This window comes from Homo sapiens, chromosome 2, assembly GCF_000001405.40.
Source record: "Homo sapiens chromosome 2, GRCh38.p14 Primary Assembly".
NCBI classification, from domain to species: domain Eukaryota; kingdom Metazoa; phylum Chordata; class Mammalia; order Primates; family Hominidae; genus Homo; species Homo sapiens.
Window position 1 is genome coordinate 36826340 of NC_000002.12, and position 1094166 is coordinate 37920505.

The 1094166-nt window shown below is 39.9% G+C and overlaps 11 protein-coding genes, 9 long non-coding RNA genes and 6 pseudogenes across 100 annotated transcripts, besides 56 other annotated features; 10 read left to right on the top strand and 16 right to left on the bottom strand.

Moving 5' to 3' along the window:
* Nucleotides 1147–1441: a silencer, noted in NCBI's record as "tiled region #5815; HepG2 Repressive non-DNase unmatched - State 21:Repr". NCBI's record gives its function as "represses a minimal TATA promoter and a strong SV40 promoter by Sharpr-MPRA in HepG2 cells {active_cell/tissue: HepG2}" and the evidence as "EXISTENCE:reporter gene assay evidence [ECO:0000049][PMID:27701403]".
* Nucleotides 11359–140197, bottom strand: STRN (striatin). Of its 3 annotated transcripts, XM_011533073.3 has the most exons (19): nucleotides 139891–140197; nucleotides 98766–98869; nucleotides 89739–89812; nucleotides 79201–79279; nucleotides 76245–76412; nucleotides 73184–73319; nucleotides 67559–67694; nucleotides 60377–60487; nucleotides 58181–58267; nucleotides 57593–57736; nucleotides 51552–51688; nucleotides 43215–43390; nucleotides 41475–41522; nucleotides 34793–34914; nucleotides 31517–31684; nucleotides 28873–29013; nucleotides 24661–24768; nucleotides 23375–23461; nucleotides 11359–23286 (listed from the first exon to the last, which is right to left on the bottom strand). In XM_011533073.3, exons 1-19 carry the CDS (start codon nucleotides 140122–140124, stop codon nucleotides 23117–23119), a joined length of 2430 nt encoding a protein of 809 aa, XP_011531375.1. In that variant the 5' UTR covers nucleotides 140125–140197; the 3' UTR covers nucleotides 11359–23116. The 3 variants fall into 3 exon arrangements, with proteins under 3 accessions (XP_011531375.1, NP_003153.2, XP_005264576.1); NM_003162.4 differs by lacking the exon at nucleotides 58181–58267; XM_005264519.6 differs by lacking the exons at nucleotides 58181–58267; nucleotides 60377–60487.
* On the bottom strand, nucleotides 41059–41156 carry RNU6-577P (RNA, U6 small nuclear 577, pseudogene; annotated as a pseudogene).
* Nucleotides 110584–110784: a silencer, noted in NCBI's record as "peak3656 fragment used in MPRA reporter construct". NCBI's record gives its function as "represses an SCP1 promoter by STARR-seq MPRAs in K562 erythroleukemia cells {active_cell/tissue: K562}" and the evidence as "EXISTENCE:reporter gene assay evidence [ECO:0000049][PMID:32103011]".
* Nucleotides 136157–136352: a silencer, noted in NCBI's record as "fragment chr2:37189639-37189834 (GRCh37/hg19 assembly coordinates)". NCBI's record gives its function as "represses an EF-1alpha promoter that drives an FKBP-Casp9 reporter gene in an ReSE screen in K562 erythroleukemia cells {active_cell/tissue: K562}" and the evidence as "EXISTENCE:reporter gene assay evidence [ECO:0000049][PMID:32094911]".
* Nucleotides 139878–140687: a silencer, noted in NCBI's record as "silent region_11352". NCBI's record gives its function as "represses an Ori minimal core promoter by ATAC-STARR-seq in GM12878 lymphoblastoid cells {active_cell/tissue: GM12878}" and the evidence as "EXISTENCE:reporter gene assay evidence [ECO:0000049][PMID:35858748]".
* Nucleotides 154556–258033, bottom strand: HEATR5B (HEAT repeat containing 5B). 11 transcript variants are annotated; one of them, XM_047444810.1, is made up of 36 exons: nucleotides 257930–258033; nucleotides 256950–257097; nucleotides 252781–252992; nucleotides 250608–250680; nucleotides 249146–249295; nucleotides 245771–245942; nucleotides 243891–244048; nucleotides 242342–242591; nucleotides 239416–239571; nucleotides 238401–238651; nucleotides 235600–235711; nucleotides 234242–234394; nucleotides 232549–232648; nucleotides 232112–232221; nucleotides 230978–231141; nucleotides 230101–230276; nucleotides 227163–227268; nucleotides 223314–223504; nucleotides 214794–214953; nucleotides 213990–214179; nucleotides 211516–211685; nucleotides 206290–206434; nucleotides 202342–202581; nucleotides 201584–201835; nucleotides 194316–194497; nucleotides 193470–193538; nucleotides 187502–187681; nucleotides 182272–182509; nucleotides 180711–180965; nucleotides 179293–179420; nucleotides 177203–177347; nucleotides 175967–176233; nucleotides 174247–174474; nucleotides 164309–164457; nucleotides 162307–162520; nucleotides 154556–155455 (listed from the first exon to the last, which is right to left on the bottom strand). In XM_047444810.1, exons 2-36 carry the CDS (start codon nucleotides 257073–257075, stop codon nucleotides 155151–155153), a joined length of 6177 nt encoding a protein of 2058 aa, XP_047300766.1. In that variant the 5' UTR covers nucleotides 257076–257097; nucleotides 257930–258033; the 3' UTR covers nucleotides 154556–155150. The 11 variants fall into 11 exon arrangements, with proteins under 11 accessions (XP_047300766.1, XP_006712098.1, XP_006712097.1 ...); XM_006712035.5 differs by having other exon boundaries at nucleotides 164309–164460; XM_006712034.3 differs by having other exon boundaries at nucleotides 250572–250680.
* Nucleotides 176585–176751: a silencer, noted in NCBI's record as "fragment chr2:37230067-37230233 (GRCh37/hg19 assembly coordinates)". NCBI's record gives its function as "represses an EF-1alpha promoter that drives an FKBP-Casp9 reporter gene in an ReSE screen in phorbol 12-myristate 13-acetate-treated (for megakaryocytic differentiation) K562 erythroleukemia cells {active_cell/tissue: K562(+PMA)}" and the evidence as "EXISTENCE:reporter gene assay evidence [ECO:0000049][PMID:32094911]".
* Nucleotides 257541–257640: an enhancer, noted in NCBI's record as "active region_15578". NCBI's record gives its function as "activates an Ori minimal core promoter by ATAC-STARR-seq in GM12878 lymphoblastoid cells {active_cell/tissue: GM12878}" and the evidence as "EXISTENCE:reporter gene assay evidence [ECO:0000049][PMID:35858748]".
* Nucleotides 258111–258270: an enhancer, noted in NCBI's record as "active region_15579". NCBI's record gives its function as "activates an Ori minimal core promoter by ATAC-STARR-seq in GM12878 lymphoblastoid cells {active_cell/tissue: GM12878}" and the evidence as "EXISTENCE:reporter gene assay evidence [ECO:0000049][PMID:35858748]".
* Nucleotides 258179–272905, top strand: GPATCH11 (G-patch domain containing 11). 11 transcript variants are annotated; one of them, NR_163986.1, is made up of 10 exons: nucleotides 258179–258231; nucleotides 262030–262101; nucleotides 263301–263527; nucleotides 264342–264383; nucleotides 265577–265697; nucleotides 265826–265916; nucleotides 267743–267856; nucleotides 268313–268421; nucleotides 269098–269179; nucleotides 269869–272905. NR_163986.1 is itself a non-coding variant. In NM_001371859.3 (10 exons), exons 3-10 carry the CDS (start codon nucleotides 262043–262045, stop codon nucleotides 269922–269924), a joined length of 792 nt encoding a protein of 263 aa, NP_001358788.2. In that variant the 5' UTR covers nucleotides 258179–258231; nucleotides 258985–259053; nucleotides 262030–262042; the 3' UTR covers nucleotides 269925–272905. The 11 variants fall into 11 exon arrangements, 9 of the variants coding, with proteins under 9 accessions (NP_001358788.2, NP_001358787.2, NP_001358789.2 ...); NM_001371859.3 differs by lacking the exon at nucleotides 268313–268421 and adding an exon at nucleotides 258985–259053; NM_001371858.3 differs by lacking the exon at nucleotides 268313–268421 and having other exon boundaries at nucleotides 258179–258247.
* EIF2AK2 (eukaryotic translation initiation factor 2 alpha kinase 2) lies at nucleotides 272871–330641 on the bottom strand. 6 transcript variants are annotated; one of them, XM_011532987.3, is made up of 17 exons: nucleotides 330569–330641; nucleotides 322518–322600; nucleotides 321349–321483; nucleotides 320514–320634; nucleotides 315214–315362; nucleotides 313292–313418; nucleotides 312170–312246; nucleotides 311931–312024; nucleotides 310644–310678; nucleotides 309145–309207; nucleotides 299950–300072; nucleotides 296167–296325; nucleotides 293620–293800; nucleotides 288392–288520; nucleotides 282855–282956; nucleotides 281135–281188; nucleotides 272871–281056 (listed from the first exon to the last, which is right to left on the bottom strand). In XM_011532987.3, exons 3-17 carry the CDS (start codon nucleotides 321465–321467, stop codon nucleotides 280934–280936), a joined length of 1656 nt encoding a protein of 551 aa, XP_011531289.1. In that variant the 5' UTR covers nucleotides 321468–321483; nucleotides 322518–322600; nucleotides 330569–330641; the 3' UTR covers nucleotides 272871–280933. The 6 variants fall into 6 exon arrangements, with proteins under 6 accessions (XP_011531289.1, NP_001129123.1, NP_002750.1 ...); NM_001135651.3 differs by having other exon boundaries at nucleotides 322518–322684; NM_002759.4 differs by having other exon boundaries at nucleotides 322518–322918.
* Nucleotides 322033–322965, top strand: ARL14EPP1 (ARL14EP pseudogene 1; annotated as a pseudogene).
* Nucleotides 330431–330550: a silencer, noted in NCBI's record as "silent region_11353". NCBI's record gives its function as "represses an Ori minimal core promoter by ATAC-STARR-seq in GM12878 lymphoblastoid cells {active_cell/tissue: GM12878}" and the evidence as "EXISTENCE:reporter gene assay evidence [ECO:0000049][PMID:35858748]".
* Nucleotides 330571–330700: an enhancer, noted in NCBI's record as "active region_15580". NCBI's record gives its function as "activates an Ori minimal core promoter by ATAC-STARR-seq in GM12878 lymphoblastoid cells {active_cell/tissue: GM12878}" and the evidence as "EXISTENCE:reporter gene assay evidence [ECO:0000049][PMID:35858748]".
* Nucleotides 330751–330940: a silencer, noted in NCBI's record as "silent region_11354". NCBI's record gives its function as "represses an Ori minimal core promoter by ATAC-STARR-seq in GM12878 lymphoblastoid cells {active_cell/tissue: GM12878}" and the evidence as "EXISTENCE:reporter gene assay evidence [ECO:0000049][PMID:35858748]".
* SULT6B1 (sulfotransferase family 6B member 1) lies at nucleotides 341481–369748 on the bottom strand. 2 transcript variants are annotated; one of them, NM_001032377.2, is made up of 9 exons: nucleotides 369689–369748; nucleotides 364818–364914; nucleotides 362103–362208; nucleotides 361016–361128; nucleotides 357086–357175; nucleotides 353119–353245; nucleotides 348793–348887; nucleotides 345095–345251; nucleotides 341481–341726 (listed from the first exon to the last, which is right to left on the bottom strand). In NM_001032377.2, the coding sequence occupies exons 3-9, from the start codon at nucleotides 362185–362187 to the stop codon at nucleotides 341596–341598; spliced, it is 798 nt and encodes a 265-aa protein (NP_001027549.1). In that variant the 5' UTR covers nucleotides 362188–362208; nucleotides 364818–364914; nucleotides 369689–369748; the 3' UTR covers nucleotides 341481–341595. The 2 variants fall into 2 exon arrangements, with proteins under 2 accessions (NP_001027549.1, NP_001354480.1); NM_001367551.1 differs by lacking the exons at nucleotides 364818–364914; nucleotides 369689–369748 and having other exon boundaries at nucleotides 362103–362331.
* Nucleotides 362812–363337: an enhancer, noted in NCBI's record as "H3K27ac hESC enhancer chr2:37416294-37416819 (GRCh37/hg19 assembly coordinates)". NCBI's record gives its function as "activates a minimal SCP1, AML or CMV promoter by ChIP-STARR-seq in primed H9 embryonic stem cells {active_cell/tissue: H9 hESC(primed)}" and the evidence as "EXISTENCE:reporter gene assay evidence [ECO:0000049][PMID:30033119]".
* Nucleotides 363338–363862: an enhancer, noted in NCBI's record as "H3K27ac hESC enhancer chr2:37416820-37417344 (GRCh37/hg19 assembly coordinates)". NCBI's record gives its function as "activates a minimal SCP1, AML or CMV promoter by ChIP-STARR-seq in naive and primed H9 embryonic stem cells {active_cell/tissue: H9 hESC(naive and primed)}" and the evidence as "EXISTENCE:reporter gene assay evidence [ECO:0000049][PMID:30033119]".
* On the bottom strand, nucleotides 368055–368420 carry RPL31P16 (ribosomal protein L31 pseudogene 16; annotated as a pseudogene).
* Nucleotides 369991–370130: a silencer, noted in NCBI's record as "silent region_11355". NCBI's record gives its function as "represses an Ori minimal core promoter by ATAC-STARR-seq in GM12878 lymphoblastoid cells {active_cell/tissue: GM12878}" and the evidence as "EXISTENCE:reporter gene assay evidence [ECO:0000049][PMID:35858748]".
* On the top strand, nucleotides 370157–389854 carry CEBPZOS (CEBPZ opposite strand). 13 transcript variants are annotated; one of them, NR_136316.2, is made up of 8 exons: nucleotides 370157–370181; nucleotides 373365–373480; nucleotides 374709–374753; nucleotides 375303–375387; nucleotides 379713–379909; nucleotides 387098–387215; nucleotides 388982–389179; nucleotides 389774–389854. NR_136316.2 is itself a non-coding variant. In XM_017003106.2 (7 exons), exons 4-6 carry the CDS (start codon nucleotides 373366–373368, stop codon nucleotides 375383–375385), a joined length of 243 nt encoding a protein of 80 aa, XP_016858595.1. In that variant the 5' UTR covers nucleotides 370157–370305; nucleotides 370915–371011; nucleotides 372155–372333; nucleotide 373365; the 3' UTR covers nucleotides 375386–375387; nucleotides 375524–376317. The 13 variants fall into 13 exon arrangements, 7 of the variants coding, with proteins under 7 accessions (XP_016858595.1, NP_001309302.1, XP_016858597.1 ...); XR_007068208.1 differs by having other exon boundaries at nucleotides 388982–389854; XR_007068209.1 differs by lacking the exon at nucleotides 379713–379909.
* Nucleotides 375273–405257, bottom strand: CEBPZ (CCAAT enhancer binding protein zeta). The gene is made up of 16 exons (NM_005760.3): nucleotides 405073–405257; nucleotides 401205–402697; nucleotides 396831–397062; nucleotides 396041–396224; nucleotides 394046–394134; nucleotides 390645–390698; nucleotides 389977–390079; nucleotides 389801–389869; nucleotides 388547–388613; nucleotides 387525–387622; nucleotides 385996–386053; nucleotides 385504–385700; nucleotides 384660–384743; nucleotides 376611–376669; nucleotides 376445–376526; nucleotides 375273–375564 (listed from the first exon to the last, which is right to left on the bottom strand). The coding sequence occupies exons 1-16, from the start codon at nucleotides 405226–405228 to the stop codon at nucleotides 375425–375427; spliced, it is 3165 nt and encodes a 1054-aa protein (NP_005751.2). The 5' UTR covers nucleotides 405229–405257; the 3' UTR covers nucleotides 375273–375424.
* Nucleotides 378263–379066: an enhancer, noted in NCBI's record as "OCT4-NANOG-H3K27ac-H3K4me1 hESC enhancer chr2:37431745-37432548 (GRCh37/hg19 assembly coordinates)". NCBI's record gives its function as "activates a minimal SCP1, AML or CMV promoter by ChIP-STARR-seq in naive and primed H9 embryonic stem cells {active_cell/tissue: H9 hESC(naive and primed)}" and the evidence as "EXISTENCE:reporter gene assay evidence [ECO:0000049][PMID:30033119]".
* Nucleotides 379067–379871: an enhancer, noted in NCBI's record as "OCT4-NANOG-H3K27ac-H3K4me1 hESC enhancer chr2:37432549-37433353 (GRCh37/hg19 assembly coordinates)". NCBI's record gives its function as "activates a minimal SCP1, AML or CMV promoter by ChIP-STARR-seq in naive and primed H9 embryonic stem cells {active_cell/tissue: H9 hESC(naive and primed)}" and the evidence as "EXISTENCE:reporter gene assay evidence [ECO:0000049][PMID:30033119]".
* Nucleotides 388381–389580: an enhancer, noted in NCBI's record as "MED14-independent group 3 enhancer chr2:37441863-37443062 (GRCh37/hg19 assembly coordinates)". NCBI's record gives its function as "activates an origin of replication core promoter dependent on BRD2, BRD4, P300/CBP and CDK7 cofactors, and independent of MED14, by STARR-seq in HCT116 cells {active_cell/tissue: HCT116}" and the evidence as "EXISTENCE:reporter gene assay evidence [ECO:0000049][PMID:35650434]".
* Nucleotides 399540–400144: an enhancer, noted in NCBI's record as "OCT4-NANOG-H3K27ac hESC enhancer chr2:37453022-37453626 (GRCh37/hg19 assembly coordinates)". NCBI's record gives its function as "activates a minimal SCP1, AML or CMV promoter by ChIP-STARR-seq in naive H9 embryonic stem cells {active_cell/tissue: H9 hESC(naive)}" and the evidence as "EXISTENCE:reporter gene assay evidence [ECO:0000049][PMID:30033119]".
* Nucleotides 404602–405801: an enhancer, noted in NCBI's record as "CDK7 strongly-dependent group 2 enhancer chr2:37458084-37459283 (GRCh37/hg19 assembly coordinates)". NCBI's record gives its function as "activates an origin of replication core promoter dependent on BRD2, BRD4, P300/CBP, MED14 and CDK7 cofactors, with strong dependence on CDK7, by STARR-seq in HCT116 cells {active_cell/tissue: HCT116}" and the evidence as "EXISTENCE:reporter gene assay evidence [ECO:0000049][PMID:35650434]".
* Nucleotides 404759–405208: an enhancer, noted in NCBI's record as "active region_15581". NCBI's record gives its function as "activates an Ori minimal core promoter by ATAC-STARR-seq in GM12878 lymphoblastoid cells {active_cell/tissue: GM12878}" and the evidence as "EXISTENCE:reporter gene assay evidence [ECO:0000049][PMID:35858748]".
* NDUFAF7 (NADH:ubiquinone oxidoreductase complex assembly factor 7) lies at nucleotides 405319–445026 on the top strand. 19 transcript variants are annotated; one of them, NR_146402.2, is made up of 11 exons: nucleotides 405319–405421; nucleotides 405767–405927; nucleotides 409757–409837; nucleotides 411418–411528; nucleotides 415239–415452; nucleotides 416296–416354; nucleotides 417524–417634; nucleotides 419713–419856; nucleotides 421117–421290; nucleotides 421796–422087; nucleotides 444248–445026. NR_146402.2 is itself a non-coding variant. In NM_144736.5 (10 exons), exons 1-10 carry the CDS (start codon nucleotides 405367–405369, stop codon nucleotides 422009–422011), a joined length of 1326 nt encoding a protein of 441 aa, NP_653337.1. In that variant the 5' UTR covers nucleotides 405319–405366; the 3' UTR covers nucleotides 422012–422821. The 19 variants fall into 19 exon arrangements, 7 of the variants coding, with proteins under 7 accessions (NP_653337.1, NP_001336953.1, NP_001336956.1 ...); NR_146409.3 differs by lacking the exon at nucleotides 444248–445026 and adding an exon at nucleotides 431977–436024; NR_146406.2 differs by lacking the exon at nucleotides 444248–445026 and adding an exon at nucleotides 426747–430126 and having other exon boundaries at nucleotides 415239–416085.
* PRKD3 (protein kinase D3) lies at nucleotides 424163–498494 on the bottom strand. Of its 9 annotated transcripts, none has more exons than XM_047443853.1 (20): nucleotides 498342–498494; nucleotides 491448–491560; nucleotides 489898–490840; nucleotides 466794–466932; nucleotides 464529–464660; nucleotides 463017–463174; nucleotides 459838–460030; nucleotides 456203–456280; nucleotides 453407–453590; nucleotides 451527–451650; nucleotides 449428–449505; nucleotides 448082–448358; nucleotides 446041–446093; nucleotides 443276–443348; nucleotides 441091–441197; nucleotides 433884–434045; nucleotides 433244–433342; nucleotides 430323–430590; nucleotides 427865–427950; nucleotides 424163–427011 (listed from the first exon to the last, which is right to left on the bottom strand). In XM_047443853.1, exons 3-20 carry the CDS (start codon nucleotides 490183–490185, stop codon nucleotides 426838–426840), a joined length of 2673 nt encoding a protein of 890 aa, XP_047299809.1. In that variant the 5' UTR covers nucleotides 490186–490840; nucleotides 491448–491560; nucleotides 498342–498494; the 3' UTR covers nucleotides 424163–426837. The 9 variants fall into 9 exon arrangements, with proteins under 9 accessions (XP_047299809.1, XP_047299808.1, NP_005804.1 ...); XM_047443852.1 differs by lacking the exon at nucleotides 498342–498494 and adding an exon at nucleotides 497859–498065; NM_005813.6 differs by lacking the exon at nucleotides 491448–491560.
* Nucleotides 497505–497584: an enhancer, noted in NCBI's record as "active region_15582". NCBI's record gives its function as "activates an Ori minimal core promoter by ATAC-STARR-seq in GM12878 lymphoblastoid cells {active_cell/tissue: GM12878}" and the evidence as "EXISTENCE:reporter gene assay evidence [ECO:0000049][PMID:35858748]".
* Nucleotides 498225–498854: a silencer, noted in NCBI's record as "silent region_11356". NCBI's record gives its function as "represses an Ori minimal core promoter by ATAC-STARR-seq in GM12878 lymphoblastoid cells {active_cell/tissue: GM12878}" and the evidence as "EXISTENCE:reporter gene assay evidence [ECO:0000049][PMID:35858748]".
* Nucleotides 498742–500425, top strand: PRKD3-DT (PRKD3 divergent transcript). Its single transcript, NR_183394.1, has 2 exons — nucleotides 498742–499183; nucleotides 500138–500425. It is a non-coding gene; the product is annotated as a PRKD3 divergent transcript (long non-coding RNA).
* On the bottom strand, nucleotides 505431–505537 carry RNU6-939P (RNA, U6 small nuclear 939, pseudogene; annotated as a pseudogene).
* On the bottom strand, nucleotides 513077–518716 carry LOC124907754 (uncharacterized). The gene is made up of 2 exons (XR_007086284.1): nucleotides 517388–518716; nucleotides 513077–514388 (listed from the first exon to the last, which is right to left on the bottom strand). It is a non-coding gene; the product is annotated as an uncharacterized LOC124907754 (long non-coding RNA).
* QPCT (glutaminyl-peptide cyclotransferase) lies at nucleotides 518291–546983 on the top strand. The gene is made up of 7 exons (NM_012413.4): nucleotides 518291–518512; nucleotides 526450–526596; nucleotides 533241–533519; nucleotides 540893–541069; nucleotides 543346–543445; nucleotides 546017–546133; nucleotides 546343–546983. Exons 1-7 carry the CDS (start codon nucleotides 518393–518395, stop codon nucleotides 546486–546488), a joined length of 1086 nt encoding a protein of 361 aa, NP_036545.1. The 5' UTR covers nucleotides 518291–518392; the 3' UTR covers nucleotides 546489–546983.
* Nucleotides 518662–518721: a silencer, noted in NCBI's record as "silent region_11357". NCBI's record gives its function as "represses an Ori minimal core promoter by ATAC-STARR-seq in GM12878 lymphoblastoid cells {active_cell/tissue: GM12878}" and the evidence as "EXISTENCE:reporter gene assay evidence [ECO:0000049][PMID:35858748]".
* A 1949-nt stretch (nucleotides 546984–548932) lies between the features above and the next one.
* Nucleotides 548933–557965, bottom strand: LOC107985868 (uncharacterized). 4 transcript variants are annotated; one of them, XR_001739403.3, is made up of 3 exons: nucleotides 557829–557965; nucleotides 550258–550388; nucleotides 548933–549963 (listed from the first exon to the last, which is right to left on the bottom strand). It is a non-coding gene; the product is annotated as an uncharacterized LOC107985868 (long non-coding RNA). The 4 variants fall into 4 exon arrangements; XR_001739402.3 differs by lacking the exon at nucleotides 557829–557965 and adding an exon at nucleotides 552132–554748; XR_007086286.1 differs by lacking the exons at nucleotides 550258–550388; nucleotides 557829–557965 and adding an exon at nucleotides 551934–554748.
* Nucleotides 549968–550017: a silencer, noted in NCBI's record as "silent region_11358". NCBI's record gives its function as "represses an Ori minimal core promoter by ATAC-STARR-seq in GM12878 lymphoblastoid cells {active_cell/tissue: GM12878}" and the evidence as "EXISTENCE:reporter gene assay evidence [ECO:0000049][PMID:35858748]".
* Nucleotides 550048–550107: a silencer, noted in NCBI's record as "silent region_11359". NCBI's record gives its function as "represses an Ori minimal core promoter by ATAC-STARR-seq in GM12878 lymphoblastoid cells {active_cell/tissue: GM12878}" and the evidence as "EXISTENCE:reporter gene assay evidence [ECO:0000049][PMID:35858748]".
* Nucleotides 550048–551279: a biological region, named in NCBI's record as "BRD4-independent group 4 enhancer GRCh37_chr2:37603562-37604761".
* Nucleotides 550080–551279: an enhancer, noted in NCBI's record as "BRD4-independent group 4 enhancer chr2:37603562-37604761 (GRCh37/hg19 assembly coordinates)". NCBI's record gives its function as "activates an origin of replication core promoter dependent on BRD2, P300/CBP, MED14 and CDK7 cofactors, and independent of BRD4, by STARR-seq in HCT116 cells {active_cell/tissue: HCT116}" and the evidence as "EXISTENCE:reporter gene assay evidence [ECO:0000049][PMID:35650434]".
* Nucleotides 553613–553813: a silencer, noted in NCBI's record as "peak3659 fragment used in MPRA reporter construct". NCBI's record gives its function as "represses an SCP1 promoter by STARR-seq MPRAs in K562 erythroleukemia cells {active_cell/tissue: K562}" and the evidence as "EXISTENCE:reporter gene assay evidence [ECO:0000049][PMID:32103011]".
* Nucleotides 563765–563954: an enhancer, noted in NCBI's record as "active region_15583". NCBI's record gives its function as "activates an Ori minimal core promoter by ATAC-STARR-seq in GM12878 lymphoblastoid cells {active_cell/tissue: GM12878}" and the evidence as "EXISTENCE:reporter gene assay evidence [ECO:0000049][PMID:35858748]".
* Nucleotides 590388–591978: an enhancer, noted in NCBI's record as "VISTA enhancer hs1480". NCBI's record gives its function as "enhancer in: limb[3/6]" and the evidence as "EXISTENCE:transgenic organism evidence [ECO:0001131][PMID:17130149]".
* RNU6-1116P (RNA, U6 small nuclear 1116, pseudogene) lies at nucleotides 609171–609269 on the bottom strand (annotated as a pseudogene).
* Nucleotides 641249–652600, top strand: LOC124905991 (uncharacterized). The gene is made up of 3 exons (XR_007086288.1): nucleotides 641249–641821; nucleotides 643715–643810; nucleotides 646449–652600. It is a non-coding gene; the product is annotated as an uncharacterized LOC124905991 (long non-coding RNA).
* Nucleotides 709872–710111: an enhancer, noted in NCBI's record as "active region_15584". NCBI's record gives its function as "activates an Ori minimal core promoter by ATAC-STARR-seq in GM12878 lymphoblastoid cells {active_cell/tissue: GM12878}" and the evidence as "EXISTENCE:reporter gene assay evidence [ECO:0000049][PMID:35858748]".
* Nucleotides 732450–732499: an enhancer, noted in NCBI's record as "active region_15585". NCBI's record gives its function as "activates an Ori minimal core promoter by ATAC-STARR-seq in GM12878 lymphoblastoid cells {active_cell/tissue: GM12878}" and the evidence as "EXISTENCE:reporter gene assay evidence [ECO:0000049][PMID:35858748]".
* Nucleotides 735178–735774: a transcriptional cis regulatory region, noted in NCBI's record as "candidate enhancer chr2.1475 targeted for multiplex CRISPR interference". NCBI's record gives its function as "positively regulates CDC42EP3 gene expression with high confidence in K562 cells {active_cell/tissue: K562}" and the evidence as "EXISTENCE:mutant phenotype evidence [ECO:0000015][PMID:30612741]".
* Nucleotides 735932–736290: a transcriptional cis regulatory region, noted in NCBI's record as "candidate enhancer chr2.1476 targeted for multiplex CRISPR interference". NCBI's record gives its function as "positively regulates CDC42EP3 gene expression with high confidence in K562 cells {active_cell/tissue: K562}" and the evidence as "EXISTENCE:mutant phenotype evidence [ECO:0000015][PMID:30612741]".
* On the top strand, nucleotides 736147–786748 carry LINC03063 (long intergenic non-protein coding RNA 3063). Of its 5 annotated transcripts, NR_187224.1 has the most exons (4): nucleotides 736147–736280; nucleotides 744663–744853; nucleotides 777970–778090; nucleotides 778897–779047. It is a non-coding gene; the product is annotated as a long intergenic non-protein coding RNA 3063 (long non-coding RNA). The 5 variants fall into 5 exon arrangements; NR_187222.1 differs by lacking the exons at nucleotides 777970–778090; nucleotides 778897–779047 and adding an exon at nucleotides 785834–786748; NR_187220.1 differs by lacking the exon at nucleotides 777970–778090.
* Nucleotides 744439–744748: an enhancer, noted in NCBI's record as "active region_15586". NCBI's record gives its function as "activates an Ori minimal core promoter by ATAC-STARR-seq in GM12878 lymphoblastoid cells {active_cell/tissue: GM12878}" and the evidence as "EXISTENCE:reporter gene assay evidence [ECO:0000049][PMID:35858748]".
* Nucleotides 744849–744908: an enhancer, noted in NCBI's record as "active region_15587". NCBI's record gives its function as "activates an Ori minimal core promoter by ATAC-STARR-seq in GM12878 lymphoblastoid cells {active_cell/tissue: GM12878}" and the evidence as "EXISTENCE:reporter gene assay evidence [ECO:0000049][PMID:35858748]".
* Nucleotides 747973–748162: an enhancer, noted in NCBI's record as "active region_15588". NCBI's record gives its function as "activates an Ori minimal core promoter by ATAC-STARR-seq in GM12878 lymphoblastoid cells {active_cell/tissue: GM12878}" and the evidence as "EXISTENCE:reporter gene assay evidence [ECO:0000049][PMID:35858748]".
* Nucleotides 774397–774486: an enhancer, noted in NCBI's record as "active region_15589". NCBI's record gives its function as "activates an Ori minimal core promoter by ATAC-STARR-seq in GM12878 lymphoblastoid cells {active_cell/tissue: GM12878}" and the evidence as "EXISTENCE:reporter gene assay evidence [ECO:0000049][PMID:35858748]".
* Nucleotides 776471–776520: a silencer, noted in NCBI's record as "silent region_11360". NCBI's record gives its function as "represses an Ori minimal core promoter by ATAC-STARR-seq in GM12878 lymphoblastoid cells {active_cell/tissue: GM12878}" and the evidence as "EXISTENCE:reporter gene assay evidence [ECO:0000049][PMID:35858748]".
* Nucleotides 798847–799116: an enhancer, noted in NCBI's record as "active region_15590". NCBI's record gives its function as "activates an Ori minimal core promoter by ATAC-STARR-seq in GM12878 lymphoblastoid cells {active_cell/tissue: GM12878}" and the evidence as "EXISTENCE:reporter gene assay evidence [ECO:0000049][PMID:35858748]".
* Nucleotides 802596–803795: an enhancer, noted in NCBI's record as "CDK7 strongly-dependent group 2 enhancer chr2:37856078-37857277 (GRCh37/hg19 assembly coordinates)". NCBI's record gives its function as "activates an origin of replication core promoter dependent on BRD2, BRD4, P300/CBP, MED14 and CDK7 cofactors, with strong dependence on CDK7, by STARR-seq in HCT116 cells {active_cell/tissue: HCT116}" and the evidence as "EXISTENCE:reporter gene assay evidence [ECO:0000049][PMID:35650434]".
* Nucleotides 803258–803347: an enhancer, noted in NCBI's record as "active region_15591". NCBI's record gives its function as "activates an Ori minimal core promoter by ATAC-STARR-seq in GM12878 lymphoblastoid cells {active_cell/tissue: GM12878}" and the evidence as "EXISTENCE:reporter gene assay evidence [ECO:0000049][PMID:35858748]".
* Nucleotides 803358–803407: an enhancer, noted in NCBI's record as "active region_15592". NCBI's record gives its function as "activates an Ori minimal core promoter by ATAC-STARR-seq in GM12878 lymphoblastoid cells {active_cell/tissue: GM12878}" and the evidence as "EXISTENCE:reporter gene assay evidence [ECO:0000049][PMID:35858748]".
* Nucleotides 807503–807702: an enhancer, noted in NCBI's record as "active region_15593". NCBI's record gives its function as "activates an Ori minimal core promoter by ATAC-STARR-seq in GM12878 lymphoblastoid cells {active_cell/tissue: GM12878}" and the evidence as "EXISTENCE:reporter gene assay evidence [ECO:0000049][PMID:35858748]".
* Nucleotides 807723–807792: an enhancer, noted in NCBI's record as "active region_15594". NCBI's record gives its function as "activates an Ori minimal core promoter by ATAC-STARR-seq in GM12878 lymphoblastoid cells {active_cell/tissue: GM12878}" and the evidence as "EXISTENCE:reporter gene assay evidence [ECO:0000049][PMID:35858748]".
* Nucleotides 809325–809554: an enhancer, noted in NCBI's record as "active region_15595". NCBI's record gives its function as "activates an Ori minimal core promoter by ATAC-STARR-seq in GM12878 lymphoblastoid cells {active_cell/tissue: GM12878}" and the evidence as "EXISTENCE:reporter gene assay evidence [ECO:0000049][PMID:35858748]".
* On the bottom strand, nucleotides 815605–846610 carry CDC42EP3 (CDC42 effector protein 3). 7 transcript variants are annotated; one of them, NM_001371569.1, is made up of 2 exons: nucleotides 846490–846610; nucleotides 815605–820483 (listed from the first exon to the last, which is right to left on the bottom strand). In NM_001371569.1, the coding sequence occupies exon 2, from the start codon at nucleotides 820246–820248 to the stop codon at nucleotides 819484–819486; it is 765 nt and encodes a 254-aa protein (NP_001358498.1). In that variant the 5' UTR covers nucleotides 820249–820483; nucleotides 846490–846610; the 3' UTR covers nucleotides 815605–819483. The 7 variants fall into 7 exon arrangements, with proteins under 7 accessions (NP_001358498.1, NP_001257365.1, NP_001257367.1 ...); NM_001270436.2 differs by lacking the exon at nucleotides 846490–846610 and adding an exon at nucleotides 846014–846116; NM_001270438.2 differs by lacking the exon at nucleotides 846490–846610 and adding an exon at nucleotides 845746–845880.
* Nucleotides 825921–826110: an enhancer, noted in NCBI's record as "active region_15596". NCBI's record gives its function as "activates an Ori minimal core promoter by ATAC-STARR-seq in GM12878 lymphoblastoid cells {active_cell/tissue: GM12878}" and the evidence as "EXISTENCE:reporter gene assay evidence [ECO:0000049][PMID:35858748]".
* Nucleotides 827733–827942: an enhancer, noted in NCBI's record as "active region_15597". NCBI's record gives its function as "activates an Ori minimal core promoter by ATAC-STARR-seq in GM12878 lymphoblastoid cells {active_cell/tissue: GM12878}" and the evidence as "EXISTENCE:reporter gene assay evidence [ECO:0000049][PMID:35858748]".
* Nucleotides 828610–828669: an enhancer, noted in NCBI's record as "active region_15598". NCBI's record gives its function as "activates an Ori minimal core promoter by ATAC-STARR-seq in GM12878 lymphoblastoid cells {active_cell/tissue: GM12878}" and the evidence as "EXISTENCE:reporter gene assay evidence [ECO:0000049][PMID:35858748]".
* Nucleotides 830067–830186: an enhancer, noted in NCBI's record as "active region_15599". NCBI's record gives its function as "activates an Ori minimal core promoter by ATAC-STARR-seq in GM12878 lymphoblastoid cells {active_cell/tissue: GM12878}" and the evidence as "EXISTENCE:reporter gene assay evidence [ECO:0000049][PMID:35858748]".
* Nucleotides 830633–831138: an enhancer, noted in NCBI's record as "OCT4-NANOG-H3K27ac-H3K4me1 hESC enhancer chr2:37884115-37884620 (GRCh37/hg19 assembly coordinates)". NCBI's record gives its function as "activates a minimal SCP1, AML or CMV promoter by ChIP-STARR-seq in primed H9 embryonic stem cells {active_cell/tissue: H9 hESC(primed)}" and the evidence as "EXISTENCE:reporter gene assay evidence [ECO:0000049][PMID:30033119]".
* Nucleotides 845092–845581: a silencer, noted in NCBI's record as "silent region_11361". NCBI's record gives its function as "represses an Ori minimal core promoter by ATAC-STARR-seq in GM12878 lymphoblastoid cells {active_cell/tissue: GM12878}" and the evidence as "EXISTENCE:reporter gene assay evidence [ECO:0000049][PMID:35858748]".
* Nucleotides 845752–845811: a silencer, noted in NCBI's record as "silent region_11362". NCBI's record gives its function as "represses an Ori minimal core promoter by ATAC-STARR-seq in GM12878 lymphoblastoid cells {active_cell/tissue: GM12878}" and the evidence as "EXISTENCE:reporter gene assay evidence [ECO:0000049][PMID:35858748]".
* Nucleotides 845822–845891: a silencer, noted in NCBI's record as "silent region_11363". NCBI's record gives its function as "represses an Ori minimal core promoter by ATAC-STARR-seq in GM12878 lymphoblastoid cells {active_cell/tissue: GM12878}" and the evidence as "EXISTENCE:reporter gene assay evidence [ECO:0000049][PMID:35858748]".
* Nucleotides 846112–846281: a silencer, noted in NCBI's record as "silent region_11364". NCBI's record gives its function as "represses an Ori minimal core promoter by ATAC-STARR-seq in GM12878 lymphoblastoid cells {active_cell/tissue: GM12878}" and the evidence as "EXISTENCE:reporter gene assay evidence [ECO:0000049][PMID:35858748]".
* Nucleotides 846611–850434: 3824 nt separating the features above from the next.
* Nucleotides 850435–857361, bottom strand: LOC107985870 (uncharacterized). The gene is made up of 3 exons (XR_001739410.2): nucleotides 856793–857361; nucleotides 850901–850968; nucleotides 850435–850763 (listed from the first exon to the last, which is right to left on the bottom strand). It is a non-coding gene; the product is annotated as an uncharacterized LOC107985870 (long non-coding RNA).
* Nucleotides 857362–893222: 35861 nt separating this feature from the next.
* LOC105374465 (uncharacterized) lies at nucleotides 893223–911233 on the bottom strand. The gene is made up of 3 exons (XR_939971.3): nucleotides 911064–911233; nucleotides 893408–893605; nucleotides 893223–893305 (listed from the first exon to the last, which is right to left on the bottom strand). It is a non-coding gene; the product is annotated as an uncharacterized LOC105374465 (long non-coding RNA).
* Nucleotides 911234–917089: 5856 nt separating this feature from the next.
* Nucleotides 917090–963961, top strand: LOC107985869 (uncharacterized). The gene is made up of 3 exons (XR_001739409.2): nucleotides 917090–917277; nucleotides 918113–918158; nucleotides 958851–963961. It is a non-coding gene; the product is annotated as an uncharacterized LOC107985869 (long non-coding RNA).
* LOC344382 (serine/threonine kinase receptor associated protein pseudogene) lies at nucleotides 990386–991819 on the top strand (annotated as a pseudogene).
* Nucleotides 991820–999907: 8088 nt separating this feature from the next.
* PIRAT1 (PU.1 (SPI1) induced regulator of S100A8 and S100A9 alarmin transcription 1) lies at nucleotides 999908–1049524 on the bottom strand. Of its 2 annotated transcripts, NR_110012.1 has the most exons (4): nucleotides 1049404–1049524; nucleotides 1038775–1038939; nucleotides 1002594–1002699; nucleotides 999908–1001539 (listed from the first exon to the last, which is right to left on the bottom strand). It is a non-coding gene; the product is annotated as a PU.1 (SPI1) induced regulator of S100A8 and S100A9 alarmin transcription 1 (long non-coding RNA). The 2 variants fall into 2 exon arrangements; NR_110011.1 differs by lacking the exons at nucleotides 1038775–1038939; nucleotides 1049404–1049524 and adding an exon at nucleotides 1002909–1003372.
* Nucleotides 1007148–1007207: an enhancer, noted in NCBI's record as "active region_15600". NCBI's record gives its function as "activates an Ori minimal core promoter by ATAC-STARR-seq in GM12878 lymphoblastoid cells {active_cell/tissue: GM12878}" and the evidence as "EXISTENCE:reporter gene assay evidence [ECO:0000049][PMID:35858748]".
* Nucleotides 1027345–1027394: a silencer, noted in NCBI's record as "silent region_11365". NCBI's record gives its function as "represses an Ori minimal core promoter by ATAC-STARR-seq in GM12878 lymphoblastoid cells {active_cell/tissue: GM12878}" and the evidence as "EXISTENCE:reporter gene assay evidence [ECO:0000049][PMID:35858748]".
* Nucleotides 1049525–1094166: the final 44642 nt, after the last annotated feature.

Below are 1094166 nucleotides of genomic sequence, written 5' to 3' on the forward strand. Positions count from 1 at the left end.
GCGTGAACCCGGGAGGCAGAGCTTGCAGTGAGCCGAGATTGTGCCACTGCACTCCAGCCTGGGCGACAGAGCGAGACTCTGTCTCAAAAAAACGAAAACAAACAAAAAAAAACCCCTATAGCTAGCGTACTTTTGTATCCAGTAGCCAATCTCTGGCTATGCCCTCTTGCCCCTGCTCCTTCTTTTCCTCTAGTGACCACTATTCTATGCTCTACTTTTATGAGATTAACTTTTTTTTTAGCTTCCACATATGAATGAGAACATACAGTATTTACCTTTCGGTGCCTGGCTTATTTCATTTACTATACTGTCCTTCAAGCTCATCCACGTTGCCGCAAATGACAGAATTTCATTCTTTTCCATGGCTGAACAGTACTCCATTGCATATATGTACCACATTTTCTTTATCCATTCATTTGTTGATGGACACTTAGTTTGATTGCATATCTTGGCCATCGTGCATAGTGCTGCAATAAACATAGGAGCGCCGATATCTCTTCGACATACTGATTTTTTTTTGTTTTAAATATATAATTAATAGCAGAATTCCAGGCATGACTTCATAAAGGAGAAAGCTGAGACTTACAGAAGTGAAACAACTTGTCCCAGGGCCACACCTCTGTTTTTGTCTTTTTGTTTTTGTTTTTTTAAAGGTTATCTTGGATTCAGAAACACATCTGTTAAATGTCAGGTTCCAAACCAAGTCTGTCTCTGGAAAATTATTTAAGTAAATACAACAAAATTGTACACTGACATTTTGAAGAAAAAGTAACACCAATTTTTTAAGGTTTGCTCCTCATAGAAGAACACACATGACACTAATGAGCTAAAAGTCATGGAACAAAATCAGGTGAAGTTAAGAAGACAGTTCAAATTTATAAATTCGGAATAACGGAGTGAAAATGAAATAAGGATGTCTAAAATGTGAAGTCAGGAATACAGAATTAATTAAAGAATACTGTTTTAGAACTTTCCAAACAGTATTTATAGAAACTTCTCAAATGACTTGATTAGAATAACTTTCTTGGAAGAGGCAAGAAATCTTGTACTCTTTTCTCACTGAAGAACCACATTAGACGTTACTTGTTTTTGGAAACAACACCATCAGCTTGTAGGAACTAGGCATTTCTCATTAACCACAGACTTCTTTTAAAATTTTTCCTGGGTGAAATGCGGCATTATAAGTCCATTCCTTGACCTATTCTGGCAGGAGCTCGTCTGGAGAGCCTGCAGAACAGACTTCAGGAGCGTGTCTCTAAGCAGTAGAAAGCCTTCTTAAAAATCAGACAAGTGACTGCTACACAATCTGATGTGTCAGAAAGGAGAGAGCCTATAACAAATTCCAGGAATAACTTATTGATAAGTCCCATTTACAGAAATGGGAGGTGGTGACTGAGGTCAAGCTGACAATAACTTGTATTTCTCCATATTCTTAGCACCTAGCAGCCTGAGTGTGGGATATTCACTCTCACTTTTATCTGAACCACATATATTCATGAAAATACTCATACTCTGTGTCTAGATTATACTATACTCTTCTGCATCTTTTAAGATAAGCATTCGGTTTTTCTACCGTAGTCTGTTGATGTGGTGAATAACACTGATTTTCAAATGTTGAAACACCTTTACAAGGATAAACTTCACTTAGTCATGCTGTATCATCCTTTTTATATATTGTTTGATTTGATTTGCTAAATTTTATTAAATATTTTTATATCTATGTTCATGAGGGATATTGACCTATAGTTGTCTTGCAATGACTTTTTCTTGTTTTGGTATGATGGTAATAAATGTAGGCCACATAGAATAAGTTAGGGAATGTTCCCCCTTCAATTTTAAAGAAGAGTTTGTATAGAATTAGTACTAGTCATTCTTTGTTTGGTAGAATTCCTCAATGAACTATCTGGGTCTGGAGTTTTCTTCACAGGAAGGTTTTAAACAAACAGTTCTATTTCTTTAATAGCTATAGGGCTATTCAGATTATCTATTTCTTCTTTAGTGAGCTTTGTCTTTTAAGGATGTGTCCATTTCATCTAAGTTGAATTTATTGGCATAAAGTTGTTTATAAGATTTTCTATAACCCTTTTAATGTCTCTAAAATATGTAATGATGTTCTCTTTCTCATATCTGATTTATTAATTTGTGTATTTTCTCATTTTACTCCTGATAGGTCTGGCTATATGTCTATAAATTTTATTTATCTTTTCAAAAAAAACAGCTTATATTTTCATTGATTTGTTCTTTTGTTTCCCTGTTTTGTAATATAGTGACTTCTGTTCTTTATCATTGTCTTTGTCCTGTTTACTTTATTTTATTTTTACCTTTCTTTTTATAACTTCTCTAAGTGGAAACTGAGGTCATTGAATTGAGAGAAGTTTAGAATTTAGAGTTATACGGGAGTTAGAAATTTCTCTTAAGCATTGCTTTAGCTGCATCTTGCAAATTTTGGCATGTTGTGTTTTCATTTTTGTTCAGTTCAAAATACTTTTAAATTTCCCTTTTGATTTTTATTTGACCCTTAGTTTGTTTAGAAGTTGGTTAGTTAGCTTTAAATATTTGGGAATTTTCCAGATAACTTTATTTTATTGACTTCTAATTTAGTTTCACTGTGGTCAGAGAACATACCTTTTATGATTTAAATGGTTTTTAAATTATTAAGGCTTTTTTATAGCCTAAAATATGATCTATCGCGGTAATTATTCTTGGCATTGGGGAGAAATGTGTATTCTGCTGTTGTTGCATGGAGTAGTCTATATATATCAATTAGGTCAAGTCAGTTGGTAGTGTTGATTCAAGTTTTCTACATCCTGACTGATTTCCTGTCTACTTATCCTATAAATTATTGAGAGAGGGATGTTGAAGTCTCCAACTGTAATTATGAGTTTATTTCTCTCTTCAATTCTGTCAGATTTTCTACATGAATTTGAAGTCTCTGTTATTAGACACATAAATTTTGGGGATTGTTAGGTTCTCTTGATGAATTGACCTCTATTTTGAAATAAATATTTTTATCCTTGGTAGTATTCTTTTCTCTAAAATTTATTTTGTGTGATATTAATACAGCCACTGAAACTTTATTTTATTTTTTATTTTTTGAGACAGAGTCTTGCCCTGTCGCCCAGGCTGGAGTGCAGTGGTGCAATCTCGACTCACTGGAACCTCCAACTCCCAGATTCAAGTGATTCTCCTGCCTCAGCCTCCTGAGTAGCTAGGATTACAGGTGTGCACCACCAAGCCTGGCTAATTTGTATATTTTTAGCAGTCCAGCCAATAAGTTACCACTTTAAAAAAGTATAGGTGGCCAGGAGCAGTGGCTCATACCTGTAATCCCAGCACTTTGGGAGGCCAAGGTGGGTGGATCACAAGGTCAGGATCTCGAGACCAGCCTAGCCAACATGGTGAAACCCCATCTCTACTAAAAATACAAAAATTAGCTGGGTGTGTTGGCATGCATCTGTAAATTCCAGCTACTTGGGAGGCTGAGGCATGAGAATCGCTTGAACCCAGGAGGCAGAGATTGCGGTGACCCTAGATCATGTTACTGCACTCTAGCCTGGACAACAGAGTGAGACTTCATCTCAAAAATAATAATAATAATAATAATAACAATAATAATAACGTGGTTACTTATGTTTAAGAGTATACATCTATAACTTGTGGCCAGGTGCAGTGGCTCACGCCTGTAATCCCAGCACTTTGAAAGGAGGCCAAGGTGGGTGGATCACGAGGTCAGGAAATCGAGACCATCCTGGCTAACACGGTGAAACCCCATCTCTATGGCTAACACGGTGAAACCCTATCTCTACTAAAAATACAAAAAAAAAAATTAGCCAGATGTGGTGGCGAGCACCTGTAGTCCCAGGTATTTAGGGAGGCTGAGGCGGGAGAATGGTGTGAACCCGGAGTTGGAGCTTGCAGTGAGCCAAGATGGTGCCACTGCACTCCAGCCTGGGCAACAGAGCGAGACTCCATCTCAAAAAAAAAAAAAAAAAAAAAAAAGGAGTAACATCTATAACTTGTTATAGTCTACGTGTAGTATAAGATCTTCACAACAGTATACTTCCATTTCTCCTCTGTCCAGCCTTTATGTTGTTGTCATATATTTTACTTCTACATTTTGTAAACTTCTATACATTTTTATTAGTTTTGCCTTAAAGAGTCAATTATCCTTTAAAGTGATTTTAAGAGTAAGAAAATTTAATTTTTATTTATCCAGATATTTACCATTCCCACAGCTCTTCATCTCTTTGTGGAGATCCAGATTTCTATCTGGTGTAACTTTTCTTCTGCCTGAAGGACTTCCTTTAAAACATCTATAGTGATGAATATTTTCAGTTCTTGTATTTCTGAAAAGCTCTTTATTTTGCCTTTGTTTCCACAGGATATTTTTATTGGGTGTAGAATTTTAAGTTGATAGTTTTGTTTTTTCTATTCAGTACTTTAAAGATGTGCCTCCACTGTCTTCTGGTTTGCATTGCTTCTGAGGAGAAGCCTGACATGATTTTTATCTTTTTCCTTCTGTACATGTTTCTTTTCCTTTGTTTTTAAAATTTTCTCTTATTCACTGGCTTTAAGCAATTTGATTATTATGATGTGTTTTTATGTAATTTTTTCTTTCTTCCTTTTTTTCTTGTGTTTGTTTGGGGTTCACCGAATGTCTTGGATCTGTAAATTTATAGTTTTTGTGATATTTGGGAAATTTTTAACCATTATGCCTCATGTTATATGAGATTTTCCTCTGCGGCTGGTGGAAACATTAACTATTCTCAGCCCTATGCAACATAAGGAGACTGTTCTTCCTGCACCTTTTGGGTAACTCTTTCCCCAGCCTCTGATAGGTTGCTCACATCCTGTACTTATCAGTACTCAGCTGAAGACAGGGTAGAGTTCAGTTCAGATCTCCAGAACTCTCTTGTGGTATTCTTCCCTGCAAACGCTAGTTACTTTGGCCTTTGCAAACTCCCAACTCTGTATTCTCAACTCACAGAAACCTCTATAGTCTGCCTGGGTTGTCCCTTCCTGCACTGAATCATGAACACTCTCTCTGAGCAGTAGACTGGGAAATTAGTTTCCTCTCTCACAGGGGCTATTGTCTTGTGCTACCTGTTTTTCAATGCCTGAAACCTGCTTCTATTGTTCTGTTTTCTCTCTTTTATGAAAAATTGTTTAAGAGAGGAAGATCATTCTAGTCCTTGTTACTCCATATTGCTTAGAAACAGAATTTGGTCTTTAAGAGCAAAAGAATTCCACTTTTCATACAAGATGTGGGAATTTTTATATTGGTTAGCCCAAAGAAGCTTATTTTTATGACTTTTTTTTTTTTTTTTTTTTTTTTTTTGAGATGGAGTTTTGCTGTTGTTGCCCAGGCTGGAGTGCAATGGCGCCATCTCGGCTCACCGTAACCTACGCCTCCTGTGTTCAAGCGATTCTCCTCCCTCAGCCTCCCGAGTAGCTGGGATTACAGGCATATGCCACAACGCCCAGCTAATTTTTGTATTTTTAGTAGAGACGGGATTTCGCCATGTTGGTCAAGCTGGTCTCGAGCTCCTGACCTCAGGTGATCCGCCCGCCTCGGCCTCCCAAAGTGCTGGGATTACAAGCGTGAGCCGCTGCGCACGGCCATGACGTTTCTTAAGTACTTTCAATATCTTCAGGAAGGTGACCCATCCTCTTCTAAGTTGTGAGAGATAATCCACTTGGAGGAGAAAGATTACGGGAAGAATCATCTGAAGTAAAATTTAAATACAACCTTAGGGACATACTCAGGGATATAAGCAGGAAGGTAGAGTTCTTCAGAATTTGCATAACACGAAGTCTATTAACCAGAGCTTGATGTTTGATCATTCTTCAAATAGTAGTGAGTGAATTCCAAGCCGAAAATTGACAAGATTAGAATGATTGTGATGTACCATGAAGGAAGCAGATGTCGCATTTGGAAGGTGACTTTAGCCACTGTTTTTTATTATTATTTTTTCCTTAATTTTTTTTTTATTTCAATAGATTTTTGGGGAACAGGTGGAGTTTGGTTACATGAACAAGTTCTTTAGTGGTGATTTCTGAGATTTTGGTTCACCCATCACCGGAGCAGTATACACTGTACCCAATGTGTAGTCTTTTATCCCTCACCCCCCTCCCACCCTTTCCGCTGAGTCCCCGGAGTCCCCAAAAGTCCATTGTATCATTCTTAGTCCTTTGTGTCCTCATAGCTTAGCTCCCACTTATGAGTGAGAACATATGATGTTTGGTTTTCCATTCTAAGTGAAATGAGTTACTTCACTTAGAAAATGATCTCTAATTCCATCCAGTCTCCTGGCAATGCCGTTATTTCATTCCTTTTTATGGCGAGTAGTGTTCCATGGTGTATATATATACCACATTTTTTTTTTAATTTCACTTTAAGTTCCAAGATACACGTGCACGATGTGCAGGTTTGTTACATAGGTATACATGAGCCATGGTGGTTTGCCACACCTATCAACCTGTCATCTAGGTTTTAAGCCCCACATGCATTAGGTGTTTGTCCTAATGCTATCCCTCCCCTTCCCCTAACCCCGACAGGCCCCAGCGTTTGTTGTACCCCTCCCTGTGTCCATGTGTTCTCATTGTTCAACTCCCACTTATGAGTGAGAACATGCAGTGTTTGGTTTTCTGTTCCATGTTAGTTTGCTGAGAATGATGGCTTCCAGCTTCATCCATGTCCCTGCAAAGGACATGATCTCATTCTTTTTTATGGCTGCATAATATTCTATGGTGTATATGTGCCACTTTTTCTTTATCTAATCTATCATTGATGGGCATTTGGGTTAGTTCCAAGTCTTTGCTACTGTAAATAGTGCTGCAATAAACCTATGTGTGCATGTGTCTTTATAGCAGAATGACTTATAATCCTTTGGGTATGTACCCAGTAATGGGATTGCTGGGTCAAATTGTATTTCTTTCTGGTTCTAGATCCTTGAGGAATTGCCACAGTGTCTTCCACAATGATTGAACCAGTTTACACTCCCACCAACAGTGTAAAAGCGTTCCTATTTCTCCATATCCTCTCCAGCATCTATTGTTTCCTGACTTTTTAATAATCGCCATTCTGACTGGAGCGAGATGGTATCTCATTGTGGTTTTGATTTGCTTTTCTCTAATGACCAGTGATGACCTTTTTTTATGTCTGTTGGTGGCATAAATGTCTTCTTTTGAGAAGTGTCTGTTCATATCTTTTGCCCACTTTTTGATGGGGTTGTTTTTTTCTTGTAAATTTGTTTAAGTTCCTTGTAGATTCCAGATACTAGACCTTTCTCAGATGGATAGATTGCAAAATTTTTCTTCTATTCTGTAGGTGAAGCACTGTTTTCAAGAGTCAGGATATTAGGACTTGGTCTACAAATTACATTTATTACTTTTTATAATCAGGATGGGGGAGATATTAAAAGATGAACTTAGGTGCATAAAAATTTTAATGAGTTTATTTGAGCATTCAGCAATTCCTAAATCAGGCATCACCAGATTGCAAGCAGTTCAGCACTCCACTGAGGAGGTAAAAAGGTATAAGGTGTTTGTGATGGTTAATATTGAGTGTCTAGTTGATTGGATTAAGGATGCAATATTGATCCTGGGTGTGTCTGAGAGGGTGTTGCCAAAGGAGATGAACATTTGAGTCAGTGGGCAGGGAAAGGCAGACCCACCCTTAATCAGGTGGGCACCATCTAATCAGCCACCAGCGAATATAAAACAGGCAGAAAAATGTGAAGTGACAAAATGGGCCTAGCTTCCCGGCCTACATCTTTCAACCATGCTGAATGCTTCCTGCCCTCAAACATCAGACTCCAAGTTTTGGAACTTGGACTGGCTTTCCTTGCTCCTGAGCTGGCAGATGGCCTATTGTGAGACCTTGTGAGTTTAAGAATTAATACTTAATAAACTCCCATATATATATAATATGTATACACACACACACACACACATATATATATATATCTTACTAGTTCTGTCCCTCTAAAAGAACCGTGACTAATACAGTATTCAACGAAGCAAGATGAGGAAAATAACTGCTTGGTTAAAGTGGACAGTCCCTAATTAGAGGTTAGTTGGCAGTTTCTGATTGGTTAAGTTTCATTTTACTGTGTACATTGTGCTTACATAAGAACCCAAGGTGCTGGAGGTGTCTCAGCCTAATGGCTCCCAATTAATTATTTTAACAGGGAAATTGCAAAATAGGAATGAAGGACTAAAGACAGTTGTGGCAGAGAGAATTTGTTGGCTGGAATTTGTTATTTCCTATAGAGGCAGAAAAGTGAGATACTTTTTCTCAACATCCCTTAAACGTAGAGGAGGCCAACATTCTGGCCAATGAGATATGTGGGAAGTCTGTTGGAGGGCCTCTGGGAAGATTTCCTTTGCTGTCTGTATACAGTCAGCTTGGGCTTCCATAACAAAATATGATAGACTGGGTGACTTAAATAAACAAATTTTATTTTTCAGTCTGAAGGCTAGAAGTCCAAGATCAAGATGCCACCATGGTTGAGTTCTGGTGAGGCTCTCTTTATGGCTTACAGATAGCTCCCTTCTTGCTGTGTCCTCATCTGGCAAGGGGAGGCCAGGGGAGGGGAGGGGAGGGGAGGCAGTTCTACATGACACAAAATGCATGAGAGGTAGTTCTACATGACAAAGAATTGTCCCACTTAAAATGCCAAAATGCTTAAGAAACACTGATGTGACTGGTTCTCTATCAAAATAATGACAGACTATCTGGAAATATGCGAGGAAAATACTAACATTATTGATATAAGACCCTGAAATGGAAATTTAAGTAGTCTAAAAGTATAGAAATTAAATTGTAACGGCAAAACCAAAGACGCAGACAAAGAATGGGGAAAGGGAAAGTAACAGCATCTTTAAGCATCACTTATTTTGGAGAGGCACAGGAAGTGAATGTATTCTAAAAATCACATTTTTTTGTTTCAGGTTGGTAGGGGGTTAGTGAAGATTAGAGTGATTCTGTTTTTTCATAGAGTAGCAGGAAGATATCTGATTATGAATGAAGATAATTTTGAAAGAGAAACGCACAGTAGAAATCCCACATTAACATGAGAAAGACAGGAAGTGAATAATGACTTCATCAATCCAGCAAAAACGAAAAGAAACAATGAAGTAAAATAATGAACATAATAAAACAAAACCAGTGAACACCCAATATATCCACTGAAAGAAACTACCAGCCAGTTTCTTTCCTGGAAGACCTAGAAATAGGCAGCTTACAGGAAACACACTTAAAATGAAGGAATAAAGAAAAGTTGAAAGTAGAGACCCTTAAATAAAACAGTAAGACTAATCTATGAATATGCATGCTAAAGCTCCAAATAAAAGACTAGCAACTGAAACAAGGACTTATATGAAAACAACAACATATATGACCAAATAGGGTTTATTTCAAGGAGGCAAGCATGTTTTAATGTCAACTTCATACACACAATTGGTTAGTCAACAGCTTAAAGAAGAGTAACTCATGATCACATCAAAAGATGCTAAGAAGGCATTTGATGAAATTCAGCAGCCATTCTTTAAACCTGGAAAAACAGGAAAGAACCTATTTAAATAAAATAGAGATTATTTACCAAATAACAAGTAAAATACTCTAAATAACTAAATACCAAAACCATTTCCACTAAAGTTAATAATAGACAGGGAGGCCTACTTTTACCATTATAACTCAACACCACATTGGAGTTTCTAGACAACAAAAATTTCAAAAAAAGAATCAGTCAAACATTGAAAAAGACAAGATCAAATTATTTTTGTGAATGTCCCAATTGTATTTCTAAACATCTCGAGACTCTAGTGAAAACCTGCTATAATTCATGAGATTTAGTAAGCATTTACAATGTTTGTTGTATATAAGCATACAAAAACAGATTTTCTCTGTGTATTTTAAAATGTATTTTCTTAAATTTTTTTTTTTTTTTTTAAGAGATGGGGTTTTGCTATTTTGCCCAGGCTGGTCTGGAACTCCTGGGCTCAAGCAATCCTCCTACCTCAGCCTCCCAATGTGCTGGGATTACAGGCATGAGCCATGCACCTGGCTCCTCTCTTTATTTGTAATAAGCTCTTATAAATGAAAATGGTCACAATAGTGACCAAAATAAGAACATATTAAAAATTTTTTAAAGGCAAAGAACTTAAACTCTCAAATCTTACTAAAGATATAAATAAGATCCAAACAGAAAATGATATGTTGTTCTCAGATGGGAAGACAGTATTGTGGGTCAAACTTCCCCAAATTAATATGTAAATTTAATGTAATTTTAACTCCTAATTGGATTAAATTATTACAAACTTCAAATGCTGAGGATAGCCAACAAAGGCAGTAAAAAGAACAGTGGGCAGGGGCTTGGGAAGCGGAAAAGCTCTCCTGACCATATTATAAGGCCACCAATAACTGAATCCATATGATATTGTCATATGAAAGGAGAATTGTAAGTGAAACAGCATGGCATATTGAGAAATAAACCTCATTAAATATATAAATTTAATATATGACAATGCTGGTGTTTCAATTCATTGGGAAAAGGTTGTTTAATAGAGTGCTACACTGGCAACCCACTTGGAAGAAATTTAGTTGGACTGTTTGCATTCTACACACACACACACACACACACACACACACACACACACACACACAAATGGAGTAAAGACATAAATGTAGAAAACCAAAACCAAAAAACAAAAAATGTAGAAGCCATTCTAGCGGCCTATACATGCCACCCAGGAATGGAAACCTTCTTAATCAATAAAGAATACTTCCAAAAGCTTATAGTCACAAATGCCTATATTTTATATATAAGTATACTTGAAGATCTACTAATAAAAAGTTTTTCGGGTTTGTTTTTTTTGGGACATGATCTCACTGTCGCCCAGGCTGGAGTGCAGTGGAGCGATCTGGACTCCACCTGCTGGGCTCAAGCCATTCTCCTACCTCAGCCTCCAGGGTAACTGTTGTGCCACCATGCTCAGCTAGTATTTTAAAAATTGTATGTAGAAACGAGGTCTCACTATGTTGCCCATGCCAGTCTCAAACTCCTGGGCTCAAGCGATACTCCTGCCTCAGCCTTCCAACGTGCTGAAATTACAGGCGTGAGCCACCCTGCCAAGCCCTAATATAAAGTTTTAAATGAGAAAAGGTATTATAAACATGGTCAACAAAAATAATATAGTTTTGGAGAAAAACACTGGCAAATAGTAAGAAAAAGGGTTTACATGTAGTATAAAAAGAGCACCTGCAAATTTTAAAAAACACAGTGGAACATGGGCAAAACTTTAATAAAATAACAAAATAAACATTTTAAAATGCAAATATGCAATTCACTCAAGTGAAATTCAAAAGGCAAAGTTTTATTTGGAAAAAGTACTTTTGAATGTGGTCAACAGACAACTTACAAGAGTTGGAAAAAAATGTTTGCATCCAAGATAAGAAAATCTGAACATATATTGTACAACATACAAAATGCTTTCACAAACTAGTTAACTAAAAAGACAAACGGTACAAACATATGGACCAAAAATAAGAAAAATTTAAAAATGTATATAAAAGTATAACTACGAATATTTGTGGTAGGCAGAATTCTAAGATGGCCCCCATGAACTCTGCCCCTCATGTTACTTCCATGGTTGATGTTACATTGCAGGGCAGAGGGACTTGGCAGATGTAATTAAAGCTACTAATCAGTTGACCTTAACAATCTGGGTGTGCTTAAACTAGTCACAAGAGCCCTTTAAAAGCAGTTTTCTCTGGCTGGTAGAAGTAGAGTCAAAGTATAAAAATAATTTGATGCACCCTGGCAAGCTTTGAAGGTGGAAGGGACCACGTGCAAGGACCACGGAGCAACCTCTAAAGGATCAGATTTGACAGTCAGCTAGGAGACAGGGACCTCCATCCTCTGACTTTAATGAGGCTGGAAGCGAATTCCTCCTCAGAGCTTTAGTTGAGTACCCACCCTGGAAGACACTTTCATTTCAGCCTTGTTGGGCCTTGAACAGACAGCCCAGTTGAGTTTCCCTGGAGTTCTAACCTACAGAACTTTGAATAGATAATTCAGTTCTGAGTGCAATCCAGATGACCAAAACATTTGAAAAGATGTCTACATTTATAGTAGTCAGGAAAATGGAAATTAAAATAACACTGAAAAATCACTACATCCACCAGGATTTTTTTCTTTTTTCTACGTATTTTTTAATGTTACAATAGTTATTGCCATGAGTATTAAGGGAAAAGTGTTTTTATACATTTACTGATGGAAATAAAAACTGTTCCGGCCACTTTGGGAAACAATCTGTCAATATTTATTTAAAAATTTAAATATACATACTCCTCAATGCAGCAATCCTACTCCAGGGAATCTATTCCGCAGACGTAAAACCATCATGGTGACAAACATATACACAGGAATGTTTATTGTAATAATAAAAAGGAAATAAGAGCTATGATAGACTTAGAGAAATTCTCATCCTACATTGTTAAATGAGAAATGTGAGATGCAGAGAACGTACATGATCCCATTTATTTAAAGCAAACTGCCCACCAAAATATCTTCTCATTAACGTTAGACTGTATATGTTTACTGATAAATTTGAGAGACCTTTAAAAATTTGTAAGGTGCTCATGATACACATTATATTAGAAAAAGCAAGTGCAGCATAATATGTAGAATAAAACCCCATATGTAATAACTGGGTATACACATTTGTATGAATAATTAGAAAGATACATATCAGGGAGGTAGGAATGAAGGGGTATGATGGGACATGCTTCGTTTTGCCATTATGAATCTTTATGCATTGTTTTTTGCATTTAAATTCATTTCTGTCACTTTCTTAACCTGAAAAACATCAAATCATCCCCCTTCCCTGCTCTATTTTTTTTCCCTCTGCACTTATCACTAATATTCCCTATATTTTCACTTGTTCCCCCACCTGGAATGTGCTGCATCAGGTGAAGTTTTTGTTTACTGCTGACTGCCAGCAACTAGAACTGTGTGGCATATAGCTGGCACTCAAATATTAAGGAAAGTAGTCTTCTGCTACTCTTGATGTTCATTTTAACCTATTTCTCCTAAAACCCTGATGTTCTAGAAGCTATCAGGAGTGTGACCGAACTACATGACCAGAAGTCTGTATTCAGAGAGTGAACAAGTCATTTGCTGGATGCTTATTTTATTAGGTGTTTTACATCCGTTATCTCAAATCAACCTAATTAGGCAGATCTATTATCCCCATTTCATAGATGAGAAGCCAATTTAGAAGAGTTGACTTGTCTAAAATCTAACAGACAATAAATGTCCTATTGTCCAGGCCAAATTCCTGCTTTCTTCTGTGTTGAACTGATCTTAAAGGAATCATATTTTTAGTAATTTTAATGACAGTTCTTACATGGTATATGTTTAATGTTGAGATTATTCGTTGAATATTTCATATGTAATTTGCTGATTCTTTTAATGATTTAAAGTCATTTGAATATTAAATATAAATAGTTGGTCTCTAACTTGTTGACTGTTTTATTCCTAAAACAATTGCACTGTTCAGCTAAAGCCCTGGGCCCTGCTGGAGTGCTGTCAGAAAACCAAAGACAGAGATGTTCCTAGGAGAGTTAATAAACATTGGTACAATTACTATAAAATCTTCAAGACAAAAACCAGCCTGAGAGCATCCTGAGGAACTTTGTCCCAGAATTTTCCTCTCCAAAGAAAGCTCCCCAGAGGGATGCCTTTCCTGACAAGATTCCACTGGGAGGTTCGTCTTTCTCCTGGACAACAGCAGTCAGTAGGGCCATCTGTAGGTTGCAAGGAAAGAGTGTGGAAGTGGACCTGTTCTGAGCCCAGGATAATCAAGGCAGGCTCAGGTTCCAGGCTAGAAAAGCTCCCTTTCAACTGATCAGAGGCCAGTGGGGAACAGGGGATGAGCAGAGGAGATATGGGGGTCCGGGGATAGATGGGAGGTCATCAACAGGGTTTAGGGACACCTTCCTGTCCCCACCATGCTCTGCTCAGTTTTCACGCAGGCAGGACTGGAACTGTGCAGTATAAAGACGTTGCTACTCAGGCATTTTGTTGCTACCTGTGAGGTAAAGTCCAAATTCCTCTCCAGTCAAGGTGCAGACCTCAATCTCAGGATAAGCTCCACAGAACCAAATGCATTTGAGCATCAACTGTCAAGAGATTTTTTTTTTTTTTTTTTGGTCTTTGATGATTTGTATAATTTAGATTTTGAAATGGGCTCTCTGATTACTCAGCCAACAAATATTTATAGGGTACCTTTTATATGGCAAGGCACCAGGCACAGTGCTAAGAGGAACATAAGAAAAACGAACATGGTCTGTGCCTTAGGGAGCTTATATAGACAAAAGCAAACAAATAATCATTAACCTTTATTTTTGTAGGTGACAAATGAGCAATGCATAATATGCAAAATCTGGGTTAAGGGAGAGAATCAAGATATTCAGAAAAAAAATCTCATTACCTGCTCCTCATGCCTCAAAAAAAATCCAGAAGATTTTGAAATGCAGGAGATAAACATCACATATTCCTTATTAATCTTTGTATTCCAAAAATAATTTCTGAAAATCACAGGAAAGAAAACTTTTGTGTATTTATTAGCAGAGGCAAGCTATACTATCAATTGGACACCTCAAGGGCACAAAATTGCCTGGAACTACAACCTTCAAGTTCAAAATTTCTACCTCCAGAAAGCAATGATGTTTCTAAAGATTCTCTTATTTTTTAATTGTGATTAGTAGATGTGTATTCCTACGTATTCTACAGCAATGAGAAATAAGGAGCACATTCTTTTTTTTTTTTTTTAATCAAATCGATTCTGACAAAAGGAGTTTATTGTCTTGCTTGTTAAAAGGCTGACCAAAAAGAAAGTAAGTCTGAATGTTTCAGAGTTGGGAGAAAGCCTGATTCCTTCTGACCCTGAGATATACAAGGAAACTGAACAAATACCAGGCAGCAAAATACTGAGACATTTACCACATAAGAAAGCATTCTTACATAGCAGTTGAGTACTGGGAAGGTTGTTGGGGAGGGTATTATTCACAAACAACTGTCAAAAGATATGAGACCACCGAGTTTTTCTTTTTCTAAAAATCACACTGAGTGATATTATTCTATCAAGAGGATATTCTGAAATACGTGGGCTATCGAAAAAGATGTAAGTACATTTTAAAAATGTTTTTAAAAGCATAGTCAAAACCATTCAAAAGAGAACTCACTCTGTAAAAACGATTCTCATATTTTTTCATGAGATTATCACTTGGCTACTTTAGGATATTTCTTACATGCCTGGTCTTCATCCTGACATATGCAGATGACACAAAATACTTGGGCTTATATTTTTACAGCTTCCTAAAATATAATGAAAACTATTTCCTCTGACACTTTGCCATGGGGCTCTAGGATACTTTTGATATATTTCCTAAAAATATTTAATTTAGATAACAAGGACCAATGACAAGCCAGAATTGGAACCATTCATTCTTTGAGGTCAGAAGTGGTATACTGCCAGCCCATTGAAGTTGAAATGGAAGACAATGTGGCTCAGGCCACAGGGTCAGTTGCTTCTCCTTTTTGGTAAGGTACTTCTTTCCCCACACTCTCACCCAAGTTATCCAGCCCCCAAAATAAACTGTTTCTGATAAAATTACTTTTGCTCTAAGTTAATTTTGTTTATGCATGAAAAATTATTGTCTTGGTCCCATTTCCAAAGGGAAGTAGTTGGATGCCAGCATACTTTAACATTTCGGCACATATACAAACCACAAGCTGTTTATTTCTACAACTCACGATTAATGTAAAACGTTGCTTTCCATGTGCTTTTTTTTCTTAAAGTTTTCAGTTTGGGCATATTTAATTGTGGATGATGGGTTTCCCTACCATTACCCTTAATTTGATGCTATTAGAATTTTTAAAAATCTTTTGTTTGAGGCAATGAATTGGGAACCTGGTACATACACTAGATTTTATGATGGCATAAGAAATTATAGCACATAAATTAATAACACTATAGTACTCCAAGTGCTGTTTAACAGATGTTTTACTGTGGGCTCTCCTTTACATCACTGGGTTAATTACCTAAAGAGGGACACAGAAAAAGTCAATGTGGAGCTGGCATCTGGACCACTCTTCACGTAAGGTGAATGGCTAAATCACCAAGGACAAGATACTTTTCTATGAAATAGGTCCTTCCTATCAGTAGGTTATTGCAGACTTTGCTCACCCAAATAATGACTTCCAATCTAACTGAAACTACCATTACCTTTAGTGAAATATCAATTAGGAATAAGGAAAGGGTTAGGTTTTGTAGGGTTTGAGTGATACTTAGAAGCGAGTCATTTTATGTTTGGTGGGTTTTGAATCATTTGATATACAAAACTTACTGAGTTAAAATTTGTGTTTCAGAAAACGGATTCCAATTTTCAGAGCCGTATGTCAGTGCTTCCTTAGAGAACTGGAGTGTTCTGGTCATCCTGAGAAGTAACAGGCGGAGGGATGCTCCATGATTATAATGTTTAGGTTAAAAGGTATGCTTGACTCCCAAGGTGTTCTGGGAATATTTTATGTGCCAGGACAATGCTGGGGCCCTGCAAAACATCAGTGATCTTGGGAAACCCAGAGGAGGTCAGAATACTACCTGGCAATCTTAGGCTGACCCCAGGAGGTTCATCAATCCGTGAATAATTTTTGGAGTTTTAATGACCTCCTGAGATAGATCTCCAAAATTACTCAAGCTAATCATGTCTCAGTTCTCATTAAAAAGATAAAAGAGGTGTTTCCAACACTACTGAAAATGTGTGTACATACCAAAGGATATAATACTCATTAGTATACCAGCATACAGAACACCAAACAATGGTGGATAGTTTCAAGGATATCAGAAGAGATGCCTTTTAAATTTCATATTGTATTGTGGATCCTGATTGGAACAAAAAGACTGTGAGTTCTGGGCAGGCCAAAGGCCTTGAAAAATAATGTTGATTTGAAGGGGCAGGGAGTGTGGAAGGCTTGTGTATGTCTGTTAAGTAGCGAAACAAAAAATAAAAACATTGTATTTATATATGTGTATAAATTTTAAAAGCCATTTAAACTGAACATTTGAAAAACATAAAACCTATTCATTAAACATATGTGTCTCTGAAAGTACCACTGACCCAATCCTAGAAGCTATTTTAATTTGGCTTTTCAGAGGCCCAAATTCTCTATAAACTTCTCCTTCCTCACAATCAGTAATTAAGACTGGTTCATTAATTTTGGACTCATGTATACTTTGTCTAATATCCTTTTATTTCTCTGCACCCCTCTACAACTCCTCCCCCAAAAGCCCCAAATCAGACTATGTTAATTTAACTGATTACTGTAAAGCCACAGCTAGATCCCAAATCTGACAAATATTCCAATTCATGAGACACCTATAGCATGTTATCTATATTTGTACACTTTATTTAAAAACAAATAATACACTTAGAGCCACCAAAGATGGATATCTTAATTAGCTTATCCATACCCTGAATTTACATAAGAAACTTCTTGCACCACAAAAATTAGCATTTGGATTAATTTACATTAATTGATGTAACTAAAATTTAAAATACCTGAAGATCAAACAATCTGGCCCAGGGCTCACCAGCTGGAGGACTGGGTGTGGAGAGAAAGGGTTATTTAGGAATCTGAATTGATGACACCCTGTGGTCAGCTCTAGTCAACTGAACTTGAGAAAACATAAAGTAACCAGCAGATTTCAATATTAAAAAGAAGTGGTTCCTCCTAAAAAAGGTATTAGATCATAGAGTTGGGATTAGGGTAGGGGATACCTATTAATCTGGGCTGGAAAAAAAGTGTGTGGAGAAGGGGAGTTGTATTGTTTTCTCACAAGAGGCAAACTTCAGCCAAACAATGAAGAGATAGTAGGGAGGGAGATGTGTGGTAGACCAAAGACTTTCTGATTGCTGATAATAACAAATTTAGCAGCTCTCTACAAGTCAATTAAAATACCATTCTCTGAGACATTTTCAGAGAGGAGCTAACTAACACCCACCCAGGGGGGAAAAATCATTCTACATTAACAAGGCACTCACTGGTTCACAGCCTGTTAAAAACCCAGGCAGACATTAGAATCTAAATTAAAATGATTTTGAAAATTTGCATCAGAGAGATGACAAGCATGTGGTCCTGGTTAAATTAAATCTAAAGCTTGGATTAGCAAAGATCCAGAAAATTCTGACCCCCTAAGCACCACTTTAGGAATACCGCCAGAATCAATGAGTGGGATCTAGGGATCTGTTTGGCCTAACATTTGTTTTTTTTAGAATTAAAAAAACAAAACAAAAACTGAAAGGATCTGTTAAATACTTTGTCAACCTGGCATCCCTGACACTGACATGAAGATCCAGTTGGATGATGGATATTGCCAATTAAAAAGTTTGTAGTGGCAAAAGTAAAAATGATTCAAATTGACGAATGACCTGTCCTTTGTTTTTAAACACAGATACGTTTTTCTGGGCCTTTCTCTAAAATGAACTTTAGGGCTTGATACATTTCACAAAAATATACATATTTTTCGTCAGCTACTACTTTGTATACAACCTGAATCCCAGTGTCCAACACTTAAAAGTACTGCAATTATATAAATTACTAAACAAGTTAACAGTAATGGAGAGGCAACTTCTGAGTAAATAAAATGAATGATTATGTACTTAATAGCCTTGTAGTCACTTTCAAAGAATAAAGTAATCTAAATAAAATTATACTTAGCACTCTTTTTCATGTAAGTTCAATAATTATTTGGCTATTGGTTGAAAACATCACACAGACAGACACCAACCAAAGATTCATTATCTCCACTCGCTAAAAACATTGATGGTTAATTTTAAGCAATTCTTTCAAAGAAAAACAAAATTAATTCTAAGCCTTTCAGTCTGATTTGTGACATCTTAATACAATATAACTTAAATGACAAAGCCTGAGAAAAGCACCAACATAGATTTTTTTTTAATTGCATCCAACCATCATTTCAGATGTCATAAAGATTTGCTTCAGTTAAAATGGCAGCAATGACAAAGAGGTAGATATGAGAGATGCTTTTTAAATATTTTAAGACTATTCTTAGGTGGAATTTTAACTAGTTCAGGTATTTAACCTAAAAATATTTACTAGTTGAATCTTTACCACATAAGAACTTCATGACATGCTGTTTTGTAAGAGGGAAATATATGAAGTATTAAAAAGTGAGCCTTTAAAAAATTACATTTACTTAGCCAACATTAATGAGATCCCATAATTTTGGTGAACAAATAATTTCTCCTTCTACCTGAACTTTACTATAATTAAAGAATAGCTATTGTTTTCTCTACTGAAATTTCTAGGAATTCACATTCAAAATTCTTGGAAAGTATATATGGTGCTCAGAAGAGCACAAAGCGCATGAAATGTCCCCTGAAGTCCTAGAAGTTGAGCAGATACATTAAAAAGACATTGATGGTCACAAATCAGGACCTTCACAGATTGGTAAACACACACACACACACACACACGCATGCATGCACACACACACACACACACACACACACACACACACACTAACTCTCTCTCTCTCTCTGTGCCCCCCCTCCCACCCCCTCCCCAAACTCAATCTTCATCCTCACTGTAAGGCTGCATTTTTTTTTTTAAAGGCACCTCTCATTTTCTAGCTATTGCCTTCTTGATGATATTTGTTTTTGTTAAAAAGTCTGAATGTTCAATGGAAATAGTTCAGTACTGAGAATAAAATATTTTTCAATTCACATTTGAATAGCCAGGTTTTCTTACATTCAGATTTTAATACACTAGAATGACAGTCTTTAAAACAAGCATGCTAGCCTATAATGAATATTGTATATACAGTAATTTAAACACTTAGAACTATATATTATACTGCAAAAGCAAACAGCACAACACTCATCATACTCATCATTATCTGCTGTGTATACTACCTCCAAAAATGAAAATACAAAACAGTAAAATGCACCTATGGTTTATATATATATATATATATATATATATATATATATATATATAGTTTATATATTATATATATTCTTACAATATATATAATATATATTTATAAAATATACATACATTTTAGACATTTTCAAATAAATCTTCATCATTATCTCCAAAAGAAATTTATAGCAAGAATACTGAAGGAATGAAAGTCAGATTAAAAAAAAAATTTCTCACAAAGTTCATCATCAGTGATGCAGCTCAATTTCCCCCGTTTTAGTCATAACTAAAATGATTATAAAAGCGAAATATTTTGCATAACTAAGTATTTGTTTAATGGCAAAAGTTGTTAAACTTGTTCAATAGAAAAATACTGAAGGTCATTATATCACTTTTGTTAAATAATCTGTCTATGGTTTGAGTAGCAAATGAGCTCCATATGACAGTTGAGTTTTGAGAAGGGTGCTGCAAGCTCCCAGAGATGTATCCACAGCATATGAAAATAAGGCAGGGATCCAAACCTCCCGCTAATTTTCATACTATTCCAATACATTTCAAACAAAATATTTACAAATGAAGCACTATGAAAGCATTTCAATGGCTGTTTAAACATTGAATTTGTTCATTCTGTGAATTTTCATTGAATGTTCAACAGGCTAGGGGAAAAGTCAGACACATGTATATGCTACTCTGGTTGGAAGACAGCTTTGGCTCATTTCTAGGCTGAGATCATGCAGTGCTGGTAGAGAAGACTCTCTCCGTAGTCTCCAATGCCACAGCACTGGCTTTCTAAGGAACTTTCAACAGTTCCATTTGCGCTACAGTCTATGTATCTCATGGTTATTTTCCACTCACTGACAGAAAAATTTCAACCATGAAGCATAAAATGAACGGGGGAAGAATGTCCTGGTTTTTAGAATTTCAGTGACATTAATAAAGCAGTAACTGAAGATCTTAGAAGGTAATTAATAACTGGTAGAACAATAGCTTTGTGGTCATCCATCATAAATACACCAAGTAATGGCATCTTCCTTCCTTCCTTCCTGGAAGGAATTTTCCAGTATCCTTCTACAAATGTTAGGTTAGAAACATTCTTTCTTCACTGTGAAGAACCAAAAGAAATTTACTGAACACAATATGGAATTCTGTATCTGCATGGAAATATTAAGTATTCACCTGACAGCTCATGTTTAGGTCAATTCATTTAATTACACAAAGCAGTCTCTTGAGCCTGCTTGTTAACCAAAGCACAAAGATGAAATGAAAAGGTAGCTGTATTACTACAGCATATCTGTATGAAAATCAGGCAAATTTAGCACAAGTCTCTAGCTTTAAAGAAAATTTGCCTGTATAATGCAGAATTCTAGAGGCAAACAGGCAGAAATTTTACAGAAATATTTGTCAATCATTAGCCACACCACCACCAGAATACTTTTTCAAGGAGTAGATGTACGTATCATGAGAAGCATCATTGTTATGACGATGGAAAATGTGGGGAATGGAATATGTAGAAATTGTTTTAATTGGTTAAAATATCTATAGATTTAATATTTTTAAAATCTAAGAGCCTATTTATATGTTTTTTGGTGGAAAGTTGGACGTTAATAATTTATTTCCAATTTCTAGATTGGTCTCTGTCATTTGGGACAAAGAGTAAGAGAGACATAAACCACTATAGAAATAATGTCTTTATGACAGGAGACTAGGTCTAGATAGCAGGGTCTTCAGAATCCCAAAAGGTGAACACATGTAGGTGGGTCACAGGTAAGTTGGGCTGGGGAAGCCTGGCCTTTTAAGGTGTGGATTTCCCCAGAAACAATACTGATCCACTGCCCATTAAAACATGTATATCTCAATTAAACAATGGGGGAGGAATAGGGAGAGAGAAAGACAGAACTTTTTAGCCAATATTTGGCATTAAACTCTTTCATCCAGGTTTCCAGGAGATTCTTACAGGGATTAATAGAGGACTTCTAGGGTACAAAATATTTGTTTTTATTAGTGCTTCTGCAAAAGCAGCTGCGTGAAGTTAACCATACTCTTTGGGCTATTAATAATTATGAACTGTTCTTGGTAGATGTCAGATAACTTGAACGTGACAAAGAAGAAAGAGCACAGATCATCTGAAGCATGATTAGGTGGGTGTTGATAAATGATTATTAGCAAATAAATTCTATCTTTTCAGTCACTGAAAAGTAAGATTTCATTGGTATGAAATAATCACTCTGGTACTATAAATGTCACATGAATAAAGTGAATTTTAAAATAGAAATTATTAAAGAGATATGCCCTGTTTACCCTTAAAAATAAACAGAATTTCAAACCTGAATAAGTTAAATCTGTTAGTAAAAGCAGAGTCGATCAACTATTCTTCACAATGGTGAGTGCTTGATAGCTAAACTTTAGAATGATACCAAATCTGTTTTCAAAACTGTAATACAATATAGAAATCTGCTTGCAAACTATTTGTCTAGCATTTCTGAATAATAATATATTTAACATATTATTGCATTTTTCTCCCCCTAACAGGTAAAATGCTTTGCCAGGTGCTTTATGTGAACAGCTGAAAGGAGAGTCAAATTAAAAACTCAGTTTAACACTGCCTGGTCATTATACACAAAGGGGTTAATATGGCAGATATGATAAAGATTACTATTTTGACTACTTAATGTGTTTTAACAAGATTTCTCAGGGGAGAACTTGGTCTAAGTTTCCCGTTTTCTTCTATTCAGTCCCAGCTATCAAGCTTTTAAATTATCCATTGTAGCATGCCCTACTTACTCAACAGGGACAAGCTAAACTTGTATTCGCTCAGGCCTGCCTAGCGAATTAGAACCACCTCAGAAATAAAGGCGCCTATTGGGGAGAAATTTGAAACAGACCTCAGGCTCACAGATTCAGCTGAGCTTGCAGCAACCTGAACAAACCTTAGTTTTAGAAAACAGTATATGAATTGCAAAACTATACTTCAACAAATGTTCTCTGTGCTCCTTCAGCAGAACAAAAGGGCAGGACGAGATGATTCTTGCCCTCGTCTTCTGTATCTCTTGTGTGCAGTTGATTACTTATAAACAGCTAGAAGGTGAAGATGATGCATTGCGTCATACAAAGACTTTAGCCAGTGCGTCAGCTCCAGCACTGGCTATATAGCATTTGGATGGGTGGAAAGCTACATCATGAATCGATTCTTCAAACTTTTTTCGATGAGCTGTGAATTCTTGGATACACGTCTTACTTTCTAGATTCCATAAACGTATTGAACAGTCATGACCTATATCCAAAAAAAAAATTAAAAGGAAAAATTACATTAACATGAAAATGGTAAGGACAAATAAATAATCCATAGTTGAGGTACTTACTGCCAGACATCAAGTAAAGGCCATTGGGATCAACTGCTAAACTTGTAACAGCTTCTAGGTGGGCTACCATCGAGTGGATCAGTTTGCCTTTGGAAAAAGAGATTGTTACTCCTTATTAATGCCTTTCCTCATCTTCAATATTTGCCAGCTACCATGTCCTGCTGGTTTCTCCAGTCATCCCTCTCTGTGTGCTTACTGTATTAATAGCTTTTTCCATCACCTAAAACAACATGTCTCCCTCTTGCCTCTAGTCATGGCAATGATATGGAAAACCAAAAAAAGCTCAAATTTTAGATTACACTTTTGTCTTTTAAGCCACGATATGGAAGTCAGTAATTTCTACACGCAACCCTTAAGCCACGTTTGTTAATTAGAACTTAGACATTATTAATCACCTACTTTGCATTCTTTAGCTACTGGCAAATTATGAGTTGTGGAAACACAGAATTCAAATTCACAGAGAGAAAACAATGAGGCAAGGAAAAAGGGACAGAAAGAAAACATGGCCACAATTTTGGTGGATACAACATACAGAAAAAAATTTTAAATATTAAATGATTCATCACCAGCAGCTAAACAAAGTCAGCAGAAGTCAACATATTAACAAGGCAGATACTTAGGTAAATATGGCAGCTAATATAGGGTGCTTTCCTCCCAGCACAGTGCTTCCTAAATTTCCTTTATACTGGTGAAATGTAATAAAATAAAACTTGGGCAAATCTCCATGCACAATTCAAATCAATGAGGACCAACCAGTCAGTTTTATAATACAGAAAAGATTAGTCTATGGAAAAACGAATACAATGACCTGGAGGTTTTCCATCCGCAACACTAAAAAAGGCTATTTGGTAATGGAATAATTGAATATTGAATAATGCTATTCAATAACTGAACAACTTTAAACAAAATATAATGACCATATGCCTCTATTTCCAATGTTTCTACTTTTCCCCAATATATAATACTACAATAGATCATAGCAACAGATCATTTTTATTTGTATTTGAGTGAACTTTTCCTGGTGTCCCTAGTGATAACCTTGGCTCTAAAGCCTACATATAGCATCTGCTCACTATTAAATAAACCAAAATGATTCTGTATTGTATAATAAAGACTAGTCTTAGCAGATTTGGATAGAGTGAAGAGAAACTGAGACGGGAGAGTATTTGGGGTTCAGTGCCTATTCCCTGACTACGAAACCACCAAGAGACACCAAAATTAGCCTACTTGTGGTAGGGATTTTTTTTTTTTGCTTTAATAAAAATCAATTCTTAATAAATTCTTACCTGTATTGTTATCATAGAATTTGATGTGCCTGTCTTCATGAGCAGTGATGCTGATCGGAAGAGTAGGATGACTGATGACTCTATTTATTTGGCAGGAAGAGTTGGCTGCTAAAAAGAAAAAATTAAAAAGCAACACAACTTAGTCAAAGATATTTTTCACACAAAGGAGAACTGAATTATCTATCTAAGAGACTGAAAAAGTAGGCCGGCCGCGGTGGCTCACGCCTGTAATCCAAGCACGTTGGGAGGCCAAGGTGGGTGGATCACGAGGTCAGGAGATCGAGACCATCCTGGCCAACATGGTGAAACCCTGTCTCTATTAAAAATACAAAAATTAGCCGAGTGTGGTGGTGCGTGCCTGTAGTTCCAGCTACTCAGGAGGCTGAGGCAGGAAAATCACTTGAACCCGGGAGATGGAAGTTGCAGTGAGCCGAGATCGTGCCACTGCATTCCAGCCTAGGTGTCAGAGCGAGACTCCATTTCAAAAAAAGAAAAGAAAAAAGAAAAAGAAAAAGTAATAATGTGACTTTCATTATTTGTCTTTAGTTCATTTATTCTGTGACTGTTTTCAAAATTTCAATGTTAGGAAAGAGAATTGCCTGATAAATCTGGAAATATTTATAAATTACAATTTCCTGCTATATGTGGGTGCCATCTATGGCTTAGTCTAGAGCCACTAACGCTGTTCATTCTACAATGTTCTGTGAGATTTTGCTACTTTAAGTAAGTTCTATCATCACTTACATGGAGATAATTCTCAAATTTAAATCTCAGCTCTTTTTGCATACAAAGTTCTGTATCACATCATTATCATCTAAAGATATATATGACAAAGAGGGCTTCTTAATCCTTAAATCCCTTTATCACTCTTCCTCATCATAATAGAAATGGTCATTTGACAGAACTAGGTTTGGAATCCTAAAAGTCAGCATCCTAACTGTATTTTTTGTGTTAGTAAGTTCCAAAGAAACTTCAATTATACACACAATGAGACAGGCAAGCACATATCATTAAGCCTATATTACAGTGAACACATCAAGGTTCAGAAAAAGTTGTGACTCCTCCACAATCAGGTGACAAAATCAGTACCTATTCTAACTTCTGACTCTCTCCCAACCTGATGGTTCATGCAGATCACACAACTGTCAAAATTGGTTCCTAAATGATCACACATTCTTCCTGAAAGGCTTTTATTAAAAAGAAATCAGTAATTTAAAACCTCAGTGATTTCTGTTAAGCTTTTTTTAAGAGAAAAGAAAAACTGACATAAAGAAAACACTAATTGAAGGTATGTCAAAGTTTTAAAAATTAAATTATGGTCCAGGGAGAGGAAGGGGTGTCCTTGTAAAATATATTACTGGAACAACTCTCAAAATTTGAATATAAATAGTAATTCAGATAATAGTATTGTGTCAATGTTAAGTTTCCGGATTTTGATCATTGTAATACACTACATCAGAGAATGCCCTTGATCTTAGAATTACACGCTAAAGGATCTAGGGGAATAGGAGCATGACGTCTCTCATATGGTTCAGAATTAAAAATTATACACATATATAGAGTGAAAAAGCAAATGTGACAAAATGTTAAAAACTGCTAAATATGTGTGAAGGGTAGCCAGAAGTTCTCGTACTATTTTTGTACCTTTTCTGCAAGTTTAAAATTATTTCAAAATAGAGTTTAAAAAATTTTTTGAACCCTAGAATAGGTATTACAAGTTTATATTCACATAATAGAAAATACAGCTAAAAATAGTCTAATCTTACAGGATTTTCATGTGGCTCCTAGAAATATAACATCTTAAAAACTGAAGACAGTCTTTTCCCAATGCTAGTGGCAGGTAATTACCCAGCCTGTTATTTAAATATAAAATGTGGCTGGGCACGGTAGCTCACACCTGTAATCGCAGCACTTTAGGAGGCCGAGGCAGGCGGATCACTTGAGGTCAGGAGTTCGAGACCAGCCTGGCCAACATGGTGAAACTCTGTCTCTACGCAAAATACAAAAATGAACCAGATATGGTGGCACACGCCTGTGGTCCCAGCTACTTGGGAGGCTGAGGCAGGAGAATCGCTTGAGCCCAGGAGGTGGAGGTTGCAGTAAGCTGAGATCGCACCACTGCACTCCAGCCTGGGCAACAGAGCGAGACTCTGTCTCAAAAAAAAATAAATATAAAACAAAAACTCACTTGACCATGTGGAGTAAGTTCTTAGTCAGTTACACCTGGTTTAGATCCTAAACAAAGAGATGTTTATTTATAAAATTCAGACTACGCATTATTTCCTCCACAGATAATACTCCATTGAGCAACACCCGTGGTAAAGTCCAGCAAGAGAATAACAGTAACAACAAAAAAAGAAATACTTTAAGTGAAATATCCCATATATTCTGAGAGAGACGTTTCAGAGAATAGCCTCAATTGCTTTGAGAGCTAGAAAATAAATATGATTGAAATCAAATCATGGAAACAGGCAAAAGAAAGTTCTTATTTGGTAACACTTTTAAGGAAGCTTCTCCACTTGATGATAAATCAGAGAAGTCGGCAGAATGCAAAGAACACTACTCATACCTAGCTTGTGACGTATCTGCTTCAACTACCTTTGACTTTACCACAGTCAAATCGCCATTGACATCAATGAGAAGAAGGGTAATTTATTCCTATTCTAACAAACATCCTTCATCACTTTAAACTCTATATAAAACTCACTTTCTCCTTGAAGCTTGTTTGGTCCTTTCATTTTTTTAAAAAAATATGCTAAATTCCAAAACAGAACAACACAATCAATTATAAATAACAAGGGGTAGTTCACAGTAAAACATAATAAGAGACTAATTTAAGTTTTCTTTATACAACTTTAAAAGTAAAAAACATAATTTAGAAAATGTCAGGACATATTACAACTCAAAATAATGATCATTTATTCCAGTAATGTTGCCTTTGTTAAAAACATTCTTGGAAGTTTTCTCAAAATGTTTCCAGTGTCAAGTAAAAAGTCCTATTAATTTAGAGTCACATCTCTTGGGGGAAAATGTGGATTCACTCGCCTAGTTCTCTTTATCCATCTTATCTACCAGACTTGACATCTTATTAACCTGCAGTCATTAAAAAGCACTATTTCCACTCAGGATGTTCACAAATTGGCCATATAATCTCTGAAGGTAATTACAAAAATGTTCTCATCCTTTCTAATTTCATATTAGTTTTTTATTTTGCTACTGTAGCTTTGAGTCATATATTTAAACATGATTTTAAATTTATTGAGAGTCTAAAACCTGTAATTTCTTGCTGAAAAAAATTCTCCTTTTCCAATTCTATCACCTGAGTTTAATTTATTTTCCTGTCTCTCTCGTTTACATCCAAGTAGCTCAAAGTTCTATTCATGCTTACTTCCCCAAACAAGTCTCAGCATATCAGAAGAAAACAATGAACAACAGGTTAGGAAGGGAAAATGATGAAAACCACAAAGGAATAAAGAAACTTTTTGAGAGAGAGAGAGACAGAGAGTGAGAACACCACAAGAACATATGTAAACATATGCATGTACATGTTCACACATGCATGTGCACACACACAACATATCATCACTTTTAAAGCTAGTTCTCAGATTAAAACAAGAGTATATGTATGTCGTATTCTTCATCAACTGCAACCTAAACTGTGATTGTCTAGATTATGGCTAACGACAGAAAGCAATGGTTAAGAAAGCCAAAAACCAAAAAAGAGTCTGTAATATCTTCTTCATAACCTGAAAAAGCACTTATTTCCTGACTTCCTGCATCCAATAAGAAGCTTCAGGTTTGGAATTCTGAGTGCCACAACATGATCTGTATTGAGCTGTACCAAATCATACTATTAATATAAAATTAAGTTGATTTAAAATATGAAATTACGAGAAATGAAAAATAGAATTTCCTATTCAGAATAAATATGGCTTTCTTCAAATAGAATTGAAAATTAATCATTTAGTATAAAATAAAACTTGACCCATAACAGCTCAAATGCTATTTCAAACAGTATAGTTATAAATGTACATAAACTTAACCCAAATTCTTAAAAGGTAAATAATTACAACCTTCTAAGTAACTGTGTTCTGAAAGTTAAGAGACAGAAAGCTTTATAATGACAAATATTTTTCACAGCTGACTCTAGTAGTCGTAATTTTGATTAAGTTAAAAAAATAAACACAGACAATTTAAAATTGGTATGCATACTTGTATCTACATTGGATTCTAAAGTGAGAATGCGTTGTTGTGTTTCCATGTTAAAAATGCTTGTATATCCCTTGCTGAATGATGCTACCATATGGCTCGGGTCACTGCTCACTAGATCCACAGAGGCAGGGATTCCCAGTTCTGAAAGAGAACATATTGAAATAGAATGGCAATTAAACCATCTACTTGACAATCTGCTTAAAATAGAGCAAAACAAAAAATGGCATGGTTTCCTTAAGAAGTAAACAAGGCTTACCATTAGAATAAGAATTAGCTCATAACTATTCATTGGAGATTATTTCTTTGTAACTTTTAGCCCTAGTCTATTTATTTCCCTTACCTGCTTAGCAGATCTTCTACCTGTTACTCAACTGATATATTCATGGAATGCAAGCCTTTATTTAGAGAGCAAATGGAAAACATGTATGAATTACAAATTTTGCTGCTTCCGCCCAACCTCAAGCTTAGAGTGACATAGTGGGAATTCTTCATTTTAAAAAACCCATCTCTTATTAGGGATGTTAGCTCATCAAAAATAGAGAAATTAAAAAGTAAAATTTAAAATTATTATTTATCGTTAGAGTCATGCAAATACCATATGAAGACAACTCATCAAAGCCTGGAAAGAAGTTATAATAGCTCAAGAATACAGAAGGTATTTTTATTTACCATCTAGAATACATGAAAACTTAGAGCTTATTTATAAACATAAAAATAGAAGGAAACATATAAAGTGAATATAATAATCTGATTTTTTTCATTTGGCTCAAAATCTAACTACAGCAAGGTAACAGTTCAAAAATGTGCATACTGCAGAAGAAGATACACAAATAACCAATAAGCAAACAAAAGAAATGCTCATCAAAATTAGCCATCAAAGAAATGCAAATAAACTATGATGAAATACTACTACACATCCACCAGAATGGCTAAAGTTAAACAGACTGACAATACTGTATGTTTGTAAGGATGCAGAGCAACTGGAATGCTCATACACTGCTGTCAAAGGTGTAAAATGGTACAACTACAAAATTTTTTTGAAAAATTTTTAGTGACTTCACATAAAGTAAAATAAACATCCACCTGAAAGCCCAGCAATTCTAAGTCTCTACACACCTATAATGAAAATATATGAATGTTCATAGCAGCCTTGTTCAAAATAGCAAAAAACTAGAGACAACCCAAATATCCATCAAGATATAAATGAATAGACAAATTATGGCTTAATGAAATACTATCAAATAAAAATGAAAGAAATAATTGATATAACACAAATGAATTTCCAAAACATTATAATGAAGAATAAAAGCAAGATACAAAGAACACATACTTTACTATTCCATTTACATGACGTTTGAGTAGATAAAACTAATCTATGATGAAAGAAATCACAACAGTGGGTACCTCTGGCTGGGAATAAGGAAAGGAGGGGACTGACTTGGAAAGACACGAAGGAACTTTGGGGAGATAAAGGAAATGTTCTATCTCTCATACGGTTTGGATCTGTGTCCTCACTCAAGTCTCATGTCAAACATAATCCCCAATATTGGAGATACGGCCTGGCGGGAGGTGATTGGATCATGGGGTGGATTTTCCCCTTTGGTGCTATTCTCGTGATAGAGTTCTCACAAGATTTGGTTGTTTAAAAATAGGTCCCACCCCCTTCTTCCTCCTGCTCCGGCCATGTAAAACATGCCTCCTGTCCCTTTGACTTCCACCATGATTGTAAATTGCTTGAGGCCTCCCCAGAAGCCAAAGAAAAGTTGCTATGCTTCCTGTACAGAACCGTCAACCAATTAAACCTTTTTTTTTTTTAAACAAATTACCCAGTCTCAGGTATTTCTTTATAGTGGTACGAGAATGGGCAAATATAGTCTTTTTTTTTTTTAAAGAAAATGTAGAGACAGGGCCTCGCTATGTTGCCCAGCTGGTCCCAAATTCCTGGCCTCTCGTGATCCTCCTGCCTCAGCCTCCCAAAGTGCTAGGATTACAGGTGTGAGCCACCACACCTGGATTCTATGTCTTGATTGATGTATGAGTTACATGGGTGTACTCATCTATCAGACTCACTGAAATGTATCCTTAATATCTGTTTTTCACTACATACAAATTATATCTTAATTTTTTAAAATCTAAAATCTGTGTGTTCTTTCACCAAAAACTATGCTTTCAAAAATTATAGGCTGGGTGCAGTGGCTCATGCCTGTAATCCCAGCACTTCGGGAGGCTGAGGCAGGCGAATCACTTGAGGTCAGGAGTTCCAGACCAGCCTGGCCAACACAGCAAAACCCTGTCTCTACTAAAAAAACTACAAAAATTAGCTGAGCGTGGTGGTGTGTGCTGGAGGCTGAGGCAGGAGAATTGCTTGAAACTGGGAGATGGAGGTTGCAGTGAGCCGAGATTGCGCCACTGCACTCCAGCCTGGGCAACAGAGTGATACTCCGTCTCAAAAAAAACAAAACAAAACAAAACAAAACAAAACAAAATTATATATAGGTTGGAAATTCAAACAAATACACTTTCGTGGCTTCAAAAACTTTCAAATTAAATTTAAAGAGTTCAGGGAATCATTTATCTGCTTGCTTATTTTCAGAATAAACTGTTTTATAGAGGATTCAGCAAAATAATTTTTTAAAGTATGTACCTTTAGTATCATTAAATACACTTAGTGCTGGAGCAACCTCAGTTGTATTCCATAAACGCAGAGTGCCATCTGCTGAACAGGACAACAAACGCTGATGTGCTGCACTATAAGCCAAACCCCAGACTGCATCCGTGTGGCCTAGCAGAGGGCCTCGTAAAACAGAAGGATCTATACAAAACAGTAAAAATGCAAAATCAGGAGAAAAACAACCACAAAGGTACTTAGATTTCAGAGAAAGTAAAATATATAAACAATAGCACCTGATAACAGTATAAAATATGATTCTTGGTTTCTATTATTCTTCTGACAGGCTACAGTAAATCAAAACAAGCTTGGAAATATACAAATATAAAGTTAAAAAATTTTAAATTAAAATTTAAAAGCACGTATTTTTCCCCCTTAAAAAAACTGAGTATTTCCTCCCCCTTCCTTTTGTCCTTCCATTTGTCTAAATATTTTTAAAGCACGTTGATACGAAATCATTTGAATTTAATTCATCTTTGGAGAAACCACAACTCACACTCCCTGAGGAAGTGAACAGAGAGGTCCTCTCCCTCTCTGAAGTCCCTTAGCACTTTGGCTATACTTCCTTCTGTTCACTTATCTTACTATATGATGGATGGCAGTTTTTCCTGAAAATATGGCATTCATAATGGACAGGAAGTGACATCTACAGGAATCCCCAAATTCTCAAACAGCAGTAACTGAGATGCAGTGATAGTGTATGCAGGGGAAGAGGGAGGGAAGTGGGGAGGTTAAGCACAGTCTCATGATAAAAGTCAAATTGGAAACCTTATTAATCTTCACAATGATTCTATGAAGTGGTACTTTCAAGATGACTCACAAATGTTAAGTCTGGAAATGTCAATGGTGTTATGTCTTATATCCTCTGTCACACATACCATAAAATATTGAAGACACACTGTGTGTCAGGCACTATGCTCAATGATGGAGCCAAATACATGATTAATACCCAATTCTATCCCAGTCCTCAACAGACAATGTTGAAAGTACAATAATTGTGACAGACATCAGTTAGCAGAGAGTAACTGGAATGAGTGAGAACTTGGAGAGTGAAACCTAGAATTTACAGATGTTAGCCAGTTGAAGAAGAGGGGGAGAACATGATTGACAAGAAGGCAGCACCTACAAAACCACATGAAAAAAGAAACAGCATGATATGCAAGTAAATGTATAAGCAATTCAGTATTACTGGAGTGTGGACTTTGAAATAGGAAGTAGATGGGATGAGGGCATCTAGTTTATGGTGTGATTTCTACTACATATTAAGGAACTTGGAAATTATCCTGAAAGCAACAAGCAATCTGTCTCCAGGGGCAGCAGGATCAAGTATGTATTTAATAAGGTAAGCTTGGTAGTAGTACAGAAGACAGATTAGACAGAATCAAGACAAAGGCAAGAGATTGTTTCAGCAGACAAAAAGAGTGACAAAGACCTAAGGCCAGGGGAAGCAGTGAGACAGCCAGAGCAGAAAAAGTAAACTCAAGAAATATTTAGGGAGTCATTACCAAAAAACTAGGTAATTAGTAAGTGGGGACAGTGTGACAGAACAGGGAATCTGAAGTAATTCTTAGGTTTCTAGTTTGGGTGATTCTCATAGTGCCACCAACTAAAAAAGAATATACGAGAGAAGAAACACAGAAAATGCTAGGATTTACAGACAATGAAACAGTCATCCTGAAATTCCTGTAGTCAATCTGAAGCTTAAAGATGTATGAGTCAACTATATGTAAAAGTACAGATGTAGATTCAGTCTCTCAAGGAATGTTTGTACACTGCAAAAAGTTAGGGTCTGGGTCTTTATAAATGTCAATATTTAAGGCAAGAAAAATAAAAGCAGTTTATGAAGGACAGGGAACAGAAATTGTCACAAAGGGTCAAAAAGCCAATAGAATGGACAGATTTCAAAAAGGATGGAGTTGTTAACAATCTCAGATACAGCCAATACATCCAGTAAAATAAAAGACTAAAAATATTCTTGGATCAGGCAATTAGTTACTGACAATCTTGTTACATGTAAGTGTTGTAGCCAGAAGCCAGAATGTAGACAGATGAAGCACAGAGAAAAAACATGAAATTAGTAACTGGTAATTGTGTTTTCTAGACAATACCATCAAAGAAACAGATGATGAGGAAAAGAGAGGGACTAAACAGAAGGCAGAGACGGAAACAAGGTCAAGAAAAGGCTTCTCCTTGACCAGAATGGAAGATACCCGAATTTACTTATTTGCTGAGGGGATGGAAAGGGAGCAAGGAGGGTAAGGCTTAATTAAGATGCAAGAGAACAAGAGCAGAAGAGCAAGAGATTAGAATGCAGTCGCAAAGAGACAGAGAGAGATTCGAGTACAGTCACAAAAGAAACTAAAATGAATAAAGTCAAAATGGGAAGGACTGGCCTAGGACAGAATGAGGGACAGTTGATCCTCTGGCAGAGAGGTAAAGGAAGTAAGGAAAGACATGGAACAGATAACTTATAAGAGAATTAGGGGAGAGTGGGGTTACCTTTCACAACATATTAATGCTCGTTAAATAAATGCTGGGAAAAATTTTTGTTTATTGAATTTCTTATCCTTACTCTGGTTTGGTGGTAAAATTAATCTAAAATGATGATGAAATTAAAATGCTTTTATGACAAATGTGATACTTCAAACTACTCTAGAACTTAACAGAAAACCAAAATACCCAATTCCTAAATAGTTTTTACAAATGAATCTGTGGTCATATCCATTGATAGATTATAATATGATTTATGATGTATGGTATTGTTCCCAAAACTAAAGGGTACTTCTTAACTTCTGAGGCCTTTTACATATTTTGGTGTCATGGGCTTTAAAAATTATTAGCTTCTACAGCCCTCCAATAATTGACCAAGGGGATGGCACCAACATTCATTTTCCTTAAAAGTTGTTTGACAAGAATAATGATGAAATATTATTACAGATTAGTAATAATGTATCAAGAACTCTACAGATGCCTAAAATAAGAAAACAACTGTCAGTCAAGCCTGTATTTCCAATCAATAAGACTTTAGAGAAGTGGGAACTGTATTTTCAAGAATGTGTTCTTCTTTTCTTCTTTTAGCATTGTATATCAAGTTAATTCCTAAATACAGAAGTCCTTTTTAACAAAATAAAGATGTGGTTCTCTTTACCTATTTATTTTCAAAAATCTCTTTATCTCTTCCTTTTATATTCTATGAAAAAATGTGTTTAAAAAACCAATTTTATTCCTTCAGATCTTTGGGAAATCACCTACCATAAGAATCATAGGGGTCGATGTTGGGATTAGTGGTATTCCAGCCCTGGATCAGTCCATCAGTACCACCACTGTAACACTGCTCACCATTGCTGCTCATTACCACACAAAGCACTGGACCTCTGGGAGATTAAAAAAAATAAATCAACTGCTATTCTCAAAAACCAACCTGATAATATGACTTGTTAAAAATAAGAATGTTTAATTACCCAAATGGCTATTTTTCTGCTTTTTATAAAAAATGAAAACACAGGTACTATCAAAGCACTGTTCATTTTTCTTCCTCTGGTTTAAGAGGTTGGTAAATTATGGTCAGCAGGTCAAATCCAACCACTGGTCTGTTTCTGTACAGTCCTCAAGCTAAGAATGGTCTTTACATTTTTAAAGGGTTATAAAACAAAACAAAACAAAAAACAAGAATATGCAACAGAAATTATATGACTAGCAAATCCTAAAATATTTCAAAAAGTCTAACAGCCTGAGTCAGATATTATGTGACTCTTTATATAAAAAGTATGCCAATCTCTGTGCTAAATCAAGAGAAAAGGCACATTCCTTAAACAGAAACAGAAAAAAAAATGCAATGTATCATTGCGTGAGCACACACACACACACACACACACACACACACACTTCTCACAAAACTTTTTAACTTTTAGTTTCAAGGTTACATGTGCAGGTTGGTACTATAGATAAATTGCATGCCTTGGCGGTTTGCTGTACATATTATTCCCTCACTCAGGAAAAAAGCATAGTACGCAATGGGTAGTTTTTCCAATCCTCACCCTCTTCCCACCCTTCACAGTCAAGTTGGCCCTAGTGTCTATTGTTCCCTTCTTCTGTCCATGTATACTCAATGTTTAGTTCTCACTTATAAGTGAGAACATGCAGTATTTGGTTTTCTGTTCCTGCATTAGTTTGCTTAAGATGGTCTTCAGTTCCATGATTTTCCTGCAAAGGACAGGATCTCATTTTTTATGGGTGCATAGTATTCCACGGTGTCTATGTACCACATTTTCTTTATCCAGTTTACCGATGATGGGCATTTAGGGTGACTCCATGTCTTTGCTACTATGTGCTATGATTAACACACATGCATGTGTCTTTATAGCAGAATGATTTATATTCCTTTGGGTATATACCTAATAATGCTAGGTTGACTGGTAGTTCAAACTTCTTTGAGAAATCACCAAACTGGCTTTCCACAGTGGCTGAACTAATTTACACTCCTACCAGCAGCATTTAAGTGTTCCTTTTTCTCCACAGCCTTGCCAGCATCTGTTATCTTTTGACCTTTTAATAACAGCCATTCTGCCTGGTGTGACATGGCATCTCATTGTGGTCTTGATTTGCATTTCTGTAATAATAAGTGTTGTTGAGCATTTTTTCCTGTCTGTTGGCCACATGTATGTCTTCTTCTGGAAACTATCTGTTCATGTTCTTTGCCCACTTTTTAATGGGGTTGTTTTTTGCTTGTTAATTTTTGATTTGCATTTCTGTAATAAGTGATGATGAGCATTTTTCATGTCTGTTGGCCGCATGTATGTCTTCTTTTGGAAACTATCTGTTCACGTCCTTTGCCCACTTTTTAATGGGGTTGTTTTTATTCTTTTTTTTTTTTGAGATGGAGTCTCGCTCTGTCACCCAGGCTGGAGTGCAGTGGCGCGATCTTGGCTCACTGCAAGCTCTGCCTCCCGGGTTCACGCCGTTCTCCTGCCTCAGCCTCTCCGAGTAGCTGGGACTACAGGCGCCCACCACCACGCCCGTCTAATTTTTTGTATTTTTAGTAGAGACGCGGTTTCACCGTGGTCTTGATCTCCTGACCTCATGATCCGCCCGCCTCGGCCTCCCAAAGTGCTGGGATTATAAGCGTGAGCCACCGCACCTGGCCTGCTTTTAGCTTGTTAATTTGTTTAGGTTCCTTACAGATTCTGGATATTGGTCCTTTGTCAGATTCATAGTTTGCAAATATTTTCTCTCATTCTGTGGGTTGTCTATTTACGCTGTTGATCGTTCTAATGTGTGCAGAAGCTCTTCAGTTAAATTAGGTCCCATTTGTCATTTTTTTTTTTGGTCATTGTTGCAATTGCTTTTGGTGTCTTCATCATGAAATCTTTGCCAGGGCATATGTCTAGAATGGTATTCCCTAGGTTTTCTTCAACTTTTTTTAGTTTTAGGTTTTGCATTTAAGTCTTTAATCCGTCTGAATTGATTTTTATATATGGTATAAGGAAGGGGTCCAGTTTCAATCTTCTGCATATGGCTAGCCATTTATCCCAGCATCATTTATTGAATAGGGAGTCCTTTCCCCATTGCTTTTGTCAACTTTGTCGAAGATTAGACGGTTATAAGTGTGCAGCTTTATTTCTGGGCTCTCTATTCTGTTTCATTGGTCTATGCTTCTGTTTTTGTACCAGTACCATGATGTTTTGGTTACTACAGCCCTGTAGTATAGTTTGAAGTCAGGTAATGTGATGCCTCCAGCTTTGTTCTTTTTGCTTAGGATTGCCTTGGCTCTTCGGGTTTCCATATGAATTTTAAACATTTTTTCTAATTCTGTTAGAATGTCATTGGTAGTTTGATAGGAATAGCATTGAATTTGTAAATTGCTTTGGGCAGTACGGCCATTTTAACAATAGATTCTTTCTATCCATGAGCATGGAATGTTTTTCCATTTCTTTGTGTCATCTCTGATTTCTTTGAGCAGTGTTTTGTAATTCTCAGTGTAGAGATCTTTCACCTCCATGGTTAGCTATATTCCTAGTTATTTTATCTTTTTTGTGACTACTGTAAATGAGACTGCATTCTTGATTTGGTACTCAGCTTGGGCATTATTGGTGTGTATAAATGGTACTGATTTTCATACATTGATTTTATATCCAGAAATTTGCTGAAGTTGTTTTATCAGATCTGGGAGCTTTTGGGAAGAGACTATAGCATTTTTTAGGTATAAAATTATATTGTCTGCAAACAAAGACAGTTTGACTGCCTTTCTTCCTATTTGAATGCCTTTTCTTTTCCTTGCCTGACTGCTCTGGCTAGGACTTCCAGTACTATATTGAATAGGAGTGGTGAGAGCAGGCATCCTTGTCTTGTTCCAGTTCTCAAGAGAAATGCTTCCAGATTTTGCAGTTCAGTATGATTTTGCAGGCTGTGAGCTTGTCATAGATGGCTCTTAATATTTTGGGGTATGTTCCTTCAATGCCTAGTTTGTTCAGGGTTTTTAAAATGAAGTGATGCTGAATTTTATCGAAAGCCTTTTCTGCATCTGTTGAGATGATCATGTGATTTTTGTTTTCAGTTCTGTTCATGTGATGAACCACATTTATTGATTTGTGTATACTGAACTAACCTTGCAACCCAGGGATAAAGCCTGCCTGATTGTGGTGGATTAGCTTTTTGATGTGCTGTTGGATTTTCTCTGCTAGTAATTGGTTGAAGATTTTTGCATCTATGTTCATCAAGGATATTGGCCTGAAGTTTTCCTTTCTGTTGTATCTCTGCCAGGTTTTGGTATCAGGATGATGCTGGCCTCATAGAATGAGTTAGGGAAAAGTCCCTCTTCCTCTTTATTTTTATTTATTATTTATTTTTGAGATGGAGTTTCATCACTCTTGTCGCCCAGGCTGGAATGCAATGGGTGCGATCTCAGCTTACTGCAACCTCTGCCTCCCAGTTTCAAGTGATTCTCCTGCCTCAGCCTCCCAAGTAGCTGGGATTACAGGCACCTGCCACCACGCCCAGCTAATTTTTTTGTATTTTTAGCAGAGATGGGGTTTCACCATGTTGGCCAGGCTGGTCTCGAACTCCTGATCTCAGGTGATCTACCCACCTTGACCTCCCAAAGTGCTGGGATTACAGGCGTGAGCCACTGCACCCGGCCCCTCCTCCTCAATTTTCTGGAATAGTTTTAGTAGGAATGGCGCCAGTTGTTCTTTATGCGTTAGGTAGAATTCAATTGTGAATCCATCTCAACCTGGGCTTTTTCTTGTTGGTAAGCTTTTTATTACTGATTCAATTTCAGAACTCATTATTGGTCTGTTCACAATTAGAATTTCTTCCTGGTTTAGTCTTGGGACGTTGTTTCCAGGAATTTATCCATTTCTTCTACGTTTTCTAGTTTGTGTGCACAGAGGTGTTCATAACAGTTTCTGGCTGGTTTTTGTATTTCTGTGGGGTTGGTGGTAATATTACATTTATCATTTCTGGTTGTGTTTATTTGGATCTTCTCTTTTTTTCTTTATTAGTTTAGCTAGTGGTCTACCTATCTTATTCTTTCGAAGAACCAACTTCTGGTTTCAATGATATTTTATACGTTTTTTTTGTGTGTCTCAATTTCATTCAGTTCAGCTCTGAGTTTGGTTATTTCTTGTCTTCTGCTAGCTTTGGGGTTGGTTTTTCTCTTGTGTGTGATGTTAAGTTGTTAATTTGAGATCTAACTTTTTTTTGAGATGGAATCTCACTCTGTCGCCCAGGTTGGAGTGCAGTGGTGGCATATCGGCTCACTGCAACCTCTGCCTCCTGGGTTCAAGCAATTCTCCTGCCTCAGCCTCCTGAGTAGCTGGGATTACAGGTGCACGCCACCGCACTCAGCTAGTTTTTATATTTTTAGTAGAGATGGGGTTTCACCATGTTGGCCAGGCTGGTCTCAAACTCCTGACCTTGTGATCCGCCTGCCTCAACCTCCCAAAGTGCTGGAATTACAGGTGTGAGCCACTGCACTGGCCGAGATCTAATTTTTTGATGTGGGTGTTTAGCACCATAAATTTCCCTCTCAACACAGAATTTCCCAGAGATTCTGGTATGTTGTAGCTTTGGTTTCATTAGTTTCAAAGAATTTCTTGATTTTTGCCTTAATTTCATTATTTACCAATAAATCATTCAGGAGCTGGTTAATTTCCATGTAACTGTATGGTTTTGAGCAATCTTGGTATTGATTTCTATTATTTATTTATTTGAGACAGGGTATCGCTCGCTCTGTTTCCCAGGCTGGTGTGCAGTGGCATGACCTCAGCTCACTGCAAACTCCACCTCCCGGGCTCAATTCATCCTCCCACCTCAGCCCCCTAAGCAGCTGAGACTACAGGAACACGTCACCACTAGTGGCTGATTTTTGTAGAGATGGGGTTCTGCCATGCTGCCCAGGCTGGTCCAGAACTTCTGAGCTCATGCAATCTGCCCGCCTCAGCTTCTCAAAAGTGCTGGGATTACAAGCATGAGCCCCTGCACCCAGCCACTGACTTTTATTTTTACTGTGTTTGGTCTGAGAGTGTGGTTGGCATGATTTCAGTTTTTCTAAATTTGCCGAGAAGTGTTTAATGGTCAGGAGTGTGGTTGATTTTAGAATATGTGCCATGTACAAATGAGAAGAATGTATATTCTGTTGTTTTGCAGTGGAGAGTTCTGTAGATACATGTTAGGTCCATTTGGTCAAGCATCAAGTTCAGGTCCCGAATATTTTAGTTTTCTGCCTTGATGATCTAATACATCAGTGGGGTGTTAAAGTCTCCCACTATTATTGTAAAGTTATATAAATCTTTTTGACAGTCTCTAAGAATTTATTAATCTGGGTGCTCCTATGTTGGGTAAATATATATGTAAGATAGTTAAGAATTTTCTTGAATTGAATCCTTTATTGTCATGTAATGCCCTCCTTTGTCTTTACTGATCTTTGTTGGTTTAAAGTCTGTTTTGTCTGAAATTAGAGTAGCAACTCCTGCTTTTTTCTGTTTTCCATTTGCTTGGTTGATTGTTCTTCATCCCTTTTCTTTGAGCCTATGGGTGTTACTGCATGTGAGGTGGGTCGCTTAAAGATAGAATACAGTTGGGTCTTGCTTCTTTAATGCAACTTGCCACTGTATGCCTTTTAATTGGGGCATTTAGCCCTTTTACATTCAAGGTTAACACTGATATGTGCCCATTTGATCCTGTGATCATGTTGTTAGCTGGTTATTACACACACTTGATTGTGTAGTTGCTACAAAGTGTCAATGGTCTAAGTAACTAATTGTGTTTCTGTGGTGGCTGGTAATATTCTTTTGTTTCCATGTTTAGAAAAATATGAAACCCTTCGGCCAGGTGCCTGTAATCCTACCACTTTGGGAGGCTGAGGTGGGTGGATCACTTGAGGTCAAGAGTTCAAGCCCAGGAGTTCAAGACCACCCTGGCCAACAGTGTAAAACCTTGTCTCCACTGGATCATGCCACTGCATCCAGACTGGGCAACAGCGTGAGACCCCGTCTCAAAAAAAAAAAGAAAAGAAAAAGAAAAATATGGAACCCTTCGTGAATCTGTGTCATCCTTGTACTGAGGCCTTGCTAATCTCTGTATCTTTCCAATTGTAGGGTATCTACTACCAAAGGAGGCACTTGAATATTTTAATCCAAATTATATGAGGAAAAAAAGCTGGAATTTCTAATATTTAAACCTAGTTGGCTCTAGTTTAAAGATATAAATACGTACCTCACTTAAACACCATGTAAATAAAATCTAATTTAAGCACAAATCCCTACTTGGCAATGATGAACTTCGTTTTAGCATTATATTATCTGTCAAATTCTTTTACATTAAAAAAACACTCCTAAATACAAAGAATACCTAGTAAGTGAAAGAAAATAAAATATCCTAACCAGGCTATTTTACAGAGATATCGGTTTAAAATAAAGAAAAAACATATACTTACTTATGGGCTCTGAATGTATAGATAGGTTCTACATCAAGAGAAGTGCTCCTAAATCAGAGAGAGATGACTTTACCATTCTAAGTGTCAGTAAACAGTATAATTAAACATATGTCATAAAATTGTCTTTAAAAATACAAACATTATGGGAATATACCATTCTCAACTACACGATACGTAAGAAAGCTTACTTAACACCAATTATACTTTCATGGCATCAAGAAACAAGATTCTTGTTTAGTAATAATATCATGTTACAGTATTTTTAGCCCTGTCATAATCTATTTGACTAAAGGGAAAGACAGCTTCATTCAAGAGAAAAAGCATGAGCTTTGAAGAGATAAATTTCTGAACTCAATTTCCAGTTCTGTCACTAATTGGCTAACTTTAAGCAAATTATTTAATCTTTCTGAACTTCAGATTACTCCGTTTAAAACAAAACAGAAAAATGGGAATAACACCAAATAATCACAGGATTAAATAGGATTCTACAATTTAAAAAACACCCCAGGACACAATCATGCACATAGTAGGATATCAGCAAATGGTACTTTTATTTCCTTGCCTTTCCAATAAGGATAATATGTCTATCCTTCATACTGAAGAGACTGTCCAAATTATCAGTTTATTCATTACTCAGAACACCATTATTATAGGTACACTATACCCTAATACTGGCTATGACTTTGATGGAAACTGGATTTAAAGTCACGTACTTACTGTTTTCTACACTGTATCGCAGTTACGCATAGACATGTTATCTCACAATGTATAACCAGTAAACTATTTTTCTCTTCTGAAAACACCTAATCTATGTGAAAGTCCATCTGGTTTTAGCAACATCTGGTTGAGCTATCTGAAGCAGACTGATAAATCAAGTATTTCATCTACCCTATGTATGACACAGCATGAATGACACTGATCTCTCTTAAGCCAGGCAATAGATTTCCTCCATTGGTAGTAAAATTTTTGTAACCTCCTCTATTTGATGTTCAGTGATGACTCTTATAATAACAAAGTGCCTAATACTGCAAAAGGGTCTTTGCTGGCAGATGCTGGTTCTTTTTTTTTTTTTTTTTGACATGTGACCCAAAGGAGTGGAGCTCCGATAAGGACCCAAGCAAGTAGAACCAGATTTAGCTTTGTGACTTTTAAAGGGTTTATACTAACTCATGTCTATCCATGCTTAGACAGGAACTAAAGGGCCAAGGTGAGCACTAGCAGTCATGTTAGCCTCTGAGTCTAGACATATTGGTGGGTATGGAAAGTACCTAAAGTCTCAAGGCCAAAAGACAAGACCAAGACCCTCCACCCATCCCAGTGAGGCTTTTCTCTGCTCCATCTCATAAGTCTAAATCTAGTAAACAATGGGGCAAGGTGGAGGTGGACATTTGATTATTTTAAAGATGCATATACCTGTTTACAAGAACAGTCCAAACCTTCAGTATAGACAAGGGGCTCCCCAAATATAGCAGCCATTTAAAAATACTGTTATGTATAAAGACTGTAATCAGTATTCACAAACCCTGGTGAAACCAACAGATAATACCATATCTTCCTAAGCATCAGTTTTCTAACCTAGCATTAGGTTGTATAAATGGAAAAACACAATAAATTACATGACATGGAAGAAAGAACTAGAAGAAATGTTTGGGAAATTTAACAGAAATCATAAAATATGTAGTTTTCTGCTGAAAATGTTACTTAAAATATTCAAATAATGTTAAAGTAGAATATTCTCACTTTTTGGCTGGGGCTGTTTTCTGTAAATTCCACATTTTTAATGTGTGATCCTCTGATGCTGTTATCAAAACAGGCTCAATGGGATGGAAAGCAAGGGCTCGGATGCCATCAAAGTGACTTCTCAATGTAAACTTAGGGTTCCATGTCTTCCTCAATGCATCTTTATTGTTTGCTATCTATTAAAGAAACAAAACAAAGATATCTACACACTTAGTTAAGGATAGGGGAAAAAACTTGCATTTCAACATTAATTCTTGCTGATGTGTCAATAAACGATCACTTTGCAATTTTTAAAACAATATAATTTTTATATGTAAATAACCAAACCACGAAGCAAAATTAGCAATAACCCAACACTAGTTTTCTTTGAAGAAATATGAAAGGTGTATTACAAAAACAATTAACATAATTCAATATAAAAAGTGAATCAAATTATATAAAATAGATCTTACTAGGATGATAAATAATACCAAGTAATTCAACACAAATTATAGTATACAAGTATAATTTTGGGTTAAGAGTTGAAAAACTAAGTTATCTTTAAACCTGCTAACATTTTAAAATGTCATACTTTTGAGATTTTAAATACTTTCTAATAGCTAAATTTTCTTCATCAAACTGGAGGCAAAGTTTATAAACTGGAAACATAAAATGTTAAAAATCGAAGAGATAACACAAAGAATGCATTCCACTGGTAAAACACACATGTTCTTTCCCTCCATGGTAACTCAATCTCAAAAATGAAAAAAAAAAAAAAGCACTATTTTTTCATTCCAATTACATAACAGAAAAGCTAAAGAGGTAGATTATATTTGATTTTACACTAGCACCACAGGGTATGAATTCTTCACACTCCAAGGCTAGCAATCAGACTAAGTTTAAATAAGGGTAGCAAAAGTACAATCATGTGCCACATAAATACATTTTGGTCAACGATGGACCACATATATGATGCTGGTCCCATAAAATTATAATGAAGCTGAAAAATTCCTATAGTAACATCATAGCTGTTTTAATGTTGTAGCACAATACATTACTCACATGTTTGTGGTGATGCTGGTATAAACAAACCTATTTGTGCTGCCAGTAGTATTAAAGTCTAGCACATATAATTATGTACAGAACACAATACTGGATAATGATGATAAACTGCTGTTACTGGTTTATGTTATTTATTATAATTTTTATTCTACAGTATATTCCTTCTACTTATTTTTTAAAAGTTAACTGTAAAACAGCTTTAGACAGGTTAGAAGGCACTGTTATCACAAAAGATGACAGCTCCATGACTGTGACTGCCCCTGAAGACCTTCTAGTGGGACAAGATGTGGAGGTAGAAGAGAGTGATACTGATGATCCTGACCCTGTATAGGCCTAGGTTAATATGCGTATGTGTATTCATTTTTAACAAAAAAGTTAAAAAGTAAAATAAACATTAAAAATTTTAAAAATAGGAAAAAGCTTATAGAGTAAGGATATAAAGGAAGAGAATATTTTTCTACAGCTATACAATGTGTTTGTGCTTTAAGCTGTGTCAAAATGTTTTTAAAAATTCAGTTTATAAAGTAAAGATTATAGTAAGCAAAGTCTAATTTATTACTGAAGAAAATTTTTTATATATAATTTAGCACAGCTTAGGTGTACAGTGTTTACAAAGTCAATGGTAGTGTACAGTAATGTCCTAGACCTTCACATTCACTCATCACTCACTCACTGACTCATTCAGAGCAACTTTCAGTCCTGCAAGCTCCATTCGTGATAAGTGTCCTATACAGGTGTACCATTTTAAAATCTTTTACACTGTATTTTTACTGGACCTTTTCTATGTTTAGACATGTTTAGATACTTACCATTGTGTTACAGTTGCCTACAGTATAGTAACATGCTGTATAGATTTGTAAAGCCTATACCATTTAGGCTTCTAACTACACTCTATGATGTTTGCACAACAATGAAATCACCTAATGAACCCATTTCTCAGAATGTATCCCTATCATTAAGCAATGTATGACTGTACTGGTTAAAGACTGGAGAAATACTACTTATTTACAAAAGACAAAAATACACCAATTCTAACAACAGCTGTTATTTTGGGCATTATTCATTATTTTGACCATTACTGAAAATACTTTATATGCATTAACTCACTTAGTCCTCAAAATACCTCTATGAAGAAGGAAGTAACAGTATCTCTACTTTACAGACTAGACACATCAGGAAAAGAGAAGTTAAGTGACTTGCCCAAAGAACCCTGCTAGTAAGTGGAGGGGCCTGGATTCAAACCCAAGCAGTCTGAATTTAGAAGTTACCCTCAATAAAACATCTGCAGGAAAAAAAATGGATAGAACATGTCAAATTAGGATAATAAGAGAACATAAAATACATCATCCAAGGAACTACTGTAACTACTGGGGCTGGTTATTCTGGAAGAAGAAAAGCTGAGTTGAATCATGTCTGCTCTTTTTAAGCACCTGAAAGGCTTTCATGTGAAAGAGCAATCAAATTCCTTCTGAACGTCTTAATGTGGTAGGCAGCCACTAAGATGGCCCCAATCAGCCCCACTTCCTTATAGGTAAACCTTATATAGTTTCCTCCCCCATTATGGGGTTGGTCTCTTCACCAATAGAATATAGCAGAAGTGATAACAAGTTGTAACATCTTCCATCTTGGGTATTCTTGCTCTCTCTCTTTTCACATGCACTCACACTGGGGGGAGCCAGCTGCCATGCTGAAAAGCCCATGGAGAGACCTATGTGGTAAGGAACTAAAGTCTCCACCAATAGACAGCAAAGAACCAAGGCCTCTCAACAACCACAGGAAGAGCTTGAAAGCAGATCCACCCTACAAGTCAAGTCTTCAGGTGATACTGCAGCTCTGGCCAACATCTTGATTGCAACTACATTGGAGACCCTAAGACAGAATCACCCGGCTAAACTGCTTCTGTATTCCTGACCCACAGAAACTATGAAGATAATAAATGTTTTTTGTTTTAAGCCGCTAAGTTTTGGCATAATTTGTTACATAGCCATAGGTTACTGGTATTATTATGAAACCAGGAACTACTTTGGGAAACCGAGCGACAGACCTAACACCAAGTTTTCTAACAATTAAAAGCTATGAAAAAAGAATGAGCTTTATCTGGAGAGAGGACTAAGTTCCATTACATACTGGATAAACTCTTTGTGGGGATAGAATAGAGGGAACAAAAGTATCTAATGGGAACTTCTGCTTCTAGCCATGGCAAATCAGGAAATTTGGACCACCTCTGCACTAAGGACAAGTAGAAAAGCAGAATTAAACATAAAAAAAAACAGACAAAAAATACTGAAGAAAAACCAGGCCAAAATCCAGAGAACAGAGAGGCCTAAAAGGTGAGCCCAATATTTCGGCTGTTTTCCCCCAGATGCTGTTTACTGATTCCAGAGGGGATGGCTGAGAAGCCGAGTAGTTTTTCTGACAGATTTGAAGTGTCATGGGGATACAAACTGATGAACCTGCCACGACAGTGGGGCTCAGTAAGTCACTTTGCTTTGGGTTATGATTTCAAAGGGTGGCATCCTACACATAAGGGTAAACTAGAAAAAGCCAAGCTTGCAGGGACTGTAAAAATTTAAAATGGAATAAAGCGATCCCAGATCCCAGAGCCAGTGGCTGCATACATCTGAGAAAAGCAATTTAAATTATAACATTTGGTCTGAAGTTATTTCTACAGACAACTTTTCAAATAACAGTTTCTTGAAAATAAAAATAATCATGTACATAAGGATGTAAGACAATATAACTGAAAATGAGCAGAAACAACACATAACAGTAAAAGAACTACAGACTTTCCAATTCAACTTTAAAATAATCATGCTTTAGCTGGGTGTACTGGTGAACATCTGTAGTCCCAGGTACTCAAGAGGCTGAGATGGGAGGAGAGCCTGAGCCCAGAAGGCAGAAGTTGCAGTGAGTCAAGATTATGCCATTGCACACCAGCCTGGGTAAGACAGTAAGATTCTGTCTCAAAAAAATTAATAATAATAATAATGTTGATTGTGTTCAAGGAGATAAAAGACAAGATTGAAAATTTTGGAAGAAATCTGTAAACAATCTAAAAAAAAGAATTCGGCCAGGCGCGGTGGCTCACACCTGTAATCCCAGCACTTTGGGAGGCTGAGGTGCGTGGATGATGAGGTCAGGAGATTGAGACCATCCTGACCAACACGGTGAAACCCTGTCTCTACTAAGAATACAAAAATTAGCTGGGCATGGTGGCATGTGCCTGTAATCTCAGCTACCCGAGAGGCTGAGGCAGGAGAATTGCTTGAACCTGGGAGGCAGAGGTTGCAGTGAGCCGAGATTACGCCACTGCACTCCAGTCTGGCGACAAAGCGAGACTCCGCCTCAAAAAAAAAAAAAAATTCAAGAAGCAAAAACCAGCCAGATGCTGTGGCTCACACCTATAATCCCAGCACTCTGGGAGGCTGAGGCGGGTGGATCACAAGGTCAGGAGATCAAGACCATCCTGGCTAACACGGTGAAAACCCCATCTCTACTAAAAATACAAAAAAAAAAAAAATTAGCTGGGCGTGGTGGCGGGCACCTGCAGTCCCAGCTACATGGATGGCTGAGGCAGGAGAAGGGCGTGAACTCGGTAGGCGGAGCTTGCAGTCAGCTAAGATCGCGCCACTGCACTACAGCCTGGGCGACAAAGCAAAACTCTGTCTCAAAAAAAAAAAAAAGAGCAAAAACTGTAAGACCTCAATAGACAGGCTTAACTACTGACTACAGATTACTGAAGAGACAATTAGTGAACTGAAAGATGAATCATAAAAAAAATAAAGGGAATAGGAGACAGAGGTCACAGGAAGAAGAGGAAGAAGGTATAACACACATATAACTATGTTCCAAAAAGAGAAGAGAAAGAGAGAGGTGCTAGAGTGGTACTCGAAGAGAAATGGCTGAGAACTTCACAAAAGTGATGAAAATACATCAAGCCATAAAGATTTAAGAACTTCAAGAAACTTAAATAAAAAGGAAAACAAACCTTGGCTAAAAAAATAGACACAGATAATAATAGTGAAAAAAATCAGACTACCATTAAATGACCAACAACAGAAATGATAGTTGACCTTAGCAGAAAACATAAAAACAAAGACAGTAAAATACTATGTTTAGAGTTAAAAAAAAAAAAAAAAAAAAAAACACCTCTGCCAACTAGAATTCAATACGCAATAACAGTTGACCCACTCAGGCTAAACAAAGATATTTCAGAAAACAAGACACAGAGAGAACTGGATACCAACAGACCTTCACTAAAGAGAAATACTAAATGTTCTCAGGTGAAAAGAAAGTGATCCCAGATGGACAGTCAGACATGCAGAAAATAATTTTAAAAAGCAAAATGTGTAAAGGATAATGTAAAATGTAAAATAAATAATCCTAACTGAGTATAGAGTGTACAAAACAATAATTTTCTTTTAGAAGATAAACATATTCAGAAATGTGTAACAAGAATGACATATAAGTAGGGTGGGAATTAAGAATTAAAAGCATTATAAGGTCTTTGCATAGAAAATTTTGATAAAGATGTATGTGATACTCTCTAGGGTACCCACTGAAGAGTAGCAAAAGAGTGTAGAAATTCCAAGTAGTAGAAAGGTGGAAGGTTGAATAAAAAATAATCTACCCCAGCCAGGCACGATGGCTCATGCCTGTAATCCCAGCACTCTGTGAGGCTGAGGTGGGCAGACTGCTTGAGCCCAGCAGTTCAAGACTAGCCTGGGCAGTATAGCAAGATCCCGTCTATACAAAAAATTAAAAAGCCAGGCATGGTGGTGCACACCTATGGTCCCAGCTACTTGGGAGGCTGAGGTGGGAGGATGGCTTAAGCCTAGAAGGTCAAGGCTACAGTGAGCTGTGATCACACTACTGCATTCCATCCTGGGCAGCAGAGTGAGACTCTGCCTCAAAAAAAAAAAAAAAAAAAAAAAAGATTGAATGCTCCAATTAAAAGACAAAGGTTATCAAAAATTACCAAAAAAAAAGCAAAAATCAACTTAACAGTGTTTTAAAAAGACAAACATGAAATATAAGGCAACAAAAACATTGGAAATAGAAATGATTTTTTTTTTTTTTTGAGAGGGAGTCTCGCTCTATCGCCCGCGCTGGAGTGCGGTGGCGCAATCTCGGCTCACTGCAAACTCTGCCTCCCGGGTTCACGCCATTCTCCTGCCTCAGCCTTATGAGTAGCTGGGACTACAGGCACCCGCCACAATGCCCAGCTAATTTTTTTGTATTTTTAGTAGAGACAGGGTTTCACTGTGTTAGCCAGGATGGTCTCGATCTCTTGACCTCGTGATCTGCCCGCCTCGGCCTCCCAAAGTGCTGGGATACAAGCGTGAGCCACCGCGCCTGGCTTACAAATGATTTTTTTTAAATCTTTATCAGGTCAGGCATGGTGGTTCACACCTGTAATCCCAGCATTTAGTGGGAGGCTGAGGCAGGTGAACTGCTTGAGCTTAGGAGTTTGAGACCAGTCTGAGCAATATGGCGAAAGCCTGTCTCTACCAAAAATAAAGGAAAGTACCTGGGTGTGATGGTGCGTGCCTATGGTCCCAGCTACTTGGGAGGCTGAGATGGGAGGATCATTTGAGCCCGGTGGGGCGGAGGGTGCAGTGAGCTGAGATCAAGCCACTGCACTCCAGCCTGGGTGACCGAGTGAGACCCTGCCTTAAAAAAAAAAAAAAATTTTTTTTTTGTAAATCTGTATCATATTTGTGGAGAATGGAGTGCAAGGAGTCCATTTAGATTAGATGGTTATTGTAGTAGCTCTGGCTAAGAAAAAAATGGACCAGGATAGAAAATGAAAAGTAGTATACGGATTTCAACTGTCTTTGGAGGTAGAACCCAAAAGACTTACTAATGGGCTTAGCAAACAGGTTGGGAGTTTTTTTATCTGTATGAAGAGGAGTGAGTGGTAAGCATTATTCTTTGGAGTGCTTCTTTACCGTACCTATGGTTTACTTAGGCATCCATCCTACATCCCCTGCATGGTACCTGTGCTGCAAGAGATACATTGTGTTTTCCAACAGAGATCATAAACTATCAAAGTGAGAGGAATTTAATGAAATAAGGCAGGTTATAAATACTTCACCTATGACATAAGCAACTATTTTTCTAATAAATTATTTATTGTGATGAGCAATTATAAACATTTTTTTTTTTTTTGAGGCGGAGTCTTGCTCTGTCGCCCAGGCTGGAGTACAGTGGCGAGATCTTGGCTCACTGCAAGCTCTACCTCCTGGGTTCACGCCATTCTCCTGCCTCAGCCTCCCGAGTAGTTGGGACTACAGGCGCCTGCCACCACGCCTGGCTAATTTTTTTGTATTTTTAATAGAGACGGGTTTTCACCGTGTGAGCCAGGATGGTCCCGATCTCCTGACCTCGTGATCCACCCGCCTTGGCCTCCCAAAGTGCTGGGATTACAGGGATGAGCCACTGTGCCCAGCCCTATAAACACATTTATAAAACAATTATGTTTGGAATTAAGTAAATGTATGCCCAAAGGTACAAAGATTTCAATTTTGGTCCAAATCTCTGATGGGTCAGCCTTAACATCTGGAAAGCACACTGTATACATCCATGCCTACTACTAATTAAAATCTCTTCTCAACAGGATATTGACTAGTGTACTAAAGAAGCAAGGCAAATATTGTTTAGGTAGGCACGAATTACAACTAATTGCTGGTGCCCTAAAAAAGAAAACAAAATCCAAATTTGGTAATGGAAAAAGGAATTCTTTCCCCTATCAAAAACCAATAAACAAATCATACTCAATTATGGATTTAGGTAAAGCCCAAAATTTTAATCTCTAGGTTATGGAAAAATGTTAGTTTTTCTTTACGTATCTTTCAAAGTTTGCAATGAAAACTGAACCAAGTTCTACACTTGTAAAGAAGTTTTACCATTGCCTTCATTTTCTATAAAATCAACTTTTTATTTTATTTTACTTTTTTGAGACGGAGTCTCACTCTGTTGCACAGGCTGGAGTGCAGTGGTGCGATGTTGGCTCACTGCAACCTCTGCCTTCCGGGCTCAAGCAATTCTCCTGCCATAGCCCCCCTAGTAGCTGGGATTATAGGCACCTGCCGCCATGCCTGGCTAATTTTTTGTATTTTCTGTGAGACAGCGTTTCTCAATGTTGGCCAGGCTGGTTTTGAACTCCTGACCTCAAGTGATCCGCCCACCTCGGCCTCCCAAAGTGCTGGATTACAGGCGTGAGCCACCGCACCCAGCCCAAGTTTTTGTTTTTAAAAACCAAGTAAACACAACAAAAACAAAACTACTACTTACATCATAAGTTAGTGAGTCTGCTTCATTGGCCACCGTAAGGCCTGCTAGTTCTCCAAGTCCCAGTTCACTTTCAAGGGCTTCATCTGCTCCCATGATGAATGACTTTCCAGAAGAAGGAGGAAATGTCAATGCTTCCACTGAAGAGGGAAGACAAAGGAAACATTAAAAAATCTCTAAGGAGCCAACATTTAGTCTCATTTGCTTGCATCAAATTTCTTATAAGTGCACGTATATACTTAATTGTTTTTAAATGCTTTTAAACACAATAAAATTCAGTGAGCAGAAAATCCTAAATAATTTATTGCTTTTTCCATATCTTAACCACAGGTAAAGGCATCAACTAATTAGAAAAGTAAAACATGAAACAAATCTAAGAATCCACTGTCCTTTCCTTTTCACTATATAGAAAAATAATGACTATAGGAAAGTAAGTTTTCCTCATTTGATATTTCATGTTAATTACCTAAACAATTTCTATTAATTACTAAATATATGTACAAGTGCTGGTCTCATTCAAAATATAATTCATTAATTTTATAACCTAGAAGAATATAGAAAATTTCAAATGAAAATGGGTCAAATTCTTAAATGTGCCTATTTATGTGACAAAATCTATATGTGGCGTTATAAGTCAGGATTACCTCTGCCGGCCAGAAGAGGGGTAGTGATTAAAGAAAGGAAGCAACAACAGGACTTCCAGGGCCCTGGTAATGTTCTACTTGTTGACCTAAGGGGTGGTGACGTGGGAGGGTAATAATTCTATCTTGATGACAATTCACTGAGCTGTACCCTTATGATATCAGCACTCTTCTGTAGGTATATTATAGTTCATCTAAAATTTTTTTTTATTTTTTATTTCTTTTTTTTTATGTTTTTTTCTGAGACAGAGTCTCGTTCTGTCACCCAGGCTGGAGTGCAGTGGTGACATCTTGGCTCACTGCAACCTCCACCTCCTGGGTTCAAGAAATTCTCCTGCCTCAGCCTCCCGAGTAGCTGGGATTACAGGTGCGTGCCACCACATCTGGTTAATTTTTGTATTTTTAGTAGAGACGGGGTTTCACCATGTTGGCCAGGCTGGTCGTGAACTCCTGACCTCAAGTGATCCACCTGATTTGGCCTCCCAAAGTGCTGGGATTACAGGCATGAGCCACTGCACCCGGTAAAGAAAATGTTTTGTTTATTTGTTTTTTTTGTTTTTTAGATGGAGTCATGCTCTATGGCCCAGGCTGGAGTGCACTGGCATGATCTCAGCTTACTGCAACCTCTGCCTCCTGGGTTCAAGCAATTCTCCTGCCTCAGCCTCCCAAGTAGCTGGGATTACAGGCGCCTGCCACCATGCCTGGCTAATTTTTGTATTTTTAGTAGAGACGGGGTTTCCCCATGTTGACCAGGCTAATCTCAAATTCTGATCTCAGGTGATCCACCGACCTTGGCCTCCCAAAGTGCTGGGGATACAGGCGTGAGCCACCACGCCCAGCGAGAAAATTTTTTAAAGTGTCCATTTGAACACTTTCATTAGCTGTGAACTGTGCTTCAAAGATGTCAGTTTTACTTTGTGAATAACCTGAAATATCCTATTTTGTAACATTTTGAACATAACAATCCAATTCCTTCAACAACCATCATAGAAAAATCAGTTAAAAGCAATATGTCTAATTAAAATAATGATTTTATTTAATTTGGTCAATAACAAAATGTCACTCTTTATAAATGCAATTTGTTCTGACAAACGTCAGAGATAGTCTTTGAGTAGTTTCCTACAGATGGTTACATATGACAAACATTTGTGAGTCAATAAGATGAATTTAGTAGTTCAAACCCTAGCTGCTAAAGGGGTAAATTAATTTTCTTAAAAGAAACAAGTCAACTGTATTGACTAGTGCACGTACAAGACATTTTTCAGTTTTATATTCAATCATGTCTATTAATAAATACTCATTGAATAAATGAAAGAATTGGCCAGGCTCGGAGGCTCATGCCTGTAATCTTAGTGTTTTGGGATACCAAGGTGAGAGGACCCTTTGGGGCCAGATGTCTGAGACCAGCCTGGGCGACAGGGCAAGACCCCTATATCTTAAAAAAAAAAAAAAATCTGAGACGGGGTCTCACTCTGTCACCCAGGCTGGAGTGCAGTGGTGTGATCTCAGCTCACTGCAACGTACACCTCCCAGGTTCAAGCAAATTCTCCTGTCTCAGCCTCCCAAGTAGCTGAGATTACAGGCACCTGCCACCATGCCTGGCTAATTTTTGTATTTTTAGTCGAGATGGGGTTTTGCCACGTTGGCCAGGCTGGTCTCAAACTCCTGACCTCAAGCGATCTCCCTGCCTTGGCCTCCCAAAGTGTTGGGATTACAGGCGTGAGCCATCATGCCCGGCCTCTACAAAATTTTTTTTAACAATTAACCAAGCATGGTGGTGCATGCCTCTAGTCCTAGCTAACTGGAAGGCTTGAGGCAGGAGGATCTCTTGAGCCCAGGAGTTTGAGGCTACAGTGAGCTATGACTGTACCACTGCACTCCAACCTAGGCAACAGAGCAAGACCATGTCTTTAAAAAAAATTTAAAAATAGTTACTTGCTTTTAAAAACAGTAGTGACAAACTCTTAAAATCCTCATCAGAACAAAATAGAGCATAAATTAAGACATTATCAAACTACCATACAATACAGTAGCAAAAATAAACATAGGTTTTACCCAAAATACCATATATCATCCGAGAAGTTCAAACAACTCTAAACATTTACTAATGAAGAATAGGAATTGTTGAAGTTACAACAGCAATTTTCAGGTCAAAAATATCAGTTGAATGACTCATGTGAGACTATGATGGTAGGTCTTCAGCCAGGTGTTTTTTGTTTGATTTGTTCCCATTTCTAACATTTCCAGATAACTTTGTTCAGGTGTAAAAGACTAAGATTCCTAGGATAGACCATATAAATTATGTAAGTTAATTCTAACTACTGCTCTACAAATGGCCAAGTAAAACCTGAAAACAAAGGAGGTAACAACTCCTTCCTTACATACCAGTGGACAGCCAGGACACTCCAGGACTGATGAGGCAGAGCAATAATAAGCATCACTGTTACCTGATTGTTCCTAAGGAGCCTTAGAACTTAAGACTATAGGTCACGTTTCCATCTGGCAACTAAACCTTCCTAGCCCTAATCAGCTTTTACCAAAAAACAAAACAAAACAAAACCCTGTGCCTTTTAAATGTGACACTGCCTTCTTTTTTTTTTTTTTTTTTTTTTTTTTTAAGACAGAATCTCACTCTGTCACCCAGACTGAAGTGCAGTGGTGTGATGTCAGCTCACTGCAACCTCCGCCTCCTGGGTTCAAGTGATTCTCCTGCCTCAGCCTCCCAAGTAGCTGGGACTACAGGCACACGCCACCATGTCCAGCTAATTTTTGTATTTTTATTTGAGACAGGGTTTTGCCATGTTGGCCAGGCTGGTCTTGAATTTCTGGCCTCAAGTGATCTGCCCACCTCAGCCTCCCAAAGTGCTGGGATTACAGGCGTGAGCAACTAAACTGCACCCGGCCCTGCCTTCTGAATTATTAAAATAAAAATAAAGTAACAAAATTATAGAGCACACACAGCATATGAACATTCTTTCTGAAAGTGGACTGAAGACCAAGAAGTATCAGTTATAGACAATTAAATATACAATCTATCTCTTAAATGTTTTTTCTATTTCCAAAAAACCTGCACTGAGGGGGAAGGCTTAGGACCACTGCTGCAGATAGTAAGTTAAACAAACATTCAATGCTTGAGTTTTAAAGTTCCTCACTATGTTTTTTATCAAGGACATCTTCTGTGGCTTACATAATGCTTTTGTACATCTGTCATTTAGTAAATAGTATATATCCTACCTCTATTATTAGAATTCTGCATAATTCATGTATGGCCTGAGATGAAATCTGATAAACTTTTTGAATTATGAGAATAAGAGAAAAACTAACTTTTCTCCTTATCTAGACCTGATTTTGGGATTAATGCAACTGATTAGAAGTCTCATACCTATAATGTCAACAGAATGCATCTCCTAGTGATCAACATACCTACTAAGGACCATGACCTCACATCTGTAATTCAAAAGACATCAAATAAACTTTACATCTACAGTGTGATGTGTTGATTCTTTGTATGGGTAATAAATTCCAAGTGCTATAATTGACTCTAACAAATGATTAACCATGTACTGGTCAAAAATTTCACTGAAGAAGTATTCCAATCGTGAAAATCTAGATACATCTAAATCATATCAGTTTATGTCTCTCTAAAATGTAATTTATTAAAAAAAAACAAGAAAAAAACATATGATTATGCTGTGGCTTTTTCTCAGGCTGTGTTGATCAATAAATAATAATTTGAAGAGACAATGCAAATATAGTATTTAAATTCAGAATTTTTTAAATAAGTATTTAAAAATATACATTAATCATAATTACTTTTATGTCATGCTGAATTTTCAGCTAATATAAATATTTGATTGTTTTAAGAGACAGGGTTTCAGTATGTCACCCAGGCTGGAGTGCAGTAGCTATTCACTGACTCAATCATCACGCACTACAGTCTCAAACTCCTGAACTGCGGCTGAGCCCAGTGGCTCATGCCTGTAATCCCAGCACTTTGGGAGGCCGACGCAGTTGGATCACTTGAGCCCAGGAGTTTGAGATCAGCCTGAACAACATGGCAAAACCATGTCTCTACAAAAAGCATAAAAAAGTTATCTGGGCATGGTGGCATGTGCCTATAGTCCTAGCTACTCAGGAGGCTGAGGTGGAAGTATCACCTGAGCCTGAGAGGTCAAGGTTGTGGTGAGCTGTGATTGCGCCACTGCACTCTAATCTGAGTGACAGAGTGACAGCCTGTCTCCAAAAACAAACAAACAAAAAACAAAACAAACCTCCTGGGCTCAAGTGTCCTCCCACCTCAGCCTCCCAAGGAACCACCAGGCTCAGCCTAAATATGTACTTCAAAATCAATTTCCACATACAAGCATTTTACACATTTATAAACAGATAAATCAGACCTTGTGTCTAAAAGAAAGAACTGTATTTATATACCATAAGATTACACTGCAAAAGACTAAAAATAACCTAAATATTCAAAAGTTTCATATCAAGTCTACAATATAATATACAATCTTAAAATTATCATTATGAAAATCATTTGTATGATTTTAAGAACACAAAATAGAATTATTATACATGATGTAGAATAATGCATATTTTTATATAGGTATATTCTATACCTGTATAAAAAGTATATACATGTGAGGCCAGGCATGGTGGCTCATGCCTGTAATCCCAGCACTTTGGGAGCCCAAGATGGGCAGATCACTTGAGGTCAGGAATTCGAGGCCAGCCTGGCCAACATGGCAAAACCCCATCTCTACTAAAAATACAAAAAAATTAGCTAGGCTTGGCGGCAGGTGCCTGTAATCTCAGCTACTCAGGAGGCTAAGGCAAGAGAATCACTTGAACCTGGGAGGTGGAGGTTGTAGCGAGCCAAGGTCATGCCACTGCACTCCAGCCTGGGCGATAGAGCGAGACTCCATCTCAAAAAACAAAAAAAAAGTATACACATGTGAACCAAGACTGAAAGGGAACAAGTTAAAATAGCAGAATATGTGACTAGACTTTTAGGTGACTTTATCCCCTTTTTCAATTATCATTAATAAATTGCTTAAATATTTATATGAGTTTCAAAGTAAACATTTACTACCAATTTACAGACTGCTAATTTTTCCAATGTTGGAATGGTATATATAGGGCCATGGGCATCAGTGGAGCCAGCGGATATTTTAAACCAGAATTTAGAGTTGGTTTTTAAGTGTATGCACCTTCTCAAGTCTTGAAGATTGAAGTTGGAATCAAACTCCCTTGAATGTAAGAAAGCTTGCATTTGGGGAAAACTATGCAGATCAAACATCTGCAGAATAAAGTTCTCTCTAATAGGAGAGGCCTTTCTAATGAATGAATTTAAAGATATACATCCAAGTGCATTTTGTGCTCCAGAGTATCTTAAATACTTACCTTCATCTGCCCTATTAATTTCATGTTCAGGAAGCCTGGAGCTGCTGGGTCTGGAAGGTGAACCCACAGATGGCTGCAATGAAGGAAGTTCATCAACATCTCTCAAATTAGCAAGCATATCTTGTAGTTTTGACCTATTGGGCCCTAGCCAAAAAAAGGGGGGGTGGGAGGAGATAAAAAAGAGAAAAGAGAATTATCCAATTGCATCAAAATGGTATTATAAGCCTTATTTTCCATCTGTCAATATTTACCTTTAAAAATATTCTACTAGATTAATAAGAATTATTTTCAAGTTTTCAAATTACTGTAAAAGTTTATTTCTTGAAAAGAATTATACTTTTTAAATTAAGCAAATGGGATATCACTATTTACATAAAAAAGAATGCTCGTGTCCAGTTAGACCATGAAAAATAACATTCTTTAGCCACTGAATATTGCTCTAAATGCAGCCAGATACAGATTGTGAGCCTACTGTGCACTGAATTAAACAGTAACATCCCTGTTTGTTTAAATTAAGTTGCATTAATTGCCTTACATCCTGAAGCTATGGTACCCGAGGTGAAGTCTCATGCCCTACCGATTACTTACCTAAACTTTGATTCTTCATTCTCCCACATCCCTGTTTTGACTGTTTTATATAGGATAGAGGCTGAAACAGATCTTCAGTAGTTTTTCCTGTTACAAGTTTAATTAAGAATGGGAAAATCTTACCCAAAGTCTGTTATGGTTTGTTCCTATACCAGCAAAGAATACAACTATTTTTAAGCAATTTTTACTAATGCCTAGAAATGTATTTCAAGATGGTATGATTGGAGTACAGGATTTGACTGGAAATATCTCTACTAGACCACATTGAAAAGACTCAAACTTTTCCAATGAGTACTAGTTCAATTAAAAAAAAAAAATTTATGGTGGTTTATAACTCAATGCTTTATATATCAATTCAAAGCATGGCTTCAGTTCTATTTTTATCCTAAGTCTTTACTTGTTCCTAGATTGCTATTTTATCAAGATAACATGAACTGAAGACATTAAACAAAATGTGCTGAAATGTGTAGTCCCTCTCTCTTCAATGAAAGATGTTAAAATTTCTCCCTTACAGTGTCATTTTTCTTCACCATACTAAAAAAAAACCATGTGCTAGATGTCTGAACACATTTTAATCCCCCGATTTAAGAAATCCAATTGCTTCTATTAGTAGGAATATTGTTCCAGTCAAATGGTGCAGTTTCAGTTAAATTCCAACTACAGCAATGCCTTGATATTTGACAAGAACTGAATAACCAATGGAAAAGTAGATGGATTGTGCCTAAGTCCTGGTTACCTTTCCAACTAAAGGATCTTTTGTATTTCAAGACATTCATTTTTGTAGCATAATGACCTAAAGAAAAATATCAACATTAAGTTAATCTGGAAATTATTTCTCACATATGACATTCAAATTTTCCTCAAAATTTCAGTTTAACTGGTTTTTTGTCATGACTCTCAAAAGCCAAGACAAATCATCTCCCTATGCTTGTTAAGATTAAATTGTCTATCAGTAAGTATATTTGGCGAAAAGGTATGAAATGTGCTTATGTTTTAATATTAATCTTTCTCATTCTGATTTAATCTATCTTGAGATAGCATTACAACATCATCTCTCATTATGTAATGGTTTAACATCAATAACAGACACTGACTTTTTATCAAATCAAGCTAAACGCTTGTAATTTCTAAAATATTTTAAATAAAGGTTTAAATGCTTTTAAGTAATAAAGTTTAAAAGAATGTCCTAACAGGAATGACTGGTCTTTAATAAGCTTTAGCATCACTACAGAGAGAGAAAAAGAAAAAGCATACCTTTCCAGTCTTTCGCAACTTTAAAATACATTTCTCACTAAGTTAGATTTTAATCTCACTTTATACTACCTTAACATCTCAAATAATCAAATTCCTATTACCATAAAAGGGAGGCCCATATTGTCAACGAGGGTAGAAACACAAGGAGGTAATTTAGCCTTGTTCCCCTAAGAAGATGATTTAAGACTGTTTTCAGGAATGGTTTGTAAGGTTTTGTATTTCCATTTTACATTCTTAACTAGATCCATTGCTAAACAATTTGCATAATGAAATAATTAAACATATATGATTCACAGGGCTAGAAATTTCCTTTTGGATTTTGTTTTTGATGTGGCATACATTAAAAAGGAAAAAAGGTCATTGGTAATAATGTTATAAGTAAAATTGGCCAAAAATGTTTAAATAGAAAATAAATATTTTTAGAAGTTATATATTTGACTCTGTGCCCTGTATAGCATATAGTGGTATGAGCAAATGAACTGCATGTTATGAACACATAGAATATTCAGGGGTAGAAATTAACTTTCTGTCACCAATGTCTAAAATTATAAGCAATAATTTTGGTGGATTGCCAGAGGGTCACACTAAATGAGTTATAAATTGTCAATGAAAAAGAAAAACATTGTTATAATTAAGCACAGGTACTTTTAAAAATCAAATTATCACTGTGTTTGAATACATAGCCCAACACTCATGAGGCTCTGGATTTATTATTGGGATATAGTATACATGATTCCATAAGTACATGTGGGTTGTTTTCTTTTAAGTTCATAATTAAATAGCTAATCATTTAATTTCAACCCCTGAGAGCAGGTGAAAAGGAAAGAGGTCAGGAGCAGAAATGAAAAAGAGTAAGTAGATTTAGGAAAACATTGAAAAAAAAAACTGGGGGATGTAAAGAGGCAAGATTTATGATTTACAGATACAATGTTTTCCACTTACTCTTCACCCCCTTTTTCCCCTTTCTCTCCTTTTTGTATTGTTCCTTGAGTTTGGTAATTACTCCCTGGTCCACATTCCAGGCTTCAGGCATGAGACACTGGTCTTCCTTTTCTAAACAGAGTGAAACAAATGAAACAGCCTTTTTCAATAAAATATTGAACACTCTGAGTCAGTATGTCTGAATGACGTAACAACCACTTTCTTTATAGTATCACTAACTTAAAAAAAGTCAGTTTATTCATTTTATATATATAAGTCACACAAAAAAATATAATCACTAAGAAGAAATGATCAGTGCAATTTCCTAGAATCAGTTTCTCCTGAAAGACACACACACACACACACACACACACACACACACACACACACACGGAAGATTTTAGTGATTTTTAGTAAATTAAGCACAAACACTTTACAATCAAGAACTTCTCGGCCAGGTGGGGTGGCTCACGCCTATAATTCCAGCACTTTAGGAGGCTGAGGCGGGTGGATCACATGAGGTCAGGAGTTCAAGACCAGCCTGACCAACAGGTGAAACCCCATTTCTAGTAAAATAAATAAATAAATAAATAAATAAATAAATAAATAAATAAATAAATACAAAATTAGCCGGGCATGGTACCTCATGCCTGTAATCCCAGTTACTTGGGAGGCTGAGGCAGAAGACTCGCCTGAACCCGGGAGGCGGAGGTTGCAATGAGCCGAGATTGTGCCATTGCACTCCCGCCTGGGCAACAGGAGCAAAACTCTGTCTCAAAAAAAAACAAAAAACAAAAAACAGAACTTCTCGTTTTCAGAATTCCTCTAGGACTAACACAAAAAGACTTTGTATTAATTTATGTGATGAGAGAAAATTTTTATTTAGGGATTGTACAAAATAAACGCCAATGATCTTTTAAAGAAGTTTATATTTTTGCCATGTGTTCATTAGTAAGTGATAATTTTTATTTTACAGGCTTAATACATAGCATTTGAAAAATTTATTAATCAACCTTCATTTAAAATTTACAACTTAAATGATGTTAGTTTATAAATTCTTAAAACAGGAAACTGAGTTTCTAGTAGTAAAGAAAATCAATAATCAATTGTCACTATTTCAAGAGAAGAAAATTTAAAAACTATGTTATGTATTTATATTTACTATAAAACAATGTAAATACTATATAATGCTATGTAAATGTTAACTCAGAATGCTAGCTTGAACCCAAGACTGATACATCCAACTGTTCATTCTACATTTCCATTAGGAAGTCTAACAGATACCTCCAAGCAAACATACAAAACCAAACACCCAACCTCTCTCCCCATCCAATCTGTTCCATCCAAAGGGTTCCCCACCTTATTTGATGACAATTCCATACGTGCACTTTTTCAGAGCAAAACCCATTCTTTCCCACTCCACATAAAATATATCAGGGAAAACTATTTTCTCTACCTTCACAAATATTCAGAATCTGGCTTCTCAGCACATCTACTACTACTCTGATCACTATGATCTCTTGCTAGGATTACTGCAATAATTGTTCCCCCTTCCCCATGTCTATTATCAACACTGGTTTCCCTGTGTAGTCTATTCTCAATGTAGCAGCCAAAGATGGTTTAAAATAAAAGATCGTGTCACCCTTCTTGCTCAAATCCCTCCCATGGCTCCCCATCTCACCACTGGTCTACATGGCTCAACATGATCTGGTCATTTCTTACTACATTCTCCCTAGAATCACTCTGCTCTAGCCACTCTGGCTCCCTTAAATTTCTCAGGCATGCCAGGGATGCTGCTACTATCTTAAGGCATTTGCACTGGCTTTCTTCTTCCTGAACACTTCTTCCCCAGATGGCCAATTCCCTCATCACGTCTTTTACTCAATTGTTATCTTCTCAATGGGGCTTATCATGGCCACTATATTTCATGGGTTTTTAATTTATATGTGTGTGTGTGTGTGTGTGTGTGTGTGTGTGCATTTATTTACTTATCCATTTATTTTTGAGGCAGAATCTCATTCTATCAAACCAGCTGGGGTGCACTGTCACAATCTCAACTCACTGCAGCCTTGACCTCCTGGGCTGAAGCGATCCTCCCACCTCTGCCCTGCAAGTAGCTGGGACAACAGGTGTGTACCACCATGCCCGGCTAATTTTTAAAAAATTTTTTGTAGAGATGAGGTCTCACTATGTTGCCCAGGCTGGTCTCAAACTCCTGGGCTCAAGCAATCTTCCCACCTCAGCCTCCCAAAGTGCTGGGATTACAGGCATGAGCCACTGCACCCAGCTAACCACTCTATTTTGAATTGTAACCTGCCTTCTCTACCCCACACTGACCCCAGCTCTCTCTATCTCCCTTACTCTGTACTTTTTCTACTTTCCATAGCATTTATCACCTTCTGACATACTATATCCTCTTAGTTGAATGTAAGCACCAGAAGAATAAGTATCTTCACCTAGAAAACCCAGCAAATAGAAAGCACTTGATCAATATTTGTTGAATGAATGATCCGAGTAAACCAAAGTGAATCATAATAAACAGAAATCTGTTTTTAATAATTTGAGTTTCAATCCAGTTTAGAAAACTGTTTCCTGGGCCTCTGAATATAATACTATTAAAAATCATTTTAAACAACATTTTTATATACTTAACTATAATCTATCAATAGGAGAAACATTCTTTATTTTCCCAGAAAGACATAACAATTAAAAATGTTAATTTTCATCAATCAGGTCTTAATAATAAATTAAACTAGATGGCTTTTGGGTCCCCAAATGTCTTCAGGTTTTTGAAGTTAAAATGTAGCCTTATAATCTTACTAGACTCATAAAAACAATAGCAATCATGGAAGATGTATGGTAAAATCTTTTTGCTTGCCAGAATCTAACCAGATTCTCAACCTAAGCATATTCTTCTTTTTTTTGGGGGGGGTGGGGGGGAGTAGAGTAGAAGACAGATGGAGAGAACCCTTAAAATCGTTTAAATGTTCACTCAATTAGACAAGATTTGCAACCTAGTTTTGTTAATTTGTTAAAAGTGAACCCTTTGAATCTGAATTATAAAATCCTAAAACATACAGGTCAAACTACTGGTAAAGAAACCTCCAGGAAACCGAAAGATTCCATTTACTCATGCTCACTAACAGAACTATCCAGCACACTACTAAAGAAGGAGACAACTCAGTTGTGAGAACAGTCAAGCATGTGACTCATATAATAGGCTAGGTAAAATGTACACACATGTATCATATAATACACTGAGCTATGACTCACACGTTAAAGTAAAGGAAGTTACACAAGGAACAGTGCAGCTGTCCTCGGAGAAAAACCAATCTCCGGTACCCTTGCAATATGATTCACAATTAAAATGACCAACTATATCTATGCAGATGTGTGATTCCTCAGAGAAAGACCTCAGTGTGGCACAGTAGATGCAGCTATGTTGGTGGACTTGCCTAAAATATGAGTAACTTGATACACAAGCTCAGTAGGGAATAAGACAGAATAAAGGCCTGTTTCACTTTAACATCTCCTTGGTTTCCAGACTTGTTTTCTTGAAAGAAAAGCCAGTCACTAGGTACCCACTGTATTCTTCAATGACTAAATAAGTATCTTTTATTTACTACAAAAAAAGGAAAAGAAGTGTCATTGGTACCATGACAGAGTCCCTGAAGGTAATGGCAAATTTACATGGTTTAAGCAAAAGTAAAGGCATATGAAAAATTTATTGTGTGCTATGGTTATAAAGTTACTATTGTCAATATTATCACTGCACCAGAAAACTTTTTTTTTTTTTTTTTTTTTTTTGAGACAGAGTCTCGCTCTGTCGCCCAGGCTGGAGTGCAATGGCGTCATCTTGGCTCACTGCAACCTCTGCCTCCCAGGTTCAAGTGATTCTCCTACCTCAGCCTCCCGAGTAGCTGGGATTTCAGGCACCCGCCCCAATGCCCAGCTAATTTTCATATTTTTAGTAGAGATGGGGTTTCACCAGGTTAGCCAGGCTAGTCTCAAACTCCTGACCTCAGGTGATCCACCCGCCTCGGCCTCCCAAAGTGCTGGGATTACAGGCGTGAGCCACTGCGCCTGGCCCAGAAAACTATTTTTTAATGATTCTTGGGCAAATGAACCTACCAATCATTCTAGAAAGTAATTTTCAACTGAACACTAAGGGCAAGAAGAAGTCAGCTGGACTTAGAAGTATAATCAGTTTCTTCCTCTCATAGGAAGCTCCAACATAAAAGCAAAATAATACACTACAGGTGACTATCCCTTACCCGAAATGCTTGGGACTAGAAGTATTTCGGATTTCAAATTATTTTGGATTTTGGAATATTTGTACTATACTGGTTCAGCACCCCCCAATCCAAAAATCCAAAATCCAAAATGCTCCAATGCGTATTTTCTTTAAATATCATGGCAGTGCTCAAAAAGTTTCAGAATTTGGAGCATTTCAGATTTCGAATTTCACATCAGGGATAGACAGACAGCCTTACTTAAGTAACTTACTTTAACACCTCAACAAGAAGAGTCATTAAAAGATTCAACAAATGGGACAGGCCTAGTGGCTCATACCTGTAATCCCAGCGCTTTGGGAGGCCAAGGCAGGCAGATCATTTGAGGCCAGCAGTTCAAGACCAGCCTGACCAACATGGTGAAACCCTGTCTCTACTAAAATACAAAAAATAGCCGGGCGTGGTGGCAGGCGCCTGTAATCCCAGCTACTCTGGAGGCTGAGGCAGGGAACTGCTTGAATCCAGAAGGCGGAGATTTCAGTGAGCCAAGATTGCACCACTGCACTCTAGCCTGGGCAACAGAGTGAGACTCTGTCAAAAAAAAAAGATTCAACAAATGCCCTTATTATAATGGTTTCTGATAAGTAAGGCGGGGTTGAGTCTACTTTGAATGCAAGGCAGAAAAATTAGCAACATAACATAATATCTCTTGTAGACCTTGTGCCACTGGGATTGTTCAATATTTACAGAGGAAGAACATTTCCTTGAGGTAAGCACAAATTAGTTTTACTGTAAAATGTTTCAGATGGAAAAAAGTTTACAAAAAATCTATTTTTGTCTGTTAAAAACATTAGGAAACCTTTTCCTTGAACTTATCTAGGAGAGTTTTCTTATCAGTCACTACATATAATGACCAAGCAATCATGAAGGAGAAAAAAGTTCAACAGAATTTTTAAATGAATGAGAGAAGGAAAAGGTATCTTACTTTTTTTCATTTTGGCTTTAGAACTCTTTCATTTTTCCTTCAGAGAAGAAATATACCAAAAAAATAGGGATTTAATTAGTATTTCTGATGTGTGTAACTAAAAACGTAAAAAAAGTTCTTCATTTTAAGTAAAACACACTAAGTAACATTTAGACAGAATTAATACCTGTGTCCCAGTCTTACAGGCTGTGTTCTAGTTCTCGAAGGTATATTAGAATCTGTATTTATCCTAAGTAAATTAACATAGAAACAGAAAACCAAATACTACATGTTCTCACTTATAACTGGGAGCTAAACAGTAGGCACTTAGGGACATAAAGATGGCAACAAAGACACCTGGGACTACTAGAGGCAGGAGGCAGGGAGGGCAGTAAGCGCTGAAAAACCAACTGATACGTAAGGGTACTATGCTCAGTACATGGGTGACAGTATCATTTACACCCTGAACTGCATCATCACGCAATATACCCAAGTAACAAACCTGCAAATGTACTCCCAAAACTGAAAGTTGAAAAAGAAAAAAACAAACAAAAAACAAAAAAACACTATTTATAAATAGGGTAATCTGTATAATTTGGGACATGTATCTTTTTTATTGAGAAGAACACTCAATATTGAAAAGATAACAATTAGCTGCAAATTATTTACATATATATGAAACTAAAATCTAATCTTCAGTTATTCACACAACATGAAGAAATAATTTTAAAATTCATATGGAGAATTCAAGTTCAAACATCATGAAAGGCTGGACCCAAACCAACAGATCCCTATCCTCTTCTGGGAAGAACATAATATAAAACCTAACTTTAAAAAAGTAAATACAAGGCTGGGAGCAGTGGCTCATGCTTGATATCCCAGCACCTTGGAAGGCCGAGGCAGGCAGATCACCTGATGTTAGGAATTCGAGACCAGCCTGGCCAACATGGTGAAACCCTGTTACTACTAAAAATACAAAAATTAGCCAGGCCTGGTGGCGCACACTGTAGTCCCAGCTACTCAGGAGGCTGAGGCATGAGAATTGCTTGAACCCGGGAACTGGAAGTTGCAGTGAGCCAGGATCACGCCACTGCACTCAAGCCTGGGTGACAGAGTGAGACTCGGTATCAAAAAGCCACTGCACTCCAGCCCGGGTGACAGAGTGAGACTCGGTATGAAAAAAAAAAAAGTAAATATACTGCTGAGCTAGAAAGAAAAACAATGAAAACTTTCAGGTGCCAGTAATAAAGCATAAACATAGCAGATCCTGCTGCTGCAACTCAGTCCTGGCTATAAGCCTTAATGCCTGTATAAAAAGTCAATATACAACTCTAAGTAAGATTTCTTTATATATGTTACAGACAATTAAAAATGTAATTTCAGTATGGCACTGCTTTCAATAGCAAAAAAAACCCCTAAGCGTACTTTTAACGATTTATGCACAACATTTTTACAGGAAAAATTAAATGACCTTTTTTTTATGAGACGGATTTTCCCCAAAATACTTGTTTCAACTCTTATTAGGTGTTTAAAATATTTGATTTTTTAGAACATTTTGAGAAGAAAAATTCTATGCCTTTTACGAACTGTCAAATCTTTATGATAAATGACTGACTACAATTTTTTAACTCATACTTCTTTTCGCATGTAAGATGTCAGCAATGAGATCTCCAAAAATCCTCCAACTAAAGTCTCATAATCAATTTCCACAAAAATCTAGATTTGCAAGTTCCACTGTCTAAACAGAAAACAGAGAATATTCTGTATAGTAATTCAAATTCTTTTCATACTGTATTGTTGTTGTTTTTTTTTCTTTTTAAATGAGGTAGTTATACAATGTTCCTTAAACATACACACACATTCACCCTGGATAAAGGGTGCTAGTAGTAATAAGTTCACAGAATGCTCAATATTTCAACATTATAGTTAAGATGTTGCCCTCCTGGTAAAATATTAATTTCTTTTATTTACTTAACATCTCTGGTTGGATCCAGTATGCTTCCTTACCCCAGTCTGTTCCATCGCCTGCACTTCTAGATTCATTGTCTCCTTCCTCTGATGTAACCAAGAAGTCAAACTCCTTTAGAGCTTCTTTTGTATCTCGATCTTCACCGCTGTCAGGCAATGCTTTTTTCCTAACAATCTAATGAAAAAACATGCTAAATTAAATAAAGGAGATAGTTTCCCTTTACCACTGAATAAGAAAATTCAATTATTTTCTTCAGAAAGTATACGTTTGTTGTGTTAAATAACTGTACTACCTAACTCAGTGAAAATCACATAGTTTTAAAAAATATGTACATTATAAATTTTAAAGCAGTAATTTAAACTTTGCTCAACGGTATTATGGCTTGTTTTAAGTAAACTAACGGAACCACATACTGAAATATAAGACATGTACTGAAATGACAGATATACGATTTACAAGGTTCCCATAATTATTTCTACTGTCCTAACCTTGCATCAGTTTTCTCTAGTAGCTCTCCATGTATTTATTTTTTTCCCTAAAATGTTGATCTTTCAGAGTACATCTAACTTAGATTTAACAACAAATTGGTAAAGGTTGCTATGGTTCATTTTTCTATATTTAGAAATAACTCTGGAATCACAAATCCAATTGAAGGGCTAAAACTTAAGCTGAATACATGCAGGGACAATTTTTGTGATCTACATGCCTAAGCTCTTTATGAACTGTCTCCATCTCAGTCACCTTTACCAACATGGGCCTAAAGAAATTAGGATGCTAGGTTTGCATTTTCTTTGAATAAGATTTCAATATCTCAGTTTCTCTAGACTTCAGCTTACTCACTTCATGCAAAACAGAAATAACATGATAGGATCAAATGTTATCGCTGGGCTATTGTGAGTGGCTTAAAATTATAAAAGTTTTACAGACAGACCAATAGGATAGACTAGAGAGTTGAGAAGTAGACCCCAAAGATGACAAACACGTGACTTGTATGGCCCTGTTCCCATGCTGTTAATTGGTATCATTCATCAATCACAGCATTCTTCTTCAAAAACAAGATACAGCCTCAGAAATCCTTCTCAGTACAGCACTCCAAGAAGCCACTACCAACAGAACAAAGGTGGCATCATAAACAACTCCTATCTAGCCTTAACTGTCCTGATACATATAAAAACTGTAAAGGAGTGGCCGGGCCCGGTGGCTCATGCCTGTAATCCCAGCACTTTGGGAGGCCGAGGTGGGTGGATCAAGAGGTCAGGAGATCGAGACCATCCTGGCTAACACGGTGAAACCCTGTCTCTACTAAAAAGACAAAAAATTAGCCAGGCATGGTGGCAGGCACCTGTAGTCCCAGCTACTCGGGAGGCTGAGGCAGAAGAATGGCGTGAACCTGGGAGGCAGAGCTTGCAGTGAGCCAAGATCGCGCCACTGCACTCCAGCCTGGGCGACAGAGCAAGACTCCGTCTAAAAAAAAAAAAAACACAATTGGATAGGAGAAATCAAAGGATTATTTAATGATGCTAGAATAATTTGTTTAACTATTTGGGATATTTTCCTAAAATCAAGAAATACTTCTATGCTTACAGCACCTCCCAATCTACCATCTAGCAAATCTATTAGACAAACAAACAAAAAAAGCAAGATCAGTGTGGCAGACTGGGAACAGAAAACCCGTGCTGAATGTGTATTCTTTTATAAATACAAACCATATTCTAATAATCTATTCTAATTTTCCCTAGGTAGCCAGACTAAGGTAGAAAGGTGTATCTGGGCCAGGTACGGTGGCTCATGCCTGTAATCCCAGCACTTTGGGAGGCCGAGATGGGTGGATCACGAGGTCAGGAGGTGGAGACCCTCCTGCCTAACATGGTAAAAACCCCGTCTCTACTAAAAATACAAAAAAAAAAAAAAAAAATTAGCGAGGCATGGTGGTGGGCACCTGTAGTCCCAGCTACTCGGGAGGCTGAGGCAGGAGAATGGCGTGAACCCAGGAGGCGGAGCTTGCAGTGAGCTGACATCACGCCACTGCGCCCCAGCCTGGGTGACAGTGCGAGACTCCATCTCAAAAAAAAAGAAAAAAAACAGGTGTATCTGAAGAGTTATGCCAACAGGACACCCCAATTCTCAGAGTTCCACATATAAATATATTGCCTAATCTACCTTCTTTTACCCTAGAGGCTTAATCCCTCCATCTTCTAGACTCTGATGAGTTGCCAGCTGTAATTCAGAGGGACCACCACCAACATCTTACAGAGTCCTCGTTCTCACTGCCTGACAAAAAGAGCAGGCAAAATCCATAAGAAGCATGTGGAACCTCAAATTCCAAGTATGAATATATTTTCAACATTAAATATTAGGTATTAAGTAATAAAAGCAACTCTTGGGGGGAAAAACTTGTTTCTAGTCTCACCACCTCAGTATAACCTTACAAAGAATAAAGATAAATGACATTTATTACTGTCATTGCAGATTACTATTTACTAAGTATCTCACTTTAAATAAATAAACCAAAAGTCCTCTGCTTTTAATGTTTGGGTAGAGAAGAAAAATGAATTGTGTTTACCACTGGAGAACAGGATCAGAATCGGAAGAGGTAGAGTTTGTAATAATAAGCATGTATTACTTTTCTTCCTGACATAGAAGGTTCCACTCCACTTCTACCTTCGATGAGCTTATAAATCAATTTAGGAAATTAAGAGAAAACCAAAGAAGTTATGGGTTGCACAGGATGCCTAAGTAGATTAGAAAAATGAATAAACTGTCACTTCAAAAACCATTAGGAGGGCCATGACACAAGGGGACGTGGGATTCTTTATACTGTGGCTAAAAAAAATAGTTAATAGCTCTTAGTTCCATTCTTTTTCCTCCTAAAGTTCCTGAATGTGGAGACTAAATGCTGCTGCAGAAGTTAGGCTTCACACAGTTTGAAACTGATCACTTTTTACATGCATGTATAATCTCAGAGTTGTTATTACACTTAACTGGTGATGACGAGAATACTGATAATGATGGCAAAGAAAAATAAGGGCCAAGTGCAGTGACTCACACCTGTAATCCCTGCACTTTGGGAGGCCAAGGCAGGCGGATCACCTGAGGTCAGGAGTTCGAGACCAGCCTGACCAACATGGAGAAACCCTGTCTCTACTAAAAATACAGCATCAGCCGGGTGTGGTGGTGCATGCTTGTAATCCCAGCTACTCGGGAGGCTGAGACAGGAGAATTGCTTGAACCCAGGAGGCGGAGGTTGCAGTCAGCTGAGATTACACCACTGCACTCCAGCCTGGGCAACAAGAGTGAAACTCCGTCTCAAAAAAAAAAAGAAAAATAAAATAAAATAACATTTTTAAAACTTGTTCTACTTGACATTTTAATAGGATAACTTTCAGCTTTTCCTATAGAATGCAGTAAGTTATGCTTATTCACTGCTACACAGAATTAGGTTGTTAAAGTCCTTTTCGGCATATAGCTATGTGAGTGTAGCTGTGCAAATTAATGTAATATAATGTAAAAAATAAGCAAAACTGTTAAAACCAGTGATTTGCTTAGAAATATTTTTTTCCAAAAAAAACTAAAAAATATATATATATTTTTTTTTTGAGACAGTCTCGCTCTGTCACCCAGGCTGGAGTGCAGTGGCGCAATCTCAGCTCACTGCAAGCTCTGCCTCCTGGGTTCACGCCATTCTCCTGCCTCAGCCTCCCGAGTAGCTGGGACTACAGGCACTCGCCACCATACCCAGCTAATTTTTTTTGTATTTTTAGTAGAGACAGGGTTTCACCGCGTTAGCCAGGATGGTCTTGATCTCCTGACCTAGTGATCCATCCGTCTCGGCCTCCCAAAGTGCTGGGATTACAGGTGTGAGCCACCGTACCCAGCCAAAACTAAAAAAATTTTTGAGTGCAGTAGCATGATCATGGCTCACTGCAACATCAAATTCCTGGGCTCAAGCGATCCTCCTTCCTCAGCCTCCCATGCAGTATCACACATGGCTAATTAAAAAAAAATTTTTTTTTTAGATATGGGGTCTTGCTATGTTGCCTAGGCTGGTCCCAAACTCCTGGCCTCAAGTGATCCTCCCACTTCAGCCTCCTGAGTAGCTGGGGTTACAGGCACAAGCCACTGCACGCAGCACAGAACTGCTATGATCTGCACTAATTAGAAGACAGTATATTTATTATGTTGTTTACTTAAAAAGACAACAGTCTATGGTTTAGGAATTTCTAGTAAGATCATATGTAACAGTTTTAATAATTAGTTTATAAATATTTTAAATATTTAAATTGATATCACTAACAGAAACATAGCATCATGATTCAAGGCATTATTTAATACTGAGCTATGAATAAAGTATTTTGATGGAAAAATAATATCTCAATGCCAGCATCCCACAGAAATCACAAGGGACTACCCAATTTCCAGATGATCAGGACACAGAAAAAGTGTCATTGAAATTTAGGCTTTTCCTTTTACTATGGTAAATTAAGACACAGGCTATTACTACTTCTTTGGATAAGAAAAATTGGAAGTTACTACTTGAATTTCAAATAATTTCCAAGGCAGGGCTTTACCAGTAGAGTACTATTGAATAGTCGTGATGGAAAACAATAATCTGGTAGTAATAATTTGAGTCTCTGATGGAGCCTCAGAAGCAGAAGGCATAAAACACACAGAGGTTACACTTAGAAAGCACTTTATAGTTAAACAGATCATTTTCGCACATAGTGTCTCTTTGTTCCTCACAAAATCCTCCAAGGTTAAGATGGCTATTTATAACAATCCTCATTTTACAAATGAAAAAACTAAGCCTGAAGCATTAAGAAACACAAATAGTGGCAGAACTGGAGCTTAAACCCAAGTCTTTTAGTTAGAGGTCCGATCTGCTTTATATTACTTTACTTTCCTCCTCTCTATTCATAAATTAATGTGAAAGAGAAAATGCAAACATTTTCCTAGACAAAGTGAAACATGTCCTCATATCTTACTTTAAAAAGAAGGAAAAGGAGTAGGAGGAAGAAGGAAGGAGAGAGAGAAGGGAGAAGGGGAAGAGGGGAGAAAAGCGAAGAGAGAGGAAAAGGGGGAAAGAGGGAAGAAGAGAAGAAAATGGAGAAGGGAAGAGAAAGAAGTGGCTACTTCGAGACATCTCTCATTCCAAGAACCTGCCATGGGAAAGTCAATAAGCTTATCAACATCTGAACAAAACTTGAGAAGAACCCTAAACAATTTTGAAGAACTCTAATGGAAGAGTTCTGAAAGTTTGCCTACCAAAACAATCCTGACAAGAGACAAAAACTGCATATATTAGAGCTGATGCTAGCTGCCATCAGGCACCATGATGTGTCTGTCAATTCTATTCTCTTGTAACAACCAATAACCCTGCATTGTTATAACACACAATATTTACTATATTCATCTGCCCCATAGAAAAGTTGTCCTGTTCAATGAATGAACAAAAAGTCAAACAGTGAGGAATTTCAAGAGAAAGCTACTATATTAAAAATATTCTCAACTTGAAATCAGTATTACAAACTCTCATAAATGTCTCCAAATTCATGAAAAAGAAAAAGCTACGGGTTAAGATTAAAGAACATGGATTCTTTTATGCATTATACAGTATGTATTATAGTCCCTAAAAATATTTATATTGTATGAGTTATCTAACTCACTGTTGAAGTATCAATGACGCTTTTCTCTCTTCCATCAACATCATCATCTTCATCTTCATCACTGAAATCTGCAGCTGCACTTTCAAGGAATTTGAAATTATCCAGCACGGAGGCAGAATCTGTTAACTCAGATTTTCTGGTGTAAAACATGTATATCCTGCTTAGTTAATCTTTTTAACTTCGACATAAGAAGTAACCCATGATATGTTACATCAACTTCTATTTATATGGTAACTATAAATCCCAAATCACATTATCTACATTGATTCTTATCAATTACACTCTCACAAATTTAAAAAGCAATACAAGAAGTGGATACTCTTTAAGTACTTTGTAATCCTATCTATCTACTTGCCTGCCTACCTACCTACCTATCTACCTGGAGACAAAGTCTCCGGGCTCTGTCACCCACGGTAGAGTGCAGTAGCATGATCTAACTCACTCCAGTCTCCGCCTCCCAGGTTCATGCAATTCTCCAGTTTCAGCCTCCCAAGCAGCTGGGATTACAGGAGTGAGCCACCACACCCTGCTAATTTTTGTATTTTCAGTAGAGATGGGGTTCCACTATGTTGCCCAAACTGGCCTCTAATTCCTGAGCCCAAGTGATTCGCCCGCCTCAGCCTCAGCCTCCCAAAGTGCTGGGATTATAGGCGTGAGCCACTCGTATCTATTTAGATTAGTGGTAATCTAATGTAAAAAACTCCCCTTCCTGATTTATTATTATTTTGATCCTTACACCAACCTTAATGTATTTCATTTTAAAAATATTTTTATTATCTCTACCGCCGTTTTTCTCTACTCTTATTCTCTCTACAACTCTCCCTTTGACCTCTTACATAAGTTTACACAACTAAGAAAATAACAAGTATGTCATTTTTCTCTGATGCAATCTTGTATTTCTGCTTAACAGCTAAAGTAAAAGAGAAAATGTGTACATAAAGTTACTAACAGCAATACACTAGTCAAATTAACATTGCTACTAGACTCGACCCTGTTGATTAATAAGCCATTAATCTCTTAGAAATAGTTGAATTTTCAAATATATGACTTGAATTTAGTTCCCTCAAAATAAATTTAGTAAAGACTGGCTGGACGCAGTGGCTCACACCTGTAATCCCAGCACTTTGGGAGGCTGAGGCAGGCGGATCACGAGGTCAAGAGATTGAGACCATCCTGGCCAGCCAACATGGTGAAACTCCATCTCTACTAAAAATACAAAAATTAGCTGGGTGTAGTGGCGCATGCCTGTAGTCTCGGCTACTCGGGAGGCTTAGGCAGCAGAATCGCTTGAACCCGGGAGGCAGAGGTTGCAGTAAGCTGAGATCGTGCCACTGCACTCCAGCCCAGGTGACAGAGTGAGACTCTGTCTCTAAATAAATAAATAAATAAATAAATAAATTTAGTAAAGATTCCAATGGCCAGAACAGAAAGATTTATCTCCAGTTCATTAGGTAATCTTTTAGACAGAGAGCATTTTCCTGAAAAAAAAAAAAAATTGTAGAAACTACTATGGACAAAATTTTCAAAAGAGATCTATTTTAAATTTCAAATCTACTTACAGCTTTGTGTTTGGTATTACCCTCCCCTAACTCTTTATCCCTACTGAAATCGGACAGATTAGCAACAGTATCTTTGTCATTCTTAAAAGACAAATCAAGGCCAAAACACACAAGAGTGGTCTTCCCTCAAAGTCTTTACTGAAGGTTATTAAAGTATGCATTATAGTTCTTAAAAACATTTATACTATTGGCCAGGCGTGGGGGCTCATGCCGGTAATCCCAGTACTTCAGGAGGCCAAGGCGGGTGGATCATGAGGTCAAGAGATGGAGACCATCCTGGCCAACATGGTGAAACCGCATCTCTACTAAAAATACAAAAAATTAGCTGGGTGCGGTGGCACGCGCCTGTAGTCTCAGCTACTCGGGAGGCTGAGGCAGGAGAATGGCGTGAACCCAGGAGGCAGAGTTTGCAGTGAGCTGAGATGGCGCCACTGCACTCCAGCCTGGGTGACAGAGCGAGACTCCGCCTCAAAAAAAAAAAAAAAAAACATTTATACTATCTAAGTTAACTTGATGACTTACATTAAACCCAGAACATAAAAACAGAACTAAAGATAATGTCCACACAGTCTATATCTATAGAGAAATAACATGCCTTACATTTACAAATATAAGTTAATGTATGTTTTTAATACAGCCTACAAAGTTGGAAATGTATTCTTAATTATTAATGAATACATTTTAAGGCTCCAAGGAACTTTGCTTATAAAAGTCCTACAGTGAACCTTTACCTAATCCCATAATTTTAATTTATATTCCAAATAGCAGGAACTATCTTCTTGCTAGAAAATTTATAGAGTTCAATTAAAACCATTCTTCCTTCCTAAACAAGTGTCAAAATAAAAGTCATACTTAAACATTCACAGAATTTTTGGCTTTTTATTCAATTAACAATCACGGAAATTTTTTCCCAATAAATAAGAATCTCTTTATTGAACTGTTTATGATTATTTTAAGTAGAATCATATGTAATTGTATGATACATAATCCAAAATGGAAAACAAAATATTTCAAATAGCTACTGAATTGTTCACACTTACGCTGTCACTTCAAAATAGCTACTTAAAATAGATATTTTATATCAAAGATAAATTACAACATTAATAGATAAACAAAAGTGGTTAAAAAACAGTGTTACTTCTACAGAATTTGAGGTATTTTTACGACTTCTGGATCACCAATCATGAAACGTCATTCTTACAGATTTGTACTGAATTTCCAAATAAAATCTTTTCTGAAGTTTTATTTACTGATTAAGTCAATATACTAAAATCTATTAAATATCTGTATTAAATAAATATCACAAATAATATTCTTGAATTAAAATAGTCATAAATAACTCCAATCCTTGTTACCTTCTAACCAAATAAAATGTTAGAATTTTTATTAAGTTATAAATTATTTCTATGTCACTACCTAAAAGTACAAGTAATGTCCATAAAACCAAAAATATTTAATAAGAACTAATAATAGCTAAAACACTTTCCAGACAAAATACTTACGCAATCATTGCTGTCTCTTTAACTTCAGCCTCTGTGCCATTTACAACTGAGTCCTGATTTTTGTCATCTTCCCTGTCCGTGACATCACTTGAAAAGCCCAACAAAGCTCGCACTCGTTTAGATTTCACATCTAGAATAGTATCTGTATAACCCACCTCCTGTAGATACCTGTGTGAAGAGAATCCTTAGAGTTCAGTCATACTGGAATCAGTATTCTATAATTTAATATGTAAATAAAAGTATTTATTTAAACTCATTGCCTGCATAAGACTTAACAGTACAGTACTATGCTAGTAAGACTTGTTAATAAATAATCTTCCAGCTGCAGATGGAGCTGTCTCTTGCAGTACCAGCCTCTACAGTCACTGAGAAAAATGAGAGAACTATACAATACACCATTCATTACATTTACCATAAGAAGAAGCTGGTCTTTAATATATCTAATAGCACATTCTTTTCTTTAGGCTGGATTGGAGCTAGACTACCAAATCAGTATTTTATAATAGTTATTCCGGTAGTTTTTTTAAATTTGTCATGGATCAACTGTTTGTGATCTAGACAGAATGTTCCTAGCATATATCGTCTCCTTCATTACACACAAGGTAGTTATTTCTCGAGTCACTCTACAGAATTGAAGCTCCTATCCTGAGACAACTTTAAAATAAAAATAGACTGCAATTAAATTGTAGAATGTAGGGGGTGTGTGTACACATGTGTGTGTATGTTACTGAAAGGCAGCAACACAAAAAAAGAGCAAAGGCTTTGTATTGAGAGCTAGATCTAGGTCCTGTTTCTGCCACTTACTTGCATAACTTTAATTCTCCTGAACCTCAGTTTTCTATCCTTTAAAACAGACACACCTAATATTGTACCTGGCATATAGAAAGGACTCAATACCTACTAACACCAAAGTTGACCAGAACAGACCAAAAGTGGCAGTGGGAAGACCATGAAAAAGGTAAATGCCATTAATAAAAACGACAGACAAACATCGGACATTAACTTATAAGTAGGCACCGAGTCTACTGGATGAAAGAAGAAAACAAAGGTTGACGAGATAACCAGTTTAAGTTCAGTTTATTAACAAGATTTGGTCTTAGTTATTATAGCTGAAAGAGTTATCTCAGAAATATATGTGATCAAAGGGAGTAAGTGTATCTTACCAAATCAAGATGCTCATTTTTCAATCCCATCCAATATTTATAGAAAGGTCTCGATTAAAATTTGGATAATAAATTCCCAACTTTCCTAAATTTAAAGTTCTTGAAAACGGCTTTAAAGATGTTATATTTTTCCATTTTTAACAAATAATATTTGAGACATACCTCACTTTGGCAACAAAATCACATTACAAATACCTGTTTCAAAACTGCTCTTGCCATAGAAAAGCTGGTTTTACTCAACAGTTACTTCCTCATTCATTGATAAAATGACACCTTTACTCAGAAGAGTTGATTATGGGTCCTTTGAAGTTTTTGAAAATATCTCTTGGATAGCTCATTATGAAATCATTTTTTGTTTAAAAAAAGATTAACATTCTAAGAACACATCTATTTTAAAAAGGAAGATGTATAAATCATATTTAAGATCAAAGTGTGGGCATTAGTAAAAATTTACTTATTAAATATCAGAAAATATCTCATTTTCTTGTAACTATCTAGATCAAAAAATACATATGCAAAGACATTTTAAGATTCTCTTTCCGTAGTCAAAAGTAATAGCTGCTATACATCCACTTTGGAAACCTTGGGTTTAAACAACTTATAATCAACCTCCAAAAAACCAGGTAGTACATTTCATTTTACTGAGGCACAAATCTGAATATGAGTTTCAAAGGTGGTATTCAAGAACCAGGCACTGAGCTGGTGAGTCTAGTCTACCTCTTGATATCAGAACCTCAACCCATCATTGTTTACTCTTTATTGTCTCAAATACATATTAATATTTTATGGAAGAAAGTTGACCGGGCATGGTGGCTCACACCTGTAATCCCAGCACTTTGGGAGGCCGAGGTGGGGAGATCACTCGAAGTCAGGAGTTCGAGATCAGCCTGGCCAACATGGCAAAAACCCATCTCTACAAAAATACAAAAAAATGAGACAGGCATAGAGGCACACACCTGTAGTCCCAGCTACCCGGGAGGCTGACGCAAGAGAATCACTTGAGCCCAGGAGGCAGCAGTTGCTGTAAGCCAAGATTGTGCCACTGGACTCCAGCCTGAGCGACAGAGTGAGACTCCATCTCAAATGAATGACTGAATGAATGAATGAATGAATGAATGAAATATATGTTAGGCAATATTTGCAAATTTGGAGAATTCAAAAAGTTCTCCAATTATTTAAAAGTTTTAAAACATAACAAAATTGCATGTAAACACCAATTGCACTTTTTTTTTTTTTTTTTGAGATGAAGTTTCGCTCTTGTTGCCCAGGCTGGAGTGCAATGGCGCGATCTCGGCTCACTGCAAACTCCACCTCCCGGGTTCAAGCAATTCTCCTGCCTCAGCCTCCCAAGAAGCTGGGATTACAGGCATGTGCCACCACGCCCGGCTAATTTTGTGTTTTTAGTAGAGATGGAGTTTCACCATGTTGGTGAGGCTGGTCTCAAACTCCTGACTTCAAGTGATCCATCCACCTTGACCTCCCAAAGTGCTGGGATTACAGGTGTGAGCTACTGCGCCTGGCCAATTGCACATATATTAAAATGTTATATATTCATACATAAAATATGCAATGAAAAGAATAACTTTAAAGTTATAAAATTCTTTTAACTACGTAAGTTCTACCACACAGAAAAAGTATTTAATATGAAAAAGGAACAGTAATTCAATTAAGCTTTTTCACAGCATCTGTATGAGATAAAATATTCATCTGACTTGAAAATACACAGTAAAAATAACTTCATAAAACTGTTTCTTGTCTTCAGCCATTTATAAGTTTCACCATGAGACACTTACTGTCTGAGTAGTTGTCGACCTTGTTTCCACATTAACTGGCTGTTTTGTTGTGGCTGCACTTCTGTTTCATTACCTTCATCTAGAAAACATTAAGTCATAATAAAACTGACTTGTTTTACGTATTAGAGGGCATCTTAATTCATTAATAACGTCCAATAAACATTTATAAGATTAAGAATATGTAAAACTGCAACTGTAAGGTATGTGTTAGGATAATGTAAGTTCTGTTTTTTAACTGTAATTTCTATAACAAAACTCTAATATAAATTATTGCTACTGGATTTCCCTAAGAGTAGCAGAACTAAAATAAATACATTTTCCCTGTCTTTAACTAGACTAAGAATTTTTCTCCAGAACAAAGACTTATCCCATCAAGTCACACAATGAGAGCCAAATAAAAGTATTATAAAGTAGCACATCAGAACTAGAACAAGCCAATAATAACAATAATTGAACATTTAAAAATAACTAAGGGTATAACTGGATTATTTGTAACACAAAGGATAAATGCTTCAGGGGATGGATACCCCATTTTCCATGATGTGACTAGTACACATTGCATGCCTCTATCAAAACATCTCATGTACCCCATAAATATATACACCATGTACCCACAGAAATTAAAAATTAAAAATAAATAATAACTGGGCATGGTGGCTCACGCCTATAATCCCAGCAATTTGGGAGGCCAAGGCAGGTGGATCTCTAGAACCCAGGAGTTTGAGACCAGCCTGGGCAACATGGAGTAAACCCTGTCTCTACAAAAAAAATTATCTGGGCATAGTGGCACGCAGCTGTGGTCCCAGCTACTAGGGAGGCTTAGGTGGGAGAATCACCTTAGCCTGGGAAGACGAGGCTGCAGTGAGCTGTGATCGTGCCACTGTACTCCAGCCTAGGCAACAGAGGGAGGCTCTGTCTCAAAACAATGAATGAATGAATGAATGAATGAATGAGTAACAAATAAATAATTTTTTTAAAAAAAGAACTAGAACAAAATACTGAGGAATGATGGTAGAAGAGCCAATTTGGTAAAGAGCAGATATATAACAACCTCAATCCAAACCTGTTTCCTTCATTAGCTATTACATTTAAAAACTTCAGGTAGGCCAGGCGTGGTGGCTCACACCTGTAATCCCAGCACCTTGGGAGGCCGAAGCGGGTGGATCACTTGAGGTCAGGAGTTTGAGACCAGCCTGACCAACATGGCAAAAAACCCCATATCTACTAAAAATACAAAAATTAGTGGTGGTGGGTGCCTATAATCCCAACTACTCGGGAGGCTGAGGCAGGACAACCCCTTGAACCCAAGAAGCGGAGGTTGCAGTGAGCCGAGATGATTGCGCCATTGCACTCCAGCGTGGGCGACAGAGCAAGACTCCATCTCAAAAAACAAAAAAAACAAAAAAAAACCCTCAAGTATTCTTTTAATGACATTCTTTGAATGAAAACCTCCTAAGCATTTTAACGCTTAAATTCATCACTAGGTAAAACCAGAATCCTTTTTAGAAGGTGATAAAATAAAAAGAGCTTTCCCTATGGTAAGTCTGGACTGTACAATCTCCAAGCTATACTATGGTTCTACATTAACAGTACAAAAAAAGTGCATACTTTCCTCAGCCCTTGATCAAACTCTAAAAAACTGCTGATCTTTATAGGATCTTATTCAAGTGGAGATACAATAGGGACTGGAAAAATTTATTTGGTGACATTTGAAATTAAGTATTTACGGGACAGGCACAGTGGCTCACACCTGTAATCCCAGCACTTTGGGAGGCCAAGGTGGGCGGATCACAAGGTCAGGAGACAGACACCAGCCTGGCTAACGCGGTGAAATCCTGTCTCTACTAAAAATACAAAACCTTAGCCAGGCGTGGTGGCACATGCCTGTTTCCCAGCTACTCAGGAGGCTGAGGCAGAAGAATCGCTTGAACCTGAGAGGCGGAGGTTGCAGTGAGCCGAGATGATGCCACTGCACTCCAGCGTGGGTGACAGAGCAAGACTCTGTCTCAAAAAAAAAAAGAAAGAAATTAAGTATTTACTACATACTGTGTTAAAAACACATACATTATCTCTTTTATTCCTTACAACCTCAAAGATAGGTACTTAGCCTCATTTTAAAGATAAGAAAGCTTGAGTTTTGGAAGGCAATTTTCAGGTTTTTTAGTTAGAAACACAATTGTAAGTGTTGAATTTCTGTTTCACTCCAGAGCCCCAGCATTTTCCTTCACATGCTATCACTACAATAAGAAATTAGAGAAATACATGAATAAAAATAAGCATTAAATCTTCCAAGTTTGTTTTTCTTCTAAAAGAACTCTAAAATAACTAGGCTTAGTTCTGTGATATACCAAAGAAACAGACTGGAAAGGCAGGTAGAAAATAAGGGGAATTAAATTAACTCCAAAAAGAAGCTAATTACTCTGTGATAACTTCAAAGAGAAAATAAATTAAAAAAAATAAAAAATAAAAAAAGAAGGGAGCAAAAACGCTGCCCCCAAACTAAGGGAAAACAAATACATCTTGTTTCCACTGACCGCAAATTCAGGATCTGTGCAGGTAACATAGTATGTTCCAATATACCCCCTTCTTAAGTCAAGTGAATAACCTGTACTTGCCAAGTAAAAACATTTACATTGCCATTTCAAGACTTCAGATGTTAAATGAAGTTCTGAGGTCATTAAATCTCCCATCAGAATAGGGCTAAATCCTTTCTATGCCATCCTCAAATATACTCAACTACTTCTGCCTATTTTGGCAGCCAGTGACATTACAAAAAAGTGTGATACAGCAAATCAATGGAATACTACTCAAGAAGAACAAGGAATGAATTACTGATACAAACATACATAAATCTCAAATGCATTATTCTAAGTGAATAAGCCAGAATCGAAAGGCTACAATCTGTAAGATTCTGGAATTCATATGACTTTCTAGAAAAGGCAAAACTACAGAAATGGAAAACAGACTACTGGTTGCCAGGGGATTAGCGTACGGAGGGAGAGATTTGTGAAAACACTAAAAAGGGTGACTTTTATGATATGTAAATTATATCTTAATAAGAATCAAATAAGAATGTACCCTATCCTCTTAAAAAAAAGTGTATTCTTACACTGAGATAAAATCTGACCCTCTAAGTAACATCTGAGGTTATGGCTGGGCCGCAGTGGCTCATGCCTGTAATACCAGCACTTTGGGAGGCCGTGGTGGGCGGATCACTCAAACCCAGGAGTTTGAGACCAGCCTGGCCAATATGGTGAAACTTCATCTCTACTAAAAATACAAAAGTTAGTTGGAGGCTGGGTGCGGTGGCTCGTGCCTGTAATCCCAACTACTCAGGAGGCTGAGGCAGGAGAATCACATGAACCTGGGAGGCAGAGGTTGCAGTGAGCCAAGATCACATCACTACACTCCAGCCTGGGCGACAGAGCAAGCCTCTATCCCCACCCCCAAACACCCCAGAAAAAAAAATAGCTGGGCAAGGTGGCGCATGCGTGTAATCCCAGCTACTAGGGAGGCTGAGACAGGAGAATCATTTGAACCAAGGAGGCGAAGGTTGCAGTGAATCGAGATTGCACCACTGCACTGCAGCCTGGGCAACAGAGCTAGAGACTTCATCTCAAAAAAAAAAAAAAAAAAAATTCAGGTTAAAAAAAGAAACCCAAAGTCAAATAGCTCTTATATTTCCTTACTCAGGCTAAGCTCGCAGTTCTTTCCATGGTTAGTAAGCAGTCATTAACTATCACATTCATTCTTGCCTTGTCAAGTTCAAAAAGTGACATTATATAAAAGTGAGGATTTTAATATAGATAATAGTTGAATTTCTCGGTAATATCGAAAGTATTTGACTGCTATTTCCTGTCAAATTAGGGTAACAGACACTAGATTTACCGTCCTGCTGAACCAACTATAAAACAAAACAGACGATAAACAATGGTTTTCAAAACACTGGACACCATGCAACAAAGGACAGTAATAACTGAGAGAAGGGGAAAGCAAACAGGTAAGCCTCATGATTATCCCAGACACCACCTAGAGAGAGTTTCCAGATCATAGCACAGGGAGGAACAAAAACAGTATTTGAAGAAATAATGGCTGAAAAGTGCCAAATTCCATGAAAACTATAAACCCATAGATCCAAGGAACTCAATAAATCCCAAGCATAAGAAATATGTAGAGAGGGCTAACTACACCAGGGCATATCATAATAAAATCATTTAGAACCAATGATAAAGAGAAAATCTTAAAAGCAGCCAGAGAAAAAGGTCACATTATACACAGAGGAACAAAAATAAGGGCAACAGGAGATATCTCATCAGAAATAATGCCTATGAGCAAAATAAAGACTTTTTCAGGCCGGGCGCAGTGGCTCACGCCTGTAATCCCAGCACTTTGGGAGGCCAAGGTGGGCAGATCACCTGAGGTCAGGAGTTCTAGACCAGCCTGGCCAACATGGTAAAACCCCATTTCTACTAAAAATACAAAAATTATCCAGGTGTGGTGGCAGGCGCCTGTAATCCCAGCTACTCAGGGGGCTGAGGCAGGAGAATCGCTTGAACCTGGGAGGCGGAGGCTGCAGTGAGCCGAGATCGTGGCGTCACACTCCAGCCTGGGGGACAAGAGCGAGACTTTGTCTCAAAAAAAAAAAAAAAAAAAGACTTTTTCAGACATACATAAGCTGCAAAAATTCATTACTTGCATTCCATATTACAAGACACGTGAGCGGAAGACTTTAAGGTTGAAGGAAAATAATATGGAAACACAGATCTACACAAAGGAATAATGAGTATTGGGAATTTTTTTTCATATTAGTATTTAAATATCTTTAAAAGACAAAAGACTGCTGGAAAAAAATAACAATGGAGTGTGTGGTTTATCACATACATAGAAGTAAAATGCATGACAACAATAGCACAAAGACTGGGAAGAGGAGAAACGGAAGTACACTATTATAAGGTTATTGTACTATCCATGAAGTGGTGTATTATCACTTGAAGACAGACTGTAATAAGTTAAAGATGTGCCTTGTAAGCCCTAAAGCAATTACTAAGAATTACTGCTAATAAGTCAGCAAAAGAGATAAAATTGAATCCTAAAAAATATTTGATAATTCAAAAGAAGCCTGAAAAAGAAGGAAAAGAAACAAGAACAGACTGAACAAAATGAATTACAAAGGTAGTAGCATTAACCTAACCATATCAATAATCATAAGTGCAAATGGTCTAAATTTCTCAATTAAAAGACAGAATTTATCACACTGGATATATTCAACTTTAAATAACTACCTGGCTTCTAATATTAAATAGGAGAGACTGAAATATCAAAAATAAATACATTTTAACATAGCCTGAGATAATACTCTCCTACAGTAGAAATATGAAGGTCTGGACGTGGGACAAAAAAAAATTAGAAAGGAAAAGCAAATTTTTGTGAAAAATGTTTCAGAAAATGTCTGGTTATCAGTTTTAGGAAAATATGGTAAATAGATAAAAGAACAAAGAATGCAAAAAAAAATCCCTGCTTCTTTAATGGTTATGCTATTTGAATATACCCTTTCTGCCACCTCCTAGTACTTATCACCATCATCTATAAATCCCTAGATAACCCTCCAAATCTGGCTCACATGTTTCTGCCACCAAACTTCTACATCATCTTGAGTGAAATCAATATGCATGTAGGAGATCCACTTCTGCCTCTCCACAGCCACCACCCTCTCTAGCTGTCATATCTTAGGTCTTATCATCATGAACAACTATGATAGATGCAAACTGATTGTCTGAGCAGACCAGTCAGGCTCAATTACTCCCAATTCATTAGTTCTTTTTTCTTTCTTTTTTCCCTAAATTTGCTAGTTCTTTAATTTAGCTGGGACCTCTAGCCAGGGGCCAGCACACTACTGCCTGCATGTCAAATCCAGCCTATCACCTGTTTTTATAGTACAGACACATCCATTCATTTATGTACCTTCTATGAATGCTTGCATGTGACAGTGGCAAAGTTGAGTAGCTGCAACAAACAGCCTGCAAAACCCAAAATATTTACTATCCGGCCCTTTACAGAAAAAGTTTGCTGACCTGCTCTAGACCAGAATCTACCCCCTTACTTTTAATTCACCCATTAGCCAGCCTCCTTGTGTCTTCACTTCCTTCCCTCTGTAGTTTTAGTTCATGGCTTATCACTTCAATCATTCCTTTGTCAAATTTTTTTGTCCCTTTTTCTCTCCGTGAATTCAACTATTAACTATCTGCATTCTCTTTTACTTTACCCAGACTACCAAATGTGCAGCCTAGTGCCTCTACATACACTCATGATCACACACCTCAACTGGACCCTTAGCTTTTCTCGATCCTACTATTCCCTAGAAAGTTAGTCTTCCTGTTTACCATTAGCATTTTAAACCTTCTCTACTTTTCTTAAACATCTGACCCACTCTCAGCAGATAATCCTATCTCATATATAAAGCTATCACTTGTGGACATTTCCTCAAATACCCACCACCAAACAGAAATCCAAATCTATAAACCTGTTAACCTAACTTCCTACATTCTCTCCTGGTAATGATAAAAGACATGCTCCTCCTGCCATTCTCCAGCTATGCTCAGAATCCAGTCCCTACCACCTTCTTCAGATTATCTTCCTATTTCGAGTATCTCTACTCTTTCCCTTTTATTGGTTACTCCTCTAAGACACACATCACACGTGTGCGTGAGAGTGTGCGCGCGCGCACACACACACTTTCCTTGACCCCATGTGTCCTTCCAGCTATTGCCCTCTAATCTCTCTCCTTCACCTTCACAACCTAAGCTTCCTGAAAGCTAACTATACCCACTTTATTTCTGCCCTCACCTCTCTCCTTAAGTTCTCAGTGTCCCATGTGTCACAAAGTCCTACAGATATTCTTCAGCCCTCTGAGAATTAACCAGTAGTGGTGAACAGTCCTTCCTTCTGGAAGCCCTCTCTTCTCTTGGTTTCCTTGGTCTCCTGGTTTTCCTCCTACTGTTAATGTACTCTGTATCAGACTCTTTTTCACGTTTCCGTTCTTCTACCAGTCTTTTAAATGTCATTCCTCAGGGCTCCATTTTTTGTAATCTTACCTCACATACAGCTCCTGGGTGACTGTTTCAACTCCAATGGCCTTGAGTGCCACCAGTACCATATGTTGATGCCTCTCAAATTTATGTCTCTAACACATCCATACTTCTGGCTTAAGCTCAAGACCCATATACTCAACTGTCTACTGGCCATCTTCACTTGGTTACCTAAGAAATAAATCCAAAAGTGAACCCACCATTTTCCAAATCTACTTCTGGTCTAGTTGTTTAAATTACAAATGTGGGAGTCACTTCTGACTCATCCTTTTTTCACCCCCTACATCCAATCAAGAAGTAGTTCCTGTGCTTGCCTTGGCAGCACATATACTAAAATTAGAATAATACAGAGAAGATCAGCATAAAATCAAATTTATGTATATATAAAAAGAACTAGTTCCTGCATATTTTACTTCCTAAATATTTCCTGAACACACCCTTGTCAAGGAAACCTTACTCATTTGCCCAGGTTTCTGCAACAATCCTCTAACCAGTTGCCCCATCTCCAACGTTGCTCCTCTCTAATCCATCTTCCACACTACAGCCCACGTAATCCAAGAGTAAATCTCATCATAAACCCCTAATTAAGATCCTTCAAATGCTTATTATATTCCTAAGCGTGAACTACTTAACATGTTTCACAAGGCCCTTGTAACTATTTTACCCCCCAGCTAACTCTCTATCTACATCTGGAAACATTCCTTCCCTCTCTCCCACTACTATCCAGGTATCCCATTTCTCAAATGTGCCAGTCTTACCTCAGAAGCTCTGCTGCTAATACTCTGCCTTTCTCCCACCTCCCATTCAACAAATAGTCAGTTTACTTGCCCTGGTTAATTCCTACTTGTCCTTCAGATGTCAAAATTAAACATCACTTCCTCCAAGAAGCCTTTCTTGACCACTTGACTAGGTTTGTGCTACTGCGCTCAATAGCACTTATTATTTATCCATTATACATGTCATATGTCATTGTAATCACTTCTTTAACTGTCTATCTTCCCTATAAAAATCCAACAGGGCATTGTTGTCTTATTCACTGGATTTGGTACTAGGTCTGAAAAACATTATATATATCATATTTATAAGATGAATGGATGGTTGGAAAGATACATGAAATGATACTAGGTACTAACTATTACATACTGAGAATAACTAGGTATTGTACACTAAGAAAATAAACATTTGAGTTAGGAAGTATTCCCAGAGTATTTCCTAGTTTACAGATCAGGAATGGAGTAACCATAGAGAAATTAAGTAGGATCACGGAAATTTAAAATGTTGGGGCAGAGTCAAACTTACATCTACCTGCTTTTAAAGCGCAAGCCCCTTCTACTGAGCTGCGCTGTTTACTTATAAACTTGATGATTTTTTTTTTTAAGAGACAGGATCTCACTCTGTCACTCAGGCTAGAGTGCAGTGGCACTATCTTAGCACACTATAACCTAACCTCAAACTCCTGAGCCCAAGTGATCCTTTCACCTCAGCCTCCCCAGTAGCTAGGACTACAGACATGTGCCACCATCCCCAGCTAATTTTTTAATTTTTTGGCAGAGACAGGGTCTTGCTACATTGCCCAGACTGGTCTCAAACTCCTAGCCTTAAGCAATCCTCCCACCTTGGCCTCCCAAAGTGGGATTACAGGCATTAGCCACTGCAGCCAGCCATGTTTACTTACAAACATTTAAAAAATATATTGCATCTAGGCTTCTATTCTCCTAAATTGATATCCAAAACTTATGAAAACTTTTAAATACAACACTAATTAAAATCACTCCTTTGAGTCAGTTAATATAGTTTTAGAACAGTTTTTAACAAATAGCCTAGATTTTTTAAAAATTTATTTTGAAATTTAAGCACATCTCAGGTCACAAGAACAGACACTCAAGTAAAAGACAGAATATTAAAAAACAAAGGAAAAAAACACAGCACTGATCAACTGGCATTGCTCTAGATCTCAAGCATTTAATATTCAGCTGAGGAAATGCATTAATACACTACTACACTGAATTAACTATAAAATTGGCAGTACATTTAGAAGTCATTTTGGAAAGTTCTTTCATACACTGTCAAATACAGAAGCAACATGGTAAAATGGAAAGAATATGAATTTTGGAGTCAGAAAGACCTGGGTTCAGCTCCATATTCTATCATTACTTAATATCTGTGTGACGTTGGGCAAGTTTTTCCACTTCTCTGAGTTTAAATTTCACATATGTAAAATCCAAATAAATATTATCTTTACCAAAGATACTTTACCGAATAACCACTTTAAAATTTAAAGTGAATATGCGGCCGGGCGTGGTGGCTCACGCCTGTAATCCCAGCACTTTGGGAGGCCGAGGGGGGGCGGATCCCGAGGTCAGGAGATCGAGACCATCCTGGCTAACACGGTGAAACCCCGTCTCTATTAAAAATACAAAAAATTAGCCAGGCCTGGTGGTGGGCGCCAGTAATCCCAGCTACTCGGGAGGCTGAGGCAGGAGAATGGCGTGAACCCGGGAGGTGGAGCTTGCAGTGAGCCGAGATCATGCCGCTGCACTCCAGGCTGGGTGACAGAGCAAGACTCCGTCTCAAAAAAAAAAAAAGGAAATTTAAACTGAATACATAAATATATATATATATATATATATATATATATATATATATATAAAGCCTCTAGCACAAGGTACGTATTTCAGTAAATGATATAAATGAACATTAATGTCTTCAGATATCTGATTGGGAAATTTAACCTGAAATTACGCCAGAAACGTACCTATCTGAAACATGGTTGATAACTTTTGATTAATTTTTGTCATTCTTCCCTAATACCTACTAATAAGTGAATTATATCTATATTTCTTAATATCTGATTTACAAGTAATATTTTATATTGTTTGATGGTATGAAGAAGTAGGAAAAAGAAAAAGAAGAAATAATTCAAAAATATAATAAATGGTTCAGCTGTTAAAACATGTTCTAGTTACAGAAACTCCTGTGGACAAGAAAGACCAAAACAGTTTTCCACCTGAAACCGAAGAATTATGTTTTTGGGATGAGGAATTCCTCCATGCTTTAAGAAGAAATCTCTTACCTCCATATTTCCTAATCTTTCTCAGGATTTCAAGAGCATGATGTACTTTGTACTGCACATCTGAAAGTTCCCATTAACTCTGGGCAGACCCAGCAAGACAAGGTTATGCTGGTGCATGTTACCCCATGAACTCTGATCCTTCCAGTAAGTGTAGAACATAAGCAGAAAATGGGGAACTAAAAGAAAGGGGAAGAGGGAAAAGGAAGGAAGGTGGTGGAAAATGATCTAAATGACACTAAATGGTGCCAAAAGACAAGCAGGTCAGAAAAAATAACTAATACACAAATAATTAGAAAGTAACTTACAGTTGTAAATGCTGCTAGAAAATACTAGACATTAACTTCTTTTTAACACTTAAACTTCCATTAAAATTAGCTTACCAGAATCATAGCTTGGAGGCTTCATATCTCCCTGATTCAATTCTGTCCCGTATTTCAACTTGTGGTATTTGGCTCTAACAAAGAAATGAGAAAATACAGACCATCTTAAAATATGTTTAAATTAACATACACAATAGTAGTAGTCACAAGAATTCAGTAGTCCTGGCTGAACACTCCTAGAACTTTCAAAGGCTCATAGCTTTCCATGGTGTCAAAGTTATAATACAAAAGTGCTTGCCTTTTCGTTGTTGCTGTTGTTATACCATCAAGTATCCTTATAACAAAATAAAGGAATAACTCTGGGAATCATTAACTCTTCTTTCTGTAATAACAAAATGAACGATATAACATCCTGGTTTCTGTAGTATTCAAATTTTCCTGATGATTGCCAAAGCTAAATTTTACTATCAAAAACAGTTAAAAAAAAAAAAAAGGTTTGGATTGTGAAATAAATTTGTAGAAGACTTTTCTCAAAAAATTGAGCTTCTTAAAAAAAGAAAAGTCATCTACAATATTATATGACTTGTCAGATAATCATGATTTGCCAAATATGCATTATACTGCACAATCCAAGGGGGAAAACCCCAGCCCAAATCATCAATGTTGAATAAGATATTCCAGTAGAAAGGAATTTTTTTATACTAGTCAAGATATCCCTTGTCTTTTGCTCAAAAAGAACTGTGAATGGGAATACTGTTTTATCTTCTTTTCAAAGTTGACAGAATGTTATCATTCTGGTTAATAGGATTTAACCATCTGATTTAACTATCTCGGATTTAACCATGAGACTAGAAAAATAACCCAGATAATGTAGAAATTTTTAAAAGGGTGACTAAAAATAGCCATATCTGCTTAATCTATTTGCATATTTTCACTTGTTGGCTCCCTAAAATATTGAGGCCATTTATAATAAATATTCAATGTGTTAAGACTGGGACTCTGTGAGAAACACCCAAGAATGATCAATAAAAAAATAAAAAATAAAAATAAATAAAAAAAAAAGACTGGGACATTAATATAAACAACAATTTGAAAAACCAAAATAATAAAGTAATAAAGGAAGCAAAGTGTAACACAGCCAAATTTGAAAGTTTTTTTTTTCTTTATAAAAACCTAATAGAGCACTTACCGTTAGGTTTTTTCATAATTTAAGAAAAGTAGTGGCTGGGCACGGGGGCTCATGCCTGTAATCCTAACACTTTGGGAGGCCAAGGTAGATGGATCACCAGAGGTCAGGAGTTTGAGATCAGCCTGGCTAACATGGTGAAACCCTGTCTCTATCAAAAAATACAAAAATTAGCTAGGCATGGTGGTGTACCTGTAATCCCAGTTACTCGGGAGGCTAAGGTGGGAGAATCACTTAAACCCGGCTGCAGAGGTTGCAGTGAGTGAGCCAAGATCATGCCACTGCACTCCAGCCTGAGTGACACAGTGAGACCCTGTCTCAAAAACAAAAAAAAGAAAAAAAAAAAAAAAGAAAAAAAGAAAAGTAGAAAGGAAATGAAAAATTATTTGCTCAAATGTGTAAAATACTGAAATCTTTCTTATTTTGCAATAATAATCATTTTGCAGTCACAACAGAAAAAAAAGTTTTAGACAGAGAGGAATTCTAAGAAAACCTATGAAAATTATAGGCAGTTGATGTCCTATTTCTTAAGGTAGGTGATGGGTACATGAGTATTTTTTATAACAGTCTTTATATCTTACACGTATGTATGAAATATTTTATAGTAACATTTACACATTAAGAAGGAAAAAAATATATTCATATGCCAATGAACTGATCTCTTAAGCAAAAAGTAAAAGGTACAAAATACTATGTATGTCTCCATACATTTTTTAAAAGATACATATCTATTTCATTAGCCTATGCATATGAATCTTTCTGGAAGGATACATAATACGTAAGATATCAGTTGATAAGATTTCCTTGGGAAAGGAAATCAATGAACTGAGGCAGAAGGGAGACTATTTTTGCTGTTATTTGATTAATTAACTATATAGATACTTAATTTTTAGTAAATATGTTTAGTCCAAATTATTTAGAACATCTATTTTCAATGTGTCTCTTAACCACAAAGATTTTATCACTGGACGAAATGTTTGCCCATCTAGTTCAATGTATTTGTAATACTATTGATCATCAGAAGGTAAGATTTACAGACATTCATCTGACTTGCAGTTACTAGAAAGTAAACAAAGTTCTAAATGTAACTGTCAATCTCTTATTTTTCCAGAAACACACTTCATTTACCATAAGACAAAGTAGTAATACCTGCTAGAAGTCAAAATAGCAACTGAATGTAACTAGTCTGAAGACAGATTATATTAAAGCTTTTAAAATAATAGTAGCAATAAAATGTTATGGAGTTTATATTTTTTATATATATATAAAAGAAAAACATTTTCAAACACAAAATACTGCATTATAGTGCATTCTAGTGGTCTCAGGAAAAACTACAACAGAACCTACAAAAAGGGAACAGAAAATATTTTACAAAAATAAATATAACAAAAACTGTGACACATTATGAACATTTTATTTTAAAAAACAGACAAAGGCAAAAATATGTAAAGAACTGTTGTTTTTATCACAAGCTATGGTCCCTTAAATCAAGGTCTCCCTACTGAATTGTTACATTCACTAAAATATATTTTTCTCACAGAACCCTCCTTATGCTTAATAGCATTCCTTTTTAAGTCAATATGTGAAAATACCTTCTCATTCATACCGTTTTCCACTGTTTTAACACTCAGCTCACTGTGTTAACCAATCTTTCTTGTTTGCTATTCTTTTTCTGTCTAATTCTGCCTATAAGATAAAAAAGCAGATCTTATATCTAGCAACTCCATGTTTGATACACAGGTAGGCCCTCCATAAATGACCTTTATTGGATAAAAGTAGCATAAAAATTGCTTAATAACTATAATACACTAAAGAAGAGTAATTTTAGCTTTGTTTCAAAGCCTATTATTATACATATTATGCTAGGAGTATAACAGCATCTCAATTATATCTTAAATGTGGATGCTAAAAATAATTTGATTAATTTCAATGAACTATTACTGAATTCCTATGATTTACAGGCACTGTGCTGGCTGCTGGGACAACCTACAGCTTGTAGTTAGGTAAGGGTGGAAGGTGAGGGTATGCGTAAGAGACAGGAATGTAAATAACTACAGCATACTGTGTAAGAGCTATAAGGGCTACTAGCAAGTATTACAAGAATGCAGATAAGGGATTATCTAATCTAATTCGGTCAAAACTGGTGTCAAAGAAAGCTACCAAAAAGAAGGTAACACGTGAGATTTTAGCTAAATCTCAAAATACCAGTGGGAGTTTTCCAATCAAAATGGATTGATGGAGAGGGCATTTCTGTCAGAAGGGACATCTTAAGTGGAAGAAAAAAAAAACACACACAGTGGGTCAAAAAACAGCAGACAGAATAATTACACCCAAAAGGTATGGAAGGAATGGAGACAGAGAAGGGACAGAAAGGGCCTGGCTGTGAAGAACTTTACTAAGAACGTGAAATTAGCTAGATATTTTTAAACACGGATATAACAGAATTATCATATTTGTGTTTTAGAAAATGAATTCTACGGATATGGAAGACGAATTAAAATATGGAAATACTAGAAGCAAGGAGGACAGTTAAGTTACTACAGTAGGGTAGATAAAAGTAGCAGTGAATAGAGAGAAATTTTAAAAATGGCAGAAATTTTTCAGAATTGTATTTATATAGTATTTGAGGTTCCTCAACATAGATGTTCCTAAGTCAACCTCAGATTATACACTATGTAATCTTGAAAATTTATATTAAATTTTATCACACATTAAGGAATGCTTTGATAAATCCACTGCTAGGTAAGTAATTCTTCTGTAATATTAATAATTCGGTTTTACTTTTGGATCCTAAAGTGGGACTACTTAGAAAATCTGCAAAAATCATGCAAAGAAAATCATGTAAAATCATGATCTTTACTTAGGCATTTACAGCTGAAATGAATTACAAGGTATCTGGAATTGCATTAAAATAGATCAAGGTGAAAAAGACTGACAAAAACATTAACTGTTAAAACTTGGGGCTGTATATAAAAGACATTAGTTTCTCTATGAGTATATTTCAAATTTTCCTCAATAATTTTTTTTAAAATTCAATTTAAAATTCAAGCCACAAATAAATGCTTTTTAAAAATGTCTTAGATTATACAAATAGTGCCATAACATCAAGAATAATCCCAAATCATTCCATATACTTCAAAAGAAACAAAACCAGGCTGGGCGCGGTGGCTCACACCTGTAATCCCAACACTTTGGGAGGCCGAGGTGGGCAGATCACCTGAGGTTGGGAGTTCGAAACCAGTCTAACCAACATGGAGAAACCCCGTCTCTAACAAAAATACAAAATTAGCCAGGTGTGGTGGTGTATGCCTGTAATCCCAGCTACTGGGGAGGCTGAGGCAGGATAATCTCTTGAACTCGGGAGGTGCAGGTTGCAGTGAGCTGAGATCGTGCCATGGCACTCCAGCCTGGGCAACAAGAGCAAAACTCCGTCTCAAAAAAAAAAAAAAAAAGACACAAAAGCAGGAACTCTTTTCCAGGAGCAATCCCATTTAGTTAAGAAAGAGAAGAAAAAAATCTTCCCTAGATTCAGCCAGTTCCTTATCTCTACTGTCCTTCAGAGTCAAATTTCCTAAAAAAAATAAGCAACTCTGCCAGGCGCGGTGGCTCACGTCTGTGATCCCAACACTTTCGGAGGCCAAGGCGGGCGGATCACAAGGTCAAGGGATCGAGACCATCCTGGCCAAGATGGTGACACCCCATCTCTACTAAAAATACAAAAATTAGCCCAGTGTGGTGGTAAACGCCTGTAGTCCCAGCTACTCAGGAGACTGAGGCAAGAGAATGGCTTGAACCCAGGAGGCAGAGGCTGCAGTGAGCCGATATCACACCACTGCACTCCAGCCTGGTGACAGAGCAAGGCTCTGTCTCAAAGAAAAAAAAATAATAATAATATAAGCAACTCCATCTCTCCCCACTTCATCCTTCTCAGCCCTCGATCCTCTGTGATCTGGCTCATGTTCCTGCTGCCTTACTGAGGCTGCTTTAGTAAGGGTACCAATAAGCTTCCAACTGGCCACTCCAAATGACTATTTTCAGTATACAACTTACTTGGAGTCTACTTAGCATCTTCAGTTATTGAACTCCCTCCTTTAACTCACTTCCAAAATACTACTCTCTCCTCCTTCCTTCTCTATTTCTTTGTTGGCTCTTCTTCCTCTGCCTTCTCTTCAAATATTTCTACTTCCTGTCACTCCTTCTAGTTCTCTCTTGTTTCCCCAATACTTGTTCTATCAACTACTCCTTTCACTTCACTCACAATAATACTGATGATTCCCAAGCATATATTTCTCATCATGCGTCCCCTTCACATATCTGCTCTTTAATTCTTCTTTTTAATTCATTTGATACCTTCTAAAAGTCTCTCATAATTCAGATAGTCCTTCAAGCCAGGAACCTGGGAGTCATTCTCAAATTATCTTTCTCATTCACCCACTGTCCCATCTCCAAATTTTTATATAAGCTTCAGATTTCATGGACTCTACTTAAAATTTTTTTTTTGTTGATGTGTCTATTTCAGCAGCTACTGTGTTATCATTTCTCATCTTAGACTATTACAATCTTTCTGCCTGTGTTTAGAGATCTTTCCAGTCCACCCCCACACTGAGGTCAGGAGATCTTTCTAAAATGTATTTCATACTCTATCTTGCTTAAAACTTTCAAGTGCTTAACAACTAAATGCAGTATATATTTCCAGATTGGATCCTGGACCAGGAAAAAAAAATGCTATAAAGATCACTTTTAGAACATCTGAATATAGACTATATCAGATAATAGAATATCAATGTTACATTTCTTTAATTTGGTAATATACTATAATCATATAAGGAAATGTCCTTGCTCTTAGGAAATATACACAGAGGTAGTTAGGGACAAACTAGCAAATGATTTAGGGGAAAAAAATGGTACCTATAGAGAGAGCAAACACAATAAAGCAAATATAGCAAATCATTTTCAATTGGTGAATCTGGGTAAAGGGTATACAAGATTCTTGCAACTCCTCTATTAGAGGTCATTTTAGATAAAATTTTTTTGGCTGGGCATGGTGACTCACGCCTATAATCACGGCACTTTAAGAGGCTACAGCAGGAGGACTGCTTGAGCCCAGGAGGTCCAGACCAGCCCTGGGAACAGGGCGAGACCCTGTCTCTCTAAAAAATTAAAAATTTATCTGTGTGGACTGGAGTATATCTGTATTCCCAGCCACTTGGGAGGCTGAAGTGGGAGGATCACTTGTGCCCAGAAGGCTGACACCGCAGTGAATCATGACTGTGCCACTGCACTACAGCCTAGGCAACAGAGCAAGACCCTGTCTCAAAAAAAAAAAAAAAAAAAAAAATTAAACCTCCCACATTCCCTGTTACATGTAAGATAAAAGTTTGAACTCCTTGGTTAGGCTCTCTATGATCTGACTCTTGCCCCCTCTACCATTATCCGTCATCAACTGAGAGGAGGACCACAACCAACATCCTACTCTCCACACACAAAGATTACAAATTTCTGAACACACCAAACTGCTTTGTTCCATGTCAAACATGTTCTCTCTACTTCCTGCACCTTGTCTGTCTGACAAACACCTTCTTATTTGATGCTATTCAAGCCTCACCTCCTCTTACTCTGCACTCCTTTCTACTTTCATCTTCCAGATGAAAATAACCACTCCGGGCCGCACGCGGTGGCTCACGCCACCCAGCACTTTGGGAGGCTGAGGCAGGCGGATCACGAAGTCAAGAGATCGAGACCATCCCAGTCAACATGGTGAAACCCCGTTTCTACTGAAAATACAAAAATTAGCTGGGCATGGTGGCAAGCTCCTGTAATCCCAGCTACTTGGGAGGCTGAGGCAGGAGAATTGCTTGAACCCAGGAGGTGGAGGTTGCAGTGAGCCAAGATCGTACCACTGCACTCCAGCCTGGCAACAGAGCAAAACTCCGTCTGAAAAAAAAAAAAAAATCTCAAATACTCGGCCAGGTACATTCGCTCACGCCTGTAATCCCAGCACTTTGGGAGGCTGAGATGGTGGATTACCTGAGGTCAGTAGTTCGAGACCAGTCTGACCAATATGGTGAAACCCTGTCTCTACTAAAAATGCAAAAAAATTAGCCAGGCATGGTGGCATGCGCCTGTAGTCCCAGCAACTCGGGAGGCTGAGACAGGAGAATTGCTTGAGCCCAGAAGGCGGAGGTTGCAGTAAGCCGAGATCACACCACTGCACTCCAGCCTAGGCAACAAAGCAGGACTCCAAAAAAAAAAAAAAAAAAACAACTCACTACTCCCAAATTATGTACTTTTAAAAGTGTTTTTTCTTTCCATGTCCCTAATACAGCTTTTCATCAACTTTCCCAAAGTATGAAAAGAAACACGTATTTTTCACTAAGAGGTCAACCTATTTTCAATCTCTTACACCATTTAAAGATTCTACATGATGATGAACACAAGTTCTAATAAAATTTTATCTATTTCTCATTATTCATAAATATCATCTATTTATCTAATTGCATCTAAATGCTATTTTATTGCAAATATCCCATTCACCAACTTCAAAAAGAGAAAAACAAAACAAGCATCATTAAAAACAAAGCAAAAAAGTAGCAAAATAGATAATTCCAATATCACCTATAAGTACTCAGTTATCTAAAAAAAAATGAACTCAGATTGTCGACAAAAAAATCCAAGGCCCATTCATTAAAGCAAATAAATAACTCATATAACTTCCAAAAATCTCACTCATGACCTATTTTCCTTTACTTGTGACCCAAATTTAGTTACTGGAGTATCTTAGACACTAGCAAAATAGAAAGGTAAGATAAGCTTCTGGAGAGATTGTAACGGCAGACAGCAGAGGAACAAAATACACAAAAAAAAGTCTATAGGCTGGGCATGGTGGCTCACGCCTGTAATCCCAGCACTTTGGGAGGCCGAGACGGGGGGATCACGAGGTCAGGAGATCAAGACCATCCTGGCTCACATGGTGAAACCCCATCTCTACCAAAAATACAAAAAATTAGCCAGGCGTGGTGGCGGGCACCTGTAGTCCCAGCTACTTGGGAGGCTGAGGCAGGAGAATGGTGTGAACCCGGGAGGTGGAGCTTGCAGTGAGCTGAGATTGCACCACTGCACTCCAGCATGGGCGACAGAGTGAGACTCCGTTTCAAAAAAAAAAAAAAAAAAGTCTATATAGAATCTTAACATAGTCTGCTGGAACAATTTTTTTCTAAAGAAAATACATCAAATTGAATAATATTAAATGACAGGAAAAGGAAACACTATAGAAATTTCCTTTAAAAATTAAAAACTATTTCAACTTTAAAATGAATGGGTATTAACAGTTCGGGGAGCATATTTGCTTCTTCAAAACAGGCAGAGTAGGAAAAAAATGTTGCTAATTTTTAAGAAATCACATAAATCAGTTTTTTGATCATTATTAAACTATTCATAATAAAATTAACATATTACAACCATTCATACAAATGTTTACTACAGATACACCTGAACTCAAGGAGTATGAACATTTAAATTTATTTTAGGAATGATGAAAAAAATTATTCCAACATTTAAGAGACCACCATTTTGGCCAGGCCCAGTGGCTCACACCTGTAATCCCAGCACTTTAGGAGGCCGAGGTGGGCAGATCACCTGAGGTCAGGAATTCGAGACCAGCCTGACCAACATGGGGAAACCATGACTCTACTAAAAATACAAAATTAGCTGGGTGTGGTGGCACATGCCTATAATCCCAGCTACTGGGGAGGCTGAGGCAGGAGAATTGCTTGAAACCGGGAGGCGGAGGTCGCGGTGAGCCAAGATCGTACCATTGCACCCCAGCCTGGGCAACAAGAACGAAACTCCGTCTCAAAACAAATAAACAAAAAAGAACACCACTTTTCATTTTACTGAATTACCTTTCCTGTTTAAGAGCATACTCCAACATTTTGATCCTCCTCACAAGATCCTTCTTCAAATTTTCTTGGCCCTTCCTTTCTCCCTGCAGGAAGGCAATCTGGGCCTGAGTAGGGGAAAGACAGAAAAAATTCAGTTTAGACCAAAAAAAAAAGTTTTTTTAACTCAGTAAAGAACCATTGGAAGTTTGAACAATTAGATGCAAAAATATTTCCTTTACACATTTCTCACAAAGTATGTACAAATATAAAAATGCACTGACTGCAAGGGGGAAAAAGGATTTAAGTTAAAAAGGGCTGGGGGGACATCTAAATGCATTTTACTTCAGGGTAGGGATTTTACAACACATAGTCCACATCATTTAAGAGTCTACAATATAAAACAACTAATATTGCCGGATGCGGTGGCTCACACCTGTAATCCCAGCACTTTGGGAGGCTGAGGCGGGTGGATCACTTGAGGTGAAGAGTTCAAGACCAGCCTGGCCAACATGGTGAAACCCTGTCTCTACTAAAAATACAAAAATTAGCTGGGCCTGGTGGCACCTGTAATCCCAGCTACTCGGGAGGCTTAGGCAGGAGAATTGCTTGAACCCAGGAGGCAGGGGTTGCAGTAAGCCGAGATCACGCCTCTGCACTCCATCCTGGGTAACAGAGTGAGACTCCATATCAAAAAATAAAATAAAACAACTAATATTAATGCAAACAAATGCAAGGTGTACAGTACAGTTTGCTAAAGTGTTTGTCTTTTTGCCATCAACAGGATCTTTTTATAAAGCAGGAAGGGTTAAAGTAAAATCAGTTCTTATAATCCCCTTGCACAAGCTTCATCATATATTTAAATTTTATGACAGATTCCTTAAGTGACTTTATTTTGGACCTCCCCTACAAACAATAAATTGCTCCCTTTTCTCAATCCCCACCATTTTTCTCACCCACCTTGACATGTAATCCATAGAAAAAAGAAAGTGAAAGTTGGGAAAAGGAAAATTAGAGACAATGGCCTTCTGCCCATTCCTGCCCCCCACCCCAAGGAATTACTAAAACCCTACATTTGAACATGAAACGAACTGTAAACAACTTTTAAAGTCAGTAAAACAGAGGGGTAGGAAAGAGTAGCTCTCCAGAATATTAAAAGAACATTGACAATTGAAATACTATCTTTCACATAAGAAATTGAAACTATGTCACAAACACTAACTTGTTAAAGTGACTCATAATACCTCTTAAAAGTCATAAGGGCCTCAAAACTAGCTATAAATTTCACTATTCTCACATGTACCACCACGTCCGTCTATTATACTGACCCACTAAGACAGGTAACAATGTTATTTATGTATCTACAGTGCTTTCCATTAAGTGAGCAAGAACTTTACATTTAAGGATGACCTTGCCACATCCCTAAGGAATTGTGAGGATTGTGCAACTAAGGTTTAGCAAGTGAGCCATTAAACTTAATTCTCATTCAAGCTTAGTTTGAATGAGCTTTGTTCCTATTCAGTACCACAAGAAACATAAAATCCAACTTATCTAGTCTCTTATAACTTTCAAAATGTAGGTAGTTTGTTAGGCTTTTGTTTTCATTTCAATGTGCTCTTAAATTTTACATTACAATTAAAGGAAGGATTACATTTACCTTACTGAAATAAAAGTGGTCTGAAAACAATTCAATTGTTTTCAGAGGAAAAGGCATCAAATAACCACAAGACTCTTTTGAAATTATATATTCTGCAGTGGGATAATTATGTTACCTAACCAGAATAGTAATGACACATGCATTTAAAGCTGATAAAAATGAAAGTCGTGTCAAAAGGAAATGACAGCCCAACTTGTCATTTCCAAATGTTTGTCTATGCCAAACGTGCTTTGGCATAGAACTTTATATGCTCTTTAAAATGACTTTAATAAAAATAATAAGCTAATCAATGCAATCAAACTTTGAAGGTAATAACAATATCAATTATCTATTTTGTCCCCTCGATACTCCTTGGCTAGTTTTGCATTTCTGCTAACATCATTGGTCCTGGATGATTCTGAAACTTCAGCCTACAATACCATAAAGTCTTTACTGTATATGTTCAACTTCAAGCATAAGAGAAATTACAATTAAAAGTATAATCAGAGGCTGGGCACAGTGGCTCAGCCCTGTAATTAACAGCACTTTGGGAGGCCGAGGCGGGTGGATAACTTGAGCTCAGGAGTTTGAGCCTAGCCTGTGCAACATAGCGAGACCACGTCCCCACAAAAAATTTAAAAAATCAGCCAGGCATGGTGGCATGTGTCTGTGGTCCCAGCTACTTGGGAGGCTGAGGCAGGAGAATCACCTCAGCCCAGGAGGCCAAGGCTGCAGTGAGCAGTGATCACACCACCACACTCTAACATGGGTGACAGAGTGAGACCCTATATCAAAAAAACAAAAAAAAGGGGGGGGGGGGTGGTAATCAGGGCCAGGCATGGTAGCTAATACCTGTAATCCCAGAACTTTGGGAGACTGAGGTGAGAGGATAGCTTGAGGCTGGAGTTTGAGACCATCCTGGCCAACATACCAAGACATCTCATAAAAAAATTAAAAATATAAAAAATAAAGTACAATCAGATTTCTTCTTTTCCATCAGATGGATAAAGTTCAGTAATTTAATAATATGGTAAAAAACAGACATTTAAATGTTAGCTGTGGTGATATAAACCAGTTTCACTTTATAGAGGACAACTGGTAATATCTGTCAAGTTTGTAAATGCATATACCCTTTAACTCAGCAATTTTAGAATGGTATCCTTCAAATATATATTTGCACATATGTGAAATTATGTAATACATGACTGATAAAACACAGACAAGAATATGTATACAACCCAAATGACCACCTAAAGGAGACTGGTTAAATAAATGAATATAATTGAAAGAAAATTAGGACCTGAACTAAGACCTTTGAGAAAAGAGTAAAAGACTATGAGAATAATGTCAATCTTTTACCTTTTTTTTCTCTAGGAAACTTAGATATTAGAAACAGTCTTAAAACACATTCCTACATAAAAAAAAACGAATTCCTTCTGTAAAACGACCTCAGTCGAAAGCATAATAATTGGTATAAATTCTTACTCTTTTAAAATAAAGATTAAATTCCAGCTAAAAATTCTCCAGATATGGCAGTATATTGCTCTTTGAATTGAATTGAGGAAGGGCGAGGGTGAGAGACATAAAAGACGAAAACAGCAAAAGGAAGAAAAAAAGGGAAGGAAAAAAGGTAAAAAGAAAAAGAGGAAAATAGGTCGGACACAGTGGCTCACACCTGTAATCCCAGAACTTTGGGAGGCCGAGGCGGGGGGATCACTTGAGGTCAAGAGTTCGAGACCAGCCTGGCCAACATGGTGAAACCCTGTCTCCACTAAACATACAAAAATTAGCCAGGCATGGTGGCAGGCACCTGTATTCCCAGCTACTTGGAAGACTGAGACAGAAGAATCACTCAAACCCAGGAGGCGGAGGTTGCAGTGTGCAGAGATCACACCACTGCACTCCAGCCTGGGCGACACAGTGAGACTCCATCTTAAAAAAAAAAAGGCAGGGCGCAGTGGCTCACTCCTGTAATCCCAGCACTTTGGGAGGCCGAGGCGGGTGGATCACGAGGTCAGGAGTTCAAGACCAGCCTGACCAAGATGGTGAAACCCCATCTCTACTAAAAATACAAAAAAAAAAATTAGCCGGGCGTGGTGGCAGGTGCCTGTAATCCCAGCTACTTGGGAGGCTGAGGCACAGAATTGCTTGAACCCAGGAGGCAGAGGCTGCAGTGAGCCGAGACCACGCCACTGCACTCCAGCCTGGGCAACAGAGTGAGACTCCGTCTCAAAAAAAAAAAAAAAAAAGTGACATGAATAAAATGTTTAAAAAATTACAAATCATCATACTGCCATTTATCAGTACAACTAAACCTAATAACAGCATATACTTCTGGAGAAGAAAACTTTGGAATTATCTTCAAGGAAAATGAATGTTGAACTTCCATGATACTTTATACGTATTTTTCACAGTATAGAAAATTATTCACTTCCTAACCATTATAAACAAAAAAGATAAAAATAATAGAAGGAAGACATTTTACTATTTAAGTCTGCATGACAAAAAGAAAATTTATTTTTGTATTATTTTCAATTCTAATTTGTCAAAAGGATATATGTAAATAGGAATATAGATCTTCTATAAACAGGTTTATCTGCATACATAATATCTAATAAACAATTAAAATATTTAAAATGCACCATTTAATTTATTAAAGCCCCCCCACCCCTTTTTTTTTCTTTTGAGACGGAGTCTCGCTCTGTCGCCCAGGCTGGAGTGCAGTGGTGCGATTTCGGCTCACTGCAACTTCAGCCTCCCAGGGTCGAAGTAATTCTCCTACCTCACCCTCCTGAGTAGCTGGGATTACAGGTGCACACCACCACGCCAAGCTAATTTTTGTATTTTTAGTAGAGACAGGGTTTTACCATGTTGGTCAGGCTGTTCTCAAACTCCTGACCTCGTGATCCACCCACCTCAGCCTCCCTAAGCGCTGGGATTACAGGTGTGAGCCACCACGCCCAGCCTTATTGAAGCCATTTTAAACTACCTTGTATTCTAAAATTTAAAAGGGCTAGGATTCAAAATTGAAATCACTGAGAAGTAAATTCAAAATGAAAAATACACAAAATTCTTGGGTTGGACACTTTTCAGTAGCTTTTCAGTTACTTGCTATGGAATATAAAGAGCATTCACTTTTACAAAAATCTAAAATAAAATATTATAAAGCTTGATTAATTTAAGGTTCTCATCTTTTGATTTGAACACAAACTTCAAAGTAAAAGAGGAAATATATAAGTAAAAGTCAATTATATGGTTACAGTGTACAATGAAGTTTCAATAATCGCTTTATGTCTTAATGCCTTCTATAAACTATATCTATTCCCTCTGAAAAGCTTTGGATTATATTATCCTCTTAAATCTAGGCTGCTAGTTTTCTCTGGCACATAATCACTGCCTGTAGCCCTCTCTCTTAAAGACAGTGTCATTATCAGGCTAGGCGCGGTGGTTCATGCCTGTAATCCCAGCACTTTGGGAGACCGAGGCAGGTGGATCACCTGAGGTCAGGAGTTCGAGACCAGCCTGACCAGTATGATGAAACCCCATCTCTACTAAAAATACAAAAATTAGCCAGGCATGGTGGCGTGTGCCTGTAGTCCCAGCTACTCAGGAGGCTGAGACAGGAAAATTGCTTGAACCTGGGAGGTGGAAGTTGCAGTGAGCCAAGATCATGCCACTGCACTCCAGAATGGGCAACAGAGCGAGACTCCATCTCAAAAAAAAAAAAAAAGTGTCATTATCATTTGGTGACATCAAACTTTACCATCAGAATCACCCAGATGACTTGTTAAAACACAATTTTTTAGGTTCTACCCTCAGAGTTGCTCATTCAGTAGGTCTGGAGTGGGGCCCAAGAATTTGCATTTCTAGTAAGTACCCAGGTGATAATGCTGCTGATCTGGGACCAACCTTGGAGAACCACTGACTTAAACCGTTTGTAACACAGTTAGGAGGCCAAAAACAAAAAACAAAGCAAAACAAAACAAAAAGCAGGAAACAGTCTGTTAAGGAGCAAGGAAAAGAACAGTCCCAGAGGCCGGGCGCAGTGGCTCAGGCCTGTAATCCTAGCACTTTGGGAGGCCGAGACGGGTGGATCACTTGAGGTCAGGAGTTCTTAACCAGCCTGGCCAACATGGTAAAACCCCCATCTCTACTAAAAATATAAAAAAATTAGCCAGGTGTGGTGGCAAGCGCCTGTAATCCCAGCTACTCTGGCTCAGGCAGGAGAACTGCTTGAACCTGAGAGGTAGAGGTTGTGGTGAGTCGAGATCATGCCACTGCACTCCAGCCTGAATGACAGAGCAAAATTGCCTCAAAAAAAAAAAGAAAAAGAAAGAAGCAAAGAATAGTCCCAGAACCCTACCTCTTTTTTTTCCCCAAAGTGTTGAGATTACAGGTGTGAGCTATCGCGTCCAGCCCCAGAACCCTACCCTTTTTACTCCACAGAAGTTTGGAGTCTTATACAGGCCTTCAAGCTGACAGACGAGTACATACTAGCTTTTTGATTCTCTTCCAAATTCCTTAGTTATGACTATACTTTTGGCAGTCTCCTGATAAAATAAAATCTACCAATATATTTCAGTTCAATCACATGTTTGGGAAATACCTACTTCCCATCAAGTCTAAACTGCTGTAAAGGAGAATATAGGAAAAACAAATAAAACCAAGTTTCTACCCACAATGTACTTCCAATCTCGTTAGGGTACAAGACCAGCTTGTACACAAGCTGTGTTATGTTCACAAAAACAGCTAAGAAAAGATAGTGCAGTACTAATAAACGAGGATTCAAGTGATAAAATCAAATATTTGTATTTGTTCATTTAACAATATTAACTAAACACCTACTTTGTGCCTGGCAGTTATTGGTACTGGGACTAAAGTAGTGACAAAACAAAACAGAGCTAACAATCCAGTGAATGAAACATATGTTGCCTAAGACATATGTGTACCAGTAGCATATGTTATATTTACTTAGAACCAGAAACACAGTTGCAGGCAAAAGCAGTGAATATAAAAATAAACACAAAAAGCAACTGGATGCCTATTTAACTCTGGAGTCAAGTAGAGAACTGATGTTCAACTTTAAAACTGCTTGCTTGCTTGCTTATTCATTTATTTGTTTATTTATTTGAGACAGGGTCTCGCTCTGTTGCCCAGGCTGGAGTGCAGTCATAGCTCACAGCAGCCTCGAAATCCTGAACTCAATCAATTCTCCCGCCTCAGCCTCCCAAGTTGCTGGGACTATAGGCGCATACGACCACATGCAGCTGATTTTAATCTTTTTGGTAGAGACAGGGTCTTGCTATGTTGCCAGGCTGGTCTCGAACTCCTAGCCTCAAGCAATCCTCTCACCTTGGCCTCCCAAAGTGCTGGAAATACATGCATAAGCCACTGCACCAAGCCTAAAAACTGTATTCTAATCTGGTATTTATTCTACAGCTAGTTTTACTTTTTTTTTGAGACAGTCTCACTCTGTTGCCCAGGCTGGAGTACAGTGGCGTGATCTCGGCTCACTGCAACCTCCACCTCCCGGGTTCAAGCAATTCTCCTATGTCAGCCTCCAGAGTAGCTGGGATTACAGGCACCCGCCACTGCGTCTGGCTAATTTTTGTATTTTTAGTAGAGACAGGGTTTCACCGTGTTGGCCAGGCTGGTATCAAACTCCTGACCTCGGGTGATCTGCCTGCCTCGGCCTCCCAAAATGCTGGGATTACACGCGTGAGCCACCGCACCCGGCCTAGTTTCACATTTTAACAAACTAGTCAGTCTCCTGAAATTTTCCTAATAAATAAAATTACTGTACCATTTTATTTATTTACCTATTGTCACATTTCAAAAAAAGATAAGATGTGAACTTATGGATTATATTGAAAATAAAGATAAATTTCATTTTATGTTTTTTAGAGATGAGGGTCTCTCTTTGCTGCCAGGTTAGGAGTACAGTGGCATGATCATAGTTCACTACAGCCTTGAACTCCCGGGCTCAAGTGATCCTTCTAGATAACATTTTACCTCTGAAATGCTATAGGAGATACTGGTATATTCTTTCAAAAGCAATCTCTCCATCCCTAAATGTAAGATTACAAACATAGATTTTCGTATACAGAAAACCCTCAACTGCCCAAATTCTCACTTAAAGCACTAAATTAATTACACCCACATTATCACCTTATGGCAGCTTATAAATAAATGTACATCAGTAGGTTTCTTGAGATCCCAAAGGCTCCCTCAGAACTCGAATCAGTCAGTTAAATTCCCTCAGCACATCTTCCTATCTTTCACCTCTTTATAAATGTTCCTTATGTTTGCTCAAAGGGCTAGAAATTCCATTTTTTTTTAATTTACACACACACACACACACACACACACATATATATGCAGTTAGCCCTTCATATCCATGAGTTCTACACCTGCAGATTCAGTCAACCATCTATCAAAAACATTCAATAAACAATAAATACAAAATTTTAAAAATACAGTATAACAACTTTTCACAGCATTTACATTAAGTATTATAAATAATCTAGAGATGATTTAAAGTATATGGGAGGGTGTGCATAGTTTATATGCAAATACTACACCACCTTATATAAGAAAATTGGAACTTGAGCATCCACAGTTTTTTGTATTGGATGGGGGAGTTCCCGGAACCAATACCCTACAGACATCAAAGGATAACTGTATATGTACATATACACATATGTAGAAGAAAAGAGAGAATAAGATATCAATCAAGGGAGGAATTCTGCAGATTTACGGTATGAGACAGTATGATATTCATAGATTTAACATTCATGGTTACCACTGTTTTGAGAGCTACCCAGAAGATACTTTGTTAAGGCAATGGAGAAGCTAGAGGCCCAATGTAGGGGCTAAATGCATGAGTCTAGCCTAACACCAAGCATTTGTTTTTGGAAGTTTTTTTGAGACAGGGTTGGAGTGCAATGGCACGATCACAGCTCACTGTAGTCTTGACCTCCTGGGCTCAGGCGATTCTCCTGCTTCAGCCTCTCGAGGAGCTGGGCCCACAGGTGTGTGCTGCCATGCCCAGCCAAGCATTTGTATTAAAGTTAAAAGGCGATGACTCTAAACAGTTTAAGAAAAAAAACTAGGCTGGGCACGGTGGCTTAACCTTGTAACCCCTGCACTTTGGGAGGCCGAGGCAGGTGGATCACCCGAGGTCAGGAGTTTGATACCAGCCTGGCCAACACGGCGAAACCCTGTCTCTACTAAAAATACAAAAAAATTACCCGGGTGTGGTGGCGGGCGCCTGTAGTCCCAGCTACTCTGGAGGCTGAGGAAGAATGGCGTGAACCTAGGAGGCAGAGCTTGCAGTGAGCAGAGATCACGCCACTGCACTCCAGCCTGGGTGACAGAGGGAGACTCCGTCTCGAAAGAAAAAAGAAAAAAAACTAAATCTATTGATGTAAAATGCTCTCTGCCCCCACAAAGAAAGAAAAATGTAAGGACTAAGAAAATGGCAGCTCTTAACCAGAAAAAGAACAGAAATGTTCTATATCTCCCCCATCAAAAATCAGTGAACTAATTCAGCAAATGCTCCAACCTGAGCAAAAAGGATTCAAGTGAAATAAAACCTTCATTAAAGTTGAAAAGGATATTAACTTGTAGAATATGCGTACATGTAAGAAACATAACATTACTCTCAATGGAAATATAATTCAGATAAGGAATTCCACAAAAAGATGTCTTAATCTTAAAATCTGAGGATTTACAGAGCTCTCAGAAAGCATTACTTGCAAATGATAAGTCTTCTATAACGTATGATTTTGTTTATGGTTAGCTCCAAAAGAGTTAACATGTTTTAAACCAACATGATTATCTGTTGATAGGTATATAATCTCTAAAGAAGTATTCTTCAATAGGCAACACTTCTCATATTTAAAACATTCAGTCTTTATGTATAAATTATGAATCCATAAATCTTAAGGAACTACATAAAGCCCAAACTCTTCCCAACGGAAGAAGGCTATCGACAATCTGTTCCCATCCCCTCTATCTAGTTTTGTCTTCCACATTCCTACTCACACATCCTATGTTCCAATCAAAGTAGTCAATTAGGCTGGGCACGGTGGCTCATGCCTGTAATCCCAGCACTTTGAGAAGCCTAGATGGATGGATCACTTGAACTCAGGAGTTTGAGTCCAGCCATGGGCAAGATGGTGAAACCCCGTCTCTACTGAAAATACAAAAATTAGCCCGGTGTGGTGGCTCAAAACTGCAGCCCCAGCTACTCGGGAGGCTGAGGCACAAGAATCGCTTGAATTTGGGAGGCAGAGGTTGCAGTGAACTGAGACTACACCACTGTGCTCTAGCCTGGGCAACAGAGGGGAGGATGGTGGGCAAAGGAAGGAACGAAACTCATAATTTTATATTTTTAAAAAAATAAGTAGACAGTTAGTCTTCAGATACTACACCTGAACATTCCCAGCTCCATGCCTTGGCTTATGCCCTTCTCTCTCCTACCTCTCCAAATGCCCTTTCATTTTCGGATTCTACCAATGTCCTAGTCTGAGCCTACACACACCACAGTAATCCCTTCTCTGAATTCCAAGAGCATTTCTTATTTTCTATTTAAAAACAAAACAAAAAAACCTCTGTATGTACATATTATTTTAACACTTTATGAGACTTATATTAATGTTCAGCAAAAAGGCAAGAAAATAAGGACTTTGGCATACTTAATATGTATCACGTACTCTACCAAACACCTTCTATAATTAATCTCATTTAATTAGGACTATGACATAATTATTGTCTTGTTCTCTTTTAATTTTCAGAATGTTCACAATTTATCTCATCCCAAACCAGATAAGCCCTCTAAAGGCAGAAGCCTTCATTCATGCACTCAACATAAAATAATTAAGTGCCTACTAAGTGCTTCCCACTTGTATTGAGGACACAACAAAAAGCGGATTTTTGCATTCTACTAGATTATAAATCTGCTGAGGACAACAGCTAAATAAAAATAGACTCAACTGTTCCATCCCAAAGTGCCTTGCAATACTGCGGTTATTCAATGTTATTTGATTTAAAAGATAAAAGTTCAATCACAGTAAATGGAAAAAAACAGGCAAGAACATACGAAGTAGAAGTATAAACAATAATTACCATAAACTAGAAAGTCTGTTTTTCCTTAACCTTTGAACATTTTTTTAATTCTCAGTTTTTTTGCCTATACAAAGGTGGCTATGAAATGTGAATTAGAGCTCCTATTAATAAAACAAAATAAATAAAAAACGTTGGTATTAACATGTAAATAATAAATTTATAAATATTTTAAATATTACGTACTTAGACAAAAGCAAAGTAACAAAAGCAGATAGGAAATATCATGAAAACAATTTCTCTAAAAAAAAACTTATGATGCCTAATCCCCTGAATAAAGACATTTAAGCCTTTCTTGCTTCATATTTAGACAAAAATCTTCCTGCTTGCTTATGTTCCTATTTCATCTCTGAAAAGACTGTAAGCAATCAGTTGTCTGAGACACCATTCCTGGACAGTAATAGTGTGCTGTCCTTAGTATATGAAGATGTAATTACTGTAGTAACAATAAAAACCTAAGCTTTCAGATTGGATTCTGTTTTGGTTTTATTTTCTTCTACCACTACAATAAATGACACATCATCTTTTACTCTAATGATAAATGGTGCATAATTTTAATACAACTATGTGGAATTAAGAGAGAAATTCATGCTTATGGAACACGATTTATATTCTGTGAAGTATTAACAATGACTAAGTGAATGAACACGTAATCTGATTTAACTAACACCATCTTATTAATTGATATTACATATATAGATCAAAATTTTGTAATATATTGAACAGGACTTAACAGAAAACTACATGTATGTAAGTGACTAATAATCTTTCAATACAATGATGAAGCCAACAGAAAACTATAAAAACTATATTTGAGAAAGATGGAAAGTGGTAATAGGAGTATGCATGTTCTCCAACTTCTAAATTAGAGAAAATCTTATGAGTCAGCAAGTTAACATTTAATTTGATTATTTTTGATGTTACCAGCCCCAGAAATAGCATTCTGAAACAGATTACAGGCTTTCTTCTTTCTATTTGTTGTTACATCAACTATCACAACTCACCTTTCATTTTGTTGCTGAATTTTCAGAATAAAGCATGTGTGTTAAAATTCTCCTTCTGAAATAATCTTTCTATGTTCTTACATATTTAGGTTTGGAATATGGTTCATGATGGCAGAATTGTCCAGGTCAATATAGTAAAATACTCTGACAAAGACAGTAGGACCCAGACTCAAGCTGCGGAAGAGATAAATAAGCTCAGTTAAAAAGAAAAAGAGGGCCGGAAACGGTGGCTCATGCTTGTAATCCCAGCACTTTGGGAGGCCAAGGCGGGCAGATCACCTGAGGTCGGGAGTTCGAGATAAGCCTGACCAACATGGAGAAACCCTGTCTCTACTAAAAAATACAAAATTAGCTGGGCGTGGTGGTGCATGCCTATAATCCCAGCTACTTGGGAAGCTGAGGCAGGAGAATCGCATGAACCGGGGAGGTGGAGGTTGCGGTGAGCCAAGATCATGCCACTGCACTCCAGCCTAGGCAACAAGAGTGAGACTGTCTCAAAAAAAAAAAAAAAAGAAAAGAAAAGAAAGAAAAAGAAAAAGAGGTCGGGCATAATGGCTCAAGCCTGTAATCTTATCACTTTGGGAGGTCAAGGCAGGAAGATGGCTTGAGACCAGGAGTTCAAGACTAGCCTGGGCAACGCACTGAGAATCCATGTCTACAAAAAACTAAATAACTTAGCGGAGCATGGTGGTGCACACCTGTAGTCTCAGCTACCTGGTTGGGAGGCTCAAGTGGGAGGATCACTTGAGCCAGTGAGGTTGAGGCTACAGTGAGTCATGTTTGTACAACTGCACTTCAACCTGGGCTACAGAGTGAAATCTTGCCTTAAAAAAGAAAGAAAAGAAAAAAAAAAAGAGAAGAAGGAAATAAGAAAGAAAAGAAATTTGCTGCATAGACATGACCATATTCATTTGAGAGCAACTTAATAAATATGTATCTTGAAAAGATAGTTTAGAAAAGAAACTTACAGGCTATGACCAGAGTGATTATAAAACACTCTCTTAACAGTTAGCAGGAGGAAGAAAAAGTGTATTCTTTAAAAGGACTTCATTACTAGTAAATAGTTCTATAAAGAAAAGTAGGGGAAAAAAGGCAAAGAAACATGAAACTAAGTCAATGAAAAGCAAATAGGCTATGATCACATATCTAAAGGCCATGAACATGGCAATGAGTATTTTAAAGAATCTAAAAAGTGTACTTTGAATTTTAAAGTATTTTGAGAGATTAATTTTATAAAAGGAAAAAGTGTTATCATGCAGAAGGAACATACTTAGTATAATCAAAAGTTTAAGAAATTGGCCAGGCGTGGTGGCTCACACTAGTAATATCAGCATTTTGGGAGGCCGAGGCGGGTGGATCACCTGAGGTCAGGAGTTCAAGATCAGCCTGGCTGACATGGCAAAACACCGCCTCTACTAAAAGCACAAAAATTAGCCAGGTGTGGTGATGTACACCTGTAATCACAGCTACTTGGGAGGCTGAGGCACAAGAATTGCTTGAATCTGGGAGGCAGAGGTTGCAGGGAGCCAAGATCATGTCACTGTACTCCAGCATGGGCAATAGAGCAAGATTCTGTCTCAATTAAAAAAAAAAAAAAGAGTTTAAGAAATTAAGGAAAGCTGAGCGTAAGGAAACCTTTTCAAGGGTAGTACTAGTATAGCTCAAACCTGGTTTGAATTCCAGCTTTGTCACTTACTGGGTAAGTAAGTAGCAGCCTTAAGCCCAACTGGTGTTTGCTATTTGCATGTATTTTCATAAATAAAAGTGGTCTGCAGCGTTTTTACAGTGTTGTCAAACTTCAAGGTTATTAAAACTATTAATATCCTGTTTAATGTTTAAGAATAAATAACTATTTGATATCTTTTAACTATTGTCCTATCACTGACTTTTAAGACTCTTAATGACAATTTTGTGATTTTTCATGTAATCATCCTTTATATCTTACTTAGCAAGTTCTCTATTAGACATAATATATGTCTGCTGAATGAAACTTTAATTACAGATATCTTTGAACATTTATTAAAATTATATTTGTACTTGTAAGAAATATTTAAACAATGCTTTGTTTTTCTAAACTAAAAGAAAACCAATAGCACAAACCTTCATTTTCTAAGTGTGTCAAGTTTTTTTTTTTTATTTGTTTGTTTGTTTGTTTTTTGAGACTGAGTCTTGCTCTGTCGCCAGGCTGGAGTGCAGTGGTGCGAGCTCGGCTCACTGCAACCTCCAACTTGCTGGTTCAAGTGATTCTCCTGCCTCAGCCTCCCGAGTAGCTGGAATTACAGGCACGTGGAATTACAGGTCAGGTCGATCTCCTGACCTCGTGATCCGCCCGCCTCGGCCTCCCAAAGTGCTAGGATTACAGGTGTGAGCCGCCGCGCCCAGCCTGTTTTTTGTTTTAATCAAGCTATTGCGTGGGATACACTGTACTGACATTCTTTTTCCGAAGCCACTCAGGGATCTCCCGTTGCTTTTACAGACCAATTACCTGATACATCATACACCATACCTTATCTCAGATACATTAATTAGACGTGATGATAATATCTAGCTTTCCCACTGTGGCTTACAAAGCACTTTCATATACCTATCTTATTCGCATTATATATCTTAATTCTTCACAGCAGTAACATGAGGTAGGAATCAAAAATAGATTCAAAAAAGGCATTCAACAAAATTCAACATCTATTCTTTCCTTATTATTATTATTATTATTTTTTGCAGTGACAGGGTCTCAGTATGCTACCCAGACTGGTCCCAAACTCCTGAGCTCAAGCAATCCTCCCACCTCAGCCTCCCAAAGTGCTAGGATTACAGGCATGAGCCACCATACCCAGCCAGCATCTAGTCTTTTTAAAGTTCATTTTGCCACTTAATAGTGGAAATAGTTTCTGACACAAAATCACTATTCTGTAAGCATTTGCTGAACAGAATAAAAGTAAATAAAACAGGTTTCAAAAAGTGATTCAAAATAGTGTAACAACTAAAAGTATATTAAATCAAAAGTCATATACTAGGGAAAGACCACGATACAGTATTTAGGACAAAAAGGAATAATCCTGAAAAGAACCTGAATCCATTCACATTCTAACCAATATACTGTAGTAAAATCTATTCATTCATTTACTGAGTACCTACCACGTACCAAAACTTTGTTTAAGCATTTGGGTCATATTCCCACCATAGACATAGTTCAATTTTTCATTGAACTTATAATCTACATAAAATACTGATAGTTTAATTTTTTAAAGTACTTTTTACATTCTTGTAGAAATAGTATAACCCTTTCTGATTACTGAAGAAATGAACATTATAATCGGAGTTAAGATATATGTAGTAAACATATTCAAATGAGGCATTTTATATAAGATGTACTTCGAAGGAAAAGTAATAGAAGAAATATAAGAGAAATAATTTTAAAAAGGTTACCTTCTTAAAAGGTGAATATTAGTCAATATTAATAAACAAAATAGCCAGATTCTACTCAGAAACAAATGGCAGGAGGTTGATAAAGAACCATGAGAATATATAGAGCTGAATCATCACACGGAAAACTGCAGAGTCTAATTAGTAATAAAAAATACAAATTATCACAGTTGAAAATATTAATAGTTGGTGAAGCTGAGTAAAAGTTTCCTGTATTCCTCTTGAAACTTTTCTGTAAATCTGAAAACATTTTTGTCTTAAAAAAAGTAAATTAGGGGCTGGGTGCAGTGGCTCACACCTGTAATCCCAGCACTTTGGGAAGCCGAAGCGGATGCATCACGAGGTCAGGAGATCAAGACCATCCTGGCTAACATGGTGAAACCCCATCTCTACTAAAAATAAAAATAAAAATAAAAATTAGCCAGGCATGGTGGCGGGGCGCCTGTAGTCCCAGCTATTCGGGAGGCTGAGGCAGGAGAATGGTGTGAACCCGCGAAGCAGAGCTTGCAGTGGGCCAAGACTGCACCACTGCACAGCAGCCTGGGCGACTGGGCAAGACTCTGTCTCAAAAAAAAAAAAAAAAAAAAAAAAAAGTAAATTAGGCTGGGCACAATGGCCCATGCCTGTAATCCCAGCACTTTGGGAGGCCAAGGCAGGTGGATTACTGAAGATCAAGAGTTTGAGATCTGCCTGGACAACATGGCAAAACCTCCTATCTACAAAAAATACAAAAATTAGCTGAACATGGTGGCACATGCCTGTAGGCCCAGCTACTTAGGGAGGCTGAGGTGGGAGGATGACCTGAACCCAGGGAGCCTGAGGCTGCAGTAACCAGTTGATCCTGCCACTGCTCTCCAGCCTGAGCAACAGAGGTGAGACCCTGTCTCAAAACAAAGGAAGTAAATTAAAATGATAAAACCCAATGTTCACAGGCAGATGAATTACAGATATTAAATGAATTACATATAAAGATTTATATATTGTTGGTGGCAATGCAAATTAGTTCAATCTCTTCTGCAAAAGGGGACTATAAAGCTATGTGCAGACTCTATGATCTGGTCATTGCGCCTTGGAAAATACAACCCAAGAACACCAGCAGCCCCTTTCTTCACATCGCTCTCCACCCCATAAAAAAGTAATGTTCAAAGCTGTTAAATGACATGCTCTATTTTAGCTTCTATTTTTATCATCTGAATTATTTCCTTTGAATTTGCCTTTCAATGCATTTCTCAAGATGAACAGAATCATGGTGCAAAATTTTATAACTTATTTTCTTATGTAAACTTTTTTTTTTTTTGAGATGGAGTCTAATTCTTGTCACTCAGGCTGGAGTGCAATGGCATGATCTCGGCTCACTGCAACTTCTGCCTCCCGGGTTCAAGCAATTCTCCTGCCTCAGCCTCCTAAGTAGTTGGGATTACAGGCGCCTGCCACCCCACCCAGCTAATTTTTTTTTTTTTTTTTAGTGGAGACGGGTTTCACCATGTCAGCCAGGCTGGTCTCGAACTCCTGACCTTGGGTGATCCCCCAACCTCGGCCTCCCAAAGTGCTGGGATTACAGGCGTGAGCCACCGCACCCAGCCCTATTATTTTTATACTATCATTTTTATTGGTTGTATTACAAGTCTTCAAGTTGGTTTACCACAACTTACTTAACCATTGTGGTAGATGTTGTGGGCCGGCTATTCGAAATACATATTCCCAAGCCCCTTCTAACTTGTAGCTTCCCACTATAGAATCTGGAACGCCAAGGGCCTGCTTTCTTAGATTCTACTGTGGCCAAACACGGCTATGTGACCAATGAGTGATACATGTATGTCTGCTGGGAATGGGGAAAAGACACTTCTGGGAAAGCTTATCACTCACTGATAAAGGAGACTTACTCCAAAAATAACCCAAACAGACCTTTTTGTTGCTTTTCCCTGTGGTCTTAATGTCTGTAGCTATAGCAATCTTATAATCATAATGTATCAAAAAGGACAATGGCAATCAAGGATGGCAGATGAGAAAGAAAAAACCTAGTTTTTTTATGTCATTGCTAAGCCACTGCACCAGTCCTTGACTACCCATATTTTTCTCATGTAAAAATGAGAAAAATATCACCTCTACTTGTTAAGTCACTGTTAAAAGGGTTTACCAGCAGCCAAAAGCATTCCTGATATTCATTCCACTATAATTGGGTATTTAGTTTGTTTGTAATTTTTCCCTATTACAAAATCATTTGCCAGCGGTGCTCTTGATGCATATAGAATTTTAATGCTTTTTAAAAAGATTTCCCATGGAGAGACTACTATAAGCGGGATCAACAGGTCAAATATAACTATTTCATATCTCTTAATAGATACTGACCAATTGACAATACCACGAACAAGGTATGAGGGTAAAGTTCTAACATATCTATCTCTCCCAGTACTGGGTGTTAGCATCAATTTTTCTTTTTTTTTGAGACGGAGTCTTGCTCTGTTGCCCAGGCTGGAGTGCAGTGGCGTGATCTCAGCTCACTGCAACCTCCTTCTCCTGGATTCAAGCAATTCTGATGACTCAGCCTTCTGAGTAGCTGGGATTACAGGCACGCAACACCACACCCAGCTAATTTTTGAATTTTTGGTAAAGACAGAGTTTCACCATGTTGGCCAGGCTGGTGTCGAACTCCTGACCTCAAGGGATTTGCCCGCCTCGGCCTCCCAAAGTGCTGGGATTACAGGTGTCAGCCACCATGCCCGGCCATTTATTTTTTTAATTAATAGAAATATATATTGCTTTAATGTATGCTTCTTTGATGATTATTAATAATACTTTTCTGCCATATATTACTGCCCTACCAAAAAACCACCCAAATGCTCAAAAAGAGAGTTCAGTAAACTATATTTTGACTGATTTTTTAAATTCTTGTTAGTAAAAATGTAACATAGAAGGAAAAAAACAAACTTTACGTAGACATATAAAGCAAAAAACTGAGAGATACACCTCTTTATCCTCATCCCACTCCCCAGAGGTAATCAGTGTGAACAACTGCTGAATTCCCTTCTCAACTTTCTTGTATGAAGAGACAGAAAGATAAGCAAAAACATCTATTTTGGTTATACAATTATTAAAAATAAGTACAGGGACTAGAACTATATATATATATATAAATATATAAGATTAATAAAACTTTTACGAAGCTCTTACTATGTTACATTGTTCTAAGTATTATATTTATTAAATCATTTCACTGTCACACAAAAACAGAAGACATAAAACAGTTAAAATAGGCCAGGCACAGTGGCTCACACTTGTAATCCCAGCACTTCGGGAGGCTGAGGCGGGAGAATCACGAGGTCAGGAGATCAAGACCATCCCGGCTAACACAGTGAAACCCCATCTCTACTAAAAATAGAAAAAATTAGCTGGGCGTGGTGGCACACTCCTGTAGTCCCAGCTACTGGGGAGGCTGAGGCAGGAGAATCACTTGAACCTGGGAGGCAGAGGTTGCAGTGAGCCGAGATCCTGACACTGCACTCCAGCATGGACGACAGAACGAGACTCTGTCTCAAAAAAAACCAAAACAGTTTAAAACAAACTTGGCCGAGCACAGTGGCTCACACCTATAATCCTAGCACTTTAAGAGGCAGAGGTGGGTGGATCACCTGAGGTCAGGAGTTCGAGACCAGCCTGGCCAACATGGTGAAACCCCGTCTCCATTAAAAATACAAACAAAATTAGCTGGACGTGGTGGCGGGCACCTGTAATCCCAGCTACTTGGGAGGCTGGGGCAGGAGAATTGCTTGAACTCAGGAGGCAGAGGTTTCAGTGAGCCAAGATCTCGCCATTGCACTCCAACCTGGGCAACAAGAGTGAAACGCTATCTCAAAAAAACAAACAAAAAAACTCATACTTAAAACATATATATACACACTAACAGACAGTTGAAAATACAGATGTTAGAGTTAAATTTTTATTAAGTTGTTTTTCTCTTAATATACAAAAGCAATGCAGATATAACGAAAAAACGTTATAAAGAAGGAAAGACTGATATCTAAGTTCATACACTGTTGATTTTGCCATCAAGGTGGGCACTCCTCATAGGTAGAAGGAAATATATGGCTGCAGTTCCAAGAGTTTTCAGGATATTTGGTAATCTCATATAAACAATTGAAGTTTTTGCGCACACAAACAAAATAATGTGTAAGAGAATAAGACACAGAAAATATATCCTTTAAAAATTAAATCCATTACATAAGCCCATGTCTGTTATTTTAAGTAATGTTCCTAGTAGAAACACAAATCCCAATGACTTCATTTAACTTACAAGTATAGATTTATCTTTAATAAAATTATCATTGTTTTCTGTTAAAACTGTAACACTAACCTGAAAAATTGCCAAAAATAAATTATAGAACAAAAAAAGAAAACTGTTCCTATTTGTAAATATACATAGCAGAAGATTTCAATAAATGGACAGAAAGACATTCCATGCTCCTTAGATGGAATACAAAGGATAGAAGCAAGCAGTTCAGAGAGGAGGAAACCCAAAAGGCTAACATACTATGGAAGAGATGCTTAAATTCAGTCGTAATCAGAGAAATGCAAATTAATATAAGTAGGAGATATAACTTTAAATTTATCAGACTAGCAAGAAGTAGAATGCTAGATAATGCCAAGTGTTAGCAGCAATATGGGATCACATACTGCAAATGGGAACGTAGACCAGAGCAGTCATTCTGGAAAGCAATGTGCAGTACTTAGTCAAATCAAGTGTATATATAGCCAACAAACCAGCAATTCCAATATTTAGTAATATGTCAAAGAAATGATCAAACAGTTAAAAGTAATGGATTTAATATACATAAAACATCACAGCTGGATCTTTTTAAAAAAAGAGAAAAATGGGACAATTGGATTTTTATAAATAAAAAACGTGTAGGAAAAACAACGATATTTTATAAAGATACTTTTTTAAAAGAAGGGAAATAAATATGAGAGGAATAGAGATAAAAATGGGTAAGTAAATTAAACAACAGAGGGACCATGTGCAGACCAAGCGATGTCTAACTAGGAGAACTTAATTCTCTGTACCTGAGTTCAAAATAACATTATCAAAAATACATAATGACTTTATATTTAAGAATGCAGAGGTCAGGCATGGTGGCTCGCGCCTGTAATCCCAGCACTTTGGGAGGCCGCGGCAGGCGGATCATGAGGTCAGGAGTTTGAGACCAGCCTGGCTAACGTAGTGAAACTCCGTCTCAACTAAAAATACAAAAAATTAGCTGGGTGTGGTGGCATGCATCTGTAATCCCAGCTACTCAGGAGGCTGAGGCAAGAGAATCGCTTGAACCAAGAGGCAGAGTTGCAGTGAGCCAAGATCGCAACACTGCACTCCAGCCCGGGCGACAGTGCAAGACTGTCTCAGAAAAAAAAAAGAATGCAGAAGTAAAAATCCTAAATAAAATATTAACAAAACAAATACAGCAGTGTATCAAAAGAGAAATACTACAGGACCAACTTGATTTCATTAGTTAGTTAAATGAGAAAAAACAACATATTATCTTAGACGCAAAAAATCAATTCACGAAATTCAACATCTACTAGTTTTAACATCTCTTAGAAAACTAGAAACATTTTTAACATGCCACATAGTAATTCTTAGAAAGCAATGATAAATACTACACTTAACAGTTATACAGTTTTCATGTAACTTTAAAATAAACTTTTTTTTTAAGGAAAAACCCTGTAGCATGACCATCATGATACAAAGCTCTAGAGTTAATAGCCAATACTAGAAAAAGACAGGTATAAATACTGGAAAATACTAGAAAAAGAGAGGTATAAATACTGGAAAATACTAGAAAAAGAGAGGTATAAATACCGGAAATATTTCCAGTTGATTTTTTTCTACCTAAATATTTCCAGTTGATTTTTTCCAGTATAAATACTGGAAAATACTAGAAAAAGAGAGGTATAAATACCAGAAATATTTCCAGTTGATTTTTTTCTACCTAAAACATCCAAATATGAGAAAGAAAAATAAAAGAGAGAAATAATAAAGTATTTCTGCAAGGTGACCAAATGACTTTGCACACAGCAGCAGAGCTTTCCCATGTGTTGGAAATAACCAGTTAAGAGATAAAATGGAAAAAAGATCCCACTCACACTAGTAATAAAACCTACAAATTATTTACTTTATTCCTAGGTATTTAAGTATAGGATATCTCTACTTAAGGAATTAAGAAAAATCTTGTTTGAGAAGACTTGAAATGTAAACATCCCAATTATTACCAAGGTAAGCGCAAGCTCAATAAAAATCCCACGTGTGTGTGTGTATACAGAAAATGTGGTATACACTAAATTGTTAATAGAATTTCTCTCTAAACAGTAGGTTTGTAAAAAGGAATGGAGAGAGGCTAGGGTACTTTCTACTTCATATGTCTCTGTATATCCTGTGTTTTTGTATATACATGTATTTTTATTTTAAATAAATCATTTCTTCTAACGTAAAATTTAGACAGTTTCTAAAAATCTAAATTTAACTCAATTCCAAATAAGAACTAAAACTGTTTCTTTTTTGTAAAAAAGTTGATAGTTTCTAGTCAATGATTCATTTTCCAAATCTTTCCTTATTTCACATTATACCAAACTTACAAAAATTTCTTTTTTTTTTTGAGACGGATTCTAGCTCTGTCACCTAGGCTGGAGTGCAGTGGTGAGATTTCGGCTCACTGCAACCTCCACCTCCCAGGTTCAAGTGATTCTCCTTCCTGAGCCTCCTGAGTAGCAGGGACTACAGGCACGTGCCACCAGGCCTGGCTAATTTTTTTGTATTTTTAGTAGAGACAGGGTTTTACCATGTTAGCCAGGATGGTCTCCATCTCCTGAATTCATGATCTGCCTGCCTCGGCCTCCCAAAGTTCTGGGATTACAGGCATGAGCCACCACACCTGGCCAGAAAGACATTTTTTTAAAAGTCAATATAAATAAATTCCTTAACTAGGAAGGACAAGTTTTAGTAAAACAAACTTTTACTAATAACTACCTGAGTTTCAACTATCACAATATTCACTTCCTGCTAAAAATACACAAAATTAAATCGAAATGTCAAAATTTTTATTCAAACAGTCTGAAAACAAAAGACATCACAAAGTAAATACTATAAAATGCTAGATATATGTAAAAATATTCAAGATAAATTAATTCATTTAACCACTAAGTATATTAAATCTTAACCTACAAATTCCTACCTTTATTACAAAAAAAGCCAGTGAATATAACTCAATTTTTCTTGATAACTCGGGAACATATATATTATTTACATATATATTATATATATATATATATAAAATCACTGAACTGTGTTTTACAAAATTCAATGTAGAACTGTGTTCTACAAAAATTCGATGTTCTTTGACAGAGAAAGCACCAAGTGGGAGTTGGGAAATTCCTACTCCTGGTTCTCTCACAAATATATGCAACCTTATTAAAGTTACTTTTCTGAGCAACCTCAGTTCCCTCAACTACAAATTAAAAAGTTTAACATTCTGTGATGATATGGAACTAAAGATGACATGTGGAAAACTGAGGTAAGTACTGATCCCAAGACAGTAAGTATTTTTTTCAAATATTTCTATTTATTTATTTGCATTCTGCTTATTTGTCTCATTTTCATGGGACACTAAGGGTATGCAGTTAAAGTAACATCTTCCAAGGCAGTACTACTTTGGCTAATTTTTTTTAAATTAATTATTAAATCAAAAACAAAATAACCATCTTCCAAAACATTTCCCCTCATCCTATAGAATGATCATCCTCTCCTCTATAATTATCAGTGCACTCTTTTTTTTTTTTTTTTTTTTTTTTTTTTTTTTTTTTTTGTGACAGAGTCTCACTCTGTCGCCCAGGCTGGAGTAAAGTGATGTGATCTGGGCTCACTGCAACCTCCGCCTCCCAGGTTCAAGTGATTCTCCTGCCTCAGCCACCTGAGTAGCTGGGATTACAGGCATGTGCCACCACACCTAGCTAATTTTTGTACTTTAGTAGAGACGGGTTTCACCATGTTGGCCAGGCTGGTCTCCAACTCCTGACCTCAGGTGATCCGCCCGCCTCGGCCTCTCAAAGTGCTGGGATTACAGGCATGATCCACCGCGTCCAGCCAGTTATCAGTGTATTCAGATCAGCCAAAAGGTATCATCTATTTTTTTTACTTGCATTATTAGCCAAGAAATTTGGACTTCAATGTTAAATTTGGCCTTCTGTTAATTTGGACACAATTTTAACATCATTAACAACATATACCGTGATAGGTGTTGGAGATATTTGTCTTTAAAGGTACAGAGGAAGTTGCCAAAGAGATGAGAGATTGTCTGTGCTGTTGACTGCTATATCCCTAATTCCTAGAACAGTTACTTGCATGTAGTAGACGCTCAATAAATATTTGTTAAATTGACTGAACAGATTTATAAGAAGCAAGTAAAAAACAGTACAAGGTAGCACACCCTAATTGCCAAATGACAAAACAAGTACTAAAAAAGAAACATCAATGAAAGCTGAGGGTATCCAAATATCTTAGTGTTGGAAATGGGACTTGAGCTAAATTTGAATAAAGAATATATAAATCTACAAGGTGGTCGAAGGACATTCCAGAATAAACCTTTTGAGCAATGACAAAAAAAGCAGGTATGATTTATGTACAAAGCAAGATGACACTATTTTGGTTTAGAAAGAGTACAGGCATGTGTTGAACAATGACACTTCAGTCAATGATTAACCATATATACATGATGGTGGTCCCATAACTATAACCATAAGGTTATACCATAATTTGGCTGTACCTTCTCTACGTTTATGGCTTGGATATGTTTAGATACACAAATATTCGTCTTGTGTTACATCTGCCTACAGTATTCCATATAGTAACATGCTATACAGGTTTGCAGCCTAGGAGCAATAGGCTATGCCATATAGCCTAGGTATGTAGCAGGCTATACCATCTAGGGTTGTGTAAGTACACTCTACATGTTCACACAACAATGAAATTGTCTCGTTAGGTATTTCTCAGAACATATCCCTGTTGTTAAGTAATTCATGACTGTGCTCTAATATGTAGGAAATATAAACAGTCTAATCGTGCAGAGATTTAAAACCTATAACAGGCAAAAATAAAAAATAAAAAGAATGTGTTAAACAAATCAATTTTTAGAAGCCTGGGAGGCAATACTATGTAAACTACTTTGGCCAAGGGAGAAACCAGAAGTGAAATATTAGGGAAGACTTCTACTTTAGTCACCCAGATATGAGGTGATGAGGTAACCAGGGAAGAAGTAGTACTAGTAATTAAATGATTAAAAATGGATTTTAAACTACGTATTTTACAAACCTAATGCATGGCTAGAAGAGTGACTATAAGAAAGTGAAAGGTTGAGTGAAAGCTGAGGCTAGGTTTCTAGAAAGGGTAAACTGGGGGCTAGATCTGAGGAAAAGGGTCAACTGGGTTTGGGAAAAGGATTTTAGAAAGGATGATCGAGTTTCAAGTTATAGTAGGTCATCCAGGTGAAGACATTAGCAAAAACTGGACATGTACAATTTTAACTGCAAAAAAGTATCAAGACTAGTTAGAGATAATTTTGTAAATCATCCAAAGAAAAGGAATTAGGTAGAGTGAGAGGACTTCAGTCAGAGTAACTGCTGAAAAAAATATATAATTTGGTAATCAATTATCTGAATAGAGATCAGAAGCAAGATCACAAGAGACTGAGAAATGAGTAACCAAAAGCAGAAAAAGAGAAAGACAACAAAGGAACAGAGAGAGAGATGAGACTAGTAAAAAAAACTGAAGGTAGTAAATGTGGTCGTTCAGAGAAATTCAGAGTAAAATGAAGGAGAATGAGGGACAGGATGGCAATACTAATAGATAAGGGAGCTGAGAAAGGGGTTTCTTTTGTTGTTACTGGTTGGTTGGTTTGGTTTTGTTTTTTTTTTTTTTTTTTTTGAGACTGAGTCTCACTCTATCACCCAGACTGGAGTGCAGTGGCTTGATCTCGGCTCACCGCAACCTCCGTCTCTCAAGTTCAAGTGATTCTCCTGCCTCAGCCTCCTGAGTAGCTGGGATTACAGGCACGCGCCATCACGCCCAGCTAATGTTTGTATTTTTAGTAGAGATGAGGTTTCACCATGTTGGCCAGGCTGGTCTCGAACTCCTGACCTCAGGTGATCCACCCGCCTTGGCCTCCCAAAGTGCTAGGATTACAGGCGTAGTTTTTACTTAGGGAAAACTAAAATGGCATGGCAAAGTGGAGATGACCATTGGCATAATGGACTCAAGTCTGTCCAAGGTTAAGAATTACTGCTTGATTATATGCCCCATGTGAGCCAAGACCATATCTGCCTCTTCTCCATGGTATCCCCAGTGCCTAGGAGAATGCCAGATTTCAGGAAGTGTCTAATGCCCCAACCAAAAACCTTGATGAAAAAGCGTAGAATTTTTTAAATTCCACAATGACACATTTTACATGAAGCTTTGACAACTCCGGAACTTGCATATTTTAGCCTTTTTGTGTTTATTCTCACTTACTTGGCTAGCTATAAGCATCTGAAAAGCTAAATCTAAATTTTTTGAGGGGAAGCAGGCTCAGAGACAAGATTACAGTGTTTCAGTGTAAGTTCCAGATAATTGAGGCATTTATATTATTTATTTTAAAAAGCAGAGTTCAAAAAAGTTTAAATATCATAAGATATTGGTAATGTAACATAAAATCAGAAAAGGAGAATGCAAAGTAATGATAACTAGATATTTAAAATAAGATTTATCTACAAGAAAAAATATTCAATTAGTTCTCAATTTAGAAGGAATAAGACACTTGTAAAAAACTTGAAGGCATAGGCTTTAGAAAAGGAAAAAAATGTTACAGGGCCCTACTGATAACAAAAACTTTTTAGGATGTTATGTCAAAGAGATTTCCTGGCAGTCAGTGATTAACACACAAGGCGGGGTGGAAGGAGACAACACTATACTCACAACTACCAAAACCCAAGTGCAATTTGCTACAACTAGCATCAAGTAGCAATTATGAAGCCTGTGGCATCCCTGAAATGACCTCTGTCAAAATGATTTGGTATGGCCCAGGCAATGCTTTATACAATAAAATGCAGACACTATTTGCTGCACTAAAAAGCTCTTTCCAGTGGAAGTTGTAAGGCAGAACTAGCAAGCAGCAAAAGGGACAGATACACTGCTCGCCTAAAACCAAAATATACTGTACATTCACTAAATTTATGACAAACATGGTAAATATCAAAGATGTCTGAAACACAGGTCCTGCCCTTAAGGACACAATTTAGCTGACAGACAAGATATACATATATAGACACATGTTAATACATATTGAGTAACAGTGTAACCTAATATATGATTCATTCATTTAAGAACCACTTGTTAGGCAGCTACTATGTGCCAGTCACTCTACTGACCTTAGAGAAATAAAAATGCCCTTAGGTGACTCAGAGTCTACTGAGGAAACAAATATATACCAAGTATGAGATAGGACGGGTTCTCAACCCCTGGGCCACTGACCGATATGGGTCCATGGCCTGTTAGGAACTGGGTGGCATAGCAGGAGGTGAGCAGCAGGCAAGCCAGCATTACCCGCTGAGCTCCGCTTCCTGTCAGATCAGAGGCAACGCTGATTCTCATAGGAGCACGGATCCTACTGTGAACAGCCCATGCGAAGGATCTAGGTTGTGCGGCACTCCCAAGAATCTAACGCCTGATGATGTGAGGTGGAACAATTTCGTCCCGAAAATACACACGCACGCACACACACACACAATTGTGGCTTATTCAAGAATGACAATACAAAACTCGAATTAGCATTCTAAGAAACAAAAATGTGAAGGGTGGGTAGGCCTGTCTTACATTGGGAAAGGACTATATACATCTATATACTATTAACCTGAAACAAATTTTTTAAGATACCATTTTAACATCTTTTCGGATTAACTGATCAACCACCAGTCTGGATGGTGCTGGATAACAATGCTTCTGCTTTGTAATACAAGCTGTTAGGGAAGCACGAAGCTTCCTTGTGCCTGGAAGTCAGACAGGTTTCCCAGAATTAATGGAATCTTGAAAGATGATTAGAAATTCACCAGGCAAACAAGGGAGAAGAAAACATTTCAGCCCTGCACAGTGACCCTGAAGCACGAGAGAAAAAAAAAAAAAAAAAAGCCAAAATATTTGCTTCTACTTACCATGCCCAGACCCATCACTCAGCCTTTTTCTACAGCAAATTATTTAACCTTTCTTCCCAAATTTCTCACCTATGCATTTGGGAATGATTAATATCTACCACATACAGTTTTACAAGGATTAAAATAGATTGTAGATATAAAGCACTTAGCATTGTACCTGGCACACAGAAAATGCTCAATAAATGAAACTATTATTAATGTTGGCAGATAAAGAACAGAAAGAAGAAACAAAAGATAAAGTACTGGGTTGAATTACTAGGGCCATGGATACCTTCTCCCCTGGCTGACTCTACTTTTCAAGTTCAGCAAGTGCGCTGACCCAGATCACAGGCTCCTCCCTGTTCCCTCCTTTCAGCTTTACACCAATCCACATTCCTCAGGGAGCAGGTTTTGGTTGTGCCTATAATTTAAGCTCTTTTGCTCAATGGTTAACCTTCTCATTTAGGAAGTATAAACAAAAAAGGAACAAATCCCAGAATGGGCTGTAATTTTCCATCAGGTGAAACTGGCATCACCGTTGTGGAATTTGACATGGTGTTTATTTCTCATAACTAGATATACCAGTATTGGATCTGATTTCTCTCACATTCAAATGAATGCTAATGAAACCTGTGTGTTCAGTAATGAAACATTCCCCCGGCCCTTTCCTTGAATCTTTCTGGTGAGTGATGCATATTTGCCACACCCAAAATACCTATTTCACCCAACCTTATTCAATACTTCCCCAGCTCACCTTAATTCCAGGGTTCCTATTCCCTTATTTTTCTCTCCATCTCATCTACAAAACAAAATACCTACTACTTTTGTCTTCTGCCATACTGCTTCCAGTCAATTCTGTAACAAATTTTCCTTCTTCCATATCAATGTTTTCTAATATTCTAATATTCCATTATCTTATACAGATAAGGTCCTTTTTTTTTTTTTTTTTGGAAATGCAGTCTTGCTCTGTCACCCAGGCTGGAGTGCAGTGGCACAATCTCAGCTCACTGCAAGCTCCGCCTCCCAGGTTCACACCATTCTCCTGCCTCAGCCTCCCAAGTAGCTGGGACTACAGGCACCCGCCACCACACCAGGCTAATTTTTTGTACTTTTAGTAGAGACAGGGTTTCACCATGTTAGCCAGGATGGTCTCGATCTCCTGACCTCATGATCCAACCACCTCGGCCTCCCAAAGTGCTGGGATTACAGGCGTGAGCCACCGTGCCAGGCCAAGGTACTTTAAGAAAAAACAGCATTAAGTCTACCAAGAAAGTGATCTTATTTTGTCAAATAACTTTCTGCATAAGAGCAAATACACAGTTAACATATTATTCTGTTCTAACATAGCATATGTAAAACAGCCTAAAAATAGACTAATAATCAGATGTAGTGGGTCAAGACTGTAATCCCAGCTACTCTGGAGGCTGATGCAGGAGGATCAACTGAGCCCAGGAGTGTGAGGCTGCAGTGAACTATGATCATGCCTATGAATAGTCACTGCACTCCAGCCTGGGCAGAATAGAAGAGAGACACAGTCTCTTTAAAATAAAAATTAAAAATAAACTAAAAATCAAATTTTTAGGTTAACCAAATAACATAAAAATTAAAAATAACCTAAAAATCAAATCAAAGTGCTTGATCTTTGCTATATCAAAGATCACAATATTTGATATGTGATCAATAAACAAACTATATTAAAATATATATACAGAACTTAGTTAAGCTACCCTCAGAGCAAGCTAAAAAAGCTCCAAATTTGGCCAGGCGTGGTGGCTCACACCTATAATCCCAGCACTGTGGGAGGCTGAGGCAGATGGATCACTTGAGGCCAGGAGTTCAAGACCAGCCTGGCCAATATGGCAAAACCCTGTCTCTACTAAAAATACAAAAAATTAATTAGGTGTGGTGATGGGTGCCTGTAATCCCAACTACTTGGGAGGCTGAGGCAGGAGAATTGTTTGAACCCAGTAGGCAGAGGTTGCAGTGAGTTGAGATTACACCATTGTACTCCAGCCTGGGCGACAGAGTAAAGCCCTGTCTCAAACAGGGGAAAAAAAAAAAAAAAAAGAGCTCCAAATTTGCAGATTTTTTTAAGATGAAATAAGGATTTTATTTCAGTATTCCCCACAAAAAAATAAAAGTATTTAAGGAAATGAGAGAACCACTTTTTTTTTTTTTTAGATGGAGTTTCACTCTTGTTGCCCAAGCTGGAGTGGAGTGAAATGGCGTGATCTCGGCTCACTGCAACCTCTGCCTCCTGGGTTCAAGCGATTCTCCCTGCCTCAGCCTCCCAAATAACTGGGATTGCAGGCATGTGCCACAACGCCCAGCTAATTTTTTGTATTTTTAGTAGAAACGGGGTTTCACCATGTTAGCTGGGCTGGTCTCAAACTCCTGACTTCAGGCAGTCCGCCAGCCTCAGCCTCCCAAAGTGCTAGGATTAAAGGCATAAGCCACCATGCCCAGTCCAAGAACTACACTGTTAAACACTTCTGAGAAACACAAATTGTTAAAGACTTTCCTGAACCTCTTACTATACCGTTTCACTAAATTATTCTACTCGAAGAAAAACTTCAAATAATCAGTGATAAGAATTTAAATTATGACAGCTATTCAAACCATACTTAATCATCTAAATATTAAAATTCACTTGGCTCCTTCAGGTCAGAAGCAGCTACACAGAGTGAGGGACCAAAAAAAGGAGAGGATATGGTATAGAGAGCAATGCCCTGGCCTGGGTACTAGGACTCATGGGTTCTAAACTAGACTAAACCAATTCACACAGTGACCTGAGAAAAGTCACTTCCTTTCTCTAGCCCTAATTGATGAAACGGGGGATGAGATTACTTAAATTCTAAGGTCCCTCTGAGGTAAAATATTCTTAGTCTAATGAAGAAAGAAAATCGAGAGGGAGGAGGGCAGTGCACATGTGTGCATATGTGCATATGCATGCGTGTGTATCCCTGTCAGCCCTAGAATTCTAGAATTATAAGTGCCGAAATGAAAAATACAGATAAGACATCTTTGTAGAGTTAAGAACAGGTTAATGTGTGCAGTTTCTCCTCTGCCTCTGCTCTTTCCACCCCTCTCCTCCCTTCTTCTGTCTCTTCTCCCCTTCTAACCCCTTCCTCAATTTCTCTCTTGCCTCAAGCGTCCTTTCTGAACTCCAAATCTGCCTCGATTACTACGTCCAGTCCTTAATATCTACAAGCTATCACCACTTACTTCTGCCATCTCTAGCCTGTCCCCTACCTCCAACACACAACTCACTGTCCTCAAACCACTACAGATTGAGTACCGCTTATATGAAATGCTCGGGACCAGAAGTGTTTTAGATTTCAGATTTTGGAATATTTGCATATACCTAATGAGATATCTTGGGGATGAGACCCAAGTCTAAACACAAAATTCATTTATGTTTCATATATACCCTATACACACAGTTTAAACGTAATTTTACTTTTCCCTATGGGATACTAAATAAACTCTGTTGAAAAAGCACCTGCTTTTTCACTGCAACCTGCCACACGAGGTCAGGTATGGATTTTTCCACTTGTGACATCATGTCAGCACTCAAAAAGATTTAGATTTTGAAGCATTTTGAATTTGGGGTTTTTGGATTAGGGATGCTCAACCTGTACTTACAGGACAAAGAGAATGTAAGTAGCTACTATGATAAACGGATCACTGAAACTGGTTCTTGGCTTCTACAATAGGACTTATATAAATAATAAATCTAATGCCTTCTGTCCATAGAAATCTCAACCAACAAAAAAGCAAACCACTTACTGGACACCCATCATATATCACATATTTTGCATATTTATCTTTTTTAAACCTTACAGCGATCCTGCTTAGTAGGGATATTATCACCCACATTTACAAAAATGAGGCCTAGAAAAATTGTAAAATGAAAGTGATAGAGATGTCTGACTCTGAGGCCCATACTTTCAACTGTCCAATTATGATGGTCAACAGATTGTTTTGTCAGATTGGCCACCGAGGCAAGAAACGCCAAAGATCCAAGGACAATTTTATTTCTAATGGCCCAGAATTGAAACCTGGATGCTACACACATTAGCAAATCAAAAGTATAGCTGACATCAAGGAGATAGCAGGTGGGCAAAGGGGACTCTATCCAGATTATCTGAACTTTCAAACACCTTTCATTGACTGCATAGCAAAGGGTTTTGTTTGTTTTAAACTCTGCTTCAGTTATCAAGATTTTGGAGAAAAACTGTAGGTCTCCCTTTACCATTCAAAGAAAAGTAGATTTGAAATAAAGTTCAGGACTAAATAGGCACATCTCTTGATAAAGAAGTGCTGTCTGTCAACATTATTTCTCCCCCAAAAATTAGTAGGGCCATTCTTATTTGTCAGATTTTGAAAGTAAAATAAGAGAATTCAGTTTCCAGTTATGGTGCCCCACAACAATTCTTCTACTGAACGCAGCCAAAAATTCTGGACAAAATATTTTCACAATTTTCTTAAAAGCAACACAAAAATAGGAAGGAATTATCTGGCCAAAATAAAAGGGAAAATGGGAACCCAGTGAGGTAAAGGAACAAAAAGCCATTTTTGCCCTTAGGATATTGACCAATCACAACAAACAGCCTTGCAGGACTCAAGGAGCAAAAATCAAACACCCTACCCCTCCAGAGTGGACAGTCTAATAGGTGATATACCTCACATTTAGCTAGATCCCTAAAGGGCTTATGTCTTCAAAGCAAAGACAAAACAGAAGTATATTGGCCCTCAAATGTATTCACAACCAAAATTCACATCAGCTGGGTGGCCCAAACATCTTAAGTAATGCATTTACTTTAAAGTGATTCCAGGCCTGGCAGTGGCTCACGTCTGTAATTCCAGCACTTTGGGAGGCGGAGGCGGGCAGATCACTTGAGGCCAGGGGTTCAAGACAAGCCTGGCCAACATGGCAAAACCTCGTCTCTACTAAAAATACAAAAATTAGCCAGGCGTGGTGGTGCACACCTATAGTCCCAGCCACTCCGGAGGCTGAGGCACAAGAATCGCTGGAACCTGGAAGGCAGAGGTTGCAGTAAGCCAAGATCACACCACTGCACTCCAGCCTGGGTGACAGTAAGACCATCTCAAAAAATAAAAATAAAAAATAAAGTGGCCCCAGACTGGTAATAACTCTAGACATCTACCAGAAGGAAATGTAAAAAACAAAAAACAAACAAAAAAAAACCTTTCTGAAGAAGATACCTTTATTTGAGAGCTCAGATTAGTCTCATAGTTCTTCTTTTTGTCTTTTTTTTTTTTTTTTTTTTTTTTTTTTGAGGTGGAGTCTCTGTTGCCCAGGCTGGATTGCAGTGGTGCAATCTCGGCTCACTGCAACCTCTGCCTCCCAGGTTCAGGTGATTCTCCTGCCTCAGCCCCCCGAGTAGCTGGGATTACAGGCGCCCATCACGACGCCCAGCTAATTTTTTTTTTTTTTTTTTTTTTGAGACAGTCTCACTCTGTTGCCCAGGCTGGAGTACAGTGGCGCGATCTTGGCTCACTGCAAGCTCCGCCTCCTGGGTTCAAGTGATTCTCCTGCCTCAGCCTCCTGAGAAACTGGGATTACAAGCATGTGCCAACACACCTGGCTAATTTTTATATTTTTAGTAGAGACGGGGTTTCACCATGTTGGCCAAGCTGGTCTTGAACTCCGGACCTCAGGTGATCTGCCCGCCTCAGCCTCCCAAAGTGCTGGTATTACAAGCATGAGCCACCGTGCCTGTCTAGTCTCACAGTTTTTCAAGGACAGCAGGCGGCACACAAAGGTAAACTAAGGATACAAGGGAACACGTCGTCATGAACAAGAACCAGCAGAGACAACAGACCACACAAAGGCACCTCTAAGACCTCAGATAAAGGAAACGCAAAGACACTAACTAAAAAATAACTACTTACTATGTTTAAAGAATTAAAGATGACACTGAAAATACCTGCAGAGAACAGAACAATATTTTTTTAAGAAATGACCGAGCAGATTTGAAAAGAAACCAAAATGAACTTCAACAATAACCAAAACTAAAAATTCAGTGGATGGTTTTAACAAATCAGACTCAACTGAAGAGAAAATTAATGGAGTGGAAGATATGTCATTCACAGACTGGAAAATAAGTCAGAATAAATTATCGAGAATAAAGCATGGAGAGATAAAAAGATGGAAAATACAGAGCAGATAATGGAGAAGCCCTAAGATCATGTAATCAAAAACCCAAAAGGAGAAGAAAGGAAAATGCAATCGAGGACAAACCTAACAAGATAGCAACTGAGAAATCTGCAGAACTAATGAGAAGCCAATCCACAAATTCAAGGAGTCTAATGAAGTCCCAAACAAAATAAAAAGAAATATAGGCTGGGTGTGGTAGCTCACGCCTCTAATCCCAACACTTGGGAGGCTGAGGCGGGCGGATCACGAGGTCAGATAGAGACCATCCTAGCTGACACAGTGAAACCCCATCTCTACCAAAAATACAAAAAATTAGCAGGGCATGGTGGCGGGCGTCTGTAGTCCCAGCTACTCGGGAGGCTGAGGCAGGAGAATTGCTTGAACCCAGGAGGCGGAGGTTGCAGTGAGCCGAGATTGTGCCACTGCACTCCAGCCTGGGCGACACAGCTAGACTCCATCTCAAAAAAAGAAAAAGAAATCTATACTGTGACACATCATAATGAAACTACATAACACCAAAGACAGAGAAAATCTTAAATGCAACCAATAAAATAAGCTAGAAAGCAGTAAAACACAGTAAAATCTTTATGCCTGTTATCTAAAAAAAATAAATAAATAAGCATCAGTGTGGCTCTGCTTACCTCAGAAGGTTGTACAGTTTAAATGGTACAGTGTATCTGAAAGGGCTTTAAAGAAAACTGTAAAGAGTGCTGGCTGTAGCAGTACATATACTCAAATTGGAATGATACAGATGATTAGCCTGGCCCCTAGACAAAAAATATGAAAAAATAAAACTGTAAAGATATCTGGAGATGTAAGTGACAGCTTGTACAAAACCTATTTCATTCTTGGTCATTCAGCCTCCCTCTGAACCTCACTTTACCTAACTGAGCTGATTATTTCCAAAGTTCATTCCAGCTCAAAGATTACTCTGTCATTACATCTCAGTCAGAAGGAGGTGATTCAAATTATAATATTCTACTGCCTAAAAATAAAATGCTATCATCAGAAAGAACAATGGAAAAAGAAATTATATCCCAAATTCTATAAAAAGCCATCCATATAGGGAATACTAATAAAAGTGTTGAAATCACCAAACTTTTATAGATAATGTAAAAACAGAAAAAAACAACTAAAGCAGTGGTTCTCAATCCTTGCTGTATACTGGGGAGCTCAAAAAATACTAATGCTAGGGGTCCTCATTCCTAAGATTCTGATTTAATTGATCTGGGGTAGAGTCCAGGGAATTAGTATTCATTCCCTCTGATTATTCTAAGATTATAGCTAAGGTTGAGAAACACTGAACTGAAGAGACAAATAATAGGATACGTTTTAAAAGATTAAAGCCTCTATAACCTTTCTAAAATATAAAGATTATGAAATTATCAAGAATATGAGTAGAATGAAAAATGAACCTGCTGACAAAATTATACCATATGACAATGGAGTTCACCTGCTCCACATGTAAAGGAAGTGGCTTAAAGAGCCAAATAAAATGTAGGATTCATTTCATAATGTGGTTAGTAAATTTACACAATTTGTTACCCATGATGTAATGCAAAGTTAAGATAAACACATTCAGAAAAGTTTATATGAATTTCAAGGTAACAGATACCTACTGGGTTATTAAAAGGAAAGCAAATACACTTGAAGTATATCCTCAATGTTCTGAGGCTGACACTGAAGGCAACCATTCACTCCCATTAAATATCTCTTAGTGCCTGGGTCAGACCCAGAATATTACACTGCATGGCCTCAGGATGGCACTTGTATGCTCCAGCCTCAGAAAAGTTCATGACTGAAGATTATGCTTTTCTCTGGGGATGAGGAGATAACCGAGAGCAAAAGTTTAGCATCATGCATCTGCAACCATTTATTAAGCACTTACTTTATCTTATGTACCATGCCTCTGCTAAGTACTTTAAATTATCTTAATTTAATTCTCACAAGGTAATTTATTATCCTTAACTTACACATGAGAAAACTAAGGCTCTGAGAGATCAGAATTACGGCAAATATGTATTTTAGGCGTAAAATACAATAGTAAGTTTTAAAGCAAGAATTTTAAACCCAGGTCTCTGCCATATTGCCTTTTGTGATAATTATAAATAATAGTCACAATAATAAAGACAAACTCATTTTAAGTATTTATGTTTTCCATTAAAAAGCTCAGTAAATCTTCTCAGCTGTCCTATGAGGCTGCTCATTCTCTCTATATCCATGTATTTTTGTTTGTTTGTTTGTTTGATTGATTTGTTCTGAGACAGGGCCTCACTCTGGCACCCAGGCTAGAGTGCAGGGGCATGATCATAACGCAGTGCAGCCTTGATCTCCAGGGCTCAAGCAATCCTCCCATCTCAGCCTCACGAGTAGCTGGGACCACAGACGCATGCCAACGCACCCAGCTAACTTTGTGAATTTTTTGTAGAGATGGGGCTTCACCATGTTGCCCAGGCTGCACTTTTTTTTTTTTTTTTTTTTTTTTTTTCTGAGACAGGGTCTCCTTCTGTCGCCCAGGCTGGAGTGCAGTGGAGTGATCATGACTCACTGCAGCTTCAACCTCCCAGGCCCAAGCAATCCTCCCACCTCAGCCTCCCAAGTAGCTGGGACTAACCCGGCTAATTAAAAAAATTTTTTTTTCTGGAGATGGGGTTTTGCCATGTTGCCCAGGCTAGTCTTGAACTCCTAGACTCAAGTGATCCTCCTGCCTCAGCCTCAATCCCAAAAGTACTGGGATTACAGGATTACAGGTTTTGAGCCACTGCACCTGGCCCTCTAAAAACTGTTAAGTCATCTTTGACTCCCCTTTTTCTCAAACCCCACATTCTATCCTTTAGCACATCTTGTTGGCTCTACCTTTAAAAATGTATTCAGAATCCTGTATTTTGAATACGTATCAAATACATATTCACATATCTTATCACTACCACCTTAGTTCATCTTCTGCCTGGATTTATTAAAGTAGCCTCCTAACTAGTCCCCCTGCTGCTTCTACTTGTTTTCCCTCCAAGTCTGTTCTGAATCCTTACAAGGGGTCCCTTTTAAAGATGGTGTCACTCTTTTGCTTAAAACATTCCGACGGCTGCTCAGCTTGCTGAGGTATAAGGCCAAAGTCCTTACAATGGGCAAGACCCTGTCTGACATGACTTCTTCCATTAGTACCTGTTTGACATGACTTCTTCCATTCTCTTCCTCTACTCTAGCCACTTTTCCCTCCTTGATATTCCTTAAATATTCCAAGCGTGCTCCCTTCCCCCAGCTGTTCCTTCTGTGTAGAAAGCTCTTTCCTCACCTTAGAGATCACCTTTTCAGGTCTTAGCTCGAATGGCATCTTATCAGTGAATCCTTTCTTCCCCATTCCACCCTCTCAAATCCTCTTATTTTCTTTCCCAACATTCTATGTATTTATTTATCACTGTCTGCCTGCCTCAACAATTTAAGCTTCATAAGGGCAAGATCTGTATTTTTGCTGTTGTATCTCCGGTATCTAGAACAAGGTCTGGCATGAAGTAGATGCTTGAAAAATATTTGGGGAGTGAAAATACAAATTATTAATGCCAAAACCCAGAAAATACAAGTTATTAATGCCAAAACTCTAGCATACAGCCTCCACACCACATGCCCTAAGCTACTCAATCTTGCCACCTTTTTCATACAACTCTAACACTTACAGGTAAATATCAGGGCCTCTCCTACACCACACACCACACACATATCAAAATCTAGGGCCAACATTTTTTATTTTTTATTTACATGCCTGCTTTCTCATAAGTCAGTAATTTTCAAATACTGAGCCTTAGGTTCTCATGAACTCATAAAGTTCTTTACTCCTGCTATTCTCCCCATTCACTGCTGGCTCTTCTCTCCTTCACTATTCTTTTTTTTTTTCTTAAGATGGAGTCTCATTCTGTCGCCAGGCTGGAGTGCAGTGGCACGATCTCAGCTCACTGCAACCTCCGCCTCCCAGGTTCAAGCGATTCTCCTGCCTCAGCCTCCAGCACACACCACCATGCTCAGCTAATTTTTGTATTTTTAGCAGAGACAAGGTTTCACCATGTTGGCCAGGACGGTCTCGATATCTTGACCTCACGATCCGCCTGCCTTGGCCTCCCAAAGTGCTGGGGATTACAGGTGTGAGCCACCGCGCCCGGCCTCTCCTTCACTATTCTAAAGAAATTAGCCTTCTCCCCAAATGATAAACACTCTGATTCTTCTACAAGTTATATCGTACTAATAACTAGACTGCATGTTTCTTTGAGGTCATCTAGCACAATGCCTCACATACAGAAATTTTTCTCAAATATTATTAGTATTCCTTCTCCAATTCCTTTCACAAATGTAAAGCTCACTAATAATCTTAATCATTCTTTTTTTCCCCCCATGAACTACTGCCTAATCTCAACTGGATGTGAGGAGGGGAGCATTACCAAAAATAAAAAGAGAATTTATCAAATAAGATGAGCAAGAGTGAAATAAGTGACAAATAAATAGGTTTTTGCTATAACGTGGCCCTTTCCTTACTCCCAAGATCTGAAGGAGGGAGGAAGCAGTAAAGGCAGGCCAGGCAGATGAGAGCTTGGATTGCCTTTCACAAGTCTTCCCTGGCAACCTGAAAGAGCAGGACTGACAGGTTCTTGAAGAGGCAAATTTGACTTCATCTTAAAGGTATTTGTGTTGACTCTGGTGTTAATGGCTTAGGAAGAGATTTAAAAATTAAAAGGAGGACACCAACTGAGCCGTATTTCATCACAACGCATTCAACTATTTTACTTCCTATTGTGTTTCTAAGAAAATTCCAGTAGCAAAAGAAAAATAAAGAAGATTCAAATGTAACGATGGTAATAATTTTTTTTCCAATTACACTAATAAGGGGGGACAAAGACCAGAGATTACTGCAAACTCTTCCCCCCAAAATATATCATATTCATCCTGTTAGGAAAATGACACATTTTTAAAGTTTCTCTGTGGAAACTTTAATTGGAACACAAAACAGAAAATGCTGTCAAAAAAGTAGTGTCCTTGGCCGGGCACAGTGGCTCACGCCTGTAATACCAGCACTTTGGGAGGCTGAGGCAGGCAGATCACTGAGGTCAGTAGTTCAAGACCAACCTGGCCAACATTGTGAAACCCCGTCTCTACCAAAAATACAAAAATAAGCCAGGCATGGTGGTGCATGACTGTAATCCCAGCTACTTGGGAGGCTGAGGCAGAAGGATTGCTTAAACTTGGGAGGCTGAGGCAGAAGGATTGCTTAAACCTGGGAGGCGGAGGTTGCAGTGAGCTAAGACTGCACCACTGCACACCGGCCTGGGCAACAGAGCGAGACCCTCTCTCCAATAAAAGGAAAAAAAAAAAGGAGTCTCTTTAATATGATAAGCACCCATGGGAAAGCTACCTGAAGTTAATAAACATTTGCCACAAACAACCCAGGAAGGGGTGTTTGGAGATGTGTGCATAAAAACTGAAGATCAACTACAGTTACCAGTAAATTGAAAAGTTTAAACGAGGAGAGGGAGTGAACGGGGCGGGGCGGGGGGAAGGATGGGTTGGAATTCCCCAACTTCTACAGGTAGAAAGGTAAGCATTGTTTTCTGGTGTGTGTGTGTGTTTTGTTTTTGTTTTTTTTTTTTTAACCAAATTAGTGTGAGTTATCTATATTCCCAAAACTGGAAAAGAAATTAAATTTTAAGTAACTAATACAAAAATCATTCCCCACAACTGCACAACATTAAAGTTAAACTTTGCCTTTAACATTTCCTTGAATCCTGAAATCCACACCTTTTATAGAATGCGCTGCTAATAAAGATCAATCTGTAAGTATTCAAATTTGTTGGAGACTATATAAACAAGGTCAAAGAAGACTTGCAAATATCAGATAGACTAGATCGACTAAATACTACAGCAATATAACAATAGGAATGAAAAAGTTGCCAAATAATATAAACATGTAACTACAGACTTACAAGGAAATCATAGAAACTACTGGTCACTCCCTAACTTCATTCAGCTGCTCATTTGTCATCTCTCAGAGGCCTACCCTGACTACCCCATCTAAAATAGCTGCCCCTATCACACGCTATTCCTGAACTCTGACTTATTTCTTCCTCACAGCAGTTGCCACTATAAGCCATTATATTCTATAGGCGCATTTGCTGGACTGTTTGCCTCTCCACTAAAACATAAACTCCATGAGGGCAGAAGCTTGGTCGGTTTTCTTTCAACACAGGGCCTAGACACACAGCTGGCACTCAATACACAGGTGCTGAATAAAATACATGATAAAACTGAAACCCAGAGAGGTTAAAGGATTTCCTCAAGGTCACAGAGCTAGCAACAAACACAGCCCTTACTATAACCTTGTCTACTACAGCCTTGTGTGTTCGCTCTTTCCACAGCCACTTCCACTACACCAGAGCCTGTTCCAGCACATGATTCTATTTAACAGATTTCTCCTCTTCTTTTTTTTCTTAAGCGCCAAATACATGTTACCAAAAAAAGTGACACACTGGGTAGCATTTTAAACTCAAGTGTTTTGCCAACTAAAACTATACTCAAATTTCATAAGTATACAGGCTTAGCCCGTAAAACAGAAAGGCACAACTATTCATAGTTCTTTAAGTTCCTTTTGAAATTGGTGTGTATGCCCTGGAAGTTTTAAGAACAACCACTGAAAACCTATTCACCAATTCTGAATGGCTTGTAAAGTATCAGCCTCACTTTCATTCTTTTCAGAGCCCACAGTTATCTCCTCCCTGGATATACTTTATCTTGCAGATTATGCAAGGCAATGTAACTAACTTCAAAGTCCCTTTAGTTCCTTTTAAAGCACAAGAAAATCTCCCAAAACACTGAACATAAAATTAACCCTTGGGAAGTTTCAGATTCTGAGAACAGGAACCACCTCTTAACCATTCTCTCTGACTGCGATCATCTAGGTCCTTCATTCAAAATGCATTAATTGGAAATACCTAAAAGAAACGTGGGAGGGGGCCGGGGGGTCGGAAGAAAGTGGAGAACAGACATTTACATATATAAAAAAAGGGATCTGATATATGAATAACACTTTTGCCCAACGTCAACTTCTCGCCTCGACTCAAGGCCTGACACAACTTCTGTTGTCTTCTTGATCACCTTCCTTGAAGAGAGGGGCCAAAGCCGGCACGTTCTGCGGAGACTGTCTCTAGACCTAGGAAGGGGCACACCAGGGCAGCGGACGATTTGCTCCGCGTCTCTCAAAACTACTGCCAGCCCAATTAGTAAACCGAGAGGGCAGCCCTGAGATGCAGGATGGCCAGAGAGTTGAAATGAGTCTGGGAGTTAAGAGTGGGATGGGGCGGACGAACAGGCGTGGGGAGGGTAAACAACGCACCAGGAGCGGGAGTGAGAACAGGGTCGAGGTGGGGTCAGCGAAAGGCAAAAGGCGAAGAGAAGAAGGGGACGGGGCTCCGGGTGGGATGGGCGGCAGCAAAGGGGGAGGGGACGCGAGAAGGCTGGGGGAGGGGGAGAAGGGTCCGGGGCGGGGCGGAAGGGAGCAAAGAGGCGGGATGAAGACGGCCAGGCCGGGAGGGTCTTTACCTGCAGCTCCGCCCGCTCCACCTCCCACTGGGCTCTCTCCACCTCGAAGCGGGCCCACTCGTGCTGCAGGAAGTGCAGGATCCCCGGGAGACTGTACTGGGCTCGGGCCGCCCCCGCCGCAGCCGCCCCGTCGCCGGCCGCGGCAGCCTCCGCCAGAGGCCCGAGCCCCTTGGCACCGCCGGCGCCCGGGTGGTTGTTGCTGAAGAAGACGCCGGGACCCGCCTGCTCGTCCATGGCGGCCGCAGATACCCGGGGAGCTGCCCCGGCGCCCAGCAGCGGAGGCAACAGCGGCGGCAAGCAGCGCCTCCTCCTCCCTCCGCCGCTCCCGCCCACACCCCAGTCAGCAGGGAGCAGCCTCCTGGGCGCGGGGGCCGGCCGAGCCCGTGACGGGCCGGGAAATGGGTCAACTGCGGCGCGCTGGCGGCCCGGGGCTTGCCGGGAAATGTAGTCGCGGGGCGGGGCGCGGGCTAGCGCGGCCCGGGCGGCCTGTAGGGCTGTGCCTCAGCTTGGGCGTGGCCTCGGGCCCGCCCCGCCCCGGCTCGCCGCGTAGGGGGCCGGCTGGGCGGGGAGAGCGGGTTTCCTCTGGGGCCGGCTGGGCGCGGGCGGGCGGGTCTCCAGTCTTCCTCGCACGCGGAAGTTCGCGGGCGGCGCACCCTGTTGCATTCAAAAACACACACACACACACACACACACACACACGGAAGTTGTCACGCCAAGATACCTGCCCGAGCTGCACATCTTTTAAGGCTTCCTGGCCGTTCTGTGAAGGAACAGGCTCAAAGCGAGCTACCCGGTGCGGCCGCGGGACCGGGGTTCTCCCGCCAGCTGCCCTGCGTGCTCTCGCTTCGGCTTCGTGTTCGGAGTTTCTCTCACCCTAGACGCTCCTCCATTCTGCCAATCTGCGGGTCGCTGTCGCTCTTGCCTTTCTCTTTTGACTCGAGGGGCTCAAACCTGTTACCTGACCAGTTTTCATTTCTAAGGAACGCCGATCACCTTTCTAAGACAACGCCGCAGCTTTCTGCTGCTGCTTCCAAATTGTGGTTTGTTGACAGCCCATCTGAAAAACTGCTCCGTTGAAGTTTCTTTCCCTTTGCAGTCCTCCTGCAGTAAATCCTGTAAAAGTTTTAGCATCCAATAATAGATGTTCTGTTATTTCGGTCTCATTTTTCCTATCTTATTCCCGCTGATTTTTACTCTACTTAATTGAACAAATATTTTGATTATCGGTTTTCTCTTGCGCTGGGAATATTAAGATAAATGACATCGTTTCTGTCATCAAAGATTGGCGTATAATCAAATATCACAAAGGCTTAATTTAAAAGCTACACCACCTTGAAAAAGCAAGTTCCCTTTCTGCTCCCTAGCGCGGTCTTAGATATCCTGGCCCCTCTCCGTTTTCACTTGTCCTGTTCCCAGTTTCTTTCACGATTCACCTGCCAACTGGCAACAGCATCCGCCTACCAAAGGTACACCAAAGTCCTTTCAAGTTACTCTCTGTAAATATTTGCCTTCTCCGAAGTCTGACAATATGTCACTATAAATTCACACTACAACAGTGGCAAAAAGGAAGGCCCCTGAAAACAATTTAACAAATGCAAATGAAATTAAGCACTTATTTTGTCACCCTAACAAGTTATCTGAAATTCTTACGTTTTGTAGGACGTACTTGTGGGTTATCAGACTTGATGGCCATGAAAAAATGTAAAGATCTAGGCTGCTGAGTGACATGTCAGGGAAAGACATCCTGTCCCTGTCCTCTCTCCCCTCCCCCCCTTTCCCATGGCTACTTGCAGAAAGGACAGGAAACACATTGTGTCTGCTCTGGTTGCAAATAAAGATGGAGAACTCTCTTCTCTCGCTTAATTAATGTTTCTGCTTTATGAATTCATTCTTTATTATCATCAAAGATTGATCCAGGCCTGGCCAAATTCCCTGTGCCATAACTTATTTTGGCTGTCAGTGTCCTTTGAGATACAGCCCAGTCTTCTCATTTACAGCTCAAGGAACTAAATTCCAAAAAAATTGAGACTTGTCAACAATGAGGCCTTGAGTGAGACGACATATCCGACAATTCCTTTAAGTCAATTCATAGCAGACACAAAATGTAATTAAATGTATAGATAATCTGGACTACCACACATATACAAAAACTATTTTAATTCGTAGTTCAACTTTATTACTCACAATACTTTTTTTGCTTTACGAGGACTCATTTACATTTTGGCCAGGCGCCATGGCTCACGCCTGTAATCCCAGCACTTTGGGAGGCCGAGGCGGGTAGATCACTGGAGCCTGGGAGTTGTGGGCAGGAGGCAGGAGAATAGGGTCTGGAGGCAGGGAACGTAAAGTAGATTCAGGCTGACTACCTAGAACTGAATCAAATGGAAATACTTCAGCTATAACAGGAAATGTCCTCTCCACTTACATAGGGCGCACACCAACTAAATGACGTTGTAACTTTACTTCATCCTCTTCATTTACATAGGGCGCACACCAAGTAACCAGTGGAAACCTCTAGAGGGTATTCAAACCCCAGAAAATTCTGTAACGGGACTCTTGATCCCCTATGCTCGGGCCTGCCCCTGCACTGTGGAGCCTACTTTCATTTTCAACAAATCTCTGTTTTTGTTGCTTCATTCTTTCCTTGCTTTGTGCGCTTTCCCCAATTCTTTGTTCAAGATTTCAACAACCTGGACACTCTCCACCGGTAACAGTTGGAGAACAGCCTGGCCAACATGGCAAAACCCGTCTCTACTAAGAATACAAAAATTAGCCAGGCGTGGTGGCACATGCCTGTAGTCCCAGCTACTTGGGAGGCTGAGGTACGATAATCGCTTGAACCCGGGAGGTGGAGGTTGCAGTGAGCCAAGATCATGACACTGCACTCCAGCCTAGGCAATACAGTGAGACTGTGATTCAAAAAAAAAAAAAAGTTTTAAAAAGAAGGCCTTCCCTTAGAGTTCTGGTGCCCTAAGTTGCCTTAAAACTATAGGACTATGAATCCCATAATTATCACTTATTGGTCCTGGCACGGTGGCTCATGCCTGCAATCCTAGCACTTTGGAAGACCGAGGCGGGTGGATTACCTGAGCTCAGGAGTTCAAGACCAGTCTGGGCAACACTGAGAAACCCCATCTCTACTAAAATACAAAAAAAAATTAGCTGGGCGTGGCAGCTTGCGCCTGTAATCCCAGCTCAATTCTCTCATTTTTTAATATGGGAATAATAGTCACCTAATAAAGTTGCTGTGAAGTTAAATGGAAGAAAAAAAGTAAATCCCCTCTCATAGTGCCTACTATATGGTATATTACGGAATAGTGATAGCTATTATTGCAATACAGTTCACAAGAGTAACTGAAACAATATATGTAAAAGAAACAGTCCCTGGTAAATTCTAGGGGCTCAATCATTGTTCTCTCCTTTCTCATTCCCTATTCAAAACTTTAAATTAGTAGAGTTAAAATAATCTTTAAAAAACAAAAACAGGGCCGGGTGAGGTGGCTCACGCCTGTAATCCCAGCACTTCGGGAGGCCGAGGTGGGCAAATCACGAGGTCAGGAATTTGAGACCAGCCTGGCCAACATGGTGAAACCCCGTCTCTACTAAAAATTAAAAAAATTAGCTGGGTGCAGTGGCAGGTGCCTGTAATCCCAGCTACTCGAGAAGCTGAGGCAGGAGAATCACTTGAACCTGGGAGGAGGAGGTTGCAGTGAGCCAAGATCGTGCCACTGCCCTCCAGATTGAGCGGCAGAGGGAGACTCCGTCTCAAAAAAAAAAAAAAAAACAGGCCGGACGGCGGTGGCTCACACCTATAATCCCAGCACTTTGGGAGGCAGAGGTGGGTGGATCACCTGAGGTCAGAAGTTTGAGACCAGCCTGGCCAACATGGTAAAACCCCATCTCTACCAAAAATACAAAAAAAATTAGCCAGGCATGGCGGTGTGCACTTGTGGTCCCAGCTACTCCAGAGGCTGAAGCAGGTGAATCGCTTGAAACCGGGGGGCGGAGGTTGCAGTGAGCCAAGATCACGCCACTGCACTGTAGCCTGGGCAACAACAGCGAAACTCCGTCTCCAAAAACAAAAACAAAAACAAACCATGAAAACAAAAACAACCCCCCCCAAAAAAAAAAAACTAACGTCTATGCCCAATCATTAAGCCTCAGATCTCAACGTGTTGTGATCATTTTATAATTAATAAAGCCAAAATGACAGAAAATAAGGATTCCTTTCCCAGTACACAGAGCAATTGTCAAAATATTGATTTTATATATCACTATAATGAGTTTACAGTGAAAATTGTGAAATGTTGAAAGGTTCTTTAGATAATAGGAGTGTTTGATTTTTTTTTTTTTTTTTTTGAGATGGAGTCTCGCTCTGTTGCCAGGCTGGAGTGCGGTGGCGCGATCTCGGCTCACTGCAACCTCCACCTCCCGGGTTCAAGCGATTCTTCTGCCTCTGCCTCCCGAGTAGCTGAGACTACAGGCACACGCTACCACGCCCAGCTAATTTTTCGTATTTTTAGTAGAGACGGAGTTTCACCATGTTAACCAGGATGGTCTCAATCTCTTGACCTCATGATCCGCCCACCTCAGCCTCCCAAAGTGCTGGGATTACAGACGTGAGCCACTGCGCGCCTGGCTTTTTTTTTTTTTTTGACAGAGCCTCGGTCTGTCACCCAGGCTGGAGTGCTGTGGTGCATTCTCGGTTCACTGCGATCTCCACCTCCCAGGTTCAAGCGATTCCTCTGCCTCAGCCTACCCAGTAGCTGGGACTACAGGTGCACACCACCACGCCCGGCTAATTTTTTGTATTTTAGTAGAGACGGGGTTTCACCACGTTGGCTAGGATGGTCTCGATCTCCTGTCCTCGTGATCTGCCCGCCTCGGCCTCCCAAAGTGCCGGGATTACAGGCGTGAGCCACCGTGCCCTGCCGAGTGTTTACTGTTTTTCAGTTTATATGTGTATGCTTTGTGGGATGAGGATTATAGATCTATAAAATGACAATTCACCTGCTCTTTTGAAAAATGTGTCACGCCAGGTGCAGTGGCTCAGGCCTGTAATCCCAGCACTTTGTGGGGCAGAGGCAGTCTGATCACTTGAGGTCAGGAGTTTGAGACCAGCGTCGCCAACATCGTGAAACCCTGTTGCCTACTAAAAATATAGAAATTAGCTTGGCGTGGTGGTGCGTGCCTGTAATCCCAGCTACTCCGGAGGCTGAGGCAGGAGAATCGCTTGAACCTGGGAGGCAAGGTTACAGTGAGCCGAGATCTCACAACTGCACTCCAGCCTGGTGACAGGGCAAGAGTCCTTCTCAATAAATGAATGAATGAATGAATAAATAAATAAATGAAATTTGTCATTAAAATGAATGGTTCTTTTTTTTTGAGACGGACAAATATTTTACATAAATTCAATCACTTAATATGTGTTTTTTTGTGACTGGCTTCTTACTGTAATGTTTTCTGTTTGTTTGCTTGTATTTGAGACAGGGTCTTGCTCTGTGGCCCAGGCTGGAGTGCCCTGGCACCATCTCAGCTCACTGCAACCTCTGCTTAATGGATTTAAGTGATTCTCCTGCCTCAGCCTCTCAAGTAGCTGGGACAACAGGGGCGGGCAACACGACGCCTGGCTAATTTTTGTATTTTTCATAGAGACGGGGTTTTGCCATGTTGGCCAAGCCGGTCTTGAACTTCTGAACTCAAGTGATCTGCCCACCTCAGCCTCCCAAAGTGCTGGGATTACAGGTGTGAGCCACTGTGCCCAGCCTATTTTTCTAAAACTGTCCAAAATGACCAGTTATTTGGGGCTCTGACTCTTTAACTGCTCAAAGAAAGGTCCTTAAGTTGAACTTGATGGCTCTTTTAGAATTATGGCCAGGAAAAAAAAAAAAAAGAACTGCTTGATTGACAGGAGAAAAGGCCTCCCCAAGGATTAAGAGAACTTTAGGGAATAGAAATATGCAATAACCCATTGTTTATCCACCTCTTCTACCACCTCCTCACTCCCTAATCTCTCCCACCTCTCCTTTCTGCCTACCCTGCTTCAGGGGGCCAGTCTCTGTTTCTGCCTTTCTCAGATTCCAGCCAAACTTACTCCCTAAATTTGAAGTCTGGTAATGGCTGAGTTGGGGAAACAGCCAGTATTAAGTTAGGAATGAAGGAATTGTAGCATCTAAAATTTTTCTTGGAGTCCAAGAATTAAATCTATACCAGTCTTGTGATAGGATGAGAAAATTGCTCATATCAGTTGTCATTATTGTTACTACTATTTTCTTTTGGAAGAGTATGATTGAAGTTAGGGAGTTGCCTAATTTTAATTTCTAAATTGATGTTTTATTTCGTTAAATTTAATAAATTCAATGAAATAAAACTTAATTTAAAATTAATTTTGTAGTGACTGATATTTACAGAAATAGATACTTCAAATCTAAAATCAGGATTACTTTGACAAATCTAAATATCTAATACAGGGGAGATTGAAATGATAATACAGCTCTGAAGCTGTAGCAAGACTTCTCTTGGAATATTAATGGTGATCAACTTCAGATTCTATTTCTCTAAGCAAAGGTAAACTGGTTTTTGAACACATTCTTTTCCTTTCTCCCCATCAATCCCATGCCTTGCTTCCCTACCCCTTTTCTCTTTTAAAATTTCCAATGAGTGTAGGCTCTATTCAACAGATTGTTTTCTTTTAGTAACTGAGGTGTCCTCATTTCTAAGCCAGAAACTGAATTTCAAACAATTAACGTCTACTTCATTACATAAAAATAACTGTGTGTGTATGTGTGGTGTATAGAAAAAGAACGTTTTTTATGAGCTTGCTATTCCTGTCAACTCTGCAGCTGAGATGCACTCATTTCCAGGTATAGCCACTTTCTCAGCAGACGACACTCAATTTTCATTTAGGCTTGAATTGCTCAGAACAGTACTGCCTTCCCAAGCTCCCACCTGGTAGTGCTTAGACATAAATTAAGTTGATCCTCAAAAAAATTCAAATCTGGTACAATATTTTTTACAAATATGATGGGCGAGGGGGAGGTGGAACGAAATCTGGGCACTGTGCAAGAAAAACAAGAGAAATGAATGAAGTTGAAGAAATCCAATACATTTTGTTTCATTTTGAACACATTGTTTTCCTTAGATCTTCTAAAACAGGATTTAACCTATTTCGCTTGTACTATATCTCTCTCCCTCTACTCTCCAGGCCCTCAATATTCTACTGTTGTTCAATATGTGTTAATTATAGTACTTGCAGTTGTTCTCTGTAATGGAAAATTCTATCATTATCTATGTTATCTTCTCTCCCAGATTTCCCCTCAGCTGCAGGACATGAAGTAACAAGAGTGGGAGTGGTTGGAACCAGCTTATATACACTTTCACGTGAACTCTAATACATAACATTATTCCTGATAAACTGATAGTATTCAAGCTTAAGGAGCCAATATATAAAAATTCATTGTAGGGGAAAAAGATAACTTAAATAACATGGTTTTTAGTATATGGCAATAACCAAATTAATGCTGCAACTTTTCTTTATAAGAATGTAGCCGGATTAAAATGTTAAAGAAAGAGTATAAATAAGCTAGAAGATGACGGTGGGATGGGGAGCATTTTTGGCAAAATTGAAATACCCTGAGGAAGAAAAGTACACAGTATATTTGATATGTTGAAAGAACTCCAATATGGCCAACACATAAAGAGCAACATAAAAGTGATAGTGATTACTGTTGTTGTTTTTTTTTTTTTTTTGAGGAGTCTTGCTCTGTCACCCAGGCTGGAGTCCGGTGGCACAATCTTGGCTCACTGCAACCTCTGTCTCTTGGGTTCAAGTGATCCTCCTGCCTCAGCCTCCCAAGTAGCTGGGACTACAGGCATGCACCACCATACCTGGCTAATTTTGTATTTTTAGTAGAGACGGGGTTTCTCCATGTTGGTCAGGCTGGTCTCGAACTCCCGACCTCAGGTGATCCGCCCGTCTTGACCTCCCAAAATGACGGGATTACAGGCGTGAGCCACTGTGCCTGGCCACAAAGTTCTATTTTTTTAAACACAAATGCAACATAATTATTATTATTTGAGATGGAGTCTCGCTCTGTCGCCCAGGCTGGAGTGCAGTGGCGCGATCTCGGCTTACTGCAAGCTCCGCCTCCCAGGTTCATGCCATTCTCCTGCCTCAGCCTCCTGAGTAGCTGGGACTACAGGCGCCCACCACCACGCCCGGTTAATTTTTTTTTTTTTTGTACTTTTAGCAGAGACGGAGTTTCACCGTGTTAGCCAGGATGGTCTCAATCTCCTGACTTCGTGATCCGCCCGCCTCGGCCTCCCAAAGTGCTGGGATTACAGGAGTGAGCCACCGCGCCTGGCCCACACTTTATATATATATATATATATATATATATATATATATATATATATATATATATATACACACACACACACGCTTTGTATATACATATATATGTGTGTGTGTGTCTATATAAATATACATATATATACATATATACATATATTTACATATACATACATATATATACATATACATATATATACATATATACATATATTTACATATACATACATATATACATATACATATATATACACATATATATATATATACTGGAAATATGGAAATATAGTTTCCAGTTTATATATACATACATAAACTGGAAGTAAATTACCTAAGATTAGCATAATGACTAAGTCAATAATGGTACATCCATTATTAAGTAACCATCAAAAAATGATTCCTACTGGTGGTAGCTCACATCTGTAATCGCAGCACTTGGGAGGCTGAGGTGGACGGATTACTTGAGACCAGGAGTTCGAGACCAGCCCAGCCAACCTGGCAAAACCCAGTCTCTACTAAAAATACAAAAATTAGCTGGGCGTGGAGGCACTCACCTGTAGTCCCAGCTACTCGGGAGGTGGAGGTTGCGGTGAGCTGAGATTGCGCCACTGCACTCCAGCCTGAGCGACAGGGCAAGACTGTCTCAAAAAAACAAAACAAAACGAAACAAAACTTAGCTCAGTATAATTTTTCTAAATTATGATTAAGGGACCAGGGTCCGAGTCTGATGCCTATAATCCCAGCACTTTGGAATCCGAAGCAAACGGACTGTTTGAGTTCAGGAGTTCAAGACCCGCCTGGGCAACACGTGAAACCCTGTCTCTTAAAAAAAAAAAAAAAAAAATTTAGCTAGGCATGGTTGCATGTGCCTGTAGCCCCAGCTACTTGTGAGGCTGAGGCAGGCTGGGCGCTGTGGCTCATGCCTGTAATCCCAACACTTTGGGAAGCCGAGGTGTGAGGATCACGTGAGCCCAGGAAGCTGAGGTTCAGTGAGCTGTGACCATGCCACTGCACTCTAGGCTGGGCGATGGAGGGAGACCCTGTTTCAAAAAATAATAAATAAATAATAAATTAAAAAATGATTAAGATATGAAATTCTTAATAAAATTCTGTGAAGCCCATAAATAATACTTTCATAAGGTTTTAGATATGAGAGAACTAGAAATGAGTTTGTAATTATTAAATCAGGTTTTAAAAATAATCCATCTAATGGAAAGCACTGAGGCAAGAAATTTATTTATAGTTCTACTCTAGCCATGTCTGACATCAACCTAAAAATTCCAACTGAGATTTAAGAATTCTAATATCGAAAATAAACTAGAGGAAAAAAAATGTAGGGATAATAATTCATATAAATAAATGTCTTCAATATTGGGATAATTATATCCATCATTCAGCATTGTTTAAATGAAAATAAATAATGGGTATGAAGTGTCTAACACAGTGCTTGGAACACAACAGAAATGGTCATTCTTACTGACAATACCAACCTGTAGTATTTTAACTTCTATATCTGGATTATGTTTAGTGGGTTGTTTTTTTGTTGTTGCTGTTGTTGTTGTTTTGAGTCAGGGTCCCTTTCTGTCACCCAGACTGTAGTGCAGCAGCGTGATGATAGCTCACTGTAAACTTGAACTCCTGGGCTCAAGTGTGTCTCCTCTGTCAGTCTCCCAAGCTCTTGCTATGTTACACAGGATGGGCTCGAAGTCCTGGCCTCAAGCAATCCTCCAATCTCAGCCTTCCAAAGAGCTGGGATTACAGGCATCAGCCACCAAGCCCAGCCTTGTTTACTGTATTTTACACTGTTACACTGTGATAGTAGTTCTACACACATGTAAAGACTGCTTGTCAGACTAAATAATGTTATGTACCAATATTAAAGGACTGGCCAAAAATTCTCTTGATAAAAATAAGCAGGACAAATATTCAGCTATATGTACTTTTTTTTTTTAATGTGTAAAAGATCAGAGAGAGGATATTTACTAAATTTTCTCATTCTATAGATGAGAAAACTGAAGCCCCAAAGGGTCAGGTTGTCTAAACTTCTATTCCTAGTTGATGACAGAACCTACTTAGAACAGGGATACTTGCCTTATCAGGGATGAGTTTTCTCTAATTAAGAAATCAGGCCTGGTCCGGGCACTGTGGCTCACGCCTGTAATCCCAGCACTTTGGGAGGCTGAGGTGGACGGATCATGAGGTCAGGAGATCGAGACCGTCCTGGCTAACACGGTGAAACCCTGTCTCTACTAAAAATACAAAAAATTAGCTGGGCATGGTGGCGGGAGACTGTAGTCCCAGCTACTCGGGGGGCTGAGGCAGGAGAATGGTGTGAACCTGGGAGGCGGAGCTTGCAGTCAGCCGAGATCTGCGCCACTGCACTCCAGCCTGGGTGACAGAAGAGCGAGACTCTGTCTCAAAAACAAAACAAAAAAAGAACTCAGGCCTGGGCGCGCGGTGGCTCATACCTGTCATCTCAGCACTTTGGGAGGCCGAGGTGGGCAGATCACCTGAGGTCGGGAGTTCAAGGTCAGCCTGGCCAACATGGCGAAACTCCATCTCTACTAAAAATACAAAAATTAGCCAGGCATTGTGGCGGGCGCCTGTAATCCCAGCTACTTGGGAGGCTGAAGCAGGAGAATCGCTTGAACCCAAGAGACGGAGGTTGCAGTGAGCTGAGATCAAGCCACTGCACTCCAGCCTGGGCGACAGTGAGACTCCGTCTCAAAAAAAAAAAAAGAATTCAGGCTGGGTGCAGTGGCTCATGCCTGTAATCCCACCACTTTAGGAAGCTGAGGAGGGAGGATCGCTGCAGCCCAGGAGTTTGTGGCTCTAGTGAACTACGATGACAACACTGCAATCTAGCCCTTGTGACAGAGCAAGACCCTGTCTCAAAAAATAATAATTCAAATGTATAATATTGATTAGTAAGAACTTAGAAAGCAAACAGAAGATACTTTGTCTTGAACTATGAAAACTGCTCAGAGTATGCTTCAGAAAGAATTACTGGCTATCATGTTGCTTCTCCTTTTAGCTTCATGATACTGGATGTTCATAATCAAATAAATAAGATTATTTAGGTTGAGAAAAATCTCATGGGTTGGGCAGCAGAACAAATTAATAATCTTCAAACAGATCTTCCCTTTACAGATATGATCACAGAAAACTAGAAGTTGTCAGTGACTTAGAAGGGTCTAGAGAAGGCCAAGCACGGTGGCTCACGCCTGTAATCCCAGCACTTTGGGAGGCCGAGGCAGGTGGATCACCTGAGTTCAGGAGTTCAAGACCAGCCTGACCAACATGGAGAAACCCTGTCTCTACTAAAAATACAAAATTAGCCAGTCGCAGTGGCACATGCCTGTAATCCCAGTTACTCGGGATGCTGAGGCAGGAGAATCACTTGAACCTGGAAGGCGGAGGTTGAGGTGAGCCGAGATCATGCCATTGCACTCCAGCCTGGGCAACAAGAGTGAAACTCCGCCTCAAAAAAAAAAAAAAAAAAAAAAAAAAAAAAAAAAAAAACCAAAAACAGAAGGGTCTACAGAAAGCATAAAGATGTACTGAGAGAGAGAGGAAGGGAGACAGGGAGGGAGAGGATCATTGCTAATGCATGATGCAGTCTACCCTAAAGTGGGAAATGATGGGAGAAGCCAAGAACAGCAAAAAATAGCCAAGGCAGAAATAAACATACTTTATAAATAGATGAGGGAAAAGGGGTTACGTGTGTACATGCATGTGTGCAAAAAAATAAGGAGATTAGAAACAGTCTGGTGGTTCCTTAGAAAGTTAAACATGAGTCAGAAAGGCCATATTTAAGAAAAAAAAAAGGAAAAAGGTAGACTTATTTGAACAAGCAATTTCACTCCTAGGTATATACTCAAGTAATATTAAAACATATGTCCACCCCAAAACTTGTACATAATTGCTCATAGCATCATTATTCCTAACAGGCAAGAAAAAGATGGAAAAATCCAAATGTCCTGCAACTGATGAGTAGATTCACAAAATGTGGTATATATACAATGGAATACTATGCAGCCATAAAAAGGAATGAAGTGCAGATTCATGCTACAACATGGATGAACCTTAAAAAACATTACAGTGGGCCGGATGTGGTGGCTCACGCCTGTAATCCCAGCACTTTGGGAGGCTGAGGAAGGCGGATTGCCTGAGCTCAGGAGTTCAAGACCAGCCTGGCCAACACGGTGAAACAAAAAATTAGCCAGGCGTGGCGGCGTGTGCCTGTAATCCCAGCTACTGGGGAGGCTGAGGTAGGAGAATCGCTGGAACCCAGGAGGCAGAGGTTGCAGTGAGCCAAGACTGTGCCACTGCACTCCAGCCTGGGTGACAGAGTGAGGCTCCATCTCAAAAACAAACAAAGAAACAAACATTACAGTGGGTTGGTGGCTCATGCCTGTAATACCAGAACTTTGGAAGGCTGAGGCAGATGGATCACTTGAGCTCAGGAGTTTAAGACCAGCCTGGGCAACGTGGTGAAACCCTGCCTCTAACAAAAATATGAAAAATTAGCAGGGCATGGTGGTGTGCGCCTGTAATCCCAGCTACTCAGGAGCCTGAGGTGGGAGGATTGCTTGAGCCCAGGAGGTAGAGGCTGCAGTGAGCTGAGATTGCGCCACTGCACTCCAGCCTGGGCAACAGAGCAAGATCCCATCTCAAAAAACAAGCAAACAGAAAACATTACAGTAAGAAGCCAGTCACAAAAAACCACATATTAAGTGGTTCAATTTATATGAAATGTCCATGAGAGGAAAATCCAGAGACAGAAAGTAGATTAGTGGTAGCCTAAGTTGGGGGGAAATGGGGAGATGGTAGGAGGATAGCTAAAGGATACAAGGTTTCTTTTTGGGGTAATGTTCATAATTGATTGTGGTGATGGTGGCACCACTAAAAACCATTGAACTGTACACTTTGCTGGGATACAGTGGCATGATCACAATTTATTGCAGCCTCAAACTCCTGGGCTCAAGCAATTCTCCTGTCTCAGCCTCCTGAGTAGCTGGGACTACAGGAGTGCACCACTGCGTCTGGCTAATTTTCTTTTTGTTTAACGTAGAGATGAGGACTTGCTGTGTTGCCCAGGCTGCCTCAAACTCCTGGCCTCAGCCTCCCAAAGTGTTGGGATTACAGGTGTGAGCCACCATGCCCAAACTGAATTGAGTTGTATGGTATGTGAACTGGATCTCCATGAAGTTGTTAGCGAAAACAAAAACAAAAACCAAGGAGAATAATTGTGGCAATGCAAACCTGAAATGAAAAAACAACCAGCGCCAAGTGTGGTGGCTCACGCCTGTAATCCCAGCACTTTGGCAGGCTGAGGTGGGAGGATCATTCAAGCCTGGGTGATTGAGGCTGCAGTGAGCCGTGGTCATGTGCCACTGCACTCCAGCCTGGGCAAAAGTGAGACCCTGCTTCAAAACAAAACAAAACAAAACAAAAATGAAAAGAAGCTGGGCATGGTGGCTCACGCCTGTAATCCCAGCACTTTGGGAGACAGAGGCAGGCAGATCACCTGAGGTCAGGAGTTCGAGACCAGCCTGACCAACATGAAGCCCCGTCTCTACTAAAAATACAAATTAGCTGGGTGTGGTGGCGGGTGCCTGTAATGTCAGCTATTCAGGAGGCTGAGGCAGGAGAATTGCTTGAACCCAGGAGGCGGAGGTTGCAGTGAGCCAAGACCGCGCGACTGCACTCTAGCCTGGGCGCGACAGAGAGAGACTCCATCTAAAAAAAAAAGAAAAGAAAAAAGAAAAGAAAAAAACACCCAAAAGTCAGTGAGAAAACAGGCAAGACAAAGTACCTATCTCAGGTATCTAAAAGGCTGAGTGGAGTTCAAGTGTAGTGAGCTATGATTGCACTCCAGTCTGGGCAACAGTGCAAGACTCTGTCTCTAAAAGAAAAAGGAAAAGAAAGGAAAAGAGAAAAGAAGATAAATGTTCAGAAAGTGACTTGCTTTTGATAATACTTGTTCAGTCTGTTACACTGTGCGGTAAAACTTGGTGTTTAAAATTTGCTAAATGCTGTGGCAAACATTCATTGTGTGAATTATCTATTTCGTACGGTAAAATGCCCACTACATGAAAGAATGGCATCACTGTAATTATGCCTAATTCATTTTTGTATCCCCTGCAGCACTTAGCTTGATGCCTTATACACAGTAGGCATTCAATAAATATTTGATGAAGGAAACTAACCATCATAGCCAGAACTTGAGGTTCTGTAATTACAAAACATAACTGAAGCCAAATTTTAGCCATTAAAAAAAGCAGAATATTATATTACATTTAAACATTTTAGTGAACCTTTAAATGAGAATTTTAATTGTTACCAACTAAAATATACATAGCATAATTTAGTAATTTGATATGAAAGCTAAAAGATCCATCAGAAAGATAAGGACATTTTGGGAAATGCTTAGAAAATGCTGTGATTTTATTCATAGTATATACACCACAAAACAGACACTTTCCATTATTTTGATTACTTCAAAATTTAAAATCTGCTTGTTTTTCAATTGATTTTTTTCATGACAGATGCTGAGTTCTGACCCATTTTTTTCCCCTGACAGTATCAATAGGCTGCCCGACTACATGATACAATTGTTTTTAGCATTTAAATTTAAGACTATGGCTCAGTGTTTGAAAAATAAATAAGTTAACAAAAGAGAAACATTATTAGGAGGAAAATGAAAACATATTCACCACATGATAAAAAAAATCACTCCTTAAAAATCAATAAGTGGTGTGAGCATTATTTCACTTAACCTACTTGGAAGCACTATAATACCAATATACAAATAAAACAGAACCCATAGGTAGCCTGGAATGATACAGTGGCCATCACTAATTAGGGGCTAGTTGACAACATAAATACAAATAAATGAAATTACAAATTAAAAAAAACTTGTTTTTAGCTTAATTGTTGGTGCAGAATGTATGGCGGGGGCTGGTTGTCTGGCAGCCGCTTTAGCTTTGCTCGCTTGGCTTGCTCGAACGGCAGTTTCTAGACGCACTTTCAACTCAGGAGCAGCCCCCATTACTGTCTTGAAAGCATGTGGATACAGAGGTCCAATATGCATTAAATTCTGGAGTGCAAACTCATGAAGATCTTTGGAAGCTGAACTTGCTGAGGCAAAAGAATTTTCATCCAGCAGGTAAGATATCAAAGTGGGAACTAAAAGAGCAAGTAGCTGGACTCCTGTAAATAATAAAGTATGAAAAAAGATCACAAACATAAGGATTATAATAAACTTTAAAAACTAGGCAATTGCCATGGAAGACTGAACATAATAAAATATAAGTACACATGCACAGCCTACTTTAGACCTCAATAACTCGTAATTAATATTAAATATTTACTAAATGTACAAGCTGGAAACCAGGTTTGTTAATATTGTATATTTTACATTTATATTAATTTGCTTTACTTAAAAAAAAAAAAGGGCCAAAGGTTAAAAAGTAATAAAACACTTTACAATTGCCACCTGGTAGAATGTATCTTGAGAGTAAGATTATAAAATTTTTACGGGCATTCTAGAATCAGGAGATTGGAGTGAGGAACAGAAACCTGAAAAGCATCTATTTACCATTATTTAACTAACACTAGTTGTTTCTTTCCTCTTTAAGTAGAAATACAATACAACTTTTTTCCTATTTCATCATCCCCCAAAACTCACAGTGAGGGGAAATTCCTCAAAACTAAGGGAATACATAAGCTTAGGGTTAAAAAAACAAGAACCTATGTCCGACTGATATAAATTCCAAGTCCTTAAAAAAGTATTTATTTGGAGGCTTCATCTCCTTTTGTTAGTCTTTTGTCTTTACTTATATTAACAACTCCATCCTGGGATATAAGTTTCATTAAAGGTGATTTTTTTTAACAATTAACCTTTATATGTAATTGTGTGTGTGTATAACATCTCATAATCACATTGAGAATTACGCGTTCTCCCCCTTAATTACTGTTAATTTTTGTAGAATGACAACTGACGCAATTGTAAGGCAGGAGGAAGCATCTGGTAGAGAATGTGTGACACTCACTGATGTCAGCAAGGACAGTGATAATAATCAGTGAAGCCTTTCCAGAATCCCAGTTCCACCCTGGACCTTACTCCCTATTTTCTTTCCCTGCTGTATTTTTTTCTTCACAGCTCCTATCAATTCCTGCATCTAACTATAGATGTTATATCTACATCTAAAATTGATATATCCATCATCACTATATAAAATTGCACAAAGATACATGTCTACATATAACAGACACAGATACACACACACACACACACACACACACACACACACACACACACACACACGTATAGGGGACGAGAAGTGTTTATTGTCTGTGTTTTCCTACCAGAAATGTAAGCTCCATGAGATCAGGGACCTTTGCCTGTTTTATTTCACGAGAAATTCTCAATGCCTAGAACACTACCTGGTACACAGCCATCCAGTAACTATGCTTTGAATGAATAAACATACATACTCTTTCTCTTGGCAACTACCCAGAAGTTTCCAATTAAATGGATTTGTTTCCATATTAAGTTTTCAGAAAAGAGGTAAAAAGCTTATTTTTAAAGTCCCAGGTAAATCCTCCAATCTTCTAGATTTAGTTCAATTTCCCTCATGTACAATGTTAATAGTATTATAGGGGTAGGCGCGGTGGGCTCATGCCTGTAATCCTAGCACTTTGGGAGGCCAAGGTGGGCGGATCCCCTGGTCAGGAGTTTGAGACCAGCCTAACCAACATGGAGAAACCCTATCTCTACTAAAAATACAAAAAAAAAAAAAAAATTAGCCGGGCATGGTGGCGCATGCCTGTAATCCCAGCTACTAGGGAGACTGAGGCAGGAGAATCGCTTGAATCTGGAAGGCGGAGGTTGTGGTGAGCCGAGATCGTGCCATTGCACTCCAGCCTGGGCAACAAGAGCGAAACTCTGTCTCAAAAAACAAAACAAAACAAAACAAAAAAACCCAAAAATATTAGCTGGGTGTGGTGGCACATGCCTGTAATCCCAGCTACTCTGGAGGCTGAGGCAGGAGAATCGCTTGAACCTGGGAGGCAGAGGTCTCAGCGAGCAGAGATCGTGCCATTGCACTCCAGCATGGGCGACAAAGCGAGACTCCCTTTCAAAAAAAAAAGTTAATAGTATTATAAAAGCTGGCTTTCATAATAAAAATAAAGTAGAGAATTATAAAATATATATAAAATTATCTTCAGTATATTGGCTTGCTAAATTGGAAGAGGTTTCAATAGTAGGTTTTCAACAGTAGGTTGAAAATTAAGGTTTTGGTTTTAACAATTTTAAAATATAACTGGAGGCCGGACGCAGTGGCTCATGCCTGTAATCTCAGCACTTTGGGAGGCTGAGGCGGGTGGATCACCTGAGGCCAGGAGTTCGAGACCAGCCTGGCCAACATGGTGAAACCCTATCTCTACTAAAAATATAACAAATTAGCTGGACGTGGTGGCAGGCGCCTGTAATCCCAGCTACTCCTGAGGCTGAGGCAGGAGAATCACTTGAACTCGGGAGGCGGAGGTTGCAGTGAGCCAAGATCAGGCCACTGCACTCCAGCCTGGGCAACAAGAGTGAAACTCTGTCTCAAAAAAAAAAAAAAAATATATATATATATATATATATAAAACTGGAAAAAATATAAGTTATTTAAGTATTCATCAAATATCTAGAAATATGCTAAGCATTATAGGAAATGTTACATAATTTGTTTCTACCTGGATTCTTTTATTATCTAAATGAAAACAGTAGACAGCACATAGAACAATTAGAGTACTAAGTGCTAAAAAACGTGGGTAGCATTTCCGTATAGAATTCACCAAGAGAATCACAAAACTGAGGAATACTTTGGGATTTTATTTGGTTGGTTACAAATACCAAATAAATTCTATGAAGGGTAAAATCGGAGTGAGCTACGCAATTAGGCAATATTTCTCAAAGAAAAGATCTAATGTAGGTTTAATAGATTTGTATAAGAAAAAAATAAGAGAAAAAACAACTGAAGAAAGTGAAAATAATATGAACAATGTAAGCGATTAAAAGGAGCACAGAAAGGAAACTGGTCTGGTCAGGTTAGTAGGTACACGTTGGGGAGCAGAAAAAATATTTTGAAAAGCAAGCAAAGACGTTCAGACTTGATGCTGTAAGGAAAGAGTAAACTTTTCCAAATTCTTAAGCAAAGGAGAGATAAAATTACTTTAGGTAAATTTGATGGGGAATATCAGCTAGGAAAACTATTATAGTTATCTATTTAGGAGGTGATTAGATATAAGAATAAGGTGCAAGTTTCTCTTGAAACCTAGAGAAATTTCAGAAAGAAATGGGACAAGATTTGAATAACAGATTCAATAAAGATGATGAACAAGGAGTCAAATATAATTCTAATATTTTTAGCTTATAACCTTGGTCATGCAGGGTGAAAAAACATATACTGCCCATTCTTATACCGGATACTGTAAAGTTGACAACAAAATTAACATCTGTAAATGGGATGAAAAAAGTTGAACGACTTAAATTCAAAAGCTGAAAATTTACCCTCTTGGAATCATGTAACTATGTAAAATATGAAGTGAAGTATAAAAATGTTGCCATCAAATTAATATGATTTACATTCATTCATTTATTTGATGGTATCCTCCTAATGAGTGTCATCTTATTTCACCAATGAGACTTGTGTGCCTTTGGTTTTTTATGGCATTTAGTCTTAGATTCAGTTTTAATTTTAAAAACAGGCAAACTGCTTATTCTACCTCTTAAAAGTCTTGTTAGAGTACAAAACATCTGTTATCTGAGTAGTGAAGCAGTCCATTAAAAAAATGAAGAAATCACGATGGTGCTTTTTTTTGGTTTTTTTTTTTTTTTTTGAGACAGAGTCTCACTCTGTTGCCCAGGCTGGAGTGCAGTGGTGTGATCTCGGCTCACTGCAACCTCTGCCTCCTGGGTTCAAGCGATTCTCCTGCCTCAGCCTCATGAGTAGCTGGGACTACAGGCATGTGCCACCACTCCTGGCTTTTTTTTTTTTTTTTTTTTTTTTCAGTAGAGACGGGGTTTCACCATATTGGCCAGGCTGGTCCTGAACTCCTGAACTCGTGATCCATCCGCTTTGGTCTCCCAAAGTGTTGGCATTACAGGCGTGAGCCACCACACCTGACCAATGGTGCTGATCATTGCTACACCTCATTAATAATGCTACAAATTGGTCTGGTTGATAGTTGAAATTACAATGCTTTGGTTGTTTTATATCTTAAACTGAAAAAGGGTCATTTATTTCAAAGATATTGCTAAAGCCTAACTAGCTATTAAACTATATTTAATTATACAAATGATATATATATTCTTACTGTCAAAAAAATCAAACAATACAGAATTAAAAAAAAAGTTCCCTTCCCTATCTGTCCTCATGCTAAATTTAACTCCAAATTAGGGTGCCTGTAAAGGAATTGATCCCAAGAGTCAACTCAAAAATATTTTAAATACTAGAACGCAATAAAACTTAGTGCTGGGATTACAAAGTGAGTAAGATTCAGTCCTCATCTTTATGGAATTTACAATTAGTAAAATAAAAATACAAATAAAGTTATTTTGATTTGCCAAACATAGGCCATGTCAGTCATAAAATTTTTGCCTAAATAACCTATATTGTTACTAATTTCAACTAAATTTATCAACTTCTCCAAACACTGCCTTTTCTGACTTTCCCAATTTTGATGTTGTTTTCATGCAACATAGTAATACTTGCTTCTTTTCTTTTGCCTTCTATAACCAGTTAATCATCAAATCAGATAAACCTTTCTTCCACTTTCTCCTCTGCATTCTTTTCTTCTACTGGCATAGTTCTGGATTATTATTTTATAGAGGAGCTATTGAAATCGCTTTTCAAAAATCTCCACTACTTTTCCAATTTTCTGTGAAATGTTTTTAAGAGAAGAGGAAAAAATTTTTAACAGAAAAGAAAAAACAGGTACAGTTTGTAGGTGGAGAGCAATGTGACAATATAGATTAAAAGTCTTTTTTTCTTTTTTTTGAGATGGAGTCTCGCTCTGTCACCCAGGCTGGAGCCCAGTGGGGTGATCTCAGCTCACTGCAACCTCCGCCTCCCGGGTTCAAGCAATTCTCCCGTCCAGTCTCCCGAGTAGCTGGGATTACAGGCGCATACCACGAGGCCTGGCTAATTTTTGTACTTTTAGTAGAGACAGGGTTTCATCATATCGGTCAGGTTGGTCTCGAACTCCTGATCTCAGATGATCTGCCTGCCTTGGCCTCCCAAAGTGCTGGGATTACAGGCATGAGCCACCGCGTGCAGCTAATTTTTTGTATTTTTAGTAGAGATGGGGTTCCACCACGTTTGCCAGGCTAGTCTTAAACTCCTGATCTCAAGTGATCTGCTCACCTTGGCCTCCCAAAGTGTTGGGATTACAGGCATGAGCCACTGCGCCTGGCCAATTAAAAGTCTTAAAATGTGCATTCCCTTCTCTCCAGTCATTTCACTCTTAGGAATCTGACAGAAATAATTTAAGAATAAAGATGCTCATCTCGGCCAGGTGCAGCGGCTCACGCTTGTAATCCGAGCACTTTGGGAGGCTGAGGCAGGTGGATTACTTGAGGTGAGGAGTTCAAGACCAACTTGGCCAAGGTGGTGAAACCCCATCTCTACTCAAAATACAAAACTAAGCCAGGCGTTATGGCACATGCCTGTAATCCCAGCTACTCAGGAGGCTGAGGCAGGAGAATCACTTGAACTTCAGAGGCGGAGGTTGCGGTGAGCCAAGATCGTGCCACCGCACTCCAGCCTGGGCAAGACTTTGTTTCAAAAAAAAAAAAAAAGCTTCATTTGTGATCTTGAAAAATTAAAAACAGCTTAATGTTCAATCATAAGATACTAGTTTAAAAAGTACAGTCTGTCTACAATTAAAAATCATATTTTGAAGGACAAATATTGTGATAAAATCAAAGCTTAAGTATTAAGGGAATAAAGAAAATATATTAAACTGCATAAGTTTCTGGTTAAATGGATGTATGCAGTAGTTTTTCATTAAATTAAAAAAAATTCTAAATAACAAGTTTTGAGATATTTTAATAATTATGTTTGGTATTAATACTTAACTGGTTATATTTGTTATAAAGCTTTTATACCTCTATTATGAAGATTAGAATATATTATTTTAAAACCCTATGAAATGGGCATGGTAGCTCACACCTGTAATTCTAGCACTTTGAAAGGCCAAGGCAGGTGGATCGCTTGAGTCCAGGAGGAGTCAGAGACCAACCTGGGCAACATGGCAAAAACCTGTCTCTACAAAAAATACAAAAATTAGCCAGGCATGGTGGCACATGCCTGTAGTCCCAGCTACTCCGGAGGCTGAGGTGGGAGGATTGTTTCAGTGCAGGAGGCAGAGGTTGCAGTGAGCCAAGATGGTGCCATTGCATGCCAGCCTGGGTGACAGAGCGAGACTGTCTAAAAAAAAAGAAAAAAAAACCCTATTAAACATCTATATTTTTCCTAGATCTTAAGGGATGCATACATTCCTAGAAAAAAAAAAATCGCTGTGTTGAAATGCCATTGGCAATTCATTTGAACTTCCTGCTCAAAAACAAACAAAGAAAAAAATCAACTCACTACATTATGTAACAGAAGCAAAGGCCTGGTTTTTTTTCTTTTCTTTTTTTTTTGAGATGGAGTCTCGCTCTGTTGCCAGGCTGGAGTGCGCTGGCATGATCTCGGCTCACTGCAACCTCCAACTCCCGGGTCCAAGTGATTCTCCTGCTTCAGCCTCCCAAGTAGCTGGGACAGCAGGTGTGCGCCACACACCCAGCTAATTTTTGTATTATTAGTAGAGATCAGGTTTCACTATGTTGGCCAGGATGGTCTCGATCTCCTGACCTCGTGATCCACCCACCTTGGCCTCCCAGAGTGCTGGGACTCCCAAAGTGTAAGCCACTGCGCCCAGCAGGCCTGTTTCTAATATCAAATAAGATTTATATACAATACAGATCTTCATTCTGAACTAGTAGCTTTTTATAAGAATATACTTACTGTTTTGTTCTTCACCAAGAGCAACCAGTGTTTCAAGAACTTTTATTCCTTCTTGAACCGCTAAAAGCTCTATGTTACTGGCTGGTCTGTTTCTTTCAACAGCTTTTAGCTTTTCAACCACTATTGGAGCTAATGAATGAATATAAGGAGTTGAAAGGGCACGATTGGAATGCTGGAAGACTGAGAGGAGAAGCTGGTAACATTTGGCTTGAACCTATATAAGAAGAACATATTATCAATTAACATGTGTATAGTTCTTATTTGCTCTACAATCACATTGCATCTTACTATGTACTGAAAATAAGTGATACTGCAGGACAAAAATGGAAATTACATTTTCTACTTAGAGAAATGGAGTAGAATAGAATTTTGTGACAAAAATTAGTCAAAAATGTTCATATATTTTAATGACCAAATCACCATGCTTATACAATTCCTGTATTTCTTTTTTCTTTTTTTGAGATGGAGTCTCGCTCTGTCGCCAGGCTAGAGTGCAGTGGCACCATTTTGGCTCACTGCAATCTCTGCCTCCCGGGTTCAAGCGATTCTCCTGCCTCAGCCTCCCAAGTAGCTGGGATTACAGGTGCGCACCACCACACCCAGCTAATTTTTGTATTTTTAGTAGAGACGGGGTTTCACCATGTTGGTCAGGACGCTCTCAATCTCCTGACCTTGTGATCTGCCCGCTTTGGCCTCCCAAAGTGCTGGGATTACAGGTGTGAGCCACCATGCCCGGCCAATTCCCATATTTTAATACTGTGAAATAAGTTAGAAATCAGTTATTCCCACTTCTGTTTTTAATTCTTCCTTTAATGTACAATTGTCCCTCCCATTTTAACCAAATATATTTACTAAGGAAGGTTAAATATTTGAATGATCTGAAACAAAGCTATAAAAATACATTGCTTAGATATCTCAAAACCACTTGATTCCCTGGAAATGACTGTTAACAATGTAAGGTTTCCAGACCTAGAAAATAAAGTCTTACTGGCTCCACTTTGTATTAGAAAGGCTTCAGATTAACACTTTTTTAAAAAAATGAAGGAAGGAAAGAAGGAAGAGAGGGAGGGAAGTCCCACCAATATATGGGACACAGTGGAAGAAAACCATTTCAGTGCTTTGGTAGAACACAAGTGGCTAAATATGGCTAGACACAAGAAAAACCTGAAGAACATTTTAAATATACAGATCTTGGAGCCACCTATCTGGAGACTCAGATTCAGGAAGACAGTACTGGAATCCAAGAATGTTTCCTTTTTTTTTTTTTTTTTTTTTTTTGAGACGGAGTCTCACACTGTTGCCCAGGCTGGAGTGGTGCAATGGCACAATCTCAACTCACTCCACCTCCTGGGTTCAAGTGATTCTCCTGCCTCAGCCTCCCAAGTAGCTGGGATTACAGGCGCATGCCACCACACCTGGCTATTTTTTTTGTATTTTTAGTAGAGATGGGGTTTCACTACAGGCTGGTCTCGAACTCCTGACCTCCTGATCTGCCTGCCTTGGCCTCCCTAAGTGCTGGGATTACAGGCGTGAGCCACCGCACCTGGTCTTCAAGAATGTTTCTGCTTTTTAAAATTTCTGACGTGTAGCAGGCTTGAGAATCAAGTTTAGACTCTGACATTGTAAAATAAAAAATCTTACTTTCTAGACAAACTAGTTTCTAGCAGGTTCATTAAAACGTCAATAATATAAGCTTCTCCTTTAATGTCCTTAGCGTCATTTAAATAAACACTGGAAAACATAATCATAGACTCTTGTCTCTACCAGTATGCCCTGGGGTTAATCAAATATTTCAGATATTGAAGAATTTCTACATATGTGAATAAACATACACATGTGTTCTAGTGCTTAAACCCAGTGATTTGTTTCAGTTTTTCCATTTAAAAGCCATAGTGCAAATACTTAGCTTTTCATTATGTATCACATATTTTAATGAATCAATCTGACATTTTCCTGATAAAGGGAAATGTTTTTATCTATGTCTGTGTAACGTGTAACTTACCCATGGGTCGCATGAATTTAATGCATTTTTAAATCTGTTCATGCAGCCATTCTGTAATGACTGGACTCCTATTATTTCATTACTAGCAGACCACAGGAAGAGTGCAATTGCTGTTAGCATGCTTACTTCATCAGGTGTAGGTACAGAGTCTTCTGAAAATGAAAAATGAAAGAAGTGTGCTGTTTCTAAAACATTTTGGCATTTTATTTTTTTATTTTTGTAGAGAGAGACGTTGTCTTGCCATGTTGTCCAGGCTGGTCTTGAACTCCTGAGCTCAAGTGATCCTCCTGCCTTGGCCTCCCAAAGTGCTGGGATTACAGGTGTCAGCCACTGTGCCTGGCCAGAATTTTAATCTTGAACAATCATCTCTCTCTCCCCACAACATTTATAGTAGTACTTGCCTTAATCTAATACAGTCCACAGACAACTGTAAGAAGTTCAATGTATAAAGTTAAATGTATGCAGTTATATTTAATGCTAAATTATTATAAAATATTCTAACTAATTTTAAAATCCAGAGTACATTTTTAAGTGATATCTCCTTTCAATTTAGTAAATATGAAAACCTGTAAATTCCATATAACCATTAAAAAAATCGGTTGGGTGCAGTGGCTCACGCCTGTAATCCCAGCACTTTGGGAGGCCGAGGCAGGCGGACCACCTGAGGTTGGGAGTTCGAGACCAGCCTGACCACAAAATTAGCTGGGCATGGTGGTGCATGCTTGTAATCCCAGCTACTTGGGAGGCTGAGGCAGGAGAATCGCTTGTACCGGGGAGGTGGAGGTTGCAGTGAGCCAAGATTGTGTCATTGCACTCCAGCCTGGGCAACAAAAGCGAAACTCTGTCTCAAAAAAAAAAAAAAAAAAACTTGGACAATTTCCTGAAGACAGTGTTCTAAGAATTTTAAGGAATTTCTTGCCATTACATTTATTCAGGAATAGATACAACTTGAACAGAAATATAGTACGTAATTAGAAATAACTAGAAATATGAACATTTATTCTAAAGAACAATATTTCTGAACATATAAAATACGAGTTCCAAACATTTTGTGATTATCATTTCTTCAATAAAACTGATCCCTATCTTTTGTGTAAATTTGACCTATTTTGGCAACTGTAAATACCCAGTGATAATCAGTACTTTAGAAGGATTACAAACATATATATGTGACATGCTAACATTATCTCATAATAAGGGTACCAGCTTTTTGTAATATGGAATAAAGGGTTAAGAACAATAGTCTAGAAAAAGTCCATTAACTTAATGTAAAGAAATAAAGTTTAAAAAAAGAGATGTCGGCTGGGTGTGGTGGCTCATGCCTGTAATTCCAGCACTTTGGGATTTCTAGAACAGACTGGACAACATGGTGAAACATCATTTCTACTAAAAATACAAAAATTAGCTGGGCATGGTGGCACACGCCTGTAATCCCAGCTATTTGGGAGGCTGAGGCTACAGAATTGCTTGGATCCGGGAAGCAGAGGTTGCAGTGAGCCAAGATTGCGCCACTGCACTCCAGCCTGGGTGACAGAGTGAGACTCAGTCTCAAAACAAACAAACAAAAAAACAAACAAAAGAGATGTAAAATTTGAAGGATTTAATCAATTTATAATAACCTGAGTCACGAATGTTAAAAACCTGAGAACCCACCCAGACTAGGCAGCTCACTCCTGTAATCCCAGCACTTTGGGAAACTGAATTGGGAGGACTGCTTGAGCTCAGGAATTCAAGACTAGCCTGGGCAATATGCTGAGACCCTGTCTCTACAAAAAACAAAAAAATTAGCCAGGCTTGGTGGTGCATGCCTGCAGTCCCAGCTACCTGGGAGGCTGAGGCAGGAGGATCACTTTAGCCCTAGAGGTTAAGGTGGCAGTGAGCTGCGTTCATGCCACCACACTCCAGCCTGGGTGACAGAGTGAGACCCTGTCTCAAAAACAAACAAACAAACAAAAAACCTAAAACAAAAAAACCCTGAAAACCCCATCATAGGAAATTTATTCTACATAGAATATAATCTCTTACTCAGAGTTGGCAATGCTGCAAGCAATTTTTTATCAAAAATTATTTTATATTCATTTTTTAAAAATTATTTTTTTTTCTTTTTTCCCCCCAAGGAAGAGCTGGAGTGCAGTGCCATGATCATAACTCACTGCAGCCTTGAACTCCTGGGCTCAAGCAACCCTCCCACCTCAGCCGCCCGAGGAGGTGGGACTACAGGCATGCACCACCATGTACAGCTGAATTTAAAAATTTTTTATAGAGACAGCGTCTTACCATATTGCCCAGGAAAGTCCGAACTTCTGGCCTAAAGCAACCCTCCCACCTTGGCCTCCCAAAGTGCTGGGATTATAGGTTTAAACCAAGGTGTCCGGCCCCATTTTATTTTTAAATTGTGATTTTAAGAAGATGGGGCATCTAAATATGATTTTTCTACTGAAAGGAATCAAGGCTTTTGGAGAAGGGGCTGATTCTAGAACAGTGAGGGGGAAATACTCAGTCTGCTACATCTTGGGGCTAGAAAGTATGGAAGTGCTCAAGAAATAATGGGGCCACATTGAAGTAACAGTAAGGGACCCACTGAATTAAAAAAAAAATTATGGGCCGGGTGCAGTGGCTCATGCCTGTAAATCAATCCCAACACTTTGGGAGGCCGAGGTTGGGGGATCACCTCAGGTCAGGATTTCGAAGCCAGCCTGGCCAACGTGGCAAAACCCCATCTCTACTAAAAATACAAAAACTAGCCAGGAACGGTGGCGGACACCTGTAGTCCCAGCTACTTGGGAGGCTGAGGCGGGAGAATTGCTTGAACATAGGAGGTGGACGTGGAGGTTGCGGTGAGCCAAAATCGCGCCATTGCACTCCAGCCTGGGCAACAGAGTGAGACTCTGTTTAAAAAAAAAAAAAAAAGAAAGAAAGTTTGATGGGAACAGACAAGCGAGAAAGTCTCAAAGTATTTCCCCACAGGTTACCTATTAATTATAAAATGGAAAAATGGCAACTTCATAGTGGGGAAACACGGCAGACAACTTCTTAACAAAGTTATTAAAGTTAAGATTCCCAATAATGGGACAAAGCAACATTACAAAGCAATATGTCTTAGTTATATGATGTGCTAAGATATAACATTACTTATGCAGTATTCCTGCCAAGATGCATACATTGAATCTAACCTGAGAGGAAAAAAAAAAATTAGACAATTCTAAACTGAGAAACATTCTACATAATAGATGGCTGGTATTCTTCAACAACATTAATGTTATGAAAGACAAAGGCTGAGGAACTGCCCCAGATTAAAGGAGACTAAGGCAATATAATGACTAAAAAAAAAGAAAAGGGCTCTATGACGGTTATTATTAGGACAAGTAGTGCCAAATTTGGTAATTCTTCTGTGGTTATGGAAGGGAATGTCCTTGTTCTTAGGATATCCATGAAGTACGTAGGAATAGAGTCATGATGACTTCATATCCTCAGATGGTTCAGCAAAATTAATAATAATATTAACAATAATGATATGTGGATTATAGAGAAAGTAATAAACCAGGTGTGGCAAAATGTTGACAACTGGTGAATCTAGGAGAAGGGTATGCTGGAGTTCCTTATGTTATTCTTGCAACGTTTTTTAAAGTTTGAAATTTATTTCAAAGTCAAAGGATCTAAAAACGAAAAACAATGTTGAAGCAATTAAGAGTGATTCATTAGATCCAAGAAGATTTTTGTACGTTTGTACATGTTCACATGCATACATATCCTTTTTAAAGTGAAAGATGCCAGATTTTGTAACAGGAAATAGGATTTCCATAATGGAAATACTCTATTATAAAACTTTGCTTGTTAAGCAAGGGATCTGCTTGCCTCGATATACAAATATACAAATATGCCTGTGGCTTTGATCCCTACTTCATAACTGGCTGTGTCTCCTATGAACTCAGTTCCAGACAGAATACCTCAGGCAAGTTAATTCTATTATCAGACCTTTAAATTCACCTCATATGAATGAACTAGCTTGATAACATATCAAAACTTTCCCTTAATGAACAATTTCAAAAATATTGACTCTAGACCCCCTCAACAAAAATTAAATTAATTATTTTAAAACAAATTCTTATTTATTTATTTTTTGAGACAGAGTGTCGCTCTGTCGTCCAGGCTGGAGTGCAGTGGCGCGATCTCAGCTCACTGCAAGCTCCGCCCCCGGGTTCACGCCATGCTCCTGCCTCAGCCTCCTGAGTAGCTGGGATTACAGGTGCCTGCCACCACGCCTGGCTAATTTTTTGTATTTTTAGTAGAGACGGGGTTTCACCATGTTAGCTAGGATGGTCTCGATCTCCTGACTTCATGATCTGTCCACCTCGGCCTCCCAAAGTGCTGGGATTACAGGTGTGGGCCACTGCGCCCAGCCACAAATTCTCAACGATTTCTTCGTCTTGTTATTCCTTGTTTTTTTTTTTTTTTTTCCTGAGATGGAGTCTTGCTCTGTCACCCAGGCTGGGATGCAGTGGCTTGATCTCAGCTCACTGCAACCTCTGCCTCCTGGGTTCAAGCAATTCTCCTGCTTTAGCCTCCTGAGTAGCTGGGATTACAGGCACATGCCACCACACCCCGCTAAATTTTGTTATTTTTAGTAGAGACGGGTTTTCACCATATTGGCCAGCCTGGTCTCGAACTCCTGACCTCGTGATCTGCCCACTTTGGCCTCCTTTGGGATTACAGGTGTGAGCTACCATGGCCAGCCCTTGTTATTCCTATCTATACACACATATACATATATAAATATGGCTTTTAATGTTTCTTCAGTTTGTTAAAATCTACCTTAAGAAACAAAATACCAGCTCTTGATAAAGCTAAAATAATTTTAATCACATTAATAAAACTAAAGTTATCCCTGGTAATTTTTTAGAAGTCACATATTCACTTAAATGTATTCATTGTTTAAAATAGAAAAAGAGTATAGGAGAGAAAGTAAAACTTGTAACTCTACCACCCAGTAATAGTTTAAAAATTAAATTACTATGTTTTGGTTTAATTTCTTCGGGTCTGGGTTAATTTATATAGTTGGTTATAAACATGGTACTTAATAGATATATTGGATATATTATCCAAATGAATATACTATCATGTACTTTATAATTCTTCCCATTGCCAGATATAGTTATCACACATTTTCATTGTTGTAAGATAGATATAATAGGTGATAAATAACCTTGAACATAATTTTTTGATCAGTAAGGCTAAAGAGTATGCTTCTATTTTTTGGAGACAGGGTCTTGCTTTTTTGCCCAGGCTGGAGTGCAGTGGTGCGATCTGGGCTCACTGCAGCCTCTGCCTCCTGGGCTCAAGTGATCCTCCCACCTCAGCCTTCTGAGTAGCTGGGACCACAGGCACACGTCACTGCGCTCAACTAAATAATGCAATTCTTTTTTTTTTTTTTTGAGAGGGAGTCTCGCTCTGTCACCAGGCTGGAGTGCAGTGGCGCGATCTCAGCTCATTACAACCTCCACCTCCCAGGTTCAAGCGATTCTTCTGCCTCAGCCTCCTGAGTAGCTGGGATTATAGGCGCCTGCCACCACGCCCAGCTAATTTTTTCTGTTTTTAGTAGAGAGGGATTTCACCATGTTGGCCAGGCTGGTCTTGAACTCCTGCCCTTGTGATTTGCCTGCCTTGGCCTCTCAAAGTGTTGGGATTACAGGCGTGAGCCAATGTGCTCGGCCCTGATTTTTCTTTTATATGCTTGGTGGCCATTTCTATTTTCTTTGATACAGATGTGTGTTCTTTTCTTTCTTTTTTTTTTTTTTGAAATGGAATCTCGCCCAAGCTTGAGGGCAATGGTGCGATCTCAGCTCACTGCAACCTCTGCCTCCTGAGTTCAAGCAATCCTTCCACCTTGGCCTCCCAAGTAGATGGAATTACAGGCACCTGCCACCATGCCCGGCTAATTTTTGTATATATATATATTTTTTTGAGACAGAGTTTTGCTCTTGTTGCCCAGGATGGAGTGCAATGGCGTGATTTCGGCTCACCGCAGCCTCTGCATCCCTGGATTCAAGAGATTCTCCTGCCTCAGCCTCCTGAGTAGCTGGGATTACAGGCATGTGCCACCACGCCCAGCTAATTTTGTATTTTTAGTAGAGACAGGGTTTCTCCATGTTGGTCAGGCTGGTCTTGAACTCCTGACCTCAGGTGATCCACCCGCCTCAGCCTCCCAAAGTGCTGGGATTACAGGAGTGAGCCACTGTGCTTGGCCTAATTTTTGTATTTTTAGTAGAAACGGGGTTTCACCACTGAGGCTGGTCTCGAACTCCTGACCTCAAGTGATCAACCCACCTTGACCTCCTAAGTGCTGGGATTCAGGTGTAAGCCACTGCGTTTGGCCTCTTTCTTCTTTCACCTATTGGTGAGTAAGTGAATTTTTTCTAAGAACTCTTTGTATATTAATGATATCAACACAGACATAAATATTATTGTCAGTTTTTCAGCTGTCTTTTTTTCATCTACCATTTAATGTAAGGTGTTTTGATGGGTAGAAGTTAATTTTTTTGTTTGTTTGTTTGTTTTGAGATAGGGTCTCACTCTCTCACCCAGACCAGAGTTCAGTGGCACCATCATGGCTCACTGCAGGCTTGATTTCTCGAACTCAAGTGATCCTTCTGCCTCAGCCTCCCAAATAGCTGGGACCACATGTGTGTGCCACCATGCCCAGCTAATTATTTATTTTTTATTTTGTAGAGACAGGGTCTCACTATATTGCCCAGAATGGTCACAAACTCCTCTGCTCAAGCGATCTACCTGTCTCAGCCTCCCAAAGGGCTGGGATTATAGGCATGAGCCACCACACCCCATCTAATTTCTATATAGACCAAAACAGTAAAATTGTCCTCTGTGACATCTTTCCTTGACTTACAGTTAGTCCTCTGCCATTCTTTTTTTTTTTTTTTTTGAGACGGAGTCTCGCTCTGTAGCCCAGGCTGGAGTGCAGTGGCGCGATCTCGGCTCACTGCAACCTCTGCCACCCAGGTTCATGCCGTTCTCCTGCCTCAGCCTCCCAAGCAGCTGGGACTACAGGCGCCCGCCACCACGCCCAGCTAATTTTTTGTATCTTTAGTAGAGACGGGGTTTCCCTGTGTTAGCTAGGATGGTGTCGATCTCCTGACCTCATGATCCACCCGCCTTGGCCTCCCAAAGTCCTGGGATTACAGGCGTGAGCCACCACGCCGACCAGTCCTCTGCCATTCTAACGTAAAACATTCACCTATATTTTCTTTGTTTTCCTGTTTAAAACATTTTATGTTATTATTTTATCTGGTACTTGTTTTGATTCATGATATAAGAGCCTAAATGAAATTTATTTCTCAAACAGCTAACCAATGTGCTTTTATCATATATTATATTTTATCATATATTACATTCTCACATGGATGAATGTCTGTTTCAAAGCAATCTGTTCTGTTCCACTGATTCTTGGGCCTACTCCACAGTTTTAGATAACGTGGAAATGTTTTAATAGGTGAGATGACAAATCCTTCTTTACTATTCTTTGTTTTCAGTTATTTTATATTTTCTTTACAAAAGAAATAAACCTTGAAATAAAAAGTCAATCAGAAGAAAAACACAAAAATGTAAGCATTTCACCAAAAATTAAACATAGACATGAAAAATGTTAATGCTTACTAAGAAAATGAGTAATGCAAATTAAAACCGTAAGACAGTATATTTTACCAAACACAGCAAAATTAAAAAGTCTAACAATATCAAATACTGGTGAGAATGTGGGAAAATACAGATTATCATGCTCTGCTGGTGAGAGCGTAAATTCATGTAGCTATGTTGGAGGTCAATCTGGCAATGTCTGATGACATTGAAATGTACCATCGATTCTACTTCTAGGTGTACATCCTAGAAAATCTCTCACAGCACACGTGCATGAGAAATTTGTAAGGATGTTAATTGCAGCAATCTTTTTAACTGGGATAAATTAGAAACAACAAAAATATCATTGACAGGGAAATGAATAATAATTGATAAAAACATATGACAGAAACTATATGGGAGTTAAATGAGAGTTTTATATATTCACATTAACAGATGTAAAAAAAGTTATTGTTGAGTCACAGAATGAGATGACATTATTTATGTAAATTTTAAAACAGAAATATATATTGCTCATAGTTATCTTACTCTCTATATAACACATATATAAATATATATTTAATATAACTGACACATACTCATATAGAAAACATACTTATTTATATAGATAGATATTTCTAAGAAAAAACATAATATCAGGCCGAGTGTGGTGGCTCACACCCGTAATCCCAGCACTTTGGGAGGCCGAGGCAGGAGGATCACGAGGTCAGGAGTTCAAGACCAGGCTGGCCAACATGGTGAAACCCCGTCTCTACTAAAAATACAAAAATTAGCTGGGCGTGGTGGTGCGTGCCTGTAATCCCAGCTACTCAGGAGGCTGAGGCAGGAGAATTGCTTGAACTGGGACCTGGGAGGCGGAGGCTGTGGTGAGCCAAGATTGCGCCACTGCACTCCAGCCTTGGCAACAGAGCGAGACGCCATCTCAAAAAACAAAAAAACAAAAACACCCGAAAAAACATAATATCAACATGTAGTTCCATGTGGGGGTACAATGGAGTAGTGACAGGTACTTCAATTTTCTCTCCTGTTTTATTATTTTTATTGTAAAACAACAACTTGAAGAAAACATAAATATATTAACACATGTAAATTCTGGAGAGAGGCCGGGCACAGTGGCTCATGCCTGTAATCTCAGCAACCTGTGAGGCTGAGGCAGGCAGATCACTTGAGGTCAGGAGTTTGAGATCAGCCTGGCCAACATGGTGAAACCCCGTCTCTACCAAAAAATACACACGTTAGCCAGGCACGGTTGCGCACACCTGTAGTCCCAGCTACTTGGGAGGCTGAGGCATGAGAATCACTTGAATCTGGGAGGCAAAGGTTGCAGTGAGCTGAGATCGTGCCAGTGAACTCCAGACTGGGCAACACAGTGAGACCCTGTCTCAAAAAAAAAAAATTCTGGAGAGAGATATACATGTATATATTTAAAACCTCCCGGCCGGGTGCGGTAGCTCACGTCTGTAATGCTAGCAACTTTGGGAGGCCAAGGCAGGCAGATCATGAGATCAGGAGTTTGAGACCAGCCTGACCAACACGGTGAAACCACGTCTTTATTAAAAACGCAAAAATTAACCGGGTGTGTTGGCAGGCATCTGTAATCCCAGCTACTCAGGAGGCTGAGGCAGAAGAATCACTTGAACCCGGGAGGCGGAGGTTGCAGTGGGCTGAGATCACGCCACTGCACTACAGTCTGGGTGACGGAGCGAGACTTTGTCTCAAAAAAACAAAACAAACAAACAAAAACCCCAAAAAACAAAAAACCTCCCAGTATATTTATATATATATTTTTTTTGAGACAGAGTTTCAAAAAACTCTGTTTTTTGCCGAGCCTGGAGTGCAGTGGTGTGATCTTGGCTCACCGCAACCTCCACCTCCCGGGTTCAAGCAATTCTCCTGCCTCAGCCTCCCAAGTAGCTGGGATTACAGGCACGTGCCACCATACCCGGCTAATTCTGTATTTTTAGTAGAGATGGGGTTTCACCGTGTTAATCAGGCTGGTCTCAAACTCCTGACCTCAGGTATCTGCCCACCTTGGCCTCCCAAAATGCTGGGATTACAGACGTGGGCCACCACGCCTGGCCCCAACATGTTTATAACTATTAACACAAGGGCATTTAGAGTCAACAATCCAGAAAAGAGTATTAAAGTTCACATCTGAAAGATATGACTAACATACCTCTCTGAGATGATTCATTGTTATACAGCAGTTTTCTGATAAGCTTATTCAACTAATTCATTACTTAGGGAACACATATCCTAACTAACTAAAACGTTTAAAACTGATAGGTTACCTGGTTGAGAATATTCCAGGATGCAAGCAAGCGTGCTACGAATCAGAGCTGTCCACTGTTTTTGAACGCCAGCCTCAGTTTTGGCCATTGAAAGTGTCACAATACTTTTAATCCCTTGAAGAGCTGCACTGACTGGTGGAGGAACCTGATTATCTGCAGACTTTATTGCTGTGTCTTTCAATATTCTTGCAATTAAGAACAGAATTGTGGGCAGGATTGTCATACATCCTGAAAGAAAAACAAATCAGATCACCTCATAACTATTCAGTTCCCATATTATAGTTGTTTTCATTGCTTGTATTTTTTGCATTTGATTGTGGTTTAATATTGTTTTTTTCCTTGTCTTTATACAAAATTTACTGTATTACTACTACTATAATTCAATGTTTGAAAAAGAAAATAAGAAAGTGTCATATTATTTCAAAGACAGAATTGGTATTTTCTTTCTTTTTCCAGCTAGCCTTATTTTTATTACTTCTAATACTTCACCTATTTAATATTTCATGCCCTGTGTAATGAAAACGAAAAAGGAAGACAGAAAAACAGGAAAAAACCACACCAGATACTGTGGGAAGCATCTGAGTAACTTCATGAGTTTTATAGCACTTGTAAAACATGTAATCAATCCTCAGTCTACTAAAGTCAACCTAATCAGACCAGGAAAGTAAAAGGACTACTGGGGCAAGGAAAGAAGAAATGAAATAATCCTAGAATTTGTAACTGAAAATTCTAGGTCATGAAAATTCAACCTCCCACAAAAGGAAAAAATACCTTCACCACTCTGACCTGCAGCCATTGTAGCCTCTGCTTGCAAAACTCCAAATATGGAGAATTCATTATTTTCACATATGTAGGGTAACTCTAAGAGGTAGAAAGGTCTTCCGTGAGTTGAGCTGAAATTTATCTCTTTATCTGATACCATTTTTACCTTCCAGATCAGGAATGTCTAATCTTTTGGCTTCCCTGAGCCTCACTGGAAGAGGAATTGTCTTGAGCCACACATAAAATACACTAACATTAACAACAGCTGATGAGCTTAAAAAAAAAAAGTCTCCTCTGACATTCTTCAGAGTTTTTCTTTTTCTTTCTTTTTTTTTTTTGAGAGTCTTGCTCTGTCGCTGAGGCTGCAGTGCAATGGCGTGATCTCGGCTCACTGCAGCCTCTGCCTCCCGGGTTCAAGTGATTCTCCTGCCTCAGCTTCCTGAGTAGCTGGGATTACAGGGCATACGCCACCAGGCCCAGCTAATATTTTTGCATTTTTAGTAGAGATGGCATTTCACCATGTTGGTCAGGCTGGTCAGGAACTCCTGAGCTCAGGTGATCCACCTGCCTCAGCCTCCCAAAGTGCTGGGATTATAGGCATGAGCCACCGCACCTGGCCTTGAGTTTTTCAGTGTCACTCAAGAGTGGCAACCAGACTGGAAAACAGAGTTTAGTTATTCCACTTTATGTCTATCTGCTGACACTGTCTTTCCTCAACCTGTAGTTCCATGTCTTATTTGAAACACATCTGAAAAGAGCACCTTAGGTTTGTGACTTTTTGAATCTTTAATCTTCATAGGCTCCTAAAGGTAGACAAAACCTTAAAAAAAGACCAGCTTCTTATTTTTCACTTGAGATTTAAGAGGAAACTGGGTTATAACAGTGCTTAAAATCAAAGGCAAGCTCATCTTTGTCTACTGTAATATAATGCATTTCCAAATACTGATCAATACCGTACCAGCGGGTGAACAAAGGGATGGTAAATCAGAGAGTATGGTAACTGTGGCTGCCACCAAACGAGCACTTTCTTCTGATAGTCGAGTTTTAGTGGCTATGTGACTTGGAGAGTCTGACACCTTGGTACTGAGATGTGGCATATGCCGTACTAAAATGAACATCAGCAGCTCCATAGTTGCAAACACAAGAGATTTTCCAGGAATGAGACCACCGCTGTCACCTCCTTCTCCCAATACGGTACAGGCCTCTTTTTCCATATCATCTTCATCTGAGGTAAAAGATAATTTGGTGAAATTTCCAGCCAAAAAAAAGTATGTAAAACAACACAAGTATATTTAGGAAATTCCTTCAAAAGAATTTATAAGCAAATGTCAAATAATGTCACACGTCCTTCTCTGTATAATTCTCTGCCTCCCTAGAATTCTGTGCATTGATCTGTCCTTAAAGGTAACAGACAGTTCATTTTTCACTTGGAAAATCTTTATCAGGTATTTTTATTGGGTATATATTTTGTAATAGGAATAACACATGTTAGGTTGAACCAGATGAAATTGACAAAAGGTGAAAAATAGTCGACTCTCAGCAATTTCATTTGGTCCTTTCTAATGAAAATAAAATCAATTTCAAATCTTCTAAATGTATGATTAATTCTTTTTTTAATTAATAACTTCTGGCCAGGTGCCGTGGCTCAAACGTGTAATCTCAGCACTTTGGGATGCTGAGATGGACGGATCACTTGGGCTCAGGAGTTCGAGACCAGCCTAACATGGCAAAACCCTGTCTCCACTAAAAATACAAAAATTAGCTGGGCATTGTGGAGTGTGTCTGTAAACCCAGGTACTCTGGAGGCTGAGGTGGGAAGATCACCTGATCCTGGGAGTTTGAGGCTGCAGTAAGCCGAGATTGCACCACTGCACTCCAGCCTGGGCTCTTGAGAGTAAGACTGTCCCGCCCGCAAAAAAAAAAAAAAAAAAAAAAAAAAAATTAGCTGGGCTTGGTGGAGTGTGCCTATAGTCTCAGCTACTCAGAAGGCTAAGGCAGGAGGATCCTAAGCCCAGGAGTTACAGACTACACTGAACTATAATCACATCATTGCGCTCCAGCTTGGGTGACCGAATGAGACCCTGCCTCTAAAAAATAAAATAAGAACTATAGAAATATGTCCTGGCGTTAATATTTTAAAAATTAGAGTATAAAATAAGATTTACTTCAAGTTAGTGTAATTTCTAGTGCTTACTTAGAGTGTTTCTTTTCTCTTGCAAATAATCCTGAGCAGCTCTTACTATCTGTTGTACAACTCCAGTAACCAACAGCTGGACAGATGATGGATTCCAGGTCAATAGAAGGCGGTGCAAAACACTCAGCAACTCAACACCTATCAGCTAATACAAATAAATACAAATACAGTTAAGTAATTTCAATCTCAAAGAATAACTTTATATTGTTAAAATCTGAGAAAATACCTATGTAAAAAAAGAAATCAGGTAGCTAAAATTAAAATATAGGACTACGTAACAAATAAGAACATTGTAAAAATCTTGAGAAATGGTCACATTTTACTCCTATGTATTTTCAAGCAACAAATGATTTATTATTTACATATTTAAATGTGCTTTATATTCAGAGATGATCATTCTCCTATTGGAAGGAAATAATTGAGCTAAATAGTATTGTAGAGTCCAGTGCTGCTAAAATTTATAATTTCTAACCTGAGCTGAATATCCAAGAATTTCTACAACCTCTGCCTACCACAGATTGTAGAAATCTCTGGTGAGTTCCTCTTCTATTCACTTCAGCAACTACTACAAACTTTTGCCACCCACTTTAAGCTTCTTACTCACAATCTTCCATACCAAATCCATCCAATGAACCTAAATGAAATTTCAAAGAGGGGGAAAAGACTTAACTGCAACCAAAGCCACCTTTACCTCTTTCCTTAAGATCATGTGTTCAGCCTCTTATGTGAGGCTTAATCTGAGGTTAATCTTTCCTTATGTGCTCCTATCCTAACCTATTTGACTTCCTAGGGATTCTTCAAGGACTCTGATCATATCTCGTATGTTTTCAACTTCTCTCTCTAGTTAGGCTACTCTTGTCAGTATAATGACAATGCTCAAGTCTTTCTTATCACATGTCCCCCCTGCACTATTCCCAAAGCCTCCAGATCCTTTTATCTACCCTATGTCCTCCTCTATGTATCTGGCTCCTTCCTTTCCCAGCCTAGATGCTTCCACTTCCTTTACTCTCTTATTCACTCCTCAATCTTCTACTATCTGGCTACTGGTCACCTCAAACAATCCTCTGCGGGAGGTCACCAATAGCCTCCTCTAGACTCATTTCTGTGCTTATTTACTCGATTCTTTCTTTTGAGACTCTGTCTACCCTTCTTGAAACTCCTCCCTTGTCTTTGATAACTCTGTTCTCTTTTGGTTCTCCTGAAACTTCTCTAGCAGTTTCCACTGTTGATTTATTTCCTTCTTCTCAATTTTTAAATGCTATTTATCCTCAAGCTTCCAATCTTGGTCCTCTTTCTTCTTCCTTTATTCAGCCTTCCTAGGCTAGTGTTATCATTTCTCTGGAATTATGAAAAAAGCCTCAGAACTGGCCTCCCTGTCTCCCTTCCCATCTCTTACAAACCAACCTACCTCTACGGGCTGACAGAATGATCCTTCTGAAATATAAAGTTAGTTACATCATTCCTCTACTTAAACATTTTTAATGATTCCCTATCACTTTCAGGATAGGGTTCAAACTCTTTTACATGTCATCAAGAAACCTTCATGATTTGGTCTTCACCTTGTTGTCCAGCCTCATCTAACAACCTCATGTTCCATTCATATCGGCCATAGTAAATGGCTATGCCCTTGAACTTGCCGTGTTCTCTCATGCCTCCTAGTGTTCGTATTTGCTATTCTTTCTGAGAGGAAAACCCGTCCCGCATGTGTTGCCTCACTAATTCCTCTTGAAGATTTGATTCAACCATTGCCCACTCTGAGAAACCATCCTTTGCTTTCCTATCACAACATCGGGCTCCTCCTCTCTATTCTAATTGCAGCTTTACATGCACTAAAATAGCACTTACCACACTGTACCTATCTCCTAATTCAGGCACAGTGAAACTGCTTTCACTATCTATAACCTCAAACCACGTTTGAGGCAGACCAGGCACAGAGTAAAAGTAACTGGGTGAATAAATACAGGGAGTCAGTGTATTCATATCATGTTAAAATAGGATCCAATACAGAAAAAAAATCCATCCTTTTTTCCATTGTAAAGCAATACTCAAAAAAAAACCACACAAGTATCTATCATAGCAATACACTGTACCTGATCTTCTGCAATATGGACTCGAGCATAAGGGGAGTCTAGCAAGGTATGTAAGGCCTGCAGGCATGCTGTAACATGTTCAATGGGCTCCTCAGGTCTAGGGGAACAAAGAAACTGTATACTCACACCTGAAATGCACAAAATAAAAACATGTTTTTTCACTTATAAAACACTTTATGTTGTTTGATCCCATATTTCTTCTCTATTTATGTTTTTACAGATTACCTTAACATGTATTTATTAATACCTTAAAGTAGACTTCAAAATGGTTTCCAAGTTAAACAGCCAAACTCAACATAAGGTTGTAGTTTTGCAATTAGGTTAATATTCAAATTAGCTATGTGTGAAAGAAGGAATTCCCATGCCATCAGGTTGATTATGAAGATATTAAGTTTTTATTTCTAGGACTTTTAAAATAATACATTAAGAAAATAAATTTACAAACATTATAAAATTGTTTTTCATTAAATGGTAGCCAAATAATTTTTCATGCATACAAAGTTTTTAAATGGCAAGTTATAGAGGCACAATGGGTATCATAGTAAACAACTGCTTTTAATTTACATAGGGGTAAAGTCATTGTTTTGGAAGTTTTTCACATTTTCACTTACCAGATCTACTGATGAATCCGATAATTACACCTTATTGTGTTCCTTTTCACTCCCAGAAAACATAAGATCACTAAAAGCTTCATTACCATGTATAAATTCTTAAATGTTAAAAAAGCATCTATAGCTGGGTGCAGTGGCTCATACCTGTAATCTCAGCACCCAGCCGAGGTGGGTGGATCACCTGAGGTCAGGAGTTCGAGACCAGCCTGACCAACATGGAGAAACCCCACCTCTACTAAAAATACAAAATTACCCGGGCGTGGTGGCGCATGCCCATAATCCCAGCTACTTGGGAGGCTGAGGCAGGAGAATCGCTTGAACCCAGGAGGCGGAGGTTGCGGTGAACCGAGATTGCGCCACTGCACTCCAGCCTGGGCAACAAGAGTGAAACTCTGTCTCAAACAAAAAACAAAAAAACAAGAAACAAAAAAGCATTTATAAAGCAATTTTACATTAGGATTCACTGAAATCTTCTTAAACATTTTTTTCTTAATGGGATAATTGGTTAAGTGCCAAGTAAAAAGAAAACCTGTTGTTGAATAAAAAACATATTACGTTTTTTTACTGAAAATTGTTCGATATTGCTGTGTGAATGAGCATGACAGTTAAGTAGTTTCAGTAGTTTTTAATAATTTAATTTCTAGGTTAAAAATTCAATTAACAATTTATAAGGTGAGGTGAAAAATCCTTTCACTTTTCCTTCTCTGAACTGTGCTATACTGTACAAAATCTTTCCATAGCTTTAAAATGAAAGATATGAATTTTCAGAAGTGATAATCTTGAAATATATTAATATGACAGACCTACCTAAAATCAGATGCATTCTGTCTTTGTTAATTTCTGGCAAAGATTTAGCACTACCCACTGCTCCTGATGCCTGGTTTAAATTGACAGATGTAGAACGTTTTTGTAAACCAGATATTGCTGCTGCTTCTGTAGACTCTGAGCACGTAAATCCTGTGCTATTTAACCAAAGTGCCACCGCATGGAGAATTGGGGCCCAGGAATTCCGATAGTGAAGTCTAGCTGTATCAATAGTTTCAGGGGTATAAAATGCTCCACCTGTAAAGCAATCAAATCAATTAAAAACATTACTTTTTTTTTTTTTTTTTTTTTTTTGAGACCAAGTCTCGTTCTGTCGCCCAGGCTGGAGTGCAATGGTGCGATCTTGGCTCACTGCAACCTCCTCCTGCTGGGTTCAAGCAATTCTCCTGCCTCAGCCTCCTCAGAAGCTGGGACTACAGACATGCGCCGCAATGCCCAGCTAATTTTTTGTATTTTTAGTAGAAATGGGGTTTCACCATGCTGGCCAGGCTGGTCTCAAACTCTCAATCCACCCGCCTCAGCCTCCCAAAGTGCTGGGATTACAGGCATGTGCCACTGCACCCGGCCAAAATATTACTATTATACATGTTCGCTCATTTATGAACCACTAACAAAAATACCTGTTACATACAAAAGAGAAATCTAGCCAAAGGGCTTCTCCTCTTTATAAAGCCACCAAAAGTAACCCCTTTTCTGTAGCTGATGAACTGGAATACCTGTCTCTTCCTCACTGATGCTAGTTTTCCAGCCTTTCCTCTGCTACTGCTGATGTCACTAAGTATTCTTACCTTTTCTTACCCTGTTGTCACAGAATTTACCTCTTCATTGTTGCCAGTGGCTCCTAAAACCCTATCATCTTCTCTTTCTATCACAACCAGGGAACTCTGTTTCTTCCCTCTGTTTCTTTCTTCTTCTGCTATTCCTCTCCACCTCCTGTTGTTTCCTCTACTAACACTGAGGACTTCCTCATCACTCCTTGCTGTTATGATGGATTAAGGAAGGAAAAAAGGGGGCGGGGGAACTCCATTATTCTTATCATTAATATATAGGAAGGAGAATGGGTTCTTCAAGTAGGAACTAATAACACACTTTCTAAACAGAAAAAAATGTTGACGATTTCTACACTGATTTTGATAAGAAAACTAAAGTACAATTTGCAAAGCACTTTAGGAACATAATTTATTGGCACACTAGGAATCTGAAATAGAATATGAAAATACAAACATTGAACAGTACAGCAATATACATCTATGGTTATGCATAATGACTTGTTACCCATAGCTATTTAGAATACCCTAGCTCATACAGCTATTATTGTAACAGTGCTTGCTAATATGTTTGCTTCAGCCAACAAAAAAGCTCTATATCTTCTATCTACAAATTCAATATAGAGTACATATTCTAACTGAGACAACATCAAACTTAAGCCACAGAAATTTAAACTGTTACTATAGCAACTGTTGTTGCTAGTCTATACCGTCTCTATTTTGTTTAACTACTACTTTGAACTCCATAAAAGTAAAACTCAGAATGTAATACTCACCATCTGGAGGAAGCTGACTAGAAAATTCGGCTGGTAAAGTCAAGAGTGCATAATCTTTTAATGCTGCTAACCACAGGCGACTGAGTGTTGGTAGTTCAGGTTGTACCAGTGTTATTAAACTATCTGGTGGCAGTTCATCGATGGTACCACAGTCGTCATCATCATCGTCAGTATTTTTAATTGCTCTTTTTGGTTTTGACTCTGCTTCCTTTTTAATATTCATAGCGACCACATATACCTAATATGATATTTATGAGGACAAAATAGTAAGGCATAAGATAAAAAAATAAGATATTTTACGTTATTATAAAAATACAGTTAAATCATCAAAGATAACTGGGTATAGATATTAGAAAGTATACACTTTGGCTGGGTGCGGTGGCTCACACCTGTAATCCCAGGACTTTGGGAGGCCAAGGCGGGTAGATCATGAGGTCAAGAGATTGAGACCATCCTGGCCAACATAGTGAAACCCTGTCTCTACGAAAAATACAAAAATTAGCCGGGCATGGTGGCAGGCACCTGTAGTCCTAGCTACTCCAGAGGCTGAGGCAGGGGAATCGCTTGAACCAGGGAGGCGGAGGTTGCAGTGAGCCGAGATCGCGCTGCTGCACTCCAGCCTGGTGACAAAGTGAGACTCTGTCTCAAAAAAAAAAAAAAAAAAAAAAAAGAAGAAAGTATATACTTTGATCAGGTGCAGTGGCTCATGCCTGTAATCCCAGCACTTTGAGAAGCTGGGAATCACTTGAAGCCAGGAGGTCAAGACCAGCCTGGGTAATATAGCAAGACCCTATCTCTACAAAAAATAACAAAAATGCTAGCCAGGCATGGTGGCACATGCCTGTAGCCCCAGCTACTTGGGAGGCTAAGGCAGAAGGATCGCTTAAGCCCAGGAGTTCAAGGTTCCAGTGAGCTATGATCGTGCCACTGCATTCCAGCCTGGGCACCAGATTTGAGATCCTGTCTCAAAAAAAGAAAAAAAAAAGTATATACAACTCCATGATTTCCTGATAAACACAAAAGAATAATTCCATTTGCCTTGGAGACATTTTTCTAAAAAAACTGATCTGACTTCTGACTATTCCTCTGATGGCATGTTCCTTGAGTAGCCTTCTCAGAGTTTTTTCTGGCTTCCCTCATTCTACTTTACAAAGCACCCCCCGCCTCCACTTTTTTTTTTTTTTTTTTGCCACAGGGTATAACTCTGTTTCTGCCTCCACCTTCCTAGACTTATTAGACAACCAGGCATTCAAAGTAAGCAGCTGAGAGGCAAAAAGAGACATCAGAAAGGATTTCCATAAATATCCTTCTAAACTCCTTCTTACACAGACCTTAAATGATATTTTGCAATCTAGCATTTACAACAGATAGCCTGGCTAATATAATCTGCTAGTCACATACATTACCTGTATCCTTTCTCTCTAGTTTGTGAGCCAAAAAGACATAAAAGCAACTTTCCTAAAATATAATTTCAAAGATTCTTCTTTATTGAATCATATTTATTTTCCTTTGTTTTGTAATACATTTAGGCTTTGGCTACTGGCACATACAAAGCTGAATAACGTATTAATGAGAAAACAAAAAAAGAAAGGAATGACAGCAAGCAAGAAAAGAATTGCTCTAGATAAAAATCTCGAGAAAACTGTCTTCCCTCCACAGTGTTACATCCATTGTACCTAACGAGAAAGCCTAAGTATGGTATCTGTATAGGTACACTGCAAGCTTCTTGATGAGAAGCACTGTGTCTTACCCCTATTCCCACACCAAGCAGACTTACAGCACAGAGAAAATATACAGCAATTGACTAAATTCTAAAATAGGGACTTTGGATCTCAAGTTATGAATATATTACTGTCATATCTTCTAGTGAGTACATGCTTGTTTCCCCCCTAAATTTGTTATTACACTGTTTTTTTTTTTGAGATGGGAGTCTCGATCTGTAACCCAGGCTGGAGTGCAGTGGTGCGATCACAGCTCACTGCAATCTCCACCTCCCGGGTTCAAGTGATTCTCCTGTCTCAGGGTCCAGGGTAGCTGGGATTACAGGCACACACCAGCAAGCCTGACTAATTTTTGTATTTTTAGTAGAGACAGGGTTTCTCCACGTTGGCCAGGCTGGTCTCAAACTCCTGACCGCAGGTGATCCATCCTTCTCAGCCTCCCCAAGTGCCCAGCCACTAACATTTTTAAGAAAATGTCACAATAAGCACTCTTAAGTATATCCAGCCATTCATTCATCAAATCCTTACTAGGTAGGCACCTTTTGCCTTGAATTTGTTATTGTTCTAGGACTGGAAGCAAAAAAAAAAAACAAATAATACATAGTTTTTGCTTTCCATGAATTCACAGGCTAATATTACAATGAGAGGGAAGTAAAAAGGTGCTTAAGAGAAGAAACTTTTAAAGATTTGGCTTTAATTATTTATCTTCTACAAAGATAATCTTTTTAATGCTTTATCTTCTAGTACACTCTACCCAGTGCACAGACAGTGTCTGGTACCTAATGAACACTCGGCAGTTTATGCAATGAGTGAATGAATCTCAGGGAACATCACAGATAAACGAATCTTAGCCTTGGGAGTGTGAGAAAGGTGAGACCGTTTTTAAGGACAAAAGTTGACTTGCTCATAGGCAGAGATGGAAAGGGAGCTTACAGGCAGAGGGAACAGCCAGAGCAAGAGCACAAAAACAGGAAACTGCATGGTAATCTAAGTATGCAAATTTCTCATATAGACGGAGCACAGGTTATAAGCTGGAAGTAGCTGAAGTTTTTACTCTGCAGGCAATGGGGAAGCAAGGGTGTCACTGTAAGACTTTACGGTCTATGTATGCATTTTTCCTCGACTTATAATTTTATTTTAATAATTATGCTATAAAAAGTTGGAAAAATAAGAGTTAAAAATGACTCATAACCTCAATTTCTGGGTTTTCATATTCTATCTTTGTAAGTTATAATTTTGATGTACAGAGATTCTGTATTTAGTTTTACTGATAAACATGTCATAGGGTTTTCCCATGTGAATACCAGTTTTCATAACCATTATTTTAATGACTTACAGTGGATGACCCACAATGTATCTACCAGTTTTCCTACAGTTGAAATTTTATATTTACTTCTAATTCTTTACTTAGCATTGGGAATCCTAGAAAGATGAAATACAGCTTTCGAAGACAAAAGATATTCATTTCTTCACATTATAAATAGTGTTGCAAGTAAACATTTTTGTAAACTTACCTCTTTTCCATATTTTGGATATTTTTCACTAGACTACAGGCCCAGAAATGGAATCACTGGGTCAGTGTTTACAAATATTTTTATGACTCTGAATAGACACTGCCAAATGCTTTCTAAAAAGGTTCTATATTTTATATTGCTACCTGCAATATATGAGAATATATCTTTCAGACCTATTTTAAAATAAATTTTTAGGCTTATTTTTCTTATAGATATTACACAAAAAAGGACAATCAGAAGCATAAGCAAAATGAAGAAAATTAAAACTACACATAATGCTACTACTCAGATACAATGCTGTTACCAGTCTAAACAGTTATATAAACACGCTCAGTTTTTTACCTAATGTGTGCGTGCGTGTGTGTATAATTTCTACCCCAATTTTCTAGTCACTTAATATCATCATCTTTCAAGATCAAGAAATACATTTAGGTTATTTCCACTTTTTTGTGAATAATAACACCATAACAAATACCCTTGTAGCAGAACCTTTGTGCATATCCTTAAATATTCCTGAAAATAATGTGTGCAGTTTTTTAATTAATTAAATTTTTTTTTTTTGAGACAAGAGTCTCGCTCTTGTTGCCCAGGCTGCAGTGCAATGGCGTGATCTTGGCTCACTGCAATCTCTGCCTCCCGGGTTCAAGTGATTCTCCTGCCTCAGCCTCCCAAGTAGCTGGGATTACAGGCATGCACCACCATGCCAGGGTAATTTTGTATTTTTAGCAGAGACAGTGTTTCACCATATTGGCCAGGCTGGTCTCGAACTCCTGACCTCAGGTGATCCGCCTGCCTCGGCCTCCCAAAGTGCTGGGATTACAGGTGTGAGCCACCACGCCTGGCCTAGGGCGCAGTTTTAGAGGATGTACAGAGGAAGGTGCTGAAGACACAAAGAAGAAGAGTAGACAGCACTGAGCTTCACACAGTCTCCTCCTCACTCTCATGCCTAACTGATACCTCCTCCTATCCTCCATGTTTCAATGTAAACATCACTTTCTCCAAAAAGGCTACTTCTGAGCCTCCAGCCTATTGTAACTGCCTCTGCTATGTGTTCCAAAACACTTTGTAACTTTGTATTTCTCCTGTGATAATGCTCCTTACCCTTTGGTACATCTACTTGTTTACCAGTTTGTCTTGCTCAGCAAACGTAATATATCTCACCCCCGTATTCTCAACTGCTAACCTGACAGAGCTGAAGCTAAACAACACTTTGTTGAATGAATCAGAGGGTGGGAAGTAAGGGAATGAGAAAAGTTTAGTCTTAGATTAGCGGAAAAGCTTAAAATAATTATAACTCCAATAGTCTTCCCTTAAACGTGGTTTCACTTTCTATGGTTTCAGTTACCTGTTGCTGAATACCACGAAAATAGGGAAGTGAGATACTGAGCTGGTAGAGGAAGGAATTAGTTACTTCAATACTGGAGGGCAGATGATAAGAATTCAATAGTAACTGGCAGAAGGAATTTAGAAAAATGAATTTAAAACAATGTAATTATATATTTTTTAAAGTGACTGTGAGAATGAAAAAGGTAAAACTAGCTATTAAAAAACAAAACAAGCTGGGCACTGTGGTGCGTGCCTGCAGTCCCAGCTACGCGGATGGCTGCGGCAGGAGGACTGTTTGGGCCCAGAAGTTCAAGTCCAGGCTGGGCAACAAAGCAAGACCCTACCTTTAAAAAAAAGAAACAAAACCCCTATGGCCTCAATATCAAGGTGGCAAGTCACCTGAAATTTAATCAAATAAAAGATTTTTGGCATAAAATATTTTCTGTTATATTTTTGAGTTTTTCCTACCTAATTTCCTCATATTATGTAGGAGAGCCCTTCCTCAATATAGAGGTTTTCAGTACACTGATTAACAAATTTTCAAAAAGTATTCCATATCAAGGGTTAGTTTTTAAAAAACAAAAATTTTTTTACCAACAAGAGTAGAGGAACATTTTCTCATGGATGAAGAAATGGGTCAAAAACAATAGATTGTGGTTTAGTCGTTACCTCTGCCCAAGCTTTGAGAACAGCCAGTTTTTCCATGGTCGTGGCACTCTCTCGGTACAGCTGGCTGGAAGATCCTTTTCCAGCCTGAACTTTGTCCAGAGAAGAAACAAGAAGATTGTGTACTCGACGGAGATCATTGAGATCACTGACAACTCCACTTCCTATCCATGTACTACATACCTAGACAAAGAGAATTCAAAAACTTTTGTGTAAAAAAAATTAATGCTGTATAAGAAAATGGAATAAATGACTTTTTTCCTAGAAGATAAAACACAAAACCAAAGAACAAAACAAAATAAACTACCCAATGCTATGCTTTGATATTATTATTATTATTTTGAGACAGAGTTTTGCTCTGTCACCCAGGCTGCAGCGGAGTGGCGTGATCTCGGCTCACTGCAAGCTCCACCTCCTGGGTTCAAAAAATTCTCCTGCCTCAGCCTCCCAAGTAGCTGGGACTACAGGCGCGTGCCACCACACTTGGCTAATTTTTTTGTATTTTTAGTAGAGACGGGGTTTCACTGTGTTAGCCAGGATGGTCTCGATCTCCTGACCTCGTGATCTGCCTGCCTCAGCCTCCCAAAGTGCTGGTATTACAGGTGTGAGCCACCGTGCCCAGCCAGTATTATTTTTTATATCAATGGTAAGCATAGATTTTATTGTACTCCTACGTAGAAAACAAAATAGTATTTACTTAACATGTTTCCACCGTGTACTTTAACAAAAATGTTAACAGAAATAATTTTCCACCCAAAGCAGTTCAGTCTTGAATAATTCTTCAACAAAATTTCTGCTTACCACAGGAAAAGGGTTATGCTTGCTGCTATAAAGGGGACTTTAAAAAAAAAAAAAAAGAGGCTGGGCGCAGTGGCTTACACCTGTAATCCTAGCACTTTGGGAGGCCAAGGCAGGCGGATCACGAGGTCAGGAGATTGAGACCATCCTGACCAACATGGTGAAACCCCATCTCTACTAAAAATACAAAAATTAGCTGGGCGTGGGCATGGTGGCGTGTGTCTGTAATCCCAGCTGCTCGGGAGGCTGAGGCAGGAGAATCGCTAGGGAGCCAGAGGTTGCAGTGAGCCGAGATCGCACCACTGCACTCCAGCCACGACAGGGCGAGACTTTGTCTCAAAAGAAAGAAAGAAAAAAAAAGGAATAGGAAAAAAAAATCTAGTCCCTACCCTCAAGTAAGAAAACACAGATTGAATGAACACATGGGAATGTTTTATGACTGTAATATGGGACACTTAAAAACAGACAAGGGAAAGATTAATTCTAGCAGGAGGAATGGGAATGTTTAGGTGTCAAAGAGGTTTGTATGTATAGACATAGGAGAGTTACATGAGGAAGAGATGTGATTAGGAAAGTTAATTGGGATTAGATTAAGGTAAAATTTACATTCCATGGAAAATGAATTTAGACTTCATTCTGTAAGCAATTGTGAGTTTCCATGGCCTCTGGACAGGGGGATCATATTATTAGAATTGTGCTTTAGGAAAACTGTTCCAGTACTTCTGTATAAGAAAAAATGTATATAGACAGTAAGTAATATGTTAAGTGTCTTTTATAATACCATAGAACAGAGATGATACGGATCAAACTGGGAATGGAATAAAAAAGGAGAAGCATCTGAGACAGACTTGTAGTTAGAAATCCCAGGATATGGAAACTAATTAGCTATTTTAGGGGGCGGGTGAAGGGAGATACAAAAAGAGCAAGGAATCAAAAATTTCTAAATGCTGATTGTTGAAGCTTCTGACTTGAATGGAAGGAAGGTGATACTACTGCTTTACGGGGATGATAGGGGAAACAAAGGAAACTAAGTAAGTGGAGATGAGAAGTGAGACAGCGTGATTTTAATTTTGAACATTTTTACATGCTGCATTCAAAGTGCCACTAAGAGACTTGTGGAAAGATATTCAGCAGGCAATTAAAAACTTGGGTCTGGATTTCAGGAGCAAGTTCAAGGGTAATTACATAACCCTAGGAATTCCCACACAAAGGTGATAACTAAAGTATTGTTAAATTTTTTTCAAGGACAGCTTTAAACAAAAAAAATAAAGCCTTAAAGCCAGACCAGATGGAACATAGTTACAATTAAGGGACAAGTAGAATAAGAATAAAGAAAGAAATTGAAAAGAAAATACCAGAAAAACAAAAGAAAAACCAGGCAAGTGCAGTGACAATGGAGCCAAGGGAAGAGTTTCAAGAAGGAAGGGGTGGTCTCAGAGTGTCACCTTTAACAACAATAATTACATGTCCTTACTTTCTTTTTTTTTTTTTTTTTGAGACAGAGTCTCACTCTGTCACCCAGGTTGGAGCGCAGTGGCGTGATTTTGGCTCACTGCAACCTCCGCCTCCCAGGTTCATGCCATTCTCTTGCCTCAGCCTCACAAGTAGCTGGGACTACAGGCGCCTAACACCAGGCCCGGCTAATTTTTGTATTTTTAGTAGAGACGGGGTTTCACCACGTTAGCCAGGATGGTTTTGATCTCCTGACCTCGTGATCTGCCTGCCTCAGCCTCCCAAAGTGCTGGCATTACAGGCACGAGCCACCGCGCCCGGCCACATGTCCTTACTTTCTCATCTGAAATCCTTGGACCAAGATTTTTTTCAGAGTTCACAACTTTTGGGTAAAAGGTAATAAGGTACCTGAACCTCATTAAAGTATACACCTAGCAAGATGTGTGGCAGCACCCCATAATTAACACACAGATGTATCTGCAACAAAATGTATTACAAATCACAATAAGAAAGATTAACTAATGCTACATTCTCACTTAGCTTCACATCAGAGCCAAATTAGTACAAGTCAGCTCAGGTTTTGCTGCCAAATAAATGATTAAAAAAGCTTTTGATTTTCACAGCATTTGGATTTCAAATCATGGCTAATGGACTTGAGTTCCTATATTGAAAACGTTTTAAAAGTGGAGAATAAGTATTTATGTCAAATTTTATTCTCAAAGAATTCAAAACTAATTTTAATAAAATTAATAAGGACATTTTTAACTGATTGTTACCAATTAAGGAGATACTGATGGCAAAACTTAAAATGCCAGTCAAAACTGCTGAAAAATAATTAAATTTAAAGTGAAAAGAAATTAAATATGAACATGAAAAGAAAGAGCTGTTACTCCCAAAGGAAACTAAAGAACATATGGGAAAGATTTGATAAATATTTCTGTGAAATTTGGTAGAAATATAACTAAAAAATTGGGGAAAATTATAAAGATTAGGAATTTGGCACTAAGCTTTCTTTGTAAAAACCTAAGTATTTTCTTCACATTAAAGAATCAGAAACTAGGCCGGGCACGGTGGCTCACCTGAGGTCAGGCATTCAAGACCATCTTGGCCAACACGGTGAAACCCCGTCTCTACCAAAAATACAAAAATTAGCTGGGCGTGGTGGCACACACCTGTAATCCCAGATACTTGGAAGGCTGAGGCAGGAGAATTGCTTGATTGCTTGAACTCGGGAGGCGGAGGGTGCAGTGAGCTGAGATCATGCCACTGCACTACAGCCTGGGCAACAGAGGGAGACTGTGTCTCAAAAAAAAAATGACAGGTGCGGTGGCTCACACCTGTAATCCCAGCACTTTGGGAGGCCCAGGTGGCTGGATCACCTGAGGCCATGAGCTCGAGACCAGCCTGGCCAACATGATGCAACCCCGTCTCTACTAAAAATACAAAAAATTAGCTGGGCATGGTGACGTACACCTGTAATCCCAGCTACTCAGGAGGCTGAGGCAGGAGAATCGCTTGAACCTGGGAGGTGGAGGGTGCAGTGAGCCAAGATTCATGCCACTGTACTCCAGCCTGGGCAACAAGAGCAAAATTCCGTCTCAAAAAAAAAAAAAAAAAAAAAAAGAATCTGAAACTAGAATCACAGATAATGCATTATGGATTTTGTTTATGAAGAATGACAAAGTAGCATTGAATTAGTAAAATAATATTCAGAGAAAAGACTTTGCCCTACATCAAAAGATTGGTGAATGAATGTACATTTTAAAATTTTATGCTGAAATAAAATATTTAAGTACGCATTATGTTCATGATCTGACCCTACTTTAAATGATTTTTTATTGATCCACTGATTACTGTACCCAGTTGTGTGACATCTGAGGGTCCTTCCTATAATATCTAAGAGTTACCCTGATTTTAAAGTTTCTTAACATGGCATTTGTTCTAACAAACAGGCTGGGATATCATTAAGCCAACTCCTTACTTTCCTTAAAGGAAAGGAACTTGTAACCTACTGCTTTACCTGTCAGGAAACCAGGTTTCCTCCCAGCAACAGAAGGAAAGGAGGTCACAAATTTAAGCCTGCCACTAGAAAAAAAAAAACTTCTTATAAAAAAAAATGCAACTAGGGCCACAAAAGAAATAAGTTTAAGGCAAATTCAGTATTCATATACAAGATACAATTCTAATAGCCTTTGCTTTTCTAATGATCAGGAGCATTGTAGGAGATTTTGTCTGCTTAAATGCTGTGCTCTGAAACGTCATCATGATACACTTATTTACATATGGACAGTAATTTTTTGATATTTGTGTGGCAGTATCCCAAACCAAATTACCTAGTCGAAGGTTTGCATCACGATCCAGAGACCTATCTCTTACCAACAACGTTTCTTTTCTCTCTGGTCTCCTGTCCGTGGAAAGAGTTAATTTCTCTGAAGACTGCCATTAAGGCAGCAGGCTTCAGAGATATCAATTTCAAAAATGGAAGGAAGGGGCAAACTTGCATTCAGCTACAGAGAGGATAAAGTCAGAATTTTAAACCTATTATTGCAGAATCTTCTCTGCATAGAGGTCACATGAAGCTTGGCCATGGATTCTAAGCAAAAATGATGGACCACAGCACCGTACTCCAGAAAACTAGGAAGAAGAGAGTTGCTTATCTTCTCTCTTTAGGTAAGGAGACAAATAAACTGATTACCTAAAAGATTAGAGCTTAATACATGAATCCTTTTTCAAAATGAAGCATATGAAAAAGAGAAACTGATTAAAGGAATAAGAAAATATGCATTTTTTGGGGCAGGGTGTGGTGGCACATCCCTGTAATACCAGCACTTTGGGAGGCCAAGGCAGGTGAATCACGAGATCAGGGGTTTGAGACCAGCCTGACCAACATGGTGAAACACTGTCTCTATTAAAAACACACAAATTAGCTGGGCGTGGTGGCGGGCACCTAATCCCAGCTACTCAGGAGGCCGAGGCAGAAGAATTGCTTGAACCCGGGAGGCGGAGGTTACAGTGAGCAGAGATCGCATGCCACTGTGCTCCAGCCTGGGTGACAGAGTGAGACTCAGTCTCCAAAAAAAAAAAAGAAAATGTACGTTTTTTGGTGGTTTTGTGAGTCTCTGCAGATATAACAAGGTGAGAATAATTCCCTGGGATTAATTTTGCAATGAAATGTCTATATTGTGAAATTCTCCTTAGTATGATTTAATACCCACAAAGTAGCAAAATTTTCATAATGTGTGGTCAAAAACAATGTTTTGACCACAATGTTTATTACCTAATTATTATTTCATCATTTCACAAAGAATAAAAAGGAAAACTGCCATTGTTGTATTTCCAAGATAAAAATATTATTTTGTTTTTCCTCTCTCTCTTTTTTTTTTTTTTGAGACAGGGTCTCGCTCCGTTGCCCAGGCTGGAGTACAGTGGCGAAATCTTGGGTCATTGTAGCCTTGACCTCCTAGGCTCAAGATATCCACCAACCTCAGCCTCCAGAGTAGCCTGGACTACAGGTGTATGTTACCATGCCCAACTAATTTTTGTATTTTTTGTAGAGACGGGGTTTCCCCATGTTGGCCAGGCTGATCTCAAACTCCTGAATTCAAGCGATCCTCCCATGTTGGTCTCCCAAATTTTTCTCTATTCCTTTACACAAGTTAAATTCTAAGATATCTATGAATGTATAGAAGACAACTATACAAAGTCCCATTTTTCTTCTTACCTGGCAAGCTTTCGCTATTATATCTGATGGTGTATCTTGTGAAAAGGCTGGTCTTAGAGCAGCTCCCACCTAGAAAAATAAATAAAGCATTTTATTTTTTACTTTTATTTTTTGAGACACGGTCTTACTCTATCACCCAGGCTGGAGTGCAGTGGTGCGATCTCGGCTCATTGCAACCTCTGCCTCGTAGGCTCAAGCGATTCTCCTCCCTCAGCCTCCGAAGTAGCTGGGATTATAGGCATGCACCACTACTGCCAGGCTAATTTTTGTATTTTTAGTAGAGACAGGGTTTCACCATGTTGGCCTGGCTGGTCTTGAACGCCTGACCTCAAATGATCCACCCACCTCGGCCTCCCAAAGTGCTGGGATTACAGGCGTGAACCACCATGCCCGGCCTCAGTAATACCTTTAACTGTTGTTATTAAGAGTTAATTTATCCTTCATTATACAAGGGGCAACTGCTATCTATTTCTAAAAATGCTTATGAAGGTTTGCCATATAAAAATAACGGCAGCAAATCCACAACACTCTTTTGAAGGTTCCTTTTATCTCTTAAAGGGCAGAGCTAAATATCTAAACACAAGACTGGAAAGCTGAGCTGGAATTTCTATTCTAGTTTTATCACTAATATGTTATCACAACTTAAAAATAGTGACAACAGCTTGACACTTATTTCTTCATTTGTGGGGTGACTAAAACTAGGTAACAGACAATGGAGATAAAGAGATGCATTCTACAGAAATAAACAGATTGCAGTTCCAAATGCAGTCCTCCAGGAAGTCTGCACTTCTTCAGCAATCTTTCAAAAGATCAATTTTAAGTTCTTAAATAAATAGAAAATCTCACATTAGCCTGATACTGCTCCAGTATCACATGACCTGGAAATTCTGGCTCAGGCACAGACGCAAACTTCTTGATAATGTCTTCAAGCGCCTGGAGCCCAGCCATTCGCAGCTGGTTGCTATGATCAGTTGCAGCCATGAATGCCATGCGAATGAGGTCAGAGAGATGAAGTACCAAGAGGTCATCTAAAAATAAAAATAGAATGCAAAAATGAAAACTTTTCCAAAAATAAGTGTAATAACATAAAAATATGAAATGAAATAAATTTTTGATAAAAAACACAATCCACATATTTCACAACTTTGAAAATAGCAAAGATATTATATTCTTTCAAGACAACTTCCATATCAATCTTTCAAGAATAGTGATATACAATACAGTAATGCTGATGATGTTATAGGACTTACAATGATATGTTATGCAAAATACTTTTAACGTAACTTTCCCAAAATGAGTTTCTGATCCTTTAAGAACAAAGGCTTGGCAGACTTTTTTGGTAAAGAACCAGATAGTTAATATTTTTGGCTTCATGAAAGAAAACAGACTCTTGGGACCCCAAAACTCACTATGCCAAAGAGAAAGTTAAGCTTGGGAACTGAGTCTTGCAATACTGCCTTTTGTTCCCAGGTAGCTGTAATTTCACAACTGTGTGTCATTGCCTCATTTTAAGCCAGGTTCCCACAATGATAGAAGGCCAAAAATCTTCCTAAATGGCCTCCTCTCACAAATTGCTCACAAGGAATCTTCGGAATACATATCCCCCACTAAGAACCAGCCCTAAAACCAAGTTCTGTTGAATCTCACCCTGACAATGTCAATTACCAGCTTATTTTCACAGGTATAGGACAATGACAAGATGAGAAATCATCCCTCTCTCTATGCTGTGGCCAATGCGTAACTGACTTTTTCCTGTATTCCCCCTTTTCACATGTAAAATGTAGATTCACTGAGGCTAGGCAGGGCGAAGTGGCTCAGCCTGTAAACCTAGCACTCTGGGAGGCTGAGGTGGGTGGATAGCTTGAGCTCAAGAGTTTGAGACCAGTCTGGGAAACATGGTGAACCCCATCTCTACAAAACATACAAAAATTAGCTGGGCATGGTGGCGTGGACCTGTAGTCCCAGCTACTCAGGGGGCTGAGGTAGGAGGATCCTTTGAACCTGGGAGGTCAAGGCTGCAGTGAGCCGAGATCACGCAACTGCACTCCAGCCTGGGTGACAAAGTGAGACCCTGTTTCAAAAAAAAAAAAAAAAAAATTTACTGAGGCTAATCAGAGCCTCATAGGAATATAATAACCATCTGATCACTGCTTACCCTTCGTTCCCTTTTTTTTTCCTTCCTGCTGTTCTTTCTTCTTTAAATAAGGAAGTTCCCAAAACCCCCTTTGGAAAAAACACAGGTCACAGATGCTCCTGTTACCTGTGTTTTTTCCCAGGTGAATCCTTAACCTTGGCTAATAAACCTCTATCAATTGATATCTGCTTCAGTCACTTTTTGGTTCACACTTTATAGGCTATATTATCTCTTTTTATCATTTTTTTTTTTGAGATGGAGTATTGCTCTGTTGCCCAGGCTGGAGTGCAGTGGTGTGATCTTGGCTCACTACAAACTCTGCCCCCAAAGGGTTCAAGCGATTCTCCTGCCTCAGCCTCCCAAGGAGCTGGGATTACAGGCACCCACCACCACGCCCAGCTAATTGTTGTATTTTTAATAGAGATGGGGTTTCACCATGTTGACCAGGCTGGTCTCAAACTCCTGACCTTGTGATTCGCCCACCTCGGCCTCCCAAAGTGCTGGGATAACAGGCGTGAGCCACCATGCCTGGGCTCAGGCTATATTATCTCCATTGCAACTACTCAACTCCACTGTTAAGGTGCAAAAGCAGCCACAGACAATACGTAGAGAAATGAGTGTGCTGTGCTCCAATAAAACTTTATTTACAAAAAAGGCTGTAGGTTGGATTTGGACTGTAGGCTGGAGTCTGCCAATCTCTAGAAAAACTCTTGTCAGGAAACTTAAATCTACAAAATAAGAAGGAAACGACCTTTATAATAAGATATGGAAAAGGGAAATGTTTTTCCTTTTAGCCCTAGAGTAAAAGTTGTCCTGGATCTGTATGAACAAAGTTTAAAAGCAAGTCTCAGAATAATTAAAATGATACCAAGTAATTTAACTACATCCCAGAACAAAGTCCAAAATTATTTTGGAATACATCAAAATCCAGCACTAATATCGTAAAATTTACAGGGTCTGACATCTAATAAAAAATTACCAAGAATGCAAAGAAGTAGGGAAATATGTCTCACAACAAAGAGAGAGAGAGAAAAAAATCAGTGAATAGAAACAAGTCTAGAAATGAAAAAGATAAGATAATTAGACAGGGAACTTTAAATAGCTATTATCAATATGTTTCCTATGTTCAAAGAGGGAAAAGAAAAGCACGAAAATAACTAAGGGAGAAATGAAAGGTAGAAAAAAATCACAAAGGGGAATTTAGAGATATAAAGTAAAATATCTGAAATGAAAACTACACTGGATAAAATTAATAGAGATTAAATACTAAAGATCAGTGAACTGAAAAGACTTAGCAACACAAATTATCTAAAGAAATTATTAAGCTCAAGGTCTATGAAGTTCTTCAGGAGGCTTCAAAACCCACAAAGTCTTTTTGAAGCAGTGACATATCTATGGTTCAGCCTGATCCCCAAGCAGTTCCTATTTAAAGAAGTTTTTGTTGTCACTGTTGTTGTCAAAGTTATAAGATGTGTATCTTCATATTTTTTCATGTGCCTACCAAAAAAACTAATTTTAGAATCTTGAGTTTAAAAAGAATATCTGGCCAGGTGCACTGACTCATGTTTGCAATCCTAGAACTTTGGGAGGCCAAGGCGGGCAGATCACTTGAGGCCAGGAGTTTGAGACCAGCCTGGCCAACATGGTGAAACCTCGTCTCTACTAAAAATACAAAAATTAGCTGGACATGGCGGCGGGTGCCTGTAATGTCAGCAGCTCAGGAGGCTGAGGCAGGAAGATCGCTAAGATCGCTTGAACCCAGGAGGCTGAGGCTGCAGTGAGCCGAGATCACAGCACCGCACTTACCTTGGGTGACAGAGCAAGACTCTGTCTCAGAAAAAGATAAATAAATAAAATAAAAATAAAAAGAATATCAGTTGCTTTGTGGGTGGGAGGCAAGCAGAGAAGGCAAAACATTTGGCTAGAAGCCCACAGTGCTTCCTCACCTATAGGAAGCAAAAACACACCACCAGTAAAAGCAAGGTTTTGAACTAAGTATGTTGAAGAGATATCTGCACTCTCATGTTTACTGCAGGACTATTCACAATAACTGAGATATGAACCAACCTGTGTCTATCAATTGATAAAGAAAATGTGGTATAAATACATAATGGAACACTATTCAGCCATAGAAAAGAATAAAGTCCTATTATTTGAGACAACATGGATGAACTTGGAGGCATTAGGTTAAGTGAAATATGTCAGGCACAGAAAAATACCACATGATCTCACTCATAGGTGGAATCTAAAAAAGTTAATCTAACAGAAGTAGAGAGTAGAATGGCGGTTACCAGAGGTTAAGGGTAAGATGGGGATATGTTGGTCAAAGTACATGGAATTACAGTTAAATAGGAGGAATAAGTGTAAGAGATCTACTCTATAGCACGGTGACTATACTTAATGACAATACACTGTATTCTTGAAAAATGCAAAGATGGTGGATGTTAAGTGGTCTCACACAAAAATGATAACTAGGTGAGGTAATGCATTTGTTAATTTGCTAGATTTAACTATTCTACAATGTATGCATACTTCAAAACATCTTGTTGTACATGATATATATATTTGTAAGTCAATTAAAAAAATTTTGCCCAACTGATAAGCTAGAAAAGATGGTAATTATGTTATATGTATTTTACTACAACAAAAAATTGAGAAACAAACAAACAAGAATGAGGTATAATAAACTACTGCCAAAATTTGGGAGAAAATTCCCAAGGCAGTACAAAGTAGATTAAAATGGGTCTACTTACATTATGCCAACCTAAAAGTAAATAAAAAGACCTATTATTTCTCCTGCACTCTATCACCTAATTTACAAAGTCTAGGACTATATCAATCTACCAAACCAAAATCTAGGTAATTGTTTCTGGAACGAGAGCGCCACTTTCCCCAACAACCAGAGTGCTGCTGCTTCTCTGCCCATCTCTATGTCTACCCTTCCTCAAAGCAAGACCTCCGTCTTTTTTCTAAATCCTAGGAAATGAACTCTTGAAAAGGTGGGAATGAGAAGGGGACTGAGCAAAAACTTCAAAGTGGAAAGATAATTCGGTGGTGTATTATATTTGGGGAGTAGTAATTCCCTACAATTAAAGCATAGGAGATAGGAAGATGAAGAGATGAAGATGATAGAGGAGAGCCTGAATAGCACATTTATTGGGTCTATACTTTTTCATATACTCTGCCATGACTGTTCAGAATCAGAATGGCAGGCGGTGATGTTAGAAAGCATCCTGTTAGAAAGGATCCAGAACAAAATATGTCAGACACTGGAATCTAGGTGGGAGCTGTTACAACAGCTTACCCTCCAACTACAGATGGGAAATACATGAACAACAGAGAACATGGGCAATCCACCTCCACACTGAGAGAAAATTCCAAATACGGAGAGTACTCTTCTCTTTCAAGAATATATAAACAATTAAGTTTATTAAAGAAAAATGCAACCAGGGAAAAGAACGATTCTGAAGATTCAGAGAAATGGCTAATCTCTGGAAACAGTGTTCTATAAAAACCAGAATTAAAAAAAAAAATCATGCGGCATCCTCGATAGGATGAAAAGAATCCTGGCTGCTATGGTATAAAAACAGAAAACCTTAGAGAGTAAAAAGGATATGATACAATGGAGGTGGGAGAAACGTAGACAAATTACAGGAAAATTAAAAAAAATTAAAGCAGACTTAAGATTACTAATGAAGGCAGAAAAAAGCAAAACATCAATGTATAAAGAAAAAACCTGTGAGGATCTCTGAGAACTAAGGTAAAAGGACAAGACACAATGAGGAAGAAAAATAACAGTTAAGAAATCCAAAGAAAGAAAGGTCAACCTAAGGATTTTCACTATTCCCTAAATGTAGTATGCACACTTATGATTCCTTGGCTTTACAAATTCTTACTTCCTCTGATTCTTTTTATTTACTTATTTATTTATTTGGCAATCAGCTTTTTCATGTTGAATCCCTCTGCTTCTAATAAACCAGTGTAGTAGGCAGAATATTAGCACCCCAAAATCTCCACACCTAATCCCTAGAACCTGTGAATATGTTACCTTGCAGGGCAAAAGGGACTTTGCAGATGTGATTAAGGTTATGGAGTCTAAAACATGGAGACTGGCCTAAATTATCAAGGCAGACCCAGTCTAATCACATGAGTCCTTAAAAGCAGAGCACCTTTCCTGGCTGCAGTCAGAGACATGTGACGACTGAAGAAGCATCAGAGAGATTTAACGCTGCTGGCTTTGAAGAGAGAGAGGGAGCCGTGAGCCAGGGAGTGCGGGCAGCATATACAAGCTGGAAAGAAAAGGAAAGGGATGCCCCCTAGAGCCTCTAGAAAGGAACACAGCCCTGCTGATGCCTTGATGTTAGCCCAGCGAGACTCTTGTTGGACTTCTGACCTACAGAACTGTAAGATGATAAACTTGTGTGATTTTAAACCAAGTTTGTGGGCATTTGTTATAGCAGCAATAGAAAACTAATGCCACCAGTCTCTTCTAACCCTTTCTCTGCCTTTAAAACTAATCTTCAAAATAACCTCTTCTGTGACGTCTTCCCTGGCTTTATAGGAAATGAATACCATGTGTTTTTTAATGTTCTCAAAGTACTCTAACATACTACTACTGGGACACGCCATAACTATTTGACTGAGAAGTCTGTCTCTCTGTCTTCTAGGCTATAAGTTCTTCCAGGGTATGGACTATGTTTTTTTCTTCTATGTATCCCTACCATATACCAAAAAACAGGATGCAGTAAATATCTGCTGAATAATTACATGAACAAAAACACTATGTTCATGATGTATTGTGCTTTGCTGATTACCTATATTCAGAGTCTCATTTTATACATGTTGTACTACTGTTTTACAGTTTGTATGTTTTTGAGACAGAGTCTTGCTCTGTCGCTCAGGCTGGAGTACGGTGGCGTGATCTCAGCTCACTGCTACCTCCGCCTCCCAGGTTCAAGCGATTCTCCTGACTCAGCCTCCTGAGTAGCTGGGACTACAGGCATGTGCCAGGACGCCCACTAATTTGTTGTATTTTTAGTAGAGATGGGGTTTCAGCATGTTGGCCAGGCTGGTTTTGAACTCCTGACCTCAAGTGATCCACCTGCCTCAGACTCCCAAAGTGCTGGGATGTAATTACAGGCATGAGCCACCGCACCCAGCCTGTTTGTTTTAAAAATATCTATGTGAGCTCTGCTGCTTCTTATACACAATGAAATAACCCAAAAGGCATTTTCAATTCATAGACGTCAATATTGTTAACACATACAATTTGTCTTCAGATATTTAAAAAATGACTGGGTGATGAAGAGACAACAAACTATAGGATAAGGAATCTGTTACTCTATCACCTCTCAATTTCTCTGGGTCTCTTCAACTATGAAATGAAGGTACTGGGTCTGATGGTCTCTTTGTAAATTCCCTATAATAACAGATTCAGGGGATACATGGTATAAAAAGTTTACAAAAGATAAAAAATAATAAGATAAAAATTGTTTCCATAATAAACAATTTTCACCTTTTCAAAAATACCTAATAGCACTTCTGAAATTTGAGAGTTTGAAATCTACCAGTGCATTCATGAATTCTGATACTCTCCATGGCTGGGGACGGCAAAGCTCACTTTATTTATATGCCTTAAAATTTTACCATTTCCTTTCCGCTGAAATGCTAAAATCCAGGACAACGTACTGAGAAAAACCTAAGTAACTGCCATCATTATCCTTTGGGCAAATGATTAAATAGACACACAGATCAATCTATCTTGTGGACCACCTTCTTCAACTTATCTTCCCAATAGGAATCAGAAGATGACTAGTATGCAGAGGGGACAGAAAACTAAGATGAAAGGCAAGAGAACTTACAATAAATAAATGGCATATTCTAAAGCACGCTATATCTGTCGCAGTAAAATATCTCATAGCAGCAAAATGTCTCAAGGTGTAAAAATGCTTTGGGGAAAAAGTACTGATTTTAAATTTACTTGTAGGGTTTCGAAGTTTAGCAGAACGTGCCAAGGCAAGATCAAAGTGAGCCTGGTCTGCATTCTCACACAAATTGATGATTCGACACAGGCAATCGGCAGCAAATACTCGAGTGGCCCAGCGAGGGGCCACAAAGGGCTTTGATTTATCTTCTTCACCTAACGTGGTAAACATGGTATCATCATCCATCTCATCTTTCTTTTCAGCTTCTTCATCTTTTCCACTACTTAAGAGAGTTGCAGTACTCATATCTATAACAAGAATAAGGAATATTGTAACAATCTCACATAAGCAAAAATGATCCTTTAAAAAGTTATTAATATTAAAATTTTTTTAATTTAAAAAAAGACTAAATTCTTACTTGCTGGAAAACAGTAAAACTAGCAGAATTTTTTTTAAACAATCAAAAGCCAAGGAAAAGATAACATAAATTACTTTTATGTAAACTACATTTAAATATTTCAATAGTTTTACATACTATGTCATACTCTAGAGTAACTTGGGGTTTTTATACATGAAAATTTAGTTTGAACTTCCAAAAAATTTTGAAATATATTTTCCCAACAATATAAAAAAGCTCATTTGTTTATAACATAATTTAACTTTCAACATTTTGACAGAGATTTGTAGATCAAAAGTTATTACTTTTAAATAAAACCTATAATTTACATGTATGTATCTTTATACATATATCTATATGTATATATCAGAAGTAAAACAATTTCCATTATTTTAAGAACGCACATTAAATACTTACCACTAGAAGCTGCCAGGACATCTTTACAAAGCATTAGCCAATGAGAAAGTTTTTCTACTGCCAGCGAAGAAAGCATATGTCCCAAAGTGTCATGAATATCAGAACATAATTTTCGATCTGTCTCCCGGTCTAGCATTCCAAAAAGAAGTCCCTCAAGACCAGTTTCTGTTATATTAACACCTTGGTGCCGGCAATGGATATCAGTTCGAGAACTAACCCCAGGGGCAAAAGGACTGACATCTGAAAGGTAATTTTTACAAATGAATTTGTATGGTATTTTGGTGTACGCTATAGGTAACAATTATGATAAAGACCAAGTCTTACATATAAATTCACAACAGCCACAAAACCAGCTAGCTATATACAATTTAACTATGGCCTCTAGTTTACATATCTTTGGGATTATAATTTAATCTGGCAATTAGAGTAATACCTCGAACTGTAAAACTGATTATTCTGAGATATTGTAAACAAATCTCAGGGAACTCTCAATAAATACTTGATTCTAATAAGAAAAAGTGTGGGACAGAGATATACTGCTAAATATATTTAACAAACTAAAAAACTATTGTATTTGTTAGAAGAATAAATTGAAACTTATTCAGTCTTATAGTTCAGATTTTAAAATTTTTATAAAGCCAGAACACAAACTCTAAGTGGATTGCATCCTAAGAGTTCATTTAAAAATTGGGAAAATCCAAGGCTGGGCGCAGTGGCTCACGCCTGTAATCCCAGCACTTTGGGAGGCTGAGGCAGGTGGATCACCTGAGATCAGGAGTTCGAGACCAGCCTGGCCAACATGGCGAAACCCCGTCTCTACTAAAAATACAAAATTTAGCTGGGCATGGTGGCGGGTGTCTGTAATCCCAGCTACTCAGAAGGCTGAGGCAGGAGAATCACCTGAACCCAAGAGGCGGATGTTGCAGTGAGCCAAGATTGTGCCATTGCACTCCAGCCTGGACCACAAGAGTGAAACTCCACTGGGCACAGTGGCTCATGCCTGTAATCCCAGCACATTGGGGGGCTGAGGTGGGAGGTTCACAAGGTCAGGAGTTCAAGACCAGCCTGGCCAAGATGGTGAAATCCTGCCTCTACTAAAAATACAAAAATTAGCCGGGTGCAGTGGCAGGTGCCTGTAATTCGAGCCACTCGGGAGGCTGAGGCAGGAGAATGGCTTGAACCTGGGAGGCGGAGGTTGCAGTGACCCGAGACCGTGCCACTACACTCCAGCTGGGTGATAGAGACTCTATCTCAAAAAATAAATAAATAAATAAATAAATAAATAAATAAATAAAAATTGGGAAAATCCAAAGAGTAACAACAACCAAAAAGCAATGTTGTCATGAAATAGTGGTTAAATTTCTTGCTTCATCAGAAAATCTTTTCATTCTTGTAAACAGCAGCGGTATATAACTGGTGGCTTTAAGAATGAGTATTATTACGCCCTCTGAAGTCTAGAGCCCACTGAACCCTGAAGGGAGTAAGACAGACGAATGGAACTGAAAGGTAACTATTTTTGTTGTGTCACCCCAAATACAGAATAAGGGGAGGTTTGAAGAAAATAGCCATAGTGAGTGACATTCTAAAACAATAGAAAAAGTTAAATGAAAGGGTTCCAAGAAAAGAGAACACTAGGAAGAGATTAGGCACAGAGACTTTTTTTTCACTAAGCAGTAGATAGTGAATATTTTCCCATTTCAGTAATTATACTTCTATAGTATGAATGTTAACGGCTATGCAGCAAACCAATAAATTAAGGGAAAATTAATTGATTAATCACTGAGGACAAATTCCTTAAAAGAAAATTAATTGGTTAGAGGACAAATTCCTTAAGAGGGAATTTCTAGGTCAAAGGGTAAGCACATTTTGAAAACTTCAAGGACATAGTGCCAAAAAACCCTCCAGAAAATGTGCATGACTCTACATTTCTATCTGTAGTACAAGAAATATCTATTCCCACTTTTCCCAACACTGGTTGTAATTATTATTTTTAATCTTGATCACTTTTATAGAAGAAAAATGCTATTTTATGATTATAGTAACTTGCAATTGTTAAATCACTGGAGGTTAAAGATATTTGTTATTTCTTCTTTATAAAATGTGCTCTAGTGGTTTTTACCAGGTGCAAAAACAAATTAACACTGCAGGCCTGAGACTACCTTAGTAAGACTTAATTGCAAGGTTAGCCCTTGGCTAGCATCTGGGAATTGGGTTTCTAGAGGTTTCCCACCATTAATTCCCTGATAAAAGTGGCTCGCTGTACCTAAACTGTGGCTTCTGTTGAACATCTGCTTTCCTTCTGAGTCCGAACTTTTGGTATGTGCCAGGCAGGCCATGCCTATGGCATCAGCCCCCAATAAAAACATTGGGCATTAAGTCTTTAATAAGCTTCTCTGGGAGAATACATTACACACATGCTGTCACAATCCATTGCTGGGTTGCGATCTCTATGACTCCATGGGGACAGGGCTCTGGGGAGCTTGTGCCTGGTTTCCTCTAACTTCATCCTACACACCTTTTATTCCTTTTGTCATAATAAACACAGCCAGGAAAATGCCTATACACTGAGTCCACCCAGGAAATCATCAAACCTGGGGGTGATCTTGGGGACTCCAAACATACTCATTTGTAAAAGCTTTAAACACTTTTATATTTTATTAAATACATACGTTAGTAAATAAAATTAGTTAATAAAAATATATTTTGTAAATATTTTTCCCTATCTTAGCTGTTTTTCTGTTTTTCTTTTCTTTCTTTTTTTTTTTTTTTTTAAAGAGACAGGATCTCACTATGTTGCCCAGGTTGGACTTGAACTCCTGGGCTCAAGTGATCTGTCTCAGCCTTCCAAGTAGTCTCAATTTTGTTTATGGCAACTGACATGTAGAAGTTCTGAAAATTTATATGTATTCAGAAGAGTTCTGTAACTACTTTTGGTGATGTTTTCTCTCCAAAAACAGTACTGTCTACTGGTAGATTTTTATAATAAACTTCTTTAATATTCTACAATACCGTATATCTGTTAATAAAGTTCTTATGCTATGCTACAATTGAAGTTATTCTTGTATCTTGCTTCTTTGTATCCAAGCAGCTTCTAGGCATTAGAAAACTTTTATAAGTAAAAAATTTCCCTCATAATAGGGGAAATATCTCTGTCAATTAAACTCTTAAAAAGTTTCCAAACCACCTACACCTAGATATCAGAAGACCAGCTAGGAATTTAAGCTATACCTAAAACCCTCCAAAAAGGCAGAAAGATAGCAGAAGACCACCTAGGAATTTAAGCTATACCTAAAACCCTCCAAAAAAGCAGAAAGAACTAAAGGAAGCAAAGATCATCCTTTTGCTACCAAACATCTACTGACATTTCATAGTTTTATTGGCTACTTTGGTCTTACCTTCTTAGAGGAAAAATTACATCGCAAGAGGCTAACTACCACCCAGAACTGGAAACCTTCAAGTGCCCCTGAAACATCCTCAAGAAATGGCAGAAATATTCTGATACTAAATACTTTTCAGTTTTTTTAAGCTGCAAATAATTTTTTTTAAATCTAGTCACTCACACCCAACTTTTTACTTATTTATTTACTTACTTCCTTACTTTAGGAGACATGGTCTTACTCCACCACCCAGACTGGAGCACAGGGGCATGACCATAGCTCACTGTAACCTTAAACCCTTGGGCTCAAGTGATCCTCCCACCTCAGCCTCCTGAGTAGCTAGGACTACAGGTACACAACACTATGCCCAACTTGCAAAAATTTTTAAAAAGCAAAAATGCAAAATTATCAAGAAAACCACATTGGAATTTTAAAAGTGGTAATGGTTTTATTTCAAAGAATAAGACATCTGGCCACATTGCAACAGAAAAATGTTATTTGATAAATAGTACTTAACTGAAATGTAAAAGTAGTTAAACAAAAAACAATATTGACCAATAATATAACTTACTGGCACTACTGCTCTCTTTGTCCCCTGTATTTTTTGCCAGGCTCATGGCATATTCACATACTTCCGCTGCTTCTCTTTGTGCAAGTTGCCGAAGACATGCCACAGCTGCTCGTCGAAGTAACAAATGGGAACTACATAAGTGAACCTGTAAATCATAACAATGTTAGGCGATTTCTCTTTAAAAAGCTGTAATTCTTTAATCTTATTTGCCCAATGAATATATATATACATACATACATATATATGTTTTGTTTTGTTTTTTTTTTTTTGAGACAGAGTTTTGCTCTTGTTGCCCAGGCTGGAGCGCAGTGGCGTGATCTCAGCTCACTGCAACCTCCGCCTTCTGGTTTCAAGCGATTCTCTGGCCTCGGCCTCCCAAGTAGCTGGGATTACAGGTGCCTGCCACCACACCTGGCTAATTTTTGTATTTTTAGTAGTGTCGGGTTTTCACCACGTTGGCCAGGCTGGTTTCGAACTCCTGACCTCGTGATCCGCCCACCTCAGCCTCCCAAAGTGCTGGGATTACAGGCATGAGCCACCGTGCCCCGCCCTAATGAATATATATTAACATCTTACTTCTGAAGATGCTCTTCATTTAACAACCTCAGTTGTTTAAAATACAGTCAAATGATGGCCTTTTGACAAAATACTACTACTAATAAAATATACAAAAAATATGTTAGTAGCCAAAATAATTGTCCCAAGATCTGTGCTCTAAAGCTCATACAATATACTTAAATGAAAAATCCAGAAGGATCTTCTGCACATCTTATTTTACACATGGTCCTATTCAACTTTGTCATCTAAATTTTTTAAGTATATAGAGATCAAATGTAGTGAATGAAAAGTTAGGGGGCAGAGCACACCATAATATTTGAAAGCAAAGGAGGTTATCAAAGTGAAAAAACCAAATCAAGCAAACATAATCACCTGAAAAAATTGCAAAATGGGGCCTTTTGCCACAGTATTTTTTTCATCTGAAAGGTCCCTGAATATAGTACACTCTAAAACATAAAAGTATAAGATGCAACATGGCATAAAAGTTAAGAACTCAGGCACAGCTGCCAGACTGGGTTTGAATCCTGGCTCTGTCACTTATTCCTGTGACACCTTACACAAGTTACTCAGCCCCTCTGTGCCTTGATTTGCCCACATGTAAGGTGGGAATATTAACTCTTCACAGGAATATGGTGTAAATAAGTAAAATGCTTACAATGCTGGCTGGCACATGGTAACTGCTCAACAAATGTAAGCTATTATAATTATTAGTATAAATCTGACTCATGAAGAAAATATTAAATTATGTTCCATCTGCTGCTTTTCAAGCAAGGAAGTAATCTTTTAGAAAGAGTCCCAGACACAAATGATGGGGATGGAGAAGAACACATGTATGGAATATATCTCCCCTTCACAATGCCAGATAGTATATTTTTAGGCTATTAATATAGCATTTGTAATTCAAGATATACTTGCATAAAATTCATAGTCCTGCCTCAGCCTCCCAAGTAGCTGGGACTACAGGTGCCCGCCACCACGCCCGGCTAATTTTTTGTATTTTTAGTAGAGATGGGGTTTCACCGTGTTAGTCAGGATGGTCTCCATCTCCTGACCTTCTGATCCGCCCACCTCAGCCTCCCAAAGTGCTGGGATTACAGGCGTGAGCCACCGCACCTGGCTGTTTGTTTTGTTTTTAAGACATCGCCGGCCGGGCGCGGTGGCTCACGCCTGTAATCCCAGCACTTTGGGAGGCCGAGGCGGGCGGATCACGAGGTCAGGAGATCGAGACCATCCCGGCTAAAACGGTGAAACCCCGTCTCTACTAAAAATACAAAAAATTAGCCGGGCGTAGTGGCGGGCGCCTGTAGTCCCAGCTACTTGGGAGGCTGAGGCAGGAGAATGGCGTGAACCCGGGAGGCGGAGCTTGCAGTGAGCCGAGATCCCGCCACTGCACTCCAGCCTGGGCGACACAGCGAGACTCTGTCTCAAAAAAAAAAAAAAAAAAAAAAAAAAAGACATCGCCCAGGCTGGTGTGCAGTGTCACAATCACATCTTACTGCAGCCTCAACCTCTCGGGCTCAAGCGATCCTCTCGCCTCATTTTTTTATTTTTTGTAGAGACAAGGTCTCATTATATTGCCCAGGCTGGTGTCAAACTCCTGCACTCAAGTGATCTGCCTGCCTTGGGCTCCCAAAGCACTGGGATTACAGGTGTGAGCCACCGCACCCAGCCAACAAAGTACTTTATTTATTCCTCTTCCTGAAAATAAAGACATTTTGGAGCTTTCAAATACTCCATAACTAATTACAAAGTTCAAGCATGGTCATATCACATGGGAAGAACAAGTCACTTAGTCTCTTGAAGTTTCTGCCTTTTTATTTTTACAGTGGGGACAATATCCAATCCACCCATCTTACACAACTACTGTAAGAATCAAATGGTAAAACATATATGGAGAACATCATAACATTTTAATTTAGTAACAATTACAGAGAATTGTAGCTAAGAAAATACATTCAACAAATGGTGACTGGCAAAGCCTAAGTGAAAGAAACAAACCACTTTACAAAGTGTTTTCAAAAACCCCACTGCAGTTATTCTCAGGTGTACTTTTCCTTTTCATTTTAACATCTGTGATATTAGAGTTGTAAAGTACAATCAATGGTATCTTTAATCCCTATATTTATTGAAAAGATAATCCTATCCACCCTGAACTGTAGTGGTACCATGTGCCACAGTCGTAAGTTATATGACTGTGTATGTGTGAATCCAATTCTGGACACTCCGTTGTGTTCCATTTGTCTACTTGAGTATCCTTGCAATACTACCCTGTCTTTCTTACTGGAGATTATGGTAAATCTTGATAGTAAGTATAGCAAATCTTCCAACTTCATTGATCTTTACAAGCACTTTGCATTTCCCTATTAAGTTTACAATCAGCTTGTCAATTTTTCCAAAAACACCACTCTTCTACTCCACTTAGCTTCTGTGAACAACACAACCTCTATTCCTTCTTTAATCTCTCTTAACTGCTTCTACATATTTCTGGCTGACTCCTTTCCTCTTTTCTAAAATTTTCAAGTTGGGTTCCTCAATCATGACTCTCTCCTTGGTGATCTCATCTACTCCTACGTCTCTGTTTTCCATATAAATGCATATGCCTCTCAAATTTACCTCTTTAACCAGACCTCTCTTTTCTGAGCTCCAGGCCCATAAAACTAACTATCCATGTGTCTAAAACTGAATTAATGATATCCACTCTTCCCAACCCTCCTCCTCCGATGTTGCCAATCTCAGGGAATTACATTACTATACTCAAGTCAAAAACCTAGGCCACATCCTTCTAACCCTCTTCTCCAACTATGCCCCACTAAGAGCCAATTAATGAACAAATCCTTCATCCTAAATATTATTCAAATCCATTGATTTCTCCCCATTCTCTTACTAACTTAGAGCAAATCACTACCATCTTCTTCCGAGAATACCGTAATTCTTACCCTGTAGAGTCCACTCTCTATCATGCAGCAAGAACAAAATGTAAAAAGTGCAAATCTCATTATGTCACTCCCCTGCAGAGAACACCTTCTAATGGTTTCCCACTGCTTGTAGAATAAAGTCCAAAGGTTTTATGTATGTAGAAAGTCTGCGTGATATGTCACCTGGTTAGTTGTCCAGTCTCATCATTTCCTCTAGGTCCCACCTCTCTGTCTTCTCTCTCAGCCTTAATCACACTAACTAATTGGCTCTTTAAATGTATGACAGCCCTTCCCAGTTTAGGGCCTTGCATGTATTTTTCTTCCTGTCTAAAAGTAAATGCTGTCTACTTCAATATCATGCCCTTTGTAAACTAATTCCTATGTACTCTGCAAATCACACCTTAAATATCAATTGTTTTTTTTTTTTGAGACAGAGTTTCACTTTTCTCGCCCAGGTTGGAGTGCAATGGCGCAATCTTGGCTCACTATAACCTCCACCTCCCGGGTTCAAGCAGTTCTCCTGCTTCAGCCTCCCGAGTAGCTGAGATTATAGGCACCCGCCACCACCCCTGACTAATTTTTGTATTTTTAGTAGAGATGAGGTTTGACCACATTGCCCAGGCTGGTCTCGAACTCCTGACCTCAGGTGATCCCCCCGCCTTGGCCTCTCAAAGTGCTGGGATTACAGGCATGACCCACTGCGCCTGGCCTTAAATACCATTTTTTAATGAAAATCTTTTCTGAATGTCAGGATTATGATAGGCCTCCTGCTAACGCTCTCTTCCAGGCTTTTATAGCACTTATTTGTAAATAATATTTTTCCATTTTCCTTTGTAAACTATAAACTTTACTATGACAGAGGCTTGATCTTGTCTCACCCACAAATGTATCTCCAGTAGGTTGCATGGCTCCTGACATATAACAGGCTATCAATAAGTATCTGATGAATGAATAAATTAACAATTATAATGATACCAACAGATACTCAGAAGTATCAATCAAGCTTTAGGAAATAAAATTCCGAGTAGGAAAACTAAAAATGTGATATATATATATATTTTGGAGATGGAGTCTTGCTCTGTCGCCCAGGCTGGAATGCAGTGGTGCGATCTCGGCTCACTGCAACCTCCGCCTCCTGGGTTCAAGCGATTCTCCTGCCTCAGCCTCCCGAATAGCTGGGACTACAGGTGCACGCCACCACGCCCGGCTAATTTTGTATTTTTAGTATAGATGGGGTTTCACCATATTGGCCAGGCTAGTCTCAATCTCCTGACCTCATGATCTGCCCACCTTAGCCTCCCAAAGTGCTGGGATTACAGGTGTGAGCCACAGCGCCTGGCCCAAATGTGATATATTCTTAGCAAGGAAATAAACAGTTCATCAAGATATTTCTTAAAAGGTAAAAGAGAACACCAGTGAATAAAATGAATTGTCATAAAATGACAACTGAAGTTCAAAAAACAAACAAAAGATCTAGTATTTGATAACATAAAAGGGTGACTATAGTCAATAATAATTTTAATTGTACATTTTAAAATAACTATGGATTATTTATAACACAAATAAATGATAAATGCTTGAGGTGATGGATACCACATTCACTCTGATGTGATTATTATATACTGTAGGCTTGCATCAAAATACCCCAAGTACCCCAAAAATATATATAGCTAGTATGTATCCATAAAAAATTTTTTAAATGTAAAATAAAATACAACTTAAAAATCAATGAATGAAATAGCTCTATACTTACACAAAGGCTAGGAACAAGGCTAGATAGATTGACATGTCGTGGTGCAAACATGTGAAGCTGCTGAAGGCAAGATATGGCAGCTGCCTGAACAAGAGAATCTGAATGGTCTTGTGTTATTGCACAACCCACCAAACAAGAGGAACGAATTGTAGAAGTTGTTGCTCCATTCCCTGGTGCAAAATGAAAGAAAATATAAAATATAATTATTTTATTAGTACCACCAAAAATATTCCTAGTAAACAATTATCCTCTAAATAACCATTCTATCCAATTATTATTCAGGTTTTTTTTGCTGTTGTTTTTGAGATGGAGTCTCACTCTGTCGCCCAGGCTAGAGTGCAGTGGCGCGATCTCGGCTCACTGCAACCTCCGCCTCCCAGGTTCAAGCAATTCTCCTGCCTCAGCCTCTGGAGTAGCTGGGATTACAAGCACGCGCCACCACGCCCAGCTGATTTTTGTACTTTTAGTAGAGATGAGTTTTCACCATGTTGGTCAGGCTGGTCTCGAACTTCTGACCTCAAATGATCCACCCGCCGTGGCCTCCCAAAGTGCTGGGATTACAGGCATGAGCCACTGCACCCGGCCTATATGCCTATCTTTAAATGTAAATAAGGAAATCATAAAAATCACATAAGAGCTACATTCTAGTTTTATACGCATTGCCTTATCATTATCACTTTTGAAAATACTTGATAAACACCTATGCTTAATAAAAGGCACATATTTATCGTCTTCATATCCCTGTGACATTCACAGGAAGAACTATCCTCACTTTCCCAAAGAGGACAATGGGTCTAAGCAAGCGGCTTATTTAAATCACCTGTTTTTCCCTATAATACCAGCATTTTGGGAGGCCTAGGCGGACGAATCACCTGAGGTCAGGAGTTCGAGACCAGCCTGGCCAACATAGTGGAACCCCCGTCTCTACTGAAAATACAAGTTAGCTGAGGCAGGAGAATTGCTTGAACCCGGGAGGCGGAGGTTGTAGCGAGCTGAGATCACGCCACTGCACTCCAGCCTGGGAGACAGAGCAAGACTCTGTCTCCCTGGGGTGGGGGGGGTGGGGAATCACATATTTTTCAATTTCTAGCATTTTCTTTAAGTCTTTTTCTTTTTCCTCTCTTTTTAAAAATATCTGTCAAAATGGAGGAAACATAGCATAGAGATTAAGAATGCCGGTAACGGGCTGGGCGTGGAGGCTCGTGCCTGTAATCCCAGCACTTTGCAAGGCTGAGATGGGAGTGGGAGGATTGCTTGAGGCCAGCAGTTTGAGACCAGCCTGGGCAACATAGTGAGACCCCCATCTCTTAAAAAGAGAAAAAAAAAAAAAGGCCGGGTGTGGTGGCTCACGCCTGTAATCCCAGCACTTTGGGAGGCCGAGGTGGGTGGATCATGAGGTCAGGAGTTCGAGACCAGCCTGGCCAACATGGTGAAACCCTGTCTCTACTAAAAATACAACAAATTAGCTGGGTGTAGTGGCAGGCACCTGTAATCCCAGCTACTCAGGAGGCTGAGGCAGGAGAATCGCTTGAACTCAGGAAGCAGAGGTTGCAGTCAGCTGAGACCACACCACTGCACTCCAGCCTGGGCAATAGATTCAAAATAAAAAAAAAGAATGCAAGCATCGGAAATTGATCTGGGCTTCACTTCTTACTCCAACCACTCACTAGTTTCCAAAACCTTGTAAAAGTTCTTAACCTCTCTCAGATTCAATATTTGATCAATAAAATAGAGATAATATCAGTCTCTGGGTTGTTATCCGAATTAAATAATGTATGTTAAAAGCTCAACCCTTTGAAAACATATATAATAAATGACAAAGGAGAAAAAGGAAAACTCTGAAAGTGGTTTATATATTCAGGATATCTTTACAATAATTTGCTGACTTGGGAGTCTAACCATTAGTAGAATTAGCTCAGTGGAATTAAGTGGTACAAACATAGGCTTTAGGATCATAAATGTGCCACTCATAAGTTGACTAACTCTAGGCAAGTTACTTATCTTCTCGCAGTTTACTTCCTCATAGAAAATTAGCTAATATCTTTTTCCTCTAGCAAAAAGAAAACAAAATCTAGATAATATTTACCTTATGACAGTGGTTTTTCACGCTATGTTCCTAATCCTTAGAGTTCAAAAAAATGAAGCAAAAGTCCATGAAGACATGTGGATAGCACTCTAGGCCAAAGGAACTCTATTATTAACTTTCTTTTCATGGGACTCCAAGTAAAATTTCATTTAAAATGTTTTCTCTGCTCAAAACTTCAACAAACATTATCATGTCATAGGTTTCTTGTAGGGATTAAGTAAAATGCCACATGTAAAAAGCTGAGTGCCAGGCTTTCAGTAAATCCAAGTATTCAGTACATAGTAATTGTTATTACAAAATTTCTTCAAGTAATGTGATGGTGATATTCAGGAAATTTAAAGATACTGATTATCTAACTAGGTTCCTTAATTTCAGATGATTTACTTACCTTGTAGTTCAGGGCCAACAGTAGTTATTATAGCACCCAAGCATCGACCCAAACACTGATGAACTTCTGTATGTGAAGGCGGAACTGTCAACAGCAAGGTAAGAACTAGAGATAATGTTGGTTCCACATAGCCACGATACATCGGACCACTAGAATCCACTATCAAAGCAAGTGAATGAAGAGACCAAGTCTAGAATAAAATATAATTTCATTTTAGTTGTAAGGAAGAATTCGAATGTACTGAATTGAGTATACTGAATTGTTACATGGGTATACTCTTAATATTTTTAGGCCTAACAATGTGAAGTAGCAAATCCAGATTGTAGGATGTTTTCATACACATTCTTCATCTTCACTGTAGTTATATTTACTTATGTATAATAACGTCTAAAAAGAAACAACAAAAACAAAATATTCAAAGGGTCCACAAGAAGATTCAGCCAATGACCCAGGACCTACGTTGGGGTATCACAGGAAGAGAGAGAAGGATGGTTATTTAAAAAAAAAACTTGATCAAGCTAACAAATCTAAAGAAATAAAAAAAAAGAGGAAAAAAGTACACAGAATAATACACAATAAAAAGAAAATATGTTTGAAGGAATGTATGTGAATGGGTAAAATTCTCAGAATAAGACAGACTTTAAGACTAGGCTGATAAACAAAATCTTGCTATGTACTATTACAAAAACAAACCCTAATATATTTGTCCTAACAACTTACCACGGTCATTTTTATTTCATAGAGCAAATAATTTTCCAAAAAATTTTCTAAACTTTTGTAATAAAAAAACCAATTATATTATACCTGGACTTCAGGGGATGTCCCATCTTGTGCTAGAGCCAATAAAATGCTGACACTGGTCTTCAGATGTTGTCCTGAGCCTATTCCACCAACATAACGATGCAAACAACCAAGAGCCAATGAATGACCAGTCCTAGATACAACATCTCGAGCCGATTTCAACCTGAAAAAAAGATTATGCTTCAAGCACTAACTTTGCTATTTCCCTATAAAAACAACAACATTATAAGTCACACAAAAACTGGGATTTATTGGGGAAATAAGAAAAGATTATAATCAGTTACTTCTTTCTCCACTCCCTAACAGGAGTTAGAACTTCAATTTAAAATAACTACAGCTGGGTGTCATGGCTCATGCCTGTAATCCCAGCATTTGGGAGGCTGAGGCCGGTGGATCACTTGAGCCCAGGAGTTCGAGACCAGTCTGGCTAACATGGCAAAATCCCATTTCTAAAAAAAATTAAAAACTTAATCTGTCATGGCAGCGCATGCCTGTAGGCCCAGCTAGTAGGGAGGCTGAAGTGAGAGGACTGCTTGAGCCTGACAGGTGAGGCTGCAGTGAGCTGTGATCACGCCACTGCACTCCAGCCTGGGTGATAGAGCAGGACCCTGTCTCAATAATAATAATATTAATAATAATAATAATAATTGGTTAAAAACATATATTTGACTGAATAAAGCCTATTTTAATTTTAGAGAAAATTTGACAACTCATTTTTAATATTAATTATTCCTTGAAAAGCCAAGACTTATTTGAAATATTTTTATATTTTTAAAAAACAAAATAACTTATGTTTGGTTTTAAAAATAGTAAAAAGGTATTTGTTTTCACAGTATTACATAAAATATTTTACACTTAAGAAATACCCTATAATTATGATTTGAACCTCTTTAAAAAAGGCCAATCTTTTTTCTTTGTGAAATATATTTTAAATGAATTCAAATACATAAAAAGAGATGAACATTACTTTAAAAAATAAGCTTTATTGAGACTCACATACAATATTCACCAACTTTAGGTATACAATTAAATTTTAAATGTATACTAAAATATACAATTTAATGAGTTTTGATAAGTATACAGTATGTAACCACCACATAATCATTAGAACAGAGATGTCCAAGATGAATACGAGGGGTCTTCAAAAAGTTTATGGAAACTACACATTATGCAAGAACTATACATGGATTTCAACATTTTGGGGTACCAAAATAAACTCGTACTAACTTGTTATAATATATCTGAACAGGACCTAGTTTTAGGCACCAAGAAGGATAAGAACATCAGTTTGAAAAGTGCCCCTATGAGAGCAACACAAATTCTGCTAAAGATGAATTAAGAACAAATATCAAATTTATGGTGAAGCTTGGGTGGAAGAATGGTGAAATCACCGATGCTTTACGAAAGTTTGTGAGGACAATGCCGTCAAAGATATCAGCAGTTTACAAATGAATAGCTCATTTTAAGAAGAGATGAGGCAGGCCGGGCACAGTGGCTCATGCCTGTAATCCCAGCATTTTGGGAAGCCAAGGCAAGTGGATCACTCGAGGTCAGGAGTTCATGACCAGCCTGGCCAAAATGGTGAAACCCTGTCTCTACTAAAAATACAAAAATCAGCTGGGTGTGGTGGCACTTTCCTGTAATCCCAGCTACTCCGGAGGCTGAGGCAGGAGAATCACTTAAACCAGGGAGGCAGAGGCTGTAGAGAGCCAAGATCGCGCCACTGCACTCCAGCCTGGGCGACAGTGAGACTCTGTCTCAAAAAAAAAAAAAAAAAAAAGAAGGGATGAGATAATGCTGAAGATGAAGCCCAAAGCTGAAGACCACACCCATCAATTTGAGAGAAAATAATGCATCTTATCTGTGCCCTAACTGAAGAGTATTGATGATTAACAGCAGAAATAATAGCCAACAACATACATATCTCAACTGGTTCAGCTTACATAATTCTGACTGAAATGTTAGAGTTGAGCAAACTTTCCACTTGATGTGTGCCAAAACTGTTCTACCCAAATCAGCTGCGGACAAGGCAGAGCTTTCAATGGTAATTTTAAACAAGTGAGATCAAGACCCTGAAGCATTTCTTTAAAGAACTGTAACAGGAGATGGAACATGGCTTTAACAGTATGAACCTGACACAAAGCACAATCAAATCAATAGATACCAAGAAGTAAAAGTGGTTCATTCAAAGCAAAAGTGGACTAGTTAAGAGCAAAGGTCATGGCAAAAGTTTTTTGGAATGCTTAATACATTTTGCTGCTTGACTTTCAGAATGGCCAAAGAACAATAGCATCTGCTCATTATAAAAGTATTTTGAGAAAGTTAGCCAAAGCTTTAGCGAAAAAATAACTGGGAAAGCTTCACTAGAGAGTTCTTCTCCAAGGGCAATTCTGCAAGAGTTTCAATGGAAAGTCATTAGACAATCACTTTATGGTCCTGATTTGGCTTCTTATGACTTTTTTGTTGTTGTTGTTTCCTAATCCTTAAAAAAAATATTTAAAGGGTGCTCATTTTTCTTCAGTTAATAATGCAAAAAAGACTTCATTGACATGGTTAAATTCCCAGGATTCTCAGTTTAGGGATGAACTAAATGGCTGGCATCATCACTTACAAAAGTGTCTTGAACCTGATGGAGCTTATGTTGAGAAAAAAAGTTTGTATTTTATTTGTATCTTTTCATCCTATTATTTCAAGAACTTTTTGAAGTCCCTAATAGAAGCCACATATGTAATTTAAAATATTCTAGTTGCCACACTCCAGAAGACAAAAAGGAAACAGGTGAAATTATTTTTTTTAAATAGAAATGAAGGTTTTAGAGTCCAGGCTGGTCTCAAACGCCTGGCCTCAAGTGATCCTCCTGCCTTGAAATCAATTTCAATACATTTTATTTAACTCAATATATCCAAAATATTAAAATATCAAGATGTAATCAATATACCAAATTATTGAGATATTTTACATTCTTTTTTTGAACTAAGTCTTCAAAATCCAATATGTATTACACACTCACAGCGTGTATCAATTTGGGCAAGATACATTTCAACTGCTCAATAGTCGTATGTGGGTAGTGGCTGCCATATTGACAACACAAGATATAGGACATTTTCATCACCACAGAAAGTTGCCTTAGGTCCCTTTGTTGTCATATTCCTTCCCCCAACATCCTGGCAACCACTGAGCTGTCTTCTATCATTATAGTTTACCTTTTATATAGTTTCATACGAATGAAATCAGATAGTACCTAGTCTTTGGGGTCTGGATTATTTTACATAGAACAAAGCTTTTAAGATTCATCCAATTTATTGTAAAAGTAGTTTGCTCTTTTTATATAGCTGAACAATATTCCATTTATGAATACATCACTATTTATCTATTCAACCATTGATAATTGTGGATACTTTCCAGTTTTTGGCTCTCATAAATAAAGCTACTATAAAAGTTTGAGTACAAGTGTTTGTATGCACATACATTTTCATTTCTCTTAGGTAAATACCTAGAAGTGGAACTGGTAGGCAAAAGAGAAGCATATATTTACATTTATAAGAAACCATCAAACTATCTTCCAAAGTGTCTGTAACATTTTGCATTTCTACTGGCAATATATAAGAGTTCTTAACCTACCCTTTGCTGAGATTTCAATTATATGCATGTTACACAGCTTGATATTGGTCCCAGAAGTCACTGAGACTCTGTTCATTTTTAATTCCAGTCCTTTTTCTCTCTACGCCTCATTTTTGATAGTTTCTATGTCTTCAACATCACTGGAATGATCTTTTCTCAATTTCTGTGAATTTTGGTCTTAATTCTAAGCTGGTGTAAGATGTCAATACACAAATACAGCTGACTGACCTGTTCTTCCTACCTCATTGTCTAACCTTCTGTAAATCCTATCCAGTGCATTTTTTCATTTCATACATTTTACATTTCTAGGTTTCCTTTGGGCTGTTTTTACAAATTCCTTTTCTCACATCATGCTCAGGTTTTCCTGTACTTCCTTGAAAATGTAAAGCATATTTATAATAGCTCTTTTAATATTCTTATTTGCTAATTTCATCTTTTTTTTTCATTTCTGGGCCGTTTCTATTGATTGATGTTTTCTCCAAGTAAGAGGTTTTATCTTTCTGCTTCTTTATGTGCCTAGTAATTTTTGATTGGATACAGGATATTGTGAATTTTATGATGTTGAGTTGCTCCATTTATTATATTCCTTTAAATATTGCTGAGTTTTTTTCTGGGATACAGTTCAGCTACTACTAAGAATCAGTTTGATTTTCTCAAGGCTTGCTTTTAAGCTTTTTTAGGGTGGGTCAGGGATGTTGCTCCCATTACTGAAGCAATATCGTTCCGAGGGCTTCACCTCAGGAGGTCTTTCTATTCTGAATAGTGGGAACACAAAATATTCTCAGCCCTGTGAGTTCTGAAAATTGTTTCACCTATTCCCTTTTGGTGGTTCCTTCCCCAGTCTTGGGTAGTTTCCTTGTATTCTGCACATATCAGTATTCAGCCAAAGACTTTAGATGATCCTTCTGTTCATAGCTCTCTCCCTGTGCAGCTCTCTCCTCTCTGTTATTCCACCCTACACATTCTAGCTACCTTGCCTCCCCAAATTGCAAATGCTCTCTCCTCAAGTTTGGGTTTCCTATTTCTGTACTTAAGCCTGGAAACTTTCTTCAAGCAGTAATCTGGAGCATCTTTAGTGTTCCCTTTGTTTCTTTCCCATTCCTAGGAATCACTGTCCTATGCTGGCTGTTGTCCAATGTCTCAAAACTGTTGTTTCATTTATTTTATCTGTTTTTCTAACAATTTAAGACACAAGGGTAAATACAGTCCCTGTTATTCCACCACTAATGGCAGTTAAAGTCCTGTACATTCTTTTAATGTTTATCTGAAAGAATAAGATTTCATCATTTTGTTCATATTTAACTAGTAATGTAGAGATTTGAAATGAAGCTAACATGTAAACTTCATTTTGAACAATGGAAAGGATCAAATAAAAGAAGCTATGAAGAAATACTTTTTTAAGCCATAAAATACTATGACTCATAATCATGCACCAATACAGTCAATTACTATTAGAAAACAGAACAAAATACTACTAGGAACAATGCACCTAAATTAACAAAGCAGCCTAAAAAGCAATTTGGTTGTATTTTCAAAACTTTATTAAAACTCTTAATAAGCTATCCACAACCAGACTTCTGGCAACCTCATTAAAAGTCAAGAGATGGGCCAGGCGCACTGGCTCATGTCTGTAATCGCAGCATTTTGGGAGGCCAAGGTGGGTGGATCATTTGAAGTCAGGAGTTTGAGACCAGCCTGGCCAACATGGCGAAACTCCATCTCTACTAAAAATATAAAAATTAGCCGGGCGTGGTGGCAGGCACCTGTAATCCCAGCTACTTGGGAGGCTGAGGCACAAGAATCACTTGAACCCGGCAGGTGGAGGTTGCAGTGAGCTGAGATTGCACCACTGCACTCCAGCCTGGGCAGCAACAGGGAAACTCTGTCTCAAAAAAAAAAAAAAAAAAATATTGAGAGACGAATAATCATCCCCAAGACTCTAGTTGGCCAGTTTGCCTACTGCAAACTAAAGAAAATTCTAAGTGCTGTCACAGAACAGATGTTAAGAAATGTGGCAGGCTGGGTGCAGTGGCTCACGGTTGTAATCCCAGCACTTTGGGAGGCCGAGGCAGGTTGATCACCTAAGGTCAGGAGTTCGAGACTACCCTGGCCAACATGGTGAAACGTTGTCTCTACTAAAAATACAAGAATTAGCTGGGCATGGTGGCCTGCACCTGTAATCCCAGCTACACGGGAGGCTAAGGAAGGAGAATCACTTGAACCTGGGAGGTGGAGGTTGCAGTGAGCCAAGATTGCACATCTGCAACAGAACCAGACTCCACCTCAAAAAAAAAAAAAAAAAAAAAAAAGAAGCTGGGTGTGGTGTCTCCCTCCTGTAATCCCAACTACTCAAGAGGCTGAGGTGAGAGGGCTGCTTTAGCCAAGGAGTTTGAGACCAGCCTGGGCAACACAGCAGGATCCCATCTCAAAAAAAAAAAATAAATAAATAAATGTAGCAATGAATGAAGTGAAGTAGGTCTATCTGTAACATTATTTCTAACATATTATATCCTTGGATAAGTAATCTTTACCTCTCTAAGCCTCCATTTCTCTAAGTGAAATTATTATTATTCCTAAAGAGCAGTTGTTTTGAGGAATAAAGAAGTTAAGAATAAATGCAATCTGTGAATTCTAAAACATTACACAGATTAGAAAGTTACCTTTGTGTTATTATTTCTCAAAAAGTAACAGGTTAGTGAACCTAAAGCAGAATCAATGTTCACAGTGATAATCATCTCTTCACAGTAAATAATCTTAGATATAAGAATATACATTTCTCAGAGGTCTCAAAGTGACTTTCAATTGAATGGAAATAAATTCAACTATCAAAGATTTTTATTTTTATCCAAACTGGGTCTTAAGCAATTGAAGGTACTCCCTATTAACCTAGAATGGTTTACAGAATGATTCCTGTCTTAATTTCTGTGAATTTCTGTCTTAATGCTAAGTTAGTATAAGATTTCAATGTGCAAATATACAAGACGGACCTGTAGCTATAGATGATTTTAGCATTTCACAGTCAGATATTATATCAGAAGAGATGATGTTGATGAAAACAGTCTAATATAATGAGGCTGTGAAAGACTGAAGTTTTTCCAAAATACAGCCAGATTCTGCCAAATCTAAGACACCATCGTTTTAAAAAATGTACCATTACTTTACATAGCAGTATAAAAGAATTAAAATGCTGCCAAATATTATGACATTTCATACAGAATTTCAGAAAAATCCCAGTTTTAAATAAAATGTGAAAAAATGGGTAACAAAATCTTCGTAATAATTATTTCAGATCATAAGGATTTGAAAAAGATAATGAAGGCAAGCACTGATGATACTTGCAAACAACTAAATTGGACAGGTATAAATAAATGAAATGTCCTTGTGTTTCATCAAAGTACAAAATAAATACAGTACCCTACAGATATTGAGGACACATTGTTTTTTTTTTTTTTGAGACAGAGTTTCGCTCTGTCACCCAAGCTGGACAGTAATGGCATGATCTTGGCTCACTGCAACCTCCACCTCCCAGGCTCAAGCGATCCTCCCATCTCAGCCTCCCAAGTAGATGGGACGATAGGTATATTCAACCATGCCCAGCTAATTTCTGTATGTTTTGTAGAGACAGGGTTTCACCATGTTGCCCAGGCTGATCCAGAATTCTTGGGCTCAAGTGATCCACCCACCTCAGGCTCCCAAAGTGCTGGGATTATAGGCAAAAGATAACGCGCCCAGCCAAGGACACATAAACTAAAACTCCTTGTAATTAAAAAAAAAAATTACCCTTCAAGAGCTTTCTAAAGAAACATACTCCTACTTCACCTGTTATGAACAGAGCACAAACCATTAAATGGATAACTAAGATTGTTACTATCTTTTAATAAATATTTAATAAAAAGCTATTTCATAATCAATGGCAAATATTTGGAAAGAGGAAAACTAATCTATTGCTAGAAAATAGCAGCAATCATTCTGCAGAAGATTAAGTGTCTGGTTATATTTTAACTGTCTTTTGCCTGCTCATACTATCCTTAGTGCATTAGGGCATTACCAAATAACGAATCAAATTGCCATTTACAAGTCAAGACAAGGAAAGCTATTTACAGATAGGCAATAATTCAGAAAATACATTTTCTTCAGAACTACTACTTCATAGCCACTGCTTCATACTCTTTTGTTAATGACCATGACATAGTTTGCTATATTTAATACTCTATATATATGATAGCTAAGAATGATATAATTTACATAACACAAGTGTCAGTTCTTGACAACCCTTGATTTTTAATTTCTCTACTTATGCACTTGATTAACAAGTCAATAGTCACTAATAACTGCAACTCATCATCTTAATGAAACATCACTAATAACTGCAACTCATCATCTTAATGATACTTATTTGGGTCTCTGAGATCACTCTTTATAATTAATATATAAGTGAATCCTTAAAACCTGATGCTTAACTATTCTGTTTCAGTCATAATTTAAGAGATAAACTTGGCAGCAGTTAGAAAAAGAATGGCTTATTCCAAAAAGTGGATAATTAACAGAAAGAATAAAGAGGGACAAGGAAAGGGAGGGAGGAGAGAAAATGACGTCAGAGCACCTCTTCAGTGAATACACATAACAGAGAAGTCCTTATTAACATTTTTCTTGATTTCATTAAGCAACATTCAAGAGCTGGATTAGAAGCCCTCTCCACGCAGAAAGTATCTAACATATTACAACTTTCCCAGATTCTAGAGTTGAATCAACTGCTAAATTAAAAATTGAGATCATTACAAAAAACCCACAAAATATTATCACATGCTGTATACCATGTGGAAAACATAAACTCCAGTTGATTATTATTTAAAAGACATCTTTGCCTACACATGAAACTTGTTAGTAAAGAAACCCACTTACTTGTCAAAGCTATATTGGGCCATTCTAGCAATAAAAGTTGCTTCTCCAACCACCTGAGCCATTCTTCCAAGAGCTTCCCCCGCTGCACAACGTAAGATGGGGTTTGGGTTGTCCAGAGGACCCATAACCAGTGTCAGGGCAGATTTACGAACTTCCTCAGGTCCTAAAGTACTTTTGTTTTCAGCTAAGCCCTACATTAAAAAAAAAAAAAAAAAAAAGACAGCAATTCATAATTCATTATTATTATTTTTTTTTTAAGGCAAGGTCTTGCTCCCTTGCCCAGGCTGGAGTGCAATGGCACAATCACTGCTCACTACAGCCTCGACCTTCTGAGCTCAAGCAATCCTCCCAGCTCAGCCTCCTGAGTAGCTGGGACTATAGGCGCATGCCACCCTGCTGGGCTAATTTTTAAAAAGTTTTTGTAGAGACAGGGTCTTACTAAGTTTCCCAGGCTGGTCTCAAACTCCTGAGCTCAAGCAATCCTCCTGCCTGAGCCTCCTAACATGCTGGGATTACAGGCGCACCTGGCCTCGCAATTCATATTAAATAAAGGAAAAATACATGCTGCAATCTTTCTAAAATATACATACATCTTCATAAGTTATTTTCTTCAACCAGTTTTCACATGTATATACTAATGTCTAGAATCTGTAACTGTTCAATTCACGGTAATTACTTTCCTAAATACGATTTCAGAACGTGATCTATAACACAGCCATAGTCTGACTGGCCCTAAGAGACACTTGCGGGGAGTGTCTCTATTCAAAGACTAGTACTTAAAAGTTACTTCCATATATTAAGGACACTGTATTACTAAATCAACCATTATTTAACTGATTGAAATTTATCACTCTAAGGAAACATTCTCCTATTTCACCTGTTATGAAACAGAGCACAAACCATTAAATGGATTGGTTCTATCTTTTAAGAAATCTTTAACAAAAAAATAATTTCAGAATCAATGGCAAATATTTGGAAAGAGGATATTTGGAAGAGTATTTCATACTCTTGATGAATATGAAACTGAATAGTTTATATAAAAATTTCACAGAAGACAATTATATGACTTAAACAGTATAATCAACATACATCTAAAAACAAAATGAGGCGAGGCGCGGTGGCCTAGGCCTGTAATCCCCGACTTTGGGAGGCCAAGGCGGGGAGATCATGACATCAGGAGATCAAGACCATCCTGGCCAACATGGTGAAAACCCATCTCTACTAAAAATACAAAAAAAATTAGCTGGGTGTGGTTGCACATGCCTGTAATCCCAGCTACTCAGCAGACTTAGGCAGGAGAATCACTTGAATCCGGGAGGCAGAGATGAGACTGCAGTGAGCCAACATCACACCACTGCACTCCAGCCTGGCGACAGAGTGAGACTCCGTCTCCAAAAAAAATAAATAAACTAACAAATGAGGTGGCCGGGTGCAGTGGCTCACGCCTGTAATCCCAGCACTTTGGGAAGCTGAGGTGGGTAGATCATGAGGTCAGGAGATTGAGACCATCCTGGCCAACATGGTGAAACCCCGTCTCTGCTAAAAATACAAAAATTAGCTGGGCATGATGGCGCGTGCCTATAATCTCAGCTACTCGGGAGGCTGAGGCAGGAGAATCGCTTGAACCTGGGAGGTGGAAGTTGCAGTGAGCTGAGATCACGCCACTGCACTCCAGCCTGGCAACAGGGCGAAACTCCATCTCAAAAAAAAAAAAAAAAAAAAAAAAGGTAAAAATAGTAATTAGTAACTGAATGTTGAAGTAGTTTGCTCATCATATTAAATGTCACTCTCTTTGTTCTAGCTGTACTTACCATCCTGGAACTTTATTTATTTATTTGAGACCAAAAATCTATGTCACATTGCATGGGGAAAATGTTAACTACAACAGAGGCATTAGCATATCTATGAAGAAAAGTGTAATCTGTACAGCAATATTACAGTTGGTTCACTACTCTCCCAATCACTGAAGGAGACCACGACCACCCCACTCCTTTTCTAAAAAACTCACAGGTCCAAATTAGTTGATGGTCTCCTCAGAGTACATACTAATGGTTATATAAATGGTCCAAACCTGTATTTCTTCTTCTTTTTTTTTTCTTTTTTCTGAGACAGAGTCTTGCTCTGTCCCCCAGGCTGGAGTGCAATGGCATGATCTCGGCTCATTGCAACCTCTGCCTCCCAGGTTCAAGTGATTCTCCTGCCTCAGCCTCCCCAGTAGCTGGGATTACAGGCACCTGACACCACGCCTGGCTAATTTTTGTATTTTTAGTAGAGATGGAGTTTCATCATGTTGGCCAGGCTGGTCTCAAACTCCTGACCTCAGGTGATCCCCCCGCCTCGGCCTCCCAAAGTGCTGGGATTACAGGCATAAGCCACCACGCCCAGCCCCAAACCCTTATTTCTATAATCAATGCCTATATATATCCTTTTTCCCTGATGTTTACAAAATATGACTTAAGCATGACCTAAGACATGTTCATGCAAACACATATTTGCTACCATTTTATTTTAAAATAAGCTTAGCACTGAATAATATAAAAAGTATTCAAACACTTTATGATAGAGTGCCTAGTATGATGCGCGAATCCTGTGAGATAGGCAAACTATTTGTAACAGTGGTCCCCTCTTTTCCACAGGGGACACATTCCAAGGCCCACCTTGGATGTCTGAACCATGGGATTAGGAACCTGATTGCTGTCAATGGGAACTTGTTTCTGTTCATGCCTTCTACTCACAAACTTAATGCCTTTTCAATTTTAACTAGGCACTTATCACATACCATGGCCATGATTTTTGTAATTTGCGATGGGACAGCAAAACTAACACAAATTCCTTTTTCCTTCTTCATGATTTCAGACAGAAGATTTGTTCTTCCTGTAGATCTCAGCAACTTTGGCATATGATATTATTTCTTGCCTTCTTAAGTTGAGAACTTTCTCTTCTTCACTTAAAGGAAGCACTTTACAGCTTCCCTTTGGCATATCCAAATTGCCAGAATCACTACTTTTGCACTTTGGGGCCAGTATGAAGTAAAACAAGGGTTATCTGAACATAGGTGCTGCCACACTGCAGCAGCCCATCTGATAACTGAGACAGATGGTGACCAAGTGACTAACAGACAGGTAGGGTAGAAAGTGTGGAATCACTGGACAAAGAGATGATTCTCATCCTAGGCAGGACAGGGCAAGATGGAACAGGACAGTACAAGATTTTATCATGCTACTCAGAATGTTGCACAATTGAAAACTTATAAATTATTTCGGGAAATTTCCATTTAATATTTTCAAATCACAGTTGACCATTGGTAATTGAAACTGCAGAAAGCAAAACTGCAGATAAGGAAGGGACTACTGTATTCTTCTTCATACCTGTAGAAACTACAACTCGAAAAAGGTTAAAAAAGTTTAAAGAAATTACTCTGGACACAAACCTAGAGTAGCTTAATGAGAACGCAATCTCTAAATGCAGCATTCTTTCAATTATGTAACACTGCCTCACATGATTTGTGGCCTAAACCACAGATCAAGCTTCAGCTCTATTTAGTTAACCTTCAGTAGAATATCCGATTTCATTCGTCAAACATCTTTGAAAATTCTGAAAGAATTTATTGGCACTTGTAAAATCTGAAGTTCAAATTGAAACATAAACTTTAACAACATTAAAATATAAAACATTTATTTAACTACACTGAGCCTAACATAAAGTTTCAAGTAATTTAACTAAGCTAACGTAAAGGCACAGTTACCAAGTGATTTACATATAAACATTATAATAATCTTGCTATGTCTGGCTTATTAAATGCATTAATTAAAAACTTATTTCAGAATAGTATGTATTAAAAGTAAATACCTTTAGTGCACTAAGAACAGCAGTAAATATGTTAAGCTGCACAGCCTGCTGGCGGACACCTTTAGCTTGTTTAACACATTCAGCAAAGTGATCCAACATTTGTAATCTATAACAATAAGAAAAAAAAATCACATTAGTGACAAATTTTATTCCAATATGGCTCAAAAACGGATAAGAAGAGTACAAGTTAATTGTTTAGCAAATAATTCCCCATGCTATCTCTTTTCTATTTCATTCCCACAGCTAGTCCAAACCAGATCTCCTTCTCCCAAAATATTATATGGACATGCGGTTATTAAATGGAACAAGAAAAGAGTTTCAATTAACAAAATAAGGTCACAATTGCAGTGGTCTTCAACATTAACAGCACTGTCCAACAAAGCGCCTGGCATCTAGTAGACGCTCAAGGTTTCTTGCAAAGATAACAATCATTAATTATGTATCTCCGTGGAAGATTTTTAAGTTAGAAAATTTTAAATGTAGTATAATTCTTTTTCCTATTTTAAAAATACTCTTAGAATAGTACCTCATGTCCTAGCCTCAGAAGCTTTTGGGAAAGTTCAAAAAAGATTTAGCTTTGGCTAATTTTTTTAAATGTAAAAAACCAGAAGTGAATTGTTTTTTATATTAATAAAAAAGAATCAGTTTATTAAAAAAAAAAAATCCATGGCCATCTTAGATGATTTCTCTGTTTTTTTTTTTTTTTTTTTGAGATGGAGTTTCGCTCTTGTTGCCCAGGCTGGAGTGCAATGGCGCGATCTCGGCTCACCACAATCTCCACCTCCCAGGTTCAAGTGATTCTCCTGCCTCAGCCTCCCGAGTAGCATGCGCCACCACGCCTGGCTAATTTTGTATTTTTAGTAGAGACTGGGTTTCTCCATGTTGGTCAGGCTGGTCTCGAACTCCCGACCTCAGGTGATCTGCCCACCTCGGCCTCCCAAAGTGCTGGGATTACAGGCGTGAGCCACTGTGCTCTGCATTTTTTTTTTTTTTTTTTTTTGAGACTGAGTTTCGCTCTTGTTGCCCAGGCTGGAGTGCAATGGTGCAATCTTGCCTCCCTGCAACCTCTGCCTCCTGGGTTCATATGATTCTCCTGCCTCAGCCTCCCGAGTAGCTGGGACTACAGGTGTTCGCCACTACACCCAGCTAATTTTGTATTTTTAGTAGAGAAGGATTTTACCATGTTGGCCAGGCTGGTCTCAAACTCCTGACCTCAGGTGATCTGCCCACCTTTGCCTCCCGAAGTGCTGGGATAACAGGTGTGAGCCACAACGCCCGGCCCATTTCAGAAGATTTTGATAAAAAGAGAGTGAGAGAGCATTCTTCTAAAAAGAAATGATGTGAAACAAAGGAATCCAAGGAAGTTGGATTTAGTACTAAGACAATTATGACCTCAAGTTGGTAATAAAATCTCCCTGAGGTCGCTGTAAGGATTTAAAGCTCAATTTATACTAGTCTACAGGTCTCAGGTCTCAGGTCAAAGCATTATTCAAAACTCATATGAAGATACAGATTCAGATGTACGTGTATACATGCACATTTTGATGTACTTTAAAAAATTCTTAAAAGTAAGTAAGTACCTTTTGTGCACTAAGAACAGCAGTAAATATATTAAGCCGCACAGCCTGCTGGTTGAAAACCAAAGTAGGATCACTTCTTGCTTTTTACCTTTTTAATTTAACATTGTATCATGAGCATCTTCTATCAAAACACTGTCTCTACAAAAATGGACTTTCTATTATTTATTCACTTATCCTCCTACTGTTGAATATTTATGTTATTTATTATATGTTTATATTTTTAATAGAATTTATTTATTTATACTTCATCTTATTCTGTAAAAGTGATCATACAGAATTGAGATAATCCTGGATTTCAGTTATAGCTTTCATAACTAGTTGTATAACCTTGGGTAAACCAAACTCTTAGATATGGATGTCCTTAAGATTTAAAACCAAAATGTTGAAATAGATGCTTTATAAGATTCTTCCACCTTTAACATCATTTAACATTTATGTGGCAACCAAATGTTCTTAAAGATATTTGGGTAAAGTTTCATATTTAAACTTTTTTCTCCTCAAATTAAAAAGCAATTAATCAAGCAACCTACATATTAAAGACATTTTTTATTTTGTAATTTTTGTAGAGATGAGTGTCTCACTATGTTTCCCAGGCTGGTCTGAAACTCCTTGCCTCAAGCAATTCTCTTGCCTTAGCCTCCCAAAGCGCTGGGATTGCAGACATAAGCCACCACACCAGACCCAACAATACTTTTAAGGCATTTTAATTTTGTAAAGCTTTTAAGTTATCTGTGATGGTCTTGTATTAATTCATTTCTGTTTTCCTTTTGGGAAAATCACAATATACAAACTGCCTACTAAAGCTAGGAATAGTGTCTGTGGATACAGAATATACCAAACCAAAATGCTTCTATTACAAAAAGAACCAATTATGTTAGTTTCCAAGTTCTAGACTTGAACCATCTCACAAACGTTATTAGTGATTGGAATTTTCATCCATTTACTTCCTCAACAACAAAGTCAACAGGCTTAGCAAACTGATGTCCTTAATTTAAGATATAGTCAAAACCTATGTATGAACTATCAAACAAACTATTATAATGCATTTTTTTTTTTGCCAACAGTTGTCATTCTAGCATATATAATGAAAATTTTGTTATAAAATACAGTCCACAATACAACAGATATCAGATGCTAGTACACAGGGTCAAATCTTACATAAAGTCTCAAATTATGTGCAATTTGCATGCAATTTTTTTATCATGTATCTGTCACTTACATTAGTAAATCTGTAAGAGTACTGTTTTAAGTATTATAATAACTCACTTTATTGCAGAGTTAACTGGGATGAGAAAATCTACTTTTCGTTTAACATAATATATATTTAACAAAAATTACCTGATTGACTTTATACTAACCGGTGTTTATAAGAAACATGAGGAAACACTACACCAAAAAGGGCCACAGAAGCATCAATGACTGAGACTCCGAGAGGGAGGGGACCAGGTACTGCTTCTCCAGCAGGTATGCGTAAATAAATAGAGGAAGGATCATGCTCCAGAGCCCCACTTCCAGAGGCACTGTTTGGCTGGAGCTGCAAAAGAGTGAAATAAAAATTATTCAAAATCTACTTTAGGAAATCTACTTATTAAACATTGGGAATGAGGATTACAGCAGAGGAGAAAGGAGAAAAGGCAACAAAAAAAGAATGATTGGATCCGAACATTTGAAAACAGACCAAAATGTAATTTGGTCATTAAAAAATCATCAGTAACACCTTATACAAATTTTAAGAAAAGCTTTATTCATTCGAAAACATATTTACACCACCCACCTTATTGCGTGAACAATATACACAAGATCTTAATCCCACAATTATTTTAAATGGGGCTTTAATCACTCTTTAAAAAGTACATAAGAAATAATGTATTCAGTGGGCAAAAGTTCTAAATCTTCAACCTACTAACTCATTCCTCTCCAACCTGTCACAAAACAAAACAAACTAAAACAAAACAAAATACCAATAACCAAAAAGCCAGTTAAAACTGATCTTTATCACAGCCACCACAAGGTATCTAAATACACAGAATATTAAATAAAGACAATTTGCCAAATTCTCACTCTTCCTGTTTAACTTTTTTCACTATCTACCACCAGGATGCCATCTTTAAGTGTCTAAGAACACTAAATGGGGATTAAACCTTTCTATACACTATTTTCTTTTTAAGTGACAATGTGTAATAGGACCATTGTTTCAGATTAAGTTAGTATTTCATTTTCCTCTATGTTTATTACCTGGTCTTCAATTGATTTATGATCAGTTTCCTGAAGCCAAGAACCAAGAAGAACACTATCATCATAATGGCAGAGGGATCTGAGGAGGGAAGTAGTTGTGTTGGCTGAGTTGTCAGTCAAAGTGAATTCCGCTACCAGTTCTCTAAGAAGTGCATTAAAAGATCCTAAAAAACAGAACTTCAGATCAGATTAAAAAGAATAATTTTTGTGAAAATTATAATCATTGCCCACAAAGAGCTGCAACATGTTCAACAGGAATAAAATAATTAAGTCTCTGTTCTCTTCTTTAAAAAAAATCTATATTTAAATGCTGGTTTTAATATACAATAATGGTACTTCCTTTCATATATTGTATTGTGTCTTTTAGCCCAAATTATTTAAAATAACCAAAAAACTCAAATAGAGGAAAGAGAGGCGGGTGCCATAGCATGCTTGTAGTCCCAGCTACTCAGCAGGCTGAGGCAGGAGGATTGCTTGAGCCCAAGAGATTGAGACAAACCTCTGCAACACAGCAAGACCCTGTCTGAAAGACACACACAAACAAAGATACTTTATTTTAAATATATTAAATGTGATATGATTATTATTATTTATTGCCCAATAATGTACAATGAACCACAGCACACCAAAATTCTTTGGCATGATTATACTGGAAAGAAATCAATAGTTTATTTTACTATTAATATTTTACATAATATTTGATTTCTCCCTCCAGATCCTCGAATTATTTGCTATATTACAGTATATAGGAAGCATTTCAGTGTATTAATCAAAAGTGCACACTTTGAAGATAAACCAGCTAGATTTGAATCCAAGCTCTGCCACTTAACTACCTCTAAGTCTTGGGTAAGTTAAGTTTCTTTAAGTCTCTCAATCTGAGATTCTTCATCTATAAAATAGGGCTAAAGGCCTCATAAGTTGCAACACAGTCAAAAAGCTAATACAAAAGGCTGAAAACGAGACCCAGAACACAGTAAGGAGTCAACAAGTATCAGCTACTCTACATGAAGAAAAATAAAATGGTGGCCTTCCTTTGCACAGTAAGTCAGTGGGAGAGCCTTTGTCAAGACTCTATAATACGGTGAAGAATTGTAAAGAAAAATTTTTATCAGATACCACAAATTTTTAATTTACCTTCATAAGTTTTTGGAGGTAACAAAGCCAAGATATCATAAAGTCTTAAACGGACCATTGCAGCACTAGCTTTCAGATGAGCTCCATGGGCTTTCATTACAGATGGAATGCTAAAATATCAAAAACATAGTTGGTAATGGCTTACCAGAATAAGTATTACTTATAAATTTTTTTAGCAATGTATCAATGTACTGCCAAACTACACTGATAAGTATACACTTTCATTTTAGCTTATGTTGTGATCTTTGCTGTAACAAAAACACTTTAAGATACAACTGTATTTCAATCCACACCATTGCTGTAATTTTTAAAGTTATATTACAAAAATAAAGTTTTATGTTTCCTAGATGATTCTAGAAGAAAGCACAAAATATGGCTGAGAAGTATATTATTAATATATAAAATAGGATGTGAACTTGTCTCAATCGCTTACTTACTGTGACATCATAGTCATGGCACATTCAATAGGGGTCATCAATTTTCGAATCACATCTTCAGTTAGTAGCTCAGGACAATGTGCAACGAAGCTCCTCATGGCTAGATAAAATGTTTAAAAGGACAGATTTGGAGTAGCTTTTGTGAACATGAATTAATTTATAAAATTGTATAAATATAAAGGCAGTTGTAATACTTAATTATTATAACGTATAAGGTTCTGAAACCATGTCGAACCAAAAGAAAAACTTGCAACAACTACAAAGAAAAATCGTGGAAAAGGCTAGAAAAAAGGTGGATAGAAAAATGGAGGAAGAGAAGGTACTGGTTAGAGAGATTCTTCGGGTGGAAATTCAGAGGACTATGATCCCATAGGAATTCAGATGACTACAAAGAAAGAAATTTTAAGGCATTGTTTATACACATATACATTTATGTGTATAAACAATGCCTTAAAATTTACATGAAATTTTTACATATATTAAATATATTTTTGCAACTTTTACAGATATATATGTATATGTGTGTGTGTGTGTGTGTGTGTGTGTGTGTGTGTGTGTGTATATATATATATATATATTTTTTTTTTTTTTTTTTTGAGAGAGTCTCACTCTGTCAACCAGGCTGGAGTGCAGTGGCGGAATCTCGGCTCACTGCAACCTCCACGTCCTAGGTTCAAGCAATTCTCCTGACTCAATCTCCTGAGTAGCTGGGACTACAGGCAAGCACCAGCACGCCTGGCTAATTTTTGTATCTTTAGTAGAGACAAGGTTTCACCATATTGGTCAGGCTGGTCTAGAACTCCTGAGAGTGATCCACCCGCCTTGGCTTCCCAAAGTGCTGGGATTACAGGCATGAGCCACAGCACCCGGCCACTACATATATTTTTGCATTTTGAATTTTTACATATATTTGTGTAAATATATATGTATATAAACAAAAATGGTCCAGTGAGAAAAAAATATTTTTATTGGCCCCTTAGCAATAGAGCCTAGACTAAAACACCTCCTAGATGTGTGAGAGTAAAGGTGCCCCCTTGCCTGGCTGCCCTTGTGGTGAAACATGTATCTCTCTCCCAGTTTGGAAAAAGAAGTAGTTTTCACTCTGAGATAAACCAAAAAAGAACTGGTACATCCAATGTCATTCTAGTTATCAAACGAAACAAAACCTGAGCGTTTCCTGTAAGCTGTTAACTCCCAGACAAAAACAACTGTATCCGTTATTTTTGTAATGTTGATATCTGAAAAATATATGAAGGTTTGGAGATTTGATAAGGATGTGAAAAAACAGCTGTTTCTCCATTATGAAAAGACTAACTGCAAATGCCAATAACTTTGGTAATCCTGAGTTTCTTTTTCTTTAAATAGCTGTTGGGTATTTTTTCTTTTTTTTATACATGGTGACTCAGTGCTTCTTTGACAGGTAAGATAGCAACAAGTGGGAATAAGAGGCCTGGGTTCTAGTTCCTGTCTAACCACCAGGTCTAAACACTTTTTCAGAGTCTGGGTTTCATTTTTATTACAAAATTAGCAAACTGAAGTGGATCATTTATAAAGTTTCTATTTAAATCTAAAAGCCTATGAATTTATCATTACCTAGTAAAATAAAAAACTATAAAATAGTGATTTTTCTTTTACTTTACAAATATTTTAGTTATGTCATAATATTGTGAAGCACAATCCTTTCAGTTCTTACCACATAGAGCTCCAGCACGACCTTCCAAAGTTACCTGCCAGGTAAAAGAATCGCCTCGGGCCTTCTCAGCTTCCAATTCCTTTAAGGAACGTGGGAAAACATTTCGCCACAATAACAACATCTTGGGCAGATGGTAACGAACGACAGATGGTCCTAGCCAAGAAAATGAGAATACAAAACCATGTATATGTAACATACCTTACAAACAAGTGTCAAGCAAAATGAGCCCAACACAAACTTTATGTAATTTTAGAGATGAAAATAGAGTAAAATACTGATGTTTAACAATATCTGTTATTTCACTCTATTTTTATCTCTAAAATTACATTATTTTCAACCTTTATTCACTGATTAAAATATAGATCAAAGCATAACAAAATTCACCTTAAACTGTCAATATTTTTAGAATCCAAACATAAAATACACAAAAAGCAATTTTTAAAGGATAACCCAACTGTATTGAGAATGGTGGATTGCATATTATCAATAAAATATATCTGAGACACATTCTATGAGGTCTTTTTCATATACATATGTATATAAACAAATATACCCACTCACACACACATACAGATACATATTCCTTAGTTTTGGGGGCAATTTATGTGGTTAATTTAGTTTCATGGAAAGGCAATATATTCAGACCTAGGAATCTATATTTACATTGCTAAAAAATTCATTTAACATACCACTGAACATACTTAACATAAACTTCTGGAAATGAGTTGCAACTTTTTGTTTTCTTCAGAAAAGAAAAGTAGGTCAAAGTATAATTTCCAACAGATAGATGCTTAGATCTGTGTCATAACTTTGTAGTACATATATGCACACACTTTTTACAGCAGCAGCTAAACATATGAACTAAAATATGAACATACCCCATCACAATAATAGGTATTTTTGTACTATGTACAATGTTAAATTTTGCCTACAATGCAGATTTGTCACACTACTTAAGAGTGAAACACATTAAGGGTTACCCCAGAAAAGCAGCACTAACAATACCAATTAAATGTGACTTTACCACTCTTCTAAAATCACACTGCTGGTTTTCACTTAGGGTATGAAATTTTCCCTCATATTTTCATCTCTTTTAAACACTAAACTCATCAGGTAGACAAAGGTTATTCTGATGGTAAAGGTGAAACTTTGCTAACAACTTTCTCATTAAATGTACTTAAGCAATAATTACCAAAAAGAGAAATCTACTAGCAAATGACGAGGAAAACATCTTTACACCATTTTTACAACTTCAATGAAAATCCAGAATGTGAAGCTTAACACTTTTAAATTAAATTTGCTTTACAGGCTACTGACAGTTATAGCGTGACAAAAATCCTACTCAAATATAATTATACCTAAAGTCATAAGTGCTCCAAGTAAAAGCCAGCCAGCTTGGGTGCGCTGTAAAGATAGCCTGCTATTTTGGGCAGCAGTTCGTAAAAGATCTTCAGCAATACTAACTACCATCTGCAAGAAAAGTTTAGAATTGGATTTTAATTCAAACAAGTTAAATTAAATAAGGAAACAGATAACTAGCATACATTACTTAAAAGAAGTTGTTGGCTGGATGCGGTGGCTCATGCCTGTAATCCTAGCACTTTGGGAGGCTGAGGCAGGCAGATTGCCTGAGCTCAGGAGTTCAAAACCAGCCTGGGCAACACGGTGAAACCCTGTCTCTACCAAAAAATACAAAAAAATTAGCCAGGCATGGTGGTGGGCACCTGTAGTCCCAGCTATTTGGGAGGCTGAGGCAGGAGAATTGCTTGAACTGGGGAGGCGGAGGTTGCAGTGAGCAGAGATTGCACTACTGCACTCCAGCCTGGGTGACAGAGCGAGACTCCGTCTCCAAAAAAAAAAGAAGTTGTCCTCTCGTGTTATTAGCATGTTTTTGAAAGAGGCAACATCAAGACCTGGTTAGTCTTGATTGCACTGATGACTCTGAAGAGACCCAGAACAGTGTAGTAGTTAAGGACAAGCTCTAGGGCCAAATGCCATCTCTGCCATTTACTCGCATTCTCATTTAGCACTGCTTAGTTCCATCACTGGTAAAACAGAAATAATAGGAATGCCTATCTCAGCCTTGCAAGGATAAAATAAGTTAATACAGCATCTATGCTACTACTTTGTCATTTCATCATGTGACAAATCCACTTCTCATTTTTCCTGTGTCTTCTAAGACTGTAAGCTCCAAAAGATTAGCTTACTTATTTGTTTGTTTTTTAGAGACAGGGTTTCACTCTGTCACCCAGGCTGGGGTGCAGTGGCACAATCATAGCTCGGTGTAACCTGGAATTCCTGGGCTCAAGGGATCCTCCTACCTCAGCCTCCTGAGTAGGTAGGACTACAAGTGTATGCCAACATACTTGGAAAATTTTAAAAATTTCATTTTTTATTTTTTGTATGACAGGGTCTCACTATGTTTCCCAGGTTGGTCTCAAACTTCTGACCTAAAGTGATCCTCCAGCCTCGGCCTCCCTAGGCATTGGGATTACAGGTCTGAGCCACCACGCCCAGGCAAGGTTAGCTCAATGGTAGATGCATAATAGGAGTTCAACAAATCTTTGAATGTGGAATAATAGTGCTAATAATGACAGCATTTATTTAGTGGTCACATGGGCTAGCACTGTTCTCGGTACTTTGCTGTATTAACATCCACACAGAATGGCTAGTATAGACTTAAATTTGGTGCAGCTGAATAAGAGGGGAGATGAAACTCTAAGAGGTTAGCAGAGCAAAGGCTTCGAAGCTGAAAAAGGCCAGGGAAGGAAGGAAGATAACTAGTCTAATTAGAGCAACAGGAAATTTGAATGAACGGCGGAATGAAGTCAAATTATAAGATACCAGTTTACCAGACAAAGGAGATTATATTTTACTCTCTGAGTACTGGGTAGTCCCTAAGGGTCTCTGGGCAAATGTAAAATATGAAAGTGGTATGAGGAAGATGGGACGTGTGGGGAAGATGGAAAGTCTGAGGAAGATGAGAATGAGGAAGCAACGATATGACAAAGTGAGAGGGAAGTCTGGATTTCATCGGTAGCTATGCAACTGCTATGAATGGACATGGGCTTAATGTCCCAGAAAAAAAATCAAAATTTAAAACTCTAGCCCCAATCTGCCTATGTAAAGTTTCAAATAATATTTATATAAACACTTAAGATTACTGAGAAGAAAACCATGATAGTAGTATACAACAGAAAGAAAGGAGAAAAAAAAGCTACTCATATTTTTTATTTTATTTTATTTTTTGAGACGGAGTCTTTCTCTGTCACCCAGGCTGGAATGCAGTGGTGCAACCTCAGCTCACTGCAACCTCCGCCTCCTGGGTTCAAGTGATTCTCCTGCCTCAGCCTCCCAAGTAGCTGGGATTACAGGCATGGGCCACAATGCCCGGCTAATTTTTCTGTATTTTTAGTAGAGACAAGGTTTCACCATGTTAACCAGGCTGGTGTCAAACTCCTGATCTCAAATGATCCACCTGCCTCGGCCTCTCAAAGTGCTGGGATTACAGGTATGAGCCATCATGCCCGGCCATGATTTATTAAAACCACTCAATTTTTACTAAACATTATCAAAATGCTAAATATTACAATAGCGTATTATCCTGACATCTTTGAATATATAGCAATGTGAACTTTTATTTCTAAAAGCTGAAAGAAAAGCTCTGACTTTCAAATAATTACTATATCTAAGGTTGGGTTTTTTTTTTTTTTTTTTTTTGAGACAGGGTAGGTCTTGGTCTGTCACCCAGGCTGAAGGACAGTGGCATGTTCATAGCTCACTGTAACCTCAAACTCCTGGGCTCAAGTGATCCTTCCAACCCATCCTCCCCAGTAGCTAGGACCATGAAGTTGGCTAACTTTTTTTATTTTTTGTAATGATGGGGTCTCACTATGTTGCCTAGGCTGTTTTTTTTCTCTTTCCCTCTAAAATAAATTATAACATGTTACTAGACTTGGACAAAATCTATTATCCTTACATCAGAATTAAATATCAAATTATAATAGGGTCTGTTAACACCATAGTAAGAACACTATGTTTTATGATAACATAGTACAACTGTTATTTGACCACCCTGTTCAACACTAAACACAGCAGCGTTCCTATAAAGACCAAAGCCCACGTGACAGCATTCCCAAGTCTAGGATCTCCGTCATACCTTTCCTTTGGCATGAGGAATGCCCAAAGGACACTGATGTACTCCACCTAACAAAGCAGCCATTGCAAAACTATATCCACTGACAGCTTCTGGTGAGGTCTTCAAGTTGTTGAGCCGTTCTGCACACCTGTCTAGAAATGGTGTCAGCTGGAAAGGTAATGCCACAGCCACACAGCGCAAACACCATGCAGCAGCAAGTCGGGCAGCCATGCTTGGATGAAGCAGCACTGAAGTCACAATCTCCAAAAGCCCTAAACAAGAAATACTCAAAATATTACTCTTTAATGAAGTCAAATGATTTCAGAAACTCAAATACTATCTAAAAAACAATAACTGAAATGACAATCACCAAGCTTTCACACATATAGATCCACAACTTTGCCTAAAACTACATACAGTAGAGTACTTCAAAGGAACATTTTCTATGAAGAACATAGTACAATTATATTCAATATTGATGTAAAATTTAATAGAAGTCTTCAACAAATTTTAGTCAATTTTTATAAAAAAACTACCACAATTGCTTTTGATTTCTGTTCCAAAACTTTATTTAACCATTTAATTCAATATTCTTTACAAGGAAACTTTTTTTTTTTTTGAGACTCACTTTGTCCCCCAGGCTGGAATGCAGTGGCATGATTTCGGCTCACTGCAACCTATGCCTCCTGGGCTTAAGCAATTCTCCTGCCTCAGCCTCCCAAGTAGATTACAGGCACGTGTCACCACAGCTGGCTAATTTCTGTATTTTTAGTAGAGACAGACTTTCACCATGTTGACCAGGATGGTCTTGAACTCCCGATCTCAAGTGACCTGCCCACCAGGGCCTCCCAAAGTGCTAGGATTATAGGCACGAGCCACCACGCCCAGCCTATCACAATGAATATTAATTTAAGTAAAACCTGATGATCTGAAGTGCTAATGATGATGATAAGCAACTAATCAGGAATTAAATATCAATCACACTTATGACTGAAAAAAGTGGAAACACATACTAGCAAGTAACTGAATGTCATACCTATAGATGCTTCTTGAATAAGAGGGGATGCGGTGGCATTCAAGCTCTGCACCAGGCTCCCGAGTTCCTGGAGGGCACAGACCATCACATGCTGGCTTGCTGCAATGTCTGCTGCGCCAGATTTGTTTTCTCCACTTGTGTCATTCACTACTGCTTCTGGAAACACAAAATCATGTCTTTGACATAGGAGAAATGAATTGTGGTATGATTTTTTTGGTCTATACAATTTATGATTTTAGCCATACCAGTTGATGTCCGAGTGTTAAAAACTATGCAGTTATTTCTCAATAGAAAACTTGTAGAACTAAACACTGAAGTGACTTAAAAATGTTGTTTAATAGCTTTATAATAATGCTAAAATATATACTGAGATACATCTTTGCTTCCAGGAATACAACCTAATTTTAGCAAGCAGCAGCAATCCAGTGTATAAAAGCACAGATACTGCAGAAAGAAGACTCGGGTTCAAATCCCAATTCCACTAGTTATATTAGTTATGTGACATTGAGCAAGATGTTCAATTTTTCTGTCCCAATTTCCTTATCTGTTAATGGGCTTACATGCCTATTTCAAACGGTACTGTGGTGATTAAAAAGTCAGTGCATATAAAGAATTTAACACAATGCTGCCCATAATACACATTCAATAAATGTTAACAGCTATTATTACTTTATTACCATTGCTACTTTAAGTGTTCCAATATATTGGAGGTATCTGTTAAATTACTGACCAGAAAATGAATCTATAAGGAAAATGCCTTAAGTTACCTCTTACTGGAATGTTTCTGTAAGTTCCCATTAATTAACCTTGCTGCCTGCTACCCCAACCTTTTAGCTTCCACTAGAATCGAAATGTGTTTGACAAGAGACAACCAAAGATCGCTTGCCAAACTACTAATTGAGAATACATTCTGGCCCACAAATCCCCAATACGTATCATTATATTTAATTCTGCTTTCAGGATTTAAAAAAAAATCAAATAACGAATTTATGACCTTAACATTAAGAACCTTTAAATGATAGTAAAACTTTCTTTTTTGCATTCATTATTAATTAATAGACTATAAAATACATAATACAGACTAGGATATAATGGATTAATAAATTGAAGACTATAATTAAATTTTTTTTTTTGAGACAGAGTCTTGCTCTGTTGTCCAGGCTGGAGTGCGGTGGTGCCATCTCAGCTGACTACAACCTCTGCCTCCTGGGTTCAAGCAGTCCTCCCAACTCACCCTCCTGAGTAGCTGGGACTACAGGTGTACGCCACCACGCCTGATTAATTTTTGTATTTTTTAATAGAGACAGGGTTTCGCCATGTTGGGCAGGCTGTTTTTGAAGAACTCCTGGCCTCAAGTGATCCACCCATCTTGGCCTCCCAAAGTGCTGGGATTACAGGCATGAGCTACCATGCCTGGCCAAATAACTCTTGTTTTTAGGTATTTCTGGACTTGGAAATGCATAAACTCTAGCTTTTGATTGCTAAACTTTAAGCTCCCTGAGGATAGGTGCTGTATGCATCTGGCTTGCTATTTTACTCCCACCATTTGACGCGGTGTTTCTGGCACTAAACATTTCCTCAATGAATCAATGTGCAAATTATTCTTTAAGTTGTGAATCTAAGACAGATGACTATTTTAGCATATTTAAGGAATGATATCTCATTAATTTAAACACTTTAATTCACGATTCATAATTTTCAGTTAGCTCTATACATTTAAAACTAGTTTACTGGCTGGGCGTGGTGGCTCATACCTGTAATCCCAGCACTCTGGGAGGCCAAGGCAGGTGGATCACTTGAGGTCAGGAGTTTGAGACCAGCCTGGCCAATGTGGTGAAACCCTGTTTCTACTAAAAATACAAAAATTAGCAGGGTGTGTGGTGGCACACGCCTGTAATAACAGCTGACTCAGGAGGGTGAGGCAGGAGAATAATTTGAACCTGAGAGGTGGAGGTTGTAGTGAGCCAAGATCGCACCACTGCACTCCAGCCCGGACAGCAGAGCTAGACTCTGTCTCAAATAAAATAATATAAAATAAAAAATAAAACGAGTTTACTAAGTAAGCCATTATAAACAACAAAAACTACAACTATTTATATTTTTTTACTAATTTCATAAAACATTTCATACATATATCTCTAAAAAATAAATTATTGATATTTATTCATTAAATCCTTATTTCAAAAGACCTCTATTAGTCAATATAATTTCCCTTATTAAAGTTAGTATAGTGAAATAGTGAATAATAGTGAAAAAACTAAACTTTTAGAATTTATATTTTTGCCTTGCTTTTAGTATTGCTTTTATATTTAGTTTATAACTGGATTAAAAGCTCCATGAAGGGAGAAACTTTATCTCATTCATTATTTAAACCCTGAATTACTGCTCTGCAAATCTAAGACAATAACTATTTATTAAATTGAAAAATTTATAAAACTGGTATTTTAGAAAAGAATTTCTTGTAATTATGTATAACTGAGGTTTCACAGTACATCTTACAGCGGGCTAATAACCATCTGTAATTGTTCCTCTCTAAGTTTTCATATTAAGCCTACGAGGGGAGGAAAAGAAACAATAAAAATATATGTTTATAAAACAACAGGCTCTAAAAGCAGAAAGAGGACAATAGATTACTCCTTGAAGACAGCAACCAATGTGCTGCTGCATGCCAGAAAAGTTATAAAATCCGTATAGGTACTAGAAATAAAACAGAAAACACAATCTTACCAACATACCACCCAAATCTTTAAAAACTCTATTTCACTGTAATTATGTGATTTTAATATCAAATAAGAGTACTCAATAAAAATCACTATGAAAACACACAGAAAGATAAACTAATCAGTCTTATGGATATTTATTAAGAATCATAATAAAGAACTAAATGACTAAGGTAATCAACACACATAATGATACTGATTCTTACCTACGGCTTTCATTTGTTTTCCAATAGCTTGGCAGATTTCTTTGGCAGCTGCAATCTGGGCTTTTTCACCTAGCAAACTGCCCACAGTAGCTCTTAGGATAAAGGAAACACATCGTCTGGAGTACACAGCCTCCACATGTGTTTGTGTTGCCCGAGGATGGGAAACCAGATCAAGTACATGGGACAGGAACGTGGCAAAGCTGCGCTCCAACCACTGACCACCCAATGTTGTCACAAAAACAACATACGCCTGTAAAAAGAGGAAGGTACGACTTCAGATACACTTACATAACTGAACAGAAATCAAAGATAAAGCAACTACTAAAATAACTGATAACAGCATGCTGAATGAATTGTATTTGAGGCTAAAACAGAGAAAATTTAAACTTGAGGTCTTTTTACTACTTCTGGAATACGAATTATTAGTGAAGTATCTTTGACCAAAAAACAGTTCTTAAGATAACAACTTCATGAAGAACACAAAGGGACAGCAGTGAGAGGGAAGGGAAGCTGAATTTACCCCAGTGATCGGGAAGGTAACAGGTTACAGAAACAAGAAAACCTTAACATCCTAAATAAACACTGACTTAGAGCTATAAAACCCTTACGTACGACTTTTTCTGTAAGTTAAAAAATTGTTTACTTATATTTTATACTTGTTTCAGGATCAAGGTACAGTTATGATTTTGACTAAAATCGTGATTTTGACTATGATCACCATTTCATCTTATTAGGTGTTAATTATTATTAGATCATTAACCATAACCTCTTATTCCGTGTTATTTTGAAATTATAATTCCAAGTCAGATATAATCTTATAATTACACTGGTGATTAAACACTGATAGAAAATCCAATCAAAGCATTAACCAGTATTTTTAGCTACAGGGTTGTTGGAGAATATTAAAATCTAAATGCTCAAGCTACCTGAATACAGTTTCAATGAAAACTGAGTTACTTTATATCTGATTTTCTGTTAAGCAAAATGTAGGAACTTCATTTAAAGATATTTACACAAATATGGTAGACACAGGCTTATTTATATATTATTAAATATCTACCGAATTTCCATATAAGCATGTAATTTGGAATTTGAATGTAATTCATTCATTCGGTAAAAGAAACATTTCGAAAGAAACCAGACAATATTAAAAATGTCTCTGTGAGCTGTTACTTAGTAACAGTTTTCCACGAAGTTTCACAAGTGATATGAACAAAATCTTTTTTTTTTTTTTTGAGATGGAGTCTCGCTCTGTCACCCAGGTTGGAGTGCAGTGGCGCAATCTTGGCTAACTGCAACCTCCACCTCCCTAGTTGAAGCGATTCTCCTGCCTCAGCCTCCTGAGAAGCTGGGACTACAGGCATGCGCCACCACACCTGGCTAATTTTTTGGTGTTTTTAGTAGACATGGGGTTTCACCATGTTAGTCAGGCTGGTCTCAAACTCCTGACCTCAGGCAATCTGCCCGCCTTGGCCTCCAAAAATGCTGGGATTACAGGCGTGAGCCACCGTGCCTGGCCAAAATTCTTTCACACATACGTGTTACAAACCTGCGTAACTCCAACTCTCACTTCACGATTAACGGACCCTCCAACTTTTAACATTTCTCCACCGCTCTTTAAGAAACCTGACCCTCCACGCAGAAATCCTGTGGCCATGAGTTCTAAGACTTCATCAAATGTTGCTCGCTTCACATTCTGACGCATTACTTTCAAGAAGAAAAATTAAAGTATAAGCAAATATATTTCTGAGGCACTCTAGCTTAATAATTCAAGTAATTATTTTTAAGGACACTTTACTACAATGGGGAAATGGTTTAGTTTCCTTATAATTGTTTTCTTAAAATTTTCAATGTACTTGTAAGCCTGAATTCAATTCCAAAGGAAAAAATGCTCAGAAAATGGAAAGAGCTAGAAATAAAAGCAATTCAATAAATCTACGCAAAATAGTCTAATAATAATAATACTATGTGTAACACAATAAGGACAAAGCATACCCACAGCAGATACTACTAACTGATCTCAGTTCTCATTCCCGCCTGAGGTGGACACAAAAAACTTTTCTCATCACAGTGCTTTCTATACAGTAGTTACCAATAGATTAAGATGTTACTGGGAATGCAACTGAATTGGCATCCCTAGTACAGAGTTTCATATTTTATGAAGTCCTTCCACATATAGTAGCAAATGCAATCCTCACAAAAATTCTGCAGAGGAGGTATAAAGCTCATGGCTAAGAATTCAAGCTTTGGTATTTGGCTGCCCGGAATTTGAATTTCATTTCCGACACAGAACAGTTTTTAGAAAAATAGTTACAGAATCTAAGTCTCAATTTCCTCATCTATAAAATAGTAGTAACAGTCCATATAATTCACAAGGGCTTTTATGAGGATTAAATTTTGTAATACACTTAATTCAGTGCCTGGCACATAGTTAGCACTTTAAAACATTACATCATCATCATCATCATCATCATCATCATCATCTACTGAAATAATTATCATTAAAGATGAAAATCAAAGCTCAAAGAAGTGAAATAGGGTTTCACAGTTAATAAATATAAGAGACAGGACTTGAACCTAAAACATCTGGTTCTCTTTCTATGATACAGAGGTGGGGTAGAGGTAGGGACAAGACTGGGGCAGGGTTCACTCAGCATCTGCTCACAGGCACCCCTGAGATATCTCTACGGAACTGTGAAGCAAAGCAAGAGTAATTTGAAAACTCAGTGCTGCCTCTGATTCTGTTTATAATGATAATCAAGAAAAATTAAAAATTAATACTGTGGTACAAATGGGGATCTACTCATCAGAGACAGAAAATAGCAAATAAAGTGCTGAAAATAAGTAGCAAATAAAGTGCCAGATTCCAGTACCTTATACATTATCCAAAATCATTTCATAAATCTTATGTGCTTATATGTCCAGCATAATTGCTAGATATCCTGTACATTATCATCACAAAAAATGTGACTACATCAAGGAAAATGCCATTTGGGTTCTTTTTTTTTTTTTTTAATTTTTTGAGATGGAGTCTTGCTCTGTCGCCCAGGCTGGAGTACAGTGGTGCGATCTTGGCTCACTGCAATCTCTGCTGCCCGGGTTCATGCGATTCTCCTGCCTCAGCCTCCCAAGTAGCTGGGATGACAGGTGCATGACACCATGCCTGGCTAATTTTTGTATTTTCAGTAGAGACGGGGTTTCAGCATCTTGGCCAGGCTAGTCTTGAACTCCTGACCTCGTGATCCACCTGTCTCGGCCTCCCAGAAGTGCTGGGATTACAGGCATGAGTCACCGCGCCCAGCCAGGTTCTTTCATTTTATGGAAAAGTAGACAAAGATACCTAAAAATTTAAATCCATTACACTGACTTGCCTATATGCAATAACTAATTAGGTCTGTTATGGTCTAAATCAAGGGCAAACAACAATACCTGTTGCCTGTTTTGGCATTAATGCTGTGGCCATGACTGTTCCTAAAAGTTTAGACACTGCCACTCGTACCCCATAATTTGAGTTTTCCAAAGCCTTAAAGCAGAGAGTGGCTATATTTTCTAGTTCAGCAGTCCACATAAATACAGCTTCATTCTGTAGTTCTAGTAGACACTGGAATTAAAAACAAAAAAGTAAATAACATCCTATAACATCTGCTTCCAGAGATGGAATAGCAAGAACCAGACTTACCACCTCTCCTGAGATAACCAAAAAACTCGACAAAATAAATGAAACAACAGTTTTCAAGACACTGGACATCAGGCAATGAAGCATCTTTGAGGAAAAAAACAAGATGAACCCTACAACTGTCCCAGCCTACTGCCTTGAGAGAGTTTCTAGTTAGGGAGAAACATGTAACACTAAACCACCACATTAGAAAAGAAGAAGGGTCTCAAATCAATAACCTCAGCTTCACCCTTAAAAAACTAGATGAAGGAGAGCAAATTCAACACAAAGTAAGCAGAAAAAGGAAATAATAAAGGAAATTCATGACTAGGAAACTAACAAAGAATAGAAATGAAACCAAAGCTGCTTCTTTAAGAAGACTAATAAATTTGATAAATCTCTAGTCAGGCTGATCAGGAAAAAAAAAAAGTAAAAATACAAAGTACCAAAATCAGAAATGAGAGAGGTCAAATCACTACAGATTCAACATGTTTTAAAAAGTTAAAGAGAATATGTGAACAACTTTATGCCAATAAAATTGACAACTTAGAGGAAATAGACAATTCACTCAAGAAGAAACAGATAACCTGAATAGCCCAGTATCTATGTTAAAATTTGATTCTGTACTTCAAAATCTTTCCCTCAAAAAAACTCTAGGAGATGCCTACACCAGTGAATTCAACAAAATGTTCAGGTAAGAAATAATACCAATTCTATACCAACTCTTCCAGAAAACTGAAGGGAACTTTCCAACTAATCCTATAATGCCAGTATCACCTTGATGCTGAAACCTGACAAAGACACTACGTGAAAAAGAAACTACATACCCATATCCCTCATGAACACAGATACACATTTCTAAACAAACTTCTAGCAAATCTAATACAATAATATATAATAAGGATGATATATCATGACCAAGTGAGGTTTATCCTAGGAATGCAATATTGGTTAAAATTCTAAAACTAATCAATGTTATTCACCACATTAGCAAACTAAAAAAGAAAAATCAAATCATCATCTCAATAGATGCTGAAAAATGATTTGACAGGCACATGCCACCACGCCTGGCTAATTTTTTTATTTTTAGTAGAGATGGGGTTTCGCTATGTTGGCCAGGCTGGTCTTAAACTCCTGACCTCAGGTGATCCACCCGTCTCAGCCTCCCAAAGTGCTGGGATTACAGGCATGAGCAACCACGCCCAGCCTGGACGTTGACATTGATAGAATTCATGATTTTAGTCATATTTCCCCAGTCTTATTTGTATTCTGTCAATATTTGTACATTTAACACTACAAGATGTTGCTAAGAGATATGAAAGACCAAAATAAATGGAGAGATATATCATGTCCATAGGGTGGAAGACTTAATATTATTAGGATGGCAATTCTCTCCAAATTCAATGCAACCTGAATCAAAATCCCAACATGGTATTTTTGCAGACATTGACAAACCTAGACTGGGCAAAACAATTTTGAAAAAGAACAAAGTTGGAGGGCTAACAGCACCTGATTTCAACACTTATTACAAAGGAACTGTAATGAAGAAAAGTGTTGTTGGCATCAAGATAGACAAATGGATCAATGAAACAGCACAGAGAGTCCAAAATTATACCTACACATATACACACAACTGATTTTCAACAAAGGGTGTAAACGGAGTTTAGTGAAGAAAAGATAGGCTTTTCGAAATGGTACTGGAGGGGCCGGGTGTGGTGGCTCACGCCTGTAATCCCAGTAGTTTGGGAGGCCGAGGTGGGCGGATCACGAGGTCAGGAGATCGAGACCATCCTGGCTAACACGGTGAAACCCCATCTCTACTAAAAATACAAAAAAAATTAGCTGGGCATGGTGGCGGACGCCTGTAGTCCCAGCTACTTGGGAGGCTGAGGCAGGAGAATGGTGTGAACCCGGGAGGCGGAGTTTGCAGTGAGTAGAGATCGCACCACTGCACTCCAGCCTGGGGACAGAGCAAGACTCCATCTCAAAAAAAAAAAAAAAAGAAATGGTACTGGAAGAAGTGGATATCCATATTGAAAAAAAAAACAAAAAATTTTGATTCAAACCTTGCAACATATACAAAAATTAACTCAAAATGGATCACATATCTAAGTATAAAACTATAAAACTTCTAGAAGGAAACACAGGACAAACCCTGGTTTACGAAATGTTTCCTTAGATACAACACCAAAAGCACAATCCATATAAGAAAAATTGATACACTGGATGAAATTCAAAATCTCTTTTCCTTACAAGGCACTGTTTAGAGAATAAAGAGACAGGCCACCCATTGGGAAAAATATTTGTAAATCACATATCTGATAAAGGAATATGTAAAAAACCTATAAAACACTCTCAAAAGTCAATAATTATAAAACAACCCAATAAAACAATGGACAAAAGATTGAGCACATCCTTCTTCGAAGAAGATATGGATGGCAAATAAGCACCTGAAAATATGCTTATCATTAGTCATCACGGAAATGCAAATTAAAGCCACAATGAGATACCATTGAGATATGAGATACAATGACATATGTATCCATTAGAATGGCTTAAATTAAAAAGACTGTCAGTAACAAACAATGGTGATGATATGAAGGAAGAGAAATTCTCATACACTGCTAGTAGAAATGCAGAATGGCACGAGTACTTTGGAAAACAGTTTTGTACTTTTCTGAACGTTAAACTAAATCTGCCCTATGAACCAGCTATTCCATCCCTAGGTTATTTGCGGAAGTGAAATGAAAGCATATGTTTGTGCAAAAACTTATATACAGATGTTCACAGCAGTTTTTTTGTAATAATCAAAACTAGAAGCAACTCAAATGTTTATAACAGGTGAGTGAACAAATCAATGTGACATATCCATACAATGAAATACTACTCAGCAATAAAAAGGAATGAACTATGGATACATATAACAACATAAATGAATTTCAAAACAATTATACTAAGTGAAAGAAGCCAGAATACACATACACAAAAGTACATCTCATGATGTGATACTATTATATATAATTCTAGAAAATGAAACTAATCCATTGGAACACAAAACATAATTTAAAATTTTAAAAGAAAAAAAAATCGTTGACTGTTTAAGAGCAAGAAGGATAAAGAGCAGTATTCTAAATTGGTCGAGTACTAACCTTGGCCACTGCACATCGAACAGCCATTGACCTATCAGTCAAGAGAGACCTGGCATTCTTGTAAATATCACGATGGGAGGAAGCTGCTGCACCACCCAGTCCACTTAGAACTTTCTGTAGACTCATTAAGATTTCACTTCGCCCTTGAGACTAGACATGTATACAAAACAAAACTATTTTGTAAAATAAATTCCATATTTAAACAAGAACACACCAAGACAAAAGTTCTTTGGGTCTAATGGTCTTACCTCCAAATTATAAACGGTAAATAATGAAAAGTACAATAAAATTAAGTATTCTAGAAAGTACCTGGCAAGTAAGAATAGTCAATTAAATAATATCTTTCTAAAAAATTAGGTTTTAAGTAAATATATTCCAATATTTCTATGAATTACTGAAGTACATACAATATAATGAAAACATGAAGAGATTCAAAAGCTTCAATATCATATCTCAATATATAAAATATTTCAGAACGTAAAATATTAAGTAAAAAAGTTGAGAAATAATATATAAATGATCCAAAAAAGGAAGCAGAAAACATCCAACACATTTAAAAAAACATGTCAGAAATACAGCAAACCTTCATCTTCTTGTGACTAACTCAAACTGTTATATCCATATTCTCATAGTGCTTATTGTTATTTCTGATAGTATACTCATCACAGTGTATCACAATGCTTATTCACACTTAGCTCTCTTCCACTAAACTGTAAGTTCTTTGAGGTCAGGACCATCTTTGTATGTTTAATGCCTGACAAATAATAAGTCCTCAATTCTTTTTTAATGAATGAATAGACAAATAGTTCCCAGAAAAGGTATCCAATTCTAATCCAATGACTGGTATCACTGAACAGGGAAATAATTTAGACACAAAACACAAAGGGACAGGAAAAAGGTGATGTGACAAAGGAGACAGAGATGGGAGAGATGCATCTACAAGCCAGGGAAGATCAAAGATTTCCAGCAACCACTAGAAGGTAAGAAGGAAAGGAAACATTCTTCCCTAGATCCTTCAGTGGAAACATGGCCTTGCTGACACTTTATCGCAGACCTCCAGCTTCCAGAACTGTGAGACAATAAATTGTTGTTGTTTTAAGCCACCCAGTCTAAGGTAATTTATTACAGTAACCAGGAAATTAACACATTAGCTATGGCACCAAAAAAAAGAAAAAAAAAAAAGCCAATCCAAAAGTACCATAGGACTAAATAAAAAATAACAAGTAAACCTATTCCTTGTCAAAGAAAAGCATTCTTTCCCTTCCCCCTGATATACATTAAAAGAAGGGACAAGTAATAATTTGTAATTACCTCCTTGCTAAGCAATATGAGACCACAGTGACAGAAAAAGAAACAAACATATTTTAGCTGACATCTAACTCTTGCCACAAGCAAATATTCAAATAATATTGGTTGTAAAACTTACCTCTGCACTTTTCAGAGATTTCAATAGATTATTTACCGTTTCTGGAAATGCGCTGCCCAACATTCTCCCCATTTTTTCATAAAATGCTCCGACACAAGCCACCGCAGCCCTGTAAGAAGTGACAACTTCACTAGTCATTGTCCAGGTTAATGATACAATTATACTTTTCTCATTTTTAGAAATCAATTTGCATTTGTCTAGGACACTTTTGGCTATAATCCTTAATTTCAACTATCAAAAACAATTTATGCTTCATAACTGCAACAAATACTATACTCTATTTACACTGTATTCTTGTTAAATACTATAGTTAAATTGTATTCTTGTTAGGAATACAAAAGAATCTATATATGTACATAATAAATCATACCCATTCTTTGGGAAGAAATCCAAGCTTTTCTTTTTTTTTTTAGGGGGAGACAAAGTCTCACTCTGTCACCCACGCTGGAGTGCAGTGGTGTGGTCCTGGTTCACTGCAACCTCTGCCTCCTGGGTTCAAGCCATTCTCCTGCCTCAGCTTCCTGAGTAGCTGGGATTACAGGTGCATGCCACCATTCCCAGCTCATTTTGTATATTCAGTAGAGATGGGGTTTCACCACGTTAGCCAGGCTGATCTCGAACTCCTGACCTCAGGTGATCCGCCTGCCTCGGCCTCCCAAAGTGTTGGGATTACAGGCGTGAGCCACAGCGCCCGGCCCCTAAGCTTTGCTTCTATGAAGACTTTCCAAATTATGTCAAGCCTCAACAATCCCTCTCTTCTTTCATTATATGTAACACTTAATGTCAATCACTGATTTTGACAAAATTATATCATTTACTGTGTTGTAACTTGACCATTTTATATGTCTCTATCTTGTCCTGCCAGTGGAAATGTAAACTCCAGAAACGGAATATAGCTCACATATTTGCATTGCTCACAGTGTCTACCTCTTAATTTACAAATAATACTATACTATTAGTAAACCTGTAAAATTTAATCTAAATTACATTAACAGAACACTTGGAAGAATAAAGTAATAATAGCAACACACTTCTTCAGGAGCAAGAAATGACCCCAGTGTCACTTAGGTCAATAGTAAGTGAATAGCTGTGGGTTTAGCTTAAAGGCAAAAGTAGGACATGGTGGTTAAGAGCGGATGCTTTGGAGTCTAGCAGACCTGTGCCTAAATCCTAGAACCTACCATCTAATAGCTATGTGTAGTTGGATCTTGGAAGTGGGCAGGTGGTCTACCATGAGGCGAGTCATTCCCGCTCCAACAAATAAAAATAAATAAAAGCTATGTGATCTGAGCAATTTACAGATAAGAGAGGTTAACTAAATTTAGCTCACAATCAAACACATAATAAACAGTAGAATCAGGGAATCAACTTTCACCTCTTCAACTCCAAATCTCATGCTTTTTGATACCCTGTAGGCTGATAATAAATTTAAAATGACTGGCATCACATGCCGGCATACATTAGAGATTTCCTAAATAGGACCCATGGATCCACTGGAAATACATATGAATGTATAATCAATTCTACTTAACCAGAACTATAAAATTATGTGTGTATTTGCTAAGTGGCAGTGAACTAAATCATTAAAGTATTAACATAGCTTCAAACTTCAAAACAAACTAGAAAGTACTGGTACTGTCTAATCTCCTCTAAAACTTTTGAGGTCTACATCTATCCTAAACAAAACACAAAAATCTAATCACAATATATCTAGGTAGTTACCTAGTGATACCAGGTAACTACCTAAAAGTAGACCTAAAAATTAGAATCCAGGTTTTGAATAATCTCTCCATTTCCTCTGTAAGCTATTACACGGACCATGGCCCCTTGAATGTTGACGTTCTAGAGTTGTATCCCTAGGCATCTTCTCTTCTCAAATATACTACTCCTCCTAGGTAACTTTACTCATATCAAAGGATTCAGCCTACTCACCAAAACTACATTCCCAACAAATCTCTAAAATCCCAACTAGAATTTCCAACTACCTATTTTACACTGTCATTTGGATATTCCCATTTGTATTCCAGAATCAGCATGCCTAAAATTTAACTATCTTCCCATCACAACTCGATCCACTTAGAGCTCTCACTGTTAGCAGCATGTCGCAGGTTCCACCCACCTGGGGGTTTTTATGGTCCATAGTCTCCTACTAAGTTTCCTTGAAAGAAAAAATAAAACTTCAAGGGCCCCTATTAAAGTAAGTACTTACAATTTTGTTGGTAAGTAGGCCGCAGTGTCATCTTTATTTCTGATAATGTCATTGCATTTATCAAGTGTCTGAAAAACTGTGAAAGTATCCCCAATGCTATAAAGGGCTGCGAGATTTTTAGCTAATAATTTTCGTGTAGGTGGTCCAGGTGAACTACTTATTAATCCAGTTAATTGTTCAACAAGTTTTTTCTGTTTTTCCTTTACATCGGTCTGTTACAAAAAAAATTTTTAAAAGAACATCATTAAAAATTTTTTTTGTTACCTTTTAATCAAAATAAAAAACACTTAACACTTAAGGCACTCTAATAATTAAAAATCTATATTGTATTAAACATAAACCGTGAGAATTTTCAAGTTAATGAAAAGTTCTGTAAGAAATGAGCCATTCTTTCCTACATTAAATATTCTCCTTCATGCTCCTCCAAAGCCAAAAGGTTAGCTCCAATAAAGTGACTCTGATTCAAAAAGTTATGAGACCAACTTACTAAGAAATAAACCAACAGCCAAAGGATGCAAAATATTGGGTGTATGGACAACTGATGTCTTACAACCCAGATAGGTTTCCTATGTAAAAGTGAAGTCAGTAGTTCATAAAGTTACAGGTCAGCAAATGAAACCAAAAGAAACTGAAGAGCCCTAGACAACAGGAAAAAAAAATACCCAGCTCTACCCATAATCAATATCTAGAATTCATTTATTTATTCAAACAATATTTATTATGTACTTAACGTATGCCACATACTAGGGTGCAACAGTGAACAAAATAGACAAACAAGTCCCTGCCCTCATTAAGTTTACATTCTAGTGAGGAGGGACAGAGTTTACCAAACAAACAAATGAATAGTATGGGTGGTTACTGTTTTACGTGGATTAATTAGAAAAGGCCTCTCTCTGAAAAGAAGTGAAGGGGTGAGCCATGCAGATACCCAGGGGAAGAACATTCCAGGCTGAAGGAACAAGTATAAAGGCCTTGAGGTTGGAGCATTCTTAGCATCCTTAAAGACACCAAGAAGGCCAGTTTGGCTGCAGTGGAGTAAGAGAAAGTAGTAAGAGATGAATTCAGAAGGATAGAAGGGACCACATCAGGTAATCTCTTGCACCCCACTATAGAACTCTGTATGTCACTCTCAGTAAGAGAACTTTGTATGTTACTCTGAGTAAGAGTTTGAAGCAGAGGAGGGTCGTGATCTAAATGTTTTTAACAGGCTCACTCTGACTTCTAAGAATACTCTATATGGTCCATAAATGGAAAGCATCATGACCAAATAGGAAGCAGATGCAATAATCCAGATGAGAGATAATAGCGGTAACCATAGAGATGATAAATAAACTCTGGATTTGTTTGTGGATGAAACCATAGGATTTGCTGGTGAATACAACATGAAATTTGAGAAAAAGAGGGAAGTCAAAAATGACTCTATGGTTTTCCCTTGAGCAACTAGAAGGATGAAATGGTCATTTCCTGAGATAGAGAACATGGGGGAAAGGGCAGGTTTGGGAGGAGAAATCAAGAATTTGGTTTGGGTATGTTAACTCTGAGATGCCACTTAGATAAGAAAGAGGTGGAGTAAACATTATCCTGGGAATCATTATTTTATAGATGATAGTAAAAATCATACAATTAGATGATATCACTGAAGGAATATGTACAGATTAAAAAAAAAAAAATGCCCTGAACTGAGGAAGAGTTAAAAAAGAACAAGAAGTAGTAGTTAGTGAAGTGGGAGAGGAACCAAAACCTAACAGCGTCTTGGGAAGCCACGAACAGGAAGAAAACTTCACACAAACTGTGCAAAGCAATGATAACAATCTTATTGTTTAATTTGGGTGGAGGGTGTACAGATATTCATATTATGCTTCCTGTTTTATACACTCTTGTATTTATCAATTTCAGAACAAAATTAAAGACGTTTTAAGTGTTTCAAGGTGAAAAGATGGAGATGGATCAAATAAGACAGAATACTGACCACTGTTCTGGGCAATCTGTCATCAGTAATGGCTGGACAAGTGCTGTTTCAGTGGAGTGGAAGTAAATCCCCAGTTGTAGAGGATTTAAGAGAAAACAGAAACGTCTAGTTGACAATTACAAGTGAATCCATGCATTGTTTTTTTTTTATACTTCAAGTTCTAGGGTACATGTGCACAATGTGCAGGTTTGCTACATATGTATACATGTGCCATGTTGGTGTGCTGCACCCATTAACTCGTCATTTACATTAGGTCATGCATTGACTGTTTCTATAGAAATTCCATTAAAACCATACTAAAGGGTAGCAACAACAACAGGAACAATAACAACAAAGCACAAATCCAAAGGGTAAAGAAAACAGGAGAAAGAATCAACACAGTATTTGGAAACCAACTGTTCCCAACAGGGAAAGCTGCAAAATGACCTAACTTACAACACAGGACCCCCTAAGAGATCACGGTTTTTTTAAGCCCTAGGTGCTTTTGGAGGTGGGAGTGAAGTTGTATGTACCTTGAGATAGAGGGAATGGTTGAGAGTCTAATAAGCAGAAAGAATCCTCTTCTTCATTATGGAAGCAGACTGAAAGTTTATTCTCTGGGAAGAGTGAAATATTGTATGTCCAGACTAGAAGAGTCCAGGCACAGTTGCGGTCTGGGAAAACTGCACTGAAAATGGGGAGATGCAGTGAAAGTTCACATACTGAACTTTAAAGTCCCCAGTCTTCTCCCACAACTCCAAGAATGTAGCCAGCTAGCTATATACTCTTCAGACACGACAGTAGAAAAGTATCTTCTGGGGAATGACTAGCCTACAGAAACCTAAAATACTAAGGTCAGGGACCAAACTAGCCTACAGTGAAGTCCAGTTTAAAAGACTGGCCCTGCTGAGAAAAGTTTTTACTACTCACTTTTAAATTTGATCAGGCAGCCAAAGATCATCAGACATTTGAGGGAAGTATCTACTTTTTTTTTTTTTTTTTTTTTTTTTTTTTTTTTTCAGATGGAGTTTCACTCTTGTCCCCCGGGCTGGAGTGCATTAGTGCGATCTCGGCTCCTTGCAACCTCTGCCTTTCCGGCTCAAGCGATTCTCCTGCCTCAGCCTCCCCAGTAGCTGGGATTACAGGCGCCCACGACCACGCCTGGCTAATTTTCGTACTTTTAGCAGTGTTTAGTAGAAACGGGGTTTCACCATGTTGGCCAGGCTAGTCTGGAACTCCTGACCTCAGGTGATCCACCCACCTCAGCTTCCCAACGTGCTGGGATTACAGGCGTGAACCACCATGCCGGGCCATATCTACTTTTAAAGACAGAATATAAAATACACAGACAATAAAAAGTAAGTTGAATCAATGTTGGGAACTGGCTCCAAAACTGGCCATAAATAAAATCTCTGCAGCACTGTGACATGTTCATGATGGCCATAACGAAACCCGAATGAGGGCAAGGAACACCTGGCCTGAAAACCGCTTAAAGGCGCTCTTAAACCACAAACAATACCATGAGCGATCTGCGCCTTAAGGGCATGTTCCTGCTGCACAGAACTAGCCAGACCCACCCCTTTGTTTCAGCATACCCCTTCGTTTCCCATAAGGGATACTTTTAGCTAATCGAATATCTGTAGAAACAATGTTAATGGCTGGCTTGCTGTTAATAGACACTTGAGTAAATCTCTGTTCCGGGGTCTCAGCTCTGAAGCCTGTGAGACCCCTGATTTCCCACTTTACACCTCTATATTTCTGTGTGTGTCTTTAATTCCTCTAGCGCCGCTAGGTTAGGGTCTCCCCAAACGAGCTGGTCTCGGCAAATCAAGGCTATGCAGGAAGAAAAAACAGATTAAAAAAAAAAAAGAGCCTATTATTGACTCCTCAAAGAGATAAGTGAAGACACTGGGATTGTTAGGCAGCATAGAGAGATCACTTGCAACGGGTGACGATGATAAATTTAAAGTGACACCAGTCATATAGCCATGTTTTTCTCCAGTTACAATGAGCTGCCCAGGTACAAACATAAAGAAGATAGGCAATGAGCTGGATTTAAACGAGGTTTGAGTTTTGCCACTAAATTTCCCATTCGTGTAATACTCTCAAGTTCCATAAGTGACCCATAAACCTTCCAAAACATAACATGTGTTTTCTTAAGAATCATGACCACATAATCTCTTCACGTTAATGCAACTGGGAAAAAAGAGCAATACCATACCTTGTTGGCAGCAACCAAGACTTTATCAAGAAATCGCAACCATTCAAAGATGAAAACTGGTCTTTTTGCTTCGGTGATTTGAGCCAAAGCTTCTTCATTTAGCAATAAACTGTGGGCTAACTCCATTACGGAAGTTTGAAATTCACACCTTAAATTTAACAGAGTAAAAAATACTTGTAAGTATTTTTTAATGTTAAAAGTCAAGCTTAATGGAATATACTCACTAAGAAAAGTAGGACTACTCATTTCATTTGGGGAAAAACTCAACTTCTTTGAGGCAAAACCTGAGAACATACTTTTAAATGACAAAAATACAAACAAAAACAGAAGAAAACTACTTGGTAAGGAAGAGTGACTCATGGAGTGAAAAGAAAATTAAAAGAAATTATTGCCAAAAAAGGCATTATTCCAGAAGAAATATGTCCAGCAACACATATGTCATTTACCCGTTCTATAAATGAAAAAACTGAAGCACTAAGATCAAACACCCCAGCCGGGCTTGACAACCATCCTCCTCTTTTTCTCGTCCAGGGTTCGGTACATAGCACCTTTACCCTCCCGCGCTGCACCTGGCCAGAGGGACTGAGGTCAAAACACCCAGCACAGACATCCCGAACTGCAGGTCTCCAAGACTCTTCCTACGCGGATGGGTGGGGCGGCCAGGCCCGGCGGCCGAAGCGTCAGTGACAACACCAGGCGGTCCGGAATGCACCCGAGAAGCCTCGCGCGCTCGGGGTCTGGCTTCACCTGGCTACTCCAAGAACCGCAAGCGGCGGACCCGGGGAAACACCAAGAGGCCGCCGCAAGCCTCCGTGGGGTTCCGCAGGCTGTCAATAGCACGAGGCGGCAGCTCGGAACTAAGCACGGAGCCAGAAAAGGGAAAATGTTCATTACGAACTCAAATGTCTTCCCCACCCGTCTGAAAATGTACGTCGGACAGGAGTCCGTGCGTGTCAACATGCATGCTTCGGCGACCTCACCTCGTAGTCTGGAAGGGAAGATCAGCTGAGCTCCGGGGGTAGAAGCAGCCACCAAGAGACCCGGATGCCCCACCTCCCGCACTCCTACCTGCAGGAAACAAGGGAAGAGCGCTTGCGCGGAGGGCTGGTCTTGCGCAAGCGCAGTCACCACGTCCTCCTATCCCCACCCGCCGCGAATTTCCAATAGAGTCTGCACTAGGAAACTGGTGGGAGCCGAGGTCCGGAAGTCCGACGCTGGTCGGTGGGCGCATGCGCAGCGCGCGCTCTACGGCGCTGAACCGGGGCGAGCAGAGAGCTGTCAGGTAAGAGAGCTGTCAGGTAAGGGTCTGGGGACAACCGGTAGAATGATAAAAGGCAGAGTGCGCTGGCCATGACTACCGTATCACACCGTCAGCCACTTTTCCATCCGTGGGTGGTTGCGTCTGTGGGACGCTTGCAGCCAGGAGGAACGCGTGAGGGAAGGGATCAGCGGTTCCTGAGCGTAGTATTGAGAGTGGGACGTTTCTTGTCACATTTATACTGTAGGTCCATTTCTCCACTTGTATATGTAATGGGACTCTCAATATGTCTGTTTCCCGACTACGCCCCCTAAAAAAACAAAAACAAACCTACTCCTACAGTCTTCCCACTCTCAAAAAACGTTAACTCCGTTCTTCCATGTATTCAGGCCAAAAACTTAGCGTTATCTTGACATCGTTCTTTACGTACTACCTACAACATCAGCAAATCCTGTAAGCTCTACCTTCAAGTGTACCCCAAATGCGACCACTTGCATTGCTATCACTCTGGTACGAGCCTCCATCATCTCTGCCAGGGTATCGCCTTGTGAAGTTTATGCTTATCTTTGATGGAAATGGATAATGCTAAAGTATATTTTACCAATAGAAAGAGAGCTTTAAAAGCAACCTGTAACCCCATTCAGATGTGCCTGGCACTTTAAAGTTAAGTAGGTCTCTTAAAAACAATGTAATCCTATTTGCAAGGCACTATGACCCGGATTCTTTGTGGTTTTGAAATAGTCATTTAGCCATACTGAACCTTAATTTCTCCAACAGGAAAAACTCTTCCTACCTTGTAGAGTTGTTAGTGGTGGTTAAATGTGATAAAAATGTGTGATATACTGGGTAAGTGTTAAACCATTATGTGTAAAAATGCTGTTATTACCAATGAAGAATCTGAGGTTTAGAGGAAGCGGGTGAATTACCATAAATGCTGTATATAATAGTGCACGTTTTTAACTTATAATAAAAATAGGTAAACTAAACTGTAATGTTTAAAGATGCACACGTGGATGACAAAACTATCGAGAAAATGAAGGAAATGATTGCCATAAAAAACAGAATAGTGACTATTCTTAGAACCAAAAGAGAGTTGCAACTGGATAGGGGACAAAGAGGGCTCCCAGGTGCCTGATAAGGTTCTACTTCCTGATAACTTTTGCTACATAACAAATTATCCCCAAATGTAGCAGCTTAAGATAACTGTAATCATTTGTTATCTCACAGTTTCTATGGGTCAGGAATTTGTTAGCAGCTTAGCTTAGTTTAGCATGGACTTTCTTAAGAAGTTGCAGTGAAGATGCCAGCCCAGGCTGAGTCATTTGAAGGCCTGACTGGAGCAAGAGAATCCATTTCCAAGGTAGCTCACTCCTGTGGCTCATGAGTTTGTGCTGGCTTTTAATAGGAGGACTCAGTTCCAATCGTGTGACCTTCTCCATAGAGCTTCTTGAGTATCCTTATTATGTGACCACTGACTTCCTTCAAGTGAGTCATCTAACTTCAAAGTTAGAATGACCTAAGAGCTGCAGTTATGACCAAAAAATCAACTCCATCATCTCCACAAAATCCTGTTGGTTACACAGGTTAATCCTGTTCACTGTGGAAGGAGACTACACTAAGGATGTAGAAAACCACACAGCAAGAATGACTGGGAGTCATTTTGGAGGGTACCACATGGTTACAAGAATGTTTGACTCACAGAAATGTATTAAGCTGTACATTTGTTTTATGTGTTTTCTGTACGTATTTAAAAAGTGTTTAAAAATGACTTGTTGACATAGGAAAAAGTTATAAAATTACAAATATTAAAGACCCTTTTTATCCTCATTGTTGCTAAACAATTATTAAGCATTTGTGTTTGGGATGCAGTGGTAGGTAGGGAGGATATAGGGGACTTGTCTTTGTGTTTAACACAAGATATACATTATCTAGTTGAGAAGATATACATTAAAAATATAAAAAACCAGGCCAGGTGTGGTGGCTCACGCCTGTAATCCCAGCACTTTGGGAGACCGAGTGAGGCAGGTGGATCACTTGAGGCCAGGAGTTTGAGACCAGCCTGGCCAACATGGCAAAACCCTGTCTCTATTAAAAACACAAAAATTAGCTGGGTGTGGTGGTGGATGCCTGTAATCCCAGCTACTCGGGAGGCTGAGGCATGAGAATTGCTTGAACTCGGCAGGTGTAGGTTGCAGTCAGCTGAGATCACACCACTGCACTCCAGCCTGGGTGATAGAACGAGATTCTGTCTCAAAAAACAAAAAAGAAAACCATTAAAAATTAGTATAGTAATCCTTTTTTCATCCAGTGTAATTGTCTAGACACTTGGTTGCAGTTGACAGAAACCCTACTTCAGCAAGCTTAAGTAATGCAGAAATGTATTAGTCTATGTAATGGGGTAGAATGCTAAGTCGCAGCTTCAAAGAATCCGCAGCCTTGGAAACTAGGCTCATTTTCTCTATCTGGCTTCATTCTTCAGACAAGATCCCTTCATGGGGCCAAGAAGATGGCCATCCACAGCCCAGCTTCACATTCTCCCAGTTCAGAAACACCCATAAAAGACCTTCTTTCCCCCACAACCCATATATTCATATAATGTAAGGAAAAAGATGGTTATTTCTCTGGCTGGGTCATCTCGTCCCCTGGTGCTGGACATAGAGTACTATAATTGACCATCTTTGTGCCCAAGGAAATATGGGATACTGACATTGCCACCCTCCACTAAAACCACATGAAGGGCAGAGGGTTGGATTCCCAAAGGAAAAGATGGTAGGCAGGAAAAAACAGTACATATGCACCACAACAAGTGAATACACTTTTGTCTTAAGCAACTGAACTAGCAACATTGACATTGCCTGTGAACCTGCTAGAAATGCAGAACCTCAGGTTCCAGCCCCAGAATCAGATTCTGCATTTTAAGAAGATCTCAGTGCAATTTGTATACACAATAAAGTTTGAGAAGTACTTTTGTAGAAAATTACTTTAACCCTTTAAGGGCCAATAATTACATGATTTTAACTATTTTGGATAGAAACTGTCCCTCAAAATATTTCCACATAAGTGAGTTGTTAACTATATCAACTTCCAAATGAGCAGCTTGGACATAAAGTGCTGTAGAGAAAGGCCTGGAGTGGTCAGGAGAGGTTTCTGAAGGGAGGGTAGCCTTGGCCTACAGGGAAGAAATGTTTGTACTCTGTTCAGAGGGCAGTGAGGAGCCATGGGGCTTGAATAATGAATCCTTAGGGACAGTTGTGTCAGATTATGAAGGACAACATCTCATGCTTTGCAAAAGTGACTGGTCCCCCACTGCCTACAGGGTCAGGTTTAATGAAGGATTTGAAACAGGCTAGTAACGTGACCTGACTTGTATTTAAAAACAAACAAGCAAATAAACAAAAAACCTCTGGATGGGGTGCAGAGAATGGACTGGAAGAGGAGACCAACTAAGAAGCTGATTAAGAAGCTGTTGTAATAGTTCAGGTGAGAAAAAAAAAGTGCCTGAACTAAAGCAGTGGTCACAACTGTAGAGAAAACGTCTGTGAGGAGTTTTATGGAGGAAGACTTGACAGCTTCATAAGAGGTCAGGAAGAAGGAGATAATGATGACATCAACATGGAAACACAGGGGATGTAGAAGGCTGGGGAAAGGGGAAAGAAATGAGTTGTTTAGATTGTTGAGTTTGAAATGTCCACAGATAAAGATGTCCAAAGGGCACTTGAATATATAGTAGAGCTCTAGAGACAGCTCATGGCTGCAGATACAGAAAGGTTTATTTCCATTCTGATAAACTAAAAAAAAAAGTAATTATTACTTTATTTGTAGATACTATAGCCATATGAAGTTGAACATGGCAGAAGAAGAGGACTATATGTCTGATTCCTTCATTAATGTCCAGTAAGTAAATGTGCACACCCAGTGCAATGATATGTATAAGATGTGTAGATTAAGAAATGACATTGATTTTATTTTATTTTATTTTATTTTTTTGAGACAGGGTCTCATTCTGTTAGCAAGGCTGGAGTGCAGTGGCACAATCTTAGCTCACTGCAGCCTCAAACTCTCCAGGCTCAGGAGATCCTCCCATCTTGGCCTCCCGAGTAGTTGGGACTGCAGGCCTGCACCATCATGCCCGGCTAACTCTTCTTTTTTATTATTTGGAGAGACAAGGTCTCACTGTGTTGCCAAGGCTGGTCTCCAACTCCTGGGCTCAGGCGATCCTCCGGCTTTGGCCTCCCAAAGTGCTAGGATTACAGGCATGAACCACCGTGCCCAGCCTGACAGTGATTTTAAATGTGCAGTGGGAAAGTCAGTCTTCTTGCTTTATGGAAATACCTCCTATGTCACCATAGAAAGATACTAGAATCTACTTCCTCCTTTTAATGCTAACCATTTTACTTTTGCCCTTGATCCTTTTTATTGCCTTCTTCCAAGGAAATTTACTCCTTTTCCTTTATTACATCATATTGTCTCTTCTAGCTGCTATACAACTTTGTTCTTTATTATTGCCAACATCCTAGAAACATAGTAAGTCTAAACTTACTATATCTGATTTCTTCAACTTCGTGCTTTCCTTATTTTCCTATGATCTGGCACCAGCCTTCATCATTTCTACTAAAACAGCCATTCTTAGAGGTCACTGATTATGTTCTAATATCATAATAACAAAGATGATCATAGAGGTAGTGCCGAAATATTAACTGTTGTCAGGTGAGTAAGTGACAGAGTTATGAGAAAACTTGGCCAGGCGTGGAAGCTCACGCCTGTAATCCCAGCACTTTGAGAGGCTGAGGCGGGCAGATCACCTGGAGTCAGGAGTTCAAGACCAGCCTGGCCAACATGGCAAAACCCCGTCTCTACTAAAAATACAAAAAATAGCCGGGCATGGTCGTGGGCGCCTGTAATCTCAGTTACTCAGGAGGCTGAGGCAAGAGAATCGGTTGAACCCAGGAGGCGGAGGTTGCAGTGAGCCAAGATTATGCCATTGCATTACAGCCCGGGCAACAAGAGCGAAACTCCGTCTCAAAAAATAAAAAAAAAAAAAAAGAAAAGAAAACTTTATGGACTCATCTAAAATAAACTTTTCCCTTATTCAGAGAAGATATCAGACCAGGATTGCCAATGCTAAGGCAAATCCGAGAAGCCCGTCGAAAAGAAGAAAAGCAACAGGAAGCCAATTTGAAAAACAGGCAGAAGAGTTTAAAAGAAGAAGAACAAGAAAGACGTGACATTGGGTTGAAGAATGCACTAGGCTGTGAAAACAAAGGGTTTGCCTTGCTCCAAAAGATGGGCTATAAAAGTGGTCAGGCACTTGGCAAGAGTGGTAAGTCACATGTGGAAATAAACAGGTATTCCTTACCACCTAATTGTGACTTATGGATAAGGACCAAAGCTGATGCTTTAATCTTTATCTACACAGAAATTATAACAACTTAGGCTTTTTAGTCTATTATGTATTAACAAGCCTTATGGAGAGCTTTTCATCATCCCACATCCATTTTAGATACCACATGTGCCATCAAGAGCTGCTTATCAGCCCAGCTTAGCTGAAGGCACTAACAACCTAGATGGATGTGGCTTACAACAGAAGAAGCAAAGAATGGTGATAAGTGATGGGTTGAGAAGTGCAATGGCTAAATACATTGAAACAACACTGAGGATGATGGCAAGACTTTGCCCTGCTTGCTCTGTACCTGTGGCAGCCATCTGAATGACCGTCCAGTTGGAGAGGCTCAATTCTCACCTCTCTTTTTAGGAAGTGAAACTGCTTATTAAGCTAGAGAGGCTATATATTTATAGTAACCTCTGTAAACCGTTTTTCTTTCCTTTATCGTAATTGCTTTGCTTTCACTTAAGGCTGTCACCGTCTTGCACCAATAATATCAGTGTTGTTCCTTCTTAAAACTCCACCTTCAGGTGGCATAGGAGGCTGTGAATCAGCCTTTTTGATGAGTAGGTATTTGAAGACAAGGTAGATAATTGATTATATATAGAATATATATAGATGTTCAGATTTCAATTTTGAATATCATTGAAACAGGAGGGCATATGCATAGAGCATTGTAAAGTTGCATACTTATACTGTTCTGTAGTTTGAGGAAAATTTTCTAAAATAGTTTGTATTCATTCTCTTTAAGGGGGTGGTATTGTTGAACCAATTCCTCTCAATATCAAAACAGGTACGTAATTATTTTGGAGCATATTTGCCAATAATAATAACTTACGCTTAGGTCTACCACATATATTTGCTCAATAAATACTTTTTTTTAAATGATAATACTGTTACAGTTCAGTAAAATTTTGTTAAATTTCTAAACCTCTTCAACCAGAAAAGAAATAAGTTTTAGTGAGTATAAAATAAAATTTAAACCACACGAATATGGGAAGAACAAATCATTACAACCATTGAATGTGCAATACTGTTTTTGTCCATTGAAATGTCTTAAAACTGTTTTGCTCTGGGAGGCCGATGCAGAAGGATTGCTTAAAGCCAAGAGTTGGCCGGGCGTGGTGGCTCACACCTGTAATCCCAGCACTTTGGGTGGCCGAGGCAGGCAGATCACCTGAGGTTGGGAGTTCAAGACCAGCCTGACCAACATGGAGAAACCCCATCTCTACTAAAAATACAGAATTAGCCGGGCATGGTGGTGCATGCCTGTAATCCCAGCTACTTGGGAGGCTGAGGCAGGAGAATCGCTTGAACCCAGGAGGCAGAGATTGCAGTGAGCTAAGATTGCGCCATTGCACTCCAGCCTGGGCAACAAGAGTGAAATTCCATCTCAAGGAAAAAAAAAAAAAAGCAGCCAGGAATTTGAGACCAGCCTGGGCAACATAGCAAGACCTCATCTCTGCAAAAAATTTAAAAAATTAACCGGGTGTAGTGGCACGCACCTGTAGTCCTTGCTATTCAGGAGGCTGAGGCGGGACGATTCCTGGAGCCCACAAGTTCGAGGTTACAGTGAGCCATGATTGTGCCACTACATACCAGCCTGTCCCTATAAAAATAAAATAAAATAAAAGTGTTCTGAGACAGATTTATCTACCAAATGTTTTGCTTAATACTTGGATGAATTCAAGAGAAAAAGATATATTTTATTCATATTTAAATAAAACTATAACAGCTAATACTGTTTTTCTGATTTGAAAAATTGTTTATAATATTACTATAAGATGAGATTAACAATCTTTGTAAAAATCAGATTATGTTTTGGGCTTAAAAAAAACCCTAGTGTTTTCTACTATTAGTGTACTCAAATGATTTGTGAGTGATAGTACTCAAATGAGAATTGCATTTAATTTGTACATAGTTAAATCGTCTTGTTTTGAAGCACAAAGTCAGGATGTTTCTCATCAGAATTTTCTGTTTGAATAGGGAAAAGTGGCATTGGTCATGAGGCATCATTAAAACGGAAAGCAGAGGAAAAATTGGAAAGCTACAGAAAAAAGATTCACATGAAAAACCAAGCTGAAGAAAAAGCTGCAGAACAGTTTCGGTAAAACTATTTTTGAGCTGGTTTTGGTTCTATTTCCTCTTTATTGTGGTATGTTCTCTGGTACTTGGGCATATAAAATGGTTAAAGATAACGTAGACCTTTAGTTTACAATTTTTTCTTTCAATTAGAATGCGACTTAAAAATAAGCAAGATGAAATGAAGCTAGAAGGAGATCTCAGAAGAAGCCAGCGAGCCTGTCAACAACTGGATGTCCAGAAAGTAAGCCTTTTACCAGCTTTCAGTTTAGTAAAGTGTTTTGGCACCCCCTGTGATTTCCCGTTTATTTATTATATATATATATATTTTATATATGTATTATATATATTTATATATGTATTATATGTTTATATATGTATTACATATATTTATATGTATCATATATATTTATATATTTTTTACATATGTCTTATATATTATATATATTTTATGTATTTATATATATAATATATATATTATATATATATATAAAACTAAGAACTCCAAGCCCGGTTTATCTACTCATTAAAGCTTTCATGTAATGTGCACTTCTGATCTGTGACAATTGATATAAAAATGGCTTATTATTTACTATAGTAACCTGAGTTGTCTGGGTTACTATAAAACCCAGGGTTTTATAGTAACTATAGTTTTATAGTTTTATACTAACTATAGTAAAACAAAAAGGGTTAAATAAAATTTTACATTTAATTGTTCTCTGCTTATTTGAATATCAGTTATGACTATTATGTGCAGAAATTCTGTTCTTTATAATATTTGATTAACAAGAATAGCCTATTTTCAGTTCCTATTCAGTATCTAATATATGTCTAACTATTAAAATCAGAGTGGGCCAGGCATGATGGCTCAATCCTGTAATCCTAGCACTTTGGGAGGCAAAGGCAGGATGATTATTTCAGCCCAGGAGTTCGAGACCAGCCTGGATAACATTTCAAGACTCCATCTCTACAAAACATCTTAAAATTAGCTGCATGTGGTGGCACACACCTGTAGTCCTATCTACTCAGGAGGCTGAAGTGGGAGAATCACTTGAGCCCAGAAGGTTGAGGTTGCATTGAGCTATGTTCATGCCACTGCACTCCAGCCTGGGTGACAGAGTGAGACCCTGTCTCAAAAATAAAATCAAGGTGGAATGCTATCTAGTTCAAATTTGAATAGTTTTTAAAAAATTCTGTCTCTGGCTGGGCATGGTGGCTCATGTCTGTAATCTCAGCACTTTGAGAGGACGAGGCTGCAGGATTGCTTGAGTCCAGGAGTTTGTGACCAGCCTGGACAACATAGCAAGTCCCCAGCTCTACAAAAAAAATAAATAAGTAAATAAATTCTGTCTTTGCTTTTATCTTAGTGGTTCAAGTACTCTGAAAATAAAATGACTTCATTTGAAGTCTCAAAAAGCTTTGTAAAATTTCCCTTATATATAGATTACTGGAAGCAATCTCTCACTTTCCTGTTCTTACATATTACTTTACTTTGAATGTATTTCATGGCACTTATGATTTTGTAGCATATATGTATTATTTTGTACCCATAGCCTATCTTTCCTGCTAGACTGTCAGAAGGAACTTAAAGACAACTGCACAATTCTAAAGAATTGGACTTTGCATCCCCATAGTTCATGGTACAATGTTTTCACTTTTTTTTTGAGATGGAGTCTCACTCTGTCACCAGGCTAGAGTACAGTGGCGTGATTTTGGCTCACTGCAACCTCCACCTCCTGGGTTCAAGCAATTCTCCTGCCTCGGCCTCCTGAGTAGCTGGGACGACAGGCATGCACTACCACGCCCAGCTAATTTTTGTATTTTTAGTAGAGATGGGGTTTCACCATGTTGGTCAGGATGATCTTGATCTCTTGACCTCGTGATCCACCCACCTCTCCCTCCCAAAGTGCTGGGATTGCAGGCGTGAGCCACCGTGCCCGGCCAGTGTTTTTACTCTTAAAGCCACACTCAGTGAATACGTATTGAAAGAATGAATTCATGTTGACATGAACATATTTGTCATGCTCTTATGTTTAGTATGTTTAATTGAGACTACTTCTGCATTTTCAGAATATTCAGGTTCCCAGGGAAGCATGGTACTGGTTGAGGCTTGAAGAGGAGACTGAAGAAGATGAAGAAGAAAAAGAACAGGATGAAGATGAATATAAGAGTGAAGATTTAAGCGTATGCTTTGCACCATTTCCTTCATAGGGTGTCTCAGCCTTGGCAACATTAGCACTTTGAGTTGTGGTAATCCGTTGTTGTGGAGAGCTGTCCTGTGCATTGCAAGATGTTTAGCAGCATCTCTGGCCCCTGCCCACCAGATACCAGTTGCACTTTTGCTTATGACAACCAAAACCCTCTCCAGACATTGCTAAATGTCCCCGAGGGGAAAAATAACCCCTGGTTGAGAGGTACTGCATTGCAGGATTACTTTACTAACCCCAAATCAAAACTTACATATAATTTTTCCCTTTAGCTTCCATTTGTCCTCTCATCTCAGCTTCAGTTTGGATGATGAATTAGCAACAAATGTAAATTATTTTAATTTATACCTTATTTCCTGCAAAACTTCTACAAGTCATTCTAATGTGTACTTTTTTCTCCTACTTATAAACAACAAAAAAACACAATCAAAAGAAAATGGAGGCCGGGCATGGTGGCTCACACCTGTAATCCAAACACTTTGGGAGACCAAAACTGGTGGATCACTTGAGGTCAGGAGTTTAAGACCAGCCTGGCCAACATGGTAGTGTATTTTAGTCTCTACTAAAAATACAAAAATTAGCCAGGTGTGGGGCACCCAATAATCCTAGCTACTCAGGAGGCTGAGGTAGGAGGATCACGTGAGCCCGGGAGGCAGAGGTTGCGGTGAGCCAAGATCACGCCACTGCACTCCAGCCTAGGTGATAGACCGAGACCCTGTCTCACAAAAAAAAAAAAAAAAGGAAATGGAGATTATTCAAGAAAGGAAAACACACTCGTATGCTTACTTGAGTATAATAATTTTGTGGAAAACATTCACAATTTGAAAAACCTATATTCCACTTAATTGGGAGACCATTGATGAGAACTTTTATGGCAAAAGGAGGCCATATTCACCTTCACCTTATCTGGGGGAGGTAAATGCCTTGAAAGTAGAAAAAGCCTTTAAAGGATGCCAATTTTAATAAGGCCACCCAAAAACTATTTTCTCAATGTTAACAAGCAGTCTCCATTGTGTCTGGCAGACTTGTGGAAATCTCAGGGTGGCTAATGAACTGTAACACATTCGAATATATCAGTTCTGTCCTTGACATTTCTAATAACTATTCCAGAGTATAGCAGAATATTTACAGCCTTGAGCTAATTCGGCACGATCTAAGAGCCAGAAAACCAAGGTTCTGTTCAATGTAAAGTATTAATAATGTGCTTGTATCCTATAGGTACTGGAAAAATTACAAATATTGACTAGTTATTTAAGAGAAGAACATCTATATTGTATTTGGTGTGGAACAGCCTATGAAGGTAAGAAAATTACTTTATGCTTTTTAAAAATAGATGAATGCTCTCCAATTTTTAGTTAAAGTCATTTCCCACTGACAATGGAAATTTCTTATTCCATTCAAATGGCAGTATGGGACCAATTTCTTAAATAGTGGATATAGAAATAATTGAGGCTTTATTAAAATTGCATTTAACTTTTCAGAAACTGAATGTGTGGAAGTGAATTTTTCAGTGTTTTGTTTCAAAAGAAACAATTTTAGAATAACCTGAGAATGATGAATGTTTTGTGCTTTATTTTTAAAGATTCTTTCTTTGGCTACAGATATTTGAAAGAATTTATATTAAATTTTAGAGCTAATTTTTATATACTTAGATAGAATATTGCCCCTAAACCGTAAAAATCAGATATGTTGAAATCCATTCCTTTTTTTTTCCATTGTAAGGATAGAAATGGTTTACACTTACCAGGTGTCTTACAGAGCCAAGTGTTTCTCCTTCTAACACCTTTGCCCAAGCTACCTTTGCTAACTTGTATTTAAGAACTTTGTACTTGAGAGTGAAGCATTTTTGGTTATTGTTGTTTTTATCTTTTCTGGTTTAGCAGAATAAGTAGAAAACATCAGATCAAAAAATGCATGTTATGTTGAAATAATTTTCTAGTTTACTGTAGAAGTTGTATTAATCTTTCATTTCCCTCACATAACTTACAGATAAAGAAGACCTATCTTCAAATTGTCCAGGACCAACTTCTGCAGATCATGACTAAGATTATTCCCAATAAAGTGGAAACTTGAAAAATGTTATTACTTCCTAGGGATAGACAATTTAGCAGTTGGAAATCTCAAATTTTTTATGCCAGTAAAGAAAGGGGGACTTTATATAATGTTTTGTTCTTTTTGTACTTTAGAATATGAATGTTCATTGACTTGAAAAAAATAATGCAATGGCATTTCAGAACACAAGTATCACAGAGATGGACAGTTACAATTTATTGCTATATTGTGATACGTGAGGGGTTTAAGGACACCAACAGGTAACTTCTTATTCCCCTCTTCACTTTGGAACAAATTGAGAAATAAGAAATGGGAGTCAGAGGAAGAGAAAAATATCCACTTTATCAGTGAATAAACTGATACAGAGAAGAAGGTTGACTTTTTCTCCAGTCAGAGACTGTAATATTTCTCCCTGATTGGAGAGAACAGCGGGTCTCTGCCTTGTTGGGGCAGAGCCCATCTTTGCATTCTGAGACCAGTTAGCTTTCAAGGTCAGGGAAACCACCAGGGGCTGGACCACACATGCTCAGTTCCTTCTTGTATCACCCATGGGATAAGACAGTTCTCTCTTGGGAAGGAATGAATGAGGGTTCAGAGAGCTTTTTCCTACACTTCTTGCTTTGAAGGAGCAAGGAGAAGTTCCCTTCCCTCCATCCAAGCATGAAGAGGAGGGGAAAAGTATTCCCCTCAATAAGGCTGATGTCAGAGGCAATGTTCGACCAGTACTACTAAATTCTAATCCATTTAACTGTGATAATTTCTGGTAAAATCATGAGTTTTCATGACAATGTCTATATCCATTATATGTGATCTGTTGGAAGTTTTGGCTAGAGAAACTTAATTGTGAGGAAATTTAAATATTGTGTGATGCAAGTACTTACTGAATTTGGAAACCCCTTGATAGCATTCCCAGCAAGTGATAGTTCAACCTTTGCTTTTATTCTTCCAGCCACAGAGAACTCACTGCTTTAAAACCATTCCATTACTGGGTAGCTCTGAATTGTTTTCATTGTTTTCTCTTAAACTGAAATCTGCTTCCCTGTAATATTAATGAATACAGCTAAGGACATACCGTGTGGCATACTATGAGAGAGCTCCATCCAGGGTGAGGCATCAAAATCATGAACCTTTTTAAAAGTTCATATGCTCAGGTGTCTCTCCTAGTGATTGATTTTGATTTGTCTTGGCTAAGGTGGTTCCTGGATATCTATATATTTATTTTGAAGTCCCAAGAATGAGTGATAAGCACCTGAGGATAAGAACTAGTACTGAGGTTAAGGATGGAGCACCACCATTCTTTGGATAGAGTTGTGATCACCTGTGTGATTTTATAGCTCACCTGTTAGTTAGATTGAGCAAGAGAACAACCCCTTTTATTAGAAACAGCATACATAAGAAGATTGTAAAAATTAACCTACACTTGCTAGGGTAAGATAATCAGTAGTACAATTTGTATTAATCTCTGACCTAATATGACCTAATTCACTTTTCAAGTTTAACTTGGGGAGCTTTACAAAATAGTAATAAAAGGGTCCCATCCCAAGAGATTCTGATGCCATTAGTCACTGTGACTTGGGCATCACTGCCCTTGATTCTAAAATGCAGCCTACCTTGAGCCACTAATCTAGTTAACTTCTGGGCCTCAGTTCTTCATCCAGAAAACTAATCATTATTTTTATGAATGTAAATATGTGTATATATATAATATTTATATGTTTGGATGCTATTGTTTAATATTTACTTTTTTGTTTTTAAAAAAATTATAAAATTGGCTGAGCGCAGTGGTTCACTCCTGTAATCCCAGCACTTTAGGACGCCAAGGCAGGCAGATCACTTGAAGCCAGGAGTTCAAGACCAACCTGGCCAACATGGTGAAACCCCATCTCTACTAAAAATACAAAAATTAGCTGGGCGTGGTGGCATTCGCCTGTAATCCCAGCTACTCAGAAGGCGGAGGCATGAGAATTGCTTGAACCTGGGAGGCAGATATTGCAGTGAGCTGAGATCATGCTGCTGCACTCCAGCCTGGGTGACAGAGCAAGACCCTGTCTCAAAAAAAAAAATTATATATATATATGTATGTATATATATATATATATAGAGAGAGAGAGAGAGAGAGAGCTATTAATAAAACAGAGGAGTACATTTTACCCTTGCAATTCCAGTCAATACTGTGGTGTCATTTCAGCCAACATACCAACATTCAGTCAAATCCCAAAGCCAAATGGATAATTTCAGATGGAATGGAGTTAGACAGGAACTGGCTTCCCTTTCTCCTGTTACTATGAGGACAACCCACACCTGCTCAGTGGCCTAAAATATTTTAAATATGTTCATGACAATTATGCTGAGAATGCCAGGATAACACTGATGGAACCCATGACTTCACCAGGATTGTGGTCTACATTTACAGGCCTAGTACTAGAACTAGACCGGCTTAGAGAGTGGGAGATATCCCTCTGTTGTCCATCGAAAGATAAAAATACAGGCTTTCAGCCGGGTGCAGTGGTGCATGCCTTTGGTCCCAGCTACTCAGGGGGCTGAGATGGGGAATCCTTTGAGCCCAGAAGTTTGAAACCAGCCTGGGCAACATAGTGAGAGACCTCCATCTTAAGGGAATAAAAAAAAAATCAGACTTTCAATATGAGTAACAAGTTATTTTTAGGCCTTTTATGACTTTATAAATAGGCAATAATGAACACCAAGGGAAGCAAAACACTGAAAAGAATTTTAAAATTTGTTGTAGAACATTAATACGAAATTTGAAACTGCAAAACAATGTAAAATTTAATGTCATGTTGTCATTTACTTTTGTGTATATTGTGCCATGTTTATTTTCAAAGTCCTATCTAGAAATTCTAAAATGTCTAATTTTCTTAATTAAAAATCCAGAATTCTGTAGTTTCTGAAATTCAAAATAAATACTTTAACATACCAAATTGGTTTTTCTAATAAACATTTATTTCAAGTGTTATTTGTTAAACATTTAATTGTTGAGATTTGAAAATGAACATTATTATTTATTAGACACATTTTATAGGCTCATTCAAAATTCTTAACTTTTGAGTTCCTGCTTTCTTCACAGCAGTGCACTCACTACTTTCTGGTATACAAGAAGAACAGCTTGTCCCCACTCTTACAGTGTAATGAAATTAGCAGTATAATGAAGAAAAGTGCTGTGTAGGAATGACTGAGCTCTAAGACAAACTGGTAAGAACAATTAGGTACTAAACAATGGGAGTACTAGGGAGAAGATTCATTTTGAGTGGGAGATGTTGGAACACTTTGGAAATAACACTGAATTTGGGTTCTGAAAGATGGATATAATTTTGATATGCAAAGTTATGAGGAAAGAGTTACTGTATAATCCAGCCATTCTCCTAGGAATATACATCCAAGAGAAATGAAAACAAGTCCACATAAGATTTGTACACAAAAGTTCATAGTAGCATTATTCATGGTAGCCAAAAAGTACAAACAACCCAAATGTCCATCAGCTGATGAATGGATACATAAAATGCGACATATCCATATGATAGAATATTATTTGGCAATAAAAAGGAATGAGATGCTGATTCATGCCACAGCTGGGATGCACCTTGAAAATATACTCAGTGAAAAAGACCACATGTATGATTCCATTTATATGAAATGTCTAGCATGGGCAAATCTATAGAGATGGAGAGTAGATTAGTGGTTACCTAGAGTTGTGAGAAAACAGAGTGAATACTAACGGGCATAGGGTTTCTTTTGGGGGTGAGAAAAATGATAGTTGCACAACTCTGAATATAGTAAACACTACTGAATTGTATACTGTATAGGTGAATTGTATGGCATGTGAATTATATCTCAATAAAGCAGTTATTAAAAAAAAAATGAAGAGAATTTCAGATAGAAACCACAGGAGAGAGCCACTGAGTGCAAAAGCCTGTTGAGGTAAAACTGCAGACCTGCATGGGTGGGGCTTACTCGGGAAACACTGAATATGGGATGCATCATGGAAGCCTCCAGAGGAGCATGGCCTTGCCCAGTGAACTGCAGCCCAGTGAATCTCATTTTAGACTTCTGGCCTCCAGAACAGAAAGAGAATAAATGTGTGTTGTTTTAAACCACCAAGTTTGTGGTAATTTGTTAGTTATAGCAGCCATAAGAAATTAATACAGGTCCAAATCAAATTAACCCCATAAGAGCCACACAGATTTGAGAAGCATTTTATTTGCCTCACAGTTTTGCCTATTATACAGTTTCTAGTTATTTAGAATTTAAGCCAATAATGTCACCATATAACTATCAACTGTGATTCCCTTCATCTATGACTATTTTTAAGAAATGTAAGATTTGGATAAGTCATAATCACAGATCAGAAACTGCAGACATTGAGGCCTGGATGGCCGTTTAGAGAGAAAGAGTTAACATTTCAGTGGAGACCTTTCCTATCTTGTATTTCCTACAGTCTCCTCCTATCTTCAGTGCAGTGTTCTGGCAGCACCTCAAGCTCACTGTCACCAAATGGGATTCAACGTCTTTCCTCCCAAACATGCTCTACCTCACCATGTCGATAGATGTACAGTCGCCCCACTACTGGCTTAAATTCTAAATTACTGAAAACCATGTAACAGGTAAAAGTGTGAGACAAAGTACCCCTCAAATACATGTGGCTCTTGGGGTTCATCTGACTGAGACTTGTATTTACTTGAATGGCATCAGAATCCTGCTACTAACCTTCTAACAAACTTGGAGGTAATCTTTGATGCTTACCTTTCCTTAATCCCCACATCCAATTAGTTGCCAACTCCTCTTGGTTCTGTCCTCTTATTGTTCAGGCCCTCTTAGTCTTTCCACTTCTGACCTTTCAAATATAGTTTCCTCCTGCTCTATTCTAAACATGCTAGTTTCAAAGTATTGGTTGGGCCATACCTTGCTTTAAAGAAATACTCATTTGTCAACTGTGGAGGTTGCTAGGGCACTAACTCACTCTAAAATTTGATAAATATTTATCGCATCTTTCCCATTCAGATTTAGAGAAAGTTCCTTAAAGAAGAATCATAGATGATAAATGCAAGAGGTTTGATAGAACCAGAAAATCACTATTTTACAACCCCTGAAATGAAATAATGGATCCAGGCAACAATTATCAATAGCTGCTAAAACCATCAGGTGAAAGATTGATGAGAAACTTTGTAGTAGTTGGTACCACCAGAACTCATTGATCAATATTAAAATCACTGAAAGTGGAACAATCAGACATCATGTTCCTCCTGAAATGATGTAAGAGAAAGTGTATAGCATCACCTATGGAGTATTCTTGGGGGAAAATAAATGAACCAGGATCAAATCCAGCTTCTAGGTCTAACTGGACACTCTGGGGATACTCTCAGTCAAATCCTGAGTGGAGGAAATTCCACAGGACAAATAAAAGCCGAAAAGAACTAAAACGCAGGGGTAAATTTTACAGAGTAAAGGAGACACATCAACCAAATGCAATGTTGGATCTAGATTTCAACAACCAAGAAAACTGTATTTTTGAGATAGAAACAATACAGACTATTATATGATAATTAAGGAAATCTTGTCAATTTTTTGAGTGTGACAATGATGCTGTGGTTTTGTTAAAAAGATTTATCTGCTAGAGATACATTTTAAAGTACTTACAAGTGCAATGATGTAACACCTGAGATTTACTTTAAAATATTCCAGTAGGGCCGGATATTGTAATCCCAGCAGTTTGGAAGACCAAGGCAGGAGAATCTCTCAAGGCCAGGAGTTTGAGACCAGCCTGGGAAACACAGCAAGACCATATTTCTACAAAAAATTTAAAAATTAGTTGGGTGTGTTGGTGTATGCATGTAGTCCCAGCTATTCAAGCGGCTGAGGCAGGAGGATCACTTGAGCCTAGGAGTTCGAGGTTACAAGGAGCTGTGATCGTACCACTGTACTCTGGCCTGGGTGACAGAGTGAGATCCTGTCTCTTAAAAAAAAAATTACAATTAAATACTTCACCAAAAGAAACAAACAAAAAGTAAGGGGTTAGATGTATTAAGAACGGTAAAGTATTGATATTTGTTGCAGCTGGGTGATGGGTAGAGTTTCATTATTCTATTTTTGTGTATGTTTGAACATAAAGAAATGTATGAATAATATTGAAATTATTCAATATTCCATAATGAAAAGTTAACATGCCAAGAATCTCAAATTATGGTGAACACTCAGTGGGGACTGCATATTGTGAGTTATGTCTCTAGTTAGTTAACAGATAGTAGAGACCTGGAAAAGCTTGTATGTAGCCTTTTAAACATTTCTTCTCAGATACATACATGCATATATATGTATTATATAAAATACATATTCATACACATATGTGCACACACACAGGATGGCTTCATGGACATGCAACCTGTGCAGTTGCACAAGACTGTGCTTAGAAGCACCCCACACCTAATTTTTGAACGAGGGCCGTACAGTTTCATTTTGCCCTTAGTCCCACAAATTATGTAGCTGGCCATACACACACATGCACACATACCACATACCCACATGTATATATGCATATATTGTGTACATATGTATATACATTGAATATATTTAACATAAGTGTTAAGTATGCATGTGAATTTTATGTATGTATTTATGTTAAACATGTACGTATTTAAATAACATGTGGTTTAGTGATAAAAATTCCCTAAAAGGTATGTTTCTAGGGAGGCAATTATATTAAAATGGCTCTCAAAATTTCTGTGTGTGTGTGTGTGTGTGTGCATTTTAATTAGCAAATAAGGTCCCAGGCTCTTGCCCCTGTCCTCCTCTGAGTAAGAGGATACTTTTTACTTTAATTTTGAGGCCAAGAAAATATATACTCACAAATCAAAAGAAGTTGCTAAGAAATGCTATATTCATTTAATAAGAGTAGGAATATATATATCTTTTTTTTTCTTTTTTTTTTTTGAGACTGAGTTTTGCTCTTGTCACCCAGGCTGGAGTGCAATGGCGTGATCTCAGCTCACTGCAACCTCCACCTCCTGGGTTCAAGCGATTCTCCTGCCACGGACTCCCGAGTAGCTGGGATTACAGGCGCCTACCACCACACCCAGCTAATTTTTGTATTTTTAGTAGAGATGGGGTTTCACCATGTTGGCCAGGCTGGTCTCGAACCCCTGACCTCAGGTGATCCACCCGTCTCGGCCTCCCAGAGTGCTGGGATTATAGGCGTGAGCCACCATGCCCAGCCAGAGTAGGAATATTAAAATGAGGTCAGTAAAGATAAGGCTACATTCTCACTAACTGGCCACATCATTTAGTGTTTCTTTTGAATATAGCCTCATTAATCAAAACCAGATATTGTTTTTTTAAAAAAAGATTTCTCTCTACGCAGAACATTTCCAAATCTACAGAAAAGTTCAAAGAATAATACAACAAACACCTGTGTACTGTCATCTAGATTTACCAATTGTACAATGGCTAATATTTTGCCACATGTGTGCCCTCTTTCTCTCTCCATGTTGATTTTTGCTGAACATTGAAAGTTGCAGACATCATGACACACTTGGCCTCTAAATGTTTGTGCATGCATTGCCTAAAAAAACATTTTTGGCTGGGTGCAGTGACTCATGCCTGTAATCTCAACACTTTGGGAGGCCAAGGCAAGTGAATCACCTGAGGTCAGGAGTTCAAAACCAGCTGGGTCAACATGGTGAAATTCCGTCTCTACTAAAAATAGAAAAAATTAACCTGGAGTGGTGGCAGATACCTGTAATCCCAGCTACTCAGGAAGCAGAGGCAGGAGAATCACTTGAACCTGGGAGGCAGAGGTTGCAGTGAGCCGAGATCGTGCCACTGCACTCCAGCCTGGGCGACACAGTGAGACTCTGTCTCAAAACAAACAAACAAACAAAAACAAAATAAAACAAAACAAAAAGACATTTTCTACATATACTATTATCACACCTGAGAAAACAGTTATTTGGCATTGTTATCTAATATGCAGTCTATATTCAAATGTTCTCAATTGTCCCGAAGATATCTTTATAGCTGTTTGCTGGGTTGTTGCTTTCTTTTATTATTATTATTATTTAGATATGATCTCACTCTGTCACCCAGGCTGGAATGCAGTAACATGATCATGGCTCACTGCGGCCTTGACCTCCTAGGCTCAAGTGATCCTCCCACCTCACCCCCCCAAGTAGCTGGGACCACAGATGCACACTACCATGCCCAGCTAATTTTCTGATTTTTTGTAGAGATGAGAACTCACTGTGTTGCCCAGGCTAGTCTCAAAATCCTATGCTCAAGCCATCCTCCCCTTTTGACCTCCCAAAAATGCTGGGATAACAGGCATTAGCTACTGCGTCCAGCTTTTGTCTTTTTAAATATCCAGAATACAATAAAGATTCAAACATTGCATTTGGTCATTGTATCTTACAAGTCTCTCCCCTTTTTTTTTTTTTCATGACACTGACTTTTTGAGAAGCCCAAGTCAATCATCTTATAGAATGACTACATTCAGGATTTGTCTAATAATTTCCTCATGATTAAATTCCAGTTTAACACTTTGTGCAAGAAAACTAAATAGGTAAAATTCTTAAGTCACATCAGGAGGGGCATAATGTTAGGGTGTTCCACCTTGGGTGATGCTAAATTGAATCACTTGGTTATTGTGGTGACCATTGTAAAGGTACATTTTCCCCTGTATAATTGATACCTCTTCTGTAGGATTATATTTAAATCCTTGTAGAAGATCCTATTCCACAATAGCTTTTCATCCAATAGTTTTAGCATCTATTGATGAACGTTACGTGAAAAATCTATGAACTGCTCTTTATGAACACTTTTTAAAGCCTTTATAAAACTATTTTCTCTTACTGTATTTTCACTTTTTGCTTAACCTAAATTTGGCCCTTTTTAAAAATCCTAAAATCATATGGCAGTTTTAGAATGGTAGCTGGTTGCTGCTATAGTTTGCATGTTTGTCCCCCAAAATCTCATGTTGAAATTTGATCCCAGTGTTGGAGGTGGGGCCTGATGGGAGGTGTTTGGGTCATGGGGGAAGACCCCTCATGAATACATTAATGCCGTCCCTGGGGGTGGGGTGTGCTGGGGAGGAGAAGCAAGGAGTTCTCAATCTATTAGTTCCCTCAAGAGCCGGTTATTTAAAAAGAGCCTGGCACCTTCTCCCTCGCTCTCTTGCTTCCTCTCTTGCCATATGATCTCTGCACATCCGGCTCCCCTTCACCTTCCACCATGAGTGGAAGCAGCCGGGGAAGAAGCAGATGCTGGTGCCATGTTTCTTGTACAGCCTGCAGAACTGTAAGTCATATAAATCTCTTTTCCTTATAAATTATCCAGCTTCAAGTATCCATTTAAACCAATAAGAAACAAACTAAAACAATTGCCCTAAGTTGAAATTCACCCTCAGGGTCGTCTTCTAAGATGCAATTTAAATTATCTTCTCTACAGCAATTCAGGACAACAAACTAGCATACCCCATGTTCCTCAAATATATCTTCTCCAGAGCTCATGCCAGACCCCTTGTCCAGACTTCCTGGGTGGTCTCCTCTCTACTCATCTAACACCCTGGCATATAGTTGGAAGGCCCACTGGGCTGTCACTTCTAGCCCTGTGCTCAGCAGAAAGCCATCTTACCCTTCCCGATGGACTATTTTCTGTTTTTAGCTACTGCCTTACAGCACGGTTGTCTTTAAAGTGGTTGTTACAATAGATACAAAATGTATTTAAGATAAAAGGTATAACTATGCAGCAAACACTAGTGGACCTACCATCCAGCTTAAGGAAGTTACCATTACCTTTGAAAGTCCATTTCCCCAATCACATCATTCCCCTCCCTCAAAGATAACCACCATCCAGAATTTAATATTTCTCATTCCCTTCCTTCCCATTATTGTCTCATCACATTTGTTGGGTTTTTTATACAAAATGATTTAGTTTTGCATGCTCTGGAACTTTATATAAATGGAATTATTCTGCATATATTTTCTGAAAACCTGCTTTGTTCGCTTAACATTATGTTTCTGAGAGTTGTATTGTGTTACGTTATTACATTTAGCTGTACTTCAATTGTTTTCAATACTATATAGTACTCCTGTGTGTGAATATAATTTTTTTAATCCATTCTTCTTTTGATGTGCATTATGGTTGTTCCCTGTTCTTTTGGCTATTATAAACAGGGTTTTATGGACATTCTTGTAAGCACGTATGTAGGAATAGAATTGATAGCTATGTGGGTATACATGGATTCAACTTTACTAGATAATGCCAAATTGTTTTCCGAAGTGGTTGTACATCACTTTTTTTTTTTTTTTTAATGAGTACCATATTTCTCCAGCTGGCTTGTAAGCTATGTGAGGCAGAGAACGATCTTACATTTTTTTGGCCTAAAAGCGGTAGAAATTTAATAAATAGATATGAATTGATTGATTCATTAATAGTATAAAAAGAAAATTTGGGGGTGGTTTTTCCATCTTTAGAACAAAGAGATGAGGCTGGGCGCGGTGGCTCATCCCTGTAATCCCAGCACTTTGGGAGGCCGAGGCAGGTGGATTACTTGAGGTCAGGAGTTTGAGACCAGCCTGGCCAACATGGTGAAACCCTGTCTTTATTAAAAACACAAAAATTAGTTGGGTGGGTGGCACATGCCTGTAATCCAGCTACTCAGGAGGCTGAGGCAGGAGAATCACTTGAACCCAAGAGGCAGAAGTTGCAGTGAGCCAAGACTGTGTCATTGCACTCCAGCCTGGGCAACAGAGCGAGACTCTGTCTTTAAAAAAAAAAAAAGAATAAAGAGATGAGCCAGGAAAAAGTAAAATGTAAGAATGTTTTTGAAGCAAAAAGAAGAAAACCTTTCTGTTTCTGCAGAAAGATTAGTAAAAATAGTAAAAAATTAAAGGAAACATTAAAATAAAAGGTAAATATCTATTGATATTCCCTAGCAGATTTTAGATAATTTAAGGAAAACTGCATATCAGAAGCAGGATACTTTTTCAGAAGGGCTCTAACATGTGTGTCGTTCATTTTTCTCTGGGCTTTTCTTCCACACAGTCAAGGTCCTTAGTATTTCAGATGTGTTAGGTCGATCCTCAGGTTTCTTTGAGAGTAATTTCTGTAGAAGAGTTTTCTGCAATGACAGTGAGAGTCAATAGTAAGAAATAAAACATTGAAATAAATAAAATTCTGATGATTTTCAAGTGCTTACTTCTTTTTTATCAAATATATCTGAGATGATGCCATCCCGTAGGTCTGTGAAAAACTGGAAAAAAAAATGATAGGTGTATATTAGGAAATTATTTACTTGGGAGGAAAGACAGAACTAAAGGCTGAGGAATACCTGAAATGTAGGATATTTCCAGATTTTTTGGGAAAGTCTCTTTAGCCAAGAAGCAAGCAGGATTCCCTCTCTCCTACACTACCCCCAATCTAATAACCATCCTTGCATTACGACATGAAGTGTTAAGTGCATCATCTTTACAATCTCCCTTCATGCATTTTGGAACCCTAAGTGATAGGTACTTCTAACTGTTTTACAGAGGATAAGGTTATTGACTCCAGGAAAGTTCCCTTTCCTGAGCTTAAGAGTAGGATATCCAGCTGGGTGCAGTGGCTCACACCTGTAATCCCAACACTCTGGGAGGCCGAGGCGGGTGGATTGCCAGAGGTCAGGAGTTCGAGACCAGCCTGACCAACATGGTGAAACCCCATCTCTACTAAATACAAAAAAATTAACCAGGCATGGTGGTGCACGCCTGTAGTCCCAGTTACTTGGGAGGCTGAGGCAGGAGAATTGCTTGAACCTGGGAGGCAGAAGTTACAGTGAGCCAAGATCGCGCCATTGCACTCCAGCCTGGGCAATAAAAGTGAAACTCTATCTCAAAAAAAAAAAAAAAAAGAGTAGGATATCCACTTGCCTACTGCCTTTAGTGACTCCCCACTGTCTAAGCAAGAAGGTCCACATTTTTTCCTCAAGTTAGCCCAACCTATCTTTCTAGCCTCACCAACCACTACTTCCTTGTAACTTATATACTCCAATACAACTTACACTGCCTGCTGTCCCCAAATACACTCTGTACATTCCCGCCTCCATGCTAGAATCAACTTTTCTGTTTTGGACTATTAGAAGCCAACAGATCCTTCAGAGCCCAGCTTAGATGTCTCCATGAAACCTAAGTCCCTACAGCTGGAAAGATCTCCCTCCCAGCTGCTTCCACAGACTTCATGCCTTCTCCTAAAATGCTTATGGCATTCTCTTATATTATCTTCCCTTTTAGAAAATAAGCTCCTTGAGAACAAGGCTTTATTCATTTATTTATTTAGAGATGGAATGTCACTCTGTCACCCAGGCTGGAGTGCAGTGGTGTGATCTTGGCTCACTGCAACCTCCGCCTCCCAGGTTCAAGCGATTCTCCTGCCTCAGCCCCCTGAGTAGTTGGGATTACAGGTGTGCACCACCACACCCAGCTAATTTTTGTATTTTTAGTAGAGATGAGATTTCACCACGTTGGCCAGGCTGGTCTCGAACACCTGACTTCAAGTGATCTGCCTGCCTTGGCCTCTCAAAGCTGGGATTACAGGGGTGAGCCACCGCGCCCAGCCAAGGCTTGTTTATTTTTGCAACCCTTACAGCACTTAGCACAGTGTCTTACACAAAGCAGTCAATCAATAAAATGTTACTGACTGACAAGTCTTACAAGTCTTATGAGATGTACTACCTTCCAGGGAAGATCAAAGTTTTTGGTCTTTAAGAAAGTGTTTGGTCTCTGCCAAACCTTGAAAGACAGAAAATTCATATTTCATTTGCAGTCAGATACTAATATGCTCAAGCCCATCCTCACGTGAGGGCAAGAACTGTCTGCAGCAGCACTCTGAAGGTGGTAGTCAGTAATTTTTCTTGTTTAATTCTTTCTTTGAGATAATTTTACCTTTGATGTTTCAAAAGCAGTGTCACATACATGAAGAAGTTCAGCAAGAATTAGCCCCAAAGCGTAGAGGTCCACTTCCTTTCCATAGTCTTGCGAAGAAATCTAAAGAGACCAAAATAGATTTACCTTTGTTATGCTCCTTACATAAATATCCAGCCTTCTAAAGCCCAAAAAAGTTATTTGACCAAAACATCTTACACCACAAAACAATGTCTATTTATTAGCAAAATCTGTGGAGTCTGACTGCCTAGGTTCAAATCTGTACCGCCGAATAGCTGAATCCTCTGTGTAAATTAACGATCAACATGGGAATAATCTCAGTTATAAAACAAGGATAACAACAGTATCAACCACAGAGTTTGATTGTGAGAGTGAGATGCAGCAGGTAAAGCAGTTAAAATAGCACCCAGTAGGCGGCTTGCATTGCAACTGTTCATAGCGTATTTATTCACAATATTCCATAACTGGAAACAACTCAAAGGACCACAACAGAAGAATGGATAAACATGTTGTGGCATATTCATACAATGGACTACGACTCAGCAATAAAAAGGAATTCTCTGCTGGTATGAGCAACAAAGTTTTTCCAGAAGATATTATTTTGAATGAAGAAATTAAATACAAAGAGTACCTACTGTATGATTCCATTCATATGAAGGTCAAAAACGGGAAGAACTAAGCTATGGTGATAGAACTCAGAGTGCTGGTTTCTTCTGATCAGTGGGGAGGAGGCACTGACTGGAAAGGAGCTTGAAGGAGCAAAATGTTCTATATCTTTATAGTCTTATAAGTTACAGAGGTGTATGCATTTGTCAAAACGAAAAAATATACACTTAAGATCTGTGCATTTTATACTGTATAAATTGTTCCTCAACAAAATGTTGCCTTTTTTTTTTTTGAGACGGAGTCCCGCTGTCACCAGGCTGGAATGCAGTGGCGTGGTCTCGGCTCACAGCAGCCCCCACCTCCCAGGTTCAAGCAGTTCTCCTGCCTCAGCCTCCAGAGTAGCTGGGACTCCAGGCACGTGCCACCACGCCTGGCTCATTTTTGTAGTTTTGTATTTCTGTATTTTTGTTTTTTTAGTGGAGATGGAGTTTCAACATCTTGGCCAGGCTGGTCTCAAACCCCTTGACCTGAGGTGATCTGCCCACCTCAGCCTCCCAAAGTGTTGGGATTACAGGCATGAGCCACTGCACCCAGCCAACAAAAGGTTTTTAAATGGAAAAAAAAACCACACACACATAATAAAAAGTAAAGTACAATGATGAATGTTTTTAACCAAATAGTGTGAGGGCAGCAATACAGGATGCAGGAGATACTGAAAGCAGCAGGAAGTTAAAGAGAGCCACTGGCCTATTGTGTTCTATATTTTTTATGCCAACTGGCTCCCCAAAAGGAAAAAGTACATGCCTTCTCCATTCTAGACTCTCAAACCATCAGATAGCTCAGTATATCTATTCTTGGATGACAAAATAGTAGAGATATTTTGAAAGCTGTATTGTCAGCAAAATAATCTTTAACGGGCATTTACAAATCAGAAATTAAAATAGGATAAACAACCCAAAAGGTAAAAAATAAAAGCAATCAACCCAAAAAAAAATCACATTCAAATAATGAGACTATATATGAGACAAATATTTAAAACTCAACAGCTGTACACCCATGTTCATCAGCAGCATTATTCACCACAGTCAAAAGGTGGAAGCAACCTAAGTGTCCATTGATGGATAAAAGGACAAACAAAATGTGGTGTATACATACAATGGAATTCATTAGTCAGCCTTAAAAAGAAATTCTGACATGTTACAACATGGATATATCTTGAGGATATTATGCTGAGTAAAATAAGCCAGTAACAAAAGGGTAAATACCGTACGATTCCACTTACATGAGGCATCTAGAATAGTCAAATATACAGACAGAAAGTAGAATGGTAGTTGATTGGGCTGTAGGGAGAGGAGAATAGGAGTTCTTTAACGGGTGTAAAGTTTCAGTTTTGCAAAATGAAAAGTAATCTGTGGATGTATGGTGGTGATGAAAGCACAACAATGTGAACACATTTAACGCCACTAAACTATACACTTAAAAATGGTGAAGGTGGTAAATTTTATGTTTGTATATTTTACCACAATTAAAAATAAAGAGATATATTTTTAAAATTAACGGCTACACTAATAACAAATTAGAGATATGGAATTTCTTTTCTTTTTTTTTTTTTTTCTTCAGATGGAGTCTCATTCCTGTTGACCAGGCTGCAGTGCAATGGCGCGATCTCAGCTCACTGCAACCTCCACCTCCCGGGTTCAAGCATGGAATCTCATTTTAATAGCAAAATGCAATACAGATTCTGGAGAAAGCTTCAAAAATATAAACAATATGACCAGGCGCCGTGGCTCATTCCTGTAATCCTAGTACTTTGGGAGGTCAAGACAGGTGGATCGCTTAAGCCCAGGAATTCGAGACCAGCCTAGGCAACATGGTGAAACCCAGTCTCTACAAAAAATACAAAAAAAAATTAGCCAGGTGTTGGTGGTTTGAGCCTGTAGTCCTGCTACTGAGGGGGCTGAGGCAGGAGGATCACCTGAGCCAAGGAGGTCGAGGCTGCGCAGTGGTGAGCTATGATTGTGCCACTGTACTCCAGCCTGGGTGAAAAGCAAGACCCTGTCTCAAAAAAAAAAAAAAAAAATATATATATATATATATATATATATATATATATCATAATAAATCTCTCTCTCTCTCTCTCTATATATATATATATATAGATTTTGAACAGTATAAAAGTGGCTCTGAGGTAGGTTGTATGATTGCCCCCAATGCTGCACTGGCCTCCTAGTGAGAGGATTACTCTTCTCCACCCTCATTGCCTTGAGCTGGGCCATGCATTTTGCTCTGGGCAATGATGTTTAGTGATGTATGCCACTGCTGAGCAGAACATGTAAAAGCCATCACAAGGTTCTGCCATTGCTTTCTGCCTTGAGGACGGCAGTGACTCAGATAGCATTTTTCCTACAGCCTGGGTCTTGGAATGAAGGAGACACTCAGAGCAAAACTGCAGCCAGCCAGACTGCTGCCGACTTGTCATGTGAGCAAGAAATAGACCCTTGGTATTTTCTGCACCACTAAGAAACTGGGGTCATTTGTTACCACAGCATAGTCTGGCAAAAGCTGACTGATGGAGGACTCGAATAAGTGAGAGAAAATACCAATTTTGGAGAAGTCTCAAATATATGAAGATATCAATGTTCCTCACCTGAATCCTCAAATTTGATGCAATTGCTATCAAAACCTCAAAACCAGTTATGGAAGATGACAATGTGATTACAGAGTTCATTTGGAATTGTAAATGTGAATAGCTGAGAGCATTTTTAAATTGAAGAATAATGTGGCAGGTCCTGCTGTTCAAATACTAAAGCCTAGTTTATAATGCTACAATAATCTAAATAGCATAATATTAAAGAGAGAAATATAAAATAAATTAAGGAAACAGAACAAAGTCCAGAAACACATCTATGAATGTGTGGGAATTTTATATATGATAAAATAATATTTTATTGTGGTAAAATAGACATAACATAAAATTTACCCTTTTAACCATTTTTATGCCTACAATTCAGTGGCATTAACTACCTTCACAATGTTGTATAACCATCACCACTATCTATTTCCAGAACTTTTCATCACCCCAAACAGAAGCTATACCCATTAAACAAGAAGTTCCCATTCCTCCCTTCTTCCAGATAACCTCTGTTCCACTTTCTGTCTCTATGAATTTTCCTTAAAATAGCATTTAAATAATTAACTGCTTAACACGTAGTGATGAAGCAACTGCATATTCACACGGGGAAAATCAAGTTAGATTCCTTTCTCATACATAAACAAAAGTTAATTCAAATTGCAGTTAATTTTTATGTTAGTAAAACCAAAAAATATTTTCATAATCTTGTAATAGAAGCCTCCAAAATAAAAATGAGAAACCTAGCAGCCGTATTGATAAATATGACAATTTAAAAGCTGCAGTGCTGGGTTTGGTGGCTCACGTCTGTAATCCCAGCACTTTGGGAGGCCAAGGTGGGTGGATTACCTGAGGTCAGGAGTTTGAGACCAGCCTGGCCAGCATGGTGAAACCCGTCTTTACTAAAAATACAAAACTTAGCTGGGCATGGTGGTGGGCACCTATAATCCCAGCTACTTGGGAGACTGAGGCAGGAGAATTGCTTGAACCCGGGAGGCAGAGGTTGTTGCAGTGAGCTGAGATCATGCCATTGCACTCCAGCCTTGGTGACAAGAGCAAAACTCCATCTCAAAAAAAAAAAAAAAAAAAAAAAGCTGCAGTACCACAAATGTCATTATAAACAAAGAAGTAACAATCAAGGAGAAAAATTCTATAATATAGTTAACAGATACGGGATCAACACCCAATATAGATCAAGATTCCTTACAGATACACAAGAAAATGAGAACTTAATTATGAGAAATTGGGAAAGGATATGAGTAGAGAATTTGCAGAAAATGTTTAAGTAAATATATGAAAAGAGGGCATACCTTACTAAAAATCTGGAAAATACAAACTAAAATAGCAAGATACTCCTAATTCAACACACTACCCAAAACTGATCACTGGAGAGTATGATGATGCAGTATTCTCATACATTTTGACGGGACAGTATTATTAGAATCACTTTTTTTAGAATGACAATTAAACAGCAATTAAGTTTGAAATGCACTGGTCAATCTATTCAATCACTTTACCTCAAGAAGTCTAACACAGATTATCACAGAATTATTTGTTCTTGGGACCCAAAATAAGGAGGAATGTCTAAGTGTATGAAGTTGTAAACAACCTAAAGAAATACCCTTCGATAAGAAAATAGTTAAATACAACCTGGGAAACATAGTGAGACCTTGTCTCTACAATAAATAAGTAAATAAATAATTAATAAAAATAAAAATAATTAGCTGGGCACAGTGGTATGTGCCTCTAGAGTCCTAGCTACTCAGGAGGCTGAGGTGGGAAGATTGCTTGAGCCCAAGATTTTGAGGCTGCAGTGAGCAATAATCATACTACTGCACTCCAGCCTGGGTGACAGAGCAAGACCCTGTCTCTAAAACAAAATAAGAACAACAACAAAAAATATTAAATTTAAAAAAATAGTTAAATTATGGTATCTCCATATTTTGAAATATAATACAGTTGTTAAAAAAAGAATGTGGCAGATCTATTTGAACTAATATGGAGAAATTATGCTATATAGTCACAAAATAACAAAATAAGTCCTTGAAAAAATGTACACATATATATGTTTCTGTAAAAAAAATCTGGGTGTATATTTGTGTTTGTATGTTTTTATAACTCAGAAAATTATCTAAAAGGATAAAGAATAAACTGATAAGAAGAATAGGGGTAGAAAAGAATGGTAAGGAAAATTTTTAGTATATACTTCTGTACAGTTTTAATTATATAAGTAGTGTCTACTCTTTTTATAATTTTCAAAATAAAAGAAGTAAAATATAGACAGACAGGAAAGAGACCTTACCTGTTCTGGGCTCATGTATCGCAAAGTTCCCTTACTCCTTGTTCGCTTTCCATCATTTTTCAGAGATGTTACAAGTCCAAAGTCTCCAATCTTTACTTGTTTTGTATCTACTAAGAATATATTACTTGGCTATGAAAAAAAAAAATTTAACTTACATGTACCAACTTAACATACTATTACCACATGTCTTAATTATATACAGAAAAGACTATTTTTATATTATTTATAAGACCTTTACCCTTACACAGGTAGCCAAAATCAGGGAATTTAATATGACTCGTCTTTAAAATGCCAGCTGAAAGAAGTCAGGATTTCTTTTTTTTTTTTTTTCTTTTGGGCCGGAGTCTCGCTCTGTCACCCAAGCTGGAGTGCAGTGGTGCTATCTCGGTTCACTGCAAGCTCCGCCTCCTGGGTTCATGCCATTCTCCTGCCTCAGCCTCCCGAGTAGCTGGGACTACAGGCACCCGCCACCATGCCCGGCTAGTTTTTTTTTTTTTTTTTTTTTTTTTTTTTAGTAGAGACAGGGTTTCACCGTGTTAGCCAGGATGGTCTCGATCTCCTGACCTCATGATCCACCCACCTTGGCCTCCCAAAGTGCTGGGATTACAGGCATGAGCCACCACGCCTGGACAGAAGTAAGGATTTCTTAGCTGACACCAGAGGTGGCTCTGGGCACAGCTGCCCTCGAATATCTGAAAAGCTGTCACGTGCAAGGTGGATTCACTCTGCATGGTCCAAGGGAAAAGATCCAGGACTATAGGGTGGAAATGACCTAAAGATTAGCTTTAAAATATCCTAATATCCTAATAGTGTTGTCCAAAGAATGGGAGTTAGACAGTTCCCCATCCCAAGATAGGGCTGAACAACCACTTGAGGAAATGTTGCAAATATGAGTCCATGATCTGATAGGGACTGAAGCAGACATCCTTAAGATCCCTTCCAACTTTGAGATTCTCGGAATGGGTCCATTCCCAACAATAGTGCAGATTAGCCTGTGCAGAATTTCTCTTGGGGGTCTTTTCTCCAAGCCTCTGACAACTTCTTAACAAACACATCCCTTCCACCATGAAAGCATACCAAGTTAACTGGAAGCTAATAACTAGCTCTGAAATATTTTTATCCATGCAATTCTTTAAGCAGATTTTTTTTTTTTAAGGGAGGTGTTTTGTTTTGTTTTGTTTTGTAAGATGGAGCCTCGCTCTGTCACCCAGGATGGAGTGTAGTGGCATGATCTCGGCTCACCACAACCTCTGCTTCCTGGGTTCAAGCAATTCTCCTGCCTCAGCCTCCCGAGGAGCTGGGATTACAGGCATGTGCCACAACGCTTGGCTAATTTTTTTGTATTTTTAGTAGAGACAGATTTTCACCATGTTGGCCAGATTGGTCTCAAACTCCTGACCTCAAGCAATCTGCTCACCTCAGCCTCCCAAAGTGCTGAGGTTACAGGCATGAGCCACCACGCCCAGCCCATAGGAGGTATTGACCAATATTATTTTTGTTTGTTTTTGAGACAGTGTCTCATTTTGTTATCCAGGATGGATTTCAGTGGCATGATCATGGCTCACTGCAGCCTTGACTTCCTCAGCTCAAGCGATCCTCCCACCTCAGCCTCCCAAGTAGCTGGGACCACAGGCCACCACACCCAGCTCTACTGACCAATATTCTAAAGACCACAAAAACAGGAAGGTAGTTGATGAGAAAATTAATATTTTGCTATTTTTGAAAAGGCTGGACTTTTAATACAATCTTAGGCTAAACACACAGACTCTACGGGATAACACACTTATGAGAGGGCCTACCTAGTAAGGACCTAAGAGGGAAGAGACCATAAGCCCAGGGAAGGCTGAAGGAGGAGCTTCCGAGAAGCCAGCTTGAGATGACGGCTCATACAGCAATTAGCAGTTGGATTAGAATTCAATTAACAGTCAGATTGGAGCCTAACACCAGTAATACAGATGGAAAGCTGTAGACAGATGTGGAGTGGATGTGGAGAGAAAACATTCCTATGCTATGTTCAAGTTGCAATGTGTAGGAATATGTCAGGATTGCAAGTGAAACTGCTAGTCCCACATAAGGCTATCACCTGACTCTAAGAAACAGAAAATTGAATTTGTGAAGCCGTGTAAATATCTAAGCTGGATGAGGCTATCTAGTGAAAATATCAGATCACTTTTTGTAGTTCATTCAAAAGAAAAAGTGGGCAGGGCGTGGTGAGTCACACCTGTAATCCCAGCACTTTGGGAGGCTGAAGCGGGCAGACAGCGTGGGCCCATCAGTCCAAGGCCAACCTTGCCAACATGGTGAAACCCTGTCTCTACTAAAAATACAAAAAATTATCTGGGCATCATGGCAGGCGCCTGTAATCCCAGATACTCGAGAGGCTGACGCAGGAGAATCTCGTGAACCCAGGAGTCAGAGGCTGCAGTGAGCCGAGATCACTCCACTGCACTCCAGCCTGGGCAACAGAGGAGACTCTGTCTCAAAAAAAAAAAAAAAAGAAAAAAGAAAAAAAGAAAAGAAAAAGAAGCTGGGTATGGTGGCTCATGCCTGTAATCCCAACACTTTGGGAAGCCAAGGTCGGCAGATCACTTGAGCTCAGGAGTTCGAGACCAACCAGGGCAACATGGCAAAATCCTGTCTCCACAAAATGTCAAAAATTAGCCTGCCTTGGTAGCCTGCACCTGTAGTCCCAGCTATGTGGGGGGCCGAGGTGGGAGGATTGCTTGAGCCTAGGAGGTCCAGGCTGCAGTGAGCTGAGATCATACAACTGCACTCCAGCCTGGGCAACAGAGTGAGACCTTGTAAAACACAAAAGAAATAAAAACAATAATGCCACATTTTGTCTAATCAGTTATAATATGATTAGACAAAATATAGGGCTGTAGATCATATAAAAGGGATGCAAACTTCACCTAGGAGGCACAGGAACAGGACTGATGCTCAGGCTGAGGATGACCAGAGCCTGGGCTTTAGGAGACTGAACATTTTAGAGAGAAGCAGCCTTGCACAAGAAGCCCTCACTCCAGAAACCCCTATGTCCCTTCCCAGCGCCTTTGGTCTAGTTCCTAAGATTCCAACAGAAAGTGGTAAACACTTGGAGACTTTTGTAAGAGGGGCTGTGTTAGGTAAAGACCATTCTCTGGCAAAACCACCTACAGCTGCTATTTTGCAAAACACAACCCCAAAATTGTACACCTTCATTGTATCTTTTCTTAGAGGAGAGAAATCAACAACTGTAGTAGTGAGAGCCTGAAAAGTTATAGAAGATGAAAGAAGTCTCAGTATCAAAGCTTGAGGCCGGGTGCAGTGGAGCACACCTGGAATGCCAGCACTTTGGGAGGCTGAGGCAGGAGGATCACTTTGAGTCTAAAAGTTTGAGACCAGCCTCGGAAACATGGTGAGACCCTGTCTCTACAAAAAAAAAACACACAAAAATGGCCAGGTGTGGTGGTGTACACCTGTGGTCCCAGCTATACGGGAGGCTGAGGTGGGAGGACTGCTTGAGCCCAGGAGGTCAAGGCTGTAATGAGCCGTGATTGTGCCACTGCACTCCAGCCTGGGCAAAAGAGCAAGACCTTGTCTCAAAAAAAAATAAAAATTAAAAATTTAAGAAGAATAATAAAGTCTGACCCTTGAGCAACTGCAGCCAGAGTAAAAATTCTCTGCAAATAGACACAAGAAAAGATCAGTCCATGACACAGGGCACACACGGTGTGGGGCATAGTTGGCAGGTAAGTGGGTAGGCACCAGTCAGAATTTTGCTAATTCATTCTGAGGACTAGGAGCTTAATGCCTACACTTCTGCATTTATTTGCAAATTATTTTATATAGAAATAATTGTGCTTATTTGTTATTTAACTATATGTATGATTTATCCCAAAGTGAAAGCATAACCAACTCTACATTTATCCTTTTGAAATAGTTCTGACAATGTTCCACCTTCAAAGAACAACTTCAGATATTGTAGAAGAGACATATTGGAACCAGACAGACTCAAAACACCAATGCATCAGACATCCAGCCCCTGGGCAGACCACGGAAGCAATACCTTTTAAGGGCTACTCATTCCTCTCTGAGCCCAATAAACAACTGTGTATATGGGAACTTATTTCTCTCAAGGAATTTTTTTGTTTCATTCCTTATTCCTTGCTGTTTTAGAGGGGTGGGATAAGCAGATAGCCACATAAATAAGGTACTTCTGCCTAGAACAGAAAAAGGCAGTTCCAGAGTGATCAGGAAAGGCTCAGTAAAGGAATTACAACCAAAGGGGGCAGGCAGAAGAGTGTCCCATGAGAGAGAAGAACATGAGCAAAGGTCCAGGGACAGGATTCAGGACGGCCAGCTTGTGACAGGCTTAGGCAAGTCACAGGGAATAGGGAATGGAGGAAAGGCTGTGAAGGGCTATTCTGTCTCTCACCTTCTGTCATTTTAATGAGAAGTAAAAAATAGGGAAACTCCTTGTCCGGACCATAAAAGCCAGAGGAAAATGAAAATACTAAGGGATGATACACTTTCCCAGTCCGGGATTACCGCAATTTTCCAATCATGGGGTTGAAATGCTTAACCAAGACAGTATTAGACTCTGGACCCAGTAGCTGTGACAGCCCTCGCGAGTAATGACTGAGAGATTAGGGAACCATATTCCTAAAGCAACAGTCAACAGAGTCCCCTCTGCCTCTCAAATAAAGCTGAGTCACTTAGAGGAGGCAGGAGGAACAGGGGCAGAGCAGCCAGTTGGCTGTGCCAGTCACAGTAATTATTTGCATGGAAATGTTCAGATACCATTTTCTCATAACTATCAATCAACCACTATTCTAAAACTAGAGAAAAAAATATATATCTATCTATCTTATTTTATATATATATATAATTTTTTTTTTTGAGACAAGTCTCACTCTTCACCTAGGCTGGAGTGCAGTGGCACAATCTTGGCTCACTGCAACCTCCACCTCCCAGGTTCAAGCGAATCTCCTGCCTCAGCCTCCCGAGTAGCTGGGATTACAGGCGCACGCCACCATGCCCAGCTAATTTTTGTATTTTTAGTAGAGACACGGTTTCACCATGTTGGCCAGACTGGTTTCGAACTCATGACCTCAGATGATCTGCCTGCCTCAGCCTCCCAAAGTGTTGAGATTATAGGCGTGAGCCACTGTGCCCAGCTGAGAAGATATATTTTAAAATTACTATATTATATATATATCAATTAATAAAGTACATTTTCCACTTACCTTAAGATCTCTATGAATTAATTTTTTTGAATGTATATAATCCACCCCTTTTGTTATTTGTTCAAAGAGTTCCAAAGCCAAAACTTTGTCTAGTTTCTCGCCTCTTCTTTTTTCAATCCATTGTTCCAAGGTCCCTTTATCACAGAATTCCATTTGGATGAAAAGGCACTTAGTCTTTGACCTGGGTATAAAATTCACAGTATGTTAAAAGTAACAATAAATATAAATTTATAAAAAATTTTTTATAACTTTTTAAAGTTTTTCATAACTTTTTAAAAGCTTATACCTTATCTTCTTAAGAACCCCAAAAACACTTTGGGAGGCCGAGGCGGGCGGATCACGAGGTCAGGAGATCGAGACCACGGTGAAACCCCGTCTCTACTAAAAATACAAAAAATTAGCCAGGCGTGGTGGCGGGCGCCTGTAGTCCCAGCTACTCCGGGGAGGCTGAGGCAAGAGAATGGCGTGAACCCGGTAGGCGGAGCTTGCAGTGAGCCGAGATCACGCCACTGCACTCCAGCCTGGGTGACAGAGCGAGATTCCGTCTCACAAAAAAAAAAAAAAAAAGAAAAAAAAAGAACCCCAAAACATGTCACAAAATAGAAATCTAAATATAATAAACAAATTTGAATCAAAATATAATAGGCCATTTTTTATTTCAATCATAAGTTCCCGGATGTCCAGAGCTTTATTTGTTTAGCTAATTTATAAAATATGAGCTGGGCTGGGCACGGTGGCTCACGCCTATAATCCTAGCACCTTGGGAGGCCGAGACTGGCGGATTGCTTGAGCTCAGGAGTTTGAGACCAGCCTGGGCAGCATGGCGAAACCCCATCTCTACTAAAAACACAAAAATTAGCTGGGTGTGGTGGCGCGGCACCTGTAGTCTCAGCTACTCGGGAGGATGAGGCACGAGAATCATTTGAACCCAGAAGGCAGAGATTGCAGTAAGCTGAGATCACGCCATTGTGCTCCCGCATGAGCGATAGAGTAAGACTCTGTCTCAAAAAAAAAAAAAGAAGAGGCCGGGCGCGGTGGCTCACGCATGTAATCCCAGCACTTTGGGAGGCCGAGGCGGGTGGATCACGAGGTCAGGAGATCAAGACCATCCTGGCTAACACGGTGAAATCCCGTCTCTACTAAAAATACAAAAAATTAGCCGGGCGTGGTGGCGGGCGCCTGTAGTCCCAGCTACTCAGGAGACTGAGGCAGGAGAATACTGTGAATCCGGGAGGCAGAGCTTGCAGTGAGCCAAGATTGCACCACTGCACTCCAGCCTGTGCGACAGTGCGAGACACCGTCTCAAAAAAAAAAAAAAAAAAAAAAACGAGAAGAAAAAAAAAATGAGCCACCCATTCTTCATTGCTGAAGATCTGCAATCACCATTGCTAACAGATAGAAATAGGAACATGAATACAATGCAGGAAACTAAATTTCATTATTATATAAAGTAACTTTGAAACCTTTTAATTCACCATTGATCTACTAAGCATGAAAGGCACCTAGAGATGAGAAAATCAGTTAGACACTATATCCTTGCCGTCACGGGGATAATAGTCTAATAGGAGAGAGTAAAGGGAAAGCAAACCTAAAACAATAGGGAAGGTACTCTAAGAGAAGTGCCAACAAATTACTAAGATACATAAATTGGAGGCTTGATTTTTTTTTTTTTTTTTTTTGCTAACCACGTTTTATTTTTTTTCTGAATTAAGTTAGCCTCAATATTCATTTATATTCTTTGTATATATGTCAGCTTGAAAACAGGAAGAGGTAGCCAAGAATTTGCTGAAAGCTGAAGTCCTGTATGCTGACGGTCAATAACTCCTGAACTGATGATAATGTTCTCACTTACACGACATGGAGATGGAGGTGGGGCAGGAGAAAATGAATGAATGGGACCCCATTGGCCTCAGGATTTTAGTGAGAGGACTGTCCCCATAATAGGTTGGGTGACTTTCAAAGACAGATGCCAGCTCTTTAGGATCTCCAGTTGTTTGGCAATGGCTTAACTGACATAAAACATGAGGGTGCCCCCATCTCAGCTTGTGGTCTTAAAAATATTTTCACTCCCCACCACCCCAGCATAAGTGGTATAGTTACATTCCAAAGAGACCCTCTGACGGCACCACACCAATCACAGCCTAAGAGAGGGACAGAAAAGTGTTGGTAGCTGAGGAGGGAGCCCCCAGATGCAGCATCTATATGTTAAAACTCTCTTCACAAGACTACACTTAAACAGCCTGCGCTGAAGCCGGCACGTGAACAAGGCTCTCCATGAAACAATGGAGTCAGGAAAGCTGAACCTGAGATTTTGCAGACAGCTGAGGATGTAACAGAGGGTTGTGAGAGCAAGTCTGCAGCAAGAGGAGGAGCAAGGAAGAGATTTTCACTTTCTCCTTACCTTCGGAATGGAGAGATAACAGTGTCTCTCAGAGGGAATTGTGATAATTAATCGTGATGATTAATAGCCTTATCCAGTGGCCCATACATAGTAAATAACAATTTCCTTCCATCCTATTATGGCTATGAGAATTTATTTTTAGTTACCTTGAACTATTTTTGCTGTTCTCAGGATCATAATCACTGCTCTCAAGAGAATCATCACTGGTCTCAGGATCATAATCAAATCCATCCCAACAGCCATTGTAGTGAACAATATTTACATGATCAAGTTTTGCCAATGCTTTTACTTCACGCTCCGCCTTCCTAGTTAAAAGGAACAGGGAACATGGCAGTGTCAGTGTACATCCCTCATAACAACCACAAAACACCTCATGTAATAGACAACTGTCTACATTCCCTTATTAAACCATTGCTGTGGTTCTCACATAGTTTTAGAATGGAAGCCAGGACATTCAAAAGGAAAAAGTGAACATACTGAAAAAAAACATAGCAGTTCTCACTCTCAAGATAAAATAAAAGGCAGTGGCCGGGCGCGGTGGCTCAGGCCTGTAATCCCAGCACTTTGGGAGGCGAAGGTGGGCGGATCACGAGGTCAGGAGTTCAAGACCAGCCTGACCAACATGGTGAAACCCCATCTCTACTAAAAATACAAAAAATTTAGCTGGGCACAGTGGCGCATGTCTGTAATCCCAGCTACTTGGGAGGCTGAGGCAGGAGAATCGCTTGAATCCAGGAGGCGGAGGTTGCAGTGAGCCAAGATTGCACCACTGCACTCCAGCCTGGGCAAAAGAGCAAGACTCTGTCTCAAAAAATAAATAAATAAAAGGCAGCGACTTAATGCCAAGCATCAGACAATTTAAAAATCATCTGTAGTACTCTTGAAATGCCAGTGATGTCATTTTAATTAATTTATTTATTTTATTGAGACAGAGTCTTGCTCTGTCACCCAGGTTGGAGTGCAGTGGCACAATCTTGGCTCATTGCAGCCTCAACCTTCTAGCCTCAAACAATTCTCCCACCTCAGTCTCCTGAGTAGCTGGGACCACAGGAGCACACCACCACACCCATCTAATTTTTTCTATTTTCTGTAGAGATGGGGTTTTGCCACGCTGCCCATGCTGGTCTCAAACTCCTGGGATCTAGCAATCCACCTGCCTCAGCCTCCCAAAGTGCTGGGATTGCAAGCATGAGCCAATGGACCCAGCCAGTGCAATTTTTCATAGCTAAATCATACATTATGTTTTGCTTAGATTTGTGTTAAAATCTTTGTATTTCACAAGCAAACCACATTTAGGCAGCAAGGCTAGGTAACCCAGGCAGTGTGAAGTACCTAATTCAGGATTTTCAATGTGTGGCAAATATACACAAAGAGGATAACTTATGCAGAGAAGGTGAAATGGTGGAAGGCTTTACAGGGATGTGTTGCCAAGACCTAAGAAAATTCCATGCTAAGTGCAGTAAATAAATTGGAGATTTCAAAGATGAGGAAGAATAATCATTTTACAATTTTATTTTTTAATGCAAGAAGTTTTAAAGTATATGACACAAATTTGCAAAAATAAAAAAAATTACTGATACTTTGACAATCCTAAAATAATGTTATTTTAGATTCTTCCTTTTTTTTTTGAGACAGGGTCTCACTCTGTCACCCAGGCTGGAGTGCAGTGGCAATGTTGGCTCACTGCAACCTCCACCCCTAGGGCTCAAGCGATCCTCCTACCTCAGCCTCCCTAGTAGCTAGGACCACAGGCACACACCACCACACTTGGCTAGTTTTTATATTTTTTGTAGAGACAGGGTTTCTCCATGTTGCCCAGGTTGGTCTCGCACTCCTGACCTCAAGTGATCCACCAGCCTTGGCCTCTCAAAGTGGTAGGATTACAGGCCTGAGCCACTGCACCCAGCCAGTCATTTTTTTTGAGAAGAGTCTTGCTTTGTCGCCCAGGCTGGAGTGCAATGGCGCGATCTTGGCTCACTGCAACCTCCGCCTCCTGGGTTCAAGCGATTCTCCTGCCTCAGCCTCCCAAGTAGCTGGGACTACAGGCGTACGCTGCCATGCCCAGCTAATTTTTGTATTTTTAGTAGAGACAGAGTTTCACCATGTTGGCCAGATGGCCTCAGTCTCTTGACCTCGTGATCTGCCTGTCTTGGCCTCCCAAAGTGCTGGGATTACAGGCGTGAGCCACCATGCCTGGCCCAGCCAGTCATTTTTAATGGCTGCAAAACAGCCATCGATCAGGGGACAGAACAAAATATATATACTCATTTCTTTACTGCTGGATATTTTGTTTGTTCTAACTTTTTACTGTTAATGAATGACACTGTGATTTATATCTTCTTGGATATAAATCCATAATTTGAATAACATTCTTTTTTTTTTTTTGGAGATAGGGTCTCACTCTGTCACCCAGGCTGTAGTGCAGTGGTGTGACCATGGCTCACTGCAGCCTCCACCTACTGGGCTCAAATGGTCCTCCCACCTCAGCTTCTGAAGTAGCTGAGACTACAGGCGTGGCTACCACACCGGCCTAATTACTGTATTTTTTGTAGAGGTGGAGTTTTGCCATGTTGCCCCAGGCTAGTCTCAAACTCCTGGGCTCAAGTGATCCACTCACCTCAGCCTCCCTAAATAGTATTCTTTTTATTATTTTTATTTTTATTTTTTTTTGAGAGGGAGTTTCGCTTTTGTTGCCCAGGCTGGAGTGCAATGGCATGATCTGGGCTCACCACAAGCTCCGCCTCCCGGGTTCAAGCAATTCTTCTGACTCAGCCTCTCGAGAAGCTGAGATTACAGGCATGCGCCATCACACCCAGCTAATTTTGTATTTTCAGTAGAGAGGGGTTTCTCCATGTTGGTGAGGCTGGTCTCGAACTCCTGACCTCAGGTGATCCGCCTGCCACGGCCTCCCAAAGTGCTGGGATTACAGGCGTGAGCCACCACACCCAGTCCCTAAATAATATTCTTAGAACTCATCCCCTAGAATGACAAATTACGGGGTAGGGCCTATTTGGCCTCCCCTTGAATCTAAGCTGGCTTCAGTGACTTGTTTAACCAATATAACTTGATGGTAGTGACGTTCTGGAACTCCTCAGATTAGGTCAAAAGAAGCCTTGCCACTCACTCCTGATCTTTTGGATGACTTGTTCTGGGGACAATCCTTCTTGAAACCCAGCCACCAAGTTGTAAGAAGCCCAATCCCCATAGGGAGGCCATGTGGAGGTATTCTGATTGACAGTCCCAGCTGAACTTCCAGCCCACAGCCGGTGTCAACTGCTAGCCAGCTTGGATATCCAGCCTAAGATAGGCTGTAGTCAAGGTTTCAGATGACTACTGACTGCAAATCCCTCTGAGACCCCAAGTGAGAATTGTCCAGATGAGCACAATCAACCCATGGAACCATTAGAGACAACAATAAATTGCTGTTTTTAAGCACTGCATTTTGGAGCAGTGCCTTATACAATAACAGACAACCAGAGAACAATTACCATCTAGCTTTTATCTTAGACAAAATCACTTCACATCTCTGGATCTTAGTTTCCTCATCTATAAAATAAGAAGGTAAGACTAGAACATCTCAAAGATCACCTATTTTGTGGGTAATGATAGGTTCTATCTGGTGCCACGGTTTTTAAAATACGGAGCATTTCATGAATTTGCATGTCACTTTAAAGCAAATGACTCTATAGCTTCAGTTCTGAAGATAGCACCAAAAGGATGATCAATGGTATATCCATTTTTATTGAAATAACCACAGTAAAGTGAGATCATCTCGGAGTAAGCCAAACTCCTCTTGGTAGAATGAAATGTTTAATGAGGATCAGAAAGAAATAAATGATACCCTAATAAAGAAGAGAGAAGCATAAAAAAGAATAGTGCAGATTCAGCGTACCTTGCCATTCAAAAAAATGTAAACATTTACTACTTACTCGTTATTATATTTAACACGTTTAATAACGTAAGTCTTTCCGTCAATTCTGTGTTTTGCTTTGAAAACTTGGCCAAATCCACCTGAGCCAATTAATTCTATTTCTTTAAAATCCATGCCAAACCTTAAAGATAAAAACCACTGTTATTTTGACATTTCATGCTCAACCCCCACCCCCCCGCCTCCCCACTCCTTTCCCTTTAATGTCACTTGTGAAATGGACAATAAAACAAATTTGATTCTCTCCTTCTGAATAAGAAAGATCCACTTGGCAGAAACTCTTGACTCACAAAGAGTAGTCCTCTCACTCCTCCCAGGGCAAGTCTAACGTAACATATCACCCCAGGCAGTCACAGTCAACTCCTGGCTTTTCAAAAGTCATGATAAGTCCAGGTGCCATGGCTCATGCCCGTAATACCAGCACTTCAGGAGGCCAAGGCAGGTGGATCACCTGAAGTCAGGAGTTCAAGACCAGCCTGGCCAACATGGTGAAACCCCGTCTCTACTAAAAATACAAAAATTAGCCAGGTGTGGTGGCGAGTGCCTGTAATCCCAGCTACTTGGAAGGCTGAGGCAGGAGAATTGCTTGAATCTGGGAGGCAGAGGTTGCAGTGAGCCAAGATCACACCACTGCACTCCAGCCTGGGCGACAAGAATGAAACTCCATCTCAAAAAAACAGAAAAAAAAAAAAAAAAAAAAAAAAAAAAAAAAAGCCATGATAAAAATCCTATCACAAATACAAAATGTTCAAAGGAACTGCTATATTGTGCTCCACAGCTACTATCATCAAGCTTTTATAAGAGAAATGGGCATACGCTCTAAGCCTGCCTAGGTTTCTACTTGGTTTTCTCTTCTCCCTCAAGCTTCGTGTTCCATCATTAAGACCTGTCAATTCTACCTCCAAAACACATTGCTGGTATCCACCCGCTTTCCTCTGCCTCCAACATCTTCACCCCAGTCCATGCTTCCATTAGGCCATAGCAGTACCTCGTTAACTGGATCCCCACTTCCTCTCTTCCCCCACTCCAATCTATGATCCATGCAGCAACCAGAGGGATGAAAACTGAGTCTGGCCATGTCTCTCTGTTGCTGAAACCCTCCAACAGCCAACCTTTGCATTCCACAAAAACAAAAAGCCCTTAAATGGCCTATAAGGTGCCAAATGAGGAGGCCCCTGCCTCCCTCAGCATCCTCATCTCATGGCACTGTGCCCCTCCTCATTGCACTCAAAGCACACACTCTTCTGTCTGTTCTCGAACTTTCACATCACCTTTTCCATCTTTACCTTCTCATACGCCCTTCCTTCCACCTAGCACCCACTGCTCTGTGCCCACTCATCCATCAGGCCTCCCCACAACTGTGACCCCAGAGAAACCTCGCCTCACCCCTGCTTCCATTTCTCTCCATGCCATTGCTTTCCTTTCACAGCTCTGACCATAGTTTGTTCCTGCAATTTTTTTTTTTTTTTTTTTGAGACAGAGTCTCGTTCTGTCACCCAGGCTGGAATACAGTGGTGCGATCTCCGCTCACTGCAACCTCCACCCTCCAGGTTCAAGCGATTCTCCTGCCTCAGCCTCCAAAGTAGCTGAGACTACAGGTGCATGCCACGACACCTGCTAATTTTTGTATTTTTAGTACAGATGGGGTTTCACCATGTTGGCCAGGCTGGTCTCGAACTCCTGACCTCAAGTGATCCATCCGCCTCAGCCTCCCAAAGTGCTGGGATAACAGGCATGAGCCACTGTGCTTGGCCTGTTCATGTAATTATTTATTTAAAGTCGGTCATCCCCATGAAACTCCATGACAACAGGGACCATTTTATTTGTTCCTACCATAAACCTGATGCCCAGCACAGTGCCAATTCTATATTGGGTGCTTAATAAACTTTTGATTCCGTATTGTTTTTTAAAGTTTTATATTGAATGACCCGCCCCACTGATGCAAACAGGTCTCCATCGTTTCAGACATTTCATTTTAAATCCAAACATATTGTCTACAGCAGAGTAGACTTTTTTTCAAGTGAAATCTGATATGGAGCTAGAAAGTAGAAAACAGATACAAGTGGATCAATTCTAATTCCCACAGAAGTATTTTTTTTAATCACTGATTTACAGGAGTACTTGTTTTCAATATTAATAACTTGTATAGATGTCAGAGAAATCCACATAAGCATCACAAAGATCTACAATTACCACATTCCATTTGGATCTGTCTAGATATTACTTCTCCAAGAGACATGATCAATCGTGCGCCGGATAGTGCAATGTCAATTAAACTGTTCGGGTGGAAGTATAATTTAGCCTTATAATGGGCCCTCAAGAAACTTCTGTTGAATGAACAACACATCTTTAAACAAATTCTATTTCACAGTTCCATCTTTGACAGAACAGGAGCATTACCATCTTGGACAAGCACCACTACTTTAAGTTCCCCTTGATTATAATAACTCCATAATAAAGCCCCTATACAAAATCCAGTGGCCAATGATGCAGTCCCCCATAGAGGCCCAGATGGGACTTGCCAACAGGGAGACAATGGCATCAGGTGAAGAGACCACATGATTACCTGTCTCCTCACGGGCATGGACAAAAATGCCCATAAGGCAGTTAATTATGAAAAGCTCAGAGAAATTACACAAGAGCACCAGTAAAACCCTGCCCTTTTCTTATCACACCTCACTGAAGCTATGCTAAAATATACCAATTTGGACCCAGAATCTAGAGAAGGTCAAACTTTTCTCTACCTCCAATTTATTTCCCAATCCACCCCAGATATTCGGAAAAAATTACAAAAATTAGAGGAGGGCCCCCAGACATCTTGGTGGGAGCTCCTAAATGCGACCTTCCATGTCTTTAACAACAGAGATGAGGAACAAAAAATTCAAGAGGACAAACATCTCCATTTAAAATACCAGATGCTTGCCTCTGCTGTCCAAAAGTCAGTTATACGAAAGCCTCCTAATAACCCAAAGGGAAACTCCCCCACCTCTCCAGGAGTCTGTTTTCAATAAGGCAACCCTGGACACTGGGAAAAGGCTTGTCCTATCCCCTGGCCTCCCACCAAACCATGCCCAACTTGCAGTCTTTGGGGACACTGGACGATGGAATGCCCTCAACAGGGACACCTTCCCCATTCGGGTACCACTCATAATGAAGCCCCCCAAACATTACAGGAGGAAATCTCTTCACTGTTGGTGCTGACAACGGAAGACTGAGGGTACCCGGCATCCTTCGCCCCCACATCTAGTGAGTCCACAAAACCCAGGTTAATTGGGACGGTATCTGGTAAGATTATTTCCTTTCTTTTGGATACTGGGGCAAGTCTACTGGCATTAACTGAATACCAAGGCCCATTAGAATGTTCATTTGTTTCTGTTGATGGAATGAAGGGCATACAAGAAACCCCATACAAAACACTGCCTCTATATTGCTCATTTCAGGGAGTCACCCTCACTCACTCTTTCTTGGTCATTCCTCATTCCCCCACTCCTTTACTAGGAAGGGACATCCTACACAAACGGGGACGAATCATTCATTTATCAACCCTACACCAAAGCTACCCCTATTTATTATCATCTCAAGAACAGAACCCTTCCTCAGACATTCCATATCAAACAGACTTAAATCCCAAATTCCTCAGCCCTGTAAATCCCATAGTATGGAACACTGACTCCCCCATGTTAGCTACCCACCATTCTCCAATTCAAATTTCAATGAAGGATCCTAAATGTCAAATAGTGGTCCCACAATATCCCCTAATGGACTATGGGGACTCAAGTCCATCATCTCCCAACTTTTGGCTGCCAATATTTTATTTTATTTTATTTTTTTGAGATGGAGTCTTGCTCTTGTCACCCAGGCTGGAGCTCAATGGCGCAATCTTGGCTCACTGCAACTCCTGCCTCCCAGATTCAAGTAATTCTCCTGCCTCAGCCTCTTGAGTAGCTGGGACTATAGGTGTGTGCCACCATGCCCAACTAATTTTTGTATTTTTAGTAGAGATGGGGTTTCCCCATGTTGGCCTAGACTGGTCTTGAACTCCTGACCTCAGGTGATCCACCCGCCTTGGCCTCCCAAAGTGCTCGGATTACAGGCGTGAGGCACCGACCTGGCCTGGCTGCCAATATTTTAATCCCCACCCATTCTCCCCACAATACTCCTATTCTCCCAATTACAAAACCAGATGGCTCCTATAGACTGGTTCAGGATTTGCAACAAATAACTCCACTACTGTTCTGTTTGTCCTGTTGTCCCAAACCCCTATATCCTCATATTGCAAATTCTTCCCAATACTAGCTATTTCTCTGCATTAGACCTCAAAGATGCCTTTTATATTATCCCTCTATCTTCCTCCTCTCAAAACCTTTTTGCTTTTACTTGGACTGACGCTGACACAGGCTACTCCCAACAACTCACCTGGACTGTCTTCCCCCAGGGGTTTAGGGACAGCCCTCACTATTTCGGTCAGGCACTTTGATTGGACCTTTCCCAACTACCTCTACAACCCAGTGTTTTGCTTCAATATGTGGACAATTTACTTCTTTGCAGCCCCTCTCTAGAACACTGTATTCAACACACAGCCAGGCTTTTAAATTTTTTGGCTGAATGTGGGTACCAGATATCCAAAAGGAAGACCCAATTTAACCTCTCCAAACGTTTCATAGCTAGGATTAATCATAACTCCAAATACCAGGGAAATTCCACTAGCATGAAAGCAAGGCATTTAACAAGTCCCATTTCCTAAGACAAAAAGGGACTTATTTTCTTTCCTCAAATTAGTGGGATATTTCTGATTATAGATAGCAAATTTTGCCACTATCACTAAACCTCTTTATGAACACACAAGAGGAAATCTTGATCAACCACTCACTCCTACCCCAGACCTTTATCATGCTTTCTGTCACCTAAAATGTGCCTTATTACAGGCCCCCACTTTAGGCCTTCCAAACCCCCTAAGACCTTTTCATCTATATTTACACAGTTCTCATAATCAGGCCCTTGGACTATTAGCCCAATCCATGGGAGATTCCCTCCAACCAGTGGCATATTCTTCAAAACAACTAGACCCCATTTACAAAACCTGGCCCCTTTGCTTAAAAATTTTGTCCACAGCCTCTTTAATTATCCCTGAGGCACAAACTCACATTCTATGAACCTCTTCAGGTGTTTTCTTCTCACAGTCTATAAGATATGCTCAGCCATAAGGCGCTCACCTCCATCTCATCCTCTCACATGCAAGCCCTACATTCAACCCTCCATCTCTCTTCACAGATGCTCACTCCTAATCCTGCTACTCTTTTATCTTCAACACTGATTTTGGACCCTGACCAACACTCATGCTCTGATCTAATTGAAAGTTCTCTTGCCGTGTTTTACCACCTTACTTCCACTCACATAAAGGGAGCCCCAGATTGATTTATAGATGGCAGCGCATCAAAAAACCCTCCCCGCCAAGCAGGATATGCAGTCACTGAGAGATATTGTGATGATACCCACTGTCTTCCACCTAGAAGAGTTGTAGAGGCTGCCCCCTTGCCTTTGGGCACATCCTCCCAACAAGCAGAATTAGTTGCCCTAATGAAAGCATTAACCCTAGCAAAAAACACACAAGTTAATATATACCACCAATTCTAAATATGTTTATAACATCAACCATTCCAATGCCCAAATTTGGAGCAAGTGGGGCTATCTCACAGCTAAGGGAACTCCTATCATTAATGGAAAACTAATCCATTGTCTACTAAAGGCAGCTCTACTTCCAAAAAAGGCTGCAGTTACCCATTGCAAAGGACTTCAATCAGATAAAAGCCACATTTCTTTAGGGAACCGTGAGGCTGACTATTGGGCAAAACACACCTCAACCAACCATCCAATTCTCTAGTATCTATTTCCCCTCACACAACATATCCCCTTTTATCCCAAACACCAAATACAACAACTACTCACAGCGGGGGCACAATTCAAACTCCCATACTGTCATACAAAACAAATTAGTCCTACCTGACCCTGAAAAAACAACTCTTGGCCAGGTGCGGTAGTCACGCCTGTAATCCCAACACTTTGGGAGGCTGAGGCGGGCGGATCACGAGGTCAGGAGTTTGAGACCAGCCTGATCAACATGGTGAAACCCTGTCTCTACTAAAAATACAAAATTAGCCAGCCATGGTGGTGCGTGCCTGTAATCCCAGCTACTCAGGAGGCTGAGGCAGGAGAATCGCTTGAACCCCAGAGGCAGAGATTGCAGTGAGCTGAGATCGTGCCACTGCACTCCAGCCTGGGTGACAGAGCAAGAATCTGTCTCAAAAAACAAACAAACAAAAAACAACTCTGTTATGGGACATCCACAACCTCTTGCACACTAGCCATTCCCCTCTACAACATTTCTTAAGTTCCCACATACACATAACCCCAGATATAAAGGAACAGTTGAAAGCCATTTTCCATCAATGCTCTATTTGCCAGAAAGCTTCACCCCATTCCAACACTGGACTCCCTTCTTTTCCAACCCATCAAGCCAGGGGACACCTTCCAAGACAAGACTGGGAAATTGATTTTACCCATATGCCCCCAGTAAAAAAGGTTCGATTTCTTTTGGTTCTGGTTGATACCTTTTCGGCATGGGTTGAGGCTTTTCCGAAAACCAACAAATGAGCTTCGACTGTCACCTCCAAATTAATAACAGAAATCATCCCCAGGTTCAGGGTGCCTCCTTCTTTTCAATCTGATAATGGTCCTGAATTCATTTCTCAAATTACTCAAACACTTGCACAAGCCCTACGAATCACCTGGAAGCTACACATCCCCTATCAACCCCAGTCTTCAGGAAAGGTTGAAAAAATGAATGGCATTCTAAAAATCACCCGCACCAGGTACTCACTCCAAACACATAAAGACTGGGTTACACTTCTAGCTTTGGCCCTCCTAAAAATTCGGGCACTCTCACGTAAACCTTTAATGCTCATCCCCTTTGAACTCATGTATGGGAGTTTTGAGCATAAGTATTTGAACTCATGCTCCTTTTGTTCCACCTCAGGGTCAAGCCCCACCTCTAACAACCCCTCTCATTTCTCCTCTTCTGCATATCATCTGCCATTTCATTTGGGAATATGCTGACAAAATACAACTCCTTTAATCCCTTCCTACAGTCAGGAAACTGGGTTCTGGTAAAAGGTCCCAGCCCTACCCCCAATTCCCCCCTCACACCAAAATGGAAGGGGCCTTACCAGATCTTCCTCACTACACCCACAGCAGCAAAGCTCCAGGGACTCCCCAGCTGGTTTCATTATACTTCTCTCAAGAACACAGACTTCCCTTCACTACACATCCAAACAATCAAATCTAAACCACCTTCAGCCTCTCTTGTGTCTCCACAGGATCCACTTCCCTTCATCTCACATGAATGCCGGAGGAAAAGGAAGAGAAATTCACCTAAGCAGCTATGTCTCTTTCTCTCCCAAACTTTCATTGCTTCCTAACTAGCCTTGTTACAGACCTTCAGTGGTATCCTTATGAAACTCTCATTATACATCCTGATCAGCTCCTTACTATTCCACGGGATTTATGGCTTCAAGGAACCTTCCAGGACTTTATTCCTACCCAAACTTTTTCCTCCTTTTGTTGTTTCTTTCTATCTAAATTCCCTAATCACATCAACCTCACCGATACAACCACTCCTCACTGCTATCAAACTAGAACGTTCTATAAACCTTACACAACCCCTCTTGCTGCAAGCTAACTCTTCCTTTGCTCCAGAATGCTGGATGTGTTTATCGCTGTCTTCTTCAGCTTATACATCCCTTCCTACACCCCTTCATGACCTTTTAACAGAAAACGTAACCCTAATCTATAAACTCCAAAAAGGAGCTTCCTTTTTTGAAAGAGCTGACAGTCTGGTTGGCGATTATCCCACTTCCAAGGTCAATCAGGCCAACACATTATTTCAAACCTATTACAACTCCCTACAACGCCTTAAGCCACAAGGCCCTCCCATTGAAGGGCCCATAATTAAACACACCCCACTTTTACAACAAGCCTCACTTTGCTTTTCAGCCTCTGAGGGAAATTTCCGTGTAAGATCCTTAAACCTAACCAATGCAACCGCATTATCATTGTTAAACACCCTGCTGACCATCAAACTAACCGAGTTGACTACCAAGTATCACCTGAAACGAATGGAGCATTTCTGCAACCTGTTCGTTTTGCAGCCTCTCCCTCAACCAATGCCTCTGGCCTAATTTGTGCTGCCCCTAGCGCCCACCTTTATCCATGGCTCAACATCAATGCAATGGTGCAACATCAAATCGTATTAAATGTGTAAAAAATAACTCTTCCTATATCGCTACTATAGTGGGTGTCTCCTTGACCTCCTCCTTGACCACCTGGAGTAATGAACCATAGGAAAGAAAAAACACCCATCTTTAATTCACTTGTTTTCTTTCTGTATCTCCAACTGTATTTATGACAAAGGCTTATTTTTTGTGTGAGTGGCACCAACACATATCTTTGTCTCCCCACTAACTGGACTGGAACCTGTACCCTAGTTTATCTTTCTCCCTCCATTGGACTAATTCCTCCTAGCCAACCTTTGCCCATTCCATCCATCCAATACGTTAGGAAGAGGAGGGCCATCCACGTCATTCCTTTAATGGCTGCCTTGGATATAACCTCCAGACTTGGATTGGGAGCAGGCAGATTGGCCACTCCCTTAACATACTTTAAAGCTCTTTCCACAGAATTACAGGGTTCTTTAGAAGATATAGCCTGAAGCATTATAAGAGTCCAAGACAAACTAGACTCCTCGGCTGGAGTAGTCCTCCAAAACAGATGGGGACTAGATCTAATAATGGCTGAAAAAAGGGACCTCTGCCTCTCATTGGGTGAGGAATGTTGCTTTTATCTCAACCAATTGGGCCTAGTAAGAAACGCTGATGAAAAACTTAAAGAAAGGGCTAAAAAGCTAAGGGAGTATCAAAACAACCAACTAGATTCTTGGTTTGGGAACAAAATCATAATATGGGTCATCCCATTCCTGGGCCCCCTCTTAATGATAAGCCTAAGACTATTGTTCTTACCCTGCGTAGTTAATCTTATTCAAATATTTTTAACTGACAGGATCATGGCCATTTCACAGACAACTACCAAAAACATCCACCGACAGCATTACCCCTTCTTCTTTCTTCAGCACTTAAAATCTTACCTCTTGTCCACAGTATACTTTGTTTCTTTCATGTCAGGAAGGTCAAATCTGGGTGCCAAAGATCTAAAAATTAAGAGTTGAATGTAAAACTCAAATAAAATTGAAATCAAATATAACTTATTTAGTGTTAATGTTAACCTTTTTCTTTCTTTTTTTTTCTTCAGAGGCAAGGTCTCACCCCATCTCCCAGCCTGGAGTGCAGTGGTGTGATCATAGCTCACTACAACTTTGAAATTCTGGGCTCAGAGGAGATCCTCCCACCTCAGCCTCCCAGGTAGCTGGGATTACAGGCATGTGCCACCATACCTGGCTAATTCTTTTTATTTTTAGTAGAGACAGGGTCTCTTCATGTTACCCAGTCTGGTCTCGAACTCCTGGACCCAAGCCATCCTCCCACCTTGGCCTCCCAAAGTGCTGGGGATCACAGGCGCAAGCCACAGCACCCAGCCAACTTTTTTCTTTATAAAACTATATACTTACCGTTCTCCTCTGGCCTCTAATACTTTTTCATCCCTCCTCTGGTTCCTTTTTCCACCTTAGAGTGCTCATTGTTGATGCGTCACTAACCTCTCCTTTTCCTCCTCCAGACTCAAAACCTCAGGAAGTACATCTCCTTACACCCTCATCCTAGCTGTTATTCCTTACTGATGATAAGCCACCTGCAAATGGAAGTTTAAATACCACCTAAAACTAAACATATCCAAACTGCTGTCTTCTCTCTAAGCCCTTAACTCCTTAACTTCCTTAACACCATTAGTGCCATGGTTCTTGACTGCATCCTGTTCAAAGTGAAGCAATCTTCAAATCCTTTCTCCTTTACCTCTCCTTCATGCTTTCACTCAGCTACGGGGAACCTATTCCCTCAAGTCATGTCCACTCTTCCTTTACAGTCTTTCTCACACATTCTCCTCATCCCTCCTGACTGCCACAGTAATCGTGGCTGAGGGCACCTCATGTGCAGAACTCTCTTCTCTCCATCCAAGCATCCACATCAAGAACCATGTTTCTTCAATACATCTATCTACTGCTCAGAATATACTGGTGGCTCATAATGGCTCCTACTGCCATCTTACTGTCATTTCTGACTATATTTACATCTTTGCCTTTCTCTTCAGTTAATTGACATAGCATTTGACCTTTTTTTAATCCAAGTTTTTATGCTATTTTAACCTTACTTGTCTGCAAAATAATACACTTCTCTTGAAAACACTTCTACAGTGAAAACAGCCCAATTCCTTGCCAGTCTTGTACAAAATAATGCCCTTAACCTAATTACTCTAGCGATACCCCCAAAGTGCTTTATGTTTACAGTGTAGCATGTGCACATAGTCAAAGATTTCTCGACACATCTAAAATTATTTGTTTATAGATTTCAAGCTTTCTGCTTCTGAAACTCTGCTCAAATAAGGGTGTACAATACTCTACAAGTATTAAGAACAATAAATAAGTCTGAAATAAAACTTCAGATCAAAATATGTTCAATGCATAATGATACTCACCTTTTTGCCTTCCTTTGATTATTTCTGAGACCATTCTATAACAAAAGAAAATGAGAAATAGTTTCAGATGACTAAATCAGTCATCTTCCTTTCCCGTTTTCCTTCCTCCTGTATATCTAGATGGCTCTCTGACCAATTTCTTAGTCCATCAATGTCTGTACTCTCATCAAGCCCTGTATCAACACTTAGTATTGTAAGACTTAACTTTTTGCCAATCTAATGAGTTTAAAATAGTATCTAATTGTTTTGATTTAAATTTTCCTGATTCCTAGTAAAGCAGCTTTTAATATTTGTTGCCCATTTGGGTATCTCTTCTCTGAATATCTGTTTATACATTTTGTACACTTTTCTACTGAGCTGCTTGCCATTTTCTTATTGATTTGTAGTTCTTTATAACAGAATACTCTTGTAACACTAATCACCAAAAGCATGGATTTTGCTCTAAGTTCAACATTGCCTGCTTATGTGCACAAAAAAATTGTCTGGTTTTTGTTTGTTTGTTTGTTTTTGCGATGAGGGTCTCACTATGTTGCCTAGGCTGGTCTCAAACTCCTGGGCTAAAGCGATCCTCCTACCTTGGCCTCTCAAGTGCTGCAGGCTACAGGCATGTGCCACTGCACCAGCCTAAAAAATTATCTGATTTCAAGTTTACTTTTAAGTTTAATTCTAATTTTTAAAAACAGAAACGAACTATATTAGTGAATCTTTAAATATTATCCCATTGGTAGGAGAGAAAAGCAAAATCATAGGAATATACTAAAATATAAGGATGAGTGAGGAAAGACAGAAGTGACGTGTGGAAGGGTAAGGAATGGAACTTAATTTTAAAAAAAGTCAAAAAGCTGCCGAGCCGGGCGCGGTGGCTCATGCCTGTAATCCCAGCACTTGGGGAGGCCGAGGTGGGCAGAACACGAGGTCAGGAGTTCGAGACCAGCCTGAACAACATGGTGAAACCCCGTCTCTACTAAAAGTACAAAAATTAGCCAGGTGTGGTACACGCGCATGTAATCCCAGCTACTCAGGAGGCTGAGGCAGGAGAATCGCTTGAACCAGGAGGTGGAGGTGGTAATTAGCCAAGATCTCACCACTGCACTCCAGCCTGGGCAACAGAGGGAGACTCCATCTCAAAAAAAAAAAAAAAAAAAGTCTACTGAGGTATTATCATTTAGTAAGAGTGCATAAGATAAAAAATATAAAAATTATGGTGGAATACTGGAAGTTATTTTTAAATGAGGAAACGCACAGAAAAATAAGATTAAGTAGGAAGCTTCGAGACTAATACGATACCATAAGCAACGAAGAACTGTTTAAACTGTCACTGTTAGAATTTATCTCTGATGTATCTGCTGAGAAGTCACCTTCAGATGATGATTCAGAAGCGCTAGAAGAAAAGGGTGTAACTATTAGTTTATTAATTCTGTTTTTATCACTTATTTCTTTCCCTAAATTCTCCTTAAACATAAAAATCTGTCTTTCAGACAGAAATATGAATATGTTAAGTATCTCAATTGTTTGTCTACACTTACAGTGTGCTGGTCACTAAAGAGTTGCTTTGGGACTCACACGTAGTAGCAAAAGAACCAGAGGACAGGTAGTCAGATTTCTGAAAGAAAAAGTATCCCTTAGTAGGCTTAAATACAACTAATTATTTCTCTACAGAGGCTCAGTTTCTATGTACTATCACATTTATTTCAACACATTTACCAAATCCACAACCATAAACAATTACAAGATTAATAACATTTTTTGGATGTTTGGTCTGGATTTTATTTTATTTTTTATTTTACTTTTCTGGATCACAGGGCAGATATTTTGTTTGTTTCTTTCTTTTCAGACAGGATCTGGCTCTGTTGTCTAGGTTGAAGTGCAGTGGCACAATCTTGGCTCACTGCAACCTCCATCTCCCAGGCTCAGGCAATCCTCCCGCCTCAGCCTCCTGAGTAGCTAGGACTACAGGTACATGCCACCACACCCGTCTAATTTTTTTTTTTTTTTGTAGCGACATGGTTTTGCTGTGTTGCCCCGGCCAGGTGGTCTGAAACTCCTGAGTTCGGCCAGGTGCAGTGGCTCAAGCCTGTAAACCCCAGCACTTTAGGAGGCTGAGGTGGGTGGATCATGAGGTCAGGAGTTCAAGACCAGCCTGGCCAACATAGTGAAACCCCATCTCTACTAAAAATAAAAAATTAGCCGGGCACGGTAGCAGGCGCTTGTAGTCCCAGCTACTCAGTAGGCTGAGGCAGGAGAATTGCTTGAACATGGGAGGCGGAGGTTGCAGTGAGCCGAGATCGTGCCACTGCACTCTAGCCTGGGCAACAGAGCGAGATTCCATCTCAAAAAAAAAAAAAAAAAAACTCCTGAACTCAGGAGATCCACCTGCCTTGGCCTCCCAAAGTGCTGGGATTACAGGTGTGAGCCACCACACCCAGCCCAGCCTGGAGTTTAAAAACTACCCTGAGTTGCCACCAGAAATTTTATCCCTCTGAGGCCTCATGGCCCCATGGTGCATGGCTCATCGGTACGACACAGAATGGAGGAATCATTTTGCTAAATCACTGGCTGTCTTGGCATAATGTTAACACAGTCTAACCTCAAGTCAACTTCAGAGGGAATTTTAAAACATAAAAATTTAATCCAAAGGCAATACGTACCACTGAGGTTTCTTCTGATAATATCTGAAGATATGCAAGTTTAGCGGCCAATTGTTTTGCTTCCTGTTTAGTAGAACCTGTACCAATACTATATTCTTTCTGTCCCATTTTGCATTTATAATGAAATCTAGGAGAAATCATAGAAGGTACTTATCCAAACATGAAAAATATAGCAAATCCAACTTAGGATTCAAAAAAAATAACATATTAACAGAGATCTTAAGATAACACCAATTTATTAGATAGATTTATAGTTCATATCTTGCATAATTTAAACCCTCAGTAACATGCCTGACCAATTTCTCTGAATACCCAGGATCAGCTGACATCTGAGCTTGCATTTTCCAGGCAATTTCTAATTTTTTGTTGCTTTGCTGAAAGATCTGGCACAAAGGCACTAAGTGGTGATTTTTTTTTTTTAATTCCCCAAAGGTCAAAAGATACGGAGGTAGAAAAGAAAGAAAGAGATCCAGTGAATTTTTTCAGAGGTGCTCAAATGGGAAGGAAAAAGCCAGCAGAGAAAGTAGGCTTCCACAGGAGAAGCTATGAGGTTATAGTGTAGGGGAAGAGCAAAGCATGGATTCTGCTCTAACTTCACCATTGTCTGCCATCTGCTCATGTGCACAAAAATTTGAGAAAATCCCCACAGTGCAGATTCCCTATACTAAAGTCCACACTCTCCTCCTATTAGATGTAAGGACATTTGTGGTTAGGCAAGGATACTTGGACAATTATATAATAACTATTTTTAAGGGATAAAACAATGGACATGGCAATTTATATCACAGGGTTACTATCTATTACTGAAAAATGATTCCAGTATTTGAACTCCTTTTGCTTTATGTTTCTGTTGGAAGCCATCGAGAGAAACACATCCAAACAGGGTGAGTCTTCCCCGCTAGACCCTGAATTAAATAGCTGGGTTGAGTGACTGGATCATTTCTATAGCTCCTATTTTTTTCAGATACTGCCCCCCCCCGCAAACAGATTTCTTCTTTCTTTTAGGTATCTAATGTTAGCATAATTTAAAGAAACCAAAAAAGTGAGCTACAGAAAATAAAATCATCTCTTAATTATTGAGATTGACTCACAGATTCACTTTTGACTATTTCATTCCAATGAATACTATAACATTTTTCTCTTCCTGGTTTTGGCTCAAAAGCCATGACTGTAAATAGCTGAGTCAATTCATAGAAGTGTATCCTAAAGTGATGATTTAAACTATTTGCCATGTAGATATTTTTTTTCTTCTTTCTCTTTAACTGGTTGGTTGTAGTTGAAAAACAATTGCCTCATACTCATTTGATTTCTGCTTTTTTCAGTTCCAATCCATTCTTTATCCTATTTCCACACATCTTAGCTCACTGGTGATGTTCTCAGTAACTTTGAAACTCTAGTTCATCTGTCTCATCAGATCCCTCAAATCCCGGTCTCCTCATAGTCTAGGGCTAAAGCTCATTCCTTCTGATACATGGTATTTGTTCATTTAATCAAATTTGAAGGACAAATACCTGGACAAAGAGCTCCCTGATCTGACAAGGGTGAAGAGTGATTCTATACATGTGGCAGAGAGGTTTTCAGACAGTTACCACCATCATGTCCTCAATGATGAAAAGATTTCTGTATTCTTCGAGCAGTGGCACCCTGTACTCTCTTGGGTGTTCCACAGACTAAACCATCCAGCTACTTCTCTGAAATAAAGGATTACCCTAATTTGATCAATTATGGTAAATGGGTTCCATGGCTTCAGCAATTAAGCATTTTAATTACAAATTATAAATCCAATTACTTATCAATCATGTAAAACCTTGCATACAGAATGCTTAAAAGGACACATATTTCTGGAAAATTAGACACGAAAATAAACCAACTTTATTGCTTAAATACAATGAAACAGAAAGAAAAGCCAAATTATGTCTTACCCTTCTGGCCCATGCACCCCCGATGCACACTGTTCATAATTTACAGTTAGTCTTTTCTTCTGGGCAATTCTATTGATAAGGCCTATGTAATTCCCCATGGATAATCCTTCTGAAGAATTCGTTGTTGTCAATAATAAAGGACTAACTGCCTACAAAGAAAAAAAATTCCTGTTTAATATAAATGACAACAAAGATTTAACCTTTTAAAAATCATTCTTCTAATAAAATTACTAAATGAGCAATTTGAAAGACAACTTGGATGTTATATATTTTCCTATTATATTACCTTGAGCAAAAGTGTGACTACGTATCTCCCTCTACCAGAAAAAAATCGACGAAGATAGATTTTAACAATAGGAAAGAAGTCACTTTTTCTTGTTTGTCCTTGGAAAGTACTATAACACTTTCTAGCTTGTTATACCCTTTCTAATCTCAAAAAACAAGGCAAGAGATATTACAGTAAAGCTGTATACTGGATCATAACTTAATGAAAAAGATGAATATAATAGCATCATTTCTACTATTATTATCTCTACCTTTTTTTCTTAGTCCGACAAAAATCTTGTCCAAAGTTTTGATATTTTTTTAATTTTTTTCAGACAGGGTGTCACTTTGTCACCCAGGCTAGAGTGCAGTGGTGCAACCTCAGCTCACTGCAGCCTTGACCTCCTGGGTTCAAACCATCTTCCTGTCTCAGCCTCACAAGCACCTGGAACTACAGGCACACACCACCATGCCTGGGTAATTTTTTTGTATTTTTTGTAGAGACAGCGTTTGGCCATATTGCCCAGGCTGTTCTCGAACTCCTAAGCTCAAGTTATCTGCCCGCCTCAGCCTTCCAAAATGCTAGGATTAGAGGTGTGAGCCACCACACCCGGCTGAGTTTTGCTATTTTATTAATCTTGTCAAAAAACTAGCTTTTGGTTTTATTGATCTTTTTTTTTTATTTTTTATTTCTTTTATAGTAATTTCAACCATTGTTATTTTCTTTCTTCTGCTTTTTGGGGGTAAAACATTCTGTTTTTTGTTTTTTCTAACTTCTTGACTCAATTTTCTACCTCATTAATAATTATACTTTGCACTTTTGCTTGAGTTAAAAAAAAATTGGTTAGAAGGGTATCTTTAAGTAGATTTTTCAAGAAAGAACCTTGAAACCTAAATTTTCCCAACATTTTCCAAATCTGAGAATGGCCCTCTGGTGTCTAAAATGTAAATGACTTCATGTTTCATTTTATAAGCATTGCTACACTATCTCCTGGTTTATAATGTTGCTGTGCACAGCATGAAATTTTAAAAATTTTTACATTTTACATAGTTTTCCTCTTCTCTCTAGATGCTTATAAAATTCTTTCCTCATCTCTGGAGCACAGTACTTTCATAAGAATCAATGTTGGGGCCGGGCGCGGTGGCTCACACCTGTAATCCCAGCACTTTGGGAGACCAAAGCGAGTGGATCACGAGGTCAGGAGTTAAACACCAGCCTGGCCAACATAGTGAAACCCTGTCTCTACTAAAAATATCAAAAAATTAGCTGGCCGTGGTGGTGGGTGCCTGTAATCTCAGCTACTCAGGAGGCTGAGGCAGAGAATTGCTTGAACATGGGAGGCGGAGGTTGCAGTGAGATTGTGCCACTGCACTCCAGCCTGGACAACAGAGCGAGACTCTGTCTCAAAAAAAAAAAAAAAAAAGAATCAATGTTGGTCTGGGTGGTTCTAAATTTTCCTGTATCTATTAAGTTGTTTTAATCTGCAGTCAAGTCTTTCTTTATTTCATAAACATTGTCTGCTGAAATCTCTTCAGATCATTTTCTTCTGCACTATTTACTCTGTTCTTATTTTCCGGGATACCAGTCACATGTATATTGGTTCTCCATTACCTGCTCTCTGTAAACACTTGGCTCGCTATATCCACGGGTTTCAAATCCCTGGATTCAACCAATCATGGATCAAAAATATTTGGAAAAAAAATGATGGTTGCATCTGTACTAAATATATGCAGATTTTTTTTCTTGTATTATTCCCTAAACAATACAGCATAACAACTACTTATAGCTGGGTGTGGTGGCTCATGCCTGCAATCCTAGCACTTTGGGAGGCTGAGGTGGGCAGATTGCTTGAGTCCAGGAGTTCAAGACCAGCCTGGGCAACATAGTGAGACTCCATCGCTACAAAAAATGCAAAAATTGGCCAGGTGTGGTGGCTCGTGCCTGTAGTCCCAGCCAGTTGGGATGCTAAGGTGGGAGGATCACCTGAGCCTGGGGAGATTGAGGCTGCAGTGACCCTTGATCATGCCACTGCACTCCAGCCTGGGTGACAGAGTACGACCCTGTCTCAAAAAACGACAACAACAACAACAAAAAAACTATTTACATAGCATTTACATTGTATTAGAGATATTATAAGTAATCTAGAGATGATCTAAAGGATAATCATGTACTACATAATCACATTTTGGTCAACAATGGACTGCATATATGACAGTGGTCCCATAAGATTATAATGGAGCTAAAAAATTACTGTCATCTAATGAGGTCATAGCCACTGTAATGGCTAAATTTCATATTTTTAGTACAGACAGCATTTCGCCATATTGCCCAGGATAATTTTAAACTCCTGGGTTACAGCACAATGCATTACTCACACATTTGTGGTGACACTACTGTAAACAAATCTACTGTTCTACAGTCTTATAAAAAAGTCTAGCACACACAATTATGTATAGTACATAATACTGGATAATGATAAGTAACTTACTGGTTTATATATTTACTATACTTTTTTTATCATTATTTTAGAAGTTACTCCTTCTACTTAAAAAAAAAAAAGTAAACTGTAAAACAGCCTCAGGCAGGTCCTTCGGTAGGTAATCCAAAAGAAGGAATTGCTACAATAGGAGATGACACCTCCATGTATGTTATTGCTCCTGAACACTTTCCAGAGGGACAAAATCTGGAGGTGGAAGATGGTGATGTAGATGATCCTGACGCTGTGTAGGCCTAGGCTGATGTGTGTGTTTGTGTTGTAATTTTTTTTCTTTCTTTTTTTTTTTTGAGACAGGGTCTTGCTCTGTTGCCCAGGCTGGAGTGCAGTCAGAAGATCACAGCTCACTGCAGCCCTGACCTCTCAGGCACGTGATCCTCCCGCCTAGCCTCCTGAGTAGCTGGAACTACAGGCACATGCCACCAAGCCCGGCTAATGTTTTGTGTTTTTAGTACAGACAGGGTTTCACCATGTTGCCTAGGCTAATCTCAAACTCCCAAATTCAAGTGATCCACCTACCTTGACCTACCAAAGTGCTGGGACTACAGGCATGAACCACCACACCCAGCCTTTGTTTTGTTTTGTTTTGTTTTGAGACAGGGTCTCACTCTGTCACCCAGGCTGGAGTACAGTGGCACAATCATGGCTCCTCGACATCCCAGGCATGAACCGCTATGCCCAACCATGATTTAATTTTTTACAACAAAGTTTAAAAGTTAAAAAAAAAAGTTTAAAATTTTAAAAATAGAAAAAAGCTTATAGAATAAACATGTAAAGAAACAAAATATTTTTGTACAGCCATACTATGTGTTTGTTTGTGGTTTTGTGGGTTTTTTTTTTTTTTTTTTTGAGACAGAGTCTTGCCTTGTCGCCCAGGCTGGAATGTAGTGGCACGATCTCGGCTCACTGCAACCTCCGCTTCCTGAGTTCAAGCAATTCTCCTGCCTCAGCCTCCCAAGTAGCCGGAATTATAGGTGCCCACCACCATGCCCGGCTAATTTTTGTATTTTCAGTAGAGACAGGGTTTCACCGTGTTGGCCAGGCTGATCTTAAACTCCTGACCTCAGGTGATCTGCCTGCCTTGGCCTCCCAAAGTGCCAGGATTACAGGCATGAGCCACCGCGCCTGGCCGCGTTTGTGTTTTAGGCTAAGTGTTATTTGGAAAGAGTGAAAATGTTAAAAATAAGAAGTTTATAAAGTAAAAGAGTTATAGTAAGCTAAGGTTAATTTATTATTGAAGAAAAAAAATTTAAATAAAATGAATGTTGCTTATGTATACAGTGTTTATAAAGTCTACAGTGGTAAACAATAATGCCCTAGGCCTTCACATTCATTCACCACCCACTTGCTGACAAACTCAGGGCAACTTCCAGTCCTGCAAGCTCTATTTATGCATGGTATGTGCCTTATATGGGTGTACTTTTGCTTGTCTTTTTTTTTTTTTTTTTTTTTTTTTTTTTTTTTTTTTTTGAGATAGGATCCCCAGGCTGGAGTGCAGTGGCACAACCTCAGCTCACTGCAACCTCCTTCTCCCGGGTTCAAGCAATTCTCCTACCTCAGCCTCCCAAGTAGCTGGGATTACAGGCGTCCACCACCACGCCCAGCTAATTTTTTGTATTTTTAGTAGAGACAGGGTTTCACCATGTTGGCCAGGCTGGTTTTCAACTCCTGACCTCAGGTGATCCACCCGCCTCAGCTTCCCAAAGTGCTAGGATTACAGGTGTGAGCCACCAAGCCCAGCCTTTTGTCTTTTATACTGTATTTTTACCGTACTTTTTCTGTGTTTAGATATGTTTAGATACATGAATACTAAACATTGTGTTACAATTGGCTACAGTATTCAGTACAATAATATGCTGTATAGGTTCGTAGTCTAGGAGCAATAAGCTATACTACACAGCCTAGGTGTGTACTGGTTGTACCATTCAGGATTGTGTAAGTACCTCTATGATGTTTGCCCAATGAGGAAATTGCCCAAAGGTGCATTTCTCACAATGTATTCTCCTTGTTAAGCAATGCATAACTGTATATGGGAAGATGTAAATAGGTTATATGTAAATACTATGCCATTTTATATAAAGGACTTGAGCATCAGTGAATTTTGGCATCCACAGGGAGTCCTGGTACCAATTCCCCACAGAGAGTGAGTGACCACTGTACATTATTCTCCCTACAATCACTTTCATCTCTTTTTCCTTTTTTACTGTACTTCCTCATTTAGGTGGAGGGGACTCCTCCCAGAACCTGTCAGCTCATTTCCCACTGAACACTTCTCACCTTTCCATATTTGTTCAACTTTAGAGTATTTAACTGCTGCTGACACTCTAAATAACTATTATCCAGCTTTGCCCATGGTGTCCTAGGTGTGGCTCTCACTCAGGGTTTCATAGAAATGAAGATAGGGTGAATGACTTAACCAAACTCTTGAATGTAAGGGAACGTGTGAATGGCTTTACTCTGTATGAAAGTATTTTCTCACAGAGAGAAACAGAAAATGTATTTGCAAGTTCCCATTTATTAGGAAAAAAGGCAATCACTCACCTTCTTTTCCTTATTAAGTATCTCAACAGCTAATTTGGCTGCGGCATTTTTTGCTTCCTTCTTTGATCTACCTTCACCTTCTGGAAATTCTCTTCCATCTATTATAACTTGAAATGTAAACCTGATTACAAAGAGAATATTCATAAAATATTATACAACTCATGCACTATCTAAAAACAAGTACTCTAGTCATCACTACCTCCTATGACTACCTTTGAGGGTTTGAACCTACATTCAATATAGCATTTAAGCAGTCACCTCAAACAGTAAAGCAGCATGTCTTGTTGAAGCATGGAAAGGTTTCTACCCTCTTTTCTCTCTGGAGTCAACTGTGGCTCCACCATGGTTCCCACTTTATGCCAAGAGCACTCTCACAAAACTAAAGTGTTGACCTCAAAGTTGTGCCAGAGTTGCCATTCCCCCAGCTTACATTTATAAGGTCATATCTTTTTTCTTTTTTTTTTAATTTTATTATTATTATACTTTAAGTTTTAGGGTACATGTGCACAACGTGCAGGTTACATATGTATACATGTGCCATGTTGGTGTGCTGCACCCATTAACTCGTCATTTAGCATTAGGTATATCTCCTAATGCTATCCCTCCCCCCTCCCCCCACCCCACAACAGTCCCTGGTGTGTGATGTTCCCCTTCCTGTGTCCATGTGTTCTCATTGCTCAGTTCTCACCTATGAGTGAGAACATGCGGTGTTTGGTTTTTTTGTCCTTGCGATAGTTTGCTGAGAATAATGGTTTCCAGCTTCATCCATGTCCCTACAAAGGACATGAACTCATCATTTTTTATGGCTGCCATATCATTTTTTATAGCAACCTACCTCCTATCATGTGGAGGTCCTGAATTAGGCAGTTCTTGATATTTAAGTACTACTCCCTGCTTCTGACGGTATGTATTAAGTTCCTCCATGAAGAAACCTGCTGAAAGATCACCAGCCATTTCTTCTTCCCGTATCCTACAATGGAAGAGACATTTGAATGAGTGATGCTCACAGAACATATTTAATCTGAGTTTCCCAATGCAGTTTAGGAGACAGAGGGGTTGGGGAGACTCCCCTTTATAGGACTCATCTCAGTCTCACATAAATGCAGAGACTTTCTTTCAAAACCGTTCTTTCTTTCTCATTCACTGCACAATAAAGTTAATTTCTCCAAAATTTTCTACTTTAAAAACTCAACTTGGCCAGGTGTGGTGGCTCACGCCTATAATCCCAGCCAAGGTGGGCGGATCACCTGAGCTCAGGAGTTCGAGACCAGCCTGGGCAACATGGCGAAACCCCATCTCAATTTTGAAATTGTTTTAAAAAATAAAGGAAAGAAAAAAAACTCAACTGGTCAGTGAAAGGGGGTCCTTCTCTTTAACTCTGCTCTGTGCTTCCACTGAGTATCAACTACATGTTTGCCTACCTGCTTAAAAAAGTAAAAAGGCTGCAGGATTGTAGAATGTTTTATGTTGAGAAGAAAAAGATTTAGAGTATATATAATAAGTGAAGTGGAGTGGTAGCATGGGGACAGGCTGGGAAATGAACGGGCAGGCAAGTGTGCCTGTGTGGACGTGGATCCTGCCGGAAGCCAGGCGGAGGAGAGCTCAAGCTAAGGGTGATCAGCCCGTGACCTAGATCTCTAGACAAAATAAAACAAGGAAAATATGCTAGAATCAACAATGATGGATCGATAGTTGCAGTCCAGCTTCGTACTACAAATGAGTGCCATAAAACCTACTATACTTGTCACACAGGTTTTAAGATGTTGCAAGAATTGTCATCAAATGACATGCTTTTACTTCAACTTAGAACTGGAAGGACACTTTCTAGGAACAATACAATTTGCTTTCATCACATAAAAATTTATATTGACAGATTTGAGGATTTACAGAAGTCGTGTTGTGACCCATTTAACATACACAAAAAACTAGCCCCCCAGAATTTGCATGTAATTGACTTAGATGATGCCACTTTTCTGAGTGCAAAATTCGGAAGACCGCTTGTACCTGGTTGGAAGCTTTGTCCAAAATGCACGCAGATAATCACGGAAGTGTGGATGTTGATTCTGAAGACCGCCAGAGAAGCAAACCTGAGTCAGATGGAAGAACTGCTAAAGTTTTGAGGTCATTACAATTTACAAATCCAGGAAGGCAAACTGAATTTGCTCCAGAAACTGGTAAAAGAGAAAAAAGAAGGCTTAAAAAAATGCAACCGCTGGTTCAGACAGACGAGTGATACCAGCGAAGACTAAGGTCTATGATAGCCAGGGTCTCCTGATTTTTATTGGGATGGACCTCGATGCCTCGATGAAGATTGTTTAGGATGTTTCTATGCTTGTCGTGCCTGTGGTTCTACCAAGTGTGGAGCTGAATGCCACTGTGACCGCAAGTCACAAAGTATGAGCAAACTGAAATTGAAGGAGGAGAAATAATTCATTATAAACATGCTGGATAATCTGTGGTATCAAACTATGGGGCCTTTAAAGGTCTTTATTTCTAAAATTCGGTTACTCTAAGATACATTTTAAGCTTGATTGTCAAATGACAAAGATTTTAAAAGCACCTCAATGTGCACGAATTTTTCATCTTGGGTGCTTTAAGATTCACTATTTGATATAAATTCAGATAGCCTATTTCTCAGTAGTCAGCATTAAGCCTGCCTGGACCAATATAAACATGTAGGGTGTAGGCAGGTCCTCAATGTGCACGGTTCCCATGGCACAAATTTCAGTGACCTAGATTTAGTTTAAATACCAGTTTCCTTACCAGGAAGGAAAGGAAACTGGTAAGGAAACTGGTGTTGTTTAAACCTAGGTTAAAATTTTAGGTAGCACAGTATAACTCTGAGTAATTACAGGAAGTACAAACTTCTCTGCTAGTTCTTCAGTCTACAAATCACGATGTAAATAACAGATATGCTTCATGATCAGTGACCAGTCGTGTTACTTGTTTCAAATTCTTCCAGTGGTTGGTCCCTGTGCATCTGTTAATCAGTTCACTCACAGCAGAGCACGTAGTTACACTGTCTCTTTGTCCTCCACCTGACATTTTATAGAAGTGAACAATCGAAAGAACTGGCCAACAAAGATGAAAGTCCAACAAAGCAACGAAAAATGATAACACTGGAAGTGAAATTTGAATCAAACATAAATGGATTTGTAGAAGAAGTCACTGATCATGGGAATGTTCTTCCTGCTGTGCATTCATAGGAGCTTAGTGAAGGCAAACTTATCAACACAAATAAGAAAAGTGATTGCAATAAAGATAAATATGTCCCAGAGGAAGTGACGGTAAAAAAAAAAAAAAAACAAACTTCACACTAAAGAGCATTTAATGTGAATACAGAAATACTTCACAACATTGAAAGCACAAGCAATAAAAGGCTGGAAGCTCACCCAAACTTAAAAGGAGTATGACAGTTTGCCATGAATAGAAAAGATGCTTACTCAGTATCATAAGTCACTTGGCAGAAAAAAAAGGCAATCCCTATTCAAACTACTTAGTTTTCACAATGAAATAAAACACTTTAATTCTATTTTTAATGTTTTAAATTACAGTGTACTAAATATTTTTAAATTTTTTTTGCATTTTTTTCTACATTTATAACTGACCTTAAGAGTTTTAATATTTTAGCAGAATTTTAAAGGTCATGGAACAATCATCATTTTCCCCATTGATTATTAAGATTGCTTTGCATGGCCATTTTTATGGTCCCACAGTACCATGCAAAATGAGGACCGCTTGTAGCCGGGAACAACACAATGCTTGCTTCAGGGAAAACTGATTTACACAGAAGTGACTAGTTGAGTGGTAAACTATTTTGGAAATAATCTACATATCTAAGTGCTGAAATATATTTCTCTTCTCCCCACGTATTCTTCAAATAAAAAAGTTTTAATACTTTAAAAAAGTGAAGTGTATGAAATCATGAAGGATTTAACTGTATGGATATAGATTTCTCTATGAAATCCCAAAAATCTCCCCTCTGAATTTTGCAGAAATCAATTTTAGGACAATTTAACCACTGAGTAAATTAAGACCTCTGTTTATAGGTCTCACTGGACCAAGTCTATAGCAATGATTTAAATTATAAACAAAATTTAGAGGATATAAAATATAAATGTACAAGCGAAAACTATAAAACTCTTAGAAGAAAATATGGGGGAGATCTTCATGACTTTGGATTTGGTGATAAAATTTTAGCTATGACAGCAAGAGCACAAGCAACAAAAGAAAACAGAGATAAATTGGGCTTCATCAAAATTTAAAACGTTTGTGTATCAAAGGACACTATGAAGAAAATAAAATGACAATCTACAGAATAGAATATTTACAAATCATATATCTGATGAGGGTCTAGTAACCAGATATATAAAGAATTCTTACAGCTCAACAACAAAAAGACAAACCACCCAATTAAAAAAATAGGCAAAGGGGCTTGAACAGACATCTCTCCAAAGAAAATATGTAAATCGCCAATAAGCACATGAAAAGATACTCAACATCATGAGTCATTAAAGAAATGGAATTCAAAACCACAACTAAATACAATTTCACACCCACTAGTATGGCAATAATAATAATAATCAGGAAATAATAAAAAATAAGTGTTGGTGAGGACATGGAGAAACTGGACCCCTCAAACACTGCTGATAAGAATGTAAAACAATACGGTTGCTGGGGTTCCTCTAGAAGGTAAACTTTGAATTATCATAAAACTCAGCAATTCCATTCCTAGATATTTCAAAGAATTGGAAAACAGGTTTCCAAACAAAGACTTAGACAGGAATGTACATAGCAGCACTGTTAACAATAGCCAAAAGGTGGAAACAAACCAAGTGTCCATCAACGGATAAATGGTGAACAAAATGTGAAATATATCTACACAGCGGAATATTATTCAGTCACAAAAAAAATGAAGTACTGATACATGCTACAACATGGATAGGCCAGGCGCCGTGGCTCATGCCTGTACTCCCAACACTCTGGGAGGCCGAGGCGGGCGGATCACGAGGTCAGGAGATCGAGACCACGGTGAAACCTCGTCTCCACTAAAAATACAAAAAATTAGCCGGGCGCGGTGGCGCGCGCCTGTAGTCCCAGCTACTCGCGAGGCTGAGGCAGGAGAATGGCGTGAACCCGGCAGGCGGAGCTTGCAGTGAGCTGAGATCGCGCCACTGCACTCCAGCCTGCGCGACAGAGCGAAGACTCCATCTCAAAAAACAACAACCACAACAACAAAAACATGGATAAACCTCAAAAACATTATGCAAAATGAAAAATCCAGACATAAAATTTCACACATATTGTATGATTCCCATTTATATGAAACTTCCAGAATCGGTAAATCCATAAAGGCAGAAATCAGATCCTGTAAACCTCTTAATTCTTCTTGGAAAGCTCTTTTGATCTTCTTTCTTCCAGGGCCACTCTTTCTGTTTTTTGTTTTTGAGACAGGGCCTCACTCTGTTGCCCAGGCTGGAGTGCAGTAACATGATCTCAGCTCACTGCAGCATCTGCCTCCCAGGTTCAAGCAATTTTCCTGCCACAGCCTCTCAAGTAGCTGGGACTATGGGACTACAGGTGCCCACCACCACGCCCAGCTAATTTTTGTATTTTTGAGGTTTCCCGGTGTTGGCCAGGCTGGTCTCCAACTCCTGAACTCCAGTGATCCACCAGCCTCAGCCTCCCAAAGTGCTGGGATTACAGGTGTGGGCCACCACGCCTGGCCGGGCCACTCTTTTTAACACACCTTAATCTTTGTAGCTCTAAATGCTGGCATGGCCCAACAATCCTCTTCTCTTCACTCTATACTTTCTCCTTAAGGTGATTTCTTTCACGTCCATGATTTCAGTGATCATCTATACGCCATTACCTCTAAAGTTTACATATTCCTTATGAACCGCTCTGAGTTTCAGATCTCTCTATCCAAATTCTCCACTTGAACATCTTGAACGAACTTTAAACTCAAAATATCCTGTACTGCATGTATGATCTTCTCCCAAGCTGGTTTGAAGTTTCCTTTCACAGGAAATGAGTCCACCATCTATCCAAGTCTGAAAGCCATCAATCTGGGAGGCATCCTTGACATTTCCTCTCCCTGCCTTCTAATCTATAACTAAGTCCTGTCACCAAAATCTTTCTACTTCTCAAAGATGTCTACACTTACCATCCTAGTTCAAGCCAACACCACCTCATTCCTGGATTGCTGTGAGAATCTCAGAACCAGTTCCGACAGCTACTTCAATTCCTTCTCTACCCTGCAACCATTGTGATTTTTTTTTTTATGTTTTAAAATTGTGATAAAATACACATAACATGAAATGTACTATTTTTCAATGTATTAATTCCCTGCCTTTAAGTACATTCACAATGTTGTGTAGCCGCCACCACATCCACATCCACAACTCTTAATCTTTCCAAACAGAAAGTGTGTACCCATTAAACAGTAACTCCCCATTTCCCAGTCCTTTCAGTCTCTGCTAATCTTTTTTTTTTTTTTTTTTTTTGAGACAGGGTCTCGCTCTGTTGCCCAGGCTGGAGTGCAGTGGTGTGATCACAGCTTACTGCAGCCTTGAACTCTGGGCTCAAGCGATCCTCCCACCTCAGCCTCCCGAGTAGCTGGGACCATAGGCGTGGGCATGCCTGGTTAATTTTTTATATTTTCTAATCTCTCTTCTGTCTCTGTAAATTTGCCTGTTCTAGGTACCTCATATAAGTGGAATCAAACAGTATTTGTCCTTTTGTGTCTGGTTATTTCACTTAGCAAAATGTCTTCAAGGTTCATCTATGTTGTAGCATATGTCAGAATTCCTTTCCTTTTTAAGGCTGAATAATATTCCGTTGTGTATATATACCATATTTTGTTCATGCATTCATTTATGAATGGACACTGGTTATTTCAACCTTTTGGCCATCTTGAATCATGCTGCTGTGAACACTGGTATACATATATCTGTTTAAGTCCCTACTTCTGAATATTTGTGGTATATAAGTGGAATTGAATCACATGATAATTCTGTTTAACTTTGTGATGAATCACCAAATTGTTTTCCACAGTGGTTACACCCATGTTACATTTCCACCAGCAATGCACGAGGGTTCTAATTTCTCCACATCCTCACCATCACTTGTTATTATCTGTTTTCTTTTTTAATACAGCCACATCATGATCTTTTTAAAACATCAATTCAGTGGCCAGGCGCGGTGGCTCACACCTGTAATCCCAGCACTTTGGGAGGCCAAGGCGGGCAGATCACCTGAGGTCGGGACTTCAAGACCAGCCTGACCAACATGGAGAAACCCCATCTCTACTAAAAATACAAAATTAGCCGGGGTGGTGGCACATGCCTGTAATCCCAGCTACTCGGGATGCTGAGGAAGGAGAATCGCTTGAACCCAGGAGGTGGAGGTTGCGGTGAGCTGAGATCGTGCCATTGCACTCCAGCCTGGGCAACAAGAGCGAAACTCCGTCTCAAAAAAAAAAACAAAAACAAAACAAACAAACAAAAAAACATCAATTCAATCATGCAGTCTCCACAAGCCACTGAAATTGTTTTTGTCGAGGTTACCAATGGCTTCCCTATCACTAAATCCAGTAGTCAGTTCTTAGTCCTTCTCTACTTGACTTACAACCAGCATTTGATGGGGTTGCGCATCCTCTTCGCCCTCCTCTCCCTGTCTTAGCTTGGACTTTTAAGACACCCACTCTCCTAGTTTTCTTCTTTTGAGACAGAGTTTCGCTCTTGTTGCCCAGGCTGGAGTGTGATGGTGGCATCTCGGCTCGCTGCAACCTCTGCCTCCCGGGTTCAAGCGATTCTCCTGCCTCAGCATTCCGAGTAGCTGGGATTACAGGCGCCCACCACCACGCCCGGCTAATTTTTTATATTTTTAGTAGAGACGGGGTTTCCCCATGTTGGCCAGGCTGGTCTCAAACTCCTGACCTCAGGTGATCCACCCACCTTGGCCTCCCAAAGTGCTGCGATTACAGGCATGAGCCATGGCACCTGGGCCTGGTTTTCTTCTGTTCTGACAAGCTACTCCTTTTCTGTCTCCTTTCCTGGTTCATCTTCAACTTCTTTTCTTCTATTTTTTTTTTTTTAACCTTTTCTATGGTTCTAACTTCCTCTTTTCTAGATATTCTAGCATCACTGGGCCCGGTCCTTAGACTTGCTCTTTTCTACTTGGACTCACTCCCCTGGTGATCACCTCCAGGTTTGTGGCTTTAAATTCCACGGACACAATGATGGTTCTCAAAAGCACGCTTCCACCATGGACTCTCTCCTGAACTCCCAACTGCCTCTGTCCAACCTGCTCCCTCCTAAAATGCCCTTGACTCTATTCCTTCTGCTGTCTTGGCCTGGTCAATTTCTACTTCCTACAGATTTCAGCTCAAAATCCCAGACACTCCTTCACAGGCTCTTCCACAGTGCTCATCCCCTTTATTAAAATTGCTTATTTAACTATTTTCCAAAATAGAGCATGAATTACTACAGGTAAGGGACCAGGCTCAATAATGAATGAGTGAGTACCAAAATATCTCCAGATACCCCATCCAGGACTTGTCACCTGCTTTTCTCTACATTTATAGTGCAATATCTGCATTCTCTCTGTACCCACCAATATCCACTCATCTATCAGGATCAACACAGCCTTCTTTGATGCTGGAGGGTCAGCTAGTATGGGCTTGCCACTCCACCTTGCCCAACCTTCAACACAGCCCTGACTGCTTTTTAAACTAATTAGTGAGCTCTTTGGGGAGCAGATTCTACATCTTATTCACTCATCTGGAAGAAACCTCCATCATAATCACTAAAAAATAATATTTGTCCATCTTACTAATGCCCAGAAATTATTTTGGCTATGCCTCCACTTCCTTTCCAGCAGACTACATACAGCCTGGCCAACACGGTGAAACCCTGTCTCTACTAAAAATAAAAAAATTAGTTGGCTGTGCTGGCGGGCACCTGTAGTCCCAGCTACCTGGGAGGCTGAGGAAGGAAAATCGCTTGAACCTGAGAGGCAGAGGTTGCAGTGAGCCCAGATCGTGCCACTGCATTCCAGCCTGGCGACAGAGTGAGAATCTGTCTCAAAAAAAAAAAAAAAGAAAAGAAAAGAAAGAAAATGTCACCAGGTGATAACTACTATGTTGACAACCGAAGTAGTGGAAGGGGGAACAGCAAGGGCAGAGCGGGGTTTCTTGTATAGGCAGGTTGTTTGAGGAAGGCTGCTCTGATAAGCTGGCATGGGAAGCAGTGCAGGATAAGGGAGGGATTTCCCCATGCAGTTATCTGGGGAAGAAGCTTTCCAGAAAGAAGAAACAAGCAGTGCAAAGGCCTAGAGGCTGGAGGATGCTTGGCTGTGCACCAGGAACAGCAAGGAAGCCAGCGTGGCCGGAGTAGGGGGTGCGAGGGGCCTTGCCTGTGAGCCTTAATAAATGTTTATAGGATTCTGATGAGACAGGAAAGCTACGGGGAAGGTCGGAGCAGGGGAGAGTCTGGTTCTTACTTAAAGGAACATTCCAGATGCTGAGGTGTGGAGAAGAGGTAGGGGGTGGAGGTTCAGGGGTGAGGATACGGAGTGGGAACAGGAACTGCGGCCAGGCAATTGGGAAACTACTGCAACTCTCCACGGAAGAGATTTTTAGCCAAAGATTGTTCAGCCAGTCTATGAGTATTTCAGGCCTCCGTATTTTCCATGTGTCAAGCCACTAGGCCTATTCGTCTTCCACTAGACCCCGCCCCACAACTGCTGCCTGGGAAATATTTGTTACTTGCACTGATAAAAATTCTTCACGGGAAGGAAATGGCTTTCAGTCCCCACCCCGCTCCACGATCCTTTCCCTGGATTTGGGGAGGGCCCCACACCCGGGCTGCGGACCTGGGCCTGCTCTCCCAGTGCTGACCCAGCCGGGGCCAGGGGCTTCGGATCAGCGTCCGCGTCCTGAGCTGGGGACGCAGGATTGGCGAGTCCCGCCCCGGCTGGGCCTGCAGCCCCTCGTACGTGGCCCCCCGGCCCCCGCTCCCCGCGCTCCCTCGGCTGCCCCCTGCCCTGCTCACCTGCGCCGCCGCCGCCGCCGCCGCCGCCGCCGGCCGGAGACCCGCGGCTTCGGGAGAGCTGGTTCTCAGTTTCGTTTTCCCCTTGGACTCCGCCTTCCCTGCAGCCGCCCGGCCCCCTCTCGCACAAGCCCTCGTCTGCTACGGGATTGGGGTAAATTGGCGCTGGATCCAGAGTGCGCGCGAGAGGCACTGGCGGGCGGGCTTGGCACCGGCGGGCGGGCTTGGCACCGGCAGGCGGGCTTGGCACCCACGTGCTGCCCCTGCACGGCCAGGACCCTGCACCCCCATCCCCCGCCCCCGGGGCTCCTAGGGTTCTCCGCTGGCCTAGTCCGCTGGCCGCACTAGGTTCTCGAATCAAGGGTTCCACTTACTCTCAACACAAATATTTGGGGTGGGGTTGGGAAGATGGATCTTACCAGCTCCATTCTACAATAGAGGAAACTGAGTAAATGAACTCACCCAGGGGTCCTGCCGCTCGTAAGTGGCAAAGCCAGGATTCAGTTCAAGTCGGGGCCTGTAAACACCAAAGCACTCTTTCCCTCTTGCCACACCGCGGCCCCCTCACCTTTACAAGCCTGGGGATCAGAGGCCTGGGGGCGTAATCTCCTTCACTCCGCTCCCACCCATCCATTCATTCATGAGCAGACACTTGCCAGCCGCTGTAAAAGCACCTGTGGGCCAGTCCTGCTGCTAAATAGAGACACCTGCTTCCTACAGTACCCCAGGGAGCTTCCTACCATAGTCCAACACCAGTAGTCCTCGATTTATAGAAATTCTACTCACCTGATGGACTGCGACACACTCCCAGAGTCACACAGAGTTCCAGAGTTCATTGGCACAGTGACTAATGAGTATTGAGGCACAGAGAATTTGGATTAACACAGGTAGTAAGCAGCGGAGTTAGAATTATAACCAGGAGTTTGTACTCTCAGTATCTTAGCTGGGATAAGAGAGGAAGGTGGTCCAAAGACAGACCTCAAATATACATTAAATATTATGCCTAGGCCGGCGCGGTGGCTCATGCCTGTAATCCCAGAAATTTGGGAGGCTGAGACGGGCGGATCACCTGAGGTCAGGAGTTCAGGACCAGCCTGGCCAACATGGCAAAACCCCGTCTCTACTAAAAAACACAAAAATTAGCTGGGCGTGGTGGCAGGCACCTGTAATCCCAGCTACTCCAGAGGCTGAGGCAGGGAGAATTGCTTGAACCTGGGAGGCAGAGATTGTAGTGAGCTGAGATCATGCCACTACACTCCAGCCTGGGTGACAGAGTGGGACTCCAATTCAAAAAAAAAAAAAAAAAATTACACCTAGGCAGGCATCCTCTCCAGCCTCCCTTCTCCATCCCCCAACAACCCCACATTGCAGGGTATCAACAACTAAAATCTACACTTTCCTTGTAGCTCTGGTCCTGGGCATAGCTTAAGTCCCCTATATGTAAAGCACTGGCGGGAGGTTTAGAAGGTAGACATGAGGCAGAGCCATCTTTTTGTGGCATTTCCAGGTGACAAGAAAACTCTGACAGTGCTGTGTGTCCATTTGTCAGCTTTGTGGGTGTGGGATGGCTGTGGCAGCAGCAATGGCAGTAGCAAGGACAAGTTTTTCTGACTTTTTGAGCCCCTGAACTGCCCAAGAGAGCTTAAAGAATGAAAAATGGCAAGCTTAAGCATGATCAGAGGACACACGCTTTTATGACTGTACCAGAAAACCCTCCTATTTCAGGGAGCCTCAGGGGTGATGTAAAAATCTGCCTTCTCTGCTGGGGAAAGATTTGGAAGGAATGATATCAGAGGGTTGGTGATGAGGTCCAGGGGAATGATATGATATGGGTGAACCTCTTGGAATGGGTAAAGTGTGAGCATATTGGACTCCCTGAGGAGCCCAATTCCCTACTGTCTGGGCTCTCAGCTGCAAAGCTTGGTGCTGCAGGCACCAGAATTACAATATAATTGTTTTGAGACAGAGTCTTGCTGTGTTGCCGAGGCTGGAGTGCAGTGGCACAATCTTGGCTCACTACAACCTCTGGCTCCCGGGCTCAAGCAATTTCCCTGCCTCAGCCTGCCAAGTAACTGGGATTACAGGCGTGTGCCACCGCACCTAGCTAATTTTTGTATTTTTAGTAGAGAAGGGGTTTCACCATATTGGCCAGCCTGGTTTGGAACTCCTAACCTCAAGTGATTCCCCCACCTCGGCCTTCCAAAGTACTGAGATTACAGGCGTGATCCACCGCGCCCAGCCTAGAATTACAACAAAAATTTTCATTTGCAGCCTCATCAGGTCTCTTCTGTGAACACTGAGGGCATTGATTGTGAAAGAAAGAAGCCCTGGGAATTTGGGTGGATTTGAATGAATCCAAGTGCCACTGCCCTCCTAAATTCTGCTGTGTCTCCACAGGCTTCCCACCATTGTCTGATAAGGCTGGTACAGCCTACATTAAAAAGCATGAAACAGTCACCCTGCAAGGAGGTGCTGATTCTCCAAATATCCTATCTCTACCTGTGCCTTCACTCCTAGAACTAGAATCAGATGCTAATGCGCCCCAAGAGGATATGGACAAGATCTGATGGAGGGGTGATGCTTTACACAACAAAAGAGCAACAGAAAGCAAGAAATAGACATGGCAATGAGTCTAAAGATGACGTGAAGAAAGCTGAAAGTTGAGGCTGAGCGCGGTGGCTCATGCTTGTAATCCCAGCACTTTGGGAGGCCGAGGTGGGCGGATCATGAGGTCAGGAGATTGAGACCATCCTGGCCAACATGGTGAAACCACGTCTCTACTAAAAATACAAAAATTAGCTGGGCGTGGTGGCATGTGCCTGTAATCCCAGCTACTTGGGAGGCTGAGGCAGGAGAATCGCTTGAACCAGGGAGTCGGGGTTGCAATGAGCCAAGATCGTGCCACTGCACTCCAGCCTGGCAACAGAGCAAGAAAAAAAAAAAAAAAAGAAAGAAAGTTGATGTACTGCCTCTAGCAGTGGGAGCGCTAAGCCAGTTTGCCCAGTTGGTTTACTATAATATCAGCTCAGTGGCAGCTCACACTAAATGTAAATGTAATGCCAAGTAATGCAGATGAAGAAATCAAAAATACTTAGGGAGTCAGGAATATTGGAGTAGATTCATCTTATGCAACCTAGTCACTTACTTCCTAACCATGGACCCCAAGAAGATCCAAAGTCCCCTCCTTCAGTGGCTTATACAGAGCCAGTGGCTGGCAATGCAGCTGATGTTCAGAGAGTTGGAAGGAATGATATCAGAGGGCTGATGATGAGGTCTAGGGAAATGATGTGCTTGAACCACTTCGAATGGGCAGAGTGTGCATATTGGGCTCCCTTTTGAATGTTCACCAAAGGCAACCACTTCTAAAGAGGCTTTTGAGAAGCAGTTGAGCAAGAAGACTTCTGTTAGCCTTTTCCCCAGCTATCCCTGTGCTTGTTTCAACAAATAAAGAGGCTGTGACAGCAGGAATGGAGGATATGTGTGAGTTTATCCACATGGGCTTCTCAGGCCTTACTACGTAACTCTTTGTGAATATCAGTATGGTTATTGACCTATAGTCAATCCCATAAGTCTATCTCTTTTAATACAGTGACTTTTAGATCAAAATGTGTAATGCTAAAGCAACGAATCAGACACAGATAGAAGAATCGTATGTATCAATTATTCTTAATTCTCTTTTTACTAGCAGAGGAAAAATAATAACTGTTATTCCTGCTTTTGGAAATTGTAGAGTGGTCCATATTTATGTTGTACCATATCTCTTGTGGCTCTTTTCCTCAGATGTTTCTGCTTTAGTAATTTGTCTTGCTTACTTATAAACTCTTCTTGTCAATAGTCCCCACATGCACATTATTATAAAATCATCGCTATGGTCTGAATGTTTGTGTCCTCCCTAAAACTCATAAGTTAAAAGCGAATCACCAATGTGATGGTATTAGGAGGTGTGGCCTTTGGGTGGTGGAACTGGTGCTCTTATAAAAGAGGCCCCAGAGATCTGCCTTGTCCCTTTCATCATGCAGAATACAGAAAGAAGGCCGGGCGTGGTGGCTCACGGCTGTAATTCCACCACTTTGGGAGGCCGAGGTGGGTGGATCACTGGACGCCAGGAGTTCGAGACCAGCCTAGCCAACATGGCAAAACCTTGTCTCTACTGAAAATACAAAAATTAGCTGGGCATGGTGGTGCATGCCTATAGTTCCAGCTACTCCAGAGGCTGAGGCAGGAGAATTGCTTGAACCTGGGAGGCATAGGTTGCAGTGAGCTGAGATCATGCCACTGCACTCCAGCCTGGGCGACAGAGAGAGACTGTCTCAAAAAAAAAAAAAAAAAAAAAGAAAGAAAGAGAAAGAAAAGAAAGAAAGAAAGAAAGAAAGAAAGAAAGAAAGAAAGAAAGAAAGAAAGAAAGAAAGAAAGAAAAAAGTCAAGCCCAGAATCATCAAGGGCTTACAAGACACTATATTTCCTGCACCCTGGTTGCCACTTTAACCTCGTCTCTTGTTTCTCTGCCCCTCTTTCATTCTCCTCTAGTTACATTGTCCTCCTTGTGGTTTTTCAAGAATGCCAGGTATACTACTGTCTCAGTGCCTCTGTACTTGCTCTTCCTTTTGCCTGGAACCTCATCCTTCAGATATCTGCAAAACTCACAGATCTTGTTGAAACGTCACTTGCTCACGAAGCCCCCTGACTACACTATTTAAGTTCCAATCACTACTGTCACCCTGTTGTCACTCCCTATCCCCCTCATTCTATTCTATTTCCCCTCCATGGCACTTACAGCCTTCTATTATACAATACAACTTATTGATTTATTGTCTTTGTTTTCTCCTTCCTCTGACATGTAAAGTCACATGGACAGGGATTTTTGACTGTTTTATTCGCTAATTATTTCATTGTCTAGAATAGATCTGGGCCAAAACTGGGCTGCTGCCTGTTTTTGTAAATAATGCTTTATTAGTGCACAACCACATTCATTCATCTATATATTGTCTATGGCTGCTTTGACACTAAGATGAGTTGTGTTGAGTCACTGTGACAGAAACTGCATGACCAGTAAAATTGAAAATATTTACTATCTGACCCTTCACAAAAAATGTTTGCTGATCCTTGTTCTAGAATAATGACTGGCCGTGGAGGAGGAGTGGAACTAGCAAGGACACTGGGAGGCAGCAGCTAATAGGGAAAACAAGAGACATGGACTCCTACAAGCCAAGTGAAAAAAAATTTTTTCTGGGAGGAAAGCGTAATCCACTATGTCAAATGCTGCTTAACAAATCCTTGTTGAATGAATACTGGGAGACAGATGAAGGCCCCAGTGTTCCTCTCCCTGATGCTATTCCTCTTCCTCTTCTCAGCAGAGATAATCACTCATTTAAGTTATTCACATTCATGACTTAAAGGGTATTACCTCTGTATGCATTCATTTTTAAAAATAAAATCTTCATATGTTTTAAACTTGCTTTTTGTATTCATTTTTTTTTCTGAAAGTGGTGAAATACACATAACATAAAATTCACCATTTTAACCTTTTTTTTTTTTTCTTTTTGAGACAGAGTTTCGCTCTTGTCACCCAGGCTGGAGTGCGGTGGCACGATCTCGGCTCACTCCAACCTCCACTTCCTGGATTCAAGCGATTCTCCTGCCTCAGCCTCCCGAGTAGCTGGGATTACAGGCGCCCACCACCACACCTGGCTAATTTTTCGTATTTTTAGTAGAGACGGGGTTTCACCATATTGGGCAGGCTGGTCTCGAACTCCTGACCTCAGGTGATCCGCTCACCTCAGCCTCCCAAAGTGCTGGGATTACAGGCGTGAGCCACCACAGCCAGCCTAACCCTTTTAAAGCATATGATTCAGGGGGACTTAGTACATTCACAATATTTTGCAACCATCACCACTGTCTAGTTTCAAAACATTTCACCACCCCAGAAAGAAACCTCATATTGATTAAGTAATTCTTATGTGTTTTAAGAGTTATTTACTTTACCATGGTCAGCCTGGTGATCAAAAATAATCATAATAAATAAAATTTAAATTTAAAAAGATATTTACTTAATATACATAGCTCTAATTCATTTAACTGCTGAATATTTATTTCTATTAATATTTCAAAATTTTCTTATCCATTCTTCTCAGTTTTGTTTTTAAATTTCTCACTATTTACAAATAATGCTGCAATGAAGATTTTCCTTCATGTTGCCTTATACAAATAAGGAAGAGTTTCTCTTAGATATACGCCCAGGAATGTAATTGCTGGATTGTGAAGTATATGCACAAATAACTACCAAATTTCTTTCCAAAATGTACAAGAGTATACTTCTATTTCTTCTCTCTTATCCTTTGTCTCATTGTTGTCATAGATTTACTTCTATATATAAGCCCCAAAATACATTGTTATTACTTTTGCTTTGAATAGATAGATAATTATCTTTTAAAGAGATTATAAAGACAGATTTTTTAGATAGAGTTTCACTCTGTTACCCAGGCTGGAGTGTGGAGTGCACTGGCGTGGCAATCTCAGCCCATTGCAAACTCTGCCTCCTGGGCTCAAGCAATTCTCTTGCCTCAGCCTCCTGAGTAGCTGGGATTACAGGTGCCCACCACCACACCTGGCTAATTTTTGTATTTTTAGTAGAGATGGGGTTTCACCATGGTAGTCAGCCTGGTCTCAAACTCCTGATCTCAGGTGATCCACCTGCCTTGGCCTCCCAGAGTGCTGGGATTACAGGCATGAGCCACCACACCTGGCCATGGGGAAATATAGTTTATATATACCCACACATTCGCCATTTTTGGTGCTCTTCATTCCTCTGTGTAGACCCAAATTTCCATCTGGCATCATTTTCCTTCATCTAAAGAACTTCTAGTATTTCTATAGTACATATCTGTTGGAAATTATTTTTTTCAGGCTTTATTTGACAGAAAAAGTATTTATCTGTTTTTTTTTGAGACGGAGTCTCGCTCTGTCGCCCAGGCTGGAGTACAGTGGCACGATCTCGGCTCACTGCAAGCTCTGCCTCCCAGGTTCACGCTATTCTCCTGCCTCAGCCTCCCGAGTAGCTGGGACTACAGGTGCCCACCACAATGCCTGGCTAAATTTTTTTTTGTATTTTCAGTAGAGACGGGGTTTCACCGTGTTAGCTAGGATGGTCTCGATCTCCTGACCTTGTGATTCGCCCTCCTCAGCCGCCCAAAGTGCTGGGATTACAGGTGTAAGCCACCGCACCTAGCCAGAAAAAGTATTTATCTTCTTTTCTGAAAGATATTTTTGACTGATATCAAATTCTAGGTGGACCGAGATTTTCTTTCAGTCTTTCAAAGATATTACTCTATTGCCTTCTATCTTGCATAGTTTCTGATGAGAAGTCTGTTGTATTTCTTATGTGTTTCTTCATATGTAACATCTTTTTTCTTTTTTTTTTTTTTTTTTTTTTTTTTGAGACGGAGTCTCGCTCTGTTGCCCAGGCTGGAGTGCGGTGGCGGGATCTCGGCTCACTGCAAGCTCCGCCTCCCGGGTTCACGCCATTCCCCTGCCTCAGCCTCCCAAGTAGCTGGGACTACAGGCGCCCGCCACTACGCCCGGCTAATTTTTTGTATTTTTAGTAGAGACGGGGTTTCACCGTTTTAGCCGGGATGGTCTCGATCTCCTGACCTCGTGATCCGCCCGCCTCGGCCTCCCAAAGTGCTGGGATTACAGGCGTGAGCCACCGTGCCCGGCCAACATCTTTTTTCTTTAGCTGCCTCAAAGAATTCTCTTTGTCACTGGTGTTCAGCAATTGCATTAGGATGTGTTTTGGTGCCATTTCATTATGTTTATTCAGCTTGGGGTTTGTTGAACTTCTTGAATCTGCAGATTTATAGTTATTTGAATTTGAACAATTTCAGTCATCAATTTTTCAATTTTTTTCTGTACCTCTTTCCTTTTCCTGATATTCCAATTACATGCAAATTTGCTTGATATTGTCCCATAAGTCACTGAAGCTCCGTTTATGTTTTTCTGTAGTCTTTTTTTTTTCCTGTCTTCATTTAGAATAGAATAGTTTCTATTGCTATGCCTTCAAGTTCCCTGGTGTTTTCTTCCTCTCCATCTAATCTACTGTTTATTCATCCAGTGTATTTTTTATTTCAGATATTGTGTTTTTCATCTCTAAAACTTCCATTTGGGTCTGTTTACATTATCCATTTCTCTTCTCATCATTTTTTTTTTACCCATTTGAGCATATTTATAAAATGTATAATAGCTCTTTTAAGATATTTATCTGCTAATTCCACCATTTCAGCCATTTGTCTGTTTCTATTAATTGATTTTACTCCTGGATATGGGTCATGTTTTCCTATTTCTTTTTATGCTTGAAAAATATTTATTGGATGGCAGACATAGTGTTGGGGCTTTATTTTTTTAAATTCATTTTTTAAATGTTGGACATTTTATCTAGCATTTTTTTTTTTCAAACTGGTAAGCAATTAAGTTACTTGAGTTCATTTCAATGCATTCTAGGCTTGCTTTTGTTACAGCAGGGCTAGGGCTAATTTAGCCCTACTTCTAAGGTCTGAACATTCTGGGAAATCTACCCAATGCCCTGGGTATTAGTCTCTCCACTTTGACTGATGGGAACACAAACTATTTCCACCTCTGAATGAGGTCCAGGAAAATTCTTTGGCTCACTGCTTTCCAGTAATCCTTTCCTTGTCTTGATGGGACTTTACACTGTCTTTGTAAAGTTTTATTCCATGCATACACATATCTGCACTCAGTTAAAGATTAGAAAGATTCCCTCTGCAGATCTCTGAGGTTCTTGCTATGTTAAATTTTTAACATACAGTGCTCTTTTCCCCAGCAATGTGCTCTGAAAATCTAGCCTCCTCAGCCTGCCTGACTCCCAATATCCAACTCCAATTTTATGAGACTTTTGTATGATGTTCCTTTTCCCTGTACTGCAGCTTGGAAACTGCCTATAGATAGCACGTTCAGGAAGGTGTAGGGATCAACTCACTTGTTTACTCCTTCTCAGAGATCCCAGTATTCCTCTGACTGTTGTTCAATTTTCCTAATTAGTACATTTTTCTCATTATCTATTTATTTACCATTTGGATGTCCTCTTCTATAAATTACCTGTCTATATCCTTTACACTTTTTTTTAAGAGACAAGGTCTTTGTTGCCCAGGCTAGAGTGCAGTGATACAATCATGGCTCACTGCAGCCTCAACCTCCTGGGCACATGCAATCCTCCTGCCTCAGTCTCCTGAGTAGCTGGTACTATGGGCACACACCGCCATGCCTGGTTAATTTTTTTTTTTTTTTTTTTTGGTAGAGATGAGGTCTTCCTATGTTGCTCCAGCTGGTCTTGAACTCCTGGCCTTAAGTGATTCTCCCTCCTCAGCCTCCCAAAGCACTGAGATTACAGGCATGAGCCACAGCACCTGTCTACATTTTTTTTTTCCTATTAGGCTATATTTTATTTCATCTATTGATATTAGTTGTTCTTTATATACTCTAGATATTAACCTTTTATTTAGCATTTTCTCTCCTTCCTTCCTTCCTTCCTCTCTCTCTTTCCCTCTTTCTCTCTCTTTCTCCCTTCCTCCCTCCCTTCCTTCCTCCCTCCCTCCCTCCCTTCCTTCCTCCCTCCCTCCCTCCCTTCCTTCCTTCCTCTCTCTCTCTCTTTCTTTCTTTCTTTTTTCTCCCCTCCTTCCTTCCTCCCTTTTTTTTTTTGACAAAGTCTTGCTCTGTTGCCCAGGCTGGAGTGCAGTGGCATGATCTCAGCTCACTGCAACCTCTGCCTCCTGAGTTTAAACGATTCTCCTGTCTCAGTCTCCCCAGTAGCTGGGATTACAGGTGCACACCACCACATCCAGCTAGTTTTTGTATTTTTAGTAGAGATGGGATTTCCCCATATTTGCCAGGCTGGTCTTGAACTCCTGATGTCAAGTGATCTGCCCGCCTCAGCCTCCCAAAGTGCTGGGATACAGGCATGAGCCACCTCGCCCAGCCAGGATTCTTTCTTTTTAGAACATTTTCTGTCTTGTTAGTTCCACATGCCTACTTGAGGCTCTGTGGTAGAAAAAGTCTTGATGGGCCGGGCGTCGTGGCTCATGCCTATAATCCCAACACTTTGGGAGGCCAAGGCAAGTGGATCACCTGAGGTCAGGAGGTCAAGACCATCCTGGCCAACATGGGAGAAACCCTGCCTCTACTAAAAATACAAAAATTAGCCAGGCGTGGTGGTGCGTGCCTGTAAACCCAGCTACTCAGGAGGCCGAGGCAGGATAATCACTTGAACCTGGGAGGTGGAGGTTGCAGTGAGCCGAGATTGCGCCACTGCACCCCAGCCTGGGTGACAGAGTGAGACTTTGTCTCAAAAAAAAAGAAAAAGAAAAAGAAAAAGTCTTTACGGTAAAATAACACAATCTCTTACCTTTAGCTTTGAATTAAAGGTCATATTAAGTAGAAATATAAGGTCCCTTGAGAAGGGGCCTTCCTAAGGCCTACTGCAATGGCATACATGGAGCAGATTAGCAATGCATTTTTCTTGAACCAAATTAGAATGGAATTTATTGCAGAGTTGGAATTAACTCTCCCCCAACATTGTCTGAGATAGCCACCCCAAGTGCTTTTATCCATAGTAAGAAAGGAGTTATATTACGAGCAAAGTACAGAAAATTGTGCACCATTTGGAGGCCTGTGTCATCTATGGCCAAACACAGCTTTAGGTATGTCTCTGATAGTATCTCCTTACCCTCTTACGTGAACCTAGAGCACAAAATAAGTTAAAACTCCAGTGTGATGTATTAATAATAGTGTCCCTTTGGGACTGCTGAAATATCCTTTCTTGAAAAAGTGAACAAACTTATATTTGTGCTCAAAAATGTCCGATGTTATCATTATTATTAAATTGTATTATTATTTTGTATTGTATTATTTAGATTTCAATATTGTTTAATTATTATTTGATTATTTGATTGAATTATCATTTAATTATTTACACTTAATTATTATTAAGGAAAATAAATCTAGGCCTGCTGAATTGACTGGAATCAACCCTGGCAATATGATTCATACTTCAACTTTGCTCCGAGGGAGGTGCCTGCTAAGCACTCTTTGAATTTTTCATCCATTTCCTGGTTCTGAATTTCACTGAACAAATTTTTCCAATCACCAACTTCACCTACAACACACAAAAAACAGTAGACCCAGATATCTGTTAGAATATTTCTTCATGATTTTACCATTTTCAGTGCAATATTTCACTCTGATATGTTAAAATGGACACATGGAAAAAAGCTTTACACTCTTTATTTAGTTTTTTTCAGACGGTGTCTCGCTCTGTTGCCCAGGCTGGAGTGCCGTGGTGCGATCTTCAAGCAATTCTCCCTGCCTTAGCCTACCGAGTAGCTGGGATTACCGGCGCCCGCCACCACACCCGGCTAATGTATTTTTAGTAGAGATGGGGTTTCGCAATGCTGGCCAGGCTTGTCTCGAACTCCTGACCTCAGGTGATCCGCCAGCCTCGGCCTCCCAAAGTGCTAGGTACAGGCGTGAGCTACTGCGCCCAGCCAAAAGTTTTACACTCTTAAAACCTAATGTGATTTCTGTTGTAAAATTAACAATATCCATTGGGACTCCACCATCTGTGGTGTGGGAGGTGACATGTTTTCTTTACATCACTAGGGGGAGCCATCAGCCTCAGTGATACCCTAACCCTATTCCTCTCCAAACACCTAGAACTTAAAATTCCACTTTTTGAGAATGATATTTTTCTCTGTAAAGTCTCTTAAAGACTTTAAATACCCTTTGAAAGTTAACATTTTATAGCAAGTTTTCGTTAAGACCTCAGATACTGATAATTTTGCAAAAATGTATTATTTTGCCTGAGTTTGGGATGTTTTTTCTTACTGGCTGTTACCAGTAAAGAAAGTTACTTTTTTCTTAAAGATCTTTTGATCATTTAGGTTGAAGTTGTAAGTTCCATATTGCATAGCTGTTGAAATGTACGTTAATAAAGAGTTTAATGACATGAAGAAACGCTTACAATATATTAAGGGAATAAAAGAAAACACAAAACTGTTTACAAATGTCATCAGCTATATAAAACGTCACAGAATAAGGGTGGAAGAAAATATGCCAGAAAGTTAAACCTACCTCTGGTGGAAGAAATTTGGATAATTTTAATACTTTTTCACATTTTTCTATGCTTTATGAATTTTCTACAGGGAATATCATACGTTTTTAAAACTATTACTTTATTTACCTTAGAATTGTCCTATTCTAAATAACACTTAATTAACAATAGATAGAAAGGTTCTATTTCCTACCTCCTGAAAGCTGATTAAACAAGCCATAAAAATGGGGGTTAGTCAAGAATCTAACCAAAGTTAGGTTTACATTCAATGTTCCGCTTACAGTAGATTTTAAAAATGGATTTTCATTTGAAAAAGTACAGTAGAGTCATGTCTAGGCTCACATCCTGACTCCACTGTTTATTAGCTATGTGACAATGGAAAATTAATATTCCTGAGCTTTGATTCCTACATTTAGAAAATTAAGAACTTCAGTGGGTTTTTTGGTTTGTTTGTTTTTGTTTTCTTGTTTTTGTTTTTGTTTTTGTTTGAGACAGAGTCTGGCTCTGTCACCCAGGCTGGAGTGCAGTGGTGCAATCTTGGCTCACTGCAACCTCCACCTCCCAGGTTCAAGCAGTTCTCTGACTCAGCCTCCCAAGTAGCTGGAATTACAGGCGCCCGCCACCACGTCCAGCCCGAGCTAATTTTTATATTTTTGGTAGAGACAGGGTTTCACCATCTTCGCCAGGCTGGTCTTGAACTCCTGATCTCATGATCCACCTGCCTCGGCCTCCCAAAGTGCTGGGATTACAGGCATGAGCCACCATGTCCGGCCTTAGAACTTCAGTGTTTTTTACAATAAAATTTAATCCCAACAAAATGTTTAATACATGATAGATGCCTGCTGTTAGCTGTTGTTGTCCTTGCTGGTATATGTGCTACCTCTACATCTCATTATTTCATTATATACTCAATGAAAAATAACACTGGCAATCCTTAAGCTATATTATCACACATTTCCACAAGAACTTAGAATACTTTAATGAAATATAGTAACTATCATCCATGTCAGAGAGAGCTAGTTGCCTTTCCCATAGTCATTTTCTTCCTCTTCCTTATGGACAAAACCCTGATTTTAATTGTGTAGTAATATGCCTGGCTTAAAAAAGTCACATTTCCCAGCCACCACTGCAAGGAAAGTGGCCAATGAAATGTAAGAAGTCATTGGCCAGGTGTGGTGGCTCACGCCTGTAATCCCAGCACATTGGGAGGCCGAGAATGGGTGGATCACCTGAGGTCAGGAGTTCAAGACCAGTCTGGCCAACATGGTGAAACCCCATCTCTACTAAAAATACAATAATTATCTGGGTGTGGTAATGGGTACCTGTAATCCCAGCTACTCAGGAGGCTGAGGCAGGAGAATCACTTGAACCTGTGAGGCGGAGGTTGCCGTGAGCCGAGATCGCACTACCACACTCCAGCCTGGGCGACAGAGCAAGACTCTGTCTCAAAAAAAATATATAAAATAAATAAGAGAGAGGAAAAAAAGGAGTCATTGGCCAGGTGCAGTGGCTCACGCCTGTAATCCAGCACTTTGGGAGAGGAGTTTGAGACCAGCCTGGCCAATATGGCAAAACCCTGTCTCTATTAAAAATACAAAAAAATTAGCCAGGCGTGGTGGCGCACACAAGAATCTCTTGAACCCAGGAAGCAGAGGTTGCAGTGAGCCAAGATTGTGCCACTGCATTCCAGCCTGGGCAACACAGCAAGATTCTGTCTCAAAAAAAAAAAAAAAAAAAAAAACTCACTGATGGGGCTTCCAGGAAAGTTATTTAAAGGGGGCTCACTCAGCTAATACGATTCTGCCCCTTGCCCACTCACTATCTCCTATCTGAATTTGAACATAATAGTTGAGCTTCAGCTGCTATCTTGTTTTCAGAAGGTGATCATCAGAAAGGACTCTCAACCGCAGAAAGGACCCTAAAAGATGGTATGGGGCGGCCGGGCGCGGTGGCTCACGCCTGTAATCCCAGCACTTCGGGAGGCCAAGGCGGGCGGATCACAAGTTCAGGAGATCAAGACCATCCTGGCCAACATGGTAAAACCCTGCCTTTACTAAAAATACAAAAAAATTAACTGGGTGTGGTGGCACGCGCCTGTTAGTCCCAGCTACTCGGGAGGCTGAGGCAGGAGAATCGCTTGAACCCAGGAGGCGGAGGTTGCAGTGAGCTGAGATTGAGCCACTGCACTCCAGCCTGGGCAACAGAGCGAGACTCCGTCTCAAAACAAACAAATAAACCAAAAAAGATGGTATGGGGCTGCCAGTTACAGCTCTGGAGAGCCTGTGTCCAGACCTCTTACTGAGGCGGAGAAAAATAAAACCCTATCTGACTTAAGATGAAGTTATTTGGATTACCTGTTGTGTGCAAAGTCAGTCCCTAACTGATAACAATCCCAGAAACCAATGCGACTTTACCTTTGCGGAAAAGGAATGGGCCGACAGCACCGTGTGTGTCCTGAGACTTCGCACGCATGGCTTGGAAGGTGCTCTGGACTGAGATAGTTTGAATTTGCTCCCCAGTTAGAAAGAATCCCAAGAACTCAGCAATCTGTTTTATTCCAGCAGCCAGATTCTGTAAAAAAATTTTCTTAAAGATAAATTTCTTCCTATGGAAATTGTTCTCTGAGCTGAGACAGACTTTTTAGTCATCAGAGTTATTCAGCCTAACTCCCTAGTTCATCTCATCCCCCACTTTAAACTTAGAGTACTTTCATCTTCTTATGTAAATATTGAGATATCTCTGTAAGATATTCTGTATTGATTATACTTTGTAGTTTCAATTTATGACTCTTGTTGAACTTACCAGATAATAGTTTTTAGCATGTAAATAATGACAGTAACATTAATTCACAGGTTATAATTTTATCTAGGATGATATCATTGCATTAAAAAGTACCAACTTAGACCAGCTGAAGAAATTAATGTATTCCTATGTGCTCATTTGAATTCTCTTTTTTTCTGAATTCTATTTATAGCTAATGTTTAATTCCATTAAGAAAGTCTAATTTTTAGAATCATAAAAACTTGAAGAATTTTTTTTTTTTTTTTAGACAGGGTCTTTCTCTGCTGCCCAGACTAGAGTGGTGCAAGGGCACAATCACGGCTCACTGCAGCCTGGACTTCCTGGGCTCCAGCAATCCTCACACCTCAGCCTTCTGAATAGCTGGGACAACAGGTGTGTGCCACCACATCTGGCTAATTCTTGTATTTTTGTAGAGACAGGGTTTCGCCATGTTGCCCAGGCTGCTCTCAGAGTCTTTAATAGACCAGTGCATAATGTGAATCTCCAAGAGAGCAGGCTATAGAATACAGCAGTTCCTAAATCTATTTGAATAACCTCCTCCCAAACCTCAAGAAATATTTATTAACAGCTGGGGCAACACTTGTATTCTATGGTGCACAAGTTTCAGAAACATTATTCTAAACTAGAATTAATATGTTCTTTCATATTATATACATGCATCCTATAAACAGAAAGGGTCGATTAAATCTCACTTTTTTTTTTTGAGACGGAGTTTCTCTCTTGTTGTCCAGGGTGGAGCACAGTGGCATGATCTCGGCTCACTGCAACCTCCACCTCCAGGGTTCCAGCAATTCTCCTGCCTCAGCCTCCTGAGTAGCTGGGATTAGAGGTGTGTGCCACCACGCCTGGCTAATTTTTGTATTTTTAGTAGAAACAGGGTTTCACCATGTTGGCCAGGCTGGTCTCGAACTCCTGACCTCAAGTGATCCACCCGCCTTGGCCTCCCAAAGTGCTAGGATTACAGGCGTGAGCCGCCGTGCCTGGCCTAAACCATACATTTGCTTGTTTGTTTGTTTGTTTGTTTTTGGTTTTTCGTTTGTTTGTTTTTTGAGATGGAGTCTTGCTCTGTGGCCCACGCTGGAGTGCAATGGCACAATATCAGCTCACTGCAACCTCCACCTCCTGGGTTCAAGTGAGTCTCCTGCCTCAGCCTCCTGAGTAGTTGGGATTACAGGCACGCACCACCACACCCAGCTAATTTTTGTATTTTTAGTAGAGACGGGGTTTCACTGTGTTGGTCAGGCTTGTCTCGAACTCCCGACCTCAGGTGATCCACCTGCCTCGGCCTCTCAAAGTGCTGGGATTACAGGCGTGAGCCACCATGCCTGGCCTAAACCACACTTTCTTTTTATAAGAATGTAATGTAAGACTGGTGTTAGAAACCCAATTAAGTTAAGGAGCACTTGATACTCCCTTCTCTTTAACATGCTTTCTCCACAGGATTCTGCTTTCCTTCCTACCTCAGTAGCCCCCGCTTCCTGGTCTCCTTTGCTGATTCCTCCTTTTTTCCCCAAACTCTTTAAATTGGTGGGCTCCAAGTTCTTGGTCATCTTCTCTATCTATATACCTACGTATATATTTCCATGGCTTTAAAGCACGGCTATGTGTCAGTGATGCCCAAATTTTATCTACGGCCCAGAACTCTCTGTACTTACAAGGCCTGTATGCCCAACTGCCTACTTGACTTCTCAATTAGGACGACTAATAAACATCTCAAATTTAATGTGTCCAAAACCAAACCTCTGATCTCCCCGACAGTTCTTCACCTGCTGCCATCTCCTACTCAATCGGTGGCAACTCAGCCCTCAATATTATTGGCCAGGCCAATAATATTGGAGGCTTACTTGACTTCTCTCCTTGTCTTGCCACTCTCCCCTCCATCCAATTCAGCAGCAAATCCTGTTGGCCTTCCCTTCAACATATATCCAGAATCCAACCTCTTCTCATCCCTGCATGGCCCCTTCTTGGCCTGAGCCACCATCTTCCTTTGCCTGGACTATTGCAGTGCCCTCTTTACAGCCCTCCCAGCATTTGCTTTGCCCCAGTTCATTCTCACACCTAGCCAGAATGATCTTGTTAAAAACACATCTGCTCCAATCACTCCTCTGCTCAAATCCCACGATGGCTTCCCACTTCCCTCAAAGTGAAAGCCAGAGTGAGTGGCATACTCCATCCTACCTCCTTGACTCTTTCCTCATTGGCTGTTCAGCCCTGGTTTATTCCTACTGACCCAGGCACATCTGCTGTCCCTTAATCTCACCAGGACTATCCCAGCTTTTGCTCCAGTTGATTCCCTCTGCCAGAAATGCTCTTCCCCAGTTACCTACTTGGCTCACTCCCCCACTTCCCTCAGATCTTTGCTCAAATCACATCCCCTCAGTAAGGTCTCTCCTAATCTTCCTATTCTTTTTTTTTTTTTTTTTTTTTTTTTGATACAGGATCTCACTCTGTCACCCAGGCTGGAGTGTGGTGGCCTAATCATGGTTCACTGCAGCCTCTACCTCTTAGGCTCAAGTGATCCTCCTGTCTCAGCTTCCTGAGTAGCTGGTACTACAGGTACATGCCTAATTTTTAAAAATGTGCCCAGGGTGGTCTCGAACTCCTGGCCTGAAGTGATCCCCCTGCCTCAGCCTCTCAAAGTGTTGGGATTGTAGGCATGAACCACCACACCAGCCTAAACATCATATTTTACACTGGAATTTGTCCAATCCTTCCCCGTGCCTGGCCCCCCAGCATTTTTAATTTTCCTTCACCAGCTATGCTGTTTCTTTTTTTCTCACATACTATATACATTTTAAAAATTATTGTGTTTATTATGTATCATTCTTTCTTTCCACCTTCTCCAACTGGCATGTAAGTTACTACAGGGCAGCGATCTTTGCCTTGTCTGTTCACTGATGTAACACCAGGGCCTAATTGGTGAGCAATCACTCACTAGATATTTGTTACATCAATAAACAATTTTTAAAAAATGACTGGATAAATTAGTTCACAACCAAGTGTATGTTCAATTAAATCAACTCAGACCTACCTATTTTTTTTTATTACCAATTTGAACTATCCATCATAAAGGGAAAATAAAGCAGTCACTTTTAGTAATAAGTTGCTAAGCGTTATTTTATTTCTGTTAAATAAACAACCTAAGCATGTATGCATGGTTTGAATTTTCTTTTCCAGCACTGTACCATATATCTGGAATATTTTTAAAAATTGAACACCATATTTGTTTATACAAACAGACATTATAAGTAAGTGCTCTACGTTGTAGTTTACAATAAATTTTGCTCTAAAATATCAATAATAATCTCACCTCTTTCAGGTCTTCATATAATATGAACTTAACATTGTCGCCATCAAGATGTTTGTTCCAATTGATTGCAAAATCAAAATACCTTCCCCAAGAAACTAAAAACACAGGGGGGAAGACTTTAAGAAATGTCAAATAACTGAGGTTAAAATGATCATTAATTTATGCTATAAAATATAAACTATACATATGTGTATATGCTCGAGATATCTTTATGTTATTATAAATCCCTGCCACCAAAAAGCTGATATAAATCAGTCCCATTGTCTAAATTTCTATTTATTTTCTTACCTTTTGGAACATTTTTCATAAATAACACAAAATTAAGCAAGTTACAAAAATGATTTATAAAAACTATAAGACATTCATGAATATTTAGGTGGATTAAAAAAATTCAGAAATAGTGAATGACACATGAAATCCGACAGAGACAATGCCAGAAAGAAATGATGAAAAAGACATTTTCTAGACCATCGTTGTTCAATAAAAATGTAATGCTAGCCATATACGTAATTTTAAAAAACAAAAGAAACAAATGAAATTAATTTTAATGTTTTACTCCACTTAACCCAGTTTATCAAAAATATTATTCCATCATATAATCAACAAAAATTTGAGTGAAACATTACATTATTTTAATATGCTAAATCTTCAAAAGCCATGGAGTATGAGACATATACTGAAAATCTCAATTTGGATGCTAAATTTTTATTGAAAATACTTGATGTATATTTAGATTTAATAAAACGTACAGTTTAAAAAGTATATTCACATACGCAACTTATTACACTTACTTAAAAGTTTTCCATTAACTGAATTGTATATCCCTTAAAAATTTTGAATTAATTCCATTTTTTTAAAATGAGAAATTTAGTTCCTTGGCACCAGTCCCATTCAAGTCCCATTTCAAGTGCTCCGTTGTCACATATGGTTAGTGGCCTACCACATTGGACAATGCAGATGCAGACACTGGTCAGCTGTGCTGGTTACTAGCTCTGTGACTTTGAGAAACTCTTAAAACTCCTTGTACCTTAGATTCCTCAACTGTAAAATGGGGCGTTATGAGGTTTAAATGAATTAACACACGTCAAATGCTAAAAACAGTGCCTGCTTCATAGTAACACGCAATAGCTTTTTTTTTTTTTTTTTTTTGAGATGGAGTCTCACTCTGTCACCCCGGCTGGAGTGCAGTGGTGCAATCTCAGCTCACTGCAACCTCTGCCTCCCGGTTTCAAGCAATTCTGTCTCAGTCTCCTGAGTAGCTGGGACTACAGGCACACACCACCATGCCTGGCTAATTTTTGTATTTTTGGTAGAGACGAGGTTTCACCATATTGGTCAGGCTGGTCTTGAACTCCTGACTTCAGGTGATCCGCCCGCCTCGGCCACCCAAAGTGCTGGGATTACAGGTGTGAGCCACCCCGCTCGGCCTCAATAGCCATTACTATTATTAATAATATCATAGTTATTATCATGATCATTGTTATCATGAAGCCCTTGCTTTGAGCCAGGCAGTTTCTATGTGTTTTATTTTCTGTCACAAATACCGTAAGTTGCCTACCCAACATCTAATACATCCTCTTTCTTGTTGCTAACCAAACCCTGATTATTTGGGTCTAAGCTGATCATGACAATTCTGTTTCTTGATATCCTGCCTTCCTCAGAGCTGTAATTGGCCACATGAAATGGTTCTGCCCAGTGAGACACAAACAAGAGTCTGCTGGAAGGTTTCTGGCAAAACTATTGCTGTGTGGAGCTAAGGAACACATTCGGCTACTGCTGATGTGTTCCTCCTTTTTCATGACCTAAAGGTGATGATTGGAAGGATAGTAGCCAATTTCAGGGTGTATTGCAAAAAGTATGAGAGAGAGGCCAAGGGAATATCAGAGGTGCAGGCCAGAGATCCCAGGAACCAGCTACCTACCTTCAGACTTCCTGTTAAATGAGAAAAACAAACCTCTCCAAGGATGGATAGGGAAACAGATATTCCCTAAAATGCATTGTCCCACTGATGACAAGTTTCTCATCATCATTTGCAACAACACGGAGGGAGGACATTATGTTAACCAAAATAAGCTAGACACAAAAAGAAAAATACGAAGCCTGGGCAATATAGTGAGGCCCCATCTCTACAAAAAGAAAAAAAATCAGCTGCGCATGGTGGTAAGTGCCTGTGGTCCCAGCTACTTAGGAGGCTGAGGACCACGTGAGCCCAGAAGGTCAAGGCTGCAGTGAGCCTTGCCGCTACACTCCAGCCTAGGTGACAGAGTGAAATCTTGTCTCAAAAAAAAAAAAAAAAAAAAAAGAAAGAAAGAAAAAAAAGAGAAGAATACAGCATGTTTTCACTTATATGTGGAATCTTTACAAAGTCAGATACATAATAGAGAGTAGGATGGTGGTTACAGGGATGGGGAAGGGCAGAAAATAGGGAGACAGAAGTCAAAAGGTACAAACTTGTTATGAAGTTATGAATTATTCAGTTATGAGCATCTTGAGATCTAATGTACAGCATGAGAATGACAGTTAATGATGACAGTTAATGATTTTATACCATATAATATTCGTTAAAAGAATAGATTTTAGGTGCTCTTACTAAACACAAAACAGGTAATTGTGTGACATGATAGATATGTTAATTTGCTTGATTGTATTAATCATTTCATTGTGTATACGGTGAAACATCATTTTGTTGTACACCTTAAATATATACAACAAAAATAAATACATTTTTTAAAAAGTAGCCCTCTTAGAGTGAACTGACAACAGCTTCTCCTCCAGGGTCATTGGGCTTTAATATCCCATCTATTACACCGTACAGACTCAAAAGAGCCACTAAAAAAAGGAATCAGTTACTGGTCTCTGGCCACTATACTCATGGATGTAGAGTCACTGCCACTTACAAGCAATGGCAAGTGATTTAACTTTTTTTTTGAGACGGAGTTTCTCACTCTTGTTGCCCAGGCTGGAGTGCAATGGTGCCATATCTGCTCACTGCAACCTCTGCCTCCTGGATTCAAACAATTCTCCTGCATCAGCCTCCCAAGTAGCTGAGATTACAGGCATGAGACACCATGCCTGGCTAATTTTGTATTTTTATTTCTTTATTTTTTATTTTATTTTATTTTTTGAGTTGGAGTTTTGCTCTGTCACCCAGGCTGGAGTGCAGTTGATCAATCTCGGCTCACTGCAACTTCCGCCTCCTGTTCATGCAAGTCTTCTGCCTCAGCCTACTAAGTAGCTGGGATTACAGGCATGCAACACCACACCTGGCTAATTTTTGTGTTTTTAGCAGAGACGGGGTTTTGCCATGTTGGCCAGACTGGTCTCAAACTCCTAACCTCGAGTCATCCGCCCGCCTCGGCCTCCCAAAGTGCTGGAACTACAGGCATGAGCTACTGTGCCTGTCTGATTTATATTTTGATTAGTTTCCTCATCTGTACAATGGGGCTAATACCACCTTACTCATAGTTTGTTATAAATCTTAAATTAAAATAATGCATAGACGACCCCTACTTTAGCACCTGGAGCATTAATAGACACTTAGAGTTATCAATAAACCAGAGACAAAATATCAACATGTTTAACAAAAACTTATTTCTGACAAAAACTTATTTTCTTTCTAGCAAACAAATGTCTTAGGTATAGTAGCTCAGTGTCATGGTTTTTTAAAAAATATTTTTTGTTTTTATCAGTGTTACATAGTGACAAGGAAGTTCACTAGAAATGGTTTTCTACATCACTCACTGTTAAAGCTCTCTTTGTCCCATGTCTTTTCTATGGCCACTCTGTACTCATAGTCAACATACGACTTGTCCAAATTAGTTTTTTGTTTGTTTGTTTGTTTGTTTTTTTGAGACAGAGTCTCGCTTTGCCAAGCTGGAGTGCAGTGGCGCCATCTCAGCTCACTGCAATCCCTGCCTTCTGGGTATAAGCAATTTTCCTGCTTCAGCTTCCCGAGTAGCTGGGACTACAGGTGCGTGCCACCACGCCAGGCTAATTTTTTGTATTTTTAGTAGAGATGGGGTTTCACCGTGTTAGCCAGGACAGTCTTGATCTCCTGACCTTGTGATCTGCCCGCCTCGGCCTCCCAAAGTGCTGGGATTACAGGCGTGAGCCACCACACCTGGCCCCAAATTCGTTTTTAAAACAGCAATGCATTTAATTGTTGGATGCACAGAACTAATGGTGCTATGACCGTTCATTTAAATGAAACTTTTTGGTTCCCAGATCTACCTAAATCTTCTTCCTTTACCCTAAAACACATTTGGGTTTTCACATTTATGTGGTCATCTGATCAAGTAAGAATAATTCTTTTACCAACAGCCATACCTTGTCCTTTCATGAACTGTCTGAAGAATTCATCCCAAGAGCCATAGCTTGGAATATCGGGGACATCGTTGTGGAAATGCAAAAAAGATACTGCTGTATCTTTAGGGTTTCGAAATATCACCAATATCTAGGGAGCAAAAATTGAGTTAATTTATTTGGGTCTATGTTTTGAAATTTGGAAAATTAAAAGGGTGAGCAATATCATCATGTCCACTCGTATATTACATAATTGTGTTAATATATAGAGAAAGAATGACAGTAGGAAACTGAGGAACAGGAGGTGGCTGATGGGGAAATCTGGGGAAAGGAGAGAAAGAAGAAGAAAAAGATTGATATTGTTGCAAAGGATTCTTGCAAATGAATTTAGGCAATAAGATGCACAGAAGATGTAAAAAGGAAAAAAAGACCAAGCTCACTAGGATAATCACAAGAGTATGACCTGAAAGCTTAAATCCTCAAATAAAAATTGCAAATAATGTTAAGGACGACAAAAATAATGTTTTAGAGTTGGTAGGAGAAGATTAAAGAATGGCAAAGCCCACTCTCTGGGTATGATGTTTATGGGTGAGTACATGACACAGAACGTCTGAATTCCTATATCTGCCTTCTTTGATGAGGAAAGTGTTCCTTTGGATGAGTAGCATGAAATAAACATCGTAAAGAACAAACTGAAACCCCAGAGAACCAAAAGATTGCAGAGGATCACACGTCTGCTCTGAGTTCAGCCTTCTGGCCTGAAGCCTTCTATTTCAAGAACTGAGGAAACTGGAGGACACATGATCCAGCATGTTCCTGAATTCCGAGGAATCTGAAAACATGTGAGGCCAGACAACTAGAACAGGCAGAAGTCATTTCATTTTCAGAAAGGGGAAAGATGTGGATTTTGCAAAGTGCAGATTTGTGATATTCACTTTCATTTGGGAGAAGTCTAGAATTGACTAAAAACAAGATTTGGGGCCACATAAAAGAGGAAACTGTAACCAACAGGGGGCAACATGGACCCTCTAAGAACAAGTCAGCTAACACCTGGATTTTTTCAACATGGTTTTAGATTAGTAGGTGGAGTAGCTTATGATTTCTCCTACAGAAAAAGTAAGAATGTAAGGCAGAATCAGGAGCAGTTAGGCATATGAAACTGACTGGGGGCTGGGCATGGTGGCTTATGCCTGTTATCCCAGCACTTTGTGAGGCTGAGGCGGCTGGATCACTTGAGATCAGGAGTTCGAGACCAGCCTGGCCAACATGGGGAAACCCTGGTGCTACTAAAAATACAAAAATTAGCCAGGCGCAGTGTTGTGCACCTGTAGTCTCAGCTACTCGGGAGGCTGAGGCAGGAGAATTGGTTGAACCTAGGAGACGGAGGTTGTCATGAGCCAAGATTGTGCCATTTCACTGCATCCTGGGCAGCAGAGCAAGACTCCATCTCAACAATAACAACAATAACAAAACTGACTGGGTATAAATAGTTAATTAACTAATGTAAACCTGCTGGGAGGTTTTTAATAAGCCCTTCCACTCTCTTGGCTGGGTAATAGTTAATGTTTTAATGAATCATTTAGGTAAAGATATAGAAGCTATATTTACCAAATTTGTAAATAACATGAAAGTGGGAGGGAATCAGGATCTCAAAATACCTTGTCTGCCTAAAGAATTTAACTAACACCAACAGGATAAAATTGAGTAGAGATCAATGGGTCTGGGTCTTGTCTTGTACTTAGATCTAACACTCTTCCCTCCCCCTAGTCCAAATATAGTAGATTCTTGCCATTTGAGGGCTTTATATTTGAGGCTTTAACTACCACTCAGTTGCCCTGGCTTGTAGCAATCTGTAAGTTTACAAAGACATAAATTTGAATTTGAGGGCTAATTGGCTGGAGTATGAACAAATTCCCCACGTCAACGTCTTACCTCCCTGCTGTTGCTCTTGTTTTTTGTTGTTTTTCAGACCGGGTCTGACTCTGTTACCCAGGCTAGAGTGCAGTGGCGCGATCTCACTCACTGCAACCTCTGCCTCCTGGGCTCAAGCAATCCTCCATCTCAGCCTCCCAAGTAGCTGGGACCACAGCGGTGCACCACCATGCCCGGCTAATTTTTGTATTTTTTGTAGAGACAGGGGTCTCACTATGTTGCCAAGGCTGGTCTTGAACTCCTGGGCTCAAGCGATCCCTCCTGCTTCGGCCTCCCAAAGTGCTGGGATTACAGATGTGAGCCACTGCATCCAGCCCCTGTTGCTCTTTTCTTGCCCTTATATTCTTACAAATGTGAAACTCTGTTCAAAAGCCTGCGTGCCCCAAGTCCAACGCTTTATAAATTACTTCAGCTCTGTTTATTATAGAGACACTAAGGAAAAATGTGTTAACTGCATTCAATGGGGGAAATTACGTGTTAAAATGGTATTTCAGACTTTACACATTCGCGATATAAGGAAAAACTGTTTAACAGAGCTATTCAAAGCTGGCTTAGGGGATACTGGAGATCTTTATCATTGGAGGTGCTGAATCATGGTCCAGCTGCTTAGTGGAATTCAAACACTCAATGGGAATTAGCATAGATGACCTTTAAGATATTTTCCCATTTTAAGCTACTAGGATTCTTGTATCACAGCCACAAAGCTGCTCATTCTAAACCTCCACTTCCCTAAGGTTTGCTTTCCTACTCTTCCTTTCTTATTTTGCTTCCCCTCCTGCCTCTTACCATTGAAATTGTAGTCATCTTAACAGTTTTCCTGTTGTGCCTTTCTTTGCTCTTACCTCACTATTCTCCCATTCTTCTTGCTAGCATTCGGCAGAAGTTAAATTTTTTTTTTTTTTTTTTGAGACAAGGTCTCGCTCTGCCGCCCAGGCTGGAGAGCAGTGGCGAGATTTTGGCTCACTGCAACGTCCGCCTCTCAGATTCAAGCGATTCTGCTGCCTCAGGCTCCCAAGTAGCTGAGATTACAGGCACGTGCTATCACACCTGGCTATTTTTAGTAGGTTGGTGCAAAAATTGGGGGTTTTGCCATTAAAAGTAATTCAAAAAACGCAATTACTTTTGCACCAACCTAATATTTTTTGTAGAGATGTGGTTTCACCATGTTGGCCAGGCTGGTCTCGAACTACTGACTTCAAGTGATCTGCCCACCTCGGCCTCTCAAAGTGCTGGGATTACAAGTGTGAGTCACCGCACCCTGCAGGGAGTTTAAATAAATCTTGATTGTAACTAATTCAAATCATTTTCTTCTGAGACAGAAAAAAGGCACCAAGAAATAAGGAACAGAGGGGAGACCAGGAGAGAGGAAACAGAAAGGGTTGGGTAAAAACTAGTAATTACAAGAAATATATCAATACTGATTAATAAAACAACATTTTTAAACAAATGATAAGAACAGCCAAAGCACATATAGTTCTGTATGCATGCTGTGAAGTTTGTTACTACATGTGAAATTCAAAAATAAAATAGTTTCAGCGAGGCATGGTGTCCCATGCCTGTAATCTCACCACTTTGGGAGGCCTTGGTGGCAGAAGGATCTCTTGAAGTCAGGAGTTCGAGACCAGCCTGGGCAACATAGTGAGATGCTGTCTCTATAAAAATTTTAAATATATTTGAAAAAATAGTTTTAGGCCTCAGGTAAATAGTGCTCACCAGAAAGAAAGGAACAATTTTTTTCTCATTTTACTAAATTGTATTTTTTGTGTGTGCATGAAACACTCTAAATATTCTATCAGGATTCAGAAAATTATTCACTGTAAAACAGATTATAAAATACATTTTATTCTATGCATATGTTTTATTTCCTTGTTGAAAATGCATTTGACTTGAGTGCAACTATAGCAAATATATGTCAAGAAAGAAACAAAAACAAAAAAACTAAATGTCACAGTTCATTTATTAAGCTTCTATGAGAAGGAACAAACTCATGATCTACTTCCAAAAACTAATATCTATACATAGAAATTTCAAAGAATTATCAGTAGGAAAGGACACTCACCTTGGCTTTATTCTCGAAGATAGACCCAGGTAATTTGTCATAGTGGAGGTGAGTTGCCAAAATCCTTGGTGATGGAAAGCCTTTCATTCTCTTAAAAATATACACAAAAAGGTGAAAATGTGCACGTGTGTGCATGTGTGTGTGTGTGTTGAATCACTCCTAGGTTTGGTATCTAAGTGATAGTTTCTAGCACTACTGTCACTATATCTTCTCCTCCTCCTCCAATTTTTCTTTTTTGAAACAGAGTCTCACTCTGTCGCCCAGGCTGTAGTGTTGTGGCGCGATCTCAGCTCACCGCAACCTCTGCCTCCCGGGTTCAAGCAATTCTCCTTTCTCAGCCTCCCGAGTAGCTGGGTTTACAGGTATCTACCACCATGCCCAGTTAATTTTTGTATTTTTAGTAGAGACAGGGTTTCACCATGTTGGCCTGGCTGGTCTGAAACTCCTGACCTCAGGTAATCTGCTCGCCTCAGCCTCCCAAAGTGCTGCGATTACAGGCGTGAGCCACTGCACCCGGCCAATTTTTCTTTATTTCTGTTTTCTTACTTTGTGGAGATGAGGAATGAAGAATCATAAATAAACCAATAATTAAAATATTCTTGAATTTCTTTTTTGTACCCTGCTTACCATTTCCCAATCATTTTTGTAATTTTTTAAAAAATTACCTTTTCCCACAATCATATCAAATCCATTTTGTTCAAGAGAACTCATAATCTGAAATACACACTTTCACTTAATTTGATTCTCTTCTGTATTCAAGGTCTTTAACAGAAATAGTCAAGTCTTTCCACAGTTCCTGCGAATCCATTTTTAACATCTAAATCTTTCTGTTTAACCAGCTAAAACTCTAGGCAATAAAATATCTCAATGGAACCTGAAAGTACAGAGTTACTTAAATGTCCGAGAAATGTTTTATGAGAGAAATTCTTGTCAGTATATGGACAAAGGTGATTGATTCTTTTTCTGTAATCTATTTCTATAGATAATTTTGAAGATAAAATTATCTATTTAATCTGCCAGGATTAAGGGTTTTCACTTACAATCAGACCATTAGTATATGTTATGCAGGGAAGTAAGGCTTCAAGTTTTTAGTCCCACATCTGTAGCGGTCACTTACTGCTTGGTTGCAGCTACAATATAATGTAAGTGATAAAAGGATATTCAGATGTTTGTAGCCAATTGTTCTGTAAAAACTTAGTGGAGGCTGGGCATCCTGCCCAATATGGGGAAACCCCATCTCTACTAAAAATACAAAAAATTAGCTGGGCGTGGTGGTGCACACCTGTAGTCCCAGCTACTCAGGAGGCTGAGGCAGGAGAATCACTTGAACCCGGGAGGCGGATGTTGCGGTGAGCTGAGATCGCGCCACTGCACTCCAGCCTGAGCGACAGAGTGAGACTCCATTTAAAAAAAAAAAAACAACAAAACTTAGTGGAGATCTCAACTCAAGCAAGGGGGCAAAAAATGAAATTTTAAAAATAAAACGCACTTTAAATCAATGATATGGATCCAAGCGGTGACTAGCAGTGTAAAATCTGATTTACAACAAATGGTACCTTTAAACATTTGAAGCATTTTCATGCTCATTCACAACAATCCTCTTAGGTAGATATCGTAACCCCCATTTTAGAGATTAAGAACAGGCTTTGAGGTTTTAAGCACTTTGTGCAAAATTGCACAGGTGGTTATTTTCAGATTAAGTTATAGACTGTGGTTTCCATGAAACTGCATGGCCAAAAATCATGTACAGACACATGAGAAATGGTAAGGTTACTAAAAGGATTAGAAAAGCACCCAAGGGAAAAATGGAAGTCAACTGTAACTAAATTAGATAGCTACATAATATATAATACTATGTTCACTAAAATATGTAATATAGCCCAAATGTGAGCAAAGACTAGATACCTTATTTAAGGAAAAATATGTACTCCAGAAAAGTTCTCTGTAAAGCAAATAATTGTTAAGTGAAGTTCATTTCACTGATTTCCATTTAAAATTAAAGGGCATATTGGCCAGGCGTGGTGGCTCATGCCTGTAATCCCAGCACTTTGGGAGGCAGAGGAGGGTGGATCACTTGAGGTCAGGAGTTTGAGAGTAGCCTGTCCAACATGACGAAACCCCGTCTCTACTAAAAATACAAAACATTAGCTAGGCATGATGGCGCACACCTATAATCCCAGCTACTCGAGAGGCTGAGGCAGGAGAATTGCTTGAACCCAGGAGGTGAAGGGTGCAGTGAGCCGAGATCGCACCACTGCACTCCAGCCTGGGTGACAGAGTGAGACTCCATTTCAAAAAAAAAAAAAAAAAAAACAGAGAGAGAGAAATTGAAATCTGGATAAATGTTGGCATCATTTCTAAAGGTGATGTTAAGCACTCTCTTTAGAAAAAGGTTATGCAAAGGCCTGGACAGGAGAAGTCTATGGGGCTTTTCCTTTATTTCCTACCTAGGTCAAAGCTTCTTACTGCCCCTGTTGGTCCATCCTACGTTCCTGGGCCTGTCTCAGCTGAGCCTTCATCAGGTTGGCTTTGGTACAGGTGACCCTCCCTGCTCCTTTGTTGCCAACCAAATCCAGGGCTCGGCACTTACCTCCAAAACACCCTCCTCTGAGTCCCTTTACCATGTGTTTTTCTGCTACTTTGACCTAATCCATGGAAATGGGCTTCCTTCCATCTAGGTTCCAACTTTCAAGTTTGTATTTGTCATCATGCCAGTGTCTCAGTCACCTTCCAGAAGCTGTTCCCTAAGTCCCAATCCAGTGGCTTTATGTTAGTAGCTGAGTTCTCTCTGCCTGTTGGGAATCTTGGTGGTGAACACTGCTGAAAGTTTTACTGAGACTGTGGTTCCCCCTTGAATACAGCCTTCCCTTCCCCGCTGCATTCTGGTGTGTCTAGGAGTGGGGAGAGGCTGTCTTCCATGTCTTTTTTCTGTCCAAGCCCTGAAGTCCTGAGGTAGACCATCCTCCCACTCCTTTCTTGCCTTCCCTGGGCAGGGAGTAGAACATCCTATCTCACATCCAAGACCCAGTTAGTTGTATTGGGAAGGTAAGTAACAACAGCTAGGGTGACCTGTTATCCCCTTCACACACATCAGTGGCGTACTCTCTGAGCTAATGCTTGATTCCTTCCCATCCCTTACACACACGTGAATCATAACTGAGATAGGGAAATCAAAAATCATGTCTGGCTGGGTGCGGTGGCTCATGCCCATAATCTCAGCACTTTGGGAGGCCGAGGTGGGAGGATCACTTGAGCCCAGGAGTTCATGACCAGCCTGAGCAACGAAATGAAACCCTACCTCTACAAAAAAAATTAAAAAAAATTAACCAGGTGTACTGGCACGTGCCTGCAGTCCCAGCTACTCAGGAGGGTGAAGCAGGAGGATCGCTTGAGCCCAGGAGGTCGAGGCTGCAGTGAGCCATGATCACACCACTGCACTGCAGCCTGGGCAATGAAGTGAGACTCCATTTCAAATAGAAATCATGGTTTACTAGGAAAAGACTGGTGATTCCTACTACCATCCTGCACAGGTCCATGTCTTCAGAGATGAGACTTTTCTGTTCATTTCCTGAGGTTTCTCAGCTTACTTTCCCCCTACTTAAAATAAAAAGAACAAAAACAGCCTGGCTATACAGTATAGTTGTTAAAAGCTCAAACTGGAAAACTTGGGTTCAAATCTTGGCTCTATCATTTATTAGTCCCTTGACCTTGGGCAAGTCCCTAGCATTTCTATCTTTTGTGAAATGGTAATAAGGTTATTTTGCAGAAAATGAGATGATACCTGAACAGTGCTGAGGATATGGTAAGCACACAGTAAATTGTGGTAATTATTAGCATTGCACTTTCTAAACTGAAAACTAAAGAATCTCCAAACCGGAAGAAATCTTTCTATGATAATTTGCTGTAAGGTTAAAGGCTGGTTGTACTAACCTGATATTTTTCTGAATCCCCACATTCAAGAACTGGGAATTCTGGATATTTATACTTTTTTTTAGAAACAGCATATATTAATTCACTGACAATGTGGAGAATCCAGTTTGAACCTATCAGAAAAATCAGAGAATAAAAACTCATTACGGAGTCTTGATATAACAAAAGGACGTTACTTTAGCATATACATGATAAAAATTAAAATCTACAACCATTCCCTGATGTGTATATTTAGTTCTTCTGTCTTTGAAATAACTTGGGCTATGGAAAGAAATGGTTTGATTGAAAACAGCATTTACCTATAATTAGTATAAAATTCAACTGAGAACAGATGGCTCCTTTAACAAGGGACAATGCTTCATTTTGAATCTAGAATATGTTTCTTATAGGACAATGTTATGTTATAGAAATAGTTTATTATAAGTTGTATATATTATTTTACATTAAATTAATATGTATTTTCTACAGGAATCTATAATTTTGATTTTATGAAAACACAGCATCAGTTAAGAAAAAAAGATATTAAATGAGGTTGGCTTTAGTAAACAACAGTAGAAAGAATCAAAAGGAGATGGTAGAAAGCAGGATCATCTAGATTCTTCATGTCTTATTTTCCGTTGATGAAGGATCTTTGTAAAAGTGATTTGAGAAACTGATGGAGCAATATTTGATCCTGAAAAATAATTTATAACATGGAAATCATCATGTAAATTATAGAAGTGGCTGTGCTTTTGTCCAGCCAGAAATCAAGACAAAATCACTGCTACTGTCACTGTTCCTTGCCAACTGGACTTTCCCACATTCATGCTCCTCCCTTCCAGGCCCGTCATCCACCCCCTTCTGCCCTCCATCCTCCATCATGGCCTTTCCGCACAGAGCTCTTCCTTCAGACACTGGAGTTTTTTAATCTAGCAGTTCTATTTACTGATTTTACAACCTACGTACTTAACCACTGTGGCCCTCCTCCTCACTGATGCTCAGACAGATTCCTGCAATGAGGAACCGCCTTCATCCCACCTTTGTCTCATACCCTCCCCAACCTACTCACTATGAGAAGTGTACTTGTAGGAAACGACTTGTCATTTACCGCACTTTGGATAAGATGCTAGCACGATGTCATCATGTCTGGCTTCGAAGGTGTCCAGCGCTTGGAAAGTTTCTGAGGTGCACATGGTGATGGGGTAAGGAATCCCCTGATAGGTGAAAAATAAATGAGAGAGTGCAGTTTCTTTTGATTTTTCTAAAGCTTCGTCAATGTATTCAATAAATTTGGATTTATCAGCCATGGTGGCTCCCTGTAAAAGAACCTGCTCTGTGGCTGTTCAGGGGGAGTGATTGCTTTTAATGGAGTTGGGCAGGGGCTGGAATAAAGGGCTCCTCCCAGTCACATGAAAAAGAAATCATTTAATTCTCATCCACCCCTCCCTCACTATTACATATCCTCCTGGGAAAAGCTAAACCACAGGTGCAAAACAGGCTGAGGATCAGGGAATATTACCCCAAGGGCTGATTACATGACCATTTCGGCAACCTGCCCAATGAAAGTAAGAATGGAATATCCTAATAGAAGAAAATATATATTAAATATCTAACAAATAGGTATTTAATCAGGCATGCAATTTTTCTATTAGAAATTCACAGAATGAAACCTCAGTTCTCTTCTGGGTTGATAGATTTCCACACATATCCTCTGTGGTGTGAAAGGAAGCAATGGGATTGTGAGGTAATTTGGTGGGGTGGAAAAGAGACCAGATTTGGGGGCAGTCTTAGGCACTCTCATTTACTGGCTCAATAGATACACAAGTCTAAAGACCTGAGTTTGAACCTTGACTCTACCATTTACTAGTTGTGTTACTCTGAGCTAATGATAATATATCTCTAAAAGTTTATGTAAAATTGTTAACAGTGGAAATGTATCTGAGTTACCCCATATGGGTCTGCAGTAACCTCAATTCTTGCCTCCTCAGAAGAAAGAATTGACTGAGGATGTAAGGCCGAAAAAGAGACTGAGGCAAGTTTCAGAGCAGGAGTGGAAGTTTATTAAAAGCTTTAGAGCAGGAAAGAAAGGAAAGCACACTTAGAAGACACCCAAGTGGATGACTTCAAGTACAAGTGCAAAATGTTTAACCTTGATGCTAGGCCTTCATAGGCTGGCCCACTTCCAGCATCTCACACCACTTTCCCATGATTCTTCCTTTAGGGTGGGCTGCCCTCCTTACCCCAGGGAAGTAAGCATGTGCAGTGTGTTTAGGAAGCTGTACACATGCCCATCTGAGGCTTTCTTCCCTTTTCTAGTGTAGTGCCCCCAGAAGGTCATACTACGTCATTGTGTCTCTTAATGCGTGTGCGGGGAAGGTGCTTCTCCCTGGAACATTTCCTAGGGTACGCTCTTTCTCTAGCAGCCACTCTCCCCTTTTTCCTTTGGGTAAGTTGGCCCACACTTCCCATCTCCCAGCAGCTTGGTGTGGCCCTGTGGCTAAAACAGTAAGTTGATGGCTCTCCAATTTTCTTTAGTGCCTTCCCCATACCTGGAAGGCAGATACTGTGTTGGCAAACCAGATTTGCTAATTCGGAGGAAAGCAGCACTCCAGGGGGTGGCAGACTAACAAGACAGAGGAAGCCAGCTTACTGGATGGCCTTGAGAAAGAGAGCCACCCTCCCATGACTCACACTGTGTAACAGGCCTCGTTCTGACCTGTATGTGAAAGAGCATAATTGTTCATCTTGTTTGAGCCACTGAATTATTGGAGTCTCAACAATTACAATTGCAATTACTCAAAAGTTATAGCAGTTTAGCCTATATCCTATCTGGTACATTTTCTGGGTCATAATTTACTCTTTGGCCTCTTGATAAGTCAAATATCTATAAATGTAGACTGTATATTTCTTCTTATTTCTCTCCCATTCTCTTCCCCACATCTTTCTTCTTATGCTTCTTCCATTTTTCTAAGAAGGTAATTTTTTTCACTGTATTTACCTTTCTCTTAACCAATGTTAACCAGTGAAGAAGATGACTTCTAGTTATTCTTAGTTACCAAGCTGTACTGTCATTCATGTATCAGTTAAAAGGGTAGCTAACATTATTGAGTACTTGCATGTACCACATCCCCTTCCAAATTGCTAAGATTACAGGAACGATCTGATGTAATTTCCTAACAGCCTTATGAAATGGGTGTTGCTTTGCTACCTTTTGCAGTTAGGTTAATTGAGGCCACAGGGGCTAAGTGGCTTCTAGAAGACGAGAGGTGAGGGTTGGCGGGAGGAAAAGCAGGTTTTAATCGGAGAGCCAGCAAACAGAGAAGATGGTGAACTAGTGTTCTAAAGTACCACCTTAAATTTTAAAATTGACCATAGCGTTTTTAAGGGGGAAATGTATGGGAGACATTTGGGAGTGGTACAGGATGCAGGGTCTGTATGTCTTGTTTCAACGGATATCTTGGGTAATTGCCTGTTTGGAGGTCTGGCTGGCATTATCTTGATTTCAGCCCAATGGTAGTGGAGAAAATGTTTGCGACTCCCCCTAAGCACAAGGATTCTGTAGTTGGGGCTCTGCACTTGGTTTGTTTCAAGATTAGCTTCTGGAATTTTTTAACCAAGAAAACAATTAGATAAACATGCATTGCCAGGGGAGAAGGTCTAGAGAGGGAAGGAATGAAGGGGTAAGAGGGGAGGGAAAGAAAGTGAGTGATTAAAAGATATTTTAAAAGCTGGGGTTCCTGGTTACAATTGCAGAGTCAGGATTTGGAGGGGCTAGGGTTGGAACGCAGGCAGTACAGCTAAGTCCAGGCAGAAAGACACTTACAATGAGATCTCAGAGGGCATAGGTTTAATTGTTAGTACCAGTGAATTCTTTGGTTCTTCTTTACCTGCTATGAGAAACAAGGCCATGGCATTTTTCACTGCAAAAAAAAAAAAAAAAAAAAAAAATCTTATTTTCTGAGGAGAGAGATTTTTAGGACCACAAGGGCAATAAATTTCCTGGGTTCTAGTGATGCAGGATGGCACATCCCCGCCTGGGCCTGGCTCAGCCTGGTGCCCCAGCCTGCCTATGTTATAGCTCATTCAGTCCCCTGCCTACTCAGGCCCATAGGCTCCACGGCTGGCCCAGCCTGGCTGCTGCTTTCCATTGTGTGGGTTGGCTGCAGGCACGAGCAGGAGGCAGAGGATCACAGTGTTACAGCCTTTTTTGTACCCACATTTGGCAGATCGCAAGTTCTTGTCCTGCATTCAAGAAGAATGAGGTTATGCTGAAAACCAAAGAGTGAGAAGGGCAGAGAAGAGTTTTATTGAACAATGGAACAGCTATCAGCAGAGATGGGAATCAAACAGCGTGGTCTGCCACCCTAAGGCAGGTAGCCCCCTTAGCCTGAAGGTGGGTACGAAAAAAACTGTAATACTGTATCCCCCACCCTTCACTGGTGTAGGGCAGCCGCCCCACATGAGGGAAGGAGTGACAGGGCCAGGCCAGCCCAGGAGCAGCAGCAGGGAGTGGAGCAATGGGACTAAAAGAGCTGTTAGCATGCTATAACACCCGCTCTGGGGATTGGGGTTGCTGGCATCCCTGTTTGGGTGTCACCATGTTCCCCTCATGCAGACACCATTGCCCAAGGTGGAAGCAGGTCGTGGCATGGCCGGCCCAGCAGCGGGCTGAGTGTGGATCCCACCGCAAGCACTGGATCTAGGTGGGAGTGCAAGCAAGTACAGCTGGTTGGGCTGGGTGCCTCCTGCAGTGTTGCTGGCATTAGAGGTTTCTGGCTGGTTAAGCAGCCAAGAAAAAACCTGCATCACTAAAACATTTTATTTAATAACAGCATTTTGGGACAAATACTATATTCAATATATATATCAATTGTAAGATGCATTCCTATTTCTGAAATGTAAACATATGTAAACATATGGAAACAAGTACATCTTGGAATTGAGGAAATTCTATATGTCAACAGAAAGTGAGAGGCAGGTGGTGGATGTGTGTCAGTACTTTTTAATCTCCATTTTACAGAGGGGAAAGAACTGACCAGAGAGGGTTCCTAGCTAGGCACAGGTATCCGGGTTTCATTATGTAGGTGAATATTTATTTTTTAAAGAAGCAGTATGTGAAAAGGTAAAATCAGAATATCTGAATATCTTAGTATTTTTATATTTCTATACATCACTCCCACTTGAAGGCCTTCTTGCCTTATATAATAATGTGATGATATTAGCTGTAGTTGCAAAGGTGTATTTAAGAATTTCCCTCCCCAAAAATAAAAGAGGAACAGGACTGAACTCCTTGCCAATCTGCTTAGCGGGATTATCCCTTACATTACAAAAAGTCTTTGTTTCCCTCTGGTCAGGTAGAATTTAAAACATTGATTCAAACATAGTTGTTGTTTGCTTGCTTGCTTCTTAGTGAGTAAAAAACTTAAAAAGACAATGGGTTGGATCTTGTTCTGACACTAATGCCTGTAATTATAGGAGGATTTAGGAGGCTCTTTGGGATTGGTAATGGGAACTCTGATTCTTAGTTTGTCTAGGCTTAGGTCAACCTGTTAACCTTACAGTTCTACATACTCAACTCTGAGTTGTCTGGCAAGCATAATGGAGGGAGGATACCAGCCGTGAATAATTACAGAATAACCTGTATCGTGTGATATGTTTGAACTGTCATACGTATGAGTCCAGGTGGGTCTCATGTTATATGAAGTCCTAGCTTCTTTCAGCTCCTTGTGTCTTACCCATATTGGAGATAAATTACCGCAGACCTATCAGGCTTTGCCAGCTGTGGCCTGGCTCAAGCCCCAGAGGCAGCTGCATGGGAGGCTTATTTAAAGTTTCTTTCCGCCTGGGTGTGGTGGCTCACACCTATAATACCAGCACTTTGGGAGGCTGAGGCAGGCGGATTGCTTGAGCTCAGGAGTTTGAGACCAGCCTGGCCAACATGGTGAAACTCTGTCTCTACTTAAAAAAAAAAAAAAAAAAATTGCCAGGTGTGGCGGTGCGTGCCTGTAGTCCCAACTACTTGGGAGGCCAAGGCAAGAGAATCGCTTGAATCCGGGAGGCAGGGCTTGTAGTGAGCTGAGATCGTGCCACTGCACTCCAGCCCGGGTGACAGAGTGAGACTCTGTCTCAAAATATAATAATAATAAAATAAAGTTTATTTCCTTGGCATTAAAGACACCATGCCCTCTTACCTTCTTTTCCTTTGTTTTTTTCCAGTCTATAGACATTTACCAAAAAAAAAAGAAGAAAAAGAAGAAGAAGAAAAAGAAGAAGAAGAAGAAGAAGAAGAAGAAGAAGAAGAAGAAGAAGAAGAAGAAGGAGAAGAAGGAGAAGAAGGAGAAGAAGGAGAAAATATGAAAAGAAATGTCTAGGCTTTAAGGTGAAGATGGGAGAATGGACAGCAAACCTAGTACATATTTGTTAAAGTGGAGGTCCCTATGGCCACTACAGAAGACTGGGATTTTAGCCTGCTTCTGTGCTTTGGAGAGAACTAGCACATCTTTCTAGTCATTTGCATCCCTCTACCAGAGTTAGTAAATCAGGCTAGGACCAGGAAGGCACTGTCGCTAAAGGACCCTTGGTAAAAGTTTCTACTGGAGTCTACACTTTTCCTGCTCCAAACCTTCTGGCCAAAATGTGTCTTATCTCAAAATGTCAAGCTTTGTGCAATATCGTTATTAGTTTATATATATTTTCCTGCAGAAATCATGACATTTCTATACAATTATTTTAGTCTTTCTTATAATTTCTGTTTTTTCGTGAAAGAAATTTTATATTTATATAGTTATATTTGATGTAGTTGAAGATTCAGTGGTTAGTTCTCATCCACATTGACTGTCTGTAGATTTTTTTTTTTTCGAGACAAAGCCTTTTTCTGTCACCTAGGGTGGAGTGCAGTGAGATCTTGACTAATTTTTTGTATTTTTAGTAGAGACAGGGTTTCACCATATTGGCCAAGCTGGTCTTGAACTCCTGACCTCAAGTGATCTGCCCATCTTGGCCTCCCAAAGTGCTGGGGTTACAGGCATGAGCCACCGTGCCTGGCTGACTATCTGTAGATTTTTGAAAGTGGTAACAGGTACATAGGTAATCAAAGTACAGAGCTTATTTGGTGAATCTTCATCCTCATTACATCCTCTGGACAGCTGCACGCGGATACGGTACGGGACATTCCTTATTCCTTTGGCAAAGACAACTTTATTGAGCCTGGTATCAATGCACACATCTGGAGTTCCCATCTCCTTCATTGCAAAATTTCCGGATCTCTTTGAGTGCCTGAGGGACATGCTTCTTGAAGCCCACTCTGTGGATGTGCTTGTGAATGTTGGTGTATTCTTGGGTCATCACCTCGTTGATGGCAGAATGGTCCATTTTCTTCTTGCCACTGTTCTTTGCAGGAGCCATTCTGCTAGGCCCAAGTTGGTAAAGCTTGTTATCATTTCTTTAAGCTTTTTTTCTCCTCTTTTCTTTTTTTCAATCTGAACCATTCCAATGACCTTTTCTTCTTTCTCCTTCCTTCCTCCCTCCCTCCCTCCCTCCCTCCCTCCCTTCCTTCCTTCCTTCTTTCCTTCCTTCCTTCCTTCCTTCCTTCCTTCCTTCCTTCCTTCCTTCCTTCCTTCCTTCCTTCCATTTTTGAGACACAGTCTTACTCTGTCGCCCAGGCTGGAGTGCAGTGGCACGATCTTGGCTCACTTTAACCTCTGCCTCCTGGGTTCAAGCAACTCTCCTGCCTTAGATTTCCGAATAGCTGGGATTACAGGCATGCTCCACCTCACCCAGCTAATTTTCATATTTTTAGTAGAGATGGGGTTTCTCCTTGTTGGCTAGGCTGGTCTTGAACTCCTGACCTCAGGTTATCTGCCCACCTTGGCCTCCCAAAGTGCTGGGATTACAGGTGTGAGCCACCGCACCAAGCCCCAATAGCTTTTTCATCTTGCTTTGTCATCCTGGTACTTTTAACACTGATATTCTGGTATTTCAAACCAATGTAGTGGAGCCTTGCTATATGGTCTGAAAGTTTTTGTTCTCCCTAAATTCATATGTTTTTCACAATTTATGATGCTTTAGTTACACAGATGAACCACATGGGCTGGACTAGGGGTGGGGCGGGTGTTAGGAAAATTGGGGCAATCACAGAGCACCTTGCAGAGGCACTTCCTTTACTTGGCGTGGACAGAGTTAGCTCCAGCTATCACCCCTTCTCTAAAACCTTTACAGATTCCTCGGATTAGAAGCAAGGCCCTTATCATTGTGTACTTTCCATCAGTTATTTGTGGTAAATACCCCTAACTAGACTAGAACTTCGATGAAGGTAGATCTGTGCCTGTTTTGGGTGTTCCAGGCTTTGTCTTGCACACGGTACTTCAATATACTTTTATATTCTTTTTCTCTTCTCTGTTTCCATGTCCCCTTCGCGCTTTCTCAAGTGTTACTTTGCAAACGAATTCTTTAGGGATCTGGCTAAAATGCAGTTTCAGATTCAGTAGTTCTGCATTTTTTTTTTTTTGAGACAAAGTCTCACTCTGTCGCCCAGGCTGGAGTGCAGTGGTGCGATCTCAGCTCACTGCAACCTCCGCCTCCCGGGTTCAAGCGATTCTCCTGCCTCAGCCTCCCCGGTAGCTGGGACTACAGGCGCATGCCACTACGACCAGCTATTTTTTTTTAAACGTATTTTTAGTAGAGACGGGGTCTCACCGTGTTAGCCAGGATGGTCTCGGTCTCCTGATGTCGTGATCCTCCCATCTAGGCCTCCCAAAGTGCTGGGATTATAGGCGTGAGCCACCGCGCCCGGCCTAGTTCTTCATTTCTAACAAGTTTTCAGGTGATGCTTATGTTGGTAGTCCTCTGAGACTATCACACTTTAAGTTTCAGGGTGTTAGAAAAACGACCCAGAACAGGCTACACGTAGTCAGTTTCCTGGGTTTAAATGTGAATTCTGATTTTACTAACTGCGATTGTGGGCAGTGTAAGCCTCTTGCTTTCTCCGTAAAATGAGATACACTCAGCACCTGTTGCATGTGTTATTGCGAACATTCCGTAAAATAATGTACATAGAGGGCAGTCAGGTTCGGGTCGCGGTCAGAGTACAATTAATAGTAATTACGAATGTGGGGGCGGAGCCGACAACGGAAGGGGTGGAGCGTCGCCAACCGTTGCGCATGCGCAGTCCCCCTTGAACGCACCTCAGGTAAGACTCTGGCGAGTGGCTTCCCATGGGCGGTCGGATTTCGGGGTCCCTAGTGCGACGAGAGTGGGGCGGTCTTCTGCGTGGGGCCTCGTCACAGTTCTGGGGGCATGTGGAGGATAGTCAGGTGTCACTGCCTTAATTCACTGGAGGCGAGTGTTTCCGGGTCGCTAGGCGGCCGTGGTCTGGCGGCCGGGCCGTGCTCCGTGCGTGCCCGCGCGTGTCGCCTGCAGGCCCGGGCCTAGCGTTCCGCGGGCTAGGGGAGAGCTGAGGGCAGCCGAGGGCACCAGGGAACCGGGGGAAGCGGGAGCTGGGTGGGACCGCGGCAGGAGCCGGGAGCCGGGGGAGCGGAGGCGGCCAGCTCTCGGCCTCTGTTGAAAAGTCGTCCTCTGCACAGCTAGGCTGGGAGAGACGTTGCTGCTTGAAACCGCGTAGCCTGCAGACGCTAAGCTGGGAGGCCGCCCCGATTCCCTGGAGCGCATCCCGGGATAAGGGGCTTCCGACCCAGCATTGCACATTTGGCTTGAGCTTGTGTCCCCGAGTCAGCGTCTCAGCCCCGTGTGATGTTAACTGCATGACACACAGCCCTGCGCCGAATCTGTCAGAGGCGGCTTCGTGTTAAACTTCACCTAAACTTCCCGGAATGATGCCTTTCCCTGTGCCGAGAAGGCAGGCGCTGGTCTGCCGTGTCTCCCTTGCCGCAGCTAGTAAACCTCACTTCTTTGTGGGTGGACAGGTGTATCCCTGGTGGTCTGTAGCAAAGGAACTTGAAGTTTTATCAGCCTCCTGAAGCCGAGAGCCTCAGTGCAAAACGTATATGTATTTTTAAAAAGGTAAATACTTTGTTGTACGGTGTTATTTGGAGGCAGCTATGCTCACCACTATACACCAAGGCAGCCGTACAGTATTATTCGCACTTTATTTTCTTTTCTTTTAACCCTGGCCTACAGATGGACTTTATTTCTTAGCACCACCCTCTCTTAAAACAAAATTTTACTTCGATTCCTTGAATAATGGAACTGGCTGCAGGCGGTCTTTGTTCATTCCTTGAACATTAAAAATAACCCCAAGAGGCCGGGCGTGGCGGCACACGCCTGTAATACCAGCACTTTGGGAGGCCGAGGCGGGAGGATCACTTGAGGTCGGAAGTTAGCCTGGCCAACATGGTGAAACCTCATCTCTACTAAACATACAAAAAATTAGCCAGACGTGGTGGCACACGCCTATAATCCCAGCTACTCGGGAGGCTGAGGCAGGAGAATCACTTGAACCCGGGAGACGGAGGTTGCAGTGAGCCAGGATCGCACCACTGCACTCCTGCCTGGGAGACAGCAAGACCCAGTCTCAAAAAAATAAAAATAGGCCAGGCGCGGTGGCCCACGCCTGTAATCCTAGCACTTTGGGAGGCCGAGGCCTGTGGATTGCCTGAGCTCAGGAGTTGGGGACCACCCTGGGCAACAGGGTGAAATCCGTCTCTACTAAAATACAAAAAATTTGCTGGGCCTGGTGGCGGGAGTCCCAGCTCCCAGCTACTGGGGAGGCTGAGGCAAGAGAATTGCTTGAATCCGGCAGGCGGAGGTTACAGTGAGCCAAGATCGCGCCACTGCACTCCAGCCTGGGCGACAGAGCGAGACCGTGTCTCCAAAAATAAAATAAAAAAAAAATAACCCCAAGAGAGGCATCTGTACTGAGCATGACTTACTTTCTGTCAGTCATGTACAGCATTGTAGTGAATGGAGCAAAACAACTGTCCCTTCCCACCACTCAACTGCCTCTTAGTTATATATGAATTACTTTGTAAATTTCTTTGCTTCATTTCTTTTAAATAAGAATAATAAAGTTTTAATCTTTTGGTCCCCAGGGTGATCACATTATTAAAATGAGGGAATTTGGGGGGTGGTGGGGAGGGCCACCTGGTAAGATATCAGCAGAATAATCCTACAAAAGGAAGGTTATTTGATTACACCCACCCTCAGGCATTGAAAAGGGGTCGGAAGTGAATGGAGTAAACACCTGACAGCAGCGAGCTGGGATTGAGAACAAAAGAGCACACACAGGACAATAGAAAAATCTGAAAAACAAGTGGTTCTCCTCTTCTGGACTTTGAGGTTATAAGGAGGCTGACTAAAAACTTGGGTTTACATTAATGTCTTCAGTAAGTCTTATATTCTATTTTCTTAGCTTATCTTTAATTTGAAAAAGAATAATGACACAAACGCTTTTTCCTGATTAGCTTTTAAAGGAAGACAATCAAGATCTAACCGGTCTGTAGTTTTGCCACTTAACTGGTTCATCACCCAATCAGTTTCCATCCCCTGCCCCCATTTGTATAAAAATTACTGCGTGTCTGCGAAAGGGCAGATTACTGGCTCATGCCTGTAATCCCAGCACTTTGGGAGGCTGAGGTGGGCGGATTGCTTGAGCTCACGGGTTCGAGACCAATCTGGGCAACATGGTGAGACCCTGTGTCTACTAAAAATACAAAAAATACAAAAAAATAGCCAGGCATGCCAGTGGTCCCAGCTGCTCGGGAGGCTGAGGTGGGAGGATTGTTTGAGCCCAGTGAGCTGAGATTGTGCCACTGCACTCCAAATGCCTGAACTATGGCACAGTTTAGTATATGTTGTATTAATAGTTTAGTATATGTTGTATTATTAGTATGTATCAGTATATAGGATATCTATACTATCTATAATATATAGTATATGTAATAGTGTATGTTGTATTAATAAATGAAGAACTCCAGCCCTTTAGAAAGTGTAGAACCACTTGAGAAAGATCTTACTTTTGTACGGCACTTTACAAAGAGCTGTTTATATATTGTATCCATTTAGATTATTTCTTAACTCCCAGTGCAGCTAAAAAATTATCTTCCCCATTCTGTTTTCCTACACAATTAAATAATTTTAGTTCCGTAAATTGTTCTTTTTACAACGCTTTCTTGCATTTTCTCTCTTTCCTGTGCTTTATCCAATTTTGTCTTTGGTTCATCATGCCCCTCAGGCATGGAGTTTGAAAACTAGGTAGATAGGATGTCTAAACCAAAAAAGTATACCATAGTATTGGTCTTACTCCCATACAGAGAAGCCATTCAAACTGTGGGAATGAATTTGAGTTATTAGAGAAATGATAATAGTAGTTTAAGTATGTTCATTCAGGTTTACACATATCTGTTGTTAAATTTAGGATGGCCCGTACTTTGGAACCACTAGCAAAGAAGATCTTTAAAGGAGTTTTGGTAGCCGAACTTGTAGGCGTTTTTGGAGCATATTTTTTGTTTAGCAAGATGCACACAAGCCAAGGTAATCATAATTCAGAAGTTAATGCTTTCTAAAGGGGTATAGTTTTGCTAATCCATTTTATGTGTTAAATGGCAATGGCATGTTTGGAGAAATTGGTTCTTCAGATTCAAGATATTAGACATTTTTAGGGGCAGAACAGGAATCAAAGTATTCATTATTGTGGACTAGATCACTCTCACTTCTCCCTTAAAAATGTTGTTTGTGGGCTAAGGAAAAAATTTCATACCTCCATGGATTTTACTATTGTGGAGGATATAGCAAGTGTCCTTGGTCTGGCTTAGTTTGGGAGCACAGATGGAGGAAACTTAGCCTGCCCATTATACTTCATTGTTTGGTAGACTAAGAAAGTAACTGGTATTGCTGTTTTCTGAGTAACCAGTTTTCTCAGGCTATAGTATTCTTCCTGGGCATCAACAGTGGGCACTAAGACTTTCACATGCTATGGCCGAAAGTGCTTTAACATTTTTCTTGGGGAAATTTTATATTAGAGCTCTCAACTTTTTAAATTAGGAAGTGATTTTTCCCTAAAACAGGGAATAGACCTGGCATGATAGCCATCTTTGAAACTTGCCACAGTCTTCCTCAGCATACTTGGTTGGAACGCTGTACCAAGATGCTACTGGATACTCAAAAAATCCCTTTTCTTTTAAACTCTAAGGAAGGGTATTAAAAAAACATCCCAACAGTATTTAAAAACAAATTAAAGCTTGGGATCAGTTTTAAAAAGTGTCATGGCTGGGTGTGATGGCTTGCACTTGTAATTCCAGCACTTCGGGAGGCCAAGGTGGAAGGACTGCTTGAGCTCAGTCTGGGCTAAACATAACAAGACACTGTATCTTAAGAAAAAAAAAAAAAGTGCTGGGCATGATGGTGTGCTCCTGTAGTCCCAGCTACTCGGGAGGTTGAGGTAGGAGGCTCCCCTGAGCCCCATCCCAGCTACTTGACCTTGGCTGACGTAGGAGGCTCGCTTGAGCCCAGCCCAGGGGGGTCTAGGCAGTGGTGGATTGTGACTGTGCCACTGTACTGCAGCCTGGGCAACAGGGAGAGAGATCCTGACTCAAAAAAACAAAAGGAGATCGTTCCTGGATTACCAGAAAGACCTTCAAACAAATTTCTAATCTATATGGTTCCCATCATATGGACCCTAAAGCTAGCATTAAATTGTGGCTGTGTTAATATAATGAATTTCTGTTCATATCTAATTTCAAGACATCCTTTTTTCCATCAGATTTCAGGCAAACAATGAGCAAGAAATATCCCTTCATCTTGGAAGGTATGTTTTTCCTTAAGTAAAAATAAGTATAAAACAACTTCTTCAGGTAACCTATAAATTATGTAGTAATTTCTTTACAAGGAATTTCTAACAATACTATTCACATGTATTTTAGTTCTTCTGAGACTAAATTCTCATCTATTCTAGTGAGAGGAGAATTAGGTAATGGGCTGGATTCTGAATTCTTCTAGTGGTTAAGAATGTAAACTCTGGAATCATTCATATATGAGGTGATAGAATCAAACCACAGTTTAAACCTTTGGTTTTAAAAGATCAGTTTCATCTCAGGTTTGCTAACTTCTTGGAGCTGTCTCTTTCTCTGTCAAGTAGATAAAGACTGAACAAGATGACATCATGTAGTTAGACGAAATAGTGCTCATTACAATGATCAGAGATGCCAGGACTTATATGTGAAGTCTGTAATCCTACTGTCCTCTTTTTCATTTTGTTATGTAGCAATATGGAAAAAAGAAGTTGTTTTTTTCAATACATTTAATTTTAACAATGCTTCCACATGACTTTATAAATGAGAGCTATTTTTATTTATAGTTTATTACAAATCCACTGAGAAGTCTGGAATGTATGGAATCAGAGAGCTAGATCAAAAAACATGGTTGAACAGCAAAAATTAGATGTAAGTAGAATTTTAATCTATAATTTACATTAATAACTCATTTCCTTTGTTTTTTAGTTTTTTGAGTGGTTTTAATCCTCTTCTTTTTAAAATGTTTCTTTTTCTTGATGATACTTTTTGCATCTCTGTTGTGTAGCCAGTCATCACGTTCAGCCTCCCATCTAAGCTGTTTGAGACCTTTGAGAGAAGAAGAAAAGATGAGTGTACTACCACACTGTAGACTCTTGGTGGTCCCACAGAACATGCTGCTGAGTCACAGGAACTTCTAGCCTGCCTTGGCCTGTGGTTTCCCACCCACTATACAAACCCACTGCTTGTTTGTTGCTTTTCTTCTCATATTTATTGTCAAAGATAAATGTTTCAAAAAGAAATGACTAAGGAAGGAAAAGAAACAAATGCTCTAAAGATTTTCTCTCCCCAAGCACTTTTACTGGTGAAATAAAAACCAGTAACAATCAATATGTAAAAACGGCCCACTTCCCTAAAAAAAAGTAATTTTTGTAGTCTGCAAGGTTTTTTTTTTTTTTGCTTTAGTCTAAATACTTGTTAATCTTACATGTTCTCCTGAGAGAAGAAAAAGCCATTCCTTTCAGGTTGTAAAGTACCATGAAAAGGTCTTTCAAAAATATTCCTATCAGCCAGGCATGGTGGCTCACACCAGTAATCTCAGCACTTTGGGAGGCCGAGGCAGGCGGGTCACTTGAGGTCAGGAGTTCGAGACCAGCCTGGCCAACATGGTGAAACCCTGTTTCTACTAAAAATACAAAAATTAGCTGGGCGTGGTGGTGCATGCCTGTAATCCCAGCTACTTGGGAGGCTAAGGTAGGAGAATTACTTGAACATGGGAGATGGAGGTTGCAGTGAGCCAAGATCATGCCACTGCATTCCAACCTGGGCAAGGGAGTGAGACGCTGTCTCAAAAAAAAAAAAAAAAAAAAAAAAAAAAAAAAAAAAAAAAAAAAAAAAGAATAAATAAAATAACGAAAATTTCCTATCTTCTGAAGTTCCAAGCCAAAGCTATTTTTAAAACATCAATAAAAAAATTTAAGTTACTTACTTGCATTATCTTTGTTAGCCATGGCATTCATGCCAATGTTATCAAACTTGGATCCCATATTTTCATCCAATAGATGGCCAAACTTTTAAACAAAAACGATAAATTTATTAGAAAACTAAAAATAATGTAGAATAGCTAGCTTGTTAAAACAGTACATTAGCCTTACCTCTTCAGCAGATACAAATAGGCTGGAATCATTTAAGTTTCTTTTCTTTTTTCTTGGCCCTAAAAAAAATTGTAAGTCTACATTATTCAATTATAAATCTAATGATTTTAGAAAAATGCAATGCAACATGATTTTATTTTAAAAATTATACTTGGGTAAAAACAATTGCAATAATCTTCTGGCACCATTGGGTAGCTGGCATTTAAATATAATTTAAGAGTTAGTATATAATATTTTCAAAAAGCTAACAACATCCTAATAGAACTGTTCAGATGACAAGAGTGTCTTCTTGCTTTTCAGATTTGGCCACTGATCGAAGTTTTACCCATAAGGGAAATAACATAGTATCAAGCAATAGTAAAATTATCAGTTTGACATGGATGGGTTTTGAAATACTTAAGACACAACATAAAATTTAGTTCAGGGGTCTTTAGATTGTAAAGAAATTGACTGAAAGTATGTTTATTATGCTATAAATGAAGTTGTTTATAACAGCGAAAAAGGTTCTCCTTTAAAAAAAAAACTTATCTGTAGTACTGAATATATAAACTTTTCCTGAAACAATTATTCAAACTCTGCATCTTTGATATCAATGTCTCTAGCAGTAGTAGAGCCATATTTTAAAAAGAGCTTTACTAAATACAGATCATAACATTCAGCTGTTTTAAGTGTATTAACGCATTTTGGTAAATTTACAGACTTGTTCAACCACAACCACAGTCTGATTTTAGAACATTTCCATCAACTTCAAAGATCCCTGGTGCCATTTGTAGTCCTCCAACCCATCTCCGATCTATCTTGTTTCTATGACTTGCCTTTTCTGGCTATTTCATATAAATGGGATCATATGACATGTGGTTTCCTATATCTGACTTTTTTCATTTAGCATAACGTTTTTGAGGCTCATCCATGTTGTAGTACTCCATGCCATGTTGTGGGCTACATAATATTCCATTGTATGGATATACCACATTTTGCTTATCAGTTAATGGACATTTAGGTTTTGTCTACTTTTTGGCATTAATAGTGCTGCTGTGAACAATCATGTACAAGTCTTTGTATCAGAGCCACTTTTGATAAAATAGTTTCTAAAACATTTCATCTTGATTTTTATTAAGGTGATATGTATGTTACTTAACAGCTGTATAATACACATTTGCATGCATTAGGAAGTTTTTTTTGGGTTTTATTCATCCTGTAGTGATGTATCTGTGACCTCAACGAGTAGGCACTTCTGTACTGTACTGGTTTCTTAAAGTTTCTTTTATCCCGCCCCCACCCCCAACCTCAGCCTCAAGTATGTAACACCATGCCTGGCTAATTTTTGATTTTTTTTTTTTTTTTTTTGAGACAGAGTCTCGCTTTGTCGCCAGGCTGGAGTACAGGGGCGTGATCTCGGCTCACTGCAACCTCTGCCTTCTGGGTTCAAGCGATTCTCCTGCCTCAGCCTCCCAAGTAGCTGGGCCTACAAGTGCATGCCACCACGCCAAGCTAATTTTTGTATTTTTAGTAGAGATGGGGTTTCATCATGTTGGCCAGGATGGTCTTGATCTCTTGACCTTGTGATCTACCTGCCTTGGCCTCCCAAAGTGCTGGGATTACAGGCGTGAGCCACTGCGCCCAGCCATTTTTGATTTTTTGTAGAGATGGGGTCTCATTGTGTTGCCCAGGCTGATTAAAGTTTCTATAAGGTATGTTTATTCTTAAGGATATCTACTCTAACACCTGTAAATGTAGGGTGATCAATTAGTAAATTAATAAATCTGAATCAATTAATAAATCTGTTTAAAATTCCTTGCCTCTTTTTGTTTCAGTCAATTCTGTTGGGTATTCTTTAATCTGCATCCAAAACTATTATCAATTGAGATCTGAAATCCTTTCAGGCTAATGTCTTCTGAAACAGTACTTTACTATTTGAAACAAGCTCAGAGCATCTTTTTTAACATTAAAAAATTTTTTTCTTCTCCTCAAATTCCTTTTACCAGCATCTTTTAATAAAAGGCTCAGTAGAACTTGAAGTAAAGCAACACTTTTCTGTGGGATGCTTTTGAGAAAAACTGCCTATATCTCATCTTATGCTAATACTAAAACATGATCTTAGATACTCAAGGGAAGACAAAATCTGGAAGATAACGTGTTATAATTTAAATATGTATCAGTTAAATCATAGTTATTACAGGACTAAGAAATTGACAGCAGTATTTGAAAGAGCTGATAAAATTTTGTAGGCGTGAGGCTCTGAAAGACTACTACCAATATGTAAATGAAACTTTTTGTCAGGCCTCTGAGCCCAAGCTAAGCCATCATATCCCCTGTGACCTGCACGCACACATCCAGATGGTCGGTTCCTGCCTTAACTGATGACATTCCACCACAAAAGAAGTGAAAATGGCCTGTTCCTGCCTTAACTGATGACATTATCTTGTGAAATTCCTTCTCCTGGCTCATCCTGGCTCAAAAGCTCCCCTACTGAGCACCTTGTGACCCCCACTCCTGCCAGGCAGAGAACAACCCCCTTTGACTGCAATTTTCCTTTTTTCTACCCAAATCCTATAAAATGGCCCCACCCCTATCTCCCTTCACTGACTCTCTTTTCGGACTCAGCCCGCCTGCACCCAGGTGAAATAAGCAGCCTTGTTGCTCATGCAAAGCCTGTTTGGTGGTCTCTTCATACAGACGCGCATGAAACTTTTTAAAACATTATTATTATTTAACTTTGCAGATCTATTTTTAGTCATCAGTATTTAGCAGTAAGCAGAAGCCAGAGAGGCACTGGAGGCAAAGTATGTACAGTGCTTTCTACATTTTTATCAAAAATCTTAAGACTGTCACCTGATACAGCACTTTTTTCTTTTATTAGCACCTTGTGTTACACTGTGAAGCAGAATCTTGTAAGATAATACTTTTAAAAATGTTAAAAAACAATTAGCAGAAAGAAGAGTTCGTATCATAATAAAGGAGCATGGATTATTGCAAGGGTCAAATGGCAAATAATGGTTGAGAAAAGAAAAAGATAACAGGTGTCTGAAAAATGCAAGGCTTTTATAATTGAATGGTTTAAAAATGAATGAGCAGAGATTAGCATGTGAATCTCTGGACTAGGTAAGGAAGATCTGCATTCAAATGTGAGTGGGCACCATCCAATCTGCTGGGGCCCTGGAGAGAACAAAACAAAGAGGCAAACATGTTGATCTGCTGTGCTGAGGAGGAAAATGGCGGATAAGGGGACAGGACTAACGTGCAGCTCCCACATGGATGGACAGAACAGCGTGTGGCAACGTGTTTAGTCTCCTTAAAAGGTATCCAACAAAACTAAGCTTCCTAAATGAAGGAGAGATATCTATGCTGAGAATTCACCACTACCAAGCCAGCACTATAAGAAATGCTGAAAGGAGTTCTAAATCTTTGTTTTTTGTTTCTTTTTTTGAGATGGAATCTTGCTCTGTCGCCCAGGCGGGAAGGCAGTGGTGTGATCTTGGCTCACTGCGACCTCTGCCTAATGGGTTCAAGTGATTTTTGTACCTCAGCCTCCTCAGTAGCTGGGATTATAGGGGCTTACCAACATGCCCAGCTAATTTTTGTATTTTTTGTAGAGATAGGGTTTTGCCATGTTGGCCAGGCTGGTCTTGAACTCCTGACTTCAGGTGATGCCCGCCTGGGCCTCCCGAAGTGCTGGGATTACAGGTGTGAGCCACTACACTCAGCCTAGGAATTCTAAATCTTGAAACAAAACCTTGAAGTACACCAAAATAGAGCCTTCTTAAAACCTAAATCTTACAGGGCCTATACAATAACACAATGAAAAAACAACAAAATCAAAGTATTCAAGCAACAACTAGCATGATGAATAGAATAGTACCTCACATCTCAAATACTACGTTGGATGTAAATGGCCTAAATGCTCCTCTTAAAAGATACATTTGGACCACCAACCAAGAATCTGCTGTGTTCAGGAGACTCACGTAACACATAAGGACTCACATAAACTTAAGGTAAAGGGGTGGGAAAAGATATTCCATGCAAATGGAAACCAAAAGCAAGCAGGACTAGCTATTCTTATATCAGACAAAACAGACTTTAAAGCAACAACAGTTAAAAAAGACAAAGAGGGACATTACATACTAGTAAAATGATTAGTCCAACAAGAAATGTCATAATCCAAAATATATATGCACCTACCACCAGAGCTTCCAAATTTATAAAACCATTACTACTAGACCTAAGAAATTAGACAGATGGCAACACAATAATAGTGGGTGACTTCAATACTCCACTGACAGCCCTAGACGGGTCATCAAGACAGAAAGTCAACAAAGAAACAATGGACTTAAACTATACCTTAGAACAAATGGACTTAACAGATACCTACGGAACATTCTACCCAAAAACTGCAGAATATACATTATTTTCACCAGCACACGGAGCATTCTCAAGGATAGACCATATGGTAGGCCACAAAACAAGTCTCAATAAACTTAAGAAAACTGAAATTGTATCAAGTACCCTCTCACACCACAGTGGAATACAATTGGAAATTAACTCCAAAAGGAACCCTCAAAACTATATACAAATACATGGAAATTTAATAATCTGCTCTTGAATGATCTTTGTGTCAACAATGAAATCAAGATGGAAATTAAAATTTTTTGAACTGAACAATAGTGACACAACCCATCAAAACCTCTGGGATACAGCAAAAGCGGCACTACATTTAGTAAGTTCACAGCATTAAATGTCTACATCAAAAAGTCTGAAAGAGCATAAACAGACAATCTAAGCTCACACCTCAAGGAACTAGAGAAACAAGAACAAATCAAACTCAAACCCAGCAGAAGAAAAGAAATAACAAATATCAGAGCAGAACTAAATAAAACTGAAGCAAACACTACAAAAGATAAATGAAACAAAAAGCTGGTTCTGTGGAAAAATAAAGAAAATCGGTAGACCATTAGCAAGATTAACCAAAAAAAGAAGAGAGAAGATCTGAATAAGCTCAATTAGAGACGAAATGGGAGATACTACAACCGATACCACAGAAATACAAAAGATCATTCAAGGCTACTATGAACACCTTTATGCACAAAAACTAGAAAACCTAGAGAAAAATGGATAAATTCCTGGAAATATACAACCCTTCTAGATTAAACCAGAAAGAAATGGAAACTCTGAACAGACCAATAACAAGTAGCACGACTGAAACAGTAATAAAAAAACTGCCAACAAAACAAAGTCCAGGACCAGATGGATTCACAGCTGAATTCTATCAGACATTCAAAGAACTGGTACCAATCCTACTGAAACTATTCCAAAAGATAGGGAAAGAGGGAATCCTCCCTAAATCATTCAATGAAGCCAATATCGCCCTAATTCCAAAATCAGGAAATGACATAACAAAAGAAAACTAGAGACCAATATTCCTCATGCACACAGATGCAAAAACCCTCAACAAAATACTAGCTAACCAACTCCAACAGCATATCAAAAAGATAATACACCATGATCAAGTGGGTTTCTTGCCAGGGATATAGGGCTGGTTTAACATACGCAAGTCAATAAATATGATATACCACATAAACAATTAAAAACAAAAATCATATGATCATCTCAATAGACGCAGAAAAAGCATTTGACAAAATCAAGCATCCTTTATGATTTAAACCCTCAGCAAAACTGGCATACAAGGGACGTACCTTAAAAGTAATGAAAGCCATCTATGATAAACCCATAGCCAACATTATACTGAACAGGGAAAAGTTGAAAGCATTCCCCCTGAGAACTGGAACAAGACAAGGATGCCCACTTTCACCACTTCTATTCAACATAGTACTGGAAATCCTAGCCAGTGCAACTGGACAAGAGAAAGAAAGGGCATTCAAATCAGTAAAGAGGAAGTCAAACTGTCACTATTCACCGATGATATGATAGCATACCTAGAAAACCCTAAAGACTCATCCAAAAAGATCCTAGATCTGATAAATAAATCCAGCAAAGTTTCAGGATACAAAATCAATGTGCGCAAACCAGTAGCATTGCTATACACCAACAGCAACCAAGCTGAGAATCAAATCAATTACTCTACCCCCCTTACAACACCTGCCAAAAAAAAAAAAAATAATAATACTTAGGAATACACCTAATCAAGGAGGTGAAAGATCTCTAAAAGGAAAACTACAAAACACTGCTGAAAGAAACCACAGACACACACAAATGGAAACGCATCCCATGTTCATGGATGGGTAGAATCGATATTGTGAAAATGACCATACTGCCAAAAGCAATCTATAAATTTAATGTAATTCCCATCAAAATGCCATCATCATTCTTCACAGAACTAGGAAAAAAAATCCTGAAATTCATATGGAACAAAATAAGAGCCTGCATAGCCAAGCAAGACTAAACAAAAAGAACAAATCTAGAGGCATCTCATTACCTGACTTCAAACTATACTACTAGGCTATTGTTACCAAAATAGCATGGTACTTGTACAAAAACAGGCACGTAGACCAATGGAACAGAATAGAGAACCCAGAAATAAAGCCAAATACTTACAACCATCTGATCTTTGACAAAGTAAACAAAAACAAAGTGGGGAAAGGACACCCTATTGAACCATTGGTGCTGGGATAACTGGCAAGCCACATGTAGGAGAATTAAACTGGATCCTCATTTCTCACCTTATGCAGAAAACTCAAGATGGATCGAAGACTTAAAGATAAGACCTGAAACTGTAAAAATTCTAGAATATAACATTGGAAAAACTCTTCTAGACATTGGCTTAAGTAGAGTTCATGACCAAGAACCTAAATGCAAATGCAACAAAAACAAATAGATGGGACTTAATTAAGCTAAAAAGCGTCTGCATAGCAAAATAAATAATCAGCAGAGTAAATAGACAACCCATAGAGTGGGAGAAAATCTTCGTAAACTATGCATCTGAGAAAGGACTAATGTCCAGAATCTATAAGGAACTCAAAAAAGTCAGCAAGAAAAAAACAATCCCATCAAAAAGTGTGTTAAGGATATGAACAGACAATTCTCAAAAGATATACAAATGGTCAAGAAACATATGAAGAAATGCTCAACATCCCTGATTATCAGGGAAATGCAAATCAAAGCCACAGTGCAATACCACCTTACTCCTGCAAGAATGGCCGTAATTTAAAAATAAAAAAAATTTCAGATGTTGGCATGGATGTGGTAATAAGGGAACACTTCTACATTGCTGGTGGGAATGTAAACTAGTACAACCACTATGGTAAACAGTATGGAGAGTCCTTAAAGAACTGAAAGTAGAACTATCATTTGATCTAGCAATCCCACCACTGGGTACTACCCAGAGGAAAATAAGTCATTATATAAAAAAGACAAACACACAGATTTATAGTAGCACAATCTGCAATTGCAAAAATATGGAACCAACCTAAATGCCCATCAACTAATGAGTGGATAAAGAAAATGTGGTATACATATACCATGGAATGCTACTCATCCATAAAAAGGAGAGAAATAATGGCATTCGCAGCAACCTGAATACAGCTGGAGACCATTATTCTAAGCGAAGTAATTCAGGAATGGAAAACCAAACATTCTATGTTCTCAGTTATAAATGGGAGCTAAGCAATGAGGATGCAAAGGCTTAAGAATGATATAATGGACTCTGGGGACTTGGGGGGAAGAGTGGGAGGCAGTGGGGGATAAGAGTACACATTGGGTGCAGTGTACTGCTTGAGTGATGGGTGCACCAAAATCTCAGAAATCACTACTAAAGAACTTACCTATGTAACCAAACACCCTACCTGTTCCCCAAAAACAACTGAAATAATGATAACAAATTTTTAAAAAGTGAATGAAAAGATGATCCAGAGATATCTGAATGCGAGAAACAATTCAAAATGTGGAAAATAATTTCCACTTAACATCTTTCTTAAAAAGAACCCCCCCCACCCCTGAATTTTATTAATCAAATTTAGGAGAGTTCATTTCCCAAAATGATAATGACACCTTTCACATGGACACTGCTTTTAAAAGATATTAAATGTATTTTCTTACCTTGAAATGAGCCAGCAAAGTCAAAATCATCTGTACCTTTTCTCTTGCTTTTCTTAGTACTGACTTTGGAGTGGACTTCAAGTTCTGTTACACGAAAAAATTTGCTAATAAGCAATTTAAAAACAATAAGACTGGAAAATATTACTCCAAGATATGCTAAAATCTTTATTCTGATGGTAAGGCACTATACTGCTATTCCATGTGGGTTTTGTAATTCCACTAGCATAGGCTTGAGGACAGACTGAGAAAAAGACTCTAAGAATTGGCACAGTTCTAATATTTTGTGCAAGTACAAAATTTTCTAAATAGCTTCATTAATAAGACCAAATAATATAAAACCCCTTAAAACAAGAAACTTCTGCTGTGGTTCAGAATAAGTAAGAAGAATGTTGGGCAGGCATGTGCATGCTGGAGGTATGTGAAAGGACAGAAAGGTCAGACAACAGTCTAGAGACAATTCTGGGTGTTCCTTGCTAATTTACAAGATAAAATATTCACCTTCATCTATGCTGGGCTATGATGAATACTGATTAACTTTTATAAACTGCTAATTACTATCAAAAAATGGCAGCATTTCAGCTCAACATGTATTGTACAGAGAAGCTAGCTGCTGGTTAAAGTAAAAGTCCAAAGCTCAAAAAGCTGCTTAAAAGAAAACACACATAACACACAATAAAAACCCTTCAGCTCCAAACGAGAAGGGAAAAGGTCCTTTTAAGTTTCTGGCTGACATGAGTATTAATTTGAATACAGGGCTATATTAAAAACCTTTAGCAGAAAAACAAACTTAAGGCTAAGGAAGTGAGGAAGACACAGTTTATGTCTTATTTTAAAAAATGCTTACCTGGAACGCTCTCACTTTCATCATCTAACACATCCATGAATGTTCCTCCATCTTCATCAACTTCAGCAAATTCTTCATCATCCATACTTCCTAAAGAAACTTCATCGTCATCCAGGTTACCAAGTTCATCATCACTACCTTCTGAATCTTCATCTAATGTGTTATCCTTAGCTCCTTTTGTTCTCTTTTTCACGTTTCTGGAAAAAAACACAACTTGTAATACAAGAGGAGGCAGTATTTTCTAAAGTAGTGTTTTGCTGACTACTAGGGCAGTAGGCTATTAAATGACTCAGAAGGAGAAAGCTTTGCAGACTGCTCAGAGTAAATAATAACGTGCTTTATAAATGTCAAAGATGAAAGTACTGTATCCACTTCCCAAACTTACTTGACTACATTTCCCCTTTATCATATAGTTCTGTGGTCTACTGTTCTGAGGGACAACAATTTGGGAAATGCTAGAAAAATAGGAAGGAGAAGATAGAAGTATGTTACCCAGCAAAATCCATATCATCCTTTCCAGAGCTGAAACAGTTATCATCTTCAAATGTGTCTGCCAGACAATACAGAAATGTGAGATACAACAAAGAATGACAAGCTTGACATATATCTTGTATCTGAATCAATTATTCTAAGTCATGATTCTGCTGTTTATGACAAGTGAACACCAAAACAATGTAAATGTTACTGTTGCTAGTGTGCCTTAATAATGTATACAAACCTGTGAAATACTGATCTTAGTTAAATCCCAAAACTAAAGAAGGATCCAGTTAATTTCGGCTCTTTCTACAGTTCTTTTATGGAAAGAGGATAAATATCAAATAAAATGATATTTAGCAATTGTCGTCCTTTTTACTCTATTAGAACTACTTAAGTGCTCATTTTTAATAGGTGTGATACAATATGTAACATCTCATGCTTGTAATTCCAGCACTTTGGGAGGCCGAGGTGGAGTGATCATCAGCCTGGGCAACACGGCAAGACCCTATCTCTATTAAAAAAAAAAAAAAAACAAAAACAACAACAACAAAAAAAAAAACAAAAAAAAAACGAGCCGGACATCATGGCATGTACCTGTAGTCCCAGCTACCCGTGGGGCTGAGGCAGGAAAATCGCCTGAGCCCAGAAGGTCTAGGCTGCAGGGCTGCAGTGAGTTGGGATTGTGCCACTGCACTCCAGCCTGGGAGACAGAGAGAGCCTGTCTCAAAACAAACAAACAAACCCCCCAAAAAACAACAACAAAAAAATATGTAACGTGAAATCAGTGTAAGTCTTTCCAATTTACCATGTTTTTTGTTTAAGTCTATTAAGTTTCAATCAAAATTTCTGTAGCTCTGTGGATTAAAGATAAAAAAGATCAAACAGTAGACTATTGCTATCAATTAGTACTGATATACTATAATAGATTATGAATAGTAAAAAGGATTTCTTTTTCACATGAGATTTGGCTGTAACAATTGAATAGACTTAAGCAAATATAAATGTTTTCTTATATAGACTATCCAAAGCACAAATCATGTATTTTTCTGGTGCAAATGTGGGTGAATTACCATATATCATAAAAATATTTGTTTCTTTTGTTTTTTTTTTGAGACAGGATTTCACTCTGTCACCCAGGCTAGAGTGCAGTGCCGTAATCTTGGCTCACGGCAACCTCTGACTCCTGGATTCAAGCGATTCTCGTGCCTCTGCTTCTCGAGTAGCTGGGACTACAGGTGCGTGCCACCATGCCCAGCTCATTTTTTGGGGTTTTTAGTAGAGACAGGGTTTCACCATATTGGCCAGGCTGGTCTCGAACTCCTGACCTCAAACAATCTTCCTGCCTCGGCCTGCCAAAGTGCTGGGATTACAGGTGTGAGCCACAGCGCCTGGCCCCAAATATTTCTTAATCTTCCACTGTGATTTGCATGATATTCTTAGCTAAGTGATTTTTTAAAACTAAGGCCACTTCTCCCACTAATGTTCCATGGTCTATTAACACATAGTAGTAGATTATTTTACAAAGAGTCAACAAAACAAATTACCAATCAGCTCTTCAAATTCTTCATCATCCACGTCTTCTATACTTTCTTCATCTGCATCCCGTTTTTGTTTCTCTTTAACAGCAACTTTTTTATAATACCTATAATATTCATGTTATATATTTGACAATTTTATTAAAGGTCTAATCTTACTATATATCATCAAAGCACCTATGACCAGTGGCAAACCACAACTGTAAAATCTTAAGTATACTCAATTGGAAATAAATGACTGAAATTTGTATCTAATATACAAAAAATAGTTTAACTCAATAAAAAGTAGCTGGAATCTTTTAAGTGTAATACATTTCAAAGATAATATTTTATCAGCCCTATTCTTATATTAGAATACAGCAAAACTTAGCCATTTACAGATGTAATCAAACCCTCAAAATTATTCATTCTAAATGATTTTAAAAAACAAGCCAAATCAAACCTAATTAACCAGTCAACCAGATGAGATAAGAGGTACTTTACTACCCTAAGGCATTAGGTTATGATACTAGTTGGTTTAGGACTTATTTCTATAACAGTGCACTGAATCCATTCTAAGGGCCATGGTCTGGATAAATTACCCATGAGTTATCACTATATTAAACTTAAAGTATTATATTAAAATCTATATTAAAGGTAGATTTTAAGCCTATAAAGAAAATTATTATAAAAGGAAATTAAAGGCTAAATTCCAAAAAGAAGCATAAAACAAAATTTATATGCTAAATTAACAAAACTCCCAAATTTACTTTAGTTTTACTAAGATATATTAAGATTAGCAAAATGACGGATTTGTAAATTTTCTTAACAAACACAGACATATCCTTTGATCTTTTCAAAATATGCTGATTAGATTTCATAAAATGAAGCATTTAAAACTAAGGCCACTTCTCCCACTAATGTTCCATGGTCTATTTACACACAGTAGTAGATTATTGAAGTAGATTATTTCATAAAATGAAGCATTTTATGAAATCTAAAAATTTAAATTTTAGCAGTTTCCCCAAATGAAACTATATTATGTATAGTACCTGTGGAAAAACACTTCATCCACTGGTATTTGGCTTTCTTCTTTTGCAAGGAACTCCTTACTGTTCACTACAAAAATAAATTTAAACATTTTAACTTCATATAGCAATCCCCTTTATGTTACTCAAGCTCTTAAGACAAAATACAGCATAATCTGTAATTCTAAAAATCTCAGAATTGTGTGGGAAGGTAGACAGAAGGGACTCTGGAGTGCAAGGGACAATCTCTGAAAAAGTCTGTGTGAAGACCCCCCCAACATTTGAAACTTCACTGGCTACAGCATAAAGTAGGCAGTACATAGCTGTCAGTGCCGTTACAGTGAAACAACAGGGTTCTCTTACTGTTCTTCATTTGCATCCAGGACCCAACTTTCAAGAGAAATAAAAAATTCAAAGAGTTATTTTAATAAATAATCACTTTAAACTTGTCATTTTCAGCTCAAAAAATGACAAGCTTGCCATTAATGCGTGCCATTCTGGGAATAAACAGGAAGTTAACAGAGTTTTCCTTTATACTGAGGAAAACTAAGAAATAAGGAACTACAAGAAATCAGTTTTACCTCTTCAGAATAAAAATTGCTGACTCATCCTGAGTAAAAGGAGATTTGGCTTTTAATTCTAACTTACTAACTGTGGGTAAGTCCTTTTACATCTCTGGACCTCTGTGAAGTAAGTCACTGGAAATTAAATGATCTATAAGGTCTAATTTAATCCTGGTCTCTGAACAAAAGGGAGATGAGATCTGGTATGCAAAGAAATGTCTGCTTTGAATACAACAACAGACTCAGATCCAGAAGATGGCTAGCAAATATAGAAGTAGGTTATTAAGTTTAAAATGATGCTCTGTGACAAAACCAGCTGTGGGTTTTTGTGCTGCTAAGCTGATATTAGAGAGCTTTAAGATGGTCTGAATTGTAAGCAATAATAATTATATACATAGGGGTTGTGGATGAAGCTACGGATGATAAAATGGTGACAACTGTCAAAGCTGGGTGATGGTAATGGGGAGGGGGTTCATCATACTATTTTGTTTATTTTGGATATGTTTCAAATTTGCTGTAATAAAGTTAAAAAAAAAAAAAAAAAGGCCCAGTCAGATACAGTAGATTTAAGAATACCTATTCTTGGGAAAAAAGATGGATAATGTCTTTGATGCTCAGGTTTTATTCTGATAAATTAGAACAAAGAATAATACAATTTATGCATCTTTGTCTTATATTGTCTTTTCAGTTTCAACTGTCTAAGGTTTATACTTACCAGGAAGATGACGAATATCCTTAATAAAATGTTTTCTTTTCGGCTGCATCACAACACTATCTGTGTTTTCTGAAATGTAAAATTATGACAGTATAATGCAAAACCTAGTTATAAGCTCATATTGTTTATTATGTATTAAAAATGAAAGCCAAATAATTCACTAAATAGAAGCATACCTTTGCCTTTATGGGGCTTTGGATTTCGGTATACAAATCGATCCAAAAATCTCATTAGAGTGAAATCCTGCAGTGGGTCCCCTGAATACTGAATATAGTTTCCCTGAAAAGTGGAGCGGGGATTTAAAAACTTAATTCAAATTATGTCTATGAATCCAAGTAAGAAAAAGGAAGAAAAAGATAATTTCTATTACACTGTATTGAAGATACAAATATGCAATAAATGACTCTTCAAATATCTCTCTCATGCACATTATACTTAAAAAATTAAACACACAGATACATATACATACATATTCTAGGATGTAATGTTGATTTGATGGATAGACTAATATTAATAATGCAGGCCATCTAACCATTAATCAGGAACCAAACCCTGAAGTGGCAAACACAGCAAATGGGAAAGTGAGGCAGTATTTCTCCAGGAGAGGAGCTAGAAGGTAATAAATAAATAACTGCGTGGCTTTCAATGTCTTATTGCTTCCACTCATCTCAGAGTGGGAAAAGTTATCTGCTACTCTGTATGAAACAAGTCACTGCTTCTTTATACGAGCAGTAAAATGTACAAGATTCTCTCTGTTAGAGAAAACACTGTATGACCAATTATTGATTATCTAAAATGATACTTTTTTTCTTATTTCTCATCTTTGGATTTATTTTAGACTCACCTGAAGGATGGTCTTTGCAAAAAGGGCCACGGAGGGATGAAAATGCACAGATAACTAAAAAGAAAAATGTGAATAATATCAATATTTCTAAGGTCGACTCTTAGTACATTTATAGCTTATTTAAGAAAATCGGGCTGGGTGTGGTGGCTCACACCTGTAATTCCAGCACTTTGGGAGGCTCAGGCAGGCAGATTGCTTGAGCCCAGAAGTTGAGACTGGCCTGGGCAATATGGCGAAACCCCATGTCTACAAAAAGTACAAAAATAGTCAGGGTGTGATGGTGCGCGCGTGCCTGTACTCCCAGCTACTCAGGAGGCTAAAGTGGGAGGACTGCCTGGGCCCAGGAGGTCGAGGCTGCAGTGAGCTGACATGGCACCACTGCACTCCAGCCTGGGTGACAGAGTGAGACCCTATTTCAACAACAACAAAAATGAAAATGCAAAAATTTGAAATTTAAGCCAATACATTAAAAAAGTGATTCTCAAAACATATTGGTCTCAGGACCATTTCCTACACTTAAAAACCAAAAATTCCATCAGTTTCTATTCAACAGGTTTATATCTACAGACACCTATGTTATAAAAATAAACAGAAAAATTGTAAATACTTATAGGTCCATTAAAAATAACAATAAAGCGGCCAGGCGCGGTGGCTCATGCCTGTAATCCCAGCACCTTGGGAGGCTGAGGTGGGCGGATCACGAGGTCAGGAGATCGAGACCATCCTGGCTAACATGGTGAAACCCCATCTCTACTAAAAATACAAAAAATTAGCCGGGCGTGGTGGCGGGTGCCTGTAGTCCCAGCTACTCGGGAGGCTGAGGCAGGAGAATGGTGTGAACCTGGGAGGCGGAACTTGGAGTGAGCCGAGATCGCGCCACTGCACTCTGGCCTAGGCAACAGAGCAAGACTCTGTCTCAAAAAAAAAAAACAAAAAACAAAAACAAAAACCATAAAGCTACTACATACTAGTAAGTAGCATATTTATGAAAAATAATTATGCAGCCAGGCGAGGTGGCTCATGCCTGTAATCCCAGCATTTTGGGAGGCCGAGGCGGGCGGATCACGAGGTCAGGAGATCGAGACCATCCTGGCTAACACGGTGAAACCCCGTCTCTACTAAAAATACAAAAAATTAGCCAGGCGTGGCGGTGTGCGCCTGTAGTCTCAGCTACTCGGGAGGCTGAGGCAGGAGGATGGTGTGAACCCGGGAGGCGGAGCTTGCAGTGAGCTGAGATCGCACCACCGCACTCCAGCCTGGGCGACAGAGCAAGACTCTGCCTCAAAAAAAAAAAGAAAAAAGAAAAAAAGAAAAATAATTATGCTTCAGGACGAAATATATAGCGAGTAGTATTACTTTACAGTTTTGCAAATCTCTTTAATGTCTGGCTTAACAGAAGAGAGTGGATTATTTCATCTGCTTCTGTATTCCACGTTGAAACATACAATCTGGCCTCATGTGTAGAAAATAGTCTTTCACATAGCTGTGAATTTTCTTCTTTAGTACTATACCAAAACCAAAGATTAGTTGTAATATGGAATCTGAAACCCATATTCAATTGGCTTTTGGTACTTGCTACTTAAAATTATTTGGTCTACTTTGAATCAATCATTTATTCACTCAAGAATTTGTAACATTCAGGTGGCACAGTGGCTCATGCCTGTAATCCCAGCACTTTGGGAGGCTGAGGTAGGTGGATCACCTGAAGTCAGGAGTTCGAGACCAGCCTGGACAACATGGCAAAACACTGTCTGTGCTAAAAATAAAAAAATTAGCTGGGCATGGTGGCATGCTCCTGTAATCCCAGCTACTCAGGAGGTAGAGGTTGCAGTGAGCCGAGATCGCGCCACTGCATTCCAGTATGGGTGACAGAACCTTCTCGTTTCAAAAAAAAGAATTTGTAACATTGTGCATTGGTCATTGGAAAAATACCATATGCAGTCCTTCCAAACACTGGCACATTTCGTTATACTTTACCACAACAATCACATTGTTAGAACCACTGATTTCATCAGAAAAGTTTTACAAATTGAGAAACTGTCAAGCTCAAGGTGGTGGTTACAAGATTTTTAAAACTTTAATCTTTGCTCGAAAGCTTTATTTTTGAATTTTATTGCTGACAACAAATACTGCCAGCTTTTTTGTTTCATTCATTTTCAAGAAAATATCTCCCAAATACCTAAGCCTGAATAACCAGTTTGTCAGTCTTTCATGAAAGAGCAGCTAGATGAGCTTGCAACAACTGGTAAGCACTTGTCCTTGAGACACGTGACAACCTTCATGCTTTAGGTAGGCAGCACAGGTATGTTACGCATACTTGCTATGTATGCACACGAAATACTAAAAAGACATGTTACTTTAAGGTCAAGACACTAAAATCAGTAATTCTCCCTGTGTCATCATTCTTAAGTCATACTGGCTTTTTTTTTTTTAACTGCACATATGTGGCAGTGATGAATATAATGGCTTCTGATGCAGCTTGGTGCTGTCTTTATTCAGGATAAGCTGCAGCAGTTTTACCTATCATTTCTTTTATAGTATCAGTGCCACCGTCAACACAGTGATGAAAACAAATAATGTACTGGTATTACTATGGAAAGAGCTGTGACCTGGCCGACTCACTAAAAAGGTATCAGGAACTCTTAGTGGTCTGGCCGCACTTTGAGAATAGCTGCATAAGATACTTACTGGCTTTACACAAAAAGTCACAGAAAGGTTATTAAAAATATGAATTCCTCTTACAAATTCAGAAAAGTAACTTTACTTGCAAAAAATTTTATCATAAAACTTTTCAGAGGTATCTAATAAATAAAGCAAAATTTATCCATTTTCTCAACTCTATATGCAATAATCTACCTACAAAAAGCAACAGTCATAACCCATGCATGACATCCTTATTTTACGTGCACACTTAAGATTTTCTACAAAATGAACACTTCACATAGTATCTTCCCCCAAATGTGGACTTTTAATGTTTATTAATGCTTATAATTATCATAAAAAAACAAAAACTTCAAGGCATTACATCCTCAAGGGCAAAAATATACAGCATAGGCCGGGCGCAGTGGCTCATGCCTGTAATCCCAGCACTTTGGGAGGCTGAGGCAGGCGGATCACAAGGTCAGGAGATCAAGACCATCCTGGCCAACATGGTGAAACCCCGTCTCTACTAAAAATACAAAAATTAGCTGGGCGTGGTGGTGGGCGCCTGTAATCCCAGCTACTTGGGAGGCTGAGCCAGGAGAATGGCTTGAACCCGGAAGGCGGACGTTACAGTGAGCCACAATCATGCCACTGCACTCCAGCCTGGTGACAGAGGAAGACTCTGTCTCAAAAAAAAAAAAAATATATATATATATATATAGCATAAATGAATAAAAGACAATTTGAAATTATTTTACCTTTTTGAGTTCCCAAAGACTTGTATTTTCAGCTCCACAGAACAGAGGGTTTCTACTGAATGGATCGTATTTATTTAACTGTTTCCCACCTAGGAATAACAAAAAAAATACGATTTCTCAAATGCTTTCTTCCTAGCCCAAGAGGTCATTAAAAGCACCACCATTAATATTCTCAACAGATATCTCCAACATTCTTACTTAGCCAAGCAACCTAGATTAAAAACTCTGAGCTCCCTCAAGAATTTGTCTTGGTACTTAAGCTAGCATCTGCTCTTGAATAAAGCAGAGAACATGTTTATCCCAAACACCAAAAGCTTTCTTCAAGGCCAGGTGCAGTGGCTCACACCTGTAATCACAGCACTTAGGGAGGCTGAGGCGAGTGGATCATTTGAGTTCAGGAGTTCGAGACCAGCCTGGGCAAAATGGTGAAACCCCATCTCTTACAAAAAATACAACAAAAAAACTAGCCAGGTGTGGTGGTGTGTGCCTGTAGTCCCAGCTATTCGGGAGACTGAGGTGGGAGGATCACTTGAGCCCAGGAGATGGGAGTTGCAGTGAACCAAGATCGTGCCATTGTGATCCAGCCTTCCTGACAGAGCAAGACCCTGACTCAAAAATAAGTAAGTAAAAGCTCCCTTCAAAACTTCTCCTTTGGCTGGGCACAATGGCTCATGCCTATAATCCCAGCACTTTGGGAGGCCAAGGTGGAAAGGCTGCTTGAGACCAAGAGCTCGAGACCAGCCGGTGCACAGAGTGGGATTTCGTCTCTACAAAAAACACAACTAGCCATACCTGGTGGCACGAGCCTGTAGTCCCGGCTACCTGGGAGGCTGAGGTGGGAGGATCGCTTGAGTTCAGGAGTTTGAGGCTGCAGTGAGCCATAATGGCCCACTGTACTCCAGCCTGGCCTGGGTGACATAGTGAGACCCTGTCTCAAAAAAAACAAAAACCAAACCAAAAAACCCCAAACTTCTCCCTTTCCTAAATGGCAACAAAAGGTGCCCATTTTGGGGCCAAAGAGGTGGAAACGTTAAGATGGAAATAATCTGAAGATGAACTAGGTCTAAAGTCTTTTGGAGCTTTAGAGTGCTTCAAATATTTGTCATGAAAGTATGCCCAGAAATAATTCTCACTTGGAACAGGTCTGACATTATCTTCATGTTTTTAGAAACTCAGGATTAAAAAAATTTAAAACAAAGATTTTTCAGAACAAACTAGGAACTGACTACCTTCCAACACACAAGCTCTTCATCCTTCTAAAGGATTATTCTCAGTTTAGTCTTCAGGGGAACTGATGGATTCTTCTCAAACTTTTCTGGCAGCTATCAGACTTCTCTTTTGTACTTCACAAACTGAAATTTGTAGATGAATTAATTTGACTGTGAGTCCCAAAGCAAGCTGAAGAAATGGGTCTGGCACCACATTTCTCGAACCTCAAGGCTGGTGTTTTCTTCACAGCCTCAAATGAAGGGGCTGCATTTCTAAGATTTTTTTTTGACTCTAACATTCTATTAATAGACTTTTAATTTAGTTTGGTGTGTGTATAGAAAACCACTTAACGTTTCTATCTTGAACAGAAAGTTTTCTATCCCTAAAACATTACTTTAAGAAACTGTGGGCCAGGTACAGTGGCTCACGCCTGTAATCCCAGCACTTTGGGAGGCTGAGGCAGGCAGATCACCTGAGGTCAGGAGTTTGAGACCAGCCTGGCGAACATGGTGAAACTCCACCTCTACTAAAAATACAAAAATTAGCCAGGTGTGGTGGCACATGCCTGTAATCCCAGCTACTTGGGAGGTTGAGGCAGGAGAATCACTTGAACCTGGGAGGCGGAGGTTGCAGTGAGCCGAGATCACGCCTCTGCATTCCAGCCTGGGCAACAGAGTGAGACTCTGTCTAAATAAATAAATAAGTAAATAAAATGGTAGAATGCTATTTTCTATGAAAATCAAAGAGAAACAAACTCCCTAGAGAATAAAGATGAAAAAAACTCACCTTTCAAATTATCAAAGTGCACCCAGGAAGCAACCTCTGGTTTTTTGGTTTCTACATCAGTTTCAGGAACTGTTTCCTCTGTCTCAAGTTTTTTCACTATCTCTGTTTCTTTGTCTGCATCAGTGAATTTTTCCATGTCTTCATCATCATTTGCATCAATAAAATTTTCTTCATCATCAGACTCCTAACAAAAGTATAGTTTCATAAATCTACATAAATCAACTGGAAGTTGCAATAAAGTCTGTGCTCCATTATGTGATGCAGAGTTTTACTTATTGCAACTCTGGTGAAACGTGAAAGTTCTAATAAAGTAAAATGATGGCTATCAATGGTATTTAAACAAGAGAGGAGATTACATCCTTATTTCTAAACATAACACAGTTAAGTTTTGAGCTAAGAACCCCTGAGCCTTAAGGACTCTAATACTTGAAAACAATTAGCCCTCAAGTAAATTTCTGACTTGTAAATAACCCTATGAGGTAGGTACTATTATTTCCATTTCATTGTTAAGGAAGAAGACTTAAGAGGTCTACTAAGTTTTATAGTCTTCCAAATCTCATATAATGGTAGCTTCTAGTATAGTACAGTTTATTGCAAGTAGAAGAGTTGAGCAACATGCCCACCTAGTAAACTGTACAGCTGGTACTAAAATCTAGGTTTGTCCTATTCCAGAACTCACACTCATATGCTCCAGAGAACTAGGTTACTGTCATTTGAAGCAAAGAAAAACAAAACAAAAACCAATATATTTCAGCACCCACTCAATTTAAAAAGCAGTTGTAAAATATACCGGATGATCATCTAGTTGGCTTCTTAAACCTGGTTTTGCTTTAAGGATCTCAGACACAAGATATAAAGCTCCACATATAAATGGTGGCATCTGTTGACAAGTAACTTGAAGTAACCTCTTCACAAAAGCCTTCACCCGGCGCAACACAATGTCAGCTTTCAGAGATTTGTAGACAAGGTTAAGAAACATAGCTTGCTTGGAACACGTCATCAACCCTGGATCCAACATCTTCCTGCAAAACAAAACCAAGGTCAAATATTTATGTATAAAACCATCTCCACAACCAATGGTCACATATTAGAAATAGCTACTAACCTCATCTTAGTTAGGGATAACTTTGCTGCTTATTTTAGAACAAGAGACCCTGCCCTAAGAGGTAAGATGGAAGTCAATGACCAGAAAAGGATGATGATGGCACCAGGAAAAACCAACAGCAACAGACACAGGAATAGGCATTTTTGAGTGTGTGGTTTTCTTGTCTTTTCCAAGTGTTTTTCTGTTTTCTATATCAACAGGGCACAGCCCTAACAGTATTTACAGAACCCCACCAGAAAAGCTAATCTAAAACCAGATAGTGAAAACTGACCCATGAAAGCAGAACATTAGAAGATTTGGGTTTTTGTCCTTGTATAACTACCTACTAGCAGGGGGACCAGAGGCCGCCTCTTCATGATTTTAGTGAAGACCATCGATGAACAGCAGAAAATTAAATTCTAAGGACTTCAGAGAATCTCTAGTCCAATGTACTAGCTGTGTAACATTCCTCTCATACACGCTATTTTCACTGCCCAGAGTGCTTCTCTCCAACTCTCTGCATGTCCACAGTATCCAAAATTGGTTCTTCTATTAGTCTCTCAGTCCCATGTTTGTGTTCTTCATAGTTTCACAAACTTGATTTTCCTGCCTTTCCCTCTTCTCTAAAGGTCCAATGAAATAGGGATTATGCCTGTTATTCACTGTTGTAACCCCAGTGCCTGGCAGTTAATACCTTTACATGACAGTTTTCCAAATACTTGAACCTATTTAGCTATTATGTGCTTGTCTCTCCCTAATGTCTGTCTTCTGTAGGCTGCTCTACTTTGATCTCATGATACTTTAAAAATTCTCTATCCTAGGTGCTGAATCCTACACATGTCCCCAACCGGTCTAGACCTGCAGATATTAGGACACCCAGAATTAACACAATCCTCCAGATTAGCTCTATTAACACCTGGAATCATTACTTCCTTTGTTTTAAGCATTTCCATTAATTTTTTCCTACTAACACTAGAAATGAAAAATACTTAAGCTTGTGAAGCACTTTCCTATTGCTCTGAATACTCTGGGAAATATCACCCTTTTGGTAATATTCTGGGATATTCTGGATTATTCAATTTTCTCTCTTTACATTTAAATTTTCCCTCTTTACATTTAAATTTTCCAACATTTCCATCCATTTTGCAATTTATTATTAGGCATAAATTACATCTCACATCAACAGAAACATCTGAGAAGAATTTAGAGACATGTCTCTATCATTTCATGAAATATTTTCCTAATGTTTTGATAAATATTTTTGTAAACCAAATCATGTCATTTCTTTTATCCCTCAATTAACTAGGGGTTTTCTTAATGTGAAGGATTCCTAATAAAACCAAGAGCAAACAAACACTTTAAGAAGGCCTAAAGGCCTGTTAAGAAACTCCATCTGTGAGCGCTTTTGGCAAATAGTAATTTCAAAAACTTAAAAATCCACCCTTCCTCAGAGATGTTAGACTATGATGTTAAATAGAGACAGAAAAATGTTTTCTAATAGATTTCAAACACTTTCTAAAAATCAAAAATTCCTATGACCATCAAAAGTTCAAAATAATGAAACCACCCCCCTTCAAAACAAACAAACAAACAAACAAACAAACAAACTAACAAAAACAAAACTCAAGATCCCGAAACCTCTACATTTTCAGCCTTGGAACTCTTTTCAAATTAACAGTGTTAAGTTATCTATTACTTCAAAGAGTTGTGGAAAGGCTTCTGAGTCTTTTTAGTGGACCAGAGCAATCAGTGCTATGAAATGTCATGAAATCTACAGCAAGTGGACCTGGACTTGCCACCTAACTTGGTCTCTTAATATCTGTGTGACCTTGCCCAAATTATTGTATCTCACAGTGTGGGGAAAAGGAAGAGAGATCAGATTGTTACTGTGTCTGTGTAGAAAGAAGTAGACATAGGAGACTCCATTTTGTTATGTACTAAGAAAAATTCTTCTGCCTTGAGATTCTGTTAATCTATAACCTTACCCCCAACCCCGTGCTCTCTGAAACATGTGCTGTGTCCACTCAGAGTTGAATGGATTAAGGGCGGTGCAAGATGTGCTTTGTTAAACAGATGCTTGAAGGCAGCATGCTCCTTAAGAGTCATCACCACTCCCTAATCTCAAGTACCCAGGGACACAAAAACTGCGGAAGGCCGCAGGGACCTCTGCCTAGGAAAGCCAGGTATTGTCCAAGGTTTCTCCCCATGTGATAGTCTGAAATATGGCCTCGTGGGAAGGGAAAGACCTGACCGTCCCCCAGCCCGACACCCGTAAAGGGTCTGTGCTGAGGAGGATTAGTAAAAGAGGAAGGAATGCCTCTTGCAGTTGAGACAAGAGGAAGGCATCTGTCTCCTGCCTGTCCCTGGGCAATGGAATGTCTCGGTATAAAACCCGATTGTATGCTCCATCTACTGAGATAGGGAAAAACCGCCTTAGGGCTGGAGGTGGGACCTGTGGGCAGCAATACTGCTTTGTAAAGCATTGAGATGTTTATGTGTATGCATATCTAAAAGCACAGCACTTAATCCTTTACATTGTCTATGATGCAAAGACCTTTGTTCACGTGTTTGTCTGCTGACCCTCTCCCCACAATTGTCTTGTGACCCTGACACATCCCCCTCTTCGAGAAACACCGACAGATGATCAATAAATACTAAGGGAACTCAGAGGCTGGCGGGATCCTCCATATGCTGAACGCTGGTTCCCCGGTTCCCCTTATTTCTTTCTCTATACTTTGTCTCTGTGTCTTTTTCTTTTCCAAATCTCTCGTCCCACCTTACGAGAAACACCCACAGGTGTGTAGGGGCAACCCACCCCTACATCACAGACTGGAGAGCTGTTAAGAGGATTAAACTAAAGAAACATGGATGACTATCAGTAATAAGGATAGCCGCCAACATTTCACATAGCACTAAGTGTTAGGCACTGTTAAGCACTTAATATACATAGAAAGATTACATGGGTTAACACACATAACCTCCCAACCTTCATTAAAGCCCCAGTTCTGTCATTTACAAGCTGTAGAACCTTGTGCAAGTTTCAAAATCTTCATAATAATCATATGAGATAGCTGCTTTTCTCTCCATCCTACAGACAAATCCACTTAAGCATGATAACATGGGATGAATTATGTCTACCAATAGGTTTTTAGTGGGGATCAAGTAATTTGCCCAAAATTACACAGAAAACTAATGGCAGGGACTCAAACCCAGGCGGCGTGGCTTAAGTCTAAGATACGAACCACTACTCCACATTTTCTCACAAGATATATCTATGTAAAAATATAAAAATGAATCAGAAGGAAATATATTAATTTCTTGAACACAGTTGCTATGTTCGACTGTCTCTTAAACAGCTCCAAACTGTTTACACATTGCTGAAAATATGATGCCTCAATGGGTGAGTTGCAAAATTCAGTAAAGAAAATCTTCATCTCCATTAAAAAACAACAACAAAAAAAACCCTGCACCCTGCATCCCCCAAAACTCTCTACTTAACATACTTTGTTTACCACCGCTCCCCTCTCTGCCACCTCCTCCAATATGAATGTGAGCGCCTCCAGGGGTGGGATTTCTGTTCGCTGTGCCTCCTGTGCACCTAGAGCATGGCACCATACTGCAGGCACTCAGAAAATACTTGTTGAATGAGTTACTGTGTGAATGCATTCAACTGTGTGAAAGACAGCAGGGAAAAGATAGAGGACTGAGGAGAATGGGAAGACGGAAACTGCAATTATATCTGCAATTTTATTTCTTTAATATCCCAAAAGATTTAAAACAAATATAGCAAAATGTTAATTCTGAAATACTAGGTGGTAGATATGAATGAATCTTTTGGGTATTTTTCTGTATTTTACAACCTCTCAAAATGAAAAATGTATTCAAAGCATCTAATATAATTTGTGCCCATCAGGGAAACAAAGATTAAGTGACTTACTTGAAGGTGGCGAGTAGCAAGCTGCTGAGGGGGCCTAAAACCAAATTTTCTAACTCTTTTTCTTGCCCCACAGAGGGCACTGCTTGTGCTGTACTACATCAAGTTATTATTTCATGTCTCATATTGGAAGGGTATGTTCTTACCTGTATAATGCTGTGTAATATCGATCCGATATTGTCTGCTGAGAATTCATTACTTGGAAAAGCAACATTAAAGCCTGGACACTGGTATTAAAATTCACAATATGCAACACTTTAAACAGTGTGTCAATCTGCTCCCTTACTTTGTCATCACCAGTCTGGGAATAAGGGTATGCCCTATTCACACCTGTTAAAAGGGCGCTAAGCATTTTTGATTCAACATCTTTTTTTTTGACACAAGTCCGAAAAAAGCAAAAGTAAACAGTTATTAATTTGTTAGCCAATTCACTTTCTTCATGGGACAGAGCCATTTGATTTAAAAAGCAAATTGCATAATATTGAGCTTTGGAGCTGATATTTGAGCGGAAGAGTAGCCTTTCTACTTCACCAGACACAACTCCTTTCATATTGGGATGTTTACAAAGTAATGTCTCTAACAGATGGGATGCTTTTGTGGCAATTCTGTTCTGAGGATCTCCCAGTTTATTTACCACTTGCACAAGAAGAGCCTTTTCTTCCTCAGGCTTGTTACAAAGCAGCTCATGAGCCACGGTAAGGGCTCGAGTTTTAGTGGTTACTAATGTATCATGACTTAAAGTTTCTAAGACCTGCACAAATTCAGCCACTAAGTGTTTCAGCTGGTGTTCAAAATACCATAATATCAGTCTTCTATCTCTTGAGTCCTTGTTGCCACTGGACAACTGTTCCAGTTTGTCAAAAGGACGCTGGCTGAAAATCCTCAGCTTCCGATTGTCTGGCAAAAGGTCTGTGATAAGCAACTCTTTGAAAGTATCCAAGGCCATAAGGCACTGCTGTTTGCTGCCCTTCTTTTTAACAAGGTTCACAAGAGTTTCTACAAACTGAAGTGTGTGAACGGCATCATCCTGAATAAGAAGAATCATGGCTGCCATCCTGTCACCTAGTGTCCCCGATGACACAATTGCCTTCATCCAGGTAGAAGAGGCTCCCTTTTGACTATTCGTCTTACTTTTGAATAAGTTGATTTCATGCTGATACAGCTTCTGAGCAAGGGTTTTGTACTTAGATACAACATCCTGAGGCTGGGGTTTCAAAGAATATTCATTGCTGTACTCCAGATCATACCATTTGCCTCCAGGCCTAAGTAACAAAGTCTGTCTCTCAAAAAATTCAAAGATGTTCTGTTTATCTTTCTTTACTTTCGGTGTGGTACTGCCATTCTCATCAGAATGTGGTTCTGGCCTATTCTTATTTTTCACCTTATTAACTGATGTCCTTTGACTTTCTGCTGTATTTTTATTATTTATTTTAGGTATTTTTACTTCTTTTTTGCTGGAATTTTCTTTTTCAGCTGGTTCATCTTCTTCAACTAAGGAAGCTTTTGTATACTTCGCCAAATTAAGATTTTGAATAAATGCTTCCAATTCACCTTGCTGAAGGTCATCGATTGCTCCTTTTTTGCCTCCATCTATCACTTCCTCATTCTCATCCAAAGTAGCCAGCATAAGGTAATCTTGCTGCATTAAAAACATAAGTTAAAAATACATTACAAATGTGAAAAATAAAACCATAAAATAATAGGAAACACAACATAATTTTAAAAATAATTTCGGAACTGGAAAAATCCTTTCAAATTTGACATAAAACTCAGGGTCCACAAAGGAAAGGATAAGTAAATTTCTCTTTCTCTCTCTTTCTTTTACACACACACACACGCACACACACTTTTTATTTCGATATAGGAAAAAAATATAAATTATAAACTGGAAAAAAAATACAAGCAATTCCTATCAAAGTAATTGGGTTTAATCCCTTAATATAAGTTTCTACACATCAGTAAGTGACAACCCAAAAGAAAAATGTGCAAAGGACATGAACAGTTCATAGAAAAAAAGGGTTCTTTAAGAATATGAAAAGATGTTCAACCTCACTGAGGTTTAGACAAATCCACATTAAAACCACAATGATACATCCATCTTTTAATTTATCAGATGAGCAAAGATACACTGCAAGATGAGCAAGATACAATGACAGGTGATGCTGGGGAAGGGGTGGCGGAAACGGCACTTTCATACATGGTTGATGTGAGTGTAAACTGACACAACCTCCATGGAGGACAATTTGTCAACTCCAATCACAACTATTTAATACAAGGCACACATCTGTTGGCCCAGCAGCTTCATTTCTAAAAATTAACTAACTGATTGAGACATGGTCTCGCTCTGTTGTCCAGGCTTGAGTACAGTGGCATGACCATGGCTGAACTGCAGCCTCAACCTCCCAGGCTGAAGTGATCCTCCAACCTCAGCCTGTAGCTGGCACTACACGCCCAGCTATTTAAAAAAAAAATTTTTTTTTGAGATGAGGTCTCCTTATGTTGCCCAGGCTGGTCTCAAACTCCTGGACTCAAGGTATCCTCCCACCTCTGACTCCCAAAGTGCTGGGATTATGGGTGTGAGCCACTGTGCCTGGCTCATTTCTACAAATTTATACTACATATACACTTACAAAAGTGGGGGAAAAACACGATTAAGGTTATTAACTGTAGTATTATTTAAAATAGTGAAAGACTGGCAATAATTTAAATATTCACAATAAATGGCTGGTTAGATAAATTAAGACAGACAAAATGATTTATGCAGCCATAGCAATGACACAGAACGTTATGCACTGATATAGAAGGATTTCTAAGACAGAAAAGAAAGCAAAATGTAGAGATAGGTGTATATATATGGTACCATTTATGTAAAAAAGATACACCCGTATTTCATACACATAAATGAGTATGTATATGCTTGAAAAGGTATATAGTATCCCTGAAAGATATAAAATGCAGTTGTAAAAATAATTGCTTCCTATCAGGGCAATGGTTATGGCTGAGATAAAAGTGGAAACAATTTGACTTCACTATGTATCTTTTAAAGTTTGCACCACGTGTTTCATGTGTATATATTACCTATTCAAAACTTAAATATACACAAGCACAGAGCAAACTGTGAATCTGCCTATCTCTAACTAACTCCTCCACCTTGAAAGTCCAGTCTCCAAACAAAATAATATTAAAAACAAAGTTAATTTCTGTTCCTTATCTGCTTAAAATCTTCCAGTGGTTTTGCATCAAACTCAGAGCAAAAGCCTGCCCTCTGACCCCTCGGCCCTCCTTTCTTACTATTCTCCCCTTAACTCACTCTGCCTCTGCTACACTGGCATTTTGGCTGCTCATGGAATAGGTTAGGCACTCTTCTGCCTGTCTTTGCATTTGCTGTTCCAACTGACTGGAATGGCAGCTCACTCCTTCCTGTCCTTTAGGATTCTGCTCAAACATTTCCGTGATGTGTTTGTCGATCATCTCATTTAATACTAACGCGCTCCCACTCCTTATCGTCCTTCCTTGTTTTATTTTCTTTTATAGCACTACCCCGCGTCTGCTGTACTATGTGTTTAAAAGTTTGTTTACTGTTTCTCTCCCTTAATTAGGATGCTCCAAAAAAGAGGGCTTCTGGGGCATACAGTGACACGTGCATGTACTCTATGAGAACAGAAATGAAAATTCCAATACCACTGGTGTTCAAAACACTCATACCACAAGGTCAGGACCAAGAAAAGCCACTCTCCGACCTGATGGTGTGATGGTTATACCACGTCAATAAAATCAGAAGATCGCCTACATCCTAAGAATAGCCAGAGAATACAACGTTCAATTCGAAACTTTTCTTTTGTAAACAGCAGTGGAAACCGGCGTGGGAAGCGCACCGAACACATGCTTCAGAGGCTGGGATCTCGGTCCTGGACGCCCGCGCTCTACGCAGCGCGGAAGCGGCGGGGCAGTCAGCCTAGCCACCTTCGGAACTCTCCACGCCTGATCCCGTTCCCCGGAGCCCGCGGCCGTTACCTTGGTGCCTCCGAGCCGTAACACTTCCTCCAGGGAGAACCCATTCTCGGCTTCACTAGTATTATCCTCATCCTCCTCGTCCGGATCTTCTACTGCCTCCTCGGGGCGCCAAGGCCGCTTGGCATGGAACTCCAAAGGCTCCTTGACTGCGGCCATGGCGGGCAAAGCATACGCGCGTGAAACTCAGCCTATTTCCGCTCTGCCAGTGGCGTAATTCCTGTCGGGGCGTGTCTTCTCCCGGAAATGGTCTAAGCCCCAGCTCCTGGCGGAGCGAGCTAGCCTGCGAATTTCAGCATGAGTGTACTGCTGAGGTCAGGTTTGGGGCCGTTGTGTGCCGTGGCGCGCGCAGGTAAGCGTCAGTCCCCTCGAAGCCCGGTTGCCGTGGAAGCCGCGTGGGGCGCCTTCCTCAGCTCTTCAGTTGAGGGTACCGGGGGATCAAGGGCTCGGGGGCTCACTTCCACCTTGAAGGTACCCTGGGCTGGAAACGGGTCCGGTACAAACGCAATAGGGCTGCGTAGTCGTGGGCAAGTGGGTGCTGTCTCTGCGCCCCGTGGGCGTGCTAAGCACAGTAGCCCGCGGTCTGCGGTGGGGCGAGGTTAAGGGTTCACGAAGCTGTTTTGAAAACGCTCAGGCGGCTTGCGCTCGTGAATGGTCAGATTTATCATGGGGTCTGTTTAATTTGTGTTTTTCGCAGCCATTCCTTTTATTTGGAGAGGGAAATACTTCAGCTCCGGGAATGAGCCTGCAGAAAACCCGGTGACGCCGATGCTGCGGCATCTTATGTACAAAATAAAGTCTACTGGTCCCATCACTGTGGCCGAGTACATGAAGGAGGTGTTGACTAATCCAGCCAAGGTATGGGTCGGGTAGCCCGAGGACTAGGCCCTCTCTAGCCGATTTGCGAGGTGCAAGCCAGGAGGGAGAAGCCCGAAGGTTCTCAGCCCAGGCAGTGGGGGTGCCTGCCAGGGGAAGAGCCATTTCTGAGGACCTGGGGACAGATAATTTGTCAGTTGGTCAGGGCTGGCTCACGTCAGAGGCAGTGCCAGTAAAGAGGAGAGGACACGGTCCAAGGGTGTTTAGGAGACAGAATGTAGCTGATTGGATTTATGATGCGGGAAGGATGACTTTCCTACTTGGCTGATGGTGGGTGGTGTGGATTCATTGCTTTGGGAGAAGGAATACGGGAGGAAGGATGGAGAGTTCAGGCTGGTATATGAATTTGAAGTGTGTGGGACTCTTAGGTAGAAATCTCCAACAGGCAGCTGGAAATAGGAATTACTGCCTGGAAAGTCGTCTGTGTTGGAATGGCTTCAGCTGGCATTGGAGACATGTGCTGGGTTTTCTCACATGTGCAGTTGAGAATGCAGTCTGGGTCGTCTTCACTGTTCTAGGATTAGGCACAGTCACAGCTTTCTGACCCACGTTTCCTTGTCTGTTCTACAGAGCCATTTGGTGAAAGCCTATAGTCCTTTATTTTAGAATATTTCATCTTTTGCTGGGTTGAAATATGACCTCTGTGGAATTCTGGGGTTAGATTGGCCATTGTTGTTGGATATGGTAGTGTGACTCTAGTGTCGAGGTTTACCCAAGGCCGGTATCTTTCTTTCGATGCCGGTTAGGCAGGGCTGCAAGATAGGTGGCTTAGACTAGTGTGGTGGTACTAGAAATAGAAGAGGGTGATTTAGAAAGGGACTGACAGGATTTGCCGATGGATTGAGTGATGGAACGGAGGAATCAAGGCTGATTCGTACTTTTAGCTTGAGCAGTTGGGTGATGATGGTACCTTTTATTGAGATTAAGACAGACAGGACCAGGTTTGGAGGAGTACTAGGGAGAGGGCCTACACCAGGAGCTGCATTTTATACATATTTTGTTAGCAGTGACATGCAGGTGGAGATAGAAAGTAGGCAATTCGCTGTAAGAGTCTGGCGTTCAGGGCCGGACGTGGCGGCTCACGCCTGTAATCCCAGCACTTTGGGAGGCCAAGGCGGGTGGATCACGAGGTCAGGAGTTTGAGACCAGCCTGACCAACTTGGTGAAACCCCGTCTCTATTAAAAATACAAAAATTAGCCGGGCGTGGTGGCTTGTGCCTGTAATCCCAGCTAGTCAGGAGGCAGGAGAATCGCTTGAACCCGGGACGCAGAGGTTGCAGTGAGCCTAGATTTCGCCATTGCACTCCAGCCTGGGCAACAGAGCGAGACTCTGTCTCAAAAAAAAAAAAAAAAAAAGTGAGCCTGGTGTTCAGAAGAAAGACTGGGCAGGCATATATACATTTGCTCGTCATCAGCATATAGGTCATATTTAAAGCCAAGGAACCAGGGAGAACATACTGAGAGAAAGGAAGGTTTCCCAGCATTGAGAGTAGGGGTAACTCTAAAATGTAGAGGCTCTTAACCTAGGGACCCTTTAATAGAAATCAGGGGTTTCATGAAGCTGGATGGAAAAAATATTATACCTTTATTTTCACTAACTTTCAACTGAAATTTAGCATTTCTTCAATTATGAACATACGCAGCAACTAGTAGCATCAGCAATACCTGTGACTTTGTCATCTGTGGAAATCATTGGTATTTCCTTATCACAATACAGTGATCACAGGCATCTCAGGATTTCATCGTGCTCATCCTTACTTCAAAATTTTGTTAATTATTGGGTCTTTGGCTTGATTATGGGCTTTTTTGTTTGTTGGCTTTTTGAGATAGAGTCTCATTCTGTCACCCAGGCTGGAGTGCAGTAGTGCAATCTTGGCTCACTGCAACCTCCACCTTCAAGGTTCAAAGGATTCTTGTGCCTCAGCCTCCCGAGTAGTTGGGATTACAGGTGTATGTTTCCATGCCCAGCTAGGTTTTTTGTATTTTCAATGGAGATCGGGTTTTGCCTTGTTGGCCAGGCTGGTCTTGAACTCCTGGCCTCATATGATCCGCCTGTCTCAGCCTCCTAAAGTGTTGGGATTACAGGTGTGAGCCACTGTGCGCGGCCTAATTATATTTTTTTAATACACTAGTAAAGAAGTGTATATATCACATTTTTTAGAACATTTGATACACATTTTTCAGTTATTTCTTTGTGGTTCTGTGCATTTAAAAACACTCTGTGAAGGGGTCTATAGGCATCACTGGGCTACCACAGTGGTTCATAACACAAAAAAGCGTAAATACCCCAATAATGTTTCCTTATGAACGGAACTAGAAAGCCTAGAAGAAGAGATGTGTGGATTGAAAAAATGTTCTCAAAAATGGGAGTGACTTGATTTATTTTGAATGCTGAAGGGGGAAAGTTGAAGCTGGAAGAGAGAAGGGGACAGCTAAAAGGACTCAGGGGAGTTGTATGAGGAATGGTCCAGAGCACAGGCGGAGGGATTAGGTTTGGATGAGAGGAGAAGGGGAAGGCATTTCATTCTTGGAGTCCCCAGATTAGGTTAGAGGCCAGGTGGGGATGGGAAGCTGAGGAATTCGTATTTTATAACATTCTTTAATTCTGGAGTGAGACTGGGGCCCATGTCACCTGTAGTAAGGTGGTAGAATAGGAGCTTGAGAAGCATAAGAAATATTTAACTCAATTCTTGAGTGTTTCTTGAAGGTTAGGCATCGTGCTAAAACTTGGGATATGAAGATAAATAAGGCATGATCTTCTGCAAACAACTATACTTTGTGGTGAAGAACAGAGACAAATTAGCTCAGAAAAGGTGGCACTGGATTTGGCCTTAGGTTGGAGGGCTGGAGGAGGTCAGCTAGGTGGCATTTGAGCAGATTCGGAGGTTGAGTATAAGACTGCCAGGGAAAGTTGAAAAGGGAGAAGGGTGAGGATTTGCAGTGGCATGGATGTCTGGACAAGCAAGGCTAATAAGAAAAAAAAAAACAACCCTTTTTCTGGAGATATAATATTCATATAGAAAAGTTCATAAACCACAAGTTTACAGCTCAATGAATTTTCACAAAGCAAATGCTCCCATGTAACCAGCACCCAAATCAAGAAACAGAACATCACCAGCAGGCAGGGCCCATATGTGAGGCAGAAAGTGTTAGAATTTGGAGAGGAGGCTGGAGGAGTAGGCAGGGTCTTGCTGTGTTGGGTGTGGGAGCTGGGAGGGGAGGAAGGGTCTGGCGTGCAGAGATGGACGTTACATGACTTCTGCCTTTACGGTCAAGGTGTAATTGTTTTTCTACCGGTTTTGTAAAATGACTGTTACTTTGTAAAATTTGGGTAAAGACACCATATTTCCCTTGCTTATTTATTTATTTATTTATTTATTTATTTTTTGAGATGGAGTCTCACTTTGTCACCTAGGCTGGAGTGCAGTGGCGCGATCTCGGCTTACTGCAAGCTCTGCCTCCGAGGTTCACGCCATTTTCCTGCCTCAGCCTCCCAAATAGCTGGGACTACGGGCACCCTCCACCATGCCCGGCTAATTTTTTTGTATTGTTTTTAGTAGAGATGGGGTTTCACCATGTTAGGCAGGATGGTCTCAATCTCCTGACTTCGTGATCCACCCGTCTCGGCCTCCCAAAGTGCTGGGATTACAGGCATGAGCCACCACACCTGGCTCCCCTTGCTTATTTAGAGGAGAGAACTTTCTTACTAAATAATTATTTCACTTTTACATTATTTAAGATTTTGGAGGGGTATTTTTAAAAGGCTTATTTGAAAATTAATTTTGTTTCTCTATTTTCTCTTTTTACTCAGGGTTATTATGTGTACCGTGACATGCTAGGCGAAAAAGGAGATTTCATTACTTCACCTGAAATAAGTCAAATCTTTGGGGAGGTAATATACTATGTAAAGTATGAATGAAGCTAATATAAACATTTGAGAGCAGATCAAATTGTATTATTCTGTAGTAGTGTTCTACAGCTTTTTTTGTGATTCATCAAAAGTTTTAACTTTATAGTAGTTTATGTACTGAGGGAATAGAGAGGCAGTAGAGGGGAGTAAAATGGTAGAGAGAATATTTGAAAAGTTTATACTCCACTGTAGGAAGGGAAATGGAGAGATAAGAGGGACAAAGAGAAAGAGAAGGAAAGGAGGGGGTCATAAAGAGGACAGAAAAAGGAGAATCAGATGAAGGAAGAGAATGGAAGAAGGGGCCAGGCGTAGTGGCTCACACCTGTAATCCCAGCACTTTGGGAGGCCGAGGCAGGCGGATCACAAGGTCAGGAGATCAAGACCGTCCTGGCTAACACGGTGAAACGCAGTCTCTACTAAAAAAAAAATACAAAAAATTAGCCGAGCGTGGTGGCGGTCGCCTGTAGTCCCAGCTACTTGGGAGGCTGAGGCAGGAGAATGGCGTGAACCCGGGAGGCGGAGCTTGCAGTGAGCCAAGATGGCGCCACTGCACTCCAGCCTCGGCGACTGAGCAAAACTCCGTCTCAAAAAAAAAAAAAGAGAATGGAAGAAGGAAGAGAGACAAAAGGAAAGGCGAGGAAAGAGGTAGAGTGCCCAGGAGAGTGCCCGGGAAGGAAGAGAGAAAAGATAAAGAGCATTGAAGAATTAGTGGAATTAAGAGAAGCTCTAAAGCTCCCAGTCATGATTTTAGCCGTACTTACAGTAAAAGTCTTCTTTTATTTATCTATTTTTTGAGCCAGGGTTTTGCTCTTATTGCCCAGGCTGGAGTGTAGTGGCGCAATCTCGGCTCACTGTAACCTCTGCTTCCCGGGTTCAAGCGATTCTCCTGCCTCAGCCTCCCGAGTAGCTGGGATTACAGGCATGTGCCACCACTCCTGGCTAATTTTGTATTTTTAGTAGAGACAGAGTTTCTCCATGTTGGTCAGGCTGGTCTTGAACTCCCGACCTCAGGTGGTCCACCCGCCTCAGCCTCCCAAAGTGCTGGGATTATAGGCGTGAGCCACCACGCCCAGCCAAGTCTTCCTTTAATAAACAGAATTCTAATTCATTTCCACTAAGTACCTTCTATGAATTTAGAAATAGGAAATAGTGTATACGAGGAAGTAGAATGTGCGTATCGAAAAACATTAGTTATTATAAGAATCATGTAATTGTTTAAATCATATGAATATGAAGAAATGGCATAATCACATTTCATATGTTTATTTGCTTTCAAATACTAATACCTTTCTGCTAGTGATATCCTCTTATCTATGTCATGGGACCTTTTATAGCAGAGGCTGCCTTATTTTTTCCTATTAATCTTCCTAAATGGTGTATGTTATGATGTAGTCCCAGGAAGTTCCTATGTGAACATGTACGTATGTATTGAACAACATACATATGGCTGTACACATTTTGCTTTTTGGCATATAGTGCATATTTATGTGAAATTTTATATTGTGGTATACTTTTATACTTTATAATACTTTAATATGTGTTTTTTTTTTCCCTTTTCACAGCTACTAGGTATATGGTTCATTAGTGAATGGATGGCCACTGGAAAAAGCACAGCTTTCCAGCTGGTGGAACTGGGCCCAGGTAGGGGAACCCTCGTGGGAGATATTTTGAGGGTAGGTAATAAAAGAATGTCTTCTAGTCTCATATAAGTGAATTTTAGTACTTCTGAGTGTGCAAACCATGTTGATTTCATTGGTTTTCAGTTCCTTAATTTCATATTTCTCAGCTAAAATATAATGTCAGAATAATGTAATCAGTCATTACTTACTGTTGTCTGTAAACTTAAAAATTGGAGGGGAGGGGGAGAATATGAAAGCTAAAAATAGGAAACATTTAGAAGACATTATGGGAGAGTGTATTTGTTTCCTCAGGAAGGAAAGTTGTTAATTATATTAAAAGTTTAGGCCAGGCATGGTGGCTCAATCCTAGCACTTTGAGAGGCCAAGGTGGGCAGATCACAAGGTCAGGAGTTCGAGACCAGCCTGACCAACATAGTGAAACCCCGTCTCTAGTAAAAATACAAAAATTAGCTGGGCATGGTGGTGTGCATCTGTAATCCAGCTACTCAGGAGGCTGAGGCAGGGAATCGCTTGAACCCAGGAGGCAGAGGTTGCAGTGATTGCTGCAGTGATTGATTGCAGAGCTGAGATTGCGCCATTGCACTCCAGCCTGGTGACAGAGCGAGACTCCGTCTCAAAAAAAAAAAAAAGTTTAGGCTGGGCAAAGTGGCTCATGCCTGTAATCGTAGCACTTTGGGGGGCCAAGGTGGGAGGATTGCTTGAGGCCAAGAGTTCAAGACCAACCTGGCCAACAAAGCAAGACCTCGTCTCTTTTTATATTAAAAAAAAAAAAAGCAGAAGGCATAAAGCAAAAGATTAATATTTCATTTCTTACATTAAAATTAAAAACTTCTTGCTCTACAAATAAACTAGCAGCTTTTTGTTCTTCAGAGACCCCATTAAGAGAGTGATTAGACAAGCCACAGAGTGGGAGAAGTTATTTGTAACACGTAACCAACAGAGAACTAGTAGTTAGAATTATTTAAATAACTCCTTTAGGTCAGTAAGAAGACAGATAACTTGAGAAAAATCAGGCCAAAGATGTGAACAAGTCCATTCATAAAAGAGGAAAATACAAACGGCTAAAAAAGCAAAAAAAAAAAAAAAAAGATTAGTCACATTGGTAGTCAGGAAGATGAAAATTAAAATCACAATGAGATACTACTGTAACCCTTGCCAGATTAGAAAAAAAAGCTAAAAGTCTGTCAACACCAAGTATTGGTGAAGATGTGGATTTGTGGATCAATGGCAACTCTCATATACTGCTTGTAAAACTATAATTTAGTACATCCTTTTTTCTTTCTCTTTTTTTTTTTTTTTTTTGAGACACAGTCTCACTTTGTCACTCAGGCTGGAGTGCAGTGGTACGATCTTGGCTCACTGCAACCTCTGCCTCCCAGGTTCAGGCGATTCTTGTCCCTCAGCCTCTTGAGTAGCAGGGATAATAGGCGTGGATCACTACACCCGGCTAATTTTTTTATTTTTAGTAGAGAAGGGGTTTTACCATGCTGGCCAGGCTGATCTTGAACTCTTGGCTTGAAGTGGTCCGCCTGCCTCGGCCTCCCAGAGTGCTGGGATTACAGGCATGAGCCCCCGTACCCAGCCTTGTACAACCTTTTTGAAAAGCTATTGGCCATTATCTATTAACATCAAAGTTTCTTATATTGTATGACCCAGCAATTTTACTGCTAGTGATATACCCTAGAGAAACTAGTGTATATGTGTACCAGGAGACACATACAAGAAGATAGCAGCATTGTATAAAATAGCGGAAAATAACAGCACAAATGCCCATCGGGGGGTAAATGAATCAGTTAATTGTGGTATAGTCATACAGTGGAATACGAAGTACTGCAAGAATGCGTGAAATCACAGTGGAATATAACAGTGTTCAACATGAAACAAGATGTGTGAAAGTAGCAGTTTGCAAGAGTTCGTATCATATGATTGTATTTATATAAAATCCAAAAAATAGTCAACATTAAACAATATGTATTTGGTGATAAAAATATATTTAGTAACATTTATAAAGAAAAGTCAGGGTGTTATTAACTCAAGATTCAGAATGGTGGTGACTTCCAAGGGTAGAGGGAGTCCACAGGGGCTTTGGAGATAAGGTCATGTCCCATTTATGGTAGATATTCTCTCTTGTATCATTGTTTCTATCAGTCTACGTACTATTTTATGAAAACATTAAAAAGGAGGACAGTTGTTTATAGTACCTGATAAGTAATAGTATTTATTAAACTTTTGTAGTTTTTAGTATTTTGGAACTCATTAGTGTTTTTGAGTTTATTTTATATGTACTTGACAATTCAATGTAAAAAACAAACATGGCTGGGCGCAGTGGCCCATGCCTGTAATCGCAGCACTTTGGGAGTTCGAGGCTCCCAAAGTTCAAGATCAGCTTGGGCAATACGGTGAAACTCCATCTCTACAAAAAATACAAAAATTACCCAGTCGTGGTAGCATGCGTCTGTGGTCGAAGCTAGTTGAGGGGCTGAGATGGGAGGATTGCTTGAGCCCAGGAGGTTGAGGCTGCAGTGAGCTGTGATTATGCCTCTGAGTAACAAAGTGAGACCCTGTCTCAAAAAAAAAACCAAAAAACACCAACACATACTCAATATAAATTTAAATTTCTTGATGCTTTATGGTTTTTGCTTTAAATTAGAAATTAAAGGATTTAAAAAATATATAAAATATATAAACATATGACAAATAAGAATCTTGATTATTTGGGTGAAGAAAGAAAACAAAATCACGAATTTAAATTTCCAGGGCTCTATTTTATGTTTTTCAGCAAGGTCATTTGAATATAAAATATTTAATAAGGACCTCAAATCATATTCTCTTGTTCAAGTACTTTAAAAGTTGATTCCAGAGCCCTTAAAATGTATGAAGGATGCTTTTCCAGACTGAGTCATAAGAAGTCCTAAAAGCCAAAGAATTTAAAGGGTTGTAAAGCAAATAGCCAGAGAAGTGTCAGACCTGTTTTATTTTTGATGTTACCTTCTGAAGGAATTTCTCCTGGGAAGTTTTTCCATTTGTATTTCGATCTCAAAACTAAATTTGGAAAAATCATCTTGTTCATATTATCAGTCTGGATGTGCATATTCATATCTCAAAAGTATTAATTGGAGGCAGATCACCAGTAGAAATTAAATTCAAATGAAAAATAATGTTGATACACTTTATGCTTTTGCTATTGATTTTTTAGCCTTAAAAGATTGGTAAAATATTAGTATTTTCCTTTTTCCCTTGCATGTTTACAACAGTGAAAAAATGTGTAGCTAAATATAGATTGAAAATGTGGCAGACCCCCGAGTTAAGCAGTCAGGTTTTCAGTACCATTCAGATTTGGTTCTTTGAGGTTAGAGTTCTCATCATCTCAAAGATGAGATTACTTCCTAGACCTAGAGATGTTATCAAATCAAGGCTGTGTACATTTTATTTCCTTGGTCTTTTTTTAGACTCCATAATCTGAATCATTGTTTTTATCAGATGCCAAATCTTTTATTTTCATTTGTTAATCATAATTTATCATTAGGAAACCAAATTGTGCATTGTTCATTTCTTATTTAGATTATGCTTAATAACTAGTAGGTTAGGATTCTTATAGACTGCTGGAGAGTGGCTTGGGTAAGGAACACATCTCTCTGAAATATTACCTCTATTGTGACATGACTAAATCATTGATGTAAATGATTAGGAAACTTAAAACCTACTTAACACATTGTATTTTTTTTTCTTCTTTTGGTATTTAGGTGTTCACTCAACTTGGATCTGTGCTGAAAAATTGTGACATTTCAGTACATCTGGTAGAGGTAAGCCAAAAATTAAGTGAGATTCAAGCATTGACACTGACTAAAGAGAAGGTCCCGTTAGAGCGAAATGCTGGATCCCCAGTGTATATGAAAGGTGTCACTAAGTCTGGGATTCCAATTTCCTGGTACCGAGATCTGCACGATGTTCCAAAAGGTAATTACCTTTATGTGGATTAATGAAAGAATTTTGATCACAACCCTCACAGTATTGATGGGACTGTAACTTTTTACAGCAATATAATAGATTGAGTTACTGCTGCCAAGTCCCTTATCCATAGAGAGTAGCCTACTTTTTTCTAGAAAAGAGCATCTTAATAGAAAATAAAGTTGCCTGACATTAAGTAGTAGTTTATTTCATGAAGCTTTGTAAAATCCCAAACAAAATGTAAATCTCCTTTGTACTTTTGAGTATTTCCCTATAGCTAGGGTTGTACCGATGACGGAGCAGCCCAAGGCAGCTGGGGCTGATGGAAGCAGTGTTAGTAGGTGGGTTTAGTTCAGTTATAGAGTCTTTTAAAAAATCCTTACTTGCCTAAAGACAAGCAAGGTGTGGGGGAAAATCCCTGTACTAGTCAGGAATACTGACTAGTATTGACTAGTTTGAGTCTTGACTCAAAGCCAAAGTGGGGGTACGATCTTGGGTAAGGGATCTCAAGCCATTCCTGCCTCAGCCTTCTCAGGCTGAGAAGCCCGATTTTATGAAATCAAATTCCCTTCCAGCTAACAACTCTGACTTCTAATTTCTTTCAAGCCTTGTGATGAATAAAAGCTTTAACTGCTATTTCAGGTATTTCCATTTTCTGACCCCATTTATGTGTAAAATAAGAATAGTAATAATTGTTCTATGTTCTGCAGTGTAAGTTTTCCATGAAGAGGTAGATAATTCTGTGGTAGTGATGATTATGGAGGAAGTAGGCATTTTTTTTACAGTTAATATTCAAAAGAATTAATTCCTGTGAAATGTGGAAACATTAATTGTTTTCCTCTTTTTAAATAGGGTACAGCTTTTATCTTGCACATGAATTTTTTGATGTTCTTCCTGTGCATAAATTTCAGGTATTGAGGGGGGAAAAAAGTCATGTCTATAATTGAATACAAAAGGCATTGTGTTGCCAATGTTTATGGTATTTATTCAGTATACAAATTTTACTTGTTGAGGTTATTTTTAACTATTATTTGGAATTTTGGTACACAAATAATTCAAAAGCAAAAAATGAAATATTAATGAGAATTGTTAGTTCTCCTGGGATAATTATTAAGAATTCTTAATTCTTCTGATTTGAAGAAGTAAGGGAATGAAAAATGGTAAGATGGTAACTGGCTGTGGTGCAATGAAGGATTTACTTAAGCAAAAAAAAAATTTTCTTTTTTAAGAGATAGGGTATTGCTATGTTGCCCAGGCTGGTCTTGAACTCCAGGGCTCAAGTGTTCATCCTGCCTCAGCATCCCAAGGAGCTGGGACTACAGGTGTGCGCCACTGCACCCAGCCAACCTTAGCACATTTTAAAAAATTATAGATTAAACTTTTTTGGGCCAGGCATGGTGGCTTACACCTGTAATCTCAGCACTTTGGGAGGGCGAGGTGGGTGAATCACTTGAGGTCAGGAGTTCAAGACCAGCCTGGCCAACATGACAAAACCCTGTGTCTACTAAAAATAGAAAAATTATCTGGGCTTGGTGGCACGTGCCTGTACTTCCCAGCTACTAGGGAGGCTGAGGCATGAGAATCACTTGAACCCAGGAGGCAGAGGTTGCAGTGAGCTGAGATTGCACCACTGCACTCCAGCCTGGGCAACAAAGCGAGAGCTTGTCTCAAAAAAAAAATAATAAAACTTTTCTTCATTCTTTCTGTGAGGAGATTTAAGATTTGGTGATAATGTATATGTACTGGTAATTTGTGAGGAGAAGAGCAGCTCTCATGATCCTGTAGTAATTTGTTAGTAAAGCTTCTGGCTGTTCTTCCTGAGTCTATTTCCGTTTTTGGGGTACTTTCCATGCTGCTGATTTTATCTTCCACAGCGTCATCTCTGTTATTGTTTCTTTTGCATCGATTGGTCTACTCATTGTTCAAAGGCAATGAAGTAATGAATTTAAGTAATTTTAAATAGTAAGTTCTCTGTAAATGTTAGTTACTTATGGTAAGAGGAGAAAAAGCTATTTTTGGTAGAAGCAATGTAGAGAACAAACTTGCAAAAATTTGTTTTTATGTGTTATTTTGTGTTTAGAAAACACCACAGGGATGGCGAGAAGTATTTGTTGACATTGATCCACAGGTTTCTGATAAACTGAGGTTTGTTTTGGCACCTTCTGCCACCCCAGCAGAAGCCTTCATACAAGTAAGAATATGCTTTTTTAAGTTTCTTTTATTGCTCACAGAATCTTCAAAGTCTTATTTTCTGAGTTACTACTTTAGAGTTTTAGAGTTCCTTTACAGGAAGAGTTGCTAGTAGCATACGAGGTGCTTTTTATTGACAGTGAAAGTGCAGAGGAGCTAGAGGCAGGAGCATGGGTTAAAATCATTTCTTAAGTGTGTGACCTTAACGTCATGTAGTAAGAGAAAGTAAGTAACCGCTTACTCAGCCAAGTCTCTTACTTTCACTGCTTATCTCAGTTTCATGTCAAATGGTAATGGTATTGTCCACAGGAAGAGTTTACATCTGTGAAAGCAATGTAGTACAGACTATAGTAAATTAACAATAACAGCTAACGTTTGTTGAGTACTTTGTGTTACTCTGTTTTCTCATTTAATTCTCAAAGCAACTATATTAGGTAGGTTCTATTATTATCCTTCTTTGGGCTACAGCATGGCTTTTATCCCATGCTTCCACACAGATCTCAGTTTGATTCGGCCAGAATGGTAGAATTACTACTGCTTTCTGTTGATCTCAAGGAATCATTGCAAGAGCCTGTCTATTGTGGCTTGTTTAAAGGTACAAAAAAATCCCTGTACTTCTCAGGAACGTCCAGGCTTCAGACTGCCTCTTTTTTTTTAATCCTTTTTTTCCAGCTCAGAAGATGATTTTTACTTTCTGGACCTTAACTGAGAACTTCTTACTTAGAAATTATCAGTTTTAAAAGCACAAGAGCTTTTAAACTTAAATGTATGAATTAAGTTTTGTTAAGTATAAATTTAAATGTCAGACTGAACACTTATGAACACCTGTTTTTTCATAGTATAGCAATCTAAGTTTACCTGAATGACATATTCATAGAACTACCAAGAACTAACCTCCTGGCCCTGGGAGTTCATTTAGTTCTTGACCTAATTAGTATTCACTTAGGAAGGGAGGGAGCGAATATTCTCTTTCACTTGAATGAGATGCGTGGTAATACATGTCATCTTGAAGAGTAGCCTAAGATAGAATGTCAGCATGATCAGCGTGTCCACTGATGCCTGATGAGGCTGACTTCATGGTTTTTATAGTTAAGCCACAGTAATTTGATTGCACTATTAGCTAAATGGTTAGTTATATTTAATCCTCACAATAAACCTACAATATCTATAAGGAAGAAAACAACTCAGAAAGTTTAAGTAACTTGTCTACCAGTAAGCATAGGAAGAGCTGAGATTTAACTTCATCTGACTCTATGCCTGTTACCATAGGCAGACATCAGGGCAGGTCATTACTGCATTTCTATAATAAGGTGTTAGGAAGGAGTACAAGTTAATGTATGTTTTCATAATGAAGGGAAAGAAATACCACATTTTCAATCAGATCAGGAAGTAGTGAAATTTCATATATACTAGTCAGGTTGACAAGTGTTAATACTTAGTGTGATTTTGCTTTTTAAGCTAGTACACACTTATTGTGGCCCCTTAGTTAAGTGGACATCTTGGGGTAATAACGGTTTCAATACATTGGCACTAGTTTATAAGCCAGCGTTTCTTGATGTAGGGCATATCATTGGGATACTTTCTGGCACAACAGAGGGCATGATAATATAATTGTCTAATAGGGTCTGCTTCGTGTTATTGGATTTATACCATTTGTTCTTTCAGCACAATATTTTCATTGACTGTTATGTGCCTGGCACTGTTCTAGGCAGACAAAAAAAATCCCTTTCCCATGCTTTCAACCTAGAGGAATGTGTTTATATGATTTGTGATACAAAAGTAATTTTACATTAAATGATAATGCTCTAGGCCATCTGGGGGGATTGGGAGGGCATTTGCCTTTTTATAAAAGAGATTAAAATGTCTTTGTATATCAAGTGGGATAGCATCAAAGAACTAAGGAGTTTTGTATAATAAAAAGGGAGTCAGGTGAAAAGTTGAGTGTAGAGAACATACTCATATTAAGAATTTATTTTTATTAAAACTAAGAAATGCTCATTGAGGAAAAACCTGAAAAACCGTAAGGAAGTCATTCTTTTGAATGATGCATTTTGACTCTTGCAATGATCCCTTTACTAGCATGACGAAACAAGGGATCATGTTGAAGTGTGTCCTGATGCTGGTGTTATCATCGAGGAACTTTCTCAACGCATTGCATTAACTGGAGGTGCTGCACTGGTTGCTGATTATGGTCATGATGGAACAAAGACAGATACCTTCAGAGTATGTATAATTCAGTAACATGATTTATCAGAATTTCAGTGTTAGATCTGAAGCCCATTGAAGAGCTTTGATTTCTACAGTGCCTGGTATTGTTGTATTACATTATTTTATAGTTAACATTAATTCATGTTATTGTAATTCCCCTTAACCCTAGTTCTTACTGCTAACACTGAGTCTACTGTCCAGCCCTCCTTTAACAGGATCTGAATTGTGTACATTCTTCCTTAGTTGTAGAACCTATGTTTATATAAATCCAGATAAGCAGCTGAATAATACAAATGGAAAGATTTTCTTCACATTCTTAAACCTATCTGTAACCCCCTTCATTCAAGAAAAATTTTGGTACTTCTTTACAGATTTAAACTACCTACTGTAATCATTCTAGCTTTTTCTATCATATTTTCAACATTTTTTCCCTTTCCAGATGTATTCTTTTACACTGTTCCTAAACATCCTTTCTTAATGATCTTTGAATATAATCAATTCTATTCAATATACTTTAATTGAAAAACATTTAACTAAATGCTCTTAGTCATTTTCTAGGTCTGTGGTTCTTAATTTCTAACTTTATCTAAAAATAACCTGGATAGTTTGTTGAAAATACTCATTCTCTAGCCTTACCTCCAGGATTCTGACTGACCAGGTCTGGTTAGGGTCAGTAATATATTCTCAGGTGATTTTTTTTTAAGTAATTTCAACTTTTATTTTAGATTTAGGGGGTACATGAGGCAGGTTTGTTATTTGTTACATGGGTATATTGCATTGACTCTGAGGTTTGGGGTACGAGTGAGCCTGTCACCCAGGTGGCAAGCATAGTACTCAGTAGATAGATTTTCAGCCCTTGTTCCCCTCCTCCTGTCTCCCCTCTAGTAGTCACCAGTGTTTGTTCCCATAAGTATGTTCACGTGTACCCAGTGTTTAGCTCTAAGTGAGATGTACATGTGGTATTTGGTTTTGTCCCTGCATTAATTCACTTAGGATAATGGCCTCCAGCTATGTCTACGTTGCTGAAAAGGACGTGATTTCATTTTTTTTTATGGCTGTGTAGTAGTTTGTAGTGTATCTCAGGTGATTCTGATGCATGGTTGATGCATATACTTTGTAAAACACTGCCTAGGTGTTCCCTGCCTAGAGAATTAATGAGAGCTCTATTCCGTCACCTCAAGCATTAATGTAAATATTAAATAACTTTAATATGATAGCATTTCTTTAATCTTAATAACCATAAAAGGGCAAAAATCTGATTTCTTTATGTTCAAGGGGTTTTGCGACCACAAGCTTCATGATGTCTTAATTGCCCCAGGAACAGCAGATCTAACAGCTGATGTGGACTTCAGTTATTTGCGAAGAATGGCACAGGGAAAAGTAGCCTCTCTGGGCCCAATAAAACAACACACATTTTTAAAAAATATGGGTATTGATGTCCGGCTGAAGGTAAGGTTTATTTTATTTCACTGTTATTAAGTACTTTCATAGTATTTCAAAAATTACTTTAAATAGTATGTTCACCTGGCCTTAATGCTCTTGTAGTTAGCCAATCCTTGGTATTCCAGTCTTTTCAGGTAGTATAGGATTTAGTAACTAGTCTGGTAAGTTTTATGCATCTCCATGGGAGGTAGCATTAAGACTTCCAAATAGTGTTTTTGTTTGTTAAGAAAACTGCGTTTATGGGTATGAATTTTCTAACTGTTCTTCTGAGAACACCTAAACCTTACTGTAGATCAAACCCCCTGAGGATATTTGTTAAAAATGCAAATCCTTAGGTTTGTTTCACACCAATCTACATTTTTAATAAGTACTCTATGATTCTCAGGCAGGTAATCAGAAGTCACATTTTGAGTGCTGTTTTATTGGAATATTTGAGAGTCATTAGTATTGCTGCATGTAACTAGGAATCCTGTCTTCTGGTTATTTTTGCTAAGAATTTTTTTCTTTTCAGGTTCTTTTAGATAAATCAAATGAGCCATCAGTGAGGCAGCAGTTACTTCAAGGATATGATATGTTAATGAATCCAAAGAAGATGGGAGAGAGATTTAACTTTTTTGCCTTGCTACCTCATCAGAGACTTCAAGGTGGAAGATATCAGAGGAATGCACGTCAGTCAAAACCCTTTGCATCCGTTGTAGCTGGGTTTAGTGAACTTGCTTGGCAGTGATATTTCAGCTTGGACATTTTACCCTTCAGTCGGCCCAAGAAATCAAAATAAAGGAAACACATTTCATATACTGCAGGTAACAAAAGTCAAAGTATTTTATCTTTTCACAGCAAGAACAGTCCATGTTGTATATAATACAACCAACATTATAGAACTTTTAGGGTTGTGACTGGCTTTGGTGCAAATGTGTGCTCAAGCTAATAAGTTATTGTGAAACTGAGTTTCCTTTAACTTACAAAGCTAGTTGCCATATTTCTATTTTATTTTAAAAAGTAAACATGCGGCTGGGCGTGGTGGCTCATGCCTGTAATCCCAGCACTTTGGGAGGCTGAGGTGGGCATATCACCTGAGGTCAGCAGTTAAAGACCAGCCTGACCAAAATGGAGAAACCCCATCTCTACTAAAAATACAAAACTAGCCGGGTATGGTGGTACATGCCTGTAATCCCAGCTACTCAGGAGGCTGAGACAGGAGAATCACTTGAACCTGGGAGGTGGAGGTTGCGGTGAGCTGAGATCGTGCCACTGCACTCCAGCCTGGGCAACAAGAGCAAAAATCCCTCTCAAAAAAAAAAGTAAACATGGGCACTGATTGTTTTAATAAAAATGGGAAACAGACTAAATGGCTATTCACAGGAAACTGATAAGATATATGTTATTTTTTTAAATGAGCTAGGGCAATATGTTTTGACAGAAAACTCTCTAAGATTTAGTAAGTGAAAAAAAGTAGGATGCAAGAGTTTTTATAGTTGATTCCATTTTTGTTGAAGGAGAAAAACTAAATAAATACGAGTAATTTCATAGAAACGAATACACTAGTGTACACTGGTTGTTTTCTGTGATATGTACTTGCATACAAAGTAAGGAATGAATGCACAATTTTCCCAATTTGGAAGTGACTTTGAGGGGCAGGGTGTGGCTGGGTATTTGAATTTCTTACATTGTGCATCTGTGCATTTTTTAAAAAATTATGAAGGTCACAGTAAGAAACAGTAAATCTTGACATGTAGTTCAAATATGAGTTGGAGACCAGCCTGGCCAACATGGTGAAACCCCATTTCTACTAAAAATACAAAAATTAGCCTGGTGTGGTGGTGGGCGCCTGTAATCCTAGCTACTCACGAGGCTGAGGTAGGATAATCGCTTGAACCCGGGAGGCGGAGGTTGCAGTGAGGGGAGATTGCTCCGTTGCACTCTAGCCTGTGATAGACACACACACACACACACACACACACACACACACACACACACACAGAGGGGAGATCGCTCCGTTGCACTGTAGCCTGTGATAGAGACACACACACACACACACACACACACACACACACAGCCTAGGAGGAATAATTTTCAGATAAATGTCAAATTTTAGTTCTGTATTATGTTTTCATTTTTTGGTTGTTAGAAGCTGTGTGTTAATACTGGAAACAAAGAGTTAGAGAATTATTAATTAGCAACACAGATTTACAAGGGAGATTAAAGGGAAAGAATACTTTCCCTTGATGTCTTGAATTTACGGCTTAACTGTATCAGAAGTTCATTGGCAGTGATGAACTGTTGCTTTTTATTGCTGCTTCTGCTTGACAGGAGTAGCATTCTGTCCACACTACATGGCCATGTCATGTAGCCTTTGAATGTGGACCAACACAAATATGTAAGCTTTCTTAAAACATTATGAGATTTTTTTTTGCAATTTTTTTTTCAAGCTCATTAGCTATCATTAGTGGTGGTGTATTTTATGTGTGGCACAAGACAGTTCTTCCAATGTGGCTAGGACCTAAAAGATTAGACACCCCTGCACTAAAGTAAAGGAAGACGGAGGCCTTGCTTTTCAGATGCTGCCCAGCCTCGGGCCACTCCTAGTTGTTCTCATTCTAGATTCCTGTATTTGTTTTCTTTTTTCAAAGACTTGGTTGGGAGAATTTTTGAAAGATGAGTTAAACGTCCATAGTTGGCTCCTCTCAGATATGTTAAAGTTTTTATAATTAAGGGGCTAGAGTCAGGCAATGCCTTATATCTTAACACCTAGAAAGTTTGATATTAGGTTTTTAACTTTTTAAAGCCTTCTGGTAGTATAACAGTTGGATAATTTGGTGGTAGTTTCTGAAAAAGTTATACTTTACAAGAAATGAGACCTCCAGATAATCAACTCAAATTTAGTAGAAAATTATAAAATGAGCTTTTTTTTATTTTTGGCAGGTTAAAAAAAAATCAGTGTTTTTAAATATAGCATTAGTTCCATTTACAAATACTGTTTCCAAAATAGTTCTTTTACCAAGGTCTGGTAAAATAACACAACCAGGTCAAACTTTTCTTTGGATACTTATACTAGAAATAGGCTCAGGTTTTCACATGGAAAAGTATGGTGATAGGAAATACATTTTATTATCAAGCTTCCAGTATATTTACAAAAAGTTGGATATAACCAAAAAAATATTAAAAATGTACTGAACAGTCATTATAGACTACTTTGTACATTATCAAATGTTTCTAGCAATTACTTCTTTTACAAACACGACTTAAAGACAAAAAGTTATGCAGGTTATACAGTATCTGGAATAATCATTCAACTCCAGATTCTCTGACAGTGCCTTTACAAAATTTTTAGAAAACTTCTTAGGCATTTAACAACAAATACAAAGAGTGCAATTAATTTCATGGCTTGTAAAGTTTGACTATGTAAGTATAGCAAACAAACATCGTTCCAGTTAATTTTCACCTTACATAGTAAAACCACAGTAGATTGATTGCCTAGTGACTCAGAATTATTCCATTTTGTGTGTGTTGATATAAACAGACTTTGGTGAAACTGGGAAGTCATCCTCTATCACAGGGAAAATAACATTTCTAAAAAAAAATTTTTTTTGAAAATTAATTTGATTTAATCTTTGAAGCTTCTATAGAAGGACAAATTACCAAGAGGGGAATGTTTCCTGGAGGTATTTATGGGTAGATAGTACAGCATAATGGTTGGGAGGGCTAAGGGTAAGATTAGAGCCATACTACTGGTCTCAAATACTACTAACTGTTTGAAATTTGGCAGTAAGTTAATCTCCCCTTGCCTCAGTTTTCTTATCTTTAAGATGAAGCTCATAATGACTTAACACTATGGCTGCTGTGAGGGTAAACTAAAACATAAAAGAACTTAGAACACAGGAGTACTGCATACTGTTTGCTACTATTCTTTCAAGGATATTTTTAGTCTAGACAGGAGACTAGCTTCAGGGATGTCGAAAGGCCTTCTCAGTCTGTTCATGTACCAGAACATTCTTTTTTTTTTTTGCTACCTCAAATTCGGTGGGCAACGATAGTTAACACTTTCCTAGTTTTTAGTTTATTTGACTGCATTCATACATATCTGATCTTCACGACAACACTGTGACAAAGGGAGAGGCAAGAATGATAATCTTCATTTTACAGACTGAGGAACTGCCGACAGACCTGCCATCTGTCCAGGCCAACATAACTAACAAGTAGTGGAGTCCAAGACCTCAGCAAAAGTTTTGTTCTTTTACTTTTGTTAGAGTGGAGAAGAAAAAAAAAAAGGTTTACAATGATTACTGAGAAATGAAGAAATAAGCCACTGTTTCTTACAAGTAGATGGTCCCACATCTTAAACTTTGGGGAAGATATTTAAAAATATTTTTTAAATAGCTGGCTGCTGGAGCTGAAATGTAAAAAGAAGTACTTCTTTCATTCTTTAATTTGCTGTGCTGATAATACAGCCCCAGCCTTATAAACTGTTTCATGCTCCACTCCTACACATCCCCTCAAACTGCTTAAAATAATTGACTTTAAAACACTCCAGATATCTGCAAAGCCCAATAGGCTAGGGGAAGGAGAAAAAAGGATACTGTTTGCTATACAGTAACTGTAGCATTAACTGACCCTGCACTGGCCCTGCTAAAAAGCAGAAATTACTGACTGAACCCTAGGTAAAGATAAATTGTGTAAAGCCGAGATCTGCACCTGCTGAATGCTGGAATCCAGTACTGGCATCAAGATGGTGTCAGTCAGAACATGCATATTTAGCAGCAGAGTGGAGCTATGCAAAGACATACAACTCAGCACTTAGACCAGCAGTACTCTTCCTTTTGTAACATCATTTGTCCCTAATTATCTTAGAAGCTGTTGCAACACACAGAAGGTGACAATCCTTATGCTGTATAGAACATATTCAGAGTAGCAGAGCAACTCCAAAAAGGTTAGGAATCACTATTTTGGAGTCTTGATTGACCTAAAAAAGAAAGGTAAAACAGCCCAGTGCGCTTTTTCTAGGCATCTAAGAAAAACCCTTCAATGCCTCTATGGTTTGTTAAACCAATGTTAAAAGTCCTTATAGTAACATCACATAATGGTAACCTCACAGTTACCTCTTAAATACAAGCCTGTCGAGTAATCAATCTTGTAAGTCTTGTATAATTTAGCCAAGCTATATAGTAACTGGATGCTAGCTTGACTTGTTTTTCATTAAAAAAACAAACAAACATATATTTATATTTATATATATATATATAAAGAGAAATGGGAAGACAAATTAAGTGAGCCTATTGTATTAAAGTGAAGGATTAAGAAAAAATACAAAACCAGTTATTGCTTAGGCTAAAAAAGTTTATAAAAAGCTTCACCTTGATTCCATTATGACTTCTTATTATTCAGTTTCCCGCCTGTACCTACTCATTATGAACTACAGTACTGGTGTCACTTATTCGTTATCATATTTCTTCATATCTTTGCAGCACTGCAGATGACAATCTACAAAGAACAAGTTACACAGCAAAATATCAGTCCATAAAATGAAATCCTTCCTTATTTAGGTTAGCTCAGTGATTAAGGATCTTCTTCCATATCATCTGGATTAGGAGCCATAATGAAGTGCTTTGGGTATACAAGGTTATGTGTGTATGCATGTATTTCCCAGCGAGCATCATCACTTTCATGTGTAATGTAACGTTCTCCAATGCGAGTTTCAAATTCTCTAAGGTCAAGCCAAGTCTGATAGTCCTAGGAGAAAATGAAATTGTAATGATGAAACAAAAGAAACAAAATACTGTCAACCTGGTTTTTGTTTTGTGTTTTTTTTTGTTGTTGTTTAGTGCCCTAGTCAAATAATTGACAGGCGCTACTCATAAGTATCTACTATGTACTAAGTTCTACTTGTGATATTTTAAATGAGCAATTTAAAGAAATTTTTCAAACTCAGAGTCTCCAATGAATGAACGTAACTAATTTCTGAAATTAAAAAAAATTTGCTTCAGGCTTCTTAGGTGGCTAATAATAATCACTAAAACATTTTGTTCTATACAACGTGAGGCCTAAACCTTACTCAAAGTGGGGGAAAGTGCTTGGATGCTTATTAGGATAATTTAGTAACTGGTAGATGAGATTACATTTGTTTTAAAGCTAATTCTGCCTCTCACTCCCTATAAAATAGTTCTAAAGCTTCCCTCCTTACTCTGAAGTTTGGAGGGTATCTTTTGATAAATCTATAAAGTAACTTTGGGAGAATTAAGCCAAACATTTTTAAAAAATCTCTTCAATGCAAAAATAAATCCTTCAGTAGACATTTAAAATAAATTTGATAAATTAATATGTCATACTAATCTTACAAAAAGGTGAAATGAACACATAGGTCTATGAAAGGCTAAGTCATTGCTTTCAGTTCATGGGAGTTTAATTGCCTGTCATTACCGATCTGAATGCTGTATGGTTTCCAGAGATTCAGCCATAGTACAAATTAATCACTTAAGAGCACTTTTATTATTCTGCTGATCTTAGAGTGGTCTCATTAGGTGGGACAAATCAGAGTGAACTACTCAAATGAGGATTGCCAAAGAGAGATTACATTTTTTTTTACCTGTAGCCAGGGATGACTAAGAGATTTGTCAACACTGTAACGTTTTCTCATCTTCACTTGAAGCAGATTGTTTATCAGATCAATTGCTAAGGGAAAAGACAAAACAAGATACATGAATTTGGGTGCACAGAGTACCCCAAACTTGTGACTGCCTAGAAGGCAGTTCAACCCATAGAAATACAGGGTTGAGGAATTTTTGCTTCTCAAGGACGTGGACTTTTAGCTAACATGTAAAATGAATCATAAATGTTTACTGATTTAAGTGTATCTGTCAAATTTTCATTGCCTTTATAAGGCAGTATAGAGTACAGGTTAAAGTATATACTCTGGAACCTGACTGCCTGGGCTGAAGTCTGGTTCTGCCACCTACTAGCTGTGTGATACTGGGTCAGTTACTAAATTATATTATGCCTCAGTTTCCTCATGAAGTTGCTGACATATGTTAAGGGCTTAGAACAGTGCTTAGCACATAAGTGCTAAGTATTAACTATTATTATTTGAAGATGAATGAAACAGACTCTCTGATCCTCCCCACCCCGCTCCAATGCTAGAGAGCACTCTAGTCCCTGACTTGGTCTGGAAAGGCACTGCCTTGCCTCTATATATGGTCACATTGAGGTGGTAGCTTAACTACCAAAAGTTTACACTTTTAACAAATAGGTTTCAGGGTGTTTTAGTGTACATGGTGAGTTCTTGGTATATATATTTTATTCACTTATTTGGAGAATGATCAATTGCAAAACCAAGGCAACCAATAACTACATACTAACTACAGCCCTATATAATGGTACATTTGAAATATTGGTAACAAAAGGCTAGACCCAGACACGAACCAAATGGAAAGACTTGTACCATCCTAGTTCTATTTCTTGTCTCTATACTACCAAACTAGCAAAGTGATTCTGATAGAAGAGGTCTACAGAACACACTGCCTCAGGAGGTCTGAGATAACACTGGTTAACATCAAAAAACATCTCTTATGAGCTTCTTCAATTAGCTTTCTTCATTACCAAGCAAACCTGCTACTGTCTTCACATGTTGTTCTTAAACTTTTCCCAGTTTGATGGAATATTAGTTAATCCTATGATTAGGCCTAGTACTTTTGGAAAAACAAAAAAGATCTACCTATTACATGGGCTGGTTAAATCCAGATGGGGGTATTCCCCAGCACTGGTTCTATTAACTTCTATGGGGCAGTTAAATAATGTTTTAAGTAGTGTACTTGTCCTTCCTATCAGTATCAGCAGACTAAAGAGGGCCAGCCAACTTATTCTTGACGGGTACAGAACCAGGAGTTGCAAATTCAAAAGCCTTCACTAGGCAGGAAAAAGAGATGTATGCAGCTTCCCAGCAGAGGTCCACAGGAGAGAGGAAAACAAACTGCAGTGTGTCTGGTGATTATAAAGTTCATTCTAGGTATAAGGAACCGGAGCTAGGTATTCATTCACGGAGCTCACAGTCTTGTTCTGAAGATTAGAAAAGTCAATTATGAAAAGAATGAATACTTAAGAAAAAAATGGGGCTGGGTGCAGTGGCTCATGCCTGTAATCCCAGCACTTTGGGAGGTCAAGTTGGGAAGATCAATTGAGTGCAAGAGTTTGACACCAGCCTGGGCAACATAGTGGGACCCCATCTCTACAAAAAATTTAAAAATTAGCCAGGTGTGGGTGGCCCATGGTGCATACCCATCATCCCACCTAGTCAGGAGGCTGAGGTGGGAGGATCACTTGAGCCCAGGAAGTCGAGGCTGCAGTGAGCTGTGTTTGTGCACACTTCAGCCTGGGTGACAGAGGGAGACCCCGTCTCAATAAAAATAAAAAAAGATAATAAAAAAGCCCAAATGTTTTTTAGCCTAAGTAAATTCTGCAGTGTAGAGGAGTAGTCAGGGAACTTTATAGATGAGCCACAAATTAAGGGGTCCTCGAATTTTAATAGGAAGGATTGTAGACAAGGGAAAAACAGTCCCAAGCAAATTGCAGAAAACAGTTCAGAAGAGTAAACAACTAGGTTTGTGTAGGGAGTAGTGGGAGATGAGGCTAGAAGGTAAGCATGGACCATATCACAGATAACTATGCCTGTAAGGTGGTTAAAGAGAAGTGTTTGGGAGCACCATAAATGAAAGTAATGTTTCCTGAAGATAGATTTGGCAGTAGTGACTAGGAAGGACCAGAAAAGAGTTTAACAGGTAAGACAGTTAAAAAGATATTTTAGTGGTTTGACAATGAGGCCACTGGGGCCTATGTAAGTGCTATGCCTGGGAACTATACAGAAGACACAGATAAAAGTATAAAAAGAAGAGTGCTCAAAAAACTGGTAACTAGTTGAATTTGGAAGATGAATGGGAGATGTACTAAAAAGATAAGTTGCAAGAGACAGACTGATTTGGGATGAGAAAGATGTTTAGGCTTAAAACACATAGCCAAAATTTTTTTTTTTTTTTTTTTTTTTTTTTTTTTACCTTCACCAGAAATTTCTCTCCATGGATTTGGTGGGTACATAAATGCAGCATTTTGGATTTGGTCATTTATATCTTCATCCTCATTAAAAGGAAATGTGCCACTGAGGCTCACATAGATGATAACTCCCACTGACCACATATCTAGGGAACGGTTGTAACCTTTGCTCCGGAGAACTTCAGGGGCTAAGTATGCTGGAGTTCCTACCACAGATCTCCTGAATGACTTTTCACCAATGATGCGTGCAAATCCAAAGTCACACAGCTTCACCTGGAAATTGAAGGATGATGTTAATTTTGTATTATAGTGTTATATATGTAACTACCTGTCCCTAAATATAACACTGTATGTATCATTTCAACATACTTGCCAGCTCTACTGATTATGAATATTAATCACAGATAAGGAAATTGTAAAATATCCTTTTCTCAAAAGGCAGACACATTTATAGCCCTGTGATCCTGACTGACACAGTATGAAGAGCTTTCCTAGTACATATTTCAAAAGTTCTAGCTTCCAGAATACCAAATACCAGACTGGTGTTATAAGTGTTCTGATTTCTTATGAAATAGAGTATGCTGCTTTCTATCATTTGTCTTGTAAGATCACTCTTCCATCATCTGTGAGCAGGAATTGTTTCATTTCTGAATCCTTAGTGGCCTCACAGTGCCTGGACACATAAAGGTACTCAATGTTTGCTGAAGGAAAAATAAGTTACAGTATTAGCCAGGTGTGGTGGCTCACACCTGTAATCCCAGCACTTTGGGAGGCCGAGGCGGGCGGATCACGAGGTCAGGAGATTGAGACCATCCTGGCTAATGCGGTGAAACCCCGTCTCTACTGAAGATACAAAAAAATTAGCCTGGCGTGGTGGCGGGTGCCTGTAGTCCCAGCTACTTGGGAGGCTGAAGCAGGAGAATGGCGTGAACCCAGGAGGCAGAGCTTGCAGTGAGTCGAGATTACGCCGCTGCAATCCAGCCTGGGCGACAGAGTGAAGACTCTGTCTCAAAAGAAAAAAAAAAAAAAAAAAAAAAAGTTACAGTATTTAAAAACATCCCTTGTTTTGCTTAATCCTAGAATCTCTTTTCCTAAGGATGTTATAAACTGGCAAGTAAATAAAACTGAGGTGTATTAAAGGTAATTTTAAATGGGGACACCAGTGGAATAATGCTGGAGACTGCCCCAGTGAGTAACAGCAACACTTTTCTATCACTGTGGAACAAATTATTTCTAGTTAGATGTTTAGATTTGAAAACAGTTATATGTAAAGGGAGCCATAGTCACTACCACATCCTCTCAAAAGAGAGTTCTAGAAGTTGATGAGCTTGGCAGAACTCAGAACACTTATCTTGCTGCCCAGATTTTTCTAGAGGCTCAAATCTGGGGGATTAATGACCACATCCATGCTGAACAAGCAAATGCCAGGTACTTTCTGGAGGAAATGCTCTGACTTAAAAAATGTCTTTAGCAAAAGCATTAATATAAATTGAGAGGAAAAAGATTTAAGCTGTAGAAAACAGTGGTACAAACAGTGCCTAGAAAACGAAGTGAAGTTATCAAATGCTGCTATTTCTGGGATGGTGGACTCTGACACATATTTTTATGAATGATATTTGCTCAAAATCATTACTGAATCTGGCTGCTTCTCGATTTCAGTGTCTTTGAAGAGTACGAATACTGAGCCTGAAGAAATACAAACTCTTTTTTTGTTGTTAAATGCCAGATTTCAGCTAACATCTTGATAAGGTAAAGATGACTTGGAAGTTTGGCAACTGATTAAAGAAGTGGAGCCATGGCTAACACTTGAGCATAAAAAGCGTATCAAGTAAATCACATTATTTTCCCTTTGCTTCTCATTGGAACACTGTGGATCACTAAAATAGAGGTCAGAAAGTGGGAGTTTTAATGTTACCAGTAGGAGTGTGCATCTTTTGTCTACTATTTTGAAGATCAAATGAGATAATATATGGAAGCAGTTTATTTAAAACATTGCACCAACTATCAGGCAACCCTTTCGACCTCAAAATGATAGGGAATCACTTTTAACCACATAAACATAAAAAGAATATGATTACTACTTTAAAAGCTGAACGATTTTTAATATATCTTTTTATTTGAAAAGACAATTTGAGTTATATTTACCAAGTGAAAACACCTATCTGTTGTCCTTAGTCTTGCCATTTGTCTAAATGTACATGTTTCAAATGTATATAAACAATAGTTTGGCAACAGATATTTGAGCTGATCGGAGGAATCATCCTTGCCAATTATGGAAAATGGCTGCAGGGTACCACCACCACCACTTATTTCTCAGGATGGTTGTTTCAGAATTTGGGTTATGATCCATTTCATAGGTCATGCAATAAATTTAGTGGATCAAGATGAACACTTGGAAAAAAAAAAAACTCAACTGAATTAAGAAAAATCAGAGAGTGCTACATGTAGCCAGGACACAGAAGCACGATGCCATTGTGTGTATGTGTGGTGATGAGAAATGTTATTTTATGTAGGTTGTTTGAATACAATACTCTACATAGAAAAAGGAGGTGGCTGCCTGCCTCAACCAAAATCTATCTCCCATTTCCAGTAACACCCCATTTGTTTTATTTATGAGGTATTTATCCTAAGTACCATGCACCAACCAAGGTTGATACTTGCTCACTTCGTTCCCAGCCCCTGGGGAGAGGTGAATTGCAGAATCTATGTGCAGTTAAATCTTAAAAAATCTTGAATATAAACAGTATAACTAATAACATCTGAATTCATTTAGTTATTAATCCTCACTGGTAGTTACAGGCTAAAAACTATTTTTGTAAGGTGGTATGCATTTTTAACCAACAGTACTTAGTACACTGCCTTTTATTATGTGGGTGCTTTGAAAATGTTGCCAGAATCATTTAAAAGGTTCTGGAGAATATCTCACCTGAGGAAATGGCTCTGCTGATGCAAGCAGCACATTTTCTGGCTTTAAATCACAGTGCACAATATTCTTAAAATGCAGATTCCTCAAAGCAACAAGTATCTGTTATGAAAAAAGATTTTCTTTTCAATGTCTGGAAAATCACAAGTAAACCTCATGTGACTCCTTGAATGATTTAATTTGAAAACTCCACTATAGTTCATCAAGACTTAGCTAAAAGTGTGTTATTCTGCTCCTTAAGGTTAACAATTCCCACAATCACCCAACATGTAAAAGTACTGCTATTTAATTATTTTAGTTTTTAGCTGGATACAGTGGCTCATGCCTGTAATCCCAGCACTTTGGGAGACCTAGGCAGGTGGATCACTTGAGGCAAGGAGTTCGAGACCAGCCTGGCCAACACGGTGAAACCCCAGCTCTACTAAAAATACAAAAATTAGCCAGGCGTGGTGGCACACATCTGCAATCCTAGATACTTGGGAGGCTGAGGCATGAGAATCACTTGAATCCAGGAGGCAGAGGTTGCAGTGAGCCAGATTGCACCACTGCACTCCAGCCCAGGTGACAGAGTAAGACTCTTGTCTTAAAAAAAAAAAAATTAGTTTTTAATCGCTAGTTTAAAAAAAAAAAGGAGTTAAAATACCTGTGTGACCATGAATTTAGTAATTCGTTCTGGAAGCCGACTTTTCTCACTGGATAGAATCATTTCCAACATATCTCCATGCAGCTTTTCCATTACTACAAAGACTCGTTCTGGGGTTTCAAACATACATTCCAGGTTTACAATCCCAGGATGGTGCAAATTCTGAAGAGAGGTTGCAAGATACATGAGCAACTTAAGCAGAGAAACAGTTTTACTAATATCTAGATGTGCTATGATTGTCTGAAATGGCACAGAAAGAAAGCCTAGAGAAGTAAACAAAGCAAACAAAATAAAAATTACAATCAATGAAAAGGATCTTAGGTTTTAATTCTCCAAGTTGTGTACTGGAGAGTAGCCGCACTGAGGGGATAGAATGTTCTCCTAATTTGATTATATAATCACTCTTGTCCATTACTACTACTTTTCCTTCCTTCTCACTTGAAAAATCTGACACTGCTCTAATTTCATGCTTTCCCTGAATAGGCACCAACTGCCCATAAATTTTTAGTCAATTACACAGAAACCTTTGACTCTTGGGGGCTGTATTTGTGATGGTATTTGCTTAAGAGTTTTATTTCTAAGGTAGTTATTTATCTAAGTCTTGATTCTTATAATATTATAATCATTAATTCCCTTTTTTTAGGCTCAACATCTCTACCCACATTATCATGTTTCTTGATCACAACTAGGTTACAAGGGTTGGAGATACACAAAGATGAATGCCATACTATTTATGCTTATAAAAAAGCAATTTATCTTTTGTTCTACTACAGAAAATCCTTCCTCAAAAACAAATTCATGAAGTCAGCCTTGCTCAAACACCTTCAGTGGCTCTTTATTTCTGGACATAAATCTAAATTCCTTTGTCAACATTTTGAGATCTTCAATAACCTGGTTTCAGTCTTCCAATTTAATCTTAAATATGTTCTACTGAATGAACCAAGTGCTTAAACAATTTTTATTCCTTATTAATAAAGATACAGGCTGGGTGTGGTGGCTCACGCCTGTAATCCCAGCACTTTGGGAAGCCGAGGCAGGTGGATCATTTGAGGTCAGGAGTTCGAGACCAGCGTAGCAAACACGGTGAAATCCTGTCTCTACCAAAAATACAAAAACTAACCAGGTGTGGTGACAGGTATCTGTAAACCCAGCTACTCGGGAGGCTGAGGCAGGAGAATCACTTGAACCTGGGAGGTGGAGGCTGCAGTGAGCCGAGATCATGCCATTGCACTCCAGCCTGGGAGACAGAGCGAGACTTTGTCTCAAATAAAAAAAAGGCCGGGCGCGGTGGCTCACGCCTGTAATCCCAACATTTTGCGAGGCCAAGGCAGGCGGATCACCTGAGATCGGGAGTTCGAGACCAGCCTGACCAACATGGAGAAACCTAGTCTCTACTAAAAATACAAAATTAGCCGGGTGTGGTGGCGCAAGCCTGTAATCCCAGCTACTCGGGAGGCTGAGGCAGGAGAATTGCTTGAACCTGGGAGGCAGAGGTTGCGGTGAGCTGAGATTGCGCCATTGCACTCTAGCCTGGGCAACAAGAGCAAAACTCTATCTCAAAAACAAAAAAACCCAGACGGTCCCCAACTTAACAATGGTTCAACTTACAATTTTTCAACTGTAGAATGGTACAAAAGTGGTATGCATTCATTCAGTAAAAAACGTATTTTGAATACCTGCACAACCATTCCGTTTTTTTGAGTATTCATAAATTACATAAGATATTCAACACATTAGTGTAAAATGGTCTTTGTGTTAGATGATTTTGCCCAACTGTAGGCTAATGTAAGCGACTGTGCTTAAGGTAGGCTACACGGGGCTAAGTTGTGTTCAGGAGGTATTTTTATCTACTTAGTTATTTTCAAACTTAAGATGGGTTTATGGAGATATGACCCCGTCGCAAAATGAGGAGCATCCTGTACATTTTTCTTTAGCTTTTTTCCTTAATATGGCTAGCTGATTATGCTAGGGGGACTCACATGTTTTTGGCCTATGTGAGGCTGAGTTCCATGTCTAAGATGTTTCTTGAAGCCTTAATTTTAGCCCACATTCTCTCTCTTTGGGACTACTGCAATAGTTTCCACTGTATTGTAATAATGTGTGTATTCTACTCCATTGTTTAATAAACTCTCTGAGGCACAGATTGTTTCAGTTATTTTAGCTCAATATCTGCATCATAGTAGGTGTTTTCAAAAATGTTTAGAAAGTGAAATAACAACAAATGCAAAATAGACTTGTTTGCTAATCATTTTAAACCCATTTTATGAGATCGTTTTCCAAGCAGCAAAATACAAAATGACAACATTTTATAGTAGATAAATGAAACTCAAATACCCCATAGTGGTGGGGTGTGACAATGGCAATAAGCAGTGTAAGATTCAGAATATTATAACTTTTATCAACAGAGGTTGAAATGTGACTGTTTTGCTAGGCCATAGTTGGCTGGCTCTATGCTTTTTCCCCCCTGCCCTCCTTTAAAAACACGTGGACACACAAAAATAGAAGTATGCTGTAACATTATTTTTCTCCCTTAACAACTTCCTCTATTGGTTTACATTTTCTATTTCCTCTGGAGTATGTTTTAGTAAGTTATACTTTCATTGAGAATTACCCATTTTCTCCAAGTTTCCAAATTTATCTGATAGAGATGAGCAAAGTATCCTAAGATTCCTTCCCCCCCCCGTATTTGTGGTTATCTCCCTAAGATCATTTTGTATATTCTTCTTTGCTTAGGATGGCCATTTTATTTTTACATACCTCCTCCCTTCCCCCACACAGCAAACCAGCTTTTGGCTTTATTATTTCTTTTCTGTATTTATTAATTTTCATTTTTGATCTGTTATTCCTTTCTGCTTTCTTTAGGTTTATTTTATTGTTCATTCTTCAACTCCTTGAGTTAGATTCTTAATTCACTTATTTTCATTCTTTCTTGCTTAATATTTGAGGTTATAAAGCTTTTTCTGAAAGACAGTACAAAGGCGCTGATATATATGCAGTATTTTCAGGTTTTCTAAATATTCTGAAATTTTGATTTCGCTCTTTGATTCAAAAATTAGTATTTTAAAGTTTTCATGTAGGAGCTTGTTTTCTGATTTTGTAATTTATTTCTGCTTTAATGCATTGAGATCAAAGAATACTGTTTATACGACTGCTTTTTTGAATTAATGAGGCATTCTTTGTTTTTAGGGTACAGAGGTCAGTATAATCTGCTTAGATCTACCTTACTATGTTTAGACCTTGTACGTTCTTAATTATTTTTGTCTACTCCATTTCTCATGGACTACTGATGTGTTTGTCTGTTTCTCCTTGTTTTTAGTTTTTCTTTATAAATGTTTATGGTGTTATTTGGTGTAGTATGATTTTCACTCTTCCACTGTTAAAGTGGCCTTCTTTCATTTCATTTAATGTGTTTTCCCTTGAGTTAAATCTTATCAGATCATGACCCTCAAATGGCTTTTTGTTTGGAGAAGGGACCTTTGGAGGACATAAGGGCTGCAGATTTCAGAAAGAATCAGCAAAAACAGTTGTGTTGTCTCTTCCTGAAGAGACATGCACCTCTGCTTCATCTTCACTGTTGTTGGAAATCTACATGATTTTATAGTTTTGAATTCTCATCTTTTTTTTAAAGTATGCTCACTTCTGTTAATCATTTTTCTTATAGCTTTGGGGTAGCTTCCAAGATGAGAACGGGAAAATGCTGAATTTACACCACAATGTTCAAACCAGAAATTTCCCTCTAGGTTTTTGATAACGTTTTCTAATTACATAGGTACCTACAAGAACACCACACCTTTTCTCCCACTACTCTACTACCCTCTTCAGGCAAGACAGCAAAAGAAACATTTTACATTACCACATAATCTAGGAAACAAAAGGAACCTCCCCTCCCCAATTTTTTTCCTGCTCTACAACATCCTCCCTAGATGTGGCCAGGTTGACAGTTTATGTAGGCATGGCTCTTTTTCTGTGTAACTGTATATAGACATACATAATGTACACATTACTTTAAAAAGTTAAAGGGAGTCATTCCAAAGTTTTTTTCAATCTAACAATGTATTGTAATTTCCCACATAATACATTTATTCATTAAATATTAAATAAGAATTTGCCGTGTACCCAGTACTATGTGGGTATTCTGGATTCATTATTAAACAAAACTTGACAAAGATGCCTTGTCTCGCAGAGCTTATAAATTGCAGCAAGGTGAGACAGACAATGGGAAATAAAATAGTAAATTACCTAGTATGAAGGTGATAAGTGCCATGGAGAAAAGAAAAAGAGTTAAGGTAGGGGAGTGGAGGGGTGGGAGGGTGGGTTTAATGCTGAATAGAATGTGGAGGCTTCATTGAGGAAATGATATTTGGGCAAAATCCTGACGGAGACAAGGGAGTATGACATGCAGATATTTGAGGGAGAAAGCATTCCAGGCAGAGGAAACAGCTAATGCAAAGCCTTTTGAGACAGAAGCATGTCTGGCATGTTTGAGATATAGCAAGAAAGTCAACATGGCTATTTTTGGGGGGGAAAAAAAAAGACTCAATTTGTTGTGTATATTGTCTGCAGTGGGATCTTTTTCAAGTGATTTTGATTCACTTTCATAAAGAATAATCACAGGTATCTAAAAATGGGATGTGCTCATTTCTGTTAAACAGAATTACAAAGCCTGTCACCAAGAGCTCAAGAGATTGGATACTCCGGGATAAACTGTAAGGTCACTTCTAAATCAGTGATCCTGTGATTTTTCCTCCTTGCCACCGGAAAGGCCAAAGCTGTAGTCTTAATAATAATATGCGCAATCTTCACCCCATCTTTTCTCTAAGTATGTGGGCATGGGAAAGAAAAGCTATGGACGCCTCTAGGGATGCAGGTAAAGGTATCAACAGCAGGATGAACTACAGGAGTTCAGACAGCCTTTCAGGTTTGGGTGATGAGGGAGGACTACAGGTAAGAATGACACGGGGCAAAGATGGAAAAGGAAAGATGATACAGTTGGATGGGGAAGAGGAGAGCCAAAAGGTGGTGTGAGTGCGTTTAACAGTGTAGTAGGTTACTTCCAACCCATGTGAAAAAGTTTAGCTGTGATGCTCACATAACTAAATCTTATGAAACTAATTTCAGTAAATGAGGTGTGATTTTTAAAAAGATTCCTTTTAAGAAGTGTATTTCCTACATGAATTCAGATTGTACTAATAGAATATTCTAGAATATCAATATTCTATATGAATAATATTCATATACAAAGTTAGCTAAAGTTCATCTTTATACTACACACACACACACACACAAACACACACACAGAGTGGGTCAGTCCAATGATGTAAAGTAGAAAGTGCATATGGTTTGCAGACAGACTTAGATTCAAACTCTGAATCTGCCTTCCTGCTGGGTGATGTTGAGAAAAAGTACTTAAGTATAAATGCTGACACCACAAGGAAAGCCAAATATAAAAGTATAAATATCTGACATAAACAATTTGAAGAGAATCTACAACAAAGATAGTCTTGTATTAAATTTAGTATGAAAATAGCATAGAGACATCCTACAATCTATTCCCAGTTTGGGCAATATTGATGAAAGTAACCAAAATGATATAATAATGAAGTTTTTCATACTGTGCATTACCTGGTTATTCCTAAATTTAGTTATTATGATCCATAGCTGATAAGAGGAAAAAAGCTTCAGTGCTTACTCAGAGCTGTGTTTGTGATCAAGAAGAAATCAATCCATAGGAATATATCCTTAATTTTTATTGTTTCGCTTACTAGTTGGACAATGAGGGTTCCAAAATTAGATACGCAAAAATACCTGACAACATATTCATACTATTCATATTCAACAGAGTATGAATGCTATTAATATTCTATTTAAAGGTAGCTTTATAGGAGGAGACAGCCTTGATATGACCACAGGTACCTACTTGACCACAAGCTTTTTGATTATCATGCCTCTGAAAAAGTGAGGTAAATGTTACTATTAGCAACAAGTAACATAATAAATGTAAAATGAATCATTTAAGTTTCTTACCTTCTTCAAGGAAACTCAAGTTCAGAAGGAGGCTGTCTTGAATTTCACCCAAAGCAAATGGGGCTCTGACAGCATTAACCATTTTTTGTTGTTGTTGAGACGGAGTTTCCCTCTTGTTGCCCAGGCTGGAGTGCAATGGCATGATCTCAGCTCACTGCAACCTCTGCCTCCCAGGTACAAGTGATTCTCCTGTCTCAGCCTCCCAAGTAGCTTAGATTACAGGCATGTGCCACCACACCCGGCTTTTTTTTTTTTTTGAGATGGAGTTTTGCTGTTGTTGCCCAGGCTGGAGTGCAATGGCACAATCTTGGCTAACTGCAGCCTCCACCTTCCAGGTTCAAGCGATTCTCCTGCCTCAGCCTCCTGAGTAGCTGGGATTATGGGCATGCGCCACCGTGCCCGGCCTAGTTTTTTTGTATTTAGTAGAGATGGGGTCTCACCATGTTAGTCAGGCTGGTCCCGAACTCCTAACCTCAGGTGATCCACCCGCCTTGGCCTCCCAAAGTGCTGGGATTATAGGTGCGCACCACCTCACCTGGCCAGAATGAGCTATTATACGACCATGATTTCTTTAATAATATGCAAAAACTATATAACGTACATTTGCATATTATAAATTATTTATATGATATTCAGAAAGTGATCCAAGGATCAAGCTAAATTTTAATCTTCTAGATGACCGCCCCCAAGGGGTAAAAATGCTAGATGAAAAACACATAGGAATTTATGGAATTGAAATCATTGCCAATATATCTTTAAAATACGCCCCAATCGACTAAGCCATTACAAAATTAGAGTTTTTAATTAATGAAATAAGTGCTGTTAAAAGGTACATAATTTTAAAGCAATCTTTACTTGCACAGTAATTGCTATGACAAGCATGTCACCTGTGAAAACTGGATGGGTAAAACAGCAACCTTCTGACAAAATGTGGCAAAGTATCCTAAGTATTTTAAGCTCCTGGAATGAATTAAGAATGAAATTTTACTTTTTTAAAAAAGATTTTACTCACGAAAATGTGTTCTAAAACTACTACCATAAAGCAAGATATTGGCAGTCCCTATAATGCCTATATTACCATAATCTAATTTTGCCTTCTTAAAAAAAAAAAAAAAAGAGAAGCAGTTAATTCAGATTCTTACCAGCCTCTTTAATAAACCAGTTTTTTATTTTTTATTTTTACCTGTAAAATAGCCACTTCATTACGGAGTTGACTTTCTTGTTTTGTGGGGAATCTCATCTTATCAATTACTTTAATAGCCACATCCCTCCCAGTCTTTCTATGTTTTCCTATTAAGAAAAAAAGAAGAGGAACGAATGAAGCAAACTGACAGCTTTATTAGGGAGTTGTCCACAGACTGAAATTTATATGTATTTACTCTTGAATTTTCTTTTTGGCTCATTTTTGTTCTTTCTCCACACTCCTTCACTCACCTTTAATTTAGGAAAAAATTGTTTTCCCCTCCATACATAATATTTGCCCCTAATAAAGTCAGCTGCATTATCTAAACAGGAGAAAATTTGAATGAACTTGTTGCTGAAAAGTAATCTACCTTGTTAAATCAATGATAGTTAATTACCCTGACCTAGTCCTTCAGAGACTCTGTCAAGATGGAAATACTGTATGAATGAATCAATTTTATTCTAGATTCAATGAGTCAGCACAGAGTGATTTAACCATGTACCCACAAACTCTGGGTGTCTCTATATTCTAGAATCTAGATATAAAAAATTTATATTTGTCTCTATATTCTAGAATCTAGATATTAAAAAAAGGTAGAAGTTTATTATAATGAACAGTCATTCCCTCATTTATTAATTCAAATTAACTAGTTATACCTATTATGTACTAGGTATGCCTTTAGATGCTACAGATTAAGCAGTGAAAATGACAGGTATATTTTTGGTATTTGTTCTTCAAATATGTATCTGACTTGCTCTTCTCTACATAGCTATTTATTTTAGATTAACTCATTTGTCTCAATGGCACAATCGTAAGTCTACTTGAAAAGACTGAACAAATGTGTGCATTTTTGGTAAGAAGCCAAAGGTACCTCGGACAGTTCTTTGTTCCTCTGATGACAGGAAGTCCTCCAGAGATGTAACTACTCTTAAAACTGACAAATCTGAAGTTGCAAACCATAGATATTATATATGCATGCAGAGTCAACACATTTTCTAGGCGACTGCTTTATGTCACAATACTAGGTGCTAGGAATACAAAGAAGATCCAGACATCTCACAGCCAACGCTCCAATAAAGTTCAGTGGGAAGACAATAATGTAAACCCAAAGGGTAATAGATATTGTGAGAGAAGTATGTTGGGTAGCAGGAGTACCAAAGGGGAACCATGTTTTTATTTGATGGAGAAATAGGTACGGGGACAAGAAATTTCCACAGAGAAAGCCCTTTAGTTGAGCCCTGAAGTATGAAAAAATGTGCACTAGAAGAGACAAAGGGATGGAGAAGGAGCAGAGAGGCAAAGGGTATGGAGGCATGTAAACAGGACTGAAAGATAGAAAGCAAAGAGGAAGCTGCAATTAGATCTGAGGCTAGAGAAGCAGGGATAAATTACAGCAGCCTTGAAATCCTCTGCTAAGAAAACTGGCTATGAATCTGTAGATGACTGTGAACCACTTAAGGGTTCTATGTGAGGTAATACTAATATCAGATGTGAATTTTCTGAAAGATTGACTCTAAGAGTTGTATGAAAAGAAGGTAAGAATGGAGGCAGAACAGCCAACTAGGAAACTACTGTACCAAGTCTTAGCAAGGGATAACAAGGGTTTAACATTTCTTTCTTAGTACCTTTACATATATTAAGTTTAATTAATATTTAAGCCCTATGAGCTACACAGGTCAGGTTTTATTAGTTCCATTAAACAGTTGAAGATGCTAACGCACAGTAAGGTTAAATGACTTCATCAATATCCTAAATCGCAAAGTTGGATTTCAGGTTCAGGTTTTCAGACTTAATAGAACAATCATGCCAACAGTAGACAAATGGTGCCATTTGTGTTGGAAAACTAGTAGGGAATATACTTCAATGAATAAGCCCACTCAGCCCAACATAAACTTCAAACCATCTCCCCCCCTGCCTCCGACAAACATCTGTATGTGTGAGCTACAAGAAGAGATAAAACACACTGTAAAATTTTCTGATTCTGTTAATTTTTAAAGTTTGCAATGACATTAAGGGAAGAATACTCAAATTACAGTGAGAAGGATTTAGCTGAAAGATAACAAGTCAGCCTTTAAAAAAAAGGCACTGGACAAAACTATGAGATGACAAAACAGCTGGCAGATGTTTTACATTTTCCAGTTTTTAAAATAATGTGTACAATATGCAAACGGCTGTAGTTGCTTACCTCCATAAACGATGCCAAACTGGCCTGAACCAAGCACCTCATCTGCAAAGATCTGGTAAACAGTACTGATATCCTGGTAGGATAAAGTAAGGAGTTAGTATTATTTATTTCTATAATACAATGTCAACATCTCTGACTTTCTTCATCCAAATACTTCAATACATTTTTATGTTAGAAGCAGCTAATTTCCATAAAGTGCAAACTATTTTATGAAAACACAGGCTTTCTATGTTCTAATAAGAGGTTAAGCCCAAATTTTATGTGCAAGTATAATGTATTGTGCAAGACTTTCAGGAAAAAAATGCTTTGCATTTTAAAAATCTTGTATTTAGGCCTGGCGTGGTGGCTCACGCCTGTAATCCCAGCACTTTGGGAGGCTGAGGCAGGTGGATCACCTGAGGTTGTGTGTTCCAGACCAGCCTGACCAACAAGGAGAAACCCCATCTCTACTAAAAATACAAGATTAGCCAGGTGAGATGGTGCATGCCTGTAATCCTAGCTACTCGGGAGGCTGAGGCAGGAGAATCGCTTGAACCCAGGAGGCAGAGGTTGTGGTGAGCCAAGACTGTGCCACTGCACTCCAGCCTGGGCAACAAGAGCGAGACTCCATCTCAAGAAAAAAAAAAATCTTGTATTTATTAAGTAGTGATCTATAAAAGCAAATCTACCTAAAAAAAATTAAAAATGAAATTTTACCTATTTTACCTTTAAGGAGATTTGCTCTCATTGATTTTTGGAAAAAAAAAAAAAAAAACTCAAAAGTTCATATTACTGGGATTAGCCTAACTTTGAGAGACTGAAGAAAAGAATATGTATGAGAGAAAGTCTGTAACTGAAATCCATTCCTCTATCTTTCCTCACTGCTCTTCGCCCCCTTCCCTTTTTTTTTCTTCTTTGTAGTATTTGTTGCTGTCAGAACTAACAGAACTAATATACTAATTTGGGATGTTTACTGTCAAAACTGCATTACAGGTGTGACTGATGAAAGAAAAACAAAGTGGAACTTCACTTAGCAGACCCACACTTATAAAGACAAAGCCTCAGCCCTGCAGCAAAAGCCAGTGAATATGCATGTATATATGTTAAGTTGTAATTAAAATTTTAAGGTTTGTAAGAACCATTTTTATAAGCCTCCCCACTTTAATCTTTTTGTTTAACCAAATTTTGGTTCTAATCAGATTAGGAGGCATCCAATGCATATATAATAACTGCTAGGAAAGTGTATGTGTATGTATGTATGTGTATATATATTTGTTAAACAAAAGCCAATTCTGAATCCTTTTCCCCCATGACATGGATGGAGATATCCTCAGTTCCCATGGGATTATTCAAAATTTGAGTGCTCATGATTTTTGATATTCCTCCTTATCTCCCCAAGAATATGCTGTCTATTCTACCTCTCAACAGGACAAGAGACTCATAGATTATATCTCTGAAATGTTCTATCTCCAATAACACTACTAGAGTCCAATCTTCATTGCAGTCTTAGAAATCTTAACATTTACATGTTAGAGAACTATAACAGCTAAGTGCCCCAAGTAGAAAAATAGAGATTTTAATCTGAGAAATTATATATAACAATTTAACAATTTTCTGACTTCCTTTTCTAGCCTGTTTTCTCTCTAGTCCAGGGGTTAGCAAACTCCAGCTTGTGGGCAAAATCCAGCCTGTTGCCTCTTTTTTGTATGGCCCCGATCTAAAAATGGTCTTTAAATGACTGGACAAATCAAAATAATATTCTGTGACATGTAAATATTAAATGAAATTCAATTTCAGGGTCCATAAATAAAGTTTTATTGGAACACAGCCATGCCTGTTCACTTATGTATTGCCTATAGCTGCTTTCTTGTCACAACCACATAGCTGCATAGTTGTATATGGTCCACAACAGGGGTCCCCAAGCCCCAGGCCACAGACTGGTAACTGTTTGCGGCCTGTTAGGAACCAGGCTGCACAGCAGGTGAGCAGCAGGTTAGCAAGCATTACTGCCCAAGCTCCGCCTCCTGCCATATCAGCAGAGGCATTAGATTCTCAGAGGAGGGCAAACCCTACTGTGAACTGTGCATGCGAGGGATCTAGGTTGTGTGTTCCTTATGAGAATCTGATGATCTGACACGGTTCATTCCGAAACCATCTCCCAACCCCCTACCTCCGTGGAAAAACTCTTCCACAAAACCAGTCCCTGGTGCCAAAAAGGTTAGGGACTGCTGGTCTACAAAGCCTAAGGTACTTACTAAAAAGTTTACGGAAAAAGTTGCTGACCTGTTATAAAACCCTCAACATACCTACATACACCAGCCAACTTAATTTATTCATAATTCCTTAAGAGTCCATTTCCTGCTTCCCTGTTTGTTCATCCTAGTGCTCCTGTACTTGCATGAAAGGTTGTTCCCCAACCCTCATCCATTCAGCACTTCTGTCAGTAATCCATTCCATCCTTTCAGGTATAGCTCAAATTGCACTTCCTTTAGGAAGCTTCCCCTGCTGACCCCACAAGAAGTAATGTCTGCCTTCTCTTTGAACCAGTCTTATCACTTTGTAACACTGTAATGTAACTTTTTCTAGTGAAAAAGTTAGCTTTATTTTTAATTTTAAAAATCTGCCCTAGTTTCCTCTATAAAGCAGAACTCCTTAGGGAAGTTACCAACCGCAAAGTCTAGCCTAGTACTTTGGGCGATGAACCAATTTCTCTAATAAAGATTTTCACCTTTTATTTTCCTTATTTTAATCACCCAGTTTACACATTAGCTATAACGATTACTTACCACATTCTCCTGAATCTGACAATTAGATACAGAGATACTTGTAGACAAATCTTCTGTAAAATATAAAAAAGACAAAATTTAGTATATGACAATATTATTAATCTTTACTGACATGTGAATGCTCATGGTATATCAAACTTTAAAAAGTTTAGCACACAGTTAATACAATTATGTACATTAACAAAATCTACACATACAACCCATCAACAGGAAACTAGATAAAATATGATACATCCATACAAAAGAATACTATCTCAACATTTAATCGATGATGTAGGACTATAAATACTGAATCAGAAAGTCAGAAAGCTAGTTATGATTATTACTGAGTTAAAAAGGGAAGTTTTACTGTAATCCCAGTGCATTAGGACGCTGAGGCAGGAGGATCACTTGAGCCCAGGAGTTTGAGACCACCTGGGCTACAGGATACCCTATCTCTAAAAAAATTTTAAAATTAGCCAGGCATAGTGGTGTGCACCGGTAGTCCTAGCTACTCAGGAGGCTGAGACAGGAGGATCTGAGCCCTGGAGTTTGAGGTTGCAGCAAGTTATGATTTGCGCACTGCACTCTCACCTGGGCGACATAGCGAGACCCTGTCTCTTGGTGGGGGGAGGGGGGGAAGTGGAGTCAAGGGAATTGCAGGGTAGCAGTGCTTAAATTAAAAACAAAAATCTGTGATTACTTTTGGTGAGTGGAAGAGGTGGGGTTGGGGGACAAAGAGTTTTTATACACTTCTAAATTGCTTGCATTTTTATAATTTTATAATGTTGTTTTTTGGTACTTTAATACATTTATTGCCTGAAATAAATCACCTCATTTATCTTTTAAAGAGTGTGTAAGTGCCTGTATTGTTTTCTGAGGAAACAGTCCTAGTTTTAATTAGAATGACATAGAGTTCTGTCTAAAAACCTCGAAAACTTAAGAACCACTGTGAAACATCCATCTACTTACACCCATTCCAACCCCAAATCAGTACTGAACACCAAACATGTACACAGTTGTCATGATCCTCATCACACTTGTCTCAACTAAATAATGTTACCCCTCCACCCCTCCCACTGAGATCTGCCTACTGTATTTCTACCTGAGGTTCAAATCAGGTTCTTCTATGAAGTCTTGTTTACTCTTCTGTCTGTATCTGAGTTTTTTAAGTAATGTATTCCTCACTTTTGCACTGTACTGCTTTATGCTACCATCTAATACCTTTATATATCCCATCTCTCCCTAAAGAGCTTTTATGATTTCTGTATTTATTTTGTATTTTAGCTCAGGGCCTAGCATAATAGTTGTACAAAATAATACAGCTAAACTAAAATAAACTACCTTTGGAAAGTTGTTGATACTTATTTCAATTTGAGTATATTTCTCAAATGAATGACTTATGTGTCCCCATAAGCAACATAATGTTAATGGGGGAGAAGTGACATTATAGTGACCTTTCGATTGTTAACTGTTTACTTTTGAAACTTTATCCAATTTAGGCTTAATTATATAAGTTTTGTTGGTGCAAAACATGTTTCAGTGATTTTTAAATATTTCTGTATGTTTTAATACAGCATTTCTGACTTCACAGATTTCATGAGTGTGATGTGAACCATAATACTTTATTGCCTGTTTATATCCCACTATAAAGCAAAATATTAATACCAGTAGCAGGCATAATCCAATGAGACTTTACGGATGCCAAGCACTGTTCTGTATCTTACAGGTTCTCTTTCATTTAATACTGACAACCTTATGAAGTACTTACTACTACAGTGAGGTAAAGTACTTGCCTGATCATATAACAGATGGTATAGCCAGGATTTTCATGTAGGAAAACTGACTCTGGAGCCTAGCACTGGGCATTGTATGTACGTATATATACTATAACCAATATAATTTTATAAAAGAGTTAACTAATTGTATTGGTTACTAAAGTATTGGTTACTAAAGACTAAGCTTAGGATGAACATTAAAAGGAACAAAGGAACACAACCATACCCACAAAATGCTTAAGAATTAAAGAGGAGAAAAAGCCATCAAGAAGTTTATTGCTTACTGTGATCTTTCCCTTGCCCTGGAGAAGTGCAAACACTTGCTTGAGGAGTAACAGGCATGAGGGCTTGGCGAATTGCTTTTTCCCAGCTCTGTGCTACATCAAGTCCAACTCCAGTGGCAGCAAGAACAGGATTATGAGAGCTGTCCCCATTGTTCTCACCAACGAAGTATACCATAGTATCAGTAATGATTTCAAAACAGTGTGGATTGCTGCCTTGTGAAATGTTTGTGAAATCTCGTGGTGAAGATATGCGGAGAATTTCTGAAAGTGGAATTTCCTGAAGTAAAAAATTAAGCATTGAAAAATAAGAATAGATCTTTGTTTTTATTTTTAAATACACTAAAGAACCAGAGATATGCATTTCAATGAATGCCATTAAGACGGACACAAGTATGCAACATTTAATACACAGTTGAGTCTTATGACATGGCCTGTCTTGAATGAGCTGCAATGTCCAGCAATGCCAGACGCAGAGCATGGACTATGATAACTAAGCCAGTAGCAGATCATTAGGATGCAAGGAAGAAGATATAGGAGAGTAATCTGCCACTATATCCAACACTTGTAACTTCCAACTGTCATTAATTCAGCTTCACAACTACTTATCTAGTGACTGTAGTCTACAAGATATAGCCCCAAAGCAAGTAAGAAGCAGAAATAATGGCAGAAAAAGCAGAATCTTGGTCAGTTGTTTAAGCCACTCCCATTCTGGTTCTGTCCACTGGAGTAACCTGTAGCAATCATTATATTTTTAGTCCACTTCCTAAGGCAAAAAAAAAAACTTACTAAAAACAAACAAACAAAAAAACACCTGCTCAAAGCAAGCCATTAGTTCCCATTCTCTCTTACTGACCTAACTGCTTGGTTATAATCTTGCTTGCTATCAGTTTGTGATGTGGCAAAACGTGGAATAAGCCAAGCAAGGAAGACTGTAAAAAGGAGATTAAGAGCCAAACAAGCAATTGGGAATTGGCACCCAAGGTAAGGTGGAAGGTGGGAGAAATACTAAATACCTCACTGACCTCTTCTGGACAGTCAATGATGATGGGACTTTCTAAGCAGTCTAATCTAAATCAGAGTATCCAGAAGGAAAGCAGCAGCAACCTGACAGGCAAGCCAGAAATAAATAAATACACGACAACAACAAACAGTCTGGAAGGAGAGCTGCTGTGGGGGAGTGAAATTTGGTATGGGAAATAGTTGCTTCAACAAGGAACCTAACAGTGACTTCTATAAACCATACTAGCTAGAGTCATATATATTCAAATATAACAGTTAATGAATATTATCTGAAAAAAACATACACTATCTTAATGCTTATATTTTTTAAAGTGTAAAATCCTTACCTTATAATACTTTGATCCAGATTCATTCTGAAATAATGTTAGACATTTGCTGTCAAGTCTCCAATAATGCCTCTTTCTCTATAAAATGAAGATTGGAAAACTGTGAGGTTCAAAAATGATTCCTCCAAAGTGCTTGTACCTAACTTTTCCCTTCATTTACATTCATAAATTTGTATTTTTGAATAACTTTAAGATTCATGAGGTTCAAAATTCTCAAGATATAAAAAGGATGTATGGTGAAAAGTATCACTTCCACCATCACTCATCCCCACTCCTCACCCTTACTCCAGGCAAAGCATGTTATCAGGTTTCTGGGAATCCTTGTAGAGAATTTCATACATGCACACATGAATACATATATATATATGACACATACACACACACACATAAAAATATGTAATTTACCTATAGGCTATATTTCTAGAAGTTGATTTGCTGGGTCAACAGACATGTGCACATGTAATTTTGCCTGATAGTGTTATATTATTCTACACAAGATTTGACCCAATTTATAGTCTCTTCAGCAACGTATGAGAGTCCCTAGTTACTCACACCCTCATTAATGCAGTATGTTAATAACTTTTTGATCTTTGCTATACTGAAAAATAAACACTGGTATTTCAGTGAAAGGTTAAAGTGATATTCCTTTTATTATAAATGAAATCAAGTTCTTATGTGTAAGAGTCATTTGTATTTCCTGTGAAACTCTCTGTTCATATTCTTTGTCCATTTTCCTATTGCGTTATGTTCTTTTTCTTATCAATTTGTTGGCATTCTTCACATCTTATGGAATTAACCCTTGTTTAGAATGAGCTGAAAATATTTTTTCCAGTTTCTCATTTGTCTTTGCTTTTGGATTTTGCCACATATCATTTTTTAATGAGATTGAATTTATTGATCTTTTATTCTTGAATTTGTAAAATAATTCTCCCAAAGTTTCTTCTGTTTAATTTCTTTACACTCAAATCTTTGATACATTTAGGTTTATTATGTATAAAGTATGAGGTGTGTGTATATATGTATATATACACACACACACATACACATATATATACATATATATTCATATATATACATATATATAACTTTATTTTTTTCAAAATGGCTAGATGCTTGTCCCAACACCATTTACTGAATTAACTACTTTCCCCATTAATTTGATGTAAAAGCACCTTTGATATACCATTAAATTCGCAAAGGTAGGCACACCACTTCAAGTTACATTCGCAAGGATATGAACTATAAATAAAACACATACACACTGCAGTCTATACTGTTGTTATCATACAAAACTTTAGGCCAGCTAAATGTATTGGGTACTTCATTTTATTCTTAAAAGGTTTATTAGAAAGCTTGTTTCAATAATCTACTCAGCAGACTTTAAAAATAAAATACTAGCTACTAACATTTATTGAGTGTTTCTGTATGCCAGACACTGTTCCAAGATCTTCTCATATATTAACTGATTTGGATTTATTAGGTGGTTACCATTATTATGCCAATTTTACACAAGGAAACAAAAGCATAAAGAAACTAAGTAACTTTCCCAAGTTCATATAGTTTTATAGTAAGTTACAGAGACTTAGGCAGTCTAGCTCCAAAGTCTGTGTTCTTAGTTATTACACTACGCTGATTCTTCAAATCTATTGTCTTTCTACTAGAATGTCATCATTCCTCGTCTTTGCTGGATCTAAAAAAAAACGTTGCACATTTACACTAAGTTAAAGTCTACATAAAACCAAACATGCTTCCTTCCTATCTTTGGTAATAAGATGACTTTTTAGATGAAGTCTTAGTTCCTTCTATCTCTATTTGTGGCTCCACTGTGTTTCGAGTTAATTATTTTTTATTGTGGAACAATCCCAGATCCTTTTTGAATATTGACTGCTCTACCAGTTTGTAAAGACAATACATTAAATATTCTGCCTGTTAAAAATTCCTTACAAATTTAACTATAATTCCAGTGCATCTTTTACAAATTGCTGTGGTGTATATAATGTCTTAATATGTATCTCATCATCATTTTGATTTAAAAAATGCACAGAATGAAACTCATAACAAAGTCTTACTAGCATATTCAAATGTATTTGATTACTGACCAGGTTATCCCTGCTGGTGTAATGGACCATCCACCCTTCCTTCACCATTGTGCTGCTCTTCCTCTTTGTGTGCTTGATGGATTGTACAACCCTCATTAGCGGAATATTATTGCTTGTTGATGGACTAAAAAATATTTAAAATTTGTAAGTTTGTGTAGATTTTTAAAAAATCATATAAATACTGTAGGAACATGAAGCCTTTTTAAAGACAACTGAGCTAAAATTTTTCAAAATATCTTAGTAAAATAAACAATGGCTGAAGAAAAATTAATCCTGTTATGATGATACATAAAAGATTCTATTTTAAGCTAATATTTTAAATCCTATTTACTTGTCATGAATGTTTTCTGGAGGGCCACAAAAAAAAAAATTAAAAACAATGAGCGGAATAGAAAGTACCCTCCCAAACTGGAATATTTGGAGCCCAGGAGAGGTTCTCATTTGGGCTTGCTGTTGAAGAGTTTTCCTGCCCTAGGCAGCATGATGGACTAGCAAATCCACAACAAGGCAAAATACAACTATATATATAACTCGAATTCACATGGCTCAAATATCAAATCCAGTTAATCATGTTGTTAGCAAAATGTACTTCTACTAGAAGGTATTTAAAGGAAAATGATTTACAGATACTAATTAAGAAAATGTAACAAGTCAAATCAGCACTGAAACATGGCTCAATAAAATTTGGGATGTATGCATAAAATACACTGTTTTGAAATGTGAACCTCAAACAGTTAAATACTTTCTTTTTTAAACTATGAAGTATTCATGATTAAGAAACTAGCTAGGTTCACCGGGCGCAGTGGCTCACGCCTATAATCCCACCACTTTGGGAAGCTGAGGTGGGCAGATCACAAGGTCAAGAGATCGAGACCATCCTGGCCAACATGGTGAAACCCCGTCTCTACTAAAAATACAAAAATTAGCCGGGCGTGGTGGCAGGTGCCTGTAGTCCCAGCTACTTGGGAGGCTGAGGCAGGAGAATCGCTTGAACCGGGAGGCAGAGGTTGAAGTGAGTGGAGATTGTGCCACTGCACTACAGCCTGGCGACAGGGCGAGACTCTGTCTCAAAAAAAAAAAAAACAGAAACCAAAAACCAACTAGCTGGGTTCTGGAATAGTCTCCAAAATGGCTAAACAAAGATTTTGTTAATAATGTTAATGATAGTAATAACTGTTATTTAATGATAAGCCAAACTGAATAAATGACAACTCAGCCACCTGAGACTGAAATAAATGACTCATTTTCTTTAAGTAACTCTTTGTTTCCAATGAAAAACAAAACCTGCCAAAATGGGGACATTTTGCTACAAGGTAGTATATCATTTAGGCTACAAAAATTGAATTTCTATGAACATAGTGGCATATTTAGAATGGTTTTACAGTCTAATAGTATTTTTACAAAATGCTAATAGTCGGATTAACTGTGGCAATATGAAAACTGCCCTAAACTTCATCACCATTATCCTTGTGCAACATCTTCATGAGTATATTCTTTATTGCCATTTCTACTACCAGTTAAAGCTGCCTGTGTGAAAAACAGGTTGCTTTAACTGAAAGTTCAATACTGACACCTTGCAGTGGCTGTTCCACAACTAGGTTTTACATCTAGACCACACTTAAAGCATTTTTCTTTAAGAACAAAAAACAAAAAACGAAAAAAAAAAAACAAGGATTCTCATACCTCCCCATCTTGAGTGGATGGCAAGGGTGATATAATTTATTTCAGAAATACTACATTGCATGTAAAAGAATTAGCCACAATTTATTTAGATTTTAAATTACTTTTAAGGTCCCACTTAAAGAGACGTGGCTTTTTCTTAATGAGATCCTGAACTGACCTTGCATCTGGAAGTAGCTTGTAATATGTATATATATTACCTGATTGTTTTAACGGCTTCTTCATCTCTTTCCACATCGAGATCAGATGGATCCAAGAAGAACATCTTATCTTCTGGGGGTGATGGCTCTTCTGTGTCATCCAAACCCCGACTACTATCACTATTTATGTCATTATTGTCAATATCCATTGGTATATCTGTATCTGTTCCCAGACTGGAAGGTTCTGGGAAAATTTTAAATGAATTTCAGAGTTTTATATTAATAGAGGAAGTCCATTAAATGTGAAAAAAGTCTTAAGAGTCTTAAAATGTAAGAAAATATCTTTATGAGTTAAGTAAAGTATTTCTCTTTTTTTTTTTTTTTGAGATAGAGTTTCACTCTTGTCACCCAGGCTGGAGTGTGATCTCGGCTCACTGCAACCTCTACCTCCTGGGTTCAAGCGATTCTCTAGCCTCAGCCTCCTCAGTAGCTGGGATTACAGGCGCCCACCACCATGCCCAGCTAATTTTTGTATCTTTAGTAGAGATGGGGTTTCGCCATGTTGGCCAGGCTGGTCTCGAACTCCTGACCTCAGGGGATCCACCCACTTCGGCCTCCCAAAGTGCTGGGATTACAGGCGTGAGCCACCACGCCTGGCCTAAGATAAAGTATTTCTTAAAGAAGATAAAAAATACACAAATCATAAGGCACAAAGTTAATTAATTTGATTACATCAGAATTTTAAATTTCCACATGACAAAAGATACTATAAATGCGGATAAGCCACCACCATTATGGTCAACTGATTTTTGACAAGAGTGTCAAGAAAATTCAACGGGCAAAAAATAGTCTTTTAAGTAAATGGTGCTAGGATAACTGTATATCTACATGCAAAAGAATGAACATATAAATCATATATAAAAATTAACTCAAAGTGGATCACATAAAAATCTAAGAGCTAAAACTATAAAACTCATAGGAGAAAGCATGAGAGTAGATTTTTGTGACCTTGGTTAGGCAAAGCTTTCTTAATACACCAAAAAGATAAGTGACAACATAAATAAATAAATAAATTGGATTTCATCAAAATACAAAACTTCTGTGCTACAAACAACACCTTACGAAGTGAAATGAAAGCCCATAGAATGGGAGAAAATATAAGCAAATCATATGCCAGATAAGGGACTAGTATCCAGGGTATTTAAAAATTCTTACAGCTCAATGAAAAATAAACAGATAAGTAACCTAAATGGGCAAAGGATCTGAATAGGTGCTTTTTTCAAACAATATATAAAAATGGCGAATGAACACATGAAAAGATGCTCAATATTATTAGCCACCAGGGAACTGCAAATGAAAACTACAATGAGATACCACTTCGCACTACCTAGGATGGTTGTAATCAAAAAGATATACAATAACAAGTGGTGGTAGGGATGTAGAGAAATCAGAATCCTCATAAACTGCTAATGTAAAATGGTGCATTTCTTTGATTACTAGTGAGTTTGAACATCTCACTAGTAATCAAATGCACATTAAGATAAATATAAATGGTGTTTCGTATCCATTTGTTATAAGGTAGAAAAACACGAAAACACAAATACATGAAGTATAAATTTATAAAAGACTTTAGTCATAGACAAACTATACTAATTCAGATTAACCGAAAGAGAAAACCAATCATGCTCTGTCAAGGTGTTAATCAGTGCTATGGTATGAATGTTTGTTCCCCTTAAAAATCTTAACTCCCAAGGCAAGGGTATTAGGTAGTGGTGGGTCTTTGGAAGGTGGTATCTTTGGGATGGGTGCCCTTATAAAATATGTCCACAGGAGTTCCTTCTCCCATTCCACCATGTGAGAATGCAACTACAAGGTGCCATCAACCAGGAAACGGACCCCCCTCACCAGACACAGAATCTGCCAGTGCCCTGGACTTCCCAGTCTCCAGAACTATGAAAAATAAACTTCTGTTGTTTATATGCTACCTAGCCTATGGTATTTTGTTATAGCAGCACAAACAGACTAAGACAACCAAGAACCACAGAAAACAAGCCACAAGAGAAAATGTTAATTAAACTCTCCCCAAGAGAATTTTCATTCCTTTTATGCTTTTCCTTTTACAGAACTACTTACATAAAATTTTTACCAGTCATGTAAATTGTTAAAGGAAAATTATGCTGAAAGTCTAGAGTCCTTACTGCTTCCTTCCAAAAAAAGGTAACTGCCTTGCTTAGTATTATCTTGAAAAGAAAAAAAAAGACCCCAAAGGGAAAATGGACAACGATTATTTGACAGAGAAAGGGACAGTGAGGCAGTATAGTGTGTTCTAATCACTAGGGACTAAGGAACCAGACCATATGGGTTTAACTTCCAGCTCTGCCACCTACTGGCTATATTTCTGGGGCAAGTTATTTCATGTATTTGTGCCTCAGTTTACTCATCTCTTAGTACCTACCTCAAAGGGTTGTTCTTAGGTTGAAATGTCAATATATTTAAAGAGTTTAGAACAGTGCCTGGTATAGCAAGCAGTTAGTACATATTAGAACTATGAAAGAATAGAGACAAGAGCAGGGTTTTAAAACAAGTTCTTTTATGTCTAAAAATGAAAGAGGATATGGAGTACCACTGGCTATATTAGACTACAAAGTAACAGGTGGCCAGAGGAAAGACGGGAAGGCGTGATTACTAATAAATGTATACTGTCAGTGGTCTGTGTATTTTGTTTGATTATTAAATCAGAAGAAAATCTTTAAGAAACAAAATAAATCAGGAAAACAGAACCTTATCCAAAGATAATACACCAAAGAATCATGGCCTTTTCTGATCTTTCACAAAAATTAAGAAAAATAATTTTACCTCCATTGAAAGTAACCTCTCCAAGGCAGTCTCTTGGTACTTTTGATGCACAGCGTTTATGGCAGTTGAATTTGCAATCTAAAATGAAAATATTCAGCATATTAATTTATGTAAAAGTCAAGCAGTATCAGATATGGTTAGACTTTCTTTAAATCACTCACAAACAGAATATTATTAGTAATGATGATATTAAAATAATAACCACCTACAAGTCACTTTAGCACCCCTCTGCACCCCCCCATCATTTTCTTCATTTGTATAATGAGGCTAATACCATGTGTACAACACCGCCGAAATGTACTGGCAGCTCCATATTTCCTTCTCTTATGTCATATTCATCTTTCCACATCTCCCATGAGAGTTTCTCAAGCTGATTAAATTCCTATCCAACATATGTCAGATACATACTTTCAATTCCTAAGAATCAGGACCTAATGTATATGCAGGAAAGAGACTGAGATCCAACAAACATTTATGAGGAACCTAATAAGGGCTTTCACATACAACCCTGTGAGGAAGGACTGAGTTTCTCCAGCACAAGGCCTCCCACTTTTACATAATGGTTCTCTTCAGCCTAAAACAAACCTCAGAGTTGATAGCATTGCAGATCAGTGTCAGGTACAATCTGTCCAAAATTACTGTATAACACAGTGGCTCTCAAACTGTGGTCCCAGATCAGCTTCATTAGGAAACTTGTTAGAAATGCAAATTCTTGCGCCCTATCCCAGACCTACTATATCAGCAACTCTTAGCGGGTGGGGAGGGTAGGGCTGAGCTCTGTAAGTCATACTGAAGTTGAGACCCACTGGTCTATGTCTAATACCACCTTTGAAATGCATCTATGAGTAATAACTGGGTAAAAATAACTTTAAGTCCTGACTTAGAATGTTTTTGTAACCCTTGTGAGTCAAGAAAATCCTGGGTATCATGCCAACAGCACAGGCTAAAGATCATTATATGACATAAGCCCCATGAAATGTATAATTTGGTGGAGAATAAAATTTACTTTAAAACACTATCCTTGTTAAGACAGGCCCTAGGGAAAATTCATGTGATATTAATATTATCTTGCACTACCTCTTAAACAATAGATTTGTGTTTTATCTCATGAACTTTGCAAACTGTGAAAACAACAAGGTTTCCATTTTCCCTTTGAAAACTCAGGCCGGGTGCAGCGGCTCACACCTGTAATTTCAGCACTTTGGGAGGCCAAGGCAGGTGGATCACTTGAAGCCAGGAGTTTGACACCAGCCCGGCCAACGTGGCAAAACCCTGTCTCTACAAAAAAAATACAAAAATAAGCTGGGTGTGGCAGCACCACTGCACTCCAGCCTGGGCGACAGAGCAAGACTCTGTCTCAAAAAAAAAAAAAAAAAAAAATTCAGAGCCGAATTTGTGGACTACCTGCAAGTATGTAGGTTTGAATGGCAGGCAGGCAGTTTTAGTTCTCTATGTCCTTACCCATGTTTTTATTAATTTGCTTATGCTCTCTTATACTTTACATACGCTTTTAAGCTACCTTGAAGTTTTTACACATCAAAATAGAAAATAAAGACAAACAGATTAATGAATTCTTAGAATTGTGTATTTTCTCAAATGATCCAGTATAATGGTTTTATCTTAACAAAATCATTTTTCTTTCGTAGACTGACAAATGAAAATATTTTTATTTTTTAAGTATCTTAATTCATACTATTAAAATAGGGAAATCACTGAATTATAATTATTTTAATAAATGAAATAGCTTAGCTATACTGAAATAAAACCTACCATTTTCTGAACCAATATAAGCATAAAAGATTCTTCTTCCAGAACCCTAAAAAGTTGAATAATCCAGTAGCAGAATTAACAGGTTTATGTAAAAATTCATTTGTATTTATTTTAGTTCCTCTACAAAATACTGTACTTTTCTGCATATGGTTTAAGAATGTTTCTGTTCTGCTTAGCAGAGCAGCAATATTAACTACCTTCATTAAGATTATTTGTTGGCTAGAATGTGTACATCTGTTACTAATGTTCTTTCCCAAAACATTTCTCAGTGGCTGCTTGCCAATACATTTTTAGGTTGATATTTTAAAGTATTAATTTATGTAGTAACTCATATTCAAAGCAAGCTGTTGAAATAAAATTTCATCATGTTATAATGCCTAATAGTTATCAAATACCTGACAACAAATGTATAATCTATTCCCCATTTAATGTTCTTGTGTGCTATCATACACTGTCAAGAAAAGCTTTATTTTATTATTATTATTATTTTTTAATTACACTTTAAGTTTTAGGGTACATGTGCACAACGTGCAGGTTAGTTACATATGTATACATGTGCCATGCTGGTGTGCTGCACCCATTAACTCGTCATTTAACATTAGGTATATCTCCTAATGCTATCCCTCCCCCCTCAGAAAAGCTTTATTTTCTTATATGCTTAAGCTTATATACAATTATCTTACTCTGTCTTGTAAGCAAGAATTTCTTGTTACAAAACCCTCAACCCTAATGTTTTATTTAGATCACTTGATAATTCAATTCCACAAATACTTCTACTATATAAAAAGTACAATACCAAGAACTGCTAATTACATGAAAAAAGTATATAAGATTATAGTTAGACTACTTATATCCTATCCTGGCTCAATGACTAATAATCTAAGACATTTACATTCTATTTTAGTTTTCACTCTACTGTGAAAAGTTTCTACTGTACAGCATTGCTGAGAAGGTATGAGACAAAAAGATAAAATCATCTTTAAAAAGCATAAAAGCATTATATAACTATAAGCAAATAATTATTCCAGTATGCTGTTAAAAACTTGTTTCATTAAGAGATGTTTTGAGAATACTATAGAAGTGTGCTGGGTTAGTATCCAAATACGGGTGGGTCCCTATCATAATTTTAGTAGCTTTTATTACGTCCTACCTATTTCAGGGTGATTATTCTCGGGAATGACAGTTTTTGTATAATTCTCCAAACTACATACTTAAAAACAAAAAAAACCCAAAACTCTTGCAGTATGCTTATATGTGTGTGTAATAAATGTTTAATGAAAAGAGGAAAGCGTTATTTTTATTTTGTTTAGTGTCTGGCTCTGGAATCAAAAAGACATAAAACCTCAAGTATCAGCTTTGCTGCCTACTAGCTATTCTGTATTGGGAAGTGATAAGCATACAGGTGAAGAAGCCATCCTCAGAGATCCACATTCTAGTTTTTCTGTTTACTAGCTACATGATCTTAAGCAAGTTACCTAATCTATGTCTATAAAATGAAATATGACTCCTATTACTACTAACTCCTATTACTAGTACTCCTATTACTATTAGTAGTTAATAGTAATAGTAACTCCTATTACTACTAGTATATTAACAAAAGCATAATTCACATACAATTGCTTTGAAGACTGAGCATGTAAAGGTTTACTGTTCTACTATAGTGCCTGGCACCTAACACACACTGCAGATAGTAGTAATAGTAGTTTACACACACATTTATATTTTGTTTATATTTCTCTTTCCTTTATATAACAATTATGAGAATAATTTCTTTGGCTAATGCTTCTGAAATATAAATATTTTAAGCCTATATATAATAACAAAAACAGACATAAATTTTAATTAGGGAAAACACCTAATCCTACCTTTACACTGCATTCCTTGGCGAAAGAGGCCTTTCAGTAACCGCTTGCAGTACTGACATATCGTGGGACGGGTGTAAGAGTGAACAGCAAATGTGTGTGGAACTTTCACTCTGCACATTACCATCTTTTCCATCCAGATTGGGCGACCACTCCAAGAAGGAATTCTCTTACTTGGTTCCTGGTGGACATGTGACTATAACATAAGTAATTTTCATAAGTGTAAGTCAATATTAAAAACAGAGTAGTGGGAGCAGAGCTTAACCACAAGAATCATTTATTTCAAACACTAAAGCCAAAAAACTCTAAAAATGTTGTTCTCAGCAGTTTCCTTTGCAATGTTTAATTTACCAATCTTTGAATGAGAAAAATGCAGATTCTTTTTGCTAATATTTATGCTTAAAAACATCTAAGATATGTTAATTCTCAGGTATATATTCACTGATGATTATTTGCCAGGCACATTTCAGCACTTTACAAATCAAATACACAAACTTTAAAACAAATAAATGAAGAAAGTATTATTGCTGCTCATTTTGCATTACTGAATGTGACATCTGAATATATTTTGAAACACATTTTAGATTTTCAAATTTATCTTAATACTAAAATATATACATACATTTTAAGTCTAATTAATAATGATAAACAATGGCAGATACAAAACTAATTAAAACAAGTTTCAGTAATTCAGCTTTAAGAAGAAGTAAACTTTGTTTACCCATTTTGGAGACTATTCCAGAACCTAGCTAGTTGGTTTTCTGCCTGGTCTTCTGGCCAGGCGTGGTGGCTCACGCCTGTAATCCTAACACTTTGGGAGGCCGAGGTGGGCGGATCACCTGAGGTCAGGAGTTCAAGACCAGCCTGACCAACATGGAGAAACCCCGTCTCTACTAAAAATACAAAATTAGCCAGGCGTGGGGGTGCATGCCTGTAATCCCAGCTACTCGGGAGGCTGACGCAGAAGAATCGCTTGAACCCAGGAGGTGGAGGTTCCGGTAAGCCGAGATCATGCCATTGGACTCCAGCCTGGGCAACAAGAGCGAAACTCCATCTCAAAAAAAAAAAAAAAAAAAAAAAAAAAAAAAAAAAAAGAAAAAGAAAAAGAAAAAGAAAAATACCTGCCTACACTATCAATCTGAGGCATTTTATAGTGCTCTTCTCCAACCAGTTGTTTTGTCCTTTTCTTTTCCTTTTCTTCCCTTTTTTTTCTTTTTTCTCCTCCCCTTACTTCTCCCTTGCACTTCTCTGTCTCTTGTTTTTTTCTGACTTCTTTTCCTTCCCTTGGTTGAACATATTAATGTAGAATTACCCAACTTCTCTGAATTACAAACATGACTAGTTATAGAAGGCAGCTGAAAGATCTCAGGACATCAGTTCTGGCAGTGAGGATGCAAGCAGGTACAGCAAAATCTGTTCATATAGCTAGATGGTAGTTGGGTATTAGGATTTTGTGCTTGAGTATTTGGATTATGTTTTATTCAATTTTGTGTCCCTAGTATATAACAGGGCCTGGCATACAATAATCGGTGAATGTGTGTTGAATGAATGAAATGAGCCACATTGAACTGGGTGATCTATAATTTAGTTTGATTATTCCCTTCATATAGAAAGGGTCATAGTTACCAAAATCTACTTACCCCTCAGGTTACAAAAATTTTTAATTCATGCCTTCTTTAATTTTGCTTTTTGTTCACCTGGTAGAAAAACCCAAACAGTTGGAAAATAAAGTTCTTCTTTTTGAGACTATGCTTGAACTGACTAAAGTAAACCCTGAAAGCCCTTCCATGCTACAAGTTCTACTTGTTTAAAAATACCCTGAACAATCTAACCAATTCAGACATGTAACTGCACTTCTTATACTTCCCTAAGGAGCTTTCATGTTCAAGATAAAATATAAACTAATGAAAAATGTAACACCTTATCCACTTGCTCTGTCCTTCTGCTATTTCCTAATCTAGTAATACTCAACTGGGCATAGGTGGCGTAACAGCATCATTTGTGGGGCTCTTGACATACCTCTATTCTACTGTCCTCATTCCTAGGTAAGTTCTCTGTGCAGTTCAGTGTATAAGATGCACTAACTTTTTCCTACTAATCTTTTCCAGGCTCTTCTGTAGGTTTATACCAACCCCTCATTTTCAGTCCTTTATGCCGCAGCACTCTTTTTATCCTTTAAAAATCTCACACTAGGGCTAAGCAGTAAGAGAAGATGGAATTTTTGTGAAAGGATTTCAAAAGCTTTTACTCTGGTGTCTTAACTTAGCAAAATATTATGATCACAGTACCAAGACAAGGCCTTGATTTTGCCATTAATTTACAGAAGATCAGAGAAGTTACAGAAAAAACTAAATAATAAGATTACAACCTACAGATGGAAGTCATTTCAAATACTATGAAATGTACAAGGGAGTTATTTCTTTTTTCCTGGATCTACTGCCTTTGCCCTTGAGAGGTACACTGTATTAGGAAAAAAAATCACTGATTTATTAATAATGAGATCTGGGTTTAATTCCACTATCTCTTACTAATTTGCTCTCTGACTTCACACAAGTCACTTAGCTGCTCTGTGTCTCAACTGTCTCATCTGTATACAGATCTGCAGATAGCAGTGCCTCATGCCTGCGATCCCAGAACTTTGGGAGGCCGAGGCGGGCAGATCACGAGGTCAGGAATTCAAGACCAGCCTGTCCAACATGGTGAAACCTCATCTCTACTAAACATACAAAAATCAGCTGGGTGTAGTGGCACGCATCTGTAATCCCCGCTACTTGGGAGGCTGAGGCAGGAGAATTGCTTGAACCCAGGAGGCGGAGGTTGCAGTGAGCAGAGACCGTGCCACTGCACTCCAGCCTGGGCGACAGAGCAAGACTCCATCTCAAAAAAACAAAAATTAAAAAAAAAATTAAAAAAAAAAAAGATTTAAGTATGGAGACCAGGAGCCAGGATACTGACTAGAAGGCTAAAGCAGTGGTACAAGCCATAATACCATCCCAAGGTGTACAAAATGCAATTCATTACTACCGGTAAGTCCTGTCTCCATTACTACATTTTATGTTTCTTAAGTGTAGGAACATTACCATTCTTTAGCATATAAATTATGTTCTAGAGTGATGTCATACACCCTGTAGAAACACAGAGAATAACTACTACTAAAATGTCTATTACCTTAGAATACGTACCTCTTCACTGGGAAGGGCTACATATTCAGGCTGTAGGGGTCTTGGAACTGAGAGGCCGGGTCCTGGTAAAGATACATTTGACAGACGTCTCTTTCTTACTCCACTACAGTTATTTGGAATCTTGAAGGCACATCGTTTATGGTAATTTAATCCACAGCCTAAACATATTTTACAAGGTAAAATATAAGATTTAAAAAAAAATTTACTATTTAAGTGTGATACATAAAAACCACTGCTTCTTTTATTTAACATATTTTCTGTTAGCCATACCTATCCTAATTAAGAACCCAGACAGCAGGCTAAGTGGAAGCTAATGAATTCAAGAAGAAAAGGAAATGTGTAAAAAGGATAAGTCAGCTAGGGCAGTGGTTCTTGAAGTGTGGTCCCTAAGGCAACCACCTGGAAATTTGTTAGAAATGTAAATTACAAGGCTCCACCCCAGATCTACTGAATTAGAAACTACGGGGATGAGGCCCAGCAAAGTGTGTTTTACGATGCACAATACAGTTTGAGAACCACTGCCTTAAAGCACTAGTTAGCAAACTATGGCCTCTGTACCAAATTCCTCCTGTGACATGAAAATTTTATGAAACTCAAATTTCAATGTCCCTAAATAAAGTTTTATTGGAACACAACCATATCTATTCGTTTACATATTGTCTATGATTGGTTTCATACTGTAATAGCAGAGTTAAATCATGACAGAGACCATATGGCCAACAAAGTCTAAAACATTTACTCTCTGTCCCTTTACAGAAAAAGTTGATTGACCCTCCACCTTAGAAGACTGTTTCTTCATCAGAAATGTGCACCTGTGTCCTACTCCTAGCAATTCTAATTCAGAACAAATTTGACAATTTAGTTGTATGTAAGAGACAACTTTTTTTTTTTGAGACAGAGTTTCGCTCTTTCACCCAGGCTGGAGTGCAATGGTGCAATCTCGGCTCCCTGCAACCTCCGTCACCCAGGCAGGTTCAAGCGATTCTCCTGCCCCAGCCTCCCGAGTAGCTGGGATTACAGGCATCCGCCACCACGCCCGGCTAAGTTTTTGTATCTTTAGTAGAGACAGGGTTTCGCCATGTTGGCCAGGCTGGTCTCAAACTCCTGACCTCAGGTGATCCACCAGCCTCGGCATCCCAAAGTGCTAGGATTACAGGTGTGAGCCACCGTGCCTGGCCAAGAAAACTTTTAAAAACAAAAAACAACATGAATATTTATGGAGCCATTATTTTGTACTAAATATTTAACCCTATTACCTGATTTAACCGTTTACTCTTTATGAAACCAGTGGGGCAGAATGTATTTTACGAGAAATTAATCTTAAGAGGTTTAGTAATTTGCCCAAGAATATGAAGTAGGTGGCAGAGATAAAATGAGAGTCCTGATCTCTCCAATTCTAAATCCTCGTTACCACCCTAGTCAACAGCTCGTCATCTTGCTTTTTCACTGATAATAAAAAATGCAAATGTGGAATCTTATTTCAAATGACCACAAAAATTTTAGAACACACACCTTCACATTTCAGTCCTTGACGTACCAATCCCCAGAGCATCTCACCACAGTAATCACAGAAAGTAGGAGCTTTGTAAGAATGTACATAGAGAGTATGTGGACGAATCTGGAAGTCTTCTACTGTGGCTAAAGCTTTAAAAAAGAAAAGTATTACAATACACGTTGTATTTGTACTGCGATGAGATTAAGAATGCTCACACATTCACTTATGTCAAAGTACACAGAATCATTTTTTCTCTGAAAGTTGCACTGGACCATAAAAGTAAATTATTTAATATTGTGATTTCAAACTCTAGTTTAGCAAGTCCATTTACTTCTCATCATTTGAGCTCCAGAAGTAGGTCATAGGTTAGTTATTTGGAACTCCAACAGCATTTTCTCATAATGACAAGATTACAAACAGACATTAGGTTACTTTAACCAATTAAAAACTGCTTAACTTACACAGTGGGAAATAGAACACTAAAGTAAAAACTACTATGGAACTTAACTTCAATTTATGGAAACGTTTCTGTGGAAAAAGATACTGAGTCCTAATTTAGGATCCCAGGATATACTTGTCTGTTTGTTCTCCACAGTCCTAGTGGATATGAGAAAGAAACTCCTTTCCCCTTAGTGAACGTCGGGACAGTAGACCCAAGGAACTTCCTCTCACCTCAACCTGCAAGTAGTCTGATGGAGTCCAGAGTAGAGAAGGAAGAGATGTGAGCAGGACTTCCAGGTGAGACAGGGAGTGAAACTCCTCAGGAATGAAGAGGAGGGCAAGGATTGGGAAATATAGAGATGGTTTGGGGTTGTTGTATAGAAGATGAATGATCAGTGTAGCAGGGAGTGAGATGAATGAGAGAATCAGAAATATAAGATGAGAGGAGTGGGGACTAATAAGGACAGAGAGGATCTCAAGAAAAGGCTCAAAGGTGAATTTGAGAAAAGGGAACTTGGTAGCAGGGCTCTGACCCATGGCTGGCCAGCTTGCTTCCTTTCTTCCATCAGTTCTCCTACTTGCCAAACAAAAAGTACTGCAGACCTACTATGTGCATTATTATGGCATTCTTTCTTCCTTTTCACTCCTTATTATCTTGCCCACATTGCTGCAGGATGAGATGGCAAATAGTGGGAATTAAAAAACAACGTATGGCAAGAATGCGTGAGGTGGAAAAAGTGAAAGGTAGAAAAAAGCCCAGTGGGACAAAAAGGGAAAGAGCATTTTTAATTTTAAAGCCACAGAAATAACCAGCATTGTAATTTCCTCTTCCATATCTTCATTACTTCTTTTTTTCCTGATTCTCTTTTCTAAACCCCAATTTTCTTCTTTTATGCTCTTTACAGAAATGGGGGTGGGGGAAGGGGAAAAAACAGAATTTCAGTGTAACTGTTTTATTTCTTTGACTCAGAGAAGAGTATATTTCTTTCAGACCAAATAATTTCCTAAGCTTAGTAACATTCAAGTAATTCAGTTTATTTTCCTATCCTGATTTTTTCCTTTTTTTTTTTTTGAGACAGAGTCTCACTCTGTTGCCCAGGCTGGAGTGCAGTGGTGCGATCTCGGCTCACTGCAAGCTCCACCTCCTAGGTTCACGCCATTCTCCTGCCTGAGCCTCCCCAGTAGCTGGGACTAGGCGCCCACCACCACGCCTGGCCAAATTTTTTTTGTATTTTTAGTACAGACGGGGTTTCATCTTGTTAGCCAGGATGGTCTTGATCTCCTGACCTCGTGATCCGCCCGCCTCGGCCTCCCAAAGTGCTGGGATTACAGGCGTGAGCCACCGCGCCAGGCCTTTCTTTTGCTTTTTTAAAGAGACGAGTCTCGCTCTGTTGTCCAGGCGGAAGTGCAGTAGTGTGATCATGGCCCACTGCAGCCTCAACCTCCCAGGATCAGGCAATCCTCCCACCTTATCCTCCCAAGTAGCTAAGACTACAGTTGCATGTGACCATGCCTGGCTAATTTTTTTTTTTTAAATTTTTAGTAGAGACGAGGTATGCTGCTCAGGCTGGTCTCAAACTCCTGAGATAAGCAATCCTCCCGCCTCAGCTTCCCAAAGTGCTGGGCTTACAGGTGTGAGCCACCGTTGCCAGGTATTTTTCTTTCTTAATGGTGATATAACATGCCTGAAAGGAAAAATCATATGGTGACCATTATTAGAGATGAAAGAAATTAAGTAACAATAATACAAAGACTAAATATAATCGAATTGCAGCATTTAGTACAGAAAATTAGGCTCTTTGAGGGGAAAAGGCAATCACTCTAAAAAGCCACTTACTTACCTGAAAGAACCACTTCCACTAGGTCTCCTTCATGTATTTCATCTGCTGAGGTAATCAGCTGCAAAATGTTTTCTGAGTTCATGTCATGGCGAAAGAGAAGAATTTTGTCATACATGCCAAAGAATCCACACTCTGGAAACTGAGGGATAATAGTCCTATATCAGTATGACCACAGTTTTCTATTTTTATAAGTAAACGTTTCAATTTTATCAAAGAATTTAAAACATAGTGTTTTTAACCTAACACTATTTGCTAACAATTCTATTGATACCTAAAAGGTGATCCACGTACTCAAGCATCCTGGTTAATTTTAAAGTTCAAGAAAAATAGAAAAGTAAACTTACAAATAAATAATCATTGATGATTTTAAAATACATGTCTCTTACAAATACAGGATTTCTATATTCAGTTACTGATGGAGAATATAATCTTAAACTTACTGCTACTCCACTCTTAGCCTGAAAGATAAGCAGTCGTTCCAGCGCCTTAGGACATGCTGCTCTAAATATTTCAAAATTCTTCAGTAGATCTCAGAATTATAAATGCTCACTGACTTATTTGGGCTCCTCATAGAATATCCTTTAATAAATGACACCATGTCACCTGCCTGCATCAAATGGTCTAATATGAATCAGTTTCACTAAACTAAATGCATTTGTCACAGAGACGCTGCTGCTGATATCGTTTACCTATTTCATACTGTAGCCCTTCTTTGTGAAGACCCACCCACAAAATAACTTTATCTAGTTGATTTTATAACATGAACAATTTGCTCACGTAAGTTAACATGTTTTCCTGTTTGCTTTGCCAAATGGAAAAAGCACAGCCAAATTTGTAGCCCAATTTTACCATCAGTCTTGGATCTTATGGGATGTGTTTTAGGTGCAAACACTAACCTAGTTTCATCTCATTTTCTGACCTTAATTTTCTCATTAGAAAAGTCCTGTATATATTTCTAAAGAGTTCTCAAAACCTTTTTTTGAGATAGGGTCTTGTTCTGTTGCCTAGGATGAGTACAGTGGTGTGATCACAGTTCAACACTGCAGCCTCAAACTCCCAGGCTCGTGATCCTCCCACCTCAGCCTCCCCAGTAGCTGGGACCACAGGTGCATGTCACCACTCCCAGCTAATTTTTTATGTTCTGTAGAGACAGGGGTCTCGCTGTGTGGCCCAGGCTGGTGTTGAACTTCTAGACTCAAGTGATTCCCCCACGTCAGCCTCCCAAAGTGCTGGGATTAGAGGCATGAGCCACCACAACTGGCCTCTCAAATCTTTTTTTAAAGTTAAATTAAAAAAAAATTAAAAACAATGATTAATTAGAAAGTTACAAGTTTATAGTTTTTGTAACCAGGGTAAATAATGGGAAAGTACAGAAATATTTAGAATTTTTGTAATACTAATTCTCCTTTTGAGTCACCAACAGTATTTGTAAAACCTCATAGTATGTTTAACATATATCTAAGAGTGTAAGAATTCTCAATTAAAAAGATACAAGTAAAAATACAGAACCAAAAAATTAAATCTTCATTTAAATTTTAAAATTAAAATTTTACTAAATTTTATGAAATTATTCAGTTGGAGAATAAAATATCTTCATAACCTAGTTACAAAAATTTGTAAGGACAAAGGACTCCACATTCCATCCTCATTAAAACTCTAAGGCCAGATGCACTGGCTCATGCCTGTAATCCCAGCACTTTGGAAGGCCAAGGCAGGCAGATCATTTGAGGTCAGGAGTTTGAGACCAGCCTGGACAACATGGTGAAACCCTGTCTCTGATAAAAATACAAAAATTAGCCAGGTGTGGTGGTGCATGCCTGTAGTCCCAGCTACTTGGGAGGCTGAGGCATAAGAATCACTTGAATCTGGGAGACAGAGGTTGCTGTGAGCCAAGATTGCACAACTGCACTCCAGTCTGGGTGACTGACAGAATGAGGCTCCGTCACAAACAAACAAACAAACTCACTCACTCTACTATTTGTATAAATAAAACTGATTTCAAAAAGGCATACTTCTTGCATGTCCGGTAAGTGCAAGATACTGGCCCCACAGTTTGTAAAGACAGAATAGTCCTTATCTTCCAGGAACTTACAATCTAGTAGGAAGACAGAAATAAACACAAATATATATAGTATAAGGCAAATAACAAAATTAAAATAAAAAATTATAGAAGGAGGAGGAATAAAAAATGTTAACTGGGACAGTGGAGTAGAGGGATTCAGTATGATACTTGAGCAGAACTAAAAAAGAGAAGCAGAGTTTCCATAGGTTGAAAGTGTAAGCATCATCAATGAGAAGTTACAAGGTAAATGGAAGACGGTAAGTGGAGCCTTGAGACTAAAGAATGAGATGGGGGAAAGCTGGGTAGAGAGAGGGCAGAAAAGCACAGGGAACCCCACTGGCACCATACTAACAAAGAAACCTGTTATTATGTTCAAACTTTGCCACCTACTAACTATAGCACCTTAGAAAAGTTGCTTAACTTCTCTAAATCAGTTTCTTGTTTATAAAATGGAGGACAATAGGAGTTATAGGCTGGCTTTATAGAGTTCTTATCAAAATTAAATTACTTGATGGCTGTAAAAGTCTCAGCACTGTGATCCATAAATACCAGTGATTTATATCACTAATGTATACCTAAAAGGGAGACGAGACATAAGGTTTCAGAGCAAGGCAGGAACATGATTAAATCTGTATTTTAAAAAGATAATGCTGACAGCATTGTGTAGAGGAACAGGAACAGAAAGAGACCAGAGAGCAAGATGCTGAAGAAAGGGTGACCCTATCAGTCAGAAAAGTATCAGAGTCTGAATTATATAGCAAGTAAATGGAAAAAGACAAGGAAATTTCTCTCCAGAAACTACAGCAAGTAAATGGAAAGAGACAAGGAACTTTCTCTCCAGAAACTACAGCAAGTAAATGGAAAGAGACAAGGAACTTTCTCTCCAGAAACTATAGCAAGTAAATGGAAAGAGACAAGGAAATTTCTCTCCAGAAACTATCATCAATAAATCATATGGCTCATCAATACTGTTTTGACCAAACCAGAAGTTCTGAATAATGGTAACTGAAGACCTAAATAATAAACACACCAAGAGAAGGAAAACAACATCAAAATAATTAATGTATGACTTGGAAAAAATAAATATAACCTTCTTAATAAACACATGGCCTAATGAAAAATAATATCAACATGAAGTTGGTATTAAGAGACTTAAAAGCTTGTAAAGAAATTACAGTGAGATATTACAAAACATTAAAAATAGACATATGTATATTAGAGGCTAGAAAGCTGTTGGTAATGATAAAGAATAAAGTCATTTCAGCATGTTTTCATACTATACTCATCTATACGACAGACAAATTAGAGTTCATAAAGGAAAAAAAAAATGTAATAGCCAGCCTGTGAAAAAGATTTCTGCTATTCGTGATTATGATTTATAGGTATGTTTGGTAGGGTATTTAGAAATTACGTAAGAGTCAGGCCGGGCGCAGTGGCTCATGCCTGTAATCGCAGCACTTTGGGAGGCCGCGGCGGGAAGATCAGGAGGTCAAGAGATCAAGACCATCCTGACTAACACGGTGAAACCCCATCTCTACTAAAAAATATACAAAAATTTAGCCGGGCGTGGTGGCGGGCGCCTGTAGTCCCAGCTACTCCGGAGACTGAGGCAGGAGAACGGCGTGAACCCGGGAGGCGGAGGTTGTAGTGAGCTGAGATGGCACCACCGCACTCCAGCCTGGGCGACAAAGCGTGACTCTGTCTCAAAAAAAAAAAAAAAAAAAAAAAATTATGTAAGAGTCTAAACTAAAAACATGAGAATTCTTGAGACGTGTATATTAAAGATATACACCTAAAAAGAAATACACCCCTCATTCATAATGAGCACACATTCATTATGAAGAATTATACAGAACAAACAAAAACCAAACTGTTAATGAATTCAATATACAAGGATTTACTGTTCCTGATTTTGAAAAATTCAGAAAATAGGTTTTCACGCAGGAGTGGATCTCTAAACAATGTCTTAATTCTGGCCACACATCAGAACCACCTGTAGAGCTTAAAACAAAGGATGCTTAGGCTATCATTTCAGGTTTATGGTTAAGCTCCTGAGGAATAGGCGGCGAACACCTGAATTTTAAATTTACTTTTAAAATATTATTCAATGTATGTATTGTATATACTCTTTAAAAATAATCTATTTTTAAAAATAGTTTAAAATTTATAGAAAATGTAGACAATAAATAGTACAGAGTTCCTGTATACTACCCCATACCCAGTTTCCCCTATTATTAACATTGTACATTAGTTACATGCTATATTTATTACAATTAATAACCCAATATCCATACATTATCATTAACTAAGGCTCATACTTTATTCAGATTTCCTTATTTTTACCTAATACCCTTTTTCTGTTTAAGAATCCCATCCATACCACATCACCTTTAACTGTTATGTCCCCATAGGCCCCTTTTGGGCTGGGTTAGTTTCTCAGACTTTGCTGGATTTTAACAATCTTGGCTGTTTTGAGAAGTTCTGGTCAGGTATATTGCAGGAGGCCTTTCTACTGGAATTTGTCTGATGTTCTTTTCATTATTACTGGGGTAATGGGTTTTGGGGAGGCAGACCACAGAGGTAAAGTGCCATTCTCATTGCACTCTACCAAGGGCACCTACTGTCAACATGACATCACCACTGATGTTGGTTGAGGTAGTGTTTGTCAGGTTTCTCCACTGCAAAACTACTCTCCCCCCACCCTTTTCTATACATACTCTTTGGAAGTAAGTCATTATGAGCAGAGCACTTAAGAAGTGGAAAGGTTTGTTTGTTTCCTTTCCTTGAAGGTGGAGTATCTACATAAATTATTTGAAAATCTTCCAAATGGGAGATTTATCTATTTTCCCCCACTTATTTATTCACAACATTTATATATATCAATATAGACTCATGGATATTTACTTTATACTTTCAGATATAATATGTACTCTTTTAAAATATAATTTTATTTATTTTTGAATAGGCAATTATTCAAAGTTCAAAAGGCAAAAAAGAGTAGACGGCACACCCATGCCCTAGCTGCCTCATTAACCGTCCTGTAGTCAACAGTGTTGCCAGTTTTCTCAGAATCCTTCTGAAAATATTTTACATACCAAATACACATGAATGTATCTTTCCTTCATTTTACACAAATGGCAGCACACTATAAACACTGTTCTGCAGCTTGCTCTTTTTTTCACTTAGCAATATAGAGATCATTCCATTAACAAAGTTATTTTTTTTTTTAAAAACAGATGTATAGTTTTCTTTCACCAGTCCCATCTAAGTATATAATCTTAACCAAGTTACTTAACCTCAGTTTTTCCATCTGTAAAATAGTGCCTACTTGCCTACTTCATAAAATTATCATGAGAATACGTTAATATATATATACAAAGAACTCAGTGTCCTTTTCAATTTTTTTCATCAATGTTTTATAGTTTTCATTGTAGAGATCTTTCACTTCTTTGGTTAAGCTTATTCCTAGGTATTTTATTTTATTTATAGCTATTGTAAATGGGATAATTTTCTTGGTTTCTATTCCAGATTGTTCACTGTTGGCATATAGAAATGCTACTGATTTCTGTATGTTGATTTTGTATCCTACATCTTTACTTAATTCATTTATCAGTTCTAATGGTTTTTTGGCAGAGTCTTTAGGTTTTTCTAAATAGAAGATCATATCGTCTGCAAAAAAGGATAATCTGACATCTTCCTTTCCAATTTGGATACCATCTATTTCTTTCTCTTGTCTAATTGCTCTACTTAAGACTTCCAGTATTATGTTGAACAAAAGTTGTGAAAGTGGGCATCCTTGTCTTGTTTCAGATCTTAGAGGAAAGGCTTTCAGTTTTTTCCCATTCAGTATACCAGCTGCATGTCTGTCATATATGGCCCTTACTGTCTTGAGGTATGTTCCTTCTATACCTAGTTTGTTGACAGTTTTTATCACGAAGTTTTCATTGTGTTGAATTTTACTGAATGTTTTTTTGGCATCTATTGAGATGACCATATGGGTTTTGGTCTTCACTCTGTTGACGTGACATATTATGTTTAATGATTTGCGTATGCTGAACCATCCTCATATTCTAGAAGAAAACAATGGGGAAACACTCCAGGACATTAGCCTGGGCAAAGACTCCTTGAGTAAGACCTGAAAAGCACAGGTAGCCAAAATAAAAATGGACAAAGGGGGTCACATCAAGCTAAAAAGTCGGGCACAGTGACTCACACTGATAATCCTAGCACTCTGGGAGGCCAAGGTAGTGGACTGCCTGAGCTCAGGAGTTCGAGACTAGCCTGGTCAACATGGTGAAACCCCACCTCTACTAAAATACACACACACACACACACACACACACACACACACACACACACACACACAAGCTTCTGCAAGGAAATAATTAACAAGTGAAGTGACAACCTACAGAATGGGAGAAAATATTTGCAAACTATTCAACTGACAAGGGGTTAATAACCAGAATATATAAGGAGCTCAAATGACTCAACAACAACAAAAAAAGAAAATCCAATTAAAAAATAAGCAAAAGATCTAAATAATACATTTCTCAAAAGAAGACATACAAATGCCCGATTGGTATATGAAAAGATACTCAACATCACTAATCATCAGAGAAATGCAAATCAAAACCACAATGAGATATCATCTCATCTCAAAATGGCTTTTATCAAAAAGACAAAAAATTAAAGATGTTGGTGAGGATGCAAAGAAAGGGGAATGCTTATACACTATTGGTGGGAATGTAAATCAGTACAGTCACTATGAAAAACAGCACGGAGGTTGCCAAAAATAAAACCACCACAGGATCCAGCAATCTCGCTACAGGGTATCTACCCGAAAGAAACCAAGATATCAAAAAGATATCCGCGATCCCATGGTTACTGCAGCAAAATTCACAATAGCCACAACAGGGAATCAACCTAAGTGTCCATCAATGGATAAATGGATACAGAAAATGTGATACACATACATGGTGGAATATTATTCAGCCATAAAAAGAATGAAATCCTATAATTTGCAACAACATGGACAGAAGTAGAGAATAACATTTCAGTTGGTGAAATAAGCCAGGCACAGAAAGACAAGTATTGCATGTTCTCACTTGTATGTGAAAAATTTAAAAAAAAAATGACCTCATGGAGATAGAGAGTAGAATGATGACTACCAGAGGCTCTGAAGGGTAGTGGGTGGGGGGAATAAAAGGGTTGGTTAATGATTACAAAACTACAGTTAGATAGAAAAAATAAGATCCAGTGTTTGGTAGCATGATAGGTAGACTACAGTTAACAACAATTTATTGTATATTTCAAAATAACTAGAAGAGTAGAATTGGACTGTTCCTAACACAAAGAAATGATAAATATTTAAGGTGATGGATATCCCAATTACCCTCATTTGATCATTATGCATTGTATGCTTGTATCAAAATATCACATGTACCTCATAAATATGTACAACTATTATTTATCCAGAAAAATAGAAATAAAAGAGATTAGAACTCGTCATAAGCTAAATACACCTTAGCTATTCCAATCTCTTGTGAGTATGAGCAATACCCAATGAGTAATCCTATGTACATATCTTTTCCCACTTTTTGAGTCTGAATATGAGATAACTTTCTAGGAGATTTGCTGGCTCAAAGAAAACGCATATTTGAAATTTGTAGATACTGCCAAATTGCTCTTTATGGCGGTCAAACCAATTTATACTTCTGCAAGTAATATATTGAGTATGTACTTGTTTTGCCACGTTTTTATAGTGTATTATCAAACTTGTTGACTTTAGATGAAAAATGGTATTTTTGTAGTTTTAATTTGCATTTCTTTTTTTATTACAAGAAGTTGAACATTTTTCACATGCTTAAGTGAATCTGTATTTTCTTTTCTGTAAATTAGGAATTCATATTTTTGCTTATTTTTAATGGATTGATCATCTTTAAAACTCCAAATCCAATTACTCCTCAGAATGATCTTCATTATGTGGAGACCTTTAATAAGTCCTGAACAACATATCAAAAAACCATAAACAAAAATACTTTATATTCCAAAGTATATATGTAGAATTTCTCAAAATGATTTGACAGCAGTGAAACCTAAGAGAGCTTTTAAGATAATAGCTTCTTGTTCTAAATCAGACTCCAGGAGAACAAAGAACAAAGGAGAAGAGCCTTTTTTTTTTCTTTCAGTTGTATAATTTGAAAAGGAGAAAATATTTTGGCAAACTAATTAAAACCAATTCTGGATTACATTTTTTTTTTTTGAGTGGGGGTCTCCCTCTGTTGCCCACAATGTAGTGGCTTGATCACTGCTCACTGCAACCTCAAACTCCTGGGCTCAAGCAATCCTTTAGCCTCAGCCTCCCAAAGTGCTGAGATTATAGGCACGAGTCACCTTTCCTGGCCCTTAATTACATTTGTGACTCTGCTATGCTCACAGAGTCAAAAGGGGCGGGGGCAGAAACCTGTACTAATGCTGTTGTCTCTATATTCTTCAAAATACAATTCTTGCCCAGTAAAATGGTGTATATATATCCCTTCTAAACATTCTATTCTCCTGAGAGGGAAGAAGTTCAGAAAAGCAGCAGAGGTGATGACATGTTTAAGTAATTGTCAGGAATTGTCACTGGCTATTATTTAGTTTATTCCTCTAGGGCAATGATCCTCAGCTGAGATGATTTTGCCCACAGAAGCTATATGACAATGTCCTGAGACATCTTTGGTTTTCACAACTTGAGCTAGTGGCATTCAGTGGGTAGAGCACTGTAGAACACAGAGGGCAGCCCCCACAAGAATTATCCCACCCAAAATGTCAATAGTGCTGAAGCTGAGAAATCCTGCTTTAGGGAATAAAAGAGTCAAGAGAATAAAGAGGCTAGGAAATGTGGAAGAAGTTGGCAACCTTTTGAAAACCAGACAAGTCCATAATTCCTTACCTGGCCTACCTCATCCTTGATTAAAAGAAAGAGGAAATTAAAGAAATAACTAATGATACAGCATGGTAGAAGCAAAATGGCCCTTTAATTTGGCCTCTTTCCAACTGTTCCCCCATCCCCCGAGCTTTTCTGGATTTGCTTACTACAAACTGTGCCGATGACCCCTCTTGACTGTGCAAAATGAAGTATTTTCCCAGTCCATATGGGAATGCAACAGAATATCAGTTATTAAATTTCCACCCTCATGCACTCTGCTCACTTCATTCTTTGCTTTTGTATTAAAGATGACTTCGATAATTTTAAAAAATAATCTTTCTATAACCATTTTAGACGTTATTTTTTACAGCATTACTTAACATTTTTAAGTAAAAGGTTCCAATAGTTGCAAACAAAATTATTTTAAGCAACACTTATTTTGAAAGTAATTTAAGGTGAACCGTTTCAAGTTCATGTCGTTAAAATGCTGTCAGTAAAATGTCAGGCAAGGTAGGAAGCTTCCAAGTTATTTCACTTGGTCAAACATAATTTTTGCACTTTAACAATGGTTTCTGAATTTAACATTATCTGAATGAATAATTTATCACTATGAACTTTTAATTTTTTTTTTTAGACACAGTCTCACCATATTGCCCAGGCTGGTCTCCATCTCCTGAACTCAAGCAATCATTCTGCCTCAAGCCTCCCCAAGTGCTGATGATAGAGACAGAAGGCAGAGAAATACTAGGCAGACAGGGGTGGGTCCTGGCGAAACCCCACCTTCAAGATGAAAAGCCTGAAACCCATTGCCCAAAGTGAGAACTTCTATCTCTGTTTGCCTGCTCTCTCCTGATTGGTTCTTTCTAAATGTCTTTTTACCAATCGAATGTTGCCTTTTCCAAAACTACCTACGGCCGGCCCCACGGCCCAACCCCTGTCCTGTGCCTATAAAGACCCCAGACTCAGCCAGTAGAGAGAGAGAAGCAGCTTGACTGGAGAGAGGTGACTTGACATTGGAGGGACAGCTGGACTTCAGAGGATGGCCTGACTATCGGGAAGAGCCGCTGGACCTCAGGAGAAGATTACCTGCCCGTCCCGTCCCCTCTCCCACATCCCACTCTGCTGAGAGCCATTTCCCATCACTTACCACCTTCACCATCCTTCAAGTGTCTGGGGGATCTCATTGTTCTTAGATGCCAGACAAGCACTGGAGACCCAACAAGTGCCAGTACCCCAAAAAAGGCTGTTGCATAGGCCCTTTCCCCTTGCTGGTGGAGGGCAGCCACCCCACACGATGAGGCAAGGCGCCCACTGAGCTGATAACACGCTGCTGTCCATGGATGGCAGACCTAAGAGAGTATTATATCTTCTGGGGCCTCTGGGGGGTTTCAGGCACCACAACCTAAGTGCCGCTGTGGGGCCCTTAGGTTGAAGGGCCCCACAGGTATGAAGTCTGCTCCTGCCATCACTCAAGGCAGCTAGCCAGATCCTGCACTCGTTTGCTCACATGTTCCCTCCCAAAAGAGGTTGAGTGTGGCGGACTGAGTAAACAGGGTACCCCGTCCCAAGTCCGATGAAGAGGTCAAGAAAAATCCTACATCACTGAGATTACAGGTATGAGCTGCCGTGCCCAGCCAGTATGTACTTTTTTAAAAAGAAGAATGAAGGTTTTATTCTAAATGCAATGGGAAACGATCGAAGTTTAACATACATTTACTTTTAAAATGTACTTGATATATAATAAATGCACTAATCTTAATTAGAAGCTTGATAGCTTCATAAACATACACACAACCCACATAACCACCACTCAGGTCAAGATACAGAATATTATCAGCATCACAAGTTTCTTCAAATGCATTTGAGACATTGAATACCAACGTCATTTTAAAAATCAGCATCACAAGTTTCTTCAAATGCATTTGTGACACTGAATACCAACGTCATTTTAAAATTTGATGCCAAATAAATCTTCACAAGTCTTTTTAAACATAAACTCGATCATAGTAAACAAGCTCCATGAGGAAAAGAATATTCTCTTTTCATGTTCCTCCTGAATCCCCAAGCACTTTGTACTTAACAGGTACTTACTAAAAAAAAAAAAAAAAAAAAGAAGTGTTGACTATTGAGCAACTAACTTAGCACTAATAAATTACACAGAAACAAATCTAATATTAACACCAATTTTAGGAAAATATTTAATTGGAGAGAAGCAGCTCAATGATTCTGTTTCTAAATACAGACATAAGGACGATAGCTGAGTCAATTAGAAAATGACTCAACATGGACTTGAATTTATTAACTTTCATCATTAACCTGAACCCAGAATTTTTTGGATATGAAATATCATAAGAGGCCAGGTGTGGTGGCTCACGCCTGTAATCCCAGCACTTTGGGAGGCTGAGGCAGATGGATCGCCTGAGGACAGGAGTTTGAGACCAGCCTGGCCAACATGCTGAAACGCCATCTCTAGTAAAGATACAAAAAATTAGCTAGGCATGGTGGCGGGCACCTGTAATCCCAGCTACTTGGGAGGCTGGGGCAGGAGAATCACTTGAACCTGGGAGGTGGAGGTTACAGCAAGCCGAAATTGCACCACTGCACTCCAGCCTGGGTGAAAGCAAAACTCCATCTCAAAAAAAAAAAGAAAAAGAAAAGAAAAAAAAAAAAGAAATACCAGAGGAGCTGCTTTATTTAACACCTGCCTTTCTGATACCAACCAAAGCAATCTTTTTTCATTCTCATTTTTTCTTGTTTTGTTATTAGTTCTGATTATCTTTAATTCAAACTTTCCGAATTAAAGATCTAGGATCTTCTATTCTAGCCAAGGTCTTATGATGAATAGTAGAATTAAAAAAAAATTTCTTCTTCCAGTTTGAGCTTTCAGATTAGTAATGGCTGCCTGACATTGATTTTGCCTAGACAAAAAAAGTAGGGGTAGAATAAAGAGCAGGATGTCACTAAGCTGCTGCAACACAGCTGTAGTAGAAAGAATGGATAGAAAAAAAAACAACATAGAATGACAACTGGGTTTTTTTTGACAACAAAAGATACAGCTGGGGTGTTCAGTGTACTTTGGCATAACCTGAAAATTATACCCAATCCGTATCTACAGAGACGATGCAGTTAAAGAACAGACCAAAATAACTCCTCAATTAGGCTACATAAGCAAACAACCTTCAGGTCTAGTGTCACGTAAATCGTCAAAACTAAAACCAAATGTTTTAAATCAGCTAAAAGCAGACAATCTGCTTTTGTAAGAATTATTCCAATTTCTGTAAACAGCATTATAACTTAAAATGAATTGCTGTCTACCAATTCCTTTCTCACTCCAATTATATCTACTATGTTCATTCAACAAATTATACAGTAGCAGGAGCATTATAGTGGTATCTTCTAAGCCTCTTAGCAATATGAAAGCAAAAAGGTGGAGAAGTGCTATTGAGTGCAGTCAATATGCATCAGAAATTGTGCAAAGCACTTGCTACAGACTCTTAATTTCCTCAAAACTCTTAAAACAAGTAATCCAGGCCCTTTAATAAGATAAACACTTTATCTCTGTTTTTTATAGTTTTTTTATACGTTAAATGCTAAAATCAAAAGGCAAGAGCAAACCAATGTAAGCATGTTGGCAGGCTACCTAATGAAGGCTTTGGGACTTTAAGATCACTACAAGACCAGTGATCTTTCCATATCTAAACAGATTTTGAAATCATGAGTATTAACTACTTTTGAGCACTAAGTATGTGCCAGACACTACCTGGGGCTTTACATTTAACCACCATTCTTCTATGGAGGTGGACTTTATGACACTAGTTTCACACCTGAGAAAACTGAGGGTCAGAAGTAACTTGAAAAGGGCCTATCATCAGTGGCAGAATAGCAACTACAACCCAGGTGTCTCTCCTTGATTCCAAAACTCTGCTATGGCATAATATACTCTGTTATCTCTTCCTTGGATTCTTTTTTTTTTTTTTTTTAAACATACTACACCAGTAACAGAGTTAATGTAATTTCAAGGTTGAAAATCCAAGCATGAACAATCACTGTAAGATGGGCGAGGCTTCTGGCCTACTCCCTCAATATCAGTTTTCTCCCTTGTAATCAGGCGTTAAGTGGCCTCCCAGCTGTGATCTGATCAGGAAATTTCTGTTTGGCTCAATTCCAGTTCTACCTGCTGCTCAGATTTGTCTGCCTTCTGCATTCTCCTGATTCCCAGTACCATTAGTTCTTCGGGTTTAATCAGTAAAAACACATTCCCTTCAGCTTATAAACCTCTAGAAGGCAGAGATCTTGTTTGTTGTTAATTTTGCTTTATAAAACAATATGAAGATATAGGAACTTTTTATATATATAGGTTAAAAATTCACATTAACTATATCCATACTCACAATAAAAACTGTGCACTGTTAAACAAAAATGGGTCAGGTGTGGTGGCTCACACATGTAATCCCAGCACTCTGGGAAGCCAAGGTGGAGGGAACGCTTGAGCCCGAGAGTTCAAGACCAGCCTGGGCAACATGGTGAAACCCCATCTGTACAAAAAATAAAAAAATTAGCCGAGCGTGGTGGCCGGAGTCTGTGGTCCAGCTACTTAGGGAGGGTGAGGTGGGAGGATCAATTGAGCCCAGGAGGTCAAGGCTGCAGTGAGCCGTGATCATGCCATTGCACCCCAGCCTGGGTGACAGAGCAAGATCCTGTCTCAAAAAACAAAAACAAAAATGCCCAGGCAAAACTAGAAATCCTGTTTAAGACCTCAAGCTGCAATTCATATTTGTAAGATTTTAATCTAGGAGACAGTCATATTCCCTATTTTACTAAGCCCCTACAATGGTACTAAAAGAGAGACATTGTAGATTTCTTCAAACTTCAGAAATGCTATTACTCCATCAGTTTAACCCAGGGGTTTTCAACCTCAGCATTATTAACATTTTGGGCCAGATAATGCTTTGTTGTATGGGGCATCATAGCAACTTCCTTGCCCTCTATCCACTAGATGCTGGAAGCCCCCCTGCTCCAGTTGTGCATCCAAAAACGTCTCCAGACATTGCCAAATGTTCCCAGGGGGTCAAAATCTCATCAGATGAAAACAATTTAACTTGATCTTATATATTAAAATCAGATACTGAGACTATAACATTTGCCAGTAAAATAGTCCAAAGTCCTAATCCACATTCTTATGTGGAATAAGGAAAAAGTTCAGGAAATAAATAACTTTAAAAATTTCAGAGCATTCTAGAAGAACCCCTGGCCTTTTGCACAATCCCAGGAAAAACAAGCTCTACAAACTAATTATCTGACAATCTAAGCTAGTGGGATCAGCTTGGGCACAACTAAGGCACCGGATATATGAAACAAGATGGGAAAGAATACTGATGCTTATCTGCTCATTTCTATCTCTTTTCAGCTCTAATAACTATAAATCATCTCATCAATAAAACTGTATTTCCAGTATCATGTTTTTAGAAGAGCAGGTATGTGTTCTTTACCAAATGTCTACTAAATGTAAGACATCTCTGAGGATAAAAGATGAATAAGACAGCATCAATCAATGTATCATAAATGTTGGAAGGGTTTCAAAGCTTTGAAAAAAGGAAGCTAAGTTTTGGCTTATGCTAACAACAACAACAACAGTAAAAGAAACTCCACCCTACTCCACCCTTGGGGTGTGTAATGAAACTGGATGAAATTCAAAGAGTGAACGCTTTTGGTCATATCCAAGTTTTAAGCAAAGCTCAACGATAAATGATCTGTTAGAGATATTTTCTTGGGACAAAAACCTCAGTGTATATGTTTTGTGATATTCTTGTTAGAATTTAATCTAGTTTTTAAATTATAAGACTTGAATCATTGATTGTTCTCTATTTCTATGAAATTTTACCATGCTCTCCCCCATACTGCGAACGCCAATTTCATTTTCCCCCAACTTAACACGATACCTAAACTATATTTTAAAACTGTTTTGAACATCTTCCTGCACGCTTGTTTACTAATTTAATCTTTTTGTAAAACATAACTCTCATATCATTTGACCAAGTGTTGAGATCAGTTTTTCTTACCAATACATGAGCTCTATGTAGAAAGAAGACATTAACCTATATAATACTTGCCGTAACATTTTCCCAATCTTGTTGCTTTTACTTTTATATATGTATACGTTATAATTTTTAATAAAATCTCTAAACTGATCTTTTCATGTTTTCTTTTATTGATCTGAAAGTGAGCTGCCTGCTGTCCAGAGGTTTGATAGTCAATTCCATTATATGTAAATTTTCTTTTGAGTTTCCACATTTCACCTTTAATCACTGAAATTTACCTTGGTGTCATATTTTTCTTTTGAGACAGAGTTTTGCTCTTTCCCTCAGGCTGCAGTGAAGTGGCGCAATCTCAGCTCACTGCAACCTCTGCCACCACCCACCCCCACCCACCTCCCTCCCCACCCAGAGTTCAAGCGATTCTCCTGCCTCAGCCTCCCGAGTAGTTGGGATTATAGGCACCTGCCACCACACCTGGCTAGTTTTTGTATTTTTAGTAGAGACAGGCTTTTGCCATGTTGGCCAGGCTGGTCTCAAACTCCTGACCTCAGGTGATCCACCCACCTCAGCCTCCCAAAGTGCTAGGATCACAGACATGGGCCAACGCGCCCAGCTAGTGTCAGGTATTAAGTGAAGGTCTATGTTAATGTTCCTTCAACTGCTTAAAACTAGTTTTTTAAGCTCTGTTTTTTTTTTGAAAAATGATTCCTTTTAATTTCTCATGACTCCTTTGGCATACCTAAAAGTACCTTGTGCTTATCTATTTATGTTCAGATAGTATATAACTTCAGTTATTGTAGGTTTTTCTTCTCTTTCTCTCTTATTTTTCAGATTTTTAAATTAATGCTCTTGACTATTTTTCCTCCAGATAAACTTTAACATTGTCAGAGTAAAAAGAATACCAATAAAAATCTTTAATGGAAAGAAATTTAACTGGAGAAGTAAAAATTACACACTATCAGTCTTCCTTTTTCAGGAACATAAGAAGACGCATTCATTTTACAAGGTCTTTAAAAAATTTTTTAAAGATTTTAATTTTATTTATATTTGGACTTACCCGTTTCTTAAGATAATTGTTGCTAAATATTTTTAATCTTTTTTTCTAATGGAGATATTTATGCACTCTTGGTTAGTTTTCCTGTACCTCTTGTGACATCAAAAGATCTTATACAATGTCACTTAACTGTTCCTATCCCTTTAGAGTTGATTCTATAGGCTCTTTCCAACAGTCTAATTCTTGGGCATGTGTATACAATGCAAGAATATCTCAAATAACAGCCTAAGGGTACAGAAATACAGAGAAGCATGCTTACTTACTCACTGCTCAACAATGGTAATTAACTGACTAGTTAAATCAGTTGACCTCAAAATTATAAGATTCTTAAGTCACATATGCAATCACCATTAATCTAAAGAAGCATATTTGGCCAAGCACGGTGGCCAATCACACCTGTAATCCCAGCACTTTGGGAGGCCAAGGCTGGCAGATCATGAGGTCAGGAGATCAAGACCATCCTGGCCAACATGGTGAAACCCTGTCTCTACTAAAACTACAAATATTAGCTGGGTGTGGTGGTGCGTGCCTATAATCCCAGCTACTCGGGAGGCTGACGCAGGAGAATCCCTTGAACCAGTGAGTCGGAAGTTGCAGTGAGCCGAGATCGCGCCACTGCATTCCAGCCTGGCGACAGAGCGAGACTCCGTCTCAAAAAAAAAAAAAAAAAAAAAGGCAGCACATTATGCCCTTAGGAATATATTATACCAAAATATTCTAATATAGAAGTCACAGGTTTTCACATGCAGCCCAAGAACAGAAGATAAAATAAATCACAGAATTGATATACCATTAACCTCTAATTTTCTGTACCAATAAAAGGAGAATTAGTAAAGCTAATAGAAAACTGTGAGTACCTATTCAGATCAAGGAAGGAATCAGCTGTCTTCTACAGAGAAAACAGATTTTGACATATGTATATATTCTATAAAGCACAAATCAAAAAATTAACATAAACTTAATTGATAGTAGTTTTCAGTCATTTCTAGATTACCACTGGCTAATTCTAATAAATCTTCAACAGAGAGGGACCTCGAAGTGTAATAGCTCAAGTTTTCTTTTGAGTTTGGAAACCACTAAGATCAGATTAATACATAATAATATTGATTAGCTAGCATATACTGTGTGATTACTATTTGCTAAGTATTGGGCTAAGCATTTTAGAAACATATCATTTAATATACACACACAATGATGAGAGATGAGTGCTACTTTTAACCTCATTTTTCAGACAAGGAATCAAGATTACACAACTAATAAGTGGTAGAAATGAACTCCAGTTTAACCCCAAAACTAATGGTTTTAACTATAACACTATACTGCTTCATATTAATTCCTTCCTTTATTTATTCAACCAAAGAATATTCACTGAGCACCTACTGTGGCCATGATATCTGGCATCATAAAGCTTAGTTTTATAGTGGATACAGTCAAGAAAAGAGACAATTACAATGAGCATTATGAATGTTAAAATACAATGTGTTGGATAGGATGCCAACATCCATACAGAAAAAAACTTGCTGGAGGTCTAAGCAGAGGATGTGGCAATGAAAGGGTGTTCAAGGCTAGTTAAAAGATAGAACATGGCATGTCTGAAGCTTAGGAAAGGAATCTGGACCAGAGATCAGAGATTGATCAGCATTATTTTGTAAGTAATCTTGCAATAATACCTTATACATAAGCAATCACATATTTCTGTCACCTGCTCATTGCTGGCAACTACACGTCTGTCCAGTTAACTGCTGCAGAGTGAAGAGGGCAGAGATTATCACGAATTTCTTGAATAACTAATTCTAACACAAATAAAATTTAGAGCACCACTAGGAAGCAGAATCACAAAACTTTTTATCTGACCAAGCAAAAGAAAGCAGACTCTATATGTGCATAAAGAGACCAGTATCTGCTGTCTCACAGACTAGTGAGGATGTTAAAGGTATCTTGCTTTATCCATGCTACAAGCTATCAAAGTAGTAGCATGGCATTGTACCAGCAAAAGCTTATTTCTCCAGGTGAAGTACTACAGTTGGTGATGGCAAGCAAAAAGTAGGATTGAAAATATGATTTCATATTTCCAACAAGGTGACAGCTCTCCTTCCTGAGTCATTTTATCATATTGTACCTTTATTTCAGGACTTACATCTACCTTATATTAGGGCAATTTGACATTTGCTCATCTTCTTTTCTAGAGCATAAATCACAGGGGCAGGGAATTTGTGTTTCATCTTGGGAGCTTCCACAGTTATCTAGCACAGTGACTGAAGAGTAGTGCACCATAAATATTTGTTCAACTGAAGCAAAGCCATAACAGATAATGGCACCCAGGTGTAGGATAATTGTATAACACTATTTAGCTCTCTGCAAACTGCCACCAGGGAGACTGAAAATCTACCTAGAATTTGCAATTATCACATTAACCTATAATCAGCTGCAGACCTCTCTGAAATTTTTAATTTTAAGAATTTTTTTAAAGTATATTTTCAGTATGTGGAAAATAAGATGGCACTCACGGGACAAAATATACAATTTCAATATTTGAAAAAATGTATCTTCAGATTGTTACTTATCTGGTCCTTAGGCTTATCAAATTTCCATTAGACTAGAGGTTCTAGACTGTGGCTCTCATTAGAATCATAGATAGAACTCTTAAACAGACTCCCACTCCCAAAGGACCTGATTTAATTGGTCTAGGAAGGACCTGTTTAACCTCCTAGTTACTCTCCAGTGCAGTCTGGGTTGAAAACCACTGTTACAAATCAAGTCCACATTTAAAATGCATATAACCTTGCAACTACATGCATCGAGTTTGTAAACATCCTGATCCTTGTAACATGTGGCCTATTGTAAAAGATTTTTTAAAACTAGGTTTTTTTCTTTTTCCATAAATATGACAAAACAAGCTTTGAACTTTTGCCTATAATTTTTAAAAAAGCTAACCAGGAAATGCTCAATGATAAGAGTAATCAGAAAATCTTGTGGGCTGTTCAAAAGCAGACTGGTTAAGATTTTGTTGGGAAAAAATAGACACAAACATAGCAATAAAGCCTGCATTTGTCAAAATATATGTTATGAGTTTATTCATTTGATTATAACTATTTCATCAAAAATTACTGAATCGTGGAAATATCTGACAAGGAGCTTGGTTCACACCCCTTCAACTTATTTCCAATAGTAGGCTGGGAGTGAAAAAAATTTAAAACAATGTATTATTTCAAATGTGGTCATGGCACAGCTCAGAGGCAAACACAGCTTTTCTATCGTACTACATATTTCAAGTCAAAGTCTTGTTATAGCTCTGCCTTCTTGTTCCAGCTCTTATAGTGTAAATAAGAGTCCTTTTCACAGTCTATTTAGTGCCATATTTTCTGCATTTTTTTCATCTTTTGTTAGTGACTCTTCTGTTTAAAATGGCTCCCAAGCACAGTGCTGAAGCAGTCTAGTGTTCTCAAGTGCAAAAAGTTTATGATGTCCCTTATAGAGTAACTACACGTGTTCAATAACATTCAGGTATAAGTAACAGCGCTGTTAGCTGTGAGTACAATGTTAATGAATCAACTATATATATTAAATAAAGTGTCTTCAAACAGAAACACATAAAACAAGGTTATGTATTTATTGGTTGACGAAAATGTGACCAGAGGCTTGCAGGAACCTATCCTCCCACTAGGAACAAAGGTTCCACTAGGTCCTACTAGGAGCAATCGTTCACTATTAGCTAATTCAGTGTTCTCAGTGACTTTACAGAATATAACTACTATGAATAACAATAATTGACTGCATGTAGAAATAAAATATAAAAATGACAATAGGAAGAAAATAGAAATATACTGTTCTAAGGTATATATTACATTATAAAGTGCTATGATATTGTTTGAAGATACTCTGATCAGATGCATATTATATAAACTAGAACAGGGATTTCCAAACATTTTCTGCAACAGGCCAAACAGTAGTATTTTAGGCTTGGTGGGCCATATGGTCTCTGTCACAGCTACTCAACTCTGCTGCTGCAGAACAAAAGAAGCCACAGACAAGATATAAAGGATTGAGCACCCTGTGTTCCAATAAAACTCTATTGACAACAGGTGGTGGGCCAGATTCGGCTTATGGATACAGATTGCTGACCCCTGCATTAGCGGAATTGATGAAAAAAAAAAAAACTGTAAAGAGTATAATTAACCAGCAGTGGAGGTACTATGGAATTATATAATGTAATTCAAAAGAAGGCAGAAAAGGACCTGAGAACAGAAGGGACAAATAGAAAACAGCCAATCTATTTAAACACATGTTTTCTATATGGAAAACAGTATTAAATAGAAATGGCCTAAACACTTAAAAAGCAGAAGTTGACAGAGTGAATCTAAAAAGCATACCCAACTATTAATACATGCAAGCTAAAAAAATCCTACTTTACATAGGAAAACAGAGAGGTCATAAGTAAAGCATGTGAAAAGATATCACAATGCAAACACTAATTTTTTATAAAAAGAATGATTAACACCAAGTATTAGTCCCTCACTTAAGACAGTCCCTCACTTAAGATGATTTGACATACAAGTTTTCGACTTTACAATAGTGCAAAAGGGATACACGTTCAGGGAGCTCCTCAACTTACAATAGGATAAACTCACAGCAGATTGAAAATATCATATATCAGAACACACCTTCAACTTAATATTTTCAACTTGCCATGGGTTTATCAGGACATAACTGTAAGCCAAGGAACATCTGTAAGCTTCAGAACAAGATCTTGAAAAATTATATTGAAAAAGGGATCAATATATCAAAGGCTGTAAAAGTCCCAAATGTGTTTGCAAATAATAAGAGAGCGCCAAAAAATCAAAGAAAAGAACTGATAAAACTGAAAGGAGAAAGACAAATCTACAATTGTAGTTGAGAGATTTCAATAGTCCTTTCTCGAGAAAAGATAAGAGAAAGTAGAAAGAAGTCAATAAAGATATAGAAGATTTGAACACTATCAACCAATTGACCCAACTGACATTTATAGAAAACTGCACTCAACAAGAGTAGAAGACACGGGAGAATGGGGAGAGTTCCTCTTGAGGAAAAATGATTCCCCTGCAAGAGTCATTGTAAAATTCAGTTTACTATATCGATTTTATGCTGCTATGTCCACAATCAATAACTATTTTATATTTGTATAATTATCCTTTTTAAGCTATATCCTATTTCCCTGACATCACTCTAGTTGCTCACAGATCAAGATTTTTAATCTGGTTCTCCAAGAATTTCACCCACTGACCCACTCCTCACATTTATATTAATGAAGTAACACTGATTCTAGAATAATCCTGCAGAAAACTGGTAAACCTCTGTAGAAGTAAATCAATTAGCTCAATTTAGCCATTACACCACATATACATATTTCAAAAGAACATACTGTACTTAATAAATATATACAATTTTTTCTCAATTAAAAAACTGTGCAAAAAATAAGTAAATGAAATTTCCAAAGATTGAAAACTAAATCATAGAGAGTCATCAAAACACTGGTTATGAGTTTCTATGGTTTCAAATAAAAAGGGAACATTATATTTAAGTTACAAATATGTATTTAAGTTTAAAAATTAAATAAAAAAATTACAATCTAGTTGCAAAAGTGTTTGAAAACAGTCTGTAAAGGATAATGGAAGGGAAACTAAAAGCAAAGCTACGGAAGGATACAATGCTCTACAGGTCTACAGAAGTAAAGTTATTCTTACTTAGGAATAACTTAGGCCACATGTACAAGTCATTGTTAAAACAAAGGCAGCATAGGTCATTTTCACAAACTGCACAACATCTTTTGGATGGGTAATTATTTACATCAGAAGATAATGAATGATAAACTATATAAAGCGTAAAGAATTGAAACAAAGACAGTAAGATGAAGAGCATGAATTCCCAGAGAGAGATGATTTTTGCAAATAGAAAGTTTACAATTTGTTTGAAACAAATCTGAAACATGCTTGAAAATTCATTAAAATCTACTAAAAATAAAATATAACCAATTCATACAACCCATATAAACTCTTTTGATAACACAGAAAACATACTAGCCTCATCCATCAAATCGGGATTATTAAAGATATTTAGCTAAAGTTCCTTAAGAAAACGGCACGGTACAGGGAAGGAGGGTGAATGAGAAACAACATAAAACCACCCTGAATTTTCAAATATTTTGTCGTATATTCAAAATTAATTTACCTATTTTTTAAAAGACAGAAAGCATGGTCCTATATTAAATGGCAGTTTATTTTTCAGGACGTTCAGAATCTTCCTAAACAAGATCTAAAGAGAAGGAAATGGATAAAAAAAAGAGGGGCCAGAACACAGGGTACCTAGAGATAACAAGGTATGGAGATGGGACTCAGCTGCTAGCTACTGTGTCCCAGGGGGCCTTGTGCCCTCTACCTCCTGTTTTCTCTGAAAACAAATGAGATTTCTTATGCTGCCTTGACTCTATACAGATTTTCCTGCTCTTGAGAGACAAACAGAAGAGTGATACTTTAAAGCTAAAATAAATGCATTTTATTTATGTTTTCAGACTGAGTCTCACTCTGTTGCCGTGCCAGGCTGGAGTGCAGTGGCGCTATCTCAGCTCACTGCAACCTCCGCCGCCTGCCCTGCTCCCCACGATTCTCCTGTCTCAGCCTCATGAGTAGCTTGGACTACAGGTGCCTGCCACCATGTTTGGCTAATTTTTGTATTTTTAGTAGAGATGGCGTTTCAACATGTTGGCCAGGCTGGTCTCGAACTCCTGACCTCAGGTGATCTGCCTGCCTCAGCCTCCCAAAGTGCTGGGATTACAGGCGTGAGCCACTACGCCCAGCCAAATAAATGTATTTTAAATCTGGGATATATGTTCCAATTAGCTAGACTCTGAAATTTCAGTCTTTAGCCTCAGAGGTCATTAGAACTCTTCCAAAAATGCACAGAATAAACTACTGATGGATCAGTATGTCTTAACTCACTGGTACACGTATAATTTATAGAAAAACATCAGTAACAATATTATTTACTACTGATAATAGCACACACAGTACCTTTTGATAAACTATGGAGCACACAAGATCCTTGACAGCAGATAAAGACAGTTCCTGGGCTTCAATGGTAACACTCTCCCGTGTGAGGCCAATTTGCAGTAGAAATGAAACTGTATGCACTGAGCCTCTGGAGTTGGTGAGTGATGGTGCACTGAAGCTTCCATTAGAGAGTCGGGCAGAGAGTCCCGTCTTAGGACTTGAACACGGAGAAGCAGCTGGAAGCACAGCAGGAATAGCTGTGGGTAATACAGACTTCTGGGCTGATGGAGGGGAATTATTTGCAGACATCTGCCTTTCTTTAATCTTTTAAAATAGTTGTCGATTCTTTTTCAATGGTTATGAAGAGGTTTTTAAAATAACAGCAGTAAAGAAAATGACCGCACTTTTGGATTTAGTTGAAAACTTCTTTATTTCCTCTGTTAAGCCACTCATGCCGATACTTTTAAGTTTTATCAAGGAGTTGAATGCCCCAAAGGTCCTATTTCTCTTAATATCAGTCCCATCAAAAAGCAGTCTTGTCTGTAGGAAGACAACCAGGGATTTGTAAAGGATTTAACATCACTGAGCTATCCTCAGCAGGATAGAGTTGACGTAGCTTATTTACGAATCTATTTTCCTTTCAGTCTGTACTTGTCTCTTTAATTTCAGGAAATACATATTGAATAAAAGTTGTTTTTCTGTCAAGGTGAAATCCTCTTCGTTTAAAAAACAGTAAGTGTTTTGGATTAATCTATTCAGTACTTTTCCTTTGGTTTACTAATTTGATAGGACACCTTCTCAAATGTCCACACCTTAAATCACCTTCTCAAATGTCCTCATTTTCATTCTGGGGGGATGAACTTTTCTATGACGAAATACAAAGCTTTTTAAAATAGTACAGGCATATTTCATTAGATGAATGGGTCCATCGAGAAAAGCTGATGCTTTCTGACATATAGTTAGCCTGGAAGGAAATTTTTTAAAGGTTTTTAATACTTTATATTCATTCGACATTAATTTAAAAATAAGAACATAACTTTTTTAAATGACAATTTTTGGTCATATGCTTATAATTCACTAATAAATCCTAATGGGTAGCAATTTTTGGCTAGTTAGCAAAGACTTTTTTTACTATAAGTATAATTTCAGGGAGAGGCTCGAAAAATATCCTTGGCACTCTACACTGATACCTAAAACTTAAACATTAAACATTTTTTAAAATTTACCTCATTTTTAATCAATGAAGACCAAACACTTCTATGTTACAATTACATGACTGAGTTATATCAAAAACAGAAGGGACAAAAAACAGTAAAACTGACATTTTCATAGACATACAATACATGCCACCCCACCACACAAAAGATGTACAATACTTTCCTAATACAAGAGTATTCTTTTTTTAATATTACAATACTAATTCTGCCGAAACATGACTCTTGACTTGCTTTGTTGAAACATTCCTTTCAGAAGGCTAAGGAAGCAGGAGGGGATATACTGAACAGTTAAATGATCAATAAGTGTGAAAGCTGACATACTTATCACAGGAACATAAGAGAAAGGGATCTCACCATAAGGGATTTCTCCTATCCAGGTCCTAACTAGGCCCAACAATGCTTAGCTTCCAAGATCAGACAAGATCAGGCACATTTGGGGTGGTGTGGCTGTAGACCACAAAGCATTTCTAACAGTAAGAAAGAGAACAGTAGGTATAGTTAAATATGTATCATAATTTCTAGGAAAGCACAGGTCAAAAAGTTAAAAAAAAAAAAAGGTATGACCCAACCCCTCCACATGGCTTAGGCGTGAAACAGCTCATAATTGATGGTTCTTTCTAAGTTCCATCTATATACCCATAAATAATTCCAATGAAGAGAAAGAGTAAATCATCCAATGTGGCTGCAGAGTAACTCTCTGCAGAGTAGTTAATGGGTTAAATTAGGAAGAACGTGACAGAAGGGCAAAAGCACACAACTATAGTATTAGGAATGGGAAAGCTCAGGAAAAAACTGAGACTTTAAAAAAAACTGAAGATGAAAGCTTTCATAGCTACTTTCAAGTAAATGATCATTATTCCATCTTATATAATGTACAACACTTGATAGTTTACAAATGTTTCACATACTTTACCTCATAACTCTTTGAAAGTTGACAGGGTAGAAATCATTTTTGTAGACAAGAAAATTGAAGCACAAGGCGATAACGCAACTTGCCCAGCAGCACATGGTTATTAATAGGTGGAGCGGGAATTAGAAGCCAGGTTTTGTACTTTCTTACCAGTGCTGTCTCCACAAGAACACACTATTTCTCGAAGAGAACAAGGAACTAAGAATCACTGCTCAGAGGATGTTGCTAAGGTTGAGAAATCGCACAGAAAGACAGACTGCTCAACTTGTATTTTGCTTATCTTCTCCACAGTTTTAAACTAAAACTGCAGAAAGGCATTGAGAACTGAAACCTGAGACAAATGACTAAGACTATAACAACTTTACATGAGTTTGAGTCTCTGGGTCCAGATGCAGTCCATTCCATACTACTAAAGCAATTCACAAATGTAATCACAAAGCTGACTCCTGCAATCTTGGAGAAAGAGCTCAAAAAGACAGATATAATCATGGCCTGGAGATTTGTAGAGCGGTTTCAAGTTCTGGCGGCTGGAGAAGCAGGAAAGCAAATTTCAGAAATTACAAACATAAAAAATAATGAAGCAAATGGTTTGTGAATAACTAGAGAAGAATATAATGATCACTAGAAGTCAACCACATTTACATCTTGGAAAATAATGATTATTAGGCTTCTTAGCTGGAAAAAAATAACAATAGCTTACATTTATTAAGCTCTTACTATCTGTCAGATACTGTTCTAAGCACTTTATACATATTACCTCATTAATCCTCACAGCAACTCATTATATGGTTGAGAAAACAAAGGTTTAGAGATTAAAGTACTTGCCCAAGACCACAAAATCAGCAAAGCCAGAAAAAAAAGATAGTTTATTCTGACAAAAATAGTATCCAAGATGATTGTCCATGCTACCTTTGCAAGAATGTTACTGGAGTGTGGGTTGGATGTTAGTGTAGTTAAGTTTGCTGCTCTGTGTCACCTTAGATGAGGAAAGTCTTTACGGAACTGCCTTGAAACACTGTCCTCAGCCTTATATCATTTTTCACTATTTATTAGATAATAAAGGCATAAAGAATATGCTTATAAAATCCTCAGGTTGAAGAAATCTGGGAGAAATAAACTAAAATTAAACTGAAACTTAAAGGTAAGTGTAAAGCTTTGCATTTAGTTTCCCCAAAATGTGCAATACAGAAATGGGGAAATGCTTACTTGTAAGCAGTTTATATGAGAGGTATTTATCAACGAAAAAGATTAATTCAAACTGCTAATATAATGGGTGACTAAAAGAGCTAATGCAAAGCTAATGCCCTAGGTCACTGAGAACACATCAGCATCCGTCTGTATACTCCTTGTTACTCAGCCTATATCACAATTATGTTTATATCTATGGTCAACATTTTTAGAGCCATACTGATTTAAAAAAAAAAAAATCATGCACGCAAAGGTAAAAATAATGTCATGTGATAAAAATGTGCTTAACAAAACCAAACAGAATAAGTGGTTTTCAAATACTTGAATAAGTGTTAATAGGAGAATTGATTTTATTCAGTATCACTGCAGAGGGTAGACGAAAAATGAAGATGAGAGCACTTCTTACTTAACCTCACAGGTTGCAAGGATTGAGCTACGGGGTACAAACTATCTGTAACAACACCTGGCTAACAGTAAGTGCTCAGTAAGTTTTAGCAATTTTCACAGCAATTAGTTGAAGGAATTAACAACTAAGCCTTTACTTTATGCTAAACACATAAAGTGAGATATGATACTTTATTAAATCCTTGCAACAACTCTAGGAGGTTTAACTCTATTTTCCAGAAAAGAAACAAGAATTTTAGAGAAGCTGTTGTTTGCCTGTGACTATAGCTAGTAAGTGATAGAAATGAGATTCAAACTAGTTTCCCTGACTCCAAAGCCCAAGTTCTTTCTACCACATTATTCCATATCCAACAACCTAACAATGGAACAGGTTGTCTCACGAGGTAATGAGCTCCACAACGTATCTGACTTAAGTAGTTTTTATAAGATGAACTACCAAAATAAAGTAGTAAAATATCTATGAATAAAACTGTATGCAAGTTAACGACTTTTTTTTTTTTTTTTTTTTTTTTTTGAGACAGAGACTTGCTCTGTTGCCTAGGCTGGAGTACAGTGGCGCGATCTTGACTGATTGCAGCCTCCGCCTCCCGGGTTCAAGCGATTCTTGTGCCTCAGCCGCCCCAGTAGCTGGGATTACAGGTGCACATCACCATACCTGGCTCATTTTTGGATTTTTAGTAGAGACGGGGTTTCATCATGTTGGCCAGGCTGGTCTGGAACTCCTGACCTCAAGTGATCCGCCCATCTCGGCCTCCCAAAGTGCTGGGATTACAGGCGTGAGCCACTGCACCTGGCCCAAATTAACTACTTCTACTTTGATGAATGTCTTCCCACTAAATATCATTTTATTATACCTAGTAATATTAGCCAAATAACAGTGTTTAATACAACTAATTTATCAGAACAAATTACAACTATTCATAATAAACACTACATATAAAAATGATTTTTAAAAGTCTCAGTATTAACACAAATAGAAGAAACCTAAGAGCTGTCAGATTTCTGCCCACTCTTTCCATTTTCCCTCTCCTGGTTTGGTTTATGGACCCCAGATTTACTCTGGAAGATGCAACAAGATGTTGGGTGAAAAATATTAAAACTAAATATTAAACCTAATAACTGTAACTTACATGAACCTTGATATGCTGCTTAATTTTGTCTTTACGCTTCAATTAGAAAACTGAAAGAAGAGTACATCTTATTAATTTACAAACTATATACCAATTATATATGCTTGTTTCTAACAGGGGTACGAGGCTCTAAATAATATCATCTAGTTGGCAAGCATTTCTAATATGTTTATTTAGAACTTGTCAAATATTCTTTTGGGGAGCTAGCTGTCACATATTCCATTCAAATGAGCTTACATAATCTGTCATCATTGTTACTGGAATCAAAATATAGGATATTAATGGCATCTTGAACCCAGTCTGTCCTATTTTACAGACAAGGTGAAACAAAGGCCCTGGAGGTGAGAGGACTTACTTGAGGATTATCTCACGGTAATATCACAAGTTTATCTACTTCCTCTCCCTCTCCTTCCCCTTCCCCCATGCACACATTATCTCATTTTTAACACTCTAATTAGGAGAAGCTCTAACAGCAGTATTTCCACTTAACAAATACTTAATTAGTACTTATTATTTCCCAGACTGTTATGAGAGACACTGGAGTTATAGAGCAGTGACCGAAACAGACATGGCCACTGCTCTCTCTGAAATTCAAAGTGTGATGTGAGACACAGACATAACATTCATACAAACAGCTGGGTAATTATAAACTGCAAGAGGTGATATGGCAGAGTATACTAAGGGGACTCAATTCCAGCTGGAATCTCAGGAAAGGTACCTTTAAGGAAATATTTAAGCTGAGATCTCTGGATAAGCAAGAGTCAACGATGCAAAGAGACAGACAAAAGGATTCCAGGAAGGCAAAATGCATCTAGTTATTAAATTCTTCAAAAAGAAGTTCATTATTTAGTGCAGCATCATTCTTTTTGTACAATACTCAGCAAAGGCTAAAGTGAAGAGATAAAATGCTTTTCCTATTGGAATAACAATATTTATTATAACATGAATTCCTCCCAGTAAAGAGTTTTCCAGGTTCAACTTAAGTTTTGTGTACTAGAAATGCTAATGACGTGGAGGGTTGTGTCCACGCCTCTTGACATGTATTAATATTAGTATTCTTTTACCACGTAAAAGTATGTGGCCTTTTTCAATGCAATTCTGACCAGCGTCCTAAAGTCCATGTCCATGTTTTGACATAGGTTTGACTTTGCTTAGTAATTGTTCTTGCTTTTATATTGTATGTTGTATTTAAAAACTCAAGTGTCTACGTCGTTGGTTTTTAAAAAAATCATATCTTGTAGCAATCCCGACAATGATTTATATATTTTCAAAAATACCTATTACTTTAGATTAACATACTTTTCCTAAGAGCTTAGCATTTGCTAAATTGTTTCCTCTAAAATTCTGCTCATCTGGACCAGTGACAGTTGAATCTCAGTCCTTCCACTGTCAGAGAGTACTGAGAGAGCACACCATATCTGCTCTGCTCAGGAACTGAAAAGTTTATCCAGTAATAAGATTATGGACTGCCAGTCTGGCAATGCAATATGAATCCATGTTGAGCTTGACAGATGTTAGTCTCTGCACCAGTAGTAGCTAAGAAATCTGATTGGTTAGCAGCCAATGAGCAATTTCTCACATACTGCCACAATAAACTAACCACAGAAATGGAAAAATTTTTTTTCCTACATTAAAATGAAAATATCTCATAAGCACATTATCTCAAGTTTTTCCTGAGAGGGCTACTCAAAGAGATACATATATATATATAGCAAGTTCGATCTGAATTACATAATCAGCGAGACTCAAAGTACAATCATCACAGAAGATTGTGAATTATAAGCAGCATTATATCAAATTAAAACTTGTACTAGCAAAGAATTTCCTTATATATCAAGCTCTGTACAAGCAGTTTCTTTTAAAAACGAACAATTAACTCCACTGTAGTATTTTCAACTTTAGAGTCTTTTAAAAAAATGAGAACAAAATGTCCCTTAAGAAAACTGCACTTAAATGACCACCTATTCATATTTTTCTGTATGTGGTGTTTTCAATTCGTAATTTAAAAAAATGTAATATCAGAAAGTTTTATTTATGAAGTTCTGTGTGTGTGGCAGTGTTTAAATCCACGAACAGAAAGAAATTTCTATTTTAAAGTGGCTATCTGATGAAACTGAAAGCTTAAAATTTTCTCTAAAAGACTTACCATTATCTAGGATGCTTAAAAAATTAGTTTTAAGATACACATCAGTCAACATTCTTAATGTGAAACGCTATATACTAAATTACAGAACCTGAGTCACCCTGAAATGTGAAATGCTATATACTAAATTATAGAACCGAGGATGGAACCTGGCTCGTCAAGGAGTACTCCAAGCTCATGCACTCAGGCCCACCACAACTGTATTACTACCTACTGAAGAAAAACCTTCCACGGTTTCTGTGTGACACGTTTCAAATCCTACTTTTAGAAAATCTTCTAACTTCTTGGCTGAATGTCCATGCTTGATCTTAACTCGGAATCTAACAGGGAAGGAAGCAAGGGTTCGTTGACAAGGAAAAACTGGCCTAGATCTCAGTCGGGGGAACTTTATGGACGCCTTCTGCAGCAAAGCTAAGGAAAATGAAAATCGCTAAAAATGTAAGAACGACGACATTAAGTAGAAGGGTAAAAAAAAAGTTTCAGAGGAATAAAATAACATTTTCTAGGATACAAATTAAGGCATTTAAAAGTTCTTGTTCCATTTGTGGCTATGTCTCATAAAAGCTGTGTCGCACCAAGCAGCAGTTCAGGGTGTAACTTATCCTTCCTAATCAAAGATGACACCGATAGTCTTATTTCCTGTGGGGATGGGTGTGATTGAAGACACAGTTACGTCCATGCCATCAATCTGTGTGTGGAAAAGTCGGCAGGTCGCGCGCACACACTTGTCGCTTGAATCGTATGTGTGCCTGCAGACGGCAAGGCCTATGCCTCTGACTGCGTTCACCTGAAATAAAATACCCAACCGGCAATACAGTAGTATATGGTTATTTTCACTGCTCAAAGAAACAGTGGCACTCCTCAGTGTTTCAGCTTAAGGAAAACCTCCCAGGAGGGAGCAACTCGGAACAATGCTGCAACTAGCAAATCCAAACGCAGTCGGGATACTGGGGCGAGGGGCTTACATTCTCCAAGCACCATTTACTCACCCCTTTGAGACGACTACAACGCAAAGTGAGGAAATGAAACGAAAAAGCTGGTCCAAAATTCGGCACTGCGAGCGCCGCGGGTCTGGCTTCGGGAACTAGTTTGGGAGACCCGGGAACGGATCGCCTCCGATGGGCCGGGCGCGGTGGTCTCCAGCGGAGCGCGAACCCAAGTTGCCCTCCGCGCGGACGCCGGAACTTGGCCCCTCTGGCGGCTGCGGCGGCGCCCCCGCTCCCCCTCAGCCGCCCACCTCCCGCCGCGCGCTCCCCCAACTTCCCGCCCAGCGCGGCTGACACCGCCCAGCCCGGCGCGGGGTCCGAGTCCTGTCGCCGCCGCCGCCGCGTGCAGTTGGGGGGTTGGGGGTTTGGGGGATGGGGGAGGGGCCGCCGCCGCCTCAGCCCGACGGGCCGGGAGAACAAAGCGGCGGCGGCGGCGGCGCGAACTTTTTCGGTGTCTGTTCAGCGCTCCCCGAGGCGACTACTTACAGTGGCAGGCTCGGCCCGTCGTGAGAAACTGCGCCCGCCAGCGTCTGAGTACCGGACGAGGCGCCAGCGAGGCTTCACGCGCCTCGCAGGATCCCGCCCGCCTCCGGCGCCCCTTCCTCCCTCCCTCCCCGTCCCGTCCTGGGGCCGGAGGGCGGGGGGCCGGGGCGCGCGGGGGGCGGGGGCGCGCGGCCAGCGCGGGGCCTGCCGGGAGCTGTAGTTCCTCGGCCCGCGCCCGCCGGGAGGTGGCCGCGGCGGGAGGTCGGGGTTGTCTCTGCCCCGCGAAGGGGCGCCGGGAGCGCCGGGTACAGTCGGGCTGGCTCCGCACCCTCGAGTTCCGGGCGTCTTCGTGAGCGCGGGGGCACGGGGCAGGGGCGCCGCGGGAGTCGCGAGCGTGTCTATCAGTTACACGCGGTACTTGATCGCGCTGTTGCCGACGGTACTGTCTTTTCCTCTACTGCCGTGCACTCTTGAGGGAGGCGGTGGCGACAATGGGCCAGAGGTGATAGTTGGAACGGGGGACTTGTAAGGCGTCCAGAGCAGAGAGCTGCTTCCACCCTGAGATGTCACAGCCCTCCCGCATGCTCCTCCCTGCTGCCTGCCCCCGGGGTGGCCGCCGGCACCGCAGCTCGGCGCCCAAACCGGCACGTCCCAAGCCCGACGTTCCGGTGACTGCAGGGGTTTTCCCGGTGCTCGGTGTTTCCTCCCCGTCGGCCTTTAAACGCGAATGTGACCCTACCACCAAAGTGGAGTGCAGTCCAGAATCACCAAACCTGGGCTTCCAGGTGTCTGGAAACACAATGTTAACATTTGTTTTGCTCCAAAACAAAGTATGACCGTGTCGGGTGAGTGGGGCGGGAGTGGGAGTCAGCAGCATAAGGATCTAGAGGGAAAATACACTGTGCATAAATTTTCGATGTCTTATGTGAGAGAAAGGCCTGAGAAGCTGACAGGCATTGTCACAGAAGCCACATGATTCTCCTTATGTCAACATTTTATCCCAAAAGTACTTAAATATATTGAAACAATCAGAGGGACTACAATCAAGAGGGCAGTTTTCTTTCTTCTCTCTTTTTCTTTCTTTTCCCCTTTCTCTCTTTCTTCTTTCTCTCTAGAAAAGGTTTTACTCTGTCATCCAGGCTGAAGTGCAGTGACACGATCATAGCTCACTGCAGCCTGGAGCTGCTGGGCTCAAGTGATTATCCTGCGTCAGCCTCCCAAGCAGCTGGGACTACAGGCGTGTGCCACCACGCCCCACTAACTTTTAAGTTAGTTTTTGTAGAGACGAGGTCTCTTGCTGTGTTACCCAGGCTGGTCTCCTGACCTCAAGAGATCCGCCCGCCTCGGCCCTCCAAATCGTTGGGATTACAGGCGTGAGACACCGCGCCCAGCCAAGAGGGCAGTTTTCAAGAATAGAAAGAAAAATAAACATAAATTAGCCCCTACTTTTGATACAAAATCATCACTCTTAATGGATGTCCTCGGATTTAAAGTTAAGAAATGAAAATATTAAGATAATTTATATTAAACATAAGGCAGGTAAGATTGTGTAAAACCTTGATTACTTTATTTAAAAATCTATTTAAAAAAAGATTTCTGAAACATTCTCAGGAATTGGAAGTTGCTAAATGTCTTACATCCAGCAGTATCTAATTCAATCTTACTATATTTTTGTTATTAGAGTCCTATTCAGCTATTCTTTTACTTTAAAATTGAAAGTAGATTTACTCAAGTTTGCCTTCTTTTTAAAGGACTCTCTTGCTTAACTTTGCCCTTTTCTTCCTTTCACTTCCCAACAGACGTTTTAGTCCAGCCCCAAATTTTGCCTCTGAGCAAGATTCCCAGGACCTCATTGGAGCAGTTTACAGCCAGTCTTATCTCACTATTAACTTCCATTTTCTGCTGTAGTACTTAAAGTGACAGAAGTTACTCTTCCTAGAAGTAACTTTTCCAGACGATTCAAACTGCTGTTATACAGAGATTTAAGTATTTGTGTGCATGTGTGAAAACAGAGATATGTAATGTATATATTTCATTTTATTTCCACTGTTCTGCTTCTCTTTTTAAAAATAAAGCGGTCTCCTCCACTTTGGGTAAATCTTTCAGCACATTTGATCAAAGAACTATCTTTGTATCTAATTTTTTGCTTAACATGAACTACAGTTTCCTCAAGGTGTTCCATTCCTGAGCATTACAGAGATAAAGATTGAATTTAATAAATAAGTGTATTGCCATGTGAAATGTTTTAATCCTTGAGAGAAAATATAATCTGAATGCTCAAAATGGAAAGGATTTTTCTTCTTGCTGGTGTTTTATGAAAACGAGCTTACAATATTGCTCTTCTATGGCTGCAGTTGGAGAGCTTGTCCCGCATTATTGGGCTCCTTGTACTTAATGACACACAACATAGCCATTCAAATATGTTACCTAATGCAAGCAAAGAAAGTCAACACTCTTGTGACTTGAGATAACAGAGACATCTGATTTAGAAACCTAAATGCAGGGGGAAAAAATGATCTGCCCGCCGCAGTCTCCCAAAGTGCTGGGATTACAGGCATGAGCCACTGCGCATGGCCCTTATTTTTATTTATTCATCGTTTAGCACAGTGCTCAATAAATGTTGATTAAATCAGTGAATTTTTTCACTAGGGAAATTGATGACAATTTCCAGCTAGAGGAAATTGTCATCATTTTAAAACTGCAGCTGGTTTTAATTTATAGAATGTGGTCACTGGAAAATTATTTTGTGATTGTGTCTTTTTCCATGACCTTGAAACACAGCTGAAAAATTCAATAAAGCATTTGGGTATCAATATAGAGTTAGTAAAATAGTTATGGGAGAAAATGCTTTAGGATCTATTTCTTTATCAGCAGAGACATACGTGATGATATAGTTCTCAAAATGTCCTGTCTCAGTTTCCACTGCCGTTATCCTAGTCCATATCTCACATCTGGATTACCACAACAGACTTTAAGTTGGTGTCCTAGACTAGCTCAAACTGTTATATCCTTGGAACTGTCTTGTCTGATTTGCAGGCTATCAATAATTGTTCTGTGTTCTGATAGCCCTTGAGAGATAATTCTCATGTGGCTCATCACATTTTATTGTGGACTGAGTGTTTATCACATCCTCCTGGGATCGCTATCTGCCCTTCCCTTTTCTGAACTTGAAGAAGACCAGATCTTTTATTTATTTATTTATTTATTTTATTTATTAGTAGAGACAGGGTTTCACTATGTTGTCCAGGCTGGTCTCCAACTCCTGTCCTCAAGTGATTCACCAGCCTCAGTCTCCCAAAGTGCTGGGATTACAAGCGTGAGCCACTGTACCCGGCCGTTTTTTAAATTTATTCATCATTTAGCATAGTGCTCAATAAATGTTGATTAAATCAGAGAATTTTTTCAATATGTCTTGATGATAGTAGTTAGTCTAGTAGTCCTAAAGTACCACATGATAAACTCTGCAGTCATTCCTTATCACCTACCTTACCACGTCCAAATTCTTCTGCTTGGGTATAAAGGTTATTAATAATATCTATTGCTTATTGAACACCAGCTCTGGGCCAGGCACATTCATTCGTTTTTAATGTAACTTTCTGTATTCCATATAACTCCTCTCTTTCCTTTATTTGCACTTATATTTAGCTTTATATAATTTTACACTTGGTTATATTACTATGTTCATATATCTCCATATATATTTCCTATATTTCCAGTCTTAGTGCATAGTGCCACCATCTAGTCATTGAAGACAGAAACTACTTGGTCAGCCTAAACTCCTTTCCCTTGTTCTCCAAATCTAATTGGTGATCAAGTCCCATCAATTTCATACCATCATGTTTCTTGCATGGTATCTGTAAATATATGTCTGTATATATATTTACAACATAGTATATAATCAAAGAGAGGTGTGATAAGGATGGCTTGACTAAAAAGATTAGGAAAATCTGGTAACTAAAGGGAGTGGTTACTGCATATGTTTCACCTAGGATTTTATATGCAGTTCTTAAAAGTTTATATTCAGGCAAGGTGTGGTGGCTTATGCCTATAATTCCAGCACTTTGGGAGGCCAAGGTGGGCAGATCACTTGAGGTCAGGAGTTCAAGACCAGCCTGGCCAACATGGCAAACCCTGTCTCTACTAAAAATACGAAAAAAAAAAAAAAAAAGATTAGCTGGACGTTGTGGCACGCGCCTGTAATCCCAGCTACTCCGGAGTCTGAGGTGGGAGGATCAGGAGGATTGCTTGAACCCGGGAGGCAGAGGTTGCAATGAGCTAAGATTGTGCCACTAGGCGACAGAGTGAGACCCTGTTGCAAAAACAAAAATGAATATTCAGATAATTTGTGGTAAAAAACCAATTACCTTAACCACTTCCAATAATGTCTGTTTATCTTTGTGACTGCAAAATAAGTTTCTCCAGGAAAGAGTAGGTAATACATAAATCTGCTCATCGATTTTAAAATGGAATTAACATTAATTTCCCTTGAGTTATGGATTATTGCTTTTATTCCAGATTTTATTCAACTGAGTATTAATTTTAAAGGTCTCTTTTATACAAAAATTAGTTGGATGCGGGCTGGGCGCGTTGGCTGACGCCTGTAATCCCAGCACTTTGGGAGGCCAAGGCGGGCGGATCACCTGAGGTCAGGATTTCGAGACCAGCCTGGTCAACATGGCGAAACCCTGTCTCTACTAAAAATACAAAAAACTAGCCGGGCGTGGTGGCGAGCGCCTGTAATTCCAGCTAGTCGGAAGGCTGAGGCAGGAGAATCGCTTGAACCCTGGAGGCGGAGGTTGCAGTCAGCAGAGATCGCGCCATTGCACTCCAGCCTGGGCAACAAGAGTGAGACACCGTCTCAAAAAAAATAATAAAAATAAAAATAAAACATTAGCTGGATGCGGTAGCACGCTCCTGTAGTCCCAGCTACTGAGGAGGCTGAGATAGGAGAATGGCTTGAATCCGGGAGGCGGAGGTTGCAGTGAGCCAGATCATGCCACTGCACTCCAGCCTGGGCAACAGAGCAAGACTCTTTCTCAAACAACAACAACAAAAACAAACAAACAAACTCTTAAAATACTGTAAATTGGTTATAACATTTTTAAAAAGCCAACAGAGGAAGAGAACAAAGATGCTACAGACCTGAATAGGAAGCCAGTATTAAAGTTAATTATCCAGCCAGGCGTGGCAACTCACGCCTGGAATCCCAGCACTTTGGGAGACTGAGGTGGGCGAATCCCTTGAGCCCAGGGGTCTTGAGCCTAAGAGTTCGAGACCAGCCTGGCCAACGTGGTGAAACCCTGTATCTACTAGAAATACAAAAATTAGCCGGGCATGGTGGCCCGCGCCTGTAATCTCAGCTACTCAGGAGGCTGAGGCAGGAGAATTGCTTGAATTTGGGATGCGGAGGTTGCAGTAAGCTGGGATCGCGTCTCTACACTCCAGCCTGGGCGACAGAGGGAGACCCTGTCTCAAAACAAACAAACAAACAAACAAATAAACAAACAAAAAAACTCTTACCAGGGCTGACCAAAACAGAGGAGTTGGGACTCCTTTCCTGGAGCGTGCAAACTACACCAGCCCAGAGGAATCAGTTAGAAGAAAAGGGTTGGGATGTGATTTCAAAGACAGAGTACAATCTGGGCTCTACCATTTAGTAGTTTTGAGCTACTTAATCTCACTAAAAATTGATTCCCTTACATGTAAAATGAGGGGGGAGTAATTACCTCACAGTGCTGTTGTGAGAAATAAATAAATGAATAAATAAATAAATGTAATGTTATTATGCACATAATATCATCTGCCTGGTTATACACCAGGATTCCACCATTTAACAAGCTGTGTGACCAGGGGCAAATTAGCCTCTATGTGCCTCAGTCTCTTTGTCGTCAGTTAACTACGATGATAATAATTCTTCTTCCATGAATTATTATAAGGATTAAATGAGATAATACATGAAAAACACTTTTTAAAAAGCCTGGCACACAGAGAATGGTCAATAAGGGTTAACTATTAATATTGTTATTCATGCTAAAGAATTAGAGCTTTTCACATCTCTGTATCTCCTCCTGTCCTTTGGCAGCACAGAGAAAGAAAAGTTGCTAAGCTTGATTCTATGGAGGGAAATTTAGAAAGATAATAAAGAACTGAAAAGGAACAGGAATTTCTATGGTCATAGAATGAGTTCCTCTTTACATCATCAGAGGAAGATCTTACTGCACAGGTCCTCAAGTGACCAGAAGCTGTCACTATGGCATTTTCTGTACTAACAGCTTGAAGTATTCTATAGTAAGGGTAAAATCACTAAATAGATTTATATTTGTTTATTTTTAATATAGTTACTCAGAATATAATGACCTGAACATTTTACTATAATTTGTACTCTTATCATGACACCTCAAATTTCAAAACCTTAAGTATTTCCAGAAAGAATTCTGACCATATTCCCCTAGATTTTAAATTGTTTCCTTTAATGTTCTTTAAATGATGATGGCTAATTTAGCTGAAGGTGAATTGATTTTAATTAGGTTGCTTGGTTTTTTTCCTAGACTCCCCTCGAGATTTTATAGTCCTTGATGTATTGATTCACTAAACATTTTTGAGAGGCTACCATGTGCAAGACATTTGATAGGATCTATAGGTAAAACACCTCCTGTTCTCAGGAATCTGAAATTTATTAGCTAAGCTATGTGAAAATCTATAATACGGAGAAGAGAGTTAAAAAAGAAAAAAAAGCAGGAAACAAAATAAAGGGTTAGAAGATGTCAGGGAAGTACAAGATAAATCCCTGACCTGGGGAAGACTGAACAGAAAAGGAGGACTTTTGCTGGGCCTGGAAGAAAGAATAGGATTAGGAAACATGGGGGAGAGGAGTGGGAGAAAAGAGAAATTCGAAATTCTAGGTGGAAGCAATAGAGCAAGCAAAGGCACACAGATGTGAAGACATTGGGCGTACTTGTGGACGAAATACTTCAGTTGGGCTGAGCCATAGCGTATGTATTTTTTCTCACACAATTGTTACAAGTGGAGACATAAATCAAAAACTATACAATTCACCTTTTATTTATTATTTATTATTTTATTTTTTATAATTTTAATATGGAACACTTCACAAATTTGCATGTCATCCTTGCACAGGGGCCAGGCTAGTCTTCTCTATATCATTCCAATTGTAATATATGTGCTGTCGAAGTAAGCACTAAAATTCACCTTCTAAAAGTGTAGAATTGGCTGGGTTTTTAGTGTATTCACAAAGTTGTGCCACATCTCCACTATGTAATTTCAGAACATCTTCATAACCTCCAAAAAGAAATCTATTAGCAGACACTCCCTGTTAACACCATTAGTCTCGGAGTTGGCAGGCCCACCCAGTGGGTTCTGCCGGGAGCCCTCAGGCAAAGACTCCCAGATGCTTGCTGTTGGAAGCCCCTGAAAGGGCATGCATGGGAATGGTGAGTATGGAGGGATACTGGCAGGGCACCTAATGCATCTGCTACATAGGGCTTCGATGTCTGTCTTACAGATCTGCATCTCTCTCCTTGATCTTTCTATAAGCACCTGAGTGTCCCACAGAAAGACCACAAATTCCAAGTGTCCCTAATTGAACTCATCTTTTCCTTGTAACCTGTTCCTCTTCCTATATTTCCAATCTTAGTGCATGGTACCACCGTCTATTTATCCAAGACAGAACCCACTAAGTCAGCCTAAACTCTTTTCCCTTGTTCTCTAGATCTAATTGGTGACCAAGTCCCATCAATTTCATACCATTATGTTTCTTGTATGGTATCTCTTTTCTTCTTTTCCACTGTCTCCTAGTTCAGGCCTTAAATAGCCCTCACCTGGTCCACTGAAATGATGTTCTAAGGTTTCCTACCTCAAATATTCTCTTCTGTTAATTTTAAGAATTGATACATGTGGTGATAGCTGTCTCCCCTCTGCTACCTGATAAGTACTTCCAATATTCATTCACTTCAAGTTTCTCCTCTGTAAGACCTTCCCTGTCCACTCCAGGTCATATGGGAATCATTATTCCTTTCTTTGTGCTCCTGGCATGTTCCTTCATAGCACCTGTGACACTGTATTGCGCAACTATTTATCTTACTAAACCACATGCTTCTGGAGCGCCGAAGCCATAGTTAATTTATCCATATATCCATTGCAGAGTGCCTTGAACAGTATTAATGCTCCACTGACATGGTTGAGTGTTAGAGGTTTGGGAATCATTGCATAGGGTAGAGAATGAAACTATGGGAAGGGATGAAATTTCCCTTAGGGAAGTCCAGGAGCAGGAATTACATTTGTTGAGATCCTACTCCGCTGAAGGAAGCGGGACTTTAGGTTTGGCCCCAGAGACTCTGCACTTTCCACTAATTACATACAGACTGAAGAAGGTCCGTTCTATTTGGCAATTACAAGTTAGTTTGTTAATTCTGATGAGAGAAGTCAGGAGAAGATTGAGGGCCAAAGCCAGACTGCAGTGAATTGATGGGGTAATTTTTAGATGAGAAGAGGACATAGAGAGTACGCTGGTGATTTTCAGATTTTCAGATATCAATAACCCATAAATTTGTTTAAAAATGGAGACTAAGCAAGTTGCCAACTTCTTGTTTTACCAATTAAGAACACTGAAGCAAAGCAACACTTCAGCATCACTAATCATTAGGGAAATGCAAATCAAAACCACAGTGAGATATCTCCTCACATTCATAAGGATAGCTACTGTGAAAAAAAGACAGAAAACAACAGGTGTTAGCAAAGATGTAGGGAGATTGAAACTCTTAGGCACTGTTGGTGGGAATGTGAAATGGTGCAGCTGCTATGGTGATTCCTCAAAAAATTCAAAGTAAGGTTACCATATGATTCGGCAATTCTACTTCTGGGTGTATATCTAAAAGAATCGAAGGCAGGGTCTTGAAGAGATATTTATACACAAATCTCCATAGAAGCATTATTAGGAATAGCCAAAAGGTGGAAGCAACCCAAGTGTCCATCAACAGATGGGTGGATAAGCAAAATGTGGTATACACATAAAACAGAATATTATTCAGCCTTAAAAAGGAAGGAAATTCTGAGACATGCTATACCATGGGTGAACCTTCAAGACATTATGTTAAGTGAAATAAGACAGTTTCAGAAAGACAAATACTGTATAATTCCACTTATGTGAGGTATGTCCTTAGAATAGTCAAATTCACAGAGACAGAAAGAAGAATGGTGGTTGCTAGAGGCTGGGGGGAAGAGAGAATGTAGAGGTATTGTTTAATGGGTGCAGTTTCAGTTTTGCAACATGAAAATAATTCTAGAGGTGGATTGTAGTGATGGTTGCAGAAAAATGTAAATGTGTTTAATGAACTGAATGTATTTAATGTTAAGATGGCAAATTTTATGTTGTATGTATTTTACCACAATGAAACAACAAGAGAGCAAGACAATAAAAGACAAACCCAAGAACCTACAACTGATTATTCCCAAATATGGAGGAAGAATGTAAGATCAAAGATCAGACTTTGATTAAATATAATTGCCTTATTAACAACATTTTAAAAAATGTTCTCCTTTTGCAACAAACTGAGCAAGCATAATCATGGACAGGCATTAATATGGAACTGGCATTTGGGAACTAATGGTGTAGATTACATTAAAAAATGGAAGTGAAGGGAAAGAGTAATAATTAAAGGAGATATCAGGGTCAAGGGAAGATCATTGTCTGCTTGTCGTTAGCCTACTGGTTAGGCTGTACATTACATACTGTAATGAATCAAATATTTCTCCATATTTGTGGCAGGCACTAGGTTTTATAATCATAAGGTATGTGTTTTTAGACACAACATTTTTCAAGAACTTACTATACTACCAGGTGCCTGCCATTTAAGGATTATATTATCATAATTTTTTTACACCTGCAAAGGATATGCTAAAGATGTGTGCATGTGTGTACTATAAAATAATAGTATTCTGTAGCTATCTGCATAATTGAATAAAGATTAACATGTAATTGTAGCACACAGAGAAGTTTTATAATTAGGCTATTGTCTATCCACTTTACCAGGTTTCCCTCATATTTTCAGTCTCTAAAAATCACGAATAGGCCAGGCACAGTGGCTCACACCTATAATCCCAGCACTTTGGGAGGCCGAGACAGAGGATCATCTGAGGTCAGGAGTTCGAGACCAGCCTGACCAACATGGAGAAACCCCATCTCTACTAAAAATACAAAATTAGCTGGGTGTGGTGGCGCATGCCTGTAATCCTAGCTACTCGGGAGGCTGAGGCAGAAGAATCGCTGGAACCTGGGAGGCGGAGGTTGTGGTGAGCTGAGATTGTGCCATTGTACTCCAGCCTGGGCAACAAGAGCGAAACTCCGTCTCAAAAAAAAAAAAAAAATCCTGAATAATAATTGTTACTGCATTCTTTATCTATGGCTCAATCTTTTTTTTTTTTTTGAGATGGAGTCTCGCTCTGTAGCCCAGGCTAGAATGCAGTGGCACGATCTTCGCTCACTACAGCCTCCGTCTCCCAGGTTCAAATGATTCTCCTGCCTCAGCCTCCTGAGTAGATGGGATTATAGGCATGCGCCATTACACCCGGCTAATTTTTATATTTTTGGAAGAGACGGGGGTCTCACCATTTTAGCCACGCTGGTCTTGAACTCCTGACCTCAAATGATCCGCCTGCCTCGGTCTCCCAAAGTTCTGGGATTACAGGTGTAAGCCACCATGCCTGGCCTATGGCTTTGTCTTTAATGTCATTTATTTCCTGTCTGAGACATTAGTTTGTTTCTCTAATTGATGGTCATTTTCTCTAATCAAAGAATAGAATCAAGAGAAGACCATTTTGCCTCAGAGTGGAATGAAGATGTACAGTTCTCTTATGGCCCCTCCTTTTTGCTTATGAAATTTCCTTTTGGTCCCCTTTCTAAAATTACTACTGTGCTTCTTCCTGATTGTAATACAGATCTAACACTGTTAGAAGGAAATTTTTTGGAGGACGAAACAAAGATATTATAAAAGGCAATTAATCTCTTTTCCTTTCTCACAGAGCTGTAAATTCAAACTTTAGTGTTCTGCATAATAGGTATGTGATTTACTGAGGGAAGACCATAAAAGATCAAGGTTTGGGCAGTAACAGAAGGGGATTAGTCTTACTAAAATTCTATGCTAAGTAATTTAATCTTCTTTTTTAGGGAAATTTAGATATACTCTTGGCCTGGTGCTACTAATCATGAGCTCTGTTGAAATGCTTTCCCAAACATTAAAATTGAGGATGGATTAGTTCATCTAATTTACTATAATCTGAACAATAGCATATATGTGAACCGTAGTGTTGAAAGGATTTTTTATGATCACAATCTGTACTAAGTATTACTAAAACATTCAAAATACTTTGTGAATGTTTTCACGTATAAAAATAAAACGAACAGCATAAATTCATTCTAAATTTAAGCAAAAGTTAGATATTTATAGGAGCATATGTAGTTTTAGGGCCGAATTTGAGTTATGGTGTTACGTTGCAACTTTCTACTGTTATTATTGTTAATAGCTATGTGTGGCATAGCCAACTTGTTTTTTAAATAACTGTTGCTATTTTCTGTGAATGTGTCATTTTTATTTGCTTAATTAATGTTCTATTTTGGACCCTGTGGAAAGAGGTTTTAGAGCCTTTCTTCCTCTTACTTGACACTGATGGGCCTAAGCTGAGTCTTAAAAGCAAACTTTTTCGTGTTGTTTGTTTGGTAAGACTTGAAAATTACTCTTAGAATGACTGTTCTTTCATGAAAAGCCAGAAAGAGACTAATTAACAAGCACAATTAACATTATAAGATTGAGAGAAAGGATGCTTTTTCAGTTGTCTGATAACAGTCTGTGTAGCCTGATCAGTAGGAAAATATCACAATTTCATATCTTTAAAACATGGATAAGTAGAATATAACACTGCAGAAAATCCACAAATGACCCCAGAGCAAAAGACAACTGAGTGGCTTCGTCTTGACTTTAGGTTATATTAGTTTACATTTTGGCATTTAATTTTTTTGAAAAAAATTTCCCTTTCCCCCTTCTACTAATAGATATGATATTAGATATATGATTAAAGGAGACAAAAATACAAAAATGAATATTGTACTTAAAATCTAGAGATAAAATACTTTCAATGGTATCTGATTTTAACTTCAGTAAAAGCTTTCCTCAGCTTATTGAAAGTTAGATTTTAATAGCTACTTAAATTTTCTCCTCTGAAACTATAAAAGCCTGTAGGGTAGAGTAAAAGTACACTGCCTGCAAATGAATCAGCTTTGCATGGCTTTGAACAGATGACTTAACCTTGTACCTTAACTTTTTTATCATTAACAATGAGGATAATAACAATAATAATATCTCTCATCATACTTATTTATAGAATTAGGTCTTAAAAACACATTATTGACACACTTAACATCTCTGATCATATTTTTAACCTACACCATAAAAATTTAGTAACTCTGAATGAAAAATTCTTGAACTAACAGCTTTTTACCTTTCATGTTCTATCATTAATATGTTGCAGAAGGCCGGGTGCGGTGGCTCATACCTGTAATTTCAGCACTTTGGGAGGCCAAGGTGGGTGGATTGCTTGAAGTTAGGAGATCGAGATCAGCCTGGCTAACATGGTGAAACCCTGTCTCTACTAAAAATACAAAAATTAGCTTGGTGTGGTGTTGCACGCACACCTGTAGTCCCAGCTGCTCAAGAGGCTAATGTGTGAGAATCACTTGAATCCTGGAGGCGGAGGTTGCGCTGAGCCAAGATCGTGCAGCAGTCTGGGTGCTGGGTGTAGCACTATGCTACAGCCTGGGTGACAGAGCAAGAAACTGTCTCAAAAAAAAAAAAATATATATATATATGAAATTGGTGCTTTATCTTATCTGATCCCACAAGATGGAAAAATTAAACATAGATGAAATTTTTTGAATAAAATGTCAACATGTATGCCTCTATAAATATACAGACTTAAACATTATATGCATGGATGCTTCCTGTAACGATCAGTTGTTTGTAACTTCACATCATAGGCAGTTTAGGTACTGTGTAGATCAGTGCTGTCTATTCTGTGAGCTGTAAAGAATGAATTTTGTGTGTGAGTCTTTGTCTTTTGCTGGGCTAGGTGCCAGAGCTCCGGCATTGGAAGGTGGTTGACTTGCAGATTGGTGAGAAGAATTTACTGACAACAGTATAGGTTTGAAAAGGAAAGTTTTACTAGATAGAAAGAAAGCTGCAAAAGAATGCAGCAGGGCACCTCAGCAAGGGAGGAATTGTGGTGGATTTTCCCTTAGGCGTGTTTATGAACCTTAAAGCGGGAGTTTAATGGTAATTTGGACCCTATTAGCCACATAGGTCATGATAAATGGTTAAATTTGTAGGCATTTTGGTGCCTTGATGTCAGCAAGTGTTGCACAATGAGTTTCAACATACATACATTCTGCAGATGTATGGAAATTCTAGTTACTTATAAATTTTTGAGAAAGAAGCCTGGAACCAGATGCCCGCTTTAGATAACAGGGAAGTCTAATTACTTCTAAATTCCTCAGACGAGGAGTTTTTTCCTCTGGATGGCTGGCTTGACGGTCACCAGGTGACCTCCACTCTCTTCATCTTTGATTCTACTTCTCATCTCCTTGAGTGCACTGAAATTTCTTACTAGAGATTCATTTCTTTGGACCTTGAACACTTTTGGTTTTCAGAGCTCTCAGAGAAAAACTGATCAAAAGTATGATAAATTATTAAATGGATAAAAGGAATTTTGTTTGAGGGGCATAATTAGTGTTTGTGAAAGGAATCAGGGTTTATGGGGACTGTTCCTCTGTCCTTCTTCGAGAGGACAGCGCATGTTATTTAATAGGACTGGGAAGTGAGAAGGCCAGAAAACCAAAGAAGAGGAACGTTTTTTTTCTCCTAGCTTTTATTGCCACCTTCACCCGACCTCTGATCTGGTGAAAGAAGTTGGGAATATTTACAGGAAATCTGGATTCCTGAGATTTCTAAGGAACACTAAAAATCTGACACTGGACTGCAGAGGCAAATATTTTAATTTTTCACTCTGCTATCGAAAGAGGTGGCGGACAGATTCAAACAAGAATATAATGTAGGACTCTTTACATTCTGTGACTATTAAAGGAACAAAAGGCAGGGTGCTTCAGTACTAGACTTGCATGGGGCCAGAAAGTTGGGGGGTTTGAATTTAAGCTGCCTACTTCATAATTTGTCTAAGGCTGGGCCACTTTCCCAATCTTTTTTGCTATTATCCTCAGGGCCTTATGAAATAACTACAATGCAACATGACTATTAATGTTATAGTTAATCTGATTATATGATTTTTGCTGATGTATTTCTCAAAGTGTGTGACTTCATGCAATGATTCTCAGCCGTGGCTGCACGTTAGAATCACCTGGGGAGCTTTTAAGCGATCTGACGCCCAGACCACACACCAGGCTAATCATATCAGAATCTCTGGGGGTGGAAGTCAGACATCACCATTTTCTAAAAAAGGCTTTCTAGATAATTTCCATGTGTAGCTACAGTTGTAAGCATTGGTTTAATGTATTATCATCTGTCTCTCTCAAGTAGAATGGTTTTAACATAGTGATTCTCTAATGTTTTGGTCTCAGAACTCCTTGCATTAGTAACAGTAATTGAGGACCACAAATAGCTTTCATTTATGTGGACCATGTCTATCAATATTTATTGTATTGAAAATTAGAACAGGCATTTTACAAATACTTAATTATGGATTTATTTTAAAAGAATAAAGTCATTGCATCTAAAGACACATGTTTTATGAAAAAATACATTTTCCAAAGTAAAAAGAGTTTAGTGAGAAGATTGGCATTTAAAAAAATCTCTTTAATTTCTGACTTTTTAGATGACAACTGGATTCCCATATTTGCTTATGCATTCCACCTGTTGTGATATATTATTTTGGCTGAAGTACATGAAGAAAATTTGACCCCACACGGACATGTAGTAGGAAAAAGGAAGAGTATTTTAATAGCCTCTTCAGATAACTGTGGATAATCTCCTTCATTATTAAATCAAAACATAACAAATGATAGTGTCATAAAAGGTACAACTTAAAATCTGCTTCTAAATACATGTTTTTATTCCATTACATTAAAATCCACTGGGTGTCTCTTATACTTTGAGTGGAACTTTTCTTTGTGACTTTGTAACATGATGAATTGAACATTTGGAAAATATTGCTTCACTGAGTTATGCAGATATTCCAAATGTTGAGCATTTCATTATATATAATAAATAATCACATTTGTTAAAATCACCAATTTTGTCATAAAAGTTGTTGCATATCAGGAAACTATCAAGCTTATGGTAGCAGATACAAGTTATCCAAAATTCCAATTTTTACTGCAAAGATCCAGTTTTATCACTGGCAACAAACAGTGTCAGTTATTTTCCTTCAAGGGATAGGCGCACTTTATTCATCTTCAAATGTCTGCCAAATATCCAAGTCTGAATAATCATAATTTATCAGTCATTGTTCTTTCAATTAAATTGGAATTTCATGAAAAAAGTAGCAAGTTCACTATGCTTCTCTCTCTCTCTCTTTTTCTTTTTTTGAGACTGTCTCTCTCTGTCACACAGGCTGGAGTGCAGTGGTGTGATCTCTGCTCACTGCAAACTCTGTTTCCCAGGTTCAAGTGATTCTCCTTCCTCAGTCTCTGGAGTAGCTGTGACTACAGGCACCTGCCACCATTCCCAGCTAATTTTTGTATTTTTAGTAGAGATGGGGGTTTTATCCTGTTGGCCAGGCTGGTCTTGAACTCCTAACCTCAAGTGATCCACCTGCTTTGTCCTCCCAAAATGTTGGGATTACAGATGTGAGCCACTGCGGCCCACTATACTTCTGAAACAACGGTACAAATGCTTTTCTTTGAGACAATTGCCCTTTGGTGTGCAGCAGAAGTGTTTGATTTCTACGTCTTATTTTCCCATGTGAGTATAAAGAGCTGCATACTCTCAATTTGTGCTTCCAGTTAAGATGGAACTGGATTTGTCATCCCACCTAAAATATATTAAAAATGACATTCACAATGGATTGGATAAAGAAAACGTCACACACACACACACACACACACACACACACACGCACACACACACACACACCCTGGAATACTACCAGCAATTAAAAATAACAAAATTTTGTCTTTTGTAACAACATGGATGGAACTGGAGGCCATTATCTTTAGTGAAACAGCTCAACTAGCACATGTTCTCACTTATAAGTGGAAGCTAAATAATGTGTACACAATGACATGAAGAGCTGAATAATAGACATTGGAGACTTGGAAGGGTGGGAGGGTAGGAGGGATGAGAAATTACCTGATGGGTAAATGTATACTATGTTTTCAGGTGATGCTTACACTAAAAGCCCAGACTTGTCCACTATGCAGTATATCCATGTACCAAAACTGCTCCTGTACTCTCTAAGTGTATAAAAATTTTTAAAATGATGCTTAAATATTGGAAAAGAGGTATCACAGGAAAGTGGTGAGAAAAGGGAAAATGAAATGAGATGAGCCTGATGTTTTCTCCAGCTTACTGCTTTGAGAGTTTCCAGGATGCAGTGCAGGTAGGAGGAGTCCACACAGAGCTGGTGGTCTCCATGAGATGAAAACGCAGACGTGAGGAGCTCTCTCTCCTCCTGTACTCTGTCCTGCTAGATTTAAAATCTAGCTTCATGGAGAGACAGCTTCAGAAGGCAGTAAAACAACAATTTTATTACTTCATCAATGACATTCTTAAGTGAAACTGGCTCTTTTTCTTTTCTTTTATCGTCCTCTTCTTTTTTTTTTTCTTTATGCGTGGCAGTGAAAAATACTAAGATGGCTGGGTATGGTGGCTTACGTCTGCAATCCCAGCACTTTGGGAGGCCGAGGCAGGTAGATCACCTGAGGTCAGGAGTTCGAGACCAGTCTGACCAACATGGTGAAACCCTGTCTCTACTAAAAATACAAAAATTAGCAGGGTATGGTGGTGCATGCCTGTAATCCCATCTCCTCAGGAGGCTGAGATAGGAGAATCGCTTGAACCTGGGAGGCAGAGGTTGTAGTGAGCCGAGATGGCACCATGGCACTCTAGCCTGGGAAATAAGAGTGAAACTCCTTCCAAAAAGAAAGAAAGAAAGAAAAACACAATGACTACAAGTATAGATTTTCCTCCTCAATAGTACAGTTTTGTGTCCTGTATTGACAGTTGCTAAGGTGCCAGCATTTTTACCCATCATTGCTTTTGCAACATCAGTGCAAAGTCTATACAGTAGAAAAAATGAATCTTGTTTTGGTATTATTATAAAAGTTGATTTGACTTTGGAGACAGCCAAGAGGGTCTTGGGGAATCCCCAGTATCCATGGACCACACTTTTGAAAACTATTGTTTTAATAGAACCTTCTGGTCATTACTACTTTGATCTAATGGCGCCACTTTAAAGGTGGGACTGGGTGTAGGAACATCCTGCCATGGCAGCTTCATGGAGAAGATCTGTTTTGGCAATTGGGTCCTTCATTTCCTTCACATCACAGTATGGAATCTATACTATAATGGAGGTAAAAATTTCTCCACTTGAGAACAGTGTTATCACTGTATATACAACACATTTTTTCCATGATGAAAAACAGGGTCTGAAACTTTAATTAAAATGGAAAAGTCATTAGTTATCTTCCATGGGAAGAGTTTGAAGAAAGGAAAAGTTGAAGTAGGGCAAAAATAGCAGATATAAGGTATTTCTAAACGTTTCCCAAATGAAGGAAGAGAGAAAAGAATGAGCGAAGGAAAGGAAAAGGGTATTTAGTGTGTAAGACACTAGAAAAGATATGCATAAGGAATGAAGTGATACATACATAGTGGTGTTGGATTTGTAGATTCTTGGAAAGTTGGCAGAAAAGCTTACATGTAAAAAAAAAACCAATGTATTGAAATCAGTCTCACTAGCTATGTGGAATGTTTTAGATTTGTACCAGATACAATACGTTTGTGGTGGATACAGGAGATGCGCTGCCCAGATCTGCCCCCAGGGAAGGACCCTGCTCCAGCTGTTGGAGGCCGGCTGGCCCACAGCCTCTAGCAGTCAAGCTCTTTTGGCTGGAAAGCCGCTTGCAGGAAATCACTCCATGGAGGTGCAGAGATAAGGCCCCAGACATTTTGGCCCAGTATGGGACAACTTTGACCGTCTTTTTCAGCTTCAGGACTCCCATGGAGTTGGGTGAGGTTGTTGGGCCCGCTTTGCTGCTAACTTCTCCCTCTGTTCTCTCCTGTTCCCCTTCTTCCTCCCACAGGGGTTTGTCCCAAGGGCACTCCCTAATACACATCCTGCATGTTAAACTCTTGTCTCAGAGTCTGCTTCCTGTAGATACCAAACTGTAAGAACATCTTATTGACTTAAATATAACCAAAATTGGAGAAACTTAGGAAACAAAATCATCATTACGTTATGTGCTGACATTTTAGCTTATTTCTATATTTCTTGTTTTGAATTGCTCATACTTAGCATGATAGTACCTCTCACATTTTGTTTCATTTAGGTTTGCTATTTCCACGTTCTCTTTCTTATAGGAACCATATTGTGAAAAGACATAAAGGTAATAGGGTAAAAAAAAGCAAATAGGCTCTTTATTACCCAGCCACTCAGGAAATGCACTATTTCAAGGTTGACCCAGGCAGCAAGAGAGGAGCTGTATTGGGGAATGTGACAGTGGTTTAGTTCTGAAACTGGAGCCAGTAGAAAGTTCTGAAGGGGGTCCGATGATCAGAACTGTCTGTGGGTTTAATAAAGGTGTATTTAATTTTATTTAAGCCTGGAGATTTAAATTGTCACTCAAAACTCTCAGACATGAATAGGGTTAGCAAATCTGTACACCAGGAAAGGAGTTATTTACATCCTGTCTTCTCCTACAGCTCCAGAGGAGGGCAGAACAGTGTATTTCCAGGCAAGCCCTCTCTTTAAAAACTCATAGCCAAGGCTGGGAAGACAGAGTGAGTGGGTGGGCCTTCTGGCAGCTTCCTTACCTTCAAATCTTTGCTCTCTGTGAAATGGTTCTGCTTCAGTATCCTTGTTCTGATTTTTCTGGGAACTAGATGTTACTGGGAGATGACTCAGAGCAGGCCAAGCCCTGATCCTCACTGTGGAAGCAAAAGAGGCTGGTGAAAGTCACTGTCCTGACAACTTGGACCAGAAACCTACAGACAAAACTGAAATGTTTTCCTGCCCTAGGATTATCTGGATAACAATGACCTTTGATGTTACAAAGTAAATAGAATTGTGTTTGGCTTTTCCTTTTGGGGCCATGCCTTGGAGAAGATGACTCCTTCAGAGCCGCTGTGAATATTGTAGATCTCATTATTTCAGATAATTACTTTGACCATCCTTTTCAATTTGAGAGTATGATGTGAGGCAAGGCAACTATTTGTGAGAAAAAAGAGAAAAGGCAAAGATCCACTGTCATACTTTTGCTTGTGGGTTCCAGTCCAGGCTTTCTATGGGGGGTGGGGGGGTGTCTCAGTCTCCCCGTCTGTAAAATGGGATTAGTGGATTAAATCCGGGAAGGTTGGACAAGCACCTAGGACGGTGCCTGGTGCCGTGTTCAGCAGACGTCGATTCCCTGTCCACCCCTTCTTTAGGAGCTGTGGGAAACACTTCATAACTCCCCAGGGTCTGGTGAACCCTTCCTCCCTTTTCTGTTCCCTGTTTTGGCATTGGAGATCATAAAAAGGCTCTTCCATGTCTCTTGCTTCCTTCCTTTCATCTTCTCCAAGAGAAGGAAGTGGCCGCCTTTGTTAGCTTGGGTTCAGAAGCTTGTGTCTGTCACCCAGGGCCGCCCAGCCCCGGGGTTTGCGAAGGTCCGGGGTAGGAGGGCTGCAGCCTGCGCGACGCGGCGGGAGGCTACCCGGGGGCGATGGGAAGGCGGGCGCAGTCGACCCAAGGGTGGAGAAGAGGGAAGGCGAAGGACGCGCGTTCCCGGGCTCGTGACCGCCAGCGGCCCGGGGAACCCGCTCCCAGACAGACTCGGAGAGATGGCAGGCGGAAGACACCGGCGCGTCGTGGGCACCCTCCACCTGCTGCTGCTGGTGGCCGCCCTGCCCTGGGCATCCAGGGGGGTCAGTCCGAGTGCCTCAGCCTGGCCAGAGGAGAAGGTGAGGGGCTGTTTCTGCGTAGTTGTACTTGAGCGGCTCTGGTCCGATGCGAGGACCCCTGGCCGGGTCAGCCCTACCTAGGCAGAGCGGGAGGCGGGGCAGGGCCACGGTCCCCAGCCCAGGCACCGGCGCCCCACCCGGCGCCCGGAGGAGTCGGGGCTCTGCATACTCGCCGGGGTGCCTCGGCCAGTCCGGGGCTGTTCTGGAGACGCCAGGGGGGCTGGGTGATGTCACTGGCCTCTCCTGGGCTGCGGTCTGATGGGGGTGCTGATAGGCACAGGAAATGTGTCTCGCCGGCGGCTGCTGAGCCGGGAGGCGAGGGCGCATCGCGGCGCCACCCCCCACTCGGGACCCTGGAGGGCAACGGGGCCGGCGCTCCGGGGCCGCTAGGGTGCGGGGTGCGCCTGGGGGTGTGCCCACAGCCCCCCCGCTGCTTCATCCAAGGATGCTGCTGGGGCGCTGAAGTGTCCCTACAGTCTCAGGACGGATGTGTGTTGTTTGTTTTAGATTTTTAAAAGGAGCAACTCGGCAGGAAGGACCTTTACTGGAGACCTGCTTACTTCAAAAGCCTTTTTCCTCCACTTAAAAGAGGGTACCTGCTATTTTCAGAGAAAATGGATCTAGTTGTAGGTAGAAATCGCATATAAGGAACTTAGGATAAAAGTGATTTGCAAGTTCCCTCTGTAAGAAGTGTATGGGTTCGGCCGGGCGGGGTGGCTCACGCCTGTAATCCCAGCACTTTGGGAGGCCGAGGCGGGTGGATCACGAGGTCAGGAGATCGAGACCATCAGGGCTAACATGGTGAAACCCTGTCTCTACTAAAAAATACAAAAAATCAGCCGGGCGTGGTGGCACGCACCTGTAATCCCAGCTACTCGGGAGGCTGAGGCAGGAGAATGGCGTGAACCCGGGGGGCGGAGCTTGCAGTAAGCCGAGATCGCGCCACTGCGCTCCAACCTGGGCGACACAGCGAGACTCCGTCTCAAAAAAAAAAAAAAAAAAAAGAAGTATATGGGTTCACAATTACATGGGTTCACAATTACTTCCTTTTCTTGTGTAACAGTTTTGAAATCATGAAATTGCTAAGGGATTGTGCAAATATTAATGATGTCAGCATAAAATAGTATGTTATAGAGATATTAAGAAAAGCAGCAAAGTGAAGCGATATAAACTTTGGCAGTGTTATTGAGCAGACCTTTTACACACTTAGAGTATGCCTGTATTTACTCAAATGTTTGAAATACAGGGCACGCTGGTAAATGCCCACTCCCACCCAGCTACATGCATATATATATGAATAGCCCATTTCAATTCTTCGGATCTAATGTAATCACCACTCAGGGGTCACAGCAGGCCCCACTTACACATGGAGACCACAGGCCACAGGGAACCTGGTGGTAGTGAGGGAAGTCTGTAACATAAGAATAACTTTATTTTAAGGAAAACAACTTCCCATGGGGGCCCATGAAGAAGAACGTGGAATGACACACAAAAAATCCTCTCCTTCTCTTCACTGAGAATACCCTTCTGGTCAGAAATTGGGAAGAGAACATTACAGACTGGAATATGGAGCCACACCAAATGTATCTTTGTGATACATCTAAATGGAAGGGAATAAATGAGATGGAAACTGAACAAACCACTCTGAAAAGATCATTTGTAGGTGTGTGTAGGCAGGGGGTATTTATGGGTGGGAAAAGGTGCTGTGATTCTTAAAATATTTTAAACCAATGAGAATTTAACTTTTGAGAAACGTCTTTTAAAGCATGAATCCCTTTTATATTTATTTTAAGAAGCTTCTGATCACTGTTCCATTGAGAAACTGAATGTTTTCAAATCATTAAAAGCAAATGACAATCAGCCATCACATTTCCCAGTTTCTAGCTTCCTCCCCTTATTCTGTAGACCTTCATAAAGTCTTGCAGCCTGGGTGATGAATCGGTCCACACTAAAATATGTGCCTTCCTACTTTTTATGGTGTTCGACTATTTTAATCATATGATGTATGTCTTTGGTACACTGGTCTGCTAACAGGTGAGGTGTGGTAAAGAAAGCATTGATTTTGAAATCCATTTCCTTCGTTTTGAAATAAAGATGTTTCTCTTTCAGTGGCTTTGAATATGTAAAAGCAGATCAACTGTAGTTTATGGTGGCATTCAGAGGCCATGATTTGATTATGTATTTGAAACCTGGAAACAATTTTTCCATAGTAACAATATTATAAATTGTTAAACTCCCAGGTGGGCACACACCTGTGTATTTAGAGGCATTGGCATCTGGGTATGGGGTGTTTTATATATATATATATATATAACATATATATATATAACATATATATATAACATATATATATAACATATATATAACATATATATATAACATATATATATATATAACATATATATATATACATCCACCTCACTTGAACTTCACAGCAAGCCCCATGAGGAAGGTACATTCATCCTCAATTTATGGTTGAGGAAACTTGACAACTATTGCACTAGTGAACTGAAGAGCTAGGGTTTGGCTTAAGCCCTGATCTCTCCTTTCTTCTTCTGTGCTTTTCTAATGGTAGATGAGTCCTGGCTGATGTACCCGGAACAGTGCCCAGGTAGTGAAAAAGTGTGGGGCTAGCAGGGAAGTTGGAGGGCCAGATGAAGAGCTTACTCTCTCTTTCTGGGTCAGGGTGGACCCTAAATGGCATTCTAAAACAGGTAGTTTGGTTTTGGTACCTTCTCTTCTGACACCCCCTATTTTCTCCTTTCCTTGATCTCCTTCATGCAGCTTAAAGGTCATCATTAGTCTGGGTGCTAATCCATATTCCAGAGTTACTTCTTCTGAATCTTCCCCAGGCCTTTTGGTCACCAGTCTTATTCCTTTAGTACAGGCCCATTCCTTTAGTACAACATTGTCAACTAGCTATTAAACAGAATCTCATTAAATCATTCTTCCTTAGGTGCGAATGACTGATGGCTTTTGAGGGCTTTATATGCTCTTTAAAAATATTAGTTTCGATAAACTAAAAAGTCTGCCTTCTATTGAAGTCTTCTAATTATAAAGTTGACATGTGCTCATTTTAGAAAACTTGGAAAATACAGAAAAATACACTAAAAAGAAAACTAATGTCACCCATAACCCCACTATTCAGAGATAATGGCTATTAACCATTTTGGTGTTTTTATTTCTATCTCTCTCTCTCTGCGCGCGCACGCGTGTGTGTGTGTGTGTGTGTGTGTGTTATTGTTGTTGTTGCATTCTAATGGAAGCAACGACGGAGACTCTCAGGCAGTGACGTGGAAGTTAGTTGGGGGCTGGGTGTTGGTAGGGACAGAAAGACAAAATGTCATTTTGGAGCCTTACCATCTAGTTGGTAAGTATCATGAGATCCATTTTACAGATATGGACTCTTTCCTAGTCACAGCTAATAAGCGAGGGAGCTGAGATTTCACCCTAAGCTGTTGTGGTTAAAGCCCGCACGGCTCTGCTTTTAAGTAGAGGGCTGCTTGCATTTTAGAAAAGACAGATGTTGTCTTGTTCAGTTCCTAACTATTCCCCCACTGAATTTTTTATATCAGTGGCATCCGACACACAGAAGGAGTTCAGTAACTGCTGATTGAGCTGACTTTGCAGACAGACAGAGGTGTTAATCTGAGAATTGCCCGGGAGACATTCATATAGAATAGAAACTGGACTTGCATTGGCTGCATTTCTGTAATGATCTCCCTTTAATTCAGTCTTTTGGAACCTCAAAACCCTTTGCAAGCTGGGCCAACTCTATCAATTATGTAATTAAAACCCTCTTTAAAACCACATGATTAGCCTAGAAGAGATGCTTCAGGATATCTGGTTCACACTTTTGGCTGAAAGATTCTTGCACTCAGAGCAGACTTATTGTCCTTTCTGTCTGGATGAAAAGACAAGGCAGGGGCTGTAACAGAGCCTCATTCCTCTGAGAACACCTGCACCAATAGAAAATTGTCTAAGTGTCTTTTAACTGAGATAAACCTACAATAAATTGGGGTTTGCATTTACCATTGGGCTCAACTTTGTTTTTGCCTGAGTTACTTTCCCCCTGCTGAGCTCGCTCTTTCTTTCCAGCTTTTTCCTCTTACTCATTCATCTCATCTCCACCTAAATTTGTATATCTATTGAGTTCTGAGAATAAGACCCCTCAAACATTGAATGCATGCTATTTAGGTTGGGAAAGTCAAATGCTTTTCCACACAGGGCTTTAATGAATAGAAGGCTTAAGTAGTTGACTGAGTGTAGTTGGTTGTTTCCTCTTCTCTGTCCTTCAGTTACTGGGAAGCTTTTAGCTCTGGGATTTTACAGGGGCATCTTTGCCCCCAGAGGGGCAAGGAGAGTCAGGGCTCTTTACTGAAGTATGTTAATTAAATGGTTGAGCCCAGGAGGTTGAGGAGCAAACACATGTAAGTCTCTAGATTCATAAGCATCAATAGGCCTGGCCTGTCTGCTGGATTTACCCTTTAGTCATCCATTAAGCATTTTTTGGTGCTATTTGCCAATTAGGTTTCATCTGCAGTATCTCTTGTAGTTAAAGATGCTTGGGGGAGGGGGCATTTATTTTGTTCCTGTTTTTTCTTAAATGTCTTAAGAGCTCTTTCAAGCCTCTAGAAACCAGCCATTTAAACACAAGTGATTTCGTTTCACTCTGGACATGGAGTGAAAGCTTCTATCCACAGTGACCAGATGGGCTTTGGGATAGAGTATTGGACAGTAAGCAGACAAGGAGCCACTGGTAAACAGCTTTTGACACAACAGTTTTGGTTGTCATAGTGACTGCTTGGGTCAACCCAGCTCTTCATCGTCAGAAGCATCGAATGTCAGAAATTCAAAAAGAGCAAAGCCCAATAACATTGAACCACAGCACTTCCTGGCCATTGCAGCAGGTAGCCACCTGTCTCTTCTGTCTTTATGCTTGCTTGTGCATTCAGCTGATTTATTATTTACAGTGGCAGAAAAATGCCCATGTTACTTTATTATTATATAAATACAGTCTTAGCAAAGATAATTTTAGAAAGATAGTTCATCTGTTGATTGCTTTTTTGATTAATTTCCCCAATATTTATCAAATGCTCAAGATGAACCAGGCCCTGTGTGGCCTGTGTGGGAGAGAGAGGTAAACAACAGAGAGAGAGGGAGTTCCAGCCCTTATGGAGCTGATGTCTTGTATGAAAGACAGACATTAAACAAGTAAACACACAAAGAAGTGGCCTCCAAGCTGCAAGCTGAAGTGAGCAGGAGTTAGCCAGGTGAAGAGGAGGGGAAACAGCTTGTAAGGCAGAAAGCACCGCAGATGCCAAAGCCTCATGGGGGCAGAACCTCAGAGCATTTGGGGCCTGGCCAAATGCCAGAGTGACCGAAGCATGGTGAGCAAGGGTGAGGGGGGAGACCAGACAGGCTTCTGTTGGCAGGGTTGAGTAATAATTAACCATGGAAGTCTTCTGACCTCTTGCCTCCATATTCTTCTTATCCCTTCGCACATTTCTATTGCTTTGTCTTTCAGCTTCAGCTTTCTTTTCCAACTGTTGTTTGGGAGCTGGCATGAGGACTTAGATCCTGGAGGTACCAAGGGATTTAAAGCCTGCACTGACAAGTTTATCAAGGAAATATATTTAAAAATGTCCTACCAATAAACAAAGACAAATCTTCTGATGTTCAGGCACAGCACCAATATTCAGGAATAAACTGGAAGTGCATAAATGAGACAGTGAGGCAGAGTAAAACTAGCATGGGATTGGAAATCCCCAGACAGCGGATCTTTTTGTGGATTTACCTGTAACTCTCCTTCAACCTCAGGAAGTCAGCTGGTTTCTATGAATCTCAGTTTCCACTAATATAAATGAAGGAGGTTGGAGACTAGAGCATCTCTAAGTGGCTTTTCCAACTTTAAAATTCATTCTATGGCTCTTTAGTGTTTGATAGAAGGAAATAGTAACTAACACATTGAATATTTACTATGGCAGTTTACATATGTTAGTTCACTTAATTCTATTTACCCTAGGATTCAGGTATTACTACCTCTGTTTTACAGATGAGGAAATTGAGCCTTAATGAGGTTTAGTAACCTGGAAAGATTTACAGCTAGTAGGTGGTGGGGTGCTGAGTTGAGAGGCTGAGTTGAGAGGGTCTGTCTGATCCTATAGCCCATGCTCTTTGCATGGTAAGTACTGGAAAGTAAACAGCCATCTCGGAGTATAGATGAGTGTAAATAATTAGGCAATAAGCATTCTTTGAAGTCCAGTTTCACACCAGTCCCATGGAGTCGATCACATGGAATGAAAATAGTTGCATGACTATTTAAGCGTATCCAGCTAACACTGGTCCTGAAAGGAACTATAAAATAGGCCTCTCCTAATTTCTGTTTTGCCTTCCAAATAATTCAATATTCTTATGTCATCCTCATCCTTCCCCTTAGGGAAGAAGTCATCTGATCAATTGTTCTCTTCCTGTTGAGGAGGAGTAACACATTCCATTATTAGGTGCCTGATAAACATGTAATGAATGAATGGTTCATCATTACCAGTATCATAAGAATATACAGTATGTGTGAAGTCATCCAAAATACAAATTTGAATGTTATGTGAACTTTAATGCAATTTAAAAATAATTTTAATTGAAGTTAAAAAGTCTACTATTTAGTTGGCTATAGATTCACCAAGCTCAGGCTGAAAGGAATTGCAACAATCATCTGAGTTGGCACTGTCTAATAGAAATAATGACTCAGGGCTGGGTGCGGTGGCTCATGCCTGTAATCCCAGCACTTTGGGAGGCCGAGGTGGGTGGATCACCTGAGGTTGGGAGTTTGAGACCAGCCTGACCAATATGATGAAACCCCGTCTCTACTAAAAATACAAAAATTAGCTGGGCATGGTGGCATGCACCTGTAATCCCAGCTACTCGGGAGGCTGAGACAGGAGAATTGCTTGAACCCGGGAGGCAGAGGTTGCAGTGAGCCAAGATCATGCCATTGTACTCCAGCCTGGGCAACAAGAGTGAAACTCCATCTAAAATAATAATAATAAAAAAGAAATAATGACTCAGCTACTCAGGAGACTGAGGTGGGAGGATTGCTTGAGCCCGGGAGGTGGAGGTTGCAGTGAGCCAGATTGCACCACTGCACTCCAGCCTGGGTGACAGAGAGAAACCCCAACTTCAAAAAAAAAAAAAAGATTATGAAAGAAACATATGTAATTTTAATTTTTCTAGTAGCTACATTAAAAAAGTGAAAAAGGGGTAAAATTAATTTTAATAATATACTTCATTTAACCTAATATGTCAAAAAATTACCATTTCAACATGTAATCATTATAAAATTTTGAATTAGGCTTGCTATTAAAATCCTATTAAAATTCGAGGACCCCTTAATTTGTGGCTCATCTATAAAGTCTTCCCTGACTACTCTCCCTCTATACTGTGTAAGATTTACTTAGGCTAACAGTTGGGTTTTTTAATTATTTTTAAAATTTTTACTGAGACAGGGTCTCCTTCTGTTGCCCAGCTGGAGGGCTCAGTAACACAGCTCACTGCAACCTTGACCTCCTGGGCTCAAGCAATCCTCCCACCTCAGCCTCCTAAGTAGCTAGAACAACGGGCATGCACCAATGCGTCACCACGCCCATCTAATTTTTTCATTTTTTGTAGAGATAAGGTCTCATTATGTTGCCAGGGCTGGTCTCAAATTCCTGGGCTCAAGCAGTCCTCTTGCCTCAGCCTCCCAAAGTGCTGGGATTACAGGCTTGAGCCACCGTGCCCAGCCCTAACAGCCCAATTTTAAAGTTGAGTAGTTTAATTTACCTCATTTGACATAAAGTTCTCCCTTATTTTGAAGTTTTAAGCAATTAATTGAAAACATGTCAGAGTCTTAAACATGTTATGAAAGGATAGCTAGTTAAATGATTTCATTCAATCCTCAGAATTACCACCAGCCAGCCATTTTGAATTCATCGGCTCTTCGGCAAATTGCAGAAGGCACCAGTATCTCTGAAATGTGGCAAAATGACTTACAGCCATTGCTGATAGAGCGATACCCGGGATCCCCTGGAAGCTATGCTGCTCGTCAGGTGAGAACATGGGACACAAACCTCAAGCTTGTGTGAATACTGTGCTTTCTCATGAGGGATAATGTTATGGCTGAAGTTCTGAGGTGTCTAATATTCAGATCTGTCATCTCCTCATTCACCAAATAGTCAACCAAGAAAAATCAAATGACTGAGAGTACATGTCTGTTCTGAATTAAGTGGTACATGTTAATGTCAATAGTTTATGTGTGAAATCTCTATTTGGGGTACAACATTACACAGTCCTTCACTCTTGACCATTCAATAGCACACCCCGAGGCTCCCAATTAAGTTTTCTTGAATCCTAAACAATGAACAGCAACAGGCTTAGGGAGTCCTTGCTTGAAGGTTCTAAGTCAAGAGTATCATTGTACTGTCAGGCCATCACTCGCCTTAGGGAAATTGTATTTTCCCTGGAGGGAGAGTTAAGGCTGGTGATAAGCTAGCCGCATTTCTCCAGGGCAGTGCTTCTCAAACTTCTGACTCTGACACAAAGTAAAAAAAAAATGAATTTTACATTTTATACACACAAACGTACTGGCATATTTAACTGAAACAAAACTTCCACGAAAAATATTCTTACAGCATTTTACTGCAATATGGTCAGTTCTATTTTATTGGTTCTTAAAAAATGCTGGTCATAACCCACTAAACTGATTTCAAGACCCATTGATTTTACCACTGTTGTGGAGGGTAGAACAAGCTGGGCCAGACCTTGAATGCCTCTTTGCCTCCCTGATGTCAGTCTTCCTAAGCAATCTGAAACCTCACCTCTGAATATCTGTTTTTTTCAAACTAGCCCCATTTTAAGGGGCCGCTTGGGAAGGAATGGGACTGGCCCTTCACATCCTCTTCTGAAACTCCTCAGGCAAAAGACCTTGGCACCCACTGCTGTGCCTAGATTGAGAACTGCAAGGCGCAGGTGCCCAGCTCTTGAGCTCTTCCTTTCGATTTCAGAGTCTCGCTCTGTCACCCAGGCTGGAGTGCAGTGGCGCGATCTCGGTTCCCTGCAACCTCCACCTCCTGGGTTCACACTATTCTCCTGCCTCAGCCTCCCAAGTAGCTGGGACTACAGGCGCACGCCACCATGCCCGGCTAATTTTTGTATTTTTAGTAGAGACAGGGTTTCACCACGTTGGCCAGGATGGTCTCTTATCTCCTGACCTCGTGATCCGCCCGCCTCGGCCTCCCGAAGTGCTGGGATTACAGGCGTGAGCCACCGCGTCCGGCTGAGCTCTTCCTTTCTGCCCAGTGTACAGCCTCTGCCTCTCAGGCTAGCCTAGATATCCATATGTCTGTGTCCCCATTAGCCTTTTGTCTTCCATCTGAATAGCTCTGGCTTCTCCCAAGGAATTAGACGGTAGACACCCTGCAGGCACCTTAGTTCTGTCTAACCTTTAGGCAGAGTGAAGAATAATAGCAATGATGGCTGACTTTCACTGAGCAGTTTTTCTGGGTCAGGCACTTTACTGAGTTCTTTGCATAGATCATCTCATTCAGCCTTCAGAACAGTGTGTGGATGCTATTATTATCTCAATATTAGGAATTTAAAAAGATCTGAGGTTGAGGTATATGAATTAACTTGCTCAAGGTTATACTTGTACCATTGTTGAGGCCAGAATCCACTTGAGATCTCTATCCTGTCACTGGAGAGCTGGGAGGAATCAGCTCTGCTTCGTGCACTCAAATGTCTCCAGCTCTCGATCTTCTCAAGCCCAAGTTGGAGAGTGAGGCACATACCATTCACTTTAACAACATTCCCTGGGCCTTATCTCTCAAGCATTTTCTTAAAAGAAGGCCAGGGCATTTAATTGGCATTTTCCAAAAGCCTCAGTTCCTTGTTAGAAAAAAATCTAGGTCTGTGATGCTTACTCTTCCCATTCAACTCAACCTTTTTTTTTTCCCATACCATTTGCCCAGAGCGCTGTATATAACCAGAAATGATATGCATACTTCAGGCCTGAGGTTCTTTGCCTGCAGGCTCTGGAAATCCATGAACACAATAAACTTTGCTAGTTGATCTTTAGCTTCAACAGAATACAGTATATAGGATAAATAATATACATAGATATTGTTGTAGTTAAAAAGATACATATTCATTTAAAAGTGTTACTGAAGTTTCAGTAACATTCTCCACTATCATATGGGGGTGGAGGCAAATGAGATATTTATGGACAGTATTTTAGAATGTGTTGGGAACTACTGCTGGGCTGCCTATGCATGGGCTGGCTGATGGCTATGTTAGATATCTCACTTAGATTCCATTTTAGAATTTTTTGAGAAGAAAATTACCATTAATTTTTAGAGACCTATCTTCTAAGCTGTGGAAGACAAAGGAATTCTCATTTTGAAAGTGAGGTACATGACAGAGTAATTATGAGGGAACTACACTAATGGCCTTAATTTGACTAAGATTAGATCCTTTCATGTAGAACTGAATTGAAACAAAAATGATTGAACCTTTTTTTTTTCTCCTGAGGCCTTTTTGAACACTAGATGAGATGTTTTATAATTTAGAGTTTCAAGGTTGTAACTAGAGAAGATCCTCAAATATTAAAAAAGGGTAAACTTGATATAAAATTGGTTTGTGAATTAACTTTTGTAGTTACCAGTAAAGATGTGCATTACTATGGGTTCTCTTTTACAGAAAGAGAATATTTTGGGGGAACCCTGTCCCACATTATGCGTTTTCCTGGTCTCTGATCAATGACCCCAAAGCTGCCTATTGGATTATTAGGATATTTTTATTTTGAGGAGATAAGTTATTTGTAAAACAAATAATTTGAAGATAATACATTTGGGGCTATTTCATTGATTTATAAGATAGAAATAAAAAAATTAAAAAATTAGGATGATAAAGTCTCACAAATGGGCAAGCAATATCCTTTGTCTAAAAGAGGCAAACTAGAAACTTCAGGGGGTAAAATCCCCCACAGGTGCACAGTGCATCTGAGCCACCGAAACTGAATGTCATCAGGTACATAGATCCCAGGTGCACCCTCAGTCCAGCCCCCTAAGAGGAGGAGCCCGAGGGACTCATATATGGTGCACTCAAGAGTAAAGAGGTACCCGAGTCTTCAGGTGGCAGATGTCCGCATCCTGACGACGATGTGTTTGCAGACTTAACACAAATACTGGAAAATCGGCTTCCTCCAAGCAAATCTGGTCTACTGATGTCATTGTTTCTCAGAACCTGGAAACTAGAATTTATGTTTAATTAAATGAAACCCAGGATCATTCACTAGTGTTAACCTAGAATAAATCCCCCTACCACTCTTTGGAAGTAGACTATCTTGTAACAGCCTCTCTCTCGTGCTCATGTCTTCATCTTTGTATTTTTTTTCTTTCTCTACTCAGTCTCCATCTATCTCTGCTTTATCCCTATCTCCATCTCTCTCACTTTTTCTCTTTCTCCCTTTTTCTCTCCTCTCCATTTTAAAACATAGATGTATAGCAACCCAAAGTGTGATCTATATTCTAAATTGCCTTTCGGCACTCCTGGAGGGTCCAGCCCTTTGCTGCTTTGGTATTGGGGAAGGCAGCTGCTTTAGAGTCCCTGCCACAGCCACGCACTCCCTGCTTACGGGTATTTGAATGATAGTAGTGGTCGTTTGGGGAGTTCCCCTAGAGACTTCTGGTGGGGACTTGTAGACTAAGTCTGAAAGCCAAAAACAAAACAAGGGATATTGGTGAACTAATTAGATTATGCAGCCAATTTGATCGTTTATAAAGACGATTTATCTTAGCTGCTAAGATAAACAAAAAATAGTTACACTGAACAAAAAAGTTGCGGGGCTGGGTGCGGTGGCTCATGCCTGTATTCCCAGCACTTTGGGAGGCTGAGGCAGGCAGATCACAAGGTCAGGAGATCGAGACCATCCCGGCCAACATGGTGAAACTTTGTCTCTACCAAAAATACAAAAATTAGCTAGGCGTGGTGGCATGTGCCTGTGGTCCCAGCTTTTCGGGAGGCTAAGGCAGGAGAATTTGCTTGAACCAGGGAGTTGGAGGTTGCAGTGAGCCAAGATTGTGCCACTGCACTCCAGCCTGGCGACAGAGTGAGACTCCGTCTCAAAAAAAAAAAAAAAAAGTTGCTTCAGGAAAAACTCTTTTGAGGATATATGCTGATTCTCTTATGGATTTTAGTGTCAACAAGGTCATCAGAAATTATGATCAAGACCTAGTAACAAGTTGAGAAATAAGTTTGTGTGTGACTTCTGAGTATTGCTAACAGATATATTTTTTAAAATTCCAATTCATTTTGTGAGCTTGCAATCTGCAATTGGTGTTGAAGAAGCCATTTTATGGAGCATTTTATCATCTGGATACCAGATGTTCTGGAGTATATGCTTTTTTTTTTTTTAAATGACCCATTTTGTGGAATTTTTTTTTTTTTTACAGTCTAGGGATAACTCATTTTCATAGTCTGCAGAAAAACTCATGTTAGGTGCATAGTGATTTCTCTCTATTCAAACTATTAATGCTTTGTATCGTATAGTTTTATATATTCTCATTAAATCAATTCATATTTACTGTTAGAATGAACCCATATTTACTGATAGCCTACTGTGAGCAAAGCACAGTACTACAAATTGTGGAGAGTTATGAATGCTGATTTCAAAAAAGGTTATAAACATTTCTTTTGATGATGTGATAAGACAGCATGTAAATTTGCAATAGAAAAGTTAAGGTACTGCATGCACAATGCTATTTAGGACAAAGTCCACCCACTATAAAAAGCAAGGAGTCTCTAGCTGGGGAATCATTTGTTTAGTTGGCTTTTGCAGGACCGACTGTAGGATCAGTGTCCTCCCACTATTTAAATTCCCCTTTCCTTGGAAGCTTCCTGCCGCAGTTGTTTTGAGTCTCTTGCCTACGTGTCATGTCGCATTAGTGAGCACAGGCCACATGGGACTTGGCTAGGATAGAAAATCCTGTATTTCTTAGGAGGAAAAAAAAAATAAAAGCCCTCACATTCATTTCCAGTTATTCATTTTTCATTTTAAGGTCCATCCCAGATCTAAACTGTCTAGATCTGAACTGTTAGATCTGAAATGTTGGTTTTTGGTTAGATGTTAATTGAAGGACAAATTGTCAGTTATTTTGATGTTAGTTTGTCGTTTGACTTTTTATAAAAATAATTTAAGGCAATTTACAATGATGTATATGATACTTGAAAAAAAAAAAAAAAAGAAACAGCCTGGGCATGGTGGTTCACACCTGTAATGCCAGCTCTTTGGGAGGCCGAGGCGGATGGATCACTTGAGCCCAGGAGTTTGAGACCAGCCCCGGCAATATGGCAAAACTCCATCTCTACAAAAAACCAAAAAAACAAAACAAAAAAACCCACAAAAGTTAGTCAGGCATGGTGGCATGTGTCTGTTATTCCAGCTACTCAGGATGTTGAGGCAGGAGAATTGCTTGAACCGAGGAGGCGGAGGTTGCAGTGAGCTGAGATTGCACCATTGCACTTCAGCCTGGGTGACTGAGTGAAGCCCTGTTAAACAACAAAACAAAACAAAACAAAACAAACAAACAAACAAAAAACCAAGGAACATAGGAAAGTGAAGCCAAGATAAAATAGGGATGGGAAAAGGCAAATGAATCAGCAATGAACTCACCTATAACTTCTCACATCGTGAAGTCTATAATATGTTCTTTAAAAAAATACTTCTAGTTCCTGAAGTGATGCTACTTTCTGCACCTGTTGCTTTCTTCTGTCAGTCACTGTGTTGCCTTATAAGGCTCAAGGTGGCCAGCAGAGATGGGGAAAGAGATTCTCTTTTATATTTGCCAGCATTTGCAGTGCGTCTCAACCTGCCTTGGGTGCAGAGGGAAAGCTGCTTGATATGTTATTATGGTTCAGGGTTGCTTATTAATTCTTACAGTGAGCGGAGGTCTGAAATAACCTGAACCACCCCCTAGCTATGGGAGCTTTCTACGTTATCCTTAGCAGGTGAGCATCTGTATCTTTTATTAGTGTTCATTACATGTAAAGCATTTGCTGGACTTGGACACATGTTATGCACTTGGGACAGAAAGAGCTACCATTTGCAGTTCTTGTCCTTGAAGAGCTTAGAGATAGAGACCTGTAGGTTGCTGGTTTACTTAATTTTTTAAATATGCCTTTGTAGCCTCCTAGAAATATTAAAAGTGTACGTTACTATTACCGAACTGCATCTCTGTCTCCTGACTTGTAGACATGTCCATAATATATTGTTAAAGGAGAAAAGCAAGGGGAGAGTAATATAAAAAGTAGGATTCTTTTCCTACAAAAACATATGCCCCTCTGCCAAATATATGTGTTTGTATGCTACTGTAGGTTTGCATAAGCAAGGAGAAGATATGTCGAAAGATCTGCATCAAACTATTAACACTGGTTAATATTAACAATTGGTTGAGATTGATTAGTAAGGGGAAGTTTAAGGGAGAGGCAAGAGGATTAGCTTCTCCTTTAAACAGGACAAATGCTATTAATTACAATAACAATACAAAGCAATTATTAATTGCAATAATATTGCTATGAATTCATTAAGTGTGTATTCCAATTTTAATTTGAAAGGCACTACTTAAAATTTCAGAATCACAGTTAACAAATGAAAGCCATTTCTTTAGATCTAAATTTTTTGTTTTTTTGTTTTGATCAGCACATCATGCAGCGAATTCAGAGGCTTCAGGCTGACTGGGTCTTGGAAATAGACACCTTCTTGAGTCAGACACCCTATGGGTACCGGTCTTTCTCAAATATCATCAGCACCCTCAATCCCACTGCTAAACGACATTTGGTCCTCGCCTGCCACTATGACTCCAAGTATTTTTCCCACTGGAACAACAGAGTGTTTGTAGGAGCCACTGATTCAGCCGTGCCATGTGCAATGATGTTGGAACTTGCTCGTGCCTTAGACAAGAAACTCCTTTCCTTAAAGGTATCTGTTTTCTGCTTATTGATTCCTAGGATAAAGTACATTAACAGTAACTCAGAGTGAATTCTAGAATCCTTGGAGGAATGAGAAGGCCATTTAGAAATGGAGACTTTTGGTACATTTTTATTATGAACATTAATTGTAAGATTGCATGATTGGGAATATCAACCATGGGCAATAAACCTAAGATACGTGACAATGCATTCATTAATTGGCACCTGATTTATCAGCCTTGAATGCACATTAAATTAAATGCAACATTTCTTTGTGAAAAATGAAGGAGGAAGTTTGTTTCAGGTATAGTATGAGAATTGTGTTTTATAATGAACTATGTTTATTTCTTCTTCTTTCTATGGCCATGAAACATCACAACCTTCTGATCTGAGAGATGGTGGCTCTTGGGTTGGAGGAGGGAGTTGCAGCAAAGTGGTTCTGAAGTGGAGAGTGGGTAATTCAGACCTATCAAGATGAAAAGCATGAAGCAGAAATGCATTATTGTTATTATCTGTGAATCTCAGCTCCATTTTATGTAGCATAGCAGAGCTTTTGTTATGCTCTCAGCTCAAAATACTTCTGGGACTCTCAGATGTTATTTCAGTCTTGGTGTTCTTAAGGGTATATTGGAAAAAAGTGCTAAACTAGATGAAGATATTTTGTTCTGATATCACTCATAACCAAGTAAACACAACAAAGCAAAAACAAAAAACTTTGTTCTCAGGCAACAAATGCTTTGTTCCCCGCTCAGAGCTTTATGAAGGGTCCAGCCTTTGATACAGTGGGGGTAAAGAAGTAAAAAGTTTATCTTGTAATGGAAGTAGTAGAGATATTTGGTTCTATTTTTGCTGGATATGCTGAAATTGAAGAAAGCAAGACTTGTTTATACCCTCTCAGTCTCCTTTTCACTTCTTTTTTTTGGTTTGTTTTGTTTTCTGAGCCTTCTACAATCCCTTTGTCCCATGCTTTGCCCTGCTTTTAACTAGTTTCCTTCCCCAGCAATTGGATGAAGGAGTTCAAAAGCTGATGCAAAAGTCTAATTTTTCATATTTGCACTTCTAGTATAAGGACACAAAATGAAGTATGACTTGAAGACATTGTTCTGTGTAATGGATGTATTTTCTCTGAGTGAACTCCTTTGCTTTTTCCCATATAGCTCATATCTGCTTTTGGTGACCAGAAATATTAATAGAAAGGTCTGAATGAGTTATTGGATTGGGGTCATCATTAAAAAAATTTGAATCAACATATATATTCTCATAGTAATCCTTTCTGTTAGAGATAAATGGTGAGGTGGGGGATTTTTTTTAAGAGGCTGTTTTTGAATGCAGACTTTGAGAGTATCAGATTTATTCTTCCAGTTATATGTTTTAACTAAATTGGTATTGAGAAGTTAAGTTCTTCAGCTGTCATGGATTGGGTAGACGGTGGTGGAAAGTGACCTGAAAGAGTGCTTGATAAGTAGACTGGATTATTCGCAACTCTTCATAGCTCCACTTCTCTCCAGTAATAGGACTGTCATTACACATCCACATCCTTTGCCTGGTAACTTTGCTGTGCCCTCCCACTGTAGCCAGTTGTACTTCCTCATCCCTTCACTCTGGACTTCATTATTTGACTTGCCTTAGCCAATGGGATGTTAGTAGAGGTGACACAAACAGGGGCTGGAAGTGTGCTTGTGCCATTGGGCTTGCTCTTCCGTGTCTTTGCCATAACCATGAGAATGGCATGCCCTGGCTAGCCTGCCAGTCCCAGCAGAAGGATGAGACACCTGGAGCAGAACCAACCTTGCTGACTGCACAGTGAAGCAGAGCTGCCCCAGCCAAACCCATTCTAGATCAGCTGCTCCCTAGCTGACCAGCAGAGGTTATGTATCCCAAGAAGATACATAATGGTATTTTAAGCCACTGTGTTGATGGGGTGTTATTCTATTCTATTATTGCAACATTAGCTAACTGATACAGCCTTGAATGGGGAAGGACTGCAGATAACCCAGACTGTGTGAACGCTGGTAATTAGGCATTTGTAGTGTTACCATGAAGACCTTCATACATCAGGCCAGTCAGATTCTCCTAGCTCCAAGGTACTAGGCTGAGTTACTAGTAACGAAGGCCATGGCTATTTTTCTGCCATTCCTGAAATGAAGCAAAAAGAGCAGGTTGCCTCATGGGACTCAGGATGAATGTCCACAACAGTTTATTGCTGGCTAAATGAATGGATATTAGGCGAACAGAATGAAAGCAAATCGTTGTACTGATCATTGGAGTCTCCCAGCTGTTGAAGTTTCACTGAGGTACTTGAACTGTCAAGCCTGCAAGAGATAAAAACTATTTCCGTTTGCCTATGCCCTGGGCATGAGCAGAATGCCTCTTGTCCCAACCGGTCCCGTTCTGCCCTCTTGTTCTGCGATTATGTTGTCTGATTTGAAGCTAGAACTTTCAAGGCCCTTTAAACAACTGGAAGCTTAGAATGTCTCTACTGAAGCAAGCACCTTACAATTTTTGCCAACGAGAAAATCTGTTTAATTATTTAATGCTTATTAAACCCTGAGTGCATTTATATTGCACAAACACATCCTCTGCTTAATGCTCTCCAGGAGTTATGGAGGATTCAAATCAAATTACACTGTCCTTTCCTCATGGTATAATTAAGGAGCAATATGAAATGATTAGCGTACAAAATTAAGTTAGTTTTCAGATGATAAAGACAATTTTTTTCTCTTTTGAAATCACCGTTAAAACAATCAGGGAAACTCCATTTTTTGAAGAAAGTAGAGAACATCTGTGAATAGGAACCACAATATGAAGACAGAAGTTGGATGGAGAAATGGCAGATGACATATCAGAGTGGAGAGAAGTCACACTGTCCTGGAGAGGGAAGAAATGGAAGAAGCCAGTGGTTTCCTTGATAGAATCCTAAAAAGGCTCAGGAATTAGAGATGTGATAAGCTGAGGAAGGCAGAGGTGAGGAAGGGGCTGGTGTGGAGAGTGTTTCTAAGTCTGTCTAAGGAATATGTGGATGTAGAGATTCCCACCCCACACCAGGCAGGTAAGTGAGTGCCCCCTTGTGCCTTTGCCACAGATGAGAAAATATTTTTCTGGAGAAATTGAACCAGGGAGGTTATGGAATTGAGAATAGCAAGTATACAGGAGGGTGACAGTGGGGCACCCCATGGAAATCGGGGAGATTAGGCGAAAGCCTACACATTGAACAGTGAGATCTATAGTTTCTCTCCCATCTTCAGCACCAGAAAGCCATCAGATAGGAAACTGGAGGATTCTTCTTCAGACCGTGTGAACCACCCCGCAGAAAAATCCCAGATGGTGACATTCAGTAATCCTCAGTGAAAACACTGGCTGGGCACCAGATTGCCTTGCAGTGAAGCCAACCAATCTGTGTCTCCAACCAGCATTTTAATATCTTATTCTTTAACATGAATGAACACAAAGGATGACCAGACATTTGAGGACAGACTCCAGCATGAAAGAAAGGGCCTGGAGCAGTGGCTCATGTCTGTAATCCTAGCACTTTGGGAGGCCGAGGTGGGAGGATTGCTTGAGGCCAAGAGTTTGAGACCAGCCTGGGCAACATAGTGAGGCTCCCTCTCTACAAAAAAAAAAAAAAAAAAAAAATTAGCTGGTTATGGTGGTACACACCTGTAATCCTAGCTACTTGGGAGGCTGAGGCAGGAGGATTGCTTGAGCCCAGGAGTTCAAGGCTGCAATGCACTATAATTGAGCCACTGCACTCCAGCCTGGGCAACAGAGTGAGACCCTGTCTCTTAAATAAATAAATACTTTTTTAAAATGTAAAAAAAAAAAAAAAAAAAAATAGAAAGCAAAACAAATCATACAAATTTAAAATGAAGTGGGAGGAAATAGAGCAGAAAATGACTTAAAGGACACTGTTCTAATATTCTTACAGAGATAAGAGGAGACATTATATCTATGAAACAAAACCAGAATGCTGCAATAACAGAACAATTGGTCAATAAGGAGGAGCTTTTGGAAATTAAAATTTCTATTTTCAAAATAAATAAATCAATAAAACAGTTGGATCCTAAAGTAGAAGAAGTATCTTTTTTTAGAAGAGGAATGACAAAAAGGAGACGATTATGACTTTTGGAGAATAATTGTAACAATTCCAGTTAGGTCATATAAAAAGTATTGGGAATGAGAATGGCACTGGACTTCTCAATAGAAACTTTGGGAGCTAGAAAACAATGAAATTATGCCTTAAATATTTTAAATAAAAATAATTTGCAACCCAGAATCTTCAGACCCAGAAAAATTAAATAGGAAAATAGAATGAAGACATTTTCAGAGGTAAATCTCAACAATTTTCACTCCCATGTACTGTATTTTTGCCCTAGAAGTTGCTTAAAGCTGTGCTCCAGAAAAATCAAGAAAGAAATCAAGGATGAGGGAGTCATGGAGTTCAGCTCACTGGGGGTCCCATATAGGAGAGGCAGAAATCTGCAGGTTGATGGTGAGGGGAGCCCCAAGATAACAAACAGATAGGCAGCAGGCCTAGTGGTCGGTCCAGGCTGGAGCAGGCAGCAGAGGGCTCCGGAAGGGCCCATTCTTAAAAAACAAAACCAGACAGACATGAGAAATAAAGGTGTGATAGTGTCTGGAACGCTTGACCACATAATGGTGAAGACATATTAGGCTCAAAGAAAACAAAGCAAATGAAAGAGAGGCCTGTGGTGAGGAATGGTGGGAAACAGGTTTGCAGAGGCAGGACGAACTGGATTGCGATGTTTGTGTACATGGAAAAGGACAGAAAGAGACAGATCCCCACTGGTTTTTGGTCTGAGTAACTGCAAGGGGGGTTTTGCCATCCATTTGGTTGAAGAGACTGTTGGTAATACAGATTTCCGGGGGAACCTCAGGAGATGAGTTTTGACACTTTGTTCGAGGTGTCTATTAACGTCTATGTGGAGATCTTCATTTGGCAACTGAAATTGTAGTCTGGAGATCGGCAGTGAAGTCAGGGCTGGAGATATATTTTTTGGAATTGATATTTACATGTATGTGTGTGTTGTGTTGTGTGTGTGTATTATTATAATATAATACAATATAATATAACATATAATATGTATATATAGAGAGACCAGCCTGGGCAACATACTAAGGCTCCGCCTCTACAATATTATTATTATTATTATTATTTTAAAATAATTATATTAAAAATTTTATATATATAACAATACACACACAACACAGCACACACACACACACACACAAGACAACACACACATACCCACACATATATGATTTAAAGCCTCAAGAAGAGATATCAAGACAGTGAGTGAGTGTGGACAGAGAAGAGAAGAGAACCATGGAGCAAGCCCCTGAGGCTCTCTAGTGTGAAGAGGGAAGGGAGATGAAGGGAGCCATTAGTGCTAAGGTAGGAGGAATATGGTATCTTAGGAACCAAATGAAGCAAGTGTAGCCAGGAGGGAGTAATTAACTGTGTTGAATGCTGACAATAAGTCAAGAGAGATGAAGACTGAGAGTTGACCACTGGATGTAGCCATGTAGAGTCATTGGTGTCTTGACAAGAGCAGTTTCAGTACACGGTGGAGATAAAACCCAACTGGGCTAAGTTTAAGAAGTGGGATTGGAGACAGCGTGAATAGACAACTCCTTCAAGGGGTTTTGCTATAAATGGGATTACAAAATTGGGCAGTAGATGGTGGAGATAGTGAGGTCAAATATTTTAAGATGAGAAAAGCAACAGCATGTTTGTTGGCCGATGGGAATTATCCAGCAGAGATAGAAAAATTGATGATGTAGGAGAGAAATGGTATTTGCTAGAGCAATGTCCTTGAGCAGATGAGAGAGGATAGGATTTTGTGCATAAGCAGGGAGACTGGCATCTGATATGAGCATGACAGAAAGAAATCAAGGTCATCGGTTGGGAATGAAGATGGGTGAGGTGGCAGGGAGAGGAGGAATGTGAAATCCTAGAAGAGTGCCAGAGTGACTGAACTAAGAAAATACAAATGACTTGCCAGTCAACATGAAAGGCCAATGTGAGGTTTGTGGTCATGAACTTTAAGCAAGGCCAGACAGTGTGGTTATATATTTTTTTCTCTGGTGAGGTTTAGCTGCACGAGTGCTGGCACAAAGTAGGTAGAGTATGTTTTTGCCATGAAAGTTTGACAAAGGCAGAAAGGGGCAAGGGAGTTGAGGGTGTATGCTAGTGAGTGATTGGCATGATTGACTGGAATTTAAGCCAAATATAGAGTGAAGTGAGGACATTATGGGGGTGAAGGACCATGAAAAGGTGAAACATTCAGTAGATTAGGGGTTCCAGTGGGATTGAAGGACTTTGGAGTTTAGAGTACCAGGACCAATCTGAAAGACAGGGGTTATTGTCAGACGGAGGAAAGTGTAAAATCAGTTAGAATCCTAGTCACTCTTTTTAGTTCCATTCAAATACTGTCTTTTTCATAAAGCCCTCCTTGACACCCCCAGGATTTTGCTTCTCATTCTATCCAATTTCTAGAGGACTTTAATGTTACATTTGTGGCTGGTGGCACATTTTGCCATGCTTATGTATTTGTTTTATCTCTCCCCAACCCAACTAAAGTATAGGCTATTTCAAGGGAAGGGCTATAATTATTATTCTTCGTGTCTGTAGCATTCCTAGGGCAGACTCTTGAAGCTAGACTCAGTACAAAATTGAAGATGTAAATAAGGTGAGAAGCAAGAAAGATTTACAGTTGTTTCAGGTTGGATTCCCCAAGAAGCGCCCTCTGACATGGAGTTTAGTATTCAGGTCACTTATTAGGGAGTGGCCTTGGATCAACACAGGTATCAGGGAGGGGAAAGAAATGGTGTTGGACGGAGGAAGAAGTCGAGCTGCAGTGCAGGTTCAACAACGGCCTCAGCCAACCCCTGCGGAGCTCTGGAGATATGATGGCTCTTTAGAGAGCCCCCCGTACCCGTGTAGGTCAGCACTGGATGTGGGACACTCCCAGGAGGTGCAGCTGAGGCAATTCCTAAAGTGACTGACGGCTCTTCCAGCAGCTGAGGCAACACACCCTCCTGTATGGGAAGTGGGTGGTGTATCACACGATTCATCACAGCACTTTCATTGTTTCAAAATTCTGTGAGGAGTAAGAAAAAATATAAAAGACTTCTATTTTCAGAGGGAATGGAAGAAGGTGGTTTATATGGGTGAAGACTGTGGGAGGTGTGATGACTTTTGAAGAGGAAGTGGTGTGGAATAAATTTTGCCATAGTTTCACTTGCTTTGGTATCTTCCTTTCTTTATGGCACATCTATCTTTTTGCCCAATTAATAGAAAATCATGCTATTTTTCATCATCACAGTATTTTTTTGCTATGTTTTTATTGTTGTTTTTACCAGACTGTTTCAGACTCCAAGCCAGATTTGTCACTCCAGCTGATCTTCTTTGATGGTGAAGAGGCTTTTCTTCACTGGTCTCCTCAAGATTCTCTCTATGGGTCTCGACACTTAGCTGCAAAGATGGCATCGACCCCGCACCCACCTGGAGCGAGAGGCACCAGCCAACTGCATGGCATGGTTAGTCTGGGCAATTTCCCTAGCACTGTAGCTGTAGGCTCCGCTTCCAAGGAAAAGGTTGCAAAAGCCAAGTAAAGACCTAAAAATGCCACAGCATCCTTGGAGCACAGTGTTTATGATAGAACATTCCTTGGCAGGCATTGGGTTTTTGAGGAATCCCAGAGCTAAAAAGAATGATTCTGAGCTGGCTCTGTGGCTCATACCTGTAATCCCAGCATTTTGGGAGGTTGAGGTGGGAGGATCACTTGAGCCCAGGAGTTCGAGACCAGACTGGGCAACATAAGGGGACTTCGTCTCTACAACAAATAAAATAATTAGCTGGGTGTTGTGTATGCCTGTAATCTTAGCTACTCAAGAGGCTAAGGCAGGAGGATTGTTTGAGCCCAGGAGTTCGAGGCTGCCGTGAGCTATGATTGCTCCATTGCACTCCAGCCTGGGTGACAGAGGGAGACTCTGTTAAAAAAGAAAGAAAGAAAGAAAAATTGCTGGTTAGAAGCCATGTTTGACTGAGCTTAATTAAAATGATAAAATCATGTAAAAAATTGGATTACAGGAACTTCAGATTCAGTTGGGCCCAATGGGAGCACATTCCCCCAGTACTGTATGGAGGTGGAGAGAGCAAACCCCTTCTTTCAGGCCTTTATAAGTCTGAAGAACATGGGGCTTTGGGAAATGGAATAAAAGAGGGGTGAGGGTGAAGAATTTCCTTGGTGGCTTCAAAGTATTACCGTGACTCCAGTGTGACTATGACAGTTTGATGTGTTGGTTTTGATGTGGCATTTTTGACATGGGGGTGGGGATATTTTGATGCTGCCTTAAAACCCTGCTATTATTACTAAGTAATGAGTGCAACACACAGCCTCATTTTCATCCCCATTCCTGGGCCCACACTCCATCCCTAATCCCTCCCCCGACCCCTGCATCTTCTCCTGACTCTGACTCTCTTCCCATATTTGATCTTCTTTCTGTCCCCACGTCTTCACTAACCCCAGCTTGGAACCTCATGCTACCCTTGAGACTTCACTAGCCCCGGTGCCTTCATCCCTCCCTGACGCTCACCCCATCTGTGAACTGATAGCTTATTCCCAGCACCCCCGCTTATTCCTATCCATTGCCCTATCACTGACCTTCGCCCTATAAAAGTACAAATGGTCACATTCTGTGTCCTCTGTGACCCTAACACACCTCCTGTTGGCATTTGCTCTCCCTCCTGTTATCCATTGGCAGCTCCTAATGGGCCAGGGGAATGTGGTCAGCATATCATTCATTCACTTGTGCCCAAGTGCCCAAAAAGCATTCAGAACATATTCACAAGAGGAGACGCCTGGTTGATCAGCAGTAGAACAAAGTTATTTATTTATCAGTCCAAATATATGAAGCCACAGTGATTCATATATTTGGACTGATAAATAAATTTGTTGAATGAAGATCATTTTTTTCCAGAAACAAACCCTTAATAGATTAACCAACCTTGTGAATATGTTCCTATTTCAAAGAAGCCTATTTTTTCCTATGATGAATATATTGAATTTTCATTCATGAATTTTTTCATACTATGTCTTTAGGATCACACACTCTGAAAATATTTATCTAATATGTGTTAGGATGTATGCTAAATATTTATCCACACATTATTTTACTTAGATAAATGAGGAGGTCTTAATCTAGTGAGTAGTCTTCAGAGAGTCCTCGTGATGAGATGAAAGAGAGCTATAACCAGAAGGAAACTTTAGAGATCAGCTAGTTTGAGCTTCTTATTTGATACACAAGGAAATGGAGATCCAGAGACACAATGTTATATAGCTCCTGTACAAGGAATTTTTCTTAGATACTACTTGATCAATAAATAGTTACTGTCCAAGTGCCTTCCTTTGAGAGTTTTATCATTACAGATTAAGGATAAAATGGCTAAACAGAGTGGATTAGAAGATCAGATAGGCTTGGACTCCTTTCTGAAAATAAATGTATGCTTTTAATGTTCACAAAATATTCATCCAAATGTCTTCTTCCTAATTTATCCTTAGTGATATCCTTTTGGAGTTACATACACAAATAATCAATATTTTGCTATTTGTCCACATTACATAAGCAAGATTTAAAGAGTTCTCCAAAATAATTAGCATAAAATGTTAGTAAATCTTTGGTTCATTCATATAGCTTGCCATATTATTCTCAATTACTGAAATGCAGTTAATTTTGACTGATTGTATTTCCCTGTTGATGAATATAAAACACGTTTTGGTGATGGTGATTAAACATTACTTTTTCTCCCTCAGGATTTATTGGTCTTATTGGATTTGATTGGAGCTCCAAACCCAACGTTTCCCAATTTTTTTCCAAACTCAGCCAGGTGGTTCGAAAGACTTCAAGCAATTGGTAAGCACCACTGTTATTAATGAATAAAACATCATTTCTTGCTACTGACAGATACTACATTTTTAACATTTAAAATTTATAATTTGGCTGGGCGCAGTGGCTCACACCTGTAATCCTAGCACTTTGGGAGGCCAAGGCAGGCAGATCAGCTAGGGTCAGGAGTTTGAGACCAGCCTGGCCAACATGAAACAGGGCTTTCATGTTTAGTAGAGACGGGGTTTCACTAAACAAATACAAAATAAATACAAAAATTAGCTGGGTGTGGTGGCGGGCACCTGTAATCCCAGCTACTTGATAGGCTGAGGCATGAGAATCACTTGAACCTGGGAAGCAGAAGTTGCAGTGAGCCAAGATGGTGCCATTGCACTCCAGCCTGGGTGACAGGGTGAGGCGCCATCTCAAAAAAGAAAAAAAAATTATAATTTAAGTATATGATTTAAATGTGTAATATACTTTATTGGCTTTTTTTCTTGCTTAATTGATTAGTTTATTATTCTTTTCATCTTTGTAGTAAGCCCAGTTTATTTTCCTGCATGAAACTATATTTTGAAATGGAAACATAAAATACTACATTTCATGTTTGCACATCCTTAAAAATGGTTTGAAAATATTTGAAAATATTTTCCCAGAGTCCTGTTTGAAGCAGGTAGAATGCGTTTCGAGAGAAAAGTTTACTCAACAAAGCATGCTGGCTAATGATGAATATGATGTCCTTATAATGATACCAAAAGATATTCTTCAGTTTTTCTTTTCCATCTCTGTCTTTGCCATCTTCTATTTTCTACCTTATCCAGATATTATTTTCCTTTAAATCTAGTACAGTCTCTGCCAATTTTCCAAAGAAGCAAGAGATCAGGATAAAGAGAAAGCCAGATCCTTTGAGATTTAGAGTCAAATAAATGGGAGTTGACTAGGCCAGACCAGGTCAGGTCAGGCCAGCCCAAGAAACATACGTATCTATGGCTGAAGAGGGGAGCTTGGGGCTTGGAGAAAGAAAAGGAGAATAACTTTGTACTACCACCCTACCCAAAACAAAACAAAACAAAACAAAGCAAACTCTTGGCAGGCATCAGGGAAAGATGAAAATGAGATTGATCTTTATTGTAGAATCCAGGCCAGGGGGCTGCTTTGAAGGCAAGAATTTCATGCTAGAAATTCCTTACTAGCCACACAAACTTCTTGGAGCAAGATAGACTTGTATTACTTCTAACAGTGGGAAAAACACTGCCATCATAACTCACACTTTTGCCATGAGTAAAGAATTTGTCTAGAATCTTAGAGAAACTTCTGCTTGAACTTTAGGTGCATGTCATTGACAAATTTCATTTCCTAGTTTGAAAGAGTTACTCTAATGGTGTTATTAATATAAACTTCTTGGGCTTCTTCCTTGCAGCATATTTTCCTTACTTTGATGGTAGCCTTGAGAAACTGAGTTTGGCTTTCTTTCAAGGATTTTGTGCACTTTTATTATGTCCTGTACCAGAATGAACTTATGCCAATAACTTGCACCTTCATTCAATTTTAACCCATTGTGCCCCTCCTATTGGTATTTACATTTCAAACCATATCTCTAGTTGTATAAGAGAAAGCAGTGAGCTGAGGTGGCGCCACTGCACTCCAGCCTGGGCGACAGCGAGACTCCATCTCAAAAAAAAAAAAAAAAAAAAAGAAAAAGTTGTGTCTCATGGTAAAGGAATTATAAGTATCAATAAACAGACAAGAATATTGTTTTTGGTGGTAGTTAGGGCTTTCTCAATGTTTCTAGAATCATATTACATATGATTGATTACTAGTTGGTTTAGTTTTACCTTAGCTAGTTCCTAGCTATCCTAGGAAGTTTCATTTGGTTGTCTTATAATATTCATGTAATCTCTTGTCATCTTGTAACATACAATACATGACTTATGTAGGCCAGTGGTTCTCAAACTTTAAAGTGCATCAGAATCACCTGGAGGGCTTCTTCCACACAGATTGCTGGACTCCAGCCCCAGAATTTCTGTAAGTCTGAGATGGGACCAGATAATTTGCATTTCTGACACGTTCCTAGGTGTTGCTGATGTTGCTGGTCAGACATCACACTTTGAGAACCACTGATGTAGGTCACACTAGGTATCTCTTTCCCATAGAGTGGCCACTTGATATACTTCATCTCTACTCTGTTTGAGTATTCCCCTTTTAAGCCCCATATCTCATCTAAGGCATTCTTCATGCAGCATCTTGGACCTATAAGCATCTACACCTGCACCTGTGTTGTCCCCTTCCACCCACCTGTCCTCTGTTTTTTTCATTCTCTATCTCTTCACTGTTCTGTGGAGTTTCTACCTCTAAGGAGGTTCTCACCTGTAAGTTTAGAGCCACATTTGACTCTTCTCTCTTCCTGCTCCAAAGTGTACACATCCCTGTTCAACCCAGATGTTTATTGTCATGGGTGTGGCCATGCTTGCTGTTGCATAATCTTTTACAAATTATGGACACATGTGCTAAGATTTCAAACTCCTTAAATAAGGATACATTATGAGTCTTGATAAGATAAAAATAGTTGTTCATTTACTGTATAATTGTCATCTACAGAACATGAACTTCATGAATTGGGTTTGCTCAAGGATCACTCTTTGGAGGGGCGGTATTTCCAGAATTACAGTTATGGAGGTGTGATTCAGGATGACCATATTCCATTTTTAAGAAGAGGTAATGTGTGTGTGTGTGTGTGTTTGTGTGTGTGTGCGTGCACAGCCTGATTTTGGAGTACAACGGTGGGATATGAGAAAGTACACAGATGATGATGAATTATCAGCTGTCTTTATGTGGTACAGAGCTCCCTCTGCTTGAAGAATGACCCTTTCTAGTTTACTCACTGGAGTAATGCACATTGTTACAAGTTGGTTCTTTCTTAATAGGTGTTCCAGTTCTGCATCTGATACCGTCTCCTTTCCCTGAAGTCTGGCACACCATGGATGACAATGAAGAAAATTTGGATGAATCAACCATTGACAATCTAAACAAAATCCTACAAGTCTTTGTGTTGGAATATCTTCATTTGTAATACTCTGATTTAGTTTAGGATAATTGGTTCTAGAATTGAATTCAAAAGTCAAGGCATCATTTAAAATAATCTGATTTCAGACAAATGCTGTGTGGAAACATCTATCCTATAGATCATCCTATTCTTATGTGTCTTTGGTTATCAGATCAATTACAGAATAATTGTGTTGTGATATTGTGTCCTAAATTGCTCATTAATTTTTATTTACAGATTGAAAAAGAGGGACCGTGTAAAGAAAATGGAAAATAAATATCTTTCAAAGACTCTTTTAGATAAACACGATGAGGCAAAATCAGGTTCATTCATTCAACGATAGTTTCTCAACAGTACTTAAATAGCGGTTGGAAAACGTAGCCTTCATTTTATGATTTTTTCATATGTGGAAATCTATTACATGTAATACAAAACAAACATGTAGTTTGAAGGCGGTCAGATTTCTTTGAGAAATCTTTGTAGAGTTAATTTTATGGAAATTAAAATCAGAATTAAATGCTATGTTGTGATGTCTTTTTTATATATAAAAATAGTGATATAATTTAATGCATAGTCCAATTTTTATAGGATTTTGCAAATTTAACGTTCTCATTGTAAAAATAATAGTCAATAACAAACATTTTGGAAAATGGAGAAAAGAAGAAAACTATAATCCCATTATATTAACAGAATCACCATTAGTTCGCTTTTTAGTTTTTCCTCACTTTTTCTTTTTTTTTTTGAGACAGGGTCTCACTCTGTTGCTCAGGCTGGAGTGCAGTGGCATGATCATGGCTCACTGCAGTCTTGACCTCCTCGGCTCAAGCGATCCTCTCACCTCCACCCTACGAGTGATTGGGACTACAGGCATGCACTACCTAGCTAATTTTTTTGCCTGGCTAATTTTTTTGGTATTTTTGTATGGATGTGGTTTCTCCATTTTGCCCAAGCTGGTCTTGAACTCCTGGGCTCAAGCATTGTTCCTGTCTTGGCCTCCCAAAGTGCTGGGATTATAGGCACGAGCCACTGCATCCAGCCTCCTCACATTTCTTAAATGCAGATTTTTCTTATAAAGGTATAATCAAACTGTATTACAATTTTTTGGCCTGTTTTTTCCTGTTAAACTATGTGATTACCAGGCATATATTTGCTGTTTTGGTTTTGGATTGAGGTGAGGACAGAAAAAGACTGCTGAATGTGAACTCTAGAGTCAACATTAAGGTAACACAGTAGTACTGCAGTAGTTGTGACAATTTTTGTGTAGATAGATTATATGGTATTCGTTCGGTTAGTTACTTAGAGCATTTTTTTCTGGAAATACATAGGCATTCATAAGTTGTCTTTAGCTATAGGAAACAATTATCTAGAAATACAAACTTGATCAATTAAATAATTAGGAAATCGTTCCTGGCATACAGATGAAGTTAGTTGGGGCCACTGTCTTCTGTGTGTTCCCTGTTCGGACAAGACATTTAGTAAATACTCAGTGAATTAATGTGCCGAATGACAATGGAAGTCATTGGGAAAGTAATTTACTTGCTAAAACATAGTTTTCAGGTAAGAAAAGGATAAAAATAATTTCATCAATTTGACTATGTAAATTATATAGAATATAGCCAGAATTATATATGTATACTTAGGTATTTTCTATGCTATATATAACATTTATAGATAAATATATATTACATTTATATATACTTATATATAACATTACCTGTCTATAATTTCATGTTGGTAAATTTTACAGAATTAGATTTTTCTAGGATTCTTTTTTATTTTCTAAATGTCCTTCCAAAGTCATGTAAATGAAAGTCGTGTGTTTGTGAATTAATGATATTAAGAGCTAACACTTAGACTGAGTGCTAACTCTGTGCCAGACAGAGTCACATATGCTTTATATGTTTTACTAACTTAATCCCCACAACAATTGTGTGAGGTAGGTGTTAGTAAGCTTACTTTATGATGCTCAGAGTAGTTAAGTGTATTTTCCAATATTACATAACTAGTAAGTGGTAATAGTGGGAGTTGTACCCAAGAAGTCTAGCTCTAAAGCTTATACTTGGGAACCATTCTAGAATATTGCCCATTTACATGAAAAGAACTATACAGAATATTCCCGATGCCAAATGCAAAGCAATAGTTGTATCTTGAAATTTTTATAGGTCATTTCAAACTGGGGATGCATTCTTAGGTCATTGCTGCCACGATTCACCTGACAACATAGGCTTCAGAGACACATAATTTCTATGCAGAATGATTACTCTGCCGTAGTGAAGGCTATTTTTGCGTAAGTGTGGGTATATACAAATCAACACGAGTGGTTCCAGGCTAAAGTATCTAAGCCACAAAGCAGGATTAAAGGGAGCTGAGTTTTCTGGATTTTTTGGATGAGAGAAAACATATGGAAAGAGTTCAGGGAAAACACATATTTTTTAACATGAGAAAATAAATGGTCTAACAGACTGATGATATTAAAACAGAATGAAATGAAGTTTTAATGAGGAACCTAAACATTAGTCGACAGTACTGCATACATAATTATAAGCCTAAATGATAAGCTCCTTTGGAGGCAAAATGAAATTAATAAGAGATCTACTATAATCTGTTGAGTTCACATTAGTTGAATTATTTTTAGAGGAGGTTGGTGGATATGTTGAAATGGGATAAAAGAAAAAATAAAACCATAAGCAGCTTAATTCAGTGAAGGTTTTCTTCCTTTGAAAAGACATATCCTCAAATTCTACTCACTAAGAGTTTGCACTGATATAGGAAAAGCAGCCATGATGTCATAAACGGAGACATTTTAAGGCATTAACCTGATATTAGTCTCTGAAATATGCTCTGTATAATTCATGTCAGTCAGAAATATTACTTTCTAAAAATTATAGCTGCAAAGGCAGTGCTCCATAAACATCAGGTTGCATTTGGAATTTTTCTATGTGCATTTTGGAGCATTTTACTGCCCCTAAGAGAACAATTTGTACGTTTTGTCTGTTATTGTCAATCCTGCAATATGTAGGGCTATTTTTCTTCTTCAAGAGAAATGAGTTCAAAGGAAAATATTCATAAAAGAGTATTCATAACCTTGGCATCTAAAAAAATCATGAGCCTGTTATTGTAGCTCGAGGGTTGTGGCTGGAAGAGAAAAGACAGATCCTTCAAAAAGGAGAAATGTTTTAGATGGCAAAGCAGTTGTCATTAAGAACAAAGCAGCCCATGTTTTCAGCTCCAACTTCAAATCCTTAAGCAGTTTATTTCATGAAGCTTCTTTCTTCCATCAAAGAAATACATTCATTATGGTGCTACAGCAAAATCATGTGAAAACTGAACGTTTCCTCAATCAACTTGGCCCAGCTGGAGGTGATTACTTTGTGTAAAGGAGGGACGATGGACACGATTCAAGACGCTTCCATTTCTTTAACGTACAGGCAGCCCTGCAGGAGGCTTGGTCACAGTATATTCTGCGGAAAATCAAGGCTCAGTTTCTGTGCAAGACCTGAATCTGAGGAACGAATGTGGGAGGGGGGAATAGAAGAAATAAAGAGAAGATGAGGGAGACTATTCAGGGCAGCTGCAGTAATTTAAAGCAAAGCTAAAGTAGAAAATTTGGGGGAAATTATTTAAATTTGCTATTCATCTTAAGTCATGAGGCTGTGCTTTCAGAGCCAGCCTCCCGCTAACTTTTGGCTTCAAAGATGAATGAACAAAAGATTGAGGTTTCACTCTCAGTTTCAGGGCCACTTTTTACGTAGCCTGAAATTCTAAAAGTAGTTTTGAAGTGGTTTAACTGCCTCACCTTACTTCCCTTTTGTCTATCGCCTCTGTGTCTTTTATGGTACATCTTTTCCATCCCTCAAGTAGTGAAATTACTGCTTTGTTGCAAGGGGCAGATAGCATTGTGTAAAGCTACTGCTGTGTTCCAAGGGGCTGAGGTGGAGAGAAAAGGTTGTTAGGTGGTTGAGCCAGTAGGGTGGCATAGGATACCCCTCAAATGCTCCTACACATGAACATTGGCCCCAGGCTCCTGGCAAGACATCCAGCAGCAATAATTTATGACAGTTTTATAGAGAGCTGGGATGAAAGGACTGTCTTGTGTCATGGCTGTATTCCTCAGCCGGAATTTGGTTGGCGTACGCACGCAATGTGAAGTCATCTTATTGTGCTCATATTTCAAAGGCAACACATGGAACAGTGCCCACTCTCCTGACATATCTGAATTTGCCAGCGAAGAGTTTAGACCGTTTGTTTGAGCATTAACATTAAGAGCACAAAATTGCCAAGAAGGGAAAACAGCATGGCTTAAAGCAAACAAAACAAAACAAAACAAAAAACCCCTAAATTCACAAAGGTTACAAAGGTAATATGAAAATAGATTTAAAAACTCATAAATTATCAACAGCACTGGAAACTTTATTCTCTTACACTTACTGAGCACTGTGTGGTACAGGAGGTCCTTGGCACTCATGGATTTAACATTTGTGGTTTTGGTTAACAAAGAATGACATGTAGTAAGTGACATGAGCTAAGAGTTTGGCGTGGAGAAGTAAACGAGCATAGCTGACTACGAGCCACCAGTTTCACTGTTGTTCTCTAGTCATCCTTGCAGTAACACTTGGGAAGTGATAAACCCCATTTCTTTGTAAAAATGAAGCCCTCCTCCAAGCCAGCTGCTTTTTCTGGAGATGTTATTGAGAGGTCTAGAAAAATGCTGGCTACAGTGAGTAGCTTTATAAGTGATTTTAATCCTTTACAAATAGATAAATTAATGCTAGGAAAAGATAACTTTAAAACTTCAGTTTTAAAACTTTATTTAATGAGGAAAATTGTAAGCAACAATGGTATTCAAAAGCACTTAGGATATTTTCCTCGAGAATGTTAAAGCTCCATTTTAGGTTATGTTAGAATGATTCCGTATCAAGTAACTGATTGTGATCATCCTTTCATAGGTTTACCCATAGAGCTGTATATTAGCATCCTCATTTTACAAATAAGTGAACACAGAGTTTAAATTATTCTCAGTTGATGCTAAGACTAGACTCTAGGGAACTTAATTTCTCATACATGACATGGCTGATTTCAGCTCGATTAGAGGGGACCTTAGAGATTTTCTACTTCACTGGCTTACTGGTTTTCAGCTACACCCAGGGGGCATTTGAAAATATGTGGTGTGTGTGTGTGTGTGTGTGTGTGTGTGTGTGTGTATGCCTTTCTGTGCTTATGTAGTGGAATGGGTGGTGAATGTTTGTCATGAAGACTGAGGGGTGCTTCTGGAATTTAGTGGTTAGGGGCAAAAATGAATGTTCAGGACTGTTTGCACACTAGAGAATTGTCTCACCCCAAAAGCCAATGGTGCCTCCACAGCACTGAGTAGTTTTCAACATTCTCATTTTAAAGGTTTAGCTATCAAGATCCAGAGAGGATGGATCACTTAAGATTCCATTGGTTTGCAAGTGACAGAAAATTCAAACTTACCTGAGCAAAAAACGAAATTTATTTCATGTCTCTGACTTCAGACACAGTTGACCCCAGAACCCTGTCTCTTGTCTATCTGCTCTGCCCTCCTCTGGGTAGGCATTAAACTTAGGGAAGTACTTCCTTCTGGGGCAAGATGGCTGTTAGTAGCCCCAGGTTCATACTCCCATCACTCCAGTTTCAGTGCAAGGTGAGTACCTGTCCTCTGAGCAACAGTTCCACAAAGTCCTTGGCCTGACTGCCATTGGCCCAAGTGGAGCTCTGGGACCTTTGCTGATTCAGTCTCTGGGCTGGTGGATGGAATGCACTGATTGACTTTGGCCTGTGGCTCACGCCCCTCCCTATAGCTGGGAGAAGTGTCAGCTTCACCAAACCACAGGAATGAAGGCAGGGAGGAGGCGGTTGTCCAAAGGAAGATCTAGAAAAAGAGTGCCGTACAAGCAAGAGCAACAAACGTCCATTACAGTAGGTAAGCGAGTTGGGTGACGTATGTACGATCCTAAGGCATGGTACCACATTGCCTTTCTTTTTTTCTTTTTATTTTTTTTGAGATGGAGTCTCGCTCTGTTGTCCAGGCTGGAGTGCAGTGGCATGATCTTGGCTCACTGCAACCTCTGCCTCCCAGGTTCAAGTGATTCTCCTGCCTCAGCCTCCCAAGTAGCTGGAATTACAGGCATGTGCCACCATCACTTGGCTAATTTTTATATTTTTAGTAGAGACGGGGTTTCACCATTTTGGCCAGGCTGGTCTTCAACTCCTGGCCTCAAGTGATCCACCCACTTTGGCTTCTGAAAGTGCTGGAATTACAGGTGTGAGCCACCGTGACCGGCCTGCTTTTCTTTTATTTATATATTGTGTGGACATTATAATGTGCTGTTAGAATGGAGATATACTTGGTCCTTCATCGCAGTTCATAAACTACAGGGTAAAGGTTTTGGAAGAAGAGCATAGGAGTTATAAGGTAGACTATGCTTCCTGCTTAAAAATATGAATTAGGCTGGGAATGGTGGCTTATGTCTATAATTCCAGCACTTTGGGAAGCTAAGGTGGGAGGATTGTTTAGGCCAGGAGTTGGAGACCAGCCTGGGCAACATAGCAAGATTCCATCTTTACAAAAATAAAAAAAAGTAGCTAGGCATGGTGACTCTTGCCTGTAGTCCCAGCTACTTGGGAGGCTGAGGTGGGAGGATCACTTGAGACCAGGAGTTCGAGGCTGCAGTGAGCTATAATCACACTATTGCACTCCAGCCTGGGCCACAGGACAAGACTTTGTCTCAAAAACAAAAATAAAAAAATCAGAATTAGAAGATTTCTAAATTCAGCTGTTTATGCTTCATTTCCTTGCAGTTGGATTCTGGTGTTGGAAATGGGAGTTTGTCAAAGGAAAACAAAGTTGCTTCACATAAGCTCAGGTTTTCTTCAGGATCATTGTATTTCTCCAGACCTATAAACAAGTGATAGAGCTTAGAAAGTTTCATCCAAGGAAGGAAGAGCACCGCTGGATATTTAAACTTGTTAACATTTCACCTTGATAGAAGGCAGGGGGATTACAGTCTGTAGGAAACCAAGAAAAATATAGGTTACTTAGGAATTGACCAGGACAAGTAAGCTTCTCTGCTACCAGAGGCTGGCAGTCATGGACAAGACCTTGTCCAGACATGGCCTGGGGCCAGGCCGACCTTGAAGCGGATGAAGATGAGGTTGGCAGAAGGAAGGAAGGGTTTGTTGACTCACTGTGAATGTTTCAGTCCAGCAGTTCTCTTCAAAGTCAGAGTTCAAGGCAGCACTTTGATCAAATATAAGCTTCTTACACCACTCCTCAGAGGCCGATAAATGTTATCAGGCCAATGTGTGAGGACCAGCCATGTCATTGGTCCTCATCAAGGTCATTATCAGACCACACCGTGGGGTGGAGTCTGAACTGAGATGGTTGTTCAGCGGCTGGGACCAAGAGAGTAGAATCCAAGCACTTTGAGGTTAAAACAGGCCTTATAAACCATCTACTCCAGGGAAGTCCAATCTTTTAGCTTCCCTGGGCCACAGTGGAAGATGAAGAGTTGTCTTGGGCCACACCTAAAAACACTAATGCTAGTGATAGCTGGTGAACTTAAAGGATTTGCAAAAATGTCCCATGATGTGTGTGTTTGTGTGTGTGTTTTTTTTAGATGTGGTCTTCCTCTGTTGCCTGTTGCTCAGGCAGGAGTGCAGTGGCACAATCTCAGCACACTGCAAACTGTGCTTCCCCAGTTCAAGTGATTCTCTTGCCTCAGCCTCCAGAGTAGCTGGGATTACAGGCGTGCACCACCACACCCAGCTAATTTATATATAAATATATTTGTGTGTGTGTGTGTGTGTGTGTGTGTGTGTAATATATGTATTTTATTTTTGCTTAAGTTTTATATTTCAGGAATTTATTTTTAAAGTTTTCCTAAGGACATCTTGCCTTGAATAGTGTTGGCACAGATTTTATTATACTAACATTTCTGCTACTAACAATCATAAATGTCAAACAAGACATATAAAATAGTTATTTGAAAGCATAGGATAGTGACAAGCAGGCAGATACTCGAGGGAATAAAATGATTGAAAAAAAGGAAATATACTAGTTGCAATCCATATTTACATGTTTTTCCCCCACTCTCAAAAATGGCTGGGAATTGAAAAAGGAATCCAGAAAAAGAGGAAGTCCACAGAAGGTAGAAACTCCAAAATCTGCATACATATTCTCTGCATACATCAAATCTTTCATGCGCGTCCATGTGAAGAGACCACCAAACCTTTGTGTGAGCAACAAGGCTGCTTATTTCACCTGGGTACAGATGGGCTGAGTCCGAAAAGAGAGTCAGCAAAGGGAGATGGGGTGGGGCTGTTTTATAAGATTTGGGTAGGTAAAGGAAAATTACAGTCAAAGGGGGGTTGTTCTCTGGCGGGCAGGAGTGGGGGGTCACAAGGTGCTCAGTAGGGGAGCTTTTGAGCCAGGATGAGCCAGAAGGAATTTCACAAGATAATGTCATCAGTTAAGGCAGGAACAGGCCATTTTCACTTCTTTTGTGGTGGAATGTCATCAGTTAAGGCAGGAACCGGCCATCTGGATGTGTAGGTGCAGGTCACAGGGGATATGATGGCTTAGCTTGGGATCAGAGGCCTGACATTCCTGTCTTATGTTAATAAGAAAAATAAAACGAAATAGTGGTAAAGTGTTGGGACGGTGAAAATTTTCGGGGGTGGTATGGAGAAATAATGGGAGATGTTTCTCAGGGCTGCTTCGAATGGGATTAGGGGTGGCCTGGGAACCTAGAGTGGGAGAGATTAAGCTGAAGGAAGATTTTGTGGTAAGGGGTGGTATTGTGGGATTGTTAGAAGAAACATTTGTCGTGTAGAATTATTGGTGATGGCCTGGATACGGTTTTGTATGAATTGAAAAACTAAATGGAATAACTTCTAAACAGGTATTAAAGGACTAGGAATCGGGAGGACCTAGGACATCTAATTAGAGAGTGCCTAAGGAGGTTCAGCATAGCCTTGCCAGCAAAGAGTATTTATTTTAAGAGTTAAGAGTGGCGGTTTGGGGATAGCACCAGGAAATATCAGCTGTGATGGCTTGGAGAAACCGGCAGTGTAAAAAAAGCAGGACATTTATGAGTAGTTGAGAACGGTGAATAGGAGTCTGACTAGACAGAAGATAGTAGGGATGACAAGTTTTTTGGGGCACAGTCTAAGTTGGTCTGGTGTCTGGAATGAGACTGGGGCTTAATAAAAAGGAGCATCTATACAGGAGCTTAAATGGGCTGTACCTTGTAGCATTCCGAGGACAGGCCTGAATTCTGAGAAGGGCAAGAGGTGAAAGTACTGTCTAATCTTTTTTAAGTTGGAGGCTGAGCTTGGTGAGGTGTGTCTTTAAAGACCATTAGTCTGTTCTACCTTTCCTGAAGATTGAGGACCATAAGGGATATAAAGGTTTCACTGAATACTAAGAGCCTGAGAAACTGCTTGGGTGATTTGACTAGTAAAGGCTGGTCTGTTATCAGACTGTATAGAGGTGGGAAGGCTAAACTGAGGAATTATGTCTGACAGAAGGGAAGAAATGACCGTGGTGGCCTTCTCAGACCCTGTAGGAAAGGCCTCTACCTATCCAGTGAAAGCGTCTACCTAGACTAAGGTATTTTTGTTTACTGACTCGGGGCATGTGAGTAAAGTCAATTTGCCAGTCCTGGGCGGGGGCAAATCCTTGAACTTGATGTGCAGGGAAGGTGGAACTGCCATCAATAAACTAAATGTGATCAGGGTGAGGAACAGGGAAGAAGCCAATATGGGGAAATGGGGTGAATGTCAGGTGGATCAGAGAGATACAGTCATGAGGGTCAGGTGTGGTATCCGGAATAATGTGGGAGGCCGGATTGAAGTCCGGGCCAGGAACAATAGTAATTGTGAGAGACTCAACAAAGAGTGAGTACAGCTGAAGGAGCCAGGAAGCAGAAAGTACATGCCTCAGGTGTGAGGAAGAAAATAGATTTTGGAAGTTATGAGAGCTGCAGAGAGTGAGTTGAGCATAGTTTGTGATTTTGAGGGCCTCTGAAACTATTAGGGCGGTGGCAGCCGCTGCACGGAGACATGATGGCCAGCCTAAAACAGTAAGGTCAAGTTGTTTGGACAAAAAGGCTACAGGACGTGATCCTGGTCCTGGTGTAAGAATTCTGACTGCACAGCCCTGCACTTCAGCTGTGGGTAATGAAAAGGGTTGGGATGAGTCAGGGAGACCTAGGGTGGGGGCAGTCTTTAAAGCTGTCTTCAAGGAATGGAAAGAGGAGTGGGGAAAGGATTTAGGATCTATGGGGTCAGTAGGTTTCCTTTTGTGAGTTTATATAATGGTTTTGTTAGGATGGCAAAACCAGGTATCTAAAGTTAAAAGTATCAACCATGCCTAGGAAGGAAAGGAGTTGTTGTTTTGTAGAAGGTGCTGGGGTTTGAGAGATCAGTTGGACACAATCAGCATGGAGAGCACGTGTGTTTTTATGAGAATTATGCCGAGATAGGTAACAGATGAGGATGAAATTTGGACTTGACTGAAGTAATGGGGGCTGTCTGTGAAGCCTTGCGGCAGTACAGCCCAGGTAATTTGCTGAGCCTGATGGGAGTCAGGGTCAGTCCAGGTGAAAGCGAAGAGAGGCTGGGATGAAGGGTGTAAAGGAATAGTAAAGAAAGCATGTTTGAGATCCAGAACAGAATAATGGATTGTGGAGGGAGGTATTGAGGATAGGAGAGTATATGGGTTTGGCACCACGGGGTGGGTAGGCAAAACAATTTGGTTGATAAGGCGCAGATCCTGAACTAACCTGTAAGCCTTGTCTGGTTTTAGGACAGGTGAAATGGGGGAATTGTAAGGGGAGTTTTTAGGTTTTAAAAGGCCATGCTGTAGCAGGCGAGTGATAACAGGCTTTAATCCTTTTAAAGCGTGCTGTGGGATGGGATATTGGTGTTGAGCGGGGTAAGCATGAATAGGTTTTAATGAGATGGTAAGGGGTGCATGATCGGTCGCCAAGGAGGGAGTAGAGGTATCTTATACTAGTGGGCTAAGGTGGGGAGATACAAGGGGAGGACGTGAAGGAGGCTTTGAACTGGGGGGAAAAAAGCGGCATGTAGCCCAGGAATAGTCAGGGAAGCAGATAATTTAAAGTGTCTCGGCCTAATAAGGGAACTGGGCAGGTGAGGATAACTAAAAGGAGTGCTTAAAAGAGTATTGTCTAAGTTGGCACCAGAGTTGGGGAGTTTTAAGAGGTTTAGAAGCCTGGCCATCAATACCAACAATAGTTATGGAGGCAAGGGAAACAGGCCCTTGAAAAGAAGGTAATGTGGAGTGGGTAGCCTCCATATTGATTAAGAAGGGGACAGACTTACCTTCCACTGTGAGTTACCCAGAGAGTCTGTGATGGTCCTGTAGGCTTTCGAGGCAATCGGGCAGTCTCAGTCTTCAGCTGCTAAGCCGAGAAGATCTGGGAAGGAGTCAGAGAGCCTTGGGCCAGAGTTCCAGGGCCTCTGGGAGTGGCTGCTAGGTGAGTTGAACAGTCCGATTTTCAGTGGCACAGATGGGACACAGCTTGGGAGGAATCCTGGGCTGTGGGCATTCCTTGACCCAGTGGCCAGATTTCTTGCACTTGTAGCAAGCTCTTGTGGGAGGAGGTTCTGGAGGAACGCCTTGCAGCTGCCGTCAGGCGTTTGGAAGTTCTTGTGTGCTGGAGATGTGGCTGGGGTTTGGCTCACAGTGGAGGCAAGGAATTGCAACACAGAAATATGTTGCTACTTGGCTGCTGCTACTCTATTATTGTTCACCTTGAAGGTGAGGTTAATTAAGTCCTGTTGTGGGGTTTGAGGGCTGGAATTTAATTTTTGGAGATTTATTTAATGTCGGGAGCAGATTGGGTAAAAAATAAAATGTATATTGAGAATAAGACGGCCTTTTGACCTTTCAGGGTCTAGGGCTGTAAAGCGTCTCAGGGCTGCTGCCAAATGAGCCGTGAGCTGGGCTGGGTTTTTATATTTGATGAAAGAGCCTAAACGCTAACTGATTTGGGAGAGGTCGGATAAAGAAAAAGGAGCATCAACCTTGACTATGCCTTTAGCTCCAGCCACCTTTTTAAGAGGAAATTGCTGGGCAGGTGGGAGACGGCTAGTTGCGGAATGAAACTGTAAGCTGGACTGGGTGTGAGGAGGGGAGGTGATAAAAGGATTATAGGGTGGAGGAGCCGAGGCTGAGGAAGAATTGGGACCTAGCTCGGCCTGGCGAGGAGGGGAGAGGTCAGATGGGTCTGTAGAAAAGGAAGATTAGAAAGACCCAGCAATGCTTGGGGTTGGGACTGAGGGGACAGGCGGAAGGGAAAGAAGGAAGATTTGGGATGAGTTGCATTGGGAACAGAGGGGAGGGACTGATATGTAAAAGAATGCCTGGACGTTAGGCACCTCAGACCATTTGCCCATTTTACGACAAGAATTATCTAGATCTTGTAGGATGGAAAAATTGAAAGTGCCGTTTTCTGGCTATTTAGAGCCATTGTCAAGTTTGTATTGGGGCTAAGCGGTGTTGCAGAAGAAAATAAGATGCTTAGATTTTAGGTCAGGCGAGAGTTGAAGAGGTTTTAAGTTCTTAAGAACACAGGCTAAGGGAGAAGAAGGAGGAATGGAGGGTGGAAGCTTGCCTATAGTGAAGGAGGCAAGGTTAAGAAAAAGGTAGAGACACGGAGAAGCGGGTGGGGAGCAGCCCTGGGCTGCAATGTGGGTGAGCAACAAGGCTGTTGATTTCACCTGGGTGCAGGCGGGCTGAGTCCGAAAAGAGTCAGCCATTTTTGTATTTTTAGTAGAGATAGGATTTCGCCATATTGGCCAGGCTGGTCTCAAAATCCTGACCTCAGGTGATCCACCCACCTCAGCCTTCCAAAGTACTGGGATTACAGATGTGAGCCACTGCAGCCAGCCCATTATGTTTTAAGAAAGTTTATGGTTTTGTATTGGGCCACATTCAAAGCCATCCTGGGTCGCATGCCACCGGTGGGCTGCGGGTTGGACAAGCTTGATTTACTCTATGGTTTTCACCCTCAGCTTTAGATTCTCCTTGGGGCTGCACTGCACGGACGGTCCCTGTCCACGTTTTTGCCTCTTTCCCAGTGGTAGAATGTACTCCAACAGTTTTCAACGTTTTTGTATTTTAAGTAGTAAAGTCCTTTCTTTGAAGGATATCTCACACGAAAACCCCAAAGATAAAAGCAGTGCAGATCTGGTTGAAGGTAGGAGAGTGGCCTAGAACTTTATTGGTGAAACCTTATCCAAACCCCCCAGCACACTCACCCTGACGCACTGCAGCCGGGACTCTTCAGCACCTCCCTGTAAGCTGGTGCTCTGCAGACCTTAGCTTGGAGCTCCGATCTAATCTCCAGTCTCTTTTTACTCAGTTCTCAGAGGCAATGACTTGGTGGATCAGTCAATCCTTGGGTTCTAGGTTACCACTTTCACCTGGTTCTCCTACCTTTCTAGTCTCTCCTTCTGTCTCCCTTGCTGTGTCTTTTTTTGTCTTTCTGACTCTTAAAAATCAGAATATTCTGGAGCTTAGTTCTTGGACCTCTTCTCCAGCTATACTCACTCCCCAGCTGATCACATCTAGCCCCATGGTTTGAAGATTATGTGTAGATAACTTCCAAATTAGTATCTCCAGTCTCAATCTCTCCCAAAACTCCAAACATCTCCACTGGGGTGTCCCAAAGACACTTCAAATGAGGAAATGCAAAACTGAACTCACAGTTCCGTGCATCCTCCCGAACCTTCTTCTTCCTACATTAGTACATGGACACTTTTTAAGCCAGGTACTGACTCTTCTTTCTCAGCTCTGGACATTATCAAGTTCTATAGGCTCTCCTTTGTACCCCAGGTCTGTCCCCTTTGAGCAGTGCTCCCCCTCTGGGTCAAGTCACCATCATCTCTTCCTGGGTCCCCCTGCTCCACCTTGCTTCTGTAGTCTCCTATCACAGGGACTAGAACGATCCTTTTAAATTGGAATCAGGGGCTGGGTGTGATGGCTCATGCCTGTAATCCCAGCACTTTGGGATGCATAGGTGGGCTGATCACCTGAGGTCAGGAGTTGGAGACCAGCCTGGCCAACATGGCAAAACCCGTCTCTACTAAAAATGCAAAAATTAGCTGGGCATGGTTGTTCCACCTGTAATTCCAGCTACTCAGGAGGCTGAGGCAGGAGAATTACTTGAACCCAGGAGGCAGAGGTTGCAGTGAGCTGAGATCACACCACTGCACTTCAGCCTGGGCAACACAGTGAAATTCTGTCTCAAAAAAAAAAAAATTGCAATCAGGTCATATTACAGCTCTGAAATGGCTTTTCCTTTCTCTCAGAATAGGATCCAGTGTCATTTCTATGGCTGACAAGGTTCCATATGACCAGGCTCCTCCATCTTTCTGGTCCCTCCTCCTATGGCTCTCTTCCTACATCACCTCTCCTGGCCACACTGGCCTCCTGGCTTTTCCCAAACAAGCTGAGCACAGTCCTGAATCACTGCCTTTCTATGTGCTTGCTCCTCTGCCTGGAATGCTTTCCCCTAGATATTTGCGTCGGATGTGCCCACATTTCATCTGAGGTTTTGCTCAACTAATACTTAATTGGAGGGGCCTTCCCTGATCCCCTTCATCCTGTCCCCTGGACTTGCCCATTTTCCATCCTGGAGAGGTCTTAGTGACAACTTACGCTGTAAAGCCACCACCATCAATCACTTCATCCCCTAACGCTACACATTGCTTCTTCTTTCCCCAGAGATGAGGGTTAGACTTATGTTTGGTAGGAGCTGCAGCAGCTGCAACACTGAGGTCTGACTCAACTGAATCCAGGGAAGCTCTGGCTTCCCCAGCAGCTGCCCTGGGGGCCAGTGACACAACCCAGAAATACATACAGTTAATGTCCTGCACAGTAGACAAATCAATGGAAAGCAGGAGATAGGAAGAGACCGAGGGTTAATTGCTTACCCTTCCTCCCTCCAGTGGATTGTTTTGACATGCAGTGATTTTATTTGACCTCTCTGGAAGAGATGGAGATGGAGAAACAAGCTGTATTTGTGGCAAAGCTGGCCATCTTGGTAACACATCCCTTGTATTTGCCATTCTTCCTTTCCTGTCTCACTTCCTACTTTCCTTCACTTTTACTCCCCCTAAATTGCACCTTCTCTCATAAAGTCTAAGCCATGAGCTTTTGTTTCAGGCTCTGATTTCTAGGGGACTGTTATCTGTTTATTTGTGTGTTATCTCTCTCTCCTCTCTAGAATGTGAGCCCAGAAGAAGAGTAGGGAGTTTGTTTCGTTTACTGCTGTATCCTCAATGACCGGCCTAGTACTTGGAACATGGTAGATGCATGTTAAATACTTGTTGAATGAACTTCATGATGAGGAAACTTGTCTTTCCTAATCCTGGACCTTAAGCCAGGATGATTCACTGAAGCCAGGATGGTTCACTTGTAAGTCACCTGGTAAGTCCCACTCATCTGTGGCAATCCTTTGGTACCTCTTGCTTTGAATCTGCTCTTGATCTTGCTTCTGCTTCCTCCTCTCTCACCTGTGATATGCAACAGCCTCCCAATTGGACTCCCTGCAGCATTCCACCCTGCTTCATTCTAGACTTCATGCAACAGTCAGAGAAATGTTTTAAACACATTAATCAGGTCTCATTGCTATGCTGCATAAAACCCTGTGATGGTTTTTCACTGCACTGAGAATTAATATGAACTCCTTAACTATGGCTTACTATGGCCTACAAGGCCCTCCCCACTCAGAAACTCAACAATCTTTTTTTTTTTTTTTTTTTTTGAGACAGAGTCTCACTCTGTTGCCCAGGCTGGAGTGCAGTGGTGCAATCTCGGCTCACTTCAACCTCCACCACCTGGGTTCAAGCAATTCTCCTGTCTCAGCCTCCTGAATAGCTGGGATTACAGGCGCCCAACATCATGCCGGGCTAATTTTTTTTTTTGTATTTTTTGTAGAGACAGGGTTTCACCATGTTGGGCAGGCTGGTCTCAAACTCCTGACCTCAGGTGATCCACCTGCTTCAGCCTCCCAGAGTGCTGGGATTCTAGGCGTGAGCCACCGTGCCTGGCCCAGAAACTCAACATTCTACCACTCTTTCCCTCCCTCTCTGGCCTAAAATGCCATTGCCCTCTTTTGTTCCTTGAACTTACTAAGCAGTCCCCTGCCATAGGGAGGCTTCTGGACATCCTTATCCTCCACATGGGATTCTCCTTTAGTCCCGATTTACATTGCTGTCTCTTTCTTGGCCTTCTCACAGAGGCTGTTCCTCACATCCTCTTATCCAGAATAGGTCCTTCCCTGTATATTTCTATCTCAGCACTCTACTCATTTCTTTCTTTTTTCTTATCACAACTTGTCATTACAATATTGTTTTACTATGGGTGGGGGGCAGCCTGTTTTCATGATCAAATTGTAGGTTTCATGAGGGCAAGGACTATGTCTATGTTTTTCATCATTGTATTCCCAGCAACTTGGAGATATTTGTGTGTGTCAGAGGTTTAATACATACTTGGTGATTAAACAAATATTCAAGAACTGATCCAGCTTCTATTTCTCTGGCTTCAGGACTTGCCTCAAATGTCCCTTTATCACAGGCCTTCTCCAACTACCCTATATAAAATGTAACAGTGTATCTCCTGGCTTTTACTCTTGATTGTGGTGAGAGATTTGGTATCCTTGGTCTGGGCCTTTTGTGTTCTCTAAGAACCTGGTTTGCCCTCTGCCTCTTGGCTCTACTGGCTGCCATGAGCATCTACACCTCCCAGCTCCAGCTCTCAGGGCCCCTGTCCTCATTCAAGGCCTGCCCTGCTTCATCCTGGAGGAGATGGGGCAAACTCAGATACAGAGAGCTTTAGCAACTTGTTCAAGTTTATACAATAATGAAGATTGGGCCAGAAGTCAGGTTTTGGGATTTGCACCCAGTCTCATGCCTTTTCACTCTATTATGCTAATCCTGTATCTCTGTTTCAAATCGAAGTGACTCATTTTGAGTTTTCAGATGAACACTCCAAGTATTATGGAGTACCTGGTTATTTGAAGTAAAAAAAAAAAACAAAAAACCAAGAATTGAAGCTTCTAGCTAGACAAACAAAGCTTGAAGCACCAGACAGCTATTGAAGACCAAATCTACCCACAGGGCTGGAATTAGGCACCGAGGGAACAGATGCAGGGAGAGATCCAAGCTCACAGCCAGGAGCCAGATGCTGGGTGTAAGCTGTCTGTGCCTGTCCTCCTTTCCCAAGGCCCGCCAAAGGGAGGCTCTGAGCTTCAGAGTGGGGATCTAGACTTCAGTTGCCAGTAGGTTCTGAAAGTGCTGCCCTCAGGGAAATGGTGACTTAGAAACAGAACTGCAACAAGTTTCAGTTGAACTCCAGGGAATTCCCTAGGTATGCCTCTTGCCTCCTCCTCATCTCTCTCCTTCAAAAGAAGGACATTTGAGGAAGTCCCAGGGAAGAGAGATGAGAAATATGGTTATGAAATAAAGAGAAATGAAGAACCACAGTATGGAGTACTTTTCTGCATTGGGTAGGATTTGTGGGTGAGACAGAGAATTGGGTGGAGGGCAGAAGGCCAGAAGGAGTAGGCAGAGGAAGGAGGGGGTGTTGAACCTCCTTCAGGCATCGAGCGAGAAACCTGACCTCGGAATAGTCACACTTGATCTCCTTTTGGCTTCTGTGTACCAGCAAAGCCTTTAGGTTTAGTCTGTTTCCTCTGTGGCAGAAAAGGAAGCCCAAGACAATTTGCATAGGCAGCTCTCAAGCAAAGCCTCCCTCAAAGAGTTTCTGACTCATCCCCATGACTTCCTCCCCCATCTGTCAACAGGGGAAACTCCAGGTGGGAGGTTACATTTCCTGCCTCCCTGTTATGGACTAGTTTCCTTCCTGGGAGGTGAGGCAGAAGTGGAGGGGACTTTCTCCCTCCTCATCATCCCATGCCTTCTCTCTTCTCCCGGTTCCTCTCTATCAAACTCTATGTTCCCATTTTGAGCTGAGAATAAGGAACAGCAGAGTTGATTAGAAACATTTTAAAATCAAGTGATTAAACTCTGATAATGGCAGAATTTCAAACATGAGTCAGTATGTAAATCCAATTGTAAAGATGAAGCTTTGAAGATATTTCTGTGTTCTCAGAACCTCAGAAGTTAATTCCTAGACATTGCTTCCTCCTAAGGGCAACTTCAGCACATGGTCCACAAGGATATAGGGCAGGATCCTCATAGAGGTAGTGGGCTACATGTCTCAAGTTGTAGGATGCTCTGGGTCCTCAAGTCTATCTATCCTCTTCCTCGAGTTCTGCACATCATCTTCTACATGCTGCTGGGCTCCTGAAAGCAGCACAACACCCTGACGGGGAGCTTGTTTGAGCATTCATTCTTTCTGTGTTTTGATAGTGTTAGGTAGGCCACCATCTGTGGGTTCTGTTTAGATCCACAGTTCTTCCTCTGGACATGGGATGTATCAAAGCAGGAAAGAGGCTGCCCATCTGAGCTTTTCATGATGTCGCGGCTGTGGCTCTGGCTGTTACCAGAGCTATACAGGAAACCCAGGGAGAGGGCTTGAAATGGTTGGGCATCAGGTATAAAGAAAAAAGCACTCAGAAGTATGGAATTTGTTTACATTGGTTCAGGGAACCAAAGAAGATTCGAGAATAGAATGTTCTGTCCTGTGTGCCCACTGAAATTAGAATTGTATGGGATTTTCCTCCAACACCCTGGTGGCTATTTTCCAGTGTCTTTTGCTGATTCCTCTTCATCTTCAGACTTGTCAAGTTTGAAAGGCTCTAAGACTCAGTTCTTGTTCCTCTTCATTTCTCCATCTCAGTCCATTGTTGACCTCATCCAGCTTCAAGTCTTTAAATACCATGTATATGTTGGCAACTCCTGGAGCTCTCAAATGTTTTCTAGACTTGTATGTACAACGGCCTACTGAACAGTTCTACTTGAAGGTCAGATTCAGCAAGTTCCCACTGAACTCCTGGTCTCCTCCCCACAAATCTGCTTCAGACATTGTTGGATGGCAGTAGCTCCAACCTTCCTGTAGCCCAAAACATAGGAGTCATTCTTTTTATTGAGACATAATCTCGCTCTGTTGCTCAGGCTGGAGTGCAGTGGTGCAATCACGGCTCACTGCAACCTCCGCTCCCTGGATTCAAGCAATTCTCCTGTCTCAGCCTCCCTAGTAGTTGGGATTACAGGGGTGTGCCACCAAGCCCGGCTAATTTTTGTATGCTTCGTAGAGACAGGGTTTTGCCATGTTGGCGAGGCTGGTATCGAACTTCTGACCTCAAGTGATCCACCCACCTCGGCCTCCCAAAGTCCTGGGATTATAGGTGTGAGCCACCATGCCTGGCCTTGGAGTCATTCTTGATTCTTCTATTTCACATCCCACACCCAGTCAGAAGGTAGCCTGGCCAGGTCTATCTTCCAAATACATCCAGAATCCAATCACCTTCTACCACCCCCATTGCTGCTGCACTGGGTCCAAGCCACCATTATCTCTTACCTTGATAACTTTAACAGCCTCTTATCAAGGCTTCCTGGTTCTACCCTTGCCCCCTTCAGTCTATTCTTCATGCAGCAGGAAGAGCGGTTCTTTAAGGAATTAGGTCCCGTCATGTCACTCCTCTACTCAAAGCCCTGCAATAATTCCTTATCTCATTCAGAATAAATGCCCTTACAGTGGTCTGATTGGTCCTCTGTGATCTGTCCTTGAGCACCATTCTGACTTCATCTTTGACTAGTCTCCTCCATTGCTCACTCTTCCTTAGCCACAGTGGCCTACTTGCTGTTTCTTGAACATGTTAGTCTTAATCCTACCTCAGGACCTTTGCACAGGCTGTTCTCTCTGCCTGGAATATTTTCTCCCCACATACCTGCATGGCTATTTTTTAAAAAAATATTATTCCATTCCTTGCTGAACTGTAATTTTTCAACGATGTCTTGCTTGATCCCTCCCCTCAGTTTAAAGTTTTAATCTTGAGATTTTTTACTCTGTTCTACTTATTTCTGTATCACCCTCTAACATATGGTAAAATTTACCTATTTAATATGTTTGCTTTTTGTCTGGGCTTGTTGGCTTATACCTGTCATCTCAGCACTTTGGGAGGCTGAGGTAGGAGGATCACTTGAGCCCAGGAGTTCAAGATCGGCCTGGGCGACATAGTGAGATCTCGTCTCTACTAAAAAAAATAAATAAATAAAATAAAATAAAATAAAATAAAGCCAGGTGTGGTGGTGTGTACCTGTAGTCCCAGCTACTCAGGAGGCTGAGCTGAGAGGATTGCTTGAGCCCAGGAGTTCGAGGCTACAGCAAGCTATGATCACGCCACTGCACTCCAGCCTGGGCGTCAGAGTGAGACCCTGTTTCCCCAAAAATGTTTGTTTTATATTATTTGACTTTCCCATTGAAATATAAGTGCCACAAAGGCAGGGATTTTTGTTTTGCTTATTTGAACAGAGGCTGGCAATGGTGAGTTTGTTAAATGAGTGGATAAATAGCAATGGAATCAGGGATAGTCTCAAAAGAGAGGGCAAATGAAAGGTGGGCAAGTGTCCACAGAGCACCAGAGTTTAAGTTGTAGCTTGTTATGGTTGAGGACCAGAGAGATTTTAGGTTGTAACTGGAGATAACACTGTAGGCCAGAAAATTGTCAATCCACATGTCCTCTGGGGTCTGTTTCATGGTCATTGAGAATAAGCCAATCTGATTAAAAGAAAAATCAGGCATCCTATTAGTTAGACCCAGTGAACAGGCATGACCTCTAGATTATTCTCTTTTACCTTGCCTTGGTTATTGGGAGGCTACATCATATTTCATGATGCAAAGGGGAATGGATACTTGATTCTGTTTTTCTTCTTTTATGTGGACATAAAAAATGATAGGAAAAGTGAAAGGTTTTAGGGGGAAATGCTTTGTTCATAGAATTGCAGCTGGAGTGAGAAGAGAGCTGGAGTGAGCTAAACAGAGAACTTTTTTTTGTAGTGAATCTTATGTCCATGCATACTCAGTGGGTATGCTGACTTTTAAATTGTTTGTGATACTGGCATATACTACAGTCACTGCTATCACTACCTGTGCTAAGGCACAGCACCAGAGAAGTGACACCTTGGTACTGATAAAAAGCAAATCATTTGACTGTTTCAGGACCACAACCTGAGGGATCCTCAAACCCAGCTTCATCGTTCTGCCTCTGGTCTCATAACCTTTGACTTAGGTTCTGGTACCTCTGTTTCTTGCTAGCTTCTCCTTCAAGATGGTGCTTCTGACAATAGCACCTTATGGAGATGGTGACTGTCATGATCAGTAGCATCCCCTTTCACTCTTAAGAGTTCAAGTTAAGATGATAAAATGTGGGGGGCAACGTATATCTAGGGCTTAGCTTGGCTGGTGACCTTGGACTCCTCCAACTTGTGGGCTCTCTGCCTCCCACCCCTCTGCTCCCTCCCATTGGCTTTGGTGATGGCGAAAACTTGATTGTGTGGAAGTTCACTTTCCACAGAAATTCAAAGGTTCACCCAGTGCAGTTCAGAATATGTAATTTGGCCATTGAATAACAGGGTGGATTCAAAAGTTTCTGGTTACCAGCAATGCAGAAGTGGTGCTAAATGAGAACAGAAACCCCAGCCCACTCCCTGAGGTTTGAGTGACCAGGAACCACATTGGCTGGAAGACAATGCCATGGATCTTAGTATCTTGTGAAGAGACACTTGTGGTTTCTTGTTAGTTGTAACAGCAAGTCATGTTCCCCTTCTGAGACTTAGTGTCCCCATCTGCTAACTACAGGGACTCAGCCTAATGATTTGTTGGGTCCCTTTGTGCTCTAAGAGTCTGTGGAGCAGTACAGCCTATTATTTAAGATCCTTACTTTGGAGATAGAACCGAATTCAAATCCTGGCTCTGCGATGTAAAACCTGTTCAATTTTGATCAGGTTATAAGTTCAAGTTTCCCACGTGTAAAATGGAGATTATATTCATTCATAGGCTTTTTATGATGATTAAATGAAATAATATGTAAGAAAACACCTTGTGAAGTGGCTGGCACCTAATCACTCAGTGAAGGATACTGGCTACTATGACCCTGCATGTGATTCCCACGGGGTTGCTTTCAAAGCATATTATTTCATGTAAAGATTGCAACTGTGGGAGGTCAGTTGGGTGGCTATTGTCATCTTTATTTTTATCAATGAGAAAATTGAAGCTGAGAGAAGTCAAGTGACTTCCCTTTGGTTTCAGAGTTGGTGTGTGATAGAGCCAGGGCCTCTCCCGATACCGTGGGAGAAATAAGAGGTACATCAATCAGACATTCATTGAAGAGACAGAGACGGTTGTATGCACTTAGCCAGCAGGGAAGACCTTTTAATCAGTCATTTATGTATGAAAATTCTCTAGAGATAAAAAGAGAGGGTGTTGTAAGAGTCTGATGATTAGGCCAGGAAAAATAAAAAACTTTCTGCCTCTTAGATAATGACGCAGGCTTGTATTTTTGTTCTTTTGTTCCACTGTCCTGCAAAGTGGCCGTATCTGATTCTGCTAACGTCATTGCATAGATCAGACTCTGTTTCTCATCGGCCTCTCTGATCATAGTCCCTGAGATCTGAGTCTTTACTGTTCGCCTCTGATATTCACCACTATTCTATCAGTGTCTGTTTTGGGGCTCTGGTTCTGTCTTAAAATGTCATTGAAATTCTTTTTCTTTATTAAGAATTTATTTTTTATTCTTTTGCTTTATATTCCCTATACATTTCCATTGCAGAAGCATTGAAAAATACTGTCATGTGTAAAGAAGAAAACACTAATCTTACAGATGATCACTTTCTACATTTCATTCTAGATTTCTTTCTACGAGCATATACATACAACAATTTTACTTAATTATTATCCTATTTGTGTTGTTCTATAACCTGCTTTTAGCCCTTATTTTAATACGAGTATTTCTTCATGTTATTACAATGATTTAAAAACAAGCTTTTAATTGTTGCTTGTGTACTTCCATTGTATGGATGTACCAAAATTTATTTAACCCGTTTCCTACTGTCGAACACTAAAGATTCTTTCCAATATTTCACTTTGATAAATAATACTTGATGTAAACTTTCTGCCTGTAAAGTTTTGCTACGTGTCTGCTTGTTTCCTTACTGATAGTATTTTGCCTGCGAGGGCAGCAGGATGAGTACTTCGAGGATTAATCCCTGCCAAGGCAGCTGAGCAACAGGAAGGTCTCTGCAGGGCCCTCGCGCTGCCAGTAGGTGTCACCTTCGCCTCATGATTTCTCTTAATTTTTTTTTTTTCAGGATCCTTTTTGAAGGCCAAGAACAGAATAAATTTGTGAGTCAATAAGATTCAGCTTCAAATATTAAAAGTCTCTTACAAGGGATACAAATTGGCAGTGCCTGAGGGCTGTGGGCCTGGTGATTTTGCTTTTTGTGTTGGGTTGATTTCTTCCAGCCCAGCAGTGTTTGCTGCTGAGCTGATTCTGAGAAAAAGCAGTCAATCTGGACTGCTGGCAAAACTCCATTCTCTCAGGTTCTCTAGGAAACACACACACACACACACACACACACACACACACACACACACACACACGTGTAAAAAAAGCTACTGCGTACTGAGGGCTTTCTCAAAGCATCTGGTAATAAAAAATTCACAGCAATTTTAAAAGACAGTTATTATCAACACTCTTTTCTAGATAAGGGGATTAAGGCTCAGAGATGCTCAATGCTAAGGTGCCAATGGCTTAAGGCAGTATTCAGACCTGGGTACATTGATCAGTGAAGCCTGTGATTTTAACAATTTTCCTATGTTTGTTAAAAATGCTGATTCTGGCAGGGCACGGTAGCTAACACCTGTAATCCCAGAACTTTGGAAGGCCAAGGCGGGAGGATTGCTGAGCTCAGGAGTTCCAGACCAGCCTGGACAACATGGTAAACCCCATCTCTACCAAAAATGCAAAAAGTTAGCTGGGCATGATGGCGCATGCCTGTGGTCCCAGCTACTTGGGAGGCTGAGGTGAAAGGATCGCTTGAGCCCGGGAAACAGAGGTTGCAGTGAGCTGTGATTGCACCACTGCACTCCAGCCTGGGTGACAGAGTGAGATCCTCTCTCAATTAAAAAAAAAAAAAAAAAAAACCAATTCTGAGGCCCCACCCCAGGCCTGTTGGACCAGAATATCTCAGCATGAGACCCTAGAATTTCCATTTAAATGGTCATCTTGGGAGATTTGTATGTGCACTAAACAGAGGTACTCATTTCATTTGTTCTGCAACCAGCTGAACCAACCAGAAATCATGAGAGGCTGGGAGAGGCTGGGTAGACCTTGGGTGGTCTGAGTCTTTAAGTCACTTGTCCAGTTTCCATTTTAGGTCAGCAGCAAAGGTCTTGAAATAAATTATCTAGAACTGGCTTTGAGAGAGCATGCGATATGCTTTGAAATAAAGGGTTTTGTGGCCTCAGTAACCACTCTTTCTTTGGCTAAAAAAAGATTCTTTGAAACCCTTTTCACTCCTTAGCAGAGCAGCAGTGTGGCTTAGGGAATAGGCCTGTGCTTTAAAGTCAGACAGGCCTGAGTTTGAACTCTAGCTCTGCTACTTACCATCTCTCTCTGATCCTGGCCAGGTTGCCAAAGCTCTAAGTCTCAGTAACTTCCTCTGAAAAATGGGAATAAATAGAACCACTTCATAGGGTTGAGGTGAATATAAATAAGATACTAACATTGAAAATGTAATATCCAGCTCCTCTCTCATGATAAGTGTTCAGGAAATGACAAAAACAATAGTTATTTAAAAAAATTAAGTAATAGAAAAAATGCTATTTTAAACCTAGGTAACTGTCATTTTTCTAGTTACCTAAAAACAGCTTTAGTGAGGTCTATTATACATGCATACCATAAAAATCACCCATTGTAAGTGTACGGTTTGATAATTTCTAGTATATTTATTGACTTGTGCAACATCATCACAATCCGGTTTTGGAATATTTCCTTCACACCAGAGGCTTCCTCTTGCCTGTTTGCGGTCAATTATTATTTACTCTTAGCCTCAGGCAGCCACTGATCTGCTTTCTGTTTCTGTAGATGTTCCATTTCTGGACAGTTCCTATAAATGGGATCATAAAGCCAGGCGCGGTGGGTCACGCCTGTAATCCCAGCACTTTGGGAGGCTGAGGCGGGCGGATCACGAGGTCAGGAGATCGAGATCATCTTGGCTAACAAGGTGAAATCCTGTCTCTACTAAAAATACAAAAAATTAGCCGGGCGTGGTGGCGGGCACCTGTGGTCCCAGCTACTCGGGAGGCTGAGGCAGGAGAATGGCATGAACTCGGGAGGCGGAGCTTGCAGTGAGCGGAGATCGTGCCACTGCACTCCAGCCTGGGGACGGAGCGAGACTCCGTCTCAAAAAAAAAAAAAAAAAAAAAAAAAAAAAAAAAAAAAAAAAAAAAAGGTATCATAAAATATGTAATCTTTAATGTCTGGCTTCTTTCCTTAGCATAATATTTTTGAGGTTCATCCATGTTGTAGCATGCATCAGTAGTTTTTATCTTTTTTGCTAAATAATATTCCATTGTGTGGATACATTGGGAGGTATCCGCACTACATGTTGTTTATTCTTTTACCCGTCGGTGGCCATTCGGATTGTTTCTACTTTTTGCCTATTACAAATAATGCTATTATGAACATTCAAGTACAAGCTCTTTTTTGTTTGTTTTTTTGTTTTTGTTTTTGTTTTTTGAGATGAAGTCTCGCTCTGTCACCAGGCTGGAGTGCAGTGGCGCGATCTTGGCTCACTGCAACCTCCGCCTCCCAGGTTCAAGCAATTCTCCTGCCTCAGCCTTCTGACTAGCTGGGACTACAGGTGCGCACCAACACGCCCAGCTAATTTTTGTGTTTTTAGTAGAGACGGGGTTTCACCATGTTGGCCAGGATGGTCTCGATCTCTTGACCTCATGATCCGCCCACCTCGGCCTCCCAAAGTGCTGGGATTACAGGTGTGAGTCACCGCGCCCGGCCTCAAGTACAAGTTTTTATGTGATTTTATTGTTTCAGTTCTCTTAGGTATATATGTAGGAATAGCATTGCTGGGTAATATAATAACTCTATATAATTTTTGAGAAATGACCAAACTATTTTCCAAAGTAGCTGTACTATTTTACATTCCTATCAGAAAGGTATCAGAATTCCAATTTCTCCATATTCTTACAAACACTTGTTACTGTCTGTCTTTTTGATGATAGCCTCCTGATAGGCGAGAAATAGAATCTCATTGTGGATTTGATTGGCATTTTACTAATGATTAATGATGTTGAGCATCTTCATATACTTATTGACCATTTATATATAACTTCTTTGAAAAAATGTCCATTCAGCTTTTTGGCCTACTTTTTCATTGCATTATGTGGCTTCTTATTATTGAGTTAACAAGAGATCCTTACATATTCTGAGTACAAGACCTATAACTGATACATGACTTGCAAGCATTTTCCCCCATTTCATGAGTTGTCTTTTCACCTTCTTGATGGTATTTTTTGAAGCAGAAAAGTTCTTAATTTTGATGAAGTTCAATTTATCTATTTTTTCTTTTGTTGCTTGTGAATTTTAGTGTCATATCTAAGAATCTATTGCCAACCCAAGGTCATGAGGGTTATTTCCATATTTTCTTCTTAGAGTTTTATGGTTTTTAGCTCTTACTAAAACATAACTGGATTAAGTGGTCTTTAATCCATTTGGAATTAATTTGTATATGTGGTATGAAGTTAGAGGGTCCAGATTCATTCTTTTACATGAGGATATCAGTTGGTCCAGTACCATTTGTTGAAAAGACTGTTTTTTCTCTGTTGAATTGTTTGGGAACCCTTGTTGAAAATAAACTGACCATGATGTAAGGATTTGTTTTCGGACTTTTAATTCTGATCCATTGCCTATATGTCTCCCTATGCTAGACTACACTCTCTTCGTTATTATAGCTTTCTAATAAAATTTCAAATTAGGAAGTATAAGTTATCTAAGTTTTTTGTTTTTTCAAGATTTCTTTGGCTGTTTTGGATCCCTTAGATTTCCATATAAAGTTTAGGATTAGCTTGTCAATTTCTGTAAAAAGGCCTGGTGAGATATTGATTGGGGGTATGTTGAGTCTGTACATCAATTTATGGACTGTGTCCATCTTTACAATATTAAATCTTCCAATCCATGAATGTGGGATATCTTTCTATTTGTTAAGCCTTCTTAATTTCTTTCAGCAATGTGTGGTAGTTTTCAATGTTGTTAAATTTATTCCTAAGCATTTTATTTTTTTGATGCTATTTCACATAAAATTGTTTTTAAAATTTTATTTTTAGATTGTTCGTTGTTTATGTATGCAATTGACTTTTGTAAATTGATCTTGTATCCTGCAGCATTGCCGAATTCGTTTACTAGTTTGAATAGTTTTTTAAGTGAATTCCTTAGGATTTTCTACAAATGAGATACAGATAGTTTTACTTATTCCTTTCCAATATGGATGTTTTGTATTCTTTTTCTTGTCTAATTGGCTGGACTAGAACTTCCAGTACAATGCTGAATAAAAGTCTTGAGAGCAGACACCATTCATTGTCTTTTTCTCAATATCGGGGGTAAATATTCAGTCTTTTGCTTTTAAGTATCATATTAGCTATAGATTTTCCCCAGATACCGTTTATCAGGTTGAGAAAGTTCCTATCTATTCCTAGCTTATTGAGTATATATTTAAATAATGAAAGGATATAGTATTTTATTAAATGCTTTTATTCATTTATTGAAATTATTTTGTATCTTATATCCTTTTTAATTAATATTTTTAATTTTGTTGAAAGCAAAAACTTGGAAGCCACATATCTTGAAAAACGATGCTTATTCAGTCATTAGATAATTCACTTTCTAAATTTCTGTGAAGTAATAAAAAATCATTACCAAGGCTTATGAAATGACTATGAATTATACTTACTATTCTTTCACCATGTTTAATCGAAAATACTCAGAAGTTGTGAAAATAAATATTGCTAATATCAATGCAGCTTTGCCAATATAACATTTTCATAAAATGCTCTAAATTTTTTTTTGTCAAAATCTTTGCACTGCACACAGAATTCATTCAACCTTTAGAAAATGCCTACCATATAACCTAAGTGACAAAGCCAGCCAGCCGTGTCAGACTCATCTAACAAACTTTTTTCTTTCAGAAAAAAGTCTGTTTTCACTTTTATATTAACGACAACAACAGCATGTTAACATATAGCCCCATGGCAATGGTCACTTCTGAGGGAACAATCACTAAATATGAGCTGATTGCACTTCCTCACATACAACAGTTTTTAAAAATATGAGCTTAGTATCCTGGATTCAATACTATTTACAATTTAATGGCAACAGGTAATGCCATGTGAATATCAGGATTCATTTTTTTGGCAACTAAAGCATTTATGAATAAGATGGTATTATAAATTAATGTTTAAAACGAGAATATGAGTAAAAGGTTGCTGTCTCTTTTCTTTGCAGTAGCTCCATCTGGAGAGATGTTTCTGCACAATTTGAAACCTAAACTCAAATAAGCTCAGAATAAAAAGTTTGAAAATCTATTTCAAGTTGTATTCCTAAACAAGAATACATTGCATGCCATAATCATGTTCTTGCATGCCATAATCTTACCAGTAATGCGATTTTCTTTTCTGTAATAGTAGACAAATTATTGGATATGATTGGTAATATCTGTCAATCTGTTAGCTATATCCCTTATCTACCACAACTTTTTGCCTCTTGCAGTATGAAAAATGCCTCCTGCTATTTCAAGCACCCTATGAAATAAAGTAGTTTCTGCTATAATGTGGCATATATATGTCTGAAAACCTTTCATACTATAAAGTTACACATTAAAATGATAGGTTTATGGGACAAATAGGTTTGGGGCATAGCCCTCAAAACCTAGGCAACTTTCTAAGCAGTGCATTCACAGAAACGATAACTGGCTCCTGGGGAAATAATTTTGTCTGTCCAAGCGGACTGCCACAGGAGATATAAAAATGCATTTTAAAAAGGATGAAAATATTGGCAACCCTTTAATTAAAGCAGGGCTGGCTCCAGATATAAGCAGAGCTTGGGTCAGTGGGGTTGAGGTTGCAGTAATGGCAGGGCTTGGGTGGCAGTGAAATCTTCCACAAACCGAGAATCACAGAAGCCTGGGGTTGTACTTCTCAGCAGAGGTGACCCTCGAAAAAGGCACTTGTTTGAAAATGTCTTAAAATATAGTACTGCCAATACCACAGTGGAACTGAGGGCTTTTTCTTTTTTACTGAAGGTTATAATTTTACTCCCACTATTGTAACTTCCCTTGCTTAGAAGAAAACCCATACACAAAGCTAATACATGTTAAGAAAAATTACCTGAAACTTAGAAATAAGATAAAAGGATGGTAACACATTCTTTTGATATCAGATTGGAGCACTGTTTAACTGGCCAAGGATTATCTAGTTATTTAGACTAGTGCACCTTTATTTCACTTGCTATTCACTCTTGAACAAAAGCCCAGATTTTGTGAAGTTACATGTTAGTTTGTAGATTTTTATCTATAAGGAAGAAAACTTTAAAAATTATGGTTTTATTGCCCTATAGGTCACTAACTGGTTTTGTATCTAATCCGGCAATCTTTCTTTTTATTTTAATTTTTTTATTTTTGAGACAGTGTCTCAATCTGTTGCCCAGGCAGGAGTGCAGTGGCACGATCTTGGCTCACTGCAACCTGTGCCTCCTGGGTTCAAGTGATTCTCTTGTCTCAGCCTCCCAAGTTGCTGGAATTACAGGAACATGTCACCACGCCTGGCTAATTTTTGTGTTTTTAGTAGAGACAGGGTTTCACTATGTTGGCCAGGCTGGTCTCGAACTCGTGACCTCAGGTGATACGCCTGCCTCGGCCTCCCAAAGTGTTAATCCACCAATCTTATTGTAACATTCTTTTTTCAAAATGATTACAAATACCGTTTCTCAAATACTTTTTGAACCAACTTCCCCATTTTACAAGTTGCCTCTTCAGCACATGTTCATTCTATATTTTTATGAGTCATGTTTTTTAATTTTTAAAAAATTATACTTTGATGCATTGAAGTCAGAGAATATGTGCTGAAACTTTGCAATTTGTCAAGGCTTGCTTTATATAGCACATAGTCAGTTCTCAAATGTTTAAAAAGAATGAGTTTGATTGTTGCTGGCATAGTTTTTTATATTATTTATGTCAAGCTTGCTTATTGTGTATTTTAAATTTTCTATGACCCTACTGATTTTAAATGTGTATTTCATTTATTAATTACTGATAGAAGTGTGTTAAAATTTCCCACTATACTGTGAATTGATCTCCTCTTCTTAGTTATATCAACTTTTACTTTGTACATTTTCATCCTTTTATTCTCAATAACTTTTTGCTCTGATACTTTAGGTATGCTTCCAGTAAAGGGCATATAAGGAGATTTTGTTTTTGCAGCCAATTTGATGATCTTTGTCCTTTAACTGGGGTGTAGCGACCATTTTTATTAATTGTGGTAACTTCTGTGTTTGGGTTTATTTCCACCATCTTATTTTGTGACTTCTATTTGTCTGCTATTCATTCCTCCTTGCCCCTTTCTTGTTTTAGATTGACTATTCTCATTTCTTCACTCTGCCTTCCCATGTTAGTTAGGAACTTACATACTCTGTTTCTAATATTTTTACTAATTACCAAAAGAACTTTCAATATGCACATTTTTACTTATACATTATTTTTAGTCTGATATTTTAGTTCTCCCTCATTTTTTAACACAGTAAATTAGATGGTAGTTTTAGCTTTTGATTAAGTCCATTTATTTAGGTTTTTCTCACATGTATAACAATTTCTTTGCACAACATTTTTCCTTGGATCTCAGACCCTACTTCTGGAATCTTTTTTTCCTAAAGGAAGTACATCCTTTAGAAATTCCTTTAGATTGGTTGGTAGAAAACTCATTTGTCTTAAATATTTTTATATGCTTTTGCTGGATATAAATATCTAGGTTGACAGTTGTTTTCTTCAGCCCTTTGAAAATATGTTCTGCTGTCTTCCAGCTTCCATTGTTACACATTCCACTGAGAATCTTGTCTATTTTTCATTCTTTTGTTAGTAATGTATTTCTTTTTAAGTTCATCTTTTTCTTTGACTTTCTGTAATTTTACTACAGCATGCCTAGGTATAAATTTCCTTGTCTTTCATAAATTCAAATACTAATAAATGTATTTTTTATGAATTTATCTTGTTTGCTAATCATTGGCATCTTTGATTCTAAAGATTTGTGTTTTCTCATAATTTTGAAAAATTTCCAGCTAATATTCTTTGTAATTTTGTATTTTTCTCCATTTTCCTTTGTCTTCTTTCCTAGCTTTTTTGTTTGTTTGTTTGTTTTTTATGAAGTATTGCACTGTCAGCCAGGCTGGAGTGCAGTGGTTTGATCTCAGCTAAGTGCAACTTCTGCCTTCCAGGTTCAAGCAATTCTCCTGCCTCAGCCTCCCGAGCAGCTGGGACCAAAGGTGTATGACACCATGCCTGGCTAATTTTTTTGTATTTTTAATGGAGATGGGGTTTCACCATGTTGACCAGGCTGGTCTAGAACTCTTGACCTCAGGTGGTCTGCCCACCTCAGCCTCCTAAAGTGCTGGGGTTACGGGTGTGAGCCACACGCCTGGGCCTTTCCTGGATTTTTGATTAGACACATATTGCATACTTGCTAACCAAGTGTGGTCTGTGAACTAGCAATACTGGCTTGCTCAGGAAGTCTGTTTAAAGTGCAGAATCTCAGATCCCATTCCAGACTACTAAATGAGAATCTGCATTTTAAGAAGCTCTCCAGGAGATTAATGTACACATTAAAATTTGACAAGCACTGCATTACACTTCTTTATGCTGTCCTTCATATCTTTTAACCTTTTATATTGTACATCTTTTGGTCTTTCTGTGATTTATTATGAATAAATTATTCAGATTTTATGGTACATGACTCTTTATGTTTAATCTGATGTGTTTATTTTTAATCATGAGTTTCTAATTTGGATTACTATATTTTTAATTTTAAAATATTATATTAACAAACTTTTAAGCCTGCTTGAACTCTTTTTTACATTGTCATAATTTCAAACTTGTTAATTCCATTAAACATTTAACGTAATTTATGTTTTATATCTGATAATTTCAATACCTATATTAATGACGAATATTATTCAATTTTTTTTGAGACAGGGTTTCACTTTGTTACCCAGGCCGGAGTGCAATGGCACAATCTTGGCTCACTGCAGCCTTGACCTCCTGGGCTCAAATGATCCTCCTGCCTCAGCCTCCCAAGTAGCTGGGACCACAGGTATGTGCCACCATGCCCAGCTAAATTTTGTGTTTTTTGTAGAGATGGGGTTTCATCATGTTGCTCAGGCTGGTCTTGAACTTCTGAGAGCTCAAGCAATCCACTCACTTGGACCTGGAATTACAGGGGTGAGCCACCTTGACTAGCCCAATTTTTTAATATGGTTTGTTTTTCTGTCAACTCTCAGTCATATTGGCTTGTTTTTTGGTTTCATTTTTGTGTTTATTTTTGTGATTTTAAAGTATGAGCTCATGTCCCTGAGAACTTTTATCTGTGAAAATTCTCTCAGGACTGGATTATATTGCATTCCTTCAGAGATAACTTATATTTGGCTCTTTGATGTGACTAGTGGCACTACCAATCTGGGACTACTTTAAAATAAATGTTCAACTTGAAGGTTTTTTTGGCCATATGCTTACTATAAATCCAGTCCCAGACCCAATTGGAGATCAGTTTACGGATATTAATTCTCCGAAAATATGCTTTCTCCCTCTTGATCCATAACAAGGAGTCAAGTTTCTTTATGGTTTATCTTCATGGGGTTATTGCTTTTTCTTTCTCTGAGGGTATTATCTTTTGGGGGTCCAGGCTCTATCAGGAGTCTTTCATCTGGCATCTCACCTTCCTCAGGATATAAGCTTTGTTACTTGCAGCTCATTGAAACCCAAGGTCTAGGCAACCAGAGGTCACTGTGTCTCTGGGGGTAGCTGTTGGCTTCAATGTTTAGTTATCTTGCTGGATTTTTATTTCTTAAATAACATTTGACCATAAAGGATTTCTGTTACTCTCTTGCCAGCTCCGCTGCTAGGCATTTACAGAAACACTTTGTATATTATTTTCAGCGTTATTAAGTGTCCTTTAGTAGGAGAGGTTTTCATAATGCTTATTCAGCTCTGTTGCCAGAAAGAGGAGTTTTGGAGGGTTTCTTTGGATTTTTAATATGTAAGGGAAAGTGAATTTGATTTTAGACTTAAATCCCTTTGGAATTTTCCCTTTTTAAGACTTAAATTTGTAAAGAGATTTAATTTGAGTGTTTTAATTTCTTTCTAGGAACTTCATAGTGAGTGGGCTTAAATTTATACATAGGGCATCAGATACTGTCATTAGAGAGTGTTTTTATGATGTTCTAAATAAATAAATTTAGAACTCTGGCAGAGGAGGGACTATGATTTATTGGGTCCTCCCAAACTCCAATAATAAACAACTGAGGCTATGAAGGAAAAAAAGAGTAAGAATGAGACAACTCATTGCTTAGTGCTTTCCCCCTCTATCTGATTTGCTGAGTAGGAAAGAAGATGCAGTGGCGTAACGAGGATTGTTGAAAAGGCAAGTTGATGTTGTGTCTCTGATCAGGTGTAATGAAGAGGTGTTTATTCCTGACCGTTAGTATAGGAGTGGTGAGCCCATGGAAGTTTGACTGCCCTGGCCCGGAATCCTGTCTCTGGCAACTAATTCCTGTGTGATCCTGGATGAGTTACTTGATCATAATAACCATACTGTGGGGGCAGTTATTGTAATTACTGTACATAGATGAGGAAACATGGCCCTGGGAAGTTGGGTGAGATAATGTCTGCAAGGTACTTATCAAGGACTCAGTAAGTGGGAGCTGCAGTAAAGACTTAAAACTCTAGGATATAATATCTAATCATGAAAGTCCCTAATCAATGGTCTTACTGGCCTCAGGAAAAGGCCCATACCAAGTCCAGAAAGATGGGCAGAGAGATATTTTTATAGGGGTTGCATGGCATATTCTAAATCATATGAACCCTGTTTGTGTCTTATTTTTAGTAAATGACCCAACACTCTTTTTTTTTTTTTTTTTTCTTTCTGATGGAGTCTGGCTCTGTCGCCAGGCTGGAGTGCAGTGGTGAGATCCCAGCTCACTGCTACCTCTGCCTCCTGGGTTCAAGAGATTCTCCTGCCTCAGCCTTCTGAGTAGCTGGGACTACAGGCGCGCACCACCACACCCAGCTAATTTTTGTATTTTTAGTAGAGATGGGGTTTCACCATGTTGGCCAGGACGGTCTCTGTCTCTTGACTTCGTGATCCGCCCGACTCGGCCTCCCAAAGTGCTGGGATTACAGGCGTGAGCCACCGCGCCCGGCCAAAGTGACCCAACGCTCTTGACTCACTCCTCTTCTCTTAACCTGGTCTTACATCAGAGGCTTAATTATATGATGTTTCGTCTCAATGTATGGCTATTTTACTATTTCTATTTGTGAAGATCGATACTATTCTGAAATTTGAGGTTTTCTCTTCTGTATATCATTGTCTGCAACTATTTATTGTTGATCTGTTGGTGAGATCTTTGTTCTGTCCATTTTTAAAAAAATTTTATTATTACTATACTTTAAGTTTTAGGGTACATGTGCACAACGTGCAGGTTTGTTACATATGTATACATGTGCCATGTTCTGTCCATTTTTATACTTTGTTAATGTGCTAACATGAGCAGTGGTGGCAGAAAGAGTTTTGAATAAGTGAAAGAAGAGTCATAGGGCCTGAAATGAATTCCCTATAGCCCAGTTCTGTGATTCTTCTTGAATACCTCCAATCCTCCTTATTAACTGCTGAAGTAACTCAGGATTTTGCTCTTTACTTTTCAGATTCACTAGTATGTAAGCCAGTGGTCTCCAAAGTGGGCTTCTCAAGAGGTCTATGTAAAAGACAAAATAACTGTTATTTATACTTAGATTCAATTTTATCCTTTAAAATTCTAAGCTTAGTGCATTTTAATGGGCAGTATACAGGTATGCATTCTATAAATATACAGTGAGTACATGCACACAATTTTTTATGATGGGAGAGTAATTAAAACAATTTGGACATCACTGATATAGGCTATATTTGCAGATTTAGAAATTATCAGTTCTACAATAGATGTTGGCATGGATGTCATGGGAAGGGAATGCTTATACACTACTAGTAGGAATGTAAATCACTACAAGTTCTATGGAAAGCAGTATGAAGATTTCTCAAAAAACTAAAAGTAGATTTACCATTTAATCCAGCAAGACCACTACTGGGTATCTATGCCAAGGAAAAGAAGTCATTTTATCAAAAAGATAACAGCACAATTCAAAATTGCAAAGACATTGAACCAGCCTAAGTGCCCATCAACTGATAAATGGATAAAGAAAATATGGTATATATACACCATGGAATAATACTCACCCATAAAAAAGAATAAAGTAACATCTTTCACAGCAACTTGGATGGAGTCGAAGGCCATTGTTCTAAGTGACTTAACTCAGGAATGGAAAACCAAATACCATATATTCTCCCTTATAAGTTGGAGCTAAGCTATGGGTACACAAAGGTATACAGAGTGGTATAATGGACCTTGGGTGGAGGGTAGGAGGGGGTGGAGGATAGGAGGGGGTTGAGGCATACAAAATCTACATATTGGGTACAATGTACACTACTTGGATGACAGGCTTACTAAAATCTCAGATTTCACCACGTAAACAAAACCCATCTGTACTCCAAAAGCTATTGGAATAAGAAGTATGTATATTATAAAAAAAGATCAGTTCTAGTATATTTTTAATAAAGGCAGAAGCTAACTGTAGGTAATAAGGTTTTCCAAAGTTTATTTATCATTTTTAGGCAGTAATAGCTTTTAAGTGAACTTCTACTACTTAAATTTTTTAATTTTGTTTTTTGTAAAATTATGTCCAGAACATGTCTAAATTGTATGGTGGAAATATTGAACAAAACACGAGTAGAAATGAGACAAGACTAAATCTCTTCAGAAGCGTTAGTCAGCGTTGAGTTTCTAAGGTAGAATTATAGCATTTGGCTGGTTCAAACTTGCTTCCTCAAATAAAGTATCCCAATGTGGGATAAAGGGTGTTCCTAAGAGGTTCACATAGAATTCCCAAATATGTCATCTTCTAATTCAAAAATAGATTTTCATTTTTAAGTCTATCTTGGTTTTCAAAATACAAGGGAGAAATTGTCTCAGGTAGCTTTTAGGTGGGGAAGAGGCCACCGGGGAGACTGGAGATAACTCCCCGCAGAGAGAGAAGGTAATATAATAGGATTGGGAAGGAGAAGTTGGCCATGAAAGGAAGAAAAAGATGTGAGGTTCAACCTTTTGAAATCTCGAAGCGCGCTGCAAGTGAGCTGAGGTGAGTGAGAGAATTCAAGATGGCTGTTGTATTAGCTTCCTACGGCTGCTGTAACAAAGTACCACCCACTGGGTGGATTAAAATGACAGGAATTTATTCTCTCACAGTTCTGGAGGCTGGAGGTCCAAAATCACAGTGTGGGCAGGGCCACACACCCTCTGAACACGGAGGGAGGTATCCTTCCTTGCCTCTTGCAGCTTTGGTAGCCCCGGATGTTCTTGGCTTATAGCAGCATCACTCTAACCCTCTTTCTCCCAGCAGCTATCTGCCATTTGTGTCTATGTCCAAATTTCGTCTTCTTATAAGGAACCAGTCATATTGGTTTAGGGGCCCATCCTATTCCACTATGACCTATCTTAAACACATCTGCAGCAACCCTATTGCCAAATAAGGCCATATTCTGAGGCACTTGGCGTTAGAGCATCAGCAAATCCTTTTGGAGGGCGCAATTCAACCTATCCACAGCTCCTGAGTGGTCTGAGGTTTCTTAGGAAAGAGACGGAGGGAGCCAGCAGTGAGCCTGGATTTCAGGGTTGTTGGTGGGAGCCAAGAATGGTGTGGGGATTCCTATCCTTAGACATTCTAAGTCAGGTCAAGAACTTGTAGACCTGGAAAAATACCAGTGAGGCATTAGGGAAAAGACATTTTATACTAGCCACCATGCTAGTATTAAATTGAGTGTTTTTGTTTAACCTTGTAGAATGGGTGAGTATGGGAGGCTGTTCACTTGTGCCTCCCCAACCCCTGGCACTGCTACACTGGCTCTCCATGGCTGCTGCTGGTCTGTTTTGTGGGTGCTCCAGTTTGGTTGATGCCATTTCAGTTGTTAAATCTTGTGAATCCCACCCCTGGGAATAGCTATTTAAAGGAATCATAGCTTTAAGTAGTGACGAAGAGGAGTCAGCTAGAGACACATTTTTGAAAACCTTGGTGGTAAAAGGAATTGTTTTAGTAGCCTGATGGGAGGGCAAGGTTAAGGGAAGGCATTTATTTTATTTTATTTTTAATGTAGATTTGATGTTCATTGTCAAACAGGAAGGCTTCAGGCCCTGCTATGGGCAGGAGAGTTTGGGATTTGGCCCATTGGTGCTGGGTTAACATCAGAAGGGAGCTAAGTGTTCTTACTGGGAAATTATTTTATTTCAGGTCTGACCTTTCTAGAATTGTCCCCTAGGCTCTGAGTCAAGGTAGCTGGGATGAGCGCCCTAATTCATGGATGCTTTCTTAGTTTGGAATCCATCCTGGCCATCTGGCAGGCAAGGATATAGCTGTTTTCTCCTCATGGGGACTATGGTGCCTGGGCACACACACACACATGCCATTGCCATAGGCAAGTGACTTAGGAGAGGCCAAAGCCATCTTTGATTTTCTCCTTTTTTCTTCAATTGTTTAGTGGCCAACTGACCTAATTTCCAATGGGAATAAAGACCTATTGGTTTTAAAAACATTTTTTTACCAGTATAACTTCATTGAAGATTCTTGTGCTTGTGAGTGAATATGATTTATTTTAAAATTATGCCTATAAAAGAGTAATGAGTGGGACAAATGTATAAGTGCCAGACAGAGGTGTTAGAACTTTTAATAAAGCACTTGTATCTTATAGGCATCTTAAAAACCCAATGGAGGCTGGGAGCAGTGGTTCACACCTGTAATCCCAGCACTTCAGGAGGCCGAGGCGGGCGGATCGCTTGAGATCAGGAGTTCTAGACTACTCTGGCCAACATGGTGAAACTCCATCTCTACTAAAAATACAAAAATTAGCTGGGCCTGGTGGCAGGTGCCTGTAATCCCATCTACTTGGGAGGCTGAGGCAGGAGAATCACCTGAACCCAGAAGGCGGAGGTTGCAGTGAGCCGAGATCGCACCAGGGCACTCCAGCCTGGGCGACAGTGACACTCTGTATCAAAACAAAAACAAAAACAAAAACCCCACAATGGAATGACCTGGGTTAAACAACCTTATCATGAAAGGATATTATTGAACTTCTGTGAGATGGTAACCTTGTTCTGAGGTCTTGCCATCATCTATCCAGCCATTATAAAGAGTAGACTAGATATTCAAAGAGAAGTTTGTGAAGCAGGATAGTTTATTGGAGAGTCCGTTGTAGTCATAGGGAGAGTACCATGGCTCTTCTCTTCTCCTATAATCTCCTGTCCTGACCCCAAGCCACACGACTGTAGGAGAGCCACTCTAGAGGTGGGATGCCAATGAGAAAGTAGGGCTGATACCTTATTACCCAGTTGGATTTCCCTTATATAGCAAATTAGTGTTCCTCACTTGGCTCCTGTTTGAACTGGAGGGTAATGAATTGAAGAGACTGGAAGTGAAGCGAGATGAGCTATAGTAGGGCAGCGTGGATTCCTACTCTATGTTGGATCAATGATTCTTGAATTTCCTGCAGGCCAAGTGGGCACTGAGCTTGAGCTTGTGCCTTCTTATGGATAACCCACTCAGGAGGGTCTGATGCAGGCCAGAGGGCCCCAGGAGTAAAAAGGGGGGACAGGGTCTGGGGCAGGAGCCCAGGGAGATCAGGAGAGGTTGTGCAAGGGGATGTCTCACATGTAGGAGCCTGTGCCCTGCCAAGGGAGGCAGCTTGGAGATACTTGCTTCCAGGAAAGCACAGCCAGCCAAAGCAGCTGGGAGAGCTGAGCAAAACAAACCTCCACCTCTCCTCCTTCCGCACCGTGGAGAGGCAAAGCAGGGATGCAGGGAGGCAAAGGGAGTGGATGATACTCCTGCCCTTGGGATCCCTTGTAGGATAGGTCCTTTGGGTCAGGGATTAGGCCTGAGCTGGGTCAAAGGAAAGATCTTGAATTGGACATAAAGGTTGACGTTTTATACTAAACTAGATTAAACTTTTTAATATCTCAAAGAGATGGAAAAGCTGAAGAATGTGCCTAAGGTGTCATCAAGGGATAAAACATGGATAAAGGCAGTAAGTGGAGAAAAAAAAAAGAGTTTTAGGCTTGTGTTCCACTGGGTACAGAGCTTGTGGTTTTCTGGTTCCATCTGAGAGCGAGCGAGCTGCAAAGCACAGTTGACCTTGTGGTTGGAGGACCAGCTGTGACACTGTCTGTGTGGATCAATGACTCCTGTTGGACGTGAATGGGGTATCTCAGGGACACCAGCTGGGCTGTGTGAGGCCAGCTAAGAGCAGATGCCGCCCCTGTCCCTGCCTCTGCACCCCTCCTCTACCTTCAAACACTGCTTTGTCACTACGTAAGCTTCCTGTAGTTTAGATGACATTTGAAAGAAAAGGTGTGAAGGGACCGTGAATTGACAAAGATCTAGTTTCTACCATCTGGCATAATTAGGAAGTAATTTGAATTAGAAATTAAATTATTGTAGAGAAATAACATAAGTTTTATTCCTTGCACAGTTACCAGTGGATCACTTTTGAATACTTGTGCTTTCCGGGCACGTCGTATTCTCCAATAAGTTGTTGGTATAAATTTTTTCCACTCAAATAGCCATTAAAAGGGTTGAAAAACTACCTATTGGGTACAATGTTTGCTATTTGGGTAATGGGTACATTAGAAGCCCAATCTCTACCAGATGCAATATACCCATGTAATAAACAGGCACAGGTACCCCCGAATCTAAAATAAAATAAAATTAAACAAACAAACAAACAAACAAACACATAGCCATTATGGTTTACTAGATCTGCCCAATCCCTCTTGCTTCAAATCATTGGTCCTGGTAATTCAGCAAGGAATTGAAAACCCCAACACATTTTATTTTCTTATTTTTGACTATGAAATTAATATATGGCAATTAGAGAAATTTTTGAAAATTTAAAATACATAGAAAAAATTTTATCCAAGTATTACCACCTAGAGAATTCTACAGTTAATAGCGTCTTATATTTCTTGCCAGGATCCTGTCTTCGCATAGTTAACAAAGTTGTCATTATAGTGTATGTGCAGGTTTTTCCTCTGCTTTTTGAACTCTGTTATAGCATAAACACTTTCCATGTTATAGCAAGTTCTTTATAAACATTTCAATGGCTGCATAATAGTCTATCTTGTGAGTTTATGGTAATTTATATAATCACTTAGCTATCGTTGCTATCAAACAAAATTGCTAACACTGCCAAGGACATCTTTATGCAGTGTGGATGGGATAGAGACCGGAAGGCACTATATGGATCTTTGTTTAGAGACAGTGCCCTCTTAGGAAATACCACTTGCAGGGGGCCCCATGTTGTAGGCTAGTCTCTTAGCTCTTTCAGAGTTAATGTCTCACAGGGCTCTGAGCAAGCCTGGGAAGAGGTCTGGGGATGGAACATATAGGCTGAGGGCCTGTTATGTGCCTGACACACAGTTAGGCACTTCTGTGACTATTGTTGTGCATTCTTTACAACTGCCCTACAAAGTGGATAGCATCTCCATTTTGGAGGAGAATCCCGAGGCTTAGAAATATGAAACGACTTTCCCAAGGTCACAGTCAGGGAGTGGCAGGGTCTGGCTGATTCCACAGTCCAGGTCCTTCGCGTGGCCCTCATTTTATTCTGCAGGCTTTGGTACCTTGTGGGACACACTTAAAAGGCCAAGGAGTCCCCGGGTTTGGGGCGGTGTGGGGTAGATACAGCCCTGTCGGCTGCTGCTTTGTCTTGGGGCTGGAGATGGGGTGGATTAGGGCAGGAGACAGCAAAAGGGAAAACTAGCAAAACTAGAGATTTGCTAGTTAATGATGTTTTCTTGCAATTTTTTTTGGGGGGGGGCACGCAAAACATGTCTTGTGGCTCTTGTACTCAGAAGGCTGGAGGTAAGAGTTTGCTGGCTCTTGGCCAGGTGTGGTGGCTCACATGTATAATCCCAGCACTTTGGGAGGCCAAGGTAGGTGGATCACTTGAGGCCAGGAATTTGAGAAAAGCTTGGCCAACATGGCAAAACCCCATCTTTACTAAAAATACAAAAAATAGCCAGGCATGGTGGTACACGCCTGTAGTCCCAGCTACTTGGGAAGCTGAGGCATGAGAATTGCTCTAACCCAGGAGGTGGAGGCTGCAGTGAGCTGAGATCGTGCCATTGCACTCCAGCCTGGGCAATAAAGTGACTCTGCCAAAAAAAAAAAAAAAAAAAAAGTTCCCTGGCCCTCAATTTCCCTGAGACTTCTTTGGAGAGAAGTGAGACTTACTCTCTGTCCCTTTAATAGTGAAATGTCTTGGTGCGTTGGGCCCGGACTACCGTAGAAGTCTGAATAACTTCTCCACAGTTTCTTCCTTACTGGGTCAGTAACTCTGAATGGGCTTTCAGAGTTATTCTGAAAGATCACCACTAGGAGATGCACAAGATTCAAAGAAGTTAGAGCAGTGCTTGGTGATTTTTCTTTCACGTTTATCTGAGCTTTGCAGGTTTCTTTTGTTCTAAATTCATTGAGAATTGAGGGCGAAAATGTCAGTTTCTCAGATCCTATTAATTCTCCAAAGTGAAAAAAATCTACACTTGCCCGTAGTCACATCTAGTGAAACAGGCTGAAGGAACTGACAAACCAGATGCCATGTGTTAAGGATAATAATATGCGTAGCGCCTGATTCCTTTCAGGGAGATGTCAACACTGTTTTGTCACTTTGGTAGAGGACAGTGATGATGGCAGTGCAAATGGTTAACATTTATTGTGATTTCACTTCGCACCAGGTACCATGCTAATGCCTTTAGGTTCTCTTATCACATTTAACCCTCCTGTACACTGTCTCAATTCATGGACACAACAGTTTTGTTACCCTCATTTTGCAAGAAGAGGAAATTGAAGCATAGGGAGGTCGAGAAACTTATCCAAGTTTACCCACCTAGGAAGCAGCTGAGCTGCCATTTAGACTCAAGTTTCTCTGGCCCCAGAGCTGCTCACTTAACCAGTTAAGTATTCTGCTTCCTGGTTTTTATCCCAACTTGACAGATGAGGAGCCATTTGATAGAGGTCAGAGTAGTTAAGGAATTTGTTCTGGTTCTCAGCTGATTAGGGAAGAAGCTTAGACTAGGTGTCCCTTCTCCTGGTCAAGAGCGTTTCCCTTCTTTATCTTGCAGGCGCAGTGTCTGCTAGAGGCTACAAGAAAGAAAGAGGAAAGGTGGGGGCTCATTGGTGGGGCTGAGTCAAGGGGATAAGGGGATCTCAGCACAGAGGAAACAGTGGAAGGTTGCTGCGTGGCGGATTCTGCTACCACTGGGCCCTTGTGGGCTGCGGCCACCTTAAACCTGGCTTAGATCATGGGCTGATTGGATATGGCCTATCTCTGGACGCTGGGTAGAATAAGCTGAAGTGGATGGAGCAGCTTGAACAAAAACACTCTGCAACCCTCTTTGAGTCTTCCTGGCTTTGGAACTCCCTAGTCAGCTCTGTCAACACCGGGTGGCAGCCATCCCTTCCTGGAGGGGAGAGGTGCTTTGAGGTCCTTTCTTCCATCTTTGCTTAGCTCCATGACAGTGTTGGAACACAAAGCTGAATGATCTTACAATCTTTTCCTGTGCTTGTATGGATGTATGGGTTTGCTTTTTTTTTTTTCCCCTCTAGTCCAGATTTCTATCGCTTAGACACTGGTCTTCAAGAGAGGCTCACAGTTGTCACTCATGCAACCTTTATACTTATTCACACCCCACTCTATTCTTCTGACCATCAGCAGCTTCCTTTTCTTGGAGACTTCACCCTTGCAATGATCCAGGACTTCAAAGCTTGGCATGGCAGTGGAGGCCTTCTCCTGCTGTGGGTTAAGACACTGTCCCCAGGAGTCCCTTTGTGCAATACACAGTGCTGAACGACATGGAAGGATGGCACAGTTACCTCTCCAGAAGAGAGTGAGGCACCAGACCAGCTAGTTGAAATCCTTGGAAATTATGGATGAATGAATGTAATAGAATGTGATTTGATAGAGTGGAGAGGGTGGTTCTGGGAGGTGGAGGGGAACTCTTCGCAGCATTGCTATCCAAATGACATACTATAAATCAGGGGCCTCCAATCCTTGGACCATGAACTGATACTGATCTGTGGCCTGTTAGGAACTGGGCCACACAGCAGGAGGTGAGTGGCAGGTGAGTGAGGATTACCACCTGAGCTCCACTTCCTGTCAAATCAGTGGCGGCATTAGATTCTCACAGGAGGGGGAACCTTATCGTGAACTGCGCATGCGAGGGACCTAGATTGTGTGCTCTGTATGAGAATCCAATGCCTGATGATCTGAGATGGAACAGTTTCATCCCAAAACCATACCCACCCTCCCTTTGTGGAAAAATTGTCTTCTATAAAACCAGTCCCTGGGGCCGAAAAGGTTGGGGACCACTGCTATAAATGATGAATGAGAAAACCAGGCTTTAAGTCTTTCCCTCTCTCCCTTCCTTCTTTCTTCCTTTGTTTTTTTTTTTTCTTTTTCTTTTTCTGTTTTCTGACGGGCTTGTGAGCACACAGGTATGTGCTTCAGTGGCAGTCAACAGTTTTGCTGATTTCTTATTGTAACCTAGGCTAAAAAAATATTGGACAGTGAGTTGATAGTTGATAGTTGATTAAAAGTAATGGCAAAGACTGCAATTAATTTTGTACCAACCTAATAGAATTCTAATAAAGCTGGCTTAACTGGTGAGTATAAACTTTGCTGATGCTAGTTTCCTCTTCTAAAAATTAGAGATTTGGATAAGAAGAGTTTTTGGAAGTTTTGAGAGTCTCATTCATTCTAATATTTTATTTTTGGGAAAAAATGGGGATTTCAAACTGATATTTTGAGCAAGACAATGATACAAATCTTTAAAAACACAATGTGGATAAGGGTGTTGGGGTGGGTTCTTAGTCTCCAGGGTTGTTACGGATGCAAAGAGTGAGACCCTTGCCAAGGCCACCTATGTGGTGTGACCCACCATACAGTTTTTAAATGGTATCCACATAGAATACTCTTTAGGTTTGCGTGGTTATTGCACAAAGCTGACCATTGATAGCCTGCCGGGGTTTGCTTGTGTGTCTTAAACACTCTTAAGACAAATAAATTGTCCAGTGGTCTATATTTGGTGCTCTTTTTTTTCATCCCTGTGTACAGAGCTGAACTGAGCTGGCTGCTTGATCTTGGTCCAAATATAATGGCCCAATTGTCCCCTTATGTCAGGGGGTCGGGCTATGGAGCACACCCAGCGCCCTGTGGGAACCCACAGAAGGGAGGTGGCTATTTGGACATATAGTCTGTAGTGGAGACAAGTTAACGACCCTGCCTGGGGCATTCCAGAGTTTATTTAATGATAAAACTGGCCCCAGATTCTCCACTGGGGCTTGTAAGTCCTGTGCAGCACACGATGGGGTGAGAATGCAGTTAAACACACATCCTAAAGGCATTTTAGCTTGTGAGGAAATGGTAAATCCCCTCTGTGATTTGAAAATACCATTTAAAAAATTGTGCCAAGACAGTTTTTTTTTTTTTCCCTAACCCAGCTCTTATAAAGCAGAAAAACAGAATGGTAATTTAATCTATGACTATATGTGTCAAAGCATCTGATTGAAGAGTAGAAAGAATTCATCACTAGTGTCATGTTAATAAAAAAAATGCAGTTATCTGATTGAATTATCTGTACATATACTATTCTGAATCCAGTCAAATTGATTCATATTGATGTGGCCTAAATGTGCCATTGGCCTGAAACTCACAGTCAGTAAATCGGATATGAAAGTCTTTAATAAAACAATAAGCGTTACCCAAATATCAGCTTCTTAACATTATGACTCTGGCAGGTACTGAGTTTCTACTTTTGTTGGAGTTGGTGACAAACCTGAGTCAAGGTGTTGCCAAGGGAATGGGTCATTGCTAGGAGGACGTCTCTGAGCCTGAGGATAGACTCCTGGGGTGTCAATAGCATGGGTGACAGGGACATTGAGAAGAATGGGAAAGTCACCTTCTGAAGACAGGACCACCACTAACATCTTGCCTTGATGGGCCTTTCATTCCAAACCTAGTGGGTTTTGCAGATGTTCTCTCATTAACTAATTTGTTAAGCTACTTAAGGAGGGTCTGGGAAGGAAGGAAGGTGGGGGTCACAGGCTCTTGATATGCATTGTATTTTCTGTTCCTTTGGTCCGACCAGGACAGGAGTGATAGTGAATGAGTGGTGAGAGAGAGCACCTTTTGGGAATGGTTGAGAAAAGCAGTGGATTTTGCTCTCCCCGTGGATTCTTCCCTCTGCTAGACATGTGCAAAAACACATGTAGGCTGGACGAATCCCAGGGGAATCCCCCCAGGATGGAATCCCAGGGGGTTTTTCAGAGGGAAGACTCACTCTAAGAGGGAAGACAGTATTGGTCCAGCCAGGAAGACTTGTGTTAAATGTACATATGGGGACTTAACTATTTAAAAATGTGGAGGCTGGCCATGGTCAATCATGCCTGTAATCCCAGCACTTTTGGAAGCTGAGGTGGGAAGATCTCCTGAGTCCAGAAGTTTGAGACCAGCCTGGGCAATGTAGTAATAACCCATCTCTACAAAATAAATAAATAAATTAAATAAATAAATAAAAAATAAAAAAATTAATAAATACAAACATTAGCCAGGCGTGGTGGCATGCCCCTGTAGTCCCAGCTACTTAGGAGGCTGAAGTGGGAGAATTGCTTGAGCTCAGAGGTCGAGGTTGCAGTGAGGTAGGATTGTGTCACTGCATTTCAACCTGGGTGACAGAGTGAGACTATGTCTCTAAAATAATAAATTTTAAAAATGTGGAGATTGGTTTGAAAACATAGATTTTACTTTGAAGCTAGGGAGGAATAATGCAAAGGCGCTAATGACTCGGATATAGCTCCGGGCAAATGATGCAGCAAGGCAGGACGATCCAATAAAAGCGGGGTTAGTACAGGAAGTAGAGAGATCCATGGAAAGAATGGACAAGAAAAAGATGAGTCAAGAGAGAACAACACAAACACCGAGCCCTAATGTAAACTATGGGCTTTAGTTAATAATAATACATCAGTATTGGCTCATCAGTTATAAGAGATGGACTACACTAATCTAAGAAGTTAAGGATTGGAGAAACTGGGAAGCCAGATTCAGGAGATATATGGAAACTCTGTACTTTCTGCTCAAGTTTTCTGTAAGCCTAAAACTGCCTCCCTGCAATAAAGTTTATTAATTTAAAAAAATTAAAAAAAATAGGTGAGAGAATGTTGTGGGAAGGCTGAGCAAAGAGCTCTAGTCCTAAAGCTAACCCTCTAGTTGAATTAAAGCTAGAAAGAAAAAGAGAGAAATTTCAGAATGCATTGAAGAGAGAGTAGGACCTACCCTTAAAGTAAGGGGAAAAATTGCAACATGTCAGAATTTCCTCTGGATCAAGGAAGGTGGGAGTGCCACAATGTCAGTGTACTTAGAGATGAAAACTTGAACATGGCATGGGGAAGGACCGTAACACTCCGTAATGAGATGGGAGCTAAACCCAGGGAGAAGACTGAGGGGTAGGCGTGGGAAGGTCCAGTTAATAGCAATAATGACACTAATAACCATCACTCATAATAAGCAGTTACTCTATCAGGCATTGTGTCAAATAAACTGTTTACGGGCACTATTTTATTTACTCTTCATAACAACCACTAGAGCAAGCACCAATTTTTTTATTTTTATTTTTATTTTATTTTATTATTCTTTAAGTTTTAGGGTACATGTGCACAATATGCAGGTTTGTTACATATGTATACATGTGCCATATTGGTGTGCTGCACCCATTAAGTCGTCATTTAACATTAGGTATATCTCCAAATGCTATCCCTCCCCCCTTCCCCCACCCCACAACAGTCCCCAGAGTATGATGTTCCCCTTCCTGTGTCCATGTGTTCTCATTGTTCAATTCCCACCTATGAGTGAGAACATGCAGTGTTTGGTTTTTTGTCCTTGAGATAGTTTGCTGAGAATGATGGTTTCCAGTTTCATCCATGTCCCTACAAAGGACATGAACTCATCGTTTTTTATGGCTGCATAGTATTCCATGGTGTATATGTGCTACATTTTCTTAATCCAGTCTATCGTTGTTGGACATTTGGGTTGGTTCCAAGTCTTTGCTATTGTGAATCATGCTGCAATAAACATACGTGTGCATGTGTCTTTATAGCAGCATGATTTATAATCCTTTGGGTATATACCCAGTAATGGGATGGCTGGGTGAAATGCTATTTCTAGTTCTAGATCCCTTAGGAATCGCCACACTGACTTCCACAATGGTTGAACTAGTTTACAGTCCCACCAACAGTGTAAAAGTGTTCCTATTTCTCCACATCCTCTCCGGCACCTGTTGTTTCCTGACTTTTTAATGATCGCCATTCTAACTGGTGTGAGATGGTATCTCATTGTGGTTTTGATTTGCATTTCTCTGATGGCCAGTGATGATGAGCATTTTTTCATGTGTCTTTTGGCTGCATAAATGTCTTCTTTTGAGAAGTGTCTGTTTATATCCTTCGCCCACTTTTTGATGGGGTTGTTTGTTTTTTTCTTGTAAATTTGTTTGAGTTCATTGTAGATTCTGGATATTAGCCCTTTGTCAGATGAGTAGGTTGCGAAAATGTTCTCCCATTCTGTAGGTTGCCTGTTCACTCTGATGGTAGTTTCTTTTGCTGCGCAGAAGCTCTTCAGTTTAATTAAATCCCATTTGTCAATTTTGGCTTTTGTTGCCATTGCTTTTGGTGTTTTAGACATGAAGTCCTTGCCCATGCCTATGTCCTGAATGGTATTGCCTAGGTTTTCTTCTAGGGTTTTTATGGTTTTAGGTCTAACATGTAAGTCTTTAATCCATCTTGAATTAATTTTTGTATAAGGTGTAAGGAAGGGATCCAGTTTCAGTTTTCTACATATGGCTATCCAGTTTTCCCAGCACCACTTATTAAATAGGGAATCCTTTCCCCATTGAGCAAACACCAATTTTATCTCCACTTCTGAGATGAAGAAGCTGAGACTCAGGGAGGTTAAGTAACTCGTCCAGGGTCACACAGTTCACAAGTGTCAGGGCCAGGATTTGTAATCAAGATGGCTAATGCCATAGGCTGGCACTTAACCATTGATCTTTATTCCTTGGGAGTTGCTCTCTGAATAATTTCTTGCTTCAGAAATAGTACTTTAAAACTCTAAGATGACTAAATATCATGCAATTGTATTGTAAATATTTTGCCTCTGTTTCTACCACATCACACATCCCCTTGCTCTATACAAACTTGTACGATGACATTTGTTTGCTGGACTGGAGAGAAACAGAGGCAGAGCTGTGCTTTCAGAGAAGGCCTTGAGTCAGAGAAGGGCAGAGACAATGACTTTCTTTTTTTTTCCCTTTAGTAAAAAATTAATCCCTGTTTATTGTAACTAATTTAGAAATGGTAAGCACAAAGAAAATGCACACGGTTATTTTGCCTAATTTTAAAGGGGAAACAAGAATCCTTCTGAGAGCTACGTGCAGGTCAGTGTAGTGCGACAGATTTACTGAGCAATGCCATGTGTTAGACACCACACCAGGCTCTGGGGAGGGAAAAGATAAATCAGACCCGATCCCTATTCTAAATCACGGCATATGAGAAAACAAAGAGCCCCACCTTGTATGATAAATAAATTTGAAACTCTGTTCAGTACACACATTCCATCCAGACCACATCACCTCTGACTCCAGAGAACTCCCAAGGCTGGAGGTAATGCCTCTTCTAGAACAGGGGTCCCCAAGCCCTGGGCTGTGGACTGGTACTGATCAGTTTCCTGTTAGGAACTGGGCTACTCAGCATTACCACCTGAGCTCTGCTTCCAGTCAGATCAGCCACGGCATTCGATTCTCAGAAGGAGAAACCCTATTGTGAACTGTCCATGTGACGGACCTGAGTTGTGTGCTCCTTAGGAGAATCCAACTAATGACTGATGGTCTGAGGTGGAACAGTTTCATCTGGAAATCATCCTTCCACCCCACAACCCCCAGGCCGCCATCCGTGGTTTTGTCTTCCACAAAACCGGTCCCTGATGCCAAAAAGTTTGGGGACCGCTGTTCTGGGAGACATTGTAATGATGAATCTCAGCTGCTGAGTCTTCAGTCTGAGCCAATATCCCGTTGGTGTTAACACGCTGTGTGAAGATGGCCCAGATGAGGAAATCAAAGCTGCATGTGAAACCAAACCCACACACGCTCCCAGCAACACGCAAAGCTTTCACCACATTCATGGCTGCCTCCAGTCTTGGTGAAACATGGAGAAAGCAAACATTAGCCAGGCGTGATGGCATGTGCCTGTAGTCCCAGCTACTCAGGAGGCTGAAGTGGGAGAATTGCTTCAGCTCAGGGAGTTGAGGTTGCGGTGAGCTAGGACTGTGTCACTGCATTCTAGCCTGGGTGACAGAGTGAGACTCTGTCTCTAAAATAATAAATAAATTTAAAAAAATGTGGAGATTGGTTTGAAAACATAGATTTTACTGTGAAGCTAGCGAGGAATTATGAATTTTACTTTATGAACTTTACTTTGAAGCTAGGGAGGATAGATAAATTGAATCTATCAATTACTGATAGATTCAACAATTAACTCTGACCCCAGAGACCCTGCTATGTGCCAGATATGAGGGTATCAGGCTGGGTCCCTGGGAACCAACAAGACTTGGCTCACCCAGCTATGGAATTCTCAGATGAGCTGGGCTTGGCTTATCTCCTGTGCCGTTTACAGAGGCCCAAGTGCATTACCATAGACCCATAGTGACTCAAGGAGTAGTGTACTTCACGAACTTTGAAAGTATAAAAGTAACTCCTCCTTCAGAGTCCACAGGTACCTCTGACTGCACAGATTGGCTATGGGCAATCTATGATAATGCACTCAGCTGCCCGCCATGTGGATATGCACACAAGAAGACAATGTAGGTACACTGGATATGCATATTGGAAGACTTAGGTGGTTGCTAACTTCTCCCAAGTACCCACCTACAATTTGGGGTGTGCCGTTCATCTTGAATAATCCATTGGTTCACTCATTTAGCAAATATTATGTACCCAGTATGTGTCAGGCCCAGTTCTAGTAAATGGAGATAATAGCAATAAGCAAACATTTAAGGCCTGTTACTGAAATGCCAGGGATTTGGTCTCAGTTCTGTTGCTTGCTGCACAGAATGCCAGCCAGGGAGAATGGGAGATAAAGTCTCAAATCCGTCTTCCTGACCCACTAAACTTGGGGGTGTTTATATAGCAGGGAAGGTGGGAAAAACAGGAATTGGGGAGGGGTAAGGGAGCAAAAATGATAGATGAGGGGTCTGGTGCCTCATTTGGATGTGGTGATCTTTTAAGTTTTAGTTCCTTGCCTGAGGGTTGGTTTCCAGAGGCAGGAACTCGGGTAAGACAAATGTAAGTTTCCAGTTTTAAGACCAGGGAGGGTCAATTTCAATGTTTATTCAAAAAACTGTAAATGTTAGTTCTACAGGACAATTGGGCCGATTTCACCATCATGGAGCTTGCCTTCGTATGTGTGTGCATTTGTGTATGTAAGACAATAAATAAATTTAAAAAACAATAAATAAATGAATAAAATGTGTAGTATGTCAGATGATAAGGGTGATGGAGAAAATTAAGAGCAAGAGAGGAAGAGGACTGCTGGGACTTGGGAAAAAGTTAAGATTTTCAGAGCATTCCTGGCAGAGAAAAGAGTGAAGTGCAAAGGCCTTGAGACAAGGCGTATTTAGCACGTTCAAGAAACATCCAGGAGGGCACTGCCTAGGGGCAGAGTGGGGCAGGGGAGAGGGGGCAGTGGAGGGAGAGGAGGTCAGAGGTGATGCAAGGCCAGATTGGCCTTAGCTTTTCCTCTGAAGGAGAAAGGGAGCAACCACAGGTTTGGTCAGGGGAAAGGCATGATCTGACTTTTGTTTTAAGAGTATAATTCTTGCTGCTCCACTGCGAAAAGACTCTAGCAGGACGAGGTAAGAAGTAAGGAGATCAATTAGAGGCTATTGCAACAGCCAGGATGATAGATGACGATGGCTGGGGCTAAGGTGATATCAGTGGTGTTATTGGCATTGAATCCGTATCCATATGGGCCTGCAGCAATCTCATTTCTTGCCTCCTGAGAAGAAAGAATTGGACTGAGCAGCATAAGGCAGAAGGAGAGACTGAGGCAAGTTTTAGAGCAGGAGTGAAAGTTGATTAAAAAGCTTTAGAACAGGAATGGAAGGAAGGAAAGTACACTTGGAAGAGGGTCAAGTGGGCGACTTGAGTGATCAAGTGCACGGTTTGATCTTCTGACTTGGGATTTTATACATTGGCTTACTTCTGGGGTCTTGCGTTACTTCTCCCCTGATTCTTCCCTTGGGGTGGGCTGTCCGCACGTGCAATGGCCTACTAGCGCTTGGGGGAGGAGTGTGTGCAGTGTGTTTACCAGAGTTGTATGCGTGCTCACTTAAGGCGTTCTTCCCTTACCAGTCTAGCATTCCTAGAGGAAGGTCATATAACAGTTAAACTCCGCCATTTTGCCTCTTAATGCGCATGCTGTAGCCCATTCGCCCAACCCCTGAGATCATATTGGGAAGCTGCTAACCACCAGTTTCAGGTGTTTTCTATCTACTAGGAGACTGCCTTTCCCTCGCACTGGCTGTGACCAATTATTATTTTAGAGAGACCCTTAATAACTGACTGACCATCACCTGATGGTCCTGGTGTGTGTGTTGGGGGAGCCCTCTCCTGCCCCACTCTTGCCTGACTAGCTACCTACTGTAACAGTGGAGGTGGTGACAGTTGAATTCTGGCCGGGCGCAGTGGCTCACGCCTGTAATGCCAGCACTTTGGGAGGCCAAGGAGGGCAGATCACAAGGTCAGGAGTTCAAGACCAGCCTGGCCAACATGGTGAAACTAAAAATACAAAAATTAGCTGGGCATGGTGGTGCACACCTGTAATCCCAGCTACTCACGATGCTGAGGCAGAATTGTTTGAACTGAGACCCAGGAGGCGGAGGTTGCAGTGAGCTGAGATTGTGCTATTGCACTCCAGGCTGGGGTACAGAGCGAGACTCCATCTCAAAAAAAAAAAGTTGAATTATGGATGCATGTCGTTAAGTAGTGTCAAAGGGATTTCACAAGAGATTGGATGCAGAATATTACAGAAAGAGAGGAGTCCAGCATCTGAGCTACAGGAAGGGTGCAGTTGCCGTTAACTGAGATGGGGAAGAATGGGGAGGAACAGATTTGAGGGCAAGCATCAGAAGCTTAGTTTAAGACATGTAAGTTTGAGATGGTTATTAGACATCCAAGTGGAGATGGCTATTTATACAAGCCTGGAGTTCAGGGGACAGGTCTGGGCTAGAGATAAATTATGCTTTGCCAGCGATAGGGGCTATTTACAGTCACCAACTTGGGTGAGATCACCGAGGCAGTGAGTGTAAAGAGAGAGAAGAGGCCAGAGCAGGGTGCTGGGCTCTCTCTTCACTGCTGTCAATGGAGGCATGTGAGTGGATATATACGTATATAGGTATATGTGTAGTTGTTCACAGGAGTGAGTCCAGCTTTTATTATCTACTTGAAAGAATGGATATTTCAGCACATAATGTCAGAATTGGCTGGGACATTAGAGATCATTTCAAGTGGGATCACCTTGTTTTAGAGCTGAGAAAAGAAGAGAAAGGAATTGTTTCCTGCAGATGAGCTGCTTTGTGGCTCCTAGCTGTAGAAGGGTGTGTATGTGTGTGTGTGTTTTGTGTGTGTGTGTTGTGGTAGAGATGGAGGTGCTACTCACACATTGGGTGCCATTTCTCATTTACTAAGCCAACAAGTGTCCCTGCCTTTTCTCAGATATGGACCTCTCCAGAGCCATAGGATCTGAAGATGGAGGTTAGAATGGAGCTGAGATGTAATCAAACCATACAATTTGTTTTCATCCCTTCTCCTCCTTCCTTTGAGGTTCTAGTGCTCTTAGTTTCAATTCAAGTTTCCCTTCAGGGATTACATCTTATATCTTAAACACTCTAGTGTGAAATTATTGTATTTTCTATGTCGGCTCTCCCAATGACTATTTGCACTTGAGGCCTTATATCTTCCATAGTAGGATGAAAGGCTTTGTGATGGTGGGGCTGCAGTGAGAGTGGGGGAGGTAGAGCTGTAAAAAGCAGTCAGCTCATGATCTTCCCCCATGCTTCTCTGAAATGTAGAAGGCACAGAAGCATGAGAATTGGGGGTCTTCTTAAGCACAGCCTGACCAGACTACAGAGATTCTGGGGACCCAGGACTGGAAGGTGGGAGCTTGAGTCAAGAAAAACAATGATAACACTTGTGATCAAGACTACATATTTTTAATATACATGAACGCATTTAAACTTTGTAACAGTCCATGGAAGAAGGCACATTATCTTTATTTTACAGATAGGGAAATTGCGGTTCAGAAGACAAGTAACTAAAAGGAGAAGCAGCAGGCTTTGAACATTGGTCTCTAAGACTTCAAAGCCACACTGAGGAACAGTTTTAAAGGGATTAAATCTACTAGATACCGTGGAAATTAGGAGCACGGGCTTTGGAAACAATATAATTGATTTTAAATCCTGGATCTGCCATTTACTAGCTGTGAAAACTTGTTCAAATTGTATAACCTTGAACCTGTGTTTCCTGGGAAGGATTGCTGAGAAGATTAAATGAAGTAATGTATTTTAAAGACACAGCACAGTGCCTGGTGAATTATTGTGATTAATTAATGGTAAAAATTACTCAGGTTCTAACTGCTGAGAGGCTGGCATGCAACACTATAGACACACTATAGTTGAGAATTGGCATCTGTTGTGACTGATTGTCTCATGCTGTACCAGTTGTTGAATATTCTGACTGTCTCTCCTGATCTGGGGGACCAGGGAACACTCCTAAATCCATATAGGGCAGGTCATAAGAGCTGAAAGCCCAACCAACTGCTGAGGGCAGGGGATTCAGAGTTAGAGTGAGACCAGCAGTAAGAGGATGCAATGCCAAGGCAAAGATCAGGACACTATCCAATCTGTATGCCACAATGGGTATGTAAACCAAAAATAAATTCTGAGACCCTCATCCATCTGAATGAACCCATCCTCTTGGCAAAGGGCTTTCCAGAATTAACCAGAAAAACTGGTCCAGGCCATAATGAGAAGTGGAGCTCAGACATGCCTCATTATACCCTCCTCCCTTTTGGAATTACTGTTAGTCATAGAACAGACTCTTTAAGTCTGATAAGAAACATTTACCATCTATTCTTTCTAAAACCTGCTCTCTGGAGGCTTCACCAGCATGAGAAAACCTTGGTCTCTACTACTTGTTATCTTAACCCAGACATTCCTTTCTAAGTCTTTAGACAACAACTTAACTCTTTCAACCAATTGCCAATCAGAAAATCTTGGAATCTTTAAATGACCTGGAAGCCTGCATTTTTAGTTGTCCCACCTTTCCAGACTGAACCAATGTACATTCTACATGTCTGTGTTGATATCCTATGTCTCTCTAAAATGTAGAAAACCAAGTTGTGGTCCAACCACCTTGGGCATATGTTCTGGGTCTCCTGAGGGCTCTATCATGGGCCATTGTTCACTCATATTTGGCTCAGAATAAATCTCTTCAAATATTTCATGGAGTTTGACTCTCTTCATCAACAGGTGCTTGGACTATAATAACCTGGAGGGTTCTTCAAGTCAGGCTCCTTGAATTTGGCCAGGGCTATGTCTGTTTTTCAAGTGTGAAATGAGACTGAATCCAGAGGTGCACCAGAGATAAAGAAGGTGCATCTGGATGAGTTAGAAGGCTGAAGGCATGGGAGTACAGGCAACGTCTACCTCTTGTTCCCGACTATTGGTCAGCACTGAGGGTGAAACATTCATCCAGGAGCCCAAATTACACATCTAGAGATTGTTTGATGGTTAAGGACCCCAGGGTCCTCAATATTCCTCAAATATGGAACATTGGTATGTTTGTTTATTTTTGAGACAGGGTCTCACTCTGTCACCCAGACTGGAGTGCAGTGGCATGATCTCAGCTCACTGCAACCTCTGCCTCCCAGGCTCAAGCAATTCTCCTGCTTCAGCCTCCTGAGTATCTGGGATTACAGGCGTGTACCACTACCGCCCAGCTAATTTTTGTATTTTTTAGTGGAGACGGAGTTTCACCATGTTGGCTAGGCTGGTCTTGAACCCCTGACCTCAAATGATCCACCCGCCTCAGCCTCCTATGCTGATTATTTTAAACTGAAGTTCACTGAAGGTCAGCAGATGCTGGAAGACACTTTACTCTGATAAATCTTATCTACCTTAAGACTTGAGCTACCAGAGAGAACACCATTGCCTTCCACCCTCTCCCTTAAATCTCATTTTCTATACCAGAACAGAAGACTGAGGAATGTAATCACATCTGGATGGACTTTTTCACAAGATAATGTTTCCCTGTCTTGTGCATTCAAATTCCAAAAAGAATCATTTACAAACCATTATCTGGTCTTTGGTTACATTTACAGCACCCCTACTTCCCTCTTTCCAATAAAGAAGGTATTTATGTGTCAACCATCTGATCTTTCTTTGAGTTTTCTTTTTTTTTTAAATTTGTTTGTTAACATTAACAAATTTATTAGCTCTTCTCATATTAACCTGTCTTTTGCTATAGGGGTATCAGCTGTGACCCTTATGATGGGGAGGAAAAAGATAACTCCCTTTTTGTCCCTATAATAGCAAGAAATTAGAGCAAAGAACATTGAATTTATTAAGGAGCATGTCCTTTGGGCTATATCGCTGTCAATCTCTATAACAAACATGGGTTCTCTACAAGAAAATGAACCCTGCCCTCTTTGTCAGGGTTCTCTTAATATTAGTGAATCCACTTAAATTTATTTTTTATTTCCATAGGTTATTGGGAACAGGTGGTGTTTGGTTACATGAGTAAGTTATTTAGTAGTGATTTGTGAGATTTTGGTGCACCCATCACCCGAGCAGTATACACTGCACCCTGTTTGTAGTCTTTTATCCCTCACCCTTTTCCCACCCTTTCCCCCTGAGTTCCCAAAGTCCATCATGTCATTCTTATGCCTTTGCATCCTCATAGCTTAGCTCCCACTTATGAGTGAGAACGTATGATGTTTGGTTTTCCACTCCTGAGCTACTTCACTTAGACTAATAGTCTCCAATCTCATCCAGGTCGCTGCAAATGCCATTAATTCATTCCTTTTTATGGCTGAGTAGTATTCCATCATATATATACACCACAGTTTCTTTATCCACTCGTTGATTGATGGGCATTTGGGTTGGTTCCACATTTTTGCAATCGCGAATTGTGCTGCTATAAACATGCGTGTGGAAGTACCTTTTTTTGTATAATGACTTCTTTTCCTCTGGATAGATCCCAAGAAGTGGGATCGCTGGATCAAATGGTAGTTCTACTTTTAATTCTTTAAGGAATCTCCACACTGTTTTCCATAGTGGTTGTACTAGTTTACATTTCCACCAGCAGTGTAGAAGTGTTCCCTGTTCACTGCATCCACTCCAACATTTAATATTTTTTGATTTTTTTGATTATGGCCATTCTTGCAGGAGTAAGGTATCCTATTGTGGTTTTGATTTGCATTTCCCTGATCATTAGTGATGTTGAGCATTTTTTCATATGTTTGTTGGCCATTTGTATATCTTCTTTTGAGAATTGTCTGTTCATGTCTTTAGCCCACTTTTTGATGGGATTGTTTGTTTTTATCTTGCTGATTTGTTTGAGTTTGTTGTAGAGTCTGGATATTAGTCCTTTGTCAGATGTATAGATTGTCAAGATTATCTCCCAATTGTGTCGTCTGTTTACTCTGCTGACTCTTCCTTTTGCCATGCAAAAGCTCTTTAGTTTAATTAAGTCCTAGCTATTTATCTTTGTTTTTATGGCATTTGCTTTTGGGTTCTTGGTCATGAAATCCTTGTGTAATCCAATGTCCAGAGGGGTTTTTCCAATGTTATTATCTTCCAGAAATTTTATAGTTTCAGGTCTTAAAGTCCTTGATCCATCTTTTTTTTTTCTTATTTATTTATTTATTTATTTATTTATTTTTGATGGAGTTTTGCTCTTATTGCCCAGATTGGAGTGCAATGGTGCGATCTCAGCTCACTGCAGCCTTCACCTCCTGGGTTCAAGTGAGTCTCCTGCCTCAGCTTCCTGACTAGCTGGGATTACAGGCTCCCGCTACCATGCCCAGATAACTTTTTTTTTTATTTTTAGTAGAGACAGCGTTTTGCCATGTTGGCCAGGCTGGTCTCAAGTTCCTGGCCTCAGATGATCCGCCTGCCTTGGCCTCCCAAAGTGCTGGGATTACAGGCATGAGCCACTGTGCCCGGCCCCCTTGATCCATCTTGAGTTGATTTTTATATAAGGTGAGAGATGAGGATCCAGTTTCATTCTCCTACATGTGACTACCCAATTATCCCAGCACCATTTGTTGAAAAGGGTGTCCTTTCCCCACTTGATGTTTTTGTTTGCTTTGTCAAAGATCAGTTATTTAGGTTTATTTCTGGGTACTCTATTCTGTTCTATTGGTCTATGTGCCTAGTTTTATACAAGTATCATGCTGTTTTGGTGACTGTGGCCTTATGTATAGGATGAAATCAGATACTGTGATGCCTCCAGATTTGTTCTTTTTGCTTAGTCTTGCTTTGGCTATGCAGGCTCTTCTTTAGTTCCACATGAACTTTAGCATTGGTTTTTCTAATTCTGTGAAGAATGATGGTGGTACTTTGATGGGAATTGCATTGAATTTGTAGGTTGCTTTTGGCAGTATTGTCATTTTCACAATATTGATTCTGCCCAGGCAAGATCATGGAATGTATTTCCATTTGTTTATGTCATCTATGATTTCTTTCAGTAGTATTTTTTAGTTTTTCTTGTAGAGGTCTTCTACCTCCTTGATTACGCATATTCATAAGTATTTTTTTTTGCATCTATTGTAAAAGGGGTTGAGTTCTTGATTTTATTCTCAGCTTGGTCACTGTTGGTGTATAGAAAAGCTACTAATTTGTGTACATTAATTTTGTATCTGGAAACTTTGCTGAATTCTTTTATCAGTTCTAGGAGCTTTCTGGAGGAGTCTTTAGGGTGTTCTGGGTAAACAATTATATCATCAGCAAACAGCAATGGTTTGACTGCCTCTTTACTGATTTGGCTGCCCTTTATTTCCTTCTCTTGTCTGATTGCTCTGGATAGGACTTCCAATAGTATGTTGAAGTGGAGTGGTGAGAGTGGGCATCCTTGTCTTGTTCCAGTTCTCCGAGGGAATGCTTTCAACAGTTCTCCATTATGTTGGCTGTGGGTTTCTCATAAATAGCTTTTATTATGCTGAGGTATGTACTTTGTAGGCCGATTTTGCTGAGAGTTTTAATCATAAAGGGATGAATTTTTTTCTGCATCTATTGAGAGGATCATGTGATTTTTGTTTTTAATTCTGTTTATGTGGTGTATCACATTTATTGACTTGTGTATGTTAAAACATCCCTGCATCCCTGGTTTGAAACTCACTTGATCATGGTGGATTATCTTTTTGATATGTTGTTGGATTTGGTTAGCTAGTATTTTAAGGATTTTAGCATTTATGTTCATCAGGGATATTGGTCTGTAGTTTTCTTTTTTGGTTATATCCTTCCCTGGTTTTGGTATTAGGGTGATACTGGCTTCATAGAATGATTTAGGGAGGGTTCCCTCTTTCTCTGTCTTGTGGAATAGTGTCAATAGGATTGGTACCAATTCTTCTTGGAATGTCTGGTAGAATTCTGCTGTGTATCTGTCTGGTCCTGGGCTTTTTTTGTTGGTAATTTTTAAATTACCATTTCAATCTCACTGCTTGTTATTGGTCTGTTCAGGGTATCTAATTTTCCTGATTTAAGCTTGGAGGATTATATCTTTCCAGGAATATATCCATCTCTTCTAGGTTTTCTAGTTTATGTGTGTAAAGGTATTCACAGTAGCCTTGAATGATCTTTTGTATTTCTGTGGTGTCAGTTGTAATATCTCCTGTTTCATTTCTAATTGAGCTTATTTGATTTTTTCTAGTCTTTTCTTGGTTAATCTTGCGAATGGTCTATCAATTTTATTTATATTTTCAAAGAACCAGCTTTTTGTTTTATTTGTCTTTTGTATTTTTTTTTTTCAATTTCATTTAGTTCTGCTCTGATCTTGGTTATTTCCTTTCTTCTGCTGGGTTTGGGTTTGGTTTGTTCTTATTTCTCTAGTTCCTTGATGTGTGACCTTAGATTGTCTGTGCTCTTTCAGACTTTTTAGTGTAGGCATTTAGGGCTATGAACTTTCCTCTTAGCATAGCACTGCCTTTGCTATATTCCAGAGGTTTTGATAGGTTATGTCACTATTGTCGTTCAGTTTGAATAATTGTTTAATTTCCATCTTGATTTCATTTTTGACCCAATACTCGTTCAGGAGCAGGTTATTTAATTTCCATTGTATTTGCATGGTTTTAAAGGTTCCTTTTGGAGTTGATTTCCAGTTTTATTCCACTGTGGTCTGAGAGAGTGCTTGATATAATTTCAATTTTCTTAAATTTATTGAGGCTCGTTTTCTGGCCTATCATATGGTCAATCTTGGAGAAAGTTACATGAACTGTTGAATAGAATGTGTATTCTGCAGTTGTTGGAATGTTCTGTATATATCTGTATATATCTGTTAAGTCCATTTGTTGCAGGGTATAGTTTAAATCTAGTGTTTCTTTGTTGACTTTCTGCCTTGATGATCTGTCTAGTGCTGTCAGTGGAGTATTGAAGTCCCCCACCATTATTGTGTTACTGTCTATCTCATTTCTTAGGTCTATTAGTAATTGTTTTATAAATTTGGGACCTCCAGTGTTAGGCACATATATGTTTAGGATTGTGATATTTTCCTGTTGGACATGCCTTTTGTCATTTCATAATGTCCTTCTTTGTCTTTTTTACTGCTGTTGCTTTAAAGTTTGTTTTGTCTGATAAGAATAGCTACTCCTGCTTGCTTTTGGTGTCCATTTGCATGAAATGTCTTTTTCTACCCCATTGCCTTAAGTTTATGTGAGTCCTTATGCATTAGGTAAGTCCCTTGAAGGCAGCAGATAGTTGTTTGGTGAATTCTTATCCATTCTGCAGTTGTGTATATTTTAAGTGGAGCATTTAGGTCACTTATATTCAATGTTAGTATTGAGATGTGAGGTACCATTCCATTCATCATGCTGTTTGTTGCCTGTATACCTTGACTTTTTGTTTTTGTTTTTTAAATTGTATTTTTGTTTTGTAGGTCCTGTGAGATTTATGCTTTAAAGAGGTTCTGATTTGATGTGTTTCCAGTATTTGTTTCAAGACTTAGAGCTCCTTTTAGCAGTTCTTGTAGTGGTGGCTTGGTAGTGGTGAATTCTCTCAGCACTTGTTTTTGGAAAAAGACTGTATCTTTTCTTTATATACGAAGCTTAGTTTTGCTGGATACCAAATTCTTTGCTGATAATTGTTTTGTTTGAGGAGGCTGAAGATAGGGCCCCAATCCCTTCTAGCTTATAGTGTTCCTGCTGAGAAATCTGCTGTTAATATGGTAGGTTTTCCTTTTTAGGTTACCTGGTGCTTTTGTCTCACAGCTCTTAAGATTCTTTCCTTATTAACTAATTAGAGCCTATTAACTTTAGATAACCTGATGACAATGTGCCTAGGCAGTGATCTTTTTGTGATGAATTTCCCAGGTGTTCTTTGTGCTTCTTGTATTTGGATATCTAGGTCTCTAGCAAGGCTGGGGAAGTTTTCCTTGATTGTTCCCCCAAATATTTTTCCAAGCTTTTAGAATTGTCTTCTTCCTCAGGAACATTGATTATTCTTAGGATTGGTCATTTAACATAATCCCAGACTTCTTGGAGGCTTTGTTTATATTTTCTTATTCTTTTTTCTTTGTGTTTGTTGGGTTGGGTTAATTTGAAGACCTTGTCTTCAGATTCTGAGTTTGTTTCTTCTACTTGTTTGATTCTATTGCTGAGAATTTCCATAGCATTTTGCATTTCTGTAAGTGTGTTCGTTGCTTCCTGAAGTTTTGATTGTTTTTTTATTTATGCTATTTATTTCATTGAATATTTCTCCCTTCACTTCTTGTATCATTTTTTTGATTTCCTTACATTGGACTTCACCTTTCTCTGGTGCCTCCCTGATTAGCTTAATAACCAGTCTCCTGAATTCCTTTTCAGGTAAATCAGGGATTTCTTCTTGGGTTGGATCAATTTCTGGTAAGCTAGTGTGACTTTTGGGGGTGTTAAAGAACATTGCTTTGTCATATTACCAGAGTTAGTTTTCTAGTTCCCTCTCATTTGGGTAGCTGTATCAGAGGAAAGGTCCAGAGCTGAAGGCTGTTCAGATTCTTTTGTCCCACGAGGTGTTCTCTTGATGTAATACTCTCCCCCTTTTCCTGTGGATGCGGCTTCCTGAGAGTCAAGCTGTAGTGATTATTCTCTCTTCTGGATCTAGCCACCCAGCAAGTCTACCAGGCTCTAGGCTGGTACCGGGGGTTGTATGGACAGAGTCCTGTGATGTGAACCATCTGTGGGTCTCTCAGCTGTGGATATCAGCACAGTATTTGGGGTGTCTCCCGGGTCTGGCAGGTGCAATCTGCTTCCTTCAGATGGTATGTGGGTCCTCTTGGGTTTCCTGATTTATTCCTGCAGTCATTCTGGAGCAAAAATTCACGATGTGAGCCTCCACGCACTGCTCTGTCTGTCCGAGTTGGAGCTGCAATCTAGTCCTGCCTCCATCTGCCATGATCCCTTCTGCCTCTAACCCCTGTCCTGAGGGAATGTGTGACTCCACTTTGATTCTGACTACTTTTACATCACCTCGACAAGTTCATATTTGTATGCTGGAGGTATTCTGTCTGGGTAACTGGCATTGGCCATTAAGAATCAGAGCTCCCTTTCTCTTGGGAAGGAGACCTGCTGAGAAATTAACTCTATACAGGAAACTCCTGCTGTTATCAAATATAATGTTGGGCAAAATGCAATAACCATTTAAAAATTACTTTTAGACTCGATAACATTTGAGAGCTAACCTATATTCTTTCCTGAGAGTCATGGAAGATTTAATCAGTTTATTTGCAACCCATCTCTTACAGTAAATTATCAATGGTCAAGATTCATAGTCAAATATCCACATGGTATCAAAACAAGTAGAGTAGACAAAAAGCCACATAAAAGCTCCATGAAAGGGAAGGGAATTGTAGGCTAGAGGAATCTGGAGGGTTCAGGAAAGACATGCGTCTTTTTAAATTTTTATTTTATATTTTTAAATTTTAATTTTATATTTTTTATATGGAACACTTCACAAATTTGTGCATCATCGTTGTGCAAGGCCATGCTAATCGCTGTATCATTCCAATTTTAGTGTACGTGCTGCTGAAGCATCATGAAGCACATTATGGGTAGAATTTTTTTACTGATTCTGAGAAACCCACAAAAAAATCCTCTAAAAATTCATTCACTTCTTAGCAATTTATTTTGAAAAATGCATATTAACAAGAAAATGAATTAGATATTTCTTGTTTAAACTAATTAGCTATCTTTTATGATGAATCTTTAAATAGAAAATTATCCCAGCATTTTGGGAGGCTGAGGTGGGTGGATCATTTGAGCGTAGGAGTTTGAGACCAGCCTGGGCAACATGGCGAAACACTGTCTCTACAAAAAAAAAATACAAAAAAAAAAAAAAAAAAGAAAGAAAGAAAAAATTAGCCGGGCATGGTTGTGCACACCTGTAGTCCTAGCTATTTGGGAGGCTGAGATGGGAGGATTGGTCATACCTTGGAGATAGAGGCTGTAGTGAGCCGTGATTGCACCACTGCACTCCAGCCTGGGCAACAGAGCAAGACCCTGTCTCCAAAAAAAAAGAAAAGAAGAGAAAATATTCACCTCACATTTTAAACAGAAGCTTTAAAAGTGTGAGCCATTAATTTATTTCTGACTTTCACTTACAGGATTTCAGGAAAAGAGAACTTTGCTTGATGTATTTTTCTATATAGCATTAGTTCAGGAATAAAAATGGCTTTTGACCTTTTTACTGGTCTCTTTAGAATTTCTGGCTCAGAAATTTTTCATGAGGAATTTATTTCCCCAATTTTATCAATCAGTTGTAAAACAAAAATATTTAAGTAGTGAAAGAGTTCCTGAACCCAGTAAACCCATCATGCTGATAGTGCTATGACCATGACATCGGAGTTCAATATATCAAAACTGTTGCAACACAAAGTGAATTTTATCCTCTGGAAAGCTCATAGCTGGTTTATTTTGAGCTTACTAAGATTTCAAACATTCTGGTGAAGTCAATTGCAATCTCCTTTATTTATTTTCTAAGTGTACATGCTCTGTGTTTGTCTTTGTGGTTGTCGTTAGTGCTAAGACTCATAGTTTATCCCTCAGCCAACATCACTGGAAGCTTTAGTTCATTTTCTTTGGGGTAAGTCAATAGCTGAGTGCACATTTGCAATGTTAATGGACTAAACACACCAATTAAGAGGGAGGAATGGTCAGAATGGGTAAAAGTTGCTAGACCCAACTACATATGACTAGGAGAGAAATGTAGAGATACAGATAGCTTGAAAAGAAATTGATGGAACAAATTATGTTAAAAAATAGCAATATGAAGGCTGAAGTAGGCTAAATTAACATCAGATAAAACAGATTTGAAGAAAAAGAGTATTGCCAGAGATAAAAAGGAATGACAAAAATTATTAATTCTTCAGAAGACAAAACAAACATAAATGTGTATGGGCCTAAAACAGAGCCTCAAAGTATATGAAACAAAAATGACAGAATTAGAGGGAAAAAATTCCAGAATTTTAGTGGAATATTTTTATTCACTGTTTCTCAGGATTTGAGAGGACAGCTCGCCAAAAATCAGTGTAAGACAGGATTCGAACACATTATCAACTCTCTTGATCTAAGTAATAATTATGGATGGCTCATTCAACCACTGAAAAATGAATACCTTTTTGTGTAATACACATTTGTTTTAGTGAATATGGTATGTTCACCAATATACAACATATTTTGGGCCATAAAATAAACCTTAATATAGTTACCAGATTGTAATAGTATAGACTGTGTTCTCTGATCACAATGAAATTAGAAACCAACATCATTAATATTTAGGTAAATCCCAAATATTTGGCAATTAAAAAGCATTTTAAAATATTGATAGGCCAAAGGAGAAGACACACATAAATTATATTTTTAACTCAATGATGGTAAAAATATTTCAAAATTTGTGGGATTTAGCTGAAGAGATGCTTAGGGAGAAGTTTGTAGCTTAAATGCCTATTTAGAACAGAACAAAGAAAAGTGATGTAAGGTACCACCTCAAGACACTAGAAGAAGAAGAGCAAAGTAAATCCGAAGTAATTGGAAGGAAGGAAATCATAAAGACAAGAGAAAATATCACTAAAACAGACACAAATGAAAAAGGACATAAATCAGCAATGTTGGGAAAAAAGAAGGCTTATCACTACAGATCCTACAGAAATTAAAATAACAGATAATATTGTGAGCAAATGTATGCCAAAAATGAGAAAACTTTGATGAAATAGACAACTTTCTAGAAAAATACAACTAAAATTGATGTAGGATGAAACAGAAAATCTGAATAACCTTCTGTCTAATAATGAGACTGGCCTGGGCAACATGGCAAAACCCCATCTGTATCAGTCAATTTTCATGCTGCTGATAAAGACATACCTGAGTCCGGGAAGAAAAATAGGTTTAATCGACTTACAGTTCCACGTGGATGGGGAAGCCTCACAATCATGGCAGAAGGCAAAAGGCACTTCTTACATGGCAGCGGCAAGAAAGAATGAGAGAGAAGCAAATGTGGAAACCCCTTATAAAACCATCAGCTCTCATGAGACTTATTCACTACAGTATGGGGGAAACTGCCTCCATGATTCAATTGTCTCCCACCAGTTCCCTCCCACAACACGTGGGAATTATGGGAGTACAGTTCAAGATGAGATCTGTGTGGGGACACAGAGCCAAATGATATCACCATCGCTACAAAAAATACAAAACTTGGCTGGGTGTGGTGGTGTGCATCTGTAGTCCCAGTTACTCAGGAGGCTGGGGTAGGAGGATCCCTTGAGCCCAGGAGGTTGAGGTTGCAGTGAAACATGATTGTGCCACTGCACTCCAGCCTGGGTGACAGAGTGAGACATTGTCTCAAAGATAAAATAAAAATTGAAAAGCTTAGTCTCAAATTTACACAGAATGCGAATGACATAAGATAGCCAAGAAATTTTTAAAAAGAACCAAGTTCAAGAACTTACATTACTTGGCTTTATAACTTACCATAAAGTTAGAGTAATTAAGACTGTAATATTTGTGAAAAGATAGGCATACAGATCAATGCAAGTAATATAGATCAATAGAAGAGAGAATAGAGTTCATAAATAATTTCATATGTATTGTATACGTACATACATGTGTTCAATTGATTTTCAACAAATGGTGCTAGAATAACCAGGTATTCACATGAAAAAAGAAAACAGCCCATATCTTACTCTGTACAGAAAGTTAACACAAAACTAATTATAGACTTAAATATAATAGCCAATATTATAAAAATTTTAAAAGAAAACATGGGAGAAAATTTTGTAGCTTTGTGTAGTCATCTTAGATATGACACATTAGGCACAAACCACAAAAGAAAAAAGATAAATTGAATTTTATTAAAATTTAAAACTTCTTATCCAGAGACACCATTAAGAGTGTAAAAAGGTAAGCCACAGAATAGGGAAAAATATTTGTAATGCATATATCTGATGCATACAAAGGACTCAATTTCAGAAAATATACAGAATTCTTCTTATAACTAATGAGACACACAACTCAGTTTTAAAAATGGGCAAAAGATTTGCACATATAAATGTAAATGTTTCTATTTTGGAAGAGTGTGGCAGTTTCTTTAAAAATTAAACACATGCTTAATACACAAACCAGAATACCTCTTCTAGGTATTCACTAAAGAAGATTGAAAACTTACATCCACAAAAATATCTGTACACAAATGTTTTTAGTATAATTATTCATGATAGCCCAAAGCTGCAAATAACCCAAATGTCCATCAATATTTGCTGAATTGACAAATAAAATGTGATTATATATCAGTATAATGAAAAATTACTCAGTAATTAAAATGAAAGAACCACTGACAGATGTAGTAACATGCAAGGATTTCAAAAACCATTATGTTGAGTGAAAGAAACCAGACACAAAAGAGTGCATACTGCATGATTCCATCTATATCAAATTCTAGAAAATGCAAACAAATCTATAGTGATGAAAAGTACATTAGTGGAGGCTGGGTCTGAGGTGGAGGAAACAAATAATCTTTTGGGAGGTGATGGAAATGTTTAGTATTTTGATTGTAGTGGTGTTTTCATGTGTGTTGTCAAAAGTCATCAATCTTACATTTTAGAAGATGCAGTTTGTTATATTTTCATTATGCTTCACTAAGGCTAATTTAAAAAAGAACTTCTTAAAAGCAAGAAAAAGAAGGTATTGACAAGAAGTATAAATGGTATTTTAATTAATTTATAAAAGAGTAAATTGATGAGTCTTTGTAATGGTCTTTTAAATAATAATTCAGTTCCATTTACTACCATTAATACTACAAAGTACTGTGTTGCAACAGTCTATTAAAGTAATGAATCACCATTTCTGCCAGTATTATAATAGAAACCTCAGCATTAATTTAACAACTCTAGTATTAAAAAATGTTGACAATTATAACCAATTGACTTTCTGTATATTTGGGATAAAGGTTAAAAACCCTGCAATGGATTATTTGCTGAGAAATGTTTCTAAACAGTTGAAAATCTTCTCTTAAAAAGAAAAGAAAAGAAATCTTCTCTTTTATGTGTTTTAAAAACAAAACATAAAATCATCAATATAAATTCTTTAATTTTAATTTTTATTTTTTACTTTTATTATACTTTAAGTTTTAGGGTACATGTGCACAACGTGCAGGTTTGCTATATATGCCATGTGCCATGTTGGTGTGCTGCCCCCTTTAACTCATCATTTACATTAGGTATATCTCCTAATGCTATCCCTCCCCCCTCCCCCCACCCCACAACAGGCCCCAGTGTGTGATGTTCCCCTTCCTGTGTCCAAGCGTTCTCATTGTTCAATTCCCACCTATGAGTGAGAACATGCGGTGTTTGTTTTTTTGTCCTTGCGATAGTTTGCTGAGAACGATGGTTTCCAGCTTTATCCATGTCCCTACAAAGGACATGAACTCATCATTTTTTATGGCTGCATAGTATTCCATGGTGTATATGTGCCACATTTTCTTAATCCAGTCTATTATTGTTGGACATTTGGGTTGGTTCCAAGTCTTTGCTATTGTGAATAGTGCCACAATAAACATACGTGTGCATGTGTCTTTATAGCAGCATGATTTATAATCCTTTGGGTATATACCCAGTAATGGGATGGCTGGGTCAAATGGTGTTTCTAATTCTTTAATTTTTAAAAAACCTAAAATATAAGAATCTTAAATGTTGAGTCACAATTGCGTGTGTGTGTGTGTTTGTGCGTGTGTGTGTGTGTGTGTGTGTGTATGCCGGGACACATAGTTAAATTTAGTCAATAGTTTCATAAATACTTAGACCCTAATTCACACATGATATATCTCATTAAAAAAATCGATTTGCTGGGAAATCATATTTTATGTTATGTAGTTAAAATAAATTAAGCATTTAATGTTATTTGTTAAGTAGTGAACAGATGGATATTTTCTTTGATTAAAAATATTAAATATGGTAATAAAATAATTTATTTAATACAACTTCAGTAATAAGCTGTTCTAAATGAAATATGTGTAATAAATAATTTGGTTGGCCTTTGTTCCTGGTTCCTGGGAGGTAACCTATAAACCTCTGGGATTTCCTGAGTGACAAGTGCGTCTTTCTTATTCATGGTGTGTCCCTCAGATCACAACTAGTAGTTTATGCTAATGAGGTGACTCAAGATGGGAGCATGCCACTCCAGAAAGACCAACCACATGATTAGAGGGGGTTGGGGCTTTCAGCCACCTGATATCAGTCCAACTCAATATCAGTCCAGCTTCTAGGGAGGGAGGAGTTTGGATATTGAGTCACATGGAAAATGGTTCACCAATCATGCTTATGTAATGGAACCTCAATAAAAACTCTGGACATGGAAGTGTGAGTAAGATTCCTTGATTAGCATGATTCTTTTTCTTCTTCTTTTTTTTCTGAGATGAGGTCTCACTCTGTCACCTGGGCTAGCGTGCAGTGGCATGATCTCTGTTCACTGCAACCTCTGCCTCCTGGGTTCAAGCGATCCTTCCACCTCAGCCTTCCAAATAGCTGCAACTACAGGCATGCACTACCATGCCCGGCTAACTTTTTTATTTTTGTAGAGAAGGGGTTTCATCATGTTGCCCAGGCTGCTCTTAAATTCCTGAGCTCAAGTGATTTGCCTGCCTCAACCTCCCAAAGTGCTGGGATTGCAGGTGTGAGCCACCATGCCCAGCCGGCATTACTCTTTGGTTTTTGTAACTCTTTGATGCCAGGAGAGTAACACATCTTTGAGGATGACAGAAACTTCCTACACTTATCCCTCCACATCTCTTCCTCTGGCTGGTTCTAGTTTGTCTCCTTTTGCTATAATAAAACTATAAACATTGCACTTCCTGAATTCAGTGTGTCATCCTAGTGAATTATTTAAACCTGAAGGAGTCTGTGGAGATACTCAAAATTGTAGCCAGCTGGTCTGAAATGAGTGTGGCCATGGGGATCCCCCAACTTGAGACTTGTGTCTTAAATGAGGGCAGTCTTGTGGAGGATTGTGCCCTAAGACTTTGCAATTTAGGATACTCGTTGCGGATGTCTCAGTTTAAAATCTTTAACATAAAGTATAAAAATCATAAAATGATTATTGAAAATTCTTGGGGTGGGAGATCTCTTAGTAATGTACTGTGAAAAGGGTTTAAAAGTGAAAAACTTTGTGCAATGGGCAAGTGTAACCACCACTTAGGGAAGAGCAGATTCTCAGCTCTGTAACCCAAATGTGCAGCTACAGCATCTAGATGGCTGTTTTTTGGTAGACATTCATATTATTTCAGGACTGTGCTGACCATTTGCTATTTTAGCTTATTCCTCCCTTCTTTTTTTGTAGTAGACTCTGATTTGTGTTTAGAATTTGCCCCTCTGAACTTTCCAAGCCTCCCATTCCATATATACTTCTGTTTCTTGAGCAGAAGACTACAACCAACTTTAAATCCAGTAATTATTTTGGCTTAAGCCCAATCAGCACATTTATTTCCTTTATCCACAGTGGTTGACTTATGTGGCCCATTTTGGTTCAATGAGCTGTGGAGAGATATTTTCTAAGGGTTTCTGGGAAAGAGATTTTCTTGAAATTGCAAAAAGCCTGCCTGACAAGACACTCACTTTCTGCTGGATATTAGGGAGAAAATATGTAGTTACAGAAACCCTTGGTAGCCATCTTCCAAACACAAGATAAAACCTTAAGAGGAAGAAGACGCTGCAGACGGCAGTTTGTGGTATCAATGTTGAACAGCTTATTTGAGCCAGCCCTGAGGCTTATATGACCTCTGAAATTTTCATGTACATGGGTAAATGCATTCCCTTTACTGTTCCAGTCAGTTTGGATCAGTGCTTTCTGATTCTTGTATCCAATACCTTTCTGAGACAATAACTTTAATAAGAAATATGACGATGGTTTTGATAGGGAGTAAAAATCAAGTGTAAAATAACATTCTTACAAGAGAAAAAAGGTGTGGTGCATTGGATCTATGTGTTGGTTTAGGCACATTTGACCACCTCTGGCCTTCTTCTAAGTCCCTTGAAATAAAAGGAAATATATTTGTCAAAACTAGACCCACTACTTTCATGGAAAACAAGAAAGGGCAACATCAACATATCAGAAATGGTGGGAAATTTCCTGGATGATGGAAAGTAATGGGATTGACTTGATAAGGGTTGAAAAAACACACAGAGAAAACAGCTAGGTAGATAAGAGCAGATTCTGAGAAATTTCAAGGGAACAAAGAACAGAAAGGGTCATGTGACAATAGATGGGCCATTGGTACTGAACAGGGGCCAGTTACGTTCATAAACCCTCTCACACTGAGCCACAGGTCACAGAGATGAGGGGTGGGTGATTGTCCAGGTGAAGACACCAAGATTTGCACACTAGACGGTCAACCGCTGCCTCAGCAGTGTTTCTGGTTAGGAAGTGGAAGCTTCTAGAGAGCACACTGTCAGCCCCCCTCAATTCACACCATTTGGGGTGGGAGTGAGGAAGGACCTTTGCAACTGCAAAGCTAACTAAATAAAGCTTCCCAGGTCTTCATTCATAGAGATAAATGGGAATTCTTAAAGCTTCCCAGGTCTTCATTCACAGAGATAAGTGGGAATAAATCTTCCCAGGTCTTCATTCATAGAGATAAGTGGGAATTTTAAGAATCTCAGATGCCATGTAGAAAACCAATAGCTAGAAAGAGAAGGATCAAGCTGAATGAACAGATCACTGGACCACAGAAAGAGAATATTGAGAACAAAAAGGTTACAAAAGAAGTTTATTTTCTGTCTTTGGATATAAACAACAACATTCAAAGAATCTATTCATAAAATAAGAATTGGCAGCTATAAAAAAGTAACTCAGAGTACAGAAGGGTTTTTGAAAATAAAAAATATGATTGTCAAAATAAAAAAAGTCTAATGGAAAGAATAAGTAATGGAATGAACTTAAGACTGCAATAGTGATAGGACTAAGAATAGGATTAGGTAGGCAGGAGGGATTTTTCATTTTATTCTATATTTTTCTATGTTGTTTGAATGTTTTTAAAGTAGTTGAGTAAAAAAGAAAAATTTAAAAATGGAATTGACTCAATAATTCTACTTTTGATAAGTACTTTTTAACATTAATTCTAAGGAAATCAACCCATATGCAGACAAAAATATATGTGCCACATATTTAATACATCTTTCATATTTATAATGCCAAAACATTGCAAATAATCTAAATATTAAACAGAAAAGTGACTTAATAAATTATTGAGTACACATGTTATAATACTTTATGCTACCATTAAAAATCATGTTTCAAAAAATATATCTAAATGTGAGGAAAACATACAAGATATATTAAGTGATAAAACAGAACCAAAACTATACTTCGTATATTCAAAATAGAAAGTATGTAGAACCAAGTATTCATTGTGATTATCTCTGAATGATAACAGTTTTTTCTTCTGTATTGCATAAACTGTTTATATTTAAAATCTATCACTAATTTACTTAGAAAATGCTCCTAGGAAAGAAAAAGGAAAGACTGTGATAGCAAGCAGAACATAGATGGAGTCCACATGGTCCCTTTCTGTATCTCTCTCGCTGAGGTGTATATTTCACTGAGTCTGTGAACCAGGCTGGAGAGAAACCCTAGATGAAGATTCAATTGCTTTCTGGAACAGAAGGTGTGCCTACTGTTTTGTAGTTTTGCTGATTTTGTTTTGTTTTCATTCAGAACAACATTGACATGAACCCACTCAAATGAATCATATTTATTTTAACCAACTGGTGTGGTGGGAACAAAATCTTTATATATTCATGTATGGCATGACACATACAACCCCTACACACACATACACACCCCCAAATCTACTCATGTGTTTCTTGGCCAAAAACTCTTGGGAAGTGTTATGCTTTTTTTCCAGTTTTTTAGCCTACATCTGGCAGATTGAAAAAGTATGAGTATGTACGTACAAGAGAATTTTGCAAAAATATGGCAATCTTTCTTTGCTCTAAACTTATAAAATTTTAATGAATTTGTGCATTCTTACATTCTAGGTATTTTCAGGAATTAAAGGAGATTATCCATTTATTAAAGAGGCATTTTATGTGTTTTTTAAATGAGTTACTATTTGATGTTTGCAATGCCCTGGCAACACATAGGCATTGTACTATTTCCCGCCCAAAGTTACTTGATTAGAATAATAATATTGTTTTTCCTCATAGTAGCTGTCTTCTGTCATTCTTCTTTGTAATCAATAACTAGATCACAGTAGAGAAAAAATGCTTTGAAACAGAACATTGATTTGGAACCTGTTTTTAATGTGAGAATTCAGGTCATTCAACACAGCTAGGCAGTTTTATTTTTTTTGTAAATCCATTTGATAAATTGCCACTTTATGCTTAAATAGACAAGCTTTCGTCCACTCTTCTTCAGTTTTTATGAAATCAGTTTAATGTAGTGAAAAAAAAATCAGGGGCTTTGGGTTCATACCGGCTTCAGCTGGAATTCTGGCTGTACTGTGTCCAAACTGCATGATTTGGGAAAGGTTACTTTTCTGAGCCTCAATTTATTTATCTGTACAATCAGAATAATATCAAGGATGAAGGGAATGACATTTGTAAAAGAAAATGACAAACTAGTATAGAGCTTGAATCTGAGTTGGTTAAATGTTTCTAATAATGTATACTATGCTATAACCATTGTTGTTTTCCTGTACTAGGGGCTTGGTATTCCTCTGGACTGAATTAGAAGCCAGGAGGCTTAGAGTCCAGCCTAAGTTTGGCTGTTACCTGGCTGACATGATCCTGAGCCTGTTCATCCTCATCTGTAACATGAGGAGGTTAGAGGAGATGACTAAGGCTTCTTCCAGCTCTGAATGGGGATTTTGAGTAAAAATCTTACTTTGCACCGTCACACGTGTGGCAGGTGTTATGGCCATGTCAGAGCTGAGACTGGGTTGGAATTAGCAACGCCCTCCTTAAAGAGTCTCTGTGTTTGAGGCTGATCAGTCTTCTGTCCTAGGAAGCTGGCAGAGTGCAGGGGCTGGGGGAGGCACTTTTTTTTCAGAAGTAATTTATAAATTGATACATACTAATTATACATATTTATGGGGGTACATATGATATTTTGATACATATATACCATGTGTAATGACCAAGTCAGGGTGATTAGGATATTTGTCACCTCGAACATTTACTATTTCTTTGTGCTAGGGACACTCCAAATCTTCTAGCTATTTCAAAATACACAATAATAGTCACCCTACTGTGCTATCGAGCTCTAGAACATATTCCTTTTATTTAATTGTATTTTTGTACCTATTAACTAACCTGTTTTCATCTCACCCTCTCTCCTACCCTTCCCAGCCCCTGGTATTTATCATTCTACTCCCTACCTCCATGAGATCAACTTTTTTTTAGCTTTAACGTATGAGTGAAAACACCTGATATTTGTCTTTCTGTGCCTGCCTTATTTTACTTAACATAATGACCTTCAGTTCTATCCATGTTATTGCAAATGACAGGAGTTCATTCTTTTTTAGGTGGCTGAATAATATTCAATTGTATACATATACCATGTTTTATTTATCCATTTATTCATTGATGGACACAGGTTGGTTTTGTTTCTTAGCTATTGTGAATAGTGCTGCAATAAACATAGAAGGCAGATATGTCTTCCATATCTTGATCTCCTTTCTTTTGGATAGATACCTGGCAGTGGGATGGCTGGAAAATATGGTAGACCTGTTTTTAATTTCTTGAGGAACCTTTGTACCATGTTCCGTAATGGCTGTGCTAATTTGCAATCCCACCAATCATGTACGAGCATTCCCTTTCTCTACATCCTTGCCAGCACTTGTTATTTTCTGTCTTTTTCTTAATAGCTATTTTAACTGCAATGAGATGACATCTCATTGTGGTTTTGATTTGCCTTCTCCTGTGAGTAGTGATGTTGAGCATTTGCTCATATATATCTGTTGGGTATTCGTATGTCTTCTTTTGAGAAATGTCTATTCAGATCATTTGCTCATTTTAAAATCGGATTATTTTGGGGTTTTTTTTTTGCAACTGAATTTTTCTTAACATCTCAACTATCAGGGAATGAGACTTAACCAAATTTTCTGCTTTGCTTGGAGCCCAAGAGTCTTGTGGGAAAAACAAGAGAACTCTGTCCATTTTTGTAATTTTAATATGTACTGCACTTTCTGAGGTACTTGCGGGGCGGCGGGCGGTGGCGGGGGGGTGGGGGGGTGGTGGGTGGGTCTAAAGGAAGCCAGAATGAAGACAGAGACAAAACATTTATTTAGAAAAAAAATCTCTTTTTGTGAGGAAGAATTTTGGCAGGTTGAGCCGAACTGAGCAGCAGGGGCTAAATATTAGAGTTCAGATAGGACGTGAGGCTGTGCTTATCAACCCAACATGGCCTTTAGTCCCCAAATCCCCTTGCACAACCACCAGGCCCCCTTCCCAGCTCTGCAATGCCTGCCCACTCTATCCACTCTATGGGGAACGGGGCTTTGTACAGAGGAGAGAACCAGAGGGGTTCAGCAGCTCTGCTGTGGCAGGCTCTTCTGCAAGAGTTCTGATGAGAGGCAGCAGGTGTTGTCCAACTGGCTAGAGATGGAGAGCAGCCGAGCTACATAGCTTAGAGGAGACTACTTGGCCTGGAGGGGTTAGTGGCCTGTGGGTGATGGAGTAAAAATGGTCAACAGGGCAGGGAGGCAGAAGGCAGGTGGAGACCATATCGTATATGTGACAATCTCCACCTTTCTTTATGACTTCTAGGGGAATTGATCCAAAGACCCACCAATTGGTGGACATTTGGGTTACAGCCCTGAAAATTCTTTGAACTGGTTGGGAAAAGGAAATTCAAAAAGGTACTGGACTTCCAGCTAATAAGTAGGTGTGTGGGTATGGGTGGAGGAGGATGTCAGGGCTGGGGGTGGTTTTGTATTGACTATTTGGATCTGGGATCTTATTTGTAACCTCTCTATACTTATTGGCTACTCTCACTTTGAATGTACTGGTTGTCCCCAGTATTTAGAATCATGACTTGCTGCTGTTACCTTATAGTTTAGCTTGTCTTATGGCAAGTGCTTGATGCCTGCTGTGTGCAAAAGCCTGCACTAAGTGCTGTGGAGGACGTTGTCCTGCTCTTGGCTACTCACTGTCCACACAGTCTGGCCTCATGATCCTTCCTCTTCATGAGGAAAAGTGCTTCCTCCATCCTTGGATATTTCTCTGCAGATAACACAAGTGGTAGACTAGAACATTTCCAAAATATTATTTTTTATTGTAAAATATCATTTTATATGAGAAAAGTTAAAATTTTCATTTTAACTTTTATATGAGAAAATATAAAATGTCATTTTATATGAGAAAAGAAAACACTTTCGCTCAGAGATCATCACTGTCAATTTGATATAAATTCTTAGAGTCTCCTTTTAATGCATATTTATCTTTCAACAAACATTGAGTCAATTGCATTTACAAAATGAATCACTCTGTGTATATGGTTTTGGAACTTGCTTTTTCATGCAACAATACATTGTGAATAGTTTTCCATGGATAGACAGAAAATCATTCCTCAGCTGGGTCTTGCAAATGACCTGGAGCTTTTATTTTTGTGGATGCTCTCTTTAATTAAAACTTGAGTTCCATATATGGATCTTTTCCTTCCATCCCTAAATTTGCATATTCCAAGAAGCCCATTTGTTAAAAATTATGAACGGAAGGATTGAAGGAAGAGAAATCCTTCTTTCCATTTAAGAACCACATAAAAATGCTCTGAATGTATATTTGACATTATCATCTGCTTCACAGATTTCTTTGGCTGGTATCCATTTAAATTGTTTTACTCTGTGCCACATGGGCTCTGTGAAGCTATCAGCTGGTCTTCACTGGGGAGATGTGGCAGAAGAGAACTGAGAGGTGGTAGAAGGTGGGAGGTGGGGGCAAGGAGAGTCATTGAGAGTAACCAACACTTGTTCCTGATCCAGGGCCTGGGGTTCACGGAAATGTCAGCATCACTCTAGTGAGGACTCATGCACTGAGAAGATTTTCTTTGGAGGCAAATTTGCCTTTATCTTCAAACCAAACAAAATCGAAATGGCCAAATGCAGGCTTTTCTTTTCTGGGGGCAATGTTTTCTGCAGAATATTAATAGGCGTTAGGAACAAAAAAAGGGTTCTGTGGTAAAGCAAATTTGGAAAATGCTGTATTTTACATAAACCTGTTTCTTCAATGCAGGACTTCTCAGAAACTTTAGCATGCTAATATGCACTCTGACCAAGAGAAGGAATCTGTCAACTTTCCCCAAACTCACACACTCTCATTCTCTTGATTTTGGGTATCTGTATATTAACAACTTTGGAAAATGCCAGTCCTGGAAGTATAGACTTCTATTGATACTGAAGTCAGGAAAAACAAAAGTGGTTCCGTTTTGTATTTAGGGTTGAGATGTTAGCCTGTAACTTGTCCTTCTTGGGGTTACTTCAGTCAAAAGCTACCTTCTAATGGGAGGTGGGTGTGACAGAAGTCGTTCTTGGGGATTTTAAGTAACAAATGCTAAGCTGAAATGCTTTTCTGAGAAATCTTTGAGCAGAGCTGGTTCTTTCCTTAGACCGCTTACAAAGTTTGCAAAATAACAGGTGTTGGCTGAGAGATGAAAAGTGTGTTTATAGGTCTCAGTATTTTCCTTCTTATATCCCTCAAACCTTTCACCTTTATAAGGGCTGTCATCCTGGAATGAGACCCAGGCAGCCTTCCTTCCTGGACGCCAGCTGAAGGATCTCTAGTTGCCATCCACGCCCTGCCTCCCCTTCTTGGAGCTGGTGATTTACTGCTGTAGTCTGAACGTTGGAGAATGTTCTTAATGAGCCTTACGACTGGGGGCTGTGCTTGGAGCTGCCTCTAACCACAACTATTCTTAGTAAAAAAAAAAAAAAAAAAAATTACCAGAAAACTAAGACCCCAGAAGAGGACCTCTGATGGGATGGTGGGTGTTTGAAAAAAAGAGGCAGGGTAGCATTCCTGGTTATCCGTAAATTAAAACAAACAAAGGCATATCACATCCAACTGTAGTCAATTGCTCCTATAAGAGAAGGAGTGTAATTCAAAGAGGTTTATGTATTTTGGCGGAGGATGGAGTGTGTGTGGGAGTTTGAAAGCATAGAATAACATGACCAGGAACTAGCTCCAGTGGCTGGGCAGCTCGTGCTTGCTCACTGCATCCGGCTAATGTACCTGGAGCCAATCTTTTTTTGCCTCCTTTATCCCTATTTGATCTCTTCCATGTCTGAGGCACCAAGGGGTGTTGGAAGAAAGGCTGCATGTTTCTGAGATAACATCTTATGTTTTCACAATTAGGAACCATTTTAAAGCATAGTTGAATATTGTACTCTTACTCTCGCTTTTTTTTTTTTTTTTTTTGACAAGGTCTCACTCTTGACCAGGCTAGAGGGCTGCGACATGATCATAGCTCTCTGCCGCCTCGAACTCCTAAGCTCAGGCAATCCTCCTTAGTAGTTGGGTCTACAGGTGCATGCCACTGTGCTTGGCTATTTACTTTTTGTAGAGTTGAGGGTCTTGCTATGTTGTCCAGGCTAGTCTCAAACTCTTCAGCTCAAGTAATCCTCCTGCCTTGACCTCCCACAGTGTTGAGGTCATACATGTGAGCCATGGTGCCTAGTTCTATCTTATTCTTATACCAAGCCTGTGAGCAAACATAGGATTTATCTCCATTATATATATATAAGACAGTAAAACATAGAGACGTTAAGATCTTATGCCTGAAATTATAAAGCAAGTTAATGGCAGAGCCAGAGGGGACTTGCCTTTCCAGTTAGGGGGCCCAGGCTTTTCTAATCTAGGACTCTCTGGGTTGCTACACTAACTTCCTGTGCTTTAACATTTCAAATGAAAAAGGACTGAGTTTTGGTCACAATGATCCACTTACTGCAAGTTGAATCAAAATCATTAAATGTGTTTATTAGAACACTTTTTTTGAGTCACCTTTCAGCTCCAGGGCTTAGGTTAGGATTGTGAAAATAAATGAAGACCCCTCAAATTAGAACAAGCAAAGGCTACTTACACATAACTCGCTCTCATGAGGGAGTCAGTCACCATCACTCATATTTGGCAGAGACTCCAAGGCAGGCAGAGGAGCAGGAAAGTTTCATGGTAGAACAAGGCGAAGACCTTAAGTACACCTTGATGAGGCTATTAGCATGGGGAAGTTACAGGTGGGCTAACTGAAGTGGGCATCCCATGTGATTAGTTAAGGGTGCTTATTTGGTTTTCTCCAGCTGGTCCTAAATTGGAAGTGGGAACAAAAATGAGGGAAGCAGTGAGTATCAAGTGTCGAGTCCTGGCCCTTTTGGATCAATTGCTATAGGGATTATTGTCTGGCTTTCTGGACTGGTTACTACAAAGAGTAGGTTGGCTTCCTGCACTGGTTGCTGCAGGTTATGGGTTACAGTTTTGTTGTTGTTGTTGTGGTTGCTTTTTGAGACACAGTCCCACTCTGTTGCCCAGGCTGGAGTGCAGTGGCTCGATCTCGGCTCACTGCAACCTCTGCCACCCTGGTTGAAGGGATTCTTCTGTCTCAGCCTCCCGAGTAGCTGGGATTACAAGCTCCTGTCACCTTGCCCGGCTAATTTTTGTATTTTTAGTAGACGTGGGGTTTTACCATCTTGGCCAGGCTGATCTTGAACTCCTGACCTCGTGATCCACCTGCCTCGGCCTTCCAAAGTGCTGGGATTACAGGCGTGAGCCACTGCGCCGGCCTACGGTTTTATTTATGTATATATTCTAGCCATTGTCCCTTTGTATATTCAGCTTCTCAGGATTGAGAGGGAGTGAAGGAATAGGGAGGGGATCTGGGAAGTGCATGGAAGTGAGGGTTCTGGCACCACCTGGGGGGTTAACACTTTGCCCCTACTTTTTTGGTCAGGCACTGTTGGTGGTTATCAGGAGATAGAAGGGGTTGAGAAATACTCCTGTAGTCTTAATATCCTCTCTCTTGCTTAATTTCATTTCATTTGACATTATTAGTTTCTGTTGTTTGACTTTTTTTTTTTTTTTTTTTTTTTCAAAGCGATGAGGTCTTGTTATGTTGCCCAGGCTGGTCTCCAACTCCTAGGCTCAAGCTACCCTCCCGCCTTGGCCTCACAAGTGACTGGGACTACAGGCGCACACCACCATGTCTGACTGAGAATGACTTTAATGCAGTAGACTACTGCTTATCATTTCCAAAGCAGTGAACTTTCAGATGCTATTAGCTAATGTGGACCCAGACCTCTGCCACCTGGTCCTGGATACTCTGGGTATTTCTCAATTCTGGTTCCTTGAAGAGATTCTACTTTGCAGGAATTGGAGAAGGTTTCTAAAAGGAAGGGACATAAGAAAGAAATTTTGAAGAATGGATGGCTTTTGGGGCAAGTTAAAAATGTGCTGGAAAGTGGAAAAGGCAGGGAAATAGGAGCAGTATGGGCAAATGTATGAAGTAGAAATATGTATTCACGGAATGGCAGATAGCCTGGTATAGGAATGCGATTGGTTTGGGGTGAGATTGGAGGGACCTTGAATGTCATTCCTAGGAGCTTGGGTTTTATATGTGTTGGAAGGCTTAGTGTTTTGAATAGGATCTGAAATCCAGCCCATCTCTACAAAATACAAAAAAATTTAGCCGGGTATGGTGGCGCACCTGTAGTCCCAAGTACTCAGGAGGTTGAAGTGAGAGAGAGTTGATTGTGCCCAGGAGTTTGAGGCTGCAGGGAGCCATGAACACACCACTGCACTCCAACCTGGGCAATACAGCAAGACCCTGTCTCCAAAAAGAAAAAAAAAAAAGATCAAAGTTGCATATTTAGGACGATTACCATGGCAAAAGAGTGTATGTTGACTTTGAAGAACCAGACGAGGTTGCAAGTGGTGGAAACTGATCTTAACTGCTTTCCATAATGAATAAGTAAATTTTAACAGAAATTAACACATCTTTTGAAAGGCAGCTGTCAATATACTTCCAATTGAATGTTTTGGGGACATCCAGCTTTCATATGGGTATAAATCATGAACCCACCCCAGATCCCACATGGAAATTCTGAAGCTATTCCTCAGGCTTAGCTGTGAGCCTGGGTGGAGTCATCAGTAGTCAATTTTAAAATGTTGCTGATAACAGGAAAGGCTAAGGGGGAGGAGCTATGAGAAGTGAAGGCAGGAAGTACAGGGAGCCAAGAAAGACAACTTGGTTTGTGTGGCAAACGGTAGCAGGGTATAGAATGAATGATTATACGGCAAAACAAGAGGAGAAACTTCAAATTATTCTGTTATAATGTGTCCTCACAAACCTTGGATTCTGTTTTTTTTTTTTTTTTTGTGATGGAGTCTCACTGTTGTTACCCAGTCTGGAGTGCAATGGTGCAATCCCAGTTCACTGCAACCTCCACCTCCTGGGTTCAAGCGATTCTTCTGCCTCATCCTCCCGTGTAGCTGGGACTACAGATGCGCACCACCACGCCCTGCTAATTTTTGTATCTTTTTTTTTTTTTTTTTTTTAGTAAAGACGGGGTTTTGCCATGTTGGCCAGGCTGGTCTCGAACTCCTAACCTCAGGTGATCCGCCCACCTTGGCCTCCCAAAGGGCTGTGATTACAGGCTTGAGCCACCGCACCCGGCCTAAATTCTTTTTTTAAAAAATTTTAAATTATGTCAAAATTTGACTAAATCTGTATTGACCGAAAATCTAGCTTTTTGGAACAAATGCTTAATATTAGATTATTTACTTGTCAGTGTTCTAAAAGGCTTCAAATAAGTGCATAATCTTTGACGTGATGCATGAATTAATCTTACTGAAACTATCAGATGAGTTTTCAAAGAAGTGTACATGAAGATGCTTATTATTTATAATGGTGAAAAAATGGACACAACAGGAAAATAATTAAATACATTATGATATATTTAAGCAATGGCATGCAATGCAGCCTTTAAGATGATATGACTATATGTTGACTTGGAAAGACATCCATGGCATGCTAAGGTTTTTTTTTATTATTATACTTTAAGTTTTAGGGTACATGTGCACAATGTGTTGGTTAGTTACATATGTATACATGTGCCATGCTGGTGTGCTGCACCCATTAATTCGTCATTTAGCATTAGGTATATCTCCCAGTGCTATCCCTCCCCCTTCCCCGCACCCCACAACAGTCCCCAGAGTGTGATGTTCCCCTTCCTGTGGCCATGTGTTCTCATTCATGGCATGCTAAGTTTTAAAGAAAGGAGGTATCCAAACTTTGGATATAATATGTTCCCATTTTTGTACTTTAAATATGTAAATATTCTTATATATAAACATCTGGAAGGCTACATAGCAAATGCTAACAGTGGTTTGATCTAAGCTATTTGACACAGGCTTCTCTATTTTCTTCTTTAAATTTCCCCTTATTTTCCGAAAAAAAAGTTTTTGCCATGAGAAAATAGAAATTCATTTTACAAGTTTACTTCTGTTAAAAGAAATAAAATGGTTAATTCTCGTGGAACATCTTTGGAATAAAAAGAGTGTTTACTCTTTAATAAACATATCTACATATTTATAAATATACAAATATTTATAAATTATATTAGTGTATATGTAGTATATGTGCGTTTGGGTTCCAGTGGCTAAATATACATGTCTATTTATATAAAGGCTATATATGCATAGTCTAGGAAATCTAGAAAATATGCTTTTTTGATGTGGTCAAATTTTCTTTTGTAAAAAGATTAAGTGACTCTGCATAATGGTGTGTTTTTTCCCTTAGAAATTCTAGTCCTTTCCAGGTGGGAAAAATCACTGCCTCGGCTCTGGATCTTTCAACCAAGGCTTGGAGAGTGGTTGCATAGCAACTACTGTTGGCGTAAATGACCAGTCTTGGTTCTCTGGGGGATGATATTGACTTGCACAATAAAATGATGCATTCAGATACTTTGCCAGCTATAATAGGATAAAAGAGCTAGGACCTTTTAGGAGCCATTTGAAAAAAGACTTGGTAAAATGGAGAGCTTCAGTTTGTTCCGTTGGAAATGATGAATCAAATACAGGACAGCTTTGAACAATGAAATTCAACAATGCAAATTCCTCAGGAAAGGAATCATTTCCCTTCTTTTCATCAACATTCATTAAGTTCCTACCAGGTACCAAGCTCTGTACTAGTTGCTAGGGATATAGTAATGATAACAAGCAGTCTCTACCATTTGGGAGCTTACAGGACAGTAGGAAAAACACAAAAGCTAATAACTCTAATACCTGATGCTAAGTGATCAAAGTATATGGGAGGATGTTATGGGACACAGAGAAAGCATATCCAGTGCTACCTTGGGATTGTTCAATAAGCCTTTCTTGAGCAGTGACTGTGTGTTTTGACATGGGGCTACAAAGATGAAAGAGACTTGGCGCCTGGCCATAAGGATTTAAAACCTGACAGAAGAGACATATAAACAATTCAATCTAATACAATGTGGTAAATGCTCAGCTAGCAGAGGGATTAAAGTATGAGAGCACAGAGGTAGAGATTAATGAATGATTTAATGCCTACTTAATACTCTATTGTTTGCAAAACCCTTAAACATACGTGATCTCATTTGATGTTTATGAACAGGTAGGATTTATCTTTCTCTTATTGATGAAGAAACTCAGGCTCAAAGATGTTGTGATTTGTCTAAGGTTGGTGTCATAGTCTGCTTGAACTGTTGTGATAAAATAAGACAGACTGGGTTACTTAAACAATAAAAATGTATTTTTTTACAGTTCTGGAGGCCAAAAGTCCCAGATCAAGGTCATATGGAGCTGGTTCCAGGTAAGGGTTCTCTTCCTGGCTTGCAGATGGCTACCTTCTGTTTGTGTCCTCACATGGTGGAGAAGGAGAGACAGTGAGCAAGCTCTCTAGTATCTCTTCTTATAGGGACATTAATCCTATGTGACCAGAGCCCCATCTTTTTGATCTTATTTAACTTTACTTCCAGGGAGGCCCCATGTCCAAATAGAGCCGTGCTGAGAGGTTAGGGCTTCAAAATAGGAATTTTTGGCGAACACAGACACTCAACGCATAAGAGTTGGGCTATGTACTTGGGGCTTCAGCCAATAAATCGGGTGTGTCTGTGTGTGTGTGTGTGTGTGTGTGTGTGTGTGTGTGTGCTTGTGTATTTCCTTCACCATATTAGATCTATGAGGCATTTTCTCCCAATGTGATGAATCTGTGACTCCCTCTTAACATTGAAGACATAAACAGGTCTGACATTTTGGGTCTCTGGCTACTCTTCCTTTCCCAGCTTATCTTTAGGACTTGCTGACATGCAGTCCTTTCTACAGTGCTCTCCTTGGGCTTATGCACAGTCCATCTGTACCCATTTAGGTCTTGTCACTTGGAATCTTCAGTTGTAAGGAGATCATGACCTGGAAGCTAGTTCTGTTTAAAAAGAATTGGGTGCCTGGGGCAGGTCCCCATTGCCCTATCCAGGATGAGACTGCAGCCTGCTCCAGGACCATTTAGAGAAGTAGGAAGGAGGTGGTAGAGGTAGCCAAGGCAGCAGCCAGGACTTACAGGGCTGGGAAGGGCATTTTGCCCAACAGCAGCAGCTGCCGTTACATGTTGGGCTTCCTGTCTTCTTACCCTCCCAATCAAGGAGCACAGCAAATGCTTCTTCCTGCCTGTGTGGGGCTGATGTGCCCACTTCCTGGCTTCCTCCAGCCTTGTGATCTTCAATCTTTGCTGCACATTCAAATTACTAGGGGGACATTTAAATACTATTAATGCTCACCTTATCCCCAGAGATTCTGATTTAACTGGAGTGGGACTTAGGGTCTCTAGTTTTTGAAAGCTCCTCAAGCGATCTCAACATGTTGCCAAGGATGAAAATTGGACACATTCCGTCTGCCCCGTTTTCAAGGGGGTGGGGCATATGCTGTGATTCCCAGGCTTCTACAGCCTCATCCAATTTGATTCTCTCAAGACCTGTGGGATAGAAGGTATCATGACCTTAGAGATGAAAGCCTGAGACTGCATTTGGCCTGTGAGCTGGGAGGGGTCTGTTAGTAGGCAGAAGGTTTAGGTAGAAACAAAGGCCAGACTTGCTATAAGGAAATCAGGAAGGAATGATATTGTTTTCTTGCTTTTTAAGGCAGACAGGATTTCATTCATTTGTTCATTGAACAATATTTATTGAACAGCTCCTCCATGCCAAGTGCTGCACCAGGGGATGGGTTAAGACGTAGCCCTTGACACGTGGCACCCTCTGGGGCTCAGCCTTGGGTAGCGATTCTTTGGAGAAGTGTGCATTGTCAGAGCATTGTGGAACTGGAAAAGACACTGCCAGGGACAGTTTTCTTCGCCTACATGACTCATATACTGAAAGAATGAAACTAATTTCTTCTTCCATTTAAAATTAAGCCTAGTCAGAATTTGTAATCTTGCTGGGATGTAAGTTTACAAGCCATAGCAAGGGATAATCATGGCAAATTTGAACTATGGCTTGATGACCAGGAAGAGAGAACATATCGCGCTAGACCCACGAATTCCACTGACGGCTCTGACACCCACGAAGTCCATCCATCTCTGTGCAGGGACATTCCACTAAACAAAGCCAATTGATATCTCACATTCTGAAGATTTTTCAAATATTATTACTAAGGCATTTTCCCTTGTTTTGTTTTAATTCAAGTGGGTTTTTATTTGAGACTTAGAGGTCATAAGTTTTATATCCTCAGGCTCGATTTAAAACCTGGCCACAACAGATAGTAAACAGCGGTCTCATTTTCTTGTAACAATAGTTCATGACATTGTGGTAAGAAACTACACTTGGCAGCTGAACATAACAAAAAACGCATGGTCTTTGGAGTTGAACTGGCCCAAATACGAATCCTGTTCTGTCATTTACTTTGTTGGGATCCAGGGCAAGTTACTTAAGCATTTTAAGCCTCTGTTTCTTCATTTTCAAAATGGGTATAGCAATGTGAAAGAGTATATATATGCCTTAAACAGTGGCTAGTATGTAATTGGTTTTTGAAAAATATTCCTTTCTCCATGTGTAATGACATGACACGTGGCACATCTCAGGACCCTGGTTTAAGGAGATGTGAAGCACATAGAAGGTCTTAGTTGAAATTTTGCATTGGAAAAGGAGATCTTATAATCTCCACCATGAATTATAAATATCTAAGGAAGAGAAACAGTGTGTTTCTTATGCTTGCAAATTGCCTTTAATCTTGTATGCTTGTGAATAGTTGAATGACAGGCAGACACAACGGCTTTACGTTCAAGTGACAAGACAAACAATAATACCTGTCAATAGAGACTTACCTCTGTGCCATACACTTTACATATCTTATTATTATTTTTTAAAGACAGAGTCTTGCTCTGTTGCCCAGGCTGGAGTGCAGTGACATGTTCACAGCTCACTGCAGTCCTGACCTCCTGGTCTCAAGCAATCCTCCCACCTCAGCCTCCTGAGTAGCTGGAACCACAGGCAAGCGCCACCACGCCCAGCTGATTTATTTTTATTTTTGTAGAGATGAGGTCTCACTATGTTGCCCAGGCTGGTCTCAAATTCCTGGGCTCAAGTGATCTTCCTGCCTCAGCCTCCCAAAGTGCTATTTTATCCTCATAATAACTTTTAAGAGAGGTGTTATCTCTATTTGCAAATAAGGAAACTAAACAGTAGTCAGGTTAATTGTCTTTCCCAAAGTTACACAACCAGTGGTAGAGGTGGGATTTTAAGCCAAAAATTGTCAGTAAATCATTGTAGATGGTGGCTATCATATTAAGAAGGCTATTTCTTGACTAAGCTCGGTCATGAGATTAGCATTCCAGTACCAACATGCTGGACACTTGCTGAATAGATGAACACATAGAATCAGTGCCTGCAAGCAGGGTGTGCCTAGTTATCCAGCAGGATGATTTCCTGGATGAGGGTTCGAGCCAAGTGAATGGGGTAATGGCCCCTAACAAACCCAGGGCCCTTGGGTCAGTGGCATCTACAATGCAATGATTACATGCTAATAATTTCAGTATTTGCATTATAGTTCAGGAAATAGAAGAACAAGTCTTTTCTTATTGCTTTGCCTTTGTTGGACATTTTGGTTGAGTACAATTTTTCCTTATCACCTTCTGAATACTTTCTGAAATACTTTCAACTGCAATTCGACTTTCAGTCTTTGCAAGTGTATCCATTGGGTGATATGTATGGTGTTATGACATTTATGTTCTAATGACACATAAGGGCTTCCAGATTTGTAGTAAGTCTAGAATTCATCTCCAGTGACTACACTGAGCAAAAACAGAATATGCACTTTGTAATGATAAAAATTCTTAGTAATGGTTCTGTAATTAGCCTAATGATTTCAACAACTGATCTTTAATATGCATGAGCTTAATTCCTGTTAAGAGCAGAAATCTCAGATTCCTCTCAAGGTCTCCCTTCATACTTATCTTCAGTAATTTAATAAATGTGTATGAGTCTATAGTTGCTCATGTTTTCTCCATTTATATGCATTTATCTGGGTCAGCATGTGGTTAGAGTGATGACATACAAAGGAAATTCAGGCCTCTTGTCTCAGAGCCAGAGGCCTGTATAAACATTCCTGTGTCTGAGATTTGGGGGTTGGAGAAGGTCTCTGGACCTGTCCCCTCAAAATGTCAGGAGCTTACTGCATCTCCCAAAAGGATAGTGCCTAGAAAATGTAGACTTTGTTGATAAAAAATACATAGTGATCATTACATTGACATTTGAAGTATCTGGTTCTTTTCAGATTAGGCAGATGATAGTAAAAGGTCATTGGTGGTGTTGATGAAGGAGAGAGTGGTTGATGAGTAGGATATTAATAATGGCCCTTTACTGAGGCAAGCAAACAGAACCTAACAGACAATATATAGGCAAATACTGTTAAAAACACGGCGACACAAAAACTCACAGGGCTCCACAGAAATACAAGCAAAAACAAACTCCAGACCTCTTGGCTTAACATAATTCCAGAAAAGACCCAGTAAGGATCTGGATAAAGTGTCCATGGCCAAGAGGAACTGAAAAAGTCAGATTCCAGGGGTCCTCACATTTCTGGTTTCCCATTAGATTTTATCTCCCATCTCAAGCAGTAGGATCTGGCAAGAGGGATACAAAAGACTCTGCAATTCAACTTTCAGAAGAGCTGGGGGAAGAAGCAAGGCCATGCCTCTCTGTTAGTAATCCTCTGTGCTTTAGACCACAGTGTGAGAATTTGGAGGTGAGAGGGCAAAAGGAGGTTGCAGCAGGAATCTTGGCCTGGGATCAGTTTGAGGGAGTTTTGCATAAAGGTATTTACTTTGGGAAGATAATATTAGCTCAATTATTTCCCATGGAAACTGGAAAATAAACTCCCACTTTAAACTAAACACATGCACATACTTAGTTTCTGTTTGCACTCTTTCCCTGACTAGTGAGTGAGAAAGGTCTGTGTGTGTGTGTCTGTGTGTGTGTGTGTGTGTGTGTGTGTGTGTGTGTGAGTGTGTATGCTTCTTTGTGGCCCTATTTTTGCTTTGCTTCAACTTATTTCGTCATTTCATGCTTGCTGCCTAGCAGACATGGATGGGTGGATTTTGATCAGAGTTAAAGGCAGTTTGCCCACTATCTGCCATGGTGGGACTTATGCCTGCCAGTCGGTAGGCCTCCCTGAAGTTCATCTTGTCTTGTCAAAATGCTGATGCATCAAGATTGATGTGTTTTGAGTAGGAATTATTTTTCAAAGCCTTGTTTGGGCCAGTTCTGGTCTGGTGCCATGTCTTACATAGTGTATATCATGAATCTTCACTGAGAAAGAAACAAGCCTGTGTTTCTGAAGTGTCCTTCAGCTTAGGTTTGCCCATACACTTTTGGTAAAATTCCTTTTCCAGAAGCCTCAGAGTGAGTCCAGGATACAGAAAAAGAGGAGTGTATCATGCTTGTGGGTTTAACAGTTTATCTGTCACCACCTCCTCCCCACCCCATGAAAAGGCCAAGCTGTCTCACTGGGGATAATTTAATGCCACTCTTCTAGGATAACAGAGAGTCACTTAATGCATGTATTTAGTCAGTCTTTGAAGTAAAGGAAGGTGTGTCGATTTCTGTGTAGAAGCGGTATGCCCAAAGGAGTGGAGTGGTTCTACTCCTCCTCCTTCACCTCCTCCTTCCATTAATTTTGAGCACTGCATAAAGCATGGTATTATTGAGGATGTTGCTGGGGATGTTGTTCCATTTATTTTTACTACATATCAAATCACTGCATAGTTTTTGTAGGTTAGAAAGTTGTAAAGGGCTGTGATGAGTGGTTCTGGAAGGGTGTGTCTCCTGCAGGAACCTATAGGAGCTTGGGTCTGGCTTGGCATCTCTCTCTCTCTCTCCATGTAGTCTCAGGGTATCTCCATGTGATCTTTCCATTTGGGATAATTTGGGCTTCCTCACAACGTGGTGGCTTCGGGGAGGTAGACTGTTAAATGATAAATCAGGGCTTCAGCGCTAGTGCACCAGTGAACTAGGGGGAGGCATCAACTTTCCTAACAGCCTTGGAAATCATGTAGTATTACGTCTGTTGCATTCTGTTGGTTCTAAGCAAGTCAGTGTACTCAGAGATAAGGAAAATGGATACTGACCCTACTTTTTGATGGGAGGAGTATCAAGGTAATATTGTAGAAAAGCATGTGCCATCTTTGGGGGATACAATTTGTCATAGGAATAGCTCTATTCAAGAAAAAATAATCACAGTAAAGACAGTCCAACTGGCAATAGTCCTTTCGGGAAATTCTGTGATCTCAAAATGTTGCATGCCAGTTTGAATGGTAAAATATACACTGACCTTTCTGTGAAATCATTTTTTTTTACTTTAAAATGTTATATTGTGGTATACTTTACATTCAATAAAATAAACACATCTTAAATATACAGTTTAATAAATTTTGATAAATGTTTGCACTCGTGTGACAACCACCCCTGTCAAAACACAGAATACTTCATCACCCCCAAAATTCCCTTGTGCTCTTATGGAGTAAACCCTTGCTGTCTTTGGTCTCAGGCAATTTCTGTGTTGTTTTCTGTTACTATTGATCAATTTTACCTGTTTTAGATTTTCACGGAATCTGACAGCATATACTCTTTTGTCGGCATAATAGTTTTGAGATTCACTCATTTTGTTGTATGTAATGTAAATCAACATTATTTCTGAGTAATATGCCATAGAATGAATATACTGTAATTTGTTTATCCATTCTCCAGTTGATAGACATTTGGGTTGTTTATTGTTTTTGGCTATTATGAATAAAGCTGGTATGAATATTCATGTACAAATGCTTATGTAGACATACCCTTTCATTTCTCCTGGATTAATACTAAGGAGTGGAATTGCTGGGCCATATGGGAAATTTATGTTGAACTTTCTGAGAAACTGTCATTCTGTTTTCCACAGTGGTTGTTCCATTTTACATTCTCACCAACAACATAAGAAAGTTTCTGTAACTTTACATCCTCACTGTACTTGGGTATGTCAGTCTTCAATTTTAGATAATCCAGTGTGTAGTGCTTTAAATATACATTTTCATGATGATCAGGATGTTGAGCATATTTTCATTCATTTATTAGACATTTATATTTCTCCTTTTGTAAACTATCTGTTCAAATCTTCTGCCCATTAAGCATTTTAAAACATATTTTTCCTGTTGGATTATAGTTCTTTAAATAGTCTCAATACAAGACCTGCAGTAGGTATGTATATGGTGAATATTTTTTTTCCCAGTCTGTGGATTGCCTGTTTATTCTTTTATGATATCTTTGGACTAGAAGTCATTAATTTTGATAATGTTTCATTTATACTTTTTCATTTTATGGTTTGTTCTTTTTATCTGTTATGTCTAAAAAAATCTTTCCTACCCCATAGTCACAAAGATTTTCTTCTGCATATTTTTCTAGAAGTCTTACAGTTTTAGCTTCAATTTCTATGATCAATTTTTGTTTATAGTGCGAGGTAAGGGTCAAGGTTTATTTGTTAAAAATATGGGATCTGGTTTTTCAAGAACTGTGTTGAAAACACTATCCTTTACTTATTGAATTATCTCTACATCCTTGTTAAAAGTCAATTTACCATTGGGTAGTTATATTTTTTGACTGCCTATTGTGTTCCATTTATTTATATGTCTATCCTTATGTAAATATCACACTGTCTCCATTTCTGTAGCTTTATAGAAAGTCTCAAATTCCTTTCTAAAATTGCTTTTACCAATCTTGGTTCTTTGCATTATATCACCATAAATTTCAAAAACACCCTGTCAATTTCTTTTAAAAAGCTTCCTGGGATTTTTATTAGAATTCCATTGTATCTATAGATCACTTCAGGGAAATTTATCGATTTATAATGTTGAATCTTTTGATTCATGAACATAGTATATCTCTTCATTTATTTAGGATTTTAAACATTTATTTCTTACACAGTTTTTGTTAGATTTATGCTTATTTTATGTTTTGATCCTATTGTAAATAACATTGTTTTAAGTTTCATTTTTGAAATTATTCATTGTGCTAGTATACAGAGGTAAAAATGGTTTTTATATTAATCCTGTATCTTGCAACCTTGCTGTATTCATCTATTAGTTGCAATAGTTTTTATTATGGATTCTTTAGGGGTTTCAATATGTACAATCATGTCATCTGTGAATAAAGGAAGTTTTATATTTTCCTTTCTAATCTGTATGCCTTTTATTATCTTTTTCTTGCCTTACTGTATTGGTCAGGACCTCCAATACAACTTTGAATGGAAGTGATAAGAGCATGCATCCTTGCCTTCTTTCTGATATTAGAGGGAAAACATTCAATTAAGTGTGATGTTAGCTGTAGATTTTTTTTTTTTGGTAGATGCCTTTTATTGGGTTGAGGAAATTCCCTTTTACTCTTAGTTTGCTGGGGGATTTAAAAATAATTATGCCTGGTTTTTGAATTTCCCAGTGCTTTTTATGTATCTATGGGAATGGTTATAGAGTTTTTCTGGTTGATTCTGTTGATATAGTGTATTGCATTAATTATTCTCTAATGGCAAACCAACTTGCATTCCTGAGACAACTCCCATTTGGTCATGATGTATTATCTTGTTGCAGTGTCTATCAATGGAGTGTCTATCTTGAGGTCGCAGTAAAGATATTGGCTAGGATTGAAGTTATCTGAAGCTTTGTCTGGTTGAAACTTTCTGCTTCTAGGAAACTTCTTGCTAAAAGTCACATGACTGTGTTTGGCAGCAGATCTTTCTTTACCGATGAACCTGTTTTCTCAGTGTGACAGCTAGATTCCCCCAGAGTGAGTGATTGGGTATGTTGTCAGGGAGGGAGGAGAGAAGAGAAAAAGAGCCAGAGTGAGAGTGAGGGAGACTGAAAGAGACTTTTGTTTTTCTGTTTTCTATTTCATTGACTTCTGCTTTTATTATTTTCTTCCTTGTATTCATTTAGTGGTCACTTTTGGTCTTCTTTTTTAGCTTCTTGAGTAGGAATATTAGATTGTTGATTTTTAAAATGTATTCTTTCTCATGTAAGCATTTAAGAGTACAGATTTCTCTTTAAGCCTACTTGAGTTGCATCTTATACATTCTGATGTGCTGGGTATTTGCCATCATTTAAAATACTTAAAAGTTTCTCTTGAAATTTCTTCTTTGGTGTATGGCTTATGGACTATTTAAAAGAGTTTTTACTTAATTTCAAAAAAGTAAGGATCTTACAGTTATATTTTTGTTATCCATTTCTAATTTATTTCCATTGTGATAAGTGAATATCCTATGCATAATTTCAATTTTAAAAATGTATTTCTACCTCTTTTATGACCCAGCATAGGTCTACCACAGTGAATGTTTTATTTGTACTTGAAAAGAATGTGTATTTGTCCATGTTACATGTAGTGTTTTAAAAATATCAATTAAGTCATGTTGGTTGATTGAGTTTTCCATGTCTTCTGTATCTTTACTGATTTTTTAAAAATCTACTTGTTCTATCAGTTACTGGTAGAGGAGTGCTGAAATTTTCATTTCCCTGTTGGTTTGTTTATTTTCCCCCTCGGTTCTATCAGTTTTTCTTCATGTATCTTGAAGTCCTGTAATTGAATGAATACACATTTAGGATTGTTATGTCTTCAGGAATATTTATCCTTTTTATCAATAAGAGACTATATCTCTTTCTGTCTGTTAATCTTTCTTATCTTGATAGGTACTTTGTTCAAACTTTATATACTCTCCAACTTTTTATGATTAGTGTCCAAATGGTATGTTTTTTTCTATCCTTTTATAACAGTTATCTTTTCTGTTTCAAAATGTTTGAAGTGCATTTCTTCTAGACAGTATATAATGGGTCTTGCTTTTTGAAAATCTGACAATCTCTGTGAGTGTTTTTTTGTGTGTGACAATTTCTGTTCAAATTATAGTGCTTAGGCTGTTTGTGGTGAATGTAATATCAGTATGCTTAAATTTAAGTTTATCATCTTGCTACTTACTTTCTATTCATTGCATACTTTATTTTCTCAGTTTTTCTCTTTTCCTGATTTATTTGGTATTGAGTATTTTAGCATTTTGTTTTATTTCTAATATTGGCTAATCTTTATACTTTTTAATTCATGGTTATTATAGTGTTTAAAATATGCATCTTAAGTCATTACAGTCTACCTTCAAGTAACATACTACCATTTCATGTATAATATATTAACATTATGCAATTCCATTTCTCTGCTCTCATTCTTTGTGCTATTGTTATCATACCTTTTACTTATGCATAAATTATAAATTTCATAATACATTGTTCTAATTTTTGTTTTAAGCCATAATTATGTTTTAAATAAGCTTAAAATGAAAAAAATTCTTTTGTATTTGTTGCTCACGTACTTGCCATTTCTGGAGCTCTTTGTTACTGTTGAAGATCTGAGGTTTCATCTGTTATTTTCCTTCAGGTTGAAGAACTTCCTTTTACATTTATTGTAGTACAGGTTAGATGATCATAAATTATCCCAGCTTTTGTTTATGTGAAAATGTCTCCATTTTGTTTTTATTTTTAACAATATATTTGATGGATATAAAAGTCTAGGTTTACTTTTTGTCCCCTTTTGGTACTTTAAAACATACCATTCAATTGTCTTTTGGCTGACTTTGTTTCTGATAAGAAGTCATTGGTTTTCTCACCTTTGTTTTTTTGTAACAAATATGTTTCCCCCTGCCTTTGGCTACCTTTTCTCTCTATTTCTAGTTTTCAGCAATTTTAATATGGTGTGCCCTAATGTGTTTTTCTTTGTGTTAATACTATGTGAGTTGTATTAATACTCTTGGATCTATAGGTTTATGCTTTTTATAAAAATTTGAAAAATTTAGCCATTATTTCATGTTTCTATTCCTATGTCTTTGAGTTCACTGATCCTCTCTTTTCCAGTGTATATACTGCTATTGATCTCAGTCAACAAAATTTTCACTTCAGATGTTATGCTTTTTAGCTCCGTAAGTTTCATTTGGTTCTCTTTTATGTCTTCAATTTCTCTATTTCTTTTAAATCTTTGAAAATATGTAAATGTCACTTTAAAAATCTTTGTCTGTGAATTGTCATCTGTGTCATTTCTGTGTATGTTTCTATTGATTGATCTTTCTCTTCTGGCTACAGGTCCCATTTTACTGCTTTTTTTCAGGGTTACTCTTTTTTGATAGGATACTGGCCATTGTAAATATCACTTTGTTGAGTAGACTTTGGAATCTTCTTTTACAGATATTTGGATTTTATTTTGGCAGACAGTTTAGCTACTTTTAGACCAACTTGATTCTTTTGAGGTTTGTTTTTAGCACAGGTCTGCAGTAGCCTCAGTCTAGCCCTAATACTTCTGGGGTCTTTTCTGAATGCCCTGCTTGTTCTGAGATTTCTACACCACAATTGGTAAGAACTTGGATGACTCCCAGGCTTGTATGAGTTATGGGAATTGTTCAGCTTACAGCTCCTTGTTAGTTCTTTCACTCATAGTTTCTTTTTTTTTGCCTAGTTTCGTGGTGTCTTACCACATATATGCAGAACAGGGTATGTTGCTGAAGACTCAAGGGACCACCTATGCAGCTTTCTGAAGCTCTTTCTTTGTGTGATTTTCTTCCCTTTGGAACTCTGCCTTGCAAATTCCAGCTGCCCAAGCCTCTTCTAACTCCAATATTGTATCTTTAACTCCATGAGATTTATGTGGTCTCCACTTTTCTTTTCATTCATTAATTAATTTATTCTTGAGACAGAGTCTTGCTCTGTCACCCAGGCTGGAGTGCAGTGGTACAATTTTGGCTCACCATAACCTCCGCCTCCTGGGTTCAAGCAATTCTCCTGCCTCAGCCTCCCAAGTAGCTGGAGCTACAGGTGCGTGCCACCATGCCCAGCTAATTTTTATATTTTTAGTAGAGACAGGGTTTCACCATATTAGCTAGGCTAGTCTTGAACTCCTGACTTCGGATGACCCACCTGCCTCTGCCTCCCAAAGTGCTGGGATTACAGGCATGAGCTGTCATGCCTGGCTGGGTGCTTTTATATGCTCTAGTCTCCAGGTAGAAAGCTGGGACAGTTTTAGGGCTTACCTTGTTTGTTTCCTTTCTTTTGGGGATCAATTTCTGTGCAGTCTGCAGCTTATGTTTGAAAAGAGTTGTTTCATAAATGCTTTCCTTTTGAAAAAATAGTTTATAGTGGGCAAGTAAGTCTAGTACCAGTTACTGTATCATATACTGTGACTAGAAGTTATAAAATCACATTTTAAGTCAAAGTGGAACAATCTTTTCTCATTACTCTTTGTAGGCATATATAATTTTATCTGATAACTGGTTAACTGAAAAAAAAAATCCCTTTAGTACAATACTGAGAAATTAAGAATTTCCAATAAGAGAACTAGACTCTTAGAGTTGAGTTAATTTGATGTGTCTTTTGCCCATCGGACAGGGCTACAAAATGATTTGGGAGAGAACTTGGCTGTAGTCTCTCTTAACAAATATCAAAGTATCCTTCATTTTGTCACTCACTCTACTTTTGTCTACAGAAAGTGAATTCAAAAAAGCTGGAGAGGAGACGCATCAGGTCAGAAGGGATTTGCTGCTCTGAACTGCCAGTTACACTGCACAAAAGTATGTCACATACCTTTTTGCAGAGCCACTAGTGCGGCATACAAAGAAAGGGTTCTTATTGCTATCTTGGCTGCCGTTGTGGTTTTATGTTCCCATGGTTTGGAAGCCATGACTTAGAAAGAGCCATGGTACCTGGCTGACAAACCAGCTGACATAAATGTGCTAACCATTTTCTGGCAGGTGGCCTGGTCTGCTAGCTGGCTTCTGAGAAATGATACACATGGAGGCCTCACAGACAGATCACCACTATCTCCAGCCTCTGAAAGTTCTGGAATCTGAATCTGGAATGAGTTTACTGCCCTCTATTTTCACTGGAAATAGACCAAAGAAACTGCCAAATGCTCTTTCCGTGTCAAACATCCAACATACAATGCGACTGTGGTTGTTAAGGCATTGGGTTCTTCAAATGGGTGGGCCTAGGAAGAGTTAAATCAGTCTGTCTGTTTATCTGTCTATCCATCCATGCATCCATCCATCATCTATCTATCATGTATCTACCTATCTAAATATACATGCTATAGCTGTATATATTATATTTCTAGTTTACATGTTGTTTTAATACATAGATGAAACTAATGCAGGCTAGTTTCTCAATCCCTCATCTGCAATAAAAGAATAATATTAATTTGTACTGCATAGGATAGGAAGATACAATGAATTCATAGGTGTAAATAACTTAATACCTAGTACATAGTGCCTTAGCTCAATACATCTTTACTACTGTTATTATTGTTTTACATTATAGATGGAAGGTAGTGCTTCTTGGTTACTCCAAGACTTATTCTATAGAGTATGCTTGAGCTTGGCTCCTCTATGGCCCTGTTTCAGCTTTTTGGTGTTGTTAATTTATATTCTCTTTTTAACATATACTTTAGGAAACACATTCCCTGCCCTGCCCTGCCCTGCCCTCCCCTCCCTCCCCTCCCCTTCTCTTCCTGTCATCCACTTTCCTTCCCTTCTTTCTTTCTTCTTTCAATGGATGGAGTCTTTCTAATAAGAATAGTCCTATTAGACAGACTATAAATAATGATATTCATAGATTTATTTGGTTATGACCTTGGCTTTGAATCTACTTCAGTGTTGGGCTTTATCTGCCAAAACTAAGAAGAGAACTGAGATAAGAAAATTCAAGTTAAATTGTGGTAATTCACAGATGTTGTGTGAAGAAGCAGACTTCTCATTTTTCAGGCATGGTTCTCCTGTCTGAGACTTGGATTTGGGTGTGACAGACAAGAATGTAATTTTAAAGTATTAAGATAGCAGTACAATTCGCAGTTGCAAAAATGTGGAACCAACCCAAATGCCCATCAATCAACAAGTGGATAGAGAAACTGTGATATATATATATATGATGGACTACTGCTCTGCCATAAAAAAGGAATGAATTAATAACATTTGCAGCAACCTGGATGAGATTGGAGACTATTATTCTAAGTGAAGTAACTAAGGAATGGAAAACCAAACATCGTATGTTCTCACTTAAGTGGGAGCTAAGCTATGAGGATGCAAAGGCATAAGAATGACACAACAATGGACTTTGGGGACTCAGGGGGAAAGTGTGGGAAGGCGGGGTGTGGGATAAAAGACTACAAATAGGGTTCAGTGTATACTGCTTGGGTGATGAGTGCACCAAAATCTCACAAATCACCACTAAAGAACTTACTCATGTAACCAAACACCACCTGTTCCCCAATAACCTATGGAAATTAAAAATTAAGAAAAAAAATAAAGTACTAAGAGTGTAGTTATAGAATGTTAAAAGGTATCGTAGATGCCACCAGGCCTGTTTTAAACAGAAAGACACTGAGAAACATACCACAATCTGTGCTGATAGTTTGCCTATTGACTCTCAGCCCCAAGACCACAATTGTATACTCTGCTCTGTGGTGCTAGGTTTAGAGCTCCGCCAATCACATATTCCAGACTGTTTTTGCCAGATGACTTCCTACTGGGTTCTGCTAATTTCTGTCATTGGAAGAAGACTGGAAGGTAGGAGCTTCCTTCCTATTTCTCGTTGGTCTTGTCAGTGAAAGTTTACTCTTCTCTTTGTCTTCTTTTAGCATTGCCAGAACTAGCTTCATCTTACCCGCTCAGGGATATTGTTGGGAGCCAGGTGTTCATTCTTTCTCAGGTATCTGAGCCCCAGCTCAATGGGGCGGGTCCTCTGAGATTCTGAGATTCTATCAGCAGCTGGGAAGTACAGTACTATCTCCTCAGAGGGCTAAGCCCTAGGTTAGCGGATATCCCTCTTTTGAGCTCTAGGTTTTGATAATCCCAACCACTTCTCTTTTATTTACCTAGTCCTAAGGGTTGTAGATTCTTATCTCTGGGTTATTTTAATGCCTTCCTTTTGTTCTTTCATTTTTCTAACTCCTGTGAAAACAATTTCCTATACAGTAGTCCTCCCTTATCCATGGTTTCGCTTTCTGTGGTTTCAGTTATCCATGGTCAGCTGTGGTCTGAAAATATTAAATGGAAATTCCAGAAATAAACAACTCACACATTTTAAAGTGTGCACCATTCTCAGTAGTGTGATGAAATGTGTGCTATCCCTCTGGGTCCCACTCTGGACTGCCTGGGACGGGAATCATCCCTTTGTCCGGCATATCCACACTGGAGATGCTACCTTCCTGTTAGTCACTTAGCAGCTTTAGATTGAAAAAACATAGTATACATACGGTTCAGTCCTATTTGCTGTTTCACGTCTCCACTGGGGGTCTTGGAACACACGCCCATGGATAAGGGGAGATTACTGTATTAAATCTTTTTAATTTAAATATTTGGTATTATTCTTTCTTCCCTTCCCTTCCTTTCCCTTCCCTTCCTTTCCCTTCCCTTCCTTTCCCTTCCTTTCCCTTCCCTTCCCTTCCCTTCCCTTCTCTTTCCTTCCCTTCTCTTTCCTTCCCTTCCTCTCTTCTCTCTTCCTCTTTCCTTCCCTTCTTTCTTTCTTCTTTCAATGGATAGAATTTTTCTAATAAGAATAGTCCTATTGGACAGATGATACATGATGATATTTGCGGATTGATTTGGTTATGACCTTGGCTTTGAATGCAACCCTGGGCTCCTTTCCAAAGGAAAAGTGGGATACTCTTAGTCCATGGTATGCAGTGGCATAATAATTAAATTATCAACTATGGTCACTTAGGATAAAGTTTCTGTTAAATTTCCTGATAAAGTAAGTTTCTTGGGGCACCAAATGACTACTGCATCTGACTCTTATGTAGAGTTAATGGCTACAAGGACTGTGGCATGAGATGGCTTTTATTTTTGGCTGTACTGGAGGAATAGTAAAAAGAAAATAACAAGTTTGGGGTTTTAAATTCTCAGCTTAAGTGTCAGTCAGAAAGCCAGAGAACTTCTATGGTTACCCTATAAAAGACCATTATATTTCCTGTAGCTGTGGAACAAATATCACTGAAAGCCAAACTCCAAATCTGTGTGGATTGCAGAATTATAATCTAAACTGAAATCACAGACTCACCAAATTGTTATGTGTAAGTTAGAGAACTGATTGGGAAGAAGTGGGACCTTGATATTTGAAATGAGGGCATTCTGAATGGACTCAGAAAAATCCAAAAATTTAGAACTTTGCAAGCATCCCTAAACTTTCCTTGTTAGTAGAACAAGCTCCTTCTTCCATATCTGAGGTTAATCTCTTCCTTGGTTGAAAACTCTTAATTTCATCTTATGCTGTTGTCTTGTGAGAGTGTTTTATTCTCCTACCTCCATCAAGACCCATTCTTCATTGCCTCAAGGCTTGTATGTCAAGTCAGATATCCTCAGGTACAGGAAAGAAATAGTATAGACTCCCAGAGAATTGCATGGTTTACTTAACAGCAAACATCTGAGTAGTATGGAGTATTGTGAGAATAAATTGTAAGTGCATTAGACCAAGGAGAATAGAATATAATATGAGGTCAGCCTGAATTTATTGATATGGGTGCACTTACCAGAGATTCTGGATTTAATGTGTCAGCATAACTAGCTGGAGGTTGTCCTGACAGTGTGGTTAGTTGACTGAAACTTGGGCTAAATGATGGCCTACATTCCGAGGCTGAGATGTCACAACTTCTGTGGCATAATGTAGAGTATGAGTCAACAAATTATGGTCCATGGGTCAAGTCTGTGAGCTAGGAACAGTTTTCATAATTTAAAGAAGAAAGAGGAGAGAAGGAGGAGGAGGAAGAGAAGGAGAAAGGAGACAGAAAGCCTATATGGTCCACAAAGCCTAAAATATATAGTCTTTGGACATTTACAGAAAAAGTTTGAGGACCTTTGGTATAGAGAAAGAAATCCAAAGGTTTGGGGGTGGGTATAAATAATGGAATAGATTTATCCTGTGCAAACTCTCCTTTTCTCTATGTCTTCCAAGTGTGTTTACAGCCATGGCTCAGGCTCATGTGTGCTCAGGCCGAGCATCACTGGGGAGAAGGTGTCTCTTCTCCTGCCTCACTGTTTGCACTGAAGGGAGAATAATGACATTCAGAGAGTCCTCCTTGTCTTATCTCTGTTCCCCTCTGGTACCCCTTGGGAGATGGGGGACATGGAATGTTAAAAAACAAAACAAAACAATGAGGCTTTGAGTAAGAACAGATTATCTGTTGGTTTTTTTCTTTCTTTAATTAAGGTGGTTTCCTGAGAAGCTAAGGGAAGAGAAGACTTAGACATTACTAGAACCCATTCCTCAAGACACTGTATTCAGACAGAGGTAAAGTACCTGTGCATAACTCCACATACCTCCTTAATCGATACTGTGGCTGATAAGGTGATTGCTGATTAGGTGTTTAGCTTTCATAGTGACCACAAATTCTTTTTTGGGGAGAAATTCTTTTCTTTTTCCAGCTTACCTTTTCCAACTCACATGCTTTTAAAAGCAATGTTTGCAGTTTCTGCCACTCCAATGTCAACGAGAATTTATTTTAAAATGTGTATGAACTGGCAGCTTCTCAGAAAAAAAAAACATTGTTTTGGGAATGAAGTCATCTGTTTGGAGAGCAAAGCCTCAAGTATCATGCAAGGGGCGGGAACCCAGTGCCCTCTGCCTGCTCAACCCTTTGGCACACACAGCCATTGTCAAAACCTGTTTCCAGAGCAACTGAATTCTCTGTTGAAATTACTTGGCAGTTGACAAGCTCCTCTCCCTAAGGGTCTGGAGTAACTCCTTTCAAGGGTCTTATTTTAATGTAGCTTGTCCCTGATGGAGACCAAGATCATTGCCAGCTGAAGAATTTACCAGTACTCTCAAGTTGGCTCACCTGATACATTTTTATAGTAGAGATCAAGGTGTGTGTTTGGGATTTGGACTCTAATTGATGTCTTCATCGTCTTAGAAACACGTATGTCCTAAAGTCAAAACAATAGCTGGCTTTTTGGGTTATCTGCAGGATAATATTGTATCTGGGTACACAATGTTGGCAGTCTTTGAGAGGTATTGCTCCCATGCATTCTTCCAAACTGTGTATGGAGTAAATAGCCATTCAGTATTACAGACTCTGTTTTCTGACCATGGCACAGCGGGGTCTGGGGAAAGGAGAAGACTGGGCCTTCCTTTGACTTTGTAAGTCTTTGCTTTAAAAAAATCATTTAAAAAAACGCAATCAAAGCTTAATTTAAAAACGGATGTCCAGGATGAATTGCTAGGTCAAAACTAACAAAAGTGGAATTTAATATAAGTGTAAAAATCCTGTGATTAAGTTAAAAAATCAGCTTCCTAAATAACTACCAGGTGGGGAAGCTCTTGATTTTACAGTCACAGTGAATCTTTTTCTATTAAGGGAGGCCAACTTGCATGACTTCTTCAACCAGCCCCCCCGGAAAAACCTCTCCTGGGCCATGTGCAAACAAAGAATAATTTAAATCTCATTAGAGAAAAAAAAGATTAAACAGAACTCTTCATTGTTGAATGGTATCCATTAATTAAGGGCAAAAGAGTAAAAGCATTTTAACTATACAGCTGAACTAACAGAATTTGATATTTAGGCTATTAAACCTAAAATCCAGGTCAATCATTGAAAATAAAATTGGACACATATAGAAAGTAAAAACATAACTGAGAAAATACAAATGGATACACAGAGAAAAGGAGAAGGCATTGGGGTCCCATGCACAATCTTCCTGAGCTAAGTATGTCGGGGAAACTTAGGTCTCTTGATTAAATCCAGGTTGGTTTTGGCATTTCTGGGGGACCAAAGAGGGAAATGGGTTCCATTAAGTTACTTGATGGTGGCTGCAGCCAATCAAAAGTAAGGCCCATTAGAAAGGCCCTGCATAGCTCATGTAGGACAGGCCTTTCACATGCCATGGTGCATTACACTTTCAAGGCACCTTCACTTTCATAATCTCTTTTGCTCCTCCTGTCTTACAGATGTGATCATTGAAGGACTGAGAGCAGAAATATCTTTAAATTCCCAGAGCCAGTTAGCAGCAGGGCTAGGTCTGGTCCCCTTGGCCCCTGCTTTTTTGTATTGATTACCTCTCTTAGAAGATTGCATCTTACAAAAGGTCATTACCTTATCTAGGAAATGTTAACCTTAATTCCTACCTTGAATTAAAATTGGTTGGGGAGTTGGGGTGGGGAGTGAGGATTAGACTTAAGCACCTGCCTCCCAAGCTCTCTTCCCTGGGATAGTCTGAGCCACTTCTTGTCTTCTGGGTCCCAGTTTCTTATGTCCTTTCAGTGGGGTCTACAGATGGACTGGGAGTTGGCAAAATCAGCTGGTGCTTTGGGATTGATGATGCTTGGTTGCCTCTTCTTGAGCCAGTAGAGCCTGGGATACCTTTTATATGATGCAATGGGATTCACAGAAGCTACACTCAGTGCAAATGCCTTTGTCTTTTCAGAGAGCAGAAATTCTGGTGGGTACTCAGTTGGAGATTATCTCTGCTGTTTTATCTCCTTCCTGTTCTTTCCTCTTACATTGTCCCCCTTTTCCCATCAATGTTCACATTTCTGGCTTATCTAGAATATTATGTCTTTGCATATGTGGAACATTGGCTCAATAATGAGCACCCGTGCTTTTCAGATGGGTTTGGGGATTGTCAGCCACATAACCTCATCGCTGGTCTTATATAGATTCCCATGATATCATCTCTGGGTCCTGTGGGGGTAAATCTCAACTTATCAAACCAGTCTTGCTGGGTCATAGGCTCATTTACTTCATTACTCACTTCAACGCCCTTCTTTTGCTCTCATCTCTCCCCACTTTGGCCATATGTCATTCCATATCTCTGTGTTTCAGAAACTTAATTGCAAACTGAAATTGCATGGATTGGGTTTACTCAGTTTTATTATTACAATACTAAAAAATATTTATTAAGTGCTTAATTGTGCATGGTGATATATAAAAGGGGCTGACTTGATGATGTGCAAATAATAATAATCTCTTATATTTTATTACAGCTAATGCTATTATGTCCATTATCTCCTTTAGTGCACCAATTCCAGCTATTTGTGCCTTATACATTTGTCTAAGGAGGTGTGGGATACTCTTGGCACACTCGGAATACTGCTTGCCAGTAAGTCCGATCCCTAAGTCTTACGGCCAAAGGGGCTGTGCAAAGGACCTTGGGATCAATTTTAAGGCTTTTAACATTTCTCTGCCTCTGATTATTAGTTCAAACATGCATCATAGGGAATCAGATTGGAGGGAAGGGGCAATAGACATCCCCCCACAGTTTAGGACCATGAGAAGTTGAATTGGAGGCAGGGGAAAAAGTGTGGCCTTATTAAAGGTGTTGTTTAATATTCCAAGTTTGGGATCAGTGTCAAGTAGCCTCCAGTTAGACTCTTGCTGAACTCAAAAAGGGTTTCACTCACTAAAACTCTTTAGTGAGGTATTAATAAGTATGACACCACAAAAGGGATCCATGTCCAGAGAATTTAGAAAATGAGCCTTTCTCAACACACATTAGCATATTGATGGCTTGGAGAAATCCTTCAGCAAAGGAAACATTTTAAACCTGCCTTAACTCAGAGTTTCCTAAAAGTATTGGATCATGGAACCATTTGGAGGAGGAGCACCTGTGAACATCTGTGTATCCCAAGTTCTGGGAAGTGCTGAATTTGACTAAGTTTTGTAAGGGAGGAGATGTAATAACGAAAGAAACACACAGCCTTAGGGGTGGTTAAGGAGGAAATGAAGCAGTCAGGAGAAGGCAGAGGGACCCAACTGCAGGTGGTGGCTGAGGCCCTGCCCAGTGTTTTTGCCATGGGGAGGCATCTACTGTTCTGAGGTCTCCAGCCCTCGCTGTCTCACTGTGCATTGCCTTTTGGGAAGCATGGATTATTCTTTCTCCTGTCAAAACACACCTTCCATTTAGAAAGAAAGTCAGAAGTTTCTCGGATTGGGTCCTGGTAGATTCTGAATCTAGGATGAATGGCTTCAAACTTGAACTCCTGATTTTTTAGCTGCGCGTGTGACCAGAAAGCAAGGTGTTTGCTAGAACTTACATTGCTGACCCTTCACCTACTTTTAGAAACCCTTTTCACTTTTGCATGTTTTTCCCTGGAGGTTCGCTATCAGGCTGCTGCAAACTCATCAGATGACAGGTACCCAGAGCTGCTATTTCTGGAAGCTCTTGGCCATGTAAAAATACCAAAAATATTTTTTCCTTGTTAAAGTATAAGAACTAGTCTTAGTGAGATTTAAATCATATGTTGATTTTGCTTGGAAAACCCCCAATCTTTGGTCTGTGTTTTAGGATGGACTTTGAGGTTCAATTCCAGGGCTTTAGAATATGTTCTTTAGCAAATAACTTGATGTATTTGAATGGTGCTTCTAAATTTCTGAAACAGCACTAAAGGATGTTATTTTTTGGTGTGGCTGGGAATAAAAATACCCTGTTAAACTTTTGAACCATACATCCCTCTGCCTCAATAGTTGGGCAGATGTGGAGAGAAACTACTGCTTTTTTTTTTTTTTAACATTTGGAAGGCGGTATGTACCAAGTAAAGTTCCCTCCCAACATAGTTTTGCTTTATTTGAAGAAGTTTATTAGACAAGATTAGTCTTCAGGCAATAATAGAGATTCTTCAGGAACCAAATATTTACATTTTGAACTAGCTGTAGAAATGTTTAGTGATTCTTGTGAATTTAGCTTAGACACTGCTACCTATTGTATTGAATTCATGCTTTCCTCTTGGGAACGAAGTTTGAGGTAATCTATGAAATGTATACATAATTAAGGTAATGGAAGATATTTTGAAACTTAAAAATTATGGAATGATTTTTCCATTGACCAAGGTTTAGGAATGGTGTAGAAGAAATCTGAGGCTGGCTTTAAACTTCAGAATGCATTTTTGAGGAAAGAAGGACTCTTTGTTTTTATAAATATGTTTTAATTGAGTCATCTCTGGGACTCTGTTTGGAGGTTAGGTCTTCCAGGAAGGGGGATGAAACATTTTGTAGCTAAGGTCTATTCTGATTATCTTTGATTTGAATTCATTGCTTTTAATTTGTCTTTTCCCCCCATTATTTTTACATGGGTAAATGGAGAGTATTCTGGCTGTCAGTGCTTTGACATTTTTATTAGATAAATTTAAAAGGCATTTATTCAGGCCAATTCTGTATTCTCCAAAGCTTCAAATGAAAGAGTGCAATATCCCAGTCATGAAACACCTCAAGAAGGACTTATGTTTATCTTCTAAAATGAGGTTTCACTTGGTATATGTTTGGCTGACATATTGCAGTTCTAAAACTTGAGCAGACAAGCATTTTGAAGAGATTATTTCACCAATTGAAAAGTGATTATGTAACATCTGTGAACTCAGTGTGCATTTCAGGAAAAATGCTGTTGGCTTTGTCTTCATCCTCAAGTCATACATTAAGCCTTGAAACTCAGAAGTGTCCTCTGAGCTGTCATTAGTGACTCTTCAACTGTCCCTTCTCTTTTTTGTGTTTCAGCATAATGATTGCATATGAATGAAATTAGAATTTCATGTAGTATAGGTTTCAGTGAAAAACAATCCAATAACAGTATTCTAATCTCTCTCTTTTTGTTCAAGGACTAGTTTCTTTTGTTGTGTTCCTTCAAATCCAGAATTCTCAAATCTCCAGTACAAATGGCTATTATGCCTATAAAAAAGCAAGCTGATCTCAGATTCATGCAGACAATAGGCTTACTCTGGACAATTTTGTAAATGGTCTCATATTGTGTTATTTCTGTGTGATGATTTCCTGATATAGTGGTAATTTGGTGGGATTTCAGGGTTTTTAGACCGCTGTTTCACTCTAAGTCATTAAAACAACAAACAGGTTATGCTGGAGATAATTGGAAGATATTCCTAGTTAGCTTTTGGGGTGATGAAATGTTAAGGAGAAGTGTATTTCTGGTCCTCCTTTTTGTTGAAGGGATGAATGGATGGATGATAAACCAATCGAAAGACTCCCTGTCTACCAGAGCCAAGCTGTAGAGAATCTTACTTAATAAATCTGCTGATAATAAATTTGTATATACCAGTACTGCTAATTGGTCATGTACCATATATTTCTGTGCCTCAGATGTCCTTGCACTATTCCTGCTGCCTCATCTTAATCCAGACCCTCATTGTCTTATACCAAAGATAACTATAACAACTTTCTTGCTAGTCTCTGGCCTCCAACCTCTGGCTTCTTCCAGTTCACAGTGGGTCTAGCACTAGCTGAAAAATCTCCCCAAATGTCCTGTTACCTTTTGCAAGGACCTGCAATGGCTCCCCATTGTCGGCCTTATCATGTCGAAACGTCTTATTCTATGTAGTGATGTGAGCATACTTGTTCTCCTTCAGCCCAACTGAGTGTGGCCCTGCACTTATTTATTTATTTATTTCTATTTATTTATGTTTTGAGATAGGGTCTTTCTCCTTCTCCCCAGCTTGAGTGCATTGGTGCTATCTTGGCTCACTGCAACCTCTGCCTCCTGAGTTCAAGTGATTCTTGTACCTCAGCCTCCTGAGTAGCTGGGACTACAGGCACCTAGTTGACTAATTTTCATATTTTTAGTAGAGACGGGGTTTCGCCATGTTGGGCAGCTTGGTCTCGAACTCCAGGTCTCGAGTGATTTGCCTGCCTCAGCCTCCCAAAGTGCTGGGATTACAGGAATGCGCCACTGTGCCTGGCCCAGCCCTGAAATTTTATTTACACTCTTTTTTTTTTTTTTGATCAAGGTTTATCCATCAAACAATTTGACAATATGTAGTGGGTCTTAAAATTTCTCCTATTCCTGGGGAAATAGTTCTTAATATAGAAACAAGTTCAGTGTATAAAGATGGTCATTGCAGTTATTTATATAATTAAAAGTCACAAACAACCTAAATATTCAGCCAAGGAGAGTTAAGTGTGGCATAGCTTATAAAACTTAGACATTAAAAATGATGTGTACAATAAGTTTGTTAGCATAGGAAGTACATTCACACATCACTTAATGAAGGAGATATGTTCTGAGAAATGCATCATTAGGTGATTTCATTGATGTGTGAACATCATAGAGTGTACTTACACAAACCTAGATGTTACAGCCTACTATAAAGGTACACAACTCTATAGTACTCCCTATTGCTCCTAGGCTACAAACCTGTACAGCATATTACTGTACTCAGTTCTGTTGGTAACACAATGGTATGTATTTGTGTATCTAAACATAGAAAAGGTACAGTAAAAATAAGATATAAAAGATAAAAAATGGCATACGTTTATAGCACTTACCGTGAATGGAGCTTTCTGGACTAGAGGTTGCTCTGAGTGAGTCAGTGAGTGGTGAGGGAAAGTGAGGGCCTAGAATATTACTGTACACTACTGTAGACTTTATAAGTACCACACACTTAGGCTACACTAAATTTAAGTATTTTTCTTTCTTTAATAATAAATTAACCTTAGCTTACTGTAACTTTTTAACTTTATAAACTTAAAAATTTTTAAACTTTTGACTCTTATAATAACAGTTTAAAACAGAAACATGTTGTATAGTTATACAAAACTATTTTCTTTTTTTATATTCTTGTTCTTTTTTTTTTTTTTTTAAGAGGCAGGGTCTCACTTTGTTGCCCAGGCTAGAGTGTGCAGTAGTGCAATCATAGCTCACTGCTGAGCCTGAATTCCTGGACTCAAGTGATCCTCCTGTCTCACCTTCCTGAGTAGCTGGGACTACAGGTACATGCCACCACACCTGGCTAATTTAAAGTTTTTTTTTATTTGTAGAGACACGGTCTTGCTATGTTGCTCAGGCTGGTCTCAAACTTCTGGCCTCAAGTTATCTTCCCACCTTGGCTCACCAAATTTTTGGGATTATAGGTGTGAGCCACTATGCCCAGCCTTTATATCCTCACTCTATAAGCTTTTTCTTATTTTAAAAATGTTTTATTTTTTATTTTTTTACTTTTTAAACTTTTTTTGTTAAAAATGAAGACAGAAATACATATGTTAGCCTAGGCCTACACAGGGTCAGGATGACCAATATCACTGTCTTCCACCTCCACATCTTGTCCCACTAAGAAGGGCTTTAGGGACAGAAACATGCATGGAGCTGTCATCTTCTAAGATAACAATGCCTTCTTCTGGTATACTTCCTGAAGGACCCACCTGAGACTGTCTTCCAGTTAACTGTTTTTTTCAATAAGTAGAAGGAGTACACTCTAAAATAATGATAAAATGTATAGTAAATACATAAGCTAGTAACATAGTTGTTTATTATCATTATTAAGTGTTATGTACTATACATGATTGTATGTGCTTTGTTTGTTTACACCAGCATCACCACAAACATGTGAGTAATGTGTTGCACTAGGATGTTATGGCAGCTACAGTGTCACTAGGTGACAGGAATTTTCTGACTCCATTATAGTCTTATAGGATCACCATATATATGTGGTCCATCATTGACCAAAACATCATTATGTGGCTCATGACTTTATTTATGTTTCAAGAAGAGAGGAAAAATACTAAACTCTATATACAGTATTGAAGGTAGCAGTGGCCTGCCTGGAGCAGCTGTTGCCAAGATGCTGACTGCAGCGGGGGAGGCACAGCTGGGCTGCATGCATCACAGAGCTGGCGGGAACCAGGAGCAGGCAGGAGTCCTGTCCTCCTGGATGCAGGTGCAGCCTCCCTTGCTGCAGCTGTGACCTGGGCATCTCTGTACTCCCTGCCCCTGTAGGCTTGGAGGTGTCTGCTCCCACTGCCTGGCTTCTCCCCATTCCTGGCACCCACTCCAATCTGGGAGAGAGGTTGGGGCTGAGCCCAGGTGCTGTCGCAGACTTGCTGGGTATGCGCATGCTTGGGGCAGCACTGACACACCAGTCCCCTACCACCTTGGCCCCCTCAGGACTTTGGGTGTCCATAAGCATGGGAGGGAGGCCAAGGTGGGGCTGAGGGCAGCTTGGCACTGGCCTGTAGGCAACCCTTGGCAGAAACAGCCTGGGTGCCATGAATAGTCACAAGAGGCAGACAGACTCTTGGGTGGAAGGAGGTCCCTGGTGAAGCCCCACCTTCAAGCTGGGGAGGGCCTGAAGCCTGGGGCCCAGGCTGCTGGTCCTGCAGACTGGAGTGGGAACCTGTGGTGTTTTTTCTGGGCTCACCCATGGCTGCCCATGGAGCAATCAGCACACACTTCCTTCCCTCTGAGGCCCATAACAACCCTTGGACTCAGCCAGACTCAAAGAGAGATGATTGGACGAACATCTGCAGAGAGCAGCTACCCACCCCAGGGTCTCCTCTTTGCTGAGAGCTGAAGAGAGATATGGGACGACCAGCTGTGGAGAGGAGCTACCCACTCCAGGGTCTCCTCTCTGCTGAGAGCTTAACACTTGTTGGGACACCCTGCCTGTGGAGAGGAGCTACCCAATGGAGGTCTGCTCTGAGCTGTTCTGTTGCTCAATAAATCTCCTCTTCACCTTACTCACCCTCCACTTGTCCATGTACCTCATTCTTCCTGGACACAGGACAAGAAGCCCCACTGAATGGTGGGGCTGAAACAGCTATAACAAAGACAAGGCTGAAACATGCCCCTTGCTTGCCACGTTGCAGGTGACAAGAAGCAGAGAAGAGAGAAGGAGAGCAGAGCTGTGGTCTTTCAAGGGGCTCAGACATAGGAGCTCCCCAGGCCAGGGCTGTGACTCCCTCTTTCGGGCTCAGTGGTTCCTGATGTCTCCAAGCTTCCAGGTGCCACTGCATTCCTTGGTGCCAGCCATGGAAACTGCTTGCAGTACACCTGGTCCAGCTGCAGCCTCGCAGGGAGCTGGTGCCCGTGCCAGCCCCTGGAGCTGCCTGCCCCATTGTGGCAGGTATGCTGGCTGTGTGCAGTGGCTGGACTCCATGCTTGCTCACACACCCCTTGCTGCTCTGCACCTGGCTCACTCTTGGCAGGCATGGGATCGAGTCTGGTAGCGTGAGCTGAGCACAGCCTGTCAGGCTGAGTGGGTAGAAAGAGCCCAGTGGGCCAGAGAAAAATTCAGGCAAAGTCGCCACTGGCCACAGAGGTTTCCAGCTGGCAAAGTGACACCCCAAGAATCCTGTGACAGTATTAGCTCAAACATTAAAAAAACAGAGAGAAAAGAACCCTAGAAATTCATATTCTAAAACAAAAGTTATCCATGGGTAGTAGGATTATGGGCTACTTTTAGTTTTTTTTTTTTTTTTTTTTTTTTACACTTTTTAGTGTTGTTGATATTTTTTATATGATCATGCCTTACTTTTGTAAACAGAAAAACTTTTCTTCTGATTTTTTCTATCTTTATTGCCCTTTCTGATAATAAAGATAATCTATACCCATTGTTAAAATTTTAGACTGTAGAAATGTATGAAAAACTTTAAAAAGTAAAAGTCATCCATAATTTCAATTTAAAAAGTCACCTAGTGATAGCCACTGTATTTCTCAAGTTTGCTCTGGTAACAAAATGACACCCAATCATGGTGACTTGCAACAGCAAACATTCATTTATCATTCCTTCATGTTACCAGAGGGCTTGGCTGTGGATGTTCTGCAGGTCCTGGGATCTGCTCCTCATAGCTTCTCATTCTGGATCTCAGGCTAAAGGAAGGGCCCTGCTCTGGGACATTCCTCTACTCACAGGAAGGGAAGAGGAGAGGCTGAACCAAACCACCCATCACATTTAACACATTAGTGTGGGTCAGTATAGGACACACCTGTGTATGTTGCATTGACAAAGCAAGTCACATGGCCAAGCCCAACATGACTGGGTCAGGGCAGTACACCTGCTTGGCAGGAGAGGAGAGTTATCTACCATAACCACCAGTAGCATTTTGGTGTACATATCCTTACAGACTTTTCAATACGCAAGAGCATGCGTACATATACACATGCATACTTTTAAAAAATGGGATGACACACGCTGTAAAATTACTTTTTTTCTTTTGAGATAATGTCTCTGTCACCCAGGCTGCAGTGCTGTGGCATGATCAAAGCTCACAGCAGCCTCAACCTCCCAGGTCAGGCGATCCTCCCACTTCAGCCTCCTGAGTAGGTGGGAGCACAGGTGTGCAACACCATGCCTGGCTAATTTTTGTATTTTTTGTAGAGAAGAGGGTTTCACCCTGTTGTCCAAGCTGGTCTTGAACTCCTGGGTTCAAGCTATCTGCCTGCGCTGGCCTCCCAAAGTGCTGGGATTACAGGCGCATGAGCCACCACACCCAGCCAAAATTACTTTCTTAAAATTTTTTTGGTAGACATTTTTCTAGGGCAATATCTTTATTCTTAACTGTTCATTTAGAATTCTTACATTTTCATTTGAATACATAATATTCCACTTTATAGATACATCATAATTTCTCTAACCTGTCCCTGTATTTATGGATATGTAGGCTGTTCTCTTTCTTTCTTTCTATTATAAATAGTCCTGCCATGAACCTCTTTGTTCATATATCATTGAATACATCATTCAGATAAATTACTAGAAATAAAATCAGTGGAGCATTCAGAATGCACTTTTTTTTGAGACGAGGTCTCACTTGGTCACCCGTGCTTGGGTGCAGTGGTGCAATCAAGGCTCACTGAAGCCTCAACCTCCCAGGCTCAGTGATCCTCCCATCTCAGCCTCCTGAGTAGCTAGGACTACAATACCTGGCTAATTTTTTAAAAATATTTTTTGTAGAGATGGGGTTTCACCATGTTGCCCAGTTTGGTCACCAACTCCTGGGCTCAAGCAATCTGCCCCCTCGGCCTCCCAGAGTGCTGGGATTACAGGTGTGAACCACCATGTCCAGCCAGAATGCACATTTTCAAGGCTTTTGGTAAATGTTGCAGATTGCGTTCTTGAAATCTAATTTACACTCCTGCCAAGAGTGACGATTTGTACTTAAAAATAAAAATCTATTTACTCTTCAAGTCCGAGTTTAAATTAAACTTTCCATAACTTGTTTTCCTAGTAACTCCAGCCAGAATTGATTCTGAACATGGTACTTGAATTTCATAAGTATATGTATTTATTGTCATCTCAATTGTAAGTTTCTGGAGGGCAGGGACCCTTCCTTGAACTGCTTTATTTTCCCAGAAGGGATTTGCACACTCTCCTGATTCATGCATGCCTGGATAATATTTTGAGTGCTTAACTGTTTTTTGCCTCCCAGTATTTTTCCCTTTCCTATCACTGTACTTTCTTGTCCCTCTGTTTTCTGATCCCCCATTAGGCAGATCACATGACCTCAGGGGAGGTACAAGGGGAGAAGATAGGGATGATTGTGCGCAGGCAGTAGCAGAATGCCAGTCTTTCTGGGTTTTGTTTTTAAAAGATGAAAGCCCAGAGTTGGGAGAGAATTCTCAGGCATAGAAGCAGCAAGAGAGAGCATGGGACTTCTTTCCAGTTTTAGGACTGAGTCCCCCAGAGTGGGGAGGGAGACAGGGGGCTGCCTGGGAGATTGCACCCTGCTTCCAGGCAGAGCAAAACAAATGCTTCTACAGGCACTGCTTCCTGAGACCAGAAAGCATTGTCTGTAGGAGCATTCAAGCTTGAGCCTCACTCTGGCAGCCACTGGCAGGAATGGCACTCAGCCTTTGTTTTTTACACTACTTAGTTGTTGTTCCTTCTCCTTCTCCTTCTTCTTCCACCTCCGCCTCCTCCTTCTCCTCCTCCTCCTCCTCCATATTCCTTCTCCTCCTTATTCCTCTTTCCTCCTTCTTCTTCCTCCTTCTTCTTCCCTCCTCCTCCTTCTTCTTCTTCTTGAAATCTCCATCATTTGAAACTCAAGAGATTTCACATACAAATCCAAATACCTATCTTCTCTTGAAAAAACCTGGAAGATTCGGTATTGCCAGCCACACTCCTGCATGGAAACCCTCACAGGGAGTAAATAGTTGCTGTTCCCTTCAGATGAGTGGGGCACCAGTGCACCTGATTCCCACAGTCCCCTTCGCTATAGACGTCCTTCCCCATCTGGCCTTGCTCATGTATAGCCTTGAAGCCTGGTCTGAGCAGCCTCTCAGAAAACTCCTGTGCCCTAGGTATGGATCAGCAACAGCAGAGCTCCAACCATGTAGCTCACCAGAACTTGTGTGGACAGTTAGGATGAGGATTGGGCGTCCGCTCCCAATGCTTAAATGCCTGAAAGTCTTTCAGACTTGAGACAACTTTTGGGATAGAGGTAGAGGCCTGAAAATGACTGAGGTTAAGTTTCCTCTCATCACTTTGGGATAAGGCTCAAAATAGAAATGAAATTGTCTATGGAAACAAGAGCTCTTCCATTTCTTGTACAGTTGAGCTTGTGATTTAAGAGTCATACCTGTTCATACTTTAAAAATTCATGAAATATTTACCGAGTGTTTACCATGAGCAGGCACTGTTCAGGCACTTGGGATACAGCTATGAATAAGACAAAACTTCTCTCCTTATGGCGATTACACTCCATTAGCCCCACTGGAAAGACAGTCCTCCTTTAACTTATCTGAAGCATTTGGTAGAGTTAATGGCTTCCTCTTTGTTAGGACACTTTATTCATTTGGCTTCCAGGATACACACATTCCTGTTTTCCTCCTCCTCAGTGACTGCTCTTGTCTTTGCTGGTTCCTTTTATTCTTCCTAACCCTTTAACGTTGGAGGTCCCAAGATTTGGTCCTGTATGCATCTCTCCTCTTCTCTTATTATACTCACTCTCTTTGGGCTATCATTTATTCTCCCAAATTTAAATAGCATCTATATGCTTAATGACTTTCAAATTTGTATGTCCAGCCCAGATGACTTCACTGAAGTCAGGACCCCATCTGCTTACTCAGCCTTATCACCTGGATGTCTTGTAGGCATTCCAGACTTGATGTGACCCCCAAACTTCTCCAAAAGGCCTGCCCACTCTCTAGCCTTTTCCATCTCAGTTGGTGGCACTTTATCTTTTCAGTTGCTCAGGCCAAGCAACTTGGAGTCATTCTTGAGGACTCTCTTATACACACCATATCCAGCCTGTCTGCAAAAATTTTTTGACTCTACTTTTAAGATATATCCAGAATCCAACCACATTCAACACATCCCTTTCTACCACTGAGGTCCAAGCCACCATTCACTCTCACCTAAATTACTGCAGTAACCTCCTTACTGGTCTTTCTGTTTTTGCCCTTGTCCTCTATAGCCTATTCTTCGTACAGTACTCAGAGTGATGCTGTTAACACACCCACTATGTCATGTCTCAATCTGTAAAATCTCAGTGGCTTCTCGGTTGCCTTAGGGTAAGACCCTGGTAAGGAACCATGTAAGTTCACTATGTCTCTGGGCTCATGGCTGGTCTCTCTCTCTCCTTCCCTCAATCTGCTGTAACCATATGACCTCCTTGCCCTTCCCCGGGGACCTTGTGTTTTTTGTCCTTTGCCTGAAATCCTCTCCCTTCTGATATCAGAGCTTCTCAGTGAAGGCTTCCCTGACTACTATATTATGATTGGACTAACTCATTCCACAAAACTATCTATGCCCCTTCCTTGATTGATTTTCCTCCCATAGCACTTACTAGCACCTAACATATCATGCATTTTACTTATTTATGTTTAAGTTTTTATCTTTTTAGAGAAGGGGTCTCACTCCATTACCCAGTGGAGTGCAGTGGTGCAATCCTAGCTCACTGGAGCCTCAAATCACTGGGCTCAGGTGATTCTCCCACCTTAGCCTCCTGAGTAGCAGAGATTACTGAAATGCACCACCATGCCTGGCTAATTTTTAAAAATTTTTGTAGAGAAAGGGTCTTGCTATGTTGCCTAGGTTGGTTTTTAACTCCTGGCCTAAGGTCATCCTCCTGCCTTGGGCTGCCTCAGCGCTGGGATTATAGGCAGGAGCCGTTGCACCCAGCCTTATTTATTTTATTAATCTCCTGACTTCCTCCACTAAAATATAAGTTCCCTGAGGGCAGGGTTGTTGTTGTTGTTGTTACTGCTGAGTCCCCAGCGCCTATGTTGTTGCTCCATAAATATTTGTTGAATGAATGAATAAATAAATGGATGAATCTTAGAGGAAGTCTACCTGAATTAATAATGGGTTACAGGGAGGAGGTTTGCTTGTCTCTTCTGTACTCATTTATTGTGAACTGACTACGTGTTGGGCCATGTGGTCATTTCTGAGAAAAAAAGAAAAAATAAGACTGTTCCCTCTCCATTTTTCAAGTTCATGTGGTAACATAGCCCTGCTTACCCAGAATCAGCCTGGAGGTCAAGGCTGGTTTACCTAAGCAGCACTACTTAGGGAGCTGTGGGGCAAGGGTGTCCTTTTTTTTTTTTTTTTTTCCTGAAAATCTAACGCATTACCTCGTGTGCTTCTGAAAACCTTTTTTAGAAATTATGTTTTGGCTGGGCACGGTGGCTCACGCCTGTAATCCCAGCACTTAGGTGGGCGGATCACGGGGTCAAGAGATCGAGACCATCCTGGCCAACATGGTGAAACCCCATCTCTACTAAAAATACAAAACTTAGCTGGGTGTTTGTGGCATGTGCCTGTAATCCCAGCTACTCAGGAGGCTGAGGCAGGAGAATCACTTGAACCCGGGAGGTGGAGGTTGCAGTGAGCTGAGAGCGCCACTGCACTCCAGCCTGGGTGACAGAGCGAGACTCCCTCTCAAAAAAAAAAAAAGAAATGAGAAAGAGATAAACTTCTAATTAAGCCAGTTTTACTATTAGAATATCATGTAACTGCTTTGGCAGTTCGGCTTAAGAAAATGAGGTTTTAGCATTACTTTTTAACTTATATCTTTATGAGCTTTTTTCTCTTTTTTGGGGATAATAGAGATGTGACTGAATTGTACTTTTTGTAAGGAGCAGGCCAGCCAATATTCAAATTTGAATTTTAAAAGGAATCTCTTCCTGTCACTACAGCTGTGGATCAAAGGCAGTGTGGAGTAGCAGTAAAATGGTTGATTAAAGATTATTTTACATTGAAATATGTTTTTTCCAAATGTTATTGTAAAGGAACTGAGGAAAACCCCACAGTCTGTTGAGTGAAAGTAGGACATTTGTTAAGCGTTCACATGGGACTCTGTAATAGGTGAAGTCAAGGTTCTTAGACAAAAATTGTCAATGTGGGAGGCCCTTATAGTTATAAAAATGATATGGGGTCCTCAACATCCTTCTCGAACATTGAGAGGATCTTGGTCATACATCGTAGGGTGCTCAGAGCATTGTCTGCTAGTAGAGGGGTTGGAATGGACAACTGTGCAGAGAGACTGCTATTGCTGGAGAATCAATAGGCACAATGGGAGATAAGTACGTCTTCTATACTAAGGAATTCTAGATACTAATGATTTTGCAATAACATGAAAAACAAATCAGAAACAAACAGAAAAGAAAATTCTCTCTCTCTCTGGGAAAACCACCGCATTAGGCTTTTTCACCATGATTTTCCATGATTATATATGAAAGATTCTCTAGTATTTAATGGGAAAAAAGAAAACTTCTGGAGACCCAGGAAGAGTTTTGGTGGAAAAGACTAACAGAGGTTTTAATCTCGAGCTCTGGGAGGTGTCTCGCCTCTTTAAGTAGAAGCAGATTTGATATCATTCCTTTAATTAAAACCATCTGATGCACAAAATCCCTTCTCAATTGCCCTAGATAACTTATTTTCCAACTCCACCTTCAAATGGTTTGTCTTCCAATGAAGCGTGTTATCGTTTATTCAAATGACTGATAACCCAAGAGTCGTGAATAATGGAAAAATGACAAAACTTGCTATACATAATCAGTTGGCAAAGGAAGGAGAAATAACAGCTGCTTAACTGTTATAACATATATTTTTAAACTGAGCTTGTAAGTCAGTGTAACTGCCAAGTCACAGATTTTTTTCAGTAATCTCAAGATGGCTTAAAGCCATACAGATAGGAGTTTGTTGGTGGCTTTCTTCTACCCCGAGCTCTTGTCTTTGGAAATATTGGGCAGGGAGAAAGGGTGCTTTTAGAACCGAGCTGTTCAGGGTCCCAGATCCTCTAATGTAATGCCAGCTGAACCCAGACAGTGACTTCCACCTCCATGAATGCAGGTAGGCACTGATACAGGAAAAAATTCAATGTTCTCCTGAAAAGTTGATTGGCAGTCAAATTAAGGTAAATTAAAATAAATACTCAATGCAATAATGGAGCTCGATCTTTATAGAACTCTATGAGTAATCATTTTGCAAGATCAGGATTTCTTGGAGAAGCATGCTGATTCAAGTGACTTAAGCTGGAATTCCAGCTCTACCCCTTATGGCTTTGTGAATGTTGTTAAGGGATGTAACCTTAAGGAATCTGTCTTCTCACCTATAAAATTAACATGTATTAATAAAATCTGATTGGGGAGATTCTATTAAAATGAGTTAATGAATATATAAGTGATTTGCTTATTAATTTTTAAAACTTATAAAACTGAAAAATATGGAGAATAATTTAACAGGTACCCAGTGACCAACCACTATATTTAAAAGTAACATGTGCCTTATTCTTCCCTTTTCTTTTTCTAGAAATCAAATATTACAATACAGCTGACTGTTTCTCATCCCATCCTTTTTCCTTCTTTCACAGATTTAACCACTATTCTGAAGTTGTATCTTTACCAACCATATTTTTGTTTTTATTTATTTATTCATTTTCGAGATGGAATTTTACTCTTTTGCCCAGGCTGGAGTGCAGTGGCATGATCTCTGCTCACTGAGACCTCCACCTCCCAGGATCAAGCAAGTCTCCTGCCTCAGCCTCCCGAGTAGCTGGGATTACAGGCGCCCGCCACCACGTCAGGCTAATTTTTGTATTTTTAGTAAAATTTTAAAAAGAAAATTTTAGTAAATTTTGTATTTTTAGTAAATACAAAAAAAGACAGGCTAATTTTTGTATTTTTAATGAAGTATTTTCACCATGTTGGCCAGGCTGGTCTCGAACTCCTGACCTCAAGTGATCCACCTGCCTCAGCCTCCCAAAGTGCTGGGATTTACAGGTGTGAACCACCGCACCCGGCCGCATCCCTATTTTTGTATGTGTATGTATCCCTAAACATTATATAGCATTGTTTTGTAAGTTTTACATGTTTACATAAATGGAATAGTTCCAAATCTTTTTGCAATTGTCTTTCATATAACTCTGATTTTGAGATTTAGCCGTGTTGCTCCATTAAGGAGTAGTATGTTCATTTAAACTACTATCTAGTATCTCATTATATGTAATTATTTATTTCACCAGTAAAAAAGCTTGAGCTTTAAAAATTTTTTTTCTATTCATAGAAGGTTGCAATGAATAGGCTTTGCATTTAAGAGTAAAATTATGGGCCACAGGGATGTATCTCTTCAGTTTTGCTAGATATTGCCAAATTACTCATCGAAGTATTTGTAGTAGCCATATAAGAGAGTTTCAATTTCCCCATATCTGCCTCAACAATTTGTATTTTAGATATCTTCTTTTTCTGAAGTGGTATCTCACATTAACTTCATTTTAGCTAGTGAGGCTGAGAAATTTTTAGGTGTTCCAGTTTTCTCTTGTGTAAATTGTCAGTTCATATCCTTTGCCCATTTTATTATTGTATTCTTTGTATTTTTCTTATTGATTATATTAATTTTATTTATTTTAAAATATATTTATAAGGGATACTATACCTTTTTCAGTTACATGTGTGACACATAGCTTATACAAAGTATAGAGTTTGCATTTTAACTTAGTTTGTGTCATCTTATATAATTTTTAATTTTAATATAACATTCTATTATAATCAAAAATGCAAATCAACCATTTCCTTTATGATTTGTGCCCCTGACTTCTCTTTTAGGAAATAATTCACTTCTCCATTATCACAAAAATATTCTTTTCCCATTCTTTCAAAATTCTAATATTTACACTTAGGATTTAATGTGTCCATGGAGTGAGGTTGGGATCAGTTGTACCTTTTTTTTTTTTTTTTTTTTTGCATATGGACAACCTTAGTTGCAGTGACATGTATTATGTAGTCCATTCTTTCCCACTGACTTCTGATGACATCTTGTATTCATGTGATTTAAAAAAATTTTTTTTTACCCTGAGCATTCTCTTCTATTTTACTGGTTTATTTTCTCTTTCTTTGGACAAATATTATTTTTTACAAGCTTTTTTAAACTTTTGTTTTAAAGTTTAAAACTCCTGTTTTAAGTTTAGGGGCACACATGCAAGTTTGTTATATAGGTAAACTTGTGTTATGAGAGTTTGTTGTACTGATAATTTCATTACCCAGTATTAGACCAAGTGCCCACTAGTTGTTTTTCCTGATCCTTTCCCTCTTCCCATCCTCCAACCTTTGGTAGGCCCTAGTGTCTGTTGTTACCCTCTATGTGTCCATGTGTTCTCATCATTTAGCTCCTACTTATAAATGGGAACATGTGGTATTTGGTTTTCTGTATATGTGTTAGTTTGCTAAGGGTAATGGCCTCCAGCTCCATCCATGTTCCTCCAAACGACATTATCTCCTTTTTATGGCTGCATAGTATTTCAAGGTATATATATATCATGTTTTCTTTATCCAGTCTACCATTGATGGACATTGAGGTTGATTCCATGTCTTTGCTATTGTGAATACTGCTGCAATGAACACACATGTGCATGTGTCTTTATGACAGAACAATTTATATTCTTTTGGGTATATACTCAGTAATGGGATTGCTAAGTCAAATGGTAGTTCTGTTTTTAAGTCTTTGAGGAATCACTACACTGATTTCCACAATGGTTGAACTAATTTTACACTACCACCAACAGCGTATAAGGGTTCCTTTTTCTCTGCAACCTCAGTAGCATCTGTTATTTTTTGACTTTTTAATCATAGCCATTCTGACTGGTGTGGGATGGTATCTTATTGTGGTTTTGATTTGCAATTCTCTAATGATCAGTGATGTTGAACTATTTGTCATATGCTTGATAGCCACATTTATGTGTTCTTTCGAAAAATATTTGTTCATGTCTTTGCCCACTTTTTAATGGGGTTATTAGTTGATTTGTTTAAGGTCCTTATAGGTTCTGGGTATTAGCCCTTTGTCAGATGCATAGTTTGTGAATATTTCCCCCCATTTTGTAGGTTGTTTATTCTGTTGATAGTTTCTTTTGTTGTGTAGAAGCTCTTTAGTTTAATTAGGTTCCACTTGTCAATTTTTATTTTTGTTGCAATTGCTTTTGAGGGCTTAGTCATAAATTCTTTGCCTAGGCTGATGTCCAGAAGGGTATTTCCTAGCTTTTCTTCTAGGATTTTTATAGTTTGAGGTTATACATTTGTATTTAATCCATCTTGAGTCAATTTTTGTATATATGATGATAGGTAGGGGTCCAGTTTCTGGTTAGCCAGTTTTCCCAGCACCATTTATTGAATAGGGAGTCCTTTCTCTGTTGCTTATTTTGTTGACTTTGTCAAAGATCAGTTGGTTGGAGGTGTGCAGCTGTATCTCTAAGTTCTCTATTCTCTTCCAGTGGTCTACATGTCTATTTTTGTACTAGTACCATGCTGTTTTGGTTGCTGTAGCCTTGTAGTATAGTTTGAAGTCAGGTAATGTGATACCTTTGGCTTTGTTCTTTTTGCTTAGGATTGGCTTGGCTGTTCATACTCTTTTTTGGTTCTAATGAATTTTAGAATTTTTTTCTAATTTGGTGAAAAATGACATTTTGATATGAATAGCACTTGATGTGAATAGCATTGAATATCATAATTTGATATGAATAGCACTGAATCTGTAGATTGCTTTGGGCAGTATGGCCATTTTAATGATATTAATTCTTCCAATCTATGAGCATGAAATCCTTTTCCATTTGGTTGTGTCATCTCTGATTTCTTTTAGCAATGTTTTGTAGCTCTCCTTGTGGAGATCTTTCACCTTCTTGGTTAAATGTATTCCTAGGTATTTTATTCTTTTTTGGGATATTGTAAATGGGATTGTGTTTTTGATTTAGGTCACAGCTTGAGTATCATTGGTAAAAAGAAATGCTAATTTTTGTTTATGGATTTTGTAACCTAAAACTTTAGTAAAGTTGTTTATCGGGTCTATGAGCCTTTTGTTGGACTCTTTAGGGTTTCCTAGGCGTAGAATCATGTAATTGGTGAAGACAGATAATTTGACTTCCTCTTTTCCTATTTAGATACCTGTTATTCCTTTCTCTGGCCTGATTGCTCGGGCTAGGACTTCCAGTACTATGTTGAATAGGAGTGGTGAGAGTGGACTTCCATCCTTGTCTTGTTTCAATTCTTTTTTTTTTTTTTTTTTTTATACTTTAAGTTTTAGGGTACATGTGCACATTGTGCAGGTTAGTTACATATGTATACATGTGCCATGCTGGTGCGCTGCACCCACTAACTCGTCATCTAGCATTGGGTATATCTCCCAATGCTATCCCTCCCCCCTCCCCCCACCCCACCACAGTCCCCAGAGTGTGATATTCCCCTTCATGTGTCCATGTGATCTCATTGTTCAATTCCCACCTATGAGTGAGAATATGCGGTGTTTGGTTTTTTGTTCTTGCGATAGTTTACTGAGAATGATGGTTTCCAGTTTCATCCATGTCCCTACAAAGGACATGAACTCATCGTTTTTTATGGCTGCATAGTATTCCATGGTGTATATGTGCCACATTTTCTTAATCCAGTCTGTCATTGTTGGACATTTGGGTTGGTTCCAAGTCTTTGCTATTGTGAATAATGCCGCAATAAACATACGTGTGCATGTGTCTTTATAGCAGCATGATTTATAGTCATTTGGGTATATACCCAGTAATGGGATGGCTGGGTCAAATGGTATTTCTAGTTCTAGATCCCTGAGGAATCGCCACACTGACTTCCACAATGGTTGAACTAGTTTACAGTCCCACCAACAGTGTAAAAGTGTTCCTATTTCTCCACATCCTCTCCAGCACCTGTTGTTTCCTGACTTTTTAATGATTGCCATTCTAACTGGTGTGAGATGATATCTCATAGTGGTTTTGATTTGCATTTCTCTGATGGCCAGTGATGATGAGCATTTTTTCATGTGTTTTTTGGCTGCATAAATGTCTTCTTTTGAGAAGTGTCTGTTCATATCCTTCGCCCACTTTTTGATGGGGTTGTTTGTTTTTTTCTTGTAAATTTGTTTGAGTTCATTGTAGATTCTGGATATTAGCCCTTTGTCAGATGAGTAGGTTGCGAAAATTTTCTCCCATGTTGTAGGTTGCCTGTTCACTCTGATGGTAGTTTCTTTTGCTGTGCAGAAGCTCTTTAGTTTAATTAGATCCCATTTGTCAATTTTGGCTTTTGTTGCCATTGCTTTTGGTGTTTTGGACATGAAGTCCTTGCCCACGCCTATGTCCTGAATGGTATTGCCTAGGTTTTCTTCTAGGGTTTTTATGGTTTTAGGTCTAACGTTTAAATCTTTAATCCATCTTGAATTGATTTTTGTATAAGGTGTAAGGAAGGGATCCAGTTTCAGCTTTCTACATATGGCTAGCCAGTTTTCCCAGCACCATTTATTAAATAGGGAATCCTTTCCCCATTGCTTGTTTTTCTCAGGTTTGTCAATTCTTAAGGAGGATGCTTCCAGCTTTTGCCCATTCAGTATGATGTTGTCTGTGGGTTTTGTTATACATGGCTCTTATTATTTTAAGGTAACTTCCTTTGATGCCTAGTTTCTTAAGGGTATTTGTCATGAAGGGATGTTGGATTTTAACAAAAAGCTTTTTCTGTGTATATTCAGCTGATCATATGGTTTTTGTTTTTAATTATGTTTATGTGTTGAATCCCATGTATTGATTTGTGTATGTTGAACCAACCTTGCATCCCAGGAATGAAGCATACTTGATCATGGTGAATTAACTTTTTCAAGTGCTGCTGTATTCAGTTTGCTAGTATTTTGTTGAGAATTTTTGTATCTATGTTCATCAGGGATACTGGCCTGTAGTTTCCCTTATTTGTTGTTCTTTTGCCAGATTTTGGTATCAGGATGATACTAGTTTCAAAGAATGAGTTAGGAAGGAGTCCCTCCTTTATGTTTTGGAATAGTTTCAGTAGGATTGGTACTAGATGTTCCTTGTATATAGGGTAGAATTCGGCTGTGAATCAATCTGGTTGAGGGCTTTTTATTGGTTGGTAGTTTTAAAAAAATATTATAATTCAATTTCAGAACTCATTATTGGTCTGTTCAAAGTTTTGGGAGTTTGTATGATTTCAGGAATTTGTCCATTTCCGCTATAGTTTTTAGTTTGTGTGCATAGAAGTGTTCATAATAGTCTCTGAGGATCTTTTGTATTTTTGTGGGGTTGGTTGTAATGTCACCTTTGTCATTTCCAGTTGTGCTTATTTGGATCTTCTTTCTTTTTTTCCTTTTTAATCTAGCTAGCAGTCCATCACTCTTATTTATCCTTTCAAAGAATCAATTTTTCATTTTGTTGATCCTGTTTGGTTCTTTGGATCTCAATTTTGCTTGGTTCTTCTCTGATTTTAGTTATTTATTTTCTTCTGCTGGCTTAAATAAAAACTTAAGTGGCTCTTTCTTGGGGGGTTATCCATCACCTCATGTATTTATTCTTTGTGGTAGAAACAATCCAAATATACTCTTTTAGTTATTCAAAAATGTACAATTAAAATCTTTTTGACTATAGTCACCTTATTAGGTCTTATTCATTCTTTCTAACTATTTTTTTGTACACAGTAACCATCTCCACATTTCCCTCAGGCCTCTACTACTCTTACCAGCCTCTGGTAACCATCCTTCTATTTTCTATCTCCATGAGTTCAATTGTTTTAATTTTTAGCTCCCATAAGTAAGTGAGAACATGTGAAATTTGTCTTTCTATGTCTGGCTTATTTCACTTAACACCATGACCTCCAGTTCTATCCATGTTATTGCAAATGACAGGATCTTGTTCTTTTTTATGGCCAAATACTACTCCATTGTGTATATGTGCCACATTTTCTTCATTCATTCATCTGTTGATTAATACTTAGGTTGCTTCCAAATCTTGGCTATTGTGAATAGTGCTGCAATAAACATGGGAGTGCAGATATCTCTTTGATACACTGATTTCCTTTCTTTTGGGTATGTGCCTAGGAATGCGATTGCTGGATTATCTGGTAGCTCTATTTTTAGTTTTTTGAGGAACCTCCTCCAAATTGTTTTCTATAGTGGTTGTACTAATTTACCTTCCCACCAACAGTATATGAGGGTTCCTTTTTCTCCTCATCTTCTGCTAGCTTTGGGATTAGTTTGTTCTTGTTTTTCTAATTTTTTTAGGTGCAATGTTAGACTGTTAATTTGAGATATTTCTATCTTGTTGATCCAGCATTTAGCGCTATAACCTTTCCCCTTGACACTGCTTTTGCTGCATCCCAGAGACATTAGTATGTTGTATCTCTGTTTTCATTCGTTTTAAAGATTTTTTTGATTTCTGCCTTAATTTTGCTGTTTACCCAAAAGTCATTCAGGAGCAAGTTGATTAGTTTCCACAGCATCGTGTGGTTTTGAGAGTTCCTCTTGGTATTGATTTCTATTTTTATTCCACTGTAGGCTGAGGATATGCTTGGTATGATTTTGATTTTTCTGAATTTATTAAAACTTATTTTGTGACCAAACATATGGTCAGTCTTAGAGTGTGTTCTATATGTAGATGAGAAGAATATATATTTTGTGCTTGTTGGCTGGAATATTCTGTAGATGTTTATTAGGTTCAATTGGTTGAATTTTGAATTTAAGTCTAGAATTTCTTTATTAGTTTTCTGCCTCAGTGATCTGGCTAATGCTGTCAGTGGGGGATTGATGTCCTGTACTATTATTGTGCAGTTGTTTGTCTTTTCATAGGTGAAAAACTTCCACTCTATTTCTGACTGTGAACTATGTAGAAAATATGAATTGTCTGCTGTTTAAAGGTTTGATAAAGTTTGCTTTAAAGCCTTTGGGGCATTTTTCTTGTGGCTAGATCTTTACTGATCAATTTGAAACTTTATATAGGATTTTACTGGCTTTCTATTTTTTCATTAGCCAGTGTTGGCAATTTATAGTTTTCTAGAATTTTCATTTAAGTTTCACCTTTATTGACGTAAAGTTTTATACAATATACTAATGTTTTTAAAAAATCCTCATTCTATCTATAGTTATATCCCTTTTTTTGTTCTTAGTATTGTCTATATATTCCTTTTTTCCTTAATCAATTTTCCGGAGATGTGTATTTCCTTTGTGTGTTTTTTCTCCAAAGAATCAGTTTTTTGTTTTGCTGATTGATTCTGTCTTTGTTTTCTCTTCTGCTTTTATATTTATTTATTTATTTTTATTTTATTTTAGTTTTTTTTTAGAAGTGGAAGTCTCACTATATTGCCCAGGCTGGTCCTGAACTCCTGGCCTCAAGTAATCCTCCCGCTTAGCCTCCTGAGTAGCTGGGATTACCGGTGGATGCCATCATTTCCAGCTTACTTTCTATTTAACATTTCCTTTAAACTTACTTACACTGTTGTTCTTCTCACTTCTTGAGTTGCTGGGCTTGTTAATTTTCTGTCTTCTTTCCCTCCAACACATGCATTTAAAGGTATACATATTTTGTCTTAAAGCATACTTACACTACGTCTTACACATTTTATGTTATGTTTTCATTCTTATTTATTTGCAAGTATTAAACATTTCCATTATTATTTCTTCATAAACTGCAACTGATGTAGAGTCATGTTTGTATATTTCCAAATGCATATTTTGACCTTGTAGTTGTTGGTTTTTAATTTTATTGCATTTTATAATCAGTTTAATGCTGTTATTTTGACTCTTAGATTTCCCTTTTTTTAATCTACTTCTAGTTCCTAATTGAGCCTGTTGTCATGTCTGTTGGTTTTGTTTTGTTGCAAATAATTTCTAAGCATTGGCTGTATTTTTGATTGTGAGCTCATCTTCAGTTTGACATTTTCCATGGGCCTTCTATGAGGTTTGAACATTTCTCTTTAGGGTATTTTGCATTTATTTCTACCAGAAGCCCCAGGGTTTCAATAGTGCAAGACCTATTTTTATGTTAATTTCTCAGTTTATTATTTATCATACAGGTAGTATAAATCTGACCCCCTACATTTACCTGTCATGGGTTTGAGAATTTTATTTCTTTTCACATGAACTTTCTCTCCTTCCCAGAGCCCTTATAGATTACAAGATCTCCTACTGCTTGCCTGGACTGGAGAGAGGTTACCTTTCTGGAGTCCTAGTTTTGCAGGAAATTCAGTTCCAGCTTCTTTCCTCTCAGCCTCTCAGGGGATCAGAAAAGTGCCTTATGTTCCTGGGAAGATGTTGAAATTCCAGCCCCAACCAGTATACCCCCTGAGTGATTGAGACCTCTGCTTACATGCTTGCTACTCTAGTTTTGAATAACTGTTCATTTCTGTAATTCCTCTTTGAGATCGGCCATATATTAAGAATGGTTTTGGTTATATTATCAAGTTTCTAATTTTTCAAGAGAAGGAAAGGATGTACTGTCTGATCAGGCAAACTTATTGGTATTACCAGTGTAGAATTTTATAAATGTAATTTAGAGAAAGTTCTTATCTTGTGCTGTAAACTATCATTTAAAAAATAATTATTCTTGTAAATAACTTTTTATGTATTGGGTTTTCTTAAAGTAGGCTAGACATAATTATTTTGAATTGAGTTCACTTAGAGAGGAGACATCTAAGTATGAATTATGGTTCTATTCTAAGGTTGTCGTAGAGTCTTGGAAAAAAGGAAGAGTCTTGGCTTCAAGGAAATAATATAATTTCATTTACTGCTCATTTATGGGAGTATTGAGATTTACATCACTATTAATTCTCTGGACCAAGATCAACTGGAGCCTGTTGGGCAGTGTGAGCCCAAGAAGCTCAAAGTGACGTGCGCAGTGTTGTATGTCTAAAATGATGGGTTTTGACATTTTGATAGATTGACAAGCTTTTTCACTGAGTTCTAAATATAGAAATGGGCTTCTTTCCCCACATAGAAAATAATAAGAATTTATTTCCTAAAGAACACATTTTTTTTCCACTCTAGGCCTGATTCTCTTTGACAGGATGAAGATTTTCTTGGGAATAGATGAGATTTATTTTGGTTGGCCAGAGTGCCTGTCTACTGAAGGCCCCAAATACTAGCTGATACACTCAAGTTAATATGGATCCCCTCTCCTTTGTTTTTAATATTTATTACTCATACACTTTTATTTTGCATTAATATAGAAACTCATTTCAAAAAGTATGGGGCAATTAGTAAACTCAGATAATTTCACACCAGAACTGCTTTTTTTTGTTGTGAGAATAGTTTGACAGCTTAGGAAAAATTAGTAACTTGATTATGTGAGCTGATACTTGAAGATGTTACCTGAGTTTAGGAACTGACTATGACAAGGAACCTACAACAAGTGAGAATTCACGCATGTTAGTGCATTTAAAATATAGGGCTAATTTAAACAATTGGTAAAAGAAATATAAACAGGATTCTAACTAATAAATATCTGATTTTCTTCACAGCTTTTGAAATTGGCAAACATTTAGTCCTTAAAAAAAAAGAGTGACCATTGGGCTTACCTTCTGTTAAAACTTCTTTGTCTGGCTGAACCCAAAAACTTTAGGGGAGATTGAAGTAAAGCTGGAGGGAAGGCAAGTCAGCCATCACTGTGGCCAGATGTACTCTCATTTCCTTATGTGGTCTACATGAGGCCAGCCCTAAAGCATCATCAGATCATCTTAACATAAACTTTGGGATGAGTAGGCAATTACTGCATTCAAGAGATGAACAATCTAACAATTGAGTCATATTGAGTCTTCTTGACACTTTGCTTATTTCAACTCTTTACAGTTGACACTTTGCTTATTTCAACTCTTTACAGTCACTATTTAATACATCAAATTCATAGTGCATGACTAGTCAAATATTTTTTTGACACTCTACTTGCCAGGTGGTATAGGTAATTCCTATTTCTAAACTTAGAGAATTGCATTCTTTTTAGGATTTTATAGAAGTTATTTTGAAACACTCTCCCAAAGACAGCTAATGCAGTGGTTAGGGATACTGTCTGTGTTCAGATCCCAGCTCTGCCTTGTTGTGTGGTTACCTTTGGCAAAGTTGCTTCAGTGTCTCATTTTGGAGACAATAATAGCATCGCTCTCATTGAATAGTTGGGAGAATTAGAAAATACATAAAAAGCATGTGCCTCTCATGTAGTAAGCGTTCAGTGTTAGCCATTGTAATTAAACATGCATATATTCTGCATGAAAACATACTCAAAGAACCTAAAGTATAGCTCTTACGAACATACTGATTTTTGAGACAGTTTCTATCATCCTTTTGGGAAAGGAAATTTATTTTTTCTCCTGAAAAAGTAAGCAATCTATCTAAGTTGGTGATTCTACCAAAAAAAAAAAAAAAGTCTTTCTTTTTGGATATTTCAGTCTCTTTAGGAGTGAATCCTAGAAAACTAAGTTCAAATTTTAGCTCTAGCTGTGCTTGGCTAATAGCTCCTCTTTCTAATCCAGCATTTAGTGAAATAAATTTGGTTTTCAAATTTGGGCAAGGGAAACTTAAATATCAATTGTTGTTTTATTCATACTGCCTTGTCTAATTCCTTTAATTGTCTTTGCAATGTCATTTTACTGTTCCCCTGCTCTCCATCCCTTCTTTTGCTGTTTAGAACAGAGCCTTTTCCGATTGGAACTATCCACTCTGACTTTTGAAATGCTAGATTTCCAGCTGGTAACAGAGTGTGTGTCAACTGAAGAAAGCCTGTGCTTGTGAATTTCTGGTTTGCATTAGACCATCATGCTTTATTGTTCTAAAGGCTCTTGAAGGAGGGTTCAATTCCACGGTGCCATGCAACCTCTCCAGGATGGGGCATTTGTTTCAAACAGCTGTTCACTTGATGTTCTTGATTTTAGAAATCACTTGGGTAAATCTTTAGATACAGTTCATCACCATCATGTATCAAATGAGGATAATCTGAATCCCTTGAAAGCATGCATAAAATATGTAATTGCCCTAGAAAATAAGCACAAATAATTTACTGGTAAATATTTGTTTCACCAGACCACATCCCACTTCTCCAAGCTGCAGTCTGTACTCCACAGATGCTGGTAAAACCCACATTAAAATAATTGGTTCATTATGGTCCTAAGTCAATGGCTACTTCTAAAGTTTTTTTCTTTTTTTTTCTGAGTCAAAAAGTAGTAAGAGACAGAGTAAAGGACCTTTAATTTATTCCACTGTTGACTTCCCTCACAGCAATTTTCATTACAACCCAGGCTGGTGTGCTGCTGCTCATTAGATTTCATTTAAACACTTGGAAAATCAAGACCCTCCACACCTGAATTTCTTATACTTCCCTCTCTGGTCATCCTAGAAATGTGTTTTCTCTGCAGCTAGGTGTGTAAGGACAGCCCTGGTGTTAGCCTCACACTTTGTCTGATTCTCTTCTTCCTTCTAGCTCAACACTGTCATCTGTAGCTCTCTTCTGACATCCACGTCTAAAAATTTCGTTTGACTTGACTGGCCATTCTCCTCTGAACCCCCTACAAGAAGTTGTCATGTCCATTTCCACTGACCTAAGACATCCTTGAGTTTAGAAATCAATCTGTGCACACAATGAACAGTCTCATATATTGTCTTGAATTTCTAGCAATCCCAGTCTAATTACTGGTTGTCTTCTCCTATCTCCAACTCCAAGAGGGATTGTAGAGACAGAGATAGGCTTTTATTTCTTTGGCATCACAAGAAAAAGTACTGTACTGTCCATGCCTGTTTATGTATTTTGTTCATTGTCTCATCTGTGTCTAGTGTGCCTTTGTTTTCAAATGAATATTATAGTGCATATTAAGCATTTTATTATTAATAATGGTGTCCAAAATGAATTTTCAGGTGTACTATTTAAATATAGCATAAGTAATATATTGTCTATGCCTTGCTTGACTCGTGATATCTTGCCTTCCTATTATCTAAAATCAGAGAGGGCAAGTTGGACAAAGACAGCAGGAGAAAATGGAGAGATTGTAAAAACTTACCTTGAGAAAGTCAAGGATGGGCTGGGAGGATATGTGGAAGATACTAAAAGGGATAAAAGATTCTTCTAACTACATGATATATACATATTTGCTTCTTTATCTTTGTCCCAGAGTGTCTTTTGGCTCATCAAAGAAAATCATCACAAGAAAAAGAAGGTTGGTGGTATTTTGTTTAGGAAGGAAGCTTATTATGTTTTTTGATTTATATTTATGGTTATATCAATTCAGTTTTCCTGGGTCTCAACCTTATAGGATCAGAGTTCTGGAAAGGGTTAATGAGTTAATTTGACTGCAGTGTGTCTGCTTAGTCTGCTAATGTATAGTAATTTATGAATATTGCAATTATGCATAGCTATTTAAGATGGAGAATATTCCAAGCATGCTTAACAAATCCATTATCCGTGAAAAACTGTATGTATTTAGATGATTCCTAGGGTAATAGCATTCTCCATTCCACATGTTTTAAGATGTTTTCTTGAGAGCTTCAGTCCGTCACAGAATCTCTGCCTGCTGACCCCAGGGATGTCTATTCACCACTGCGAGGAGGTTCTTTGTACCCAAAATGGACCTTCTTAACTTTACTGTGCTTGAGATTAGGAATAAAAGGAATAACAGAGCTAGAATATATTTACCTGTCTTCCTTGGGGGACTGAGGTTTGAGGTGAGACATGAAGGAGGTGGTGTTAATCAAGCCCAATGCAGATGTGGGTGGGTAAAGAGACAGGAAGAGGAGGTGTAATGGTTAATTTTCTGAGCCAACTTGGTAGGCAATGGTGCCCAGTTGTTTGGTCAAACACCAATCTAGATGTTGTAGGTTTTTCATTTGTTTAGATGTGATTGACATTTAAATCAGTAGGCTGGGCGCAGGGGCTCACACCTGTAATCCCAGCACTTTGGGAGGCTGAGGCGGGTGAATCACAAGGTCAGGAGTTTGAGTCTAGTCTGGCCAACATGGTGAAACCTTTTCTTTACTAAAAATACAAAAAAAAAAAAAAAAATAGCCGGGCGTGATGGCAGGCACCTGTAATCCCAGCTATTTGGGAGGCTGAGGCAGGAGAACTGCTTGAACCCAGGAGGCAGAGGTGGCAGTGAGCCGAGATCGTGCCACTGCACTCTAGCCTGGGTGACAGAGCAAGACTCTGTCTCGGAAAAAAAACCAGAAACCAAAAAATATTTAAATCAGTAGACTTTGAGTAAAGCAGATTAACCTCCATAATGTGGGTCAACTCCATGCAATCAAGTGAAGGCCTTGAGAACAAAGACTGAGTTTCCCTCCTCACCCCGCAAAGAGAAAGGAACTCGAATTCACCTCAACACTGCAGCACAGAAATTCTGCTTGAGTTTCCAGCCTTTGCTTCAGACTCAAGACTGGAATATCAACTCTTGCTGGCATTTCCAGCCTGCCTTGTGGATTTGTAGCTTGCCAGCCCGTACAATTTTCTTAAAATAAATCTCCTCTTTCTCTCTCTTCCTCATCCTTCCCTCCCCTCTCTCTCCATAGGTAGACACAGAAAGCCAGAGAGATATAGATGTATCTATATCCCCCTATTGATTCTATTTTTCTGGAGAACCTTAACTAATACAGGAGGGGAAGAAGATGTTAGCAGAAGGAACCATGTAGGAACCATACATGCAAAGTTGCAAAGTCCTTGAGGCAGGAGGGAGCTGGTGTTTGAGAAAATAAAAACAGGCTTATATTGCTGAAGCACGGAAAGCTAGTGTCTGGAGGAATAGCCAGGCTGGATTTTGTGTTGTGAAGTTGTTTAGGCAGAGCTGGGACTTTAGACACAGATGCAAACATTAATTCTTTGAATTTGAATAGGACTCCTTTAAATCCACTCAATCTTCCAATTTTTTTTGTTATGAAGTGTTTATGTATTATGAATTCTTATACTTTTCTTACTACCATGTAAGATTTCTACAAATCACTTTCATACCCTAAAATGTTCATTCTTTTCTCTCCTTTCATTTCTCCCTTGATCTTTCTTTACAGTGTGCTGCCTCTCTAGGCATTTTCTCTTTTGACCTTCAAATTCCTCATGCACTTGATTGGCCTTCAGATTCCTTGTACACTTGAGCGTTTTTGCACTCTGGGTCTTTAGGCCCCACTTCATGCTTTGGTTCCACAGTTTATGCACTTTCAATCAATTGGCTCCCCATATCCTTTGCTGTGATATATTAGTCCCAGGTCCTGATTTTTTTTTTTTTTTGAGAAGTATTTTTCTCTCATTCTGCATTGTCTTGGGTGTCTGTCCATAAAGGTGCCTTGCTTTTCGTAAGATAAAGTGTGGGATGTGGAATTCCTATCCTTGAACAGTATAGAAAATGATAGGACATGATTCATCTCATGGTGTCTTTCCGAAGAGATGTCCAGCTGTTCCTGTTAAGTCCTCAGCTCTGCCCTAGTTTCTATCCTTTCAAAAAACAGGTTTTTCAGTTTTGCCTCCAATGCTGTAAGCTACCCCATCTACTCCCAGTAAATCCCTTCTCTGCTGAAGTTAGCTAGAGCTAGTTTCTGTGGCTTATAACAGAAGGAGTCTACTCATCCAGCATGAAAGGAGAAAGGCGAAGAATTCGGTGTGGCTGGAGGGAATGGTATGTGTGGGAACAGTGAGGATAAGGCAGTATGGGGCCAGGTTTTAAAGGGCAGCAGGAAAAGAACTGGGGAATAAAGATGTTCACTGGGAGGACGTAGATGGAATGTGTTCAGCTAACTGAGAGAGTAAAGCAAAAGCCAGTTGGGCCCATCAGGGAGTTTGTTACTGAAGAGTTTAGGAATTCCCAGAATTCCAAGGGATATGCAATCTCAGGGAGGTGACGTGGATTCTGTGCAAAACATGGGAACTCGATCCACTGTTTTGGCCAACAGAAGAGAACTGGTCAGCCTGGATTGTAGAAAATAGAAGACCAATGAATTGGTGTCATGAGAGAGCATTCCTTGTATCTGCTGCATGTACCTGTTCATCACAGCCCAAACCATGATTCTCAAGGCCCCAAATGGCCAAACAACTAACTCTCCTTGAGCTAATTCTGTGGCTGTAAAGAATCTTATTATAAAGGGGTTACTCATGTAACTTTTTCTGGAGGAGGAATATGAGTCTCAGGCCAAGATGAGGATTAGGACTTGTTTAGCAGGTATGTTTCCATGAAAATTAATATGCTGACAATTTTGGTTCTTATATAACTTTTGCAGGCTTAGATTATGTGGGTCCGCTGCTGTGATACTGATTGAATTTCGAGCCTATGAATCTGAGGACAAGGCTGTAGACTGCAGTGAATTCACTCATTTAAGTAGCATTATGAAGCCCGAACTTTTTTGCACTTTCCATGAAGCCATGCTTTTTTTTTTCTTTTATCTTATAGGCAAAGGATGCCTATCGAGGAAGGTTTTTAAGGTAGTAAATGAAGAGATCAGTTTAGAAGGAATCATGATTGCAAGGCAGAGAGACTCTGGCAGAAGAGAGGAGGGAGGAAGGTACTGTAAGAACCCCGAGGAAAGCTTAAGAGATCTGGATTAAGGTCACAGCAGTGAGAGGGGGTGGAGATGGCAGCTGCTGGATTGAACTAGGATCTTCTAGATCTTGATGACCTGCTGGATAGGAAGGGTGAGGGCTAGGCTGTAATCAAAGATACCAAAAGAGTGTCTTCTTTGTCACTTTTCTTTCATTAAATAACCGTATCTGAATTTCCACAAACAATGCTGCAATAGTTAAAATTGTGACAGTATGAAAACAGAATCTGAATTAAATTAGTGCTATGTCAGCCCATTGCACTAAACCACGAATTCCCTAAGAGGTTTAGAAACATATTGGATAAAGTGAAATTAATCCTTGAGAGCCACAAGTTGACATATGTATACGCTATGAATCCATAAACTATACTGTGTGCAGTGGAAAAGGAAGCTAAAAAATCCATGTGAACACACATCTGTATACTGTCCTGTGAATAAAGCCTACTTGACAATGCCATTTTCTTTTGCAGTGTTGAACCAGGAGGAGGCTCTGAAATGTTAACATTGTTGACCTTTACAGTCCGACGTGTTGTTGATTGCACCCCCAGACAAACTTGATGAGGCTTTGCAATCAGGTCACCGTTTAATATGACTCACTATCCTATATTTAGAAAAGGCTGTGATTCTAATAGCAAGTGACAAAAACCAGAGAATTTCAAGCTCTTGTCAGCTGCTCTGGGTTACATTCCCCTCCAGGCAAAGTCAGAGCTGCCAGCCTTGTTAATGAAAATTATGAGCCTGTTAGGAGAAGAATAACCAAGAGGTGCTGCCGATAAGAAGTGAGAGAATTAAAATGCTCCTTAACTTTTGGCTTCAGACTTAAAATAGTTCCTTTGGTTTTAAATATTTTTAAAAGCAAGACCTGAAAGTGAGTTTTGTGACTTTTCACTAGCTTGCATGGAATAAGGAGTTGTGTGGTTATGTGATGAACTCAGGATCATTACCGCAACCCTTCTTGATGTTGGAGAGCAGACTTTCTGCTTGAGTGTAAAAACAGTTTCAGATTTACCCCTAAATTATAAAATACAGCAGTTCATATTTGACTCTGGAGGCCTAGCCATGGACATTTTGAAATTGGGATCTCACCGAAGCCCAAACAAACCAGAAACCTTCATCATCTGACTCTTTCAGGCTTATCAATATTTCACACAAAGAAGGGGCACAAAGAAGGCTTTGTGCTGCTGAGCTGAGAGGCTCTGCTGGGGGAATGCGGTTGGCAGAGAATATGCCACAAACTTAAAGAGAAAAGAAAATAGAAAGCCAGTGTAGACACTGTCAAAATGAGGTGCCATGCTTTTATTCACTGTCTGGGTGTGCATCTTTATGTCGAGCAGATCCAGGGACATCAACATGCTGGCTTTCTATTTTACATAAACATTCCCCTTTCATTTATCTTCTCTTCTGATTAGCAATCCTATGTTTAACATGATTCAAATGCTAATATGCTTGATTTTATGAGAAAACAGCACAGGCTTTTCAACTTGGGGTATTACAAGTGATATTTAGTCTCTGTTTTAACATAATTGGGTAAAGATAGGATTCATGGGAGCCCAGATTTTCTAAATTCTAATCCCTAGCTCAGGTTCTTCAAACATTTTTTGTATTCAGTGCAGATATTTGAATACTCGACATTTTGATAGCAAACCCCCAAACACACTGGGCAGCTAAAACATCAATGTAACTACTCCTATGGTAAGATCATATTTGCAGTGTTCCTTAAACCATGCGCAGTTATTGCTATAGTCACTGTCTCCCTTCAGCATGGTGTTGCTATTTCAGTAGATTTACTGTCCTGCCCACATTCTCTTATATACGCATGAGGCGAGCATATCACATTTCTAGTAAACATACTATCTTTCTTTGAGTACGCTGCTTCTTAACACATTCTAAATTTGTTATACCCTGTGCTGTACCCGACCCCACAAACCCACATTCCATCTGGCACACATTGCTGGAATGGTGTGTTTTACTCTGTTGTAGTAAAAATAAACTTTATACATAGATGAAAACTTGGCAGCATACTTACATGGTTCTTGAGAACGCCTTGGCACACTGCCTTTGCACAATATTGACATCTCAGATAATCTCAGGCAAGTCACAGAAATTTTGCGCCTCAATTTCCCCTTCTCCAAAATCAGAGTAAATTCAGTTGCTATAGAAATAATGATGAAAGCATTGTGAGCTCTCCAAAGGTAATTGGTGTGTAACCTTGCTGCAGGCTTGGATTCTCCAGAAAGCTGATTCTGAGATGGTGATCAGCTCACAGGAAGGGTACCAGAGAGTATTCTTTGACTCAACAAGTGTGGAAGGCATGGGACAATGAGGACATGGCAGGTGAAGGATTGGCTGTGCTTCCATGTAATAAAGGCTCAGCCACCCCATGGGGAGCTCTGAGGCTCCTTTAGAGTTGTACCAACTTGGAGTTAGGGGCTAGTTCTTTATCCAGTCATTGAATACAGGCTGCCTTCAGCTGGGGCAGTTCCTGGAGAGGGCCCTCTGCAGAGGGCTGTCATCTTACAATCTTCCCAGCAGGTGGAAAGCAATTCTTCATTCCTGAAGTGGGGATCTGGGAAGCACATCACAACATACATTACCAAAACCAAGCTAGGAGCAGCAAACGTGAACAAGTTTGCTTTCTTCTATGGTTGGTGGCTTCAACGAAGTCAGAATTATGGCCTGGATGACTACGGTGAGAATTCCTTTTCTTTACTTCCAGCCCACTACACAAAGTTCCAATACACTCTGATGCTGCAGTCTAGCTTGAGGGATTCTAGCAGGGAAATTGCTAAAGGGTCCCTTCTAGGATCTGGTTATCTTCCTGCCTTCAATGAGCCTGTCTTCTTTGTACACTCAGTACTATATAATCTGGTTACATTTTCTCTCTAGTATTGAATTCTCTAATATTCAAAGTGAAACATTTATATCACTGTCTTTCAAGTCTTGGTTCTATATGCAAAAATGATCAGCTGCCTAAAGAAGAGAGCTTATATGTACTTGACATATCTCCTAAGTTTTGTAAGGTAGAGCAGTACTCCTAATCTCTCCCTTTTTATGACATTGATGTTCTGAAAATATCAGGCCAGTTATCTCATAGAGCATTTCTTATTCTGGATGTGCCTGATTGTTCCTGCATACTGTTGTTCAACTTGTTCCTCTTCAGGGTAGGAAATTAGGTAGATCTAAAGGCTTGATAAGATTCAGGTTAAACATTTCGGTAAGAATACTCGATTATATCCATTTTGGAAAACAAAAAGTTACAAAACACATTCTGGAATTCAAAATACATGAAGTAAAATTTGACATAAGTAAGGGAAAAATGGGTGATTCTAAAATTATACTTCAAAATACATGAAGTAAAAATTGAAATAAGTAAGGAAAAATAGGTAATTCTAAAATTATAGTTGAAGGTTTAAAACCCCACTCTTGAGGGAGGATTGTTTCAGTCCAGGAGTTGGAGGCTACAGTGAGCTGTGATTGTGCCACTGCACTCCATCCTGGGTGACAGAGCATGATCCTTTCTCTAAAACAAACAAACAAACAAACAAACAAAAAACACCTCTCTTTCAATAATTAAAAAACACTGCAAAATATCAGTAAAGGTATAGGGAATCTAAACAAGACTATCAAGCATCTTGATCTGATTGATATTTATAAAACATTATACCTCAATACTGATTGGTAAACATTCTTTTCAAGTGTACCAGTTATGTTCATCAGGATACAACACATGTTGAACCATAAAACAAGCCTCAATAATTTAAAAAAGATTGAAATTATATACAGTGTATTCTCTGATCATAATGGCATTTACTTGTAAATTAATAACAAAGTATCTAGGAAACCATCAACAGATTGGATTAAACACATCTAAATAATTTATGGATGAAATAAATCACAAAATAAATTAGAAAATATTTTAAATTAAAAGCAAATAAAAATACAATATATCAAAATTTGCAGGAAGCAGCTAAGGCGATGCTCACAGGGAAATTCATAGCTTTAAATGCTTATATTAAAAATGAAAAGCCTAAAATCAATAGCTGAGGATACACTTCAAGAAGCTAGGAAGAGTGAAGGAAACCCAAAGTAAAGTAGAAGAAAGGAATTTAAAAAGATAAGAGCAGAAATAATAGTAGTAAAAAAAGGAAACACAGCAATTGGAAACCTCATACATTGTTGGTAAAAGTGTAAATGGTATATTCACTCTGGGAAAAAGGTCTGGAAGTTTCTCATAAAATGAAATATATACCTACCCTAGGACCCAGCAATTCCTCTTCTGGGTATTTATCCAAAAGAAATGAAAATATATACTGTTGACCCTTTAACAACATGAGTTTAAACTGTGCAGGTCCACTTATAGGTGAATTTTTTTCAATAAAAGTTATGCCAAGTATTCCTACCTTCCTTCTACCTCTCCATCTTTTTCACCTCTGTCAGTTCTGAGACAGCAAGACCAGCCCCTTCTCTTCCTCCTCCTCCTCAGCCTACTCAATGTAAAGACGATGAGGATGAAGACCTTCATGATGATCCACTTCCACTTAATGAATAGTAAATGTATTTTTTCTTCCTTATAATTTTCTTAATAACATTTTCTTTTCTCTAGCTTACTTTATGGTGAGAATATAGTATATGACACATATGACATGCAAAATATGTGTTAATAGAATGTATATGTTATCAATAAGGCTTCCAGTCAACAGTAGTCTATTAGTAGTTAAGTTTTTAGAGAGTCAAAAGTTATATGCAAATTTTCAACTGCATGGGGGGGTGGACACCTCTAACCCCCAAGATGTTCAAGGGTCAACTGTATTGGCAAAAAACATTTGTACAGGAATTTTCATGAATGTTTCATTCATAATAACCAAAGCCTAGAAACAATCCAGGTGTCCATTATTAAGAGAATGGAAAAACAAGTTGTGGTATTTTCATAAAACGGAATACTTCTCAGCAATGAAAGGTATGAACTATATTTAACAATAGGCTGATTCTCAAAAGCATTATTTTGAGTGGCAGAAGCCAAGACCAAAAGAGTATATATTGTGTAATTCTATATATATGAGGTTCTAGAATAGGTGAAATTAATCTATGGTGAAAAAATCAGAATAGTGCTTTCCTCTTGAGGGTGTGGAGTGGGAGAGGGGATTGACTGGGGTGGGTCCTGAAATAACTTACTGGTAATGTTCTGTTTCTTGATATGAACTTGGGTTACACAGATGTATATATTTGTTGAAACTTAACAAGTATAATTTAAAATTTTTGCATCTCATTGTATGTAAATTTTCCATCAAAAGAAAAAATTGTAAAGAAATATTGAACTCTAATGATTTGCATACAAAATATTTAAGGGAAACTGTACTGTTGTACTTTCCTTTGAGATATACCAAAAAATAAGACAGATTGATGAATAAAGTGTATATATGAATAGATGTAAAGGCATGACCAGGCTCAGTGGCTTTTGCCTGTAATCCCAGCACTTTGGGAGGCCAAGGTGAGTGGATCACTTGAGGCCAAAAGTTCGAGACCAGCCTGAGCAACATGGTGAAAACCTGGCTGCACTAAAAATACAAAAATTAGCTGGGCATGGTGGTGCGTGCTTATAGTTCCAGCTACTCAGGAGGCTGAGGTATGAGAATCACTGGAACCCAGGAGGTGGAGATTGCAATGAGCTGAGGTTGCACCACTGCACTGCAGCCTGGGCAACAGAGTGAGACTCTGTCAAAAAAATAATAATAATAAAAAAAGTGTAAACACATGTAGCAAAACAAGCATAGTAAAAAATTAACAATATTGTCTGGGTGGTGGGTATATGAATGTGTACTGTAAAATGCTTTCAACCTTGTTCTTTGAAAATTGTCCCAGTAAAATGTTGGGGTAAAAACATTTTGGGGACTACTGGGAGAAGTTCAATAAGGACTAGATATTATGTGATATTTGAGAATTATTTTTATCAGTTTTCTTTGGTGTTTTAATAGTATTATGGTTATTATGTGACAGCTTATTCTTAGAAGAAAGGAGTTAAAATATTTAGTAGTGTGTCATGATGTCTGCAACTCACTTGAAAATAGCTCAACAGAAATTTACATAATAGGGCAAATAATATGTTACAATTGTTGAATCTAGACCATGGTTACTAGGGTGTTTACGGTCCTTTTCTTTTATTATAAAGTATTGAAAAAGTAAGCAGTAGAAGTAATTAAATATTATGTCAAAGGGCAGTGACTATAAAGTCTGGAAATGCTGTACCTGAGATATTTATAATTTCCAGAATTCCTTTAAAAGGATCAACTTTGGGTTGGTAGCTGCAGGGGACTACTGCTAGACCTGGTTCAGAAAGCCAAGTCATGAGCACCCTCTTCTTGCCTTCTGTCTTATTTTACTTCTCAAGAGAGTTCCTGTTTCGGAGTTTAAATGTGAACTTCTTTTCTTTTTCTTTTTCTTTCTTTCTTTCTTTTCTTTTTTTTTTTTTTTGAGACAGAGTCTCTCTCTGTTGCCCAGGCTGGAGTGCAGTGGCACCATCTTGGTTCACTGCAACCTCTGTCTCCCAGGTTCAAGGGATCTTGTGCCTCAGCCTCCCGAGTAGCTGGGACTATAGGTGCATGCCACCATGCTTGGCTCATTTTTGTATTTTTTAGCGGAGAGAGGGTTTCACCATGTTGGCCAGGCTGGTCTTGAACTCCTGACCTCAAGTGATCCACCTACCTTGGCCTTTCAAAGTGCTGGGATTACAGGCATGAGCCACCGTGTCCGGCCCCTGAATGTGAACTTCTGAGTTCATGATCTTGACTTTTTGTCCGATTCTGAACTACATTGTTGATGAATCTGATGCTATATCTTTTTTCACCACAGATTGAGATGTGGGTTTTTAGTGTCATCCTAGTCATTGAACCTTAATGCCTGCACATTGCTTCACTAGAGATTCACTAGACGCTTAACAACAAATTTACTGCCAAAAATAAATACAGGTGGAACAGCAGATACAACAAGCCATGTCTTATTGTTCAGGCCTTAGCTTCTGTTGTGTGCAGTACCCTGTGTAGTGACATAGAAACAGACAGTCTGCATGACTCTCTGGGCCCAGGGATGATGTTGAAGGGGACAGATGGACTCACAAAGACCAAGCAATATGGTCACAGTGCTGTGAATGTATTTGGAAAGCAGCATTTGGTCTCATTTGATGTTTGTGTCTGTGTCTGGGTACACTTATGGCTATGTGGGTTTGCTCCAGGAACTGGAAGGCCTTCCTTGGAAGAATTATGCTTTGCTTCATTTCATTGAAAATTCCCTGGCTAACATAATTTTCGATTATGGAATCTAACTCCCAGAGGATTTCTGTGGGTAAAAATGGATAAATTTCTTGATAAAAATGTAAAGATAGTGAATCTCAGAGTATTTCAAGCTGCTTTCTTTTCACCACTCTGATTCCTGATGAAAAGTTGGGTGCCTTCACAATGGACACTCTAGATAAGTTGGCCCTAAACCTGGCTGTCCCCAGGATTTCCTGGAGAGCTAGTTTAAAATGTAGATTCCTGGGTCCACCCAAAATCCACAGAATCATGATCTCTGGGGAATGGGCCCTTGGAATCTCTATTTTTTAAAAAGCTGTACGAGTTACTCAGATGGTAAGCAAGTTTGTAGAACTTTAGACAAGTGGTTCTCAAATTTTACTGTGTATATGTGTATTAGTCCATTCTCACATTGCTATAAAGAACTACCTGAGACTGGGTAATTTATAAAGACAAGAGATTTAATTGACTTACAGTTCTGCAGGCTGTACAGGAAGCATGGCTGGGGAGGCCTCAGGAAACTTAGAATCATAGTGGAAGGTGAAGGGGAAGCAGGGACGTCTTACACGGCCAGAGAAGGAGGAAGAGAGAGAAGGGGGAGGTGCTATATATTTATTTTATTTATTTATTTATTTTATTATTGTTATACTTTAAGTTTTAGGATACATGTGCACAATGTGCAGGTTTGTTACATATGTATACATGTGCCATGTTGGTGTGCTGCACCCATTAACTCATCATTTAGCATTAGGTATATCTCCTAATGCTATCCCTCCCCCCTTCCCCCACCCCACAACAGTCCCCCATGTGTGATGTTCCCCTTCCTGTGTCCAAGTGTTCTCATTGTTCAGTTCCCACCTATGAGTGAGAACATGCAGTGTTTGGTTTTTTGTCCTCGCGATAGTTTGCTGAGAATGATGGTTTCCAGCTTCATCCATGTCCCTACAAAGGACATGAACTCATCATTTTTTATGGCTGCATAGTATTCCATGGTGTATATGTGCCACATTTTCTTAATCCAGTCTATCATTGATGGACATTTGGATTGGTTCCAAGTCTTTGCTATTGTGAATAGTGCCGCAATAAACATACCTGTGCATGTGTCTTTATAGCAGCATGATTTATAATCCTTTGGGTATATACCCAGTAATGGGATGGCTGGGTCGAATGGTATTTCTAGTTCTAGATCCCTGAGGAATCGCCACACCAACTTCCACAAAGGTTGAACTAGTTTACAGTCCCACCAACAGTGTAAAAGTGTTCCTATTTCTCCACATCCTCTCCGGCACCTGTTGTTTCCTGACTTTTTAATGATTGCCATTCTAACTGGTGTGAGATGGTATCTCATTGTGGTTTTGATTTGCATTTCTCTGATGGCCAGTGATGATGAGCATTTTTTCATGGTTTTTTGGCTGCATAAATGTCTTCTTTTGAGAAGTGTCTGTTCATATCCTTCGCCCACTTTTTGATGGGGTTGTTTGTTTTTTTCTTGTAAATTTGTTTGAGTTCATAAACAACCAGATCTCATGAGAACTCACTCACTATCACGAGAAGAGCAAGGTGGAAGTCTACACCCATGATCCAATGCCTCCCACCAGGCCCGTTCTCCAACATTGAGGATTTCAATTTGACTTGAGATTTGGGAGGGGACACGAATTCAAAGCATATGAGTAGGAATCACTGGGGTGTCTTGTTAAAATGCAGATTCTGATTCAGTAGCTCTGAGGTAGGTTCAAAATCCTGCATCTTAAACAAGCTCCCTGGTACTGCTGCTGGTCTGCAGACCATATGATGAGTGGTGAGGAACTTGATCAGGCCCTGAAATATTTTCCCTAAAACGGGAGTCACGTCTTCCTTTGTAGAGAGCCTATTTGGCCAGTGTTCAGCATGTGACAAACTATTCTCACCTCCTTGCTTGATATCTCTTTGCTTCAAAATATTTTGCTTGAACAGCTGATGACTCAGACTTGTGACCATTCACTTTGGTTTGCCCAGCAGGTCCTAGTTCATACCTATTGTTCTGGCATATTAATAATAATAATAGTTATTATTATTATTTCTTGAGACAGGGTGTCTATTGCCCAGGCTCAAGCAATCCTCGCACCTCAGCCTCACAAACAGCTGGGACTACAGGCATGTGCCACCATGTTTGGCTAATCTTTAAAATTTTTTGTAGAGACCAGGTCTCACTATATTGCCCAGGTTGGTCTTAACCTCCTGGGCTCGAGTGATCCTCGCATCTTGGCCACCAAAAGTGCTGGGATTACAGGTGTGAGCCACTGTGCCCAGCTCTGGTGTAATTATTAAAGGTTTCTCTGCAACTTGTACTCTTAGCAGTGTCTCCAGCTGGAAGATAAATTATAAAGTCACCCTTTCTAAATTCACAGATGTTGAGAAGTGATATAATGTACAGAACACAGGTTATATACCCAAAATCCTGTATAGCTTCATATCCTGGCTTCATTAGCCCATACTACATGTACAACCTCGAGCAAGTCAAGCCTCAATAATCTCATGTGTAACACAGAAGTGGCTTATCATGAGAATTTATAGAAATGATATAGAAAGTTTCTATTAATAGCACATTGGCTGGCGTGTAGTAGGCACCTATTTATTTAGATCCCTGTCTCTTTATGGGTCAATGAAGTGAACATCTACTCTGCTTTGAAATAGCAAAAGTAGAATGCCGCTATCAACTTAGGATCAGAAGCAGCTGCAGTATTAGAAGGATGGATTTGCTGCACTTGTATTTCACTGAAACCCTCATGAGCCTAATATGGAATCTATCTCTGAACCCAGTAGTCCTATGAGATTTCTATCTTATCATGTGCACTTCAGCTATGTTAATAGACCTAAATCTTGAATTAGAGAAATAAAGATATTAGTATTTATTGAGTTCCAACTGTGTATTAGACGGAGTTAGTTCCAAATTGGACCAGGCCACTATCATAGTTGAAGGACAAGATATAAACAAGTTCAATCCACTTATAAACAGAAATAATTAACAGACTTCCTGGGGGAATATCTATATCCAGTATTTTAGATCTAATCACCTCATAAAAGGATTTTGAGATGACTACGAACAAGAGGATATGGATGGGAAAAGATAAAACTTGGTTATAGTTTTATTGCAATAAAGTACCCATGAAAACACACCCAACAATGAAGCAAATTTGAACAAGATATAATCAATGATTGGCTCCTTGAATACGCCCCACCTAGCTATGCAGACTTGCCTGGGTGATTTCCTTAAACTTGCAGTAATTTTTTAAAAGAATTAGAATATTTGGGATACCATTTGAGTGTTACGGCAATGCTCTAATTTATTAGGAGCCTACTGGGCAGGTGTTCTTATTGAATATCCAAAATAACTTAATGGAATAAGTTGTACTATTATCTCCATTTTACAGATGAGGAAACTAAGACACAAAAAAATTAGTTTCATGCGAGGTCACTTTGAAAGTGAGAGAGAGAACTGAGATTCAAACTTGGATGTTTAACTCTGAGATCTTATTCTTAATCATCACATATCATTTCTCTGTGTTAATTAATATTTTCCATATTTTCAAAACAGCATTTTATTACACCATAATCTCATGTGGTCAAACTTGGGAACTTGGCCCAGGAGCATGGGCTATGTGAGATACATAGCCCATGTATTTAGGGCAAGTAGAAAAAATTAAATTAATTCATTTAACAATTTTACTGAAGTATAATTGAAGTACAATGTTTTAAAGTATAATTTTATCAGTTATGACAAATGCATACACTCATGAAACCATCACCATAACCAAGTTAATAATTATTTCTCTCTCCTAAAATTTTTTTCCCAACTCCTTTATAAATACACCCCTCCCTCTGCCAAGATTCACAGGCAACTACTGATCTGCTTTCTGTCACTATAGGTTCGTTTACATTTTTAAGAATTTCATATAAATAGAATAATATAGTATATGCTCCTTGGGGCCATGCTTCTTTCAGTCAGCATAATAACTCTGAGATTCTTCTGAAATCGTAATTTGTTGAGCATATTGGTAGTTTGTTCCTTTTTATTGCTGAGTAGTTTTGCATTATATGGATGTACCACAAATTGTGTTAATGGACATAGAAGCTGTTTTCAGTTTTTGGCGATAACAAATAAAGTTGCTATGAACATTTGTGTGTAAGTCTTAGTGTGGACATATGCTTTCATTTCCCTTGGGTAAAAACCTAGGAATATATATCCTATGATATATTTTATATAAATTTTATATATTTTATATTTTAAAGAACTTGCCAAACCATTTTCCAAAATAGTTGTGCTTTACATTCTCAGCAGCAATTGTCTACATCCTCATCAACACTTGGTATTGCCAGTTTAAAATGTATATATGTAAGATATATATTCTAGAATATAGAATATTCTTATGTATTCTAGAATATAGAATATTCTAATGTATTCTAGAATATTAGAATATATATAATAATCTAGAACATTAGAATATTAACATATATATTCTAGAATATATTAGAATATATAATATATATTCTAGAATATTCTGACATATAGAATATTAGAATATATGTAGGATATATGTTCTAGAATATTCTAACATAGAATATTAAAATATGTAGGATATATTCTAGAATATTAGAATATTCTAATATTAGAATATATATTCTAGAATATTAGAATATTCTAATATTAGAATATTCTAATATTAGAATATATATTCTAGAATATTCTAATATTAGAATATATATTCTAGAATATTCTAATATTAGAATATATATTCTAGAATATTCTAATATTAGAATATATATTCTAGAATATTCTAATATTAGAATATATATTCTAGAATATTCTAATATTAGAATATATATTCTAGAATATTCTAATATATAGAATATTAAAATATATAGGATATATATTCTAGAATAATAGGTGGATAGTAGTGTCTCGTTGTAGTTTTAATTTACACTTCTGATGACTAACAATATGAGCTCTTTTCATATGCTTCTGAGCCAACTATAGGTCCTTTTAGGTAAAGTATATAAATGTTTTACTTATTTTAAAAATTGGATTGTTTGTCTTCTTACTGTTGAGTGATAAAATTTTCAAATATATTTTCTGTGCAAGAACTTGTCTGATATATGTTTAGTAAATATTTTCCCAGGTCTGTGGCTTGCAGTTTTGTTTTCTTAGTGGTGTCTTTCAGATAGTAAAACACTTAAAATTTGGTCGAAGATCAGTTATTTTTTTTCTTTTATGGCTCATGCTTTTTGTGTTCTAGCCAAGAAATGTTTGCCTACCCCAAGATGTAATTCTCCTGCGCTTTTTGTAAAAAATTTTAGAGTTTTATGTTTCAAAGTTAGGACTATGATTACTTTGAGTTAATTTTTGTGGATGGTGTGAGGTAAAGGACCATATTAATTTTTTTTTCTGAACAATGTGTCCAACATCATTTGTTGAAAATCCTTTCCCCATCGAATTACCTTAGTATTTTTGTAAAAAAAACAAAAAACAACAAATCGACCATATGTATGTGGTTTATTTCTGTATTCTCTATTCTTTTCTATAAATTTATATGTCTGTCTTTTCACCAGTATCATACTGACTTTTATTTTATATTATTTTATTTATTATTTATTTATTTTTAGAGACACAGTCTCACTCTGTCACCCAGGCTGGAGTGCAGTGGTGCAATCATAGTTCATTGTAACCTTGAACTCCTGGGCTCAAGTTATCCTCCTTCTTTAGTCTCCTGAGTAGCTAGGAATACTGGCATGTACCACCTTGCCTGGCTAATTTAAAATAAAATTTTTTTTTCTGTAAAGACAGGGTCTTGCTATGTTGCCCAGGATGGTGTCAAACTCTTGGCCTCAAGTGATCCTCCTGCCTTGGCCTCCCAAAGTGCTGGAATTATAGGCATAAGCCACTGCACCCAGCCCATATTGCTTTTATTATCAGAGTTTTATAAAATATTTTTTGAAATCAGGTAAGTGTCCCAACCTTGTTCTTCTTTTAACAGAATGCTTGGGTCTTTTGTGTTTTCATATATATATATATATATATATATATATATATATATATATATATACACACACACACATATATATGAATATATATATGAATATATACGTATATATGAATATATACATGTATGTATATATGAATATATGTATATATATGAATATATATGTATATATGAATATATGTATATATATGAATATATATGTATATATGTATATATATGAATATATATGTATATATGTATATATATGAATATATATGTATATATGTATATATGTATATATATGAATATATATGTATATATGAATATATATGAATATATATGTATATATATGAATATATATGAATATATGTGTATATATATGAATATATATGTATATATATGAATATATGTATATATATATGAATATATATGTATATATGTATATATGAATATATATGTGTATATGAATATATATATGAATATATATGTGTATATGAATATATATGAATATATATGTGTATATGAATATATATGAATATATATGTGTATATGAATATATATATGAATATATATGTGTATATGAATATATATGAATATATATGTGTATATGAATATATATATGAATATATATGTGTATATGAATATATATATGAATGTATGTATATATATGAATATATATGAATATATATGTACATATATGTATATATATATGAATATATATGAATATATATGTACATATATGAATATATATATGAATATATATGTACATATATGAATATATATGAATATATATATGTGTGTGTGTGTGTGTGTGTGTGTGTTTTCATATACATACATATATATATGTATTAGAATCAGCATTTCAATTCCTAAAAAATTGACAGTGCATTGAAACTATAGATCACCTTGGGGAAAATCATCAACTTAATAATATTGAATGTGATAGTTATTTTTGTTTCAGCTTGACTGGTTTAAGGGATGCCCAGATAGCTGGTAAACAACATCATTTCTAGATGTATTTGTGATGGTGTTTCTGGAAGAGATTAGTGTTTGAAACAGTAGACTGAGTATAGAAGATCCACGCTGCCAACACTGGTAGGCATCATGCAATCCATTGAGGGAGCGAATAGAACCAAAAGGTGGAGGAAGGTGAATTCTCTCTCTCCTTGACCTAGGATACCCATTTTCTTTGGCCCTTGGATATTGAAGCTTGGGTTCTTGCGCTTTTGGATTCTGGGACTTATACCAGGGCCATCACCCTTCCTCTGGTTCTCAGACCTTCAGGCTCAGACTGAATTACACCAATGATTTTCCTGGTTTTTCAGCTTGTAGACAGCATATCATGAGAATTCTTAGCCTCCATACTTAAGTGAGCCAATTCCCATGGTAAATCTCCTCTTATATATGTCCTCTGGAGAATGCTGACTAATACACTGAGTCTTTAAATCTACGAATGTGGTCTATCTTCCCTTTTATTTAGGTTTTCTTTACTTTCTCTCAGCAGTATTCCATAGTTTTTGGTGTAGACACATTTGACTTGCTTAAAACAATTTTTTTATTGCTATTGTAAATGGAATTTTTTTAAAGTTCAGTTTTGAATTGTTGCTGCTTATATACTGGAATACGATGGCTTAAAAATATCGTCCGTGTACCTTACTAAACTTATTTATTAGTTCTAGTAATTATTTTGTGGATTCCCTGAGATTTCCTACATAAATAATTCTATTGCCTGTAAATATTATTTTACTTTCTTATTGATCTTTATTCTTATTATTTCTTTCCCATCTTTTTCATTTTACTTCCCTCTCCCTCTTTTAAAAAATATTACAGTGGTTTAGACTCCCAGTATAATATTGAACAGAAGCAGTGAAAGCAGGTCCCCTTGAATTGTTACCAATCTTAGGGTGCCAATGTCAAGTATGATGTTAGCTGTAGGTTTTGCATGGATGACTATTGTCAATTTGAGAAAATTTCCAAATATTTTTAGTTTGCTGAGAGTTTTAAAAAAAAATCACAAATGAGTGCTAAATTTTGTCAAATGTCTTTTCCCCATCTATTAAAATGATAATATGAATATTCTCCTTTGATCTGTTAATGAGTGAATTATATTTGATTGGTGTTCAAATGCTAAAACCAACATTAGTTCCTTGGAATAAATTCTACACAGTTATGATGTATTGTCTGTATATTGTTAAACACAGTGTAATAATATTTTGTTAAGGATTCTTGAATCTACCTTTCCCCTTACTTTCCTTCTATATTTTTGTTTTTGAGAGGTTTTAGTTTATTCAGTGGGAGGGATGCCCTGGAATGGGCCTTTGGTGCTACATACTGGAAGCAAAATGTGTACTTTTTTAAAAAAGTAAAATATTTAAAAATGATTCTGTAGGTAAATGTGGGTTGCTTATTGGCCAATGTTGCCAGCTAATTCCCTTAAATATTGAGGGAGAATAAACTTTTTACAAAATGTAATATAAAATTCTTCATTTATATGTCTAGTAGGATTCCAGTAGGACCATCCACTTCCCTTTATAAGTGTTTAGAACAAAAGACTTGTGCAGTCAGATTGTAATATGCTTTAGGAAGGTAGACGTTTTTGTTGCTAGTTCATTATTTTATGACTAAGGAATTTTGAGATATATAAACTCTTCAACTTCCCAATTTGGGCTGTATTCTTATAAGGTATCAATTCCAGATTAGCACAGAAACTTCGTCTGCAATGAAAATTTGCTAAGCAAGTTGAAGTTCATTCAGTGCTAGCATGCTTGAGGAATTATGAAACATCAGACTGTGTTGCTACTGGAGATGGGGGTGGGGTTGTCTGAAGATTTTACTTAAGGTTAAATGAAGTTTTTGGACTTTCAGATAATTATTCGAATCAGAGATAAAGATATCAGCTAGAGAACCTTGTGTGCCTCCTTGTACACTGTTGAAAGAGAAGTCTGAAGAAATGTGAGCGTTTCGGCTAAGGTGCCAAAGCCTAGTCAAGGAAATCAGGAAGTGTAGGGGAAAATGCATGGACTTTTGAATCAGATGAATGTGGATGGTATTACTGGGCTTTATCCCTTACAGGCCATGTTTTCGTTTTGGAGACTTCAACTTTTGAGCCTCAGTGTTCTTAATATCTACTTACAAAGATCTCTGTGAAAATTAAATAAAAATATATGGAAAGCCCTTTGCATATAGTAGCAATGAAATAGATGCTAATTCCTTTTTTTATAGGTCAGTATTTAAAATATTGAAACAGTATATTCACCGTTTTTTGAAAATTACTTTTAAAAAGCCAGATTTTTTTTGACAGATCATTTTTCTTCTATGTATGTTGTTATTTAAGCAGCATTCTTAGTCTCTCTCTCTCTAGACTGGAAGCTCCAGGAAGACAACAAACTTGTTTATCCGGCTTATGGTTGTATTCCCAGATATTAGCAGAGAAATTGGTACATCATAAGCAATGATGTTTATTCCCTGAGTGATGAAATGTTGTTTGCAAGTCGTTCCTATACAACTGTTGGTCTCTGGAAAGCTTCTTAATTGCTTATTTTTCCCCAAGAGAGTCCAAGATACCAGAGTGCATTGCAGTCAGCAAAGGCTACAAAAATGAAAAAACACACAGATGGCCAGAGGTGGTCCAACTCATTCTTCTTTACTCCAAAAAAATAACTCCCCAAATAGAATATTTTCGAAATTTAGGGATAGGGATATTTTGCCTTGTGGGGTGGCTAATAGTTAAGCCAAAAAAAAAAAAAAAGTCTTGGTTATGAATGTTGTGGCTATCAGCTTTTTTTTTATTTGCTTGACAAAGAATTCCTTTCTTTACTATAAATTTCTTGACTGTTTAACATTATAAGAATACCTGATGTACAATACAATTAAAGCTAAAGCCCCTTCTGAAAAGTTGATAGCTATTGAGATTCTGACTATTTAAAACATTCAAAAGAGGCTTTAAGTGATCACATGTAAATTAGATCTCTACAGAGGTGACACGAGAATAAAAAACTGCTTATGTACAGTGATTGAAACCCAGCAGTCTCCTTTGAGAGGCACAGAGAGATGATGATGGTGGTTAGTGTAGCTAGCTGGTTTCTTGACTAGCATGTTAAGCCAATTAATAAAGGTACACCTGGCATCTGAGTATTTTCCTTCCAATTTTTTTCTTTCGAGAACAAGTATGTTTAAGAAAGCTAGAAAGAAAGAAAAAAAAAGGGAAAGAAAAAGCAAGGCAGCTCATTTTATTTTATTTTTTTCATGATTTGTTCTTAAAGTTTTCTTTTTAGAAAATAAATGCAAGAATGTTTTTGGAACCATCTGAAAAATGTGTGTTTCTATTTCCAGTAGGACTTGAACCAGGACTGAGATAATTTTAAGTTTAACTGACAGCTCTTAAGCAGAAATGCTAAACCTTCAAATCCTCAGTCCTCTCTGCAACTGGAGTTTTCTTTAAGATTGTCAAATAAATATGTTTGGGGAAGATGGTAATTAAGTGTGAACAGATGGTTGTTTTTAGCTGAGATATTAAGTCTCAGTGTTTAATAGAATGATTTGCCCTGTTGGAATCAGTGGGTGTGATGTAGTTTACTGGCTGGCAAGACATCAAGTTTGTCAAAGCTAATTGGGAACCATGATAGAGATTCAAATTCCTTATATGGTTTTTAGGACTGGGGAAGTGTTAGAGGAAGATTACGACACTGCTACTCCATGCCAAAACGTTACACTACGGCTCTGCAGACTGAAGATTGCCTCACAAGCAGAAATATACTCTTTCCAACAAACACTGGTGGAATGAAAAGGACATTGGATTCCTGCTTCCAGTTACTGCTTGCCCTTCCCTGACTTTGTGACCTGAGGCAAGTCCCCAAATCCCTCTGGGCCCCAGTATCCTCATTTTTCAAATGGAGGAGGGTTAGAATTAAGATGCAATCATGCATCCAGTTGTTTTCCAAAGCATTGTCCAGCTAGGGAAGTGGTAGCACGTGGTGACTGAGAGCTTCCCCGATCCTTTTAGATCAAAGAACACTTCTATGCCTTTGTGCAACTGGTGTGCTGTGGGTACAGGTACTTTTACATCCTCTAGTTAGTGAGTGCAAAGTACTCTTGGAAGCTCCCAAGCACTCAAGGTTTCAATCTGCATTCTTCTCCTCTATATGCACTTTATATTTCAGGTTTTATAGTTTGAGGATTTGAAAGGTAAGAAAAGTGTGAGCTACAGATTTTGGAAGAATCCAGGAGCTGAGCTCATAGCTAAGAACATGTCAGGGGTGTTAAGCAGCTCTGAAGTATGTAACAAAGGCCATTTAGGTCTCAGGAGGCTGCCACCAGAACACTACCCGCCCCTCTAGCCCATGCCAGCCAGGTGGGGGACAGGTGGAAAGATGGAGATGTGGACAGCATCAGAGATTTTTCAGCTTTCATATGCCACATACTCATGCTATGTTTATGCACACACACACATACACATGCACACACACGATTTAAATAAAGGTTTTCACTGAAAATCTTGTGGTTAGATTGTGCCTTAAAGTTTTTGGTTAGCCCAAGGGATAGATGCTGTTGTGAGGGCAATTTCACAGCAAAGAAAATATTTAATGAAACTCCTTACCTGGGGAGCCCATAGAAAGAAGGGGATATGACCTCAACACTCTAAAATATAAAACTTTACTCTTCAGAAACAATTATCTTATTTCACTGAAGGAGAAGGCAGGCCATGTCTTCACAAGCCCAGGGTTTGCCAAGTGGATAAATTCCCTGGGAAAATGGTGCTTCTGATCATTTTTGTCCCCAGTGTCTAAGGCTTATTATTGTGAAGTATACATTCCCGGCAAGCATTGTCAGGAGCTAGGTCTGTTGTTTAATAAATGAACACTCATGGACTTGGAAGCAGATGGCAGCTCCCCTGAGAGGAAGTGGGAGATTTGGGAGAGGACAGCAGCACTGCCTCACTCACAATCCCTTATTTTGGCGGAGGAAAGTAAGGGCTCTTCAGGGTATGTTTCTACCTTCTCATGGCTGAAATCCGATGAGGCATTGGACCTCCTCACGCAGAGTCTTTGGATGCTTCTGTCTGAGCCTGAGCAGTGGGCCAGATGGACTATCGGTCTGCCTCAGGTGGTGTTTCTTATGGTTTCAATTAGACCTGAATCTATCAAGTGCATTGCAAATGCCCAGAATGGGGCAAGGACAAGCCACCTTTCCAGGAGGCATTTTCTGTCCTCATAATCAATGTCAAAACACTTCTTGCCTTGTATACAATCCATCTGGCTGGTAACTGAGCCCAAAACTTAGAAGTTCCTCTTAGTTTACTTTAGAGAAAGATTTCTCCATTCTACACCCTGTTAGTCTGTCCATGGGGCTGCACGGTAGCTTAGGTTATGGGAGGGATTGCAAAGATTTTCCATTTGGAAATCTGAGATGATTGGAAAAATGAATGGAAAAAAATCAGGCTTCCAGAATTTCATTTCTACCAAACAATCATCTATGTAAATTATTCCCTGTGACTACGTGTCCAATGTATCAAAAGCATCCAGATATGGTATGGAAACAGGATTGACAATCTTACCAGTTAAAAATAGATATAGATAAAATGTATGTTTTATCTGTATATCTCATGATGTGCTCTTTTATTGAGATTATCTTAAATAATTACATATTGTAATGACTAAACAACAAAACCAAAAGCTGGGTGTGGCAGAAAGCACCTATAGTCCCAGCTATTTGGGAGACTGAAGCGGGAAGATTGTTTGAGTTCAGGAGCTTGAGACCAGCCTGAGCAATATAGCAAGACCTCCATCTAAAGGTAAATAAATAAAATGAAATAAAAGAAAATAAAATAATAAATTTAAAAATTAAAAAAACAGTTAAAACTTTAGTTTGAAACATACACAGGTCCACTGTCATCTTTACTCATGGTTGCTGATGTTCTAATTTTCACATATATTCCATGACTGCATCCTTTGTGTCTTTCAATCTCGTATCAAATGTCCCTCCTCAGAGGTCTTTCTGACTACTTTAACAAAACCCCCAGCTAAAAAATCTTCACCTCTAGTCCAGAGAACAACTGGACAATTACGGCAGAAGACCACAGTGTGTGTCTTTTATTCCTTTATTCTTAAAATAACAGAATGCTCCAATTTGTAGCCAGATACTCAACTGCTCAAATAGATACTACACTTCCCAGATGGCCTTGTAATTGTTGTGGTCACGTGACTAAGTTTGGGCCAATGGGAAGTGAGAGGAATGAAAACACAACACTTATAGTCATCTTCTTATTGATGCACCGTGTGTCCTGGTCATCCTTTCTTGCTTTCCCACAGGCTGGAATGTAGACATGGTGCATGTGAATTGCTCCAGATGAGTGCACTGGATGAGTATACCACTCTGGGAGATGAACAGGGAGACGGATAGCACCTTGGTCCTTGGGGACCCCTGTAGATGCAGCACCTTCCACCCCTGGACAGGTCACCTTTAGGAGCAAAAAAAATACACTTTTATCTTCTTTAAGCACCGTATTTTCAATCTCTCTGTTACTGAAATTCAGGTGTACCCTAAACAATACATTCTCTATCACATCTATTTCATTTTCTTCATAATAGTTACCCCTATATTTATTTCTCTCATTGATCTGTTTATTTGTTTATTGTCTATCATCTTTCACTGAAATAGATTCCACTAGGACAGAAATTTTGTGTTAACTTCTGCATCCCCAGCAGCTAGAACAGTGCCTGACACATAATAGGTGCTCAATAAATAGTTATGAATTAATGAAGGACTTTAAGGCATATCTGTTATGGGTTATGAGAGAGCCCATGAGACTTCTTGGAGTAGATTCTCAGCAGCTTTATTAACCATGGGGGTTTTACTAACCTCTGGGAGGCCACAGAGGAGCAGGATGCCATGGTAACTCTTATTTACTCATCATGCCTGTTCTGGGAGCTTTTTATATTCTAATGGTTGACCTGGTCATTATTTTATTTTTATCTGGTTTGTTCTAAGAACTACCTCTAATGTTTATGTGGTGAGATACCAGAGCAGTGGTATCCCGCTGGTCATTCATTCCACACATATTTATCGAGGGCCTGTTATCTGCCAGGTGAACTGGTTGGGGGAGGTGTGCCATTTTATTCTAACATCAGGACCAATGTCAACACGTTAAATGTACGAAAAGAGGGTTCATATTAGTTCACACTTGACAAATCACAGAGTCATACGAATGAGGAACTTAGCCAAGAATGATATTTACAACTAAATCTGTAAGGAGGGGAGTCCACAGAGGAGCAGGATGCCATGGTAACTCTTATTTACCCAACACACCTGTTCTGGGAGCTTTTTATATTCTAGGGAGAGATGCATTCTCTCTCACAATGAATCAGGGACACGATCTGACTCCTATAAGGGCCATATTCAAAAAGTGGTGAGATATTTTATATCTGGACTTTACTGACTAGTGAAAGTAAAATCTTTTAAACTGAGTTTCACCATAATTGGTAATGGGAATAATTAAGCAGGCGAGAATTTATTCAACTCTGGTTTTTTTTTTTTTTTTTTTTTTGAGATAGGGTCTCCAGGCTTGAATGTAGTGGCGTGATCATTGCACTGCTCACTGCAGCCTCGACACCTCCAAACTCAGGTGATCCTTCCATCTCAGCCTCCTGAGTAGCTGGGATTACAGGCGCACACCACCAAGCCCAGGTAATTTTTGTATTTTTTGTAGAGACGGCGTTTCACCATGTTGCCCAGGCTGGTCTCGAACTGCTGGGCTCAAGGAATCCACCTGTCTTGGCCTCCCACAGTGCTGGGATTACAGGCATGAGCCACCAACTTTGAATAAAAAATATTGCTGGGAGAAAATTAGGAAAGGCAGACTGAGGTTTTTGGTTGAGGAAAATTCCACTTGATTTTAGGGGAAATGATTCATTTTAGAGTAGGTTCTAGATTATAGTGGTCCTCAAATCTTGCTGTGTGTAAGAATGTGCTTAACTCTAGAAAGTAATAATTGCATCATAGGCATTTATTTTTTTAAACTTAAAAGCCTAGAATTTTCCTAGGAAGAAAATAGGAGACATTTCAGGGTAATTTGGTGTGGGTGTATATACTCTCAACAGAAAACCAGTGTTTGTGAATATCATGCCTCAGCACCGTCACTTTAAAAACCTGTCCAGATGTCACTATAAACTTGGAAATGCACAGTTCTGAGTTTTCATGTTTGAAATGTAAAATGTAAACTTTGGTCAATATCCAGGCTTGTTTTCTACTATTCTAATAATGAGAGAATTAATGGCAAGGCCTGTACTTTCAGGAAAGGATAGAACTACAGGTTAACAACTAGAAAGTCTTGATATCTTTAGCCCAAAGTTTACTTTTGAATGAAAGTCTTTACACTGACTGGTTGTGTTTGGTTTATTTAGTTAGCTTTATATGGTGTGTGTATGTTAGGTTGAGGGGTTGTTAACCACCTCCTTAATGGTCTGCTTTTACTCCATGTGTCTCCTGTCACAGGTAATGGAAAACAAGTAGAATAGGTGACCTCTTAATTTTGAATTTTTTCATGAGAAGTGTTTGCAGAGTTATTACCTCAGTTTATAACCTACCTGGTCATTATTTTATTTTTATCTGGTTTGTTCTAAGAACTGCCTCCAATGTTTATATATTCATGCTTAAACACACTGAGAGTGAGACACCATAAAAGTTGGTCAAATTTTTGCAGAGTCCTTATTTTATGTGTTTTATGCACCTCTACTTTAGGTAATTATAGGGATTGCATTTACAGAGTCTGGTATAATACCATGAAAACAGGCTTATTTCAAACACTAGCTATGTCAGTTGGAAAGCCAGCATCATTTGCCTTGAAAAAGCTTTTTGACAACACATAGGCATTCTTTTAAAACCACACCGAGGCATTTTGTTTCAGATACTTATGTTGTGTTTTGCGTTTCTGAAATCTAGCACCTCTGCGTATTTGAAAATAATGGGACATCTTTTATTGGATTTTGGAAAATTGTTTCCCATGGGATTCCAACCTCACTACCAAATGAGTAAAAGCTTGGTTAAGGACTCTTCCATATATTCTCCTCCTTTAGAAGAGATCAGATGGTGATGAGAAGTACAGAACGGACTATTTTAAAATTGGACTGAAGGAGAAAAAAACAAGTTTGTTAGTTTCATTCCCCATTCTAGTTATTAGAACCAAGTTAAACACCCACAATCTTAAAGAAAATCCTTGAAGGTTTTAATTAAATATTTTACACATTTAAAGTCTTGTAATGGTACTTTAAGTGTCACTGTAGCATGTGAAAGGCTTTGTATAGACAGGTAAAATTTCCATTTCTGAGTGATGAAATGTGATATCACCCCTTCAACTTTAACTTGAAGTTAAAACTGTCAGATTTTTTTTTTTTTTATAATTTAAGGAAGGTAAAGTTAGGGGACTAGAAGACTTCTAAATTGTCTTCTACAGAGCCAAGGATTTAAATGTAACTAGTTTGTTGTGATTTTACAGTTAAAATTATATTTGTGTGTATATATAACTTATCTGTAAAGTGTAATAAATACATTTGCAATTAAAAAAAAAAGAATGTGCTTAAAATGCAGATGTTTGCACTCACCCCTGGAGAACAGATTTAGTGAGTTCAGGGCTGGGGGTAGAAAACTGCTTTTAAATAAGCTTCCCAAGTGATCTCTGAGCAAGTCATTCTTGGATTACACCTTGAGAAGCACTGTCTTAGAAAAACCACCCCATTAGCTGGAAGCCTCTGATGGGACTGCAGAGACCCATGGCAGGGTTTTAGAAGCTCCCTGGCACAAGCTTTCAGAGGACAAGCAGCTGCTTTAGTTTTCCATCCCTCATTAATAGAATCTGGAGCCTACAGTAGCTGGCATGCAATTTAGAACTATTTTAAACAAAAGAAAACAAATGATGTGCAGCTGGAAACTGCTACCTTGCAACATAAATTCTGCTGCAATTTGTTTTCAATTTCTTGCAGATGTGGCACAGCAATGTGATTGCACTTTCTAAAGTCCATAGTGCTAGAGTGGCGACCTACAAGAATCTGACAAGGCCAACCTGCTCTGGGGAATATGTGACCACATAATTTTTTTCTTAAAGTTATGAACATGTAAATATTCAACATGACCAAAGCTGAGTGTTTCAGCATTTTATTTCAGTAGATCCTTTATATTTCTCTGACTGTAGGACAAAATCATCCCTGAATAGACTATGTGTTTTTATTTCTCTTCATAGGCAATATTATAGCCACCGTGTTGTATTAAAATTACACGACAGCAGCTTTACCTTTCTGACACTTGTTTGCTATATAGTGACACATGCATGTGCAGAAATCTGCAGAGAATGGCTGTGGCTGATTTGTAAAGCCTTTGGAGCCTCCAATCTTTGCCTTTGCTTTACCTGTGGAGCTGCTGAATACACCCCTGTGGACATATTTATGGAGTGTTTCCTCAAAATTCATAGACTACATCATAATTCCTTGGGTGGTGGTATGGATTGAATATTTGTGTCCCTCCAAAATTCATGCTGAAACCTAATCCCCATTGTGGTGGTAATAAAAGGTGGGTCTTAGAAGGTGATTAGGTCATGAGGGCTCTGCCCTCATGGATGGGATCAATACCCTTATAAAAGAGGATTGAGGAGGCCTGCTTGCCCCTTCTGTCATGTGAGGACACATATAAGTTGCCATCTATGAGAAATGGGCTTCACTAGACATTACATTTGCTGATAACTTGATTTTGGACTCGCCAGCCTTCAGACCTGTGAGCAATAAATTTCTATTGTTTTTCAATTGCCTAAAGTATTTTGTTACAGCAACCTGAACGAACTAAGGCAGGCTGTGTTTATTTGTAGTGCAGCTTTCTGAGCTTCAAAATGCAGACATTTTGTTTCAGGCCTAGAGTAGGGTTAAAGAATGAGCATGTTGGCTGGGCATGGTGGCTCATGTCTGTAATCCCAGCACTTTGGGAGGCCGAGGTGGGTGGATCACCTGAGGTCAGGAGTTCGAGACCAGTCTGAACATTATGGTGAAACCCTGTCCCTACTTAAAAAAAAAAAAAAATACAACAATTAGCCGGGCATGGTGGTGTGCACCTGTAGTCCCAGCTACCGGGGAGGCTGAGACAGCAGAATTGCTTGACCTGGGAAGCAGAGGTTGCAGTGAGCTGAGATTGTGCCACTGCACTCCAGCCTGGGCAACAGAGTGAGACTCTGTCTCCAAAAAAAAAAAAAAAAAAAAAAAAATTAGCTTGTTAAACAATGCCCATAGATGATTCTGAGACAAATAGTCCACGGATCCCAGTTTGAGTTGACGACTGGATTAGCACAATAGGAAAATGGAAAGATGTAGGAATTGTAGTCTCTGCAATTGACACACACAAACAGAGGCAAGAAGGCAATGACATTCATTACATGCAAGTGATCGAAGAACCCCTAATAATGGCTAACATTCACCGGATGCATGCATTAACTGATTTAATCCTTAGAGCTAGGTTCTGTTACTATCTCCATTTATAATGAAGGCATTGAGGCAGAGAGATGTTAATTATCTTGCATAGAATCACAGAGCTATTAAGTAACAGGGTTACATTTATTTAGGCAGGTCTGCCCCCAAAGTACTTATTCTAACTCTGACACCATACAGCTTCCAGCTAGTGTGCTTTGCTTTCAAAATCCAGATGTGTCAAGTATATACATTGGTGCTTGTTTAGTGTATGTGTGTATATGTATTATGATAATTCATGTGGCAAAAGCATTTTCTCAGAGTTTTCCTTTAAAAAATGCATTATTTTTTAATCCAGAGAATCAATTTATAACAATGCATTTGTATTTTAACAAGCAAACATATGCTATAGTAAATTCCAGCCAGGTACTATACTTAAGCACTGGGAATATAGAGATAAAGACCCGTGGGGAGCTTACAGTGTAATGGGAAAGAGAGAGCTGATCACAGTCCAGGACAATAGACTGGGCAGTCTACAGTTTGGTATTGGTGACTAGTATGGTGGAGAGCAGCTCAGCTTTAGCAGAAGTGCAGGGCAGTGGCTGGAGGTGTGTGGGGGGAAGGGGTCACGAAGCCCAACCACGACTGGACTCAGATTAAAATGATTTAGGGGACTTCACGGAAGAAGTAAGACCCATGGGGCCTTTGAAGAATATATTAGAGAGTCCATGAAAATCGAAGTGGCTGCCATGTGCTCTATCCTCCTTGGATGGCACTTAGATTTCCATACAGCCTTTCCACGCTTCATGCCACGTGACTTTGTAACCCTGGCCACAACTGCCTAGACCAGGGATTACTGCCAAACTCAAGGGCAACTGTTTAGAAAGAAGGTGAAAATCAATCCATTTGTTTGGGGAGTATGAGTGGAAGATGTACCTTGGAAGCAATAGCCAACTGTGTTTGAGGCAGCAAGATGTTAAGGGCACTGCTGTCCCAAGCATGATCCATGAGTCTGGGCCAAACTAGGAACTGTTTGTTACAGGTATTTGAAAAGGCAAGTACTGAAACAGAAATGAAGAGTTTAGAAATTTTTGTAGTGATTGAGCATTGTCAGAACATCCAAGCACATGGCTAATAGCTATATTAGGGATCTGTTGACGCAAAAGAATTTATCCCAAAACGTAGTGGCTTTAAACAACAATGAACTTATGATTTCACACAATCTCTGTAGTTCAGGAATTCAGGATCTGCTTAGTTGGTTGTTTCTGGCTAAGGATCTCTTCTGAGATTTCAGTCAAGTCGCTGGCTGGGACTGCAGCCATCTGAAGGGTAGGTTGAGGTGAGGGGCTGGGGCAGAGGGGATGTTCACTTTCAAGGTGACTCATTCAGATGCCAGATGGTGGGAGACCTCAGTGCTTTTCTACATAGACCCTTCCATTAAGGTGCATGAGTATTCTCACAATATGATGGCTGACTTTTCCAGAGTGAGTAATGTGAGACAGAGAGAGAGAGAGAGAGAGAGAGAGAGAGAGAGAGAGAGAGAGAGAGAGAACAAGAAAGAGGCTAGAGTGCTTTTTTTTTTTTTTTTTCCTGAGACGGAGTCTCGCTCTGTCGCCCAGGCTGGAGTGCAGTGGCGCAATCTCAGCTCACTGCAAACTCCGCCTCCCGGGTTCATGCCATTCTCCTGCCTCACTAGCCTCAGAAGTCATGCACAGTGGCTTCTGTCATATTCCATTTGTTAGAAGCAAGGAACTAAGTGCAGTCGCCACTCAAGGGGAAGGAAGTTTGTCTCCACCTTTTGAAGAGAGGAGTGTCAAAAAAATTGTGGACATATTTTAATGCCAACACAAAATATTTGTTTTGTTGAGCAAGGTCTAGACAAATTCGTGTGTTGTGGAACTTGCACAATGAGACACGTGGTGTGACTATGAAGTAGTCATGGGCATATGGACCACTTATTACTCTACAAAAGTTGAGAAAATTTAAGAAGTGGTCCCTAAAAAAACAAAAACAAATGAAAAAAAGAGAAGTGTCCTTCATCAGGGAGTGGTTTAGAAGCACTAGCCTTGAATCCTTAAGCCATAGTCTCCTACATTTTTACTCCGAAACCAAAAGAATTTTGAAAATCTACGCACCCTCCCTTACACATTTTAAAGTTAACATCAGAAAAATTGTACTATAAGTTGAAAACATATTAAAGAATATATTTCTGATATATAACAAATACTGACATTTGAAAGCAAATGATTACACTTCTCTTTTAAATGTCTTCAGTGGAATCTAAGTAACACAATTATTTGATATTCATTATCTCCAGTTAAAAACACATGAATAAGCCTTTTTAACTTTTGGTAATTGTATCTTTTTTCTCTTTAACTTAGTTTTCCACTTCACCCAGAAAATATTATCTTATTAAAAACTATTTTTTACTGAAAACCTTTTCCCCATAACCCTATCATAGTTCTCTGCCAGAAAAATATGTATATAAATTGAAATCATAGGATTACTTTTATTTTCTGTAGTTGAAAGCTCTCCATGTTAAAATTTTGGTCTGAATTCAGTTATAACAAGTATTATTAGTATACAATTGATCAAAATACTATGAACATAAATACTGATAAATAACTACTAAAGAAAAAGCAAAGTTTTATTGGAATTGCATATGTAAATGAGATGAGTAGTGCTTTTACTCTTTTTAGCTTGTGACTTCATTGGATGAAAATGACTTACTGCCAGAGTTTAGCATTAATTTTGTACCTATTTTTCATTTTTATGAATGTCTGTGCTAAGAAATCTTGTTCTTATAAACAGGTAGGTGTTAATATAAGTTTTCTTATTGTAATATCATCCAAATCTTTTGACTGCTTCTGGCTTATATAACCAAAATTGCATAAGGATACATCCCCATGTAGCTATAAAATTAAAAATTGTTTTTAATGATCTAGTAGCCGATAACTCAGGTTTAATTTTGTTGAAAGCAAAAAATTTAAAACAACCCTGTCTATCAAAGGGATGTGTTATGCAGTCAGTAGAATTATTCATTTTTTGGTTTCTGGGAAAATATTAAAAAATCATGCTTATCCTTGAAGTCTTCATCTAGTATGAAATGACTATTAATTTTATCTGGTACTCTTAAAGGCATTCCTTTTAATCCAATATGTTTAGAAAGTGTTGGAAAATAGAAATATTGTTCATTTCAATACAATTTTACCAATATAGTATTTTTTCAAATGCTTTTGACTTCTCACATGTTTTAGAAATATAGAATGAAAACATTTAGTTTATTCAATTTATGAAACACATCTTCCATTTGCCCTAATTGCCAAAGGTAGTTCCCTTTGTTAAATAAATTAACCAATTTGGACTTACTTTATGTTATAAAAAGTTATATTTCATTTTTATTACAATACAGTGATAAATTTATTGTATTTCATATTTTATAAAGTATACCAAACAATAAATTATATATTTATCATGTAGATGACAAATATCATGTCAAGATTAAACTGCTGTAGGTCACTATAGTTTCTATCTTATAAGAAAAAGATAAATCAATATTCTGTTTCACGTTAATTTATTATAAAGCAAGATAATGTTTAGCCAAATTTATTACATTTTTAAGGAAGTAATAAATATGATAGAAAGCAGGAAATTCCTTCTGTGTATGGATATGTATTGAAGCTTTTTCTCATTATATTTTTAATTCCCTCTTATTTTTTAAAATATTAAAACCATATTTATATGTTGTATTATAATTCTACTAGGTAATGAATTTGCATATCTCATCCTGTTTTATTTTTCTCTGACTCTTACTCATGGTGTCTTACTTCTATTTCTGTTTTGTGATTTTTTATTGTAAGCTCATATTGGCTGTAATTCTATCAGTGGGAAATTTTTGAGGCTGGATTTGGGCATACATTCTTCTAGGAAGGATTTTTGTTGCTTCTGCAAGGTACCTATGGGCATTAAATCTGAGTCCATTTTAAATTAGGCATTAAAGCATGGTCCATCTTAAATTGTACGTCTCTATTTTTAATTTTCAGAATTATTGCAAATAGTATAGATCTAACATGTATATGAAGGCTGGCTTGTGTCCATGTATTCACTGGGGACAAAAAAAAAAAAAAACAAAACCGGCCGGGCGCGGTGGCTCACGTCTGTAATCCCAGCACTTTGGGAAGCCGAGGCGGGCGGATCACGAGGTCAGGAGATCGAGACTATCCTTGCTAACGTTGTGAAACCCCGTCTCTACTAAAAATACAAAAAATTAGCCGGGCGCAGTGGCAGGTGCCTGTAGTCGCATCTACTCCGGAGGCTGAGGCAGGAGAATGGCGTGAATCCGGGAGGCGGAGCTTGCAGTGAGCCGAGATTGCACCACTGCACTCCGGCACAGGCGACAGAGCGAGACTCCGTCTCAAAAACAAAACAAAACAAAACTCCCCTCACCTCCAGGTCCTAGGCAATATTCCTTATTGTCTGCTTGTGCATGAAGGGGTCTTCCACCTTGTTCCACCTTTCTCTGAAGGCATATTTCTTCCTGGGTCTCACTTTTTGTATATAGTAATCTTACTTATGGCGCCTCTTCCTGCCCTGTTTGAAGGCTGTTTTTTTTTTTCAGCGCCCTCTACAGGCCAAAGACCTAATTCCTCTGGATTCATACACCTACCCAGACTGCCCATAGTTTCAATTCTCAATTGTCTATCTGGTCTGTTGTTCCTGATCTTAGTGAATTTTCCTTTCATTCTTACAGATTTGTGTAACAATTTGGAATAAACTTTAAAAAATTATTTTATAGAAAATATATATTATCTAGCACCCTTGTATGTCAGGATCCCTACTATGCTGTATTGCCAGAACCAGAAATCTTAGATGTAAATTTTGTCCATGTTTAGACAGTAGCAAGTGTTACCATGAATAGTTTGACTAGTGGATTTTATTTTGCATTTTTAGATTTTTATGTACAACTTTCCTCAATAGCCTGGTTAAAATATCCTTAGGAAGAAAATAGAAAAAAGATTCCTGGAAGTACAAAATGATGCGTTGAAAACTTTCTGATTTGGACTTAGGCCAATTATTTTAGTCCTAACTTCCTGTCTGCAGTGAATGGTCCAGGGATGGGGATGTGATTTAAGCAGGCCAAGCCGAGTCCTTCTGTGGGATTTTAGAAAGAACACTAGGAAAGAGAAAAATATTCTCCTTTTCTTGCATCTTGAACTGCAAGGATGGGCTTTTCAATCTGCAGGTGATTGCATCCTTTGAAAGCCTGTTTGCATAGCAGACAATGAAGCTGAGCAGAGAAAAACAAGATGAGAGACAGATGGAGTAGGAGACCTGAGAAGATGGCTTGAGTCCATGAATTCTGGTGTTCCCTAGGCCACATTTGCCCCCATCCTTCCCAGGTATGTGAATCAATAACAACTTCCTCCATTTATTTGTTTATAATTTTTTTTCGCTTAAGCTGTTTTGAATTGAATTTCTGTGACTTGTAATAAAAAAGCCCTAACCAGTAGAGCTCACAGTCAAAATATAGAAAGGGGCATCTGCCTGTAGTCCCAGCTACTTGGGAGGCTGAGGTGGGAGGATTGGCTGAGTTTGGGAGGTCGAGGCTGCAGTGAGCTACGATTGCACTACTGCACTCCAGCCTGAGCGACAGAGTGAGACCCTGTCTTTATAAAAATCACCAAAAAGAAAAAAAAAAAAGAGAACCAGATAGAGTGATATGCAGTGGTGGGTTAAGTGCTAACAGAGGTATTGGGAAAGGCCTGTGGAAACAACTAGCCAGACGAGAGATTGGGGCTGATGATACCATTTGATATAGTCTTGAAAGAAGACTCAGAGAGCTCCATACAGAATGCGAAGGCAGACTCTGAAGGCAGAGAAAACAATTGAGACAAAGGACTCAAAATGTAGAATGGTATGATATATAAAAGATAGCACTGGTGGAGCATGGAATATTTAGTATTTAGATTAGTTGAAAAATCAGAACTTTTGATATCAAACAATTGCTATTAGGAGAACCCAAAGTTGTCCTGAAGTATAAAGAGTTTTCTCCACTCTGCTTCACGTTCTTTAAGCGGAGTATTTTTGGCAGTAAAACAACTATGCTGAGTTGGTGCTAGGAGCTGTACAGATGCTGTTTCAAACTGTAGGTGTTCGGGGCCTCGTTTAAGAGTATCTTGGAACACAATAGATATCTAGTTAATTTCAAGAATTGTACAGGGGAAAATGAATTATCATGGAGCCACTTGGAATTGGTCCTCATCAGCCTTAGTATTTTCCTATATTCTCCTTGAAATATCAAAGCAAAACAAGATGTGGCTTTATAACTGGTTGATTGAGAAATCGCCCCTCAATGGAATATAAATACAAAATGATTTTGTTCTGGCACTGACTTCATCCATACTCCACTGAATTTCTTTTCCCATCATTTGATGATATCTTAGGCAAATTCTGTAACTTTCCAGTTATATTTTGTAAAAGCTCCAATCTCAGTCCTGTGAAAGTCTCCCCTCGCTGCCTCCTCCCAGTGCAGGCTTTGCCCATGGTTCCTAGGGCTGGCCTGGGTATGGGGCCATGCTCTGCTCACTCCCTCCTCGTGGCATTCCAGCATTGGCCCAATCTCTGTCAGGGCCACCTCCTCTGCCTTCCTCTTCTAGGCTACAATAGCTCAGCTCTTATGTGAAGAGGGAAGACTACAATAAAAGGGAAAATGTTGTTTTTCTTTTCCCCTGGATAGTGTGGATACCATCTTTTCTCTGGTGGTTTTGCTTTTTATAAGTGGAACTTGTTCCAAAGCTGGTTTTCCGTGGAGATCATGGCTGGGGCCCCCACAATCACAATTTCTTGAGAGGGGGATTCAGCTTTTGCTTGAGCTTTTAAGTCTTCCTCAGCCCACTTGGTTGTATTCCCCAAAGCCTCTTTGGTGTCTCTTTGCCTCTCTGAAGTCCTTGAGAAGAAGGGGTGAGGGAGGCTTGGTATTGGACGCTTATATTTGGTAACTCTAGAATGGGGGACTCTTGTTTTCAGTTATGAGTTCCAGTCTCCAGTTTTAGCACAACACAACAAAAAGTCCAGCTAAACATACTTTCAACTGTTTTATTTCAGAGCATATTGTCCTTGGGTTATGTGAATGGGATTCTCCAATTCAACTGGGTTGTTGTTGTCAGTTCTGGTGCCGTGTTTTAAAGGCGATATTAAAAAGGTCTAATCCCCCAACCCAATAAAATTAGAGAAACTAGTTAGGGTTGCTAGATAAACTAATGATAAGATTAGAAGCTTCATCATGGATGACACATTTAGTAAAGTATTGAATATGCTTAGCCTGGAGAATGAAAGATTCAAATGTATGATGCATTTTTAGGTAGCATAAGGATTAGAATTTGTTTCCTGGTGTTACGGTTTGGCTGTGTCCCCACCCAAATCTTATCTTTAATTATAGCTCCCATAATTCCCAGATGTCATGGGAGGGACTCGGTGGGAGGTAATTGGATCATGGGGGTGGGTTTTCCCCATGCTGTTCTCCTGATAGGGAATAACTGTCCCAATAACTGATGGTTTTATAAAAGGGCAGCTCCCCTGCACACGCTCTCTTGCTGGCCACCGTGTAAGACATGACTTTGCTCCTCACTTGCCTTCTGCCATGATTGTGAGACCTCCCCAGTCATGTGGAACTGTGAGTCAATTAAACCTCTTTCCTTTATAAATTACCCAGTGTCGGATATGTCTTCATTAGCAGTGCGAGAACAGACTAATACACCTGGGAAGTTACAGGACATTAATTTTGTTCTATGTAAGAATTTCTAAAAATCAGAGCTTTCTAAAATGAACAATCTCAGGAGGTAGTGAGCTTTCTATTATTATATTAAGCATTATCTAAATACCACTTGACAGGGATGTTGTCGAGGAGTTTCAATGATAGGATGGATTGTAAATCATGAGTTGAACTTTAAATATCTTTTTCAATCTTTTTGTTCTTTTACTCCAGAGAATAACACAGAATAGCTAACTACTTTAGGCCATACTTACAATTTGGAAGGTTGGTGGGATCAACACTGATTAAAGTTCTGATTCTCAGCTTATTATGGAGTCTCACTCTGTCGCCAGGCTGGAGTGCAGTGGCATGATCTCGGCTCGCTGCAACCTCCACCTCCTGGGTTCAAGTGATTCTCTTGCCTCAGCCTCCTGAGTAGCTGGGATTACAGGTGCTTGCCACCACATCCAGCTAATTTTTGTATTTTTAGTAGAGACGAGGTTTCACCATGTTGGCCAGGATGGTCTCGATCTCTTGACCTCGTGATCTGCCTGCCTCAGACTCCCAAAGTGCTGGGGTTACAGGTGTGACCCACCATGCCCAGCCGATTCTCAGCTTTTTATCTTTTCAGTTAAGAAAAAACAATATTTGCTGTTTTTCTTATTTGGTAAAAAGCCTTACAATATTTTGATTAGCTAGAATGTATATGTATTTATTTTTAATAGGCAATACTTTTTTTTCAGGAAGTACGCTCACTTAGGTCTACTTTTTAGAGCATCATTTTACTAACATCAAGGCATTCTGGAAACTAGTTCATAGTCAAAAGTTTTTATTGGACAAAGCCTCAAAACCAAGGTAATTTGATGGTTTCAGGAAGAACACTGAGAATTATTTTTCTTCCAATATATACTATTGGTATTTCAATACTAATTCTTATGAAGCAGAGTATGATTAATATTCCATTTGGATTTTTTGAACCTGAAAAGTTATTTCAAAGGTTAATTGGAATAACCAACTAGAGACAATAAACAAACTTTTTGAAAATGGAGAGTTTATAGCCCTATTTATTTTATTAAAATTCTCTAATAATTAAAACAGTATAAGGCCAGTATAAAGTAAATTGAAAGATGGACAGGAAAGAATAGCTAGCTCCCTTTTGTCTGTTATGCAAAAGAGCTGAATATATTCTTAAGGAAACATCACAAATCATAAAGGCGAAGAGGACTTATTTGTAAATGCTACTTGCATACACCTACTACATTGCTAAAAATACAAGAAAGTAGAAAAAAAAGATTCAGATCTGCATTTCATACCATGTCTCAAAATACAGCCTATGTGAATTCATTATTACTTTAAAAACTGTAACAAATCTAGACTAGAATATTTTAAATCTGAGGATTAGGACAGCTTTTAAATTAAAAAGTCATAGAAGAGATAACATAGGAAAAGAAAAATGTTTTCATTATGTAGAAATATAAAACATAAACAGCTTATGCAATTAAGAGGAAAAACTGGTAAAAATAATTGGCAATATGTGTGACAAATAAGTGCTTAATTTCTTTACCAAATAGAGGTCATTTAAATTCATAAGAAAAATTGCTAAAACTAACTAGACAGAAGGCATAAACACACAATTTGCAAAAGAGAAAAATCAAATGGCAAATAAACATGGAAAAATGTTCAGCCTCATTAAGTGATAAGAATTAAAATGAGGTATAATTTTACCTTCCAAATTATCAAAGATTTAATCATTTTGAAGACTAATGATACCGATGAGAGAGAAAGCAGAGGAAAGCAGTTTGGTAATATTTGTCAGGAGCTTTAAAATGTCAGTATCCGTTGGCCCTGTAATTTGATTTCCAGAAATTATCCTGAGAAAATAATACAAAGCAAGCAAATGTTTTGCATTTTTTGCAGAATATTGGCAATCATAAAAAAATTACAAACGACTAAGAAATTAGGCAATAGTTGAATAAATTATAGCATCTCTACATCAAGGAATATTATGCCAATACGATTCTTTCTGTGAGCAGTTTTTAATAATATGGGAAAATGCTTATATTGTAAGGCTAAGCAAAAGGATAATATTATGTAAGTATTTGCAATATGCTTTACAAAAAAGACTAGAGGGAGAGTCATCAAAATATTATCAAAAAATTGTCGTCAGTGCCAGAGACAATATCGCTCTACTTTGGACCATGTTGGATAAACCCAGCCAAATCCTTATTCTCTGGCTCTGTTTTCTCTCGACACCATGTGGCTTGCCACCCTTCTGTTAACTCATAATTTCCTCCATCAGATGATAATAAATTTAATTTGATCGCCTCTTTCTTTCCATTAGTGATATCAGCAGGTAACCTTGATTATGTGTGAGACATTTTGGCTTCTTAATCAGTTTTGAGACTCTCTTTAGATTTTTTTAAAAAAACACATTTGCAAACTTTATTTGGATGAAGTTCTTCAGCAGATTACATTTTATTTTTAAGTTGGTTCTACTAGCTTTAGTTTTACAGACTATCACCCTCTCGATTGTTCCCCAAATTCTGGGGTTGTATTTATTTGGAGAAAATATATTGCTTTGTGCTGACTACACCACCTGTTATCTCTTGTTCCCCCTACTCACCCACACAAGCTTGATTTTTCCTTGTATTGGCTATCATGTTGAATTTGGCTATTTGGAGGGCTACAAGTGTGGGAGGAAATTTTCAAGCAATATGACCTAGTTTAGAAATCTGACTTTCCAATCAGAAAGGCAGGTGGGAAGATACCCTTGCTGTTTGCTCATGACATGCCATGGAATACATCACTTATCTTTTCCAAGACATTTCCTCTCCTAAGTGACATAGGTAGGGATCATGGATACATAAGACCTGCCTCTATTTCCCTGATCCTAATAGGAAAGAGGTTAGTTTGGCATGTCTTTTTCTTCGGAAACTCTTGCTGATTTCTGGCACTGTGTCCTTTCTGAGTGCTCATAAACTTCTGTTTATGGATCCTGTTTACTAACATTTACCAGGTTAGTTACTAAGATGCAATAGTACTTTTTCCTTGTTTTTGAAAGTCAGGACATCTGCTCATCTTCGCTTTGTTCTTCATGTCTTACTCTTCAGGATTTCTCAGGGTTATCAAAATCACACCTGAGTGTTATTTTAGCCTACTGAAATGGAATTAACCTGGGTGTAGAAAACTGATTCCATTTAGCATGATTAGGTGCTTCCTTTCAAATTTACCTTGCATCTAGGTCTTCAGTTCCCTACTAATTATGTTTGTTCGCTCTGTCAGATGGAAGATCATTCTTGATGGAAAAGATAAAGCCAAAGTGAATGAAGTAATTGTCTTCTTACGTAATCTGTTTACATTAAAATATATTCTCTAGTAGATTGAAGACCTATTATGTTCTTCTTAATCTAAACATAGTTTGACGTTTTCTAGAACTCTTAGCTACTTAATGCTTCTCAGAGATTTGTGACAACTTTTTTCTGTGACCTTAGACAATTTACTTAACCTTGATTTTCTTATCTTTAAGAAGGAAATAATAATAGTGTTTTACATAATCAAGTGATTATGAAGAATGAATGAGTCAATATTTGTGAAAGGCTTTGAGAGTAAGCACCACCTATTTGTTAAATGATTATTCTTAAAAAAATAATATCTGTGTTCCTTAGAGAACCCTTGTCTCCATTTTGTATATACCATCTCTTATGTTCAGTCATTATAATTATCATAATGGAATGATCAGAATTTATTTCTTCATTAGTGAATGCTATAGAGTAGCCTCAGGTGTTTATGAAGCACATAAAATGTATTTAATCGTTTGGTGCATTCCTCAGTAAACTCTTTAAATTGTTTAATCACTTTAATTGTAGCTCACTAAATCCTCAATGGTGTTTATGAATTATAACTTTTGAAAATGTTTTTATAATCTTCATTTGGTCTGGCTTTTGAATACATTGTCTTAAAATTTTTTTTTTAAATAAGTGATACCATTCTCATTCTTAGAGAAAACAATAATGTTTAGTATAAGGCTTTTAAAAATCTTCCCCACTGATATATATTTGAATTGTAACAGAATGATTTCACTTTTATTCCCTAGGTTGTATATGATTTATAGCCCTTATTTACAAAGTGATTAGTAAGTTTATGTGCTAGAAAGTTCTGATTTTTTCTGATTAAGTAATATCAATCAATTTCAACTTTTATGTGAAGCATATTTCTTGTCTGACTTTCAGAAACTGTTTATGTGTTCCAAACTTTCATTCTTCTATGCTAGTTTTCCAACCCTGATTAAATAACTTTATTTAATAACCAGCTTTGGTCCCTTTATTATCAACTTAGAAAAATAAGCTAAAATGTATATATTTAGCATTTATATATTTATAATGTAATACCTACATGTCTAAATACAGAAATACACATTTTGTCTCTTTTTCCTTTACAGGATATGTAAAACTCAATGCTTGTTCTATAGAAGAATGCATAAAATTTTTAGTGATTTAGAAAATGTATGTTTTCTTGAAGCCCTTCAGGTAGAATTTGGCCAAATAAAGAATAGAGTATCACATAAACTACTTAGGAAATGAATCATTCGGCTCTATAAAAGTAAGGGAGATATGTCTAATTCTAGTCAGGATGATGACATGGGGCAAAATGTGCCTCTTTCTGCTGTCATTTCAAACCCATCCGAGTGAGCCAGAAAGGGAAGTGTTAACCGCACTTAATACTTAATGCTGACTGCATGCTCATGGTCTCTATGGAGAATTCCTGCAAAAGCGATCCAGGAGCACATTTAAAGTCCTCCTTTTCTTGCTCTATTCTACCTCTCTAGTCTTATGTTCTGAGACCTCCCTGCAGGGGCCTGACATTTTGGCTAAATTATTTCCTACTTTCTAAATCTATTCCCATGCCTGCTGCTATCCATAACTTAATCAACAATGAAGCTTTACTAACTAGCACACTAATGTCAAAATTTTTTTTTAATTGGTGAAACTGGTGACTTGTTAATTAGCATAACAAATGATGGAAAAGGGGGCTTACTGGTGAAATTAAAAGTATTCAATATATGTAGATTGGCTAAAATACTTTAAAGACACTGTCTCTACCCTTGCATGAATAGAGTTTCAGAATCTGGCAAGGTTTGTCCTGTCCCCTTTGAGATGGTGCCAAAGGCTTGCTCCATAATTGTTTCTGTATCCAGCCATTGGTTTCAGATAGGGTTTCTCAACCTCAGCACTATTGACATTTTGGGCAAGATAATCGTTTGTTGCAAGGGTGTTGTCCTGTGCCTTGTAGGATGTTTAACAGCATTTCTGGCCTCTACCCACTATACACCAGTAGCATACTGCCTTTTTCTCCCCATGACAATGAAAAATGTTTCCAGACATTGCCAAATATCCCCTGGGAGCAAAGTCACCCCAGTTGAAAACCACTTGTTTAAGAGGATTTCTGCTTGAATAATCCTGACTAGAAGAAATAGAATCCTGCCTAGGGTGTGTGGCCATCTTCCTGCAGGAATGTGTCACACAGGGATGGAGAACCTAAAGGATAGCTGTCACTTCCCAAGTTGCAGAGTAGGTCATCTGATTAGTTTGTGTCTGCTATATTTATGGATTCTTATGTAGACCATCTCTGTCTGGCATACTAGATCTGAGCCTTGATTTAATTATAACCTACTAGTGAGGTTGATGGTAGCTAGCCAACCCTCTCCACCACAGACTTCTTTGGTGGCTTCTGTGATTTACCATAAAAAAAAAAAAAACTAAGAGTGTGGACCAAATTGGCTTTGGCTGATTCACCAAAGACTCAATATCCACACAAGAAGTAGACAGGCACTACTTTATTGGAAAGAAATCTTAGTGGAGGTATGCTGGGCCATGGAGAGCCAATCCATGATGTGTTGAGATTTAGTAAACCCCATTCTCACCCACAAGAAGTAAAGGCAGTACAAGGGGACTCCCAGTGGTTTCCTCCAGACCAGGGACTGCACCAATCCAAACTTCGTAGACTCTGCAGATTTGGTAACTTTCCAACTGTATTAGTCCATTTTCATGCTGCTGATAAAGACATACCCCAGCCTGGAAAATTTACAAAAGAAAGAGGTTTATTGGACTTACAATTCCATGTGGCTGAGACGGCCTCACAATCATGGTGGAATGTGAAAGGCACATCTCACATGGTAGCAGACAAGTGAAAAGAGAGCTTGTGTAGGGGAACTCCTCTTTTTTTTTTTTTTTTTGAGACAGAGTCTTGCTCTGTCGCCCAGGCTAGAGTGCAGCGGCACGATCTCAGCTCACTGCAAGCTTCGTGGGAACTCCTCTTTTTAAAACCATCAGATCTCTTGAGACTTATTCACTGTCATGAGAGTAGCATGGGAAAGACTTGCCTCCATGATTCAATTACCTCCCATTGGTTCCTTCCCACAACATGTGGGAATTCAAGATGAGATTTGGGTGGGGACACAGCCAAACCATAACATTCCACCCCTGGCCTCTCCCAAATCTCATGTCCTCACATTTTAAAACCATTCATGCCTTCCCAACAGTCCCCCAAATTCTTAACTCATTTTAGTATTAACTCAAAAGTCCACAGTTCAAAGTCTCATCCGAGACAAGGCAAGTCCCTTCCACCTGTGAGTCTGTTAACTCAAATGCAAGTTAGTTACTTCCTAGATACAATGGGGGTATGGGCATTGGATAAATACAGCCATTCTAAATAGGAGACATTGGCCAAAACAAAGGGGCCACAGGCCCCATGCAAGTCTGAAATCCAGCAGGACAGTCAAACCTTAAAGCCCCAAAATGATGTCGTTTGACTCCATGTCTCACATCCAGGTTAAGCTGGTGCAAGAGGTGGGTTCCCATGGTCTTGGGCAGCTCCACTCCTGTGGCTTTGCAGGGTACAGCCTCCCTCCCTGCGGCTTTCTTGGGCTGGCATTGAGTGTCTGCGGCTTTTCCTGGCACATGGTGCAAGCTTTCGTGGATCTACCATTCTGGGGTCTGGAGGACAGTGGCCCACTTCTCACAGCTCCACTAGGTGGTGCCCCAGTAGGGACTCTGTATGGGGACTCCAACCCGACATTTCCCTTCTGTACTGCCCTAGCAGAGGTTCTCCATGACAGCCTTGCCCCTGCAGCAAACTTCTGCCTGGGCATCCAGGTGTTTCCATACGTCTTCTGAAATCTAGGTGGAGGTTCTCAAACCTCAGTTCTTGACTTCTGTGTACCTGCAGGCTCAACACCACATGGAAGCTGCCAATGCTTGGGGCTTCCACCCTCTGAAGCAACAGCCCAAGTTGTACCTTGGGCCGTTTTAGCCATAACTGGGGTGGCTGGGATGCAGGGCATCAAGTCCCTAGACTACACAAAACAGAAGGACCCTGGGCCTGGCCCATGAAACCATATTTTCCTCCTAAACCTCCAGGCGTGTGATGGGAGGGGCTGCCGCAAAGGTCTCCGACATGCCTTGGAGGCCTTTTTTCCATTGTCTCAGTGATTAACATTCAGCTCCTTGTTACTTATGCAAATTTCTGCAGCTGGCTTGAATTTCTCCTCAGAAAATGGGATTTTCTTTTCTATTGCATTGTCAGGCTGCAAATTTTCCAAACTTTTATGCTCTGTTTCCCTTTTAAAACTGAATGCCCTCAACAGCACCTAAGTCACCTCTTGAGTGCTTTGCTCCTTTGTAGGGACATGGATGAAATTGGAAATCATCATTCTCAGTAAACTATCACAAGAACAAAAAACCAAACACCGCATATTCTCACTCATAGGTGGGAATTGAACAATGAGGTCACATGGACACAGGAAGGGGAATATCACACTCTGGGGACTGTTGTGGGGTGGGGGGAGGGGGGAGGGATAGCATCGGGAGATATACCTAATGCTAGATGAGGAGTTAGTGGGTGCAGCGCACCAGCATGGCACATGTATACATATGTAACTAACCTGCACAATGTGCACATGTACCCTAAAACTTAAAGTATAATAAAAAAAAAAAAAAAAAGAAATTTCTTCCACTAGATACCCTAAATCATCTCTCTCAAGTTCATAAGTTCCACAAATCTCTAGGGCGGAGCAAAACGCCACCAGTCTCTTTGCTAAAACATAACAATAGTCACTTTTGCTCCAGTTCCTAATAAGTTCCTCATCTCCATCTGAGGCCACCTCAGCCTGAACCTTATTGTTCATATCACTATCAGCATTTTTGTCAAAGCTGTTCAACGAGTCTCTAGGAAGTTCCAAACTTTCCCACATTTTCCTGTCTTCTGAGCCCTCCAAACTGTTCCAGTCTCTGCCTGTTACCCAGTTCCAAAGTCACTCCCACATTTTTGGGCATCTTTTCAGCAGTGCCCCACTCTACTGGTACCAATTTACCATTTTAGTCCGTTTTCATGCTGCTGATAAAGACATTCCCGAGACTGGCAATTTACAAAAGAAGGAGATTTATTGGACTTATGGTTCCATGTGGCTGGGAAGGCCTCACAGTCATGGTGGAAGGTGAAAGACACGTTTCACATGGCAGCAGACAAGAGAAAAGAGAGCTTGTGCAGAGGAACTCCTCTTTTTAAAACCATCAGATCTCATGAGACTTATTCACTATCATGAGAATAGCATGGGAAAGGCTTGCCCCCATGATTCAATTACCTCCCACCAAGTCCCTCCCACAACACGTGGGAATTCAAGATGAGATTTGGGTGGGGACACAGCCAAACCATATCACCAATACTAGTTAATGGAAAGGACCTGTGTCTTTGAACAGGGCAAAGGGTTCTGGGAGCCAGTTGGCTGCGATTTGTAACCAGGAACAAGAGGAAAAGAATCCAAGGGAGAAGAGCTGCTGGGGCAGCAACAGAGAACTGAGCCCAGCTGAGAAAGGAAAAAATGCCAGAGTCCTCCTGTGCCTCCCCTCTAATTCTCCTCTGCCACACTTGGGATGGGCTCAGTATCTCCAAGTTCAGTGCTCAAGCAGACTGAGATGCCAGTTTCCAGTTCTGGCAGGTTCTCCCAGTCCAAACCCCCATCACATTTCCTGGGTGATGAAGGCTGAAGGACAAGGGAGGGGACAGCCTCAGCACTTCCCCCAAGCCATCTGCCACTTGCTCGAGCTTCTCTCATTATCTGCTGGGTAGAGATGAGGGGCAAACTGAGGTGGGGCCGATCTGCCTCTCTGTATACCCTAGAGGATGAATCTGGACCTTCAAAGTTGATTGTTCTCTGTAGAAAGTAAGGTCGTTAGCACTTCTTGGTACTTACTCAGCTTTAGGCCTAAGTTATGGATTTTAAAATAGCAGTTACATCCCATTCAACATCCTATTACAAAAATATCAGAGCAAAAGCTGAAATTCTCCTTCTTCACACATACTCCCCAATCTTACCTCCTTTACTTAACTTTCTTTTCTAAAAAGCTTTGAAAGAACTAAACAATGCAGAAAGTAACATAGCAGGCACTGTTGTACCAATTACCCACTACTACTCAGAATGACCAAATGTAGCATATTTTCCCATTTTCTCCCAATGTTCAAAATAAAAGGAATATAACATTATAGAGAAAGTTGAAATCTCTTTGTTCATCCCAAACCGCGTCATATACCTCTTCCTGAAGGTAATTACTGTCATGAAGTTGCTATGTATCCTTTATTTTTTTAACTATGCATTAATTAACCAGCAAACCGTACATATCATTTATTTATATAAGTTATATGCTATGTGTTTTGTTCTGCAAATTTATTTTTACTCGTTGCCATGCTTTTGAGATCTTTGTTAATTAAAAAACCTCATTCATTTTAACTTCTATGTAGTAATCTATTGTATTAATATTCCAAATTTTGTTTAAGTGTTCCCTTTTGATGGACAATTAGATTATTTGTAATTATCATTGTTACTGTTATAAGCAAAGGTACAGTGAACATATTTATCTACATGACCCTGAACACACATGCGAGATTTCCTCTAGGACATACAGCTAAAAGAGAAATTATTTGGCCAGATACATGGCCAATTGATTTCTATATTTCAGTAGAAAACTTGTCTTGAATAGGAGTTGTGTGTGTGTGTGTCCTATTTCCACATGACCCATCTGGGTCCCCTGTGGTGAATAAGGTCTCCCACTGGTGACTTGAGGTTCTCCTGCAGATCCTATTTGTGAGCCATTGGGCATCTTAGCTCAATTCATGGTGGGCTGACTGTCCATGTTTCCTTCAGCCACCCTGGACGGCAGCTGTGTGCCGGGTGAGTTAGAGGATGAATTGCAGCTCTATAATGATCTGTTTTCATTATCAGAGGAGTCCTTCTCAACTCTCGTTTCTCGCTGACTGCTTCTCCTTTCCATAGCCTGACTTGAGTTCTTGCCTGCTTTGACCATGAGAACTGAAAATTGAGGACTAGTAAGTATAAGCCCTTCCTGGGGCTCCTATCACATGGCATGTGCCCATTGGAATGGTAAAATTGAGGACAAATGTAAAACAAAACAAAACAACAAAACAAAACAAAACAAAACCTTTCTCCAGCACTAACAGCTGGTGGGCTTAAGAATTATTCAGGTTAAGTTGAATTGACTTCAAGTTTGAGCTGACTTGGTCTGTGAAGTTGTATGGACTTCTAATCACCAGAAATCCTCAGCTCTGCCTCAGTCTAAAATTACCGAGTCCCTTCCTTTGAGTCAAGAAGATAAGTCAAACTATTCTAGAAAAGCCACCATCCCTCTAGGACCTCATGTATTAATGTAGGGTATGGGCTGGGCTGCTGACTCAAACAATATATTCCTCTCCTGTGCAATAAGGCAAGTGGAAGCTTTTCCCCATGGGTTAATCCAGTCACATAATTTCTTCTATTGCATCCTCCCCTCACCACCTCTGTGGAGCACCAAGTCTCTATTCCAGCTCACACACACAGGAAATGGCAAAAAAAGAAGTGGGGAGTGAAAGCTTTCTTTGAAAAATGAGATGTGAAAGTTGCACATATCTCTTCTGCTTCTATCTGTTTGCCAAAATTTAGTTATAAGGCCACCCCTTCATGCAAGGGATGCTGTGAAATGTACATTTAGCTGGGTAGCAACTGTCCTGCTAAAATCCAGTGGGAAGAGTGCTCCCTTATTAAAACGAAGAAGGGGAAAACGTATCTTGGGAATATTTAGCAATCTCTGCCTCATCTGGCACTATATTTTGATACCTGCACAGGTAAGAAAAATCCACTCACGTAATACGAAGTCAAACCATAACCTATCTACATATTTAGATCTATCTATCTACAACTATCTATAGTTCATCAATTCTAACACACGTTTTACACCATAGCAGCTCAGCTCTCAAACTGGAATGTCTCTTCACAGTTGATGGTGTCTTATGGTCTCTGCCAGCCAGAAAGCAGTAATGGTGTGGTTGTCATTGCCTGCACATTCATAAACTTAGCCATTTAAAGGATAAGCTCTCCACAGGTGCGAAAAAACCCCAAACATTTAAGACCATTTGAGAAAGGAATGTGAGTGTTGGCCTTGCCTTGTAATCTTCTGTTGACACCTGAAAAAAATCAAGGATGTTCCAGCATCAAAAGTTGCAGAATGGGTGTCAGCTTCTTGGAAGAAAATTCCAGAGAAAAGAGAGGAATCCTCAGAAGAAATGCATCACCAATGCTCTTGATAGCATGAGGAACAGAAATACACAGAAAAATTATAAACTTTAATGATTCTGAGTTGAAAAATAAATTATAAGACTTTGAATGTAGATATGTAGAATTCTCTATTTAGTGTATGTTTTAGCATGATATATGCTAAAAGTCTATTCTAAATAAGCCCAAAAGAGCTTTAAGCAATATGAAAACATCGAGGCTATCAAAATATTATCCCAAACTTGGAAATAGACAAGAGAGATTTATTTTTAGTGCAGTGCTAGGTTTGATTTTCTATTTGGCTATTTTATAATTTTATAGAGGTAGAGTTTAGATTGTAGATTTAGTCCAGTAGAAATGCAAATCATTTCTATCCCATGAAATGGATAAGCCCAATGATATGGCTATAGCTTTGTCTGATATTAATCAGATTTTTGCTTTGTTTTCTTCAAATTTAACCCAACAATCTAGTAAATCACCTATATATACACCCAACTTCTCAAATCCCATTTGGACTCGTTTAATATTATGCTTGTTCTCTTAATAATTAGCAAGTTGAATAAAATCTTTGATGTGCTTACTTTAAGTTTGCATGAGAGTTTTCTTCTTCCTTTAACAAATCATAGGACACTTGGCAGCATTTCTTTAGTGATGCAGAAAATAATGGCATGACTTGCAATTGATGGCATGCTAAGTTCGATGGATTATGGTATTGCTGCTGCCTCAATTTCTATTTCATCAGCAAGCTAGTGAAAAGGAAATTAGGGTGACCAAATCACAAATGTTGTAGGCATGACATCTCAAAATGTTTTGATGAAGCTTTAGTCTGGAAACACTCTGCAATAGGCATATGTCATTATTTTGCCTGCTCAGCATCAGAAATGCATTCCTTTGTTTCGGGAATTTCCTATCTGTGATATCTTATGGCACATTGAGATGCTTTCCCACTGCTGAAGCTAACCGTGGCAGATACTTGCTTCCCCAGCCTCCTTTGAAGCTGAGACATAGATATGTTTACACCATCCTGGACTATAAATTAGAAACTGGTGCCTCAGTCAAGCAGGTTCTTCAGGGAATCCTCTCTAGGGGTGGCACTAGCTGTCACAGACAGAGTTCTTAGGGTGGCCATCGCTGAAGCGGGAGCACTGGGCAAGTGCCTAGGGTGGGTAGTGGAGGCAGCATCAGTTTTTGGCCTGAGTTGATCTGAGTCCTCTGAGGTTGTGTGGCCTCTCAATTTGCTTCTCCAGCTACCTTGTAAATGCTGTGAGCCACTCAATCTCCTTTAATAGCTTCTCAATCTTCTTTAATCAGTGAGAGTCATTTGCATGAAACAGAAAACACCAATGGAACAGATATTGAGACTCGGAGAGTCGACAGGAAGCAGTGCTTCATGAGTAAATTTGGTTTTCTACCTGCCCAGTTGTTTTGATGACTCACACTAATTGTATTTGAGATGACAGATATTTTAAAATTTAATGTAGATAAAGGAGCCCAAAGACCTAGAGAGATAGGAATGTTGTAGAGAATTTATCATGGCAACCTGTTTTGCTATTCCCCAACTATGGCCCTCAAGCTGGCCTGCAAGGCACTCCCTTTGCCAAAGCTTTGAGGGCCATCCTAGAACCTTTAAAAAACACTGCAGCGGGGGAATCAGAGATAGTTAATGTAGCCTGGTTGGGGCTAAAGACAGTGAAAAAACACTGGTTTCCTAGAGTTTTCTCCTGGTTCTCTAACTCTTCCTCTCCTTGATAATTGCTCTCTGGAGGCTGGTGATACAGGTGAAAGATGCTATCTTTGAAATGGCTTCTTGGTCTCAAAAGGGATATCAGGATCCCCATGGTACTGGCCTTGAACTAACGGATGATTCCTGGGGACTTGGAATGCTGCTGTACTTCCCTTAGTCAAGGAGTAAGGATTTCTTTGGTTGTGTAATAAGTGGAATTTTTAGTCAAGTGCACCCCATAGTAGGCACAGGGGAGGGGAGAAGGGGAGAGTCTAGTTCTTTAGGGTATAACTGGATTAGGAGTAGTCAACATCTGGCAGAATTTCTACATCAGCTCCCTGACCTATGGTAAGAGCCACTATGGTAGGAAGGGCCAATGAAAAACCTCTGAAACTCCTCCACAGAAAAATTATAAATCAAAAGGGATATTGGACCCCTAGGGAAATAGCATGAGTTTACGTGGTTGTCCAGCCTTCCCGACAATTCTTAAGCTGCCCGGTATCCTTTTTAAAAATTCTTGTTCTGCTGAAATCCTCTGAAGCCAGTTTCATTTGCAGTGCCCTGATACTGCTATATGATTATTTTGCCAATGAATTGTATAATTAAACATAAGAAAAAAAGAAGTTTTATTCTTGGCAGTTGTTATATCAAAGTTAGGTAACTTCACTTTGAACAGAGAAAACTAGCTCCTGTGATAAAATAGTCATGAGCTTCTGCAGGCACTTAGCAGTTTAAGAAGTAGCCAAGAGACGGATTGGACACCACCAACATATTTTACTTATTTGAACAATATGTGTGCACACCCACTTATTGGACCACAGGCAAAAGCCCTGAGGTTTGGTCAAAATCAGAATGCTACATTATGATGGAACAAGAATCTGGGGAAACATAAACAAATCCAAAATCTCTAGGATTGCCCGACTACAAACAAATACTCGAGCTTTACGCTGCCACTCCTGGAAAAATAATAACTGGCTTCTAATAGGCAAATAGTTCTAGGAAGAACAGACATTTGGAAGACACAATTTGCAGAGAGACCAGCAGGCATATATTTAGGGAACCATAAAAGCCTCTCTATAATAAATGCAGTTTAATTTTTTCAAAAGGCAAAATCAAATTATGCTAAAAGAATTAAGATAAAGTCTCTTGCTGCAGAAAAGACACTGTTTATCTTTGCTTGTATGATATTAATTTATATATTCCTGGGTAAAAGCAAAAATTGAGCTACAGAGGTTTTTGGTTAGTTTCTTTGGCTTGTTCGTTTGTTTTAAATCAGTCACCAGCAATTATAGATTCTTTCATATTCACACATTTGTTCATCCAACAGTTTTTTTCAGTGCCTGTCTGTGCTGGGCTCAGGGAAAGCGTGGGATAGGCTGGCATATGAGAAAAACATGGTAAATTTGGGCAACTAAAAGCAGCCGTTGGAGCACAGGAAACATAAAGGGCTACAGATAAGCAAGGATCAGATGATAAAATCCTTTGAGATGGCATTAGAGAAACCTGACATTATACAGTGCACAATGGAAAGACATTACAATCCTTTAATTAAGACATGGATGCAATCAGGTTTGGCTTTTAGAAAGATCACAGCTGCCACATGGAGAATGCCACATGGAGAACTGGAGGGTTCAGGAGTAGGTGCACCCATGTTGCAGGAGCTTAGGAGAAGGAATGGAGGCAATAATTGGAAGGATTCAAGACAAATGTAGGCAGTGAAATTAACAGGAATTTGTTAAGTAAGTATGTGTGTATGGGGGGAGGTATGAGGCCAGATTCTGACTTGAGAAATAAGATTGTTGGTGGTACCAATCTCAATTATAAATTACACAAGAAAAACAGAGTTGGGAGTGGTGTAAATGATGAGTTTGGTGTGTTTTATTCCAAGTGCTTGTGGCACATGAAGGTTGAAATATCCAAAAGGCTGCTGGATACATAAATCACAAAGAAGAGATCTGAGCTGAAGACATGGCCTCTGAAATCATCAGCATCATCCCACTAGTGGCTGAAACCAAGGGTTGATGGGAGAATAGCAAAGCACATAGAAGAGGACCTTGAGGAACAATAAACATAAGGGCTGTGGCTAGAAAGAGGGGACCATAAAGATGACTGAGAATCAGTCAGAACCAGAGATGTCATGGAGGCCGAGGAAAGAGACTTGCAGGAAGGGGTGGGTAACAAGTAAGTTACAGACTGAGAAGTAGCCAATGAATCGAGCAATTAGGCTCTTTTCTGTGAGTTGTTTCTGGGGAAGAGAGTTATGCTGCCTATCATAACAAGGCAGTGTTTCTTCTCCTTTTCTTTCTCCTCTACCATCTCTTCTTTCTCCTTCATCTTTTTCTTCCTCTTCATTCCCTTCTCCTAACCCTCCCCTCCTCCTTACTCTTCTTCGCAGACCCCCCAAATTCTTAAGACCAATGGGAAGTTTAAAAATTCAACTATGTAATTCACATCCTATAGTTGCTTTTGGTGGAAACACTTTCTCTAATATATTCAAGACAGACTTTCTCATCTAAGATAATTTGCCCTGTCATCTGTAGGTGATTATTTGTTCTAGGGACAGAAGAGCTCCTGAATAACAGGAGTATTGGTAGGGAAAGAAAGAAGTCTGTTGCAGTGTTCTAAATGTGGGAGTTGGGGGGGATTCAGACATCAGGTTTCGGGAATAAAGAGTATTTGAGTGTTGATCTGAGAAAGAAGAGGTGAGAGGAAATAGAGGAGATGAGATTAAGAGCCAGGCAACTGAACACGTGCAAAAGGAGGGTGAATGTGCAGAAGTCTAGATCTTGAGAGCAGGGGAGGAAGTTAAGTTTTGAGGTTGCTAGAGCAGAAACACTTGAGCAATAGATGCCAGGCTGGCGGCCGTGGTTGGGTAGAAACCAAAGACCCATGGGCTTTTGCTCCCTGAGGGCACTGACTAAAACTTCTCTCCTCTCACCTAGTTTCTCTTTGATCTTTGCTGTTTGGACTATCCACTACCTCATTTTCAATTTGTTTATTCACTTATTTATTCAAAAAATGCTTGTTGAACGTTTATACGCATTAAGAAGTGGTTGTTGAACATTCACTACGCATTAAGTAGCAGATATACAGATGGAAACATGGCATCCTTGGCCTCAAGCTATGCTGTTTAAAGTAGAAATTGGAAGACCCATGAACAAGCCTTCCCTCTGACTGTGAAAAGTGGTATAGGGGAATTCAGTATAAGTTCTGTGGAGATCCTCAACAGGAGGACACCTATGTCTTTCTGGGCCATCAGAGAAGCCTTCAGAGAGGAATGAACTTCTGTGGATCCTTCTTCACAGTTTCAGGTGCCTCTTACTTTGAGTAGCGTCTGGGATGCCCTTGCCTGGAGAAATGATCTCTCCTGTCTGCTGCTTTCTTTGTCTTACTGAGGCTTTAGGGATTATGTCTCTTGGAATTTTTATGTTGATTTTTTGACCTCTCATTCAGATCTCTCATTTTGGTATTTTGTTCTAGTTCTCTATTAGCAGGTTGCAAGTTTTGGATTAGATGATGTCTGCTCTACACCTACTTCTTGGGTTATTCCATCTCAGGAACTCATTACTTCACAACCAGAGAATGCATATTTCATCGTTTTAAGTTTGTTTCATACTCGTGGTGGTGGTGGGGAATTCTAACCTCCTTGTCTCTGGCCAAACCTAATGACATTGATGATAAAGGACTTGGAAATAATAAATGAAATACGGTCACTCTGTGGACCAGGATAATGTTCTCCTAGGAATGTCTTCCTCAGTTACACACAACAAGAATCTGGCTCTTAGAACTTCAAAATTAAACATCCAAGTCTACTGATAATGGAGCATTTTAAGTTAGAGGAAATAGTATTCTTGGAAACTAACCAAAATAGTTAGAAAATAAAATGGGTTTAGTAGGTGCTTTCAAAGGGTGTACTACAGACATTAGTATAAATGAGCTTGGACAAAAATCCCCTGTCTCTGGTATATGTATGTCACTCCACACTATCCCTTTCTTTCTCGACAAGGAGATTTTGTTATAGAATCTGCCTAATGAGAAAATCAGAAAAAGAAAAGGTGATGTTCTCATTTCAAAACAAAGCTTAAAAATTATATCAATGCATTAACAGAAAGATATGTTAGTGTACTTTAATAGATTTTATGTGATTCATTCACAGCTATGATTTTATTGTGAAACTGATTTCTTCATAAACTGGGTTCCTATGCAGTTTTTCCCAGGAAAATGAAAATGGATGATCAAAATGATAAATACTATAAATTAGTGACAGCCTTCTGGGTAATCAAAAGATTATTTTAAACGTGTAGAAAATGCTAAAATGGGTCTTTTCATCTCTCAATTTCAAGTGAGGCAACAATATGATAGACATTAGACACCAAAGTGGGTGTGAAACAGATTGTCATATGCAGACTTTACAAAAGGAATGCTCAAAGAACAGTTTCATAACTTTGAAACTCTTGAGTGCTTAATTTACTTTGAGAATATAAAAGTGTAAAGAAAGAGGAGACACGCGGGGACATTATCAGCTGATTTTCTGGGGAGAGAATTATGGCTGTCTGTGAGTTTCCACCTCTCTTCCCTACAGGAAAAGAGGGGTGTGGAGGGGCTGTCTTCTAATGTCAGGTTGCAGGAGAGGGAATTTCACGAGGTCATTTGGCAAGTTTTCTGTATACTCCCTTGCAGGGAACTGCAGTTGGAGGGGTCAGGGACTGGTGCCTGGGAAAGCTAAGGAGGCCAGTGGCAGCTAGAAGGAGGTGGTCACTTTGTCTCAGCATTTGTCAGTAGGCGGTAAACACAAATGTTTCCTGTGGACCAGATGTAGAGAGAGATGAGTCCAAACTGTTTTAAGTCTGTGATAGGCAGCTTTCAAAAATGGCCTACCATGATTCCTGTCTTCTGTTATTCATGCCCTTGTGCAATCTCCTCCCTTGGAGTGTACGCTGGACCTAGTGGCTTCTTTCTAATCAAGAGAATATGATAAAAGTGATGGGATGTCTCTTTCATGGTTAGGTTACAAAAGACTGTGATTTCTGTCTTGCTGGGCACTCTATTCCCTTCTCAGCTTGCATGCTTTGGTGAAGCAAGCTGCCATGTTGGAGAGGACTACCTGGCAAAGAACTGAGGGTGACCTCCAGCCAAAAGCCAGGAGGAGCTAAGGCCCTCTGTCCAGAAGTCTGTGAGGAGCTGAATCCTGATATCAACTATGTGAGTGAACTGGGAAGCAGCTCCTTTTCAGTTCAGCCTTGTGATGACTGTGGCCCCAGCTTTGTAAGAGACCCTGAAGCGGAGGACGTATCTAAGCCAGGCCTAGATTCTTGGCCTATAGAAACTGTGAGATAATAAGTGTGGATTGTTTTATTTAATTAATTAATTTATTTGTTTATTGAGACATGGTCTTGCCCTGTCACTCAAACTGGAGTGCAGTGGCACAATCATGGCTCACTATAGCCTTGATCTCCCAGGCTCAAGTGATCCTCCCACCTCAGCCTACTGAGTAGCTGGGACTATAGGCATGTACCACCATACCCAGCTAATTTTAATTTTTTTAAAATATAGTACTAGAAATGAGACCCTGATCTGTTGCCCAGGCTGGTCTCAAACTCCCAGCCTCAAGAGATCCTCCTGCCTTGGCCTTCCAAAGTGTTGGGATTACAGGGATGAGCCACTGGGCCTGGCTGATTGTTTTAAGCCTTAAGTATTAATAGTATGGTAATTTGTTATCCAGCCATAGCTAACGAATACAAATTCCTATCCAAAAGGACACCCTGGGGAATGAGGAAGCTTTAACGGTAAGAGTCTGTGTAGAGTGGACAACTCAATAACCAGTACAGAGTGGGAAACAGCAGCGAGGGGGACAGAACATGTCACTCATGTCAAGGAAGCCCAGCAGAGGAGCCTCTGATGAGCTCTTAGAGGCACCCATGAGAGAAATGATGGATTGTAACATGTATCAGGCCCAAAAAGAGCAAAGCCATAAGCAAAGAAGACTTCCCTTGGCCCTCTTTCCCTTCCTTCATCCCTCATACCACTCTCAGAGGGGCTGAGGCTCTGGTCAGCAAAGAAGAAACAAAGAGGAAGTGAGTAGGTGGCAACCACACCCCTGGGCCCTTCTACAAGTGGTCTGCTTAAAGCAGCTCCCAGATGAGGAAGGAAAGAAGATTTTGCTCTAACTTCAGTTTAGATATTAATATTTGGGGCTAGCCAATTTCTGCTTGTGAATTGAGCTTGCCTTTTGTGACTTAAAATGACCAGAAAAGCCAGCGCTTTCTTTCAGGTACTGAGGAAAATCATCCCCACTGAGGATATATTTAAAGTTGTGTTTTGATATATCACCAACTGTGTTGTTTGACATGCTGGTTACAAATATATTTTAAGTCTTTGAAAATTGGTAGATTAGTTATTCTGTCTATAGCAATGTTCCTAACTATGTCATTCCATTTTCCAATAATTTTAGGCAATAATTTACTATATTATTCTTTATTTTGTTTCTGTACCAGGAACATACCAGAATTCTTTAAAGTTCAGGATACAATCTCTTGGGATTTTTAACATAATGTTTACAAATTAAAATCTGGATGAATGTGTGCACAGAGGTTGTTTAAAGCAGTGAAACTTCTCTGTATGATGCTATAATGATGGATACAAGTAATTATAAATTTTTCAAAACCCACAAACTGTACAATACCAAGAGTGAACCCCAGTGAAAATTATGGGCTTTGGGTGATAATTGATGCAGGTCTATCAGTTGTAATAAATGTACCACTCTGGTGTAGGGTTTTGATAGGCTGTGCATGTGTGGGGGCAGGGAGTATATGTGGACTGTCTGTGCTTTCTGCTCAGTTTTGCTGTAAACCTAAAACTGCTCTAAAAAATAAAGCCATAGCTGAGCATAGTGGCTCCAGCCTGTAATACCAGCACTTTGGGAGGCTGACATGGGTGGGTCGCTTGAGCCTAGGAGTTCCAGACCAGCTTCAGCAACATGGTGAATCCCTGTCTCTACAAAAAATTAAAAAAAATTAGCCAGGCATGGTGGCTTGTGCCTGTAGTCCCAGCTACTCAGGAGGCTGAGGTGGGAGGATCTCTTGAGTCTGGGAGTTTGAGGCTGCAGTGAGCCACGATCACACCACTGTACTCCAGCCTGGGTGATAGAGCGAAACCTTGTCTCAAAACAAAATTAAAATATAAAATAAAATAAAACCATAAAAATAAATTAAGATCGCTCCCTTCTTGGCTGTATATGGGATGTTATTAAATATGTAATAAATTTGTAATATCCTTAGAGAACAAAGAGAAAGAAGCTTATCTTACTATTGAGTTTATTTGGATTCAGCAATGAAAGTAAAGAGAATTGAAATCTCTGAGGGGGAGTACTTAGGAAAAAGTAAACAGAACATAACTAGCCTGACAAAATAGAGGAGAAAAGAGAAAACATTTACACAGTTACAGATGGCATCTTTTAATTAGGTGAAGTGGTAAGCCAGCCCAATGCATTCTCTGTCCTCCTCTGCTCTGTGCCCCAAGAGACTGGCCTCACTGGACTCTATTGCCAAGATCCCTTGCACTTTGGTTTGCAGTTGGATTTGGCTAGTGGAGGAAGGTCACATGGCCACTTGTTGTCACACCCCCTTGCCCTGGCACTGTCTTAAGAGCAGCCATGTTCCTCTATGGTCACAGAGTCTGGAGGGCTTTCTTCTTCTATGGTGGCTGCTCTTACCAAGCTCTGATAATATTATTTCCTGTCCCCTGCCTCTTTAGGCCTAGTGATAGTAGTGGCTTCTTGCCGCTGGTAGTTTTTGGGTTCCTCAACACCCGCCGTGGTTCCCTTAATCCTGGCCACACCTCTGTGAAGGATCCCACCACTAAAAATGTCCTTCAAAATCCCAGCTGAATGTGCTGTTTCTTTCCTGCCAGGATCCTCATTGACACACGAAGGAGCCAATTACGTTACTGAAAGATCCAGAAACTGCAATGAAATAACCTAATCTGGTTAATAGTTTTATTATGTAGAAAGTATTTGCTTTCTACATCTATCCACGTCTTAGAATTATACGACCTGCTTACTTTTGCTTTTTGTATTATTTGACAGCAAGTGCTCCTGTAACCTTCTTTCAAGACCTTTTGATTAGAGGAGATTATTTTCAGTTTTTTGCCAGAGTGGACTCTGAACCATTCTTTCCTTATTGGACTCTTGTCGAGCTGACACTTGCTGTACACATTCCACAAAGGCCTTGAACCTGGCCTCTGACCTCCTGAGATCCTTGGCAGTGGCTACTTTTGTTCCACCTGCACCTAACCATGCCATGTCGGGGGGATTTTATGCTTTGAAGTCTGGATTCAGCAACTCTAAGCTGGCTGTAGGAAATTAATTATATGGAAATAAAGTTGAAACCACAAAATCACCTGCTAACCAAAATTTGCTAAAATGAAATTTCCTTAAAACACCAGTGTTAATTCATTCCTCAGATGCATGCCAGGTGTGACAAATGAATCCTCTATGCTGTGGAGGTTGACAGATTCAGACTTTATGGAAAGAGGAACTATAGCCAATCCCAAACCTGGGTCCTTTCCAGAAAAGAAAGCTGTGCCTTCTGGCACAAGACCAAATTACCCAACCTGGGATCTGTTTGTAGGATTTTGTCTTATTAATTTTTATGGCATTTTGCCTAAAACAAAGGGCACACACAAAAAATCTGTATTTGGTTGATGTTTCAGATGAATGGAAGTTTAAATTAATAGATTAAAATCCATCCTTAGAATTCTAACACCGTCAAGATGTGGCTGGTTAATAGGTAATTTAATGTAGCTAAAAGAATAAAACTTGTTTAAAAACAGGAGGCTCTATTTTCCAAAACAAATTTTGGTGGTCACTAGTGTTAGTTACGAATTTTATCTCTCTTCTTCAGGATTGCATTTCCTGCCTCTTTGAGATTAGGCATGGCCACATGGCTTGCTTTGGCCAATGAAACGTGAGAGAAAGTGTCAGGTGTCAGTCCTGGGTGAAAACTTTATGCATGAGTGTGCTATGAGTCACACTTTCTTTCTTTCTTTCTGATGTTATATCCAGAAAGGCTTGTGATAGTGGCTACTGCATTGGCCTGAATCCCTGAGTAAGGGCCAGGGAAGTAGAGTCCCTGTCAACCCGAGGTGATCATGTAGCATGAATGAGCAATATAGCTTTGTTGTTTGAGGCCAGTGAAATTCTGGGATTATTTTTCCCCCATGTAACTGAGCCCATGCAGGAGTGACAAGTTCCTGATAACCTCATGCTAAAACACAAAAAGAATAGTCTCACAAAAATACTACATGAGGAATACAGTAGTCCCCCCTCATCTCTGGGGGATACATTCCAAGACCCCCTGTGAATGCTTGAAACATGGATAGTACCCAACCCTGTATATGCTATGTTTTTTTCCTATACATACCTACCTATGATAAAGTTTAATTTATAAATTAGGCACAGAGATGAAAAACTAATAAAATACAACAATTATAACAGTATGCTACCATAATCACTCTTGTGCTTTGGGGCCATTATTGAGTAAAATAAGGGTTCCTCAAGACAAGCACTGCAGTACAGTGACAGTTGATCTGATAATCTAGATGGCTACAAAGTGACTAATGGGTGGGGAGGCAGACAGCACGGATCCCCTGAACAAAGGGATGATTCACATCCTTGGTGGGACGGAGCAGGAAGGCTGGAGATTTCATCAAGCTACTCACAGCAGCATGCCATTTAAAATTCATGAATTATTTATTTCTGGAATTTTCCGTTTAATATTTTTGGACCACAATTGACCTCAGGTAACTGAAACTATGGGTAAGGGGGCCTACTATATTATATTTGGGAGTTGCATTTCTGATCAAGGACTAAGCAGCAAATAAACCTAACAATCATACATATGACCTGTAGGTGTTATAGAGAAACAATTTTACTTTAGAGTAGATATATTTATAAAATAGAAATTCAACAGCTATAAAATTTCATTATAATTTAAAAGTCTTTTTTATTTTTTTGAGACAGAGTCTCACTTTGTAACCCAGGCTGGAGTGCAGTGGTACGATCTCAGCTCACTGCAACCTCCACCTCCCGGGTTCAAGTGATTCTCCTGCCTCAGCCTCCTGAGTACCTGGGATTACAGGCATGCGCCATCACAACCAGCTAACTTTTGTATTTTTAGTAGAGATGGGGTTTCACTATGTTGGCCGGGCTGTTCTCGAACTGCTGACCTCAAGTGATCCAGCCACCTCGGCCTCCCAAAGTGCTGGGATTACAGGTATGAGCCACCATGTCAGGACATAATTTAAAATAGTCTTATGCAATGCACACTGATTCTGTAAGAAACCCCAACTATGCTGTGTCATTAGTTTTACCTTCCATAAATAATAGAATTTTAGAAACTTGATTTTGTTGTTGTTGTTTCTTTTTGTTGTTTGCCTTCCTTTCCTGAGCTTTGAGGAGCTCTGGTGGAGAGCAGGGAATGGAGGTGGCAGGAGGGGAAATGAGTTGATGCCTTTTTTATCTTATGACAAATATTCCTGCTAGGTTCTAAAATCATTCAAACTACTCTCAAAATTGCATTTGTCTGTTTCAAGAAGTCATGGCATCCAAATAGTTGAAGACCTCTTTGAGTATTTTCATTCTGCACACTTGTAGGGCGGGGATTCTTGAGTTGGATTTGTCTGGTCCACTTTCTTAGCAGGTTTGTTTTCCTCTTTCTTCTTCCCATTAAACAACAGTGGGTTACATTTAAGGTAAAGAAATTGGATCACAGAGTGTCCGAGGGCTGTGGGAAGGAGGGAGATAGTGGCCTTTGCACGTCTGCTTTGAGGATAATTTTGTGTATTTTTCGAAAAACCGTTCCGTTTATTTTTTAGCACTAGGTGGTAAAGACTTAGTTCCCACAAGCCTCCCTGAGTTGGTTCCTAGTTCTGGCAGCAGTGGCCTCTCAGGAAGTTACTAGAAACTTCAAAACAGCCAAAAGAGAGTCCTGAGTGTTCTTCAGTGAAGTACTAGGTTTAATTTTCCATGGGTTGCCTATTTTAAAACTATGCAGACAAGATTAACTTGTGGATTTTTTCCAAAAGAAGCTGCAAAAAATTTCTGTCTCATGGAAGAATCATCCCTGAAAAGTTTCTTGCCTGGTAAGACATGGACCAGTTATTTTTTTTAAATAGATACCCAGATTCTCAAAATTTTTTTAAAAAATGAGTCCTAACATCTTACTGTTTACCTTATTAATTAGTAAGTTAAATAAAATATATGAGTATTCTTTTTATATTTGTCTGAGAGTCATGATTGCAGCAAAGGCAGGCAGGGAAACTGCATTGTCCATCTTCATGCTGGACCATGGCAGAAATTTAAAGCCAACAAAGCCAAATTAAAAGCTGAATTTAAAGCCAACATTGATATATAATTCACATACCATAAACTTTACCTGTCTTCAGTCTTTTAGGACTGGAAGTAGTTTTCAAATGATCGAAAAACATTCTAGGAAGAGAAAAACTAAGCTATTCGAGGGCAGTTTTGCTCAGTGTCTCAGGACGGTAACATCACCCCTAGGTTTCTGATGGTCGTTGGATTAAGGAAGGTGTTTGTGAATCTTTGTTTCCCATAAATGTCATCAGGGCTCTGCTTCACACAGGGGTTGTATCCAACCAGAGCATTCTGTTTTATTTGGTCTGAGTTTGCTGATGTTCTGTGACAACCAGCTCCGGATGTTTTATAAACAATTAACCTGACAGTTTGATGGATGAGGGTAACATTTGGGTATCATCTGCACTACAATGAAAGACAGATGATTATTTTTGACAGAAACGATCACCACTCACAATGTGGAAATGGTGAAGCCAGATCCCCGAGGCTCACACTGTCTATAGAATTAGGGCCAGATCAAAACCCACTTGAGAGTAGGCCCAATAGCCTGGGTGACGGACCCGATTTGGGCATTGGATGTGAGCTGCAAAGGCACACAATGTGTTTTAGAAAAGCCTATGTTTGCAGTTCCAAATGTGAGTGAAACAAAGAGAAAGAAAGGCAAGTCCAGCTCTGGCAACACTAAAATCAACAGGCCAGCATTGGCCCTGGGATTCATTTTAATTCACAACGTAGTTTTTAATGTTCTTTAAGTTTTGTGTCCTATTTTATTTCTTAATCAATTTTTAAAAATTGGCATATAATTCACATACCATAAACTTCATCTGTTAAAATGTACAATTCAGTGGTTTTTAGTATTTTCGTAGATATGTGCAACCATCACTCTCTTTCCAGAATATCCTTTCCATCACCCCAAAAGGAAAGCCTGTACTCATTAACAGTCATTTTCCCCCAAACCCTGGCAACATGAATCTACTTTCTATCTCTATGGGTTTGCCTATTCTGGAGTTTCATGTAAATGGAATTATCTAATATTGGTATTTTGTGTTTGGCTTAATTGACATAGAATAATGTTTTTGAGGTTCATCCATGTTGTCACGTGTATCAATATTTTATTCCTTTTTATGGCCAAATAATATTCCATCATATGGATAGACCCTATTTTGTTTATCCATTCATCAGCTGATGGACATTGGGCTTGTTTCTACTTTTTGGCTCTTATGAGTAATGCTGCTACAATTATTCATGCACAGGTTTTTGTGTGAGCATATGTTTTTCCATTCTCCTGGGTATATGCCTGGAAGAGAAATTGCAGTATAAATGGTAACTCTATGTTTAACTTTTGAAGGAACTATCCATTAGATTTTTAAATAAATCAGGTGAGTATCAGTGTGTCTTCTCATCTCTGTAAACAATCTGAATTCTTTGGGAAGAAGATGGTGATAGTAGAAAAATGTATAGACCAAGTGGTTTGTGGAATGCAGTGAGTGGGAACTGTCCCTGCAGGTGTCTGAGTCTATGACAGCAGCAGAGATACTGGTTTCTTTTTGGGAGGGAAGCATATCCATGTTGCAGCCAAGGAGCAGGCACATCTGCCACTAGCCAGTGGGGATGGGTGGGATGACTGATTTTTTCCTTTTTTTTTTTTTTTTTTGACGGAGTCTTGCTCTTTCAAACAGGCTAGGGTACAGTGGCACAATCTTGGCTCACTGCAACTTCCACCTCCCAGGTTCAAGCAATTCTCCTGCCTCAGCCTCCCAAGTAGCTGGGCTTACAGGCATGAGCCACCATGCCTGGTTAATTTTTGTATTTTTAGTAGAGATGGGTTTTACCATGTTGGCCAGGCTGGTCTCAAACCCTTGACCTCAGGTGATCTGCCCACCTTGGCCTCCCAAACTGCTAGGATTACAGGCGTGAGCCACTATGCCCAGTCAATATTCCCATTTTTTTAAATAAAACATCAGCCAATCCAGAGAAATACATTTTGTACCTACTATGTATGTTGCACACTGTGCGATTGCTCTGAAGGGTACTAAGAAGTATAACACAATGACCTTGGCTCTCTAGGACTGGATAGCTTAGTCCTGGGAACCAGATACACACGTCCTGCAAAAATGTCTTAACCAAATATCAAGTCGTATAGTATAGATTATAGGTTTTCTAGGGAACAGAGCATTCAGTGTGGGCTGTGAATATATGTGGGGGTCCCATATTCATAGTTTCCTCCAGGAAAGGGTAATGTGAAACTAAACTGGGTCTAATTGTACATATGTGATTCATCTTGGAATGGAAGAAGCATCTACTTTGCTTCCTTTTCCTCCCCCAGGCACTGTCTGTCCCCAAATTCATAAGACCAATGAACCCTGCTGGGACAACGATAGGATTTGTTTTGATCACATGGTAATTTTGAGCAAGAGGGCCTGGAAGACATATGGGCCTTGTTCCAATGTTCTATGAAGAGCAACGTGTCCCCTGGGCGAGTCACCCGACCTTCTAGACTCTGGCCATAGAAAAAAGTGGGCTTTTCTGGACACCAGATGCCTCCATGATTTGATTTCTTTTTGGTATATGACTCACATGGAATGATTTTAAAAATTGCTGTGGACCAAGTAGTGTTTCTGTCCTTTTCTGCAGCTGAATCTGGGCACATGAAGATGAAGCTGAATCAGTATTTTTTCTACACTTAATTCAATTCAGCACAGCAGGATCTGGATGAGGCAGGAAATGAGGAAGCAGAGGAACCCAGGGTGAATGTGAGAGACGAAAGTTCTGGTTCAGCTTAAAGTTAAACCAACACAAGGGTTAGATGGGGCATTGTGTAAATCAGCATTTTGTTTCTGAATCAGAGACAGAGACATTTTGGGTAACAGAGATAGGAGACATTTGAGCTGCTTAGGGGAGTTTTGTTCTAAGGTCATACTTGAATTTCTTAGAAATCAGAGTTCCTATCATTTTCCCAAAGAACACAGTGAGGATTTGGCCTCCTAGTCATTACTGATCAATTTAATACCATGTTAACAGTAGTATAGCAGTTTTGCAAAAAAAGGAGGAAAAATCCCAGAGTTCTTTGGATTTAATAACATATAGTAATTTAGAGCAGATACATTTAATACCAGTGTTCAAGGCTAGCTACATATGGCATGGAAAATATGTTTTAAGTTGGTCAAATCCAACACATTGGAAAATAAGTGAATCAGCTATAAATCTCTGAGAAAGGCAAAGCCATAGGGGTGGACCTCCAGTTTGTTGGAGGTTTCACATGGAGTGGCCCCCAAGTCACTAGAGTTTGAGGTTCCTTTTGCATGTCTGGAAAGGCCTTTGAAAATCAAGCATGAGAACTATTTTATGAGAGCTTACTATGTGAGCCAGGCACCATTTTGAGTATTTTCCATGTATTAATTCCTTTAATCCTCAAAACAATTCTATAAGCATGGTGGATGCAAGTTACTCTCAAATCATTCAGAAAAAAAATTTAAAAAACAGAGAGAGGGAAAGAAAGAGAAGGAGAAAGCAAGTGGGGAAAATGCTACACAGGAGGAATGTGAATAAAGAATAAATAGGGCTGGGTGCATTGGCTCGCACCTGCAATCCCAACACTTTGGGAAGGTGATGCGCAGGTGGGTCACTTGAGCCTGGAAGTTTGAGACTAGTCTGGACAAATGGTGAAAGCCCAACTCTACAAAAAATACAAAAATTAGCTGGATGTGGTGGCATGTGCCTGTGGTCCCAGCTACTCTGGATGCTGAGGTGGGAGGATTGCTTGAGCCCCAAATGTCGAGGCTTCAGTGAGCCAAGATCGTACCACCACTCTCCAACCTGGGCAACAGAGTGAGACCCTGTCTCCAAAAAAAAAATTAAAGAATAAAAATGAGGAAATAGGATTTCTTTGTACTAATCTAGCTCTAAGTTTGAAACTATATCAAAATAAACACTTAACAAAAGTACCCCTATGAAGAAGATGTTATTCTCATTTTAGAGATGAAAAAACTGAGGCACAGAGAAGTTAAGTAACTTGCTTTTGGCCCCCTGATACCAAGTGGTGGAGCTCGGATTCTAGATCATGGTTCAGGGAGGTTGATAGGGAAAGAAACACAGATATAGAAATACTATTAGTTGTTCAAGGGGTTATTTTGATCTTTGTTGACAACTTCATACTACAGACCGAATATTTGTGTCACCACCCCAACCCCAAATTTACAGATTAAAATTCTCACCCCCAATATGATGGTATTTGGAGCCCTTGGAGGTGATTAGGGCATGAAGGTGAAACCCTCTTGAATGGAATTAGAGAGCCCTCACTTCTTCCACCATGTGAGAACACAGTGAGATGACGGCCATCTGTGAACTAGGAAGAAGCCCCTCATCAGATGGCAAATCCTCTGGCATCCTGATCTTGGACTTCTCAGCCTCTAGAACTGTGAGAAATATATTTGTTGTTTATAGGTAACCCAATTTACAGTATGTTGTAAAAGAAGCTCTAACAGACAAAGTCACCCCGGAAGCATAATTTTGGTCTTGTCACCAAGCTTAGCATTTGGGTGCTTGGGCAAATCTAGTGGAGAGGCAGGCAGGCTACAGGAAGTGGAAACTATGAGAGCCAGGAGGTGCCTAAGATATCATCTGATTGATTGCTCTGCGAAGTGTGGTCCTTGCACTGCTGCTGGCCCAGACACTGTTACCTTTTTTTGGCCAGATAAGTACAGAAAGTATGGGTAAGCATTTAGAATTCTTATAGAAATTTGACATTGCTGCACCTTCCAAACATCATTCTTCTGGTAATTCATTTTTTTATTGTATTTCACAAAAACACAGTCTACAATAGATTGGGGTGGGGGGAAGAAAGGAAAAATGTGTTCCTTCATTACACATTTAGTTTGAGAAGCAGTGGTCTAGTCATATTCTATTTACAGGTGAGACAACCAAGGCTTGGAGAAGTATTCTGAGAGCTGTTTCAAGGTCTCATAATTATACAGTGGGAGAAGAGGATCTAGAACTGGGTCTTCTGCTTCTAGCTCTGGTGCCTAGCAATCTTTAAGGGATGCCATTCCTACTGAGCCATCACATTCTAGGCAGCCATAAGGGCAGCCTAGGATCCATCTCTCCTTTATCTGCAAGTTGCCCCTGGGTACCAAAATAGGAGCCAGAGCTCTGGCTAAAGACTGCCCATATCAGTCTTTGTTGGATTCAAGCTCTGGGGTTAGGGAGAGAGGACATCTCTCTGGGAACATTGCTGCTGACATCTCATTGTTCCCTGCCTTTACTGCTCACTTGCTAGTTATTACTTGGAAAAGATTGATCACTGGTGAGAAGAAATAGGAATTCAGGTTATTAGGAACGTTTCCCAAGGATATAGCACCTTTTTAATCCCACAGAAGTTCATAAATTTTCCAGCTGTGCCAGAGGCACATGGTTGCAGAGCGTGAAAGCCAACTGGCACTCTAAATGGAACAAGTGGAAAATTCTGCCTGTGAAAGCCAAAAGGAATTCTTCACCTTAATTAAGAAAAAGCTCTGCAATATTGAAAGTCTAGGTAGAAAAGACAAGACTTGGCATCTGACTTCTTTAAAATGAACTCTGCTTAATTAGGACTTAGTTAACATAAATTGGAAAAGATCAAGACCAAAGCCCATTGAATTGGGTCCAGTTTAGGAATTAAAACTGTACAGTTCAACTCCTGCCCTTGACAGCAGTTCTGCCTTCTTAGTTTTATAGGTAACAAACTTGATCCCCTTCCTAAGGGAATGTGCGTAAGCTATCTGCTTCTCTAGGGGAAATGAACTCTAGTGATTTTGAGAGATTACATTTAAAGGGCAATTTTCATTTACAGTTATCTGATTCAATACGTGTGGAGCTTTGCATCAACCAAGAACTTGTTTAGGGCCACTCTTGGTGTCCGGCTGCTTGCAAAAGTCAAATCAGTAAGCTATGTAGGACAAAATGTTACTCAGGTTGAATCACTTCATATTAATGAAATGTAAATAAAACCAGAGAAAGGGAAATTTTAGAAATCCAAATAAACACCCTTAATGTGATTTGTCTTCCCAAACAGTTCCCTGGATTCTCTTTTCTGTGTGGTCATGTCTCAAATGCCTTTTAGTGATAACCCTGAATACTCCACATTTCAACAAGATACAAACATTTCTCTCTTGTGTTCTTATTTGCTGTTTCTGTTAGAAACATGAAAACCACATCAACTAGATGGAAATCCTAGAGGAATTTAAGAAGAAAAGATCAATTGTTTGACAATAAACGTGGTAAATCCCATGTGATCAAATAAATGCTTATACATGAAAGCAAGAATATTGTACTTTGAACTCTTAACTATAAAGTTGGGCTAAAAATGATTGGGCAGACCTGTTGGTAGGGGAAGCTGTATTTCAACACAAAATCTAAAAAGTCTTAGATGATGAGGCAAAGATCAGTGGACATGTGAGAGCTGACATTTTCTACTACTGAGGTTGTTTTGTTCTTGGTTTAAGAAAATGGATCTGGGATAATCTAGTTTTTATGAACTCCTGCAAACGAAGCGGCTTTAGTTACGTTGCAGTTGTTGAAAAGGACTGACCCTTCCCTGTAGCTTTGATGTGCAGTGTGAATTTGGCAAAGGGAACTTAAGTTTGCCTTTCAGTGCTGAATGGCACCATTACCGAGGCTCATGTATCTGTCAGAAAAATCACTTCTCTCCTGGTAAAGCCCCTTCTGTCTCAGGATCATGTGAGATTCACCACACAACACTCACTAAACATGGTATCATTTTTACGTAATGAGGGAGTGAGAACTGGAACCTGATTTCATATTTTTTCCCACAGATTTTACTTTCTACTCTTGTCAGTCATATCTGCAAGGCTGACAGTTACCAGGGGCTGTGGCCAGGCATGAGGGAGAATGTGTCATTGCTGGCTGCGTTGGTCATAGCAACGTGTCTGCCTCAGAACAGATCCAGCATGGATGAGCAAACAGAAAAATGTGTAAGAAGGCTTGTGACTGAAACAGACCAAGGGTGAGTGCCGGGACTGTCCATCAGAAACTTTCAATGATCAGTAACAGGATATTCACACAGTCATTTTACTTTTCAATAACTTATCAAGTTGACAAGCAAATAATTAATAATGGTTTGTCACTGGTTGGCAACTTCTAAAAAAGTCTATGGCTGAGAAGGACACTCATTTCTCATAACCTCAGCCAGTACTGAATTACAATGCCAATCAGCAAATGTATCAAACGCCAGAACACTGTTAGCAGCAGCTGAGGCATCAGTATGAGTGAGACATATTTCTTATTCACAACAGAAACTCAGAGTCAGTGGAAGAAAAATATGTAAACACATTTTTCTAATGCAATAAGATGAGGGCTATAATAAATGTATGAAAAAAAGTGCTACAGGAACACAGATGGAGGGTTGATTGATTCTGCTTGGGAAAGTCTGAGAACGCATCACAGGGAAAGAGAATTTAGCTTCTTCGAAAGATGAGTAGAATTTATTAAAAAGGAGGTTATTTTAAGCAAAGAAGTGCATCATATGCGAAGGATGATGTCAAGGATGTGCTTGTCATTTTCAGGGTGTAAGCGTAGAGCAGTTTCATTGTCATTATCTCTGTGTGTTCAAGAGGTACATTCTCCCAATAAATCTAATTTTCAGGACTATTGTCTTCCTTTGGACTCAAAATCTAATTTGCAATGCAAATCTGAGCAGTGACTTCCTTGTTTCAACGGTCTCAGACTGCCCCTAGAAATGATGAATGCATGGGTCCCATAGGTGAATGCATTGGTCCACAGGCAGAGAGAATGGAGTTCCAAGTCAGTCAGGCCAAGGTTCAACACAAGGAGGTGGGAACTTCAGACTGGAAGCTGAAGCAGTTTCTATGGTCATTAGCGGCAGAGGCCAGCCCAGAAGACCAGGGAGACTTCACTCCAGTAGAGGCCAGAAGAAGATTCCCACTATCGGCTTCAGATTCCTCTTTTGTAAAATGAGCTAGTTTGACTAGATCTGTTGCTGGCAAACTTTGTTTCCTAGGCCCCAGGGTTCCATGAAGGTTCTTCTGTGGCTGGTGATGAGAAAGAGTAAGGCCAACTTGGGAAGGCTAAACCTCCTCCACCCCTTCACTTCACTAGAGTAGTCTGATTTCATTTGTTTTCATATTGGCAATCCACATAAGATAAGTTTGAAAATGGTATATTTTACAGTTCAGACAAAAAGGAAAACCTTGGAATAGAGAATTAAGTGCTGGTTCTCTGGGATTCCAAGCCTCCTTTACTTCCTCTGAAATCCCATAGTACTTGATTTATGCCTCTTTATAACACTCATTTTTACCCTGTGTTATTTTTTATGTTTCAAAGACGTGCACTTGTTTTTTCTCTTATGGATGTTTTTGCTCAATGAAGGCAAGTACATGGTGGCTAAACCTTCCCAGACACACTGGCCTTCTTCCTGTTCCTCAGATTCACTAAACTCATACTCTAGTGTCTTTGCATTTGTGATTTTTCTCTATCCAGAATATGTTTTCCCAGATCTCCATGAAATTTTCTCCTTCACCTATTTTAGGGATCTTCTCAAATGTGACCTTATCTGATGAAATTTCCTAAACACCTTACATATATATAAAATGTAATTCCTATTCTCCTTACACACTCTGTCACACACACACACACACACACACACACACACGTCTATTCTGTTTTAGTTTTTCCATAGCACTTAACATCACTTGACATATTTTATATTTCATTATTTGTTTCACGTCCGTCTCATCCACTAGAATGTAAATTCCAGGGGCCAGAGACCTTTCTGTGTTGGTCACTGATCTATCCTGGACACCTGGAACAGCGTCTGACATGGAGTTACCACCCAGTCACTGGAAGTATTTGAGACTCAGTTCCTGTCCAGCCAAGACCTCCTATTAGATAAAAATAAGATCCCTCTTGCAGTGACTGACAGTTCAGCCATGTTTTCTCATTGTCTATAACGTCCAAACCAGTGTGCCAACACAAACCACCTCCTCTAGTACAGTCTGAATAGAATTGTAAAGAGAGAGCATGGGATTTGGAGATGGAAGATTTGGATTTCAGTCTTAACCGTCATATACTAGTGGGGTGCTTTTAGGCAAGTGACTTAATCTCTCCAAGCTTTAATTTCCCCACCTGTAAAAATGAGGTAATAATTGACCTGTCATATAAGGTTGCTATGAGGATTATCACAAGTAAAATGTGTGAAAAGCGGTTTGCAATTTGCAAAAGACCACGTTAGATGTGGCTTCTGGAAAATGAAGCAGTAGAGAAACAGGACTCTAAGTTGCCCTTAAGCCAATACTAGTACTTCTGGCAACTACCTAATTCCTCTGGAAATGGGGATAAGGATACCCCTTTCTGTTTGAAGGTGGAGAAGTGAATCAGATGATCTAACTGAAATTCCTTCCAGCTTTATGATTCATGATTTTATGTTTGTGATGAAATCAGTAAGAAAATATTGAGCACAGAAAGTATTTTTACTGATACTACAAGGTTTTCAAATGAGTAGTCCCCCTAAACAGTCTCTTTTAGCCCTGTAGAATCATCTGTTACCATATGTAATGGAAAGGCAACTTTATTTCAAGATTTATGCTAATTTCTGTTTCCTCATATTTATACTATGTGCCTTAGCCCCATAGATTCAGAAAATAAATTATATATCTATGGAATGCATTTGGCACTTAGCTTAAATTGCCTTTCCCACTAAACTATTTTTTGTTTATTACCATTGATATAAAATGCTTGAACGCTCAGAAGGCAGTGTGTTCAGAGGCAATGAACACTTAAAAAGGAGTTAAGAATTTAAGTTCTTGTCATGGTTCTGTCACTAGCCAGTTAAGCAGCCTCAGGCAAGTTGCCATCTCTCTGGGCCTCAGTTTCCATATGCATGAGTATGTGTGTGTACATATTACATATATATTTATATATGCTGTATGTAATGGGGAGGGGAGAAGTCACATGAAGTACCAACTGCAGACTCAGGAAGAGAACTGCCTTTGCTTCAGAACACACCTTATATGGGCATGTTTGGTTATGAAAATGAGACCTACTGACCATAGCTTGACTGGGCTAGGACTGAAACAAAAAGGAATATGTTTCTCTACGTTATAGAAGAAAAAGATACTGATGAGGTGACCCGGGAAGAGAGAGATGCTGGAGAAGGGGCTATGAGCAGGAGGAGACAGGGGAGCAAGGCCCAGTAAAAAATAACCAGAGGCTGGGACTCGAATGAAGAAATAAATAGACACCGAGAAGCTCTGAGTGATGGGAAAGCTCTGAGTGAGGGGATAAAGCAAGTGGGGAAAATGCTACACAGGAGGAATGTGAATAAAGAATAAATAGGGCTGGGTGCATTGGCTCGCACCTGCAATCCCAACACTTTGGGAAGGTGACGTGCAAGTGGGTCATTTGAGCCTGGGAGTTTGAGACTAGTCTGGACAAATGGTGAAACACTGACTCTACAAAAAATACAAAAATTAGCTGGATGTGGTGGCAAGTGCCTGTGGTCCCAGCTACTCTGGATGCTGAGGCAGGGGAATTGCTTGAACCCGGGAGACAGACGTTGCAGTGAGCCGAGATCACGCCATTGCACTCCAGCCTAGTGACAGAGCAAGACTCCGTCCCAAAACAGGGACAACTGATGTCTGGTGAGGAGACATTTTCCTGATGGACTGGGAGCACATCCACTGGACTAATAGATGTATTTGTGCTGGATTTGTGTTCTCTTCCTAACACACTTTGTCTCCCTCTTCTAGGCCCTGCTCTCTGCTAGATTTTCTCTTTCCTTAGTGTCCTCATGGCTATGCTTGGGGTGCCAAGTCCTTGGCTCTCCAGTTGCAATTGCAGTTGCTTTTTTTTTTTTTTTGAGACGGAGTCTTGATCTGTTACTAGGCTGGAGTGCAGTGGTGCAATCTCGGCTCACGACACCCTCGCCTCCCGGGTTCAAGCGATTCTCCTGCCTCAGCCTCCCAAGTAGCTGGGATTACAGGTATGTGCCACCACGCCCAGCTAATTTTTGTATTTTTAGTAGAGACAGGGTTTCAACATGTTGGCCAGGATGGTCTTGATCTCCTGACCTCGTGATCCACCCACCTCGGCCTCCCAGTGGAAATTGCATTTTTAAGAACAACTCTTTTCAGAGGAGCAGTGGATGACGTTGGTGCTCCCAGTCAGACCTCCCAGGATCTTTTTTCTTTTTGAGGTGGAGTCTCCCTCTGTCACCTAGGCTGGTGTGCAGTGGCGCCATCTCAGCTCACTGCAACCTCTGCCTCCTAGGTTCGAGTGATTCTCCTGCCTCAGCCTCCTGAGTAGCTGGGATTACAGGCACGCGCCACCACTCCTGGATGAGTTTTGTATTTTTAGTAGAGGTGGAGTTTCACCATGTTGGTCAGGCTGGTCTCGAACTCCTGACCTCGTGATCCACCTGTCTCGGCCTCCCAAAGTGTTGGGATTACAGACATAAGCCACTGTGCCCGGGTGATCTTTTTTTCTTTACCATTTTCGTGTACACTCATATACCCCTTTGCTGTGCATTTGCTTCTAACTCACGGCTTCTGAAGCTCTTTCGAGAACTGCTTTCAGGTTGCCAGGGCCTGTGCAGAGAGCCCCTCCAGCCACAGCACCTGGGCATTTATTCTCTCCACCCCGCTTGTGGCCTTGATGAATGGCCTACAAGTGAGGTAGGTATGAAAGCCCAGTGCTCTTGCTTTTCTTGCCTCTGGTACAAATTGGAGGCATAACTTACACTCCAGAGGTCCCCTGCAGGATCAGGCCAAGACTACCCTCTGTAGGACTTGCCTGCAACAACACCCTTGTTTGGCTTCCTCCCCTTCCTGCTGTCCTCCCTGACTTAAATTTTTATTTTAGGTTTGGGGGTACATGTGAAAGTTTGTTACATAGATAAATGGGTGTCACAGGGGTTTGTTGTACATACTATTTCATCACTCAGATATTAAGCTCAGTACCCAATAGTTATCTTTTCTGCTCCTCTCCCTCCTCCCACCCTCCCCTCTCAGGTAGACTCCAGTTTCTGTTGTTTCCTTCTTTGTGTTCTTATCATTTAGCTCCTGCTTGTAAGTGAGAACATGCAGTATTTGGTTTTCTGTTCCTGTGTTAGTTTGCTAAGGATGACAGGTTCCAGCTCCATCCATATTCCCACAGAAGACATGATCTTGTTCTTTTTTATGGCTGCATAATATTCCATCGTGTATATGTACCACATTTTCTTTATCCAGTCTGTCATTGATTGGCATTTAGGTTGCTTCCATGTCTTTGCTAGTGTGAAGAGTGCTGCAGTGAACATTTCTGTGCATGTGTCTTTATGGTGGAATGCTTTATATTCTTCTGGGTGTATACTCAGTAATGAGATTCCTGGGTCGAATGGCAGTCCTGAGAAGCAGTCTTAATAAATCACTTGCTCACAAACCCTGAATCCACATCTCAGGTAGCCCAACCTAAAATCACCCTCTATCTCCTGAAGTGGAGGCTTTTAACTCTTTTTAGGTCATAGATACCTTTAAGTATCTGATAAAAGGTCTCAGCAGTTTTCCTCTTTTTTAAAAATAAGTACTGCTAGTCACAGTGGCTCATGCGTGTAATTCTAGCACTTTGGGAGGCTGAGGCAGGAGGATCACTTGAGCCCAGGAGTTTAAGGCTGCAGTGAGCTATGATTGTGCCACTTCACTCCAGCCTGGGCAACACAGTGAGACCCTGTCTCAAAAAACAGCAACAAAAAAGTGAACATGCCTGTAATTGGTTTGCATTTGTTCTACAGTCTTGGAAATATAGGACAAGCCTCATCCTTGATTTTTGCCAATTGTCTCTGACTCAGCCTTCCACCCACCAGGTGGTTGAGAAATCCAAGGAGGGCCTTTCTTATTCTTCCTCACTCTTCACTTGGGATCATACAGGAAACCTGGTCCAGAAATGCTGGGAAGGGCAGCAGGATTTCGTTCCATACTCTCGGGATTTTGTTCTTCATTCAGGGGTACTGCTGATGATGTGTGGTTCTGCTCAGGGATCTGTGCTCAGGCCCTCAGACTGCAGCACTAGCGTTCAGACTCTCCAGGTGCATAGCAGGAAGCACACACTCAACTTAGATGAGGACTTAATACCTCTGCTGTACTCTGTGTGAGCCCCACCACCAGATCTTACATGGACAGCACCTCTCGCCTCAGTCTCTACCCCAGATCTGTTTTCAGGAACCACCCTGTAGTAGCTTCATGAAGCTACCTCACCCCTACAAACCAGCCATATTCCCTTTGTCTTCCCTCTTCTAGGGCAATTCCATGTCTGCCCTCTGCCTCCAGCAAAGAAATGGATAGTGGTAGTCTCCTGGGCAGAACTGAGTCCAAAGAGCACTGAAAAGTGAAGAACGGCTATCTCTCTAGAAGGAGGAAGGGAAAAGTGCCCTTTTATTCCTCTACAGACAAAAACTAAATAAGGCAGACATTAATGACTCAATAAAATACCATCCCCATACAATATTGTATATGACCCTAGGAAGTTCAGTGTTCTCAGTACTCCAGGTTGTAAACACCTGATCTAAAGGAAAGGAAGTAAGAAAGAAAGCTGTCCCCTATCCTACCTGTACCAGCCAGTGACCAGGATGCTCAACTTTAGAAGTAAAATGTCTCTCCTTGATCTAGAATCTCTCTATCTTATGTCCGTGGCTTCCCCCTCATCCAATACCAAAGCTGTTTTAGTGAAAGAGAAAGTGAGGCAAGGCTACTAGACCCTTTGGTTTTACCAGGGTACCTAATTAACAAGCAAGGACGTGATGTTGGTACCATTTTTTACCATTGTCGGCATCATGTTGCAATTATGACAACACTTGTTGAATCTGTTAAAAACAATGCCATTCAGAGGCTTGTCTCATGAGTTGGTGATAGGCCTTGGGCAAAGTATTTTGGCCAGGTGATGCCAGTGGTAAACATTCCCAATAGTCAGATGGTGGCCAGAGACCATCAGCTTCTCATGAATAGGAAACATGTATTATTCATCTTTATATACCTAGCAAATAGCATAATACCTAATATTATTACTATTACATAGTAATACTAACATTATTAATAAGTAAGTGTTAGGTGGACCTAATTCATCTTAAGTGAATTTTATTTGCTGGTTAGCATGAAGGATTATGTTAAAAATCTTTATAAATATCTCCTTTTGGAATAGGAAGATATCTTTATATTTGCACTTGCTGTGTACTTCACCATCTTGAAGATAATAAGGTCACATCTCTTTAAATATTTAAATTAAAAGGACCCTGAGTCCTGTCCCACTATTGCACAAACATTGTTCATTACCAGAGTGTTTCCTCCTATAAAAGAACCCTAAACACTTAATCCAGCCACAAGGTGGTTGCTCCAATCTCATGCTTTTATTGGAGTGGGAACCCAGAAACTTCTCTTTGAGGCTAGAGGACTCAGTCTGGGGGACCACACATTTCAGAAGTATCCACCATGTGACTGTTGCTGCCACCATGGCTGGAGGCCTGTTATTGCGGTAGAAACCAGGCAGCTGCTGCCACAGCACAGTGTTCCCACCCGAGTTACTCTTCTTGCTCCTAAATCCTTGCCAGGATAAGAGCTTAGATGCACCCTCTTGGGCTGGAGGACCCCATAACCACCACTAGAAAATAGTTAACCCATGTCAAAATTGCCTCATGTGCTCACAATGGTGTAGCTATTTAAATTCACCCACGTCTTAGTCTGTTTGGGCTGCTACAACAGAATACCACAGACTGGGTAATTTATAAACAACAGAAATTTATTTATCACATTTCTGGAGGCTGGGATGTCCAAGATTAAGGTGCTGGCAGGTTCAGTGTCTGGTGAGGGTCCATTCCTCATAGATGGAGTCGTTTTGCTGGGTCTTCACATGGCAAAAGGGGAAAAGCTTCCTCAGTCCTCTTTATAAGGGCACTAATCCCATTCATTAGGACTCCACCCTCATGACCTGGTCACCTCCCAAAGGCCTGCCTTTTAATGCCAACACATTGGGAATTAGATTTCAACTCATGAATTTTAGAGGGACATAAACATTCAGCCCATGCAACCAATGTGCCCACTTCCCCACAGCTAAGTCCCTGTGCCAGGGAGCTGGGTCAGACGTGATGCAGCATTGTGCCTGGACTTAGCTGGGCCTCTGCATTGCTCATCTCCATGGGGCCCCATGCAGACAGAACACATGCTGACTGACACCTCTCTGGAATTTCCTGTGCCTGTCTTCACCTATCTAATTTTTTCATCTATTTCCAGTGCCAATGCCATACTCAAACTGCCAGTATTATACAATAAATAATGCTAAGATAGCACTTTGTTCTACGAAACTTTGATGTTTACATAGTGCTGACATATCTATCATCTTATTTGATCATCTCTTCCTCACACCGGCCTTCTGATGTATGGGGACCTGTGTTGATAGTCAACCCCATCTTATAAGGAGGAAAGTGAGAGTAGACCACATTAACTAACTTGTACAAGTCTTGTAAGTGGGAGGCCTGGATTTTGAACCTAAGTCTTTGTGATCGCTATATTCATTCAAGGAGTTTTAAAAGGTTTTGGTGTCAGAACCTTCCTTTAAGGTGAAATTGAAAGCATAATCCCATATATTGAACAGACAAATATGGAGCTGTTATCGTTGGAGAAGGAGTATGGGATCCCTGTATTCCCTAGCAACCCCATGTAATATGGTTTGGCTCTGTGTCCCCACCCAAATCTTATCTTGTAGCTCCCATAATTCCCACATATTGTGGGAGGGACCCAGTGGGAGAGAACTGAATCATGGGCGTGGGTCTTTCCTGTGCTGTCCTCATGATAGTGAATAAGTTTCACAAGATCTGATGGTTTAAAAAAAAATGGGAGTTTCCCTGCACAAGCTCTCTCTCTCTTTGTCTGCTGCCATCCACATAAGATGTGACTTGCTCCTCCTTGCCTTCCACCATGATTGTGAGGCCTCCCCAGCCATGTGGAACTGTAAGTCCAATAAACCTCTTTTTTGTGTGTGAATTTCCCAGTCTCCGGTAGGTCTTTATCAGCAGTGTGAAAATGGACTAGCCACATAGTTGCTAAAAGCCATTCCAAGTCCTTCCAAAAGTCTGTGATTCTTAACTAATTTCACGTGTGCAACTGATGTTGTATTTTATTACCTCAATTTTACAGAAAAGAAAACTGTGATTTGGAAGTGTTAAAATACCTTTGTTTACTTTCCCTCTTCATCTGCCTGGTTGATATTTGAAAACAAAACTCAGCCTTGGCATGACAGGAGGGAGGAAGGGAATGTGTTCCCATTTGGTTTGTAGATTTGTGACTGTTTTCATAATGTGAAGTTAGTTCACACTAGGCAGGTGAACCAAGTTTTCACACGTTGTCCTTTGCCTTTCTTATGCCTGTGATGTTGAGGTTTTAGTGGAAGTCACTCTTCAGCAAGTGGAAGAAATGCCTGCTATAAAACAGCTTTTATTCATTTGGTCACCAGAAAGGAAGAATACTTACTAATATTCCAGTGGAAACTTACAAAATATTAAATGATAACAGTGATGGCTGCAAAGAGAAATCTTGTTGGTCTCAGCATCACATTTATGATTATAGAGGATTCTTTAGGATTTTATAGAAAAAATATTTAAACTAAAGTCTATTTTTAAATATCTGATTCTAATTTTTATAAAATAGAAATTTGTTCATTGCTCATGCTCTTCAAACATTTGGACCATGTAAGAAAGTGGTTGTAATACTGGTCAAGTGTCCTGCCATCAGCTGAAGCACAATCAGAGATCAAGCCTGAATTCCTCCACGACCATGTCCATTTAATTGTGCTGTGACATCCACTTAAATAGTCACATCGATGGAAAACCTTTAACATCATGCAAGTGAAATGTTACCTTGAAGAAAATTCCTGACATTTGTTTCATTTGGTTTGCTAGTGTCATTTCTCTTGAAAGACTTACTCATTTACCCTACACCTTTTCAAAATGGATCAAGTGGTTCAAACAGTGAAAAACAAACTGTTAACAAAGACTGAAAAACTCAAACCCATGCAAATGAATCAGTAACACATATGTTAGCCAAGAGGGCAAAACCATTTATTGTAATTAAACATTTATTTTTGTCCCGGGATTTCTGGTATCCAGGGCAAAAATGGTGGCATAAGAGGTGACAAAATTCTTATCTACTTGTATAAAGCATGCCAGTTCTTCAGGAAGGACAGCCTTTTTTCTAGTAATAAATTTAAAAAGGAATCTATGGTATTGGTGTGACTCAGGCTGATACTGGTCCTCTAAACAAAATTTTAAAATCTTTAAATGAGATTAAATACATTTTAGAAGTTCATGTTTTCTGCGTTAATCAGAACAGACTGAGTCTTGCTGTGGTAACAGATCTTCAAATCTCAGTGGCTCAACCCAGGAAATTTTTATTTGTTGCTCACGTCATAGCGTGATGCTGGTAACATGAATTTCCTGGGTCACTGTCATTTAAATAGAAACTCGGGGATCTGTTCTCCTTCCACCTTGTAACTCTAATTCTGTCAACTGGTAATCCATCTTTTCCAGCATACAGATAAGGGAGAGAGAGGATGAGGGGGTGGGGAGGATTGCACGAGACACTTTAGAGACCAGGCCTGGAAGAGAGACATGTTATTTCTACCCACATACCATTGGCCAGAATGCAATCGCATCCCTCTAATATTGTCCACAAGGGCAATGGGAATATATGGTATTCCTCTGTTCCTGGAAGGAAGAAAGGGGATGAATGGGCATCTGGGCAACTTCTGCCGTGTCTAGTATTCACCTTAGAGCTTTCCCTCCTCTCATCTTTAACTCTGTTTCAAAACACTTTGGTCCCTGAGGGTTCCCTGGGACAAGGAATTATGTCCACCAATTATACAAATACAAAGTAAAATTATATTAGTATAATTTATAATGAAAAAATTTCTTTGTACCAGTCAACTGAATACTAAATATTGGGGCAATTTTTGAGCATGTTTCTATAAGTGATGAACCTTTATGAACTTAAAATGAGTCTATATATATATATATATATTCAATAAAATGAAATGACTGTTCTCTTCGTCATCATCTGGAGCAGCTCTGATTTTAATTGATTCTATATTGGAGGGCCCAGGTAAGATTCTTTCATGTAAGAATTCCTCTTCTGAAAAAAAGGTTTGAGAAGCGTCGGATTCAGATAGCATGCTCCCTTGGCTCAGGCGAAAGTACCCTCAAGGATCAGAACCATCTTCCACTAAAGCCGGGAGCTAGACAGGATATTTTCACAAAATCCAAAGAGAGAGCGTCATGGACCTCAGGGAGGAGCAAACCTATTACAGAAAAGGGAGCTTTTTCATCACATCTGTATTATTCTTCGTTTGAGCCCTGAGTCAGCACCAACTGAAGCTTCAGTTGACCTGAAACACTGTGCTCGGCGGAGTTTTGGAAAATTAATCAGCTTACATTCAAGAACACTTACATCCCTACACGTTCATTTTATAACGTTTCACACCCATACATTTGGCTTTGAGGTCTGCTTCATTCAGATACATATTGGAAAGCCCTGAATTCCTATCACAGCCAGGATTTTCTTCAGCTCCAGGGATTTGTTTGGTTTTGTGCCATTTTATCCCGAGTTTTATTCCTTCCATCTGATTCAAATGTTTTATTACCCACTCATCGTTGTTCTTAACGGGGGAAAAAAGAGAAAAGAAGCTGCAAAACTGCACCTCTCTTAAAACAGGAAAACGTTCTGGTTTGAATTTCCTGTCAGATTTTGGGCAGGTTAGTTGGCAACTGGTGATTTGGACACATTTCAGATTTCTGAGTACATTTCACAGAGAGCTTTATTGGCTCCCTCTGGACCCCCGTTAGAGAACAGCGAGATGCAGGGCTCAGCTTAATCACCATGCTTTCATTAGCCAGCTGCTCTGTGCACATCACCAAGTGCGTGATCTTCATCATCACACGCTTTTTACTCTATCTGCGAGCTTGGAAAAGGGACTCATCACCATCAGCATTTTACAGTTGCGGGGAAATGGAGCTTGTGAAGAAAGCCTGATTGTCAAATGCAGTCCCCGTGATGTCAGCTACTACCTTTCTGCTGTTGTCCTAAGAAGCTTTTTAAAGAGAAGATTTTTAGATATACAAAAAGGTTACAAAGATAGTGGAGAGAGTTTCTGTATACCCGACTCCCAGTTTACCGTGTTGTTAACATCTTACACCACTATGGTCCATTTTTCACTTTAATGAACCCATATTGACACATTATGATTATCTAAAGTTCATACTTTATCGGGAGTTCCTTAGTTGTGACTAATGTTCTTTTCTGTTCCAGGACATCTGATCCTGGGCCCCACATTACATTTAGTTCTGATATCTCCTTTCCTTAGTCTCTTCTGCCACTGTACTTTTGCTTTGGTGTGTGTGCGTGCACGTGTGTGTGTGTGTTTGTACTAGCTTGTGATGTAATATGCAGGTCTTGGCCTGCCAAATGGAAAGCCAGTGGTATACAGCAAATTATAGTTAACCACTCATTAAGTTGGTAGCCATAATTGAAAAGAGAATATTAAGGAATATGCTAAATATTAGAAGTATTTTGGATGCTAGTTTGTTACAATTAAAAAATGGAGAGGAGACAGTTATATTTACAGAAAACTAAACAGCAAATAGAAGATATCCTAGAGATGCAGAGAATTCAGGCCTAAATACCATTCATTCAGATCTATAGAGACCTATAGGGTTCCCAAAGCAAGCACTAATGTGTTTCTTCTAGTGATTGTTCATTTCTTTCAGGAATGCTGTTTGTCTTTTGTGACTCATAGCAGCCACTTTTACTGATTTTTTTTTTTTTTGGAATGTCAGATGTAGTGAGCTGCCTGGGCTAAAAAGAGTTTGGTACGCAGATTTGGGCTTCATTGGCTGTTTCCCATGGGAAAGTTAGTTGATTAGATTAAAGATGAAAGACTGTCCCAGTCAGCTGTTTAGGCCATACACAGATGGAAGGAATCGGGGAAGGCAGGGTGTACACATTTGCCATGATACTCAGCCCAGATAATTTAATATGAATTTCCCCCCTTTGTTGGTGAGGGGTTGGGAGTGATAAGGTCGAAGGCGTAAGAAATCTTAAAGTATTTGTTAGTGCCGATGGTGTAACCTCTAATTCAACAAAGTACTGCACATAGGGTGTCCTTGTAGGCTTTGGGAAAATTTTAGAAGAGAAGGAAAGAGAGAGAGAGAGAGAAGAAAGAAGCAAAAAGAGAAGAGAGAGTGAGGGGAGAGAGAAAGAGAGAGAAAGAGAAAGGATTAAATGTTTCTGGCATGCTGAGAATGAAATCCCTATGGGGTAGACAGAATTTGACTGAGATAAGCCATCTTTTATGTTTCAAGCAAAAGTGAACAGAGTCCATACACTAAGCAGGTGTCAGTAGAAAGGAATTAGGTCTGTGTTTTAATTTTAAAAATTAATTTCCTCACCTTAGAATCCAACGGTGGAAGGAATTTTCAAACACTTTACATCTTTCTGCTTGCTTCCAAGCAGGCAACTCAGTCACACCCAGCTGTTCCTTTTTACTCACTGTCTTCTTGATTTCCTAGGTCTTTTTCATTTTTGCAATTAAAATGACACGATCACTTGGATAGATTAGTTGAAAAAATTAAAACAGGACAATGGCCATTCTAAATTGTACAATTGCTTGATTAAACATTGATTGAATAGTTTGTGGCTTATTCAGTTCATTCATATTTATTCTCCCTGACTTTCTTCCCTGCCAACTTTTGACTATCTTACTGATTTATGAAAGTAGAGAGGGAAAAAGAAGAAAACAGGTGAAATCATTCTGCTATTTGCTAAGTGATCTGGTAACTTTGGGGTAGGCAATGGTATTGAAAAGGTAGAATGATACATTTGTATTCATTCTTTCTCAAAATCATGAGAAGATTATTTCTAATTTGGGGATATCTGCCACCTCCTCCCCCAAGTGATAATAAACACACACACACACACACACACACACACACACACAAACAAACACACACACACACACACACACTCCTCAAATCTTCAGGTGGAACAGACTTGGCCCTACTATCTCAGCACCTCTTTGGCTTTTCATATTTACTTTCAGTTTATAAAGACACATGTGCTGTTTCCAATCTGCTTAGGGTTGGTGTTTCTGTTGGGAAAGTAAATGGCAAAAGGACCACATGACTGCCAAGGGTAAACACTGCTGAAGGCCACAGCTGCTGCTTAAGGGGGAAGGCGTGGGCTGGCTGGAAAGTTAAGGCAACATGAGGAGGAGAGGTTAGAGATGGGGTGAGAGAAGAAAGACCTGCCCCTCTCCACCTGCCTCTGCTCATTTCCTTCAGGAAACAGACACCAAGATGGAATTAGGAATGCAAAACGTTGACTAGGGGGTGATGCCTGTGAAGGATAAAGGGAGAGGGAGCAGGAACAGGTGGGACAAGTCTCAGACCATGATGCAAGTCTCACATCTGTAAAGGGAGAGCAGGAAGGAAGAAGAATCGGGCAGGTAGAGTTTCAGCCTGCAGGGCAGCTCTGAGAAAGTCTTGGCTAGGCTGATAGGGACATCCGAAGCAACAGTTTCCCAGTAGGGCAGGCATGCCCAGCCCTAGCAGACTCCTACCTCTGTCCCCTCTCCCCATGCTCAATCATTGGCTAGGAGCAGCTCTGGAGAAGCGTGGCCCTGGTATGGATGCTGTAATGGATCCCACAGCTGTGACAGCTGTAGGGTGGCAGATAACTACACTTCTCACTAAATATTATCTTTTTAAAAGTTGTTTATAGTTTTAAATTTATTGTTTATGTTTAAGGTGTACAACATGATATTTTGATATGCATATACACACTGAAATGATCACTACAGTCGAGCAGATTCTCTCTTAAAGGGAGATCTGAGCAGCACCTCCTCATGGATGCCACACCCATGAGTCTTATTATAATAGTAACGACACTTACAAAAGGCAAGAGAGGGCAGCATGCCTGGTCACATTGCTACCATTTACCCTCACATCGTATTGATCACAAGAGCCACAAAACTGAGTTATAGTTTCCTTTTAGCTCTTAAAATCCTAAGGCACCTTGCAAAAGTTAGCCTGACCCAGTTTAGTTTCTTCTAGCTGTCACATGTGGTCCAAAAACCATCTAGAACGATTTGCAGCATGCTGACTCAACTTGTCGGAGCCGGAAGCCCCTTGGCAGACACGAGAACTATCTCATCTCTCAGATCTGTGTGGAAAGGGAAATTGATTCACTGTTTTCATTCCTTTTTCTTTTTCTGAGGTTGCTTCTAAGTGCTGGAGGGTGTTGGCTTTTCTATGACTCAGAAGTATAAATCTTTTCCTAAGGTGAAAGATTAATTTTCAGAATGGAGGAAAAAATCCTTCCTAGTTTTATACTTTAAGTATGAGAATTGGTTACACAGGGGCAGTTGATCCAGAATGTTACGTTGAAGGGGGGAGATAGGAGCATGACTGAACTATAAACCAAAAGGGGGTTTCTAAACACCTCTCCGCAGGTAAATTCAGCTTTGGAAAGAGCTTTTCAAAATCATGAGGCTATGATAGTTCAATTTAGCCTATCATAAAAATCATCTGCTTATTTACTTTGACCAACACATTCATATCCCCTCCTTGTTTTCTGCCTCTCTGAGTCCAGAGAATGAAATTATCTTCATGTGAGTAATAAATTGGAGACTGACAAGTCAAAGACACAAAGGGACATGAAATTCCACCTGTGGATTAACAATTGGCCTCTCCCAGAGTTTAAACTTTTCCAGATGCAAATTCCAGAGTGGGATGAGATATTCCACAGTCGACATTTGGGACAATAGCACTTGTAGACACTCAGGGAATAAACATTATGTAGTTGATGCAGTCAGGTCTATTTCATTTCAGTAAGGAAGGTGGCCAAGCTTCCATGGTGAAGGGTGGTGAAAGTGGGTGTTGTGAAGATTGAAAACTATTCAGTTTTGCTGAAGACAGATTCTGTGTTTTAGATTTCCTGCTGTCTCACTAAGCTTTCCTGAGCTTCCTGGGGTCGGGGGCAGGGCAGAAAGCCTGTCAATAGAAAAGGAGACAGGACTTGTTAAGTTTATTTCAAACCCATTGCTTCACTTCTCATAAGCTATTTTCTACCCCTATTTTTTAAGATCAAGGTACAGTCATGCAGGGAATTTGTTCCAAGGCTCCAGAAGATCCCAAAATCCTGGGATGCTTAAGTCCCTGGTAGAAAATGGCATAATATTTGCATACAACCTATGTACATCCTCCCACATATTTAAAATCATCTCTAGATTACTAATAATACCTAATACCATGTAAATGCTATGTAAATGGTTGTTGTAGTATATTGTTTTTGATTTGTGTTATTTTTTATTTTCCTCTCCTCCCCACACATATTTCTATGAACAGTTGATTGAATCGGCAGATGGGGAACCACTGATATTGAGGGCCTTGGGTATATGGTCCTATCCTTTGTTCGTCACTGATTCATTCTTTTGGTTTTGTTTTGTTTTTTTGAGACAGAATCTTGCTGTGTTACCCAGGCTGGAGTAGAGTGGTGCAATCATAGCTCATTACCGCCTTGACCTCCTGGGCTCAAGTGATGGCATCCACCTCAGCCTCCTGAGTAGCTAGGACTATAGCTACCACACCTGGCTAATTAAAAAAAATTTTTTTTTTGTAGAGATGGGGGTCTTGCTATGTTGCCCAGACTAGTAAAAAACTCCTGGCCTTGAGCGATCCTCCTGCCTCAGTCTCCCACAATGCTAGGATTACACGTGTGAGTCACAGTGTCTGACCTGATTTCATTCTTAGTGATTGCATGGTGGATATCATGGCTTACAGTGGTTTTCATTTTTTTTTTTTAAGTAGTGGAGCTCTTGCTTCATAGAAATATAAAAGATAGAAAAGTGAGGATGGAGAGTCTGACTCTCTGTCTTGCCAGTTTCTGCTTTAGGCATCTCCACAGACACCCAAGACTTTATGGGACATAGCTTGAAAGTTACTCTTAAAGTGAAAAAAGGTGTTGAATGTGAGTTTAGGCCTAGAACATAGAGTCTAGTTCTAGTTCTATTATTATTTAGTTTTTGTAACCTTGTGTACATAACAATAGCAATAACGGTAGTAATAGAGTACCCTGTAAATGCTTATGGTTATAAGAAAGGTTGTTATAATTAGTAACTAGATATGGGGTCACAGAACTGGTTTGGTGACTCACCAGCTAAGTGAGCCTGAGCAAGTCATTTATAAGGGAGTTACTTTTTAAATTGTGACATGAGAAGGTTGGACTTGCTTCCCTCCAATCCGTTCTCCACTCTCTATCCAGAGTGATCTTTCTGAAATGTGAATCCGATCCATGTCCCTCCTTTGCATCCACCTGTTCGTTGGCTCCGCATGATGTCTAGGATAAAGCCTCCCTCTTTAGCATGACATATGGTTGTCCTTGCTCACCTTTCTTGAGTGGCATTTTCTTTACTCTTTCCCTGCCCCCACCATACACACCGTATGCTTGGATGCATACTCACTGAATAATGTGAAGCTGCTGTATGTGTTATGCTCTCTCTCACCTCTACATCTTTGCTCATGCTGTTCCTTATAACTGGAACAGACTTTTTCCTACCTGTCTTCTTTTCGCCTATCAGTTTCTTTCTCATCCAAACTGGATGTCACCCTCCAGAATGCTTTCTTTGATCCCCCCAAACTGACTTAAATGCTTCCTGTATGTTTCCCTTTAGCCTGTATGTTGTGTTGCATTAATAATTCCTGTCCTGTTCGGGTTTGCCCCAGTTGGCTGTAAGAAACTAGAAACTGTGCTTTAGTCATTGTCATATCCTGAGGCCTTAACACAAGCCCCCCTATAATGGATTCAAATATTTGTTAAATGAATTAAAGATTATTTGATTCTTCTCTGAATCTCAGCTTCCTCATTCCTTATATGAAACTAATATGTATCTCCCAGATTGTGATGAGGATTACAGGCACAAGATACGAGAAAAAGCTTGCTGACAGAAATCACTATACCTGTATAAGATAGGAGGGGAGGGCTTGCCTTACTTTTTGGTCTGTAGTTTCCTCTATACAAGTGTTTGGTGAACTGTGACCTACAGGCCAAATCTAGACCACCTCCTGTTTTTGTACCACCCATGAGTTAAGAATGGCTTTTAGATTTTTAGGTAGTTGGATACAATCAAATGTACAAATGCAGATTGTATGAAATTCAAATTTCAGTGGCCATAGATTTAGTGAGTAAGGATTAGTCATGCTCATTTTTTCGGTTATGGCTACTTTCGTATTACAGTGGCAGAGCTGAGTACCTGTGACAGGCTTTCTTACTCTAAACCAAAACTTCTTCTCTCCCCTCACTGTCCAACCCCTGCTTTGGGCCTTGGTTCTGCTTTGATTTCTAAGCCTTAGGAACACTTGATAATTTCTCACGCACCTAGAAAGAACCAGTAACTTCTTATTTATGCTAAAACAACCATATGGGTATATACACAGAACGTAGGATACTTCTCCAAAGATATTTTGTATTTGGGCACGTATAATATGATGAATTTAGGAACAAAATTACTGGGTTCTCCTGCAAACTATCTCATTACGCAGGTTATTTGTTAAAGGAAGGGCTCCTTATGGTTTTCTCTGATGAATATTTGAGTGTGAAATTTGTTCAGATGGGTATGAATTTTTTCTCTGCATAAGGCTTTTTATTTCTTTTTTAAAAAATAATTAATGGAAAGAAGCTAAAAGCAAAAGCCGTTCTCATTTTAAAAATGAGGTGTTGAAAGCATTAACATTAGAATAGATTCAGTTACAGAGTTGGAAGTGAAGAAAGAGAGAAAGAGAGAGAGGGAGTGAGAGAGAGAGAGAAGCTAAGAAGTGTAATGGTCATCTAATGAGAAGATGGGCCAGCTAGAAATACTGTTAGGAAGCTGTGCGGAGAATAGCTCAGGGGTCAGCATAGCTCTGTAAGGGAGAGGCCCAAGGACATTTTTGTGGTAGTTTAATTGCTTCCTGCAGAATCCCTGTAACTGTTTGGCATCTGAACTTCTCCTGTTCTGTCTTCGCTGTCTGTGTGGTATAGCTGGGATTGTACGTGAAAGAAAACTTAATACACCCTATCTACACAGAGGAACATGGTGTCCCATCTCCCAGAAAAGAACCCAATGACCACTTGGACCCTAAGCTGCATTCCTGAGCTTCTCTGAGGATATAGTAAACAAGTTGTCAGGATCCAGAGATTCATGAAGAGAAGCTTCAACATTGTGAAATACTGTTGACATCTTGGTTGCTCTATTTGGCACCAAATCACACTATGAGAGAGAACAATGATTTTGACAATGTTATAGACTGGTCTAACCACAAAACCCACCAACTCCTCTCCTCTCCGCCTTCTAAAATTGCTCCAACAAGATATAAAACCCTAACAAATGCAGTATTCTAAAATGATGGAAAACCAAATATTAAGGTCAGAGGGGATGGTATAAAGCACATATGTGAGCTTTCCGTCTGACCAAGTTCATAACACAGGTTCTGTGTATAAATTCACAATTTGAACTGATAAACTGAAGTTATGCTACTCTGAGTTGGTTTTGGAAAAATTACATATACTTACATGTATCTGCTACAAAGTATTTAATTTTTTAACTCCTTAATTTGAGGGTTTCTCTTTGATTTTGAGGGTATGCTTAACCCACCTTGAATATTTCTAGTATTCCCCCACCTTTTTTTTTCCTTTTTGCAATGCTTTTAAAAATAAGTTTACATTATATCAACTAGAAACATGTGCTTCAATTTCATCTGCCTTGGTACTTCTCCTTACGTAGAACATAGTAAATTTTTGGTGCCAATAAACATTTTCCTTTTAGGGAAAGGGACTAGATTTGTGGTGCAGAATCCCATTAACCTATATTGAAACCAAGTATCTGGGAAATGCTTCTTATGTACTGTATCTGTTCACTGGAAGAATGTCTTTGTTTTATGTGTCCAGTTACAATTTAGTTCATAATAAAATGATATTTTTCCAGATATCAGCTTGCCAGAACCCATTGTTTTCTTTTTGCTAATGTAAACTAAGTAGATGTAGTTGACTGATTATTAACCAGCAGTTTTCAGATGTTGCTTCTTTTCCCTCCTAAATGAATCCCTATCTAAACGAGAAATGGGCAACAATTTTTCTATTGAAACCCAGAAAACCATAGAGGAAATATCAAATAAGAACACCCCCCTCTGAAAAATCAAGACAATAAAGAAAAAACTAGAAACTAGTTTATTAATGCATTTTTAATGTAAACACACAGAAATATACAAAAAAATAGCAAGCATCCATATTTTCAGTTCCCAGTATTAAATATTTACCTTGATATATTCTTATGCTTAAAAAAAAATACTAGGCTGGGTGCAGTAGCTTACTTCTGTAATCCCAGTGCTTTGGAAGGCTGAAGCAGGAGGATTGCTTGAAGGCCAGGGGTTCTAGACCAGCCTAGGCAGCATAGCAAGACCCCATATCTGCAAAATAATCTATTATTTTTGTGGAAACATGTGCTTATTATAACAAATTCAAAAGACAAAAAAAATTGCTCTGAATCCTACTGCTTAGAAAAAATTCACTGTTACCATGAGAGGAACATGATTTTACAGTCCATCTTTTTATGCATACATACTGTTTGACTCCTCCAAACCTCAAGTTGAAATTTGGTCCCTGGTGTTGGAGGTGATGCTTAATGGGAGGTCTTTGGGTCTTGGGGACAGATCCCTCATAAATAGATTAGTGCCCTTCCTGGGAGAGAGTGAGAGAGTTCTCACTCTGTTAGTTCCTACAAGAGCTGGTTGTTAAAAAAAGCCTGGCTCCTCCCCCCATGCTCTCTTGCTTCCTCCCTCACCATGTCATCTCTGCAAAATTACAATGATTCCCCTTCATCTTCCATCATGAGTGGAAGCAGCCTGAGGCCTTTACTAGAAGCAGATGCTGATGCCATTCTTCTTGTATAGTTTGTAGAACCCTGAGCTAAATAAACCTCTGTTCTTTAAAAATTACCCAGTGTCTTTATATATATATATATATAAAGAAATATATATATATATTCCTTTATAGCAACACAAAACATTCTAACATATAACACACACACACACACAGGATAATTAGAAACACTTTTATTAAGACGGAGACTTATTACAGAAGACACTTTAATGCAAAAAGTTTAATTTTACTTAAATTTAATAGAAGAAACTGAGAGAACTGTTGAGCTCTAAATAAATATTTCCTTAGAATAGACAAGATTGGCCAGATGCAGTGGCTCACGCCTGTAATCCCAGCACTTTGGGAGGCCGAAGCAGGTGGATCAGGAGGTCAGGAGGTCGAGACCAATCTGGCCAACATGGTAAAACCCCATCTCTACTAAAAATACAAAAAAATTAGCCGGGGGTGGTGGCACGAGCCTGTAGTCCCAGCTACTTGGGAGGCTGATGCAGGAGAATCGCTTGAACCTGGGAGGCAGAGGTTGCCGTGAGCCTAGATCATGTCACTGCACTCCAGCCTGGGTGACAGAGCAAGACTCGGTCTCAAAGGAAAAAAAAAAAAAAAAAAAAAAGAAAAGATCTATTATTTCTTGAAAGTTTTCTTTCAGATTAAAAAAGAACTTTAAAAAACAATAATAATTCTTCAGCTACACATTTCAATCTTAGCATTCTCAAACTTTCTCCCACTGCTTCCCAAATTTTGTTAATATTTTTATATTGTCTAAAAATGTAACTTTTATGTGGTTTTCTGTAACCAAAATTCTCTTAGTTTGATTAGTTCAGTATTTGGCTCAATACATAAATGGATTGAATGCCTATCAGCTTTTTAAAACTTGGATGATTTTATTAATGTTCTCTCTATTTTGATTCATATTTTAATATTTTTCCCTAAGAGACGTTTATGAATGTTGTATTTCCTACATTCTGTCATGTTTGAGAAAGTCTGCCTATTGTTCTCCTCTAGTCAAATGGCATTCTGGCTGGGTACGATGTCCTTGGATCACACCTTCTTTGCTTCAGAACATTGTGAGCATTACTCGCTTGTCTTTGGCATTTACTGTCATTATGAGGAAGCCTGATTTTTTTCCCAGTGTACATGATTTTCTTTTCTGGCTTATCACTTGAAGAATTATTTCTTTATCTTTGAATTTTAATAATGTTAACTTAGCTATGCTCAGAGTAGAGTGTTCTGTATCAAACTTTTCTGGAAACTACAGGAAAAAACAGCTGCATATGCAGGTGTTATTTTTTGTTTATTTATTTTTTGATTTTGCTCTGTCATCAGGCTGGAGTGCAGTGGCGCGATCTTGGTCCACTGAAACCTCCGCCTCCTGGGTTCAAGCAATTCTCCAGCTGCAGCCTCCTGAGTAGCTGGGACTACAGGCGCACGCCACCACTCCCAGCTAATTTTTGTATTTTTAGTAGAGATGGGGTTTCATCATGTTGGCCAGGATGGTCTCGATCTCTTGACCTCATGATCTGCCTGCCTTGGCCTCCCAAAGTGCTGGGATTACAGGTGTAAGCCACCGCGCCTGGCCTTAAGTGTTATTTTTAACTCTTTGCTTCAGGAAAGGTCTCTTGCACTATGTGTTTCTCTTTATTTCTGTTTATTTGTTGGGTTTGTTACCTTGAAGACACCAATTGTCCTTGTTTTAGATCACATTTTTCTCTCTACCATATCTATTACATCATTCCTAAATGCTTTGATCTCTTTTTAAATGTTATTCACCATGATTAGTTCAAGTCTTCCTGCTATGTCGGTAATTGTATTTACAGCAATAGCAACTGTGTTTCATATTGTTTCTAAAATATTAATTACTTTTATATGAGGTTGTTTGGGACCCCAATTGCTTCCTTGGGTGTGCAATCACTTTTTACATCTTGGTAGGTTGTTGTTATCATCAGGCCTTTGTGTCTTTGTTTTTTTTTTTGTTTTGTTTTGTTTGCTTTTGATATTTTAATTCTTTTTAAAAAAATACTTTAAGTTCTAGGGTATGTTTGATACATAGGTATCCAACGTGCAGGTTTGATACATAGGTATTCATGTGCCATGTTGGTTTGCTGCACCCATCAACTTGTTATTTACATTAGGTATTTCTCCTAATGCTATCCCTCCCCCAGCCCCCTACCCCCAACAGGTCCCAGTGTGCGATGTTCCCCACCCTGTGTCCAAGTGTTCTCATTGTTCAGTTCCCACCTAAGAGTGAGAACATGTGGTGTTTGGTTTTCTGTCTTTGTGATAGTTTGCTGAGAATGATGGTTTCCAGCTTCATCTATGTCCCTGCAAAAGACATGAACTCATCCTTTTTTATGGTTGCATAGTATTCCATGGTGTATATGTGCCATATTTTCTTAATCCAGTCTATCATTGCTGGATATTTGGATTGGTTCCAAGTCTTTGCTATTGTGAAATAGTGCCACAATAAACATACATGTGCATGTGTCTTTATAGTAGTATGATTTACAATCCTCTGGGTATATACCCAGTCATGGGATTGCTAGGCCAAATGATATTTCTAGTTCTAGATATTGAGGAATCGCCACACTATCTTCCAGAATGGTTGAACTAATTTATACTCCCACCAACAGTGTAAAAGCATTCCTATTTCTCCATATCCTCTCCAGCATCTGTTGTTTGCTGATTTTTTAATGATCGCCATTCTAACTGGCGTGAGATGGTATCTCATTGTGGTTTTGATTTGCATTTCTCTGATGACCACTGATGATGAGCATTTTTTCATGTGTCTGTTGGCTGCATAGATATCTTCTTTTGAGAAGCGTTTGTTCATATCCTTTGCCCACTTTTTGTTAGGGTTGTTTTTTTCTTGTAAATTTGTTTGAGTTCACTGTAGATTATGGATATTAGCCCTTTGTCAGATGGGTAGATTGTAAAAATTTTCTCCCATTCTGTAGGTTGCCTGTTCACTCTGATAGTAGTTTCTTTTGCTATGCAGAAGCTTTTTAGTCTAATTAGATCCCATTTGTCAATTTTGGCTTTTGTTGCCATTGCTTTTGGTGTTTTAGTCATGAAGTCCTTGCCCATGCCTATGTCCTAAATGTATCTCCTAGGTTTTCTTCTAGGGTGGTTTTAGGTCTAACATTTAAGTCTTTAATCCATCTTGAATTAATTCTAGTATAAGGTGTAAGGAAGGGATCCAGTTTCAGCTTTCTACATATGGCTAGCCAGTTTTCCCAGCACCATTTGTTAAATAGGGAACCCTTTCCCCATTGCTTGTTTTTGTCAAAGATCATCTGTAGATGTGTGGTGTTATTTCTGAGGGCTCTGTTCTGTTCCATTGGTCTACATATCTGTTTTGGTAGCAGTACCATGCTGTTTTGGTTACTGTAACCTTGTAGTATAGTTTGAAGTCAGGTAGCATGATGTCTCCAGCTTTGTTCTATTGGCTTGGGATTGTCTTGGCAATGCAGGCTCTTTTTTGGTTTTACATGAACTTTAAAGTAGTTTTTTCCAATTCTGTGAAGAAAGTCATTGGTAGCTTGATGGGGATGACATTGAATCTATAAATTACCTTGGGCAGTATGGCCATTTTCACTATATTGATTCTTCCTATCCATGAGCATGGAATGTTCTTTCATTTGTTTGTGTCCTCTTTTATTTCATTGAGCGGTGGTTTGTAGTTCTTGAAGAGGTCCTTCACATCCCTTATAAGTTGGATTCCTAGGTATTTTATTCTCTTTGTAGCAATTGTGAATGAGAGTTCACTCATGATTTGGCTCTCTGCTTGTCTGTTATTGGTGTATAGGAATGCTTGTGATTTTTGCACATTGATTTTGTATCCTGAGACTTTGCTGAAGTTGCTTATCAGCTTAAGGAGATTTTGGGCTGAGATGATGGGGTTTTTAAAATATACAATCATGTCATCTGCAAACAGGGGCAATTTGACTTCCTCTTTTCCTAATTGAATACCCTTTATTTCTTTCTCTTGCCTGATTGCCGTGGCCAGAACTTCCAACACTATGTTGAGTAGGAGTGGTGAGAGAGGGCATCCTTGTCTTGTGCCAGTTTTCAGAGGGAATGCTTCCAGTTTTTGCCCATTCAGTATAATATTGGCTGGGGGTTTGTCATAAATAGCTCTTATTATTTTGAGAAATGTTCCATCAATACCTAGTTTACTGAGAGTTTTTAGCATGAAGATCTGTTGAATTTTGTTGAAGGCCTTTTCTGCATCTATTGAGATAATCATATGGTTTTTGTCATTGGTTCTGTTTATGTGATGGATTACGTTTATTGATTTGCGTATGTTGAACCAGCCTTGCATCCCAGGGATGAAGCCGACTTCATCGTGGTGGATAAGCTTTTTGATCTGCTGCTGAATTTGGTTTGCCAGTATTTTATGGAGGATTTTTGCATTGATGTTCATCAGGGATATTGGTCTAAAATTCTCTTTTTTTGTTGTGTCTCTGCCAGGCTTTGGTATCAGGATGATGCTGGCCTCATAAAATGAGTTAGGGAGGATTCCCTCTTTTTCTGTTGATTGGAATAATTTCAGAAGGAATGGTACCAACTCTTCTTTGTACCTCTGGTAGAATTCAGCTCTGAATCCATCTGGTCGTGGACTTTTTTTGATTGGTAGGCTATAATTATTGCCTCAATTTCAGAGCCTATTATTGGTCTATTCAGAGATTCAACTTCTTCCTGGTTTAGTCTTGGGAGGGTGTATGTGTCCAGGAATTTATCCATTTCTTCTAAATTTTCTAGTTTATTTGCATAGAGGTGATTATAGTATTCTCTGATGGTAGTTTGTATTTCTGTGGGATCGGTGGTGATATCCCTTTTATCATTTTTTATTACATCTATTTGATTCTTCTGTCTTTTATTCTTTATTATTCTTCCTAGAAGTCTATTAATTTTGTTGACCTTTTCAAAAAACCAGCTCCTGGATTCATTGAATTTTTGAAGGGTTTTTTGTGTCTCTATCTGTTTCAGTTCTGCTCTGATCTTAGTTATTTCTTGCCTTCTGGTAGCTTTTGAATTTGTTTGCTTTTGCTTCTCTAGTTCTTTTAATTGTGATGTTAGGGTGTGGATTTTAGATCTTTCCTGCTTTCTCTTGTGGGCATTTAGTGTATAAATTTCCCTCTACACATTGCTTTAAATATGTCCCAGATTCTGGTATGTTGTATTTTTGTTCTCATTGGTTTCAGAGAACATCTTTATTTCTGCCTTCATTTCGTTATTTACCCAGTAGTCATTCAGGAGCAGGTTGTTCAGTTTCCATGTAGTTGTGCAGTTTTGAGTGAGTTTCTTAATTCTGAGTTCTAATTTGATTGCAGTGTGGTCTGAGAGACAGTTTGTTGTGATTTCTGTTCTTTTACATTTGCTGAGGAGTCTTTTACTTCCAATTATGTGGTCAATTTTAGAATAAGTGTGATGTGGTGCTGAGAAGAATGTATATTCTGTTGATTTGGGGTGGAGAGTTCTGTAGATATCTATTAAGTCTGCTTGGTGTAGAGCTGAGTTCAGTTCCTGGATATCCTTTTTAACCTTCGGCCTCATTGATCTGTCTAATATTGACAGTGGGGTGTTGAAGTCTCCCATTATTATTGTGTGGGAGTCTAAGTCTCTTTGTAGGTCTTTAAGGACTTGCTTTATGAATCTGGGTGCTCCTGTATTGGGTGCATATATATTTAGGATAGTTAGTTCTTCTTGTGGAATTGATCCGTTTACCATTATGTAATGGCCTTCTTTGTCTCTTTTGATCTTTGTTGGTTTAAAGTCTGTTTTATCAGAGACTAGGATTGCAACCCCTGCTTTTTTTCTTTGCTTTCCATTTGCTTGGTAGATCTTCCTCCATCCCTTTATTTTGAGCCTATATGCATCTCTGCACATGAGATGGGTCTCCTGAATACAGCATACTGATGTGTCTTGACTCTTTATCCAATTTGCCAGTCTGTGTCTTTAACTGGGGCATTTATCCCATTTACATTTAAGGTTAATATTGTTATGTGTGAATTTGATCCTGTCATTATGATGTTTGCTGGTTATTTTGCCCATTAATTGATGCAGTTTCTTTATAGCATTGATGGTCTTTACAATTTGGCATGTTTTTGCAGTGGCTGGTACCGGTTGTTCCTTTCCATGTTTAGTGCTTCCTTCAGGAGCTCTTGTAAGGCAAGCCTGGTGGTGACAAAATCTCTCAGCATTTGCTTGTCTGTAAAGGATTTTATTTCTCCTTCACTTATGAAGCTTAGTTTGGCTGGATATGAAATTCTGGGTTGAAAAGTCTTTTCTTTAAGAAGGTTGAATATTGGCCTCCACTCTATTTTGGCTTGTAGGGTTTCTGCTGAGAGGTCTGCTGTTAGTCTGATGGGCTCCCTTTGTAGGTAACCCGACCTTTCTCTCTGTCTGCCCTTAACATTTTTTCCTTCATTTCAACTTTGGTGAATCTGACAATTATGTGTCTTGGGGTTGCTCTTCTCGAGGAGTATCTTTGTGGCGTTCTCTGTATTTCCTGAATTTGAATGTTGGCCTGCCTTTCTAGGTTGGGGAAGTTCTCCTGTTTAATATCCCGCAGAGAGTTTTCCAACTTGGTTCCATTCTCCCCATCACTTTCAGGTACACCAATCAAACGTAGATTTGGTCTTTTCACATAGTCCCATATTTCTTGGAGGCTTTGTTCATTTCTTTTTACTCTTTTTTCTCTAACCTTGTCTTCTCACTTCATTTCATTAATTTGATCTTCAGTCACAGATACCCTTTCTTCCACTTGATCGAATCGGCTTTTGAAGCTTGTGCATGCATCACAAAGTTCTCGTGCCATGGTTTTCAGCTCCATCAGGTCATTTAAGGTCTTCTCTACACTGTTTATTTTAGTTAGCAATTCGTTAACCTTTTTTCAGGTTTTTAGCTTCCTTGCGATGGATTCGAACCTGCTCCTTTAGCTCAGAGAAGTTTGTTATTACCGACCTTCTGAGGCCTACTTAGGTGAACTCGTCAAAGTCATTCTCCATCCAGCTTTGTTCCATTGCTGGAAAGGAGCTGCGATCCTTTGCAGGAGAAGAGGCACTCTAGGTTTTAGAATTTTCAGCTTTTCTGCTCTGGTTTCTCTCCATCTTTGTGGTTTTATCTACCTTTGGTCTTTGATGTTGGGGACCTACAGATCAGGTTTTGGTGTGGATGTCCTTTTTGTTGATGTTGATGCTATACCTTTCTGTTTGTTAGTTTTCCTTCTAACAGTCAGGTCCCTCAGCTGCAGGTCTGTTGGAATTTGCTAGAGGTCCACTCCAGACCCTGTTTGCCTGGGTATCACCAGTGGAGGCTGCAGAACAGCAAATATTGCAGAACAGAAAATATTGCTGGCCTGATCCTTCCTCTGGAAGCTTCATCCCAGAGGGGCACCCGCCTATATGAGGTATCTCTTGGCCCCTACTGGGAAGTGTCTCCCAGTTAGGCTACACGGGAGTCAGGGACCCACTTGAGGAGGCAGTTTGTCCATTCTCAGAGCTCAAACACCATCCTGGGAGAACCATCGCAGTCTTCAGAGCTGTCAGACTCGGGCATTTAAGTCTGTAGAAGTTGTCTGCTGCCTTTTGTTCAGCTATGCCCTGACCACAGAGGTGGAGTCTATAGAGGTGTTAGGCCTTGCTGAGATGCGGTGGGCTCCACCCAGTTTGAGCTTCCTGGCTGCTTTGTTTACCTACTCAAGCCTCAGCAATCGCAGACGTCCCTTCCCCAGCCAGGCTGCCACCTCGCAGTTCAATCTCAGACTGCTGTGCTAGCAGTGGGGAAGGCTCCGTGGGCATGGAAACTGCCGAGCCAGGCACAGTAGAGAATCACCTTGTCTGCCGGTTGCTAAGACCTTTGGAAAAGTGCAGTATTTGGGTGAGAGTGTCCTATTTTTCCAGGTACAGTCTGTCACGTCTTCCCTTGGCTAGGAAAGGGAAATCCCCCGACCCCTTACACTTTCCGGGTGAGGCAACGCCCCACTCTGCTTCAGCTCACCCTCCATGGGCTGCACTCACCTTCCAACCAGTCTCAATGAGATGAACCAGGTACCTCAGTTGGAAATGCAGAAATCACCCGTCTTCTGCGTCAATCACGCTGAGAACTGCAGACCAGAGCTGTTCCTATTTGGCCATCTTGGAACCGGTCTGAGTCTGTTTTAGCCAGATCAAGTACTTGGTAAGTTATTCTACAGTGTGAAGCAGTTTTCCTTTGGGTACTTGGTGTTTCATTATTATTTAGTTCTTTGTCCTTCCTTTTCTCTCTTTCTTCCTTATCACATAAAATGTATATAATTGCCTGCCATATCAATACTTCTTTTTTTAAAGTTTGGGTGGTTCTGTCTAGGCATTCTATTTGCTCTGATGTACAGAGGGTTATTTCTTGATTTTTTAAAACATTATATATGACAATTTTGTTTGCTCCTCAGAGCTATAGGTTGGTGCCTGAGTATCCTTGTGTTCTACTCATTCTTTTACACACCAAGAGAATAGTAACAGAAGGAGAAAGCTCAGCTGTGTTAGGTTATTTCCACTCTTTGTTAAAGAATTGAGCCCTGCTCATTTTCTGGAACTTTGTTGATGGTCCTGTGTCAAGACCTACTTGAGGGATATTTTCCTTTCTTGTGGAAATGTAGCCTTGGCTCCTTAGACCATAGAGCTGTGGAGCTTTCTTTTCTGTAGGGTCAGTCCCTATTTCATTCTCTTTTCCCCACCAGTATCTTCTCCCCCAGTTCCTCATTTGGAAGGAAAAAGATAATGACTCAGTTAATTTCTTTTGAGGTTTCAGTTCATCAATTCAGAAGTACAACTTCCGGGGGTTTGGGCACAAGTAAAAGCAAGGCTGTGCACCCTCTCTGTTTCATTTCACAGTCTTCAGTATCTTTCCTTATTTTCCAGTTTTTGGAGTTTATGCATTAAGCATCCCCCCTTTTCCTGTTTTGTGGCTGCTAGTGACTTCTCCTCTAGCTTTTAGGTTTTATAATTTTTAAAAATTCCCCTCTCTTCCATGTTGTTAGATACTGGAAAGGGAAATACTGTGACTCGGTTTTAATCTGCAATCTTAAAGTGAAGGCAGGATATGCCAAAAATTATATTCAAGAAATACAACAGATAATTTAGTTGTAAATTCCATATCATAACCAGTTAAAAGGGAGGGAGTTGGAACGAGAAATATGATGAGAATTTGAGAGACTATAATAAAAAAATCAAGAGAATAAAAGAATAACAGAGAAGAGAGTGAAATAATTTAAAAAGAGGAAAATTCAGTTGGTTCTGATGATGCTTTGGTTGGTAGTATCATCTTTTTAGACTGAGGGCATTGGTGTTGGTAATGCATTATCACTGTGCTTTGAAAATCTGGTAGGCTTTTCAACTTTTGAAAAACGATCCTTCCTGTTCTGGGAAATAATTTGGTTGTTTTTATTCTAAAACTTTAAAGTTTATGTTTGAAATAAAGTCTTATTTTTCTATGTAACCTTGAAATCTTTACAGATGTTTGAAGCAGTGACTTGGATTTTAAAATTTATTTTGTAATCTGAGATTCATTGACCGATGTGCCAACTATTCTGAAAGTTCCTGCTCTCCTGTATCACAGACTGTAGCATTAGAGAGTACTAAGAAAGCAGTGAACAGCTAAACATTGGGAGGGAGGAAATGGTTAGGGTGGTAATGGAATCAGAATCAGGGAGAGAAGTGGGATCAGATACTGGGTGCAGGGAAAAGGTGGGGTTGGGGACCCAAATGGCTTGAAAACATCTACTAAGGGATTTTATGGAAACTGCACAAAGAAGAAAGTCAAGTGTCTAGGTAAAAGTCAGCAGCCAGTAGAGCCACAGAGAACAAGAAAAATGTGGACTGAAAATCCGTGCGTATTAAGAAGGAGTGAAACCTGAGATGGCTTGTTTTCTGTCAACTTTATTCTATCTTAACTATGGGAAGTATCAGCTGTGAGATAGAAAACTTGCAATAATAAGATATGATACTTCTGGCTGTGTGGATAGAGACAGAGAAACAGAGAGGGAAAGAGAGAGAAGGAGAATGCACATCTTATTCCTTTGATGTCACCAAACTGTCTGACATATTTCCCTTCTCTGACATGGTAGGTGTGTCTCAAGATTACATTCATTTTGAATCAGCATTTATGAATATTTGATTTTTAAAATTTTCTTTTTGAATTTAGTGTTTGAGATTGAATTTAAAGCTATATTGAGGTAAAACTTCCAAACAACCAATAAACTTTACTCATTTAAAAAATGCAATTTGATGAGTTTTGGCAAATGTGTATTCCTGTGAAACCAACACAATCAAGATACCATATGTTGCCATCAAGACATGGAACATTTCTACCTGCTTTGTAACTTATTTCTTTTTCTACATCCTTCTCAATGTATTTTTTAACTACTCCTAATATTGTGGTAACAAGATATGCCTGGGATTTGAAAAAAATGGAAAAACATGTTTGGCAATTTAAACATATTAATCACAGTTGTTTTCACGTTTGTGCCTGATAATTTTAATATCTGAATTAGTTTTGTCTTTTTCCCTCTGGTTTTTCAGACAGTAGTCTGATATTATGGTTTGTTTTGTAAATTTTGATTGAGTCCAGACATTATATGTGAGAAAATTAAAGTGACAAGTTGAAAGTGGAGGCTCACAATAAGGTTTCCTTCCTCCAGTGAGGGTTTAGAACAGAAAGTGATCAGCTTAATCCAGTTTGGCACCATTCTGATTTGAAGCAAGGTTTTGGTATTACTAAGGGCCAGTCTATTTCTAGTTTCACCTTTATTCCTAAGGTGAAGCCCTTCAGAGGTCTTTTCTGAAAGCTGGGTTTATTGATTTATCCAGGATCTTCCATCCTGGTGAGCTCTGAAGTTCTATTATTTGTCTCCCATTCTTTTGAAGTTCTGAAAGTGCTATTTATCTTCTCAATGTCTCTACCAATGCTTATGAAATGACAAATGCCTTGGGTGAAAAGTATCACTGATTGTCTGATTCACCTCAATATTCTTCTCTTCTTTTTAAAATCTTGGCCCTTCAAGTCCTGGCTGCCTTGGTAGCTCTCTGATTACTTCAAATACACACACACACACACACACACACACACACACACACACACACACTTGAACTGTTTTCTCTTTTTGTATTTTCTTAATATGTGCTTCATTATTTCATTATCAATCCAGTTATCCAAACTAGGAATCTGGGTATCATCTTTCATTCCTCCTTCATTGTCTGTATACAAGTAATCACCAAATTCTATTTTACCATCTAAATATTTCTCTAATCTCTCCCCTCCCCTATATCTCTACTACTAGGTTACTATTTCAATTTGGAACTCAAAATTTACTTTCTTTGAGAAACAATGTTCTAAACAATTGGTAAATTCTCAGGCAAGTCTACAAAAGTCATTACCTATTTGAAATGCTGTCACCGCATGAGCCATAAACTCTCCCAACTCCAAGTTCTGAGGGCTCTTGATCTCTGAGTCTCATATCTTTTCTAAGTCTAGAATTCTAAGATCCAGCCCAAATGTAAATACCATGAGCCAGTTGGATGAATGAATAAAGGGAAAGAAAGGGATAAGAACTTAATGTAAACACCGGTAATATGAAGGAAAATCTGGCTGAGGAAGCGCAAAATAAAGCATGAGTACTCTAGCTTTCAGAAAGGGTTCTTGGCTAGGGTTGTCAGATAAAATACATGTAACATTTGGGACATACTTATAATAAAAATTATTCATTATTTATATAAAATGCAAATTTAACTGGGCATTCTTAATTCTGTTTGCTAGATCTGTCAATCCTATACTAAGCTGAAAAAGCAGGATTAAGACCCTAAAGTGTGTAGAGAGTATATAGATAAGAACATAGATATAGATAGATAGTTGGCAAGTGAAAAATTTTTTTAATGCAGGAGCTTTATAGACTAACATGGTGCACAGATATGACCAAAACTGAGTCTTCAGTTGCCACATTGTAATTTTGAATGTATGGGGGCATCTTGGCATTTCTAAGAAATAATGCTGCAGGTGACATCAGCAAGATGGTAGAATGGGCATAGTCAATGGATGAGTAGTCAACCTTCATCCCTCCCACAGAAACACTAATTTTGCCAATCACCCACAGGTGAGAGAACCTTTGTGGGAGCGCAGAAGTCCAGCAGAGAGACCCTAGCACTTTATTTGGACCAAAAAATAAATAATAAATAAATAAATAAATAAATCCAAAACTAGATGCATTAAAGAAGGTAAGAACAGTTTTACTTTACCTGTGTCACCCCTCCCCCAGTGTGGCACAGATCAGTGCCAAGAGAGACCGCTTCAGCCCAGTTTCTTCCACAGGGGAAAATGAGAACAGTGAGTGCCTAATTTCCTCAGCTGTAGGATGCTGTAGAAGAGACCCACTTCTGCCTCACCCATTTGAGAACCCTGAGGGAATCAGTATGGCTGAATAATCTGGGGGTAGCTAGGAGCAGGGAAAAGGGGCAGCACTCACAGCAACCTGAGTATGGAATTCAGCAAAGAGCCACAGTTTCTATTAACTACCTCCCAAATTCCATCAAGAGGGCCAGCCACAAACTACATAGGATGCATAATCTGCAGATCCCCTGACTAGCCCATGTGTGCTTCCAACCTTCTGCATGCCCTTCCCCCATGTAGCTGGCACCCTGAATGCACCCCCATGGATAGCATGTACAAGCTTCTGCAGATTGTGCATGAGAACATGAAGATAACTAACTTGATTCAGGATTGGAAGGAAGTGACTAATCTTGAATTTTTCAAGGCACTTCCTAGGGAAGATAAACAGGAGGCTTACATTGCACCTGGCCTGACTTTTGCAAGATCAAGAGAAGGAATATGCTGTAATTTGAATGAAAATTTAACATTTAAAATTTATGTTGAAGCTGAATACTCAATGCAATAGTACTAAGAAGTCTAACCTTTGGGAGGTGATTAAGTCATGATGACTCTTCTCACTTGAATGGGATGAGCACTCATAAAAGATGTCAAGGTTTATGGGAGTTCTCTTTTGCCCTTCCATCCCTTCTGCCAGGTTAGACTTCTCCTATGGAGAATGCAGCAAGAAAATACCATCTTGAAGCAGAGAGCAGCGCTCATCAGGCATCAGTCCTTCTGGAGCCTTGATCTTGGACCTCCCAGCTCCAAAATAATAAGTAATAAATTGTTATTGCTTATAAATTACACAGTCTCAGGTATTTTGTTACAGCACCACAGAATAAGACAACATATTAATATAATCTTGACACTTGTCTACCCCACTCAAGAGGGAACAAGGGAAGTGGAGCATATGCATCTGTAGAAAAGTTCTGAGAGACCACCAGAATCCCTATTTAAGCTGACTAATGAAAGTCTTTCTCTTTTGAAAATAGTCAGTAAAGATTGGAAGAGGTAACTCCTTTTTCAAATGCGAAGATAGTAGTGAAAGACTTCAAAGAATGCAAAAAATCAAGGACACATGACTTCACTAAAGGAACACGATAATATATCAGTAACCATCCCAAAGAAATGGAGATCTATAAATTGCCTGATGAAGGATTCAAAATAATTGTTCTAAGGAACCCCAGCAAACTACAAGAGAAAACAGACAACTCAGTGAACTCAGAAAAAATACATGAACAAAATTAGAAGTTCAATAAAGTGATAGAAATTATAAAAAAGATACAAGCAGAAATTCTGGAACTGAATAATATAATTAAATGAAAAATTCAATAGAGAGCTTCAGACGCAGACTTAAGCAGAAGAAAAAATCTCTGAGCACAGACAGATTAGATAAAATTATCCAGTTAAAGGAGAAAAAATAACAATAAAGAGTGAAGCCGATTAGATTTATCGGACTTCATCAAATAAATGAATTAATATATACATTATGAAAGAGAGATAGAAAAAGGGGACAAAAGCTTACTTAAAGAAAAAATGGCTGAAAACTTCCCAAATCTTGAGAGGGATATGAACATCTTGGTTCATGAAGCTCAAAAATCCACAGACAGGAAAACCCAAAGAAGATTATAATGAGACACATCACATTATAACAAAATTATCAAAAGTCAAAGCCAGAATTTTGAAAGCAGCAAGAGAGAAGCAGATTGCAACATTCAAGGGAACCTCCACAAGGCTATGAGTAGATATCTCAGCAGAAACCCTGCAGGGCAGGAGAGAGTAGGATGAAATATTCAAAATGCTAAAGGTGGAAAAAAAAAAAACCCCTGCCAATCAAGAATACTATACCTGGCAAACCTGTCCTTCAGAACTGAAGGAGAGATAGACTTTCCCAGGCAAACAAAAGCTGGGCTTCCTCAGCTTTGCTACTACACTCGCCTTACAAGAAATGCGAAAAGGAGTTAAGTTTAAAGAAAAGGATGCTAATTAGTAACACAAAAACATAAAAGTGTTCATATGTTTACTCACTGGTTAAAGTAAGTTGATAGTCAAATTTAGAATGCTGTAAGATTGCAATGGTGGTATATAAATCACTTTTCTAGTACAAAAGAAGACAAAGTATTAAAAATTCAGTTGACCTATTGTCCGAAGAAATTGCTCTATAAAGAGGAAGTGCCTCCTTATATTCAAACAAAATAAAACAAAAGCTTAGACAACCATTCAGAAATATAGTCTGATAGAACAGAAAGTCTTAGACAGGGAGGCCTGGTTCTGTCTTTTTCCCCTGCTAGATACTGTTTTCCTATATTGGATGAGTTCTTTAACTTTCCTTGTCTGTTTTCCCATGCATAAAAGAAAGGAAAAGATTCAGAAGATGGGTGCATTCTGGGGTCTTGTTAAAATGCAGGCTCTGACTCAGAAGGTCTAGGGTGGGTCCCAGATTCTACATTGCCAATAAACTCCCAGGTGATGCTGGTCCATACTTAGGTTAATACTACTACATATTCATCCCATTCCTAAAGGAGATTGATCATACACAAATCATGGCATCAATAATCCTGGCTGATAAAAAATTCGGGACAAAGAAAAGTTGTATTCATTCAATAAAGGCAATATTACAAAATGCAGTTGACCTTTGGAGAATGCAGAGGTTAAGGGCACTAACTCTTCCCCCATGTTGTCAAAAATTTGCATATAATTTTTGACTCCCCCAAAACTTAACTACTAATAGCCTACTGTTGACTGAAAGCTTTACTGATAAACAATTGATTAACACATATTTTATATTTTATGTGTATTATATACTGCATTCTTACAATAAAGTAAGCTAGAAAAAAGAAAATGTTAATAAAAAAATCATAAGAAAGAGAAACTATATTTACTATTCATTAAGTAAAAGTGTGTCAGCATAAATGTCTTTTCATCCTTGTTGTCTTCATGTTGAGTAGCCTAAGGAGGAGGAGGAAGAAGAGAGGTTGGTCTTGGTGTCTTAGAGGTGGGAGAGGAGAAAGAGGTGGAAGAGGCAGGCACACTTGGTGTTACTTTTATTGAAAAAAAATCCTCATTTAAGTAGACCTATGCAGTCCAAATTTGTGTTGTTCAAGGGGCAATTTTAACTATATAGCTATAATAGGTTAACAGATACACAATATAAAAAGATGGAAATTTTGACATCACTAACATAAAATAGGTGGGGTGGAGAAGTAAAAGTGTAGAGCTTTTGAATGCATTTGGAGTTTAAATTATCAGCTTAAAATAGACTTAAAACTATAAGATGTTCTATGTAAGTTTCATGGTGACCGCCCCGCCTCCCCACACACACACAGGCTCTAATATATACACAAAAGACAGAGAAAAAGGAATTAAAGCATACCTCTACAAAATATAATCAAAACAAAAAGAAAGCAAGAGAAGAAATAATTGAAGGAAAACAAAGAAATAATTAACTAAATGGCATTAGTAAGTCTTGTCTATCAATAATTATTTTAAGTGTAAACAAATTAAATTCTCCAGTCAAAAGACATAGAGTGGCTACATAGATTTTTTTTTTTTTAAAATCCAAGAATATGCTACCTACAAGCAACTCACTTTAGCCTTAAGAACACATATAGGCTGAAAATGAAGGAATGAAAAAGGTATTTCATGCAAAAGACAGCAGGGATGACTGTACTTATATTAGTCAAAGTAGACTTAAATCATAACTGTCGCAAGAGACAAAGGTTATTATTTAATATATAGTGATCAAAAGGTCAAGTTATAAAGAGACTATAACAATTGTAAATATATATGCACCCAACATCAGAGCATGTTCTAAGTATATAAAGCAACATTAACAGAACTGAAAGGTGAGGTAGACAGCAATGTAATAACAGCGATTTCAATACTCCGTTTTCAACAACTTCCAACACTTATCAAGACTGAATCATTAAGAAATAGAAATAGAAATAGAAAATCTGAACAGGCCAATAATGAGCAAGGATATTGAATCAGTAATTTAAAAAAAGTCTCCCAACAAAGGAAAGCACAGGACCAGATGGTTTCACAGATGAATTCTACCAAACATTTAAAGAAGAATTAAAACTAAGCCTTCTCAAACTCTTCACAAAATTGAAGAGGAGGAAACACTTCCAAACTCATTTTATAAGGCCAGCATTACTCTGATTCCAAAGCCAGAAAAGGATGCTACAAGAGAAGAAAATTACAGGCCAATATCCCTGACAAACATAGATTCAAAAAGTCTCAACAAAATATGAGCAAACCAATTCAGCAGCATATTAAAAAAGCATACATACCATGATCAAGTGAGATTTATTCCTGGAATGCAAGGTTGGTCCAACATACAAAAATCAATCAATGTAATATAACACATTAACAGAATGAAGAATAAAAATCATATGATCATCTCAATAAATGCAGAAAAAGCATTTGACAAAATTCAACATCCTTTCATGATAAAAACCCAACAAATTAGGTATAGAAGTAATGTACTTCAGCATAATAAAGGCCACATATGACAAGCCCACAGCTAAAATAATATGGATTAAAATCAATACGGATTAAAGACTTAAATATAAGACCTGAAACCATGAAACTATTAGAAGAAAATATAGGACCAAAGCTTCTTGACATTGGTCTGGGCAATAATTTTTTTTATATGACCCCAAATGCACAGGCAACAAAAGCAAAAATAGACAAGTGGGATTGCATCAAACTAAAAAGCTTCTGCGCAGCAAAGGAAACAATCAACAGAGTGAAGAGACAATCAATCTATGCAATGGTAGAAAACATTTGCAAACCACATATCTGGTAAAGCCTTAATATTCAAAATATATAAGAAACACAAACAATAGTAAAAAAAAAAAAAACCTAGATAACTTGGTTTTAAAAATGGGCAAAAGACCTTTATAGACATTTCTCATTCAAAGACAAGCCAAGAGATGGAAACAACCTATGTGTATGTCAGTGGATAAATTGATAAAGTATGCTGTGTGTATATAAATATATATCCCATACTTTATATGGTGTGTGTGTGTACATATACACACATACATATATATATACATATATATACACACATATATAAAATGGAATATTATTCAACCTTTAAAAAGAAGGAAATCCTGCCATTTACTAAAACATGGATGAATCTGTAGGATATTATGCTAAGTGAAATAAGCCAGACACAGAAGGACAAATGCTGTATGATCTCACTTATATGTGGAATTTTTAAAAGTTGAACTAAGAAAAGCAGAGAGTAGAATGGTGATTCCCAGGGTGTAAGGACAATGGCTGCATTGCAGTCAAGTATAGGCCGAGGTACACATCTGGCACAGCATGACACAGTGGGATTGGAGTGCAGACATGCAACCCCATGCGTTATATAATCATAGCTATGTAGCCATAACATGGGAAGTTTCATCACCTGGCTCTGAGCCACTGTTGTCTGCGAGGTGCATAAATGCAGCACCAACAGTGTCAGCGAGCTGCTGAATAAAGCCATGTCTCACCTACCTGTGGCCTCTCGAGTGTTCTTTCAGCTACCTGCCACCCCAGCGAATCCCCTCAGACCTCATCTTGGACTGGAACCTAATACAGGGGCTTTGGGGGTGGTGGTAGGGAGATGCTAGTCAAAGGGTACAGAGTTTCAGTTTTGCAGGATGAATAAGTTCTGGAGATGCGATGTGCAGCATGGTGACTATAGTTAATGGTGCATTGTATACTTGAAATTTTCTAAGAGAATAGATCTTAAGTGTTCTCACTAAAAAAATGAAAAGGTAACTACATGAGGTGATAGACAAATTAGTTTGATTGTGGTAATTATTTCACAATATATACATATATCAAAACATCATGATGAACACATTAACTATATATAATTTTTTTTTGCCAATTATACCTCAATAAAGCTGAGGGGAAAAAAGGATAAGCTGCCATCTATTAAATTTTCTCCCAAGCAATCGGTTGCAGGTTTGTGCTAGGAAAATACGTCACTGTGAGTTCAAAAATCATGCAAGTGAATTGAACTCTGCTAGCATAATCTGATGAGTAAAATCCATTTTATCGTATTAAGAAACATTTGCGAAGGCGAATGAATGAATGACTTGGAGTAGGTTTTCCCTAGCAAAAGAAACGATCACCTGAATTGTTCTCTTAGTGTTGTCCATGTCTGTTTTTGTAACAGAGAGCTGGTCAAACAGCTGAGTGATGTCTGAAAGTGTTATCTCTCACCTCAGCTTTATGGACAGCAGAATTAATACAGGAACTCAGAGGGGAAGTGATTAGACCTTACAGTGAGAGCAAAGCAATGTCTTGAAAGATGCTTCTGCCACTGTCAAGGGCTGTAGAATCTTTTAAAGGCTCCAGCCTTAATTTATGAGTGAGTGCAAATCAGATATTATTTTTAAGTGTCCTGTCAAGAAAACTTGCCAGGAATTCCTTCATAAAATAGAGAATCCTCTTGTAAAGCAAACCACTCCAAATTTGGGAGAAGGCAATGCCAGAGAATTTCAACAGTCTGCCAAAATCAAGTTATTATCTGAATAACTTGGCCCTTTAGTGAGAAGACTAACTTGTTTTTAAAAAAATCTGTAGCCCTAATTAGAAACATTTACTAGAAGTCAGCTGGTCTCATAGCAGCAGCTAATTTCTGGCCTGGGCTAACTTTGTCATCACGCTTTAGGGAGGATAACTGAAGATCCCTGAGGATCCTGGAAATTGATCATCAGCAAACTGGTGGCTTCTAAAAGTGAAAAGAGTTGAGAGCAGTGATCTTCAAATGGTTGCTGTACATTACAATCACTTGTAAAATCTTTTAAAACATGATGTACAGGGACTTTTAAGGGTCATACCAATTAAAACAATAACTGAGGCTAGGACCCCAGGCAGCAGATCTGAAAATCCCCCATGTGATTCCAGTGTGCAGCCAAGATTGAGAACCACTGGCTTTAAGCAGAGCAGGGATTCTCATCCTAGCTACATGTTAGCATCACCTGGAGAAAATTCAAAGAACTACTGATGATCAGGATTCACTGAGAACAATGCAGGTAGAGTGTGCAAAGGCTCAGGAGGTGTTCAACTGATGGCTTAGTGAGCATAGGCAGTAGTTCTCAAAATGTGGTTCCAGAACCAGCAGCATCAGCATCAGCTGGGACCTTGTTGGCAATGCAAATTCTCAGACCCCGACCCTACACCTACTGAACCAGAATCTCCAGGGATGGGGCCCCAGTTTCTGCATTTTAACAAGCCTTTCAGGGGATTCTGATACAGGCTGAAGTTACATAACCACTAGGATAGTGAATAAGAACATGTCCCTGGAACTAGACTGCCTGGGTTCAAATCTTGCCTCTGTTACTTGCAGAGTAACATGGGCTACTAACCTTTTCTGGGCCTCAATGTCTCCTTCTGTCAAATGGGGATAATAATGGTTGTCTCCACAGAAGGTTGTTAAAAGGGGCAAAAGAGTGACATGTGAACAGGGCCTGGTATATGGGAAACACTACATAGTGCTTGTTAAATAAACATGTTGATGTGCTCTCGTTCTAAAGAGATGTGCGTCTTGGATGATATTCAGTAGGTGTTATTTTGTACTGCAGCAGACACTTGAAGAAGCATCTTTCTTGTGATCTCCTGGCTGGTACCCTGAAGTCCTGTTATGCCAATGGACCAGCAACCCTCGCAGGTAGGAATTACTGCTAGAAAGACTATCCTCTCTGCAGGCAAATTTCTGGAAGGATACTATTTTATGGGGAAAAATGTGAACAACTGTAGGTAATTTCACAGTCTGTAGGGCTTGTCTCCTATTTGTAATTTCTTACATGTTTACTCGTGGTGGAAATGTGGAGGTGGCTAAGGAACAAGCAGGCCCGCTGTGTTTCAGTGGCTTTCAGAGAAGGTGGCGGGAAATAGTCTCTTCTCAGCAGCAGCTGAATCCCAGTGTTAGCAGACGGAGCCTTGTTTCTTGAAAGTACATTCCCAGGGATTCCCTTGAAGAATGTGAGAGATCAGCTGGAATGAAACTGGATGTTTTAGGGTCCTGAGGGAAATGTAAATCCAGCAGCTTATTCTCAAGATGTGGCTCCAGAACCAGCAGCACTGATTCTTCTAAAGAGTTGAGAGTGCATTTTAGCTGTGATATCTTTGTACTCTTAAGAAATCCTCCTCAACAAGACAAAACTTGACCAAGAGCATTCAGTTGTCTTCCAGAAGGCTCCCTTGAGGACTGGGACTCTTCCTGGATGCACCCAATTAATCTATTGAAACAAGGACTCGTGATGGCAGCCCCTCACCTGACAAACTGGATTTTCCCCAGAGATCATTTGTAATGTTTTTCCTGAATCTTATTTGTGTTTCCCTATTAGCAATGTTATGTATTTCTATATCGCAAATCCTAAGTGCCGCCTGTAGAACCTAACCTCCATTTATAGCATGGAACACACAGCCCATCACGTATCCTTGCCCTGGCCTTCAGCCTCTGAATATTTTAATAAAAATCACTCTTTCCTCCTTAAGGACCATGTTCTTTAAAAGCTTAACACATAGTTCTTAATAATTGGTTGCTTTACTTGATGTTTCTCTGTTTATCTTGGCTGCCCAGAAGCTCAGACTTAAATGTAAGAGTCTACTTACAGTAACAACCTTGTTGCGGATACAATTAATTCTCCCTATCTTGTATGTGGTTTCCGTTGTCTTTATTTATTATCTTTATTTAAACCTTTAAAAGAGTATAGGATATCAATTTATGAAAAGAAAAATATTTTTTTTAGTTCAATTGAAATCCCTGTTTTGTACCACACTATATTTAATGCCCCATATAGTTCTAAAACTCTGCATGATTCAAAGCAGGGGTTCTTATTCTGGCGTGTGTGTGTGTGTGTGTGTGTGTGTGTGTGTGTGTCTGTATGTACATACCTCAAGGGAGTCTCTAATTTATATATATAATTTATATGTATATATACACACATATATGCACACACACACACACACATATATATACTTTATATGTAACATATATATTAAATATTATATATGTGTATACATACTACACATATATATACACATAGTGTTTGTGTGTGTGTGTGTGTGTGCACTTTTGGAGAGAGAGCATCTCTAACTTTCATTAGTTTATGCAAAGAATTTATGACCCTTCTCTTGCCCCACCCCCAGACCCAAAGTTAAAAATTACTGGTTTAAAGGGACCTGGAAGTAAATATCCAAGAATAGGAATGCACACAGCTCCGCCTTCAAGTCTTCCTCCCCAGTCAGTAAACATCATTGTCATTTATTTTTGGCCTCTTTTAGGAATCGTTCTTCTGACCAAGCAAGTAGATGAATTGCTATATATGGAGCCAGTTCAAAGCAAGGCACAACTCGCTGGTTTTAGATACCAAAGAAGTCCTACAGTTCAATTATGACCTGGGGGAGGTCAGAGCTCGGCAGGTGAATCTTGCTTCTGAATGAAGCTGAGGCAGAGGGAGCCGACTTGCTTCACCCTTTCCCTCACTGGTTTCCCCCAGGGAGGCCTGGGTAACAGGCAGGGTGCAGCTCCTAGGCACAAAGATGCCTACTGATTGTGCTGGGCCAGGCTGTGGATGGGAGTTGATGGGGCAGCGAGATGCTGGGCTAGAGGCAGCAGTGGGCACCCATGACACTCAGGGAGCTGGATGTCAAGCCACGGAAATGAAATCTACCAGAGTATCAATGAGTCACAGCTGCAGCATGTTCTGAGTCCATGCACAGTGCTGTTGCCAGGAGACCCAAGACAGTGTTTTCCAAAGATGCTTAAAGCAAGTCTCCTGAGCTGGCTAAGGATGCACCATAGGGTAAGCGGCACAGAGCACATGCGCCATCACTTTCCTCCTCCTCTCCAACCAGAGAAGTACAGCAATGATCTGCTTAATAGTAAGACATGTGACAGCAACAAGTACACACTAAGTCACTATTCCTCTTGTTTCCCTGTAAGGGGAACTTGGCAGTTTTTACATTTCTGTCCCCTCATTCCCTCCTCTCCAGAGGAGGAGTGGCTTCCCTGATTGGGGAACTTGGGAGCGACGCTTGAGAATGTGGGCTCAGTCTCCTCCTCTGCCCTCGAGCTTTGGGAACAGCCTGCCTCAGAGGCCATGTATTCTGGTCTGTTTGATTCCTTTGTACTGTAGTTTTCCCTGAGAGGACTCCTTCATAGGAGACTTCTAGCTGTCCAGCACTGCTGTGGATACGCTTAATTTGGGGATGTAATGCTGGCATGCTCATTTGGTCCTCACATCTAAGTCACAGTCTCCAGTAGCTTTACCAGTAATGATACTGACGTTTTGATCTCCACTTCTTTCTATTGGTTCTGAACATAGGCCAGTAAGGCAGGAATGCTTTGTATTGGTCTTTTAAAATTCCAACAATTTCTTCTGAAGAAAGGGCTCTCCTAGTTTGAAAAATCTTAAGACAATCTGATCTCAGGCCCTGTGGGTGGTTAACAATATTTAGGGTCATAAAAGCTGGTTAACATCAGCAGGCAAGAGATCTTGGAGAAATGAAGGGACAGAAGTGGAGCAGACAAGGAAAGGGTCACCCTACCCCAGCAGTCACAGAAGTCACCAAACTTCACCAACATGATCTTCCAGCTTGAGCTGCCTCTCCATGTCCTCTCTCCCCGGCCAGATCTGATTCAGAGAGTGCCTGGGCCAATGAACATCTAACTGATATATTGAACAAATAGAGTTTAATCTGGTATGATCATGAAGTCATGTTTTTCTCATCACTGCTCCAGCGAATGCCATCTTGGCTCCTTTCTGCTGACTCTTGCCTTTGAATGAAATCTCACAAAGACATCCTCGTTTTGGTTATTCTTAGACAATAATGGAAAAGTCCTCTAGTTACATCTAGCCACAAAAAATATATATCTTATTTGAAATTAAAATGTCCAGGCCCATGTAATAGTCACATTTAGAGTAGAAACCCTGTTATCCTCCATGCAGGCTGGCTTTCTCCTAGAAACTTGTATGAAGTCAGGGAGGGGAGGCATACCTACTTTCTGTATTTCTACGGAGCATGTTTACCATTCTCCTTTACTTACTAGGTTGTCTTGGATGACCCAGGGCTGAGGCAGGGGAACAAGAAGAGATAGGGAAAGTTCTTGCTGGATGGTCTGGTGCTGGTCTCCTCTGGCTATGGGTCCTTAAGAGGTTCTTTTGCTGGGTCCCACTAACTACAGCTTCTAGCCTTTTCGGCTGAGGTCACTATACTATTTCCAGAACGTACCCCTGAGTGGGGTCACCTTTTAAATGACCCAAGTTGACAGTCCTACTACGAGTTACACATCTTGGAGTCACATGCCAGTGGCCTGGCATTTAAATCAGAGGAGGCTTCAGCTAACATCCTCTTGCGACTAGTGGCAAAGGGTTGGTGGCCTGGGTGTGGCTGGCTGCTAGAGTGTGGAGCTGGCAGAGGTTTTGCTGGTGAGATGCTGCCGGGGTTTTGGAGGAGGAAGTGGGTGGAAATGTGGGCCTTGCCCTCTCTCAGCCTGTGACAGCCTCTCTCTTTCCTGCTCCTGTTCCTTGCTGTTGGTTGCCCACTTTTCCCTTGCATCTCTCAGGCCTTGCCTTCTTCTTTGCAGTCACAGCATCCACGTCATCTTTTCCTTTTTTTATAGGATTTTTGGCTTCATAGAGAGGCTTGGTGGTACCAGCCTCTCTGTTATTTTTGTTCTAAGCCAGCCACATCTTCCCCTTTCACTTGCTAGACTGAGAGTATTCTGGGTGACTTTGAATTGAGCAGAGGTTGCCTTGGCAATCTGTGTACCCAGGGATATTGATTGGGACTTCAGGAAGTTCATGTGAGCTGACATGCAGACATAAGAAAGGGTCTACTGGGCAGAAGGAGCCAGGGCAGGACAGAAGCTACCAAGAGGAAGGGAGAAGGGAGGAGCTGCCTTAGAGAAACACAGGATCTGCCTGCCAGGAGTTCACAGGGTTCAGCAAATGGCCCAATTGTGATAGACAAGAATTACACAGAGGGAGTAAGTTCTAAAGCATTTAAACATTCCAAGCAAAACAATAAGGGCTGTGAATATCGACTCAATAATCCTTCCTATTCTAGGATTTTGGAAAAACCCATTTTACGAATTCCCTACAAAAAGTTTCCAAATCACTCAGAGAATAGTGTATTTGCCTGAAAAACATCCAGACATTCCTTATCAGCAGGCTTATGCTGCCAGCAGTGGTAACACTGTGCTTTCCCCTAAGATGTGCAAGGTTATGAGCCATGGAACAGATGTTTGCGGTTTATGACTACCTCTGCTTAAGCCTGATTTCTTAAACAAGTAGTATCTTTCAGGTGCCTTCTAATATGCACTGACTGCATTTGCTGGAGGCCTCTGTCTTAACACAGTCTCTTAATTCCCCTTCCTTTTGACTGTGTGGTTCCAGGAATGCTTGGATTTTAGTAAAATCCTGGCCTTTGATTAGGGCTGAAACTGTGCCTACTGCCCTAATGGTACATGGCAAATTAAATATCCCCCAACTTGGGTTTTGATGTGTTTGCTCTGATGAACTTTTCTCATTATGGGTTGATATGGTTAGGCTTTGTGTCCTCACCCAAATCTCATCTTGAATTGTAATCCCCATAAGCCCCATGTGTCAAGGGAGAGACCAGGTGAAGGTAACTGAATCATGCGGGTGGTTTTCCCCATGCGGTTCTCGTGATGGTGAGTGAGTTCTTACGAGATCTGATGGTTTTGTAAGGGACTCTTCCTCCTTTGCTAGGCACTTCTCCTTCTTGCCACCTTGTGAAGAAGGTGTCTTGCTTTCTCTTCGCTTTCTACCATGATTGTAAGTTTCCTGAAGGCTCCCCAGCCATGCTGAACGGTGAGTCAATTAAACTTCTTTCCTTTATAAAATTTCCCAGTCTCGGGCAGTTCTTTATAGCAGTGTGAGAATGGAATAATACGTGCATCGAAGGGCAATTCACGTCCTTTCTCTCCTGGGTTGGATTTCTGGAGCTAAACTCAGGTTTGCAGGAGTTAGCATTACTTCTTCACCATGGAAAAGAAAAACAAGGACAGGTGGTTGCATAAAGGACCCAGTGATTAAATCGAAAGCACCTGTGAAAACTCAAAGTCAATATTTTCTTTAAAGGAAGGGAGTGTACACAATCATGGTTGTTTAAGTTAGCTACCATAGCAGAAATGACCTGAATATCAATGATTGGCTTCAGCTGCTCAGCACGTCCTTCGGGTCGAAAAGTTGGGCAGTGGCCTCTGCCAACTTGTTTTTAATGAGATATCCTAATATTTTGAACAACATTGCTATGCTTCTATTTCTACCTTAATGAAAACAATGATATCACTTATACTTATTAAGCACTAGCCATGCATCCAGCACAGAACTAAATATTTATATGGATTATCTTGATTAAACTCCTCACAATAACCCTATGAAGTAGCTGCTATTTTCACGAATAGATGATAAAACAGAGGCTTAGAGACAATCTGCCCACAGTCATATAGTTTGTAATTGAGTCAACCCATGGCTGTTGTGACTCCAAAGTCCATGCTCTTACTTAGTATTGCCTGCCTGTCTTCATCAGTTGGGTAGAAGGTAACTTCTAAGTTTGTGTGTGTGTTGGTGGCAGGGGTTGGTGTTTTTTTTTTTTTTTCCCTTCCCAGGTGTTTGTTATCACAATGATTTTCACAATTCCATGTCCTGTTCCTGTGCTCTCTGTGGTGTTGACTGCATCAGTGGGAGCTTAGCTGGGGCACCTGAGTTCTCCTCCAGGTGTCCTCTGTGAGTGGTGTCTCATCCTCCAGGGCATCTCCACATGGCTTCTCTCCAGCAGAACAGCCTAGTCTTCCTCACAACATGGCAGCTGGGATCCAAGAGGGAGCTTAACCAAGAAAACAAACCCCTTTTCCAATTGCTTATATTAAGCCTCGCTTGCTAAAGTCTCATTGGCCAAATCAAGTCACATGATCAAGCCCAGATTCAACGCAGGAGAGAACTTTACCAGGGGTAAATATCAGGAAGTGTCATTCATTGGCGAAGCCACAGTAGAACAGTCTATCTCATTAGTAATAATAGTAATGATATCTTTCATATATTGAGCACTTACCATGTGCTAGTCAGTGTGTTATAGGCTTTACAAAATTATTTTAATCATCATAGTAACCCAACCTATCAGCTTGGTTTTATTCCCATGTTATAGGAGAGGAAACTGAAGCTCAGACTAACCTGATAAAATGACAAGAGTGAATTCAAACACTGATCATTCTAAGTTCCCGATCCAAGAGATAGAAATATGGTATACAGAAAATGAAAAAAAATTTTTTTTTCGTATAATGATAGCCCTTGGAATTCATAAGGAAAAAAATAAAGGTACTAGTCAATGACTTTAATGCTCAGTAGGTAGCATGTTTAGGGGCCTTCCTGCCTCAAGACTAATTCTCTTGTATTTGCAGCCAGCCTTTCTAATTCTGGTATTTTGAATGGAGAACAGTCAATAAACAAAATTGGGTATAATTAGGCTAATCAAAATGTGAAATAATATAGTGTAACTTTTCTTTTAATCAGCCTCTTGTTTTATTCTTTGGCTAAATGAGCTGGTCTTTCCTCTGGCTGTGTTTTCAAAAAGTTCTGCTCCAAACCATTTGGCAAGCAGTGAGCTGGAGAAAGAACGAAGGGGAAGGGTCTATACCCTATAATGATGCAGATTTCAAAACATAGCTTGGATTTTTGGAAAATCCCTTCATGAGCATGAAAAATACAACAACTATGTTCAGATGCTTTTGCCAGCTGAAAACCACCATGACACTTGAGATCAGTTGCAAACGTTCTCTCCTTCCCCACCAGCACCCAGGGCTGTGGTCCAGGCAGTGAACACAGTGTTTGGCCTGTCCCAGGCCTAAGGGTGTATGAAGTGTGGGCATTGTTGGGTGAGCTTGGCTGGGAGGGCAGTGCCTCAATGCAAGGGAATCATGTGGAAAGATTCATGGAAATTTATATTAAAATATGATACCTCCAAAAATAATTTCTTGCAAGCAGCAAGAATTAACGCATTGTGAAACAAACAGAGCTTTCACTATTAACTTCAGGGAAGAAAAAAAGGGAGGGTGGCTGGCTCAGTGGAAAATATCGGCTGTAAGCTGTGATTTTTTTTTTCTTGCCTTTCCCATGCTAGATGGCACTAATTGAAGAGCTCAGTTGTTTGGGGAGGGGGTTTTTGGAGGAATGTAACATGATCACGTGATTTTTGGTGCATCGTGGGGTCCCTATTTTATTTTCACTGTTAACTCCACCATTGTTTTGGTCTTTGAGGTAATTTTAAATTTTAAGCTGATTGCATGATTTTTCTGGAAGTCAACACTCGGAGAAAAGGCTGATTTGGAGGGCCTGCAGAAGTGCTGGGGTGGGTGTTGACAGATCTGAGTGACATTTGCATGGTATTTCCCTGTGTCACCCCACCCCTGCCACCCTTAATCACCCTAGTGGCAGTGGTTTAATGACACAGAGATCCTGGAAAAGAGTGTTTCTCAACCAGTTTCTTTCAAAGGGAAGCCATGGAGGAAGGAGCCATTTTATCTGAGCAAACAGCAAATTCTTACAGGAGCTTGTAATGGCTGTCCATTCTCCCACTCCACCCCCCAAAATAGAACTTGTGGTGTGAAATGAGGACAGCAAATGATTCATATGTAGATGGGTTTATAATTCATTCTAGAAATAAAGCTGAGCCTGTAAATGACATTCCAGGAAAAATAAGAAAGAATGAGTGGCTTTAAGGGTACACCAGACTGCTTAGGCCAAAATTAAAATATTTGGTAGACTTAAAATAATTATATTTATTTTTTTGAAAGGTAATATGTAATTAAAATTTCCTCTGTGGAATAGTCACTTAAAATAGGTTTGTAGTATTCATATTGTGAATTTATGGAGGGATTGTATGCTTTGATCTCATCAATGGTTCTATAAAGAAGCTTTGACATGTAATGTTGATAGTGACAGAACAGAGGCTCAGATTCTGTCACTTTCCAAAGGTCACACAGGTTGTAAGTGACTTAAACTTGGAAATTGTGTCTCTAAAGCTCATTCTCTTTTCATTAAGTTATACAGCATCTCACTCTATAAGGCTGTGTAATGATGACAGTCATGGACCTGCTCACTCATGATCTGGGTGGTGAAGAGTTTTGGATTTAGAATTAGAAGAGGTAATTGGATTAGATTAGAGTCTCACCTGATGTTACTTAGCTGGGTGACTTGAAGCACATCACTAAAATTGTCTGAACCTCAATTTCATTATCCGTAAATTTGAAGGAGATATCATTTATTTATAGAGTTAAGACCAAAAATCGTAAGTGTAAAAGTTCTCTGAAGATGGTACAGTGCTCTACCATGATATACTATTTCTTAGGTACAAGCTATTATTTATTAGGCACAGCAACAGACTAGGAGCTAGGAGAAATTCAGAAGTCTTTTTTATAGCCTGCCTGACAACCTCTTTAATTATTTTCCATCTGCTCAAGAAGCTCCAAGCCCTGGCCACACTGAACTTTTTAATTTATCCTTTACACGATTTGCTCTCTCATATCTCTGTGCTCGTGCGTAACACCCCTCTCCTATGATCTCCTATGCATCTTTCAGAGGCTCTTTTCAGCTCTATTGGTAGTTTTCCTCTTCTAGGTGCCTATGCATTTTGTTCACAACTCTTATGGCATTTCCTACAGTGTGTTATAATTCATCTGTTTATATATATGCTTCTGCTCCTTCCTAAGCTATAAGCTTCTCAAGGAGACATGCTGCCATCTGTATTAAGTGTGCCTGGTACATAGTGGACATCCAAAGGCTTGCTCAATGAATGCATGACTAGAGGTGTAAGAATTACTGTCCTGATCCTCATACACATTACAACCTAATCGAGGATCATGACAAATAGACATGAAACACTAGCAAAATAAACAGGAAAAAGGATTCTGTGATGTAGGTGCAAACCCTTAGCATTGCATAAATTCAGAGGAGCAGGAGACCTTTGAAAGCTAAAGGAATCAGGGAAAGTTTCTGTATGTGGAATTGCTTAATGATAAGTGATGAATGGGGAAATCATTAAACCCACCAGAATTCCTTCAGGGAGAAAATCCTGTTAATTTGGAAGGTACGTAGATGCTAAATACTCAAGGGATCTGCTTCGGGGCAAAGCTGTACCATAAGAGGAAGAGCATTTAGCTATTGTTCTAAGAGATAAGGATGAGGAAAGGGAGAGTGGAGGTGGATTGAAGATGATGGCTGAAGACCACACACCCAGCAAATCTCAATGACATTGACTAAATCCTGAAGTGCTTGAACTGAATGGATTTTTTTAAAAAAGGAAACAATGAATGGACTCAAATTATCCATTCCTTGTGAATATAGGAACGTGGAAACAAAGAGGGAACCAAGGCACAGCTATTCAGAGAATACGAGATGGCCTTCTCAGGGTTCAAAGAGATAGATTTGGGGTTTGGGCCAGGTTTAACCAAATCTCTCAGGATTGCAGCTGAGGAGCAAAGAAAAGGGGAAGCTGATATCTGGATGACAATATCCAAATGAGTTGCATCTCCAAAGCAGAGAATTGGCCATGGGTCTTAAGGAATCATCCAAGTTAAAGCAAAATAATACTTCAGCCCTCTATATAAACATTCCTGTAGCCACTGCCCCCTAGACCTATAGTTTATAAATCTCAGTCTACCCAGTATGCTGATGGAGGAAAAGCTTTCACCTAAACACCGACCGTGTGAGTTGTTCATAATACTAAATTCATTTAACTTACAGAACTATATTTCAAAATGTTATTTTTCTGACATAATTGTTCGTTTTTAAATGAATTGATGGCTTTTGATGTCTTTACGTGGCAAAATTAAAATGTGTCAACTTCGTGTTCATTTTCTAAATTTCTTAGAGATTTTATTGGTCTATAAAATCCAAAATTTGAAGAACCACCTCTTTTAATATGACCCATAGTATCATTTCAGTTAGCTAATTTGCTCTGAATTAAATGGCAGATTTATTTTCAGTTCCTGAATTCATTACTGGTGGTCATGGTTGGTGTGGTTTATTAAGGCAATTCCTTTTCGAGTCACATCATTCGTAGCCTCTTCAAATTAAAATTTGTGAACAGGTATACTGCCACAGGTACCCTGAAGGCTGTCTGCATATGAACAGGGTTTGGTTTTGTAGTCAATATGCCATTCAACAAGATGAACCCCACAGTTAGTAAAAACAATAGCTTGCATTGTATTATTACAAAGCAGTGTTTGTGTAATGATTACATATTTTCACTTACATAATTATGAAATGTACAAGTGTGACTGCTGCACAGTAATTAGTCACAAATGGCACACATTTCATGTAAATGGCTGCAATTCCTGTGACTCTTCCTATTGGGGCTAGCTTCATGAGCGTGTGACCTATCTAGTCCCACAGGGTCCCCTTGCTCAAGAGGGCCCCATGTTTGGTTTAATGTGCTGTGGCTGCTGTCTTGAAATTGTTCATAATTTTTGACAAGGGGACCCACCCCACATTTCCCCTTTACACTGAGCCCTCCAAATTACATGGCCATATCCAACTGCTATTGCAAAGATTCAAGCTGGGCTGGGAGGTAGAAATAGAAGGACCAGGTAGAGAGGCAGGGAGCAAGACTGAATCCTTTTAGTCATCTCAGGAGCCTCTGCCTCCAATCCAACAAGAAGGGCTTCTCCTGTTACTTAGAAAGTCTTGGCTCTTTTATTCAACTGGAACAAGGAAGAAGAATTAGCTTTTCAGAAAATAAAAAGTTTTGGTTAGGTCACAGTAAGGGGGAGCTGGGGAGATGCTATGGTTTTGATATGTCCCCAGATTTCATGTGTTGGAAACTTAATCTCCAAATTTGTATGTTGATTGGAGATGGGGCCTTTTGGAAGTAATTAGGATTAGATAAGGTCATCAGGGTTGGAGTCCCCATGATGGGACTGGTAGCTTAATAGGAAGAGGAAGAGAGATCTGAGCTGGCATGCTCTTGCCCTCTCACCATGTAATGGTGAGAAATCAATGTCTTTTCTTTATAAATTACTCAGTCTGTGGTATTTTGTTATAGCAACAGAACATGAACTAAGACAGATAATTGATACTGAGGAGATGGGCTATTGCTAGTAAGAAATACCTGAAAATGTGGAAGCAGCTTTGGAAGTGGGTAATACATAGAGGCTAGGCTCTGAGAATAACTCACAGTGGTCAAGTGGCCTAGGAGGTGCCTTCAGGGAGACCAGAAGCACTTGATGGGATAAATAGTGGTCATAAGATAGGCAGTGTAAACTACCTCACTCTTCCCCACTCTTCCGTAGCATCTGCTGTGAAGATACTGTTTCTTATGGTTTTGTTAGTGGATTTCTTTGTGGAGCTCAAAGTTCTGAACCCAGGTTGATTCAACGTGAAAATAAACATTGATCGTGCAGGCTCAAGGAGCCAGAAGACAGGGGTCGGGGGATGGAAGGCGGGACAGTGGGCAATTGGGCTCAGAGTGATGTGTCCTCAGTGAGAATTCCAGTTTTGCCATAATCTTCCCTGTGAAGTTCTGAGAATGAGTGTACAATGCCATAATGTCCTGGACTATGGTGGGGATGGTGGGTGTTCCCCACACTTGAGCAGAACGAAGCCTGTGTAAGCTGTGAAACTGTCAGCTTTGGAGATTAGTCATCCTTGCTCAGACCCTATAAAGCTTTTGCATTAGTTAGGCTGATGTTTCACTTTTAACTCATATAATAGGCTTCAGACACTTGGAAATAGTGCTTTTATCATTAGGTATGTTGCCATTTTTATTTTTTCAAGTTTCTCGCTCTCTCTCTCACCACATAAGTACACTTAAAGCTTTACCCTTGCTATGAGGTTAACCTAAGGCAGAGGGTATGTTGCCAGCTATAGGCCAAAAGTCTGGGTAGGCATGCGAGAAAGAAATATTTTGGTAGCAATATAGCTTAGGAAGTCAATATTTTTTAACATAAGTGACAGCAAATATTTACAAATTCAGGCTACTGTGGGTGTTCAGATTCTGAGTGAAAAGCAATCTCATGCACTGATATTTACTTTGAATATGTTCTCCTTTTTTCAGCACCCATGACTAATTCCCCTTTTCACAGGGTGAAGAGCAAGTTGGCTCTTGATCTAGCCAGAAAAAAAAAAAAAGGTTTTCTTATACTTCTGGTAGTAGGCATGTGGTTAGAATACAGGAGTAAGAAAACAAATGTGACTCTTAAAATTATAGTACACATTAATAAACGAACTAAACATCTAAATGTTGCTAAAGTGACTGAATCACAGATCCACTGTTTCTTACTCTGGTTTTTGCTAGAGGGGCAATGAACATGTAAATTGAGGGTACAATGCAGCAAATGAACTAAATTAGAGACTTTATTTGAGTATTGTTGATGCCGGGAGAGATGAGAAAAATAAGACAAACCTTGCCTTCAAGGAACTTATATTTGTGAGGAAAATACATCAACAAAGCAAAGTCAAGTAATCATAAAAATATGAACGGCTCTTTAACAGTAGAAGGGAGGGAGAAAGCTGAGCGTGGTTAATTTATACATGGAATGTATGAAGTTGTTTCAGAGAGGCAAGAAATTATTTGCCTCTCTGAGTCTTCCTGGAAACAGTCTCCCTGGAGGAGGTAGATTTGAGTATTGAAAGGAGCATTCTAGGCAGGCAGAAGGCATGAGTGGAATCACAGAGGTGGTGAAAGATCCATGAGAGTGAGATGAGTAAGCCAGGCTGGCTGATGTGAGGTTTTGGGATGGTGAATAATTGGAGACTGTGCTGGAAATAGCTAGTGCATTGGACTCCAGAGGGTCTTAATTGGTGGGACAGGAGCTTCTGCATGCACCATGAAAGACCTGCTCTGACACAGTGAAAATCTCTGCATCTCCCTTTCCCACTGAGTCATCTTAGGCTTCCCTCTCTGCTTTTCCCTTGAAGCCAGGAGTCCATTCCCAGTGGGCAGGCCCATCCTTCCTGAAATCCAGCACAAGATGAGGCCTGGTAGGTGAGTGTGCAGGGCCATGGTGCAGACTCCTCCAAGCTCATCATTACTCCAGCTTGGTCAGGGTCTGTTTGGAAAATGGAGTGGTGACATCCTCTTGCCTCAGGATGTGTGGAAGCTCCTTCCATGTATACAGTAGAAACAGAGCATCTCTGATCCTTTATTACCCCCAGAACCCACTCTCCTGGCTCCTGGCCGAAGGGCCTGAGAAGCAATTGTAAAATTGGGAGCTTGCCCAAAGGACCAGTACTATATAAAGATTCATTTCAAACCCTGAGCAAGGCGTTACGGATGCAGACCTGATAATGAGCCATTATGAGAAAATGAAAAGCACAGACTTTGTGGTGGTGCCCTCAGAGCTAAGTAATTCTGGAGAGTAATTATGAAGCAGAAGAATGATTATACAAACTGCAGACTAAACATTTAGGCCCTGTGTGTGAGGCCAGCTGACAAAGCAGAGGTAATTAATAGGCAGTTACAATGTGGAAGATTCTGGAAAGTAGAGTTCTGTTGTCTGAAATTTAGTCTGACAGAGGAATATTAGCAAGATAAATGTATTTGGACCAAGCACTCCCGAGAGGAAGGGCATGCTCAAATTGTTTCTGTAAAAAGTCTCTGGCGGTGTTTGGCTCCCTTCTGCGTCCTTCATGAAACAGTTCTCCTTGAGTATTACGGTTGGCAAGCATGTGGGTGGGGGAGATGTCACACGCACCCGCTCCAGCTGTACAAGCAAGCCACTGCGAGGATTAGACGCTTGTTAGTTATGAACTTAGGTGTCTGGTCTGTTTCTTTGCCTTTCAAAGGCACTTCCTGGCAGAGAGGTACAATGGTGCTTTGCAGGAAACCCTGTGCCCACAGCATCTGTTCTGCAGCTTGGCAGACCGCAGCTGGCCCTGAGCATGGCCTACTAATTCTCTGGGTCAGGTGTGGCTGTGGTGAGATGGATCTCAGCCAGGTAAGACCCTCTAATCTCTGTTTTCTTTCTCCTGCCATAGATACACTGATGATTGGAGGGTATGACAGGAATTCTTGCCTGCCTTTGGGTCGTGAGGGAAACAGAGACAGCGTAATGGCTTTTTGGAGTGCCAGGAGCAGAGTCCCCAGAGTTCATTCTTAGAAAACTATGAAGCTGTTCTTTGAACTCCAACTTTTTCTCCTATATTCATTCAGGGCTCTTTCCTCTACAACCCCCTCATTCTTGCTGTTGATAGATGCCTCTTTCCTACTCTCTAAATGTCCAATTTTATCTTCCTTTGGAATGCCATCAAATTCTTCCTCCCTTTTTCTGTACCCCACCTCCAAAAATAATCCCAACACCCACCTCGTCAGAGTGTCCATTTATTTCCTCAGGGCTAATCCCAGAAGGAGCATACAAGTTGGTGAACTCATACTAATATGTGAATGATTGTTGCCCTTGGATGGTTAGAAAATCAAGGTAGTTGTCCACTGTAGAAGATTGTTTAAAGCCAAGTGGTTAAGAATATTCTATATCCTTCCTTTTGCATATATTATCTCGTTCATCCTTGTGAAGCAGATAATCTCACCATCTCAATGTACAGAAAAGGAAACTGAGGCTCAGAACATTTTGAGTAGCCTACTTAAATAGTCTAGGCAGAGATTGAACCCCCACGTCTCTGGCCCCAAGAGGTCTTGATAATTCCCTCACAACTGCTGCCTAACAGCAGATAAAATATATTTGGATTCTTCTCACCTTTAAGAAAACCTAGTAAGTTAATCTCTAAAAATCAGCAATCTGCTCAGGGGATACAGGGAGAACTAGGACTATTGTCCCAAATGTGTAGTCATATTTATCTGCTTACCAAATGACCATGTGTTGAATCCCTGAAAACCATGGGAGAAATACCAATTAAAAAAAAAATCAGAGTTCTGTGACTTCTTCTTTACTAGGTTTCCCTAAAATTATGTTTTACTACAAAACCCTGAGTATAGACCACATGCTACGAGATGATCCGTGATATCTCTTAGCCCAGTTATAACAACTTACAGTTTTCCTTTTTTTTTTCTAATTGAATACAATGTTCCCAATTATATTAGTTATAAAAGATAATTGCAAAAACCATGCCTGGTCATTTAAAGTCATCTTCTTCTTGAACCAGTTGGTTCCATCTGGTCTTCTGGATGAAAGAAGTGGAAGACACTGAGCTGAGTTCTGCCCTCCAGTGAGCTTTGTTCTCCAGAAGTTACTTTCTATGATGCCAAACCCACACATCTGGTGAGAAGCAGATGAGGAAGTTTCCCTTGGGATAACCCAACTGGAGGTGATTCACATCACTCAAGGGTGATGCCATAGTCAGAAAAGGAAACTTGACTTAGGCAGAAAAGGAATTGTTGTCTCTCATAACCAAACCATGGGAGCATAGGGTTGTGGCTGGACCTTAGGAATAATCTGGATGAGGAGTCAATGATCCTAAGCCTTTGTCTCCCCATCCCTGGCCTCTGCTTTTCTGTACTTGTTGATTTCATTTTGTCTGACAGACATCCTCCTGACAGCTGAAAACAAGACCAGCAGAAGCAACCAACCCTCACTGCTCACAGCTTGGGCCCAGTGCTCAGCCCCAGGACCAGCTGACACTGATAGTAGCTGTTTTAAACCACAGGAATAAAATGGAGGAAAAATCATCTTCCAAAGACGAGAAATGCTGCTCACAAAAGAAAGGTGCTGTGTAGATTCCCAGTAAACAATATTATCTATAAATGACTCTGGGAATCACTAATAAGTGATGATGAAGCTGATTATGCATTATATAAATGTTTAGATTTGAAAAAAATTGATTTATAGCATATAAAATCCCATTATTTTATATTACTGAAATAGGAATATGAAGGAATGGAAACATTTTATTTTAAAAACATAAAGTTACACTAAGACATTAGCTCCTTTGACTCACATATTTCAAAAACAATGACGGTTTTCAGTGGAAAATAATGCTAAGAAGTTCTGAAAATAACAGTAATAAGGAAGAATTTGAGTAATGAAACATTTATTCACTCATTTTCCTTCAAGTATGTACAATATAGCTATAAAATAATTAGACTAAAAAATGGCAGGCACAGCAGAACCTTAAACCAACAAATTTAAAGTATAGACATTTTGTTGGTATAATAAGAGCATTAATATGTATTGAATGTTTACCAAGTGCAGGTAACTATTATAAAACCTTTATTGGCATGATCTGAATTAGTTCTCAAAACAAATAGTTGGCAAACTAAGGCCTGTGGGCCAAACTCGGCCCACCTTCTATTTTTGTACAGAGTTTTATTGGAACACAGCAACACTCATTCAATTATGCATTGTCTATGGCTACTTTTATGCTACAGAATTGAGCTGTAGTGGCAGAGACTGTATGGACTACAGAGCCTGAAGAATTTGCCATCTGGCCCTTTACAGAAGAAGTTAGTTGATCCCTGCAAAACAATCCAATGGAGTAGGTACTGTTATTTCTGCTTTACCCCAAGGTCACAGAATGGTAGTTGTCAGGGTAGTGATTCAAATCCTGAACTGTCTGACTATAAAGTCTATCATCTTTTTAGATAGATTTATAGCACAGAGCACAGGCCCTAGAGTCAGACTGTTTGGGTTCAGATCAGATTCTACCATCTAGTAACTGCATATTGGACAGTTTGCTTAACTGCCCTGTACCTCGGATTCCTCCATAACTCTTCCCATTGGTAATAGATGTGGCTGGTCATCCTTCGTGTCAGTACAGGCCTTGGACCCGGGGTGTCTGTCCTAGGCCCTGCATCTCAGGGCCTCCCATGCTTTGGAGTGCCTCCTTCAACATTCTCAAAGTTTCTCTGGGAACAGCTGGAGTAGCAGTGCCATCTGGGCAGGGTACCCTGAGCTGGGACCAGTAAGTATCCTAGTCCCCATTTCTGCCCTTTGGATTGCTCTTTGATCTCTACTTCCCAGCCCTCATGTGGGGCTGATCTGATGCCCCAAGGAGCTCCAGGACTCATATCTGTGGGTTTATTTTGGGATCCTTGACCTGGCCCTGATTCCGGGTGGGTGACCAGATGAGCCACTGCTCCCCAGAATAGCCCAGTTTTTCTTGTTGAGTCACCAGGCAAGTGCAGACATGTTGATTTTGATGACTCTCACTTACGTAAAACCCATACGTTCAGGGCTCTGAGGTTCTCATGGCCCACTGCTGGCCCTTGACTAGAGCCATATGTGGGGTCCATGTGTCAGGTCTCACCTCTCCATGTCTGAATAAATAGTGGCTTCCATTCTACAGCACCCCAAGGTAGTAAAGGTGGTGTCACTTACCCTCTCCCCTGTACCCCTCCCATCACTAGCACCAGGAAAGTCAAACCCCATCGCTGAGCATTCCTCCAGAGCATTGTCTGTCCCCAAAGAACATTTGACACTTGTTCTGCAATGTTAGCAGACCCTCCTGCTTGAGGCCCTCCAATCGATGTGTTGCCTGTGTCAATGTGTTGACATGAACCCTCTGTGCTTAAGCCATGTTGGGGAGACGTGGACATTTCTTGTACAAATAGGACCACTCTTCTTTTTCTACCCATGGGTTTCCCCCACCTCCCCATGGTGAAAGTGTGTGGAAGGCAAAGGTGCTGTCAACATTAAAAGAAATCACATTCTAGGAATGCAGGAATTACCGTAGGGAGTTCAAGAGAAGATATGGTCAGAAAATATGCTCTTCTATATTTATGCTATAAAATTTCAAACAGTGAATTTAACATTCTCAGAAAATGAATTAACATTCACATTTTCCTGCATATTCTGGGCAAGACTTGACTTTGTGGTCATCATCTCCAAAACACAGTAACCGCCCTCCCTTGAGAGCATCAGTGGAAGCCAGGATTCATGGGTGGCAGCAGGGATGACACAACATCATGATTGATGATATAACCAGCATTAAATAAATGATATTAAGGAAATCCAGAGGCTAGAAAAGCTGTTATTTCAATACAAACAAATGCTGAAGAGCCAGTGTTGTAATAACAGCATTGCAACCCTTTTCTCCCAGTGAGACATGTGGAATTAGCACATCTAACAATAAAAAACACAAAGAGGATTCTGGCATCTGCACAGAAAGTGATGGTGCCTAGACACTATGAAAAAATCTTCCCTTGCACTGATTGAACAATAAGCAAATACAAAAATACCTGTTCTTTACCCATTATTCTAAATCTTCATTGATAAATCATGACTCAGATAGGCCTACGAATTTTGTAAAACATTAAATCAAATTCCTTATACAGACAGGGACTTGGCAGAAAATATTTTCCAGGGACACATACCATAAAGATGCCCTGCTTGGTATTACCTCATTTTCTTTTCTATGAAGTCACTCTTGCTTTCACTTGCAGTTTCTCCTGTCTTTCTTCACGTTGGTGCTTTCCCATGTTTTTTTTTTTTTTCTCGTTTAGGGTGTTCTTTCCTTCTTTTCAAAAATCACTTTATGCTTTGTAATATTTGTAGCCCTCAACTTCTTTCCAAGCAGGTAATTTTGCCTTTCTCTCTGTCTCTTTGGTCATCTGCCTGTCTTAGCCTTTCAGACATTCTCACACTGTAATACACACATGCACGTGCACACACACACTCTATACATATACACTATGCACATATCATATATACACACAACTGATAAACATTTTGTTTTAACGTACAAGCAGCATGTTTACACAGAATTTGTCCTTGGCTTTAGTAACTATACTCACCAAATAGAGGGCTACATATGTGATACAGGAGAGTCAGTCCAGGATTACTTGCTTTCATTCTCAATCTTGTCTGGATAATCAGGTTACAGTATGCTAAGGACATCAAGATGCCCAGAATGGCACAAGTGGAAATTCTTTTAGATGCCTTGTTGTGCGCTCTTGAGTGTCTGTGGTTAGAACTTGATTCTTTACTGGCCTATGGATCAAGTGTCCTGTGGTTTGTGACAGCTGCAGCATTGGATGAGATAACTGGGGGTGCCAGGCATAATTCATCCCCGTATGTCCACATTCTGACTATAGAAAGCTATTGACCTAAAATAACATTTTATATCATTTAAAAATATTTGGGTAGCCTAAGATCCATTTTTTTGTTTTGGATCAGGAGGTACTACATCCAATTTTTACATGTCGTACCTCTTTGTTTTCACAGATAATTTATATTTCTTTATCTCTGACACTATTTGGCTGTCCTAGAAATAGCTGATGACACCAATTAGGAGATACGCTCAGTCACTGATGACGTCCTATCCTATTATGTGTTCATGCACAGCAGGGCAGGGTATCTGAAATGCATTTGCTTTAGCACATTTAGATAATGTGTGGGAAAGGTGACAGGTTTTTATTTTCTTTTTTGCCAATTTGTACATTAGTGTCTCTTAAGTGGCAGATTAAAAATTTCTTAAAGCACTAACACTGATTAAAAATGTTTGTTTAGGCTTGTTCAGAACTCTTAAGTGCTTGCAGGAGCCAAATCACATTCTCGTCCTTTAAGCAAACAACATTTTAAAAGCCTATAATGGCTGTATCTTATTGAAGCAAATGATAATAACTTTCTATAGGGCTATTTTCTTTTATAAGGTAAATAACTAAAACTTGTAAATATGGAAAAATAATCCAGATCCATAGACATATTTGTAAGTATATATTTCTTAAAAATGTTTCAGTCCTATTAGTCTCTATCATTTTAATACACTGGCAAAATATATAGTACTTTGTTCTTTTCTCAAAACTCTTTTTCAGAATTTATGGCATTTCTTGTACCTGGTAAAGACTACTGATAAGCCATTTCTTGTGGACTAATAAAAAAAATTAGTTTTTGGTAAGCATTAATTTTAGTCTCTGCTTTTTATCTGTTTATTCATTCTTTCATCCTTCATTCAGCAATAGCTTCTGTGCTGGGCTGGGAGTCAGGTTGGAGGAATGTGCCCTCTCACCAGGAGGATGGACTTGATTGTATCACTGTGGGGGACCCACTGAATAGTGGGACCTCTGCAAAGTGCAGTGCAGCCCAAGAGGAGAGAACAACTGATTCTAACACAGGCTTCACAGAGAAGGTGACAGAGGTTTTAACGGGTTAGTAAAAAAGGAGTTCATGCAAAGACAGAAAGGCTGAAAAGACGGGTATTTGGGGAGTTCTGCAATGGTAAATGAGGGGGAAGCTAAATGTGTGTGGCTGGTGGCATAAGTAACGTGGGATGTGTAGATTGAGGCCAGAAGGCGAAGGGACTTGAGTGCCATTTTCAAGACTTTGTTTGGACTTTGTCTCCTAGCTATGGAGACCTCATAAGGACCTTTAGTCAGGGTGGTGACTTAAGAGTGGGCACTATTGGAATCAGAGGCTCTTACAATAACTGTGAGAGGGAATAAGGACTTAAGGCAAAGACCTTCTTTGTGATTATAGACAAATTTATTATGCAATACAATAGATAAAAAAGATTAATGCATAAGTCTTCATAGCCCCTCTTCCTCTTCTTCCCCATACCCCCCAGGAAAATTCTAGCAGAGCTATGGATTATGAATTGGATTTTCTTTGGAGTTCTTTAAGAGAAGAATATAAATATTCTAAATGCTTTAATTCTTCTTTGTTGCTACATCTTGATTTGTTTGTTTTTTCACTGTAACTGCACTGAGATCAGTCCCCATGGAGCTCTAGGTTATTAGGGCTACATAACATGTTTTTTTTTTAGGAGAGCCAGTATAATGTTGGGTGACCCAAAGGTTTATGCCTACTTGGGGGCAGTTTGAAGACCTACTAGTTAGTCACATCTACAAAGATAAGATAGGCAAGGTTTTAAAAACCCAAATCCTGTCTGGTTTCCTGCTACCACAGTAATTTCCTGAGGAATACTCCAGGATAAGAACATGCTGTTTATTACCAGCTAGGGCTTTGTCCTTGACACCTCACAAAAGTGCCTGTTCCAGGTCATGAACTTGGGTCAATCTGTGGGCAAGATGTAAGAACCCTTTGCCTCCTCTGAACTCGGAAGCAATTGAGATGACATCCATCTTTGGATGTTCTCTCCTGGACTCTACCTGGTTCCTGCTTGGTTTTCTAACAGAGGGAAAAAAGAGGATGCCGCTTTCCAACCATAAGGAGGCCTCCATCCAATCTTATCCTATCAGCTGCCAGGAAGGAAAAAGAGAGAAGTGATCTCTGTTCTAAGAAAGTTGCATTTTAAAGGAAGAAGTTCTGAATGAAGTGCCCCAATCAGGAGCAAGGATGCTTATCTTCTTTCCTCCTCTGATATGGTTTGACCGTGTCCCTACCCAAATCTTATCTTGAATTGTAGTTCCCATAATCCCCATGTGTCATGGGAGGGACCCAGTGGGAGGTAATCGAATCATGGTGGTGTTTACCTGCATGCTGTTCTCGTGATAGTAAGTTCTCATGAGATCTGATGGTTTTATAGGGGCTTTTCCCCTCCTTCTCTCTGCACTTCTTCTTGCTGCCACCATGTGAAGAAGGGTGTGTTTGCTTCCATTTCTGCCGTGATTCTCTTTCCTGAGGCCTCCCCAGCCCTGCAGAAGTGTGAGTCAATTAAACCTCTTTCCTGTATATTTAATCAACTATCTAGTCTCTGTTATGTTGCTCCATTAGCAGCATGAGAACAGACTAATACAGCTAACCCACTTTACCCTTAGCAGCATAGATTCAATTCCACCTTCTTTGTGGAATTGAATTCCTAATTCATATTAGGGTGTTGGGCAGAGTGAGTATTTGACTTTCATTTATTCATTGGATTTTACATCCAGGTTGTGCCACTAGCACAAACAGTTCATGGAGGGCCTTGTATACCTGTTTAGGAATTTGGGCTTTGTATGGTAAAGGAGAGTTTCTGAAGGTTGTTAATTAGGGACTTTATGGGTTTAGATGTTCAGTTAGAGAAGCTTAAAATATTTTTTAAAATATAGTATCTAAAAAATATTTTTAGAGCCCATCACTCAAAATTAAAAAGGAAAAACATTGGCAGGGGTCATTCTAAAGACAGTGAAATAGTTAGGAAGCTGTTGCTATATAATAGAAGCAAGGTATGATGAGGGCCTGAATGGAGTCAGTGGCAGTGGGATTGGAGAAAAGAGATTGGACATGAGAAATATTTAGGAGGCAAAAGAAGAGGGTTGTGTGGAAAAAGGAGTCACTTCCCGGGTTTTGTCCTGAGAAGCTGGCTGGATGGTATTGTCACTCACAAGCACAGGAGAAGGAGGATGGAAGCATATTTTTGTTGGTGGTGAACTTGATTTGAAATATGGTAAATTTGGGGTTCTGGCAGGCCAAACAAGCAGAGATGTCCAGGGCTCATCTGGATATTCAGGTCTGAAGCCCAGGAGTTGTATTTGGGCAGGAGATAGAGATGTGGGAGTCATCAGAAAATAGATGGCAGTTGAAGCTCTGAAACAAGACATCACCAAACAGAAGAATGAGAATGACCCTAGGGTGCGTGGTAGCAATGGGGTCAGTAGTCGAAGAAGAACCGGGAAGGATTCACAGTGGTGTAGTTGGTGGGAGAGAAGGAAAACCAGAGAGAAGGGAGTGAGAGGAGCAGCAGTGCCCTGGAGAGTCAAGTGCTGCAGAGAAGAGAAGAAAGGGAGGTAGGGTGGGGAACATCTGTGACTTTAGGAAGGTGGTTCATTGGTGACTGCTGAGCGCAGCTTCAGTGAACGGTGGCAGTAGATCTGGAGGAAAGTGACTCAGTGAATGTGAGGTGAGCAAATGGAGACATTGGTGTAAATGCCCCTTTCGAGGTTGTGGAAGTGGCTCACGTTTTTGAGGCAGGGCTGTGTTTGTTTTTCAGAGGTAGGGACTCGAGCATATTCTCTGCAGAAGCCCCCAGTCAGTGAGACTGGTAAAGACTGTTGTCATGTAGTCAGAGGCAGAGTCTCAGTTCTACTCCTTCTCTTATCTCTGTCACACTGAACACTTCTGCTCTTTCTTAAATCACCAGTTGGCTCCTGGGGCTCCCAGGCCTTTCTGGGTTTGCTCTGGGTTTATTCACCTCTTGTGTCAGTCTGTTCTCATACTGCTATGAAGCAATACCCGAGACTGGGTAATTTATAAAGGAAAGAGGTTGAATTGACTCATAGTTCTGCAGGACTGGGGTTGCCTCAGGAAACTTATGGTCATGGCAGAAGCGGAAGCAAACATGTCCTTCACGTGGCAGCAGGAGAGAGAAGTGCAAAGGGGGAAAACCCCTTATATAAAAACATCAGATCTTGTGAGAACTCACTATCATGAGAACAACATGAGGGTAACTGCCCCCATGATTCAATTATCTCCTGCTGGGTCCCTCCCATGACACGTGGGGATTACGGGAACTACAATTCAAGATGAGATTTGGCTGGGGATGTAGCCAAACCACATCACCCCTGTTAGAGGTGGAGGATTTGCTGTGCCCCACTCACTGCCACCCCCACTGCCACCAGGGCAGTCATGTCTCACATGGTGCGACATTTGGTATCCCCACTCCTTCACCCACTTGTGCCTTCAGAGAGGACTCGGAGCCCTCAGGAGAGCTACAGGGTAGTCCCGTAAATAGCCAGGGGCCAGTGAGATGATGTACTCTGAGGAGAGGCTTCCCACAATACAAACCTTAGGTGTCAAATGTGCTATGAGGACACTGAGGCATTGTACCCTCAGCACCTGTGGCAGGTAGGTGGGGCCCAGGCCAGCCACAACAGCCCTTTCATTTCCCCATGGTGCTGTCCCAATGTCATAATTTTCTTTGTCATGATATGGGAAGCACTGCCTGATGGGGCCCCACCTCCAGCACATTGGCTGTCTCTCTGTCACTTGGCTTCCTGAATGGTATTTAAACGCCCCCCGCATCACTGTTGGGTCTCAGCAAACTCTCTGGCCTCTTGTTCAATTTGCCCTCTGCATACTGGGAAGGCCTATTTAACTTTGCCTGGCATCTGTGTGGAAGAAACACTTCTTAGGCAAAGAGCTCCTGGAAGACAATCTCCCTAGCAACAATGAAGCATCCTCTCTACAGTCTTTTCTGCCTCTCTTTTGTTGTTATCTGGATGACAGGGATTGAATCTGGCCTCTGCCCATATCAAATGCTGTCTGGGGCTGGAAACAAGCCTCAAAACATGTTTTAAATATTTTATTTCCCCCCGTCTCCCCTAAGTCTGCCCACCATGCATACGCTTGATTAAAGTTATGCCCCAGTGATCAACTGTGAGTGACAGTGACCCTCCTAAAGGTAGTCTACTTAGCCTCTGGGCTCAGGCAACACACCTGTGTCTGATTAGACACTGTTACCCTGCTTGAACCTGTGCCACATGAAAGCAGCTTTCTCTTGTGCTCTGGTAGTGGGAGATGCTTTCTTGTAATGTTAATGCAGGGCTAGACTTTTCTCCTGCTGATCCTTTGCCTGGAATGTTCTCCTCTTCCTTGTCACCAGCCAGAGCACCACTAAATCAGTGTAAACTCCTTAAGGGAAGACTAAAGTCCTGGGAAGTGGGGTCATCCTGGCCTTATCTCCTTAAAGAACCTAACTCTTCAAGGGGGTCTTCCCTGTTAACCCTCTGTATTAGTTGGCTAGGGCTGCAGTTGCCAGTACCATGAACTGCGTGACTTAAACAACAGAAACTAATTGTCTCACAGTTTTGGAGATCAAGATCAAGGTGCCAGCAGGTTTGGTTTCTCCTGAGACCTCTTTCTTTGGCTTGCAGATGGCCACCTTCTTGTTGTGTCCTCCCATGGCCTTTCATCTGTGTGTGTGCATCCCTAATGTCTCTTCCCCTTTTTATAAGGACGTGAGTCCTATCCAATTAGGGTCCCACCCTTATGAGCTCATTCAGCCTTAATTACTTCTTCAAAGGCTTTAGCTCCAAATATAGTCACACTGAGGGTTAGGGCTTCAACATATGAATTTTAAGGGAACACAGTTCAGTCCACCTCATTATCCTTAACGTTTTCCATTTTTCTGTATTCTCTCCAGTGCTTGGGTATTGCATCAGTTTCCTATAATTGCTTTAGCAAATTACTAAAAACTTGGTGGCTATAAACAACAGAAATTTATTGTCTCACAGTTCTAGAGGCCAGAAGTCTGAAATCGGTGTCACTGGGCCGAAATCAAGCTGTCAGCAAGGCTGTACTCCCTCCAGAGGCTCTAGGGGGAAATCTGTCCCTTGCCTTTTTCACTTTTTGGTGGCTGGCAGCATTCCTTGATTTCTGGATGCATCAATCCATCCTCTGTGGTCACATTGTCTACTCCTCTTCTGGTCAAATTTCCCTTTGCCTCTCTCTTATAGGGACAATCGTGATTGCATTTAGGGTCCACCCAGATAATCCAGACTAATGCCCCATCTCAAGATCCTTAACTTAATCATATCTGTAAGGCCCCTTTTACCAAATAAGGTGACATTTATAAGTTCCAGACATTAGAATCTCCTATCTTGGGGGCCATTATTCCACCAGCCACAGGAGTATTGTTCATAATATATCATTTGATGTTTAAACAAATGATGTATCATTTGATGTTTAACAGCTGACCTACAAAAAGAGCCCTTGTTGCAAGGGCAGGAGACACAAAGATGTTTTTGCTGGGTGTGTTCAGACAAGATCACACCCTTCATACCATAATCTAGAGCCTTGGCTCTGTCCTCCCACATGACCTTCGCCTGAGGGGAGGGGCTGGGGACTAGGGAGCCAAGGAGTCTCCCTGGGGAGGTGAGGTTTCAGATGATCCAGGGGTTGGAAGAAGTTTCTCCCATGCATTTTTATCTCATGGCTGGTTAAGAGGGGTGGGCATCCCACTCCCGGAAGCCATTTCACTTTGAATACTTTGTTTACTTCTGGTTAGAAGAGTCTTCAGGAGTGTGGGCTCTGGTAAGAAGGTCCCATTTTCCCTGGACTTATACAACCAGGTCTGCTTCTTGTGTTTTGCTATCGTGACACTTTTACAATTTTTCCTCTCAGTTACCTAAGGTACCTGATGAATAGTCAACATGTTTGTGAAGTCCAGAGTGCCAGATGTATTGAAAATGAGCAATTTTAATCAACGGTGAACCTACCTCTTTATATTTTTTTTTTAAAAAGAGGGCGATTACTGAAGCTTCACAAATAGTGCTTTATTTAGTCATAGGAGCCATGATCTGGTACTAGGATGGGAGGACTTTATTGGCTGCTAATCTAAGATTGTGTTTGTCTGTTCTTCCTTCTTGCCATTTATGGTGGAAAAATCTTCCAGAGCACCACAGGTGTTTTGTTTCTTGCTTCTAGTCCCATCCCAATTTCATTTTCATGAAATGGGAGTCAGGTTTGGAAGATAATTACCAATTTCCTTTTCCTACTTTTAACAATGCCCCTGCTTACGGTACAAAGTTGTGTCTGAACATTACTGCTTATTCTGAAAAACTCAATATGTAATTTTTAATGTCGTTTCAAGCCTTTTGAAGTTTCATCTGTTTCTGGGGCATTGCTAATGGTTTACCTTACAACGCAGAAAGAACTTATAAAGGAGATGTCAGGAGAAAATAATAATCTCCTCAATGCAATCATGTCATTAAGATGCTACTGTTAAGAGTGGGGGATGAGGCAGAGGAAAGACCAGACAGTGACTTAGAAACATGAGCATTTGGCATCGAAGGCATTACTGTCTTGAAGCCTTCTGGCCTGTAGGGTGTATGGAAACATGTCAGTTATGGAGAGTTTTATATTAATCTCCTGTACCATCTAATTTGGTTGATTCAAAATTAGGTTTAATTACAAGTGATCTTCTGGCACTAGGGAGACCGGCCAACAATAACCTTCATTATCTCTTCTGGTGAAGGCCACATTTGCTCTCAGGTAAATCTCTCAGAAAAGCTCATCACTGCCCATTTTTCTTTGGTCCCAGGCAAAATTATGCATTACATGAACTCACTCTTCATGTTTTTCCTGGTCTCTCTTGCTACCTGGTCCCAGGCCAGTTGCTAGAGACTTGTGCTCCCACAGTGGGCATCTGATAAGTGAGTTCACTTTTCACTGTTGGTGGCTTGCAGATGTTGTTACTCCTGGAATTATTCTAAGGGGACTCCATGCCTAATAGAAAAAGCCTCACCTAAAAAGGAACCCATCTCCAAGGGTAGATTTTTCTAGCCCTGGGGCAGCTGAGTGTAGAAGAAATTGTTTTGAGCAGTACTGTTTTTCTAGGGTCACACAAGTTCTGCCTATTTCACTTGTAACAATGCTGCCCATGGGTATAAGGATGACATCCTTTGGAGTTTTAATGCACATTTCCTGGGACTTAAAGATGGGAATTTTCTATGGACACAGTACCTCAAAGGGTTTCTTTGTTGGGATTTTCGAGACCCAAATGTAATGAAAGAATCTTTTCACTACAGATGATCCTTGACTTATGATGGGGGTTACGTCCTGATAAGCCCATTGTAAGTTAAAAAATGTAAGTAGAAAATGTGTTTTCAATTAAGAACCATCCTAAGTCGGGAACCATCTGTACTTTTGTGGGTATTTGGGGTGCAAACGTTGGGGACCATGTGTTATGCTGATAATGACCATCTTGCTGATGTGCCTTGTAGGGTAAGGACTCACCCTGGGAGAGACTGTGAGTTTCCCTGAGGGGTGGACAGTCCACACGTCACCTCTGGGAAGAGGCAGGTCCTCGGAAGTCTGGGGCTTCTGCTCCTCTCTGAGCCTCAGTTCTATGAGTCTGGACTTCAAGGAGTTTGAGAGAACTTCCAGGGCTGTTTGTTTCTACTCAATTGAATTGTTTTTCCTACTTTGTAAGCCATAACTCCTGGCTCTCTTGGGTTCTAATGACCCAGGAGACTCTTCAATGACATTTGGATTCTGTTTCCTGGGGAGCTTTCTTCCTTAATCCTGGGGATACTCAAAGTGTAAGCCAGCCTGGGAAAAGATGGATTGAAAGGAGTTCCGAGGAGGGAGGATCACGAGTTCAGGAGATCAAGACCATCCTGGCTAACAAGGTGAAACCCTGTCTCTACTAAAAATACAAAAAAAATTAGCTGGGCGTGGTGGTGGGCACCTGTAGTCCCAGTTACTAGGGAGGCTGAGGCAGGAGAATGGCGTGAACCTGGGAGGCGGAGCTTGCAGTGAATCGAGATGGCGCCACTGCACTCCAGCCTGGGTGACAGAGGGAGATTCCGTCTCAAAAAAAAAAAAAAAAAAAAAGTTCCTGGGGCTGGGCACAGTGGCTCACGCCTGTAATCCCAGCACTTTGGGAGGCCAAGGTGAGTGGATCATTTGAGGTCAGGAGTTTGAGACCAGCCTGGCCAACATGGTGAAACCCTACCTCTACTAAATACAAAAATTAGCCAGGCATGGTGGTGAGCACCTGTAGTCCCAGCTACTTGGGAAGCTGAGGTAGGAGAATCAGTTGAAACCAGGAGGTGGAGGTTGCAGTGAGCCGAGATTGCGCTACTGCACTCCAGCTTGGGTGACAGTGAGACTCTGTCTCAAAGAAAAAGTTCCCGGGGATATAGCTGGTGGGACAACTGCCCAGTGTGTTCAGCCCAGGGACTGCAATACCAGCTTGCTTCATCTGGAGTTGTTTCAGGAGACACTTAGCCCCTCTCACTTCCTTCACCTTCGTAAATGACTTTCCCTGAGCACCTCACGTCAACCTCACTATTGAGGTGTCCCTACTCTGGCCTTCAGGTCTCTGAATGGGCACTATAGACTGGGCATGAGCTTTCACAAAATGCTGGCTAATTTTATATAAATATCTATCCTGGGAACCACCTGTTCAGCAGTCTGATTCTAGAATCTTCTTCTACTGGAGTCTTCTCAGGAGTGGATCCCAATCTTGCAGACCTAGAAGTGGGCATTTTTTACTCCAATCCCTGTTTCTGGACTGTTTTGAATAGAAGCACTACTAGGATGTGAGTGTATCCTTTGGTTAGCTCATCATATTCTTTCCCTTCCAAGAATGCCCCCTCTCCCTAAAATGATCTCAGCAGACCCTCAAGGTACCTTTTGGGTCCTTCTCTTCCACAAAACTGCCCCAGGTCTCTCCCTCCCCAGAACTCAAAGCTCTTTTTTCCCCCAGTGACCCTTTTGGCAATGAATCACGTGCATATTTTGTGACACACTCCAATAATCACTTCATGGTGAGCATAATACCCACTTCACTGACTCAGCTTTGCTCATTTTGATGTATGGCAGACATCTCTGTCTGCGTGATGAGTCTCTGGAATATTAACTCTATTCTGCACGATGGCTTTGCTTTGGGCAGATGTTTTTATCTATCACCCGTGTCGATCTGTTTTCCATGAGGGAAATTTGGCTGACCTTCAGAGGATGGATTACTGATCTCCCGGGAGCCAATGGAAGTGACATCATTAACGGATTTTTTTTTTTTAACAGCAAAAATGGAAGATAATTAAATGCAGCACAGTAGTTGTAAAACAGATTTCATTGTGTTATACATCACTTCATAAAGTAAGCATAGTTCCCATTCTTCCACATGATGCTTTTTGCAGCATTGTACCACAGAATAATGACTCCCTAATAACTCAGCTGAAAAATATTTAGATCTACTTGCTCTAAGAATAAGGTCAACATTAAACATTCTCAGATGAAAAGCTTGCTGGATGAAATAGTGCACCATCAGAATAAAGCATGCAATATATTTACAGTCAGATGAAACAAGTGTGTCCATAAATCAACCAAAAGACCATCTCCTCCTTTAGGAAATACATGTATTGCTTAGCCAGTACCAATAAGTTAACGTCGTGTGAATAATTTTGGGTATTCTGGCCTTCCTGAATCTCATACAGCCAAACCAACCAGAAGGCTTCCCCGCTGGGTTGATGGTGGCTTATCATTTGGCATCTGGAAACTTCTCTTATTTTGCTGGATATGGCTGTCTAGTGGGTGGCTTACTGACTTGCCTAAGAAAAAATAAGTCAATCATTCAGATTAATCTGGGAGGCTAATTCTAAAATCGGATTTTATGAGAATTGCTAGATTTGGGGCTAGGTTAACCTCATTTCCAAAAGAAAAACTCTTACTGGAGAGAAACCATCATGTTGGCTCATTCTATTGTGTTTATATATTTCACAGTAAAATGATTCAGTCTTGCCAGGTTCCATATTAGGAGGATTAGAACTACATCACTCAATATTTTCTTTTGTCTGTTCTAAAATATTTATCAAGTTAATTTATGGACTTATGGATTTTTTCCATTCCAGGACTTCATTTGCGGGGAGCCTTCAGAAAAAACAGGTCACTTGCAGTAATATAGAAGGACTAAACTGTGATTCTGGAGACCCGGGTTTCTCTTTGCTGTTCAACCAGTGTAGTCTTTTGTGTGTGCTGTTAACAGTGATTTCTGGCTCAGTGAAATGTGATAATGACTTCATATTTGTGAAGAGCTAAGTATCCTGATATTTTGATCTTTTCAAGCAGATAATTTCAGGCAGAAATGATATAGCTTGTCTTTTGTTAGGTCTCACTAGGGGAAAAAAATCGCTCACAAGAGCCTTGCCTACCTCAACAAGAAGTGTCTCTACTTATACAAATGGCATGGTTTCTTTTCTGGTTACTGGGTCACAGGTGGCTCGCCATTTGCTTTGAGTTTGCAAATAAAGTACATCTTGGGTTTCCTTATCTTTAAACAAGTAAAGATAAATTAGGTTAAAGTGGGAGAAGGTTCACAGGATGAGAACATCAATTCAGCTCACAGCAGGTATGGGTCTAAAGTGCCTCTCTGCAGGAAAGAAAGCCACCACCAGCAGTCCACCTGCTCTCAGGGGAAGGGACCAGGCATTGGAAAGGCTGCCTCGGGAGAAGTGACTCAACAAAATCATAAGCCGCATGTAGCTTTGTTTCCTCTTTCTAATACGGGCATATTTATTGCCATCTCAATTATACCTAATTCAATTAATGGAAGAAAATGTACATGAAAGAACTCCCAGAAACTAAAATGGCTAACTGTAGGCAGGATGTGTGATTAATATTTAGAATCTATCAAACCCAGTACTGGCAGGGCTGTTCTCTCCCCAGTACTTACCAGAGAGGGAGTAGAGCTAATGCACAGCCATACTCCTCCCCTTTTCATGAAATAGTTTCATCTTTACCTTGAGGTCACGCTACAGATGAAGAGTAAAATGAAAGACTGAATATGATCAATACTAATTAAAATGGGGGGGAGGTATTGAAAAGAGTCTAAAATTGGCTACAAATAATGAGATACATTGGACTCTTCGTCATTAACAAGATTTAGAATAGGCTGGGAAATTTCTCTTTGGAACTGTGAACTGTGACGGGTGTGGTCCAACAGAAAAAACACTGGAGAGTCATGGATAACGAAATACAACTGAGAAGTTACGGAAAGCACACAATGCCCTAGGGCAAGCTTGTCCAACCTGTGGCCCGCATGAAGTCCAACACAAATTTTTAAACTTTCTTAAAACAGTCTGAGATTTTTTTTTTTTTTTTTTTTTGCAATTTTCTATTTTTATTTTTTTAAGCTCATCAACTATGGTTAGTGTTAGTGTGTTTTACATGTGGCCCAAGAAAATTCTTCCAATGCGGTCCAGGGAAGCTAAAATATTGGACACCCCTGCCTAGGGGAACTTGTTTCGTCTACTTGGTTAGTTGTCCTAATTGCATTTTACCTGCAGTCCAAAGGTTATTTTAGATGATAGAACTGCAAGAACCCCAAACCCAAAGAAAGAATCGTTGAAGTGGTTGGGAGAGGAGGTCATTTCTGAGATACATTTCCAGGAGAAATACAAGTTTGAGAGAAGGAGCTGGTAGTTACTGTGTGCAAGTGTTTTTCTTTGATGGGGAAGGAGTAGTTGGCAAAGGGACAGGAATCTGTGTGTACATTTCCTGCTCCTGTTTCCTTAACCACCATCCTCAGGGCATCTCTGGCACCTTGGGGTCGGGTAAGTGCTCTCTACTGCCCTCGTTTTAGCTGCCTTTATCTCGTCTATATGGCACTTTCTGCGTGAAAAGACATTTGCCTTACAGGGATGAAACTGGACTTGCAAGAGTTTGCTGTAGAAGGTGTTCAAGTCAGGAAGATGCTCAGAAATGACCACTGAGAGGGTGGCATCAGTGCTGACTTAAAAAAAAAAAAAAAAATCTGACCTCACATGTTCATTTTTCCAAAAGTAGAGAGGCTCAGTTTCTAGCCTCTCAAACCATAAGGAAGTAATCAAAATGAGAGTAGATGGAAATCATCTCTTACCTTAAGGGCTCATGTACATTTCAGAGAAGCAATTTCTCTAGCTATACTTATTCTCTTATGGTCTTGTTTATTACTATAAACAAGCAAGTTCACTTTATCATTTACTTTTTATTGTGTTGCTTGAAGTACCTATGTAATGCAAGTATGTACTGTACTAAAATACCTATATTTCCAAATAACATATGTGGTGTAGCCCACAGTCTCTGCAGAAGCATCATGAGTAACCTGTGCCTTTACACTTTACAATCCGTTATTGGTTGCTGTTAAAAGTATGATAACAGATGAAGAAAAAAAAACTAAGTATGAATACACTTTTCCAAACACGCACATACACAGCTTACAATGGAATCCCAATGGAAATAAGTGACAACATCTGATGTAGAATCTATAAAATGTAGACTCTGCAATAAAAAGCCAAAGGCACGTAAAAATATATTTTAACTTTAAAAATAACTTAGTTACAGTAATACTTTGCCTGTGTCTTACCAACATGTAGCTGACAGTCAAAATTTTGCAATATAGATATAATATATAGGGATATATAAGAACTACAAGAAAATCCCCAAAACCCATAAAGTTCAAATGTGAAAACAGAAAAGTTTTAACACTGGAGAATTCGCTATGGTGAGCCTAAGCAATATATAGAAAAGAGTCTACAAAAAGGCTTAGGTGTTAAATAAATTTTGACTTCCTCTTGCTCAGAAAATGTCGGAGTGCTATAAAGTTCCGTGAAGTTCCTTAATGTGACTCGCTCAGCCCTTCATAGCTAGTGCCAATCCTGGCCAAGCCAGATTTCTTGTGTGTCTGCAAACAATATGTGAGCCGAACATCACCAATGCCTCCTGAAAATGGGCTCTGACTCACTTCCTTTTTTTGCCAAGATAGGTTTTGCTTTGTTGTTTTTTTCTAAATTGTTTTTGCAAACAGGGCATAACAGGTAAAAAAATACTTTGTAAGAATATTATTTTAGAAAACCCAACACAAAACTGCAAATACAGCTCCGGAAGCCCTTCTCTTCAACTGTGGTTAGTTTGTTTTTGTACCTTTTACCCCAAAGGAAAAAAGTTGGCATCTTGTTACTTATTTTTATCCATTACATTCAGCACCTCATCCAAAAGTGAGGGCCCAAGATCAAGCTGCAGGGAGAGGAGGGAACCTGTAAGGTCAGAGAGGGACTCCTCTGACTTAGTCTTTCCCTTGATGAGCTCGCATGGGGTGGGATGGTCAAACATGTCCTCGGCTGGCCAGTCGGGGTACTGTTCGGACAGGCTGGAGGAGTGGCTGTCTCTGCCTTGGCTGGACTGAGATGCAGAACCGCTGGAGCCCCACGAGGTGTCTCCCTGGTGGACTGTCCCATTCTCCAACAGACTGCTTTTCTCCTGAGCTTTTTCCTCCATGACGGGCTCGCAGCTAAGCCTGGGCAGCTTTGCTGGCCCGAAGGACTCCTGTTTGGAATTAAATGTCACTGGTGACAATAAGGGCAACATGAGAGCTTGGGATCCTCCAATGGTCGGGAGGGAGATGGCATTTTTGAGCACCGGGGAGGGCGTTTCTGTGAACACAGAGTCCGAGGTGCTGTTGGCCCGGAAGAACTCATTATGCCCAGGGAACTGGCCCAGGTGTGCTTTCTCCTGGTTTCCAGGTAAAAGCTCGTAGTTCCCTTGAAGAAAGGAAATATCTCCAAAGACATCGTGCTGGCCCTCTTTGCCAATGTGGATGGTGTGGCGAAAGTCTCCAAGCGGGGGACTGATCATATCAGGAGACAGAATGTCCCTCAGTTTAAATTTCTTTCCTTTCTTGTTATTGGCTGCTTTCAGGTAAATTGGGGTCTTGGCTGGCATTTTGGAATTTGAGAATGTCTATTTTGCAAGCGGGAGAAAGGGCCACTTTCTTCACAGATGGTATATGTTTCTGAATCCTTTTTGATAGGAACTGTCACATCATTTTTCTCAAGTGGCTTCAGAAGTGGCTTCGAAATGAGATGGGGTCAAAGAGAACCTTCCTGAGGTTACGGCCAAGTGAGGCTTCCTAGAGAGCCAGTTACATCATCCAGTCTTGACCACAACCAGGACAAACCTGCAGAAGAAACCAAAGCAGGTTATAAGCTAAAGACCCTTTTGGGTGCCCTAGGGCCTCCCTTTTCACAAGAGCCTGTAAATAATGGCAGGGCCAGTTTCAACTAATGCTGAACTTATTGTTTCCCTCCAGTAAGTGGATAAAAATTTTCATCTTAGAGAAAACAGGAAAGAGAAAGACCTAAAAACCCCATATCTATGACACCAGTACTTTTTAGACATAGCCATGGGCACATCTTCTGGACATGTCTATGGTTTTAGTCATTTTCCTCTAAGAATTGCTGTAAGCATAGGATCAGTGATTTCAGCTCCTTAAATACAACTGGATTTGTTTTAAAATACATTTTCCTTTTGCTTTGATGTGCATACTAGCAACACTAATATTTCATTGTTGAGTTCCATATGTACATAAGTTAATGCAATAAAATGAACAGTCCTAAAGGAAAGGTGCTGGAATTATTTAATAAGTGACAATAACTATTATATGCTACTGTCCTAAAAATGTTAGTGGAATACATTCTTACAGATAAGAAAACGGAGATTCAGGATAAGCCCTTCCCCTAGAAAGTTACCTTTTCTCAATAACATATAGCCAGTAAATAAGAGAGCTAGAGTTGTAATCAGGTTGTGGCAAAGTATTGGGCTGTCGAGGATGTCAGGATTTGAAGTCATTCTGAGATGGGAGGAAATGAACAAAACTGCTTCACTTCAAAGAGAAAACATTGTGAATCTCTATTACAGGCTGGGCCTTCACTTGGGAACACTTCTGAAACATTACTGATAAGGCTATATCCTCCATGCAGTAGGCAGAATTCGAAGGGAGCCCCCATGATCTGCCTCCTGGTGTTAATGCCTTTGTGAGTAGAACCTGTGACTGGCTTCTAAACAAGGGAATGTGGCAAAGGCAATAGGTCCCTGATTAGGTTACATTATAGGAGATTTCATCTGAGCTGACAAGGGAGAAGACTCCCTGACTCCCTTTGCTGGCTGTGGAGAGGTGAGCAGTTACACTGTGCAAGGGCCTATGGAAATGAAATCTGCCAACAATGTTGGGGAGCTTGGAAGTAGATCTTTTCCCCAGTTGAGCCTCTGATGAGACCACCACCCTGACCCACACTGAATCATAACTCAGGGAGATGCTGGAACTCAGCCCTGCCCAGATTCCTGACCCACAGAACCTGTGAAATGGTAAATGTTGTAAGCCCTCAAGTTTGTGGTCGTTTGTTACCAGTGTAGAAAGCAACACATCCTCCCTGCACATACTATATGATAAGATTAGGAGGGATGAGCTACAAGGCATTGGGGTTGTAATGTGCTCTTTTGCCAATGAGATGCTCTTATCTCTTGAAAATAATCCTCCACCTCTGATGCTGACACAGAGAAGCTAAACCCTTTCCCACTGCAGGAACTTCCCAAATGGCTCTGCCATGACCTCTTCCCTCAGGCGCTCCTCCCACTGGCTGCAGAGCCTGCAAATAAATACTCCAAGGGCTGGGTGGGTTAGTTGGTGTTTTGAAGGGAGCCACATTTGCTTGTAGCAGCTGGAGGCTGTCTGCATCTGCCCCATATTTCTTTCCTTTCAGCAAGAGTTTTAAATTCATTTACCAGTGGCAGGTGACAAGAACTGTGCTCCACCACCCACTGGCTCAGTAACAGCTAACTCAATTTGGGAAGCAGCTAGCTCAGCGTGTCAGCATGCTGGCCAGCAACCCAGGCCGGAGAAGGCTGAGAACAATGCACTAGAGAGAGCCAGCCCCACTCGGGCTTTGGGTATGGGGAGGAGGCAGAGAAAGTACGAGGAGGTTTGCATTCATGCAGAGTGGGCTGACCATGGGGCTGCCAGCAATGACATGATCGTGGGTCCTGACACTCGTTCTCATAGTTTTAGCTCTAATTTGGGTCTTGTTGTGGTAACAAAAGTTGAAGCCCATGTTCTTCCTGTTAAAACATCAGAACTTCCTTCCTGTATGAGTGTACAATGCCTAGTCCTGGCCTCGGGCCCCCTGCTGTTCAGAGGTGGCCTCCCTGCCCTTTGGGCACAGTGTGGCTGACTGCCTGCAGGAGCAGCTGGGTGGCCTGAGGAACAGCTGCCCACAGGAGTGGTGTCCTCAGCACACACGGCCAGGAAGGCAGCTGCCATGGAAAGATACAGCGTGTCCACCACAACTCAAGGGCATGCCAGGGCTGCCTGGGGTCAGCTGATGGAGGCAGGGTTATGCAAGGCCAGGTCCCAGGGCAGGGGGTTCCAATTATTTAAAAAAAAAAAAAAAAATCGATCACTTAAGGCCTGGAGTTTGAGGTCAGCCTGGGCAACATAGCAAGACCCTGTCTCTATGAAAAAAAAATTAGCTGGGCATGGGGGCACCCGCCGGTAGTCCCAGCTACTCAGGAGGCTGAAGCAGGAGGACTGACTGAGTCCAGGAGTTTGAAACCAGCCTGGGCAACATAATGGGACCTCATCTCTACAAAAACTTTCTTAAAAAATTAGCTGAGAATGGTAGCACACACCTGCAGTCTTAGCTACTTGGGAGGCTGAGGTGGGAGGACTGGTTGAGCCCAGGAATTCAAGGCTGCGGAGAGCTATGATTGTACCACTGCACTACAGCCTAGCAAGGCCTTGTCTCAAAAAAAAAAAAAAAAAAAAAAAAAAAAAAAAAAAAATCCCATGAAAATGTAGCCAGAGAGCAGTTCCCTGCCACTCTGACTGGATCATTCACATACACCCTTGAATTAAACAAGGATTTGGGACAGTGAGGAGGAAGAGCAAAGGGGGAGAAAGTGTGTGCTGCTGAGGGTGCAGGGGAGGGAGGGCCCAGTCGGTAGGCTGGTGGGGGCTGGGCACCCACCAGGGAGCAAGATGCTCGTCAAGCCCCAGCCTTTGGTCAGTCCTTGCCCAGCCACAGGCACCAGCACCAGGGGCCTCCAACCAGAGGCTCACTCATCCTGCTTGAAGTGGGGCTTCATGTCGGTGGCATGGAGGCAAAGGTTGGAGGGAAGCAGCAAAGAAAAAGGCAAGAAAAGGGTTGGTGGGGAGGCTACCTAAGCTGTAGTGAGATTCTGGTGAGTAGGAGATACTGGAGAAGATACCTTCAGAGGCATTTTGCTTTCTTTCTACAAATATTTACATCATATTTACTGCATGATGGGGCATAGGCTTCTAGGACTATAGAAAAAAATAATTTGAATTGAATCTGAATTGCCAATCCTAACAGCTCCCAAATACCCTGAAAGTTAAGAATTTTGGGCAAAATGTCAGTTTTACAACTCTAGGTAAGTTGACGTTTGTGCTGCTGGGAAAGTATCTGGCAGCTCTGATCTAGTCCTTCTATTGCATCTGTTCTCTTCCTCCCCAGCTCAGGGGCAACCATGATTGATCCCAGGAGAGTCAATCCAACGCTGATAATCCAATGCCCATAATTTCTCGAACTGACCACTTCCTTCTCTCTCCTTTCTGAACATTCTGGGCTAAGTCCATGCAGCTTGATCAGTTTCCCCTTCTGCTTCCTGGGCTCACTGCTCTTTCAAAATCTTTGCCAATTACTTACTTAGGCAGAAACCTAATGGGATAGTTTCTTCCCTAGCAAGAAGTGGCTGCTCCTGGAGAGGGTATGAGCATCTCCTGGGTACCAGCAGCACTTGATACAAGTCGGTATTTGTTGAGGGCTTCTCTATGTACCGAGCATTGTTCCAACCCTTGACATGGACTAGCTGAGGAAGCCATGAGGCTGTTACTGTGACTATCCTCATTTTACAAATGGATCACTACTGACGAACTGATATCCAGCCACTCTGCCAAGGCTGCATGGCTACCAAGCACGAAGCCACATGGCTGGGCTCTGAGCTTTGAGGTCTTGACATGATATTTAATGAGCACCCTCCCTGGGAATTCTGTCTGCTCCCTAATTATGAAAGGGGTGCATTCCAAAGCCTGTTTAAAACACAAATGTGTGGCAATGTGCTGGGCTGATGAGGATGGGAAACAGGCCCTGCATACACTGACAGTTGAAGTATGAACAGGTCCAAACTCAGTAGAGGCAGTGGGGCAATATCTATCAAAACTGCAAATCATATGCCCTCTGACCTCAGATTGCACTTATAGGGATTTACCCAACTCACAGAGAAATAACAAGGCTGTTCAAACCAGCACAGTTTATAACAGTCAAGAGTTGGAAACAACCTAATTGTCCACCTATGGAGGACTGGTTCAGTTAAGCGTATCCTTCCAAATAAATACTACTCAGATCTAACAAAGGATGAAGAAGTGCTTAATATGCTCATCCGAGAAGAGCCCAAAGATGTACATCATCAAAGGAAAAAAAAAGAGGTGCAAATGCGTGTATTTATATTTGTACTGGCTTATCTATAGAGTATTTCTGGAAACACACAAGTAATAATAGTGACTGTCCACAGAGAGGGGAAGTAGATGGAAGGGGAACAGGGTGGCAAAGAAATTTCACTATCCTTTTATGATTTTGGATTTTCAAATCATGTTAATGAACTGGCTATTTTTTTTTAAATCACAAATATATAAATGTGTATGCAGGGCTCAGATTAGGCTTTCCTGGAGAGCCAATTTTATACATGGCTGTTAGGTCCTGAAAAGCCTACTATGAGTTACTGATCATAACACAAACATCAGGAAAATGTGTCTAAAAGCAGCATCTGCAATGGCAGTGTGTGGGTATATGAAGACTTCACAAAAGGCCTGAGCCACGTCTCCCCTGACCCTGGCTATGGGACAGATCACTTTTTGCTTCTGTGATCAGGCCTTCACCAAAGAGGCAGCATGGATCTGTACTTTGTAAAAGGGAAGAGATCTCAGAAGAGAAACATTTGTAGTCGGAAAGGAAAGTGAGAAAATTCAACAGGTGGGAGAGGATGCAGGAGGAGCTGCTGGCCAGGGCATGAGCGAGGAGGGAAGTGCAGGCAGGTGGAATCGCCTGGGCCCGTGAGGACAGCAACTTGTGCAAGGGTGACTAGTGACACACACAGATAACCTTTGATGATGGAATGGGCCTATATGCCATGACTTGAAATCCCATCCCTCCTCATCATTTTAAGAAGACACCTGGGGCCGGGCATGGTGGCTCAAGCCTGTAATCCCAGCACTTTGGGAGGCCGAGGCGGGCAGATCACAAGATCAGGAGATAAAGACCATCCTGGCTAACACGGTGAAACCCCGTCTCTACTAAAAATACAAAAAATTAGCCGGGCCTGGTGGCAGGCGCCTGTAGTCCCAGCTACTTGGGAGGCTGAGGCAGGAGAATGGCATGAACCCGGGAGGCGGAGCTTGCAGTGAGCCAAGATCGTGCCACTGCACTCCAGCCTGGGTGACAGAGCAAGACTCCCTCTCAAAAAAAAAAAAAAAAAAAAAAAAAAAGAAAATAGAAGACACCTGGGTTCCAGGAGACTGCTGGTGAATGACCAACACATCAGAACAGTCAGCATGAGTCAGGGGAACCCCAGGGCTTTGCGTTCTGCCCAGAAGGAAGAAGGATCTGCTTGGAGGAAGGGATGCTGGGAAAAGAGAAAAGGAGGAGCTAAACAGGAAAGGCTTACAGGCCGGAAGCGAATTACCAGACTACAACTAGGGAGCGGGCCCTCCTGGGTGTTCCACAACCCAGATGAGAGAATTTTAGCTTTCTGTCTCAGTCAAAACTCTCAACACCAGCATTAACCTGTGGGCACTGAGCCATCTGAGGGTGCTGAGCACATTCACTCGTGTCTGTCCTTTCCTCATCTTGAACCCCTTTCCTGCAACCAAGGGTCAAGTCATGTGGTCACCCAGGCTGGAGTGCAGTGGCATGATCACAGCTCACTGCAGCATCGAAACCCTGGGCTCAAGCCATCCTCCTGCCCCAGCATCCTGAGTAGCTGAGACTACAGGTGCACAACACCATTCCCAGCTAATTAAAAACAATTTTTTTTTTTTTTAGAACAAGGGGTCTTGCCATGTTGCCCAGGCTGGTCTTGAACTCCTGGCCTCAAGTGATCCTCCTGCCTCAGCTTCCCGAGCAGCTAGGCTTACAGATGAGCCTCACCATGCCTGGCTCTCTAGTTTTCTTGCATTTCTCTACTCCCACTATCTTACCTAAATCTTAAAAGACAGACAAAGGTTCTTATAGTTAGCCCTTTCTCAAAAACCTTGACCCTGAAATTTGAACTTCCCACAATTATTCCTGGTTTCTTTCTAGTTCCACAAACTTTCTCCTAGTTCTTGGATCATGGTTTGTTCCTCTTTCCCTTCATAGATAACACTGGAGATAACATTCATCTCAGAAGTTAGATTCCTTTAAAAACAAATGCTCTAGTTCCTGGGGCACTAGAGAGAAAAGATTTGCCAACAAAAGGGTCCAGCTTGCCAGTCAGTCATGTGGCAGGTCAGAGAGAACACATGTGGCAGGCAGACAGGTGGGCACAGTGCTGCTGAGAACGGACATGCTCCCTTACAGGTTGTGTGAGAAATCCAAGAGTTTCAATACACAAAAGGACCGGAGAGGAAGCTACGGCCCTGGTTTTTATAAGGAAGGAAGAGAGCCGGGTTGCACTAGGCTAGACAATTCTAGTTTCTTGTGACTGACTGAAGCGTAAATGACAGTGATAATGATAGAAATAATCACAGCAGTAATAAATAATTTGGTTAAGAAAAAAACTGAAGCGGTGCTTTGCTTCATTTCTTACCATCTTTTTGGCAAACAGAATGATGCTGAAAATATCAAAACAGGGCAGCAGCCAGGAGGAAGGGAAAATCAAGCGGTTTTAAAAAATGACAGACAGAAAAATCAGCTCCTAAGTTACTTAGAGTTGATGCACTGGCAACTTACAGGACTCTGAAAAGAACCAAGGAGTTGGGATATTTTTAAAATTCCATTTATTTTAAAGGAATGTTTGGTTTGCCTACTAATTGTTTTTAGATTAATTCTTAGTGGAGAGAAAAAGTAAAAAAAAAAAAAAATTGCATCCTGCAAAACAGGTTGCAGTGTTAATTTAAAACACACATGTATAAAAATGGGCAGGTGGGTTGAGGGGTGCTACTGCCCCCAGGGACCTGCGGCTCTGTTCTTTTCTCCTCCTTGCAGGAAGTGAGCCTGCATCCGACTTCCCCTTTCTGGCTCGGTTGTCACATCCTTCAGGGACATTCCAGCTTCTGATCACTTTTCGCTTTGCCTCAGCACAGTCGCACTATGCGGCCAGTCACGGCACCACTGCACTACTGCACCATCTGAGCCCCATGCCAGAGTATCCAGCGACTCCTCCTGCATGTTGGAACCAACAGTCCTAGGGGAGGATGATGACTCGGCCAAGTACCCTCCGCCGCCTCCCTACCCCCAACCATCTGTGGGCTATGTCTCTCTGCTGCCAACCAGAAGATAATAATTCCACTGTGCCAAGCGCCCAGAACATGATCCTAGGCTCCACATTTAGAAGGGATAAAGGCTACCTGGAACATGTCCCCGCATGTTCAGAGGGAGGCAAATGGGAGGAAGTGAAGGAGCTCGATTAGGACATGTGAGAAGAGGCTGAAGGAATAGAGCAGCTTAAAGAGAACTCATAGAAAGAGAAAACTAATCTTAAGGGATCTGAAGGATTCATTTAATTGTAATGAAAAGGAATTAACTTGTTCTGGGAGGCCCTAGAGCTACCAAGCAGAAACTACAAGGAAAGATTTTGGCTCCTCCAAGTAACAGCTCAGGTTTCTCAAAAGATGGAATGGGCTGGGGTGGGGAGGGGACAGCAAGTATGGCCATGGGATGAAGCTCTCACAGAGGGGAGGGCGGTTACCCTGCGCCTCCCTGACAGTGCGTGAAGGGAGGTGTTCACGTTCCCATTTATTCTGAGTTTCCTGTATGGGAACACGATCACTGCCAATTTCCTTGTAGTCCCATGTCACTTTTCCATAGAAAAACGCACACGGACTTTCCCTTGAAGAAGCTTTCTCTTTGAACACGGCAGTCTTCTTACTAATATAGAAATGACCAGCCAATCTTTGGGATCAGAAACACTAAAATATTACTACAATGTGGACGCTCATGTCAATCCTTTTACAAACCTCTGTAGGAGTGCTTCTCTGAATAATTTTAAAATTGAAGGGGAAAAAAACCCCATAGTGTTAGATTTTCATTTAAGTTCAATGCTGAATTTCTAAGGCGGAAATCAGTGTAACCAGAAGCACCCAGTAACCCGAAGGGGATGCTTTTCATATTTTCAGTCTGTTTAACTCCACCCATTTGAGAAGATAAGAAGATGCCTTTTCTATTTTTAGATTCTTACCCTCTCCCCATATCATCTAAACTGAGGACATAGCTCTAAGCTTCAAGACTATGAAACTCTATTAGCTGGCTCCCCAGCTGCTGAGCTCTGTTATGCAAATGAACTTAGCCAGAACGAGCAGGCGGTATTTTAAAGACCCATTCAAAGTCTGATACATCTCACCTTCCATTATTTTAAAGGACTTTCATTTGTGATTCAGCTACAGCTTGAATTTATTGTTCTTTTACAACCCTGATTATATACAGACCCACAAATACCATATGTGAGACTCAGTGCTAATTTGTGTACACGTCTCATTTTTATGGGATCTAATTTGAAAGATCTCTTAGAAGCAAAATTGGAAGACAGAAGGTCCACCTCACATAGCACCAAGTCTGCACTTTTGAACAGAGGCCATTAGGACCTTTTTTCCTATAAAAATGAGTTACTGGGGAAGACTCAATGTGGACATAGAACTCTGGCAGTTACAACAAGGCAGGAGGAGGGCAAGTCCTCTCATGCCTGGTTCATTTATCAGGACGTGTTGTACATGGCACCAGGGCTGGTCAGAAGCACCCAGGCAGGCACTCTAGTTTCATGGATGTGAATCTCTGATAAGGCCATTGCTGTGAACTGCTCACGTGTTTCCATAACTAATGGATCTGACTTGGTCTGTGATGCTGCAAGGACAATATCAATACAGGAAGAGAACTTGACTCTGAAGTTTTCAGCAGTATTCAGCCAGGATATTCATTCTAATCTCTGCTCAAAAGCAAGGAACTTGCTCTCAGTTGCTCACAAAATATTAATATTTAAGTCAGCAATTATTCTATGCAGTACTCCAGTTCTGGTAATGGTAATTTCAAATGATCCCAAATAATAAGCTGACACTGTCCAGAAATTCAGATTATGGTCATTTAACCCATACTACCTTGGAGGGCAAAGTTCCTAGCCATTTGCCTTTAGGCCACATTCTCAAGTTCTCTGATGGGGTAAAGGGACAAATACAGGACTTCCATGCTATTCTGCCACCCTGCTAGGGCTGTCTACAATAATCCACGTTCCTTGGATGGGCTGAAACATGGCTTTTCTGTATGATACCAGCACTGGCTATATGTGGAATCTGGTAGTCGTCATTCTACTCTCAATCTACTTCCACTACCAACATCCTTGCGTTATTTGTATATGTGTTACTACAAATATATTTGTTGAATGATTTCCCTCTAACTAGGCTGAAAGCTCTTCTGTGGGCATGAGCTTATTCATCTTTTGCCTCCCACAACACATGGCCCACAGTGAACTTCAAATTCACAAGTGTTAAATCCATAACCCCTGCTAGACTTTCCATCATGAGAGCCAGGTTGACTTGCTCCCGGGGGCCAAACCCTAGAGCAAGTCTACAGAGGCTCTCTGGAAAGTGACAAATCTGAAATGCTTTGTTCTCTAAATAATTTACACCTGTGAAGAGTACTAGCTAGCATGAGTGCTTTCTGTGGGCCAGGCAGGCATGTAATGCTCAGAGCATACCTCTTAGGAAGCAGTCTTAGATGAAGCCTGTGTCTCCAGTCAATCACCCAAAATGTGGAGGAGCTAGGATTCCAGCCATAGCTGCATTCTGTAGCCACTGCCGATTTGATAACTCAAGGACTGCCAACCTGAAGACTATGTATCTTGAAGTCTGACAGCACCAAGAGGAAATGACACACCAAGAGCGCAACACGGATGAGAGGTGGAGATGCTAACCTGACCTTGTCAGAAGCCAAAAATGAGAAGAAGGGTCCTAGACACTGGTCCCTCCATCTCTAACTCACTAGGACTTTTCAGTATTTTTGCTATTGTCAACAAGAATCTCAAAAGGAATTTGACTTGTGGTAAACGTCAAAAGATTTGAATTGTAAAGTAACAAAGCCCCCCCCCCACCCCCCGCCCCCCGCCATCCTCGAGGAGAAAAACAAACATCCTGTTCTTAGAAAATCGTGTTAAGTGCTGTTCATTCTTTTCCCAGAGGAAGCCCATTGCATGCGACAGTGAACAATCACAGGCTTTCACTGGGGACAATAGCTCCCTAGCTTCCTAACTGACACTTCATTTCCCTCCTAACCTGAAACTAAGAACCTTGTGTTCCCTACATGGAAAGCTCTCCCACCTTCTTACCATCAGCCTCTATTCACAACATCCTCTGAGACCTGCTCCAGATGCACTTCCTTCCTGGAGGAAGTCTACTCGAATGCACCTCACGTAATCCAACCTTGCTACTGCTTTGCTTAGGGGTTTTCTTAGGGGTTGTGGAGGGCTTGTATTATGTGATTTGTTGTTTTCCTGTTTTGTGGTTTTAATGCCTGATATTTCCAGGTGGCTGGTGAGCTCAAAAAGAATAAAGTAAGCAAAAGGGCTATACATGAGTGTTCCTGTTGGGAAAACTCTCCTCCTTTTTATGCTGAATCACTTACAGAGCCTCCTCTTGAGCTGGGGACACAGAAGGCCCTCAAATCTTACTGAATAAGCTCTTCTAGTTTTCTTTCTGACCATCCCTTAAGTCAAGGGTCTACAAGCTACAGGCCGGCCAAATCCGGCCCCCTGCCTGTTTTTATAGATAAAGTTTTATTAGAACACACCTATGCCTATTCATTTATGTACTGTCTACAGCTCAGTGGGGTTCTCAACTGAGGGTGATATTTGTTCCCTATGCGATATTTGGCAATGTCTGGGAATATTGTGGGTTTTCGTGACTGGGGGTGGTGTGCTCCTGGCATCTAGTGGGTAGAAGCCAGGAATGCTGCTAAACATCCTACAGTGTACAGGACAACTCCCCAAAGCAAAGAATTATCTGGCCTCAAATCTCAGTAGTGCTGAAGTTGAGAAATCCCAGTAAAGGTGCTTTTGCTCTATCAGGTCAGAGTTGAGTAGCCTGTGACAGAGACTGTATGTTGCTCTCAAAGCCCAAAGTATTAACTGAGCCCTTACAGAAGAAGTCTGAACCCCTGTCTTAAATGTTGGCATTTTCATAGGGTTGGATGGCTGCTGCCCATCCCCCACTCCTCAACAATTCCCCCGGCAATCACATACCACCTCTAGGGATAACTTCCAAGTCAGTACCTTCAACCCACATGCATCTACTTAAGTCCAGACCAGTGCTACTCAAAGTGGGTTCATACAGTCCATGATGAGATAAGAACAGAAGTTGGAAGCAAGATCTTTTTGACATTGCCTTAACATCAAGCATGTGACCAACAGATTTTTTTCTTACTGAATAGGCTATTGACAAGTTTGGGAGCTGTATGCTGTTGAGCTTGCATGGCGGTTGTGTGTGGCCCAAGCTCCATATTCCTTGTGCACAGTAGTATTGTACAATGGATTGGAAATGGAAACAAACAAAAAGACAGTGGCCCTTCCCAGAGAGTTTGAAAAGCATTGATTGGCCTTTCCCTTCCCTTATATTCCAGACTTCTCTACTTTGCTTCCCTTGTCCCATATAATACTCATAAACCTTGCCCCAAATGGGATTTGCCATCTTTCTTCCCCCTGCCTGCCTTAGGCATCTGCCTTCCAAACTATGCTTTCCTGGTAAATGGCAGAAGTCACTCAATTCCAAAACCCAGCTATCATCCCAGCACTTCTCCCCGCCTCCATCTCTACATCAAGTCCTATAGTCCTATCAGTCTGTCTGGACTGTCTCTCCTCATTCATCCCTGCTCCATCAGCCTTACTCCTGGCCCCCATGATCTTTCTCCTGCACAAGGACATTTGCCTTTCACCTACCTCCCTGCCTCCCCGGTCCTTCCACCTTATCTTCCAATCTACACCAGAGTGAGGTACCTAGAATCCTCATGTAACCTTATCACTCTCTGCTTTAAAACCTTTCAAGGGTTTTAAGGCTACAGCTTGGAGATAAGATAAAATAGCTTGTGAAGCCCACTTCAGCAATCTGGGGGGCCTGCCACACTTGCAACTGAATCTCCTGCCAGTTCCCCATGGCATCCTAAGCTCCCATAGCGTCCTGTGTACACCTCAAACCTAGCAACTATCACACTGGATTATTACCACTACTTATTTAACTCTTCCCCAATCAGGCTATAATCTGGGAGAGAGAACGGAGATCTTATTCATAGCAGGTATTGAAAAAAATGTTGAATGGATAAACAAATGAGAAAGCTTGAAAGACATTGCTGTGCCTCTTCCTCTTTAACCCTGCCTGCTCTATTGAAAATGCAAGATGGAATCTATGATTCTTACAGAAGAAAACAAACATGTAACAAGAAGCTGTCTCCTCTTTTCTTGTGGCAAAGGCTTTCATTTTTCCATCTGTAAGCCATTTTAACCTTCCCCTATCCATGCAGGGTAATAATTTAACAGTGTATCAATGCAAGCCAGAGTAATTCTACAGGACCATACAGATCTTTGGCAAATATACAGATAAAAAATATAGATCTTAAGGCAAATATTTGTGGACATGCTGTTTGAAAGAGATATGACTCCTATCCCTGAATGCAATGTGCAAATAGTGTCTTAGGTAAGACTCAAAGAAAATTTGACAATACAGTCCTCTGAATTCAAACTCAGTGACTCTACTTAAATCAAACTTAAAGAATGAGGCCCTGGAGAAACAATGAACTTGCTCTTTTCTCTTTTCAAAAGGAGATGTGTTAAGGGAGAACTTGGCTCATTTGGCCTAAAATGTACAAGGAAACCTCAAGAAACTACAATGGACAGTCTATAGAAAAGGGTTGTTTGGAAGATCAATGTGTGACTGGCACAGATCAGATATGTGGGGAAAAATAAACCTATCAAAACATTTGCCAAACCAAACCAAATGAAACACCGACTGTACGGGCCAACGAAACTGCTATCTCACTGCTGTTCCTGGCCTGAGCGGGGGAAGAGCTGGACCAAAACTATGAGCCAGCCCTGTAAGACGCAGAAGCCCTGATACACTGGGTACCAGTTACCTTCATGTAAAATGGAGATAATCATCCCAAACTTTATAATAACCACAGGTGTTAGAGCTGAGTGTTAAAATCTACAGTGCTATGTAAACACAAGGCATTATCTTTTCCCCAAATGAGACCAGACTATCTACTGAAATACAGAGTGGAGGGGAAACTATTCTCATTGCCAAAATAAACACTTCTATTTTCTCCTTAAATTTCGCCTGTACCACTCATTAATAAAATTGTTGCAGATGAGGCTAAAATGGTTCCTATTGATCCTGTGGACAGTCTCCACAGTTGGAAGGGATTCCTACCACCAGCTTGATTAGAAGTTAATTCCCCTGTCAATGGGACATAGGGCTGGGGCTATCTTCTCATTCACACCTACATGCATCGGTTATCTTCAGTTGGGGCTCTTCCAGCCTTAGGAACAAATGAAACGTCCCGGAGTTGGGAAAATTACAACAACTGCTATATAGGTCAGATAAAAGTGGTGTTTTCATACCAACTTGGGATCTCTTACAGTAGCCCCTGACCTTAAGACATAAATAAATACAAACAATCTAACATTTTTTTTCTCCTAAATTCTCTGTTGACCCACTTACTTTATCTTATGGATGATTTTAAGAGGAAAATCCTTTTACTTCCATTTAAATTTCATTTTAAGTTACTTTGGTTTTACTTTTGTTCATTTGGTTTTACTTTTTAAGGAAAAAGGAAGCTGAGACCAAAGGGGAATGTTACCTTCTCTGATTTATTCAACTTCTATTTTGCGTCTACCTTAAGGTTAAAAAAAAAAAAAATGGAATGAACCTCAAAGTAGCAGACCTGGAAATGATGGGATCTGGAGGGTGTAGGGTTAGGGAGTGTGCACAACTAACCCTGTCAAAGGGAAATGGAAGGCCAGAGTGGACCAGTAATCATTGGAAGGGACTTCATACCATATGGGAGTCCAGATTTCCAGGCTTGATGAGTAAGGAAGAGCCTAAGGTCCTGAAATCACTTATTTCCTTTTGATCATGAAACCATTTATGAAAACCTTGTGAAAAACTATAGGGAGTAGTATGTATGTATGCATATGTATGTATACTATATATAGTGTGTGTGTACAGTGTGTGTGTGTGTGTGTGCGTGTGTGTATAGTGTGTGTATATATATATACACACACAGGCAAATGATTTGATTTTCCAAAAAGAAGAGACAATTACTTGTGACTACTATCACATGTATCTTCAGTAAAGGTCTGGGTTTTGAACACTTAGGGGATATATGCTCAGTAGGCACTGATAAAAAGTTCACTGGCACCTCACTTGCTTACATACATGACACAGTTGCTAGATGGGTCAATTACTTGTAATCTGCCAATTTTAGCCAAGCCTTAAAGGGATCTTATTAATAGGGCAAGTGACTTGGAAGACACAGGAGATGCACTTATCAAATCTAAAGATAAACAGGAGACGTAGAGGGAGCTTCATTGTGCCAGTGGCTAACTGGGGTCCAGAATTACCTGGACCGAGAGCCGGGGCTGGATGAAGCCCACAGGAATGAACTGAATGATGATGAATAGAAGTCCTGCTTTTGGGTTAACATTAATTATATAATCCCATTTGCGCAGAATGGTGCAGGCTCTGGCTGCTGGCGTTATAAACTGGACGGCAAGGCTACCGGGAGCTGACAGCACGAGGAGGTGGCTGAAAAAGTCATAGCCATCTGACGGACTCTGGACAGACCCCACCAGAATTAGTGATGTATGAGAGAAGAGAAAAAACAAAAGGGCATGTTGTTATTTTCTTAAATACGTGATAAGTAGGGCCAATCTCTCTCCTTTTTAACCAAAGAAATTATGTTATTATCTGTTTATATATCAGGCTTAAGATTTTCTTTTCCTTGGCTTAAAAAAAAGTTCGACAGAGCTGGGCCTAGGAGGAAGATTCATGCTCTGTGTCACTTAAACACTTAAGGCCTTGGTTTTATCATGTCAGAATGAGACTGGGGCTGAGATAAGGTCCCTTCCATCTGTCAAATGGTAGGGCTCTGTGATTCTATTTGCAGAAACATCTAGCGTCTAGGAAGTTTCCAAAAAAGAAAAAAAAAAAGTAATGTTTTTAAGGAAAGTAAGACTAGCCTTAGAATCAAAATACTTTTTACCAGCGAATACAATTTTCATCACCCTTTCCCATCCTTCCTGGTATTAAATTAAGGGTCCTGAGCCATGTAGTGACTCCCTTTGGGAGCTTCAGTGTCCCCATCTGTGAAGTGCAAATGGCAAAGGTGGGAGTCTTCCTGGGTAACAACGAGCATAAAGTGCTTGGCAAAGCACCTGGCAGGCAATGAGCCCATATCAATGGAAGGGGTAATGTTCATTATAAATTACCCCAAAAAGCTGGAGCTGCATAAGGAAGAAGATGAGCTGGAAGCTCATGGTGGGGATTCCTTTTAACCTTACTCCTTTTAGACCTTGGGATCTGGCCACCTAAACTGATTGTTTTAAATACAGTGTGAAAAACTCCCAAATGTTCTGGGTTCAATAGTCTAATTCCCCATTCTGAAAAAAGAACGGAATTTGAAAGAAGTCCCTGCTTTACTCCCTGCACCACCCTGAGAGACCTCTCTCTGAACCTCACTCCCCCAGGCTGGCAAGTAAAGCACCACCATCCCAGGGTGAGCCCACAAGGAATATAAAACAAATCCCCATCACCAGCATAAACTTACACTAAACTTAATAGAAGGCCAAAAATCAACACTCTTTAGGAAGACATTTCATTCTGAAGCCGTCTGAGAGCAAGAAAACAGGCTCTAGTTGGTGCTGCGACATGCACAGAGTGAGCCATGTGCCTCTCGCCAGTTCAACCCATGGGAAGCCAGCTTTAGAAAGCCTTTCACAGTCAGGTGCGGTGGCTCACACCTGTGATCCCAGCACTTTGGGAGGCCGAGGCGGGCGGATCGCCTGAGGTTAGGAGTTCGTGACCAGTCTGGCCAACACGGTGAAAGCCAGTCTCTACTAAAGATACAAAAATTAGCTGGGTGTGGTGGCGGGTGCCTGTAATCCCAGCTACTCATGAGGCTGAGGCAGGAGAATCTCTTGAACCCGGGAGGCAGAGGTTGTAGTAAGCCAAGACTGTGCCACTGCACTCTGGCCTGGGCAACTGAGTGAGTGAAACTCGGTCTCAAAAACAAAACAAAACAAAACAAAACAAAAAAAACAAACCAACCTTCCATGTGCCTCCCCAGCCCCTGGCTGGTCCCTCATGTGTTCAACAACAAACATCCATGGAGGGCCTACTAAGTGCCAGGCACTATTCTAGAAGTTGAGGCCGCAGCAATGATGCACTCCACTGTGGAGAGACTGACGCTAATATAACAAATAAATAAATGGCTCATGTTTATTTATTCGTTAATGGCTGGCGAGAGGTCTAGGCAGCAATAGGAAATACAAGGACCCTTACTCTGTGCTCTAAGTGGACACATGGGTGCCAAGTTGCCTCAGTCACTCCCAGGGCACGAGAAAGCATTGGTGGGGGTTGCCAATCTCTCCGCGGAGATCTTGAGAAGGTTCCAGCAGGGGCTTGACCTATTTCCACAGGGCCCGCAGATGATCTCTATCACCACAACCAAATGACTGGGGTGACTCCCCTTGCATTTGAATGTTCTGTAGCCTGGGAAGGAGTAACTTTACTACAGCAGGACTTAAAAATAAGCTAGTGTGGTGGTTAATACTGAGTGTCGACTTGATGGAAGGATGCAAAGTATTGTTCCTGGGTGTGTCTGTGAGGGTGTTGCCAAAGGAGATTAACATTTGAGTCGGTGAATTGGGAGACACAGACCCATCCTCAATCTGGGTGGGCACCATCTAATCAGCTGCCAGCGTGGCTAGGATAAAAGCAGGCAGAGGAGGCCGGGCGCGGTGGCTCATGCCTGTAATCCCAGCACTTTGGGAGGCTGAGGCGGGCAGATCATGAGATCAGGAGATGGAAACCATCCTGGCTAAGGCGGTGAAGCCCCGTCTCTATTAAACATACAAAAAATTAGCCGGTCGTTGTGGAGGGTGCCTGTAGTCCCAGCTACTTGGGAGGCTGAGGCAGGAGAATGGCGTGAACCTGGGAGGCGGAGCTTGCAGTGAGCCGAGACTGCGCCACTGCACTCCAGCCTGGGCGACAGAGTGAGACTCCATCTCAAAACAAAACAAAACAAAACAAGCAGGCAGAGGAACGTGGAAGGACTAGACTTTCTGAGTCTTCTGGCCTTCATTTTTCTCCCGTGCTGGATGCTTCCTGCCCTCACACATCAGACTCCAAGTTCTTCAGTTTTTGGACCTGGACTTACACCAGTGGTTTGCCAGAAGGCTCTCAGGCCTTTGGTCACAGACTGAAGGCTGCACTGTTGGCTTCCCTATTTTTGAGGTTTTGGGACTTGGACTAACTTCCTTGTTCCTCAGCTTGCAGACAGCCTATTATGGGATTTCACCTTATGATCATGTGAGTCAACACTCCTTAATAAACTCCCCTTTATATATACATCTATCCTGTTAGTCTTGTCCCTCTAGAGAACCCTGACTAATACAGCAAGTAAGCGACAAAGATTTCTGACCTGACAACAACTGAGGAGATATGCTACAGAAAGAATCAGATAGTATAGCAAGGGCTATACTGCCCACTTTGTCATTAAGTCCTACTGCAGCAAAGATGAATGACAAGATAAATGAGATTCAGTCCCTATCCTTGAGGAGCCGGTAGTCTAATTAGGCAGGCACTTGCGTCAATCAGGAACATGGATGGAGTTGGAGGCCATTAGTCTTAGCAAACTGACGCAGGAGCAGAAAACCAAATACCGCATGTGCTCACTTGTAAGTGGGAGCTAAATGAGAACAAATGGACACAAAGAGGGAAACAACAGACACTGGGGCCTAATTGAGGGGGAAGGGCGGGAGGAGGGAGAGGATCAGAAAGACTAATGATCAGGTACTATGCTTAGTACCTAGGTGATGAAATGATCTGTACATCAAAACCCCGTGACATGAGTTTACCTCCGTAACAAACCTGCACATGTAGCCCCGGACCTAAAAGTTAGGCCTATTACTGGATTTCACCTTATGATCATGTGAGTCAACATTCCTTAATAAACTCCCCTTTATATATATATAAAGATAACTTAAATGTAGTAAGTGTTACAATAGGAGAAGATACAAGACACTATGGAAATGCCTCTGATACAAGAAAAAAGAGGAACAGAATCACAGTTTAGGGCCAGGAGAGGGCCTGGGGAACATCCACACACTTCTCTGGCCTCCCTTCCCATCCCCACCCTCCCACTCTGCCATTTTTTTTCACAGGTGATGGGATGGAGCCTGCCCAGAGAAGGGGAAGGATTTGTTTTCTGACTAGCTGGTCAGCCAAAGGCTTAGAGCCTCATCTCCCGCTGTGTTAAAATCAATGTTTTAAGTCTGAACTGACCCTTGGCAAAACAAAAGTTTAAAAAATAAATAAAAAGGTTGAGAAATCAAACACATTCTGAATGGCAAAGCCACATTTCACCAAAAATGCCTCTGCTTGTTTTAAAAAATGTATGTAGCCTAAATGATTATGATGTATTTGGACAGAAAAGCTCTTTTTCAACTAAACTCATGACAACGATCTATCATTGGCATGATGTGTCTACAAATAGGACCTTCAGGTTGTCACCAGAACATGACGGATTCCCAAATGTGGAAGCTGTCTAAATAGAGGCCTGACTTGGAAGTTCCCTGCCTTCCACGCTTGCTCAGGCTGCTCTGCCAGAGATCTGCACGGGTCTGTTTTTCAACCCAGAGTCTTACATTATTAGTAGTAAGATAGCTATGCTAATAGGTGCCACTGATCCTGGCTCACTGTTCTGGAGCCAGAGATTATCTGAGATCATCTCTCACCAAATGCTACGTTTTAGGGATGAGAACAAGAAAACCCCAAGAGGTCAAGGTTATACAATTTGGGTCAGAGCTAAGACCAGAATTGGTATTTTTTTAATCTCTATTTCTACACACAGACACCCCTTTTGATTGCCCTCACTTAATTCTCCATTAGTTTTATCAGCGTTTGCCAGGATCTCCTGGTACATCCTCATCGCTCTCTTCCTGTAACGCCTGTGGTTCTCTAACTAAAATGTCCCTGGGTTGCTTCGGCTCTGTAGGACATACTGCGGTTATGTAGCTTCTGTTCTGTGTTTCCCAGAGTGTGTTTCCTGCCAGGCTGGTCCTGCAGCTGCTCAGTGGGCAAAACCATTTGAGAAACTCTGGACACGACCTCCCTGTGGAGATTCACTATATACACTGGCTTTTTAAATGTTCTGAGAAGTCCTGCAGAAAGGGACCTTCATCAAACTGGGGTCCCACAGAATACTTTTATGACATTCATGGCTCGAGGTACACTTTAGGCGGTACCCTGTTACCTAATTGCAGGTGTGTGATCTCTGCAACATGGTTTAACAAAGGGCCAAAGGCTAGAAGGCTAATAATAACTTTATCCAATATGGAAATAAAACCCAATCCACTGAAAATCCTTTTTAAAAAGTTTTAAATTTGGGATTCTAGAATTCTATTAATTCATGACTTAGGCAAGCAGTAAGGACTAAGCAAACACTAGTTTGGAACTCATCAGCTTTCACACAGTTTACTTGGCTATTTAGAAATAGTAATCTTTTAAATCTCAGCATCATGCTTTGTATTATAAAACTGTATGGTTAAAATTTGAAAACTGCTTTTCTACCAGAGGTACTGTCAAATTCAGTCCATCATCATGTGATTCTGATGAAACTTGGCACTGAAGTATATCAAGGAGAAAGCTTTTTTTTTTTTTTAAGGAAAGAAACACACCTGACTATTGCTTTAGAACTACATGGCTACTTATTCTGGTTTGTGGGGTATTGTTTTGTTTTGTAGCCTTTAAGAGGTGGGGACAGGAGAAGATTTCAAATGGAATTGGACAGCTCCAAGACTGTAACCATTGGCTTTGAGGCTACCTGAGTTACTTCGGACTGTCCTTTCCAGAACCCTGTTTCCATCTGAGAAGTCTCTGGAGCTGATCCCCACAGCTAATCACAAACCCAGAGCATCAAAGCAGTGGAGGCCAAGGCAGGCCCTGTGGGTTTTCCGGGGCAAGCAGTAAGGACAAGGTTTCAAAGGTTTCCTTGTTGTGTGTTTCTTATCTAGCAGGGCCCAGGGGATATGCTGAACTGTAACAGGGCTTGACTTCTGCCATGGACACAGCCCAGTGCCTTTCTGTTCACTTTACCTGTAGCTCCTCTTCTGCTGAGTTCTTGCAGCAACATCATCAACAAACATGGACTAAAACGTCCACTGAGTGCCGGGACTGAAGGCCCAGGTAGTGTGGTTCCTGCCTTCAAGGAGGGGATTGTCCACAGGTGGTTACTGGACTCTGCAACCCCGGGCTCCCCAGAATTTTGAAGCGAGCACACAGTCTATGCTAGAGCTTCACTTCATCCCCAGCCACCAGAAGTCCTTGTCCCTGGCTGTGGCTTGGCTTGCTTTCTCACCATATAGTCCCACATTTTCACCTAGTAAATCTCTTCGTTTATGGCATAAATTAAACTGCTTATGTTAACCCTAGCAGTGTTCATGCTAGATCCACTTTCATGCCACATATGTGGGATTGAATCATCTTTAATAATAAAATAATTTACATAGTGTTCCTCAAGGCTGGCAATTACTGTCATCTTCAACTGTGAGATACAGGGTGATATGAAATTATTTCCTTGCCAGAGGCCAAAAGTCATAACAAAAATCAGATTTAACAACTTCTCTGCCCCTCCTCCCCATTGGTGGGGGTGTGGTATTTAGTATAAGGTCAAAAAGACCTGAGTTCAAACCCTGCTTCTGCTATTTAGCTGTGTGACCTTGGCCACGTTACTAAACCTTTCTGAGCCTGTGTTCTCATCTGGAAAAGAAGAGCAATATAATAGTCTGCCTTATCCTCCACGGATATGTTCCAAGACCCCCAGTGGGTGCCTGAACCTTGGACAGTACTGAACCCCATATATACTATGTTGTTTTTTATACATACATACCTGTTATAAAGTTTAATTTGTAAAGTAGGCACAGTAAGAGATTAACAATAGAATAATTATAACAATGTAATAAAAATTACATGAATATGGTCTCTTTCTTTCTTAAAATGCCCCATATTCACCTATTTTCAGACCATGGTTGACTATGGGTAACTGAAACCCTGGAAAAGAAAACCACGGGTAATTGGGGACCACTGTACTATCTCTCTCAAAGAATAGTTATGAATATTACATGACAGAACCAGTATTAAGTACCTAGGAAAAAAACAAAAGCAACATTGAAAACCTCAACCTTTTATTGTGGCTACTCTGGGCCAGGCACTGTTCTGAGTACATAATCTTTTTTAACTCCTTTAATCCTCAGGGAAATAATATTATCTCCATTTTACAAAGGATAAACTGAGGTAAAGGTGAGGTAACTTGCCCAAAGTCACACAGGTGTTAAGTGCCAGAACTAGGACATGTGCCCAGGCAGCCTGACTCGGAGGCTTCAGAAGTTCAGTTTTTTTTCCCATCCCCTTAACCCAAAGAGCTGCTGACTTTCACATAGGATTAGCCACTCATGCCTGCACATATTGTGTTGTTAAACTGCACACGCATGTTTAGGTTTTGCTTACTGCACAACTTTGGGTAAGTTATATAACTGGTCTATCCTCAGTCTCTACACCAGCAAAATGGGGATACAACGGTTCTTTCATTAGATGATTGCTAGAAACAAGTAAGATAATCAAGACAAAAGGCTGAGAAGAGTGCTTGACACATAGGACGGGCTCCACTTAGGAAGTGCTTTTAACATCCAAAGTAATGAACAATGCAATATATTAGGAAAATTCTTGGTCTTCTATGGCTTGGTGAGGCACACAAGATTTTGTGGCTGGCTGAATCCAGTATTTTCAAATGGCTATCCTTGTTCTCTGGCAAACATACTGCATTTAAAAATAGATTTCTCATTCAATCAATGAAAAGAAATACAGGTTCACAGGATTCTGGTTAGTAAGAAATGAGACTGGGCCTAGATAAAATCTGACTGAAAGCAAGAATCTGAATAACAATAATAATAATAATAATACGATCAGAGCAGTCTTCTTGGAGGTTTTTAGGTTACGAATTATATTCCACCCACTGGATAAATGTTACAGTTAATGGTCAAAGAATTTGTGAAAAATCTATGGCCTGGCTAAAAAAAAAAAAAAAAAAAAATCTTTGGGTGATACAGGTGAAAGCAATTTTATCCCCAACACTGTTGAATACCAGGAACTTTATACATGAAAAAAGCACAGCTTTTGTGAGCATGTTGGACATAAAACAAAACACCACATTAAAGGAAAGGCTGGAGCGCAGACAGGGCAAATGAACTCATGTGAGCCCTTCTGCAATCACTGTTACGGCTTTGTATTTATTCATCTTGCACCGCACTTAAATGTGCAATAAAAAGCAAAAAGTGTGCAACACTTATTACTCTAGCTGCTTTTACTTGTTCCATAGAGATACGTGAAACAATTTCACTGCTCAGATTGAGGGAAAGAGGAGCTCATCTCATTTCAAGCCTGTAGCTGCTGCCACAGCCTCAGCACCATGTTCTAATCATAGAATTCATCATGTAAATCTCTAGCAGATGATGCCATTGGAAAACAGAAACTGCCATGGATCCAGAAATGCTTCCAAATTTCTCCTCTAAAGTTCTTATCTGTGAGCCCAGAGGCTGGTGCTGTTTTATTCAAATGGGTGAGGCCCATTGGGAAACCCGCATTCTTTGGGAGACTTTATGAAGAATTTCAACCATTCCTTGACTATAGAAAGGGCCTTTATCATTTATTTCACATATGAAAATGCTAAATATTTCACAACTACTCCAACTTATTTCTGAGTGTCTAAATCTATTCTGAAAAGGGTATGCATCACACACATACCTGTGTAGCTTATTAACTACCAATAAGAGCTCACACAAATTGCAGGGGGTATGAAAGAGTAGACTTCTGGAACTGTCCAGAAAAGAAGAGAAGGTACATTTCCTGGTTTTAAGATGAAAGAGCTTGTGTAAATTAGAACATTACAGGAGCCTTTTAAATTGTCTTAGGGATACCTTTGGGGCATCATCGCTGGTTCCTGGTGAGTCTTTTTTCTCCCTGTGATGTTAACAGGAAGTCCCTAAAACTGGCTTTGCTATTAAAATACAGACATCTGCTGCTCTCCTAATTTTTGTTCCTTTTAAAAGGCAGTACTCCCAAGAAACTCTTGGATATTGTGAGAATTAAGAGCTGGGAGATGGGGATGGAATCTTTGTCTCCCTAACACATTCATCAGTTCCCTCCCTAGAGCCCCCCTACAACCTCAGCACACAGCAGCAGCCCACTCCTCCAAATACGCCAGGGCTGGAAAGATTCATGTTGCAATACCCTCCTGACATTCCTCATTTTAATTCGCTCACTTTTTTTTTTTTTTTTTTTAAACAAAATGTAATTACTTGACTGTCAGCCTAGGCTGCACTCTGGGGCTTTTACTCCTTTCAACACAGCTGCGCTCCCGGCTTTGATGCTGCTGTCCACGCAGCTTGTCCCAGCCACAGCCTGGCTCTCAGTAATGTAACATTCAAGTGCATATTTATTTTTAAACTGACCTCTCCTAGACTGCACAGTATAAAGGAGATCCTGCCCAAAAATATGCTACTTTCTATTTATAAGATGAAACACATGCCTCCCAAAGTCGAGAGAGGGATAGAGTATAATAATTCATAACGAAAAAATGGCCAGATCCATTCATCCTCACATGTCTGATACTTGTCTGTGTCAAGCCACTTAGTTTCAAGGAGAAAGGGAAGAAAACAAAAAACAAAAAACCTTGTAAACGTCTCAGCTGTTCACCGTCAAAAAACAAAAAAGTCAATATCCAGATCTGCAGGTTGGCGCCCCACTAACAATGTCCTCCATTAAGAAAGAGGAGGGCACCGGGCAGGCGATGCCACGGCAGAGCTGTGCGATGCACCCATGTGCGGCCCTGGTACCAATCCATGATGCGAGGGGCGCGGTAGCCAAGCGCGGCTTGTTCTCAGATGGAAAAATGCTATACGCGCCCAGAATGGCTCTGCCAATAGCTCGGAGGGTGCAATGTGGCCGCGCAGCCCCACCCTGAAAAGTAGTGGGCACAAATGGTGGAGCTCTGAGTCCTGGTCGTGCCGCCGGACCCCCTCCTGGCTTGCTTTATGTCCCCTTCGTTCCGTTGGACACTAGATGGGAAAGCGATGCCCTGGGTATCCCGACTCCCTGCTGGTTTCCCAGCCTAACACCAGCGCACGCCGGAAGCGGCCACGGCCGCGGGCGGGACAGACTCACAGACAGGTAGAGAGGAAGGAGCCCTGGGCTGCCCCGACTCACCGGCCGCCGCTGAGGATCCCAGCCGCTGCCCCGGGCCTCCCGCGGGCGCACGCAATCCCTGCCGCTGTGCGCAGATCCAGCCGAGTCTGCCGGCGTGGTGCCTGCTCACCGCATTATCCGCTCCGAGACGGCGTGAAGGCGCCCCAGGCCGGTGGCCGGGTCTCCGGGCTAGCCCCGCGCTGCGGTCCCCCGGCCGCGAGAGAAGGTGCGCGCGACTGAGCGCGGGGCGGCCGGACGCGAGGACTGAACCTGCGGAGGGCGGGGCGGCGCGGGGCGGGGCCGGCGGCGCGGGGACTCACTGGGGCGGGGCGGAGGGCGCGGGCAGCGGGGCCGACCCTCCCAGCCGCGGTACCTGTGCCCTGGCCCGGGGCCAACCGGTGGCCGGGCGCGCGCGCGGGGGGGGGTCACCGTTGGACCCTCGGAGGACAATGGGCGCCCATTGTTACCTCCCCAGCGCCACCCCCCAGTAGGCGACTTCTCTCGGAGAAGATGCCGCTTTCGACTCCCTAAGCACAAAGAAAGGTCGCCGGACGCTCGGTTTAAAGAGGGACCCGGAGGTGCTGCCGCCCGGGTGCACGGGGACAATAGGACTCCGCCCGCACCCCGGACTCCCGCACTAAAACTCGTGCGCCCACCTCTCCCGATCCCAACAGGCCGACCTAGCTGTGCGAGTGGCGGGCGGTGACCCGCAGGGAAGCGAGGCCACCTGAGTGCGCCGCCCCGGCCAGGCCGCAGCTCCCCAGGTCCCTCTCAGCCCGGGCTCCGGTGGGCGCGGAGGGGGAGGGTCGCGTTCTGTCAGTTTCTAGCTCGCTCCCCTCAGAGCTGCAGCCAAAACCCGGAGAGTGGAATAAGCGCCCTGAAGATGCCGGAGCTCCCGGCTGAGCAACTGGACACGCGACGAACAGCAGACGCTACAGGTTCTCCTACCCAGAGGGAGGCGTTTCTTCTCCCTCAGGGTCTTTCAAAAGGATTTGCCTAAAGCTGGGGCAAGCCGGTGGCGGCTGCCCCAGACGCGCGACGAGGCGCAAGTGGCGCAGCTGCCGGCCCGAGAGAGTAAAATTCAGGCCGCGGTGGCACCTGCGCCCGCCGGTCACCCGGCCACCGCCAGCGCCGCCGCCCGGCGCGCCCCTCCCCTCCGCCGGGGCCGGAGCGTGAACCGGGTTAATGAATGCTAATTTTCTTAATCGGCCTCCGTCTCTTCCTCCTCCGCGAGTCGTCGGCCTGGGGAAGGAGTAGGCGACAGGAAAGGGCGGTGTTTTCCGGCTGGGAGGTCCCAGCCCGCATGGTCAGCCAGGGGAGGGGGCTGGGACCCCTGGGAGTCGGACGCTGGGGGCCTGGCCTCTGCCCTGAGACTCTCGGGTTGGATGGAAATCCTGGCACAACGCGGAGAACCTCCCGGATACCTTGGCTTTGCCGAGAGATATCAGCTTCAGGTCATCACCGCGGTGCCCTGGGTCTGTCTGAAACCTTAGAGGGTGCGCCTTAAGCCGATGTTGTAAACCCAGGCTGACTTTAAGGTGAAGTGAAAAGGAAACGCACACAATCTGGAAAGCAAAATACTTGGGTGGGGTGTTAAAAGCCTCAAAGAAAAATAGTAGTTGGCAGGTCAAATGGCCATGAGGTTGGAAGTCAAATACGAAACTCGGCTGAAGTGATGTTAGAAGTTTGACAAGCAAAAACAGTCCGTGAAGATAAGAGACCCAGCATTGTTTCCCTTCTTCAAAAGACAACTCGTCCAAAGTTTCCTTTGGCAGATACCTGGATTCTACTCCAGATTCCTGAGCATTTTACTTGGGTTTCATATTTCAAAATATATGTTCCATTTGGCACTAATGTATATATTTTATATATTAATTTATTGAAAAATATTAAATGTTCCTGGCCTACTTAGAAAAAGGTATTTTTATAAATATTTATGCATAGTTTTCATTACATAGGGTATTTTATAAGTCCAAATAATATGTGTATATATATAAAATACCACATGCAAAATTCCTTTTGAACACATAAAGACATTCCCGACACACATGTCTTGTATGTAATTTTTTTCACGTGATCTATTGTTAGCTGCTGTTAAAAGCACTTTATTTCTACATGGCCAAATAAATAACTTCTTTTACAGTTTTTGCAAATATAGAGTGGCAGTTTGTCTGAAACGGCATTTTTATTCTAAAACCTATTTTTACTTTTCTACATTATCCCTTGCCTTTTAGAGGCTTTCTCTCCCTCTGCCGTTTTTAAATGAGACTTCACTGCTGGACTCTAAACAGTTATCCAGGACCTGCTCATTCAAGGGCCTGGTGGTTTGATTTATCTTGGCTCCTTTGGCCTCGCCTCCCCACCCCTCCCCTGCCCTCCCCTCCCCACCCCTCCGCTTCCCTCCCCTCCCCTTCCCTTCCTTTCCTTTTTTTTTTTTTTCCCCCAGGGTCTCAAACTCCTGGCCTCAAGTGATCCTTCTGCCTCAGCCTCCGAAAGTGCTGGGATTACAGGCATGAGCCACCATGCCCTGTGCCTCACGTTATTTCTTTGTACTGAACATCTTCAGTGAGTAACTGATCCCTCATATAGTGAATTATTCTTCCAAATGAGTGCATTTCCTGTGCTAACTATGATAGCTTGTAGAGTTGATGGATTTAGGTTTCAACATGTTATGGGAGTCTACTACCGGAAGAGAGGAAAAAGCTTTGCTTCAGGAAGATTTTAGGAGTTTTGAGATTCTGCTGTGAATTTTGGAAAGGTTTAGCCTTAAAAACATTTGGTGGTAACCTTAGAAGCCTGGTATCTGTAGACCACCTGTCAGGCCCAACAGTGGGCTGTTTTTCTATTAGTCCCTACTTGGGAGAAAAGCCAAGTAGTATTGTCAGTGCCCTTGCTGTCCAGAAACCTGTGATCTACCTAAGTGCAGAGAGCACCTTGCCAGTGTACACAAGCAAATGCTGACCACATTCTAGTCTCTTGCTACCAAGTATGGTCCCAGGACCAGCAGCACCAAGCCTCACTCCAGGGCTACCAAGTTGGAATCTTCAGTCTAATGAAATGTGGATAGTTTGCGTGCAGATTTAATGTTTGAGAAGCACCGTCCATGAGTGCTTGGTGGTTCTCCACCTTTCAAAGCTACAAACTCATTTGAAAATCTCATGGGATTTATGAGCACCCTTGGAAAAGCATATTGATTGATACACAAAATTTTTCATATGCAGTTTCAGAGTTCCTGTAAATAATCTATTGATGCCAGGGAAGTCCTAGGTTAAGACCCCCTAGTCACAAAGAAGATTGACTCAGTGTCAGCTGGAGGAGTTAAGAGAAGATTCTCACAGGGGGCAGAGCTTAAATTAAACCTGGGGAATTTGATAGGAAGAGGAGTAAAGAAGAGCATTTCAAGCTGTTGAAATGCAAAGGTCCTGAGAGGGAAAAAGAGAATGTCCTTTTTTGTATGTGTTCATGTGAAACTTAATGAGGAGATTGTTGTTTGACAGCAGGCTTTCCTTGCAATTCCTTATCATCACTTGAACGTCCAGAAAATGAAGCCAGACTGTGGACTCAGTAGTCATTCCACTTTGGGTGTGCAAGAACCCTATGACATGGGGGTTTCACATAAGATCTCATTTCCTACTACTTTGCTCACCTCTCACTCTGCCCCAGCCACATTGGCCTTCAGGCTGTTCCAGGCACTCCCGACAACAGAGCCTGGCCCACTCTTGTCTGTGTGGGGATTCTTCCCCAAATCAGCAAAAGGCTCATTAAGATCTTTATTCAAATGAGACTTCAAGGGAGAGGCTTTCTTTCTAAAATAGCAGCCCCTCCCACACTCCCTTTCCCTAAATAAAACAGGAAGAACAATTGCTTCACTACTTGCGTTATATTTATTTACAAATTCATTTATGGCCTGTTTCCTTAAATGTATGAACTTTATTTGCTGCTGTATCTCCTGTGCCTAGAATAGGGCCTGGCATATAGTAGGTACTCAATAAATGTTTATTGAATAAATGATCTTTTAACTACAACCAGTAATGAGTGTAAAAGCCATGTTTACAACTCTATAGCTACGAAATCATAATATATGAAACATTCTTGGAATATACCACATGTTTGCTGAGACTGAATTTTCAACCACTTCTCTTTAGTCTAATGAAACAAGAAACACTAAACACATGGAACATTTTAAGTTTGAAAATTCAAACATTTTAAAGTAAGACTTACAAAAAATGTCTGTATAGTCCATGTATAATGCACAACTATTTTTCTTCTGGCAAAGCTGAGACACATTCATGTGTACTCAGCTGGGGTTTTCTTCCAAAATGCCACATCCAGGCTGAATTCATGTGTGTATGGTCTGGATTATCCCCCTAAGTTAGATTTAAGGAAAATGTAGGAGAAGCTGGAAGGTTAGAACATTTTGAATGAGAATTTCCTTAAAGCTTGAGTATTCTCCTCCTTACTACCCAATTAAAATTTCACCAGTCCTGGAAATATGTCAACCTCTGCTAATGAACTTGATTGACTAATTGCCAAGGCTAAGGAATTTTCTAACCAGTGATTTCCTTGTAAATAAAGAAATTTAGGTCACATCTTGGTTGGGAGATTTCAGCTTTGCCTAATCAAATGCAGCAGGAAATGGTATACTATGAGATATACTATGAGAGGCTATGTTTGCATGAGGACTACAGGCCTAGGGTACAGTTCTAAGCAGGTTACACGGTCACTCACCATAACCACCAAATACGTTTTTGGCATTTGTATTAGCTCTTGAACTTGGGCCAGCACCAATTTAATTTGTGCATAAGACCTTCAAATATAGATGCATACTTGATCCTGTTAGTGTAAACCAGTGACTAATAAAGAGCATTACTGTATATTTATATAGCCTTCTATACTTCTAAAAACACTTTTTCATTTCATCTTCATTTTAGGTCGTTCTGTTCTTGCTGGGTAGGTAAGGCATTTATGGTTGATTTACACATTTCTTCTTTCCAGAAGGGATTTGAGGCAAAGTAGAAGGCTTTTGTATAGAATGAGTCATTCCTTTTTTTTCCAGCTTTACTGAGGTATAATTGATTGAGTCATGCCTATTGTACTCTTTGTTATGTGTTCTTTCCCCACATACCTGTATGTCTCCCTCCTTAGCTTTCTTCCCATGTCTGCTTAAATCTGAACTCCCAGAGGCCTGCCTTCCAAGACATCCTAGATAAAGTATCACCCATGGCCTTCCTTATCCCAGTACCCCCTTTATTCTTCTACATAGCACTTAACACCTGACATGTTGATTGTATATTTATTTGTTTATTGCCTCCCTGCTCCCCATACCACTAGAATATAAACTCCATGAGGGGCAGAAATATTGCCTATTTTATTCATGGCTGTATCCCAACCCCGTGATCAGTGCTTGGCACATAGTAGAGATTTAATAAATATTTGTTGAATGAATAAATGAATGAAGCCCCAGTGCTTAGGGCAGGCGCCTGTCATGTGATAAATATTTGTTGAATTAAACAAAGCTTTAATGAATGAGCTAGAGAAAGGTCTGTGATTCATTCAAGGTTATGCAGACAGTGATAACTTGCTTTATCTAGATGCGAATCCCCGCTAATTCTTTCTCCAAGCCTTCTTCATTTGTATACCTCGTAGCAAATCCAGCCTGTTGTAATGTCAGAATGTCTTTGTTCATCCTTTTTGGTACCTGACAAAAATTGAACATTATAGAGCTTTGATAGTGATTACAGGATGAGCAAGAAAAAATGACTATTTCAGTTAATGCTCTGGGTTAGTGAGACACAATAAAAAAGAGAGAGGTCGGTTGGCCGCGGTGGCTCATACCTGTAATCCCAGCACTTTCGGAGGTGGAGGCAGGTAGATCACAAGGCCAAGATGGTGCAACCCTGTCCCTACCAAAAATACAAAAAAATTAGCCAGGTGCAGTGGCAGTCACCTGTAATCACAGCTACTCGGGAGGCTGAGGCAGAGAATTGCTTGAACCCAGGAGGCAGAGGTTGCAGTGAGCCAAGATCGTGCCACTGCACTCCAGCCTGGGCGACAGAGCGAGCCTCCATCTCAAAAAAAAAAAAAAAAAAAGAGAGAGAGGTCTGCAATGATACCGCCCCCAACTTCTGCTTCCCTGCATGCATTCATGCACATGGATAGAAGAACACATACTCCTACACCATCCCCCAAAACACACACCTACACCTAGCAGTGTGCACCAAGGACAGATCATCTTCTGAGGGTTAATTACAGATCACTTCATTTGGACTCCCATAAAGGGAACCAGGAAATGTGCAGTAGAGGACACCCAGGATTGTTCTTGCATTTACTTCACAAACAGCAACCCATAGGGATATATGTAAACCGCATCAGACAATTGTCTCTTCCTCCTTTTAGGGCCCCAAGGTGGCTTGCACTTAGGGACAGCATCCTTCCCTGTGGCTCATGTTTCTGATGTGCTGGGCTCTTCAACCTGGTACTGTGGATGCTCTGAAGGCCCCTTCTTGGCCATGCCTGATTTTCAGAAATGTTCACCTGGTCGTCAACACTGCAGAAACAATGGTCGTGGTGTCTTCCTCAACAAAGATAACAGATAGATGCGGGGCCTTGAGAGTACTTGGAACTCCCTGGCTACTGACTGAACAGGTTGGAGCCAGAGGGGAGGGGAGCCATTTTACACATTTAAGGCGTGTTTATTGGGTGTCTACTTTGTGCCAAGGAATTGGGCCAACAGTGCTGGCACTCTCCTTGGGCTGACCTATATTCCTCTTATTTTTCAAACCAGTGGACTCGATGTGGAAACTATGTTGTCGAAACCCTCCATCTGAACATTCCAGAGACATCTAGATGCCCCTGACTGTAATCAGATCACTTGTCTGAGCATCAGGACATGCACACATGCAAGAGTCAACACTTGGTAATCCCGTGCTTTGCACTTTTGTCTGGAAATGCTATTATACTGACACAAGTGAGCACTGAATGCTGAGCTGCTTCTTCCAAGGTAGTCATCTCCTCTGTGGCACTATATTAAAATCTTTGTGCCTAAGAGTGGTCTAGGACTTCCTTTTTGGTTTGTAAAGTCTTATCTTTAAATTGTTTCTAATTATGGACTTGCCTAGAAAACAAAGGTAAGAATTTGCACGTTCATGCCATTATATTATAGCCCTTAGAACCCGCTGCACAGCTCTGTTTGCTAGTGAATATGACCTAACACTCTTATTGTCATTCAACTTATATTTATTGAACACCAGAGTGTAAGGCATTGTGACAGGTACTCTAAAAGGTACAAAGATGAATATGCTTCCTACACCTAAGTAGGTTAAACTTGTACAGATGATAAAACGAGCACCCAAGTCACTATAATACCAGATAATATATAATAAATAATAAATGTTATCAATTCCATGTTTTCCAAATGCCAAATAGGGATGCATATTCTGATACGTTATCTGACAATGGGACAATATGTATTGCAATTGGGATTATCTGGGATGTGTGGCCCACTAATACTGATATTTCACTATACACTGGTGGTTTTGAAGTTTTCTCCCTTTTGAATGGAATTGTAAGCAAGACCTCAATGCTTATTACAGGTGAACGTGCAGCTGCTCTGGTTGAGCTATAATGAGTGAGAAGTCCTTCTCTCTTCGTCCCCCACCCCCATTCTCTCGCCAAGGGGTTCTTGAAACTCCTTCTTGATTCTCACTGGCTCTCTTATGGGCTGAATATTTGTATCTCCCTAAAGTTCCTATGTTGAAATCCTAACCCCTGAAGTGATGGTATTAGGAGGAGAGGCCTTCAGCAGGTGATTAGGTTGGAGCACTCATGAACAGGATTGGTGCCCTTATAAAAGAGACCTTAGAGAGTTCCCTTGCTGTTTCTGCCAGGTGAGGACATAGCAAGAAGGGTTACCTAGGAACCAGGAAGCAGACCCTCATCTGACACCAATCTTGGCCTTGATCCTGGACTTCCCAGCCTCTAGAACTGTGAGATAAATATTTGTTCTTTAAGCCACCCAGTTTATGGTGTTTCTGTTGAACTAGCTTAAACAAACTAAGACTCCAAGAAACAGCTGAAACCACAGAGAGATGATCAGTAAATAGAATACTTCTGGTTAGAGTAACCAGGATGGCCTGATTAACATGGGCTGATTACTGGGCTTTCCATTGTATAGGGCTGGGGCATGTGGTCTGAGTGCACCTGTTTGTGGTACAGATCTTTAAGACTCAGGTAAATGGCCTCCATAGAGGATGTCAGTGAGGATCCAGGACTTGACTGGTGAGTTTCACGGCCTGTGTGGTTTTCAGATAAAGTGGTGAAGGATCCGAGGCTCATTTCCAGCCTCCTGTGCCTTCCTCTTCCTGAGTCCTCCTCTTTCTTCTCTCCACTATAGATGGCTTCCCGCCATCTGTTTCTCAGCCCAAAGCCCTGGCTCCTCTGGATATTTGTCTTTTGCCAGCAGCAGTACTCATAGTGGAGCCTAACATTTCTTCCTTTAGCAATGGATCCCAGAAGTACACACCCTGGGCAATGCAATGTTGGATGAATAGTGCCATCCCCAAGGAGGCAACGCTTGGTTTGCTTCCAAAGAGGGCTGGCTTGGGAGGCATGAACTCCACAGCCATACACCAATAAACTAGAACCCTAGTCCTTTAGTGTAGCATTCTGGCTAATCAAAGTTTTATACCATCTTGGAGCAGAGTTAACAAGCTTCACACATTGCTTGGGAGGGAGGCTGCGTACTTTGAGGTTCATGCTGTCCTGAAATCTCCAAATGTTGGGATTATGATGGAGGCATGATGAAGTCTTAGACACCATTCTCTTTTTTAATTGATTTATTATTCCTTGTCAATGACCTAGCTCACTATAAAGGAAAGCAGGGCTTACCGAAACCCCAAAGATGGAAGCCATACCCATATTTTTAAAAATATGAGGGCTGTGCAGAAAATTCAATTAAAAATTGTATTTTTGAGGGGTTTCCTTTTAAGTAAACTATATATGTTTTTAGAGCAGTTTTAGAGTCATGGCAAAATTAAGCGGAAAGAACAGAGAGTTTCCATAATCTTCCCACTCGCACATAGGCACACCCTCCCCGCTATAAAGTCCTACAACAGGGTGGTGCCTTTGTTACAACTGATGAATCTACATTAACACATCATTATCCCCCAAAGTCCATCACTTCCATTAGGTTTCATTCGTTATGTTGTGCATTCTATGCATTTTGTCAAATGTAAAATCATATGTATCCACCATTGTAGCGTCAGAACAATTCTATTGCCCCGAAAATCCTCTGTGCTCCATTTATTCATTCCTCCCTTCCTTCCCCAATTCCACCCCAGTGACCCTGGCAATCACTCATGTTTTTTACTGTCTCCATAGTTTTGACTTATCCAGTATGTCATATAGTTGGAATCATACAGTATGTAGCCTTTTCAGATTGGTTTCTTTTACTTAACAATATGCACTTAAGGTTCCTCCATATCTTTTCATGGTTTGATAACTCATTTCTTTTTAGCATTGAATAATATCCATCCATCGTATGGAGGTACCACAGTTTTTTATTTGTTCAAGTATTGAATATTTGTTAAATTCTTACTCCGAATGAGGTATTAAACTATATGCCATTGGGAGACATAATAATATAAGACACTATTTATAAAACAAGGCATTGTTCTGTCATACAAGGAACTTATACACCTCTAGGCCTTTGTTAAGTGGTGGAGTGGAGAAATGGGGTCTCAAGGAAGGAGAAATTCCAGCTGGCTGAGTTTCATGCTTCCTGAAGGGAAGTGCATCTGAGGAGGGATGTGGATGGGTAGGATTCCAACACTGCATGGGCTGTGTCTCCCCCAGCAAATTCATATGTTGAAGTCCTAACTACCAGTACCTTAAAATGACTGTATTTGGAGATACGGCCTTTAAAGAGATTCAAGGTTAAATGAGGTCAGATAGGTGGACCGTGATCCAATGTGACTGGTGTCCTTACAAGAAGAGGAGATTTGGACACACACACACAGACTCCAGGGGTATGTGTGAGGCGCACAGCGAGAAGATGGTTGTCTACAAGCAAGGAGAGAAGACCCAGGAGAAGCCAGTGCTGCTGGCATTTTGATCTTGGACTTCCAGCCTCCAGAACTATGAGGAAAGAAATTGCTGCTGTTTAAGCAACCCAGCGAAATAGCTAGTGGTATTTCATTTTTTCTTTCTTTTTCCTAATTGTAGACTCATAGCAAATAGTGATATTTTGTTAGGGCAGCCCTAGCAAATGAATAAAATTGTGAAGACAAGGAGGAGAATGATGCAACAGTGAGAAGGGCATGAAGAATGTTCAGAGGCTGGAACACATGCCTGTGTTCAAGATGGAGCCTGGGTTGGCTGGTAGTTTGGGACTATTTCACCAGGCTGTTGTTGGCCTTGGGGAGGGCAGCAGAGGTGAGTCCATGAGGGTGCTGGGATGGAATGACCTCTAGGATTGCCCTTGTGAGTTCGGTCAGCCTTGGAAGTGGTGGCTTGGTAACAGGAGATGTTTGTATTTTGCATGTTTTCAAGTCAATGAAAGTCAGTCTTTAAAATGCCTTGGCTCGCTTCTGTTTTATTCCTGGTGTCAGTATACAATGGTTTTAGTACGGTAAGTTTGCAACACTAAAGGACATATTTTGTCAGAGAAACCAGCTAAAAATATTTCAAGATGTTTCTCAGCGCCAAGTGAGCTCCTTGCCATCCTTGGCTTTCCTTCTCCTGTATTTCTGAACCTCAAAGCAAAATGGTTATTTAAAATAGAGGTGCAGATGTATCTGATCAATTAAAAGAATGTCAGTGCTTAATGAGATCTTAGAGGTCGTCTAGTCCTGCCTTCTCATTTTACAGCAGAGGAAACAGAGACTAAAGAAAATTAGTGATTTTCTCAAGATCATCTGATCATTAGTTAGCAGTAGAGGCTCCTAGTGTAGACAGGTTGTTTTGCTAAATAATTTTGTTTCTATATAAAAAAGGAGGTTCATCCTTGCAAGGGTTAGGATGGGAAAGTGCTCTGAGTTATGTCTGCGGGAGTCTCATGGAATCCAAATGAAAAGTACATGCTCTGGTGTCAGGCACCCGGATTCAGACCCCTGCTGTCCATCAGCTAGCCCTGTGATCTTGGGTCATTACTTAAGCTCACTAAACCTGAGTTCTTATTTGTAAGAATGGTGGTAGTATGGGCAGGTTGTCACAGAACCCACCTTAAGTGTGATGTGAAGATTAAGTGAAACTGAAACAATTCTTACCGATGTGACTGACACATTATCAGGCCTCAAAACATATGCTCTTATCTATTCTTCCCACCACACAAGGATACCATATTTCTCTCTGTCCCAGGGCCCTGGCACAATTCCTGTTCCAGTCTGTGTGCGACAAATATGTGTTAGATGACTGAAGCATCAGGAGTGGCCTAGAGGGAAGGATAGCACACGACATTGGGAATGAAAAAGGAAGCAGAATACAAGATGATATACGGATAAGGGAGATGTGTAAATATTTAGATTCTCAGGCAAGTGGAAAGATGTGAGAAGTGTTAAAGAGCAATGAAAGTAAAAGATGAATTCTCCACCTCCAGGGGGTGATCACAGGGGGTCAGACAACAGGCGTACTTGACATGCTTTGCAAACATGAAGTGTCAAACAGGTGTATAGTAGCCATCAATACCAGAAGCAAACACACCTTAGTAAAATTTCAAGAAGACAATGTTACCTCAAGCATCTGGAGAAGCTTATACTGCTCAGATCTCAGGAACCAGGGAGGTCACGGGGGAAAAGACCAAGGACAGTCGCAGGCAGCTTCAGCAAAAGTAGACCCAACAATAAAAATGATGTAAGAAGTGTATTAAGTATGTCTTTTTATTCTGATTCTTCAACATCTTGGAGTCTAGCTGACGTTGAAAGGAACTGCCCCTCCCAGGGTTATGAAATTCCTAGAGATAGCAACTTGCCTGGGAGCCTATCTTTCATACGCAAACCAGCCAATCCAAAGCCCACACTTCTACCACCTCCTTTATCTGGCTCTTATATGCAGACCCACTATCCCACTGTCCTAATCACCCTAGGCCATGACAGGATACCAGATGACTAGAGACAGCCCCTATGCCCCAGATCCTGCTGGAATTATTCAAACTAGCCAATCCTAAACCTGCTTACTCTGCCTTTCCCTTCTCAATAAAGGTTCTTGTCCACGATCCCCCCTCACTCCTTCTTTCTCTTGACTCACCCTTCTCCATGTTGCCCTACCTAGGGTGCTCCTGTTATTAGGTATCTGTAAGTATAAAAACTTATTCCTTCATGACTGTCTTTTCTGCATGTCTTACCATACCTGATTAAAACAAATCCCAGGTACTCTTATATTAATAAAAAGGAGCCATCAGGGTTTCTAGGATCATCTCCTCTATCCAGATGACAGCCCTCTCTTCTCTTTTTGGACATGTTTTTCATTTTGGTTTGGAAAGGATAATGTCTTCTGTGTTCTGAGAAGTTACTTTTTGCATTTCTCTCCTCTCTTTCTCATTTATTTTATGTAAAGCCTTATTAGCTCCCACAACTTTGTTTGCTCTCTTACTTGATAATGGAGAACATAAGAGCTAAAGTCAAGTGGAGGAAACAAGTTGGTGGTTTCTACATCCTGCTTCTTATAGGACCCGGAAGAGGAGCACCTCTTCTATAGCCTGAGCTATCTCAACAGTGTTCTCTATGGCTCATGCTGGTGACTCAGATTTCTTGTTTAGTTTTTAAGTTTTACTCCCCACTCCTGACAAACTTTTAATATTTTTAAAAGCGGTTAAACAACGAGGTACTATTATACACCTATAAGGATGGCTAAAATCCAAAAATAACTGACAATACCATTTGCTGACAAGGATCAACGGAACTTTGTGGAACAACAGGAGTCTCATTCATTGCTGGTGTGAATTTAAAACGGTTACAGCCACTTTGGAAGACAGTTTGGCAGTTTCTTAGAGTTAAACATAGCCTCATCATAGGACCCAGCAATCATGTTCGTAAGTATTTACTTAAATGAGTTGAGAACTTATGTCTACACAAAAATCAGCATGAGAATTTTATAGCAGTTTTATTTACAACTACCAAAAACTAGAAGTAAACTTTAGTAGGTGAATGGCTAAATAAACTGTGGCACATCCACACAATGGAATGAGCTGTCAAACCACAGGAAGACATAGATGAATCTTAAATGCATGTTGCTAAGTGAAAAAAGCCAGTCTTAAAAGGCTACATAAGGTATAATTCCATTTAAGTAATATCCTGGAAAAGGCAAAACTCTTATGGAGATGGCAAATAGACCAGTGGTTTCAGAAACTCTTGGTGAAAGGAATTGAATAGGTCAACCACTAGGGATTTTTTAAAGGGTGGTAAAACTATCTTTTTATGATATTGTGATAATACTAGATACATGACACTATGCACTTGTCAAAGCCCATAGAACTTCATGGCATAGAGAAACTTAATTATACAAAATTTAAAAAATATTTAGAAGGTTGGAGGATTCCAGGATGAAATGTAAAATATGGCAAAATAATCTAACTGTATTACAAATGCATGAAATAAGCGTACTGAAGGGGATGTGAGAGAAAATGCTTACGTAAGTAAGTTTGGAAATGAATCGAGTCTGTAAGATTAAAGGCAAAAAGAGCTCTGTATAAGCACTCAAACTTATAAAGTTATTTCTATGTGGGTATGGCTTAACAATTATGGAAGTACTCTACAGGAGACTGGAATTGAACAATGAAATAAACGAATGGCTGATGGCAGAAGCCAGGTTCTTCATTGTAGGAGGGAGAGGAAACAAGCAAGGGGGAGAAGGTTAGAATTATCTATGTGCTACTGGGTTGGGATTGGAGACATCAGTATCAACTCATATTTAGCTTAATATAGATACAGATAGTTACAAAGAGAAGGATTTGTAGATATATGTGTATAGACATGGGTTAATTTACACACATATATGTTATTTCTCTGTCAGCTGAGCCTAGAAGCAATAACACCTTTGCAACAAGGAGCATGTCCAGGTCTTGGTTTCTAATACATTCTCCAATAAAAGAACCAAGCTCCTTGGAGACATGGACTCTAGGATGGAGCAGGAAATATACAAGACGAACCTAGAGCATTTTGTAGCTCCTGAAAGTAAGAAAGTGCTCAACCAAATCCAATAATGACAGGGCTATGTTACAGGGACACAGGAGCCAACTGAATGTATTCTCCATGGCCAGGGCTGGAACAACTTGAGCAACAAAATAAAATAGTATTGAAAGTGCAAAATAGATATCCATGAGACCATAATGATACAAACAAATGATTGAATAAATAAATCAATGGGGGACAATAGATAAATCTCCCGGGCAGAAGAAGTTCAAATAATTTCTGTAGATATTTTGCCATCAAAGAGTGGAGTATAAATCGCTGCTTCTTAATTGTGTGCTATGCCTTGTGGCTTCCTTCCAGAGTATAATATAAAAATGTGGGGAGGTGCAGTGGGGGAGAAGGGCTGTAATCCTAGCGCTTGTGGAAGTCGAGGTGGGAGGATCACTTGAACCCAGGAGTTCAAGGTTGCAGTAAGCTATGATCACACCACTGCCCTCTAGCCTGGGTGACAGAGTGAGAGTCTGTCTCTAAAATAATAACAAATAAACAAATAATAACAATAATATAAAATACAAATAAAAGATGAGAGGAGTAACTTTACAGTGGAGAAAACTAACAAACACCACCCCAAGCAGGTGATTAAGGTCAATATCAGCAGTCATAAATCTTGTTGATAGTACGCAGCCTTGATATATGATGAGAATGACATTTTACCTCTGTGGTCTTCATCTCATAAATCCATAACTCCAGCCTAATCACGAGAAAGCCATCATATAATTCCCAATTAGGGGACATTCTACAAAATATGTGAGGAGAAATGACAGGAGAACTCCTCAAAACTGTCAAGGTCATAAAAAGCAAGGGAAGTCTTAACAGTCATGGCAAACAAGGGCCTAAAGAGACACAACCACTAAATTTAATGAGTTATGTTGATGGGATCCTGGAACAGAAAAAGAATGTTAGTTAAAAACTAAGGAAATCTTAATACATGATAGACTTTAATTAAAAACTATATATCAATATTGGTTCATTACTTATCACAAATGGACAATATTAATGTAAGATGTTAATAAGTGAGAATGGGTATAGGGTATGTGGGACTCTGTATTATCTTTGCAATTTTTCTGTTAAGTCTAGAAATATTTTAAAATAAAATACTTCTTTAATAAAAAATGCTGGGAAGAGGATATGCCCTTAGTTATTTTGCTTAAAACTGATTTCTGTCTTTAACTAATCATCCTATAATTTATGGTTAGAAATTTAACTTTTTAAAAAATATTAATAAAATGATTACATTTTAACTCAGCATACAGAGCTACAACATCTTACATAAATAATAAACAAAGAGCAGAAAGCTGGAAATAAATGATTAAACCAGTAAGAACATGGGTTAGGACTAGATAATTTCTTCTATACTGATGATGAGGGTTGATCATAGCACTGTTGTGGTTTGCATTACTGAAATGAAAACATGAAAGTTCATGACAAAGACAGACATTTCATTCAGCTAGTCTACATTGCAAGATAGCTTTCATATACAAAATACTGCTGGTCTTGGAACATGTTTGCAAATGGATGACTTTAGAGAATCCTGATGACCCTGAACCCTTAGATATCAATAAATAGGTGAGTGGGTATCTCGAAACTTTGGCAAGAAGGTCCTGTTGATTTTGGCCCTGCCACTGACAAACATGTAGCTCTTGTGGATGACTGACTCATAAATTCAGATCATTTTCTAATGTCTGGCAGTCTACTTTAGAATCTTGTAGAAATTATATAGACTCTAGTACCCACCATCTCCAAAAAGATGGTCAGCAGGGATGTTATGAAACTTTCTTTAAAGGTCTCTGGTAGGCTGTAAATGTCTTGTGGATGTGCAGTATGGCAGAATGAGTAATCTCTCTGCAAAGGAGGGAGTTGAAGGGCTTTCTCTTGGTTTAAATACTGACTCTGGCACCACCACCCCCCACAAATTCTGTGTTAATATTTATTCAATATATATTTATAGCATCTTTGATATGTGCAAGATCTGTGTTAGAAAGTGTGAGCAGCACAAACATGAATTAGACACAGGTCTCTCTGATCTTCCTTCAAGGACCTGATGATTGAATAGGGGCAATAAAATTTACATAAATAATGAAAAAAGGTACCGAGTAGTCATTGGAGAATAATATTACTGATAGGAGAATTATTCTATTTTCTTCTCCTGCCTAGTGAAACCTATGGGATCACATGAGGCCATTTATTTGTCAATTATATCTTTGGTTGAGGCTGTCATCATATCTCACCTGGTTCCTTTACACCTTCTCCCCAGATCCCATTAGTCACCAAGTCAAATAGATTGGACCACCGCATGTGGCTTCTCATAGCCATCAGGATAAAATACAAAGTACTCAGCTGACTACAAAAATATTCTGTCATTCCCTGGCTGTGCCTACCTCTCTAACCTCATCTTCTACCATCCCCAGTGTCTTACTCCATTTTCACGCTGTTAATAAAGACAAACCTGAGACCAGGTAATTTATAAAGGAAAGAGGTTTAACTGACTCACAGTTCAGCATGGCTGGGGAGGCCTCAGGAAACTTACAATCATGGTGGAAGGGGAAGCAAACACGTCCTTCTTCACACGGTGGCAGCAAGGAGAAGTGCTGAGCAAAAGGGGGAAAAGCCCGTCATAAAGCCATCAGATCTCATGAGAACTCACTCACTAACACGAGAACAGCATGAGGTTAACCACCCCCATGATTCGATTACTTCCCACTGGGTCCCTCCCATGACACACAGGGATTATGGGAACTACAAGATGAGATTTGGACGGGGACAGCCAAACCATATCACATGGCATCCCACACTGCTATGTTCTTTCACCTCACTCTGTGCAGTGCTGCCTCCTCTTTCTAGAATGCCCTTCCCCTGCTCTCCATCTGACTATCTGCTACCTCCATATCCTCCAAGTCTCAATAGAAGCATCACTTCCTCTGTGAAGTGCTCTGGGGTCCTTTTTACTGGGTGATTTTTCCCTCCTTGCCCATGACTCTGTTCCATTTCATATCTCTTGGGATGTACACCCCAGCCCCTTCCTTCATATATTCTCACTCATCCTTTAAGATTCCCCCTGGTCAACCCCCTTTCCTTAGTCAGAGTTAATTATCCTCTGCTCTGGCCAATAATTAATACTTTGTTTATTCCTCCATTATAGTACTGAGTTGCATCTGACTTGGGATAGTTGCTAGCATGCTTTGTCTGGCGTTTTCACCTGATCACAAAGAATTTTAGAATAGGCACTTACCTTCATCTTTTGTTTTAGGACAATGCCTGGCATAACACCTGTTGATTAAATTAATTACCTTTTCTGTGGTTTCTTGGGCCTCTCTAATCAACCAGACATCGCAAACCAGACACAGAGACTGCCCCAGTTAGCCTCATTTCTGAACATTCTAACAGGCAGGCTATGCCAGTCTGTATAGGACTTAGAGAGCCTCAAACACCCAAGAAATTGAATTTACAGCATGTTTATTTCTTCTCTCTAGATATGTATTCTGCAATCATGACCAAACAGAAGGACTAAATCTGGATCAGAATCTGAAATGTAAAAAGGCTACTTGTCAACCACGCCATTGTTTTCCGTTGGAGCTAGCAGAGCAGCCTCGGCTGCACATTCCTGGGACGTGAATAATATCGGTTGTGATTACACTTCAGTATCTCATCCATTACCAGCCCTGTGAACACTGAATATAACCTAATTAGGAAATGCGAAGGGCCCTTTGCTAGGGATGAGTGCTGGGGCAGCAGAGGTCCACATGCCTTCCCGACACAGGGATTCACCGGGTTTCAGACACAGGTTTGGATCCTGCAGGGCTCAAGGACAGACTTTACTGGTCTAGTCCACATTCCTTGTATAATCACCAGTAAGCTGAGAATGTGACACCTTGGATTCCATCCTATGTTACACTCCTCTTTAAATGCATTGCAAAGGAGATATGCCAGGACTGATAAGTCAGTCAATTTCAAATAGGTATTAAAGTATTAATGAAGTGATTAACTCTCTCTGACTAAAACATTTTTTTGTTTACTGGTTTCTACTGGCCTTGAATAGGAATTTCAAATTTGTTGTTGACAATTGGCTTCTCATCTTTCACTGAATTCTTCTAAGCTTGTTTGTCTTTTCCTACACAGCTCTTAAAATGCTTTCAGAGGACTGAATTCTATCTTCCAAAGTGCAGAGAACAGAGCACTAAGGATGTCTGCAGGCTTAATTACAAAGGATGTGATTCTATTCTTATTGTTCCATAACTTTTCTTTGTAGTAAAAGCTGCTGCATTCATTTATTCAATCCTCTGTCCCTGCATTCATCTGACACTTGCTGAGCACCTGCTATAGCACAGATTCACGTCATGCCCATGGCTGGCATCCAGCATTTATAGGGTAACTGGCAGGAGAAAAGAAGAGGCCTGTGGCCATGAGGCAGTGAGATGGAGTCACCTGCTCTGGGAGTCAGCACCCCGCCACTCACACAGAGCCCAGCCAACTGAGCTAACTGATAAGTCAACCTTAATTCTGCTCTAAAATATTTTTCATCAAACCACCCTCTGCTGAATCAATGTACATTCCTATAACCTGTATCTTGCCCTAGTAATGTGTGACCTTCAATGTCATGGTCCAAGGTTTTGCTGCTGGGACATGTGGTCTCGGAATGATCATCAGAATCCTTCACTACATGCTCTAAACCATCATTAGATGCTCTACAGTTTGTCACTTGTTTCCAAGTGTCCTATGTCCACCTCATTTTATAGAACTGGGCTTCACTTGAGTTCTCATTCTGGGTACCTAGTATATTTCCCTGCAATTCTAATTGCTGGGTTCTCTCCCCAGGGAATGGAGCCTGGCTTTGGCATAGATCTCCATGAAGTACTGGGATTTCAGATGGCACCCACTCAATTTTGTTCACCCAGCTCTGACCATGAACGAACCATTCTGCTACTTCTGCCTTCTAACCTGGTGTTTGCCTGCATTTTATCTGGACATTGCTCAATTGTCTTGGTTGCTATGTCCCACCTGCTTGTCTGAATTTCTGTTGTTACTCCAGTCCCTGCCTGTCCCTGCAACTTCACACCCACTCCCACCCCCATTTGTCTTGATGTCAATGCCTTACTGAAAAATCTTGAAATTTGATAGGGAGGATAGTGGTGGCATTATTATTATGACTACTGCCTTACTCTTTAGAAAACTGAGGCTCAGAGGATTAAGTGACTTGGCCAATTACATGTCTAATAAATAGCAGAATACTGCCCAAGGTAATTTATAGATTCAGTGCCATCCCTGTCAAGCTACCAATGACTTTCTTCACAGAATTGGAAAAAACTACTTTAAAGTTCATATGGAACCAAAAAAGAGTGCACATTGCCAAGTCAATCCTAAGCCAAAAGAACAAAGCTGGAGGCATCACACTACCTGACTTCAAACTATACTACAAGGCTACAGTCACCAAAACAGCATGGTACTGATACCAAAACAGAGATATAGACCAATGGAACAGAACAGAGCCCTCAGAAATAATGCCGCATATCTACAACCATCTGATCTTTGACAAACCTGACAAAAACAAGAAATGGGGAAAGGATTCCCTATTTAATAAATGGTGCTGGGAAAACTGGCTAGCCATATGCAGAAAGCTGAAACTGGATCCCTTCCTTACACCTTATACAAAAATTAATTCAAGATGGATTAAAGACTTAAATGTTAGACCTAAAACCATAAAAACCCTAGAAGAAAACCTAGGCAACACCATTCAGGACATAGGCATGGGCAAGGACTTCATGTCTAAAACACCAAAAGCAATGGCAACAAAAGCCAAAATTGATAAATGGGATCTAATGAAACTAAAGAGCTTCTGCACAGCAAAAGAAACTACCATCAGAGTGAACAGGCAACCTACAGAATGGGAGAAATTTTTTGCAATCTACTCATCTGACGAAGGGCTAATATCCAGAATCTACAATGAACTCAAACAAATTTACAAAAAAAAAAAAAAAAACCCATCAACAAGTGGGCAAAGGATATGAACAGACACTTCTCAAAAGAAGACATTTATGCAGCCAAAAGACACATGAAAAAATGCTCATGATCACTGGCCATCAGAGAAATGCAATTCAAAACCACAGTGAGATGTCATCTCACACCAGTTAGAATGGCGATCATTAAGAAGTCAGGAAACAACAGGTGCCGGAGAGGATGTGGAGAAATAGGAACACTTTTATACTGTTGGTGGGACTGTAAACTAGTTCAACCATTGTGGAAGTCGTGTGGCGATTCCTCAGGGATCTAGAACTAGAAATACCATTTGACCCAGCCATCCCATTACTAGGTATATTCCCAAAGGATTATAACTCATGCTGCTATAAAGACACATGCACACGGATGTTTATTGTGGCACTTTTAACAATAGCAAAGACTTGGAACCCACCCAAATGTCCAACAATGATAGACTGGATTAAGAAAATGTGGCACATATACACCATGAAATATTATGCAGCCATAAAAAATGATGAGTTCATGTCCTTTGTAGGAACATGGATGAAGCTGGAAACCATCATTCTCAGCAAACTATCGTAAGGACAAAAAACCAAACACTGCATGTTCTCACTCATAGGTGGGAATTGAACAATGAGACCACATGGACACAGGAAGGGGAACATCACACACCAGGGCCTGTTGTGGGGTGGGGGAATGGGGGAGGGATAGCATTTGGAGATATACCTAATGTTAAATGACGAGTCACTGGGTTCAGCACACCAACATGGCACATGTATACATATGTAACTAACCTGCACGTTGTGCACACGTACCCTAAAACTTAAAGTATAACAAAAAAAATTAAAAAAATAAATAAATAAATAGCAGACCCCTGTCTCTAATAGTTTGCTCTTTGCCCAAATCCATGCTGTTTGCTCTGAAAAGTCTTACGAGTAGTTTTGAAAATGAGATGCTTTACAGAGGTAAAAATATACAGGATATAAAGGTTTTATTGTTATTATGAGCAGCAAGTGGGCTTTCTCCAGTATGTAGCAATGCATTTCTTCTGTTGCTAACCAGGTCTTTGAAACAAAAAGGCTTCTGCTTCATTCTCAGCTGAAGTTTGCACGTGGGTGGGAAATTACGACAATGTCTACAGGTGCCAGTGTGAACAAGTCTAAAACTTCATTTGTGGTTATTTACAATGGGAGCCTCATTTCTAAACAGATAATGCTATAAATGGTGGTTAGATTCTTGGGCTAGCCCACAAAAGCAGTTTAATAATGCAGCTGGAATACATTTCTAATTCATAAGATAGCTGAAGTAATGTATATGTTATGCTCTTGCAACATAATAATCAAGGCTCTGATTAATTAAGGAATGTGTATTTGGAGTCCTGGTCTCTGTAGACCTGTCTCCTGACAGCAGTAGTGATTTCACCACTATTGGCTCCAGAGTGCTTATGGGTTGCTGGGAAATTTTCCTGAAGTTTCATAGCCCAGAGAGCTAGTTTGTTAGGTGGGAAGTCAGAAGTTACTCTAAAGAGAAGTCAAGAGTTTTTGGAAAAAAAAAATGTGTAGATGAGGAATAGCAAGAGGGCAAGAGAAGAGGAATACTGGGGGAAAATGGTGTAAACAGAGGAGTTGGAGGAAAGGAGAGAGAAAAAATTGGTAGGGTCACAGCCAGCTGAGGATGAGAAGTAAACTCTGACAAGGAACTGGGAACTAATAAAGGGACTTAGACAATGTGGAGTTAGAAGATTAGGAATTTAAAACCCAAGAGATAAAAGATGATTTTGGTAGGAGATGATCTTGGATGACTTTGAATAGAGAAAGATCTGTTTTAGAGAGATGTTTTAAATAAAATGCTATACTAGTAAAGTTTATAGAACTTTAATTAGGCGTAATGAGCTGCCAGATTAACCAGGGATTCTCACTGATAGGGGACAGGATGCAACCCAGGAAGAGCATAAGACCTGAGGACCCATGGGAGAGATAGACTTGCAGGGAAGCTATGTATTCCTCCATGCCCAGCAAAATAGAAAAACGGCAGTCCTGCAGAGAAGGAACAGATAGATTTGGTGAAATATGTACCCTTATGTCTGTCTTTGCTCTCTTACAGGACTAGGATGGGAAGAAGTCTTGAATAGAATAGGATTTGGTCTAAAGGAAAGAAAAGCTAAGATTGGCAATCAAGCGAATGGCACTGATGTTTTCAAAGATACTGTAAGGGGCTTCTTTGTTGGTTGGTTTACATAAGGAAAAGCCTGGACAAGGTCTGGAAACAGAAGAATAGGAAAAAGGAATCGAAGTCTCTTTGCCAGTAATTTTAAAATGCTATTTTCATTGTGACCTCAGGCAAGTTCTGCAGATAATGTTTCTCTCTTTTGTATTTGTAGACGGATTTTTTACTACACTTGTTCTAGAGAGGTGAGTATGTATTGTTTCACTGAAGGTCCATAGTGTTGTCCCAGATTGAACAACTCAGTCTTTGGGGAGACACTGTAATGAGCTATGTCTCATGGCTGTCCTAGCAGGGACTGGGCGATTGTGTTTTAGGACAGAACCAACCCCCTTAAGTAGGGGAATAAAGTTTTCTAGAGGAAGGTAGAAGCTTGCGACATGATGGATTTAAGAATATTCTTTCTCGGCTGGGCACAGTGGCTCATGCCTGTAATCCCAGCGCTTTGGGAGGCCTAGGCGGGCAGACTACGAGGTCAAGAGTTCGAGACCAGCCTGGCCAACATGGTGAAACCCTGTCTCTACTTAAAAATACAAAAAATTAGCTGGGCATGGTGGCAGATTCCTGTAATCCCAGCTACTCGAGAGGCTGAGGCAGGAGAATTGCTTGAACCCAGGAGGCGGAGGTTGCAGTGAGCCAAGACTGTGCCACTGCACTCTAGCCTGGGCAACAGAGTGAGCCTGTCTAAAAAAAAAAAAAAAAAAAGAAAATTCTTTCTCAGCCGGGGGCAACATGGAGAAAACCAATCTCTACAGACAATAGAAAAAGTAGCTGGGTGTGGTGGTGCAAACCTGTAGTCCCAGCTACTTGGGAGGCTGAGGTGGGAGGATTGCTTAGCCTGGGAGGTTGAGGCTGCAATAAGCTGAGATTGTGCCACGGCACTTCAGCCTAGGTGACAGAGTGAGACACTAAAAAAAAAAAAAAAAAAAAAAAAGTTCTTTTTATATTTCTGAAGAAGGGCAGGAGAGCAAGGCTAGGAGAGTGGGGGAGCTCTTGAGAGCATCTATGCAAAGGATTTAACTTGCTAGTTGATTTTTTCATAGATCCTGGGGACACAGTCATTTTTAGGGTCATTAGTGATGATTAAGGTTAAATGAATATTAACATTTTAATATTAAAAATTATAATTACATGTATCTCCAAACCCTTAGTTAAGTCCAACAGCCTTGTGTTATTGACAGACTGGGGTGAATGAAGGAATGTGACAATAGAGGAGGTGTCACCTTTTGCTGAGGTCAGTGTGACAGCAGCAGAGTTCTATGGAGGGGACAGTACCCTGGAGGTCCAGGGGGTGAACTAGCAATGAGGAGCCAGAGGCTAAAGGCAGAGCTGGGAGAAGCAAGCTATAGTGCTGGACTACTTCAAAAGCACATGAATTGGAATACACAAATGAAACAATGGAGACTTTTCTGCCTACTCTTCCATTAATATGTTGGAAAGGCAGATTTCTCAGGATCCCACATAACTGAGTACATGTTTGTTTGAGGCTGTCTCAGGAACTCTATGCATGGATTCTAGAAGGGTTGGAGATGCATGGAGAAGGTGAGAGCCAGGAGGGACCCATCAGAAGCCAGTGGGGAAGCCAAGCCAGAAAGTCATTCTACCTCATCAGTCACTATAGTGCGGTGGAAAAATGCATTTATAAAGATGTAGGATTTTGGCAGGATTAGGAATTGCTTTTTCCATTCCCCATTTACTGATACTATTTATTATGTGTTGCTTCCTGTTAATTAAACTTCTATTAAAATAATCTTGTAGTGAGAGTGTTGGCAAGAGAAATACCTGATCTTTATTTCAGATATTACTAGGCAAGTTGGGGCTGCTGGCAGAATATTCCAGCAAAAGCAATATTTTATGAAACTAAGTATCTAGCGAACTTGTGGACGGGTTTGCTATAGCGGTGTTACACTTAGATGAGGAATTTTTTAGTAGCTGTGGAGGTCTCAGAGGATTTATTTTTGAGATGATATGGCTACAGAAGTGGGAGTTAGCAGTTGGGATGTGCAAAAAGGAAACAGCCTGAGATAGTGTTGTTGCTGCAAAATGAAAACAAAACTCTGCCAATGCTTCCAACCATATTGTAGAATTAGGCTGGAGATTTGGTGAGGGGAAACATTGGGAATTTGGCCTTAATTGTATTGTGATTTTGCTAATTCTTCTACTACATAACGTTCTACAGATTAACCTAACTCAGGTCTTCATTACCCCTAATTACAATTTTATTTTTTAAACAAAATTTACATTTTATTTAGACTGAAATAAAACTATGCAAAATTGATTTTCTTCACCGAAAATAACAGCAATATTTTCCATATTATTTCTAGATAAACTACAAAACACTTATTTTTGTAGGTTCTCCAGGTTTTGCTTATAAATCAAGCTGAGATAGTAGATACAGTAATGGAAAAAGACAGAAAAAACAGACACATCAACTGTCAGTATCCATGGCCTCTGATTCTGTCTTAACCATGAAGCAGAAGTAAAAACTAGATAATTTTTATGTTTTGTCTTAACTTAATGTGTTACATTCTATCGTCAGCAGTTAACTGAATCTTCTTCAAATATCATTTTCCAGTTTCATCCACATACCCCATCTCTGACTTCAGTTAATTCATTCATTGAGGTTTTGTTGTCAACATTTAATTGCTTACCACTTTATGCCAGCATAGTGACTTGGAAATAAAGAAACACAACATCTTGTATCAATACATTTCTGTAATGGAAGTTAGCTTACATTTGAGTGGTAAATAGAAGAATGATATCAGAATAATGCAAAAGTATTGGTTTCTATGTTTCTCATATGTTAACATTTTGTGCCACTAAGTAATAGGATTGAACACTTTACAATGGCTTTTCATGTCTTTTGCCCATTTTCTAATTGAATTTTTTTTAACCATTGGGTTTTGAGAGTCCTTTATATATTCTAGATTCTAGCACTTTTGTCATATATGTGGTTTGCAAATATTTTATCCCTTCCTATACTTTGTCTTTTCATCCTCTCAACAGTCTTTTACAAAGCAAACATTTTTAATTTTAGTGAAGTCTAATTAATCATTTTTTAAATGAATTGTGTATTTGGAGTCAAGTCTGAGAACTCTTTTCCTAGCCCTAGATCCCACACATTTTCCATTTTTTTAAGCAAAACTTTTATAGTTTTATATTTGACATTTAAGTCTGTGATCCATTTTGAGTTAATTTTTGTATAGGGTATGAGTTTATGTCAAGTATTAATTGTTTGTCCTTAGATGTCCAATTGCTCCAGCACCATTTGTTGAAAAGGCTAGCCTTCCTTCATTGACTTGTTTTTGCACCTTTGTCAAAAACCAGTTGGGTGTATTTGTGTGAGTCTATTTCTGGGCTCTCTACTCTCTTCCATTGATCTATGTGTCTATTCCTCTGTAAATACCACACAGTCGTGATTACATACCTTGAAATTGGGAAGACTGATTCATCCCATTTTATTCTTCTTTTTCAAAATTGTTTCAGCTATTTTAGTTACTTTGCTTTTCCATATAATTTTAGAGTAATCTTGTCTACATCTAAAACAAAAACTTGCTGAGATTTTGATAGAAATTGTGTTAAACGTATTTATTAACTTGGGGAGAATTGACCTCTTTACTACATTGCGTCTTCCAATCTATGAACACAGTATATCTCTCCATTTATTTAGATTTTCTTTTATTTCTTTTATTAGCATTTTGTAGTTTCCAGCGTACATGTGCTTTACACATTTTGTCATATTTATACCAGAGTATTCCAGTTTTTGAGCAATTGTAATTGGTATTGTATTTTCAATTTCTGTGTTTCTAGACTTTCCCTTTCTTTGTTCTTTGGCTAAAAGGAGCAGGCGTTTTAGGGGGGCTTTTCTGTCTGTACCCGTCAACGTTTCTAGGATTGCTGGCTTCTTCAGTCTGACATATATGAAGTAAAAAGAAAACCCAGGGGGCTTATCACTTTTGATTCCTTGGGTCTCAGTGTCCTTAGCTAGCTCCATAATTCCCATTACATCTTTGTGCATAATTTTTGCAAACCTCAGGGTTTTCAGCTGTGTCTGTGTTGCATTATGGCAGAAATACCCATACAGTAAACCTGAAACCTGTCCTTCAAGAACTTACAGTTTGGAAGGCTCTACATTTCTCCCATATCTAACCTAATATTTCATGGTATATTAGCTGAAACAGAGGCAAGTTTCTTGGTTGCTGAATATTTCCTCCATCTGCCTGTCATTGCCCTTAAAGCTTCACTATTTGTATTGCATTCTAGTGATTTTTTTTTTTTTTTTTTTTTTTTTTTGAGGTGGAGTCTCGCTCTGTCGCCCAGGCTGGAGTGCAATGGCGCGATCTCGGCTCACTGCAAGCTCCACCTCCCGGGTTCACGCCATTCTCCCGCCTCAGCCTCCAGAGTAGGTGGGACTACAGGCACCCGCCACCACGCCCGGCTAATTTTTTTTTGTATTTTTTTAGTAGAGATGGGGTTTCACCGTGTTAGCCGGGATGGTCTCGATCTCCTGACCTCGTGATCCACCCACGTCGGCCTCCCAAAGTGCTGGGATTACAGGCGTGAGCCACCGCACCCGGCCTGAACTTTGTTATTTTTACCAATAAAATATAATTACTACAATATCTCAGAAGTGTTCAAAAAACTATGCCCATCCAGGGGAAGAAGGGAGGAAAGCATCGATTTGGAGACTCCCTATCACACTTGGCCCTAAAGACTAATTTCAGCTTCATAGATGTATTTTATGCAGGTCTTGCATACTGACAACCTGTTCTGCTGTTTCAGATTCGTCGTTCAGTCTAGTAAATGGGCTTGCTGGTTTTTTTCAATAGAGCTTTTATCTTCTTTTTTGTTTGTTTGTTTTTGCCTATTTCATTTCTTGAAACTGAAATGCTATTTTCCTTCCTGTTAAGTGATTCATGTTCACAAAGTCTTTACATTAAAAACAAACCTCACCTTATCTAGCTGTTTCTGATTAAACTGACCCAGTTCTGACCATTCTTTTTTTCTCCAGTTTCTCTAGAAATTTAGGTATTTGGTTTGTGTTTTAGTAATTTACATTTGCTGAAAGGTTTTCAAAAACTACGTATTGCCAAACACTGCACATGTGCATAGTCAGTTCAGACTGTAAATTCCACTGGGACACAGGCAGTCCTAGTTTTGCCTTTTCTCAGATCACCTATATCAGTTATTTTCCACAAGCCAGACACTGTAGTTCACATGCGAGAGTGCTTCTGAGTGAAACTGAATTTGAGGCATTTCAAAAAGTTACAGCATACCTAAACAGCAGAGAGGTCAAGAATGCTAGATGAATAAGATATAAATATTTAGTAGGTATTCTATTGCTGAATGAGTAAGAGTAAATGAATGCCTGCATACATGAAGACTACTGGGGCTTGACAAATCCATTTTCAGTGGAAATTATTTTGGTGCATCAAATATTTATTAAGTACCTAATATGTTCCTCCTGTCACTTTGTTAGAGCCACAGATGCAAATGTAAAAAATTTAAAAAATTCAGTCTGTGGCTCCCAGGAAAATAGACACAGGGTGAAATATACACATACTCACATGGATAATACAAGCCAAAAGTAGGATGCTGGGAGCGCTCAGGGAGATTGTAGAGCTTGGCAGGATAGCTCAGGAAATGATTCCTGGGTAGGATGACACCACTCAAAGCTTAGTGTGTAAGAGTCAACCAGTCAAAGAACGAGCTAGAGTGGGAAAGGGCATTGCAGACCAAAGGAAGGCACAGGAGCATTTTTAGCAGGATTACTGCAGTGAAGGACAAGTTGTTTAGTATTATTAAAGTATAAAGTGGATAGTAGCAATTTGGGAGAGTTAGGACTGGGGAGGTAGGTAGAGACAGATAATGAAGGGCCTGTTTTTCCCAAGAAGGGGCTCAGCCAGGCTTGGAAGAGTCACTGGATTACCACAGGCAGAGGAGAAAAGGAGAAAAGGTCAACTCTGTGTTAGAGCAATTCCTTTGGCAGCCAGGTGGAGGATGGATTTCCTGAGTAAATTAAAAGCAGGAAAAGAGTGTGATAATCTAGGCAGGAGATAATTGAGGCCTTGAACTGGACTGTGATAATAGAAACACAGAGAAGGAATGGATTAGAGGACTATTTAGCAGGAAAAATTGTCAGACTTGGTGGTGATAGAATATGGAAGATGAAAAAGAAAGATGAGTCTAGGTTGACCGCCAGATTCCTGCTTTGGGAGACTGGGTAACTTTTGCGTCGTTGTGTCATGGAGGTGGGGGAAGAGAATGGATGATGTTGTGAAGATGACAAGTACAATTTTGTACTTGTTGAGTTGGAGGTACCTATGAGGATATTCAAGTGAATGGAGGAATACCTTCAACTGGGGAAGGCTATTTGGGAATGCCATGTTCTTAAGGGCGAACCAGGTTTCAGTTAAGGTCAGGAAGTGAAGGGAGTGTCTGCAAAGAGATTGAAGATGTAGGATGGTTGGGCTGTCACGGAAAGAAAGTTCCAGAGGACACAGTTGATAGCTAGGAGGCAGGGGTGGGGGAAGAGTGATTGGACAGAGACAGGAGGCTTAGAGTCCCATGAAATCAGTGTATGAGACAGTCAGGGAGCATCAGCAACATCATCATCAAGCAGTCACCTTGGTCTGGTGAGTGAAGAAGACATGGCTTTTGTCTTGGTAGGGTCAGCTGGCCTTAAGGATCTTCCATGGAATTTAGGACTTTAGGCAGGACAGAGTCTGAGTTTGTCTTTGGGTGACTCCAGTCAAGGGCGGTTAATATTGGTAGTGACTTTGGAGTCTGTGATGTGGTCTCCAGGCAGCAGTCCCCATGAACTCTACAAGCTGTGTGGTGAGTGGAAACCAGACTGGCTCCAAGATAGCCATCTATATGATTTTATCTAAAAATATACATCAATCAGAAAGTTAACCAGAAGGTTCACATTTAATTAACCAGAATATTTCAAATTTTCTTCTACACTGGTAATGGAGACAAAGTAAGGAAAAATAGAGAGGTCGAGAAAACACATAAATGCTGAGAACCACATAAATTAACTACTGCTTTGTTACTCAGAAATAATTTTGAAGTCATTTGCAGGAGTAAAATGAATTTCTAGAATAGATGCTTTTTCCTTATACAATCCAACTTCTAAAACCCTCTGAAATCTGATTATTTTTACTGAATGCTACCAATACGGGTATTGTAGCTGAGCATGTGACTTAAGAAGTTCAACAACAGATAAATGCCCTAAAATAGAAAGCCATTTTATTTTATTTTATTTTATTTTACTGAACAAGTATATGCTTTTTATTCATCATTATTCCCTAAACAATACAGTATAACAAACATTTACATAGCATTTACACTGTATTGAGTATTATAAGTAATCTAGAGATGATTTAAAGTATACAGGAGGATATGCATAGGTTATATGCGAATACTGTGCCATTTGATTAATTAATTATTTCCATAAGTTATTGGGGTACAAGTGGTATTTGGTTATATGAGTAAGTTCTTTAGTAGTGATTTGTGAGATTTTGGTGCACCTATTGCCTAAGCGTTATACCCTACACCATATTTGTAGTCTTTTATCCCTCGCGCCCTTGCCACTCTTCCCCCCAATTCCCAAAGTCCATTGCATCATTCTTATGCCTTGTGGCATCATAGCTTAGCTCCCACATATGAGTAAGAATATATGATGTTTGGTTTTCCATTCCTGAGTTACTTCACTTAGAATAATAGTCTCCAATTTCATCCAGGTCACTGCAAATGCTGTTAATTCATTCCTTTTTATGGCTGCGTAGTATTCCATCATGTGTATATATACACCACAGTTTCTTTATCCACTGTTGATTGATGGGCATTTGGGTTGGTTCCACGATTTTGCAATTGTGAATTGTGCTGCTAGAAGCATGCATGTGCAAGTATCTTTTTCGAATAATGACTTCTTTTCCTCCGGGTAGATGCCCAGTAGTGGAATTGCTGGATTAAGTGGTAGTTCTGCTTTTAGTTCTTTAAGGAATCTCCACATTGTTTTCCATAGCAGCTGTACTAGTTTACATTCCCACCAGCAGTGTAGAAGTGTTCCCTGTCGACCGTATCCACACCAGCATCTACTGTTTTTTGATTTTTTGATTATGGCCTTTCTTGCCGGAGTGAGGTGATATCGCACTATGGTTTGGATTTGCATTTCCCTGATCATTCTTGATGTTGAGCATTTTTTCATATATTTGTTGGCCATTTGTACATCTTCTTTTGAGAATTGTCTATTCATGTCCTTAGCCCACTTTTTGATGGGATTGTTTGTTTTTTTTCTTACTGATTTGAGTTTGTTGTAGATTCTGGATATTAGTCCTTTGTCAGATTTATAGATTGTGAAGATTTTCTCCCACTCTGTGGGTTGTCTGCTTACTCTGCCGACTGTTCCTTTTGCCGTGCAAAAGCTCTTTAGTTTAATTAGGTCCCAGCTATTTATCTTTGTTTTTATTGCATTTGCTTTTGGGTTCGTGGTCATGAAATGCTTGCCTAAGCCAATGTCTAGAAGGATTTTTCCAATGCTATCTCTAGAATTTTTAGTTTCAGGTCTTAGGATTAAGTCCTTGATCCATCTTGAGTTGATTTTTGTATGAGGTGAGAGATGAGGATCCAGTTTCATTCTCCTACATGTGGCTAGCCAATTATCCCAGCACCATTTGCTGAAAAGGGTGTCATTTCCCCACTTTATATTTTTGTTTGCTTTGTTGAAGATCAGTTGGCTGTAAGTATTTGGGTTTATTTCTGGGTTCTCTATTCTGTTCCATTGGTCTATGTGCCTATTTTTGTACCAGTACCATTCTGTTTTGGTGACTACGGCCTTATAGTACAGTTTGAAATCAGGTATTGTGATGCCTCCAGATTTGTTCCTTTTGCTTAGTCTTGCTTTGGCTATGCAGGCTCTTTTTTTGTTCCATATGAATTTTAGAATTGTTTTTTCTAATTCTGTGAAGAATGATGGTGGTATTTTGATGGGCATTGCATTGAATTTGTAGATTGCTTTTGGCAGTATGGTCATTTTCACAATATTGATTCTACCCATCCATGGGCATGGGATATGTTTCCATTTGTTCGTGTCACCTGTGATTTATTTCAGCAGTGTTTTGTAATTTTCCTTGTAGAGGTCTTTTGACTCCTTGGTTAAGTATATTCCTAAGGTTTTTGTTGGTTCGTTTGCAGCTATTGTAAATGGGTTGACTTCTTGATTTGATTCTCCATTTGGTCGCTGTTGATGTATAGAAGAGCGACTGATTTGTGTACATTAATCTTGAATCCGGAAACTTTGCTGAATTCTTTTATCCGTTCTAGAAGCTTTCTGGAGGAGTCCTTAGGGTTTTCAAGGTAAATCATCATAGTGTCAGAAAACAGTGACAGTTTGACTCCCTCTTTACTGATTTGGTTGCCCTGTATTTCTTTCTCTTGGCTGATTGTTCTGGCTAGGACTTCCAGTACTATGTTGAAGAGGAGTGGTGAGAGTGGGCATCCTTGTCTTGTTCCAGTTATCAAAGGGAATGCTTTCAACTATTCCCCATTCAGTATTATGTTGGCTGTGGGTTTGTCATAGACGGACAATAAGGTATGTCCGTTGTATGCCGATTTTACTGAGAGTTTTAATCATAAAGGGACGCTTGATTTTGTCGAATGCTTTTTCTGCATCTATTGAAATGATCATGTGATTTTCGTATTTAATTCTGTTTATGTGGTGTATCACATTTTCTGACTTGTGTATGTTAATCCATTCCTGCATCCCTGGTATAAAACACACTTGACGATGGTGGATTATCTTTTTGATATGTCGTTGGATTCGGTTAGCAAGTATTTTGTTAAGGATTTTAGCATCTATGCTCATCCAGGATATTGGCCTGTAGTTTTCTTTTTTGGTTATGTCCTTTACTGGTTTTGGTATTAGGGTGATGTTGGCTTCATAGAATGAATTAGGGAGGGTTCCTTCTTTCTCTAGGTTGTGGAATAGTGTCAAATGGATTGGTAGCAATTTTTCTTTGAATGTGCAGTTGAATTCTGCTGTGTATCTGTCTGGTCCTGGAGGTTTTTTTGTGGTAATTTTTAAATTACCATTTCAATCTCGCTGCTTGTTATTGGTCTGTTCAGGGTATCTAATCCTTCCTGATTTAAGCTAGGGAGGTTGTATTTTTCCAGGAATTTATCTATCTCTTCTAGGTTTTCTAGTTTATGGGCATAAAGATGTTCACAGCAGCCTTGAATGATCTTTTGTATTTCTGTGGTGTCAGTTGTAATACCTCCTGTTTCATTTCTAATTGAGCTTGTGTGGATTTTCTCTCTTCTTTTCTTGGTTAATCTTACAAATGATCTATCAATTTTATTTATCTTTTCAAAGAACCAGCTTTTTGTTTCATTTATCTTTTGTATTTTTGTTGTTGTGGTTGTTGTTTCAATTTCATTTATTTCTGCTCTGATCTTGATTATTTCTGCTCTGATCTTGATTATTTCCTTTCTTCTGCTGGGTTTGGGTTTGGTTTGTTCTTGTTTCTCTAGTTCCTTGATGTATGACCTTAGATTGTCTGTTTGTGCTCTTTCAGACTTTTTAATGTAGGCATTTAGGGCTATGAACTTTCCACTTAGCACTGCCTTTGCTGTATTCCAGAGGACTTGATAGGTTGTGTTACTATTGTCGTTCAGTTTGAATAATTTTTTAATTTTCATCTTGATTTCATTTTTGACCCAATGCTCATTTAGGAGCAGATTATTTAATTTCCATTGCATTTGCATGGTTTTGAAGGTTCCTTTTGGAGTTGATTTCCAGTTTTATTCCACTGTGGTCTGAGAGAGTGCTTCATATAATTTCAATTTTCTTAAATTTATTGAGGCTCATTTTGTGGCCTATCATATGGTCAATCTTGGAGAAAGTTCCACAAACTGTTGAATAGAATGTGTATTCTGCAGTTGCTGGATGGAATGCTCTGTATATATCTGTTAAGTCCATTTGTTGCAGGGTATAGTTTAAATCTATTGTTTCTTTGTTGACTTTCTGTCTTGATGACCTGTCTAGTGCCATCAGTGGAGTATTGAAGTCCCCCGCTATTATTGTGTTACTGTCTATCTCATTTCTTAGGTCTGTTTCCTACTCAACATACCTTCCATGACTTCTACTGTCTATGAAGAAACTCCAAACTCCTTAACTTGGTGTGTCCATAGTGTTCAGGTCTCACTAACTTGGGGGCTAAGATGGTCACATTTTCTTTAATGGCCAATTATGATGATATGCTATTGACAGGCAATCCAGGATGTGCCCAGTTTCTCTACCCCTTGGAGCCAAGACTATCCTCTCCCAATCTCAGGCCCATTCTTTAAATCCTCATTTTCTGTCTCTCTTTACAGAGTGTGATTCATAGGGACAATGGCCCAAAAAGATACAGCCCTGCTTTCCCCTGGATTCACAGTTTTATCCCAGGGATATTTTGCATTGCAATTTGCCTTCAATTTGACCATGGAGTCTAATACTTCATGGTAATATTTGATATTTTCTGCCTCTCTCACATCCATTTCTTTAAATCCACGTGTAATCATGGGATTCAGAACTGAAAAGAACCTTAGTAATCATTGAGTCAAACTTCCCGGTATTTTAAGTAAAGAGATAGAAAATTCAAGTGACTCACTTACATGATAGTTACTTGGCAATAGAGTTAGTATTTATGATTTGTTTTCTTGATTTCTGGTTCAAAATGCTTCCCTGAGACCACCCAGTATCTTATAATTAGGTAACTTAAAAGGAACTTATAGGTAAATGAAAGATCTAGGTTTGTATACTGGATAATTGTCCCTTCATTTATCTGTCTATTAAGATTTAATTTTCATATATAGGTGCCTAATGACAAGATACCCCCATATCTGATAGAGGCAAAATGTATCATTTTTGAATGAGATTAAACAAAGATAGCCTGTATTGGCTACTCTCTCCACTGTCTACCTGTATGACTCTGAGAATGGACTTTACGGTCAATCTGTGCTAAAAATTTTGGGGCTACAGGCTGGGGGGCAGTTATGAGTGAGGTTCCCTTTTCAGGTGTGTCTCTTCCCCTGGTCAGTGTCTGCAGGGGCTGTGTTCTATTCATTCTCATATTCCCAAAGCCCCACACAGTACCAGCTCAGAGTAAGGACTTGAGAAGTGTGTGTTGAGCAGAGAGGAAATGTCGAAAGAACATTCCCTTTTCCTCAGACAGAGATGATGGCACAGAAAAGGAGCATAAGAGATGACCAGGGACATACTGAGTTGGTGAGGGGGAGGTCGGAGAGTAAAGAAAGGGGATGTTTCATGTTTTAGTTATCTATTGCTGTGTACAAACATTACTTTTAATGGGAAAACTGCGTTACTTTTGCACCAACCTAATACCACCAAACTTAGTAGCTCAGGGCAATAATAGTTTCACTATCCTGTGGGTCTGTTGGGCTCAGCTGAGTGGTCCTTTTGCTGTATACTATATTGGCTGTCGTCACAAGGCTGCACAGCTGGCAGCTCCATCTAAGATGGCCTCCTCCTCCAGGGCCTCTCTGGGCACAGCCTCATACCATTCCATACACGAGCCTGAGTTTCTTAAATGGGGGCTGGAACCTAGAGGGCAACAGTAGAGCTGTCAGCTCTCTTAAGGCATAGGCCCAGAACCAGCAAGGCATCACTTCTGTAACATTCTATTGACCAAAACAAGTCACAAAGCCAGCCCAGCCAAGGGGTGGATAGACTCTACTTCCTGATGGAAGGAGTGGCGTGCATGCACAGAAATGGAGGAACTGTTGCAGCCATGTTTCTGACAAACTGCTACAAGGGAGGAAAAGGTTGTACATAGTGCCTTGACTAAGGCCCCAGTGGATACATGTAATGCAGACACCTAGGAGAATGTCTGTCTTTAAGAGAAATGTAACTGTCCAAGACTATTAAGGAAGCAAATATGCTTTATCACCTTATGTTTCTGAATTAAGAAATGCCTTACCCTGAACACTAATGTGTGCCCCCAACAGGGCTTTTCAAGATATTAGCTCTGAGGGTAAAAGTATAATAAAGATACTCGGCTACTGCAACTTTTCTTTAGAGAGAGCTAGGGCTTAAATGAAAGCAGTAAATTTTCCTTGTCTGCAATAATGAGAAACCCTCAAACCACTCATGTAGCATAATTCAGAAGTTATAGGACAGTCTACAATGAAGCATTTTTATGAGCAATCAAACACAGCAGTCAAAAGATTTTTCCTTCTTTCAGTTTCAAAATGCTAAGACTTCCCAGCCACGTTGTGAACAAAGGACAAAAAAGAACAGAGTATGCAGGGGAAAGAATCAGAAGGCCTGAACTCCTTTTGCAGACTCTGCTGTTCATTAGCTCCAGGCCAGGGCTGGTCACCCAGCTGCTCCTGCCTCTGTTCCTTCCTTTTTCAAGTAGGGATGGTAAAGTGGGATCTGCCTCACCCGGCCCTGCCTGCTTGGGAGGGTTACTGAGGGGCTGCTATACCATAGTAGGTGTAAACATTTTGAACACTTCAAGTGGATGTTGTTGTTGTTACTATGTGATCTCAGAAAATGACTAGATACATATGCTAATAAAATATCTGTCAATATCTAAGATCTGTCAATATCTGTGAATATTGTTGGTATCTTTGTAGAGGCTTTGTTTTTATTGTTAACTTTTAAATTACAAAGTTACACATGAATTAAGCTAATTATATAAAGCTCACATATATAAGGCAAGAAATAAAACCTTTTCTACATCTCAACTGTCCCCATCCCCCTCCCTTCTCAGAGGTAACCACAGTTGCACTGATGTATATTTGCATATTCTTCCAGATCAGTTCTATACTTTTTCTTGTTGTTGTTGAAGAGATAGTGTCTTGCTCTTTTGCTCAGGCTAGAGTGCAGTGGCGTAATCACAGCTCACTGCAGTTTTGACCTCCTGGACTCAAGCAATCCTCCTACCTCAGCCTCCTGAGTAGCTAGGATTACAGGCTGCACCACCACACCCAATTACTTTTTTAAATTATTTTTTGCAGAGGGGGTCTTATTATGTTGCTTAGGCTGGTCTCAAACTCTGGGGCTCAGGTGATGGTCCTGCCTCAGTCTCCCAAAGTGCTAACAGGCATGAGCCAGGGTGCCCAGCCCAGTTCCATACTTTTAGAATATGTACAAGCACAGAAACATGCAATTTTTACATAAATGGTATGTATTAATACTGATTTTCATAAAATTTGTAGATAATTTTTTCAGAAGTCAATGAAATATTTTGCAAAGAATTTGCCAAATTAAAGATTGGCTAAAGGCTTTATACCTTAACTGCAGAGACTCCTTGCTAATCTCATGCGTACACATTGTTTTCCTCTTGTTTATTACTAATTTGGAATAGGTTTTATTTTACTATATGGAATGTATCTTTGTAAAGTTCTTTAAAACCTTTCAGAACAAGAATTGAAACACACACATAAACTTATCATATGTCAGTGGCTTCTGCCTCCCCTTCTCTTCCCTTGATTACTTTGCATTTTCTAAGCAAAACTTTCAAGCTGACAGCAACAAGCAACTTCTCCCTTCCTATGCTTTTAATATTTTTCTGGGTCATTCGCAGTTCACAGAGTGGCTTTTACCTCAGATAACCCCTTTCTCATATGCACGCCCAAATCCACTTTTGAATTCCTCTAATATTCTTGTTTAGTTACCTCAGGGAAACCTTTGCTTTTCAGCCCCTCCCCAGCTCACTCACTTGGCTAAAACCATGGCCCCCTTTGACTTCTGCTAGTGATAAATCTGTATTAATAAAACATCTGTTTGCTAATTTACTCATGCTATCAATACTTCTGGAATACCTACTGTGTGCCAGACACCATGGATCACTGGGTTATGCGAGAACGTGTCAAGGGGCCTGCCGCAGTTTAGGGGGTCATGGAAACATTCTCTGAGGAAGTGTGGACTTGAACTGAGATCTGGGGAGGAAGATCAGGAGGAGGAGGTAATTAGATGAATAGTGCTTGTGTGTGTGTGTGTGTGTGTGTGTGTGTGTGTGTGTAGGGAATAGAGATTGCGGAACATTCCAGACAGAGGCTCAGCATACCCAGTGGTCCTGCAGTCGGGAGAAACCTAGGACTTGTAGGGAATCAAAAGGACATTGTGATCAGACCATAGGGAGCAGCGGGGATGATGGTGAGAAATTAGGTTGAGGAGACAGTCAGGGTCATGTATCACAGATTGTGGAACATAGGTCAGCTGTGTTAAGGGTTTTAGCCTTCAAATGTGAGAATGAAAAGGCATCGAAAGATTTTAAACAGGAGTGTGTGCCCGCATGTCAGTGTGTGTGCATCTGTACGTGTGTGTATGTGTGTGAGACAGAGAACTGAACAGATTTGCATTTTAAAACAATAATTCTGATAGTGTGGAAATCAAGTTGGAGGAGTGCAAATGTGGATGCAGGGAGACCAATTTGAAAAGATTCAAGTAAACATAGGCAGTAAATTATGAGGGTTAACGGCCTCTGGTGATCTTAAAACTACCCAGATACGTTCTTTAAAATCTTCAAAACTTCCCACTTATCGACTTATGCTGTGATACTTAAATCCTTTTCAAGCACTTAAGTATTTTAAGATAAAAATGTGAAGAACCTATTGCTCAATTTATGATCATTCATATTACAACCAGAACACTGCCTACTATTTTCAATATAAACCTCTGGGTGGGGGGTCTTGCCATGGTATGCCATTGCCAGGGAAGGTGGATGGGGAGGGTTCCAGTGAGGCAAGGCAGGGTGCTAGGGGCAGGAGGTCTCTCTCTGAGCACCTGGAGGCCCTCAGGGTGGCCTTACCTTGGTGTGCTTACCACAGCTTAGGGCAGGAGCCCTAAAACTTGATTCATTACCTTCCTGCCCCAACTGCCCTAGATTTCTCCAATTTTATTTGAAATAATTTATTCATGATACAGATTTTAACATGGTCATACTTTCAATAAATATGCTTGAGCCATTTTTTTGAGGAGGCAACAATTTAAAAAAAAATCTATGCAATATGACCGAGAATTCCCAGAACACACAATTTTGCAGTGAGAGAGGCGTATGGAAATCAGGAGTGTATTTCATTCTTGTCTTCAACTAAAGGTTTAACAGCAATATTAACTATAATGGAGATGAATGAGCTCTTGCAAACAAGAATCAACAATTGCCATTTAAGTGTTGTTTTTGAGAAATAATTCTGATTCAATCAACGCATTAAAATATTTTAAGATAAATTCTGCTGAAGAAAACTAAGAATGGTGCTGTCCAGGTAATAGAGTTAAAACAAATCTTCACTAATTTTTGTTTCACAGGATAGTGAAACAAAAATTATTTTATTTAGTTTTTTAACCACGGTTTAATGTATATATATTTTTCAGCCTCCAATTTTGTTTCCTTTACTGTAGTATTTCTCGGCTTTTCCTTCTAGAATGGTTGAAAAATTTGTGATGGAGTCTATGAAGAAATAGATTTCAAAAACCAGGGAAAATTTTAGATTGGCGAATGGTTCTGCTTGGAAATACATCTTCTACTGAGGTTGGAGGCTGATGAGGAAAAGTAAAAACAATGAGGGAGGTAAAGCAAGAAAAGAAACAATACACTACAGATAAGCAATGAACAATTTTGTTTCCTGGGGGAAATGCAGAATTTTCTGTTTTCTAGAGATGTGGCCAACTGGGAATAACACCTTCCTTGTCTTCCAAGCCACAGATGTGGGCTTTTCCAGTCCTAACTTGGAGAAAAAAAATTAGGTTGAAGATATATACACAAAATTCATACTCTGGGTTTCCCACCAAAACATGGAACAGAAATGGAAGACAACAAGGTAAAGAGCATTGGCTCTGGAGTCATCCAAACCCGCGTTGACTACCCGTTATAAACAGTGTTTTGTCCTTCAAAATTCCTCGGGCTTCCGTTTCCTCATTTGTAAAATGAAATGACTTTGCAGGGCTACGGTGAGAAAATACATATGTGTGGGAAGATAGCCTATCAATGTAAGTGTATAAATATCTCTAAAAAATCTCTCTATATACAGATAGCAGTATTTATCTCCATATCTGTATTTATATCACATAGTCAGCACTCAATGGCTAGATGCATTGGTTATTATTGTTGTCTCGAGGTAAGATAGGCTTAGAGTTTTAGTGGTAGGCTGAGTAATGATCCCCCAAAGATGTTCGCATCCTAAAGCTTGGAACCTATGAATCTTGCCATATGTGACAAAAGAGGGTCTGCAGATGTGATCAAGTTGAAGATCTTGAGATGGGGAGATTACACTGAATAATCTGAGTAGATTCGATGCAAACCCAAGGGTCCTCATAAGTAGGATGCAGGAGTCAGAGTCAGACAGGAGGAGGCGTGATGACAGAAGAGAGGGACAGAGAGAAAGAGATTTGCGGATGGTGACTCTGAAGATGGAGGAGGGGGCCATGAACCTGTTGGAGCTTCCCCCACAACAACTTCTCTCTGGGGGTTCATCTGTTGAGAGTCACAATCGCAATCTTATAGGAGCTGGAGCTTTGCAGGGAGACCCTGAAGACACCCAGAGGGAGGCTCCCCAGTGCTGTCTTTGGAGACTTGCAGGCAGGTGCCTTGTCCTCTCTATCACCAGCAAGTAAACTGCAACTGGCCCTGCACCTCCTTTTGAGATGACTTGGGATTTGATGGGAGCTCAGGGAGCCAAGGAAGGCAAAGAGAAGCAGGAGCCCCGCCACACACATTGCAAGTGGTGGATTGCTGGCTGTGGTTTTCCTGGAAGGCTCTTAAATGGCTTTCAGGACATTCTTTGTTGGGGCCCTACATTCTTTAGCAGGGCTATCATGACTTAAGGGGTGTGGCCAGCAAGCCACATCCTCAGGGTGTTTTGTGGGCTGCTCTGCAGTGTGGCATAGGGACCCTGGCTTGAGAGACCTGCTGCTCTTTAAATCTATTACTCAGGAAGTGTTTGGCCTTTTTCTGCTTATTCTGGTGAAAACATATCTCCAGTTTCCCACTGTGAAAAAGACTTTGTCCTAAAGTTTTGGGGAACTGTTATTTAGAGTCCTTACACCTGCTAAGATATCTCCCCAAGTCCCAAAGGCCAAAAATAAAAGGCAACTTTCTACCCCAAGCCACCATAGTGGCTGCACTATGGTCAGACAAGTGGTCATCATCCTGGTCTGTAACATCTTGCTCACTCCTCTGTGCTCCCATATACAGTCATAGTGTATAGCTGCATTAAAGCACTTGTTTCAACATTTTGAAATTGTGCTTTCCCCATCACTTAGAATCCATGCATTCTTCAGTGCTGGGATCACATCTTATAGAGCTTGGTATTCCCAGATATTAGTATGGTGCTTGTCACGTAAGTTATTAATAAATGTTTCTTAGATGAGCAAACTTTACCTCTGTGGTAATTTGTGTAGCTGCTATCCACTCGATGTAGTTGCTTTTCAAAAAACTGAGGTATAATTTACATACAATCTACCAGAAAGTGTTAAGTATTCAGTTCAATTATTTTGACAGTTGAATATATCATGACAATTGACTACACCAAAACAAGAGGCAACCACTGTTTATGTCTTTTTTTAACCAGAGATTAATTTTGCCTAGTTTTGGACTTTATAGAATTGGTTTATATATTATACACATTTTGTGCAGCTTCTTTCACTTAGCATAACTGGAAGTCTCAAGTTTTATTCATACTGTTACATCATCAGTAATTTTTTTCTTTTTCCTTTTTTTTTTTTTTTTGAGATGGAGTTTCGCTCTTGTTGCCCAGGCTGGAGTGCAGTGGTGCAATCTCGGCTCACCACAACCTCTGCCTCCTGGGTTCAAGTGATTCTCCTGCCTCAGCCTCCCAAGTAGCTGGGATTACAGGCATGCACCACCACGCCCAGCTAATTTTGTATTTTTAGTAGAGATGGGGTTTCACCATGTTGGTCAGGCTGGTCTTGAACTCCCGACCTCAGGTGATCGGCCCGCCTTCGCCTCCCAAAATGCTGGGATTACAGGCGTGAGCCACTGTGCCTGGCCAGTAATTTTTTCTTTTTCTTTTTGACTAATATATATCTATTGACTAATACATATCTATTTCTTTTTGACTAATATTCAATTTATGAATATGCCAGAGTATGTTCATCCACCCTCATATTGATGAACATTTGGGTTGTTTCCAGTTTGGGCTGTTATGGAAAAGCTTCTTTGAGTATTCTTGTACAGTTCTTCTTGTGGACATATGTTTTCATTTCTTTTGAGAGATATTGAGGGTGGAATTGCTGGTTGTAGGATACATGAAGAAGTTAACTTTATAAAAATCTGACAAACTATTTTCCTAAGTGGCCGTACCATTTGCATTCCTACCAACAGTGTTTGAGAGTTCCATTTCTCCACATCCACATCAACTTTTGGTATTGTCTTATCTTTACATCTGAGCCATTTTAATAGGTGCAAAATGGCATCTCATGGTGGTTTTAATTTCCATATCAGTGATGATTAATGATGTGGAAAACACTTTCATGTGCCTATTCCTTGTTCTTATACTGTAGTACCCACTAATCCCTGGGGGATTCATTCTAAGAACCCCAGTGGCCGCCTGGAACCAAGTATATTACTGAACTCTGTATGTACTATTTTTTAAAAATCTGATAACTAAGGCAGCTACTGACTAAGGGGTGGGTAGCACAGACTGTGGATATGCTGGACAAAGGGATGATTCAGCTCCCTGGTGGAACAGAGCAGGATGGCTCAAGATTTCATCACGCTACTCAGAATAGTGGACGATTTTAAACCACAAATTGTTTATTTCTGACATTTTCCATTTAGTATTTTCTGACTGTGGTTTACTGTAGGTAACTGAAACTGGAAAGTGAAACCAAGGATAAAGGGAGGGACTACTCTATGTATCTTTTTTTGTGAAATGACAGCTTCAATCTTTTGCCCATTAAAAAAATTAAATTGTCATATTATTGATTTGAAAGAGTTCTTTATATACAATGCATACATGCCCTTTGTCAGATATATGTACTGATTTGCATATTCATTTTCTTAATGGTATCTTTTGGTACACAGAAATTTTTGTTTTAATGAAAACCAGCTATCATTTTTCATAGTTCGTGCTTTTTGTGTTCTGTCTAAAAAAATTTGCCTACTCCAAGGTTGTAAAGTTACTCTTTTATGCTTTCTACTAGAAACTTTATTATTCTAGGTTATATTTTGTTCTATGTTTATCTCAAACTATTTTATTGTATGGCGTGTGACAGGAGTCAAGTTTTTTGTTTGTTTTTTATATGGCCATCCAGTTGTTCCAGCACCACTTGTTAACAAGTCTTCTTTTCTTCATGAAATCACCTTGTCACATTCAGTTAAAAATCAGTTGATTCTAATCTTGATGTGAACCTAAAACTACTCTAATAAAGCGTTTTAAAAAATTAATTAAGTCTATACATATGAGTCTATTTCTGGATTCTGTTCTCTTGATGTATTTGTCTATCTTCACGTCAATACTGCAATGCATTGATTAGTCTAACATATTCGGTTTTAGAACTGGGTATTATAAATCTTCCAACTTTAATTTTTTCAAGATTGCTTTGGCATTTTCATATCAGTTATAGGTTCAGCTTGTAAATTTCTCTAAAAAGTCCTACTGAAATTTTGATGACTGTATTAAATTCACAAATAAATCTGAGGAAAATAAATATCTTAACAACATTGAGTCTTCTACCTCATAAACATTGAATGTCTCTCCCTTTTGTCTGGGTTTCTTTAATTTCTCACATCAGTGTTTTACAGTTTTTTACTGTAGAGAAATTGTACACCTCTCTTAGCATTTTCCTATTTGATATTTTTTGATACTATTGCATATAGTATTTTTTACATGTTGTTTTCCAATTGTTTACTGCTGGTATATAGAAATAGAATTGATTTTTATATATTGACCTAGGTAAACTCATTACTTAGTTCTTATAGTTATTTTGTATCCATAGTTTTCTATATAAACAATTGTGTCATCTGCAAAGAATGACAGTTTTACTTTCCTCTTTATACGAATTACTTCTTTCTTTCCTTTATCTATATGCCTTCTATTTCTTTTTCTCCTCTTATTGCATTGGCTACAACTGCCAGTTAAATGTTAAGTAGAAATGATGAAAGTGAAAGTCCTTGCCTTGTTCTTTATGTTAAAAGGAAAAATCAGTAAGTATTATATTAGCTGTAGGTTTTAAGAGATCCTTTTCAGCAGTTTGAAGAAGTCCTTGTCTATTTCTAATTTGCTCAAGAGTTATTATCATGAATGGAGGTTGACTTTGGTCAAACGCTTTTTTATGCATCTACTGAGATCATTGTATGGTTTCCCTTTATTCTTTCATTGACTAATTTTCAGATGTGAAACCAATCTTACATTTCTTTAAAAACCTTCACTTGGTCATGATGTGTATTTTGGAAATATATTATTGGATTAGTTTTGCTAATATTTTGTTAAGGTTTTTTCAGCTGTACTCATAAGGAATATTGGTTTGTAATTTTCTTTTCTTATAATGTCATTGTCAGTATTTGGCATTGGCAGTATGCTGGCTTCATGGGAATTATTCTCTCCATCTCTAGTTTTGAGAGAACTTGTGTTGACTTGGTATTATTTCATCCTTAAATGATAATAGATTTCATTGGTAAAGTCACCTAGATCTCAAGTTTTCTTCATAAAAAAATTTTGATAATAAATTCAATTACTTGAATTGACATAAGAATATTTATTTATGTTTTTATATTTCTGTTATATATTTCAGTAAGTTGTGTTTTTAAAATTATTTTTCTATTTCATCTTAATTGTTTAATTTATTGACTTAAAGTTGTTCATAATATTTCCTTGCTATCTTTTTCATAACTATAGGGTCTGTAGAAATGCCCTTTTTTTTCATTTCTAACACTGGTAATGGGATTTTCTATTTCACTTATCAGTCTTGCCCTGGGTTTCATTAATCTTTTTTTTTAAACACACTTTTAACATTGTTGATGTTCTCTTTTTGTCAATTTTCTGTTTTATTAATTGACATTCTTACCATCATTTTTCTTTCTTATACTTTGGGTTTTAGTTGTTATTTTTCTAGCTTCTTCATGTGAAGGCTTAGATAATTGATTCTATACCTCCCTTTTTTAAAAAATTGAATGCTATACATTTCCCTCTAAGTACTTCTTTAGCTACATCTCACAAATCTTGGTAAGTTGGGTGTTCATTATCATTCAGTTCAAATGATTTCAAATTTCTTTTGTAATTTCTCCTTTGACCATATGTTATTTAGATATATAATGTTTAATTTTCAAATATTTGGGTTTTTTCAGATATCTGATGGTTATTGATTTCCATATTGTCATTATGGTCATAAATGTACTCTGTATGGTTTCAATCTTTTTAATTTTAATGAGTCTTATTTTCTGGCTCGGCATTTTTGATCTATCTTGGTTAATAGTTCATGCAAAGTTAAAAAGAATGTATATTTTGCTGTTTTGGGAGTGGTGTTTTGTAAATGTTGATTAGGTCAAATTGGTTGACAGTGTGGATCAAATATTTTTAAATTATACTCTTTTCCCTGCTTTTTAAATCAGTTACTCAGAAAGTGATGTTAATATGTTTAACCGTGACTGTAGATTTGTCTTTCTCTCATATTAATTCTACTTGGTTTTGCTTCATATATTTTCAAGCTATTTTTTTCTCTCATCTTTTTCCATTCATTTATCCTGCTTTTTCTGCTCTCTTTCAGGTGAATCATGTATATTTCAATATCCCATTTAATCTCCTGTATCAACCTTTAAGCTCTATCTTTTTGTAATACCTCTGTGAGGTTTTTTGGAGTTATTTTAGATATTATGCTATGCATATTTAAATCATCTTAATCTACCTTCAATAATATACTACTTCATAATCAATGGAAGACACTTCCAATTGAATAATTTCGTTTAGAGTCCTTCCACCCTTTGTGCTATTTTTAAAAATATTTTACTTCTACATGTGCTATAAATTCCACAATACATTATTTTTGCTTCATTCAACAATCTTTTAAAGAATTACATATGTATGTATCTATACAGTCTATATATACCTATATATATTTATTGATATAAATACATATCACTTAAAAAGAAAAGGTTATTTTACATTTACCCAGGTATTTACCCTGCCTATTGTTCTTCATTCTTTTAAAAAATTATTTCTTGTACAGTAAGTCTTCTAGAGATAAATCCTGTCAACTTTTCTCTTTCTGAAAATACGTTTTATTTTACTTGAATTTCTGAAGGATACTTTTATAGAATTCTAGGCTGACAATTTTCTCCTTTCAATACTTTAAAAAATGCTATTCCATATTCTTCTGGATTCCATTTTTTCTCTAAGTCAGCCTTCATCTGTATTGTTTTCCCCCACATGTAATCTGTCTTTTCCCTCTGGGTGCTTTAAAGATTTGGTCTTCATCTTTGGTCTTCAGCAACTTGACTATGATACGCCTAGATTGATTATCTCTGCTCTCACCGCTTTCCTTGCAAACAGCATTTTCTGAGGATGGAAAACATGGCCCACTCCTTCCAGGAAGGTGGCTAGCAAAACCTATCTGGGTCTGCGACCTTGGGATACTTGCTGGAATGTTTTCAATTTAATGGGCTCCCTGGTGTTATTGCTCTTGCTTGGTTTTGTTGTTGTTAGCTTTGGAGTAAAAAGCTGGCATTTGTTGGTGAGTGTCTTAGTCCCTTTTTTACTGCCATAACAAAATAGCTCAGACTGGGTAATTTATAGACAGCATCAAGTTATTCCTCATAGTTATGCACTCTGGAAAGTGCAAGACACAAGGTTCAGTGTCTGAAGAGTGTCTGGTCTCTGCTTCTAAGATGTCTCTGTCTTCACATGATGGAAAAGCAGAAGAGCAAAGAGGAGCTAGTTAGTTCCCTTGAGCCCTTTTATAAGGGCATTAATTCATTTATGAGGTAATTGATGTTTTATAATACAGATTCAAATATGTAACAGGAAGCCTGCCACGTTTCATTTAATCTAAGATGCTGTTGATTGTAAAGCCATTATTTTATATACTAGTATGAAAGCAAAAAGTTGTCAACTAAACTGACATGTCAACAAGTTTCAGATTTAGATAGATATGAGATATTAAAATGTGGAAAAAAAAAGATAGTTTATCATTCCTCCAAGTGTGGTCTCTGGACCAGCATCACTAGTATCACCAGGGAGCTTGTTAGCCATGCAAATTATCCAGCCTGTTCACCCCAGACCTACTGAATCAGAAGTTCTGGATGTAGAACCCACCAGTCTGGTATAAGAAGCCCTCTGAGTGATTCTGATGCATGATAAAGTTTCAGAACCACTGAAATAGTGCATCTTAACCTCTCTGGAATGTGATATTTCAAAAAACTATTTCATAGATGCAGACATTTCCGCAAACATTTACTGAAAAGATATTACATACAAGGCACCATGCAGGATGCTCAATACAGAGACAGAGTTGAGTAGAGCTTAGCCATTGCCAACCAGCAGTTTACAGTCTGGAAGTAGATTTGTAATTAAAAACTAAATGATCAAACATGATGTGATGAGTGCTGTGACTGAGGTACCCCCAAAAGATAAGGAAGCTCAAGGGAAGAAGAGGTAACTGCTGAGTTAAATTTGATGACTTCAAGGTGGAGGTGACCTTGAAGCTGGGCCTTGAAAGGTATGCAGGATCTTATTTTTTGGAATACAAATAAATGAGAAATAATATTCCACAGCAGGCTCTTTCTCCCCAATGCCCTTCTTCTCATGTGTATTCATGAAAAAGTTAGAAATTAATTAGAAAGATATATGATCAAGAAATAACTACGACAATGGATCTGCAAACCTTCCCTTTGAGCTCTCTGGAGATATGTTCTCCACCAGCACCCTGGTGTCAACAGAAATTCCTGTGAGTGCCAGAGAAAAAGGCGAGCCTGAGCTATTATCACTGGTAATACCCAAGAAGGAAACGCTGTTGATAAGAAGTGGACAGTGTCCTAGACCAAACAGTTTTTATGGGAACAGAAAGTGGAGAGAACCAAGAGACTAATTCCTGGTTTTGTGCATTTGGGGTCTAAGCAATGGCAACAGAGGCGTTGTCCAATTTCACTGTCATGGAGGGGTTGGAGTAATCTCATTTACATTATATCCGCCAGTTTTCTGGACACATGAAATTTAGAAGCACAGAACATCTGTGCTTAAAAGATAAGCTTAAAGTGACAAAGCAAAGGAAAATCGCAGTTTTTTTTAAAGACCCCAGCAGCAGCATAATGGCCAATTTGGACTATGGTCCATTCTCTAATCCTTTAAACTGATTTCGGCACACAGCACTGTGTCATATGTTTGTGCTGCTCACACATTTATGTAGGAGAGGTACAGCCTTTGTGTTTGTTGGAAAAGGTAAATATACCCCATGCAACTGCTTGTCCAAGAAGTGTTTCAACCACTTCTCATCAGCAAGAAGAGAAGGATTGTTAATGTGGGAACTGCAAAAGGTGTCTGGAGCTAAAGCTGTTCCTAGAGGTTCCGAGAACATCACACCCTCAGGCTTGTTTCCAACTCCTGAATTTTGGAGACAAACGGAAAGCAAAGCTCTGATACAAGGGAACAGAGTGATCCTTGCTATGTCTTCTGGATGCTTCCTTTAGCCACAAACACTTTTTCTTTTCCATTTTGATTGGACATTAGCCCCCAACTCTCCAGCTCTCATCTCCCTCTCCCAAGAAGATGGACTTAAATAATGTATTCCTTACCTGACATGGATAGGATACAAAATACACAGGTCAGGTCTCAGTGACTCTGGACGCTTTTGGAAGAGCAACCTCCGTCATCCCCTTCTTGATAAATCCTTTTGGCACACCTTTGGGATATGAACAGACTCTCCTACCCACTGTTCCACCACTTGGGGAAAGGAATCCTTATGTTAGATAGGAGGCCACAATGGACACAAAGAAGTACTCACAGCAAACTAAGCACAGAGCTTTCTCATCTGAAGCAAGATCATGTTTTGAGAAGTCATGGATTCTGTTTTTCTTCTTGTGGTGTCACGCTCAACTTATTCTCCAAAAGCTTATTTAACATGCCACTTGATGTTTTTGAACGGTATGTGATATACTTTATGAAGATTACAATTGCAGGCTCTCACATTACTCGTTTCTGCCTGTTAAAAATGAAGTGGATAAGAGAACATAAGATTTCAATATGGTCATACTATTTATACCTAGCAGGGAAGTGGAAGCAAGGAGGGATTTGCAATCTTAGTTTTGGATATTCAGGGAAAAGTATACATTTAGAAAATAAAAACTTAGCCAAATTGAGTTCATTGCTTTTTGCAGAGATATTTCGCAGTGAAGAACTCAAACGTCTTTAAAGCAGGGCATTATTAACAAGTGTTATCTTAATTAAAAACTAGACTTGGGCCTTGTGAGTCTTCTGTAGGTATCGACAAGGATTGTGGAGGAGGCTTGTATGAATTGGTTGAGAGCCTGGGATTTGTGACCAGATAGGCTTGGGTTTAAATCCCAGCTTTTTCATTTACTTGGGATTTGGAAAAGTTTCTTCAGTTCATCTGTGAAATGGAGATAATAATATCTAGCTTGTAGAGCTGTTAGAGTTGTTCTTGAGGTACAAACATATTAATGTTTCTAAATGTAGTACCTAGCCATGTGGTACATTCTCACCAAATGGTATTAAAACAAGGTGGCTCATACGTACATCATGGGCTCTACAATCCCTTAAAAACAGAGGACCTTTTTTTCCCCAATTAGCAGAGAACAGACTCTGAAGCCATCCTCCATGGGAGGCTTAAGGAAGTGAAATGTGTGGGAGAGGTGAGGTGGAGAGGAAAAAGAGCAGGCAGCACAAGGCATTCTCTGAGTGCTCCAGCACAGCTGGCCAGAGGAGGTCTTTCTCCTTAACGATGATGCAGGAAGTTGGGGCAAAGTAGGCCACCAGTGCCCCCAGAGGGGCCTTGTCTCACCGTGGTATTCAACTGCTTTTTGTCACAAATCCCTGCTCACAGTGAAAGTGTTGTTAAGTGGATGTCTTGTGAAGAAACTCTTAAGAAAATGATGCCTTTAGGAAAAGCGAAAAGCACGTTGAACAGTAGATCACTGTGACCAGGAGGTGAGGGGGTGATGCCATTTGCTTGTAAAGTAACAATGAATACAAACTTTCCAAACCACTCATCTGTTTTGCATGTGTAAAACTGGCATCTGAGCATGTCATTTGGCACAAAATCCCATGGCATTAACGTTTTCATATGGATGATGAAAGTATATAAAAAGCAGTTGCAACATGGGAAGTTGATGTTGGCTTTGGCCAGTGGACTGTTATTCATTACAAGAGTGACAGCTGTGCTAAGGATGGCGCCTACCTTGCCCTTATTTCCCACTCTCAGAGAGGAGGTCATCATCATGCATTTCTCTGCCCACAAAAGCAGCATTCAGATCAGATGTATCCTTTAAAATCACAAAACTTGCCATGTCCTTGATTCACCTTGCTTTTTGGGACCACAACCAGATCGCTGAGATCTCTGAGCCAATGCTTTTTTTTCCCCCCAGGCGAAAGCCTACAGTTGAGGATGCAAGCAAATACACAGAAATAAACCAACCATGTGCCTCCTTTGGGAATCTGATTTGGCCTATGAGTATGGGCCTGAAAATAACTAGATGTTTAATTATGCATCTAAACTTAGTCCATGAATTTGCATGTGTAAGTAATCAGGGAAGTATTTGCTTAGAAATGTGTTCCATTTCCTGTGTTTGCTCTAAAATAAAATTACTGAACAGCAAGATAGGATTCTGAAATATCTTTTTAAAATGTGTTCTAGAGTCCCACCGCTTGTAGCCTGGGATCCACTTAGGTTAGATATCTTTTTGGGGAGGCTACCAATGGCAATCAAGGACAAAAGCCAAAGTAGGTAAAGTGACTTACGATGTGGTTCTCTTCTCCCTCACTCTCTACCCCTACATAAACCAGGCTCATTCATAATAATTTTGTTCTCATTTTGGTAACTGTAGTAAAAACGTTGAGTAGGCACATAGGAGGGGTATTATGAAGGATCAGGAACAGAGCCTGGTAGAATACTACCTGCTTCCAATTCATTCATTCACTCACTCACTCAAATATCTTCAAGTGCCTATTGTATACCAGATAGGAAATACAAAGATGAAAAAACATGGCCTCTGTTTTTAAGAAGGTAATAGCCTAAAGGGGGCTTTATGCAGAGGATGACAATACACTGTGATAGACACTGTTAGTATAGGTGGGAAAGACTGAATGATTGCGTAGTAAGTAGTACTATTACATATCCACCCTTTCCATGGCCTCATAGTGGGTAGAATGTACTTCCCTGCCCTTGGTGCTGGAGTTTTTTGGCTGTGTGGCTTGCCTTGATCAGTGGGATACAAGCAGAGGCTTGAAATGGGCTTGCTAGGTTGGGTTTGAGTCTTTTTTTTTTTTTTTTTTGAGACAGAGTCACACTCTGTCGTCCAGGCTGTAGTGCAATGGTGCGATTTTGGCTCACTGCAACCTCCGCCTCCCCAGGGTTTAAGCAATTCTTGTGCCTCGGCCTCCAGAGTAGCTGGAATTACAGATGTGCACCACCATGCGCAGCTAATTTTTGTATTTTTAGTAGGAATGGGGCTTTACCATGTTGGCTAGGATGGTCTAGAATTCCTGACCTCAAGTGATCCACCCTCCTCAGCCCCCCAAAGTATTGAGATTACAGGTATCAGCCACTGTGCCCTACCAAGTCCTTGAGCTTATGCATCTCTACTGGTGGAGCAAGGGCTATTCCAGCCAACCTGCAGATGGATGAATGATAAATAATGCTTCTAGTTGTATTACACTGAGATATCATGATTGTTTATTTGTACAGCAAGAGCTGACTGATACACTAAGACTACTGCAGGAAAATCTATGAGGGGCTTCAAATTCAGGCTTGAAGGTCTTGAGGAGGATCCTGAGAAATGGTAATGACTAAGCTGAGACCTAAAGGATAAGTGGTCTATATGTGCGTGTGTAGGTTTGGGGATGGCTGGTTATAGAGTGTAGAAAGAAGGGCAGACAGAAGGAATGGAGGTAAGAGAGAGCCTGGCTTGTCCTCTGAGCTATAAGTAGTGCAGCTTGGCTGCAGCAGGTAGAAAAGCCAACCTTACATAGGGCCACCAACCTGAAGAAAGAGGAAGGCTGGAATCCGGCAGCGTATTCAAGGTTGCTCTCACTGGGCACTGGCCCCTGTCTGGTGTAGCATCACTGAGAATTTCTTTCACAGGAGTTTCTTATAGATAAAAGTTATTCAAAAGAAAGCTTCATGTCATTTTGACTTGTATTCATTTCCTATTACCCATTTTGAAAGTCAGGATCGGTGGGGGCGGTTCCAAGACAGCCGAATAGGAACAGCTCCAGTCTATAGCTCCCAGTGTGAGTGATGCAGAAGACAGGTGATTTCTGCATTTCCAACTGAGCTACCAGGTTCATCTCACTGGGGCTTGTTGGACAGTGGATGCAGGACAGTGGGTGCAGCCCACCGAGTGTGAGCCGAAGCAGGGTGAGACATTGCCTCACCTGGGAAGCACAAGGGGTCAGGGAATTCCCTTTCCTAGCCAAGCAAAGCTGTGACAGACAGCACCTGGAAAATCGGGTCACTCCCACCCTAATACTGAGCTTTTCCAATGGTCTTAGCAAACAGCACACCAGGAGATTATATCCCGCGCGTGGCTTGGAGGGTCCCACACCCACAGAGCCTCGCTCTTTGCTAGCACAGCAGTCTGAGATCAAACTGCAAGGTGGCAGTGAGGCTGGGGGAGGGGCGCCCGCCATTGCTGAGGTTGAGTAGGTAAACAAAGTGGGAAGCTCGAACTGGGTGGAGCCCACTGCAGCTCAAGGAGGCCTGCCTGCCTCTGTAGACTCCACCTCTGGGGGCAGGGCATAGCTGAACAAAAGGCAGCAGAAACCTCTGCAGACTTAAATGTCCCTGTCTGACAGCTTTGAAGAGAGTAGTGGTTCTTCCAGCACGGAGTTTGAGATCTGAGAACGGACAGACTGCCTCCTCAAGTGGGTCCCTGACCCCCGAGTAGCCTATCTGGGAGGCACCCCCCAGTAGGGGCAGACTGACACCTCACACGGCTGGGTACCCCTCTGAGATGAAACCTCCAGAGGAACAATCAGAGAGCAACATTTGCTGTTCAGCGATATTTGCTGTTCTGCAGCCTCTGCTGCTGATACCCAGGCAAACAGGGTCTGGAGTGGACCTCCAGCAAACTCCAACAGACCTGCAGCTGAGGGTCCTGACTGTTAAAAGGAAAACTAACAAACAGAAAGGACATCCACGCCAAAACCCCATCTGCACGTCACCATCATCAAAGACCAAAGGTAGATAAAACCACAAAGATGGGGAAAAAATAGAACAGAAAAAATGAAAATTCTAAAAATCAGAGCACCTCTCCTCCTCCAAAGGAACGCAGCTCCTCACCAGCAATGGAACAAAGCTGGATGGAGAATGACTTTGATGAGTTGAGAGAAGAAGGCTTCAGACTATCAAACTTCTCCGAGCTAAAGGAGGAAGTTCGAACCCATGGCAAAGAAGTTAAAAACCTTGAAAAAAGATTAGATGAATGGCTAACTAGAATAACCAATGCAGAGAAGTCCTTAAAGGACCTGATAGAGCTGAAAACCATGGCACGAGAACTACGTGACGAATGCACAAGCTTCAGTAGCCAATTCGATCAACTGGAAGAAAGGGTATCAGTGATGGAAGATCAAATGAACGAAATGAAGCGAGAAGAGAAGTTTAGAGAAAAAGAATAAAAAGAAATGAACAAAGCCTCCAAGAAATATGGGACTATGTGAAAAGATCAAATCTACGTCTGATTGGTGTACCTGAAAGTGATGGGGAGAATGGAACCAAGTTGGAAAACACTCTTCGGGATATTATCCAGGAGAACTTCCCCAACCTAGCAAGGCAGGCCAACATTCAAATTCAGGAAATACAGAGAACACCACAAAGATACTCCTCGAGAAGAGCAACCCCAAGACACATAATTGTCAGATTCACCAAAGTTGAAATGAAGGAAAAAATGTTAAGGGCAGGCAGAGAGAAAGGTCGGGTTACCCACAAAGGGAAGCCCATCAGACTAACAGCTGATCTCTCAGCAGAAACTCTACAAGCCAGAAGAGAGTGGGGGCCAATATTCCACATTCTTAAAGAAAAGAATTTTCAACCCAGAATTTCATATCCAGCCAAATTAAGCTTCATAAGTGAAGGAGAAATAAAATCCTTTACAGACAAGCAAATGCTGAGAGATTTTGTCACCACCAGGCCTGCCCTAAAAGAGCTCCTGAAGGAAGCACTAAATATGGAAAGCAATAACCAGTACCAGCCACTGCAAAAACATGCCAAATTGTAAAGACCATTGAGGCTAGGAAGAAACTGCATCAACTAATGAGCAAAATAACCAGCTAATATCATAATGACAGGATCAAATTCACATATAACAATATTAACCTTAAATGTAAATGGGCTAAATGCTCCAATTAAAAGACACAGACTGGCCAATTGGATAAAGAGTCAAGACCCATCAGTGTGCTGTATTCAGGAAAGCCATCTCACATGCAGAGACACACATAGGCTCAAAATAAAGGGATGGAGGAAGATCTACCAAGCAAATGGAAAACAAAAAAAGGCAGGGGTTGCAATCCTAGTCTCTGATAAAACAGACTTTAAACCAACAAAGATCAAAAGAGACAAAGAAGGCCGTTACATAATGATAAAGGGATCAATTCAACAAGAAGAACTAACTATCCTAAATATATATGCACCCAATACAGGAGCACTCAGATTCATAAAGCAAGTCCTTAGAGACCTACAAAGAGACTTAAACTCCCACACAATAATAATGGGAGACTTTAACACCCCACTGTCAACATTAGACAGATCAATGAGACAGAAAGTTAACAAGGATATCCAGGAATTGAATTCAGCTCTGCACCAAGCAGACATAATAGACATCTACAGAACTCTCCACCCCAAATGAACAGAATATACATTCTTCTCAGCACCACACCACACCTATTCCAAAACTGACCACATAGTTGGAAGTAAAGCTCTCCTCAGCAAATGTAAAAGAACAGAAATTATAACAAACTGTCTCTCAGACCACAGTGCAATCAAACTAGAACTCAGGATTAAGAAACTCACTCAAAACCGCTCAACTACATGGAAACTGAACAACCTGCTCCTGAATGACTACTGGGTACATAACGAAATGAAGGCAGAAATAAAGATGTTCTTTGAAACCAACAAGAACAAAGCCACAACATACCAGAATCTCTGGGACACATTTAAAGCAGTGTGTGGAGGGAAATTTATAGCACTAAATGCCCACAAGAGAAAGCAGGAAAGATCAAAATTGACACCCTAACATCACAATTAAAAGAACTAGAGAAGCAAGAGCAAACACATTCAAAAGCTAGCAGAAGGCAAGAAATAAATAAGATCAGAGCAGAACTGAAGGAGATAGAGACACAAAAACCCTTCAAAAAATCAATGAATCCAGGAGCTGGTTTTTTGAAAAGATCAACAAAATTGATAGACCGCTAGCAAGACTAATAAAGAAGAAAAGAGAGAAGAATCAAATAGATGCAATAAAAAATGACAAAGGGGATATCACCACCAATCCCACAGAAATACAAACTACCATCAGAGAATACTATAAACACCTCTATGCAAATAAACTTGAAAATCTAGAAGAAATGGATAAATTCCTCAACACATACACCCTCCCAAGACTAAACCAGGAAGAAGTTGAATCTCTGAATAGACCAATAACAGGTTCTGAAATTGAGGCAATAATTAATAGCTTACCAACCAAAAAAAGTCCAGGACCAGATGGATTCACAGCCGAATTCTACCAGAGGTATAAGGAGGAGCTGGTACCATTCCTTCTGAAACTATTCCAATCAATAGAAAAGAAGGAATCCTCCCTAACTCATTTTGTGAGGCCAGCATCATCCTGATACCAAAGCCTGGCAGAGATACAACAAAAAAAGAGAATTTTAGACTAATATCCCTGATGAACATCGATGCAAAAATCCTCAATAAAATACTGACAAACCAAATCCAGCAGCACATCAAAAAGCTTATGCACCACAATCAAGTGGGCTTCATCCCTGGGATGCAAGGCTGGTTCAACATATGCAAATCAATAAATGTAATCCAGCATATAAACAGAACCAAAGGTAAAAACCACATGATTATCTCAATAGATGCAGAAAAGGCCTCTGACAAAATTCAGCAGCTCTTCATGCTAAAAACCCTTAATAAATTAGGTATTGATGGGATGTATCTCAAAATAATAAGAGCTATTTATGACAAACCCACAGCCAATATCATACTGAATGGACAAAAACTGGAAGCATTCCCTTTGAAAACTGGCACAAGACAGGGATGCCCTCTCTCACCACTCCTATTCAACATAGTGTTGGAAGTTCTGGCCAGGGCAATCAGGCAAGAGAAAGAAATAAAGGATATTCAATTAGGAAAAGAGGAAGTCAAATTGTCCCTGTTTGCAGATGACATGATTGTATATTTAGAAAAACCCATCATCTCAGCCCAAAACCTCCTTAAGCTGATAAGCAACTTCAGCAAAGTCTCCGGATACAAAATCAATGTGCAAAAATCACAAGCATTCTTATACACCAATAACAAACAGAGAGCCAAATCATGAGTGAACTCCCATTCACAATTGCTTCAAAGAGAATAAAATACCTAGGAATCCAACTTACAAGGGATGTGAAGGACCTCTTCAAGAACTGCAAACCACTGCTCAATGAAATAAAAGAGGACACAATCAAATGGAAGAACATTTCATGCTCATGGATAGGAAGAATCAATATCGTGAAAATGGCCATGCTGCCCAAGGTAATTTACACATTCAATGCTATCCCCGTCAAGCTACCAATGACTTTCTTCATAGAATTGGAAAAAACTACTTTAAAGTTCATATGGAACCAAAAAAGGGCCCGCATTGCCAAGTCAATCCTAAGCCAAAAGAACAAAGCTGGAGGCATCATGCTACCAGACTTCAAACTATACTACAAGGCTACAGTAACCAAAACAGTGTGGTACTGGTACCAAAATAGAGATATAGACAATGGAACAGAACAGAGACCTCAGAAATAATACCACACATCTACAACCAGCTGATCTTTGACAAACCTGACAAAAACAAGAAATGGGGAAAGGATTCCTTATTTAACAAATGGTGCTGGGAAAACTGGCTAGCCATATGTAGAAAGCTGAAACTGGATCCCTTCCTTACACCTTATACAAAAATCAATTCAAGATGGATTAAAGACTTAAACGTTAGACCTAAAACCATAAAAACACTAGGAGAAAACCTAGGCACTACCATTCAGGACATAGGCATGGGCAAGGACTTCATGTCTAAAACACCAAAAGCAATGGCAACAAAAGCCAAAATTGAGAAATGGGATCTAATGAAACTAAAGAGCTTCTGCAAAGCGAAAGAAACTACCATCAGAGTGAACAGGCAATCTACAGAATGGGAGAAAATTTTTGCAACCTACTCATCTGACAAAGGGCTAATATCTAGAATCTACAAAGAACTCCAGCAAATTTACAACAAAAAACAAACAACCCCATCAAAAAGTGGGCAAAGGATATGAACAGACACTTCTCAAAAGAAGACATTTATGCAGCCAACAGACACAAGAAAAAATGCTCATCATCACTGGCCATCAGAGAAATGCAAATCAAAACCACAATGAGTTATCATCTCACACCAGTTAGAATGGCAATCATTAAAAAGTCAGGAAACAACAGGTGCTGGAGAGGATGTGGAGAAATAGGAACACTTTTACACTGTTGGTGGGACTGTAAACTAGTTCAACCATTGTGGAAGACAGTGTGGCGATTCCTCAGGGATCTAGAACTAGAAATACCATTTGACCCAGCCATCCCATTACTGGGTATATACCAAAAAGAATATAAATCATGTTGCTATAAAGACACATGCACACGTATGTTTACTGTGGCACTACTCACAATAGCAAAGACTTGGAACCAACCCAAATGTCCAACAATGATAGACTGGATTAAGAAAATGTGGCACATATACACCATGGAATACTATGCACCATAAAAAAGGATGAGTTCATTTCCTTTGTAGGGACATGGATGAAGCTGGAAACCATCATTCTCAGCAAACTATCGCAAGGACAAAAAACCAAACACCGCATGTTCTCACTTGCAGGTGGGAATTGAACGAGAACACTTGGACACAGGAAGGGGAACATCACACACTGGGACCTGTTGTGGGGTGGGGGGAGGGGGAAGGGGTAGCATTAGGAGATATACCTAATGTAAATGATGAGTTAATCGGTGCAGTACACCAACATGGCACATGTATACATATGTAACAAACCTGCACGTTGTGCACATGTACCCTAGAATTTAAAGTAATATATATATACATATAAAGAAATATATATATGTGTATATATATATATATATATATATATATATAGAAAGGTAGTTGGGATCAAGTTGACAAGGATCTGGTCAAAGACTAAAATCCAGTGTGTATAATACATATAATCCTCAAATATTGTATACATGAGACTATACTATGGTGTCCATGGTATCCGAACTCTATTTTGGGGTAACACCTTCGTATTATGGCTTTTCTTAAGCCATATATTTTTTGTTTTCAGGATTCATATTCCAGAATCATAGAATTTTAGAATTGATAGGGGCTTTAGGTCTTCTAGTGCAACCTTCACAGATGGCACCAGAGAGGTGAAGTGAGCAGCTAGAGGTCATGCAGTAAATTCTTGGCAGGGCTGGAATGGCAAGTTTTTTCATTTGAGTCTGTTGCCTTCACTCCTTCGCTTCCCCTCTCTTCCTTTTCCACTATGCTGGATGTTACCTGGAATATTTTTGGTTTTGTTTTTTTTTCATGCTGGAAGATATCATTTTTCCTACCGGAGTAGAGCCATAATTGAGCCAAGCACCTGGCTCTTATGGAAAGGCACTATCCACTGAGGGCCCAGCCTAACAGACACACCACCACCACCACCACCACCACCAGCACCACCATCACCACCATCACCACCAGCCCTGTCTCTCTTCTATTTCCCACTGAACCCAGTATTCTAAATATTACTAAATATTTTTCTCTTCTTTTATTTTCTTTTGGTAAAAGGGGCCTTAAATATAATAACCCCCATTGATTTGAAAGGAAGGGGATTTTAACTGGGTTCTAATGACCCAACCAATTTATTTAAATGAATAATAATGCATTTAGCTGCCCAGGATTTGTCATTTTCTTTGACTAATGCAATGTTAGAGAAATATTATAGACTTAGCAGGATTAAATCACCTCACATATGTGTCTCTGTACTGTACCTGAAGCCTACATCATATTAAATGGTAATAGTAAGAACCATTTCCACCTATAACTCATACTGAAAATTGACTTGGTCATGACTCACAAGCACATTGTTAACACATAGTTAAGTATATATGTTTTTTCCTTCTTTTTTTTTCTTTTTTTGTTTGGAACAATTTTAACTTCATGTGACATATACTTTTCTAAAATTTGACTGACACCTTGACTACATACTCCTTTAATGAGATTTATAAACTCAAAATTCAGAAGGTTCCTTTTATTCTGACATATACAACATTGTCAAGATCACCTGAAAAGCCCAGTGATTTTACTACATACCATTGAGTCAATAATTAAACAGAGAAACCATTTAATTATTTGCCAAGATTTTTACCTGTAAAAGTGTCTCAGAGTTAGAAGCTATCCAGATCAAATAACTGGGAAATTAAAATTAATGACCAGAAAAATGACTGGCTTTGCCTTTGGCATTTCTCTTGGATAACAGTTGGCTTCGAGGCAGTTTGTAATCTGGGTTCTATTCCCTGCTTTGCCACAGTTAGACATGTGACCTCAGGCAAATCACATAAGTCTCTGTGGTCTTCAGCCTCCTCATTCATCAAATTAGAAGGTTGAACCAAGTAAGAATTTCTGCCTCTTTCTATGTCTAGCACTTAAAATTATTATCCAGAGAGTGGCTGGTTGTCATTTATTCTCCAGATTCACCTAGATGAGAACCATTATGAAGGAGGCTGAAATTGCAGCAAGGAGTGCACAGGTTGAATTTGAATAACTTTACCATAAAGAGAAATATTGACTGCAGGACTGGATTATGCTGTTAATCTGACTGCTCTTAGGAGTCCTTAAAAATAAATCAATAATATATATGGCCTGCCTTTATAGATATTTTTTGCATATAGACCTACCTGTGGCTAGCATCAATTAAAAAGAAGGACAGACTCTCCTAGAAACAGGGGCCAATTTTACCATAAGTGACTATTTTGTTCAGAATCTTTTTAGGACTCTTAGGCTGCTAGTAACCACAGCCAACTTAAGTGAGTTTGAGCAACAGTGGTTTTAAGGACAGAAGCATTTTATGAAACCCAAGAACAGAAATGCAGCTGGACCTCGGGAGAGGTCTGCAGCTAGGAAGAGAAAAGTTGTCAGGAGCCTTGGTGGGGCCTTCTCTCTATCTCTTACTGCTACTTCTCTCTGATTATTGCTTATATTATTTCCCCTCTACAGAATATGCAATTGCAGGTAGAAGATGCCCCTTTTCCAACCACCACCCAACACATACACACACCCTGCTCCAGGTGACTAAAGTTTGCCTTATCTTCATATAAGGCAACAGCCTGCATTAATTGGAAGGTTTTCAATCCAAATTCCAAATCCTAAAAGAGATGATCTGATGGCCCTGATTGGCTCAGTATGGTCAAGGGTTTATCCCTGGTTCAACCAACTGCAGGGGGGTAGGTAGGGTCCTCTGTTCCAGAGTAGGCTATTGAGCAAGAATTCTTCATTGCACACCTCCAGGGGCACTACTCATATTTTGTTGTGTGTGCATGATACCCAGTGGAGTTGTGCAATGGGAGGTCCTACTGTTGTCTGGAGATAGTTCTCAAGTAAGGGGGACTATTGTCAGCTATAGCCAAAAGGCATTTACTGTATCTAACTAATTGTAGTTGCTAGAAAGTCAACCCTTTCCTCCATACAACTCCCTCCCACTTAACAGACCTTAGCAGCCATGTTTCCTCTACATAGGGCCTGAAATTCTGCCAACCTTTGAGACCTAAAAGACCTGTCTCCTTCTTTACAGTTCTGTATCTTTGTGTCTGAGATGAGCATCTAGTGATAGAAGAGGCAGTGGATCTTCCATGTTTCCCTTCCTGAAAGCCACTCTGATGGCTTTCAAAGGCATCTATATGAGACTTCTTCCCTCTTCCTCTTCATTTAGAGAGAAGCATTCCAAGTGAGTGATCTACTGAGGGGCTGTCTTCTAGAATTTCAGGATTTTCTTGGTTCCATCATCATAAGCAGCCCCAAACTCAACCTCCACTGAGAAGAGACAGTTTTCACTGCAAAAATAAGCCACATGTGTCCTCTCCAAAACACACAGCTCTGCTGGATGTGAACCAGCATTACACACTTTCAATTTATTTTCTTTGATTCAGAACTTTTTCATGCAGATTTATGAACAGTAGATGTGGAGATCAATTTAGCCCTAATTCTGCCTTATTTTACTTGGCCATTCTGGGGACCAAGTCTTGACTCAAGTGGCTACAGTTAAGATAGCAAATCTTTGAAAAGCTGAGCTGCTTTTGTTTGGTGCTTGGCATCTGGTGCATGTAGAATGGCTTGGATCTGATATTTCCTTTCCCTGTAAAGTAAGAACACATCTCTTGAAAAGGTTTGATACAGTCCTGCCAAAGAAGGAAGCAGGAAACTCAAGCCAGCTTGGAGTTTCATGAGCCATGGAAAACTGGCTAAATTCACCATGAAAATAATTTGGAAACATGAAGAGAGTACAGAGCAGCCTCTTTCTAGCCCAGTTTTTCATTCTAGTCTGAGGAATACTATGCATTAATGCATATTTGCTGAAATATGACAATTTAAATGTTATTAATTCATAAGACGCTAGATCAGAATTGTGATCATCTGAACAAATATCATGAAGTTGAACTTTGAAAAATAATGATTGTAGTGGCATTAATGATACAAACAAATGGCCTGAGACTGAACTCTGAAGTGATCAACAAGGTAACTTGCGTATGAATGTGCACATCTTGAATGATGCTGTGTTTACGTAAACTAAGTCTAAAGTATCAAAAAAGCAATTACATTTAGAGCATTACATAATATAGAATTTCATTAATCTGAACAGTTGTCCCACCCCTTAGTCTGAATTAGTGAGGCTTACTTGTACATAAAATAAAGGGAAGAAGTTTAATCTCAGCCTCCAAATCCAGTTCACTCTGGTGCTTTCAAGCCCCTGAAAGTTTCCACATGTGCACAAGTAGCAGACCTTCGCAAAATTTAAAACTGTTAGTTTAGATTCAGTGAATCAGCTATGGTTCTTAGTTTCCTTCAGTCATTCCTACATTCTTCCCGCTTTCCAAAGGTTCTTTTATTTTTCTAGTACATGTATTTTAAGTGGGTTTCTCTGTTTGTTTGATTTTCTGTTTTTAAAGGTTACATTTGGAAGGTCTCATACACAAACATTAATAAAAGTGATGGAGAACAGATTTAATGGCATGCAACCTGAGAGTGTTAATTAGCATGAGAATGCTTGCTACGTGCCAAGAAAGCTGTGTTCAATGCCAGTGATACAAAGATGAATATGTTCCCAGAAAAAAAGACACATAAGATTGTGGAAGATTGTAATTAAAAAAAAAAAAAAAAAAGCAAGATTTTAGTACTGGGGAGCATGAAGATGGAAGTTGAGGAAGGTTCAGTGAGGAAGTAACAATTGAGCTGTGTCCTCAAGATTGAGTAGGAGTTGTTTAGGGTGGGAGGATCAGAAAGGTAGTCTCATTAAAGAGTACCAAAATCTTGGTGTATCAGAGGCTCATCAAGGGACTCAGAGCTTGGAGCAGAAGTTGCCAGGAGAAATGGCAGATGTGGCTTTCCGTGGAGGAGGGCCTTCTATGCCATTATAAGGAATTAGGGTTTTATCTTGAAGCCAGTGGTTTGTAGGTTTGATTGTTTGGTTTTGATCAACATGCTTCCTTTTCAATGAAAAATTCAAGCCCTCAAGTGTAAAAGAGATGGATGCAGAGCAGATTCTTAGAAGTTGAAAGAGGGAGCTTGGGATTCAATCTTCTCAGCCCCTCAGGCTCCCCACAGAAGGCCATCTGAAAGCCAAACAAGAAGGAAATGGGGACTGCACTGTAAGCCTAGAAGTGGTCCAGTGCTGTGTGTTTCTGTTTCTGAAAGGTCAACCTGTCAGCACTGTGGAGTTGGGAACAAAGACAGACAGGAAACAGGGAGACCCACTGGGCCCTGATGCTAGGGCCTGAAGAAAGCATCTCACCATGGGCACAGGCAGGAGGTGTTTCTAAAGCTGGTTAATTAACTAGGGGGAAGTGAAGCATACATTGGGGATGATCCCAAGTTTTCTTCCAGATGCTGGGAGGAAGGCAGTGAGTGATATGGTAGCTTCCAAATTCATTTAACAACAAGAATGTGGCTATTAGATTCTGAGTAGTTTCATTCTAATACAAGACTCTGCAACCAAGTTTGAAATGTGCTGAATTCTCATGAGGAAAGGAGATGCCATGATTAGAGAAGTCATTTTTAAGATCTTTCCTGTTTTGGGATGTGGGAAGTTTTCTCAGAGGCAAGTTTGATACTGAATGAGACCTAACAGTTGTTTTAAATATATCCCTGGACCCTCAGTTTCATTCCTGATGTTTAATCCGTAATTAGTGGGAGACAAAAACTCTAATACTGTCAACCAAATTTGAACTACCTTTTTTGCTGCAAATGTTTCTTGAGGTGTACATAAAAAGTGTAAATTACCATCCTTTAAAAAAAGTCTGAAAAACTTCAAAATACATCTTATTACATGGAAGATGTGTTGGCAGTTTGGGTCTTACAGCCTCCAAAATAAAGACCTCTGATGGAAAACATTACTTAATTTTTGTCGGTGAACTCCTGGAATTCATATTCACAAGGGAGTAAGACCATTCGATTTCCAGAAACAAGGGTGTGGCTACTCTTGTCTCCCACTTCTCATGAAGTGCACCCTTTGAATTAGACCAAGAAAAAGGGGAGCATGAAGCAGCTTTGTTTCTTCCTTAGAAGGAGCAAGTTTGAAGCCATAAAGACTCTATTTTCGCACTCAGGAACTAACTGCTAGCTCTTTTCTAGCTAGCTGGAGTGAGCGCCAGCACTGGGGTATCCTAGCGTGAACAAGAATGCTATTTTGGTCTGTTGTAAAGCATTGTGGAATGCAGATTTTAGATCATTTCATCACATCTACCAGCAACCACAAAACAAACGTTATTTCAGAATGAAGACTATGGATGTAGAAGTACTAAGAGCTAAATAAAAAGAAGATTATAGAGACATTTTTAAAGTTTAATGAATATGCTCACTACCAAAGCTTTGCTTTAAAAAGAAAAAACAAATACTTATACGCAGTGTTGGGTGTTTATACAGTTTGATAAAGGCCAGGTGTAGAGGAGGCATTGAAGAATTCCACTGCGTCTCTCATTGAACCAAAGTGAGAGGGGGAGCACAGAACAGTCTATTACGAGTAATACCAAACCATCTTCCCTAAAAAAAAAAAGTAAAAACAAGGATCCTGTTTATCCGGAAGAAGTCACCTAGAGAATTCAGTAATTTCAAGATAATTAGATTCCTTCCAGAGAGCTGAATGCAGGTTTCACTTTTCTCTGGAGAATATGGCCACTTTCAGAGACAATTAAAATGCTTTTAAGTGTGGCAACACAGTCCCTGGAGAGGAAGGGGGCTTCATAACATGACCCAAGTGGCAGCTGATGCTGCTCCTCTGACTCAGAATATCCTGTGTGTGTGCAGACACTTAATCTTTGTGTCTTTCTCTGGACTTTGAGTAGGAAATTTTAGTCAAGACTCTCTAGAGTACTTTCTATTCATGAAATTAAATGCTTGAAGGATTCTATGATTTATACTAGGCATTAAACTTTACTTCCATTCACAGTCCCATTAGTTTTAATGAGTTAAGGACTTTGCTTTACTTAAAGTAAACAAATAGAAATACTCCAATGGCAAAGGATATTGGACTAAATTCCCCTGGTCCTGGTGTATTCCTCCCATCTGGTACCCTCCTGCCTGAAATGTCATGATTGAAGATCCATTCCTTTAGCTTAAATATTGTCCTCTCTCTTTTAATTTTAATCTAAATCTGGATTAATTTTAATTTGAATCTGGGAGGAAAGGCACATTAAATCCCTTGTGTGAACTAGTTAATCCTTTTAAAAAAGTTAGAAAGTCTGAAAAAAAACAAGAATTGGTAAGGATGCAGAGGAATAGCCACTCCTATACAGCAACTTCTACTTTTTTTGAACAGTTTGGGGCCAGGTTCAGTGGCTCTCACTTGTAATCCCAGTACTTTGGGAGGCCTAGGTGGGAGGATCACTCGAGCCCAGGAGTTTGAGAACAATCTGGGAAACATGGTGAGTCCCCACCTCTATAAAAAGAAAAGAAAAGAAAAATTAGCCAGGTGTGATGAAGAACACCTGTAGTCCCTGCTACTCGGGAGGCTGAGGTAACAGGATCACTGGAGCCCAGGAGTTTAAGGTTGCAGTGAGCTCTGGCTATGCCACTGCACTTCAACCTAGGTGACAGAGTAAGAACTTGTTTCAAAAAAACAGTTTGAGAAATTCCAATTCTGGCCTAGATGGAGTAATAGGGACTGAAATTACCTGCCTGAAACAACCTAAGAAAAATCTGATAAATTAGATGAAATTATGTTTTTTTAAGACAAGGAACATCACATAATGAAGGACCGAGATCCCTGAGGGCTGAGAAACAAACAAGGTGAGCCTTACAATTATTCTAGCAATTGCCTTGAAAGAGTTTCCAGGTGTATTAGTCAATTTTCACACTACTATAAAGAATACCTGAGACTGGATAATTTATAATCAAAGAGGTTTAATTGACTCAGTTCTGCATGGTTGGGAAGGCCTCAGGAAACTTACAATCAGGCAAAAGGCAAAGGGGAAGCAGGGCATGACTTACATGGCGGCAGGAGAGACAGCATGCAGGGAGAAGTGCCAGATACTTATCAAACAACGAGATCTCCTGAGAACCCACTCACAATCACGAGAACAGCATGGGGGAAACCACCCCCATGATCCAATCATCTCCCACCAGGTCCCTCCCTCAAAATGCGGGGATTACAATTCAAATTACAATTCGAGATGAGATTTGGGTTGGGGACACAGCCAAACTCTATCACCAAGCAACATCACAGGGAGGGGTAGCCCAGGAAGAGCTCAACAGACTACCTGAATTGAAGAGATAGAGTTGGTAGTCTGAGGAGACTTGAGCTGATAGGGCAGGGTCTTGAAGGGGAGCTGCACAGGGGGAGAACCATGGAGATCTCTGGAGGGGCCCTTTCAACTCAACAGAGTACTGACCAGCACCTGTGTGTGGAGAGACTACTCAAAGCCAGCTGGGGAAAAAACTATCTGAAAGGATTAGAAGGAACGTACTCACACTCACACCAGGCTGATAGTAATGCCTGCTTCTACCAGCCAGACTGGAAATCTTCACAATTCACAGGATACTGAGTAGATTATTCAGAAGGGTCTTCCCTTCACAGTGGGAAATAATTATCTCTAGACTACATTTTTCTGGCCCTGTCTAACAAATCTTTAAAGCAAGACTTGAAAGGATCAAACTGTTTTTAAACAACTCAACTGTGTCCCAGAACAAAGCCCAAGAATATTTATGGGCAATACAAAAATATCCAGCACCAAACAAGATAAACTCACAATGTCTGGCATCCAATCAAAGTATACTAGTCATGCAAAGAAGCAGGAAAATACAAGAGGAGGAGAAACAGACACCACTTCTTGATGTGAAGAGTGTTGAAGAATTTGAGAACATGTTTAAAACCACTGGAAACTCATCAGTGACAACATTGCTAGTAAGGTAGAACTTAATATGATACATGATTCATCAGATTATATACCAAAACCCAATTATTTCTTTCCTATGGATTCTAAACTTTGTTTTTCCTTTTATTCAGGGAGGAAAGTGATTTTTGTTCTTGTGGATGATTGCAGAGATGGCCACATATTTTGCAGCCCTGTGCCTCTACCCTAATAATGGGGAATCTTCATTTCCATGTTAGATTTGTGGACCTAGCATGGTTTTTATTTTGGATTGTCTTGTTCAGCAGTTGTAATTGTACAAGTATGTTAGGGCCCATCTTGTTGACCCTGGTAGCACGATTTAGGCTTACAACAACTCCAAATGCTATTTTGGGTCTTTGGGTTTAAAGACAACAGAAACCAGGCCCTTGTTCTTAGGAGCTCACCATCCTTCTCTGCGACCATAGCAGATTCCCAGTTGTTTTAAACTGTACCTGGAATTTTGATATTGTTCAGGTATAGTGAGACCAAAATATCAGGAGACAATGGCCATTAAAAAGATAGTTTGTAACTTACAGCTCCCAAGAAGGGCATGCCATGTCACAGGGGTCCACACGGGGAAGCACCAGGGTTGGTCAGGAGGCAGAAGGAGCCAGGAGAAAACATAGGCAAAGCCTTGCTTGTGGTTTTCATGGAAAGAAAACCAGCCAGACTGGAAATCCTCACAATTCGCAGGGCCTGGGTAGATTATTCAGAAATCTTACCTGCACAGTGGGGAGTATAATTATCTCTAGACTACATTTCTCTGGCCCTGCCTAACAAATCTTTAAAGCAAGACTTTAAAGAATGGAAAGAATGAATGAAGCAAGGTACGCAGCTGAGCAGGCTTAGGGGATTTGAATAATCTCTGCAAGCTCTGGCCTATCTGAGTGGCTCCTCGTTGTGTCTTCCCTGGCCCTGGGATGCTTAAGGCGGAGGAATATTGCCCTCTTGGAATGTAAGACCCAGGTAAAGGGGCAGGTGTGAGTATAGACTCAGGATTGGTTGGCTTGCACATCAAAGACATGCTCCAAGGCAAATGTTTACCATCTCTAGGAATTAGTTAACCCTGGGAGGTCAGTCTCTCCGTGGTCAGTTGAACCCCAAATGTCAGAGCATCAGAAATACAGAAAATAAGAAAATATAGTTAAAAATAGTTACTTCACTAATACGAGCCTCAGTGAGGTCACCTGTGGATTCAGGCCTGTTTGGGTGCACTTGGTGGATTGCAAGAGGCAGCGTCTCAGAGCTCTGCTTACATGGAAGAGTGAAAGGACCACCTGAGACTAAAAAGGTCGAAAAGTAAAGACAGCTGTGGTCTACCACCTTGTTTAAGAAGAGTATGGGCCTATTAGAAGAGAGCAGTAATTTGAAATAAAGCTTGAATCCAGCCTAGTCTCCAGCCTGGGCCTTAGAGCCACTGGGAAAGCTGTTTCTCTATGAACTCACATAAGATACAAAGAAGCTGAGGCATCAGCATCACCGATGGCAGCCACTGCAGAGGAACTTGCAGGTCCCACCACCTCAGCTCAGCCACCAGCACGTCATCAGGGCTTCGCACTGACATTGCAGTGACAGCAGACAACATCAATGATGCCCTTGCTAGGTAGGAGCAGCTGTGGTGATGGCATTAATGGGCACCAAGGGACAGAACTGACGCTTTTCTTCCTCAGCAATGACTAGAGGCATTGCCACAGCAAAAGGAGGGAAAAAAAGGCCACTACTGTGACACTTCCAATTCTGGCCAAGATGGAGTAATAGGGACTGAAATTACCTGCCTGAAACAACCTAAGAAAAATCTGATAAATTAGATGAAACTATTTTTCAAGACAGGGAACATCGGATAATGAAGGACAGAGATCCCTGAGGAATGAGAAACAAGGTGAGCCTTACAATTATTCTAGCAATTGCATTGAAAGAGTTTCCAGGTGTATTAGTCCATTTTCACCCTGCTATAAAGAATACCTGAGACTGAATAATTTATAATCAAAAGAGGTTTAATTGACTCAGTTCTGCATGGCTTGGAAGGCCTCAGGAAACTTACAATCATGGCAGAAGGCAAAGGGGAAGCAGATCACGTCTTAAATGGTGGCAGGAGAGACAGCATTCAGGGGGAAGTGCCAGGAGGAAAAAAGAAAAAAAGGACACTACTGTGAGAACTTGTTCTCAGAGTTCAGGTGAGACATCAGGGACACCCAGAATTCTTTTCAAAGAATCTGAGGGCAGGTAGACTTCACCCAGAGCAGATGGTGGCAAAGCCAGGGCAGGCCTGTCCCACAGCTGGTATCATTACCCTGTTCTCACATCCACATCGGGGAAGCCTGAGCACCTCCTTGGTTCTCCACCTAGAGCTCCAGGATATATCCTTGAGGATTGCTGTTTGCCACTCAGGAATTTATTTGGAGGTTATCATTTTGATGATAATCTTTAAAAAAGTCAGATCTCTACTCACCATCTGGATGACTACATCATCATGAAATACCACTACATAATTCAGTGCTTGCATTTGTAATTCTGTTTTCTGTTTATGCTAGCATCAAATAGAGGATAAAGACATAGCATACTGCTTGAACGTAGATTTTGCAGTAGAAAAAGGAGTGGGAGAATTGAGCTAGTCAATGCTGGTGATGATAGAGGCATGCTGAGCTGAACTAGCACTGAGCTGTGAGTAGTGTATTCATGTATGTGGTGAACAGATACATTACCCAGACCGCCTTGTTGTTCAGACCAGCTTGCAGTGAGGAGGAAATACACAATGGAAAATGTTCTGTTTCTGATTCACACCACAGTTAGTTGCATTAGATTCCCATAAAGTGCAGGTTTCAAAAATTCCTCTAATGTAGCTTCATCTTTGAATATATAAGGCAGCCATATAAGGTCAACAAATGGCAAATCAACAAAATTCGCATTTGAGGCTTGTTTACTGACAGAACTTTTTAAAATTGAATTTGAGGTCTGCTTATCTTGAACTAGAAAAACAAAACTTTTGTGTTTTGCAATTTCTTATAGTATAATTGTCCTAATAAATACTCACTACAGTAGCTTTCTGAGGTCAAAATTCAGGAACAGAATTAAATGTAGAAGTGGAGCCAAGCCTCCTACTTCTACTCCTAAACCTCATTTTGGTCATTTTGCTTATCAAAATAACATCATCGGTCCCATTAAATTGCTATTATTAATTAAATAGTGTGCTTTTGTAAGTCTATATTAACTTTGAATTGTTTTGGTTCTATGGTTGTATAAGAAATAAAGGACTTTATACCTAGATTTATAGTTGTATACACTTCAGTAATATTATAATAAAATATAGCATTGAGAATCTGTAAGAATTTTTCCTTTTTATAAAAGGTCTATTTGCTTCTTAATTTTGAGAAATCCTTGATTAGCAAAATGAAGCACCACATATTCCACTACATATTGACCTAGATTTCTGCCATTGTTCAACAGCATACATTACTTCAACACAATTGAAATTTATCCCCAGACTTCTTTAACCTGTAATTAAATCTTTTATTTTTTCTTTCGTGACAGAGAGTTGCTCTGCCGCCCAGGCTGGAGTGCAGCGGCATGATCTCAGCTCACTGCAACCTCTGCCTCCTGGGTTCAAGTGATTCTCCTGCCTCAGCCTCCCGAGTAGCTGGGATTACAGGTGTGCACCACCATGCCTGGCCAATGCTTTTTGTATTTTTAGTAGAGATGGATTTTTGCTATGTTGGCCAGGCTGGTCAATTAAATCTTTAATATTCAGACTACCGAAGTCCAAGCCCCTTTCTCGAATGAGGCATGCCTTCTTTTACTGGGCAGCTGACTGTTGTAAGTTCTGGGATGCCTGGAGCTGGCGTGTCCTTGTTAGTTATTGCCCCCAGCCACAGGTGTTCCCAGAGCACTGGTGGATCCCATTATGAGGACTGGCCTGTTTTTCAAGTGTCCAAAGCACAGTTAAGACAAGGCCCTGGAGTTTAACTGAAAAAATAAGGATAGTCCGAGAACAACAGAGAGTAACTGATATGTTTTGGCTCTGCGTCCCTACTCAAATCTCATGTCATGTTGTGATTCCCAGTATTGGAGGAGGGGCCTGGTGGGAGGTGACTGGATCATGGGGGTGGTTTCTAATGGTTTGGCACCATCCCCCTAGTGCCGTCCCGTGATAGGTTCTCATGAGATCTGGTCGTTTAAGTGTGTGGCACCTTCCCCCCTCGACCCATCATGTAGATGTGCCTGCTTCCCTTTCGCCTTCCGCCATGATTCTAAGTTTCCTGAAGCCTACCCAGAAGCAGAAGCCAGTATAGCCCGCAGAACTGGGAGTGGATTAAACCTCTTTTCTTTCTAAATTACCGAGTCTCAGGTATGTCTTTACAGCAGTGTGAGAATGGACTAATACAGTAACATAGTTAATACCACCAGAGGTTTCATTTAGGGCTTGCAGACCAATTCCTGACCTCTGAGCTCCCACTCCCCTACCCCAGCTCTCTGACTTGTCCCTAGAAGCCCTGCCCAGCCCCCACTGAACCTCTCCAGGCCTCTCTCCACCTCACAGGCCTGGTCTCCAGCTTTCTTCCTATCACAGAATGACCCAGAGTGCAAACGTCCATCTCCTCCCGGGAAACTCCTGCCACTACCCAGATGGTGAGCTCTGCCCTCCAAATGCTGGCTTATCCAGTCTTAAATCGCACTTCATGTGCTATCCCAACTGCACAGCTCCCATCCATATTAAGGGGCAAAAAAAGTGGCTCTAATTCTGCAAGGATATAGTCATCTTAAAAATACATTCCATTTATATTACAAAACAGAACTTAATAAAAGGTCTGCAGCATCTACATCCGGGTTTATAATAGCTTCAATTTTCTCCAAGAAAAATAAAAGCACGTGTTTTATATTTGTGAAATTAATGTGCCCTTTTTGGTCCTTTCCACCCAAATATAGAAAATCTGCTCCAAAAGTGAATTATATTATATCTAAAATTTCTAAAATAATGACAACAATAATAATAATGAAAAACAAAGTATCAGCTCTTTTGGATATTATAGTGAATAAGGAAAAGTTTTTTTAAATGCAAAAATAATATCAAACGTTCAAAACCTATTTGTATTTTGTGACAATATAATATAGCAGTGGAATCTATGAACCCTGATTCCAGGTCTAGAATCAGACTAGCTGGGATTTAAGATCCTGGCTCTCCTATTGGCTAGCTGGGCAAATGACCTGAACTCACTGTGTTTTCCTATCCTCATCTGTAAAATGGGGTTGACAGTACCTCCCTCATAGGGTTACTATGAAGATTTAAATATATAACAGCTTAAAATATTGCCCACTGTATAATAAGTACTCAGTACATGTGAACTGTGATGATCATAATGATGATGATAATGAAGACAGTGATGATGGTAGTGGCAGTGATGGTGGTGATGATGGCTGGGTATCTGAAGGCAGTTAAAAAAAATCCTAGAAAGAGTTCCAATTTGTGCTTCTCATTATCATCATTGGTAATGAACATGAATAGTGGACATTCTCTTACTCTTCAGTGCCCTTTTATCCCCAATGTGGCTTGTGCCATTTAAAGTACAATGAGGGACTCAGAAGAAGCTATGGTTGAGCCAATCGAATCTTTCTGACCCTTCTTACTTTTGTGGTGACAGTCACGTTATCAGGAACTCTAGTGAGCACAGTTCTTTGTGGTTCTTCATGCAGGTTTAGCAGGGCAGAGCAGTGTCAAGCTCCAGGTACGAGAGGAGAAGTCTGAGGAGGACCATCAGGCTGGGAGACTGCAGGGGACAGAAAGTTAGAGGGACTGTGAGGTGAGGGGGCCAGAGGGGAGGGTCTTCAGATCATAAGGTGAGCAGCTGAAGAACTTCCCCCTGAACTCTCAGAAGATAAATCCTCTTGCTATGGCTCCCCCAAACTCCCTGGCTGTATGGGGTAGGGTAGAAGTCCAGGCTCTGGGAGTCTGGCCTTGGCTGCGTCTTCAGCGGGCTGCGAAGCTGTTAATCTTCTTATTCATCTCTCTGGACACTGCTGGTGGGAAGTAGAGATGAGATTTCTTTTCTTGATCTCTGTCCCTTCTGCTTCCACTCCCCACCTTACCTCTAGGAATCTTTTCTGCTGTCAGCTCCCAGAAGCAGGAAAGGAATCCCCAAATCAGAACTTCTCCTTGGGCCCCCATGATGTCACAGCTCAGTGGACAAAAAAGATATTCGTGACAGGGTCACTAACCTGGTTACTCATTCAGTCAATGATATTTCATTAAGAAAGCTTAAAGTGGTTAACATCATGAGTCCCCAAAAGAGCAAACTTAAGTGATCCTAAAGCGTGTCACTATATTCATTTATAATTATGAAAACAAAATACTGTGGCCAAAAATGCTTTGCGATTTTGAAGTAAAAGATGCTGTCTAAGCATTTCTGAGTGCTCAAAATGTATCCTTTATGTTAAAGAAATATGAATTAAATATAAATGATAGTTTTATGACAGTAGAGCAAATGGATATGTTTTAAGAAGGAATGAATGACCAACATTTATTATTATTATTAGTTTAATGTTTGCATGATGGCTTGCATATTTTTGAAACAAGTTATTTAGTATAAACATTAGGCAGTTTATATTTACTGTATTTACTGTTTGCTTTATCAACAGGTAGAAGGTCTTGAGTTCGCTGACGTTACTCTCAAAATACTTTCAGGTAATTGTTGTCAAACAAGAGTTGACAATTTGCATTTTCTTGATTACTAATGGTGAGTATTTTTTCTTTTTATTTTATTTTATTTATTTATTTATTTATTTTTATTTTTAATTTTTTTTGAGATGGCGTCTCCCTCTGTCACCTAGGCTGGAGTGCGGTGGCATGATCTCAGCTCACTGCAACCTCTGTCTCCTGGGTTCAAGTGATTCTCCTGCCTCAGCCTCCTGAGTAGCTGGGATTACAGGTGCACACCACCATGCCTGGCTAATCTTTTGTATTTTTAGTAGAGACGAGGTTTCACCATGTTGGTCAGGCTGGTCTCGAACTCCTGACCTCGTGATCTACCCGCCTTGGCCTCCCAAAGTCCTGGGATTACAGGCGTGAGCCACCACGCCTGGCCATGATGAGTATTTTTTCTAAGTGAAATAAGCCAGGTGCAGAAAGACAAATATCATATGTTTCATTCATATGTGGGAGCTAAAGAAGTTGATCTCATAGAAGTAGAAAGTAAAATACAGGAGGCTGGGAAGGGTAGTGGGGAAGAGGGACAGGGAGAGGTTGATTAACAAATACAAAAATATAGTTAGATAGGAGGAATAACTTCTAGTATCCCATAGTATAGCAGGGTGACTATAATTAATAATTTACTGTGTATTTCAAAATAGCTGGAAGAGAGGATTTGGAGTGTTCCCAATACAAAGAAATGATAAGTGGTTGAGCTGATAGATATGACAATTACCCTGATTTGGTCATTACACATTATATGCATGTACTGAAATATTACATATGCCCTATAAATATGTACAATTATTATGTGTCAATTAAGAAAGAAAAAGAAAAAAAGGCTTATCTCCCAGTGATCACAGGGATGAGGAAAGAAAAACACAATTAAATTTAAAAAAAGAGAAAAAAGACTATGAAATTAACTTCTCAGCTCACATCTGTGTTGCATGATCATGAGATAGAAAACCATCTTCCCATCAGTGTTTTGGAGCACCCTAAGGCCCCCCCATAAAGTTCACAGGCCACCTCTCCCACCTTTCAGATACCCCACCTTGCCAGCCTTCAAGATTTCCCCCAAGCTCTGCAGGTTCTCATTGAAACACTCAAATACTTTATTATTTATTGGAAAAAAAGGAAAATATGAGACTGGCCTCACCATTGGCTTTCATTTTCCTCTTCCCTCTCCTCCCTACCTTCTGGGTTGTGGCAGCTGTAATTGGGTTAAACTTTGTGTAATTCCGAAGCTATGCTCATAGAAAAAAATAGTGAAATTCTCTAGCGCACCTACTAATGACCCAAGAAAAACTGGAAGCTACTATAGACTTTTTTTTTCTTTTTCTAGTTTCTGGAACTCGGGGCTGATTCTTTTGAGATGCATAATTTAGTTGGAGCCAATTGATGAAGGAGTCAGTTCTTATTTAAGGAAACTGCCTTCAAGCTCAAGTAGAAATCTTGAGACCCAGTATGAAATTTCCATTTTCACATAGCATACTATAAAAAATTGTCTGTTTTTAAAAATGAACTTATGTAAAGACAGTCAATCTATTCAGTTTATGGCTTTCTTTTTTTTTCTAACTTCAAACCAAAGGTGTTTTAATTCCCATAGAAAAGTATTAACAAACAATGGTGACTAACTTCATTCTTATAATTAGCCTTTTGTGGTTGCAAAATGTCTTCACATGCTTTGTTTTTTTACTTGGTCCCATGACAGTTCTTTAAGGTCACTGGGACCTGGACTCCCACTTCTATTTGATGCCTGAGGAAACTGACCATCCAAAGCAAAGTAGGCTACCCGAGATCATGTGGCTGTTAAGTGGTGGGTCTGGGATAGGGCTCATCTTTCAACCAAAAATAATTATTCTTAATTAATGGAGTACAATTTGCAGTGATTTGGTACTTGCTTTGTAGACATACAAAGTTTATAAAGTCTCAGAAATTTGAGGATGCAGTGGGAACTCACCTTTGGAATGGGGTGGAAATGGGCTGAGACCTCCACGAATAGGTGGCTGTTTACAAACTCAGACCCATAATGCTTCCTCCCCTGAAGAGGTTTCCTTTCCTGCTCCTACTGGGATATACTGGGACCTGACTGGCTCAGTCTCCCTCCTTTAGTTTTTCAAATCTGTATATGACAATCTTAGGCAGCAAAATATATTTCAGGTGGTGTGGTGGTTCATTCCTGTAATCTCAGCACTTTGGGAGGCCCAGGTGGGCAGATTACTTGAGGTCAGGAGTTCAAGACCAGCCTGGCCAACATGGTGAAACCCTGTCTCTACTAAAAATACAAAAATTAGCCAGGTGTGGTGGCACATACCTGTAATCCCAGCTACTTGGGAGGTTGAGGCAGGAGAATCACTTGAACCTGGGAGGCGGAGGTTGCAGTGAGCCAAGATCACACCACTGCACTCCAGCCTGGATGACAGATAGGGACTCCATCTCAAAAAAAAAAAAAAAAAAAAGCTTCAGGTCAAAGGCTGGGTTAGGTTATTTGCCAGACAAACAATAATGACAAATAACCTTGGAAAAGAAAGTATGTTAATATCTCTTGTTCATGATGTCAGGGCAAGAACACAAGCCCTAGGGGCCGACAGCCTGGCTTGCCCCCGGCCCTGCTGGTATTTGCAGAACGAACTCAGGCAACTCACTTTGCTGTGCCAATCCTGTTTCCTCACCTATAAAATAGGGCTGTACCTTCCTATTCTATTGTATTCTTATGACTATTAAATGAGATTTCATGGGAAATAATACTGATAAGCAGAGTTGCTTAATTGATGCAGGTTCTCCCTGTACTTTACAGACTTGGCTCTTGAATATCTCTCATTGCCTCCGAAAGCCAAATACATAGTTGCTCACTGCTGAAATGATGAGGTCCCTATGTTCTGCTCACCTTGCCTGAGGACACGTGCAGTTTTTCCTTCCCCTGATAGGCGGCCTCAGCAGCCTATCAGTGCAGGGGCACCTTTTCCTGGGGTGCACACAGTCGGAGAGTAGCCAACCTTCAAAAATAATTATTGAATAAAAGAACAGAGATGGCCTGAGTGTTAATTCATAACACAGGACCCCCCTCAAGTGGGCTCTGTAACATGATGATTTTATTTATATTTTGTTGAGGGCCAACAAGGAATATGAGTGTCATTTAAGCCTAATCCAACTTAGAGGTCACTATTTCCTACATCCTCAGCTGCGAGTTTAGAGACCATATTGGGTGGCAGCAAAAGAGCAGTTTCAACCTGGGCCTCAGTGAAATGCTGAAGAAGGAAGTAGAGTCAAGAAGGTTGTCTTCTTTAAACTTTAAAAAGGCAGGAAACAATGGCCCTGCTCAGAGAAAAGATGGCTACATTTAGTACATCCAGGGCTTCCTTCCTATTGACCCAATTTTTCAAGGGTGTATCAATGCTTGATACTCCCAATAACACTGTGAGCTTTTCATCCCATCAACTACTTGCACATTCAACAAATAACTATTCAGCACCTCTTATATGCCAGGCACTGTGCTAAGTGTTGGTGTGCAGTGCCCGACACTTAAAGAAAGGCACTTCAAGGTCTTTGAATTCAACTATTCAGTCTCTACTTGAATAGCTTTATTAAATCATTTTTCAGTCTCCAAAAATTAATGGTACATCATTAAAAACCTCCAACAAAGACCTATCCCTTTGGTGAAGAAGAGGCAGGTCTCTCTGGCTGCTCTGAAATGAGAAAGTCTTTCTTGTACAGAGCCCATTTAGGCCTCTGGTCCTAGCTCCACCCCTCTGGAGCCACAGAGAATAGGTTTAATCCCTCTCCATCTGCTATTCTTTCAAAACTGTGAAGACAGTTATCGCTTCTCCCTGAGTCTTTGCTTCTCAAAGCCAGCATTCCCAAATCTTTCTGCAGTACCACACACATCATGGTCCCCTCTGCATTCTCATCACAGTCCTTCTAATCCCCAAGAATGGTGGACAAAGAGGAAGGAATGACTGTCTACTTTGGAAACCAGGCATGATGATAATACTCTGAAATTTCTGGCAACCACATGAAGGAGAATAGGCACAGCCAGGGTCTGAAGATATCTAACATATATCAAATGCAGAATTTGGAGCAAATTAAGCGGATATTAACTGCAAGGAGATGGAATAAAAATAGGAGCATTTAGACAGACCTTCAGGAAAGTTTCCCACCATGAGCCTGGACTGTGCCAAACCCCAAGCATTTGGAAAACAGCTTGAGATGTTCAGCAAGTCCCAAATGCAAGCATTTGGGGATGGTTTGCGCTGTCTTAATTGTCCTTGTTTCCACTAGAGTAGCTTGACAAGGCACTCATTTGCTGAATTTCTTCCAGATAAAGAGTGGTTTCTTATTCGATACAGTTAGAGCCTCTCCCCCCGCCCTTTTTTTTTCCTCTTCTTTCTTTCCCCTTTTCTTTGTTGTTGGCCAAAGCTCTTCCCAGGAGACCACAGATTTCTCTCAATGAGGACTGTTTTCATTATCAGGTATGATGAGCATATTGAGGAAGTTGATTTATATTCAGTTAGAAGTTTCTCTTTAAGAGAAGAAAAGTGATCATCTCTCCTCTTAAAGTAGCTGGCACTTGTGCTGCAAATGTATTAAACGTTTCCAGATTAAATTCCAGCAGAGTACAGTCTATCTTTGTACAGGGATAATGGACTACAGTGTTTAGACAGACCCCTGCTTTCTGCCATGGAGGAGAAGGTTCAGGTATAATGCACAGAGACAAAAGGCTGCAGCAACCCAAACAGAAGTGCTGAGAACTGGCTGATACACCAGAGTCATCCAAAATGCCCTGGAGACTAAGGTGAGGAGGCTGCACTGAGCTAAGGTAGCACTCACCTTCCCAGGATCAAAAGGTAATATGCAGCAAAAAAGATCGGACATTCAGTTTGGCCAGGCCATGCTCTCAGGACATTTGGTGTGAACATACTAGTGGCGGAACACCAAGCCCAGTGGCAATGCATCCACATGACACAACCCCTATGAGACGAGAAAAGTTCTGGGGATACAGTTGGGAGATAGTGGAGAGGTCAATGATGGAAGACTGGTCTTTTCTTTTGACAAATTGGGGGTTGTTTTTAAGCAGAAAGAGGACAGCCCCAAATTTGCCAGTGCTCATTATGCATATTGCTCACTCATGAAGAACTGAGATCCAAGTAAACTTAAAATCATCTTGTCCTTCAACCTACTGATATTCGCAGGCTAACTCAATCACAGGGCGGTCTATCAGACCTTGCAGGCTGTCTACCGAATATCCTTTCTTGTATCATCTTGATAAGAGAACCCTGATTTTGTTAGGGGTGGGTGTAATTGACTTACTTGTGTCAGTTTCCACGCTATACTTTTCAGCATTCCATGCAAGAAGGACTAGCTTTGGAGTACAGTGTTAGCTAAGGAGGTATAAGCAGAAATCTGTGCGGATTTCCAGTAAAGTTTTCTTTTTTCAGGTGAGGGTTGAAACCATCTTGCTCCCTTTTTTATCTTCCTGTTTTAAATATGACTGTGAGGCTAGAATTTAGCAGCCATTTTGTGACAACGAGGATGACAGCCATGCGCTGAGATGGGGGAGCAGAAAAATGGAAGGAGCCTGAGACTTGATGGGTCTCCAGCAGCAGACCTAGACTACCTCCTTCTGCATCCACCAGTCCCCTCACCCACCCACCCCTTCTACATCCACCAGTCCCCTCACCCACCCACCCCACACATATACACACACTTCTCCACCTCAGGAAACGCAACCATCATCTTCCCCAAAGCTCTAGGAGTCATCCTTGATTTTCCCGTTTCTCTTACCATCCCCTCTACTCTTGTATATTCCATCTATTACCAAATTCTATCAATTCTACCAGCAAAATAGATCTAAAATTCATCTCCTTTTCATGTCTGCTGCTGCTTCTGCAGTGAACTCTTTGACACCTGGAATGTTGCAAGAGTCTCTTACTGAGTCTCTCCACAAGGGCTTGGCTTCCTGCAGTTACCTCTACACAACAGCAGAAGTGCTTTCCCAAAACAGGCCTGATGGCATCACTCCTCACTCCCCACTTAACACCCTTCTGGCTTTCCACTGCATTGAGTTTCTCATGAAAGCCCTGAGGCCCTGCATTGCAGGGAAAAGAAAGAGAGATCAGAGTGTTACTGTGTCTATGTAGAAAAGGAAGACATAAGAAACTCCATTTTGATCTATACCCTGAACAATTGTTTTGCCTTGAGATGCTGTTAATCTGTAACTTTAGCCCCAACCTTGTGCTCACAGAAACATGCGTTGTATGGAATCAAGGTTTAAGGGATCTAGGGCTGTGCAGGATGCGCCTTGTTAACAATATGTTTGCAGGCAGTATGCTTGGTAAAAGTCATCGCCATTCTCCATTCTCGATTAACCAGGGGCACAATGCACTGCAGAAAGCCGCAGGGACCTCTGCCCAGGAAAACCAGGTATTGTCCATGGTTTCTCCCCATGTGATGGTCTGAAATATGGCCTCGTGAGATGAGAGACCTGACCGTTCCCCAGCCCGACATCCGTGAAGGGTCTGTGTTGAGGTGGATTAGTAAAAGAGGAAAGCCTCTTGCAGTTGAGATAGACGAAGGCCACTGTCTCCTGCCTGCCCCTGGGAACTGAATGTCTTGGTATAAAACCCGATTGTACATTTGTTCAATTCTGAGATAGGAGAAAAAACACACTATGGCAGGAGGCGAGACATGTTGGCAGCAATGCTGCTTTGTTATTCTTTACTCCACTGAGATGTTTGGGCGGAAAGAAACATAAATCTGGCCTACATGCACATCCAGGCATAGTACCTTCCCTTGAACTTATTTGTGACACAGATTCCTTTGCTCACATGTTTTCTTGCTGACCTTCTCCCAACTATCACCCTGTTCTCCTGCTGCATTCCCGTTGCTGAGATAGTGAAAATAATAATAACTGAGGGAACTCAGAGACCGGGGCCAGTGCAGGTCCTCCGTATGCTGAACGCCAGTCTCCTGGGCCCACTGTTCTTTCTCTATACTTTGTCTCTGTGTCTTATTTCTTTTCTCAGTCTCTCGTCCCCCCTGATGGGAATACCCACAGGTGTGGAGGGGCAGGCCACCCCTTCACTGCATTACCTGGCTCCTGGCCACCTCTCCAACTTCTCTCACCACCCTTCCCTCTTCTTCCAGTGGCTCAAAACCACTCATTCTCACTCGAAATGTTCCTGCCTTCAGTTCAGCTCTATTTCATCCTTCAGGTCTTAGCTTAAGTATCATGAAAATTTTTCTGACCACCGTGTCTAGAGGAAATTACCCTGCTGTTGCTCTCAATCCTGACCCACTCCCTTCTTAACACTTTTACAACTTGCAATGATTGAATTGGCTTGCTTACCTGTAGTTATTTGGTTTCGGACAACAGACTCCACTAAGACAGGGTCCGCATCTTTTTTGTTATTTTTTATTCCTAGTGCCTAGCTTACTGCCTGGGACATAGTTAGAGCTCAGTAAATATTTGTGAAATTAATGGCGAATGAATTTTATTTGGATATGATATGATGCAGTATATGAAATTTTTCACTTGATAGAAGTATAATATGGAAATTTCTATCACAATGTTTATTTTAAGCTACTGTTTAGAAATCATATATAACATATACTTTTAAGCTCATTTATTTTTACTTTCTCACTTTTCAGTTGATGCTTATGTCAGAAAACATAATTTGAGTCATGAATGCATATTAAGACATAGATTGAAATTTAACTTTATGGCATCAAAATACTTTCCTGACCTTGAAATATCCTTTTTTTCATAATATTCTTATAAAATACTTTCTGACCATGAAATATTATTTTTCATATAATTCTTACAAAAACTAGATTCGCTTAATATTTCTATTTCTAAATGGAAAGATCAGAAAGACTTTTTCAGATTGGAATACAAATTCCAAAGAAACTACTTCTTTGGAAATCACACATGGGTGTTGTAAATAAACTTATTCCTGGGTAACAGCATGGTCTGTGGAATTAGAAAACCTGGATTCAGGCCGGGCATGGTGGCTGAGGCCTGCAATCCCAGCACTTCGGGAAGCCGAGACGGGCGGGTCACAAGGTCAGGAGATCGAGACCATCCTGGCTAACACGGTGAAACCCCGTCTCTACTAAAAATACAAAAAATTAGCCAGGCATGGTGGTGAGCACCTGTAGTCCCAGCTACTTGGGAGGCTGAGGTAGGAGAATGGCGTGAACCCAGGAGGCGGAGGTTGCAGTGAGCCGAGATCGCACCACTGCACTCCAGCCTGGGCAGCAGAGCGAGACTCCATCTCAAAAAAGTAAAATAAAATAAAGAAAAAAAAGAAAACCTGGATTCATATCCAGTTTTTGACAGTCATTTACTATCTGTGTAACATAGAGCAAACTGTGTGCCTTATTTGTGCCTTAACTTTCTCAGCAGTACTATCGGGATAGTAGTAACATCCATCGGAGAGTTGTGTAATGTTTCAATGAGAAAATGCATTGTAAACATGTGTCAAAGTACTTGGAATATAGCAAACACCACCTAATTTTAGATATTGTATGAGTTTCCTAGAGCTGCCTTAATGAAGTACAACAGACTGGAGGCCTGAACAACAGAATTTAATTTTCTCACAGTTTGAAGGCCAGAAGGACTCGATCAAGGTGCCGACAGGCTTGGTTTCTCCTGAGGCCTCTCTCCTTGGCTTGTAGATAGCTGCCTGCTCCCTGTGTCCTCACATGGTCCTCCCTTCCTGCCCTCTGTACTTGTGCCTAAATTTCCTCTTTTATTTTTTGAGACACGGTCTCACTCTGTTGCCCAGGCTGGAGTGCAGTGACGCAATCACGGCTCACTGCAGCCTCTACTTCCCAGGCTCAAGTGATCCTCCCACCTCAGCCTCTCAAGTAGGTGTGACTTCAGGCATGCATCACCATGCCTGGCTAATTTTTTTTTTTTTTTTTTTTCGGTAGAGACAAGTTTTGTCATATTGCCCTGGCTAGTCTTGAACTCCTGGGCTTAAATGATCCTCCTGCCTTGGCCTTCCAAAGTGCTGGGACTATAGGTGTGAGTCACTGTGCCCAGCTTGCATTTCTTCTTATAAGGACACCAGTCCTATTGGATTAGGACCCACCTAATAACTTCACTTTAGTTTAATTACCTCTTTAAAAACCCTATCTTCAAATGCAGTCACATCATGAGGTATTAGGGGCTAGGACTTCAGCATATTACTTTTAGGGGACACAATTCAGCCGTTAACACTATTAATATCATTCCCCCAGATCGTGTGTAGAGTTTCTTTCTTCAACACTGGTTTTTGAAATCCTGCAGACTTTTTAATGAGAATTTGAAGAGATGAACGTCATCAAATCTGGTAACTGGCATATTGTGAGGGAAACTTGCGGGGTGCTTGTCTTTTTTATGCTCGTTATCGGCTTGTTTTTAACGTGAGTGTTCCTTATACTTCCTGGTTTTAGCAAATAATTTACTAAGGTCTACTTAAATTGTGTGAGACTAAGAATAAACACAACTGTAAACTGTGTATGATGGTCAGAACCACCCTGGAAGTGGACGGTGAGCTGAGCAGAGTGTGGGTGAAGGTGAAGCCGTAGCCATCCTTCCCCGATGCTCACCAGCCTGCACCCTCCAGGGATTCTCAACCTCTGTGTAGACACTCTGACCCATTCCAATAAAAGAGAAAGTACTTCAAAAGTTATATTGCCAATTTTTAAAAAGTAAAAGTGGAAACAGATCTTCAGACCCACCTTTAATGGTATAGGCACACTGAAACACCAACACCAAACTCTGATGTTTTACTCTCAACCTTTGAGAGATGCAAATCTAAGCTAAGACTTCTCTCCAGCAACAGAATAACTGTTTGTAATATATACTTGAAAGTGAAGCATAGACAGTGTATTGAAATTCCTGGGCTTGAATCTTGCCATGTATTAGCTATTGGGTTGGTGCAAAAGTAATTGTGGTTTTTGGCATTAAACGTAATGGAAATTGGGGCAAAAACAGGTAATTAAAAGTAATATTTGATGGTAAGCACATCATTTACCCTCTCTGAGTCTCAGTTTCCTATACTATAAAATTGGGAAAATAATGTATATTTCTCTTCTATCTCACTGAACTCTTATGAGGAGGAAGAGATATAATAAAGCCCTTAGAAAACTATAATCAATGAAAATCAATACAACAGTCAATACAAATCAATGCTGATAGTGAACACTTATATGGTCCTTACTCTGCTAGGTGCCATTCTAAGAATTTCATATGCATGGGTTCATTTGATCCTCAAAACAACTCTATGAAGTAGGTACTGTCATTAGCCCTCATATGGCTGTTGAATTAGATACACAAATTTTAAGTTGGCTTTTAAATTCCTATAGACTTGGGCTTCTCAAACTTCATTGTACATACGAGTCCCCTGGGGATCTTGTTGAAAAATGCAGAGTCTTATTTAGTAGATCTGGGGAGGGGCTAGAGATCTTGCATTTCTAACATGTTCTCAAGTTATCAGATTTAAAGATGAGTTGTATGCATTTTTCTTTTGCACACACGAAAAGCAAATATTCTAAATTTGCTGGTTCTGTGTTAAATGGCTGTCAGTAACATGCTCATTAGTGATGTGTGTGTGTCGAGGGGTGTTTGTATGTATGTGTTTAAACAATCTAACATTGAGTGTTTTCAGCACATGAAAAGATGCTCAATATCACTAGCCGTCAGGGAAATGCAAATCAAAGCCACAGTGAGATACTACTTCACACCCATTAGGATGGCTATAATAAAAGAAAATAAAACAAGTGTTGGTGAGGATGTGGAGAAACTGGAACTCTCATACATTGCTGGGGACATATAAAATGGTGCAGTTACTGTGGAAAACAGATTGGACATTCCTTAGTAAGTTAAACACAGAATTGCCATATGCTCCAGCAATTCCACTTGTAGATATACACCCAAGAGAAATGAAAACATGTTCACACAAAACCTTATACATGAATATTCCTAATATCTATATTGCAATTGCCAAAAGATGAAAACAACTCAAATATCCGTCAATTGATAAATAGATAAACAGAAGTGATATATCCCTACAATGGAAAATTAGCCATAAGAGAATGAAGTACTGATACATGCTACAACATATATGAACATTGAAAACATTATGCCATGTGAAAGAAGCCAGATACAATAGGCCACATATTGTATGATTCCATCTATATGAAATATCAACAATAGGCAAACTCATAAAACAGGCTGGGCATGGTGGCTCATGCCTGTTTTTATTTTTTAAAAAGTACAGGTGTTTCTGGTCAACTATTCCCTAATCCAAGGTTACAACTTACTCCTATGTTTTCTTCTAAGAATTTTATAGTTTTAGCTCCCACTTTTAGGTCTATGATTCACTTTGAGTTAAGTTTTGTATATGCGGTGAGATAGGTGCCCAACTTAACATTTTTGCAGCTGGATTACCAGTTGTCCCAGCCCATTTGTTGAGAAGACTAGTCTTTCCACATTGAATTGTCTTGGTACCCTTGTTATGATGGTTAAATATTATGTGTCACTTGGCTAGGCTATGGAACCCAGTCATTTGTGAAGGTATTTTGTAGATGTGGTTAACATCTACACTTGATTGGCTTTAAGAAAAAGAGATAACCCTGCATAATGTGAGTCATCCTCATCCAATCGGTGAAGGCCTTCAGAGCAAAAATGGAGGTTTCCCTGAGAAGAAGGAATTTTGCCTCAAGACAGTTATGCAGAAATTCTGTCTGTATTTTGCCTGCTTGCCTGCCCTACAATTTTCACACTCAAAACTGCAATATCAACTTTTGCCTACTTTGCATGCCTTTTCTTTCTTTTCTTGCCTAATTGCCCTGACCAGAACTTCCCATACAATGTCAAATACAAGTGGCAAGAGTGGACATGCCTGTCTTATTCCTGATCTTAGAGGAAAAGCTTTTAATCTCTTACCATTACATATGATTTAGCTGTGTTTCTTTTTGTAAATTCTCTTCATCAGGTTGAGGAATTTCCATCCTATTCCTAATTTTTTTAGTGTTTTTATAATGAAATGCTGTTGGATTTTGTCAAATGCCCTTTCCACATCTATTGAAATAGTCATGTGGTTTTTGCCTCATTTTACTGACTTAGTGTATAAGAGAGGTTGATTTTTATATGTTGAACCACTCTTGAGTTCCTGGGATAAATTCCACTTGGTCATGGTATATAATTCTTTTTATATTTGCTAGAAACATACACGTACCCTAAAAACCACTGTATTAAAAGCATTTAGCAATAAACCAACCAAATAAAAAAGAAACAAAAATAAAGTCCCTCAGATAACTTTGTAAATTGAAGATGTTTTTGTAATTTTAAGAAATTATTAAGTTTGGAATATTGTCAGATACAGTACATCTGAATTGACCAAAAATGACTAGGTCATTCTGATGAATCAAACTTTATTAGACAAGCAGGATTCAATATGGCTTATATAACATCTTTGAATTTCTGCCATAATTTCAAATATTACATTCTTTTCCCCATTGCCTGCACTTCCATTTGCTGCCTCCAAATCCCTGTGGGGTAGGGGCTATTAGGGATAGTGCAGAGTTGGTGGGCATGGCATATACTCTGGATTACCCTAAAAATGCAGCATTTTAGGGAAGGTAAGTCCAGCAAGTAGAGGCAAGCGCGAGCCAGGCATTATGTGTGTCTGGTTAACTCAGCTGTTAATCATGCGGACTTGTAGGCTGTGGGGTCAGAAATCCCTTAAATCACTCAATTTTTGGCCTTAAACCCAGCCACTTCAGCACAGAAATCATTGCTCATTTTCACTTCGGATTACCAGTTGCTAATTAGCTTCCACAATTGTCTTAGATGTGCAATTGTATTCTTGTGGCATTTTTGGTAAGGAGATCCATTTATTTGGAGTAGAATAGCTAAATGTACAGAGAAATGGAGGGCTGTTATAGAACCTTGGTCAAGTGTGAAGGACTTCAAAGTGCATGTAAAATTCACTTAATCTGTGCCCTTTAAATGTGTTTCAAAGGAGATGACTTCTCAACACTTCCATCTTTTCTCACTGTCCCCATTAGCATTATAGGTCTCTCTACCAAGAAGTCTTCCTTAAGTCTGACCAGCCTTTCTCTCTTGTTCTATCATCAGTGGAGATGGAGAACAGCTGCTCTATTTTATGGCCTCACTGTTACTTTAATTTATATCTGCTGTAAACAGGATTGCTTAAAACTTAATAGAACATTTCAGTTAGGCATGTAGAAAGGACCCTCTGTCTTGCCCCAGTCATTCCCAATAGATGTAGTTTATTGCCTTAATTTATGATTTTGTTTCTGTTGTTGTTGCCTTTTTTTGGTAAATAGCATGATTTTATTTTTATGACCATATTCTTCCTAGGAATTCTCTGGGCACATGGTGTTTCAAAATCTTGCTAATTTAAAGACCCATTTCACAGACTGAGAGATGATCTTGATAAGATAATAAAATGAAAGTTTAAGGAATACCTCATGGTCTCAAGGTTGGCAAAGACTCAAGCATTGCTATTGCAGCTTCTCAGAAGTGATGTGGATGGAGCTCATAGATAAAGGGTCTGTAGCTAGATCTGTGTATCTAACATTACTGCTGGTATTTTACACAAGTGAGAAATATCTAAGGGGAAAATCCTGGCATGAAGTGGAGTGCTTCTTTCCCTTTCGATGCCTTTCTGCTTTGGCCAAAGAATGGAGAAGTCTTTTGTAAGGGAAGACTGGTAGCTTCTACCCACTGATGGCACTGACCTGTGACCCAGAGAGCAAGGATTAAAAATGTAGAAATAGGCATATGATTTCTCAGAGAAAGTTGCTTAAAGCTTAAGCCATGGGGTTAGACTTTTTCCTGCCCTGTGGATTTATGGCCTCACATGTGGATGGGAGAAATGCAACAGCAGGTCACCACTGGGTGAACCAGCAACCTCTGCTGTGGGCTGCAACTACTTACCCTCTCAAGGATGCAAATGAGGTTACTCCCTTGTGTAATCATGTTTTCACTCCAACCCATTGCCTCCTTGGTGGGCTTAGAGGAATTCCTTCACTGATACAGACAACCTCAAAGCTGACCAGGATTGTTTTCAGGGATTTTACAAGTAGGGGAGAAGAGCTCAGAGGTAGGGATTTCAGTTTCCATTGTTAATTCAACATCCTTTCTTCCTGGAAGTGGAATCAATTACATATTCTCTAGCAGAATCAACTCTTTTTTTAAATAGCAGGTGATAAGGATCTAGGGACCATTCTAAGGGATTTCTCTTTTCCATGATCAAATTCTTTAGAAACCATGAATTCTTCTGACAGTCTGTTATTTCACAAAGGGACTTTCTAAAAATTGGCCTACGTTGGTAGCAGATTTGCACTATTGTCAAAAACTACCCCCATGTGCTGTGCTTAACTGTTTGGGTCCTAATCCAAGCTCTACCACTCCTATCTGTGACTTCGGGTAAATTACTTAACCTCCCTAGGCCTCAGAATAACAATATCTACCTACATGCACCTGAATCTCTTAGAACAATGCAGCAGACAGTGAGTGCTTAAACTAACCTTGGCCATGATGACAATGGTGGTGGTGGTGGAGATGATGTGCTAGGTGCTTGACTAGTCTCTTTAGATATAAGCGAATCCTCACAAGTATCCATTTCCCTTTTACAGATGAAAGAGCAAGTCTCAGAGGGAATAATCAGCCCAAGGCCATAAAGTTAATAGGTGGCAGGGCAGGCATTCAAGCCCTGGTCTTTCTAATCCGGCCTGGAGCTCTTTATTGCACCACCAGGTTACTGGCCCCAGACATCAGCAATATGCATTAGGAAAGTTCTTTATAATTTAGAATCATTTCACAAACATTACTTGTCATTGTTTAGCCTTTCCTTGAATCTATAGGTTTTGATTACCAGCATCACAATGAACAGATGAGAACATGCGTTCAGATAGGATGAAGCTGGCTTGAGTTTACCCACCTAACAAGTGTGGACAGGGACCTGGCTCAGCCTAGGTTACTCCGCCTGTGGAATGAATGCTTTCTATAGTCCACCATGGCTTTCAGTGTCCAATCTGAATTCCTTTCCTTGTCCATCAAGACTGCCATCTGTTCCCTCAATGCATGCTTTGGTTTTTCATTAAAACTCCGATCAGGAGTCCCTTCTCAGCTGGTCAGCTCACCAGGTGTTCTACTTGGATCCTCTGCCCTTGCTATGCTGTTTTCACCATGGTCTTGACAAGTTTTTCTTCATAACTGACCTTCAAGGAAGATCCTGTGACTGCCTAGGTCACGGGGCTGAGATTTGACCCAGCTGGATGCAGAGACCCTCCAAGCACTTCCCTACACTGCTGTGTTCTCAGAATCACTGCTCCCTTAGCCCTGATGAAGGAACCTTTAGAAGGCCTGCTTAGTGGCTCTGAGCTCTCTACAGGAGAAAAGACCATTTCTGAGATAACCAGTATTTGACTGAAGTAGCAGTGGTTCTTAACAAGAGCTCCTTAAAGTTGTCTTCAAAGTAAGCCAATAAGCAGACACAGCTGTTGGTGAGAACAGGTATAATGCATAAGTGTCTCAGTTCTGAAGAAAACAGGTGGTTTACATGACTAGCTTAGAAAAGAGTGGACTGGGTTGTATTTGAATGTTGAAATTACAAAGTCAAGAGACTATACCCTGTATCATAGAAGGGCAATACATTTTTATTGAGGATAGTTATCAAATCTTTATTGAGTACCATCTAAATGTTGTAAACTCTGCACTGGGCACCATGGATATAGTAGTGAATAAGACGGACAAAATCCCTGTCCTTGTGAAGCTACATCCTACTAGAAGAGCTAGACTAAAAATAAATGCATAATATTATATTTGATAGTAATAAATACTATTCTCCAGAAAAATAAAATGTGGTAAGGAGATAGAGATTGAGTGTGTGTCAGGGGTAGGTATCATGGTGACTGTTTTTATAGGAAATGGAAGTATCTCTGGGGAGATGATTTTAAAGGTAAGAAGGAGCTGGCAATGCAGAGATCTGGGGGAAAACATTCTGGATTGCAGGCGTAGTAAGAGGAAATCTCCTGAGCGGAAAGGAACTGGGTGTGTTCATTAAATAGCAAGAAGTCATTCTATATGTTAAGTTCCCTTAAGAAAGTAGTGTAATTTCTCTGACTCTCATTTTCCTTACCTACATAAAACTCAGATGTCAACTGTGGCCTCTTCCGCTCTCAAATTAGGGAAATATTGCACTAATGCATCTCCCCAACCATCACCCTCACTACAATCCTGTAGCCAATAAAAGTCTGGCTGGGCGAGGTGACTAGCGCCTGTAATCCTAGCACTTTGAGAAGCCCAAGCAGGCAGATCACTTGAGGTCAGGGGTTCGAGACCAGCCTGGTGAATGTGGTGAAGCCCTGTCTCTACTAAAAATACAAAAATCAGCTGGGAGTGGTGGTGCGCACCTGTAATCCCAGCTGCTCGAGAGGCTGAGGAAGGACAATTGTTTGAACCCGGGAGGCAGGTGAAGGTTGCAGTGAGCTAAGATCGCACCACTGCACTCTAGCCTGGTGACAGGGTGAGACTCCGTCTCAAAAAAAAAAAAAAAAAAAAAAGGCCCAAACCCCTGCCTCTCAAAGATTTCCCAGTTCCCGATCCCATATATACAGTTTTGTCTCTTGAGGCTTTGACTGCAATGGGAAACCCAGACCCTTTTATAAGAACCACAGAAACCCCCTCCTAGGACTTGTGTGCATAGCAGATGAGCTGAAGATTTGGGGCTGAAGAGAGACCTGAGAGGAAAACAGCCAACCTGTACAGGAGGTACAGGGCTGACGGCTCCCATACAGCAGTGCTAGGAATTCTTTGGCTCTTTCTCAGGGCTAGCCTCTAACTTTCTGGCTCCCTCTCCTCTTCTTTTATTTCTCTCACCTTTTCCTTCCAATAACAAAACAACAACTTTTTCTCTTTTCTCCTGCCCCCATCTCTTTTGACATCACAAAATCTCAACCACCCCCAAAATATCTTTCAAAGTATTTTCTTGAACAAATACAGTGGCAACCCTCAACATAATTCTGGAGCCAGTTTTAGTAAAAGGTATTTTTCACATCTTTGCATTTCAATTGCAGGCAATTATATTGGCTTTTTTGGGTTATTGGAAGGATGACACAACTCTGTACTGGGCACCATGGATACAGTAGTGAATAAGACGGATAAAATCCCTGTCCTTGTGAAGCTTCATCCTACTAGAAGAGCTAGACTAAAAATAAATGCATAATATTATATTTGGTAGTAGTAAATACTATTCTCCAGAAAAATAAAATGTGGTAAGGAGATAGAGACAGGAGATGGACAAGCTTTAGTGGCATTACTGGCATACAGTAAATATTTGATTAACAGAGGTGAGGATAAGTGTGGTGACTGCAGTGGTAGTGGTTCTTATCAACCCACTACTTGTTTGAGGCCAGACAATTTTGCAGCTTAACTTAGAGGAGCTAAAGATATGAAGAACTAAGAAAGTTCTTGCCACAAAGAGGGAAACAGAATATTGCAGGTACACTGAAAGGCAAAATGAAACAAAACAAACACAAAATTCTGGAGACTGGAGGTAGGTCAAAGAGAATGGAGAAGAAAAGTGATAGATGCAAAGCTATGAAACAAAAATTTAAATAAGCTTTATAAGAATTCAGACCTAAGTCTGAAACCTGGTGGGTGAATGGCACTTACGATCTTTCCTGCACTGTGGAATACAAATTTGCAGAATGCAGTTGAAAGAGCACAAAATGACTTCTGGTTAAGGATCACGGTGTATAGGCATTAATTCTTACCCTCCCCTTCTTGAAAAATCTCAAACTAAAAACAGAAAAATATTTTAGTTGCCAATGAAATAAGGATACGACTGCAATCTTAAACCACAAACTATGTAGCAAACCTGCCAAATGCTGTGAAATCTGGACCAAAATGAGGAAGAACACTAAAAACTAACAACATATCCTCAGACCTTGGGCAAGAGGGACATTTCCCCAAAAGAAAGTGAGATTACCCTGAAATGCCATCCAGTGATTCTTCAAGGGAGGTAAGATCCAGGGGTACTGGGGCCATGGCAGAAGAGGACTCTTCCTTTAGGCTCAACTTGATACCACAGAACATGGCAGGCAGAAAAGCAGAGGAACCAGAGTGGTACCCGATTTTTATCCAATATTCATTCTCCTTGCTGTGGGAATGACCAAGGCAGAGAAAGTGGAGGAAAATTGCATTTTCCAAATTACCAACCTTTCCAATGACAAAAATTGCGGTGTGATATACAGTTCCAGAATAAGGAAAAGAGTAGATTTGGTGAGAGGCTATAGGAGGCAATATACTGTGTTCAAGTTTACTAACATCCCTCACTACTCCCCTTCCTCCATGGATGATTTTTCAGCAAGTATACAAGATGAATGACAATCTGAAAGAACCATCCCACAGACATGCTTTGAAATGAGAGAGAAAATAAAGAAGAAAGGAATGTAGGACAAAGATAAAGAACTACAAAAGAAATCATCTAAGAAAACAAAGAGTTTGGGTAGAGTTCCCCATAATCTCAAAGAAATTATAGGAGATAAGTGTAAATAAAAAATATTACAGAAAAAAAAAGCCATACTACAGCCAGGCGCAGTGGCTCATGCCTGTAATCCCAGCACTTTGGGAGGCCAAGGCGGGTGGATCACAAGATCTGGAGTTCGAGACCATCCTGACCAACATGGTGAAACGCCGTCTCTACTAAAAATACAAAAAATGAGCCGGGCATGGTGGCGTGTGCCTGTAGTCCCAGCTACTCGAGAGGCTGAGGCAGGTGAATTGCTTGAATCCAGGTGGCGGAGGTTACAGTGAGCCCAGATCGTGCCACTGCACTCCAGCCTGGCGACAGAGCAAGACTCCGTCAAAAAAAAAAAAAAAAAAGCCATACTACAAGCAACCGAAATTAGAATAAACCTAACTTAAAACAGACAGTACTTTTAATCATTCATTCATTCATTCGTTCATTCATTCATTTAACTAATTAGTGAATACCCCCTCCATGGCTGGAGTGCTTCTAGATGCTGGGAACTTAGCAGTGTCCAAGACAACATCTCTGCCTTCATGGAGCTTACAACCTAGGGTGGATGGGGGATAGTAAAAAGTAAAGAATAAATTTTGATAGTGCTATTAAAAAAAGTAAAACAGAACAACATAATAGAGTATGAAAGGTACTGGGTGACCATGAAAGTCTCTCTCACTGCAGGATATTTTATCTGAAACCTGTATAACATCATGAAAGATTCAGGCCTGCAAATATCTGGAGAGACATTCTATATACATATTATCATAAAAAAAAGATTATAAGGAAAAAGACATGAATGATAGGTAAGGAATATTCAACAAATATATAATTGGTGTTTGCAAAGAAGAAATGAACAAAAGAAACAGAAAATATGTTCAAGAAATAGGAAAAACAATCCCAGAACAAATGCTTAAATCTGCAGTGAGAGAATAATGCTCTAATGAAAACTTACTTGAGTGACCAATACCAGTACATAAAAATAATATGGATAACCAGCCCTGAATCTAGGCTGGTCTCATGGCTTGCTTTGACCCATAGCATGTGGTGAAAATTATTTCATGGCAGCCCTGAGCTTACAGCCCGAAGAGGCCTTGCATACTTTCACTCCCTTTCTCACAGCCCTGCTACCATTTTGTGAACAAGCCTGGGCCATCCTGCTGGAGTATGAGAGATCGCAGGGCCAAGTCACCCCCACTGTCCCTGCCAAGAGATAATCAACTACCACATGAGTGAGGTGATTCTAGGCCAGTCAAGCTCCAGTTGACCCATGTCCTAACTCATTCACCCAAGATCAGCCAAGCCATATCAGCAGGACCACCCCTACAGACCTGCAGGTCTGCAGCAATGATTAATGGTGTTTGTTTTCAGCCACAGTGTTTTGGGGGTGATTTATAAGTCAACACAAGCTAAGTATGATGAATGTCTAAATGTTTTTCACAATCTTTTTCTTGGCTTTAGAGAGATGTTAGAAAATAAAGTCTTCTGTGAAGAAAAATTTACCTGAAATCCAGCGTATCCAATTATATTTTAGTTTCTTTTTCTTCTGTTAAAGGAAACTTACATTTAATACCTTTTATTTAAAATCACATTTCATATGTCTAATGGCTGCTTTTATTATAAAAATGGATTCTATTTCATCAAAATTCTACCTTTTTATTTTCTAAACTGTATGGATGTATAAACAGATGTGCAGGACAATTTTTATCCAATGTTAATAGCTGCTCTTTCATTGGCAGCAAGAGTTTGTATAATTTTTCTGTTGCTCTTTGTAGTTTTCTGTGTGGCTTGAATTTATTGTAATGGGCATGTATCAACTTTGTAAAAACAGTTGAGTCATTCTTTTAAAAGAGCTCGACAGACAGAAAGGAAGTGCTCAGAAAAGGCTGCGTGCATGTTGAAAGGATGTAAGAGCAACATGGGATCCTGGATTGGCTCCTGTGTCAGAAAATGGACATTAGTGGAAAAACTTGCAAAATTTGAATAAGATCTTTGATTATTAGTATTGGGTTAATGTTAAAGCAGATTTGATCATTGTACTGTGGTGGGTCATGAAAGATGCTCATAATAGAAGTTGAGTGAAGGGTGAGAGGGAACTCTCTATACTATTTTGGCAACTGAGTCTAAAATTATTTCAAAATATAGTTGAAAAGAAGGGATAAGACTGTACTTAATTGTATAAATAAAAAGTCCCACTTTGATCTATCTTACTTTTGAAATGGAAAACCTATCATTCTTTGTTAAAGAAAGGGGGAACAGTTAAAAGATAGCCAGTAACTAATGCACATAGTAAATAAAAATTGCTATTAAGTATAAGCTGACTTCGATTCATAGTTTTAGAGTTTCAGGATATTCTGGGAAAGAAATTTGCTGATGTAAATGTATAATGTCAGCAATATACTATCACTGCTGTTATTAATATTTTGATAATGTTTGGTCTGTCAAGGACCAAAGCAATTCTGTATTCTATACAAGCAGCTTGTATACATTTTATACTTCTAAAGTAATTATTAATATATTTTCAGTTTAATTTAAAGATTGTTATTTACTTTGACCAGAGGAATAATTTAGGAATCAGAACAGTAGTTTACATCTCCAAGTTAGCAAAATGTGACAGATACATAATCTGTATTGGAAGTGATTTAAGCCTGGTATTTGTGATTCATCAAAGGAAAGCCCATTTGGTCTAGGTTGAAATAGTTTCCTTAGATGAGGAGTACTCTCCTTTTTATCAGTTATAGTATTCTTCACATCCATTTTGGTTCCAGGACTAAATGACATCCACGCCACACCGTGTATCAAAACACTCTATAACACATTTTTAAAAACCTCTAATACATTCTGATTGTTTTATAAAAGAGCTATCTTTTAAAAGAGCAGACCAAGTTCATGACAGAGAAGTTCTCTGGTGCATTCTGAAGCAAATAGAAAGAAAACAACAAAAATCTTAGAAAACTCGTAACTGACAAAATCAACTGCATTTGTTTTAGTTTGGAAACAGCACCAGCACCAGTTTCTTTCTTCTAAAAGAGTAAGAATTCACAGCAAGAATATTATTTTTGTTTACAAGAATTGTGTCTGAACCCTCTAAAATACGACTGTCAAGTCAAATGTCAAGAATGTTAATTAGTGAAAGGAAGGGGAGGAGTTGACGGGAGGCAGGCCGTCAGCACCAGCTCACTCTGTAAACAGAGCTGTGTCTTGAATTCCACAGCAATGGCATGGAGGCATTCTTTGAAAAGAGGAGATAATAGATGATGAAGTATCTAGCAAAAAAGATATGAAAAGCTTCTGTCCAAACACTGTTTATCAAACAAATATACTCTGATTGTAAACTGCCTAAAACTTGAGTTTCAGTTTGTTTAGCTCACCAGCATGTGAGTGTGTATATTCACTATTTGAGTTTTATTTCAGTTCTTCTCATTGAGGTCATTCCTTGTTTGAATTAGCTCATGCCCTCTGTTCAGAGGATCTCTTCAAAGTAGATTACAAGATTCAGAGATATTTTTTAAGTCCATTGATAAGTTCTCCAATTCTAAATATTCCACTGTTTAACCATCGGCCCATTAGCCCAGGCACAAAACAGGGAAGAAAGATACACCCGCATTAAAAACCAACAGGTTTTTTATTTCCTCAATGCTCCTGTGTCTTACCCTATTTAGAAATCATATGGCATATGCAAATAGATGTGGATAGGTTTGACAATTAAGTTATTATTTTATTTTTCTTTTAGACCTAGAGTTTAACCAAAACCATCGCTTCCATGCAACATCGCCCCAAATTCAACAGAGTGGGACTTGGCAGACAAGTTTTAATTATAGACCTTGCATCTATCTTGTGTCCATCAATATCATGGTTAACTTGGAAGTTAAAGAGGCATTTTGCAACATCACAGGTCTCTTCTCAACTCATTTAAAATTAATCCCAGTTAAAATAAAAAACACAAATCAAACAGGGCATTTTTCATATTCATTTTGTAGGTGCACTGTCAGAATTATAAATCAGCTTTGCCTAAGGAGTAAAATGAAACACACCCAAATGTAGTATTTTTAGGAAAAAATGTCTGGAAATGAGTGCATATGTTACTATGAATTTTTGTTAAAGATAAGCAAAACTCTAATATGCTAAAATTTATTGACTGGACAAAAATCTCCTCCACAGATGCAATTATTCACATACTCATTGGTCAAATATTTAGTGCATGCCTTGAGGATACACCACAAATCAACCCCTTCTCTGCTCCTCTTCCCCAGTCTCCAAAATCTACCTCCTACCTCCAACCCCACACTCACATGGAATTGCAAATAGCTTGATTGGATAAGCATGGACATCAGAGAAAACTCTCTGATACATTTTTGACACTTGCTAATAAAAGTATGTTGGGTGTTTTTCTTTCTACCTAAGGATGTTCCACCCATCATGGAGGGAAAATGGGGCTAAGAGAAGCCTGCCTCAGCTGGTGGGGTCATATCCACTCACAGATGTTAAGGAGTCTCCATGACAATGAGGACTTGAGGTGGGGAAGAAGAGACCCAGATATCTGCTTTGCCTTCTGTTCAAAAGCCAAGTGTCTGATTTTTCAAGTCTAGGGCTTTAAAACAAAAATCTCATTTGCAACATGCAGTCAGCAGCGGGGTGCCAAGCTCAGGACCTACCCCAAGGGGCTAGCAGCACTGTAGCCTCTGAGACCACCGTGCCACCTGGCTGTGCATTCAGATGTCATCCCTCCCCTCAGCAGGGCCAGGCTGACCACCAGACCGGCTGTAGAACCAGTTATTTGTACACCATGTTTGAAATGGACCTCAGAAATGGTACATTTGGTGAAAGTCAGGGTGTTCATAGAATTTATTATCCAAACTGGACATTTTTGAAAGAGAGAACTATTAATAATCATGCCAGGTCAACAGGCATGAGTGGAGCATGCCCCACAAAGACTTGGACACATGGCCATACCTGTATTTTTCTGTTTAGCAATTTGCAATTACTGCACACTTGAAGCATGTGTAGCTTCCCTGAGGCTCCACCTCTAGGGTTATACTGCCTGGAAATGTATTTTGGGGAAAAACAAACTTGTTGAAGAAAATGTCCTCACAAATGTGTAGCAATAACTCTAGGGGAAGTCACATTCCCACTTGTCTTGCCCATTGTGGTTAGAGGAGATTCTAGAATTAGAAAAGAAACCAAAAAATGAAAGATCTGCTCTAAGGGCTTAATTTTGCCCTTCAGGAAACAAACATACAGAGTGGCCCGTGGGTTCTTTAAAAATGTTCCCCATCAATCTTCCACCTCCTGTTCCTTCAACTGCCTCTATCTTATTTCACTTTTTGAAAAAAGTTGTTTTATCTCTGGCCTAGAAACTTTGGTACAGTTTGTCAATATCAGGAAGTCCATTAAGTAAGATTGCATATTATCCTTGCCAGAGCACGGCTGGCTGTCCAGCAGACATCATTTTATGTTTTTGTCTTTCTTTATTTGAAATACCTTTGATGTATCATCTCAGACAAAAAATGTAGTTGTTCAACAGCTCAGGGAAGAAAGCCTGAGCTTGCCACAGGAGGAGACAGGGCTAAGGCTGGGGAGTTGGGGGGAGTGTAAATAAAGTAGAGGACTGGGCAGAGCTACAAGAAATATTTAGCATTCCTGGCTTCCCACAAAGGGTAGGTCAAGGAGAGGGAATGAGCAGTTGGGATGGAGCGTACACCACAACTATTCTTTTTCGGTCCTAATCCAGTCCACTGTGACACATAAATGTCCCCAGTGGGCAGACCCCGAGTTTATTGTGTTGTGTGGCAAATGCTGAGTAATTACACACGATGCCTGTCTATATGCAGGATGGGGTCAAACTCTGTGGCAAAGACACAGCTGCTGGTTTCATGGCTGTGTGACAAATCCACTTTTGCTAACAATCGTCAAAGCCATATTCATAACACTATGTGTTTAAGGGATTGAGCACTAAAAGTCCGCTTCCACAGGCCCCTGTCAAAACAAAGTCCACTTCTTTACAGTGTGCCCACAGGCTGTCTGTGTCAAAAACCTGGTGTCACTTTTTGGAGTGGGATCTTGGAAGAGGAGCCATGCTCACTGTTGTTTGCCTGGATAGTGAATTGAAGATGGGGCTCTCTTTTCTTGAAACTCTCGGCGGGGTGGGGGGGGAAAGAAACGCGCCTTAGCATCCAAAATAAAGACAACCACACATACACCAAAACAGAAACAGCCATTTTGTTTTTAAAAGATCTGGTCATTGACAGGCTTTCTTTCTGCCCCGCCACTATGGTCTTCTCGGGTTAATTCATCTCCTGCTGCTGCAGGATCTATAAAATACTGTATTGAGATGACTTCAGTAGGTTTCCAACAGTGGGATTTTCCAGCTACTGGAAATACCCAAGGCCAGTGTAAACTCATTTGTTTTTCTTAATTTGAGCCTTAATTGCAGAGCCTACTTTTTGCTGGATGCTAATCCTCTCAAGCACTTCTGAGGCAAACACTCTAGGAGAGGATGTGGACAGAAGTACCCACGGAAAAGGGGACACTGTGACAAAGGGGTCAGCAGGTGAACAAATGTCACATATACCTCCTCTGTGTCATGCGGATGAGCAGGTTCCAGGTGATGAAAGTGAGAAGGTGCCTCCCATTGCAGGGCCCTAGCAACATAATGCTGTTCAGAATGCTCTTAATACAGAAGTGCCTATATTAGTCAGTGTTCTCCAGAGAAAAGGAACTACTGGGAGAGAGAGAGATTAGAAGGAATTGGCTCACACAATTATGGAGGCTGGCAAAGCCCAAGATTTGTAGGGTGAGTTGACAAGCTGGAGACCCAGGAGAGCCAATGGTGTAGTTACAGTATGAAGGCGGGCAGGCTTGAGGTACAGGTACACTTCAAGTCCAAAGGCAGCAAACAACTAATTTTTCCTTCTAGTTCAAAGGTCATCAGGCAGAATAGTTTCTATCATGTTTAGAGGAGGGTCAGCCTTTTTGCTCTATTTGGACCTTCATCTGATTGGATGGGGTCCACCTACATATGGTGGGCAATCTGCTTTCCTCAGTCTACTGATTCAAATGTTAAATATCATCCAAAAATATCCTCACATAAACATCCAGTATAATGTTTGACAAAATATTTGGGCACCATGTGACCCAGGCAAGTAGACACATAAAAAATAATCATGGCAGCACCTGGCCATGAAATGATAAAACCGAGCTTCAAATCTAGCTCTGTCTGACTCCAAAACCCATATCCTTTCTACCACTGTAGTGACCGATTTTGTTCTCAGGAAACTTAATTGTTCTTAAGGAGGTAAGATTTATAAACATTAAAAACTCTGCTTAAGAAAGGTATGTGAGGCCAGGTGCGGTGGCTCACATCTGTAATCCCAGCACTTTGGGAGGCCGAGATGGGCAGATCACCTGAGGTCAGGAGTTTGAAACCCTCCTGGCCAACATGGAGAAACCCCATCTCTACTAAAAATACAAAAACAAGCCGGGCGTCGTGGCAGAGGCCTGTAATCCCAGCTACTCGGGAGGCTAAGGCAGGAGAATCACTTGAACCCGGGAGGTGGAGGTTGCAGTGAGCCAAGATCATGCCATTGCACTCCAGCCTGGGTGACAAGAGCGAGACTTCATCTCAAAAAAAAAAAAAAAAAAAAAGGTATGTGACATAATGTGTTACATTATGATAAATGATCAATCATATTAATCAGATAATTGACCCATCAGCTGTAAAGTGTGAACCATGTTTACACCCAAGTTTTATTCCCAGTGGTGTAAATGTCCTTTTTTCACTATTTCTTGAGTAGGATACCAAGTGTAACACACACTGGAGTGTCTTTCAACTCCACAAGGAAGCTGGAACTCAGAGGGGTCTGGACCTTCCAGGCAAGTCCCTGGCTCTGCTCAGGAAGTCTAGCCATCTGCTGATGCCATGTGATATGGTTTGGCTGTGTCCCCACCCAAATATCATCTTGAATTGACCTGGTAGCAAGTAATTGAATCATGGGGGCGGGCTTTTCCCATGCTATTCTCGTGAAAGTGAATAAGTCTCATGAGATCTGATGGTTTTATAAGGGGCAGTTCCCTCCACATGCTCTGTTGCCTGCTGTCTTGTAAGATGTGCCTTTGCTCCTCCTTCACCTTCCACCATGATTGTGAGGCCTCCCCAGCCACGTGGAACTGTAAGTCTGTTAAACCTCTTTCCTTTATAAATTACCTAGTCTCAGGTATGTCTTTATTAGCAGCATGAGAAAGGACTCATCATGCTACATGGTGACAGCAGTGATGGAGACAGTGCCCAGGATTGCCTCCCCATGACAGCTAGCAAGGGCTGTGATGCTTTACAATTACTGTCAGCCCAGAATTAACTTCCATTCCGTAGACATTCATGGGTGCCTGCTATAATACATAAAAAGCACAATATGGAAACAGGCTGGGGCCAAAGGGAGACAAAGACCCAGTCTCTGCCTTCCGAGTGCTTGCAATAGAAGGGGATAAGAAACACAGCTGTGTAAGAGAGATGCCAGATGATAGATACATGCAGTATACTCTGGCAGTTCCCAAGGGGAGAGATATCACTGCACCCTATGGGGAGCTGAGCAGAGGAGACATTTGACGTAGGCTTGGGAGTATGTGTAGGAGTCCAGCAGATGGGGTAGGGAAGGAAAAACAGGAGCAAATGCACAAAAGAGGAGAAGCAGAGGATTTTTCTAAACAGCAATGACTCATGCAGTTTGTCTGAATTGTAGAATATACGAGAGGGAGTAGCAGGAATGAGACCTATTTTCTGGGCTTGCACTTCACCCTAAACTCCAGTCATCTGTAAGATTCATCTCTTTTGGCTCATCCTCCTGAGCAGGAGCAGACAACCCCAGGCAACAGGCAGCACTTGCCCAGCAGTCAGGCTGCTGAACTGCTCTCCAGTGTGTGTGCATGTGAGGACCCATGAAACAGGGGCCACAGTGTCCTCCCCACCCAGGAACTCAGCCTGGTTTATGAGAACAAACCTCGTTGGCCTGGGCAGCTGGTCTGATCCACTTCCTGAACTCCTGCTCTCTCTGTCCTACCCCACCACCCAGGCCAGCCTCTCTGTCCTGAAGCTGAGACCTTCTGAACAGAAGGCTGGGTCAGCTCTGCTTGCAGCCAGAGGACACTGAGAAGGCCACCACTTACAGGGGCCCTTCTCCTCTCAGGTCCCCAGTGCTCCTAGGGTGGGCAGCCAGCACTGCTTTCCATCTGATTCCAAGCAATGGCTAAGGCTGGTGGCTACCTATCCATTAAGCTGTAAGATGTTTGCCCTTGGGATGTGGTTTAAGTGTCAGTCTGAGGTTTAAAATAAAACAAAACAAATTCTGTTTCACTGCATCTTTAATTGTCGACTTCTGGGGAAGTATCTTCTAAAGATGTGCTAGGCACAATCACCCGTGGGCCAAACTCCATGAACAGAAGTGGGCATGTTAGAATCCTGCGTCAGCTCTTCCCTCATCTCACTGCCTGGGAAAGTGTCTGGTTATAACCCCAGCCCCAACTTCTCAGCTCTGACGCCTGCTGTTCATCAAAACTGACTGGAGGGTTGCTAGAAATGCAGAGGCTGGGGTCCACCCCAGACCTGATGAATCCTAATCCTCAGGCTGAGAACATAGGCCTATGGGCTTTTATTTTTTATATATCTCCCCAGGTGATTATTATACACAGCCAGGGTAGAAAACCCCTGCCTTAGGCAAATGCCTTATAGATTTTTTTTTGCATTCATATTCTCTATTCATTGCCTCCTAGAATTTCAAGCATTAGGAAAGATCTTGGAGATCAACTAGTCTAGCACTTTCTAAACTCATGGTAGTGAGAACCAGCGTAGGAGCTGGGGATATAGTGGGCAGTCCTTCCCAGGCTTATGTGACTCAGAACGATCTGCACTTAGAGTAGAGATTGGCATCCCACTGCTGGAGGGACACAGGTGGGAAGTACTGGCCTAGCTCACCCCTGTATGATGATACAGACTCTGGACCTTCTGCTTCATTCCCCTCTGCCTGTACTGCTTCTGCCTGACCCTACACCCCCAGCTTGGGGTGGAGATGACACCTGCAAACACATGAGACACTGGTGGGAAAACCATGTTCTAGAAGTGTGTGAAATGATGCAGGCAGTGGCCCAGGTGACTTGGCTTTTTTCTCAGTATTGCTTTGAGACCATGCCATCATAAAGTATCTTAGAATCACTGAAGAAAGGAGGCCTTTTTTTCAAGGATTTTTTTAAGAAATAAGAAATTCTAGATCTTGGGACTTGGAAATCAAGAATCCTCGACTTCCACCCCAGCTTGAACACAGGTTCTTTGTTGCATTCTGAGGGAGCTTAGAATAGGAATCAACCTCCAACCCCAGGGGCTGTCAAGGCTGAGTTCCTAGCAACGCTTAGCCAGGGGTAGATGCTGGTAGCAGGAGGGAGGATGGGCAGCCGGCACGTGGGAGACAAGAGTGGGGAGCAAGAGGAGGCTGGGAGGGGTGTGGACAGAATGAGACTGCCTTGGCCCCTCCCTGCCCAGAGTTCAGGCTGCACGTGGTCCACCTGGCACCTGACACTCCATATGGCATCAATTAAATGGACTCTTCAGCTAATGATCTAAGGACTATACAGTTATCTGCTTTACACTCTCAGGAAATCTAGCCTGGTGCCTTGTTCAGACAGATTGTTCATTATTGCATGAATAATGACGGACTAAAAATGACACAGCAGGGAACTTTATCTTCAGAGGAAAACTGCTCTCACCCACTTTCCTAAGGAAATCTGCCTCGGTTCTAGGAGGAAGAGCTCTCTGGCGAGTTGGGGCTGACCCCCATTTCTCATCAGCTCATCAGAGATACAGAGCTGGTCCAGGAGTCCTCCCCCGGGCTCCCCACCACACACACACTTAATCCATTTATTTTCAGATCCCTGCCCAGAAATCTCCAGGAACCCTGACCAGGCCTTGCATCCCTAAGTCCAAAAATTTTGCAGCAAAAAAAGCCATTCTAACTTGAAGCTTTTAATAGCAAATAAATAAAGTGATCCAGGCTCCAAATGGTCCAGGCAAGGCCACCCCACATAGGACTGTGAATATCACAATAGGTGATTGTTTTAAAGTGTTTTAATGAGTCTCAAAACATCCTACATAATATCAGCCTCCACTTCAGTCTTCTTGACAGGCTCCAGTAAATAACATGAGTTGACAGGAATAAAACAGCTTGCTCAGGAGTAATTGAGTGGAATTAGAATGAACAGACAAGAAAGAAAAATTGGCGCTTGGGTCACAAGGAACTTTTTGTTAGAAACGCTCTGGGGGATTTGGTGGGATGTGGTCCCGCTGACTAATCACCAGTATAGAAAGTTTACAATCTCTCCACCATGCCAACGTCTTTAATAACTTGAAAAGCACAAGAGGTGGCTGTTAATTTCAAAGACAGTTATATGAAGCTTTTATTGAGTGTGGTGCAGAGTATATAGTTAGCAGCCTGCAAGATAATGAACCCTTTAAATAAGGCTTTCAAAAAAACAGTTTTATTTTTGCTTGAGCCAAAAGAACAGTGATTTTCTTCTGGTTATTTTAAGGCAGAAAAATGTATGTGAAGTACAATCTCTCCATTGCACACACAACCAGCCACTTTTGTCATCAAGGGCATCTGTCCTTGATGCCACAGAACCGTGACTATTCAGATAGAATAAGGGTTGATATTGTCATGACACTCCTTTCCCAGGGAAAGAGCAGATGGGCAAGGAAGGAGTTAAATGTGGTGGCACCACCCTCATTTTCTTGTGGACACTGGGGCTTCTCTCCTCACCCCTGGCTGATGATGCCGTGAAGAGGTAGAGCCCCCTCATGCATGTAATGTCATGATGTGGTGAAACCAGAGATGAAACCAGTGGGTTCTTGAGATACAGAGAAAGAGAAACAACCAGGACAAGGGCAGGACTTCACATGATTCTGCAGGGGGTATTCTGTGGGCCAGAGACCATGTGTGAGGAGCAAAGTGGGTACAGATGGGCTTTCTGCTCTGGAGCCTTCTGATCATGGCCTGTTCCTACCTCTTCATACGGCATTCCAGGAACAGATGAAATGGGCTGTTGATGGACCTGGAACCTCTGAGCTATGGTGACAGGGATGGGTCCTCCCTCTTGCCCCCAGGCAGTCACCTATGATTCTGACCTGTGAAATACCTTATGCATCTATCATTCTCCCTATCCTCCTCCACCTCCTTCCTTCTCCCCTAGTGTGTATATATGTATACGTGTGTGGAGAGATTAAGAGAGATTTGTCTTGCCCACCTTCAAAGCCATCAATTGTTTACTCATTCTGTCATTATTGTGTTGGGTGTTGGTTAAGCACTGTGCTGAAAGCTGAGGATACAAATGTGAGAAAGTCTGACGTGACCCCCTCTGACCCTCAAGCATCTGGGCCAGCCCCACCTGGGCCCCACCAGCAGCAGGCAGGTGCCACCCCAGCGGGGAAGCTGCCTTCACCCCTCATCCCTGTGAGTCACAACAGTGGCTTCAGCTGTGGCACCCCCCCCCCCACCCGCCGCCAGGCTGAGGCTCAATGGGACCTAATCCTACTGGCCAAGGAGTCAAAACAAAATAACAACAACAACAACAAAAACAGGTCTTTTCTGAGCCAGTCCTGTGAGGAAAGAGAACAATGTAAACAGAGAGATTCGTTAAAGAAAAATGATTTATTTCCTGCCTCAGTCCTGGCAACAAACATTGTCTTTCTCATTACCTAATTCAGTCTTGTTGGCAGCATGTGTTCTGGCTTCACTCTGATTTTTTTTTTTAAGACACCTCTCTGCCCTTCATGTAATATGGGGAGTTTAGCGGTTTCTCGGGATTGGCCCTGCAAGATACATCAAGTTTTACCTCTTTCTAGGTGTCAGTGCTTGATAGCCCAGGAAAATCCCTTCTAGAAGTTTTCAGGATCTGGTAAGCCCTGGGCAGAAACTCACAGCCTCACTTGTCTCTGGCAGTCAGGAACGTGCTGGGAGCTGCATCGTCTGTGGGAGTCTGGAATGCCTAGGAAGGCGAGTTGCAGCCTACACTGAGTTGGAGACAGTCTCAGATTCTTGCTGGTCTCAGATATACAGAGATCCCAGAGGATCTCCCTGTTTTAAGGAAAGAGAGAGCTACTTCTGCAGTTATCAGGAAGCAAAATTATCTCTGAGTCAAATTCCCCTTCCAAAGGTCTTAGCCAAAAAAAAGGAAATTTTTAATGCACTTTTGAAGTTGTTATACTCTTTAATGTTTAGTGATTCCCGGTCCTGGCAGGGTCTTGAAAGCTCCTGGAGGATGTATTTGAATGCAGATTGCTGCTTCCTACTTCCGACCCTCCACCCCAGAGAATGTCTTGAGTGGGGCCCAGGAATCTAAATGTTTGACAACTTCTCAGTGATTCTTCTGTTTTCATCCAGTGCCACTCAAAAGGAATAATGGTGATGCTGTCCCTCTGGGGCTACCTATGGGGCAGGAACATCAAAGAGGCCCAAGACTGGACGGAATGCCCTTCTTATCTTTCTAAGAAATGGTGATCTGGGGGCTTTGGTACAGCAGGGGAGAAGGAATGCTGGGTCTGGGAAGCTCTCAAGTCAGGGCCAAACACCCCTTTCTTAAGCATGCCAGCTTGCTGACTCACATCTTCGGGAGCTTGGTCAGTGGGCTCCCAGCAGTCCCTGGAGATGTGGTCAGTAGGAGTGTAGGAAATGCCAGTGTGTGACAAATACTATCGCTGGAGAATGACTGGTGAGCTTTTTGGGAGGTGCCCTGGGGGTCCAGGCTGAGCAGCTGGCAGGGGCAGGAGGTGAGTGTCAGCCTCTGAAGTCAGCCTGAGGTTCCATAAAGCCACATCCTTTTGCTCTCACTTCAGACCCATCTCACCTGTCACCATAGCCCTTGCCAGGTGTGCAGGTGCTTGCTGCCCAAGGCACCTTTAGCTACCCTGTGCTCACACGAGCCTGTATAGAGACATCCTTTTGGGTTGGAATGAATCCCTCCCTCAGAGAGGCTGGGGGCATTTCTGACTATTTCAGAGCTTCTAGAATATAATCTCCCCTGCAAGCATTTGACTATGGATCCTCTGGGCAGAAGAGACTTGCTTCTCCATGCAGGACCTACTTGTCTACAAGGAAAGAAATAGCTCCTGATCTAGTGCCCAGAGTTTGTTATTTTTAACAGCAAAAATATAGAGAAGTTACTATTCAGAGCTTCTCTTCTGGCCAACACAGGCTATGGATGAGTGGAATGGAAAGGCTGCCATGTGTACATCACCACCTGCGTGGATTCAAGTCATGGTTCAGATCTGCCTCGGCCTCCAGGAAAATGGCTCTACACAGCCAGTACACGGGCAGCTAGAGACATGCTGGGTCACTCCATCAACAACTATTTACTGAGCTCCTGTCATTACCAGGCACACTTCTGGACTTTTTGTTTTGTGAATTAACCTTTAAAAAAGCCAGAGACATAGGGGCTATATTGCAGCCCTATGACTGACTGTGACCACATCCAAACCCCCCTCTCACCTCTGGCATTTATCAGACTCTGTACGGTGAATCTGGCCGTAGCATTTTCTGCAGAATTCAGAAGATGTCTGGTTTCATACAACTCCTCTCCACCCCTTCATTTCCATGAAGTTCCATCTTTAAGGTAGACTGACCGGGATGATCTGTCCGGAGGCTGCGACATCACTAGCCTTATCTTTTAATGTTGTTAATTCTAGCAGATGAGGTATGGGTATGTGGAAGCCGCTTTTCTTCTGAACCTAAGCAACAGCTGTAGGAACCATTTAGCCAGGAGGATCATCAAACCACAGATGACCCCTTTGGGACCCCTGAGAGTCAGGGGAGCACTCATCACTTCATTATGTCCTCAACACATCCTAGGCTGAGCAAAGGTTCTGAATGAAGAAATGCAGAGGTTGCTTGGACTTAGCCCGGGTTGTGGAGGAGACACTTCTTCCTTTCTCATCCTCACAAGGGGTCCTTACTCTGGCCCTACAGCAGCAGCACTAGAGGATCTGTCCAGAGCAAGGGCCTACTCTTTCTCCCTTGCTCCTGGTCTCTTCCCATAGAGCCTCCAGGCTGGAGTGGTGATGGGTGGTTCAAACTGCTCCTGTTACCGTCTCTGTCTGAGTCAGGGCTGCAGACCCTCCCCTGGGAAGCATGGCTGGAATTTCATACTTCCTTCAATCCTCATTCATTCATTCATTCATTCATGGAGTATGGATTGAGCTGCTACTGGGTACCAGTCAATCTCACTGGGTCCGCCTGGTGGTCTGCCAATCCAGATACTGAATACTTACTATGGTGAAGGTGCTATCAAGGTGAGGCCAGGCAGGCCTGTTCAAGATTTGGGACATCAAATGGCAGGGCAAATGTGAGAGAAGGCAGCCCTCGATGCAAGAAGCGATATCCGGCAAACCCCCAGGGCAGCAGTGGGGTCTGGGGAGAAACTTAACACTGAAGAGGTCCCTAGGATCTGTGGTCATTGCAACTAGGAAAGCTGGTTTGCAACCCTTCTTCTACATGCTCAGCACCACCTTAGGACCTAGCTTTTCTGGATTTGAAGGGCTGGTACCAGATTCAGAACAGACAATTTTCCTGGCAGGGGCCACATAGAGATCCATATGCTTAGAATGTTGTAGTTTATTCTTTGAGGTTAGTAGAGAGATCATAGCAACCATAACGTTTGGGCTTTGCCCTCGAGGTTTTTCTGTCTGTGGAAGTACTGTGGGTATTCTTCCCAAAAATACAATGGGGAGTTCAGGGTCAAGAGGAGCCAGGAATCTCTGAAAAATGGAGGCAAATGATCCCTGTTCTTCCTTCCTGCACAGTGAGGAACAATGCCCTCATCCTGCACCATTTCATCCTGGCTCAGGGATAGAATGTCCTCATCACAACATGCTGTTCTATCCCTGGGTTAAAGGAAGGAGAGATTAAATGAGGCCTACTGGATTTCCTAAATATTGCCTCCTCCCATTTCTTAGAGTCCCATAGACAAGGCTTTCCTCATAGAAGAGGCTTTCATTTTCTTTTAAATCACAGGGTTGTTTATAAGACAGATTAAGCATAAACTCAAATGCTAAATCATCTGATACTCAACAGTCTGATACCAAATATCTGAAGTAAAAAGCCTGTGACCCGATGATGGCATTCAAGTGATAAATCACTCTGATCAGAAAAGGATGCAAGAAAAGCAGCTGAAAGTCTGTCTCCCCAGCCACGTGGCTTTGATCTCTGGGAAAGTGGATATTAGTGCAGACAGCAGTTCATAGGTCTTGATTAGTCCGTTCAAACCAGTGACTATGATTTCTCTGTAGATACAAGCACAAAAAAAGTCAATAAACGTTGGGCTGAACTTTAAACAACTGTCTTTTCAGAGAAAACCCAGTTGCATACAAGGAAGATTACTGCACTAGCCTGAAGACAAATGTCTACAAATATTATACGCTCAAGTGCAGGGAGGAGTTTTGTTCAAGGCAGCACAGAAAACAAATTACTCTGGTCTTAAATAAGATCCTTTGAACGGGCAGCAGCAAATCAGTACAAATTAGGACAAATGCATTCTTGACTGATATAATTTCCTTATTCTGCCTGAAAAATGCCACCAATCAGACTATAGACAGCTATGTCCCAAAAACTGGGGCCTCCGGTTACATGGTGGTTGAGTCAATTTGGTGGAAGTTCAAACCCCTAAACCAGCTCTTTATTCCACTTCCTGGGTACTGGTCTTATATTTCCAGGCAGGCAATTGAAATTTGACCATGGTTTTATTTTGCATCTCTTGGCCAGCAAATGTAAATGCAGCACCCATAAAGCACTGAGTCCCCAGAGCCTGTGGCAGGGCCAGCAGAGACTGGATGTAATTGGGAACAAGAATGGTTGCAAGATCTGTTTTCCTGGGATGGTCCTGGCTTAGGACTATGGTTCTAGAGTCCCTTCCGGCTTGCATTTGCCACTCTCTACAGTTTCTCAGTTTGGAATGATGAATTACAGTCACTCTAGGGGAGATCATTTCCCTAGCCCCAGGCATTGTTTCAAAGAATGGATGTACATGGGGGCTTTTTGTTTTAGATCAAGGAAGAGTCTGTGCTTAGGCAGGTGGTGTTGAGTCTAGAGAGAGAGGATAGGCACCCACCCAGCCATGGGTCTTTTCTTCCCACAGGCACCTCAGACTGAGCACTGGAATGGGTGAGTCAGAGGCTGAAGGGGCCCTACTGATGAGGGGTCTTGTGAGATCTGGTGGAGAGGGGTAGGCTTCCCATTTCTGTGCTGAATGGAGAGGCAGCATCTGCTAGAGACCAGGGAGGTGCAGGGCCCCAGTGGCAGGGAAGCAGGTTCTTTCACAGGACTCCAGTTCCCTACCTCTCAGGGCTTAGCCAGAGAATGCACACTGAGCTTACCAGTAATACAAGTATTTTGGTAAAACCTGACTCAAATACTGTCATCATCTTCCGGTCCAGACTCCACTCCACTCCTGGACAGCAGCTAGTACTTTGTGTTTGGCCCTGCTTTTCTAGAACCTTCGTTTGGGGTACTTCTGTCTCCTACCAGACTGCAAGCTCCCCAGGGCAGGGAATTCATCTTTGCCTTACTCACACAACCTGGCCACACTCATTAAGTTCATTAGAGGGTGCCCAAGCAACATTGGTTGAATTAATGAATGAAACATAATGAAATACAATGCATCTAATTTTCCAGCTTGGCAGCAGCTGGCAAAACTTAAAAGCTGAAGTTATCAAGGAATGGGCTAACTCATAAAACACTTCAGCCCTCTTTACCCCTTTTTGGTCCAGGTAACACCGGTGATCACAGTAGCTCTTTGTGTGCATTGTTAATGACAAGAGTCTAAACATGCAAGTCTCTCTTTTTATCCATGATTTTTTTTTTCCTGAGATAGAATCACTTTATCATGCAATGAAGCTATATGAAGGTAAGATGCCTGAGAGAGTGTTTACCTTGCTAGAAAATATTTAGACGTGTGTTGAATGACTGATTTCGAGGTCCAACTCTGCATCCTTCTTCAAGAGACCTCTCGGGTGAGAGAGCAATGAATAGTGGCCCTTGGCTACCGTGTTGGGTCTGCACGGCTTTCAGGGGAGATGGCCACTCTTTATTGACAGGCATTTCCCTTATTTAACCACATGTTCCATGCACAGATGGTATTTATCTTCAGGAGATGACTCACGCCCTTGTCAACATACCTTTCTATATTAAATATCCCTATCACATACAAACTGGACCTCAGAGTGGGCTGGGTGGTATTAGAACAATCTCTTCCCCCTTTTTAGAAGCTGTGAAGATTTTTGAATTTACTCACAAGATCTACTTCCCAATGAACTAAGACTTTGTAGGATTTTCCTATTTAAGATCTGGGTTTAAACTCAGCTCTTCCATTTAACTGGCTATGTGGTCTTAAGATTACTGTCTCTGTGCCTCTATTTAATTACTTATAAAGTGAGAGCAATTTTCCTGATCTTATAGAGTCACTGAGAAGATTAAGTGAGGTAGTGGCACTGAGAAAGTTTGAAGCAAATATTTTTTGAATAAATAAATGACTAAAACAATAATATAAATGTTAAAAATCATCAACCAATTCAGTGTGTATAATGAGGCTTATTATTTACTGAGTGATCCCCGTGCATAAAGAATAGCTCTAAGTTCTTAAACCCATACCACCTTGTAGTTAAGGAATTAGAATGTAAGCCTACATCTTGTGGGTGGGCACCCAAGGCCACACTCTTAACTTCTACCTGCACTGCCTCTTCTTATTTGTAATAAATGTAATAAACTCCTTTTGGCACTAAATACTGCCCTGGAAAAAATGGTCAGCTTCTTCAACTGCGGCTGCCTTTACGCTAATGTAACTGAGGTTCTTAGAGTTTTATAACTTACTGAGCGAAATAAAAAAAAAAAAAATACCCTTATGACACCTTGGTTTCTGCACTAAGTAATTAATGACAAATTTGAGGATCAGGTATCTAGCTTCTGTTACCTGATATTCTGAGCTGAGAATGCATCAGACTCAGGCCTCAGAAATAACTTCACTGAGAGTAAAATGGGAACAAGTTTCTAGTTAGTGAAAACTGGAGCATATGATGACTTGACTGTACACGTGGGGGCAAATAGCAGTCCTCTCTCTCCCATTTCTGGAAAGGGTTTCGTTTCTCTTGGGCCCAGTATTTTCCTGGGTTCTGATAGCCTCTGCTGACTTTGAACTCATCCTCTGTCATTGTAAAAAAGTATACAAGCATTTGCTCAGAACTGTGCTAGACTCTGTGTGATTGCTTCAAGACAGCTCTATCAAAATAAGAGTTATCACTTATTATGAGGCTGTGATGCTCTAGGGACTATGCTAAGTGCTTCATGTATTTTTATAGTCAGGGTAGGCTAGTTTATGCTGTGGCAACAAACAACTCCCAAATCTTAGTAGCTAACAATGAGCTTACTTCTCAATCTCACTAAATGTTCAGTGCCGGTTGGCTGGGGGCTCCACTCCACCTCGCCTCACACAGTGACCTGGAATAACAGAGCTTCCACCATCAAATGTGTTACTGGTCTCCCGGAGTCCCACCTCTAGAATTCTTGCATACAATATCGAAAAGTCTCCCGAACTTTCGTAACTTTGCCATCTTGGGCTCTTAAAGAAAACACTAATTGTATGTTTTGAAATCCAGAAAAGGAAAGGAGTGAGGGATGTTAAGATCAGTCACTCCAGCGATGGCTTAAGCCTCCCCTGGCACAGGCCCCAGGGGTGAGCTTGCTTCTGTGGATTTCCAGCCGGGAAGCACCACCCCGGTTTATTTTCAGAGGTGGAAACTCAAGCAACAATTATCTCCCATCACAGCAAATTAAAAGCCCAGGCTCACCCATCCCAGGAGCGGGGCGAGCACAGGACCATAATGACAGGCCAAGGTTAGTGCATTTCCTTTAAAGGCATGAGCCACTCATGAAACACAAAATAAACAGAGACATAAAAGTCCATGGAAAAGGCCCACAAGTGAGAGCAAGCGTTCGTGCCAAGATCAGAGAGTGTATTTTGATTTTTCAGGAGATTGAGGATTGTAGCAGCAAAAACTGCTCAGTGGATGAGTTGTGGTCTGTGTTTAGGATAATGTGGAAGCTATTGTGTACAACACTGCAGAGGGTGGGGGACGAGTGGCCCAATCTGTCACACAGACATATTTCTATGGCCTTAGAGCCCGGTCTACTTCCACCCACTCTAACCAGAATCTCTATTCCTGCCTGGACACCTGCTCAATGGAGCAGTGCGGCCCTGCTGGCCAGAGCTTCTGCTTGGAATGCCTCTCCTCTCTTATTTTTTTTATTTTTTTTTTTTTTATTTTTTTTTTTTTTTGAGACAGAGTCTCACCACTCTGTTGCCCAGGCTGGAGTGCAGTGGCATGATCTTGACTCACTGCAACCTCCACCTACCAGGTTCAAGTGACTCTCCTACCTCAGCCTCCCGAGTATCTGGGATTATAAGTGTCCACCACCACGCCTGGCTAATTTTTTATTTTTAGTAGAGATAGCGTTTCCTCATGTTGGCCAGCCTGGTCTCGAACTCCTGACCTCAGGTGATCCGCCTGCCTTGGCCTCTCAAAGTGCTGGGATTACAGGCATGAGCCACTGTGCCCAGCCTCCTCTCTTATAGTCTATGCCAGCATCATTGACAGGAACTTAGCCAAAACTCACCTCTTTCAGGAAGTCCTCCAGGACTAATGCTTCTGGGTTCTACGACCCTCCTGTTGCAGGTTGTTTATATATAGCTGTCTCTGCTACTTAATGTCAGTGAAGATTTGTGGTTGTGTCAGTTTTTTGGGGGAGTTCTTTTGAGCTTTGTTATCATATAAGATCTTCAGGAGTATAGATTTTTATTTTTCTTTATATTTATGCTACACACGTTTAACTTCCAAAAAACATTTTCTCATGCACCACCTAATTTTATCTTCAGTATCACCTAGTGAGGTGGGTAGGGATTCCATATGACAGTTAGGAACTTATATAGCAAGATGGCTAGGAGTATGGGCTTTGGCTTGGGCAGGTTTCTAATCTCTCTAAGCCCCAATTCTCTCATCTGTAAAACAGGGATAAAAATAGTTTCTGCCCATAGGTTATTTTAAGGATTAAATGAGATAACACAGGTAACATGCTTACCTCACACAATAAAATTGTTGTTGTTTTAATGATGATGGAACTCAGGCTCAGAGAAGTAAATATACAAGAGGTGGCTCAGTGTGGTATGGAAAGCACCTGGGCTTTGCATCCAGCATGCTCAGGAAATGACTGAATAAAATAACTGGATGCTTTAAAAAAAAAAAAAAAAGAAAAGAAAAGGGCTTGGAGGCAACAGATTCTGATGATATCTGACATGTGGTGACTTTGGAAAACCACTTTGCCTCTCTGGACCTCGGTTTCTTCATCTTTTAAATATGAAAAAAATATATCATGTGTCACATATGTGGTGGGGGGTTTGAGAGGATTCATTCAAAAGTACTTTTGAAAGCATAATGTAAACTGTGGCATGCCTCAGAAATGTTAATTTAATTAACCTGCTTAAATTCATGCAACAGGTCCATGCTGGAGCCAGATTGCCTTATCCCTGGTGTCATCTCCAGCAGGCTGAGTCCCCTTGGAGCCTCCATAAATGCTGCTGGCTGGCTGGCGGGGCACATGGGTGGGCTGCGTACCACACTCCAAGCACTTAGCATTGAGCAGTGGTGGCTCCAGCTGGCAGCCTCACCCTCTCTCCTCCCCACACTCATGGACATTGAAATTGTGTAGAGAAAGCAGAGCTCAGAAACCAGAGCCATTTCTGCTCTCCCTGACTCCTTCACCTCATCTCTGCTGTTGACAAAGAGAACAAGAGGGGCAGTGAGAGAGATTTAACTATGACGTTGGTGCAGAAGTAATCGCGGGTTACATTAAAAGTCATGCCAAAACCCGTGATTACTTTTGCACCAACCTAATAAAACGGATCCTAGTGCATTAGGGATGGTGGCACTGGGACTGAACCTAAGAAGGAAGGGAGGACTCTTAGAATCCACACAGCAACCTGCATCCCAAAGCATGTGGATTTTACTAGTGTTTTCCCATTGGCCCATGGACTAACTTTTCAGAAACCAGCTTCTTTTTTTGATTTTCAGGGAGAATGTGGTTTGTTTTCACTGCATGAAGTCACTTCGGCCTTCTTCCCTGTCTGTGGGCAAGTTCAGGGTAGAAACTACCAGGTACTCTGAGAACTACGCCATGGACTTCCCTGCTCAGAGAAGAACAATCTGCTTCTGACGTTTCACTTTGGTTGTAAAGGACTTCAGGGATTATCTCAGCCTCTTCAAACCAAAATTCCTCTGAAATGCTTAAATTGGCCCAGATAGGGTCAGGTCTGGAATAATCAGTTCAGCTTATGCTGAAATACTTTATTTCCATCCTGCCTGCTTCCACATCCACTTTTCTGAGCATTATTTCCTCCAGAACAATTTAGAGATCTCTGAGGAGCTGATTAGATGATGATGAGGTGAGCATGCTCCCACCACATGGCCACAAGGATTGATAGAGATCAAGGACTGAGAGGTTTGGCCCCAAGCTTGACTGAGGATGATGTCGGGGATATTCCCAAGACCCTCTCTCAGACACAGATGGTCTGACCCTTTATTGGTCATAAGGATGAAGTGGAAGTTAATGAGACTCTCAGCTTGGAACTCCCTGGATGTAAGATTATAGCATATCTGTTTATCCAAAGAATTACGTGTGTCAGAGCAGTAGGTCTTCACAAATTCATTAGGTTTATAACAATCAACCATAGTTACAGGAGAAAGATGCTGTGAGCTCCCTTTATACCCCTGTTCAGTATCTGTACAATCTTACCCTCTAAACGTATTCCTTCTGTCTCACCTTAATCATGTATTGCTTATCTATTTCCTCACAACAGTCTACCTCAAAATTTGTGGCCTACAATGGCAACCATGTAAACCATGTATTTGCTTATGCTTCTGTAATTTGGACCAGGTTCAGCTGGGCAGTTCCTCTGCCAGTCTCACCCGAGGTCATGTTCACTGCAGTCAGTTGGCAGGTGAAGGTGTGGGGAGTTGGAGAAAGACTCACTGGTCCCAGCCAGCCTCAATCACATGTGTTGGGCCTCAGTGGAGATGACTGGAACTACTGCGATGAGTAGGACACTCTCTCCATGTGATCACTCATCCTCAAGGAGACCAGTCTGGGTTTTCTTAAGCCTGGGAGTCACAGGGCATCAAGAAGGTGAAAGCAGACACTCAGGGCTCAATATCACTTCTGCCACATTCCATTGATCAAAGCACATCATAGTGCCAGCCAAAATTCAAGGGGCAGAGGAAATAGACTCTGCCTTTTATTGGATGACAAATTAACATTGCAAAGAAGCATGTATCTAGGAATGGAAGAAATTTCTGGGGCCATCCTCATAATATATCACAGTCACTAAAGCTGCATATTTATAAATTATTCCTTTCACCCTTTAGAAATGGCCTGTTCCTTATTGGCAAGGGCAGATGGAGACTCCAATTGGGATGACTCATTTAAGTGGGGCTATAGAATGAACATTTTTATGGAATGTCAACTGTGTGTAAGCATTGTATACATATAATCCTATTTAATTCTCAAAACAACTTCATGATAGGTCTTACCTCCATTTTATTACTAAGAAAGCTGATGTTCAGGGTGAGTTAATGAATTACTGAACGTAACTCAGTTGTCATGGAGGGAGTTGAGGATTTCTTCACCTGTAAAATGGGAATCATAATACTTACCACCAGCATAGTTGGTAGGATGAAATTAAGTGCTTTGTGTGGAAGTGGCTGGTAAACCCCAAAGCACTGTACAAATGTTAATTTTCATTTTCATTGAGCCAAGCAGACATTTTGAGGGGAGGAGTGTTGTCTAGGAAGGCGCCAGAGTCATCTGAGCCAGACACCAACTGTTGTGTGTCTCTCAGCTGCTATTTACTTTGGCTTCAGACCAAATCCTTCATGCAATGCCTTTGGCGGTCACAGACGAGAAAGAGCCCTGTGGGCCAGGCTGGCAAGCCAGGACATGCTACAGGTGAAGACAGACACGCTTCCATTGGAAAAAGGAAGAAACTGAAACAAAGCTCTAAGTGCCTTGCTGCTATCCTCAACTACTCCGGTTGCAAGGATTTTTAATATTTCACTCAAGGTCACATACACAACCTTGAATTGCTCTGAACCTACTTTCTCCCAACTCTTCTTTTCACTAAATCTCATCCCAATTCTTTCCAAACCTCATTCTCTCATCATTATCCCATCTGCATCTTCAATCTATACACCCAATGTTTCCTCCCCCTCCTTGTCTTATTTGGATTCTGTAAGACCTAATTCTTACAGGGACCAGGAGGGAGGGTCAGCCTTTTGCAAAGTCAGCCTTCACCAGTCTTCTCTTTGCACATCTACCATCTACCTAAACTAAGATCTCTTCCTCCTTTGAGGTTTAGGCTGCTCAGATACACCATGTTCTTTTTGCCTGCCTTGTTGCTGTCATCTGTTGACCTCCCATCAGTCACTACCATCCTTCTTTGGGAGTTCTGGCATCTCACTCATAGCCTACCTGCCGTCACCAAGGACAACTTCAACACTCATTGAACATCCTGGACTCAGAATTCCTCAACTTTTACAACCCCATTATGCTTCATCCAAGACAGCTGAATACCATCCATCCACCGGTGAAAAAGGCTGCATTGCATTGCAGATTGACTAGTTCAACTCACAGAAATTGTTCACAAAAAATGCCTAATGCAGGTGACAAAAGAAAAGTCAAATTTGGAGTCAGGAAATCTGGTTTTAGAGTCTTATCTCAACTCCTTACCAAGTGTTGAAAATTGAATAGGGTACACCTTCTCTAAACCTGAGTTTTCTCATACTTAAAAATGAGGAATAATAGTTTCTATAACACTAGGACATAGTAAAAACCAAATGGGATCTAGAGTGGAAAAAAATTATAAACTGTAGGATACTCAACAAATATCACTATAAACCCTTGAAAGAAAATGTTTATGATTGTATAAATTATATGAATCCAATTTTTTTGTGTTAAGCCAAAAATGAAAAGAGAACAAAAATCATGAATTCTGGTTCAGATGATGGATTGAATGCATTCTTCTATTTTCACTCCATCCCAAACTCCTGGATATTTTAAATCAAGAGTGAGAAGAATGAGAAAAGAGACAATTATAGCAATGTATTGGAAGCATGTGGTAAATAATAACAAAACAGAGAAAACTACATCCTTGGGCAGCTTTGGGAAAGCAGAGAGGGAACTGGATTTATACTACAAAATTTCCAAAACAATCAGCTGCCAGAACACTGGAAGCCAGGCGTTCACCTTACAGGCAGAAGATTGGACATACCTTCTCTGGGAAACCTGACTAGCTCAAGAGGAAACATCTTAAGATATTGACATTGGGAGTTCCAGCCAGATCACCCTATAAAGAAACTATATTCAACAAGACCCATCCATGTTTTGAAGCCTTTAATCAGTTTTTTAGTGCCTCAAACATGTAAACATAAGCAAAGACCATCAGACATATGAGGAAAGCTTCTAATGTGAGCAATAGAAATACTACTGGTTTTTGTATGTTGATTTGTTTCTTGTAACTTTACTGCATTCATTTATTCTAACAAGTTTTTGTGTGTGTGTGTGTGACAGTTTTAGGGTTTCCTAGAAAGAAAATCATGTCATCTATGAGCAGAGACAATTTAACTTTTTCCTAATTTGGATACCTTTTATTTTTCTTGCCTAATTGCTTTGGCTAGGATTTCCAGTATTATGTTGAATAGAAATGGTGAGAGTGGGCATCCTTGTCTTGTTCCAGATCTTAGAGGAAAAGTTTTTAACTTTGCACTAGTATGATGTTAGCTGTGGGCTTGTTATATATGGCATTTATTGTGTTGAAGTACATTATCTAGTTTGTTGAGTTTGTATCATGAAAAGATGTTGAACTTTGTCAAATGCTTTTTGTGCATCTACTGAGATAATCATATGTTTTTTCCTTCATTCTGTTAATGCAGTATATTACAATTATTGATTTGCATATGTCAAACTATCTTTGCATCCCAAAGATAAATCCCACTTGATTATGGTGAATGGTCTTTTTAATGTGCTATTGAATTTGGTTTGCTCATATTTTGTGGAAGATTTTTGCATCTTTGTTCATTAGGCATATAGGCCTGTAATTGTCTTTTCTTGCTGTGTCGTTGTCTGGCTTTGGTGTCAGGGTAATGTTGGCTTGTAAAATGAGTTCAGAAGAATTCCTCCTCTTCAATTTTTTTGGAAGAGCTTGAGAAAACTGGTATTAATTCTTCTTTAAATGTTTGGTAGAATTTAGCCTTGAAGCAATCCCTGAGTTTTTCTTTGATGGAATATTTTTATTTCTGGTTCAATCTCCTTACTCATTATTGATCTGTTCAGATTTTCTATTTCTTCATGATTCAGTCTTAGTATGTTATATGTTTCCAGGAATTTACCCATTTCTTCTAGGTTATCGAATTTGCTGCTGTGTAATTATTCATAGTAGTCCCTTATGATTCTGTGTATTTCTGTGGTATCAGTTGTAATGTTCCCTCTTTCACTTCTAATTTTACTTATTTTTCTTTGTTAATCTAGCTAAAGTTTTGTCAATTTTGTTTATGTTTTTGAAAACCAATTATTCACTTTGTTTATCTATTGTTTTCTAGTCTCTATTTCATTTATTTCTGCTCTGATCTTTGTTATTTCCTTTGTTCTTCTAATTTTGGGTTTAATTTTTACTTTTTTCTTGTTTACTGAGGTATGACATTAAGTTGTTTATTTGAGATGCTTCTTTTTTAATGTAGGCATGTATTGCTGTAAACTTTCCTCTTAGAAACTGCTTTTGCTGCATCCTATAAGTCTCAGAATGTTGTGTTTCCATCTTCATTTGTCTCAAGATATTTTTAAATTTTCCTTTACATTTCTTCTTTGACCCATTGGTTGATTGTTCAGGAGCATGTCATTTAATTTCCACATATTTGTGAATTGTCCAGAATTCCTCCTGTTATTAATTTTTATCATACCATTGTGGTTAGAAAAGATACTTGATATTATTTCAATCTTCTTAAATTTGTTGAGACTTGTTTTGTGGCCTAACATATGATCTATCCTGGAGAATGTCTCAAGTGCACTTGAGAAGAATGTGTATCCTGCTTCTGTTGGTTGGAAAGAAACACAAAAATAAATCAATTTAGAGGAAGTGAAGATTTTGTAAGAGAAAAGAGCATATGTACAATCATGTGCTGTATAACTACGTTTGGGTCAGTAACAGGCTGCATATATCATGATGGTCCCGTAGGATTATAATGCCTGTGTATTTTTTTACTGTAACTTTTCTATGTATAAATATGTTTAAATACACAAATACCATTATGTTACCATTATGTTACAATTGCCTACAGTACTCAGTACAATAATATGCTGTACAGATTTGTAGCCTAGGTGTAATAGGCTGTACCATATAGCCTAGGTGTATAGTAATCTACACTATCTAGGTTTGTGTAAGTACACTCTACGATGTTTTCACAACAATGAAATCACCTACCCATCCATTTCTCAGATATATCCCTGCTGTTAAGTGACACATGACTGTATATGTACATTCCAGTCCTATGTCAATATCTTTAGGGAGAAGACATTGCAATCATGAAACAACGTCAGGACGGTTTATTAAAAAGAAATAGTCATAGAGAAAAAAGAGCTCTTAGAAATTAAAAATATGAGAATCAAACTAAAAAACTCTACAGAGGGATTGAAAGGTAAAATTGAAGAAATCTTTCAGCAAATAGAGCAAAAAGATAAGGAGATGGAAAATAGAAGGAAAAAAGAAAAAATAGTTTAAGAAGTCAAATATGCAAACAATAGGTGACACAGATAAAGGGAATAGATAAAATCAGGGAAGAAAATCAACACATAAATTATTTAAGAAAACTTTCCAGAATTGAAAGACATGAGTTACCACACTGAAAGAACCACAGAGTGCCCAACCCAATGAATAAAAACATACCAATATCACTGTAAATTATTATGAAACTTTAGAATGCTGGGGACAAAGATAAGATACAACAGGGTTTCAGAGAGAAAATACACTTACAAAGAAACAGGAGTTAGAATTTTATCATACTTTGCAGTTGCAATGTTGGAAGTTAGAACTACGGAGCAATACCTTCAAAATTCTGAGCAAAAACAATCTACAACCTGAAATTCTATACTCAGACAAACCATCAGTAAAATGGGATAGAATAAGAACATTCTCAGACATGCATGATTTCAAAAAATGTACTTTCTATCCATCCTTTCTTAAGAAGTTTCTGTAAGGTGTGCTCCATCATAACAGGGGATTAAGCCAAAAAGAAAAGGACATGGGGTACAGGAAAGAGAAGATCCAACACAGTATAAAGGCCAAAGATATGCCCAGGATGATATGGAAGGGTGAGCCAGGACAGCAGTTATAATACCAGACCATATAGGAACAGGCCAGAAGGCTCCAGGAGATTCTCTGAGATGAAATTGACTGACCATCAATACGTTTGAACATACGGGCAGGAGATTGGGACAACTGGTGAAGAGTTTGAAGTTACTTTAATGTAAGTATATAGAAAACCAAGCAAGCAAAAAGACCAAAAATAATTATTAACTCTAGGGAAAATAAAAGGTTGTTCAGGAAAGGAAAAATGTTTACAACATGGTTCAGCTGTGGAAACCACTAACATAGTTATAAAAATGTAACCTCTGAATAGTGATTCAACCAAAATTATAACTGCAATGGAAGGATGGGGAAACTGAAAAAGTGTGTGGTGGTTGGTGGGGAGGAGGAATGAAAGAGAACTAAATTCTCTGTCTTCCATCATGGTAGGAAATCAATAAATAATGCCTAAAAATGAAAACCCCAAAAGTAGCAATACAAGCATGTATGGACGGTCAGTCATTTCAGCTGAAAATCATTGCTTCTGGGAAAGGGAAAGTGAAGGTGGGGAAGCTGATAATTTTTGTAACAAACCTGGTGAAATAGTTTAATTTAATAAAATACACATGAGTAACTTTGACATAAACATTTAAAAAATTTTAAATAGTGTAGATGATCCTCCCTGCCATTCCACTTATAAGGCTGTTTATGCCCAAGGGTAAGAGTGAGACCAGGGAAACAGCTCTGCTTACCACCCAACCCCCACCTTCATTGCTTCAGCTCCTGCAAGTCTCTCATGTCAGGATTGTCAAAGGTGATGTTGACAACACCTGATTTTGCCCTACATGCTGACTTTAGAACCTAATGCCTGATTAAGAGATGCCTACTCTATATGAGAGGGGCTTCCTGCCTTCAAAGAGAGGTTATTCTATAACAACCTCTCTAGTTCCTTCCAACTCCTAGACAGGGCATAAAAATATGCAAAACCAACTGGAGTTATACAGACTCCTGCCCAAGGGCCTATGGGGTTGATGAATGACTGGTGTGGCTGGAGCCAAGGAGAGGTCACGGAAGGCACTATGGAGGAAGCTGTCAGCTCTGTCAACATATTCTGCTTCTTAAAACTGTGCACCAGAGTGGGAGGAGGGAAAGGATCAGGAAAAATAACTAATAGGTACTAGGCTTAATATCTGAGTGATGAAATAATCTGTACAACAAACCCCCATGACAGAAGTTTACCTGTATAACAAACCTGCACATGTACCCCTGGACTTAAAAGTTAAAAAAAGAAAAAGAAAAGCTAGTATTAGAAAAAACTGCACCAGCCATCCTATTGTTGTATTAACTTAAAGCATGTCTGAATTGAGGTTTTTTAAAATTTTCCTTGTTTTCCATGTAGTTGAGCACACAAAGTCACAGCTGAAGAAATTATGTTTTCAGCATCCAGTACTGAGGCATTGTATTAGGCTGTTCTTGTGTTGCTATAAAGAAATATTTGAGGCTGGGTAACTTATAAAGAAAAAAGGTTTAATTGGCTCACAGTTCTGCAGGCTGTACAAGCACAGCTCCAGCATCCTCCATCTATGGCCTCAGGAAGCTTACAATCATGGTGGAAGGGAAGGGAAGCCAGCATGTCACATGGTGAGAGTGGGAGCAAGAGAGGGGAGGTGCCACACTCTTCTAAACCACCAGATCTTGTGTAAACTACCAGAGTGAGAACTCACTCATAACCAAGGGCAGAGCTTCTAAGCCATTCTTGAGAGATCCGCCCCCATGATCCAAACACCTCCCACCAGGCTCCACCTCCAACATTGAAAATCACATTTCAACCTGAGATTTGAAGGGGACAAACATCCAAACCATATCAGGCATTATATAATAAAAGAAGTCTGTGTCTGCTGTCCAGCTGAAATGCCTCATAATAAGGAGAGGGGTTCCAACAGTCATCAAAGATGCCAAATTGCAAGCAGCAAGTGGATAAGTAATAGGACTCAGGCTTTTTGATTTCCTTGGCTATATCTTTAATTCGACTTCCACCTGTCTCACTGTTGGCTACCAGTGGGACTACCAGAAATCACAGGAGTGCAGCATCTGTGGCAAGGCAGAAGCAAACAAGAGATGAAGGGGATGTAAGTCTTGAAGCAGTAGTTGGTTCTTTGGCAAAACAAGTATCTTGTGATAACTTCATTCCAAGCATTAACATATCTTGTGCCAAAAAATGTAAAATGCCAAAGTGAAAGAAAAGCACTAGACTTCTTAAGGGTCTCATCCAAGAACCCTCTTAAACCTCATTCAAATGCAGTTGTTTCCCTTATCAACTCCAAATGTGTTCAGTGTTCCTCCCTACCCATGGAGGAGTGCTCAGGTTTCTTTCAGGCTGTGATCCAAGCTTGCAAAGAGCCAGTGTCGGGCATGCTGACTTAGAATACCCCATTCTCTGGTCTAGCCACCCCCATGAGATGGCATTTTTGCATGAACAACATGAGGATCCAATGGCTTTCTTCGGGGGGCATTTCAACAAGGCTACAGTTGTGGTAGGAGACACTGTGCATTCAAGTTAATGAAATCTCTCCATCATGCCTTAAGGAAGATAATATATCTGCCCGAGGCATTGTGTAGGTGTGTTAGTACAGATTCTCTGGGAAACAGACTCAGGGGGTGGAGATAGGAGTGTAAGAGATTTATTGGGAAGTGAAGTCTGTGAAAGATAAAAGGGGAGAGAGTAGCATGGGGCATAGAAAGTCTTCAGACTGTGATGAATGTCTGATATCTGAAATGCAAGGGAAGAGGAAACAAAATGGGGCCAGGAAAACCTCAGCTCAACCCAATGGAAACCCTAGAACACAGATGGTCACTAGAAGAGTTCCACATTGGGCAGAAATGGACACACCCTAGTGCCCCCACCAAGCTCAGTCATTGCCTGGGAGCTGCAGCAGAGCGTGGAATCAGTTCCAATGCCCAGGATGCAATCTGAAGGCACTGCCGATGGAGGCTGTTCACTAACTGCACTTTGTACAGCTGAGCATCAGATTCTTTTTTTTTTTTTAATATAGAAATGGGGTCTCAGTATGTTGCCCAGGGTGGTCTCAAACTCCTGGGCTCAAGCGATCATCAGCAACTGTTATATAATGTTCTATTATGTCTCAGGCTCTAAGCTTGATCTATATCCACAAAGAGTTCACAGTTTAAAAATCAAGTAATTAAAACAATACATGATAAGAACTAACAGAAATGCATGTGAATTATTGCAGAAGCTCAGGGGAAGGAAGGAGAAAAATATGAAATGATTTAAGCATTTGTTTTACCCTTGAGAAAGGACCCTGTCAATCTACTGCATATAACACCAACTCTAGTATGTGTGTTGCTCAACTGAGCTTCCAAAGTGGTTTGGTATAGTTAGGCAGCTGATTATTAGTAACTTTCTCTGGAGCAGAAAGTTGAAAAGGAGGTCAAGGTCTCAGTTTCTAAGTTTAGACCACACTGGGATTCAAACCAGTCCATTTTTAGAAAATGAAGCACTTACCCCACCTCAATCAAACTGGACTTCAACTCCAAGTGGAGAATGTCAGGCAGATTTCAGCTATGGAAATGGAAAGGTTATGAGCTCCTAGATAATTTTGCTACTCAAAAAGCTAGGAGATGGCTTTTTCCCATTGGGATTTCTTTTGGTAGCATAGACTTGATGCCCAGGAGTGTAAATGATGATCAAAGACTTCAGGTGTTCAACCAACCCCTGATGTGCATGGCTCTAGGGTAAGGATCTATGGCAGATATTGGGGAACGGAGTAGGGTGCAAAACACGGCCCCTACCATGTTAAGGAGCAGATAGTAGTAGGTTTTGAAAATTCTGCTAGCTCCCATGGAGCTCTCCTTGGTTCTATGACTGTCTTCAGTCTTTTCTGATATCTCTGATCATGACAACCTCAGACTGTTTGAGTCTGCATCTTGCCTGGGCCTTGACTATTACCCTGAGCCCTACTGCCTCCAGACTACCTAACTGTTCAGAGTTTCTAGCTTGTTACTGCTATGACCCTCATTGGCTTAAGACTGTATTGCCTTAAGACTACCTGAAGTCATTATGCCCACGTGACCTAAGGGGTGGAAGTCCCATTATCCTCACAGGTGTAGAATGGGATCAGATCAAGTCCTCATACCATCCATATTAATGTGTAATTATCTACAGTGGCTCAGAAATCAGTGGCATTCTCTGAACACCTGTCATGCATGTCTTGAGATGTTTTTATAATTACAGGGAAAGTAGGTCCATCCTATGTAAATTAATAGAAAACCAACTTCCAAGTGCACAATGACTTACAGTCTTAATGCAGAAAAAAATACTGCATCTTAATGCAGAACAAAATATTCAAAAATGTATTATAGTTCATTGTCAAAGCTTACCCTTTGTTTCCCTGTTCTGAGAGGGGTAATAGGAATTCTGTTATGTTTTCTTTATTCTTTTCCTTTTCAGCCCATGGTTTTTATATTTTAGCTACAAATCATCCCATTGGTAAAAGAGGCTCTATTATGAACCACATGCTTCGTCAAAAGTAAACCTCACATTCTTTTCTAATTGTTGCACCCTGACAGGGCGGGGAAGATAGTTTTGTTTTCATAGTGAAGTCACAGATATAAATCTCCCAGGGATTAAGGCCCTTGCAGCAATCCAGCATGCTCACATCATCATGAGGGGTGCTTCAGGTTCATTTCTTTCTGGGAAGGAGAGACAGAGAGAGAGAGAAAGATGGGGTGTGGAGAGATTTCTTTTAGAAGAGTCAAATTCTGGAGGAGAGCAGAACATTTGTCAGCCCCCAGCTCAATGTTGACCACTCCACTGGGGGCCAAAAGTTACAGGTCTTAACCTAACCTTGCATCTAAACTAGGCAAACTTCTTCGATTTTTTTTTCTTTTGTTCTCCTTAGAATCTAATCATGGTATTTCCTCCTTCTCCCTCTCCCTGTCTCCTGTGCTTAATTTGTTTGGTTGTTTGTTTTAACCTGCAGTCTACAGTGATAGGGAAGAAAGAGCGCTGACCTTGGAGTTAGAAAGAGTCAGGTTCAAATCCTTTTTCCTCTGCTTTCTAGCTCTGTACTCTTTGGTGCTTGTGCTGAGCCTGTTTCAACAGCTGTTGCAGAGGAATCGTAATTTTACAAGATTATTGGGGGAACCAAATGACATAACATAAATAGGTGTCTGGCACAGAGGCCCTGAATAAAATCCACCAGTTTCCGCTGCCCTGACTAAATGGTCTCCTGAAACAGGACTCACAACCAGCAGTCCACTCCAAGAGCTCACCTCCCCAGAGCGAGGATAGTTGATTTGGAAACAGAAGTCAGCTGCCATGATCAGCTATGAAGGTCCAAGCTTAAGATGAAAACTCCTCAGCTTGATTGCAAAAATCAGCCACCATGTACCTCTCAACTGAATCCAAGCTGAAGGCTTCTGCAGAAGTGAAAGAATCCATTTGTTCTTCCCTTGCTCCTCTCCCTGTATTTGCAGGGCCTGACATTGTCCCAGGGAAATTAAATTAGGAAAATCAGTTTACATGAGTGATTACTTTTCTCAAAATATTTTCCTTTAGCCTACTGAACCACCATACTCTCTCTATCCCTATTCCTCCCTCCCTCTACACTTCAGCCTCTTCACTTCCTGCCAAAATCATTGTTGCTAAAAACAATCACGTTTAAAATGGCCTAAAGGATTCTTAAATGAGATGAACTGCTTGCATCATTCAAACGAAGACTAGAAATCCCAAGAACACCCTTTGCGGTGATGAATCATGTGGAAACTCCTCAGCCTGTGGTTCCAGGGCTCCCTCATTTGGCCCTCACTCAGTTTCCATCTTCAGATTTAGCTGGGTTCTGGAGTGAACCTTGTCCCAAGGAGGTTGGCCTCCCCAGCTCTCCCTCCTTGCCCTTACTCCTCCCTCTCAGGCCCAGTTTGAATTTCTCCTCTTTGACTTTCCACATAAAATTCCCACCCATCCCTCCAGGCCCATCACAAGCTCTCTCCACCGCCCCACCTTCCGGCGGCACATACACGCTTCAGATTCAGAGGGGTTTAGGTTCAAACCCCCTCTCTGCTACTTATTAGTTAATGAAACTTTGAGCAACTCACTCACACTTTCCTTGTCTCAGATTTCACATCTGCAAAGTGGGGATAACAACACCTCACCGTGTTGTTGGAAAGATTAAATGAGAGACTGTAGAGCACAGAGGCTGTAAGTAGTAATCAATAAATAAGGGCCATTATTATTATCCTCTCAAAATATCTGCCACACCTCTAACTTATTTGTCAGCTAATGGCAGTGCTCCACCACTTGGCCATAATAATATTTTGTTCATGACCAACTGTGGAGATTTTGTGAAAACTTTTATCTTGGAAGAATTTCTCATTGAGGAATATGTAAACCTTATGAGAAAAATTGGATTAGGAAAGCTGAGGTCACGCATAAATCTATAAAATTCATGGCAAATAAGATTATATTCATTAAAGTCAGTAAAGGCAGAATATTAAACAATGAGACTATAGTAATATTTTATGCATATCGAGTTAGTGATGATTGATTTCCATTCACCGTTTCCTGCTTACCAGAAACTTTTCTGGGACTCTTTGGCTATGCAGTGTTAAAATGATGCCTATATATTCAGTTTGTTCTGTAACAGATAATGCCGACTTGAAGAGGCACCCTGTCTGTGCCTGTTTCTCCACCCAAACATTTCATGCATTTTTGACTTGATGGTTTGGAGCTATTGATTCCAGGTATGCCTTCCAATTATTCTTCCCCCAGTCTGTTTTACACCATCTCAGCACCCTTGAAGAAACTGACCCATGCCTGCCTACTGACCATGGGGGACCAGAATTATCCTTCCTCCCTTCCATCTTTCTTTTCCCTGCTTCCTCAAACAAAGAGCACCCAGTGTTTGGAGGAAGAGTGAAGCCAGTTTTCACTGAAGGGCTTCTGTCTTGTTCTCAAAGCTTACCCAACCAAAGAGAGGAAATCAAGCATTGTGGGCCCACTCTAGTTCCTCTTTCCTTTACAATGCACAAAAGGTGAGACCTCACTGCCCAGGCCCTTTAGGGTGTTCCTTGAGGACATGCCCTTTCTTCTTCACCCACCCTTCTTTCTCTTCCCCTCCTTCCACCCTCTGCCTTTTTCCCCATGTCCCCCTTTGCCATTTTAATGCCTCTACTTTCCCCATTTTTTTCCAGGGAACATTTTCCTTCCTATAAAAATAATTTGACTCCAGGCCCTAAGATTCTTCTAGTGATTGGGCAGTTTTGGCTGTGTCAGGCATTCTCAGGATGCCTCTGGCTTTCCTCCCCACTGACTGCAGACTCCTGGGAGGAGAGGGAGAAGAGGGGTCTAGGCTTCTCAATGGGGAAAAGGTATGGGAACTTCTTCTCTTAACTGAGATTTCTTCTCCCAAATTCCTGAAATTAAACACACCTCACCTTAGGGATTTGTTTATCTTCAAAGACTCCCAGTTGGGTTCAATTTTTTATACTTCTAGTAACATAACATAGCTGTTTCTCATGAGAACCTATGGCCCTGACATTGTGCCATTACAAAGGTTTCTTTTAAAAGGTGAACATACAAGGTGCCATGCTTAGATTGCTTCTCCCTAAACAGTAGGTTTTTACAAATATTTTTTCTATATCCTCTATTTTTTTCTATAACTACAGAGGTACAGAAAGGTGGCAAGGGGGAAAAAAGCCTCAGTTTACCCTGCTATGCTTACAACCCTAACAAACCTAACTACTACATTCCCTATTAGAAGCTAAATCTTGGAACTGCTCAAAAGAAACATGGAAATGAAAGTGAATTCATATAGGCCAAGATATCTCATTAGGGAAGAAAAAAGGCTATTGATAATGTAATAATCTCTATTTTTTTTATTTTTATTTATTTTATTTTTTTTTTTTTTGGAGCTGGAGTTGTGTTCTTGTCATCCAGGCTGGAGTGCAATGGTGCAATCTTGGCTCACTGCAACCTCCGCCTCCTGGGTTCAAGCGATTCTCCTGCCTCAGCCTCCTGAGTAGCTGGGATTACAAGCACTGCCACCATGCCCAGCTAATTTTTGTATTTTTAGTAGAGACGGGGTTTCGCCACATTGGCCAGGCTAGTCTCAAACTCCTGATCTCAGGTGATCCACCCACCTTGGCCTCCCAAAGTGCTGGGATTACAGGTGTGAGCCACCGCTCCTGGCCTCTAATTTTATTTATCTAACAAAGGATACTTTACTGTATTAGGATACTTGGCTATTGAATATAATGCTGTCCTATTCCATATATATTTCCCAAATATCTATTTGTGTGTATGTGTGTGTGTGTGTGTGTGTGTGTGTGTGTCTGTGTGTATCTCCATATAAAATTGTTCTATATATATTTTCCTTCTACTCCTAGATGACAAAGTTCTTATGGGCAGGGACCAGATCTTACATTTCTTTTGTACCTCCATGGGCCACTTCCCTTCAAAAAAGTATTTTTTGAGAGCGGATTCTGCACCAGTGGATTGGAGAGGTGTCTCTGAGCTCTGTTATCCTGACCATAGCTGCTTGAACCAGGGGTCAGCACCCAACCCCCAAACAGCCATCTATAGGTTGGCCAGCATCAAAGAAAAGTTGGCTTCATGAGACAGCTTTGCCCCCACCTGGGTGGTGATAGATCAAAAGATCAGCTTGTTTCTTAAAGAGAGTTTAAACAATAGATACAGGATCTTGTCATTAAGTGTTTTCTGATATAAAAATACTCCCTTGGGTAATTGGTGGCAGCAGGGGAGAGAGAAATTGACTCACAAAAACAGACATGTCTGAGGGAATAGCCACTGATGTTGCTGAGTTACTGACCTTTCTGCCCAATGACCAAAACTAACACTGTTTGCTAAAGGATGTTCCAGTGGCCACAAGGCTTAGCAGGGCAGCTGCTGGGACAGTTTTGCCAATTCCTGTCTTTCTCATGTGTCATTATATTGAACATCCTTTATTGGAGTTGATTGGGATGTTTCTGTTTCTTGTATTCCGAAGGAACTAACTGACAGGGTGCCCAGTGCTAGGAGATATAGAAGAGCTTGTGGTCTCTATTCAAAGAGACGGATTTGTGAGTGGAAATGTCATTAAGTGGAATGTTTTAATTTTCTGTGGCTGCTGTAGTAAATTACCACAAACTTGGTGACTAAACCAGTGCAAATTTATTCTCTTACAGTTTTGGAGGTCAGAAATCTCAGAGCAGTTTCACTGGGCTAAAGTCAAAGTGTTAGCAGGGCTGATTTACTCTGGAGGTTCTAGAGGAGAATCCATTTCCTTGCCTTTTCTAGCTTCTGAAGTTTGCCTGCCTTCCTTGGCCTGTGACCTTTTCCCTGCATCACTCCAACCTTCTGTTTCCATCATCACATCTTCTACTTCCGTGTGACATGGGCTTCTCCTGTGTTCCTCTTATAAGGACCACTATGATGACATTGGGCCCACTAGGATAATCCAGAAGAATCTTCCCAGGTCAATCAATATCCTTAACTTGGTTGCATCTACACAGCCCCCTTTGCCACATCAGGTAACATTGACAGGTTCTGGGGATAAGAACATGGACATCTTGGTGGATATTATTCAGCTTATTTCAGGGAGCACATCCTGTGAATGATATAAACAGAGGTCTGTGGAGTCTCCACGAGGGGCAACTGGACCAGGGGAGAGAAGGTCAAACACATAAAAAGGTTCTCAATGAAGCCTCTCTTAATCATAAAAAAGTTTTCCTCTCCCCCTACTCTCTAATCTGTCTATCATCTTAGGATTCCAAGAGAGATATGAGTGTAAAGATCTGCCAAATACATCACTCAGTGTTCCCCATCCCATCCTGATCAAAGTTAATGAACTTGCCCCTTTCTCAAAATAGAACTTGGGAAATTGTCCCACTAGTCCACTTCCCCCAAACAAGGGAGTGCAATGATGTAGAACTGGAGTCATAGATGGGAGTAAGATTGCTTTGCTCAGAGATGACAGGAGTTGAGATGGGCAGAGACACAAGGTGGTGTTTCTTCGACAAACTCCCAGGTGTGCGGGTTCCTGACTGTGAGTGAAGGACTGTGATTTGAATAAGGGCTGGGGTGTGTATCTGAAGAAAATGGTGAGGCATTTATCACTTAGATTTGGGGGAGGAGATTAAAATACAATAACTAGATAGTCATTAAAAATTATTCCAGACACCCAAAAATTGATATGGGGGAGTTCTATTAGGAAAACAGGCTTCATTTACTGGAAAATGGGGAGGTTAATTAAGAAGTAAGAGTGTTTATAAGTAGGATGTTCAGAGGAAGTGCTGATGTTGTCCTTGTCATTAAATGTTTTCTGATATAAAAATACTCCCTTGGTACTTACGAAGAAGGCTGATTTTCATTATTAGACATTCACTTATTCATTGTAAAATAAAAGCGTGTGTGTATGTGTGTGTGCATGCATATGTATTTCCAATCAAAAGTCAGGAGCGCGGACTATATTATATAGAACCCAGAGATTCAAAGGCCTGATTATGAATGGATAGTTACACGGATAGATTAATGATGGATGGATGGAAGAAGTGTGGTTCATCTGTCATGACTGGTGCCTCTAGCTCTAAGATGTCTGACTTTGAATCCAGAGGAAGAAGTGGGATCACTGGGGTTAGGGGAGTATCCTTTAAAAGTTTTGCAAAAAACATTTGCAGTCACTTTTGGTTTATCTCTGCCGGTTGGATTTAGTTTTCCTGAAGCCCCTTGGGGCAGGGCCATCTATGACTTATGCTCCGGGCAATGGAATGTGGCTTTTTCTTCCCTTTCACCCAGGAGCTCTCAAGCTGCCTCTTTGCTTCCTTCTCTACCTATCTGCATGGATTTTAAGCTTATCTGGATACTCATTGTGAATACTCATGAGGGCTAATTTCACTGCATTGCTCCACAAAAGAGTTCCTGGATTCCATATTCTGGAATAATTTAGCAGACTTCAGGATGAATCAAAAGAAGCCAGTCACAGAAAAATGTCCATCAACCTTTTAGTTTAATCATCCCTTATGCCTTAAGGGTATGTTGTAACACAGCTGGCCTAGACAGCCTCTCTCCTGCTCCCCTGGCTCTACGGGTTTTCCTCTGGCCCAGCCCACCTGTCCAGGCTCACCTCTTGCCCCATTCCCACTTTGCAGCCTACATTGAAGCCAAATCAAACTATTCACAGCTGCCCTGGCGCTCTGGACTATGTCAAGTACCCTTGACTTTGCTCATGTAGCTGGAGGGTTCTTTCCTCTTCCTCCACATCTCCCCATGTTCCCTTCTCTTTCCCCATCAATCTTTAAAGACTCACAAATCCAAAATATTCTACTCTAAAAAAGCTTTCATTGACAGTTTTCCTCCACCTCCACCCATTACCAAGTACTTTCTCCTATACATACTTCTATTACAGCAATGATAATACTGCAAATACATTCACAAGAAGGAAAAAAAAATCTCAAGCCAATTAGCAAGTGACTAGAGTCTGAGGGAAGTCCACAGTGGAGATGAGTAAGAGGCCTTGTAATGCAGAAGAGCCAAACAGGGATTAAGGGATAATGCTGTAAAAAAGCAAAATAAATAACCAGGGCAGGCTCTGTTGAATCTTACAGAGATGGCCTTCTAGGTTAAACATTTTTTGAAGTACAGACATGCAATGCTTAACAAGGAGGATATGTTCTGAGAAATGCATTGTTAGATGATTTAATCATTGTGTAAACACCATAGAGGGTACTTGCATGTACTGAATGTACTGAATACTGTAGGCAGTTGTAATGCAATGATAAGCATTCATATATCTAAACATGGAAAAGTACAGTAAAAATACAGTATTTTTTACTGGGACAACCTTCCAATATGCAGTCTTTTGTTGACCAAAATGGTGTTATGTGGCTAATGAATGCCCACTTAACTGGAAAATACAAATATTCCAGGACTGAAAAAACTATGTCTCTGAGAACCTCTTTCCCTCCTCTACCATATATAGGTCCTCAGGGATGCACTCAGAGCTTTGGCTAAGGAAAGGGGTGCTTACCAGGGTGGCCACATGCATCCTGGACATCAAAGGGATGACATTGGTCACAGCCAGTTGCCTCGTTCCCAAAGATTCCAGAAGGACATTGGCATTGTGGCAAAAGAGCAGCAATGCCAGTGTTCCCACTGGGCATGTCAAGTTGATTTAGAATTAGGCTGAGGAAAGGGGACACTTCGGCCTAGTCCAGGAGACCATGGGGTGTTATTTCCTAGCTTGTTCTTAATTTCTCAGCTGAAGGTAGTGTAATAGACACTGATTATTTGTGGCCACCTAATATCTCTGAACTCCCTCCTCTTTTTCTTTTGTGTAACAGCTTTATTGAGATGTAATTCACATACCACACAATTCACCCATATAAAGTGTACAATGCAATGGCTTTTAGTATATTCACAAAATTTTGCAACCATTACATCAATCAATATTTTCATTATCCCAAAAGGAAATCTTTTTTTTTTATTACACTTTAAGTTTTAGGGTACATGGGCACAATGTGCAGGTTTGTTACATATGTATACATGTGCCATGCTGGTGTGCTGCACCCATTAACTCGTCATTTAACATTAGGTGTATCTCCTAATGCTATCCTTCCTCCTTCCCCTGACCCCACAACAGGCCCCGGATTGTGATGTTCCCCTTCCTGTGTCCATGTATTCTCATTGTTCAATTCCCACCTATGAGTGAGAACATGCGGTGTTTGGTTTTTTGTCCTTGCAATAGTTTGCTGAGAATCATGGTTTCCAGTTTCATCCATGTCCCTACAAAGGACATGAACTCATCAGTTTTTATGGCTGCATAGTATTCCATGGTGTATATGTGCCACATTTTCTTAATCCAGTCTATCGTTGTTGGACATTTGGGTTGGTTCCAAGTCTTTGCTATTGTGAATAGTGCCGCAATAAACATACGTGTGCATGTGTCTTTATAGCAGCATGATTTATAATCCTTTGGGTATATACCCAGTAATGGGATGGCTGGGCGAAATGGTATTTCTAGTTCTAGATCCCTGAGGAATCAACCACACTGACTTCCACAATGGTTGAACTAGTTTACAGTCCCACCAACAATGTAAAAGTGTTCTTATTTCTCCACATCCTCTCCAGCACCTGTTGTTTCCTGACTTTTTAATGATCGCCATTCTAACTGGTGTGAGATGGTGTCTCATTGTGGTTTTGATTTGCATTTCTCTGATGGCCAGTGATGATGAGCATTTTTTCATGTGTCTTTTGGTTGCATAAATGTCTTCTTTTGAGAAGTATCTGTTCATGTCCTTTGCCCACTTTTTGATGGGGTTGTTTGTTTTTTCTTGTAAATTTGTTTGAGTTCATTGTAGATTCTCGGTGTTAGCCCTTTGTCAGATGAGTAGGTGGCGAAAATTTTCTCCGATTTGGTAGGTTGCCTGTTCACCCTGATGGTGGTTTCTTTTGCTGTGCAGAAGGTCTTTAGTTTAATTAGATCCCGTTTGTCAATTTTGGCTTTTGTTGCCATTGCTTTTGGTGTTTTAGACACGAAGTCCTTGCCCATGCCTATGTCCTGAATGGTATTGCCTAGGTTTTCTTCTAGGGTTATTATGGTTTTAGGTCTAACATGTAAGTCTTTAATCCATCTTGAATTAATTTTTGTATAAGGTGTAAGGAAGGGATCCAGTTTCAGCTTTCTACATATGGCTAGCCAGTTTTCCCAGCACCATTTATTAAATAGGGAATCTTTTCCCCATTGCTTGTTTTTCTCAGGTTTGTCAAAGATCAGATGGTTGTAGATATGCGGCATCATTTCTGAGGGCTCTGTTCTGTTCCATTGATCTATATCTCTGGTTTGGTACCAGTACCATGCTGTTTTGGTTACTGTAGCCTTGTAGTATAATTTGAAGTCAGGCAGCGTGGTGCCTCCAGCTTTGTTCTTTTGGCTTAGGATTGACTTGGTGACACAGGCTCTTTTTTGCTTCCATACGAACTTTAAAGTAGTTTCTTCCAATTCTGTGAAGAAAGTCATTGGTAGCTTGATGGGGATGGCATTGAATCTATAAATTACCTTGGGCAGTATGGCCATTTTCACGATATTGATTCTTCCTACCCATGAGCATGGAATGTTCTTCCATTTGTTTGTGTCCTCTTTTATTTCATTGAGCAGTGGTTTGTAGTTCTCCTCGAAGAGGTCCTTCACATCCCTTGTAAGTTGGATTCCCGGGTATTTTATTCTCTTTGAAGCAATTGTGAATGGGAGTTCCCTCATGATTTGGCTCTCTGTTTGTCTGTTATTGGTGTATAAGAATGCTTGTGATTTTTGTACATTGATTTTGTATCCTGAGATTTTGCTGAAGTTGCTTATCAGCTTAAGGAGATTTTGTGCTGAGACGATGGGGTTTTCTAAATATACAATCATGTCATCTGCAAACAGGGACAATTTGACTTCCTCTTTTCCTAATTGAATACCCTTTATTTCCTTCTCCTGCCTAATTTCCCTGGCCAGAACTTCCAACACTATGTTGAATAGGAGCGGTGAGAGAGGGCATCCCTGTCTTGTGCCAGTTTTCAAAGGGAATGCTTCCAGTTTTTGCCCCCAAAAGGAAATCTTGGACCCATTAACCATCATCTCCCAAACCTCCCACCACTGTCCAGCCCTAGGCAACTGATGTGGTTTGGCTGTGTCCCCACCCAAATCTCATCTTGACTTCCAACATGCTGTGGGAGGGACCCGGTGGGAGGTGACTGAATCATGGGGGCAGGTGTTTCCCATGCTGTTCTCATGATAGTGAATAAGTCTCATGAGAACTGATGGTTTTAAAAATGGGAGTTTCTCTGCACAAGCTCTCTCTTTTTGCCTGCTGTCATCCACATAAGATGTGACTTGCTCCTCCTTGCCTTCCATCATGATTGTGAGGCCTCCCCAGCTACGTGGAACTGAGTCCAATTAAACTTCTTTCTTTTGTAAATGGCCCAGTCTCAGGTATGTCTTTGTCAGCAGCGTGAAAATGGACTAATACGACAACCATCTGTTCATTAATCTTCTGTCTCTATATGTTTTCCTATTATAGACTGTTAAAGGCTGAATTGTGTCCCCCTGATATTCATATGTTGTGGTTCTATTTGTATTTGAAGACAGGGTCTTGAAAGAGGTAATTAAGTAATAATGAGGTCACCAAAGTGGGCTCTAATCCAATACAATTGGTTCCTTAAAAGAAGAGATTATGGCACAGGCACAGAGAGAAGACCATGTGAAGACACAGGGAGAAGATGGGATCCCCAAGCCACGAAGAGCAGCTTCAGAATGAAACCAACCCTGCTGGTGTCTTGATCTCAGATTTCTAGCCTCCAGAACTGTGAGAAAATCCGTGTCTGTTGTTTAAGCCATCAAGTCTATGGTACTTTGTTGTGGCAGCCCTAGAAAAAGAATACATTTCAAAGAAATGAAATCATACAATATCTGATCCATTGTGATGGGCTTCTTTTACCTACCATAATGTTTTCCAGGTTCACCTATATTGTAGCATACATCAGTACTTCATTCCTTTTATGACCAAATAATCTTCCGTTGTATAGATATACACATTTTGTTGATCCATTAGTTAGCTGAGGGACATTTGGATTGTTTACATTTTTTAGCTATTTTGCAGAATGTTGCTATGAATATTGATGTAAAAGATTTTGTGTGGACTTACATTTTCAATTCTCTTGACTATATATCTAGGAGTGCAATTGCTGGGTAACTCTATGCTTCACCTTTTGCAGAACTGCCAGATTGTTGTCCAAAGTGGCTGCACCATATTACATTTCCAGCAATTCATGAGAGTTCCACTTTTTCCACATCTTCACCAACACTTGCTGTTATCTGTCTTTTTTATTATAGCCATCCTAGTGGATTCATAATGGTATCTCAGTGCAGTTTTGATTTGCATTTCCCTAATGGCTAATGATGTTAAGCATCTTTCATGTGTTATTGACCATTTGTATATCTTTTTTGGAGAAATGTATATTCTGATCTTTTGCTTATTTTTAATTCAGTTATTTTTCTTTTCGTTATTGAGTTGTAAGATTCCTTTATAGGCAAGAAATGCAAGTCTCTTATCATATATATGATTTTCAAAGCTTTTCTCCATTCTGTGAGTTGTCTTTTCATTTTCTTGATGGTATTCTTTGAAGCATAAATGGTTTTAATTTTAATGATATCTTCTCTACCTTTTAGTAATATCCCATATGATAAGTTGCACCTTCCCAAGGTAGAAGCTAGAAATCTTCCACACCGAAACTCTTTTGTAGCTAGGGTAACCTAGATTCCACCAATCAGATCTACCCATGATAGTCTTAGATTTTGGAAATTAGCAACCCAAGGAATTGGCTGCATGGAGAGAAATTGATATGATGATGGAGGCCTCTAGATCTTCAAGATCAGAATAGGGAGAAGCTGCTGGTATCCATCCTGGTTTCCTCATTGATACAAAGCAATAGTGGCAAAGGAAAATTTGCTCAAGAAGCTCCTGTTGTGTGTCCACGATTGTTCCTGAATGGCTCAGAGCCTACTGTCTGCCCCTCCTTGATTTTCTGTGATCTACCTAATATTCTTGAATAAACCCCCTTCCTGATTAAACTAATCAGAATGGATTCTTTTGTTGGCAACTCAGAACCTTGACCATTAAATACCCAGTCTTATCAGAATAAGGGAATTCTAGGATTTCAGGAACTATAGACCTTGCTACTTCAGCAAAAGTAAACTGCTTTATGTCTTTTAAAAAGTGACCTAACCCTTATATGTTATCAAGTAGGCCCTGTTTTCCTACAACTGTACTTTTAAAAACTTTTCACAAGATACTTAAGAAAAATATAATCCTTAATATAAATTCAAAATAACCTGTCAAAGACTTTCAAACAGCGTAGTTTTCCTTGATGGTAGGTGATATGGGTTGGCTGTGTCCCCACCCAAATCTCATCTTGAATTCCCAGGTGTTGTGGGAGGGACCCGGTGGGAGGCAATTGAATCACAGAGGGCAGGTCTTTCCTGTGCTATTCTCCTGATAGTGAATAAGTCTCACGAGATCTGATGATTATATAAGGGAGAGTTTCCCTGCACAAGCTCTCTCTCTTTTTGCCTGCTGGCATCTATGTAAGATGTGACTTGCTCTTCTTTGCCTTCTGCCATGATTGTGAGGCCTCCCCAGCCACGTGGAACTGTAAGTCCAATTAAACCTCTTTTGTAAATTGCCCAATCTCAGGTATGTCTCTATCAGCAGCATGAAAACGGACTAATACAGTAGGTTTCCAGGAGTGAAGTGAATCTGCTTGGTTTATCAACACACTTAACTCACTTCATGATCAGTGGTCAGGATTTGCAGGTGGTTGCACAGATGAGCCCAGGTGTCGAAACAGAACACAGGTGCTGGCCACGTGGAGATTAGCTATGAGCATTGATATTTCTGGTTTTGTGCTTAAGTTGCTCCACAATAACCAACAAATGAGAACGACCTTTCCTCTGAAGGAGAATGAACAACAAATTGGGGAAAAGGAAAGATTACCATGCTTCCTTAAGAGTTGCTAAATCAATAGCAACTAGAATTAAGAATGAGAGATACTCTCTCCTTGATTCAGGGCCCCATCTGGATTCCTAAGCCAGTTCTATAGGCAAAGTTCTGAGAGTCACTTACAGTGAATTCATGACTTCTTAAAAGCTTATTTCAGCCTAGCTATACCGTTCCAAATTTACCAGATATTTTTCCAATACTGTGTTGAACTGATTAATTGGACTTACATAAGGGAAGCCACATTACTGGGCAATGGCATGTTCAAAAAAGCAAGACATTAAGGAGATTAAGAAAGATTTTTGCAAACTCAAGGCCACCAATGCTTATTCCAAACTTTAAATCTTTAGAGATCAAAAGTCCTGCTACAGGATAAAGCATACCAAAGCCATAGAGAAACGTTAGTTTTGGCAAGATGAGCAAAGAGAAGTGGAAAGAAAGGAAGCAAACAAAATACAAAGAGGAAATTCTACCTTGACTCTCTTCACAGAAGTTTTGTTTAAAAACAGCAAACAATCAGTCAGCAGTCTTTTCATATCATCAAAAAAATAACTAAAAGAAAGATACTTGGAATGAGCGACCCCTGCAGGCTCTGCTCTTTTCAACATGTGAAACTCTGAGGTTAAAAGGTTTTATGGAATTTAATCCCTTTGGAAGTTAAGAGAAGAGCCAGAGTCATGTTCTCAACTTCAGGAGTTGGCTGGCTGGTTGTTTCATTCTAGATAAGAAATCCACTCACCCTGCATAGATATGGATATTCCATTAGGTCAAACCCCATCCCTGGAATATAACAATTCAATCCAGTGGCCTTTAATAAAGGTACCAAGTCCAACACTCCAACAAGAGAGTTAAGAAGTCATTCAGCTGTGTTTGTCTAACAGAAATAGCAGAAATACAGTTCAAATCCTTTCCAAAAGTTGTCAATTTCATTGACTTTAAAAAATAAAACCCTATTGGTCTACAGAACAATAATGCTATTTGCAAAGTTTAATCCAGTATAAGAACATTTCTTCCTTCCCTAACACGTAAGTGCTCAGCAATGATAAACACATGGGGATAGAGTAGAAAACCTCCCCCTTTTCATGCCTCTCCACTTCAAATGTACTGGCCTCAGAACTAGTAAACTCAAATCCACAGTGAGAATTCTTTTTTCTAGCAGAACTCATGTGAGTAGGGTGAATAATGGAAAGTATGTTTCATAGTAAAAGCTCCACAAATCTGCCCTGTACAGCCAGTGTAAGCCCAACTGCAACATTTGGCCTGCACTCAAAGAAAGAACAAAATCCAACTGCAGCCCGTACTTGGGTACACCTGAATTTATGGCTCATTTCTCTGCTTGCTCCATGCTCCATGGGACTGATCTGAGTAAGTTTCATTTTCATTGAAAGAAACCCAACTCCAGGCCACAAAAATCAATAAGAGCCCTGTACTCAGTTTGGCTGCAAAGCTAGAAAACAAGGTGAGAAATGGTCCCTATGTTAATAAAAGGAAATAGAGTACATATACATACACTCATCCACATACAGACGATTGAACTCACTTCCAGATGGGCTGCCAGAGGAAGCTGATTGTACCCAAGCTGGCAGAGGGCACAGAAAGTGATTAGTTGTCAGAAACATAACAGTGAGGCCCTCTCTCCCTTGCCCAAAAATATGAAGAAAGACCAGCAACATTAATGTGAATGAGATCTGATTGTATCACTAAGGGCAGCAATTTCTATCTTTTGCTGAGGTCTGAGTGACTTGGTAGGTCATTCAAAAAAAAAAAATATATATATATATATATATATATATATATATATATATCTATCTGCCGGGCGCAGTGACTCACACCTGTAATCCCAGCACCTTGGGAGGCCGAGATGGGCGGATCACGAGGTCAGAAGATCGAGACCATCCTGGCTAACACAGTGAAACCCCGTCTCTACTAAAAAATACAAAAAATTATCCGGGCGTGGTGGCGGGCACCTGTAGTCCCAGCTACGTGGGAGGCTGAGGCAGGAGAATGGTGTGAACCCGGGAGGCCGGAGCTTGCAGTGAGCCGAGATCTCGCCACTGCACTCCAGCTTGGGCGACAGAGCGAGACTCCATCTCAAAAAGAAAAAATGTATATATATATATATATATATATTAGACTTCAGAGATACAAGTGCCATTTTGTTATGTGGATATGTTGCATGGTGGTGAAGTCTGGACTTCTGGAGTAACCAACATCTGAATAGTGTATATTGTATCCATTAAGTAATTTTTCATCCTTCACCTCCCTCTCACACTCCCACCCTTCCAAATCTCCAGTATCTGTTTTTCTACTCTCTATGTCCATGTGTACACATTATTTGGATCCCACTTATAAATGAGAACATGTGGTATTTGTCTTTCTGTGTCTTAATTGTTTCACTTAGGATAATGGCCTCCAGTTCCATCCATGTTGCTGCAAAAGACATGATTTCATTCTTTTTTATGGCTGAGTAGTATTCCATAGTGCATATATATATATATATATATACATATATATATATATATATATACACACACACATATCTGTATATCCCACATTTTCTACATCCAATCATCCATTGATGGACACTTAGGTTGATTCCATATCTTTGTTATTGTGAATAGTGCTGTGGTAAACATGCAAGTGCAGGTATTTTTTGGATATAATGATTTCTTTTCATATGGGTAGATACCCAGTACTGGGACTGCTAGATTGAATGGTTCTTTGAGAAATATCCGTACTGTTTTCCATGGAAATTGTACGAATTTACATTTTCACCAAACAGGGTAGCACAAGGGAGAGGGTAAGAAAGGAGTATTAAAATTTTCACCTGTTATCGGTGAAAGGAGAACCCCTGTCCTAAGGACTCAAATCTAGGTTCTTTCTCTGGAGAATATTTCAGAAGTCTTCTAGCAAATCTAGGTAATCTAGGTGGTATGTGTGTAAGTGCATGTGGGGCAGGGTGTGTGGATGTTTACTGTGAATATCCCAGGGAGTTAAGCCTGCAATTGAGGAATATTTCACTCTCGGAAAACAAGCACAAAGAGATCCTCACTTTATATTAAATTTGCCTTGTGGATTTCTCAATGTTAATAGAGCAATCTCTATTCACATGGGCAAAGAAAAACCTTGTTCTGGGTATAGTATAAATATTCTTATAAAGAGAATTTCCAGGAGCTCAGATTAATCCTTCATATCTGTCCCTGTAGATTTAAGCAAATAAGCCTTCATCCACATGCCAATATCTCACTGGAGCAGTTCTGAGCAGAGCTGACTTCTGGTTGCCCTCCTCTTTGGAAAACTCTACGAATCCACAGAGGGGGTCATTTTGACCCTCTGCAGTCCTCGGAAAGCTGCTGAGGGTGGCTTTTCTGTCTGAAGTGTGAAGGCAGGAGAATACCCCTATCAGAGTAAGAGCAGAGCTCTTACCACAAAATAGGCACAGTGTTAAACTCTCAACATTTGTCATCACATTGCATCTTCACAAGTGTTGAAGAAAATTCAGTTATTTTTCATATTTTGTAGATGAGAAAACAGACGCAAGAGGGCAGTGGCTTGCCCTAGCCTGTGTAGCTTAGGCATCTGCTGCTGAGCCCCTGTTCTTAAACACATAGTTCTCTGCCTTAGGAAGGGTTTCCATTGCCAACCTTGTTCTTTGCAATTCTTGTGCTAGGTAACTGACATCTCTAGAATGACCAATTCCATATAGCAAAAACTTTAGCAAGATGTGTGATGTAGCTTGCTCAGAACTGTCAAAGCCTTTCTTTCTTCATGCTGTTCCTGACATATATATTCCCAACACACATGTTCCTGTCAATATACTCCTGATATATATAATGTAGCAGAACTATTTTTCCTGCCTAACTGACCACCTGCTACCCAAAGGTTGTTTATACAGACATCTACTTCTACCTCTGCGACATGGTGGTAACAGCACAGACTTTCAAGGTGGTTCTGAGTGTGAATCCCGGCCACTGATGTATTACCTTGAGTTCAAGATGTAATAGGACCAAGGCCCAGCCAGCACTGAGGCACAGGACATGAGAGTGCATTTCAGGTCTGTGAGGCTGCAGACAAAGCAGTGCATCCTATTGCAGAGCTGGCTCACCCTGAGGTGTGACTGTGTGAAAACTAAAAGCCATGAGCCAATCATTGTAGGTCAGGCCATGGAGGGTGTTATGTCCACTAAGCTGAACCTATGGAGCGTCATGGTGCCCTGAATACTGCTGTGAAAGCATCCTGCGCCACCAGCACCTGGGATCACTGCCAGAGAAGAGGCCTCTGCCGCCATGCTCTTTGGCAGCAGTTCCAGTGTGGAGCTTTGCCTCCCATTCCCCCTACCTCCCACTGGCATCATCCCTCTATTGCCCATGCCTACTAGATGACTTACTTCGGAACCTCCTCTAGTCCCGCCATCCTGTGCTGGGGCTGAGTGATGGAATTAGAAGTGCTTTAATGAGAAGAGACCTGGATGCAACTCTGGTTCTGAAGAATTCCAGCACTGGGGCAAGATGGTGCGCTTGTACCTAAGGATGCTGGAGAAACAGGGAACTGGACTCTGCCTGCTTCTGTGCCTTGGGCTCAGCCTTCCCCAGGCACCGTCTACTCAGCCATCAGTACCCCTCTGTTGTGAGGAGTGTCTGAGATCGGCCTGCACTGGACATTTGCAAGCATCTGGATCCCTGGACTGCTAATAGAAAGAGGTTGGTCTTTTGAAGAAGGTTCAATTTGACTTCTGGACTCATGGCTATTTTCAGAAAGTGTGTTTTCTGGAACTTCATTCTAGGGATTAAAGGAGACAAATTACCTCAGTTTTAAAACCTGCTTAATTAATGTGCTCTAAATCTGGAAATGATTCAAATGTTTGTCAGTTGGTGATTGGAAAAACAAACCGTGGGAAAACCATACAATGAAATACTTACCAATATAAAGGAATGAACTATTTTTATTATATGTAATAGCATGAATAAATCTCAAAATAATGCTGAGTGAAGAAGTCAGATGAAAAAGGGGCCATACTGCATGATTCCAATCATATAAAAATTTAGAAAATACAGCCCATAGTGACAGAAAGCATGTGAGTGGTTGTCTGAGGTTGAGGGTATGGGTCAGGGAGAGGTGAAAGGGAAGGATCAAAAAGGGTCGTCAGAAAACCTTTGGGGTGACTGATATGTGCATTTTTGATTGTGGTGATGGTTTCATTGGTATGTACATATGTAAAATCATCAAATTGTACGTGTTGAACATATGTAATCTATTGTACATCAATAACATGTCAATAAACCTGCAAAAAAGATAATATATACAAGATACTTAGCAGTGTGCCTGGCATGCAGTCTGTGCTTGATAAATAGGAGTTATGTTGCTGTTTTCACACTCGGCTTCACTGTCACCTACTTTAGTGAGAACAGGAGCTAAAGACATGGAGACCCCGATCCTATGATGTGTCTCAAATGGACTCTGCCCAAAAGCTGAGGGAGGCTCTGTGTGCATCAGAACTAGAGCCAGTACGGAAAGAGATTCAGAAATTGGTTTAGGAACCCCTTCCAACCAAAGTGACACTTCCCAAAAAAACATGTTATAATATCAGTGTTATAGGAGAAAAACCTTCTTGAAATATATTTCCGATAATGCCTGTAATTCTGAAAGCACATTTTGGCCTGCTTTCTCACCTTGTCCAGACTGAAGAATTGTTTCAGTTTAGTATCAATCAGCCCCTTGATTCTAAAATGCCATTGCCCAGGTATAGACAGCTCACCCCATGGCATGAGGACTCTTCCTCGTGGATTTCTGCAACCCTGGGCTCTAGGTTTGGTTGGGTACTGCGATCAAGCTTCCCCCACAGTCTTAGTTCATCTCTGCTGTGTTCAACAAACATTCATTTCAAGGAATATCCACTCTCCTTCATAAATGTTGAAAATTTCATAATCTCCCCTGGCCATCCTGTCATTGCTCATATGTGAATTAGGTGATTGCTTCTTTGGAGGGTTTGAGAGAGTCCAGGAAGACCACCTTGATATGACAAAATTCCCACTGCACCCCAAGTGATTCCTTTTCCAATTAAATATTAACTTAAAAAAACACAAGCATGCCTTAGGTAAAGGAGGTAAATAGTGAGTAAATAGTTTATTTCTAGAGAGGAAAAAAGGAAGAATAATAATGTTGGATCAAAGGATAAAACATCAACAAGGGGGAATTTTTCTGAAAGATAAGTCTCACCAACTTTACCATTTGGGGGCCAGTGCCTTCCACTCCCTTTCAAAGGCCTAGCATTGGTAGCCTTTGCATTTGTGTCAGCAAAACCCAGAGAGGGTGTTTCAGCATGCTCTGAGGATCAGGCACCCAACACTCTTTTTTTTTTTTTTTTTTTGAGACGGAGTCTGGCTCTTTCGCCCAGGCTGGAGTGCAGTGGCGCAATCTCGGCTCACTGCAAGCTCCGCCTCCCAGGTTCACGCCATTCTCCTGCCTCAGCCTCCCGAGTAGCTGGGACTACAGGCGCCCGCCACTATGCCCGGCTAATTTTTTGTATTTTTAGTGGAAATGGGGTTTCACCATGTTAGCCAGGATGGTCTCAATCTCCTGACCTCGTGATCCGCCCGCCTCGGCCTTCCAAAGTGCTGGGATTACAGGCGTGGGCCACCGCGCCCGGCCCAACACTCTTAAGAAAAATCTGTTGTCAAAGCCCTGTATAAAAAGGGAAATTTCAGCTGCTATTTTAATTAGGTGAAAGCCAATTTGAGACTTCAATAATTTGACACTTTCTGATTTTCTTGGCCCCTGACTTCAGTCTCTTGGTTACTGGACAAACTATGTTTGGTTGGTTGGTTTGGTTTTTTGTTGTTTTGTTACTTTTCTGAGCCTCTATCTATCTGCCCTCTAATCACACAAGAGCTGTAGTATTTAATGTAGTTTCATACAGAAGTATCATAAAACTGATCAGAGAAGGTGTAGTTATAAAAACTGAAACCTGAAACAGTGAGGAGTCCTATGCCTGGGTTCATGGCGTCAGGCCAGAGAGATGGGAGTCCGCTGGCTTCTCGGCCTCTGATGGCAATGTTGCTTTTTCTTCTAGGCCAGGCGCCTGACTCAGGAACTTCACCTACAACTGCATGTCACACTTGGAATCAGTGCCTATTCAGACTCCAGGAAGTCTTAGATGAGGATGAGGGATTGACCTGTCTCCAGGAGGGGCCATACCACATACACCTCTGTCCGCGGCTTCTGGTGATTCAGGAAGCCAGAGGTCAGGGAAGGGAGTGTATACAGGAGAAGTGGCCCCGAAGCCTGCGTTAGTCAGGTGATTGATGGCTGACCCTGGGCAAAAGGGTGAAGCCAGCAAAATGCAGCTTTTATTCTACAAACATTCATTGAGCAACTATTGTACACCAAGCGCTATAATAATCTGTGGGAAAATATTGGCAAACAGGAAACAAGAACTTACTGTTCAGTGGGAGATAGAGACTTAATTCAAATATCAGACTCTAAGCAATGGGTCTCCCTGCCATGAGGGCCCCCCTTCTCCCTGTGATCAGACTTCTGAGCGCATTTTTGTTCTTTACGGATAGCGTCCTGTTTCTCCCAAATCCTTTTTTCTCTGGCATCCCTGTTCCCGCAGTACTTTAAAATATTCAGTTTCTCCCTTTCCCTCCCTGGTCGACTGTTACTTGCCCATGTCAGACTCCCTGACCCCTCCGTCACCCCTTCCTAACCTCAGTGCCACCAGATTGTCCTCCTTTTCCTGTTTTGCAGCCCAGCCCTAGTGTCAGGGCGGGGGCCTGGAGGAGCCCAAGGTGCTGCAGCAGAAGAGAGAAAAGAGAACGACAACACTCAGCTCGCCAGTCTGGTCGCTGGGTTCACTGCCACCATGGCAATGAGACAGACGCTGCTCACCTACTTTGGCCACACGTGGCCCATGGTTGATTTGGCCTTCAGTGGCATCACGACTTATGGGTATTTCTTAACCAGCGCTTACAAAGATGGTAAACCTATGCTACGCCAGGGAGATACAGGAGACTGGATTGGAACATTTTGGGGTCATAAAGGTGCTGTTTGGGGTGCAACACTGAATGCCACCAAAGCAGCAACAGCAGCTGCAGATTTCACAGCCAAAGTGTGGGATGCTGTCTTAGGAGATGAATTGATGACCTTGGCTCATAAATACATTGTCAAGACTGTGTATTTCATGCAGGATAGTAATTATTTGTTAACCAAGGGACAGGATAAACTGTTACGCATGTATGACTTGAACAAACCCAAAGCAAGACCTAAGGAAATTAGTGGTCACACTTCTGGTATAAAAAAAAGGCTCCTATGGTGCAGTGAGGATAAACAGATTCTTTCTGCTGATGACAAAACTGCTCGACTTTGGGATCATGCTACTATGACAGAAGTGAAATCTCTAAATTTTAATATGTCTGTTAGTAGTACAAAATACATTCCTGAGGGAGAGATTTTGGTTATAACTTATGGACTATCTATTGCTTTTCATAGTGCAGTAAGTTTGGACCCAATTACATCCTTTGAAGCTCCTGCAACCATCAATTCTGCATCTCTTCATCCTGAGAAAGAATTTCTTGTTGCAGGTGGTGAAGATTTTAAACTTTATAAGTATTTTAACCATGGAGAAGAATTCGAATCCTACAAGGGATACTTTGGTCCTATTCACTGTGTGAGATTTAGTCGTGATGGAGAACTCTATGCCAGTGGTTCTGAAGATGGAACATTGAGACTAGGGCAAACTGTGGTAGGAAAAACATACGGCCTTTGGAAATGTGTGCTTCCTGAAGAAGAGAGTGGTGAGCTGGCAAAGCCAAAGATTGGCTTTCCAGAGACAACAGAAGAGGAGCTAGAAGAAATTGTTTCAGAGGATTCAGATTGCATCTATTCTTCAACTCCTGATGTTAAGGCCTGAGGGTCAATCATATGCTGCAGTTAGTATCCAACTGATGGACTAAAACGAGCAAGCAGAGAAAAGCATCAGCCTTCCAGAGTTACTCTCTGCTTAAGGCAGAAAGAGCAGTAAATAATGGGGAAAATGAATTAGCTCCAGTGCTGGAACAACTAACTTGGTGTTACCTGTAAGTGAAAACTCAAGAGTATCAGATGAAGAGAGGTAGAGTTATCCTCTTGTAGTACAGTGGCCTGTTATCTTTTTAATGAATATATACAAGCCAACATCCAATTTCTCTTATTACAGTTAGGGTTCTTGTAGCTGTTTATGTTATTATGGAGAAGAAAAATATATTGGCTTATTTTTCTGACTTTTTTCCTTAAAGCAGAATGCCTTTGTTTGTTTGCTTTAGTTGTAAAAAAGAGGGAATACATGATAAAGTAACTGGTTTGATTTCTCTTTCATTGTACACTGCTTCTGAACATTTAATTGTTTTTAGTTGTCTAAATGAAATGCCTCTAAAACAAAAAAAAATCTCCATTTACTGGGGAAAAGAAATCTATTGAGTGATCACTCACAAATCCCATGTTACTTTTTTTCAAAGACATTTGCTTTTTAAGAAGGTCACCAAGAGAACAGCACCTTATCCCAAAGAGTCATACCTCTCTGGCAGCAGAATTTCTGCCACAGGGAGAAAATGGTGAAAATATATACATTTTAAAAACAGTGACAGTATTTTAATATCCCTTTCTACGGATGTAATCTCACTTAATTTCATAACAATCACCTGAAGTAGCTAATGATATCACATAGATAAGGATATAAAACTCAGAAAATTCTGGTGTTTTACACAATATCACACAGCCAAAAATAACAAAGTGAGACACGGACCAGATTCTCTGACTCCCAAGCAGGGGTCTTTCCACTGTACCACACACGCTTCCCTTGGCCACCCCTTCGTTCACGTCTTTGGGCCATCAGCTGGCTTGAATTAGGGTGGACGTGGACTCCAATGGAATAGCAATTTTTTATGGGACTTTCCTTACTTCAAACAGGTACCTTGGGAATTACTTTTAGTTTTCCTAGGTGATCTGCCAAAAGTATTTCTCCTTCTATTTCCCTCTGAACCTGGCTAACTTAAGCTCCCATATAAAATTTTGAGGTGTCAGAGAGGAAGGGCATGGAGGCTTATGGAAACAGGACGATGCCCCCAGAGTCCTTGGGGATTGTTTATGGATTGGCCTGTCCTCTCACCTTCCAGCAACAGAAGAATCAGCCTCTGTTGTTAAGAACCTCTCCATCACCCCTCTGGTGGCCTTGGCCCAGCCCTGGCCATAAAGAGGGATTTCATATCATTAGCGACTTCCCCTTCACAGCTCATTAGCATGAAATGTCTTGGCAGCTGAAATGACAAAAGGGACTCCCTCCTCACCAGTGATTTCATGGGGAGAGACAGAAAATATTGCATCCTAAAAGCAGCCATCAAGCAGCTGTATCTGCTGCGGCCATTGGGCAGCTGTATCTGCTGCTTTTGTTTGTGGCTGTGACTCAATAGCAAGTTGAGTTGCTGGAAAATGCTTGTAGTACTCATCATCTGGCAACCAGATGGCAAGTTGGATTTAACTCTACATGGTAGATCTAGTGGATAAACTAGTTGAGTCTGGAAACCTAACTTTGTTCACATTACCTGAAGGCTCTGCTACCAAGGCTAAGCTGGACATGTGGGGTAAGCTGAGGCACTCCAGATGGTCCCAAGGAAGTGTGATGTGTGTGCACATGTATAGACACACATATAAATATATACACACACATACACACACACACATATACTCACACATATATACATGTACACGCACAGTCATCCCTGGCATACGAGGGGTATTTGTTCCAGACACCAGTGTATACCAAAATCCCCACATGCTCAAGTCCCACAGTAGGCCCTACAGAACTGTGTATATGAAAAGTCGGCCCTCCCTATATGCAGGTTTTGCATCCCTCAATCTGCATTTGCTTGAAAAAATCCACCTATAAGTGGACCTGCCCAGCTCAAACCTGTGCATGTAGTTCAACATTTAACTGTATACTTATATACATATAAAAATATATAAATGCATTTACTTTTTGCCCAATATTTGTTGTCTCCCTCTCAAAGAAAATGGAAGGTATAGTCGTGTTAGCCCCCTGAGCAAGTTGCAGTTGAGGTCAGACCATGAAGTTCAAATGTCTTTTCTAGAATAACTGAATATGGCTTCACAAGTTAGAGCCAGAAAAAAAGAAGTCGAGAACAATAGTCCCCAAGGCTATTTGAAATGTGCACTTCTTTGAAGAACAAAAAGAATCAGTGACACTGTTAACCAAGTCTCGCTATTGATACTGAAGATGACACTCACAGCTCATGCTGTATGTTTGAAAATGCCAGCATTGGCCCACACTAAACTTGCAGATTTTCCTTCTGCCTTGGCCCTCTTGGTTTAACTATCACAAATATGCAGAGTTCACTCCAGCCTCACCTCTGCTTACTTACCAAGTAGAAATTGAAGGATAGAGGTGAAGGTGGTTTGATATGGAATTTATTTCTGCCATTTGCCCAGGACAGTGCATCAAATACTCCCTAGGATGGATCACAACGAGCCATGGTTCTGGTATTTCACAACCTTGTGTAATTTTCTCTCCTTGGTTATGTGCTGAAGTTGACTTGCTTCTAACAAATATGAAAAAATGATGAGATGTTACTTCAAGATTAGATCACAGAAAGATTGTGACTTCTGTCTTCAGTGCACATTTGGGTGCATATGGTTGCACATTTTCTTGCTCAATCTCTCTTGTTCTGTCTCTTACTCTCACTTTCTCACTCCTGCTTTCTTTGTTCTCTCTTTCTATGGGAAGTCAGCTACCATGTTGTCATTCAGCCCAGCGTAGAAGGACCTGCCAATAATTGTGTAAGTGAAATTGAAAACAGATTCCCTCCCCTTTTTCTCTCTCTCTCTGGCCTTCAGATGAGACCACAGCCCTGGCCAATAGTTTGCCTGCAACCTCAACAAAGACCTTGACCCAGGAGCACCCAATTAAACTGTGCCTAGCATTTTGATCCATAGAAATCATGAGATAATAAATGCTTGTTGCCTGATGCCACCAAGTTTGAGAATCCTTTGTTAAGCAACAGTAAATATCTAGTGCAGGCATCAGTGGAAGATAAAGTGATTTCCCCAGTAACCATTGAAAGAATGAGTCAAGTAGTTACAGGACTCAGTGGCCAGTATACTCACGTTATAAATAAATCCAGGTTTTGAAGAGGTGTTTTTCTAACCTGAAGTAGTGGAATCACTACATGTAACTCCGTGCATGTGGGGACCTCATCAGACGCATCACTACCACTGGTTGGAATGGTTTAAAGATGGTCCTACCCAGGGTACTATTTAAAATACAGAGGACAGGGCTCCACCCTGACTTGCTAAAATAGAATCCTTGGGGTAGGACCTGGATCTGTATTTTGAGAAAATCACGCTAGTAGTGTTGCTGTTTAGTTCAATTTGGAAACTACTAGAAAAATATAACCTCTCCAAGTCATCTTCTATATTGAATTTTATGATTCTTTCTGTGTTAAAGGGGGTTACAAATATAGTGCAGGTAACACATTTTGGAAACTGAGTCCTAGCCATGGGCTTAGCATACTTGGGTGTTGTAAACGTGGGTGTGGTTTCAGCAACTTGCAGAACTAGGGAAATTGAGCAATACCCCAAAATTTACTTGAATTCCTGAATCTAATCAAAGTAGTAATGGATTTTAGCATAATTCCATGAATAGTTTGTTTTCTAATAAAACAAACAACAATGTATTACTCAAACTGAGTATTTTCTGAGACATCATGATATGGGGAAGGAGACATTGGGATTAGTGTCAGAAGAACTGTGTTTAGGTGCTGGCTCCTCTGCTTGGCAGATATTTGACCTCGAACAAGTTAACTAAGTTCTACTTCTTCCAGTCTAGTTTGAATGGATTTGCACATATGTTTTGATATAACCATGATCATACTATTATGTAAGTTTTTAATCCTGCCTTTTTCATTTAACAGTACATTTTGAATGTTTTCTCATGTCATTAAAAGTTTTCAAAAATATAATTTTAGGGGCTCCATAATATTCCATTATGTAGGTGTATCATAAGTGGTTAAATATTTGTTATATCCAAGTTCTTATCATTATAAAAAACATTGCGAGAAAGATCTTTGCATGCAAAATTTGTCTACATTTCTTATTACTTCCTTAGAAGGAAATCTCAGAAATAAAATTACTGCATCTAAATGTATGAATAATTTTCCTGAGACACATTGCAAATTGCTCTTCAGAGAGGCTTAACCAACATGTACTTTTATCAGCAGAAAGAGAATTTTCATTTCAATGTCAGCATAACCTTGCCAGCATAAAGCATTATTTTTTAAACGTTGTTAATTTTATGGTTTATATATCCTTGCTAGTTTGATGGTCAAAATATGTCTTCTTGTTTTAATGTGTACTTTTTATCATGCTACTCAGATCAAGTACTTTTCCTACATTTAGTAATGAGACTCCTCGTTGGTAAAATGAGAATAACAATCCCTACTCATAGGGATATTGGAAAAATTTATGAAATGGTGATTTTGAATACTTCTTATGAATGCAATTATATGTTATCTTCAAAGATATAACTCTTATGATCTCAATTTAGTTGATAGCTATTTATATAAAGACAAATCACTCTCTCATGGGACTGTGGAGTTGAGGGCAAATCCCCTCCAGCTCCTTCATCCCATGCATTTCCATGTCATGTAATTAGAGTTCAGTAGCATTAAGAGTTGTAACGAAGGGAACTCAAATAAGTGACAAATGGACCCAGGAGCCTGCATGGCTATCTCCACATTGTTACTCTCAGTAATGGTAGGTGTTGGGGGTGGGATGACTTGGTCAATATTATGTTATTTTGGGGCTCCAGTTACTTAACAGCAACTTTCCATAGCCACTTCCTTCCTCTTTACCAGCCAGGTCCCTGAGTCATTGCTCAACCGTAGGTCCCAGCAGCAGTTAGCTCTTTTGAAGCAAGAACCAAGATATTGCCCCTTTCTGCATACCCTAGGAACTTGTCTGCCTCATGTAGAAACTGCTTGATTTCAATCGAATGAGAGCATGCACCAAGAGAAAGCTAGAATTCCCAGAATTTCTCTTTCTTTTTTTTCTTTCTTTCTCTTTCTTTTTCTTCTTTCTTTTTCTTTTTTTCTTCTTTCTTTTCTTTCTTTTTTTCTTCTTTCTTTTGTTTCTTTCTTTCTTTTTCTTCTTTCCTTTCTTTCTTTCTTTCTTTCTTTCTTTCTTTCTTTCTTTCTTTTTTTTCTTCTTTCTTTTCTTTCTTTTTTTTTTTTTTTTGAGACAGGGTCTTGCTCTGTCACCCAGGCTGGAGTGCAGTGGTATGATCTTGGCTCACTGCAACCTCTACCTCCCAGGCTCAAGCTATTCTTGTGCCTCAGCCTCCCGAGTAGCTGGAACTAGAGGCACATGCCACCATGCCCGGCTAATTTTTGTATTTTGGGGGAAAGACAGGGTTTCTCCATGTTACCCAGGCTGGTCTCAAACTCCTGGGCTCAAGAGATCTGCCTGCCTCGGCCTCCCAAAATGCTGAGATTACAGCCATAAGCCTCCATGGCTGGCCCAAAATTTCCATATTAACTGAATGACTTACATATCATTGCTCAATTAACTTGATTCTCTCACTTATTTGAAAAGAAAAATTAAGAAATAAAAACAAAATTATGATAAAGGCCTGAAAACACAGGGAGAATTTTTCAACAAATTCAATGTAAAGCATTCAAGATGTTAAATAATATGTGGTTTTCAAAGGAAAAATATGGTGGATTTAAATATAATCAATGTTCAGTCTGACTGTAACTTTGCTATTACAGACCTGGAATTAAGCCTTCCTTTTTTCCAGGAACTCTGTCCTCTGTGCCTGGAGGCTGTGACGAAGTGGAAGTTGCAAGGGGAGACTGTGTTCTTCTTATTTATAATTAAAAAATAAAAACGGGGATTTGGGAACCACTTGTACTAGTGCCTATAAACCCACAGTAAGGAATTTTGCCCTAGTAGCTTTACACAGACTATCCTTTTTTCTCCAAATTTATGGAGCAACTTTAAAGGCATTTTGTGTACATAATTATGCAGTCTGTGTTTTAATTCATTGGGAGTTCTGGCTGAGTATGGACTGCAAAGTTAGACATTTTGGGTTCAATTTTCTTTGGTATATCTGTCCCAGATATTACTTTATTTTATTTACACAACCTCATGATGTCTCTATAAACTTGCTTTTTTATCATCATCATTCTGAAATCTCATGCAATAAATAGTGGTTGCAGAGGGGGAAAAGAAAATAGCTTCTTAGCCTTTTTCAATAAGAGAGATGTCATTTTGTCCAGAAGGGCAGCTCATCCATTACTGCCTCCTTTCTGATGACCAGAATTATACAATGAGGCAACTGCAGCCCCCTAGAAGTGACAGTGTCTACAATGCCCAGGAAGCATTTGCCAGGGAAGCCTGCATCCATCATCCCACCTACAACTTGGGTTTATAAAATTGGAGAAGCTCTGGTCAGGTGGCCCTGGGTTTACCACAGTACAATGTTCCCCCAGCTCATGGCTGGTTTGGAATGACCATGACCACTGAAAACTGAGGGTACCCCGGATGAATCACAATGGAGAAAAAGGCACCAAGGGATTCACCAGTTTGGAAATGGCCATTTCTAATCTTCATGTTCCATATATGGCAACACCAAATCCTTTGGAATGGGATGAACACAGAAAAGGCCTGTATGTTCCACCTAAGCATTCTCCTTGCTGCAAGCTCTCTGGCCAGTTGTAGGGCATGCAGCATTGCTCTCTCCCACTTTATTATTTTAAATGCTATTCATATTAAGGAATGAGAGTAACTAATGTTTATGGGAGCTTGTTAAATGCTGGACACTGAGGCATGTTGAGGATTAAATGAGATGATGTCCAGTGCCTCATTGAGGTAAGTGTTGTCACAGTCTCACTTGTGAGGCTAGTAGACTGGATCTCAGAGGTCAGATAACTTTCCCAGGCACTGGCCTAGGAATGGGCTCAGCTGGAATTCAGACAGAGGCAGGCAGACCCCAAGGTCCCTGCTCCTCCCCACTGTGACTCCTGCAAGTGGTACAGACCCATGTTCTGGGCACAGGCATTAAATGGTCACAGGACTATGCTCAGTCTGTCTCACTTTTTATCAGAGAGTGAAGGAAAAGGTATCCAATCTATAGGGAGATGCCCTGCAGATAGCAAGGCCAGCACTTCATGTCCAGTCTTTCAGAGCTTTGTCAGACAGTCGATTTTCCCTTTCTAATGCTGTGACTGGGATGAGAAGGCAAAACAAAAAGAATTAAAAATATAGTATTTCTTTCCCTACTTGGCCCAAAGGAAAGGTTCCGTGGGAAGTTGAAAAACAGATGGTCCAGGGCAAAAATCAACAAGTTTGACATCCAGGATTAAAAACCAGATGGCACTAAACAATCTTTAGAAGCCTCTAGAGGGGCTTCAAAGAAATTGCCCAAAACTCCATGTATGTTTCCATGAAGGCAAGTAGACTTAGTCATACATGATCTTATGATCTGTGGCCAGGTTCTCCTCCACCCAAAATTGTTCCCTGGGATGGGATCAAGCTAAGCACTTTGGGAAAGGAATGGGACCTTTTAGGCCACCAAGAACAGAGAATCCTAACATCTTATGGCTTTAATCAATGCAGTTGTTTCACTGAGTTGACTGATCAGATTAGGCAGCCGCCTCTAATCTTCTCAGGCAGGTCAAGGCTCATAGAGAGCCCAGCATTTGAGGAAACATAAATGTGGTTTTTAGTACGTATGCTGTTAAAGTCCCAGCACATAAACCTCCAGAAGTCACACTTCTCCGAAACCAGTCAGATGTAGAGGCATCTGAATAATGGCTCTTGTAGGGAACCCTGTTCCTGCTTCCTGTTCTTCAGCTGCTTGGAAAACATTGCTGGAACACTGGGATCCACTGAGGGAGATTCTTCCAGAAGTGTCCTGTGTCCCAGACTGTGACTTTTCTAACCAGCATGGACACAGTTGAAATCTAAGCTCCACTGCATCTGCTGCTGCCATGATAGAAACACTGGCATAGCATGTGCTAGGTACCAGGCCCTGGTCTAAACCAGTCACCTATGCTAAAGCACTTTATCATCACAGTGACCCTGGGGGGAGGGTGGTCCTTTGAGGGGACTGATTCATGGAGGTTAAGTAAGTTGGCCAAGGTCACTCAGGTGGTAAAGAGTGTATTAGTTTCCTGTGGCTGCCATAACAGAGTACCACAAACTAGGTGGCTTAAAACAACAGAAGTTTCTCTCTCATAGTTCCATAGCCCAGATATCCAACACTAAGGCATCAGCAGGGCTGCACTCCCTCCAAAAGCCCCAGGGAAAGGTCCTTCCTTGCCTCTTCCAGCTTTTGCTGGCACCAGGCATTTTTGGCCTGCAGCAGCCTCACTCCAGTCTCTGCCTCCATCTTTACTTAGTCTCTTCCGGGTCTGCAACTTCTTCTGTCTCCTATAAGGAGACACTTGTCATTGGATATAGGACCCACCCTGATAATCCAGGATGTTCTCATCTCTGAGAGCCTCAATGTAATTACATCTGCAAAGACCCTTTTGCCTAATAAGGTCACATTCACAGGTTCCAGGGATTAGGAGATACATGTATCTTTTGGGGACCACCATTCAGTTCACTACAGCTGAGCAGCTGGGATTTGACTCAAGCAGTCCAGCTCCAGCACGTGGCCTCCGACCATCACGCCATGCTCTCTCATGTGGTTACTTTTCACAGGTGTCAGCAAAATGCCTGCTCAATGATCTGAGATTTTTTTTCACAAATCATCACAGAGCTGAAATGCTCATTTTTCTGTGCTGCTACTCTGTCCATGTTCCAGAAAGGCAGCACATTAAGTCTACACCACATCACGCATCCCCTGACAGATGGAGAGAATATCAGCAAATCAGATTGCTTTCTAAAGAAAACAGAATCCAACTTTGCAAATGTTTAAAGCTTGCATATTTTCAAAATTTCAAGCAAAAGTAGAAAACCTCATTACCTCAGATCACGGTTGACAAAACTACCATTGACAAAGAATTATCCTACATGCAATGAAAACCCAATATAAGACAGTGAGTGATTGTCCAAAACGTGGGTGTTAGGTCACTACCCAGACAACAGCAGAGTTGACGGTTCTACCCTAGCTCTCTTTTGATGAGGGAAAACATTATTTTTAAATGAAGCCTGCCACTTCAGTGTAGAAAACATAAAGATGTGGACAGTCACCATTGTCATTTAAAGGGTGAGCTGTATTTCTTCTGAAGTAAAGTGATGAGTCCAGGCAGTACACTCACTCTATCAGATATGATTTGAAAAGCTGAAAAATAAACCTCTGACAATAAGATTTTAGGACAGAAATGCTGCCAGGGCTCGAAGTACATTTCAGAAGAATAAAAAGAAAGTAAACGATGCCAAAGGCCAGACAAACAAAAGGAAAATTCCTACTTCGTTTGTTCTCATGAAATGCCACAGAAAAATAATCTGTTAGGCAGCTCTTCTGGAGTCCAAGTTCTTGCGCTGTGCTCATCTCTTCTTTCTGTTAAAGCTCGGTGCTTTGCAAGCTGTCGTTAAATTGCTTACACGGATGGACGGGGCCAAGATGGTTTTCAGTCTAAAGCCAGTGAGAGTCTCAAGGCAGATTCTGAAGGCCTTGAACCACCTGAGCCTGGCCAGATGGATTCTTCCTTTCACTGTTGTGACCATTGCTTTGGTGTCAGAACCCTATGGGAGAGCTGAGTCCATGACCAGAATCCTCATGCCTTTCACAACTCCAATTAGCCAAGAGCATGGCACGGAGCAGAGGTGCTGGTGGGAGAAAACAACACATAGGTGAAAAACCTCGGGATTAGGCATTTCAAACAAGAGGCATTCATTTTGCCCGACACCCAGAGTTGCCCCATAAACAAGCCAGAAACTCAACCAGGCGGTGACGGAACAAGGAATGGATGAGTGACAAACTGGGCTGTTGATTCTGTTGTAACTGAGGCTTGACTGTATTAACAAGCATGCAGTGATTAAACAGACCAGCACCAGAATTTTAGCAGCTACCTTGAAGCCTGCTGACTGACACTGTCCCTGGAGCCCCTGTTATAATGAGGTCCTTGTGATAACTTACTCCCTTGGATAGAGTCCAAGACAGGCACGTGCCCTGTGGAATTCCACACTGTAACCAACCATACTTCAGAGAGATTCCAGAATAATGATGGTATTGCTTATTTAGGCTGAAGGTTATCTGCTCCTCCTCCTCCAGATCCCTGCCAGCCAAGGGAAGAGCATCTCATTGGTGTCAGATGACAAGGGTCTTGTTCCCTTTACTGGAATAAGCTTCTTATGTCATACAGACTCTGGAAGTCCTGAAAAGCCATCTGTCTTGGCCTTTACTTTAGGAAAGAAAGTATCATAACCTGCCACAGCAGTGGGGACAGCTGAAGCCGGGGGTTACTATTCGCCCTTGTTACTATTCATGGAGGCTCTTAGGGAAATGACCAAAAAGCTCTTTATGGCTCTTGCAATTAATCCTGAAATTCTGGTTGTCACTTGTGGGTAGAAACATATGGTTTACAAATGGGTTGATGATTATTATTTCAAGGAAAAACTAAAACATTATAATGAGAGTTATAACATAATGGTGGGACAGTATAAATAGGGAGAGAATTTGTAGTGTTTTCTTGTTCGTTTTGTTACATGAATAGACAGCTAGGGGAAAATGGCATTCTATGGGGAACTGATGGGATTTATTTAATATTTATTTAAATAAATTTATTTATTTATTTATTTAGACACCTCTTTTTTCCCGTCTAAGTTATAAACTAATTAAGAGATGGACAAAGAATAAGGTAAAGGAAGGTCAAAATATTACCTTGGGCAGGGTGCAGTGTCTCACACCTGTAATCCCAGCACTTTGGGAGGCCAAGGCAGGAGGATCACTTGAGTTCAGGAGTTTAAAATAGCAACATAAGAAGAATCTGTCTCTCCAAAAAAGAAAAAGAAAAGAAAAAAAGGAGGTGAGGTGGCACATACCTCTAGTCCCAGCTACATGGGAGGCTAGGGTGGGAGGATCACCTAAGCCCAGGAGGTCAAGGCTGCAGTGAGCTGTGATCACACCACTACACTGCAGCCTGGGTGACAGAGTAAGACTGTTCCTCAAAAAAATAAAAATAAAAATAAAAATTACCTCAGTTCGTGAAAACAGCAAAGATGTGTGGCATGACTAGCTCCATTCCCTGGAATTAGGAAATATCACCACACTTATGATGAATCTTACAAAACTTAAGCCTTCCCACTCAGGGAGGGCCACATAGACATGAGAAAGTAGAGCAGAATGTGGTTGTTTTCCAGGGGAAGCTGGCTTCTAATGAGAAGGGAGGGAGGGAGGGCCTGGGCTTCCTGTGCAGATTCATTTCCCTTGGTTACCAGCAGGTCACTCACCCCACCTCCGTGGGCATTAGCCATGAGGCAAGAAGTAAGAGGAGTTTAGAAAAAAATCCTTGTTTCTGGAAACCAGAGAGGAGGGAGACACGGTTCACTCAATGAGTAGGAACTTCAATGGTTAAATGTGTCTTCTTGTAACAAACATCCATGTAACTATTTGAGGCCAGAATGAATTCTTCCTGGTGTTTCTTTAGGTGATTTCTCCAAGGGAGGCCTGTGGTATGCAGGGGATTTTTACCAAGACCAGCGTTCTCATGAGTCCAGAGGCTCATCTGCCCTTAGAGGATTGGAAGATTTGCATCCGCTTCCACAAGCTGCTAGCCTAATCCTCTAAGGTTCAAATCTGCCAGGGATCCATACCATGAAGGCAGTCCTCCTGAGTTTGCTTTGGAGTCTGACACTTTTCATTATGGACATCAGTGATTGACACCCTGATTGTACTTAGAATCACCCAGAGGGAGCTTTTAAAAAGTATTGGTACCCAGGCCCCTCCTCAAACTGAGAAAACTGAGGACTCTGTGGGTGAGCCTGGACATGGATGGCTTTACCAAGCTCTCCAGATGAGTCTAACGTGCACCCTGGCTTGAGAAGCATGGAGTGGCAGTCACAGAAGCCCAGGTTGGCAGCTGTCTCAGGCAGGAAATGTAGAATGGCAGTTAAAACTGTTAGCCCTGGAGAAGAATCCTGATCCCATTCCTTACTGAGTGTTTGTTAAGTTACTTAAACATTCTTAGTCTCCCCAGGGTGACCAAGGCCATCCGTAAAAGGAAATCCACTCCAGTAAGTGAGTTGAAGCCTTGGTCTTCATCATTTATGATGGTCAACGGAGAAGTTTCCTTTTGTTTGATGCCACCCTTCGTGTCTGTTGCAAATGGCAATGAGCCAGAACTCTGCCATGCAGATGCTCGGGTTATGCCCATGCCAGAGAGTCCAGTGTGGCTCAGGATCAATCAAAACAGAAAGTACCATCCTAAAGTCAGCGTCTGGATTTTCCCCGTCAAAACATTCAACTCCCATGGTATATATATTTTTGCTTATTCAATTCATATTTTGAATTCATATTATGAATTAGTCGAATTTTTAGATATGCTTAGTTGTTGGTCCATGTCACAGCTATCTAGCCTGTAAGGACCATTTCTTCTTGCTCTTATCTTGAGAAAATCACACACTGGTGCTTAGTTAATAAATAGTTCTTGATTATGGAAATAATTATGGCCTTGGAAGAATTCTGTTTATATAAGCAAGAACTCTTAGGTCTTAATCTTGCAACTGAAAGGGATCATAGAGACCCAGGTCTTCAAGTTGAAGGGAAACTTGCCGAGGGCCACACAGGCACTCAGAGGCAGGCCCAGATTTGACTGTTCTCTCTCCAAGTCCATTTTTCTTCCAACTTTATCATGTTGCCTCCCTATACAACCCTCTAAACTACTTCTCTCTCTTTTCTAAATCCATTTTTTTTCTGATTTCTCTTTCTGCCACAAATGTTCCGAATTTATGAAGAAAGAAAATGGAGAAAAGATTTGAGTAGACATTTCTGGTTTCCATGCTTGGATTGCTTCGGAGGATTAGTTTTACTGTTCCAGCTTGTTTCTTTATCAGTTTAAAGGGCAAAACAACTTCCACCCTTTTGAGGCAGCAAGAGGTCAGTCCTCTGCCATCCTCCCCCACGGCCAGGCAGAGCCAACTGCAGCCCATGGGTACCTTCCACCGCCTTCTTCCCTGGGATGGAGTCAGACAGACCTGCAGAGGGGCGACCACTCAGCTTGGGCAGCCAAGGCAATACCTGTCATCACTGTAGTGGGCTTGAAGCCCAGTGTCCTTCACTGCCAGCCTTGATGGCTTTAGCTGTGAAAACTCTCCTGACAAAGGAGGCTCTCACAGGCTCCAGTCATGGGAGCCCTACAGCCAGGATTTCAGGAAACTAGGGTGGAATGGGCAGAACAAGAGTTTGTCCAACAACTGAACAGGACAGGAGGTTCCTACTGCTTGGAAATCTATTTGTGTGTTCCAGAGATGTGCAGAACAAAGACCTACACATGGTTATTTTGGCAAGAACAGGAAGGTTTAGATTATCCTTTTCCACCCCGTGAAAGTGGCCACCTAAGATGTGAGTGTTGAAGGAACATCTGTTTTAACACTAACAGAGCCTCAGTGAGGGTCTCACCATGGTCTTCACTTCACAGACATAGCACAAGCAATAAGAAAGCTGCAGCTGTCGGATGCACACACAGTTAAAGGCTTTGCCTCTCCTTTTTATCTCAGTGTTTCCAACATGACAGTGAGCACCGCGTGTTCTCCAATGGGCTCTGCTCCTTTCTGCTCCCACCAGCAGCTCTGAAGTATCATGTAAGACCACATGTTGCCTCCTTAAGGTGATTTTTGGAGAGGGAATTTGGGAAATGACAAAATCAAAATATCCAGCATGAGCCTTTGCACATCGTTCATGCATTGGGTGCATGAGATGATAGAATTGGATCTGGAGGCATATGCTATGTGTAGAACAGCTTTCCCCATCTGGAGCCCAGGTGTGCAGGTTCACCCCTGAGTCCCAGACATCGGTATCAGTGAGTAGTGAGAGCAAGACAAATCCATCTCACCTACCCTTGTTCCACAGAAATGATTTTACCCCTTGAGGTACAAGGTCAAGCTCTAATTTTATTTGTAGATCAAGTTTCACAATAATTGAGCATTTGAACATGCTAAGAAAGATGGGATTTTGTAACTCATTGTTGAAAGGCAATGTGGCATAATGGTTAAGAGTTTGCATTCTGAAATTAGAGAAACTAATTCTGAAATTACAAATTTGTTCTCTTTGTGACCTTAGGAAAGTAATGCAATTTGTCCAAACTTCAGTTTCTTCATCTATAAAATAAAGATAATTATAATTCCTACCTAGAAGTATTGGTGTAGTTATGAAGAAGGAGACCACTTGTGAAAAACATAAAATACTACAAGGCCACTCGTGTCACAAAGATGCAATTCACTGGTTACTATCATTACTATCAATTTTAGAGGCACAGACTTCCTTCTAAATAAGACTCCTTTCCAAACACGTACATCTAGAGCCATTCATTCTATCTTCTCCCACTGTTAGAATGTCCTTATCTTAAGCCAAAATCTCACTACCCTTGTTTTCTGGCCTTTTAATTTGTACCTACTTTTTGAAACCGCATGGAAAAACTCAAATCCCTTTTTGTAAAGGCATTGACTGGGCCACTGTTTTGCACAGCTCAAAGGGACACAGTTCACACTGTAATCTGTGTCAATGGCACCCCCTGGTGTCCACCCCACTGGAGAGGTAAATAGGGAGGATAGAAGGGAAGAAGGGAAGGGTTGTAGAGAGGCTGGACATACTCTTTTCCATGAAAATCCCTGGTGAAGTAAGGATCGCACCAGTGTACTACCTTCCCCAAACAAAGCAGCTACAACTCTACCAACACTTCTTCATAGGACATGATCTCACATCAGAGCCCATTGTGCTTTGACCACGTTTTTCTTAAAGTGAGGTGCTCAGAGCTAAGTCAACATTCCAGGTGAGACATGACCAGGGCCCAGGAGAGCAGAATTCAACCTCCTTCATTTTTCTGTATACCATAATTAGGATGCCACTGTGATACAAGACAATCTTAGTACTGAATTCCTAGAGCAATTATTTTCTGAGCAACAGGCTTGGTTTTTAATCATACATTGTCCTATAATATCACTTCACTTGTCATGAATTGTTACCCATTTCACTTTATATAAGTGAACTATATATGTGTGTGTGTGTGTGTGTGTGTTTCTTCATACTGTCTATGTTGGGAGTTCCCTGAAATATATGTTTTTAGACATTTTAATGACTCCTGTTAAATCTAGCACGTTTCTGGGACCATAAAAATGAATCTAATTCGAATATTTAGGGAGAACCAAAGCAAAGGGACAGCATTTATTAAAATTTAAAATGGCCACTGTGGAAATGGAGTCAAGCTATTCTGTGCACACAGTGTTGCTGGGATAAAACACGCTAGAAGAAATGGCGGTAAGTTCTTATTTGGTCAATGAATCATAATTCCCCAAAAGACAAGCATGATGCTTATGGCAGCCCTTAGTAATAATTCTTCATGTGTGGTTTTCTTGCTCATATTTTCTATGTATGCGGTGATTTCCAACTACACTCTGTGGAGCCCGTGGGGTTCTGAACGGATGCTCCCAGGATGTGTGGGAGGGGCAGGAAGAGCAAGAGTGGAGGGCGGGGCTCCTGTCAGCTTTCAGTTTCCCCTAGAGCCGTCAGCCTTTCCCTGTTGTATGTATTGGCCCTCCCTGTAATATTTCCTTTGGGAATAAAAAGTTTAGAAACCATAAGTCAAGTCACACCCTGGTCACCTCAGACTGGCAGGGAGTATGATCACTTTCATGTTTCGTCTCACAAAATGGATTTCTAGGTGAAGTATATTTAAAAAGAAGGTCACCAGGCACAGTGGCTCACGCCTGTAATCCCAGCACTTTGGGAGGCCGAGGCAGGCGGATCATCTGAGGTCAGGAGTTTGAGACCAGCCTGGTCAACATGGCGAAACCCCATCTCTACTAAAAATACGAAAATTAGCTGGGCATGGTGGCGCGTGCCTGTAATCCCAGCTACTCGGGAGGCTGAGGCACCAGAATTGCTTGAACCCGGGAGGCGGAGATTGCAGTGAGCCAAGATCGTGCCAGTGCACTCCAGCCTGGGTGACAAAGCAAGACTCTGTCTCAAAAAAAAAAAAAAAAATTAGGTTAATTTCCACATTTGGCCCTAATGTGGTCAAAACTTCAACAGCTGTGGATTAAAGAGAAAGCGACCACACCATCATCACCATCACCCTCTCTATCCCTGTGAAGCCCCAGACACACACAGTGGAAATGGAATTCAGAGCTAGAGTAAACCCAGGGTCTTGACGGACACTTTCGAAACAGCACTGCAGGTTTGTGATTTCCTTCAGATTTGGAGAGAGTCTCTTGATAACTCCTACCCTCATCTTCTGTTTTGATGGCAGAAAAAAGGGCACTATCTGTCTTTGTTTTGTGTTGCTATAACAGAATACCACAGTCTGGGTAATTTATAAAGAAAATTTATTTCTCACAGTTTCAGAGGCTGGGAAGTCCAATATCAAGGTGCCAGCACCTGGCAAAGGCCTTCTTGTGGTGTCATAATCTGAGAGAAGGCATCTTATGGCGAGAGAGAGGGAGCGTGCCAGCCCAAGTCTGTCTTCCTCGTCTTATAAAGCCACTAATCCCATCATGGGCCCCCACTCACGTGACCTCATCTAACCCTAATCACCTCCCCCAAAGGCCCCACCACCAAGTACTAGCAACATAATTTGGAGATTATGTTGACTGTTTCCTTTCTCCACCTCTCAGCTTGATTCTCAGAGTTCCATGTGATTGGAGAGGCCAGGGTGGGGGGCACTCTGACATCCACCTTGACCAGTACATTGTAGCTGTGCTGGACAGACCTCCTTTAAGAATAACACTTTTCATAAGGATTATTGCTAAAACCAAACTTCTCATCTTTTTTTTTTTTTAAGAGACAGAGTCTCGCTCTGTCACCACGATCTCGGCTCACTGCAACCTCCGCTTCCCAGGTTCAAGCAATTCTCCTGACTCAGCCTCCCTAGTAACCAGGACTACAGGCGCACACCGCCATGCCCTTTTTTTGAGATGGGGTCTGTCACCCAGACTGGAGTGCAGTAGCGCAATTTTGGCTCACTGCAACCTCCACCTCCCAGGTTCAAGGGATTCTTCTGCCTCAGCCTCCTGAGTAGCTAGGATTATAGGCATGCACCACCACGCCCGGCTAATTTTTGTATTTTTAGTAGAGATGGGGTTTCACTGTGTTGCCCAGGCTGGTCTCGAACTCCTGAGCTCAGGCAATCTGCCCACCTCGGCCTCCCAAAGTGTTAGGATTACAGGTATGAGCCACCGCGCCCGGCCGCTTCTCTTCATTTTTATGTGCAATAAATATTTAGAAATATCTTCTCTTAACTCTGTGGAACCATTGTTTCTTTATCTGCAAAATGAAGTTAATAATATCTTTCATAGTGGGCACTTGTGGTAATTAAATGAAGAAGAATGACAAAATAATTCAGAGAAACCTAGAATAAAGTGGGAAAGAGATAGCAGTGAAAATCTATTGGCAGTTGGCTAAGATGGTGACCCAAACCCTAGAGCACTAGGAAGGAGAAGGATGGAGACCACCACAAGTGATGCAAATGTCACTGATCTAGAAAAAGGAATACTGTTAGGATGTTATCACTCCCCTCACACTGTGAAGTCCCAGAAAAAAAATCTTAACTATGTTCAACATAAGAATTTAACTAAAACATAATGGACTATTTCCATTTTTCTTTACTTTCAGTGCTGTAAATAAAATCAACTTGTGGCCAGTAAGTATGTACAAGCTTTCTTCCTACTCTGTGTTAGCAGTATTTAGTATACCAAAAGTGAGAAGCTTTTCATATTGGAGGATTCTATCCAATTTGATATTTTCAATTACATTTAAGAGTACTCACTTGCATCGTCTCCTATCTGTGGTGCAATTTTTTTTTTTTTTTTTTTTTGAGACGGAGTCTCGCTCTGTCACCCAGGCTGGACTGCAGTGGCGCTATCTCAGCTCACTGCAAGCTCCGCCTTCTGGGTTCACGCCATTCTCCTGCCTCAACCTCCTGAGTAGCTGGGACTACAGGCACCCGCCACACGCCCAGCTAATTTTTTGTATTTTTAGTAAAGACGGGGTTTCACCATGTTAGCCAGGATGGTCTACATCTCCTGACCCCATGATCTGCCCATCTCGGCCTCCCAAAGTGCTGGGAGTACAGGCATGAGCCACTGCGCCTGGCCTGTGGTGCTGTTAGTTACAGAGTTGAGTTAAAATACAATGACCTACAAGCTAGTTGGGCCTTTTTATTTCTCTGCAACTAATCCCTGCAACTAATTCTCATGAGTAACCATCCTACTGTGCCAGAGGATTGTGCGAGGAATGGGGAAGGGAAATCTTTTATTGCAAAGGTCTTTGGATTCAAAACAGTGTCTTGAAGTTTAAAATGATTTTTTAGGGTAACCTGAGTATCTTTGGGAAAATGTTTAATCATTTAGATTCTCCTCCCAACCAAGATGACATCTGGCTGAAGAGAGAAACTCATGTATCCTCACAGTGACAGGGAACAGAGTTTACCAGCTGGGTTTCTGACCCAATATGGTCCGCAAGGTCTGTACCCTGGACACCTGTCTAAAATACGTGGCCAAATTTCATGGCCAGTAAAACTCATGGTCTGCTCTTTGCTGGCTCCAGCTGCCGGTCACTTCAAATGGTCTGTCTGGGTGTTGGTGGCATCTAATTGCTGGCTCTATCATGCAGAATGTTCACTGGTCTTTGGACAACTAGCTAGACAGCCACCGCAGAGCTTCCTGGTACTACAGAAGCATGACCTTCTCCATCCCCAATACCTAGATAGGGTCTACTTCAGGCCGTTGTCGGGGGCTCTTTATCTCCATGGAGCAGCTGTCCCTGGGGATGGTAGAATCTTGTCTAGGCCCCAGGAAACCTAGGAATTGCCACATTAACCTCATTTTTGAAGAAAATATATGCCCTATCCCAGATCATTATGCTACTACCTTGCCTTTGCCAATTACTACCTAAGAGATGTCAATGCAGGAATTCTTCAGAGACTTAACATCTTTACTGTCTCTTCTCAGGGAAACCTCTCTGCTTTAGATTCCTTTAATGGTATTTTACTTCTTAGAATCCTTTCTGGAGTTTCAATTCTTCTTCCTGTCTACATAACTCCCTTTTCCTTCCTGAGGCAGCATTTACTTTTTTCCTGCTCTAAGGTCATAATGGTAGCAAGAAATCATCAGAGAAAAACACAGCAGGAAGTATTTTAAAATTATCCTTTTTACACATAATTTAACTAATTTAATCTCTGTGATAGCTTCGCAGGGTTCTTTTCGCAGAAGACACTGAGGTTCAAAGAGGTTATATCACTTCCTTATGTGATTTAACCAAGATCAACAGCAAATCTGGTGTTCCACTATGGCAAACCACCTCCCAAGGACCTGGCAGGGGACAGACACTGCTGAGCTGTTTTCCATTCACAAGGAACTGCTTTTCTGCCTGGGTAACCCCAGTACATAGATCTGATTTGCCTTTCATGCTCCATACCTTCTCCTTTCCCCCACAAATGCAATGCAGGAGAGGAGAGTTACATGGCCTTTCAAGGTGTTTGGCCAGGAAGTCACTTAATAAAGAATTAACACATCATCACTGCAAAGTGGTTTCTGCATGAAAACAAAGGAGATGCTCATTTGTCACCACTCCCTTCTGAGCCAGCTAGGGACTATCAGGAGGTGATGAGTTTGCAATAAACAGCAGAAGTTGAGCACCAAGGCTTTTTCAAACAACTCCAAATAGTTGGCTGAAACCCAGAACACATTATTCTTTGTCCATCAGGATTCTCTCCTACACAGTTTTCCAGAGAAGGATGAAATTCCTTAGGTCATGTTATAAACATTCATCTTCTAAATCACGCCCCTAATAGAAAGAACAGAAGACAGAGCATGTGCTGTAAGTCATTCGCCTGCTGAATGTGCTCTGCACAGGGTGATGTAACATGTGGGGTCAGCCCCTGCGTCAACGACCAAATACACAAGTGTAACGAGATGGGGGGAACAAGACAGACTCCACATGGCCAGCCTGGGGGAGGGTGGGTGTTCCCCTGAGAGGAGAGTCTTGGAAAAGGCTTGTTGGGGAGGAGCTGAGGAGACACAGATTCACTAGGCTTTGCAGTGGTCTAGGACAGAGACGGGAATAAGCACATGGGCGAGAGGTAGCGCTTGGGCACCAGGGAGGAGAGGATAGCTGGGGGAGGAGGGGGAGTCAAGTGATTTTTTGGCCAGTCTAGAAGATGGATACAGTTAGTCTAGAAGCAGTCCAAAGCTAAGGCCTCCAATTCTTTCTGGTTTCCCAAAATCTTCCTCTCTCATCATCTCCTTATTTTCCTTTGCACCCAAAGGAATAAAGTTGTTACCCTACTGGAAAAGCAGGCAGCAAAACTGGTTTCTGTCCCTATCTCTCATCAATCTTCTTCTCCAGTTGGTAAATGCTTTAGCTTTCTTAGTCCTGTCAACGAGCCAAGCAATCTATACATTGACTCTTAGACCTGCGTTTCCCAGCACCCTTGCAGGAACTGGCCCTAGATGACCCTGCCTGAATAACTGATAAACTGTAATTGGCCTCACTTTCGTTAGCCCCACAGCCCCCTTCCCTAAGTTCATAGCCTCTCTTATCTATGCTGCTTAATTCAAGCATCCCAACCCTGTGAGGCAGCCCTACTGCAGCACTGGGCAAGGAATCTGAAGGCCTAGGTTCAAGTATTGGTTCTGCTTCTAATTAGCTGGGTGGCCAAGAGTATTTATAATAATGATAAGGATGTCTACCATCAAATCAGCAATTAGTAGATAAGGTCCTCTGCTAAGCAATTAAGTAAGAGTTACCGTATTAGAAAATGATTATCACAATTTCTAAATTATCTAGTAACTGGAAGCATTGGTACCTCTTTAACTTTTTTCTCCCCACGGTTATTAAATTTGAAAACAAAACAACAGTAATAAACCCATAAAACTGAAAGGCTGGCTGCACGCAGTGGCTCACGCCTGTAATCCCAGCACTTTGGGAGGCCGAGACGGGCAGATCACGAGGTCAGGAGATCGAGGCCATACTGGCTAACATGGTGAAACCCCATCTCTACTAAAAATACAAAAAAAATTTAGCCGGGCGTGGTGGCAGGTGCCTGTAGTCCCAGCTACTTGGGAGGCTGAGGCAGGAGAATGGCGTGAACCCGGGAGGCGGAGCTTGCAGTGAGCTGAAATCGCGCCACTGCGCTCCAGCCTGGGGGAAGGAGGGAGACTCCGCCTCAAAAACAAACAAACAAACTAAAAACAAACAAACAAACAAAAACAAACTGAAAGGCTGATCCTGATTCCCAGGATGAAAGTGAGGAGAAGAAAGGTTTTGTGGCATCTCCTTCAGTGGAATCCAAGTTGGAAAATAGGTGGGAGTAATGGGAAAAGGGAGATGGTTAAATCCCTGGGACGTTCAGGGACAGGAAGGAAGAAAGCAGGATGCTGTCCTGGGCAACATTTGTCCATCCGTGCCTTGAGCAAGGCTGCTCACCTTGGCACTGCTAAATAATCAGTGTTCTGCACTCTCAAGTCTCAACCCTGGTACTCATCCCCTAGGTAACCACGAGAAGCTACCTCGCCTTGAAGAGTTTCATGTCCTGCTTGGTAAGATTGGCAATGGTCAGATACCAAACTCAGAGGATACAACCAGGGTTCAGGCTCCTTCTCCCTGACAGACAAGCTGTCTGTGACCTTGGGTGAATCACTGAATAGGGTCTGAGTTCACTGTCTCACCTGAAATAGAAATACTGACGCCTGCCCTACCTTCCAGAGCGTCACAAGGGTCCATGCGATGATGCTGGGGCCAGTCTTTGTGAACCTTGAAGACACGTTTATGAAGTGAAGGGGTTGATAGGTGATGGGCAGGTCTTTCCAGCTAAGATACGTTTGGATTTGACAGTGCAATACAGTGACCTTAGTTACAGGAGGATGGCCTTGCAGAGTATCCAGCAGCCCCAGGGCTTCTCATGGCTACTTCCCATTCCCTGTAGCTGTAGACGGAGGGAAGGCTGAGGGTTGCTCATTTGACAGGCATCATTATCTTATTTCTCAGCTGATCAGAATCTGGCCAAAGAGTAAAATATTTCTCTTTTAATCTGGCAGTCATTTTCTTCTTTACTCTAAAGTCACTGAACAAGGTCAAGTTCAGGGAACTGAATTCCTCAGGAAAGGATTCCCTGATCATCTGGGAGACATTAGTTCATAGTTACGATGGGTGTGTCAAGGCCCCCGTGGCCTTCTCTCTCATAGTGTTTTAGTAAATTAAACCAAAGGTGGATTGTGTTGACCCAGGCATTAACTATGACTGTTTTCTATGGAGTGTTTCAGGTATGCTTTGTGAGTTTTATGATCCCAGCTCTCTTTCTTTCTTATGGGATGGGTGGAGTGGTGATGGGCATTGTTTTTCAGTTATTGATTTAAATTAATAACAGATCATCCTGTCCAAACACTGGATTGTGTACACAGGTGAACAGGCTATTCATCTTTAGGTGTTTAAATCCTGACTCCTTTTGCATATTGGTATAGACAGATGATCAAGCTACAAAAATACGAGGATCATCTCCCAATGAGCCCTCTCATACAGCTTCTAAAAGGTTAACAAAATAAAAAAGAATCCAGTTTCTATACTGATTAGAATCTATACTCTGATTTTTTTTAAAGTTGCAAATGTTAGGGAATGAATTGAATTCTATCTTTAGAGTAATCAAACTCGTTAGCCTCTTTGGAGAGCCCTGACTCCACTGCTATTATTAATTGTTTATTCTTTAATCAGCCCCTTCACTTCTCTGAACCTCAGCTCAGCTTCTTCATCTAAAGATGAGGGTAGGGTGTAAAACTATATTACATCATTTTTTAAAATGTAGTTATTTTAATTCTATGATGTAAGGTCTTTTCTCCTCTACTGTCTTTGGACTATGGGCAAGAAGTACCTTTTATTTCATGTTACCATTAACATAGTGCCTTGGACATGGTAAATGTTTGACGTATATTTATTGGATGGAATGGAACAGAGTTAATTGTAACCACCTACAATTCCTCATTAGGTTGATTTCCCAATGGCAGACCCATTGAACATTCCCATTTTACGAGGTAGGAACTGGGAAGGAGGGTGAGCTCACCCCAGGGAGGTGAGCCCACAGGCCCGTGGGCACAGTCTTGGGTGGTGGACTTAGACTAGAATCCAGCTCATTTACATCTCAGTCCAGTTTTTTTTTTTTTTTCACCACATACAATAGCCCCTTGCATCTTGTTTGCGCTTACTTAGGGGGCAGAAAAGTAAATGATGTGAAAAATGTACATCATTTTAACCACACCTGGAATTATCAGAGTCCCAAATCAATGACTCTTGAATTGTTTTTACATTTTCAAATAATTGAGCGTAAACACTATCTTGAAATTCATAGAAACCTTTGTGTCCTCAGGGTATGAGAATACAGGAAGGTGAGTGATAGTCACAGGGAGTGGGTGCATCTTATACGGGGTGGTCTGTGATGGTGTCTTGGAGGGAGTGACATTTAAGTAAAGACTTAAAGAAGGAGGAGAGTCAGCAATGCAGGTATCTTGGAAAGAACATTCAGGCAGTGAGAACATAGCAGGCAAAGGCAAAGGCACAGTTTACTCAGGCCATCATGGCTCTGCTGGAGTGAGGGAAGAGTGGAAGGCGAGGAGGTCAGAGACTCAACATCCCCATTGTATGCCAGGAAATGCAGAACCTTGGTAAAGACTTAATATTTTACATAAATTAGATTCAAGTCATGGCAGGTAAGAGCAAAAGAGGCAAGTGATCTGATTTACATTTTAAAAGGATGGCTTCTATGGAGAATAAGTGGTAGGGGAGTGAGTGTGCAGGGCGGACCAGTTAGAAATTCAGGCAAAGGATAATGGCAATTTTGACTGGGTGAATATACCAGAAGTGGTAAGGAGTGATCATATTTAGGATATATTTAGAATGTAAACCCAATAGAATTTGCCAACAAACTGGAAGTGGATTGAAAGGTGGGAGGAAATCCAAAATGACTCCAAGATTTTTGACCTAAGCAATGAATAGAAAGGAGCCTCTGCTAAATGAGGTGGGGAGGGCAGAAGGAGAGGCAGACTGAGTGTGGGGGTAAGAATGAGATGAGAGTTGGTATTTGGAAATGTAAGTTTTGTTTTTGTTTTTTGGGTTGTTTCTTTGTTTGCTTGAGACAGGGTTTCACTCTATTGCCCAGGCTGGAGTGTAGTGGTGTGAACACTGCTCACTGCAAACTCTGCCTCCCAGGCTCAGGTAATTCCTTCCACCTCAGCCTCCCAAATACCTGGGACTACAGGAGTGCGCCACCACACCTGAATAATTTTTTTTTTTTTTTAGAGATATGGTTTTGCCATGTTGCCCAGGCTGGTCTCAAATGCCAGGGCTCAAGCAATTCTCCTGCCTCAGCTTCCCAAAGTGCTGGGATTACAGGCGTAAGCCACCACACCAGGTTGGAAATGTAAGGTTTGACATTTATATTAGACATTAAAGTGGAGAAGTGAAGTGGGCAACTGAATGAAGTCTGGAGTTCAAGAGAAAGATCAGTTTGGATTCCTGAATTGGAAAATTCTTAGTGGAGAGATGGTGTTTAAAGAGAGAGAGAGAACTGGCTGGAGACATATCTGAGTTGATGAGAGAAGGGATCCACTGACCCTGTGGAGAGGTTGGCACCAGGCAAAAGCCCAGTTAATTCATTTTAACTAGGGGGCAGGCCAATTAGGGAAGTGAAGATATAGTTGGTAGACCTGTGAAAGTGTTCTTCTGTTAACTTCTATTTCTCAGTGAATTGAACAGAAAGCTCATCAGCTGAGAGAGAGGTGGATGAATGAAAGACTGGGAGGTTGAGGACAGAGAAGAGTTGTGAACTAATTGCCAAGGAGAATGATGGCCTAGAGAAATGAATTAGGACCTCTGGACACCTTGCACACTGCCTGGCTCAGAGTCAGGCTCAATAAATCTTCCCTGGATGAACAATGGCCCAAGAGCCTAAGGAAGGAGCCAAACTGAGGATTCAAATCTTAATATAGTGCACAACTCAGCCTGTCAGATTTGGATCCATATTCAGTCATACATATTTGGCCAATTTCCTGAAGTTCCATTGAAGGAAACTATAAAAATTGTAATTTAAGCATCTTTCCTGGCAACCCCAAAGAGGGGCTCCAACCTTTGCCAAATGATAGAATTACAGACTTTCTCCTTGGAAAGCTCCCTTCCTAAATAGAGGTTTTTTTGTTGCTGTGTTTAATCTCCCAGTATAGTACTGTTCTCTTTATTTGTACCTTTTTTATTCCTTATAGGTTTTTAAACATGTTTCCCGGCATCCATCATTTTAACAGCCCCTCTTCCCTTTTTCCACACAAAAATTCTTCCTTACATGTCCCCTAGGAATATCTCATTAATTTCATGTGTTTACAAACTTTTTACTATCCTACAAAGGTCCTTCCCTCTACCCCCAGAGAAGTATCTAGTCAGGGAAATAACATACGTGAACTAAAGGCTCAGCATTCTTTTCTGCTCATTCATTTACATTTGCAAAGTCTCCTGAGCCTTTAGCTGCCTTTTAAATAGATGATTCACTTGCTTGTGGAGAATTTCAATAATTTTTTGGTAACAGTTCTTGGTTTTCAGACAGAAAACCTTCCTATGGAAGGATATCTTTCAAATTTTTGAGACTCACAAACTTTGACCAGAGAATAATTCTCTAGGGAGCTAATGCCAGGTTCTGCTTCTCCTTATTTCATTTTTTTTTTCTTTCTAAGAACGTATCTCAGGCCCTTTTGATTGAAACCAATTCTTCTGTGAAGTAGGAAAACTATCTTTAGAATTTACTCAAGTCTACGACTTAATTTTTTGGAAAAGATCTATGATATAGGCAACATTTGGAAGCCATGCTTCTTTAGATAGATAGAAATATGTAAGTAGGGGATTTTAATTTTTTATTTTACTTTTGAAACATAACAGAAATATACAGAAAACACACCATTGCTTCTTTTATTCCACACCTTTTTTTCTGGAGTATATCCTTTAGTAGGTCTTTCAACAATACTCTATTTAATGTCTCTCAGTTTTTCCCTGAAATGTCTATATTTTACCCTCACTCCTGAATAATTTAATTGGCTGTATATTTCTAGTATGATTTTTTCTAGTATTTCTAATATGATTTTTATTTTTTGCTCAGCATATTGATGTATTTGTCCATTGTCATCTGGTCTGTATGGTGGCTGTTAAGAAGTCTATGATAAGTCTAAATATTCCTTTTTTAGATAAATTGTCTGTCATCTTGGATGGCTTTTAAGTTATTCTCTTCTTATTAGTGGTCTGCATTTCCACTCCAAAGCATCTAGCTGTGAATTTAACTTTATTTTTCCTCTTTGGGACTTGTGCTTCTTGTCTCAGGGCTTATGTCATCAATTATGGAAATTCCCAGTCATTAGGGTTTGTTTGTTTTTCAGAGACAGGATCTCACTCAATTGCCCAGGCTGGAGTGAAGTGGTGCCATCATAGTTCCTGCAGCCTCCAACTCCTCTCACTATGTTGCCCAGGCTGGTCTCAAACTCTTGGCCTCAAGCAATCCTTCTGCCTTGGTCTCCCAAAGTGCTGGGATTACAGGCATGACCCACCATGCCTGGCCTCATTCGTCTTTTAAATCTTAACTTTCCCCTATTCCCTTTCCTTTTCATATTCTGAAACTCTTATTAGGCATAGGTTAGCCATCTTATTTTTTCCACCATGCTTTTAATGTCTATTTATTAGTTTTAGTCTCTATCTCTATGATAATTCTGGACAACTCTTTAGATAGATCTTCTAATTTCCTGATTCTTCATCTTTATCTTCTCTACCATTTTATTGAGTCATTGCATTCTTAATACTAACTGATTTTTTATTGTACTTCTAGAAATTCTATTTTCATTTTGTTGTTACTTTCTTACGCTTCTGATTATACCCTTAATTATTTACATACACATATTTTAAAGTCTCTAGTCAATTGTTCTATTATCTCAAGTATTTGCACCTCCAATCCTCCCGTTAGCTGGATCTGTTTATTTTCACTCATGTTGGATTTTTTTAAACTTCCTCTGTTTTATAATTTTTGACCATCAGTTCATCCTTAGTGGGGCTTGTTTTCATGCAAGAATCCCCTGCAGCTATGGGAGCATCCATCCATGGATTTTTCATGTGTTTTACAGGCGTCCCATGGGCATCACTGGCTCTGGTTTTGAGGTTCCTGGGGTAACATATATTTGAACCACTAATTTGAGAGAAGGTTAGGCCTGGGATTTGCATTTTGCAGGATGCTTTTATTCACTCATAGCCAGATGAGTTTCCCTATGATCATCTGGGCCACTGGCAAAATGTTTTCTGTTTTTTTGTTTTGTTTTGTTTTGTTTTTGTTTTGAGATGGAGTTTCACTCTGTCACCCAGGCTGGAGTGCAGTGGTGCGATGTTGACTCACTGCAACCTCCACCTCCCTGGTTGAAAGAATTCCCCTCCCTCAGCCTCCCAAGTAGCTGGGATTACAGGCACATGCCACCACGCCCAGATAATTTTTTTGTATTTTTAGTACAGACGGTGCTTCAGCATGTTGGCCAGACCAGTCTCGAACTCCTGACCTCAGGCAATCCGCCCGCCTCGGCCTCCCAAAGTGCTGGGATTATAGGCATGAGCCACCATGCCCAGCAGGTACAATGTTTTCTAGTCTAACCTTTCAGTGGTGTCCTTTGAGAGTCCAGGCTTTACGTAGCCATCTCAGCACCTTTTGTAGACACGCAATCTTGTCTCTGTCCCTCCATAGCCATTAAAATCCAAGCCAGGAAAGTATCTGACCAACTCCTGACGCCTCCCCACACTGGCTGAAATATCAACACAGAAGCTTGCCTTCCTAGTTTGAATTTTCTTTTTTCCTTTGGCACCCAAGTATTTCCCATTCTTTCCTGAAACTTGAAGCAGAAATAAAAGAACTTCCACAATGTTCCATTTCATATCTACTCACCTGCCACAACTGTGCTCTACCTTTCCTCTCATTACTATGGATGAACCATCTGTGCCTATAGGGCCATTCCTTATACTTGTACACCAGCTCCCATTCCCTCTCACCTGTTCAAGGACACCACTCTTGTAATTCTCCGTTCTCTCCCTCTCTCTGTCTCTCTCTTTCTCCTCTCTCTGTCTCTGTCCTCCTCTCTGTCTCTCTCTTTCTCCTCTCCCTCTCTCTTTCTCCTCTCTCTGTCTCTCTCTTTCTCCTCTCCCTGTCTCTCTCTCTCTCACTCTCTCTCTCTCTCTCTCTCTCACTCTCTCTCTCTCTCTCCTGCACTAATTTTCCTCTTGTTCTTGGATTACTCCTATCAGCATGCTGGTATTTCTATTATTATTTTTTTTTTTTCTGAAAAAAAAAAAAAAAAAAAAAGAAAGAAACCTCAGTTTATCTTTCCACCCATCTAGTGTCCCACTTCTCTTGTTACAGAAAATTTCTCAAAGTTTTTGCCTCTAATTCCTCTCCTTCATTCCCCTTTTACACTCATTCCAATCAAACCTTTGTCCTCACCATTCCACCAAAAGTACTCTTTCAAGTTCACCAATGACCTCCACATTGCTAATTCAATTCTCGGTCATTATCTTACTTGACCTAGTAGCATAATGTGAAGTAATAGATGATTCCCTTCCCCTGGAAATCCTTTAATCTTGCTATGTTTAGGACTCTGCATTTTGTTTGTTTTCCTTCTTTCACATCAGTCACTTCTCAGTCTCATTTGCTATTTATTCCTTTTCTCCCCAAACTCTGGAGTACCTCAGAGTTCAGTCCTTGGATGTCTTCTCTTTTCTAGCCCTATTCAGTTTACTGATGATCCCATCCAGTCTGAAGCGTTTAAAGGCCCTTTGTAAGTTAACAACTCCCAAATGTATACCTGTAGCTTGTATCTCACTCCTAAGTTTCAAATTTATATATCAAACTGTCCACTCAACATCTCCAGTGGGCTGTGTAGTAGACTTTTCAAATATATCTTGTCCAAAAATGACCTCCTGCTATTTCTTATCAATCATGCTCTTCCCCATCTTAGTTAATGGCAGCTCCATCCTTCTGATAGTTCAGGCAAAAACCTTGGAGTCACTGTTGACTTCTTCCCCTCCCCTTGGATCTGAAAATAAAGCTCTGGAATCAGGGCAGTTGTTCCACTCAAATGAATAAAATGGTATGAACACAGAACAAAGGGAGCCTATGTTCTGTTAGGAAGGGGTAAGAGAACAAATAAGTGTGACATGAAACTGAACATGCCACATGGGAAGCTTAAAATGCTATATGGGTTGGAAGGTGGGAGAGCTAATGCCTAGAAATAGAGATTCTGATAGGCATCTAAAAGGCACAGGCTTCTGAGATGTTCTGAGATGTTCCTGAAAGTTGTGTATGATTGGATTACTTACAGTGGGGGTGAGTGGGAATTCCAGGCAGAAGGAGCAACTGAGCAAGACCCACATCTTCACAGTTAGCTCTGCCTTCCCCTGGAGTAGGACTCTTTCTGCCTACCCTGGCAATATGTCTCCTGGGAGCCCTTCGTAATGCCTGGACCCCAATTCCACCCCATCTTACCCGCCAACATAGATCAAATCACAGTTGCTCTGTTTCACCAACATTAACTTCCAAATTGTCTCTCACAGGCTTCCCGCTCTCAATTCATGTTACCCCCATCCCAGTCCACACTTCCTCTCCTATGTTGTGTCTCATTGCCTATCTCTTGGCCTTTGGGCTGCCTCCCCCTCTGTCCATTCTGTTCACTGCAGCCAGATTGACGGTAACAGCGATGATGACTCTTTTGAACAACATGTAAGAGCCTATTCTGCACCACGCCTTGCTCTCAAGGAGGCTTGTAATCAAGAAAAAAAAAAAAAAAAAAAAAAAACTTGGAAACATCTACAGGATACAGATGTTTCTATAAAACTTAACATAATACAACTGGCACAGGAGAAAAAATGATAAATTCTATCAGGGAGGGTGGGAGCAATTATAGAAATCACTCAAAATTTATATGTGGCTCCTCATCATCTGTAGAATTAAGATCTTCCATAACATGCCCCTAGCTACCCATTCTGCTTTGTTACCCCCCCAGTGCCCTTCATGTACCCCGCCTTCTAACCAAAGTGCTCTGTTTGCACATGGGCCCTGAGCCTTCCCTCTCCATGCTTGTGCTCTTGCTGCTCCATCTGCTTGCAATACAAGTGCCCTACCTTGCGTGTGTAAATGCTACTCAGTATGTAAAACAACACAGTGCCCTGCACATAACAAACACTAAATAGTGTCAGTCGTCTTCATCATTATCATCATCATTATTCTGGAAAGATTAGTTCAATTCTCACATCTCTTAATTTTTAAAGTCACTTATGGTCTTGCTTGTGTTGCAGACATACAATCTTATTTCCTTGCCTTTGAGGGCAGGGAGTGAGTCACATAAGATTATCTTCCCCTTTGGCAATAGAAAAGTACCTGGCTACACGCTACCATTAGCCAGGTACTTTTTGATTGCCAGAGGGAAAGATAATGGTGAATAGTGTGGAAAATGCTATTTGTTTTATCTGTTTTATTTCAATTCATTTCCCACTTATTATAAAATGAAATACTTAGAAATGACTCTTTTCACTTGTTGAGTTAAATGGCCATAAATTGAAGACCCAATCTAATTCAAATAGGATGGAGTGAACCTCTGAACTTCCTCAAAGAATGCCTTAAAATACAAAATGATTGAGTGAGTCCAACCTCAAATCACAGCTGATTCAAGATACCCTTTCTCCGTAACACAACTTACACCCAACAGTTGACTGGTTTAGTCAGAGGCAGTCACCCAGGGCTTAAACAGCCTGTAAAAAGAAGTTGTAAGGAAATCTGAGTATGTCAGTTGGATGTGGTTAATAGGGAAGAGGGTGTTCTGGATGGGGAGATATTGAATGACAAGGGTGAGAAGGATAATCTTCTGAGTGGAAAGAGGACAGGACACTCACTTTAGTTGGTGGCAGCCCCTTCTCCTTCTTCCCCCACTTCTAACATGGCCCCTCCCTATGTCTGCTCTCAGAATCCAAACCTTCTCCTTGGCTCTGCTTTATGAACAGTGTGGTGTTTGAGTTCTGTGTGTTGGATACAGTCAGGTCAACATAGCTTCAAGTCCTGGCAGCTTCACTCCTTCTGCAGTCTTGTACAGATCTCTGCTCTTACTGCAAGCCCACACTTCATAGGCATACGAAAATAATATACCCACTGGAGCCATCTACCATGAGTAGAAGTAGGATATGGCCAAGCTTTCATTCACTTGAGGAAGTGATTAGTACATGTTTCCCAGGCAAAACTCATAGTATTTGTTTCAGAAATTTAGATATTTTAACTTCACATCCTTCATACCCACCCCTTTTGGTTTCTTCTACCTAAATTTTGTGCAAAGACTTAAAAAATATCCACCCACCTCACCCCCATCCCCACACTCCCTTGTACTCTTTTTCTTGGCTTGGAAATTTAATTTTTTTTCAAAGCATGCTCCACTCTAAAATATAGTACATAGCGGAGATGGCGCTACGTAGAGAAAAGGTCATGGGCTTTGGGGCCACATAGCCTGGATTTAAATCCTGGCTTTGCCACCTACTTTCTAGAACATAAGAATGTGAGGTACAGATTGGGGAGCCCCCTTCCCTCCACCAATCCAACCCAATGCAAGGTTGGAAAGATTGCTCATAGCTAAGAACAGAAGGTGCCACACCGTGCCACAGAGTTTCTAAGAGGGAGTGAACCAACAGCACCTTTATGATGACTTCTCTCTCGTCTTTATTAAGGAAATGAGAGAAAAGAATAGAAAGTTCCCTTCCTGTGCAATCAGTGACTCCTGACTTGCCCCACCCCACCCCACCACCACCACCACTTCCCTCAACCTCCCATCTTAGTCAGGTCCTGGCTCAGCTGAGCACTAAACCACTGAACTGACAGATAGCCTGATGATGCAAGGGTATGGGAGAAAGTGGAGCAGAAAGGGTGAATGGGAGGTTGAGGGGTCAGGGAAGACAGCTTGGCTTCTTACCACTCAATGGAGGAACAAAGATAGAAACTTTCTCCATGTAGGTCAATCAAGAAAATAGTGTAGAAAGTAGCTGAGACCTAGGCCATCATGATATGGTCACTCCAAAACCCATCCATCAAGGATGGTGAAAAGAGACGGTGGTGAAATGGACTGAGGGGCGGACTTCACATGTGCAGTGAGGGTGGACAGGTGCTTCAGTGAGTTCCCTCCTTCACCACTACCAGCCAAAGAACCAATCCACGAACCCAGAGGAAAGCCCACCTATGCAACCAAGAGGTAGCACATTTTCTGTGGGTCAAACAACAGAAGAGGAGACTGAGCCAAGACAATCTGCCCACCACTGACAAACAGGCAAACACACAGGTAACTCCTTCCTCTATCACCTGCCCCAGGCACCAACATCAGTGTTGCTAGGCCTAAGACATAGATAGGATGGAGAGAGATGAGACCAACACTGTAACAATCAGACAAGACTACAAATCACTGAGTCATGCTAAATGTATTTGATGCACTGAGATACCTTTTTATTTATTTTATTTTATTTTTTATTTATTTATTTAATTTTTGAGACAGAGTCTTGCTCTGTTGCCCAGGCTGGAGTGCAGTGGCGCAATCTTAGCTCACTGCAATCGCCGCCTCCTGGGTTCAAGCAATTCTCCTGCCTCAGCATTCCAAGTAGCTGGATTACAGGCAACTGCCACCACGTCTGGCTAATTTTTGTATTTTTATTAGAGATGGGGTTCCACCATGTTGGCCAGGCTTGTCTTCAGCTCCTGACCTAAAATGACCCACCCCCCTCGGCCTCCCAAAGTGCTGGGATTACAGGCGTGAGCCACTGCGCCTGAGATACTGTTAAAACTCAGTTTTACATTTTCCCCTCCAGCTAGTGTGTCTAAGGTAGACACTGGTCAAAACTGTTGATATTCATTATTTGGAAATATAAAAGCAGTCGGTGCTTGTCTTTTCCTGATGTGGCGCATTTCTCAACCAAGCCTGCCTGTTATACTCTCTGTACAACCCTGGCCAAATTCTTTAACCTCCTGAACTGCCTTCCTATTCTGAAGATCAACCCATCTCACAGCACTGCAGGTTAAGAAAGCTCCTGCACAAAACCCTTAAATGTTAGTTCCCTGGCACCGAGAAGTAGGTGGGAAGTTGGCTTAGCCAGAGAAGTAGTAAATTATCTATTCTACCCTTTTGTAGACATTAACTACATTGCTAGAGAAAGAGAACATGCCCTCTTGTTCTTTTTCCTCCTACCGGTCACAGCTTAAATGTCACTTTCTCAGGGAGGTCTGTCTTGGCCACCCTACCCAAAGAAGGTGGTGTCCTGTTTTATTCTTTAGTACATTTCCTGTTATTTCCTCCGCAGTCCTAATCAGGACGTGAGCTTAGTAATTAACTTACTTGTCAAGTTGTTTCTTATCTCCATGCTGCCCCTGTTACATTACCCGAGGTCAGGCCCCTCTCTGTTTTCTCCCTCTTGTATTTCCAGTGCCTTTAAATTTGTACCACTTAAATGTGGTAAATCTTGTTCCTGAAGGTTCCAGGGCCTTGACTTGCATGTTCTTTTCCCTTATTTAAAGAATCTGAAATAAATTATCTACTTAGTTTGGTCCTTCCTGTGGCTGTTTGCTTGCTTTGGCAGAGTGAAAGTGAAATGTATTTTAATTTTTTTTTAACTTTACAGAAGCCATTAATATAAACCACAGAAATGGTGAGTTTCAATACCTGAAGTTCTGTGAATAATTACTGGGTGGAGCTATTCACACAGGCAATTTTCTGCTTTCCCCATGAGATAAAACCCCAAAAATGTGTTACTATAGCAGCCTGTTTCCTTACTGAGACAGAAACAAAGCAACCTATGAATTAACGTCAACCATTCCCCTGTACTGTGTATCCTCCCAGTTCTTAGTCTCAATGTGCCAGCAGATACACCAAATGTTGGGTTAGTGAAATGTCTGACACCTACACATGTGGAATAAAACGTGCATGTACACAAACTATAATTTAGCAGTATCAGTAGTAACTGCAAACTGAAAAAACAAAAAGGAAGTTGCATTTAAACATAGTGGTGGGCAGTCACCTCAACAGCATTGGGAAAGGGCTGTGCCCTAATTTGGGAAAATTTTCTCATTTTCCTGTTGACTTTGGCCCAGCAAAACGAATGGATTCCATTGGGATGCTCCCTGGTGAAAATCCTACCATCCTGAGCAAATTCAATGGCCAGCTCATGTCCAGTTCCTGTCATTAGTCAGGTTTCACATGAACAAGTGTGGTTTTCCAGAGCTAAGTACTTTCCACAGACAAAGCACCATAAAGCCACTTCTGTGACAGTGAAGTGAAGGCAGTGACATGTGGAACCCTTGTGGAATCTAGAGAAAGGGCTCAGAAAGCCCCCTATGCACCCATGGCTGGGCTCCCAAGAGGCCCCATCTAGTCCAAGATGGTTTCTCAGAAGCACTGAATCCAGAAGGCCATTTAGTAAGCAAAGTCATTTCTCATGGCATTGGTCCCTTTAGAAGCATCCTCCAGGTATGTCCAATGGGAGAGGACATGGTGGGACTGACTTAGAGAGACCCAAGTAGAAACTGCCTTTGGGCGGGGTCCAGTGGCTCCAGCCTGTAATCCCAACACTTTGGGAGGCCAAGGTGGGAGGATCACTTAGGCCCAAGAGTTCAAGGCCAGCCTGGCCAACATAGTGAGAACTTGTCTCTACAAAAATTTTTTTAAAAAGTTAGCCAGGTGTGGTGGCACATGTCTGTGACCCCAGCCACTCAGGAGGCTGAGGCAGGAGGATCGCTTGAGCCCAGGAGGTCGAGGCTACAGTGATCTGAGATCATGCCACTGCCCTTCAGCCTGGGTGACAGAGCGAGACCTCCATCTCTAAAACGCAAACAAACAGACAAACAAAAAACCCAAACCTGCCTCTGAAGAGCAGATCTTTGCTCCTCAAAGTGAGCCAGGACCCACAGCATTACATTTCTGATGCAAAGCCGCAGGCCCACGCCAGACCTGCCGACTGAGAAACTGCATGTTCACAAAAACCCACAAGAGTCATGAGCCTAGTGAAAGATGAGGCACACTTGCTGATTTTGTAGATGCTCAAAATAAACTTTGTAGAAAAATAGGCCTGGCAAATATGAGCTCATGGAGGAGAGGAATGGTGCTTTACTCTTTTTTTTTTTTTTTTTTTTGAGAGGAGTCTCCCTCTGTTGCCCAGGCTGGAGTGCAGTGGCGCAATCTTGGCTCACTGCAAGCTCCGCCTCCTGGGTTCACGCCATTCTCCTGCCTCAGCCTCCTGAGTAGCTGGGACTACAGGTGCCTGCCACCACGCCTGGCTAATTTTTTCTATTTTTAGTAGAGATGGGGTTTCACCATGTTAACCAGGATAGTCTCGGTCTTCTGATCTCGTTATCAGCCCGCCTCTGCCTCCCAAAGTGCTGGGAGTACAGGCATGAGCCACCGCGCCCGGCCACTTTACTCATTTTTTAACTACCAGTGCCTGTAGAAAACTAAGCATATGAAATATGAGTTGAACAAATGAGTGGATAAAGTGAGGGATTACTGCACTGTGTGGACACTGTCCTGGGCCACACAGAGCCCCTTTTAGCCATTCATCTCATCTACCATCTCCGACTCCCCATGTCCCGTGACACAGGATATCCAAGGCCTGGGTTTTGAGTCCTGGTTCTACTTCTTCCAACATTGGGCAGGCCACCCTTGCTCTACACCTCAGTTTCCCCAGCTGGAGGTAAAATATAATAAAAACAAAACCAAACACTAGATTGGTGCAGGGCTATGATGGGCTAGCCATCCCGGCCCAGAGTGGGATCATTGTGAAGAGCTCCAGGACTGAGCCTGGGTGGTCTGTTGAGGCCATCGTGGGTTTGCATGCAGCTCAACTTCCTCCTCTGGCCACTCCCGCTTGCTTTCCCTCCCTTCAACAGGTGTTGATCAAAACATAATATAAAAGAAAACCTCCCCCCAAAACATCCTGGATGCTAAACTTCATCTCAGAGGCTGCTTCACTGGGAGCACTGCCCATAGCACTTGTGAAAGGAAAGCTGGTCCTCACCTAAGATCTAAGATTGTTTTGTGGGAATTTACTGAGCAGCTTCTGGGTTGAGGGAAATCAGAAATGAATATTAAGCTGGTCCTCACCTAAGATCTAAGGTGGTTTTGTGGGAATTTACTGAGCAGCTTCTGGGTTGAGGAAAATTAGAAATGAATATTCTTCAGGTATTTCTCATGTGGCTGGAAACTGAATACTACAACTGAATTATCCTGTAGCTTTATTAAGTTTATACCAGATTCTCCCATATGATGATACTACTAGAACTTAATACCTTACTATTATGGTAGATAATTTTGTTTTTACTAGTTTGGTGTTTTTTGCTGTTATATTTTATTTCTCCTTGGTGAAACTGAGGCACAGAGCAGTAGTGACCTGCCCAGGATAGGAGGAGGTAAGAGTCAGAACTCAAACCCGGGCCCTCTAATTAGCCTGTGTCACATGATATGGTTCCTAGGCAGTGGTAACTGGGATGAATGGGGCTTCCTTAGCCTTTCATAATGGAAAAGATTTCAGATAAAGCTTGCTGTCAACAGATTACGAAACAAAATGCACCTGGTGTCATCCTGTTCTATTGTAAGTCCTTGTTCTCTATGCAAGGGGTCATTAGAACATTTTAGTGGGCTTAACCTTGGTCATCAGATTGGTTACCTGTGAGCTTTGTATTGGGATACAGCTCAACAAGCAACCATGACCCTAAGCCTCAAAGCCTTGAGCCCCACTGTGAGCTCCTTGGGGACAGCACCCTACCCATCACCCTTGTACTTCCTCACCATCTGACCAGGGAAGGGAATAAAGTTAATGTCCTATAAGTGTCTGCTCAGTGACCGGGTGGATAGGCAGTGAACATGCCATGAATACCACCTGCCTTAGAGCCCGCTAACTAGTGGTGCGAAAGAGGCAAAAGAATTGCGTTTTGGTACAGACCTAAAACTCTCCACACACAGTCGCCAAGAGGCTCGGCACTCCTACATGACCCATCACCTTCCAGCCCACGTCACCTTCCCTTTCTCAGTGTTCTTCTGAGCGCTACAGCTTGTATACACAGTTCAGAACTGGATTGCAGAGTGTCTTATCCTGCTTAAGCCAGCATGTGAGACGTGAGCCCAGGGTAGGGCAAACCCCTAGGAAGTCAATGAACGCTCAGTGGGCCTGTTGTGGGTTCCAGGGCTCTCGTCTTTCCTGTAGCTCCTGCCAGGGAAGTGAAAGCAGCTGGGTGTTGCCCGCCAAGGGCTCAGCCAGCTTCCCCTGGCAGGAGTGAAGCCTATTGTTGGAGCTGCTAGGTTGGCTGCTCATGGGCCAGACCAGTGAAGGCGTTCCCAAGGTTCATGTCAGAAGCCACACACGGTAGCAGGAGCTCCCAAGACTGGCTTCTCACCTCTGTCACCCGAATCTTCACTGTGTAAATGGGTTATCTTCTAGTCCAGTCTTGTGGTTGAACAGACTGTTTGTAAAAGGAAGGAAAAGAAATGTTGGCCCGAAGCCGGTGCAGCAGAGCTGAGGGCCAGGAAAGCTGCCTCCCACCTCTCTGCCAAGGCATTTCCGCTCTGACCTGCCATGTCCAGTGCACACCATTCCTGCTACACAGCCAGAAGTCAGGGTGGGATGGTGGGCAGCCTGTCTGAGGCCAGGAGACACAGGAGAGAAAAGAGAGGGCTTAGGTCCAGGGAGGGCAGATGACAGAGCCAGGAGGAGCAAAAGCAATTCCTCCTTCAGAGACTGAAACAGGAAAACAAATCTGTTGGACAAAAAGTGTCCAGGTTCAATGACTTGGCTAAGGTGCCATGGCCAGGGAGAGCCTGAGTCTACCAAGAGACCCCGGCAGCAACCTTGGTCATGAGGATTTTAGAGCAGCCCTTGCAGAGGCAGTGAGAGCTTTTCTGCCACGCTGGGCATGGTGTGTCTGCAAAATTTCAAACTCATTTCCTGAGATAAGAATGACATTTATTAAGGCATCCTGGAAATTAAAAATAAGTGGCAAGAGCCTCCCCACCCTGGCCCACAGGGCTGTTTGCCAAAGCTGGGTGACCCAAGGGAGCAGGACAAAAACAGAGCCCTTGGGGAAGCTGCTCTGCTTCCCTCCATCACGATGTCCTGTTCTCTGTCTTCCCTTCCTCTGGTCCTAGCCCACAGCACTGGCCAGGCTTGGAGGGGGTCAGAGAACATTTGACCACGATCCTGGCAGTGAGAGTGATGGCCTGGCGATGAGACTGTCAGCCTGAACCTCCAACATGGCTTTGAAGTCCCCACGATCAGTCCCCTGGTTCTCTCTCAGGCACCTCTCCATGCCTGCCACCTGGCGCCCAGGGCTCCAGGCTTATCCAGCCTCTGCCAGCTCTCAGAATCCACCATGCTTCCTCCTGTCTGTATGCAGCTGCTTTGAGGTTTGTCCCCTCTGCTGGGAGCACCCTCACCAGCATCTTTTCCTCACCCCCACTCCCAAACTCAGTCTGCCTGCCCGATTTTCACTCATTCTTCCCTGTCTGTCCTCCTCCACCCCAGCCACCAAGCCAAGCGAAGGCAAGGCGCCCCTCTGACAGTGCCCAGAGCTCCCCTAATCAGCCCCCTCGCCACAGTGCAGAGCAACTGCCTGGTGCTCAGCTCTGTTCCCAGCTAGACAGTAAGAACCACAAGGCACAATGTCAGTTATTTCACCATTGGGCTGGCACTGAACAAATGCTCAACAAATACGTGTTAGACAAAATAAATTAAAAATTAATTAACAGGCTGAGCACGGTGGCTCATGCTCGTAATCCCAGCACTTTGGGAGGCGGAAGCGGGCAGATCACCTGAGGTCAGGAGTTCGAGACCAGTCTGACCAACGTGACGAAACCCCATCTCTACTAAAAATAAAAAAATTAGCTGGGTGCGGTGGGGCACACCTGTAATCCCAGCTACTCAGGAGGCTGAGGCAGGAGAATCATTTGAACCCTGAACCTGGAAGGTGGAGGTTGCATTCCAGCCTGGCCAACAGAGTGAGACTCTGCCTCAAAATAAATAAATAAATAAAAATAATAATAATAATAATAATAATAATAATTAACAAAAGGCCCCAAAAGGCAATTTGGACAATTGCCCCAGGCTGATCTCGAAGGTTTCCTCCAACCATTAGTGGGTAGTGGGGGTGATGCTCTGGGGCTCTTCCCCTCGCCTCTGCCTGTGGTCTTGCATCCTGGTCCGCGCAGCTGTTACATGGGGTGGAGGTCTGAGTCTGGTGGGTGTGCAGCAGGTCAGTCAAGGAAGAAAATATGGTCTAGAAAACAGCCTGGCCGCGGTCACCCCCAGGGGTAGGGCCAGGGAACAAAGGAGGTTTCCTGGAAGTGTTGTACTTCTTCTTACCTCAGGGGCGCAATTATTCATTTCTCAGGGACCCACCAGTATAGAGAGAACAATAACTCTGCCCCCACAGTGCTTGGGGCCTGAGACGCTTACCCAGGACACAAAGGAGAACAGGGGGATGGCGGGAGGGATGAGCTGAGAATGCTGAAATATTTCCCCCCAGGGCCTGTGATCCACAAAGCTGCCTCTTTTCCCACCTGGCCTCAGGATGCACTGGGTGCTGGCCTGCCTGCCTGCTCCTCACCCCTCCTGACCTGCTAATCACCATAAAGTGTAAACCAAGAGACCAGCACCTGTTTGTCTTTGAGCCTCCATGTAAAAATACGTAGGAGCACATTTTAAAACCACATAGCAAATAATTGATTCATAAATCAAAGTTCCGTTTTATATTCTACCATAAATAATCATCACTGGCCAGTATTGCCTGAGCCTGGGTCCCCGGCACCAAATGAAAGTCAAACACATTATTTGTTTGTTGGCATTGGTAACAAGCCAAAGAGCATCATCTTCTATCACAGACTATGGATGGAAGTAGAAATCATAAAACTGCAAATGTTCTTTCCTAATGCTTTTAATAAAAATAAATATACCTATTGTCAGAAGTTCAACCAAATGAGTTTTACGGAATAAAAGTGCCATTGAGGAGGGGGTGATCAGAGTGCCGGGTGGATAGAGAACTTGTGGCCTTTCCTTTCAGGCGGTGGGCCAAGATCAGCTCAGTCCCCTCTTTGGGACATGCCTTTTTCTCCTCCTGCATTCCTGGGTTTCCAGGCTAGCTTGGATTCCTAATTTGGAAGTCACCAGAGAGCAAACCTCGACAGTAAGCAAAGGAGTGTCCTGCTATGAACTCCCTGAGAGACAGCCCTAGCCCTGGTTACACAGCAGGCACCTCAGTTCACCCCTCCACCAGCCTCCCAAGGCTCCTGAATCGAGCAAAGAATGAGGCTCTGGGCCTAGCCTACTCCCTGCTCACTGAAGCTGTGCCTATTCAGGGATCTAGCCTGGTGCTAATGTTTTCAAGCAGCCTCCCTGGACAGGGGGTCCTCTGGGAGGTGCTGGCAACCAGCAGACTTGGGATTTGATAACTGCTCTGGTCTGGGAAACATGCAGATTGTGACTCCTCCTCTGACTGGTACTGTTCTAGAAAATGATGAAGTTTCTTGATCATCTATCTCCTGAGCCTCTCGGTGACACTGACAGGCTTTATACCACATAGACATCCTCCATTAGTGCTATCCTCTGCCAGTTTTTTCCACCTTCACCCACACTCTCACAGCAGTGGCAGTTTCTGAAATCTCACACTGGGGCAGTCCAGGAAGGTGGGGACTTCATTTTCTTTGCAACTGTCGTGATACCAATACACTGCTGGGCTCAAGGTAGACAAGTGAAACAGGAGACTTCCCTGACCACCGCCCCTCCCACACCCCAAAAGACCTGTGACAGGGGTGTGGCTCATATGTTTGGCCACTATCCATGCTCAAACTTCTTATGGGAGGGGGAGCATGCAGACGGGCATGTGCAGGAGCCAGGGTGAGTGCCCGTGGGCTCCAGCCCCATGGCAGTGTTCAGGGGTGGGAGCTTGAGACTCCCAAAGCCCAAATGGTCATGTGTTACAGTGCACTCCTTTAGCCTTGCTGTCCACAGACGACTTAAGTGTTAAACAGCTCAGTGCCCTCTTGATACCCAGGTCCTTGTCCAGCATCCAGGAAGAATGAGGTTGCACATGAACCTGAGGAAGGTGAATGTGGGACTTCAGTGGTGGAGGTGGCTCTCAGCAGGATGGATGGGGAGCTAGAAAGGGGATGAAGTGGGAAGATGATCTTCCCATGGGGTTTGCCCATCCAGCAACTGATCTCCTCTCTGACCACCTCCAGCAGAACTACTCTTGGTGTTTAGACACTCCTTCTCTTCTCTCTGCTGTGCCATTCTGCTGCTCTTCTGTTCTTCTGTTCATCCTCTTGTGGAGCCAGGGGTTTAGGGTTTATATGGGTACAGGATAGGGGGGTGCGGTGGGCCAAAAGGCAACTTTTAGATGCAAAAACACCCAAAACCATGTAGTTCAGTGTCCGCAGAGGGGCGGCAGACATTGTCCACAGCTCCTATGTGGGATTCTGAGGCAGCCACCTGTTCTAACCTCATTGGTCAGATGTCTCCACCAGTGTGGCAGGTGGATAGTGAGTTTATGAGTCACAGTGACATTATCCAAAATTTACATTTGAATTGATTGCCTAAATATTATTTTATCATTAAAGGAAATTTTAAATTAGAATATAAATCATCCCTAATCCACAAACACAACAACTGATTTTAGTCTTGCCTATTCCTTCTAATTGGCATTCTTTAAAGTGTTTTATTTAGGGATTAGATACCAAATTCCAAGGGCAGAAAATTTCCATCCAAATCAGCAAAGATTCTTACAAGTCATCTGTGCTTGCATGTAATAATTTTCTGCCCCCTCCAGCCTGGGAGCTCCTGGAGGGAACACAATTTTTACTTCAGTAACTCAGCATTTAGCACTGGGCTAGAAACTAGCAGGTGCTCATTAAACATTTGTTAAATGAACAAACTCCCCAAACCAGGACCTTGCTGGAAGTGTACATTTACATCAAGGGTAGGGATTGATTAAAATTAACTTAGTTAATTTTAACATAGAATAAATCAAAATTCTCATGAAAGTAGAAAGCATGGCAAGAGTAGAGCATCTGAATGTCATCCATTGACCCCAAATTCAATGCTGGAATGGAATATTGTACATTGAGTCCTGTGGGAGGAAGGACAGAAATGAGAGAATGAAGTTGATGACCTGAACACTCAGAAGCAGTACAGGGATAGGGGAAAATAGTGGGTTGAGGCAGGATGTTGAGAACTAGGTCAGTGAATTAAGAGGGTCTTCCAGGGGGTTTCACAGAAGTGGGGCCAGCATCTACTGTGGGGAATAAGTGTGGTGGCTTCAAGGAAACTTGCCATTTCCTCAAAAGCAAAATTTCTTTTTGCTTTTGAGGACAGTCATAGTTACTAGTGGGGAAATTATTCTCCAGGCAAAAGTAGCAGTGACCATGTGACCATAGCATCCTTATCTTATATAGCTCATAGAAGAAAACCTTTTATCAAAGGCAATAGAATTTCCATTTCTTGCATGGATTGGATCAAACTAAGGTTGTCTTCCATTATCATTTATATTGTATATTTCCCAATATATCCTTATATTTATATACCCAGTATGATCTATTTAACTCAGAATCTAAATGCCTTGAATGATCTATTGAACCTCAAAGGAAAATTCTAGAAAGGACTCTATTTACTGCCAAATTAAACTCAAAATAAGCCATTTCTCTAGTGACAGGATGTCTTATTTTCTGGTGGGCATGACCCTCCTCCATAACGGGGGCAACCTGGACTGCACTGGAGTGATTCCTGGATAAGACAGTTGGGCTTTGAGCTGTCACATGACCTCAGTTGGCCATAGGAGAGGTACAGTCTGTCCCCCATTGGGGCAAACTAAGTTAATGCTTAATTACCACTTCCAGGCTTTTCTAATCATTCTTGATCAAGCCTGGATTTGGGGGTTCTGGGATTCTGTAAGCCTTGGTTTAAAAAAATTAATTACATGTTACGTTATAAAAGACTTTTTTAAAGGGTCAAGCGAATCTATTTGTGAAAACACAGAATAAGAGTGACTCCCATGTGATGAATAAAGTGGATATGAGTTGCCAGATTGTAAGTGAGTTAGGTAATGACATTGGAGAAGTCATAAGTATCTGAGAATAAGTAATAAAGTGCATATTTTGGAAGCACTTCCAACAAATCAACCTTGCTTGAATCTCATCCATCTGCTAGAACTCTCCTACCCAACCAGCCTCATCCTGTGGAATAGTCCCTCCCTAATATCTCTCACATCCTTTATTTCCCTGGTCTCCTGCCACTATTCTAGTCCAGGTCCTCATCACAATTTGTCTGGATTATTGCAATGACCTCCTCGTCAGTCTTCCTGTCTCTAGTTTCCCTTTGCTTTCAATCCATTCTCCATGATGCCACTGGACTCAGGGCTTTGTCTTTGTCTTAACATGCCACTTGACATGCTCTAGCTCTGTGCAGAGCTCTGCTTCCCACTGCCTTCTGGGACAAGTGCAAATCCTTAGTCCAGCAGTCTAGGTCCTCGGGTTCCAGCCCACCTGCCCAACCTCCTCTCCCTCCATTGCTTAAAGTGCCAGCCAGGTAGAGGTGCTCATTGTCTATTCCCAGCAAACCTGCCCTCTCTGTCCATTGGTCCTCATGGCCACCCTCCACCTGGCTTGTCCCTACAAATCTTCCCATTTCTCTCTGTCTATTCAAACCCAAGCTCTATTATGGTTCTATCCCCTAACGCGTCTCCAACTGGAGAGCCAGCCCATCCTGGTCTAATAGAGTGGCTTTCTTATATTGCTTATTCTATTTCAACAGAAACTTCCTGGAGCTGAAAAGTAACTGGACTCAAATAGAAAATATATATATATATATCAGGAATAGAGGAATTTCAGGTACCAAACCTATGGTAGAGGAGCTACTTAGAGGCCAGAGGGCCACATAGATGACGGCATACTCAAACCTGGCTCTGTGTTCACACCGCTTTCATCTCTGGAAGGTGGCAAAGAAGCTTGTGCTGGCTCTTCCAGTTACCCCAAGGCCATCATGCCCCATCTTTTCTCCAATCAGAAGACATTTGTATCCACACGTGCACATTCCTTTATTTTGCTGCTTTGGATAACTTTTAAACTATATATTGTTCCCCACTTGTTTGGAGGCAAAGGTATAAAAAGGAGATGGGAGCAGATCAAGAGAGATATATTTGTTTTTAATTCTTTTCCGGTATATCAGTTAAAGTCCTCTGAGGAAGACAGAAACCACTCTAGATATTTCAACCAGGGAATCACTTCACAGATTATAGAGAGATTAGCATCTTTAGTAACCCAGGACCACTGCTGAGACTGGAGGAACATGGGGAGGAAGTAGCGTGACCAGAGACTGGTCGTCAGGGCCATGGGGCAGTGGCTGCTTAGTGGGAGCTGGGATCATGGAGGAAAGGGTTTCCCTGCAGGATCCACAGCCAAGAAGGAAACACAGCCACTGTAAGTGAGGCCACAGGAAGGGGGAAGAAGGCAAGAAATGACCACGATTCGCCCCCTCTGCACCCCCAGTGCTCCCTCAGGGCCCCCCATTGGTGTACACTGCCTGAAGGCTGGAAGGAGAGGGGCCCTGGAAAGAACAGGAATGAATCTGGGGGCACTGGCAGGCAGGCAGGCAGCACATCCTCCTCCTACACAGCTGCCACCACGCCCACACCTCCCTCCTCCTCATCCTGGCAGGCCCCTGGCCCTCCCAGATGACCATCAGACATCTCTAACATTCCCTCCTGACCTTGACCTCCACTGCATCAGCACTGTCCTTGCTGCCCCAACCCTCTCTGGCCTCTCTCTTGAGCTGCCAAACACTGAGGAGAACAGTCGCAGGGCTGTGCTGACTGAAGCCACTGACACGGGCTATCGAGCCTGCAGATGACCCTCACGGCTGCTGGACAATCCTTTGGACAAGATTCATGAATTTTCAGGCATCTCTCAGATTGGCTCCCCAAGTCTTTCCCATTCTCCTCAAGTCCCCACCCAAGCCTCATTCCCTCAGGTTGTCCTCTCACTCTCCTGAGACACCGAGCCATAGACATGACCTTTCTCCATGTCTCTCCTTTTGAAGCTTCAGTCATTCATTTTTTCCTCCTGTCTCTGAGGATGACACCCTCATCTTTCTTGTCCTGGGCCCCCTCTGTAACTTTGCTCCAATCATCCTCCCTTCTGATTTTTTGTTTTAAAGCTTCCCTCTCCCTTGGCTTTGTTCTCTCTACCTAGAAGTGAGCACAGGTGCTCCGTTGCTCACAAGGCAACAAGAAAAAGTCCTTTTACCTCTTTGACCCCCTCTCTTTACCTTCAAATGTATTCAAAGAGCAAGAGTAACCCACCATCTGTTTTTCATGGCTTCATGATTGTCCATTCCAATGGCTTTGATCCACCTTTCTTATCTGTGACTGTCCCAGTATTGGACTCCATTAACAACCTCCCCAACCCCACCCTCTTTCTGGAAAGGTCTCCCTCAATTTCTGTGAGGTTGTGCTCCGTTGCTCTCTGCCCCGCATTCTCTCCAAAAGCTCCTCCATCACTTCTTCCCGGCTCCTCTCTCTCCTCCTGTGCAAACACATAGGGGTCTCCCTACTCTCTGCCCTCAGCCCTCACCATGTAATCCCTGCACTTGGCCTTTCTGTCGTCTCTCCTCTCCTGCCCCATCTCTGTGTAGCATTCTCTGGATCTGTCCCCTGCTCCAAGCCTTGGGGACAAAAAGCTGGTCCCAAATATTCAACCAGCTGGCAATCTGATGCCTTCTGCTGCCACAAATCTCTGTACCCCAAACGACACTTATTCCTTCCCATAATCCCTCAGCCAGATCCTACCACTGACTTCACACTTTTCCTCGTGTTCTGCCTCAACATTTTATGTGGCCTTTGACTCTTCCGTGCCCACCTCCAGTCAGTCACCGAGCCAAGAAAATCCAAGAAGACAGACCCCCTCCTGTTTCCACTGGCCTCACCATTGAACAAACACTTATTATGTTCAAATATAATATATTTTCTATATAATGTATAATACGTTTATTATATTTAAATATATATTTTATATAATGTATAATTTATTAAATTTTATATATTCATATATTTTCTATCTTTTATTTATAAATATTATATGACATATTTCTATATTTAAATATTAATTTATTACACATTTATGTATAACTTTGTGTCATATAATATATTTAATATATAAATTATATTTTTAACACATATAAATATACCATGAAACATTTCATACATGAACATAAATGATGTTACACTGTCATGGTTCCCAGTCTCTGTGCTGAGGCACCCAGGACACCACAGTGAAATCACAGAGGCTTCACAGCGTATATCAGTTTTCAAGGGACAATACACAATCTACGACTTTTAAGATTTGGGGACCTAACAACCTACACAGGTATTTAGTTTTGTCTTGGGACACTGAAAAATTTGTTGAGACACTAAGGGCTTTATGATCTGAGAGAGTTTGTGAAACTCAGGTATCTAGGTTTCAAAAAATACAATGGCCACCCGTGTTCCTACAAGGCAGCTCAGGAATAGAGCACTTAAATACCTGGAAGCCCTCTGATGTTCCATCCCTAATTACATCATCTGCACCTGCCCACCCTTCCAGAACTGATTACTGGTCTGAATTTTTGCATTTACAATTCCCTTGCTTTTCTTTATAGTTTTTATTGCAGTTGTCTGTGTTCTTAAAACATATAGGCAGATATGCATATTGTTTAGATTTGCATGTCAACCTTCATCACATTTTTCACTGAATGTTACCTATCTCCTGGCTAATTTTCCTACCTCTTAGTTGATCTTCTTGCCATTGCATGTACTTTTTTAGTATGCGATCAGGTCTCTTCACTGCTCAACAGTCTTCAGGGACTCCCCGTCCACTACTGAATCAATTCCCTTGGCATTCTCTGCTTCACCAAGTCCCTTAATTTCTCTGAATCCCAGCTTCCTTATCTGTAAAATAGGAGTGACGATACCCATCTTACAGTATTGTTTTTAAGGATCAAGCGAGACAATCCTGTAACATGCTTACAATGGGGTCTGACACATAGTAGGAAGCACAGTATGTTGGAGCTCTTATTATTATTATTATTTTTATTACTCCTCCCTGAGCCGTTATTTTTTTTCATGATTATTACTCCTCCATGAACTTTTCCCTTAGACATAGCACAGTGCCCTGAACACAGTGAATGTTCAGGAAACATTTGTTGAATGTGAAATAAACTGATCTCCATCAACTCACGTGCAAGTTGGTAATGCCCAGAAAAGGAGCTCTTATTAATGGGTCTTTGAAGAACCCCCAGAGGGAGGCCAATATTGCCTATTTTGGAAGGAGAGGGGAGGACATTGATACTTTCTCTTGCTAAGGAGAGTAAATAAGATGTAATGGGGTCTTTAAAACATTTTTATAGCAGTGTGTGGGCATGGGCTTGGTCTGAGCTGCTCCCAGCTGGCTTTTGTCAAGCGTTGGCTGCCTCAAAGCAGAGCAGCCTGCTCGGGAGGACCGCAGGATTCGCTGGGGCCCCAGCTGGAGGGAGGGAACCCATTCCTCTGATGTGCACAGTTGTCTCAAGCCTGGAACCCATTCCTTGCTCAGATGCCAAAAAACTATTTTGGATCCTGTAGAGCTGGCAGGAGTCCCTAGTATGCCATGTCTCCGTGTGTGAAGTGCTTGTCACTTGCTTCTTCCCTTGGGGCTATTTCAAAGAAGATGGAAGAAATTAATGGCTGTAAATGACTAAGGCCCTCGAGTTATGGTTTTATTGATGCATAATTTTGACAGGTTGTCTCCTTATTGAGAAACGGCATGTTTCTGATCTTTTGAGAAAGATTATTCTCGCTAATCTGAGAAGGGGTGCCATGCATGATGCTGGAAAAGGACAACATGTAATCAGTCTTAGCAAAAACACATCCCCACAGGCCTGTGGTCCCTGCAGAACCACTTCATCTTTAATTTGCTGTGTTTTCTCAGTAGGTTCTCATTCCTGCCTCTCCATTACCACTGCCTGATCTTCAAACTTGCAAAGGAAAGTCACCATTTGTTCTCTAGGAGTGTCATGTTTTAAAACTATGCACATACTAAAAAGCAGAAAAACTTGCATACATGTGCAATTATGTCAACGTAAGTGCACATTTATGTGAATATATTCTGTACATAAGGTAAAAAAAAATAGGATAGTGTTCTATGATAAGAAATGCATATTGACTACCCAAACAATGATTAAAGTTTATCTATCTTCTGCCTTGGGTAGCACAGAGTGACTTATCAAATGTCAATGGTTACACTAACATTTACTTTAGCAGAGAGATAATTACAAGAGCTGAAAAGCCTATTGAAACCATCAGAGTGTCCACACATCAGCTGGTTTCCATCCAAACCAGTTTATAATCTAAAGCAGGAATGTCTTTCCTTTAGATGCGACTAAGGTCACAACCTTTTGTTTTTTGTTCTTAACAAGGTTCCGTGGCCATAGTGACCCCAGCCAAGTTTCACATTGCCTCCGGACTTCTGGATGTGGCTCTGCTGCTAATGCTGGCGGGGTGAGTGGAAGAGCTGACCACTGGCTCTAGTTGCAATTTCCACTATGAAAAATGTTTCTAGGGAGGTAGACGTGAGAGGTCAAATGGATTATGAATGACATTTGTATAGCCAAGTTCATAAGATCCTGAAGGAGCAATAGCAAGGCTCTCTTTACTTTTGTGTATTTGCTTTGAAAGTCAAGGTAACTCATAGAATAACCCTTTTTTGGAAATCTTAGTTACAAAGTTGTGATTTGATATTAAAAATTTAGATACATTAGATGATTTGCAACTTTGTTGTTGACCTTTGTGAAAAGAAAAGCAAATATCACTCAGGTGTGCTTCACTAGGTACTAAAAGGTAAACAGCTGTGTGCAGTTTCAGTGATTTTTCCCCGGTGACACCCATTCTGAATGAGGTGCTTTGTCTTAATTTTAGATAGAACTGAAACTCTTTATTAAATAACTAATTGCTTATAGCAACTGGTCAACTTCCTCTTTAAAGAAAATATTCTTGGAAAATGATCTTTTTGTGTCTAGAAATCCTTTGTAAAACAATTACTCTTATTCACCCACCACGTAATCTTCAACTTTCTTAAAGTAATTTTATTTAAAGCCTACTTAGAACACTTACATAGATTTGCTTTCCAATCATGTGAAGCTTCAGGTTTGAACTTTGGAACTTTCAACCAAGCCTCACTTGCCAGAAGGAGTAGGTGGAAGTTCCACCCTTCCCTTTTCCCCATTAGTTCATTCATTTGTTCGTCTGACATTTATTTAGGTTCTCCTGGCTTGTAAACACCATGCCAGACCTTGCAGATTTCAAAATGAAAAAGAACCTCAATGAAGGGGATGACTTTGTAAGCAAGTCATTGCAATAGAGTCAGATAATTGCCACCAGAGAGGCACCCAGAGGAAGCACTGACCCCCCTTGATTGAAGGAGTCAGAAAAGTCTCCATGAAAAGATGGTATTTGAGCTCAAACTTGTAAGAGTTTGCCAAGCCAAAGAGAAGGAGGAAAGGGCTTTGAGGTTAAAGAAATATTGGCATAAAAATGCAGGGATGATATGAGACGTATTTGGTGATGCAAGATGGGGAGCGGTAATTCATGAAACACACACATGCACACTCACGCACATATAATTAAATGCCTACTATATACCAAGCACTGGACAAACAAGTGTGTTTTTCATTCATTATCTTGTTTCATTTTCATGAAGATACCATGAGGTAGGATATTTTTTTAAATCATCACTTTACAAATGAAAAAATGTATCATTATCACTGCTTTACAGATGGTGCTCCCTGTGATTCAGGGATTTACCCATGGCCCTAGAGCTCATCAGATGTCACTAGCATCAAATCCTTTGCAGGTTCATGCAAGGTGGTTAGGGTCCTTCCATGCCATGTAGAGACTTTGATCTTCATCCTGTTGGCAATGGGACACCATCAACATGTTTCCAATAAGGCAATGAAGCACTCTGGCTAAGTTTTGAAATATAATGATATAGCAGGAATGTGAAGGAAGGGCTAGAACAAGAAGACATAAGAGACAGGAAAAATAATTAAGAGGGCATGAAAATAGTCTAGGCAAGAGATAGCAAGGACCTGAAACAAGGAAGGGGTGATAGAGCAGCGAAGATGGATTTGAGAGATAATTCAGAAATAAAAGGGAAAGGATAGAGGAGCCCTGGGGCAGGAATTACCCGAGCTCTCTGTTACAAGTCACAGAACCTATGTATTCAAGTCAGTTTTAGAAGAAAATGAACTTGTTAAGTGATCTGAGGGAATTTATAGAGTCTTTGGGAGAGCCAGAGAATCAGTTTTGGAAGTGTCAGGGTTAAAAGAAGGGCCGGAATTACATGGAGACCCTGCTGCTCCCTTCACTAGCCTTTGGAACTGGTGCCCAGGTATGCATTTCCTGCTGCACTTATAACAAATTAACACACACTTAGGAGATTAAAACAATACCCTATATTCTCTTACAGTTCTGGAGGTCAGAAGTTCAAAATGGGCCTTGCTGGGCTAAAATCAAGGTGTGGCAGGGTTGATTTCCTTTCTAGAGGTTCTAGGGGAGTGTGATTTTCCTTGCCTTTCCCGGCTTCTAGAGGCCACATGCATCCTTGGCTCACAGCCCCCTCTGCCATCTTCACAGCCAGCAGTGTGGCTTCAAATCCTTCTCTCTTACTTCTGCTTTCATTGCCATGTCTCTTCCTCTCCCTCTGCTTCCATCATCACATCACCTTCTCTAATTCTGAACCTCCCACCTCTTCCCTTATACGGAACCTTGTGATTACATTGAGCTCACCCAGATAATCCAAGACCATCTCTCCATCTCAAGATCCTTAACTTGATCCCATCTGCAAAATCCCCTCTGCCATGTGAGTTAATGTATTCATATTCAGGTTCCAATGATTGGGACGTGGACATCTTTGGGAGCTCATTATTCTTCCACACAGTACTGCAGCTTATCTCTCAAACTCTGGTCTTAGGGACCTCCTTGAAGGACATAACCCCTCTTTGTCTCTGAAATGCTGGCTGTCACTGCTGCACCTACCCTCACCAGAATGTCTGCAGCCCAGGCCTGCTGCTTCATGTCCATAGATTCCAAATCAGAGTCTTACATAGTTGTATGTGATCAGGGTGTCTGGATCGTATGCCCAAACCTCAGCTGCAAGAATGGCCCAGAGAACAAGTTTTGACTTCTTCCTTAGGAGCAAGCAGGCTCATGATGCCGGGGGAGGGGTGGGGGAGTTCATAAGTTGATAGGGGCCAGGCACAGTGGCTCATTCCTGTAACCCCAACACTTTAGGAGGCTGAAGCAGGAGGGTTACTTGAGCCCAGGAGTTCAAGACTAGCCTGGGCAACAGATTGAGACCACATCTCTACAAAAAATTGAAAAAAAATTAGCCGAGCATGGTGGCGCACCTGTAGTCCCAGCTTACTCCTGAGGCTGAGGCAGGAGGATCACTTGAGCCTGGGAGGTTGAGACTCCAGTAACCTATGATCTCAATACTGCACTCCAGCCTGGGTGAGAGAGTGGGATTCCATCTCAATGAACAAACAAAAAACAAAAGTTAATAGGTGGCCAAAAGCATGACGAATAGCTGCAAAACCTAGCCAAACCTCAGGTCATACCATGAGTTCTGTTGCCAGTTCCACACTTAAGAGGAATGTAAGCCAGCACAGAGATGGCAGCAGGGATGATGCAGGAGCCTGACATTGTAAGTCCAGGGTGTTCATAGACTGGAGGACATAAGGGCAGTTTTAAAAGACACATGATTGAGGTTTCCTAATAAGCAAGAACTTGCACATGGAAGAGAACTTGGACCTGTCTTGTGTGTCTCCGGTGTTCAACACTAGGACTCTGTAGAGGGTGACATGGTAACAGGGTGTTTCATTTCTCAATTGCATGATCTAAAGACCAATGGGTTGCTCCAAACAGGCAAGAAGCTCGCTGCCATTTAAAGTATTGAGGCAGAAGCAGGATGACAACATGTTGGGGCACAAAGAGGGGAGGCAAATAGCAGAGGAGATTGCAATAGATGGCTTCTAAGTTTATTATTCTGTTCTTATCCAGTAACCAGGTTATTGGTGGGGAAGGTACTAAGGGCCAAATCACAGCTTCACATGAAAGTAACTTTTTTTTCTTTCTTTTTTTTTTTTGAGATGGAGTCTCACTCTGTCACCCAGGCTGGAGTGCAGTGGCGCAATCTCGGCTCACTGCAACCTCCAGCTTCTGGGTTCAAGAGATTCTGCTGCCTCAGCCTCCCGAGTAGCTGGAATTACAGGTATCTGCCACCACACCCAGCTAATTTTTTGTATTTTTAGTAGAGACGGAGTTTCACTATGTTGGCTAGTCTGGTCTCAAAACTCCTTACTTCAGGTGATGCACCCACCTTGGCCTCCCAGAATGCTGGGAGTACAGGCGTGAGCCACCGTGCCTGGCCCAAAAGTAACATTTTTAAGGAGAAAATGCTTGATGCATTTTTTTAAGTCTTGCCTTTTATTTTCTGATTCCTGATTCTTTCCCCTTTTTTTAAACAGTAAGTAACATTTTTAAACAGTGTAGTTTGTTCCCACTCTGACTCCGGAGTCTGGTTTTTCTCTCGGGCCTGCTGCTGTGTTGGAGGACTTGACATGCCTTTTGTGTTCTGTAATGTCTTCATCTGAACAACAGGCCTGTAAAGACTGATCCCCAGTGATTACGCCAAATGTTACTGGAGAGAAGTGGATGAATTTATACAGGAACTAAGTGATTCAAATCTGCTTTCCTTTTCTATGTATGCAATTCTCTGTCTGCATTCCAACTGTTGGCACAGAAGCCCTGGTCCACTGCCCCGGTTTATCACCTTCACACAGAGATGGGGGTGGCAGACATAGGGGCTGCGCATCGGGGCCATGTTGACCTGCTTCTTTCCAAACTGCTCCAAGTGTTATGCATTTACATGTACCCACAGAATGCATTTGGGATGGTTACTTTTCAACACCGTGAATCTAATGCACAGAATGACACCCGTTTTTAAGTTAAAAGTCAAGATGTTTTTGCTTGGATTTAACCTAACCTTCTTTTCTTTTAATCCAAGCTCCATGTTGCTTGATATGATACAGACTTCCTGAGTGACCCAGGCATCATTAGTAACAGACACTTTGGCCTTTTTATCCTTTTTTTTTTTTTTTTGTAAAAAGGGAAAAGCAATTTCTGTTCATCTGCGAAGCACCAAAATGAATATATTTGCAGATTAGATGATACAATTTCTGTAACTGCCATGGATCTCATGTTCAAAGGACAGTGTGTGGGTGGGTGTGTGCACACGTGTGTGTGTGCATGTGTGGGATGGTGGCGAGGATAGGGAGTAGGCGTATGGGAAACTTCAACAATTTTTAAAATATTCTTAGTGTTTTGTTAACCTTCTTTTACCAACCTTCACACCAAATTTTTGAAAATCATGTGGTATACTTACAGGCGTTTGTTTTGTTTTTCTTTATTCTTAGAAAGCATTCTTTCTGGATTGTTTTGTTTTAGTCCTGAGTAGGTAACTACGCTGCATGACAATAAAGTGGATCTTCATGAGCAGGTGTTGCAATCAAATACAATTCTCAACAAAAAATGCCCTGACAGATATTCACAACATGAGTAATCCAGCCTGCATGATGATTAGCTAGAAATGCTAAGCAGCAGTTTCCATAAATGACTATAATTAGTCATCTTTTAACACAGCTAAGCCAACTCACAGTGCCTCTTCTTAGAAGTTCTCTAGAATCTATAAATAGAATGTTCAGCATTTCCCCAACATCGTGTTCAGTCTGAGTGTCCCCTCAATGTGTCCTCTTCTTTGCTTTTCTTTCCTCACTCCCCACTCCTTTTCTCCTTCCTCCACTCATCCCTCCCCTGCAGACCGTCCTGCCCAGACAGTGCTTTTCACTCTCAATTTTTCTCTCTTTCCCATTAAAAGACAACAATTTTGCATCTGATTCTCCCCGAGCACCATGGCTAGAGTTCCACATGCCCATGTCCTTTTTCTTAAAGACTCCATATAGGACATCCCAGCTGTCCCTGCTCCCCAGTCCTGCCGGGATCCACTGGGCTCAGGAGTCCAGGTGGCCAAGGGCTAGCTGGGGTGGGAGAAGGGTGCTGGGAACTACACCAGATGTTCCTTTCCTATGATTCCTATACTCTAGTGGGGGAAGGGTGAGGCTGGGCAAGCGGTGGAGAATGGATGGAGGGACCAGCTGGTCAGGAGGCCTAGATCCCATCAGAGCATTAACCCCATGGCCCTGATCCCTCATCCAGGACAGTAAGGATGGCTGGGCAAGTGGCCTGAGCTCTTGCTCATATGCACCTGCTACATATAATGCGTCCAGACCTACAGCAAGACAGTCATGACAGCTGTTCCCATCCCCAATTACATGCATGTTCAAAATACTTAAAGGCTGAATGTTAAAAGAGAGAGGATAAAGCTACCGAGCATTTGAGGTAGAGCCTAGAGCAGTAACGGGATAGCACTGTGACCCCCTGGCAGTGCAAGACTGTCGTCTCCTCCTCCCTACCTAGCCTGGCAAGCTTTCATTCTTTCCACTTGCTCTCCTCCCAACCCTACAGACACACACACACACACACACACACACACACACACACACACACACACATTCAGACACTTCAGACACTTTCCACCCCTGCAGGCTACATATCAGAGGGAGTCACTGGGCTTGGAAAACAACAGGTTTCTGAAACTTAAGGAGGTAGAATGGGAACTTTTTCCACCATGCCTTCTGTTTACTGACCCCAGCTCTCCAGCCACTGTACTCCCTCCCCCATTTCCCTTCCCCAACCCCACCACCTCCATCAGACTCCCTGAGTCTGAAGGCACAGGATGGTTAAAAGGAGCCTTCATTCCTGCGACTCTACTCTCTTCTCCTCAAAGAAGTGGCAGGCAAGGTAGGGCATTCTCACTGTCTCAACAATATAATTTGCACATGCCCTGGCCCTGTGCCCTTCGGTAGCCATGTCTTCCCTCCCTGAAGTCCCCTGGGATTCTCCTTTGTCACTAACTGGCTTCCTTTCCTGGCATGGAGCACCTGACCCTGTCTGCTTGTCTCTTTTACCGGCAAACTATATCTCCCAAGTTGGCTGGCTTTTACCTTAGGGGTCAGGAGAGGGAGCAATCAGGCCAGAAGAGGGACAGGAGCATCAGCCACCTAAAGAAGGAATGGTAGCAACAATGAGACTGTTTAATCTTTCTAATTGCTGACACCTTCAATACAGTATCTGATATTCATTCAGTAGTTATCAAGGGTCACTTCTGTGCAGCCACTGTTCTGAACTCTCGGAATACAGAGGGAAAAAGACAAAGTGCCTGACCTCATCTAGCTTTCATTCTAATGTAGTAGCTAGGCAATAGACACATAAACACGTAAATATATACTAGAAAGCCAGCTAGTCAAGGGCATGCTTATCGTTGTTTTTTGGTTACCCAGAATCTGAACCTCCATCCTATGTTTGAGATTCCCTACCTCATGGAATCTGGTGGATAAGCAGAGCCCATGGTCCATTACATAGAATTTGAAAATGCCTGATAGTGGTTTTATCAGCCTCTCTTGTAGAAGGAGCCAAGGCCTGTGGCCAAGGCTCCACCAGCCAGACACACTGGCCCACAATTTGAGTTAGGAACCAATGACTCAAGGACAAAGAGACTGAGAAAGCCCTCATAGGAGATGGCAGCAGCTGCAGAAAGATGGGGATTCCAAGGGTGCTGGTGACAGCGGGTTCCAGCAGTGTTAGTATCTGGGACGGTAGCATTGGTGACATAACCAGTGGCAGCTGGGGCAGCAGAGATCCCACCAATTCGTGCAATGCGTGCACTCTTCTTGGCTATAAACCACTAAGCCTTCCCAAACATTCCTGGAGCTGTCAAAGTCTACACATAAATCCTTCTTCTACTTAAACCCGCCAGAGTTCCTTGTGCCCTCATCTAAGAGCTGAACACAAGTAGTAACAAGTGCTCAATCAAAAGGAAAGCCAGACGAAGGCATGGAGAGTGATGAGAGGCTACCTTAGGTAGGTGGCCAAACTCAGCCTCTCCATGGATATGGCTTTTAAGTCTCTCCAGAAAGCCCGAGAGCAAGGCCACCTGAAGACCTGAGGGAAAGAACTCCAGAGAGAGGACACAGTGCAAAGGCTGGGCAGTGACAAGCTGGGGGGCTGAGGAATACCAAGAAGGCCAGTGTAGCCTGAGCTGAGACAGAAGCTAAGTCAGAAGGACAAGCCAGGGCCACAGTTGGTGAGGCTGGTTAGATTGTCGTGTGGAGTTTGAGTGTCATGCTGCGTGTGAGGGAAGCCCCAGCTGGTTTTAAGCAAGGTGACACGGTCTGGTAGTTGAAAAGATCACCCCGGCTGCTGTCAGAAGAATAGTCTGTAGCAAGACAGGAGTGGAAGCAGAAAGATCAGAGACTCTTGCAGAGGTTCAGGAGCCAGGTAGTATGGGTCTGATCCCTCTAGGCCGAGGGCGTTTGAGTGGCGGTGGTGGGAAGAAGAAAGATGAGGAGTAGATTTTGAAGGTAGAGCTGAGAAGCCTTGCTGTGTGTTAGATGAAGGGTGTGAAGGAAAGAGACAGTTCGGGACCGAGCCGCTCTCTGAGATGGGGAAGATGAAGAGAAAGGCAAGCTGGTGGGTGGAGAAGTCAGGATCAAGAGTTTGGCTTTAGATCTAGTGAGTGGGAAACACCAATGAGGTGGAGTGGAGACAGAGTCTGCAGGGGGATGTAAGGACCTGGATGAGGTGGGGGCGAGCTGGGCGCTGGAACTAAGTGTGTGGGATTCCTCGGCACGGGGAGGAAATGTACAGCCATGAAGCTCAATATGCTCACTCAGACGAGAGTGTGGTTCGAGAAGGGGGCTCAGGACAGAGCGCTGGGGAACCAGGGATGAAGAGATCACAGCGAGGAAGAGAATCCAGCTAGGGAACTGCAGGGCGGGAGGAAGAACACAGACTACGGCGTCCTGGAAGCCAAGAAAAGAAAACAGGGGCCTTGGCAATGACCCTAGGCACTTCCAGAGGATGCTTGTATCAAGCAGGTAAGGGGACTGGGGCTCCCAGAGGATGGGCCACCCCGTTTCAGTGCATGGCCCGGCGCCTCTTTAGAAGAGGAAGCCCCTGGATTCCAGAACGTGCTGGCTCCACCCAAGGCAGACGGCAGTGAGGCCACACACTATTCCCAGCCCCTTTCTCTCTGAAAAGAGCCCTTTGTAACTTCTTTGAGAAGGAAACACCTCCGTCAGGGGAGGAACATTATTTGCTTCCTGTTAGAACAGACTTTTACTTAGGATCAAGCTCGGTGTCAGCCCCATCCCCACAGGGAGCAATAAGGGAAAGAGGAGGGAGGGGGCCGCAGACACTCACTTGTGGGGGCTGGTTTCGCAGGAACGGCTCCGGAGAGCTTGAAGAGGGGTAGGCTGCAGGCCCACAGCCGCAGTCTCTCTCAGCTAGAAACCCTCCTCCCTCCTCTGCCAGCCTGTCCTCCCCGGGCTCCGTTCGAAAGGCCTGGGAGATAGGGAGAAGGCTGGTCAGCCTGGGCGGTTAGTGGCTGGTTTAACACTTCCTTGCCTGCCAGCCCTTTCCCAGGAAGACTACAGCCAATCATTCATTCATTCAAAAGCTCTTTGCCAAGCACCTACTCTGTGCTAGGTCTGTGCCCAGCATGGGGACACAGTATTAGGCAAAAAAAAAAAAAACAAAAACCAGACATCCCCCATCTGCCCTGAACTTACAGTCTAGTGGGATAAATTAAACAAGGCACGCAAACACCTCTACAGCCACAAATGTGATAAGGCTCTAAGTGAATATCGCACATGACAGTGGCCCTGCTGAAGGCCAGGCAGAGGTTCCTTCTTGAGGAAGGACGTCTCTGAATCTCCAGAAGCCAATAGAATCTGTAGCAGCAGAAGAAAGGGTCAGGTTTCTAGAACTGCCCACTACGACTTTAGAAGCTGACGCATCTCTGTTATGCCGCGGCTGCGATGTTTTAAGTCCCCAAAGCCCAGAGCACATCGTGGAGCATGGAAGTGGTTCACTGAGAAGCTGAATCTAGTCCTGGGGCTGCTGGTGTGGAGGGTGTGTTCCGCTCTTGGGGCAGCAGCAACAGGTGCCGTGAGAGGCTCAGAGCTTTTGAAGCAGAAATGGCAATACTCTACATCTTCAGCAAATATTTGGGAGTCTTTTGTTAAAAGAAGAGCAGAATAAATATCTATGCCTCTTGTAAAACCCAAAGGAAAGCTCTCAGATAGGCTTCTTTAGGGCTATGACTATCTCTGCAGCTTCACTATACTGAGTTAAGTCTGTAGAGCATCTGTAACCCTAGGCATGTGTGTCCACAACCTCCACACGTACACAAGGACACTCCTACAGAGGACAGGCCGTGCGGACAGTTAGGGGAGGACAGTGGAGGCCGCTTCAGTTCACTTCGGTGCTTTGGATTCAAGTGTTTTTCTGTTTCATTTTCTGGGTAGCTGATTATTAAGCTAAACACTCCTTTGATGGTTGAAAATACATTAGTCCCTTTTCTTGCACGAATCTAATTCACCAAAGCCTATTAAAGTGCTTTTGGACCAATGAGGAAATTTAATGCTCAAGTATTTTATTCTGAATTCCAATTTTCCTTGTGTTATGATTTTACCTATAGGTGGTTGGGTTGATTGTATGGTAAAGATGAAAAAAAGCATATTTGGAAAGAACATGACAATTCTCAAGGTGTTTATACTACTTTACTGTATTTGATCCTTGCAACTGCCATGTGAATTAGGCAAGAAATATTTCAGTTTTACAAATGAGAAAACTTCTGTCCTGAGACATTAAGTGATATACTCAAAGGTCATATAATAATTTGTTTTGTTTTTATCTTGACTACCATACTCCTCTATACCACCTTCAGGACTCTGGAAGTCAGATATATGTGAGTTTTTTGTCAACTAAATTCATAGTTGTCTTAATATTCATCCCTTGCTAAAATTAAGGTGCAGAAATAAAATCTGTCTAATAGAGAAATATAAATCCATCTTTTGTCTGGATAATCAAATTTTACTATATTTTGTTTTAATCCTGAGAATGAAATTTTACAAATAGCTCAGGAGGTTTTCCCTAGAGTTCCAAATAAAAGTGTGTGGATCATATACACGTTCTGCTTAATCACATGACGGTTCCAAATTTTTAATTTCAATCCTTCATTACGATGAAAATTTTTGCGTTTTTTTTCCACCAGCTCTTTGTTTTGTTTTTCAATGGCTCAGGAAAGGAGAGGGGTGTGGGAGACTCTGTCTCTTTTGACAATCACCAGCGCCATCTACTGTCAAGAAATAAAATCGTGACTCATTGTTAACGCGTCAATGAACATTAGGGCTTAAAGAGGGAAAGACAATTTTATACCCCAGTACTTACTGATAAATATAAGTTCATGTACACATATTTTTATCTTATATTATTGTATTCTTAAGCAGCCTATAGGGAGAATACAATGAACTTAATATATAATTATTTATGTAATTCTTAAGAGCACTAACTTTGGAAGAGGATAAAAATGGGGTGAATTTCAGCTAAACCACTTAATAGCTACGTGATTTCTCTTACCCTCAGTCTTTTCATCTGCAAAATATGAACAATTATACTTAGAAGGTTGTTTTCTTGATTAAATGACATATGTAAAATTTACCCCAAAGCTAGCAGATCAAGGCAGCTATTGTTATACGACATTTATGGAGCACACGCTGGATATCAGCCTCTGCTGGGGGCTTGCTTCACAGCAATCCTGTGAGCTGGAGAGGCTCTGAGCTAGCAAGTACTGTGTCCAAGATTACACAACTAAATGAGAAGCATTTTTAAGTCCAATTTTCCATCTGATTTCAAAGTTGTTATCGTTTCTGCTATCTCACAGAGCATGGCTATGAATCCCCTTCTGATACATATCTGTGAAGGTTCATTTTAGGCCCACTAGGGAAGATCTGCTTTTCATATATTTATATGGGCTCCATCCTTTGTGGTCTGATGTGTGTAGCTCATTGTAGGGATGTGCCAAGTTTGCCTAACCACGCTATAGTTAAGAAAGTAACTTCAGGAAGACTCAAAGGATTTTATATGCAACCCTGATCATAACCCAAGATGAAAAGGATGATAAACCTTTTCATCTTGGGTTATGATCTACCACCCTCACAGCATTTTATACAGAATTCTCTGATACTGTTACCTACCATGTGATCGATAGTTTTGTTTTTTCTTTTCTTTTCTTTCTTTCTTTTTTCTTTTTTTTTTTTTTTTTAACAAAGCTGTCTCTCTTTCTGGAATAGAATTCCTCAAGGGCACAACTCATGCTTGATAAATCAATGAATAGATGAATGAAAAGTGATTACGTATTATAATCCCAGTGTGAAGTGATGAGGCCTTCACAAGGCCTTTGAAGATAAGGACCGTAAATTCTCCCTACACCAGCACGTGGTGATTATCCATCTGAGATTTACTGACTTCAGTTGAATCAAGTTGGCTAAAAGTTACCCTCAAGATACTTCTTTAAAGACAACCCACTTCAGAGTGCCAGTCTTTCCTCCTACACTAAATCCAAAGAGAATTTTTAAAATTCAAATTTATTCTCTAGAGAATTTAAGATTTTCTTGAGATTCAACAATAATAACAATTATAAACAGATAAAATGCATATATAAGTCACAAAATTGTATTGCTAAAGTGGATTTTATTTTTATTTGAGATGGAGTCTCGCTCCTTCTCCAAGGCTGGTGTGCAGTGGCATGATCTCAGCTCACTGCAACTTCCATCTCCTGGGTTCAAGCAATTCTCCTGCCTCAGCCTCCTGAGTAGCTGAGATTACAGGCTTGCATGACCACATCCAGCTAATTTTTGTTATTTTTAGTAGAGACGGGGTTTTGCCACGTTGGCCAGGCTGGTCTCGAACTTCAAGAGATCCACCCACCTCAGTTTCCCAAAGCGCTGGATTACAAGTGTAAGCCACTTTGCCTGGCCTAAAGTCGCTTTTTAAATCAAGGGTTCTCGCTGTGTATGGTGGCTCACACATGTAATCCCACCTCTTTGGGAGGCCAGAGGTTGAGCAGGAGGACCACTTGAGCTCAAGAGTCTGAGGCTGCAGTGATGAGCTAATGAGCTTGAGCTATGATGAAGCCACTGCACTCCAGCCTGGGTGACAGAGTGAGACCCCCCCATCTCTAAAAACACAACAAAACAAAAAAAACCTAAGAGTGCTCTGTCACTCATCTATTAAAAAAAAAAAGGCAACCTCACCGAAGTGTTTTGAGTATTAAATAAAATAACATATATAGAACACCTAGCAGAGTGCTGACTCACCTCATTCTTTCACTCAAAAATATATTTCCAGAGCTCCTGCCATGTGCCACATAGACAATGTTCTAGGCACTAATGGTGTGACAGCAAACGAGACAAAATCCTACCCTCATGAAACTTACGTGGGGGTTGCAGGAGGCACCAAATGGCAGGCAGGAAATCCAACAAATAAGCAAATGAACAGTGCTACAGGGAAAAGTTAAGGAAGGGCAGGAGAGCAGGAGTGCCAGGAGGTACTGGTTTAGATAGAGCAGCCATTAAGGGCCTCACTGAGCAGTGGTTCTTGAGCGCAGAGCAGATGAACTGAGAGTGTACTATGAGGATGCCCGGACAAAAGCATCTCAAACAGAAAGGACAGGAAACAGATCCCCTGGGATGGAAGTATGCTTGACTCAATATCAGCCAAGAGGGGTCCCTTCTCACCTCTACTCCCACACCTGAGCCCTTTGGTTTTCTTAATGGTGGCTCCCGTGATGATATTGATTTTAGGTGCGTAAGTATTGGCCATGCCTGCACATAGATGGAGAGACCTCATTGACAAAAACCTGCTCCTTGCAATGTGCCTCAAAGGCATAAAGAAAAGTAGCTAAGATGAAGTTCTCTGTGGAAGACTACTTCTGTTCGTGACTATTTGATTTACAATGTTGTAAAGGGTGACTGGGTTTCCAGGCTAGACCGCAGGACCCTACCTAATGTTTCACATAGAAGGAACATGGGGCACTTGTAATAGAATACAGTGGAAGACAACCCTGTTACCACTGTGTAGCATGATGTTCTAAATTCTATTCCAGCTCTGACATTCCATAATTCTATGTATATAAAAGGAGCAAAGGGAAAATTCATTACCTGCAGTAGAAGTTAAATGGGCCTTTGTGGGTTGACCTGGAGACCCAACACACACTTATAACATTCTCTTTGCAGAAAAATGAGTTCTGGGTTTCAAGTGCTACACTTACAGACGTTCAGAACATAGACCATTTATGAATTGGAGACTTCCTGTGGTAGGTGAGAGTGTCCCTGGTGGCAACGGGCAGGAAGAGATTAAAGAGCAAAGCCCAGAACTACTGTAGCTGGAGCCTTAATGAGGGAAACCCTGATCATGACGGACAACCCAGACAGAGTCCTCGGAGAGCCGCCAGCTCTCCGGCTAGTGCCGGTATAGCATGCAGGCACACTGCGAGTCATGGAGTGCCCTGCACAGCCTTCTGTAGAAGTCAACTGATAGAGCCCTCTAAAGAAAGGACCCGAAAAAATGTCAATGTACTTTTCTTTTTACTTTCTTGGGGGTACATGTCCTTCCCCCTCATCATCTGTCTCTTGTATTGTTACAGTAGAAATGCAAAGTGGAAAAAAATTGTATTTTGGATAACAGCTTTAGTTATTCAGGATAGGATGTTGTCGCAAAACACTAAACTTGAAAACTAGGCATTATTCAGAGAGAAAAAGTTCTTCCAAATGCTTTGATCTCCTGCTTTAACATATGAAAATCCAGACAGGACCATAAAAGTCTATATAGGAAATAAAAAGAGGTGAGAGGAAAGTCTATTTAGTCCCAGGAAGGTGTAGGAAGAGAAAGAAGCCAATGGAGCAGGTGAGACCACAAGCTTCTCCTTCATACCCCCAACTCCTGCAACCTTGGGGCATCATGGGAGCAGGAGGAGGTTGGGTGTTTCAGAAACATTCAGCCAGGTAAAAGAACATTTAGTAATGGTGTGCTTGTCCCAGGATGAGGGAGTGTAAATCCATACAGGTCAGCGCTGTCAACGGATGTCCTGCAGAACCCTTTTCCCCTGCACTGTCTGATAAGTTGGAAATTGACAGTAACTGTTCAGACACTTTTATGGCAATCTGACGTTGTTGCAACATCCAAGTGTGTGGTCTATGGAGCCATCCCGTGAAACAGGGAGGAGGCCTGCTCACCTGCTGTCACACTCGCACGCTGAGTCACAGCAGGTGCAAGCTGTGTGCTACATGTGGGAGGGAGAATGAGCGGCCGACAAGAAGCCAACAATGCATAAAGTTTTCAGAAAATCAGCATTTGGGTATTTTAACTTGCTACTTTCATGATCGTTTTACTTTTTAATCAAGCTTATTATTTAATTTATAGCTAATGTTGTTAACTAAATTAAAGAAGTTAAATTTGTACTATTTTTGACCCTAATTGATAAGCAGTAAAATAAGCTTTTCTGGGCTTTATTTTTTTAAGAAATCAATCATAATTTCTGATTCAAGAAATACATGATTATTGTAGAAAATTTGGAAAATATAAAAAATGCCAATTTCCTAGAATCTAACAATATGCTTGCCAAATGCTGTTTTCTATACGTAGATATGTATGTCCTGTAAAGGCACACTTTACTGAATGTGGCAGTAGTGATAAACCAGATGATGACAATGGAAGTGATTCCAAAGAAACAAAAATCAAAGGTCCTCATGTAGTTTAGTCTGAAGTATAATCTCTATAGATTTTGTACCATATTGAAGATGAAGTGCTAACACTATAGTGTTAGTTGCAGAGAAGTACTGGCTGATGATGCAATAAAACCATCTGAACTTAAGTGGCATTTACAGGTGAGAAATTTTTTAGAAGTTTAAAGTCAAAGAAATTATTTGAAAAATGAATATTGAGTCAGCGAGCTAACAGAAGCAAATCCTCAGAATTTCTCATTTAAACATCAGTGCTTTGCTGCTACATATAAATGAATACATCAGGTCAGTTACACTACAACTCTATATGTAATTGCTAAGAAGGCAGTGAAAACTTGCATCAGAAATGTTTGCTTGGAAATTTCAGATGAATCTGTAGCCAAGAAGGTAACTCTAGTACCACTTTCTTTTCTTTTCTTCTTTTCTTTTTTTTTTTTTTTTTTTTTTTTAAGACAGAGTCTTGCTCTGTCACCCAGGCTGGAGTGCAGTGGCGTGATCTCAGCTCACTGCGACCTCTGTCTCCTGGGTTCAAGCGATTCTCCTGTTTCAGCCTCCTGAGTGGCTAGGATTACAGGTGCACGCCACCATGCCCAGCTAATTTTTGTATTTTTAGTAGAGATGGGGTTTCACCGTTTGGGTCAAGCTGGTCTCAAACTCCTGACCTCGTGATCTGCCTGCCTCGGCCTCCTAAAGTGCTGGGATTACAGGTGTGAGCCACTGCACCTAGCCTCTAGTACCACTTTCTAATGACTCCATAACCTGACATATTCAGGAAATGGCTAATGATCTAGGAGACCAACTCAAGAACAAATGAAGCAGTCAAGTAGTTTTCTTTTTGAGAGGAAAGAGGGTGCAATTACTAATTAAACTAGGACAACAGGCATAAATCCACACAGTTCAGGCAAACCATGATGAATGATCAATCTATTCAAGAACCTCAATCTCAGTATGTGGCACAGAAGTAAACTCATCAACTTCGTTTCAAACCTTATCTTTCTCCTATATTCTCTATAGTATTTACTAATATCACCATCCATCTAGGTATCCAAGCCAGAAACCTGAAAGTAGTCTCTGACATGTTCTTTCTACCCCTTCATCCCCATATCCTCATCCTACTCCTTCAACTTGGCCTCATGAATATTTCTTGGATGTATTTGTTTCTCTATATCCTACTCTAACTGCTCTGGTACAGGCTCCCACCTTTCTAGCTGGTCTATAATGCTAACAAAGTGCTGTCTGTTTCAACTTGATGAATACACACATATTGCCGACTTGGTGTAAAGGAAAAATTGTGTTTAGCAACTTAATCACCATGAAACACAACTAGCTCTGAACCATATACAACTGGGAAGGACTATATTATAAATAACTATGATGAAGAGTTTAAATTGCATGTATGAATATGGTCTGGTGTTGTAATTCCAATGACAGGAAAACATTATGGAATGGTTACCCAGCTTAAGGAGCTTGTGCCAGTGACTGTTAATTAATTTCTAGTTTTCTTCATTGAGAAAATCCTGTTAAAAACCTTTTACAAGTCAGCCGAACTACACAGTGTGCTTAGTGATATAGTAAAAACTGAATGACCTCACAGCCAATATGTTCAATTCAAATCATTTTCTTTATTATGTGTTAATATGGATACTGATCCAAACAATAACAATCGTTTCTTGATGAGGTGGGATGGTCATTGAAAGGAAATGTTCTGTCAAGTCAAGGATGTTTGAACTATGACATGAAGTCATAGTTATGTTTCTGCAAGATAAGAAATCAGTTTAGTCCTAACTTTTGCAGATATGAAACGGACAGTCAGACTTGCTTACTTGTTTGATGTCTTCAATATTTTTAATGATCATGGTATTTCCATGCAAGGAAGGGAAGCAGCATGCTCTTCAAAGGTAGACAAAGGGCAAACACAAAAGTTAGGAGCTTGGAATCAGAGTTTCTACATATTGGGATGACAATAGTTACCATACAGTTACTATAATAATCTCATTAGAGCACACCTGAGGAAAGTAATTGTCACGCATCTTATGCATTTTATAGAATGTTTTCAATATATCCATCCAAAAGAGTCATACACAGGAAATTCATGTATGTAAAATCTATTTCTTTTATTAAATGATAGTTGAAATATTCCACTGTAACAAGTAAAGAAAATATTCGAACTATTTTTTTTCTTTTTTGAGATGGGGTCTCTCTGTCACCCAGGCTGGAGTGCAATGGCATGATCTCGGCTCACTGCAACCTCTGCCTCCCAGTCAAGCGATTCTCCTGCCTCAGGTTCCCGAGTAGCTGGGATTACAGGCACCCACCACCACACCCAGCTAATTTTTTTGTTTTTTTAGTAGAGACGGGGTTTCACTATGTTGGTCAGGCTGGTCTCAAACTCCTGACCTCAGGTGATCCACCTGTCTTGGCCCCCCAAAGTGCTGGGATTACAGGCGTGAGCCACCACACCCGGCCCATTTTTAAATTAATTTTGATTGATGTTTAATGTTCAAAATGTCAGTAGAAGGTACACATAATTCATAAATAAATAGGCCTATACTGGCAATGTGGGCCCCAGTAGTTTTTGCTGATTGAGGTGTGCTATCATCAAAATTTGGAGTCTCTTGATTTAGAAGATAGAAATATCAGAATATTTTAGCTGATGTGATTAAAAATTTGATTTCATTCTTTAATTTCCCCTTAGTTGAGTCCTTCTGATTATGTTCTTCCATATGTCTATATGAAAAGAGAACGTTAAAGATACAGACTTTGAATCACAGTTCCAGACTGATGATCATGCTTTCTCATGATAAATTAATAAAGTGGTTTCTGATTACGACTCACTTTGCCATATAGTAAGTACAGAAAATTGTAAACAGTCCAGTCCATTTTTTCTCACTAAGAAGAGTAGTTGACATTTGGTGTTGACCTCCGTCTCCTACACTTGGTCTCTAGCCTGAGTTGGTCTCTCAGACTCTGATGAATCTGACGCCTTACCTGTGGGGATCTTGGTCAGGAACCCCTCAGTAAAGCACCTGCCACTGAGGGTCTTCTTTTGAACCAGCAGTTCTCAGACTGTATTTTTATCCCACCCCATCCCCACTGCATAGTTCTGCTTTAGTCCATTTTACATTTTCAGCTTTGGCATAAGATTTCCTTCTAAGAACAGTTGGAAGCTAGTGCCTTGCTTTGCTGCCACCATTTGCATCTGCTCTCAATGCTGAGCTCTCTGGTTTCATCTAATATTACCTGCAAACCTACAAAGACACGTCTTTTCTCAGATGGGTGTGTGTCTTTACTAGCCTTTATTTGTCTACCTCCACATCAGCCTGAGGTGCTCCCTGCCCCACAACCTCCCCTCAGCATCTCAGAATTCCTGGAATCCCTCTGGCAACACCTTTGTCAGTTTCCGCCTGTGGCATCCTTAAAGCCAGAGCTCTCCATTGTGTGTGCCTTCTGTAGACTCCAGCAGAGCTCTTTCTACATAGAAATACATAGTTACTTTCAGTGGCCAACACCACAATTACTTTTGCACCAACTGAATAGCTTCCAACTCCCCTAAAGACTCCCTCCAACCTCCTCCTCCCTACCCTCACTGCTCAGACTCTTTCTGTCCCTCTCAATTCTCCCTGGATCATCCCATGATACAACAACTGAAGGGTTAATGCCTGCCCTGGCAGGGGACTTCAGACCCTTCCTAGCCCTACTGCCTTGCAAATCACTCCCGCTGCTTAAATAGCATTGAGAGAGGCATAAGATTAAGGTAATTAACATTTGCTGAACCCTCTAAGGGAAGGAATTATGGAGGTGAAGCTTTTGACATCACCTAGGCATGCTCTGAGCTTTTCTACATGGATCTTCCTCTGTGGAGGAAGAAACTAAATAGCTTTTCATGTGGTTTCATGATTTTATGATCTTTTTGTCTGCCATATACAAAAAGAGATGAAGATATTTTTATTATTTCAGTGGCTGGCCGATAATACCCTCTTCACAGGAATCTCATACTTGTTGGAAAAATCCTCAATAGGGCCACTAGAGCAGGTGAGTCTCTGAGGGGGTGGGGAGGGTGGTAGTGGATCTTAGCTGGTGCTAAGACCGTCTGGAAAGGGCACACAGTGCAAGGAGACAGGATCATTTGCTCTCTTGTGAAGGAGTGGAGATGAGGTTAGGAAGTGGGGGAGGGAAGAGAGGAGAAAGGAGAGCACAGGAGGTGGCAGAATGTGGAATACGATGTCATATAACTCCCTGGGACTTCTCTGTGACATCACTAGCTTTGTGAGATGATTAAGAGAAAGACCAGTTACAGAAATTTCCGAGGAGTCGAAGTTTCCAGATTGAAGGCAGATGAAACAATATTCATGAATGCAGGAGTCCAGTAGAGTCCCAATAGAAAGTTTTCCAAATCCCCAAATGGCAGGGGAGGTCTCAGCTGGCATCTAGGTTCCACAGTTAATCACTTTAAGTCAGTTTTCATATCTAAATAAATATAACTTGCTTGCTTTACTCATTTTCAAATTTTGGGAGGAGACTGTACCAAGTACCTTTTTGGTCCTCCTCAACTCAAGACATCCTAATTCCTTTGATGCTCTAAATTACAGGTTCCCAAAGTCTGGTCTTTGAAAGCTCTCCAAGTGGTCTGTGGGTTGCTCAAATGCAATGGGAAGGTTTTGTTAGAAGAGGATTTTCTACTAGAGATTTGAATTCTCCATAAAAGGGTACAGAAATAGATATTTGAAAATTATAACCACAAAGATGGTCACATGCTAGGCAGACACTTCAAATGGTGTGGGGTGTGTGTGTTCTGTGGTTGCAAGCAGAAGCTTTGAGGTAGGCGGTCCAAGAGATTCCTTCAGCATGGTTCACAGTCTGAAGTCTCATTTAGGATGAAGTTAAGCCAAACTCTTACAGGGCCATTAAGAAATCAAAGCATGCCGGGCCCGGTGGCTCACACCTGTAATCCCAGCACTGTGGGAGGCCGAGGCAGGTGGATCACTTGCGGTCAGGAGTTCAAGATCAGCCTGGTCAACATGGTGAAACCCCATCTCTATTAAAAATACAAAAATTAGCAGGGTATGGTGGCATGTGCCTGTAATCCCAGCTGCTTGGGAGGCTGAGGCAGGAGAATCGCTGGAACCCAGGAGGCAGAGGATGCAGTGAGCCAAGATTGTACCACTGCACACCAGCCTGGGTGACAGAACGAGACTCTGCATCTCAAAAACAAACAACAACAACACAACAACAACAACAACAAAAAGAAATCAAACCACTTTGTTTGAGAGTCTTTAAAACAGGTATTTATAACTGACACCTCAACTGGGAAAACATCTTGACCCTAAACCTTTGCAATTTCGTTTCTGACCACAGTGGAGGGATGTCTTGGCCACATCACCCTCATATCCAATTTTATATCTAGTAATATAAACAACTACTCAGCTTTGAAGTTTAATGCCGAGTCATATTTTAGGGGATGGTTTGGAAAGAGACTGGCTAGGAAATCCTTCCTCAGAAGGGGTTTTTGTTTGTTTGTTTGTGTTGTTGTTTTGGTTTTGCGTTGTTTTTTTTTTTTAGACAGGATCTTGCTCTGTCACCCACGCTGGAGTGAAGTGGCATGATATTGGTTCATTGCAGCCTCGACCTCCCAGGCTTAAGCAATCCTCCTACCTCAGCCTCCCGAGTAGCTGGGACTACAGATGTGTGCCACCATGCTCAGCTAATTTTTGTATTTTTTAAAGAGATGGGGTTTTGCCATGTTGCCAGGCTCATCTTGAACTCCTGGACTCAAGCGAACCACCCACCTCAACCTCCCAAAATGCTGAGATTGCAGGTATGAGCCACTGTGCCCAGCCAGAAATGGTCTTTTGAAAACCTTCATTAATCTTTACTGTAGCACCTATTTTCCAATTTTAATATAAACAATGCTGCTCCATCCATTGGTTCAAAACTATGGCAAGAATAGAGATCATTCAGATGTCAATAATTTGGAAGTGGTATAATTGCATGTAATCCCCCCAAATCATAATCAAACAGACATAGAAACTAGAATGATGAAAGAACATTGAGGTCACTTTCAACAAAACTGGGTGAAAAGGAATTCTCACAACTCCAGAATATGGGTGGGTGAACCAAAACATGAGACAGCAGCAGGAGCTGAGAGAGCAAAGAAAGTCCAGAAATATTGTATGAACCACAGCATCTCTAAATTGCCAACGAAACCTGCCCTTCAAAAGAGGAGACTATACATTGTGTGAGAATCTATGTGAGCAAACTGAAAAACATTCCGGGAGAAAAGCTCCCATGTGATGGGGGAAGATGGCGGGACTGTGCTGTTGTCAACTTGGTCTGACAATGTGCTAGGCTGGAGAACAGCCCCAAACACACCCACATTCAAATCCCTGGAACCTGGAACTATGTTACCTTCCACGGCAACAGGGATTTAGCAGATGTGATTAAGTTAAGGATTTTGAGATGATGAGATATCCTGGATTATCCAGATGGGCTTGATATCATCACAAGGGTCCTTATGGTAGAGAACCAGGAGGATCAGAATCAGAAAGTGGATGTGACCACAGAAACAGAAGCCAATGCACTTTGCAGGTGGAGGAAGGGGGCTTGAACCAAGAATGTAGTCAGTCTCTACAAGATGGAAAAAGCAAGGAAATAGATTCTCCCCTAGAGTCTCCAGATGGAGGCCAACCCTGCCAATACCTTGATTTTGGCCCAATGAAGCTCATTTTGGACTTCTGATTTCCAGAACTGTAAAAGCTAATACATTTGCTTTTTTTTTTTTTTTTTTTTTTGAAACAGAGTCTCACACTGCCTCTCCTGGGCTGGAGTGCCATGGTGTGTTCTTGGCTCCCTGCAACCTCCGCCTCCCGGGTTCACACGATTCTCCTGCCTCAGCCTCCGAAGTAGCTGGGATTATAGGCGCACACCACCACACCTGGCTAATTTTTTTTTTTTTGTATTTTTGTATTTTTAGAAGAGACAGGGTTTCACTATGTTGGCCAGACTGGTCTCGAACTTCTGACCTCGTGATCCGCCCGCCTCAGCCTCCCAAAGTGATACATTTGCATTTTTAAGCCACTAAGTCTGTGTTTTGTTACAGCAATAATAGAAAACTTATACAGATGGAAACTATATCGCCCAGAACCCTCTTTCCTGTATGTTCTGTTAGAGTTGGCCAGAAGAATTTAGATGAGATTGGGGAAGTGAGAGTGAAGCAGGAGCCATTCCTCTCTGGAGCGCTTTGTGATGAGATAAGATGCCCCACAGGGTCCAGGCCGACTTCACTGTCCGCCTCTGTGCCTCGCTCTGCTTCCAGACTGCTGGTCCTGCTGACCCACAGCACCCCAGGCCTCCCTGCAGGTGCTTGGCTGTGAACCCACAGAGACCATGGCCACACCAAGGCAACAGCTTTCCTTAGACCTCTGGGCAAACTCCCTTCACAGAGCCACATCAGCACTTAACATTTGGCTTCCCAGATTCAATTGCATTCTCCAACCTGTGCTCCCACAGAGGATTAGCTAGATGATATCAGTGTTTCTCAAAGTGATTATATCAATTTATTTTGCAATGACTGAGAGTTTTCTATTATTCCATAGCCTCAACAATACTTGATATTGACTAATTCTTAATTTTGACCAATCTGTAAGTTATGTGTTGATATCTCCTTGTGGCTTTAATTTGCATTTCCCTGATAACCAGTGAAGTTGGGCATCTTTTAATACTTTTAGTGACCTTCTGGATTTTCTTGTTTGTGAAGTGCTTGCAACTTTGGCCCATTTTCCTTCTGGGCTATCTGTCTTTTAAAAAATTGGTTTATAGTTCTTTATATACTCTGGATATTAGTCCTTTATCAATTATACATATTACAAAGATCTTATCCCAGTGTGTGGCTTGCCTTTTCACTCTCTTTAAAAAGTCCCAGCCAGGTGCAGTGGCTCATGCCTATAATTCCAGCATTTTGGGAGGCTCAGACTGGAGGATCACTTGAGTCCAGGAGTTCAAGACCAGCCTAGGCAACATAGGGAAACCCCATCTCTACAAAAAAAAAAAAAAAAAAAGCAAAAATTAGCCGGGTGTGGTGGCACATGTCTGTAGTCCCAGCTATGCGGGAAGCTGAGGTGACAGGATTGATTGAGCCTGGGAGGTGGAGGCTGCAGTGAGCTATGATCATGCCACTGCACTCCAGCCTGGGCAACAAAGTGAGACCTTGTCTCAAAAACAAACAAATAAACAAACAAAATCTCCCTAATATTGATGTGATCAAATGCTTACCATGCATACACAAAACCCCAGCAATTCTACTCCTACGTATATACCCTAGAAAATCTCTTGAAAAATTCTCCAGGTGCAAGACTGTCCATAGCAACATTGTCCCTAACAGGAAAAAAGAAACAAACAAAAAACCGAAAAACCTAAATGTCCATCAATATAAGAGATAAGAGTACGTAAGTTGTTCATACAAGGCACTTATCTTCACACACGTGAATCCACATGGGAGAGTCTCAAGGTTACCTATGGGGAGAGGAAGGGATATGAGATGGGAGGGGTGCACAGGGATGCTGGTGACATTCTGTTTTTTAACCTAAGAGGTGTTTGCACAGCTATTCACAGTGTTTATTCTTCTTTGAAATGTGCATATATTTTATATATGCACTGTCATATTATCTATGTTCCCAATAAAACATTTTAACAGATATTATTCTCCTAATAATCCTATTTGTCATCTTGGTTTAAGGAAGTGCAATGGAAGATTCTGCATACTTGGGGGGAGCAGTTCCCATATCACATGGGCTGTGTGTTAAAAATTCAGACTGCCAGCCCCTACCCAGGCTACAGAATCAGAATGTCCAGGGTGGGGCTGAGGCAGCAGTGTCCAGGGGCACTCAGGGGTGCTGTGGTCATTTTTTCCCAGGTCATTTTCTATCTGAACCTATTGGTCCATCCCAGAGCACCCAGCCCTCTGCAGATCCGCCAGCGTCGGTGGCTTCCTACTGCCCTCTTGTGGCCGGTTTTTCTACCCAAACTGGGCAGAGTCTGACAGCCAAGCGCCAGGGAGTAGACAGAATGTGTTCTGGGATCAGGGGTCTGTCTGGATTTTGTGGTGGCTCCGAGGACCTGCATAGTTGAGCTAGATGCCAAAACATGACACCTAGAACCCACTAGCTTGTCTGTTATTTTTGTTGAAGTCCTATGGATCCATAGACCCCTCCTGGCTGCTCCAAACCCTCGTGTGCTTGGTCCCCACCACCCACAGGGATCCCCTTTCTCTGGGTTCGCCTTCCCACCCACACCTGTCATGCACACACACCTTCCCTACATTATCTGGTCTTCATTTCTGCCTAAACAAATATGTATGGTCTAACCAGATCTCTGGTCCTGGTCTCTGCTGGACGATCTTATTCTGTCCTTCGATTCCACAACACCAGGGCTGTTGTGAGACAGATGAACGCTTAAGACCAGGACCCAGTTGGACACACTCAGTACCTACTGCTTTCTCACCCCCATTCTCCTTTCTATTCCATTTCGCTTTCTCTTCCTCGATCTGTCAGGGTTTCTAATCCTGACAATGAGCTTGAAATGGTCAGGTTTACTCAGAGAAAAAAAAACAAAACAGGCAATTGGTATCACTCAAAGAAGAGCCTAGACCAGGTCTCAGGGGCAGATTCCAAGTATGTAGAGTCCCCACTCACTCGCCTTACCTCTGTCCGCAGCTCAGACGCCGTGTGAATCCTAAATTTAGACCCTGCTATAACATGTGGCTACTGACCTCCAGAAAGGCTCCTCCCCAGAAAGTCATAACCCACCCAAGGGAAGGCAGTGCAGTATAATGATTAAAAATATGAATTTGGAATGATAATTTCATTGGAATCTCTGTTTGCTTATATGTTGGGTGGGCTTGGGCCACTTATTTTTACATCTCTAAACCTCAACTCCCTCATCTGTAAAATGGGCTAATGATATTTAACTCACAGATTGTTGTGATTATCAAATGAGACACTGCATTTTTAAAATGCTTATCACATTTCATAACTAGGAAGCACTTAACAGACACCGTCATTATTCGTTATGAAGTCCAGACTTTGTAGGACTCAAAGGACTCTATCTCAGGGGTGGAATCATCTGGAGCCCTGGCACCATCGGTTGCCCAAGGCTCCTTTCTGAACAGCCAGGTCCCTGGGAATTCTCTAGGGAATGAAGTTGGACTTCATTCAAACTTCATTCTTCTTCTTCGAACTCCACCATGATTCTGGCCTAGAGGCTCTGACCTCCCGCCCAGAGATCACACTGCCTCTCCTCAGTCTCATCCTGTCAATCAAGTCGACTACGGGACCTGCTCAGTCAGGAGCGTGCACTCCACTTTCTCTTCTATTCTCCTGCTGGCTTCCTCTCCTCCACCACCCCTTTCCTCTCACTTACTTTCAGCTGCCAAGAATAAGATACTGTTTTACCCACATCTATCTACTGTCACTCAGTCGGGGACTGGGGCTTCCTGAATCAGCACAACTTTTTCTAATTAGGTTTGCCATAGTTGCATGCTTCAAATGTAGTGGTTGAATTCCTCAAAGAAACTCTTCAGGAGGAAGGAAGGGTGTGGCAGATTATGCCACCCCAAAATATGCCACTTTGGCGTGTTAAAAAAAAAAAAAAAACCACTTCAGCAGAATTAAATTTAAGGGAGTTTAATTGAGCAATGAACAATTCACAAATTGGGCAGCCAACTCAGAGAGACTCCAGGAGTGCCTTGTGGTCAGAACAAATTTATAGACAAAAAAAAAGTAAAGTGACATATAGAAATAGGAAGTGAGAAACAGCCTGACTAGCTACAGCTTGGCGTTTGCCTTATTTGAACACAAGTTGAACACTCAGCAGTGTATGAGTGGTTGAAGTATGGCTGCTGGGATTGGCCAAGACTCAGTGACTGTTACAGGTGCATACTCCTAGTTAGGTTTTCAGTCTCGTCTACCAGTTAAGCTAGGTTGCAGTTCATCCACAAGGACTCAAATATAGAAGTACAGAGTCCTTCTCAGGCCATATTTAGTTTGCTTTAACAGACGTAAGGATTATTCTGAGCTGATGATAATTAAGAAGTGGACAGAAGAAAAACTCTGCTCTCCTTTTTTCTTCCAGGAAGGGCAGGACAGTTCTTGGTCCCCTGAGACAACCGTAGATCCTATATCCCACACACTAGACCAGAGGAACAAACTTGACCAACCAGCCCTTACCGTCCATGAGTTTCCCATTTATCTTCCCACAACTTGCTACCCCATGAAGTCCAGAGTGCTTTTCCTTTCTCTTGTTAATTCTCTACAAAAGTATTGGGTTTTTTTGTTAAGATGTTATATAAGCCCAAGTTCTAACAATCCCTTTGAGTTACTCATCTCTAGGTACCTCCATGTGTATGTGTGACACATGCTAATAAACTTCTGTTTGTGTTTCTCTGGTGAAGGTGCTTTTTTGTTAGTCTAATATACAGGGCCTCAGTGGGAGAACCTAAGATGGCTAGAGGGACAAGATTTGCTTTCCTCCCCTATAAAAGCAACCCAGGGGTGGGTAGGAGGAAGAGGCAGGTAGTGCTCTGTTAGGAAGTTCTCTGTGCACAAGTTCAGCATCCCTAGAAGGCCTCTACTCCTACCCTCAGTCCTGCTTTGTTTATTCAATGCTTTCTTCCTCCTGTCCTCCCAAGTCAAGTATCTGCGTAAGGCTACCTCCTACTTGAAGTTAGCAACCCCTGGGCTGCTGACATGGCCCATTCCTACAAATGATGGCATTGATTAGAATTCACACTCAAAGCAAATTTTGCCTGATTTATTGGAGAAGTTTCCTTAAATCCTCCTTCTGTTCTATGTCCTCTAGGCCATTGAGCCTGGAGTGTCATTGAGAGTACTGTGAGCAATCTTGCCTTGCAGTTAACCACTTAATAAACTCTTTATTCATAAGTAGATGTTGGGGGAAAAGGATAACTTCACAGTAATCACATAAGGACTGGATTATGGCCCCAGCTCCACACTCATTGGCTACGTGATCTTTGTAAGTCATTTTCCCCTCCCTGGGTTCCTCATCTGCCAAATGCGAAAGCTGGGCTGGATGGGTAAGAGCCCTCTTCCAGCTCCGATGTTTCAACATCAGGTTCGCCCGCACACTAGAAACTCAGATTTGCACTGCGCTTCTGAGAAGCTCCAGTCCAGTCATTCAGACAGTCTGATTTATCCCTCGATACCACTTCAAGGGTAGGTTCTTGACTTATCTAAAACTCAGATACCAGAGGATGACTTACTTGAGGTTACAAAGTAAATCACTGTCAGAGGCCAAAACAGCAACTCAGCCTTTCCAACCAGCTTTCCTCCATCAAGACAGCCCAAGGAGAAAACAACCCTCAATGCCACCCCCATACTGGATAACTTTGTATCCATGCAAAACTCCTTTTAACTGACATTTTAACTTTCAAAATTGTGTGTATGTAAACATGTAGCCCATCACCATTCAAAACTCTCCTTTAACTGGTACGAAAGAGCATTTGAAAATTGTAATGAAACTGTATCTGTCAGCTTTTTATTTCCATTTAAAAAATGAAAAACAAGACAAAAAAAAAACAACTAGAAACTGCAGTTTAGATACACAGCCCACACACCGAGCAGGCCCCGATGGCACTGATTCAGTGTGGGGTGGTTAGTAATTGGCAGCTCTTCATTTTAGAAGCTGCATGTGTTATACACAAAGCTCGCTGGTACAGGAATCAACACTGGCTCAGCCCCTAGTATCAAATCCTCAAAGGCCACTCAGACTCCCAGAAGGGAAAAACCCTGAAAGCCAACATTTTTTCCCAAGGCAACACTATATTATCTTTGACATTCTGTTCCCTTGTCTAAGAAAAGAGAATCCAATTCTTCCTGCTTTCCCAGAGCAGTATTTGAACTGTTAGAAGCAATACTTGTTTCTTATTTTCTTCTATCAAGATCACAACTTTCACGCAACTTTGTCAAAGTAAATTAGGGATTTTGCAAGAGCCAGTGGGCAGGTAGTTTCTTGTTAGATATTTATGCCTAACTGTGTCACCATTATTTTTACAAATAGGCTTGTCCATCTCAGATGGTTCTCAGTAGTCGCCTAGGTAGAAAAGCAAGCAAGAGCTCCTGAAACCCTCCAGGATGGAGTTGGGAGCTAGGGAAGCAGAAGTGCTAAGAGGGCCAGAGACCAGAGAAAGCTTGTGGTTGGGCCAAAAAAGGAACAAAATGCTAGACCTTGAAACTAAAGGCCGTGGAAATGACCACAGACATCTGTAGCAAAAGCCAGAGCATGAACCCAAAGACAGAGGCGAAGGTGAGGGCTGGAAGCCAGAAACAAACTCCTATCATGGGAAGTAAATGGGAACAGAGCATGGCCACATGGTGGATGAGCCTCCCCAAGAGCTTAAGAGCTTAGCACACCCCCAGGAACAGCAGAGAAAGTGAGCAGGCAGGGGAAGAGTCCCAGATTTGACTGAGCCCTTACCCAACAGAGATTTTAAAATCTGCAAGTAGGCCGGGTGTGGTGGCTAATGCCTGTAATCCCAGCACTTTGGGAGGCAGAGGCAGGTGGATCATTTGAGGCCAAGAGTTCAAGACCAGCCTGGCCAAAATCATGAAACCCTATCTCTACTAGAATTACAAAAATTAGCTGGGCATGGTAGTGTGTGACTGTAGTCCCAGCTATGGGGAGGCTAAGGCACAAGAATCCCTGGAACCCACGAGGCGGAGGCTGCAGTGAGCCAAAATGGCGCCACTGCACTCCAGCCTCGGTGACAGAGCAAGACTCTGCCTCAAAAAAAAAAAAAAAAAAAAAAAAAAAAAGAAAAAAAACTGCAAGTAACTGAGTTACTTTGAATTGGCCATTTTAACTTCCTCCTCTGTATTGCTGGCCAGAATTAAGGGTTCCATCACTAAATACAGTTATGGATGAATAGAGAAAGTGACATTTCTGCATAGTTTAATTTTTTGACTGTGAAAGGCTTACCTGCTATACTAGCCACGTTTTGTTTTATTGAAAGATGTTAGTAAATGTCTATAAAATATTTATTGCCCCCCACCAACAAAGCTAAGGCAGTTGTCAGCATCTCTTACAGCAAATCTAATCCAGAAGCATACTAGAATAATTTAGCTTTGACAAAACGAGGGATTTTTTTTCTTAGGATCCTGAGAGACCAGAATACACCACCCAGAAACATGCCTCTTTGGCCTCCAGATTGTTTTGTGCTGAAGGCAATTACAAAGAAGCAGATGCAAGAAAGCTCTCTGCCCTCCATCTATTTGCCTAAAAGCAGGACATAGATTTAGAAAGATAGATGTAGCCTGCCCCACCCTCTCTACCAGGGAGGACAAGAGTTAACCGCTGAAGACAACTTTGAACCGTTACTGGCCTGGAGATGGCACCACAGGAAGGTGCATTAACAAGCCTTACTAAGTTGCCTTTCTCTGCCATTTATTCGCTTTCTCCCAATTTGCTGCCCCTAGAGACTCACAGTCCTTTTTTTTTTTTTTTCTTGTCACTTCTTTAAAATTTTATTTTTCTTTGTGGAAGGTGCCATGTAAGCTGAAATTCAGAGCCACCTCTTTGAGATTACTCATTCCCTAGGCATCTCCCATATACAGGTGAAACATACATGTTAATATACTTCTGTTTTTCTCTTATTTATCTGTCTTTTGTCATAGGAGTTTGTTCTAACTAAGAACTTACAAAAATTGAGGAAAAAATTATTTTTCTTCCTCTACAGCAGCAGTCCCCAACCTTTTTGGCACCAGGGATCAGTTTCATGGAAGGCAATTTTTCTACTACCAGGGATGGGGGAATGGTTTCAGGATGAAATTGTTCCACCTCAGATCATCAAGGATTAGATTGTGGTAAGGAGCACGCAACCTAGATCCCTCAAATGCACAGTTCACAATGCACAGTTCACAGGGTTCGTGCTTCTAAGAGAATTGAATGCCACTGCTGATCTGAAAGGAGGCAGAGCTTACGAGGTAATAGATCACTAGCTGTGGCCCCATTTCTAATAGTCCATGGACCACTACTGGGTCCGTGGCCCAAGGGTTGGGGAGCCCTGCTCTACAATAGAGCATATAGTAGAATGGACCAATATTCCTAATATGTAATGCTCTAGTCAGAGGTCAGACATTCTCACATTTAAGTCAAACATGTACATGTTTTAAAGAAAAATAAACAGAATCCTTATGTTGACTTATTTCTATTATGTTTCTTAAACATAAACTTGGTATAAAATTCTTATGTTTAATGTCCCTTTATAATTATACATGAAAAAATATAAATTAAATATAAACACTGCCAATATAATTCAAGTTAACAGCATTAATTGAATGATACTTGATGCTGTTTTGCTGAAGGTAAATTGCAATTCCAAGGATGACTGACACTTCAGTGCAGTTTCTTGTCTGTTCAGTATGTTTATCCTACTACATGCCCGGGGAACACCCGACGCTTCTGCTCTGTTTCTTTATTTTCTTAAGGCACAAAAAGTAAATACAAAGTCCAAGGGTCACTGTAGCTTAATCTGCATGAATTAAGGGACACTTCCCTCTAGGTTCAAGGAGTTAGAAGTTCAGAGTCACTAGCTTTATATCATTAAACTGGAGGAGGGCCCCATCACCACTCAAGGTTCTACCCTTTTGCCATATAAGGAAATTTGTGCTATGTCTCATCCCATTATTAGACCTACCCCATCCTTGCTGAGGTCAGCCACAGACCTTTCAATGGAAAGTGAATAAAAATGCATGCTTGGTGCAACTCAGCTTTGGAGCTATGTTTATATAATTTATTAAAAGAAAAGAGCTGTTGCATTCATCTATTAGTGTATACTTATTACCTGAGTGTTTGCAACCTAGCGTGAATAAATATGTTAACTTATTATTTCTCTTGGAAATTCAGTTTAACCCATTTATTTATAGGTATAGATTGGAAAGTCCTATGTCAAGACATTTTAAGTACCAGTAATATTTCCTGATGGTTGTGGGGAAAGAGTGAATTGAAAAGGAGAAAACTTAAACTATAACCCAAAATAGCCCTAAAAGTAGATCTGACATAGTCCTTATGGCATGTTTAAATCCAGAAGCGTTCATTTCAAATCTATCTCATGAGAGATGGAGCTGGTCTAGTTGGGTATTGGAGGTTTATTCCCAGAAGTATTTAGAAACTGAGAGGAACCCATCAATGATACCTGACACCTGGAGTCAGCCATGTCCTCCAGGCAGAGGGCAATTCAGTGAGTCCATATGTTCTGTCCATCCCAACTTTCTACCCACTGATTTCTTTCCTGCCAAAGTACTGATGGAGTCACCTCCTCAATGTACCACATAAACCCTCTCCTCTATCACAAGAATCTCAGGAGTGTTTTTTGGCTAATTCAACAAATTCTTGGAGCCAGCATACATCAACTGCCTTTCTTAACCTCCTATATTACTTAAGCCCCTATGAATGAAGTTTCTGGTGATATAATATGTTACTGAAACACATTCTTCTTTTTAATACAGACATTCCTCCTTAAAGTGGAAACACATGCTAGCAGGAGAGCTAGTTCAGGCCCATGATGGGTATCCTATGCCCTGGAGTCCATTATGAGGCTAGAATTACTCTCAGGAGATAGACAGGAAATATCTGGGCCTAAACCATTCTGATATGAAATTGGGTTTAGAAATCTGACTCACTTTTATTGAAATATCTAAGGGAAGCTACCAAATCTTAATGAAGAAATTTTGTTTTCTCTCCCACAAGTTTCCCTGCACAATAGTCATTTCTCTCCCTTTATGGCTGTTTGACAAAAGTTGTGTCCCACAACAGAATTGGAAATGACAGTTATTTCTTTCCTGAAACAGTTCCCTTTCTGCTACAGCACAGGTATGACCAGTTACAGCCACCAAGACATAAGGAAAGTGTGGAGAAAACGTTCCTCATTAATAAAAAGAAAGAGATGTAAGAGGAGAGTTTCCTTCTTCCCTTCTGCCTTTAGAAGAAAGTGTGAGGGCATGATTTCTGAAGCTTTGGTAGCCACTTTGCAAACATGAGGATATAGGCCTAGGATGAAAGCCAACCAGCTGTGGGTAGGAACATGGAATATAGAAAGAGTCTGAGTTCCTAATGACAGTATTGTGATGCTGGATCAATCCAGCCTTTAGACTTTTTGTGATTTGAGATAATAAACACTATAAAGTGTTTAGGCCACTTCCACTTGATTTTCTGTTACTTGGAGAGAGAAGCATCCAACCAATACATTAACAACTCACAATAAAGGATCATGAATTCCCCAAACTTGTTAAAATGGAAAAAAACTGTTTTTTTGTTGTTTGTTTTTTTGAGACAGAGTCTCGCTCTATCACCCAGGCTTGGGTACAGTGGCATGGTCTTGGCTTACTGCAGCCTCTGCCTCCTGGGTTCAAGCAATTCCCCTGCCTCAGCCTCCTAAGTAGCTACGCCTGGATAATTTATGCATTTTTAGTAGAGATAGGGTTTCACCATGTTGGCTAAACTGGTCTCAAATGCCTGACCTCAAGTGATCCACCTGCCTCAGCCTCCCAAAGTGCTGGGATTACAGACACTAGCTCCTACACCCAGCTGGAAGAAAAATGTTTTAATTTGGGTTATCTTCCTTCTATGTTTCCACTGGATTTAGAAATATTGGACAGGAAGAATCTGGCAAATGAGAATTCAGATAGTATGATTAGACATTCATCACAATTATTCAACAAATTTTAGTTTACTTGTAATAATCTCTGCCTTAGTCTGGTGAGGCTGTGATATGGTTTGGCTGTGTCCTCACCCAAATCTCATCTTGAATTCCCACATGTTGTGAGAGGGGCCTGGTGGGAGGTAATTGAATCACGGGGTCAGGTCTTTCCTGTGCAGTTCTCGTGATAGTGAATACGTCTCATGAGATCTGATGGCTTTACAAGGCAGAGTGTCCATGCACAAGCTCTCTCTTTGCCTGCTGCCATCCAAGTAAGATGTGACTTGTTCCTCCTTGCCTTCTGCCATGATTGTGAGGCCTCCCCAGCCATGTGAAACTGTAAGTCCATTAAACTTCTTTCTTTTGTAAATTGCTGAGTCTTGGGTATGTCTTTACTGGCCGTGTGAAAAATAGACTAATACAGGCTGCCATAACAAAAATATCATAGCTGGATGCCTTAAACAACAAACAGTTATCTCTCACAGTTCTGAAGGCTGTGAAGTCCAAAATCAAGGTGCCAGTGAGATGGGATAGTTTCCTTGACCCCCTTTGTGGGCGGGAACTGGAGTGGCTTGTTTCACTCAGCCCATCACTGGCCGCTCCTCATGCGAGAAGGAGCGTGGGAGCGTGCGAGCAAGCGAGTGCAGGAACGGGAGGGAACGAGCGCTAGAACAGGCCGGTCACTCCTCTGGCGGGAGCAGGCTCTGTGTGGGCCCCATAACAGCATCCAAGCCCCTGCCCTCTGGGCACCTGGGTTCTTGTTCGGCATCCAGGACATATCGGGTCACACGAACAGATTGAAGGGTAGCATATGCGGAGGATTTTACTGGGTGATGGCTCTCAGTGGGATGGGAGTTAGAAAGGGGATGGTGCGGGAAGAAGGTGATCTTTCCCTGAATCCACACCGTCTGAAATTAGCCGCCATCTATAGATAGTCTGCAACACCCAGCCACTTATATCCCTGACATTCAGCAACTGGTATCCCCAGCGCTCAGCTGCTTGCATCCCCAGCCGTTTGCATCAGCCGCCTTGTGTTGCTCTGCCAGCTGAAGTCTTTTTATGGGCAGAGGATAGGGTTATGGCAGGCCAAAACAACAACATTTGGGCAGAAAAATGGGGTCAGCTGTTTTCAGTTAGGGCTGAGGTTCCAGGCTTGAGGGTGGGGTTTAGCTGGGAGCCCAGCCATTCTGTATCACCAGCAGATTTGATGTCTGGTAAGGGCCCACTTCCTGGTTCACAGACTGCTGTCTTTTTACTGTAACCTTATATGGCAGAAGGGGAGGTGAGCTCTCCAGGTCTCTTTTATAAGGGCACTAATACCATTCATGAGGGCTCCACCCTCACGGTCTAATCAATTACCAAAGGCCTCGCCTCCTAACCCCATCACATTGGGAGTTAGAATTTCAACAAATGAAGTTAGGTAGGGGATATACAAGCACTACACTCTCAATGCTTTGACTCTCTAGATTTAAAAATGTTTCCTCTGTTTTTTTTTTTTAAATCATACTCTCCCAGGCCCACTTTCTTTCCTTACAGTTTTATTGTGTCTACCTTCTGTAACACCCTCAAGACAATATTCCAGAGAGCTCTCTTCTTTCAAAAGAGCTTCCCCACCTGGTTGCTATTTTCTCCTGTTCTCTTTCTCTTTCCACTCCTCCAACCCTGTTGAAGGCATCTCAAACCACAGGCTTTTATACAAACCACAGAATACATGAGAATTTATATTTTTAAAAAATCTTGCCTGAATATGCCAGCAATTGGCAGTTACTGTTAAGGTATTCTTAGACTCCATAATACATGAACATTGAGTATTAACTTGAACCTAAAAATTAGGATACCGTGATTGAATAGACAATAATATTGCTTTAAAATTCTTCAGTGCAAGGTATCTCTTAATATAATTATGTTAATGTGTTATAGTATATATAGCATGAAGCACTAAAGACAGTATGTGGAAAGATTACAGAGAGATTGAAGAAGACATTGTCCCATATATATACCTCCCATGTGCTTTACATCCACTGTTGTGTATTTCAGAGTTCTACATCTTGTCTTGGCTACACATTCCCTCCAACTCTCCCTTGGTTGGTGTGGCAGACTCTGTGAGCAAATTAACCCAAAACCATTCCAAACCTCCTTCTCTCTTTCATTCTCCTACTCTTGAGGTCAGAAAGCCAGGTACCTGGTTTCCAGCTTCTCTTGCAGCTGGGAAAGGCCATGTGTTCTATTTCCGGCAAATGAGTTGAAAGGATAAGTTTCATGGGGGGTTTCTGAGATAGCTTTTCTTTCCTGACAATTGGCACCATGTCTTTCTCTCGCTTCTTTCTGCCTTAAGCAAGAAAAGCACTAGGACAAAAAGCCAAAGCTGAGACTAATACAACTGAAAGACAGAGTCTGGCTTTTGATGGCATCATTGATTGATGAATCAATGCCAGCAACCACTTGCCTCTTTTTAAAAACGACTGTTAGACTATCTTGCTGTTGTTACTTGTAGTTGGAAGAGTTCTTAACTGATCCATCAATATTTTTGTACCTTCTCCTTCAGGCAAAAATTGTCAGGCTCGTTACATTTAGAGCACATGGCCAGACAGACCCTCAAAATTATCAAATACAATCTCTACCATCAACATTAGATATATAATTCCTGTTAGATAAATGCTTCATCCTAATATCATCATCCTTTTCCTAGAGATTTACAACTGCTAATGGTGAGCATGTAACTTTTACCCATGAAATGTTCTGCATGTATAGAATTCAGAGGTGGAATAAGAAGTATTCTAACTATTGAACTTAGAAAGCAGCAAGTTCCATAGGCTAGGGAAAACACATCACATTACCATCTGAATTTTAAGACTCTGGCAGAACTAGAAAGTCCATATGGGCAATGGAGAAGGTCTGTTGCCTCAAAATATTAGCTTATATATAACCCACATTTTACCAAGACTCCCTAAATTGTGGGTAGCAATAACATTGCGTTAATATACTCATTTGATGGTTTCTTATCTTCAGTTGCTAATACAGGATCTCAATCCCCCCAAAATTAGGATACCCCAAGCATTTCTGTAAGTCCCCAGTGTAGGAGCAGAAGGAAAGCTTCCCGTCTGCTCACTGCAGTTTTGCTGAAAATGAACTGACAAAAGGCAGATTAACAAGATAAAAAGGGATACAAATATATTTAATGTACATGAGGGAAAATCACAGGAGTGTGATTACCCAATAACCCAGTGAGGTCCAGATACTTATATGCCCTTCTTCATAGGAGATGGGGAGATAGGGGTTGCAGGAGTAAATTATTTTCAGGGAAAATAAATGATCCCAAAGAACAATGGCCTGGGACAAAGTTCCCCTGAGCTCTGGGGGAGGAGACAGGCAGGTGAGGGGTAGAACTTTATGGTGAACAAAGGTTGTCTTATTATGCAGATAAAGTCCTCCAGGTAATCTCTCAGAATTGCCCTCAGAAGAACAGATGAGAAGTCTGGGTGTGGTGAAGACCCCCAGTCTCTTCACTTCTCCAGTTGTATATATATATACATACACATAAAACCATATATATATTAAAAAAACCCATATGTATATATGGGTTTTGTTTGTTTTGTTTTGTTTTCTCCTGATAGAAGTCTCACTGTGTCACCCAGGCTGGAGTGCATTGGTGTGATCTCAGTTCACTCCAACCTCTGCCTTCCAGGTTCAAGTGATCCTCATGCCTCAGCCTCCCAAGTAGCTGGGACTACAGGTGCCCGCCACCACACCAAGCTAATTTTTGTATTTTTAGTAGAGACAGGGTTTTGTCATGTTGGCCAGGCTGGTCTCGAACTCCTGACTTCAAGTGATCTGCCTGCCTTGGCCTCCCAAAGTGCTGGGATTACAGGTGTGAGCCACTGTGCTGGGCCTCCAGTGATTGATCTTTCCTGGTTATTTGATGAGATCCCTAGGGAGGGGGTCTTAAGACAACTGCATTTCTTTTGGAAAGAAGCTTTCATATTCAGATAAGGAAATTCCAGAGACAGTCCCTCCTAGGGTTTTAGGAAAGAAAGAGGATCAGAGAGGCAGTGGCCCACGCCTATAATCCCAGCACTTTGGGAGGCTGAGGTGGGCAGATCACCTGAGGTCAGGAGTTCAAGACAAGCCTGGCCAACATGGTGAAACCCCTTCTCTACTAAAAACACAAAAATTAGCTGGCCATGATGGTGGGCACCTGTAGTTTCAGCTATTCGGGAGGCTGAGGCAGCAGAATTGTTTGAACCCTGGAGGCAGAGGTTGCAGTGAGCTGAGAGTGTGCCACTGCACTCCAGCCTGGGCTACAGAACGAGACTGTGTCTCAAAAAAAAAAAAAAAAAAAAAAAAAAAAGAAAAAGAAGGATCAGAGAGAAAGGGTGGTAGGGAAAGGTCAGAGAGAGACTGTGGTTCTGAGGCCTTACAATTTTCTTTAATTCTGTCAATCTAAAGTAATCATAAAGTTCAGAATCTAGTTTAAACAGAGTTTATTCAAGTGTAAAAGTTTGAAAATGACCACCAATGGAAGTCAGTGTTCAGAAGTGAAGAAGTTTAGGATCATTTATACAGACAAAGTCTAGAGGAGCATAACAGAATTTCAACATCTTTCTATATAAGGGTTAATGGTTAGTTACAATGATTCGATTAGTTGAGGTGGTCTTTTCCTTTTGAAAAAGGTATATTTAACATTCCACACTGAAGATATAACAGTCATAGGGTCTTTTGTGCCATCTGGTCTGAGTTAGATACAGGACAATAAAGGAGGCAATTAATCTGTACCAAAGACCAGTGACTGGAAGAGGAGGTCTGATCTCTGGTCTCTCCTAGTCAATTACAGAAGAAGAGCAATGAGGAAGAGAGTTAATCTACACTCAAGAAGCGAAAGAAACAAACACGCTGTGGTGACTGAGTTTCCAGGGCTAAACTTCTCCCTTGGCATAATACATTTAGAGGGTCCAGAAATTTTATTTTCTTGTATAATTCAAAGTACTCAATGTGCCAAAGTGCCATGTTTGGGGGTATCATTTTCTGTGCCCCAACACCGGAAAGTGTCTTATGTGATTTTACAAACAGACCACTTCTGCTGTTAGAAAACCCTCTCCTGCTGGGCCTCATCAGCATGGAATATGACCATATCCAATGAACAACATCTCCCAGTGGATACCATGGGCTCCGCCACGACTCTGCCCTACTTTTTTCTTCTACTCCATTCTCACAGAACATCCCGGATGATCCTTTACGAATGAAAATCAGGTCCTTGCATTCCCCAGATCCCTATTGTACTTGGAATGAGATCCATACTGCTTATCTGGTCTCTGTCATGTGGCCCTGACTACACCTCCAGCCCCATCCTTCACCACTGGCCCTCCACCATAATAGTGAAGCTACACGGACAGGCCTTCTCCTTCTTCTAGCACATCAAGCTCCTCCCACCACAGCACCTTTGCCCTGGTTGTTGCCTTTGCTATTGTTCTTCACTTAGATCTTCCCAAGGCATGCAGATCTCAGCTTAGAGATCTCCTTTGAGTGAGGTTTTCTCTGATCATCCAATCTAAACTTGCCCCTTTACCATATTCTCCCATTTTATATTACCATAGCCCTTAGCTTTGCCAACTTCTTTTAGAGTCACCGGTTTGTTTATTGCATCTGCCCCCATGAGAGTGTCATTGCCCTGAAAGCAGAGTCCTCATGTGTCTTGTTCAGTGCTGTAATTCCAGACCCCAGAATAATGCCAGGCACATAGTAAGTGCTCAGTGGATACTTGGACACAGCCTAGGTTAAAAATAGTCCTAGTTCAGACTTGCCACAAAATCTTGTAAGGGACACAGCCATACACTTTCTTCTTTTACTCATGCAAGATCCAAAAAGACACACCTATGGAATACATTTATACAAAATCTTCGCAAAGAAATCAGGGAGGCATTTCCATGAACAGTGTTCAGTAATATCTGTCTGCAGACATAAGGACTACTTAAAAATAAATCCCTTAATGATATGATTTCAGGGGTTATGATACCCCTCCTGTCCGTAAAATTTTTCTAGGACATAGTTTCTCAAACTTGGCAATATATACATTTCGGGCTGGATAATTCTTTGCTGTGGGGAGCTGTCCTGGGCATTGAAAGATACTCAGCAGCATCCCTGACCTCTACCTACTAGGTGTTAGCAGCTCCTCTCCTGTCGTGACAACGAAAAATGTCTCCAGAAATTGCCAATGTCCCATGGAGGGAAAAATAGTCACCGGCTTAAGAACCACAGCTTAGGGCTTATTGAAGTTAAAAACCCACAGTCAGAGATATTAAAATGCAAATTCCTCTAGAAATGGTCTAATTTTACTTTTACTTCATCATTCATTCATTTTTTAACAGTGAATTATTCAGTAGATACCATGCACCAGACTCAGAAATAAGAGCTAAGAATACAACAGACATAGTGAATATTCTTGAGAGCCTCTCTCATTGTGGGGAGGCAAATGGAGAAGTAGACAAGTGCCAAATGGAAGGCCAGGGCAGTGATGGAGGAAGTGCAAGGGGCAGATTAAGGCAAAAGGACGGCCAGAGAGGATGGCTAGAGAGGATCTGTCATATCTTTTCTGGAGGGCTTTCAATGGGTTGGGAGTACTGGAGTAGGGAGAAGGATGCAGAAACGGAGACTAGTAAACTAAAAACAAATCTAGCTTACTTGGCAAGCTGGGAACAATTTGGTGGTGTTTTTATAAGGTGGATCTTTAATAGTCCCAAAATATCAAATGTGTGATGTCTTTCTTTGGTATACAATCTTTGTATTTATTTAACAATTCAAAATTAAATGTTGTAAAAGACAATAATAAATAAAAGCAACCAGCCAGGCATGGTGGCTCATCACGCCTGTAATCCCAGCACTTTGGGAGGATGAGGTGGGCAGACCACCTGAGGTCAGGAGTTCAAGACCAGCCTGGCCAACATGGTGAAACCCCATCTCCACTAAAAATCCAAAAAAAATAGCCGGGCATGGTGGCACACGCCTGTAATCCTAGACACTCAGGAAGCTGAGGCAGGAGAATCGCTGGTACCCAGGAGGCGGAAGTTGCAGTCAGCTGAGATCGCGCCATTGCACTCCAGCCTGAGCAAGAAGAGCAAAACTCTGTCTCAATAAATAAATAAATAAATGCAACCATCCTTAGAAGACCAGGAGGAAACCAAAGTCAGAGAGTTTTTCAGTGTACTTCTCAGGGCAAAAGGAGTCCATGCAGCTTACCTGTAGTCTGTTCCAGCCCTCAAACAGGAACACACAGATATTGGGGGCCAGGGTTCATAGCATTCCAGGTGTGATTTGCTTGGAATGTCCTGGAGGCAAGATTTCCTTGGTCATCTCTGGAGGTAGCAGGAAGTGGGGTTGACAATTTCGAGATGGCAACACTGACTACATTGTGACACTAACAGTTAAAAAAGGTTTGGATGGCTGGGCACGTTGGCTCATGCCTGTAATCTGAGCACTTTGGGAGACCAAGGCGGGTGGATCACAAAGTCAGGAGATCAAGACCATCCTGGCCAATACAGCGAAACCCAATCTCTACTAGAAATACAAAAAATTAGCCAGGCATGGTGGCACACGCCTGTAGTCCCAGCTACTCGGGAGGCTGAGGCAGGAGAATCACTTGAACTTGGGAGGTGGAGGTTGCAGTGAGCCGAGATCACTCCACTGCACCTCAGCTTGGGCGACAGTCTCAAAAAAAAAAAAAAAAAAAAAAAAGGTTTGGACTATAATACATTGATAATGACTAATTTCAGCTCCATGTTAGGTTTTTTTCTCACTAAAGTTGCCATACTTTCTTTTTCCTTCTACAGTTCACTGAACAACAACAAAAAAGCATAATTAATCCTCTGACAGCTGAGCAGCTGAGACCAGACAAGCAAAGCTGAATTTCAAATGACAATGTGTTAAGTAATTAAAGGAGAATGTCCCAGAAGACAGGAGTGATGCGTTTTACGTTTTGGAATCCAGAAAATTACCCAATTAATTAGCTAGATCCTTGCTTTACTTTATGGCCTTTCCAAAATCTCTGTTTTCTGGTCTCAACCACCTCCAGTCTCAGGGAGGGCAAATATTGAGGCTTAGATTGTTCTGATGGGGAAAGTGATAATGTGGAACTTAATTTAAAATATCTTCTCAAGAATGAAAAAATGCATGGACAAGAATGCTTGCTGGGAATTGTCTTGATGGTTACACAACTCAGTAAATTTAGCAAAAATTATTGAATACATACACTTAAAGTGGCTGAATTTTATGGCATGTCATTTATAGCTCAAATCTGTTTTTTTTAAAGAGTGCTTGGTGACGAGTTAATGGGTGCAACACACCAACACGGCACATGTATACATATGTAACAAACCTGCACATTGTGCACATGTACCCTAGAACTTAAAGTATAATAAAACAAAAAGTGCTTGGAAAGGAAAACATAGATGCACAGAAAAATTTGTTCATCAACACAAAAATAAATATTCATAGATACATTATTCATGAGAACCAAAAAGTGGAAACAATCCAAATATTCATGAACTGCTGAATGGCTAAATAAAATGTAGTATATTCATACAATGGAATATTATTTGGTAATTTAAAAAATGAAATACCAACATTATGTTAAGTGAAATAATCCAGGCAGGCACAGAAAGACAAACATCGCATATTCTCACTAATTTGTGGGATCTAAAAATTTTTAAATTGATCTAATGGAGATCAAGAACAGAAGGGTCATAACCAAAGGCTGGGAAGGGTTGTTGGGGGTGGGGAGGAGGTAGAGATGGTTAATGGGTCCAAAAACTAGTTACAATGAATGAATAAAGCCTATCATTTTTTAGCAAAACAGGGTGTCTGTAGTCAATAATAATTTAATTGTACATTTTAAAATAACTAAAAGAATATAATTGGATTATTGTAACATAAAAGATAAATGCTTGAGGGAATGCATAGCCCATTTTTCATGATGTGATTATTATGCATTGCATGCCTGGATCAAAAGATCTCATGTTCCCCATAAATACATACACCTACTATGTACTCACAAAATAAATTATTATTATTATTATTATTTTCAGACTGAGTCTCGCCCCGTCCCCCAGGCTGGAGTGCAGTGGCTCAATCTCAGCTCACTGCAACCTCCACCTCCTGGGCTCTCATCCTCCCAAGTAGCTGGGACTACAGGCATGAGCCACCATGACCAGTCAATTTTTCTATTTTGAGTAGAGACAGGGTGGGTTTCACCATGTTGGCCAGGCTGGTCTTGAATTCCCAATCTCAAGTGATCCGCCTGCCTCACAAAGTGCTGGCATTACTGGTGTGAGCCACCATGCCCAGCCTAAAAGTGAGTTTTAAAATTAAAGTACTGATACATACCACATGGGTGAATGTTGAAATACTACACTAAGTGAAAGAAGCCAGACACAAAAGACCATGTATTGTATGATTCCATTTATATGTTATGTCCAGAATAGGCAAATCCATGAGAGTCAGAAAATAGTTTAGTGGTTACTAGGTGCTGGGAATGAGAGGAATGAGGAGGGACTGCTAATGAGTATAGGGTTTCTTTATGGGGTGATTAAAAAATGCTGTAAAATTAGATTGTAGTGATAGCTGCCTAATTCTTTGAATATACTAAAAACCATTGGATTGTATACTTTAAATGGGTGAATTATATGACATATAAATTACATCTGAAGAAAGCCTTTACAAAAAAACAATGTTTGTTGCAGCATTGTTTATAACAGCAAAAAAAATCAACAATGGGAGTTGGTTACATTAATCATGGTAAAGCGATACAACCAAATAAATACTACATGGTGAAAAGAGATGCCATAAGTGAGCATCACCAAAATCACAGGGAGTGCTTGTGAAAACTCAGAAATTTTTGACTCAATAGATCTGCCATGGGCCTTAAGGAGGTGCATTTCTCACAACTTCTTTTATTCTTTTTTTTTTTTTTTTTTTTTTTTTTAGACTCCTATTCTGTCACTCAGGCTGGAGTGCAGTGGCACAAGTGCAGTGGTGTGGTCCTAGTTCACTGCAGCCTCAACCTCCAGGGCTTAATCCATCTGCCCACCTCAGCCTCCTCAGTAGCTGAGACCACAAGCACTTGCCATTACAGTTGGCTGATTTTTGTACTTTTTGTAGAGATGGGGTTTTGTCATGTTGCCCAGGCTACCCACACTTTCTCATGCTGCTGGCCTTGGGACTGCTCTCTGAGAACCATATCTTTGTATATGTAAGAAAAGAACAAATGGTCACAATATATTGTTGAAGAATCAAAAGGTGGTTGATTAAATTGTATGAGGCTATTAAAAATATAGACATTTACATTATAAATATTATCCCTGTAGACATTATACATTTTATTCATATGACATATGTGAGCACAGAAAGAAATGTCTGGAAGGCTGGGTACCCAAATATTAATTATTTTTACTTTTTGGTAGCAATTTTTATCTTCTTAATAATTGTGTTTATTTTTACAATGAGCCACATGTCCTTTATCAATCTCACAAATTATAATAAATATCGCAAAGTGTGAAAATGTGAGAAATACTTCGTCTAGTATGTTTTAGAAACATTTTTCACTTTGTTCCTGTTATTTTCTGCTTTTATATTTTTTTAGTCATATGTGTCACCTTTTTCTTTTTTTTGAGACAGAGTCTTGCTCTGTCGCCCAGGCTGGAGTGTAATGGTGCAGTCTTGGCTCACCGCAACCTCTGCCTCCTGGGTTCGAGCGATTCTCCTGCCTTAGCCTCCTGAGTAGCTGGGATTACAGGCATGCACCATCATGCCTGGCTAATTTTGTATTTTTAGTGGAGACAGGGTTTCTCCATGTTGGTCAGGCTGGTCTTGAACTCCCGATCTCAGGTGATCCACCCGCCTGGGCCTCCCAAAGTGTTGGGATTACAGGCGTCAGCCAGCGCACCCAGCCATCACATTTTTCTTTATAGCTAATGTGTTTCATGCCATTATTAGAAAAATCTTCCTGCTTTTGATTAAAGCTTTAAAAAATTTTTGTCTAATTGTATGGCTTAATATTTTATGGCTAAATCTGTTGGTGTAGCAGAGTAGGCATCCATCTAAAATTTTTTGTATGAGGCTAGTCAGTTATAATTTTGCTATTTCCTAAGTAGTTCCTCATTTTCCATCGGTTTCTAATGTCTACGTCTACATCTGGGTCTATTATTGGGCTCTAGTCTTTTCCATTAATTACACTATCCTTGCACTGGTTCTAGTAAATTTTAATACTTGCACTGGTTCCAGTAAATTTTAGTACTTGGGAGAGCTAGTCCAATTTCATTATTAATTTTCAGACTTTTCCTGGTTACTGTTACATTTTCTTCTTCCAGTTAAACATTAAAGTTATTTTGTCAAGTGGACCAAAATGAAATGTTTTTGGTTGAAAATGTGTGGATTTATATAAGGAAACATAGCATCTTTAAAACAGTGAATCTTTGTGTCCAAGAATATAGTATGGCTTTTCATTCATTTCAGCCTTCCTTTATGTTTCTCAATACGGCTTTAACTTTTTCATGTAGACCCAGCACATTTTCTATTACTGTAATGAGGCTCCATGGTACAGTGGATACAAGCAGGGACTCTGGGGCTAGACAGGGCAAATTCCAGCTCTAGCACTTCCTGGCCAAGTGACCTTGGGCAACTGCATAGCCTCTAACCACCTCAGTTTTCTCATCTCTAAAACGGGAACAACAGTACTTATATCATAGGTTTGTTATGAGCATTAATAATACGTTGTCTGTTACATGGGAATCACTTAGCAAAGTGTCTAGTTCATTGCAGTCGTTATCATCATCATAAAGAAAACTTTACATAACTGTATGAAAAGGCTAGCAACCAACAGAAAAATTGTTGGTGAGCATTTTAAAATTGTGCAATATGTGGAGGGTAATTAGGCAATAACTACCACAATTTTAAACACTGATCTCTTTGACTCAGGAATTCCAGTTCTAAAAATGTTACCTACATATTTAAAGAACTAAATTGTTAATACCCTCCAATAAAGACCATCAGGGACACACCTGTAGCTGATTGTGGGTTGTCTCAGTAAGATGATATTAGAATGAGCAGATTATAGAATTTGGGTTTTAGTTGGATAGTTTTAGAGAGGTTCCACAGAACACTCTTGATACCGTCAGAAAGGAAGCAATTCAGTCATTGGGTATCTCAGTAAATCTTATCTATAGGGAAGGCAGGCAAGAGCTAGGATAAAGCTGTAACTAGTAAAGAATTAGCAGTCACTCATTTATTAAGAGAGGCAGGTGTTTGGCATTTTGTATTGCACAGCATCCTTGTCAGAACTGGATGTTCTATGAAAACAGTATGGGTTAGCTATAAGCATCACATTAGTTTATAATAACATTGAGGCCTACTACATCAGATCTGTTCCTGGATGACAGGCACTGATTTTATTTTTTCTTTCTTGTAATGTACTTGCAATGAGTCATTGTTTTTCATAGCCAGTGATGGAAATAACTTAGAGGTCTATTAATTCAGAGGCTAGTTAAAAATTACGGTATATTCTCACAATGAAATAGTTATCAAAATGAACTAGTCATTAAGTGAAAAAAATTGCAGAACATTATATGGTTTAAACAGTATATATAACATACACACGTGTTTATACATCATAGAAATTTGCATTCATATGCAAAAATATTGTACACTCAAAATCTTAACAATGTTTACCTCTGGAAAGCAGGATCCAGTGAAAAGGACAGGGTGCTTTATCTCTTTAATTAATGTACTTCTATTTGTTTTAAAATCTAAATGCTGAATTATTTTATTGATAAAAATGTCTTTAAATTATGATAAGCAAATATGGCTGGTTTTAAATTTTCAGTAACGGAATTCTTCTTGATTTGAAGTGCAAGCAATCCCAAAGCTTGCTCATGAATGCTATTATGTTGTAAAAATAAATTAATTTAATTTGGCCATTCCTCCGGGGACCTATTTGATTCAGGTAACAGTTCCCAGAGAATGCTGACAAGGAGATAATTTTTTCCATCTTTCCTTTGGGTGTAATATTAGCATTGGGGTTTCTGAAAGTCATTAAGGTAACTAATTGCTACTGAATTATATATTAAGCTTGGAAGAGAGTGAATCCATTCCTTCTTCCTATACAGATGAATATCAATAGTCATAAGGAATGAAAACCAAGACAACTGGATTTTAACAGGGAGGTGAGTCAAGTTCTTATGGTGAACTCCAAATATTTCAGAAATAGAGTCCTCTAATGTCAGTTCATTTATACATATGTAACACTGTGATGGTTAATATTGAGTATCAACTTGATTGGATTGAAGGATGCAAAGTATTGTTCTGGGGTGTGTCTCTAAGGGTGTTGCCAAAGGAAATTAACATTTGAGTCAGTGGACCGGGAAAGGCAGACTCACCCTCAATCTGGGTGGGCACCATCTAATCAGCTACCAGCACGGCTAGAATAAAGCAGGCAGAAGAAGGTGGAAAGACTTGACTTGCTGAGTCTTCTGGCCTTCCTCTTTCTCCCATGCTGGATGCTTCCTGCCCTCGAATATCAGACTCCAAGTTCTTCAGCTTTTGGACTCTTGGACTTAACACCAGTGATTTGCCAGGGGCTCTCAGGCCTTTGGCCACAGACTGAAGGCTGCACTGTCACCCTCCCTGCTTTTTAGGTTTTGGGACTTGGGCTGGCTTCTTTGCTCTTCAGCTTGCAAATGGCCTATCGTGGGACTTCACCTTGTGATCATGTGAGTCAATTCTTCTAATAAACTCCCCTTCATTTATACATATATCCTATTAGTTCTGTCCCTTTAGAGAATCCTAATAAACACATGGAATGAATTTATTTCTCCAAACTGCTGTCAATTATGCTCTATCAAATTCCCTTTTCCTACTGCATGGTGGGTTTCCTTGACCATGTGTCAGCCTGACTCCAGTCAGGAAATGTATGGAAATGTAGCCCAGTCAGCATCTCAATCATCTCAATCTCCAGTTCAGCAGCTCTCTCCCCTCACTCTAGATCAGGTTAGCCATATTCTCCATCACTCCTCTCCATCTTCACTGTCTTCACCTTCTCCCTTTCCTGCTCCTCTGCTATCAGTGCAGGTAGGAGGAGAAGGAGAAAAGACGGTTCCTCAGGTGGCTGCCCAGGGCATGCCGGGTGCCCTGTTTCTGGTTGGTTGCGATGCTCCCCTTAACCTGAAGAGTTGGGGATGGAGGTGGTCAGTGGGGGCATTCAGGTCCTGTATCCTTTCTCTTAGTCAGCACAGCTGATCTAATTCATGGAATCCTTGTACCCTGGGTGTGGACAGGTGGAGGGTACAAGTGGCCCTGACAGTGTGGACACATCCAAAATAGCACTCCTAAGCAATGGCAATCTCTTTCAAACCTTTTCAATCACCACCCAGGGGAAGGCAAAAAGCCACACTTTTGTGACTGCACATGCCCTTCCCCCCCTCCCTATAATGGCCCCCCAGCATTTCTGCAGCCCTCAGTCACATCTACCACCCTTGTGAGTGTGGGTACTGATAAGATCTATCTTCAGTATTTCTTGGGAACATTACTCTCTCCACTTGGTCACACTACTTGCCATTCTCCCCAGGGCGCTTCCTAGACTACAAGGCCTAGGTGCAGGAGAGCGAGCCCTGACTCCGCAGGCCTCCGACAGGAGATGTAGAGGATAGATCCCCTTCTTTCTTGCACTATCAGCAATTCTCTGGGCAAACACCCAACTCTTCACAAGCCCCACAGGTAGAAGAGGGCAGCTAGCTTCTCTTTTATAAGCACTGCCCTCTACTAGGGGGTTATTTCTTCCTGCACAGACCTGAGAACCAAGTTGGAGTGTGTGTTATTGGGGAAGGGGTCTGCTGGCAGTTGCTGAGATGACCCGTCTCCACAAGCCCATAGGGAAGTAGGTGTTGTTCTTTCAACTTACGGGCTGGTTATTTAGCAGTTCTTGTTTTCAGCTAAGGGTAGCATAATCAATCCCAGGAAAAACAAGAATGGACTCCTTTAGCATCTTTGCTCTTTCTGGGGGTTCAGGATCCCTATACTCTTTTTCTCTATCTGCTCAGTACCATCCTTTTGGTAAGATCCCCTCAGTGACTTGTCTCCAATTCTAGTTCTGCTTCTGATACAGGTTTCTCTGACACCCTGTTTGCAGTGTTTTTAGATGGCTTTTTTTTTTTTTTTTTTTGAGTTGGAGTCTCTGCCTGTGGCCCAGGCTGGAGTGCAGTGGCGTGATCTTGGCTCACTACAACCTCTGCCTCCTAGGTTCAAGCAATTCTCTGCCTCAGCCCCCTGAGTAGCTAGGATTAGAGGTGCCCGCCACCATACCCAGCTAATTTTTGTATTTTTACTAGAGATGGGGTTTCACCATCTTGGCCAGGCTGGTCTTGAACTCCTGACCTCGTGATCCACCTGCCTTGTCCTCCCAAAGTGCTGGGATTACAGGCGTGAGCCACCGCGCCCAGCTTAGATGGCTTCTGCATAGTATGATGGCAGATCAAATAAACGACTCACTTATCACAGTTATTTAGATACTGTAAACATACATATAAACAAGGATGGGCAGCCTCTGTATTATTTCTTGTGACTCCCATCTCCAACTAGATTTTCAGTCTCCACGCTTTTCTTTTTTTCTACCACAATTCTTAATAATCATTCCCCATGTGATTTACTTCAATGATCTACTACTAGATGATCTCAGAAAGTCAGTCTAATATGTGCCTAAAACCATGTCCTAGTGTTCTGGATAAATAGCAAGTACAAAGAGCCTGTTCTCTTTGAGTTGAAATCTTGAGTATGGTTTCTCAGTGATTACTAGAACTAATGTGGACCTATCTTAACTGGTTATGGTGTAAGTTCAAAAGCTGCCAAATTTTATTATTCTTTTATGTCTGAGATATGCTTCAAGAGGCTCTGACTTTTTGTGACAATAATTATTTGAAATCGACACTATATTTTGAAAAGTAAATTTCCAGTTGCTCAAGGGCTTTGAACTTGCAAACTTAAATTTTCCTTGTCAGTTATTTTAAGCTGTCATTTGAAAGTGTAAATGCTTATTCTACCTGGGTACAAGTGTGGTGGGTTTTCTTCCAAGTTGTACTAACAAAGGTCACAAGCATAGCCACACCCTACAAGGCCTCTCACTTTATTTGCAGAACACTAGGAATACTTCAAATGTCATAAGAAGGTCTTTGAAAATCTAAGTGACCTCCGTAGGTTCTAATTCCAAGTCTGTGAATTTGCAAACACACTACAGAACACGACAGCAAAGAGGTGAACACGCTGCGTTTTCCAGAAAACCACTGGAAATAATCTGAAACTTGAAATCAATGCCAAATGAAGATAATGAAAGTGCTTTATCAGTATTTGTTTAAGGTCAAAACTTGGGATATATTTCATAAAGAACTCAGCATCTCTACAAGCAATTAGTGTTTTGTTAGTCATTTATTAATAAAAGGTAGCATTTTTATTCATTAATATTTTTATTTTCTTCTCCGACTAAATAAAGTAAATAATGCACATGGAGAAACTTAAAACTTCTTTTTTTTTTGCACATCAAAAATTAATTCGCACTAGCACTTTCTTACCTTTCTGTGCACTCACGGTGTAAGCCTAATCTTGCCATCTTGAGCACCAGAAATGCACACTAGCAACTAGGCTTGAGCCAGGGAGATGAGAAAATCGTAAGCGAAGAGCTCTGAGCTTCTATGCAGTGTGTGACCTGGACAAGTCACTCATTACATAACCACTGAGATTCTCTTTCCTCCTTTGCAAAATGGGAATGAAAATATGTCCTCTGCCTACCTCAGAGGTTGAGGTGACAAGCACAAGCACATGAAAGCACTGTGAGAACTCCAAGTGCCCATGAATGCAATTGTTATGTCTGATAGAGGAGACAGAAAGCATTCTCATACCTCATGTATCAAACCTTTGATTATGTCCAGTGGACATACACATCCTGAGAATTAACTCCTGGGGGAAAAGGAATTTGGCAAGCACAGAACAATTGTGACACAAATGATTAATCTGGATTATAACAATAAACCTGTTGGCCAAGTTCTTAAGAGTATGAGTTGCTCATAATGATGGCCTGATGCAGGCTGCCAAGTCTTGCTAGAACATGTGGGCTCTTAGAGACGCCAAACAGGACCCAGAGCCAAGAATGCTCTTACTCAAAGAGGTTTGAGAAAAGCAGGGACAGTTTCCTATCATGCTAAAATGAATCTCTTTTCTCACTGCTCTCCCTCTCTTTGGCAGGAAAAGTTGCAAGAATGGCTAGTAAAGTTCCAAAACTACAATTTCATTTGGTTCCTTTCAACATGGTCTTTGAAGTTTGTTTTGCATAAAACTCCGAAAATGAATGAATAAATGAAGAACAGATTTAAACAGTGGTTCCTCAAGAATGATGCTGCCTCATCTCATTTGCTCTTTAGAAATTCATCAGAAGATCACCTATACCGCTACATGCAATGCTTTCCAAAGGATGGTCCTTGCAACATCAACTCAGAATACTCTTTTAAACTGCAATTTACTGGGCCCCATCTCAGAACTAAGAATCCGAAGGTTTGGTGGGCAGCGAATCTATGTATCTTGAATGAATGGATTTGTTACTAGAAAGGCGTCTGGATCCAGACAAGAGAGGTTCTTGGATCTTGCACAAGAAAGAATTCCAGATGACTCCATAAAGTGAAAGCAAGTTTATTAGGAAAGTAAAGGCATAAAGAATGGCTACTCCATAGGCAGAGCAATGGGGTTGCTCCACCAAAGATACTTATGGTTACTTCTTGATGATATGCTAAACAAGAGGTGGATTATTCATGAGTTTTCTGGGAAAGAGGTGAGCAATTCTCAGAACTGAGGGTTCCTCCCCTTTTTAGACCATATAGGGTAACTTCCTGACATTACCATGGCATTTGTAAATTGTCATGGCACTGGTGGGAGTGTCTTTTAACATGCTATTGCTTTATAATTAGCATATAATGAGCAGGGAGGAATACCAGAGGTCACTCTTGTCACCATCTTGGTTTTGGTGGGTTTTAGTTGGCTTCTTTACCACAACTTGTTTTATCAGCAAGGTCTTTGTGACCTGTATCTTGTGGCGACCTCCTATCTCATCCTGTGAGTAAGAATGCCTAAACTCCTGGGAATCCAGCCGAGCAGGTCTCAGCCTTATTTTACCCAGCCCCTATTCAAGATGGAGTCTCTCTGGTTCAAACATCTCTGACAGACTGATGGACAATAATTCAGTCAGTTTATATGCACTTAACCCCTCCATCTTTCATTCTGCAATCTTAATTACGAATGCCGCATAAGAGATTTAATAGGCCTTGCAAAGCAAAACCAGTGATACAAACATTTTAAAGCATACGTATACTTAGAAATAATGCAAAACATTAGATAGTAAATTCTGACAAGAAAAGCTAATTTGAAAAACAGAAATAGCTTTAGACAAAATTTAGGTCTCCAAGGTAAAGTAAAAAGTTTCCAAGTATTTTTGGAAACTTCATTTCTCCTTTCTCAGTTTCTCTACGATTCCATGCTCCCAACCAAACTTCACAGAGGTCTTTCTCCTCTGTAAGCTATCTTACTTGGCATTAGCCAATTTAAAAAAAAGAACTAGCAATCACATAGGCTGATCACATACAGAAAACCTGCCAAAACTCTGGTTGAAAGTGAAGAATTCAGATATCTAGATATTTTTATTTATCCGTAAATCCATTCATTCAAGATATGCATTACTGAATAATATGTACTGAGGGTAGAAAAATGAGTAAGACATGGCCCGTGCTTTTAAGAAAAATTATTCAAATTTTAGAAATTAAGATCTCATAGGATATTCTTTCAATGCTGGGCATTGCCTAACAAGCCTATAGAAGCATTTTTTAAATCTCTAGAAGAATGTACCTGTGTTTGTGCTGTTTAGTGTTAATTAAGGGCTTAGATGCTGTGAAATTACATGTTAACATATGTTAGTTGCAGAGGCCAGAGATGTTGCTAAACATCCTACAATGTAGAATTCTCCCTACAACAAATAATTCTCTGTCCAAAAAATCAATAGCACTGAAGTTGAGAAACCCTGTTCCAAAGAGATCAAAAGGGAAACCAGGAAACCTTTGCCCTCCTTGGAAAGAGAAGTTTTAGTGGTTTCTGCAGTAGGTTGGTACATGGGATAGAAGTCAGGAAGTGAAGCCTGTGAGAGGACACTGCAGGTTTTTCCCAGTGGAGGTTGTTAAATAAGGAAGTCCTAAAATGAGAGGGGAGCCAGGGTTAGTGGAAGTTTCTTTTAGGAATGATAATTGGTGGTACCAAAGTATTTTAAAATGTTTGAATCAACTGAAGTTTTTATTTTTCATTTGGATGTTAGATGCCTTCGAAACTTTCATCTAAGCCATGTTAACAGTGTGTTATCTTGATGAAAGATCTTTACAGTTTCTGCTTCTTTAAAAGGGGAGAAAATAATGCTGCCTATTTATGGCCACATCTCATGATCGCACAGATTTAGCAAAGGAAAATACCCAAAGCGCCTTGATGTCTAATGTTGGATTCTCACCGTTAAATATTTTATGAAAATCTTTTGATCTTTTGTAATGTCACTCTGTAATCTTACTGCATTTCTGTAGGTAAATATCTGAATTATTCAAATTAGTTTATTAACAGTCTTTCATTTGTTAAATACAGATACTCCTTGAGTTATGCTTCTTGTACAATGAGTGACTGGCTGCTCATTATGTCTCAAAGAAAGGTTCCTCTCAGCACCCTTTTGTTTGAGAAAGGGGGGGTTTATGATACTAGGAGAAGTAAATGTGAAGTCATTACTGTCAGAATTGTCTTTTTTGTTGTTGTTTCCTTAAGAAGTTGTTTCTTAAGGGTTGCTTTGCCTCATGTGAGAAAGCCAGAGAGTGCTGTGGCAGAATGGGTCATTCTCTTCTTGTTGGAAGCCTGGCAGAGCCTGTGGCTGGTGGTAGGAAGGATTCTTTTTGCTCTAGCTGGTAAGTGGATGTCATAGCTGGAGGGCGGGGATTTTCTGATCATTTGACATTGGACAGTTATCAGCTGCAGCAGTTGGCGGGGACAAGTTCAGTCTTTTGTTTTGTAAGTGGAAGCAGCCAAGGCCATAGCAACAGATAACTGATTTCCTGACATCAGCAGGTCTAAGTTAGAAGTCAGTGCCAAACCATACTGTATGTTATCACATAGGGTATAAAGGGTTTTATGGGTTTCTCACAGAAATTAACCACCATTTATAGCATAATTTTCATGATATGTCCCATGTCCCAAACAATCAAATTAAAATTATTTTGGATCACAATCCATATGGGTTTGTTACTCTCTTTAGTCTGGATTTCTTCTAAAATCATTACAGTAGTGTTTCAGTTTTCATCTTCTTCTAGACTGTCTTCTCTGAGAGTCCAAATATGTGTCTTAATAATGATAGGAGTATAATTTTTATAAAATGCAAAAAGTTCTAACAACGGTTGGTTAATTAATGTGTCTCTATTGCAATATATGAGAGTAGATTCTCTCTGTTTATTTATTTGTATGCCCAGGGGCTCTGTCTACTGAACAATTTCTTGAAAAGGGTCTGCTCCGAAAGGGAAAATCACTTTCCTTTGTATAGTCTGAAGACAGTAAGTCTGGAAAACTGCTAACCCCAATTTTTCCCAG

Coding starts and splice junctions, on each gene's coding strand:
- STRN (XM_011533073.3), bottom strand. CDS start 140,124: ATGGACGAGCAGGCGGGTCCCGGCGTCTTCTTCAGCAACAACCACCCG. Junction 73,320..76,244: donor AAAGAGACAGCAATGATTGC/GTAAGTATTTTG, acceptor GTTTTACACCAG/AAAATCTGAGTTAACAGATT. Junction 23,462..24,660: donor ATTCTATGATAACAATACAG/GTAAGAATTTAT, acceptor CTTTTTCCAAAG/GCAAACTGATCCACTCGATG.
- HEATR5B (NM_019024.3), bottom strand. CDS start 257,075: ATGGAGTTAGCCCACAGTTTATTGCTAAATGAAGAAGCTTTGGCTCAA. Junction 234,395..235,599: donor TGGAGCACTTATGACTTTAG/GTATAATTATAT, acceptor TTTCTTGGCTAG/GACCATCTGTCGTTCGTTAC. Junction 227,269..230,100: donor CATGTTTCTTATAAACACCG/GTTAGTATAAAG, acceptor TTATTGTTATAG/ATTACAAATGTTGGATCACT.
- GPATCH11 (NM_001371856.3), top strand. CDS start 262,043: ATGAAGTTGAACATGGCAGAAGAAGAGGACTATATGTCTGATTCCTTC. Junction 262,102..263,300: donor GATTCCTTCATTAATGTCCA/GTAAGTAAATGT, acceptor TCCCTTATTCAG/AGAAGATATCAGACCAGGAT. Junction 263,528..264,341: donor TCAGGCACTTGGCAAGAGTG/GTAAGTCACATG, acceptor ATTCTCTTTAAG/GGGGTGGTATTGTTGAACCA.
- EIF2AK2 (XM_011532987.3), bottom strand. CDS start 321,467: ATGGCTGGTGATCTTTCAGCAGGTTTCTTCATGGAGGAACTTAATACA. Junction 320,635..321,348: donor GGACCTCCACATGATAGGAG/GTAGGTTGCTAT, acceptor CTTTGTAATCAG/GTTTACATTTCAAGTTATAA. Junction 288,521..293,619: donor TAATTCATAGAGATCTTAAG/GTAAGTGGAAAA, acceptor TTTTTTTCATAG/CCAAGTAATATATTCTTAGT.
- SULT6B1 (NM_001367551.1), bottom strand. CDS start 362,301: ATGGCTGATAAATCCAAATTTATTGAATACATTGACGAAGCTTTAGAA. Junction 361,129..362,102: donor AGCATCTTATCCAAAGTGCG/GTAAATGACAAG, acceptor TTTTTCTGATAG/GTTCAAACTGGATTCTCCAC. Junction 353,246..357,085: donor TCTTCGAGAATAAAGCCAAG/GTGAGTGTCCTT, acceptor TTTGCTCCCTAG/ATATTGGTGATATTTCGAAA.
- CEBPZOS (XM_017003108.3), top strand. CDS start 373,366: ATGGCCCGTACTTTGGAACCACTAGCAAAGAAGATCTTTAAAGGAGTT. Junction 373,481..374,708: donor CAAGATGCACACAAGCCAAG/GTAATCATAATT, acceptor TTTTTCCATCAG/ATTTCAGGCAAACAATGAGC. Junction 374,754..375,302: donor ATATCCCTTCATCTTGGAAG/GTATGTTTTTCC, acceptor TTTTATTTATAG/TTTATTACAAATCCACTGAG.
- CEBPZ (NM_005760.3), bottom strand. CDS start 405,228: ATGGCCGCAGTCAAGGAGCCTTTGGAGTTCCATGCCAAGCGGCCTTGG. Junction 390,080..390,644: donor TTGCAAAGACCATCCTTCAG/GTGAGTCTAAAA, acceptor TCCACTTTTCAG/GGAAACTATATTCAGTATTC. Junction 376,670..384,659: donor CTTTGCTGGCTCATTTCAAG/GTAAGAAAATAC, acceptor AATTTTTTTTAG/GGCCAAGAAAAAAGAAAAGA.
- NDUFAF7 (NM_144736.5), top strand. CDS start 405,367: ATGAGTGTACTGCTGAGGTCAGGTTTGGGGCCGTTGTGTGCCGTGGCG. Junction 419,857..421,116: donor CAAAGACAGATACCTTCAGA/GTATGTATAATT, acceptor TTTATGTTCAAG/GGGTTTTGCGACCACAAGCT. Junction 421,291..421,795: donor GTATTGATGTCCGGCTGAAG/GTAAGGTTTATT, acceptor TTTTCTTTTCAG/GTTCTTTTAGATAAATCAAA.
- PRKD3 (NM_005813.6), bottom strand. CDS start 490,185: ATGTCTGCAAATAATTCCCCTCCATCAGCCCAGAAGTCTGTATTACCC. Junction 448,359..449,427: donor CTGGATCAAAGTATTATAAG/GTAAGGATTTTA, acceptor TTTTTACTTCAG/GAAATTCCACTTTCAGAAAT. Junction 441,198..443,275: donor GTTTGGCATCGTTTATGGAG/GTAAGCAACTAC, acceptor TTTTCTTAATAG/GAAAACATAGAAAGACTGGG.
- QPCT (NM_012413.4), top strand. CDS start 518,393: ATGGCAGGCGGAAGACACCGGCGCGTCGTGGGCACCCTCCACCTGCTG. Junction 533,520..540,892: donor AGAAACTCCTTTCCTTAAAG/GTATCTGTTTTC, acceptor TGTTTTTACCAG/ACTGTTTCAGACTCCAAGCC. Junction 546,134..546,342: donor TATTCCATTTTTAAGAAGAG/GTAATGTGTGTG, acceptor CTTTCTTAATAG/GTGTTCCAGTTCTGCATCTG.
- CDC42EP3 (NM_001371569.1), bottom strand. CDS start 820,248: ATGCCAGCCAAGACCCCAATTTACCTGAAAGCAGCCAATAACAAGAAA.